The sequence below is a fragment of the Rhynchophorus ferrugineus genome, unplaced genomic scaffold (assembly GCF_030347505.1).
Source record: "Rhynchophorus ferrugineus isolate W39M unplaced genomic scaffold, kcgeb_rfMv2 rfM10, whole genome shotgun sequence".
NCBI lineage: Eukaryota > Metazoa > Arthropoda > Insecta > Coleoptera > Curculionidae > Rhynchophorus > Rhynchophorus ferrugineus.
Genome location: NW_027472589.1, coordinates 31,827,181 through 32,980,613, shown reverse-complemented (window position 1 = coordinate 32,980,613; position 1,153,433 = coordinate 31,827,181). Strand labels below are relative to the sequence as shown.

Here is a 1,153,433-nt window from a genome sequence, read left to right as displayed (position 1 = left end):
TTCACTATAAAACAAGACGATGAATTCACTGACTATACATAGCCGATCTATCGACCATAAAAGTTACTACTGTGGCAACATATGCAGATGATCCAGCCATCTTAGCATCTCGCCAAGATCTAATAAGAGGATCAAAGAACCTCCAAACACACCTTGATAAAATACAACTCTGGCTGAAGACAGCGTACTAAATCAAATGCTCAAATTCCTACTAGCAGTTCCGACATCAGCAGGATACATTCAATGAAATTATGCAAGTTATTATCAAAACAAGTCAATGACAACTGTTTGTTGCGGTTCAGCCATAAACCACAGAAGTTCCTCACTGATGTATTATGATTATGAGTATTATGATTTACCAAAAAATGGGGAAACACTGTCGGTAATAATAGAATTTATTTAATTTAAGTAAATTATGATTAATTCAACAGACCCTATAAAATTTTACTAAAAAATGCTAGGAACATTTTCCCAGAATCTGTATATATCAGTTTAAAAATAATTTCATATCATATATATAACGAGGAAGTATTTTCAAAACTCACTGGACTGTCAAAAGTCATTTACTAATTAAAAATCTACATCTTCAATCAAACCATAAAAATATATTTTGAACAACTTGATGATTCAGATTTAAGTAAACAAAAACTGTTCATTATACAACGTGTCTACACCGACAAACTGATATACCTACGTTTTGTTTAATTAATAATTAACTACCAGTATTAGTTAGCGTGTTTTTTTTAATTCGAAAACTCCTCTTATCGGTCAAGGATAAAATATTCATGGAATAGATAAAAGCCGAACGCGTAAACATAATTTGACACGTCTTTATATTTGTGTACAGTTAGAAGTATCACTACTGAATCATAAATTAAACAACCAATTTATCGCTCAAAAATATAATTTAAAAAGCAGTAACAAAAATCGTACTCTCCATTTCGCTGACCTCGTTGGCTGACTAACATCTGCATTAATACCGCGTCAAATGTTGAGTTGAGTGTGACTGTCTAGCATAAAATATAAAATTAAACTAGTTCTACATTTATATGTAAGTACGTATCCCTTCAGGATATGATTGGTAGGATTTAAGCCAACGGCAAATAATCAGCAAGCAATAAACAAAGTGCGGCAATTACAACATCGATTGCGTAAATGTTTGCCACTGATGACAAGCATAAATATTGCTATATATATGAGAAAAACCAACGGATGTAAATGTCAAGTTTAAATACAGAAATATCTGATTAACAGTAAGTAAAAACTCAATTCAAGTCGCTTGAATCGTACGCATTGTACATAAATAAAATATTAGGTGCGGTACTTGATAATAAGTAATCTAGTTTAGTAAAAGTTGTGACTAATTTAGTCAACATGGAGTTTAAGTGTCCATTATAGGTTGTACAAATGAGTCTAGAGAGATTTTTGCAACTTTGAAGCTTATTTTAAACAAATTAGTACATCATATACACAATATGTATTTATTAATATGGTGTTGAACCACTATTCACTTTAATAACAGCTGCAATTGTTCGGAGAATAGATTTATACAGTATATGAATAGTTTCCAATGGAATGTTGTATCTTTCTTGTACCAAAGAACACTACTCCTCATTCTCTGCTTGAAGACTCCCCATAATGGTTCTTTAGGGTAAATAATGTGGCTCGGTGAATGGAGGTAAAACGAAATGAAACTGTGGTGTTTACATTATGTGACCGTTATTTATTGGCTATATAAAAAAATGTGAAAAATACAAATGATAAAACGGATGGCAGCGGAGTTACCTGGAGACGAGGCTTGGGCAGTCGATGGTGGCACGTCTAAACCAAACGAGGGTTCAGCACTGAATGAATCGCAATACCCTTCAATAACATCCCAGATAAACGTCTCGGGGTTGCCGCCAGCTATTCGTTTTCGGGTTCTAGTTGGCGCTGCTGGCACCCCGTCCGTGTTCAACATCTGGGATTATATTTCTGGGTATTTTGTAGACCGTTATTCCACGATGTAAAATTCGACATGCCTCAAGGTCGCTACAGTTCAATTATGCTGAGGTCTGGTGGTTCTACGATCAGAGAAGAAGCTTGAGGATATTTTGATACTCCTCAAACCAAGACTGGCATGTTTGGTATCAATATGCTAGTCACAATAAGAACTTAATCACTAATTCGTAGTAATCCGTCCAGTGACGTGAATCAGAGGACCAGGTGAATACCACTACAATGCCGACCAAATCATAACGGAACCTCCCGCGTGCTTGATTATGGTAATTTAAAAAGAAATGGCTAAGTATGATTTTCCAGAAAGAAGTATCTGAAAACGCATAATAATTTGTAATATTGTTTGAAAGTCAAAAATGAATGACATCTTCCTAAAGGAGTGTCATAAATGGCAAAAAATCACTCTACGTTGGTAATTCTATATTGAAAAATTACTTGTTTTGTTTAATCGCAAGACATTCCACCTACACAGAACTTTCAATCTAACTCGAACGTAAAAAACTAGTGAGTAAAAACTGTATCAAGTATTTTAAACAACATTGTAAACCTTATTATCCACAAAAAAACACTTGCATCTACAAAAGATAAATTACAGATAACATTAGCAAAGCAAGAATATATTTTAAGACATGCCGCTGGTGCCATTACATCGGCGATATTATCAGACTGTATATTATATAAGCCAGAGTAGTTTATCTATTGTTCCTGCATTTGTCCGGTTCATTCCCCGAATTGGATCTCAAGCTGTGAAATGCTATCGTTTTAAATTAAAATGATTAAGAACTGACAAGTTAGAAACTACGTTAAATTCATGTAATTAAAAGTACGATGATACTCGCTTAATGACTGGATCAGTTCATCGGGTAAGCTAATAAAACCAGTAACATTTTAAAGCAATATATTAATTTTGCATCCATATAGTTTCCTTCAAGAAATGTACATCAGTTTAAACCTTGCCGTATTTATATACTTGTTATACGGCGTGTTTATCTTCAAAAATATAACTAACGTGTGTCATTACTTCTTCAAGAAACCACGTTTTTTAAATGATTTCTATTGAAATAAATTGTTAAAGCAAAGCATACTTTTTTGAGAAAATGATGACACAGCCAGAGAGTCAATGAAACCAAAGAAAAAAAAATTCTGTTAACAATGTCTAAATATGATCATATAGGATTCTGACATGAGAACATTTTTTATATAGAAATTAACAGATTCCCTGCATGTCTTTAGAGCATTATAGCTAGCCGTTGTTATTTTTAACTCCTTTATTTCAATCCATACTAATATTCGTCCAGATTATCTATTTGCCTAAAGTTAAATCATCATAACATAATCCAAGCCAATTAGCTGCACAAAAGATATTTATTATATAAAATTATGATTAATTAACATATATGTTGGGGATAGCACCAGAAGTGGTAATTTTACCTCATAGTTCAATGATCAAAATATTACCTCGAATCTTCGTATCGTAAATAAAATTTTAAAAATCACTGAAGATGTTAGAGTCAGTGGTTCATCAATAAAACAATATAATTTTTTGCAGCTAAAAGAAACGGTAAGTAAGAATAGAACAAGAAATATGTCCGAGTACTCAAGGTGAGCAACGACATTCGTTCACGACGGACTCAAAGATCCTGCTGAAGTAATTGCCTATGGCTCGGCGTGCACATTATCTAGGACAATAAATATCAGCGACGTATAAGTGTATAAATAGTCAGTCACGCTTCTGACTGTCAATATTTGCAGACAGATACCATCTGGTTGCCAATAACGTTTCAACACAATCGACTCAGTGTTTATATAATAGTATTACATCAGATTAACGTGTACATCTTGATCGCCACTATTGGATCAAAACAATCGCTGCATTGCTAGTCAATTAGATTGGGTTGGCAAGAAATTACCCTCTGTATTAGTTAGTACAATAATAGGTATTATAAAAGGTACTCCACCACCTTGATCAGATTAGAGAACATGGATATAGTACTGCATTAGTATTTATATATTTGTTAAAAAAAGAAGAATTAAAAGTATTAATCAAAATTAAAATGAAAATAGGACGAGTATATTGTACCCTAGTAAATAAAAACGTGGCTAAATCCTATTTGATTGAAGTAAACTTTAGTAGTAAATCTAAAAAACAAATCTTTTTAAATATTCGGAGTATCTTCTTTTCTTATCAACGTAACAGAAAAATCGCGGTCGTTCATTAGCCATTCTATGAATCACTTTTATCGGACATCCAAAAAAAGTTCGCAAACAAGTCCGAATCGGAATTATACGATAAATCCATTGTCCTCGTCCGCATTGTTCTTGTTATCATTACAATAACGATTTTACATTCCTTTCTAGGCAGAAATAGGGAAATGGCCCCCAATGAATGGTCCACCGACGAGGAAGAAGGAGGAAAAAAAACAGCTGGTTCATTTAACGCGGATTTCCAGTCACCCCACAGAGAAACCCCATTGTTTAGGGGCTTCGCAGACGCCGTCTGGACATATCGATCTCGAGATATATCCGGAGGGTGAAAGGACTGTTAGCGTGCGGGGTAACGGCGTTCTCTTTTGACAGAGGTCCTGGCGAAAATGCGCTGAAATTTTGCTTTCGAACACGCGGTTTTACCAGGTGCTAAAAGAGAATTCTATCTTCGTGATGCCGTCAGGTATAATTTTTACTATTGGGGGTACTGTGGGAACTAGTTTTAGACATGCACCATGATGAAAAAGTTATGTTCGCTTGATCACTCACCAGATATGGCAGATCTGGATTCTAGCAATTAGAACGTAGAACTTAAAAGTTGATTCTGAGGAATAATGAATCAATGTAGACAGTTTATTTAGATAAAAAATAACAATACAAGCACTATGAAATCTATTTACCTTAAAGAGTACCTTTAAAACAATATCTCAGGTAATGTATTCGTACATTCTATCAAAGAAGTACTTGGAATTGGCCATTGGTAGTAATATTAATGAAGTTCTATTTACATTGAGAAATTTACGATACATTCTTAAACTAAGCACATTTAATGTAAGATGTAATTAGTAAAAAATTAAATGTTAAAGCCTGGAATCAGTTGATACATTAATTGCTAATTTGCGTCAAAGTTTTAGCTGAGTTTAGTTTTTTTTGGCACTCTGTAAACAATCCTTCTTTTTGACCAATTTTCTCACCAATAGATAAATGCTTGCTAATCTAAAATATATGCAAGCACCATATATTGAAGAATTTGGATAATCCGTTTAAGTGAGCTCTTCCAATGACGAAATCCTGATACTTCTTAACAGGATGTACATGAAAAATTGCAATATGCTATAATATATATAGTACAACATGCCAGTAAGAAATTAAAAAGGAAGCATAACATAACTGTCCATACCTTTTACACATGTTAATTCCCATTAATTCAGACATCAAACAAGTTTTACATAACAACAAATGTCAATTACACATTAACTACGAACAAATGTGTGTTTATACAGATTTAATTCGCCAAACTCATCACTAAATTCTTATACAATAAGTAGTAATTAAATTTATTACAGTTCTAAATATATTACTACACTAAATATTGTAAGTAAATAATACAGTATATCGTGTATTCAGATAAATAATCTAATCTGATGTATTCCTCAAATATTACCACATATAGCTTGATAAAAATAATATAAATCATTCACTATCTGTTGTTATTTTATGTCACTTAATAAAATAAAAATATGTTCTAACCTTTTATAGTATCAGCTTCTATAGTAACTTTTATTTTATCACATTATTAATGTCACAAAGATTGTTGACGAGACAAGAAGAAGAGTTTGAAGTTGAAGTGGGTTATTGCATTTGAACTTCTCTAATTTTTCAATAATTAACATGTTATTAAAATTCAATTCGAATTTAAACTGATTTTATTATATCTTTTCTAAACGATCATATATATTATATAGTAACTAATATATTCTTAGAAAAATAAAACTGTTAGAGAAGTGATTGTACCTTCCTTAAAGGATATTTTCATAATTCTTTTTCCTAACGTAATATTAAACTAGGGACCAAAGATGATATTTATGACGTAATTGATCGAAGATAGCGACGAAATATCAAACCTTGATATCCCATCTGTTTAACTATCGTCGTCGAGTTTTACGATCTATTTATTAAAGCCATAAAAGACAGTGTGTTGGCAACGTTCATCTCGGTCTCATTGAAAATGTCAACGCAATTACATCAAAATCGATCGGTACGGCGAAACAATAGAACGCCATAACAGCACGGATTTATCTATTACTTTCCTAAATGTACACCGGCCTTGACATCACCACTATTAGTCAATATTCCAACGAGTAAAGGTCGTAAACAACATAGAAACGGGAGGAGCATAAGCTGTAACACTCCTTGAAACGACGATCAATATGCGGTAGTACCTTACTGTACAGAAAAAAAAAACAATGGTTTTAACTGGAATTGCAGTCAGTGCCTAGTGACGATGAATAACAGCGAAAAATTGAATTAGGTTTCAAAATTATAACAAAACTACCAGAAAACTTTTATAATGAAAGGTGGAACTACAGCTGGTTCTAATAAAACTTTCACTGGAATCGATATAAAAGGTATTGTCAGTATTTCTAAGAAGGGACCGAAAATATTCCGACTATATAAAGGGAAAACCTTTTTTTTCATGGCTACATTTCAATGAAATAATTTCCAACCATTATCTTAAATGTATGTTTTTAACAATTAAAACTATACAGTATACAAATTTATTAATTTTGTGTATGCAATAGAAGAATAAAACATACTTAATTGGACCTAGAATATGATAAATTTTAAACGACTAAAAGGTTCTTCATTTATGGATAATATTTTGAATAGAGCTTGAAAGTTACAAAAAAAACTAAAAAAAAATGTACAGCGTCGGGAAACTATATTATAACAAATCAAATGAATGTTTGTTAATGTGGAGGATTTATGATAAAAAAAAAGATGTCAATTGATTGCTTAACATTAACTTTAATTAAAAAAAGCCGGATAAAAAGTTGATTAAGTTGCGCATATTGAGCATCGCCACTTTCGAAAAAACTCATTCAACATCCACGAAATCTTGTCAAGCTAAGTACCAGTAATTTGTTAAAGATTTTTTCATTCTGAATGGATTATCTATATCAACTCGATAGCTTTGATGTTTATAAATATCATTAAATACATAATAAATTTAATCTATATGAAATACACTATTATTTTATCAGACATATTTGGTTTAAAATTGGCTTGTTTAGCTTAGTTGGTGGATTTTGATCAATAATTTTAGTATTGTCTGTTGTTGTGTTGCCACTCTATAATTTGCATTCGAACATTTACGATTAAACTTGTATTGATTTTCCCAGTGCAAGAAAATGTTCTACGAAATATATAACTGTTTTTATAACAGTTTTAATTTTTGTTCGTACCACGTTAAAGTAATTGTAATGGGCAGATTTTATATTATTGTCGAAAAACATACAACAAATACTGCTGAATAAACATTACACTTCAGGAATTAAAGAAAAAGCTATTTCTAATATTAAATTACAGAGAAAATGAAATTAAATCTTTAAATTACATGAATTAAGCATATATTCAGGAAAGACCAAGGTGGTACTACACCAAATGCATTGCCTACATTCAAATTTTAAAATTTCAGTGATAATTAACAAACATTAGATGACAATTAAAAAACAAACATAAAAACATTGATTCCGTTATGGGAAGCTAATTACGTACCGCGGAGAATTAGAACATACATGGGAGTATATGGAAATATTGATTTTGGTGAAGTAAAGATTAAGGAAGATCCGAAGAAGGAGATTTTATAAATTCCATTAGCAGTAAAAAAAATCCTTCTAGTATATATATATTTATATCCCCTTGGAGGGACAGATATATATATATATATATATATATATATATATATATATATATATATATATATATATATATATATATATATATATACAGTTTTTTGTGTGTCTTTCAGACTCTTTCAGGCTCTTCAGAGATAAATTTAAAGAAATAATGAATGAAAGATATAATTAACATCATACTAAATAATGGACATAACAGGAAGACACACAATTCACCCAACATCACGCACTATGTATAAAATAGTTGTAATCAAAATAAAAATGTGTTTATAATCGAACAATTACAAATTGAAAACACAAATTTAAACGAGTCAGATAGCAGTTATCAGCCGCCAACATCAACAAACGCCAAAACCACCGTAAACTTTTCTAAATTACACCGACCCAGTGTAAACGAAAATCAGAAATATCCCGACCAATTGGTTTAGGCGGTTACCAACTAAAACAAACAAAGCAAGGCTTCGGAAATCGAAACTTTCCTAAATCAAACCACTCGCCCTTGACACCTCCGGCTCGTTACGTTGGTCAATATCTCTCGCCGGACCCGATGCATAATCACAACCGCCGCGAAACGAAAAATCACCCAGATCGGTTTGAAATTGAAATTTCGCAAAACGAGTGACGTAGAGCGCGTAAAAAAAACAACAATCGGACCAAGGTTGCTACGATGTTTATCACATGTGCATGTCGGACGTTAGATGGACTCTTGGTTCGAGTGGGTTTACTTTAGCAGGTGTAGAGATGAAAAAATTAAACAATTAAAGTAACGTCTTCAACAATTGATCAAACTTAAGGTGTAAGTTTGGGACAACATCGAAAAAAATCATAATTTGTTACCTTTATGGTTTTTTAAAATCCAAGACAACAGGCACAAGTGTGTGTTTTGAATAGAACGCAGCGAAGATTGACGCGAAACGTAAACAATAGACTAACGGAGCGCCGCAGCCTACCGCACCCACGGACGAACCGACGTGAACTAGCGTTCGTCGGTCCGCTGAAAGAGCGAAGAGTTAGCAGACTGCGCCATAGTAAGCGCAATCAAGTCATACCATACCGGGTGCGCGGAATTGAACGCACCCCCAAAATACAACCCCCGACGTCCGGACTTATTTAAAAACCTCATCGAGACCAAAATAGTCCCCCGAGAATAGTTCTGAAGAGGAACTAAGACATTTTACTGCCTTTAATTACGGCGCATGGAGACGCGAAGACCGAGGAAATACGTTTCCCAATAAAACAACCCTCTCCGAGCTGTCAGCGAAACGAAAACACCGCCTGTCCTCTATTTTTATCAGATATTTTCGTGTATGTATTGAAAAAATAGACGATACTAAAATAGAATTTGAGCGATTTGAGTCTTGAGAGAAATTCTAAAAATTTTGTGACAGTTGCTCAAAATCTACCAAGAAAGGGAATTATAAAGCTCACCAACTTGATTAATACAGCATCTCGACTAAAACATCCAGATGTTTCGGAAATGATTGAAAATAACATTATCTCAATATTTCGGAAACCCTTTAGGCCACCACACATTCACCTACAGCAAGTTCAAAGGTTGGCAACGCCGGTGGATTGGTACCAAGCGGTTCCCGGCTATAAAAGACCACCACCACGACGTCTTGCGCTCTTTTCTTTTCTCTACCCCCCTTGTAACAGTACCACTTTCACAGCGCTAGTGTACTTCCTCTACCTAATCTAATATCCTGTCCATTCCCCGTCGACCACCTGTATCAATTTAAATCGAAATAAACAAGTATCTCTTCAACCAGTGTTTTTAGTTCTCGTGCAAATTCCTTCCACAAAATAGTAGTGAGTGTTCGGACACACAATCGCATCGACAGCCACACATTCCGATCGACCGACATAGATGTCAATGTAAAAGCCTATGAAGATAAACAAGTATGTTCGATTATATTATTAAATATACCACAAGCTTTCGATAAAGTTTGGCAGGATGGTCTTGTTTATACCACAGCCAGAATGTTTCGAGTCAAATAAGAGGAACACTAGCCTACAATAAAATAACCTAAAGCATGGATATCCCACGGAAGTGCACAAACACCAAACAAACAAACCACTTGATATTGTGTAATGTAGTGACGTGTATTTAATAGAAAAACACAACAATGTTAATGCATGCACCTATATTAATACTGAATATTCCTTCTTCATTGTATTCAAATATTTTGCCTCCAAGAGATTCTTTCAAGGACGGAAACAAAAAGTAATCCTTAATCGGCGATCACTTTCAATAATCTAGATCGGAATTATGTGCTAAGCTAACCAGTCAGGCAACGAGCAAATAACAATGTAATAATTAATGTAAAAAAGTATTGATTGAACCAATAGGTTTTATTATTATCCATTTTTCAGACTACCAAAGGCGTCAAACAGATAAAACAACGTTCAACGAGCGATTCTCCAGCCTGTATGTTATTCAGTTTCGCTATCGGCCGTAATCGGAAGTGCAGGCTAAACAAATGAACAACCGACTCGGTCGTACGTAAGATCGAGACGTGCAACGTACAGAAAACTCATAGCAATTACGCGCTTAATCATCGTCCGTTTCTTCTTCTTCTTCTCCTCCTCGTCCTCCTCCACCGTTCCTGGCCCACAGCGCGGTCGGCGAAATTCGAAATAACTCACGTCGGGTACGCGAAGCGCTACCTCAAGTCCAGCGCCGACGGACAATTTAGATTATATCTCGGCTGGAATCGATAAGAACCGCTGGTTCTTGATCGAAATACGTCAGTAATGATCCCATAAAAATGTTAAATTCCCAATGGTGACCACACAAGAAACGTCATTATATTATTCATGAATATTAAAATGAAATATGGCAAAATTGGTGCAAATAAATGGCAAGACGAGCCAAATCCACCCAGTGATTCGTACGCGAAGCACCTTGAGGCAAATTATCGGCTGTTTCTTCGGAACAATTAGGCATGTGGTAATCGTCTAGTTAGAGTAACGTAGAACGGTGAATTTTGAATGGCATACAACCATTTGTTTACCAGAAGTGCTGTATGAAATACGAAAACAGAAGTCCATTCACTTCGCCTGGCCATAAGACTAGCCATAAGGTCGAAATGATGGGTTATCCTCCGAACAGACTTGATTTGGAATCAAGTGACTTAATTGATTTATTCCCGCATATAAAGAATAAGTTGCCTGTTCAACACTTTTCTTAAAGAAGCTGTTGATGCGCTCAAAATTATGTTTCGAAGGTACCTCAATGAAAGTCGAACGAAAGTGTTAGGAATTTTAGTTAATAAGGTGCATTAGATTACCCATTTATTTTTTTAACAACCAGGCATTTTCTCGGCTTACTCATCATTCAGTTTACTTAGAAATCGATGGACGAAAACCATTCACAAGGAAATATGAAAAAAACTATCGAAAATAAGAGAGAAAAGAAAAATAGGGCTTGATTTTTATTTGATTATACTCAATACTAGTTCATAAGCATATCTATTATGTTATTTTGTCAAACACATCACTACAATTATCATATAAGTTAAAATCTTGGTTTGAGTAATCTATGGAAAATCCAAGGCACTAAAACAGGAAAAATGTATAACAATAAAAACAAAACATATCATTTATGATATGAGCAGTAATTTATCTAATCGACATGTATTGGTTATTTAAATTTTCATATGTTACAATCAGTAAATAATTAAATTTTAAATAAGACTTGCTTTGATAAGCATTGAATTTATGTATTATTAATATTGAAACTGCATATCGACAACCTACTCACTTAGTTTATATAAAATATTCAGTAAATACAGTTGCTGAAAAAATTTAACACAATATATGTAAATATTATAGTGCGCCACTGTTCATAGCCATTAACAAAAAGACTGGGAAGCCTCAACAATGAGCTTTATTAGCCATTGAAGTTCGATACCGAAACGCATTGTTTACAAAATGGTTCGATCACCTGCCCGATTATGAAACGACTTACCATGGATACCGTGGGTTGGTCTTTTCTTAGGCAAGAGCCAGATACGAAGGAATAACAAGTAAATGTAGGTTATCGCGTTCTATGTGAAGGAAGAACAATTCTTCGGTGTAACTAAATTATTATTTTAACAAATAACCCATAGCAAACATTATAAAATAATAAGAAAAAAAGAAAAACGTTTATATTTGCCGTTATATGAACTATATGATCGAAATATATCAATTATAGTTAAATACAGCCAGTATAGAAATTATACTAGCCATCTAGTATATGAGACAGAAAATTATTGTATAGCTTTAAAAAGGGACACTAAAAATCAATTAATCTAAAACTAATATATTAAAAAGTATTCATTTAGCCAATTAAAATTTGATGAAAATATAATTGAGCCAGAAAGTTGTATTTCGCATCATGGTGATGTGTATATCTATTAATTAATGAAAGACGAGAGCCTTCCCCTCTCTTATATACAGGGAATGGACAAAATAATATGGACACTTCACATAGACAAAATATTTATTCCTAATAAGGCATTTTTTAAATGATGTCCAAATATCATTTTCCTTTGGACTCATTGTTGCTTCTTTTTTTGGAAGCTGGAGTTGAATATCAACTTACAAATCTCAGGCCTAACAAATATCCTCCCTTCTTGCTTTAACAAACAGTATTGTTAAGCCCAAAAAGTTGCTCTTTTGCTTTACTGATATATAAAACATTAAAATTTTGTAAATCCCTTTTGTTGATCAAGAAAAACAACTATGAAATTGCCACAGAGCATTCAAGTATAATATTTTCCCAAATTTTCCTTATAACAATTGAATGAGCAACAGTCAACACAGCATCAGTCTATTATGTAATAATGCATTATTTAAACATGTCTCTAATATTTGAACTCAAAATGTGAGAAACTGATAAGAATTTTTTGTTATTATTTTAGGAATCATCACACCAAATAAGATATGAAATAATTAAAATATTTTTTCAGCATTGTCATGTGGTGTTGGATAGTTTTATATTATATTTTCGGTCAACAAAGCTCCAGTTACACTTAAATAATGGATATTTATATTGAACAGCACTCCTTAAATATTTGAGCTGTAAAAATTCACATACCCATCGAAGAATAAGGTTTTTTTTTGAGGCGTTTACTAAATGTTACGGTTGTTAACAACAAAACGGTCTTTTGTTACACTCCCATTACGAGATAATTGGATGGCCGCACTCACAAAGCGTCGTACCAAACGCGTTAAATGAATTTCGTCGCCGCCGAATCGCCTTTCGCGCGAATTAATCGAAAAACGATTCGAAAATGCAATAAGGTTACCGCGATCCTGCGTTTGGTTTGGTCGCGACCGCGAAATGCCAATTAGTTGGGACAGGGGCGGCGGTGGCACTCAGGTCATCACCCTACCGGAAAAGCCACTTAAAATCAGTTTAGATCGGATTTTCAAGCATGAAAAACAAACAGTGAAAATGTATTACTTGTCTACTTTACAGAGTCAGTCGTGATAAAACTTGAGTAGCATAAACAGGATGACAAAATAACTAGCAAGAAATATTTTTTCTTAAAATTTTTTTATAAAAGATGCCTGTGTTTATTACACAAGGTTTGCTTATTATGATATGAAGATATTTTGCATTGCTGTTAGTATACATTTTGAAAAGTATATAGAAAGTCAGGAAGTGTCATTAGGTACACGGAACATATATAGGTAGTCTAATAGGGAATTCTAGTCTAAAAACTTGAAAACATCGACTTTTTTCGTATCCAGAAAAATCTGAACCATTTAGGAATACGTTCATCAGAGGACTTTTCTAAATTTAAATTATTTTCGGAGATATAACTACCCATATAGCTTTAACTTTAATTATCTGAGAAGGGTAAAATTAACAACACTCATTAAATATAACGCCACATTACGAATGAATTATTGTCCTCGCATTTGGGGAAAAGCTAAGCAGAAGATGTCTCCTGCCGGCCTCTATCGATTAAAAGTTTTTAAGAAATTATACTCAAAAAGGCTTAACAATATAATAGAATAAAGAAATATTCTTTCAGAACTTGTTTTCAAACGTCTTTAGTTCAAATTGTCGAATATTTGTTTCTAAATCCAAACTCATGAGCAGGACGACTTGTTTTTCAATAATTGACTTGGTACGTTTCAAAAGCAGTTTCTTCAACAGTTCGCATATGATTGGTAACAGTGCATATTGAAACGTCTATATTAACAGTAAACACTTTGAATCAACTTTGAATTTATTGGTTTTTTTGTTTGGTAATATAATTGGTAATCTTTGAAATTATTGGGTGATAACTTTCTTCTCCCATATTGTAACTATAAACTAAACTTATTTTAAAGCTTATAGTTGTAAGGTAATCAGATTAGATAGCGATATACATTTTAATCCATCCGAGTTATTATCGACCCGTACATTTAACTAATTGACAAGCGAATTGATGTATTTTGTAGGTATATATTTGGTATAACAATTTTGGTATAACTTTGATACGTATTTAGTTTAATTTATTTGAAATAAAATGTTACTATCTGTTCGATTAGTTCGGGCTTCTTGCGATAGCCAAACCCATAGTTTGGAATGATATTTTTCCTTTTTTTTGTTATTAGCTTTAGTAAGATAGTTTAATAAAAGGGCATTATCGGTAATTAACTTATAAAAAACTGCAAAATATAATTCTCTTGAAATCACACATATTCATAAACGAATTCGTCTTTTATGTTATTGAATCTATATTATCCAACTTATTGTGAATAAACAGTGAAATGATGAATATATTTAACTGGACAGTTTATAACGAAATTCGAAAATAATCCGTAGATTAAAGTTGTTTTCATGTATTTATACGCTATAATTTATAATATTATAGTTTAGCCGAGTTCGAATTAAGATTAGAAATGTATGTCTCCAACTAACAAATAATTGTGGTTGTCTGTCGCTGATATCTGTTGTTTGTGGAATAATTTCTTCGCAATTAATTGGCCCGCCAGTACCACGAGTTGAACAAACTCACATATCTTCGACGCGACACATTATTACATCGTTTTGTTATTGTTTACTAACAGCTGGATGTACTTGAAACGTTTTTAACGACCGATTTAAGCGATTTATCTTTCTATTTGTTGAATCCTTTGACATGTTTATCATAGCAACACAAATGTCTAGATTGACAACATTCTACCAAGCAAAATTTACAAATCTGCATGCAATATGATTTTTGGTGCATGATTTTTTGTGGTTTATTGAAAAACCGTTGTGAGTGTCTAAATAATGTCTAACAACCAAGAACTATGACTATTTTTAGTTTAAACAAATCACTATAGTTATACAATTATTTAAAATTGCAAACGATCTTTGAGCTGTAATTGGAACGATGTATTTTCGAAGATAAAAAGTGCGCTAATTACGAACAGTCCTACAAGGTTAGAAGCTTGTTTAATGATCGATTACAGTAATTAATAAATTATTAAAAATGACTCATGTTTGGAAAATATTTTCTTGTCAACACATACATTCGATAAACTGAAATAGTTATTGTGGAATGTTCGACACAATATTGAAGATAGCTAAATATTATACAAATATAAACAATATATCAATATTCGTTGTTAAACCAATACAAATACATAATAGCAAAAAGCATAAACAATAATACCACATTCCTATGAGCCACTTATAATGCTTGTTGTAACTGTTATCAGATGATATCGATGTTTCAAAAAATTCTGTTCATTTCTTTGTTCTAGTCATAATTTATTTGTTATATTAATATGTTTTTAATAAATACTGTACTAATACTACTACAATAAATACTGTTGATGTTAACAGGAAAGATATTCGTGATAGTTTTTATTAGCTTTCACTGTTTATAATTTCGTTGGCAACAAACAGTGAGTTTATTGGATTAATTTATATTTTCTGAAACAACGGCAAAACTATATTTTTCTTTCAACAAATCGATTATTTGGGTGTCAGAATGGGGGTGGCTTCACTGCATGTAAATTAAAACTTTTAGAGATAGAAATGGCGTAAATTTTGGAAAAAATCATCAAGGAGTCACAGTGTTAAAGTCAACTATTAAGGAAGAAAGGTCTAGTCTAAAAATGTGAAAAAATCTATTTTATTATATTATAAATCATATTGTTAAAACTTAGTCCTTTAGGAATACGCTCTTAAGAGGATTTTGCAAATTTTAAATTATCTTAGGAGACATAGCTGTTTTAGTGACATGGCATTTGATTTTTCATAAGATTGAGTTTCTTACGCATTATTATGACGAACATCAATAAGATATTGCATGAATATTTAGTTCTGAAAAATATTTGTTCATATTGTATCCCTCATAAAGAACATAAAAAGATATGGCCAAGAAATACAACTGATATGTGGCAACCGTGCCTTTAGACCAACGTAGGACAGTAAATTCTGATTGGCACACAACCATTTGTTTACCAGAGAAGTGCTTCGTAAAATAAGAAAAAACAAGCGACAACGAAGGATCATCCTTCATCATGATAATGCTTTCACACATCGGCTGAAATAACCACCTATTTGAGTGACCAATAGTATGTAGAGTTATCCTTTGTATAGCCCATGCGTAGCCACCGGTTTCTGGCGCTTGAAGAAGTTATTGATGGATTCAAAATCTATGCGTTGGAGGTACGTCAGTCAGAGTGGAAAAAGTGTTAAGAAGATTAGTCAAGCGCATGTAGAAGTGTATGGATCATCATTCATTAAGTTTAATTTTATTTAATTTATTTAATCATCATTAAAATATAAATAATAACCCTCGTTTAGCTTGTTTAGATGGTAATTGGACAATAATATCGTAAGTTGTTCCTGTGTTTATCTAATAATTTGCCTATAGACGTATCCTAGTTTTCCCCATTGATACCACCACTTCTAAATCTTCTAAACCAGCATTCACCTGTTAAAACCGACATCGAGCTGGTTCGTCGCAAGTACACGCATCACACATCGAGCCTCGTGGATCGCGGGTAGGTCGCGTATTCAAAACGAATTCCCCTCGGAGATACGATCGAGGAATCACTCCGGAGGATAATTACGATAGAGAAAATAAATTCGCGCCACGGAAAACCGGCGTACTCGGTATGAACTTAATGGGAACAGTCTGCGGCCGAACCAGCTTTATATTTAGACGTTTTATTTCTAACAGGTCTTTGCCCACACCGTCCCAACGACGATAGATTATCGGAATAGGTGCATCTCGACTCGATTAGTTCATTCTGCGTGTTTTTATCCTTTCGGCTTTTTTTATTGAGGAACCATATACTTAAAATAAAACCCGGCCCCAATATGAATCTCATTAAAATCAGAAACTTTTCATTTTTGTTATTAATGTGCCTGTGGATACTTATTATGTAGTTCATCTGCCACATAAAAACTTCTTGCAACAGAAGGAAGAAAGAAGTTGCATAATTAATCCTCGTAAAAAATCCAATCACTATAATTATAGATATATTAATTTACAAATAAATCAGAAAAATATCAAGAGATCAAGAATCTGTAGAATGCATTTGTACTGTAAGAATATAAGTTATGATATACGAAAGGTTTAAAGCAATAAAAACGTTTGGGCTGTTTTTCAAGATATTTTCTATCTGAAATAGTTTATGGCTAAGGGTGTTGAGTACCTTCCACCTTTTCCAATTCAATATTTTGTGAAAAGAGAGCAGTCTTATCAACTCTTCGGAATCCTACCGATTCGCGCCAGTTATGATATGAGAATGGTTTAAAACAACAAAAACTTTTACTTTATTTCAAAAACTACTTTATTTCAGACAGAAGCGGCGATTTGATGACCGATCATACAAATCGACACTGAAGGTTTTAATCTATTCTGACGTAAATCAAATCCCTATAACTAGGAGACGTCTCCTCGCCTCCTTCCTTCGAATGTACGGTCTTTGTATCTAAGGCTGTAGAAGTCGCACGATATAACATATATGTTTTGGAACATTTGAAAAAAATAGTGTAACTGGTATTAAAGAGCACCGATTCATCTTGTAATCACATTCATGTTAAAGCCTCTTCATTTATTCCTAGAAATGAGCATGTTTCGCGGAAATGTAAACATACATCTTTGTGCTCCAAATATAACAAATGTTGTGTTAACAAAACATAGATTATGAGAACCGCTTTCCTATTTTAATTTGAAGAAAAGCGCCACTAATGGACACTTATTATCTATGTGCAGTATATGGAGAACACGCTTCGTCAACAAAAACATGTTAGTACTGGTTGCAGCCATTCAAAAGTGACAATTTTAACACTAATGACAAAGAACAGGAAGGGGGATAGTAAAGTTTCACTATTCTGAATTGAAAGTTTTATTAGGAGGCCAACATTTATCCTAAACTCAAGATAAGCTGTTAGGACCTTTGGGAGAGATTCAACCAACAATTTCATATGCTGAAAAAAAAAACAAGAAAATTGGGGTTATTGAAAAAATACAATAATGTTTATTCACATTCGACATAGCAATCCAAAGCCAAAATCGGCAGATTTTTTCTTTGTGTTGCATCCTAACGAGGAACGAAAATTTTATAATCAGACATCACAATAACAAATTTTGGAAGATCTTTCATGGGTTGCGATACATTGCTTATCGTATTTATTACACTACATTGTTCCTTACATCTACTACTTGTTTCTGTCGTTTACTCATGGCTTGACTTAGCACTACTTCCTTTTTTATGAAGAAACCAAAATTGAGCCGATTCTTGAATCGATACAGTATGGAATAAACTTAATTTATCATAAAATTGTTTCATAACTTAATAAATCAATTTTTCTCCTAACAAAAATGAACGCATCATCATAATATCTATAGAACATTATATTTCAATTCTATTCATGACTTATAGGTAGCCACATTGATAGTAACCAATTAATTGTATAATAAATAACATATATTGCTTAAATCTTATGTGATTGTAAACATTTTATTTATGGTTGGGAACATAATGTTAAGGAGTGATATTACCACAAAATACTAAAAAGAAACACGGCATCAAAAAGATACAATCAATAATTGGGTTCAATATATTTTATTTTAGTAAATTTATCAAATAATGTTAGTTATAGTACAAAACATGTAAACACTTACTTGAAATTCAAATTCAGTCGAGTATTCTCGTTCTTAAAGATGCTCCTGACCTCCCGACCACCGGAACTCTCGCCCTCCGACGTGGTGTCCTCCAACAGGCCGCTCTTAGCCTGCCGCTGACTCTTACTTTTCGCCTCCGAGACTTCGGAATCCGATCCGGAATCGTTGCACGAGATACCCTCGTCGTCTTTGTCCGCGCAGGTTTCGGTGCGACTCGGTTTCACCCGTTGGAAAGCCGATTCGGTGCGACCCGAGTCGAATGCTGTCGAGTCTAGACGAGTTGTGTCGGTGGGCGGGGAATCGCGCCTACGCAGCGCCGACCTAGGACCGGATTGGCCGGTTTTCGCGAGGGGCGTGGACGTTTCTCCGGTGTGGGAGGCCTTGAGTATACCACGGCGTTCGATGACGCTCTGATCTGAGGGAGATTCGATTATTAATAACCGGGAAAAAAAGGACAGATATCGAGTTACCTCTTTCCTGTCTTTTTAGTTTGGCTTCCTCCGCCAAGCTGCGCATTTGACTAGCCAGCGACATTTCGTTGGGTCCCTCCTCGGTCTCGTCTAGTGGTTCTTCCAATTCCAATCCGTCGCCTAGCGATTGAAAGGCTGAATCCGATGATGTCTTGTGGCAGGCGGGGCTTTCCGGCGACACGCCCACCTATCAATGAAAAATATTACTTCAGACAATTGTGTTACCGAAATAAATCGAGTCGGGTAACGTACCGCTTGGAATGAGGACGACAGGAACGAGCTCAGGCGGCTTTCATTCTCCAGAGGTGAGGTAAAGTCAAAGGAGGCGGCGTCCAAGGACCGCGACGAACCTGAAAATGTGTTGTGGGCGTGGTAAGAGAGCTGCGATGGGCGAGGTGAACGGTCGTCCGATTGGGGGGCGTGGCGTTGGTTAGAATGCGTTAAAAGGATGCGACTGAAAAAGAAATTATTGGTATAGCTTAATTAGCTAGACTGTATTAAAGAAATTTGAAAAAAAAACACTCAAGGACATCAAAATATACATTGTTACTATCTTGAGTAAGTAATAATATGAGGAACTTTAAATATTTTGAGAGAAAATCTAGTTTTAATTTTCAGAAAACGTAAGGAAATCAAGGTTCCAAAGGTAAATTTTTTTTTGTTTAGTTTACTTCACCTAAAATTACTCTTATTTAGCGATGACAAATATTTTAGTTTAATTAAAGATACGTTCTAAATTCTTAAATAACTTTCCGATGACCACAAATAAAATTACTCTTTTATGCTCAACCGTTTTTATGCTCAAAGGTTGTTGTGTTGAAAGGTTCTTGAATATTAAATATCGAGACTATAAGCAAATCGTAAATACAGATTAAAAAATAATGCAAGGACTTAAAAATCAATTCTAAACTTTTATCAGAAACATCTGATCTACGCAAAAGATTTCGGAGAATCTGACGAAAAAAAATATTTTACTTGGCGAAATAACATACTAATCTGTCACTTTATCAGTGAGGTTATCGTTGATTAAAAATAAAATATAAATGAAGCGAAATCATTGTGCCACGATAGTTATACTAACCAATATAAAGTATACGACTTGGCATGTAAACTGAGCAGTATATACGCGTCGCATTATTTACTCGCAAGCAGTATTACCACCATGCAACAAGATGTACTATATTACGAACATATTCTTTACGTAAATATTTCTGAAATAAATACGGCAATACTGTAATAAGATAAATTATTAAATTGGCCTTATATAATTTCAGGATTGTTCAATATGACAAGGATATCATAGTATTTACCATTCTTCATCTATTAGCAGTTTATCCCACTAGTTGAGACGTTTTAATGGTGCCTTTAAACATGTTTGTTTTTTTAGATTATTAATATAGAACAACAAAAGGTCAATCCATTATAAAAATAAAGTTGTAAAGGTAACTTTACTACTATGGCAATATAAGGCTTTATATATATGATTGGTAGAAACTTATAGACAAAAAAATAACAAAAAAAAAACGTTTAAAATGAAGTTATCGTCTGATTTCGAAAGACTGGCTTTGTTATCCATAGAAATAACAAACAAGTGTAAACACCAGATAAATCAGTGGCAGAAATGGAGGAAATTTATGACGGATTCCACGCGGTTTAACACAGAAAGTGGGATCACCTTACCAATCCTGAATAACATGTACATGTTTTACGATAATCTTATTATTAAAATGATCAAGGATATCGAAAATCCACCAATAGTTTGGCCTCAACGCAAACTAATGTCGGTATTAATAAAACAGAAATAGTCGAAGCGATACATCGGGAACGCGTAGCATTTTATTTATATAAGAAGCGTGGGTTTTACCGAAAAAGTAACGCCAACAAAGAGGAAAAAATCGTGTCGTCGTAACACGCGACCTTCTGAATTCGGGAACTCCGGAAATGGCGACGGTCACACCGGAGTAAGGCGAAACAAACCAGACAGGAAAACTTACCTGGAAAATATTCAATGTTTATGCCGCACAGGTGTTGGCGATCGCGCGAATTGATACGACTAAACCCGCGTTCACCGAAAATATCGACACGTCGACTGGAGACTTTCGCAAAAGTGCTCGAACGCATCTAATTTTAGAAGGAGAGAAGGCGAGACCAGGAAATGTGCCAAGAAACGAGCGATTTCTCAATGAACGGCAGAAAAAGATAAGATTCGACGTCGAATTTATCTCGATTCTCGTACCTGTAGCAAATTAAAACAATGATAACGACGAGATCACAAACCTTGCTTCCAGTTCGTTGGATGTCACCGGCTGCGTGCGGTACCGATCTCCGCTCCTCTTCTTCGGGATGGCGCCGCCGCCGGTGGCCGCGTCGGTGTTCACGTTCTTCTCGAAGGTCTTGATCAGTTCCAGGACGCTGAGGGGACGAGCCTTCTTCAGGTCGCGGTCGTCCTCCTTGCCGCGGCCGATGGCGTTCGAGGTCACGTTGAAGTCGGAGCAGATCGTGTACGATCGGCGGGAGGTGCGCGCCCGACTCTCGTCGACGGGGGAGGGCGTGGCGTCGCCGCAGAACGAGAGGCGTGGCCGGGGAGATTCCGCCCTCAGGCTGGTGGTTTTCAAGATGGGCTTCACATCTGTAAAACAATTTGTATCGATACAGTTTCATGTTACGTAAATAAGGTTCCTTAACAAGTTTATGGAGTACCAGTCATATAATATCAAGATACAGAATGGGCACTTAAATGGGAGCAACAGTAATCATGTTCGGACCGTGCGTGTCAGTCACTAGAGAGCCAGAGACGACTATGAATTGTTTTATTTTCTGGTTTTGTGTATAAATTTAAGGAACGTTGTTGTTACGCCTTTATTTTCTTTAGTATTTAAGGAAAAAATTATTTGTTTAAATGCAAAAATGTTGTTTTCCAAGCTGTGAACATTTAGATGAAATGAATTATTTCCCAAAGTATTCTGCGCTAGCCCAGAAACGGGCATCGCTTAACCAAGATGCAATTCTTAATTATTGTTTAAATAGTAAGTTTTTCAATAAAAATCTACATCGATTATTGAATTAAAATACATAACATGCGTATATTCACAAATATGGCTACAAGTTCAATATTACAATCAGCAGATGTTCAGCAAAAGTAAAATTTTCAAACAGAATTATAGTCCAATACAAATTTAGTGTAACAGTTATGGTAATATTGCAAGCAGGATGTATTACACATGTTTTTATGATTCTGCTAGTTTTATTCTCTAATGTCTAAATGTTATATTTAACAGTACCAGAAATTTATTTCAATTAATTAGTGAATTATGTTGTATCTTGATTTTGATGATTGATGGCAATGATTTTTTCATTAACAAAATTACATACAAGTAGAATTCTCTCTCTCTCTCTTTTATGTAGCAAATGCCAGTATGTTTAACGACTATATATTAAGAACTTCATCAGTTTTAATGCATTATTATCGTTTAAATGTAAAAAATCTATATTTTTTAGTTGAATAATATTTTCGCAAACAGTAAAAATTAAATTCCAAACTTGGTCAATGAATGTGACGCGGACATTTGCATCTAAACCACCGCGCAAAAGAATTTTGCCTATTTTCGTGGGCGATTTCCCACAAATATCATCCTACTTTCGGGGCGAATAAACACAGGTTTGTCTGGCAGATCGCCAATGCGTCCACACGCGGTTTTGTCGGTCGAATAACGAACAGAAACAGAAAAACTACGGTATCGTAACATATACAACACACAAAACAGATATTTATACGATCATCGTAGTATTACGAGAAATGCCAATATCAATGACGTTGCCGATTTTATCCAAAGCGCATCAATTCCAACATGAATCAAAATATAATAGTACACAAATAAAGAACGAGTGGTATGTTACTACGACAGGGGTTAGCCCCGTTCTGACTTATGAATGGTTGGCAACTTCTAACAAAAAAAACCCATTTGATATTTTGAGAGTATCGACCTTTAAAGAATATCTGGCAACATTTCACGGCATTTAGATAATTAGAACCTTGGGTCTCAGTGACTTTAGTCACGTCTCAGAAAATCAAAGTGATCAGAAATTACCGTTCAAAAGGCGCAACTTGTGTGTGATTCATTCATAACACAGTGTTCATGACTCTGAGTAGTATTTTGCCATGTTTAAACGTAACAAACCGGAATCTTTACACGGATATGTGACAGTGTGGATCGAATATGGATCCATGGATAGGTCTATTTTGAGGCAAAAGATAAATCATTCGACAAAAGTGATATTGAAATGTTAGAGCGACGTTAGAATGATGGCTCTTGATGGAGATTAGGTTGATGAATAAAGCCAATTTTAAACAAAAAATACACGTTTTCTTTGTTACGCCCGGAACTTTTCAGCCCATGTGTTAACATCCAAAATGTGGTTGCAAAGTGGTTTGAGCTTGGAAATGGACAAAATCTATGAAAAAATAGCTCTATATTTTACAATATTATTATTTTATTAAAATCTGTTGATAAGGAATAAAGAAGAACGAAGAGAGGAAGATTAATTCACACGTGGTCCTCTAATCTCCGAAATAATGGAAAAAATCAAGCTAAATAAAAATATCAGGCAGCAAAGTTGATGATATTGACATAGGTTTAGTCACTGACCACAAAATTCGGGAATTATTTATATAAAGCTATTTAGAAAAAAAGCCCAATGTGACGCCAAAAACCATGTATGTAATATATGTTCTACCCTGTAGATTATTAAATTTTAAATCAAAATGAAAGAGTCAGAGGTACCTTTCGGCACCATGCATATTTCTACCACAAAATTAAAAAGAATATGTCGTAAAAAACTATTTCAACGCTTACCATCAGTGGAGTCCAAACTGGAGAAGCGCGAATAGCGAACGTCCTGGCCGGTGTCGAGGACCTCGCGCTCGACGCTATTCCTGGGCAGCTTCAGGATGGGTTTCATCGGTTTTTCCTCGCCGTCGTCCGTGTCGGTGCTGGATTTCTTCTTCAGGATGGGCTTGGGAGCGTCCGCGGAGTTCTCGCTGAAGGAATGCTCCTCGGAACTCTTCTTCTTCAGTATGGGCTTGACCGGTTCCTGCGAGGCCTCCGGCTCCAGGATCATCTCGGCTCCACCGGCCGCGGCCAGGATCACCGCCGTCGTGATGGACACGTGCGGAGTGTTTGTGGTGCTTCCTGTTAGGGAGAAGAAATATGTTTAAAACCAGACAATATCGCTGGCTTGGAGGAAAGGGCCTCACCGGCACTGCTGGCTCCCGACCGTCGCTTCAGGATGCCCTGCGGCGAGTTCAGCGACTGGTCGTCATCGTCGGTTTTCGGTTTTCTCTTGAGGATACCCTGGATATGTACCTCCGGAGATTGGGTGCGTCTGAGCTCTTCCAACGACGATCTTCGTTGACTTTTTAAAATAGATCTGAAATAAATGAGTAAATAACAGTATTGTAGTAAATTTAACTTGCATATTAAATAAACACAATAAAAAGATAAGTTGAGCGGATAAAGTTATGGAAAAATGTATTTTTGTAAAGACGCATTCTTCACAGTTAAAAATGGACATATCGCTACAAGATGGGTCCAACAAGATGCATATTGAATAAAGATATGCATAAGAAAAATTGTTTTTCCAGCTTGATTATTAATAGTGGAACAATTTTTAAGCCTATTATAATATTATTCAAAAAGTACACTTAACACATTAATGTCACTCAGAGTGTCACCTAATAACACAATTATTAATTATACAAATAGAAAAGGCGAAGGCGAATGGATGGTAGAAATGTAGTAGCTCAAAAGACCTATGATATCAACTGTTATATGAATTAAAAATGAAAAAACGATAATTACTGTTAATATTTTTAATTAATCTTTGCTTCAATCAACATTAATTTTAGATTCAACATTAAACAATGGCTTCATCAATGTGCTAATATTGAGAGTCAAGAAAACCGCAATCTGGAAGGCCTTTTTGCTAATATCAAAACTATGAAACAATAACTAACAAAAAAATACAATTTAAATAACTGCAGAAGAAAAATAAAACAAGAAGAACAAACTTACTTTGAATCTGAACTTTTATTCGCAACATCCGGACTGCAGCTCCTGTGTCTCATCACGGTGGATTCGTCCAAGCTGCGCCGCTTCTTCAGGATGCCCTGCTTTCGATTTGTGGTGGTTGGCTCCACGACGTTGGGCGAGAACGTCACCGGCGTCGAGTGAGCCTCAGTCTTTTCATCTGAAACAAGAGGTCGGAAGATCCGTATATATTTCGAAATCGTGGATTTTTTCGTGCTCACCTTGAGCCACCTTCCGTTTCAGTATGGAGACGGGCCCCACGTGTGTTGGTACGGGTGCTTCGTTAACTACAACTATGACAGTCTCTTTCTCCTCTCTCGGTTTGCGTTTGAGTATGGAAGAAGGTGTCAGATCCATCTGCAAGCATAATCAGAATTTATTCAATCACATTATACAGACAATTAATCATTACATTGAAAAATGTTTGGTCTAAACATAATATCTTTTTCTCGCTAGTCAATACAATTTTGTTGTGAATCAAATATCTCTAGATCAAAATTGAAAAGGAACAGATGCACATGAAAAGGAATTAAAGTGTATTAAAACCAAAATATACAGGAAAAACTAAAAAATATTCTCTCGACATTACAACATAAGATAAAATAAGTGAAATAATAAGATAAAAAAATAATTTAACGAGCGATATAATGCTATGTAAACAAAAATCGAAACTAGATGTATTAGCACCAATAATATAAAAATAAATTAATTCAAAAAAATTAATTTAGATAAGAAGACAGTGTTGATGTTCTGATTTAAACTAAAAAAGAATGCACTTACACTGATGTACCCGTATTGTTGTATCACTTGTATTAACACAGGAAAAATTGGTAAAGAGAACACATCATAGGCGAAACCTTGAATGAAAGGACGAAGAAAATACGACCGCTTTTATATAGCTATACATTATTTGCCATTAATCGGTCAGGTCGTTTATAGTGAGTGGTCCCTAGCCAATAGTATCATTTCATTCAAAATTATCTTTAAATATCCGAAATATTGAGAGACCTTCACAATAAACATTCATAAAATTGGAGGCAGTCCTATAAATCCTTACAGAAAATACTCGCCAGAGAAATAACAATTAAGGGTACCAAAATCAAAGAGAGGCTATATCCAGTTGTGAAAGCAATTCAGTTTTGTCATCATTTCAAAGTTTATGGTTTCGGCGTCTTTGTAGTTGCTGTCGTTATAATACTCCCGTGTAATTGAATCAATATTTTATTCTTTACATATTAGATTACATAACAATAAAAAAGAAAGTTGTGAAATATAACTGCGTTGAGCTATAATTTTCTATTAAATTTTTACAAATTTAAAGATACGGTAATACAACAAAATTAAAATATATAGTATCTCCAATAAAATAGCCAATCGACGTTATCAAAATTATACTAATATAATAATTATTATTATATTCAACGGTTTGAAGAATTTTTCAGACATTTGACATCGAGGCTTACTAGTACAGAGCCAAATCGAATTTTATTCTCGAAAAAAAGCATTTTAAGTTATATACGTGCGTTGCGATAGATAAGTAAAAGAACAATGCCTAACAATTTAAAAGAAACAAATAAAATTACCTGTTTAACTGGACTAGGTCTTTTAACTTGTAGGTCCTTGGTCCTGTTGGTGAGCCTTTCAACTTTCGCTAGAGTTTCCCTGGTGAAGGCCTTCAATTCCTCCATTCGCTTGGCGATGTTCCTGTTGGTTTCATTGTCCGATGCCGACGTAGACGGTCTGACGGAGGCGGTCGTACCCCTAAGAGTGGCCGAACTCGAAATGGGCCTTTCCCTCGTTGTCGGCATTTGGGTCCTCGTGCGGGCAACAAAAGGTTTGTATTTGTGCGTATCTGGCGTCGACGGGGACGTCACCGAGCGACGTGCGTTCTCCATGTGCACCGATATACCTGAACGCCTAAAGAGAAAACAGAACCGTTGAAACGGCCATTGTCAATATTGAGTTTACTAATACCGCAAGACGGTCAAGTAATCTGTTTGTTCAGACTGTTTACAACATTAGGAACTTCACTGATTAGTCATTGGACGTCATTCGAGAGATAATTTTCAACTATACAACTATATAACAGTATGAAGTTGCAGCTGTCTTAGCCACGCATCTTTAAGATCGTCACTCCTAAACGGTAGAAATGCAGGTGTTTTTCTCAAAACTACATTTTTCGTCACGGTTGATATTATATCTCCAGTTTAAATTCTACTCTTTATTACCCCAATTATTATTAATTATGGCGCAATTCTCTACAACTTTGAAGAAATGTTTTCCCTTTTCTCAGGGTATAGATAGTACTTAGGTAGTATCTTGATAAGCGATATCTATTAGTGAAAATGGAAAAGTATCTATTAAGCCTAAACTAACTGTTAAGTTCGATGGTTTTAACACTTGTCTACTTAAAATAATAATTTTCCACTTAGTATATTTGAGTTTTTCAGTGTATACAAACGTTAATCATGGAACGCCCGAAATTGTATTTTCGATAGTCATTACTTTTGTTGTTTGATTGAAGAAAAATTGTTGTATTCCGTGACGATCCAGCTGTCGATTTTGGTTTTAACGATTTAAAAGTGGTGATTTCAATAACAATAACGGCTTGGAGGATCACAAAAGTTCGAAGACGACGAATTGCAAGGCTTATTGGGCGAAAACGTAGCTCAAACTTTCAAAGAACTTTCAGACAGCTTATTTGTTGATTAATCCATAGTTTCTATATGTTTACATGCAATGGAAAAGACTCAAGAGGAGAAACATGACATGACATGATATCTACTATGACAATCGCAAGCGCAGAAAATCATGGGTTAGTCTAGGAAAACCGTCCGCATTGACACCAAAATGGAATATTCCTGGCCATACAATTTTGCTGTACATATGGTGGAATCAGCAGAATGTTCTGTATTACGAGTTATTAAAGCCGAATGAAATTGTTACTGCAGATGCCTAACAACGACAATTGAACAAATTGAACGCCCTATTGTTGCAAAAACAAACAGCAATAACCAATTCCCTGATGCCAGCTGAAGTCAACCTATTGCATAAGGCGTTGTAAGAGTTGTCAAGAATACACTGTGGCATCCAGCGTATCTCCAGACATAGTGTCTTATTATTACTTGTTCAAAAGGTTGGTTTGGCTAGCACACGATTTCGAAGTGCTAGGAAAGTGCGAAAAGAAATCGCCGCAAAACCATCATCGTTATTTCGATACGATATTGCCATGTTATCAGAAAGATGAAAAAAAATTAGAAAGTGATGGTAAATATTTACTCTAATATATATTCTGCACATTTTTCACAATAAATGCCTTTTTAAAGTGAAAAAATTATCAGATTAAATGCAAGCACCTAATCCCATTAGATAGACCATTCAAAACAGCACTATTTATTAAACCAAGAAAAATCAAAGTTTTGGTGTTCCAAGAATAGGACGAACAGGAATAGGTATATACCAAAAAAAAGAAAAAGACCTAACATTATTTGCAAATAATAGTACCTGAGAGTTGAAGCTGATTAAAATATCTTCTTTTATCGAAATTATAATAACTACAGATCAGTCTTCTGTTATCATATGTTCACACTAAATAACGAAAAAGTACCTCCAAAGTCAGAGGACTCAGCGGTACATTTTAGTGGATAAACAATTCAACATATTCAACGATATTATAGTTCGTGTTTGTCTTTAATATGAAATTAAATTTACCAAAAAACATAAACGTAATGAGAAAAAACTTTAAGGTATTTTCGAATTATAGAGGATAAAATCGCTTGATCTTTTATGATCTGTAAATATTATATTTATAATATAAACTGCCTGATATAAACTGACGAACATCCCAAATATATTTTAAATAATAAATATTGATATTCTAGTGTGATAACTAAAACAAAAACTATTCTACCGTCAAAAATAATCAAAAAACCTTACTTGGAACTCTGCTTGGGTGGAGACTCGGACGTTGCGTGAGTAGTGGTGGAAGTGGCTAGTGATGTCGGGGCAGTGAAACGAGCTGTTGAAGGCGTATTGACGGAGGATGTCGCGGAGGCAGTTGATGTATCACGAGAAGACGGAGGTCGGGGTGTTTGGTCCAGTACGTCCTGAGGGAAGAAACGTCGTCGTCTACGGGCAGTTTTCGGATCTTCTGAACAACAAAAAAAAGTTACTACAAAATAAAATTAATATTTTAATTTAAATATTTAAATTCCGTTTATGACGTACTGATAGTTCTTCCAGTGAAGAAAACCTTTACATCTTAGAGATGATCGACTAACTGACTTTTTTAAATACCGAAATATTAACACAAGCTCTGAAAAAGACATGAATCAAGATCATTGAAATTGAACTAACATATCTAAGGCCCAGAACAGGGTCGATAGCCAATAGTAATGAAGAAGTAATAATGTTGTGTAGTATACTGCTAGTGGTATGCTACTAGTAAATTAGAAGCTTAGGGATTGTTAAATACACGTTAGGATTTACACAATTTTCAACTCCTTGAAGATTATTAAAAATAACAAAGAAAATTACTCGATAATTGCCACCCCACCAAAAGACGAACCGAAAATAATTATGGAAAAACAGTTTACTTTGTGTAAATGGAGCCACATTAAAAATAAATGGTACTCTTGGTGGATAGTCGAAATATTGTATGAATGAGAACTGAAGAACCGTTTAACATAACTAAAGTGAACGTTAACTAAACAATGAGCAAAAAACAACCTTACCATTAAGACTAAACGCTGGAACTTCTTCGGAGTTAAGGGATCGGTTCAAGTTCGACTTTCTCTTGCTGCTCTTGTCCCGTTCCTGCTTGTTTCTGTTTGTGTCCGACAACGGAGACACGCTCTTCTACAATAAACAGATGGCGTTAAAAAATACAGAGAAATAATCGATTCCACCGGAATTAAAATAAAAAGCGAACCGCAGTATAAAACTGCGGAAATACTAAATATGCCATGGTTTGGTTGATATGGATTATCTCTACTCGGGGACATTCGTCGAGAAACGATAAAAATTGGTCTATGGAAAGCTCGTACTAGGTACAGGATACAATTGTTCATGTACAAATAATGATCGGACAAAAGTTGTATGCAAAAGTGACATGATTCTGTATTAATAGTTTTAAAAAGTAACTTTACTTTACATTAGGAATTATTTATTCACGATTATACCATTCTTATTTGAGATTGTACTGTTAGATCATTTTTGAGAACTAATAAGATTAGAAAAATGATAATTCGATAACTGAAGCCACTAAAATATTCTACAATATTTGAGGTTTTCGACATAGGTCAAGCATTCCTTTATTCGAGAATGGCTTAAAAATCTTGTAGAAACCAGCATTAGAGAAAACAAATTCTGGAAGGCTAAAGAGAGTGGTAGAAATTGTGGAGAATATTAATCAACACGAACTGTTCATAACGCAAACCATCGAAGTTAAAAAAAATCATTATTACACAAAAACCTAAAGCTGCCTCACTACAAAATTCAATTGATGTCAGAACTAATGTCGCAGGATGCCAGTCAGAGTGTTTGATTTCGTAAATCGGATAGCTGAGCTCTTTTTAACATTTACTAACATCTTATTTTTGGATAAAGTTCATTTTCATGTTAATAGACATGTATATAGGCAAAACTCTACTTGAGTATATTAAATCCGAAATTCAAGCATCAGTTATACCTTAATTTGCCTAAAGTGATCATATGGGCTTCTCTGCTTGTGCACGGAATCATCAGTGGTAAATGAGTGGATTCCTAATTGGCCAGAAGCTTCATTTGAAGTATTGCTCACTGTGCTTAGAACTTTACTAGAGTTTTATACAATTATCCTAACACCGTATTCTATATTTTTAAGAGCATTACTAGAAGTTTTTGGAAGCCCTTCACATGGATTACCTTCTATTAACTTTATCAAAACTGTTAATATTAAGATTAGTTTAAGAGCTTACTATTAATTTTCAGATAGGCTCTGTAAGTAATGTAATAATAAAAAATGGACTTCATTATTCCTTCGATTGTTCATGAATAGGTGAAATGTTAAACATAGTATTTTGTGCCTTGCTTTATCCATTTATTTGAAAACAATGATTACGTAATACACCTCGTATTAAATAACAAAAATTATTTTGCATTATTTAAACCAAACAATGGTAAAACATCCGTCGGACTGTACACTCTTGGATACTTAACGAAAACTAACAATGACCTCCGAAACAACATTTGAAAATAACGAGAATCAAAATAAAAACACAGCCGATGCGGATGGCCTTCCGCTACACTCGCACGAATAAGATCAATTAGAAGTGAGTCAAGGCCCGGAGGAAATCCACGACTAGGAATGCCATTAAAATTCAACGCACCGAGACTTTCAAAGAGATATTAATAAACGCTTATTTTTTGGGTAAACCTTCGTGTTGTGATTTGGCCTTGTAGGTAAACTGGAAAGTCATCAAACTAATTATCTTCCATGATACTTTCGGGCTTCATTTGTTTCATTTGTGATGTTCTGACCTATAGACAGGTCATTTTCTATTCTTTCCGTTGGTTGTTTGAACGGCTGTGAAAACATCAATGTGTTGTGTGAATGGTTGTGAAGAAATAGCCTGATTTCAGTCCTTAATATAATATATCACTTCCCTACATCAATGCTATTATTCAATGATTCAGAAATAACTAATGCAGTTACTGGTATCAACCTGAACTGTTCTATAGATATCTGGTTGTTCAAGTTCTACCCTTTTGAATCAATCAACTTCACTCGCATTATTTGAATTAAATTGCTTGATGCTTGATGCTCAGAGTATAATTGTAATATATTAGAAAAGATGCTAGGTTTACAATGAAAAAAATAGAAATGTATTACTTTTAGAAGTATTCTGTAATTTATTTCATTTAATGTAGTACAATGAGTAATAGTATGAAGTTTCATTTTTCAATATTTTTTCATATAAACATATAAATTCCAAAGATAAACAAAGCCAGCTTATCATCAACTTTATATCATTTGCTTTTCATATTGTCTGCTGCTAGTTTTTTTAAATGAAATTACGTGTTATATATTATGTGTGAATGTATTGAATGATAATGTAAAGGCAGAGTTACCCTTAACCCTTCATACCTTCTAAAAATGCTAAAATATTAATTTAATAGTACAAGTAGTAATTTTAGACAAAAAACAAATAAAATGCCAGACATCACATCTCACTGAATGAAGACTACAAATGATTGGAAACGAAATTGGTGGAAATTAGAGTATCCGCATCATCCAAAAAAGATGATACAATAATGTGAATAATTTTTAATGCACACTAATATGTAGAGAGTTATTTTACAGGTTTTCTCGAAAACCACCATTGTAATTTCTGTTTCATTTTCACAAACATATTGAACAACCTGTATATACATTCATATACTGGTTAACCACCTGTTGTCTTCCATAATATGGAGAAATTAATAACAATAAGTTAATAAATCATTTTATGTAAAATAACAATAATGAAACGAAAGAACAAGTGGAACCTACCTCGGTTTTCGTGGAGCTTGCGCTCCCCCCTTTAGTGGTGGCGGCCTGGGCCCTCAAATGCGAGGCTCTGGTGGGTCTGGGTCCGTCCGAGCTGCTCGAGGAACCGCCCTTGAGGGTGCCGGGTTCGCCGACATTGCCGAACTGCTCGGCCAGCTGTTTTCGCCGTTCCTCCTTGTAACGGGCTATGCGAGTGGCGCGACTATCTCGGTGATTCTCCGACATGGCTTCATCAGGACATGAGATAGGTCGTTGGAGTCTATTCAGTCTCAAGCGGAAACGTCTCCTTGGAGGTCTATCTGAAATCAAACAGATAAAGGTCATTTAAACTCGTGTTCTTACCAAGAAAGTAAAGCTAAAATACTAAATGGTAAAAAACCCTTACAAATTGATATTTCAGTCAGGCATATGTATCTTTAAATTTTGAATATTAGTTCTACACTAATTCGTACGGAATTAAAATTCTGAACCAGATTGAGCAACTTATACTATAGATTAGAGGTTCCTGAACCTCTAAAGTAACAGAACACAATTCTTTGAACAATTTTGAATGGAGGGAACAACTTTTCACATCAATGAAGTCTTTCACGGATTCAACGAGAACTTTTTAAATTATAAGGGGCTTTTACTATAAGGACTCAACCATATCTGTGACTGTGATACATCGTTACATACGTCAATACATTTTTTCCCTAGTTGCAAAGGGTACACTGAACTGTAGTTGATTTTTCTTGATAGCTGAGACAAATACAAGTATTATATGAAAAAGACAGTTACATCTGTACTCTCAATCCATCAAATAGCATTGCACTCAATCGGTGTACGAATTCATCTTCAATGTGGGCAGATAATTTGTAAATTCTCAGATACATATGTGTTGTTTGGACACTGGTACAACTATCCTTCCCATTCGGTGATCAAAATACATGTATCAATAATAACAGTAAACCTGTGGAAAGTTGCGGAATATCAGTGAAATTATTGCAATATATATAGAATTTTAAAATAAATAATCCATCTTTGATTGATTCGTGACATTAGTAAGAATCATTTAAAAATAAGTGTACCACGATGTATTACTCTAAATAACACGTTTTTATAACAAGAGAATCAACTAGATTTTATATTTACATCATGACATTCATTCTCATTGATAAAACAGAATCGTATTATCAATTTTTTACAATATTGCAATATATCAACTAGTGATGTATATGTGACACGAGCAAAAGAATAAAGCTTTAAGTTAGCCTAATTTAAGTCATTTTGTAGATTTGATTAATTCTTTCAGGTGGTATCACCAGTTAACACTATATTATCTGGTAGTCTATATACTTAAATACACTATCAGCTTTTCATAAGTTATCAATCAGTTTGTCACACTTGAATCCATTTTTCAAAAACCATTTTTAATGACACTAGTTTTTCATTTTATATTAAATTTATATTAGACAATATATTTAAATATAAACTAAAACACGTTGTCCCAAATTGATTTACTTCGATTCGGACGTACATCTTTAGCTTTCCACTATGTTTTTTGCTTTCGACGTAACTTTCTTAAGCTTCTGAAACCATTTTTTGTGTGAAACCATAAAAAATAGTCGATGTCTCACCAACAGAAATCTCCGAATAAAAAAAATTATATATGACGCTACTAAATTCAAAACCCTATATACACTATACAACTCTATAAACACATCTAACATGTTACATTACATAGGAGTCATTTTTTGTTACTTTTCGATGGTTCGTCCGGGAGAATATGAGCCGATTTTAGATTAAAAAACTTTTAGTCAAACAAGGAATTACGTAACACAGTAAATTCATCTTGGTATATATCTAATGATGACTTGAAGACGTCAACAGTCAAAGTGCAAATCAAATTCTGCGGAAAACACTAATCCAAGTTATGTTTTCGTGAATAACCAGAGGTTATTGCAGTACAACAACACAGTCACAGTACTACAATATGGTCTGCTTCACAATTGTTGCAACATGAGTTGAGGTTTATTATGCAAGAGAATGATTTTGCCTCCACGTGTTTGTTGACTATCTGACAGGCAATGAAAACGCGATGTTGAAACGTTTTGAAATGGCATTTGCAGTCAAACCGTATTGTAGCCATTCTCCTTTTGGATCTCTCATTTTCATTCACAGACATAGATACCTTGAATTTTTACCAATAGATATGGCTGATCAAAATATATGCAAGTACTTGATATTGCATTTAGAAGTTAGCGTAAGTTGTAAGGGTACATCGTTTATAAAACTGTGAAGGTTTAGTAAAAGAACCAATCAAAACAAAGAACTCTGATTATTTAAACTACGTGTGACTGAAGTATTACGAAATATTTATATAGCAAGTACTAGGGGATGTTGTGGGGAATCGAACAGCGTAATTTACACAAAACTGTCATTTATTTATAACCGAATAAACTGTAACAGGAACACCGGATAAAGGAAAAGGGACGAAATGGCGAGACGTAATATATCAACTAAAAATACATCATGATCTTACCAACGTTTGTTTGAGCGTCTGACGAATCGTAAGCCGGCTTCGCGTTCCGATTACGAAACATTGTAAATATTTACCGACGGCCCGTGTTATTGCAACTATTATGATGATTTCTGGACGGTTTATCCCGATTTTTCCGTACAAACAAACAAGGTGGACGCGTCATGGGCCGATCTTCATTTGGCACTAAATCGCGCCCAGCGGCAATTGATCGGAGCGTCCGAACGAACGTGGGGCAGCGTCACGCTTTGGATATATTCTAGTTTTAATTTGTGTATAAAACACGTCGAGATCTCGGATGGAAAGAAATAATTGCGTGGTCGGACTCGGGCCACCAGAGCGTACTCGAGAGCCGCCGTTCATCAATTACTTCTATTAATAGGATAGAAAAATGGAGATGCGAAGATAGAACGGATAGGTGCGCCTCATTTACGATCGTTTTCAAGCGAGATTCCGTCTTTCGCGCTTAGATGTGAATTAATTACATCGCGAAATCGCTCTACAATTCTGCTATCTCGTTTGTGTTTTATAGATTCACAACAGATTCGGCAACTTCAAACAAACCAAAGCGGAACAATCACCGTAACTATATCCTATAGAGATACCAAAATATGCTAACGAACAACATCATCAATTCGCCTTGCTACTAATGATGCACCAGAAAGCTCCCTGTTGAAATTCAACATTCTCCTTCATTCTGAATACCATAACAAGTATACTTCAAAGTATTGGTTAAAAAAATGTTGATACTTCGAAATAGTGTCAGTGTACTCCAATGGACTAATAACTAAATGCCATGCAGTTATATGTACGGACATATATAGGCAATAGAGTAAGATTTGGATTAAGATATTTTATACATATGATCACTTACTGCTGTGATCTGTATGTCATGTATGTAATAATCATCATAAGAAATACTTATTGCCCACAAAGAACGGCAAGATCTATTATTAATATTGGTTTTGACATAATTCTGGAAGTTCAGGGAAGGTTTACAGGGTGACAGAATATAGAGTAATTGCGACAACAATTTCGTTTTCCCATACAAAGGACCACTGCCACTGCCGTCCAAATATTTATGGGTGTGAGCAGATATTTATTTTGCGACTAAAAATGTTGAATACTAATTAAAACTATCGGCCACTACTAGAATACATAATGTATTAAACATTGACGATAATTTCTCTGCACTGACCGTGTAATACTTTACCAGGATTCATATTTCATACAAATGTAGGTATTATTTGATAACTACATCGATTCAAGCTATCGAGCTTGAAAATCGAATGAAAAATAATGGCATATATGTCAAATATGATATAACTATGTGCAAACGGTAATTTACAATCTTATTCTAATTAAGGCTTAGTAACCATTTGCCAAGAATAGAGTTGAAATATGTAGTGACTGTTAATGGTAAAGAATACCTTGTAAATGTGTAGCGACCTTGGAGTAAGTCGAATTTTACATCATGGAATAACGGTCTACAAAATACCCAGAAATATAATCCCAGATGTTGAACACCGGCGGGGTGCCAGCAGCGCCAACTAGAACCCGAAAACGAATAGCTGGCAACCCCGAGACGTTTATCTGGGATGTGATTGAAGGGTATTTCCTAGTGGTGTTGGGAACAATCGACTGAAATCGACTATCGACTGTTCAGTAATTGACTACTTTTTACTATCGACTATTTCAGTCGCTATTTTTACATTAGGTATATGTTTACATTGTATTTAGTAGTTATCGAATTTGTTATTATTAACAATGCTAAAAAAGACTACTTGACTTAGGCCGTAGAAGTCAATCAAATGCGACGAGATATCCTAAGTGTTAAGCATACTAATGACTAGCAAGAAACATAAAATGAAGTACATAGGCTTAGAATGCAACGAGTTCGTGCATATTCGCAGTGCTCCTGTGATATCCAAAATATCAATTACAGTTAAGAAAATGATAATTGTGCGTCAGAATTGCTACAATTAGTTGCACCGCCAGATGCATTATGCTTAATAGTTTCTGGAATAGGAAATTATTCCCACCACTTCTTGGCCAACATTTACCAATATAATAGTTGCGAATGCGATTCAATAGGTTACATGAGTACTTGTGATATCACAAACCTATTTCTACTATCATCTCTCTCCTAGATTTCAATCCAGGCTAAAAAACCTTTTGAGAAACATAAACAAACAAAAAAACATTTTCGTGGTTAAACAGCGTCAACTAACCATACATAGATTACGTTAAAATAAAATTACCTGATTCAGTCATTCTCAACTGCCATGTAACTATTTTGAAGTGTATCGCCAAATGTAGGAATGGAATTAAAAGAGTATCGCAATAAAAAAAATGCAGATGATCGAAGAAATGCGACTTAAAGTTCATCATTTATTCAGTAAAGGAGAATACGTCCTTGCTCAAATCTGACGGTTGCGTGCTTTTATTTAATACCATTATAAATATCATATGATGCACTGTAAATTATTTTGAATTTTTGGGCACGTTTAGCTAACTGTCAAATACTCCTAACTTAGATATAACGGGTACACAAAAAATGAAACATCGGTTAATCAATCTAGATCAGGTCAATTGAAAAGTCCCCAGCCTGACACATAGGTGGTGCTACTAGAATGAAATCGACATGTTTTTTAGTTAGCCATAACCCTCAAAAGATGCGTGTATAAATTTGACAGCTGTCGGATTATTAGTTTGTGAATTATAGCATTTTGAGTAAAGCAACTTTAGTTATTATGAAAAAAAAATGGATACATAGGAATTTCGCGTGTTAATAAAATATATTATATTATATATATGGGAAAAAATTCAGTTGAAGCAAAAGCTTGGCTTGATGCCGAGTTTCCGGACACTGTCCCAGGAAAATCAACCATTAAGGATTGGTATGCTAAGTTTAGACGTGGTGAAATAAGCACCGAAGATGGTGAACGCAGTGGACGCCCAAAAGAGGTTGTTACCGAAGAAAACATTTAAAAAATCCACAAAATGATTTTGAATGACCGTAAATTGAAATTGAATGAAAGAGCAGACACTCTCAAGATATCAATTGAACGTGTGCATCATATCATTCACGAATATTTAGTTATGAGAAAGCTCTGTGCAAAGTGGGTGCCGCGCGAGCTCACTTTTGGCCAAAAACAACGGCGAGTTGATGATTCGGAGCAGTGTTTGAAGATGATCAAGCGTAATAAACCCGAGTTTTTGCATTGATATGTGACAATGGATAAATGAACCCGCTCCAAAGCGTGGGAAAACGCAACAGTCGGCTGGCAAGGTTTTGGCGTCTGTATTTTGGGATGCGCATGAATGCAGTCAATGAATAATTTTCATTGCCTACCTTGAAAAAGGAAGGGCCATCTGCACCTAACGTTATTGGGCCGTTTGAAGGACGAAATAGTCGAAAAACGGCCGCATTTGAAGAAAAAGAAAGTGCTGCTTCACCAAGACAATGCACCGTGTCACAAGTCAGTGAAAATGATGGCAACAATCCGTGAATTGGGCTTCGAATTGCTTCCTCATCCTCCGTATTCTACTGATCTGGCCTCCAGCGACTATTTCCTGTTCTCAGATCTCAAAAGAATGCTCGTTGGGAAGAAATTTTCGTCGAATGAAGAAGTGATCGCCGAAACTGAGGCCTATCTTGAAGCAAAGGACAAATCGAATTACAAAAATGGTATCGAAAAGTTGGAGGGTCGCTATAATCAGTGTATCACCCTTGAAGGGAATTATGTTGAATAAAGAAAACTAATTTTGCCAAAAAAAAAAAAAGTGTTTTAGTATGGTAGGCCGTGGACTTTTCAATTGACCTGTTATTTCTAAATATATTTTTTGAGTACAAGTATAAATTTTGAAGGTGATCTTCCTCTAATTGGCCATTATAAACAATATTTATTAATTAAAAGCTATTCAAATAATTCAAGATGTTTCTTTTTAAATTTTAAAGCTCTTTTCAGAGAAATGGGTACAGTCTATTTTATTTATGATGTATGTTGTAATTTTACAATATAATTACAACTTATGTCGTCTTCTTTTGTCGAAAGTGCATCTTGACCATTACAAACAGTACATTTCTACCTTATACAGATCCCTAGAAGGGCATATAACACATTTTTAACATCTTCATTATTTGTATTGTATATATACTATAAATATAGATATACTTAGATATACGAATGAGTAGGATAATGTTTTTTACGATTTCATACAGGATTTCTTATAGTTGGTTGAAATTCTTTAAGATGTATTAATATATAAATAAGGTAAAATATATTTCTGTTTAGCATAAACTAAATATGATACACTATAATTATATAGTTTTGAGTTTTCTATGACTTAATAATATACCAGATATTCTTTATATATTCAGAATAGATCAATTTAATAACATTACAATACATTGATCAGAAAAATAACATTACAGAATAACCAACATATTTATTTTAATAATATAATATATATTGATAAATATACCTTTCTAGATTAAGAATGATTATCTTCTATGAACTATGTAGCAAGACAAAGATTGAACAGCGACTGAATGGGGATATTTAAGAAGTGTATCCAATTAGTCATCGACAAATCTCACGACTATTTAATATGAAGAGAAATTAAACCTAAATTTAACTGTCGGCAGATGATAACACAATAAAAGAGACAATCAAGTCGTAAATTTCTTTTCGGCTGATGGGAATTCGAATATTCGCGATAGGTCTCGGACGTGACGTAACTAATTAGTCTAGATGGGTTTCGGCCATCACGCAATCGACGAATTTTTCCGGTAAAATTCTTTTTGCATAAGCAGCCCGTCCGACTGGTTCGGTCCTCTGTGCGGTAAACTTTCACCGCCGGGAAGGCAATATCATCTGGCGGTTGGCAGGATCGAGACGCGAAAGGAAAAAAGACGACTGAAATCGAAACTGCACCAGAGCACGACCAGAAGGTCATCGCCAGACCGGTACTGTTACCGTGTTTCTGTAACCAAAGTGGTCACCAAATGAATATTTTCGATAATTTTAAAACCAAAATATCCAAAAACTAATCGGAGGTCTGGTGGTTTAATTATATACAATAAAATGATTCATCCATTAAACATTTCCCAGATGACTTTATATAGAGTGAGTTTTTTTGTTGGCTTCTTATTTTTTCTTGGTACTATTTAGTGACGAAATAAAAAGTTGGCTTAAAACCACATGAAAGGGTATTATCGTTCCTATAGAAGCTTTCTAGGTGCTTAGGAGTGACCCCAGTTCATTCTACCTCCATTTTATTTCTGGATATACCTTTCGTCATGTTCTTCTCTCGTTATTTTTTTTTATTATATTGTAATTTTTTTTTTTTTAATATATATTTGCTTTTCAACAATCTATTGTTTGTGCAGAATGCATTGTTTATCTCTCATTACTTTTGTTGTTTTTTCCTTGTTTCCAGTTATTGTCCTTCTTATGTTAAAATGTATAGCATTTATTTAGCAGAGATCTTCTTGTAGCACTTAAAACTAGGTTTACTTCCTGGTCTCAGTGCATTTCTATTTTCTTCATAATTAGGTATCGTATTCTATGCAAATGTTGAAAAGCGTCTCCCAAAATCCATCTCAGTTCTTGAAAAGATGTTACGTTATGCGATTGGTAATCTACTAGTAATTATATCACGGTGATAGGGCAAAATTCCTTCTTCTAGCATTTGTTTTCAAGGAATTAAATATGTTTAACACTCGTCTAGATTAAAATACGAACAAGTAACCACCTTTAACTTTTTTAAATAAAGTTGTTTAAGTAATTTCTTTCTAAAGTGTAACAACTACATTTTTATCCTTGCGTAAATCACAATCTGAACCTCGTATCCCTTAAAACGTGCTCCAAAACCTGTAACTAGATAGTATGGTTGCGGAATAAGCACCAGAAAAGGCTAGAAACCAAAGGTAATGTCAAAATAATCTTGAAAGCAAGGAGCTTATTTGATGACTCAATAACCTAAATATGCTCATGGAATTTGGGATGAACACTCATCTGTTGAACACAGTATTTATTCGGTATAAAATTAATTATACCAATTTCTCAATACCTTACAGTTATATTTAGATGAAATATCAGTCGACTGTCCTTATCCAATAACAAAATAAAGGCAAAACAGAATAAAACATCGATTACGGTGCAGACGCATAAATTTAATTGGCAATTAACAAAAAACAACCGTGATACGAATTCCATATTATCACCTTAACGGATTCAGTTGACTTTGATAAAAATATCTTGCCGCAGAAATCGAGACGCAAACAAAACAGCAACAAGGCCATCAAACCGTGTTACCATGTCCGTAGTACTATTATAGCGTACACACTAAATAAATTAGCGGTTTGTATGTAAGCATTTGTATTGACAACGAGCGAAGGACATTCGACAGGTGCATGCATCTCAGACGATTAGAAAGAAGATTTTGTCGAGACTGGATTCGATTCCTGGAACCGCCGAAATATCACTAGAAGAAGAGCTTTACGACTAAAGATCTTCTTTATATCAAAACAACGATAACAATAAATAAAACATGAGCTGACAAGTCGTCGGTTTGACCTATAGATTATACATCTAAAAACATATTATTAAATCTCGATCTTCAGAGAATTATTATACATTAGCAGGTACATTTTCTTTAAATTTGCTGCAGTTATAAGATCAACACCAACATTTAATCAAGGTCTTCTCTTAATTAAACATTTCAGATAAAATCTATTTGCTTTGTTTTGTAATGTAGAAACTACTTCTTGTACCAGGTTATTCAATAAGTTCGCAGAGCACCATCTATGTGTTAACAGTAGAATTAAAAGTTGGATGCGATTTTGATATTTCATCTATAGGCAGAAAAGGATTTATTCTCATATTTTACATGTGAGTAGGACAAAACACAATAGTCTGTAAGAAAAAGTTTGACCAAAGCTTTAGTAGACTCCCAAAAAGATTCATCCAGCACTACATATAATGGTGAGACTAATGATGCACTTTCCAAAGTATAAGAAAATTATTAGAAAACTACGATTTTGATAAATTTTTATGTATCAAATTTTCCCTATTTCTTGAGATTTATAATCGATGTCATATTCTGAAAGAATTTTGGGTTATAAAAAACTGATATCAACGGTCTTAGAACCACCCAAAGATCCATGAAACTTCTAACAAACATTTTTTGTTGGCTTTTTAATTAGTTTGCTATTTTATTTCAGTTGACCAAAATGATTGTTTCATCCTTTCTTTATTACTCCTAAGTTTACCAGTCTACAACTTATATAATTTTTTATTATTTTTTTGTATATTTTTAAAATATTAATAAACACGATCTAAAAAATAAATAATAAAAATGTTTTATTAATTTTAATGAAACGCTTATATATACTTCAGTATAACGTAATAATTCAGTTCTTATGTGATTCTCTCGGGGTAAAATAAAAGCGAGTAGTTGTATAAAAATCATGGACAATTTATATCACATCCAAAGTAGTCGCTAAAAGCAAATTACTTGTTAACCTAATTACTAAAAATAAATGTCCTAATGCGAGTAGAGGCTTTAATAATAAAAATATATTCTCATATAATTTTATACGTATATACATTTTTATATTGCACACTACGAAAATCACAATACACCAACACATTAACTATTTATAATTCGTTGTAGCTTATCCATTATATAGTGGTTTCCAGATAATTTCCTATCATAAACATTTTATGGCGAGATGACTGAGATAATAGCATTTTCGTAAAAACGTTCTAATCTATATACAAATACAGATGTAATCAATTTCTTGATAGACCTTATTTAACACACTGGCTCCGGTGATCTAATTTATAAAATAAAATTTCATCAATTATTAGGCATAGAAGTGGGAATCTAAGATACTGCCTTTGTTCAAAACGGTTTTCCACTTATTTTTCGTCTTTCGTCTTACAATTGCTTCAAAGGCTTGCAAACTTATCTGACTTTATTGTTTTACCAGGATTTATTGGGATCTAAAAAATGAATGCTTCGAAGCAAAACTTAACGGATTTATGTGAGAGTCTAGTGACTTCTATTGAATGAACGCAGATAGAGATTAATTGAAATATTGTATTATTACAAAGACATAACATGCGATAAATGTACGTACAACATAAATAAATATTATGCGATATGGTGTTTAGTTTTAAAAGAATGTTTAATTAAAAAGAACCATTATTTACAAACGGAAAGTTATTTTTTTAATTGATGCAATCTAGATGTTCGGCGTGTATAGGTAATTCGTTCTGATCGACACAAGTGATAAGTACAAGAAACGATGACCGGTGAACTCGTTACCATCCATTCCTTTATCGAATTCGCATCAATTTCTGCTTTGTAACTGACTGCAATAGTTTTAGTAGCTCTCATAATACTACACTATATTCAATTTACAAATGAGTATCTCATTTCAGTGATGATTCCACAAATATTGCTTTGGTGTAAAATATGGTTGAATTTTACAAACGCTACTTCTTTGATATTCTTTGCGATGTTATACTACTCGAGAATACAAACACAATTTAATCTGAAATAATCGCAGCTACCCTTTTAAGGATACCTTGGATGGTAAATCATCCCTCGAAATAGGTAGAGTAGTTGAAAAGTTGTTGGCATTGGAAAACAGAGAAAAGTAATGAAAAATGTTGAGCTATATTTGCAATGCTATTGGGACAAAACTATTTTGAACCAATTATATAAAATTAGCTACCATGAAGTCGAGTCTTTTTTAAAACCTGTTATAACTTGATATGAATAATACAAAGTCTCCTAAAATATGATGGGGTGGATAGAGGATCCTGAACTATCACAAACATTTATGAAGCCAGGATTGATGCCTAACAAGGTGCTGATAAAAAGTTAAAAGATGCTGTGTCTTTGGTCACAGTTGTACTACGAAAAAAAGACGAATCAACAAAATGTCGGGTTAAATTGAAAATAACTATATTATAGTCTGAGTTAACGAATCACACCATGGATTTCTATAAAGTCTAAATGAGGTGTTATGTATGCCATTCATCAGTAATAAAACCTCAGTTACAATCTAATGACTTACTTTCGTCTGAATGCCCAGTAAATATTTAATAGAAAGAGTAACATGATAAGAGAACATACAGGAAGATATCGTTTGAAAATCAGTGGATTGTTCACTGATAAAGCCACATCACTGATATATTACAGCAATTAAATTTGTAAGGACCTGAATGGTGTTGTGAAACTTGGTGAAAAACATAGCTAGTTGGTTCTGTACTATTCTAATAAAGTTTATTTCTGTCAAATTTGATATGTTTTGCCTAAAACATGGGTTTAATTGACTACTATATTCGAAAAGCGCTATTGAAACCTTATAAAAGTTATCTCTGTATTCTAGTATAAAAGAAAAATCAGCTGCATCAACTACTCATAAAAACCTCAATTTCTAAGACTTTTTAACAGATCAATTGAAAAGTCCCCGGCCTGACACATAGATGGCGCTACTAAAATTAAATCCATATGTCCTTTAGTTAGACCTAACCCTCAAAAGATGCGTGTATAAATTTGACAGCTATCAGATTCTTAGTTTGTGAATTATAGCATTTTCAGTGAAGCAACTTTTGTTATTTTAAAAAAATGGAAGGTTGACGAGTGCCCGGACAATACCCCAGGAAAATCAACCATTAGGGATTGGTATGTTAAGTTTAGACGTGGTGAAATAAGCACCGAAGATGGTAAACGCAGTGGACGCCCAAAAGAGGTTGATACCGACGAAAACATTTAAAAATCCACAAAATGATTTCGAATAACCGTTAATTGAAATTGAATGAAAAAGCAGACACTCTAAAGATATCAACTGAACGTGTACATCATATCATTCACGAAGATTTGGGTGTGAGAAAGCTCTGTGCAAAGTGGGTGCCGCGCGAGCTCACTTTTGACAACAACGACGACGAGTTGATGATTCGGAGCAGTATTTAAAGAAGATCAAGCGTAATAAACCCGAGTTTTTGCGTCGATATGTGACAATGGATGAAACATGGCTCCATCATTTCACTCCAAAGTCCAATCGACAGTCATCCGAGTGTACTGCACACGATGAACCCGCTTCAAAGCGTGGGAAAACGCAACATTATATAGCATTATTGGACCGTTCGAAGAACGAAATCGCCAAAAAACGGCCGTATTTGAAGAAAAAGAAAGTGCTACTTCGCCAGGGCAATGCACCGTGTCACAAGTCAGTGAAAAGGATGGCAAAAATCTGTGAATTGGGCTTCGAATTGCTTCATCATCCACCGTATTCTCCAGATTTGTCCCCCAGCGACTATTTCCTGTTCTCAGATCTCAAAAGAATGCTCGCTGGGAAGAATTTCTCGTCAATTCAAGAGGTGATCGCCGAAACTGAAACCTATTTTGAAGCAAAGGACAAATCGTACTACAAAAATCATGGTATCGAAAAGTTGGAGGGTTACTATAATCAGTGTATCACCCTTGAAGGGAATTATATTGAATAAAAAAACCTAATTTTGCCAAAAAAATGTTTCTTACTTTTCAATTGACCTGTTAACTGTGATTCTAGTACGACAGAAAATAAAATGGAAAGCTGGACATTTGTTGACTAGTTTACCTGATATAATTATCCATAAAATTATTTCTTAGTAATACCAAAATATCGAGCTAACTTTCCTTTACAGGCTTAACCTTTACAACAGTTAACCGTTAGACTCCCACCGGCCGGTTGGAGGGATCCTTTTTTGTTCATGTCTTTTTTTTAACCTGGCCTACACACAAACACCACCACGAAAAAAAAACACCACGCTGTATAAGCATAATTATATAAATCGCGGCGATTGTAAGGTTTTCTGTTATATCTCCGATGCAAATAGTGAAGGTTGACGAGAAACGTGTTTTCTATTTAGAGATTCGTATTTTCTTGCACATGCTAACAGTTTCTGATTCTTTTTTGTTTCTTATTGCGCCTTTGCACGTTAATAAGAAACCATTAGAAGTAATATATTTGAAGTAACGTTAGAATTACTGTAATATGTATCATATTAATTATCTGTAATTGTTTATTATATTGGTTTAAAACAGTTATGTTAAATGTGTCGAGGGATATTGAATGTTTAAGTCTCACATCTCATAATACACATGAACAGAAGAATATATATATATATATATATATATATATATATATATATATATATATATATATATATCTTGTAAATTATAGTACTTCGCGGAACTGTCACAAATACATAAATTAATGATAAAAAATGATATATAGACACTTCAGAAACCGTCCATCAATGTCAGGAACCGTCGAAAAATACTGACAAATAAATCGAAAACTAAAAGCAGTTCAGATATTTTTTATCATAGGTACAAATCAAAATAATACAATTGAAAATTATTATAAGACATGGATTTTTCAATAAATCCGAACGTAAATACAGTATGCAACAGTTCAAGTTGATATCAATCTGTTGTATTATCAAACTTTATTATTTAATACAGGAAATGTATACTAATATAATTTTTTCTCGACATTTTCAAGAAATTATGTTTAATCAAAATTTTAAAATCATTAAAAAAATATTTTTTTAACCCTTTATAAATCAATATGTTCTTCTGATTGCTTTCTATGTCGATGTTAATATAAATTACAATGAGGTAGCCTTTTCTCTGTATAAAGTTCCAAACAAAAGTTATTCTTTATCGCCTGTCTCATTTAGATGTATTAGATATGTGAAAAAGTATTCCACTTATTTTAAATTGTACTAAGTTAAATTAAATTCAGTCTGTTCGGAGTCTATTTAATTCAGTTTTCTATTTATTTTATTTAAAGAACTACAATTAGTATATTTAAAAATATATGTTATTATTTTATAATAATTGTACACACAGTCGTGTTATTGATGGTATAGCTAGATTCCGCAATGTCATGAAGGCTTTATGACTTATTGTGAAGACAAACTATGAACATAATTTAATACGGGTACTGTAATTAGCACATTCTATTAACAAGAATCAAAATGCTACACTGATCGAATGTTTATATGCGATGAAAAGTATTAATTATAGAGAATGGGCAATATGTAGAGCGTGGCAAACTTGATAGATTAGAACGCAAATTTAATTCACGATCATATTTGTTTCAATTGATGCTGGTCACTAAAACATTGTTAAAAGAAGTGATTATTGGTAAACCGAATTTGTAAGTATATCGTACGTAATTTGTATAATATCTTTACCACACATCCAGACATTCTCCGGATAGCGCAATAATTTTGTTTTTGTTCATCTTTCAGAGAATAAATTGTTAAATTTTGAAAAAGAGATCTTCATCTCTTCTTCATTGTTCCATCCAGAGCTAATTACCCTGCTACACAAAATCGACTTAAACTGTAAAAAAGTGAAGTACTTTTTCGCATAGTTAATAAAGTACTTATTGATTTTTAATGTATAATGAACTTTCTTATCTTTCGTACTAAAACTGAAACTAGTATTTGGATGATTTTTTTTCACAGAATAATGAAATACCGCTTTGTAATTTTAGGTTTGTCTATTTAGATGATGTTTCCATATTCAGTAACCAGGTTATCGCAATACATATATCATTCAAATATTCCAAGTCAAAATATAAACAAAAGATAAGTGTCAAGGTTATCTTTCTTTTATATTATTTAAATTGCATTTTGTTGTATATTATGTATAGGGTTTGTGATAGTTCGAAGTTTTTATTACATAGAGTAAGTGAACAGATTAGTAGTAATATCAATCTTTTATATTGTAATTGTTGTAATAATTAGAAATTACATAACAATCGATAAAATTCAGCTGTCAAAAAACATGAGTCAAGATATCCTAAATGAAAATGAAATAAGAGATAAAAATGACAGAATTATCTTTATTTATCATTTATATATTTATAAATATAATTCTACATTTTTATTTCATTCAAAACATCATAAAATATAACCCTAGAAATTACAGTAATTCTACTATCCATATAATAAGTAATTTAAAAGTGATTTAAGACCTCATGACTTTTATTGTAAACAATCAATCTTCTATTATACATAGATCCGACTGAAATTCAAGACAAGCATATGACATGAATACATATGACCTACACCTTTCGATTTATATTTCGAATGAATGTAAATACTTTGCATAACAACTGAGTAAAAATGATGGGCAATATTGTGGCCGTTTGATTCGAGAACAACAGGACACAAACCGGAATATGTATGAAGCCATCAAATGTTAATCATCCATAACAAACAGTGATTCATTGACTCTCTGGTATTGCGAATATAACTGTTGTTGTCATTGTATATACGCATTGTTATTGTATAAATTTCATTAAAAAAACAATCCAAACTAGGAAATTTAATACTATTACTACCGAACATGTCTGGCATTCATATAATTTCATTGAGAATGTTCATTTGTCTGTAAATAATATGAATAATAAAATACTGTTGACACTAAAGATCAGACAGAAAACGATAATGTATCTAGAAGAAGATTTATCTGAAAATGTGGATGACACTTTTTGAGAAAAAATGTAAGTTGAGCGGCACGTAGTTTACTATATTTTAAACAAAAAATGTGGGAAAATATTATAGATACATTTGCAAAAACGTAAAAGGACGAATTGGTGTATTCCCTGGCCAGTACAACCGACATACCTCAACATAAGAAGCAATTGGCGCATGTTTTGGTACAAGAATGGGTGACACTCTACGAATCTCTTCCGCGAAGAATTGTAGCTGTTTTAAATTGTTAAAAGTAAATGGTGACTCAACAACTTATTAATAAATAAATATAATGTATATGTCAGGTGTTCATATTATTTTATCCATCCACGGTATAATACTATAATGTTACAATTAATTTTTTTTAGCAAAAATATATAATTATAGATTCTATTCAATAAAAATCATATTATCGATTTCTTAAAATAAATTGGAGAAAGTTTTTGTATGGATCGCCTTTCTTTTTTATTTTATATATGGCAAATAATTATAATATTGGCATTTATTTGAAATATTATATCTAAAATTATCTGGATTAATTTAATAAATAATTCAAAAATGTTGTGTTAAAAACTCTAATTTAGTGTATTTTAATAAATCTAACGAAACCGTAACATAAATTATAAAAGAGTTCATTGTAGTAATAAAACAATAACGCCAATGTTGAATGCCAAAAGAAATTCTTGATAATCTCTGAACAGAATCCCATCGAGAGAGACCCAGGCTCACTCCATAAAAAAACCAAAACCGCAAAATTGTTCACACTAAATTTAATATGCAGAAAGATAAAAGCTATTTATCACAGATAAACCGCAATAAAGAGTTTAAAATATAATCTTCAAACAGCAAAGGAGAATTAGTCAGCATTATTGTTTAGAAAAAAAATATCCTGGGTGATTATATTTACGACTGTTAGGTATAAAAACTACAGTTATAAATTAGAATTACTAAGTTTGACTATTTGGAAGTTTATTGGCCTGTCTGGTGTTAATCATCCTAAATTAACACTCCCATCCATAGAGAGTCCATCAGATAATTCTTCAGGAGACTTTTATTAAGAACATTCATCATCTCATTTCCAATTCATGAAAACATCCATTTTGTAGGAAATTCCTTATTCGTTTCAAATAAGAATATGCCATAATATTCTACTTGGGACAGTTCTACAATCATCAGTACAGCACTTGATCAATAACTTTATTGACGATGATGTATCAATCCTCCAAAAAGTAAGATAGAGTAAGAGTAAAGTATACATTTTGAAGTACCTGGGTTATACACTATTCTTATTTCTTGCTCTCAAAGAGAATAATGTTTAAAGATTTGCATACTGTTATAAAGTCTGTGTATAGTCTTTATAACAGTAACTAGATATAGCGTGTAATTACAAAAAATAAAATGTTTATTTTTAGGTTATTAAGGAGTAATCTGAGTATCTATCACAAAAAAGACAAAAAGAATATATATAGCATAGTACTAAGTCCAATAATAAGGTATCACACTGAGGTAATGACAATGACAAAATAAGGCAAACAAAACTAACAAAAGAATATATTATTAGGATTACGATGTTTTATGTAATCTGTTTCTATATTATGTGGCGTTGATAACATCGAACCTGGTTACTTCAGAACAATTTTATTATTTTAACTCTGTAATTACAGTTCTAATCTATTTCTTATTTTTCAGTAATAACACAATAATTGGTGGATAATTAAAAAGTCTAGACATTTTCTGTTTTATCATTGTCACTAATTCAAATCAAAGGAAAAAAATGTAAATTATATTAAATCCTTTATGATAGTTAAGAAAATACCGTTTGATACGACAACAATAATTTAGTGTGTTAGAGATGCAAATGACAAAAATCGATAATAAATCACAGTAATGTTTACAAACAAACTTTACAATACAAAATAAGGCTTTTAATAACAACAAACCAGTGTTTTAGTTTATGTTAGCAGTGCTGTTACTATCAATTCGAAATAATGACGGACTATTAATTATATTAAAACCTTACATTTATTGAAATTGTTGTGAATATGTTATTGATAAACAATTTGTGGAAACAATCTCGACTGGCCAACTGATTCTGAACAAAAACAAAAATGGACTTACATGTGCGTTAATCCTTGGGGAGCGCGTCGATTAAAGGAGGATCCGAAACAAAAACAACGTACTTTCAATTGAATGAAAGGACAAAAGGCGCACAGGGTTGACGACACGTGCTGACACAAAGGCAAACACCGCACGAATAAGTTGCGCGTCTACAGAGACCGGAGCGAGAGAGAAGGAAAAGCGAGAGCAGCAACAACTTGTAGCTTTCGACTGGTCTTATCTTTGCGAGAGACGGCATCGTCGACGTACTAACACGCGGATGGCGAATCCAGGTGATTTCGGTGACGTCACCAAAATGCTCAGATGAGGTTTTGTTTCTCGGAAACTGTTGGGACAAAAAGAACGGAACATGTTTTGGTCATTGATGGTCATACTTGTGAATTTTTAATATCAATAGCCAAATACTTCAGAGCTTTCTATTTTTCTTTTCATTCAATACTAGTTAATGAATGAATTAATTAATTCAGAACTGTTAAGAGATCATTAGTTTTTTTAGAGACTCTTTTTAATCTACCTGTACAAATAAACATAGCCTTATTCAAAACAGCAACATTTTACCACTAAATGACTGCTGCTGTTTTATTAGAAAAGTCCATATCTTTACTTTAAACCTCAAGGTCGATTGAGCAAACGCTTTTTAACATCAGTTCTTAAGATATTCCTATACATTGCATATGGAAAATCTGTTAAAACAATTATCTCTCGTTTAAAGATACAAATCTCAAAATATATGCGATCGGTCTATCAATGGCTCAGTGGCGTCAAATAGCAGTAATTCTCTGGCTAATGGGCCACACCAAAACGATTCAAAATACAGTTACTTAAAACTAAAACCATAAAATATTGATTGCTTCACGACTGGTGTGGTTCGTTACGCCATTTGAATGAAACCAAAGTTCGCAACTCGATAGCCTGGTGGCTGTATTTTTGCCCTTTACATATTAGAGAGTGCAAGGACAATTAACACAACCGTTTGAAACTTATTAAAGGAATCACATCTGATGAACCAGTGTCATCATAATTTAGCATGAGGTAGAGTCAGAACCTGAACCTTTGAGAATACATGTTTTAAACCTAAACTTGAAGTAAAATCAGAGACGACTCATAGATTCTATCTTCAATATAAACTGAATCCCGACTTTTGTAGTTTAAAATTTTTCATATACCAATAGATGGTGCCAAATATGATAGTGCGTATACAGTGACAATGCATTTTATGACCAGCAGAGCTAAACATTGTTTATTAATTCATTAAGATAATAATATCTGTTATGATTTATGTGACATGAGAAAAATGGAAACAAGAAATAACTTAGTAGTAGATTTAGTTTTAATACACTTCTTCCTTAAATTAAAGAGAGAAAAATAAACAAAAAAAAGCAATACCAAAGTTTCTTTTATACAATTTGAAAAATATCCTTTATGCAGAAAAGAATAACCAAGTAAAATACGATTTTTGTCCAATGAAAAGTCTTATTACAGTATCTGTCTATATGATAGAAAATCGACGGTTATGACTATTCGGGATGATTCACCATTGACAATTTCTGGCCGACCTGGAGGACAAAGAATCGATGCGCTGGCGAAGGATTTGAAATTTTTCCGTCGAAAGCGACAACAAATCGCCTGAAGACGCTCACGTAACCCGACTAGCTAAGTCGGTTTGTTATTGTTCCAGTGATCTGCGAGTGAGTGGCTCATCACGAATAAATTTACCTGATACACCAGCGACAACAACACTGCATTAAACAGGAAATGTCATAATAAATGGCTGCGATATCCATATTGGTCTGAAATATCGCCATGTGATGCATTTATTTATATTACTATATGTACGTTTTTTCCTCCCAAAAGACTGGCGAAAATCTGCTAAAAGTGTTTAAAAAGATGATTGAGGACTTAATTTCGACTGTACTCTAAAATCCTGCATGCATGAGAATGCGTCATGAATATGATATAGGAATAATGTTTAGAGATCATTAACTCCATGAAAGCAAAGTAATTCCAAAACGAGCTGCTTAAAGAAGTTACTGAAATGTTATGAATTTGGAAATACAAATCTCATTTTTTGAAAATATCTGTCACGGTATATCTTAAAAACTAAAGGCTGTATAAAATTATTATAGTACTATTTGATTCAAAGTAGAACTATTTATAATAAGATAATTTTCATTGGCTTATCATTATTTCAGAGGAAATGACAGTAAAAATAAGAAAATTGAGAAAATCGCAAGTTGTTATATAGATAAGAGATATAGAGATAAGTGTATATAACTTATCTCTTGAATAAAGATAAAAGAAATATATATTTTGAGATGCAAGAAGCAAAAAAAAATGTTGAATTATAATTTTAAATTTTTAAAAACAAAAGCCTTTATAAAAATGATTATTCTGGTACTCAGTAACATTCTCTACAGTTTCTGTAATTTTTATTAACCTGCGATTGTTTCAGAGGAAATTATAGTAAAAAAAACATTACATAAAATTATGTTAAATTGTATTATAATATGAGGGATGTATGTATTATAACACATGTGACTTTTCAAATAAATGATACTTTTTATTGTCTATCTTTTGAAAATAAAAGAAGTCACAGGGAGCCATGCCTAGCCAATATGGAAGCTGGGACATGATTACGGAGTTTATTTTTTTCCAAAAATATCCAATACAGTTGAAAAGCTATAGATACTTTATAGGCATTCTTTAAGAAGACAAAAACAAAAATAAATCGTCTCAATTTGATCAACATCGCCATCGAAAATTCAAGGCTAGCTAAAAACAACTAAAATATAATTCAAGATTTTCTTGGGAACAACTAAAATATATGCAGACATATTGACGCGTATTACATGAAAAGCGATGTTTATCTTACGAAAATATCTTAAAAACATGTTACGTAATTTATGGAGATCAGCTAAAACTAGTTTCTATTGGGAAAACTTGATTAATAATATGAATATGGAGAGAAACAGCTTTACTATCTCGGTAATCCGTCTAGAAATCTGAAATAATAACTTCCACAGCAGTTTATTTATCCAAAATGAAATATATTTTACGATCATATTTAAGAAACTTGGAAAACACAACCATTGGCGGCGGATTATTGATGATATCACTTTATTGTTAGTTTATTTCTAGATTTGAAATCAAAGTAAGAACTAAATATAAACAATAAACAACATTTATGGACTAAATCATTAGTATATGATCAAATCTTCCCAGTCCATAAATAAATGATGGGAAATTCCGATTACATATGCATTAATACTGTGATCATTGAATAAAAGGACTTAACTTAAACATAAACCATTTGTTTGACTTTACAGAAAGCTATTTACCAGCAGCATAGGGTTATATAATCACTGATATAATGGAAAAAAGCTAAAAAGAAATAAATAAATCTGCGTAGCCATCTTCCTTGTTTTGAAAATTTTTAGTACAATGACAAATCAGTATGTATTGTAAGTTATTGAACATTACTACATAGATATTCTAGTTAAAGTTATACAAGAGCTTTTGGTAAAAAAAAATCAATGAGAACTCACTCACCTGATACCCCTGTTTTTTTTTCTCACTTAAATAACTATGTTGGGAACATATTTTGTGTATGTCATATAATAATTATAGATACTCTTTCATTTTTTAGATTAGAGGAAACGTAGTCATTTTGAACTTAATATTTATATAATGGCTAAGAAATTTATTGAAGAAAGGAATGCTCTTTTCTTTCGTTTGGTCCATCTTTGCATATATAATAGAATATTTGACAGATTGCCTAGAAAGGATATATATATATATATATATATATATATATATATATAATGTCATTAACTAAATATAGAAAACGATCTGTAGAGATATATATTCGAGATGACGTCAATCGTCAGTCAGTTTCACCAGAACCAGCCCATAGCCTACTTTTTTGTACAACAGCATTCTTTTCAGGTCGAAACCCGCAGTAAAACATGTAAACATTGATATACCGATTAAAATAAAAATGTTTTTTTTTATTAAAGAACACTTTTTTCCTCATATTCCCGGCCTATTTTTATACAGCTCGGTCCTATGAAAAACATCGATTACAAAAAGCGAAAATAACAACACATAAGCGTATGGAAAATATTTTATTTATACACTTTATTGAAATAAATACAAAACGATTTACATTATACAAACGTTTAAATAGCAACATCGCCAGCGGAAACAGTTACAATACATCGCTAACCAGTCAGTCGGTGCCCCCGACCGTAGGCAACCGGTCACACGGCGTATCTCCGGTTGCCTACGGTCGAGGTCTAATATCCTTTAAAAGTGCTCGTAGCTAGCTAGGGAAATACAACATTTACAACGAGTTTTCCTTTACGCAACGCATATATATTTATCATAAAATGTATAGAGAAAGCCGTAACAAGGCTTCGAACAAGGTACGGTAATTTATAAGCTTAAGGTCACTTTTATTTTCATGAGGAAATAACAGCCAGGAATCTCGACGAAAATAAACTCGAACTACCTTGGAATCGGCTAAAAATACGTGGAACATTCTTATGTCATTCGCTTATTATATCGGTATAATTATAATTGAGCAGAAAAAGAATTAATTTAATTGGTTGCAGAACTGTCTTTAACTATAGGAGCTCGCGGTTTTGTTGAGTGGTTACCATGACGACCATAGTTATGCAACAGTACTGCGGGTTGGTAGAACGTCTTATGGGATAATATCGAACTTAAGGAGTTACATGGGTTTGAAATCGTCAAAAAAATATATTTTTTTTATCCAGTACGATAATGTGTACAGAATATTTTTCAATGTTGTCTCGGGAACCTCAGTTTTTTGAAGGAATATGAATAGTGGAGAAAATATACTTTTTAATTCAAAACTCACGTAACCCTTTAAGAGATAACCGTCTTTATATACACGAAATAATTATATATTGTACAGCTTCTATTGCCTAGACGTTCTAACATTTAAAAAATAATTGTCTCTATCAGGAAGCAAACTAAAATGTTAATTAGTTATGTCTTAGTCTTACTCTGCTTCAGTATTGATATAATGGTTATATTAAAAGAGATACAAGTTGTAATACTGTAGTCAAAGATTTGTGTTCGTAATAATCATTGAATTCTATCACACATATGTGCGAGATCAGGGCAGAAATGCAGTTAACAAAAGCCATCATTTCTGCTGTCCATTGATTTTTTTAATATAAACAAGCAATTCGGAGAATCCAAAATAATGAAATATAGCGCGAAAATACTGAAAGCAGATATGGCAACAACCCCCTATTAATCTAGAAACAAGAAACGGAAGTTTGAAAATAGACAATCAAGCTTATTTATCAAGGACTGTAATTAAACTGGCGAAGGAGCGGCTCCTTCACCATTTAAATGTTAACTTTGATAACCTATTCTTTCTCGTTTTGTTTCCTCTAATTATTAAAATAGTGTAAAATATTACTCGAAATTAATAAATCAACGAAGTAGAAAATAAATAATAACAAATTGAAAAGTACATTGTCCAAAAAAATCTAGGATTTTTTAAATAACCCTACATATAAACACTGAAAAATAATTCACACATAATACAAAACTTATTGTTCGTTCGTAACTTCAATATCCTGAAGTACAACAAAGACACTGGAAGAAGTTGCTATTGTCTGCAGGTTGCGGCATATAGTGTGGATATATACATTTAGATGCTTTTACGTGTGTTATATCTCTGACTGTTTTTTTGACGTATTAATTTCAGACATAACGTGGTTTTCTGAAATGTAATATGGCATTAGGGTTAAAGACGGGCTTAGAGCTTTCCAGTGTTAGGGAATTTTCATGACACTATTGTATACATATTGTAATTCAAGTCCAAGAAACCATCCTACGTCATATATTTAAGAAGCTTAAGATTTACTAACGCTCCGTGCCTTGTTGAGTATACAACTGCTATCTAAACATAACATTTGCATATGTAAGTATTTTCAACGCATTTAGAAAAATGAAATATACTGAAGTTAGAATATCAAATATACCTATAACTAGTATCCTCTAAATTGAAGAACACATATTTAAACGAAAAGAAAATATATAATCTAAGTGTTTTTTTGGTAAGAAATGCTGCAATTTTACGAATTCTTGACAATATCACTTAAAACCACTTTAAACCTTTAATAAACACAAAATACCGTTTAATGTCTAATGAATGAAAATGTCATCATTAAAAGGCACACATTTAATAACATTCAGGTAAAAAATAATCAAATAACTCGAAATAGTATAGATTATATTTGGTAATCCCATCACTAATCACTTTGAATATGATCATAATTTTTCAAACTTTTATTCTTATTATAAACTTATGATTCAACGATGTAAAAAAGGGACTGGTATATGTTTAAAATAAGTCTATAGTCTAATTGACTAAATATTAAATAGTTGAAAAATGAAACCAATCTTATTTAACTATAAAAATTTGTAATGAACACAGGTACATAGCAATAGATTTGTTATAAAAATGCATTAATTCTGTCTACTTGTACTTTATGTTATGTTGTATGAACTTTAGTGAATAATTCCAAAAAATACAATGTAGCGAAAATAAATTATATTTTATTCGAAAAAAAAACTGTAAGTCCAATTTTAATGAATGGAATGTAATGAATATGGTAACAATTTTACTAAAATTGAAAATAGGGAATGCTCTAGTTGAAATATCTGTACAATATTATTGTACAGCTTATTAAAATTTATTTTTAATGAAAATACTTCAGCAACAAGAAATATCTGTCAGTGACAATCAATCAACTATATTCCTTACACCACCTCAAAAACTGTCTCTTTCTGATGCCTAGATAGAAGTATGATATACCCAATGATATGTATTGCAATTTAAAAATGCTTATGTGTTTATATTGGAGATGGTTAGGGGTGGAAATAAACATAGCACTAATAAGCTTGCTTAAGAGTTGAGAAGATTATTACGGTATGAACTTGTGTGGTGCAAGCTAAGGTAAGTACCTGATACATAATAAAATAACGTGAACAAAATGGCTGTGATGTGAAGCATGTATATGTGATGTTTATGGTTTCTACCCAATAATAAATTTAAATGATTTAGAAAAACATGTTTCCACTATTTCTTATTCGGTTCTTTTTCGTGTTATTGTGGTTTATTAAAAATATATTTCATTTGTTTAAAATTTAGAAACAAAGACTAATAAAGTTTATTGCCCAAAATGCATGTTTATATACCTTTAATTCTAAATAATTCGAAACGAAATGGTACCTCTTGATTTGAACAAAACTTTGCACATATTTATGGAAATCGTCAAATGTTTAAAGCAGTATTCCAACTCGTACCTCTAACTATAAACTACGTAAAGAAAAAGTTTTATTAAAAATCAGTGTTCAGTTGAATGTGTAACAGAACCAGATGCGTCTGTAAATAATTTTTCTGTGAGTGGCGTAGATGCTGCGAACTGGGTCCTGGCGTCCGCTGCCTTAAACTAACCTACAATAAAACGGTAGCTATACATACACAAATACTTCCATTAGAGATGATGACGATTTACCTAATATGTCTTACGATGAATGCTACGTGGGGTGCAGTGTAAACATAATCGTGCTAAGGAATGTGCCAAAAGGTCGTTTTTCATTGTGCTATCGTTAGTTCCTGTCCTGGTTTCACTTTACACTTCATATACAAGACCGATGCAATACAAGGGACGTAAACTTGGACCATTTCTTTACGCATCTCCGACGTTTAAACGTGCAACGGGCGATGTCAAAGTTGGAAACAGTGTTACCGACGTTATTTCGCAGTAACTTGTACAGTATTGAGCCAAGGAAAATTTACCTTTTTTCAGATTTAATATTAAGTTGTTTCACCAAATTATCGAAGATCATTTTAAATGCATTCAAGATCCTAAGTCGAGTTTTAATTTAATGATTATAACCAGATACGGTTTCTAATATGAAGATACTTCCTCTGTATAGAAATACTATTTAAAAAATTATGCTATTGTCCATACTAATGCTTCAAGTTATTCTCGTAAAAGATAGCACATCGAGAACTATACAGTACTAAAAGAAGTTCAACATTTAGACATTCCTACAAAGGATTATACCTTATAATATTAACTAATTCGCTTAAAAATTAAAATTAGAGCCATGTCTATTCTAGTAGCATTAACACCAAAACTAAATAAGTTACGTCCCGCCAAAATAACAGCGTTATAGACTTCAAATTTTTTGAAAATGTCGAGTTTTGTACCTGAACGGTGCATTTGCATTAGCATTAGATTCTTTGTTTCATCAAAAGAAAAAAAGTTGAAAATATCTTTTGCTGCTAGAGGCTTATGGTGAATATAGTCCAATCATAAGAACGTGTCAAACGTGGCTTCGGCAATATAATTGTGGTGAATACGTTTGAAGATGCTGAATTGAAGGAGTAATGGGATGAAAACCCGACATTGAAACTAAAACCAGTTGGCAGAAAAGTTGAATGTGAGCCGAATAATAACTGGTGAACGATCACAAGCGATGCAAATCACATGAATTGAACTCTCACAAACCTTCTGTTATTCCGGAAATCACGAAAATCACAAAGACACATGAGGAGACTCTACATTCCAATATTAATACCAATGTGTTGCAATTTTTGGCAACACTTATGCAACACACAGACTGAAAAGGATCAAATCATTTGATGTAGTAGTGCAGTGAAAAAGAAAACAAGAGAAAACATTGAAGAGAAACGGCAGTGCGAATATGTGAACATTATTATCGTGAAGACTAAGTAAGGACCTATGGGTTCTCGCAGATAAATTTTAGAAGGGCAAGCTTTCGAAATGTTTGTAGTCATGTAGTAAAGGAAGCTGATGAGATTGGTAAATGCCCCTGAACGCCAACTATGTACTAAAAACATATATGATTTAAATTTTGATGACATAAAATACGTGGTCAATGATTAATGAAGATACAGCAGCGTGGAAACATTTAAACTGCCCATAAACTAACAAGCTAATTATTCCGTGTAATTATTATTCAAAGCGCAGAATAGCCCGCTAGTCTACCAAATGTGTGAACGTAACTACTTTAAAAACAGTTTATTGTGCATGTATAAAGGTCATGCTAGATGCTATATATGTAGAACAGATAAATGTATGCACATTAATATAACAATAACTGTCTAAATTATATATAATGGCAGTTGATTGAGATCTAGAATAATTATTGAAAATATCTGTAACATTATTTTATAAACAACAATATTGGTATCAAGTTTATAATATAGTTTTACAATTGAGGTTATTGAGAGAGGCAATTTACTAGAAAATATGTAAAATGCAGAGGAAACATTGGAACATCAGATTTATCGAAAATTAGTAAACAGATATCAGTGATTAACAATTGTTTTCATTAGAAATAGTTTCCAGTGATTAACTGTTCTCATTATGAGCGTCATATATATAATAAAACAAAATTCATAATTATGGAAAAATTAATTAAGAAATCAGTGTTGCAAGCACATATATTTTATATCTAAAATTGAACACCTTATTTAATACCACATTTTTTATTTAAAATAATGCAGAAATAAAAATAAACGGATGTTGAACATGATTAAAAATAATTAATCTAAAACAATGATCTTCCAAAATTATAATTGGTCGAAATACGGAACAATTCTGTCTAGTAAACAATTAATCACTAAGAACCGCAGATAAATGGCCAAATCACTCTGTAATTATAATCCTTACATAATAGATCGTAATTTATTATTTATGATTCCAGAAGTACATGTAAATCGAGATTTATTTTTAGTAGTATTCATTAAGCTTTGGCTGGCAATTAACCTAAATTGAATCAACAGAGCTTGTTTACACGATAACATGGACCAGTAAATTCTCTTTGGATCTATTCCTTTGATTTTCTATTAGGCAACACCAAGGAGTTCATCAGGCGTGGACAGAAAGCACTTCAAACCACTCTAAGAGGTATTGTTAAGTTTGTTGCCATAGAGAAACAAGTGGCAGAAAATGTTTAGGTTTGATTATGATATGGTCAGACCCTATACATACGGTGTGGTTTTATAATTTTTTATTTACTATAACACTGCATGTTTTATTACTTTTATAATAATATGCTTATTTACAAATGGAGCTCCAAATTATCAGCACTGTATAATTACTTTCTAAATAACTTAATGAAAACTCCAGTAAGTCTGCGGATAATACTGATTTTAAGTGAGTTTTTGATTAAAAATACGCTACGATTTGTGACAATATTATTTAATTATTACACCTTTATGTTAATTAAAATAATTCATTTGCTATATATAAACAAAAATAATCTGTTCTGAAAATCAAGTAACCCCGTAAGATTTATTTCGGCCGGTAGTGTTTCCAGCTTTGAGACGCTTCCAATCCCGATCCGAGAAAAACACATCGAATTTGGCACATTCCGAGGCGATTTGTTTTTAAATCAAATGGTTACTGCGATGCGATGAAAAATGGACCAAGCTCAAGACAAGTGCAAAAGCGAGGCGATTAAAGGTCGTCGATCTTAATATCTTCGTGGGATTTGTGGGACTACGTACAACTACGCGAATATATGTTGCTTAGGTAAATGTTGTTCATTTTTACACAAATAATATTGAAAAAAAAACAAACAAAATAAAATTGACGAACGTGACACGTTGCCACGTCGTCAGTTTATTCGTGAAAACGCGGGATAAATCCTAATAATAATAATAATAATAATAATGACAATGGTAAAATAAAATTCGTTATACACAAAAAAAAAGAAAAACAAAGTATACAAAAAGAAAATCCAAGAAGTATTCTAGATACAAACATGCGTTCGCTTATTAGTTACCGTGATAGGAGGTGGCTTAACAAGGTCAAACGTGAACCATTCCGCATCAGTCATGCTGATGGTTGTTATTTACCAGCTGATGCAAAAGGTTTCCACTCAAAGTTAAAATGTTAAAGAAGTCTGTAGGATCTTCAGAACTTATTCGATTATCTTCACGCCCAAACAGAAACACGGTTACAAAGGAACATATATTACTAATTAAATACTGACTGAAAATAAATAGAAATAGAAATAGAAACACTACAATAGGTTTTGATAATATAAGAGATGAATAAAATGTAAAATTCGAGATATTTAGTCAACAGAAATTTTAAAAATAGCACAGCAAAAACTTGTGTCAAAAAATGAGTTACGAGGTTGTTATATACAAAAACAATATAGTATGTTTTTCAATGGATTATATATATTTATATATAATTATTATTTATATATGTTTTGAGAAAGCTCTGTTAGTTTGAAACCCTCCTAATATTGCTAATTAAGCCTTTAAAGTGTGACTGCTTCAAGTAAAACACATTGTTTCTTAATAATTTATAGGTGTTTTTGAAACACTAAAATTATTTTAACTAGACATATTTGTCTTTTAATTTTTTAATCAGCATATAACAGAACATAACTAAACTAAATTATATTTTAAACTTAGTATTTGCTTTTTATATATCAATATCAAGAGTACTAAGAAGTCTGCAATCTATGTGTAGTACGTATGGAGAATTATTCGATACGGTTTGTATAAATTGGTTGATTATTTGACATATTATAAAATTTAGTAAAGGAATAACATGCTTTTTTAATTTTTGAAAGGTATCTTTTACTTGATCTTTAATTGATTTTGATATTTCATATTATCAAAAAGATTAAGTTAATATTTCAAATACTGGTCCGGAGATATTACTGAAGATGCTGATGAATGATGTTGAAAATTCTGACTAGAATAAGTGTTTTTATTTGTATTATGAATGAATGGATGTGCGTTATAAATAATAGTATATGATGTATGAATACAATTTTAAATACTTTAGATTCCTTTCGGTTTCTGTTCAGCGATATCGACTTAATATTTATGTACAAGATATCTGAAGAGTCCTACAAGAATAAAGCGACAAAAAATGATAAAATCGCAAAGATCAAGCTGACGATCGTACCGAGATCGAGACCAGCCAGCTGATGGGCGCATGCTACCCCATAAGTGCAGGCCACGGCCAGTTTGGCTGGGTCCCGGTACCAGCACGTCTCCTTCCCCTCAGAGCGGTCGGAGGGGTCGCAGGAGGGGCGCGGGATGGGACGTCCCGGTCCCGCGCACCTCCTGGTCGTCTCCAGGACCAGTCTGGGGCTCTTGAGAGCGTCCAATTTTAGTGGTGAGTGGCGGTTAGGTTGAGAATGAGTACGGGGCGAAGCGGCAACACCAGCCTCACCTTCGTCGTCATCGAAACTCTTCGTCAGGCCGACGTCCTCGTTCGGTTCTCGAAAAGCGTCGTCTTGAGCGTGGGCTTCGACCTCCTTCCGCGCGTCCCTCTCCATCTGTTCCACGTCGATGGCCTCGTCTGCCGAGTGGATGTTCTCGTAGTCGTGCTCGGACTCGAAGCAGGACTGCACCAACACCGCCGATTCGATCGACGGCTTGTCCAGGTTGATTTCCTGTACGGTCTCGACGGTGGGATGATTGTTGTCGACCACGGCCTTCAGGAGCTTCTGACAGGATTCCAACTCCGTCGCTTCCTGTTCGTTCCGTTTCTTCTCCAACTCCTCCAGTTCTTTGGTTATTCTCTCCGTGGTAACTTTCGCTTCCTCCGCGAGGGCGTTCAGCAAATCGTCCAGAGAAGAATTGGTCGATTTCTCGTCTTCAACTGGAGGTTTAACGACAGGCGCGGACTCTTTTGTCGGAGTTCTTTGCAGCTTCCTCTCCGGAGTGAGGCCCTTGGGCGGCCTGGAGCTCACCTGATTATCCGTGTCTTTCAGACCATCCAGGAACTTCCTCCTGCTTTCCCGGAAAGCGTCGCTGCTGGGTCTCACTTCCGTATCACTCATGAACGCCATTTTGGTATTGCTGATGTTCTTTCCTTTCTCCTGCAACACTTGTCTTGCGATCTCCATGGCGTCGGCGATGTCCGTCAAAGTTTTATTGCGAAACTCGTTCTCGACGTCACCATCCCCATTTCTCTGTGGTTTACCCAAGATATTACCAATGTTGGCCGAGAGAGACCTAACCGCTCGCCTCTTCTTCAGATAGTTCATGTCCAAGCTGCTCTGCGGCAAAACCGCGTCCTTATTCGAGTCTTTCCTGAGATTCCTGAAAGCCAGATCGTCCTTGACGATATCCGGGATCTTGGTTTGTTTGCGGAGAGGTAAGTAAACGTTCTGAGAGGTGGCGTGCAGGTAATCGCTGTTCGGGGAAGGTGCCACGGGTCCCAGGGGTATGCCGAAGGGTGGCTGACAATCGGTAACTTTATGTGAGGCTTGGGCGTGCCTGAGATTCCGGTACGCGACGTCATCGAAGGTCACGTCGGGTTCTTTGGTGGTTCTTAATTCTTTTTTGTATTCGCCATCACTATCGTAAGCGGCCTGGATGGGCGACGCCATCAGGTAACTCACGGCGGACACCGCCGCCTGTGGTTCCGCTATGTTACCCGGCTTTTCGCGAACTAACCTCCTATTATACATGTCGTCCTCTTTGGTATCGGGTATCTTGGCCCTTCTGTTCAACCTCCGCTTCTTGGGCGAGTCCACTTGGTCGAAGGGCTCGTAACTAAAGCTGGAGTCGCTCAGGGCGCCTCGAGAGGTGACCTTCTTGGCTTCCTCCGCTCTTTGTATCAGAGTCTCCTTCTCCCTCTGCTCGGCTCGCTCTAGGAGGTTCTCATCGCCCAATCTCAAACTGTTATAGATTGCCTCCAGCTCGTTTAACGCGTCCTCCAGATTGGCCGATTTTCTGTTCGAGTCTTCAGGTAACAGTTTAAGAACTTCCTTAACGGTGGGAGACACGGGCTTGAAGGGACTCGGGTTCCTGGAGGAGCCATTCTGTTGGGGCGTCGGGAGGAACACCTGAGACTGCACGTGAGCTTGTCCGGTGAATATCTGAGGACTGGAGGTAGTTGGTTTTGGAGCGGGTTTCGCGATGTTCTCCTCTCGTTGCTTCCAAAATTCCAAGGCTTTTTGCGTCGGCGAGTCTTTCCTGGGTTCCACCTTTGCGCTGCTTTGAATGACGATAGGTTTCCGACTGCGAGGATGTTTATCCGCGAGATAGTTGTACCCCTCGACCGTATGTCTCTGTTCTCGGGGCGTAATGTACCGACATTTTGGCTCGGGCGTGGTGGAAGCGGGCCGGACTGGAGTCTGAAGCTGAAAAGGGTCGGTCGGAATGTGTACCTCGGAATTCGAGCGCCAACTGGGTCCAAGGTTGAAAGAACTCGCCTTCGGCATCACGATCTTGCCGCCGGAGCCGTGGAACGGCTTGGTTTTCGACTGTCCGACGCTGCCGTCCAAGTAAAACGTGCTGGGGCGCCCGTTCTCGAAATAATGGGACACCACCGTTCGATTCGGGTCTCTGGGTGGAGGCTGGGGCGGTTGTCTCAAACAATTCACCTGACCCGGTTCGATAAAGCTCAGATTCCGATAATTCCGCGCGTTCGGCCTCATGATCGGCAGCTGCACGTGCAGAACGTTGTTATCTTCGAACGAAGGAGCTTTGTGTATGTTGGCGTCGCAGGAGATGCTTCTCTGACTGCTGTTGTAATCGTTCATCGATAACGGCGGTTTGTAACAGGGGTTGCTGGTGGAGTTGCTCACTATATATCTGGTTTGAACGTTGTGGGCGGGGGGGATGGTGCTTAAACCGGACATGTTCGACGAACTGATGCTCACATGTCCAGGTCGCGGCATGTTCGGACTTCTACTCAAAGATCTGGCGTCGTCCGCGTCCGATTTCGACAACCTCAAGTAGTTGTGGGGATTCTCGCCGTCTCGCGAGTGTCGTTTCAAATACCTCTCGGTCCTTGCCGCCCGGGACTTCCTACTATGCCCGGGATCCGACGGCTTGGACAAACTCTCCTCGCTGCGCATCTTCAACGAAGAGTTCGACCTTAACGAGGAATCATCATCCGAACTGCTCTCGTTTGCGAGGGCGGTCCGTCGAGCTGCCGCTCTAGCCTTCACCAGGCCCTTGGCCTTCTTCTTCGTCAAGCTGTCACCGGACCCGACGGACCCCACGCTCATAGTCGAGGAATTTAGGTTGGTGATCGAGTTATAAGCGCTTTGCGATTGAGGAGGATGGCTGGACGAAGACACCAAGGCGATATTCCGACCGGCATAGCTCGAGAATCCTCCCGAGGGATCCGATAAAATGCCCGTGTCTTCTCGCTGTTGGTACACCGGCGCCTTCGGGATCACCACGTGGTCAAACCCGCCTAGGGTTTTAGGTTTCCGTCGCTTGCCGTCGCTCTTCCGCCTCCTCCGATTCAGGAAACCCTTCTTGGTGTCCTCCGCGCTGCTGCTGTCGCTCTCCTCTTTCTTTTTGCGACGAAACAGGCTTCCGATCGACCATTTCTTCTCCTTCTTCGAGCTCTTCTCGGGGAAATCGTACCCGTAGGTTCGTCCATCGATCGATGGACGAACCCAGGGTAGACCTCTTGGTCGGGTAGAAATCTTGTGGATTTCTATATATCGATATTTCTTCGGCGGTGTTCATGATGCCGCTGGGAGGAGGCTCATCTTTATCCTTGACGCGGATATTGGTTTGGGAGGACCACAGTCGTGGTCTATTGCTCACTGCCTGTAACAAAGAGAAGAACATAAGTTTTCAACAAACACTCATAATACAGAAAAGATGATCAATATTATACTTTGATAATACTTTATTGGTGCATGCTTTTTTTATTATTTTATCAACAATTTTAGTACAAAGCTACATGTATATGCAAACAAAAGAGATGGAATAAAAGGTTATAAAATAAAATATAGATTAAATTACTCTCTGTTATGTTGTAGTTTTATAGCATGTTAATTTATATTGTTGTACAGTTTTCGATGTGGTTTGACAATGACAATGTTAAAAAATATTTTGATCGGATATTTTGGCAAGATTTGGGTAAAAAAGTTTGTGACTACCACAAAGTTAAATAAAGCAATAAAACAAGCATGGCTAAAGTATCACATAGAAATATGTCATAGTTTCTAGGTAAACAAAGAATCTACGCATGGGTCAAGAACTTTCTGCTTATTCAGTTCCGTCTCAATCCCTCAAATTTTCCCTTTTTTTTATTAAGTTCCCTTTTATCACAATTTAATATCCTTTTTAATTTTAAATTATCATTTCCCCGAAAATCATTCGAGTTTTACAAAGACATATTGATTATAGAAATTATAATTAGAGAAGTCTAGACTAAAGCTATATTTGGTATAAAAAAAAATTATGATGATGAATTAAAACATTATTCAAAATGACAATCTTAAGGTTAAATCATGAAAAGAGATGAAACGCCTCGATGTCAGAACAATGAAAATATCTGTGAAAATAGTCCCACGTCCGTACTTAATGAATCAGATGTCTCCATTCACGTTTTTTGTTTACAAGCTACCCAAACGTTTCGATCACAAGACGAACTTATTATAGAAGCGTGGGCATAGGGAAATTCGTAGAAACCAGCACTGAAATCTGGCCAAACCGTTCAAACATTGATGAAAACGTATCACTGTCTAAGTTTAAAACTAGAGAACATATAATGGTAGCCTGAGGATTACAGAATAGTTATCAGACTAGAGGGGAGTACACATCAAATAAGACGGCACATAAGGAAAATTTGTCCCAATTTTTTACAAAGTGAATGAATGCGTAAACAGTGAAATAGTGATTGATTGTATCAAGATAAAGAGGTCTTTGAAAGGCCAAACATATAGTCTAGACGCCTCTCCATGCAACTGTCATTTATTTATATATTCCTTTATTTGATTCAATTTTAACTAAAAGCATAAAACTGATATAAATAATATATTTTTGATTCTGAAGACCAAATTTGGTAATTTGATGTATTCTTTCAGTGGCAATTACTTTGTTAAATAGTTAATATAACAAATTCGATTCTCACAGAACGCAATGTATTCCTAAATATTTCAATACAATTCTCAAAACCATAATATATTCCTGTCACTATACGAGTAGATAACAGGCGAATTCTATAAACAAAACAAGACATTTGGTTGTAGAACAATAAAAATTATTTATCACTTTAACAAACATAACATCACAAGTTGTTGAAACATCTTTCTGATATACAAATGAACGTACAGAATTTGATTATTTCGCATTTTAAAGAGTATAACCTAATACGTCTCTGATAAGTATTTAGTTGTTGGTAATTGCTAGTTATGTAATGTTGAGTTTAACAAAATCTTTGTTGATTCTGATATTGCATTGACACTCTATAAAACAAAATTATAATTTACAGGAAGTCAAGTAGAAAGAGCCAGTTTTCCACAAGAACAAGACATCCTAGTTATTTAATAACAGGAAATGGTGACACGTTAGTGCTATATAGAGTTAAATCCAATTAGACTCGATCCAACAGCATCTAATAATAGGTCAAGTACTTTATTAAAATACTTTTAAAACTAAAGAATTGTTGTCTGTTGCGAATAAAATGTGAAAATGGAAAAACAGAAGATAAAGTGGAAAATGTCAAATTCTAAATACGCATATTAGACAAAAAGACAGTGGATAATTTAAAAATGAATCCAAAGATCTAACCAAAATGATAGTGATGATCTACGGCACAAGAACTCTTAACTAGCAAAACACATACTTCAACAAATCATTAACTGGAACTGGATCAAATCATTAATTCGACTTTCTGTTGTTAATGTGAATTATGCTTTATAATTAGCTAATACTAATGCGAATGAAGCAAGCTATTTAGGAACGAGTAAAATTGATCAACAGAAAAGACGTTATCCTTTATTATGATAATGCTATACCACACACAACCTTGGTTTATCTACTATTTGTTCCTGCTGGATTCAAAAGTGACTTCAAAAGAAAATCATTTGGTTCAATTTTTCGCCCAGAAATTATGCAGTGAAGGAATCATGAAAAAAAAACGACTCTAAAAAAACTAGTTTTCCCACCATTTATAATGGACAACAAAGGGAAAATAACTTTTAAATCATCATTTAACATTAAGACAGTTGTTAGAAAAAACATGTTTGTTATCCGCATAATAATTACGATGCTTTACTATCAGTAGACGAATAATAAACGAAATATTTCCCAACAAAACACTTTGCTATTGATATACATATGTACACGAGGTCAAAGGTTTCGCGCTTGGAAAGATTTATTTCCATTTTTCTCGCACTTATCCGCATCACCAACATCACCATTGACGCAACACACAATTAAACGCAATTTAACCAACTACTCTACTCACTTGAGACGATTTCGAGCTGTAACAACAGACCATCATCAAAAGACGATTCTGACTAGAAAAAATCGCTTTGTCTCCGCGGTCGAGTCCGAAGGATAGAAAAATGAAATCACCGGCCGCCTTTTACGGCTCCGCTATTAAATTAAAACAGCATCGGATCAGTCATTAGAATACAATTAAGGAGAAGAACAGCTGACGAACTGTTTCCTCTGCTACAGAAAAACGAAGAAAAAAATTCAGTAGGTTTTTAGACGCAGTTCGAGTCGTGCAGAGTGTTGACATCACACGACGTTAATATATCAATGACATCAGATCGGTGCTTTAAAAAAACTTCTAGGAAGTATTTATGTTTTTCTAATATATGTGATTAAAATTAGTCTAATTTTTATTTCTGCGAAAATGCCATGGAACGCTGGATATTCTATTAAAAATATTAAGTTCCAGTAGCTTTAGTCTTTCTAATCCTCGTTGAAGTCAGTTGTTATCAAAGAGCAGTACTACGTATATAAAGGTAGAAAAAAATTATAAAAAGTTTAAACAGTTCAGCGCGTTTCTCAAAATTCAAATTACTTTCTGAGTTACAGTGGGTTTTATGACGTAGTAATTAAACTAGTAGACGTTGCTCAAATACCTAAGGACTAGTACTCTCAGAAAACACTGCACTATAGAAAAATGTATCGCTTAAATGGAAAAAAATCTTAATTATTCGTGTGTTGTATATATTCCTGTTGCATAAGCATATTCTAAAACCGATATGGATCTATTCCAGTTATGGGGATGTTTTGCAAAAAGTAAAATAAAATAAGAATTTTCAAGAAAAAAGGCCTAAGAAGTATCGTAAAAGCACCAATACAATATAGGACAATATATAATATTTATACTGTAACAGTAGATCTAACAATATAAATCTCAAAGAGATATGAGGGGAGATACTTTCATATTAATACCGAAGTATTGGACATTTTCGATAATACTCGTACAGGACACAAACATAAAAAACAGCAGTGCTAATATGTGAACATATTTTTTGTAGAAAATAAACAGGGACCGATACAATCTCCCAAATATACATCTAGTTTTAAATTATTGTAAAAAACCAATTGTAGGTTACTCAGCAACGACTGAGCTTTTGGTGTTTCCTTAGTGCTGCTGTCACTCCCTTAATGTATAAGGAGTTATCTGCTGGTTTTTTTCCCATCTTGTTATCACAGTCAGGAATCACTACAGCAACCAAGAAATTCCAAGAAAAACTCGCGATTGAATATAATAGTGTTGATGAATGAGTTGATGAGTTAGAATAAATTAATTTCGCTTCAATTAAGTCGATGTCTCATGCTTGTGACTGATTAAATGTCTGTGACTAAAACAGTTGCGAGTAGGGAGCAACATCTATTCTATAGAATCTCATAGCACCAAACCTTTTGAGGTAAAAAATTTGGCTAAATTACGGATCCAAGGATATCGTATAAAAATGCTAATATAATTGGTTGATTATAAATCCGAATTGTTTTTCTTCAATGATAGAGTTAAAATTCTTGAAAAAGGACTTGTTCTAGTAGATATAATAATAAACAACTATAATATGAGACCAATTTGGACCATATAACTATATTTTTTAGACAGTACGGATTAAAGAAATAAATATTTTGCTATATGGACAAGGAAGATGAGCTTTTCCTTTATATTCTGAACTAGAACTGATATTTTTACAAAATATGCAATGAATATAAATTAATACTTGAACGACTAGCCTTTATTTAAACATAATAAGAATACAAAACAATAATACTATTTCGTTAAAAGTTATTTTTATTAGTCAGCCAGTATGTATCAGAATATATATATCAAAAATTAAATATCATTCTAATTGCACCGACTGCCCACACGCAGAATATTAATCTTCTACCAATCCTTAAACTTTCTAATTTAAATATTATTGGCAAAAACTTAACATCTATTATTTAATTATATCGCAGCGGTTTATCTGATTTTATAGCATAATGTTCGTTGAATGTATTAATAGTATAAAAGTTATAATAAAAAAATGAGTTTCAAATATCAAGACAGATGATTCCAACAATACACTAACCACAAATACACTTTTAACTCTTATAACAAAAAAGAAACAGAAGCATATATCGAAAGAACCGTATAAAAAGTTCTATCATTCTAAAAACATGCCTGTCATAAATAAATCAACTGATTGTAGAAAAAACACAATACTAATAATAAATGCTGAAAACTACGACTATCCAATAATGTATATACCTAAAAGGAAAACCGTTATACTAGCAACTACATATAGTATAAAAATGCTCAGTAACATTCTTGGAATGTCACTAATTCGATATCACATCACGTCTGCATCTATTAAAAACATATAAAATGAGTGAAAAACAGAATAATTACAACGCTAACAGGAAATGTAGTTTTAAATGAATAATGCGTTAAGTTGTATCCAATATCATAGAGAACTATCTGGTGACTCAGTGATGCAGTTTACAGCAGACGACGATGGCGCTGTTACTGTTATAGACGATAAATGCGAAAGAAAACAAGACCTAATTATGATGCCGTTAAAAACAAAACCGATACAATGCGACGGCCTTGAGTTCTACAAGAACTAGTCATAAAAACCCGATGATAAAACAAAACTGTGCCGAGATATGGGAGCAGGCTGACGGTTTTCGACTTTTTTAACGATAATTGACTGATATGTACTGACCGAGTTGCCGTAATCTATTTTATGCAATTGTTGACTTTAGAAAGTCTCTCGTAATTTAAGTAACAGAAAAACTGAACGAATATTTGCGCAATGCGCGAGTCTCCGAAGTGTAATTCGAAACTGACTTCAAATTAGATCGTTTGGTATGATATTTTATGGGGACGATTTAAAATTTTCAAAAACTAATTCCAAAATAATTCAGCATGAATTTTCGTTTCTTTTACATTATAATACATATATTTTGAGAGTTTCATTTAACTTTATTTAAATTCAACACATAAAAATGTTGGTACCTTTTGTAGTCATGAAAATATGTTATTTTTTACGTATTTTTATACTGGTTATATTTCTGTCGTTTTCGTTCAAAGTAATATAGAAGAAGAAAGTGACATCTACTGTTGCATCTAATCTGCCGAACTGACCAAGCTGTAAGAGCTTTGGATCCTCTAAGATGCTGTATGTGTAAGAGAGGAAATATTACAATTAAGACTAAAATCCGTCTCTTTCGAACGCTTATTTTATCAATTTTGTATGGTTCAGACTTGGGCACTGTTACAGTCTAACATCTGTAAGCTTGAGGTCATATACGATGTTTAACATGTTACATGTTTCTCTCTGAGATCGAGTTAGAAATTAAGTTATTATATATTATTATACATTAATATATTATATGTCTGTCACACTAAATACTTTACACATTTTTAATATCAATGTTTCTCCTTTTATTATAACTATATTTATTTTTATTTTAAAATCAGATATTGTTACAATAATTAACTATCCCAAAATATTACCAATAACTTTTGGATACGGTACCCGCTCTTGAATATTCGCAAACCTAATCTAAGAGTTATTTTTAGTACAATCGTTTCTTTTTCTTAATTATGTTCAATTAAATAAAACAAGATACGGTTGCTTTGCCATCCACATTATAGATAGTCTAGAAACAGAGAGAAAGAGAAATTTGAATCAAATGAAGAAGTAAGTACTGAAGCGAAGAAGTGTCGAAGTTATCAATTGAAATTATTAAGGATACTCAAAAATACTATTATATTAATAAAACTAAACAAGCATCAGTCAATTAAGTAAAGACGCTGGAAGACATTCACGCGTAACTAACAGGACATGTACCATACGTTTCCAAAGTATGGTTCATAATGCGTCAGTAAATCAGATTATTGCAAATAAGTGGGTCAGCGACTACATTACATCGGAAGTCTCACATCTGTTCCGTATCTTACTCCGCACTGGAGCCATCATGGTCTTCGTTCCGATACGGATCAAGAACGAGTTCACTTCGCCCCCCTTGCATCACCGCAATATGATCGTAATTAATATCAAGACAACAACGAAAAGAAAGCAGATATTTATGGGAACCGGTGCAGATAAAAATGTAATGGTGTCGACGGTTCCCATGCCGTGTGACGCCGATCTGAGGCCACTGCCGGTAAATACACCACCGTATCAATAATTCTCCGGTATGAGAACTTTATTTCAATGGGCCAGATTATGATCGCGATATCTGCCCGGCGATTTCTATTTTTTTAATCTGCAGCTTCCGGTGCTTGTAATGATTTAATAATTCGACCAGAGGAAGAAACAAACTGATCAAAGATCGCGATATCAGCGGAATGAACAACAGCTTCTGTTTGGTGCTCGGGATCGAAACATAACTGATGGTCTTGGTTGACTGTTTCGGGTTATTTGACTAGTTGAAAACAATATCAAGCCGTGAGAATATCCCAAACAACAATCTAGATAATAATTGTTGTATATAATAAAACATGACAAAGTGAATCAAACTTAATACAATACAACTAATTTTTATAATAATACCAATTTGCTTAATATTCAGAAGCATTCGAATTTATGAAGTGACAATGAGAATACTTAGTACAAAATTATGTAAATAAAACAACAATAGGCACCACCTAAATGACTTCTAAAAAATATTTATTTTTCAGACCGAGTTATTACTAAAAATTAAGTGAAATAAAAGCCTAAAAGATTAAGTCAAATTCCAATCAGAAGCGTTTCGAAACATTGATGTCACTCAACAATTCCTACTCATCACTTCAGCTTTCCCACGTGTGGACTTTTTGGTACCCTTAATTTTAATTAATAATTTTAAAAAGAATATTAGCACTTGTGTATAATTTAAGTAAGTGAGTATTACAGGCCCACCACATAAAATGTGACAAAATATTGAAAAAAAATCAAGTGAAAATACTATCAGTATAATACTTGGCAAGAAAATTAATAAATGCGGGTAATAAATCTAAGTATCGAATGATAAATGCACATAAATAAAAGGCACAAATTGTAATATCATAGCCTTACAAACTTCGAGCACTTTCAACTGCAATATTTCTTCAAGCACTTTATAAAATCTGCGTTTAGACATGCTTTAACATATTAAATTTTCCTATGAACTCTGCTTAGTTTCTTTTACTTTGGTTGATTTCAGTGATCATTTGATCATGATCATGAGATACAATTCTATATTCAATCTTATTTCAATGTTAAAATAAATTAAAAGAACCAAAAACATCTGAATCCTATTAGTTTTATTATCGATTTAAACAAATTTTCATCGCCAATTTTAAGGTCAAGAAAAAAATAACTACACAATATCACAACACAACAATCGCAATAGGATTTTTTGGCAAACAATGAGGAATTTAAACGGAAGTCCTTGAAAAATTGCGAACTATTCATGAAAAGGACACAGGAAGCGAAAAAAGATCAAAAATACTACATATAAAGTAACACAGAAATTAATTAACTCTGAATAGACAATTTATTTCGTATTTGGCTGGCAATAAAATAATATCAATTTATGTATTTTTTAATTAACATTGACCTGATTCTAATTAATTGAATAACTACAAAAACAAAATATATATGTACAAAAACCTAACAACATCTAACAACTTATTGACAAAGAACCAAATACTATATTAGTTTCTTAATCTAAGTGTTCAGATTAAAAAAAAAGAAGTGATTCAGATTCATAGTTATAGGAATTATTCAAAGGCAAGAATTGGTCCATAAAATAATTGAAGCCGAGAAACATTCGTATTTTTTCTTGCTTTAGAAGGTTTGCAGCTATAATAAATGAAAACAATGTATTAACGTCTTCATCTTTCATATATTGATATTCTAGCTCAACCACTCTCAATCTTTAAGTGTGTAAAGGCATTATCGTCCGTCAGGCCTTTTCTACTAATCAATTCTAATCTTTCTTTTTCATCATCTACTTCTAATTAATAGTTTGGTCAGGTTTGGGCAGTTCCTGCTCAGTAAATCCTTTCCAATCGCACCAAATACTTAATATCACCTTTCTTGGCACTTGTCAAGCCTCTATGGAATTCGACCACGACCTTTTCGCACATTATTGTTCCCTTCCCGTTCCCGTTCTTAATGGCTTTGAATAATTTGAACTATTTTATAGCCAATATTTAATTTCGTAGAGATGTCGAAAGATTAAATATTTCGATCTACCTAAATGTGTTTAAGAATTTAATCGATTCTTTCAATGATCAAGGGCTAGGTTGATCTTTAACATCGGCAAAATGACCTTTTTGGAATCTAAACATTCAAAACACTATAACTTTTGATTGGTAAACTTACGACGCTGCGTATTATTGTATATCTATAATGGTTTATTCACGTGTCACTAAAATAATCTTAAGGGTATATTCTTAAGGGTTAATCTTTGAAGAAATGATTGAATTTTTAAAATTCCTAGACTAGTATACCGCCTTGATCACAATGATAACAAAACAAATGCAAATAATTTAAGAATAGTAAACATTTTTTATAACATCTTTATTAGATACGCTTAGTACAATCTTAATTTACAATTAACTTATTACTACTTTTTCTATGTACTTGGATTAATTAACTAGCAAGACGAGTGCGAGAAAATACATCAGTATGTATTCCTCAATTATAAAATTATAATTATTTATTAATTATTAACTTATAGCTATAGTTTACACTAAATGTATACACTTTATATAAGTTCGTATGGTTTTGCGCTGTCCAGCAGTTGTATTGCTTCCACGTTAGTATGATTTAGTAAACTTCTTTCGTGTTTCAAGGCGAAATCTTGGATAACTTCACAAATCCATTTGATCTCCAGGTCATCGTGCAGTTCTTCATTGGTTACATAGCGATAGGCATTGGTAATATATCGAAGAACCTTGTTTTGACAGCATTGTATGACTAGTTGATTTACATTTTTAGTGCAACCCCATATTTGCACCCCATAGGTCCAAATTGGCTTTATAATTGTATTATAAATCAACCTCTTTGATTTTAGATAAAGTTGAGAGTATCTTCCGACTAACCAGTATAGTTGTTTTATTTTGCTTCTAATGTGTTTTGCTTTTTGTCTAACGTGATGCTTCCAATTTAATCCACCGTCAAGACGGATTCCAAGGTATTTAGCTGACTCTGCTTGAGGAATCGGGCATCCATTGAGTGATATAATTAAGTTTTTATTATTTCGCCTCGATGCAAAATAATAACGTGGACAGATTTGGAGATATTAAGTTGAATTTTCCAATATTTCGTCTATTTGTAGATTTTGTTGACTGCCACTTGCACTTTTTCTATTGCCCTAGGCACATATATACTTTTTGTCATAGTAATTGTGTCGTCAGTAAAGTTTACAGTTAAGAAGTGTTTCTTTTGTTGTTGGAATGTCAGCAGTGTAGAGCAGATACAGGAGAGGTCCCAAAACGCTACCTTGGGGAACAGTAAACATTGAAAACCCTAAATTAATTGCCAGCACATAAAACAGTGATGAAGAAAACCAAGCGGACAGACAGACCTCTCCCAAACACGAAATGATGTTGATTAAGAAAAACACTGACCAAACAGCGACGGAAAATAGAAGTCGTGTCAAAATCGCGAATAACATCAATCCAGCAACATCGACGCCGTAAATCCGATCGTGTTTATTTTCTTTGATGCGGTTATTAAAAAAAAAAGAGCCGACTTGCGCTCCTCGATATTTAAATTTATCCGATCGGATCGAAGCGGTCGAAGGCGACGGGAACGGGCCAATATCGCGCTTCACGCCATTTAAAAATAACCGGTGACTGGGCTCGATGGCGGAATCTGGCATTTATTTTCGAATGGTTCCTATTTTTAACGCGTCCACGTTCTTTGAACCGAATTTCAGCTCCTGATCGGTGTATATCGACGCCCCGCGGCTGCTGCTGCAACTGTAGATAAGGAAGGCTCCATCGGGCCCGACCGATGAAGCACTGATGCGAAAATATTCATTAGAACGTTTTTATATGTTAGAGGAAAAAAACGTCCAATCCCCATTTTTTTACTTGTTTTTATAAAAATGTCAAAGTTCAACTTGCCGACCTCATTCATTTGTATAGAAATTATTGAATACATCCAGTATTGTTTATTAAATACTAAATACAGTGTAGCGACCGTTACAACCCTTTAGGCACGTATTCACCTACATCAAAGTCAAAGGTTGGCTACGCTAGTGGATTGGTACCATGTGGTTACCAGCTATAAAAGACCACCACGACGACGTCTACCCCGAACCTGAAGCGAAATCAGCAGAAGACCATTTGGTTCTAGCTGGTCATCATGGAAAAAGAAAAAAAAACTTCTCGCTCTCTTTTCTCTTCTCTACCCCCTTGTAACAGTACCACTTCTACAGTGCTACCGTACTTTTGTACTAATTGTGTCTTGAAAACAGTTGAAACTCAGTTGCTTTTGTTATTTTCACTTGTAAGCAATGGAACCACTTAAACGCTCACAGAGTTCCAATACCTTACAACATCAGATATATAGGGTATTGTTTCTACCAGTCGATCTACTTGTCGATCAAACCATATCTCCTACTTAGAGTCATGAAGTATCTGCAGGTGCATAATATGTGAACAACTGTCACTGAAACATCGCAGAAAGAACAAGTTGATCGCTAGCAATCTCTCTTTAATGTTTAAATGGTTACATATATATAAAATATATTGTAATAACTATTTTACTCTTTTGAATAACAAGATTTATTTTCTCTCTCGAAATCCTCCAAAATTCCCTTCAAATTTTATCATGGTGGTACATAAACCCTAAATCTTGTCAAAAATATCTTTGTAAATATATTTGTAACTATGGAGTGATTTTCACTCCATCTTTTAAAGGTTGACGAAATAAGGGTTGTATAATAAAACCCATGTAATAACTACAGAACAGAATACTAAAATTTGTTTTATTTTATTTATATTATATTGAATTATTTATTAATAATCCAGAACTGTATAATGCCCCTAATTATTTAGTTGTATCTATCCTCAAAATAAAAAGGCACGTTTTTCTTACGTGAATGTTGTAATACATATACAAATGTTTAAAATACATATTTTATTTCATTAAAAATTACTGTTTTATATTAGAAAACACCAATTAACCAACACATACAGGAACATAATATTTAACTTTCAGTGTATGCATCCACTCAAACATATTCCAACTCCAGATAATAAACTGAGGGTGGTCCGCGTTCCCGAGCGGCGATATAATTGACCAGGTTGTTCTTCGCCGCTATATGGAGATGAATACCCCAAAATAGCAGCAATCCGGCTCGAGGCGGTGAAAATAATAATGGGTTTGGCCGCACCCAACACAACCCGCTGCCTAAAAACTGCATAATAATACGACACGTATACAACGCTTAATTGAATGATGACTAACTACAAAGGAAATGTTCAATTCTACACCAACCTGAACGCGTAGAAAGTACACCGATGATGCTACGAACTTTGAAACATTTTTTTCCCTGTTGATTTATACAGATGATGATCTATACTGAAGAAATAATTAGCATACAGAACAATAGGATGTAAATTAACTTAGTAACATGAAAGTAATACGACTAAAAAGCCAATGGAAGTTAAACACAAAATAGTAGGTATTAAACTGAACCAAATGTGTCGATATAATGGGTGCAGATTAGTCACAATTATACGTCGATTATAAATTAGTGCCATATAAAAGTATGACAATCTGTTCTGGGGAACTGTCGAGATTTTATAGGTCGATGCCCCCATGATACGTCCCTAATTCAGTTAGTTAATAATATGTTAGATATGATTCAATATTGTTTACAACAGGAGTTATAGCTTATAAATAATCCAGAGAAGATATAGTATTTAATTTAATAGATAGCAGATGCTAAAAATCGGAAACATAATTCAATTTTCCCGAACTTATGTATTAGATATCCTGCTGATGATTACGTAGTCTGAGAATAAACGAAGAAAAAATAAAAATACTGAAAAAACAAAGAAACTAAAGCCTTGTCAAATGGCAACGGCAACTAGATAGAAGTGGAGAAAAGAAGACAATAGCATCAGCAATCGAAGTCATTCATTGGTAATTCATAAAAAGCCTTTTCTTATTTATATGAATATTTAGAAAGTTCAAGAGTTCAATTCGAATCTAATTTTTTTACGAAAGTAAAAATGTAGATAAAATGAATTAATTGATTAATGATTAATATATAATGAGAGTTAGATAAGAAATCTTCCTAAATATAAAATCTTCAATATAGCTCAATTGATAATAATCAAAATTTAAATCATGCTTTAATTCCCAATATTTTCATATGGATCTTATTATTATATTATACTATACTTAATATATTATATTATACTACTTATTATACTGTTATTCTAATACATTCTTCACACATTCAACCAATAATACACGCATTCCTCAAAGTACTACCGAAGAAGCAAATTATAATGGTTGAATATATTTGTCAAACGAGGAAAAACAACTACCACAAACATTTATGTATACATTTCTTGGATGAAAGATACAAAGATCCTCCCCCAAGAAAATATTTAAATAATTAATGTAAAATAAAAGATGAATAAATCCCTTGATGCTTAGAACATCTAAGGCTAATCGCCAGTAATAGCAAAAAGTCCTCTAACTAGTAGTAGTTAATACTTATTCAATAACGATCAATTTCTGCTGCCATAAAGGTTCAATTTAAGGTGAAACTTAACTGATAATAATATTTAAAAAAAAATAGAACATTTTTTATTAATTTCTTAACATCTCAACTAAGGTGCAAAATAACTGAACCGATATCATCCACTCTACGATTTGTAGAGGTTGGTTTGGAGACATTTTAAAAGCCCCCACGATGCACTATTAAAATCAATTAACTAAATGAAACACATAGTAAAGCTGGAGCGCATAGTAAATTAACTGAAATTGATACATTAGGGCTATAACGGCGAACAAACGAGCGTTTTATTGTTCCCTTCCTCGGTTTCTGTCTAGCAGCGCTTCGTATAAACGATCAGTCGTCTAGACGCTGCAAAAAGCCCTCCTGGTAGCGTTATTTACTTAGGATACACTAAGTGCCGCACGATCGTTTCAACTCGGATGTAATCGGCCCCTATTCGAAAGATCGTAATGTTTTCGATGTATTTTATAGTACAAAAAAATTAATAATATGCTTTATATAATTACTTGAATAGGACAAAATAAAAATTGGTAAGCATTATGGCATCTTTAAAGGAAACTATTTCCATTAAAAGCGTGTGAACTAACATTTTGATAACGTCTTAGTTACTTTCAACAAAATTTCGTTGATTGTATCGCTTACTAGAATGATATATCAAAAATCTGACACCTCTTCAGTAGAAACAGGTCAACATTTTATCAATCATCAAACACAACCCATATATCCTTACGAATTATGGTTAATGTGTAATATACACACCAAGCTGTGTCAATTATGGTGAATAAAAGAATTGTTAACATCAAACGTAAACGTAAACATATAGCGATAATTACTCCGGCGATTTATATTCTGGCTAGTCATTTTGTGTTTACAGTGATTGGATAAACGTTATTGTTAAATAAACTATGATCTAAACGCCGATTTGTTAAAACGCTTTAAAAATTACGTAAAATCGCAAAAAACAGATTAACAGTGGGCAATGACGTCGTGTATTTAAGTTTTAAATCTATAATATATAGATAATAAGATATAGATATGTAAGGTTGGTAGGTATATAATATGATGTAAGTTTATAAAGAGCAGATTTATATTCAATTCAATTGAAAATTCAGGAAAACATTATCCTAATATATGGATTATGGACACAAGTAAACGAACCTATATAAAGAAAAATCTGAATACATATATGTAGAGATACCAGGAAATCCGTAAATATACGTAATGCAGACACCCATTGTAATCTGATTATACCTATGGTAGTCTATGGTGATAATTTTATGGGAAAGTTAAGAATTCATTTAATCCAATCAAAATAATGTAAAAACGATCGAATTTATATAGTGATAGTGAAAAGTTTTAATACGTAATAGAAACACTCACAGCCGACTTGGTGGCGCAATGGTAAAGCCTACAGTGGTCCTCCTACTGTTGCGATAGCCGCGGATTCGAATCCTGCTGGGGTATGGTCGTAAATTTATGTTTGTCACTGTTTTAGGCAAGGGTGCAAAATCCGACAAGTAAAATGATCCCAGTCACGCCAGTAACCAGGCTGGGTAAGACCGGATGTCCTCTGGGATGATTTCTAAAGTTGGTCACTCGCCAGTCGGTAGGCTTAATGCTGATGACCGTGGATCGGAGCCCACGTTAAACTTTAGGCCCAGTCCAGATAAACCCATAGTTGGTAAAAGGAGACTTAAAATATATATATATATATATATATATATATACATATATATATATATATATATATATACATATATATATATATCTATATATACATATATATATATATATATATATATATATATATATATATATATATATATATATATATATATATATATATATATACCTTGAGGCATGTCAAATTTTACATAGTGGAATAACGGTCTACAAAATACCCAGTACCAAATATAATCCCAGATGTTGACACGGGCGGGGTGCCATACCAACTAGAACCCGATAACAAATAGCTGGCAACCCCGAGACGTTTATCTGGGATGTTATTGAAGGTATTGCGATTCATTCAGTGCTCAACACTCACAATGTTAATCTATCAAACAGTAGCTTAAAATTGATTAAAAGAAACGATGGAAAACATGAGCTTTAATTTAGTTTCTATGCTAGTAATCTGTTTATTGTTATTAACAACGGAAATCTATAAAATGTTATGTTAGAAATCCTATAAACATTGGCATATATTATAAACAGACAACTTTTAAACAAAGAAGAAAACCACAATGTTGCTAATATAATACATTGTTAATAAAACTAATAAATTGACAAATTATTACCAAACACTGATGATGCAATCAACGGAGGTTACGTTAAAACAAAAAAGGAGTTACTTAATTTGATCTTTAAACTAGGCAGAATCAAATGATGAGCCAAAAGTTATTAACTATGAATCATTTCATTGTAATTAACTTTTTTTTTAATTACATTATTCAAACCGATGTCGCTCATTTTAATTGAATATGTATATAAATTAAACTCTTAGGCTATTTAAACATCTAATATTCCATAAATAAACGTATTGTATTTCAAAACATAAATAACATATAGCACTCGAGAAGATTAAGCAACAAGTTGTAAGGCTGTTATTTATGTAAATAAATAACAGGAATGTATCGACTTATATTTATCTATGGCATTTTGTTTGTTTACTTTTACTTTCCTTCTGTTTTAAGTTGCGGGATATAATCGGAATCGGATTTTCTTTCGTAAAACGTGAATATAACATCATTTTATAATATGTAACGACTCGATTCCATAGATAACAATACTTGAAAAGTAGAAATTAAATTAGATAATAATATTTTGACTATAAAATAATATTTTAATAATTCCTGAATTCGTTGTTAACTACATGTTAATAATGTCAAAGATAACGTTATATATATTTCACGTTCTTGTAGCTACCTAGGTTATTTGTTTAGTTATACTTTTCTATCACCCCAAGTTGACAAGATAAATAACCCCCAGTGTGTCTCCCTCTCCCCACAAGAAACGAACACAATATCACATGAGTAGCGTTAATTCACATTTTAGTCAAACGTTAAAATATATTCCATAAATAGACCCAAGTTTCATGAAACTAATAATAAAAGAGTCACAAAGTATTTCTATTTTAAGAGTGGCTATACTTAATTTGAACTAATCATTCACCGAACGGATAAAAATAGCTACTTAATGAAATGTGACGAGTAACTTTAATATATTTTTATAATACGTATTATAACATAAAAGGTATTTCTTTATAAAAGCACAGTTTAAGAAAATTAAAATGGGAGATAATTCATGACGTGGCAATATATAACGTGTTTCAAAAAAATTATTCAGATTTATTATTATTAAGTCATAGATACATCATCAGTCATAGTTACTAACGATTTTTCATTTGTCTTGTTCAATCCTAAGTCAAATAAGATAACAAAATGTATGCACTGAGCTATTTTTGCCATTAGCTACAGTAAATCAGATGAACATATAAAAGAATGAAAAAAAGTTTTAGAAAATAATTTTTTGTAATCTTTGTGATTCCACAATCTGGCCTATAGGCAATAAGTATTTCTTATGTCTGTATTATATTTAGGGTAAATGATGTGGCTCGGTGAATGGAGGTAAATCGAAATGAAACAGTGGTGTTTACATAATGTGACCGTTATTTATTGGCAAAATAAAAAATGTGAAAATACAAATAAATAAAACGGATGGCAGCGGAGTTACCTGAAGACGAGGCTTGGGCAGTCGATGGTGGCACGTCTTAACCAAACGAGGGTTGAGCACTGAATGACCGAAATACCCTTCAATAATATCCCAGATAAACGTCTCGGGGTTGCCGCCAGCTATTCGGTGTCGGGTTCCAATTGGCACCCCGCCCGTGTTCAACATCTGGGATTATATTTCTGGGTATTTTGTAGACCGTTATTCCACGATGTAAAATTCGACATGCCTCAATTCGCTACAATACTCCCCTGCCAGAATTTTACATAAAATTACTTCAACAAAAATACAAAAATGTTTGCAAAAAATATCAAATACAAAAAAAAAACATATACCAAACAAAATGTGCTGTGTAAACTGGGCTTTGAAAAAATATGATAGTTCGAAACGGTTGTGATCTGGTACGGCTGTTGATATCTTCCGGTCCTACAGATACCGTTGCATCATCGTCGCTTTGATACTTGAATGTGGTCCATCGACGACGTTGAAAACAAGCTATTCTTCAGACAGGGCTCCCGTAATCGACGCTGTGGGAGGATCGACTGTTCGACGACGTGGTAGCTTATTTTCTTCGACAACGAGACGTTAGCAATTCTGGTACCTCGGCGAAGACATGACGAGTCTACGGTGACTGCAATCGGTACCTAGCTTCTGGAGCTGCTCTGTGACTAATCCGTAGTCACATACGTTAGGTTAATTCATAAAAAACAAATAACGACGGTATCCGACCGAAGCTGCCCAAAGCCTTTTAAATCAAAATATCTGCCATTATGACGGAGACGGCGAGCGAAGGAAGACATTATGATTTAAACATAGCGCCGAAAGAAATGTTTAGCCGAGACGCTGATGATTAAGCAGTAACGTAAAAATATTCCAAAAGATTGTGAAATAAAAATTTTGACAAAAAAAAAATTTAAAAAAATGAATTGGACATAATGAAATTAATCGGAATAAAATGAAAATGAACCTTGAAGGTAAAATTGAAAACGAATCGAATTAAAAATATTTAAAATTTTGAAACAAAAAAAAATATAACGGTCACGTAAAATACACCATTTTCTACGTACCCTCCATTCACGAGTCCAAACCCAATTTTCCGAAAGATCACGTCGGGGTCACCACTTTAGGGTAAATGATGTGGCTCGGTGAATGGAGGTAAATCGAAATGAAACAGTGGTGTTTACATAATGTGACCGTTATTTATTGGCAAAATAAAAAATGTGAAAATACAAATAAATAAAACGGATGGCAGCGGAGTTACCTGAAGACGAGGCTTGGGCAGTCGATGGTGGCACGTCTTAACCAAACGAGGGTTGAGCACTGAATGACCGAGATACCCTTCAATAATATCCCAGATAAACGTCTCGGGGTTGCCGCCAGCTATTCGGTGTCGGGTTCCAATTGGCGCCCGACCCCGCCCGTGTTCAACATCTGGGATTATATTTCTGGGTATTTTGTAGACCGTTATTCCACGATGTAAAATTCGACATGCCTCAATTCGCTACATATATTTACAGGGCATACAGAAAATCACTTCATTAAGCGATCTTCTGTATAAAATACTATCTTAATTAATTAGTCTTATTCTAAAGTCTACATATGTCCAGTAATCAGATCAGGTGGTGTTAAACGTTTTAGTCTACGCACTTCACTATCACGTCGCATATTTAGCAGATTAGCGAGTACATTGGGATGCACTGACACTCTTTCGAAGTACTTCACACAAACACGTTGAAATACACTCGTTATAGGTTCTAGAGGAATATCGGGTTGTATAACTATATATTTGAAATATAGTACGGAGCATCAACAATGGCACGCAACACTTTATTTTGGAACCGTTCAATGATTGATAGCGCTACCCCATAGTTGGATTCCATATGACCAAATAGGCTTGAGTATAAACTCATACAGCAACACCTTGTTATCTAATGATAACTTGGATTTGCGTCCGATGAGCCAATACATTTGATATAATTTCAGTCGAAGTTGTTTTCGTTAATAAAGTATGTGCTTCTTCCAGGTTAGGCGTCGATCTAAATGCATACCAAGATATTTAACATGCTCTGCTTAGGGGAGTTGAGGATGATTGATATTCACTGGTGGACATGTTTTTCTGCACAGGGTAAACGTTACATGCGTGGATTTTGTTTCATTGACTTTAATGCGCCATGTCTTCAACCATAATTGTATTTGATCCAGGTGGGTTTGTAGGTTTATTGATGCTGTGACTGGATTTTCATGGGGTGCTAAGATTGCTGTGTCGTCTGCGTATATTGTCACAGTAGTTATTTTTATGGTGGGCAGATCGTCCGTATACAGAAGATACAGTACTGGACCCAGTACACTATCTTGCGGAACTCCTGAATATATAGGATTTAATTCGGTATGTTTATCGCCTTGATTTACAATAAAATGTCTATCAGTGAGATACAATTTTAGTAACTGATCGTCCGGATGAAGGAGAAGTTTCTTTAGTTTAACCTGCAAGCCCGTATGCCATACTTTGTCAAAAGCCTGAGATATGTCTAGGAAAGCAGCCGAACAATATCTTTTGGCATTTAGGTCAGCGTTTATTTGGTTTACAAGTCTATGCACTTGTTCTATAGTCCCATGCTTACTGCGAAACCCAAACTGATATTCTGGAATATTTTTTCTTTTTTCGTTATATAGTTTAGCTTCTTGATGTATAGCTTCTCGAAAACTTTCGAGATTAGAACGCAAAACTAATTAAAGAAAGAGAGAAAATAAAGAAATAAGAGAAAATAAAAATATGATAATTTACCTGTTTGTATTTACTGTTTTATGTCTAGTTTAACAAACGAAACCTATACTATTTTATAGTTATATTTATTATATACAAAACCTCTGTTTTATGACACACATTCTGGGAAAAAGACCTAAAATACACTTAGAAATGTAGCGAATTGAGGCATGTCGAATTTTACATCGTGGAATAACGGTCTACAAAATACCCAGAAATATAATCCCAGATGTTGAACACGGGCGGGGTGCCAATTGGAACCCGACACCGAATAGCTGGCGGCAATCCCGAGACGTTTATCTGGGATATTATTGAAGGGTATTTCGGTCATTCAGTGCTCAACCCTCGTTCGGTTAAGACGTGCCACCATCGACTGCCCAAGCCTCGTCAACAGGTAACTCCGCTGCCATCCGTTTTATTATTTGGTATTTTCACATTTTTTATATTGCCAATAAATAACGGTCACATAATGTAAACACCACTGTTTCATTTCGATTTACCTCCATTCACCGAGCCACATCATTTTACCCTAAAGTGGTGACCCCGACGTGATTTTTCGCAAAATTGGGTTTGGACTCGTGAATGGAGGGTACGTAGAAAATGGTGTATTTTACGTGGCCGTTATATTTTTTTTGTTTCAAAATTTTAAATATTTTTAATTCAATTCCTTTTCAATTTTACCTTCTAGATTCATTTTCATTTTATTCCGATTAATTTCATTATTTCCAATTCATTTTTTAAAATTTTTTTTTGTCAAAATTTTATTTCACAATCTTTTGGAATATTTTTACGTCACTATTTAATCATCAGCGTCTCGGCTAAACATTTCTTTCGGCGCTATGTTTAAATCATAATGTCTTCCTTCGCTCGCCGTCTCCGTCATAATGGCAGATATTTTGATTTAAAAGGCTTTGGGCAGCTTCGGTCGGATACCGTCGTTATTTGTTTTTTATGAATTAACCTAACGTATGTGACTACGGATTAGTCACAGAGCAGCTCCAGAAGCTAGGTACCGATTGCAGTCACCGTAGACTCGTCATGTCTTCGCCGAAGTACCAGAATTGCTAACGTCTCGTCGTCGAAGAAAATAAGCTACCACGTCGTCGAACAGTCGATCCTCCCACAGCGTCGATTACGGGAGCCCTGTCTGAAGAATAGCTTGTTTTCAACGTCGTCGATGGACCACATTCAAGTGCCAAAGCGACGATGATGCAACGGTATCTGTAGGACCGGAAGATATCAACAGCCGTACCAGATCACAACCGTTTCGAACTATCATATTTTTTCAAAGCCCAGTTTACACAGCACATTTTTTTTTGGTATATGTTTTTTTTTGTATTTGATATTTTTTGCAAACATTTTTGTATTTTTGTTGAAGTAATTTTATGTAAAATTCTGGCAGGGGAGTATTGTAGCGAATTGAGGCATGTCGAATTTTACATCGTGGAATAACGGTCTACAAAATACCCAGAAATATAATCCCAGATGTTGAACACGGGCGGGGTGCCAATTGGAACCCGACATCGAATAGCTGGCGGCAACCCCGAGACGTTTATCTGGGATATTATTGAAGGGTATTTCGGTCATTCAGTGCTCAACCCTCGTTCGGTTAAGACGTGCCACCATCGACTGCCCAAGCCTCGTCAACAGGTAACTCCGCTGCCATCCTTTTCTATCTTTGTATTTTTCTCATTTTTTATATTGTCAATAAATAACGGTCACATCATGTAAACACCACTGTTTCATTTCGATTTACCTCCATTCACCGAGCCACATCATTTACCCTAAAGAAATATAAATAGTATTTAAATCGAGACTTATAATTTATTATTTCCAATTGATTTTTATTAGAAACCATATCGTAAAAAAAATATGAACAATATTCGACATGTATTATTCTTATAACTTGTTGATAAATTAATTTATCTATTATTATTCTTGTCGAAAATCATTATTCAAGTTCAATTTTGCAGTATCCACCGTACAGTCTAGATATTTCTCTATATAATCATTATATATGTTTGCCTTCATCTATCGTTGTGACGATTAAAAACAACTAGCAGTGTCTTCTTTTAAATAAAATAATAAATAAGGAAGGTAAAACAATGTAGCAGTAATTTTTATTCACCGCACATATATTTTCAATGATATTCTTTATATTGCATTGTTTTCTACAAATTGATACACTTTAAAAGGAGCAAATTTCTATCTGTTAGTATTGTATTTGCTCATATTTATATATCTTACACATTATTACATATACATGGTGTGGTATATATACATGCCACACCAGTTTGGGTTTATTAACAAACATTCAACAATTGAACAGGTCCACAGAATAACAGATATTATTGGAAAAGCCTACGAAAGTCAAAAAGTATGCTGAGCTATATTTTTAGATGTATCACCAGCCTTCAATAAGGTTTGACATGAAGGCCTTGCTCATAAACTACAGAAAATGTTACTGCCAAACTACTAAAATCGTACATTACAGCCAGAATGTTTAGAATTAAACAAGAAGAAGCTTACTCTACAATAAAAGAAGCTAAAGTAGGTGTACCACAAGGAAGTGTACTGTGGCCAATGCTTTATCTACTCTACACTTGTGATATACCACAAATGGAGAATATTACGACGGCTACATTTGCTGATGATACTGCGATTATAGCTGTCGGAGACAATAGTGAAGAAGCCACACGAAAATTATAACAGGCAAGTGACAATATAAATAACTGAACACAAGCTTGGAAAATAAAACTGAACGAAAGTAAACATGTGCATGTGCAGCTCACCTACTCAATCAGCAACAACGCTAAATATCTCGGAATGAATCTTGATGCAAAACTTCGCTGGAAGGAATATATAAAGAAGAAAAGAAAGGAACTGGAATTGAAATATAATAAAATGTATTGGCTAACTGGAAGAAAATCACAATTATCAGTTCATAACAAATTGCTATTATATAAGCAAATACTGAAACCCATATGGACATACGGAGTTCAATTATGGGGATGTTCTGCAAAGAGTAAAATAAAAAAAAATAGAAATTTATCATAACAAAGTCCTGAGAACTATTGTGGGGGCACCCAAATACTACAGGACTAAACTACCTACATCGAGACCTTCAATCAGATACCATAGTCAGATACCCACAGTCAGTCAAAAAATCAAGAGAATTGCAAAGGGGCATGAGGAAAAACTCCCATGACTCTTGGAAACCATCAGAGCAGGAAACAAACTCAAAAGAATTAAACCATCCGATCTTGTGTAGTAAGGTGCATTAAATAAAAAAGACTGCAGTTACATGTATAAACATTATTTCACCAGACTGAGATAGGGCCGATGGGTCCTCCTAGTTATATACCTAGATTTAAGTTAGCATAAAGACAAATTGTAGGTTAGACGGAAAGGATTAGTAACAATGTAATAATTAAATAATAATAAAAAATTGATTTTGTCGACGGCCAACATATAATCATAAATGTTTTATACATGTTATAGTAATGTAATAGCCATACGTGTAAAAATTTTGGTAACAAATGTGATAATTATGTTGTAAAACAGGTATTACTGTACATACCTAAATAAAAGAGCTGACACCCACGCTATTCCACTACTTTTTCTGAATCCATTATTAACAGAAAAAGGTTAAATATTTGCAAAATTAAATGAAATATGCAGATAAAAAATAAAAAAGGACCCAAATAATAAGATAATCCGGAAGAGATAAATAACAATATATTATTGAAGAGTGTTCGTTATCGTTATTATTCATCCCAAAATAGATTCATTAATAGATAGATTCTGTAATGATCCATGTAAAATGTTGATCAATTTATTTATCCACATCAATGCCAATGTTGTCAACTGTATTAATATCGAACCTCAAACATCGCTTTCCGTGAAATAACTGTTTCGAATCGTTGGACTATTCATGGCGTCGTAATGTGCTCATTTGCGTCAACCTATTAACGACACCTTTCTCACTAATATGACACGGTCAGCGACAAGCCTGGAAAAACCCAAGGACGTCTGGAAATTAGCTGGAAACCTTTTAATTGGATTGTTTTTTTTTTCTAGATGAACCGCACAGTTTTCCATGTACGGAAATGTTCTGGATATTTGAATTACAACGAGAAAACACACGTTTGTTCAAACGAGGTTATTTTATTTAGATAAATGTGAGTTATAGCATGTATAAAGTTCAATTTAATATGTACATAGTATATTAACCAGGTATCTTGCTAGTATTGATGGTGAAAATATACATATTATTTGTTAAAAATCCAATAAAAATGACATTCAAGAGAAATTTTTTTCTTAATTTCTGATAATGAGTTAGGGTGAAAAAATTAATCTTAATGTGTTAGATTTTATAATCATCAAATCCCAAGCAAGTTGTATCAATTCCTTGCTATTTTTTTATTAACAAACAGTTACTGATCTACAGTAAGGAAGTTTTTATACCACCAAAAAATCTCAAGTAGTTTAAATATAAACTATAGCTAAACTACAACATATTTTACACAAACCAATATCAATAAAAAGCAGCAATGAACTAAAAACAACATAATTTTGACACTAATAGTTATTTTAAAAAGACTACCGACAATAGACGTAGTATCATCTTCATTAACAACACAAAAAGAACCTTATCCAATAATTTAATGAAATAACAACCGCTTTTTTATAATGGAATGAATGGATATTTTATACGTAGACTAAGTGGAACTAAAACGAAGCCAAGTGATATTCATTACGATTGTTTAGTCCACCAAAATCAGAGATGATTTCAGAGTCAGAGAAAAATGTTGTAATGAAATTTAAGAAGAGGAAGACTTGTTGGTTTTATTGCATTGTGAGCAAAGTGGGCAGGCTTCACATCCGTCCCAACATAGTGCTTCGCAAGTTATAAATTCAATTTTTACTTTTTTTGTTTATTAACCTTATTAATTTTCTATTTTAGTTCCTCAAAATTGCAATTTCTATCGTCTTCACAAAATGCTATTTAATCAATTTAGGAAAGTAGGTCATTTTTAGTAAAATGATTACACAATTAGATAGATACTAAATGGTAACCCACGTTGTTGTAACCAAAATGCGTTCTTATATCTAAATCGCCACAAAGTCAGTCACTTTTTCAGAACAATCAATGCGACAGTCAAACACGAAATCCGACGATCAAATAAATCATGTTTATTTACGCAAGCTTTAGGATAAAAATAAGCTTCGTCTGAAACATAGTGTTTAGTAATAATTTAGAACACAATTTTTCAATATTTCCCATTGCCATTCATAAGAACTATTCACAACAATCTATTTCTTACAGCTTTTAAAATGAAATTCATAGTAATATCTGCTAATAACACAAACAAAAATCAAGAAAATGTTTAACAGTACGAAAACAAAACATAAAATATTGTTTTTTCGATTCAATAACAAACCACATGACCAAAGATGGACCAGAACCAGCCGAACGATGTAATCCCGGTCCGAGTCGCTCCTTCTTGGAACCACTCGATCGAACACGCTGCTGGTTACATAACATTTTCACCCAACCTTGGACTAGAATCGACGGATTTTACTATCGACCTGTTGTAATCGTACCCAAGTTGCCGATTTGATGCTGTTTTTTTTTTCGACTGTCGACTTCGACTGGTTAGGATAATTGCTACAATTATTGCATTTTTGTTATATATAATAACCAACAAACGCTACTGGTATTAAATAATATTTCAATTAAACGTGACTCATTCCATAAAGAACTACTTAAAAGTCAATTGATATTTTCATTTTCATATGTAGTTATTTGCCATATATTAGCATCTTAAAAAAAACAGAGTTGTTAATAATAAAATAATAATAAAAAATAATTACAACATGAAAAGTAAATAGTGCGAGGGTTGAGCAGTATCCTGATTAAGTGTTCTTGCAAGGTAAATCCAGAACTCGATTGAAATAAAATACTAAGCCTTGATTTAATTGATTAACGTTGGTTATCTCTTTCCATTGGTACTTAAAGTGTTGCAAACATCCAATGTACATTTTCATTCAATGTATTCTGCTGACATATCTGAGGTGATAAAATAGAAATTATATTGTTAGAAATAGAATTATCAACGTTTCATGCTCCAATTCCTTCGACGTACTACGTATTCAACATAAAAGACATCCTTTTACGCCTATCGTGGCTGTTCTTACGCCAATGTTTTTCCGTACTTCAAACTGTAATATTTAAATAACTTAATTATTACTCTTAATTCTAGGTAGATCTATATAAACTTTTTTAAAGTAGAATAATTTAAGAACAATTTACTGGCATCCAGAGAAAATTCAGGTCAGATTTATACCTTTACATATTCCTGAGAATTATATAGGATAATCCAAAACGTTCTTCTAAAGGTCGATGATCTGCCAAAAAATCCTGGACGAATTAATATGACATTCTTACAGGCGACATGACTTTTGACACTAAGTTTTCGATAACAATGATGCTCCACTGATTCTTGATAACACACTGTACTTATTTTACTTGTTTATACCACATAAAAATAAACTTAATGATCTGATGTATAAATATTCGGCTAAAAGAGGGAATAAAGACGAAGAAATAATATAAAAAGTACATTCAACTATGACTATTTAGTTATAAATGCTGCTTTTAGAGTCTTAACTAAAAGATAAATGTTGTGGGAAAAATGCTTCATCAATCATTGCATAATCTGAATTAGACAGTTAAATGAAAACCAGATTATTCGTCATTCGATTAAAAACACAAACTCTGCAAGCTCATTACGAACGACGTAATATGACATATCGACATTCCTGTGTTCTTGTAAGGCATCTGTCCAAATACATGCCAAGGTAAACACAGAAATACAATTATACACGAGGCTTGCTTTTTGTTTTTCAGAATTGTGATATATCAATCTAACTATAAAATGGCATTTCTATATTAAAATTTGACATGATAACACAAATAAATTAATGAGTACAATAGTTTCAATAATGACTGGTTATTGATTTACTTAAAGGCACTTAGGTAGTAACTATAACTATGCGTAGATTAATACATCCTTGGACATTAAACACCCTAATGGGGTTTCAGAGCGTTTTCAAAATTCTATAAACATTTTGACAGTTACAAACGACCTATTTGATATTATAGACTATACTGTTATATCTGACTAAATATCTGACTAGTTCTGTCTAATTTGGACTTAATCACTTCTTTTCACATATCAGAATAAATTGCACATACATCGAAAAATTATTAAAAAAAAACAAATGTTAACTGTATTTAAAATTCCCTCAATAAACACTCAGAATTATTCGAATAGAACAAATATTTTACATCAACCTTGAATATAACATTAATAACATTATTTAACAAGCGATTAAGTGTTATTATTTACCAATTATTTAAAGATAATGTAATACTTAATATTCACCTGTAGTTTTTAATATTAGATATTCAAATATGTTTAATGTTAAACTTACCAATTAGAAGGTAGCGATAATAAGACTGTTAGATTGTTAGACGATTGATAGCAACTATTAATTATTATTTTTACATTAAAGTTTGTTATAGTTGAATTGGAATTCATTTTGATTCAATAACAAATATCAAAACTGTATGACATAAATTGAATAACAAGAACATGAAAAATATCGAAAAACAATGACATTTCTGATACTTGAACAATTAAACCCTTGAACATAACGATATATTAATTAATGTATATTAAATGAATGTATATTTAATGAATATTAAAAATCATTTAAAAATACTAGACATTTCAAATAGGATTAATAGAGCAGAATATGAAACTATGTAAACTATGCGATCTGTTGACCTTGGGATATAAATGTTAGAAATAGAAATCATAAATAACATAAATGTGTATATTGCTTTATGTTGAATTCACAAACTGAAAAACGGATGTTATAACATGTGATTTCTTTTACTATTAAATATTCAATAAAGACTTCCCCTTGAAAAATATCCCTTCACTGATGGCACAGTTACACTTCGGAAATATCATTAAAATAAATATAAAAATAATAAAATAAATTAAAAGCAAAACTGCTTTTTGGAGCGGCCCCAAAGAGGTTTATGAAAATCACTTTGTTCAGTTTTTTTAATACGGATAAATATGGTTTTACCAGAAAAGCGACAAAAGGCTATCGATAAAAATACCACATATATGATTGATTAGTGTTGAAAAACATGAAATAAATCGATATATTTTTTTTCTCAAAGCGTTTATCAAAGAACAACGTTAGTGCGTTTACCAGTGTTTATTCCAGTCACTGGATTAGACTTTTAAAATCTTTTTCAATTCATTGACTCGAAATGATGCCCTCAAAGATATTTCTTTGCACTTTATGACCAACATGAGAAAAATCGAAGGCGTATCAATGTTGCATGAAGTTGTGTTATTGTGATGAAAAAAAAAACAAAGTTTCGATCTATAATGCTGGCCTCTTGAGGCGAATATTTTCACACAAATCACGCGTAACGCTTCTAAAACTAATTCCTGATCTAAGGACCGTATATATCACATATAACATCATAGTCATAATATAGCTATACTGCATATTATATTGCTATCTTAGCGATAAGTAGAACCCATAAAGAACATTCAATTAAACTACACACATGGTTACAGTAAATGATGATACTCCAACGAATTTAGCAAACAAGCGATGTAATCCACTTGCACAGTAATAAAATAACTATGAATAAACATAAATATACCTAAAAATAACTCGAACAAAGGTGTATAACATATCTGATGTATATTAAACTGACTAATATTTTAATTCAACACAGAGGTTCCAGAGTAATCCACTGGGAAGCATTAGTAATACACACAAAGAAATCATTAGTTGCAAGGAACAAGAAGGAACCCAACTGCTGCATGATGGCAACCCGATAAACAAACTTAGGAAAAGGAGATTAAGCTTCTTGAGTTACTTAAATAACAGATTCAGTGACAAAATAAACCGAATGTACACAAATAATATCGAATAGAACTAAAACTTTTAATAATCGATCAGATACGTTACAATAAACTGGACTAACATGATATAAACTTTATTAATATAAATAATAAAGTATATATGGTTTAAACATTATAGCATATTAAAAATTTTATATGTAACAGAACAATAGGAAATTTATAATTTATATGTTAGAATAATAACGATCTATGGGACTCACATGCTTAAAAAAGGTGTGGTCGAGAGAAAAGGTGTTTAAAATGAAATGTAGCGATGAAACACAGATTATTAGTTAATTTGAATTATTCTCCTTATATAAATTCGTTTCTAACGCCTTGAACTTTCTAACTTGATTGAACTCTAATGACAACATTTTAATATATAGCATAAATAAATACGTAACCATTAGCAACAACTTTATTGTTAAAAGAATTAAGTTTACCACTCCAGTAATAATATATAAAGAAATATATTTCAATTGAAAGAATGACGAATCATTTCAAAAGACACAATCACACAATCTTATGTCGATAAACTGACTGTACATTCATAAACAACAAATATACATAAAAACAGCATTATTTGTTTGTTTAAGATTGTGAATCACAAAACCGACATATCTGATAGTGGAAAAATGTGCAGAGTCCTAGTGCGTCAAACCTATAGACTTGCAACAAAATCCCCACAAAGATTTGTTAACACGTAATAAAAGTGTTGTATAATAATTGCATTAATATAAAGCCATCAAAATGCAATAATATGAATGAATCTATGAATATCTCTGAATGGATTATTGATATTGCAACGTTAATTAACTTGTGATAATCCTTGTGATAATTAGTATTTTACTGCTAAAACAATTCAAAAGTATAGTGAAGATACTGGAGACTAAGAAGATAAAATCAGAAAAGGGCCTATACTATATACCTGATGTTTTAGATTAACTAGAGAACATTAACGTTAAAACAGTTAGAGACCAGTAAACACTAAAGTACTATATGGAAAATGTTATCTCTCAAATAAAGATAAAAGTCTCAAAGTATTTTAGGATGAACGAAAATTCTTAATAAATTCCACTCATGTAAACTACAATTTTCTTTGTATAACTTCAATTTGATTCAACACAAAATTCTGTATAATTTCTATAATTATCATTAATTTAAAATTATTTGAATGGAAATGAAAACTAAAATATGAAAATGACAAAAATCGAATTATCATCACGGCTATATATAAAAAAGGGCCAAAGTGTTTGATCCATTGGTTTACTTCGAAAACATCTTCTCTTGGATATAAGAACGGAAAATATATGTTGAACTTAGGCTTCTTAGAATTTATAATTTATATGACAGCCAGAAAACCACTCATTTTTGAAAATACACTTAATTATATAACTTAATATTTAATGATTGTATAATTGTTATTATATCCCCATAATTTGAATCTACAATTATTTAAGAGTAAAGAACAGACAAAATTCTACAAAATGATAAAAAATGAGACACAGACCCCATATTATATTTTCATGTCATCAAAATTGTTATATTATCAAAAGTATGATAAACCAAGTAAAAAGTTTACGTTCTCATACATCATAATTGTAATATAATCCAAAATAAATATGACAAAAATACACAAAACATTTATAACCCAGACCGAGAAACGAAATAATAAAACTTATATTTTTATTAATATAAAAAGACTCGTATACAACCTTCTTAAAATGTAAATATTAATTTCAGTTTCTACATAGAAAAACGCACCGTCTTTTCTGTTGGGATTATTCCAGGACGACGATATAAAACCCGCTATTAAAATCTAGGAAAGGGCGTCAAGTTATCAAAAGAATACTGAAGAGTCGCGAAGCGAACCAAAGCCGCAGGAATGGATTACGTGCGGACAAAAAACCGCGACCTTCGAGCCGAAATCCTTCTCTTAAAAACTGAACCGATCTGTTGCCGTACATAAAAACAACACCTCTTTCTTAAGCGGAATGAATTCGAGTTATTTCGTTCACTTTCTATTCGTAATTCGCCCAAACAAACAAACAAAAACAAAGCGACTTACGCTGACGCATACGGTACTTAGGGGCATCGTGATCTAAAATCCAAGGCTTCCCCGCAGATTCATTCGGGTAAAAATCCAATTAGCGGGCACAACAGACAGTACTGAGGAAAAGCTTCGATCGTGTTGCGCCATCTGACAATGGCGACGAACAGACGCTAAACCGCTCGTTTTGACGTCTCGCATGTGACTAATATGGTCGGATTGTTTGTTGCTGCTGCTCCACGGCCGGCTGGAATTCTCGTTCCAAGTCAGCGAGCGCTTCGCCGCCGTAAATCGTGGCCTTCGCGGATATCTGTGCGGACGCGGCAACGTCGCCAGGTACAACCCCGCCGTCAATCGATGGTCCTGGTGGAGCATCTCTCACCCATTTCCTGTTACGTCCATTAGAGCGACACACAAAGCGATTTATTTCTACCTGGGGTTGTAAAAAGACGACCTGACGACTCCGGTAATGTCTTGTTACTAATTTGTTAATGCCTTATCGCGACTAGCTGTCTCTGTGGGGCCCAGCCCATTTTTTTACGCGCCATTATACCTGGCTTGATTTATCGCAAAAGAAACAACAGTTACAGATTATTATAGTTTTGTATTCAGTTGGTATAAAATATTTGTTTAATGTATTTGTTTGCAATAATATACCAACACTTGAAATCAGTTTATACCATTTTTTCTAAACACAAACAAGTATACCACAAAATGCCACGACTATTTTATGATTTATTTTATTAAATGTGCCCAGTTAAATGAAAATACGCAATACACTTTGGAAATGGAGATTTCAGAAGGCTATCTTCGTATTTTCTCGCTTTATTTAATTCAGACACAGTACAGTTCAAGCTCTATTGAAGAAGCTTCACAAAGAGTCACAAAGGCTTCACTGTCAGTCGATGCCAAGTGCGAAATGAATTATTTGCCATACACTTTATTAATTATTTTTAACCAAACCATTCAACTTTCTACTGTCAACAACCAACGCGTGACAACCAATTGTAAAGTTGTTCCATTGCAACACAAGACTAAATACACAAAAGTAACTCCAATAGTCCAGACCTTACCCCGTCCAACTACTTTTCTCCTTTCTTTAATTTAACTTCTCAAAAACCGTTTAAAACCAAAACTAACTCGATTGAAAACATGACTAAAAAACGAATGCCGAAATCTTATTGAAACTTGCCACATTTCCACAAAATACTAAGTTTTGCGGATTTCATCGTTTGATAAGAAAACACAGTTTTATGGTTGAAGTAAACTTTTAATAATAACTTAATGAATCCTTTCTTCAGAAATTCTTGAATTTGTACATGCTGAAGATTGTTGAATAGCTTTTCATAGCTACTAATACGAATTCGTTCCATAACATTCACTTTTCCTAAAAGGATATTTTGAGATTTGGATATTAGGGGGGTCATTTCTTACGAAATAATTATTGGAGCCAGAAGTTAGAGGGAGATAAATTTAGTGAATAATATGCATGCTAAACCAATTCGTAATAATTTACGAGATTATCTCAGACTTGATTAATTTTCTTCTTCCGTAAATTAGTAATAATGTTATTTATACAATTTTTTTAACCTTCGAAACCCTTATAATTCCTTTAAATTAAATAAACTAAACCTTTCGTAAATTCTTGCAATGCGACTAGAACACGAAGTACTTTATCTCTTGAAGTGCATCGTAAAAGAATCGGGTTATTTACCAGTTCCCTGTAAGGTTCCGTCGAAATAAAAGCTCTGGTGTCCTAAAAAGATAAGGAGACTCTTTACAGCGATCTCGAGCACCGAAAACGAACATCCCTGTCTTTAGTAGCGTCTTTAATCAGTGGTGTGGCAACAATTTCAAAACGCCACACGTGAACCGTTCATTCATAGGCAGAAATCTGTATGAAGTTTACAGAAGACGGATATTTTTAGACCGTGGCCTATATCGATATGTACTTTTTTCCCATGTGAAATTTACTAGATAAATAAACAGAATAGAACGAGTACATCGAGAATTTTTATAGGTGTTTATAGCGACTTTTTATAACCAGTTTTTTAATGATAAAAAATCAAACATTTAAACGTGACTAAATAGTTTTAGTACATTTCCAACGTTAAGACCTTTGGTGTAGGTGTGTTATGTTAAGTGTTTATTCCCTCTTGCTCCATGCATTTCATTTTTTCTGTTGATGTATCTTCCTTTTATCTCCCTTTGACAATATCCACATCTCGCAACCGAATGTTACGGTTGGTCTGTAAATTGCTTTGTGCATTTTCATTTTCATTTTGTTTGATATTTTATTTTTATTAAAGAATTTACTATTTATAGTCACTCTTGTAGTCATCTTGATCTCCCCCTCCAGCTTTCCTTTCTATCAATTGTTTTTTGAATTCTATTTCCGTGTCTACTGTTTTGCACATATATAGGTAAGGTTGCAAAAAGCATTTTTATATTTAAAAGATAATCATAATTTCTCCATGGCTAGTAACATACTTAAAAATCTGTATTGTAATAACGTATAAAAAAAGTGAACTTGCAAGGCTTTTAACTTGCAACTTTTTTCCTCTTAGATGAACCGCTAACTGATTAAAAACTGTTAAATGACTTGGTTGATATAATCAATGTGATTTGTGACAGTTAAGTCAGATGTTGATAGTAACAATATGCCACCAATATGCTGTTCAGTCTGAAACAAGTTTTTCAAACATATGTTGATCCGAAATCACTGAATAATTTCATTAGGCAGTACCGTTGAACACCCTTGGTCGTCGAAACTTATGATTCAACATAACACCCCTTCCTTGGATTAGGGGTTGAACAAAGCGATTGGTGACATGTATTTTGTGGTTCAACCAAATATCGTATACCACTTCGTTAAATTTACGGCTAGAATACCTATTGTGAATTGTGGATGTAAAAGAACACAAGAAGATGACTGGTATAAACCATTCTAAAACTGCGTCTTAATTGAAAATTGCTTAATGACATCAGCGCAACTCGACGTATCCATGAATACCAACAAAAACACAGACTTAGAAGCAACCGTCCGTCTGGTTTTCACCTTCGTCGCATGTAAACACGGTAATTGCGGTAACGCGGGTCGTTGAACAATAAAAGGAAGAACGATGTCGTCATCGGCGATACCTTATCGTCCCCGAGCCGGTTGGTATTCAAGACGGCGTCGAGGCGTAGATCGCCGGCCGGCGAAGCCATCGATTAAGCCCAACGCTAATTCCGAATTCGACCCGTCGATCGCGCGTTAAGAATGTCCTGTGATCTCGGGGTCGCGTCACTCCGCTCCGGTGACAACAATGTCTCTATTTTCGCGGAGGGAACGGGGAATTTTGCGCGCTAAAAGGAAAATGGGCGGATTTGGCCCAGTTCTCGAGTTAATCGTGGGATATTGTTGTGTTACGTAAACTGTTGTATAATTTCTGTGTTATCACTTATTAGGCCGTCATTTATGATATATTAGATCCACAAATAAGTATCTTGTGTTCCGACAACGAAGACGTTACCATGGCCGTCGTATTGCAACAGACTACAGGGAAAAAACTGTATTACATGATTGGCTCGTTATATACATGCCCGTTCCAATAATCTGCATCTAGCTTTATTTATATTTGGCTAATTATATGATTATGTACTTATATACTTGTTAATATGTATATACGACTGAAAATTTGATGAAATCCAGAAAAGAATATAAAAAAATACTTTTTGTTTTTTAATATTACGATAATTTACGAAGAAATTAACAAGTTATAGTGCAACTGTATGACAGTAAGTATACTATATATCTGAGACATAAAATGAGTTCCAAAAGTAACTAAAATTAAAATATGAATAAAATTTATAATCCATTCTACATGTTATTAAATTCACATTATTCTACGTGTGAATATATCAACAAAATTACCAGAATGAGATAAAGCACACTTAATGGCATATAATGTAAAATGTAACTATTTATCTAACACTGCTTGGTAGGGAATGTTAAATTGGTATAAATCAATATTAGTGTCACTATCCCTAAAGGTTATTAAAAAATATAATATGCATTTGATAAGATTATATAAAGAATGGGTATTGACACTGAAAAATCTAGGCACACAAGGTCCATTTTTGTACCTTGTATGCATGTAAATAGGCTGGTAATTTTTCGGAAGAAAATATCAAAGCTATAAAATAATTTATATGCATTTATATAGCGCAACTATGTCAGAAACCAGACCCAATATCCATACATTCCTTGTAAGCATATTTGTAACCAAAAAGAGAGGCATCTAAAGTAGTTATACAATTCAACAAGGAATTGATAGAAAACATTTGTTGGATTTGTCATTAAAAAAAATGAAAATTCTTTCTCACTGGACACACCGTATTTGATAAAATGTCAACAGCTCTTGAAATGTCGTGCGATAAGGTCAAATGAAAGGAGAAACGACCACTCAAAAGGGTATATATTGAAATATTTACTTGTATTAAAAAAAACAATTATATTATTTGTAGCAGTTATTGTTCCGATAATTAAAAATACTCCTTAACTCTGTTGTGCACGAACGGATGTACGAACACATATAATAATCGTCTAAAATAACTCTCTCTAAGAGAATCGCAGAGCGGATTCCGAACGGGCAGACGTATACAAGACCATATATTTAGTATAAGACAAATGGTGAAAAAAGTTCAACCCAAAAACAAACAGATATAAATAACCTTTATTGAATTGGAAAAAGCATTTGACATAGTAAGAAAAGAAACACATGTGTTTTATTAGAAGAAACAGGTGTAAGTAATAAAATTGTAAGAATAATTCAAGAAATATATAGGATAAATAACAATACCATCATGCAGACAATATGAAAGGAAAAACCTCCAAAACACAAGCAGGAATCAGAAGTGTAAGCCAAAATCTATTTATAATATTAATAGATGAAATAGATTAAATAGAACTACCAGATAGGATATAAAAATATGTAATAATAATATAGCTAATAGCTCCTAGACCAGAAGACCTCCATAAAATCTTAAACAGATGGACATGTTACTAAGTAAATATATAACGATAAAGAATTAAATCAAAACGAGTCATGGTGAAAGCCACTACTGATAAATATTCAACATAAGAGTATAAAAGTAAAACGAGTACATGAATTTATTTAAGTATCTTCCTATAGAAATCGAAAGTAATCGAAGCCAGAAGATGGAAATGAGAAATAAAGGAATGAAAAAATCTCAATATTGAATTAGTGGAATATAGTGTCTTGCACAAATGAAGCCCAACTCCTTTTTTATTACCTCACATTACAGCAAATGAAAACTTAGCGTCTTATTGGTAAATAGTGTCTCTACTAATGAACTTACAGGATAGAGACCGAACAGTAAAATAAAATAGTCAACAGCTGACACAAAAAAAACAATATAAAGAAACTTTTTTTGAAGATAAGCACTGAATATTACAAAATAACCATTGGTCATAGGAAATTTAATGAAAACCAACGGCCGACCGGAGAAAAAGAACATGTTACATTATCGAAAACATGCTTACGTTGGCCGACAGCCAAGACCTTGGAGGTCAAACGGTTTCCCAACCGCAATTTTAGAACAAAAGATGTCGAGATGCCCGCCGCTCGCTTCCTGTCTAACTTCGACTGAGATTTCAATCGTTTCGAACGATAGAGATTTGCATTTTGAATGCAAACAGAGTTAGTAAATTTGATTCCGAAATGGGGAACAACTTGTAACGATATTAACACTGTGTGCCATTGAAACTTCATCAAAACACACAACAAAAGCCAAACCAACCTAATAAAAGCTGATATCATCGAGGAAATCGATGACACAAGGTGCGAATTATTACTGGCATACGTTTGACAGGTTTGGCATCGTCTCCGAAAACAATATGGTTTACGATTAGTGCGTTTTGACCGATTTAACTTTTGCGAGTTAAACTTGGACTCAGTCAATGTACCGAAGCTTTGGGTAGCATACAGAAAATATACTACAATTCGCTTGTTGAATTTAATCACTTAATTTTCGATAATTGAAACAAAACGCGGATAAGATCGCGGTTTGTCTACTGAAACACTAATATAAAACGCTTTACTTCAAAATTAATTCAGATATTCAGTTATCTACTTGTTGCATCCCAATGTACTCGCTAATCAGCTAAATATGCGACGTGATAGTGAAGTGCGTAGACTAAAACGTTTAACACCACCTGATCTGATTACTGGACATATGTAGACTTTAGAATAAGAGTAATTAATTAAGATAATATTTTACACAGAAGATTGCTTAATGCAGTGATTTTCTACATACCATGTATATATAATATAAACATAAGAAATACTTATTGCCAATAGGGCAGATTGGGAATCACGAAGAGTAATAAAAAAAGTTATCTACTTATAAGTAACAAACAAAACCCAAAAACGGTCCAAAGTCAACTCAATTTATTCAACAAGAAACATAAATAAAGACTATCAACAAAACAACAATTCTCCTGAAATATATCAGAAAAATTTGCGAGTTAAAGGTTTTTATTGTTGGAGACAACACTGCAGAAGCAACCAAGATATTATAACAGGTCAACAACAATATAAATAATTGGTAAATCAGTACAGTTCAATGTGAATAAAATAGTCATGTTATATAGTAAAAAGTATTTTGAAATTGATTTTCAGTTATGGGAGTGTTCTAGGAGTAGTTCAACGAAGTATCATCCGTGGATAGTCTGTAATGCGTAATAATGTGTGCAAAGGGATATTCTAATTTATAAATTAAAAAAAAATCGATTTTTTCATACATTCAAAGCCTAATATTTGGTAAATACAACAAATGTTACTGCATAGATTGAAATCTACTACATCAAGAGATCCATAACATAAAATTAGAACATTTAAAATCAGTAAAATCCCGAAACTATTAAAATGCCTTAAATTAAGATCAGAATATAGTCACAGGAGACAAAGCGATGCCCCAAGATGTACGATTAATCAAAACTTCAAATTAGTGTTATAGTATTAGTTATCAGTGATTTAACTAGTCACACCTAACAACTACAACACTTTATTATTATAATCATATTAACAAATCGCAGTAACTTAGATAGTGAATATGAAAAACTAAAAAAAAACAAAAGAGAAAATCAAATAGGATATTCTGGTTATCATAAACAAATCACTTGTTTAAAGGGTTATCAATACACCCAGATTAGTATTATGTTTACTATTAAATAGCACGAAGTATATTTGAATATACTTAAATTAACACATCTCTAAAAACATAAAAAAATATGATCAATAATCACGATTAATTTTAACTCAAATATTGAGACAACTTTGGACGATGTTTTTTTTTGAAATCCAGTAACCCTGGTCGAATTCCCCGATGCGAATAACAAAAATCGAGGTAACCTATTCCAAAAATATCAATAAGCCAAAAACATAAATTTATTCGAATATATATTCCCGTTATGTTGCTATATATCATCGCAACTGCCATACCGAACCGTGTACACACGCCACTCTTATAACGAATTGTCTAAAGTTGATAAACCGGCGACAATCCTTCCAAGAAACCGTCTGGGGTATTTGTATTCAATGAGCGCCACCCACGGTATTTTACTTATTAAGTTTTCAGCTGCACGACCAACTCAGTAAGTACTTATATATTTATTTAATAATTCTTAATAAATTCAATGCTTCTTCATTAAGATATGGAATGCAAAGGAATGCTCATTTTGTTATGTTTTTAATTAAATTTTTTATTTTATTCAAAGAGTTGCATGTACGATGGAAACATGTTCAAACGCTATACAAAGTTGAACAAATAGGTGTTACATCAAGTAATCGAAGAATATAAAATGTGATGTGATTGCGATAACTGTAAGAGATCTGAACAGTTCATCATCCAAAAATATTTTTAATATATCCGATGACGCGTTGATATGAAAGCGTTAATTGAAACGCTTTACCGCATTTACCATATTGTCCAGGAATATCATGCAATTATTATTTCATTTTGTTCATTTGGTGAATAAGTCGTGAATCAATTAATTTTATCAGCGATAATGACAAAACCTGTGCGGAAAGGGGTTAATCGTCAATAATTGTTAGAGCTGGTTTGGCACATAATATACTCTAACTTTAAATGCTTTAGTTTGTACTGAAATTATCAATACTTCAGTTAAATTATATGAATAACAGATCAATTGAAAAGTCCCCGATCTATCATAGTATAACACAAAATTAGCTTTTTTTATTCAACATAATTCCATTAAATAGTGTTACACTAATTGTAGCGACTCTCCAACTTTTCAATACCATTTTTGTTGTACAATTTGTCCTTTGCTTCAAAATAGGCCTCAGTTTCAGCGATCACCTCTTCATCCGACGAAAATTTCTTCCCAGCGATCATTCTTTTGAGATCTGAGAACAGAAAATAGTCGCTGGAGGTCAGATCCGGAGAATACGGTGGATGAGGAAGCAATTCGAAGCCCAATTCATGGATTTTTGCCATCGTTTTCACTGACTTGTGATACGGTGTAATGTTTGATAGTCCTTTCTTTTTCAAAGTAGTCAATGAAAATTATTCAATGCGCATCCCAAAATACAGATGCTATAACCTTGCCAGCAGTTGTTGCGTTTTCCACGCTTTGGAGCGGGTTTATCGTATGCAGTCCACTCTGATGACTGTCGATTGGACTTCGGAGTGAAATAATAGAGTTGTTTCATGTTTCATCCATTGTCACATATCGACGCAAAAACTCAGGTTTATTACGCTTGATCATTTTCAAACACTGCTCCGAATCATCAACTCGTCGTTGTTTTTGGTCAAAAGTGAGCTCACGCGACACCCACTTTGCACAGAGCTTTCTCATACCCAAATATTCGTGAATAGCACGTTGAGTGAATATGTTTAGAATGTCGGTTATTTCATTCAATTTCAATTTACGGTCATTCAAAATCATTTTGTGGATTTTTTAAATGTTTTCGCACCAACCTCTTTTGGACGTTCACTGCGGTCACTACGTCTAATCTTAGCATATCAAAACTGGAAACTTGGCATCAAGCCAAGTTTTTGCTTCAACTATATTTTTCCCTTCAAGAAGCAATATTTTATCAACACACGTATTCCTTTTTATCCATCTTTTTCACAATAACAAAAGTTGTTTCAGTCAAAATGCCATAATTCACAAACTAATGATCCGACAGCTGTCAAATTTATACACGCAGCTTTTGAGAATTAGGGCTAACTAAAAAACATATGGTGGCGAAGATAGAGGCTGAAGATAATAAAGCTACACTATATTGACTAATACTTCAGGCATTCTTCATGATTAGTTAGCCATATTGCTTGAGAATCAATGAATAAAAGACCAAAGCATTGTCTAAATGAACTAATTAAACGCTGCTATTGTAAATCTAAACGGCATTCATTTAGAACAAGTGCAGGAGATCAGGAAGAGAAGGGAGGGAGGAAATATTACAATCAAGACTAAAATCCACCTCTTTAGAACGCTTATCTTGCCAATCCTTCTATATGGCTCTCTTCTCTCTCTTCTGTATATGGAGACTTGGACACTGTTACAGTCTGGCATCTGTAAGCTTGAGATTTAGATCATATTAGATATGAAGTAACTTCTTTAAGATACAACAATTAGTGTACGGTTTAGGAATAAATTCAGAGATTCAGATTACATTAATTTGGACATGTCTGTCGAATGAAAGGCGAATCGACTATTGAAAACTCAGCAAACAACGTCGAAAAGGACCTGGATCAAGATGAGAATTGATTGACAGTATTGATGTGATTGATTGATGGTGATGGTAGCAGCTCAAATAATAAATAGCTCAGCATGTGAAAATGAAATGAAAAACAACCCAGAAAACTACGTCATAACGGTGTGTATATAAGTGTACATGTTATAGTATACTATTGCGATTGCTTATTTGACATCGTATTTATTTATTAATCATAATTTTATTGTTTATGTTAATTATATAAGTCATACCAATAAATAAACCGCCTGATTCAGTTTTTCAAGTAGAAACCGCAAAATTATTATATTTGGTTTAAATAACTTCTTTTCCGCACTATACGAAAAACAGTCTTCGGACTCAATATATAAAATAATCATGCAAATACTTCTGCAACAAAATAAAAATTAATAAACACCAAATAAGATCAAAACCGAGCCGTTTATTAACTCGCGAAGTTTGGAAATCATCGACTTTCTCTCACGCACCATTAAATACGGAGGTAATACCATTTTCGGTCACCCGTTCCAAGAACGGCACATTCCTCCGGGTTTTTTTTATCAAAAAATTCGCTAACAATAACTAAATTAATCTTTTATAATGGTACAGTGACGTTCTATTATGTAGCCATCAAAATGCGAACATTTTTATTATTCCTCCGCGGCTCCAACGTTTTTAAGTTCTATATTGCGAAATGAATTAATAAATTGGGATATTTTTTTCTAAACAGATTCGAATTCTGAGATTATAATCCCCCTCATAGTATTTAGGAAGTAATAAACTCCAGATCAATATTATGCCAGATATATCGTTGATCTTAACAACCTATTCAAAAATTAGTTTTAAAAAAGCATAAATTGATTTCGAATACCTGCAAATTGTACCTGGCATATTAAGTCTTACGCTACCAACAGAACATTGTATCTCGTACAAATATATCGAGTAGCGGTGCGAGTAGAATTGGCGATGCTCTCCATTGGTACTATGTGCCACCACATGCACACATAATGGCAATGATTGGAGTCAGGTTTGTTGTCTTACAATCATGCGACTATACTGGACATAATGAAAATATTTCGGACTCAAAAACAGACCTTCTTATCAAATAGACATCTGCTGATTAATAACCTCTTAGCTTATTATTGTTTGATTGCTAAGATGAGATAATAATGTATATATTTAAACGCCACAAAAATATGCAATCCCAATACATAAACTGTGATGAAATAGATTTTCCGTAATGTTTTTACAGAATTATTTTATTATAAAAGCGGTAAACCCGGATAAATCTTGGATTGTGCATACAGATTGCAATAAATGTGTAATGTTACGAGCGTGACTGAAGACGAAAAAAAGAGCTTTAACTTTCGACGTCCCTATCATTTCGGAAAATATAAAATATGGCATAGAGAAACTGGTCAATACCATAATGTTTCATCCGGAATTATGTCTCTTTCCGGTTAAAATCTATTACCAGGTGCTAAGTAAAAACTACACGGTAAGTTTTCTAGGTTCATTGAGATCTAGGGTTGTCGAAGAAGACTTTTGAGAACAAGTTTGCAACAGCACATAACTAACTCAAGTAAAACTAATTTAAAATGTTATTGTTTGTATTTGAAAAAATAACGTGATGTTGTCAAAGTTATGATTTAATACCCTAAGAAACCTGATGACGCTGGGAAACTGTATAATATTATGCAGAGGAACTGTTAAGAAAGTTAACTATTAATCTATTATAATATTATTATTATATTTATTGCCAAAATCGATTGACTGGACGATGCTGCTGAAGAACAGGTCTGTTTTGAAACAATATATGCCACACAAACTGGTGAAGCAAGATTTGGCAGAGGCGTGATTCTATGAACGATAACTTCTGCGATTTAAATATTACATATTCAGGGGAAACATTACAAATCGTATTCAAACAATTATTTTTAAAAACCAGCACCTAATAGTCAACTATTAAGCACCCAATAGAGGACTAAAAAGTTTAAACATATGGGAAAGTGATGAAAAAAAGCTTTTTACAAGTATATTACTGTCAATAGGTAGTAAGTAACATGTAAAATATCAAAACCCCTGTCATGACATTATAATAATTGATCGATAGAGAGTGGAAGTTTCAAGAAAGATGAGTAGATCAACTGACGTCTAGGTGAGTTGATAGTCAAAGGCCGAATTTTAACCGAATATTGGAGAGCATTTGTCTATCCAGAAAGAAAAAGAGTAAGAGCATTTATTCAGTTTCTATCAAACCACTGTATAAAGATTGCCTTACTTCACATCATTCTATATATTTTTATAATGTTTTATGTTTTTTATCAGTGTATTTCAACTAGTTATCCTAACATTTCGTATTTTGAATACGGATGGGACATATCCTATTTATCCAATTCCCTAGCACAAGAAGGATAATACGTGGCGCTATATTTTTCCCTTTGTTTATTTTTTAATTATATTTTCCTTTGTCTGTTGGTCCTAATTTATGAAGTCAATTGAATTAATATTATTATTTTGAACAAAACAGTTTGGTAATGTAAAGTTAGTACTACTCAGATTTTTCACTAAATTTACAATATGAAGCTTTACTAGAGATGCCTTGATTTTCCACAGTCTAAAAAATTAACAACGTATTTTTGATTCATGCTATTTGCTTTTGGCACTGTCTAAGTATAATAAATAGAATATTTTCAACGTGACAATAGATAGATGAAACATGCATCTACGTCTAGGTCTGCGTAGACAAAAAAGGTAAGCTAGACATTCTAGACCCAAGGGAAATAAACTCCTAATCCTATATAAAGATAAAGATATTATATTTCTATAAAAATGTTAGAGAAGAATATACTCTAAAATAACTATCCCAAAATCCTAATTAATCCTATTTTAATTTCACTAAAGTTCATTTTACGATAGAAATAAAATGAATAAGAAATCGCAACATTTGTTGTACATCATGAATTCCCTAGCAATTAGTGTATATTCCTACTCGTTCTTCCACAGCCTAATTTATACTTTAATTGGTATATAACAATTTTTGTGGGTAAAGAAATATGAAAAGTCATGAGAATCCCCATGCAATAGAAACCAGCGACTGATTCAGTGAAATTGCAGCAAGATATATTCACAGAAATAATAATAAACGTTCTTAAAATAGCCTCGTGTCTTTTGTTACATCGATATTTCTGTATTTATCAGAATTAGTTGCAACTTGAGCGACAGAATCATCACCACTAAGACATTTGAGATGAAAAATAATTTCACCCGATACGGTAACAGCGCAGAAAACCACAATAAAAACTATCTGAGGCGATCGTGATTCTGTCTTTGTCGTTTTCACGGTCAGACGATAACCCCAAGTCCGAAACCTGCACCAATTACATCAAAAACATTGCAATTATTGATAATGTTCGACATAAAACTACTTACGTGATATCGGGGAGCTAATGCGGCGGGGAATATCCAAACAAGAAAGCACTGATACAAAGTACTACACTAACAACGAAGGAAATCGGACCGGACCGGGATTTTTCCGATAATTTCCCGACTATATAGAGCGAAAATGCGGGGAAAATAATCGAGCGCGAGCTTCGCAAACGAAGTGCAGAACCAACGAGGCGAAGCGCGAGCCTTTTACCGATCGCTACCGGCTGAGGCGTCCGATCCAACTAAGTGAGAACGTCCGTCGCAGTTCTGGATCATCTGGCTTTGAGGCGGCGGAAACGCTCGAATTGAACAATTTGATGTTGGAAATTAAATGAGACAAAGCCACTATGCAATAAAATCGCAAGGAAAATGAAACTCTAATTTACATCATTATCATTTTCAATTAGAACTGTGAAAATTCAATAAAAGCTCGCTAGGTTATTAAAAATCCAATGAAAAACACATACGTTTTATTTCCTCAGTTCTTCAAAAAAAAAAAACACATTACAACCCTGTTTAACTATTATTCAATCCTTTAGCGAACAAAAAGAAACAGAATGTATATATAAGATACAGACAAATACTAAAAAAACGTATTCAAAGGCATTTCAATGATATTATTGAAATGGGAATTGGTGTCAAAAATAGTCTAAAGTTTAAAACATATCAATAAACAATAATATTTCACATAAAAACATATTATCAACCAAAACAAGGTGATAAAAACAAACAAAAATTTGGTGAATGCGCTAGTAATGATTTACTTATTTATTAAAGATTTTTATCATTGAGTGAGAATGTAATTGCATATAAAATTATATAAAAGACAATGATAACGTATGTAAATATAAATTTGAACAGTGAATAACCCATACTACTGTATACAATTAAAAGAACTTAATCAAACCTAATAAAAAAACATAAGTACTCACCGTTAAATAACATCCGGCTTGTTTTCCTCCCCATCGTGTGGTATTCCCATTTTCGCACAGTTAGTACTTTCAACAACAATCACAAAGCAATGTTTTAGTCACTGAATAGGTGCACACAAGTTACTTTCGGTCGAAAAATCGCGGAAATACGAAGCCAGTGCGAAATCCAGGGTATTTAATCAGGTTAGTTAGCAAAAAGATATCGATACAGTTACCGAAAATATAAAAACAACATTAACAACAGGTCGGAAACCGACTGCTGTTCCAAAAATTACTAGCAATTGAAAACGGTAAATGAAACTTACCCTAAAAAATGTACTCCAAAAATTTGTGTAAACACTAATTCACTATAAGTTTTGGAAAAATTACGAGCTTAACATTTAAAAAATCACAAATATTCACTTTAGCCTATAAAAATAAAAAAGTCTATACTGTCAGCGTATGACAATTGACAGTCGAATACAGACAACATGTCTTTGTCCTCCCATGTTGCCTAACTCTATATAAATTATAATAATTTTCATATATATTTTAGAACATAACATTAAACTAAGTACACCCAATATAAACACTTTATATTTTAAAATGTATTTATTACTTAACAGCATTATTACTGGTTGCCTACCATCATACACATTGGGAATTGGGTCCCCACAATTTAAAATGATGCCTATTTTGCCAACAAATATCTGTCACACAGAAATGTCAAAAGATGGAAGAGGACAAGTAATGTAAATATTACTTATGTTTAGACGTTTATTCAAAAATTATTTATGATAACTTTTTTACTACAATTATAGTAAAAACACTTGACACATCCATTGAACCCCTCTTTCGATTTCAAGTATACTTATTGGTTTTATTTGTTTTTCAATTAGATTCCTAATTACTAAATTGGATCTAAAATGTTTATTTGAACAGAAATCCTAGTGCAAAAAATGAAGTTCGTGTGCAAAAGCATTGAAGACGTTATGATAATGATAATACAGTATTTATAGAGTTTAAGATCATTAAAGGTGTATGTAAGGTTGTTGTGATACCACAGAAATATTTAAAAATTCATAGATTAAATGTATGTGTGGTGCTGTTTGAAAGGCTTGCTACTCTGATATCATAAGCAAATATATATATAACTTATTGCATAGGTTTTTTCCATAGCATCCCTGTAGAAATTTAGGGGCATTTTGGCTTGATATAATAAGCCTTTATAAAGTTTCAGATTTACCTTTGCTCAATTATCGAGGTATAGAAGAGTATAACATGAAGTCCAGTTGTGGGATAATAAAAATGAAGAATCTGAAAAAGGATATTAATAAAGCAATAAGTGCTTTTATACTATATTTATAATATTAAAAAGGAGGTCTGGTCAGCCTGGAGACTATCAATCTTATCAGTGCAATTTTAACAGTCAAAATATATTGTGATATATGAATATATGGTGTTGATAGTACTTAACATATGGTAGATTAAAGTGGCGTTAGTTATATAGTTTGATAAATGAATCACCGTTAACAGATATGTCTTTTGTTGTATACTAGAAAAAGTTAAATGCATAATAACCAGAAATATATTGTTTTTCTCAATATTTCATTCTGTTTTTTATTATTTTCTTTACTATTAGTTAATAATACCGTATATTTAGTTTATCAGTAATTTCTGTAAAGACAGACATTCATCGATATATATACAAGCTAAGAATTCTGTTTGTATTCTAACTAAAGGTTTTTTTGTTTTTTCCTAACATATCTTTAGGAACCTGATACAAAACAATAGAATAAAGATAGAACGCAACTTGAAATTTTCAATATTTTCAACTACCTTTGGGAATCTGCGTGCATCAAATCTTGAACAACTTTTTATAACGCCACTTTTCTTTCATAACGATATTTTCATCCATACGCGCTCACATTTTCGAAAGCTCTGGTGCAATTCCATTTTTTTAAACAGACGCGTTAATTCTCAAACACTATTCACTCAAATGTCACTAAGTGAATTATCATAGAGCTATAAAAGACTGCAATATTTAATAAACAATCATTTGTTTTGCGTGAGTAACTAGATTTTTCTATTCTCTAAAATATTAAATTGAACCCTACTACATGATTATTAAAATTACAATTACAACTAAACTACGTAAAATTCCAGAAATTCTTTAGGTTCCTGGTGTTTTTAAAATCAGTTGGAAAACAATATGCCCTTAAAGAGATTATTGAAAACCAGCCCTTTTTATCGCTCGCATTTCCAAGATGTTGCGATCGCATGCGCGCGATCTCGTGGACAGAGATGGCAGCAGCAAAATCTACGTGTAAAAGCAAGCACGAACTACAAATTCTCGATCGGTTATATATAGGAAAAGAGACAGCCGAGCAATGCTCAGAAGTGTGTGATTTGGTGTGCAAGTGCCTTTCTATTTAGTTTAGTCCGTTTAAATTATATTTTTCCGACTGGTTTAGTCGATGAAGAAACTTTACGGTATATAATGTTACAAAATTTCCTCGTCCTACTCGCATTGATTGGAGGCACGTGCGGACTGAAGGACCACCAGGATTGGGGTGAGTTGTTTTTTGAGGCACTTTTTGATTTTACCGCCTCGCCATATGAGCGGCAATCTTCGTCACGTAGGCACCGGAGGAATGAAAGGCCGCTTTTTCTTTAATTAATTTCGAATTAATACCGGCCACATTTCCCATCGTATCTTAACCTCAACAATATATAATTTTCATGTTATATAATTCCTTCACAAGCTGGCAATAAAAATCGCCCAGAAAAATCGTCACATGTTTCGTTCAAATTATGATTATTGCTATTTTTAATATTATTTTAACGAAATACAGAGTAACAATTATATATGGAGTAAAATTAATTTTAATTGTAATATTGCCTTTTATAAATTAATTTCGTTATTTTCAGTGCGTCCAATTTTTCGAAAATTCGAAATTTTAGTGTAGATATGGGTCAAAATTCATATAATTACTTAATTTCAGTTGCATAACGTCGTTTATTAATTTTCTGTAGGTTTTGCTCAACATTTTCTTTAGCATCCATTATTTCATTATATCCATTATTTTAAATATTAATTGAAAATTTGTATTCTATTTATTCTGTGCCGAGAATATTTTTCGCTATTAGCACAATTATAAATAATTCTCTATGCAAATAAGTCCAGTATCATTATCATCAGAATAACATTTAAATTTACTATAAACAATTATAAATTTAGATTGAGGGTGTCATTTTGTATGACACTTTGAAAGAAACAGTTGAAAATTGCGATCAGTTGCTGGTTTTTTTTAAATCGGTAAATTTGATTCTCAATCTCATATATCATACGCATGTATAATTAAGTATTCAGACAGATTTACTTTTCCTTTTACAACCCTTCTTCCTGTGTTGGTTCAATAAGCCTTCGTATGTGTAATCATGACCTTCCTTCCTGTAGAAAATTTCAGGTCAAGTTTAGAAGTGATTGTACTACTTTGTTTTCGTCACTTGTTTTAGCTGATAATTATGTAGTTTTAGTTGATCCTTATAGATTTTTTGATGGATATGACAGCAACTTTCTAAAAAAAAAAGAAAAAACAACACAAAATACAAATCAAATAAAATTTGTTTTAACATAACTGTATGCAATATAATCTTAAATTTATGGTGAAATAATGGTCGACCACAAGAACCACAAAACAACAATGTTAACCACAACCATACGTTTTGAAATTTAATTCAGTTGTAATATTATTATTTCACTAATTCATTAAAATTATTCAATCAAAATAAAAATCAATATGAATATTGAGCTTTCAGTTATAGTAAAACTTTCAGTCAGTTGTCTAGGCAAGTTCACAGATGGCGCGTTGTTAGCTCAATACGGCCGTCTCTAATAAAAAAAACGGAGGAACAAAAACTCATCGATTGTCAGGATGCAGTGAAGCATATTTTGTTACATGGAATATAGGTGAAAAAAAAAGGTAATAAATATTCTCAGTAAACAAGTGAGACCAAGGTAAAGGCTACTAAATGATATGAATCACCATCCAATTAGGAGGAAAAGGCAGAGATATAGTATTTATTTGTATCAGGAACAAAAATTTTAGAGGTAGTACATTAAATTGGGTGACCCCTACCACGTGAAGGTTGTTGACATGTGAGAGGAAAATACTTGATACATTTATTAAGGCTAAATCGCTTTGATTTGCGATTTATTGCAAACCACATATTTGTTACACGTGCGAAAGAAGTAATTCATGTTAATAAATGTTTGTTCACCAGCTTGTTTCTGTTATTTTTGATGGTTTAAAGCCCTATACATTTCATTCAATAACAATACCTTAGTATTTTCAATGACGATAGAAAAAAAGCAAAACAAAATAAAAAGCTTGTTTTTGAAGCATAACAATCAGTATCGTTTCCAAAAAAAAAAAGAAAATAGAAATTTACTTGAAGAAAATATACAAGAAATAAGAGCAACTTTCTCCTTAATATGCTCAGTAGTACAATGTACATTAAATGATAACTTTGACAAATGTCACTTAACTATACTAACACTAGTTCATAATTGAAATTACGAATAATGAAATGTCTTAGTTTTAATTTAAATTTTGTTGGTCACAAACGCAATGAATATTAAACTTAGCAGCTGATGATGAGTCACTAGCATATGTTTGTTTCTATGACAACTGATGAAATAGCTGCATCAATAAATTAGGAGTATGGAAATATGGACAGTCAGAATCAAAACTATCATTTGGGCCTAAAGCCAGATTTGGTCTAATTAGACACTGATTAACAAGCAACAGGCACAATGGGCATATTATTTGTTATCCCAGTTAAAAGTATTGTCGTATTTCTATTGAACACATAATTGATTGATTTTTTGCCTTTTCTTGAATACACGAATATCGTTCATGTCCCGGCTTACTTGGTTCATATATGTTTGGTCAAATATTGTAATCACCACTATCAACTTTTCTATATACATCTGAATTAAATAAATGAGTAACTCAGTGCTAAATTAAGTTGTGAAAATCGTTTTCATATCGTCAGTTTTTGTAAACATTGACGTAATTGCGTACGTGTTTTTTCTGGTTGTCATCTGTCAAAATTGATTCATATCAATGTCGAAATTAATCAAATTCATATTTATCATCAGTTTCATCAAGTTTTTACTGTGCCTTACTATAATGGTTATAATTATGGATGAATATTTAAGATAATTAAAGTTAATATTGGATGTTACAAGAGTTTAGGCGGTTTTCGCGATAGATGGCCTCAATTCGAAATAACTCAGGAAATGTGACATTTTGGGCGTTATTTTTAATTGTAACTCTAAAAATCTCAATAAGAAGTAATTTTATGTGAAATATAGAATTAAATATAACCTACCACTGATTCTGATTGAAATAAAGCAAAACAGATGAAAGAAGAGGGGTCACTAAACGAAATGCCGTTTTTACGAAACTAGAATGTATTTTAGTCATTACGGAGAGTTAACTGGGCCACTTCATTTATTTTCGATATGGAATAACAAAAATATTTCGTATTTGAATAAGTTAATATATCAAAGCGTTATATATAGAAATTATTTTATTTTTTTAAGAAAGTGTCCACAAAATGTTTTCCACAAATATTTCTGTAGCCGAAAGAAACTTCACAAACTGTTTCCAAAAATTAACGTGATTGGAAAGTGATAAATAAGAAAAGGGGAAAGGTCTGATGATATTTTGGTTTATATTAGTATCTGCAAAAACCTATTAATGGCGTGAAACTTGTTCACTATCACATACTGAACAGCCTGTATTACATATTTGTTCGGTCCTTGACTAAACAGCGTAATCAAGAAAAACCATACTGTTTTTTTATATTTTTTAACGATTCGGATAATTTGTGATGTTTGGAAATTATTTTTTCCCTACATCTAACCGACTTGCGTCAGTGTGAATTTACCTCGAACAGAACTATATTAATAATCGTTTAATGTATATATCTACATAAATTTGAATAATAATCAACGTAAACAACACTACCTTATCGGCTATAACTTTCATCAACATGTAGGTCGGGATAGTTAAGCTTTGTTGCTCGTAGAGTTCATGTTCTTCCTTATCGACATAAGCTCCAGTGATAATATAGTTCAATAAATAAATAGACCATTCATCGAGGCCAGACTGGATCTAAAAAAATGAAAGCAATAATTTTGATTTGCAATAATATAATTGGCTTGCAACATCTTATAGTATTTTTATTACAGTTTTCTGAAATAAAAAAAATGGTCTGTTACAGACGCTTAAAATAACAAAAAAATGTACATGTCGAAAATATTATAATAGCTGTTTTGAAGGTCGCTATATAAAAAAAAACAATATTTCGCAAAATATTGAACTTGAATTGATGTTATCAATGATAATTTTATTGCACTCGGTTACTGGAGCTGAACCCAGCACTTGTTGCACTCGGTTGCTGTTTTTTGTTATCGTATCAAACTGAGGGAAGAACATCTGATTGTGATTCATAGTCATAACCCTGTCGTAACGACCGTAGGACGTTGATTTTGCTTTCGTTATAAAATGGTAGGCCCACGCGTCAAATTGTTGGATTGCGTCCAGCGATTGTATGGGCTGAATTTGTGTTTTTGTGGCCTCTGTCCAAGTTGTGTGTCAGCTCTATCGTAACCAAGGAAATGGTCAATGTCTACTGAATAAACCAGAACACAATTCGACATATATTGCTCCTTTCAACTGCCATCTGTCAGATTTTACCTATTTTTACTCTTTGATCAAGGATACATGTTCTTCTGTAGTATCTTTGAATTTCTTTTAATATAAATGTTCAGGGGCTGGACAAAATAATATGAACACCAGGCATATACGCAATATTTATTTTTTAATAGGTTATTTACTCACCATTTGCTTTTAAAACAGTTGCAATTCTTACCGGAATAGATTCCTAGAGTGATATGAATGAAGTTAGAGATGTAAATCTACTCCTCACTATCTGCTTCCCATAACTTTTCAATTATGTTGAGATCTGGCGATTGTGCTCACCAAGAAAGATATTTGATGATATTCTGATGCTCCTCAAAGCAAGACTGAACTTTTTGACAGAGTATATGGGCGCATTATCATCTTGGAATATGGTAGTTTTTGGCAGAAATATGCTACTAAAAGCTTTATTTGGTCTCTGTCAATTAATTTTGGGTCTAGTCCATTATTCATCTTCGCCAATGACGTTTTTCCTAGTGTTGTTTATGTCTTACCTATTACCGTGCATACTGTCGCTCGTGAAAATTTAAACAATCATATCATTTATTCATGTCATATCATTTTATCTATCCCTGTTAGTTCACATATTTTGTTTAGTATAGCGATCATTTTGTTAGTAAACAGGGTGTGGCGTCAGAAGAAACAGCAAATGGCTGATCTTATAAGCATCCCATATGCTGTACAAGTTCTATGTATTTATACAGTACCATACAATCTGGCAAATTTATTAAATACATATTTCTCCAAGAAGTCTTGGTGGTAAATTTCATTATATAATGTTTAAAGTAATTTTTGGGCAAAAAACTAGGCTTGGGTTCTTTTTGGAGCTAGTTTTTCGCCAATTCTTCTGGTGTCAGACACCTTCCTCACCTCGCGGTTTTTGACCACAATTTTTTTGCACATTATTGTAGTACGAGATCATCGGCCGTAATCATTCATTTGAACAACCGATATCGAGCGTATTTTGATTTCCAGTCTAAGATGCAATACGTCGGTCTACTTGAATTAGGGCGAGGATTACTTTTACCATAATATCCGGAATGAAAACGGGAAAACCAATTCTGATATTGGTATTCATTAAGCATTAATTGCTATAACATACAATTTTCGATGAACCTATTTTTTTTTTCGGAAGTAAAATATGAATGAGAAAATGAATAATGATGAACTTCATTGAATTATTACTACTAGAGATACGCATCTTTAGACGCATCAACTATTTTTTCCTCAACTTATATTTCTAGAAATATTGCCCCAAGAAAGTTGCTGCCAAATTTCACTTAATATTTCAATTAAATTTCTGTATTAACCTAAATAATATAGGAAAAAACGTTGCCTGATATCCGTTTCCAAACACTGCATGTTGTCATGCAATTATAGAATAAATATTACGAATTTGACCCAATTTCTCGAACTGCCCAAATTGTAGGACTTGTAGGAGAATTCTCAGCGTTAACGCTTAAAAGATACCGATCAAACTTGCACAATATTTCTAAATATGTAAATTACATATTTTGTATGTATTACGTCTTCTAATCTTATCAATTATGTAAGTTGCGTATCATTCTTAATTCTGTTTTTCGTCTTTCATCTCATTGATAATGGCATATTGATTGTCATAATGTATTTAGTTGCAACCTTGGATTAGAACAAGTATGTTTGATATACATTCGATGCAAAATATTGTATTTTACTTATTATTAAGTTATTCCACTTTATTTACCATTTGGTGGATTCTCTGATCGGATTAGTTGATAACAACTAGTAACAATATATTACTAAATAAGTTTTAGAAAATCCTAGATGCATAGATTAAATCTAGTTTAACTTATGACGAAGTATAAGAAACAGGGTGGAGTCCACGATATTCGCGCCAATATCTGTTGGAATGAAATAGTGGCATGAACTACCTTAACTTTCAAGGTTGTGTTATTTTTATACGCAACATTTTAATCGTATAGGTATTTGATATCAATCCGTGGTTGTTTGGTTTACATGAACAAATAATTAGGCTGTAAAGTCCCCAGTAACAGTTTTTAAAACTAAGTAATCATCGTTAGAAAGAACACGTTTTAAATATATTGATATTTGAAAGTAACAACAATTCTAATTCAAAGAATAACCAACAACTTGTGCTTTCGATTCTTTCTCGGAATTATTCAGTTTATTCGCCGAAAGACAACTACGCAAATGAGTAATAATTGAATGGAGAACTGCGGTTATACATCTTATCTAAAAATTTACATTTTTTAGGAGCTTTCAAGACATACCTATGGATGTTAACGAATGAAGTTAATTTTTCAGAAATGTTTTCACTATGGACGATAAATAAATGTATAGCATAACATACTCATAGACATGTTAGAGTTTCTAAAACAATCTTGCCTATATACTTTGGTCATTAGTCTATCCTCCTTGCCTCCCTCCTATTCACTCCAACAAATCATGTCTTTTTTGTCCATTTTTGTTTTCTCGCGGTCAATCATCCTGTCATTGTATTTATACTCTATATTTTATATTTCTAATATCTATTTCTGTCTCTTTATTTCATAATTTATTTGCTATTCGTGTTATTGTATATCTTGTATGTTTTGTTATAAAGGTCCTTTTTGGAATACATTTGGTTTTTTATATAATTGTTTGTATCGTTTCTTACGCTCTTTATTTTTGTTTGCTCTTTGTCCATTTTCAGTTTAAATAATTTTCATAACTAAGGACGTATTCTTAAAGATTAAGCTCCGAATGAATGAAAAAATTCATTTTTTGAAATTTCGAGATTGGAATAGCCCTTTAAACAATCATTGCCGTAAACACATAAATTTCCATGGTTATATCATCTGCTACAAAATATATAAACTATTTCGAGTTTCTGTTACAACCTGACCTGTAACCTGTCCGACTATCTACCCTAAATAAGCAATAAAAAATATCGAAGAACAATAACAATAACAGTAGCTATTTCTTGGAACCGATAACCTTTCGATCTTTCCAATTGTCCGTTTTTTAATGCAGATATTAATTAATAAAATACCGCTCGATTTAATGTCGACGGTCATCTTATCTGCTCGTTTATTGTTTAAAACGTTTTGCTGCTTTTATGGTAAATTGATATTTTATGGAGGATTCAAGACATAACTGTAAATAATCTAGAAATAATGATAATATAATTACCAATTAACGCGTACGTATAATACATTGATTGAAATGTCCATGGTTGATCTAAAAATGAAATGTTCTTGAGCTAATGTTGGTTTATTTATTAATATAGTTACCTTCAAGAGAAATTCCATCCGTCGCATGCCTCTTCTACATGCTAATGTCTGAGATGAAGTCATTTTGTAAGCTCTGCGAATAATTATTATATGTAGTAGCCCAGGTTTTTACATAAATCCTAAAATGGAAAAAATATTTTAAAATTGTAATTTATTTTATTATACAGCAAGGTTTAGAACCTTCAGATTTGACGTTAGATATTTTTTATTATCTTTTAATCAGTTATTCAATTTATATATTTAGTAACATTATGAACCTTATAGTTTCAGTACAAAACTCAATTTCAATTAATATTAATTATTAAGTCGTTTTCATTAAAAGTATTATTTATTTACTGGCTATTATCGGTACAATACCTGGTCTGTTAAAAGTACAATCTGATCCAACTTAGGCACAGTAGAGTAACGTTCATCTTTAAACCAATGAAGATGCTATAGCTATGATCTATTTCCTTGCGATTGTTTTAATCGAAGAACATGATCGAATTCTAGTTGAATGTTTCTTAAAATATTTATTATTATTTATCATTATCACCTGCCTATCTGTGGTTTATTTTCAGACAGGTGTCACCGCCCATTTCCCGGGATGAAGCTCATAATGAATGTTTCTAAAAACTTACTCTGTTCTCGTTTAAAACAATTTCAATTCTTTTCTTCCATCTCGCTCATATTTTACTGTTAATTCTCCCCCACAACAACAACGAAAAATTGGAACCAAAACTAACCCCAGACAATAAAGGTACACCTTCGATTTATCTGTAATATTTACAATATGCACCGGCAAATCGGTATTCCTTACAAATGCATCGGATAAAGATGACTAACTATAGATAAAGATGGCTTATTATATCGTTGATACAATGCCTGGTATACTTAAACATAGCTTAGTACTATCACGAAAATAATATTTATCATAAGTAACAGGTCAATTGAAAAGTCCCCGGACTGACATATAGATGGCGCTACTAGAATTAAATCCATATCTTTTTAGATGCGTGTATAAATTTGTCAGCTGTCGGATCATTAATTTGTGAATTATAGCATTTTGAATGAAGCAACTTCTATTATTGTGAAAAACAATAGAGAAAAAGGAATTTTTAATTAGTTACCGACGAAAACATTAAAAAAATCCACAAAATGATTTTGAATGACCGTAAATTGAAATTGAATGAAATAGCAGACACTCTAAAGATACCAACTGAACGTGTACATCATATCATTCACGAATATTTGGGTATGAGAAAGCTCTGTGCAATGTGGGTACCGCGCGAGCTCACTTTTGGCCAAAAACAACGACGAGTTGATGATTCGGAGCAGTGTTTGAAGATAACCTAGCGTAATAAACCCGAGTTTTTGCGTCGATATGTCACAATGGATGAAACATGGCTCCATCATTTCACCCCGAAGTCCAATCGACAGTTATCCGAGTGGACTGCACACGATGAACCAGCTCTAAACAATGAGAAAACGCAATAGTCGGCTGGCAAGGTTATGGCGTCTGTGGTTTGGGATGCGCAGAGAATAATTTTCATTGACTACCTTGAAAAAGGAAGGACCATCAACAGCGACTATTACATAGCGTTATTGGACCGTTTGATGGACGAAATCATGTGTTTGTGACATCGTGTCAGTGAAAACGATGGGAAAAAGCCATGAATTGGGCTTCGAATTGCTTCCTCATTCACCATATTCTCCAGATCTGGCCCCCAGCGACTATTTCCTGTTCTCAGATCTCAAAAGAATGCTCGCTGGGAAGACGTTTTCGTTGAATGAAGAGGTGATCGCCGAAACTCAGGCCTATTTTGAAGCAAAGGACAAATCGTACTACAAAAATGGTATCGAAAAGTTGGGGGGTCGCTATAATTAGTGTATGACCCTTGAAGGGAATTATGTTTAAAAAAAATGTGTTTTACTATGGTAGGCCGGGGACTTTTCAATTGACCTGTTATTGTCAAACAATGTAAGGTTATCTTATTTTCTGTATTTTCCTGTTAGAAAAGTGATTTTCCCTAAATTAGAACTTCAATCTCATTTTAACACGTTACTCAGTAATCACCATCCTTTATCCATATGTTAAAATATCCTGTTATTCCAACGATTAGTTTTGAAAACTGAAATAGAAACAATTTTTATTTTTTCATGGTGGAAAATATATTGAAAGCAAATAGTCGTTTGATAAGAGTTATGAATATTCTGCCACAAAGAAAATAACTATTATTACTGGTATAACTGATCCAGAATGCCCTGGCCGAAATCAATTGTTTCAAATTGCAGTAAACATTAAAAATATCAGAAGGTAGTACTATCCACTTTCTGTAATTTTGATTTCTTTTTAAATTAGATTTTTTTACATGGGTATGTGACGATTACACGTGATGTACGAAGCATACATAACTGAATCAAAAAAGATTGAATATTGAAACAGCTATATTCCTTAAAGTAACTTTTAAAAATATGTATAAATTAAAACGTTCATTAGAATTTGACAGTGACAAGGCAGGCATTATTTTTGGATTGTTGCTTTTGAAATGTATGAGTGCTAGTATTGAATTTATAACTTCTCGTTTACTATAAAGTCGAATAAAACAAAGCCAACAATTAATTAACATCTTCATTAATCATACGTGATACGTATGAATGAGCTGCTAAGTTGTTATGGTTTTAAAATGTACAAGAGGTGCCAGTCCAGTGATATTGTTTTAACCCTCGTGTAATTAAGATAGCCCAATGCATTATTAATTATTGTTATTATTTTTTATTGTAAATAGTCGATAATATTCAGTTGTTGATCAACAGGCTATCTGGAAATTCTGGGTAATGAGGGGGATCACGATCAAGTAGGTTTTTCGATCATTGAACACTGCGCCATTATTCGATATCGGGTGTTGTTATAACCTTCTTGCCAATATGGGTCATGGATAAGCGTAAAAATATCTTTTAAAAAACAAGGAAACTGTAAATCCCGCGTAGACCTCGGCTCAGCAAACGCTATAAAGCAAAATTTGGTGAACGCTTATGAGAACAATAAATTATACCTAAAAATTGTGGGATACATAAAACTATCCAAAAAATTAAACTTTCTAAGAATAAATAGGATATTCCTAAGAGTTCACAAATAGAAACTTGGTCAATCAGATGATTTAGTTTTAAAGGACAGAAGTAATGCGCGGCGCAAACGCTCGTTTTCAGAGACAAAACGATTTTCCAAACGCATCCATAAATATTTCATAACCAACAAAAATGCCGATCCTCTGTGATAGTGACACACTGCAATTATATTATATTGTCTGTTGATATACTGAGATTACTCTTAACAAATAGCCTTATTTTTAATACACCTATCTAAACAGTTGAAGACTCTATATAAAACTAATGAATTAGTCTATATAGAATAACAAACAACAACAACGTGATTTCTCTCTTGACTGAAACTTTTATATATCTGACTACTACATAACTCCTAAAGTCCCTAGAAACTAGTAGCATTTCATTATTCTACTTAACACAGATTATATATATATATATATATATATATATATATATATATATATATATATATATATATATATATATATATACTAGCGACCCGCCCCGGCTTCGCACGGGTGCAATGCTGATACTAAATTAAATACACTACAGAAAAAATATGAACGTTGTATATAAAAACATAGCGGCCCGCTCCGACTTTGCACGGACATAAAATATATATGCCTATGTCACTCAATGAAAACATGATTAAAATCGATCCAGTATTTTTGGTTCATTCATTACTGCCCTTGGCTTGCACGCATTAAATTTGGAGTAAAACAATTCCTCTTCCCCTATACTTACTTGAAGATTTCCTGCTATCTTTGGAATATCTAAATTCATACAATTTTTATTACATTACACATTTTTAAAAGCAAATTTTAAATTTGTAATATCTCCGAAAATATTTGTTTAATTTACATGCTGTAAGGAACCATATTGATCTATATTAATTGCACACTGTATTTAAGGTACTTAATTCGATAAGGATTAATGCCGTATTGCTTAAAATAGCTTCGTAAATAAGCCATTTTCTCACGTAAAAAGTAAACAATAAAAATGGTTAATGTGGGTTATCCCTAAAAGATAAACATATACCATCGCGGACTTTTTTGTAGACCTTTTTATGGTATGCAATACTGTAGTACATTAATTTGATCTAACTTGTAGGGTTAGGCAGCGTTTTTGCTAATTGCTAAATAAGCCTTATATGTTGCCTTAGTATATTATGCATGTATTATACATATATACCTTCCTCTTGAATCACTCTATCTATTGAAAAAAATCGCATCAAAATCCGTTGCGTAGTTTTAAAGATTTAAGCGCACATTAGGGATATAGGGACAGAAAAAGCCGACTTTGTTTTATACTATGTAGTGATGCGAATGTTCGTAGAATAAAATGTCTATTTATCAAATAATATTGTTACTTTTACTAATAATGTTATTGTTACCGAGACACCTGGTATAGAGACTTACTAGTAATTTCTCTATTGAATATATTTGTTAATTATTGTCAATTCAAACAAAAACTAGTATAATTAGTATTGGTTAGTCAATTTTACAATCTAAAATACTGTATAATTGCCATTGTTAAATAAAAAAAATGGCTTATTTTTTTTTGTTATCAGTTGATACTAGTTCAACATAGAAGGAAGAAAATGTAAAACTAAAGTTAAAACTCAGGAGTAGATCGATTTGCGCGTGGTATTGACTGTGTTTGGTACAAAAAACATCCTCCGGAAGGTCCTTAATTATGCTCGCGTGAAGTGAGTCACGTAGCGCCGTTCGACCTTTTACCGACGGACACAAAAACAACTGATCATCCACTTCCGAAATGCAAATGCTGCGAAAAACTGCCAACGATTACCCCAGCTAATCAAGCGAAAACAATTTTATTGTTTTACCGTAATGTAACACCGGCCAGCATATTAGAATACAATATGAACTCATTTTTATTATTTTGTTAAGTATTAAAATTGTTTTGACAGCGGTGTGTTTGGCTAACGTTGCATTAACGAATATCATACTTCATTACAATACCACTATTAATTTCATTGGTTTTTGTGAAATTCAGTTGGTTTAGGACTGGAGATCAGCTTAATAGCAACCTTTAGGTCATCAGTATACCACAGATAGAGACCGAATAGTAAACCCTTTTTTTAATAAGTACCTAAATCATCGCTATTTTCATGTGAACGTGTTCTATCTTTTGTTGTATCGTTGGTGTATTGCTTGAACCAATGAATTTTGACCACCACACCATTTTCGAAAAAAATAAAATATGACGAAAATGAATTTCAAGAATCTCCCTTTTCAAAGCACAAAAACTTTTGAGTGGGCGAGTCAATGACACTACCATTATATCTAGAATCTTCTACAAACTGTTACCTTTCGGAACCACTATAATATGGCATGATTGATGAAGTATTACTACATATATGGGACGTTAATGCACCATCGTGAGGAGAAACGAAATTACTTTTTTCGCCTTTAAATAATGGCGCTCACACGAAAACAGTAAATAACAAACAAAATTAAGAGTAACTAAAGCTGTAAACATGTTTATATATCGTCACAATTTGATGAAAAAAACAAACATTTTAGTTTATTATTATTTCTGTTTGTCTGTGCTAATTTTGTAAACTGAATTCCACCAATTTTTTCGATATTAATAACTAATGAATTGAATAAACAAACAGCATTGCAACGAATTCACAACTAATGAGGAGGTGGGGGAACTTCACGTACTTCATTTTGGCACTTTATTGTAAATTTACTGTAATGGTAAAGTTTCAGTTCATATACCAACACACTTGATGTGCTTGTAAATAATGTACAACTACTGTAGTTGTCGGTAGAATGCGCAATTACTCATGTATTTGTTTCGCACATCTTTTAATTCATTTGTATGCATTTTTAAGATAAAAGAATTATGTATTTTCTTCAAAAACGTGAAAACTCATAAGATGTAATTATTAGAGGTAGCTGATGCGTTCTGGAAACTACGATTGTGTTCTAAAATCATTATGGTTTCAATCAATTCAATCTTATTTTCAGGTCTTCCTTTTCTTCAATACCACTATAACTATAAAGAAAATTTACTGTTAAATAAGGTTTGTTTTCGTATTTTCTCGAAAATCTATTTGACGCAGCACTGCTATTGTTTGATATAATTAAATCGCTAATTATTATGAGTATTAACATAGTACAAAGGCCGATGCCCCACGAACAGTATTCACTTTTAATTTGTTTTTCAATGTCTAGCCTAGGTAAAGAACAATGGTTAAAACACTAAACTAACATCAATGGTTTTTCAGTAATTTCACGGAGTATCAATGACACTAACAGACAGACCAAGCTATATGTATAAGGGGTGTCATTTTCGCTAACAATGAATTAAAATCCAAATTGTTTTGACATCAGATTTATTTCCATATGACTTCTGTCTATTCTAACACCAAAAAAATCTTTCTTGTCACGAACTTTTGAGTATCTGCATGCCCTAGTTACATATTTTTGACGTACGAATATCATTATTTATATAATATGAACACAGTTCCGCTTTCTTTTTACCAATAATAGTTTAGTTTATACTTAATTTTATTTAAAAGAATAGTGTGAGAAAATCCGATTAGCCATTCTCTGGTGAATAATATTTTAACAAATTCATGTGTATAGGGTGTAACTTGTAAATATTTTAATATAAAAATATTGACGAAAAGAATTCATTGAAAGTGCAGTAAAATATTTTCCGTCATTTTTTACCTTAACTGCAGTGATAATATGTCAATGAAGTTCTATTATACAATTTTTTACGCATTTTGAACTGGATTTATGTGCAATAATATTCGTATTTATTGTCTTTAGTGGCCCATACCAAATATTATTCGGTGGTGTGAAGAGAACTACGAGTAAAAACCAGCTAAATCAGCGTCTTTTTTCACGAATATTTATATTCAATTGATACAAAATGTTAATAATGATAATAAAAATGTGCTATTTTATTAATTGGGATGACATTAATAATAATAATTAATATTAATAATAATAATTAATGCATGACCAAAATTCCTTTTGAGCTATCAAAAACTGACGCTTTCACATAAGTTCTGAAAACTAGCTGGCTTTAGAGTTAAATCCTAAAATTTTGATTATGTCCTTATGAAAGATGAAGATGAGGTGATAATTAAAAAGGAAATCGAATATTTCGTTACACTGTTGACCAATAGTTGGTGCTCAATGAACGCTAGTATTTCCATTATAATTAGATAGAACCCTCCGACTTTTTTAGGATATTAGGGCGTTTAAAAACTGTTTGCCAAGTATTAACCTCTGGTTAACCTCATTGGCCGTACACAGCTAGCGTCAGGACGGCATATGCCTGTTCGAAGTCACGTACGACGTCGTCTATCAGCCGTTTTTAACCGTCTAAAAATGCAATTTCGCCGATTCGCCTAGGAGAGAAAGCCGAAACCGCATTTGTTCACATGATCCTCCGTATCAGTGGACTAGAACGGAGTCTATTGTGAGCCGGTCGCCCGTTCGGCGAGTAATCGAACTAAATCCCGGTGACGTTCTTCTAACATGTTCGTCATGAATTACGTAACCTGCTCGGTGTGTAGTAAAATATCGGATAAAACGACTGCGCCCGAAATAAATCAGAAATACGCACGCCGCCCGAAGGTAGCGTGGCTACGATCCGTTCGTAGTAGAAAGGTTATCGAAAGTGTCAAAAAAATATGTTTATTCATCCATTCTATTAGATGCGCCAAAAAGTAATCCATATTTTCAATATTCGTAATTCATAAAAGGACGACTTATCGAAAATGAACCATTTTAAAAGTTATAACATTCCAGAATAATACGGATAAACTACCCTAGATAAATTATAGAGGTCTTAACAACTAAATAAACTGCGCCAACAATTCAAACAGAAAATGTAATGTACAAATTAATACATAAAAGAAATTCGCGCACTGCCAAGAGTCTAAATATTCTATTCTGAGGTAGTTAAGAAAATTAAAACAACCAAAAGCATCTTAACTAATCCAAATATAAAGGAAGATAAAGTTGTAGACCCAATAACGATAGGTGCGATATGATACGCAGTGATATCCCTAAATGCGAAGGAGTGACAATGGCCACATTTGTTAATGATACTGCACTACTTCCTATCAGCAACAATACTGAGACAACTGTAAATATAGTACAAATAGTGGTCTAAGAAATGGCGAAAAAAATTATATGTTACGAAGTCTACACATAGGTATATTCACCTAACCTAACAGCTATTCTCGCAAGATCTCTAAAACTTTTCAAGATATTTTAAAAATATTTTTATTCAGTGTAGCGATACAATCAAGCAAATAATTTCAAGATATTGCTTTGAAGTGGTGCTATTACTTAACGTACATACTTGCGTAAGTGTTTTATGGCATTGAGTAACGACTAAGAATAAATAATCTCAGTTTATAAGATATTATTACATAAAATATTTATTCTTGTAATATTAAAACAGTAATTTTATAGCCATACTATAATTTCAGCAGTCAATACAAAAATATCGGCAAGAACATTATCGAAAAAAAATCATTAAAAAAAAATTGAGAAAGAAGACTGATTTCCAACCATCATCCATTATGTAGTATTTATAAAGAAATGTTTAGAAATACGTATCAAAAGTGACAATATCTTGGGGGCAACTAACTTATACTTCCAGCCAACACGTGATTATCCACTACTTAGATAACGAAACCTATTTTGACCGCGTGCCAACCAAGTTATTTCGAGAAAATATGTCTCCGATATTCCATCAATTGTCAATGGGAAAGTTAATCTATCACGCATAGGGAACGTCACCAAAATTAACTTCTTTAATAATAGATCAATTATCACTTTTAACCTATGATGTAAAACGATAACTATTAGCCTCATCTTAATCAACTATCAATGACAAGTTAATTGCTGGGTTTATTTCTAATATACCTATTTAATCGATCAATTTGGGTGAAAATGTACGTTGATATGCCAGTTTCGAAATAAGTAGAAGAAATCAATGTAACCTCAATATTTAGAATAATAGATTTTTAAGTTTTTGACGTAACGACCCCACTGGATATTTGCAATTTCCTTGAAAATGTTTTCGAAACATACTCTAGCCCCTTTACACTCTATTATTTTAGATATATATATGCTTCTTTCTTTATCAATATCATTATTCATTGTAATAAATATATCTAAAATATATAATAAATAAATATATAATTAATTATAATAAATTTTGTGTGTTCTAATTTTTTTTGTTGATACTGGTTTTCAGTCTTCTAAATTTTTCTTAAATTAAATTAAAAAGTAAGTCATTAAAGAGGCATATGGCATAGCCTTGACCAATTCTGAGATTATTGAATCGCCTATTTAAATAGTATTGGTTGTTGGCAAGCTATATTATGATTTTATCAAAATAAATATTATAGATGTATGCTATTTTAAAGCCATCCATTGGGAAAAACCGAAAATACTTTTTTCCTGGACTTCATACTAATACATTATTTATCGTATATACTATAACAAAACAATGAATAATAAACACTCGTACTATAATTTCGAGAAGCTAGCCAATTAATGCACCATACATCAAACGCCACCGAAATTAAATCGTTAATAGTAGACCCACTATCAATTTTAATTCATTTAAAATGATTGCTATAAGTATTTTATTATTAGAGTAAACAAGTTTAATAATAGAAGCAACAATCGCGTCTGGTTGCATGAACGTATCATTTGGTTTGGAATTTCAGACCTATCAACACTATATTAATCTATCTTGTACTCTATTCCAGTTCAAATGTACATTATGGTGTAATACTCTTTACAAAAAAAATTTTTTTGAAAGTTCGTAAAAATGGGAAAGAAAAGACAAACAAAACACCCTCTGGCTTATTTAGTTAGTGGGTGTTTTGTTAACGATCTTATTCTTCAACAGTGGAGTTAAAAATTCAACGCCATTTTAGTATTTCATATCATATAATCATTTTTATAACTATAAATCAGGAAATTACCGCTTCATTTTCAAAACCTTATTGAAAAGAAAATTAATATGCGAATGTTCGATGCTTTGTGAGACTAAATAAAACACTCGCTAAGGATTGTCTAATTTTGTTTAAAAATAGGAAGAAAATAGCAGGTCGATTGTAAAGTCCCCCGCCTACCATAGTAAAACAATTTTTTTGGCAAAATTAGTTTTTTTTAGTCAACATAATTCCCTTCAAGGGTGATACACTGATTATAGCGACCCTCCAACATTTCGATATCGTTTTTATAGTACGATTTGCCGTTTGCTTCAAAATAGGCCTCAGTTTCGGCGATCACCTCTTGATTCGACAAAAATTTCTTCTCAGTGAGCATTCTTTTGAGATCTGAGAACAGGAAATAGTCGCTGGGGACCAGATCTGGAGAATACGGTGGAGGAATACTGAGGCAGCAATTCGAAGCCCAATTCATGGATATTTGCCATCTTTTTCACTGACTTGTGACTCGGTGCATTATCCTGGTCAAGCAGCGCTTTCTTTTTCGGAGATTTCGTCCTTCAAACGGTCCAAAAACTCGGGTTTTTTTTATGTTTTCGTCGGTAACAACCTCTTTTGGGTGTCCACTGCGTTGACCGTCTTCGGTGCTCATTTCACCACGTCTAAACTTAGCATACCAATCCTTGATGGTTGATTTTCCTGGGGCAGTGTCCAGAATCTCGGCATCAAGCCAAGATTTTGCTTCAACTGTATTTTTCTCTTTAAAAAAGCAATATTTTTTCAACACGCGAAATTCCTTTTTATCCATTTATTTTAGAATAACAAAAGTTGCTTCACTCAAAATGCTATAATTCACAAACTAATGATCCGACAGCTGTCAAATTTATACACGCATCTTTTGAGGGTTAGGGCTAACTAAAAACATCTGTATTTAATTCTAGTAGCGCCATCTATGGTGTCATGCCGGGAACTTTTCAATTGACCTAGATTTTTTTGTGTACAATAAGTAGTCGAAATGAATTACGCTATACAGCAAATAAAAATGGAATCTGTTGTTTCAGACATTGCAGTGGTTATCAATGACCAGATAGAATTGCTCCAGTCCAATGGAACCTTGGTAGGAGCAACTTTGCAACAGTTCACCAAACTAAAAGCTTTAACGTTCGACAATATCAGGCATCAGTTCGTGGTGAGCGACATGAATCAAGAAAACGACACCATCTTCACCGTACAATTAACCAAAGAGACCGAAATAACGCCGATAGTGCCCGACTTGCCAGATGACGTTCAGGTATGTGCCCCCTTAATTCTGGACGAACGAAGCAGGTCTCTAAAAGCCCCCTTCTCTTCTTTTCAGGGTTTGGCCATTGATCCCATAGATGATGTTCTGTACTGGACAGACTCGGTAAATAAAACCATCAATTTTGTGAAATTGAATGACACTGATTTCGAGCCTCAATTATTGTTCGCTTTCAGTGACGTTGTTCCCCAGGATATTGCCATCGATGTGTGTCGCAGGTAAACACCCGATGGTTGTAACGACAAAAAAAACTGCCTGTTGATTTCAAAATTCGTATTAACATTTATTTTGTGTTGACCGACGCGTTGTATTCTATAACATCGAAAAAAAAAACAGGCAACAAAAATGGAAATAAGGGAAAATGTTTTTATTTAGAAGTTTGAAATCAAAAATCAGGATGTAAACCCATCAAAAATGAACGAAACACCAATATCCTAACTAAAAAGTCCGGGAAAAAGTTCGTGGAGTTTTTTCCCGATATATAGAGGAATAATATATTGATTAAAGCCAGCATGTAAACAATAAACAACAGATAAAGAAACATGGTGCAGGTGAAGATGCCTAACGGGTCGCCACAACTTCAAAAACTTGTCTCATCACTAGATACTTGTTGCAAAGGCCATATACAACTACATGTTTATACATTATTATGAGTGTGTGAAAATTGAAAAATGCAGAAAAAAATAAATGTGAATAAATCGCTATATACTATTATTACAAGAGAAGAGAGTCGCATAGAATTGCTTCAGTTTTCCAACCAGGAGCCAAGGAAGTTGTGCACCAATGTCTCTATCCGAGAAAATGTGGAAACTTTGTCTATAGTACACAGAACGTTCATTTATACTATAAAGAAGTTAGTTGAATATTATTTAAAAAAACGCTACGAACTTTTTCCTAGACAAATGTGGTGCTCTATCGATAAAATATCGTGCAAAATTAGCTATTCTACATAACTAGCAGTATTTTTTATTTGTATATATATTTTACAATAATAATCCTTAATACGATGGGGTTAATAATTTTTCAGGTATATATACTGGACGAATTCGGACGTGAATCATCCATCAATAGAACGTTCGTTTCTCAACGGGTCCAACAGAGAGACCATCGTTGACTCGGATCTCATAATTCCGGCTGGTATCGCCATCGATTACAAGAAGCAACGTATCTATTGGGCGGACATGCGAGAAGGCATCTATTACCGGATAGACAGTTGCGACATGAACGGCAACAGCAGAGAAATCGTCTACGAAGGCACCCACACGAAACCCTTCGGAGTTGCTGTCGATGAAACGTCCATTTATTGGACGGACCTCAACAATAATGCCCTGTGGAGGTAGGTCATATCATATATTTTTAACATCTAAATACAACATATTTTAAAAGCAATAGAAAGAATAATTTGTGCCAATATTTTAAAAATAATAACTTCGTAAATAATAAATAAATAAATAAATATAGCATAGAGAAATACTGTGATTGTATGGTGGATGCGATGCCATTTCTTACCCTTTGATTAATTACCCTTTTCTCTAGATATTTTAAAACGGATAAAGGCGCCGCCCCCGAAAAGATCCGCGAGTTCAAGGAAAGACCGTTCGGATTGGTGGCGAAGAACATCCAGATCAGAAACTATCCGGACTGCAAAGAACTGGAGGTGGCCATAGAGAAATACGGAGAGGTCGTCGAAGAAATCGAGATGTTCAAAGATGGTATCGTGGATTCCAGCGAGAACGCCGAGTGTCTGAACGGGGGTCAACGTGTCAGAGACACGTGCAAATGCCGCAGGGGATTCACAGGTCGCTTCTGCGAGATCGAGAACTGTCACAATTTCTGCGTCCACGGTACGTGTCACCTGTCGATGCAGGGCTACCCAACGTGCAACTGTCCGACGGGTTTCGGCGGTACCCGATGCGAGCTAGATATGTGTAGGAGTTTCTGTCTCAACGGCGGAGAATGTACTTACTCCAGGTTAGGAATCCCAATGGTTACAGCGATCCTCGTTAATAATCAACTGATATTTCAGAGGTGACATAATCCCAAGTTGTGTTTGTCCGAAATTGTTCATGGGTAGCAGGTGTGAAATTAGTGCAGAGTTTAACAATTTGTGTTTGATGTATTGTCGCGAGAACACCAGCCAGAATGATGTCCTACTCTCACGAAATAGGGATTTAATGTGCAGGTAATTATTCAATTTTTATTTATCGGTTTAGATTTATAGCTCAAAGCTTTGAAGAGCTTCATTCATTCATTGCGTCATGTAAATCTAATGATTTATTAGTAAAAATAGATCAACTCAGCAGATGTGAACACTTAAGGGAAAATTATATATAAGGTGTAGAAGTACTGAATTTACCTTGTATTTATCTTGTATCTGTATTATATAATATCATTAACAGAGTCACATCTCTTTGACATATTTGTAAACATCATGTTTTCTTTATGCCAATAAAATATAAGTGTGTGATATACAGCTTTCTTGAAACTAAATCACAGGGGAATATTACCATAGCAAAGTTGTTATCTTTCAGTACAACGTCATATCTTCCAGTACATTCACAAAACTTACTTGTACACCCTATATTATAAAATAAATAGCTATATGACCTAAAACATTTTTTACAAAATGTATCACCATATTTTCGATTTAAATACAAAAACAAACCATTTCAAAGAAAGTGTTACTATTACTTGTTTTGATTTTCAATTTTGATTATACTATACAGACTAGAAAGCTGTTCTTGCAGTAAAGGTTAATAACAAGACAAGATTTTATTCAAAGGCATATTGACAATTTTTTAAAATTTATATTAAACAATTAATTTTAATAAGTGTCTTAATGCTCAAGAATGTTGTAACTGAGTTCTTAACTAGAACATTATTTTTGCTAATGTGGCAACATTCTCCTTTCTTGTGGTTGGCTATCATAAAATTGTATCATCTGAAGGTCATTCATTCAACATTGGATTTAACTGAAAATAAGAATGTATCAGAATAATCATTAAATAAGCAATGGGTATAGCTGTAACATTTTTTACATTCTAAATTTAGTTCTTAAGCCAAAACATGCTTTATTTGCTGACCATAAATATTTCTATTTCGTATCTTTACTCTAAGCATGGGACTATAGAACAAGTGCGGTTGCCAATTATGGTTGAAAACATGGCGCATTAAAGCCAATGAAATAAAATCCATGCATGTAACGTTTACCCTGAGTAGAAGAACATGTCCACCAGTGAATATCAATCATCGTCAACTCCCCAAGCAGAGCATGTTAAATATCTTGATATGCACTTAGATCGACGCCTAACCTGGAAGAAGACTCTCTAAACGGAAACAACTTGGATTTTAATTATGTCAAATGTATTGGCTCATTGGGCACAAATCCAAGTTATCATTAGATAACAAGGTATTGCTGTATGAGTCTATACTAAGTCTATTTGGTCATATGTAATCCAACTATGGGGTACCGCTAGCAAACCTAATATATCCATCATTCAATGGTTCCAAAATAAGGTGTTGGTGTTGCGTGCCATTGTTGATGCTCCGTACTATATTTCAAATAAAGTGATACAACGCGATATTCCTCTAGAAGCTATAACGTGTGTAATTCAACGTGTTTGTGTGAAGTACTTCGAAAGAGTGTCAGTGCATCCCAATGTACTCGCTAATCAGCTAAATATGCGACGTGATAGTGAAGTGCGTAGACTAAACAGTTTAACACCACCTGCTGTGATTACTGGATATAGGTACACTTTAGAATAAGACTAATTAATTAAGATAATATCTTATACAGAAGATTGCTTAATGATGTGATTTTCTACATGCCATGTATATATAATATAGACATAAGAAATACTTATTGCCAATAGGGCAGATTGTGGAATCACGAAGAGTAATAAAAAAAATATCTTTACTCATTATATTCATTTATTGTGTTATTATTTTGACAATATTGATGAAGATATATGAAAAAACAGCACTTATTGTCAGCAAGTAATATAAATATGAGTTACAGGAGAGCAATGTCAAGTATCTTCAGATGACAGAAACACAATTTGGTGATAATACCAGCGATCAGGAATAATCTGTCCATCAAGACACATCTGTCTTTCTCATCTCACAATCCTCCTTTCGCACCTTTCTCCATAAAACTACCGAACTGCTTGGTTTTTCATTTTTGGCTTCTTCTAATTGGTGTCAACCACTGTATATCAGTGAAAATCACAGACATCCCTACAAATATTGAATTTTTTAATAATCTAAAGTCTTGTTTTGCTTACAGATGCACCAAAGACAGTTACGTCATTTCAAGGAACAATCTAACTTCAGTCGATTTGCACACTGAACATTTAACAAAGAGAGACGCCTTCCTGGACAAACTATATTCAGACAGCGACATTACCATTTTATTTGCTTTGTTGATGTTCACTCTATTGTTATCTGTGGTGTTGTTAGCGCTTCTAATCCGAAAACAACGGAGGCATCGAAAGAAAGATACCGTCCAGCGAAGATACATCGTTCGACAGAACGTCACACCTTTAACGTATCGCCCACAGACTTCGTCGGACCACTGCGAGATCACAATAGAAAACTGTTGTAACATGAATGTCTGCGAGACGGTAAGCTTACCCGGCTGTCGCGAAACAAGCTTTATACTGATGTGTTTCGATGTTTTTAGCCATGCTTTGAACCAACCAACTTGAAAGGCAAACCGGGAGACGACCAAAAAAACCTACTGTCGAACATGGAGAATCCCGAAGACTATTATTAGCTGGGTCCCGCCAGGGGACGTAGCACCGTGGCTGTGCCATTAGAACAGTACATGTTTCGATTCTGTTCTAATCGTTCGCCTGTACACGCTGGGAATGCGCGTATCTGGCGGATATTAGCGAAAACTACTTATTAAGCGTTGAATAGTCGTACAAGGAACAACAAATGACCCGCAAAATTAATTTCCCCGCCATAATCGGTATAAAAAGGCAAATTTAATTCCCCCTTCCCATTACTGTTTTTGGGAAACTTTCAGTCAAGTCTGTTCATCATCAACTGTTATATATATAGTTAGTTATAAGGGTAAAAAGGTCACCTAAACTGGAATTCCTAATTTGATATAAATTTGAAACAGTACATATGTGATATATATATTATGATATTTATACTTAATTTTTTGAAAAAGTTACTTAAAAGTATCATGCTACTTAAACACACTTAATAATAAAGGTTATAAATCCTATTTCTATATATATCATACATTAATTACAAAATGAACAATATATATATGCTCGTTATATATATATATATATATATATATATATATATATATATATATATATATATATATATATATATATATATATATATATATATATATATATATATATATATATATATATATATATATATATATACATACATATATATAATGTGTGATATAAATAGAGTTATTATATTATGTTAATATACTAGTAAGTTTTGCATCAAAATGATATTGAAAAAAGATAAAAACTTGAAGCTTCAGTTACTTAAAATCAAGTGAGATGCCTTGGTGCAATTTTGTGTTCTGGAACTGTTCAACGTTTTCTTTTTAGAACTGATTTGAATATTTTTCCTTTGTAGTTTGTTTTTATTAATTACTACCTAGGTTATATCTAGGATATTTATGTTTTGTGGCTTTTAATATCCACGTGAGAAATGTGATATTAGGAGGCAATTTATATATTGTGAATAAGTAAAAGTTTTTGTAAATTTATTAATAAAATAGATTTGAAAATTGTTTGGAATTGTTTCATTTTCGATTTGGTCTTGACCTTGTAAGAGTTATTGCAGTCTTTTGGAGATGCAAAAACAATAGTTAAAATATGACAACAATGGATTTGTATGGGATAGTTAAGTATCAAACATTTTTATCAGCTAAGGATTAATTAAAACACTGGTTTTTACCTTAGAAAACCCCAACATAAAAGTCGTTAGCGCTTCCTTCGGCTTTGCTGTTTGGTTTGTTAATACACTCTACTAAAACAAATCATTGTACTACCCTTCAATTCATTTTACCTCTACGAAACCGCAACATTTTATGACGAAAAATCGTATCTACATTTTGAAATAAACGTTACCGCGTAATTATATGTTTTTAAAATTATGATAATTCACTTTAAGCCTAATTAGTAGTTTTAACACGCGTTAATTGATCAATATTGATACAATCATCATAAAGTAACAATCGAATTAGGATATTTAGATTTTTCTGATCATTTATCTAGATGACTCTGTAAAATATTGTACTGCCCTCTATTAGTCCAGCGCTTAATTATTGATAAAATAGTAGAGATTTCTGTAACATGATGGTGGTGCCATCTGTGGAAGCGATATATATAACTCAGTAAAAAGAAACGTTTTCTCTAAACTGCCTTCAGTTACAGGAACCTGTAACAACTGACATAAGCCCAAGTTTTAGTATAGCGCCGAGAGATGGCAGATCGTACGATTTGACCATTAAATCCTCTAGATACGTAAACCATATCAGATGTAGTCTAATAAAATCCTTTACCATATATAATTTTTTTCTTATGCTTGGCACGCATACAAACCCATTAGGCATACAATAGATGTGTTGGTTGTGTTATATTATTAGCCGCCTCTGTTTTAATAGTTGTTCTAATATCAGAATTACATAATAGAATGGAATCTTTAGTGTAAAAATAAATGATTTATAGAATAACACTTTTGATTCTGCAAGAAAATATTAAAAAAAAAGAAATGTGAAGAAGTCTTTCATTATTAAGAGAACACGCTGTTACACTATTCGTTTTATTCCTTTCGCTCATGTTAAAAAAACTTTCGGGGTATAAAAAAATTTTCGAACTAGAAAAGAAACAATTTAATAAATTCCTTGAAAAAATAACGTATATAAGGAATATTTTCTATAACACAATATAAGATTTCTATAACGTAATTGTGTTGCCATCTGTGGAAGCGATATATATAACTCAGTAAAAAGAAACCTTTTCTCTAAACTGCCTATAGTTACAGGAACCTGTAACATCTGACATAAGCCCAAGTTTTAGTATAGCGCCAAGAGATGGCAGATCGTACGATTTGACCATTAAATCCTCTAGATACGTAAACCATATCAGATGTAGTCTAATATAATCCTTTACCATATATAATTTTTTACTTATACTTGGCACGCATACAAACCCATTCGGCGTACAATAGATGTGTTGGCTGTGTTATATTATTAGCCACCTATGTTCTAATAGTTGTTCTAATATCAGAATTACATAATAGAATGGCATCTTTAGTTTAAAAATAAATGATTTATAGAATAACACTTTTGATTCTGCAAGAAAATATTTAAAAAAAAAGAAATGTGAAGGAGTCTTTCATAATTAAGAGAACACGCTGTTACACTATCCGTTATATTCCTTTCGCTCATGTTAAAAATCTTTTGTTGTATAAAAATAGTTTCGAACTGAAAAAGAAACGTATATAAGGAATATTTTCTATAATATAATATAAGAAGATTTCTATAACGTAATGGTGTTGCCATCTGTGGAAGCGGTGTATATAACTTAGTAAAAAAGACCTTTTCTCTAAACTGCCCTTATTTACAGGAACCTGTATTATCGGGCCTATGCCGAAGTTTTGTGATAGCACCGAGAGATGGCAGATCGTACGATTTGACCATTAAATCCTCTAAATACATAAACCATATCAGATGTAGTCTAATATAATCCTTTACAATATATAATTTTTTACTTATACTTGGCACGCATAGAAACCCATTAGGTATACAATAGATGTGTTGGCTGTGTTATATTATTAGCTACCTATGTTGTAATAGTTGTTCAAATATCAGAATTACATAATAGAATGGCATCTTTAGTGTAAAAATAAATGATTTATAGAATAACACTTTTGATTCTGCAAGAAAATATTTATAAAATAAGAAATGTCAAGAAGTTTTCCATAATTAAGAGAACACACTGTTACACTATCGGTTATATTCCTTTCGTTCATGTTAAAAAAACTTTCGGGGTATAAAAAAATTTTCGAAGTAGAAAAGAAACAACTTAATAAATTCCTTGAAAAAATAACGTATATAAGGAATACATTTTGAATTTTGAAAAATTAATCAGTAATTTCTATATACACCAAAAGAAAACAACAATTTTTCTAACAAAAAATTATTTAATCGTTTTCGTTAGCGCAGTCGTCAAGGTGACAGGACGGTCCTCCTACAGTGGCGATAGTCCCGGGTTCGACTCCTGCTGGGGCCCATGCCCATAAAGTACATCCATATGTACTTTATGTTTGTGATTGTACTTATAAATGTCTTTATAGAGTTTAGAATGTCTTATAGGGTTTGTATTTATCTCAAAAAAAAAAAAATAAAATAATTATTTTTTGTAGCTCTATGGATTATTTATTTTTACATTAGAAGTGACAGTCTGTTCTGTAACTCTAATATTAGAAAAAGCCTCAATACAGAGATGACATCTTAACATCTAAGTCTAAGTTTATATGTGATCCAAACAATAAACTTTGATTCGCACAAGGCCTGCCATCTCTCGCCGCTGGCTTAACACGACAGTGTATCTTAGATATTACAGGTTTCTGTATGATCGCACCAATAAAATTAAGAGCGGACGCGTATGGTAGACGCAAACACAAAGTAGGCGTCTAGTCAGATCATTAGAAAACTGTAAGCGTCCGAATTTAATTGTTTATGAAAATTATATCAATACTGGTCAATTAATTGGTGTTAAAACTTGCGATTAAATTTAATGTTAAATAATATAATTGTAGAAAAAACTATTACGCGGTAAAAGTGTTTTCTTTATTTTGAAATATATATTCGGCTTTTCCTTAAAAATATTTCGGTTGCAAATTAATAAAAATAAAGACTGATAGTGCGGTATATCAGTGTTTATTGTGCCCGTGCAAGTGTGTGTAAACAAGAAAATCGAAAGGAAACACTAATATGCAGAATCTAGGGGGTTTTAAGGTAAAAATCCTAACTAATTATTGTTTTTCGTAATTTTAAGGTCAGTCCTGTGCGACGCGATTCTGACGCGTACGCCTTGCATTTTTGGTTTTTACAGATAGTGTTGCGATTTTTTCTCTTTCCATACTTATTTTTGTATAGTTTTATTTATTTCATCGGGTTTATATGTCATATAGGTCTATTCACCTTCCTCTTTCTGATCCTTGGATGAGTATTTTAATATAATCCAAATAAATTAATTATAATTTGGTTATTTAAAACAATTTGTTCGATTATTTGATATAATATAATATATATCATCTAATATACAACATGGTATTGATAATAAACATCTACAGAATACTTTGTTTGAGTTTTCATCGACAGAAAAGACTTCGTTATGCAAAAATATCCCGAGAATGATGAAGGAAAATCCTCGGAAGATAATTTCCCGGGTCACATAAGCCCTCTAAAACAACACTCTACCGAGTAATAATCTCTTTTCGGACGTTTTCATCAAGCAAACGGTCGGTGACTGGCCACTCATTATTTCCATATTTCGCTGACTGTCAGCTGTCTTTATTTCCTCGTTTCCTTCGGGCGACAGGGAACGCTGACGGCGGTTTTTAATTTGTCGGTGGTTTATCCGGGGAGACGCTATTCGACGTAACACATTTTAAATATGGAAGTTTTTTTTACAGCTCATAATAAACCTTTATTATTTACTCCCCATTCTGGACTAAAAACATAAAAAAAGTTAATTTTTTTATATAACATATAAAGTTACATACTTATTTCCTTCAATAAGTTATATTTAATAACTGCATTCTCGGCCATATCTGCAAAACAGTATTAATTATTTCCTCATCAGTTATAATCTAATGCTCACATATATTTAGAGCAATTACACAAATATCTATGCACACAAACCTTTGACACTCTAAAAAATGAATTTCAAAAGTTATCCTATATTAATTATATACTTATATTTAGTTTCTATTGTTCTTGTCACTTTGTGTTGGTAATTGGACAGCATTGGGCCATAAACTTACAACAAAAAAGTTTCATTTAGTCCCTTTCGCTATCAGAATTACTGTTCACATCAAACATCAAATTATCAGTTTCTAATCTATCGAACACTTGTTCACAATTGCACCATTTGTCAATTTTTCCTTCTGTTTGTGTGATGGCGTTTATCCAAACTGAAGGTATAACTGCAAAGAATTATTGAAAAATAATATGATTAACAAAACCTAATGAAATATTATTCTAACTGTTACCTTTGTTTGTTAATTTTTGCTGTGTGTACACTATTTACTAGCGTCTTGCCAAGAGTGGTCCAATGTTTTGTTCTGAAATATCCATATCTGGCACAGATACATAAACTGAAATAGTAAGTCTTCCTTAATGTTATCATATGTTTTTATAAATTTTATTCTTTTAAACTGTTTAAGTCCTATGTTTTCAAACAGTATATGAAGGGATGACTTACATCCCTCAAATAAATGCATATCCATAAATTTCCTATTGATACTTACAACAGTAACAGTTTTCTTTGAAATAATTACATTAAAATATCTTAGTATTGAAAAAAATACTCACTGCTATATATATTCCATAAATTTTTGTTTTTAGTGAATCTAACATTATATTGTTTCTATTTTTTGAGAAATTTTAGTCACAGTATCTATACTACTATCCAGCAGCAACACGCTAAAATATTTCCAATAAAATCTTACCAACTTAATATTCAATAGTATCAGTGCTTATGCGTCTAACGCATTTTACTGCCAAGGGCCCATTATCATTCCTGTTCGAAGTAACTGATTAGAGATATGTTTCTGACTATAACTATCAATGGACCTTAGAATTTTTTAACGTTTGAGAAGTGACGATTTTCATAAGCTGATTCACTTAAATTTCCGAACTGTCCAGACAGCGTTGTATCTCTTTTTAACTAGAGTAAAATGATAAGGAAACTATTGTCTGATTTTCACAGGAATTTATATATTGCTATAGGGAACACATTCGAGAACTTGATAACGTGAGTTGACTGTTATTTTGAATGGGTTCTAATCGCCCCCCTGCTCTTTTATATTATACAACACTAGAATCCACCATCATAGGGTGTATTTCTGGTGGCCTATGGAGTTGTAGCGGTTGCTGCAAATTTACCAGTTAGGTCATTTAATAGTTATTTGCATTGATATATCAAATATTCACCAATAGATATCGCTGTTATAATCACATATAAGCACCTAATATTTTACAATGGTTTCATTAAAATAACGCGCACTAATCCTGCTGGGGCATGGATGTAGTTTATGTTTGTGATTGTAATTGTAAATGTCTTTATAGACAACAACGGAAAATCCGACAAGAAATAATTTACCCAGTCACGCCAGTAACCGGGCTGGGTAAGACCGGATGTCTTCTGGATGGTCTCTAATTTTTTCACTGGCCAATCGGTAGGCTTACTGTCGGTTTGGTCCATATAAGCCCTCGTTAATAAAAAGGAGACTTTAAAATATAAAATATAGAAACTAAGGTTTGTATTTATCTCAAAAAAAAAATTATTATTATTTTTTGTAGCTCTATGGATTATTTATTTTTACATTAGACTGTTCTGTAACTCTAATATTAGAACAAGCCTCAATACACAGGTGACATCTTAACATCTAAGTCTAAGTATATATGCGTTCGAAACAATAAACTTTGATTCGCACAAGGCCTGCCATCTCTCGCCGCTGGTTTAACACGACATGTATCCTAGATATTACAGGTTTCTGTATGGTCGCACCAATAAAATTAAGAGCGGACGCGTATGGTAGAAGCAAACACAAAGTAGGCGTCTAGTCAGATCATTAGAAAACTGTAAGCGTCCGACATTAATTGTTTATGAAAATTATATCAATACTGGTCAATTAATTGGTGTTAAAACTTGCGATTAAATTTAAAGTGAGATAATATAATTGTAGAAAAAACTATTACGCGGTAAAAGTGTTTTCTTCATTTTGAAATATATATTCGGGTTTTCCTTAAAAATATTTCGGTTGCAAATTAATAAAAATAAAGACTGATAGTGCGGTATATCAGTGTTTATTGTGCCCGTGCAAGTGTGTGTAAACAAGAAAATCCAAAGGAAACACTAATATGCAGAATCTAGGGGATTTTAAGGTAAAAATCCTAACTAATTATTGTTTTTCGTAATTTTAAGGTCAATCCTGTGCGACGCGATTCTGACGCGTACGCCTTGCCTTTTTGGTTTTTACAGATAGTGTTGCGATTTTTTCTCTTTCCATACTTATTTTTGTATAGTTTTATTTACTTCATCGGGTTTATATGTCATATAGGTCTATTATTCAAATTCCTCTTTCTGATCCTTGGATGAGTATTTTAAATAATCCAAATAAATTAATTATAATTTGGTTATTTAAAACAATTTGTTCGATTAATTGATATAATATAATGTATATCATCTAATATACAACATGGCATTGATAATAAACATCTACAGAATACTTTGTTTGAGTTTTCATCGACAGAAAAGACTCCGTTATGCAAAAATATCCCGAGAATGATGAAGGAAAATCCTCGAAAGATAATTTCCCGGGTCACATAAGCCCTCTAAAACAACACTCCACCGAGTAATAATCTCTTTTCGGACGTTTTCATCAAGCAAACGGTCGTCACTGGCCACTCATTATTTCCATATTTCGCTGACCGTCAGCTGTCTTTATTTCCTCGTTTCCTTCGGGCGATAGGGAACGCTGACGGCGGTTTTTAATTTGTCGGTGGTTTATCCGGGGAGACACTATTCGACGTAACACATTTTAAATATGGAAGTTTCTCTTACAGTTCATAATAAACCTTTATTATTTACTCCCCATTCTGGACTAGAAACATAAAAAAAGTTTATTTTTTCATATAACATATAAAGTTACGTACTTATTTCCTTCAATAAGTTATATTTAATAACTGCATTTCTCGGCCATATCTGCAAAACAGTATTAATTATTTCCTCATCCGTTATAATCTAATGCTCACATATATTTAGAGCAATTACACAAATATCTATGCACACAAACCTTTGACACTCTAAAAAATGAATTTCAAAAGTTATCCTATATTAATTATATACTCACATTTAGCTTCTTTTGTTCTTGTCACTTTGTGTTGGTAATTGGACAGCATTGGGCCATAAACTAACAACAAAAAAGTTTCATTTAGTCCCTTTCGCTATCAAAATTACTGTTCACATCAAACATCAAATTATCAGTTTCTAATCTATCGAACACTTGTTCACAATTGCACCATTTGTTAATTTTTCCTTCTGTTTGTGTGATGGTGTTTATCCAAACTGAAGGTATAACTGCAATGAACTATTGAAAAATAATATGACTAACAAAACCTAATGAAATATTATTCTAACTTTTACCTTTGTGTGTTAACTTTTGCTGTCTGCACACTATTTATTAGCGTCTTGCCAAGAGTGGTCCAATGTTCCATTCTGAAATATACATATCTGGCCCAGATACATAAATTGAAATAGTATGTCTTCCTTAATGTTATCATATGTTTTTATAAATTTTATCCTTTTAAACTGTTTAATATGTTTCTAAACAGTATGTGATGGGATGACTTACATCCCTCAATTTTTTTTTTTTTTTTTTTTTTTTTTTTTTTTTTATATAATTATATACATTGTTACTAGTCGTTGCCGACTAACCTACAATTTGTCCTTATAATAGCTTAAATCTAGGTATATATCTAATAGGACTCATCAGTCCTACATAGTCTCTAACATAATAATAATTGTTTTAACACTTTGAGTTTTTTCTAATGCACCTCACTGCACTACACTACAACACACTACACAAGTTCAAATGGTTTGGTCCTTTTGAGTCTGCGTCCAGTTTTGGTGTTGTCCAAGAGTTGTAATACTTCGAAATTAACATGAGAGTGAAGTCTCTCCTCATGTCTCTTTGCAATTCTTTTAATTTCTTGATTGACAGTCGGTATCTGAAGATCTCGATGTAAATAAATGGTCCGGTAATATCTGGGTGCACCTACGATGCTTCTTAGGACTTTGTTCTGGAAAACTTGTATTAGATTTATGTTGCTTTTTGCGGAACATCCCCATAATTGCATTCCGTATGTCCATATAGGTTTTAATATTTGTTTATATAGAAGTAATTTATTATGTATAGTTAATTGAGATTTTCTTCCAATTAGCCAATACATTTTTCTATATTTTAACTCAAGTTCTTTTCTTTTCTTTTTGACATGTTCCTTCCACCGTAGTTTTGCATCAAGTGTCATTCCGAGATACTTAGCATTATTGCTGTATGGTATGACAGTGTGGTTTATGGTCAATGGTGTAAGCGCGGCCTGTTTATAGGTGAATTGAACATGCACAGATTTGTTTTGGTTAATTTGTATTTTCCAGATTTGGGTCCATTTATTTATAGCGTCAGTAGCCTGTTGTAGGTTTCTGGTTGCATCTTCGCTATTGTTTCCGACAGCAAGAATAGCAGTATCATCAGCAAATGTAGCCATTGTAATGTTTTCGATTTGTGGTATATCACATGTATAAAGTAGGTACAGAATTGGCCCCAGTACACTTCCTTGTGGTACACCTGCTTTAGCTTCTTTTATTGTAGAGTAAGCTTCCTCTTGTTTCACTCTAAACATTCTGGCTGTGATGTAGGATTTTAATAGTTCGGTGTGTTGCTTCGGTAATATTTTCTGTAGCTTATGGACGAGGCCTTTGTGCCATACCTTGTCGAAAGCTTGTGCTACATCTAAGAATACAGCTGAGCATACTTTATTATCTTCATAGGCTTTTTCAATAACATCTGTTATTCTATGCACTTGATCAATCGTTGAATGTTTGGTAATAAACCCAAACTGGTGTGTTGGTATTAGGTTTTTTCTCTCTATAATTGGTTTTAATCTTTTCAAGAGGAGCTTTTCAAATACCTTAGCTATCATCGGTAACAGTGAGATAGGTCGATAAGCTTTTATATCATTTGGTGATTTTCCAGGTTTTGGAACCATTATTATTTCAGCCATTTTCCAAACGTCTGGGACATATTTCAGTCGAAATGCTGCATTGATTAAGTTAGTGAGCTTTATAATACCCTTTCTTGGCAGATTGTGCAGCAATTGCCCTGTTATTAAATCATAGCCTGGTGATTTATTTGGCTTGATGTTTGTTTTAATAACGTTGGTGACTTCTTTCGGAGTTGTTAATTGAATTGTCGAATTTTCGCCGTCTATGTCCGGTAAAGTATGTTCAATTTCACTTTCGTTTGGTTTGAAAGTTTTCTCTAAATGGTCAGCGAATGCTTCTGCTTTCTCCAGGTTGCTGCGTGCCCAACTTCCATGCATGTTTCTTATCGGAGGACTATGTAGACAGGATCGTTTTAGGTATTTAGTGGCTTTCCAGAGCGAATAGTCTGTGTTCTTGTCGTCTGTTAAATTTCGTAGATAGTTATTTATGGAATTGTTTTTAATTTCCAAAATTTCCCTCTTCAACCTTTGTGTTATGTTGTTTAAGATATTCTTATTTTCAGGTGTTCTATTTTGCTGCCATTTTTTCCGTAGTTTTCGTTTTTCAGCTACCATTTCCTTGATTTCTTTCGGGTAATTTATTCCTTTGGTTGAAGTTTTAATTTCTGGAGTGTTATTCCAAGCAGCCTGTTGGATGTCTGCAACGAATTTTTCGGTTTCATAATTTAATTGGTCTTCTGTCTTAAGGGGAACATTTAGTTGAATTCGATTGTTTATTTCTTCAACAAATCCTTCCCAGTCTGTCCTCTTGTTGGTTAATGTTGGATTTTGTTGTTTTCTTATAATGTTTTCACTCAGCGTCAAAATCACAGGTGTGTGATCTGAACTTAAGTCAAAATTTTCTTCAACTTCCATGTAGTTAGTGGTTATGTTTCTAGCTATAAAGAAGTCTAACAGGTCTGGAGTTTTCTCTGGATCGGTAGGCCAATAAGTTGGTTTTCCTGTCGACATGTAACTGCACCCTAGCTCAGCAGCTGCTTTATGTAATTCATTACCTTTAGTTGTCGTCATTCTAGATCCCCATCTTGTATTTTTAGCATTGAAATCACCACCGATTATAAATTTTTCTCCTAGGTTGTTTAGAACATTCAAGTAATTTTCTTTTTTTTGGTTGTATCTTGGAGGGCTATATATGGAAGCTAATGTAACCCTGTATTTGCTAGATATAACAGTTACTGCCGTTACCTGATTTTCTGCTAAACTGAGTCCGGGTTCTTGATGATGGCATATATTATTTTTTATTATTATTGCACTTCCTCCTCTTGCTGTGTTAGCTGGATGAATGGTGTGGTAAAAGTGATATCCTCTAAATTTAATAAAGGATTCCTTTGTCAAATGGGTTTCAGATATTAAGCAAATATCTATTTTTTGCAATTCTAGGAATACTTGTAGGTCAGCGTGATGTTTCTGAATCCCATTAGCATTCCAAATTGCGATGCGGATGTCTTTACTTGCCATTTTTAGTTCTTGAGGCCACCGCCCTATTGTTTTCGAGTTTAAGTAATCTTTCAGAAAACGATTCAATAATCTTTTCCTGGTTGTCCAGCTTTGCTATAAGTTTCAATAGCAGTTCGTTGGTTGTAACGTCTTCTTTTTTTGTTTCTTTTTGAGCGGTTTGGTTTATGCTTTGAGCATAGGTCATTTCATCGTTGACTTCGTTGTACATTTTTGGTTGTTTATTTTGAGTCACTGTTTTTTGCTCTTTAGCCTGACTGATTTTATTTCTTCTCTCTTGGAATGTTTTCGCAACTACGCATCCTCTGTAGCTTGCTGGATGCGCTTCATTGCAATTCGCACATTTCGCTTTTGTTCCTTTGGGTTTTTTGCATTCTCCCGTGATGTGTTTTCCTGAGCATTTTACACACCTTGGTTCCCTTTTACAGAATTTTTGTGTGTGTCCATGTAATTGGCATCTCTTGCACTGTGGCACAAGATTTGCCTTTCTAAGAGGTTCTATTTTTACTTCGACTCCTAGAATTTGTTTAATTTCATAAATTGCTTTTATGTCCGTGTTGTGTTGGAATGATAACATAAACAGTGGTAAAGGCTTCTTCTGGACAACTATTTCTCCATTGTTATTTTTATTTCGTTCTTTTTTCAGGATATTTGTGACGTCAGTACATTTAAGTCCATTTTTTATTAACTCTTCCACTATTTTAGTAGTTTTAGCTGTCGGTGGAAGCCCTCTTGCCATTACTTTAATGTCTCTGGTTTGCTTATCTTCATACGAGTGCCATTGTAATTTTAGGAATTCCAAGCACTCAGCAATTTTCGTAAAAGTTTTACGACATTCGGCGTTTAATTTGATTTGTCCATTGTTTAATGTTGTTGCTCTAAATAGTATATTATTTGTTTTCATTGTTTCATATAGCAAGTCAAAGTCTGTGACATTACTTACTATAATTGGAGGTGGTCTCGGCACTTTTATTTCTTTATTCAATTCTTGTGCTTTAATGGTTTTTGGTTGTTGTGGTGAAGCTTCAGGTGTATAGTTTGCTTTTCGTTTCTTATTTCTTTTAACTGTTATCCAGCCTACTTCTTTTTGCAATTCTTCCTCGTCTGTTTCATAGTTTACAGGCAATTTGTTTTCAGTGCACTGGTTCACTACGGGAATGCTAGTTGGATTGTATGTGTTTTGGTTTTTTATTAGGAGTTGTAGTGCATCTAATTGTTTTTGCATATTTGTTAGTGCAATTTCCAGATTCCGTCGGGCTGTTTTTTCGTTAATATACGCATTATAGAGAGCTTGCTCATTTTGCGTTCTCTTATGGTTTTCTTGACAAAAGATTTGATTCTGTTGTGCCAGATGAGCTTCACCTGACGTTGAGGATTGTGTTTCCATCTCATTTAGTCTCTGGTTCTCTCTATCAATCATTTTTATTTAATGAATAGTTTAATTCACGTTTTTACAAAAATTTCAGTACCGGTATTTGTTTCAGAACCGTTATAACGCCGCATTTGTGGTACAGATGATGCACCTCCGACCCTTAACAGCCCCCAAAATTTTACCTTTGTTACTTTATTGCAGTGACCATCGTTTTAAACACATTTTCACTAAACATTTAACGCGCAGTTTTAACACTGTTATTGTCGTCACGGTTTTTACTTATTTTTTAAAATCGCATTTGTGGCACAGGTAGTACACTTTCAAATTTATTACACTGACCGTCGCTCCAAACACGTCTTTACTCTACGAAGGTCGAACGACAACTGACATCCCTCAAATAAATGCATATCCATAAATTTCGTATTGATACTTACAACAGTAACAGTTTTCTTTGAAATAATTGCATTAAAATATATTAGTACTGAAAAAAATACTCATTGCTATATACATTTCATAAATTTTTGTTTTTAGTAACGTTATATTGTTTCTATTTTTGAAAAATTTTAGTCACAGTATCTATACTACTATGATATGTTTACATAGAGATATGTTTCTGACTATATCTATCAATGGACCTTAGAATTTTTTAACGTTTGAGAAGGACGATTTTCATAAGCTGATTCACTTAAATTTCCGAACTGTCCAGACAGCGTTGTATCTCTTTTTAACTAGAGTAAAATGAGAAGGAAACTATTGTCTGATTTTCACAGGAATTTACATATTACTATAGGGAACACATTCCAGAACTTGATGACGTGAGTTGACTGTTATTTGGATGGGTTGTAATCGCCCCCTGCTCTTATATTCTACAACCGTAGGTTCCACCACCATACGGTGTATTTCTGGTGGCCTAAGGCGTTGTAGCGGTTGCTGCAAATATACCAGTTAGGTCATTTAATAGTTATTTGCATTGATATATCAAATATTCACCAATAGATATCGCTGGTATAATCACATATAAGCATCTAATATTTTACAATGGTTTCATTAAAATAACGCGCACGATAGCGAACCATCAAACAAATTCTACACCAATCAACCGACGGTACATCACCCCTGGCCCCTTCACCCCTCTCGTGCCACAACGAAAACTTTCCCACCGTAATCGGGACTATATTTCGCCGAAAAGTTCGGCCTCAAACTAAAATTTAATCAAAAACGAATACGGAGGCCGCTCTCTCCTAGCGGTTAATGAAATGTATTAATTAAGCGTTGCGAGCGCCACCTCTAGGCCTTTAAGTTCGAATAATGAGCCGTTCGGACGCTGTACGCGCTCACTTCTCGCCCCCGTTGTTCCTGAAGAGGCATGGAGGGGGCGAAAGGGTGGTTCGCGGATTCGTTTTAATGAAGTCTTCGGTAGTTTCGGAGGTTTATTTGCTAGTTATCGAGTTTTCTATTTTATTTTCCGCCTCGTCATAACACGTAGGACGGCGATTGTGAGAGCTCGGTGTTTTACCGCGTTCGCTTCTTCTTTTTGGGATATTTTGGGGTGGATTTATGGCGGCGTTCTGTTTTTATTTCTTGGTTTATTAGATAATTGGACGCGTACATTTCGCTTGTTCCGATATAAGTGTAAGTTTCTACACAAATCTACAGGGGATGAACAAAATAATATGAACACCAGACATATACACGATATTTAGTTATTAATAAGGTGTAAACTGACTTTGTGTGTTCTTTTATGAAGATCACTACAAACTAATGGGAAATTTTGATCTTCTTACTATTTACGAGACGTCTACTATCATTCACACAAATTCGAATTTTATCCCTCATACTTTTCATACACTATATATATATATATATATATATATATATATATATATATATATATATATATATATTAATATAAAATAATATAAAATAATATAAACAAAGGATGAACAAAATAATATCAACACCTGACATACACATAATATTTAATTATTAATAGCATGTTCAATTTGACGATTGTGTTGGCCAGGAAAGATGTTTTAAAATATCCTGAGAGTCCTCAAAACAAGACTGAACCTTTTTGGCTACTTGTTTGGGTACATTATTATCTTTTAATATGGCAGTATTTTGCAGCAATATGCTAGTCACAGTCATTGAGGATGTTGTAGTCACGTGAGTGAGAGTACCAGCTGAATGCCACGGTATTACCTTCCAAATCATAACAGAACCCTCTATGCTTGATTGTAGGAAGGAGGCAATCCCGATTGTAGACTTCTTTTGAGATTCTCTAAACAAAAACCCGACTGTTTATAGAAAACAATTTAAGCTATTATTCATAAGACAATACCACATTGCTCCATTCACCATTCCAATCATTACTTGTCCAGGTATTATAATCATGGTACCATTTTAGTGTTGGTTTCTGCTATAATGGGTTTCGTTATCGCAGCCTTTCCATGAATGTTCTCTTTGTGGAACTTCCACCGTATTTTTTTTGTCAAAACAGTGTTACTCAAGTGAGTGTTAAATTTTGCTGCCACTTTTGCTGCCATAATTTTATGTTGTCTGACAGTCCTTTTTTATGTTCGTTGGTCTCTATCAAGTTAATTTTGGGTTTCGCCTACTATTCTTCTCCGTCCATAATGCCATTACCGTAGATACTGTCACTCGTAAGACTTTATACAATTCAGCACAGATCAGATATTTCATCGATAGCTTGTTCATTCTGTCGCAAAACAAAGCGTATAATACATTGAAATAAGACCTGCAAAATTTTACATATAAACTGAGCAATACATACACGTCGCACTATTTATTCAGTATTTGTGTTGCCAACGTGCAACCATCTCCTGGTTTGATTCATTTAGGTTTTTGAGAATTGTCCGAAAATATAGGAGTAATAATTTGAGTTTACTTTTTTAGCAGTTTGGAGATAATCCACGAACAAAACTCTCTGATTTCCAAAAAAAACCACTTTCTTAATACGTAAATCCTTGATAACTCGATTTACAAGGTTTAAATATAAATAAAAATAAATTAAACAGATTAGATATCTACTAAATAATTTACTTCAATAACAGCGAAACTGGCAAAAGCTTGATAATCAGCTCTAAACCCATTACAAATCGAAGGTAATGCCCATGAATTAAATAAATTTAGATTAGACCTTTCGTGCCCATTACAAAGACGGAGGGCATGTTATTGTTATTACGCTGTTGACAAAGGACAAAGGTTCTTTGAAACCATCGAAAAAGAGATGATGTTTGTCTTGTCGGGCGACTCGAAGGGAAACGTCTACCTTTGATAATTCTATTTTTGGATATCGGGTAAAGGAATGACGACATCAACGGGACGTAATGGTCCCGATTAATCATGAACGGTTTCTTTTCGGGAAAAGTTTTATTTTCGAATGTTATTCGTCACTTTATTGTGTCACTCCAAAAGCTGTTTTTTTTTGTTAAGAACTACTGTTACGTTTATTTTCGTTTAATATCGTAAGAAGAGGTAACATTCTGTGGTTTTGATAGCATTTAAGTGTTGTCAAATACATGATATTGATATAGTTGAATATGATCTTCTCCTTCGTGACATATATGTTAGTGTTTTTGAAACAAATAACTTAAAAAGCCAATAGAATTTCACAACAGGTCAAGTATTAGAATGACAAAGTTTAGCTCGTGTAAACATTTGTTGATCAGTTAATAACTGTTTTTTCTACTTACTAATTATTAATAAACCTTTGAAATTGTTTTCATTAAGTGATCTCAAGGTCAATCAGCTTATGTACGCTAAAATGTCATTAAATAGCGCATTATTATTTAACATTAATTCTGCTATTTAATATAAACCCATTACAAATCTATGATTTGGCCAAAATAGTGGAAATATTTATTTTTTGTTATTTGTATCGATTCAATCTGTGGTTTTTAACTCTGTTTGCAAATATGCCGACTGATGAAACAATAAAATGGAAATACATTTGGGTTTAAGTAGGTTTTTTATCCTCTCCACATATTGTGATTCTTTTAAATATAACGTTTTTCTTATCCAAACACAGATAGCGTTGTAAATTTATCTTTATACCAAAAGTGTATGAAGAAGTAAGGAATGTTTTCATAAAAAAACTAAACGCAAATTTGTATCAATAATAGTAAATGTCCCATAGAGAGTAAGAGTCTTCCAGAAGTGCAGTGACGTTCATAAAAGAACACACAAATCAGTTTAAAATTCATGAAAGGTGAACCTTAAGTCCCTCTGATCCGATCATCAAGGATCTGGTATTCCATCACCCTCAAATACTCCTCATATTTTGCTCTAATAATCATCTGGATTCATTCAGGCATCTTATGGTGGCTCTATTAGCCACCATAAGAGAGACATTATTGTATAAACACTCTTTTAGACTCTTTATTTACCCAGAGAATTACACTCAGAGAACAATTATACAAAACAATAAAATGTAATACAACAAAGTAGACGATAATGCGTTCATACAGAGAGCCAAAAAGGTTCAGTCTTGGTTTTTAATTCGTACTTTTGTTTGTTTTCCATTAACATTATTGCTATAATATATATGAAATATATTTTAAAATAACAAGATATGTTTGCTTTTAGTGTTTATTTTACTATTTAGTAAAATAATTGAATAAATTGCTTTTATAGTATTAATTAAAAGGTTTTTATCATTTTCCTGTACAATGTATTTCCGTTTTCGATTAAAAATATACATATTAGTAAACGCTCGTATTTTACATTTTAATTGCTACTGTTGAAATAAAGCAGAGGCAATGAAATCCTTACTCAACGGTATGATATTTTCTGTAAAATTGTTGTCCCCAATATTTGCAAGTAATTTCCTGTATAGATGGAAGAATGTCCATCTATACAATGTTTTAATTATCTGATTAAACAACCGAAAGATTGAATGTTTTGTTTAGTTCATGACATCTAATGGATGAAAGCTTTCGTTATACACTGATTTATGTATGAAATGTTACTCTATAAAAATCCAAATTACCATATTATTTAGCAGTTATGCCAAAGGGCCTCCTTGTGTCTGTTATTCACTATAGATTAATAAGATATATATAGAGAGATATAAATTAGAAGAACAAAGTGACATAAAAATTTGTTTGATGCAGTTTTAAACAGTTGTAACAGTTCTAAAATTAATAATTGGGATATGTTGTATGTTAATAGCATATCGATAAGGATCTAAAAGTGTTTGATGTGATACTAAAGCAGATTTATTTTAATCAAATAACAAAATTCACTAAGTTACTTAATACTAAATACAAAAACCATTATTTTATGGAGAGAATTGTCAGAACCATTGAATGGTTACATTAGGTTACGTTAGATTGTTTAACAGTTGCGTTTTCACCAACAGACAGCCCTGAAAAAAATACATGCAACCACTTAATATATAAATACAAGATCCAAGGGTTTAAGAACCAAAAGTTATGTTTATTCATGTATTCATTAATTCATATATATTGTATTATCTTATTTTAGTACTATTTTAAACATTAAAATTCAATTATCCGTTAATCTGTTTGAAAATCTGTAACAATGGAACGTGTATTTTCGTATTATTTAGTATAAATGTACATTTGCCACAACTAATTTTTCAACAAGCAAACATTGATTTTCAGTAATAATTTTGTTTTAACTAAAGTGTAAAAATAGTTTCTCTCTAATTGTATTTTACTGAAAAACGAAATGGATATTTAAACTTAAGTTTCATAAAAATTTTTTCATTCATTGCACATTGAGAATTTTAAATTAAAATGCCGCAGACGCTCGATAACGTAAATATTCGAAAACGTTACCCTAATGTAAATGCAGATTACACAGGTCTGCAATAAAGAGCTGATTCAGTATTTTCAGCTGATTTCTATGTATTTTGGTATGCTGAAAATGAAAATAACATGGAAAAGATTCCAGGTCGTCAGGATATAGGATATCTTTAGGCCTTAAAGCAGTTTTGCTTCACAATGACTGTTTTTATGCTTCAATTCTTGTAGATTATTCCGTATATCGTACATTAAGCCTACAAGAACTTGGAATTGGCTCTTCACAAATTAAAATATGAAGACCAAGGCTGGTAGGTGCGCCGCGATATTTAAATTTTAAATGTTGCTTGGACAGCAACCTTTTTTTGTGGCTGTGGGATAGCAGAGATCGGGAAAATTACTATACTAAAAAGAGTTGGTCCCCGGGGGAGCTTAAAGTTAGTGAAAAGAAGTCCTCCAAGAAACACTGGTACCCCCACATAAAGGTATTTTTATCACCGTTGCACCTAAACTTAGTATTGATGAAGCAATTAATCACAAATCACTTCCTAAAGATGGAGAATATATAGTTACCTTCCAGATTGTTCAGGAGGAAAGTTGAAGCAAGATGTTTTGGTCGGGCCAGACATTAGACGGCTTTTAACATCCTTAAGATATAGTTAATTGCTTTTGAGAATTTCATAGAGGAATTTCTAAGCAATTATGTACTATAAACAAGCTTTATGTTGTCTAATCAGTCTAAAATTACATCATTACATTCCTCAGTCCTATCTCGACTACTTTCCGGAAAATTTGGGAGATATGAGTGAAGAATATTTTTGAAGTCTTCTTAAATTTTTGTTTAAAAGAAAGCCTTGAGAAAGTTTTTTATAAATATTTGTACAGGTATTAATAATTTCTTTTAATGAAACGTCTATTATTTGAAGTATTTAAATTATGTTCGATTATGTTAATCACAGTTGGTTGGAATTAGTTCATATTAACGGGGCGTCTGCTGTATCTATTTTTAAACAAATTATTTAATTCAATGTACGAGCTCCTGCGTAAACATTACGAAATAGCACAGTGTAAATATTAATATCCTGACCCGTTGGGGCGTTCATTCTCGACTTCCGCTGAAGTACATCTAGGTAAGACGACGGTAAACGGGACGACGTTAAAACCCGAAACCCGTCCGTGACGCCCCTCCCTCCCCACCACCCTCCGTCCCGTTTTTCCGTATGGAAAGCTGCTCCGTTTGGAGATCGCTTTTCTGATTTATCTACCGCCCCATCGACTCGAAACCTATATCTGTTTTCGGGGTGGGTTTTCAATCGCGGCGCCTCGCAATGGATGGCTGGTTCCTCGGTTCGCGCGACGCTTAAACTGCAATTCCACGGGAATACGCTCGTGGGGCTTATTCGACTGATACCTGCGGTGTGGAATGACGAGACCGATTAAAAATTCCTCCTTTTTGTATTGGGTCGGCGTGTCTTAGAGGACGGAACTAATATAAAATATATGTGTATGAAAAGAAAGGAAAATTTGGAAATGAAATTTGTAATGCTATTGAAGGTCATTTGATATTTTAGACCTTCTTTTATTTTTTGGAACATTTATGATTAGCGAGATAGTTTCAGCCTCTTTTTTCTTTTTGTGGGATTGTAGGAAAATTTAAAAACTTTTTTGAAAGATTATAATAAAGGTAAAATGAAGATGTAAATATGTAAATGTGAGATGTAGTTAATAGAAAGTGTGTGAAATAAATTAATAACATACGACTGGAAGATTTGAAAGATGTATATAACTACCAGTAAGAAATTCCAAGGTCTCAGTGTAAAGAATTGTTCCTGTTTGTCTTTAATACATCACAGTACTTTATTGTGAAGTATTTGTATCATGTTGATATTACTTTTCGGGGAATATCCCCATAATTGAATTCTATAGGTTCATATAGGTTTATGCTTGTACAGCAGCAACTATATTATTATGTACGGATAATTTAGGTTTTCTTCCAAATAACCATTACATTTTTTTATATTTTAATTCGAGTTCCTTTCTTTTTTTAATATGCTATCTCCAACGAAGTTTTGTGTTAAGACTTATCCCAAGGTACTTAAACTTGTTATTCTAAGTGACAATAGTATTATTCATATTCATATTTATTGGTATATCGACAGTTAGGTTATAAGTGAATTTAATATGCACTGATAATTTAGAATTTTTGGTGGAAAAAAAACTTTAATAGCAAAAAGGTAGGACTCTTCCGTCGAGGCTTACCCACTAAAAACACTATTTTATATTATAAACATTATTTATATTTTATATTATCATTTATATCAGTTCAATGTTATGTAATTGAAGCTTTTGTAACGTATATTTTTATATAATTTCTTACAGTCATTGTCAGCACTACCATATATATAAAGATCTGCTATGCTGTCTGTTTGAGCATTAATAGCTTCAGTTTCTCACATAAATAATAAATGATGAAATAGTCTATATAGTAGATGTATTAGTTTTTTATTCGCATTGAAGCTAATAATGGGGAACATAATGAGTGTATTTGGTTTTGTTGGTCGAGGGTATATTAATAATTTAAATGGCATGGTTATTTTTTTTCCGGTGTACCCGTTTGTCTTCTGAAAAAGGTAGACAGTATGAATGTATTCACGAATTCTACCTCTGATATTGTTTCCAGGGCACATCAAAATATATAAATTTAAACATGTTTTACTAATACATCAAAATACGTAATATTGCTCAGTATTTGCGTATAATTTAAATTCAATACCCCTTTATACTAATAAATACTCTACACATGTCTTTTCAAATTGTCCCTTACTAAATTTCTTTAATAGGCAACAAATTATTATATAAAAACTAATTGAAGAATATTGTACATTTAAAATTAACCAAAAAAATACTACTTAACTAATATTCTTGTAAACAAGGTGTCAGCGCTTGACACTGAAATGGAGCACCAAATATAAAAATATTTCAGCATTGCGGCAGAGTTGGAATTGGTGAAAATTGCTGTATACTAATGTCAAGAAGCATGGTCTGATTGATGGTGTTTGTTTTTAAATCTTTATGATAATCACTATTTCTAAAGTATTACAGGACATTAACTGATATTTTAAATATACCTATTTAATTTTCCATTATATCGAAAATAAAGAAAAAAAAACGCGAAGTAATTCTAGTAGCGAATAAATTACCACCACGTACGGTGAACAAAAAAAAACTCCCGGCGACTTTCGTTGCGGCCGGCCGTTTTATTTTATTTCCGCCAGAACGCATAAACAATTTCCTCGGTCTCTGGAACGTCACAGTCGTTTGTTTTAATTACCGCCACTTCCTGGACCTTCGCCGTCCGAAACGGTTATTTATCATTGTCCTGCGAAGTCGACTCGAGTCCTTTCTATTTTCCATCCTCGTCAATTTTGCCACGGTCAAATCAGAACTAACGACGGGTAAGCCAAATAGAATTATCCACTCAAAAGTACTTATTTTCTATGGTATAAAGTTGGCGAAAAAGTATTTCCGGTATTTCCTAGCAGATTTCTTTTTAATTAATAAGCACATGGTATAAACTTAATTAACATTTGATGGATGTACCCTCACAGTTTTCATAATAACTATATTAATTCAAACGATTGTCGTCTTTTCAACCTCTGGATAAGTTCGCTAACAGTTTGTATTCTTAGATCTTTGTCGATGCCTTCATTTCTACCATAGGGTATTAATAATCCTGTCGATAACTTCACTTCTCATCCTGCAATTCTTTAATTGTGTACCGTAAATCGACACTGGATCAAGACTTGCTTGTGTGATGATTCTCGTCTATCCAACCACATTTATTTGAGCCTCACCCAAAATCCTGCTTGTTTCTTTTAACAGGTCAGTTGAAAAGTTCCCGGCCTGGCACATAGATGGCGCTCCTACTATTAAATCCATATAATTTCGCGTGTTGATAAAATATTGTTTTTTGAAGGGAAAAAATACAGTTAAAGCAAAAACTTGGCTTGATGCCGAGTTTCCGGACACTGCCCCAGAAAAATCAACCATCAAGGATTGGTATGCTAAGTTTAGAGGTGGTGAAATGAGCACCGAAGACGGTGAATGCAGTGGACGCCAAAAAAAGGTTGTTACCGACGAAAACATTAAATAAATCCACAAAATGATGTTGAATGACCGTAAATTGAACGTAAATGAAATAGCGGACACTCTAAAGATATCAACTGAACGTGTACATCATATCATTGACGAATATTTGGGTATGACAAAGTTCTGTGCAAGGTGGGTGACTCGCGAGCTTACTTTTGACCAAAAACAACGACGAGTTGATGATTCGGAGCAGTGTTTGAAGATGATCAAGTGTAATAAACCCTAGTTATTGCGTTGATATGTGACAATGGATGAAACATAGCTCCATAATTTCACTCCGAAGTCCAATCGACAGTCATTCGACGACTGCACACGATGAACCCGCTCAAAAACATAGGAAAACACAACAGTCGGCTGGCAAGGTTATGGCCTCTGTATTTTGGGATGCACATGGAATAATTTTCATTGATCATCATCAACAGCGACTACATAGCGTTATTGGACCGTTTGAAAGACGAAATCACCGAAAACGGCCGCATTTAAAGAAAAAGAAAGTGCTGCTTCACCAAGACAATGAACCTTGTCAAAAATTTATGAATTTGGCTTTCCTTTGGAATTACTTCCTCATTCACCGTATTCTCCACATCTGGCCCCCCAGCGACAATTTTCTGTTCTCAGATCTTAAAAGAATTCTCGCTGGGAAGAAATTTTCGTTGAATGAAGAGGTGATTGACGAAACTGAGGTCTATTTTGAAGTAAACGACAAATCATACTACAAAAATTGTATCGAAAAGTTTGAGAGTCGCTATAATCAGTGTATTAAAAATATTTACAATTACATCCACAATAAGATGTACCTGATCAATTGTAGAGTATTTGTTTCTAAATCCAAACCGATGAGCCGCAATCAGTTGCTTTTCTTTAATAATTAGTTTGAGGCGTTTTAGGAATAGTTTATTGAATTATTTAGATATCATTGATAGCAGTCATATCGCTCAATATGATGTTTTATCAATGGGCGATTCCCCAGCTTTAGGGATCATAAAATTTTTCGCAATTTTCCAATTCACTGGCAGTGTACCATTAAGTAAATCACATTAATAGGCGCTAGTTTTATTTGTCTTTTCTTGACAGTCGTTTAAGTCGTTGACTTAGTCACTTATTAATCACTTTTATGTCCTGAGGCTTCAGCAGCAGTTTATTTATTGAGCGATAGATACTTTCCCTAAATGTCGACTATAGATTGATGATGATCCATCTGTGGTCTTAATCCAAATCCTTTCTGTAGAAAGAACAGCAATTTGTATCAATATTCTAATAATGAGGTTTTTCTGTGAATGCCGAATAAGGATTTAATTCCTATTTTAATCTATAAGAACTTAAAGAACCTCTCGGTATTTGACTCATAATCAAAGTAATATTTCATGCGATGCCATATCTGTAAAGCTTACATGTAAAGGAATCGAGAATGAGTGCAACTAGAAAATTATCGAGTCCAACAGACGTGCATTGCTTTCCCGATGAAAATATCAATTATAGAAACGAACCGATTCGACGAACGAAAAAAGAATCCCTTAATAGAAATGGGAAAAATATTATATATATAAACCGAAGCGAAAATATTTCAAGTCACTACGAGTCGAAACCACAATGGCCAACTTTTAATAAAAGTAATCGGGCTGTGGCTAGTTTCAAAAAATTCCTAATAGGAGAGCTGCTATTTGCAGGCCACAGCTATATAAATTTGAAGCTAATCTGTTACCAGGACGTGGTTATAGGGGAAGAATTGAAATTCTTGCAATAATACCAGATTGAAAATCAGAACGCTGCTCGCCGGTATCGGTAGTTTAAAGTTAATTTTGATTTTACCAGTTTTTAACACACAATTTTATAGTATATTATGAGTTTTATTAAAATTTGGCTTAAATTTAACGTATTGATAAAACCTATTTATATAAATATCATACATAGATAGATATCTCATATTATGAGAGAAAGAACTTATGGAATTATATTAAATTGCAATAATGAAGAACAAACTGAATAGATAACATAGTTGCAGGTATAAGGAAGTTAATCTTTACATACATAACATATATTTTTTCGAATATTTAAAATTGAATCCGGCCAAATAATAAAAACATTGAACACCGTCAAAATAACATACCAATATTGTAGCGAACAAATTCCGAAAATGCTACAATACTAGAGGTTTTATTTAAACAATAACATGCCATGTATAAACACGGCTGGTTGTCTATTTCAATCAATCCCAGTTATCAATTCGGTCAAATATAAAGTAGAAATATTTGTAAGTAAACTGATTTCAAATTTTCACATACTCACAGCAAAAAAAACAGTAAATAACAATAGAGGCTGGCGTTTAAAATAGCCAAATGCACCAATATTTGTTTTTATTATTATCCATTGTCTGGATATTTCATAGCTTTAATATAAAAAAATAACTGGCGTTTTTTGTTGGATATTTGAAATATAATACTTGAAATTTTGATTTTTTTAGAATTCCTGGACAGTATGTTTTTTATCAATAAATCATACATATATTGTAAACATTTATCTTCTTCTGAGTGGTAAAAAGATTTGGCAGTTTTGCTATATTATGGATTTTTGCTGTCATTTTCGATCAAAGATCGACAAAAATCAAGGGACTGTAATTGTTGATCGTAAGAAACTCTCAAGTTGAGCAAAGATCGAAGATATTGGTGTATCAGTCAATATAAAACCTTAGGGGGTGCATATATGGAGTTGCACTTGTAACTTTTTATTACAGTTATCTATTGTAAAAATAGCATGCAAATAATTACAATAATAAACATTGCTAAATATGTTTGTTAAAATATCATCAGATAATCGCCAACGACTTTATTTGTTGTTTAATCTTTGCGTTTTGGTAAACTGACAAAAACGTTATCCAAACAATTCGACAAACCCAAAGATAAATCGCACAAATCGCATGCATTCGGAGACATTAAAACTTCCTTCACAAAGGCCTTATTTATATATTCGCCACGCGCAGACTAATCTGTCATCGAGTTTGTCAGCGAATGTGCCGGTCTTGAAGGCAAGTGAGATTTCCCCGGGGGATAGTGCGGAACGCACGACGCTAGCACATATATCTCTATTTTACGTTATAACGAAAAAACACCTATTGTTTGACTCGAGAAAACAACACGGAGGCCATAACATGATTTGATAAGTGAGTGAGGGTGTCTTTATATGGTTTATAAAGGATTTTGCAACGAAAAATAGTTCGTAAATTACTTAAGTTTGTTTTTTAGTAATTGGTAACTATCGAATATTGACCAAAAATTAAAGCAAAATGTCCACCAAGGATCAGCACTGTTTTTCAAGATAGTAGTGCGAAACGTTTTTAAAACAAACATGATGATAATATATCCTTGACTCATGTTCGCTGATAGAGATGTTGAGGCTTCAAGCATTCTTCATGATATAGTTGGAACTGCCATGGCTTGAGAATTAATGAAGAAAATAGTATTGACAACTGATGGATCGCAAATGTCAACGGGATCCAGTAAGAGCAAGTTAGAGTTAGAAGTGCTCTATGACTCTTGGATACAGATAATTTAATATTTGTAAACTTGTGGTTTTTTAAATGAGATACCTAAGGCAAATTCTTCATGTTTCATTCCGAGAACAAAGTCATTGACCGTCAACTGTGACGTGAAAAGTAAACACTCTCTTTTAGCGTCGACTGTGGATTCTTGTCGATGATGTTTCTTTAGCTTATTTTAACACAAACATTGGAAAAGTATAAATAGTATTTATACAAATTAAAAATGGACACAAATTTGAGTCAACAAACGCAACCATGACAAAGTAGACACTCCATTTAGACCGCACACACTAGCACCCACACCGTAGTGGTAGTGGTGATTTGGTCAGCGACACTTATCTCAGCAAAGGCTCAACTCTATAAAATAATCGATTTCTCATAGAAATTCAAGGAGTCTTTCTGTATTTTCTCCTGTTAAGGAATCCCTAAAGTTGTCTAACGACAGTCAGTATGTCAGCCAGTTGATTCAAAGCAAAGATAATGATGACGAAGGGGGAAAATGAAGAGAGGAAAAAAAATCCGTTTTAATTCTAAAGAGCTTATTATGTTTGTCCTCCTGGGCCTAATGACGCTGTAACTCCATCTTGGTGAAATACGAACGAGTGGGATAAGGCCTGGTCTATATAGTGGTCTATATGTTATCCCAAAATGTAAAACTGAGAAAGGAATAATCGTATGAACTTGCTGGATGATTCATTTGACGAGCATATACACATGATACTTTGCTATTTGTCAGTGATACAGGTTTTTAACTATTTCTTGTTAGTAAACTAATTGATTATCATTGCAACCTTGGTTCAATTGAATATAAGAATTCGTAAAATTAGACATTATTTCTCATCAAACACAAACGCTTACTTACACAGCTCAATAACCCATTACTAAAATCATAGCAATTAAAGTATGAATTATTTTAACATTCAGCTTATTTAGCTCCATGTGTCTTCCCGCTGTTTTCACACCTGAAAAGGTTTTTTTTTTGTTGTTTTTCTCTTTATATTTCTTCTTGTTCTGATTATATTGTTCCATACACATTTTCCACCATCCACTCATTGTCTAGAGTTTCTTATATTATAGAGTTATCGTAATAAACACGTTTTATTATCTTAGATAACAATACAAATAATTAATTTATAAGTTTTATGATTAGTAATCAGAAAATTCATTTTAGTCAGCTCATTCTTTTCTTTTCTTCGGTTAATTGCCATAGCAAATATCTCTAGAACCTTATTGATTGTACTAACCTCATCTTGTAAAAATTCTCTATGATTAAGTACCATATCTAATAAAAAAAAAAACTGATGTGTGGCGAAAAAAATGTACAACCTTGACTGTAAACGGATGGGATTTCCCATGAGATCGAGGCGGGACGCAAAAAGCTAAAGCATTTTTCCATTTTAGCGTCATGACGAAAAAGTACGTCGGGCCCACGAGACAAGATAAACTTGCTACATACTTTAAAAAAATATATTCTATTAAATAAATTTGAAAAAAGATGAAACTGGCTGGTTAACTCAGACAAAAGGTGCGAATAATGCAGCTAAATTCAAAAAATTCGCATGGAACATCTTATATTTTCTATTAGGTACTTGCATGTATTTTTATCGGCAATATATAATGATTAAAATGCGAAGTAGCGATGTAAATAACTGTTAAACAACCTAACCTAATTCTAAATGCGATTGTTTTGAACTTTATCTATACACAATATCAGTTTTCATTTAGTACTATTGAGTTATTCAGTCTACACAGGCACTAATCACGACAAAGAAATCTGTTTCCGAGGCCCGTCAAATAGTTATAGTTTCAACAATTTAAAAGTGGCGATTTTCATGTCATTTACACAAAAAAAACACACATGGAATACCAAAAAGTTCGAAGATAGTGAATGCAAGACTTATTTGAGAAAAACGCCCAAAACTCTCAAAGAACTGCAGTCTACAAGCTACTGCAACAAGGCAGGCTAGGCAACAAGTTACTGCAGTCTAGAATTGTGAATTGAACAAATTGTTGTCCAAAAAAGACCAGCAATAGTGATTACGCAAAGTTTCTTCCATGACTTCGCTAAGTCATACGTTGTAGGAGTTGTGAAGAAAACACTTTGTAGCAATAAATATCTTTTCGAAGTAAAACTATTAAATTATTACTGGACTTTAACAGACATAAATGAGAGAAATAACATAGGCAAGAGGAAACTCATCTACACCTTTTCAGATCTAAGACGAATATTCTTAATGAAAAAGTGAATTCAGAACCGATCATTAATGCATAGGAGATGCAAGGAAAATAAAGTTTTCAAATATGCAAAAATTATCGCAACATCTATAACTTCTAATTTCTTTCTAAATTATTATGTTTGAAAACGGCGAATCTTCTTCAGTTTTCGCTGATTTTGACGAACGTTGTCATCACATTTATCCTTTTTCTTACTCTTTTGGTTTCCCCATTTCGTTGGTTTTTGTTACAGACGTCAAATTCGCCGTTCTTAAATCTTTTATCAATATCTGAAATGCCTCAGATTTGGTCAAATTATATTTCAATTACCCCGAATTTTGATCAATAAACGTCTCCGGGAAATCTACCAGTTTTTTTTTACGGTATCGCAATTCATATTTTTCGAGCTTATTTTTAGACGAAACCATTCCTCATTGACAACGCAAACAGAGATGGACGACCGGAGCGAGAGGTCTCCGGGTTTTTCTAGTTTAATTTGCCAGCCGTATTCTATATTGCGTCCGGATTTTATTAAATATTCGTTTATTTTGACGGCGTCGTTTAATAAAAATCCCGCATACTCCCTGGAGATCCCGTCGTTTTTTTCTCATTGCTTCGTTTCGCGCGTGGCTCATAACAAAGTATTAGTTAATAAGGTTTAAATATCAGAATGTTTAATATATATTTTTTTAACGGGTGATATTTGCTGATTTATTATCGTAAAATAAAGATACAAAGAATGCTATACATAAAACCCAAATTTGAGCGCTTTAACCACGACAATTGAATATTTTATTGACATATTAGTTAACACTTGAATGAAACATTTTTAAAATACAAAAAAAAACATTATCTAACTTGACAATTATTATGTTTAACAAGTATAAAAGATTTTTTATTTTTTCAACCTTTAATATAACATCAATACAAACAACACTTAATTTATATTTTTCTTATTTCAATATCCTATTGAAGGTGCTCCAGATAATTAATTGTAACATTAACTTTTAAAAGTACTTTTTAAGTACATTCACTAAAGAACTAAAATAGATTCCTAGCATCGTTAATTAACATTTAAATAACAATAGAACAATAATAAAATTATATGTATTAATTTTTGCTTCCAATGTTGTTAAATATACATTTAGTTCTTAGTCTTTTTTGTGTTGTACTGTTTGGTTCCTATCTACAGGAAGTTGAAGGCAAAGGTTCGTCTATTTCAAAAGAGTTTACGGAGAAATACATGTTACAATTTTTAATTTTGAAACTTGTCAGTTTATTTCCTTTTAAAAACCTTATATTTGTACTTAATTTTAATTAAAACCTTTTAATGACAAAATTACGAAATAAACCGAGTATTGTAAGAAAAATCTTCGGGTTTTAATAAATAAAAAGGAAATCAATAGATGATAAAATATACTCCTTCCATACTAATGTACTACAAGTTCTGGCATAGACTTTAAAGAACCAAGCCACCAGTTTCTGGACAGAGTAGTTTTCTGTCAAATGTAATTAAAAATAATCAAGTGTTAATCATAGACTAAGAAAGACCAGTGGGTCCTTCTAGTCAACGAAAGGTATTAAAATGTTTGAAAGTCAAAAAAAAAATTCAGTCTTCGGTAGCCGTTCGGAAACAAGTTTCCAAGACCGTACATACGGTCAACAAAGAGGAGGCACGTCAGCAAGTTGACGTCCCTATTATGTGCAGCTAACGAGAAACGTCAAACCGTTAAACAGCCCCGAAACTTTTAAAATGATAATTTCCAAATCTCATCATAAATAAGAAAACTTTTTACCTGAAGACGTATAACTTCCGTGATATATAACATTGGTAAGTCTGCGAGAAGCATCAACATATCAGCGGGAAACAAAATAGCTTTAAAATTCGATAAAAAACGCTATTTCCTTTCTCTTACGCGTACGCCAGGGCCGTATTTTTTAATATTGATGTCGGCCTGGCAGTAGACGGCAAGCGCAGGTGGGAGATCCGCCGTAAAAAACCGGCGGGGGAGTGGGGGAAGGGGGTCGGATGGAAATATTGTCGTGAACGTGACGTGTAGGAAGCATCAATCCTGAAAAAATGGTATTCTTGGAGCGACAGTCGCGCTTCCCGCCATATATTAATGGACATGGAAAAGGGCTTTATAATGTCTCATTTTTTTTTGTGAAACTATAGCGGATGCAGATCGAATAAGTAAGTTTTTTATCTCGGCATTTTCTTTATTTTAATGCTGCCACTCATGGTTAGAGAATTTATTTAACATCTTATTTAAATTTGTATAAATAGAACAACTTGCTTTTTATTTTCTACAGAATTCTATTCACTTTGTGGCGACATAATTTTATATCCATGGAAATCTTTAAAACAAAGTTTGTATATCAACAAATCTTTTTACTGTCGGGCATAATACTTCAAATGTTAGGTTAGGTTTTGATTTACCAAAGAATGTAAAGCTATCAAATAGAGATGATTTTTGATCTTATACTAAAAATGTATAATTTACGTAAAAATGAGATAAAGCCCGTTCAAAAAAAAAACAGCCAGAGCGCGTCACGAAAATTAATGACGTCAGCACGTTGCAATGTTGCCGTCTCAAATTCGACTTTTCTTTTATTTTGATTCTGACGTAAAAGTTTTTTAATGTAAATAAAATAATTAAACAAGAATAATGTTATCAAATATATTTTATTTTAACTTTATAGTGCATCTAATCCATCCGTATCTTATTGAGCGGCTTCAGTTAATTATACCTTCATAATAGTTTGTAGTTTTGGGTTGTTTTATTATATTTATATTGAACTTTTCTCCGTACTACATAAGATAGAGTTCTATCCCCTGGAGGCCTATTTTATCCAATTGATAACTATATAATCAAGTAATGTATTTTATTTTTATTGGGGAGCATTCCATTCTTGTTCATTGCTGTGTTTTCGTCTAATATTTCCTTGTCAAGTCGTTTTGATATGAGTATTTTTCTCCTTATTTTCTGCTGTTAGTACCTTTGTATATTTTTCTTCCAAAATTCTGCCAAGTTTCTGTATATTTTCTAATATAATCACGGCATTCCCCATAACGCATTTTTCATGTTATCTTTAAAAGATTTAGTGTCAATTTTGTCCTCATACATTTCAATCAAATTCTCATGTATATTTTCAAAAATTGTACACATATCCATGCACATCCATCTTAGACTTCCTACGATTTTCTACAATTATTCTATAATAGTTTGGTCCACAAGCATTGGTCCACATCAAGAAAGTTTCATTCAGCTATCAGAATTACTGAGTCAATCAGTCAATGACTAAATTGTTAATTTCTAATCTATCGAGCATCTGTTCATGATTCCACTACTTCTCAATTTATTCTTCTCTCTGGTCGACGTCGATTATAATAGTTCTTCTTATTCCTATTCTGTTCTTATTTCTGTTCTATTGTTATTCTTATTATATCATATTCGTCCTTATTGATTGCATTTTTTAATCCTCTATGCGCATTACCTTAGAGAAGCAAGAGTTATTTCAGCTTGGTCAATTTGGCTTTTACTTCACCAGTAAATGTTCCTTAGCACTGATCCCAATTATTTGACTCCTGCATTTGTTCTAACGGGATTCCGTTGAAATTTAAAATAGCAAGCGATAAGTGAAATGTCAATATTTTGGCCTTTTCTTAATTAATTCTCAAGCCATGTGGTTTTACATTGCGAAATGTGTCATGAAGAATGCTAGAAACCTCGGCATCTGTATCAGTGAGTACAGCGATATCATTAACAAATATCACATCCGTCAAGGACTTTGTAGCATCATTTCGAACGCCATACCTGTTTTTAAAATTTTGTAGCATTATTGCATCTACTGCTATGTTGAAAAGCAGTGAAGAGCGATGACAGATTAGGATTAATAATTTTTAGAGTCAGCTTCCAAAGCTACACAAAACAGAGGTCAATTGATACAGTAACATACAAAGTATGAATTTTAAAAGACGATTAAAAAATAATCCGTGAGATATATAGAGAAGAACCCAGCCCGGGACCATAAACATCACTAAACCTTGATATAGCCGCACAAAAGAATATCATTTCCTGTTACAACACCGTCCCAGACCGTCCAGTTTAAAAGCAAACGTCTGAGCCGGTTTCGATCCAACTTAACGTTTCAATATCTGGCGATATATTTATTCCGAATCCGCCTCGACTTCCGGAAGCGGATTTCTGCTGGTGGCGGGGCTAGGAGACGTGGGGAGGGAGGAGAGAGCGAAGTGCCGTCCGAGCCCGGCCTCCATTGACGTTTTCCTTTCACGGATATCATCCGAGGGATTTCGCGATGCCGCCGGTCAAATAGCCGCTCGCCTCTCTATTTATTTTTCTCTATACCGATGGGCAAACGAGGATTTTTGAAAATAATTTATTTCGCATTGTCGGCTGCGGAAGGGTAGGATGAAGGCGCTGGCTCGGATCCCCTCATAGAACAGACAACAAGACGCTATTTGATAAACTTAGTTATGACTGAGAGAGGGAATAATGGCGGCGGTTCATCATCCTCACTCCATCTTCCCGGACAAAAGAAAAAATTGTCCTCGAGATCAAAGGAAAAAGTTATTTGAAGGAACGCTGTTTCTTTTTCGGTGGTCTAATTCCTGTCTCTTTCAGAATTTCTGTATCAACAAAAAAGTGTCATTAAAATTATTAGGCTCTTGCATCTATGGTTTTCATATTTCAATTACTTTTAGAAACTTATGGTGAAGAGATTATTAAAAATATATTTGTTGCTAATTTAAAAGTGTGATTTAAAAATTTTACCAGTACTAAAAACACAATATTTCAAAATCCTATTAACACCTATCAGAAACGCTACGAAACATTGACGTCTCTTACCGTTTCCTGACCATCATTAGCGCAATCCGACATTTCATTTTTTAGCGCGCTTCGATTTTATTTGGATTACTTATCTTATATTTCACAGTAAAAAAAAATCATCGATAATGGCTGTACTCTGTGACTGTAACTGAATTAATAATTTTAAAAAGAACTAAGGTTTAAGGCGTATATTATAATATTTTTTTAATATATATTTTAAAGTCTCCTTTTACCAACTATGGGTTTATCTGGACTGTGCCTAAAGTTTAACGTGGGCTCCGAACCACGGTCCTCAACATTAAGCCTACCGACGGGCGAGTGACCAACTTTAGAAATCATCCCAGAAGGCATCTGGTCTTACCCAGTCTGGTTACTGGCGTGACTGGGATCATTTTCCTTGTCGGATTTTACACTCTTGCCTAGAACATTCACAAATTTTAAACATTCATAAACATAAATTTACGAGCATGCCCCAGCAGGATTCGAACCCGCTGCTATCGCAACAGGAGGACTGTACCATCGCCTTTACCACTGCGCCACCAATCCGGCTATTATAATAATTCTTTAAATAATAAGATTAAAAATATAAACGAGGATAATGAAATGTATTGAAATGAAGAGGACTAGGAAGAGAGATGTGAAGTGTATGAGATGGTACCGAGGAATGTATCCTCGACATTCCCAAAGCATCATTTTGTAACCCAAGCCAAGGACCATGGCGAGGGAGTAGGAGGTACCGATCCAGTAGATATGGTGTCCATACTCTCACGTCAAAAATCGTAAAAGGACCAACATTCCGGATCTGTACTCCCATCCTATTTTCCACCGTTCAAACTTTATAAAAGTATGCTAATGCTCATCAAATTTGTGCCCGCTATAAAACTCGACATGAAAACTTTCTCAGGCCCTTTTACATCGTTTCCGTTTCTCCCTCCCGTGTGCTCGCCATCAGGAATAATGGAGTGCGCGGAACAGAGACAGAGGAGGATCGGAAGGTCGAACGAAGGGGGGCGGCGGGGTAGTGTGTTCCGTACACACACAAAAAAACCCAACCGTAACCACGACCATCGAATTCCCACGAGATCCAATCACGATTCCGTTGTTGCGGTCGCTACTGTTGTTGTTGTTGTTGTTCGACGCTGACCGTTTCGATCTCGTTACGGTTACGGCCTCTCGGAGATTCGGGAAAGGTGATTTTTATGTATATTTTTATATTGGCATATTGATTCTCGGCCGTTTGTTTTCTTCTTCGGAGACGCCGTTTGATGTCCTCGATAGAATCCTCGAATAAAATCGGATTCCGTCTCGTTGACGTGCCAATAAAAGAGGCTGAGGTCGTTACTTATTTGTTTTAGAGATAAATTCCCTTTGAAATAACTTGTTCGGTATTGTTATGGAGAACAAAGGATATCCAGACACGCTGACGTCTGCGGGATGGATCAATTGTTGTTTTATTTTTGGATAATGCTATTAGATATACAGTTGGGAATGGTTATAAGGGTTTGTTGTTTTATTCATGACAGTACAACTGTTGATTGTATATGAAAAAAGTTTCAGTAGAGTGCTAGTCATGACGGGCTTTAAAATAGTTAAATTTTACATATTATTTTGCAAATAAATTTTGTTGTAGAGAATGTTTTGTGTTTATATGTTGAGAAATATATACGTTTATTTAATAGATTGCTTTAAGTATCACATCTCTAGTCATGCTTTGAAAATGGAGATTCTAGAAAGTCATTTTTGTCTTATTTTGTTTTTTCACTTCCAAAATAAGAACAAATTCAACACATGCTCAATGAACTCAGGAGCTTAAGTGAGTGCAGAAGTGGTGTTGTCCCAGAAATCTCGATGTCAAGGGTAACCTTTACCCCATCGTTGAAAAAATCGATGAATCTCTTAAACATATCATGGTGGAGCAATATAATTCATCTGCGGATGTAGGAAGCTACGAAAAAGTTGGCACAGAAAAAGAAAATTCAATAAAACAACAAAATAACTGAAAGAGTTGATCCAAAGAATACTTAGAAATAGAGAGATGTACATATCACTTAAAAATGCATTTAAGCCTGTTCTATTTGAGCTATGAAAAATAAAATTACGAGATTCCTCAATTCGCCACTTTAAGGGGACTTACCATTTGAAAAATGAAAAAATAATATTTGAAAGTAGCGAACATTATAAATGAATACTATAAATGAATTTCAAAAGGACTGTTGTAAAATAAGGCGAAATAATTTTAAAACACTAATAAAAATGGGATGCAGTCTTTTTGTCTGGTAAACACGTATTCACTACACTTTAGGTCCATTGAGAGACGGACAGCCGCATCTGTTATGCGTTTTTAACACTCAATTAAATAACCGTAATAAAATACTGGGTTTTTTTTTAAAGAAAGGTACGAAGGTTGGAACCGAACTAAGTATGGCATACATGGTTATGGTATTAAGTCATATAAAACAATATCTACACATGTACCATTCACTCTGCGTAGAAAAACATGTCCATCAGTGAATACCAGTAATTGTTAACTTGAGCAATTAATTAAGACATTTTATACAGGAGATTACTTAATTAGTTGCTTAATTTTCTTCATGAATATACTATATAATATCCATCATATATACCATATAATATTATGATTATATCTTAGAAAAGCTTATTGTGCATTGGGAAGATTGTTTGGATGGATTGGACTACTAAGAGTAATAATTAAAAAAAAAATCCTGATACTGATATTTCTCCTCCGGAATTATTTACGTAAGAATGTAAGCTGGATTCATAAGAAGTTTATGAAAACCACTTGGTTCAGTTTTTGGAGAAAGGTCTATTTAATGAAACCTATTATTAGGTAATATGCTTTAATAATCGTTAGGGGTGTTCAACATGTTTAGCTTCCAAAGCATCTAGTAGTAGCCTCCATAAACTGGGGGACTATGAAAGCGTATCTACACACTGCTCTTTTTTTTCTTTTCTACACGGTACGACTACACTGTAAATCAATGAGTTACAGACTGAGAAAAAAATAATATTTTTATTTGACTAGACAATATCTGTGTTAATAACATAATTTAATGTTATTAATATCATGGTTCTACAACACATCACCAGAGCAGGCATCATAAATTATGAAGGACGAATGTCGCTGTATAAGAAGTTATTTTTTAAATGGCCCAAAAAATCTAATAAAATCTCACTTTGTCATTGTCGGCCATTTGATTTATCACCCTTTCGCAGGCATACCGTTTAAGTTTGTATCATTGGAGTGCCTTTTTGCTTCCTGCTCTCCCTCTCTTTCTCTCTCTCCCCCTCTCTCTCCTTCTCTTCCTCTCGTTTTTTTAATCTGTGAAAATGGGCATTTTTTCAACGGGACCCCGGCAATCTTTTGTTTTTATTTCCTTTTAGTAAACGGGAGCTGTTATTGTCCGTCATAAAAAAATCGTTTAAAACAAAAAAGACGGGATAGCTCCCGATTACAACATATTCAGATTTTTAGGACTTTTTATTCCGGTTATTAACATGACGGGACCGCTTTTGTATATAATAAAAGTCCATTTGGGTTTTTTCAATGGCGGTCTTAAGCAGAAAATGTTGGCGTTGCTTTTTAACGTACCTGGAATGTTTTTATGCTATGGACGGGCTTGTAATAAGACGCCGGTTTTCGTTCTAAATTCGGGATATTTGCGGTGGGTTTTTTCAGTGGTATTCTCGGTTTTTAGAATAGAGTTTTTTACGTTTGTATAGATGACACCCACAAGGATCTGGAAAGAGGCGAGAGGGCAATTGTTAGACAATTACCAGGGCTGTGAATTAATAGTTAGATATTTAAAATACATCGCGTAACAGATGGCATCGGCTTTTGTTTAGTGGTCATCGATTGACAATATTTACTAAAAGTAAATACACACTAAAAGTTATTTTTTCCACATTGTCTCAATGAATCGTTTAAAACATATTATCAACAATAATATTTGAATAATAATTTTCGTTAAAGGTTTTGTATATACTTGTGCGAATAATTAAAACAGTCTAGAGATAGGTTCGTGCACGTTCGAATTATAATTGGTTACTATTAAATAACATTTAGATAATCTGCATAAATTTGGAGACATAGATTCGTCTGCTTCAAAAGCATCTGTGGAGAAACAGATTATAATTTTTAGTTTGCAAATCTCTGAATTTACTTTCTTCGGAAAAAATACATTTGCACTTAACTCTTTTTAAAGATTCTAATGTCTAATGTGTCAATATAAGTTAAATATTGCTATTGATAAATTATAACCATATTTTCCATTTCGATAATTTAAGGGAAATGATCTGTGAATATACACATATTATGTATTTGAATTCAATTATTGATATAGATTGTAATAAAAGACTTACTATTAATATTACAATTAGGAACTGCATCTTACTTAAGCAATGATCTGAAATGGAAAAAATAAAAGAATCCTGTCTGGAAGATGATTGTTTACTTTAAAAAATCTTTTCTTCGCTGGAGCAGAATCCTTTGAATATAATTAATTTTATTTGAAACTTTACCTCCAGGAAAACAACACTCTTATTATGTTTTCGCATTTAAACAAATAATATTTATCTTAATTTCTACAAAAATAACGCCACAACAAAAAATTTCCTTAAATTATACCCAAAAATAGTTAATAACAAGTATAATATAAGATGGTTTAGAATTATAGAATGTTGTATCACAATATATATGATATGTAATATATAGAATGTATTTTTTAAAAATATATTATAAAGTCTCCTTTTACCAACTAGGGATTTATCTGGACTGGACCTACAGTTTAACGTCGACTCCGAACAACAGTCCTCGGCATTAAGCCTACCGAGTAGCGAGTAACCAACTTTGGAAATCATTACAGAAGACATCCGGTCTTACCCAGCCTCGTTACTCGCGTGACTGGGATCGTTTTTTTTGTTGGATTTTACACTTTTACTACTAGGACAATTAAAAATATTAAACAATCACAAATATAAATTTACGACCATGCTCCAGCAAGATTCGAACCCGCGGCTATCGCAATAGTAGGAGGGCCGTCCTGTCGCCTTTATCACTGCGCCAGCAAGCCGGCTAATAGAATGTATTTATCAACATATTATAAGTATTGATTTGTTAAGGGAACAGACAGAATACGATTAACCTTTTTTCATTTATAATGAAGAACGTAGCACACCCAACTATTGTCCTATATAAAATATTTAATTGAGACTAACCAAAGCTTAATTAGTTTCCGTAACAAAAACATCACCGTTGGTTTTGCCTCGCTACCCGTCTATGATAATGTTCCAGTATTCCTGCGGCATTCAATCCGTCAGAAAAAATCTCAATCCGTTCTCCCGCGTCTCCCCACCCTCCGTCCCTCCATCGAGATAAATCAGCCGGCTTCCCGAAACGCGATTTTCATTGTAATTACATCTAAGACCGTGGTTCGAGGCCCCTCTCTCGGGGGAGATTTATCGGGGAAAGGCGACGTCGGCGATCGGTTTCGGCGGTTTCCCAGCCTCTGGGACGAAACAAATCGGCAATGGCACGTCGACCAGTGATGTAGGGCGCCCCCGGAGCGCCGCCGTTCCAGACGACCCCACCCCCTTAACCCCCGCGCCCATTTATTTTCTGCTTTGGTAATTGCCAATGGATTTTTGGCTCCGCACCCCCATCCCTCATTCCCTCCCGGCGACTGACTATTCCGATAGAAACCGTTCTCTATTTTGGGGCTTCGAAGATTATTCAGTTCTGCGTCTATAGGATCGAGACATACCTGATTCTCTTTTGATATTCTAGTAGGTTGGTATAAAATTTCAGTTACCTTTTGGTTCTAGTTCAAATTAATTCAGTTTAAGTGTCAATTCTAATTGTATATGTTTTTAGCACTTTTGGTGCTTGCATGAAGTTTTATAGATATCGCTGTCTGTTGGTGAAAATGTAAATTATCAATATTGTTAAAGAATAGGTAGCTGGACTAATTAACTAAACTAAGCTAGTTGTCTCTTCGTGTGCCACCTCTTCGATAGCTCTGTTAGTGGACTGCCGTTGTAGCCTTTTGTTTATTTATTCTTGCTAATTTTCACTAAATCACCTCCTGTTCCAGCAATTATAAAGGTTTTTCTTCCCAAATAAGCCAGAGGCCAAGTAGCGGTCTCAATATGCTGGAGAGACCACAGTAGCCGTAGCCGGAGTGTATAAAAAATGCTTTCAGTGCCTTGAATGTTTGAATTTGTACTAAGTAAACCGAATTTGTGGGAGGTTTTACATTTTTACTGCAATTTGAAGAAATAGACGGCTGAAGATAATCGATTTCTACATGTGAATATTGGGTTCGACGAACAATATTTTATACTACATATTTTATTTTAAAACGCCATCAGATCCTGATTTGGTTCCAATGGGATCACCACGAAAGTACACTTTTTCGTCTAAAAAATAATTTTAACAATCGGTCCACAATTGACGGAGAAATCGGTGAACATACATAAAAAAATTATAATCGAACATAGAGCCTCATCGTTTTTTGATGTCGATTAATGATTGAATATGTTTTTATTATCTTTCAGATAACGACTAATGCTGTTGCGAAAGAAGCTCCTAAATCTCTCTACTATTACGTGAACTTAGAAAAATATTCTATTGTGGTAAGTTTGTTGATATTCCAGGTTTTAACAGCATTTAATTTTTATTTTGAATGAATTTTTTTATAGGTATAGAATTATGTAGCTACACACTGTCTTTTTTTAAATTCATTTGAAGTACACATTTTGATGATTATTTGTTCATTAATTTTTATTACTAAATAGGGCTTTATTATACTTTAATATTAGCCTGTTTAGTATGTTTAGTATAGCAATGTGATGCAATTTTAATTCTTAGTTTTTACTATTTTGGTAAGTTTGTTGATATTCCATGGTTTAATAGCATTTAGTTTTTCTTTTGAATGAATCTTTTTATAGGTATAGAATTTTGTAGCTACTTACTGTGTTACTTTTTTAATTTATTTGAAGTATACATTTTAATGATTAGTTAAGCCTATTTGTTCATTCATTATTATTTAGCTTATGTTAATAAGGCTTTAATATACTTTAATATTAGCCTGTTTAATATAGCAATGTGATGCAATTTTAATTCTTTGTTCTTACTATCTTTTTATAGGTATATAATTTTGTAGCTACTCACTGTGTTACTTTTATAATTTATTTGAAGTACACATTTTAATGATTATTTGTTAATTTATTATTATTTAGCTTATATTAATAAGGCTTTAATATACTTTAATATTAGCCTGTTTAGTATAGCAATGTGATGAAATTTTAATTCTTTGTTCTTACTATCTTTTTATAGGTATATAATTTTGTAGCTACTCACTGTGTTACTTTTTTAATTCATTTGAAGTACACATTTTAATGATAATTTGTTAATTTATTATTATTTAGCTTATATTAATAAGGCTTTAATATACTTTAATATTAGCCTGTTTAATATAGCAATGTGATGAAATTTTAATTCTTGGCTCTTACTATCTTTTTATAGGTATATAATTTTGTAGCTACTCACTGTGTTACTTTTTTAATTCATTTGAACTATACATTTTAATGATAATTTGTTCATTCATTATTATTTAGCTTATATTAATAAGGCTTTAATATACTTTAATATTAGCCTGTTTAATATAGCACTGTGATGAAATTTTAATTCTTAGTTCTTACTATCTTTTTATAGGTACTTTGTAGCTACTCACTGTGTTACTTTTTTAATTCATTTGAAGTATACATTTTAATGATAATTTGTTCATTCATTATTATTTAGCTTATATTAATAAGGCTTTAATATACTTTAATATTAGCCTGTTTAGTATAGCAATGTGATGAAATTTTAATTCTTAGTTCTTACTATCTTTTTATAGGTACTTTGTAGCTACTCACTGTGTTACTTTTTTAATTCATTTGAGGTATACATTTTAATGATTATTTGTTCATTCATTATTATTTAGCTTATACTAAACATTGCTTTAATAGTAGCCTATTTAGTACAGCAATGTGATGAAATTTTAATTATTGGTTTATTGTTTAATCTTAGTCCGTCAAAATGAATAATGAATGTAATCAAAGCTATGCGGTGATTACAAATTTTTGACGTATGATATTCACAAAGTTTATAAATTTGGGGTTTTGGCATCGCTATTGTTTAATCATTTCCGCAATCATTATTGATAAACAATTAATATTTTATTTTTTCGCCTTGATTTATTTTTTTCTTTTTTCCCTTGCTATAGCCTATGTAACTCTTTTCATTGCTTCCATTACTTTCGATATACTAAACTTACGTAAGTGTAAGGGCTTTAGCCTACCAGTTATTATATCATTTGCAAAAGCTTATCATCATTTCTATATTTTCCATCTTATATCGTATCTTATATGTAATTCTGAAATAATATAGAAATGTCAAAGACAAATTTGAGATTTCTTAATAAACATTATTATTTTAGTTATTTTCATAATTTTGTCCGTTTATATTAGAAACGAGGTTGAGTTTAAATTGCCTTATCTTAGTCCCGCTTGGGTTTGGAAGCTTTTAATTTTGTGTTGGCTGAATGACGGTATTATTATTTACCCTTTATATTATATAGTATTGTTACCCATAGTGTTTCTCTTCTTACTCTGTTAATACAATTTCGTAATCAGTAAATCTAGAGGTTTTTCGCTGGTTTCCACTAATTATAGTAAATATATGGTCGTGTATACATTTTCCCTTTCGGCAACAACATTGCGATACTGGAAATTATTTTAATATTTGTTTTAATGTCAATCTGTATTGTGTAGTAAGGTGAGGAAATTTCAATTATTAATTTATTCTGAAAACGAATGGAGTCATAAATAGGTTGCTATAGTAATTATTAATTTCTCATTCATTAACTTCATAAATTTGCGGTCTCAGTCTCGCTATTGTTCTTTTATTTTCCTCTTTCATTGTTGATTAACAGCTAGTGTTTTTGATTTATTTTTTGTTATATTATTTGGTATAGTCTATTTTCATTGCTCTTATTGCTTTAGATTTATATTGATACCCAGATGCATTTACTTGTTTTATTTTTATACCTTCACTTTGGGTATTTAATACTTTTGGCTTTCCCATTGCAACAACTTTGTTTACTTTAATTCTTATATTAATTACTTTTGGACATTTATTGGTTTCTTGCTAAATATTCTCTTCATAAACTCTACACTACATCCATAAATTTGCGATCTCAGTTTCGGTGTTATTTTTTTTATTTCTTCTTTCATTTTCGAGAAACAACTTTATTTTTTCTTTCTTGTTTATTCTGATATGGCGTACATAACTCACGGAAACTTGTCGACTTAATATAATTTGTAACATGTTAAACAACCTGGTATATGGACCCGTATATCTTACGGCGATCTAAGAACGCAAAGTTTTCCCATTAGCGCCACCCAGACAATATTATAAATAAAAGTAACTCGGTAATTACGGGCGATATTCTTCAGAATAATGGTCCGCCGTGGCAGGGCCCGATAATTAGGCTCGGCAAGTTTTCCACGGACAAAACGCCACGTCGACAACTTCAAAGTAAGTTAAATCATTACCAAACAGTCGTCGCCGGCTTTGTATACGGCCAGTCAAGGCGCGAATTACTACCGTTTTACATAACCTCACTCTGGCGACCCGGGCCGTAGCGAAACGTGCAGCCGGGAGCGGGACCCGCGGCGGCAGGCAGGTCGGGGCGGGGGGGTTTGTGCCGGAGGAGAGCAAAGGTCGTCGTCGGGAGTGAAGTGGAAGTTGGCTGCTTCTCGACTTGAAAGAGCCATCGAGTTGGCGAGGCCACATTGTGTAACGTCAACGGCAGAAGTTATGCCGCTACGAAATGGCTACGAATCGCGTTAACTGCGTCGGTCCGCAGGTCGGGGGGGAAAAGTTTCGCGGAATTGTATCGCCTTTCGCGCTGGAAACTTGAACGGTCTGAATTGGGTTTTAAAGGGGTGCGTTGGCGGCGGCGACGGCTATAGGGAGGGGGTAGTCGATTTTCGGACGCAAAAAATATGATTGAGAAATCGCTGGTTTTGACAAGCGCCGGTGGTGCCGGAGCTCTTTGGGGTTTTTGATTGCGGATGAAAGACTTCGTTCTAGTCTTCGCTCTTAGTGTATAACGAGGCCGTTATTATTCAATTTACAACTGGTGCTAATAAAATGAAGTTGAATTTTCATTAACTTGACAATAAAACATCTTTGGCCGTAAGGACTTGGGTGTATTTTGATCACCGACATCTGTTGGTGCGATATATTAATGTAAACAGTTCTTAAACAATGTTTACATTAACATGGCATTGTATTTATGACATTGCCGTTTTCCATTTAATGTTATTGAGTTATTCAGACATTCATTACTTTTATTCTATTGAAGAAATCTGAGTCCGAAGATCATACAATACTTTAAAATTTTATGTTGATGCTGATCCCTTATATCCTAATTGTAGGCATCGTATACTGATAAACAACATCCTGGGAGAGTAGAAAGGTTCGAAGACAATGCGTCATAAGACTTATTGGGCGTGAATTCAGCTCAAGCCCTCAAAGAACGGCTTAGTAGTTGGTCTACCAATTGGCTGAAAATGCTATTACAAACACTTTCAATCTCGGTTTGGCTTCAGTTCGGTGGCAGCCATTGCTTTAGCCATTGGCTGTTTAGTAATCGATTCCTTTTTATTGTCGACTGTTTCTTCGACTTTCAGTTGCTATTTTGCGTCAGACTAGTTTCAGTCGTGATGATTGTGATACGATTTTATTTTAACATTCTAGATTTGCCATCTTAACTGCACACTTGACAATGATGTGCCGCTTTTATGTTTATATATATGTAAATATATGGTTTTATGTTTGTTTGTAATTTGATTGTACATAACAATATACATTAATATAGCAACCTTTCGGAACTATTTTTTTTTATATATTATTTATTAATTTAGTAGGGTTAAAAGAACAACCTTTTGATTTTTAAATAGTAATATAATTTTGACTGAAATTATGTTATCTTGAAAACTAGTAGGTCTGTTTTATTAACTTTTTTTGATATGATAAGTCTCTGAATGTTTCTTCAAGCCTTTTCATTGTTAAAACTTCTTCCAGTGACTGACATTGATTAACGACAAACAAAATTATTATTTTATTTTAAAGGTTATGGTAATTAAACAGTCGATAAAGATTAATATAGAATATATGGTACAAATATTTAGGGGTCGTTACATTGGACTCAAGAAAGAAACCAATAACTTTTTTATGTTATATCATTGTTATCAAATATTAAAATACTATCAACCATATTTGTGATTACTATTATATCCCTTTTTACACACTGCCACTTACCAATAAGAATTATTTAAAATGAACTGAGCACGATCAAACAATTATCTCCACGCTTTCCTTTCTGGAAAATAGTAACTGAAGGAATTCGTACATCTTACTATTTTCAGTCAACTACATTTTTAATTATTGATCAGTTTCTTCTGTCTTGCGACTATCGACTGTTTTGACCGCTTTCATTCGATAGTTCCCAACGCTATTGATTACCATTTGTTTGTATCTATACAACATGATATAAGTGAAGAAGTGCAAAACTAACTAATATTTTTTCGACACTGTATCATAATTTTTCCAGAAAGATATGAAAAACTTGGATCATTTTTTTTTAGTAAAAAAATATCAGTGAACATGCAAGCAGCTACGTTAGTATCAAACAATATCAGTAAGCTTCAAATATATTGTAGTAGTTAATGTAGATTGATAACCAAAAAGCAGACATTAAGACATTTCTTCATCAGCCCATTACCATTTTATTATGTCACATTTTATTATTATATTTTGTCAAATACAATTTTCAGTTCGAAAAAAGTTTCGAAAAACGGAACCAAAGAAAAACAATTCACGCACATAACATATTTACTTCTCATTCATGATACTCCCACGCTCGTATCAATATTAAAACGGATCAATCAATACTCGAATGTAAATCGAAACCAGTACACCCCACATTTTTATACTCGAATGCAAATAAACCCACAAGGAAACAAATCAAAGAAAATTATCTTGAAAAGAAAAACAGACGGGGAATTGTTCCGAGTTCAGCGGCGGGTGGTATGGGACAGGGCGAGGGACGAGGGGGGGGTTGAGGCAGTCAAGGCGGACGAATCGAGCGTAGAACGAGAGACAACCGTCACAATATTGGCCTGATTGCAGGGAGACCAGAAGGACGTGGGAAAAAAGAAGAGGAAAAAGATAAAAGTCTATCGTCAGGTCGTTAGATTTGCAATCATCTTTCCGGCCCATAAAGCGGGGTCAGAGCTTTTAGGGGGGTTCCGGCGCGGGAGGGGCCGGAGGGGAGTCGGCTCGTTCACCTCATCACTTTATTTGCTCCGGAGCTCGGATGCGATTTTCTTCGACTTCTCTTTTGTTTCTGTTGCTCAGGTAACGCGATATTTATATCGAGACCGGCGATGACATAGTGCGGGGACGTTTCTTTTCCTCTTTTTGCCTTATTTTTGTTTGGGCGATCGCTGACCGAAAATCTATGATGGATTTTTATTCAAATATGTTTTATTAACTGTATTGTTTTTCTTTTGGTCAATCTGTAGAATGTTAAATTCGCAATATATAGGGCTTTTTGTTACGCAACCATAAGCTCCAACAGATGAAACAGATGATTATCAAAATGTTTCCATTGACGAAAGTATTGTACGTGGGAATAAACGTTTTGCCAGGTGGAAAAGTGGTGCTTTTGATGTACAAGACAATGAACGTTCTGGTATACCGAAATAGTTTGAAGACAAGATGATAAATGAATGATAAATGAATGATGAGCAGTGAATTTATTTAGAAAGCCGGCCGACCTACTCCAAAGCCAATTGTTTATGGACTGTTGAAACCTGGTAGAACAGTTCAAAAGTAGTCAAAAGGAAAGTCATTACCAGTTTTTATATCTGAAAAAATTTAAACCGTTCAAAATCTTCACCACTTTTCGTAAATTTTCCGTCTTTATTTAACATTATCAATTTAGATTAATTTGAATAAGGAAATGTATATTAGGAAGTAGTACTTTCCTACACTTCAACAGGTTTATTAAAATGCTTCTACATCTAAATAGATCCTACTCTAAAAAAATTTTAAGACTAAAAATGATTTTGTTAATTTTTACGTTCTAATATCTTTATATATATATAATAAACTTTTTTGCTTCGAAACTCTTTATGTCCATATTACAGAGCAAACCAATTCGGGCACTAGCGTTAACATTCATGGTAATTCTGCAATCGTACCTTAGACACCATGCAAATCTTGATGAGTCTCTTTTTAGAAAGAATCTTTATTTTGAAGGAGCTATAACTTCTCCCTGTATATATGAATAATATCTTCATTATATCTATAATGTTATATGGACTGTAACTTTTCAAAGGCGCTATGGCATACCAATCCATAGCTTTATATATACATATATACTAGTACTTCTAATATTATTTTTAAAATCTGATAGTAGGCATCACTAAAAATCATTGTAACTAAAAACATAATAGTCTTGCTGAATAATTTTGATTACGCTCATTATAAAAAATATCGTATATTATACAACAATGATAAATTTTACAACCAATTCGGTCGAAATAAATAGTAGGACACTTGCCGTCATAATAAGGAGACAAGTTCGGATTGGAACAAAGTTGCTCTTGGCGTATATTTTAGGCGAACAATTACAACTAAGAAACTATTAAACTGCGCTCGAGTGGAATGCATTATAAATGGGATGTGATATACAAACTGGATAAAATGGATCTGTGCATCTGGTGCACGCGGGACTCCCTAAAAGCGGCCTCAGACAATTTACTAGAGACACACCGAGATTTTCGCACTTTTGCAAGTTTCTCGAGCCAGCGGCGTCTCTTTGGATCCACCGTATCTTACAATTAGATGTGTTATTTAATTCTAAATTTGTTTTAACCATTTATCATCTCTCCGTTTTATTTTTCATTAGCATAAGATTGATGGTATTGTGTACAAGAACCCTTTTATTGTTTCCATCTTTGTTACACCCTGACTCTTCTAAGGTTTCTCTTTTTGACAATACCTACATCTCGCGAGCCAATGTTAGGTTTGGTCTGTAAATTGCTTTGTACGCTGGTATTTAAAACGAAATACAAATTGATGGTGATTGATGGATCGATGGACACAAAATGAATTGGTTTTATAGTTCTGACATTCGTGTCCATCTCCTATTGAGATAGTAATGGAGTAATGGAAAACGATCAGTCGTTTTCTATTACTTTTGATTTTTATACTTAGATAGTTAAATCCGTTTACAGGTTCTATTTTTACATCCTTAGTTTGGATATTTATTAGTTCTGGCCCTCTCCATCTACGACATTCGTTAGGCTCTACGCTGTACGTTTTGTTAAGATTTTCTGTACGTGTTTTAGCCGTTTTTATTATTATTATAATTTTATTACTTGCACCTCTTTGTTCCAATATAAGACATAGTGTTTCTTTTCTTACTTTGTCAAGTTTTGTTTCCAAATTTAGTAATACTAGGTATATCTGTTTTCTTTTGGGGTTGAATTTTTCTACCATTTGTCTTTGTCTTTTAAATATATCATTAGTTTGTTCGTATCGTATCGTATAGTTTGTTCGAATTTGGGTAACCAAGAAATACAATAGAATGATCCTTCTATTATTATTATAGTTTCTTTTATTTCCCTTTTTAGGTATCGGTATAAGAAAATAGGTGTTATTTGCCAATCCCGTGGGATTTGTTCTTCTTTCCATACACGATTTCAAATTATCACAGATTAAGTAGCTTTCTCATCAATTTTTTCACCATTCTCTTATCATTCATCTTATCTTTCTCGTTTTTAGCTTTTCTCTGTACAGTTTTCCTTACTTATCCCACTTAGCTTATAGAGGAAACGTATAATAGTGTAGGAATGGCTTTTTTTCAACACTTTTTGAGGTTTAAAGCTGATGCGAGAACAAAGAGCAACACTTAATTTTTAGTTTAAAAGCACTAATATAATCAAAAATTATTTAAAACATCGTTCAGTATAGTTTTCTGTAATTTGTGTAAATATATCCCAGCTTAGGGTGAACTAAAGATGAATTGAATTTATTCACAGTGCTTCTAGTAGATTATTAGAAACATCGAATTTAAAAATTCTCAAGTTGAGGAAATATTGTTTAACTTGCTAGAATTTGAGCAAAAGCGTGTAGTTCAGAATCTACAGCTACCAAATATGGATTGAAGCTCATATGTTCAGCTGGAGGCTATTGGAAAACTTACGATTTTACATAGACTATACGATGGAAACTTGGCTAGAAATAGTGCTAATCAGAAGAGCATCAAATGCAAATTGGTGGACAAAAGTACATGCGATATTAACTTCGGTCTTAACACGGCACAAATCTTAATATATTTGTTTTCATGTTTAAAGGTTTATTTTTGCCCTTTCAGGAGAAACTATTGTTTTAATTTGTTTTAACTTGACGCAAAATTTCTTAATTGGAGAGCTGTTTCACTGTTGGCACTAATATTTATATTAATTCTTGTGGGTTTTTTAATCGTAAATAAGAAATATGGACATTATTGAAATATTGAATAATTATATTGATAGAAATACAGGTTTTATAAAAATGGTTGAGGGTTTAGGAAGGTTCACTCAAATTTATTTTAATGAAAAATTCCCTAAAATTAAATAGTATACCTAGAGCATTGAGTAATCAAAATCCTATGGTAATTCAATCAGCAACGCCACTGACGACCCCTAATTTTGCGATATCCGAAAAGAGACGAGGATACAAAGTGGCATACGCCACCTAGTTCATCTTCTGGTCGTTAAGAATCTCGTTTACAATACGGCTCCAAAGGAGACGCTTTTATTGGACACTGCCTGTGGCGAATATATTCAAATCGCTGCCGTAAACTGCTGTTCCACCACCTCCCAAGGGAGTATCTCGACATCGATACATACATACATACGGACCTCTCTACCGTATTCCACCTTTTTCCTCCCAAATACGTCATGTTTTATTGAACGGCAATTTTAAGCGATACATAAATGTGAACGCGACGATATATTGATTGTTTATTGGAGGTATTATTGGTCGATAAAATTTTGTTTTATTTATTTTAGATATCGGTATTTTAAGTTCCTACAGTTCTGATATTTGGAGGTGAAATTATAAAAAATGTTAATTGATGGTTGTTTTGTGTACATTGTATGCAATGTTTGTCTAGTCTTATTTATTTTATCTATTTTTTGACACCCTTTTCTCCACGCTCTTCAGTTATTGATTTTTCCCTTATTTGATTCTTTTTCAACTTCTATCTCCAATAATGTTCAATTTTGATGTTGTTTTTGCAGCTGTCTTACACTTTTATTTGAAATGCTTTTTACCAATAAAACGATCACTTCTCTTTTTTGGATCAACACAGGTCCTAGCTACTTGAGTTTTCTTTTTCAATATATAGTTCATTTTTATTCTCTGTTATTTTTATTGCTCTTGTGGTTCCCCTTTCTAGCATGGTTTTTGGTTACTTAATGTTCTAGGTATACTATTTAGTTTTAGGGAATTTTACATTAAACATAAATATGAGTGAACATTTCTAAACCCTCAACAATTTTTATAAAACCTATATTGCCATTGTCATAGTTTATAAACTATATTAGTGGCCTATTATATTTTTGTTTCTTTTTTTTTGATATATTTTTGAACTTTAGTTTACGCTTAATGCTTATTTGTTTTCATAATTTTATATTTTATTCCGTTATATCTCCATTTCCTAGGTAAAATTATTTAATAGTCGTATTTAGTAACTATTAAAATTTTTTTAAATGTTATAATAATAAAACATTATTGTTTTATTACAACTTGATCAGATATTAAATTATATAAAATATTTTTCCATTATTTTGACCTGAATTTGGCATATTTATTATTGTTTAAAATGACTTATGTAACAATTCTGCTATAATTATCCAAAATTATATTTAAACTCGCTTTATTAATTCATCTCGAAGTACCACCCACACCGATCTCGACCACCATATTTACCAAAGCTCCAAAAGGCTTTTCGGTGTGGTTTTTGGGTGTGCTGGGATCTGGAGTCGTGAGCCCCCAGTCCGTCGGGGTTAGAAGGAGGCGTTTGCGGCGGACGTCCAGATCGCCCACTTGACCCATCGAGCTCTTTATTTGTCCGTCGTTCGCCAGAACTGAATTAATTCGTTAGAAAATTGCCGAAAGCTCCGGCCGTTTTAGTTTAATCTAATGGTGTGGGGTTAGGCGCAAGCCCACCTCTATATCATGGGTAGTATCTGTATGTAGTGTAGCACAGAGTTGTATTTTACTTGGACACGATGTTGTGTATCTTACTTGAGAGAACGAGTTCATTGATTTTAAAAATTAGTTGGGGTTATTCATTTTAAGTATCTTTTCGGAAGTTAGAATTATATTATAACAATTTGTTTCTAATTATCTTAAATTATTATATATTTTAGTATATATATATATATATATATACTCTTTTAACTATTATTTAACTATTAAAACCACCAAAAGAGTTTTATCGAACATAGTGAATAGAGCGAATTCTGAGAACGAATAAATAAAAACCCTACGTGCTTTAAGAAACAAGAGAACGGCGTTGTTGTCCCCCTAGATAAAGGAAACGTAACCGTAGACATGGATAGGAAAGACTACGAAGAAAACATATCTAGATGACTCAGCATATCAGATTGTCTCAACAGTTTCAACCATCTGTCCGGAAAAAAAATGTAAAGGCCAAAATTAAAGCAAGTTTCACTGTTAAGGGACAACAATATCAACTTATTCCTAGAGAAAAATCGTCGAGAAAAAAAAGTGCTCAATATGCCTTGGTGTTCCAAAGAAATATAAAGAGAGTATTCCATTGTAACAATAGCTAGTAAAATAGCTATAACCCTTGTACCAAAAAGCGGATCCTCTTGTTAAAAACTCAAGCTATTTCATCCAGCGTATTCAAAATATCATTGTGGAATCAGGATATTTGCTAGTTAGATTTGGCGTCAATCACTCTTCACCGACGTACCTACAGCAGAGCCAATAAACAATATACAAAATGATTATATCGTATCGAAGGAGATAATAACTTAAGATTAGATAACTTAACAAAACATTGTCCCAATAATATCTACTTTCTGTTTAGAGATAAATAGATAAACGATGCAAAGAAATAGAACGAACACCGATGGGTTCACAGCTATCTCTTGTCATAGCAAATCTGTTTATGGGTGTTATAGAGGTGAGAACAATAAATGTTGCATTTGTTGTTCCACAAACCACAAACTTCTACTACAGCTCTTCGCGAGAAGTACCTTTTGTACAACTTAGTGATATATTTGTGTTCTATAGATTCCTTCCATTTTTTTGCATCACTCTGTTCAGTCCTCTTCTTTCGGTCGGAATTTTTCATCTCTTTTGAAATATTTTGAGTTGTTTCCTTTCAATATATTCTTCCAATGATTGAATATTGTGGATTTTTCTTATATCTTTACATCATATCATCACATCTCACTCACTTATTACATCACATCTGATCCTGTCCATCTTTGTTACACATCTGACTCACCTGTATTTCAGTTCTGCTGCTTGTTTATTACATTTATCTTTCTGAATTTATTTTAATATTTTGTGTATCTTTATTATCTAGAAAATGAACCTGATTTTGAAATCTTAAATAACCTGATTCATCCCATTAGAACGTTCACATCACTTTTGTTCTGTTTTTGCATTTAAACAAATTATTTTTACCTTAAATACTATAAAAATTAAGTCCTAACAACAAATGTTTAAAATTATATACATTATTTAAGAACCTTATAGTTTGTTTTTTTATATTGTTGGGAATACGTGCTCACGAATATTGCTAAAAAAACTCAGACCCACTGTGAACTCTCATTTGAAAATGTTTTATAAGCGTAAATTTTGCTGATTCTAGCCTGCCAGCCTAAGCTCTATCGAAAATACATAAAAAATATAAACTAAATAAAACCTATAACAACGTAGAACGGATGAGAAATAAAAAAAAGTTTGTCGGAATAAAAAGTGAAGTGCTCACTTCACTCAAACGAATATATCGACATAAAAAAACCCATCCAGATAAATTTCGTTTGTACGTCCGAAATTAAATAGGGAGAAAATCATACAGCAAATCACAGAAAACGTATTTAGTATACACGATTATTATATTTACTGAGAATAAAGAGAAATTGTGTTGTTTGGCAGTATATTTACGTAATTGTTTTTTAGGCTTCTAAAACTTTAAAAGTGTTTTTTAAAAATATTTTTTTTTAGAATTAATATGGTATTTCAAGTTTTTTTAATTCTACTTTATTCAGTCTACTTTCTATCTTCTGCGCCATAACAATCTGTTCTAGATTAATCAACTACTGTATTGTTCAACTCCTTATCTCTTTGGATTTATTTATTATTATGAAAGAGCTTCCAAAGGTGTAGCTTTCTATCTCTCTAGGTGATTGTGACACCGAGAGTGGGGATATCACATCTCTTTAGCATCGTGCACTGTTTTCTTTTCGCTCTAGGCTATGTTAACTTATTTCTTGCTTTATATATTGATGTCTACATACATATATTTGTTGCTTATGCTTTGAGGACTATTGAACATGCTCCTTAATGTCTTGATTTTAAACCTTTCTAAATTTACGCACATATCTATGTATGTAAATCTGACATATAATATACTGTATCTTGGTAATTGTCACTATTGGTTATAAGCCCACGTCAGAATAGTTTTATTTAGTCACTGCCACTTTCACTATCAGAATCATTGTTTAAGTCAATTGTTTATTTCTAATCTATCGAACACTTGCTCACGATTCCACCATATCTCAATTTATTCCTCTGTGTGTCTGATGGAGTTCATCCAAATCGAATGTGTCATTGTAGACAATGCTTGTTTCTATAAGTCCAAACAGCTCTTCATTGTATATCCCTCTCGGTCTGGAATTATTATATTCTTTGCCACCCCCATATCAATTCGATAGAATTGAATATGCAGTGATAGGGAGAAGGCCTGGCACTCTGTATCCATATTCTCTTACCACTTGATCTACAGTGTATCTTTTTTTAGGCCTTTTTCAAAAATTATGTGAAACACTAACATTTCATTTATATTTACCGAGTAACAATTTTTTATTTCTTCTTCAAGGAGTTGCATGTTCCTGTGTTTTTTTTTGAGAATACTTTTCAGATTAACAGTTTTCTCTGAGATAATTGTATTAAATTATGATTATATTGGGAACACAATGTCCAATATCCAATAAAAATCGTAACACCGCATTTTATTGGCATTAACTCGTTTTTGTTCGAAGTAACTAATTAGAGTTGCAAATGACTTTGCCATTTGGAATCAGATTAATCAGAAATATTAAGCAGATATTTGAAATGTATTAAAATAAGTAAAGCGCCAAAACGTTTGCTGGTCTATAATCTCTAATTTTTATCATTCGTTTCGAGGAATTTTGCAGATATTTGACAACCAGGCAAATTTTGTCAGTTATATATTCGGACGCATCAGACACCATTATATCCTCTTTTTAACTAGAGTAGAATGAGAAGGAAAATGAGGCTGAGATTCAACTTTCGAGATTGAAAATAATGTCGATAAAACAATTTTATGATTTTAAATAATGTTCTAACACGAAATAGAATGCTAGATGATTAAAAATTGTTGATATTACATTAAAACAGTTATGAATACGTACTCAGCAGCCATATAATTGAATAATTTTTTAATAAAGAACAGAAACAAATAATATTTTCCTTCTCGACAGTTCCTCGCCTTTTTTTCCCTCTTACTTACGCCTAACGCCCCGTCCGCCGTCCTCCTCCCACCCCACACCGAAAAAAGGCAATTAATACTTAAATTACTCATTATACTTTTTCTTTTTCTGTTTCCTTTTCCCATCCAGATTAATGCGAAAATCTAAACACAATCTCGCCAAAGGAGAGAGGACCGGCGGATATACGAGAATAAAAAAAAACAAATAATTAAAAATTCTCCTTCGTCGAGATTAACAAGAACGGGAGGAAAAAAAACTGAGACGGGCGGAGAGTCGGGAAAGAAAGCAAACTGAGATAAATCTTTACCGTACACAATTCATTACGAAATCAAATCGAAAAAGAACCCTTTTCAGGCACAGTCTCGAGGACCGATCGGGCGCCCCTCCAGCTTCCTCTCCTATTTCCACCTTCATTTTTTATTTAAATTCGCATCTGCATTTAAATTATTCATTCGATCCTGACGGAATGCCCGTCCGGTCTCGATTTAAAATTTATTTAGCGTTTAATTAATTCCTCTCGGAGAGAAAGTATTAGCGCGTTTTTATTCTTTTCTTTTGTTTGGCGATGGATATTGGTTCTAACGATAGTCATAATGAAGATCTGTATACACTTTATGTAATTATACATTCGAATTGCTGATTCGGTTTGGGATATTTACAGTAAATACCTAATATAACAGGTCAATTGTAAAGTCGCCGGCCTGACACATAGATGGCATTACTAGAATTAAATGCATATATTTCTTAGTTGGCCCTAATCCTCAAAAGATGCGTGTATAAACAGCTGTCAGATCATTAGTTTGTGAATTGTAGCATTTTGAGTGAAGCTATTTTTGTTATTGTGAAAAACAACGACGAGTTGATGATTCGGAGCAGTGTTTGAAGATGATCAAGCTTAATAAACCCGAGTTTTTGCATCGATATGTGACAATGGATGAAACATGGCTCCATCTTTTCACTCCGAAGTCCAATCGACAGTCATCCGAGTGGACGGCACACGATGAACCCGCTCACAAGCGTGGCAAATAATTTTTATTCACTACCTTGAAAAAGAAAGGGTCATCAACAGCAACTATTACATAGCGTTATTGGATCGTTTGAAGGACGAAATCGCCGAAAAACGGCCGCATTTGAAGAAAAATAAAGTGCTGCTTCACCATGACAATGCACCGTGTCACAAGTCAGTGAAAATGATGGCAAAAATCCATCCATCCACCGTATTCTCCAGATCGGGCCCCCAGTGATTATTTCCTGTTCTCAGATCTCAAAAGAATGCTCGCTGGGAAGAAATTTTCGTCGAAGAGGTGATCGCCGAAACTGAGGTCTATTTTGAAGCAAAGGATTTCGACGGATTTCGTTAATCATAAAAATGTATGTATAGTCTATCCAATGTAGAGTGAAGTCACAATGTTGGCGCATTTAACTTTGACATTTTACGCATTTTGGTTTATTTTACCTTTGATATATAACAACATTCTGATATAATTAAAATAATGAAACAAAAGTTTTATAATATGTCATTAATTTTAACATTACATCACATCTAATGCATATATTATGGAAGGACTTAAACTACACTCAATTAAACAGTTACATTACTTTGTAGGTTAGAGTTATTTTATTCTATTTACATTGAACTCTTTTGTAAACCACCTTTGGTATCCCCTGGAGGGTTAATCTACGTAATTTATAATTGTACATCCAAGAAATGTATTTCATTTTCGTTACAGAACATATTTACCTTTTTATGTTTAGTTCTTGTTTCCTTTGTTCTACAAAAATTATGCTAGTTGGTATATTGGCAACATTTGCGTTCAAGAGTAAATGGAAATAAAGTGAGTAGACTGACGTAATATAGAAGTAATATAAGAATTTCTTTGTTATTATAATTATAATTGCTCCATCATATCCCAATTGTCAATTTTGGTTTCAAGGATTGAAAAGTGGTGATTTTATTGTCAATGATAAAGAACGTTCTGGAAGACTTTAAAGGCAATCATTGGCACAATCTGCGCACTAATGATCACTTACAGACAAAAATGACGTTAGTTGGCATTTTGGCAACATTTTCATTCGAGAGTGACCTAAAATAAAGTGAACAGACGAATTTAAGTATGTTAATATAGGAATTTCTTGATCTTACTGGAAGTCTGAATATACCTAAGGCATCCTCCTATAGGGCGAAGCAAAAATACGTAAACTTTAATATTATTAATATTATTAGCCATATTTATTGGTGATAATGTGAAATATCACTGTAACTGTTAAATTCCATACTTTTTACATTCTCTGCATAAAATACTACTTCTCCATTTACTATTTCTCCATTACTCATCAACTGTAACTCTGATCATTATATGCTCAAAATTAGCTTCTCAACATTCATAATTTTTGTTGTTTGATTTAAATAAGTCTGCTGTCGAAGCCTATCAAACACTTCTAGATACTTTAGTCGCTCCGTTGCTTCTTCATATCCCTATTGATAAAGAACACCATGGAGGACCAAAAAAATTCGAAGGCAATAAAATCTATGATTTCAAAATTAGATGAGGACTCTGTTCAAATTATTAAAAAAGTTTTCTGCTAATGTAATAATCAACTCTGTCCAGATATTTACATGCGATGGGGAAGATCCAAAGGCGGAGAAAATGGCTACCATAAGAATTGGCCGAAAATGCTATTTTCTGTATGGTTGGGTTAAAGAAATTGGAAATAGGGAAACAGTTATATTAAAGCAATAGTTTCTACCATCTGTCGAGTAATAGTTAAATCTTTACTTCTTAAAAAAATCCATCGGATATCTACTTGCTATGTTATTTATGGTCTTGGTTTGTTTACGTACGAAGCCAGATAATATGTCCTGGATTTTTGTGCACTAATTCACGCGGCAGCCGGTTAATGCGCATACTTCCACTGCGTGGAGAATTCGATTTCCGATTAATGATGGGCCTCGACGCGAGCTACCGTAACCACTCTGTAAAATTACGCCCATCCGGCATGTGACGCTTGTTGGTCATAAATCGGCATTCCGAGTTAATTATCGAGATGGATACATTTCTAGCTGTGGACGTTTACTGTTGCCTATTAATTAAGGGACCCGATTGCACCAAATGGGACACACTATCCCCGGTACCGAGGCACTGCAAACCGCCGAAAAGCCAAGTTGGATACAACGTCCTTGTTACGCGCTGAAGCCTCATCTAACATATAATTAAATTCATTAAATCTCCATACGTCTAAAACCATCGTACTAACCAATAAGTTGCAAACATTTTTACTAATAACACTTTATAAAAAAAATCTCGTCCAATAATCCCAATAATTATATTATAATATTTTATTCATATTTGCTCTAAAATAAAGGAAAAATAGCAATGTTCCTCAGAAAGCTTGCTTTTATGATATCTATGATAATAATAATTTTTTGAGTTGTTGCTTATAAGAAATATTACTAAATGGTTCCGGTATTTTAAAAGATACAGCGAAAAATCTAAGAGGTCGTAACAGTCGTTTGGTGGCAAACTTACAAATGTTAACACCAAAAATATATGTAGAATGCGATTTCTACCAAGTTTGGAGTGAATTACATATTTGAATTTTGGTTTCTAAACCTCTTTTATAAAATTTCTCATATGTACATAATTCACATTATATGTAGCCATGCAAAATGTTTAATTTTTACTCACGGACATTACTTACGGATGTTACACACAATTATATTTATTTGAGAATTTTCATTGAAATTGGTTCTGTACATACCTTTGGCAATAAGTAAATATTTTATTAGAGGTTGATTTATACACAAACGAATTAAAAGATGTCCCTGGTACTGTTAAATAATATTTAGATAATATAATATAATAACAATAGCATATTAATAAAAATATAAGTAACAATTCTTTCGTGCAGTATTAATTACCCTATATACAATGACTATCTTTTAGGTCTTATATTGTCTTGTTTCTATATGTATGAAGCTGAATGCACAAATTCGTCTGCCTCAATACAATTTGTGGATGTATAAATTATAATTTTCAGTTTTCAAACCATTCAGTTGACTTCCTTTGAAAATATTATAATTCTGCTTTTAATTCTTTTTGGAGATTCTAATATGAGCTGAACAACTGTTCATTCCAATATTGAACTTGTCTCATTTTCGATACGTACAGTTTTGTTCGGTTCTGTTTACTTTAAACATATGATTTTTATATCCTCACATAGCCCACAACTTCCACTATTTGAATCCTCTAAAAATTTTATCAATCAAGGTTTTATCGGAGTTCAAATAAAAATATTGAAGATGAAGAATCTCTCTGCTGTAGGAACAACCAAAACACTATTTTCTTATCACAGAAGATTTGATAAGAGATTTGAATTTGCCAAAGTTCTCGTACGAAACAGTATAATTTGCTTATTGTAACATTTACGTCAGTATAAGACATTTGCTATGTTCTTAGCCAAAGAAGATTTCATAGAGATGGAGATCATTGTAACGACGTAAGAAGTTTATTTGACGTAATGAGGACGCTTTTTATTTCCAATAAGTAATGATAGCTAGGCGGAATGCTTGAAAGCAGTCTTATAACGGAAATAAATTTACAGTCACTCATTTTGAACATCTGAAAGAAAACTGTCAATCAAAGTCTCAAAATTTTCTTCGAAGCTCTGAAATATACAGATGGCAGTTCATTAGATATTTTAAGATTTTAGGATTTTTGATTGGACGATAGGGTTGCAGGAATATAGGAACTATTTGTTATCTTTGTGGGATAGTAAAGTGGATTATCAACCCTATGTTTTGGCCATTAATTCATGGCCATTAAGAACTGAATCTTGTGATGGGAAATGTTAAAAAAAAATATTTTTTACGATATTAACATGAATTAAGTGGCCAGAGCGCCACTCTCTGGTTTGAATATTATTGAAAAGTGTAGGAGAAAGCTAGAACGTGCTGTGTACTTAAAAAGTATGCAATCTAACTAAAAATTCGTGGAAAAAGTTATGCCAAGATTATGTTATAAACGTAATGAAACGCTGGTGGAGAGAATGATTGAAGTTGGAAAATGGAAGAGGCTGTACTCATTACTAAAATCATAGTTGAAAATATTAATCAGTTAGTTTATTCATTGTGTGTCTTTAATGGTAGAATGTAAAAGGTACAAATTGATTTTTTAAAGATATTTTAAGAGAAATGATGAAAATATGCTAAAACTTTGTCGAGGATTATATATAATTCTAACTTTTATATTTCAAATATAAAGTCGTATTTTAAAATAACATACAGAACTAAAAAATAATTCTTTAAGAGCACGCCAAATAAAAAAAAAGAACAAACCGAGAATTTTTATGCGTTTTCGGGTTTATTTTACTCTCTTTTACTACCTTTTCCCGTTCATTAAACCGAAAATAAAAAAGCTATTCGGCCGCGGCCGCAAAGTTATCGCATTCTGTTCGGAAGAACTGGATAAATAGTGATGCGCCATCCGTGTTCCAGCGTCGACTAATTGAAATGGCCCTTTAAACCGCAGAAAATAACTCCCGAACAGACCGGATCGATCGATATAAATAAAATCTGATGATTTATGCGGGGTACGATGGCGGTTACGATTGGATCGCCGCCTCGAACTCTGGGGGGTAAATTAAGTTGGATTCGGCGGATAATGGGAAAGTTGTTAGTTGGATGTTTGTGAAATGGTAACATAATAAAAATGTCTGGGCCGTGCTCTTTTACAATGTTGGTTTATTGTTGTATATACTAAGGCGTATATATGTTTTGGATGTTAGCTAATCTTTTAACACTTTTAAAACTAACTTGTAGTGAATGTAGTATTGTCATGTTTTAAAACGTACTACTCATTGTTGCTGAAGGAATTTGCATGAGAACAGAATCACCGATTAAATTTTACTTGTATTTATTTGATTAAAAGTGAGGGGGGATGGATATAAGTTATGTGGATAGGTTATTTACGGACTGAAGTGACGACTATAGAACGTCTATCCCTAGACGTGTCACTCATCACACCATTCAGATTTAATATGAACATACAGTCTCGTTTCTTTGATACACAAAAGCCTAAAGCAAAAAGGATGTGCGTGGTTGTTGTATCATCTGGACAACTTGTAGTTGGTTTTAAATTATCTTTGAGTATCACGTATGCCTTCGTAAGCAAATTTGACTTTGCTGATTTTCTAAAAGACACTGTTTTTACCCAAATTTTCATGATATTTCTGTCAAATTCTAATAGAGTATATTAGTTTACAGTGACTGCAGTCCGATGTTGGTGGCCTTACACCGTGAGTCTTGATGCTTTTCTCGCCAATACGCTGATTTGATATATATTTCAATATTTGAATGTTCATGAAATGTGAATTCTTCCAAGCAACAAAAACTTTTATTTTACTCAACTTTTATAGAACAATTCTTTTTACGTGAAGAAGTGACGATTTTTAACTGGCAAGCAGAAAACGATACTGAAGTTCTAAATCTGTTCTGACATAAACTAAACCCCTATATCTACACTGCTCACTCATTACACCGTTCACTCTCAGCATAAATACAATGCTTTGTTCCTTTGAATACACAGTCTTAAGTAACCAGGTCCGAATCAGTCGTGAGATATATAATATATAATGCATTAGTGAGAACGAAGGGAAGAATAGTAGCAAATATTTATTTTTCATAGTAATTATTTTCTAGAATATTTTACAAGAAAGCAAGCATTAAAAAAATCTAGAATACCTTTAAGAGAACTAACGCTAAGAAGATTAGTGTTGTAAGTACAGTATAAATTGTATAAATTAATAGCGATGCATAATAATTAATATCATTATTTTTTAATGTAAAAAGTGACTTTTGAGTTGGATGTGTGGCAATTAAATGCAAATTAAAATATATTTAAGTCAAATTATTCTATTTAATCTAAAATATCTTGTCCCAATTTTAATAACAATTATTACTAGATGTTCGTATTTGTTGTAGGTGATATGGTAGCTGTTATAGGCCAAGTTGTAATATTCTTAGATCATTTCTGTTAAATATATATATATATATATATATATATATATATATATATATATATATATATTATATAGCATATAGCATTTTGAGTGAAGCAACTTTTGTTATTGTGAAATAATGGATAAAAAGGAATTTCGCGTGTTGATAAAATATTGCTTTTTGAAGGGAAAAAATACAGTTGAAGTAAAAACTTGGCTTGATGCCGAGTTTCCGGATATTGCCCCAGGAAAATCAACCGTCTAGGATTGGTATACTAAGTTTAGACGTGGTGAAATAAGCACCGAAGACGGTAAACGCAGTGGACACCCAAAAGAGGTTGTTACCGACGAAAACTTTAAAAAAATCCACAAAATGATCTTGAATGACCGTATATTGAAATAACAAACACTCTAAAGATATCAACTGACCATTATTGACTCACATTTGATTCACGAATATTAACTAACGACTTTTCAAGTCATTCGTTACTCTAAATTTAAACTGAAATTATTTCTGTCCCAACCCATTATATATATACTTTATTTATTTTGTGGGTAAAGTAAACTAATGTATAAAAATAGCGTCGAGTATCGTTTGTTGTTCTGTCGACATACATCCATTACCATGCCGATACAATTTAATGGAAAGCCTCCCAGCGGAAAAGTGAAACTGGGCGTATATATGGAGCAGTATTCGCCTGCAGAGAACGATAATAGGCCTTTCGGGGGCGAGCGTTACGTATATTTTACTTGCCACGTGTTTTATCCTGTCACTAAACGCGGCTATACTTGGCTAATTGTTATAGCGACGAAAAAAAAGTTAATTGTTTAACGCTCGTTGGGAGGTCATTCGGTTTTAAATGAAGGTTCTTCTTCAAAGTGCTTCAACAAATTACCTTATTCTAGTTCATTAGAAATAATACATCTCACTGATTAATGCTAATTAGAGGAGAGAATAGATTCCTAAAGTGTGTAAATATTTTCCAACGAAATATCACATTCTTGTAACAAAACATCCGCCAAATGCTTCAATGACGTTGGAGAAAAAATCTGCCCCTCACTCTCAAACTCCCCATAACAATTCAGTTATATTGGGGCCTCGCGCTTTTGCTGGTCAGGGAAGATGTTTGATAATATCTGGTGTTTCTCAATCCAAGACTGAACTTTTTCAGCTGTGCTTTTGGACGCATTATCATCTTGGAATATCGCTGTATTTAGCAGCAATATACACTTCATATCACTGCTACGATATCTAAATTATACTAGAAATTGTTGTTAAAACGTCTTAAACTATTTATTCTTGAAAATCAACCCGAAGCTAATTTGGATTTAGAAATAAACATTTCATAATAGATCAAATACATCGTATTACAGACGGAATTGCAAAAACTTTTGAGAAAAAAGGAAATTTTTCCAGTTGGATTTCTAGATGTGATCTAAACCTTGAATAAAATATATCACGAAGCTTCGAGTACAACTTGGACAAAAATTACTTATTAGCAAATTATTTAGCCAGATTAATCAGATTTCAAATACTGGATATATAATCGTCATTTAAGAATAAGATACGATGATGTAAAGAAATGTTGAAACCGGCGTGGACCTACAAGATGCTACTATGGAGTTGTGCAAAGGAATCTAAAATAATCATGGTCCAAACATATCAAAACAAAATTACGTGCAGTATCATTAATTATTTACTGTAATTATCAATAAGCTAGCGAAGACCTTCAATGGTAGTTTTATTTTAATAAGAACATATAACTGACGTTTAATATGATCAATTTTAACGCAAAATAAACATAATCGCTTTTACTTTAATACAGTATAACTAATTATTCTAATTCATAACTGGGTACTTAGAGACCCCTTATAATTAAATACCACTGCTAATATAATTTTTAAACATTTCCACGTACCACTAATCTTGATTGTTGCAGTATTAACAAGCGACAACTGTCGATAAGATCCGTTCAAAGATTAATATTGTTCTTCGTATTTGTATGCCTGATAATTCCTAATGATATCCGACGCAGGCTGGAAGTCATTCAATATTTACGAACGGTCCCTCGGGTAACGGGGATGCTTTATATCAACAATAGGGGGAGAATTATGTCTTCGGATTAGAATGTCTGAGGTACCTCTTCGAATCCATTAATTTCATCGATTCCCCGATATTTTGTTGTTTTCCGAATTTGTCTTTGGCAATGATTATGTTGGAGATTTAATAACGAATATTAAAAAGTTGATTTGATCCTAGAAGTTTTCTCTTATGATAAGTCAAAGTCTCATTCGTTTTATTTCAAAATCGAGGCTGAAGTTTTGTTTTAGTTCTTCTCGGTCCATGCTATTTCCATTTACTACTTCCAACGGCTAGAATAACATATTTACCATAAGATGAACTCGAAAACTATTTTATTAAAATTAAAACTACTTATGGATGACTACTAAGTCATCTATATGATTTATGGGTTTTCAGTAGACCATAAGCAATGGGAAAGCCACTTATCCTGTCTGCTATTTTCATAAAGCCAATAAGATGTCTTCACAAGAACTGTCAAATTGCGTTTCTGTGAGGAAAGCATTGAATTATTATCATATCATAGCCCAGTCGTTACTGCGAATGAATATTCATTCTCTCTCATTAATGAAGTTCTTACTATGGCTATCATATTGCTGCCGCACACTTTCACATTCCAAGATGATAATGCGTCCATACACACAGCCAAAAAGATTCAGTCTTGGATTGAGAACCATCAGAATATCATCAAATATCTTCCCTGGCTAGCTGATCGCCAAATCTCAATATAATTGAACGAAATATTGAGTTTTAGAGCAGAGAGTGAGGAGTCGATTTTCATCCTCAACATCATTGAAACTATTACTGAATATTTTGGTACAATAATGGGACAATATTCCGTTAGAAACTATTCAAACATTCTACGAAGTTGTTCCAAGAAGAATTGCATTTTTTATGTATGTACTATATATGATATATGATATAGTAAATAATTGTAGCTGTTTTAGAAGCAACGGATGAGGCTCAATACCTTATTAATAAATAAATATTGTGAGTGTGCCAAGAGTTCATATTATTTTGCCTATTTCCTGTATTATATTAATACCAAATGATGTATAAAATACAAATAAAATACAGAGAATTCTTCAAGTATTTGGGAAAAGAACGTCAACATAACCGTTTAGAATTTCTAAACTAAAACACCGAATAATGGCACAATGTATGAAACGCGAAAAACAAAGAGAAATATAAACGGAAAAAATCGACGGTTTGTTTCGATTCGGGGAAAAAAGTCTGACCGCAATGATTAATCCTAATTTGAAACGATGGCTTTGGAAAGCGAGCGCAATTTAAGGTCACTCCATAACCTGGCCGTCAGCGGCAGCGACATCTGTTGGGCCACGCTGTGACGCTCAGACTGTTCCACGATTTATGAGGCGAAGATAAATCTAAACCTTAACCTGAATGACGCCGGTGGTGGGGAGCGCTTTCCGCGCGATAACTTTCCGGGGGGAAAGTCGGGACGAAACCGCCGAAACGTCGGCTGGGCGATAAGGATGCTCGATTGTTTCGGTTTTAACAGTTCGGCGCATATAGGTACTTATATTTTGGTTCCTATATAACATTCTCTATAATGTTTGCTAGTTAATATATAAGCTTTAACAATAACAAAGTAAATCTTTCAACTATTCTTTATTCTAATAACTTTATAAGATCATTTAGGTAACATACTATATAAGCCTTAGTAAAAGGGACTTAAGGAAAGGGGAAAAGGTAATTCATTGTATATATTAAGTGATATACAGAATACATCTATTCAGTAATGTTGATGATTGCTTCACTTCAATTAAATCAAAACAAATATATGCCGTAAAATGTGTCGTTACATTCTTCGTGTTATTGTAGTTCTGCAGGGACCACTGTTTCTTCAAAAACAAAAAGCTTTGGTATAGTTTCTAGTATAGTTTTGGACAAAAAGTCGTTATAGCGAATGCAGTTCAATTCCAATATTGAAAAAAGAAGAGATGATCAAGATTGTAGAAACTCTCATCAATCGTTGGAAAAATGTGTATTGAAATTATACAAATGACTGAAGCCTTAAAGTATGCGAAGGAACGCAAGAGCAGGCAGAATTCAGAAAACTTTAGTTCAAAATATGGGTCGCTTATTCGCTTATCCAAGTTAGTGCGTGTGGAAGAGAAGAAATCTAATATCTAATAATCGAGACTAAAATCCATCTCTTATCTTTCCAATAGTTCTGTAAGGCTCTGATACTTAGACACTGTGACATTCTGGTTTCAGATATCAATCAGCTTGAAACCTTTCAAATACATAAATTATTTGATTAATATGCGATAGTCAGCGTACACATGAGGAAGATACCCACAGACAAAGATTATAATATTGTTTGAACAGATCTGCCGGAAGAAACATTCTTAAAAAATTGACTTTCTGAATGGAGGACGCAAGTAGCTCTAAAAGAGAAGACAAATGTTATTCGTCAAAGTAAGTCTTGTGGCACCAACAGCAATGTATCGATTGAAAAGTAAACACAGAAAAATTCACAACAAATAATATTGTTTTAAAAAACTATATTATTTTTATACAAATTCAGTTGATAATACTTTGAAAAATTGTTTAAACATTATAGTTAATTAAATTTACTATATATTTTAATATATTTCGTATATTCAAATATTAATTAATAATATATACATGTTATTGAAATGAGTTGGTTGTCAAATGAATGGTAAAAATTTGCTGTAGCGGTTTTTGTGGCAGAACAGCGCCAAAAAACATATAGATCTGAGAAATAAGAAAGTAACGATTGCAGAGATTTAACAGTGGAAACGTTGGTGAATAATAGTAGTCCTGCAATATCACCAGCAGCATATTGGTTGAAAAACTGTCACCCTCTTTGAGCGTCGGCTCTCGATAAATTATAATGCTTGTCAATCATTTATTTCCTTTTTTGAGTAATACCGACTGACATATCTAATGATATTTTGTTAAAGAAAATCGTCTTCAGACATCTTACGATATTTCCATCAGCTGTGTGCGTGTGTGAAATGGGTCGTCTACAATGAGATGTCGTTTCTCCACTGTTTTTCAACATAGTAGTGAATGCAATTATGATAAATGTTTTTAAAAAGAGGAACTTGTTCAGTGCATTGCTGGTGTTTGTGATGTTGATGATGACGATATTCACTGAGGCTTCTGGAATTATTCATGATATAATTCGCACTAAACAAAGTATTGATCGCCCATTGTAAATTTAGTCTGCGTGACTTAGGACTTAGCCATTGTTACAGCCAGTGTAAGATTGAGACCTTTCAAATACGATGCACAAAGGTTAATTTTTATGTTTCTATCCCATAACGTATTAGAAATAAAGCAATTCGTTTAAAATGCAATAACCAGTTCACTGTTGGGCAACAAATTCAGGGAAAAAACTAAATTATTATTTTGCAAATAACTCTAATAACTCCAATGGAGACTAACGATTACAATGGTTTGAACATATTTATTTAATGAAAGGTGAACGAATTTTCCATGTGGCGACCGCCACGACCCTTTAGGCTACCACGAATTCACCACCAGCAAGCACAAAGGTTGGCAGCGCCGGTGGATTGGTACCATGCAGTTCCAGGCGATAATAGACCATCACGATGACGTCTCGTTCTATTTTCTTTTCTCCATCCCCTTGTAATAGTACCACTTCCACAGCGCTACCGTACTTCCTCTACCTAACCTTATGTCCTGTCAATTCTCCCGTCGACCACATGTATCATTTAACATTGAAATAAACAGTATTTCTTCAACCAGTCTTTTCAGTTCTCGTGCAAATTCCTTCCTAAAATAGTAGTGAGTGTTCTGACAAATAATCGCAGCGGCAGCCACACATTTCGAATGACTGACCGACCCGACGAACATTCCTACACCCATATAATACGGTTGGGAAATCGACGTTGTGGATGGTAGATACAGCGACAAGATATTCGTGCACGATATGAAGAATATGAGCGTAGAGTTGTTCCAGACCATAAAAACTGCGACTGATTACCACTGAGATTGTAGTGAGATTTACTGAAGAATGATTAGAGTCCTGCGTGACTAAGAGTAGTGTATTGATTGATCTAGTGAATGCCTTTATAAAGGATTGATTTTTTTAATGACTGGAATAACAAATTACGCCATTCCATTAGAACCAAAGCTAATTTAATTTTAAATCCTTTCAAAGTAATATTTACACTAGTGTGTATGTTTAAGGATAGAATGTAGATACTCTAAATACGACAGTTCTATTCTAAGATGAAAATTAAAATAAATATTACCTACAATGGAAGTTTGATGATGGAGCAACAAAGATAAAAGTCAAAAAACTGTTTTTATAAGATTACTTTATGGAATCCTTTTAGATGTCTATTAAAATATTTGCCCATAATACCTCCGCCAACTGTTCAAATTCCGGTTTTTGATTTTTTCCATCATAAGCGCCGACCGACGTACAGCATCGCTTGTACCGTTCGCCACAAAAAGAGGAGCGCATTCGATTCGCATTGTTATGTTGCTGCGAAATTAGCCGGCGAATGAACAAGCCGAATTGTTTTCAATCATCTGTGCAAATTAAAAACGGCGATGCGACCGGCCTGTAACAAAATATCGTAGCGAAATCAATTACATCGTCCATTTGCCCATGCCAGTTTCACCGAGTAGCTAAATATTGATAGGGCGAGGCGAATTAAACGCGCCGTAGTTTCTCATTTGTTTGCTCGTTACTTTTTTTGACGAGGGCGGATGTTACTGTTAGTTTTTCCGACAAGATAACTTGTTGATATATGTTGGATGTTACTATTTAAATATATCCGTGGTATTTGCGGTAATTTTTTAATGAGTATCGCCACATTTTCTCATGGAATCGACATTGATATTCTATACGAGAGTGTCGTTGGTTGTATGTTTATTTTCCAATTTACAGTTATTGAAAATGGAAACTTCATTTTAAAATAATTATTTATAGGCTCTTGTATCTATTTTGCTAATTAGTGGACATGTAAACAACTGTTACATTCTATGGTTTAAAATAATACATTTCCGTTGTTCAGTGTTCACAGACACTGACCACGGAAAGTTCAAGGTTGCATTTTCGACTTATGATTCTTCTATTGCTTGATCCGAAGAAACCTACTATCGAAGTCCATCAACTACTTTTAGAAACTTATGGTAATCTATCTGCTTTTTATTTGCTCTATCCAATGTCGCTTTTGGCTTAAACGATTTAAGAGTGATTTTGATGTCAGTGTTGAAAGCTGAGTTCAAATTCTCAAAGAACAGCTTAGTAGTTGATGAACCAACTGTTTCCCGACATGTACCATACGAATTTACTGAACATTTCCAAATAACGTTGCAGTTTCATTGCTTGTCAGGCAGAAAAACAGAATAATTTTCTGTGGCATATTACGAGAATCCTTGTGAGCTCAGGAGGATTCACCCTTGTGTAGTGTGACTAGTGAAATTACTGTGAAATATACGTGTTGAAAAGTGAATTTACTATGACAATCCAAGAGAAATGACGAACTGGTAAATTCGAATTACATTATTACTTCAGATTTCAGATCATCAATTGAATGACATATTTGGTCAACGGTTTACTGTAGGCAAGGCATGTGATAAGAATGGATTTTTTTTTTGTATATTGTTACGTTCAAAATATTTATGAGTTGGTTTATTACCAATTTCTTCAATACTGCAACATCAGAAGTATATGGTATAATGTTATGTTCAAAACATTTATAAATTGATTTTTAAGATATATTAGCTTCCGGTAGTGATATACCAAATTCTCAATTTTGTTATTATATTAAAATAAACATATTTGATAGCCTTATGTCCTTCACGTGTCTGTAATATATCGACATTAAAAATTAGTAATAAACACTTCACCAAACGTTTAATAATTATTGTTGGATGTTGTAGTCTTAAGAAATTATGGATGGAATAGCTAGGAAAATGAAAAAAAAATCTTAAATTAAGTAACAATTTAACAAAATTTGCTAATCATCGATGGTGATAATAAAACTGTTTTATTATTAGAAAATAGTTGATGTGCATATTAGCAGTAATCGGATGTTCGAGGAGCTCTGGTGCTCGTCATCCGTACAGGAAAATGCCGTCGCCTGCAGAATAAACGTTTTGTTCGACGTCGTTGTACAGATCACAATTAATCCACTAGCGAATTCGTCGCCGACGACGACGACGACGACTAGGGCGACATCTATTTTGTTACAACTTTAATTAATAAGCTCCCGGTTAAACCTGACTCTAAATGTCACCTATTAATTAATTTCACCGCCGGCGGGGCGAGAGGAAAGGAGAGGGGGGAGGTGAACGGGTCTGAGGCAGTTCTCGCGTCAACTAAATGCCACTTTACGACCCAATTTCTCGTTTAGCATTTCCGTTCGCTTTATTTCCGTTGTTGCTTTTTTTCCTCTTTCTCTCCCTCGCACCCCCTCCCCCATCCCACGTTTTAATTCGAACTTATCGCGGCGCTTAACGCCGCTCAATCTTTTTTATGCTCTTGTAGCTCCTCTTTAGAACTTCTTTTTAAAGTTCTTCGAAGCTTTTTTTTTCCTGAGCTATAATCGTAAACACGTAACTGCACTGGAAGTTTAAAGACGTTTTCAGTTGGCCGTAAAACCAATGTTGTTTTTAACGGTAGATGGTCAATGAATACGGAATTTTTATTATAATTTTCGTCGTTAAGGTTTAAAAATCTCCACTCAACGAACAAACATGACTCCGCCATATTTTGACACGAAGAAACTATCTAAATATAATTAAATACTACATCGTAACTTTATTTACAGAATACAGGAAATTTGTTGAATTTTCCTGGTTTTATATTTTTTATTTAAAAGTATATGGCACACATATTACATCTAGTTATCAACCAAAGCTAGCTAGTAATTTTTCCTTCATATTGTTCTTGTTCAAAGATGTATATCTCTTCAACTTCCAACAATTGTTATAATAGTTTTTTTTTATTTTCACGCAATATCTCTTTATTTTCACAAACATTTTAACTTCACTGGCCATTGGTACTCTTAGACCTTTGTGGATGTCTTTATTTCTAACAAAGGGCGTTAACAATGCTGCAAAGGCTTTTATTTTGACAACTTTGGATCATATTAATTTTAGATTATCTGCAACCCTATGACTGTCCACAGTTTAAAGATATGTTTGTATAATAACATTTTATTGTGGGGTGTTAATTAGAATTGCCACTCAAGTAAACACCACACTTTTTTGAATTCCCTACCAATGTTTTTAATACCCGGACAATGCGTAGGATGTTCATCGTCATCATAATACTTTTCACAAGAAAATATCCAAAATGTCCTTTGAAAATGTGTTCGTATTGACTAACAATAAAACAAAAGCAACAATTTTTTATCATTTTACATTTTATCAATATAGATGAAACCTAAATCTACTACTATGATTATGAATCAAATCAAGTACTGTGAATTGAGTAGTTCGTCTTCAGATCAAATTTACTCAAGATGATAGGAGACTAATTTTCTTCGTATATCTGGATTGGTAAATCAGTAAACTCATATTGTTGTTGCAACTTTTTTGATCATTTAGAGTATTTCAGTTTTATACATCCAGGGGTAATGATTTAATGATTTTGGGAACAACTTATTTCGATTTTTCATGTTCTTAAAGCGAATTTTTGTTACCTCTTGGCTACTTTTTAAAAACAATTATAATTCGGTTTTTAGAGAATATTATTTTATGCTTTGACTTGATTTTATCAGTAGTAGTAGATTTAAGAGATTGTTATGTTTTCTCAAATTCTCAATTTTCTTATTATAATAAAATAAACATATTTATAGCAATTTATTCTTCATATGGCTGTCAACATTAAGAACTTACCATTACTTTGCCAACCTTTTCTGTTGTTTGGCTAACTTTAATTTTTTTTCACCAAAAACATCAGATATCAATACAACGTAGTAATAGAGTAGCTTCAAACAGTTCAGTAGAGAAAAAGGTCTTTTTGCAATTAGAAATAAACAATTTCTAGTTAAAAAAAATCAACGATCTAATATTCTGATATAACAACGAGAACCTATAAATAATTGACGAAACAAACATCAGGATGTAAAAAGGGTAACAGAAAAATCCTCCCGCGCCGGATTTCACCTATACAATTCCTGAAAACGTTTCGTTTTTTCCATTTCCCAACACTTCCCGTTCCTCGGTCTTACCACCCCGAACGCCGCCATAAATTCGCTTTAATTAGTGAAAATCTCGGAAAATCCTGGAAATTTAATTAGCACCGATGTTTCAGGTTGATGTGTATCATTTACGTCCGATGGAATTCATGCGAAACGAGAACGGGATTGAAGGGAAGAAAGATAGCCGTTGCGGAAGAACCTTTTATTTCCTCTAACGAATTACCGATGGAAAATGCTCGTTCCTATGGATAATGTAGTTTCTATGAAAGTTTTCTCGTTTTATTACGGGTTTTATTTGATTCAGTAGGAATACAACTTTGTTTTGCTCGTTTTATAGAAATTTTTAACTAATATTTTTCTTATGATCGCACCTGAATTATATTAGACTAACAATAAGACTAAGACCAGTAAAAATAATTACTCATCCCCCTGTGATCGAAATTCAACCACAATTTATAAAGTTAATCATGGTCCTCTCATAATATCTAAAGAGAATGACTTAAAAATGATATGTTAATATTACGAAAACTATAAAAAATATATGTGATATATAACATTAATTAAAGTGAATTAAAATACATGCAAACTATCTCAAGAACTAACATTGACTAATCATTAAATCTAATTTTCATTAGGGTTTAATAATCAACAAAGTATTAATAAGTTTCAATTACTACATCATTGAACATTATAACAAAAGTATGATGAGTAATATTATTTTCAGAACTGCAACAACTTCAGAGCATTAAATATAAGTATGTATGATTGTTATTTACTTTCATGTTATAATCATAAGCAGGGAATAATAAATTGAGTAATACATATTTGTATATTAATTGAAACTATAATAGACACAATTAGGCACTTTATTTTAGACACTATAGATATTATATTAGAGTAATGTAACAATTTATAATCATTAAATGAATTATTGACTTCTCTATAAATTAAATAAGTAAAATAATTGATAAAAGGTTCAAAGAATACATTTCCATACAGTTACTTATTTTATTGAATTAATCGTTAAATATCTTAATATTTATCAGGGGTTAAAAATATTTACAAGTTTCTGTTAATAATTCTTAATATTAGTTTATTCTATGTGTTGCTTATCTATGCAAATTATGTAGTGTTTCACTTTATTTACATATTTTTCAGCTAAGATATATATTGAAAAACAATAAATTTAATAAAAAAACCGGGTATACTCTATAAAAGAATAATTTCTATACATACATTTTAAAATAAAATTGCATTGTTCTTTACTTATTTATACCACTAGTCAATCTTTAAAAGAGTAGCTAACATATTTTTACATTAGCATCATTAGCAGTATTCAGCATTACAGATCGATCATCTTTAATTTGTCTTCTATGGCTTTCTTTAATATATTGTTTCCTGCGTGGTCTTGTGTCCCAATTGATAACTAAAAACTCACCACCAAATAGAAAATTAAATTGATGTACTTAATTTGTACAACAAATGTATCCATTATATGCAATATTTGGGTACGGCTTTGTTATGAAATAAATTTATTAATGAAACCTTTAAAAGTTAATACCAATAATATTTACAAAAAAATCATAATAAATTTTACAATTACCTCTAATACAATGATATGCTATGTCTCCGAAACCTTATCAATAATTACTACCAATTCTTAAGCAAGAAAAATGTTGTCTTAGCTGTTCTGAGTTCACCGGATATCAGATTAATTGAAATTCTTAAAATTAAGAATGAATTTATTGATATTGCCATAACTTGTCATAATTCTTTAGTGTAAAATGTTACTTTTAACTTCAGCTTCAGTACTTAGTTTTAGTTCAATTTAGGAAATGCATACTGATATATTTTTACAACAACAGATCGATAGTAGTAAATTAACAAGCATACCTAAAATACGATATAATTAAACCATAATAACTGAGTGTCTAATAATGGAAACATCAACAATTTTGAGAGTTTACCCTCAGGGCATCGATGGCTTCACAAAAAAAGATCAGTGTATATTTTCATATTTCGCTATCGAAAGCGAAACCCTGTTACCGAGAGATATATAGGCATAAGATATTTATTTCTTTTAAATCCAGAGCAGTTTGTATGAAAAAAGATCCACCGTCCCGAAGCCCCCGCTTAATCCCATTTTATTGCGATAAAATACTACCGCCTTTGCGTAGAAAAAATTACCTCAATTTTCTTCCCCCCATTCTATCTTAATTCGCATTTAATTGCAGCACATATTACAGTATCAGTCCAGTTCATAAATTAAAGGGACTTAGAGGTTGTGGTATAAAAATTAAAAGAAAAAAAGGAAGATTTAATATAGTTTTATATAATGTCGATTGAATTACAGGCTGTCCTAATTATTTTAGATTATTATTTAGATTTAAAATTACACTTTATTATTATTAAATATTATAAAACAATACAGTTAATTTTACTTCTATAAGTACTAACACTAAAAAATAATATTTCCAAATTATACCTAAAAATTCAGGACTTACATATACTGAAGTCAATTAAATATTTGAATTTTGAACTCTAAGCCTTCTTTTTCTTCTTATAGATTTCTTATATGTCTTGGGGGTTATCCATATTATATGTAGCCATGCAAATTTTTTCGTTATTATCCTTTGATATCCTATTGATTTTTTCATCTACCATCCAGAATAATCAAGAAATGCTCGGTGCTAAACGTTTTTTGTGAAAGAAGATGGCCTGGGTTTTAGAAGGGCTGACTGGCAACCTGAAGAAATGTAACCACTGTCTCATTTAGTTGTTAAGAAACGTGTCGTCCTATGATAAAGAGGAAGTGCTTTTCGGATTCAGCACACCCACAAATATAAAGATAACCGTTTTGCAAGACTTGTGTTATTGAGCTTTTCTTCCAATTAATCTATACATTTTTCTATATTTCATTCTTTTAATTGACGTTATACATTGAAGTTACGGGATCTCTTACTACGTTAGAGTTTATTTTAACGTTGATTAAATTGTGTATAATATATCAAAGTTAGTTAGAGCATCTTAATTATTTTCCTGTCTCAGCAGGAGAGAGAACATAAAACATTCGAAGTAATTTAATTGAAACTAAAGTCGACCTTCGCCGTAAGTATAAAACTAACACTAGCTTCGAACGCACGGATATAAATCACTAGCGAAGAAACCGAGCAAATTATATCAGGAACCGCATAAATCAAAAGCGAACTTTTCACCCTTCGACCGCCCCTTCCCCCCGCCATCGCCGCCGCTTTTTGCCCCTTTTCAATCTCCCGCCACCTACGAAACTAAAGTTTAATTTTTGCTCGGCGGCGTGATATTAACACGCCCGCAACTTCGCCGGGGAAATATGAAGTTGCCGAGGAAGAAGAAGACGAAGAAGGTCCAGAACTAAACTCCTCCGGTCCGTTTATCTTATTTTCTCCTCGTACCTGTAAAATTAAACCGACCCCAGAGGCGGCCTAATAAAATTCCGCTCGATTTTAATCAACGACGGCGCGAACCTGCCGGAATATTTTCACGGTCTCGGTCCTGTTTCCCGTCGTCGCGACGTCCTAATTCGATTCGGCGGCTCGGCTTGCTTTAATTTTCGGTCTGGTCGTTGGCTCGCGGCTGACGAGGACCACGAGAGCGGGAGGGAGGGAGTGAGAGAGCGAGAGGGTGGGTGGAGAAAAAAAGTGAGCGCGGCGAGGAGGAGGTGTAGGAGGGCGGACGGCGAGATTTATGGTACGGTTCGTGTTCTGAAACCATCGTAAGAACTACATAATCTCCTTTTTATTTACTTCCGCTTCGTGGAACTTATAAATTTTTAAAATGGCAGTTTAGCGAGTTATTTTATTATGGGACGGTGGACGAAGACTGACCCATAAATGATATCGTGATGGATCTGTCTGTTTGATGGTATTTTCTTACAGATATTGTTGATGCATTATTTAATTGTATAATGTTTGTTTTAAATTGGTTTAATCATTTAGAAATTTAAAGGAGAGTTGTTAACGAATGTTCAAATTACAGAGACTTTCGCTTGCTCAAACATTTCCGAATATCCGATATTCTTAGGTGACAGTATCGCACCACGTGACTAACCCCTGACGTCACATTTTATTCATCAATAAAATTTATATAATAAAAGAAGATTTAATTTCTCGAAACACCTTCCTTCTAAAGAAAGGGCCATAGGGATCTACGTGGTCGTTATTCGATCTGGATACCATATGGTTGTTATAAAAAATTTTTTGAGTATCGTTCGGCAGTTCACCTTATTTCCATCCAAATTTCCATGTTGTCCCGCTACGGAATTATTTCCCGAGTTTAGGTGATTTCAGTTTCCAATAGTCTATGGCTAAGAAACTAAACTACTATTTTGGTGGCTGTTCTAAATCTAAATTCCAATAGACAATGTTAATTCACAGCAACTTCAGTTCGCTGTTCGTGTTTTTCAAAGCTTGAATATTTTGCTTGGAATTGTATATGGCTAGGGGTCGTTGAGCATCTTAAATCCACCCTACAGCTTCAGCTGCGATACTTTTGTCCAAACTCAACTTAACGACACCAAGAAACGCTTCGAGTAACTCTGGAACGATTGCGAATCCAATATCTTCTTTTCTTGATAATTAATTCCAACTAATTGAATTAAGAGTATGGAGAACAAAAATTATTAGTTTGCTTCAAAATACTATTACTGAAATTACTGAAAGAAGCACATCACATATCTTTTTTAGCGATCTATATTTTTGTGTTATCATCTTAATATAATACTTGTAACATTTTATCTTGAAAACCGTTATGTTATATAACGAAAGGTTTAAAAATTATATTTTTAATACAGATAATTGTTAAAATTATAGACATGGCAGAACCTGGGAATAAAATAAGGCAGAAAGCTTAAACACCTACTCTGTCTTGTCTCTATAAACTTATTAGGATTTTAAGCAGAATAAATATACATTCCAATAGATAAATAATCTAATATATCTTGATTAAGTAACCTTGAGCTACGGCACATTGATCTGGATACCAAGTGAAAGTATACTTCATTAAATAAATTAACCGCTCAAAGAAATTGATGAACTTTTTAAAGGGAAATGCAATTTGGCATTATTCAAATGTTAGTTTACTTTGCGATAGAAATCTACTTGTAGTGTAACCACATTCAGCTTCATAATTTTGACATCGTTCCATTTAAATACATTTTGGGTTTATACTTTGTCCAATATTATTAGAGCCACCATCAATTTGTTGGTAACAAGTTGAGAAATATAGTCTATTCAAAGTTTTAGTAATGCATCATGGATATATGTGACGTCGAAATATTGCAATGTTGCCGAATTAACTCTGAGTTTTAGTTCAGTTTGGCGGCAACATTGTAATGTTTTAACGTCACAAATATCTACGACGCATTACTAAAAAACTTTGAATATACTATAGATTAGTTTTCTGAAAAAAAAAACAGTAGACCCGGTTACATAACATACACACTTCATACATTTCGTACATTAAACCGAACTAATTTTGTTTATAATTTAGTTACAATAGCGCAGACAAAAGCTAAACATACTAATTATCTTTATGCCCACACAGAAATTGGCACCCAGAAAAAGTCTTACATTTTATTACCTTCGAACTTTTTTGGCTCTCTAGAATGTTTTTTGTGACTGACATCCAAATTTCCAGTTTTTAAACAGCTACACCCGAAAGTTGAAATACGATATGATATGATATGAGCAGCGACAGTGTAACTTTGAGATTTTGATGGGCTTAGGCAGCGGATTTATTCAAATCAAAGCTATTTTGAACGTTTCATGATTAACATCTGCATACGTTGAATAACTCAATAATACTAAACATAACGCATGTAACGCATGTATTGGCAACCTCCTAATTTATAGATTGAATTTGCCGAAAATGTTGTAAATTAATTTACACACCTAACTTCAACCTAGTAACTCATACGTGTTAGTTTTACGCCAATGCGAAACAACATATAGAATAAATAAACGAGTGATTTACATTTATACACAAATGTTCGGTTGCAAAACTGTAAACCCTGTCTGAAAATTGAAATTTTGTGACCGATTGGGAATTGAGGAGGGTCTTGGCGTATCCCCTTTTAATTAGTAAACAATATCCTGTCTCGACAAAGGATCGAGGATTTGATTGGTTAGTGAAATATTAGTCTTGGAGTTACGAGGGTACCAGTCAAGGAATATTAATAATTCCACGATAGGTGTCTCTGTTTGATTTCGTAAATTTTTAAACAGGCCTTTCTGCCTTTGTCTTTTACGATTATCAGTAATGGATCTTTTGGATCTTGAATTCATAGCACTGTATTAGACATAACAATTAGTGTTTATTGTTTTCAAGTTTGAGACGTTATTGTTTACTGTTTTAGATTAGTCTGCTTTTGCTTTGTTATATAACAAAATTCTAGTCTAATTAAAATAATGAAACAAAATTGTTATCAAATATATATAGTTTATTTTGACACTATAGTACAGCTAATGCATATATTATCGAATAATTTAAACTACAGTTAATTATAAAACCACAATAATTTATAGGTTAGAAATGTTTTATTATATTTACATTGAACTCCTTACTCTTTTCTTTGCACACTACTCATGAGGTAGAGTTTTAGGAAATGAATCGAACGTTTGTTCACGATTCCGTCATGTCTCAATTTCTTGTGCAACAACCGAAGGTGTTATTAACCTTTCTATATATCTGCAATGAATTATCAATAAATGTTTTGACTAAAAAAATAATCAATTGTTATTCTAACGTTTACCTTTTTCCATCAACTTTAGTTGTCTTAACTGTCTTTTATTTCATCTTGCCATGAGAGACCGTTGGGTATATAGGTCTTTTTCGAAAGTATCCATGTCTCATCTAAATACAAAAATTGAAATAAGAACTTTATTGATTTTATTATATGCTTTTAAAAATTGTATTTTTCTACAAGCAATGTCTGGAAATTCCATTAGACCTGTCGGATACTTTTCAGACTAACAGTTTCGTTTGAAATAATTGTATTAATTTATGTTTATATTGAGAAAATCTGTTTTTATACAGCAAATTAATATTTAACAGAAAAAATGCTTACTTCTCTTACGAATTTTATGGCAAGAGGTGGCCTCCATTATCTAGTTTCTTTTTTTAAAATATATTTTAAAGTACAACTGTTTAAACTACGGGTTTATCTGGGCTGGACCTAAAGTTGAACGTGGGCTCCGAACCACTGTCCTCAGCATTAAGCTTTAGGGTAAATGATGTGACTCGGTGAATGGAGGTAAAACGAAATGAAACACTGGTGTTTACATTATGTGACCGTTATTTATTGGCTATATAAAAAATGTAAAAATACAAATGATAAAACGGATGGCAGCGGTGTTACCTGGAGACGAGGCTTGGGAAGTCGATGGTGGCACGTCTAAACCACACGAGGGTTGAGCACTGAATGAATCGCAATACCCTTCAATAACATCCCAGATAAACATCTCGGGGTTGCCGCCAGCTATTCGTTATCGGGTTCTAGTTGGCGCTGCTGGCACCCCGCCCGTGTTCAACATCTGGGATTATATTTATGGGTATTTTGTAGACCCTTATTCCACGATGTAAAATTCGACATGCCTCAAGGTCGCTACAAATCCTTCGACCTGCGAGTGACACTCTTGCTTAGAACAATTAAATATTAAACAATCACAAACATAAATTTACGACCATGCCCCAGCAGGATTCGAACCCGCGGCTATCGCAACAGTAGGAGGATCGTCCTATCGCCTTTACCACTGCGCCACCTCTCGCAATCGGTTCTGCCTGGCATTGGCATTTTTAATCAGAGTAACAATAAACGGCGATTTGAAATTTATCAAAATAAGCAAAGCTTTAAGACGTTTACCGGTTTATAAGCTCATCACTATTTTTTTTAAAGAATTTTGCATACGTTTGACGATTGGACGACTTTAACATGCTGGTTTGTTTATGTATTCGAACGTATCAGACAGCATTGTATCTCTTTTTAACTTGAATAACATGAGAAGGAAAATATTGTCTGATTCTAAAATGAATTTACAAACTGCAACAGGCCATACAATAAACATATTGATGACTCATGTTCACAGCAACTTTCGAAAGACTATATACAATATTTATTTAATAATAAGGCGTTGAACCCCAATTTGCTTTTAAAATAGCTGCAGTTCTCCGTGGAATTGATTTTAACGGAATGCTGTCCCATTTTTGTCCCAAAACTTCCGCTAAATCGCTCAATGATTTTGTAGATGAAACTCTACTACTCACTATCTGCTTTAAAACTCCCCACAACGGTTCAATTATGTTCAGGCCTGGTGATGGTGCCGGCTGGGGAACATATTTGATGATATTCTGATGCTCTTCAGACCAGGACATTTGTTTGAGTTGATTTTGCCTTTTATTTATCCTTTTTTTAACAAAACACGAACTCATATATGTTCACGTGTTTTAATCATCGCGATTCTCTCTGTTCAAACAGTTCTTACATCGAATCAGAAAATAATTTAATCAATTCTGCGTATTTTTTCGTGAAACTAGGTTGATGGTTTACCCATCGAAAAGAGACTCCTTTTATATTAGGCGGATGGATATTTCTCGAAGTATTCCTACCAATTTTCGTTAATTACATCATTCCGACAATTTACATAAGTGAATTTTTCCGAGTCTTCCGCGCCTTTTCAACGTCAGTCGAGAACGTTTTTTATACGCTGTTGACGTTTACATAAAAGAGCAAATAACTCGAGTGAAAAGCGAATGCGTTTCTTTTGGTTTATTAATGTTCATTTCCCAGTCTTCTACTCTCGTTCAGTGGCGGATAGAAATGTTACTTCCCTCAATATATATGGCTCTGTTTATCTTTTTTATATTTACTAAGGAAATATACAGTTAATGCCGTAATTATTTATAGGTTTTATAATAAATCAGATAACTATTTATTTTCCAGCAACTATCTAGTCAAAGAGAACACAATCTTATAACTGAATAATTAACTAATTCAATTTATGTTGTTTGGCTGCTAAAACCTAAAAAATAATTTGTTACATTTTCGTTTTATTGACTAAAACTATTTTTTTCTTTATACACGATTATTTTTTTTCTATGATGCTGACAAAGTTATGTCATATTAGTATTTGTATTGACAGTTAATCTATTTTTAACTAGCCGATTAGCGCAAAATCCATTGCTATGAACATATACCGCAAATTAAATTGATAATGTAAACCGAGATGTTAAGATATATACTATCAGGTCCATCCATCAATAATTATATTTTGCTATATTAAGCTGTTCTATATATTTTTATATATTTATATATATATATATATATATATATATATATATATATATATATATATATATATTTTTTTTTTTTTTTTTCTTGTTCTGTCAAATAATCAGCAGTTAGTGAAACCCAGTACGATGTATGAGCAAGATACTTAGGCTTCAATAGTATATAAATTTGGGTGTAATATACACATGGTCAAAATTATATTTATTTTGCCCTGTATACTCTTTATGTTTTTAGTTTGGTTTCCGTCTTTGCTGGTTTTGGATATGATTATTAGTTTAGAGTCTCGCCAACACTTCCTAGGCACTATCAATAACACCAGTAGTATACAAACTCCATTTGTTACGCCAAAACAATAAGGCAAAATCCATTAACAGTTGTAACGTTTAGAATTTAAAAATAAATAAAATCAATAACAAAACTTACATAATAATTATCGATGCAAGACACTTATCTACAAACAATTGTGTAATATATATTATAAAATAAAGACCGATTTCTTTAAGGAAATCAAAATATTTGGTCAGATTTACATGCAAGAGTTACACCCCTTATGAATCAGGTAAGCCATGGCTTCTTCTAGTCGCTAATGAGTGTGCATTTCGTTGAAACGTGGGAGGCTGACATTGGTTCCACACTCATGGGACACAAAGGCCATTCAGTTCGATCGTTTACAAAAGAATTGGTAAATAGGGTCCAGTCAGCAGACTTATTAATATTATTTGTATAGCTCTCTTTACTAAAGGGGCAGCAGGGGAAATTAAGTCAGTTTTAATATGCCAAGGCATCTTTTTTCTTCCAGCATATCCTACTGAAGCTATACCAGCATAAATATATTACGATCTACAAATGGGGAAAGAGGTATGGAGGTTAAGGACATAGAGACATGTGTCTTTGTTTGTCAATTTTTGTTTTATCTAAAAAACATACACTGTTGTCAATCAAACACCTGTGGGCGCTTATAATAAGGCTGTCTATCATATTCTAAATGTTAAGATTTATTTCAACTGTGCAAATGTGGTGATTTTCATGTTAACAATGAAATGCTCTCTGTGGAACCGATAAAGTTTGAATCCAAAGAATTTCAGCTATTATTCGACGTAGATCTAGTTTAAAACTATTTTTAACTTCTAGAAAACTTAAATTTTGATGCATTCATAGTTGGGAAATAGTTGATTTTATGAATATGAAGAGATCAAAATAAAACGATTTCATCTCAGTTTTCTTGCTTGTTGGACAAAAGGAATGGTTTTCAGTGGCCTATTCAAGCTACCGTTGAAAATTATATTTTGCTATAATGATCATAACTCATCAAAATCCCAAGCAAAACTTGCTCACAAGTCATACTCATTCAATAATAACAATTGAAAAGTTTAAATGAAGCATTGCAGCGAGAAATCGTAGTAATAATATTGTCACAAATAATATTTTTATTTCACAAAATAATAACCCAATAAAACAACCGAATAAATACCCCGAACTGACGAGAAATAGACGTGATCTTAATCTATACGTATACTGGAAGAATTTATATTGGATTTTTTCATATTTAAATAGCACCAAGCCACGGGAAACATTGTTGCCACGAAGGATGCATTTTAGAAAAATTGAATTTAATATTGAGGGCAGCCAAAGGAAAATCTAATAAAACGCAAACGAAGTTCGCAAATCTGATTAAAGCACACAGATTGTTTCTTAAAATAATGAAGTTCTATTGGGGCGAGTTTAAGGAATATATGGAAATATGAATTTTGTTTCATTTTGTTTTGCTATTGTTCCGGTAGTAGTAATTTGATTTGATTTTGGTTAAAGACGATATGAAAGATGTAGGTTCGAAGTAATGTATTTTGTTAAAATAATTTTAAATGAGAGAATGATGAAAAACCTTTATTGCGAATATTTCAACAGTAACAATAGTGGAAATAGAGTTCAGTTTGAAGAGTTTAGACATGGTGAAATGGGCACCGAAGACGGTGAACGCAGTGGACGCCCAAAAGAGGTTGTTGCCGATGACCATAAATTGAAACTAAATGAAATAGAAGACATTCTAAAGATATCAACTGAACGTGTACATCATATCATTCACGAATTTTTAGGTATGAGAAAGCCCTGTGCAAAGTGGGTGAACGCGAGTTTTTTACCAAAAACACGATTTTTACGCACTTTTTACCAAAAACAACGACGAGTTGATGATTCGTAGCAGTGTTTGAAGATGATCATGCGTAATAATCCCGAGTTTTTGCGTCCATATCTGACAATGGATGCAACATGGCTCCATCATTTCACTCCGAAGTCCAATCGACAGTCATTCGAGTGAAATGCACAGGATGAACCCGCTCCAAAGCGTGGGAAAGCGCAACACTCGGCTGGTATGGCGTTTGTATTTTGGTATGCGCATGGAATAATTTTCATTGACAACCTTGAAAAAGAAAGGACCCTCAACAGCGACTATTACATAGCGTTATTGGACTGTTTGAACGACGAAATTGTCGAAAATGGTCGCATTTGAAGAAAAAAAAAGTGCTGCTTCACCAAGACAATGCACCGTGCCACATACCGTGTTAAATTGGTCGAATTGAGCTACAAACTGCTGTCTTATCCACCGTATTCTCCAGATCCGCCCGCCAGCGACTATTTCCTGTTCTCAGATCTCAAAAGAATGCTCACTGGGAAGAAATTTTCGTCGAATGAAGAGGCGATCGCCGAAACTGAGGCCTATTTTGAAGCAAACGACAAATCGTACTAAAAAAGTGGTATCGGAAAGTTGGAGGGCCGCTATAATCAGTGTACCACTCTTAAAGCGAATTATGTTGAATAAAAATAAACAAATTTTGCCACAAAAATGTGTTTTACTATGGTAGGCCGGGGATTTTTCAATTGACCTGCTATTTTGAGGATCTAAACAAAAAATTCAAATATAATCTGATCTGAACACAGGGTGAGCCATATTTACCACAAATTCTACAACGGTACCATAATTCTTTAATTTTATAAACCTCTTTATTATCTTCCAGTGTAAATTTAGAATCATAATTATGTAGGTTATTATCATCGATAGATGATTTCTTCCCAGTTTTCTGAGATATATATGAATGATATCCGTTAATTTTTTTCTTTGTAGATTTTGATAATATTTGAGAACTTAAAATATTTAAGATTTCTGTAAAATGTGTTGAAGGTTGTGAAGAAGCTCTTCTATAGACATCTTGGTGTAATAGGTAGTTGTTTTTATATTATCGAGAATAGTGAAGAAATAAGTAACTGATTGTAAACTAACTGTATCTATTGTTTCCAAAAGCCCAACATCTTTCTTTAGCGTGCTGTAGGGTATTTGATTTTGCTGTGCCATTTTATTTATAGATATACCTTTAGTTCACATTGTTTGTATTACTGACTCTAATGTAATCGACGTCCAATCAGTTTTTGGTATTGTTCGGTTCCTAGTTCGTGGCACCTAAAAAACTTAATCGACAAGTCCATTACATTAGAATTTTGCTTCTTAAAATGGGTAATAGAAGTCACATAACATCATTACTTACTATTACGTTGCGTTGGTATTATCCATATATATATATATATATATATATATATATATATATATATATATATATATATATAATGAAACTAACTCAGAATCCCATCGTGAATATGAATTATTTCGATAACAATAACAGTTTAGCTACTTGGCTTATGTGGTGATATTTGATCTAGGACAACGAATACATTTTACGATTCCATGGAAAACAATAGCTATTAGAGCACCTAGATGAACAACAAATTTGCTCATAGGATTGGTTTTAAATCTACTAGTGTTAATGTTAAAGTAAATTTATAAAAATATTTGAATATTATATTTGTTTAAAATACGATTAATAAATCGCGCAATAAATCTCTCTGGGCGAAACCCGAAAAACATACGAATAGAGAAAACAAATATTCAATCGAGAGCGACGGCATAAACAGATTGTCTGGATATTAATATCGAATTCATTGTTCGAGCATCAGAATTCGGCGGCCAAAACAAAAAAGAACACGTGACGAGCGAGAAGAAAACATCAAATTCCATTCGCGAAAACACCCCCAGCCTTTTTCCGTTCCCCAGTCGGGAGACGGCGGCAGCAAAAACGGCAGACATGGCTGCTGGCCAGATCCAGAAATATTCTTTTTTCCACGGATATCGCTCGCAACAACGCTAAAAATCTGTTAATAAAATTTCGGAGGGATCCGCTACACAAAGAGGGAGTCGAGGCTGCCGGGTCTGGCTACCCCCGAGACCTATTTTTATCAGTATTAACTGGCTAATATTTTATACTATACGGAGCTGTAGTAGAATTTTGCTTTAAAATTAAGTCTCGTATAAAAAATAATGGTGGTGTTTGTATCATACTATTTTAACAAATTTATTGATATAAATTTCGAATTCCAATCGATATAGGAAATAGGGAAAATAATATATTTCTTGTTAAAATTTATTTATTACATTGTTAGTTACTAGTCGTTGACGACTGGTAACTCTACTATACTACACTGCACAAGATCAAATGGTTCGATTCTTTTGAGTCTGTGTCCTGTTCTGGTGTTATCCAAGAGTGGTATTACTTCGATAATGACATGAGAATGGAGTTTGTCCTCATGGTTTGGCAATTTTCTTGATTTCCTAAGTCGGTATGGTAAGTAATCCGTTTTCTAGTATCTTGGTGCACTTACAATACTTCTCAGGACTTTGTTCTTGAAAACTTGTATTGCATTTATATTAGTTTTCACGGAACATCCCCATAATTCAACTTCATATGTCCATATAGGTTTCAATACTTGCCTTTATAATAGCAAATTATTATGTACTGATAATTATGATTTTCTTCCAATTAACTAATACATTGTCATATATTTTAACTTGAGTTTTTTTATTTTTTACATGTTGCTTCCAGCGAAGTTTTGCATCAAGATTCATTCTGGGATACTTAGGTTTGTTACTATATGGAATGATATTATTATTTATTGTTATTTATTGGTTGATATTTAGTCCCCAAGATGAAATATGTCGGTCTACCTCCATATATTTAAGAATTCCATCGATTTTTTCAATGACTGGTCGTTGATTGCTGCATTGTGGGCTTTTCCGATTTAAATGTTACAAAGAAGAGCGTCTACAATCTCCAATCACTACATAGTATAAAACAAAGTCGCCTTTTCTGTCCCTATATAGGGTTGTGCGCTTAAATCTTTAAAACTACGCAACGGATTTTGATGCGGTTTTTTTCAGTAGATAGAGTGATTCAAAAGGAAGGTTTATATGTATAATACATGCATAATATACTAAAGCAACATTGCTAATTTTAGAGGTTTCTAACGTGATGTCGTAAATTAACCTATTTTTTAGGCTTATTTAGCAATTAGCAAAAACGCTGCCTAACCCTACGAGTTAGATCAAATTAATGTACTACAGTATTGTACACCATAAAAAGGTCTACAAAAAAGTCCGCGATGGTATATGTTTATCTTTTAGGGATAACCCACATTAACCATTTTTATCGTTTACTTTTTACGTGAGAAAATGGCTTATTTACGAAGCTATTTTAAGCAATACGGCATTAATCCTTATCGAATTAAGTACCTTAAATACAGTGTGCAATTAATATAGATCAATATGGTTCCTTACAGCATGTAAATTAAACAAATATTTTCGGAGATATTACAAATTTAAAATTTGCGTTTAAAAATGTGTAATGTAATAAAAATTGTATGAATTTAGATATTCCAAAGATAGCAGGAAATCTTCATAGTAAGTATAGGGGAAGAGGAATTGTTTTACTCCAAATTTAATGCGTGCAGGCCAAGGGCAGTAATGAATGAACCAAAAATACTGGATCGATTTTAATCATGTTTTCACTGAGTGACATTGGCATATATATTTTATGCCTGTGCAAAGTCGGAGCGGGTCGCTATGTTTTTATATACAACGTTCATATTTTTTCTGTAGTGTATTTAATTTAGTATCAGCATTGCACCCGTGCGAAGCCGGGGCGGGTCGCTAGTCTATAATAATTTCTAAAATATTCCTTGGACTATTATCTTTCCAGCGCGCTATTGCGTGGCTTCATTGCATCAATTCATAGCTGGCGCTCATGGAGAACGTTTATATTCAATATGCAGCTGCTGATACCGCAGGATTTCAAATATTCTTCTCCATATCTCGCCGTAGTTTGCGATCAACAGCAGCTGTTCTGGTTTCGGACAATGTTACTCTCAACTTTTTTAGATCGTTTTCGATTATCTTGACCTATGACTTTTTCTGTAGCTGTTCGCTGTGTATTCTACTGAAAATATTGATTTCTTCATATAAATTTGTGAGGAATTGGTTCAATTAGCATTCGACAGGAATTTCCAAATCACTGTAACCTGCGTCTCTGAATTTGTTTCTCAACTTTGCACGTCATTGATTGTCACATCTTAAACAAATTACTTCATTTTTAATACGGTTTCGGAGAGAAATGTGTAAAATTTGCGTTAATTTGAAAGGCCGCAAGTGTACATATTCCAGACTGTAAGAGTATCCAAATGTTCGAGCCATATAGAGCCATAAGAGAAGTTTGGCAAGATAAGTATCCGAAACAGGTGAATTCTTGTAAGAAATCTGGATTGTAGTGCTTTCTCTTTTCCAAAGGTATCCTCTTAGAGAAGAACCTATTCGGATTATTACTAGCCCAGCAGTAGATGCCGCTTTCATTTCCAGTATTACTCATCTCAAGTACTTCAACTCCTGTACTCGTCCTAACTGCTTCCTGTTGAGAACATCTACATATATTGTGCAAAATAGCAAGCGATCCGTTCGTTGTCAATACTCTGGAATATTCTTCATTAATTTTCATGCCAGTCTCTGTGGTCAGAACTATATCATGAAGAATGTTGGAAATATCTGTACTAGCGAAGAGCAGAATGAGTTTACAGCATTATATTAAACATCAAATGTGTTTTTAATAACATTTTACATCATTGCATTCTCTGTTATGTTGAAAAGAAGTAGAGATACGACATCATCTTTGTTAACGCTCACTCAAATCTCAAATATTAAATGAAATGACTTTATTGAGTAAGAATTACTAGCAATATGAAATTTTAAGGCCATCCGTTAGGAAAAACTTTTCCTTCATGCTTATACATCTTTGGAAATAGATTATAGATTATTTTGAAAGAATTCAAAATATGCTCCGTCTTTTACTTGTTATTTATTTTTTTATTTCTTTCCCGAATAAATAAGTGGGACTTAATTAAACCTTAAAAAACAACAACACGGAATCTCCAAGCATCTCGCTTGACACGGAAACGCAAAAAACACTGCTCTATTCACCTTGATATATTTAAAGAAGAACAAAAAAGAACGTTCGCGGACGGAAAAAACGAACAATCCTCCGAAAGCAGTCGCACTTTGCCGGCTTCTTCCAAAACATCCCGCCGACTTTTTCCTGCCCCCCGGGCCCGATGTCCCGCCACCGACGCCGCCACCACCGCCACCGCCGGCATGAGCGCATGCCGATCGCCGCCAAGCTCTCTTCTCGCCGTCGTCGCTGGAGCCTTCCAACCTCCACGGTCGTCAGTTGATCCGAGACCTCGTGATTGGGGGGTGACCGTCACTTTGGGGAGATCTCGCGATCGCGACGCGCGTTCCCTCGTTGTCGTTTTTTACTGACCGTGGATTAGGTTTCTGGTTCTTGGAACTATTGGACTTGACCACAAAGGTAATATTCCTGCTGGTTAAGGTAGCCGGAAAGTGTTCTAATAACATCACTAGCGTAAGTTAGCACTCCCGGAATATCTTATTCTAAATACATGTTAATGTTCAGGCAAATCAGTACTAATCTAAACATAACTTATTTAAGTTACATAAATAAACAACCTCCAAGTCCCGAGAATTAAGAATTTCTTATTTCTTAGCAATTCTACAGAAAATAATGTGAATGTGATTAGCATTGGTTACATTTTCAAATATGGACCAATATTCATGAATGTTACAAACTCTATTTCAACGATTTACAACATATTTACTTTTTATTTTGGATTTATTCTGAGTTAAAAAAATATCAGGGTATATCTAATGAGCACTCATGGAATATTTTATTGTAAATACACGTTAGGGTTGAGGCAAATCAACACTAACCAGCTTTAAAAAACACTGACATAAAGATCAATAATAACAATGCACAGAACTTCACATTATTTAAGTTATGTAAATAAACAAGTCGCAAGCATTAAGAATTTCTTATTTCTTAGCAATTATACAGAAAATAATGTGAATATGAATGTTTTAAGTTTTGTTGCTATATATGCTATTTAAATTTTGTTGCTATACTAAATAATAAATAGAATGAGGGCTACGTTCGTAAAAATAAAATAAAACAGCTGATAACTGCAACTGGCTTTTCATTTTATTCTGGATTTATTCTCAGTTAAAAAAAATATCAGGGTATATCTAATGTGTAATTTTGATGCAAATCAACATTAACCAGCTTTCAAAAATAATGGCATAAATATCAATAATAACAACGTGCAGAACTTGACATTATTTAAGTCATGTAAATAAACAAGTCCCAATAATTAAAAAATTCCTATTTCTTAGCAATTATACAGAAAATTATGTTACATGTGAATAATATTTATTGCTTATGAATAATCTTAACTCTATTTTAACACTCTAAGACATATTTACAGGTTTAACTTTCTTAAATTTTACTTTTAACAGCCTAGTTTTGGTGCTATACTAAGTAATGGCGAGAATGAGGGCCACGTTCATAAAAATATAAAATATAATTTGAAATATGTAAATAAATAATAACATATGACAGCTGATAACTGGAACTGGCATTTCATTTTATACGGTATTTATTCTCAGTTAAAACATGTCTAGGAAGATCTAGTCTTCTTAGTGCTTCCTAATTATGGAGTATATTACTTTTTTTTAATAAGAGTACATTAACTATACTAGTTGAGGTATAACAAAACAAAGTGTCTAGTCTTACTAGTGCACTGAGTATCACATGATCATAAAAAAAATGTTTAAAAAAGAGTGTGGACATTTTGGAAAGAAACAAGTGGGAATTTGTGAATGAACAGGGAAAGTTTGATAACAATAAATTAAAAAATCATTGTTATAATCTTATGTATACAAGTATATACCTACAACATAAAAGTACTAACGGGCGAATACTAGACGAAATTTGTTTTGTATTTTCTTTCCCATTTCTATTTTCGTTTCGTTTCTTACACAGCCTTATCTCCTATGTGATGTATTTTGTTTTGTTCTGTGTGAGGGCTCCAATACCCCCGGGCTTCATCTCTTTTTTCGTCTTATCAAACCTTTGCCTTTGCTCTTTTCTCACGTCCCAAGTTTTCATGACGGTTGTGCAAGAAATGGACTTTAAAGTTCACCATATCATCAATTTTGTCGCTTAACGCTATTTATCACTCAATGTCATCACTAGCATGAGATTTATGAGAAGTCTCTCGAGAAGAATCTAATTGAAACGACGCCATTAAGTTATATTTATTAAGCTCTTCGAGTTTCAGGCCTAAAAATATATTAATAAAGTAAAAATAAACTTTATTTTTGCCCACGCTGTATAAAAACTATATGAAATGGTGTATTGGAACTAATTTGTGGAAGTTTTTAAATAGAAATAATTTCTTCCATTAATTTTAATACATTTGTCACCATGTATTGTCCCAATTTGTAATAATTAAAATAGTTAAAACAGATCTTTTTTTAATTATTATTACTTAACTATATATTAAACATTATATAAAAAGTAAATTCAATATTCAACACAATGAGTTTTGATAGTGGGTTATTTAACAATACAATCACCATCGAAGAGTGGCTACTATATAATACATCGACGTAATTATAAATACAACCCTACTAGCCAGACATGGACCCAATTAAACATACACATTATATATACATTGTCAGCATTATAATTAGTGTTGTTTTATTATAATGATTTTTAACAATGCTTGACGACTAAACGATGTTTTCTTTCTTTTTATATCGATCTTTAAGTTAAAAATGTATGGCATAATAAGGCAATTAATATTGAATGTTATATTCAGTAAAAAAAGTTTGTTTTGCTTAGATTAAATGGTTATTTTTGTTTTAAGAACATTACTTTTTACTGTAGACAATGTATCATTAGTTAAAAAACTTGTTATTTCTAAAAGTTATATGGAAAATTTGTACATATTACCGCTACAATATGTAAAGTAGACCTTTTGTCTTATTTAAAATGTTTAATTGTTTTATTTAAATATATAATTTTTGTTTTTTGTACAATTTTATTTTACGCGCTGGGTTTAAATCTCTCGCTACATATATTATGTTTCATTAATAGTGACAATTTCAGCACTTTAGACAAATAGCACATAAACATTTACTAGCCCGCTGTATCCAATTTATTTTCGGTTAGCCCTCATACCGTAAAAGGATTCGTTTCACTTAATGAATCCGTATTTTATTAGTACCGTTATGTGTCCATCGTAAACTCGGAATCAGTTATTTAAAAACATAACGACGCCCCTTAATGAAATTAGTTCCGAAATTTCACTGTACGCGCAGAGGATGGATATCCGCGAGAATTGCTGTTTTAATAGTCCCAGATCTAACGGCCTCAGACGGACGTTAAAACTTCTTTATCCGGCTTAATTAAAACCCACCGAAAAAAAGCGGATCGCGAAGAACTATCGGAATTTATAATGGCCAGTTTCTAACTCACGAACTAATTGAATATTTATCGAATATTAGAGCAAAGTATAAAGCTATCGGGAAATAAGTTTTAATTGGAAATAACTTGATATCGAGTGGACTGCGCGGTAAAGTTTTCTTTTGCATATTTACGTCCTTTCAGTGAGTATGCGAGCAGAGTTTTATAGAAATATTTAAGGGACGTTGAGTACATTAACTTACATTAAATATATTAACAATACCCTTCAATTCCACTGGTCAAACCTCACTGACACAGTTTGCAATTAAGCCAAATTCCTTTATCAACCTACGGACGCCGTTACTCAGAACTCAAGCCATTATAGTCAGTCGACTGGCCATCACTCACGCTCATACCACTTTCTTAGCGAAAGCCCGCTTATTCTCAATTAAATCCAGTTATGGATCGACAGACCATAGTAACGCTCTTACTGGAGACAATACAGACAGACTTTTGAACTTTCTCCAGGAAAGAAACTATATCAAATTTGGCTTAGTGTTCGCTGTGTTGATGCCAGCACCAAATCTCATATTTTTGAGATCGCTTTACCTATATATATGCAGGACATTAAGTCGATTATGGGAACCATGTTGTATACCATTGGTTACATTTTGTTCGTTTTTATATGTTTAAAGCTATAGTCTATTCAAAGTTTTTTTTTTGTAATGCGTCGTGGATATTTGTGGCGTCGAAACATTACAATGTTGCCACATCAACTCTGAGTTTTAATTCAGTTTGGCTTTGACATATAAGAAAATTCTAATCTAAATAAAATAATTGAACAAAAATTTTATCAAATATAATTTATTTTAACATTATAGTACAACTAATACATATATTATCGAAGGACTTAAAACTACAATTAAGAACACAGGTATAATAGTTTGTAGATTAGATTTGGTTTGTTTTCATTGAACTTTTTTCCACACCATCCATGAGGTAGTAGTCCACGTATTTTATTATCCAATAAACGTATTTTACATTCATTCGAGAGCATATTTACTTTTTACGATAGTTCTTGTTCCCTTCGATGATGTGTTTACTTGGCAAGTCATCTTGGTATCACTGTATTTTTATTTCTTCTGCTACTACCTGTATACATTATTCTTGATAAAATTAATCACTGAATTCTGTCTAATGCCTTTACCATATCTACAAAACAGTTAGTATTCATTCTCTCCTCATACGTTCTAACCTAATACTTATGTTTAATTTTGAACAATTACCATCATATCTGTGCACACAAATCTTTCACGCCGTACAATACCATTTTCTATAGTTATATTCAATTAATTATGTGCATACTTTTAGTTGTTTCCACTCTCATCACTTTGTGTCATTAATTTCCATGATTGCACAGCATTATCACATGTCCTGAAAGTTTACTTCAGTCACTTTCACTTTGCGACTAACTGTCCAATTCAATCACTAAACTGTTAATTTATAATCTGTCTAAAACCTGTTCACGATTCCACCATTTATCGATTACTTCCTTTGTATGTTCCAGTTCATCCAAACCGAAGGTGTTATAGTTGACAATGCTTCCTTCCACATATCCAAACAGTTTTTGATGGAATATCCTTCTCAACCAGCAATATATCTGCAATCAACTATTAATAGATATAATGACCAACAAAACCCAATCGAATGCTATTGTAACTTTTACTTTTTTCCATAAACTTTTTTTGTTACTGTCTTGCCAAGAGTACCACAACGAACCATTTTGAAATATTCAAGTTTCTTATATTATTTTATGCCTTTAATTGAATTATTTTTAAGATAATGTCTGGAAGTTCCATTAACCCTCTCCGAGGGTTATCTATACACCATTTAAACCATATGCCCTGTAATAGTGTATGAAAGGATGTCTTACATCCATCAAAACGCTGCATGTCTCTAATTCTTTAATTTCCAGACGTTCCAGAGAGACAATTTTGACAATGAGACAATGACAAGAGACAATGACTTGTAAACCTTATTACCTAATTGAAAAGTTCCTTCTTCCCTTACCAAAGAATTTCCGCAGCAACTAATATAATTCGTAAACTCGTCAACTAATTGAATATTTATCGAATGATAGTGTAAAGTATAAGCTTTCGGGAAATAACTTTTAATTGAAAATAACTTGATATCAAGTGACTGCGGTAAAGTTTGCTCTTGAATATTTAGACCGCCTCCACGAATATACGAAAATAAAGTAACTCTATTAATAAATCAAACGCCGAACACGACGATGTTTCGAAATATAAAACCTACAAGATTATACTGGCTGGCTTACATGGGAAACGCGGTCTGCAGAAACATCACTATATTTATTAATACTAGATTATTATTATTCTAACTTGAGTTTACCATCATGATATTAAATCAAAACAAAAGGTTAAGGTGTGTCCCAAATTTGGTTTTTTGGTTCCAAAATGTTAGTATCATTTTCATTGTTGAGAATCAAGAGGGATTTTGACCTTCAAACTATTAAAATAAATAGACTCAGATTTTTGTTTTAGCTATTTGGACTAATATTCTGTAAACATTCGTTGAAAAAAGTCCAACCCTTCTATGACATTTATATATATATATATATATTATATATATATATATATATATATATATATATATATATATATATATATATATACAGAAGTTAGATCCAGATTATATACAGTTAGTTATCAAGTCGTTTTTTTATGAATATTGGAAACGTCAACGAACCATACATGTTTTCGTTTTGTTATTTCGGTTAATTAAACGCGGATAGTGGTACAACTAAAAATTATTCTTAATTAGTTTTCGACAATTTTAATCAATTTGGTAGATATATTAATGACGAACGGATTGTTGGAGCTGCAGCCATTTATTAATTATGCAGATTTCGAGCGTATAATTTATCGACTGTTTTATATCAAACGACTAAATTTTAATTATACCGTTTTAATTATGTATCTTTAAACATACTGCTTTTTCTGTTTGATTTATATGTAGCAGTGCTTATTTTAGTTAAATATAAGTTTGGGAGAACAGTAATTTCCTATATTTTCAAAAAATTATTCTAAATATATGCATATATTTAGTTTTGCGATATAGTTACGGACATAAACATCGATTACAAAACAGTTTTGAACCATTTCTATAATAGTGGATGGTAACCAATGCAAATTTCCATTTGTGAATAGCTGCTGAAACAAAATGAAGACAAAAAAGTGGATCAGAGCTTATAGCAATCTTCACATGTTTATATTTACATCTTTTTTTTGAAAATCAAAAAATGTGGATATTTAATTTTTAAGAAATATAGGAGGTGTGAATATTAGCTGGTTCATTCAGTTTTTCACTTAGAAATCGCAGAAGTTCTACGGTGACGGAATTATATTTCACCACAAAAGTGGTAAAGCGCCAGCTAAAATGCTATTGATCATTGTTTAAAAAATATGAAAAAACCTAAAAATTATTTTTTTCAACACATTATTTTATGTTTTCGACTAAATAAAACTGTATACAAGAAAATTTAAGAACATTAGATTACAGTAAAGTTAAATTGACGGTAATAAAAACCGGCGAAGACTTAATACGAACTGGGAAGAATTTATAATCTGAAAACTTGCCAAGCTAATGCTTGTAAATATTATCTATGCCATATTTCAGTAGGTTGCATGAAATATATCTCTGCGGGTTTCTGACAGTTTAGAAAATAAATTGCTACGACATTTGTGAGTACAATTAAATTTCTTTCTACGGTATATAAATCAAATTGATTGATTATTATTACTAGTTATGAATTAATATTGAGAATTACTTAAAACATACTGTACATACTTACATATATTTTTTAAAATAATTATAATACTTGTTTTATTTTTAACTTTTTTTGCTACAGAAAGTGGTTAGAAAAAGAATTACTAGATTGACAATGGTATTATTGCTATTGATTCTACAGATGGTTTCTTCATTCATTGCAACGAAGAAATATTAGTCCTTGTCTAGGACAACAATGAATCCTCACCAATAGAACAACGCTTAATATTTTTATATCTAATTAAGTATGAAATTATTTAACGGGAATGTTACATCACGCATTGCTACAACAAATTTTTCGAAAATACAATGGCGTATTCAAAAAAAATCTGTTAATTAACGAAGGGGCAGCGGTGCAGATTAATTGAAAATCGACAAAATTGAAAATTCTTCGTTATTTATCGAAATGTAATCAATTTGAACAATGCATAATTGATTTGCGGAAGGTTATTTTTATTAACATCGGGAATGATTATTAATAACTGGGTACGGAATAGAGCGTTCAGAAATCGACAAACAATTTCATAGTTTAATTATGATTCTATTTTATTATTCACTCATCCCTCTTCTTCTGGTGTCCGATTTCGTTTTCAGATTTCATTCGAAAATAGACAAATAAATACACCCATCGGTTTTTTTTTTGTTAAAAAAAATCATAAAACTTCAATAGAATTTAAACTATATTTTGGAAATATAGTTTAAAGAAATATAGTTAGAAATAAGCAAAGTATTTGTTGAATTAAAAAATTGAAATCGGAATGATTCATCTGTTGAATTGTTTCTTTTTTTTTGTATTGCCATCACTTTGCATATACCCATAAACAGCTGACAAGCTTGAAAAAGTCGGTTAATGGACGATTCTATCTATTCAATAAAGCGTCCCTGATTATAAATTGGATTTTAATCACCCTAAACCACGCGCTATTGGTTCGTGTTATTTCACGGCAGGGATAATTAATAATTATGCAAAGTACAGTACACATAAATTAGCAAATTTTGGCCGAATATCATGAATTTTAATAAAATTAATACGATAGTGATATTATTTATAATTATATACTGTCATGTAGTCGATGACAAACTTTCATACACTTTGATACAAATTAATAATTACATACAGATAGTGTAACTTATGAACATTTATGCAATTATATTCATATAATGGGTCTCTTTTTACATAAAGAACATGTTATTTTCAATACAAGAAGAGTTAAGTAATTTTTTATTACATCTTTATTAGATACGCTTAGTACAATCTTAATTTACAATTAATTTATTACTACTTTTCCTATATACTTGTATTAATTAACAAGCAAGACGAGTGCGAGAAAATGCATCAATATATATTCCTCAATTATAAAATTATAATTATTTATTAATCATTAACTTATAGCTATAGTTTACACTAAATATATACACTTTATATATGTTCGTATGGTTTTGTTCGCTTCAATCTCCTAACATCCTGCTGTCCAGCAGTTGTATTACTTCCACGTTAGTATGATTTAGTAATCTTCTTTCGTGTTTCAAGACGAAATCTTGGATAACTTCGCAAATACATTTGATTTCCAGGTCATCGTGTAGTTCTTCGTTGGTTATATATCGATAGGCATTGGTAATCAATCGAAGAACCTTGTTTTGACAGCGCTGTATGACTAGTTGATTTGAATTTTTAGTGCACCCCATAGGTCCAAATTGTATTATAGATGAACTTCTTTGATTTTAGATAAAGTTGAGAGTATCTTCCGTCTAACCAGTATAGTTGTTTTATTTTGGTTCTAATGTGTTTTGCTTTTTGTCTAACGTGATGTTTCCAATTTAATCCACCGTCGAGATGGATTCCAAGGTATATTGCTGATTCTGCTTGAGGAATCGGGCATCCATTCAGTGATATAATTAAGTTTTTATTATTTCGCCGCAATGCAAAATTAACGTGGACTTTCCAATCTTTCGTCCATTTGTAGATTTTGTTGACTGTCACTTGCACTTTTTCTATTGCCCTAGGCAGAGATATATCTTTTGCCATAATAATTGTGTCGTCAGCAAAGGTTCCAAGTAGTGTTTCTTTTGTTGTTGGAATGTCAGCAGTGTAGAGCAGATACAGGAGAGGTTCTAAGACGCTACGTTTTGGAACTTCAGCCGAAATAGTTTTAAAAGGTTAAATAATGAAAACCCTACTGATTAAAAAAATTATGCTCTGGGATGGGTGAAAGAAGACGGAATGGACAAAGTGTTGTTACCAACTAACACCTACAATTTGTTTTTTTGCAATAACTTAAAATTGGGTATATGTCTAAGAAATAATGTTCACGTAGAAACACTGTTGTTGTTTCTACTAAATACACTTCACTGCACTACTAGATCAAATAATAGAGTAGCAAATTACTAGAGTAACAGTATGTATCTGATGATCTCTGATATAGCTAATCATTGCTATATTATCCTGGTACATCTACATTACTTTTTAGGACTTTGTTATGAAATCTTGGTATTTTATTACATTTCTGGCAACATCTTCATAACTAGATTCCATTTTAAAATTTGTTTATAGGACAGCAACTTATTATGTAGCTATAATTCTGATTTTCTTCCTATTAACCAATTCTTTTTTCTATATTTCCATTTCAGCTCTTTTCCTTTCCTTTTAATTAACATCTTCCAACAAATTTTTGCATATACTGTTTTATATGCAGTTGATTATAAGTAAATTCCTTATACACCTTTTATTCTATTTCTTCTTGGTCCAGTTATTTATATTGTTACTCGTCTATTGTAATGTTCTGGTTGCTTCTTCGCTGTTTGATCTCTTCTTGTATGGGCAGAGTAACGTGAAAAAGTTTTGAATGCGCTTTTAAGTGCCAATACACCACTGTGCAGAATCTAAGAAAACATTTTCTTATTTGGCATAGTAACCATATGTCTTGCTGGCAATTTTCAAAATTAATATCGTGTAATTATAATTTTTTGTATTTCTTTCAAATACACTAAACAAATTCTATTAACAAATAATTATATTATACTTCCATCGTATATATATTAGAAAATATAACCATACAAAAACATTAATTACTGTAATTCGTATTAAGGTCAAAGGTTAACATGAGCTTCACCTTTAATTTACTTATACCAAGTACCAAAAAATAATAATTCCTAAACGTATCTTCGCTGACATAACATAATATCAACTAAAACCTTTAATTAAAATTTTACTTTCGGTCTTACTCAGTGCCGGGCTTTATTAAGATTAAATCCCGTAATTTATAAAACATGATTAATTTGCGGAGTGAGTGTCGGCGGCAGGGGTTTTTCGATTCGTAATCGATTAAAATATGTTTTCGGCTAAAAGAAAACGCTTTCCCTTCGTTATTAAACCATTTATTAATATCCGGAGGATCATTAAACGAATGTAAGATTAATAGCGTGCCGAGAAGAAATCGTGGAAACCGTTCCGTAATAGTCTCTCTGTCCGGGATGCATGCATTCTCTTTGATACCGCGAACAGAGAGTAAAGTAATTAATGGACTTTATCAATTTGAAACGTAAATAAAGTAAAAAACTAATGGTAGGATATTTTTTTACTATAAAGAGTTCCTAAAAAAAAGTTCTATAAAAGTTCTAAAGATATGAACTGAACGTGTACATCATATCATTCACGAATATTTGGGTATGAGAAAGCTCTGTGCAAAGTAGGTGCCGGGCGAGCTCAGTTTTGACCAAAAAACAATGACGAGTTGATGATTCGTAGCAGTGTTTGAAGATGATCAAGCGTAACAAACCGAGTTTTTGCGTCGATATGTAACAATGGATGAAACATAGCTCAATAATTTCACTCCGAAGTCCAATCAACAGCTATCCGAGTGAACTGCACACGATGAACCCGCTTCAAAGCGTGGGAAAACACAACAGTCGGCTGGCAAGGTTATGGCGTCTGTATTTTGGGATGCGCATGGAATAATTTTCATTGACTACCTTCAAAAAGGAAGGACCATCAACAGCGACTATTACATATTGTTATTGGACCGTTTGAAGGACGAAATTGCCGGAAAACGGCCGCATTTGAAGAAAAAGAAATCATCACCAATAGAATGCACTGTGTCACAAGTCAGTGAGAACGATGGCAAAAATCCATGAATTGGGCTTCGAATTGCTTCCTCATCCACCGTATTTTCTAGATCTGCGCTGGCCCCCAGCGACTATATCCTGTTTTCAGATATTAAAAGAATGCTTGCTGGGAAGAAATTTTCGCCAAAACTGTGGCCTATTTTGAAGCAAAGGACAAATTGTACTACAAAAATTGTATCGTTGGAGGAAAAGTTGGAGGGTCGCTATAATCAGTGTATCACCTTTGAAGTGAATTATGTTGAATAAAAAAAACTAATTTTGCCAAAAAAAGGTATTTTACTTTGGTAGGCCGAGGACTTTTCTATTGACTTGTTAACTGAAATACTGAAAAGTCCCGGAGCTAACACATAGATGTCGTTAGTTTTATTGCATTCACCGCTTTTTCAGTGAATACTCATTCTCAAAAGAAGGCTCTTAAAATGTCATGATATTCTATTTATAAGTTTGTGACTTATTGTGCTAAGAGTGATACTACTTTTGTTATTTTCAGGACAATGAAAATAGATTGTGTTTTAATTTTACACTGCTTCTTTATGGGGAAAAATACTGTTCAAGCGAAGCAGTGGCTTGAAAAGTGTTAAAGTCCTCCGCTCCATCAGAAACAACAATAAAACAATAATAAAAGTTGGTTTGCTGACTTTAAACGTGGTCAGTGGAGATACCGATGATGCAGAACGCAGTGGAAGTTCAAATGAGGTAGTGACACCAGAAAATATCAAAAAATCCACAAAATTGTTTTGAATGATCGAAAAGTAAAGTATCGTGAGTTAGCTAACATCGTGAAGATATCAAAAGGACGTGTTGGTTTTATATTACATGAGCAATTGAATATCAAAAGTGGCATTAAATTTGAGACTCTTGATACGTTGATGAATAAAGCCAATTTTGAACCAAAAATTCGTATATTTATCTACATTTTCATACATATTTATTATTTTTATCCCTGCTGGTTTTATACTTTTTTAATTTTATATTTGGTTAAGAATCCATGGTTAATTAATAAAGTGTTTTATACAGCTAAAATATTAAATTACAGAACGTTCAATTAAACCAGATTACTAATTATAATATTGCTTTTAATGTGTTAATGATGAAAGTTATAAGACGGTGAGTTGGAAAGTAAATTATGTTTGGTACTAATATACTTAATTAACATATTACCAACCGGCATAAAGTTGTCCTAACAATTAAATCAAATATTTCACTGTTAATATTAAATTGAATTAAGTGTAATACTGAATGAAATAAGTGATGTTCTTGTTTAATGAAAACGTAACTGTTTCATTGTAGGAAATGTAAAAAACAAAAGTGTAAAAACTTCCTCCCAATGTTGATGTCCAATTGCTGATGATATCATGGAAAGTTTGAGACTGAGAATCATTAGCGGTGTGAGGGGACATCCTTCTAATAGTTGCAGTAGAACCTCCCATTTTGTAACATATGTCACAGTTTTATACTTTTTCATTTCATTTGTTCGAAAGTTCTTAAAAACAAGCATGTTTTTCATTCAATATGATGTTACAATCCAGTTTGCAGAAATAGCCACTACTATGGTGATGCTGAAAATGGTAGAGGATATTTGGTTTTACTGACGAATTTAATCCATTCCGATTTCGTTCAATTTAACGCAATAACAGCCGTTTTGCACCATCCAACCCCCCCGCCAAAAAAAAAATGATTCGGTAATATAAAATGTAAATACGACCCGACTGACACGTCCAATATCGTCAGGATTGTTCCCTTTTTCGGGATCTCGTTCGGCCAGTTGTCCGGAGGCGTCGGGAAACTTTATTTGATACAGTTGAATTAGCGTCACGTAGCGGCGGCCCGAACGCGACGCCTTTATTTCAAACGCCTCCCCTTCCCCCCTCTCGCCATCTCACTCCGCGACCTTTTGTTGTCAGAAAGTGACAGTAATAAAAGTCGCAGCAGGTCCCTTTGTCCGAACGGAGCGGCGCGAACGAAAAAATATGCCGGCCGACACGACGGGACCGGAAATGAAATATTAACTTTATTTGTAGAGCGGCGGGCAAAGTTTCCATTTCCAAATAACGCCACCGAAAAAAACTAAACAATGTGTTTCGTGCCTTTTTGTTTTTTTCCTACTTCTTTCCCGCCCGTCCCCCGACCACGCCGGGTCCGTTTCGGGATGTGTCGTCAGCGAAATTCGCATCTATTTCGTTGGTTCGCGCACGATTCTATACGGTGCGTGTTCGTCGAAGGTTTTGTCGACTTTTCCTTTCGACTAATTGATATAAATTCCTTCTGAACAGTTTCGTACATATTATATTAGTATTTCTCGATGAAATAATCATTAACCGTATGTGTTCGATTCAATAGAGATAAATTCGAACATCGAACATACAAACCAGCAAAAAATCGCATCGGGTACATTTCTATCATCAATTTCATGTTGAAGCCCTACTAACAGGCTTCACTCTTCGGTATATGTCTTTTCGTCGAAGTATGGATTTCAGAAATTCAATACGTTAAAAATGCCTGAATTTGTACCGAATAAATCGCATTTTCAGGGCACAGGAAGTTTTGCTTTTTTATTTCAATTTGAAGAAATATACGACTGAAGGACATCGAATGCTGTGCAAAATTCATGGCAGTCATATTCCATCGATTTCAGTATGTGTTTTAGTACTGGTTTCGACATTTTAAAATTGGTGATTTTGACACCGAAGACCAAGGCGGGGCCTGGACAGGAAAAACATTTTGAAGGCGAGGATTTGATAAAACTATCATTGGTGATCGCTATAGACTACAGTTGACGAGTCTGAGCCAAGTACTCCACGAAAAAACTACCGGAATACGAGCCAAGACACAACAATGTTATTCTTCACCATGATAAGGTCCGACTATATTAAAATTGTAAGTGCTAATCAACTTGCCGTGTTCTCTAGACCACCCTGCTTCTGATTACAACTTCTTCCGACATATAAGTCGTGACATGTCTTTTCAGCAGTGTTTCACTTCTTATGAAGATTCCGAAAAGTGGATAGATTCATAGATAGCCTCAAAAGATGTATCGTTCTTCCCTGAAGGAATCCGTAATATGTATGAAAAATAGAAAAAGTAGCGGACATCGCCCATAAAAAAGAAAAGAAAATAACTTGAATTAAAATGCAAAACATGCATTGGTTATTTGGAATAAACTAAGTTATCCATACATAATAAGTTATAGCTGTAGAAGCAAATATTAAAACCTATATGGACCTATGGAATTCTGTTTTGGAGAAGCTCTACTAGAATTATTATCAACATAATACAATTATTTCAGCATAAAGTACTGAGAAGTATTGTGACTGTACCCAGATACTATAGCAACATTTACTTATTCTAAGACCTTGAGTTCCGTAATCAGTCATAGAGGAAATTACGATATTCACAACAGTACATGAGGAAAAGCTCTATTCAGTGTAAGCACCGAAGTACTGTAACTCTTGGATAGTAACTGTAGGACTCAAAAGAAACAAACCGTGTGATCTAGTATCGTGATGTGTAACATACTAAATGATGAAAGCATTGAAAGCGTTGCTAACTTATGTTTTATTTTATTTTATTATATACTAAGTAACAATGGATTTTCCTAGATAATTATTAGCAATGACTTGCATATATATTAATAAATGTAAATGATATAAATGATTTGAATGCAATATATTAATAAATTTAAAAAAAAATCTATTATTCAGTGATATAGTCCGCAAGTCTAATAAAAAAACCGACCCTTAAAAGTCCGTGAGGCTGTTCGGTCGTTAATTAGTAATAAAAGAATAAAATAAAATCTGATAAAGAAAGTTCGAAAGTACAGTTTGCTCGTGAATACCTAGTATTCGTAGTTTCTGGATATGTCCCACCAATATATTCATTTTTCTTTCTTTGAGACAATTTGTGGATCACTAGTAATTTGATTTTTTTAATGAGTTTTAATTGTTCAGCCAAATTTCATTACCATTCTCCTGATAAGTCTCACTACATCTATCAGAATAAATAATTTTCTGGGGGTGTGAGTTAGATATCGAAAAATTGGTATTTTGATTATTAGCCAAATACTTATTCGAGTTTATTATTATACTAATTTGAATGTGGTCTAGAGAAAATCCCTTGTAACCCAGAAAACTAAAACTAACACTTTTTAGTTAATTTCCGAACAGTAACTGAGTTGAGGACTCTTACACTCCGCGACAAAACTTTAACAGTGACAATGAACAGTCTAGTGTGCTAAAGTTTTGCCGCAGAGGTATATTACTTGCTTGTGTCCTATTTTGATTCAGGATCACAATGTAATACAAGTGTCAGATGAAGTAGTTATCCACTGATATTGTGATGCTTTTTTTTTTCGATTTTCCTTAATAATATATCTAGCGATTTCTTTTAGAAACCAAACTTTTTCGTAATTACCTCCCCGAATGATACTTCAACATCACCACTAATGATTCCATAACCGAAAACTAAACTTCGACAGTCAAACGGAATGAAGTTATTTGTTTCTCGCCCCCTCTTAGTCCGAAAAAAGCTCGTGTGCTTTCCCTGTAAAACACTTTATCATTCGCAGGAAACCCGTAATAAAAATCTACCGGCCAAATGAAGGAAATAAATGATGCCGTACGGGTTATTAAACAGGTTGCTGATGTATTGTTCATTATTGTCCTGCTCTAACTCCTGTACGAACATTAAATGATCCTCCTGATTAATTATCTCTTGACTGATGAGCAAGCTTATTTAAGAAGGGTCAGAGAACGAGAGGAAAAAAAAACCAACAATATACATCGATTTGCTGATGGGCCATTAATTCTCTTTTGTCGTCCACTTCAAACTATGCTTTCAAGAAACCCATTAATTGTGGTTAAAAAGTTAGCTATATCTTGTGAGTTGATGTGTTACTCTTAATTTACGGTGGAGATAAAGCCATTATTGTATTGTTGTGTGCTGACGCTCGACTGGTTATTATTTCAAGTTCTGTTTGAAAATATTGAGTATAACAATTAATTTTTCATTATTTGTTTTCTTTTTACAATAAATAGAATTTGTACAGATTTTGTTAGGGCTTAAATGTGATAAGTTTGACGAAAAATTACTTAGATAATGATAATATAGATAATTTTTATATCTTAAGTAATACTTATTCAATGAAGTCATACTATAGTTGCGTTGGAAAGACCCATTTGAGGAGCATATAATCATTCTAGATACAAAGGTAGGGGCACTAGTTTATACAGTCCAAAGTTATGTTTATGCAGCGTGAGAATTGTGTTGCTAGTTCTCGAAATTTTTGATGTTAAATAAGAATCTCAGCTTGGCCGAAAAAGCTAATGAAGTTCTTAGACGTATCGCGGTAGATGGACTTGTAATTCATCTCATACCCTCAGCAGTTTTGATTAATTGGCATTAGAGTGGATAACAAAAGCTGCGCGACGCTTGGGTTCCAAATGAACTAGGAGTTTCCAATTATAAACGTGGTCGTAGAGACATCGCTGATGCAAAACATATTGGACGTCCAAATAAGGTGGTAAGTCCGGAAAAAATATAAAAATCACGTAATCGTTTTGAATGATCAAAAAGTAGAGATTGCGTGAGATACATCGTAAGAATATCAAAGGAATGTGTTGGATTTATATTGGACAAACATTTGATTACGAGAAAGCTCTGTTCAAAGTGGTTGTCGCGTTTGTTCACTGTTAACGAAAAACAAGAATGTGTTGATGATTCTGAGCAGTGTTTAAACGTAATAAACCGGAATTTTTACGTCGAAATGTGACAATGGATGAAACATGAATCCATCACTTCACTCCGGAATCAAAACTATCGTCATCTGATTGGAACGCAACCGGTGACAGGCTACTTTCGGCTACTACTATAGGCCGTAGTACGGCCCGTAACTTTTTTATTTTATTTTTCTATTAATCTCCTAGAACGTTAACAATCTGCCCGTGGGCAATAAATATTATTATATGATTTACGTTATATAACTATCCTGACATGTAGTAGATCACTTCAGTAAGTGATCTGCTGTACAACTTATAACCTAAATCTTATTCTATATACTATTCTAACTTATTTTAAAGCCTATTCAAACTTATTCTAAAAACTATTATTCTAACTTATTCTAGATATTATTAAATCTCACTCATGTGTGTTTTAATCAGTTCGTATGGTAGTTTGCGTTTGAGCCTACGCACTTTACTGTCATCGCGCACATTTAACTGTTTGGCGAGTGCATTGGAATGCACTAATAGTCTTTCAGAGTACTTCGCACTAACACTCCGAATCACACTCGTTATGGGTTTATCATGGGGATATCGCGCTGAATCAGTTTGTTGGACACGTAATATGGGCCATTGACGATGATTCGCAACACTTTATTCTGGAACCTCTGGAGGATATCTATGTTAAATTTGTTAGTAGTATTCCACAGTTCAATACCACAGGTCTAAATGGGCCTAAGTATTGACTTATATAGCAAAACCTGTTCTACAAAGGGTGAATGTCATGGATAGATTTTTTGTCCCATTTGCTTTGATACGCTACGTTTTCGACCACAATTCGACTTTGTTAAGATGACGTTGGAGGTTTTCTGTGGCTGAAGGCCTAACTTGGCCAAAAAGTGGTATTGAACTGTTAGAGCGGCGTTGGAATGATTGTCTGGCTCTTGATGGACTCGATCACGTTGATGAATAAATCCAATTTTGAACAAAAAGACGCGTTTTCTTTGTTATGCCCGTGATATTTCAGCCCATGTGTTATGTTTTGAAGATATATATGGATTGGTGATTAACACAATTTGTCTTATATTTGTTTTGTATAAAATTTGTACCCTGAAATAAAAACCTGATTCATTACTAAGCCCATTCCCCTCCCAACTTTTTTCGCAATAACGTTCAGAACTCACACAAATAAATTATGCTATATTACGCCCGACAACGACAAATACAAAATTAATTCTCACGGTTTTTTTCCTCTTCGTTCTTTAGCCAACACACAGCCCGAACGCCAAAATTACCAGCGTACCTTGGCCGATGTGATTTATACCTTTTAATATTTCTGGAAAGAAAATATCCCGACAGATTTATAGTTTATGAAGGTTGCGAGTTATGGCTTTAATAAATTTACGTATCGCTCTTGACCGAAAGCCTGACATATTTATATCGGCTGTAGGGCCGCGCATACATTTCCGTCCTGTTTTTTCCCTGCCGAAACCCAGGTTCATCTCGTCCGGGCGTACAAGAACCAAATGAAAATTTCAAAACCAATTCATAAATTGACCCGTACGAGGGTTATCTCGCATGTTTATTGGTCGGGTTGTCTTGAGTAATGTTTCTAGTGCAGAACTACTCTTGCTGTTGGTATAAAAATATAATACAAAATATAGCACGCCTTGGTCGGCATTTATTTTTAATAGAAGTGTACGAAGTGTAGATAATGCATTAAAGAATTGATATTATCATAATAATCAAGCATATCAGGCCAGTATTCTTTATATTTATAAAATTACTCTAAGCAGATCTTTATATGACGTACAGTACATTGCAATATAGCACTATCCCGAAATATCAAAGGAAACAACAACAGAAACATAAAATTTCAGAAAACATTGTGGTTATTAAGCTCATTTAAATGAAATATAGCGAAATTCCGATACATAATAGGGCATGCTGTTATATACACTGTTTCCTATAAGTATCGTAGTTAGGAAACTAAAAATAGTGTAAGAATTTGTGGTTATTAAGTAAATTTAAATACAGCAAAACAAAATACAGTAGAATCCCTAAATATAGATTACAACCCTAGTATAAAGACTGTTCCTATAAAGTTAGAAAACTAAAAATGATAGAAAACATTTTGGTTATTAAGTAAATTTAAACTCAGCACAATGAAATATAGCACAATCCCAAAATATAAAAGGCCCTGCTCTGTAAATACTTTTCTTACATAAATATCAGAGCTAGGAAGTTAAAAATATTAGAAAACAATTTACTTATTAAACACATTTAAAAATAGGAAGACATATAAAAGGCGGCGTAGTATTAGCACTATTTTAATATATATTTTTTCTAGAAAACTAAAAATATTATAATATATTATGGTTATTATGTAAATTTGAATATATAATAACAAAATAGAGCATAATCCTAAAATTTAAAAGGTAACTTTTATTTAAACACTCTAGTTCTATAAGTCATAGTTAGTAAACTAAAAATATAAGAAAATATTGTGGTTATTAACTACATTTAAATAGAGCACAATTAAGTATCGCACTATCCCGAAATTTATAAGGCAACGCTGTGTTGCATCAGTATAACAGACAGAAAACTGAAAATAATATTAATTGCTGTAGTAGTTACTAAGAAAGTTTAAAGACATTTGTATTTTTATAACAAAAAAAAAACCGAATAACTTAACAATCCATAACATATTCTATTAACTACATATATAATTTTTTATGGCAGTTCAAATTTTAAGAATATTGTAATGGTAAAATAAGAGAACTGTGGACTAATAGGGTAGTGTAATTAGGTTTAGGTTGGGTTAGTTTGGGAGAAACTAATTAACTTAATTTTCACCTTGTTGTTTCCTGCAACCGTTTTCATACCCTCGTGTTACTTTAAATAATTTTACGAGGTTTATTTCGTAGAAAGCACGGAATGAATTATCTCTATTTTGGTTTTGTGACAACTTTTTTCGAACCTTTGAATACTGATGTTATTTTTGATAATATCATACTTTTATAATTTTTTTCACTTTATTGGGAAAATTGATACATTTTATGTTAATCAAAATATTTTCAATCATACAGTACATTACAGAAAATTTATCATTTTGCACGGCAATATTGAAATGATTTGAAATGATCATTTTGGAACTTTCCCATCGTATTGTCGTCAAACACTGTCGTATTTCAAAATGTTAATGCACAGTGTGTGCCTATACACACAGTCAACGAGGTTCAATCTCTATTTGGGGATCTTTTCCTGATTAACACAATCGTCAGTCCTCAAAATAATTGAAGCATTGTGGGGAGTTTAAGAGCAGCGAGTGAGGAGTAGTTTTTCAAAATCATTGAAGCAATTGGCGCATGTTTCGATGCTAGAATAAGACTACGTTGTGTTGGAAACTATTCATACATTCTATGGATCTATTATAATCGTGAATTTATTGCTATCGTATAATACGTGAAAGGGTTTAGAAAACAAAAAACTACTAATTTATTTGAAAATTTAACGGAAAGAGGATGCGTCTGGTTGAACGGCAACCAACTCCTTCATAATCCAGGTAGTCAAAAAACACCCCCGTTCTAAAGAAATTACCACAGGGACGTACGTGGTCTTTATTACACCTGGATTGCTTATAGTGGTTGTACCTTTGCCCGCCAGTTTGTCTTTGAAGATTGTTTCAACCCAAATTTCCATGGCATCAGTCTATGGAATGGCCTTCCAACTTTGGTGACTCCAGATTCCAATAGTATGCGGCTAAGAAACAGAGCTACCGCAACCAGCATTTGGGGGCTGTTCACTCTGAACTAGAAGTGCTGTTCAAATTCTAGTAAACTATGTTAATTTACAACACCTTCAGGCCGTCTTTGGTGGCTTTACACCTTGACCTGCGATGTATGTGGTGAGAATCCACGGACTAGGGGTGTTTATCAAAGTTTTAATGTTTCTTACTTGGAATTGTTTAAGGCTAGGGTTCGTTGAACATCTTCAATTAACTTTTTGTGACCTCACAACTTCAGCTGCGATACTTTTACCTGAACTTCACTCAACTACACCAAGGAACGCTTCGAATATCTGCGGAACAACTGCTAATCCAACCTCAACCTGTCTTATTTTCTTGATAATCAATATGATAAGCTCTTAACTTACTATTCAACGAACTTACTAAAATACTTTTTGGTTGTTTTAAAAAAATCGAGAAATTAACCTCAAAGTATTAAGTGAATTGAACTGTATTTGTTGATATGATTGCACGAGGTGTAAAAATAATACAAGATAGTTCTCGCGCGTGAAAACTGGATCGTGTGCCTCAGACAGATATCGAAATAAATGCACCCACGCCTTCGGGACTGATCCCCAATAAAACCACCGCGTCGCGAACTGCAACGCCGACAAGGAGAAGTTCGTTTCGCGCCCGAAGATGAAGGGGGAAGGAAGGAGGGGTGGGCCCATAAAACACACCTATCGAATAAATTGAAAAATCTCGAATTCGACGGGTCTCCGAACGCGACGACATCCCCCATATAGGAGCCGACAATAGCGCGAAACTAAATAAACGCTCCACGGCGCCATGAAATGTTGTGCATAAAACATGAAGGCCCGACGCATTTTGGAAATCGGAATACGCCGAGCATATAAATACGTATATCGGCGAATGTTCCTGACGGCATATTATGCGCCATTATTTTGATAAACGCCCCACTGAGTGATGTTAAAGTCAGTTTCTTTTCGCACGCGATGGAATAACGACGGCTTAAATATATTCCCGTATACAGTTAAATGTTGTATTTGTTGAATTGTATGAGCGGGAAGTTTGATTTACGGCTACGCCTGCACGACGTACTGCTAGATATATCGCGCACTATTCCGTTTCTGTTTTAAATTACAAGCTCTATTTTAATCCATCATGTAAAAATTGTTTGATTGTTTTCAGTGTTGGGAACTATGGACTGTTTTCGGAAAAGTAGTCGACTGAAAATAGTAATTATACTTCAATCAAATGCACTATTCGACTGGTTTTTTATTCGTGATAACAGACGGAGATCATCTTAAATAGTTTTAAATTGGCAAGTGGTACAGAAGCCACCCAGTCTTACCCAGCCTATATACTGCCCTGTCTGGGATAATTGTCCTTGTCGGATTTTGCATTCTTGCCTAAGAACAATCACAAATGCTAAACAATCACAAACATAAATTTACGACCATGCCCCAGCAGGATTCGAACCCGCGCCTATCGCAACAGCAGGAGGATCATCCAGTCGTCTTTTCATTACGCCAACAAAGCTGACCCATCGTATTTTAATATTTAGAAGAGATAAATGCTGGATTATTTTATGTTCAAAAGGACAGTCTTATTTTGAACATTATATATTTGATTTCATTGTAAAGAGGACTATTAACTATTTAACTACCACAACCTTTTAAAATAAAATAATGATTTTATTTATCCTTGTCCTCACTAATGTTTTAACATTATTACATTATTATTCCTTGAAACTTCAATGAATAGTCGATAGTCATTTTCAATCGATAGCTTTCAATGCTCGTTATTATATATATATATATATATATATATATATATATATACATATATATATATATTATACATATACATATATATTTAATATACATATATATTTAATCTTCCAAATTCCTTTGGACTTAATTTCAAAGAAAGGAAACCCCATTTCCATGTAATGAATTATTAAAAAATATTGTATTAAAATATTTTGGCCAACAGAACCTAATCAAATTTTTCTGTTACCTGTTTCTATCGACTTTGGTTGTCTTTATGCTCTTTTTATTAGCGTATTGCCAAGAGTGGCCCAATATTCCATTTTGAAACATCCATGTCTCGCCTAGATACATAAATTGAAATAGCAAATCTTCCTTTAATTTATTATATGCTTTTAAATAATATATTTTTTCATTAGATTTTTTCGTGGGTTATCTTAGTGGTTAAATAGTGTACATTTTAAGCCTATGTTTCCTAACATTGTATGAAGGGCTGACTTACATCACTGAAAGAGGTGCCTATATTAAGTTTTCTGTGGATACTTCTCAATACTAACAATTTTCTCCGGAATAATTGTATTAAATTATGTTCATATCGAAAAAAACTATTAAGTTTTTGTGTGCATGTCATAAATTTGATAGGTCAGCTGTTGTTATACAATAAACCCGATTTCTAACCAATCCCTTTCAAACAAAAGCACGTTAATCTGTAATATGTATATTAAAGTGCAATAAAAAATTCTTAAAAACATATTAGGGCCGCTACACATACAGACCCGGGCGTTTATATAATTACGAGGAAATGGTTTTGTTAATGGTAACGGCGTTTAGCGTTTCGGTAATGTTTTTCACAGCACCGTCGTCAAAGTTTATTAGTTGCCGGAGTGGTCTATTTCAACTTAATGAAGTTTTGGGCCGGTCCGACCAAGGACCCCCTTCGATAAGTGAAAATTCGATTTTCTCTTAGATCGCGGATTATTAAAATTTGATATAATCATGCGACCATTACGATTGAAAGGGGCGTATTTATGTTCTATTTTTAGATTCATAAGGAATGTTCTCAAGAGGGTGTTTTTAATAATAATCCAATATCCTGTGATTAACAGACTATTATGAAAAGTCGCTAGTTAATTTGACAGATAAGGGATTGTGTGTGTATAAAATAGTCCAGTATTGCGTAAGTTGCCATTTTGAAGTACTTCAGTTTTGAAGATGTTATTTGAACAAATTATTAAAAACTCATAATTTTACATCACATAGTGGTGGTGGTGTGTTATGTTTTATTTTTATTCTATCTTGCTCCATGTATCCTGCATATATCTTTCATTTTTTTCTGTCTCTGCTTAGTCTTCTTGCTTCGGCCGGAATTTTTTCTTTCTTCTGGAGTATTTCGCTAATATATTTATCCTAGGTGAGCTTAGATCGCCCTCTGCTTTTTCTTCCCTCCATTCTTCCCTCATCCTCTTTTTCTTTTTGGCGGCCTTCATACGCTGTATGTCGCCACCAAGTCTTGTTGTTTTCACTGATCCAATATTGAGTTCTTTTCTTATTTCTTTACTTCTCATCTTGATAATATTTGCTACATCCCTGCCTCTTCTGATTATTTTGTTTCAGCTGGTTATATCTCACTTTGATCTCTCTTTAACAATACTTACGTCTCGCAACCGAAGGGCTGTTAATTTGTACACTTTCAATTTGGATTTGTTTAATGTTTTCTTTTAATTAATGAGTGTATTATATATAACCTGTGAATTTATTGTTATTCCAATTCTCGCATTCATTCACAACTCCTACTTTCATACCCAGATACTTAAATTTTCTTTCATATTTACTTTCATCGCCATGACTTTCGTTTTACTTTTATTTAGTATCGTTATTATTATTTTACTATCATATTCGATCTGGTTAAAATTTTCTTTAGGTGTTATAATTCAATTTATGTTTTATGTAATACCCACATATATTTATATTTTCCCCATATTTCTATGTTATACGCAGTCTTGTATGACTATATATTTCGTTATTAATTAATCCCTTGATATCATAAACAGGGCTTGGGCTTCGGTTTTGTAAGCTTTTTATTTCACGTTATCTTCAACAGCGGCACTGATATTTAACCCGTATATTCCTTGAATTATTTTTACACTTTGATTACTTAGACCTATTTGTTTTAACGTAACTCATAATGTTCTTCTTCTAACTATGTCAAATACAACAGCATTGAAACCTAGTGATCTCTTTGAGGTTTTTGGGTTGGTTATCACTCCATGTGAAGAAAGGAAGTACATAAAGAATATTTTTTGAATTATATCTGTTTTAAAAAGTACAATTTCAGTGTTTTTGACTGAAATGGAATGAAAATATGTTTGTGTTAAGATATATAAAATATTTTTAGGATCTACTCTAAAAAGAAAGTTACTTAAAAACTAAGACTTGTATAAAAATTACTACTATTCGATTTAACGTAAAATTCCCTATATTTTCTATAATTTCCATTAACTTGCGATTATTTGAAGGGAAATGATGACACGAGATTCACGTGAGATTTCAGGATTCTTTACGATGTATATGGAAAAAGCACCAACATTTTTTACCTCTTGGATAAAAATAAAATGTACAGAATATATGTATTTCCGGGTGAAGGAACCGAAAGTATTTGTTAAATTTCTTTACAATTTATAATTCTGAAGACATGTGACATTCGCAAAATTTCGCTTACTTTTTAAAAATACATTGTTCAATTTTTAATCTAAGAACTAAAGATCGAAAAAAAATATACTACCATTTGATTCAGCATAGAACTGTTGTGATCTTCATTAGCTTGTGATTATTTAAGAGAAAAGGGCAACAAAAACATGACAAATGGAGAAAAGTACTCTAGAAATTTCATTATTAAATCTAATAAACTATTTGTAACAAATGTTTTCGATTTCCTGTGCCTTTCTTTCCTGAATGCGATTGATGGGATGCTGATTTCCAATTAGTATAATTTATTGTAAGTTCTAATACTGATACAGTAGCAAATTCGACGCTAACTTCACTCAGATATTAGTTTATTAACTATTCACATTAAAATATATCCGTTTTTATTATCTTATAATTTTATAATTAAATAATTTAACGTAAAAAAGTTAGGAAATTTGAAACGAGAACAATGTTTTCGTTGATTTAGTGAAAAGTACTATCGTTTGTCTTCCTTGGTGTGTAATACTTGATAAAAGTTTCCCTTGCACTTCAACATGTTTGTCATTTTACAGATAATGGGCGTGTTATAAGTAACTATTGTGTAGTTATGATTTATTGATAATTTGGAGTTTGCATAATGCCACGAAAATAGTTCCTGCTGGCTCTCGGTGACAGGGTATCCGGTGTTGTCTCTCTTTGATCTTATTGCACATCTATATGTTGTGTTAGGGTAGAAATCAGTAAATCGCGTGTTACCTTCCATTCGTACCGTATGCATATGTCATATTTCATCCTAGAATGTTCATCATTGCTATTAATTATTGCTATTATGATATGATTGTCCGTCATTATTATTGAGTATTATGAACTAAGATTGTTGTTAACCGTCATGGTTATTCCGTCATTGACTATCATTATCATTATCATTATCATTGATATTGATCAATGAATTATCAATGCCACTACCTGTCGGTACTATTACTGGTTGGTACTATGATCCAACAGCATAATTAATTACCTATATTATTAGCTTCTAGTAACACTAACTGTCAGTATCATTATATTTCATTATTACCTGATAATAGAAGTATCTGTCGTGATAATCACCGATCCTTGTTATGTTTCATCTGTGTTTTTAATTTCACCCGTGTCATTGAAAATTAATTGCTCAGATATATTTTCATTTTGTTTTCAGAACTGCCGCGTGATCGAGATCCTTGCACGCTTAAAATTTGCTTTATTAATTTTGCCATTTATTGAGTAACTGTTATATCATTTAATTTGATCTCTGTTGTTTTATTTAAACATCATTTTTATTTTACGCCCTGGTAGTTAAATTCGTAAGGCTACAAATAATATATAAACTTGAATTAAGGCGGCTGTATTGACTTTGAGGAATGAATAATACCTTTCAAATGAAACAGTGGCAAGATTATGCAAAAGCTCTATTTTTTTGAATTCCCTCGTTCCCCATAGAGCAGGATTCTTACGCTATTACAAACCGGCTTAAAACTTAGTTAAGTTCAGGCGGACCTGTAATACACTCCCGCAACTAATAAACTTTGACGACGGTGCCGAAAAACGCTTCTCGCTACCATTAACAAAACCATTTCTCTGTAGTTAGATAAACGTTGCGCCTTACTGTAGCTTTTCTAATCTGTTTCCAAGGGTTTCTTATTAAAATTTAACGCACAAACAACAATTAAATCTGTTTTTATTCGGTAATATGGCTTTAAAATAGTTGGTGGTGAATGTGAAGGTGACTGTGGTTGAAATATAGATATATCCTATGAAATATTTATTATATTATACGGTTCGAGCTCAATGACGGAATTTTTAATCAAATATGAGTATGACATGACTAATAAGCTCATTTACAACAGATAGTTCATTTTTCAGCAAATGTGAATTACATTTTTATATTGGGTACATGTATTTATTTTTATCAGTGGTACCTATTGATGAGAATTCGAAGTACCAATGTAAACAATTGTTAAACAACCTAACTCAACTGTTAATATCAATGATTTTGAAATATTTCTACATAAAATAACAATAAAAGAAGCTAAAGCAGGTGTACCACAAAGAAGTGTACTGGGACCAATGCTTTATCTACTTTACACTTGTGATGTACCACAAATAGAAAATATCACGATGGCTACTTTTGATGATGATATTGCGATTGTAGCTCTCGGAGACAATAGTGAAGAAGCCTCACGTAAATTACAACAGGCAAGTGACAATATAAATAATTGGACACAAGCTTGGAAAATAAGAATTAATGAAAGTAAATCTGTACATGTGCAGTTCACCTATAAACAGACCGTACAAGCACCAATAACATTAAATAACACTATCATTCCATATAGCAACAACGCTAAATATCTCGGAATGAATCTCGATGCAAAACTTCGCTGGAAGGAACATATTAAGAAGAAAAGAAAAGAACTGGAATTGAAATATAGGAAAATGTACTGGCTAATTGGAAGAAAATCACAATTATCAGTACATAATAAATTGCTATTATATAAGCAAATATTGAAATCTATACGGACATACGGAGTTCAATTATGGGGATGTTCTGCAAAGAGTAACATAAGTAAAATACACATTTTTTCGAACACTCAGTTTCAGAGAAGTTCTGAGAGGTATTGTGGATGCACCCAAATACTATAGGACTGATTACCTACATCGAGACCTTCAGATAGCCACAAGAAAGTCAAGAAATCAAGAGAATTGCATGGGGGCATGAGGAAAGACTCCATTCTAATGCGAATATTGAAATATTACAACTTTTGGATACCACCAGAACAAGACACAGACTCAAAAGTATCAAACCATCTGACCTTGTGTAGTGTTGCCTAATGAGGTGCATATATTAAAAAATTCAGCAGTGTATAAACATTATTTCACCAGAGACTGAGATAAGGCCGATGGGTCCTCCTAGTTATATACCTAGATTGAAGTTATCATAAAGACAAATTGTGGGTTAGACGGAAATGACTAGTAACAACGTATTAATTAAATAATAATAAAAAAAATTTACTCAGTTAAATTTTATTTGTATAAAATAACATTAAGTTTATTTGATACATAATAATATTATTAACTAATCCACATATACATTTTGTAGATTGTGCATTAGATTATTTTTAAAAGCATGCATTAAAGTATAGGGTTGTATTGATTGAAAGTCATTGAGGATTTATAATAAAAAAAGGCAGCGGCTATCAAAGGATTGATTTTGATGCTGGAGCAGCACTTTAGGAACAAATTGCTGAGCGGCGCGGCACGGCTTTATTTAATTTTACTGGTTGCAGTAAAGCATGAAAAAATTTAAAATTTACTGATGTTGCTTGAATGGGTTCGGAATAATCAAGATTTTAAAAGCAAAATGGGAGAAAAATCGAACAAAAAAGTTATTGGCTTAAATATTCATTTAGATGGAATATTATTTGGTGGTTCATTATTATTTAATAACACAAGAAGACATTTGTTAATTTTATACGAATACGAAATATTCTTAATGAGTGGGAAAATATTTACGGCCCCTGTCAGTTTCTGAAGTTTGCTATAACGGAGTAGTTAAATTGAATAATATGAATAATGTCCCTATATCCCTATGTGCGCTTAAATCTTTAAAACTACACAACGGATTGTGATGCGGTTTTTTTCAATAGATAGAGTGATTCAAGAGGAAGGTTTATATGTATAATGCATGCATAATATACTAAGGCAACATTGCTAATTTTAGAGGTTTCTAACGTGATGTCGTAAATTAACTTATTTTTTTCGGCTTATTTAAAATTAGCAAAAACGCTCCCTAACCCTACGAGTTAGATCAAATTAATGTACTACAGTATTGTACACCATAAAAAGGTCTACAAAATAGTCCGCGATGGTATATGTTTATCTTTTAGGGTTAACTCACATTAACCATTTTTGTTGTTTACTTTTTACGTGAGAAAATGGCTTATTTACGAAGCTATTTTAAGCAATACGGCATTAATCCTTATCGAATTAAGTACCTTAAATACAGTGTGCAATTAATATAGATCAATATGGTTCCTTACAGCATGTAAATTAAACAAATATTTTCGGAGATATTACAAATTTAAAATTTGCGTTTAAAAATGTGTAATGTAATAAAAATTGTATGAATTTAGATATTCCAAAGATAGCAGGAAATCTTCATAGTAAGTATAGGGGAAGAGGAATTGTTTTACTCCAAATTTAATGCGTGCAGGCCAAGGGCAGTAATGAATGAACCAAAAATACTGGATCGATTTTAATCATGTTTTCATTGAGTGACATAGGCATATATGTTTTATGCCCGTGCAAAGTCGGAGCGGGCCGCTATGTTTTTATATACAACGTTCATATTTTTTCTGTAGTGTATTTAATTTAGTATCAGCATTGCACCCGTGCGAAGCCGGGGCGGGTCGCTAGTTACCAATAAATACCAATGGGAAGGGAACTAGACGAAATACGTATAGTAATGTATAAGAGCAGGGTTAGTTCTTAGACTACTGTGTAAGAAACAAGTAGCATAGGAAGAAAGGTCACAAGAACTTGCGTTGGATCCACTGGATCTGATTTTTAGTTCATTATGCAGTTCACGATAATCATTGGTATTTAATCACGAACTCTGTTTTGATATGGTTACTAGCCGTTTTCTTACTAACAAGTATATTTTGAGTCCAATCTACTCCGCTGATGGGACGTTTCCAATTTAATCCACCGTTGAGATAGATACCTAAGTATTTCACTGATTTTGCTTGAAGAATGGAGTATCTCTCAAGTTTTAGTAGGTTTAGGTTTTTTCGTTGAAACACAAATTTGTCATTGATAGATTCTGGTTACAGGTGACACGGTTCTAGGCAAATATATGTATTTTGCAGAACAAATACATATGGCCAAGAAAACGCAGAAATAGAAATATTAATAAATAGATAGAAACAGACACAGCAAAGGTATATCGTTGTTTTTTCTTCCATAAAATTGTATAACAGATAATACGTACACTAGAATTTTTATTATGTAATCACAAAAGCTAATATTATCTCTGGATTATAACCATAAAAACCATTTCAAAATATTAATTAACGAATTATTTTTAAAAATGCCTGTGTTTTTTTTTAGAGTAATAGTTAATAAAAAAATCGATATCATGTTAAAAAAGGTTTCTTTGTTTAGGACTAACGATATTTAATCCAACTGAGTCAGAGCTTTAAATATACTGTGGCTATAACAAAACTTGACTATGGTTAACTCTTCTGTCATTAATTATCATCTTTTACTAGTTTATTTTAAATTACTGGGCTATGCAGCACTCTTAACCGATCGATATACACGGAATAACAAAATTTGGTACGGTTACATTAATTTAACAAATTAAATTTTATCTAAAACGAAACATGAAAAACATATTCAACAGCCACAATACAATTAAAACAAATTGTGTAAGATGTGATGACAATTGGAAGCTGAGAAAAGAAAAAAACAGCCAAAGGGGAATAGAAAAAAGGTTTACGACTATAAAGGAATACCTAATGAATTACTTTAAAAGAATAGAAGAAGTTAAGAGAGTCGTTAATTGGCTTTGCCTCATGGAATGGACTGTATTCCATGAGACCCTTAAAATTATTGCTTGCCAAACAAAAAGACGAGTTTTCTATGAATGGCGAGACAAGTGTTAATATATAATTTCGTCTTTTTGTTTGTCAAGTAAACAAACTACGACATTTGCGATAAAGTTTCTAATTTATTGAATTATTTGAGAATATACAGATTTTATGTCTTCCAATTCAATACGATACGTCGATAGTATATTTTAATAAAATATTTGCTATTAAAATTACAATTAGGAATAACATCTTAGATATTTGGGTCCATAGTCATCTGGTCTGAAATGCAGAGAATAAACCTTTCTATCTAGAATGTAGGCCTTGCTTCCTTGTCTTTCACTACTCGTTATATGAAGCGAGCCCAGTTCATAGAAGGAGATACATACGTACATGTTACTTAATATACTGTATATTTAGTTCTTTCTGTCGGAAAAAATGATTAATATATTTTTTTAGTTTTCTCTCTTATTTCAATGTTGATGTTTTCTTAATCCTTTAATAAACGCTATTTAATTGTTATCTATCTGTTCCCTATATAATAGAGACGTAAGGTTCGAATTATGAACGTGTGTGGAGCCGGGCAAAGAGAGATCAGTCTGACAGACACATGGTCCAACATTTAGCTAATGGACTGTGTAATATCCTCTTTATTACTCTTTCGCAGTGCAGAGATTAATGGTTATGGGACGGAATTCGTTTTGTTCGTCGGTCCGAAGGCCCGATAGTCCGATGTAAAAATCTATTTCGTTCGTTACACACAATTACATCGCGCTGGTACGTTTCGACGTACGCCGACATGCATAAACGTTTGTAGATCGGCGCAAAATTGGTCCACAAAAAAGATATAGACGCCGGACGAGAGCTCATCTTCCATTATTTACGTCCGTTGTCATTTTGAAAAGTATAATTCGGTTTTAATCGAAGGGTCTGTCTATCTGTATTTTGATCAGAGATATCTGTTGGTGAAAATAATAGTTTTGGTATTATTGAGTTATTCAGTTTATACTTGCTCTAATCGTCAAACGGCCAAAGAACTCTAGTACAGAAGCTGATCTAACGCGTTCAGAAACTTATGGTGGCCCTGCTCCCTCACATTTGAATTATTTTTTATTAAAAGGCTTTAAAAATAATGATTTTGATGCTAGTGATAAACAATAGCCTTAAACAGCAAGAAAGTTCGAGTATAATTAATTGAACGGCTAATTGGACAGCTCAAACTCTGAAAAAACTTTGAGAGCGTAATAGTTAATGAATAAACTATTTCCGAACTACAAATTACTTTTCACAAGAATTGATTCAAAATATCATTGAGAAACTTTATCGCAAATGTCGCAGTTTGTTTGCTTGTCAAACAAAAAGACGAAATTATATATTAACACTTGTCTCGCCATTCATAGAAAACACGTATTTTTGTTTGGCAAGCAATAATTTTTAGGCTCTCATGGAATACAATCCTTCCCATGAGGCAAAGCCAATTAACGACTCTCTTCTTCTATTCTTTTAAAGTAATTTATTAGGTATTCCTTTATAGTCGTAAACCTTTTTTCTATTCCCCTTTGGTTGTTTTTTTTTCTGTTTTCAGCTTCCATTTGTCATTACATCTGACAATTTGTTCTAATTGCATTGTGGCTGTTGAATATGTTTTTCATGTTTCGTTTTAGATAAAATTTAATTTGCTAAATTAATGTAACCGTACCTAATTTTGTTATTCCTTTTATGTCGATCTGTTAAGAGTGCTGCATAGCCCAGTAATTTAAAATAAACTAGTAAAACTTTTAAATAAACATTTTTTAATTTTTTAAATGTTTAAATAAACTAGTAAAAAGGTCTGACTCAGCTGGATTAAATTTCGTTAGTCCTAAACGAAGAAGCCGTCTTTAACATGATACAGATTTTTTTATTAACTATTACTCTTAAGAAAAACACAGGCATTTTTAAAAATAATTCGTTAATTAATATTTTGAAATGGTTTTTATTATTTATGGTCATAATCCAGAGATAATGTTGGCTTTTGTGATTTTATAATAAAAGTTCTAGTTTACGTATTATCTGTTATACAATTTTATAGAAAAACAATGATATTCTTTTGGTGTCTCTGTTTCTATCTATTTATAAATATTTCTATTTCTATGTTTTCTTAAGTATTTCTTGGCCATATGTATTTGTTCTGCAAAATACATATATTTGCCTAGAAACGTGTCACCTTTAACCAGAATCTATCAATGACAATTTTGTGTTTCAATAACAAATTAAAATTTCTTGCCGAAAAGATATGATTCCAGCAGTTGTCAGTAATTCTGCGGTAGCAATTTGTTCATTTTGTATTTAGGCAGTACTTCCTTTCTTCGAATGCCTCTTCAACAGCCACTGATATACCTTGCACTTGGTCGATTGTCGAGTGCTGATTTCGAAAATTAAACTGGAAATCTTCTATTTGTATGAAGTATATAAATAGTTTAATACATTTACACTGCAGTTTCTCAAATAATTTTGATAATATTGGTTGTGGCGAATCAGGCCTGTAAGATCTAACATGTTCTGCCCGTAATGAAAAATATGTTTAAATTTATATAATTGCCAGTGCTCTGTGTAAAATAGTAGCAAAGGTATAGTGTGTAAACACATTAGTGATGTCTGTTTTTTTATAAGAGAAGCAGCCCTACCACAGATATAACAATAAAAATGTGAGTCATATAAATGTGAGTATGCTCTATTTATAAGGTCATCATTGAAAAATCAGCAAAATAACGATAAACATAACCAAGTAACAATTCCTAGTGAACGTCAGGCAAAAAATGAATATGTTTGCCCAATCCTTTCTTCCCCCGCACACCAATTGTTTTCCGAATATTGTCTGAAACTAAAAATGTTTCCCGTAAACGCTTTCACCGTTCCGCGATGCCATCGCCGGCATTAAAATCGAGTAAAGCCCCAGCGACCGCAAAATATAGCGTCGTTTTATTCCTAAAGTGCTGCTCCGACGTCAAAATCAATTCGCCTCCGTTCGCTCATTCTTTTTGCAAGTTCGCGAGGGCTTCCAATCAATACAACCCCGCATTTTAATGCACCCTTTCGAACGGAATCGCAGCGCGATTATGTAAAATTTTAATAATCAACCGATCACCCAAAAATCCTTTTACTCACTTCACACAGAGGGAGAGGCGAGAGGCTTTGCCGCGTTACACTCGCCCGCCCGTAGAAGTTCATTAAGTTCGAAACGGACTTTTATTGCACAGTCTTCGAACTAATAAAGTTTGGCGTTGAGGTGAGGAACGTTCACCGGCATCGTTAACGAGACCGTTTCTCCTCCCCAAAGCAGCCGGATAAACGTTACGCCCGGGACGTAGGTTTTCTAATACGCCTTTAACAGTTTCTTGTTAAAATTTAATACTCGCACTACAATTGAATCTGTTTTTATTCGGATGGGGTTGGGCGTAACGCAGTCATGTTAGGAGTTTTACCCCGGAATGACAGATAATAGACTGTATGGTAAACCTTTATTTCAACATTCTAAAAGATATCCCAAAAGTCTCACAAATAAAAAAAAAATTAAATAAAATGTTCGACAACTTTTGTTTCAGATATTTTTTATACATTCAACATTTTTTAAATCGAGGGCTGAGAGCACGTATCGCTCAGCATTTACAGCATATGGCAAGGTCAACCGTTATTTAAGATAAATAATACGTTAAAAATATATTATTATAAATAGTTTTAATTTTCTATTAATTGTATTAAATTAGAAACTGTTTATATCACTACAGAGTCAGCAAGAAATGATGCCGATGTTTTTATCATAAAATAAACTATAGAGGAGTCAGAACCTCAAAGAACTGCCGTCAAAATAAGAGAAAATATAGAAAAGATCAACAAATAGGACTTACTAAGCATACTCTATTCTTGCACGCATTTAGTGGTTGTGACACGACTTCTGTCTTGTTAAAAAAGGGAAGAAAACTTCGCAATTTAGATTAGATGGCTCAAATATTTCAACAAGAAAACATTTCTGTACAAACATTATATGAAAATGGAGTACGCATCTTGTTGCTCACATATGATTCTCCGAAATCCGAGAACAGTATTCATCATCTTCGTTACACCCAATATCGTCAAGTCAACAAAGCTCAATAAACCTGTACAGTTATCCTGCTTTTCACTAATGAGTGCAGCGGCTAAACAGCATATCATTCAATAACTTATTTTCTAATTGTACATTGTTGTTGCTTTAAATATCATAAATTAAAAAAGTATATTTTAAAATTTTATTTACCAAAATATTTTTAAAAATACAATATTTGTATTTACCAAGTATAGTAAATTGCATGTTACAATTTTGATTACTAAACTTCTTTTTGTTTTTGTATATTTTTTATAGGTACACAATTGGACACTCTCCATATTGTATGAAGTCATGTACATTTTTCCATGTTTGCTCTTTGCAATCCTATTTGTTTTTTTCATTCACCAAAACAAGCAACATCTGATTATTATGAATTATTATGCTCAGGATGTCTTACACAATTAATCGTTTTAAAATTGATCACCATTTTTGAATGAACATTTTTGTTAAAATTAGTTTTGTACATTCTTTTGCCAATACATAAAAAAATCTAGATGTAGATTTACAACTAAACGAATACCACTGTTAAATAACTTTTAGATAATATAACATACATAATAGTACCACATACACACTTAGTTCTTAGTCTGTTTGGTCTTAGACTATCTGGTTTTTATTAGTATAGAGTTGAAGTTTATTTTGAAGATGTATTATGTTTGTACTTACGTCAAATTATTTTTGAAAATTATAATGTAGGCTGAGCAACTGCTGATATCAATATTTAACTTGTACCTTTATTTTCCTTTTCATTAGGTTAAGGGGAATAATTTGAGAATATACAGATTTTATGTCTTCCAATTCAATTATCGACGTATATTTAAAAAAAAGATTTGCTATTAAAATTACAATTAGGAATAACATCTTAGTTATTTGGGTCCATAATCATCTGGTCTGAAATGCACAGAATAAACATTTCTATCTAGAATGTAAAGGTTTCCTGAAGTTTATCATAGTTCACTTTTAAAATCCGTTTCTGCGCTAGAGTAGATTCTTTTGGAACTTTTTTGTATTTAAGCAAATAATATTTATCTTAAGGGCTATAAAAATAACGTTCTAACATCAAATTCCGGTTCTTTAGTGATACGGATGCACAAAACATGGTTACGGTTGAGCCCATTTAAGTACCCATTCTTTATTACTGTTTTATAGCTACTTTCGCTTCCCAACACGTTGCGCCTGGGAGGTGGGTTTTCTAATTCGCTTTTAACAGTTTCTTGTTAAAATTTAATACTCGTGCTACAATTGAATCTGTTTTTATTCGGCTGGGGTTGGGACGCGGAGCCGTCAACTGGTAAACGTGCCACCGTAAGCTATGATTAATAAATGAGGGAATGTCCTACGAGAGTGTCGCGCGTTGTTGTTGGAGATTTTGTATTTATATGAATGAATTAATCCTTGCTTTGCGTCGTCCCTAATTGGGCGAGTTTAATATTTAATTTGCAGCTTTCTGGTGCTTCAAATATCTTTATTTATATCGATCAATGATTGACTTTTAACTCGCAATTTAATGATGAATATTCTGCACGTTTTCTAGGCAGAAGGTCGGTAAAATTTGGCCTTTTTATCAACTCTTACGTTATATAGGCTTAGTAAAATGTTAATTTACAAATTAATTTATTACTGTTATATTTGCATTAATACACAAACAAGATAATTAAAATTGAATTAGACTACTTAAGCTAATTAAAAGTAAAACTTATACAGTATAAAAATCCCTGTGGTGTTTTTCGCTTCAATCTTATGATTTGATTTTGTAAGTTGTCCAGTAGGTATTGCTTCCACGTAGCTATGATTTAGTAACATTCTTTGATGCTTTATGGCCAAATCTTGGATAGCTTCGTAAACAACTCTTGGGTATTTTTGCAGATCTTACCGCGAATTTGACAAATACCTACAGATGATTTCTTACAACGTTCGGTTGGTATAAGAAGGAAAGTCTTAGGATAGTAGTCAGTACCTTGACTTTGCATGCCATGCATTTGACCTAATTTCAATATCTGCAGACATTTTGGTTTTGGTTCAAGTTCATTTTCACCTCAATAGAAAGATAACCGAGCCGTCTTTATTTTGTCCATTGTCTTTACTTTCGATTGTTAATTTAAATGTTATTTTAAATAAATTTTCTGTAATACATGTTGCAAAATGATATTTGCGGGCGTATTATCCCTAAAAACAAGTAATTCATGGTATAAGTCGAAGATTAAGCAGTGTTTTTAAATATGTTCAATTTTCACTTCATATAATTTATTTTACTAATTTGTTAATTCCACTATTTACATATCTGGAGAATACGGTCGATGAGGAAGCAATTCAAAGCCTAATTCATTGAATTTTGCCATCGTTTTCACTGACTTGTGACACGGTGCATTTCTTTAATACCGAATAAAGTAGTATAAAGCCGACTTACAACGAAAGGTTTGATATTAAACCAGCATTACAAGAAACGTTTCCTGTTTCATATCAGGGAATGGAATCAATCGCATGTAAATACTCGAACCATTCACGAACTTTCCCTCTTTTTTTCCATGGGCGATTTTTTAGGATTTTATCGCTTTTTATTCCGGTTCGTCCATTCAAGTGACGCGCGACGCCCAGAAACCCCCAACTTCCCCTCGGGACGGTCTTTCGCTGTAATCGCAATTTCTCGATTTCATTGTCAACAAATTTCCAGCGTCGGGCGAAAAGAAAAGATTAAAAATCGGGAAGCGGGGGAGCATTTGGCCGCTCGCCTAATCGATTCCCGATCCTTTTCAGATGAATGGTCCGCCGCCGCGCACCTCCCCTCCTCGCCGTCGCCCCGCCGGCCGAAGCCACGATCCGGACCACAATTTAAACTTTTCGTTTAATCATGCCTCTGGTGTGATGTAAACAGAAAATTCTCTCTCTCGCTCTCCCGGGGGATAGGAGGAAACCTTTTCGGTATCCTGCAGGCAGTCCGGAGCCCCGTCCGTCCGTTCGTAATGACCGGTAATTGCCGTAATGGATTGAATATGATAATCGAATTTATAATATTATAAGGGCGCTGATCGATGGATATTGTAGAGATAGGGACGCCGGATATATTCCTCGGTATTAACCGGCAGGGCCTTGTATGATATGATGATATTACGACTGTCATTATGAATCCAATGCTATTTTAAACATTTTGACTAAACCGTTGTTCCTATGAAGAAATCTGTGCAATTTTTAAACAATAATACTTTTGGACTGTGAATATAAGGCCTAACAATTCCCGCATCCACAGATTTTTTATTTACCACTAGCCTTCAAAAGAAAGCTATTAACATTTCATGATATTATGCTCATAAGTGTGTCAGTTATTGTACTAAGACGACAGTACTTTTCTTATTTCCATAACGATCCATTGTTTTAAATACAATTTCGTGTTAAATTTTTCTTTGCTTCTTGATGGGAAGAAATACTGTTCAAGCGAACCAATGACTTGAAAAGTGATATAAGGACTTTGCTCTATCAGAAACAACAATAAAACGTTGAATTGCTGACTTCAAACCTGGTCGTAGAGACACTGATAATGCAGAACGCAGTGGACGTCCAAATTAGGTGGCAATACCATAAAACATAAAAAATTCCACATAATCGTTTTGAACAAAAGTTGCTCCAACTGAAAATGCTATAATTCACAAACTAATGATCCGACAGCTGTGAAATATATACACGTATCTTTTGAGGGTTAGGGCTAACTAAAAACCATATGGATCTAATTCTAGTAGCGTCATCTATGTATCAGTCCGGGGACTTTTCAATTGACCTGTTATATACACTATGTTTAGTAACCAGAGAGATAGAAGCAATAACCGAGCGACTAAAACATTATAATAGCTTTACATGAAATAAACAAAATGTTAACGCTCGAACGGGCCCCCCAAACATTTCACAATAACCCGCAGAATATACAACGACGAACCCGAACCTTAACGATCAAAAACCAACTCAAATAAAACCGAAATTCCTCGAACGTTAGGCAGGCCGGCATTCGGTCATAGTTCAGAGGTTAACCTGCCGCACTATATATATGAAATTCGATTTAAAGTTTCGCGAGAAAGGACGGGTGGATGGAGGGTTTCGGAAGGAGGGACGGTGTAGACCCGTGCGAGACGAGGGGGGTGGTTTATGTTTGGCGGCTCGCTTATGAAACCGTTTTATTTACGTGCAGCCACATCGAGACGTGTTCGCTCCTAATTTAAGTTAGACGTCGACCGAAGTTTCGTGCCCCCCCGGCGATTACCCGGGCCGGAATAGGGAGGAAGGGGAGGGGAGGTGTAGATGGAGTGCGATTTTCAAAATTAAACGTTATCCCCGGCTCGGACTGATGGGATATTCTTTGTCGCTCGTTAGCAGCTCCCGGGTATCGGGTTATTAGTAAACTTGCAAGTTGGAGGAAAGTTCGGCCGTTTTTCCGCGTATTTTCTTCTTAACCGCTGTACCTGCTTGGATTGCTAATTGGGTGTAGAACAGATTCGTACACTTCAAACTAATAGAAGCGTTTTTATCTTAATATTTTTGTCTACAAGATTATGTTCACTCCATGTTTAACAATCTAAACTTTGAGTACTAAATTTGCTAAAGTTACTATACAGGGGTTAAACACAATAAGAAGGCGGCACGCTATTTATTTATTAATAAGGTTACGATTATTAATAATGGTTGAATCACCTTTTGTGTTTAAAATAGCTGCAATTATTTGCGTAATAGATTCGTATATTACAGTTTCTGAATAGTTTCCAGCGGAATATTATCTCATCCTTGTACTAAAACATCCTCCAGTTGCTTAAACAATCCAAATATACTCTATCCTCACTCTATAATCTACAACTATTCATACGATTGAGGTCTGGCCAGGGAAGATTGGATGATATTCTGGTAGATTGAGCTTTCTTGGCTATGTCTGTGGGCGTATTATCATTTTGGAATGCGGCAGCGCTTGACAGCAATACGATAATCATAGTAAGAACTTTATCATTGATAATATAGAGATATTCAATAGTAGAAATCCGTCCAGTGATATATATGAGAGGTCCAACTGAATACTACGATATTGTCGACCAAGTTATAACGAAACCTTCCCCATAATTGATTGTAGAAAGCACAATCTTGAAGGCAGTAGGCTTGTTTTGGAGTTTTTCAAACATAAACTCGGCGGTTTGTAGGAAACAATGTAAGCCATGATTCATCGGACCATTTCACACTCTTTCAATTGTCAAGTGTCCAGGTTTTATGACCGTTGCACCACTTCATTGGCAGTTTAGTAATGCTATCATTTCCATGAATATTAGTTTTGTAAAGCTCCCGCCGTATTGCTTTTCTTGAAACAGTATTCCTCAAGGGAGTATTGATCTATTGTACGTTGTAGTTCTACGTAGTCTAGCCTCTCTTAATTCGTCGAAAACTTCTTCCCATCGATCATTCTTTTGAGATCTGAGAATAGGAAATAGTTGCTGGGGGCCAGATCTAGAGAATACAGTGAATGAGGAAGCAATTCGAAGCCCAATTCATGGATTTTGCCATCATTTTCATGACTTGTGACTCGGTGCATTGTCTTGTTGAAGCAGCACTTTCTTTTACTTCAAATGCGGCCGTTTTTCGGCGATTTCGTCCTTCAAACGATTCAATAATGCTATGTAATAGTCGCTGTTGATAATCGTTCCTTTTTCAAGGTAGTCAATGAAAATTATTCCATCCGCATACCAAAATATAGACTCCATAACCTTGCCAGCCGACAGTTGCGTTTTCCCACACTTTGGAGCGGTTTCATCGTGTGCAGTCCACTCGGATGACTGTCGATTGGACTTCGGAGTGAAATGATGGAACTATGTTTCGTCCATTGTCACATATCGACGCAAAAACTCGAATTTATTGCGCTTGATCACCTTCAAACACTGCTCCGAATCATCAACTCATCATTGTTTTTGGTCAAAAGTGAGCTCGCGTGACACCCACTTTGCACAGAGCTTCCTCATGCCCAAATATTCGTGAATTATATAATGTACACGTTCAATTGATATCTTTAGAGTGTCTACTATTTCATTCAATTTACGATCATTCAAAATGTTTTTGTGGATTTTTTAAATGTTTTCTTCTGTAACAACCTCTTTTGGACGTCCACTACGTTCACCGTCTTCGATGCTGATTTCACCACGTCTAAACTTAACATACCAATCTTTGATGGTGGATTTCCCTGGGACAGTTCCCGAAAACTCAATATCAAGCCAAGTTTTTGCTTCAACTGTATTTTTTCCCTTCAAAAAGCAATATTTGATCAACAAGCGAAATTCCTTTTTATCCATTTTTTTCACAATAACAAAAGTTGCTTCACTCAAAATGGTATAATTCACAAACTAATGATCCGAAAGCTGTCAAATTTATACACGCATCTCTTGGGTATTAGGGATAACTAAAAAACATATGGATTTAATTCTATTAGCGACATCTATGTGTCAGGCCGGGGACTTGACCTGTTATACATGTTATACTTGACCTGTTATTTCTTCTCAGCATATCATAATATGTACTCTATTGCATGGTCTATTAACCTCATATTCTTTAGATATTAGCGGCCACTATTTCGTAACTAATATAAGCCCAAACTTTGTTAAGTGTCTCTTTGAAGGGCTTTGTTTATATGCTATTTGTTGTTTGTATAGTTCTATTAAACATAAAGTAACTGATATACTATATTTTAAGGATATATACCATACTGTGCTGCAGTGCAAGAAAATTTAAGGAAATAGCGGAACGCTGATGACAAAATACGTAGCGTCAATTACAACGATATATGATATATGATATAATCATCTGATAAAAACTAATGAGCAAGTCCTTTTTACGTTCGAGGTGATATTGGAAATTACAACCGACCCCCATTTATCCACAAAGCATGAAATCCCCCTCATAACTCCCGTATCAATAATCCGCACAATACCGTTCCGAAAAATAGGCCAATTCATTCCTTGTCGATTTAAACTAAATGTAAACAGGCCCATTCACAATATCCCCCCTGTCGGCCGCGTCGGGGACTGATTTGAGCCGCGTATATTTATGAATATAAAAATGGCCATCGATTAAACCCAACGTTTATTTTGGGATTTCTACGGTCCTCCCTCTCGTCCCCGACGTGTTTTTTTTTCATATCAAAACGACCGTCACTAATCCCCCCCTCGTCCGTCGTCCTGTCCCGTTAACTTCCGCGTAAGCGATAGGGGGTGGTGAGAGGGGGAAGGGTGGGTGGTGGTATGGTCACGAAACATTATTGATGACGTTATTCGGCAATGTCAAGATTGATTGCGCAGCCAGAACGCGCTAAACGATGAAATAAAAATTTAATCTGATTGTGCTATAGGGTGGCCCATGGTTTACCAAGACAAAATTTATAATTGGTGACAACGGAGAGTTGTACGAAGAAGACAGCCACTATTGAAGAATTTTTCAAAAATAGTAAAAGTTTAGGAGCTATTCTAAACCAGAAGTTTGATTTTTTCATATTTTTCAAAGACGAACTCTATTAATATACAATTAACAGGATTTTTTATTATTTTCGGGTATAACAGGTTAATTGAAAACTCCCCGGCCTGACACATAGATGACGCCACTCCACATGTTTTTTACTTAGCCCTAGCCCTTAAAAGATGAATGTATAAATTTGAAAGCCATTATCATAACTTTGCGAATTGTAGCATTTTGCGTGAAGTAACTTTTGATATTGTGAAAAAAATTGATAAAAAGGAATTTTGCGTGTTGAGAAAATATTGCTTTTTGAAGGGAAAAATACAGTTGAAGCAAAAACTTAGCTTGATGCCAAGTTTCTGGACACTGTCCCAGGAAAATCAACCATCAAGTATTGATTGGTATGCTAAGTTTAAACGTGGTGAAATGAGCACCGAAGGTGGTGAACGCAGTGGACGCCCAAAAGAGGTTATTACCGACGAAAACATCAAAAAAATCCACAAAATGATTATGAATGACCGTAAATTGAATGAAACAGCAGACACTCTGAAGATATCAACTTAACGTGTACATCATATCATTCACGAATATTTGGGTATGAGAAAGCTCTATGCAAAGTGGGTGCCTCGCGAGCTCACTTTAAACCAAAAACAACGATGAGTTGATACTTCGGAGCAGTGTTTGAAGATTATCAAGCGTAATAAACCCGAGATTTTGCGTCGATATGTGACAATGGATGAAACATGGCCACATCATTTCACTCCGAAGTCCAATCGACGGTAATCCGAGTGGAGTGCACACGATGATCTCAATGAGTTCCAAAACGTGCGAAAACGCACCAGTCGGGTGGCAAGGCAGACGCCATAATCTGTATTTTGGGATGCGCATGGAATAATTTTCATTGATTACTTTGAATAATGAAGGATCATCAACGCCGACGTTATTGGACCGTTTGAAGGACGAAATCGCCGACAAACAGCCACATCTGAAGAAAAAGAAAGTGCTGCCTCACCAAGACAATGCACCGTGTCACAACTCAGTGAACACGATGGTAAAAATCCATGAATTGGGCTTCGAATTGCTTCGTTATCCACCGTATTTTCCAGACCTGCCCCCCAACGACTATTTCCTGCTATCAGATCTCAAAAGACTGTTCGTTGATAAGAAATATTCGTCGAATGAAGAGGTGATCGACGAAACTGAGGCCTATTGTGAAACAAAGAACAAATCGTACTACAAAAATGGTATCGAAAAGTTGGAGGGTCGCTATAATCAGTGTATCACCCTTGAAGCGAATTATGTTGAACTGTGACTGAGATATAGAAGTTTAAGTACAATATTTTGCTTCGGTAACATTTTATAGAGTTTATACTGAGTCCCTTATGACAGATTGTATCAATTGCTTACAAAAATATAGTTAAGCAAGTCTTTAATGTTTTTAACAGGAGTTTTTCCAGTACTTTATATATTACTGGTAGTAGCGATTATTATTTGTCAATAAGATTTTACTTCATTTGGTAGTTTTTCACATTTTGGAGTCATAATAACATGTTATAATCGGAATGTTACATTAATTAAGTTACTGAGTTTTATAATCGCTTTTATTGGTAGATTTTTTTGCACTGGTCCACCGCAATTAATGTTACTTTTTATAACTTTCTTTCGCACTCGCTGTAAATTCGTTTCGTATTCGCAATATACTGTGTTCAAACTCAGTTTTTTTTGGTTTAATGATTTGTTCTAAAAGATGCAAGCACGTAATATTAACTAAATAACTATTTTCTATTTAATTCGTTTACATAAAGTCTGGGACGCGCAGTATATGAAATAGAATACAAAATGACATGCGAATGGTGGAACGAAGGGATGTATTACAATCGACTACGCCATCCATCACTAGCGGGAAAATAATGGAGTTATTTCGGAGGCTTCTTCGATATAAATATACGTGTGTATAAATAAAAATTGGACTTGTTCCTGTTACCCATAACGCGCCGTTAAGATGACATCCGATATCGAAGGGAGAATCATTCGATATAAAAGTGATCAAAATCGAAGCGAACTGCCGCTGTAAATATTATTTGTTACCTTATAAAAGTGGCTTTAAAACCCCATATCAGTGGCTATTTTTTTCACGAATATGGGTATTATTGAGTTTATTTTGACGCTTCCTTTTCTCTACGCAGGGTGATGTGAAAAAATATAGAACTGTATAGACGCTGCAAAAATATTATGCAACATTCAGTAGTGTTGGCGTATATCAAAGATAACCACTTATATGTTTATTAACAATGCTATATATGAATTGAGTAAATATTTTTAGAATGGAATTTTTCTGATCTGTCTGTTCTGTTTCTATCTATTTCTGATCGATGTTCTTTAGACAAGTATGTGGAAAAATCATGATGTCTTGACTTTACAACTTGTGGAACTCTGGACGGAAAACTCAACCAAGTAATTTCCACGGACATTTCCACTTTACACTAAAGATGTGTATGGTGTACCCTTGCCTTGATAAAATACAGTTTTCCTCAACAATCACAGTCAAGCATCTTAGGAAATACTTACAACTTAGACAACAATATGGTACTGGGGACATTATAAAGGACATCTTTGGTGTCGGCAATCCGGATAACTTTCCTCAGAGACTGTGACTTATATATCTTCACTAAGATAAAATAAGTGTGCTAAATGTCACAATCAGCAATCAAATACTAGGATTCGGCTTACTATATTATAGTATACTATTGCTGTATGCTATTTACAACATCTATTTATTTTTGTTATACATTTCTAGTTATATATATTAGCTGAAATTATATAAACTATAATATTATTATATTATATATACTATGCAATAACGTAACATAACACATATAACAACGAGCATAAAATGTCCAAGAAGCTGATGGGTCTATAATTAATACAATTTAAAAAAATTCGTGAGTTGTTTCCTTTTTATCAAGAAAGAAACTTCTGCGAATATTATTTACTGGCGTCATGGCTAAACCCCGTGGTGGGTTATGATTATAAAGCTGCCTAAAAAACTCCCTCCATCGTTCTATACGTTTATCATATGATTTTACGAAGGTTCCATCTACTTTTCTTACTTACGTAACAAATGCTAGATTATGATTTAAAAATAGCGTTGGCAGCTATCGATTGAAAACGACTATCGACTGTTATGTAATTTTTTTTTTATTATCGACTATTTCATTCGCTATTTTCCGTGCTGCTAATTTTATTACTTTTTACTATCGACTCTTTCAGTTGACTATTTTTCTGGCTGTCTGGCTGATTTTACTACATTTTATTATCGACTGTTTCTCTCGTGTACTTTCAGTTACCATTTTCGATTCTACTAGTTTCATTTGACTGATTTTTGACGTTCTGGCTTTACAGTCCTAGCCGCAACGTTGAAAATAATGTGTCGAGTTTATGCTTACATAAATTTATGTAGTATATATGGTTTTATGCTTTGTATCTAGTGATTTTTGTATTGGTTGTAAATAACAACATATTGTACATTAATATAGAAGTATTTCGGAACTCTATTTTTCAAGATTATGTATTAATATAATAGGAATAAAATTATGAATAATAAATAGTAAAATACTTTTGACTGTGTTTATGACAATAATAGGTAATAGGCCTTTTTTGTTTGACTTCCTCGATCCCATCTATGTTTCTCTCTCGATGTTTGAACCTTTTGAGTGTTACAAACTCTTTTATAGAAGTTTCAACTAATAAATTTATCTATATCCCTTTCTTTTACCAAAGAAAATTCGTGAAGTAGTCCGTCTCATTTATGACACAGTTAAAAAAAACATTCGTAAGTACGCGTTGGAAACAAATAGAAATAAACCAGTTACCTTTAATATATTATGTTCTTGTTACTTTCCAAATACTAAAGTTGTTCCATTCCTTTTTTCACACTACCACTTGCCAATTTAAAATAATTTAATATGAACTAATCTATTCAGTACAGAGAATCAAAAAGAAAATTTGTCTCCGTCCTTTTCTCTCCCAGGATTAGAACGGGAAGGAATTCGCACATCTTCGTCTATTTTCATTTACTATTTGTTGTACTATCGACTGTTTTGCAACTATCGACTCTTTCGACTATATTTAGTCGATAGTTCCCAACTCTAGTTAAAAGAAATAGATTTACATTTGCAGTACTATTTATTCAAAACATTTCCTCAAGTAAAACTCGTCTCCACGTCCATCAAGGACGGATATAGAGTCAGTTTACATATTAATATCCGCGTGAGGGATACGATAAAATAACTGGAATAACATCTCGTCGCCTTCTCGACACGGAAACACTCTCCTCGCAGGTGCAGTAGCAACAGCAGCAGCGGCAACGGCATCTTCGTTACCGATCAAATATTCCATAAACGCGCCCGTTTTTAATGGATAGAAGTGCACCCACACCTCCGCCACCATCCGATACCGTCGTCCTTTAAAAGATAAACGTACCGTTGTTCAGGTAAAGAGCGACAGCGATGCCGGGGAGAGAGGATCGAGTTTCGCGAGGTTTTTCGAGATCCCCTCCGTCCTCCCTCTTCGGGGTGTCGTCGTACGAGTGGCGGCGTCACCACCGCCCTCCCCCATAAATCATTTTCGTGCTGTGTGTTTTCTACCTTGGCAAAAAGGAGTCCGAGAAGATAGAGCGACTCGGGAAGCAGATTAAAATAATGCGAGAAAAAAGCGAGACAATGGCGCTTTCTCGTCGGAAACTTAAGAGCTCGGGTCCCGGGGATATCCGCTGAAATAATAGTGGACGTGCCTTATGATAAAATGCCCGGATGTTTTCTAATACACTTCAAAGTGATTAAGTGACTTGCGGGGGTTGGGACGAGTTCTGCGGGGTGGTTTTGTATAGTCGTGGCGTAATAAAGACGACCGAGCCGTGGGAATTATAGAATTATGACTGGAAAGTTAATATGAAATAGATATTGAGGATTTTCAGTAAGTATTAACTAGCTGATCCAACGGACTACTAAATAATGGTAGTTGATTGATTTGATTCTATACATCTTACCAGTATTTCAGTCAATTTTTGGATAACATCCCTAACAAAAACTGTTTGTCTAATAAACCATGTGAGCAAAACCATTCATTGAGACATTATCCAACTTCTTTGAAAATGGCTTGGCTACTGCATTGATGCGAAAAGTTGATAATCGGAGGAGGCAATGTCTGGAGAGTGCGATATATGTCCCATTCAACTGTCCGTTTCAACGCTTTCTTGACCGATTTTACTTTATGATATAGGGCTGTAAAATCACTTTATAGTGTGTTAGAGCTCATTCTGTAATTTTTTCGATTAATTCATGATTGAAGTTGATCATTTGTTATCAGTACTGATCACTATTAACAGTTTCACTATGTTTCAACAGTTCGTAATCCATTACTCAGCTCTGGTCTCACCAAATACAGACCATTATTTTGCGAGTGAAGTGATTTGGCTTTGGAGTCGATCGGCCAGCTTCGGGCTTCGAAATCTTCCTCCGGAATTACTCACTTAGGTAACAAATTGGAAATATCTCCACATTGATGTTATTCCGAGAAAATGAGACAAATCAACACTACCATCCAATAAGTCTTCTGAACTCACTATCAAAAATTGTGGAGAAAGTAATTCACTACGGTCTCATTGAAGGCGCGATAACCAGATATAACAATTCTATCTTCCTTAACAGTTGGTACATTATATCTTCGTACCTGCTCAGTATATAATACTTTTCGTAGTTTAGTGTTAATAATAACGTTATTGTCGTTGTTTATTGGAAACGATATTGAACAAACGGACCAGTTGGTATATATATATATATATATATATATATATATATATATATATATATATATATATATATATATATATATATATATATATATATATTGTTTCGTAAATATTTAAACTAATGCTGATATTTTGTTTCAGATTGGATTAGTTTCAATGTCTCCATCAGCCATATGATCAATCAATGTGACCGTTTATACCGTGAATTGCACGAATCCGAAATATGTCTCGTAGTGATCATAAAATGAACTCGTAAGCTCACTTGATTTACTAAAACATAACTAGTGAACAGTGATGTGCTGTAAGCAAAAGACTGCCCTGTCTCGATGGGGATACTTTTTGGGCTTGGTCGCGATGACCATGCTCCTTACGGCATTCGTCAGTGGTTCCTGGATCTACACGAAGGAACCGTTGCCGTTGGAGAAGCTACCGATAAGAACCACGATTAGTTTTAAAATTGGTCTGTGGAGAGTGTGCCCGACCGTGAAAAGGATCAATTCAACAATACGTAAGTTGGAAATAGAATAGTTAGTTTATAGAATTATTTCAGAGATATTCCATTATTTGATTTAAACCATTGAAATACATATATTTTAGTATTCTGTTGACAACCACAATTAATTTTTAGGGTTGGTTTTTAGCATTATAATATATCAAATAAACTTTATTTTATTTTATGCTGAAATAATTAACTCCAACATCAATAACCAAAAATTTACATGTGTATCTTTTCTTTAGTTGATCTGATAAATTACATTTTATATCGCTAAGAATTAATGTATAACATTTTAGGTAATCGAATTTTGTAGAAACCAAGTGTCAGTTAAATTTTTTTTATAACATCTTTATTAGATACGCTTGGTACAATCTTAATTTAAAATTAACTTATTACTACTTTTCCTATGTATTTGGATTAATTAACAAGCAAGACGAGTGCGAACAAATACATCAGTATGTATTTCTCAATTATAAAATTATAAAATAGCTATAGTTTACACTAATAATACACACTAAATGTTCACACAAGTTCGTATGGTTTTGTTCGTTTCAATCTCCTGACATCCTGCGCCCTGTCCAGCAGTTGTATTCTTCCACGTTAGTATGATTTAGTAATCTTCTTTCGTGTTTCAAAGCGAAATCCTGTACAACTTCGCAAATCCATTTGATTTCCAGGTCATCGTGCAGTTCTTCATTGGTTACGTAGCTATAGGCATTGGTAATCAATCGAAGAACCTTGTTTTGACAGCGTTGTATGACTAGTTAATTTGAATTTTTAGTGCAACCCCATATTGGGAGCCCATAGGTCTCCAAATTGGCTTTATAATTGTATTATAGATCAACCTCTTTCATTTAGATAAAGTTGAGAGTATCTTCCGACTAACCAGTATAGTTGTTTTATTTTGGTTCTAATGTGTTTTGCTTTTTGTCTAACGTGATGCTTCCAATTTAATCTACCATCAAGATAGATTCTAAGGTATTTTGCTGATTCTGCTTGAGGAACCGGGCATCCATTGAGTGATATAATTAAGTTTTTATTATTTCGCCTTAATGCAAAATTAACGTGGACAGATTTAGAGCTATTAAGTTGAATTTTCCAATCTTTTGTCCATTTGTAGATTTTGTTGACTGCTACTTGCACTGTTTCTCTTGCCCTAGGCAGAGATATATCTTTTTCCATAATAACTGTGTCGTCAGCAAAGGTTCCAAGAAGTGTTTCTTTTGTTGTTGGAATGTCAGCAGTGTAGAGCAGATATAGGAGAGGTCTTAAGACGCAAGTATCAGTTAGATAAAGCATATATTTTGTAATTTGGTGCCTTATGCCTGTGTGGTATCACCCAATTTCCCTTGACTGAGTCAGTATAGCTTGTTATATTTTGTCTAAAAACTAACCAATCGGTAAGTTTATATTCGTATATAATTCTCTAGGCAACTAAAACCTGGTAAAATATTTTAATATGGAATGCACCAAGTAGCAGATGGTCAGACATTCAGGTTCTGAATAGTACCTCGTTTTTTCTTAATGCTATATTTCATATTTTCTACGCTCCAACCATATTTACTTATTTATTACTGTTGTTTACATCTTACATTAGATATACTTAATACAATCTTAGTATATTAAATTAATGTATGTTCTGTTGTACTTTCTTCAATATACAAGTAAGACGACTGTGGGTAAATAGTTATGTATTTTACAAACTGAAATTATATTAAATTAAGTTAAGCTAAAGTTAAGAGTAACACTTATGCAATATACAAGTTCGTTTGGTTTGGTTCACTTCAATCTTCTGATTTTCTACGTATTCCCCTGTAGCTTTATTTTTTCTACGTTGCTGTGACATAACAACCTTATTCGATGCTTTAAGGTGAAACCTTGAATGACTTCCTAAGTCCATTGGATTTCGAGGTCGTCGTGTTCGTTTCTTCGCCAGTAACCTAACGATAAGCATTGGTAATTAATCGACGAATTTTATTTTGCTATTGTTGGATTACTAATTTGATTTTGATCTGCTTTGCGTATTGTTTAACTTGATTTTTCCAATTTAAGTTGTCATCGAGATGGATATCGGTGGATGGATATAGGTAGTTCGCTCATTCTGATTGAGGAATCGGGCATCTGCCAGGTGATATAATTAGGTTTTTAGTCATTTACGCGAAACACAATATTGGCATGTGCAGAATTGGAATTATTAAGTTATATTTTCCAGTCTCTTGTTGACTGCTACTTGTTACTTTTTGGGCAGCCCTAAGCAAAGATGTGTCTTATGTTATAATAACTTATATAATTGTTTTAAACGCTGACAGTAATTGAATAACATCTTGCGGATTAGACCCTAGTGCCATACCCGATTAAAAGCTTGCGAGACGTCTAGGACTATTGCAGAGCAGCATTTCCTTTCCTCAAACGGCTTTTTAATAACTGCTGTTACTATATACATTTATTTTTATAAGCAATTTTGGTTCTATTATTTAATATTTTGGTTCGTCTGATTGCCGATTCTATTAAATATCGTTCTTTTGTTTGGATCATTTCTGTTTCTGCGACATAATCTTGTTTTTTTTATTTAGAGAATATTTTACTTTATATTTAAATTTCTTTCTTGTCTTTTCTAGTTTTTTTTGCAGGAGATTCAAGATCGTGCATGGTTTTGAGCTTTAAATTTAAACTAATTGTTTTTGGTCCATTATTGCCGCGTTCAGTATTTATTATTTATTTTTTTATTATTTGTTGCATATAGTAATGATACCAGCAGCTAACACATTAGTAAGGGGTCTGTGGTTTCCATCGAATCCATAAAAATGTGTCAAGAAGAATGTCATTTAAATATCGAATCATTGTCGGTTAGTTATAGTCAATAAACGCTGGAAGGCAACACTTTAGATATGAGCAACATCCTTTAAGTTTCAAGTGTAAAAAAATATTTTATACTGTTGTATTCTATTAAGTTCATACATGTATTTTGATCAGCCATATTTATAGATGAAAATGCGAAGTCTGTATATAAAAAACTAAACCGAACTGTTAAATTCGATGCTTTTTATCTCTACAAAAAATAACAGTTTTGCATTTAGTATTATTGAGTTATTCAATGATTATTTTTGTTGTTTGACCAATACACTCTGCGGAGTTCGATGTCAATTTGTTTATTCTACGTCCAGACGTGCTTCTAGCAAGTTAATTTTCGATCCAAATAAATATTCAAAAATATTGTTATGTGGGATACTCTTTTCTGAGTGTGTAAGTTACGTGAGTGGACTTGGATTGGTTTGCCTTTATTCTCCACTGTTTAAACCATTTCTCTGTATCATTTAGATGGTATTGAAGTTGAAATGAAGCAGTTTTTGGATTAGAATGCATTGATTTTAGGTCTAAGTTTTAGTTTAAAGGTCCGCAGTGTAATCCAAACACAAAACTGGTTCTAGAGTGTCGCCATGAGGGAGACCTATTCACCAAGACATTTAACATAAATCTTCTTCAGATGAGGTATGTAGGGATTCGAGATTGCCGAAGAGGAGCAAAAACATTCTTTCTTCCCACCTTTCTTTAGACATGACAACGCCTTGTCAAAAAGATGGGAAAAGTTGTAGAAAGTAACGAAAAATAAGTTAATTATATATTTCGTACCATTTTTTGTCAATTAATGTATTTCTAAAGCGAGAAATTGATACGAATATATGTAACGACCTAATATTTTACTATTAGATAACAATACTTAATCGAAATAATACAATTTCCAATTAAACTGTTTCCCGGAAATCTACGATTCGAGAATTATTCCCCGATATATTGGGGAACGTGGAAAGTGAGGGGAGCCCCCCCGTCCCATAAAACATCCCCAAGGTTCGATGTGTATCGACAAACAAAGCACGAAAACTAATTTCATCCCAACGACGGTTTAATGTGGAAGAGGGTGCGGGAGCTGTCGCACATTAAAATATCATATTTTCGAAACAGCCCCATCCGTGATGTACGGCAATGTTCGCGGATCATCGATTCCTAACGCGAATTGGGAAAAAATCCTTCACCTTCCCGGCCAGACCCTTCCCCACATCTCGACACCTACGTCATCGTTTTATCGGTACAACGTAATATGTAGCAGGAACCGCAGATTCCATCTTGCACGGTCGCTGGTTTGTTCACTGTCGCTCGTTGGTTTAAAGAATGGACGAGAATGTAATCGGAATTTTTAATAATGGGTCTCGTGTTTTTTAATTTCTATAAATTATTTTGTTTAGTTTTTGATTTTATGTTGTCTGCAATGGCGACATTGATATTTATTAGCATTGGGGGCTATCGACGGAAAACAGTGAAAAAGATGTTTGTACATCTTCCCTCTATAATCCTAGTATCCCTTCCTATATAAATTGAGAGACGGGAAGGGACGGAAATAATTGCTTAGGACATTTAATTTTATATGTGCTTATATTTTCCAACGGTCATTCATTTACGAACTAACTTTAAAAAATTAATTTCTTATAATAATAATAACACGTAATATGCAATTTATAATTTAATTTTAAACGAAGTAGAATTACTTTTATACTTGAATGTTCAGTGGACCTGCGAAAGGAAATGAAATTTTTCTCTAGAATGGAATAATACTCCACAACTCTTTTGTATTGTATTTTAATGTGTTAATTTCAATTTTTAAATAATATACTATAACAAACATAGACAATACAATAGAACTTAAACAAAACCTAAAAACTAAAGATGTACCGTAAATACTAAATAAATATTAAATATATACCTAATCATAGAAAAAAAAACTAATCCATGACATAATTAAAAATGATTTTAATGAAATGATATAAATGCATTATTTATTATTGAACGGAAATATTTTTAACAAAAAACGAGTAATGGAAGAGAGTAATGGAAATATAACCTATTATTACCATTATTGCCATAAAAACAGTCAAAATATTTTACTATTTATCATTACCAATTTTAAACTTTTTACCTTATTAACATAAGTTAATAATATTGAAAAATATCGTACCAATATTAATATACAATATATTGTCCTTTACAAGCAAACTATCAAAAAAATCATAAAACTACATCTATTACATATAAATCTATGTAAGCATAAATTGGATACATTTTTGTCAAGGTCGCGGCCAGGATGACAGAGCCAGAACTTTAAAAATCAATCAAAATCACGACTGAAACAGTCGATAGTAAAAAGTAGTCAATTACTAAACAGTCGATAGTCGATTTCAGTCGATAGTTCCCAACACTAGTATTTATCCTGTATATTTCTTAAATTATTCTTACAATTTTATTACGTACATCTATTTATTCTTGAATAATTACATCAATTATAATATAATATATATACCTACTTTCGCTATTCTTGCTCTATCAAGGGCTTTATCCAAATCAATAAAAGCTGGATAAATCTGTCTTTGTGGTTAAATTTTATCCACTATTCGTCTTGTACAGAATGTATGGTCTTATATACTTCTTCTCTAATATACTTTCTGTTAATTTTTGATTAGGCCTAATAGTATGGGAATCATTATAATGTCCTAATAAGTAAAACATATTGTTTCTTAGAATATCTATGAAAATATCACTCTGTATGTTACGGATTTCTATATCTAGGCAGAGAGGCAGCAGATATGTTACAAACTGACTGAAGCAAACATCATAGAGCCAGTGGAATGGGAAATATCCGAGATTATCACAAAACCTCTATGATACCGTTCCGCATATTAATTTTCTACTTGATACGAATAAGAATGAGGGAGTAGCAAAATATATTAGATAATATACAAACAATGGTTAAATTACCATAACAATGTTACTATAACTTGCGATTAAAACGTTTTTTTTTAATAATAAAATTATGGAAAAGTGTAATTATATTATGTTAATTAAACTAATAAGATTTGTTAAATACATATCTAGCTTATTAAATATGTGTAACAATATGTTTAAAAAACAATTAAAATGTGTTTTTTTTTTAAATTAGCGTTTGATGGATGAGGTCGTCCACTGGTGCATTCCACATTAGCTCTAGTTCAAAGGGTATATCTATCTTCAACCTTCAAATAGGTCCATTGTTGTCGAGCAGTTGTGGTACTTCGACTTTTTATGTTCACGCAATCTCTCTTGGGGTTTTTTCACAACCGTTGTTTAGAAAGCTTTGGTGAAGAAGGTGATGTTTGGATCCTAAGTCAATAATTGCACACCATATTTCCCCGCTGCTGTCAAAAATTAATTTATATATTGACAATTTGTTGTGAAATGGTAAGTGCTCTTAATTCTATCACACCTATTCGCAATTCATCCATTGTTGACTCGTCAAGAAAATCATGAAATAAGGCTTCTGGAATGTCAATTGCTGGCAGATTCTATCTGTTTTGTGAACGTTGTCGTTGATAGATTTATGCTGCTCAATCTCGTTAAGTCTTAGGTACAACGATCGATATCCACGCATCATTCAGTTCTGATCTTTGGGGCAATCTGACTACCTTTGCCAGAAAAAATTACAAGAAAATAAAATCTAGAATAATTTTTGACAAACCCTATATATTAATGTACAACATTTATATGATTCGCCGAACTATAACGAGTGTATTTATTATTAAAGTAACATAGAATTTATTATTATGCTTTTGATGTTGTTTAACTTGTGTATCTTTACCACGTTCATTGGCCTCCATATTTTCACCGGAACATATCCGAATCGCAATGTATGCAGAAAAGTTGGCGCCGTATTTTTTCATTAGCAGCGTCAGAGCGTCGTAATTTTGAAACACTGCACCCTGGAGATTTACCGGATAATAAAGCCGGCGATAAATTCATTTAAAGTTCGACCATTGAAGCCGAAAGAGATACACCATCGACATGATGCTCAGATTAATAGCGAAAATGATGTAATATTTTGTGATGTGAGGAGTCGTATTTTATTGTTGTCAATAACGGTGAAGTCTTTTATTAAATACATAATATCTTGATCTAATCTCAAGATAATGCACCAGTGAACAACTGAGAATAACTAGGAACAAAAAGCAGAAATAACCTTTTTTTTGTTAAATATTAAAGTCTCCTTCAGCAGATATAAACAATTATTCACTGAATATATATTGGTAGAAAGAGGAAACAGGCCGAAAATCCACAACATATTTTTATTCGTTTGAAAAATATGAATTTTTCCAACCGTGTGTTATTAACGACAGTCTACTCAAAGGTACGCACTAAACAAAAAAATACAATGAATACAATGATTTATTTATTATATTTATTTTCTTGACAAGTAAGTTTATACAAATATCAAAAAATGTATGGGACAAAAGTCTATTATATTTTTATCAACAGGATCGTAAACTTGTTTTTCATTAGAATATTTCCATACTTCATAGTTTTCAATCGAGTCAAATTTCAATTTGAAAAACTAAAATAAATAATCTATATATTATGCGACTTAATGAAAACTATTCCTCCGTTTTTGGGAAAATGTTTGCAGCACCGAGAGGCTTCCAGTTTCATACGATTAAAGTTTATACTGAGCAATACTTTTTAGGCCTTAGATTTTTACGTCATATATGCTACGAATATGTAAACTCCAATACTATGAAGTGCGCCCAAATCGAACAAGCGGGAAGAGAATCTATTTTCGTTCGACCTAGTCCACAGGCTTCAAGATCCTACTCTCATAGGGTACGTTGTTCTCCGTTTCATTTTAATTTTATGCCATATTGTTTTATATTTTCCATTTTACTTATTCGGTTACTGGCGGAAGCAATAAAGTCACGGTAAGCTGGTATTAAAAACTATTTAGAAGAATATAATAATATAAAGTTACATTTCACATATTTTATGGGGCTAACCAATTATGTGTATCCATTTTACCATATATTATATTGTGAAATAAAAACATGACATGCCAACAATTCATCTTAATATATAATAACAAAATTCGATAATAACAAGAAACCTTTAGCCTGTAGTTAGATTTTCTCAACCTACTTTTTCGTTCATAATTTTAAGAATGTATGATTATATGAATTTGATATTTAGAAAACACGGAATACATATACAATAAAAACATAGAAGTGTTTTTTGTGATTCCCAATTAATTTTATGTTTTATTATTAAATGTATTTCATAACAAAGCACTCCCTGAATATTGTGGGTAATAAACACATCAATTTGTACATCAAGAGCTAAAATAAATATTGCAAATAATATTAGTGATTGAACTTTATATTTTTTTAATTCCTCTTTTTACCTTTTGCGCGTGAATTTGGTCCCATGTGAGATACAAACGCTAAACAGTATTGTAGTAAAATAACAATGAAAATTAAAAATAAACTTGAAATGTATCTGTTATTGTCCGTCTAGAGGGAGCGATTCAAAAAAAAGCCTTGAAGATAAAGGATTGTTTATGAGACTGTTAATAACTAGCGTTGGGAACTATCAATTGAAAACAGTCGAAACAGTCGATAGTCAAAAAACTGCACTGTTCGACTGTTTTTCAATTCCTGTTGTCAGAACAAGATGTACGAATCCTTTCCTATATAAATTGTGAGAGAGGAAAGGACGGATATAATTGCTTTTGTTAGTTAATTTTATTTTTGGTTAGTTAGTTTTGGCAGTTAATTTTATATGTGGTTATATTTTCCAACGGTAGTATAAGCGAGACGGGAACTAACTTTAAAAAAGAAAAGGAAAAAATAATTACTCAATACTATTATAATAATACATAACATGCAATTTTTAATTTCATTTTAAACAGAGTAAAATTACTTTTGTATTTGAATGTTCTGTGGATCTGTAAAAAGGAATGGAATTTTTCTATGGAATGGAATAATACCCCAACAATGTTTTATTGTATTTTAATGTGTTAATTGTAGTACTATATAAAAATTAAACATATACCTAATCATAGAAAAAAACTAATCCGTGACCTATTATTGCCATAAAAACAATCAAAATATTTTTCTATTTATCAATCCCAATTTTAATCTTTTTACACTATTACATTAACAATCCGGAAATCCGTAATCCAAGAAATATCATACCAAAATGCTATAATATTAATATACAATATATTTTTATTTACAAGCAAACTATTAAAAAAATCATAAAACTACATATATTACATATAAATCTATGTAAGCATAAATTGGGTACATTTCTGCCAAGGTCGCGGCTAGGACGACAGAGCCAGAACTACCTAGCTAACAAAAATAGTATGACTGAAACAGTCACTGGTAAAAAGTAGTAAAATCAGTCGAAGCAAAAATGTCGACTGAAACAGCCGATAGTAAAAAGTAGTCAATTACTAAACAGTCGATAGTCAATTTCAGTCGATAGTCAATTTCAGTCGATAGTTCCCAGCACTATTAATAATCTTTTTAAAAAGCCATGATATAATAGTTTTGAATGTAAATTTTAGCTGTAAAATATTATGGAGTAATATATGAAAATTTTTAATAGGCCAGTCGAATGAATTACTGAAACTATAGTTTCTGTATACAGAAGAATTAAGGAATTAACGACGAGATGGTCCATGATTGATGTTACAATTAGAATAAATTATGAATTTTTTAAAGTAATTAAGTGTTTGAATTAATTAAGTAAATAGGTATTTTTGTAATATAGTATTTTGAACTCATTGATATTTTGTACGGATAGAGAAATTGCATTTTCATTAATTGAAGAAGTGATTTTATACAAATATTTACCTAGACTGTGTTTGGGATCGAAAACATGTCAATAGGATGAAGTTTCTTTTATGAATGGTCCATTAGTTATATTATATAACGGAAATCCCATAATAATATTTATCGCCCACGGGCAGATTGTTGAAGTTTTAAGAGATGTATTTTAAAAAAATATAGTATTTTGCTTATTTTTATCATATTTTCTTGTATAATATTATTTTATAGCCGCGTAAATAGAAACTAGTATCAATCTGCATCGGTCCATATCGTTCATCCTCCGTAAATAAAACCGTATATTTGATTGTATCTATTGCGCTCTAAAAGATGTTGATCTTTTTCCGGTTCAATCGCCGGTTACCGATAACAATATGGGATAAGCGGCGCCGACCAATCCATCGTAGGCTCGGAATTTGCGCCAGCCGAATTTCTATGGGGGGGATTTGGGAACGCGCAGAGATGTTTTGATAGCGCCCTCGGAAGCGGCCTTTGGGGAATGCCTTTGTCTACATAAGGAGGGCCGAGGGTGTGGATTCTTGTCTTGACGCGAGGACGACTAATTGCCTGTTGTTGGCGAAATGAGAGATATTGCTAGCTTGTCTAAGAACCATATATATACAGGAGATGCACAAGTAATATGAACAACTGACATATACAAAATATATATTTATTAATAAGGTATTGAGTGGTTAGCTTTATTGTTGCCGAGTCTCCAAAGGAATTTTGTTCCACTCTTGTATCAAAATATCTCTACCACTCATTCTCTTCTGCGGAACTCCCCAGAACGATTCAATTATGTTGATATTCTTCAACCAAGACTGTTTTGGGATTTTGGCTGTTTGTATGGGCTCATTATTATTTTGGCATATAGCAGTGTTTGCCATGATGATCGTTGCACTTCTTCAGTTAGAAGCTTAGCGTTGGCTCCCATTATAAAGGGTTTCGGAATATCAATTTCTTAAATATTTAACTTTGTTGAAGTGTGCCTTGAGTTCTGCTATCACTTTTGCCACTATAGTTTTATCTTAGCTGGCCACAATCATTTTAATGTTCGTCCATCTCTAACAGTTTGAGTTTATCCTTCTGTTCCTCTCGCTGTTGATGTTTTACGATTTATTGTGTCTGCTCTCATTACCGTGTCTACTTAAAACTCCTGAAAAATCTAAAAAGTCTGTGGTGTTACAGATCTCTCAACTGATGTCCATCAAACACTTTTGAAATGACGGCGATGCTGCTCGATTATATTCCATTTCTAGGTTTTAGTTGCATTGACTCAAAAGCGCAAATTATCAAAAGAAAAAGCGGAAAGGCCACCATACTTAAAATAAAATACTAAACACCGAAGAGGAATAAGATTGATTAATAAACGGGTTAAAATGAAAGGAGCTGCAATGTAATTGTTTAAGGATCGGCTGTAAAAACAAAACGATTCCGATTTTATATTCATAAAACATAAATTATGAAGGAATTATTAGTAAGAAATGACAGAACATTGGGTGATAAGACTCGTTTAATAGAGATAGGAAAACCTAGTAATATATAGTATATCATGAACAATAAAAATAAACATGGATACAGGGAGAGAAAGCATGTCTCGGGAAGAGACGGAACTTGTAAGGGAAAAGGAGAGAAAATATCACAAATTGGAAATTTGCAAACTCGGAAAGAGGAAAAAACTGTATAGATGTATAAAGGGTATGTAGTGGTGGGAGAATATCAAGAAATTAAGGAAAATATACTGATAACCGGAATGGAAAGAAGCGATCTGACATTCATAAAATGATTTTTTTATAACATCTTTATTAGATACGCTTAGTACAATCTTAATTATTATTATTATTACAATTAATTTATTACTACTTTTCCTATGTGTTTGGATTAATTAACAAACAAGACGAGTGCGAGAAAATACATCAGTATGTATTCCTCAATTATAAAATTATAATTATTTATTAATTATTAACTTATAGCTATAGTTTACACTAATAATACACACTAAATGTTCACACAAGTTCGTATGGTTTTGTTCGTTTCGATCTCCTGACATCCTGCGCACTGTCCAGCAGTTGTATTGCTTCCACGTTAGTATGATTTAGTAATCTTCTTTCGTGTTTCAAGGCGAAATCCTGCACAACTTCGCAAATCCATTTGATTTCCCGGTCATCGTGCAGTTCTTCATTGGTTACATAGCGATAGGCATTGGTAATCAATCCAAGAACCTTGTTTTGACAGCGCTGTATGACTAACTGATTTGACTTTTTAGTGCAACCTCATATTTACACCCCATAGGTCCAAATTGGCTTTATAATTGTATTATAGATCAACCTCTTTGATTTTGGATCAAGTTGAGAGTATCTTCCGACTAATAAGTATAGTTGTTTTATTTTGGTTCTAATGTGTTTTGCTTTTTGTCTAACGTGATGCTTCCAATTTAATGTACCGTCAAGATGGATTCCAAGGTATTTTGCTGATTCTGCTTGAGGAATCGGGCATCCATTGACTGATATAATTAAGTTTTTATTATTTCACCTTAATGCAAAATTAACGTGGATAGTTTTGGAGCTGTTAAGTTGAATTTTCCAATCTTTTGTCCATTTGTAGATTTTGTTGACTGCCACTTGCACTTTTTCTATTGCCCTAGGCAGAGATATATCTTTTGCCATAATAACTGTGTCATCAGCAAATGTTCCAAGAAGTGTTTCTTTTGTTGTTGGAATGTCAGCAGTGTAGAGCAGATACAGGAGAGGTCCTAAGACGCTACCTTGTGAAACTCCAGCCGAGATATTTTTAAATGTCGACAACGCCATTTCGTGCGATACTCTAAATTTTCTTCCGAATAAATATAACTCCAGCAACTGACAATAGTTGCGCGGTAATATTTTGCTCATCTTATAGATTAATCCCAAATGCCAAACCCGATCAAAAGCTTGTGAGACATCCAGGAATATTGCAGGGCAGTATAAAATGATTAATGGTCATACTGTTGTTTACAATGGAGTAAATTAAAGTAAGAAATCATGGAGTGGGCATATAATAAATAATGTGAATTTGTATAATAAAATTTAATACGAATATATTTACAATTATTAATACAATTATAATTTAATCAGCTAATTATACATAGTTGTAAATAGGTTTACATTAAAATATGTATGATTTACATAATGTTTTTAAGTCAATACAACAATATTATTAATTACTAACTGATGTTAAAATAGTTCATGAAACAACCTTGGAATAATAGCAATTTTATACGACTGCCTTATATATCAGCCCCTACTAAAAGTCTGCTTCTATTACCTTTGATTTATATTATACCATGATTTGTATTAATGTTAATTGTCTAGGAAACAAAAGACAAATTAGGAAATTTTATTATTTTGGGGTGAAGCCGTCATTCATATTCTTCTATTACATCAGTTATCGTTTCTAAAGCTTCTTCAAAGTCCACGTCAATAACATCTACTATACCTTTAATTACTTTATGAAATGCTTGAAATTTCTCTAGTATTTCGTCGAAAGATGAATGAGAGTTTGTTTGTTCTATATACTCATCTAATTCAGAGCATTTGCGTTTAACATATTCTTTTTCAATAATCGAAGGTATGTTTTCTAGACCGTACATTATGTGGTTTATGACTCTTTTAACGATAACATAAATATTTACGTAAGATTTAAATACGTCATCATCGTGTCTGTTTTTCTCTGCATCTTCTACTTTACATTTTATTTCATTTTCACATAGTCGATATTCCTGCAAAGTTACACTAAACTTGGTTTTTCTGCCTGTAGATAAAACTTTAACTTCTACTCTAAGTATTCCGTCGCTGTCAAGAATAAATGTCACTGCAACTTTAACGTCACCTGCTTTACCTTTTGGCAGATTACCGCAGGTGAATTGACCTAGATAGTTATTATAAATTGTTTGGCTTCGCTCGCCTTCATAAATTTTAATACCTATTGAACTTTGGTCATTAACTGCTGTTATGAATTCTTTGTCCCTACTGAGTGGCAATTTCGAACCTTTTTCAATTATTCTACTTATTAAGCCCCTCCATGTTTCTATTCCCAACGACAAGGGTGTTACTTCAGTTACTCTAATGTTTTCTTTTTTTGTACACTGTTTAATTAATAAAGCTGCTTGATATGCTGCACCAAGTGCGACAGTTTCATCAGGATTTACGTCGGTTTTGATTTTGCTTGCTCCAAAATATTGAGCTACCGTACTTCGTATCAATGGTGTTCTCGTTACACCACCAACAAGTATCACATTGGTTATATCTTCTGGAGTAATATTTAGGTCTCTTAGACATTTTTTAACACTATCCATAGACATTGCAACTAATTGGTGTATAATTTCTTCATACTGCTTACGTGTTATTGATAACTCAAAATCTTCTTCACTTCCATTGACGCATTCTAGCACAACGCAATACTCATGTTGAATAGAAAGCTTTTCTTTCAGCACCACGCATTTTTCTTTCAATCGTTTTATTAACTTTGGGGTTATAATTTGTTGTCCATATTTATTCTTCAATATTTTCTTGAAGTAATCAATAAGTAAATTGTCCATGTCACGCCCACCAAGAAAACTATTACCTTCCACGTTCAGCACATTGAAATCCTTGCCTTTTACCTCAATAACTGAGACGTCAAAAGTGCCGCCTCCAAAGTCATAAATCAAAATTTTTCCTTTTATTTCGGGATTTTCTCTAAAATAATGCAGTGCACCTGCAACGGGTTCCGTGATGAGTTTTAGTACCTTTAACCCAGCTAGTTCCGCTGCTTTCCTTGTAGCTTTTTTTTGAGCGTTGCAAAAATAAGCTGGCACAGAAACAACCGCTTCCTTAACTTCCGCTCCCAAATATTCACTGGCGGAATTCTTCAGATATTTGAGTACTTCCGAGCTGACTTCTTCTGGTGTTTTTGTCATAAGCTTTCCGTTATGTTTAAACTTGAAAACAACATCGTCACCATCATTTGTTAGATTAAAACGATAGTTTTCGTCGTTTTTTATTGACTGAACGTATACGTCGTTATAATCACGACCGATGAACCGTTTTACATCTGTAATTAAAAGAAAAATAATTAAAAATTCCCATTAAGTTTGAATTCTGCCAAATCAATATAAGTATATGGCGTTGATCTTGAATGATAATGATGTGATTTGAAAATTGTGCTCGATGTATACGATTTAAAAACGCTACTAAATTCGACATTTTAAAACATGTCTTCTAATCTTATGTGTTAGTTCAAATATATATATTCAAAATTATTCAAATTCAATATGCTCGATGGTCATATCTAAGAAAACTCAGGTTCATTTTCGTTTTTTATACATTTTCTCTTTCAGAAACTTTTTTTAAAAGTTAAGCCCACACGAAAACTAAATGACGCAGTATATTCGCATTTTATTCAGATATATACATTCACATATTTTAATCAGTTAATAAACAATGTCCTTATCTTTGATCTGAGTTATGTGCTTATCATGTACTCGTCATATTTTTTATTTAAAAACGTATGAGTAATTAATCTTGAAGTTGCCGAACAGAAAATATTCCAATATGATATTTTAAAAATTAATAATAGAGACTTGTCCATAATAACGATCTTTAACTATAACAAAATATTAAGCAGTACTAAGAACCCTTCATCTTAGAGACAAGTGTGTAATCAGAAAAGAAAAAAAAACACAAAGAAGGTTTTGTATCAGTTAAATTTTCAGAAGCAAAAGGAACAAAAAATTGGAAACTTTTAGATGTCGAAAGCTATGAAGAATGATGTAGTTCTTTTTATCATCTAGAGTCATAGCGTTTCCTCAATCAAGATGTATTACGAGTTAAAAATGGAGATTTCTGAAGCTCATTTCTGTCATATTTTCCTTTATGATTCCATAGAAGGACGAATGCTCATCGAATATGGCGTAACTTTTCTGGCGATGAGAGTTTTATTGGACCTGGAAAAGAATTCTAACGAATCATGATGAAGCCATTAAGTCGCTTTCTATTATCAATAGTTAATGCTAGTGAAGCTAGATTAAGTCTGGATCAGCAGAATAGGTGTTGCTTTCCATGACGATAATGCCAGAACAGACAGAAATTTAGTGAGTCAACAAAATCTGAGAGAGATTGGCTACTATTTGTTACTGTATCTCTTCAAAAGTCGCTTAATAATATAAATCTGGTTCCAAAAGAGGTTTGATTAAAACATATTCTACAGTGATGAAAGTACCTTGTAACAAAATGACAAGAGTTTATCGATAAAAACAACGTCCGATTACTAATCGATTAATAGATACATGTCTCTGAATATATTCTCTTTGGAATATGAATGTATAAAATAATTCAACATTTTTACTTACCGTAAAAAAAATTGGTTATACATCTGATACTTTGATCGTCAGCTGTAGTACCAACGCTGATATTTGAATTCTCCTCATTGTAAAATATGAAAGATGGAGTTGTGCGATATCCTTCGAGGTTTGCAATAGTTTCCAGTTTACCATTTGACAAAACTGCTGCAGCTGAGAATGATGTCCCCAAATCGATTCCAATAACTGGTGCTTTGTTCATCTTTTTTTTTTATAGACATGTAGTTACAATTCTTGTATTATCACTTGTGGATCTACTTATATATAGATTTTAAAAATATCTTATCAATAACTTATCTGGCTGGCGTCACATATTCTTAGAATAAAACACATAATTGTGCGTAATAGTTTATTGGCCATAAATATTTAAGAGTTTGCTTTTCAATGAATATAACAAGGGCTAGATATTTTTGGTTTTGTTCATGTTTTTCAGAGCGAATGTATTCATAAAAATTTCAACACCCGAGATTTTGAAGCTGTAGGATGAGTACATAAAGTTGATCAACCTGTATCTTTCAGTTATTACCGAATCATTAAATATTTGTGTGATTTAGTGGTGTAATAAAAATATTGATCGCCATTTATTTTCGTAAACTAAAAAAAATCTGAACGTGATATTTATTGTAAGCTTCGTCTGAAACACAAAGTTTGCTATTTCAAGTCTGATGACAATGTAGTAATGACATCAATGCAGAAGTGTCAGAAACAATTAAGGCATTTAGGTTATTTAGGCAACAAATAATTATTAAACAAGAAGGCCCTATAAACTTCGTATCACCTTCACAGTCTTCGTCGATTATCAGTGAATTAAATCTCCTGGCATGCTCACAAAGCCCGATGTGAACATTTTAACTAAATAATCGTTTTGATGAGGACACGTTTCTAGCTCGGGAACCATTACTCGCGACACTATTGGATTTAACGGAGTACAACGTCTATCACTTTCCATATCCGGATCCGCATAAAGAACCGAGAAAATGTTCTACGTGGTTTCACCAATACAGACACTGAGACCACTTTTTTGATTGGTTCGTTTGAATTGCCCTAGAAAGGATTTTATTCTATAATGCGGTAGTTTGTTTCAGTTTGTTTATAATGCAATTATTATGTGCCTGTTGACACCTGTGCAAGCACTTTGTAAAGTGTCATCAATTAAAACATTTTGAAGGGGATTATTTAGTTAAGCAAATGTATATTGTAGAAAACAGCCAGTTTAACTAATTAATTCTTCAACAAATATATTTTAAAAAGTACATTAATACAAAATGAAATAATGCAATTTGTAGACCAACAAGTTTAGGCTGATTTTGTACCGAAAATATTATCTCATGATTGTTTTATTATATTTAAGCGCTCTCTTTAACTCCTCGATTTCACTATATTTAAAGTACAATAGTAATTTTGATAAATATCATACATTTTAATTATTTATTGTTGTCCTTTAAGACAATTATAACTTCTTTCACTAAATTTTTGTGCCGAACAAGTAAATAAAATATTAATAGATATAGACTTAGCCTGCCTTCAGTATTACAGACAATTATTCAGACTTTAATACATCTTATTTAAATTGATAGTATAAAAAAAGTATAAAATAGGGCAAAGGCCTTTCTTGTTTTTTATATTTACATTTAATTATATTTATTTTGCGAAATTACATTTCATCAGTCACTTCTTCATGCATTCCTAATGAAATAGTTTCTTCACAAGTGTCTGTAATGGTAATTTAATAACTAACCAATGAAATGTTGCGAAATGACTATCTCAGCGCATTCCTGCTAAAAAAACAATTCTGAGTTTATACGTATTAAGTTAACACTGTATGTCTAAGTTCGGAAAACGTTAAAGAAATGCGCATGCTCGCTTCCGAATTTCGAATTTTCCGTCCGTTACTGACGGAACGACACTGTTTATTCCTCGTCGCCTTCTTCGCTGTATCGCCCAACGAAAGAGATAAAACAACATTACTTTAAATGGGTTTTTCTTGCTAATTTTCGCTCCTTCTCGGCTTATAAATTTCCCGTCGCCGGATTGTTTGGCTCGCGGAAGATTGTCGCAGGAAACACGCGATAGAAAAACGGAGCCCGCGAAGGACAAAGAGAGGAAGAGATACGACGACGGGCCGCGAGAGGAGAGGGCCGTGAACGAGAGTTTAAAAAGTAAATACTTAAAACAAAGTTTTAATAGGCCGTCGGGGAAGGAGGGTGACGGGGGCCGGGGGGGGGCGGACGCGCCAGGTTGATTACGCAAAGTTTCCAAGACAAATAAGGCATTGTTCCCCTGTCTACACCGGAAAACTGATCCGGGCCTTTTTCTTATTAAAAACTTTTTAAAAAACGGTCCGTCATTACCGACTGCTGCTTTAATACGTTCGAAAAACAAAGCCGGGGAGCAGAAAGTACCGGGAGGGTGGCTCTTATTGCGGAAGAAGGGAGGAGGCAGGAATTAAAAGGACATCATTCGAAGACTGCACTCAAGGAAATCGTTTTTCCTTATTCCATTATTATTTGCATTCTGTCCTATAAATTAATTTTAAAAGATTTACAACATATGATGTTGAGCATATTTTGAACCAACTTTATGTTAAAGCATCACGGACAAACATCAAACACCTCATTAAATACATTTGGCAAACTTATTAATGGGTGTTTTCTAGTAGTGACCGCTAAATATGTTAAGCTTTGTGGCGACATAACAGAGCGTACTTCCTGTTTTTAAATGTCAGCACTTGATAAACAAATTTTTATGTCTGAATTCATTTAGATAGTTTAAGAGGGTGATCTTTTAGCTTACATAAAAGTTATATTGACGGCGTATTTAGTAAATCACAGTAAAGGACTTATCACGCAAAACAATAACAAGGAACACTTTAAAAACGGTCGAATGTCGTCATAGTTAGAACCCTGTATCAGTAATACTCTTGAATAAGTGTTGATAAGCTATAGAAACATCAATGGGCTGCGTTTTAATATCGTGACATTTTTACATCTGTTAGTTAGTTAGTTATGACTGCACCTGAGTTATGTTACAGCTGAGGTTATTGTAGCCTGCAAAAAGGGGAGATTAGCGGTGACGCGGTGCCAAACTCCCAACATCGGCTCCCGAACAAGCGCATTTTCGGAAGAACTTGACTTCTGGAGTGTCAGTTATCTGTGGATTTGATTGTTTCTGACAAACCTTTCTGAGGAGCTTATTCTGGAAAACTTGAAGTCGTTTCACCTGCTTGGGTGTAACAAATTTGAAGTAGACATTAGATCTAGGGGAATACGAACCGGATTATCATCTTGTAAAATAAGCATTTGACGAAAACGAAAGCTCTGGTAAAAGAGCAGATCAGAAAGGATAGCGGCTTTGTTATCCCCCGACCTTTCTGAATTGCTTTATGGGTATTTCTAGGTACGTGGAGATCCAGCCATGAAATTGTTATGATGTCGATCTTGAGTACTATAGCCTGGCTATTTAGAGCGTTGATTGCATCCTTCAAAATATAAGCCACTTGACCGCATGATCGAGCTGCTTCTGTAAACGTCCTTCGAAATATGGAGATGATTTTGTTCCCTTTTTTGGGAATTACCGCTTTATGTGCGTGATTACAGGACGCCGAAAAATGTCGCAGCCTCATGATGTAGTTTATGTTAGCCAATTCCGCGAGCTGCTTCGATAGATATTCCACCGATACAATTAACAAGGGGTAATTCTTAACTCTGATTGTACTCCGATATGGCCAAATAAAGAAAGTCTCTTACGTCACGCATGCGAGGATCATGTATTTCCCATTTCGCGTCGATGGAAGACGACGGAAAGGGGACAACGAGGAAAAAAGCGACGAGTACGACGGGAAAAAGTCTACCGGATTGGGCGGGCTTCGAGTTCCCGTGACATTTTGATTTATAACGGGGCTAATTTCAATTTTAAATCGTGTCGTCGGTTCGTCTCTTGCCGGCTGAGTGCCTAATAAGGTTATTCTTGGTGTTGGCCTTTTTCTGGTGTCACTTTTTCCCCGTCCGACCGTTAACATCCGCTCGATTAAATTCCGCTATTCTTCTCGTAGAAAATGACATTTCTCTTTGAGCGTACACGTTATTTGGTTATTTGTTAATAATAAGTTGACCCCATCGGTGTTGTCCTGTAAAAGCTATAAATATTAAATTTGATTTGAACACTGTTAGTTCTGTTTTCTGGCGCGTATATAAAGAATGTTGAAGCTTGCCAACAAAGGATTAATACAATCAGGAATGATAACGGCCAATACACAAGACATTTACCAAAATATTGAGATGTGATATGAGTTTAAAGGAACGTTCCCCTTTTAAATAAAAAAAATGCCTTCTATACGCTCAGGAAGGTAGTGAATAAGGAAACTGGTGGATTTTCTTTTTAGATGCTCCTTGTGTAACTAAAAGAACGTTTTTAATATCAGTGATTTTCGCAACGGTTCAATTACAAAATGAATTGCAGCTGCGTCTTTGGATGATGGTCAAATGACCCATTCAGCACAAAAATGGCCAGTGAACATGCAAACTGATGAAATTCCAACAGGAAATCCTTCCGGGAATTATGCATTAGCTAAAGAGTTGCGGCTAAATAAGTCAGCAAAGCACATAAAGCCTGGAGACATAGACTTAGACGTTTAAATGCCACGGTTATAATAATATCAGGTGTTTAGAATACATTAAAGATGTTAACTTATTTGTTAAATTGTTACTTGTTGTTGCCGACTAATCCACAATTTGTCTTTACAATAAATTCAATCTAGGTATATATTTTTGTTAGAAGGACCCATCAACTCTATCTTAGTATCTGGTGTAATACTGTTTATGTATTAACAGTGCTGCTTTTCTATCAAATAAACCTTACTACACTACACTGTACAAGATCAAATTCTTTTTAGTGTATATATTCTGTTATCCAAAATTTGTAATACTTCGATATTGAGATCAGAATGGAGTCTGTCTATCCTCATATCTTTTTGCGATTCTCTTAATTTCCTGAGTGACAGTCTGTACCCGAAGGTCTCGATGTAAGTAATCAGTCCTGTAGTATCTGGGTGCCCCTACAATATTTCTGAGGACTTTGTTCTGCTAAAGTTTATTGTATTTAGTTTAACACCCCCATAATTGAGTTCCGTATGTCCATATAGGTTTCAATAGTTGCTTTTTTAATAGCAATTTATTATGTACTGATAATTGTGATTTTATACCAACTAATCAATATATTTTTCTATAATTTAACATGTTCCTTCTAGCAAAGTTTTGCATGAAGATTCGTTCCGAAGTACTGTTTGTCCGTTGTGTATTTTCATGCAGCTTCTTCTCTGTTGGATCCAGAATTAATAAATAATGAATTTTCTAGAAATCAATGAATCAAGCTGGATCTGGTGGCGGTACCAACGGCGCCAGTCTCACTTGGCCGCTGACGCAACACAATCCAGGGGCTTCATTTTTCTATTAATTTTCTATGAAATGTAACAATGATTAAGCTCAATACTTCTACGTAATTCATTTTGATTCCACCATTTCCATTCAACTTGGCGATATGTTGAAGAACGAGATTCAAACGAAAATAAAAATACCTCAACTTTTCTGTATACTTTTTGTATTTCTGTGTACCATTGTCTATCAAAATGTAATAAAAAACTCACTCATCAACATCCAGTGGTCGCATAACTGGTTAATCCTCTCTTAATAGATTTACAGTCAGGAGCTATTATTTTATTTGAGCTACAACTATTGATCCAAGAAGAAAAGTATATAGGCCTTTGCATACCTTCTTTCGGAAGGGAAGTTATTTTTAAAATTAAAAAAATTAATATTTGATACTTGATCTCTAAACGCACTATTCCATATGTCAGCCATACTGAAAATGGTGTTAAAAATAAATAAACAAAAAATGTACCATACAAACGAAATGAGCCAACAGATCCCGTCGGGGCCTATAGCGTAGCGACTAAAGCAAGTGATAAGTTTAAAGTAGCGACATCTAGATGTTGGACGTCACGAAACATTTCACTAAAATTTCCTATGTTAGTTAAATCTCTATTTCTCTATGTATATAACTCTATGGTTTATAGATTAGCCACAAAATAGACGGACTTTTACTACTATTATTATTACTATTTATATGGTTTGTGATATTAGTTAACTTTTCTTAAATTTGCTAATTTTCTGTCAAATTTTTAAAAATTTTTCTTTTCGTAAGAACTTTCTACTAAGTGTTTTACAAACTTTGTTGTTATGGTCTGACCGTAACAAATAGCGATTTATTATTAAATTTTATATTGTTTAATAGATATTAATTGTATATAGATTAATATATGAAAGCTAAACCTATTTTCTGGAAAGTTTTTATGAGTTCCGTTTCGCATTTTTTATTTAACAATAACATTTTGGTACACCTGAATTTCGTTTTATGTGCGTTGTGATATAGACGACGGTATAAAAGTCGTGAAAATACCGTTTAATATTTAATTCCCATATTACCGTTACTGAACTATAGGATCCGATACAACAGATGTCTGGGTTGTTCGGTAGTTTTATAAGAATATCAGTAGATTTTCTATGAGCGCTACTGATATTAAATACATAGATTTTTAATACAAACGTTCTTAAAATATACTAACCGATATTAAAGTGTAATCGATAAATTTACCAAAGTTTTGGGGTTACTTGATATGATTAGATTTTAAAATATCTCATTTGAAAGATCAACTATTGATAAAATTATTGCTTCTTTTAACTTTTGAAGCATGATATATCTACATTCAAAGCAAATTGCAATTTCTCTGGCAATAACAATAGTTTTTCGTTGATTGTCACATCTGATGGCGATATTATGGATCTCAGATGGCATTCGATCCAATAGTATTTCAAAAATGTTGACTAAGTCGTTGTTTTGATGAAGAAACTTTCGTATTTGTTGGACAATAGTTCACTTTATATATATATATATATATATATATATATATATATATATATATATGTTTAAAAATACATTTTATTTAAATATATGTGAAATTTACATTGCAAATATTATTTCAGAGGAGAATCCTTAGAATTTTCTATGTTTAATGACAATATATTATACTAACAATACATTAAAACATAATATAACAGATTTAACACAAAACTTAGACTTTTAAATATACAAAGTTTAATAAACTATCGAATATGGAACATTTAATATTATCTTAAATTTAACTCGGTCAAATACAGAGGAGAGTGCAATATGTATGTCGCATACTCGTTATTTTACAATGTCTTTTTAAGTTTTTTTTTATCAAGTATGTATTGTAAGTATATAATTGTACGTTATATAAGCTGAGTTATAATATGATATTGCAATAAAAAATGTTTGCCTTTGCTATTCTGTTCACCTAACTATTATACTTCTGATCACGTCTCGTTGATAATGCCCAATATAGTTGATTGTTTTGAAAAACACAGGCATTTAGTGATATAAAATGTTAGACAGACTGCTTGTGAAGTTAAGTTTTGTGCAAAATCTGTGAATTAAATAGAATAGTCGAGATATCATTTACCAACAAAGTAAAAAAAGTCTCTGGCTTCGTCGAATTACATCTGTCATACTGCCGGGCTTTAATAACTTCACTGTTCAACTCTATCTTAATATTTCCTGACATATTTTTTCAGCTAAAATAGAGACTTGTTATATTTTTCAAATCAGTTACATGTAATTAACATCAAAAAAGACTTACAGTTTAAATAACAACTGGGAACCGTATCTCTGTTAGACAACACTCTCCCACATTTCGGTTTGTAGTCAGTCTGTGTAAAATATACATTACAAACCCTTTTGCTCTTATTTAAGACTTCACAAGAGATTCCCATCAGTTTTTCATTATTTTTTGCTAAGAGCCATTTCTGACATAAAGCAGAATCCTAAGAAAAGCTGTGCGTACTATTTGAAACGGTACTACAGTCTGGGACGTAATACCTGAGATATCTTCAGATTTAAACACGTCGTTTTACCTGAAAAAGAACCATAAAAATACAATTAATAAAATAGGAATATCTAATATGTAAGTTTATAAGTTTGCTTTGTTAGCCATGTTAAGAAATGCTCCAATTCAAAAGAGACGCTTTCAACAAGAGCTTTGTCGAAAAAAATTATACCGAAATTCTTTGTATATAATTCAAATTGCAATCCAGTAACTTCTTGATTATTTCCATCAAACAGAAACACACACAAATCTCCGCTACCATAAGAAAACCGTCGCATTCGCCCGACTGATCCGACACAGATCCTACTCACGCTCGTACAATCGAAGATGGCCGTGTAACAAGTGCTCCCCCCGTCCGTCCGTTCTGTACCAACGACGTAATCAACTTACTTACACGGAGTAAGATCGAGAAAGAGGGGGAGCGCAGAGGGGGGGTGGGACGGTGCACCGGAACCGGTCTTTACGGTTATTACGTCGTGATTTAACCAAGAAGAAACGGCGATATTTCATAGTTCTTTCCGGGGACGCTGATCGAGCAAAAATCGTCTAATAACCATTATCGCGTCAGGGTAATAACCGTTTTCCGCAGCGATCGCAGGCGAAAAACGAAGAAGGAAAAGAGAAGAAGAGGAGGAAGACGACGTCGGCGACGGTAGACGAAAAAACGCGACCCCCACCCCCGCCGAGGAAACGGAGAAATATCGAGAGATCGCTGGGGATCGAAGGATGGGAGTTGGAGAAAGAGAGAGAGGAAGATGCGGTAAACCGCTAATTTTTTAATTGGTCTCCGTTCAAAAACAGCCTTCCTGGTGATGGATGACGATCGTAATTTGGCGCCAGTCGATATTTTCCTTCAGGGGATTCGCCTAATACGATAACGGATCCGTTTTTGATGGTTTCGAGTATGTAAACAATATTTTGCCGGGATCCGGAGTCCTTTTTTTCGAGAGGGAAAATCGGCGATTTAAGATTAAAGATACCCGTAAAATGTTGTTAAATATATTTTTGCAGGTTATCGGTTCTTGTCCATGTGCCTATTTAAAAGCTGTTTAATCAATATAGCAAGTGCTTCAAAGGTAATTATTTATCATATACTAAATGACCCGACAGACGTTATCCAACTGAAATAATTAATTATTATAAAGAAATAGGTCAAAAATATAGTGTATATTGTAATGTATTTTCATGAACAACATTGTTAGTTTTGTTCTCTGGCGCGTAAACAAATAAATTTGATGATTAGCTATGTGTCGAACGAAGAAATTCACAATGAAGATCAACAACTAGTGATCGCCCTGTGATCGAAATTCGAGCACAATTTATAAAGTTAATCTTTTTTTTTTCATAATAGATTGAAATATAAGATCAGAAATATATTTGGTATATAACATTAATTACAGTAACAAATATCTGTATATTAAAATACATGCAAACTATGTCAAGAACTAAGATTAACGTACTAACCTTTTTTGAATAGAGTTTAATTAAATATAATTTCCATTAAATTGTAATAATCAACAAAGTATTGATAAGTTTAAATTATTACATTATAACAAGACTATTATGTGTAAGATTATTTTCACAACTGCAACAATTTCAGAGCATCAAATAATATGTCAATTGGAAAATCCCCGATCTACCATAGTAAAACACATTTTTTTTTTGGTAAAATTAGTTTTCTTTTATTCAACATAATTCCCTTCAAGTGTGATACGCTGATTATACCGACCCTCCAATTCTTCAAACCATTTTTTTTTTGCTTCAAAATAGGCCTCAGTTTCGGCGATCACCTTTTCTCATTCGACGAAAATTTCTTCCCAGCGAGCAATCTTTTGAGATAGTCGCGGGGGGCAGATCTGGAGAATACGCTGGTTGAAGAAGCAATTCGAAGCCCAATTCATGGAATTTTGGTACGGTGTATTGTTTTGGTGAAGCAGCACTTTCTTTTTATTCAAATGCGGCAGTTTTTCGGCGATTTCGTCCTTCAAACGGTCCAATAACGCTATACAATAGTCGCTGTTGATGGTCCTTCCTTTTTCAAGGTAATCATTGAAAATTATTCCATGCGCATTCCATAACCTTGCCAGCGGACTGTTGCGTTTTCCCACGCTTTGGAGCGGTTTCATCGTGTGAAGTCATGTTTTATGCATTGTCAAATATCGATGCAAAAACTCGTGATTATTACTCTTGATCATCATCCACTTTGCAGAAAGCTTTCTCATACCCAAATATTCGTGAATGATATGATGTACACGTTCAGTTGATATCTTTAGAGTGTATGCTATTTCATTCGATTTAAATGTACGGTCATTCAAAATGATTTTGTGGATTTTTTAAATGTTTTCATCGGTAACAACTTCTTTTGGGCGTCCAATGCGTGAACCGTCTACGGTGCTCATTTCACCACGTCTAAACTTAGCATATCTATCTTTGATGGTTGATTTTCTTGGGACAGTATCTGGAGACTTGGCATCAAGCCAAGTTGTTGCTTCAACTGTAATTTTTCCTTCAAAAAGCAATATTTTATCAACACGCGAAATTCCTTTTATCCATTTTTTCACACTAACAAAAGTTGCTCCATTCAAAATGCTATAATTCACAAACTAATGATTCGACGGCTCTCAAATTTATACACGCATTTCTTGAGGGTTAGGGCTAACTAAAAAAATATATGGATTTAATTCTAGTAGCGCCATCTATGTATCATGATTTTAATTTATTTTTGTTATAATCATAAATATAAAATATTAGCTGAAGTAATAATTAACTGCAAATTAATTAAAACAATAACGAACACAATTATACTTAATTACACTAAATGAACTACTGATTTCTCAAAAACTAGATCTATCAAGTAAATAACTATAATAATTGGTACAAGGTTATATATACACCCTTTTCATTGCGCATTGTTACATAAAGTGTCATTTTGTGTGTGTGTCCATCAAATAGCTGGAAAGCCTTTGGGTATTTATAATGGTTTAACTTTGGTTCGTGTTTCTTTTAAATCGTATACCAATAATATATTTATTAAACATTTGTAATTATTTTATTTCGTCAGAAAACTGTCCGGATATCTTCCTATGGCCTTCCTACAATAAACAAATAAAATTAGATTTATATAGGAGAAAAAAATCGGAGCAATAAATACATATTGCGGAATGGATGGCAAAAAGCGTATATTGCGAATCGATCGACACTTTGCCACACCCAAAAATCTTCTCTCCTACCAGTAACACCAGCCAGCACCAGAAACAAACTGCGGAAACCTCCACAGCGCCCCCTCCCGCCCCTTTCGAAAAGATTAAGCACATATTTAATTAACAACTACCGCCCCCGGTCTACAAATTGTACTATTGCGTCCCCTTCCCCAAGCTGCAACAGCTGGAAGACATTTATTCCAGACCTTTATAGTGGAATAGCTAGTTTACTACCTCCTATTCAGCTGTCAGTTATTAATTATGTTCGTATCAAAAAGGGTTAATAAAACAAAAGGCCATTGTTAGGCGGACGGGTCGAGGGCGAGAATGCTGGCGAGAAAAAAAATTAGGGCGAAAAATAACATCTTAAAGCTTTTTTGGGTAGATTAAGATAATTACGTTTAAATAGACTCCTTTCGTCGACTTTATTAGATCATTTCGAATGAATTAATCATTGTTATTTACTCGCATTTCTGCGAGTAATATAAAATTTTGTCATGAATTTACAAAAAAATATCTATTAAAATGGAAAGGTATTCATTTAAAATGTTTTTAATCAAATCAGAGCAGCAATATATCTGGCATCAGTTCTATAGCTCGTCCATTAAACTAACCAATGCACGTCATCAAATTGTATGACGTCAGTACTTGATTATTGGTTAATTGTTACTCTGACATAAAAAAGTACAAATGTAAGTAAAACATATATTATCTTAAACTTTATACAGCTACAATAGTTTGTAGTGTAGGGTTTTATTGTATTTTCGTTGAAGGTTTTTTCACAGTTCTAGTCATAGTTCTATCGTTTTATATGTAGTAAAATCCGCTGGATTCATCTAATTAACAATGGTAATATCCAATTAATGTCTTTCACTTTCATTAGGGAGCTTATTTATATTTTCACGTCTGATTCTTGTTTCCTTCGTTTCGTGTTTTAATTCAATGTTTCCTCTCAAGTAATTTTGATATTGCTGTATTTATTTTTATTTTCTTCTTCTACTCTAGTTGGTTATATTTTTTTTGATAAAATTCTGACTTTCGTCTCTATATCGTCGAAATGATCAGACATATCATCTGCCAAATAGCTAGTATCAGTTCTTTTCATACATTCTAACTAAATACATGAGTATTTAGGTTCAAATATGAATGAGACAAACGCTGCAGGTGGCGCGCGTGTATGTTTTGTTTGTCACATGGATACACTATTACACTCTCGAAAGTAAGCTATCGTCTAAAGAGTGGTGGAAGAAGGAGGAAGGGTCTACAGTCAAAGCGAATATAAGCAGATCCGCGGATAAGGTTCTGCGTACAGTTTTCTGGGAACGGCGGGGCGTGCTGTACGTCGATTTCCTACGCACCCAACGTACAATCAATGCTGCATACTACTCTAACCTTCTTAAAACACACGTGAAACCCGCTTATCGCTCGAAACGGAGGAGCATTCCAGCACGAAGTGCTATTCTTCTCCAGGATCATACTCGTACCGCGCGTTTCACGCTTGATGCAATATCGAAATTAGGGTGGGAGGTACTGGAACCCCCCCCCCCCCTACAGTCCAGATTTATCGCTCTCTGACGACCACATGTTTGGATGGGAAAGAAGCTCTCGGAGGTCAATGATTCAACATCGACGACGACGTAGAGGAGTTTGCGCGCATATGGCTGTCCGAGTTGCCCAAGGAATTCAACAAAATGTGTAATAGTTCATTCTTCAACACGTCATCTCCAAATATTTTTCAACAAAATTTGTGTTTTGCCAGTCATTCCTTAATTAGATGAAGCATCATAGTCGAGACACTTGGTGATATCTTTTCTATTATTTATTCTTGTATTATCCATAACAATAATCGGATTGTTCTTCCAAATTTGTTAAAAATTGATTTTTGAACCAAAGCAAAGCTATTTTTTTGTTCATTTTTCCATAGTAGTCGTCATGGGATCTGGAGGAAAACTAATACTGTTCCAGGAATAATTTCATTCCTGTTTTTCCAGCATTAAAAATAATATATTTTCAAAACCTAATCAAATGTTATTCTAAATTGTACCCGTAGCGTCTTGTCGAGAGTGTCCCAATATTCTATTCTGAAATATCCATATCTCATGCTTAACTACCCAAATTGAAATAGGGGTTCTTTAATTTAAAAAGCTACTACTAACAAACTACTATTAAAATCAATAGCAAAATTGAACAAGTAGGAACAATCTCTATCTCATCTAGCAGAAATAAAAAATAAGGATACTAGAATAGCAATTTGGAATGCCAATGGGATCCAGCCGTACCAAGATGCCGAGTATAGCACATAATACAAAGTTTTATAGTAAACTATCTATCTAATTAAACCTTCAGCATTGTGCGTGACAATTTATCAAAAGCCTAGGATATATCCAAAAATACAACCGATACAAGAGCATTTTAACATTTAGGTCTTTACTTATTTGTTTTATATAACATAATAGTTAGTGTCTCTTGATCTATATTGTCAGAAAAATATTGTTGATTATAGATAGTAAACTTATAGGCCGGTAGAAGGTAACTTCTTCTTCAACTTTCTAAATGCTAAGAAATTAATTATTTTAGAAAACTATTTTTTTTTAGAATGCCTAAAAGACGTGTCTAGATTATAGATAATGATAGACAGTATGTTAAATAAAACGCATTTTATTAATTTCTCTTTATGAAGCTTCAAATTTCCAAAAACTTGGCAAAATGGGCATATAAAACTGTTTATTAAGAATAGGAATATATATCAATAGGAATATAACGATTTTGGTTATATTAACTGTGAAAGGGGCTAAATAGTACCCCTATATTTAAATTACAGCCATTCGCTTTTATAAGGGTTCATATTCATGTTACAGAAATAAAGCATATTTACCAATAACGAGTCGTACAATTGAGAGCTTAAAAATGTAGCGAGTTCGTAAGATCGAAAAGTCTATTTTAACGAAGCAAAGAGAACATTCAAGCCTATTAGACCGACAAAATAGAATTAATTTAAGGAAATGGAGTTTAATGAGCATGTGTCTGACCCTTTGACCATTCTTTTCTTCGTTTTGTCGATCTCTGGCGTTCCCGCAGCCATATATATATATATATATATATATATATATATATATATATATAGTTAATCGAAAGTAACATGTAACAATATAAAAAGAATCAATCGATGCTTTAATTTTTCATCAGAATGTATTTCCCATCCATAAACATATTATTTTTCTTTTTGTATATATGCAGATCCTGTTTATTTTTTACATTGAAATTGTCACTTCTAGTTCTTTTAAACTAGTTTTCAAGTGTCGAAATCGACGTTGTTTGTTCACGATGAGTTTTAGAATGCAAGCGATAACACTCGGCGCTGCTTTCCTTTTAATTAAAGTTCAAAAGTTTCGCGAATGTTGCTTTGTTGAAGTGGAATTCGGCATTTGAATCGAAACAAAAAGTTGTTTACTTTTATTGAAAACAACTAAACACAATTTCGGTGACTTAACGTAATGTAAAATTTTTTACGTAAGGAGATGACGAGATATTTATTCGCAATAATACTGTCCGTGATGTAAACGGGAGAAATAGTTGGATACCACGATATTTCCACCCAAAAATCACCACGGAATCGTCACCATACTGGTCTGTAGGAAGGGTTCTCAAGACCTAAACTCGGCCATTTCTAGGAAACAATGTAAGCGATGATTCATCGGACCATAACACACTCTTTTCAATCATCAAGTTCCCCACAACTCATAAACAGAACCAAAAGTTGTCGCTACTTTTGCAAAAACTATTATTTTATTAGACTTAAATGGTTCTAATGAAATAATATGATTAAATTAAATTAAATAATATGAATAAATTCTAATAAAATTTTACTGTTTATATATTATATATAGAACAAATTTCTCTGAAATTTCATTAAAGAAACAACCTACTTGTGTCACAAACATCGAAAATATAAAAAAGTGTGACATATTCTTTTAATCCTGGCTTGGTGGCGCAGTGGTAAAGGCGATAGGACGACCCTCCTACTGTTGCGAAAGCCACGATTTCTAATCCTGCTGGGGTATGGTCGTAAATTTATATTTGTGGTTGTTTAGAATTTGTGATTGTTCTAGGCAAGAGTGTAAAATCCGACAATGATCCCAGTCACGCCAGTAACCAGACTGGGTAAGACCGGATGTCTTCTGGGATGATTTCTAACGTTGGTCACTCGCCAGTTGGTAGGCTTAATGCTGAGGACAGTGGTTCGGAGCCCACGTTAAACAGTAGGTCCAGTCCAGATAAACCTCTAATTGGTAAAAGGAGACTTTAAAATATATTTAAAAAACATTCTTTTAATAAAACATAAAAAAATTATATATTTATTAGAATTATCGAGTATGGCTCGATAGTTTCCATATAATATATACTATAAATAGAAGCGTTGTGCAATTTTTATAATGAAATATTAATATATTACGGCAATAAGCTAATATTTTTCTTAAATAATTACCATAACAAATTTTTGCATGTTCAAACAATTTATTCACTTGATGTATATTTTCTTAATTGTCATATTAGATTATAATACAGTAAAATTAACTTATATACATCTTTATTTATTTTTGTTTGTTATATTTTATAGTATCTCTTTCACCAATGAGAGTATACCTGTTATTTGCCAACCTTACGGACTTTTCATATTGCCGTACTCTATTGTAAATATTCACTAAGAATTCAGTAGCATTCTGATCTATCTTTCAATGTTTCTGGCACTCTCCTATCTTGACGCGTTGACTTTTCCTTTAATTTTTTTTATTCTGTTTGAGAAATTGGGCATCCCTCAAGCGATATAATTTACTAAATTTTTAAAAAACACAAAATTAATATAAACAATTTTTGAGCTATTAATCTTGTTGACCATCATCTGTACTTTTTATAGCTTAACTTATTTTAATTTAAAATTAATTATTTTTAATAGAAATTTAATTGAAGGTGACTATAATATCATTAGGTTCAACAAGGTGCAAAATAATCAAGTGAAAACATCTACTTTAGATAACAGTTTGAAGAACCACATTTCAAATAATTTTTTCGATAACCTGGTACTTCACAACAACTGATAAATTTTATTTTCTAGAAATATAATTTATCTTTCGAGTATATAATCCGTTATAGAATGTGTGTAAATAATATTCATTGCTCATTAACCTTTGTATTATAATTGATAGTATCTAAGATAAGAAGTAGTTTTCTTAAAAGTTTTAGAGTATAAACCACGGCATATTGCGCAGCGGGTCAATATATTCAACAGATACTGATTAGCTATTTTTATTTGTATTTATTTACTACTATTATATTTTATATATTATGAAATGTGATTGGTTTAAATTTTTTATTATTATTTAATTATTACATAGTTACTAGTCGTTTCTGACTAACCTACAATTTCTCTTTATGACAGTTTAAATATACGTATAACTGGGAGGACCCATCGGCCTCACCTCAGTGTCTGGTGAAATAATGTTTATACATGTCACTGCTGTATTTTTTTATTATATGCACCTCACTACACAATACTACACAAGATCAGATGGTTTGATTCTTTTGAGTCTGTGTCCTGTTCTAGTGATATCCAAAAGCTTCAATACTTCAATATTCTCACGAGAATGGAGTCTTTCCTCATGTCCCCTTGCAATTCTCTTCATGGTTTAAAATAACAAAATCTTTTATTTTACTTAAAGATCTACTTTATTTTACGAAGAAATGCGCAGATATCTAAATTTAGCATGCACGTATTGTTGTAATATAAAATTTAATATAAATAAATATAATATTAATATTTAATAATAAACAAACAATTAGGTAATTTATTTTTAACAATATAGAAAAGTATATTAAGGGAATGTACAATTAGAAACATTAAGTTAACTGATGATTTTCCAAAACTTAGGTCTCTAAAGTAAATAATCAAAATAATTGATACAATATTCAAAGAATAAAATGTCATATAGTCATATATCTTATTGCTTTAATCATTAAACACCTTAATATATATTAATGCTTTAAAATGTTGAGAAATGTACTGTTTATAATTCATATTTTTTTTTATTTATCCTATGTGTCCATCTATGCAAGTTATGTAGTTATTTTAATTTGAACTTCTGTATATTTTACTTAATTTATGTATTCACATAGTACTTATCCTTTATCCATATTTCTCACTATTTTATTGCATTGTTTTTTGCTTATTTATTTCACTCTTCAATCTCGCCCTTGCAGATAGGTCACCTTTAGTTGGTCTTGTATGATTTTCATTTATCTATTGCTTTCTAATTTGCCTTATATCCCATGTGGCCCACTTAAAAATTCTATGAGACTATTTTATAACTGTTAATATTCTATGCAATATTAATTTTAGCTCTTGACATACAAACTACGTATTTATTAACTGCAATATTCGGTAAGTGCCTTGTTAAGAAATGTATTTACTAACGAAACCTGAGATTAATCGGAAGTCAATGTCATATTTACAAAAAAATCTTAACAGCCTTTAGAATTGCCTTTAGTACAATGACACATGTACAATTTTTCCTTCATCAAACATCAAAATACATCAATATTGTGAATTCGAAAATCTAAGTATCTTGTGGGCAAAATAAACACACGATTCTTATTATTCTATTTGGGATAAATTTTTCACATATGTCGGGTGTTTCTTGCATAGCTGCAAAAAGTATAAAATATAACTTTACGTGGTCACAGTGTTATTGTCGGTGGTTCAAACTCTTAGCCCGCACGGCTACGCGCTTAGTTTGTTCATACATTTTGTGTCACCAATCTGACGGCTCTACCACATTGCTTGATTTGGGCGTTTTCGATTTGTTGGAATATATTTATTTGTACATATTACACAAAATAATTAGGCCTAAAATTGCTTACTCGTTATAAGCTTTAACCGTGTCAAATTTCATATATATATATATATATATATATATATATATATATATATATATATATATATATACATATACATATATATGGAAAATATAATAATGTACGAATTTCAACCAATGGACGATCAATAAAATTATTCAGGAACGATTAATCGCAACAAAGAATCAAAGAAAGTTCACTCTTCATCGTCTCACCACCCTATAATAATAATACGGCATCGATTTCTTTTTCTTTTCGACAATGGCCAGTCGAACAGTCTCGAAACTCGATTAAACTCGAAGGCACCAGGAAGGGTTAATGATCTGAGACAAAACGACAACGACAGGGTTAACGGACCTGACCTGCATAATAAATTTCGGCGATGATACCTCACCGAGTCCCGATCCCCCCGTGCTCCATATTTCTGCCACCCCTCCGGCCCTCGCCCGTCGGATTCTTCATCATAGTAGGCACGCAATTTATGGTCTGGATCGTGGCCCGGTCGGTCGAACAGACAGACCTATTTGCATTTTGCGGCTCGATTTTAAAATCGGGGGACGTTCCGAACTATTTGCTTGACGATATTTTTATGGAAGACGATGAAAGTTTGGGGACATGTTATTGAGTGCGTAACAAAAGTGGTATGAGCGACGAAACGTGTGAGGTTTAACCTTCAAGGGGGCGCGTGGTCATTTGTTGATTATATTAGAGAAACAAAACATTTTATTCATTATTCATTTAGGAACGTTATTCATTTTCTAGCACATAAATCTGTCGAGAAAAAGAAACATGACTTTCTTTAGATTAAATATCCAGCTAAGAAACAAAAAAATCATCTAGGTGGCTGAAGCTATAGTCAATTCAAAACAGTAATGACACACGTGACTAATATGCGTCTGTCAAAAGTTGTAAATTCACAGTCGAATTACACACATTAATTCAGAGTAAATTTTACAGTCAGACAATATTTTCCTTCTCATTTTATTCTATTTAAAAAGAGATAGAATGCTGTTAGAGAAATTCGAACATGTAACCCAATGAGCCTGCAAAAGTTGACCGTTTGTCAAACGTATGCAAAATTCTTCCAAATATTATAATTACAGGTTATAAAACGGCATACGTTGTTTTAATACATTTGAAATCGCCGGTGTTCTTATTGAAAATATTTTTTTGCGCGTTACAGCAGCACTGAATATTAATACCGATACGGTCACTAAAATATCTGAAGAAAATAAACAAAATAACCTTAAATTTACCGAAAAAAAATCGTGTTTATGCCAAAGAGGTAACGAATCAAGATCAGTTTGATGTTTCAGAGATCAAATATACGAAATATATAAAAACAGTAAGTAGTTTTTTCAGCATTATACAACTATTTCCAAGAAAATTGTTAGTCTGGAATGTATCCATAAAAAACCAAGAGATATACAGCTATTTGAGGGGTGTAGAACATCCTTTCATTCATTGTTGTGGAATATGGGATTTAAGTGGTGTAAAGATTACCCACGAAGGGGTTTAATGGAACTTCCAGATGTTGTTGTTAAAAGAGTGCAATTTTTAACAACATATAACAAAATCAAGGAAGAATTATTATATCTATTTATATATTTAAATGAGACATGAATAGTTCAGAATGGTACATTGGTCGCTCATGGCAAGGTGATAATAAATATAGTGTAAATGCAACAAACTAGAACTGCCTGGATTTATGGAAAGAGGCATTGTCGAAAATAACACTTTCGGTTTGTGTGAGCATAAAACATATTGAGGAAGAAATTGATAAATGATAGAATATTGAGCAAGTTTTATAGATTAAAAATAAACAGCTTAGTTATTAACTTTATTAGTGTCCGAAAGCGACAGTGATAAATAAAGCTTTATGAATGTTGGTTTATGATTCAATGTTGACAATTAGACAGGACAGGGTGAGGAAACAACTAGAGGTCAGTATAAAATTAATATACTTTAATTGTAGGAAATTGTATTATAAAGTGTGAAAGCTTTATGAGCATGTGGGTTATTGTTCAGAATATATATAAACATTTGGTTAACATGTATGCGGAGAGAAATAATACTAACTGTTTTGCAGATATGGCAAATGCATTAAGGATAATGTAGTGATTTTAATATAGTTTTATTAAGAAATATGTATACAGATAGTAATAGGACAAACTAAGGAGAAATATAGTAATATCATAATGACTTTACAAGGAAACATTGCATCGAAGGAAATAAAGGAACTAAAAATAACTAGAAAGAAGGAAAAAGAAGGAATAAAAGAACTAAGCGTAAAACATAGCTATGCTCTCGAATGAAAGTACATTACTAAATACATTAATCAGATATATTCGAGGGATACCACTGCATAAAAAAGCGCCTAGAACTCTACCTATACTAGTTTAGAAAAAAGTTCAATGTTTATATTATAAAATAACTCTAACCTATAAATTATTATGGCTGTATAATCAATTGCAGTTGTAAGTTCTTCGATAATATATGCATTAGATGTACTATAATGTTAAAATAAATTATAATACATAAAATTTTTTTTGACTATTTCATTTAGAATTAGAATGTTGTTATATATCAGAGCCAATATGCACTGAAATTCAGAGTTGTTACGGCAACGTTGCGACGTTTTGACGGGTCAGGTGTGTCACTACTGTTTTGAATTGACTATAGATATACATTTATAATCGCTTACGACAAAAAATAGAAATATAAAATCAGTTGGCTTCATGAGATCAAATAATTAAAATAGTCATCATCTCAGGTCTAGTTTTTTTATAATCGGTATCTTCGCCATGATAAAATTTATTACACATAAAGGTAGTACGGCTTCTACAAATATTTCTAAGACATAATGTGCATTGAGTCTTCGACTGCCTTCTTTTCTGTTACAGGGCATATTCTGCAGCTTTCTCTGCATGTTCCATTGGAGCTAGTACTCGCTTCATTAGTAGTATCCTAAACATTCCCATTCAAATGTGTTATGTTTCTTTTTAGCTTTCTTGGAGGATTTACCATCAAAGAACCTCTTTGGAGATTCTCAAAATCCAGACGCCATAACCTTGCCAGCCGACTGTTGCGTTTTTCCATGCTTTGGAGCGGGTTCATCGTGTGCAGTCCACTCGGACTGTCCACTGTCTTGACTTCGGATTGGAATGATGGAGCCATGTTTCATTCGTTGTCATATATCGATGAAAAAATTCGGATTTATTACGCTTGATCATCTTCAAACACTGCCCCGAATCATCAACTCGTCGTTGTTTTTGGTCAAAAGTCAGCTCGTGCAGCATCCACTTTACATAGAGTTTTCTCATAACCAAATATTCATGAATGATATGATGTACACCTTCAGTTCGTATCTTTAGAGTGTCTGCTATTTCATTCAATTTCAATTTACGGTCATTTAAAATCATTTTGTAGATTTTTCAAAATGTTTTCGCCGGTAACAATCTCTTTTGGGCGTCCACTGCGTTCACCGTCTTCGATGCTCATTTCACCACGTTTAAACTTACCAATCAATACCAATTCTCGGAAAGTCGGCATCCAGTCAAGTTTTTGCTTCAACTGTATTTTTCCCTTCAAAAAGCAATATTTTATCAACCCGCTAAATTCCTTTTTATCAATTTTTTTCATAATAACAAAAGTTGCTTCATTCAAAATGCTATAATTCACAAACTTATGATTCGTCAGCTGTCAAATTTATATACGCATCTTCTGAGGGTTGATCTTAATAGCGCTGGGTATGTACCAGGCCGGGAATTTTTCAATTGACCTATTGGTTATTCTTAATATCACCCATTGTCAGTGAAAATTGATCTCTCTGAAAACGCCCCTTTTCATTTTGTTTTTAGAATTGCCCAAACGCCTTAACTTCAAGAAGTTGCGTGTTTTGAATTGGTTTTATTTTTACTGTATGTTTATTGTAATTGTTTCATCTATTCAAACTCATTCTAACTTCGTTTGATATTCGGATTATGATTCATCACAAGCAAATTTAAAAAATGGGGGTTCCTGCTAGTAGATAGAGCGGTGTGCGAAATAATTGATCACGCGATATGGCTGAATATGACGTAGAAAAATATTATATACTCCGCAGGAATAGTAAACATAAATAATTCATCCGCTTTTTGACATGAAACTAATTAGAGTCATCGATCAGCTCGGCGGATAGCATCAAAAAATCCACCGAAAACAATATTTCGAGATAACGTTTTGGCCTGTACCGGACAAAAAAACTAGACAAGGACACATCAATCGAATTTCGAATATGCAGATCAACGATTAGGGCAGTTCATAAATCTGCGCGTCCTCGAATCTAATGTTGAAATACGTGTTTTATTTTATATCAGTTTGTTTTTGTGGTTGTTTTTGTATATATTTTAAAATTAAATTTAAACTTAATTAAAACGTTTCTTCTTCTTCAAATTGTGAAATATGTTAGTGGTTACTGTAACCAGCTCGTAGTAGTAAATAATCATATAAAAGCGAGAATAATATAAGTTCTGGAGAAATAAGTTATTTCGGTCTATTGTTAAATTAAGATAAACTTTTAAAAAATTTTACGGTATTCATAATTTAGTTTAATATGATTCGCTTTTCCTTTTTTTTTGGTATATCGTTAAAGTTGAAGGTTAAAAACTGAAAAACTTCAAAAAAAATTATCTAGCATCTCGTTAGATGGTCCAGCATGCGTAATCCTTTTTCTAATCTTTTCGAATCTAAATAATTTAAATATAACATTATCGTTTTGAATAATAATCAAGATTATATATTTCTACGATCTATTACTTCCAAACTATTTTGAGGAGTTTTTGTTTTCTCTTTAATTTGGAGTAATATATTGTTTTGAAAGTAAGGAATGTTTCCAAAAACATCGTTACTTGGAGACTGAAAACTTATTGAGTATTTAGAGTCTTTAAAAGTTTCTAAACAATTTTTATGGCAATCATAATTTTTGAGTTTTTACTTTTCTTGTTTCTTGCTATATTGTTGAAGGTGAAGATTTAAGCCTACAGTAGACCACAAAACTTTTATTTAGTATCTCATTCGAGGCTCCATCTTACTTGATCCCTTTTGTTTTTGTGGGTCAATGTTTATAATCAATTATTACGTGTGTCGCATTTTGTATTTCGGTAATATTAATTACACTTAGCAACAGAGTTTGAAGGAATGTAACCCTCTTTCTCTTAAAGTACAGATTGTAAACGGTAGACTTACTTGGAATAGATTATGGCTAGGAGTCTTTGGGCACCTTTAATCCAGTATTTCTGAGCTTACAACTTCAACTACTATACTTTTGCTCGAACTCCACATAACTATATAAAGAAGCGATTTGAGTAAGTGCAAAATGATTACCGATCTATTGTCAACCTGTCCCCCTTTCATTATAATTAATTTAATTTAGGATATGATGAATTAAGTATAAGACAGCCTTATGATCTCTCCGGAATCATACAGACTGCGCCAATTCAAAAACATAAACTAGTATTTTGATTTAAAAAAGTGTTTTATTTTATGGAAAGAAGAAGTGACTAGTTGAACGGCAACACTGAGGGTTCATATACATTAGAAAATAGACCAACCCTTTACACGTTCACTATTGGGGCCGTGATTAAAGTGGTTTAAAAGGCGTAATAATAGTCAATATTTCATTCATTTCCTCCTACCTATTACAAAAAAGTGGTACCATCGGAGCAACAGTGGATTAATTATTGTTTTAGAAAACTTAACGGACCGTTAAAATTGTACGAAACGCAGAGCACATTTTAAAAGCATATATAATTTTTCTTCGGCAATGTTAGTGTGTCGCATCAAGATGGCGTTGATTTAACGCGGTATTACCCGGGCGGTGAAAAATGTACCCGCCGATTCGGCGATATTTCATTTTTATCGGCGGTTTTTGTCGTTGCCCGAGGAAAAAAAAGGTTCCCCGAATTAAAACGGTCGAATTTATAACTTCTCGCCGCCGCTCTTATTACGACGGTAAATTTTGTGGTCGTTACGCCGTTATTCTCGTAAAATAACGTACGATTCGCTTTTAAAACATCGGTATAAATCTGGAAAACAATATCACGAAATATATATATACTTTGCGTATTTTGAAACAAACGCTCAACACGAGCTTTCCATTTAAACGGCTTAATCAGATAATGCATTAGAAGCTTGCGCATATTCTGCTGATTTCTTCAGTATTAAAAGGAATTTATCGAGAAAAGTTAGTACAATATCGACGTGTAAATTAATACGAAATGATTTAAAACAGATGGATAAAACCAATCATTGAGGAAAATAAGCATATTTTGGATCATCAATTTGGTTTCAGGAAACAACATTCCACCTTATCAATAGATTCACAGAATCACCAATGTCTTAGAAAAATTACTAGAAGGAAATAAAATTTATTCTGCAATATTTTTAGATGCTGACTGAACTATGACTTGAAGATAATACAAGCAGGACAGTCAAGTGTATTCATACCAGTCCTTTATATCCTGTACACTCGGGACTTGCTTACATTCATTCAACATTTTGTTGCTGCATTTACAGATGATATCGTTATCCTAAAAGTTACAAACAGCTATTGCAAATACAATGCTGGGCGGGAAAATGGCACATCAAAATAAATCAGTGCATATTGATTTACACAAGCCAATATATATAAATTAGTTTGTGGCCGTACTTCATGTGGAAAACGGACATATTTTGGCATGAATCTTGATAACAAACTCAGATAGAATCCACGTATGAAAAAATGTGAAGAACTCAAGCAGAATAAAAAATTGCTGGTTATTGGATTTGTATTCAGCACTGTCAGTATATAATAAGCTTTTGTTTTACCAACAAGTCTTGAAACCAGTATGGACTTTTCGTCTGGAATTGTACCAGTCAAAGAAATAGAAACATTATACAAAGATTCCAAAAGAAGGTACTGCCAGGTATTGTTGATACTCCATGGTACATTATTAAAAGTATCTATCGTAAAATAAGTACTTTAAAACCACAGCAATTTATAATAAAAATAAATAGCTGATTTATTAGTGTTAATTTGCTAGATCGCTATAATAATATGCTAAAATGCTATATAACAGACCTCGCTAATTTTGATTACTACTTGTTCTGACAAATGATCTGTCTGAGCAGAGCCTCACTTATTATGAAAATACCAAAAAATTGGGTCAACTCATGGATAGTCCAAAATATATATCTTTCTTTCGAGATTGAACTCGTAAATTGCTTTAATAATGGGAAAAGGTATTATTGATGGACAATATCACCTTCATAAAATATAAGCTTTAAAAGAGTTCTTTTAAACAAATACATATGTGGTCTATGCGATTGAGTTATTTCTTAAAAATGTAATTGGTAATTGTTTTTTCAGTTACTTGACGCAATATATTTGAACATAAATACATTTAAAGATCTTATTAATGAGTGCTCTCTATATAATGTTTTAATATTGACAAGCTTTTTAAACTATTACCTGAACTAAATATAGCTATAAATATAGCTACCACTCTAAAACATAATAAGTTGGTTGCTAGAAAGCACATGACAGGTAATAACTTAGAAATCTAGCAGTTAACAGAGCCAGTAATTTGCGCCAGAAACATAAAATAATTATCTTATTTAGTTTACACTAAATTTATACACTTTATATAAGTTTGGTTTGGTTTGTTTTAATCTCCTAACATCTTGCGTGCTGTCCAGCAGTTGTATAGCCTCCACGATAGTATGATCTCTTTTCGTGTTTCAAGGCGAAATCTTGTATTACTTTGCAAATCCATTTGATTTCCAGGTCATCATACAGTTCTTCGTTGGTTACGTAGCGATAAGCATTGGCAATCAATCGAAGAACCTTGTTTTAACAGCGTTGTATGACTAGTTGATTTGAATGGTTAGTGCAACTCCATATTTGCACCCCATAGGTCCAAATTGGCTTTATGATTGTCTTATAGATCAACCTCTTTGATTTTAGATCAAGTGGAGATTATCTTCCGACTAACCAGTATAGTTATTTTATTTTGGTTATAATGTGTTTTGCTTTTTGTCTAACATGGTGGTAATAAAGAAAATGGTGATTATATAAACCACAGGCGTAAAAAATGAAGCTTATTGTAGCTTCCTCTACAATAAAAGCAAAAAGCTAAGTATCGTTGAACTCTATCCAAATGTGTTCATGCAACGTGATGCTCATCAAGATCTGCAGAAATAACCTTTTCTTTAGTAGATTTAATTTGTTTCCCAGCAAAAGGCGGAAAAGACTGATATAGCCCCTAACACATGACCGTATTTTGTATTTCAAAAATATGCCATAAAATATATTTCGAATTTCAAATACATGCAGAAGAACATCAACACTTATTTAGCATCTCATTCAACGGTCCAGCTTACCTAATCCTTTTTGTATTTCAATAATTTTAATTACGAACTACTTTTAAAGAAATATAACCATATTTCGCTTAAAATATAGCATTATAAACGGCATATTTAAATAACGAACAAACGAACGGCCCCAATCGAAAAATAAACTCATTCAATATTTCATATAAATACATAAACAGCGAGAGTTTCGTGCTGTTTACGCTATCAGACTCGCGAAGCAACAAAAGTCAAAATTGGTTTATTTGTTGTCGATTTAATTGGTGCGTATTGGCGTGTTAATATTTATAGGAAGTTTATAATATTTAATTGCGCAGCAGTCGTGCGTTTCCATTTCCTGGACGTTACGACCGCTGCGAGGGTAATGGTTTTAATAAGTTCAAATGCGGATCATTTGTCGCGGTTATTTTATTTGCCGGACAATTTGGCGCGAACCAAAATACATTCACGTTAACACGCGGAAATATGGAACTAATTTTTTTATGATGCGTTATTATCTTCGTATTATGTGGCCTGTTTATTTACATATTTTGTAACTATTTCGATTCAACATGGCCCACAATTGTTTTTTGATAAAATATGGTACTGGTTCTTTTATTTTTAATTACGTTTTAAATTATATATGCTTAGTACAGTTTTAAGTTATAAAATTAATTTATAACTATTATTCCGTTGTACTTAGATCAATATAAAAGGATGGTGAGTGTGAGATAAATACATCAATATGTATTTTCGAAATTAAACTTAAATTAGACTACTTAATATAATGCGTAAAGACTTATACACTATGCAAGTACATGTAGTTTGGTTCTCTTCAATCCTCTGAGTTCCTGATTGTTGTCCAGTAACTTTATTAACCAGTAACTGCGTTGTCCAGTAACTAGGAAAAGTGTTTCTGCGATCTTAATTCGTATTTTAAGGGAAAATCTTGGATCACTTGATTTCGAGAGCATCGTGCTGCTTTTCATTGGTTACATATATAATCATTGACAATTTGGTTTGATTTTTTTAATTTCATTTCATTGACAATTGACAACTGATTGGTTTGATTTTTTAGTACAACCCCATATTTGCAGCCCGTAGGTCCAAATTGGCTTTATGAATGACTGATAAACCAATCTTTCCGACTAACTAGTACTAACAAACTTGCTTGACTTTGAGTGTAATCTGCTCTGCTTGTTGTCTGACGTCATGGTTCGATTTTATTCTATCTTTGAGATGGATGGCTAGGTATTTCTAATTTGGAGCTATTAAGCTATATTTCCCAGTCTCTGTTTCATTTATGAATCTTGCTGACTACCCTCTGGACTTTTTCTATCACGCCTATCAAGGTTTTATTAAATAATTGTTGTTTTTCCAGATTGTATAATAAACTTCCCATTATTTTTGATATTATATGAAATCCATTTTGTAGATATCCAGCGTTGTTCCAAGCAGTTAAGACAATATATTTTATTTAAAAATATCAACGTTTTTTAGATCGATTCCAGAACCGATGAGACGGATCGATTATTCAAGCCAGGAGTAACGGGTACAAACTGATACAAACACTAGTGGGAAGGAATATATCTCATATATAAGGTCGCTGGTTGCCTGGTTTTTTCTTAAATTTCCTATTACCATTTCGATTTTCGCGAATTTTGCGAAATATAAACAAATATTCTCAAGTTGCATAATGTTTCCAATGAGCACTTATAAATATCACACTTTTGTCTACATTTTTTGAGTAATTTGGCAATATTTATTTTGATGTTGAACGAAAAACATAATAAGCTAATAATAATAATAAAACATAATAATAATAAAAGAATAGTAACATTATATTGAAAACTATACAATTTATTTTAAGGGTACATTAATGTTACTTAGCTAATATAATGAAATATAGTATTAATTCATGAGAAAACAGCAGCACAATATATTTTTTCCGTACCCGGTTGAAAACAACAACTTCATCTCTGCTCCTAGGCCCTTATTTCCTTTAACCCCATACAGCTGTTGTACGTACATATAATAAAGCTTTGAAGCAGGTCCCGAGATGCGAGCATTTTTGTTGGGCATAATTAGGTTTCGTTGCTCCTTAGAGGTACTTCTCCTCGCAAATGCTCCTGTTTAGCGGGATCGAGATCGAAGGAAAATAAAACGGAGGAAAGCACAAGCACGAGAGAATGGTCGTATTTAGCGTTTTTAAGTGTGGGTCTATTGTATCCTCGTCAAAACAAAACTTTTGTGTTTTCTTTTTCCTTTCTCTCGCTGATTTTCTGTTGAACCCTCTTATATATATGTTGGTATATTTTTAACTTGTATTTTAATTTATTTTATATATAGGGTGTATATATAAAATGTATGTTATATAAATTAGTATTAGATACTTTGGAAGGATTATTCACTGTATACTACATATATTATGCTGTATTTGGTTCTTCATTTTGTGGTTTTCCTTCTTCTGATCTATTTTTCAGATATATTCATCCCGAGTTCGCTATCTATCTTGTACTCTGAATCCGCTGTAAGTGTTATTAACTAAATCAACTTAGTGAATTGTTTCCTTTCTATTTATCCGGTTCATTGACTCAATATTGAGGTTTTTCCTTATTTCTTTACTTCTTATCTATCTTTCTTATATCCTTAACTTTTCTAAGGTATTTAATTTCTTCTTCTTGTGTCTTTTATATATAACAGGTCAATTAAAAATCCCCGGCCTGACACATAGATGGCGCTACTAGAATTAAATCCATTTATTTTTAAGTAAGCCCTATCCCTCAAAAGATGCATGTATAAATTTGACAGCTGTCGGATCATTAGTTTGTGAATTATAGCATTTTAAGTGAAGCAACTTTTGTTATTGTGAAAAAAAAATGGATAAAAACAGTTTCGCGTGCTGTTAAATATTGCTTTTTGAAGGGAAAAATACAGTTGAAGCAAAAATTTGGCTTTTTGCTGAGTTTCCGAACACTGCACCGAGAAAATCAACTATCAAGGTTCAACAACAATCAAATTTGGTATGCTAATTTTAGACGTGGTGAAACGAGTACCGAAGACGGTGAACGCAGTGGACGCCCAAAAGAGGTTGTTACTGTCGAAAACGATTAAAAAATCCACAAAATGATTTTGAGTTACCGTAAATTGAGATTGAATGAAATAGCAGATACTCTAAAGATATCAACTGAACTTGTACATCATATCATTTACAAATATTTGGGTATGAAAAAGCACTGTGCAATGTGGGTACCGCGCGAGCTCGTTTTTGACCAAAAACAGTGACGATTTGATTATTCTGAGCAGCGTTTGAAGATGATCAAGCGTAATCAATCCGAGTTTTTGTGTCTATATGTGACAATGGATGAAACATGGCTCCATCATTTCACTCCGAAGTCTAACCGACAGTTATCCGAGTGGACTCCACACGATGAACTCGCTCCAAAACGTGGGAAAACGCAACAGTCGGCTGGTAAGGTTATGGCGTCTGTATGTTCGGATGTGCATGGAATAATTTTCATTGACTACCTGGAAAAAGGAAGGACCATCAACAGCGACTATTACATAGCGTTATTGGACCGTTTGAAGGACGAATTCGCCGAAAAATACCCGCATTTGAAGAAAAAGAAAGTGCTGCTTCACCAAGACTATGCACCGTGTCACAAGTCAGTGAAAACGATGGCAAAATCTATGAATTGGTCTTCGAATTGCTTTCTCGTTCACCGTATTATCCAGATCTGGCACGCAGCGACTATTTCCTGTTCTCAGATCTCAAAAGAATGCTCGCTGGGAAGACATTTTCGTCGAATGAAGATATGATCGCCGAAATTGAGGCCTATTTTGAACCAAAGGACAAATCGTATTACAAATATGGTATCGAAACGTTGAAGGGTCGCTATAACCAGTGTATCACCCTTGAAGGGAATTATATTGATTAAAAAACAAAATTTTTGCCCAAAACATGTATTTTACTATGGTAGGTCGGCGACTATCCAATTGACCTGTTATTTGACAATTCTCAGGTCTCACCATCGAAAATTAGTTCTGGTCTGTGAATTGCGTTGTACACTTAATTTCTAGTTGATCTTTCTTTAGTATTTATGAATTTGCTATTTATCGCGAAGTACAAATTGATGCCTTTTGCCTTCTCTTTCAAACTCTTGGCTTCGGTGACTTCGATTTCTATATCCACATACTTAAATGTATTTTATTGTTTTATTTTCGCGACCTCAACTTTTTTACTTCTGACTTATGTTGAAAAATTCTTAAAAAAAGTGAAAGTGTAAAACGCCCCTTTGGGACTAAAACTTAAGATAATCTAGAGAATAGAGGCAAACTTTTCAAATATGTAACATAAATTCATAATAATTATACAGATACAAACCAAATTACTTTATGGTAACGTCTAATAACTTCTTTGCTAACCTAATACATTATTTCAGTAGATTAAACGAGATACCTTTGATAAGTAAAAGAAAACTTAATTATTCCAGTAAAAACTGTTTTATCTCCGGTTGTGCCGCTCAGTCTGAATATATATAGCCCATAGGGGTGGAACGAAGGGTTACGACAATAAGGGAGTGAAATCAGAAATTAAGCTATTATCTGAGCAAGGGGTAAGAGCTATGTATTTGGTAGACATTATATATTTTACCCAAAGATAAATAAACATAATTATGTTTTTTAAATGAAATTTCTTATTCTTGAAATGTTTTTTTGTTTGATTCTTAAAAATTTATTATACATTTTATTTATAAAATTTACTTAAAATTATATATCAAAATATTTAAAAGTTCTATATATATATATATATATATATATATATATATATATATATATATATATATATATATATATATTCCCCCAGGGGCAAGGGATAATGATCAGTTAAGTTAATATGTATTTTATAGTCATGCAGTGTTTTTAGATATTATTGGCCTTCTTAAATAATTTTTATGGTATTCATAATTTAGAGGGTCATGATTCACCTTTCTTTTTTTTCTATTTTGTCGAATAAAATATATTGTGACAATTTATTCGTATATAGCTTCGATGTTTTTATATTAGTTTAATTGAAAGTTTTTATTTATAATCTCATTCGATGATCCGGATGCCCTACTCCTTGTAATTATCTTTGTCGTTATAATCAATGATTAACATTCTTTTTATATTTAAATCACTGTAATGTTTAATGGTTTTAGTTTAATATTTTTTGTGTACAAGTGCAAGAAGGCAAGTTTTACAGTTTTGCTCCAACTTTATCTCGATATAATTCATTAGCTCTAACTGTAAATGTCAGGTCTCGCAGGAAGTGGCGTACGAAGTGGTATATCCTGCCACCTATTTTCCCTTCCGTCAGAATGTTCAAAATTCTGGATCTCTTGAAAGTGTCAATGGCCTTTTCTGAATCTAAAATTACTGCGGTGGTGTGTTGCCTTTTTTGAGGCCATCCGTAATATGATTTTCAAACCCATCAAGTTATCTATGGTAGAAAATCCCTTAATAAAACTTAGGTAGTGGTGATCAAGTAGTCCACATCTACTATTCGAGGAGGCATCTAAGAATTCTTTATATGTGATAACACAGTCCAGTATAGTATAGTAATCCTCGAGCTCTGGTATATTTTCGGGTATATTCAGGTGTTTAGAATACTTTCGGCAGAAATATTTGCCAAATGTTTTCGATGTTTGAATTGGATCATATACACAATTTGAATTATCATTAATCATTGTTACATTCGAAAGGGGAGCTATTACCCCTTAGCCTGTGAATGCTTCTCCAGATATTATATGATTTGGCGTGAGGATTGAGGTTGCTGGTAAACTCTATCTAGGCTTTGGTTTTAGATAGTCGAATTGTTTTCCTAGTTTTACTCTGAGGTTGTTATATGCTATAAAATTTTGAGATTTTGGATAACTTTTGAATTTGCTAAGGGCAAATTTTCTGTCCTTAATAATCTTTTTGTAGCCCACCATGGTGCAGGAAGCTTCTTATTGGTATTATTGGGTTTACGGGACGATAATTCTACTGCCTTTATGATAGCCTTTGTAAAATTAAAAATGTCGTACCCTTCAAGATTTTGCGTGTCATCTTTATGCGGGAAGATCACTTATTGAAGCGATATTTGACATGTCATTGTAGTTGTAACATAAATCTCATCAAATACTTATTGCCCATTGGGCGGATTGTGGAATGTTAAGAGAATAATAATTAAAAAAGGGGTTGTAAATGAAATATAAAGTAAAGTAAATCCCATTGTATAAAACATATGACAATTACAAGTAGTGTAAAGCTCCACAGCTTCGTAAACTCCAAATTCACTTTCCCAACTGCTACCACGAGCTGAAACCGGAGCGATATATACCGACAGGCATTGATGCGACATATTCACGACAAATTCCCTAACTCTTCGTGTATCCCGTGTCGCAATAAAATTCCTATTTGGTTATATTGTTAACCCTTTTCGGAATTGAAAGCATCGGTAGTCGGGCGGCGTTGACGGTCGCAGAATACGTCCGAACGGGACGGGAGCTGGAAAACGTTGCGAGGGATTCCGTCCGCGGAACGTCGGAAACCGAGGCTGGCCCCTGGGGCGTCTCTCTCTCTGGTAACCAGATCACGCCCCGGGGATGGTATCGACTTCCTCCTGCAGGGTTATTTATTAGAGACGGCCCGCTACCCCGTGAATTATATACATTATTATCTGGGGCACATGCGGTCGAATATGTAAGGAGTTGCGGTGGTGTCGGCGGCGGGGTGGGGCGCCGAGGGTATCGAGGCCAGGGCGGGCCGGGATGCTCGGAGAGAGAGCTGGCTTCCTGACAAATATTTCCGGGTAACGTGAGTAACACATCGAACAAGATGATGGGGTGAGGGAGGCAATGAAGGAGAGTTTTGCTGAAGAATTACGCGATGATAGAAAAGCATTTACTGAGAAATATTGGTATAATATATATATTGGTTAAAATATTTCCATTTTCAACACTTTTCTATATTTGTGACAACATCGCGATACCGCGTCGATAAACGATGTTGATTTTTTCTTGTTCCGCACCTACTCAGCGTTTAGTAACCATATTGCATCTCTCTGAACAAGTGAGAATCGGGAATCAGGCCAACCGTAGTCTTGCAACAGAATGCCTTTTCATCTACATCTTGCTATTGCTAGTTCTGTATTGTTACTATTCCATTCTGTTATCCTACCTTAAGCGATGAAGCTTTACAATAAACGCAATGATTAATGTTCTGTTTTTCACGAAATATGATCATATTCCCCTCAGGGCAACATACTGGCACTGGTTTTATACTTGATTAACCTTGCGGACCTTCCAAATAATGAAGACACAGTAACTGCGACTTACGCTTACTATATTGCTGTCCTGTCAGTACATTTTAACCCTGAAACTACTTTATCTCAACTTATCATACATCATACAATCTAAATGAAATAGGGATATTTTTCAAAACAGTATGCACATGAATCTATATGGACATATTTATAGCTATGAATATTCTAATTCATAGTAATGTAACATAGATGGTTGTATTGGATTTACCCATTACTTTTTTCACTAAAATTGTCTTAGTAGATGCACTTTTCAGATGTAGAGATGTATTTCTTTCTTTTGATAATGAAAATCAATAAAGGCTCGAAGAGTTCCTTTTGTTTTGATCATGAATGAAAAAAATTACATTTCTAAAATACTATTTATAATTCCAAACTGTTAACTAATTTCCTATTGTTACATATTCACTTGTTCTTTTCAGTTTCCCGTTTTATTTATGCAGACAGAATTACTTTTGTTGATGCCAATGATAAACTTGTTTCCATAATTTCAATTTCGATTGGTAATTCAAAATGATGTGTAAGTAAAGACATGTTTTGTATATAATATTAATTACATACAGTTACCATAACGAATGTCTCATCTACAATTTAAATTACAAGTATAAACTGCATCTTATTAAACAATAGTCTTCCAAATTTGGTTTTATATAAATCTTTAAGCTTCTTTCCACATAGGTATATAACTAAAATTCTAAGAACTGATCTTAAAAATATTTTAAATTCTAGGAAATATTACATAAAATATTTAAACATTTTAAGGAATAATATAGAACATATATAATTAGCAACATTTTCCGGATACCTTAAACAGATAAATGGAAATATATTTATCTCAGCATTTTCTACAAACTTACTTACATCAAATTTGTCAAATGTCTAGCCGCATAGCGACAGAACAAAAAAGGCAAACATTGTTTCACATACGTCTGTGGCGATCGCCACGACCCTTTAGACCACCACGAATACATCAACAAGTACAAAGGTTGGCAACGCCGGTGAATTGGTACCATGCGTTTCCAGGGTATAAAAGACCATCACGACGATGTCTCGCTCTCTTCTCTTTTCTCAATCCCCCTGTAATAGTACCACTTCCACAGTGCTACCGTACTTCCACTACCTAACCTAATATCCTGTCAATTCTCCCGTCGACCACATGTATCTCTCAATATCGAAATAAACAAGTGATAATTAAACCAGTGTTTTTCAGTTCTCGTGCAAATTCCTTCCAAAAATAGTAGTGAGTGTTATAACAAATAATCGCAGCGGCAGCCACACATTTCGACCGACTGACAGACCCGACGAACATTCCTACACGTCCATTTAAGAGAGTATTCCAATCTAAAATTTGAGAAAATCGTTTTTTTTTCATATTTTTAAAGTTGAATCTTTTAAGAATATGCTGTTAAGAGAGTTTATTAAAAGATAAATAATTTTCTGATAATTCGTAGCTGTTTTAGTGACGCGGTATTTGGAAGCGAAAGTTTTAGAATTCTGCTCGAAATGGTTTCTAGACGGTTCACGTGCTATCTCAAGTTCTCTTGAACCGATTCACATGAAATCTGATGCGAAGGAATATTTTAAGCTCTTAAAAGTTTAAGCTTTGGTAATATGAAAAAATCTATTTTTTACAGGCTATCCCCTTAAGGCCGCCACTTATATTTTCTATATTCTGTGAATATAACGGAACACTGGAACTTCAGCTCATTATCCCCCCGTGCCCGTCGCTCCATCAACGATCACTCCACCCATCCGGACGAAATCAGTCGTTCGTAGGAAAATTTCAAATTCACATTATGTTTATACTCTTCCCAGCGTATCCGGTTTTGAGAAAAAAAAACCACCTCGGATATCGGTTATATCAAGAACCGTCGATGTTCGTCGTATGCCCCCCTTCCGCCCGCCACCCCTTGCGTCGAACGGAACATATCGAGCATTTTCGGTGAGATTCAATAATGTCCCATGCGAATCCCATTCCGGTTATTTCGAAACGGATTTTTTTCTGTTCTTATTTTGTTCGGCGGCCAAAAGAAACCGCATTAGCAAACAGATGGATAGCGAGAGCGCTTTTCCGTCTGGGCCCGAGGGGGAGGACGGGAGAAGGCGGGGGGAGGTTGAGACGTCGCGGCGTGGGGGACGAGGCTGTTTCGGGGTTTGGATTGTGGGGAGAAGTAATTGCAACGACAAAATCTACTATCTCGTCTTGTCGCTTGTTTAATCGGATGGGGAGTTAAGACGGGTAAATTAAGTATAGGGTGGGCCATATGTTAGATGTTTTTGTTGAATGTTCCCAAGCTGATGCATGTATTATTTCAAAATAGTTACTGTATAATTTACAATGTATCGAGAAAACTGGAGAACGGAGAAACACCAGACCAAGATAAGATAGTATCCGAAATACTGTTTTTTTTTCTGCACCATAGCAATCTGCTTCAAGATAATGAACTGTCTTGTCCATATACTAGATTGTTATTGTATTTTTTGTTAGAGAACTTTTCTGTGGACGCTCTCATCTCTCTATATGAATCTGTTGCTGAGACTTGGTATGTCGGATCTCTTAACCTTGTGCTATTGTCCTGCTACACCACCAAGTGCCACTGTCAGTTCGTTTATATGTTGTTTGTGTTTATAAGTTTTCTCTAATACTTTCTGCTATAATTTATTATTTACTGCTTTACATATACTTGCGACTCATGTTCATGTTTTTAGGAATATTGTATACCATCACTTTGCTCTCGTTGCTTATAACCAATACAGACTACAGAGCCTACTGTCAAGTTGTTTCCGCTTAATCCAGGTGAACCTTTGCAAAGTAAACCTGCGATCCAAGTAAAGGCCCAAATATTTTGCATGTTCCTCCTGTGGGATATTTTGATTGTATAATTTTACTGACGGGTAGGTTTTTCTTCTCAGAATATAAGTGGCATGAGTGAACTTGGTTTCGTTTGCCTTTATTATCAATCTAGATGGCATTGGAGTTAGAACGAAGGAGTTTTTGGGTTAGAATGTACTGAAAGGACAGAAATGTCATCAGTGTAGGTTGAAGTCATTGTGTCCTGACTAGATGGCAGGGTCGCAGTGGAAATCAGGTACAACACCGGGCCTAGTACGCTACCCTGTGGGACAACCGATCTTATCTCGTACAAAATAGAATATTTGTCATTATACTTGAACATGAAGCTCCTTAGATAAGGTGAGATAAGTGTAAATGTTGATATGAATGCAGTCTTTGTCAAATGCTTTACCTATGTCCAAAAAGGCAGCAGAGAAGAATAGTTCACGTCTATAATGTGGTGTACTTGTTCGAACTCTACTGAAAACAGCCATGGAGATATTTACGAGCAACTTGATAAAAAATCTTCTAAAATCATCAGTAGATAAGACGTTAACAGAATCACATAATAGATTCCAAAAGACAATAAATATACCAGACCGTAACTGATGCATTCATTTGTTTTAAAAAAGTATTTGACAGAATATGTAGAGAAAAACGATGGGTTATAGTAGATTAAATAGGTAGATGTAAGAATTATTTAAGAAATATACAGGTTAAATACCATAGGCATCATTAAAGGCAACATGATATAGAAAATCTTCAAAACTGCCGTTGGGAACTACTCACTGAAAACGACTATCCACGATTTAGTAATTGACTACTTTTTACTATCGACTGTTTAAGTCGCTATTATCGACCCGATGACTTCTTACCATTTTCCCATATTTTCTGTAACAGGTCTTTTTATTGTTCTGGTTTCGCCATACTATCAGCGATCTTGAAAATGATGTGCCTGTTAATAGTAGCTTTTACAGATGAAGTAATAACAACTGATAGGCTAGAACACTTAGAGAAAATCCTAAACAGATAGAATGGGACACTAAGACAATACGAAATGACAAAAATAGATATCCATATTAATGATGTAAAAGAAAGCAAATAAATGAATTTAAGTATATGGACAATCGAAATAAATATATAACAAAAAATCATGTATACCACTTTTTCTATACTATATATATATATATATATATATATTAATATAAAAACAAAGAGAACGGTAAGGATACATAAATAAACATTGAAAATTCCCGACGCCTATTTAATTAAATATTTGCTCCGATGCGATAGCCGAGAATTTATTTAAGGATTAATTAAGAAAAATTAATTAGTGCGAAAGAAATTCCCACTGGTTCCCCCCACTCAACTCGCTTCCCCACCCCTCACGTCTTCCTCGTTCCTCGATAATTACCCCAAGAATTTAAACGGAAAAATGCTCCATTCTTTTTCCGGCGAGTACGCTAATGGGGAGAGAGAGGCTGAGGGGATGCAGATACATTCCTCCTCAGTTGAGTGTGTCTCCACGAAGCCGGTCTACGTGCTGAATGACCTGGGGCGGAGGGGTCAGGGTAGAAGCAGTAAAGGGGGTTTTATCTCCGTTTTATTGGCTAGAACAATAGTGGTGCCCTTATCCCGAAGAACTTTTATTTGTTAATGAGTAGTTCAATTACAGTGTTCTAATTACATAACTTTTTTAATTGTATAGGAACTGTGCTGATGACATTTTATTGAGGTGGACATAAAGTATTTGGTTCTTGCTTAGGTTTTAATCAGCAATAATTATTGGTGAAATAGTGTGAAAGTATCAATGAATATAACTCTAGTATAACCTAACATAAATGCTACAAGGTTTTGACATAGTTCTCTTTGTTCTTAAGTGTATACGAACGCTAACCATTACTAACCACGCTCAAAATTCTCTTCTACATATAGGCAAGACAATGGTGTTTCCAGAGTTCAGTTCTTAGTCCAGCATTATTTAACATTGCTATAAATTTCATCTTTAACCTTATATGTCAAAAAGTTAACATTCGCCTCTTTGATGACAGACGATGAATATAAGCCCAGCCTCCAGCATCATACAAAACTTATTCTTGATCTTGGCTGATGCTTAATAATGGTCTGCCCCCTTAGGCAATTATAATACATATTTTTGTAAGTTTAGCAATTTATTGTACGTTATTTATCAAGCTCTTAAAACTGCCATTAAAGCTTATAATTTGCCGATTAATTGGTCCCCTGAAACACTTCCACTAGTGGTTCAAATTCTGAATTCAAAAACTATGTCATTACAAAAGGACTATAAATTAATTTGTTATATATTTCAAAGATTCTTTCCCGTTTATAGATTATTGGATAGGCAGTCTGTGGCAGTATGAATAGGACCTAATTCGGGAGAATAACAAGCCATCTTTCTCTCTGTAAATGTACTCAATTCCTCCTAATGGTTCGAACTAACTGTTAACTGTCTGATGTCCCTATTATCCTTAAACTTATCAGTTTCTTGATTATATATATATATATATATATATATATATATATATATATATATATATATATATATATATATATATAATTGTCTATTAAATCTAATATATATGTCGGCTTCATTGTTGTTTTTATCACACACCATTTTTGAAATATGTAATTTACAGACAGGTTCCAGCTTTTAGTTTTTGTTTATATTTCTCAGTTTTACACATATACGCTTCAAAAATTTCGCACGTTGCAAGTTATTAATTTAATAAATCAAACCAAATCTACGTCATTGATAATTATTATTAAAACATTCTTATTAACGTTTATGTATTGCATGTAAAGTAAAATATATTTAGACTCGAAATTTGTCTGAATTCATTAAATATCTTTTTTAACTGTTAATAACAATTTTTTTATAATATATTTATTACATTGTTTCTAGCCGTATCCTAACTTAAACCTAGGTATATAACAGGTGAATTGAAATGTCTCCGTTACGAAAAGTTATCATAGTAAAACACTTTTTTTTTGGCAATTTTTTTTTTATTCAACATAAGTTCCTTCAAGGGTGATACACTGATTATAGTGACCCTCCAACTTTTCGATGCCATTTTGTAGTACGATTTGTCCTTTGCTTCAAAATAGGCCTCAGTTTCGGCGATCACCTCTTCATTCAACGAAAATTTCTTCCCAGCCCGAATTCTTTTGAGATTTGAGAACAGGAAATAGTCACTGGCGGCCAGATCTGAAGAATACGGTGGATGAGAAAGCAATTCGAAGCCCAATTCATGGATTTTTGCTATCGTTTTCACTGACTTGTGACACGGTGCATTGTCTTGGTGAAGCAGCATTTTCTTTTTCTTCAAATGGAGCCATTTTTCGGCTATTTCGTTCTTCAAACGGTCCAATAACGCTATGTGATAGTCGCTGTTGATGGTCCTTCTTTTTTCAAGGTAGACAATGAAAATTATTCCATGTGCATCCCAAAATACACACGCCATAATCTTGCCAGACGACTGTTTCCCACGCTTTGGGTTCATCCTGTGCAGTCCACTCGGATAACTATCGATTGGATTTCGGAGTTAAGTGATGGAGGCATGTTTCATCCATTGTCACATATCGACTTCATACTTGATCATCTTCAAACACTGCTTCGAATCATCAACTCGTCGTTGTTTATGGTTAAAAGTGAGCTCGCGTGGCACTCACTTTGCACAGAGCTCTCATACCCAAATATTCGTGAATGTTATGATGTACAAGTATTGTTATTTTTCTGTTGTTTTCCCTTCAAAAAGCAATATTTTATCAACACGCGAAATTCCTTTTTATCAATTTTTTCACAATAACAAAAGTTGTCTCACTCAAAATGCTATAATTCACAAACTAATGATCCGACAGCTGTCAAATTTATACACGCATCTTTTGAGTGTTAGGGCTAACTAAAAAAACATACGAATTTAATTCTAGTAACGCTATTTTGACCTGTTATCTCAGCCTCTGGCGTAATAATATTTATATGTTTTTACTGCACTGCTGTTTTTTATTAAATGTACCTCACTATACCACACTACACAGGTCTGAGTCTGTCCTCATGCCTCCTTACAATTATCTTGATTTCCTGAGTGCCAGTTGGTATCTGAAATTTTCATTGTAATCAATCAGTCCTGTAATCTCTTGTTGCACCTACAATACTTCTCAGGACTTTCTTCTGGAAAACTTTGTATTACATTTATATCAGTTTTAGCAGAACATATCCATAATTGAATTCCTTATGTCTATATAGATTTTACTACTAGCTTGTATAACAGCAATTTATTATGTACTGATAATTGTGATTTTCCTATATAATAAGATCTACAGAGAAAACAATTTTGTGTGAGAAGCGTTAAGGTTCAGCGAAATCGACTAAAGATATATCTGATAGGAATGCTACCAGGAATCTATCGCTTTCCTTCTTCGCCTGCCAGTGAAATATACGTTTTTTGCGCTGCGACATATACCAATTTTACGAACTCATACACTCGCGATGAAGCAGTATCGATAAACCGGGCTGCAGCTGCAACATAATCGACCATCGGGCGCTCGGTGGCCAGCTGCTCGATCGCAGCTTAGACGGTGAACGATGACCTCCCACGACGTCTTGTGGAGGACGCGATCGGTTACAGTCTCACGATCCTGACCCCCGTCCAGTCCAATCCATCAGCGTTGGGCGGAAGGTCGCCAAAAATTTCATCAATAACATTCCCGGCTATTAATCTTTCGAATATTACCAGGGATCGATGGGGATCGGGAATTTTTTGCGGGCGTCCGTTTTTTTTCTCTCGTCGTGCTTCTTCGTCTCCCGAGGGATAGCCTTGATATTATTTCTTGGGGGACAATGTGGTTCATAACAAAGAAAAAACTAATAAAAAATAATAATGCAGGTTATTTATAAATATAAAGTAGAAATGAACAATCCTGTAGATATAATCCATCCAAAAACATAGTGAACGCATGTCATCAAAATTTATGACGTCACTCGTCGCAATGTTGCCACATCATGAGTTTAATGTAAATAAGATAATGAAATAAAAATAATATTATCAAATATAACTTATTTTAATGTCATAGTACATCTATACACATATATTTCAAAAGGTTTCATTCAGTCACTATCTGAGTCATTGATCGCGTCAACTACTAAATTCACACATTTTCAAGAAGTCAACATCGTTTGTCAATATTTTCTTGCATGTACCTAGTAGGGTTTATCCAACCCAAAAGTGTTATTGTAAACAATGCTTTTTACTTGTCCAAATAATTTTTGATTGTATATCCTTCTCGGCCTACATGTAAGTAGTAATCCTTTGCCACAACTCATATCAATTAGTTTGGATTGAATATACAGTGATAGGGAAGAAGACGTAATACCCTGTGGCCAGGTTGTTCAGCAATCTAAAAATTCTTCCATATTTCTTTTTGCAGGTCTATTTCTAAAAAAAGCGAATTACATAACACGCTATTAAATATTTAATTTATATTTACCACTCTTACTTGGTTTCTTCGAACCTTAAGTTATGTATTGCAAGTCATTCCTTAACTGCAGCCTTTTTCGATGAACTTATTGGGATCTTTGCCACCAGTGTTCTATAGTATGGTGCATTACCCATAACAATAACTGATGGTTCCTCCAAGTTCTTTAAGAACTGATCTTAAACCAGGCCTACACAAAATTCTGATTAATTTCTCCATGGAAGCCGCCATTGGAAGAAAACACTAACATATAGTATGACTGACAAAAACTAATCAAATTTTATTCTAACATTTTTCTTTTTCCATCAACTTTTGTTGGCTTATTTTATCTTGCTAAGAACAATTTCTGCAATTTCTGCAAATTCCATTAGCTCTCTTTGTGGGTTATTTTTACTATTCAAACTTTGGGCTCGAAACAGTCTAAAGAGGGATGATCTACATTCTTCAAAGAGCTGCATATTCCTAAGTTCTTTAATAATACTTTCCAGATTAATAGTTTGCTCTGCTTATTATATTAAATTATGGTTATACAAAGAACATAATTTCAAAAATATCCTGGACCAACCCATGACTCCTTGCGCTGGAAATTGTCGTAGTAGATTCACTTTTCATCGCCAGTTACACAAAACGCCACATAAATGATAATTTCAGTTCATGTGGTAGTTTTTTTCCTTCTTTTTAGATCTTACACATCGCACGTAAATGTCTGGAAACAGTTTATTCGCCAATTATTGTATGTTCTATTCCATATAATAAATTAAGATAAAAAACAGAAGGAAAAAATTTAAATAAACCAATTGAGCACTCCCAACACTAAAACTAAAAAGCCTTTAAAGCTTTTAAGACCCGCATAACAACTTTAAAGGAGCCCTTACGAATTCGCCTTAAGATTTTCTTCGAATAATCGAAAACCTCGACGGAGTGGATGCCTCGTCAAAGACGAAGCCGAACAGCTTATGCATCAATGTCGTCTCTCGGCTTGTTGTGTAATTAGCATGATTGATTTAGCCGATCGATTAAGCTGCCGTCGTCTTACGACAGGCGACGATGCATCAATAGATTAGTTTTAATCAGAGTTTACGTCTCGACTAACGTGTTCCTGTCTGATCTATGATTTTAGTGACATACGAGAAATCTGATTCGAACTGGTGACAATATCGACGTTCCTTATTGAAATAATACTATAATAATAAATAAATAATAAATACTAGGTCCTTGAATATGTTTTGATCAGGAATCGTGAAAATGTAAACTATCGATGTAAGTAAATAATGTCATGGGCTTAGTTTTACAAATGTGCATGAAGTAAATTCCTAGAAGAGCAACTAGATGTCAACCAGATAGAAGAAAATAGAATTAGAAAAAACACAACCTTCAAGATGTCCATTAAATCATGTCAAATGTCTGATTTCTTGTATATTAAATATTTGATGAGCTATAGTTCACCAAGCTATAGACAACTCATTCACGTTTTATTGACAAAATCTTGATAAAGCCACATCAAGATTTTACAGCCAAATATCAAAAATTCCAACATTTTGAACAATACTTATAAACAATGTATGTTATGAACACAAATGTTGTCGAATTCAAGTAAAGTAAAATAAACTAACTTAACACACTAAGTAACACACTACAGCATGTCTAAACTCAGGTTTTGTGAAGTACTTGATGAAGTATTGTGATTGTGAAGTGTTCTTATAAGTTTGTAAGGCTATTATTTAGATAAACTTCTCTGTTCTTTCAAAACTTTTCTTTTCTTTTTCTTCTTTTTCTTTCACCAGAACTGATAAAAATTTAAAGAACTAAATATCAATCATCAGATATACATAATATAAAACTATGTGTGTTGTAGTCACTATCAAGTATGTAAAATTAACGTTTTGGTAGCCCTGTTTTATACATTTACATCTGATTCTTAAAATTTTCCTCATAATTTTTTTCGGTATATTTTCCTTCGATAAAATTTTGATATGTCATAGCAAATATGAGAAACTTGATATTAATAATATTGTTTTCAGAGCTCTCAACTGGTGATTATCTCATCATTGAATACTGTTCATACTGCTAGTATTTTATATTTATTTTGTGTGTCTGAAATACTCATTAATTCGATTTTTTTAAGAGTTTAGACAAATAGATTATGTGTCAGTTGCATTGATGAATCCCTGGTTAATTTTTTATTTTATCTTTTTTACCTATTGGTTCCGCAACTTCAAATAACGTCAATGTTTTGTAACGTTTCTGATTGATGTTTGACTTAATTTTGGGAATTTTTCAATCTTATGCTTTTAGTCTTAGTAAAAACACTTACGATTTACGAAGAAATCTTTTTTAGTATATGGCTCTCTCATATTATTATTATAAATTAATATTTAAATGAATAAATGAAGATTTTTTTAATGTATTGTATTGATGTCAAAATGGGCCACAATGAAATGTGACTGGGTTTAGCCAGCCCATAATTCATAAAAAATCTCTAGATATTTGAAGAGTACAACATTAAAATCGTAAAGGAAAAGAAATTAAATGAGCGTAGAAAACATGGAGGCCCTTTTTCCAGTTATGTGCGCAATGAATAAGAGTAAATATGTTTTCTAAAAATGACCATCACACGTTGACCCATAAACTGACATAATAGTCTTGACCCTTTCCATCTCTTATTTCATTTCAGGCACGAGCAGATTTGTGAAATTGTCCGAAATAATGGATAAAAGGGGATTTATGTGACGTTTGGGATCCTATCGTTTGCCTTTTTATTTCTGCCTTAATCCGTTCCGCTCTCTCTTTGATGGAGTATTATAAAACAGAAAACAATTTACTGGGGATATGCGATGTTTGCTTATTTTCGGAATGGTATATATTTTCGGATATAACCCACGTCGGTCTAGGGGGAAACATCATATTGAGATAATAGACCCTAAATCGCGAGACTTCAAAAAACACTGAACAAAGAAAGAACAATTTTTATTTAAAAGGGATGGTATTTAATTGCACTAGTTTACGTTTTTTGATGCCTTGAACTCAGATCTATAATCCGCGCATAAAGATTGGTTGTAGTTCTCGAGTTCGTGCATGGTGGCAGCATTGTGCTCTTATAACGGCTGTCAGCTGATTGTGCAAGTATCAAAACGAAAATACTTATTAGTAAGAACCTTTTGATTTTCTTTAATTAAATTTTCGAATTACTTTTGTATTCTTCGTTTAACCGTGTCACACTTTTTGTCTGAAATATATGTGAGAATTGAGGATTGGGCATATGGTGAAGTGATAGAAACTAAGGGTGTTAGTTGTGATTTATTCGAGTGATTGATAATTTACAATTGCTGACACAACTACTCGAAGAATCCGGGAGAAGGAAGAGATCGTCGAGTTTTTTTTCTTGTTCCAGAATGACCAGCTAGAACCAAATGGAAGAGAGCCTGGGTTACGGCTGGGACTATCGTAGTTGGTTATCTACCGAGGTTTGTGGATGGACAGGGACTTTATCAAGGTATTGTCGTGTTCTAAAGCGCATATGAAGAATTACACTGAGCATGTTCATGAAATTCTTCACGAACGGTATGCCTGATTCGAGGTTAGTGTTGGCGTTCCTCATAAATCATGGGGCATTGAGTAACGCTTAAAGTAGTGCAAGTTGTCTTTCGGAGACATACCTGTACCACACCTGTACTCCCAAGGGGCAGACTTTGCGGACTAACATTTTATACAGAGTCGCTTTCTGGGGTATTGGAAATAGACTTTTTCTGTAGAGAAGTGGGAAGAGTAGACTATACACGTTGTTGTCTTTGCAGATAGCGTGCTGGATTTGGGCTGACCATTCGAACCTGCGGTCGAACTGGAGACTATGATATGTTATCTTCTGTAGCCAGGGGATAAGAGGTTTTTCGATTTGGAGGCGATAGGTGCGAAACTCCTTTTTGTGGCTGAACAGAATAGCCTGACTTGTACTCGGGTAGCCCCCAGAATGTATACCCCGCAATCGCCTGGTTCAGTTCGACTTGAAGTTTGTCGCAAACAGCGTCGACACTGTAACTGGTTCTAAATAAATCTGCATAAAATGCGATGTGGGACTGGTTGTAGAGTGGGAAATCCGCCATGTAAGCCATGACTCCTGCATATATTTGTTTTCGAGAGGAGACTGCGTCACCGATCCTCACTGGAAGGGACCTGTCGTCCAAGTATGAATCTGTCAGGGATATCAAGTCATTCGTTAGACCAAGCTGTTTCGCTTTGAATATTAGACCGTTGTGCCAAACTTGATCGAAAGCTTTGGAAACCAGTGGATGCCCATGCGCCAGTGGATTGTGTGCCAGCTTGATGAAGGCTTGAGTGTTTAGCAGGGAAACCGAATTGTTCGTTCGGGATTATGTTGTGTGCGTCTGTGAAACTGTTTAAAGCGTGTGGTATAGCTTTTTTGGCAAGTTTGGGCGACCGTCGAGTATCTGCGTGGGGTTGTAGTGATAATATAATGCAAAAAACCTTTCAGAATTTATCGTTGACCAAACATTTGTCAATGTCCTTGGGCTTCAATCCATACGGCACAAAATATACAAGCTTCTGGATCATTTTTATATTCTTCAAGGGATCGGAAATTATTTCTTGTGTAATTTCCTGCAATTCTGCTTATATTGTTCATACGTTTTGCACTGGTCATCATCGGGTAATGCCCTCAAATCCTCGTCTGCAATCTTTTTGGCTGTCCAGTAAATTATACGCCTTCCGTATCAAAATCGGAGTTTTGAAACGTCCAAACCAGTATACACATATTGAAATCGATGGAGCATGATTTCCATAAGTTTCAGACTGCATTTGATGAACTTTCTTCTTGAAGGCGTGTTTTTCTTCAACGCACTGAAAATATGTTTTGTTCATGCACTGGCGAAATGACACATACTGAAAAATGAGGCTTATCGATGAGGCTTGAACTCAACGTTGGTTACAAATTTATCCGATACGACTATATACAGCGTTCAGTCAAAATTAATTTATAAGACAATATTAAATATAAATGATATCATATCAAGTTTAGGAAACAGTCATCCAAAAATAAAAATATACATCATCCAAAATATATTTTATATATTTCCCATTTAAGTATATTATTTTCGAGGTTTTAACATAGTACGTGTTACCGTCATATAAGCCAAGGAGATATATCGCCCTCGTTATTTATAGACTTCTATAAAAGTGAACGATTCATATTTTATGGCGCTTATTATTTTTTTACAAAGAACGCAAATATTATAAATCATCCAGATTTATTGTTGCTCTGGATACCACGATACCTGTTCGGTGTTCGGGTAGTTTATTATAATAATAATAATAACGATGTGTGCGACATTATTTAATGGGGTAAGGGAGAATTATCTCTCCAGCGAGCTAGCTCATAGACGAATCAATTTTAATGCGGTTTATCTGGAAATAAATAAAATGTGGTCCTTCCACTAGAATTACAAAGAAGTTGGAAGGTTTTTTTGTAACTTCTAGGCTTTATAATGTTTCTGAAGATACTCAGAGCGAATTTATTCATCAACGTTTCAAAAACTAGTCAGTTAAATCAGTATGTGTCGCTTTATTTTCTGGGAAAATCATAACTCTATTGTTGTAGAACTTCTAATATTTGTGTGTGAAACAATAGACCAAATACTTTTCACAAAGTCTAGGAGTAGAGAAAATAGTTGTCGTACGGAGCAAACTTTGGACTTTACGGTGGAAGCTTCAAAGCTTCTAAATTCCTACCCTGTCAATCTGCTTATTTTTTCTCGGATTAACAATAAAGAACTGATTTTTTTACTGTTATTTTATGTAAAACCCAATTACCAAGCTTCTTTTGGCATCCTATTTATGTTAGTCGTTGAAAACTATTTTATTGTCGATAATTAGTTCCGTAGCGAGCTCAAATATTTTGATCTACATCAATATGTCATCATCATTCGACCCATCGAAGTGGAAATTCACCTATAGATGACGTCGGATATATTAAATTTGTTTTAATCTCGGAGGGCATTTTTTCTTATCATTTTGCCTTAGTTAAAAAGATACAGAAACCTGTCTGTTATATAGGAACATGTAACCGGATCAGTCTATGAAATTCGACTTATGTTGGTACTGGCCGACTCAGTTATCAATTATCTACAAAACTTCCTAAAATATTAGGGATAATAATAAAACGTTACAAACCTAGCAAAGCTGTAAACCAATTTGATGATTTGTCTAATTTGATGACGCCATAAACTTTGATGACGTGCATTTTCTGTTTTATTGGATAGACTATACAGAATATTTACCAAAAGCTGAGCAGATTCGACAAGAATGTTGCCTGCATTCCAAGACAAAAGATTAGAAAGTTCATAATAAAGGATATAATAAATCACTTGCTTCAATTGATTGTTGGGACTTGCTTAAGAACTATAATAAATTGCCAACCGAGATATTTTGATTTCCTTGTTTCTTTAATATTGTGTTCCATTAATTTTAAGGCATAAATTATATTCAACAAATTTATGATTGGTTACTGTTGTTGCTCGTATACATATCTTATATTAGAAGATGCTCCACCAGTCACAACCTTGGTCCGGCATATTCTGCTCAATTGTGAGGCCTTAAGAAGCTTTGGAGTCAATATTTGAACATATTCAACATATTAGAAGCAATTATCACCCCCAAAGAAAGGCAAATAATCTTCTGTTTAACAATTTACATGAAACAAGCCTACAGTTGTCCATCTATCTTCTTATTCCAATTTTTTAATATTTTCGCCTAGTTTTCCTTTTAGTTTTTATTTTATGTCGTCATTTATTTATAATTTTAATTATTTCTTGCTCATTGTCTTTTAACTATTTTACGCTTTTGTTGATTGCACATTATAAATTCTTATTTATATATTCTAAATTATATCTGTAGATCCTTACTGTTTATCTGTTTTATTAGTTTATCTGTAGTAGTATCTGTGTAGTGTTTATCTATTCTTCACCTTCAGTTCAATGCCTGACTCTGGCGTACTAATTTCAGTTTAGTACTGATCTGCAGTGGTTGCAGCGGATACATAAATTTTCGCCCACCTGCTATGATTTTTGCCACAAATTTGTACTGATATAATATCGTAAATATTTGAAATTTGTTAGATTGTTAACATAGATTAGATTCTATGATATGACTTGTTAAACTTTGGCATATTATTTTGTTGAAATACACTTGGCTAGTTTGTACAGATAATAATATACATTACTTATAGTAAAAACATCGAAATTAATTTTCAATTATAATAAAAATGTTCGAACTGCGCCAGTATTATGGCAGAGATTTCAAATAAAAACAAACCCTATCATCATAGACAATAAAAAAAAACTAAGACGGCAATAAAAATGACGCAGATACTTTTATATCCGGATGCATTCCCTTTAAATACGCTTACGGCATAGCGAGTAACAGTAGAGTGCAACGGCACGAAAAATGGCATACGAACCAAAATAAACTACAACTTTTAGCTGAAATATAAGCGCGTTCTTGCACTTGTCGCGGTGGATTCTCCACTAGAATTGGAAGGCACTATGATTCGACTTATACTGGTAAAAAGAGAATATGAATGACTAAAGAAGATTATGATTTTATTGAAAAAAATTAGAAGCAATGCACAGAGACCTTTGGACAAGGTAGAAATCCTTCAATAAACTGTCGGTCTTATTTAATGGTGATCATGGAAATGGGATCAAGATCATGATCTTATTTAATGGAAAAATGGTCTCATGACCGGTACAGATGTTCAGGCTTTCAATATTTTTCATAATATAGTTTTCATTATAGAGCCTGGCTGTATATATACAGTATGGCTGGACCACTATTGAAGAAAAGGCCAAAGTATAGAAAACTGACGAATTGCCATCCATTGTTGATCTCAGTGCCATCTACTTTGAGCAAGTGTAGGACTTTAGGGTAAAGGAGTTCAGTCATATAGCAGATTACAGTGGCATTTATTATTGAATAAGCCCAATCAGCCAAGGTGTAGCAACTGTTTCTTTTCTTAGGAAATGTTACAATCAATACTAAGATGCAGACCTTTGTAACACTAGTTTTACCCATCCAGTGTAGCTTCAATATTTGAATACTATTTGTTTCAAATACCATACCTTCTCCATGCGCTGTAAGTGTCTCTACCAACTGAATTGTCTCCTTTTCGTGTACTCTTCCACTGATTTAATGTTGAGGTTTTTTCTTACTTGGTTACTTCTCATCTTGCCCATGTTAGTTATACCCGTGGCACTTTTGATGTCTGCTGCTTTTATCTTAGTTTTATCTCTCTTTGTAGGCATAATAATTTGCTAAGTATAACCGTATGATTTTTCCAATCTCCTACTTTGCATTACCTCCAATTTATTTATATACTCTCAATTTAGATATTTATTACCTCTGGCTCTCTTAATGCCGTGACTTTCGTTTTACTTTTATTCATTATCAATCCATATTCTCCTAGTACCGTATTCAATCCCTTTAAGATTTTCTGTAGATATTCAATTCTATTTTATTTTCATGTTCTTATACCCTATATATAGTGCTGTTTTGTTTGTTTGATATTTCTTTAAGCGATGATTACATCCCTTAATATTGTAAACAAAATAAGGTTTTAGGTATTCTTTTCTTTCTCCAAATTGTATCCATATTTTAATTTTTGCCTCTTCTATCGTTCGTTTTACTCTTGCTCTGTTTTTTATGTATTGGTTTTCAGTTGGCAGTTCATTCAGGAAATGTCTCCATGCTGTTTGTTTTTTGTCAGATATTTTTTTTAATATCTTTGGTCCCCTTTGCTGAAGCCAGTAATTAGATCTTAACATATCTCCAGAGTTATTGAGTTCTTTGTCCTCACTATTACTTCATCTCTTTGTCATAGTGCTGGGTTAGCAATTCTTTTTGCATATTTTCTGCGTATGATTTCATGTTGTTACGGATAATATTTTATGGTTCCTGGTCCTACATAGTGCACATTAAATCTATGAACAAGCTCTTGATTGGGCATTAACAACGTTTGAAATCTGCAACTATCTGAACCAACCTGCAAAGTTGACTATAGGACACAGAAAACGACCACATTTTTTCATGTGCCATCATTCTTCTTCGGTCTCATTCAAAATACAATTCCAGCGTAGCATAAAACGTTTACGCTTACGATATTACGATCGCTACAGCGACATTATCGCTATACAAATTAGGTTTTGCGCGGTGGTAACATTTTAAATCCGTATCCTGGTCGAATAACGAAATTCCCAACCTAAAACACATCAAATTGCCTCAGAATTGACTTTGCGCCCGGCGAAATGGCCAATTTGAATTTTTGCATCGGTCTCCGCTATCGAGAAAATTGTTTTAATTCCATCCGCAGTACGAAAACTACCGGAATAGACAAAGGATAGAGAACCTGGACGATTACAATATGAGAGAAAGGGAGACAGACATTCGGTGGATGATTTTATGAAAAAAGGAAACTAGAACGAGGCGGCGCGAAAGTCGGAAACGTGGAGGTAGAGGGGGAGGTGCGAGAAACTACCCGCGAACCCCCTTTAAAAAATCGGCGTTTCGTATTACGAAAATGTTTTAATTTGCATAGCCGACGGGTTTTGTCGTAATTTTTTCTGTTTGCTTCGGTTTGTCAGTCCGCGAAATTAATTCGCAAGCAGAATCAGTTACTTTGTCCTTCTAACTATACTTGTTTTCTTTTCGAGTAATGATATAACAAATGGAAATAGGCGTAATTATCACGGAAAGTACCTTTTCTTTTTTTCCAATTTTCTTTGTTCGAATAAAATGGAAATAAGACTGACCGCAATATGCTAGATTACTGTAATAATAACAAAAATATTGGTTTATAATAACAATATACAAGAGATAGATTAATATAAATACATATATTTTAAAATTAAAGGGGATTACTAAGATTTTACCAGAAATAAAAACACAAAATTCGCCATGTTCATTCAAACACCTATCAGAAGCGTTACAAAACATTGACGTCACTTACCATTTCCTATCCATCATTTCCGTAATCCAATATTTGAACTTTTTAGCGGACTTCGATTTTATTATAGTTAAAAATTTGGTATTTTCCAACCAATGGAAAGGAAAGATAAATAAAAAATTGGAGTTTATCAAGGCAAATAATCCGCTGAAGATCATTCTTAATCCGCAATCCAACCTTACTTATCTACCAACGGAGGCGCGGTTTGAAAATTCAAAAGTGGTGATTTCGATGTGCAAGGTGAAGAACTGGTAGACCGAAGAAGTGTAAGAATGCGAAACTGCAAAAGCTATCGGATCAAGACCCAACCCAAACTCAAAGACGATTGTCAGAAGCATTAAATATGCAATAGGTACAATCCAAAAAATGAGAAACTGGGTGCCACATCAATTGAATGACAAACAAATGGAAATCTGTGCGATGCTGCTTGAAAAGCTATAATCGGAAGTCATTTCTGCATCGGATTGTGACGGCTGATGAAAAGTGGATGTATTTTGAAAACCTTCAGCGTCAAAAATCCTGCTCATCACCTGACGAGGCCGGACAATCGAATCCAAGGCCAAATGGTTTTAGTTGTAAGACAATGCTCTATATTTGGTGGGGCCAGAGTGGCGTGGTGTATTACGAACTGTTAAGACCTAGTAAAGCAGTTAATAGTGACCGCTACCGACAACTCTATTTGAATTAATTATCAATTTGAACCATGCATAAAGCAAAACCAGTCAAAGAAGCGTTGAAAGCACTTCGATGATACATTTCATCGCACTCGCGAAATCTGTGCGATGCTGCTTCAAAAGGTATAATCGGAAGTTATTTCTGCATCGAATAGTGATGGCTGATGAAAAGTAGATTTATTTTGAAAATATTCAGCGTCAAAAATTCTGGTCAACACCTGACGAGGCGGGCCAATCGGGTTCAAGACCAAAAGGTTTCAATTGTAAGATAATGCTCTATATTTGGTGGAACCAGAGTGGCCTGGTGTATTACAAACTGTTGAGACCTAGTAAAACTATTAATAGTGACCGCCACCGACAACACTATTTGAATTAATTATCAATTTGAAGCATGCATTGATAGAAAAACGTCCAGAATGGGCCCAAAGATACGGTAAAGTGATTTTACTGCACTATAACGCTCCATGTCATAAAGCAAAACCAGTCAAGGAAGCGTTGGAAGCACTTCGTTGGTACATTTTATCGCACTCGCTGTACTCTCCAGACCTTGTCCCGTTCGACTATCAGTTTTTCTCCAATTTCGAAGAAGTCATAAAAATGGTTCAATGAATGGTTTTGGTCAAAGGACAAAAATTTTTTTTGGGATGGCATCCTTAAATTACCTGAAAGATTGACAAGATGTATAGAATCATATGGTCAATACTACGAAAAATCCGGTAGTGATATTCCGATACATCTGGTACTTATGAATCAAGGAGCAATGTTTGAAGTTTTATTTATTATTTTACCTCTAATTTTGGTTCCTATAATTCTTTTACAACAAAAGGAAGATGCTTGGCGACTGTATATGATATTGTCGGAGATTGTATTCCTTGGAATAGAAAGAATCTAACAGTGCCGAACCTATTCATACCCGTTTCCTATTCAAGACAACGAAGTCCCCTCTTTTGTTTAAATCTATTATTATTATATAATCCCTCTCGTCCGTTAGTCCTTTCGTCCCATTCATCTGAGAATCGTCAACAGCGAAAGCACCTGAAACTACATCAAATTAACGTAGCCACTAAAAAAGCACGGCACGGGTACGGCTTCATCGTCGTCTTGTTTTCCGGAATGTTAAACGGTCATTTCGGACACTCGAGCGACTCCATTCTGTGTACGGATTAATTAAAGACCAACGCAGATCTTTAGGCTGCCTCTGTGGGGCGCACATTCTAATTTTACGAATGAGAGATTGCGGAATCGGGAACGTTTCGCAACGTAGGAGAGCTATTTCGCAACAATGGCGGCCACGCAGATTTAACAATCGACAAAGGTGGTGGGGGTGGGGTATGATCGAAATTATTTAGTCGTGCCGACATGTTCAAAAAGCGATTACTTCGGGTGAATGTTTGTTGTGGCGTTGTGTGAATAGAATCTATTTCAAATTAATAATAAATGGAGTATCGATCGAACATAAACTCTATTTAACTAAAAGGGTAATATTTTTTGAATAAATATTCTTATAGTACAGAGGAAGGAGCAAATAATACACACCTGACACTTGGTGCTGAATCACCATTTGCTTTTAATACAGTTGCAATATTTACGGAATACATTACTAGAGCATCTTAATAGTTTTCAACGGAATGTTGAATGAATTCTTGTACAAAAATAACTGTCAGTTGCTTCAATGATGTAGGATAATGTTGATGATGTAATATTGTCTTAGCCATGTTTGATGATATACTGATGGTCTTCAACCCAATGCTGAACCTTTTTGGCTGTGCGTATATGCGCATTTTAAACTTGAAATAACAGGTCAATTGAAAAGTCCCCAGCCTGACACATAGATGGCGCTACGAGAATTAAATCCATTTGTTTTTTAGTTAGCGCTAACCCTAAAAAAGATGCGTGTATAAATTTGACAGCTGTCGGATCATTGGTATGTGAATTATAGCATTTTGAGCGAAGCAACTTTTGTTATTGTGAAAAAAATTGATAAAAAGGAATTTCGCGTGTTGATAAAATATTGCTTTTTGAAGGAAAAAGATGTAGTTGAAGCAAAATAGGCTTGATGTCGAGTTTCCGGACGCTGCACCAGGAAAATCAACCATCAAGGATTGGTATGCCAAGTTTAGACGTGCTCAAATGAGCACCGAAGACGGTGCACAGTGGACGCCCAGAAGAGCTACATCATATCATTCACGAATATTTGGGTATGAGAAAGCTCTGTGCAAAGTGGGTGCCGTCTGAGCTCACTTTTGATCAAAAACAACGACGAGTTTATGATTTGGAGCAGCGTAATTAAGCCGAGTTTTTACGTCGATATGTGACAATGGATGAAACATGGCTCCTTCCAGCGAAGTTTTGCATCGATAATCATTCCGAGATATTTAGCGTTGTTCCTATGTGGAATGATAGTGCTATTTAATATTATTGGTGCTTGTACGGTCTGTTTATAGGTGAACTGCACATGTACAGATTTATTTTTATTAATTCTTATTTTCCCAGCTTGTGTCCAATTAGTTATATTGTCACTTGCCTGATGTAATTTTCGGGAGGCTTCTTCACTATTGTCTCCGACAGCTATAATCGCAGTATCATCAGCAAATGTAGCCATCGTTTTTATTTATTTAATATGTTAAATTGTTATTGTATATTTTTTTATCAAATTTTATATAAAAAATACTTTTTATGCAGGTTCACCTGATTCATCTCCATAAGACAAAACCGTCTCGCATCATATGCCTATTGGGTGTTCTTGATATTCACAATTTAACGAACAATCAATCTTTAACAGAATTTTCCCTTACAGTAGCACATAGATAAACCGTGACACAACAAATCTCAGTCTCATTACATTTTTCTCGAAATATCAATTCGAACAAACTCTACATATAGAAACTATCGCTCCTTCTCCGGTTTTTCGTAAATCTTCAATCCGGAGGGTCAGCGGTGCAGGGTTAGAATTAACAGATATCTTAATATATTTCTTTAGAAACTCAGTCCGAATAGTTACAAATTAAACGAACAATAATATCACACGTCGTTCAGTTTCCTAATTTTCATTCTTCTTAATTCTTTCATTCTCAAACTCCAATAACCAACATCACCACGTCTCGGCGCAAATAACAAGCAGTCTCAGCTGTTTATTCTCCACTCCCCAATGTCTTATAGTTTTTCAAGAGCCATTATGGTCTCGGTCTCGATCATTGCCCTTCAAGTGTTCGTATGCAAAGCTTCAGTAACCAAAGTCAAGTGTCTCGGCTCAAACAAGCAGACAATATCGGTCTCGGTTGTTATTTTTCCTATCCTAAACGCCTTGCGACCCTTGCCAATTTCTCCATATTCATGACCACCTCAGGATATCACCATGGTATAACGACTTTAGCCTTTATGTTCCCTTTCAGACTTCTGCATCTATTTTTACTTGTCTCTGAATCTTCAATACTCGTCATCTGAATATACAAGAAATTTTACTTTCTGTTCTCATCGTAACGTCGCTTCTGTTTCATTAATATGTAAAGTCGTCTATCGTCTCAGTATAACATACTCACTATTTTCTCATTATATCGTCGATTTTGTCTATTATATCGTCGAACACAAACATAGTTCTGTAACTCTGGTTTCTCTGCTCGCCAAATTCACTGTATTCGCCATATCCTCGTAAGGTCTTTGCGGTAAAATCACTTCCATAATCGTCGATTATCAATTAACACTATCATAGTTATCTTCCATGTACAGCTTCTTCTTTCAGTACTCAATGAATAATCGCACAACCATCTTGAGCGTAATTTATTTGCAAGATATATTTTTGTTTCTTGGTAAATAAAATACAAATGTTCAACAAAACATTATAGTGGTCAATATCTTGATGGTTTCCAAGAGTCTCTCGAAGGGTATATTGTTGACGTAATTGATGGCCGAATGTTATTGTAATCACTGTTGTAATACCTTGTATATTATCAAGATAGCGACCATTATAATGTTTTGTTGACCGTTTGTATTTTATTTATCAAGAAATAAAAGTATTTCTTACATTTCTTTCTTTTATTTGACGCCCTGGCTTTAAAATTAGCCCGACATATGTAAAGATTAAGTATTTCCATTGTCATAATACATATTTTAAATATGTTTTTGATATGGTAATATTAAAATGTGATAAATTGATGGTAGGTACCAATTCTCCAATACTCTCTGAATCAGCATCGTAAATAAAGTTACTGAAAATGATTTTCTATCGTTGTGCAACGTAATACATGTAAAACCATGACTGAACTAAACTCTGACGTCATCATCCGCTATCGGCAGTTGATTGATTGTTTAATAACGACAGTCGAACCCAAAGGAAAAACCGCCATTACTGGATAATTTCGAACGGACGTCGCAACAAATCCTGTCCCCGTGGCTTTGTTGTCGCCCGTCTGTTTATCTTTGCCATAATGGTTGACGTACTGGCTGGGCCCTTCGATGCTGCTGTGATCCGCTTTGTGTGTCGCAGCCCGCGGTGTGCAGCTTGTCGTCGCCGCATAACAAAGTGAGATCAAAACATCGCGAGCTCTAGCCGGACGGCTATGCGGCGCAGCTGCCAACAAAAGACAAACGGCTTTTGTTCTGTCGAAATGATTATTCAACTGTTTTATTCAATGCGTAATGCGATATTTCCGAGGTGTATTTAATTAATGACAAAGCGCGATGTTGGCGAAATTTGCGGGAAAAGGTGGACGAACTAACTGCTGGTGCTTTGTCCGGAATATACTGCAACTAACGAAATATATAATAACGGCTATGTGATTTAATTTTAAGTATAAGAGAGATGCTTTTTCGTTCATATTTTATTGATATTTTTTCCTTAAAACTGCAGTCTTAATTTTAGGCCTAGAGCGTGAAATAAAAATTATTTTTAGCCAAAATAATATAAGCAATTTAACATCTTAAATACATAGAAAATAGAGATCAAAAGAAATTATGTAACAAGTATTTTCACGATAAATGAAAACATAAATAAAGCAAATCTAGGTGTAGAAGAGGTAGAGTGACAGTTCTGAAAACATACTAAACACATACACGAGCAGCCAAGAGATCGGTGATTATTACGATAAATACTTCTAATATTAGGTAAATTAATAATGGATGGTATTGTTAATAACAATAGCAGTGGCATGAGGATGAGGAAGCAATTCGAAGCCCAATTCATGGATTTCTGCCATCGTTTTCAAATGCGACTGTTTGTCGGCGATTTCGTCTTTCAAACGGTCCAATAATGCTATGTAATAGTCGCTGTTGATGGTCGTTTCTTTTTCGAGGCATTCAATGAAAATTATTCCATGCGCATCTCAAAATACAGACGCCATAACCTTGCCAGCCGACTGTTGCGTTTTCCCATGTTTTGGAGCGGGTTCATCGTGTGCAGTCCACTCGAATAATTGTCGATTGGACTTCGGAGTGAAATGATGGAGCCATGTTGCATCCATTATCATATATCGACGCAAAAACTCACTCAAAATAAACCCTTATTGTGCTTGATCATCTTCAAACACTGCTCCAAATCGTCAACTCGTCGTTATTTTTGATTAAAAGTGAACTCGCGCGGAACCCACTTTGCACAGAGCTTTCACTTGACCCAAATATTCGTGAATGATATGATGTACGCGTTCAGTTGGTATCTTTAGAGTGTCTGCTATTTAATTAAATTTCAATTTACGGTGGTTCAAAATCATTTTGTGGATTTTTAAAAATACTTTCGTCGTTAACAGTCTCTTTTGGGCGTCCACTGCATTCACGGTTTTCGGTGCTCATTACACCACATCTAAACTTAGCATACCAAACCTTGATGGTTGATTTTCTAGGGGCTGTGTCCGGAAACTGGTATTTTTATCAACACCCGAAATTCCTTTTTATCCATTTTCCGACAGCTCTCAAATTTATCCACACATCTTTTAAGGGTTAGAGCTAACTAATAAACATATGGATTTAATTCTAGTAACGCGTCTATGTGTCAAACCGGGGACTTTTCAATTGACTTTGCCAGCTTATAATCTAACACTAACGATAATGGACGTGGAATGAAATAAAGGGAAACTAACGCGCGAGATCCTGTCGCTAAGGTTAGCAGACCTCGATGATATTAAACTAAAATATCAAATAAATAAATACACAATATTCTTGCTATTGTGCACTGTCTTCTCCAGCTCCAGTTATGATGAACGTACAATGCGCACAGGGGAAAAATCAAAAGGCCAGTTTAATGATTCAAATTATCCGTATTAAATATCAGTAACTTTGGCCACTTTGGGGTTAGTTGTGTTGTTGAATAATGATTGGTGTAACCCCAATACGGAATATATTGTCATAAAATATAATCTAACGAAATCAATTAACTTAAATAACATCTAGATGGTAATAAACTTCATTAACTATAGCAAAAAAGGATCCAATTTTTACGGTGGAGACAAAAATGTATCTACCAGTACCAAACCAATCAATATCATCAATGTTCGAATAATATGTCTACGTAAAATTTGATACTGAACTCCAAACAGGTTATATTAATCTTTGCCTGCACGCTGCCATATTACGCAAAAAGAAGTAGAAATTTCCACAGAACGGTGTTTGAAATGAGAAGAACAAAAGAGGGAAACGACACCAGCAAAAAAAAACAAGGCCGGACCGTATTTTTAAAAACAGGCCTTCCCGGTAAAAGTTAAAGTGGGCATTTACAAGTTGATACGCAAAGAGTGGATGGAAAAAATCTCCTGTACCATCGTTTTGTTGACGCGGGAACAATGGCAATCGACAGCCCCACGTTCTCCTTCCCTCCACTTTTCCGGTCTCCCCCTTTTTTATCTTCGACAAAGGGTAATTAGGCCTTTCTAATTAAGCCTGCGTTATTTTCAGTCCGGTGTTGTTTTTTTTTCAATCTTTGATCATCGGGCTTCAACGAGACGACGCCTGAAGGGGCACCGTCATTATTTTTGAGTCTTTGGAAGACTGTTTTAGTACTCGGTCGGGAGATAGGCATTCGTAATTCAGATATAAGTTGGTTTTGGATGCATTTTTATTCATTCTTGAGTCAGATGTGGGACGTGGTTATAATTTTTTATTAGTGTTATTTTTAAAAATCTTTTTTTGATTTTAAAGAATGTTTTTCTTATTATAATAGTTCATCTATCTTTCTTCTTAAGAGATTACCCAAAAATATAAGCAACCTTTGTGGACATGCACGTATCGATAACATAATATCGTCTGTATATGTTTGGTATTTTTATTTATATGATAGTTTAAAGCCACTTTGTGCTCCATTATTTATCATTGCACCATATTTTAAAATCATAATTAAAGAAGATATATTGCCTATTTAATGATTCCATTAGGCATGAGTATATACAGGGTATGGACAAAATAATATTAACACCTTACTTATACTCAATATTTATTTACTAATAATGTATCACCATTTGTCTTTAGAGCAGCTACAATTTTTCGCGGAATAGATCCGAAGATTGTATAAATAGTTTCTAATAAAACAGCCAATGCACGTCACCAAAATTTATAATGCAACGTTACCGCACCAAATTTAATTTTTCATTTATTTGGACTCTGACAACAAAATATTAATGTAAATAAAATAATGAAAAAAAAAACAAAGTTAAGAAATATAATTTACATTAACATTATAATTCATGTAATGCATATTTATTTAAGGTCTTAAATTACAGTTAATTTAATAGATACAGTAGTTAACATATGACAACGGTGTGGATCAGTACCAACACAAATAAAATTTTATAGACCGATTTGGTTACATATTTGTACGCACCATTCCTCATTCTGTCTCTCTTTAACTAGATTAATGCTAATTAGTAAAATGAGAAAGAAATATGCTCGGAGTTTAAGAGGTATTTTACGTTTTTATAAACTTAATTCGGCTATACGTTAGATGGTGTTGATGCCATGCGTTAGCTGTTTTATTGGAAGGATTATAGCTGCTTAATAAAAACAAAATAATTATTTTTATGTGAATTTTAATTATATATTAATTAATAAATATAGGCAATATTTACATGGAAGTTTTAACAATTCAATATTCAGCTCTGATCTGTAGTAACTGTTTGAGGCAAGAAATCCTAACGTCAACTGGTCAATTCTTGGTAAATGTATGATATTTCCCTTGATGAGTAGAACAAAATCGATTTTATAAGTCTACAAAATATGAAATATACGATGGATATAAAATTGAAGCCCTCCAATAAGTTCGAACATTTTAGAAAAGGATTACGTCAACTATTTCTGATTGGTGTTTAAATTAATATCGCAGATTTTTATGATATGTGTTTTCGATTCTACTACAGTCATTATAGGTTTGTTGGCCTATAAATTAATTTAAAAGGATTTTTTTTTGAATTTGAAGCTTTATTATGAAAATTCGGTACTATTTATCACTACATAGTATAAAACAAAGTCGCCTTTTCTGTCCCTATATCCCTATGTGCGCGTAAATCTTTAAAACTACGCAACGGATTTTGATGCGGTTTTTTTCAAAACGGCATTAATCCTTATCGAATTAAGTACCTTGAATACAGTGTCCAATTAATATAGATCAATATGGTTCCTTACAGCATGTAAATTAAACAAATATTTTCGGAGATATTACAAATTTAAAATTTGCGTTTAAAAATGTGTAATGTAATAAAAATTGTATGAATTTAGATATTCCAAAGATAGCAGGAAATCTTCATAGTAAGTATAGGGGAAGAGGAATTGTTTTACTCCAAATTTAATGCGTGCAGGCCAAGGGCAGTAATGAATGAACCAAAAATACTGGATCGATTTTAATCATGTTTTCATTGAGTGACATAGGCATATATATTTTATGCCCGTGCAAAGTCGGAGCGGGCCGCTATGTTTTTATATACAACGTTCATATTTTTTCTGTAGTGTATTTAATTTAGTATCAGCATTGCACCCGTGCGAAGCCGGGGCGGGTCGCTAGTTTTATACAAAGTATTGTCCATCGATAGCCCCTACTTTTTCCTATCTTTTAGGAAATGTATGGATTATATCTTGAAAGAATGATGTATCTTCTTAGGTTATCCATGAATCGATTAATTTTTTGGTATCTTCGTAAGAACTGAAGCGCTGCTCAGACAGGTCTCAACTCATGTGTTGGAACATAAAAAGAATAGAAGGGAAAAAATCTGGACTACAGCGAATAGGTTAGTATTTCCTATTTTAAAGTTTCCAACTGTGTTTTCACCGGTTTTGCAACATGTGGTTGAGCGTTGGCTAATATTCCGGCTGGTTTTCACTTAGTGCTCGTGTCAAACGTATCAATTGTGATCGATAGTGATTCCCATGATCAGGTTTTAGTGGCTTAGCTTTAGATTTGATGATTTTCATTTTTATTGTCGTAATGGAATCACTTATCATCACCAATAACATTACGATGCAAAAAACCTTTCCGATTCTGCCATTGAAGCAGTATTTTACATATGCCATTTCCATTACTCTTAAATCGGATTCATATAGTACAAAATATCCAATATTTTGGGCCATTTCCACGTTCTTCACGTAGTTGGAAATAGGTTGTTGTATTACTCTCAACAATTCTGCATATTCGTCTTCTATTTTACGTGGATCATGATCGAATAATACCTTTAAATCCTCGTCCTCAAATTTGTTTTCTGCCTTCAGGAAGGCTCTTTGCCTTCGGTGTCAAATTCACCACATTTAAAGCGCCGGAATTTACATTAAGATGTTAGAATCGATTGGGCATGGTTGCGATCAGTTTCGCATATCATTTTATGACCACCAGCCGCCTTTTTCAGATTTAATAAAACTTTCCGCAAATACGATTTACGCAGTACAATTTCAGACATATTCAACGCACTGAAAAAATGCTTTGTTCACACTTCGATGAAATAGCACATACTGAAAAGTGAAGACTGTCAGCGAAGTTTCACCATGAAGTTCGTTACAAATGTACCCGATGCGATTTTGTAGGAATATTTTTCAATTGCGTGTGTGTATTGACTTCTTTGTTTGAACACTTATTACCGTTTTTGTGAAGGGAATTTGGACAGGAACAGAAAACAATGATTGATTTAAAATTCGTTTATTTCGAATATTGGTCGAATTCGAAGGTCGATATTGAAAGATGTGCGGGATATTAGGTTAACTAGTGCCAATCTCCTAACGTTGCCAACATTAGTAGCCAGCGTGGATATGTTTGTGGTGACCTAAAGGGTTGTAGCAGTCAAATGCAGCTACAAGTTAATACACATTTTTTGTTGGTGCCTTTTAACCAAAATATTACACCCACTGTATAGATCACATTTTTCCATTTCGGGATGATATCTGAATTACTCAGATTGAGAGATACTTCGTTAAAAATGAAATAAACTCATCCTTCTGCTTTTTATCAATGTAGAAATGAAAATGTTGGCTCGGAGAAGGAAAAAAAACGCGACGATTTCTCTTTCGTCGCTTAATATATTCGACTCGATAGCAATCTGTTCTAGAGGGGACCTAGATCCAGATTGGTTGTTAAGACGGCGGGGGCACGTTAAATTCGTATCCTGGAGAGGTTATCAAAATTCCTGCTGGGCCGTAAACGTCGTCGCCGCGCATTGCCGTATAATTTTTCGCTGGATGTTCGCAAATCGATTTAACCGAATGAAATATACACTGTGGGAATGATTTTTATTCGCTTGTGGGAATTTTCCGGGTACGGGTCTCCACCCCTTTCTCTTCTCCGAGGAGCCGTAATTTATTGTTCGGGAATTTAATAGCCTTGTCTAGCTGGCGGCGTAGTTTTTCACTGTTTTTCGTCCACGATGCAAATTATCAGTTTGGCGGGTCACGGTGTCGTTGTTTCCGTTTTATTAATTGTGTTTGTGCTTCTCGCGCTTTCCTTAAAGCAAATTTTTATCTGTCAGTAACAAAAGTTGTCAATAAAGTCCGAAAATTTGGATTAAAAATAGACCCTTGATTTTAGATAAACTAATGCGGCTTTCAACTTTATTTTGGAGGTAAAATAAATACGCCCTGCGGTTTTCACGAACTTTACAACGACATTTTGACAATTGACAACATATCGTTCTTAGACTGAACCCTGGTAATTTGTGCAATAGAGTGGGAACTAAGTTAATATTATTAGAAATAAAGTAAAAGTTAATTCAGTTAAGTTTTAATATTATACAGAATTAGAACAAGAGTATGTTAGGAACGAATATTGAGGCAAGCTGAGAACAAACAAGCATGGGTCAAAACAATTGATTAGAATATCGTAAAACATGCTAATAACAGGTCATTTAAAAAGTCCCCGGCCTGACACATAGATGGCGCTACTAGAATGAAATCGACATGTTTTTTAGTTAGCCTTAACCCTCGAAGAATGTGTGTATAAATTTGGCAGCTGTCGCTTCGCTCGTTGATAAAATATTGCTTTTTGAAGGGATAAAATACAGTTGAAGCAAGTTTTTGGCTTGATTCCGAGTTTCCGGGCACTGCCCCAGGAAAGTCAACCATCAAGGTTTGGTATGCTAAGATTAGACGTGGTGAAATGAGCACCGAAGACGGTGAACGCAGTGGACGCTCAAAAGAGGTTGTTACCGACGAAAACATTAAAAAATCGACAAAATGATCTTGAATTACCGTAAATTGAAATTGAATGAAATAGCACATACACTAAAGATATCAAATGAAGGTCTACATCATATCATTCACGAATATTTGGGTATGAGAAAGGTCTGTGCAAAGTGGGTGCCGCGCGAGCTCATTTTTGACCAAAAACAACGACGAGTTGATGATTCGGAGCAGTGTTTGAAGATGATCAAGCGTAATAAACCCGAGTTTTTGCGTCGATATGTAATAATAGATGAAACATGGCTCCATCATTTCACTCCGAAGTCCAATCGACAGTCATCCAAGTGGCTGCATACGATCAACCCCCTTCAAAGCGCGGCAAAACGCAACAGTCGCCTGGCAAGGTTATGGCATCTGTATTTTGATATTGACTACCTTGAAAAAGGAAGGACCGTCAATAGCGACTATTACATAGCATTATTGGATCGTTTAGAGGACAAAATCGCTGAAAAACGGACGCATTTAAAGAAAAAGAAAGTGCTGCTTCACCAAGACAATGCACCGAGTCAAAAATCCATGAATTGGGCTTCGAATTGCTTCCTCATCCACCGTATTCTCCAGATCTGACCCCGAACGACTATTTCCTGTTCTCAGATCTAAAAAGAATGCTCTGAAACCAGACTGCAATGCAACTGAGGCCTATTTTGAAGCAAAGGACAAATCATACTACAAAAATGGTATCGAAAAGTTGAAGGATTGCTATAATCAGTGTATCAGCCTTGGGAATTATGTTGAATAAAAAAAAACCTAATTTTGCCATAAAAATGTGTTTTACTATGGGTAGACTTACACAGAACCGTCCATATGTTTGGAAACAATATGGTAATTAAAAAAGCAACTATATGTTAAGATGGATAAGTTGTAACTTAAATTTCAAATCTCAGTCAAACCTTAGGCTAAATCGAAATTTTTTTTGGCCTCGTCAGAATGGACATCCTTATTATTTAATTGTTATTTCTTCAGGAATTTTTTGCGTTATTTTCATTAACTTATATACCTCTTTACTTATATAAATTGATGATTGTAGTCGCTGAACAGAATGTCTGAGATATAAATTAGTAAAATTGTGAATTATGTCTTATAAATTGATCGTCTTTATAATTTCTGCATTTTTGTATCTTTATGACGGTATCTTGGGTGTCCCAGGCATATTTTTAGATAGCTTTGTTTATTCAGTTTTTCAATCAGTTATAATCATATGGCTGGGCTTATTATTACTAGCGCATCTTCTGAACTTCTGAAGCCCGTCTACCTATTAATCGGCGCACAAAAACAATTGTCTTAGATCTGACGAAAATAATCCATCGACAGAATTTTTTTTTCTAGTTTCTTAAGAGTATGTTCTATGAGGCATACTTTTTGATCAGTAGACTGTAAAGCTCTCTTTCAAGTTGTTTCTGAAATAAGATTTTCACTAGTTTTAATTTGGAGTTTCGAGTTTGAAGGTGCAGTCAAACATCGATTATGCTTCGACAACCTCAACAAACTTACCGTCCTGCTTTCTCGTAGATTTCCGTTTCTGGCACATCAATATTTCTTTCGCTATTGATATCTCGAGTATCTCCAGCAACTTTTCAGGAAAAAGTATAAAGAGTATAATGTACAACTTTGCATGGTACTCCGACCTTTTCTGCAATTTGGTGACTCTGCTGTTCAAGAAAAATATGTTTTCATTTTGCCATTGTATACGTTTATAAACTGTTGTAACTATACATGAACGTCACAAAGTACACTGAAGTCTAAATGAATACTTCTTGTAATTGTAATCCTATTTTCTTAAAAATTAAACCTTACTCAATATGAGACAACAATAATAAAACAAGGAATTCTTGGTGGTATAGTAACATTTGTTGTCATAAACACGCTTGCCAATCTTTTTTCAAAATAAGGTACAGTTGATAAAAAACTAGAAATGTTCGTTTGTTCTCAGTTTGAGACCTGAGCAATTTGTCTGTCCCTTCATAAAACATATTTGTAATTTTACGCGTGTGTGAGGGACACGAAGCGTCAATATTTCCATAATATTTAGAATACGACAAGGAAACTCTTCCAATGACGTTTCATTTATGTCGAGGTATAGCAATCCTGCGGACCAGCGAAGATGTTGATGAATTATCATTTAGGAATATGACAGTGTTTGGTAGCAATATGCTAAATATAGTAAGAACTTCATCATTGAGGATGTGTCGTACTGACAAAAGCTGGATAAATAGTTAGTATAGCGGCCATATATTTAAACATATTATTTTCTTAGTTTAGCAGCCTTTACACTTGTTTTATGGTTTGAACACGTGCTTATTAGTAAATGCAAGCCTTTTAAATCATTTATTATTCCTCTTGACGTATAATTCCTCAAAATGTTTGGAGGTGTTGTTGGGTCATGTTAAAAACTTCAAACCATATTTTATTATTAAACCTTTATTAACGGCAAAGGTGGAATAACGAATAAACAAACCGTTATCTGCAGCGACTTTTTAGCCCAGTGCAAAGGTACAAGTATTTCTCCCTAATCTTGACCGTCCGTCGCCCCCATCGTAACCGACACCGAAAAAAGGGAAACACCGTTAATGGAAAGAAAACCTCAGACGTATTCCACATACATCCGGGGAAAATATATCAGGCTTTTCCGCCGGTCGATTTTTTGAGCTGCGCCCAACTGCAAGATAAGTAGGAAAAATCGCGCGGCAATTTTCCTAATCTAATCTGTAAGGGAAAGCGGTTTTCCCGGCGCCTTTTTTCCGCCGGGCGGCGTTCATCCTCCCCCTCGCCCACCAACGTCGTCCCGTTTCCTCTCGCATGCAGGGCGTTCGCTAATGAAATTGTTTTCGGCCATTTTTCTGGCGGAAAAAGGACAGCGCAGCTTGTCGCTGCGAAGCCACTATCGCCATAGTGAATTATAACGGGCGAACCGGGTACTTACAAAGAGATTTTTTAGGTTTATTTTTTTTGGACGAACTGAAAATTCTTTGATTAAAAGCCTCCATCAAACGGGGAAGATATACGACCGTAATCTTTTTTTTTCACGGAATAATACTACGAAATACTATTATATATTAGGTGCACAAATAAGTTTTTTTTTAAATTTTAAATCGTTAGCTATTACTTTTTGTTATCGTTATATTCTTAAAGAAGGAAGATACTCATCTTCTTTGTTCTATTTTGTATACCAGGTATATATTAGTGTTGGGAACTCTCGACTGAAATTGACTCTCGTCTGTTTAGTAATTGCCTACTTTTTACTATCGATTGTTTCAATCGCTATTTCTGGTTCAACTGATTTTACTACTTTTTATCAGTGACTGTTTCAGCCGACTGTTTTCTATAGCTCTTTTCTGTACGACTGATTAATGCTTACCCCAATTTATGCTTACATAGATTTGTATGTAATATATGTAGTTTTACGATTTTTTAGGTAGTTTGCTTGTAAATACAGTTCTATTGTATTGTCTATGGTTATTATAGTATATTAATTAAAAATAGCAACTAGGCTGTATAGTATAAGATTATGTTTCTGAGTTGATTACTCATTAGTCAGTTGGCTTATGGGGTTACTTTAGAATAAACATTTGACAAATTCCATTTGTTTTGCCATAGTTTAAAAACTTAATTCTTTAAGAATACGCTCTTAAGAGGTTCTTTTCAGTATTTAAATTATCTCCGGAGATATTTGTATTAGTGAAGCGGTATCTAAAACCGAAACTTTAAAGACCTTTTTCTCGAAGTTTTCCTGAACCAGTTTACTTGAAATTTGGTGTGAGCTTTTCCTATACATTCTTCTATCACATAAATATAAAAAGATCCAAAATATCCTAAAGGTCCATATAAATAATACTTGATAAAAAGCACAACCATACTTATTAATACAATAAATCGTAATTCTATATTCACCCACCGTATATTATCCAAAAAATGACGAAATATTATTAAAGATGTTCATAAAGAACACTTATGAATAAGTACCGCATTTAATATAAACAAAACAAACCAAAAGACCTCCCAAAATGGCAGATAATGGCATCGCATGTCAGAGATAATTTTTTCCTCTCGATACGCAGAGCTCTGTTTGTCTGGCCGCGCGTTTCTTATGCGTATTCCCATTCAGGCGATGTCCCGCAGGACAATAAAATGCCGTAATTACGCGGAAAAGAGGTCGTGTCTTTGCGGGCGTCAAGCGAAAAAATATTACGGCACATATTTCATCTTGGACGGTCCCTTTTTTCGGGAGTGATCCTTTGAACCACCTGGATATATTTTTTTAGATTTATTTTTTCGCCGCCGCCACGGTCCCCCCTCGTCCCGCTCGCCGACGGTGGTTTTTGTTGCCATTTTCGGTGGTATTTATTTTTTTAGCCCGCAGAAAACAAACATTAAAACAAAAGGGGATCATTTTTCTGCTGCTACTCGAGTAATTATATTCATTTATTTAGATACAATGGAAATGTTGCATATATATATATATATATATATATATATATATATATATATATATATATATAAACAAAATTTTGATATTGATAATATGATAAACTAATATATTAAATAGTTTTATACTGAGGTCAAAGTAAAAAATGCAACTCTTTTTCTTCAATAGTTTATGGTTTAACAATTTTGTAACTCTTGTTTTGTTTCAGATGTTTCATCACCTTCGTGTATATTAGTAAAGTACTCTCGATGGCAGGATATCCAGAACACTGATCTGGGCATATCATGGACCCCACTGGATTTCGCCCAAATGTTTATAAGCAGAATGCGGTAAGAGCTTATTAAATACCATATTACTGTTAATATATAGTAAATTAGTAAATAATTTGGCGTATAAGAAGAATCTTTTGAAACAAAGAAGTACAGGTTGTTGCTCAAGCACAATGATTGTTTTTCGTATACCGAGAATAGAAATAAGAATTATTCACACACCGTTTTTATTTCTTATCGAGTATTAATATAATGTACATTCGATGAATAATTATACTTTTGCATGTGTTGTGTACTTTGTTTAAAAATATATTCGTATTTTCAATATACATAAACACACATTTTGAACGAAACCTTTTTACCTTTTTAAAATATAACTTAACTGAATTCGTCTTAGATTTATTTAGGTTATATTGTAACCATTTTTTAACAACTTGTAATCTCTTCTTTTAATGTTCAGATGTTGAACATTGGACGAGGTTTATTTCATAAAAGCTAACACGTATAACCAATTATTCAACTTGGTTTTTATAACAAGTCAACTGAAAAGTCCCCGATCTGGCACATAGATGGCGCTACTAGAATTAAATCCATATGTCTTTTAGTTAACCCTAACCCTCAAAAGATGCGTGTATAAATTTAACAGCAGCACAGTGTTTGAGTGAAGCAACTTTTGTTATTTTTTAAAAAATGGATAAAAAGAAATTTTGCGATAAAATATTGCTTTTTGAAGGGAAAAACACAGTTGAAGTAAGAATTTGCCTTGACGCTGAGTTTCTGGACACTGTCCTAAGAAATTCAAGCATTAAGGATTGCTATGCTAAGATTAGACGTGGTGACATGAGCAGCGAAGACGGTGAACGCAGTGGACGAAAACGTTAAAAAAACCACAAAATGATTTTGAATGACCGTACATTGAAATTGAATAAAATAGCAGGCACTCTAAAGATATCAATTGAACCTGTACATCATATCATTCACGAATATATGAGTATGACAAAGCTCTGTGCAAGCTCGAGCTCACTTTTGACCAAAAACAACGACGAGTTGATGATTCTGAGCAGTGTTTGAACACAATCAAGCGTAATAAACCCGAGTTTTTGCGTCGATATGTGACAATGCATGAAACATGGCTCCGTAATTTCACTCTGAAGTCCAATCGACAGTCATCCGAATGGACTGCACACGATGGGATTCTAATTGCTTCCTCATCGACCGCGTTCTTCAAATCTGGCCTCCAGCGACTACTTCCTGTCGTCAGATCTCAAAGTAATGCTCGCTGGGATGAAATTTTCGTCGAATGAAGAGGTGATCGCCGAAACTGAGACCTATTTTAGAGCTAAAATGGTATCGAACATTTGGAGGGTCGCTATCGTATCGTCTATCATATAACACTTGAAAGGATTTATGTTGAATAAAAAAGCTAATTTTGCCAAAAAAGTTTGTTTTACTATAGTAGACCGGGGACTTTCTAATTGACCTGTTATGTTATTTTTTTTCTTCTTGTTTTCCACAAAATTTATGAAAAATTTTTCGACAGGAAACTTATTCCTCGATATTTTTTGCTATTGATATTGTTATTGATAATGTTCACTATTTGATTTTCTTCTTTTCTATGATGATGGTACTAATTATCGCCAGGTTTGGGTAAGCAGATTATGAAGCCATGTCGTTCTAGATGTAAAATGCGATTAGGTGCTAGAAGAGTATGAGGGAGTTGATAAAATGTTGCCAAATTCATTAATATCTACTTCAAAATGGTTAAAAGGAATGCTCTATCTCACCTGCTGTTTTCAGAACATATTGTTGCTTCAATTTTTTGTTTGTTCTGATTAATGATACACGGCCTAGCCGAGGAATACTTCACTTCGCATTGATAGTCAGGGAAATGCATTGTTTCAATACATTGCACGATTAGTACACCAACGGATAAACCAGAGTCATGTAACATTAAAATGACTATTTATACATGAAATTTATAGTGAAACCTGGAGCGTAAAGTAAAATAAACTGTGTAAAAATACATGAAATTTAAATTTTCTGTATATCTTTTCTAATTAAAAATAAAACATCAAGAATAAAATTAAAAAATCATTGGAGATTTTCAGCTTAAATATGAGAGAATATAACGCCATGTAATCATTCAAAGTTCCCTACAAACTTTCCGGTTTTATACTCACTTTAGCGGCGTTAATTAAAAAACCACCGGAATAATCATAATTTCTTCAAAATACGAGAGACTAAACTGCAATCTTGTTGTTGCTGACCGCGCAGAGAGTCGGTAATAGAGGAAACTTTCCACCAACTAACTAACTACCGTCGAGAAGTTTTACAACGAGAACCTGTGGAGTTCTTACAAATAGATCCCATTAATCTGTGAAGTAACGAAATTAACTGTTAAAAATAGTATTCCGACAGAACAAATTAGCGTTGTCATGGTACAGGGGATATATCTTAGTTAGTCTTACTGTAAAACTAATTCTTGGTTGATAACTGCAAAACTTATTAGCGAATTAAAAAATAGAAGTTTTAGGAAACTATTCACAATATTACAAACATTTATATCATAACTAGCGTTGGGAACTATCGACTGAAAACAATTGAAACAGTCAATAGTCAAAAAACTAGCGACTGAAAATAGTAATTACTTACTATTTTATATAATTAATTACTATTTTTAGTCGCTAGTTTTTTGACTATTGACTGTTTCGATTGTTTTCAGTCGATACAAATGCGATCAAATGTACGGTTCGACTGTTTTTTTCGTGATGTCGACGAAGATGTACTAATCCTTTCCTATATAAATTGTGAGAGAGAAAAGAACGGAGATAATTGCTTGGGGAAGTTAATTTTATATGTGGTTATATTTTCCAATGATAGTATAAGCGAGACGGAGATGTATACATTCCATCACGAACTAACTTTAAAAAAGACAAGGAAAAAATAATTTCTGAATAATATTATAATAATAATACATAACATGTAATTCATAATTTAATTTTGTAGAATTACTAGAATTACTATTATATTTGAATGTTCTATAGATCTGTAAAAAGGAATGGAATTTTTCTATGGAATGGAATAATCTACTAGTTCATTCAACTGATTTTTAACGTTCTGGTCTTCCGTCCTAGCCGCGACCTTGAAAGTAATGCGCCGAATTTACGCTTATATAGATTTATATGTAATATATGTAGTTTTATGCTTTTTTTTGTAGTTTGCTTGTGAATGACTATAATTTGTAAATTAATATAGCGGCATTTTGGAACGCTAGTTTTAAAAAATTAAATTGTAAATGATAAACAGTAAGGTATTTTTGACTGGCATAATAGATAATATTCTGGACTGGTATAATAGGTAATACTTTTTTGATAAACTTTCACGATTTTTGTCCAAGCCTCTTGTTTGTCGAAACTTTTTTCTTGAAATCTTGAAAACTAAAATTAGGTTCCAAGGGTTGCAGAAATTGCATAGATCCAAGAGATTTAAAGAATTTTTCTTTTCTTTTTTAAAGTTATCACGAGAATGAATATATATACATATATATATACTCTGTCTCGTTTATACTATCATTGAAGAATATAAAGACATTTAAAATTAACTGCTCCAAGCATTTATCTCCGTCCTTTCCTATCTCATATTTTATACAGACAAGAATTCGTACATCTTCGTCTGACATCACGAATGGAAAAAAAAATAGTCGAACCGTGCATTTGACTGAAAATAGTAATTACTATTTTCAGTCGTTATTTTTTTGACTATCGACTGTTTTGGGTCTATCGACTGTTTCGACTATTTTCAGTCGATAGTTCCCAACGCTAGTAAATATAAGAAAATCAGTCGGACCGAAAATAGCAACTGAAAGAGTCGATAGTAAAAAGTAGTCAATTACTAAACAGTTGATAGTCAATTTCAGTCGATAGTTCCCGACACTAATCGTAACTTATTTGGTCTGGTCTTGTTTTTTCTTACTGGCTTTGTCTGGTAGACAACGCCTTTCTCATTGATAAATTCAAGCGTCTTAAATCACCTATTTTATTCAAGAAGAAACACTAAGAAGAATGATGTTACCTTTGTAGCTAAAATGTTCCATGGTCTGCAAACTTTCAAATTAAGTGTTTATCACTGAAACAAACAATTATTTTGAGAAGCGCGATTAAACCTATTTTTTAGAAGGAATTTATAGATTACAAAAAATATATCTTTCATAAAAGAAAACTAATGATTTATCGAATGACGTTCTTATTAATTAATTAAGTTTTACACCTAATATAAAATATCTGTATCTATTATAGTACATTGTATAGTAAATAACGGTGTATGGGAAACTATGCGCCGTATCAGAACACATTATCCACATTCTGAATAAATGGAATGCTGCTGTTGTTTGTGTATGACGCTCTCGCATATTAATGCATTTATTAATTATGCATATATATATATAGTAATATTTGATTTATAGTAAATGAATATTGCTTAATAATTTTGCATATAATTAATATTATTACTGTTAAACAATGCCGACTATACATTTATGTCTATATTAATATTTCTAAGTAAGCGTTTATGGGGATATTAAATTTTTTTAAATCGTTTGCTGTTACTAGTTGTTGCCAACTAACCTACTCTTTATCCTAACTTAATCTCTAGTATAGTAACGTCACGTATTAATACTGATACACACTACACTACACAAGATCAAATGGTTTGATTTTTTTGAGTGTGTGTCCCGTTGTGGTATTATCATAGAGCTGCAATACTTACGATATTAACATGATAATGAACATGAATAATGTTTCTCCTCATGCCTCCTTGAGATTCTCTTGATTTCTTAAGTGGCAGTCGGTATCTGAAGGTCTTGGTGTAAGTAATCAGTGTAAGTATCTGTAGCATCTGGGTGCATCAACAATACTTATCAGGACTTTGTTCTTGAAAACTTATCTAGAATGATAATGTTATTTATTGTTAATAGAGTTTGTGCTGTCTAATTATCGGTGAACTGCACGTGCACATATTTACTACGATGAATATTTGGTGCTTGCATGTAATATAATCATTTTTTCACTTAAAAACTAATGAAAACATTTTCGCTCACAATGTCATTTCGGACATTATATTTACCGCTTGTCAGTATATCTTAAATCGCTCTGTCCTTATACTTATTTACATCTTCAACAACTCGTTTCTATGTCGGGTTAACCAAAATAAAGGAAGATGGACGTTAAAACGTAACCCAATTATTCAAAACTTCCCTGCGGCGTTCTTTTTGTAGTTTTGTCCCCAGACAGCCGTCAATTACAAAGTTTACGTCGTTAGCTAACTGTTTCGCGACGAAATTGCATTTCGGCTTCACTGGGTCTTCTTTGTACATTGACCAAATTGAAGACGGAATTGTTTTCTGTTTCTCTGGCGTTTTTGTTAGTCTAATACATATTTTTGCCTATTCGCGGGTAGGAAGTAGATGAGTAAAAATATTGAAAACTTTTATTTCATTTAAATATTAATATTTTACGCACAGGGCTCAACATATGACATATGCAATATTTATTTATTAATAAAGTGTTGAGTTACCATTTATTTTTAAGACAATTGCAATTCTTCACGGAATAGTGCTTGAATAGTTGCCAACAGAATGTTATCTCATTCTTACATCAAAATATTCGTCATTTGCTTCAGCGATGTTGGAAATGGAAGTGTACTCCTTACGCCATGCTTTAAAACTCCCCATCACTGTTCAGTTATGTCTGTTCTGGTGATTGTGCTGACCAGGGAAGATGTTTGATGATATTCTAATTCTCATCACACTGAGGTTGAACCGTTTTGGCAGTAAGATTAGCCGCATCATGATAATATGGCAATGTTATACTGATCAGAGCAAGAACTTCATTATTATGGAATATTGAGATATTAATCCGGTTAGTATTATAAAATATCTGAGCTCCATCGATCTGAAAAAATGGTATTCAGAAAGCAGTTGAGCTGGTGAGTACGCTGAGTGTGGCAAAACTTCTCATTCCCAAGAGGCCCTTTGGGAGAAAGGAAAGGCTTTAAAATTAAGGGTCTGATTTATATTAAAATTTTAGTGTTTAGAAAATTATTTAGCTTTTTTTTTATAGAATATAATATTATTCATATATTTACCGCATCTTATCATGGTTATACGAATTCGAGTACTCCAATTGCCAATAACTGTAGTATTATGTATTGTGTAAATATTTATGGGCTTTTTTTAGAGTATAATCAAGTAAGGAACAAATATCTCAACCTATATATCAGTGCCATTTAATTAACGCTAAGAAATTTTTTAATAAATTTACTTTTTTTTAAAGCTGTCAGTTTTGAAACTTACCAGCGACAGCTGCTAAAGTCCAAATCGAACTTTTTTAATATACAACGCTCCACCGCTGTTCCCAGCGAACAAATATCGACAAATCCTTCTCTGGTTTATCGAAAGCGAGATACCGAAATACCGAAAATGATTTCGCGTCCAATATGATACGAGCGAACACGAGGCCGACATGACAAAATTGAAATGCATTTTCGTTGTTGAACGGCAAACTGACCGTGTAATTGACGGGAAACTCAAGGGACAACTACACCCAGAAACTTTCCCTAATAATGTGATTATCCTCCAACGGTTATTTCGGTTAACTGTTGCCGAAATAAGGACGATGCCTAAGATGCTAATTATGTATTAAAATTGAGTTCAATGTTAGTTTTGAACAGTGTTAGCAACGTGAAGGATTCTCACTTTAAGAGAAAAAAGTTTCAAGATTGTTTCTTATTATTTTTCGATACAGTGTAGGCTTCCGCTGATACAGTATTTTAGAACGATTTTCTACAGTTTCGGACACGCTCAACGTTTAACAACATCGTTGTTGATTTGATAAAATTACAGTGTAATCACATCTATAATAATTAGATCTTAAATTATATATGTTTTTTTTTACTTAAAGTAACTTGACATATTAACTACAACATTTTTCCCTCTCTGTTTTGCGCCACGACGGTTTGTCTCAAAATAATAAGCCACCATCTTGTAAATTATTTGTTTATTGTTTTGTTTTTATAGAAGAGCTTCAATCTGTGAACATATGTTGACGAATATATTAAGCCTCACATGTTGCTGTCCTCTTATTGCGCAAATGTATGTATGCTGTATGTTGCGCAGGTCCCCTCTGATACATCATACTATACTGACTTATTTCTTGCCATACTTTTCGAATATTTATGTTGATCTAAATTCATGCATCTGTTGCTCATGCTTTGATAAATATTGTTTATGTTCCTTAAAGCCTTGTTTTGGTACTTTTCCAATATTTCAATATTGTTGTTGCTTTCTGTGTCCTAAAATTGAATGCTGTTGAATGCTCATATTGCTTGATGATGGATTTGTACACCATTATATCGCCCGGTGTCGATTTCTTTAAGCTTGTTCCAGAAGTGCTTTTTTCTAATAAGTTAAGTTACGATCGAAGTAAAGGCCCAAAGCTTTTATTTTGTGGGATATTTTTGTTATATAACTTTATAGATAGTTAAGTTTTTCTTCTCAGTGTGTCAGCAACTTGAGTGGACTTGCTTGCCTCATTTCTATTGTACTATGGAGCGTAAACTATGCTGCGAACAACTTTATTTTTGTTGTTTAGTTCATGTTAATATTTTATTTGTGCATCTCCATAATTGCATAACGACGCCCACTGCTTCATTATTTCGATATTCAATATTTGCTTGTATTGTTACAGTTTATTGTGAAGTGTTAATTTGGATTGTCGTTTAACTAACCACCACATTTTTTGAGTTTTGTACTCAATTTACATGCTTTTTACACATGCTTTTTTTAATACTCAGTAACGGTATTGCCACATATTTATACTCTATTTATATTTGTCTCAATATTTTTATGACGATTGGAAATATACAATTTGATGATCTGGCTCATCAGTTTAAGTAATAATAAGTAACATACCAAATCAAAAGATGTGCCATACTGAATTTTTCAATAATAGCACATATATATTCACATATATTCACTGTTCGAATAATGATTAGACTTGTGTAAATATTTGGATCGCAGAAAGAATGTTGCCTACAACGAGGGGCATTTGAGAATAAAATATCTGCCTTCTAACTTCGACAAGTAAATATCGGAAACGATTCCCATATCTTAGAAGAGAAACATTATTAGTTATATTAGAACAAATAGGTGTACGTAATATAATTGTAAGAATAATCCAAGAAATTCATAATATAAAAGCCACTTCTCTCATTGCACACGTCACATTAAATACCATCAAAACCCAAGGAGAACTAAGACAAAGTAAAAGTTCAAGCTCAACCGTGTTTATAATTTATACACATGTCCACGGTCCTACTTTTTTATCATACCTCATACCGTAATATTTTCGGATAAATAAGTATTCAATTTGGATGGATCTGATGGATATAAGTATTATTATCATGATTTAAGAAAAAATCAGATAAATTTTAGTCGCAGAATGAAACAGGGTCTATAGGTTTTGAAGTAAACGCAAGAATAAAATGTATTTTTGGGAAAATTAACAGTATAATTTATACTAAATTAAACCATGAACAGCTAACCAATTATAGAACACAAACTGCCTATCAGAATTATATGTTTCAGCAAGTCACTGGTGCTGTACATATTGCTCGTTAAACTCTAATCTTCAGAATACAATATCCAAATTTTAAAATAGTCAAAATATTCCCTTGATATGAATATTATTGACAATTTAAGATAACCTAGCACGTGCTATCTAAGTACATACATCTAAGTAGATGGTCAACAATTTAACAATGTTGAACAACTGAAAAATGCTATTCAAACTTGAAAAGAATTAGTGAAAAAATATAGATCAAGATTATGTTTAACATAATAACCTGACACTGATTAAAGCTCTCAAAATAGAGAATGGATGTTCCCATTATTTCTTTGTAATATTTACATAAATTTTAGACTAATTATCGTTAATCGCAGATTTTAAAAGCTGAAAATATATTTCTACTAAGAGTTGTAATGGAAAAAGTGTAGTGTGCTAAAGTTTTGTCGACGGTTAATAACTAAATCAATAGAGGCGAGAGTTCTATCGTTAGCCTCAAGATATCCCTACCGAAAAATGAAAGTAAACGTACCCGCGGGGTCCCTACTGCTCCTTTCGCACCCCCTCCTCCACCACCCCCCATCGCTCCCGTCGTTCCCAAACCCAATCCAGATTAACGAGTCGCAACAGAAACACAATTAGAGTCAACGGAAGGCAATGACGAAGATTATGGTAGCAAGCGTCGTACCAACAGCGAACTTTTAATCGAGTTATCTTGTTTGGATGACCGTAGGCGGAGATGTTGGCGGCGGTTGGCGGTGGTGGCGGCGGCAGCGGCAGCGACGCCGGGGGTATAGCCGGGAGGGGCAGGAAACTCGGAGATCGTTCCCGGTTCGATTCCGGGGACAAATAAAGTTTCGTCCGTTCATTAAACGGTATGTTTCGATTGTTTTCAATCAGTGAGTCGGATTCCGAAGCGTTCGATACCGATTTCCTGGTGTTGGGAATGTTTTTCGATATACATTCCGAACGCTCGGAGTGTTATTTTTACAATTTTCAGATATATTCAGCAATATAAGGTTTATTTATGATTATAACTTCAATAAAGGTTCAACATTAACATCTTCAAGAGAAATAACTTACAAATATTGAATGGCAATAGATGACAATAGAACTTTGTACACAGTCAATAAATGTTGTATTATCTTTCTGCTAAAGTTAATTTAGGATTCTATTAAAGTAATTAAATGTATGTAAGAACTATATCAAATTGAATTTGAAGAACTGGATAATATATAAAAAGAAAATAAATACCAATAAAACACAAAAATCATTTATTTGTGTGGCCTATCAACACGACTTTAGCTTTATTGCAATTACGTATTTTGCTGCATGGGTCGAACTTGAATTTATTCTCTTCACTGAAACATTATGTAATATTTATGGTTTTTTTCATTTTGTTGTCACTCATATGAACAAATAGAGCGAACCGTTTGGTTACAAGTGAACATATGATGTACAAGTGACCGTGAGGAAACGATGCATTTTCTGCATGCATTCGGGCCAGAAACACTCAAGGATTGACCTTTTGATTTGTTAATCATCATGGTGAATACAAGACGAATCAGAAATTGAATTCGTTTAAACTTAAATGGCAGATTGGTTGGGATCATCGAGATATATGAGAATTTCTCCAACTCTGTGTCTTTTTTGAAGTATCATTGCCTCTATACCCTTGATGATCACAACGCCAAACGATTTCCATAAACATAGTTTTTTGTTACTTCAGATTTCGAAGCATGATGATGACTGAGACAATCTTCAGTTGTAGCTATCCAAAGAGTTTAAATATTAATTTGGACAATTGGTGGCTTCGTCTTAGTTTGTTACAGAGACAATACCTTAGAACGAATGCAGAGTACCAATTGATTTTGAATTGCAACATTTAAGTCATTCATATCTATGTTCTTAGCCGTCAAAATTGTTCGTTCACCCAGCCACTTCTTATTTTTATGGTTAGCAATGATGTTCGGGAACACTTTGTTGACGATCTCGTCTTTCGACTGAACGAAATTGAAAAAGGAATTTAAATTAAACCCCTCGATTTGTCAACAAGAACATGGCTATTACCGATAGTCGCCTATTGCTTAGAGAAATCTTCAGCAGATTTATCACTCAATAATGTTTACTGCCAGTATAAAAAACCCAAAGAGTAATTATTAAGAAGTAACTTTTAAGATCACTACCTATGATCTTGGACCTTCTTCTTCAGAGTTGTATACTGTACACCAAAACTCGATTTCGCCACAGAATTCTTGAGGAATTGAGGAATACGTTCACATTTCATTCAATAGACAAGCCATTGTAATCTGATTTTCTTCCTCAACTTTTCTAACACTTTTTAAACGAATGACTTCATGTCTAATACGATCTCGTAGAGGAACATATAGAATTTGCGTTAAGCATGTCATTTGAATAACCTCAAGTTTAATACGTCAAATTACAACACCATCCATGTTTTGGATCCATGAAGACCGGCAAGATAAACTTTCCAATACGTGATTTTAAGGTTAACTCTAACTATCTCTCATCTACACGCACTATTTGCGAGATCATTCACCTTATTTATGTGATTTTCATGAATAATTTACAGAAAATTGTTGGGAGATCTATAGTTCGACTTATATTCGATAGATTTTACAACTTATTGTGCACTTTTTTTAATATTATATACTGATGGTACTCTTCGAACGAAAAATGTGTTATCAATTTTTCCCTCATTTGGTGGGTTCCAGTGGTCTTATCACATTTTAATTATTTTATTACAATTCGCAATTCGTGCATTGTGGGTGCGTCATCAGCAACCGATCTCGCCTGTTATACTGCAATTTCTATGTAAATTTTCTTTTAAGAAATATGAAGATAACTTATAGCAATAATAATCAGCTATAATATAAGCTAATATGCTAATTTGAGATATGTGGATAATCTGTGGTGGTTTGTTTTCTTTAATTAACTACCCCATCCCTAAACTTCTCTTACAAAAAAAAAACAACGAGTTCAAGAAATAATTCTCGGATTTCCCAAACGAGAGCGAAACAGACAGTTCCGCGAGCGAGCGAGCGAGGGGCGGGCAATTCGAACCGGTTCCAAGGGAAAATTATCGTTATTTCCCCACTCGTCCGTCAGCCGATCAACTTACAAAGACCAACTGCCGACCTGGTGCCGAACTTTTTCAATATCTCCTCCGCTTCGAAAAGCAATATCGTGGAAGTTTTGTAACGGCGCGCGAAAATCTCCATTAAACGTGAAGAATGGAAAAGCAGAAAGGAGGCAAATAAGGTCGGGTCGTGAACGTTCTGGACTCGATGAAATAAAACGACGACGCTGGACGGGGCCGCTTTTTTGCCTCTTTCAGACCTCCCGGTATGAAATGTGAGTAATTGCGGTTCGAAATTTCGTTATTGGACGACGAACTGACCGCGTGTAAAGTTTGTAATTGATGACAGTCCGGCGGGCGACTTTAGTTGTAAAGTTTCCGAACTTGTAAACTGCCCCGAAAACGACTTAATAAGTGTGCCGTAAATATCAGATAGTTTTGAATAATGTGCTAGTAGAAAAATGAAAAAGAAAAGATTTTTTTTATTATCTACATTTCACATTAGATATGCTTCATACAAAAATTAATATCTAAATATATAATCTTAAATTCTAAACTAATTTATTGCTACTGTTCTGTACTTGCATTAATACACAAGCAAAGCATGTACGGGATTAATACATTAGTATGTATTTCCCAAAGTAAAATAAAACTGCCTAAGTTCGCTTCAATCTTCTGATTTCCTGCATATTGTTCAGTAGCTATATTGCTTCCACGTTGCTATGATTTAAATCACTGGTCACATTGTATATCCATTTAATTTCGAGTTCAACATAGCGATAAGCATTGCTAATTAATCTAAGAATTTTGTTTTGGCAGCGTTGGATTACTAGCAGGTTAAATGTTTTAGTGCAACTCCATATGTCTCCATATACTTGCACCTCAGGTTTTATGATTGACTGAGATACCAATCTCTTTGAATTTAGGTCAAATTGAGAGTATCTTTCAACCAACCAGTACAGTTACTTGACTGAATCGAGCATCCACCTAGTAATGTAATTATGTTTTTGTCATTTCAAGGAAACGCAAAATTAACATGGATAGATTTTTTGAACTAGATTTTGATTGAATTGAATTAGATTTTAGCCTTTTTGGCATTAAGTTTGTAGGCAATTTTTGTGGCAACTTTTAGTGGAGAAATCAGATATTGACAGTTAGTTACATCGAGCTGATGAAAATATATGATACCACTTTTGGGCATGTCACTAAAATATTTTCACTAGCTCGTTATATTAAGGGCTTTTAGGTATTCTTATAATTTTCTCACTTCAAAATGGCATTTATTATGAATGGACTATGAATCTATGAATCCAATCTATGGGTCGTGGGCTTGAATCAAGGCGTAGTTTCCTTGAAGGGGATTTGTTTAAAGGATGCCACGTAGTTTTTGGATTTCTCGATATTCTAAACTAGGAAGAGGATGCTCTAAATAAGGGAACTAAAGAGAGGGCGTACAAGGAAAGGTGAGAGCTCAATGTAATGACTTATAGTAACTTCAAAACTACAATACTCACAATATGCTAAACTAATAACTAATATCCTACTCCTTAAGGTAACAACCAATCTTAACAGAAAAGCCACTAAACGCTCCCCAATGTACATCTGCGGAACTGATAGCACAAACGAAAACATGGACGCTACAATGTACAAAAAATAGATAAGATAATATGAACACTATGCACATATAGTACGTCTTGTTGCATATTGGAAAGATTGCTTCCGTATAAATAATGTGAATCGTATGTATGTTCCATTTACTCATTATATATTATGCACTATGTTCTGTGGTGTTTACAACAAGAGATTGGTGAAAAGTGTGATATACACAATACACAATAATCAAGACATGGTAAAATATCAACGGCGAAGACTATCAATGGCTGAAACTCGAAGTAAACTGACATAGATCGAGGAATTCTAAAATTGGAACAAAAACAGTATAATGGAAGCATTACAAAGCTAACATGCATGGAAGGGATCTGATTGTTAAACCATTTCTAACAAAGGCCAACCCTAAGTGCTGCGACGATGATCATGAAACCTGTACATGGATCATCGTTTACATGGATCCCTAGAAATATTCCAGTTTTGTTTGGTGAACTCCAAAAAAAGCATATGATCCGGACTGCCTGCTTTCTACTGTCATGCATGGGGGAGGTTCGCTATGGTGGTATTCGGCTGGCCCCCTAATTCAGACCACTGTTCGAATGACTCCGAATGAATATCTCGACATCCTCAATGGTATAGTCCTTCCTCTGACCAGCATATTGCTGTCAACCACTGCCATATTCTAAGATGATAATGCGTCAGATGTTAATGTTCTTGGTTTGTCCAGCACAATCGTTAGATCTGAATATAATTCAGCCATTATGGGGAGTTCTAGGGAGGATTGAGGAGTGCATTTACATCTCCAACTACAAGAATGGGACAACGTACCGTTGGAAATTATTATTGGAAATTATTATAATTAAAATTTCCACAATTTGTAAAAATTATAGCGTCATAAAATGTTCGAAATAACAATTGTAATTGTGAAGTACCATATATTCGTTGTAATATATACCTTTACTTAATAGAAAAACTTGTATAACAAGATTTAATTTAAACCCAACGGGGCTCCTGTTTCGCCGCGTAAACGTTGTAAACACACTCATTCGCAACTTCGCCCAACTCCGCAAACTAGTAAGTTAACGAAGCGGAAAGGGACGTTGGTCAAGGAACGCCGTTTGTGCGGTCTGTCAGGAATCACCGCGTCCGACGAGATTCAATTCCACATCGTCAAAAAGAAATTTTCCACTATGAATTAGGCGAATTACACGGTACGTCGGTCAAAGTAGTGCGGATAATCGTCGGAAACTTCGATAGCTAAGTCCTGGGGTATTTAATATTTCACCAGAGTTATAAAATAATTCTAAATAATTCAGTTTTAATAGAATTGCTTTCTGCTGACAAGACGCATGACCGCATAATTTTGTTGACGTGACCTTTTTGAAGTTCTCAGAAGGCAGAAGGAGTTAAGAGAGACAAATATCTTTTTGTATAATAATCAACAAAGTATTGATAAGTTTAAATTACTACATCACTAAACATTATAACAAAGTATCGTACAGTGGACGCCCAAAAGTGGTTGTTACCGACGAAAACATTCAAAAAATCCACAAAATGGTTCTGAATGACTGTAAATTGAAATCGAATGAAATAGCAGACATTCTAGAGATATCAACTGAATGTGTACATCATATCATTTACGAATATTTGGGTATGAGAAAGCTCTGTGCAGATTGGGTGCCGCGCGAGCTCACTTTGCCCAAAAACAACGACTAGTTGATGATTTGGAGCAGTGTTTGAAGATGATCAAGCGTAATAAACCCGAGTTTTTGCGTCGATATGTGACAATGGATGAAACATGGCACCATCATTTCACTCCATAGTCCAATTGATAGTCATTCGAGTGGACTGAATCCATTCTCCAGATCTGGCTCCCAACGACTATTTCCTGTTCTCAGATCTCAAAAGAATGCCCGCTGGGAAGAAATTTTCGTCTAATGAGGAGGTGATCTTCGAAACTGAGGCCTATTTTGAAGCAAAGGACAAGGGTCGCTATAATCAGTGTATCACCCTTGAAGGGAATTATGGTGAATAAAAAAAGGTAATTTTGCCAAAATAATGTATTTTACTATGGCAACTTTCAAGCCGAGACCGGGGACTTTTCAAGTTGACCTGTTAGTCTTTATCCCTAATGCTTATCTAAAATATATATGGCAAATATACCAGGCTGAATGAAAGAATAATTTCTTTACCTAAATTTTTACTAACTAAATTAAATTGCAATATTGATTCAGTCCTTTGATAAGAAATGCATTTACTAAAGTAATTTGAATTAAATCAGAAGTTAATAATACTAAAATTTCCAGAAAAATCTAAATAACCTTTTGAACTGCCTCTTTTACAATGATATAATATGTTTCCATATCAATTACTATCAGTCCTTAAGCAAGAACTATGTTTCTTAACTCTTCTCTAATGTCTCGTAAACAAAGAGGACTGATGGTTGATGTTATTCTCAAATTTTGTTGATCTATGTTGGGATGAAAATTTCGTATATTTCAGTTTTTTATTCCGCAGCTGTATATTCTTTCCGATAAAGCCTCAGACCAATAGTATCTATATTAAGCTTTATTTTGACCAATTATATAAGCTGTAGAAGGCTTTTAAACAATCTATTATTAATGTATCGAAAAAGTAAATATTAGCGGTATATATGAATTTATTTATAAATAATTCTAATTTAAAATTAATTTTACTGACAAATATTATTTCAGCATGTATTAATACATTAATAGTCGATAAGCATAAATTATAATAGATATTTTATTTGTGGAATAGTAATTAATTGAGATTAAACTATATGACTGTAATATTTCTGTAATTATTATGTATAAATACGCAATACAATGGCGAATAATTATCGGCTTATTTATTTTACTTAAAATTTTAAAGGTATTATGACAGTCTCAACACAATTAATTTTACTGAAGAATTGAACAAACGAATTCAACTAAATGTACCCCTCAAGACAACTGAACAATTAATTCTTGAAGCAGAAAAATTCGTAGTAGATATTCAATAAACTGCTTGGAATAATACTCCAGAAATTAAACTGTAGCTGAAAAGACTGAAAAGTGAAATACTGGAAATAAAAAACAAAACCATAAATGACTATCTCAGAAATTTAACAGATGGTAAAGAAACTAATTACTCACTCTGGAAAGCCACATAATATCTAAAGCGCTCATGTCTACACAGTCCACCTATAAGAGACCTATGTGCGAATTTGGTACGTGCCAATCACCAAAAAGCAGAAGCATTTACTGAATATCTAGAAAAAACTTTCAATCCAAACGAAACTAATATTGAACATAATTTGCCGGAAAAGGAAGCTGAAAATTCGGTGATTGAATTAGTCATGCCGAAAAAGTTAACCAAAGTTATTAAAACTGACATTAACTCCAGGAAATCACCAGGCTACGATTTAATAACAGCAGAACTACTGCAAAAACTACCAAGGAAGGGAATTATAAAACTCACCAACTTGATCAATACAGCATTTAGATTAAAACACGTGAGAAAGAGTTCAATGTAAATATAATAAAACAACTCTAACCTACAAACTAGCATACCTGTGTTCTTAATTGTAGTTTTAAGTCCCTCGATAATATATGCATTAGATATACTATAATGTTAAAATAAATTATATTTGATAATATTAAAACACGTCCCAGACATTTGGAAGATGGCAGAAATTATAATGATCCCAAAACCTGGGAAGTCAGCAAATGAAATAAAAGCCTATAGACCTATATCACTGCTGCCAGTAATATCTAAGGTTTTTGAAAAATTCCTGTTGAAAAGAATAAAACCGATCATAGAGAAAAAAAAATTAATATCAACACACCAGTTTGGGTTTATTAACAAGTACTCCACAATTGACCAGGTCCACAGAATAACAGATGTTATTGAAAAAGCCTACAATAGTAAAAAAGTATGCTCAGCTATATTTTTAGATGTAGCACAAGCCTTCGATAAGGTTTGGCATGAAGCCCTTGTTCATAAACTACAGAAGATGCTACCAAAACAACACACCGAACTATTAAAAGCATACGTTACAATCAGAGTGTTCAGATTCAACCAAGAAGAACTTACTTTACAATAAAAGAAGCTATAGCAGGTGTAGCACAAGGAAGTGTACTGGGACCAATGCTTTATCTACTCTACACTTGTGACATACCAGAAATGGAAAATACTACAATAGCTATATTTGCTGATGATACCGCGATTATAGCTGCCGGAGACAATAGTTGAAGAAGCCTTACGAAAATTACAACAGGCAGGTGACAATAAAAATAATTGGACACAAGCTTGGAAAATAAGAATTAATGAAAGTAAATCTGTGCAGTTCGCCTATAAACACATCGTACAAGCACCAATAACATTAAATAATACTATCATTCCATATAGCAACAACGCTAAATATCTCGGAATGAATCTCGATACAAAACTTCGCTAGAAAGAACATATAAAGAAGATAAGAAATGAACTGGAATTGAAATATAGGAAAATGTACTGGCTAATTGGAAGAAAATCACAATTATCACTACATAATAAATTGCTATTATATAAGCAAATGCTGATACCTATATGGACATACGGAGTTCAATTATGGGGATGTTTTACAAAGAGTAACGTAAATAAAATAAAAAATTTTCAGAACAAAGTCCTGAGAAGTATTGTGGGTGCACCCAAATACTATAGGACTGATTACCTACATCGAGACCTTCAGATACCCACGGTCAGTCAAGAAATCAAAAGAAATGCAAGGGAGCATGAGGAAAGACTCCATCCTCATACATATTGAAATATTACAACTATTGGATACCACCAGGACAGGACACAGGCTCAAAATAATCAAACCATCTGACCTTGTGCAGTGTTGTGTAGTGAGGTGCATATATTAAAAAATTCAGCAGTAACATGTATAAACATTATTTCACCAGAGACTGAGTTAGGACCGATGGGTCATACTAGTTATATACCTCGTTTTAAGTTATCATAAAGACAAATTGTAGGTTAGACAGAAACGTATTTATTAATAAACTATTTAAAAGCAACAAGCATAGTTAGAGACAACAAAAAGATAATCCCAAAATGTGCATTGTTTATACAGAAATAGTATTTGCCAACATGCAATAAGACGTACTGTATAGCAATGCGTTGATATTATTTTGTTTATCCTAATTTTTACTTTTTCCGAAAAATTCTATTAATTATATATTATATCAATTTTTCTTAATAAATGCCTTTGTCATTTTGAAAAATAATATTTTTGATGACCTTAGACTGGTTGTTTTCGAACACAGTGATAAGTACAATGTTATTTTTGTCTATAGAAAGAGATGTCAACATTTTCACTCGATATCCCCATATACGCGGAAATACCGCTGACCTAATAATTATTAATATAGGAAAGTTTCCGCGTAAATTTCATTAAATTTCCAAATGAATATGTAAATTTGAATTAGAGCAAGTGGCCCATACTGGAGAGTGTTCGGGGTTTATGCGCGGGGGTCCATACTGTTAGAACATAAGGTGTTAATAAAGATGAAGGTGTATGGGGATTTAGGACTCGCTTATTAACCTTTAAACGCCGAAGGGTGTATAGTGGTGCGCATGTTAAAGAGGTCGTTATCGAAAAGCTAGCTCGAATTAAGGAAATTGTTCAAATTTTATCGTATTTTGTGTAAAAAATATGTTTAGCTTTCATTTATATACATTTTCTTTATTTAAAAAGCACGTAGCGCTCATATTTCAACTAATTTTTAACTAGAATTATGTAGTAATTTTTCTTCCATATTTTTCTTAAAGCCCAGATCTAAAATTTCAGGCCCAAACTTAATTAGTATTTGACGGATGTTCTCCCACTAGTCAATAGGTCAAAGTTTCCACACATAATTTAGCTGTATTAATTTAGGCTTTCTTCGTGTTTCTTTGCAAGCTGTAATTCTATCATCGTCACCCTTAGACCCATTGTGGATATCCTTATTTCTAATATACTTTAGGGCGTTTAGGGCGACAAAAAGATTTTAATTAGTAGGTACGGATCATGTTGCTATTAAATTTCTTTATGCAACCCCTTTATTAGATTAATATATTATTTTTTAAAGTAACTTTAATACACTGTTCATTAAATATACTATCTTTACTTGCTAGGTTATTGTTTCATCTTTCAGGTTTACGTCTAAAGGCTAAAGTGTTGCCTTGTAAGATGTTGGCAAAGATTAATGTAGCAGCAGCATCCAGAACTCCTTTATTAACAATGAAATGCTTATATGCAAATAGACTCCTTCAGATTATGTATGTGAGATAATGATTTAATATAGTGCTAAGAACTTGTAGTCCTTTCGAAACAATTTTGTTATAATAAGTCAACTTTCAAGAAATTTCTGTCATAAAAACATGAAGTTGTTTACGTTTACAGTACTGTATTAAATAGTTTACTGTTCTTTATTAAATATTTGTAATTTGTCAACTAAATATTTTGAAAAATATTTTAAGAAGATATACTTAAACTTAGTGCTTGGTAATTATATCCTTTGAAAAGTTAATACTTAAATAATTAACAGTAAATCAAAATGAGTAATAAACACATATTCCATTAATAATATAATATATAATTAAATTAAAATTTTTAATATTCCTTACGATTATTGTTAAAATTAATCTAAAGGAAATTTAAGCTCATTTGACAATGAGGGTTTGAGTTTTTTGGAAGATTTATTAACGCTGTTCATAGCCAGTTCCTTTGGAAATCGTATTTTGACCACTTGCTGTTTAGCATATTCCGATTTAACATTATGTGATTTAATTCTGCGCTATCTCTGCACTGAACATTCTTCTTAAATGTGTAAATTTTTGTAAAGTCTCTGAAAGATCCTTCAAGTGTAAGTTTTCATTAAGGATATGATAGATCGAGAATATATAAATTTACGCAATTCTTTATTCATTAGATACTTACCGCTAATTAATTTCATAAATAATGAAAGAGCCTACGCACGGATCCAAGTCATCTCACGCATAGATTCCTGCTCAGTTATATTATAAATTAGTTCAGCTTAACCTTTTGCTATTTTAGACATTAAATTAAAGGTCAGTCTTCGTGTCGAAAGTTCCTTTTTCGAGAAAGTTAAAGCCAATACGCTTCTATTACAAAGTTAGTCCTTAGGCCGGGAAGGCTAACGAACTGAAAAAGGTTCCCCATCAAACAAGCTCTAAAACACAACTCTGGTTTCTCGCAGGCTCTTTGGGAAAATGCTTGTTATATTCTGGAAATATTAACAACGTTTTATTATATAATGTTAATATTTAGTTGATTTATTTTACCACTTGTAAACGTATAATCGTTATTATCTGACGTAACATAATGTGTTAAGAAAAAAGGTTTTTTAATGTTTTCCAAATTGAAGAAAAATATAATCATATATAGTTACGTTTTACATTATTTGTAGGGACATTTGTAGGGTTTAAATCTGTTTTATCGGAAGGTGTATTCAGCAGTGTAAGAAAAACATGTTAGATGTAAAATTTGATACCAACTTAAATTAACTTAATAATAAGAATCTATGCTCTGTTGACTCAGGACAGTAAGAAAAATAGTTCTTGCTTAAAAACCGGTAGTAATTAATAAGGTTGTGGAGACATAGCATATCATTTTATGAGAAGTAATTGTAAAATTTATTCAGATTTTTCTGTAAATTTTGTTGATATTAACTTTTAATCCATGTCAGGTTTCATTAGTAAATTCATTTTGTAAAAAGGCCATTACCAAAATATTGCAAATCAAATAAGCCTCGTTTTTTTTATTACATTTATTGCTTTTCGATATATATTTTAGGTGAAAAATATGTATAAAAGATAAAAATGATGCTAATACATAAATGAAGTAATGAAAATATGTAGATAAAGTGGGAACACATGGGATGAATAGAAGAAATTATGATGACTAACAGTAACTATAAGATATATTAACATATTCTTTGAATTGTATATCAATTATTTTAGTTTTTGCCTTTCAGATTTACTTACTCATGATACTTTTGTTATAAAATTCAGTGATGTAGCAATTTAAACTTAGTAACACTTTGTTGATTGTTGAAGCTTAATGGAAATGAAACTTAACTAAATGCCATGTAAACAAGATAGTTAGTGTTAGATTTTGAGATAGTTTGCATGTATTTTAATATGCAGACATTTTTTACCTTAATATTGTCAAAAGATGTTTTAGTAATATTAATCTACGATTATTAAGTAATTCTGTTTGCTCTATTATTGAAAAATATAAATCGTGATCGATCACCAGTATTTATTAAACTTTCGCATCTTGGAATGGGACATTTTTGTTTCATTTTACATAAATATTAAATTATTTCGTCCCCTAATGAGCAGGACTCATAAAAAGCCAATTTGTTTGATCTAGTTTTTTCTGAATCGTTGTTTTGAAGTATTTTTTTAATATAATTTTTAGTGTCCAGGCACTCCTCTCCAACCATTTACTTATTTAGGTGCAATTTTAACTAACCCTCGATTCAAATACACAGAGCACAACATCAAGCATAAATAACAGCTCCCCAAGAAGTCGGATTCTTCGTAAACGAGCTCCAGCTCGTTATTATCAAAGGTACGGTGACTCGTCGGTATCCGGTTTCCCCGGCCCGCGAACGCCGAAAACAAATCGATCCCGATGGTACCCCAAAGGATCCGACAGCCGACCCTCGTTCCGTCAACTTTCCCCGTCCTCCGGGCTCGCCGCCAGCTTGAAATTCCATAGCACACCTGGATAATTATCCGGGCAACGTTAACGAGCGTCTCGACGAGTCGGCGAGGTCCTGGACAAACGGCACGAGGCGTCGTTAAATCCGAACCGGGTCTCGTAAATCATTCGGCAAGTGTTTCTTTCCCGTTCTCGTGTCGCGTATGTAATGAGAGAAACGCCGTTGTTACGCGTCGGTGTTTGCGAAGAGGACTTGTTAGAAAAACCGAGTGTTTTCGTTGAATTAAACAGTTTTTTTTCTGTTGCTGTTGTCGACGTTGACGTGGAGGCCGAAAGTTGCGAGGTGTTTTGCCGACTTAAGGTCATAATTTTAGTTGAAGGTGTAAAGAAATATTACCTGGACTTTCTCTTATGTTGGTCAAATGTCATATATTATCAAACGAGATCTACCGGAAAACCATTACTAGTTTCAGATGGCGCTAGGCTTATGTATGTGTGGGTGTCGGTGCAATAAACCACAATTTAGTTGGTAGAAGTGGGAATAACGTTTTAACGTTTTAACAGGTCAATTGAAAAGTCCTCGTCCTACCATAGTAAAACATAATTTTTTGCCAAAATTAATTTTTTCTATTTTTTTCTATTTAACATAATCCCCTTCCAGGGTGATACACTGATTATACATTTCGATACGATTTTTGTGGTACGATTTGTCCTTTGCTTCAAAATAGGCCTCAATTTCGGCGATCACCTGTTCATCCGACGAAAATTTCTTCCCAGCGAGCATTCTCATGAGATGTGAGAACAGGAAATAATCGATGGGGGCCACATCTGGAGAAAACGTGCATGAGGAAGAAATTCGAAGCCCAATTCATGGATTTTTGCCATCGTTTTCACTGACACTGTGCATTTTCTTCTGTGCTGTTGATGGCCCTTCCTTTTTCAAGGTACTAAATGAAAATTATTCCACGCGCATCCCAAAATACAGACGCCATAACATTACCAGCCGACTGTTGCGTTTTCCCACGCTTTGGGTTCATCGTGTGAATGCGCGGATAACTGTCGATGGAACTTCGGAGTGAAATGATGGAATCATGTTTCATCCATTCATGTCACATATCGATGTAAAAACTCGGGTTTACTATGCTTGATCATCTTCAAACACTACTCCGAATCATCAACACGTCGTTATTTTTGTTGAAAGTAAGCACCCGCCTTTTCATACCCAAATATTCGTTCAGTTCATATTAGAGTGTCTGCTATTTCATTCAATTTCAATTTACGGTCATTCAAAATCATTTTGTGGATTTATTATTTCCTTTTTCTCTCAATTGGACCTTTTTCTCCCAATTAATGGTTCAAATTGATCATATGTTGTCGGTGGCGATCACTATTAACTGTTTCACCACGTTTCAACAGTTCGTACTACACCACGGCACTCTAGTCCCACCAAACTCAGAGCGATCAAAACGATTTGGCCTTGTAGTTGACCGGCTAGGTTTGACGGGTCATTTTTGACGTTTTCATCACACGTCACTATTGGATAGATAGAGCTGACTTTGGTTGAAATGCTTTCCATTTGTTTGTCATTCAATTAATATGGCACCCATTTTACCATCCTTTGAATTTTCCCCATTGCTCGTAATCGGTCGCTAATCGTTTCTTGGGCAATATTTAACGCTTCTGCTAATGGTTTTTTAGTTTGGGTTGAGTCTTCAACCAAAAACTCTTGCGGTTTCGCATGTTCAAACTTCTTCCATCTACCAGAACGCTATTTATCTTGCACATCGAAATCACCACTTTTGAATTTTTGTAACCACACCTGACATGTTTCCACTAGCAAACGATGACTTTCAGCGACTTTTTTCTGTGGATTAAAAAGAAAAATAATACATGTTTTCAGGAACGTAACTTGACATTTTCAAAGGAGTATAAATCTACTGCAACGTTACTTTCGCAAAATATAACGCGTAGCTTTGAAGATTGATATCATTAGGATAAAAGGACATATTTTGAAGTCATGATATTGCATACTTCATTAAAAAACTTAACAGCAAGTCTCATAAAAATCTTAAAGATCAGAGATCAGTAAAATATATTATATCTAATAAATACTGCTCGACTTCTTCGCCGCCCGACGGATTTTTTCACCGTCCCATGATTTTAAAGCCAACCGTTCGCTCCCGATAATAAAGAATTGTATGCGTCGAGGAAATAAGAACGAGGTTAAACGAGGTCGGAAGCGGCGCGGAATCGGGAGTAGAAAAACGCATAATTCTCGAGTAATATGGCGGCCCCATAAGCCCGGGAACCCATAAACACCATAAAGGCGTCAAATAAAGAAAACGTGGGTGTCGGACTGGAGAATACGGAATGAATCAGGACTCCTCGGGGATTAAAGCGAAGAAGTGTTCGGTTTCCATCCACTATCTCTTTATCCTTTTCCGTGCCGTAAGAGGCTTAGCACGCGTACGGCGTCCATTTCTGACTTGCGGAAGTCGACTGGGTGGAAGGGGAGGTGGAGATCTTTTCGCCGTGGGGTCCCTCCCAGAGGCCGTCAGGGGGATACGGCTTGTTCTATTCTTCGGAACATTCTATTATTTCATCCAAATAACAACCCTTGGATTTACAGGGCTACTGGCCCAAGGAAATAAAGGTGTGAAATTAAATTTTGACCACTAGGGATTAGTGATAATTAGATAATCATTCGTAGACCTCCAGAATAGATGTTTGGCGTTACAGTCTCCTTCACTTATAAAGTGATTTCTTAAATTCTTTCGGGGTAATAGATTAAAACAATTGTATATTCCTTAGATTTCGTAAAGATGTTTTTTTTTTGGTCTCGCATGTTTCTCATATACAGTCTTTGTAATGTAACATTGTTCTTTATCTTTATTTCAAATTCACCCCTACCCATATTTCTTCTTTTTTCCGTTGGTGTGTTTCCATATTACGTTTCTTTGTGAAGTCACTAATATACGTATATTTTTACTTATTTTATTTTCTTGCAGTATTCGACTGATTTCATCTATATCATGTTTATTATTTAATTTAATCAGCATTTGCAATCTGTAAATAAATTATTTTCCTTTTTCCACTCATACATTTTAACCAAATACTCATGTGTATTCTGAACAAATATATCCCATATTGATTGTATACTACTCTTTAGTTATTTCCACTCTTGGTGTTGATAATTATCAGCAGTAGATTATGAACAAAGTTTTAGTTAGTCAGTGAAAATCAAAATCACTGTTCAAGTAAATGACTAAATTGTTATTTTCTAATACTTCGAACACCTGTCTACGATTCCATGATTGACTTATCAATTCCTTCTCCTGTGTACCTGATGGCATTCAACTAACAGGATGCGTTGTAAAAAATGCATTCTTCCACAATCCAAATACTCTCGACTATTATAATAGTTCTTTGCCGCTCATATATCAATTCGATGGGATTAAATATGCAATGCTAAAAAGGAAGACGTACTACTCTGCTGTCATGTTTTCTGCCATCTAATCTAGAGTGCATCTTTTTTCAGGCCCCTTTCAAACAAAAATAAATCCCCTAAAACACAAACTTTTAATTTTTGTTTACTAATGAGTGATAATTTGAAGTGGTTCTCCCCCCAAGAGCTGCATCTTGATATAATTGATATATAGTCTATGATATAATTATATTATTTTATGCGTTGGATAGTATAAAAAACTAGTCCTGTTTTCATACTTTCATATATTTTGAATAGCTCCCTCAAGAACATTAAAGTGATCTTTGATTCGTCATTTGTTTTGCATACGTGTATGTCTTTTAGTGAATTTTATATTGGATTGTTCTTAATATTTGAAATATTTTAGTTACAGTGACTACTGACATTCGATAAAAATTTCAACAACTTAATATTCAATAATATCAATACTTACCTCTCTAGCTTTTTGGATAGCACAGCTTTCCCTAGTTAAATGTGTTTCAAAAATTAAACAAATTTCAATTTTTTATCTAGAATAAATATTACTAGTATATACTAATAATATTGTAATAGTCACTTTTAGGGAACTAGTCTGATAGTAGATATTTGCTTCTTGCCCTTGGCAGATGGTTAACTTCGTAACTGACATTTTAATTTTTTTAATCATTATTTTAATTATGTTTATTCATTTTTACTAAATTTGATTGAACTGGATTATTAATTAATTTTAAAGTATATACAACAGATGGTGTTACTGGGTATTAAACCGCGTTGGGTACATTTGTAGCCAACTCCATAATGAAGCTTGACTGACAGGCTTCACGTGTCAGTTTGGGTCATTTTATCGAAGTGTGAACCAAACATTTTTTCAGTAACTTTGGAAATGTCTAAATTTGTACTAAGTAAATAGCATTTGCGGAAAGTATTCCTTTTTTACTTACATTTGAGAAAAAGGCGGCTGAAGATCACTGAATGCTGCGTGAAGATTACGGCAACCATTCTCCATCGATTTCATAGGTTTCGATGCCTTAAAATTAGAGATATGACACCGAATACAAAGAGCGTTCTGAACAACCAAAAAAAATTCAAGTCGAGGATTTAAAGGCATTACTCGATGATACCATGAATGGAAAACACTATCAAGTAAAATTGTTGCTTTTGAACTAAGCAATACACGAAAAACGACCGAAATACTAGCAGAGTACATGAAACCATTCGACCACATGTTGCAAAATAAAAACATACTTCGAAACGTTAAAATGGAAAACGCTATCCTCTATCTATACTTTCCATATCTTGGTCCTTCTGAATATTATTATTTGGAGTAGCGCTTCATTTTTTATGAAAACACAAACAAAATGGGTCGATTCCTGTAGAGCATTAAAAGCATTGTTCTTCCGAATTGGAAGCCCTAAATTGCCTGAAACACAAGGAAGAAGAAGAAGATGGTCAGTAAACAATACTTTGAATAAAATATATTGTACCGATTTTTCATAATAAAGCTTCAATTTTAGAAGGAAATCCTTCAATACTAATTTATAGGCTTACAATATATTATTTATTCTACCAAATTTAATTTCATCCACTTTATTTTGATCACAACAGATTTGTAACAGTTTGTACATCTAATGTATCTTTCAACAATGGTTTCCATATATTCGAACTTCATTAAGAACCTCTTGTTTACCTCAAGAAAGCAGCCGGAAAATATAACGAAGCCCATCCTTTACGACAGTTATGACCAGAGGCTCAAAGAGTCCGAACCCAAAATAATAACAATAATAATAATAAAACCTTTTTACCGAAGCCCCACCTGACGGCGGAAGCTTTTATTAGCCGGACCTGCCCAGCTAATGGGCATCGGGCATTGCATCGGGTCGAATTTATCGGTTCAATTTGGCGCTGGATTTTCATCCACGCCCGATCCGAAGGAAAAAATGAGAAGCGTTAATGCGGCCTTTCGGGGGGGTCACCGACAATGCGGCGGTCACGAACGCACTTTTTTATGTTTCCCCCCTTTTTTCTCCCGCTTCGGGGAGAGAACGCGACACGGACCGGCGTAATTGCGTTATTAATGGAAAGGGAAAGGCCGTTATTTTTCGTCGAAATTTCCGATTGAAAGTGTCAATACGTTGCCCGGGGCCTAACGGAAGCCCGGACGATCTTCAGATTTCGATTAGGTGCGGTACCTAATCATCAAGGTTTCTTTAAAAATAAATTCCGTTACTAGTGCTTGGTAAAGTTTTCATTTATCATTTATTTACACAGAATAGGAACGGGAAAATGTATTTTATTATTTTAATTTTTTATTATCAATAGTAATCTGTAAATTGTTGTTACAATAATTTAAAAACATAGCTTCAGACTCCCTGACGATAAACGGGACAATAATTATTGTATCTCATTTAACATAACTAATGAACTATTAGACGAAAAAGGAATTGTTCCAAAATGAATGTGGAACAAAACATTAACAGAAACGTTCCTCTGAATATAACTGAATAATTGCATATTGTTTGTGTTCATTTGAAAAAGCAGCATGGAACAATATCCCAGTACCAAAAACAATCCATCATGATAAAGCAAGAAAGAATGGAAACAAAGTAGAACAACAGTTGATAAAACTATACTAAATAAGCTGGGTCAATGACTTGAACAGAAAATTAGTATTTGAAGCAGTACTCTTTGGAAGAAGATCAGAAGAAATTAATATGACCAAACCAATATACCAAAACACGCTGATCTATAAAGAAAGCGTCGGATCATTAGTTTGTGAATTATAACATTTAGAGTGAAACAACTTTTATTGTGAATAAATGGATAAAAAGGAATTTTGCGTGTTGATAAAATATTGATTTTTGAAGGGAAAAAATACAGTTGAAGCAAAAACTTGGCTTGATGCCGAGTTTTCAGACACTACCCGAGGAAAACCAACTATCAAGGATTGGTATGATAGGTTTAGATGTGGTGAAATGAGCACCGAAGATGGTGAACGCAGTGTACGCCCAAAAGAGGCTAAACCGACGAAAACATTTAAGAAATCCACAAAATTATTTTCAATAACCGTAAATTGAAATTGAATGAAATAGTAGGCACTCTAAAGATATCAACTGGACATATACATCATATCATTCACGAATATTTGGGTATGAGAAAGCTCTGGGCAAAGTGGGTGCAGCGCGAGAGTTCACTTTTGACCAAAAACAACGACGAGTTGATGATTCGGAGCAGTGTTTGAAGATGATCAAGCGTAATACACCCGAGTTTTTGAGTCATGGCTCCATCATTTCACTTCTAGTTTCAAAGCGTGGAAAAACGTAACAGTCGGCTGGCAAGGTTATGGCGTCTGTATTTTGGGATGTGCATGGAATAATTTTCACTGACTACCTTGAAAAAGAGAGGAAGCTTGTACTGCTTCAAGAATTCTTTTGGCAATTTCCTTATATGATAGAGTTTTTTTTAGGGAATCTTCCTGGTTGTAAGTCGTAAGCCGGCTAAAGTCTGGTCCAACATGCACAAAATTTTAAAATCGCCGCACAGCTGCCAACACTGATCTTCAGTTAGCAATTACAGGTTTCTGTAGGTTTCTCTGAGATGTGCGGAATAACCTACTGGAATGGAAGCATAAAAGCCACCGTTGAAAAACTGCTCTAAGGCCTCTTTTTGATGAAATCTACGACTACGAAGACGCAATTATGGTGTATCAATTGGATCTTGAAATGAATCCATCCGCAACCGATAGCGGTGCAATAAACCGGTTCGTTCTCTTGGGCAAGGTAAACTCTAAATTCTAAAAAATATATAAACCAGAAGAGAGACGCTCTTGGCAGAAGTAAGTTTCAACTTTTGAGCCTTGAACCAAGCAACTTAGCAGTATTTTTGGAAGGATCCAAATCAAATTTAATTCATTCCGGGTTAAACACCGAAGAATTTTAATTTTTAGAATACCAGCGAAGTTCGTTGAAAATATTCCTGTTACAGGATTGTGTAATAGCATTTTTTTAAATTTCCTTTGGCCCAATTTGAACAGCTCGTGATAAGCAATTCAAAAAATTCTTTGTCGCTTTTGTCCATGCTTTGTAACTGTATGTGGAATCTTCTGCTAAGTGCGATTCGATTTATCAAAAAGAATTGCTTATAAATTAGTCATAGAGGATTTGAAGCTGTTTTCTCCCATCTTTCAGACAATTTACGGAATCCATCTCGAAAGAAAGATACCTAAAAACCATTTTTTGGTATCTTTGTAATAAAACGGCACAAGTAATAATAAGAAGTAATAATCACCAGTTTTACAATATGTCGTCGAGCTTTGTCATGCTGAAGAATAAAATTCTTGTGTGTTTGCTCATATTTTGGTCTTTTTTGGTAGTGATACCTATTGATGGTTTCATTGAGTAATCCCTTCAAATTCTCGTCTTAATTTTTTTTGGCTTTCCATAACACTCGGTTGCTATAAGCCTGTTGTAATCGATAGAGCGTGGTTACCATAATCTTCACACAGCATTCGATGACCTTCAGTCGCATGTAGACATTTTGCTTGTCCGTAAAGTTTTAATTTAAAATTAGTTACTAATGTTAACTAATGTATTAAATACTATAATACATCTATTATAAGTCCTTTAAAATTAATTTATTATCCTGATAGGTAACCAGCAAGGGCTTATACAATATCTAACGTAATGTGATTTATTTTTCTATTCGAAATGGAATTTATAGGTCATATTTGGGAACTTGTCGATCGGCGTGTTCTTGAGGAGTGCGTCATTAGTCAGAAAAACGCCTGTATCTTTTCCCGCCGCCGTGGAGAGTCATTAAACGCAGGAAGTCGTTTCATTACGACGATATTTCTGTCCGCCGCTGATTATTATGTATGAAAAACAGGCGATGTTTTCAGCATGGCGCAAAAATGAATTATGCAGCGTCGCGACGGCATAATTCGGCGTCGGCACCGTCCGCCCGGGGCGGAAAAATGTGCGGTTCTCATTGTGCCGGCGCAGGAGATTTACCGTCCGCCCGCCATATTACTTTATCCGCGGGATAAGAAAAATCTGGAAATGACACGACCGAAGTGGAAAATGTCGTTTTCGAGTTATATATTTTACAAGGAGTGGGCCGCCGCTCCAAATGTTGATGGGCTTTCAGACTTTTGTCGTCTGCTACCCGCTCCGCATTCGAATGATATATATGTATTTTTAAAATTTGCTTTTGTCGTCCCATAAAAAGGCCATCTCCGCATTTTTCGCCATTACATGTTCCGACTTATCCGGTTTGATTTCAATTTACGTTCTATCGCATCCACGTAAACATATTCTTCGAAATATAAATTACGCTGCCGATAAATCGAAGATCCCGTCGCGCCTGATTCGCAGCTCATTTTTCGTACTAGATTTATTTCAATCCAGTAAAACTACAGTTTCAGCTTGTTACTGTAACACTTCGACTTCAAACTTGTCAAGCAGCGCGGAAAGCCGTGGTTTCCTCTCATACTGGAATTGAAGAAAAAAAGGAGCCCTTGTCGCAAAATGTTTATTCCTGGACCTCATATTTGAAATCCCTTGCTGCTCTGCTCTCAGAAAATTTGACTTTTGATGATTTGTCAGGCTGCGACCTGATGGAGATAAATGGGAGTGAAAAGTAGTAGTGGACGGAAACTGTCTATCTTTTCGTCATTCCAAGTTCACCCATAGATTTCTTCAGAAAAAGGATTTTGATGGCCTTACACCTTGAACTGTGATACATGTGCCAGGAATCCACGAACTAGAGGTGTTTTTCACAGCCTGAGTAATTGTTACTTGGAATAGTTTACAGCTAGGGTTCGTTGAGCATCTTGAATTCACGTTTTGTGACCTTACAGCATCAGTTGCGATACTTTTGCCTGAACTACTATACATATACTATACAAGATTAATATTATTAATCTTGTGTAGTATTAATAAATGACGTTACTCAATGAAAAACTTATATTTTATGTCGAGAATTTCAAAATAATCGAATTTAACAGTTAGATTATATTGTTTAACAATTATTGGTACTGATACTCTCTATTTTCACCATTAAGTACCGCTGGCCAAAATACAAAATACATGCTGGCACCTAATATATCGTAACTTTTTATAAAATAAATGGTCATTGTCGCTCTAAATATGTTAATAAACATATAAGATTTAATAAACATATTAGTTTTATTAAGGTTTACAACTAATAAAAAAATTAAATTAATAAGAAAATCCTACAACATTAAACCCATTCCTTGTGTTTCAAGACAGCGTGACCTAAAGCATTTTGGTTCCATCCAGATTGTTCCGACCCGAAAAAGAAAGATGCAGAGTCATTACAATTCTCCGAATAACATTTCTCGACCACTACGTATTTCTTTTTCGACTAATATTTTTGGACGAACTGGACCGTTAATATAATCCCGTTTTTTGCGTCCAGTTTTTATGACTCGGTCTCCACGTACATATAATTTAATAATGTTCATATCTAGCCAGAACATTCCCGTTCTAATATCAACCGGCGAGAGTTCCAACTTCTTTTCGTCGCCAGTGAGTGTGTGTGTCTTTTTTTTTCAATAATAATTTTAATACAAATTCGCTTCGTAATATGGACCAAGCCAGGCAGCTGCTGCCTATAAAAGTCCAGAATATCGCATGTTTTATTCATTTTCCAGCACTTTAAGTGCGGGAAACTATATGATTATGATAATTTCGGAATCGGAATTGGCTTTTACTTTACTTCCAGCAATAAAATGTTAATTTCGTTGTGGGAATGACGACGGTCAGGTTTTTATTATTGTGAATGTTTGCAATTAAGATTTATCTGTTTAATTATATCTATTTTTATAAAACAACGAGTTCTATTTGACAACTATCTATATTAACTTCAGTAGTATATTTTTATGCAATAATTACACAGTGCGTTGTCTGAAGAAACTCTTGTTGGAATAGTGTGGCTGCTAATTTGGAAGTTGCAGCATCGAGACATGAATCTTATACCGGACACACTGGGGTTTGAAGAGCGACGACAGCATTTAAAGAATAGATAGAAACTTCGTAATACTACAGGATAAACCTCTTGAACGATGGAATGCGCTTTTCATGCAGCTCTACAGGGTTTAATTTCCTCTAGAAATTGATGTTCCAAAAACTTAATTTTTCCGGATCACCTGCTATTGTAAATCTCACCAGGATCCAGTCAAGTGTCCGCATCAACAGAGTTGTCTTCTTTTGATTTATTCTTGTACTTATTGAATATTGAGGTCCTTTTTTATATATTTGTGCCTCATCCTCTCCATCTTTGCTACATTCTTTACTCTTCTAAGGTATTTCATTTATGCTGATTCTGTACTATTTTTATCTCTTTCTGATAATACTCACGTCTCGCCACTATAGACCATTTGCAAAACGACAACAGGACATTAATTAAACTCGCTCTAACCTAATCCGACTAGAAAACTCGGTCGGGTTTTAAGTATTTCCTTGTTCTATCGCGTTCGACGTCATAAATCAAACGAGCTAATAGTTAGCCAGGTCGCTGTGACATGGAGTCATATTTTTAGCTCGCGTATTGAATCCCAAAGACCGTGCTCTATCTGAGATAAAGATACAACTCAAATATTAATTAATTCCGCAGTCGGCCAGGGAAGTTTTCTCCTCTCCTTCTGAGCTCGTCTCATTTAACTTGTGTGTTTGACTTCGTACCGTCTATGAAAAGTTCTACATTGGGGAAATGTTTTAAGACCGATTTTTGTTAATTAAAAAAAGAATCGGCCATATAATAAGAGACTTACAAAGAATGGATTGATACATACACAATATTAACTTATTGATAAGATGTCGGGCCACTGTTTGCTTTTAAAACTGCTACAATTCTTCGTGGAATAAATTCGTAGAGAGTCTAAATAGTTTCCAACATAATGATGCCTCATTCATCTACAATCCTCCCACTGTTGTGGTAGTTGCGGGTTCGAATCCTGCTGGAGCAGTGGAGCAGTGGAAAATCCGACAAGGAATAACCATATCAGTCACGCCAGTAACACTCTGTCCAATCGTTAGGTTTAGAATCGAAGACCGTAGTTCGGAGCATGGGTTAAGCAGTAGGTGCAGCCTAGATAAACCACAGAAGACTAGAAACCTACAGAATACCATTCACCATGTTCGTCACTCGCCATTCCAATATTAGGGGAAAAATCGAAATAGGATTGCAAGAAATGTATTTTTGAAGACATTCTGCATCCCTGCAAGTTATTCACTAAAAACTCGGCAGCTTTAATATTGTCTAAAAATCCATGAATTACTTTCTCTAGATATAACCAAGCCGCCAAGTCTTTCGCGGTAAGATTTTCACTGAATTCATTGTTCTTTATGAGTTTTATTATTTGCAGGCCATTAGAAATGCATTCTTTTAATTTAGCCTCACTTAATTTAAGAAAAACAGTTTTCAAATACAAAAATCCTTTACCATTTGTATCAATGGCCTTGACAGAATTTTTTACACATTTTCTTGTGGAATAAAAGGTTCATATTTAACATTTCATTTACCACAAGCCAAGTCAGTTCTTAGTCTTGTTAGTCTTGCCAATCTTTAACTTTTTTAAGCTTTGTTTTTTAAACTTTGTATATTTTTTATTTGATTAAGTTTAAAATTAGTTTTATTTATTAGTATTAGTTATTAGTTTCATGGCTTTATACGAAGGATATCGAGTGCCATTGTGGAGTAATACATGTTTTAAGCGTAAATAGTATTCACACTGTTACTAAGGAACTTGACTTGTTATAAATAGGTGATAACCGTATCAATAGACCATGTTTTTAGCAATGCAATAAGGAATTTAAAACATGTAATATTATATTTGTTAGAAAATTTATGTCATACAGCGTTATGCGACAATAACAAAAGATTGATGAAATTTCTACGAAAGTTTGATTATTATCATAGCTCAAATGAGTTTTTCCATGAAGTAGTACCGAACTACTAATAATGATCCTTTGTCTTCGTGTCCCTCAAATGTTGTACACTTTCCCAACATCCTGAATTTCGTTCTTGATATTCCTTTTATATATACATAAATCTTTGCTTCTAATATATTTTATGCTTTCATACCTTTATGTTTGTTCACGTTCTTTGTATCAATGTTAGTGACAAAAATCGTGAACGACGATGAAAAATGGAGAAAAACCTTGTATAAGAAAAACTTTTATAAAAATCATACTACTAAATTGGATTGCTTTAATTTTTTAGCCCTACATTTTCTTAACTTCAACCGCCGTAACAACGTGTTTATATTATCAATTAAACACGCGATTCGGCAAAGTGTATGGAGGATTAAACAGATTTCCCCTAATTCGCTTAAAATTCAACGGAATAGTTGGCCCCGGCGATCTAGTCAGTCCATCTAGGCGGATCCGAGAGAATATTTATGAATACGAAAGCTTTCCGTGCCGGAGAGGATTTAAAACATTATAATAATTTAATTATTTAAAAGAAGGAGAACGGACCGACAAAGGCGGCCGTGGTTTCGCGGAAGTTCCCGACGTCGGACTCGGCGAGCGACTTCCGGCATAATTATGCTAATTCCGAAAAATATTACTCTTTTATTTAATATCGGGTCCATTGCGGAGCGTCTGGGTATGAGGGCGTGGCTTATTTTATGAGTTGAGCTTTGCTAGGACAAGGATTATTTAAACTAATAAGGAAATGGAACACGTTCATGACATGGACGGATTTAATCGCAAACTCACTCATAATTGCAAGATATATTGATGCTCTGGAGTTATATTATAATTATCTATTTGCGGCTTCAATCTTTTGCGTATAATTTTTCCCATAATTTGGAAGTTAACAGCAATGAAGAGTATAACGCGGTGCGTACACATTTTTTGGCAGAATGCGTTTTTTTATTAAACATAATTCCCTTCAAGAGCGATACACTGATTATAGCCACCCTCCAACTTTTCGATACCATTTTTGTAATACGATTTGTAGTTTGCTTCAAAATAGGCCTAAGTTTAGGCAATCACCTCTTTCTGCGACGAAAATTTCTTCTGAAAATCTGAAAACAGGAAATAGTCGCTGGGCCAGATCTGTGGAATTCGGTGGATGAGGAAGCAATTCGAAGCCCAATTCATGGATTTTTGCCATCGTTTTCACTGACTTGTCACACGGTGCATTGTATTGGTGAAGTAGCAGTTTGTTTTTCTTTATATGCGACCGTTTTTCGGCGATTTCGTCCTTCAAACGGCCCAATAACAATATGTAATAGTTGCTGTTGATAGTCCTTACTTTTTCAAGGTAGTCAATGAAAATTATTCGATGCGCATCCCAACATACAGACGCCATAAACTTGCTAGCCGACTGTTGCGTTTTCCCACGCTTTGGAGCGGGTTCATTGTCTGCGGTCCACTGTCGATTGGACTTCGGAGTGAAATGATGGGGCCATGTTTCATCCATTGTCACATATCGCCGCAAAAACTCGGGTCTATAACGTTTGATCATCTTCAAAAACTGCTCCGAATCATCAGCTCGTCATTGTTTTTGATCAAAAGTGAGCTTGCGCGGCACCCACTTTGCAGAATGCTTCCTCGTACCTAAATATTCGTGAATGATATGATGTACACATTCAGTTGGTATCTTTAGAGTGTCTGATATTTCATTCAGTTTCAATTTACGGTCATTAAAAATTATTTTATGGATTTTTTAAATGTTTTCGCTGGTAACAACCTCTTTTGGGCGTCCACTGCGTTCACCGTCTTCGGTGCTCATTTCACTACGTCTAAACTTAGCATACCAATCCTTGATGGTTGATTTTCCTGGGGAGTGTCCGTAAACTCGGCATCAAACCAAGTTGTTGCTTCAACTGTATTTTTACCCTTCAAAAAACAATATTTTATCAACACGCGAAATTCCTTTTTATCCATTTTTTTCACAACAAAAGTTGCTTCACTCAAAATGCTATAATTCACAAACTAATGATCTAGTAACGCCATCTATATGTCAGGCGAGCGTTCTTTTGAGATTGAGTCAGGTCAGGGATTTTCAATTGACCTGTTAAAATTGTATATTATTTCTCTCATACCCTTAGCAACGTTTTTATTTGAACAAAAAAAGTCTTCTTTGCTTCTTGTTATCGTTTCAAAATCTGCAGCTATATCGGGATGAAACTTTGGCTTACGCCGACTTCTAGTTGATGTCCTCGAAAGTATTTTGTTACAACTATAATATAATATTCCCACTATAAACAAATTTGAGGCTGTTTGGATCTTACATTGCGTATTTTGTTCTTCCATATTTTAAAATCAATGTACGTTACAACACTAAAAGTAACACAACAATTTAATAATTACTGTTATACTATTATTAATAGATCTAAATATTGTAGATTTTTTGTTGTTTTCCATCAATCGACAGCAAATTTTAAAATGTCCGAATGTGAGTAGGTAAAAATGTAGTGTAAGTAAAAAAAGAGCGCAAAAAACAATTTTGCAATGCTCTAAGTATACTTGAAAACATGTCATAATGAACCGATAATAATATGTTGACAAAACCCACCATATAGAATCACCATCTTTAGAAAACTGAAAAAAATCAACCGAGCGTTCAGACATCGAATCGCATCGAAGAATAACAAATCTGCCCATGTAAACATCAGGAATAAATCAGCGTAACGGTGGCATAAACACCAAGAGAACCTCGTTATAATACGCGAACATCGAGAGAAAATATTTTGATAATGAATAAATCACCGTCATCCATCTTTAATGTTTTCACTGGATTCTTTCGAAATCGTCCCCGAAACTCGCGAACGTTCTCGACCGAGGAGGATGCGAGACGAACCCTTTTGAAATATATTTCCTGTCAAATAAAATATAGCACTCTCAAACATTTATTAGGGAATATCAAGGTATAAAATAGGATTAACCGGAATATATTAAATTAGAAAACGTCTGTCGCTGAATTTATTACGGGGGGAGGGTGGTTTGCGAAAAAATATGTATTTTTGTGTTGATTTTATCGCGGTGGACTTTTCATTGGGGTTTAAATAGAAATTTATGGATATAAATACAAACATACATAGACAAAATGAGTCAAAAGACTGAAGATAATATTTTTGAGCTGTGTGTTTTCTTCTGTGAATCTTTAGGTCTTTTTCATGAATTTTTACAACTAATTAATCCACATTTATCATTACCATGAAAAATACATAACCGATGCTCAGAGGGAGTCGACTTTTTAACCATTAGGCAGATGTTATAGCTGTTATACTCTGAACAGTCTTTTCAAAATTTAGTCACTCTTGACGATGGACCACAATATTTCTAATAGAATTAGTTCCTTGCTTTTCATTTTGCTTCATACCTTTCTTGGAGTTTTTATTAAAATAATGGGTTGTACTAGAGAAATCTGAAAGGAATTCTTTCACATTTTATCCGTGAGACATCAGTCCAAAGCATTGCAGTCTCCTTTCCTAGATTTATTTCTCAACTATCTCAGAAACAAACCCATGAATTTCAATAAAATTATTTATTTATTTAATAACTAGCGACCCGCCCCGGCTTCGCACGGGTGCAATGCTGATACTAAATTAAATACACTACAGAAAAAATATGAACGTTGTATATAAAAACATAGCGGCCCGCTCCGACTTTGCAAGGGCATAAAATATATATGCCTATGTCACTCAATGAAAACATGATTAAAATCGATCCAGTATTTTTGGTTCATTCATTACTGCCCTTGGCCTGCACGCATTAAATTTGGAGTAAAACAATTCCTCTTCCCCTATACTTACTATGAAGATTTCCTGCTATCTTTGGAATATCTAAATTCATACAATTTTTATTACATTACACATTTTTAAACGCAAATTTTAAATTTGTAATATCTCCGAAAATATTTGTTTAATTTACATGCTGTAAGGAACCATATTGATCTATATTAATTGCACACTGTATTTAAGGTACTTAATTCGATAAGGATTAATGCCGTATTGCTTAAAATAGCTTCGTAAATAAGCCATTTTCTCACGTAAAAAGTAAACAATAAAAATGGTTAATGTGGGTTATCCCTAAAAGATAAACATATACCATCGCGGACTTTTTTGTAGACCTTTTTATGGTGTACAATAATATAGCACATTAATTTGATCTAACTCGTAGGGTTAGGCAGCGTTTTTGCTAATTGCTAAATAAGCCTAAAAAAAAATAGGTTAATTTACGACATCACGTTAGATACCTCTAAAATTAGCAATGTTGCCTTAGTATATTATGCATGTATTATACATATAAACCTTCCTCTTAATATAATCACTTTATCTATTGAAAAACCGCATCAAAATCCGTTGCGTAGTTTTAAAGATTTAAGCGCACATAGGGATATAGGGACAGAAAAGGCGACTTTGTTTTATACTATGTAGTGAAAATATTAGATTCTAATAAAATACGAGGGTGATTCAAATATGATCGAGACAAATACTCTGATACGTTTATTTACTATTGAAAAAAATTTACAAAAATGTACAGTTTTTCTAGGTATTTCCCCTCACTAGTTAGGCATTTTGTCCATCTTTCCGGAAGTTTTTTGATGCCGGTATCGAAGAATTCCTTGGGCAACTCGGACAGCCATGAGCACACGAACTCCTCTACATCGTCGTCAGTGTTGAATCTTTAACCTCTGAATAGTCCAAACATGCAAGGTGATAAATCCGGACGGTAGGGGTTTGTTTCAGTACCTCCCACCTTAATTCCGATATTGTATCGAGCGTGGAACGCGTGGTACGAGGGCGCGCATTACCCTGGAGAAGTACCCCACACTTCATGCTGGAATGCTCCTCCGTTTCGAACGATAAGCAGATTTCACGTGTGTTTTCAGAAGGTTAGTGTAGTATGCGGCATTAATGATACGTTGGATCCCCGAACACCATACACAGAACCTTACCCGCGGACCTGGTTGTATTCGCTTTGACTGGCGCCCCTTCCTCCTTCTTCCTCCACTATTTAGACATCATTTTCGGGAGTGTAATAGTGTCCAATATCTCGTCTGTAGTGGAGATTCGCGTTAAAAACCTCCGCCTCGTATCGCGTCAGCAAGCGGCGAGAAACTTTCAACCGCGTAAATTATTGCACGAAGTTCAACAGTTTATGAACCCATCCCGCCGTTATTTTACGATTTTGAAGGTATTTGTGGATGATAGATTCTACACTACCCATACTGATGCCGAGTTCAGTCGAAATGCTCGAACATTCATCCTACGGTCCTCCAAAATGTGTTGTTCTACGCTGCGAATGTTGTATGGTGTGATGCTGGTTCGCGGTCGACGATCATTCGACTCATTCTCGATGGTTTCGCGGCCATCCATGGATGCTTTGGCTCATTTAAATACGGCAGCCCTGCTCAGGTACTCACTACCGAAATGATTTCGCACTAAAAGGCGAATGACAACGAATGTTCACACACGGTCGTAGCACGCGCGTGAGACATACGCTCCCGACGAAAACTATGCCACACTGTTCATAAGGGACCCAGCTATCACATACTCAAGCCACGATCTTCAAAACATACATGCGCGTCATCTACAGCGTTTGTCTCCATCATATTTGAACCACCCTCGTACTTTTCAGGAAACGCAACTAGTAGCCATCTAGTTCACAAGAATCACGGTCAACTAAAGATATGTTCTGTATTATTGTTTAATTTATGTAATACATAAATATTAGATACCTTTTGAAAGCATTGTAGAAGAATATAAAATTGAAAATTAAATTATAAAATAAATCTATAATACCTATGTTATATACCTACAAGGTTTGACGTAGTATTTGACAATATTATTAAATCCATTTATATAAAATAAGTATTACTCTTTATTAACCAAATTTGAAAATGTCCCTGCTAACACAAATTTTAAATAAATATTCGAGTGTTTGATGCAAATAAATAAGTTCTAGTATGTAAATAGTATGTGTATATATGTTATTCTACAGTGTGTATATATATACATATAACTGTCATAATTAATCTGAAAGAAAGATCAGGAACAATTAACGGATGAAAGACCTGAGCACGACCTAAAAGAATGGAAAATATTTCTTTGTCGAGCCAAAAAAAATAATGACGTACTTCCGTATCAATAACAAATTGGTGTAGATATATCAAGGGTAGCTGAGAAAGAGATTTGGAGAAAAACGACGAAATTTTCGGGCGTTAATTGTTCGTTAAGGGATGATGAACGTCGCAACTTTGATTGATATGATGGAAATCGTCATTTTTCCGCGCCATTTTCTCCAAATGGAATTTTATTATTTCGTCCGATTCTTTGGTAGGTATTTGGCGGGCGTCATGAATGTATTAACGAGCGTAAATTATAGTCGCAGAGGTTTTAATTAAAGAATATGGTTGAGAGTTGAGAGAACGTTTCTTTTTTAGTAAGCAATGAGGAAAAAATACCTTATTTTGATTGACGTTCTCTGATTTCTATCATTTTTCTTTGCTTGTTAAAGCTTCGCCTACAAACTGTTTTTATATACACATTCTTTGCTATATATCCATTTTTTAACATTATGTCATCTCCTCCATCTATTATATCATCTGTGAACAAAAGAAGCTTCTGGATATTATCATCTGAACCTCAGTCACAGTACAACATCTCTAGCCGTCATTTTAGCTGGTGATTTTATTTTGGTCTTATAAATCTCAATCTGAATATTTTGATTGGTGTCCATTAGATGATCAGCCAAAGCTGACTAGGCGATCTATCCCTTTCTTATGTATGATGTATGAATGTATGAAATTTGATGTTTTTTCGTGCATCTTATGATTTACCAGTTTCAAGTCAGTTCAACTTCCAGATCAGTATTCTCAAGTCAAAGACCAGTGTATGTTTAACAAATGTTTCTTTGGAAGCACCGTAGATCTAATGTCTATCACAGCGAGTATCTATAGAGTATATACCGAGTGTGTGAGAAAACATGTTTGTATAAAAATACTGCGAAAATATGAATAATGTTATAAAATAATGTTTTCAGTACATCTTACGGTTATTGAAAAATGTATTTAGAATAGTATTTGTTAAAAGTTAGGTGATCAGGATAAGTTTTAGATTTCGTTTATAGGTTGCCAAACTTTTACGTTAAGGTAGTGAGAGTGATTGAAGAATAAAAACGAGCTATAACTGTTGCTGCTCCTATCAGTTGGTAGGATTTGTTTCTCCTATCAGTTGGTAGTTAAATTCATATGCCAACATGTAATGAAAGTCTTGATTAAATGAGATGATTTTGATTAATATATAGCGTACTAGTCATAATAAATGCTATCAATCAATCAATGATGATTAATCAATCAGTCAATGATGATCAATAGTCAAGCAATAAACATGCAAGCTCTAATGATTTATTTATATTTTAATTTTTAAAATAATGATCATATCCATGAGTGATTGTTTACATCAAAAACATATTCATATATATATATATATATATATATATATATATATATATATAGTGAATAAATTATATATATATATATATATATATATATATATATATCAATGATGAATATATATATGAATGAATTATATATATATATATATATATGGCATCGTATAGAGGATTTTATTTCAACTGTTGTCAATTCTTCCCAAACAGTCTTCAACTTCTTTATTAGGAGCTTAATCTTGGGGCCTGCTATAAAAAGTTATTTCACTAAAGTCGTTGTAATTTTTTAACTTAACACCAGATTGTCAAGATATTGTAACACCTGTTGCTTGATAGTTAGGACTACTATGTTGGGTTAAGGAATAATACGATATATTTGTTCTTTCAGATATATCTTACAACTAATAATAGTCCATTTTTTGGATACTAATACAACCATTTTTAGCAAAACCGAGCAAATATTATCTCTCATTAATACAGCTATATCTCCGATAATAACTTAGATTTTGAAAACTACTCTTAAGAGCATATATTCAAAGGACTAATTTTTGAAAATGCGAAGAAAAAAATCGATATTTGCAAATTTCTAGATTAGATTAAAACCAAAAATAACCTGCCTTAATAAATGGAAAACAAATAAAGATAATGATATGTCCCCTATTAAAGAAATAGAAGACGCGCATCCATATCAGTGTCGGGACGAAGATCGATCGGAAACGAGAAAAGGAAAAACTGGAAAAATAGGAGGGGATTGTGGAGAGCGGTCTAATTGTTCGCTAAGCGATGATGGACGACGAGCGCCTTGATTGGTGTTTAGTGTCAGCAAGCAGGATTCGAGTGGAATCTTTATTTTGCCATCGATATTTCATCGGAAAATTCATTAGAAACCGGCAAATATTATATTCGAGGGGATCTAGAACTTTTTAATAAACACATTTTTCATTGGAGACGGATTAAATGTAGACGTGATGGGTGGAATATAAGGAGTGGAATTTTAGTCTCAGGCAGGAGGGAATTAACATAAAAGAAAATAGAAGTAGAAAGGATGTTTTTACTCCAGAAGATATTTATATCGTGTAGTGAATGATTAATAGAAAGTGATTGGATTAGTAATTTCTATTTTTTTTATGAAATCATTATTTTATTGGTTCTGTCAGTTTGGTCGAACTACCCACCCTTTCCAGCCTTGACGTGGACTACAAAATGACGCTTTTGGAATGTTGAGAACAGGCTGATGGTGTTCCATTAGCCCCAGCACTATTTAACTTGTACATGACTGATTTACCACTTCACAAGCAATCAAACACAATATTTTATGCTGACGACATAGCTTTCTTCACCACCGATTACAGTTCCGACGCCATCCGTCACAGACTTCAAGCTCAACTCAACTAAATGACTGCGTGGTATAGATTCTGGCGATTGCAGATTAACTCGAGCCAAGCTCAGGCTATTCTGTTTCATCCTTGGAAGAAGTTGCGTGCATACCGCCTCCAAGTTGAAGAAGTGCCTATGCCCTGGCCCCAGAAGGTATCATATCTCAGTTTCTAATTAGACTGCAGGTTCCAATAGTCAGTCCAAATTCAATACGCTATTTGCAAAGGCAATTGCGCGTACAGCATCATATTCCTCTGCAGAAAAAAGCAAACTCCCAATCCGCTCGAAATCGACTCAGTATAAAATGCTGGTCCATCCAATCTGCCTTTACCGAGCAGACGTGTGGTTCCATGATTCCTCTTGGTTTACGAGGAACGCGAACACCCATATAGAATCAGCAAAAAGCTTCATGGCCATGCACAGTGTGAAGTTCTTCCTTGGCGCCTTACAGTATAAAAATCAGTTCTAGTCATATCTAGGGTCTCTGTCGCCCGCAAAGCCCAATTCCACTGTATAGTAGTCCTGAACCCGAAACGACATCAGTAATTGACCATTTGATCCTAGCTAGTCACCACGGATATAGGAAAAAATATCGAGAACACATCTTCAGTACTATATGTTTACTCTATCGGCCTTATATATATATATATATATATATATATATATATATATATATATATATATATATATATATATATATATATTAGAGATATAGAGATACATTGAGAACTATTGACTGAAACTGACTATCAACTGTTTTCGGCTATAACAAAATATTGTACATTAATATAACAGTATTTTGGAACGCTATTTTTCAAAATTGTTAATGTATTAGAATAAAAGGATTAAAATTGTGAATGATAAATAGTAAAATACTTTTGACTATTTCTATGCCTATAATATATAATACTTTTGTTGATTGATTTTTTCGTATCAGCCTTTTGATTCTCAAAGTTTCTTTCCTAAAATCTGGAAAACTACATTTAGATTCGAGAGGTTCCAGAAATTGCATCGATACGAAGCAATTTGAAGAAGTTTTTACAGCTAAATTTCATAAAAAAATATTAAAGCTAAAGAGGTGATAAACTAAGAATATACTGACATCTGGAAATATTTTGATAAAAAGTAGCTAGAATGAATGATATAATTACACCAGGTACTACAATAACTTTATAAATTAAGCAGTATTTAGAAATGCCACTTATTGAGTGCTTAGAAAACCCAAGCTCTAAACCAATATACTCAAGATATTAGCTGAATTATATTAGTTGCATTTCAAATATTCTGCTATACCCGGAATATCGGTCCCCTCGGAACTATTTTTTTCAAAATCAGACCAAATTATTAACGATCGAAGAAATCGCCTCATGACAGAAATACTGAACATGATTATAATTTTGAATACTATTTTAAAAATATTTCCGTTACATAATATATGAAACATAATTTATTTTATTTAAAAAGGATCTGCTATTTATTTTGCGATCATTTTTAGTTATGTCATCGACATAACTAAAAAGGTTTAGGTTTTTTTAAGTTCTATTGTATTATCTATATTCATTATAGTATGTTATTTAAAAATAGCAATTTAACGTATTATTAAAATACTACAAAATATTTGGGGGTCATTATACCATTCCTTTTACAGATCCACAGAACATTCAAATATAAAAAATTCCACTTAATTTAAAATGAAATTATTCTTTGCAACTTAATAGTATTCAGAAATTATTTCTTTCGTTTCCTTTTTTAAAATTAGTATGAGATGGAATATGCACATCTCGGTCTAACTTATAGTACGGTTAAAAAAATAACCACCAATTACATTTATTATATTATGTGTTCATTACTTTTCAAATATTAAAATTAAATACGATGGAACGTATTTGGAATAATTACTCCATTCCTTTTATTACTCCATTCCTTTTTCATGAATTCAAAGTAATACTAAAATATAAATTAATACTGTCAATTACACGTATAAATTGATTTAAAATGAACAAGTATGATCCAAACAAGTATCTCCGTACTTTCCTCTCTCACAATTTATATGGGATGGAATTCGTACAGATTTGTCACATCACTGAAAATAATAATTACTATTTATATATATATATATATATATATATATATATATATATATATATATAAATAATAATAGTTGATCAACCGATTTTTATACTGTAAGGCACCAAGGAAGAACTTCACACTGAGCATGGCCATGAAGCTTTTTGCTGATTCTAGATGGGTGTTCGCGTTCCTCGTAGACCATGGAGAACCATGGGACCTTGGAGTAGTACAAGTTGTCTCTCGGTAACGTACTTGCACCACACGTGTGTTCCGTAAAGGCAAATTGGATGGACTAGCATTTTATAAAGAGTCGCTTTCGGGGGGATTGGGAGTTTGCTTTTTTCTGCAGAGGAATATGATGCTGTATGCGCAATTACCTTTGCAAATAGCGTATTGAATTTGGACTTACTGTTGTAACCTGTAGTCGAATTAGAAACTGAGATATGATACCTTCTGGAGCCAGGGCATAGGGACTTCTTCAACATGGAGGCGTTATGCACGCAACTTCTTCCAAAGATGAGACAGAATACCCTGAACTTTGCTCGTGTTAATCTGCAATCGCCAGAATCTATATCACGCAGTCATTTAGTTGAGTTGGACTTGAAGTCTGTGACGGATGGCATCGGGACTGTAACCGGTGGTGAAGAAAGTTATATCGTCAGCATAAAATATTGTGTTTGATTGCTTGTGAAGTGGTAAATCAGTCATGTACAAGTTGAATAGTGCTGGGGCTAATGGAACACCTTCAGCCTGTTCTCAACATTCCAAAAGCGTCATTTTGTAATCCACGTCAAGGGTGGAAAGGGTAGGTAGTTCGACCAAACTGACAGGACCAATAAAATAATGATTTCATAAAAACAATAGAAATTACTAATCCAATCACTTTCTATTAATCATTCACTACACGATATAAACATCTTCTGTAGTAAAAACATCCTTTCTACTTACATTTTCTTTTATGTTAATTCCCTCCTGCCTGAGACTAATATTCCACTCCTTATATTCCACCCATTACGTCTACATTTAATCCGCCTCCAATGAAAAATGTGTTTATTAATAAGTTCTAGATCCCCTCGAATATAATATTTATATATATATATATATATATATATATATATATATTGCTTTTAGGTAAAAAAGAAAACTTTTAATGTTAGTCGTCGCGATAACTTCCCTCTTTATAACCCATTATTCTCTAATAAACGCGTCGGAAAATTGTTTCGGGTGCGGCCGCTTAATTTCCAAAAGGGGGGAGGGGACCGAACATCAAACGAGAGCCGAGACCGTTATTAAAATTTCACCGTCGAAAATTAGAAAACGCCCGTAAAAAACCGACGGCGTCACCCCGGGCGTATTCTAAATAGTATCGCACTCGGTTGACGAAAAAGAAAAATGTTTTCAATTATGAGATTGCTGTTCTTTTCATTATCATTTCCGCGATATTACGGCTCTCGTATTAATAATGATGGGCGGTGTCGTTAGCTAATTCCGTTTTTATTTTTCGAGAAATGGTTTGTTTTTATTATTTACGGTGGTACTCTAAAGGTAATTCGCGTTTTCTAAATTACATGGTTTTTAATGCATGTACTCCTGTTATTGATTAATTGATGACATAAACTATATTGTTCAACAGTTCTTCTTTCGAAGAACACAGTCAAAATGTCATAACAATCATTACGCTGACTCAATTCATTCCTTCTTTATAAGCCATTTAAAGTGGTGTTCATATATACAACAAACAGTATTGTATATCCTGAAGTATATTTATTGTGACCTTTCAGTACTTTATTCTCTTCTTTCGGAAAATATTGCTTTCATTTTCTTTGAATACCCTCTTTTCGTTCATCTGACCACTTGGTTCCAGGTTTTCTGAGTTTCTCTCTGTGATCCACCTCCCACTCGCAAACTTTCTCTCTAAAAGCCTTCCTATCCTGTATTTCTTGTGTTATTTTGGCTCCTTTCCGATCCTCTTTAATTGTAGCGATCAATTTCATTGTTTTAACCTTGACCTTACAGCGAGCTTCATAGAATTTCACCATCAGTCTTGGAAATCTGTTTGGTTCCTTTTCTTTTCATATGCCCATAAAACTTTAGCCTAGGCTTTTTAAATCCGAATATATTGCTAAACTTCTCCTTTGATTAGTTGCCCCGAGCCTGTACGTTCCTTCTTCAGTGTATTTTATGCCTAATATTTTTCTAATAATTTTTCTTTCTTTTGGATTTCAGCTCCGTTTCAGTTTTGTAAATTTGAGATACATTTTTGGATGTACATGCCCTTCGTAAGCCTAAAAGCTGTATCCATTTTTGACAGCGGATCATATTTGCGATCTCTTCCAGGCCACTTTCTTGAGTAATATCGCCCATGTATTTGAAATGAGAAGCTCTTTGGATTTACTTGCTAAAATATATTAATTTGCTGCCTATATACCGACATTTCCGGGTGCTTTTTTTTAGAATCTCATTTCTTTTGAGCTGTTTGAGTGTCCCAAGGACAGGTAATTTTGGTTATTTCTAATGGTTATTCAATTTTAATGTCCAATATTACTCTAGGTTTTGTTAGCATTTACATGGCTTAATGCTGCGTACAGACCGGGCCAACGAAGAACAACGAATGAGATTCGGCGTTGGATAAAGAACATTCGTTGGTCTTTGGTGAAACGTAACAGGCCAATTGAAAACTCCCCGGCCTGACACATAGATTGCGCTACTAGAATTAAGTCCATATGTTTTTTAGTTAGCCCTAAGCCTCAAAAGATGCGTGTATAAATTTGACAGCTGTCGGATTATTAGTTTGTGAATTATAGCATTTTGACTGAAGCACTTTTGTTATTGTGAAAACAATGGATAAAAAGGATAGCGTTATTGGACCGTTTGAAGAACGAATGAATGAACCGTTGAATCTTCGAAAAACGGCCGCATTTGAAGAAAAAAGAAGGTGGGAGCACTCTTCACCAAGTCAATGCACTGTGTTACAAGTCAGTGAAAACCATGGCAGAAATCCATGAACTGGGCTTCAAATTGCTTCCTCATCCAGCGTATTCTCCAGATCTGTCCACAAGCGACTATTTCCTGTTCTCAGATCTCAACAATGCCAACAAACCTTCGTTGGCCGTCATCAAACCGTCTAAACAGAACTAAAAATATCCCAACAGGTCCATGCGTGGGCTTTCGTTGGCGTGGTCTGTACGCAGCATTTTTCGCAATGACAAGGCACCTTGCACAAAGGTGATAGTTGTTTGATCAAATGTCTAAAACCTTTTTCTTCAACTACATGGAGCGGCCCGCTAGGAAATCTATTATCCGATCGTGTTTTAAACCATTCTCAGAATATTGGTACATATTTTTAATGGTATCTTTTATTTTCGTCATATTTGCGGACGTACTAGCAGTAGGGGTCGTTCTGTTGGAAGAGGTAATTATAGGGACTCTAGCAGACAAATCAGAGGCAGCAAAAGTTCAATCAATCAACAATTTAATCAGATGTTATCAAAAATATTTATCCAATATATCGATTATCCAGTCCCACTCAAGTGCAGCTTTGTTTCAATTGATGAAATTGAGCAGAAACTGATTATGTTGCTTCTGATTTCACTTCTGGGGTCTGCCGAATTTCTTCTTTTTAATACCGTTAACAGTTACACAGCCATGCCATTCTTTTGTGCATAGCAATCTCGTGAGAGGAAGCGACCGAGGTTGGGCGGCCGCCGAAATCCAATATCGTAATATCGGGCAGGATGCGGGCGAGCTTTTGATGGCGAGACGACGCGACGTACGGCCTCCGGAACCGATAAATTCGGATGAATGTTTAAAGGCAAATATCGAGGAGCGGATCCCGGCTTTTGAAGTTCAATAAACGATATCCATAAGGAATCCACGCCTGGGCCAGGCGGGACCGCTCTCCCCTACTCCTCTACCCCAGTCCCCCCTCCGGGCCTTTCCGCCGTTATGATTATGGAGGACCTGACGTCGTTCCCTCCGACGCTTTCAAAGAAATTAATTTTATTTTATTTATTTTCGTATCTTGGTGTTCTTATTTTTTTCCCGGGAAAGATCAGGTAACCAGTAAGTTAATGAGCGTGTGTACCTTTGGGAAATACGGTTTAATGAAAAACATTCAATTATCATAATTATTTATTAGATGATGATTAACAATTTTCGTTTAAATTTGTTTTTGTTTTTCTTAAACAGTTATTCGCTGAGTTATTTTAATATAGAATTTTTTGAGTATACACGGTGACGCTATATTATATGTCATTATAAAATTGTAAAAAGATACAAAGAGACAAGGGGATCACATGGCAGTGTTACCTAAGAGAAGCTTGGACAGTTGAAGCATGGAACTCAGCAGCTGAAATAATATTTAGGACACTTGGTAGACAGTTATTGTAAGATGTAAAATTCGTCATGACCCAAGGCCGCTACAGACTCGACCATTTGTTAATTTCTTTTAACATTAGGGTACAATTTATTCATAAACAGTTAAACAATTAACACCCTTAAAACCTATAAGGGATAGATAAAATAATATGAACACCATCCAATATAATACATGTTATTGCATGTTGCATAGTTTCAAGGAAATTAATTTAATTTTATTTATTTTAGTATCACTGTTTTTTCTTCGTGTTCTTTTTTTTTCTGAGAACAAAAGTGAACAAAATTAAATTTTCTAGTGAACATGGCCCAAACTGCTTTAACAATATTTAAATAACGTTCATTTAATATCGTAAGCGTATTTCTCTCTTTTTTTGTGATATAAAAACGATTTAATACTTTTTTAATTATATTCGAATATTTGCTCATCTAGAAACCATTTTATATTTCATTATTAAGTCCTCTTTCAGACTTATCTTACAGGACCTCGAACAATGCCCGTGGAAATCTTATTAAGGATAATTAGGAGAAGCGTTTCGACGCTTCAATTTTGATGGAATAATACAGTTCTTTTTGGATATTTCGTTCTCCCATTGACTAGACGAAACGGAATAAGCTTTTTTGAAGATTGTTCTTCTCTAATACTCAACTATTAATTGGTACGATAACATTTTTGTTTCCAAAACTTTTGAAAACGTTTCTAAAAAATATTTTAAAAAAATTTTAAATGGTCAGGCGACGTGTTCCTAAGGTATTAGTTTCCCGTTGAAGTAATGGACCGATAACACTTGATTTTTTCATTTAACATACAATAGTATGTTTTAAAATTATTCCATCAAAAATTGAACGAACGAACGAACCTGCAAAACAGTTAGTATTATCTCTCTTCTCATACATTTTAAGCAAATATTCATGTATTTTCTAAACAATAGCACACATGCTCATAAAGCTTTCATACACCATAATACAATTTACTACAATTAAAGTACATTAATTGTATACTGAACTTTAGTTGTTTCCTCTTTCATCACCCTGTCTTGGTAATTGTCAGCAGAGAACCATAAACTAACATTCATAAAGTTTTATTCAATCACTGTTACTATCAGAAACACTAATCAATCAAGTTAATAACCAAGCTGTCTATTTACAATCTATCAAAAATTTGCTCGAGATACTACCATTTGTCTAGTTCCTCTTCAACGTGTCTGGTCGAGCTCACACAAACTGAAGATATTATTTCGACAATGCCCCTTTCCATAAATACAGACAGTTCTGGTTTGAATATCCTCCTCGGCGTAAATATATATTGTAATAATTCCTTGTAGCCTGTCTAATAATACTCTGTAGCTATAACATTCAGTAATCTGATCTACCATGTATCTATTCTCGGGCTTATGCCTAGAAGAGTAAGTTACATAAAATGCAATTAAATAATTCATTCATATTCACCAAGTAACAATTTGAAATAGTATTCTTTAACATGGTTTCCGCAAAACTTATTTTATGTACTTTAAGCCATTTCTTAATTGCAGCCTTTGTTGATGCACTTGTTGGGATTTTCTCCACCAGTGTATATGGTAGATATTGTGCATTGATGGAATAATACAGTTTTTTTTAGATATTCGTTCTCCCATTGACTAGACGAAACGAAACAAGCTTTTTTAAAGATTGTTCTTCTCTAATACTCAACTATTAATTGGTACGATAACATTTTTGTTTCCCAAACTTTGGAAAAAGTTTCGAAAAAATATTTTTAAAAAATTTCAAATGGTCAGGCGGCGTGTTCCTAAGGTATTAGTTTCCTGTTGAAGTAATGGACCGATAACACTTGATTTTTTCATTAAACATACAATAGTATGTGTTAAAATTATTCCATCAAAAATTGAACTCACAATATTCCGCAATTGCCCAATTCGTCCGGTTTACCATCGTTGAACTTCTGGCTACTCTTTAAACTCAAAAAATGCCTCAAATATATATAAAAAGTAAAGAAAAACGCTGTTAATGTATGTCCCAGAAATAAATTTAAGCCAATTATTGTTTTAAATCAAAGGTCCTACTAGTTCCTAATTGTAGTAAGAAAATATTTATGGATTTACCTTTTTTTACTTGTGGAGATGATTTAACTTTCGGTGAATTCTAAATAATTGAAAAAAAAATGCATTTATTACAGGAAGGAAAGTGGTATAGCATCACGTAAAAGCTATTAAAAAGATTAACATTATCAAGAATACGTACAGGTGCTACCCGAAACACTAATTCAACATGTTGTTTGACTATATAAATCACTGTGTAGAGTCCCAGGGAGACTATTTTAAAGAAAATATATTCTGTTTACTTTTGCATGGCCTTAATTAAGTAAAAATTATACTACGAGTAAGATTTTAGAATAATTTTAACACCTCTCTCAAATTCCTTTACTGAAACTAGTACCAACACCAATACTGATGTATATAAATTGGACAAAGAAGCCTAACTTAATGTTGTCCTCTCCATTTAATATATATTTACCGAAAATAAATACATAAAAAGTATTTTTTTATATTAAGTCGTTTTAATAAATACTTGTTTTTGTCACAATCTAAACTACGAAAAGGGCACGATAGTTTTTGCTAGTATGAAAATTTGTTTTTTATTTTATTATAAACATGGTAACTGTTCGTTGAAAAATGTTTCTCTTTTCTTTTGATTTGATACCTAGATGTTTACAATAGAATTGTATATATCTTACGAATGAATATAAAAAAGTAGTTGAACGCATTTCCTATTTTTATGGTAAACCACTTTTCAATAAAATTCTGGAGTTATTGCTGTACAGAAGCATTAGGAATACCGGGATTAGAAATATGAGAATACAGTATTGATTAGTAAATACAAATGCTATAACTGATTAGCGCTAAAAAATTACAATGAAAACTTACAAGACGAAGGGCCCATACATTTTTGTATGTCATAATGATTATCGCCTAAGAAACTAACTGCTTAACTAACTAAAAACTGTTCTTGCTTAACAACTTATATTATTTATAGAGATAGCTGTATAATATATTATTTTTTTTTGTAAATTCTATTGGTATTAGCTTCTAATCAATTTCAAGTTTTGTTTTGTGCAAAAGCATTTTGCATTAACCAAATATTAGAGGTAATAAATACATTAAATTGCGCATCAAGAGCTAAAATAAATGTTTTCCTTATGTGAAAGATAAATTAAATATATGCTATCTGTAAATGGTGAGATTCCACAAAATATGGCAGCAACTCTTTTAAAGATTGAATAGTAGAATAAATAAGTAAAGAACAATTGGTCAACTAATTGTTCTGTTATCAAATAAGCCTAGTTTTTTATTCAATTTATTGCTTTTCACTATATATTTTAGGTGAAAAATATGTATAAAAAACAAAAATTATATTAATACATAAATAAAGTAATGAAAATATTTAGATAAAGTGAAAGTAACAATATAATTTGTCTATATGGAACACATGGAACAAATAGAAGAATTTATGAATTATTAATAGTAATTTGGTAAATATTTTGGCAGACATTTGTTACTGTAAACATTAATTGTTATATATCAAATATACTTCTAATCTTATATAGAAAATATTGTCAAAAACAACTTTTAATGAGATTAACATATAATTTTTAAGTTATTCTCTTTAATCTATTCTGAAAGAAACATAATTAACTAATAATATATAAATTATTAGGGGAAAAAATCAGAAATAGTTTTTTTGTTATATTTAAACCTCGGTCCAATTGATATGCTCCTGAGCTCCTATATCAATAAACAAAGACATTCAGCTCTGGCGGTCTTTGACGAGGATAATTCCCGATTCCCAGTTCCCATGTCATGGGACGGGGACAAAAAACTGAACGCGAAAGAAAAAGAACGACCGCCCCGAAGAAAAGCGTTAAAACATTTTTTTTACAACACGTCAGCGGCCCTCTCCTTCGCCCCGTTCCCCCCTATCCCCCGTCCCGAATCGGACTGGCCCACTCTCTTGCGTAAAATTCAACGACCTTTTCGATTTCAGGTCATGTACGGTGCTGTGCAGCCTGGCAGTAATCCTGCTGGTCCTGGCCGCCTTCTTCGGCCTTCTGGGCCATTGTAACAACGACAATAAAACCATTATCGCCTGCGGCCTATTCCTGCTCGGAGGTAAGTTTTATTGGGTCCTGTTTTATGCAGGAACGGTCGTATTTCCGCCCGCCCGCCCCTTTAGTGCTTTCACACTCGACGATCAAATTTTATTTCGCATCTCGGTTATTTTTTTTCTCTCGCGGTGGTCTCTTCGGTTTGGTTTTTATTGGGGAAGGGGATCGATTTTTTTGCGATGATCGGCTACAGATTCGATGGTGGACGGTGTTCAAGCACTAACGGGCAGGAATAATGATTTTGAAACTATTCTGTTATGTGATTAGTGCTATCAATTTAAATAAGATATATTAAAGTTCCTATCTTTTTTGTTCCCGTTTGAACGCAGACCTTAGGTCAGTGTCTGCCTATAATACAGACATAACATTTGTATAGTCTATTCAGAATAGTACTGACACACCTGACCTGTCAAAACGTCTCAATGTTGCCACAGAGAGGCTCTGATATGTAACAAAATTATAATCTAAATAAAATGTAAATTATGTATACATTGAACTTTTTTCCACATTAGTATAGATAGATTTCTAGACACTTTTTATGTAGTGATATCCTCCGAAAGCCTAATCCACCTAATTAACAATTATATATCTGAGTAATATATTTTACTTTCATTAGAGAGCATATTTATGTTTTAGGCTCAGTTCTCGTTTCTTTCGATCCAATGTTTCCTTGTGAAGTCATTATGATATTAATATATTTCTCCTTAGTTTGTCCTATTACTAACTGTATGCATCTTTCTTGATAAAACTACATTACAATAACATTTGTTCTCGTTAATGCATTTGCCATATCTGCAAAACATTTAGTATTATCTCTCCTCTCATATATTTTAACCAAATATTCATGTATATTCTGAACAATAGCACACATGCTTATAAAGCTTTCATACACCATAATACAATTTACTACAATTAAAGTACATTAATTGTATACTGAACTTTAGTTGTTTCCTCTTTCATCACCCTGTCTTGGTAATTGTCAGCAGATAATCATAAACTAACATTCATAAAATTTACTGACTGTTAGTATCAGAAACACTAATCAATCAAGTTAATAACCAAACTGTTTATTTACAATCTATCAAAAATTTGCTCGAGATACTACCATTTGTCTAGTTCCTCTTCAACGTGTCTGATCGAGCTCACGCAAATTGAAGGTATTATTTCGACAATGCCTCTTTCTATAAATCCAGACAGTTCTGGTTTGAATATCATCCTCGGCGTGAATATCTATTGTAATAATTCCTTGTAGTCTGTCTAATAATACTCTGTAGCTATAACATTCTATGTCTAGGATGCTTATGTCTAGGAGAGTAAATTGCATAAAATGCAATTAAATTGTTCATTTATATTTACCGAGTAACAATTTGATATAGTTCATTCTTTAACACGATTTCCTCGAAGCTTTTTTTATCTACTTTAAACCATTCCTTAATTGCAGCCTTTGTTGATGCACTTGTTTGTATTTTCTCTACCACTGTATATGGTAGATGTGGTGCATTGTACATAAAAATAACTGATGGTTTCTCCAAGTTATTTAAAAGCTTATTTTCAAACCGCTGCAAAGACAAGTTATAGTTCATTTCTCCATGGTAGTCAGAGACCTAGACCAGACTTAGAGAAACACTAATTCTGCACCAGGAATAAAACCAGCACGAAGAACTATATATCTGCTGTGAATTATTAATAAATGTTATGACTAACAAAACCTAATCGATAGTTATTCCAATGCTTATCTTTTTCCATCAACTTTTGTTGTCTTAAATCCTATATTACCCAACAATGTATGAACGGATGTTCGACATTCCTCGAATAGCTGTATATGTTTTGGCTCTTTATGGATACTTTCCAGACTAACAATTTTCTCTGAAATAATTGTGTTAAATTATGTTTCGATTGAAAAATCTAATTACTGTTTTTATACATTTCGTATATATGATCTCTGAAACATCAAGCTGATCTTGATTCGTCACCTGTTTGGCATAAACACCGTGTCCGTACTAATATAAAGTGCAGCTGTAACGAGCAAAATATTTTCAATAAAAACCGCGGCGATTTCAAATGTATAATACAAGGCGTTAAAACAACGTTTGTCAGTTTATAATCTGTAATTATAATATTTTGAAGAATTTTGCAGACGTTTGACAAACGGACAACTTTTCAGACTCTTTCGGTTACATGTTCGAACTTCTCTAACAGCATTCTATCTCCTTTTAAATAGAATAAAATGAGAAGGAAAGTATTGTCTGACTGTAAAATGAATTTACAACTTTTGACAGATACATATTAGTTACGTGTTTCATTACTGTTTTGAATTGATGATGTGCGTAATCTATTGGGATCATAAAAACTACAGAAAAACAGACAATTTTGCCACCTTTAGCTGCAATAAGACCTTTTAAGCATTGGGACATACTCTCAATATATGTTTTCACATCTTCCTGGAGTTTGGAGTTTGGTTGGAAATCTAACCAAATTCATGAGGTTTTTTGGTTTCGTGTGATATCCATACATCCAGTTTCTTTTTATATCTCACCTTTTCTAAATTTTCTTTTAGCTAACCCTTAGGCAACAGATCTGGTGCTTATAAGACAATAAGACTGGACCATTTCGATGTTTTTCTTCACATTTGCGAAAAATAGAGCGTATTATATCGAAATTATCGGAATTAAATCGAGAAAATCAATATATCACCTGGACGAAAAATTTTCAACCGCCTGAATTTCGTTTTCATCCTTACCGAAAAGATATTGTAAATTATAGCGTACCACCGTCTCTTCACTGTCCATCTTTAAAGTGAATTTAAACTAATCTGAGGAAAGTATTCAGTTAAAAGTTTTAGTATATCGAAATACTACTGAACAAACATAATTGTTTTTATCAGCAGTACCTTTATAAAGACAACCGTTAACCGTCTTTTTAGTACAATCAGAAAATGAAATTATGCTAAAATTATAACAAAAAGAGCAGATTTTTCGGAAATAACAGAGCATTTTTTTCAGCAATGCTTTCTTATTACAATAAAGACACACAATTATAAAAAGTTATATTGCAAGTTTTGTTCCTAAGTTAATATTTACCGTACACTCAGTCAACTAAAACTCCCAGCAAAGATGATAATAATTAAAAATAATTGGCTAGGTAAAAAAACTTGACACTAGTTTGAAGGCGTCCTTCTATCTCTGGCCTTACTTTTCAATTAGTACCCAGTATAATTGTATCTTGTCGCAGGCAAAATTCATAACAAAAACTAAACAATACCATTACTCTGCAAATAACATTTTTCCTCATTTTTACTACCCGAAGAAAGCTACATAGTAAAATTCTCCGTTTTTTCCCCCGGTTTTTATGTCCTTTGTGAAATAAAAATTCCTCCCGGTCTTTATGGGAGGCGATGTAATTGAAGAAGTCGCGATAAAGACAAGAATTTTGCAATTATGAAAATGCAAGCCGTCTCGGACAAAGGCGACATTACAATTTTTACATTTAAATATCTTGTGCCATCTGAGTTCGAGCGGTTAGCTCCAACAGGAGCAAATATTTGGTGTCATATTTGGGATTTTTATATAAATTTGTAGCACATTTATGTAATTATTTGATATAATATGATAATCTCCGAATTCTTAAATGTTACTCATTCATTTTATTCTACTGACATCAAGTCTAAAACCTATACATTCCTTCTAAACATAGTAGTGAGTGTTCGGACAAACAATCGCATCGACAGCCACACATTCCGACCGACTAAAAGAACATTCCCAGAAATCGAAAAAAAGCCGCTGAAAGTCACCGTTTGCTGGTAGAACGTGAGGCATGGTTTCGAAAATTCAAAGTGGTAATTTCGATGTGTAAAACAAAGAACGTTCTGGTAGTCCGGAAAGATTTGAAGATGCGAAACTGCAACAATTATTGGATGAATACTTAACCCAAACTCAAATTAATTACGAGCAATGGCAAAAATCCAAAAGATGGGAGGATGGATGCCATATCAATTGAATGACAGGCAAATGGGACATTTAAAAATCGTCTGTGAAGGTATGATCGGAAGTCATTTCTGCATCGAATAGTACCCTAAGTACAAAAATCAAGGTTACTCCTGGCGAAGCCAGCCGATCGAAGGCCAAGTCGCTCTGGTCGCAAGACAATGCTCTATGTTTGGTGGGACCAGAGTGACATGGTGTATTACCAATTCTTGAGACATGGTAAAACAATTTATAGTGATTGCTACCGACAAAAAATGATCGATTTGAACCACACATTGATCGAAAAACGTTGAGAATGGGCCCTAAACACGGTAAATGAATGCACTTGGACGGGACCTATTATCGCACTCGCCGTACTATCCAGATCTGGCCTCGTCCGACTATAATTTTTTCACATCAACGAGACATGTGCTTGCAGAGTAACACTTCGACAATTTCGAAGAAGTTAGAAAATGACTCGATGAATGGTTTTGCTCAAATGACAAACAGTTTTCTTAGGATGGCATCCAGAAATTGCTTGAAAGATGGGCAAGATGTATAGAATCAATTTGTCAATACTTTGAATCAATAAATTTTCCCTTTCAGTTCAGAATTATGTAGTTTTTCGCCGAGAAGAACCTGTAATGACTTTCTGTTACACTTGGTAGGAACAGTGAAGCAGGAAATAAGTTAGAATAGCACATAGTATCAGAAGAGACGTGCGTAACATATAAACGAGCTGCTATATAAATAGCGCTGAATGGAGTAGTGGTATAAAAGCACGCGAGGCTCAAGAGATGTGACATCCCTAGTCCCAGCAACATATTGATGTAAAGGGATGGAAGCTGCGTCCACGGACAATACAGTGTTGAGACAGATTACCATGAAGCAGAATAGAGAAGGAAAAAATGTGAACAACTACAGCTGGGATTTAACACAGATCAACTAATATAAAAACAAACCCAACAAATACTTCAGCGTCCACAACATGTACGGTTTTTCCAACTTTCTTCTAGGTTTATAGTTGTTCTTATATGTGCAAAGAATAATTAATGCTCCGGCTAAATTCCAGAAGGCAACAAGGACGAGGAAATCTTTTCGGGGGTGAGCCCGAATTCCGATATGAACATTGTTCCGGGGGCTTAACTTTCAAACGCTCGCGATATCTGGGAAACTTTCTAAGTCAAAGGGAAAACTGCAAAGTTTGAGGCGACCGTGCGGGGGCAGAGGGGAGGGAGAAAAGCCTACAGTTTTCGGAAAATGGGCGAACCGACTAACGGGCAAATATATACACTTGACAAAACGGCATTCAGAAACTGATAAATTGTACAAGTTGCGGTTAACAATTTGCGTCGGAGGGATAATGGGACCCCGGCGTTTAGAAATAGATAGATAAATATTCTATATAAGTTTTGTCAGTTTCGGGATTAATGAATTAACAATGACACGTTCAAAACGGGATGGGCGGTGGAGAAACAATGAACGATTGATATAACTTTATTTGATGCTTGTACAATAAATTATTTGTGGTCGTTAATTATGAACAACTGAAAATATGTCTGTATTTGTTAAATTAGTAAAATAATTTCAGTATTTTCAACTGATAAATAGTCAGACGTTAGAAATTAGTTTATTGCATCAACATTGAAGATTTTATGAATTCGTATTGGATAATTCGTATTCAAATACGACATAGTACAATGGCGAAGTAGGTTCATCAAAAAGAAGCCTTAAAACAATTGAAAACTAGTAGGAGAATGATTAAAATGGTTGCAAACTTGTTATACAGAAGTTGTGTTCAAATCATCCAGGTTTCGAATTAATGTTCAAATGAATTTGATTTACCAAGAATTCCACCGTAACCGTAACTAACATATATATTCTATATCACATTGCAACCCATGCTGATAACAGCTATGAAATAAATATAGCATAATTAACCCAAAAGCGATTTTACTTTTGGAATTCCAGAACTTAATGAATACTCTATTATACAATTATACTAGTAAACCCAGCAGACCTAGTCCTGCTCGAACATTGGGTTTTTGTTTGAATGGAATAATTTATTTCGATAATAAAAGAAATACTATAAGATTATCATAAAATATCTAATTAGTGTTTCTGTTGCGATATATTCTTTTTTTAAAGAAATATTTAAAAGATAAAATCTAGAACTGGTTTTCTTTGTTTAATATTTAAATGATACCAACAGTTGATACATTGTAGCTTCGTACGTGCTCTCCATTTGGTACATTTATTTGATGATAATAAAGTAGTTGTTATTTTGCAGTCTCCTTGAAAGAAGGTCGAATAAATGGGTGAATTGTTATGATGTTACAAAAAATTCCCCAAAAATTGCTACAATGTATCTCTCTCCTCCATCTCCTCGATATTAGCTCGAGGCAGCTTATGTTATATTGTTTGCCTTGAAAACAAAGAACCAATTTGAGGGTGCATTTGGTCCTGATTCCTAAATGTTGATTCAAAATCACGACAATCCTCATTCTGAACAATTTTTGTTACTCAAAATGTTACTAATTCTAAACAAAAACAATTTCGACTAAGATATCGTTCGTAATGCGCTTTAATAAATATACAATAAATATTAGGGCTATAAATTAATTTTAAAGGATTTGCAACAAAGAGTGTTACTGTGTATTAAACCACAACTTCTTGTTGAAGGCTCACTGAGAAGAATTTTTTAACAAAACTGTTTGTGCGTTGAAAATGTCTCAATTTGTACGGTATAAAGTGCAGCTGAAGTTTATTCAATGCTGTTCAAAGCTTATGGCATTCATACTTGATGGATTTCAAGATGTGAATACTAGGTTCGACGTTTTAAAAGTGGTCATTTTAACATCGAGTACAAAATGCGTTCTGAACAGACAAACAAATCTTAAGACGACGATTTGAAGGTATTACGCAATGTGTAAAACGCTAGAAAAATATGCAGAATTGTTCAGAGTAACACAAGAAACCATATCCAACCTCTTGAAGAACATGGCAATGATCTAAAAGCTTGGATATTTCGATCCATTTGAATTGAAACATCAACAACTTCGAAAACTAATTTATAGGCCTATGAAGATGAATAACTTTTTATGTTAAAAACACTAGGATGTAACTCGTATCACTGCAAAAGGAAACCAACCGATAAGCTCGAAAAGGACGAATATTAACGAAGGATGGATAACAACCACCCACTCCCCTCTTCACCAATCGAATTTAAATAACTCGATTTGTATTCGGCCACTTCTCAAAAATCGCCCGTCATTTATTCGTATTCTTGACCTGTCGGGCTTCACTTTTTATACAACGGGCTCGGCCGTCGAAGGTGAGGGTAGGTAGGTAGGTAGGTGGTCGGGATTGCCGGCGCACAGATAAAAGTATTATCCCGGACGGATTTGACGCTTATTACTGGACGTGAGCCGAAACTGAAACAACGCGAACGTCGTTACGCGAAATTATTCATCGAAAAGAGATTATCGCTTTCGCACCGAGACTTGTTATGGGGAAATCAAGTTTTTGTCGTCGATAAGTTACGTCTTATTACAATAATAGCGGAAGTATTAACTGAAAATGAAAAAAAAAACATTGCCATAATAATATATATACGAAGATATATTGTGAAAAAATGGATAAAAAGGGATTTCGCGTGTTGATAAAATATTGCTTTTTGAAAGGAAAACATACAGTTGAAGCAAAAACTTAGTTTGATGTCGAGTTTTCGGACACTGCCCCAGCAAAATCAACCATCAAGGATTGGTACGCTAAGTATAGACGTGGTGAAAAAGTACCGAAGACGGTGAACGCAGTGGACACCCCAAAGACGTTGTTACCGACGAAAACATTTAAAAAATGCACAAAATGATTTTGAATGAGCGTAAATTGAAACAGAATGAAATAGCAGACATTCTAAAGATATCAACTGAACGTTTACATCATATCATTCAAGAATATTTGGGTATGAGAAAGTTCTGAACAAAGTGGGTGCCACGCGAGCTCACTTTTGACCAACAACGACGAGTTGATGGTTCGGAGCGGTGTTTCAAGATGATCAAGCCTAATAAACCCGAGTGTTTGCCTCGATATATGACAATGGGTGAAACATGGCTCCATCATTTCACTCCGAAGTCCAATCGACAGTCATCCGAGAGGACTGCACACGATGAAACCGCTCCAGAGCGTGGGAAAACGCAACCTTCGGCTGGCGAGGTTATGGCGTCTGTATTTTGAGATGCGCATGGAGTAATTTTCATTGACTACCTTGAAAAAGGAAGGACCATCAACAGCAATTATTACATAGCGTTATTGGACCATTCGAAGGACGAAAATGGCCGCATTTGAAGAAAAAGGAAGTGCTGCTTCATCAAGAATTTGGCTTCGAATTGCTTCCTCATCCACCGTATTCTCCAGATATGGCCCCACCGACTATTTTCTGTTCTCAGATCTCAAAAGAATGCTCGCTGGGAAGAATTTCGTCGAATGAAACGGTTATCGCCGAAACAAACGCCTATTTTGAAGCAAAGGACAAATCGTACTACAAAAATGGTATCGAAAAGTTGGAGGGTCGCTATAATCATTGTAAAAAATGTGTTTTACTATGGTAGGCCGGGTACTCTTCAATTAACCTGGATGAAAACACATGTATCAAATTTCTAGAGGAATTCAGCTTTTTGTCTTTATTGTTATTGTATGATTAATTACATTTTTAAAATTTCGAAATGATCAAATATGTAACTGAATATCTTCGAAAATCCAAAAGCGCACGTTTCCCGGCATCATCACGTTTTTTGACGATCCAAGCTACTAAACCACCACCAGATCGATGACAGAAAAAAATTGATGTGATTATATAATGAACAGTACTTCTTCTTTTAAACAAATTAAAACATTCTCATCATCAGCTAATTTAATTACAAGGCAACAATCATGCAATCGGTACCTCTTTTAACCTTCGTATTATTGTTAGTTAGTCTTAATGAATGACGCTAGAATCAGTACTGGCCTGTTTTTATTCATTGAGAAGAAAAAAATATGCGGACAGCACCTTCATTCACTCATTCTTTCTATTATTCTTATTATTTCTTAGTTATATAGGCTCATGCACCCTGTAGTGACTTTACTGTTAGAGTTAGGAAGAGGTGGCAGACGTTTCTACAAATGATGCTTTAGCAAAATGTCATATAATAACGAGTAAAATCCAACAACGGAACTTCTATACAAGTATAATTGCCAAAGTGCCAGAGATGATACACGTTCTATATCATATTGCATTTATTTAAAATAATTTATAGCCTTATTATGTCATGAAGTTATATTATGAATATCAAATAAATACATTAATATAATTTCTATTTTGTAAAATATGTATTATTTTATTTAATATTCCATGTTTATGATTATAACATAAAAGTCAATAACAATCATTATATTATAAAATAAAAACAAAAGTTGTTGGAGTTTTGAAAATAATCTTACTCATGATACTTTTGTTATCATGTTCAATGATGTAGTAATTTAAACTTATTAATACTTTGTTGTTTATTAAACCTTAATGGAAATTATATTTAAATAAATGCCATTTAAGAAGGGTAGTATGTGTTAGTTTTTGAGGTAGTTTTCATGTACTTTAATATATAAACTTTTGTTAGTGTCATTAATGTTATATATCAAATATATTTCTGATATTGTATTGAAAATATTGTTAAAACAAGTTTTAGTAATATTAACATGTCATTTTAAGTTATTCTCTTTAGTTTTGTTATAAGAGAAACTGGATTAACTTTATAAATTGTACCAAATGGAATTATAAGTAGCATAATTATTCGAAAGGATTCATGAGATCCGTGAATGCTACGTGTTTTTGCTTTTAAAAGAAATTATCAAAAAAAACAGAAAAACTCGCCCTTAAACGTGCGATAAAACAAAAATTGTTTATTATTCGATTCTACCGCAATAAACCCACCAATCACGCGAACAATTACGAATATAAACTTCCAATAGTTTCAGCGGCGTTTTACGAGGCCCCACATCAACATAATTTAAGGGCAATTAGAAAAGACGAGTCGAAAATTCAATCCCAGCCAGTCATAAGCAAATTTTAATCCTCCAGCCTCGCCTAATTGTTAATTAATTACCGCGCTCCTTAACGAATTTTGATTTGCTCCCTTCCTATCTCGTCCGACCCCTCTCGCATATCCCCCCCTCCACCATCGCCGCCCTCGCCCCGTAAACTTATAACGAGCAACAATTTCTCACCGCGTCTCTCCCTCTCCTCCCTCACGTGATCTTCGCCTCCCCACCCTCCTGTCGTCGTCGTCGCCCCCGCCCCCCCTCTCGCCCCGCCGCTCATTTGTTGTTAATATTTCGCACAAGTAGAAAAGAGAAAACTTTCGACGGAGTTTTGGCGCACGCGAAATTAAACAGCCGAAATTTATTATGTCAAAAGTTTCTAAACAGTCAAACATTTTGAGCGGCGGGGTGGGAGGATTTTGAGTAGTGGGGGGTCGAGGGTGAGGGGCCGGTGGATGTGTATGAAAGAGGGCGGTAGGAGAGGATCGGTTCAATTGGCATAGGGAAAGTTCGAGGGGAAGCGAAAGGGTTATAACGATCACGGCTTCTTGGGCGAGAGTGTTTTTATTTGTCGGCTGTTGGTCCGGTGAAGGGAGCTGTTAATTGGTACCTTCTCTGGTGTTCTGCTCCTTTTGTAAGATGTACTTAATGTTTTGTTGCTACGTTAATCTTTCATAATACTGTAGCGACCTAAAGGCATGTCGAATTTTACATCTTATACTCGTAATAACGGTCTACAAAATACCCAAATATATTATCTCGGATATTGGTCACGGTACAGTAAATGATAACATAGATCCAGCAGTCCCGAGACTGTGACCTCGGATATCATTTAAGGGTGTTTAGAAAGGCCCTTATTTGGTCTCTAATAAAATTAAATCAAAGTTAGTAGCGTTAACATGATAGTGAGGCCTATTCTCATATCTTGTTGCAGCTCTCTGAATTTCATTTATGATAGGATTCCGAAGGTCTCGGTGTAAGTAATTCTTCGATAGTATCTGTTATCATCCACAATATTTCTTCTACTATTAAGTACGGATAACTTAAAATTTTCATCTAGGTAACCAGTACATTATTTTTGTATTTTAATGAGTTAATTTCTTTTTAATACACTCCTTAAACGAAGTTTTGCATCAAAATTAGTCTCTAGGTATTTAGTATTGTTACTGTATAAGATAATAGTATTATTCATATTAATATAGATTAATTAAATGTCTTTAGTTTGCCGGCTTCGATGGCCCTGTGGTCAAGGCGACAGGACAGTACTCCTACTTGTTGTGATAGTCGCGGGTACTAGTCCTACTGGATATGCCATGGATGTACTTTATGTGTGATTGTAATTGTAAATGTATTAACCACCAGTGGATAAAACTATAAGGAATAACCATCCCAGTCATGCCAGTAACCAGGCTGACTAAGACTGGATGTCTTCTGGGAAGGTCTCTAAGTTGGTCACTGGCCAGTGGTTAGGCTTAATGCCGAGGACCGTGGTTCCGAGCTCACGTTAGACAGTAGGTCCAGGCCAGATAAACCCTCGTTGGTAAAAATGAAACTTAAAAATATTTTTTTAAAAATTGTTTAGTTTTTTAATTCCTTTTGGATAATTCATTCTTTTAGTTTTCCTCTTAATTTCAGGGGTTTTATTCCAAACAGTTTGTCGGGTATCTACAATATTTTTTTCTGCTTCCAATTTTAGGATGTGTACGAGCTTATACGACCCGTTTAAATGAACCTGTATACTTACAAACGAATGCTTTTGAAGATACGGATTCTTCTAACGTATTTACCATTTCGATCTCAATATCCATACCCTTTTTATAAAGATTTTATTATTTAATTGTAAAATCTAAACTTACGCGTCAACTTAAAAATACTCACACACTAAAATTGGATAATTTATGTTATATTCTTATTGAAGGTGAAATATTAGACGATATCTGTACACACACTACTACTCTATAAAAACACCAAGCCTAACCTACCTTCCAACAAACAATTATCCCGAAATTTATTATTTATATATTTGGTAAATGGGGCGGAAAATCGAGCCTCACATATAATCGCGCGTATTACAACATAAGTTCCCGTAAAGATAAAGCACTTAAAGTGACAGGTATTCAACCTTTTGAACCCTTCTCAATTTACTGATTGTTGTCTGGCTCGTTGGAATAACAGAAGCCTTACTAGTAACATGAAATTATTTCAAACCCTACAAAAGCAGCTCCACTTAATTACAATATTTTGTACGTAATAAATCTGCGAATCTGTATAAAATAATTTTACTTATTTTGCCCCGTTGTAGCTAACAATGTAAGACTATAGAGCTTTATACTAAGTCTGAAAACTGTTATTTATATTTTTAATTAAAAAAATACATAAAAACTGATAGGTAAAAGTTTTCTATACCGGAAAAAAAACAGGTCTACTATTAATGGACCAAATTCATATTGCCTGAAAACATTATTAGTTATTAATTATTAAGCATATTTTACAGATTTATCAACAAATTTATTTAATATAAAATAGAAGCATGTATAAAAGAGATGGAAAATACCAAACTGAATAACTGATTACAAGGAATAGAAATAAATTGGTTAAATTGAAAAAAGAACATTATATTAATGAATGTTTTTCGGAAGAACAGAAACATATACGAAGGGAAAGATGCCCCTCTTCCTCAAATTGCAAAACTATAAGGATGCAAAATTGGAAATTGATAATAGATGGATGGATGTTGATATTTATTTATTTATTTATTATAGCAATCCAGTAAATTAAAAATTAAAAACTATTTGATTTTGTTGTAATTTGCTAAACTAGAAAGTGTTTATTCCACGATAGACCGTTTGGGCTTAAGATCTATGTCACTGTTTTTAATGTCCACTGAGTTTTACTTATAACTTCACTGAGGTAGGTCAAATGGTTTATTGTTTTTAACCTTCAGAGTAATCCATTATTTGGGAGCTGGAAAACCTCAAATTTGATGTGCTGATGGAGCCCCTGTTCATGTCTTTGGGCATAGTCTTGGACAGTGTTATATTCAGTTTCTACTTTCAAGCCGTTATGCAGATTGTCATTACAATGTTCCGTAGAGCATCAACAATACAATTCATCGCAGTATTGCTTTAGCAGGTACCACCCTAGAGTTGAGTACCAGGACTTCATATGGTTTCAAGACTTGTTGATGAAACAAAAGCTTATGATATACTGACAGGGATGAATATCTACCCTATAACCAGTACATTTTCTTTTACTTCAATTGAATTCTTCGCATTTTTTTTAACATGAGGTTTTCATCTGAGTTTAACATCAAAGGCTATTTAGAAATTTCTCTATACTTCCATACAAGACTACTTGCCGATTTATATATACTGGCTTGTGCTTGATTCTTTTGTTGGTGAAATCAATTGAAGTCATTTTGATAGGCTATTTTTCTATGCAGCTTTGTATTTCAGCAATAGTTCGGTTGATTCAGTGTTTTCACCAATGGCTAGAATTGTAGTGTCATTTACAAATGTAACAAAAAGAGAGTAGGAGGGAGATATTAAAAAAGCAGTCAATGGGTAAGAATTGGAGAGTGGGAAAGTATGTTGACAGATACAAAAAGTTGCAAGGAAATGGCGCATGAAAACGAAGATAGAAACGCGCATTCAATAAGATAAATGGAGAAGAAAAAGTATGAGAAAAGTGTGGAAGATGAGAGCGTAAAATATGGAAGGACTGATGAGCAAAAAAGCAAAATATAACGAAAATGATATCCTTGAATCTTTTGCCCGTTTTAAAACTACTAGAAATGAGACGACATGTCCGTATATCTCAGGTGTCAAATTGGGTAATCAGTTGAGCATTTATAACTTGTTCTCTTTTTGTTCAGCCTAAAAATGTTAATTGTGACGAGAAATATTTACCGTATTAAAGGTAAAATGGAGCAAGATATGTTTAAATGCGGAAATTATAATGCCGCCCTGGTCAGAACGACGTGCATTTGCATAATTGCAAAATTCCTGTCTATACCATAACCGCTTCTATTATATCAGTACTCGTGAATGCGAGCAAGAATTTTTATAAGCAAAACTAAATAAAAAGGGAAAACCCGGAGAATTTTACTGCGTAGTCAGTTTTCTTCCAGCGGTGAAAAAAAAAACCAGGGAAAATGTTATTTGCAGGATAATGGCATTGCTTAGTTTTCATTTCGAGGGTTATGTCGCATAATTAGGCATGATGCTGTCGGTAGAATGTTTGTAATTAACTGGGTGTTGTTGTTTTTTCAGATTAAAACATTGCTCATTTAAGTGGAAATACAGAGGTCATACTATAACTATTCGGAATAGAAAGGTTTATAGGGAATTTTCTGGCATAATACAGTGTTATAAAGGTAATCGTCTTCTCCTGATATAGATACTTTTCCTTGTGAGAGATTTTTGAGCTCGAAAAATGATTGGCACACATTTGAAACACTGATAATTATAAGGTATAACACATGGACTGAAAGGTCCCGGGCCTAACACATAGAAGGCGATAGTTTTCTTGCATTCAGCGCTCTTTTCAGTTAGTACTAACATTCAAAAGAAAGCTGTTAAAATTTCATGATATTGTTTAATGATACATTTATGAGTTATTGTGCTTAGAGTGACACTACTTTTGTTATTTTCAAAACAATGGATTAAAAATAATGCTTCTTGATGGGAACCGAACAACCGAAGCAATAGCTTGAAAAGTGTTATAACGACCGCTTTACATCAGAAACAATAATAATACGTTGGTTTGCTGACTTCAAACATGGTCGTAGAGACACCGATGATGCAGAACGCAGTGGACCACTACCTATCACTAGAAACCAACAAAAAAATCCACGAAATCGTTTTGAAAGGTCGAAAAGTGAAGTTGCGTGAGTTAGCAAACATCATAAAGATGTCAAAAAATGTGTTTATTTTATATTGCATAAGCATTTGACTATGAGAAAGCTCTGTTCAAAGTGGGTGCCGCGTTTGCTCGCTGTTGACCAAAAACAAGAACGTGTTGAAGATTCTGAGCAGTGTTTGGCCATGTTTAAACGTAGTCAACTGGAATTTTTGCGTCGATATGTGACAATGGATGAAACATTGATCCCTCCGGAATAAAAATGATCGTCATCGGAATCAGCAAGTGGTAACAGGTCTATTTTGAGGCAAAAGATAAACTATTCTACAAAAGTGGTATTGAAATGTTAGAGCGGCACATAATCGTTGGTAGAGATTACGTTGATGAATGAAACAAATTTTGAACAAAAATAATTCACGTTTGTGTTGTTACACCCGGGACTTTTTACCCCATGTGTTATTTTAATCATTTTTTAACTTTAAAAATACATTAATAAGCAAAATTGCTATAACATATAATAATCAAAATATTATCAATAATTTTCTACATCTATTTCCCACCTTTCTGGTAATATGACGATACCGTGTTTAAAGGGCAATATTATTTTGGCAATGATGCAATTAATCTATAACAAGTGTTAAGAAAACACAGTCGTCTGGTGAGTACGCTGGGTTCGACAGAACTTCTCATTTGAGCTACAACAATATATCACACCTCTTCATAAAAAATGTTCATTCTCTTTTAGCAGCTCATAATATTGTAGACCTTACTGTAGACTTGATGATCATAATTATTCCGCTTCGGCGTCGATGTGTATGGCCTTACTGAGCTAACCCATGACGTTTTGCACTTGGAATTGTCATACTAAATCCACATTTCATTGCTGGTCAAAACACGTTAAAGAAAACTCTCCTTTTATTACCTGACAAGTAATAAAACCCCCAAATTGGATCATTCCCATCACATGTAATTATCAGGAAACAGTTCATTCATCAACTGCTAACTGTATGAAAATTCCTCGGGAATTTGAACTATCTGAGTGCAATAATTCTTGCAATTCATAGTTATCAAACTTTTTTGGTTCTTTGAAAAATTATCTTTATCTTGCTTTTAAGTTTATTATTTTATTGTTTAATAATTATTTAATGTTTCGTAAAAATAAAATAATATGGACAACATATCAAAGGAATTTGTGAGTCGTTTCATCTCTAGTCAGTATTATTTCCCATCGCTAATCGAAATTCATGATCATAAATAAAAATAATTAACTGATGAGTATTTTACATTCAACAAATAATCTTAAACCAGCGAAAAATGTGTCGGTGTTTGTGCCTTGAAATGCAAAAAAGATTTGGTTGGTGTTTTACCTTCGAACTGGTAAATGACAAGAATTCGGAAAAAGGCCTCAATTTATAGAAGAAAGAAAATTATTTTTTATCAAAATAACATTCCTCATTACACAGCTCAGGAATCTAGCTATCATGAAAAAAAAAGAAAAATATATGAAATTATGGCACCTTTTCATTGACTTTTAATGACTGTTTTTTGCTATTGTTGATAATTTAATATTGTATTAAGCTGAGGATAATATATTGTTATCTTTCAGATATTTTTATAATTTTAGACGTGCTTAAGGGTTCTATATATTTCATATAATATAATAATTTCCCATAACATATATCGGAAATACACAATATTATCCATATATATGTCTAGAGATAATTTATGAGACTTATAAAGTATAAATAATATTTCCTCTTTTTACGCGCAAATATCTAGTTATTATTTAACTTGCATTTATAGTTGCGCTATACAATTTTCCCTACATATCATTCAGTAGTTTTCTAAATGCCCAAGTTTGATTAATAATTGATTTAACCACAAAAATCATTCACGTTGTCAACGGGATAACTTGTATTTCTAAAATATTCAAAGATTCTCCCATCCTCTACCCTCCAAATGTTAGAAAGACATTTGAATAATTCACTTAAGGTAATGGGCACTGAAGTGAAACAGGCGGCAGTATGTACGAGCTCTTGGGATTGTGGAACAGGGCGTAACTCCAGCAATGACTCACCGTAAAAGTTCCTCAAAAAACCCACTCCTTCGGTGATGAGGCGAGATATATGAGACGTAAGGCAGGTTTATTGTCAGTATCTAAAATTCTGTTATATATGAATAATTTTTGTTAAATTAAATAATCTTTTCTCTAAGAAATTGATCTCTGGACAAATTTCAGAAAGGAAATATTTTTTTATTCGAGGAAAGTCTCTTTTTATATGAATGGTTTGAGAAGGTTTTTTAGGTTATGTTACATTAAATTATGAGTAGGGTTATCATTGACCAAGAATCCATGAAAAATTGGCCTAATCAACCGACTTTATAAAAGGAGGAGCTTCTATGTTCGGCTGTATATATTTCTTTTAATGTATGTTCTCCGAGTTTTCGTTAATTATGGATCGATTTTCAAAATTCATTATTTATTCGAAAGAGTGTATTTCCGAGGTGGTTCTATTGAAACCAAGTTAGAATCTGGTGGGAGAAGGGGGGTAAATGGAGGGAAAACCTCAAATTACAAAGGCACTATACATTATATTAACTACTACCAACTGATGAGTTTGAAGTCGGTGCCGAGCCTAAACAATACAAAAATAATAATATAATTTTATGATACATACACAAAATTACACTACGAACATAACAATTCTAATTTGTTGCTCGACTGATTATTTGGTAGTAGTTAAAATAATATTGTAAATAGATAAATAGGTTTATGTAAATATTAAGTTAAAAAGTGTGTGTATATAGTAGAATATGAGATACGTGTAGTAGATAGGTTAAATAAGGTTTTTGTTTATTTTTATTTAGTCATTACAACAATTACAGTATTTATTACAGTACATATTTAATTTAAAAAAAAATTTTGTGTTAAAAATCTAAGTTTGATTATTTTTTACTTTTTAGTGAGTTCCTTATTTATTTATTGAAGTCGGTTCAATTTTTTTGTTAAAAATATTTTATTTAGGTCCCCATTCTATAACAATAGATATAGATATATCAATGTAGAGTATGGTTATATGAAGGGTAATGTGGTCATCACTCAAAATTGAAGAGCATCTACTACAACTTTTTCTCTACATCATCTACAACGTGACAACACCCATCTATATCGCTCTCATCAAGTCCTATCTCTCGGACAGATCTCTCCAGGTCAAGATTAGGGAATCACTTTCCAGTCGTAAGCAAATCGATGCTGGCCTACTTCAAGGAACCTCTTTATTTCAGATCTGCCGAGAAAAGAGCATTGACCTCGCGTTTTACGTTGACAACACTGCTTTCTTCACGGCCGCCACGTTCGAAGTTACAATTCATGAACGTTTACAGAAGCAGCTCGATCATGAGGTCAAGTGGTTCAAATTATGGACGTTGCAAATAAACCCCCTGAAAACCCAGGCCATCATTTTCCATAAGAAGCGTTACGCACTGCGCGTCTCGCAACTTAAGATCGTACGTACTTAGGTCTCCACTTCGACCGGCGGTTCGGTTGGCATTCCCAAATCCAGAAAGGTTCGGGGATAGCAAACCTGCTATCTTCTCTGATCTGCCCTTCTAGCAGACTTCTCATCTCCATCAAATGCTTATTTTACAAGATGTTAATTCGGTCCGTACTCCTCTACGGATCTAATGTCTACTTCAAGTCTGTTACACCCAACCAGGTCAAACGGCTTCAAGTTTTCCAAAATAAGCTCTCCAGGAGAATATTAAATGCACCATGGTTTGTCAGAAATAATCAAATTAATAGGGAAACTGACACTCCAGAAATCAAGCACTTCATATCTCAATCATTCCGCAAACAACAACTCAGCTCAAGTTCTTCTGAAAACGCGCTTGTTCGCGAGCTGGTCGACATGCTGGGAGCTTAGCACCACGTCACCGCTAAGCTCCCCCCTTTTCCAGGCTGAAACGACTTCATCCGTCGCTACAGTCGTAATTTTTGCCCCCATGCAATAGTATGCAGTTGTGTGTTAACTCAGGTTCGCGAATCAATAGAATCGCCGGGTCCTCGTGCCCGATAACGGCTGCCCGATCAGCGGGTGCCATATTCTCAAATTTAATGCAGTAGCAGTAGCGATCCACAGGGGTCAACTGTGAGGCGGTTTCAGTTTAGTGCTCTGGGCTTACCAATGCCCAGAGGCAGTCCCACATAACCCGGTCCAACTTGTCACTCCAGGGCAAGTCTCTGCGACCAGGTATGCGTCATGCATTCCACCTCCTGGTTTTCGGCCATAACAAAAAAAACATCTATATTCGTACTTCTTTCGCATTTCTAATTGTGAGCAAATTTTACAAATTTTACGAGTGGCCGAGTGTTGTCATGTAAGGAGATTAACATAAGACTTTGCATTTCTTCAATTTATCAATCAACTTGTTCAATTGGCAATACATCGGTGGTTTTGTTAGCCCCACAATAGGGTACATTTTGCTGATCCCACCGTATGGATTTGAATACTTCATGGCCATGTATGTTCTGCGGTGAGATTTATGTGAATGGCTCTCCTGGATCGACACATCACTTTTTACTCTTGAATTTGTCGTAGTAATTCCCACTTTTCCTCATGAGCAACAATGCGCCATAGAACGGTTTATATTTTCCTAGCAAGCAATAAACATGCTGATCTTCAAGCTATTCGAAATGACATCTCCAGATAATTCGAGTTAGAACCATTTTTCCTCCTTTTCGACTTTTACCATTGCATGTAAACTGTCTGAAAATTATTTGAGAGCTTGAACTGAATGTTCACTGCTAAGTCACTGAAATCAAAACCGAAAATTAGGTAAAGTATAGGAGCATAACCATAAATGTCTAAAAGTGTTTGATGGACTTCGGCAACAGATTTCTTCAAATATAACAAACAATTAATTCCATAATTAGTGTCCGTAATATACTGAACAGCTCACTAATATTAAATGGAAATCTGTTATTTTTATAGACAAACGTTAAAATCATCAATTTTAACAGTTGGTTGTGTCATTTAATAGTCATGTATGTTGATACTTCCATTTAGATCAACAAATATCACTGACCAAAATCACTTATGAACAATTATGGTTTTATCATCGTCAGATGAGATAAAACCACAGCATCGTACCTTAATGGGATCCTATCATATTACCAAGATTACCCAAACATTCCATTAAGAAGAATTTTTCCGATTTCACTACATTGACAAAAAAGGCGCTGCTCTAACAGCCTCCCCCCTCCTCTGACGCCACCCCTCCCCCCAGACGTCGCCGCGCCACCGCTAAACTTCCACTAAAACTAAGCTGCTCGGCTTTCTTGTCTGCGATGAGGAAATGGCTCCACTCCAGATATTTGTTTCACAATTAGTTCGTTGTTTGCACAGACACAGTCTCAGTTTTAACCTTGTAATTGAATACGGCGGATTTCGAGAGAACGGGAGCCACTCGGTGACGGGATCGGGCGCCCGCAGTTGGGGTCGAGAGGGGGGCAAAGGGGGGATCATCGGTTTACGGCGGGAATGGTGGCAGGGCTTACTGGTGACATTTCGCGAAATCTACGCCGGAATGAGACGGAAGTCAAAGATTTAAACTAGGATGCACGGATGGAATCAAATAATAACGGGAATTCTGTCGGAGAAGTTCGTTCTCCGGGTATATTAGCATTGTTGGAGATGGTGGCCAGACATGGAGGAAGTTTAGTTAGCGAACTACTTCGCGTTTTACTTCAATGTTTTGTATTTTAATAATTTGATGTACTGTATAAATAACAACTCGTTAATATTCTCTTAAACAATGATCAAGTAGCTACAAAATACACTAAATCGAGCTCAAAGGTAGAAAGGCCGCGTAGGAAGAAACACAAAGGGCTGCTTCACCAAGACAATGCACCGTGTCACAAGTCAGTGGAAACGATAGCAAAAATCCATGAATTGGCCTTCGAATTGCTTCCTCATCTGCCGTATTCTCCAGATTCGGCCCCCAACAACTATCTTCTGTTCTCAGATCTCAAAAGATTGCTCGCTGGGAAGAAATTCTCGTCGAATGAAGAGGTGATCGCCGAAACTGAGGCCTATTTTGAAGCAAAAGACAAATTGTACTACAAAAATGGTATCGTTGGAGGAAATGTTGGAGGGTCGCTATAATCAGTGTATCACCCTTGAAGGGAATTGAGTTGAATAAAAAAAACTAATTTTTCATCAAAAAAATATATATTACGATGGTAGGCCGGGGACTTTTCAGTTAACCTGTTACAACATAACAGCTCTATAATATCATGAAGAAGTTTTACTAATATTAATACTGGAACTTGATGTTAGTTTTTCCAATAGTTTAAAACAGGAAAGAAAGAACTGTTTATTCTATTAATCAATTTCCACATGAACAAGTGCCAGCCTATGGTTAATAGCTAATATAGCTAATTTTAGCAATTCTTCAGTCACGTTTTTAATTACACGATATAAATAATTATAATCCCTCGTAAAATCCAAAAATTAAAAGCCAATAATATTTAAGAGAACGTGGCACAGGAACAAAGAAAACGGTGCACTATTAAACCCTTGTTCTTGCAAACGGCGGCAAATAATTTATATATGACCGAAAAGTGCTCCTGCGAACTCATCTTTACCTAATTAAGGAACGAAACGAGGACTTAATAGACATCAAAGAAATATTTGGATTAATTAAAACCTCTCGGCGAGACAGGACGTTTATTATTATGTAGGTAGGGGAATCTATTGTTAATTTGCAGCTCTTAGTTTTTCGGACTTGTTCGAAACTTAAAAGCAGTCGTTCTAATCCGATTATATAATAATTAGATGATGATGGTATTGTTAAAATTTTATTATAAGTCATTGGCATTAAGTTGTCTTGTTATTTTCTTTTTATTTTTTTGAAAATCTTGCAGAACGGTATGATCTAAGAATAAATGAAGAAAATATCAGAATATTAAAAATAGATAGATTGGTAACAGTTCTTAATAATAGAAATAATAATCTGAATTAACTTATATGTTGAATACGGATGTTGATAATTCTAGTATCCTTCATGATTGCATGTTGACGTTGTATGTGGAGCAAAAGTCCCGCTACCATTTTGATTCCTTATAACTTTGTTCAAACAAAAGATAAGTAAGTTTGGTTTCCATAAAAAGCTTATCTGGCCTTTACATTTTTTTTTCGTTATGATTGAAAAAATATATCGGTTAAATGGTAACTGCGATTTGCTATGCAACTTTCGGCTTTTTTAAGGCATTTTTGATGACATCCTTCAACATCTGAGGCTGAATTTCTTCTATTTCGTAACGAATATTGTATTTCAGATGTTGAATCGTTTGGGGCTTATTCACATAAACTTTTGATTTTAAAAAACACTATAGGAAAAAGTTTGGTGCTGTTAAATCCGGAGATCTGGTCGGCCATGCTAAATCGCCACTTCTCGAAATTATTCTTAGTGAAAAAACGTCATTCAATAATTGAATTGTTGAACGAGCTCTGTGTGCTGTGGCCTCATCTTGCTGAAACCACATGTCCTCTAGTCCTTGTTATTCCACTTCAGGCACAAGAAAATTTCGAATAATGTCTTAATACCGTTCAGCAGTAACAGTAACTGCAACACCTTGGTCATTTTCAAAAAATAGGGACCAATGATGTGTCCAGCTTGAATACCACACCATACAGTTGTTTTTAGTGAAAATTTAGACGAAAATCTTCAATTTCACTAGACAGCTTTAGGTTGCATTATTGTACTCAACTCGTTGATCAGGCTCTCTCTATAGCTATTTCAGACTAATTGTATTTTATACGCGAACATTTTCAAATCAGTTTTAAAAATTCACCTTAAGCTGCGTGCAGAGATGTGTAACTGTGAACCACGTCTCCTAATTGATGTTTCTGGAGACTCTGCAACACACTTCCTGCACCAGAGCCATATTTTCAGCGTTACGAGACGTCCGTTGCCTTCCAGAAGGAGGCCTGTCTGCTGTCGTACCGTACAGTCGAAAATTCGCATGTAAACGATAAATTGTGGTTTGATGAGGCGCTGGACGATTAGGATATTTTTGATGCAATTTCTGCCGAGTGGCAGTAATGGAACGATTATTTTCAATAAATATTGTCACTATTTCTACTCTTTTTTGTGGCGTATATTTATCTTTAATAAAATTTAGATGTTTACACAACACAATGGCTAAAGAGAAATGGAAGCAGGACTTTTGCCCCAACTGTTAGTTCGCACTGCAGAGCTATACAGTTTGAGAATTTATGAGGTAGAGGATCGCCCGCTATTATAAATCTCGACGGGATTCAGCCAAGGAGTTCAAGTACTTGGAATCAGTAATAGAATAGTGGAAAGTGAAATGTATCACCGAAATAATAGTTTAAATCAATCAATTTACAGAAGCATCTGATTCTCTAAGATGATACGCGTAGAAGAAAGGCAATATGACAATCAAGACAAGCTTTCTCCATTATTAGAATTGACAAAAGTACCAAATGTTAGCATGAGTGCTCAAATTTTATACAGTTTGTTTTAATAATTCTATTCCGAATATTTTGCAAAGAAAATTTTAGTAAGTTTATGAAATCAAATGCATAGTTATAAAAAACCTAATAACTTATGTATTTAGTACACGTACAGTTAATTAGAACCGCTTTTTATATAAATCAATTAAAGTATTGTTAAGAACAAGCTATCTCCATTATTGAAATCGACCAAAATGAATATTTTGCAGGTAAAACTGTATTAATTGTATGAAATTAAACAAATAAGTACATAGTTATAAAAAAACCTGATGATTTATGAAATTAGTACATGTGAAATTAATTATAACCACTTTTTATATTAATTAGTTAAATAATTACCATCTGTGCATATCGGTTTTTGTTGTATTTAATTAACCAACATGTAGTTTTATTAATTAAAATAGACACGGACCGCGTATGGCAACACAGAAAAACGCAGCGGCACATAAATTACGAACAAACAAATGGATTGAATTGAAACAGCGGCTGGTAGAATATTTAATATAAATATATAAACAGGAGATATTGTCGTTTGCACTATCGCTGCCGCGAAGATCGAAATTGGTTTATTTGTAGCCGATTTAATTGGTACCTATTGACGTTTCAATTTTTATCGGAGGTTTATAATATTTATTTAACTGCGCTGGATTCATTCGTGTCCATCCACCGGCCGACAAAACAATACTTAATAAGTTCATTGTTCTAATATGCCACGAATCGACGATGGTAATTTTGTTTAACAATTATTGGTTTAAATAACAATTAATGAAGTCTCATTTAAAATAGGTTTGACCTGCCACCAATTTTTAGTAATATAATAACATTATAAGATGTCAAAATTCACATCTACAGGGAATGAACAGAATAATATGAACACCACTGATTTTACAATATCTGCAAATCTTCATGAAATAGACCCGAAAGCGTGTGTAATTAACAGGTCAATTGAAAACTCCCTGGCTTGACACATAGATGGCGGTACCGGAATTAAATCCATATGTTTTTTAGTTAGCCCTAACCCTCAAAAGGTGCCTGTATACATTTGACAACTGTCGGATCATTAGTTTGTGAATTATAGCATTTTTAGTGAAGCAAATTTTGTTATTGTGAAAAACAATGGATAAAAACGAATTTGGCGTCTTGATAAAATATTGCTTTTTTGAAGAGAAAAAATATAGTTGAAGCAAAAACTTGGCTTCATACCGAGTTTACGGACATTGCCCCAGGAAAATCAGCCACAAGGATTGGTATGCTAAGTTTAGACTTGATGAAATGAGCACCGAAGACGGTGAACGCAGTGGACGCCCAAAAGAGGTTGTTACAGACGAAAACATTAAAACAATCCACAAAATGATTTTGAATGACCGTTAATTGAAATCGAATGAAATAGCAGACAATACACTCTAAAGATATCAACTGAACGTGTACATTATATTATTCACAAGTATTTGTAAATGAAGATGCTCAGTGTTTGAAGATGATCAAGCATAATAAACTCGAGTTTTTGCGTCGATATGTGACAATGGATGAAACATGGCTCCATTATTTCACTCCAGTCCAATCGACAGTCATCTGAGTGGACTGCACACGATGAACCCACTCCAAAGTGTGGGAAAACGCAAGAGTCGGCTGGCAAGATTATGGCATCTGTATCTTGGGAAGCGTATGGAATAATTTTCATTGACTACCTTGAAAAAGGAAAGGCCATCAACAGCGACTATTACATAACGTTATTGGACCATTTGATGGACGAAATCGCCGGCCTTCATTTCAGACAAAGTGCTGCTTCACTAAGACATTGCACCGTTTCACAAGTCAGTGAAAACGATGGCAGAAATCTATGAATTGGGCTTCGAATTGCTTCCTTATCCACCGTATTCTCCAGAACTGGTCCCCAGCAACGAATTCAAGAATGAAGGTGTGATCGCCGAAAGTGAGGCCTATTTTGAAGCAAAGGACAAATCGTACTACGAAAATGGTATCGAAACGTTGGATGGTCGCTATAATCAGTGTATCACCCTTGAAGGGAATTATGTTGAATAAAAAAAAATGATTTTGCCAAAAAAGTGTGCTTTACTATGCTAGGCAGGGTACTTTTCAATTGACCTGTTACGTTCTGGAATGTTATTCCATTCTTATACCTAAACTTCATTATTGTGATGTTGTTTTCCCTTTATGGGGTACCACATGTGTAAAAGAAATAAACAATTACCCCCAAAATGGCGGTCCTTTATTGTTGACTAGATCCTCCCAATTGATTTCCAAATATTTTGGGTCAAATCCCAAATATTATGCAAATATTATATAAAGGCTTAAGACTTCAATATATTACTTTGGTAACATTTTTTAATAGATTTAGATTCCTTATTCCAAATTGTTGATGAATTATTTTTAATAAAACCAAGCGAATTTATTATCGTTATGAGTTCTTCTCTCTATGAATTCAACATGTGAATGATTTATGCAGATGCATCTCTAGAGCACTATATATGGATTGGGGGATCCGAACCACTGTCTTCGGCTTTAAGCCTACCGACTGGTCAGTGACCAACTTAGGGACCATCCCAGAAGACATAAAGTCCTACCCGGCCTGGTTACTGGCGTGATTGGGATGATTATTCCTTGTCAAATTTTCCACTGTTGCCTATAAAGACATTTACAATCACAAACATACAGTGCAGCAGAGTTCGAACTCGCAACCATCGCAACAGTAAGAGGAGCGTCCTGTCGTCTTGACCTCTGCGCCAACGAAACCGGAATTTATTCGATTAATCTGAAGCCAATCACAAGAAATACTTCCGAAAAAGTTATCTGTCAAATAATCAATTATCAAAACAATTATAAACTGATTAAACTATTCCTTGTTCTCTTTCCTTTGTTCAGCTAAGATGTAGCGATGATTAAGGGTAACAGATAATAAATAGCAAGATGTGGAACTACTTTTATTCTGGTGAATAATATTAATATCTTGGGCAATTCTTCAATTTCATGCTTTTAAAGCGAATTTATTTATATTAATATCAGCCACCAATGATATATTTACCGGTTCGATCACTGTAGAACTTCATACAATTCTAATCTAAAACATCGGTAGTTCTGTCACTATGGAATAAAGGGCGACTCTCCTCTATTTATGAAGAGTAATTCCAGTTGTTTCCGGTGCAGAGGGCAGTTTCCAGTCTAAATGTGTACTATGAAACATAATTAATACATGTTTCTTGTAAAAAAAAGGAAATTTGTTTGGTTTGCGCTTTTATTATTGGGTTTTTGTTAGTGTAATCTACATATTGTCCAGAATTTAAATATCTGATGTATGTGCTTAATACAAATTTCTTTTTCAGGATTATCACTGGGTTGTGGCTTGGTGAGCTTTGTCGCTGCCCTCACTCAAACACTTAGTGAGATTTATGAGTACCACAGCGATGGTCCATCTGGTCCCGACTACGACTACAGATACGGATGGTGTTTTTTTGTGGCCAGCATAGCTCTAGTCCTATCATACTGTAGTTCTGCGTTGTCCTTCATAGGCTACCTACATCGTTATACGTCCATAGATGAGATGGTAAGTATGTTTCGTTTAATTTTATAAAGTAGAATACATTTTTATTATGTATTTATTTATGTGTTATTATGCAAATTGTTTACTGTGTTTTTTTCGGTGTTCTATTAACACATAGAAGAACATTCTCAGATATTTTAACTAGGAACTGGACTGGATCAATATTTGCGGGCTGACTTTTAATGTTCTAATGGCCAAATCCATACTGCATGTCTGAAAACTTTAATCAAAGTTGCTATTAAAACAAGTTGGACAATACTCTTCAGAACCACTCTAAAATTTCCAGAAAATTTAAATATTTTCGGAAATATAGTTGTTTTGTAAATTTACAAACTTCAGAGATTTCTCCAAATTTAAATTATTTTCCCAGATATATTTTAGTGAAAGAGACCTTAAACGTATTTTCTTTGAAATTACTTTTTAAAATGGTTGAAATGATATATTAAATTTTACGGTGCCTATTTGCTTGAAATTTGGTGTAAGACTTCAAAATAAAAGCACCAAAGTGTACACATCAAAGTTTCAACTATCGAAGTTTCTAGAGATCTACCACGACTGACAACAGGACTTCGTTGTTCTTCCCAGCGCTACTTTACTCGATCATACTCTGTGCTTTATATCTTAAATTTTCACAGTAACATTTTAAAAATAATTATAACTTGTCTCAATGCGTTTTTATGTTGAACAAGTAAGTAAAATATTAACAGACACTCTCCTTTAAGCTATGCTGCTCTGCTGCTTTCAGTACGAGGGAACAAAAAGATAGAAACTTTAATACATCTTATTTGAATTGATAGCACTAAAGAAATATGAAAAAGGGAAAAAAAAGCTATGAAAATTTTGATTATATTTGCCATGAGATATGTTATGTTTTCAATAAGATTGCAGCCATTTTTATATCCACATTTAATATTTCATTACTTTATATATATATATATATATATATATATATATATATATATATATATATATAAACTTAATTATTAATAAATAAGGTGTTGAGCTACCAACTGCTTCTAAAATAGCTAAAATTCTTCGCACAATAGATTCCTACAGAATTTTGTATCATTATTGTACCAACACATCCACCAGCAACTTCAACGATGCTGAAGATGGTAATCTAGGACGGTCCTACGAAGGTCTAACGACTGTGCTGTCCAGCGAGGATGTTTGCTGATGACACTCTGATGCTCCTCAGACCAAGACTCAACCTCTTTGGCTATGTATAATGACGCATTCTCATCTTGGAACATGGGAGTGTTTAGCAGCAATATGCTAGTCATACTAAGAATTTCATCACTGAGGATGTCGAGATATTTATTCGCAGTGATGTATATGGGGGTACCAGCTGAATATCACAATATTGCCGCCCAAATCATAACAGAATCTCTTCCCTATAGGAAGATGACAGTCCGAGTGGTAGACTTCTTTAGCGGTTATTCAAACATAAACTCCATTAGAAGAATACAAAATATTTTCATTGTTGAACACTAGTTTTTGCTGAATATTTACACGTTAGTAAATACGAACAAAATTATAAAAGGCAAAGATTGACATGACCGATAAAAGCAACCTAAAGTTGATCATTCCCCGCTTATCCGACCGAATCAAAATGTAAATCTTTCATCGATAGCATCCACAGGAAAAAAAAGTTAAAAGGATTCCGCCGTACAATGAAGTAGGGAGAATAAAGGAGGTAATATCTGCGTCTGGACACCTTTTTTCTTGTCTAGCTGCTGGGTAACGTTAAAAATGGGCGACAAGATAAGGCAATATTCCTCCGCGCTCCTCCAGCGTCGAATGCCCGCACCACACCGCCCTCCTCCGCTCTGTCGGGATTTCGCCCTCTCGCAGGAGGAAGAATCGCAATCCCTCGAAGGATATATGTTCCCGACGATTAGATTAAAGATGAAGGGACCGTTCGGGAGGCCGTCTCGGCCGTCCCGTTCTAACTTCGGACAATGTGAAGGATTAACCTGTCATCTATATTACGTTGTCGTTAGGTCTTTGGTGATTCGTTGTGATTGATGGACCGAACGAGAGCGGGGGATGGTGAGGGGTGCCGGGCGGTGAAATATGATGGGGAACGATGAATAGCTTATATACGGGGGGATTTATTGAGGGGATTACTTATATTTTCGTATGATAATCTGCACATATATATATATATATATATATATATATATATATATATATATATATATATATATATATATAATATTATATACTACTAAACATCGACTATAAAGCAGCTTTAATCATTTATAACAGGTTGTTCCACATGAGTCAAAACTAAAAATAACCTAGTCCAAGCCTGAAGAAGCGTCACAAATACAGGAAATATCATGTCAAATGTATGGTAAAAGTTTTTTATTATTTAATTGTTACATTATTACTAGCCATTGCAGTCTAACCTACAATTTGTCTTTATGATAACTTATATCTAGGTATATAACTAGGAGGACACATCGGCCCTAACTCAGTCTCTGGTGAAATAATGTTTATGCTTATCACTGCTGTATTATTTATTATATGTGCCTCACTACACAACACTACACAAGATCAGATGGTTTGATCCTTTTGAGTCTGTGTTCTATTCTGGTGGTATACAAAAGCTGCAATACTTCCATATTCTCATGAGAATGGAATCTTTCCTCGTGTCCCCTTAAAATTCTCTTGATGTCTTGACTGACTGGATATCTGAAGGTCTCGATGTAGGTAATCAGTCTATAGTATTTGGGTGCGCTTACAATACCTCTCAGGAATTTGTTCTTTTTTCTGTGTCTGTTCTTTGCAGAACATTCCCATAATTGAACTCCGTATGTCCATATACGTTTCAGTATTTGCTTATATAATAGCAATTTATTATGTACTGATAATTGTGATTTTCTTCCAATTAGCCAGTACGTTTTCCTATATCTCACTTCCAGTTCTTTTCTTTTCTTCTTTATAAATTTCATCCCTTCTGAGATATTTAGCGTTGTTGCTATATATAATGATAGTATTATTTAATGTTATTGGTGCTTGTACGGTCTCTTTATAGGTGAACTGCACATGTACAGATTTACTTTCATTAATCTTATTTTCCAAGCTTGTATCCAATTATTTTTATTGCCACTTGCCTGTTGAAATTTTCGTAAGGCTTCTTCACTATTGTTTCCGACAGCTATAACACAAGTGTACATCAGATAAAGCATTGGTCCCAGTACACTACCTTGTGGTTTGTCTTTTTTTTTTGGAGTTACTCTACAATGAAAGAAGCCAAACAAAGCTTCTTCTTGTTTAACTCTAAACATTCTAGCTGTAATGTACGATTTTAGTAGTTCGGTGTGTTATTTTGGTAACATTTTCTGTAGTTTATGAACATATTGGCTGGGAAGTAATTTTTGTTTTGTCCATATAATGACAGTGCAGTGGCCTAATCTAAGGCAACTAAAAGTAGTCTGCTTTTGATGACCGATTATTAAATTTTTCTGGATGAATGGTCTTACATCAAATTATTGCTTACGAATCTAACCACCTTAAAGTTTTTTTTTAACATTTTAAGATATAAATGTTATTAAAAAAGGACAATTATAATATTTTCCATAATGTTTCTTAACTGAATATTAATAAAATTCGACCGATACAGTCAGTGAAATATTCATTTTGTTTATTGGCCAGTGAATTTATTATAACACAAGCTAGAAATGAATAACATACTATGGCCTGTGAAAACTATTTAACAGTCATGGATATATATGGCATCAAATTCTCGTCCTTCGCTTTATATAAATTACATAAACATATCTGACTGGCAATTTGCTTACATCATTGCTATCAGATCGAATGAATATGCAGGCTAATTTGCATCGGACATGTCCCCTGACGTTCCCATTGTTTATACAGATATTACCCAAAATAGCCCTGTTAAATTTCTATCTATTTCACCTCAATTTATCTATTCTGTTCGAGAGGTTTGCTGTAAATGAAATTATGACATTTTTTCATTGATTTTAATGACAATTTTTGTTATTGTTGATAATTATTGTGATATATTATATTAATCTGAGGATAATATATTGTTACCATTCAGGTATATTCTTAATTTTAGACCTGCTGAGTATTAGATGGGTGGTAAACGTATTTTTACTAATTTTTTTTAAATATATATATATATATATATATATATATATATATATATATATTCGATTCGATAAAATGTTTTACAATACATTAAACATCTTGATGACGTGAGTTCACTGTTATTTTGAAGACTATACATCTAATTAAAAATGAATTGATCGTATGATATAGAAAATGACCCTGACAAATCGGTAAAAGAATAACCAAGTAATAGCATCTTATCTGACAACGGACAGTAATAAAAGCAGTATCACTATTTCTTCGCCGTCAACTGTCCCGCCTCGAACTCGAATATCAAAACGAAAGCCAGTTAAAATTGCTTTTATTTCGGCGACGGCATAACGTTTTTAATTTTCTCCAAAGAGCGTTTGCTCCAGCTTTAACAGATTACCTCCTTTTCGTCTTCCTCCTCCTCCTCTTCCCCCTCCTTACTTATCCGCGTATATATCCATCGTTGCTGAAGAAAAATCCCACAAACGACAGCGAAGATTACCCCGGCTAATAAGCTTTAATTACTTTTAAATCGTTCCCTTTTTTTAAATGATATTACGGTTTTGCCTTTTACGTAACGCTGAGATGGGGAGCCTTTCGTGTGGGATTTACTAATTTCGTTTATAAATAATACTGATGTTCGAAGAGATTTTTTATTTTAATCTGATTATGCGATGATATACGTGAACAGAATTATGTATTACGTATTGAATATTAGATGTGATCCTTTGATAATTCAAACGGTGGACAGCTACATGCAGCTAATTTTTTATTATTACTCTTCGTGAGTCCACAATCTGCCCTATTGGCAATAAGTATTTCTTCTGTTTATATTATATATACATGGCATGTAGAAAATTACTTCATTAAGCAATCTTCTGTATAAAATATTATCTTAATTAATTAGTCTTATTCTAATGCTTATTCTAAACTCTACATATGTCCAGTAATCAGATCAGGTGGTGTTAAACGTTTTAGTCTACGCACTTCACTATCACGTCGCATATTTAGCTGATTAGCGAGTACATTGGGATGCACTGACACACTTTCGAAATACTTCACACAAACACGTTGGATTACACTCGTTATAGGTTCTAGAAGCTATCAAGCATACGAAGCATCAACAATGGCACGCAACACCTTATTTTGGAACCGTTGAATGATGGATACATTAGATTTGCTAGCGGTACCCCATAGTTGAATTCTATATATCCAAATGGGCTTGAGTATAGACTCATATAGCAATACCTTGTTATCTAATGATAACTTGGATTTGCGCCCAATGAGCCAATACATTTGATATAATTTTAGTCCTAGTTGTTTCCGTTTAGAGAGTATGTGCTTCTTCCAGGTTAGGCGTCGATCTAAATGCATACCAAGATATTTAACATGCTCTGCTTGGGGGAGTTGACGATGATTGATATTTACTGGTGGAAATGTTCTTCTACGCAGGATAAACGTTATATGCGTGGATTTTGAATCATTGGCTTTAATGCGCCATGTCTTCAACCATAATTGTATTTGCTTCAGGTGAGTTTGTAGGTTTATTGATGCTGTGACTGGATCTTCATGGGATGCTAAGATTGCTGTATCGTCCGCATATGTTGCCACAGTAGTTATTTTTGTGGTGGGCAGATCAGCCGTATACAGAAGATACAGTACTGGACCCAGTACACATGCAGCTAATAAAGGAGTTTTTATTTGTATTCACAGCAGCAACCAGTACTATAACCATTGATTAGACTTAGTAGAATAGACTGTAGAGAAATCAGCTTTTTGGATGGAAGACACGGAAAGTAGTTGCGAAAAAGACGTAGATCAAGTTCATAGAAAGCGACCTGAGAAATAGCCATGTAGTGAAGAATATTCGTGGCACCAATAGCCACATACTATTTGAGAAATAGACACTCTACCTGAGTGTCAACTATGAATTTATTGCTGATAATTTATTTATGATTTCGCATTTTATTGTTTGTCTTTTCTATATTCTATCCAATAAAAGATTGAACTCACGTCATCTAAATTTAAGACGTTAGAATTTAGATTTATAAGATAGATAATGAATCAAATATAATGTTATCATATATCTAATGCATATATTATCAAAAGTCTTAGACTATAGTTACTTATAGATCCTCAATGGTTGTAGTTTGTTGTTGTTTTATATAGTGGTATCCCCCTGGCGACCTAATCCACCTAATTAACCAAGTAACAGGTCAATTGAAAAGTCCCCGGCCTGACACATAGATGGCGCTACTAGAATTAAATCCATGTTTTTTTAGATAGCCCTAACTCTTAAAAGATGCGTATATAAATTTCACAGTTGTCGGATCATTAGTTTGTGAATTATAGCATTTTGAGTGAAGCAATTTTTGTTATTGTGAAAAAAATTGATAAAAAGGAATATCGCGTATTGATAAAATATTACTTTTTGAGGGGAAAAATACAGTTGAAGCAAAAACTTGGCTTGATGTCGAGCTTCCGGATACTGCTCCAGGAAAATCAATCATCAAGTATTGGTATGCTAAGTTTAGACGTGATGAAATGAGCACCGAAGACGATGAATGCAGTGGACGCCTAAAAAGAGGTTGTTACCGAGGAAAACATTAAAAAATCTACAAAATCATTTTGGATGACCGTAAATTGAAATTGAATGATATAGCAGATACTCTAAAAATATCAACTTAACTTATATATAATATCATTGACGTATATTTTGTTATGAGAAAGCTCTGTGCAAGTTGGGTGCCGCGCGAGCTTACTTTTAACCAAAAACAACGAAAAAATGATGATTCGGAGCAGTATTTGAAGATGATCATAATTTATGTTATCCAAGCCATTCCTTAATTATAGCCTTAGCCATCTTAATTGAACTTGCCTTGAACCAACTGGTTCTTTAACAGCTGGTTTTCCAAACAAATAAAAAATGTATTGATCTTATCTCCATGACAGTCGTACTCTCCACCCAGTGTAGTTCTTTCTGGGTACTAGTTGTTCAAATCAATGCAGCATGGCTTGCTAGTACACGATTTCGAAATATTGAGAAAGTGAAAAACTGACTAGATGATTGGATCGCTGCCAAATAAACAAGGTTGTTTCGTTATAGTATCGCCATATTATATATTTGTATGTATGTATTATATTTGTATACCACTTTTTCTCAGTGAATGACTTTTTATCGTGAAAAAATTATTGACAATAATTTTTTCACGATAAAAAAAACATTGAGAGATTGATCTATTAATTCTGTTTTATTTTGACACATCCTATATTACATAATTTATAGCGAGTGTATATTTTGTTCCAGGTTTGCAAGATGGTACCGGGTGGTGAACGGAAGATCCGCGAGCACCAAATATCAACCGAATACCTCATCAGACACACGAAGACCCGCCCCACTTACGAACCCGTAGGAGCCGAACAACAAATGACCCTGGAGCAATTCGAAGTGGACGAACGGGGACCCATCCTGAGCAAGACACCCCCGGACGTCTGCACCACCAACCGTTGCCAAGACTTCGCCACCAGCAGCGAACTATCCAGCGCGGGAACCCTGGAAATCAACTATTGTTCGTCGGGGGCCACCTGCACCACGCACAACCAACAAGCGGGCGGCCTGGCAGGTCAGACCATCCCCATCACCATCAAGAATCGGAATTTCGTCTCACCGCTGGCGTTCTCGGGCGTACCCGCGTCCAAATACGGTACCCTGCCCGGAACCACGCTGCACCAGGGTTTCTTGGGCGTGTCCGATCTGGGATCGTCCAGTTCGAACAGCTCCAGCGGCTATTGCGGCAAGAGCAAGACGTTGCAGCATCCGAAGACCAAAAAAGTGCACAAACCGGAGAGTTTCTTCGTTCCGGATGCTAACTTCGACGGTTTCGGTAAGCAGAGAACGAATAGCGCTCTGAATTACTCGGGCAGTGCTGTATGACAGATAGAGTTGCTCGGCGGTGACGTTGTGTTCTAGATGAGTCAGTATCACAGACCTTTGGAGTAGTTTTATCGGGACTTTAGAGAAAAAGAATGAGTTTCTTGAAATGTACCTACAAATCCGCAAGGTAATTTTGTATAAAACCATTGTTTTAATTGCAATCATTAATATAGATCATTGGAGCAAAAACTTTCGAAGTTGAAAAGAGAAACCACATTTGATCACGATGATATCATTGACTAACATTTTTTTTTCTTGAATTTGTTCATTACAACTAGTAATACACCTAACAATTAACTTTAATCTCACTTAACCTGCTAACAACAACTGCAATTAATATTTTTCCACTGAATCACTTAGTGTTCAAACATTTGCAAGATCAGAGGGTTATTCAGTTTGAGACGTCTAATGGACTGTACGCTTCCATATTGACTTGGTTCTGGAGTCTTCTTTGATGGAAATCTTCTTATAGTGTCCCTAACCATATCAACTTCTGGATCCCGATGGAGGTCACAAACGTGTATATTCCAAGGCGCATTCACAGTACATTTCTGGATCTTATTTTAGGAACTCTGAATTACTTGGACCTTGGAGTCACTGATGCAGCCCCACAGCTGAAATATGTAGCTCCACACTAGTCTTTTTAGCTGCTGATATAAAATTAGCTTGTTATAGATGGATAGCTGCAAGGGTCACGCCAAGAAATTTTACTGTGTTGGCATATAGAACTTGCATGCCGTTAATAAAGACGCGCTGCCGCGTTGTCCTCCAGATTGTCAATTTAGTGTATGTGGATCTTGTTTCATTTCTTTTTGTCTTAAGCTGTCTACAGTTTCTGCTACTGCTAATATTGCTGCAAAGGTAGCAGTTCTGTTATACAATATTGTGGGGAGATCACTGATGTCAAAGAGATTCCGACACTTCCTTGAGGAACATCAGCCCTTGCCCAATGTTTAACATGGAGGTATTGATCAATCAAATAAAGTTTTACTAACAGGCATAAATGCTTAGGGATAACTGACTTTATTTTATATAGGTCTTCATGCCACTCGATCAAAAACTTGTGCAACATTGAACAAGACATCAGAGCACACACCTTTATTTTCTAGAGTTTCTTATATCTGTAATTCGAGGTACTTGGTCAATTGTTTAGTGGCTATTCCTGAAACCTAACTGGTGAGATGATATCTAATTATATTTATTATGTAACTTTCATTTATATTGGATTATATTTTAATGTAAAATAGATTACCCGATGGACATCGTATAGCCTACACCTACATTTTGCAAATTTTCTTATTGGCTGTGGATATTATGGCTGTCAGATGGCATCCAGTCGAACGTAGTTTTAAACGTTTTCAATAATTCGTTGTTCTGATGAAGAAACCTTTGTAGTTCTTGGGCAATAGTTCGCTTCACTGTTGGATTGTGAGCACAATCCCTATCAATTGCCGCATCCTAGTAAGTAAAAAAATTGTTCTTTGTATATGGAATTGCTTGAATTTTGTTAACTTATTTCTGATACAAAGTTGAATCTTACTAAATAACTTCTATGGTAGAATACGTTGAAAGTGAACTAATGAGAAACCAACTGTGCCAATTTTACTTTTCCACTTGGACAATATAACCCTTTGGATTCACCGTTGTGTTTTAATGCCTTATATTATTGATCAAGCATCATAATCTATTTTTTTAACTAGTTTTTAATTATTTATACTTCTTATTCGAAGGAACCATTCATCTTACGCTAGTTCTACTATTTCTTACTACGTTATTTTAAGTAATGTGTAGTTACTAGTAATATCACGGAGTATCACTACTCTGCTTCTATGATTCTTCTGATTTAAGGTTTAATTGATATAAAAATAAAAATATATACTCGTGTATTTAAAATTGAATGAAGATATATTCAGATATATAATATAATCCATTTTTGTATGTTGCTGTGATTTATATGTTGTTGTTTGTACTGATGAGCTGGTGGTGTTTTCAGTATAAAACGTGCCACATAATGTATTTTTGAGGATGCTGGAAAATATCGTATGGAAGGTATTGTATAGAAAATTCTTGATTTTAGAAAATTGTATTTTTCTGGATTTTCTTCTGCTTGTGGTTCTAAAGAGAGCCATTGTTGTTTTAACGCTTTTTGTCTGTTTGTACTCTCGTCATAAACTTAATTCTACTCATACAGTCAATAAGCTTAAAATTTGGGGCTGACTCAATTATTACCTTGAAGCAGTGAATTATTATACCTCCAACCCCGACAAGCTATTATTTATTTAACGAATAATGCTAGTAACATGGAGGAAAACTAATGAAAATTAACGGTTTTAAACTATTCATAATTTGTTATAAGGTATAATTGCTTTTTGCGAGTGGTCACAAGCATTACGCAGCGATATGAAATTTATAAAAACAAGCAAAGCGTCAAAACAATCTTTGCCGATTTATAGTGCTCATTTGAACACCATGCGAATTTATAGGTTTATTCACAGGAGGTCATTTTAAAGGCCTTTGTTGTCTATACATTATTTTTATTAGCATCCAAGAGTGGCCCCAAATTCTATTTTAAAATATCCCTGTCTTCTTTAGATACATAAATTGTATAATGTAATAATACATCTTTTATCTTATGCCTTTAAAAATATGTTCTCTTAAAACCATACTTAAATCCTATGCTTGGTTATTTAAGCTTTGATTTAAAATATACCAAAATAAGGAAGGTGCCAAAATAAAGTTTGCCTATTTATCATCTCTAATTATCGAGGAAATTATTCATTTAACAACCAGGCGAATTTTAAGATTCGGTTATTGTTCGAACGTATCACACAGCATTTAACTAGAATGAAATGAGAAGGAAAATACGGTTTGATTTTAGAGCGATTTGACGAAGTGTAATTGGTAATAAATTCGACGTTGAGATGACGTGAGCTCACTGCTGTTTTGTACGGACTAGATATAGTCATACATTAAAGAAGGATGATTGCAAGTAAAACAAATTTCCCTTGTTTTAATGACGTTAATATATCACGAAAATTTCGTAGGTAATTTCTCGAGAAACTTTTGTATAAAAGCGTAACTTTTCTGTTCTTCCGTATACGGTCTAGGCAAACATCGTCTGTTAAATTGGAACAAGGTGAACAAACGAACTACCGGCTCGGTCCCGAGCTCCCTTCGTTTATAAACATGTACAAAGATATCAACTAACACACTATGTTATTTTTATATCGTTAAATAAACTTAATATTCGACAAATCAAATATTCATATCTTAAGTAAATCTAACTAAAGCAAACTCTGTATATCAATGTTAACTAATTAAAGAAAAAAAAACGAGAATCAATCAGTTTAGTGATTGAGTCGATAGAATGTGAATATTAAGATGAAATTAAACCAAAAAAAAACAACACGTAAAAATAATTGTAAATTGCTGTGATATACATTATGTATTATTATTATTATTATTATTCATGTATATTACCATATTATATACACAGTGTAAAAATGTGATTTGTTATATTATTTATTTGTTATTAAGGAAAAGTAAAGTTATATAAAATAGTCAGTGGTTTTTGTGTCTTACCCTTTATTTAATAGGTAGCAGCTCACAGGGAGATTCTATTGTGGTTTGTACTACTTGCAATTTAAAAATACACACATATTTGGTATTTGTATTTCCACTATTTCCTTAATTTTTTATTATTTATTATAGCAATCTAGTAAATTATTACCTATAGTAATAAGCTATTTGTTTTTATCCTAATTTGCTACAGTTTTAAAATATCAACGTACTTGTTCTACAATAGATACCTTGGGCTTAACATTTATGTGACTATTTTTAATGTGCACTGAATTTTACTTATATCTTCACTGAAATAAATCAAATGGTTTTACTCTATTTAATCTTCTGTCATTAGGTACAACCCTTGATAACGCTATCGACAGTTTCTTCGTTCAAGTTCTTGCAAATGTCGTTACAAAATTAACATTTTGTTTTCATTTGAGGTGAAAAGTCTCCTTTCATCAATTATGGGTTTATCTGGACTGGACCTAACAGTTTAACGTGGCCTCCGAGCCACGGTCCTCAGTATTAAGCCTATCGACTGGCGAGTGACCATCTTTAGAAATCATCCGAGACGGCATCCGGTCTTACTCGGCCTGGTTACTAGCGTGACTGGGATCATTTTCCTTCTCGGATTTTACAATTGCCTAGGACAATCACTAATTTTAAACAATAACAAACATAAATTTACGACCATGCCCCAGCAGGATTCGAACCCGCGGCTATCGCAACAGTAGGAGGACCGTACTCCAAGCCGGCTATACAAGGTTGTGTAAAAATTTCTATTAGTTTTCTTAGTAAGCTCCTTTAAAGTCGCATATACAACATTCTAAAACTTTTTGTAACGGCTCAATTACATTGTGGTCCGGCGATTGTATTGATGAGGTTCTGAACTCAATAGCTCAATAATAGTAAAGGGATTAGCGTTTTTCTATGTAGAGGAATATCGAAATCATGGAATTTAACAGTTATTTACATTGATACCTCGCACCAATAGATGTCTCTGATCACGAAATGCATATGTTACTTTTTAACTTTACTAGTTAGTAGTTTTAACTTTTTGGAGATCGTATTTTTTAAGATGAATTCGTCTCCTGCCGGGAAGGTGCAACAGCTTTAAAATTAATTTAATCTAATTTTCATCTAAGCAGAAGGTTTCATCGAAACACAATTTCCTAACCATAACAATCAGTAAACTTAGAAAATTTGTATTAACCGTCGTAAAATGATCGAAACTTAACTCCCGATCGGATTATTCCATTAAATAAAAACGAAATTAATTAATCGAAATCATTGAAAGCGCGCCATCAATGGTAGCCTCCTTTTTTCTACTCTGAGGTAGAGGGGGAGGAGACGGGAACCGAACCGAAGGGCGAGCGCGATCCTCTCTTATTTCCAGGATGGCCATTACCAGAAGAAGGCCCCTCACCTCCGGGGACTCATTATTCCGTCTAAGAAATTTTAATTAATTCGCTTTCATTCCCGGACTTATTCGCCACCATGAATCTTGAATTTACTTATTCCGAAAACACGGCCGAAAGACGCCTACCTCCTCCTCTTCCTCCGTCCGCGCTCCCCTGCCATATCGGCGCCCGTCACGGCGCGGGGGGTTGTTTTTACCCCTTTCCCTTCTATCAACCCTCGGAACGTTGCTAAATTGTTTTTTCGGTTTTCTAAACTGCCGCCGTTGTCTCGCGACTATAAATTTCGAATAATTTCGGCTTTTATGACGCTTTTGTTGGTGTTGACTGTGTCGTTTTTCGCCAGTTATTAGATAAAGAGTAGGCGGGTGGAATTCTTTTGTCTCCCCTTCCCTCTTGACGCGACCTACTTGTTTAATTGTGGTTTTCCGTCGTCAACTTTGGATGCGTATATTTCAGTTCGGAATAAGTTTTTTTTTTGGCGAACAAAAACAATTAATATATTTTCGTCAACACGACGGGAAATTAGTTCGATATAACAGTGAGTTATGGAAACGATAAAACCTTTTTTGTATATTTATTTTATGTTAAAGTTAAGATTCATTTAATGTGTTAGCAAGAATCATCAAAAATGAATTGAGTTAGCATTTTACTAGAGGCATAACCTGAGGTCTTTAGGATTCTACACAATTTTTTTAATGACGATACTAATTGCGATAATGTGAAATATTTAACATCAGGTGTAGTTCACGTTATGGAAATAATAAACAATACAATAATAAAACAAATCATTGAAGAATATCATCTTCAACCTCATCTCAGGAAACAACATTCCACGATTGATGGGGTTGAAGGAAATGAAGTTTTTTCTGCAATATTTTTAGATGTTGCTCAAACTTTCGATAAGGTTTGCCAAAAGGCTTTAATGTATAAGATTAAAATGCTGCTTTCCGTCCAATATACCAACATTTCAGAGTCATATATAACTGACCGATATTTCAGAGTTAAACAAGAAGATACCATGTTCTGGATTCAGGAAAATACAAGCACATGTGCATGGTATAACCAGTAGTTTATCTGCTGTACATTTGGAACTTGCCTACATTCAATGGAAATGTTGTTGCTACATTTGCTGATGACACTATAATCCTAGAGATTCGAGATAAAAACACAATCAATCATCAATCTAAAAGTTTTAAAAAAAGCTATTACCGAAGTACATTGTTGGACAGAAAAATGGGGCATTAAAATAAATCGGTGCATATTGATCTCACTAATAAACGAATCCTCCTATTGTTCCCATAGTCGTGGGTTCGAATGCTGCTGAGACGTGGATGTACTTGTTTGTATGTTTGTAATTCTAAATATCTTTATAGGCAACAGTGTAAAGTCCGACGAGGAATAGTCATACCAATCACGCCAGTAAGTAGGAAATAAATAACCAGGATGGTCAGTGGTCAGTCGGTAGGCTTAATGCCGAGGACCGTAGTTTGAAGCCCACGTTAAATAGTAGTAGGTCCAGTCCAGATATACCCTCGTTGGTAAAAAGGACACTCTAAAATTTAACAAGAAAACTGAACCCTTTTAGACACGATTAATTGCACCAATGAAACTATCCAGTTTTATAATATTAAGATTTTATTTCCATAATATGTTGGTGCAGAACTGTATGTCCAAAATTAAAGATTATCTCTTATTTCTTTAAGATTTATTTAAAAATACAATATTAAAGACAAAAAATATTTTAGAGATCTGTAAATCTATTTTATTTTATTTGATTTCTAATTATTTTATAAATGTATATATTCAAAAACTAATTTTTTAATATTTTCTTCAGTTTCTAATTACGTGCTTCCTGCCTTATTGAATGAAATTGAATCCTGCCTTATTATTGTAGCACACAACAGCAACATTTTTTTTTTTGGATTTTCCAGTTAATAAACATATATTTCTAGAATATATATCAGATACGGTTATTTTCTTTTCTCTTCATTCTGAATAACTATAGACCGATTTGCTTAGTTTAACTTTTATCTGTTAACTAAGTCTCGGTTTCATTAATTAATTTGTTACTTACCTGTTGTAATGTTGCTTTTTCTGGTGTTGCAAGTCTCGCAAATCATCAGCAAAGTGTTATCGTCGTGATATTTTCCCTTTGTGATCTATTACATGTGTAGAGTAGGTAAAACGTTGGTCCCAATACACTTCTTTGTGGAACACTTACCTTATCTTCTTTTATTATTTAGTAGAGTTCCTCTAGATTCACTGTAAATATTTCAGATATTATTCCTCACTACTTGTCACGACATATGAGTCGTAACCTAGCTAAGCAGTGCTTCACCTTGCATGACTATACTAACAAAAATGGGTCGATCGATCGATTCGTAGATAGAACCAAAAGATACATGGTTCTTTCGACATGGAATCTGTAAATTTCCTGAAATATGGGAAAAAACCACTACTGCCGATGGACAATATTTTGAATAAAATACATTGTACCAATTTTCAACAATAAAGCTTCATATAAACAAAAAAATTAAAGCAAACTGATAGGCCTAATTCATAGAAAATGTTAAGAAACATATTGATGAGTAGTAATACTATACTAGAACCACTTTTTATTTATTTATAACACTTTGAACTCTTCTAGTGGACACACTATATTAATAGTTCAGTAATGTTTGTTGAAATATGTTCAAATGGATAGCACAGTATAAATAGTACCTAACGAATTTTTTATATTTCCTCAAAATGACCATTAAAAATTACAACTTATAACAAGTATTCTAACGTTTTCCTAACCATTTTGCCATTATCCAATATTTCCATTCTAATTGCGTTCAAACAACTAACTTAACCAAACCGTGTGGATGCTTAGTTATCTATGCAAACTCATTCCCATGCGAAAAGTTCCCGTGAAAGTTGTTCGATCAACTAATAATATGGCTTTAAGCTCTCTTTCCTCCGAAAACCCTCTACCGCCTCCCCCTCTCCTCTCGCCCTCTCCGCCAATTTACTTTTAATAACACTGCTGATTCCCCGGTCGGCTTCCCATCTTGATCCAGCGCCGCCACGTCTTTAACGCTACCCAGTGGCGCGCATCTAACAAATATCCGCCATAAATAACTGGAAAATTCTCAATTAATAAAGGAGAAGGAATGTCGACGGCCAAATTACTAAACATTAATATGGAGGGCCGGACGACGGGCTGGGTGAGGGTGGAGGGGCGCCGGGGGGGGGGGGGCGGACGTCCCTTTTACCTGGCGCCGGAATTATTAATGCAAACCTTTCGGTTCCGGGCCAGGAGAAGAGGTGGAAGTCCGATATCAGAAGATTGTGTCTAGATTTTTGGTAGAGATGTTTTCTTTGCGAGGGAGTTCTACTAAAAGTAAGATATAAGTTAGTGTTGGGAAGTAACGACTGTTTAGTAACTGACTACTTTTTACTATCGACTATTTCAGTCGCTATTTTTGGGTTCAACTAATTTGAATACTTTTTACCAGTGACTGCTTCAGTCGTTATTTTCGGTCCGACCGATTTTGTTACTATTTACTATCGACTGTTTCAGTCGTACTTTTAGTTACTATTTTTGGTTCTACTTGTTTCATTCGACTGATATTGTACGTTTTAGTTCGTTTAAAATTAAATTATAAATTGCATGTTATGTATTATTATTATAAGAGTGTTCAATAATAATTTTTTTCTTTTTAAAAGTTAGTTCTTGAAGGAATTTACACATCTCCGACCCGCTTATACTACCGTTGGAAAATATAAGCACATATACAATTAACTGTCCCAAGCAATTACCTCCGTTCTGTCCTCTCTCACAATTTATATAGGGAAGGATGCGTACATCTTCGTCTGACATGACGAATTGAATAAAATGGTCGAACCGTGCATTTGACTGAAAAAGTAATTACTATTTTCAGTCGCTAGTTTTTTGACTATCGACTGTTTCGACTGTTTTCAGTCGATAGTTCCCAACGCTAATATAAATATACAGGGGATATACTGACATATACACAATATTTATTTATTAATTTGATATTGAGGCATCATTTGTTTTTAAAACAGCTGATGCTCTTTGCAGAATGGAACGTAGAAAGAGTTAGAACGTCTGAATAACTACTAATGAAATGCGTATATCCGCATATTGCTTCAATGATGTGGGACATAAAACTCTACTCCTCATTCCCTGTTCTAAAATTCTCCATAACGGTTCAGTTGTGTTGAGGTCTGGAGATTATACTGACCAGGGAAGATGTTTGGTGATATTATGCATGCTCCTTAAACCAAAATTTAACCTTCCTGGCTGTGTGAGTCAGAAACTCCTACAGAGCTGCCTTTATACCGTTCCAACTGGGGCAAAATCTAACGGACACAGGTTCTCCCTAGAGAAATCTAGCAGCATCCATTTTTGCATACTAAAGAACTTCGTATAACAACTCTGGATATGGAGGGCTGACACATCGTATTCAAATTTGAACTTCACATTAATTATTTAAGAAATAGATGCTTGGCGGATATCAGTCTGATTAAGACACTTACCAACTTTCATAGGGGCGCATATATATTAATAACTTAATAATAATAATAATTTAACTTATTAATCTAAGAGGGGGCCGCTGAAAGTCAATCCAGAACAGTTTAAGAATGGCATTAGGCGCCTTTCGCACCAGCTCTATCGATATTCTGTACCGTGAAGCAAGCAAGTCCCTTTGCCGGCGAGAGCCCTTATTATTAAGTTATACGAGCTCCTTAAGGTTCAAGCCGCAGCTGAAATAGTTTAGCTCCTTTTTTTCTGGTGGTGATTGCAACGCTCTCAGTAGAAAACGACATAAGGGATCTTCCCACAATTTTTCACAAAATCTGTGATCGTCTGTCATTTGCAATCTCTAAAACATATAAAGGGATACAAAGATACCACCATGGCGCTACGCTCATATATCTATCGACTTCTCTATGCGAGTCATACATGAAGATGCATTGATGGCCTTTCTGGACCGCATCATCTTTTCCGCCAGATATATGCTGAAAGCTACCCCAATCATCTGTCTGTCTATACAGATCTAAGCGAGGAAATTATGTTAGAGCAGCCTTTATATGTGAGCTCACGGAGTCCATTCAAAACATCAGTAGTAATTGTCGCGGGCTCATGAGCTCCCTGGAGAGTCTCAGATCGGCGCAGACATGCCACCATTTAGTAGAGAGCATCAGAGAACTCCATACTACTACAACAAGAAGCGGTACAAATATTTCTTTTCTGTGGGTTCCCTCTCACAGAGTAATCGCGGGTAATGAGAGAGCCGACTATCTGGCGGGAAGGGAAGAGGATTCATCCCGAATGAGTTATCTTTATAGCAGCGGTGATAGTGAAGTTCCATTGAACATTTTTTTTTAGAAATTTCGACCAACTACATTGGAACCTACTAACCAACAATAAATTACGGGGAATCAAAAAGACCTATTAAAATGCCAATATTCGAGATATAGGAAGACCTAAACTCAGCATCTTCTAAATAAATTAAAAATATATAGCCCAAGAGGCTGATGGACCATAAAATATAAATAAATAAATAAATTTGGCTATGTGTATGTGTGCATTATCATCTTGGACAATGATAGCTTTTGAGAGTAACATGCTAGTCATAGTAAAAACTTAATCATTGAGGATGTCGAGATATTCGTTCGCAGCAATTCTACCAGATCGATGATGAACGAGGGGACAATCTGAATACCATTATATTGCCGCATATCATAACGGGCTTTCATATTCTTGATTGCTCAGGACATTTTTATAATTGCTTCAGAGTAGAAAATCAGTGGAGAAGCTGTAAGTATTAATAAAATTCTCCAACGAATTTTCGTTTTTTATTTACATATATCTGATGATTCTGAACAAGAAAATTGAGTAAATACAAAAAGTGTATCAAGTATAGATTCCCAGACGAAATCATTCTTTGTTCTTCTTATAATAGCTAAAATTCTAACAAATAATACTAGTATTAAAGGATAATAGCAACTTTCTTTCTGATACATTTTTAAACATATAGTGAAGCAGATACATGTCGGATATTAGATCAACTAAGCGATAGTAAATTTGGTTTTTTCATTTTAAGAAGTAATTTAAAATTAAATTTATATATGGTATTAAAAACATTACCATCCTGTATATATTTAGTAATGTCATATGTATAGTAACATTCCATGAATTTACAATTTTAAGAACGCGCGACAACTTTTCAACATCACAACTTTTTAAAATACATGTAATATTTTCGTTATTTCACTCGACAGGCTATAGCACGGTCCAGTGAAAAGGGTCTCCATTTGTCACTTGGCTCACTTCTGTACCTGCAATGTATCTACATAAATACATTTTGGCATTTATGAAGAAAAATCTACTTTTAAAAGAGTGCTGACTATTTGCAACACTTACTCTATTTGTAGCATTTTAAAATAAATTTATATAAGGAGATAACTTGTCCAACGTTTGCTAATATAATTTTTATTTTATTATAAAACATATAAATGTCTTCACTTTTTGTTCTCCTTAATTTTTTTTCTATGCTATTTTGTCTATATGCCAATTTTAGACAAACTTTTTTAATCCATGATATATTAACAATTTTTAAGCATATCATCTATGTTTTACATTTAGGTAAATATTCTGTCAAAAACGCACCTGTAGCTATTTTGTTTCACTCAGATAGTCAAAGTAAGCTATGAAGCAAGAGAAATAAAAGTGCCTATAAAGATAAACAGAAGTCCGTTTTAGGAGTAATATGACTTCTATTACTGCAAATGAATATCTCGACATCCTCAATGATGAAGTCCATGCTATGACTAGCATATTTCTGCCAAACACTGCCATTTTCCAAGATGATAATGCGCCCAGAATATCATAAACCATCTTCACTGATTAGTACAATCGGCAAGCTTCAAAATAATTAAACCATTATGTCGAATTATTATAACAAGTATACGACAGAGTTCGCAGACATTTTGATACAAAAATAGGACAACACTCCGTTGGAAAATACTCAGACGGTTTACGAATCTATTGGGCGAAGCATTGGAGCTATTTTAAAAGCAAATGGTGACTAAACACCTTAACTGGTCAATTGAAGTCCCCGGCCTAACACATAGACGGCGCTATAAGAACTAAATCCATATGTTTTTAGTTAGCCCTAACCCTCAAAAGATGCGTGACATTATTTGACAGCTATCGGATTATTAGTTTGTGAATTATAGCCTTTTGAGTGAAGTAACTTTTGTTATTGTGAAAAATATGGATAAAAAGGAATTTCGCGTTTTCACAAAATATTGCTTGTTGAGGGGAAAAATACAGTTGAAGCAAAAACTTGGCTTGAAGCGGAGTTTCCGGACACTGCCCCAGGAAAATCAACCATCAAGGATTGGTATGCTAAGTTTGGACGTGGTGAAATGAGCACTGAAGACGGTAGTAGGTGCCCAAAAGGGGTTGTTACCGTCTAAAATATTTAAAAAAATCCGTAATGACTGTAAATTGAAACTGAGTGAAATATCAGACATTTCAAAGATACCAACTGAACGTGTACACCATATCATTCACGAATATTTAGGTATGAGAAAGCTTTGCGTAAAGTGGGTGCCGCACGAGCTTACTTTTGATCAAAAACAACGACGAGTTGATGAATCGGGGCAGTATCAAACCCGAATTTTTGCGTCGATATGTGACAATGGATGAAACATAGCTCCCTCATTTCACTCCGAAGTTCAATCGACAGTCATCTGAGCACACGATGAACCCGTTCCAAAAGCGTGGGAAGACGCAACATTGGCTGGCAAGGTTATAATAATTTTCATTGACTACCTCAAAAAAGCAAAAATCATCAACAGCGACTACCACATAGCGTTATTAGATCGTTTGAAGGGCGAAATCGCTGAAAAACTGCCGCTTTTGTAGAAAAAGAAAGTGCTGCTTCACCAAGACAATGCACCGTGTTACAATTCAGTGAAAACGATGGCAAAAATTCATGAATTGGGCTTGGAATTGTTTCCTGATCCACCGTATTTTCCAGATCTTGCCCTCAGCGACTACTTCCTGTTCTCAGATCTCAAAAGAATGCTCGCTGGGAAGAAATTCTCGTCGAATGAAGAGGTGATCGCCGAAACTGAGGACAAATAAAGGACACAAAGGACAAATCGTACTACAGAATGGTATTGAAAAGTTGGAGGGTCACTATAATCAGTGTATCACCCTTGAAGGGAATTATGTTGAAGAAAAAAAACTAATTTTGCCAAAAAAATTTATTTCACTATGGTAGGTCGGGAACTTAAATATTGTCTATATGTCAGGTGTTTATTAAATTTTGTTCACTCCATTTTCGTCACGTGATATAAAAATTATATTACATTAATATAAATTTTTCAGTTTTTCATCTAACACAGTCCAGTATAGTGAGGAGGAATTTCAATGACCTCTTATACTGATTGACTTAAACATTTGTAAAAATACTCTAGGATCAAACGTTTCATTTAATAATGCAGAATGTTTCTTCAACCATCCCGACACACATTTCATTCGAACCGTTGTAGCTACACAATTCAGTTAGATGTTTTTCCGTCCTGGTAAATATCCGCTAGAAAAAATCAAGCTGAATAAATGCTCAGAATCTCTCTGCAGCGAACAACGCAAACTGGGCAATTTCGCTTGTCTGGATTTGCGATTATCCCGACGCCCCGAAATGGAAAAGAAAATAGGGATGCAAGTGCGGGAAATGCAGATCGGTGGGTTGTGGCAGGGTGGAGGGGCGAGGCGCGATGCGAGAGCAGAGGCAACGGCGGCGGCAGCAGCAGCAGCAGCAGGAATGTCGGTCGACCGACGGCGGATTAGCCGAGAGCGTCGACATCTCGAGTACTTCGATTAGTCGGTTTTAATACGTCGGCTTCTGTTCTGGACAATGCAATAAGGCAAGATCGTGCCTGGAAATAGAGGAAAAATTACCGGCTAAATGGAAAACTCGGTTTGGTTGAATCTCGTCGGAATTCTATTAGTTTCGGCGACATCGGGGATAATTGTTAAGTCGTACGTAGAAAATGGCGCGTGTCGAAGTTAATTATGGCTTATTGGAGCGAATCCTCTCGATGCTCTTACCATACGGCTTTGCAAGAGTCCCATCATCATAAAGGCTCTAGCTACCACAGACACAATGACGAGTGTTGGGTACTTGATCATTTGCAATTAAAATACGTAATTGAAATACAAATACGCATTTGCCGTCTCTAATTAATTAACTTCTTAACCCTCACGGGATTCAGACTTTGTCTGGGTTCGGGGAGTGACGCCCCCGGGGTCCGAGTCTTCCCCATGGATTTTTGGATGTTGTAGTATGCGACCATACTACGTAACAAGTTAACTGAAAAGTCTCCGACCTACCATAGTAAAACAAATTTTTTTGGCAATTTTTTTTATTCAACATAATTCCCTTCAAGGGTGATTCACTGATTATTGCGACCCTCCAACTTTTCGATACCATTTTAGTAGTACGATTTGTCCTTTGCTTGAAAATAGGCCTCATTTTCGGCGATTACCTCTTCATTCGACGAAAATTTCTTCCCAGCGAGCATTTCTTTGAGGCCTGAGAACAGGAAATAGTCGCTGGGGGCAGATTTGGAGAATACAGTGGATAAGGAAGCAATTCGAAGCCCAATTCATGGATTTTCACTGACTTGTGGCACGGTGCATTTTCTTGGTGAAGCAGCACTTTCTTTTTCTTCAAATGCGGCCGTTTTCGGCGATTTCGCCCTTCAAACGGTTCAATAACGCTATGTAATAGTCGCTATTGATGGTCCTTTCTTTTTCAAGGTAGTCAATGAAAATTATTCCATACGCATCCTAAAATACAGACGCCATAAATTTGCCAGCCGACTGTTGCCTTTCCCCACGTTTTGAAGCGGGTTCATTATGTTCAGTCCACTCGGATGACTGTCCATTTTACATCGGAATGAAATGGCGAAGCCATGTTTCATCCATTGTCACATATTGACGTAGAAACCCGGATTTATTACGCTTGGTCATCTTCAAATACTGCTCCGATTCATCAACTCGTCGTATTTTTGGTCAAAAGTGAGCTCGCGCGGTACCCACTTTACACAGAGCTTTCTCATACTCAAATATTCGTGAATGATATGATGTACACGTTCAGTTGATATCTTTAGAGTGCCTGCTATTTCATTCAATTTCAATGTACTATCATTCAAAATAATTTTGTGGATTTTTTAAATATTTTCGTCGGAAACAGCCTCTTTTGGGCGTTCACTGTGTTCACCATCTTCGGTGCTCATTTCACCACGTTTAAACTTAGCATACCAATCCTTGATGGTTAATTTTCCTGGGGCAGTGTCCGGAAACTCGGCATTAAGCCAAAGCAATATTTTATCAACATGAGAAATTCCTTTTTATCCATATTTTTTTCACAATAACAAAAGTTGCTTAACTGAAAGTGCTATAATTCACAAACTAATGATCCGGTAGCTGTCAAATTTATACACGTATCTTTTGAGGGTTGATTTTTCAATTACCTGTTCGCTACCGCGCAACATTGTTTTGCAGTGTGCCGTGGTGCAGTTTTGGCTAACATGATCCTGCGGAGAGCAGTGTTCTTGTCGCGATTTTTCGACTAAAGTCGCGGTGAGTGTTTGAAAATGGAAGAAAAATTAATCGAATCTGTGTGGAATAAATTCATTAATTAAAATTCTTCACTAAATTCTTCAATTAAATTCCCCGAGAGTATTTCTTCTTCCTCAGCCTCTTATTCACCTTTTACTAGCCATCTGGGAGATAAATATTACCATTTCAGATTCGAATTCGTCTGTGACCCACACTACGTCACCTCACCAGACTGCATCCCATTTTGCTCCTGGCCTAATAAGTTTAGAGTAGAGACATATAGATATGGCACGTCGCGAAATATTTCTCCAAAAATGCCTGTAAATTCTCTAATTTCCCTGTGACTTTTATTGGTTATCAAATATAACAGGTTAATTGAAAAGTCCCCGGCCTGCCGATGTGGGTGATATGAGTACTCAATTTATTATCAGGTTTCTATCTATTTTGGGAATAACAGGTATTCCTTGAAGCTGAGTAAGTAGAGGGAAGTTAACAAATATTAGAAACGCATTGAATCGATAATTTAAATACCTACAACACGAAGCATCTCGCTATAACGAATATTCCCGTACCGAATCTCATTTAGAACCCATTCGCAGCGTCGGATACCGTCGGAGCGACGATATTTTTATCATTTTTTATTTGTTGTTAATAATGAAGGCATTCGAACATTGCGATCGTTTCGTTTTCTGTCGATCACGATTTAATAAAACGCCAACGGCAACGGTAAAAATAGTTCCGGGACGTGAGCCGCATCCAGGGCTGAATTATCGGGACCTTTTGTAAAACAATCCCCATTCCCCATTTATCCTGCAGTGGAAGTTTACGACCTGTTATTATGCCCGTCCGTCCGTCCGTTCGTCCCGTTTTTCGGCTCCTTTTCGCTTATTTTCGCTGTCACTGTGTGTCTCTTTTCAATTTTTCTATTGCCAGATCCGCCGTTAGTTTTTTGGTTTTATTCCTAGCGCGTCTCCAGGTTTTTTTCCCTCTCTCTCTCTCTCTCTATCCCGTTCCCCCGCTGGATCCAGTCGACTTTCACGCACTTACCGCCGGCTTTGGTCTTAATCCCGTCGATATCAATCATGGAATGGGGAGCTGTATAAACACATATCGGAGTAAATACATTTTTCCGGGTAAATTACAATAAAAAGCTAATCCGTTGGTTTATTTCGGAATATGTTCTTGAAACTACATTTTAAAATACTTTCGAGTGCTTTTATAGTATGAAAATAGACTAGATGACAATTTTCCGATTATTGCTCTACAATATTTTTATCATAGCAGCATCAGCACAGGTTTTCAAAGGTACATGATTGGTTTCAGCTGGAGACGTCAGTAGACATTTGCAACAACAGTTTAAATAGATTTTAGCAGCTCTTAATACTAGGGCTTATTGATCCCACTATGTACACAGCAAAGCTTTATGGTTATGAATATTCTGCTTCGTTGTAGCTATATATAGCTTTCTTAGACTAACCCATAAGTTTTTTGCACTTAAGATTGTCATAGTTGATTTATTTTCCATCAGTCACTATACCCTATAGTTCTGTTCTTTATTTGTCTGGTAAGACAAAGGTATAGACCAGTTTGTGTGGCAGCCACTCCTCGTTCTGTTGGATTACTCTCGTTACATAAAAACACCTGGTAACAGTCGTTTCATCAACTGCTGAGCTGTATAGTCACATAGTCATCAAAATTGCAATTTTTAAATCATGGAACCACAACTGAGAATTGGGACCAATATCAACATAACTTTCTAAAGGTGTTTTGAAGCGCTTAAGCAGCAGATTACGTCAAATCAACCAACAAATATAATGAATGTTGAAAATGCAATGTTTATAGTAGCGCTAATCACGTAGCGTCTTTAAAAACTGACTAACTCTATAATACTAAATGGAAAACTGTTATTTTAGATTTTTAACAGTTCTTTATATTCACTAGGGATCACCCTGTGGCCGAAAGTCGACCACAATTTATTAAATTAAACATATTTCTATCATAATAAAGTAAAAGGACCAATTTAAAATTGATATGTTTTGACAATTTTAGTTTATACAGTTTCGAAGTTGATATTTGTTTTATTACTAAAATAGATTTAAAAGGATTAAATGACATATAGTCACATGTTTTGTTACATTAATGATTAAGCACCAATTAATAATTTATCAATACTTTAAAATGTTTACAAATATACTGTTAATAACTCATAATTTCTTCTATTTGGCCTGTGTTCCATCTATGCAAATTATGAAGTTAGCTTCATATTAACTCTTGCCATATAGTCCTTATCTTTTATCCATATTTGTCACCTAAAATAAATATAACAAAAAAATAAATACTTCTTTACCTAAATTTTCAAATACAATTTCATTGTTTTCTACTTTTTTCTTTCAATCTTCAATCTCGCCCTTGCAGATAGCTCATTTTTAATTTGTCTTCTATGGTTTTCATTTATCTATTGCTTTCTACTTTGTCTTATGTCCCACGTGGGAACTAACAGCTCACTAACAAATGAATTCTATAAAACTATTTTATAACTGTTAATATTCTATGGAATATTCATTTTAACTCTTGATCGTATTGTACAAATTGACGTATTTATTACTTGCAATATCCAGTCAGTGGTTTGTTAAATGCATTTACCAATGAAACCTTAAATGAATAAGAAGTTAATACCGCTAAAATTTACAGAAAGTATCTTAACAATCTTGAGAATTACCTCTAGTACAATGATATACTATGTCTCCAGAACCATATCAATTAATAACCGTCTTTAAGCAAGAACAATTTGTTTTTCTATTCAGAATTCCTTGTCGGAATTTTATGGTACAAACGTTGCCAGATTTTGATTTTCAAAACTGCAAGTCCGTGATTGATTTACGTACAACAGAAACGACGAATAATCTATCGTAAAAGAGTTGGAGCTGACAGTGCGTTGGCCAGAGCCTAAAATGTTTGTTTAAATATATTTTTTAAATTAATTTATAGTTCCCGCGAGAATCGATCCTAGTAGCTTCTTTTCGGCTAGCTAAACTTTTAGCCTGCGCGGCTACCCGCAGAGTTTGTTATATACGAGGATCACTATTTATATTTCGGGAATAGGAAAAAAGCAAATAGTTAAGCTGCAAATATATTTTTCTTGTTTTTTAAAGTAGTCGCGACGATGATTGATACAATTTTGCATACGCTTAAACCAATTTTCAAAGCATTTATTCCATTCAGAATGAGGTATCTTCAAAACATGATTTTTGAATGCTTTAATATATTCTTCGGGCGATGAAAATCGTTGACCACTCAGTTTATTCTTCACGGATGGGAACAAAAAGAGGTCATTGCTCAAAATGTGCATGTCAAATAGTCTCTTGTTTATTTTTCTTATTTCACCGAAGACAAATATCCACTGTGCACTAATGAGAATTTACAGTTCTACGATCCTCTAAAGGCACTGTTATGACCATTTTCTTTGAAGTGCTTTGTGTGCGAAAAACTTTTGTTGGATTTGGTTCATCTTGGAACATCCATACAGTCGACTGATGCTTACTTTCGGGCTCATACGAATATATCCATTATTCGTCACCTATCACGATTTTATAAACGTCTTTCGAAGCACCGCGATTGAATTTCTTAAGCATCTCTTTGCACCAATCGACATGAGCCTTTTTATGAGCGATTGTCAAATTGTGTGAGGTCCAACACGAATATAATCTTCGCAAAGCTAGGTGTTCATCTAAAATCGCATGTATGCTGGTGGAACTAATGCTTAGGTATGCCTTAATCTCACAATAGGTGACATTGCGATCTTGCTTAATAAAATGGGACACAGCATCGATGTTTTCTGGCACAACAGTCAATTTTGGACGACCTTCATGAAATTCGCCGGAGAGCGAACTACGACCACGACTGAATTTACCAAACCAGCGATACACGTTGGTTTTTGATGGAGCTTCATCACCAAGAGTCAAATTATGTTGATTGATGCACTTTTGCTGTGAATCCACGTCGAAATTTGTAAAAAAATCAGCCCACAAAAATATTCACGATTCAGTTCTATTTTTTGGCGAGACGAAGTGTGACAAAATGTTATGAGTACGCATATCGTCAAAAATGTCAAACTTTACGAAAGAACCGTCAAACGGACTCACATGACAATAGTGTTGCCAATTCCCGAAATATAAATAGTAACCCTCGTAGTTTGTGTCACCGATCTGACGGCTATTTGATTGCTTGATTTGTGCTTTTTTCGTTTTATTGAAATAAATTACACTAATACACAGAAATATTAGGCCTAAAAATTCTTCCTCCGTATAAGCTTTAAAGGTGCCAAATGTCGCAAAGCCTCGCGGGAGTCCTTTTTAATTAATATCCAATTAATACTCCCAATTAATATACAGATACTTCGCATTTTTATCAAAAGATATCATTGATTAATATACATAAAAGCACCTAACCCATATTCACAGGTTTATTTAACAAATTTCATTATAAACATACCTAACATGCAGCTCATTTAATAAAACTATATAAAAAGACGAACAAGAGTAACCTTCTTTGAGTGCACCAGACTTCTTTGTCTGCGAGCTGCAAGCGCTCCGGGTTTTACTTTCGCCTTAGTTGACGCTGCTCATTTATCAAACTTGCAACGAAACTCACACAAATGGAGCTAATCCGCACAGTGTTCTAGCCGAAATACAGTAAACAGTGATGAATGGAAAGTTGGGACCTTTTCAAACCTCGTTCGCGTTTGCGGCTCGAACTTCGGTCCAGATAAAATTATTCAAGAAGACGCAAAGTCATTGACGACGACGAGCAGGTTGCAATTTCGGTTAACCTTCCATGTACTAGTTTTATTTCTACGTTATAATGCGGTTTTATATTAAAATCAAAATATTCAAAAAGAAGTAAACAAACGTTAAACATAAATTCAGACTAAATTGACAGACTAAGATATTTTTTACCCGAAATTATCTGCCTGAAGTTGTTAATCACTACATAGTATAAAACAAAGTCGCCTTTTCTGTCCCTATATCCCTTTTCTAACGTTTCTAACGTGATGTCGTAAATTAACCTATTTTTTAGGCTTATTTAGCAATTAGCAAAAACGCTGCCTAACCCTACGAGTTAGATCAAATTAATGTACTACAGTATTGTACACCATAAAAAGGTCTACAAAAAAGTCCGCGATGGTATATGTTTATCTTTTAGGGATAACCCACATTAACCATTTTTATTGTTTACTTTTTACGTGAGAAAATGGCTTATTTACGAAGCTATTTTAAGCAATACGGCATTAATCCTTATCGAATTAAGTACCTTAAATACAGTGTGCAATTAATATAGATCAATATGGTTCCTTACAGCATGTAAATTAAACAAATATTTTCGGAGATATTACAAATTTAAAATTTGCGTTTGCGGCGGGCGGTACCGGCCGGACGGGGCAGTGCGGGGTGGCATGCCTATAAATAGCGCGTCGGAGGCCGCGGTTTTCCCTATAGCACTTTGAATTTAGCAGCAATCGGACGCGTTTATTATCGGAGCTCTCTAGCGAGGAAAATAACAGTACTTGATAAAAACGTGCTTTTCAGCGCTACAACGTATCAGTTAATTAATAATTATAAGTTACGATAAATAATAATCAATTAAATTAATAATAAGGGAATTATTTTCAAAAATCTTAAGTAAGTTCAGAAAAAAAAACTTAATAGAATAGCTATCTTTTGTTCTTGGTGATTGTAGATTATCTTTTGTTTTTAGTCACACGCATGGCAAATTATTTTTAGGTGTTTTTAATTTAATTAAAATCGTATTTTAAGTTGATTTCATTAAAATCGTAGTTTAAGTTATTCCAGTAAAAAAAAAGAACTGAATAGAATAGATATCTTTTGTTTTTTATGATTGTTGATTATCATTTGTGTCTAAATGGTAAGTATTTAGATGTTTTTTACTGCGGCACATAGGTACCAATAATATGGCAATTTGTTCATAGGTAGGTAATCATACATAAGTCTAGAACTGAGTCAACTTTGTTCAGAAATTATAAAGTCATGTCTGGAAGACGTCGTCGTTCGAACATAGGTAGTAGTTCAGTGAATGCTAGAAGAGTACGTTCACAAAGAGATGAAGAATCGTCAACAGAACGTGAAGCTCGACTCAGTCAGCTTAGGGATAGATATAGAGCTGAGAGAGAGAGAGAATCTTCAATAGAGCGTGAGGTTCGCCGCAGCCGGGATCGAGATAGGCATTCGGTTCAGAGAGATAGAGAATCGTCAGTAGAGCGTGAGGCTCGACTCAGTCAGCTTAGGGATAGATATAGAGCTGATAGAGAGAGATAATCTTCAGTAGAGCGTGAGGTTCGCCGCAGTCGAGATAGGGATAGACATCGAATACAGAGAGCCAGAGAATCATCAGCACGAGTTACTAATTCATGGGTAAATAAAGAAAATTCTGCCATGAATTACGATCCATCGATTTCTTACAAGGACGATCGTATAGTATGAATAGGTACTATGTCAGTAGTATGTGAATATTGCTTGGCATTGAAATTCAAGGACGAATCAAAAGGCATGTGTTGCTTTAAGAGCAAGCAAGTCGTTGAGCGTGGGTTCATGTCTACATTTAAAATTCAAGGGCAAGTGTACCACTTAGCTGGGAGCTTGCTACCACTTCGACCCGATGATCACAAATTTCTGCAAATATATTTTATTGCAGATCCAGACACACAAGCATCTACGCGGTGTTCAAGTGTTGCACAACTAATTAATAGAGATTTAATTAGATCTCTGCAAGATATGTTACATTCTCATAATTACTATATACAGTCTTTCAAAACTGCGATTGAGCGTATTCCAGCAGATACTCCTGACTGTAATGTCGTAATCCATGCAAATAAAGTTCCTGTTGGAGAACACAGAGGACGATATAACACACCTTCTACGAGTGAGGTAGCAGTGGTGATAGCTGGACAGCAATTTGACAAAAGAGATATTGTATTGCATAGTCGTGACGATAATTTGCAAAAAATTTCAGAGTTACACAGATCTTATGACAGCTTACAATATCCTTTGATGCTATGTCGTGGAGAAAATGGTTATACCATTAATATTTCTCAAGTTGATCCAATCGGTGGAACACCTCTGCGTAAAACAGTGTCATGTATGAACTACTATTGCTACCGTATAAGACGTAACAATTTCAACACTTTGCTCAGATATGGAATGTTAACAAACCAATACTTGGTCGATCAATATGTGAAAATTGAATCTGAGAGATTGGCCTACATGCGTAATAATCAAACTAAATTGAGAGCCAAAAATTACGTTCATCTTCAGGATGCGTTACAGGCGAATGAACATGTCAACGGCATTGGTCAGTTAGTTATACTACCTTCATCATTCACAGGTGGACCTCGATATTTACACGAAAAATCGCAAGACGCCATGACTTACGTCAGAAATTACGGCAAACCTGATTTATTTATAACTGCAACATGTAACCCAAATTGGCCGGAAATTAAAGAAAATATTAACACTAATTTAAGTCCACAAGACAGATATGATATAGTTAACAGAGTCTTACATTTAAAAGTACAGAAACTCCTGCACCTCATTAACAAGTCTCATATATTCCGTCCCCCGTGCTGTCATATGTACACAATAGAATGGCAAAAACGTGGGTTGCCACATGTGCACCTGCTGGTGTGGTTAGTGAACAAAATTAGACAATTTGGTTTGGTCCGAGGTTTGGTGCGAGGTTTGGTTTGGTTTGGTCCGAGATTTGGTCCGAGGTTTGGTTTGGTTTGGTCCGAGATTTGGTCCGAGGTTTGGTTTGGTTTGGTCCGAGATTTGGTCCGAGGTTTGGTTTGGTTTGGTCCGAGATTTGGTCCGAGGTTTGGTCCGAGGTTTGGTTTGGTCCGAGATTTGGTTTGGTCCGAGGTTTGGTTTGGTCCGAGGTTTGGTTTGGTCCGAGGTTTGGTTTGGTCCGAAGTTTGGTTTGGTCCGAGGTTTGGTTTGGTCCGAGGTTTGGTTTGGTCCGAGGTTTGGTTTGGTCCGAGGTTTGGTTTGGTTTGGTCCGAGATTTGGTCCGAGGTTTGGTCCGAGGTTTGGTTTGGTTTGGTCCGACATTTGGTCCGAGGTTTGGTTTGGTTTGGTCCGAGATTTGGTCCGAGGTTTGGTTTGGTTTGGTCCGAGATTTGGTCCGAGGTTTGGTCCGAGATTTGGTTTGGTCCGAGATTTGGTTTGGTCCGAGGTTTGGTTTGGTCCGAGGTTTGGTTTGGTCCGAGGTTTGGTTTGGTCCGAAGTTTGGTTTGGTCCGAGGTTTGGTTTGGTTTGGTCCGAGATTTGGTCCGAGGTTTGGTCCGAGGTTTGGTTTGGTTTGGTCCTAGATTTGGTCCGAGGTTTGGTTTGGCTTGGTCCGAGATTTGGTCCGAGGTTTGGTCCGAGGTTTGGTTTGGTTTGGTCCGAGGTTTGGTCCGAGATTTGGTCCGAGGTTTGGTTTGGTTTGGTCCGGGATTTGGTCCGAGGTTTAGTTTGGTTTGGTCCGAGGTTTGGTCCGATATTTGGTCCGAGGTTTGGTTTGGTTTGGTCCGAGGATTGGTTTGGTTTGGTCCGAGATTTGGTCCGAGGTTTGGTCCGAGGTTTGGTTTGGTCCGAGGTTTGGTTTGGTACGAGGTTTGGTTTGGTTTGGTCCGAGGTTTGGTTTGGTTTGGTCCGAGGATTGGTTTGGTTTGGTCCGAGATTTGGTCCGAGGTTTGGTCCGAGGTTTGGTTTGGTCCGAGGTTTGGTTTGGTCCGAGGTTTGGTTTGGTTTGGTCCGAGGTTTGTTTTGGTTTGGTCCGAGGTTTGGTTTGGTCCGAGGATTGGTTTGGTCCGAAGTTTGGTTTGGTCCGAGGTTTGGTTTGGTCCGAGGTTTGGTTTGGTTCGAGGTTTGGTTTGGTCCGAGGTTTGGTTTGGTCCGAGGTTTGGTTTGGTCCGAAGTTTGGTTTGGTCCGAGGTTTGGTTTGGTTTGGTCCGAGATTTGGTCCGAGGTTTGGTTTGGTTTGGTCCGAGGTTTGGTTTGGTCCGAGGTTTGGTTTCGTTTGGTCCGAGATTTGGCCCGAGGTTTGGTTTTGTTTGGTCCGAGATTTGGTCCAAGGTTTGGTCCGAGATTTGGTCCGAGGTTTGGTTTGGTTTGGTCCGAGATATGGTCCGAGGTTTGGTCCGAGGTTTGGTTTGGTTTGGTCCGAGATTTGGTCCGAGGTTTGGTTTGGTCCGAGGTTTGGTTTGGTCCGAGGTTTGGTTTGGTCCGAGATTTGGTCCGAGGTTTGGTCCGAGGTTTGGTTTGGTTTGGTCCGAGATTTGGTCCGAGGTTTGGTTTGGTTTGGTCCGAGATTTGGTCCGAGGTTTGGTTTGGTTTGGTCCGAGATTTGGTCCGAGGTTTGGTCCGAGGTTTGGTTTGGCTTGGTCCGAGATTTGGTCCGAGGTTTGGTTTGGTTTGGTCCGAGATTTGGTCCGAGGTTTGGTCCGAGATTTGGTCCGAGGTTTGGTTTGGTTTGGTCCGAGATTTGGTCCGAGGTTTGGTCCGAGGTTTGGTTTGGTTTGGTCCGAGATTTGGTCCGAGGTTTGGTTTGGCTTGGTCCGAGATTTGGTTTGGTCCGAGGTTTGGTTTGGTCCGAGGTTTGGGTTGGTCCGAAGTTTGGGTTGGTCCGAAGTTTGGTTTGGTCCGAGGTTTGGTTTGGTCCGAGGTTTGGTTTGGTCCGAGATTTGGTCCGAGGTTTGGTTTGGTCCGAGATTTGGTCCGAGGTTTGGTTTGGTTTGGTCCGAGATTTGGTCCGAGGTTTGGTTTGGTTTGGTCCGAGATTTGGTCCGAGGTTTGGTTTGATTTGATCCGAGATTTGGTCCGAGGTTTGGTTTGGTTTGGTCCGAGGTTTGGTCCGAGGTTTGGTTTGGTCCGAGGTTTGGTTTGGTCCGAGGTTTGGTTTGGTCCGAGGTTTGGTTTGGTCCGAGGTTTGGTTTGGTCCGAGGTTTGGTTTGGTCCGAGGTTTGGTTTGGTCCGAAGTTTGGTTTGGTCCGAGGTTTGGTTTGGTCCGAGGTTTGGTTTGGTCCGAAGTTTGGTTTGGTCCGAGATTTGGTCCGAGGTTTGGTTTGGTTTGGTCCGAGATTTGGTCCGAGGTTTGGTTTGATTTGGTCCGAGGTTTGGTTTGGTTTGGTCCGAGGTTTGGTCCGAGGTTTGGTTTGGTCCGAGGTTTGGTTTGGTCCGAGGTTTGGTTTGGTCCGAGGTTTGGTTTGGTCCGAGGTTTGGTTTGGTCCGAGGTTTGGTTTGGTCCGAAGTTTGGTTTGGTCCGAGATTTGGTTTGGTCCGAGGTTTGGTTTGGTCCGAGATTTGGTCCGAGTTTTGGTCCGAGGTTTGGTTTGGTTTGGTCCGAGATTTGGTCCGAGGTTTGGTCCGAGGTTTGGTTTGGCTTGGTCCGAGATTTGGTCCGAGGTTTGGTTTGGTTTGGTCCGAGATTTGGTCCGAGGTTTGGTTTGGTTTGGTCCGAGATTTGGTCCGAGGTTTGGTCCGAGGTTTGGTTTGGCTTGGTCCGAGATTTGGTCCGAAGTTTGGTTTGGTTTGGTCCGAGATTTGGTCCGAGGTTTGGTTTGGTTTGTTCCGAGATTTGGTCCGAGGTTTGGTCCGAGATTTGGTCCGAGGTTTGGTTTGGTTTGGTCCGAGGTTTGGTCCGAGGTTTGGTTTGGTTTGGTCCGAGATTTGGTCCGAGGTTTGGTTTGGTTTGGTCCGAGATTTGGTCCGAGGTTTGGTTTGGTCCGAGGTTTGGTTTGGTCCGAGGTTTGGTTTGGTCCGAAGTTTGGTTTGGTCCGAGGTTTGGTTTGGTCCGAGGTTTGGTTTGGTTTGGTCCGAGATTTGGTCCGAGGTTTGGTTTGGTGCGAGGTTTGGTTTGGTCCGAGGTTTGGTTTGGTCCGAGGTTTGGTTTGGTCCGAAGTTTGGTTTGGTCCGAGGTTTGGTTTGGTCCGAGGTTTGGTTTGGTCCGAGATTTGGTCCGAGGTTTGGTTTGGTCCGAGATTTGGTCCGAGGTTTGGTTTGGTTTGGTCCGAGATTTGGTCCGAGGTTTGGTTTGGTTTGGTCCGAGATTTGGTCCGAGGTTTGGTTTGATTTGATCCGAGATTTGGTCCGAGGTTTGGTTTGGTTTGGTCCGAGGTTTGGTCCGAGGTTTGGTTTGGTCCGAGGTTTGGTTTGGTCCGAGGTTTGGTTTGGTCCGAGGTTTGGTTTGGTCCGAGGTTTGGTTTGGTCCGAGGTTTGGTTTGGTCCGAAGTTTGGTTTGGTCCGAGATTTGGTTTGGTCCGAGGTTTGGTTTGGTCCGAGGTTTGGTTTGGTTTGGTCCGAGATTTGGTCCGAGGTTTGGTTTGGTGCGAGGTTTGGTTTGGTCCGAGGTTTGGTTTGGTCCGAGGTTTGGTTTGGTCCGAGATTTGGTCCGAGGTTTGGTTTGGTCCGAGATTTGGTCCGAGGTTTGGTTTGGTTTGGTCCGAGATTTGGTCCGAGGTTTGGTTTGGTTTGGTCCGAGATTTGGTCCGAGGTTTGGTTTGATTTGATCCGAGATTTGGTCCGAGGTTTGGTTTGGTTTGGTCCGAGGTTTGGTCCGAGGTTTGGTTTGGTCCGAGGTTTGGTTTGGTCCGAGGTTTGGTTTGGTCCGAGGTTTGGTTTGGTCCGAGGTTTGGTTTGGTCCGAGGTTTGGTTTGGTCCGAAGTTTGGTTTGGTCCGAGATTTGGTTTGGTCCGAGGTTTGGTTTGGTCCGAGGTTTGGTTTGGTTTGGTCCGAGATTTGGTCCGAGGTTTGGTTTGGTGCGAGGTTTGGTTTGGTCCGAGGTTTGGTTTGGTCCGAGGTTTGGTTTGGTCCGAAGTTTGGTTTGGTCCGAGGTTTGGTTTGGTCCGAGGTTTGGTTTGGTCCGAGGTTTGGTTTGGTCCGAGATTTGGTCCGAGGTTTGGTTTGGTCCGAGATTTGGTCCGAGGTTTGGTTTGGTTTGGTCCGAGATTTGGTCCGAGGTTTGGTTTGGTTTGGTCCGAGATTTGGTCCGAGGTTTGGTTTGATTTGGTCCGAGGTTTGGTTTGGTTTGGTCCGAGGTTTGGTTTGGTCCGAGGTTTGGTTTGGTCCGAGGTTTGGTTTGGTCCGAGGTTTGGTTTGGTCCGAGGTTTGGTTTGGTCCGAGGTTTGGTTTGGTCCGAAGTTTGGTTTGGTCCGAGATTTGGTTTGGTCCGAGGTTTGGTTTGGTCCGAAGTTTGGTTTGGTCCGAGATTTGGTCCGAGTTTTGGTCCGAGGTTTGGTTTGGTTTGGTCCGAGATTTGGTCCGAGGTTTGGTCCGAGGTTTGGTTTGGCTTGGTCCGAGATTTGGTCCGAGGTTTGGTTTGGTTTGGTCCGAGATTTGGTCCGAGGTTTGGTTTGGTTTGGTCCGAGATTTGGTCCGAGGTTTGGTCCGAGGTTTGGTTTGGCTTGGTCCGAGATTTGGTCCGAAGTTTGGTTTGGTTTGGTCCGAGATTTGGTTCGAGGTTTGGTTTGGTTTGTTCCGAGATTTGGTCCGAGGTTTGGTCCGAGATTTGGTCCGAGGTTTGGTCCGAGATTTGGTCCGAGGTTTGGTTTGGTTTGGTCCGAGATTTGGTCCGAGGTTTGGTCCGAGGTTTGGTTTGGTTTGGTCCGAGATTTGGTCCGAGGTTTGGTTTGGTTTGGTCCGAGATTTGGTCCGAGGTTTGGTTTGGTGCGAGGTTTGGTTTGGTCCGAGGTTTGGTTTGGTCCGAAGTTTGGTTTGGTCGGAGGTTTGGTTTGGTCCGAGGTTTGGTTTGGTCCGAGGTTTGGTTTGGTCCGAGATTTGGTCCGAGGTTTGGTTTGGTCCGAGATTTGGTCCGAGGTTTGGTTTGGTTTGGTCCGAGATTTGGTCCGAGGTTTGGTTTGGTTTGGTCCGAGATTTGGTCCGAGGTTTGGTTTGATTTGATCCGAGATTTGGTCCGAGGTTTGGTTTGGTTTGGTCCGAGGCTTGGTCCGAGGTTTGGTTTGGTCCGAGGTTTGGTTTGGTCCGAGGTTTGGTTTGGTCCGAGGTTTGGTTTGGTCCGAAGTTTGGTTTGGTCCGAGATTTGGTTTGGTCCGAGGTTTGGTTTGGTCCGAAGTTTGGTTTGGTCCGAGATTTGGTCCGAGTTTTGGTCCGAGGTTTGGTTTGGTTTGGTCCGAGATTTGGTCCGAGGTTTGGTCCGAGGTTTGGTTTGGTTTGGTCCGAGGTTTGGTTTGGTCCGAGGTTTGGTTTGGTCCGAGGTTTGGTTTGGTCCGAGGTTTGGTTTGGTCCGAAGTTTGGTTTGGTTTGGTCCGAGATTTGGTCCGAGGTTTGGTTTCGTTTGGTCCGAGATTTGGCCCGAGGTTTGGTTTGGTTTGGTCCGAGATTTGGTCCAAGGTTTGGTCCGAGATTTGGTCCGAGGTTTGGTTTGGTTTGGTCCGAGATATGGTCCGAAGTTTGGTCCGAGGTTTGGTTTGGTTTGGTCCGAGATTTGGTCCGAGGTTTGGTTTGGTTTGGTCCGAGATTTGGTCCGAGGTTTGGTCCGAGGTTTGGTTTGGCTTGGTCCGAGATTTGGTCCGAGGTTTGGTTTGGTTTGGTCCGAGATTTGGTCCGAGGTTTGGTTTGGTTTGTTCCGAGATTTGGTCCGAGGTTTGGTCCGAGGTTTGGTTTGGTTTGGTCCGAGGTTTGGTTTGGTCCGAGGTTTGGTTTGGTCCGAGGTTTGGTTTGGTCCGAGGTTTGGTTTGGTCCGAGGTTTGGTTTGGTCCGAAGTTTGGTTTCGTTTGGTCCGAGATTTGGTCCGAGGTTTGGTTTCGTTTGGTCCGAGATTTGGTCCGAGATTTGGTTTGGTTTGGTCCGAAATTTGGTCCGAGGTTTGGTCCGAGATTTGGTCCGAGGTTTGGTTTGGTTTGGTCCGAGATTTGGTCCGAGGTTTGGTCCGAGGTTTGGTTTGGTTTGGTCCGAGATTTGGTCCGAGGTTTGGTTTGGTTTGGTCCGAGATTTGGTCCGAGGTTTGGTCCGAGGTTTGGTTTGGTTTGGTCCGAGATTTGGTCCGAGGTTTGGTTTGGTTTGGTCCGAGATTTGGTCCGAGGTTTGGTTTGGTTTGGTCCGAGATTTGGTCCGAGGTTTGGTTTGGTCCGAGGTTTGGTTTGGTTTGGTCCGAGATTTGGTCCGAGGTTTGGTCCGAGGTTTGGTTTGGTTTGGTCCGACATTTGGTCCGAGGTTTGGTTTGGTTTGGTTTGGTCCGAGATTTGGTCCGAGGTTTGGTTTGGTTTGGTCCGAGGTTTGGTTTGGTGCGAGGTTTGGTTTGGTCCGAGGTTTGGTTTGGTCCGAGGTTTGGTTTGGTCCGAAGTTTGGTTTGGTCCGAGGTTTGGTTTGGTCCGAGGTTTGGTTTGGTCCGAGGTTTGGTTTGGTCCGAGATTTGGTCCGAGGTTTGGTTTGGTCCGAGGTTTGGTTTGGTTTGGTCCGAGATTTGGTCCGAGGTTTGGTTTGGTTTGGTCCGAGATTTGGTCCGAGGTTTGGTTTGATTTGATCCGAGATTTGGTCCGAGGTTTGGTTTGGTTTGGTCCGAGGTTTGGTCCGAGGTTTGGTTTGGTCCGAGGTTTGGTTTGGTCCGAGGTTTGGTTTGGTCCGAGGTTTGGTTTGGTCCGAGGTTTGGTTTGGTCCGAAGTTTGGTTTGGTCCGAAGTTTGGTTTGGTCCGAGATTTGGTTTGGTCCGAGGTTTGGTTTGGTCCGAAGTTTGGTTTGGTCCGAGATTTGGTCCGAGTTTTGGTCCGAGGTTTGGTTTGGTTTGGTCCGAGGTTTGGTTTGGTCCGAGGTTTGGTTTGGTCCGAAGTTTGGTTTGGTTTGGTCCGAGATTTGGTCCGAGGTTTGGTTTCGTTTGGTCCGAGATTTGGCCCGAGGTTTGGTTTGGTTTGGTCCGAGATTTGGTCCAAGGTTTGGTCCGAGATTTGGTCCGAGGTTTGGTTTGGTTTGGTCCGAGATATGGTCCGAAGTTTGGTCCGAGGTTTGGTTTGGTTTGGTCCGAGATTTGGTTTGGTTTGGTCCGAAATTTGGTCCGAGGTTTGGTCCGAGGTTTGGTTTGGTTTGGTCCGAGGTTTGGTTTGGTTTGGTCCGAGGTTTGGTTTGGTTTGGTCCGAGGTTTGGTTTGGTCCGAGGTTTGGTTTGGTTTGGTCCGAGGTTTGGTTTCGTTTGGTCCGAGATTTGGCCCGAGGTTTGGTTTGGTTTGGTCCGAGATTTGGTCCGAGGTTTGGTTTGGTTTGGTCCGAGATTTGGTCCGAGGTTTGGTTTGGTTTGATCCGAGGTTTGGTCCGAGGTTTGGTTTGGTTTGGTCCGAGGTTTGGTTTGGTCCGAGGTTTGGTTTCGTTTGGTCCGAGATTTGGCCCGAGGTTTGGTTTGGTTTGGTCCGAGATTTGGTCCAAGGTTTGGTCCGAGATTTGGTCCGAGGTTTGGTCCGAGGTTTGGTTTGGTTTGGTCCGAGATTTGGTCCGAGGTTTGGTCCGAGGTTTGGTCCGAGATTTGGTCCGAGGTTTGGTTTGGTTTGGTCCGAGATTTGGTCCGAGGTTTGGTTTGGTCCGAGATTTGGTTTGGTCCGAGGTTTGGTTTGGTCCGAGGTTTGGTTTGGTCCGAGATTTGGTCCGAGGTTTGGTTTGGTTTGGTCCGAGATTTGGTCCGAGGTTTGGTCCGAGGTTTGGTTTGGTTTGGTCCGAGATTTGGTCCGAGGTTTGGTTTGGTCCGAAGTTTGGTTTGGTCCGAGGTTTGGTTTGGTCCGAGGTTTGGTTTGGTTTGGTCCGAGATTTGGTCCGAGGTTTGGTCCGAGATTTGGTCCGAGGTTTGGTCCGAGGTTTGGTTTGGTTTGGTCCGAGGTTTGGTTTGGTTTGGTCCGAGGTTTGGTCCGAGGTTTGGTTTGGTTTGGTCCGAGGTTTGGTTTGGTCCGAGGTTTGGTTTGGTTTGGTCCGAGGTTTGGTTTCGTTTGGTCCGAGATTTGGCCCGAGGTTTGGTTTGGTTTGGTCCGAGGTTTGGTTTGGTTTGGTCCGAGATTTGGTCCGAGGTTTGGTTTGGTTTGGTCCGAGATTTGGTCCGAGGTTTGGTTTGGTCCGAGGTTTGGTTTGGTCCGAGGTTTGGTTTGGTCCGAAGTTTGGTTTGGTCCGAGGTTTGGTTTGGTCCGAGGTTTGGTTTGGTCCGAGGTTTGGTTTGGTCCGAGATTTGGTCCGAGGTTTGGTTTGGTCCGAGATTTGGTCCGAGGTTTGGTTTGGTTTGGTCCGAGATTTGGTCCGAGGTTTGGTTTGGTTTGGTCCGAGATTTGGTCCGAGGTTTGGTTTGATTTGATCCGAGATTTGGTCCGAGGTTTGGTTTGGTTTGGTCCGAGGTTTGGTCCGAGGTTTGGTTTGGTCCGAGGTTTGGTTTGGTCCGAGGTTTGGTTTGGTCCGAGGTTTGGTTTGGTCCGAGGTTTGGTTTGGTCCGAGGTTTGGTTTGGTCCGAGGTTTGGTTTGGTCCGAGGTTTGGTTTGGTCCGAAGTTTGGTTTGGTCCGAGATTTGGTTTGGTCCGAGGTTTGGTTTGGTCCGAAGTTTGGTTTGGTCCGAGATTTGGTCCGAGTTTTGGTCCGAGGTTTGGTTTGGTTTGGTCCGAGATTTGGTCCGAGGTTTGGTCCGAGGTTTGGTTTGGTTTGGTCCGAGGTTTGGTTTGGTCCGAGGTTTGGTTTGGTCCGAGGTTTGGTTTGGTCCGAAGTTTGGTTTGGTTTGGTCCGAGATTTGGTCCGAGGTTTGGTTTCGTTTGGTCCGAGATTTGGCCCGAGGTTTGGTTTGGTTTGGTCCGAGATTTGGTTTGGTTTGGTCCGAAATTTGGTCCGAGGTTTGGTCCGAGATTTGGTCCGAGGTTTGGTTTGGTTTGGTCCGAGATTTGGTCCGAGGTTTGGTCCGAGGTTTGGTTTGGTTTGGTCCGAGATTTGGTCCGAGGTTTGGTTTGGTTTGGTCCGAGATTTGGTCCGAGGTTTGGTCCGAGGTTTGGTTTGGTTTGGTCCGAGGTTTGGTTTGGTTTGGTCCGAGATTTGGTCCGAGGTTTGGTTTGGTTTGTTCCGAGATTTGGTCCGAGGTTTGGTCCGAGATTTGGTCCGAGGTTTGGTTTGGTTTGGTCCGAGATTTTGTCCGAGGTTTGGTCCGAGGTTTGGTTTGGTTTGGTCCGAGATTTGGTCCGAGGTTTGGTTTGGTTTGGTTTGGTCCGAGATTTGGTCCGAGGTTTGGTTTGGTTTGGTCCGAGATTTGGTCCGAGGTTTGGTTTGGTTTGGTCCGAGATTTGGTTTGGTCCGAGGTTTGGTTTGGTCCGAGGTTTGGTTTGGTCCGAGGTTTGGTTTGGTCCGAAGTTTGGTTTGGTCCGAGGTTTGGTTTGGTCCGAGGTTTGGTTTGGTCCGAGGTTTGGTTTGGTCCGAGGTTTGGTTTGGTCCGAGGTTTGGTTTGGTTTGGTCCGAGATTTGGTCCGAGGTTTGGTTTGGTTTGGTCCGAGATTTGGTCCGAGGTTTGGTTTGGTTTGGTCCGAGATTTGGTCCGAGGTTTGGTTTGGTTTGGTCCGAGGTTTGGTCCGAGGTTTGGTTTGGTTTGGTCCGAGGTTTGGTTTGGTCCGAGGTTTGGTTTGGTCCGAAGTTTGGTTTGGTTTGGTCCGAGATTTGGTCCGAGGTTTGGTTTCGTTTGGTCCGAGATTTGGCCCGAGGTTTGGTTTGGTTTGGTCCGAGATTTGGTCCAAGGTTTGGTCCGAGATTTGGTCCGAGGTTTGGTTTGGTTTGGTCCGAGATATGGTCCGAAGTTTGGTCCGAGGTTTGGTTTGGTTTGGTCCGAGATTTGGTTTGGTTTGGTCCGAAATTTGGTCCGAGGTTTGGTCCGAGGTTTGGTTTGGTTTGGTCCGAGGTTTGGTTTGGTTTGGTCCGAGGTTTGGTTTGGTTTGGTCCGAGGTTTGGTTTGGTCCGAGGTTTGGTTTGGTTTGGTCCGAGGTTTGGTTTCGTTTGGTCCGAGATTTGGCCCGAGGTTTGGTTTGGTTTGGTCCGAGATTTGGTCCGAGGTTTGGTTTGGTTTGGTCCGAGATTTGGTCCGAGGTTTGGTTTGGTTTGGTCCGAGGTTTGGTCCGAGGTTTGGTTTGGTTTGGTCCGAGGTTTGGTTTGGTCCGAGGTTTGGTTTCGTTTGGTCCGAGATTTGGCCCGAGGTTTGGTTTGGTTTGGTCCGAGATTTGGTCCAAGGTTTGGTCCGAGATTTGGTCCGAGGTTTGGTCCGAGGTTTGGTTTGGTTTGGTCCGAGATTTGGTCCGAGGTTTGGTCCGAGGTTTGGTCCGAGATTTGGTCCGAGGTTTGGTTTGGTTTGGTCCGGGATTTGGTCCGAGGTTTGGTTTGGTCCGAAGTTTGGTTTGGTCCGAGGTTTGGTTTGGTCCGAGGTTTGGTTTGGTCCGAGATTTGGTCCGAGGTTTGGTTTGGTTTGGTCCGAGATTTGGTCCGAGGTTTGGTCCGAGGTTTGGTTTGGTTTGGTCCGAGATTTGGTCCGAGGTTTGGTTTGGTCCGAAGTTTGGTTTGGTCCGAGGTTTGGTTTGGTCCGAGGTTTGGTTTGGTTTGGTCCGAGGTTTTATTTGGTTTGGTCCGAGATTTGGTCCGAGGTTTGGTTTGGTTTGGTCCGAGATTTGGTCCGAGGTTTGGTCCGAGATTTGGTCCGAGGTTTGGTCCGAGGTTTGGTTTGGTTTGGTCCGAGGTTTGGTTTGGTTTGGTCCGAGGTTTGGTCCGAGGTTTGGTTTGGTTTGGTCCGAGGTTTGGTTTGGTCCGAGGTTTGGTTTGGTTTGGTCCGAGGTTTGGTTTCGTTTGGTCCGAGATTTGGCCCGAGGTTTGGTTTGGTTTGGTCCGAGGTTTGGTTTGGTTTGGTCCGAGATATGGTCCGAGGTTTGGTTTGGTTTGGTCCGAGATTTGGCCCGAGGTTTGGTTTGGTCCGAGGTTTGGTTTGGTCCGAGGTTTGGTTTGGTCCGAGGTTTGGTTTGGTCCGAGGTTTGGTTTGGTCCGAGGTTTGGTTTGGTCCGAGATTTGGTCCGAGGTTTGGTTTGGTCCGAGGTTTGGTTTGGTCCGAGATTTGGTCCGAGGTTTGGTTTGGTTTCGTCCGAGATTTGGTCCGAGGTTTGGTCCGAGGTTTGGTCCGAGGTTTGGTTTGGTTTGGTCCGAGATTTGGTCCGAGGTTTGGTTTGATTTGGTCCGAGATTTGGTCCGAGGTTTGGTCCGAGGTTTGGTTTGGTCCGATGTTTGGTTTGGTCCGAGGTTTGGTTTGGTCCGAGGTTTGGTTTGGTCCGAAGTTTGGTTTGGTCCGAGATTTGGTTTGGTCCGAGGTTTGGTTTGGTCCGAGGTTTGGTTTGGTCCGAAGTTTGGTTTGGTCCGAGGTTTGGTTTGGTCCGAGATTTGGTCCGAGTTTTGGTTTGGTCCGAGGTTTGGTTTGGTCCGAGGTTTGGTTTGGTCCGAGGTTTGGTTTGGTCCGAGATTTGGTCCGAGGTTTGGTTTGGTCCGAGGTTTGGTTTGGTCCGAGATTTGGTCCGAGGTTTGGTTTGGTTTGGTCCGATATTTGATCCGAGGTTTGGTCCGAGGTTTGGTTTAGTTTGGTCCGAGATTTGGTCCGAGGTTTGGTTTGGTCCGAGGTTTGGTTTGGTCCGAGGTTTGGTTTGGTCCGAGGTTTGGTTTGGTCCGAGGTTTGGTTTGGTCCGAGGTTTGGTTTGGTCCGAAGTTTGGTTTGGTCCGAGATTTGGTTTGGTCCGAGGTTTGGTTTGGTCCGAAGTTTGGTTTGGTCCGAGATTTGGTCCGAGTTTTGGTCCGAGGTTTGGTTTGGTTTGGTCCGAGGTTTGGTTTGGTCCGAGGTTTGGTTTGGTCCGAAGTTTGGTTTGGTTTGGTCCGAGATTTGGTCCGAGGTTTGGTTTCGTTTGGTCCGAGATTTGGCCCGAGGTTTGGTTTGGTTTGGTCCGAGATTTGGTCCAAGGTTTGGTCCGAGATTTGGTCCGAGGTTTGGTTTGGTTTGGTCCGAGATATGGTCCGAAGTTTGGTCCGAGGTTTGGTTTGGTTTGGTCCGAGATTTGGTTTGGTTTGGTCCGAGGTTTGGTCCGAGGTTTGGTTTGGTTTGGTCCGAGGTTTGGTTTGGTTTGGTCCGAGGTTTGGTTTGGTTTGGTCCGAGGTTTGGTTTGGTCCGAGGTTTGGTTTGGTTTGGTCCGAGGTTTGGTTTCGTTTGGTCCGAGATTTGGCCCGAGGTTTGGTTTGGTTTGGTCCGAGATTTGGTCCGAGGTTTGGTTTGGTTTGGTCCGAGATTTGGTCCGAGGTTTGGTTTGGTTTGGTCCGAGGTTTGGTTTGGTTTGGTCCGAGGTTTGGTTTGGTCCGAGGTTTGGTTTCGTTTGGTCCGAGATTTGGCCCGAGGTTTGGTTTGGTTTGGTCCGAGATTCGGTCCAAGGTTTGGTCCGAGATTTGGTCCGAGGTTTGGTCCGAGGTTTGGTTTGGTTTGGTCCGAGATTTGGTCCGAGGTTTGGTCCGAGATTTGGTCAGAGGTTTGGTCCGAGGTTTGGTCCGAGATTTGGTCCGAGGTTTGGTTTGGTTTGGTCCGAGATTTGGTCCGAGGTTTGGTTTGGTCCGAGGTTTGGTTTGGTCCGAGATTTGGTCCGAGGTTTGGTTTGGTTTGGTCCGAGATTTGGTCCGAGGTTTGGTCCGAGGTTTGGTTTGGTTTGGTCCGAGATTTGGTCCGAGGTTTGGTTTGGTCCGAAGTTTGGTTTGGTCCGAGGTTTGGTTTGGTCCGAGGTTTGGTTTGGTTTGGTCCGAGGTTTTATTTGGTTTGGTCCGAGATTTGGTCCGAGGTTTGGTTTGGTTTGGTCCGAGATTTGGTCCGAGGTTTGGTCCGAGATTTGGTCCGAGGTTTGGTCCGAGGTTTGGTTGGGTTTGGTCCGAGGTTTGGTTTGGTTTGGTCCGAGGTTTGGTCCGAGGTTTGGTTTGGTTTGGTCCGAGGTTTGGTTTGGTCCGAGGTTTGGTTTGGTTTGGTCCGAGGTTTGGTTTCGTTTGGTCCGAGATTTGGCCCGAGGTTTGGTTTGGTTTGGTCCGAGGTTTGGTTTGGTTTGGTCCGAGATATGGTCCGAGGTTTGGTTTGGTTTGGTCCGAGATTTGGCCCGAGGTTTGGTTTGGTCCGAGGTTTGGTTTGGTCCGAGGTTTGGTTTGGTCCGAGGTTTGGTTTGGTCCGAGGTTTGGTTTGGTCCGAGATTTGGTCCGAGGTTTGGTTTGGTCCGAGGTTTGGTTTGGTCCGAGATTTGGTCCGAGGTTTGGTTTGGTTTCGTCCGAGATTTGGTCCGAGGTTTGGTCCGAGGTTTGGTCCGAGGTTTGGTTTGGTTTGGTCCGAGATTTGGTCCGAGGTTTGGTTTGATTTGGTCCGAGATTTGGTCCGAGGTTTGGTCCGAGGTTTGGTTTGGTCCGATGTTTGGTTTGGTCCGAGGTTTGGTTTGGTCCGAGGTTTGGTTTGGTCCGAGGTTTGGTTTGGTCCGAGGTTTGGTTTGGTCCGAAGTTTGGTTTGGTCCGAGATTTGGTTTGGTCCGAGGTTTGGTTTGGTCCGAGGTTTGGTTTGGTCCGAGGTTTGGTTTGGTCCGAGGTTTGGTTTGGTCCGAGATTTGGTCCGAGTTTTGGTTTGGTCCGAGGTTTGGTTTGGTCCGAGGTTTGGTTTGGTCCGAGGTTTGGTTTGGTCCGAAGTTTGGTTTGGTCCGAGGTTTGGTTTGGTCCGAGGTTTGGTTTGGTCCGAGGTTTGGTTTGGTCCGAGATTTGGTCCGAGGTTTGGTTTGGTCCGAGGTTTGGTTTGGTCCGAGATTTGGTCCGAGGTTTGGTTTGGTTTGGTCCGAGATTTGATCCGAGGTTTGGTCCGAGGTTTGGTTTAGTTTGGTCCGAGATTTGGTCCGAGGTTTGGTTTGATTTGGTCCGAGATTTGGTCCGAGGTTTGGTCCGAGGTTTGGTTTGGTTTGGTCCGATGTTTGGTTTGGTCCGATGTTTGGTTTGGTCCGAGGTTTGGTTTGGTCCGAGGTTTGGTTTGGTCCGAGGTTTGGTTTGGTCCGAGGTTTGGTTTGGTCTGAAGTTTGGTTTGGTCCGAGATTTGGTTTGGTCCGAGGTTTGGTTTGGTCCGAAGTTTGGTTTGGTCCGAGATTTGGTCCGAGGTTTGGTCCGAGATTTGGTCCGAGGTTTGGTTTGGTTTGGTCCGAGATTTGGTTTGGTTTGGTCCGAGATTTGGTCCGAAGTTTGGTCCGAAGTTTGGTCCGAGATTTGGTCCGAGGTTTGGTTTGGTTTGGCCCGAGGTTTGGTTTGGTTTGGTCCGAGGTTTGGTTTGGTCCGAGGTTTGGTTTGGTCCGAGGTTTGGTTTGGTTTGGTCCGAGATTTGGTCCGAAGTTTGGTCCGAAGTTTGGTCCGAGATTTGGTCCGAGGTTTGGTTTGGTTTGGCCCGAGGTTTGGTTTGGTTTGGTCCGAGATTTGGTCCGAGGTTTGGTTCGAGATTTGGTCCGAGGTTTGGTTTGGTTTGGTCCGAGGTTTGGTTTGGTTTGGTCCGAGGTTTGGTTTGGTTTGGTCCGAGATTTGGTCCGAGGTTTGGTCCGAGGTTTGGTTTGGTTTGGTCCGAGGTTTGGTTTGGTCCGAGGTTTGGTTTGGTTTGGTCCGAGGTTTGGTTTCGTTTGGTCCGAGATTTGGCCCGAGGTTTGGTTTGGTTTGGTCCGAGATTTGGTCCAAGGTTTGGTCCGAGATTTGGTCCGAGGTTTGGTTTGGTTTGGTCCGAGATATGGTCCGAGGTTTGGTTTGGTTTGGTCCGAGATTTGGCCCAAGGTTTGGTTTGGTCCGAGGTTTGGTTTGGTCCGAGGTTTGGTTTGGTCCGAGATTTGGTCCGAGGTTTGGTCCGAGGTTTGGTTTGGTTTGGTCGGAGATTTGGTCCGAGGTTTGGTCCGAGATTTGGTCCGAGGTTTGGTTTGGTTTGGTCCGAGATTTGGTCCGAGGTTTGGTCCGAGGTTTGGTTTGGTTTGGTCCGAGATTTGGTCCGAGGTTTGGTTCGGTTTGGTCCGAGATTTGGTCCGAGGTTTGGTTTGGTTTGTTCCGAGATTTGGTCCGAGGTTTGGTCCGAGATTTGGTCCGAGGTTTGGTTTGGTTTGGTCCGAGATTTGGTCCGAGGTTTGGTCCGAGGTTTGGTTTGGTTTGGTCCGAGGTTTGGTTTGGTTTGGTCCGAGATTTGGTCCGAGGTTTGGTTTGGTCCGAGGTTTGGTTTGGCCCGAGGTTTGGTTTGGTCCGAAGTTTGGTTTGGTCCGAGGTTTGGTTTGGTCCGAGGTTTGGTTTGGTCCGAGGCTTGGTTTGGTCCGAAGTTTGGTTTGGTCCGAGGTTTTGTTTGGTCCGAGGTTTGGTTTGGTCCGAGGTTTGGTTTGGTTTGGTCCGAGATTTGGTCCGAAGTTTGGTCCGAGATTTGGTCCGAGGTTTGGTTTGGTTTGGTCCGAGGTTTGGTTTGGTTTGGTCCGAGATTTGGTCCGAGGTTTGGTCCGAGATTTGGTCCGAGGTTTGGTTTGGTTTGATCCGAGATTTGGCCCGAGGTTTGGTCCGAGGTTTGGTTTGGTTTGGTCCGAGATTTGGTCCGAGGTTTGGTTTGGTTTGGTCCGAGATTTGGTCCGAGGTTTGGTTTGGTCCGAGGTTTGGTTTGGTCCGAGGTTTGGTTTGGTCCGAAGTTTGGTTTGGTCCGAGGTTTGGTTTGGTCCGAGGTTTGGTTTGGTCCGAGGTTTGGTTTGGTCCGAGGTTTGGTTTGGTTTGGTCCGAAGTTTGGTCCGAGATTTGGTCCGAGGTTTGGTTTGGTTTGGTCCGAGGTTTTGTTTGGTTTGGTCCGAGATTTGGTCCGAGGTTTGGTCCGAGATTTGGTCCGAGGTTTGGTTTGGTTTGGTCCGAGATTTGGTCCGAGGTTTGGTTTGGTTTGGTCCGAGGTTTGGTTTGGTTTGGTCCGAGATTTGGTCCGAGGTTTGGTTTGGTTTGGTCCGAGATTTGGTCCGAGGTTTGGTTTGGTTTGGTCCGAGGTTTGGTTTGGTCCGAGGTTTGGTTTGGTTTGGTCCGAGATTTGGTCCGAGGGTTGGTTTCGTTTGGTCCGAGATTTGGCCCGAGGTTTGGTTTGGTTTGGTCCGAGATTTGGTCCAAGGTTTGGTCCGAGATTTGGTCCGAGGTTTGGTTTGGTTTGGTCCGAGGTTTGGTTTGGTTTGGTCCGAGGTTTGGTTTGGTTTGGTCCGACATTTGGACCGAGATTTGGTCCGAGGTTTGGTTTGGTTTGTTCCGAGATTTGGTCCGAGGTTTGGTCCGAGATTTGGTCCGAGGTTTGGTTTGGTTTGGTCCGAGATTTGGTCCGAGGTTTGGTTTGGTTTGGTCCGAGATTTGGTCCGAGGTTTGGTTTGGTTTGGTCCGAGATTTGGTCCGAGGTTTGGTTTGGTGCGAGGTTTGGTTTGGTCCGAGGTTTGGTTTGGTCCGAGGTTTGGTTTGGTCCGAAGTTTGGTTTGGTCCGAGGTTTGGTTTGGTCCGAGGTTTGGTTTGGTCCGAGGTTTGGTTTGGTCCGAGATTTGGTCCGAGGTTTGGTTTGGTCCGAGGTTTGGTTTGGTCCGAGATTTGGTCCGAGGTTTGGTTTGGTTTGGTCCGAGATTTGGTCCGAGGTTTGGTTTGGTTTGGTCCGAGATTTGGTCCGAGGTTTGGTTTGATTTGGTCCGAGGTTTGGTTTGGTTTGGTCCGAGGTTTGGTTTAGTCCGGGGTTTGGTTTGGTCCGAGATTTGGTCCGAGGTTTGGTTTGGTTTGGTCCGAGATTTGGTCCGAGGTTTGGTTTGGTTTGGTCCGAGATTTGGTCCGAGGTTTGGTTTGGTCCGAGGTTTGGTTTGGTCCGAAGTTTGGTTTGGTCCGAGGTTTGGTTTGGTCCGAGGTTTGGTTTGGTCCGAGGTTTGGTTTGGTCCGAGATTTGGTCCGAGGTTTGGTTTGGTTTGGTCCGAGATTTGGTCCGAGGTTTGGTTTGGTTTGATCCGAGATTTGGCCCGAGGTTTGGTCCGAGGTTTGGTTTGGTTTGGTCCGAGATTTGGTCCGAGGTTTGGTTTGGTTTGGTCCGAGATTTGGTCCGAGGTTTGGTTTGGTCCGAGGTTTGGTTTGGTCCAAGATTTGGTTTGGTCCGAAGTTTGGTTTGGTCCGAGGTTTGGTTTGGTCCGAGGTTTGGTTTGGTCCGAGGTTTGGTATGGTTTGGTCCGAGATTTGGTCCGAGGTTTGGTCCGAGTTTTGGTCCGAGGTTTGGTTTGGTTTGGTCCGAGATTTGGTCCGAAGTTTGGTTTGGTTTGGTCCGAGATTTGGTCCGAGGTTTGGTTTGGTTTGGTCCGAGGTTTGGTTTGGTCCGAGGATTGGTTTGGTCCGAAGTTTGGTTTGGTCCGAGGATTGGTTTGGTCCGAGGTTTGGTTTGGTCCGAGGTTTGGTTTGGTCCGAGGTTTGTTTTGGTCCGAGGTTTGGTTTGGTCCGAGGTTTGGTTTGGTTTGGTCCGAGGTTTGGTCCGAGGTTTGGTTTGGTTTGGTCCGAGATTTGGTCCGAGGTTTGGTTTGGTTTGGTTTGGTCCGAGATTTGGTCCGAGGTTTGGTCCGAGGTTTGGTTTGGTCCGAAGTTTGGTTTGGTCCGAGGTTTGGTTTGGTCCGAAGTTTGGTTTGGTCCGAAGTTTGGTTTGGTCCGAGGTTTGGTTTGGTCCGAGGTTTGGTTTGGTCCGAGGTTTGGTTTGGTCCGAGGTTTGGTTTGGTCCGAGATTTGGTCCGAGGTTTGGTCCGAGGTTTGGTTTGGTCCGAGATTTGGTCCGAGGTTTGGTCCGAGGTTTGGTTTGGTTTTTTCCGTGATTTGGTCCGAGGTTTGGTCCGAGGTTTGGTTTGGCTTGGTCCGAGATTTGGTCCGAGGTTTGGTTTGGTTTGGTCCGAGGTTTGGTTTGGTTTGGTCCGAGATTTGGTCCGAGGTTTGGTCCGAGATTTGGTCCGAGGTTTGGTTTGGTTTGATCCGAGATTTGGCCCGAGGTTTGGTCCGAGGTTTGGTTTGGTTTGGTCCGAGATTTGGTCCGAGGTTTGGTTTGGTTTGGTCCGAGATTTGGTCCGAGGTTTGGTTTGGTCCGAGGTTTGGTTTGGTCCGAGGTTTGGTTTGGTCCGAAGTTTGGTTTGGTCCGAGGTTTGGTTTGGTCCGAGGTTTGGTTTGGTCCGAGGTTTGGTTTGGTCCGAGGTTTGGTTTGGTTTGGTCCGAAGTTTGGTCCGAGATTTGGTCCGAGGTTTGGTTTGGTTTGGTCCGAGGTTTTGTTTGGTTTGGTCCGAGATTTGGTCCGAGGTTTGGTCCGAGATTTGGTCCGAGGTTTGGTTTGGTTTGGTCCGAGATTTGGTCCGAGGTTTGGTTTGGTTTGGTCCGAGGTTTGGTTTGGTTTGGTCCGAGATTTGGTCCGAGGTTTGGTTTGGTTTGGTCCGAGATTTGGTCCGAGGTTTGGTTTGGTTTGGTCCGAGGTTTGGTTTGGTCCGAGGTTTGGTTTGGTTTGGTCCGAGATTTGGTCCGAGGGTTGGTTTCGTTTGGTCCGAGATTTGGCCCGAGGTTTGGTTTGGTTTGGTCCGAGATTTGGTCCAAGGTTTGGTCCGAGATTTGGTCCGAGGTTTGGTTTGGTTTGGTCCGAGGTTTGGTTTGGTTTGGTCCGAGGTTTGGTTTGGTTTGGTCCGACATTTGGACCGAGATTTGGTCCGAGGTTTGGTTTGGTTTGTTCCGAGATTTGGTCCGAGGTTTGGTCCGAGATTTGGTCCGAGGTTTGGTTTGGTTTGGTCCGAGATTTGGTCCGAGGTTTGGTTTGGTTTGGTCCGAGATTTGGTCCGAGGTTTGGTTTGGTTTGGTCCGAGATTTGGTCCGAGGTTTGGTTTGGTGCGAGGTTTGGTTTGGTCCGAGGTTTGGTTTGGTCCGAGGTTTGGTTTGGTCCGAAGTTTGGTTTGGTCCGAGGTTTGGTTTGGTCCGAGGTTTGGTTTGGTCCGAGGTTTGGTTTGGTCCGAGATTTGGTCCGAGGTTTGGTTTGGTCCGAGGTTTGGTTTGGTCCGAGATTTGGTCCGAGGTTTGGTTTGGTTTGGTCCGAGATTTGGTCCGAGGTTTGGTTTGGTTTGGTCCGAGATTTGGTCCGAGGTTTGGTTTGATTTGGTCCGAGGTTTGGTTTGGTTTGGTCCGAGGTTTGGTTTAGTCCGGGGTTTGGTTTGGTCCGAGATTTGGTCCGAGGTTTGGTTTGGTTTGGTCCGAGATTTGGTCCGAGGTTTGGTTTGGTTTGGTCCGAGATTTGGTCCGAGGTTTGGTTTGGTCCGAGGTTTGGTTTGGTCCGAAGTTTGGTTTGGTCCGAGGTTTGGTTTGGTCCGAGGTTTGGTTTGGTCCGAGGTTTGGTTTGGTCCGAGATTTGGTCCGAGGTTTGGTTTGGTTTGGTCCGAGATTTGGTCCGAGGTTTGGTTTGGTTTGATCCGAGATTTGGCCCGAGGTTTGGTCCGAGGTTTGGTTTGGTTTGGTCCGAGATTTGGTCCGAGGTTTGGTTTGGTTTGGTCCGAGATTTGGTCCGAGGTTTGGTTTGGTCCGAGGTTTGGTTTGGTCCGAGGTTTGGTTTGGTCCAAGATTTGGTTTGGTCCGAAGTTTGGTTTGGTCCGAGGTTTGGTTTGGTCCGAGGTTTGGTTTGGTCCGAGGTTTGGTATGGTTTGGTCCGAGATTTGGTCCGAGGTTTGGTCCGAGTTTTGGTCCGAGGTTTGGTTTGGTTTGGTCCGAGATTTGGTCCGAAGTTTGGTTTGGTTTGGTCCGAGATTTGGTCCGAGGTTTGGTTTGGTTTGGTCCGAGGTTTGGTTTGGTCCGAGGATTGGTTTGGTCCGAAGTTTGGTTTGGTCCGAGGATTGGTTTGGTCCGAGGTTTGGTTTGGTCCGAGGTTTGGTTTGGTCCGAGGTTTGTTTTGGTCCGAGGTTTGGTTTGGTCCGAGGTTTGGTTTGGTTTGGTCCGAGGTTTGGTTTGGTTTGGTCCGAGGTTTGGTCCGAGGTTTGGTTTGGTTTGGTCCGAGATTTGGTCCGAGGTTTGGTTTGGTTTGGTTTGGTCCGAGATTTGGTCCGAGGTTTGGTCCGAGGTTTGGTTTGGTCCGAAGTTTGGTTTGGTCCGAGGTTTGGTTTGGTCCGAAGTTTGGTTTGGTCCGAAGTTTGGTTTGGTCCGAGGTTTGGTTTGGTCCGAGGTTTGGTTTGGTCCGAGGTTTGGTTTGGTCCGAGGTTTGGTTTGGTCCGAGATTTGGTCCGAGGTTTGGTCCGAGGTTTGGTTTGGTCCGAGATTTGGTCCGAGGTTTGGTCCGAGGTTTGGTTTGGTTTTTTCCGTGATTTGGTCCGAGGTTTGGTCCGAGGTTTGGTTTGGCTTGGTCCGAGATTTGGTCCGAGGTTTGGTCCGAGGTTTGGTTTGGTTTGGTCCGAGATTTGGTCCGAGGTTTGGTTTGGTCCGAGGTTTGGTCCGAGGTTTGGTTTGGTTTGGTCCGTGATTTGGTCCGAGGTTTGGTCCGAGGTTTGGTTTGGCTTGGTCCGAGATTTGGTCCGAGGTTTGGTTTGGTTTGGTCCGAGATTTGGTGCGAGGTTTGGTTTGGTCCGAGGTTTGGTTTGGTCCGAGGTTTGGTTTGGTCCGAGGTTGCTTTTGGTCCGAAGTTTGGTTTGGTCCGAGGTTTGGTTTGGTCCGAGGTTTGGTTTGGTCCGAGGTTTGGTTTGGTCCGAGGTTTGGTTTGGTCCGAGGTTTGGTTTGGTCCGAAGTTTGGTTTGGTCCGAGGTTTGGTTTGGTCCGAGGTTTGGTTTGGTCCGAGGTTTGGTTTGGTCCGATGTTTGGTTTGGTCCGAGGTTTGGTTTGGTTCGAGGTTTGGTTTGGTCCGAGGTTTGGTTTGGTTTGGTCCGAGGTTTGGTTTGGTTTGGTCCGAGGTTTGGTTTGGTTTGGTCCGAGGTTTCGTTTGGTTTGGTCCGAGGTTTGGTTTGGTTTGGTCCGAGGTTTGGGTTGGTCCGAGGTTTGGTTTGGTCCGAGACTTGGTTTGGTCCGAAGTTTGGTTTGGCCCGAGATTTGGTTTGGTCCGAGGTTTGGTTTGGTCCGAGGTTTGGTTTGGTCCGAGGTTTGGTTTGGTCCGAGGTTTGGTTTGGTCCGAGGTTTGGTATGGTTTGGTCCGAGATTTGGTCCGAGGTTTGGTTTGGTTTGGTCCGAGATTTGGTCCGAGGTTTGGTCCGAGGTTTGGTCCGAGGTTTGGTTTGGTTTGGTCCGAGATTTGGTCCGAGGTTTGGTTTGGTTTGGTCCGAGATTTGGTCCGAGGTTTGGTTTGGTTTGGTCCGAGATTTGGTCCGAGGTTTGGTTTGGTTTGGTCCGAGATTTGGTCCGAGGTTTGGTCCGAGATTTGGTCCGAGGTTTGGTCCGAGGTTTGGTTTGGTCCGAGGTTTGGTTTGGTCCGAGGTTTGGTTTGGTCCGAGACTTGGTCCGAGGTTTGGTCCGAGGTTTGGTTTGGTTTGGTGCGAGATTTGGTCCGAGGTTTGGTTTGGTTTGGTCTGAGATTTGGTCCGAGGTTTGGTCCGAGGTTTGGTTTGGTTTGGTCCGAGGTTTGGTTTGGTTTGGTCCGAGGTTTGGTCCGAGATTTGGTCCGAGGTTTGGTTTGGTTTGGTCCCAGATTTGGTCCGAGGTTTGGTTTGGTTTGGTCCGAGATTTGGTCCGAGGTTTGGTCCGAGATTTGGTCCGAGGTTTGGTTTGGTTTGGTCCGAGGTTTGGTCCGAGGTTTGGTTTGGTTTGGTCCGAGATTTGGTCCGAGGTTTGGTTTGGTCCGAGGTTTCGTTTGGTCCGAGGTTTGGTTTGGTCCGAGGTTTGGTTTGGTCCGAAGTTTGGTTTGGTCCGAGGTTTGGTTTGGTCCGAGGTTTGGTTTGGTCCGAGATTTGGTCCTAAGTTTGGTTTGGTCCGAGGTTTGGTTTGGTCCGAGGTTTGGTTTGGTCCGAGGTTTGGTTTGGTTTGGTCCGAGATTTGGTCCGAGGTTTGGTCCGAGATTTGGTCCGAGGTTTGGTTTGGTTTGGTCCGAGATTTGGCCCGAGATTTGGTCCGAGGTTTGGTTTGGTTTGGTCCGAGATTTGGTCCGAGGTTTGGTCCGAGGTTTGGTTTGGTTTGGTCCGAGATTTGGTCCGAGGTTTGGTTTGGTCCGAAGTTTGGTTTGGTCCGAGGTTTGGTTTGGTCCGAGGTTGGGTTTGGTCCGAAGTTTGGTTTGGTCCGAGGTTTGGTTTGTTCCGAGGTTTGGTTTGGTCCGAGGTTTGGTTTGGTCCGAGGTTTGGTTTGGTCCGAGGTTTGGTTTGGTCCGAGGTTTGGTTTGGTCCGAGGTTTGGTTTGGTTCGAGGTTTGGTTTGGTCCGAGGTTTGTTTTGGTTTGGTCCGAGGTTTGGTTTGGTTTGGTCCGAGGTTTGGTCCGAGGTTTGCTTTGGTTTGGTCCGAGATTTGGTCCGAGGTTTGCTTTGGTTTGGTCCGAGATTTGGTCCGAGGTTTGGTCCGAGGTTTGGTTTGGTTTGGTCCGAGAATTGGTATGAGGTTTGGTCCGAGGTTTGGTTTGATTTGGTCCGAGATTTGGTCCGAGGTTTGGTCCAAGGTTTGGTTTGGTTTGGTCCGAGATTTGGTCCGAGGTTTGGTCCGAGGTTTGGTTTGGTTTGGTCCGAGATTTGGTCCGAGGTTTGGTTTGGTTTGGTGCGAGATTTGGTCCGAGGTTTGGTTTGGTCCGAGGTTTGGTTTGGTCCGAAGTTTGGTTTGGTCCGAGGTTTGGTTTGGTCCGAGGTTTGGTTTGGTCCGAGGTTTGGTTTGGTCCGAGATTTGGTCCGAGGTTTGGTCCGAGGTTTGGTTTGGTTTGGTCCGAGATTTGGTCCGAGGTTTGGTCCGAGGTTTGGTTTGGTTTGGTCCGAGATTTGGTCCGAGGTTTGGTTTGGTCCGAGGTTTGGTTTGGTCCGAAGTTTGGTTTGGTCCGAGGTTTGGTTTGGTCCGAGGTTTGGTTTGGTCCGAGGTTTGGTTTGGTTTGGTCCGAGGTTTGGTTTGGTTTGGTCCGAGATTTGGTCCGAGGTTTGGTCCGAGGTTTGGTTTGGTTTGGTCCGAGATTTGGTCCGAGGTTTGGTCCGAGATTTGGTCCGAGGTTTGATTTGGTTTGGTCCGAGATTTGGTCCGAGGTTTGGTTTGGTTTGATCCGAGATTTGGCCCGAGGTTTGGTCCGAGGTTTGGTTTGGTTTGGTCCGAGATTTGGTCCGAGGTTTGGTTTGGTTTGGTCCGAGATTTGGTCCGAGGTTTGGTTTGGTCCGAGGTTTGGTTTGGTCCGAGGTTTGGTTTGGTCCGAAGTTTGGTTTGGTCCGAGGTTTGGTTTGGTCCGAGGTTTGGTTTGGTCCGAGGTTTGGTTTGGTCCGAGGTTTGGTTTGGTTTGGTCCGAAGTTTGGTCCGAGATTTGGTCCGAGGTTTGGTTTGGTTTGGTCCGAGGTTTTGTTTGGTTTGGTCCGAGATTTGGTCCGAGGTTTGGTCCGAGATTTGGTCCGAGGTTTGGTTTGGTTTGGTCCGAGATTTGGTCCGAGGTTTGGTTTGGTTTGGTCCGAGGTTTGGTTTGGTTTGGTCCGAGATTTGGTCCGAGGTTTGGTTTGGTTTGGTCCGAGATTTGGTCCGAGGTTTGGTTTGGTTTGGTCCGAGGTTTGGTTTGGTCCGAGGTTTGGTTTGGTTTGGTCCGAGATTTGGTCCGAGGGTTGGTTTCGTTTGGTCCGAGATTTGGCCCGAGGTTTGGTTTGGTTTGGTCCGAGATTTGGTCCAAGGTTTGGTCCGAGATTTGGTCCGAGGTTTGGTTTGGTTTGGTCCGAGGTTTGGTTTGGTTTGGTCCGAGGTTTGGTTTGGTTTGGTCCGACATTTGGACCGAGATTTGGTCCGAGGTTTTGTTTGGTTTGTTCCGAGATTTGGTCCGAGGTTTGGTCCGAGATTTGGTCCGAGGTTTGGTTTGGTTTGGTCCGAGATTTGGTCCGAGGTTTGGTCCGATGTTTGGTTTGGTTTGGTCCGAGATTTGGTCCGAGGTTTGGTTTGGTTTGGTCCGAGATTTGGTCCGAGGTTTGGTTTGGTGCGAGGTTTGGTTTGGTCCGAGGTTTGGTTTGGTCCGAGGTTTGGTTTGGTCCGAAGTTTGGTTTGGTCCGAGGTTTGGTTTGGTCCGAGGTTTGGTTTGGTCCGAGGTTTGGTTTGGTCCGAGATTTGGTCCGAGGTTTGGTTTGGTCCGAGGTTTGGTTTGGTCCGAGATTTGGTCCGAGGTTTGGTTTGGTTTGGTCCGAGATTTGGTCCGAGGTTTGGTTTGGTTTGGTCCGAGATTTGGTCCGAGGTTTGGTTTGATTTGGTCCGAGGTTTGGTTTGGTTTGGTCCGAGGTTTGGTTTAGTCCGGGGTTTGGTTTGGTCCGAGATTTGGTCCGAGGTTTGGTTTGGTTTGGTCCGAGATTTGGTCCGAGGTTTGGTTTGGTTTGGTCCGAGATTTGGTCCGAGGTTTGGTCCGAGATTTGGTCCGAGGTTTGGTCCGAGGTTTGGTCCGAGATTTGGTCCGAGGTTTGGTTTGGTTTGGTCCGAGATTTGGTCCGAGGTTTGGTTCGGTTTGGTCCGAGATTTGGTCCGAGATTTGGTCCGAGGTTTGGTTTGGTTTGTTCCGAGATTTGGTCCGAGGTTTGGTCCGAGATTTGGTCCGAGGTTTGGTTTGGTTTGGTCCGAGATTTGGTCCGAGGTTTGGTCCGAGGTTTGTTTTGGTTTGGTCCGAGGTTTGGTTTGGTTTGGTCCGAGATTTGGTCCGAGGTTTGGTTTGGCCCGAGGTTTGGTTTGGTCCGAAGTTTGGTTTGGTCCGAGGTTTGGTTTGGTCCGAGGTTTGGTTTGGTCCGAGGCTTGGTTTGGTCCGAAGTTTGGTTTGGTCCGAGGTTTTGTTTGGTCCGAGGTTTGGTTTGGTCCGAGGTTTGGTTTGGTTTGGTCCGAGATTTGGTCCGAAGTTTGGTCCGAGATTTGGTCCGAGGTTTGGTTTGGTTTGGTCCGAGGTTTGGTTTGGTTTGGTCCGAGATTTGGTCCGAGGTTTGGTCCGAGATTTGGTCCGAGGTTTGGTTTGGTTTGGTCCGAGATTTGGTCCGAGGTTTGGTTTGGTTTGGTCCGAGGTTTGGTTTGGTTTGGTCCGAGATTTGGTCCGAGGTTTGGTTTGGTTTGGTCCGAGGTTTGGTTTGGTCCGAGGTTTGGTTTGGTCCGAGATTTGGTCCGAGGTTTGGTCCGAGATTTGGTCCGAGGTTTGGTTTGGTTTGGTCCGTGATTTGGTCCAAGGTTTGGTCCGAGATTTGGTCCGAGGTTTGGTCCGAGGTTTGGTTTGGTTTGGTCCGAGATTTGGTTCGAGGTTTGGTCCGAGGTTTGGTCCGAGGTTTGGTTTGGTTTGGTCCGAGCTTTGGTTTGGTTTGGTCCGACATTTGGACCGAGATTTGGTCCGAGGTTTGGTTTGGTTTGTTCCGAGATTTGGTCCGAGGTTTGGTCCGAGATTTGGTCCGAGGTTTGGTTTGGTTTGGTCCGAGATTTGGTCCGAGGTTTGGTTTGGTTTGGTCCGAGATTTGGTCCGAGGTTTGGTTTGGTGCGAGGTTTGGTTTGGTCCGAGGTTTGGTTTGGTCCGAGGTTTGGTTTGGTCCGAGGTTTGGTTTGGTCCGAGGTTTGGTTTGGTCCGAGATTTGGTCCGAGGTTTGGTTTGGTCCGAGGTTTGGTTTGGTCCGAGATTTGGTCCGAGGTTTGGTTTGGTTTGGTCCGAGATTTGGTCCGAGGTTTGGTTTGGTTTGGTCCGAGATTTGGTCCGAGGTTTGGTTTGATTTGGTCCGAGGTTTGGTTTGGTTTGGTCCGAGATTTGGCCCGAGGTTTGGTTTGGTCCGAGGTTTGGTTTGGTCCGAGGTTTGGTTTGGTCCGAGGTTTGGTTTGGTCCGAGGTTTGGTTTGGTCCGAGATTTGGTCCGAGGTTTGGTTTGGTCCGAGGTTTGGTTTGGTCCGAGATTTGGTCCGAGGTTTGGTTTGGTTTCGTCCGAGATTTGGTCCGAGGTTTGGTCCGAGGTTTGGTCCGAGGTTTGGTTTGGTTTGGTCCGAGATTTGGTCCGAGGTTTGGTTTGATTTGGTCCGAGATTTGGTCCGAGGTTTGGTCCGAGGTTTGGTTTGGTCCGATGTTTGGTTTGGTCCGAGGTTTGGTTTGGTCCGAGGTTTGGTTTGGTCCGAGGTTTGGTTTGGTCCGAGGTTTGGTTTGGTCCGAAGTTTGGTTTGGTCCGAGATTTGGTTTGGTCCGAGGTTTGGTTTGGTCCGAGGTTTGGTTTGGTCCGAAGTTTGGTTTGGTCCGAGGTTTGGTTTGGTCCGAGATTTGGTCCGAGTTTTGGTTTGGTCCGAGGTTTGGTTTGGTCCGAGGTTTGGTTTGGTCCGAGGTTTGGTTTGGTCCGAAGTTTGGTTTGGTCCGAGGTTTGGTTTGGTCCGAGGTTTGGTTTGGTCCGAGGTTTGGTTTGGTCCGAGATTTGGTCCGAGGTTTGGTTTGGTCCGAGGTTTGGTTTGGTCCGAGATTTGGTCCGAGGTTTGGTTTGGTTTGGTCCGAGATTTGATCCGAGGTTTGGTCCGAGGTTTGGTTTAGTTTGGTCCGAGATTTGGTCCGAGGTTTGGTTTGATTTGGTCCGAGATTTGGTCCGAGGTTTGGTCCGAGGTTTGGTTTGGTTTGGTCCGATGTTTGGTTTGGTCCGATGTTTGGTTTGGTCCGAGGTTTGGTTTGGTCCGAGGTTTGGTTTGGTCCGAGGTTTGGTTTGGTCCGAGGTTTGGTTTGGTCTGAAGTTTGGTTTGGTCCGAGATTTGGTTTGGTCCGAGGTTTGGTTTGGTCCGAAGTTTGGTTTGGTCCGAGATTTGGTCCGAGGTTTGGTCCGAGATTTGGTCCGAGGTTTGGTTTGGTTTGGTCCGAGATTTGGTCCGAGGTTTGGTTTGGTCCGAGGTTTGGTTTGGTCCGAGGTTTGGTTTGGTCCGAGGTTTGGTTTGGTTTGGTCCGAGATTTGGTCCGAAGTTTGGTCCGAAGTTTGGTCCGAGATTTGGTCCGAGGTTTGGTTTGGTTTGGCCCGAGGTTTGGTTTGGTTTGGTCCGAGATTTGGTCCGAGGTTTGGTTCGAGATTTGGTCCGAGGTTTGGTTTGGTTTGGTCCGAGGTTTGGTTTGGTTTGGTCCGAGGTTTGGTTTGGTTTGGTCCGAGATTTGGTCCGAGGTTTGGTCCGAGGTTTGGTTTGGTTTGGTCCGAGGTTTGGTTTGGTCCGAGGTTTGGTTTGGTTTGGTCCGAGGTTTGGTTTCGTTTGGTCCGAGATTTGGCCCGAGGTTTGGTTTGGTTTGGTCCGAGATTTGGTCCAAGGTTTGGTCCGAGATTTGGTCCGAGGTTTGGTTTGGTTTGGTCCGAGATATGGTCCGAGGTTTGGTTTGGTTTGGTCCGAGATTTGGCCCGAGGTTTGGTTTGGTCCGAGGTTTGGTTTGGTCCGAGGTTTGGTTTGGTCCGAGATTTGGTCCGAGGTTTGGTCCGAGGTTTGGTTTGGTTTGGTCGGAGATTTGGTCCGAGGTTTGGTCCGAGATTTGGTCCGAGGTTTGGTTTGGTTTGGTCCGAGATTTGGTCCGAGGTTTGGTCCGAGGTTTGGTTTGGTTTGGTCCGAGATTTGGTCCGAGGTTTGGTTCGGTTTGGTCCGAGATTTGGTCCGAGATTTGCTCCGAGGTTTGGTTTGGTTTGTTCCGAGATTTGGTCCGAGGTTTGGTCCGAGATTTGGTCCGAGGTTTGGTTTGGTTTGGTCCGAGATTTGGTCCGAGGTTTGGTCCGAGGTTTGGTTTGGTTTGGTCCGAGGTTTGGTTTGGTTTGGTCCGAGATTTGGTCCGAGGTTTGGTTTGGCCCGAGGTTTGGTTTGGTCCGAAGTTTGGTTTGGTCCGAGGTTTGGTTTGGTCCGAGGTTTGGTTTGGTCCGAGGCTTGGTTTGGTCCGAAGTTTGGTTTGGTCCGAGGTTTTGTTTGGTCCGAGGTTTGGTTTGGTCCGAGGTTTGGTTTGGTTTGGTCCGAGATTTGGTCCGAAGTTTGGTCCGAGGTTTGGTCCGAGGTTTGGTTTGGTTTGGTCCGAGGTTTGGTTTGGTTTGGTCCGAGATTTGGTCCGAGGTTTGGTCCGAGATTTGGTCCGAGGTTTGGTTTGGTTTGGTCCGAGATTTGGTCCGAGGTTTGGTTTGGTTTGGTCCGAGGTTTGGTTTGGTTTGGTCCGAGATTTGGTCCGAGGTTTGGTTTGGTTTGGTCCGAGGTTTGGTTTGGTCCGAGGTTTGGTTTGGTCCGAGATTTGGTCCGAGGTTTGGTCCGAGATTTGGTCCGAGGTTTGGTTTGGTTTGGTCCGTGATTTGGTCCGAGATTTGGTCCGAGGTTTGGTCCGAGGTTTGGTTTGGTTTGGTCCGAGATTTGGTCCGAGGTTTGGACCGAGGTTTGGTCCGAGGTTTGGTTTGGTTTGGTCCGAGGTTTGGTTTGGTTTGGTCCGACATTTGGACCGAGATTTGGTCCGAGGTTTGGTTTGGTTTGTTCCGAGATTTGGTCCGAGGTTTGGTCCGAGATTTGGTCCGAGGTTTGGTTTGGTTTGGTCCGAGATTTGGTCCGAGGTTTGGTTTGGTGCGAGGTTTGGTTTGGTCCGAGGTTTGGTTTGGTCCGAGGTTTGGTTTGGTCCGAAGTTTGGTTTGGTCCGAGGTTTGGTTTGGTCCGAGGTTTGGTTTGGTCCGAGGTTTGGTTTGGTCCGAGGTTTGGTTTGGTCCGAGATTTGGTCCGAGGTTTGGTTTGGTCCGAGGTTTGGTTTGGTCCGAGATTTGGTCCGAGGTTTGGTTTGGTTTGGTCCGAGATTTGGTCCGAGGTTTGGTTTGGTTTGGTCCGAGATTTGGTCCGAGGTTTGGTTTGATTTGGTCCGAGGTTTGGTTTGGTTTGGTCCGAGGTTTGGTTTAGTCCGGGGTTTGGTTTGGTCCGAGATTTGGTCCGAGGTTTGGCTTGGTTTGGTCCGAGATTTGCTCCGAGGTTTGGTCCGAGGTTTGGTTTGGTTTGGTCCGAGATTTGGTCCGAGATTTGGTCCGAGGTTTGGTTTGGTTTGGTGCGAGATTTGGTCCGAGGTTTGGTTTGGTCCGAGGTTTGGTTTGGTCCGAAGTTTGGTTTGGTCCGAGGTTTGGTTTGGTCCGAGGTTTGGTTTGGTCCGAGGTTTGGTTTGGTCCGAGATTTGGTCCGAGGTTTGGTCCGAGGTTTGGTTTGGTTTGGTCCGAGATTTGGTCCGAGGTTTGGTCCGAGGTTTGGTTTGGTTTGGTCCGAGATTTGGTCCGAGGTTTGGTTTGGTCCGAGGTTTGGTTTGGTCCGAGGTTTGGTTTGGTTTGGTCCGAGATTTGGTCCGAGGTTTGGTTTGGTCCGAGGTTTGGTTTGGTCCGAGGTTTGGTTTGGTCCGAGGTTTGGTTTGGTTTGGTCCGAGGTTTGGTTTGGTTTGGTCCGAGATTTGGTCCGAGGTTTGGTCCGAGGTTTGGTTTGGTTTGGTCCGAGGTTTGGTTTGGTCCGAGGTTTGGTTTGGTTTGGTCCGAGGTTTGGTTTCGTTTGGTCCGAGATTTGGCCCGAGGTTTGGTTTGGTTTGGTCCGAGGTTTGTTTTGGTTTGGTCCGAGATATGGTCCGAGGTTTGGTTTGGTTTGGTCCGAGATTTGGTCCGAGGTTTGGTTTGGTCCGAGGTTTGGTTTGGTCCGAGGTTTGGTTTGGTCCGAGATTTGGTCCGAGGTTTGGTTTGGTCCGAGGTTTGGTTTGGTCCGAGATTTGGTCCGAGGTTTGGTTTGGTTTCGTCCGAGATTTGGTCCGAGGTTTGGTCCGAGGTTTGGTCCGAGGTTTGGTTTGGTTTGGTCCGAGATTTGGTCCGAGGTTTGGTTTGGTTTGGTCCGAGATTTGGTCCGAGGTTTGGTTTGGTTTGGTCCGAGGTTTGGTTTGGTCCGAGGTTTGGTTTGGTTTGGTCCGAGATTTGGTCCGAGGTTTGGTCCGAGGTTTGGTTTGGTTTGGTCCGAGATTTGGTCCGAGGTTTGGTTTGGTCCGAGGTTTGGTTTGGTCCGAAGTTTGGTTTGGTCCGAGGTTTGGTTTGGTCCGAGGTTTGGTTTGGTCCGAGGTTTGGTTTGGTTTGGTCCGAGGTTTGGTTTGGTTTGGTCCGAGATTTGGTCCGAGGTTTGGTCCGAGGTTTGGTTTGGTTTGGTCCGAGATTTGGTCCGAGGTTTGGTCCGAGATTTGGTCCGAGGTTTGATTTGGTTTGGTCCGAGATTTGGTCCGAGGTTTGGTTTGGTTTGATCCGAGATTTGGCCCGAGGTTTGGTCCGAGGTTTGGTTTGGTTTGGTCCGAGATTTGGTCCGAGGTTTGGTTTGGTTTGGTCCGAGATTTGGTCCGAGGTTTGGTTTGGTCCGAGGTTTGGTTTGGTCCGAGGTTTGGTTTGGTCCGAAGTTTGGTTTGGTCCGAGGTTTGGTTTGGTCCGAGGTTTGGTTTGGTCCGAGGTTTGGTTTGGTCCGAGGTTTGGTTTGGTTTGGTCCGAAGTTTGGTCCGAGATTTGGTCCGAGGTTTGGTTTGGTTTGGTCCGAGGTTTTGTTTGGTTTGGTCCGAGATTTGGTCCGAGGTTTGGTCCGAGATTTGGTCCGAGGTTTGGTTTGGTTTGGTCCGAGATTTGGTCCGAGGTTTGGTTTGGTTTGGTCCGAGGTTTGGTTTGGTTTGGTCCGAGATTTGGTCCGAGGTTTGGTTTGGTTTGGTCCGAGATTTGGTCCGAGGTTTGGTTTGGTTTGGTCCGAGGTTTGGTTTGGTCCGAGGTTTGGTTTGGTTTGGTCCGAGATTTGGTCCGAGGGTTGGTTTCGTTTGGTCCGAGATTTGGCCCGAGGTTTGGTTTGGTTTGGTCCGAGATTTGGTCCAAGGTTTGGTCCGAGATTTGGTCCGAGGTTTGGTTTGGTTTGGTCCGAGGTTTGGTTTGGTTTGGTCCGAGGTTTGGTTTGGTTTGGTCCGACATTTGGACCGAGATTTGGTCCGAGGTTTGGTTTGGTTTGTTCCGAGATTTGGTCCGAGGTTTGGTCCGAGATTTGGTCCGAGGTTTGGTTTGGTTTGGTCCGAGATTTGGTCCGAGGTTTGGTTTGGTTTGGTCCGAGATTTGGTCCGAGGTTTGGTTTGGTTTGGTCCGAGATTTGGTCCGAGGTTTGGTTTGGTGCGAGGTTTGGTTTGGTCCGAGGTTTGGTTTGGTCCGAGGTTTGGTTTGGTCCGAAGTTTGGTTTGGTCCGAGGTTTGGTTTGGTCCGAGGTTTGGTTTGGTCCGAGGTTTGGTTTGGTCCGAGATTTGGTCCGAGGTTTGTTTGGTCCGAGGTTTGGTTTGGTCCGAGATTTGGTCCGAGGTTTGGTTTGGTTTGGTCCGAGATTTGGTCCGAGGTTTGGTTTGGTTTGGTCCGAGATTTGGTCCGAGGTTTGGTTTGATTTGGTCCGAGGTTTGGTTTGGTTTGGTCCGAGGTTTGGTTTAGTCCGGGGTTTGGTTTGGTCCGAGATTTGGTCCGAGGTTTGGTTTGGTTTGGTCCGAGATTTGGTCCGAGGTTTGGTTTGGTTTGGTCCGAGATTTGGTCCGAGGTTTGGTTTGGTCCGAGGTTTGGTTTGGTCCGAAGTTTGGTTTGGTCCGAGGTTTGGTTTGGTCCGAGGTTTGGTTTGGTCCGAGGTTTGGTTTGGTCCGAGATTTGGTCCGAGGTTTGGTTTGGTTTGGTCCGAGATTTGGTCCGAGGTTTGGTTTGGTCCGAGATTTGGTTTGGTCCGAGGTTTGGTTTGGTCCAAGATTTGGTTTGGTCCGAAGTTTGGTTTGGTCCGAGGTTTGGTTTGGTCCGAGGTTTGGTTTGGTCCGAGGTTTGGTATGGTTTGGTCCGAGATTTGGTCCGAGGTTTGGTCCGAGTTTTGGTCCGAGGTTTGGTTTGGTTTGGTCCGAGATTTGGTCCGAAGTTTGGTTTGGTTTGGTCCGAGATTTGGTCCGAGGTTTGGTTTGGTTTGGTCCGAGGTTTGGTTTGGTCCGAGGATTGGTTTGGTCCGAAGTTTGGTTTGGTCCGAGGATTGGTTTGGTCCGAGGTTTGGTTTGGTCCGAGGTTTGGTTTGGTCCGAGGTTTGTTTTGGTCCGAGGTTTGGTTTGGTCCGAGGTTTGGTTTGGTTTGGTCCGAGGTTTGGTTTGGTTTGGTCCGAGGTTTGGTCCGAGGTTTGGTTTGGTTTGGTCCGAGATTTGGTCCGAGGTTTGGTTTGGTTTGGTTTGGTCCGAGATTTGGTCCGAGGTTTGGTCCGAGGTTTGGTTTGGTCCGAAGTTTGGTTTGGTCCGAGGTTTGGTTTGGTCCGAAGTTTGGTTTGGTCCGAAGTTTGGTTTGGTCCGAGGTTTGGTTTGGTCCGAGGTTTGGTTTGGTCCGAGGTTTGGTTTGGTCCGAGGTTTGGTTTGGTCCGAGATTTGGTCCGAGGTTTGGTCCGAGGTTTGGTTTGGTCCGAGATTTGGTCCGAGGTTTGGTCCGAGGTTTGGTTTGGTTTTTTCCGTGATTTGGTCCGAGGTTTGGTCCGAGGTTTGGTTTGGCTTGGTCCGAGATTTGGTCCGAGGTTTGGTCCGAGGTTTGGTTTGGTTTGGTCCGAGATTTGGTCCGAGGTTTGGTTTGGTCCGAGGTTTGGTCCGAGGTTTGGTTTGGTTTGGTCCGTGATTTGGTCCGAGGTTTGGTCCGAGGTTTGGTTTGGCTTGGTCCGAGATTTGGTCCGAGGTTTGGTTTGGTTTGGTCCGAGATTTGGTGCGAGGTTTGGTTTGGTCCGAGGTTTGGTTTGGTCCGAGGTTTGGTTTGGTCCGAGGTTGCTTTTGGTCCGAAGTTTGGTTTGGTCCGAGGTTTGGTTTGGTCCGAGGTTTGGTTTGGTCCGAGGTTTGGTTTGGTCCGAGGTTTGGTTTGGTCCGAGGTTTGGTTTGGTCCGAAGTTTGGTTTGGTCCGAGGTTTGGTTTGGTCCGAGGTTTGGTTTGGTCCGAGGTTTGGTTTGGTCCGATGTTTGGTTTGGTCCGAGGTTTGGTTTGGTTCGAGGTTTGGTTTGGTCCGAGGTTTGGTTTGGTTTGGTCCGAGGTTTGGTTTGGTTTGGTCCGAGGTTTCGTTTGGTTTGGTCCGAGGTTTGGTTTGGTTTGGTCCGAGGTTTGGGTTGGTCCGAGGTTTGGTTTGGTCCGAGACTTGGTTTGGTCCGAAGTTTGGTTTGGCCCGAGATTTGGTTTGGTCCGAGGTTTGGTTTGGTCCGAGGTTTGGTTTGGTCCGAGGTTTGGTTTGGTCCGAGGTTTGGTTTGGTCCGAGGTTTGGTATGGTTTGGTCCGAGATTTGGTCCGAGGTTTGGTTTGGTTTGGTCCGAGATTTGGTCCGAGGTTTGGTCCGAGGTTTGGTCCGAGGTTTGGTTTGGTTTGGTCCGAGATTTGGTCCGAGGTTTGGTTTGGTTTGGTCCGAGATTTGGTCCGAGGTTTGGTTTGGTTTGGTCCGAGATTTGGTCCGAGGTTTGGTTTGGTTTGGTCCGAGATTTGGTCCGAGGTTTGGTCCGAGATTTGGTCCGAGGTTTGGTCCGAGGTTTGGTTTGGTCCGAGGTTTGGTTTGGTCCGAGGTTTGGTTTGGTCCGAGACTTGGTCCGAGGTTTGGTCCGAGGTTTGGTTTGGTTTGGTCCGAGATTTGGTCCGAGGTTTGGTTTGGTTTGGTCTGAGATTTGGTCCGAGGTTTGGTCCGAGGTTTGGTCCGAGGTTTGGTTTGGTTTGGTCCGAGGTTTGGTTTGGTTTGGTCCGAGGTTTGGTCCGAGATTTGGTCCGAGGTTTGGTTTGGTTTGGTCCCAGATTTGGTCCGAGGTTTGGTTTGGTTTGGTCCGAGATTTGGTCCGAGGTTTGGTCCGAGATTTGGTCCGAGGTTTGGTTTGGTTTGGTCCGAGGTTTGGTCCGAGGTTTGGTTTGGTTTGGTCCGAGATTTGGTCCGAGGTTTGGTTTGGTCCGAGGTTTCGTTTGGTCCGAGGTTTGGTTTGGTCCGAGGTTTGGTTTGGTCCGAAGTTTGGTTTGGTCCGAGGTTTGGTTTGGTCCGAGGTTTGGTTTGGTCCGAGATTTGGTCCGAAGTTTGGTTTGGTCCGAGGTTTGGTTTGGTCCGAGGTTTGGTTTGGTCCGAGGTTTGGTTTGGTTTGGTCCGAGATTTGGTCCGAGGTTTGGTCCGAGATTTGGTCCGAGGTTTGGTTTGGTTTGGTCCGAGATTTGGCCCGAGATTTGGTCCGAGGTTTGGTTTGGTTTGGTCCGAGATTTGGTCCGAGGTTTGGTCCGAGGTTTGGTTTGGTTTGGTCCGAGATTTGGTCCGAGGTTTGGTTTGGTCCGAAGTTTGGTTTGGTCCGAGGTTTGGTTTGGTCCGAGGTTGGGTTTGGTCCGAAGTTTGGTTTGGTCCGAGGTTTGGTTTGTTCCGAGGTTTGGTTTGGTCCGAGGTTTGGTTTGGTCCGAGGTTTGGTTTGGTCCGAGGTTTGGTTTGGTCCGAGGTTTGGTTTGGTCCGAGGTTTGGTTTGGTTCGAGGTTTGGTTTGGTCCGAGGTTTGTTTTGGTTTGGTCCGAGGTTTGGTTTGGTTTGGTCCGAGGTTTGGTCCGAGGTTTGCTTTGGTTTGGTCCGAGATTTGGTCCGAGGTTTGCTTTGGTTTGGTCCGAGATTTGGTCCGAGGTTTGGTCCGAGGTTTGGTTTGGTTTGGTCCGAGAATTGGTATGAGGTTTGGTCCGAGGTTTGGTTTGATTTGGTCCGAGATTTGGTCCGAGGTTTGGTCCAAGGTTTGGTTTGGTTTGGTCCGAGATTTGGTCCGAGGTTTGGTCCGAGGTTTGGTTTGGTTTGGTCCGAGATTTGGTCCGAGGTTTGGTTTGGTTTGGTGCGAGATTTGGTCCGAGGTTTGGTTTGGTCCGAGGTTTGGTTTGGTCCGAAGTTTGGTTTGGTCCGAGGTTTGGTTTGGTCCGAGGTTTGGTTTGGTCCGAGGTTTGGTTTGGTCCGAGATTTGGTCCGAGGTTTGGTCCGAGGTTTGGTTTGGTTTGGTCCGAGATTTGGTCCGAGGTTTGGTCCGAGGTTTGGTTTGGTTTGGTCCGAGATTTGGTCCGAGGTTTGGTTTGGTCCGAGGTTTGGTTTGGTCCGAAGTTTGGTTTGGTCCGAGGTTTGGTTTGGTCCGAGGTTTGGTTTGGTCCGAGGTTTGGTTTGGTTTGGTCCGAGGTTTGGTTTGGTTTGGTCCGAGATTTGGTCCGAGGTTTGGTCCGAGGTTTGGTTTGGTTTGGTCCGAGATTTGGTCCGAGGTTTGGTCCGAGATTTGGTCCGAGGTTTGATTTGGTTTGGTCCGAGATTTGGTCCGAGGTTTGGTTTGGTTTGGTCCGAGATTTGGTCCGAGGTTTGGTTTGGTTTGGTCCGAGATTTGGTCCGAGGTTTGGTTTGGTCCGAGGTTTGGTTTGGTCCGAGGTTTGGTTTGGTCCGAAGTTTGGTTTGGTCCGAGGTTTGGTTTGGTCCGAGGTTTGGTTTGGTCCGAGGTTTGGTTTGGTCCGAGGTTTGGTTTGGTTTGGTCCGAAGTTTGGTCCGGGATTTGGTCCGAGGTTTGGTTTGGTTTGGTCCGAGGTTTTGTTTGGTTTGGTCCGAGATTTGGTCCGAGGTTTGGTCCGAGATTTGGTCCGAGGTTTGGTTTGGTTTGGTCCGAGATTTGGTCCGAGGTTTGGTTTGGTTTGGTCCGAGGTTTGGTTTGGTTTGGTCCGAGATTTGGTCCGAGGTTTGGTTTGGTTTGGTCCGAGATTTGGTCCGAGGTTTGGTTTGGTTTGGTCCGAGGTTTGGTTTGGTCCGAGGTTTGGTTTGGTTTGGTCCGAGATTTGGTCCGAGGGTTGGTTTCGTTTGGTCCGAGATTTGGCCCGAGGTTTGGTTTGGTTTGGTCCGAGATTTGGTCCAAGGTTTGGTCCGAGATTTGGTCCGAGGTTTGGTTTGGTTTGGTCCGAGGTTTGGTTTGGTTTGGTCCGAGGTTTGGTTTGGTTTGGTCCGACATTTGGACCGAGATTTGGTCCGAGGTTTGGTTTGGTTTGTTCCGAGATTTGGTCCGAGGTTTGGTCCGAGATTTGGTCCGAGGTTTGGTTTGGTTTGGTCCGAGATTTGGTCCGAGGTTTGGTCCGATGTTTGGTTTGGTTTGGTCCGAGATTTGGTCCGAGGTTTGGTTTGGTTTGGTCCGAGATTTGGTCCGAGGTTTGGTTTGGTGCGAGGTTTGGTTTGGTCCGAGGTTTGGTTTGGTCCGAGGTTTGGTTTGGTCCGAAGTTTGGTTTGGTCCGAGGTTTGGTTTGGTCCGAGGTTTGGTTTGGTCCGAGGTTTGGTTTGGTCCGAGATTTGGTCCGAGGTTTGGTTTGGTCCGAGGTTTGGTTTGGTCCGAGATTTGGTCCGAGGTTTGGTTTGGTTTGGTCCGAGATTTGGTCCGAGGTTTGGTTTGGTTTGGTCCGAGATTTGGTCCGAGGTTTGGTTTGATTTGGTCCGAGGTTTGGTTTGGTTTGGTCCGAGGTTTGGTTTAGTCCGGGGTTTGGTTTGGTCCGAGATTTGGTCCGAGGTTTGGTTTGGTTTGGTCCGAGATTTGGTCCGAGGTTTGGTTTGGTTTGGTCCGAGATTTGGTTTGGTTTGGTCCGAGGTTTGGTCCGAGGTTTGGTTTGGTTTGGTCCGAGGTTTGGTTTGGTTTGGTCCGAGGTTTGGTTTGGTTTGGTCCGAGGTTTGGTTTGGTCCGAGGTTTGGTTTGGTTTGGTCCGAGGTTTGGTTTCGTTTGGTCCGAGATTTGGCCCGAGGTTTGGTTTGGTTTGGTCCGAGATTTGGTCCGAGGTTTGGTTTGGTTTGGTCCGAGATTTGGTCCGAGGTTTGGTTTGGTTTGGTCCGAGGTTTGGTTTGGTTTGGTCCGAGGTTTGGTTTGGTCCGAGGTTTGGTTTCGTTTGGTCCGAGATTTGGCCCGAGGTTTGGTTTGGTTTGGTCCGAGATTCGGTCCAAGGTTTGGTCCGAGATTTGGTCCGAGGTTTGGTCCGAGGTTTGGTTTGGTTTGGTCCGAGATTTGGTTTGGTTTGGTCCGAGGTTTGGTCCGAGGTTTGGTTTGGTTTGGTCCGAGGTTTGGTTTGGTTTGGTCCGAGGTTTGGTTTGGTTTGGTCCGAGGTTTGGTTTGGTCCGAGGTTTGGTTTGGTTTGGTCCGAGGTTTGGTTTCGTTTGGTCCGAGATTTGGCCCGAGGTTTGGTTTGGTTTGGTCCGAGATTTGGTCCGAGGTTTGGTTTGGTTTGGTCCGAGATTTGGTCCGAGGTTTGGTTTGGTTTGGTCCGAGGTTTGGTTTGGTTTGGTCCGAGGTTTGGTTTGGTCCGAGGTTTGGTTTCGTTTGGTCCGAGATTTGGCCCGAGGTTTGGTTTGGTTTGGTCCGAGATTCGGTCCAAGGTTTGGTCCGAGATTTGGTCCGAGGTTTGGTCCGAGGTTTGGTTTGGTTTGGTCCGAGATTTGGTCCGAGGTTTGGTCCGAGATTTGGTCAGAGGTTTGGTCCGAGGTTTGGTCCGAGATTTGGTCCGAGGTTTGGTTTGGTTTGGTCCGAGATTTGGTCCGAGGTTTGGTTTGGTCCGAGGTTTGGTTTGGTCCGAGATTTGGTCCGAGGTTTGGTTTGGTTTGGTCCGAGATTTGGTCCGAGGTTTGGTCCGAGGTTTGGTTTGGTTTGGTCCGAGATTTGGTCCGAGGTTTGGTTTGGTCCGAAGTTTGGTTTGGTCCGAGGTTTGGTTTGGTCCGAGGTTTGGTTTGGTTTGGTCCGAGGTTTTATTTGGTTTGGTCCGAGATTTGGTCCGAGGTTTGGTTTGGTTTGGTCCGAGATTTGGTCCGAGGTTTGGTCCGAGATTTGGTCCGAGGTTTGGTCCGAGGTTTGGTTGGGTTTGGTCCGAGGTTTGGTTTGGTTTGGTCCGAGGTTTGGTCCGAGGTTTGGTTTGGTTTGGTCCGAGGTTTGGTTTGGTCCGAGGTTTGGTTTGGTTTGGTCCGAGGTTTGGTTTCGTTTGGTCCGAGATTTGGCCCGAGGTTTGGTTTGGTTTGGTCCGAGGTTTGGTTTGGTTTGGTCCGAGATATGGTCCGAGGTTTGGTTTGGTTTGGTCCGAGATTTGGCCCGAGGTTTGGTTTGGTCCGAGGTTTGGTTTGGTCCGAGGTTTGGTTTGGTCCGAGGTTTGGTTTGGTCCGAGGTTTGGTTTGGTCCGAGATTTGGTCCGAGGTTTGGTTTGGTCCGAGGTTTGGTTTGGTCCGAGATTTGGTCCGAGGTTTGGTTTGGTTTCGTCCGAGATTTGGTCCGAGGTTTGGTCCGAGGTTTGGTCCGAGGTTTGGTTTGGTTTGGTCCGAGATTTGGTCCGAGGTTTGGTTTGATTTGGTCCGAGATTTGGTCCGAGGTTTGGTCCGAGGTTTGGTTTGGTCCGATGTTTGGTTTGGTCCGAGGTTTGGTTTGGTCCGAGGTTTGGTTTGGTCCGAGGTTTGGTTTGGTCCGAGGTTTGGTTTGGTCCGAAGTTTGGTTTGGTCCGAGATTTGGTTTGGTCCGAGGTTTGGTTTGGTCCGAGGTTTGGTTTGGTCCGAAGTTTGGTTTGGTCCGAGGTTTGGTTTGGTCCGAGATTTGGTCCGAGTTTTGGTTTGGTCCGAGGTTTGGTTTGGTCCGAGGTTTGGTTTGGTCCGAGGTTTGGTTTGGTCCGAAGTTTGGTTTGGTCCGAGGTTTGGTTTGGTCCGAGGTTTGGTTTGGTCCGAGGTTTGGTTTGGTCCGAGATTTGGTCCGAGGTTTGGTTTGGTCCGAGGTTTGGTTTGGTCCGAGATTTGGTCCGAGGTTTGGTTTGGTTTGGTCCGAGATTTGATCCGAGGTTTGGTCCGAGGTTTGGTTTAGTTTGGTCCGAGATTTGGTCCGAGGTTTGGTTTGATTTGGTCCGAGATTTGGTCCGAGGTTTGGTCCGAGGTTTGGTTTGGTTTGGTCCGATGTTTGGTTTGGTCCGATGTTTGGTTTGGTCCGAGGTTTGGTTTGGTCCGAGGTTTGGTTTGGTCCGAGGTTTGGTTTGGTCCGAGGTTTGGTTTGGTCTGAAGTTTGGTTTGGTCCGAGATTTGGTTTGGTCCGAGGTTTGGTTTGGTCCGAAGTTTGGTTTGGTCCGAGATTTGGTCCGAGGTTTGGTCCGAGATTTGGTCCGAGGTTTGGTTTGGTTTGGTCCGAGATTTGGTTTGGTTTGGTCCGAGATTTGGTCCGAAGTTTGGTCCGAAGTTTGGTCCGAGATTTGGTCCGAGGTTTGGTTTGGTTTGGCCCGAGGTTTGGTTTGGTTTGGTCCGAGGTTTGGTTTGGTCCGAGGTTTGGTTTGGTCCGAGGTTTGGTTTGGTTTGGTCCGAGATTTGGTCCGAAGTTTGGTCCGAAGTTTGGTCCGAGATTTGGTCCGAGGTTTGGTTTGGTTTGGCCCGAGGTTTGGTTTGGTTTGGTCCGAGATTTGGTCCGAGGTTTGGTTCGAGATTTGGTCCGAGGTTTGGTTTGGTTTGGTCCGAGGTTTGGTTTGGTTTGGTCCGAGGTTTGGTTTGGTTTGGTCCGAGATTTGGTCCGAGGTTTGGTCCGAGGTTTGGTTTGGTTTGGTCCGAGGTTTGGTTTGGTCCGAGGTTTGGTTTGGTTTGGTCCGAGGTTTGGTTTCGTTTGGTCCGAGATTTGGCCCGAGGTTTGGTTTGGTTTGGTCCGAGATTTGGTCCAAGGTTTGGTCCGAGATTTGGTCCGAGGTTTGGTTTGGTTTGGTCCGAGATATGGTCCGAGGTTTGGTTTGGTTTGGTCCGAGATTTGGCCCAAGGTTTGGTTTGGTCCGAGGTTTGGTTTGGTCCGAGGTTTGGTTTGGTCCGAGATTTGGTCCGAGGTTTGGTCCGAGGTTTGGTTTGGTTTGGTCGGAGATTTGGTCCGAGGTTTGGTCCGAGATTTGGTCCGAGGTTTGGTTTGGTTTGGTCCGAGATTTGGTCCGAGGTTTGGTCCGAGGTTTGGTTTGGTTTGGTCCGAGATTTGGTCCGAGGTTTGGTTCGGTTTGGTCCGAGATTTGGTCCGAGGTTTGGTTTGGTTTGTTCCGAGATTTGGTCCGAGGTTTGGTCCGAGATTTGGTCCGAGGTTTGGTTTGGTTGGTCCGAGATTTGGTCCGATGTTTGGTCCGAGGTTTGGTTTGGTTTGGTCCGAGGTTTGGTTTGGTTTGGTCCGAGATTTGGTCCGAGGTTTGGTTTGGTCCGAGGTTTGGTTTGGCCCGAGGTTTGGTTTGGTCCGAAGTTTGGTTTGGTCCGAGGTTTGGTTTGGTCCGAGGTTTGGTTTGGTCCGAGGCTTGGTTTGGTCCGAAGTTTGGTTTGGTCCGAGGTTTTGTTTGGTCCGAGGTTTGGTTTGGTCCGAGGTTTGGTTTGGTTTGGTCCGAGATTTGGTCCGAAGTTTGGTCCGAGATTTGGTCCGAGGTTTGGTTTGGTTTGGTCCGAGGTTTGGTTTGGTTTGGTCCGAGATTTGGTCCGAGGTTTGGTCCGAGATTTGGTCCGAGGTTTGGTTTGGTTTGATCCGAGATTTGGCCCGAGGTTTGGTCCGAGGTTTGGTTTGGTTTGGTCCGAGATTTGGTCCGAGGTTTGGTTTGGTTTGGTCCGAGATTTGGTCCGAGGTTTGGTTTGGTCCGAGGTTTGGTTTGGTCCGAGGTTTGGTTTGGTCCGAAGTTTGGTTTGGTCCGAGGTTTGGTTTGGTCCGAGGTTTGGTTTGGTCCGAGGTTTGGTTTGGTCCGAGGTTTGGTTTGGTTTGGTCCGAAGTTTGGTCCGAGATTTGGTCCGAGGTTTGGTTTGGTTTGGTCCGAGGTTTTGTTTGGTTTGGTCCGAGATTTGGTCCGAGGTTTGGTCCGAGATTTGGTCCGAGGTTTGGTTTGGTTTGGTCCGAGATTTGGTCCGAGGTTTGGTTTGGTTTGGTCCGAGGTTTGGTTTGGTTTGGTCCGAGATTTGGTCCGAGGTTTGGTTTGGTTTGGTCCGAGATTTGGTCCGAGGTTTGGTTTGGTTTGGTCCGAGGTTTGGTTTGGTCCGAGGTTTGGTTTGGTTTGGTCCGAGATTTGGTCCGAGGGTTGGTTTCGTTTGGTCCGAGATTTGGCCCGAGGTTTGGTTTGGTTTGGTCCGAGATTTGGTCCAAGGTTTGGTCCGAGATTTGGTCCGAGGTTTGGTTTGGTTTGGTCCGAGGTTTGGTTTGGTTTGGTCCGAGGTTTGGTTTGGTTTGGTCCGACATTTGGACCGAGATTTGGTCCGAGGTTTGGTTTGGTTTGTTCCGAGATTTGGTCCGAGGTTTGGTCCGAGATTTGGTCCGAGGTTTGGTTTGGTTTGGTCCGAGATTTGGTCCGAGGTTTGGTTTGGTTTGGTCCGAGATTTGGTCCGAGGTTTGGTTTGGTTTGGTCCGAGATTTGGTCCGAGGTTTGGTTTGGTGCGAGGTTTGGTTTGGTCCGAGGTTTGGTTTGGTCCGAGGTTTGGTTTGGTCCGAAGTTTGGTTTGGTCCGAGGTTTGGTTTGGTCCGAGGTTTGGTTTGGTCCGAGGTTTGGTTTGGTCCGAGATTTGGTCCGAGGTTTGGTTTGGTCCGAGGTTTGGTTTGGTCCGAGATTTGGTCCGAGGTTTGGTTTGGTTTGGTCCGAGATTTGGTCCGAGGTTTGGTTTGGTTTGGTCCGAGATTTGGTCCGAGGTTTGGTTTGATTTGGTCCGAGGTTTGGTTTGGTTTGGTCCGAGGTTTGGTTTAGTCCGGGGTTTGGTTTGGTCCGAGATTTGGTCCGAGGTTTGGTTTGGTTTGGTCCGAGATTTGGTCCGAGGTTTGGTTTGGTTTGGTCCGAGATTTGGTCCGAGGTTTGGTTTGGTCCGAGGTTTGGTTTGGTCCGAAGTTTGGTTTGGTCCGAGGTTTGGTTTGGTCCGAGGTTTGGTTTGGTCCGAGGTTTGGTTTGGTCCGAGATTTGGTCCGAGGTTTGGTTTGGTTTGGTCCGAGATTTGGTCCGAGGTTTGGTTTGGTTTGATCCGAGATTTGGCCCGAGGTTTGGTCCGAGGTTTGGTTTGGTTTGGTCCGAGATTTGGTCCGAGGTTTGGTTTGGTTTGGTCCGAGATTTGGTCCGAGGTTTGGTTTGGTCCGAGGTTTGGTTTGGTCCGAGGTTTGGTTTGGTCCAAGATTTGGTTTGGTCCGAAGTTTGGTTTGGTCCGAGGTTTGGTTTGGTCCGAGGTTTGGTTTGGTCCGAGGTTTGGTATGGTTTGGTCCGAGATTTGGTCCGAGGTTTGGTCCGAGTTTTGGTCCGAGGTTTGGTTTGGTTTGGTCCGAGATTTGGTCCGAAGTTTGGTTTGGTTTGGTCCGAGATTTGGTCCGAGGTTTGGTTTGGTTTGGTCCGAGGTTTGGTTTGGTCCGAGGATTGGTTTGGTCCGAAGTTTGGTTTGGTCCGAGGATTGGTTTGGTCCGAGGTTTGGTTTGGTCCGAGGTTTGGTTTGGTCCGAGGTTTGTTTTGGTCCGAGGTTTGGTTTGGTCCGAGGTTTGGTTTGGTTTGGTCCGAGGTTTGGTTTGGTTTGGTCCGAGGTTTGGTCCGAGGTTTGGTTTGGTTTGGTCCGAGATTTGGTCCGAGGTTTGGTTTGGTTTGGTTTGGTCCGAGATTTGGTCCGAGGTTTGGTCCGAGGTTTGGTTTGGTCCGAAGTTTGGTTTGGTCCGAGGTTTGGTTTGGTCCGAAGTTTGGTTTGGTCCGAAGTTTGGTTTGGTCCGAGGTTTGGTTTGGTCCGAGGTTTGGTTTGGTCCGAGGTTTGGTTTGGTCCGAGGTTTGGTTTGGTCCGAGATTTGGTCCGAGGTTTGGTCCGAGGTTTGGTTTGGTCCGAGATTTGGTCCGAGGTTTGGTCCGAGGTTTGGTTTGGTTTTTTCCGTGATTTGGTCCGAGGTTTGGTCCGAGGTTTGGTTTGGCTTGGTCCGAGATTTGGTCCGAGGTTTGGTTTGGTTTGGTCCGAGGTTTGGTTTGGTTTGGTCCGAGATTTGGTCCGAGGTTTGGTCCGAGATTTGGTCCGAGGTTTGGTTTGGTTTGATCCGAGATTTGGCCCGAGGTTTGGTCCGAGGTTTGGTTTGGTTTGGTCCGAGATTTGGTCCGAGGTTTGGTTTGGTTTGGTCCGAGATTTGGTCCGAGGTTTGGTTTGGTCCGAGGTTTGGTTTGGTCCGAGGTTTGGTTTGGTCCGAAGTTTGGTTTGGTCCGAGGTTTGGTTTGGTCCGAGGTTTGGTTTGGTCCGAGGTTTGGTTTGGTCCGAGGTTTGGTTTGGTTTGGTCCGAAGTTTGGTCCGAGATTTGGTCCGAGGTTTGGTTTGGTTTGGTCCGAGGTTTTGTTTGGTTTGGTCCGAGATTTGGTCCGAGGTTTGGTCCGAGATTTGGTCCGAGGTTTGGTTTGGTTTGGTCCGAGATTTGGTCCGAGGTTTGGTTTGGTTTGGTCCGAGGTTTGGTTTGGTTTGGTCCGAGATTTGGTCCGAGGTTTGGTTTGGTTTGGTCCGAGATTTGGTCCGAGGTTTGGTTTGGTTTGGTCCGAGGTTTGGTTTGGTCCGAGGTTTGGTTTGGTTTGGTCCGAGATTTGGTCCGAGGGTTGGTTTCGTTTGGTCCGAGATTTGGCCCGAGGTTTGGTTTGGTTTGGTCCGAGATTTGGTCCAAGGTTTGGTCCGAGATTTGGTCCGAGGTTTGGTTTGGTTTGGTCCGAGGTTTGGTTTGGTTTGGTCCGAGGTTTGGTTTGGTTTGGTCCGACATTTGGACCGAGATTTGGTCCGAGGTTTGGTTTGGTTTGTTCCGAGATTTGGTCCGAGGTTTGGTCCGAGATTTGGTCCGAGGTTTGGTTTGGTTTGGTCCGAGATTTGGTCCGAGGTTTGGTTTGGTTTGGTCCGAGATTTGGTCCGAGGTTTGGTTTGGTTTGGTCCGAGATTTGGTCCGAGGTTTGGTTTGGTGCGAGGTTTGGTTTGGTCCGAGGTTTGGTTTGGTCCGAGGTTTGGTTTGGTCCGAAGTTTGGTTTGGTCCGAGGTTTGGTTTGGTCCGAGGTTTGGTTTGGTCCGAGGTTTGGTTTGGTCCGAGATTTGGTCCGAGGTTTGGTTTGGTCCGAGGTTTGGTTTGGTCCGAGATTTGGTCCGAGGTTTGGTTTGGTTTGGTCCGAGATTTGGTCCGAGGTTTGGTTTGGTTTGGTCCGAGATTTGGTCCGAGGTTTGGTTTGATTTGGTCCGAGGTTTGGTTTGGTTTGGTCCGAGGTTTGGTTTAGTCCGGGGTTTGGTTTGGTCCGAGATTTGGTCCGAGGTTTGGTTTGGTTTGGTCCGAGATTTGGTCCGAGGTTTGGTTTGGTTTGGTCCGAGATTTGGTCCGAGGTTTGGTTTGGTCCGAGGTTTGGTTTGGTCCGAAGTTTGGTTTGGTCCGAGGTTTGGTTTGGTCCGAGGTTTGGTTTGGTCCGAGGTTTGGTTTGGTCCGAGATTTGGTCCGAGGTTTGGTTTGGTTTGGTCCGAGATTTGGTCCGAGGTTTGGTTTGGTTTGATCCGAGATTTGGCCCGAGGTTTGGTCCGAGGTTTGGTTTGGTTTGGTCCGAGATTTGGTCCGAGGTTTGGTTTGGTTTGGTCCGAGATTTGGTCCGAGGTTTGGTTTGGTCCGAGGTTTGGTTTGGTCCGAGGTTTGGTTTGGTCCAAGATTTGGTTTGGTCCGAAGTTTGGTTTGGTCCGAGGTTTGGTTTGGTCCGAGGTTTGGTTTGGTCCGAGGTTTGGTATGGTTTGGTCCGAGATTTGGTCCGAGGTTTGGTCCGAGTTTTGGTCCGAGGTTTGGTTTGGTTTGGTCCGAGATTTGGTCCGAAGTTTGGTTTGGTTTGGTCCGAGATTTGGTCCGAGGTTTGGTTTGGTTTGGTCCGAGGTTTGGTTTGGTCCGAGGATTGGTTTGGTCCGAAGTTTGGTTTGGTCCGAGGATTGGTTTGGTCCGAGGTTTGGTTTGGTCCGAGGTTTGGTTTGGTCCGAGGTTTGTTTTGGTCCGAGGTTTGGTTTGGTCCGAGGTTTGGTTTGGTTTGGTCCGAGGTTTGGTTTGGTTTGGTCCGAGGTTTGGTCCGAGGTTTGGTTTGGTTTGGTCCGAGATTTGGTCCGAGGTTTGGTTTGGTTTGGTTTGGTCCGAGATTTGGTCCGAGGTTTGGTCCGAGGTTTGGTTTGGTCCGAAGTTTGGTTTGGTCCGAGGTTTGGTTTGGTCCGAAGTTTGGTTTGGTCCGAAGTTTGGTTTGGTCCGAGGTTTGGTTTGGTCCGAGGTTTGGTTTGGTCCGAGGTTTGGTTTGGTCCGAGGTTTGGTTTGGTCCGAGATTTGGTCCGAGGTTTGGTCCGAGGTTTGGTTTGGTCCGAGATTTGGTCCGAGGTTTGGTCCGAGGTTTGGTTTGGTTTTTTCCGTGATTTGGTCCGAGGTTTGGTCCGAGGTTTGGTTTGGCTTGGTCCGAGATTTGGTCCGAGGTTTGGTCCGAGGTTTGGTTTGGTTTGGTCCGAGATTTGGTCCGAGGTTTGGTTTGGTCCGAGGTTTGGTCCGAGGTTTGGTTTGGTTTGGTCCGTGATTTGGTCCGAGGTTTGGTCCGAGGTTTGGTTTGGCTTGGTCCGAGATTTGGTCCGAGGTTTGGTTTGGTTTGGTCCGAGATTTGGTGCGAGGTTTGGTTTGGTCCGAGGTTTGGTTTGGTCCGAGGTTTGGTTTGGTCCGAGGTTGCTTTTGGTCCGAAGTTTGGTTTGGTCCGAGGTTTGGTTTGGTCCGAGGTTTGGTTTGGTCCGAGGTTTGGTTTGGTCCGAGGTTTGGTTTGGTCCGAGGTTTGGTTTGGTCCGAAGTTTGGTTTGGTCCGAGGTTTGGTTTGGTCCGAGGTTTGGTTTGGTCCGAGGTTTGGTTTGGTCCGATGTTTGGTTTGGTCCGAGGTTTGGTTTGGTTCGAGGTTTGGTTTGGTCCGAGGTTTGGTTTGGTTTGGTCCGAGGTTTGGTTTGGTTTGGTCCGAGGTTTGGTTTGGTTTGGTCCGAGGTTTCGTTTGGTTTGGTCCGAGGTTTGGTTTGGTTTGGTCCGAGGTTTGGGTTGGTCCGAGGTTTGGTTTGGTCCGAGACTTGGTTTGGTCCGAAGTTTGGTTTGGCCCGAGATTTGGTTTGGTCCGAGGTTTGGTTTGGTCCGAGGTTTGGTTTGGTCCGAGGTTTGGTTTGGTCCGAGGTTTGGTTTGGTCCGAGGTTTGGTATGGTTTGGTCCGAGATTTGGTCCGAGGTTTGGTTTGGTTTGGTCCGAGATTTGGTCCGAGGTTTGGTCCGAGGTTTGGTCCGAGGTTTGGTTTGGTTTGGTCCGAGATTTGGTCCGAGGTTTGGTTTGGTTTGGTCCGAGATTTGGTCCGAGGTTTGGTTTGGTTTGGTCCGAGATTTGGTCCGAGGTTTGGTTTGGTTTGGTCCGAGATTTGGTCCGAGGTTTGGTCCGAGATTTGGTCCGAGGTTTGGTCCGAGGTTTGGTTTGGTCCGAGGTTTGGTTTGGTCCGAGGTTTGGTTTGGTCCGAGACTTGGTCCGAGGTTTGGTCCGAGGTTTGGTTTGGTTTGGTGCGAGATTTGGTCCGAGGTTTGGTTTGGTTTGGTCTGAGATTTGGTCCGAGGTTTGGTCCGAGGTTTGGTTTGGTTTGGTCCGAGGTTTGGTTTGGTTTGGTCCGAGGTTTGGTCCGAGATTTGGTCCGAGGTTTGGTTTGGTTTGGTCCCAGATTTGGTCCGAGGTTTGGTTTGGTTTGGTCCGAGATTTGGTCCGAGGTTTGGTCCGAGATTTGGTCCGAGGTTTGGTTTGGTTTGGTCCGAGGTTTGGTCCGAGGTTTGGTTTGGTTTGGTCCGAGATTTGGTCCGAGGTTTGGTTTGGTCCGAGGTTTCGTTTGGTCCGAGGTTTGGTTTGGTCCGAGGTTTGGTTTGGTCCGAAGTTTGGTTTGGTCCGAGGTTTGGTTTGGTCCGAGGTTTGGTTTGGTCCGAGATTTGGTCCTAAGTTTGGTTTGGTCCGAGGTTTGGTTTGGTCCGAGGTTTGGTTTGGTCCGAGGTTTGGTTTGGTTTGGTCCGAGATTTGGTCCGAGGTTTGGTCCGAGATTTGGTCCGAGGTTTGGTTTGGTTTGGTCCGAGATTTGGCCCGAGATTTGGTCCGAGGTTTGGTTTGGTTTGGTCCGAGATTTGGTCCGAGGTTTGGTCCGAGGTTTGGTTTGGTTTGGTCCGAGATTTGGTCCGAGGTTTGGTTTGGTCCGAAGTTTGGTTTGGTCCGAGGTTTGGTTTGGTCCGAGGTTGGGTTTGGTCCGAAGTTTGGTTTGGTCCGAGGTTTGGTTTGTTCCGAGGTTTGGTTTGGTCCGAGGTTTGGTTTGGTCCGAGGTTTGGTTTGGTCCGAGGTTTGGTTTGGTCCGAGGTTTGGTTTGGTCCGAGGTTTGGTTTGGTTCGAGGTTTGGTTTGGTCCGAGGTTTGTTTTGGTTTGGTCCGAGGTTTGGTTTGGTTTGGTCCGAGGTTTGGTCCGAGGTTTGCTTTGGTTTGGTCCGAGATTTGGTCCGAGGTTTGCTTTGGTTTGGTCCGAGATTTGGTCCGAGGTTTGGTCCGAGGTTTGGTTTGGTTTGGTCCGAGAATTGGTATGAGGTTTGGTCCGAGGTTTGGTTTGATTTGGTCCGAGATTTGGTCCGAGGTTTGGTCCAAGGTTTGGTTTGGTTTGGTCCGAGATTTGGTCCGAGGTTTGGTCCGAGGTTTGGTTTGGTTTGGTCCGAGATTTGGTCCGAGGTTTGGTTTGGTTTGGTGCGAGATTTGGTCCGAGGTTTGGTTTGGTCCGAGGTTTGGTTTGGTCCGAAGTTTGGTTTGGTCCGAGGTTTGGTTTGGTCCGAGGTTTGGTTTGGTCCGAGGTTTGGTTTGGTCCGAGATTTGGTCCGAGGTTTGGTCCGAGGTTTGGTTTGGTTTGGTCCGAGATTTGGTCCGAGGTTTGGTCCGAGGTTTGGTTTGGTTTGGTCCGAGATTTGGTCCGAGGTTTGGTTTGGTCCGAGGTTTGGTTTGGTCCGAAGTTTGGTTTGGTCCGAGGTTTGGTTTGGTCCGAAGTTTGGTTTGGTCCGAGGTTTGGTTTGGTTTGGTCCGAGGTTTGGTTTGGTTTGGTCCGAGATTTGGTCCGAGGTTTGGTCCGAGGTTTGGTTTGGTTTGGTCCGAGATTTGGTCCGAGGTTTGGTCCGAGATTTGGTCCGAGGTTTGATTTGGTTTGGTCCGAGATTTGGTCCGAGGTTTGGTTTGGTTTGATCCGAGATTTGGCCCGAGGTTTGGTCCGAGGTTTGGTTTGGTTTGGTCCGAGATTTGGTCCGAGGTTTGGTTTGGTTTGGTCCGAGATTTGGTCCGAGGTTTGGTTTGGTCCGAGGTTTGGTTTGGTCCGAGGTTTGGTTTGGTCCGAAGTTTGGTTTGGTCCGAGGTTTGGTTTGGTCCGAGGTTTGGTTTGGTCCGAGGTTTGGTTTGGTCCGAGGTTTGGTTTGGTTTGGTCCGAAGTTTGGTCCGAGATTTGGTCCGAGGTTTGGTTTGGTTTGGTCCGAGGTTTTGTTTGGTTTGGTCCGAGATTTGGTCCGAGGTTTGGTCCGAGATTTGGTCCGAGGTTTGGTTTTGTTTGGTCCGAGATTTGGTCCGAGCTGTGGTTTGGTTTGGTCCGAGGTTTGGTTTGGTTTGGTCCGAGATTTGGTCCGAGGTTTGGTTTGGTTTGGTCCGAGATTTGGTCCGAGGTTTGGTTTGGTTTGGTCCGAGGTTTGGTTTGGTTTGGTCCGAGATTTGGTCCGAGGGTTGGTTTCGTTTGGTCCGAGATTTGGCCCGAGGTTTGGTTTGGTTTGGTCCGAGATTTGGTCCAAGGTTTGGTCCGAGATTTGGTCCGAGGTTTGGTTTGGTTTGGTCCGAGGTTTGGTTTGGTTTGGTCCGAGGTTTGGTTTGGTTTGGTCCGACATTTGGACCGAGATTTGGTCCGAGGTTTTGTTTGGTTTGTTCCGAGATTTGGTCCGAGGTTTGGTCCGAGATTTGGTCCGAGGTTTGGTTTGGTTTGGTCCGAGATTTGGTCCGAGGTTTGGTCCGATGTTTGGTTTGGTTTGGTCCGAGATTTGGTCCGAGGTTTGGTTTGGTTTGGTCCGAGATTTGGTCCGAGGTTTGGTTTGGTGCGAGGTTTGGTTTGGTCCGAGGTTTGGTTTGGTCCGAGGTTTGGTTTGGTCCGAAGTTTGGTTTGGTCCGAGGTTTGGTTTGGTCCGAGGTTTGGTTTGGTCCGAGGTTTGGTTTGGTCCGAGATTTGGTCCGAGGTTTGGTTTGGTCCGAGGTTTGGTTTGGTCCGAGATTTGGTCCGAGGTTTGGTTTGGTTTGGTCCGAGATTTGGTCCGAGGTTTGGTTTGGTTTGGTCCGAGATTTGGTCCGAGGTTTGGTTTGATTTGGTCCGAGGTTTGGTTTGGTTTGGTCCGAGGTTTGGTTTAGTCCGGGGTTTGGTTTGGTCCGAGATTTGGTCCGAGGTTTGGTTTGGTTTGGTCCGAGATTTGGTCCGAGGTTTGGTTTGGTTTGGTCCGAGATTTGGTCCGAGGTTTGGTCCGAGATTTGGTCCGAGGTTTGGTCCGAGGTTTGGTCCGAGATTTGGTCCGAGGTTTGGTTTGGTTTGGTCCGAGATTTGGTCCGAGGTTTGGTTCGGTTTGGTCCGAGATTTGGTCCGAGATTTGGTCCGAGGTTTGGTTTGGTTTGTTCCGAGATTTGGTCCGAGGTTTGGTCCGAGATTTGGTCCGAGGTTTGGTTTGGTTTGGTCCGAGATTTGGTCCGAGGTTTGGTCCGAGGTTTGGTTTGGTTTGGTCCGAGGTTTGGTTTGGTTTGGTCCGAGATTTGGTCCGAGGTTTGGTTTGGCCCGAGGTTTGGTTTGGTCCGAAGTTTGGTTTGGTCCGAGGTTTGGTTTGGTCCGAGGTTTGGTTTGGTCCGAGGCTTGGTTTGGTCCGAAGTTTGGTTTGGTCCGAGGTTTTGTTTGGTCCGAGGTTTGGTTTGGTCCGAGGTTTGGTTTGGTTTGGTCCGAGATTTGGTCCGAAGTTTGGTCCGAGATTTGGTCCGAGGTTTGGTTTGGTTTGGTCCGAGGTTTGGTTTGGTTTGGTCCGAGATTTGGTCCGAGGTTTGGTCCGAGATTTGGTCCGAGGTTTGGTTTGGTTTGGTCCGAGATTTGGTCCGAGGTTTGGTTTGGTTTGGTCCGAGGTTTGGTTTGGTTTGGTCCGAGATTTGGTCCGAGGTTTGGTTTGGTTTGGTCCGAGGTTTGGTTTGGTCCGAGGTTTGGTTTGGTCCGAGATTTGGTCCGAGGTTTGGTCCGAGATTTGGTCCGAGGTTTGGTTTGGTTTGGTCCGTGATTTGGTCCAAGGTTTGGTCCGAGATTTGGTCCGAGGTTTGGTCCGAGGTTTGGTTTGGTTTGGTCCGAGATTTGGTTCGAGGTTTGGTCCGAGGTTTGGTCCGAGGTTTGGTTTGGTTTGGTCCGAGCTTTGGTTTGGTTTGGTCCGACATTTGGACCGAGATTTGGTCCGAGGTTTGGTTTGGTTTGTTCCGAGATTTGGTCCGAGGTTTGGTCCGAGATTTGGTCCGAGGTTTGGTTTGGTTTGGTCCGAGATTTGGTCCGAGGTTTGGTTTGGTTTGGTCCGAGATTTGGTCCGAGGTTTGGTTTGGTGCGAGGTTTGGTTTGGTCCGAGGTTTGGTTTGGTCCGAGGTTTGGTTTGGTCCGAAGTTTGGTTTGGTCCGAGGTTTGGTTTGGTCCGAGGTTTGGTTTGGTCCGAGGTTTGGTTTGGTCCGAGGTTTGGTTTGGTCCGAGATTTGGTCCGAGGTTTGGTTTGGTCCGAGGTTTGGTTTGGTCCGAGATTTGGTCCGAGGTTTGGTTTGGTTTGGTCCGAGATTTGGTCCGAGGTTTGGTTTGGTTTGGTCCGAGATTTGGTCCGAGGTTTGGTTTGATTTGGTCCGAGGTTTGGTTTGGTTTGGTCCGAGATTTGGCCCGAGGTTTGGTTTGGTCCGAGGTTTGGTTTGGTCCGAGGTTTGGTTTGGTCCGAGGTTTGGTTTGGTCCGAGGTTTGGTTTGGTCCGAGATTTGGTCCGAGGTTTGGTTTGGTCCGAGGTTTGGTTTGGTCCGAGATTTGGTCCGAGGTTTGGTTTGGTTTCGTCCGAGATTTGGTCCGAGGTTTGGTCCGAGGTTTGGTCCGAGGTTTGGTTTGGTTTGGTCCGAGATTTGGTCCGAGGTTTGGTTTGATTTGGTCCGAGATTTGGTCCGAGGTTTGGTCCGAGGTTTGGTTTGGTCCGATGTTTGGTTTGGTCCGAGGTTTGGTTTGGTCCGAGGTTTGGTTTGGTCCGAGGTTTGGTTTGGTCCGAGGTTTGGTTTGGTCCGAAGTTTGGTTTGGTCCGAGATTTGGTTTGGTCCGAGGTTTGGTTTGGTCCGAGGTTTGGTTTGGTCCGAAGTTTGGTTTGGTCCGAGGTTTGGTTTGGTCCGAGATTTGGTCCGAGTTTTGGTTTGGTCCGAGGTTTGGTTTGGTCCGAGGTTTGGTTTGGTCCGAGGTTTGGTTTGGTCCGAAGTTTGGTTTGGTCCGAGGTTTGGTTTGGTCCGAGGTTTGGTTTGGTCCGAGGTTTGGTTTGGTCCGAGATTTGGTCCGAGGTTTGGTTTGGTCCGAGGTTTGGTTTGGTCCGAGATTTGGTCCGAGGTTTGGTTTGGTTTGGTCCGAGATTTGATCCGAGGTTTGGTCCGAGGTTTGGTTTAGTTTGGTCCGAGATTTGGTCCGAGGTTTGGTTTGATTTGGTCCGAGATTTGGTCCGAGGTTTGGTCCGAGGTTTGGTTTGGTTTGGTCCGATGTTTGGTTTGGTCCGATGTTTGGTTTGGTCCGAGGTTTGGTTTGGTCCGAGGTTTGGTTTGGTCCGAGGTTTGGTTTGGTCCGAGGTTTGGTTTGGTCTGAAGTTTGGTTTGGTCCGAGATTTGGTTTGGTCCGAGGTTTGGTTTGGTCCGAAGTTTGGTTTGGTCCGAGATTTGGTCCGAGGTTTGGTCCGAGATTTGGTCCGAGGTTTGGTTTGGTTTGGTCCGAGATTTGGTCCGAGGTTTGGTTTGGTCCGAGGTTTGGTTTGGTCCGAGGTTTGGTTTGGTCCGAGGTTTGGTTTGGTTTGGTCCGAGATTTGGTCCGAAGTTTGGTCCGAAGTTTGGTCCGAGATTTGGTCCGAGGTTTGGTTTGGTTTGGCCCGAGGTTTGGTTTGGTTTGGTCCGAGATTTGGTCCGAGGTTTGGTTCGAGATTTGGTCCGAGGTTTGGTTTGGTTTGGTCCGAGGTTTGGTTTGGTTTGGTCCGAGGTTTGGTTTGGTTTGGTCCGAGATTTGGTCCGAGGTTTGGTCCGAGGTTTGGTTTGGTTTGGTCCGAGGTTTGGTTTGGTCCGAGGTTTGGTTTGGTTTGGTCCGAGGTTTGGTTTCGTTTGGTCCGAGATTTGGCCCGAGGTTTGGTTTGGTTTGGTCCGAGATTTGGTCCAAGGTTTGGTCCGAGATTTGGTCCGAGGTTTGGTTTGGTTTGGTCCGAGATATGGTCCGAGGTTTGGTTTGGTTTGGTCCGAGATTTGGCCCGAGGTTTGGTTTGGTCCGAGGTTTGGTTTGGTCCGAGGTTTGGTTTGGTCCGAGATTTGGTCCGAGGTTTGGTCCGAGGTTTGGTTTGGTTTGGTCGGAGATTTGGTCCGAGGTTTGGTCCGAGATTTGGTCCGAGGTTTGGTTTGGTTTGGTCCGAGATTTGGTCCGAGGTTTGGTCCGAGGTTTGGTTTGGTTTGGTCCGAGATTTGGTCCGAGGTTTGGTTCGGTTTGGTCCGAGATTTGGTCCGAGATTTGCTCCGAGGTTTGGTTTGGTTTGTTCCGAGATTTGGTCCGAGGTTTGGTCCGAGATTTGGTCCGAGGTTTGGTTTGGTTTGGTCCGAGATTTGGTCCGAGGTTTGGTCCGAGGTTTGGTTTGGTTTGGTCCGAGGTTTGGTTTGGTTTGGTCCGAGATTTGGTCCGAGGTTTGGTTTGGCCCGAGGTTTGGTTTGGTCCGAAGTTTGGTTTGGTCCGAGGTTTGGTTTGGTCCGAGGTTTGGTTTGGTCCGAGGCTTGGTTTGGTCCGAAGTTTGGTTTGGTCCGAGGTTTTGTTTGGTCCGAGGTTTGGTTTGGTCCGAGGTTTGGTTTGGTTTGGTCCGAGATTTGGTCCGAAGTTTGGTCCGAGATTTGGTCCGAGGTTTGGTTTGGTTTGGTCCGAGGTTTGGTTTGGTTTGGTCCGAGATTTGGTCCGAGGTTTGGTCCGAGATTTGGTCCGAGGTTTGGTTTGGTTTGGTCCGAGATTTGGTCCGAGGTTTGGTTTGGTTTGGTCCGAGGTTTGGTTTGGTTTGGTCCGAGATTTGGTCCGAGGTTTGGTTTGGTTTGGTCCGAGGTTTGGTTTGGTCCGAGGTTTGGTTTGGTCCGAGATTTGGTCCGAGGTTTGGTCCGAGATTTGGTCCGAGGTTTGGTTTGGTTTGGTCCGTGATTTGGTCCGAGATTTGGTCCGAGGTTTGGTCCGAGGTTTGGTTTGGTTTGGTCCGAGATTTGGTCCGAGGTTTGGACCGAGGTTTGGTCCGAGGTTTGGTTTGGTTTGGTCCGAGGTTTGGTTTGGTTTGGTCCGACATTTGGACCGAGATTTGGTCCGAGGTTTGGTTTGGTTTGTTCCGAGATTTGGTCCGAGGTTTGGTCCGAGATTTGGTCCGAGGTTTGGTTTGGTTTGGTCCGAGATTTGGTCCGAGGTTTGGTTTGGTGCGAGGTTTGGTTTGGTCCGAGGTTTGGTTTGGTCCGAGGTTTGGTTTGGTCCGAAGTTTGGTTTGGTCCGAGGTTTGGTTTGGTCCGAGGTTTGGTTTGGTCCGAGGTTTGGTTTGGTCCGAGGTTTGGTTTGGTCCGAGATTTGGTCCGAGGTTTGGTTTGGTCCGAGGTTTGGTTTGGTCCGAGATTTGGTCCGAGGTTTGGTTTGGTTTGGTCCGAGATTTGGTCCGAGGTTTGGTTTGGTTTGGTCCGAGATTTGGTCCGAGGTTTGGTTTGATTTGGTCCGAGGTTTGGTTTGGTTTGGTCCGAGGTTTGGTTTAGTCCGGGGTTTGGTTTGGTCCGAGATTTGGTCCGAGGTTTGGCTTGGTTTGGTCCGAGATTTGGTCCGAGGTTTGGTCCGAGGTTTGGTTTGGTTTGGTCCGAGATTTGGTCCGAGATTTGGTCCGAGGTTTGGTTTGGTTTGGTGCGAGATTTGGTCCGAGGTTTGGTTTGGTCCGAGGTTTGGTTTGGTCCGAAGTTTGGTTTGGTCCGAGGTTTGGTTTGGTCCGAGGTTTGGTTTGGTCCGAGGTTTGGTTTGGTCCGAGATTTGGTCCGAGGTTTGGTCCGAGGTTTGGTTTGGTTTGGTCCGAGATTTGGTCCGAGGTTTGGTCCGAGGTTTGGTTTGGTTTGGTCCGAGATTTGGTCCGAGGTTTGGTTTGGTCCGAGGTTTGGTTTGGTCCGAGGTTTGGTTTGGTTTGGTCCGAGATTTGGTCCGAGGTTTGGTTTGGTCCGAGGTTTGGTTTGGTCCGAGGTTTGGTTTGGTCCGAGGTTTGGTTTGGTTTGGTCCGAGGTTTGGTTTGGTTTGGTCCGAGATTTGGTCCGAGGTTTGGTCCGAGGTTTGGTTTGGTTTGGTCCGAGGTTTGGTTTGGTCCGAGGTTTGGTTTGGTTTGGTCCGAGGTTTGGTTTCGTTTGGTCCGAGATTTGGCCCGAGGTTTGGTTTGGTTTGGTCCGAGGTTTGTTTTGGTTTGGTCCGAGATATGGTCCGAGGTTTGGTTTGGTTTGGTCCGAGATTTGGTCCGAGGTTTGGTTTGGTCCGAGGTTTGGTTTGGTCCGAGGTTTGGTTTGGTCCGAGATTTGGTCCGAGGTTTGGTTTGGTCCGAGGTTTGGTTTGGTCCGAGATTTGGTCCGAGGTTTGGTTTGGTTTCGTCCGAGATTTGGTCCGAGGTTTGGTCCGAGGTTTGGTCCGAGGTTTGGTTTGGTTTGGTCCGAGATTTGGTCCGAGGTTTGGTTTGGTTTGGTCCGAGATTTGGTCCGAGGTTTGGTTTGGTTTGGTCCGAGGTTTGGTTTGGTCCGAGGTTTGGTTTGGTTTGGTCCGAGATTTGGTCCGAGGTTTGGTCCGAGGTTTGGTTTGGTTTGGTCCGAGATTTGGTCCGAGGTTTGGTTTGGTCCGAGGTTTGGTTTGGTCCGAAGTTTGGTTTGGTCCGAGGTTTGGTTTGGTCCGAGGTTTGGTTTGGTCCGAGGTTTGGTTTGGTTTGGTCCGAGGTTTGGTTTGGTTTGGTCCGAGATTTGGTCCGAGGTTTGGTCCGAGGTTTGGTTTGGTTTGGTCCGAGATTTGGTCCGAGGTTTGGTCCGAGATTTGGTCCGAGGTTTGATTTGGTTTGGTCCGAGATTTGGTCCGAGGTTTGGTTTGGTTTGATCCGAGATTTGGCCCGAGGTTTGGTCCGAGGTTTGGTTTGGTTTGGTCCGAGATTTGGTCCGAGGTTTGGTTTGGTTTGGTCCGAGATTTGGTCCGAGGTTTGGTTTGGTCCGAGGTTTGGTTTGGTCCGAGGTTTGGTTTGGTCCGAAGTTTGGTTTGGTCCGAGGTTTGGTTTGGTCCGAGGTTTGGTTTGGTCCGAGGTTTGGTTTGGTCCGAGGTTTGGTTTGGTTTGGTCCGAAGTTTGGTCCGAGATTTGGTCCGAGGTTTGGTTTGGTTTGGTCCGAGGTTTTGTTTGGTTTGGTCCGAGATTTGGTCCGAGGTTTGGTCCGAGATTTGGTCCGAGGTTTGGTTTGGTTTGGTCCGAGATTTGGTCCGAGGTTTGGTTTGGTTTGGTCCGAGGTTTGGTTTGGTTTGGTCCGAGATTTGGTCCGAGGTTTGGTTTGGTTTGGTCCGAGATTTGGTCCGAGGTTTGGTTTGGTTTGGTCCGAGGTTTGGTTTGGTCCGAGGTTTGGTTTGGTTTGGTCCGAGATTTGGTCCGAGGGTTGGTTTCGTTTGGTCCGAGATTTGGCCCGAGGTTTGGTTTGGTTTGGTCCGAGATTTGGTCCAAGGTTTGGTCCGAGATTTGGTCCGAGGTTTGGTTTGGTTTGGTCCGAGGTTTGGTTTGGTTTGGTCCGAGGTTTGGTTTGGTTTGGTCCGACATTTGGACCGAGATTTGGTCCGAGGTTTGGTTTGGTTTGTTCCGAGATTTGGTCCGAGGTTTGGTCCGAGATTTGGTCCGAGGTTTGGTTTGGTTTGGTCCGAGATTTGGTCCGAGGTTTGGTTTGGTTTGGTCCGAGATTTGGTCCGAGGTTTGGTTTGGTTTGGTCCGAGATTTGGTCCGAGGTTTGGTTTGGTGCGAGGTTTGGTTTGGTCCGAGGTTTGGTTTGGTCCGAGGTTTGGTTTGGTCCGAAGTTTGGTTTGGTCCGAGGTTTGGTTTGGTCCGAGGTTTGGTTTGGTCCGAGGTTTGGTTTGGTCCGAGATTTGGTCCGAGGTTTGGTTTGGTCCGAGGTTTGGTTTGGTCCGAGATTTGGTCCGAGGTTTGGTTTGGTTTGGTCCGAGATTTGGTCCGAGGTTTGGTTTGGTTTGGTCCGAGATTTGGTCCGAGGTTTGGTTTGATTTGGTCCGAGGTTTGGTTTGGTTTGGTCCGAGGTTTGGTTTAGTCCGGGGTTTGGTTTGGTCCGAGATTTGGTCCGAGGTTTGGTTTGGTTTGGTCCGAGATTTGGTCCGAGGTTTGGTTTGGTTTGGTCCGAGATTTGGTCCGAGGTTTGGTTTGGTCCGAGGTTTGGTTTGGTCCGAAGTTTGGTTTGGTCCGAGGTTTGGTTTGGTCCGAGGTTTGGTTTGGTCCGAGGTTTGGTTTGGTCCGAGATTTGGTCCGAGGTTTGGTTTGGTTTGGTCCGAGATTTGGTCCGAGGTTTGGTTTGGTCCGAGGTTTGGTTTGGTCCGAGGTTTGGTTTGGTCCAAGATTTGGTTTGGTCCGAAGTTTGGTTTGGTCCGAGGTTTGGTTTGGTCCGAGGTTTGGTTTGGTCCGAGGTTTGGTATGGTTTGGTCCGAGATTTGGTCCGAGGTTTGGTCCGAGTTTTGGTCCGAGGTTTGGTTTGGTTTGGTCCGAGATTTGGTCCGAAGTTTGGTTTGGTTTGGTCCGAGATTTGGTCCGAGGTTTGGTTTGGTTTGGTCCGAGGTTTGGTTTGGTCCGAGGATTGGTTTGGTCCGAAGTTTGGTTTGGTCCGAGGATTGGTTTGGTCCGAGGTTTGGTTTGGTCCGAGGTTTGGTTTGGTCCGAGGTTTGTTTTGGTCCGAGGTTTGGTTTGGTCCGAGGTTTGGTTTGGTTTGGTCCGAGGTTTGGTTTGGTTTGGTCCGAGGTTTGGTCCGAGGTTTGGTTTGGTTTGGTCCGAGATTTGGTCCGAGGTTTGGTTTGGTTTGGTTTGGTCCGAGATTTGGTCCGAGGTTTGGTCCGAGGTTTGGTTTGGTCCGAAGTTTGGTTTGGTCCGAGGTTTGGTTTGGTCCGAAGTTTGGTTTGGTCCGAAGTTTGGTTTGGTCCGAGGTTTGGTTTGGTCCGAGGTTTGGTTTGGTCCGAGGTTTGGTTTGGTCCGAGGTTTGGTTTGGTCCGAGATTTGGTCCGAGGTTTGGTCCGAGGTTTGGTTTGGTCCGAGATTTGGTCCGAGGTTTGGTCCGAGGTTTGGTTTGGTTTTTTCCGTGATTTGGTCCGAGGTTTGGTCCGAGGTTTGGTTTGGCTTGGTCCGAGATTTGGTCCGAGGTTTGGTCCGAGGTTTGGTTTGGTTTGGTCCGAGATTTGGTCCGAGGTTTGGTTTGGTCCGAGGTTTGGTCCGAGGTTTGGTTTGGTTTGGTCCGTGATTTGGTCCGAGGTTTGGTCCGAGGTTTGGTTTGGCTTGGTCCGAGATTTGGTCCGAGGTTTGGTTTGGTTTGGTCCGAGATTTGGTGCGAGGTTTGGTTTGGTCCGAGGTTTGGTTTGGTCCGAGGTTTGGTTTGGTCCGAGGTTGCTTTTGGTCCGAAGTTTGGTTTGGTCCGAGGTTTGGTTTGGTCCGAGGTTTGGTTTGGTCCGAGGTTTGGTTTGGTCCGAGGTTTGGTTTGGTCCGAGGTTTGGTTTGGTCCGAAGTTTGGTTTGGTCCGAGGTTTGGTTTGGTCCGAGGTTTGGTTTGGTCCGAGGTTTGGTTTGGTCCGATGTTTGGTTTGGTCCGAGGTTTGGTTTGGTTCGAGGTTTGGTTTGGTCCGAGGTTTGGTTTGGTTTGGTCCGAGGTTTGGTTTGGTTTGGTCCGAGGTTTCGTTTGGTTTGGTCCGAGGTTTGGTTTGGTTTGGTCCGAGGTTTGGGTTGGTCCGAGGTTTGGTTTGGTCCGAGACTTGGTTTGGTCCGAAGTTTGGTTTGGCCCGAGATTTGGTTTGGTCCGAGGTTTGGTTTGGTCCGAGGTTTGGTTTGGTCCGAGGTTTGGTTTGGTCCGAGGTTTGGTTTGGTCCGAGGTTTGGTATGGTTTGGTCCGAGATTTGGTCCGAGGTTTGGTTTGGTTTGGTCCGAGATTTGGTCCGAGGTTTGGTCCGAGGTTTGGTCCGAGGTTTGGTTTGGTTTGGTCCGAGATTTGGTCCGAGGTTTGGTTTGGTTTGGTCCGAGATTTGGTCCGAGGTTTGGTTTGGTTTGGTCCGAGATTTGGTCCGAGGTTTGGTTTGGTTTGGTCCGAGATTTGGTCCGAGGTTTGGTCCGAGATTTGGTCCGAGGTTTGGTCCGAGGTTTGGTTTGGTCCGAGGTTTGGTTTGGTCCGAGGTTTGGTTTGGTCCGAGACTTGGTCCGAGGTTTGGTCCGAGGTTTGGTTTGGTTTGGTCCGAGATTTGGTCCGAGGTTTGGTTTGGTTTGGTCTGAGATTTGGTCCGAGGTTTGGTCCGAGGTTTGGTCCGAGGTTTGGTTTGGTTTGGTCCGAGGTTTGGTTTGGTTTGGTCCGAGGTTTGGTCCGAGATTTGGTCCGAGGTTTGGTTTGGTTTGGTCCCAGATTTGGTCCGAGGTTTGGTTTGGTTTGGTCCGAGATTTGGTCCGAGGTTTGGTCCGAGATTTGGTCCGAGGTTTGGTTTGGTTTGGTCCGAGGTTTGGTCCGAGGTTTGGTTTGGTTTGGTCCGAGATTTGGTCCGAGGTTTGGTTTGGTCCGAGGTTTCGTTTGGTCCGAGGTTTGGTTTGGTCCGAGGTTTGGTTTGGTCCGAAGTTTGGTTTGGTCCGAGGTTTGGTTTGGTCCGAGGTTTGGTTTGGTCCGAGATTTGGTCCGAAGTTTGGTTTGGTCCGAGGTTTGGTTTGGTCCGAGGTTTGGTTTGGTCCGAGGTTTGGTTTGGTTTGGTCCGAGATTTGGTCCGAGGTTTGGTCCGAGATTTGGTCCGAGGTTTGGTTTGGTTTGGTCCGAGATTTGGCCCGAGATTTGGTCCGAGGTTTGGTTTGGTTTGGTCCGAGATTTGGTCCGAGGTTTGGTCCGAGGTTTGGTTTGGTTTGGTCCGAGATTTGGTCCGAGGTTTGGTTTGGTCCGAAGTTTGGTTTGGTCCGAGGTTTGGTTTGGTCCGAGGTTGGGTTTGGTCCGAAGTTTGGTTTGGTCCGAGGTTTGGTTTGTTCCGAGGTTTGGTTTGGTCCGAGGTTTGGTTTGGTCCGAGGTTTGGTTTGGTCCGAGGTTTGGTTTGGTCCGAGGTTTGGTTTGGTCCGAGGTTTGGTTTGGTTCGAGGTTTGGTTTGGTCCGAGGTTTGTTTTGGTTTGGTCCGAGGTTTGTTTTGGTTTGGTCCGAGGTTTGGTCCGAGGTTTGCTTTGGTTTGGTCCGAGATTTGGTCCGAGGTTTGCTTTGGTTTGGTCCGAGATTTGGTCCGAGGTTTGGTCCGAGGTTTGGTTTGGTTTGGTCCGAGAATTGGTATGAGGTTTGGTCCGAGGTTTGGTTTGATTTGGTCCGAGATTTGGTCCGAGGTTTGGTCCAAGGTTTGGTTTGGTTTGGTCCGAGATTTGGTCCGAGGTTTGGTCCGAGGTTTGGTTTGGTTTGGTCCGAGATTTGGTCCGAGGTTTGGTTTGGTTTGGTGCGAGATTTGGTCCGAGGTTTGGTTTGGTCCGAGGTTTGGTTTGGTCCGAAGTTTGGTTTGGTCCGAGGTTTGGTTTGGTCCGAGGTTTGGTTTGGTCCGAGGTTTGGTTTGGTCCGAGATTTGGTCCGAGGTTTGGTCCGAGGTTTGGTTTGGTTTGGTCCGAGATTTGGTCCGAGGTTTGGTCCGAGGTTTGGTTTGGTTTGGTCCGAGATTTGGTCCGAGGTTTGGTTTGGTCCGAGGTTTGGTTTGGTCCGAAGTTTGGTTTGGTCCGAGGTTTGGTTTGGTCCGAGGTTTTGTTTGGTCCGAGGTTTGGTTTGGTTTGGTCCGAGGTTTGGTTTGGTTTGGTCCGAGATTTGGTCCGAGGTTTGGTCCGAGGTTTGGTTTGGTTTGGTCCGAGATTTGGTCCGAGGTTTGGTCCGAGATTTGGTCCGAGGTTTGATTTGGTTTGGTCCGAGATTTGGTCCGAGGTTTGGTTTGGTTTGGTCCGAGATTTGGTCCGAGGTTTGGTTTGGTTTGGTCCGAGATTTGGTCCGAGGTTTGGTTTGGTCCGAGGTTTGGTTTGGTCCGAGGTTTGGTTTGGTCCGAAGTTTGGTTTGGTCCGAGGTTTGGTTTGGTCCGAGGTTTGGTTTGGTCCGAGGTTTGGTTTGGTCCGAGGTTTGGTTTGGTTTGGTCCGAAGTTTGGTCCGAGATTTGGTCCGAGGTTTGGTTTGGTTTGGTCCGAGGTTTTGTTTGGTTTGGTCCGAGATTTGGTCCGAGGTTTGGTCCGAGATTTGGTCCGAGGTTTGGTTTGGTTTGGTCCGAGATTTGGTCCGAGGTTTGGTTTGGTTTGGTCCGAGGTTTGGTTTGGTTTGGTCCGAGATTTGGTCCGAGGTTTGGTTTGGTTTGGTCCGAGATTTGGTCCGAGGTTTGGTTTGGTTTGGTCCGAGGTTTGGTTTGGTCCGAGGTTTGGTTTGGTTTGGTCCGAGATTTGGTCCGAGGGTTGGTTTCGTTTGGTCCGAGATTTGGCCCGAGGTTTGGTTTGGTTTGGTCCGAGATTTGGTCCAAGGTTTGGTCCGAGATTTGGTCCGAGGTTTGGTTTGGTTTGGTCCGAGGTTTGGTTTGGTTTGGTCCGAGGTTTGGTTTGGTTTGGTCCGACATTTGGACCGAGATTTGGTCCGAGGTTTGGTTTGGTTTGTTCCGAGATTTGGTCCGAGGTTTGGTCCGAGATTTGGTCCGAGGTTTGGTTTGGTTTGGTCCGAGATTTGGTCCGAGGTTTGGTCCGATGTTTGGTTTGGTTTGGTCCGAGATTTGGTCCGAGGTTTGGTTTGGTTTGGTCCGAGATTTGGTCCGAGGTTTGGTTTGGTGCGAGGTTTGGTTTGGTCCGAGGTTTGGTTTGGTCCGAGGTTTGGTTTGGTCCGAAGTTTGGTTTGGTCCGAGGTTTGGTTTGGTCCGAGGTTTGGTTTGGTCCGAGGTTTGGTTTGGTCCGAGATTTGGTCCGAGGTTTGGTTTGGTCCGAGGTTTGGTTTGGTCCGAGATTTGGTCCGAGGTTTGGTTTGGTTTGGTCCGAGATTTGGTCCGAGGTTTGGTTTGGTTTGGTCCGAGATTTGGTCCGAGGTTTGGTTTGATTTGGTCCGAGGTTTGGTTTGGTTTGGTCCGAGGTTTGGTTTAGTCCGGGGTTTGGTTTGGTCCGAGATTTGGTCCGAGGTTTGGTTTGGTTTGGTCCGAGATTTGGTCCGAGGTTTGGTTTGGTTTGGTCCGAGATTTGGTCCGAGGTTTGGTCCGAGATTTGGTCCGAGGTTTGGTCCGAGGTTTGGTCCGAGATTTGGTCCGAGGTTTGGTTTGGTTTGGTCCGAGATTTGGTCCGAGGTTTGGTTCGGTTTGGTCCGAGATTTGGCCGAGATTTGGTCCGAGGTTTGGTTTGGTTTGTTCCGAGATTTGGTCCGAGGTTTGGTCCGAGATTTGGTCCGAGGTTTGGTTTGGTTTGGTCCGAGATTTGGTCCGAGGTTTGGTCCGAGGTTTGGTTTGGTTTGGTCCGAGGTTTGGTTTGGTTTGGTCCGAGATTTGGTCCGAGGTTTGGTTTGGTCCGAGGTTTGGTTTGGCCCGAGGTTTGGTTTGGTCCGAAGTTTGGTTTGGTCCGAGGTTTGGTTTGGTCCGAGGTTTGGTTTGGTCCGAGGCTTGGTTTGGTCCGAAGTTTGGTTTGGTCCGAGGTTTTGTTTGGTCCGAGGTTTGGTTTGGTCCGAGGTTTGGTTTGGTTTGGTCCGAGATTTGGTCCGAAGTTTGGTCCGAGATTTGGTCCGAGGTTTGGTTTGGTTTGGTCCGAGGTTTGGTTTGGTTTGGTCCGAGATTTGGTCCGAGGTTTGGTCCGAGATTTGGTCCGAGGTTTGGTTTGGTTTGGTCCGAGATTTGGTCCGAGGTTTGGTTTGGTTTGGTCCGAGGTTTGGTTTGGTTTGGTCCGAGATTTGGTCCGAGGTTTGGTTTGGTTTGGTCCGAGGTTTGGTTTGGTCCGAGGTTTGGTTTGGTCCGAGATTTGGTCCGAGGTTTGGTCCGAGATTTGGTCCGAGGTTTGGTTTGGTTTGGTCCGTGATTTGGTCCAAGGTTTGGTCCGAGATTTGGTCCGAGGTTTGGTCCGAGGTTTGGTTTGGTTTGGTCCGAGATTTGGTCCGAGGTTTGGTCCGAGGTTTGGTCCGAGGTTTGGTTTGGTTTGGTCCGAGCTTTGGTTTGGTTTGGTCCGACATTTGGACCGAGATTTGGTCCGAGGTTTGGTTTGGTTTGTTCCGAGATTTGGTCCGAGGTTTGGTCCGAGATTTGGTCCGAGGTTTGGTTTGGTTTGGTCCGAGATTTGGTCCGAGGTTTGGTTTGGTTTGGTCCGAGATTTGGTCCGAGGTTTGGTTTGGTCCGAGATTTGGTTTGGTCCGAGGTTTGGTTTGGTCCGAGGTTTGGTTTGGTCCGAAGTTTGGTTTGGTCCGAGGTTTGGTTTGGTCCGAGGTTTGGTTTGGTCCGAGGTTTGGTTTGGTCCGAGGTTTGGTTTGGTCCGAGATTTGGTCCGAGGTTTGGTTTGGTCCGAGGTTTGGTTTGGTCCGAGATTTGGTCCGAGGTTTGGTTTGGTTTGGTCCGAGATTTGGTCCGAGGTTTGGTTTGGTTTGGTCCGAGATTTGGTCCGAGGTTTGGTTTGATTTGGTCCGAGGTTTGGTTTGGTTTGGTCCGAGGTTTGGTTTAGTCCGGGGTTTGGTTTGGTCCGAGATTTGGTCCGAGGTTTGGCTTGGTTTGGTCCGAGATTTGGTCCGAGGTTTGGTCCGAGGTTTGGTTTGGTTTGGTCCGAGATTTGGTCCGAGATTTGGTCCGAGGTTTGGTTTGGTTTGGTGCGAGATTTGGTCCGAGGTTTGGTTTGGTCCGAGGTTTGGTTTGGTCCGAAGTTTGGTTTGGTCCGAGGTTTGGTTTGGTCCGAGGTTTGGTTTGGTCCGAGGTTTGGTTTGGTCCGAGATTTGGTCCGAGGTTTGGTCCGAGGTTTGGTTTGGTTTGGTCCGAGATTTGGTCCGAGGTTTGGTCCGAGGTTTGGTTTGGTTTGGTCCGAGATTTGGTCCGAGGTTTGGTTTGGTCCGAGGTTTGGTTTGGTCCGAAGTTTGGTTTGGTCCGAGGTTTGGTTTGGTCCGAGGTTAGGTTTGGTCCGAGGTTTGGTTTGGTTTGGTCCGAGGTTTGGTTTGGTTTGGTCCGAGATTTGGTCCGAGGTTTGGTCCGAGGTTTGGTTTGGTTTGGTCCGAGATTTGGTCCGAGGTTTGGTCCGAGATTTGGTCCGAGGTTTGATTTGGTTTGGTCCGAGATTTGGTCCGAGGTTTGGTTTGGTTTGATCCGAGATTTGGCCCGAGGTTTGGTCCGAGGTTTGGTTTGGTTTGGTCCGAGATTTGGTCCGAGGTTTGGTTTGGTTTGGTCCGAGATTTGGTCCGAGGTTTGGTTTGGTCCGAGGTTTGGTTTGGTCCGAGGTTTGGTTTGGTCCGAAGTTTGGTTTGGTCCGAGGTTTGGTTTGGTCCGAGGTTTGGTTTGGTCCGAGGTTTGGTTTGGTCCGAGGTTTGGTTTGGTTTGGTCCGAAGTTTGGTCCGAGATTTGGTCCGAGGTTTGGTTTGGTTTGGTCCGAGGTTTTGTTTGGTTTGGTCCGAGATTTGGTCCGAGGTTTGGTCCGAGATTTGGTCCGAGGTTTGGTTTGGTTTGGTCCGAGATTTGGTCCGAGGTTTGGTTTGGTTTGTTCCGAGGTTTGGTTTGGTTTGGTCCGAGATTTGGTCCGAGGTTTGGTTTGGTTTGGTCCGAGATTTGGTCCGAGGTTTGGTTTGGTTTGGTCCGAGGTTTGGTTTGGTCCGAGGTTTGGTTTGGTTTGGTCCGAGATTTGGTCCGAGGGTTGGTTTCGTTTGGTCCGAGATTTGGCCCGAGGTTTGGTTTGGTTTGGTCCGAGATTTGGTCCAAGGTTTGGTCCGAGATTTGGTCCGAGGTTTGGTTTGGTTTGGTCCGAGGTTTGGTTTGGTTTGGTCCGAGGTTTGGTTTGGTTTGGTCCGACATTTGGACCGAGATTTGGTCCGAGGTTTGGTTTGGTTTGTTCCGAGATTTGGTCCGAGGTTTGGTCCGAGATTTGGTCCGAGGTTTGGTTTGGTTTGGTCCGAGATTTGGTCCGAGGTTTGGTCCGAGGTTTGGTTTGGTTTGGTCCGAGATTTGGTCCGAGGTTTGGTTTGGTTTGGTCCGAGATTTGGTCCGAGGTTTGGTTTGGTGCGAGGTTTGGTTTGGTCCGAGGTTTGGTTTGGTCCGAGGTTTGGTTTGGTCCGAAGTTTGGTTTGGTCCGAGGTTTGGTTTGGTCCGAGGTTTGGTTTGGTCCGAGGTTTGGTTTGGTCCGAGATTTGGTCCGAGGTTTGGTTTGGTCCGAGGTTTGGTTTGGTCCGAGATTTGGTCCGAGGTTTGGTTTGGTTTGGTCCGAGATTTGGTCCGAGGTTTGGTTTGGTTTGGTCCGAGATTTGGTCCGAGGTTTGGTTTGATTTGGTCCGAGGTTTGGTTTGGTTTGGTCCGAGGTTTGGTTTAGTCCGGGGTTTGGTTTGGTCCGAGATTTGGTCCGAGGTTTGGTTTGGTTTGGTCCGAGATTTGGTCCGAGGTTTGGTTTGGTTTGGTCCGAGATTTGGTCCGAGGTTTGGTCCGAGATTTGGTCCGAGGTTTGGTCCGAGATTTGGTCCGAGGTTTGGTTTGGTTTGGTCCGAGATTTGGTCCGAGGTTTGGTTCGGTTTGGTCCGAGATTTGGTCCGAGATTTGGTCCGAGGTTTGGTTTGGTTTGTTCCGAGATTTGGTCCGAGGTTTGGTCCGAGATTTGGTCCGAGGTTTGGTTTGGTTTGGTCCGAGATTTGGTCCGAGGTTTGGTCCGAGGTTTGGTTTGGTTTGGTCCGAGGTTTGGTTCGGTTTGGTCCGAGATTTGGTCCGAGGTTTGGTTTGGTCCGAGGTTTGGTTTGGCCCGAGGTTTGGTTTGGTCCGAAGTTTGGTTTGGTCCGAGGTTTGGTTTGGTCCGAGGTTTGGTTTGGTCCGAGGCTTGGTTTGGTCCGAAGTTTGGTTTGGTCCGAGGTTTTGTTTGGTCCGAGGTTTGGTTTGGTCCGAGGTTTGGTTTGGTTTGGTCCGAGATTTGGTCCGAAGTTTGGTCCGAGATTTGGTCCGAGGTTTGGTTTGGTTTGGTCCGAGGTTTGGTTTGGTTTGGTCCGAGATTTGGTCCAAGGTTTGGTCCGAGATTTGGTCCGAGGTTTGGTTTGGTTTGGTCCGAGATTTGGTCCGAGGTTTGGTTTGGTTTGGTCCGAGGTTTGGTTTGGTTTGGTCCGAGATTTGGTCCGAGGTTTGGTTTGGTTTGGTCCGAGGTTTGGTTTGGTCCGAGGTTTGGTTTGGTCCGAGATTTGGTCCGAGGTTTGGTCCGAGATTTGGTCCGAGGTTTGGTTTGGTTTGGTCCGTGATTTGGTCCAAGGTTTGGTCCGAGATTTGGTCCGAGGTTTGGTCCGAGGTTTGGTTTGGTTTGGTCCGAGATTTGGTCCGAGGTTTGGTCCGAGGTTTGGTCCGAGGTTTGGTTTGGTTTGGTCCGAGGTTTGGTTTGGTTTGGTCCGACATTTGGACCGAGATTTGGTCCGAGGTTTGGTTTGGTTTGTTCCGAGATTTGGTCCGAGGTTTGGTCCGAGATTTGGTCCGAGGTTTGGTTTGGTTTGGTCCGAGATTTGGTCCGAGGTTTGGTTTGGTTTGGTCCGAGATTTGGTCCGAGGTTTGGTTTGGTGCGAGGTTTGGTTTGGTCCGAGGTTTGGTTTGGTCCGAGGTTTGGTTTGGTCCGAAGTTTGGTTTGGTCCGAGGTTTGGTTTGGTCCGAGGTTTGGTTTGGTCCGAGGTTTGGTTTGGTCCGAGATTTGGTCCGAGGTTTGGTTTGGTCCGAGGTTTGGTTTGGTCCGAGATTTGGTCCGAGGTTTGGTTTGGTTTGGTCCGAGATTTGGTCCGAGGTTTGGTTTGGTTTGGTCCGAGATTTGGTCCGAGGTTTGGTTTGATTTGGTCCGAGGTTTGGTTTGGTTTGGTCCGAGGTTTGGTTTAGTCCGGGGTTTGGTTTGGTCCGAGATTTGGTCCGAGGTTTGGCTTGGTTTGGTCCGAGATTTGGTCCGAGGTTTGGTCCGAGGTTTGGTTTGGTTTGGTCCGAGATTTGGTCCGAGATTTGGTCCGAGGTTTGGTTTGGTTTGGTGCGAGATTTGGTCCGAGGTTTGGTTTGGTCCGAGGTTTGGTTTGGTCCGAAGTTTGGTTTGGTCCGAGGTTTGGTTTGGTCCGAGGTTTGGTTTGGTCCGAGGTTTGGTTTGGTCCGAGATTTGGTCCGAGGTTTGGTCCGAGGTTTGGTTTGGTTTGGTCCGAGATTTGGTCCGAGGTTTGGTCCGAGGTTTGGTTTGGTTTGGTCCGAGATTTGGTCCGAGGTTTGGTTTGGTCCGAGGTTTGGTTTGGTCCGAAGTTTGGTTTGGTCCGAGGTTTGGTTTGGTCCGAGGTTAGGTTTGGTCCGAGGTTTGGTTTGGTTTGGTCCGAGGTTTGGTTTGGTTTGGTCCGAGATTTGGTCCGAGGTTTGGTCCGAGGTTTGGTTTGGTTTGGTCCGAGATTTGGTCCGAGGTTTGGTCCGAGATTTGGTCCGAGGTTTGATTTGGTTTGGTCCGAGATTTGGTCCGAGGTTTGGTTTGGTTTGATCCGAGATTTGGCCCGAGGTTTGGTCCGAGGTTTGGTTTGGTTTGGTCCGAGATTTGGTCCGAGGTTTGGTTTGGTTTGGTCCGAGATTTGGTCCGAGGTTTGGTTTGGTCCGAGGTTTGGTTTGGTCCGAAGTTTGGTTTGGTCCGAGGTTTGGTTTGGTCCGAGGTTTGGTTTGGTCCGAGGTTTGGTTTGGTCCGAGGTTTGGTTTGGTTTGGTCCGAAGTTTGGTCCGAGATTTGGTCCGAGGTTTGGTTTGGTTTGGTCCGAGGTTTTGTTTGGTTTGGTCCGAGATTTGGTCCGAGGTTTGGTTTGGTTTGGTCCGAGATTTGGTCCGAGGTTTGGTTTGGTCCGAGGTTTGGTTTGGTCCGAAGTTTGGTTTGGTCCGAGGTTTGGTTTGGTCCGAGGTTTGGTTTGGTCCGAGGTTTGGTTTGGTCCGAGGTTTGGTTTGGTTTGGTCCGAGGTTTGGTCCGAGATTTGGTCCGAGGTTTGGTTTGGTTTGGTCCGAGATTTGGTCCGAGGTTTGGTTTGGTTTGGTCCGAGGTTTGGTTTGGTTTGGTCCGAGATTTGGTCCGAGGTTTGGTTTGGTTTGGTCCGAGATTTGGTCCGAGGTTTGGTTTGGTTTGGTCCGAGGTTTGGTTTGGTCCGAGGTTTGGTTTGGTTTGGTCCGAGATTTGGTCCGAGGGTTGGTTTCGTTTGGTCCGAGATTTGGCCCGAGGTTTGGTTTGGTTTGGTCCGAGATTTGGTCCAAGGTTTGGTCCGAGATTTGGTCCGAGGTTTGGTTTGGTTTGGTCCGAGGTTTGGTTTGGTTTGGTCCGAGGTTTGGTTTGGTTTGGTCCGACATTTGGACCGAGATTTGGTCCGAGGTTTGGTTTGGTTTGTTCCGAGATTTGGTCCGAGGTTTGGTCCGAGATTTGGTCCGAGGTTTGGTTTGGTTTGGTCCGAGATTTGGTCCGAGGTTTGGTCCGAGGTTTGGTTTGGTTTGGTCCGAGATTTGGTCCGAGGTTTGGTTTGGTTTGGTCCGAGATTTGGTCCGAGGTTTGGTTTGGTGCGAGGTTTGGTTTGGTCCGAGGTTTGGTTTGGTCCGAGGTTTGGTTTGGTCCGAAGTTTGGTTTGGTCCGAGGTTTGGTTTGGTCCGAGGTTTGGTTTGGTCCGAGGTTTGGTTTGGTCCGAGATTTGGTCCGAGGTTTGGTTTGGTCCGAGGTTTGGTTTGGTCCGAGATTTGGTCCGAGGTTTGGTTTGGTTTGGTCCGAGATTTGGTCCGAGGTTTGGTTTGGTTTGGTCCGAGATTTGGTCCGAGGTTTGGTTTGATTTGGTCCGAGGTTTGGTTTGGTTTGGTCCGAGGTTTGGTTTAGTCCGGGGTTTGGTTTGGTCCGAGATTTGGTCCGAGGTTTGGTTTGGTTTGGTCCGAGATTTGGTCCGAGGTTTGGTTTGGTTTGGTCCGAGATTTGGTCCGAGGTTTGGTTTGGTCCGAGATTTGGTTTGGTCCGAGGTTTGGTTTGGTCCGAGGTTTGGTTTGGTCCGAGGTTTGGTTTGGTCCGAGGTTTGGTTTGGTCCGAGATTTGGTCCGAGGTTTGGTTTGGTTTGGTCCGAGATTTGGTCCGAGGTTTGGTCCGAGGTTTGGTTTGGTTTGGTCCGAGATTTGGTCCGAGGTTTGGTTTGGTCCGAAGTTTGGTTTGGTCCGAGGTTTGGTTTGGTCCGAGGTTTGGTTTGGTCCGAGGTTTGGTTTGGTCCGAGGTTTGGTTTGGTTTGGTCCGAGATTTGGTCCGAGGTTTGGTCCGGGGTTTGGTTGGGTTTGGTCCGAGATTTGGTCCGAGGTTTGGTCCGAGATTTGGTCCGAGGTTTGGTTTGGTTTGGTGCGAGATTTGGTCCGAGGTTTGGTCCGAGGTTTGGTTTGGTTTGGTCCGAGATTTGGTCCGAGGTTTGGTCCGAGATTTGGTTTGATTTGGTTTGGTCCGAGATTTGGTCCGAGGTTTGGTTTGGTTTGATCCGAGATTTGGCCCGAGGTTTGGTCCGAGGTTTGGTTTGGTTTGGTCCGAGATTTGGTCCGAGGTTTGGTTTGGTTTGGTCCGAGATTTGGTCCGAGGTTTGGTTTGGTCCGAGGTTTGGTTTGGTCCGAGGTTTGGTTTGGTCCAAGATTTGGTTTGGTCCGAAGTTTGGTTTGGTCCGAGGTTTGGTTTGGTCCGAGGTTTGGTATGGTTTGGTCCGAGATTTGGTCCGAGGTTTGGTCCGAGTTTTGGTCCGAGGTTTGGTTTGGTTTGGTCCGAGATTTGGTCCGAAGTTTGGTTTGGTTTGGTCCGAGATTTGGTCCGAGGTTTGGTTTGGTTTGGTCCGAGGTTTGGTTTGGTCCGAGGATTGGTTTGGTCCGAAGTTTGGTTTGGTCCGAGGATTGGTTTGGTCCGAGGTTTGGTTTGGTCCGAGGTTTGTTTTGGTCCGAGGTTTGGTTTGGTCCGAGGTTTGGTTTGGTTTGGTCCGAGGTTTGGTTTGGTTTGGTCCGAGGTTTGGTCCGAGGTTTGGTTTGGTTTGGTCCGAGATTTGGTCCGAGGTTTGGTTTGGTTTGGTTTGGTCCGAGATTTGGTCCGAGGTTTGGTCCGAGGTTTGGTTTGGTCCGAAGTTTGGTTTGGTCCGAGGTTTGGTTTGGTCCGAAGTTTGGTTTGGTCCGAAGTTTGGTTTGGTCCGAGGTTTGGTTTGGTCCGAGGTTTGGTTTGGTCCGAGGTTTGGTTTGGTCCGAGGTTTGGTTTGGTCCGAGATTTGGTCCGAGGTTTGGTCCGAGGTTTGGTTTGGTCCGAGATTTGGTCCGAGGTTTGGTCCGAGGTTTGGTTTGGTTTTTTCCGTGATTTGGTCCGAGGTTTGGTCCGAGGTTTGGTTTGGCTTGGTCCGAGATTTGGTCCGAGGTTTGGTCCGAGGTTTGGTTTGGTTTGGTCCGAGATTTGGTCCGAGGTTTGGTTTGGTCCGAGGTTTGGTCCGAGGTTTGGTTTGGTTTGGTCCGTGATTTGGTCCGAGGTTTGGTCCGAGGTTTGGTTTGGCTTGGTCCGAGATTTGGTCCGAGGTTTGGTTTGGTTTGGTCCGAGATTTGGTGCGAGGTTTGGTTTGGTCCGAGGTTTGGTTTGGTCCGAGGTTGCTTTTGGTCCGAAGTTTGGTTTGGTCCGAGGTTTGGTTTGGTCCGAGGTTTGGTTTGGTCCGAGGTTTGGTTTGGTCCGAGGTTTGGTTTGGTCCGAGGTTTGGTTTGGTCCGAAGTTTGGTTTGGTCCGAGGTTTGGTTTGGTCCGAGGTTTGGTTTGGTCCGAGGTTTGGTTTGGTCCGATGTTTGGTTTGGTCCGAGGTTTGGTTTGGTTCCAGGTTTGGTTTGGTCCGAGGTTTGGTTTGGTTTGGTCCGAGGTTTGGTTTGGTTTGGTCCGAGGTTTCGTTTGGTTTGGTCCGAGGTTTGGTTTGGTTTGGTCCGAGGTTTGGGTTGGTCCGAGGTTTGGTTTGGTCCGAGACTTGGTTTGGTCCGAAGTTTGGTTTGGCCCGAGATTTGGTTTGGTCCGAGGTTTGGTTTGGTCCGAGGTTTGGTTTGGTCCGAGGTTTGGTTTGGTCCGAGGTTTGGTTTGGTCCGAGGTTTGGTTTGGTTTGGTCCGAGATTTGGTCCGAGGTTTGGTCCGAGGTTTGGTTTGGTTTGGTCCGAGATTTGGTCCGAGGTTTGGTCCGAGGTTTGGTCCGAGGTTTGGTTTGGGTTGGTCCGAGATTTGGTCCGAGGTTTGGTTTGGTTTGGTCCGAGATTTGGTCCGAGGATTGGTTTGGTTTGGTCCGAGATTTGGTCCGAGGTTTGGTTTGGTTTGGTCCGAGATTTGGTCCGAGGTTTGGTCCGAGGTTTGGTTTGGTCCGAGGTTTGGTTTGGTCCGAGATTTGGTCCGAGGTTTGGTCCGAGGTTTGGTTTGGTTTGGTCCGAGATTTGGTCCGAGGTTTGGTTTGGTTTGGTCTGAGATTTGGTCCGAGGTTTGGTCCGAGGTTTGGTCCGAGGTTTGGTTTGGTTTGGTCCGAGGTTTGGTTTGGTTTGGTCCGAGGTTTGGTCCGAGATTTGGTCCGAGGTTTGGTTTGGTTTGGTCCCAGATTTGGTCCGAGGTTTGGTTTGGTTTGGTCCGAGATTTGGTCCGAGGTTTGGTCCGAGATTTGGTCCGAGGTTTGGTTTGGTTTGGTCCGAGGTTTGGTCCGAGGTTTGGTTTGGTTTGGTCCGAGATTTGGTCCGAGGTTTGGTTTGGTCCGAGGTTTCGTTTGGTCCGAGGTTTGGTTTGGTCCGAGGTTTGGTTTGGTCCGAAGTTTGGTTTGGTCCGAGGTTTGGTTTGGTCCGAGGTTTGGTTTGGTCCGAGATTTGGTCCGAAGTTTGGTTTGGTCCGAGGTTTGGTTTGGTCCGAAGTTTGGTTTGGTCCGAGGTTTGGTTTGGTCCGAGGTTTGGTTTGGTTTGGTCCGAGATTTGGTCCGAGGTTTGGTTTGGTCCGAGATTTGGTCCGAGGTTTGGTCCGAGGTTTGGTTTGGTTTGGTCCGAGATTTGGTCCGAGGTTTGGTTTGGTCCGAAGTTTGGTTTGGTCCGAGGTTTGGTTTGGTCCGAGGTTGGGTTTGGTCCGAAGTTTGGTTTGGTCCGAGGTTTGGTTTGGTCCGAGGTTTGGTTTGGTCCGAGGTTTGGTTTGGTCCGAGGTTTGGTTTGGTCCGAGGTTTGGTTTGGTCCGAGGTTTGGTTTGGTCCGAGGTTTGGTTTGGTTCGAGGTTTGGTTTGGTTCGAGGTTTGTTTTGGTTTGGTCCGAGGTTTGGTTTGGTTTGGTCCGAGGTTTGGTCCGAGGTTTGCTTTGGTTTGGTCCGAGGTTTGCTTTGGTTTGGTCCGAGATTTGGTCCGAGGTTTGGTCCGAGGTTTGGTTTGGTTTGGTCCGAGAATTGGTATGAGGTTTGGTCCGAGGTTTGGTTTGATTTGGTCCGAGATTTGGTCCGAGGTTTGGTCCGAGGTTTGGTTTGGTTTGGTCCGAGATTTGGTCCGAGGTTTGGTCCGAGGTTTGGTTTGGTTTGGTCCGAGATTTGGTCCGAGGTTTGGTCCGAGGTTTGGTTTGGTTTGGTCCGAGGTTTGGTTTGGTTTGGTCCGAGATTTGGTCCGAGGTTTGGTCCGAGGTTTGGTTTGGTTTGGTCCGAGATTTGGTCCGAGGTTTGGTTTGGTTTGGTCCGAGATTTGGTCCGAGGTTTGGTTTGGTTTGGTCCGAGATTTGGTCCGAGGTTTGGTTTGGTTTGGTCTGAGGTTTGGCCCGAGGTTTGGTTTGGTTTGGTCCGAGGTTTGGTCCGAGGTTTGGTCCGAGGTTTGGTATGGTTTGGTCCGAGGTTTGGTTTGGTTTGGTCCGAGGTTTGGTTTGGTCCGAGGTTTGGTTTGGTCCGAGGTTTGGTTTGGTCCGAGGTTTGGTTTGGTCCGAGGTTTGGTTTGGTCCGAGGTTTGGTTTGGTCCGAAGTTTGGTTTGGTCCGAGGTTTGGTTTGGTCCGAGGTTTGGTTTGGTCCGAGGTTTGGTTTGGTTTGGTCCGAGATTTGGTCCGAGGTTTGGTCCGAGGTTTGGTTTGGTTTGTTCCGAGGTTTGGTTTGGTCCGAGGTTTGGTTTGGTCCGAGGTTTGGTTTGGTCCGAGGTTTGGTTTGGTCCGAGGTTTGGTTTGGTTTGGTCCGAGGTTTGGTTTGGTTTGGTTCGGTTCGGTTTGGTTTGGTTTGGTTTGGTTTGGTTTGGTTTGGTTTGGTTTGGTTTGGTTTGTTTTGGTCCGAGGTTTGGTTTGGTTTGGTCCGAGGTTTGGTTTGGTTTGGTCCGAGGTTTGGTTTGGTCCGAGGTTTGGTTTGGTCCGAGGTTTGGTTTGGTCCGAAGTTTGGTTTGGTCCGAGGTTTGGTTTGGTTTGGTCCGAGGTTTGGTTTGGTTTGGTCCGAGATTTGGTCCGAGGTTTGGTTTGGTTTGGTCCGAGGTTTGGTTTGGTTTGGTCCGAGGTTTGGTTTGGTTTGGTCCGAGATTTGGTCCGAGGTTTGGTCCGAGGTTTGGTTTGGTTTGGTCCGAGATTTGGTCCGAGGTTTGCTTTGGTTTGTTCCGAGATTTGGTCCGAGGTTTGGTCCGAGGTTTGGTTTGGTTTGGTCCGAGAATTGGTATGAGGTTTGGTCCGAGGTTTGGTTTGATTTGGTCCGAGATTTGGTCCGAGATTTGGTCCGAGGTTTGGTCCAAAGTTTGGTTTGGTTTGGTCCGAGATTTGGTCCGAGGTTTGGTCCGAGGTTTGGTTTTGTTTGGTCCGAGATTTGGTCCGAGGTTTGGTTTGGTTTGGTCCGAGATTTGGTCCGAGGTTTGGTTTGGTTTGGTCCGAGGTTTGGTCCGAGGTTTGCTTTGGTTTGGTCCGAGATTTGGTCCGAGGTTTGATCCGAGGTTTGGTTTGGTTTGGTCCGAGATTTGGTCCGAGGTTTGGTCCGAGGTTTGGTTTGGTTTGGTCCGAGGTTTGGTTTGGTCCGAGGTTTGGTTTGGTCCGAGGTTTGGTTTGTATGAATTTAGATATTCCAAAGATAGCAGGAAATCTTCATAGTAAGTATAGGGGAAGAGGAATTGTTTTACTCCAAATTTAATGCGTGCAGGCCAAGGGCAGTAATGAATGAACCAAAAATACTGGATCGATTTTAATCATGTTTTCATTGAGTGACATAGGCATATATATTTTATGCCCGTGCAAAGTCGGAGCGGGCCGCTATGTTTTTATATACAACGTTCATATTTTTTCTGTAGTGTATTTAATTTAGTATCAGCATTGCACCCGTGCGAAGCCGGGGCGGGTCGCTAGTATTTTATAAAGGTATAAATAGGAAAGAAGGTAGTTAATCACTGCAAAATGGAGAAAAATTGTTGTTGATTAAGAGGTGATGTTTATTTAACATTGTTTAGCAATCTAAGAGTTTGTGGTAGCCCTGGACAGTGGTGATATTTTTATAATTAATCTCTGAAAATATTTAATAAGTTCTCTTGGACATTTCTCTTATATAATTTCTTCATTTAATCAAGTAAGGCCTATACTCCATATATTTAGCATATAAAGCATTTATGTTTCATTACAAGAAGGAAAAAATGTCCCATACTGCTCAATACTATTAATTGCTTAGGTCTGTAACCGTAACCGATTTCTATGTATTTTGGTAAGCCGAAAACCAAAATGACATAGAAAAAATCCAGTGAGTTCGCTATGCATTCTAGCAAAAATTCATTTAAGATCCAATACGATTCCTGTGGGTCATTCCATACACCTCAAAGATCCTTATGAGAATTTGGAATTAGTTAAAAAAACTTTTTGATTGATCAACTTTTTAAGTTTTAAGTTTCCCACTGAAATTATTGAGTGCAACTTATTTACATTTCTCGCTAAGATTATCCGGACAAGGCGCATGTTCAAGGCGTAATCTCGTGCTAATTGCAAGCCAAATTTGATTCCAGTTCTATACATTGAATATATCTTCTATATACTCAACATTCTCTAGTTCGTTCAATAAAATGGTGAACTCAGGCCAACTAAATGAATGACGTCAAAACATCGCACTTTAACTTTGACATAACAAAATTCCAATCCAAATAAAATAATGAAACAAAAATGTTATCAAATATATTTTATTTTAACATTGTAGTGCATCTAATGCATATATTATCGAAGGACTTAAAACTACAATTAATTATACAGTCCTAATAGTTTGTAAGTAATATTCTTTCTCTTCTCATAAATTTTAATCAAATTATGATGTATATTCTGAACAATTACACATATATCTGTACACATAAATCTTTCGCACTCTAAAATACGATTTCCTAGAGCTCTTGTATATTAGTTATATACTTACCTTTGTCGTGTCCACTCTCATCACCATGTCTTCTTAATTGTAAACATTGAATTATAATCCCATATTTTATACCATTCAGAAAGTTTCATTCAATCACTATCACTTTTCAATCGCTATTTAAATGAATAAATAACTAAGTCGTTAATTTCCAATCTATTCTATATATTATGTCTTCGCAGCGAGCATTCCTTTGAGATCTGAGAACAGGATATAGTCGCTGGGGGTCAGACCTAGAGAATACGGTGGATGAGGAAGCAATTCGAAGATATTAACTGAACGTACCTGCTATTTCACTCAGTTTCAATTAACGTCATTCATCAAAATCATTCTGTGGATTTTTTAAATGTTTTCTACGGTAACAATCTCTTTTGAGCATCCACTGCGTTCACCGTCTTCGGTGCTCATTTCACCACGTCTGAACCTAGCATACCAATCCTTGATGGCTGGTTTTCCTGGGGCAGTCTCCGGAAATTCGGCATCTAAATCAAGTCTCTTTTTTTTATTCTTCTTGTCTCTGATTTTATTATATGCTTTTACAAATTGTATCATTTATTGTAGCAGGCTCCGAATTCTTTCCTCTATCACTATAACCATCATTTCTTCGTGGGTTATCGTTACACCAAAAAAGTTGATGAAGTTATGGAATGCATTTGTTACCAAGAAAATGATATGTATATATATATATATATATATATATATATATATATATATATATATATAACGTTCTTCGATTTCGACTTAAACCCCACATCTAATAGAGAAACATTAACATATTTCCGACTGACGAATTCTGTCAATAATCCAGATCGGCGCAAATTGGATCGACTGTCTACATTGGGACACGAAGGCTTCTTAATTAATTTTACGGACTTTCCGTATGATTAACCTTCCAGCCCAGTAGTCGAAATACGTTCACCTGTCTAGTCTATCATCCGGTCTCAAGATAATTAGCCGGTTATTCGGGGGTGTATAACGGTGAGCGAGTGTCTTCGCTCAGATAGGGGAATCGTAATTAGGCAACGCAATATACAATTAACTCGATATTCTATTATTAATTCGCCTTCTGGATATTAGGCGTTCGGGTAAACGCATCGATCAATCACGTCGAATAAAGGACGATCTTCGATATATCGAACACGGGAGACTGAAAAGTCTCCGGCCTAACATTATCCAATTAACACCAGATCGATTTTTATTATTAAAACTATATACCGTAATTATAACGTTTATTTTGTTGAAAACTTAACGCTAATACGTTGTTTTATATATCTAAAGAATATAAGGAGGTAAAACTTCATTGTATGCATAGTCAGAAGCAATTACATTAGCATCCAATGTTTTATTTTCAAATCTCTGATGACCCTCAAAAGTTGAATCCAATATGTCCAAACAGCGATCAGCCATTAGATTTTTCTAGTTTATATTCAATTAGTTTTGAGGTTTGAGTTTTGAAGTTGTGTATTTTTAGTTATAATTTTCTCCCTGTCTGAGACGTCATATGGATTCAACGTTGACAAAATGAGTCGAAACCCAGAGAGGTATTGATTGGTGCCTAAAATATATATGAATAGTATAAAAAAAGTTGAATTGGAATTCTTGGAAATTCTCCTAGACATGAACTATTTGAAATTGGAGGCATCAAAGTCTTGAAAAGCAATCCTTGTCTATACCCTTTATCAGTTTTATATGCCAATTAAAATGAACTGAAGATGCTCGAAATACTCCTAGCAATAGGAGAAGCAATTGAACATCAAAGCTTAAGATACCATTCTATAGCTTTACGGTGGAAACTTTGGCAGAAACATTGCAATTAAAAAAATATAAACGGACGTGCAAAGCTACAACTAATAAAAATAACACATAAAATAATCACATTTATTGTATAAATTCATGCCACTTATGTGTATCGACAAGACTAACTTATTATCGAATTGAACATAAAACGCAATTAAAAATAGAACAATAGTGTTAATATTTATGTTTTAATTAAAAAACTAGACGACTCGTCTAACTTCGTACCACCTACATGTATCTATCTAGATTTTTTTCGAAAATCACAATAGTCGTTAGCGTAGCCATCAGGTGTTTTGTCAGTGTTGGAGTTGATATATTTCAGATGTCAGATGGCATCCGAATGTTATTTTGAACGTTATCACTTGGTTGATTGTCGTTGTGATGAAGAAACCTTTGTAGTTTTCGGGTAACAGTTTGCTTCACTTGATTGTCAGCACAATTGCTATCAATTTCCGTAAGCCAGATTGCCCAAAAGACGTCGTGGGAATTGGTTATTTGTATCTGATAGTGTTTACAGAGGTCCCAGGAAGTGATACATTAGTTAAGATTTTATTAACCTATTTCTGATACAAGTTTGAATGTTACCAGAAACATTTATGGCATAGTACTTTGAAACTGGACATGAAATTACCCTGTACAACATGCGTGTCGACATATTAGGACAATAAGAAACAACTAGTTTATTTACGAATGTTGGCCAGAAAATGGTTAGAATGATTTACCATTCAAGGAAATAATTATTATAAAAGTAAAGAAAGTTCTCACGCAGTGAACTTATTACCAAATAATGATAAAGCTGAAATATATTTAAAAAATATACCTTAGCATAAACAGTCTCTACATATTTCAGCTCAAGTCTAGGTATTACAGTAGATCACTTGCTGAAGTGATCTACTACAAGTCAGAATAGTTATATTATATAACTGAAATCATATAATAATACTTATTGCCAACGGACAGATTGTTGACGTTCTAGGAGATTAATCAAAAAAGTCTAAGCAAATGTTTACACAAATGCAAATAATACGATATGAAATTATCGTTGCTACATAGCTACATCATATTTGACATATAGCATATATTTATGAATGTTGGCCAGGCAATGGTCAGAATTATTTACCATTTCAGAAAATAATTACTATAAAAGTAAAGAAAGTTCTCACGCAGTGAACTTATTACCAAATCATGATAAAGCTGAAATATATTAACAAAATATACCTTACCATAAACAGTCTCTACATATTTCAGTTCAAGTCTAGATATTACAGTAGATCACTTGCTGAAGTGATCTACTACAAGTCAGAATAGTTATATTATATAACTGAAATCATATAATAATACTTATTGCCCACGGACAGATTGTTGACGTTCTAGGAGATTAATCAAAAAAGTCTAAGCAAATGTTTACACAAATGCAAATAATACGATATGAAATTATCGTTGCTACATAGCTACATCATATTTGACATATAGCATATATTTATGAATGTTGGCCAGGCAATGGTCAGAATTATTTACCATTTCAGAAAATAATTACTATAAAAGTAAAGAAAGTTCTGACGCAGTGAACTTATTACCAAATCATGATAAAGCTGAAATATATTTACAAAATATACCTTACCATAAACAGTCTCTACATATTTCAGCTCAAGGCTAGGTATTACAGTAGATCACTTACTGAAGTGATCTACCACAAGTCAGAATAGTTATACTATATAACTGAAAACATATAATAATACTTATTGCCCACGGGCAGATTGTTGACGTTCTAGGAGATTAATCAAAAAAGTCTAAGCAAATGTTTACACAAATGCAAATAATACGATATGAAATTATCGTTGCTACATAGCTACATCATATTTGACATATAGCATATATTTATGAATGTTGGCCAGGCAATGGTCAGAATTATTTACCATTTCAGAAAATAATTACTATAAAAGTAAAGAAAGTTCTCACGCAGTGAACTTATTACCAAATCATGATAAAGCTGAAATATATTAACAAAATATACCTTACCATAAACAGTCTCTACATATTTCAGTTCAAGTCTAGATATTACAGTAGATCACTTGCTGAAGTGATCTACTACAAGTCAGAATAGTTATATTATATAACTGAAATCATATAATAATACTTATTGCCCACGGACAGATTGTTGACGTTCTAGGAGATTAATCAAAAAAGTCTAAGCAAATGTTTACACAAATGCAAATAATACGATATGAAATTATCGTTGCTACATAGTTACATCATATTTAACATATAGCACATATTTATTAGGGGTGTGCAACTGTAATGGTAAGTAGTGGGGCAAAGTTTCGCTTAGTCCAATCATTGGCGGCGCTGACAACGCGAATTTGATTGGTTAGTTTAAAATAGTTATGAAGAAACCTGTAAGGAAAATTCTTTGCTTTGATTGGTCTGGCATTTACCCTGATTATTTTGTGACATCACATTTATTGGCCAATAGTATTTAAATAAAAATCGAATTTAAATTTGAAAAATTAATTTATTAAAATAAAATCCTATACAAATATACATAAGTGTAAATAATATAAATATATATAAACAAAAAGCAAAAAAAACAATTATAAACTCTATTCTAGGCAATATTAAAATATCTATAATTATTCTATAACGCCTTCTCATATATGTTTAGTGCCATCAATTTTATGGGATATATTAGAGTTCTAACTTGATACATTGAAGGTAAACTTTAAATCCATCCCTGTTGATATAACTTCATTAAACCAAAAATACAATCACACCTCATAATAACTTAAAATTTGGTCTTGAAAATCATTATGGATTGGAAAGCTGAAACGCTAAAAATGTATGTGTTTTTTAAAAATATTTAGATTTTAGAGTATTTAATCTGTGGAACTACTTAATATAGAATGTAAACAAATATTGCATGTTGTCTCTTTTTCAGAAGTTTTGTTAAATAGCCTGAAATAAGACTAAAATACAATATTAGACTCATTTTCCTCAGAGCAAAATTCTCTGGAACTGAAAATATAGACTCAACTGGTGATTTAACAACCTCAAGTGGTATTAGATCTCCCGTTAAAAAATAATATAAGTTATCTAACATGTTCATCTTCTTCATAATTTTCTCCGGGAGAATGATGTGAAAAAATTGAAGTGATGAGCACTTTTAAAAATTTCTCGAACATACTAGGTGAAGGATGCTGTTTCTACCTCCATGACCTCTAATAGATCCAACAAAATTCTTTAAGCAATCTTAACACCATAACACCATAACAAATATTTTCTTAACAAGGCAATGAAATTTAAATATATAATTCCTCTACTATAAAATGATTGAACACTGATTGTTCTAAAACGTTAAATTATTGCAAATATTTTAGGGATATTTTACAATTAAAAGTAGTATTTATTACTACTAATTATCCAGTTATATTAATTGTTACATTCTTGTAAGACTTCTTTATGTAGAGACATCACAGTAACAGCATACGAACAACTTGGTATATTAATTGAATTTTATTACTACTAACATCTTCATAAGGTTTTGAATTTCTGTAAACAAACAATATATAAACAGACATGTAGTAGATAGATAATTTTATATGTACCTGATAAAACCAATGATGGATATGCATTTACCCTAATACCTGTTCGTGAGGGAAGGATAATTCTAAATTTTTCACTAAAATGTCCATAACAAACACCATGACGTTGATATACTTGCATTGTGGTTTATCCAGATAACTTACTACTATTTACTTGATCAACCCATTTGTGGTTTAATTTCCGTAGTAGAATTTTACCCTGGTACATTACATCTTTTACTACACTGACGCATTGTCATCAATTTTTATATTAGTACTCCATAATAATTAATGTAAAACAGAAAATATGCACAACGTAAAACGAACATTTCGTGATCTAAAGAAAAACCATAACCTACAAACAACAAACATAAAAAATGGACGCCCATAGAAAATGCTGATTTCACACAATTTGATCGACCAATCACATTTCATGTTAGTGGCGGCACCAGGAATTTAAACTAGCCAATCACAATTTGCGATCGCAGCGCTACAGTTGATTGAACTAAACAAAACATTTCCCCAAGGTCGCCTATACCATGAAATTTCTATTTTTTCTATGATATTTATTAATGTTGGCCAGGCAATTGTTAGAATTATTTACCATTGCAGGAACTAACTATGATAAAAGTAAAGAAATTTCTCACGCAGTGAATTTATTACTAAATAATAATAAACCTGAAATATATTTACAAAGTACACTTTACCATAAACAGTCCCTACATATTTTAGCTCAAGTTTAGGTAAATGTTTACGCAAATGCAAATAATACGATATGAAATTATCGTTGCTACATTATTATTACAATTGTAATTTGATAATAGTCACCGACAATTTTAATCAGTATTGAATATTTTTGATTTTTTTAAAATTAATTACATCTTACATTAGATATGCTTAGACAATCTTAATTTCAAATTAATTAATTACTATTGTTGTGTTGTACTTACACTAATACACAAGCAAAGTACAGCAAGTAATATTACACAAGCAAGGCGAGTACGGGATTAATACAACAGTATCTATTTCCCAGATTAAAATAAAAGTAATCTACTAAAACTATTTAAGCTAAAAATACACTTATACACTAAACAAGATCGTGTGGTTTGATTCGCTTCAAACTTCAGATTTCCTGAGTGTCGTCCAGCAGCTATATTGCTTCCACGTTGCTGTGATTTCGAGCGAAATGGATACACTTCGAGTATCCATTTAATTTCGAGGTCATCGTGCAGCCCTTCGTGGGCCGCGTCGAGATTTGGTTTGATGTCAGTGCAACTACATAGGTCCAAATTGGCTTTATTTACTGATAAACCAATCTCCTTGATTTTAGTACAAGTTGAAAGTATCTTCCGACTAACCAGTAGAGTTGCTTGACTTTGAGTCTAATCTTCTCTATTTTTTATCTAACGTGATGTTTCCAGTTTAACCTACCATCGAGATATATTCCGAGGTATTTCCATTTTTAAAATTCATCCGAAAATATTTGACAACATGCCAACCAACAATACCGATCCTTTGTGCGAAAACAAAATTATTATTTTCACTATTTTCCTCGCAATTATTCTATATCTGTTCACTATATAATACTTCTCTAGATTACTACAAATGTATCAACGCAACAATTAGATAAACCAAACCTGTTCAGCCACTTTCGAGTTTTAGCGAGAGTGTCGAACAGCAATTCATTTATATATATATTAAAAAAGAAAATTCTTAATATTTATTGTGAAATATTCCCGCTTTGTACAAGTTCTTTTAAATACTTTAGCTAAATCTTTTGTTTTCCTTTTGTGTTAATCATATCATATATATCATAAAGGGATAAAACCCAATAACAACACACTAGTTTGGGTTTATTAACAAGCATTCAACAATTGACCAGGTCCACGGAATAACAGAATAAAAGTAAAAAGGTATGCTCAGTTATATTCTTAGATGTAGCACAACCGTTCGATAAGGTGTGGCATGAAGGCCTTGCTCATAAACTACAGAAAATGTTACCAAAATAACAGACCGATCTACTAAAATCATACATTAGAGTCCGAATGTTTAGAGTTAAACAAGAAGAAGCTTACTCTACAATAAAAGAAGCTAAAGCAGGTGTACCACAAGGAAGTGTACTGGGGCCAATGCTTTATGTACTCTACTCTTGTGATATACAACAAATGGTGAATATTACGATGATACTGCGATTACAGCTGTGGGAGACAATAGTGAAAAAGCCACATGAAAATTACAACAGGAAGGTGACAATATAAATAATTGGACACAAGCTTGGAAAATAAAAATGAGCGAAAGTAAATCTGTACATGTGCAGTTTACCTACAATCAGACCGTACAAGCACCAAAAACATTAAACAATATCATTTTATATAGCAACAATGTTAGATATCTCGGAATTAATCTTGATGCAAAACTTCGCTAGAAGGATGGTATAAAGAAGAAAAGAAAAGAACTGGAATTGAAATATAGGAAAATGTATTGGCTAATTGGAAGAAAATCACAATTATTAGTACATACTATATTGCTATTATATATGCAAATACTGAAACCTATATGGACATACGAAGTGCAATTATGTGATGTTCTGTAAAGAGTGACATAAACAAAGTACAAATTTTTCAGAAGGAAGTCCTGAGAAGTATTGTGGGCACACCCAAATACTACAGGACTAACTACATCGAGACCTTTGGATACCCACAGTCAGTTGAGAATTCAAGAGAATTGCAAGGGGGCATGAGCAAAGACTTCATTCTTATGAGAATATTGAAGTATTGCAACTTTTGGATACCACCAGAGCAGGAGACTCAAAATAATCAAACCATCATGATCTTGTGTAATGTTGTGTAGTGAGGTGCATTTAATAAAAAATACATCAGTGACATGTATAAAAAGAATTTCATCAGAGACTGAGATAGGGCCGATGGGTCCTCCTAGTTATATACCTAGATTTAAGTTATCATCAAGACAAATTGTAGGTTACGACTAGTAACAATGTAATAATTAAATAATAATAAAAAAGTCTATGATAAAAATTATATGATACACGCCTTCAAAATTAAGTGACAGCCTTAGTACAAATCCTAGGAAAGCCGGTGAAGTAATTGTGTTTTCGCTGGGTCAATAAAATATATTTCGAGATCGTGAATTAAATTTTCGCCGCAAACTTCTGCTTTATAACCACTTTTACGACAATAAAATAAAAAAACCATCCCTTCCAGTAGGAAGGGAGGGGGTGGCGGGTGGACCTGGACCACCGAATAAAAAACCTCGACCGCCGAAGATGTTGGAGCAACGCCGGACGACATAATGGCCCCGGCCAAGATCATGCTTGCGGCCGAGTCACCGGTTTCCTTCCCATTTGCGGGAAAGGTCCCGTACGGAAAATCACTTTTTTCTCGTCGGCCTTTAAATCAGATTTATCGATCGAAGGCTCGGACGCGAGCGACGGCCGCCGCCGCCGCTTTCAAAAACGAACGCGTTTTTCTTGATTTCCCGGGGGTTTTTCGGACGGCACATTTCACGGGCCCAGTTTTTTCTCCTCCCTAATTTTCGCCCGGGTTCATCCCGCGTCGCCGTTCGTTCCGTGCTAAGCGTGCGAAATTACTTTATTTTCAATCTATCCCCTTACTGTTTCCTTTCCACATCAACATCTTCGAGCCGCCGGCTCCACCTGGCCAAACGGGGAAATATTAATGGAAGCTCTGTCCAGTGGGTTTGTTATCGTCCTGTAATTTATTTAGTTTAACTTATTACACCAATAAATATAATTTGCCGGCTTGGTGGCGCAGTGGTAAAGGCGATGGGACGGTCCTCCTACTGTTGCGATAGCCGAGGTTTCGAATCCTACTGGGGCATGGTCATAAATTTATGTTTGCGATTGTTTAAAATGTGGAGAATGTTCTAGGCAAGAGTGTAAAATCCGACAAGGAAAATGATCCCAGTCACGCCAGTAACCAGGCTGGGTAAGACCGGATGTCTTCTGGGATGATTTCTAAAGTTGGTCACTCGCCAGTCAGTGGGCTTAATGCTGAGGACCGTGGTTCGGAGCCCAGGTAAAACTTTAGGCCCAGTGCAGATAAACCCATAGTTGGTAAAAGGAGTCTTTAAAATATATTTTTAAAAAATATATATAATTTTGTCCATATCTTTTGACAAATTAAAAACGTTACGTTACATCGTGGGGCTGATACGGTGCTGACAAACACTTTATCCTGTAAACAAGCAATAATGAAAATATTGCGTTAATATAAACACAAAATTCATGCCGAGACCTGCTAAGCAGAACGAAGAAGAAAAGTAAAAAAAACTAGCAATATTATGATTGGCTATTTATTCCTCTTCAAGATAAAAACACTTATTGTTTTAAATAAACACTACCTTAAATGTTATAATTCCCGTGTTATTTGCAACAAAATATTGTTCAATAACCAAAATTGAACATCACCAGCTACTAGAGGTTGATACCGCAAGCACGTTTAAATTTTATCCCCAACACTATTTTAAACATCTTGTGCAATATCCGGGAGTTGCCAGTCGTGGCCATACTTGGTATCGAATAATCAATTAGTTTAATGGCGGCTAATTAGTTGTCAGAATGGTCAAATTTCTGCTATTGAGTGTCGAATGGTTATAATCATTGATTTCCGACTGTCGAGGTCGTGTCTTTAGGTAACATAAAGGGTTCCGAAAACCGAAACGGCTTTCCATGTCAAATGTTCTGTTCGTCAGGCGGTTAACAACTAGCGCATAGCTATTTGGAAAGTTATGTCCGTCTTATTTAATTTCATTTTAGTAGCAACTATACTATTTAAAACCAACTTCCAATTTTAGCTTTCTGATAACTTTTGCTAATATAGAAATAAATAAATAATTATACGAATGAAAAGGAAAAATCATATCACGAAAATTCCTAGTCGAACAATTACAAACAGCTATTGCCGAAATTTAATGTTGCATGTTGCATGTTTAATGTATCGAAATTAATCAAAGTAAATCACTTTAATTAAAGAATCAAGCAAATATCTGTAAATATAAATCAACAAGTAGTTTCGAGGAAAAAACGGCCCTTGATGTTAAATTCAGGTGGAAGTATATAATAGATTTTACTTTATTAACAAGTTTTGAAACCAGTGTGAATTTACCGTCTTTAGATCTAGGATTGTACCAGTCAAGCCAATAGAAATCACTACATAGTAAAAAACAAAGTCGCCTTTTCTGTCCCTATATCCCTATGTGCGCTTAAATCTTTAAAACTACGCAACGGATTTTGATGCGGTTTTTTTCAATAGATAGAGTGATTCAAGGGGAAGGTTTATATGTATAATACATGCATAATATACTAAGGCAACATTGCTAATTTTAGAGGTTTCTAACGTGATGTCGTAAATTAACCTATTTTTTTAGGCTTATTTAGCAATTAGCAAAAACGCTGCCTAACCGTTAGGTTAAGGTTGGTAACTCGTAGGAGTTAGATCAAATTAATGTACTACAGCATTGTACACCATAAAAAGGTCTACAAAAAAGTCCGCGATGGTATATGTTTATCTTTTAGGGATAACCCACATTAACCATTTTTATTGATTACTTTTTACGTGAGAAAATGGCTTATTTATACGGCATTAATCCTTATCGAATTAAGTACCTTAAATACAGTATGCAATTAATATAGATCAATATGGTTCCTTACAGCATGTAAATTAAACAAATATTTTCGGAGATATTACAAATTTAAAATTTGCGTTTAAAAATGTGTAATGTAATAAAAATTGTATGAATTTTGATATTCCAAAGATAGCAGGAAATCTTCATAGTAAGTATAGGGGAAGAGGAATTGTTTTACTCCAAATTTAATGCGTGCAGGCCAAGGGCAGTAATGAATGAACCAAAAATACTGGATCGATTTTAATCATGTTTTCATTGAGTGACATAGGCATATATATTTTATGCCCGTGCAAAGTCGGAGCGGGCCGCTATATTTTTATATACAACGTTCATATTTTTTCTGTAGTGTATTTAATTTAGTATCAGCATTGCACCCGTGCGAAGCAGGGGCGGGTCGCTAGTGTTATATAAAGTTTCCAAGGCAAGGTATTGTTAATGCTATATGGTACATTCGTAATGATAACCATAAGGACCTGAAAGTAGAAACTATAAATAAACTAACGGTATCAAGATACACTGTACTCAAAGACACGAACAGAGGCTCCATCAACACATCAGCATTGGGTTCTTCAGCTGCTAGATAATAATAGGTTAGTTAGAAAAATTATAGTGTATATTTTTTTCTTTTTCCCATCTTCGCTTTCTTATTTCTGTATGATTGCACATTTAAAACTTTTCAATAAAACAATGGACTCACTGTGGATGTGGATCCACATTGTCAAACGCCTAACTACCTATTCTTTAACACCATAGTCAATATTAAACCAATATATAGTGCTCTTAAATAGTTCTTTTTTTTTCTAGTTTCTTTCTGCGCCTCAAAAACGTAATGTGATTACCTTATAGGTCAGTAGAAGGTGATGTCTTTGGTTTGTCAGGTGTGTTGATTGAAGTGTTAGAATGTAGTGCCAGTATCGTTTGTACAGTCGACTTAATATAATAGGTTGTTACTTCTTTCCATTAGAGTAAATTTTAGTTGTTGGCGGAGATGGTAGCATAATTCTGTGCTGATCATCAGGTCGTTCTCTGTTGATTCGTTCAATTATCCGGATTCAATTTACCAGTCCAGAAAAGAAGATGGATTGACGTTGGATTGGCCATCGTTCAGCAATTACTGGAAGCTTTCCTTGATATAATTTATCAGAATTCAGGCAAAAGAATCACAGTGCAGGTTATAAAGTCACTAAACACAATAGGAATTAGGAAACATCCATGGTTTGAAGACACTCCACACTCTTTGACATTTCTGCAGACGCCGTTCATTGTGTAAGGACGCCAAAGGGGCACAGAAGTTGCTGTGAACTAATCTACTCTACCCAAATGTGGATAGCATCTTGTAATTTGCCATTTATTGTTACCAAACGTGGATTAGCTCATTTGCTCATCAATGGATTATTGGACATTTCAGGAAAATATTGGACTGCCTGTGAATTTAGATAGTTGCAATGAGCAACATTAGAACATCATATAATGGAATTATATCACATAACACGAAAAATAATAAGTCAGAGCTAGACTAAACTTTCAGCTTCGGGAATAAATTCTGTTAGTTCAAAGGAAGTTCATCCTATCTGAAAAACTGGTGTGATCACAAAATGGTCACACCGGTTTTGGTCAAAATGGTCAAAATTTTTAGTTAGCCCTAACCCTCAAAAGATGCGTCTATAAACTTGACAGTTGTCGGATCATTAGTTTGCGAATTATAGCATTTTGAGTGAAGTAAAATGATTTTGAATGATCGTAAATTGAAATTGAATAAAATAGCAGACACTTTAAAGATATCAACTGAACGTGTACATCATATCATTCACGAATATTTGGGTATGAGAAAGCTCTGTTCAAAGTGGGTGCCGCGCGAGCTTACTTCTGACCAAAAACAACAACGAATTGATGATTCAGAGCATGTTTGAAGATGATCAAACATAATAAACTCGAGTTTATGCGTTGATGTGTGACAATGGATGAAACATGGCTCCATCATTTCCACTCCGAAGTCCTATCGACTGTATTTTGTCAAGTCGTTTGTATTTTGGGATGCGCATGAAATAATTTTCAGTGACTACCTTGAAAAAGAAGGACCATCAACGGCGCTTATTACATAATTATTGGATCGTTTGAAAGGTGAAATCGCCGAAAAATGCCGCATTTGAAGAAAAAGAAAGTGCTGCTTCACCAAGACAATGCACCGTGTCGCAAGTCAGTGAAAACGATGGTAAAATCCATGAATTGGGCTTCGAATTGCTTCCTCAGTATTCCTCCACCGTATTCTCCAGCCCCCCCAGCGACTATTTCCTGTTCTCAGATCTCAAAAGAATGCTCGCTGGGAAGACATTTTCGTCGAATGAAGAGGTGATCGCCGAAACTGAGTCCTATTTTGAAGCCAAGGACAAGTTGGAGGGTCGGTATAATCAGTGTATCATCCTTGAAGGGAATTATGTTGAATAAAAAAATCTGAAAAAAATGTGTTTTACTGTGGTAGGCCGGGGAATTTAGAATTGACTTGTTAACCGTAGTGATACTTGGATGGTAATAAAGCTGCGCTTCAAATGAAAAACAATAGCTGTTCCTGACAAACAGTCATTAAAAATTAAGTATTAAAAACAAAACAATAATATATTTTATATTATGTGCTACTATACTGTATAAGAACATTTTATGTTTGATTATTCAAACAAAAATAAATTTTATTATACGAAACTCGTAAAAATATATAAAAAAAACTTTCCATTTTCACGCCAACGATACTTTTACGTCTGCATTTTTATAGTTTGAATGAAAATAGTCGTTCATCCGTCAATATCTGTTATTTTTTACGAGTCTCATCACGCTCTTCTCTTGGCGTATTTAACGTTTTTCCCTCCTCTCTTTTACAACTCCTCCATGGGAAAAAATAAGACCCATATTTGTCTTTCTGTAACGTTGTCTCCGTCCCGGTCGAGGTCCTCCTTTTCTGTTACGTCGCGGAGGTCGGATTTTTCCATTTTCCCGGTAAAATTCCCCGCTAAAAGCTAAAGAAGCGTCAGGTATCCAGACGGTGTAATTTTTTCGTCCTGTGTGCTTTACAGGAGGTACTTCTTCGGTGAAATAATAGCGGAATGTGTACGGTGTAATCTCAGTCAGTCGGGCTCAGAAAATATGAGAGGTGAGAGATTAAATGTAGCATATATGCACCAATATTTAGATCTCTATGTTTGGATATTTTTAATTTCGAAAATAGTGATAACTAAAAAGACTTTAAAGCCGTTTAGGGTAAATTGATATGGCCCGGTTATTGGAGGTAAAACTAAATGATACAGTGGTGTTTACATTATGTGACCATTATCTATTGACAATATAAAAATGTAAAAATACAAATGTTAAAACAGATGACAGCGGTGTTACCTGGTGACGAGGCTTGGGCAGTCGATTTGGCACGTCTAAACCAAACGATGGTCGAGCACTGAAATAAATGGAAATACCCTTCAATCCCAGATAAACGTCTCAGGGTTGCCAGCTATTCCTTATCGGGTTCTAGTTGGCGCTGCTGGCACCCCGCCCGTGTTCAACATCTGGGATTATATTTCTGGGTATTTTGTAGACCCTTATTCCACGATGTAAAATTCGACATGCCTCAAGGTCGCTACAACCGTACTAGAATAATAATAATGTCACATAGTCATTGATGAAATTTTAGAAATTAAAACATTATTTCTATTCTAAATTTTAATTAGATGGAATCTCAAACTACATAGAGTATATGAACAGTATATTTTTGGTCTTGAAAAGAAATCTTATTCAATTGAAATATTTTATATTAGTCTTTGATAGAATCACTAACAGGTCAATCAAAAAGTCCCCGGCCTACCATAGTAAAACACATTTTTTTGGCAAAATTACTTTCTGTTATTCAACATTATTCCCTTCAGCCAGCCGACTGTTGCGTTTTCCCACGCTTTAGAGCTGGTTCATCATATGCAGTCCACTGGGATGACTGTAGATTCGCCTTCGGAGTGGAAATGATGGAGCCATGTCTCATCCATTGTCACATATCTACGTAAAAACTCGAGTTTATTACGCTTGATCATCTTCAAACACTGCTCCCAATCATCAACTCGTCGTAGTCGTCATCAACTAGTCAAAAGTGAGCTCGCGCGGCACCCACTTTGCAGAGAGCTTTTCATACCCAAATATTCTTGAATGTACACGTTCAATTGATATCTTTAGAGTGTCTGCTATTTTATTTAACTTCAATTTACGGTCATTCAAAATCATTCTATAGATTGTTTAAATGTTTTCGTCGGTAACAACGATATTATTGGGCGTCCACTGAGTTCACCGTCTTCGGTGCTCATTTCACCTCATCTAAACTTAGCTTACCAATCCTTGATGGTTGATTTTCCTGGGGCAGTGTCCGGAAAGTCGGTATCAAGCCAAGTTTTTGCTTCAACTGTATCTTTTCCCTTCAAAAAGCAATATTTTATGAACACGCGAAATTCCTTTTTATCCATTTTTTTCACAACAAAAGTTGCTTCACTCAAAATGGTATAATTCACAAATTAATGATCCGATAGCTGTCAAATTTATACACGCATATTTTGAGGGTTAGGGCTAACTAAAAACCATATGGATCTAATTCTAGTAGCACCATCTATGTGTCAGCCTGGGGATTTTTCAATTAACCTGTTACATACCGATGTATTAATACCCGTACTCGCCTTGCTTGTATATCAATGCAAGTAGAACATAACAGTAGTAATAAATTAATGTGTAAATTAAGATTGTATTAAGCACATCTAATGTAAGATGTAATTAATTTAAAAAAATTAATAATGGCAAGAATAGTCACATTTCTATAATTATCTTTCTGGCTTGTAACCCTTGTCTAGTTGCGCAACTTAAGCATTTCAAAGTACATATCAGAAAGGCACATAAAAACTAAAAATATATGGTAAATATGACCGAACTCGACTAACCGAAACTCTGGAGAGGACGGACACAAAGCGCCAAAAAGCCCGGCAATAAAAACCGTTAAAATATCGTTGGTGCAAGCCATCCGTTCCTGGCGGGAGAAAAAACCGTATGTTACACGGCGATCCAGGACCAGTCCGGATGATTCATGACATCGGAGTGGGAGAGAACATTTTGCACTGACAGAAATATGACCCGAAAGCAATGCTGGTCTGGAAACCTCTGTGACTTTTATAATAATAATAATATATAAGTGTGCCGGACGCCGAATGGAAAACCGTCCGGAAAATCCGACGAAATCCCAGGTTCACCCGGTCCCCGGGCTTTTCCGGGACCTAATGAAAAAGTATTTCTGATTCACTGGATTTTCTTTCCATATACAATATGATTTATCAGGGAAAAATAAGTTTGAATGGGTATTAATATTATCAAGTTATTTATTTTTTATTATATATATCTAAGTTATAAAATACGAAAAGATTTTAGAGCAGAAAAACTCTTAACTTATCTCAAAAACTTCAGTTTTATTCAGAAAGATTTGTATACAACAAATCTTACAAGCGATACAAGGCGATATTGAGGGTTTATATTTATTAGAATCAGACCAAACCCATCTCATTGGTTCTCCACTCAGGTAGTGTTAAAACAGATAACGCTTGCACATGGCCGAGACGGTCAGGACTGTAATACTACCGAAAAAACGGTCATAGGGATGTACGTGGTTGTTATTCCGTCTAAGAAGCTTATAGTTTGCCTTTGAAGATCTTATGAATGGCACTTTTTTACCCAGATTTCCATGGTATCCTCCTATGGAATGGTTTTTACAAGTTTTGGCAACTCTAGGTTCTAACAGACCATGGGAAAGAGCTGCTATAGCTGTCGTTTTCCCTCAACTGCAAGCTTTTATTTAAATTCCAGTATACTGTATTAATTCTCCAGTTCGTCCTTGGTAACCTTAAACCTTGAACTGTATAGATATGTCGGAAATCCAGGAACTGGGAGTGTTTTCTAAAGCTTGAACGTTTAATATTCGGAAAAGTTTATGGCTATGAGTCTTTGAATGCTTTTAATTCACCTTTTGTAACTTTACAGCTTCAGCTGCCCGAACTTTTTTGCTTTTGCCCCAACTTCACTTAACTACACCAAGGAATGTTTCGAGTAACTGCGGAACGATTGTCTATCCTACTTCAGCCTGTCTTAATTTCTTGATAATTAATATCATTGTGGTTAATTGAATGAATTAAAAAAAACAGCCTTATAATTTCTCCGGAATCCTACCTACGCGCCAGTTATGAAATTTGAAGGGTTGAAGTGTTGAAATCAATTCCAAAGTATTCAAACGCAAACACACAAGTGCTGAATTTTGATATAAAGTAACCAAGGAAAGGAAAGAATTAATACATTGAATAATAACAGCTTCAGCCTGCGTAAACAATTATAATTCATAAAGATATCGATCTGTCAACAAAATTATCACATATATAGTAATTGAATGCAATGAAAAGTGGTTCAAAGATAAACTAGAACTAAATAATAATCGATCGAGAACATAAATCTGATATTCGTAGACAATAAGTTAAAAATTAATATTTCATTACTTGATATAACAGTTTTTATGGATTATGTAGCAATTATTTCTTTAAACTTATTTTAACTTTTTTCAAACGATAGCAACATTAGATCTTACTGAAAAATCCTGGACTATGTACTATGTATTCGGATATTTGTCCACTAAGAGCCTATCGCTGTTTGTATTTTTTTGTTATAATTTGAAGTCTCCTCTATGCCAACTAGGAATTATATGGACTGGACCTACTGCTTAACGTGGGTTTCGAACCACGGTTCTCGGCACTAAACCTACTAACTGGCTAGTGATTAGCTTGGAGATAATCCCAGAAGACATTCGGTCTCACCCAGCCTGTATACTGGCGTGACTAGGATAATTTTATTTGTTCGATTTTATACTCTTGCCTTTTAGATACTCACAAACATAAATTTGCGACCACACTGCAGCAGCATTCGAACCTACGACTATCGCATAAGTATGAGGACAGTCCAGTCGCCTTGACCACAGCGCCAACCAAGCCGGCATATTCGTAATTAAACTGGGATGTCATAAATATTATGAATTAATTACTTTTTGAAAATGCTCTTTTGAAAACATTATCAATATTTAAAGATTTAATAACCCTTAAGAAATTTATATTGGTTATAAATCAGTAGGCGATTTTACGAATAAAACATAATTATCTATACCAATAATTTATATTTTAAAATGAAAAAAAAATTAAATTAAACACTTTGTGTAATAATTACGAAAGGTGTTGCGTTAGTCTGTCGGCAATAAACATAAATAAAACATTCCGATATCATAATTGGAAGCGGTAATTTCGTTTGCCAAGAACAACTTCAACAAATGCAACATAAAACCCCACCCTGTCTGGAAAACGTAGCCGGGATCGAGGTATATATATATATATATATATTCGTAAGTTTATAAATAACAAGTAAATTTCAGTTGGTCCAGCGCCATCCAAATGATTTACGAGTGAAAAGGGCCAACGCATAAATGTAAATCTACTTTATTGGACTGCAAAAACAGGTCTGGCATTTAAATAAATTTAAATAATGAAAAATTGAGATTGTACCCGTAATAAACTCGTTTATTTTTTTCCAGTTTCTATTTTTCGTTCGCAAGCGTTGGGTTGTCGTTTTGTTAGTTTAACAATTAGGGCGTCGTTCGTCAATTTCTAATCACAAATGAAGATAATATTGCGTTAGGCACTCTAACACGTCGTGATACTTATTTCACTAGAGCAAAGTATCGAAATCTTATCAACACAAGGGTGGTTTTTGAAATGCTATATCTCTGAAAATCGCTATTTTCAAAACGCAATAACTTTTCACCCAGTAAACGAATAACGCTACTTTTATTTTTAGAACATTTTGTGGAATATGTTACTTTTCAACGGAATTGTTGTATTAACATTATATATTATTCTGTATACCTGAAGACATGTAAATTGACATGTCAATACTTCATGCCAACCTACTAAGTAATTTTCGAAAAAAAATCCAAAAAAATATCAGTGCTTTTTTGTTTCATATTCATATATTTTGAATGTTTTCTTGTAATTATGAAAAATTATTGAAAGAAACAGACATACTTAGCACTCAGTGATTTCGAAAAGTTATTTGACAAATTGAGAAGACAAAAACTATGTTAAACACAAGCTATATTAAAACAAAGAGGTGTAAGTTGAGGGCCAAGTAGATAAAATAAGAGTACATATATACATATATACATACATACTTGAGTAGACTCGAGCAGGTTATAAAAATTTGGAAAAATAGAAATATCGGTAGGAGCTTTGGCAGTTGTTGTAATAGACAGATGAGGTAAGTACTTAAAAAAGGACTATTTTCCGTAGAGATCATAGAGTTATTCTTTGAATTCATTCTAGTTAATCGGAATCAAAGAAATTATCAAGACAAAAAGATAAATTGACGTATTGCCAATTGTGCCGAATTAAGTAAATGTGAGATTTAAGACAATATAGTAATCTTCGCCTAGATTGTTGAAACTACTCCTAACCTGTAGTCATTCGAAACTCGTGAAGGATATCCAAATTTTGAAATATACTACACCAAGAGATCTATTTAGAGTAGATCTATACAAGAGTAGATTAAATTGCTGGAAATATCCTTAGCCGAGAACTTCTGAAACGTGGGACCTTGGATTTAACCTATCTAGATGTAAATAACTTAACGTTCCTCAAATATGGAAATTGAGAATAACAGAGCTTAGGAAACCACGCCACAGCTTGAATACCATGCAAATTTAGGTAGAAACATTGCAGTTCAAAAAATCGTCAAAAGCAAACAGCCATATATGTGAGTACTATCAATACTCACAAAGAATTTATAAACATTCAGGTCAATTGAAAAGTCCCCAGCCTACCATAGTAAAACATATTTTTTTGGCAAAATTAGTTTTTTTTTATTCAACATAATTCCCTTCAAAGGTAATGCACTAATTATAGCAACCCTCCAAATTTACGATACCATTTTTGTAGTACGATTTGTCCTTTGTTTTTTGTCCTTTATTTGTCCTCAGTTTCGACGATCACCTCTTCATTCGACGAAAATTTCTTCCCAGCGAGCATTCTTTTGAGATCTGAGAACAGGAAATAGTCGCTGGGCGCCAGATCTGGAGAATACGGTGGATGTGGAAGCAATTCGAAACCCAATTTTGCCATCGTTTTCACTGACCTGTGACACGGTGCATTATCTTGGTGAAACAGCACTTTCTTTTTCTTCAAATGCGGCCATTTGTCGGCGATTTCGCCCTTCAAAGTTCCAATAACGCTATGTAATAGTCGCTGTTGAGGGTCTTTCCTTTTTCAAGGTGGCCAATGAAAATTATTCCATGCGCATCCCAGCCGACTGTTGCGTTTTCTCACGCTTTGGAGCGCATTCTTCGTGAGCAGTCCACTCGGATGACGGTCGATTGGACCGTTGGTCGTTTGGTCGAGTGAAATGATGGAGCCATGTTTCATCCATTACTATTTTATTATTACGCTTGATCATCTTCAAATACTGCTCCGAATCATCAACTCGTCGTTGTTTTTGGTCAAAAGTGAGCTCGCGCGGCACCCACTTTACACATATATTTCTCATACACAAATATTCGTGAATGATATGATGTACACGTTCAGTTGGCATCTTTAGAGTGTTTGCTATTTCATTCAATTTCAATTTACGGTGATTCAAAATCATTTTGCGGATTATTTAAATATTTTCGTCGGTAACAATTTCATTTGGGCATCCAATGGGTTCACCGTTTTCGGTGCTCATTTCACCAAGTCTAAATTTAGCATACCAATACTTGATGGTTAATTTTCCTCGGGCAGTATCCGGAAACTCGGCATCAAGCCAAGTTTTTGCTTCAACGGTATTTTTTCCTACAAAAACATTTTTTTCACAATAATAAAAGTTGGTTCACTCAAAATGCTATAATTCACAAACTAATGATCCGACAGCTGTCAAATTTATACACGCATCTTTTAAAGGTTAGAGCTAACTAAAAAACATAATTCTAGTAACGCCATCTATGTGTCATGTTGGGGACTTTTCAATTGACTTGTTATAATTACACTGGATATATCGCACGTAATAACTAGCGCCATTAACTTGCCACACTGGTAATGAAAACGTTTTTTTTAATACTTCTTGATACCATCACACGCACGAAAAACAAGAACGTCGAGATATAGGGATCGCCTACACCCAGGAGGATTCTCGATTACCGTAAGAGCAAAGCAAAAAAAACCGAAAATATAAACATAATCAGGACGACGCGATCTGACCTCATAAAAAAACAATGTCGACGTTGCGGGGCCAAAGTGTCGGGGGATTGTTAACAAAGGAAGGGGTGATATCCGAGGCAAATCTGTTCCATTCTAATATGTATGTAAGTTGCCTCGCACTTTTATAGCTGTAGGTTAACTAACTACCTAACAAATAACTGGAACGTGAGTTTACTGATGATTAGGCGGTTTAAAGGACAATTCCACTTGGATAGAAACGGAATACCTAATACAACGGCGGCGGAGGCGGCGGCGCTGGCGGTTACTTTCGGAAACTTTTCAAATTTGAGATTTTCCAGCTTTGCATTTTATTTCGCCGCTTTTATGGTCATGAACCGAATGAACCGGGGAAAAGTTTTTAATAGTGTCGGGGTAATGCGACCCCGTCCTCTTTTCGTTGGAGCAGGGATGGAGATTGGCTTATATCAAATGAAAGGAATATCGTTATGATAAACACGAACTGTAAAGTGCGATGGATAAAAGATTGTTTGGAATTGTTTCATTTTTATTAATATGTTATTATTGGTTGTTCCCTACTTTTTTTTATTACAGTTAGTAGTTCCATAATCTGCCCAGAGCCTAATTTATATTCTACTAGCGACCCGCCCCGGCTTCGCACGGGTGCAATGCTGATACTAAATTAAATACACTACAGAAAAAATATGAACGTTGTATATAAAAACATAGCGGCCCGCTCCGACTTTGCACGGGCATAAAATATATATGCCTATGTCACTCAATGAAAACATGATTAAAATCGATCCAGTATTTTTGGTTCATTCATTACTGCCCTTGGCCTGCACGCATTAAATTTGGAGTAAAACAATTCCTCTTCCCCTATACTTACTATGAAGATTTCCTGCTATCTTTGGAATATCTAAATTCATACAATTATTATTACATTACACATTTTTAAACGCAAATTTTAAATTTGTAATATCTCCGAAAATATTTGTTTAATTTACATGCTGTAAGGAACCATATTGATCTATATTAATTGCACACTGTATTTAAGGTACTTAATTCGATAAGGATTAATGCCGTATTGCTTAAAATAGCTTCGTAAATAAGCCATTTTCTCACGTAAAAAGTAAACAATAAAAATGGTTAATGTGGGTTATCCCTAAAAGATAAACATATACCATCGCGGACTTTTTTGTAGACCTTTTTATGGTGTACAATACTGTAGTACATTAATTTGATCTAACTCGTAGGGTTAGGCAGCGTTTTTGCTAATTGCTAAATAAGCCTAAAAAAATAGGTTAATTTACGACATCACGTTAGAAACCTCTAAAATTAGCTATGTTGCCTTAGTATATTATGCATGTATTATACATATAAACCTTCCTCTTGAATCACTCTATCTAGTGAAAAAAACCGCATCAAAATCCGTTGCGTAGTTTTAAAGATTTAAGCGCACATAGGGATAAAGGGACAGAAAAGGCGACTTTGTTTTATACTATGTAGTGATATATGTCCAATAATTATATCGGATGGTGATAGACATTTTAATCTACGCTCTTCACTGTCACTTTGCATATTTAGCTGATTAACGAGTACATTGGGATGCACTGACACTCTTTCGAAGTACTTCACACAAACACGTTGAATTACACTCGTTATTGGTTCTAGAGGAATATCACGTTGTATCAACTGAAACATAGTACGGAGTATCGACAATGACACCCAACACTTAATTTTGAAACCGTTGTATTATGGATATATAGTATTATGGACTTGCTAGCGGTACCCCATAGTTGGATTCCATATGACCAAATAGGCTTGAGTATAGATTTATACAATAATAGTTTGTTATTTAAATATAAGTTGGATTTGCGCCCAATAAGCCAATACATTTGATAAAGTCTAAGTCCAAGTTGTTTCCGTTTGGCGAGTATGTGTTTCTTCCAAGTTAGGCGTCGATCCAGGTGCATACAAGATGTTTAGCATCTGCTTGCGGGAGTTGACAGTTATTGATATAGACCGGTGGACACGCTCTTCTACAGAGCGTAAAAGTTTTGACTGGGCGTTACTAACTAACTTACGATTTGTCTCTACAGTGACTTAAAGCTGAGTACCTACACAGGAAGACCCATTAATTCTTACTTAATCGCTAATATTCAGTGTGTTTACTATTTTGTGCATCTGAATATACAACTATACAAGATTACATGATTTGGTTCTCTTGAATTAAACATGCTGCCCGATGTATAGGAGTTTAATAGTTCAACCTCGGTTATCATTTTATGAAGTTTACTTACGACATGTATGGCAATAATACATCAAGGAGATATCGTTTCTGCATTGCTTTTGAACATAGTAGGTAATTATGTGAAAAGTTAAAAAAAGTCAGGATATTCAATATGATGCTACAAACTATGCTTGACCACAAGAGATTCACTGATATAAAATGTTGAGGCTTCTTCTTCTTTGCTTTCGAACATGAATTCAATATAATCTGCTTATTATCCTGAAATTCCATCGACAGGGCTTATCGAACAAGAAATCAAGAAAAGCCCTTAGAATAATTCCCAGATTCTTTCCACGGAGGAAAATGTGCAAAAAGTATGTTGGCCTCACTGCGAAAAAGAGAAGGTTTTAGGATGTACTAGTGAACGTATATTAGATTTTTAAAAAAACGTGTATAAATAGGAATCACTACATCCAAAAACATAAAGAATACGTCACAAAACGTAAACTTGAAATGTATTTCAAGATTTTTTTGTGTTATCAGTCCAGTCAGTGGATTTTCCTAAATATCCGGTTCAAAGCAAGTTGCAGCGGATTAATTTCTATAGCAACATTCATACAGTCGCCTTCGCCGAATGCATCACGGACGAGAACATACGACTCCAGAGGATTACAAATAATCGCGATCCGATGGTACGTACGGAATCGAAAATCGAACGAGCGCTCTCAGCTCCTTACGATGCCGACGCTCAGTTTTTCCTCTTCGAAGGATAAAAGTCATTACGATCCACAATGGAAGAAGTAGCGTATTAAAAGTTCTGCCCGTCGAAACTACAACGGCGAACGGCGGACTTAAAACCTTTAAAGTCTAAGCAGTTATAATTAGTGTGTCTCTTTCAGCAGCTGGGCAATTAGATGTAATTTCGCATTGAATCGAACATTATGAATACGGCATCCGTCTTTTATGGCCGGCTCAGTCTCTCGTCTCTCTACTTCGCGTCGATGGGAACGCAAAAATCTCCGAACGTTAATTTCCATTTAGACCTTTTCAAGATACGATTTTAATTAGAGCTATAAATACCCTCCTCCGGGTAAGGTAGAGGGCGCGATATTTAACGAAACAACATTTAATATTGTCCTTTCTGTTTTCTAATATTGACAGTGAACATTAGTCAAGAATCTAGGGCGTAAAAGGTTCGTAAATCTGAAGCTTTGTTCAGAGAAATAGGTACAACGTATTTTATTCAAAGTATTGCTCATTGTTAGTTGAGACTTTTTCTATCTCTCTATATTAGAAGATCATTTTAATACCAACCAAATAAACAAAGATGTAAATCTGCTGTATTTCTCGATATGTCAGCTTTTGATAAGGTGTGACATATTGGTCTTATGCAATAAGGTCATACCTCATAGATTTTTTTTTATTACTCTTCGTGAGTTCACAATCTGCCCTATTGGCAATAAGTATTTCTTCTGTTTATATTATATATACATGGCATGTAGAAAATCACTTCATTAAGCAATCTTCTGTATAAAATATTATCTTAATTAATTAGTCTTATTCTAATCCTTATTCTAAACTCTACATATGTCCAGTAATCAGATCAGGTGGTGTTAAACGTTTTAGTCTACGCACTTCACTATCACGTCGCATATTTAGCTGATTAGCGAGTACATTGGGATGCACTGACACTCTTTCGAAGTACTTCACACAAACACGTTGGATTACACTCGTTATAGGTTCTAGAGGAATATCGCGTTGTATCACTTTATTTGAAATATAGTACGGAGCATCAACAATGGCACGCAACACCTTATTTTGGAACCGTTGAATGATGGATATATTAGATTTGCTAGCGGTACCCCATAGTGGAATTCCATATGTCCAAATGGGCTTGAGTATAGACTCATACAGCAATACCTTGTTATCTAATGATAACTTGGATTTGCGCCCAATGAGCCAATACATTTGATATAATTTTAGTCCCAGTTGTTTCCGTTTAGAGAGTATGTGCTTTTTCCAGGTTAGGCGTCGATCTAAATGCATACCAAGATATTTAACATGCTCTGCTTGGGGGAGTTGACGATGATTGATATTCACTAGTGGACATGTTCTTCTACGCAGGGTAAACGTTATATGCGTGGATTTTGATTCATTGGCTTTAATGCGCCATGTCTTCAACCATAATTGTATTTGCACCAGGTGGGTTTGTAGGTTTATTGATGCTGTGGCTGGATCTTCATGGGATGCGCCCAATGAGCCAATACATTTGATATAATTTTAGTCACAGTTGTTTCCGTTTAGAGAGTATGTGCTTCTTCCAGGTTAGGCGTCGATCTAAATGCATACCAAGATATTTAACATTCTCTGCTTGGGGGAGTTGACGATGATTGATATTTACTAGTGGACATGTTCTTCTACGCAGGGTAAACGTTATATGCGTGGATTTTGATTCATTGGCTTTAATGCGCCATGTCTTCAACCATAATTGTATTTGCACCAGGTGGGTTTGTAGGTTTATTGATGCTGTGACTGGATCTTCATGGGATGCTAAGATTGCTGTATCGTCTGCATATGTTGCCACAGTAGTTATTTTTGTGGTGGGCAGATCAGCCGTATACAGAAGATACAGTACTGGACCCAGTACACTACCTTGCGGAACTCCTGAATATATGGGATTTAATTTGGTATGTTCATCGCCTTGATTTACAATAAAATGTCTGTCAGTGAGATACGATTTTAGTAGCTGATAGTCCGGATGAGGAAGAAGTTTCTTTAGTTTAACCTGCAAGCCCGTATGCCATACTTTGTCAAAAGCCTGAGATATGTCTAGGAAAGCAGCCGAACAATATCTTTTGGCATTTAGGTCAGCGTTTATTTGGTTTACAAGTCTATGTACTTGTTCTATAGTCCCATGCTTATTGCGAAAGCCAAACTGATGTTCTGGAATAATTTTTCTTTTTTCTATTATATAGTTTAGTTTTTTTATGTATAATTTCTCGAAAACTTTCGAGATTATTGGTAATAAACTTATAGGTCGGTAGGAGGTCACATCTTCAGGTATTTTTCCTGGTTTAAGTATCATTAATATTTTGGCTACTTTCCAGATACTAGGGAAGTAATTAATTCGTAGCATAGCATTAAATATATATGTTATTAGTTATATATCAATAAGGTCATACCTCATAGATAAACAGTTTATTGTGAAAGAGGGTGAGGAATATATTGAAATGCATTCAATATATTCAGGTGTTCCGCAGGATAGTCAAGAATCTAGGGCGTAAAAGGTTCGTAAATCTGAAGCTTTGTTCGGAGAAATAGGTACAACGTATTTTATCCAAAGTATTGCTCATTGTTAGTTGAGACTTTTTCTATCTCTCTATATTGGAAGATCATTTTAAATCCAACCAAATAAACAAAGATGTAAATCTGCTGTATTTTTCGATATGTCAGCTTTTGATAAGGTGTGGCATATTGGTCTTATGCAATAAGGTCATACCTCATAGATAAACAGTTTATTGTGAAAGAGGGTGAGGAATATATTGAAATGCATTCAATATACTTGTTATAGGTGTTCCGCAGAATAGTCCTTTGCCTATTAGATATAGCTGATCTACCAACATCAAGGACTTATTGTGAAAATATATGTCATAATACGGCAATTTTATCATCTCCGGAGAATCCATGAATTTCAGTTTAAGAAATTCCATTATTTTCAGTAAATTTAAGTAATAATAATATATCTTAGGATACATGTCGATCGATGCTAAACTTGAAATAAGCCTATACTAATAAAACGTAAACAAACTGAAGTTAAGCTCAACCAACCAGATGTGTTATTATTGTTTTGCGTAAATCTAAACTATCCTTAGATAACAAGGCTGTATAAGTCAATGTTTAGGCCTATTCGGACGCATGGCGTCGAATTGTGGGTTAGGTACTACTAGCAAATTCAACATCAATCCAGAGACACCAAAATAAAGTGCTGCAAAATATTATAAATAATGCACTGTCTAAGTAATTAATTGTCAGCGATACCAATGAAATGCGTTGTGTAAAAAGCATACTACCATACGATCCGATTAATAAACGCACACAACAGTTTTTAGAAAATTATAGGATCGTAATTAGATAATAATATAATCTCCTTATTTAAAAGATCTTGTCTGTCTTCTACGTGTCATTATATAATGTGTAAGGTATCACTACCACTCGAGAGATTGTTAAGTACTAGGGAAATGTTTTTCCGGATTGGATAAAATATTTGGTTTGTTAATAAGAAATAAAGTTATTTAACCAGTTCATGAGTTATTGAAATGAGTTATCAAAGAACAATTGGAGGTCTGAAATAGTTGTGTCTAGTGAAGATAACAGTAACAATAATATATCTTATCTTACCGCTTTTTAAAAAAGTTATGACAGTCAATATGATGCTACAAACTATGCTTGGCCGCAAGAGATTCACTTATATAATATGCTAAGTCTTCTAACACTATTCGTCATATAACTAGCCGAGCAGAGCCATATGGCTTGACTATTCATGGAGAGAAAACAAAAGTATTGACAACTGATGAATTGCCAGCTATTTTAAATCTCAACGGATCCAGTTAGAGCAAGAATAAGGGCTCGGGTACTTAGGATCAGTGGTACTATGGAATAAAGTGGTACCTACTGTTGAAAAAATCCGTATTGGTCAAGCTGGTGGAACTTTTGCGTCTTTGAGATGGTGATTGTGCAAGAGAAGAAATATTATAATAAAAACTAAAATCTCTCGATTTCGAACGCTTGTTTTACCAATTTTTTGCATTGGTCCGATACCTGGACGCTATTACAGTCTGATATTTGTAAACTTACGGTTTATTGTTATACTATTCTATATAATTCAATTAAATCTGCTTTTTATACTGCAATCCCATTGAGAGACCCTATGGAATATGAAATCAAGGATACTCCTTAGAATCAAGAGTTGAATTCCTTGGTAACACCTCGTAAAATCCTTACATCTTTCTTATAGTAATAATAGTTCCCTTCATACTTATGTATTTACTGTATTATTGGCTGTCTTATTTACTATATGTCTTTGTCCTGGTTTATATTTTATTATTTACGTGAAGTGAAAAGTCCCGAGTTTGTCAGCTGGTACTAAGCTTCAAAAGAAAGCTGTTAAAATTTCATGATGTTCGACTCATAAGTTTGTGATTAATTGTGCTAAGAGACACATTAATTTGTTATTTTCAAAACCATGGATTGAAAACAAATTCGTGTTTTAATTTTACACTTTATTTACACTTAATTTTACGTTTTTTTATGGGGAAAACGGCCGTTCAAGCGATGCAATGGCTTGAAAAGTGTTATAAGGACTCCGTTCCATCAGAAAAAATACTAAAACGTTGGTTTGCTGCCTTCAAACCTGGTCGTAGAGGCACCGATGATGCCGAATGCAGTGAACGTCCAAATGAGGTGGTAACACAAGGAAACATCAAAAAAACTCAAAAATCGTTTTGAGTGATCGAAAAGTGAAGCTTCGTGAGTTAGCTAACATTGTATCGTATCGATATCAAAAGAACGTGTTGGTTTTATAATGGTTTGCTCGCTGTTGATCAAAAACAAAAACGTGCTAGTAATTCTGAACTGTGTTTGGCCATGTTTAAACGTAAAATACCAGAATTTTGCATCGATATGTGGCAATGCATGAAACATGGATCACCACTACTTTACTCTGGAGTTAGAACGATTGTCATGTGAGCAACGTTTGCACAGCAACTGGTAAACCTCGTCCCAAAACGCCTTAAAACTCGACAATCAGCTGGAAAGTTTATGGCCTCGGCATTTTGGGATGTGCGTAGCGTAATATTAATTGGCTATCTTGAAAAGGGACATACCATCAACAGTGAATATTATATAGCGTTATTGGAGAGTTTGAAGGCGCAAATTGCAAATGTTGCGCAAAATGTTTCATCAAGACCACGCACCGTGTCACAAGTCGATCAAAACAATGGCATAACTACACGAATTAAACTTCGAATTGCTCCCACATACACCGTATTCAGCAGGTTTGGCTCTCAGCGACTACTGGCTGATCGATGGACGAACCTGCAAACATCAAATATATATATGTATATATAAATATATGTATAAATATATAAATATATATATATATATATATATATATATATATATATATATAGTGGTGTTTATATATAGGAGTGTTTATTTATTGAAAGGCTACTGAACTGGATCAATTCCGGATATAACGTTTTACGTGTGTGTGCGTGTATTTATGTCGCTGACAAACACATTCGAAATAGTAACGTTTCAAAAACAAATTTTATTCGAAATCCGTCGAAAAGCGACGCCTGTTTACATGTAAATAACAGTTCGACTGCAATATATTATCGCACACCGATGCAGTTTTCAATAAAAATATATCTTTGTTCTTCTGCGTCCGTATTATTTTTGTTAATAATTATGGTGTTATTTTCTATTCCTGACCGTAACGTAAACAATATCGGTTTAGTTAAATTTGATTTTTTGCTTGTTATTTTTAATTTTTGTATCCTCAAAAGCATCTTTATTTGTACAATTTATTTGAATTCGTAATCATTGTATATTCTGTGTTTATGTCTATCGCCATGACAACAACTATATTGATATAATGCTTTAATAAAATCAATTTAATGTGGTTCTTGACTTGTCTCTTAAGGGCAGTAAAATTGATGTAGTTTTTCATTAATCTGGGCAAGCTGGTTCACCAACGCCTCTTTATCTCAAATCTTTTTTTTTTCGTGGAAAGGACTTCTATGGAGTGGAGTTGTATACCGCCACATTACAATGGGTAATTAATAAATTAATAGAATAGCACGGTGAGTGCTTTATTGTTTAAATCCAAGTATAGCTGATATCGTCAGCTGTGAGCAATCAAGGCAAATTGAAGTTAGCGCCAGTCTATGAATCACTGGTGCTAAAGGTACAAATAAAAGGTCTCAAAAGCAGTTATACTAAGGGGCCATCGAAGAGGTTCTCCATCATCGACGGGACAACATAAGTTATTAACATTCTAGATCCCTGGAGACTAGAACAGAAAAGAAAATTATTTCACAAATATGCTCCGCTGTTGATCATCATTCAAGTGATTATTGTGTACATTTCTTCTTTCTAATAGACCATACACTCATGTGTATCGTTCCAATTGCATCCATCTTCAATCTATATTCTTACAACCAACACTCTAAATTGCATAGCGTCATTTGCCACTTCAATCTGGTTTTAAGCAATCTCTTGATGCGAAAATGTTATCGTCTGCGAACAGTCTTACTATGTACTTAAGAATTATTTACAAGTGGAAGCACAAATGAAAGGAACCCATCATAGGAAATCAGCAATAAAAGCGCTAAGGATGTAATTTTTTAACCATGATATAATTTTTTTAACATGATAATAATCGATTATATGCGGCAATATTCTTGAAAATCTTCACTTCAGCACTCTGTATAGAAATTTTGTCGAAACTCCTTGAATATATAAGAAAATCAGTTCGAATTATTTCTTCCTGTACTCTTAAGAGTTTTACTTCCTTATTATCTTAAAAATGGTTTGGTTATATATATATATATATATATATATATATATATATATATATATATATATAGATGTAATTCAAGTCTTAGACAAGGTTTGGTATGAGGCAAACAATTGCAAGTGTCATAAAATGTTATCGAAGAAATACGTCGCGCTCTGAAACTCTTACGAAATATATTCTGCAATAAAAACGTAAATCAGGAATACTATAAGAATATTGGGACCAAAAATGTACCTTCTTGACATGACTTTTGCTGATGATTCCGTGATACTTGCGATCAGAGGCCATAGCAAAGAATCAACTAGAAAACTGTAACACTAAAAAATCTTTAGAATAGAAACAACTTGACACCATATATCTAGTTAAACTACAATGAGTGATAACAAATGCATTAATGAATAAAGAAAATAACATTGATTAAACTGATTATACAATATTGTTAACTATACCCCATTCATTTATTTTTTTCTTACAACAAAATTGAGCGCAGGGCAAAAAATCTCTCACGACCGAAAATATACTATTCGAAATTCCACCTCGATAAGAATGATTCAGCGTCGAACAGACAGTACGCTCATTTTTACACATCATTACAGTTGGAAACTTTGGCAATTTCCGGCCGAAATTTACGACGTAGGTCCGCAGCGGCTCCACCTCGCGGCAAATGTACCGTGAACGCTTCTGCGAACTTTCCTCTTTCTTTCCTCTTTTTTTTTTTCCAGTTCCTTTGCACAAATCCGATCACAAGAATCGTGTAAAAATCGATGTCTTTTTGATAACTGCGTCTGGTTTCGTGGTAAATTTCATGTCGGTTAAAGATTGTTAACATCGGTTGTTAAAAAGGCATTAATTTTGACATTAAAAGAGGAAGTATAGGCACGGGTTCGAATCCTACTGGGGCATGGTCGTAAATTTATGTTTGTGATTGTTTAAAATTTGTGATTGTCCTAGGTAAAAGTGTTAAATCCGAAAAGGAAAATGATCCCTATCACGCCAGTAATCAGGCTGTATGTCTCCTGGGATGATTTCTAAACTTGGTCACTCGCCAGTCGGTAAGCTTAATGATGAGGACCGTGGCTCGGAGCCCACGTTGGGCTTTAGGTCCAGTCCAGATAAACCCATTGTTGGTAAAAGGAGACTTTAAAATATATTTTTGAAAAAAGTTACAGGGGATACACAACAGTCTGTTTTCTAATAGTTCCTCAGTGTCGCATCTTCTTTCCGTTAAATAAAATAGTTTTCTTTATTAAATTAATAGGTCTCGTTTGGTATTGAACCAATATTTATATTTAAAACAGCTGCAATTCTTCACGGAATTCGTAGAGTGCTTCAATAGTTTCGAACGGAATTTTGTCCCATTCTTGTGCCGAAATACTCCTTAATTGCTTCAATGATGTTTCTTATATAAATCTACTCCTCATACACAGCTTTAAAATTCCCTATAACAGTTCAGATATGTTGAGGTCTGCCTATTTTGCTAACCAGGAGATATGTTTGCTCGTACACTAAATATAGGTAATAATTCATTTTCGTATGTTTATTTATGTAATTGTGACATTTGGTCATAGTAAATTGCTTACTAGTTTTAATAAATTTGAGAAAACAACTGAGAAATGCGGTTGTTGTGATTTAATTATTATAAAACTACTTTGTATGATAATAAACAATATTTTTAAAGTTTTTGTGCAGCTTTTGATTGCTCCAGTGTTTTTGGAATTGTGGAAAATATCGAAAATAAGTTCAGATAAAAAATATATAATATATTGCAGTAAGTTAACGTGCCAAACTTATCGTGACGAATGCTCGGCTATGAAAAACATACACTATGTGCGAAATGTTCACCTAGAAATGCTTCCATATACTATTGTTGAGTTGTTCATTGTATAGAGTCGCTGACGATAGAAAGCTCAAAATTGCATCTTCAACATTCATTATACTTGTTTGATTTGAAGAAATCTGTTGCCAAAAACATTTACACTGATTAGAACACTTAGGAACTTACCCTGGAACTTGCTTTATTTTCACCGTTTTAAAAGTGATAATTCTGATGTCAATGACAAAGAACGACATGGACGGCCAAAAAGTTTAAAAGAATCTCGAACCGTTTAAACATCGCGACAACAGTTTTCTGTGGTGTTTAGTAAATGGCTATAAAAAGTAAATCTACTATGACAATTCCAAGTGCTGATAGTCATGGCTTGGCTCAGGAGACATATTTACATCAATATAGAAACAAAATATTCATGGGCATATGTCTTGATGTAAATATGCTGATATCAAGAAGGTGCAATATATTGCGAAGTGCTAAAACCAAATGAACCTGTTACTGCAGCTGTTTACCGACATCAAATGAATAGATCGAACGATGTAATGTTGAAAGGACGACCCAAAATCATCCTCCCTTCAGGAACACGTGTTCGAAAATATAAAGAAGTGCGAAAATGGATCGATGATTGGATAGCTGCCAAGTCCAACATCCTTCCTTCGACATGGTGTTGCCATCTTACCAGAGAGATGGCAAAAGTTGTACAAAATATTTGGATTAATATATATATATATATATATATATATATATATATATATATATATATAGATATAGATATAGATATTTGAAACTTAAGTGGATCCTATACTATCTCAGACCACACACAATGTCCATTTGAACATGTATCTTTTAGAAACAGAAATATATTTTGTATTTGTATATATTGTATATGTTTTGCAATAATTTTTAATATATTCACATACAAAATGTAACTAAAACTTACATAAGTGTTTGGTGAGCCCCAGAGATGCAAGTGTTATGAATTTCTATAAAGCTCTATAAAATAAATTATACAGTAATAATGATTATGTTAAATATTTTTCATGGGAGAAAAGTATCAAAACTATCGAATTTACAGTTTTAACAAACAACGAGCTTCATTAATGAATAAAATAAACACTAATAGACTTGTAAATTAATTTCATCTTATATTAGATATGGTTTGTACTTGTTGTATGTATTTGTTTTATTTGCATTCATAGATAAACTAGGTGAGTACGATATTAATACATTATTTTCATTATTTAGTACTTCCCAAATGAAAATAAATAAATTAAAAATTCTAAGCTAAAGTTAATACACCTATACATTTATAGGCTCGTCTGACTTGGTTCGCTTCAATATTCTGTTTTCCTGCAAATTGTCCAATAACTGCGCTGCTTTCAAGTTTCTATGACTTAACAATCTCATGTAGCAACAACTACAACCCTTTAGGCCACCACGTATTCAACTACACCAAGTTCAAGGGTTGGAAACGCTGGTGGATCAGTATTATGAGTTTCCAGCTATAAAAGACCACCACAACGACGTTTGATTTTTCTTTTCTCTACCCGTTGTAACATTACCACTTCCACGGCGCTACCGTACCTCCTTTACCTAACCTAATATCCTGTCCACTCCCCCGTCGACCACATGGATCACTCAATATATAAATAAACAAGTATTTATTCAATCAGTATTTTCAGTTCTCGTGTGAATTCCTTCCACAAAATAGTAGTGAGTGCTCGAACACACAATCGCATCAACAATCACACATTATTCCAACCTACCAAGACGAACATTCCTACAATTGGTGACCAGCTCAACAGAAGTCATTCGACAGGTGCTCCGCACGTGCATGGAAGGATTGCACGAGGAACGGAACCCATCAACATCACATGGTCGATGTTATTCCACGAGACTAACGCGATGGACGAAAACCACAAAAGCCCATCATACATAACATCAACGCTTGAACACCCTTGCAGTTATAGGTACCTTCAAACAAATCGGAACATCCCAAGACGAAGGACGTCTTGCTATATCTTCGATGTCAGCTGATCCCGTAAAACTCTTGAGTAATGTTGGGGTCCCTATCCCATAAACAGTCCCTGGGCAATTGATTGCGTGTGCATTCAGGAACCTGCACCACATGGAGGTACGTTCTGCTAGGAGGGGAGTGATATAGCGACCGCTACAACCCTTTAGGCCACTAGGTATCCACTTACACCAAGTTCAAAGGTTGGCAACGCTGGCGGATTGGTACTATGCGGTTCCCAGCTATAAAAGACCACCACGACGACGTCTCGCCCTCTTTTCTTTTCTCTACCAACTTCCACAGTACTACGGTACTTCCTCTACCTAACCTAATATCCTGTCCATTCTCTCGTCGACTACATGTATCATTTAAGATCGAAATAAACAAGTATTTCTTCAACCAGTGTTTTCGGTTCTCGTGTGAATTCCTTCTACAAAATAGTAGTGAGTCTTCGGACAAACAATCGCATGCACAACCACACATTCCGACTGACCAAGGTCATCGTGCAACTCTTGGTATTACCTTAGTATTACCGATAAGCATTGATAATTAATCGTTAAACATTCTTTTGACTGCGTTGTATTAATAATTGGTTTGATGCTTTAGTACAACCAATCTCTTTGATTTAGGTCAAAATGAGATTTTGCTTGATTTTGAGACTAATGCTTTGCTTTTTATCTGACATGATACCAATAGATGGCATTGATGGGAATACATGTTTCGTCCTAAGAATAGTGGTATTAACATTGACATAATTTTTGTTTTAAATACAACAAAAGAGACAGAACATCATAATATCCTGTAGATTATACACAGCAAGATCTCCCTCCGGCTTCCATCCAGCCCGTCCCGCTACCTTTATCTTTATCCCTTAATAGATTAGAATCGTCTTAGGCTGCTTAAGACAGAAAAAGGAAATACCCCTAAAACCTTCCACTTCTTTATCATAACAAGCCGCTCGTAAGAAAATCCCGACTGAAAGCCCGCGAATCTCCATCGCCGAATCAACTGCCAACTTATTATTCCCGCCTTTGTTCGACCCACCTGCGAATTTTAATCTCCGCTAGGTCCCCCGAAAGCGCTATCTGACTGAGCCGATGCCAGAAGAAAGTGGCCTGGAAAAAGCGCAAAGAGCATCGGCGACGATCTAACGACGGATGCGGGTAGCAAATGACGTGTGTGTGCGGAATAATAAGCGCGGAGATAACTTTCAAACATTTACCAGAGGCCTTAGACTAACGGTCGCTGTAAGACAAAGGAGGTCGTAATTTTAACTAAAAATACAAACAACAATTAGTTTAGAGGGTTCCTTCTGTTACAGGACTTAGAGGGCGATAGAGGGATCTTTACAGTCTCAGAGTCGGTATTGATATTTTTCTTTCTGAATGTAAGATATACCTGTAGGTTAGGGACTTTTCAATTGATCTGTTAAGTTTTCTTTTATCTGTCTATAGAAACACCTGACATATACATAATATTTATTTATTAATAAGGCGTTGAGCTGCCATTTTCTTTTAAAACAGCTGTAGTTCTTGTACGAGAACATCCGCTAATTGTTTTAATTAAGTTGAAGATAGAATTCTAGTCTTCACTCTTTTAATTCACTTCAATCCCCCTGGTCTGGCCAGTGCGTTGACCATGTAAGATGTTTGATGATATTCTGATGCTTCTCAAATCATAACTGAACCTTTTTGTCTGTGTTTGTGGCTCCATTATCATCTTGGAATATAACAATCTTTGATGTGAATGAAATGACACAGGCAACCTAAGAGGTGAATTGAAAAGTCCCCGGCCTGACACATAGATGGCGCTAGTAGAATTAAATCCATATGTTTTTTAGTTAGCCCTAACTCTCAAAAGATGCGTGTATAAATTTGACAGCTGTCGGATCATTAGTTTGTGAATTATAGCATTTTGAGTGAAGCAACTTAAAAAAGCCACAAAATGATTTTGAATTACCGTAAATTAAAATTGAATGAATAGCAGACACTCCAAAGATATCAACTGGACGAGTACATCATATCATTCACAAATATTTAGGTATGAGAAAGTTCTGTCCAAAGTGGGTACCGCGCGAGCTCACTTTTGACCAAAAACAACGACCAGTTGATGATTCGGAGCAGTTTTTGAAGATGATCAAAGGTAATAAACCCGAGTTCTTGCGTCGATATGTGACAACGGGTGAAACATGTCTCCATCATTTCACTCCGAAGTCCAATCGACAGTCATCCGAATGGATTGTACACGATAAACCTGCTCCAAAGCGTGGGAAAACGCAACAGTAGGCTGGCAAGGTCATGGCGTCTGTATCTTGGGATGCGCATCGAATAATTTTCATTGACTACCTTGAAAAAGGAAGGACCGTCAACAGCGACTATTACATAGCGTTATTGGGCCGTTTGAAGGACGAAATCGTCGAAAAGCATTGGCAGAAATCCATGAATTGGCCTTCGAATTGCTTCCTCGTCCACCGTATTCTCCAGATCTGGCCACCAGCGACTATTTCCTGTTCTCAGATCTCAAAATAATGCTCCCCGGGAAGAAATTTTCGTCGAATGAAGAGATGGTCGCCGAAACTGAGGCCTATTTTGAAGCAAAGGACAAATCGTATTACAAAAATGCTATCGAGTAAGTTGGTGGGTCGCTGTAATCAGTGTATCACCCTTGAATGAAGTTATGTTGAACAAAAAAACTAATTTTGCCAAAAAAAGTGTTTTACTATAGTAGGCCCAAGGCTTTTCAATTGACCTGTTATTATCGGACGTTTTGCACGACGATCGGTCATAGTTTATGCGTAGTATGAAACGTGTTCGAACTTGTTCGGTTTAGTTTCCGTTCTGTGCTTGTGGAGTGGGAGGCCCTGGCACGGAGTTCGTTACTGACCCGCGTTATTGTTAGTCATCGAGTAATATATAGAGTGTTAACTTAATATAAATAATTTCAGAATTGTTTTGTGTGGTCTCGGCAGAAAGGCGCTGCGAACGTCATTTCGCTGAATTTCATTGGTTAGTTTAAAATACCATTACAGGCACCTGTAATGAAAATATTTTATAAGGGGAGCATTTCATTGGTCGACGATTCACGACCTATCACGTGACTAACCTCCGACGTCACATTCTATTGACCAATTAAGTTTCAAATAAAACCAAACTAAAATGTAATTTTTCAAAACCATTTATTAATATAAAATTCTGTACAAATAGAAATATTATAAAAAGAAATATTTGAAAAATTACCTGCAATCTAATTGAAAACATAACATATCTCATGGCAAATATAATCAAAAGTGTCTATAGCTCTTCCCTTTATATTTTTAGTGCTATCAATTCAAATAAGATGTATTAAAATTTCTATCTTATTGTTCGCTCATAATGAAAGCAAAGCAGCACAGTTGAAAGCCAGTTAATATTTTACCTACTTGTTGAACACAAAAATGTATTGAGGCAAGTTATTATTATTTTTACAATGTTATTGCGAAAAATATGGAATGGATAATTAACAGTTAAATCGTATGATATACGTCAGAATTGAGAAAACATACCGAAAAGTAATACTTTAAAGAACAGCAACAAAACATTAAAACATGATATATTTCAAAATTACTACTGTGCTCTTATTATGGCAAAATCGAGGAGTTAAAAAGACAGCTTACGTATATATTACCAATATAATAAGACAGTCATGATAATCTCTTGTTTATAAAATCAAGCTTGCCTTGTTGAAAAAGTTATCTCGGTTAAGGAGCCTTAAGCCAAAATATTAATTTTAAGTATCTTAACCAATATACATTTGTTTTAAGTAAATGAACCTCTTCATAATAATAAAATAAAAGTTTTAAACTGATGGCATTTTACAAACAACTTTTTAAAGGGTAACAGAAACTTTTCATGTAGTATATTTGGACACATTTTGGATTTAGAGTGTGGGTAATATGTTCATAATTTTTTCTGTTATATTGCTGTAAATAATAATATATATGAACACAAATGCTTTATATAAATAACTAGCGACCCGCCCCGGCTTCGCACGGGTGCAATGCTGATACTAAATTAAATACACTACAGAAAAAATATGAACGTTGTATATAAAAACATAGCGGCCCGCTCCGACTTTGCACGGGCATAAAATATATATGCCTATGTCACTCAATGAAAACATGATTAAAATCGATCCAGTATTTTTGGTTCATTCATTACTGCCCTTGGCCTGCACGCATTAAATTTGGAGTAAAACAATTCCTCTTCCCCTATACTTACTATGAAGATTTCCTGCTATCTTTGGAATATCTAAATTCATACAATTTTTATTACATTACACATTTTTAAACGCAAATTTTAAATTTGTAATATCTCCGAAAATATTTGTTTAATTTACATGCTGTAAGGAACCATATTGATCTATATTAATTGCACACTGTATTTAAGGTACTTAATTCGATAAGGATTAATGCCGTATTGCTTAAAATAGCTTCGTAAATAAGCCATTTTCTCACGTAAAAAGTAAACAATAAAAATGGTTAATGTGGGTTATCCCTAAAAGATAAACATATACCATCGCGGACTTTTTTGTAGACCTTTTTATGGTGTACAATACTGTAGTACATTAATTTGATCTAACTCGTAGGGTTAGGCAGCGTTTTTCCTAATTGCTAAATAAGCCTAAAAAATAGGTTAATTTACGACATCACGTTAGAAACCTCTAAAATTAGCAATGTTGCCTTAGTATATTATGCATGTATTATACATATAAACCTTCCTCTTGAATCACTCTATCTATTGAAAAAAACCGCATCAAAATCCGTTGCGTAGTTTTAAAGATTTAAGCGCACATAGGGATATAGGGACAGAAAAGGCGACTTTGTTTTATACTATGTAGTGATTGTATACGTACCAGGTAAAAGCAATGCTAAGTCACACAAATCCTTAATCTTGCTAACTTGGGGTGTTTCTTCCAAGGAAAACTACGTCCGGTTTTTATTTCCGCACAAACACTGGATACACAACACTTTTGAGAATGAAAATACATTAAAATCGAATAATAATAATGATCATATTTAAGACACAAGAATGCTAATCGTATTTTATATTAGACACACAAAAATGTCGTCGTAAACAAACTGAAACAAACAATGGCGTTATAGAAATGAACCAATCAAGGGCCTTCGTTGGTCAATTCAAATGAACCAATCAAAAAAGTGGTCTCAGAGCCACCATTGAACCCTATATTTACAACCTCTATATTTACTCTATGTTATTAGTCTTCAGAGTTTGTTTGTTACACCGTGTTAGCCCGTGTTACCGTTATAACGTGTGTTGTCGTGTAATTTAGAACATTTTATTTAAATACATCATATGTCTTCATGGGTTTAAAAGTGTTTGGTGCCTTTTCTTTATAAAATACCATAATAAATTTTCACGTACAAATGAAAATTCATAATAAATAAATTTACCATAAAACGTACTAAGCGTATCTAATAAAAAAGAAATAATATAATCATCTGGATATCTGATATTTTATTTGAAAATAATTTTACAACGTATTAATTCTAAATGGAAAACCCAGCTGAGCGATTAAATCCGAAAAATGCAAATAAAAAAAACCAAGACGATAAGGAACCAGTTGATCGGTAAATGGATTTTAAATTCGATATAAATCAATATAAATATAGTAATTCCGTAGTATCGTCTACGATTGCTAGTGTTACGTCCAAATAAATCGTCAAAATGGACATCTACAAGCTCATGATGATCATTATTTTATATCCATCTTTCGCACAATGTGACGAATTCGAAGCCATGATGTTCCCCGAAGCGGATTTCTTCGTTTTTCCGGATCCAAAGATTTGTGCTACCAGAGACATTCATCTCAGATCACCAGCAGGTATTTTAATTTTTGTTGTGTAGTCGAGATAACTGACATAGAATTATCCTAGAAATATTTTTTAAAATTTATGACTTTATTAGGTTCTTCATAGTACACTTGGTGAGATAAAACGAATTAATTTTACCTTGCAACCTTTGAATAATCTTGAATGTCTTGAATATTTCTGGCAGAACGGTCATACCGTGTCGAATGAACAATGTTGGTGTGAAAGATATCTAAGTATCGCCATATTTTGATCAAATCAGATGACACTATGTCTGGTGAATACACTGGGTACGAGAGATTTTCCCATTCAAGGTAAAAATTCAAAAAAAAATTCAAGGTTTGGTCATGTCAATGCTTTTTGGATGGTTACTCTTTCATCTAAGTGCCTGGAAACAGTTCATTCATCAATTACCAAGCTATATGACAATTCTTTAAGAGTTCGAGCTGGGTTTTCATTCAACATGCCTTGCAATTTATTGCTTTTGGACTTTTTTGATCCTCTAAGTCGTTCTTTACCACTGACACCAAAATCAGCACTTTTAAGCCGTTGAAACCAAAACCAATCAAAACACATCAGAAATGCTGTTAAATTATGACATGAAATTATATATTTTCCAGAATTATGATTAATCTAAAGCATATTTAGTTTCACTATATATATATATATATATATATATATATATATATATATATATATATATATATATATATAGTATATAGTCTCCTTTTACCAACCATGGGTTTATCTGGATTGGGCCTAAAGTTTAACGTGGGCTCCGAACCACGGTCCTCAGTATTAAGCCTACCGAATGGCGAGTGACCAAATTTAGAAATCATCCCAGGAGACATCCTCTCCCAGCCAGGTTACTTTCGTGACTGGGATCATTTTCCTTGTCGGATTTTACACTCTTCCCTAGAACATTCACAAATTTTTAAACAATCATAAACATACATTTACGACCATGCACCAGCAGGATTCGAACCCGCGACTATCGCAACAGTAGAAGGACCGTCCCATCGCCTTTACCACTGCGCCACCAAGCCGGCAATAAAGACTTATTATCTTTGATAAACATACTTAATTAGCCATTTTCAAGATTTAATTTTTTTCATAAGATATAAATTTAAAAATATGATTGGAATACTTTGTATTTCTAAATAATTTTGTTCTAACTCAATCTATTTGTGATTAATTTTTATAAAAACCGAAAAAAACTGCATCGAAATAAAAGGCCCTACAGTCTTCTTGGTTATTAACTCAAACAACTTTATTAACGAAATTGTTCGTAGTTTCTCGGTCTGGTTTACATAGGCCCTCCCAATTATCATCCTTATATGTACTGACTTAATAACTTAATTTATGATATTAACAGGTCACTTGAAAAGTCCCCGGCCTACCATAGTAAAACACATTTTTTTGACAAAATTAAGTTTTTTTTATTCAACATAATTCCCTTCAAGGGTGAAATACTGATTATATCGACCTTCCAAGTTTTCGATACCATTTGTGTAGTACGATTTGTCCTTTGCTTCAAAATAGGCTTTAGTTTCGGCGATCACCTCTTCATTCGACGAAAATTTCTTCCCAGCGAGCATTCTTTTGAGATCCGAGAACAGGAAATAGTCGTTGGGGGACAAATCTGAAGAATACGGCGGATGAGGAAGCAATTCGAAGGCCAATTCATGGATTTTTACCATCGTTTCCACTGACTTGTGACACGGTGCATTGTCTTGGTGAAGCCCTTTGTGTTTCTTGATATGCGGCCGTTTCTCGGCGATTTCATCCTTCAAACGGTCCAATAACGCTATGTAATAGTCGCTATTGATGGTCCTTCCTTTTTCAAGGTAGTCAATGAAAATTATTGCATGCGCATCCCAAAATACAGACATCCTAACCTTGCCAGGCGACTGTTGCGTTTTCCCACGTTTTGGAGCGGGTTCATCGTGTGATTGTCGATTGGACTTCGGAGTGAAATGATGGAGCCATGTTTCATCCATTGTCACATATTGACAAAAACTCTGGTTTATTACGCTTGATCATCTTCAAGTACTGGCTCCGAATCATCAACTCGTCGTTGTTTTTGGTCAAAAGTGAGCTCGCGCAGCGCCCACTTTACACAGAGCTTTCTCATACCCAAATATTAGTGAATGTACGATATACACGTTCAGTTGATATCTTTAGAGTGTGCTATTTCATTCAATTTCAATTCACGATCATTCAAAATTATTTTGTGGATTTTTTTAATGTCTTCGTCGGCAACAACCTCTTTTGGGTGTCCACTGCGTTCGCCGTCTTCGGTGTTCCTTTCACCACGTCGAAACTTAGCATACCAATCCTTGATGGTTGATTTTCCTGGGGCAGTGACCGCAAACTTGGCATCAAGACAAGTTTTTGCTTGAACTGTATTTTTTCCCTTCAAAAAATAGTATTTTATCAACACACAAAATTCCTTTTTATCAATTTTTTTTCACAATAACAAAAGTTGCTTCACTCAAAATGCTATAATTCACAAACTAATGATCCGGCAGCTGTCAAATTTATACACGCATCTTTTGAGGGTTAGTGTTTACTAAAAAACATATGAATTTAATTCTAGTAGCGCCATCTATGTGTCAGGCTGGGAACTTTTCAATTGACTTGTTATATCTAGATTTGCATTTAGATCTTAATGACTCTTATTTTATTTCAACGTCGTTTATTCTTATGAAGCGTTTTCTTAACACAAAATTTCATTATATTGAAGGCGTGCACTATTACTTGAGTTGGATGGACAAAAAAAGCCCTGAAGATTGGAACGGAGCTAGAAACTTTTGTCGAAGAATGTGCATGGATCTAATATCATTGGAGACGATGACTGAAAACGAATGGATCAAGAATTGGATAGAGAAACTTAGAGTAAGTATTATTTTTGAAAATGGTAGGTGATTTTTAAAGGTAGTAGAACTATGAATTGCTGTAACTCATATCAAAATCATCATCGTCATCAAATCTGGCAAAATATCTAGTTCTCAATCGATACGTTGGTGTTGGTGCTGCAGAACTTCGAATATTCTTTACCACATGAATAGGCCACGTGTGTTTTGAACTCAAACAATGTTAGCCTTGTATTTTCAAGATCATTCCCAATGATCTTGATCTTGCGTCATGCTTCATCGTGCTTGAAAACTGCTGCAAAATAATAGTTCTTTTTTAGAACAAAGATGGTCTTAATCAAAATGAATTATTCTAGGTTATATAAATTTTTATTTAACACCTATCTAATAGAAAAAAAATTATAAATATCACGAAAAATATATAAATTTTATTTTTTTTATGTAAAAACATTATTTGTACATTAATTTTTCCATGATAATTTATTGATACTTTTTCTGCAGAAATATTTAAATAAATTCGTCTTCACAGTATAACAAAAAGTAACCCTATAATATTATATTATAAAAAATAAATCTCAACTTTTTACTAAAGCAGCGGTGTTAGTAAAATAATACTATAATAAATTTAAAATAGAGGCATTTATAATTTGGGTGCTCTATTCGACTGCCTGTCTATTTTATTTTAAATACAATAATTTCGTCGAATCCATATTTATATAAACATTCCTATTTTGATTTTGAAATTTTGCCCCAATAATCAGCTTATATTATTTGGGACATATTATTTCTATTTATTTTATCGAGATAATGCCGAATACATTGGGGGCTATTTAAAAATCATTCGATATATTTATCAATAATGTGCTTTAATTATTAGAATTCGAAATTGCAGATGTTAAATTTGTTCCTTATATTAGGAATAAATTGTTTTTAATCTTGATTACAATCTGGTAAAACTGAGGTTATCCGCTCAATTTTATGAAATAAATTACTAAGAAGCAATTATTTATAAATAAAGTTCAAACAAAAGGGTAAAATTAATTAGAGTTATGACTGCAAATCCAGAAATAAGTACTAAAAGATCAGAAAATGAATAAAAAACGATTATAACAAAAATCAGGTGTTGTTCTTATTGTTTTCCTAGATTAGTTAACAATTTCCTTTGGATATATTACGTTTATAACTCAAAGTTTCTTTATATATACTTTCAAAGTTCATTCATATTAAAACAATTCTAATTTTTTTAGGATTTTATTGTGCAGATAACTTTTATAGTAAAAAATCTTATAGTTTCAATATGAAATTCAATAGTTTCAATCCCGTTGTCCCTGTGTCATCACTAATCTTTTAATTTTTAAAAATACCAATATCGCAAAGTTCTACCAGTAAATATGTTTTAATTTATTATAGTTTTTGTGTTGACAAATCAGTTAATTAGTTGGTAATTATCATGGACCTGTTTTAGTATTGATTTTAATTAGCGGGCTTGATGTCAATAGAAAAATAAATAATCGCTAGTATAAAACTGAATATATAATTAACATTAATACGGGTAATTTGATCGTATTTGCATTGGAGAATTGGGCATAATGTTATTGAAAAGCTTTCGTCAAAATGTGCGTTATCTCTATATTGTTTGAAAATATGTATTTTTGGATTTATAATTAGTTCGTAATAATAGTAGTAAATTCGTAAATTCGTAGTAATTAGTTTATAATTAGTTAGTATAATAGTTATATATATAACTCGGGTTTATTCCGCTTGATCATCTTCAAACGCTTGTCCGAATCATCAACTCGTCGTTGTTTTAGGTCAAAAGTGAGCTCGCGCGGCACCAATATGATGTACACGTTCACTTGATATCTTTACAGTGCCTGCTATTTCATTTAATTTCAATTTAGGGTCCTTCAAAATCATTTTGCGGATTTTTTTAATGTTTTCGTCGGTAACAACCTCTTTTGGGCGTCTACTGCGTTCACCGTCTTCACTGCTCATTTCACCACGTCTAAATTTGGCATACCAATCTTTGATGGTTGATTTTCCTGAGGCAGTGTCCGGAAACTCGGCATCAAGCCAATTTTTTGCTTCAACTGTATTTTTTCCCTTCAAAAAGCTATATTTTATCAACACACGAAATTCCTTTTTATCCCTTTTTTTACAATAACAAAAGTTGCTTCACTCAAAATGCTATAATTCGCAAACTAATGATCTGACAGCTGTCATATTCATACGCGCATCTTTGGAGGGTTAGGGCTAACTAAAAAACATATGGATTTAATTCTCGTTCGCCATCTATCAAGCCGGGTATGTATATATATATATATATATATATATATATATATATATATATATATATATTTGTCATAAAACTATAGATTTTTCTAAAAATCCAATGCGAATGGAAGTTTCAATGGAAAACTGAATCAAATTATAGCACTAGTCATAATATATTGTTGCAGCACCCTTGAATATAATAGTTTGACATTGACATAAAATATCTTGTTTTTGATGCGTTTTGTCGCCTCTTGTGGAGACTGCATATGGGCGTTATTTTGTTATAAGATATTCCACAAAAATATGCCATTATCACCACATATATATTCAGTTATACTACCATAATGGATGGAAGAAAAAAATGTCGAAAAAAATGAAGAAAAAGATATCTTTGCTTTGTCTACGATTTGGATAAATCGAGTAAATTATATAGTAAGTGTTATTATTTTTGCTCAATTCCATCTATAAGGGCAACAAGATAACTAAGCTTTCCACGTATTATTCGACCAATTGTCCAATAAACCATTAAACTATCTAGAAGAAGAAGAGCTCAACAAACCCGAAACATTCTATAACTCTTATTAAAAGAAAAATATAATAAATTGCCTGAATTTATCCTATTGGAGTTATCTTATTCGTGATATTAATTGGTCACAGGATAAGGGAGAGTTTCTAAGGTTGAGACTGCAGCAGTGGAATATTTTATGTCTGGTCATATGAATAAAATTGATGGGAAACTGCATAAAGAAGACTATCTGAAAATACTTCTGGAAAATGGCTTCCAAGAGTGAATCTAAATGGCCCAAGTTTTGTTTTCCATAAGACAATGAGCCTAAATATTCGTTAAAATTATATAAGAGATTCCTAGAGCAAAAACTGTACGAAGAAATTTTGGAAATAATGAAATGGGCCTCACAATCGCCAGACATCTTTCCTATCAAGATCTAGTATGGCATGAACTTGATGGAAAAGTTAATATCGATGCCCATCTAGCTCAACACAGTTGTGGGAACATATATCAATAGAGATGCAACTCAATAGAGGACTCTGCTTTGCCCAACATCCAGAGGGCGCCATAATAGGCCATTCAAGTAATTTGATTGGTCAATTTAAATCTCTATTATAGGTACCTGTAGGAAAATTATTTTACTGTGAAGATATTTGATTGGCTCATTAGTAATGTTTGGCACGACAACCTTGACGTCATGTTTAATTGACCAATGAAATTTAAATAAAAAACATTTTTTTTCTGAAATAAATGTATTAATATATTAAATATAATATGTAAATATAAATAAATATAAGTATAACCGATAACAATAAATATAAATATATAACGTAAATGTATCTATTAAATATAAATATGATGTAAAAATAAATATATCCATAAAAAATAAATATCTTATACGTATGTGTAAAACTTTGCAAACATAAACAAGAAACTTTGGTGCATGGCAAATCATTATCCCTTCCGTCTCTTTCCTTTTACATATTTGTTTAGTGCGATCAATTTAATGGGATCTATCAGAGTTCTGTCTTTTTGTTTTCATATTCTGACTGCAAACTTTGAGTCTTTTCATTTTAATAGTCTGTTCATCTGTTTTACTCAAAAGTATATAGCACACCTCGTTAGTACTTTTAATATTTCATATGATAGATCCTTATGGAATGTACAATTGAAGGGTTTTAAAATCACTTTTTTTAAACACTTCACAAAAATTTGGTTATATTATCGACGTGGCAAAATCGCTGAATAAAATGAAAGACATGGCTCAAATGTTATTATACTGACAGTATAATAAAACAATTTTGTTGGAGTCTGGGGCACGAGATATTGTCTTGCCTCTATAAAATCAGTTTCATTTTGTGGGTCTACTGATTTATTCAAAATTGTATATAAACAAAAATCACATTTAATTTCTCTTTTCAAAAGTTTTACTAAATAACCTAAGATCTATGCTCTGGTACAATGTCAAACTTTGTTTGCTTTTATAGGAACATTTGGACTGAAGTTATAGAGTCAAGTAATTAACAGTAAGAATGAGCACAAAGGGTGTGCACAAAAGCATTACTCTCTAGAGTTTGTTCAAATGTCAATGACACTCGCTTCGAACACCTTGGTTGTGGACCTGGAACGATGGAAATAGGCACTGCTAATATAGTAAGACAGTTTAGAAATTAATGGTAACAATTATGAACAAAAATGTGACTGACTCCTTCAATTTGCCTTCTATATCATTTTGATTTTGATCCACATCCATTTGTAGATATTCTGGGCTCCTGGTATTATTTTCACCATCACTAAATTGTTCATAAGTACTTAAAGCAAAGTTTAAATGTATCACAAAAATGTCTATGGCACACGCGGTAACGATCATAAATCTGTTTCATGTTTAACCCAACCAGTTTAGGATTTTTAATGTGTTCTACTCATTTCTTAAAGATTGCCGGCTACTTTTTTTTAACGGAAAACGATGATGCATTTTCTCACTATCTGTGCATCCGGACACACAACGCTTCCTAGAATGAGAACGCATGTCAACTACCGATTTGTATATACTAATGAAATAAAATAATAATTTAATCTATAAACGTTATAAAAAGCTAACCACACTATAATTTGTAAAGAAGTAATTAAAAATCACTGTGGCAATTTTGTTAAAGACAATATTATTTCCAAATTAAAGGCTCTACAATGGTTAAAAATTGTTCAAATACCAGGTGCCAAATTGATCTATTAATTTCTATTTTCAGGTGGAAGACGTATGGACATCTGGCCGATTATGTACCTTCAGAGGATGCGAGAAGGAACAAAGTCCTCACCTATGGCCTCTGGAATTATACGGATGGTTTTGGGCAGCTACCGGAGAGTACCTCCATCCATCCGACAATCCCAAGTTCACTGACTGGTCATCAGGCGGTCCATTTGGCGTGACTCAACCCGACAATAGGTAATACAATCATTGGAACCCTCAGTTTTTAAATATTGTTTGATTAATCAATGCTTTGGTACTAAACATGAAGGAACATATTCTGATCTCTAACTTTTAAAGGCTGGTGTGCCACTGGGAAGTGTGTTGGAGTCGGTGCTCTATCGCCTTACTTCAATGATCTTCCCATAACATTATGTAGCACAAGTGATACACCATTTATATACCATATAACTCAAAATCTTCAATAAACTCTTATAATGTTCCTGCCTAAAAAATTCATAGATTTCACAAACAAGAGAATCAGCCAAGAAAGTGTCTTCCGTATGTCAACTTACGACAAGCTTATTTTATAATAGGTTAATTGAAAAGTCCCCGGCCTGACACATAGATGGCGCTTAAATCCATATGTTTTTTAGTTAGGCCTAACACTCAAATGATGCGTGTATAAATTTGGCAGCTGCCGGATCATTAGTTTATGAATTATAGTATTTTGAGTGAAGCAACTTTTGTTACTGTGAAAAATTGATAAAAAGGAAATTCGCGTGTTTATAAAATATTGCTTTTTAAAGGGAAAAAATATAGTTGAAGCAAAAACTTGGCTTAATGCCGAGTTTTCGGACACTGCCCCAGGAAAATCAACCATCAAGGATTGATATGCTAAGTTTAGACGTGGTGAAATGAGCAGCGAAGATGGTGAACGCAGTGGACGCGCAAAAGAGGTTGTTACAGACGAAAACATTTAAAAAATCCAGAAATGATTTTGAATGACCGTAAACTGATATTGAATGAAATAGCAGATAATCTGAAGATATCAGCTGAACATGTACATCATATCATTCACGAATATTTGGGTATGAGAAAGCTCTGTGCAAAGTGGGTGCCGCGCGAGCTCACGTTTGGTCAAAAACAACGACGAGTTGATGATTCGGAGCAGTGTTTAAACATGATCAAGCGTAATAAAGTCGAGTTTTTACGTCGATATGTGACAATGGATGAAACATCGCTCGACAGACATCCGAGTGGACTGTATACGATGAATCCGCTCCAAATCGTGAGAAAATGCAACAGTTGGCTGGCAAGGTTATGGCATCTGTATTTTGGGATGCGCGTGGAATAAATTTCATTGACTACCTTTAAAAAGGAAGGGCCATCAACAGCGACGAAATAGCCGAAAATCGGCCGATTTTGAAGAATAAGAAAGTGCTGCTTCAACAAAACAATGCAGCTTGTCAAAAATCCATGAATTGAGCTTCGAATTGCTTCCTCATCTACGTATTCTGCAGATCTGGCCCCCAATGGCTATTTCCTGTTATCAGATCTCAAAAGAATGTTCGCTAGGAAGAAATTTTCGTCGAATGAAGAAGTGACGGACGAAATTCAAGCCTATTTTGAAGAAGAGGGCAAATCGTACTACAAAAATGGTATCGAAAAGTTGGAGGGTCACTATAATCAATGTATCACCCTTGAAGGGAATTATGTTGAATAAAAAAAACTAATTTTGCCAAACAAACTATGTTTTACTATGGTAAGCCGGAAACTCTTCAATTGACCTGTTAATTTGTTAATTAATTTATTACTACTGTTATGTTGTACGTGCATTAGTAGACATATAAGCATATCAGTATAGTCAGCACAGAACCATCCAGATTCTAAATTTGGAAAACACCATCTGATATATCTGATGTCTGAACACCGAGTGATTCAGTGGAAAACATATTAATTGCATTTATTTGTTATGAGAATTTAATAATCCACATTATATTGAGACAAATAAACTTATTGTTTATAATTAAGATATGTCTCTCTTGTTTTATAGGGAGTTTAGATACACCGGCCGACCTGAGGCCTGCTTGGCAATCATGAACAACAAATACCGTGACGGTATCAGTTGGCATGACGAAGTGTGCGACTTCAAGAAGCCGTTTATCTGTGAAGAGAACCTGGACATGATGGAGATGGTGAAGGCGGCGGCTCCGAGTCTATTTGCGAAGGAACAACATGGACCACCTACCGGTACCACAACGAATTAACGACGGAATGTTATAATATATGTACTATACAATATATCTAATCATTGACGATTAGAATCAAATAAAAGTTATTTGATGATATAAGTGATTATAAATTATTTTCCTAATTCTAGTGCGATTTTCTATAATTTACAGTTCGTTAATCAGTTTTTCACTTGGTACGATATATATCAATCAAACTATTTTCTATAATTTTCTGCCTTCTCCTTGGCCTTAGTGTGCTGAAAGAACACGGTTGGTTTAACAGCGATAGAAGCATCCATCCATCCATTGGGCGCTTTTTCAGTATCTCTAAATCATCATCGAACTGAACAACTTGCAATCAGAATGATGGATGCACTGGGACCTTTGAAGATCGAGCCACAAAACATCGAAATATATACAATGGGAACTTAAATGAGCACCCCTGTAACCGTGCTATTTACGTCCGGATGACCAGGCTGGAGGTAAACACATTTAACAGATTTCTTTTCTTTATTTCGATTTGATTTATATTTTTTTCTCTATTTTTACAAATTTTGTATAAATGTACGGAAATTTGTTATTATGACGTTATTTTTTATCATTTAAGCTAAATATTATTTGTGGAAATCCTAGTATGAGTATTATTTTCCGGGATATGAAGGTTCAATAGAATTAATTATTTTCCAAAGGATTCTGCTCTGCCCTACCGCAGAAACGGTTTTTGGAAGTAAATAAGGATAAACTTCGTGAGACCTCATAATCTACAGATGAACACAAATTTGAAATATCATTGTTTAACCAAAATTCAACTGCTAATTTTAATTTTAATAGCTTAGGTATCAGTTTCCCTTTCATTAAAATCTACATCGTTAATTGAACTGAAATAATACATATGCGTATATTTATAGATCATTTCCTTTAACGTATCGTAAAGGAAAATAAGGGTGCAGTTAAGTATTGGAATCGGCAGTTGCTCAGAATCTCCAAGAAAGAATAGAAAGTAAGTACAAATTTAATTTTTACTCAAAGTAATTAAAGAGCTTTAAAAACTGAAAACTATGACACTTGTTTCTCCGCAGATGTTTTTGAAAGAGACGTATCACTTCGTGATAATAAAAATCAGACAGTTTAACTCAAAAATACAAAGTGTATACTTCCTAAATTGCAGGCAATAATTGTTATATATTTTTTTACAAGAATGTTATTATTTGTTACATATATAATTAGTTAACGTTATTTAAGGGTACCGCAAACCTATTTTACTTCATTTGAATGCGAATCTATCTTTAGAATTTTTTTATTTATTAGGAAAAGAATGTACAAAATCAAATTTAACAAAAATTATTATATAAATATTATTTCAGGAAATGTTGATCTATTAATTGTATACAACATCCTGACCAAAGGCAATGTAATAAGAAAAATAATGATTAAGTGTTTCTTAATAGGATTGCAAAGGGTAAATTGAAAAACTTTGCGATGTTGCATATAATATGGATAGTATCCATTTAAGTACCCTTAAAACAATATGTAAAATAGAATTAAGAAGTATATTTCAGTATATTTAGGACAAATTATTGTTTAATTTATTTTTTATAAGGCAGTAACAATGTATAATTAGAATGTAAGTTATAAGATGTCATACTAAATATTGTTTTTTGATGTATTTTGAAAATATTTCAGAGAAACATGCATTAATATTTAAACAACATATTTTATTAAAATTCAGTTTCCGAATATCTTAAACGAACAAAGCTTGATTACAAGTTTAAACATGGTAGATTGCATTCTATGTCTCTTTATTTTATGTCTGAGGATAGGCTGCGACCATCAACATGCCAAAACAACAGTGACAGTTTAAAATTACAACCTCCCCAATTAGAAAGTGGAACAGAACCTCACCAAACGGTCCTATCGCGGACGGGGAGAGGCAAATTGGCTGAAAACAAGAAACGAAACGTATTATCGATGATGGAAACCGACACAGTGGTAAAATACGCCCGCGTCCTCCATCGGTCTTGCGAAATTCCCACTCCCAGGGGGAATTTTTCATTTCCCAGGCTCTCGACTTAATATTTGTCCTCCGTTTTATTTCGGTTTACTTAAGTGCACTCCCATGAAATTGAAACGCAAATAATAAATCTACTTTATATATATCTGCTGTATACCCACTATATATATATATATATATATATATATATATATATATATATATATATATATATTTATATATATATTTATATCTGTTTGCGCCTTTATCGACGCGATAGGGATAGTATTTAATTTGAGCCATATTGAGTGAAATTTAGGTATGCGACGTTAATTAGCAGTCATCATAACTAAACATATAACATGAGAAACACTATTTAAGTACCAGAACATATTTCTTAAAAAAATTTTAATCATATAAACACAAATCATATTTAGTATTGTTTGTATATAACAAGGCACGGTTTTATCGACGTAGTATGACCCCTAAATAACTGTTCTTAAGGGTCATTTTCTAAATGATTTTTTGCTGCTCTTTGTTTTTAATAAGAAGGCTTTGAAAAAATCTGCCTAACATAGCGTCGGACATTTTTTTATCGGTCATTATCGGTGGCGTGGTATGAGTGATGTGAAGTTTTACAATATTTCGGTTGACTATTATTAACATTATTATTATTATAAAGTGTAAAAAAACTGTAATTATGGGTAAGTCTACTAATTATTATTAGTTTAGTTGAAGGACCCATATTTTATTCTACCTATATTGTAATTGTCTTATATAAATTATTTAATTCTTATTCATTATTTAGCGCTTATTATTTATAGAATTAATTATCAATTTAGTATGTATTTGAAATAATTTTTAGGTTTTATTTCTATTTTGGTGATATTTGGTAGTGATAAAAAGTATTGAGTACGTTCAATGACGTCACAATCTTTTTGTCCGATATTTATATTTCATTTTTTCAGGTTGTATTGTCTTGATATATATATTGTGTCACGTCAAATATAACTAACAAAATATTTATTAACTACTATTGCTCAGTGGTTGAAATTAGTTAAGTTAGTCATGTTTCTCTTATAATAATAATTTAAAATTCATTTTCTGCTACTAAAATTTGTTTGACGCTTTTTTAAATATAATACCAGAAATATATATATCATATTTAACATTAATTGAGGTAATATAGATACTATTCTATCAAAAGTATCGTACATTATATTTTCAAAACTGTAGCAACATTGAAAATATACGTATATATGATTATTCTTTACTTTTATGTTAAAAACATATATATGGATTGTTAAATAAACTAATACATGTTGGTATATCAAAACAGGATACACATGAATAAAACAATACTGAAATTATTTGACCTTAGTAACATATATTAAAACTATAACGAGCACAATTAGGCACTCCATTTTCTACAATTCACAAATATATTTTGCAAAAATGTATTTACAATGATCAAATGAACTGTTGACTTTTCAAAACTTATGTCTATAAAATAAATAATTAAGATAACTGGTAAATGAACTGATTGATAAAATGTTATATAGTTATGTCATTGCATTAACTGTTAGGCACCGTAAAATTTATCAATGGTTTAAAATAGTTACCAAATTACTGTGAATTATTAATAATTTCCATTTCTATTTGTCCTATGTAACTTATATAGTTAGTTTAAAAGTTTTTTGCCTATTTTCACTACTTCACTCATCTATTTATATACATTTTATCTTTTTGTCCATATTTCTCACCTACAATATACATTGAAAAAAATTTATATATGTATGTATATCTATACCTGCTATATTCTAATACTATTTTTTTTCTGTATTGAAATTTATTTATTTCAATCTATCATTCTATGTAATATTCTGGATTCTTGCCCTTGCAGCTAGCTCATTTTTAATTAGTCCTGTATGGCTTTCATTAACCTACACTTTTCTACTTCATCTTACATTCTGCGTGGGAATTCACTAACAAATGAGGAATTAAAAATCTATGAAGCTATTTCATAACTGTTAAAATTCTTTAAAACATTCCTTTCGGTTCTTGATACATAAAATAGTGTATTTATTACCTGCAACATACAATTAGTGCTATGTTAAGAAATTGCGTTACTAATTTTAATCGACTAGAAATTAATAAAACTTACTTATTTAATAAACTTACAGAAAAATCATAATAACTTTTACATTTACCTCTAAAATACTATGTCTCTAGAACTCTCAATTCGCATCAGTTCTAAAGAAGGGACAATATTATTCAGCTGTTCTGTTTACCAGACATCAAGTTAATTGAAATTCTTAAAATTTAAGATGGATTGGTTGACCTCATATTAACAAGGATTAACATCAAATTTTCGTATAGATCGTGTTTTTATTTCGCAGTTAAACATACCTTCCGATAAAGCAAACACATTAGTTTGTTGTACCTACAAAAATGTAAAATATAACAATATTATCTATACTCAAGCGTTTTTTATCTAAACTTACCATAGCTTATTTATAGTTGCATCAACACAGAAATAACCAAACACTGCTTAAAACTAAATGACATAATTTAATAATGTAAATAACTCATTGACTTTTCGTTTTAAAATTCGTTTTTACTTTGCCGGCATTTTGCGGTACAGCGCTTGCCAGATTTCATTTTTTTATTATTGAAAATTAAACGAACACCATTGATCTATTCCCTTACAGCTGAAAGGACAAACAATCTACTGTATAAAAGTGGAGCTGGCAGCGCGCCGATCAGCTCCAATAAAAACAGAGCTCAAAATATTTAAATTTTTGACAAATATCAAACAGATATTCCTGGTTGCCTGATTTTGGGGTTATTTTTATTGGGTTTTATTTATTTGTAGGTAATTATTATTTATACATAAACATTTTATCCTATAAATTATCTCTCCGTATAAGCTTTAACCGTTTAGAGTTTAACGTATTACCGTTTTCCTCACTTTTTGCCTAAGCCTATTAATATAGAGATAACTTTCTTAGCTGTACGTTATCTACAAGAAGGCTGTGAAAAAAAAACTGCATAGCAGAGCGCCGGACATCTTTTTTATCGGTCTATAAAAATTGCGCGGTATGAGTGATATGAAGTTTTAGAGCATCCTAGGTGATCAAACATATTATTACTCATTAATTCCAAAACAAATTTAATTTTGGGTGAGTTTACTATTAATTATTAACTCAATTGATTGATGTATATTTTAGTCTATTAACGTATTGTAATCGTGGTATTTTCTAATTCTTTATTTAGGTTGCATCTGCTATAACTTTTTGGTTTAATTGTGACATATTCTCTATTTAGGTGATATTTGTTAGTGATAAATATTGTTTTTATTGAGACACGTTCACTGACATCTCAATATTTTTGTCTAATGTTTATTTTATATTTCGCTTTTTCAGGTTGTATTATGTTGATGTCTGTTGTATGGTGTCAAATACAACTGACAAAATATTTATTAATTATTTACAGTGATCTTTATACAGGCTACTTACTTACTTTTTTGTTTCTATATCTTTTTTCCAGGTTTGGTTCTAATCTAACTTAAACATTAATTTGTTTAAATCTTAAAAATTTGCTTTATATCTATTTTATTTGCAGCATTCGCACAATAATATCTTGTTAATGTTTTCTTTGTTATATTACTTTTTATTATTTGCATTTATATCATTATATATATATATATATATATATATATATATATCAATCTAAAAGTTATTTGCTTTCCTCTTTTGTCGAAATGAAATCATTTGGACGAAGATAGTTAAAGAGAAATACACGAGGAATAAAGGGTAATTCCGAGTCCGTTTATCTCTTTAATAGAGACATTAAAGTGCCCTAGATGTTTACTAACACAATTCCTCGACGATATTCTTGGATTTGTTCGGAATATTTCGCCTTTATTAACTGGCTAAATTCAATTTTTTAAAGCTATTACCCGTCGGGACGGTTCGAATATAATTCTTGTGAAAGCCATATTGTCGAACCAATTGTCCCGGATTAAATTCCAGTCCTAGGGTCTTGTTGGGATATTGATGTATTAATTAAAGTAAAATTGTCGAGTTACATTTGTTTATAATAATATTTAGTAACTATATAATATGTTCAGGTAATATTTTATAATTTTAAAGATAATTCATTATTAGTAAAATTAGTAAGTTTTTGCTATAAACTTTGTATTTTTCTGTCAGAAAGTAAGAATAACAAATTAAACTTGTAAAAATGCGAATTATTACTCATTGATCAAATCATTGTATAATTATACTCTGTGTGGAGTGGAATGTTTGGAATCAAATCGTAGTTACCTAGACGTGAGCCTGTTGGGATTATTTATCGTTTTTATATGTTGGCTCTGATATCCTAATTATACGTATAACAAATTATAAATCACCACAATTTTGGTGATTATAGAGAATATAATGTTTACATTTTTAATTCAACTTTTAGGAAGTTAGTTTCTAGTTAATGTAGCAAATCTTTAGAATTATTAATACCAAAGCAGTTTAATATAGATTTTGATTTATTTCACCCCAAAATACCCATATGGTGGCAGTTGCAACTTGAAATTGTAGAATTTTTTCCATATGTATAGTCATGAAAATTTATGATTTTTGCCTTTTTCATATTGTTTATACTAATCTCAGTTTATATTACCCAAAGTTAGTTGTTCTCTAATTAACTAACTAACCGACTCGTTAATTACTTTGCAGGGGTTATAAGGAATTTTATGGCAGTATATTAATTTTCATAGAATCTTTAGTTCCATATGTATGTCTATATTTTGTTCTATAAGTAATGTTGGGTGAATTCTCGTTTCAGTCATCTCAGTTGGCCGAAAACAGAACAGCTTTATTAGGTTTATGTATGTTTACCAAACATTACAAATTTCTGCATTTTTCCCATATTTATAGTCATGAAAATTTGCAAAATTTTGTATTTTTAATATTTTTTACTGTAATTTCAGTTCTAATTCACTAAAGCTAATGAATTTTAAAGTAGTTTTACTGGAAATTTTATTTCTTTTAACTCAAAACGCATATATTTCCAGGTTTCTGTTCTTTATCTAAGATATTATAAGTTTTTTCACATATTTGGTACTGAAAGTAACTGTTTTTTGATATTATCATATATTTTACTGCAACTTAAGGAATTTTATGTTGAATTGAATAGCAGTATACCAATACTCTTTTGTTTTTCTAGAATTCTCAAAAAATTAGCGAATTTTTGTTTATGTTTTATATCTTAAATAGTATGAATTTTAAATCTGTTTTGCATGGATTTTTGTTTCATTTACCCAAAATACATATATCTTGACATTTCTATTCTTATCTAAGTTATTACACTTTTCCATATGTATCATCATGTCAAGAAAATTTGAGATTTTTCGCCATTTGAATAGGTTTTACTCTAATTTCAGTTTGAATTATTTAAAGTTAATAAACATTCCAGGGGTTTTAAGGAATTTTATGTTAAATGCAGTATACTTGTTTTTATAGAATCTTTGGTTTTTAAGAAAAATAACTTATATTTTAAAAAAATTTGTGAATTTTCGTTTTTATCACATATTTTAAAAAGCATAAATTTCAAAGGAATTTTTGCATATATATATTATATGTTTGTGTATATATGTTTCTGCCAGCCCAAAATATATTTACTTTGACAGTTTTATTTTTATATGAGAGACTATAAAATTGTGCTTTTTTCGCATGTATGATATATGGTAAGGAAAATTTGGGATTTTTTTAACATTTTCACAGTTTTTGCAGTCATTTCTATTTATATTATGACTAATTAGTGAAAATTGGTATGAATGAATTGTTACTGATGATTTTTGTATATTGATTACTTTTATATATTAATATTTTGTATATATTGATGTTGACTTTTTAGAAGCCCCTTTATTTTTTAACATATAATGAATACTAATGAATATTATTTAGACGAATATTATTTTATTTCAGCTCAACATACATGTGGTTCTTTCATACTCATGAAAATTTGAGATATTTTTACCATTTTGGCAGTTTCTGCTGTTATTTCTATTTAAGTTATGTCAAATTAATGAAAGTTGCCATGAATTAATTGTTATTGGTGTTTTTTATATATTGATATTGACTATTTAAAAGCCCCTTTATTTTTTAACATATAATGAATATTTAAAATTATTTAGATGGATATTATTTTATTTCAGCTCAATATACACACACTCATATATATATATATATATATATACATATACATATATACATACATACATACTTTATTATTTACATTTGGTTGGTTTTCTCATATTTATAGTGACGAAAATCTGCGTTTTTTACCATTTTGGCAGTTTTTACAATTATGTCAAATTAATAAACATTGCTATGAATGAATTGATATTAATATATTATATGTTGGTTATTTTTAAATATTAATATTGATTCTTTATAAAACCTTTATTTTTTAACATATAATGCATTTTTAAAATTATGAATTTTGAACCAATTTTAGGATATGAGTATATTTCAGCTCAGAATACATATATTTTGATATTTACGTTTGGTTTACTCATATTTATAGTCATGAAAATATACGATTTTTGCCATTTTGACAGTTTTTGCTGTCATTTCCGTTTAAATTATTTCAAATTAATGAATATTGCTATGAATGAATATATAATAGTATATTGATTTTTTTAATAAAATCTTTATTTTTTAACATATAATGAATCTTTGAAATTATGAATGTTAAGGGAATTGTAGATGGATATTTGTTTATTTTAGCTCAAAATACATATGTTTTGATATATACATTTAGTTTTCCCATATTTATAGTCATGAAAAATTGCGATTTTTTACCATTTTCACAATTTTTGCTTTCATTTCTGTTCAAATTAATGAAACTATTCAGTGCTAAAAATCACAGCTCAAGTTTCGCTCAAAATACATATATTTTGAGTATTTTATGTTTATTTAAGAGTTCTATAAATAATTTTACTTGTATTTCCTAATGCCGTTGTTATAATTAACCAAAATTAAATCATTATCAGGGGAATTAGTAAACACAGAATGAATAAATTAAAAACGTTTTATAGAAAATAGTATAAAAATTACAACATTAACATAAACCTATAATTTAAGATAGAATTACATTCTTAATACTTTGTAAAAGTCCTAGAATCTTTATTGGTATCTATAAGCAGCATTGCTATTGGTATTGTGCTGTTGGGGCCGTGCTGGAGCAATCTGAAAGTTAAAGTTTCCAAAATATTAACAGGAAAATACTTCTTCAGAGTTGTATGACTTCTCATGATTTTCCTCGATGTAAAAACATTTATTGCATCATTATAGTACTTTACCACACACCTTAAAATATATTTTTACTAGTGTTGGGAACTGTCGACTGAAATCGACTGTCGACTGTTTAGTAATTGACTACTTTTTACTATCTACTGATTCAGTTGCTATTTTTGGTTTGACTGATTTCGCTACCTTTTACCAGTGACTGTTTTCAGTCCCTATTTTCGGTCCGATTGATTTTGTTACTATTTACTATCGACTGTTTCAGTCGTATACTTTTATATACTATTTTTTATTCTACTAGTTTCATTCGACTGATTTTTAACGTTCTAGCTCTTTCGTTCTACCCGCGACTTTGACAAAACTGTACCCAATTTATGCTTACATAGATTTGTATGTAATATATGTAGTTTTATGATTTTTTTTGGTAGTTTACTTGTAAATAACAATATATTGTATATTAATATTATAGCATTTTGATACGATCTCTTTCAAGATTCTTCAAGTTTTACGATTTTAATAATTAATGTAATAAAAAAAAAGATTAAAATTGTGAATGATAAATAGTAAAATACTTGTTTTTAAAGCAATAATAAGTAATATTTTTATTACTCTCTCGATTTTTGTTAAAAAATATTAAAACTTATTATTTATTATTATTTAAAAAAGCTCTAGTATTTATTGTGCGATGATTTTTAATTATGTCATGAATTAGTTTTTTTTCTATGACGTGGTATGGTTTTTGCACATTTTTAGTTTTTTGTTTTTTTTTGTATTATTCTATTCCATAGAAATATTCCATTCCTTTTTACGGATCCACAGAACACTCAAATATGAAATTAATTCTACTGCGTTTAAAATGAAATTATTAATTGCATGTTAACAGTATTCAGTAATTATTTTTTTCCTTTTCTTTTTTAAAGTTAAAACGTGAAGGAATATGACATCTCTGTCTCGCTTATTCTACCATTGGAAAATATAAGCACATATAAAATTAAGTTTCAAGCAATTAGGTTCAAGCAATTATCTCCGTCCTTTCCTCTCTCGCAATTTATACAGGAAAGGGTTCGTACATCTTCGTCTAACATCACAAATTGATAAAAACAGTCGAACCGTGCATTTGAACTGAACATAGTAATTACTATTTTCAGTAGATAGTTTTTTGACTATCGACTGTTTCGATTATTTTCAGTCGATAGTTCCCAACGCTACTTTTTACGGTTGTCATTGCTACTTCAATGGTGCAGAGCGGGGTAACTTGATCAGGATTTTATTCAAATCAGTGTATAATCGATTGAAAGAAAAAATTAGAGAGGATTTATTGATAGATCATTTGTTTATTTATTTGGTCGCATATTAGGATTTGAAAACTTTGGCAAATCCGTAGTTTACTATACTAAATTTATTTTATAATGAAAAAAGGAAGGTGGCACATTAGACAGCAACACCGAATGGGGTCATTTGAGCTAATAGGTTATACAAACTTTTACCACATTAAAAAATACGAAATATATGAACAAAGACATGACAGAAACTGTGGGGCTCACAAAAAACAAAATCTTAAATAAACCCCTAATTCAAAATAGAACCTTAATTAATTTAGTCACTAATGACAGTTCATGTAAAGATGAACATCATTCACACTAGATGTGAATTTAATATGAGGCCGTGCTCTGTAACTAGCGGATTGTACTATTCTCTTGGGGATTGTCTGAATAGAACACCGCGCATACTAGATAGAAATAATCATGCTCTTCACTGCCTGAAGGAAGCTGAGTTTTGTTTACAGTCTTTTTATTTTTCTTGTTGAACTTTTATTAATTGTCTTAACAGACCGATTCTCGTCGTCAGACTTGAACTTTTTTTATCTTCCTACTAGGTTTAGTTTTTTTGTTCTAAAGCAGCGCATCTTTCTCTGAAGCTTCTGTCAAAACAGCTCAACTTCTCTTTTTCTCTCGTGTTTGTTGCTTTATGGGCAGTGCTTTGTAGAAACATATTAATATAGAAATACATAATTATTGAATTAAAATCATATAACAAAATAATGCAATCATACACCATAGTAAAAATTAGGGGTCACTAACATGGATCATTGGACCCCTTCCTGGAATTACATTTAATGTATTTAAAAAGCTAATTAACAATTGAAAATGATTTATTTTTCAAGCTTAGGCCATTAACAGTAATCATGTTAAAATTATAATACGTTTAATTATTGGTTGTATGATAACATCTCTAATTTTAAAACCAAAATTGAACGAAGCAATGTTTTTTTAACATTTGGAACCAAATTTGCAATATGTTATTAGATTTGGAGCTCTGTCCTACCATATATTTTACTTTTTAATTACCGATATTGATTTTTTATAAAACTTATTTTTCCATTAACATATAATGAATCTTGAATAAAATTATAACTTTAAATCAATTTTAGATGGATATCAGTTTATTTCAGACCGAAATACATACATTTTGATACTTACTTTTTTTTCATATTATGGTCATGAACATTTGCGATTTTTTACCTTCCTGGCAGTTTTTAGTGCCATTTCTGTTTATTATTGGGTTAATTAGGTTAAATGATTTAATATTTTTATGAATGAATTGATATTGATATTTTATATACTGATTATTTCTATAGTATATTCAAAGTTTTTTGTACATACGTCATCAAAGTATTTAATGTATTGCCTGCCGTAATTTGTAAATTCTTTTGAGAATCAGACAATATTTTCCTTCTCATTTTATTCCAGTTAAAAGGAGACACAATACTGTCTGATTAGTTCAAACACGTACTGTCAAAGTCGTTCGGTTGTCAGACGTGTACAAAATCCTTGAAAGCAATAAGAATTTATGACTCTAACATATTAACTATTGTGGCTGTATAATTAACATAGTTTTCAGATGTACTGTAATGTTAAAATAAATTATATCTGATAACATTTTTGTTCAACTATTTTATTAAGATTAAAAGTTTGTTGTATATCAAAGCTCAACTGAACTAAAATTCAGAGTTGATGTGGCAACATTGCAACATTTTGACGTCACAACTTTAGATGACGTATGTACAAAATAACTGTGAATACACTATATATATATATATATATATATATATATATATATATATATATATATATATATATATATATATATATATATATATATATAAATTATAATATTAAGAATTATTTTAAAACTATAAATTTTAAAGCAGTTTTAGATGGATATTAGTTTATTTCAGCTCAAAATCCATATATCTTGATATTTACATTTGGATTTGCCATATTTATAGTCATGAAAATTTGTGTTTTTGCCATTTTAACAGTATATGCTGTCACTTCTGTTTAAATTATTTGAAATTAATGAAAATCGCTATGAATGTTTAATGGTATATTAATTTTTTTATAAAAATTTTATTTGAACCATATAAGAATGTATACAGAAGGCTCACTTCAAATTAGTCAGTTCACTACAGAAGTCAGGTCAGTTCAGAATAGATTGTATTCGTATTCAGAGAGAAAATAGGTTCAGTAGAACTTAAGATATTTTATCAACCATTTTGAAAAAAAGTAGTTTCCAGAAAAACGGGTTTAAAGTTTAGTTTTTAAATGCCCTTTCACTAAAACAGCTATATCTCTGAAAATATATTCAATTTCAATAAACCCTCTTAAGGGACATATTCTTAAAGGGTCAAGTTTTGAAAATACGAAGATAAAAATAAACGATGTTTTCAAATTTCTGGACTAGAATAACCGCTTAGTACTTATTCATACCTTAATTAATTGGGGTTGTCTGTGTGTGGGTTGTTGGGGTTGATATGTTTGTTGAGCTTGATACTGCTGTTGTTGCGCCGGACGATATTGCTGCTGAGGCTGATACTGCTGCTGGTGTTGTTGTGGTTGGGGTTGTTCATTGGGTAACGCTTGGAATTGAGGCTCAGGCTTGGGTGTTCTGATTACGATATCAGTTGGTTCTCGAGATACCTAGAATAATGAAGGAAATTAAATAGAAAAAATATCCTCGATACGCTTATATTATTTTATTTACATTCCTATATTTAACAGGTCAATTGAAAAGTCCCCGGCCTGCTTAGAAAAACACATTTTTTTTGGCAAAATTGGTTTTTTTTATTAAACTTAATACCCTTCAAGGAAGATACACTGATTATAGCGACCCTCCAACTTTTCGATACCATTTTTATAGCACGATTTATCCTTTGCTTCAAAATAGGCCTCAATTTCGGTGATCAAATCTTCATTCGATAAAAATTTCTTCCCAGTGAGCATTCTTTTGAGATCTGGGAACCGGAAATAGTCGCTGGGGGCGAGATCTGGAGAATACGGTGGTTGAGGAAGCACTTCGAAGCCCAATTCATCGATTTTTGCCATCGTTTTCACTGACTTGTGACACGGTGCATTGTCTTGGTGAAGCAGCACTTTCTGTTTCTACAAATGCGCCCGTTTTTCGGCGATTTTCCCTCAAACGGTCCAATAATGCTATGTAATAGTCGCTGTTGATGGTCCTTCTTGTTTCAAGGTAGTGAATGAAAATTATTCCATGCGCATCCCAATATACAGACGCCATAACCTTGTCCAATGACTGTTGCGTTTTCCCACGCTTTGGAGCTGGTTCATCGTGTGCAGTCCACTCGGATGACTGTCGATTGGACTTCGGAGTGAAATAATGGAGCCATGTTTCATCCATTGTCACATATGGATGCAAAAACTCGGATTTATTACGCTTAATCATCTTCAAACACTGGTCAAAATCATCAACTCGTCGTTGTGTCTGGTCAAAAGTGAGCTCGCGCGGCACCCATTTTGCACAGAGCTTTCTCATACCCAAATATTCATGAATAACGTACAAGTTCAGTTGATATCTTTAGAGTGTCTACTATTCCATTCAATTTCAATTTACGGTCATTCAAAATCATTTTGTGGATTTTTTAAATGTTTTCTTCGGTAACAACCTCTTTTGGGCGCCCACTGCATTCACCGTCTTCGGTGCTCATTTCACCATGTCTAATCTTAGCATATCAATCCTTGATGGTTAATTTTCCCGAGGCAGTGTCCGGAAACTCGGCATCAAGCCTAGTTTTGCTTTAATTGTATTTTTCCCTTCAAAATTCAATATTTTAGGAACACGCGAAATTCCTTTCTATCCATTTTTTCTACAATAACAAAAGTTACTTCACTCAAAATGCTATAATTCAGAAACTAATGATCCGACAGCTGTGAAATTTATATACGCATCTTTTGAGGATTAGGGCTAGCTAAAAAACAAATGGATTTAATTCTAGTCGCGCCATCTATGTGTCAGGCCGGGGACTTTTCAAGTGACCTGTTAATTGAAATAGTTTCACAACTATATGTCTGAATAGCGTTTAACAATTATCTGCCTTTGGTTGTCATCAATTTCAATCCTCAGTGTGTATGTTTTGCTATATAGTCACCGCCTACAATAAATCAATTTCGCAGAATTAAAAAAAAACTTATATCTTTCGAATTTGATGCTGAGCTATATAAAGTGACTGCTTTGATGCTGCTGCTCAGGCCTGCTTCGAATTTAATTTCCTCAATATGATGAAGGTTTTGCTACGTTTCCTGTATGATTCGTACAGTACGTTTCATCACCTGTGTTTCTGGCATCAGACACACATCTGTCTTCATTATAATAACCCAGTACAATATAATAAAATAATCCATCGATAATTAAATTACTTTCGAAGGGCGCATTAACGGAATTGCATCCGGACGGATCGATATCAATCAAGAAATGACCCGGGCTCGCATCATTCATCCGAAATCGAATAAATCAACCGGTCTAATTATAGTGACGACGTTAACTAAACAGGCATGCACGCACACACGCGCAAACGGCAACAATAGACGTGTAACGGCAAAGATGGCTCCCGCATGGAGACCCGTCGTCCTCCCCCCGAACACCCTAACGCCCCCCGCGCGGCCCGACCGCTCCGCTGCCGCCCAATCCCGACAGCCTTAATTCAATCAGGATTGCGCCGATATTCGGCCGGTATCTCCGCACAGAGGGCGCTTCAATACGCCAATGTAGCTTAATTAATTGCCGAGATAGTTGTGTTTGTCTTTGTGTTGTTGGTACGCCTGTTTTGGGACGTTGTCCGATGGCGGGTGACGCGCAATGGTGGGGATCTGCTCGACAGAGAGGATAAGGAAAGGCGAAATAACGAAAAGAGGTTACTTACTTAAATATTTGCTTAATGACATCTATCTTCCGAGCAGTTTTTTTATTTTTGTTGGTTATTCAGTTTGTCAATTTCAAAACATCGCGTCTGTATAGTAAGATATGTACAAGTAGGAATGACACTGATTACATGATTTGTTGGTGCTAGTCTTGGTTGTTAGAATAAGTGTGAACACTCTCACATGCCATTCATCGATGAACAAAATTTTCACTAGATACATTACTTCCACAAAGACACAGACAAAGGAAATTCGTGGTTAAATTACTTCTCAAATACCTACTTAATAACATCTATCTTTTAAGTGGTTGTATCGTTTTTGTTGATTCTTGAGATAATCAGTTTCAAAACATCGCGTCTTTTACTGTACAAGTAGGAATGACACTGATTATATGATTTGTTAATGTTAGTCTTGGTTGTCAGATTGAGTATGAACATTCAACTGTGTTTTTCACATATCCATTCATCAATGAATAAAATTTTCACTAGATGCATTACTTCCACAAAGACACAGACAAAGGAAATTCGTGGTTAAATTACTTCTCAAATACCTGCTTAATAACATCTATCTTCTAATTAGTTCTTTTATGTTTATTAGTTACTAGTTGGCCTGGCAGACTTCGTACTGCCTCAACCGATAAATAACAAGACCTAATAATCCGTAATTAATTTTTCGACTTCACAGAGTTACAATATTCCACATTGATGTGAGTCTTAAAAGCTTTGGATAATATTGGCGAGTATGGCACGATCCAACGATTGTCTACATCTACATTTTGTACTCTTACATTCACAACTACCGATCGCCCATTGTCCGCAACTATCGCCAACGATGCAATGGGTATCCATCATTTCCCGTTATGGTTTCAGCAATCATGTCTCTTGGGTATCGCTTGGAACATTTGCCGTCATACATGGTGAATTGTAGTTGAAAACTCCGCAAGGTTCATGTAGCATGTGTTTGGTAATTACTGCATGCAATTTTGGGTCAACTGTGGGAAAGTGAGCATGAAATTCTTCTGTATAATATGTGTAGCGCCAAATGATGTCATTTGGAAACAGCTGTTATATTTCTGAATGTTGGCCAAGAAGTGCTTAGAATCATTTCCAATCCTAGAAACTAAAGAGCTTAAAGGACCTGGTGGTGGGACCAATTGTGGCAATTTTACTTTGCCTCCAGCACAACATAATCCACTAGATTCACCACTGTATTTTAACACCTTGCAATATTTACAAGTTATTGTCATTTCCCCAATTTTTACCGATTTGTCGGCACTATAATCTATTGCCGCATCATAGTGGAATGCAGTTCGTTCCAGGATCACAGGAGAACTGTATCTTTTTCATTACGTCGTGCTCGCTGTTGTTGTGCTTGATGTGCATGAACTCGTTGCATTCTAAGCCTATCTACTTCATTGTCACTCCCTAAAGAACGCACTTCTGACATAGCAATACGACTATTTTCTTGATCTGTCTCACTCTGGTTATTAGTGCGGTTAGCACGTGAGGTAGCTCTTCGCACACTTGATTGACTGCATCGACCTAAGTCAGGTCGTCGTCTTCTCCTCGGCATCGTAAATTGTAATTAATCAAAATGAGAAAAGTTCTCACGCACTAGCAGTAAAGTGTCGCTATCACAAAAAATCAACAAAAATAAGAGCACATAATTTGAAATGTCATTATCTTAAAGCATCACCGAAATTAAGAAAGTTCTCGCGCACGTAGATCAACAAATCAGACAAAATCTAATCAATCATTCTACGGAATTATCCTCCGCGAACTCTTTTACAGACCCGTTTTCTGCTCCACTTATAACATCGTTTCTTAAAAGGTATTTGCCAGCTTGTTGTTTAAATATAACCATAACTTATACCAGGAATTTTCAAAAAACGTTTTAAAATTTTCAAAAAATAGCTGTTTAAAGACAAGAAAAGATAAAAGTTACATAATAATTAGGATAGTAAACTAACATGAAATTTTTTTTGTCTCTTTGAGTCTTTGTCATTTCTCGACTATAAAACAGTACGGTGTTGATAGAGGGAGAGGGCGGCTTGGTTGGCGCAGTGGTAAACAGGACGGTCCACCTACTGTTCGAATCTGGCTGGGGCATGGTCGTAAATTTATGTTTGTGATTGTCCTGGGTAAGAATATAAAATCCGACAAGGAAAATTATCCCAGCCCCGCCAATAAACACGCTGGGTATGGCCGGATGTCTTCTGGAATGATTTCTAAGTTGGTAACTCGCCGGTTGGTAGGCTTAATGCCGAGGACCGTGGTTCGGAGCCCACGTTAGACAGTAGGTCTAGTCCAGATAAACCCTCGTTGGTAAAAAGAAGCTTTAAAATATTAAGAAAAAAAAAAGGATGGGACTGAAATAGGTATAAATAGTCGAGCAGAGGCGCCAATAAGCACATTAATGTTGAGGTACCTCCAGCTTCTAGATAAAAATGTCTTAGTCAGGGGATTAAAGAGAGTAAATCCATTTGATCTAGTTCTGCGTAGTTATAAATAATCCTCAGTGCATATTATAAACAATGCTAAGATTATTAAAAAACCCTTGAAAATTAGGATAAAAACAAATATCTTGTTAGTGTTAATTTACTTGAATGCTATAATAAATAATGAAAAAAGTAATTTAATTACAAATACCAAGTATGTATTTATATCTGAATTACGTATTTTAAATAGAAATAATTCAAATACTGCCCGACCCTAGTTGTTGACGATAATAGCATCTTCTTATTACCTGCTACCTGCTATATTAAATCACTACATAGTATAAAACAAAGTCGCCTTTTCTGTCCCTATATCCCTATGTGCGCTTAAATCTTTAAAACTACGCAACGGATTTTGATGCGGTTTTTTTCAATAGATAGAGTGATTCAAGAGGAAGGTTTATATGTATAATACATGCATAATATACTAAGGCAACATTGCTAATTTTAGAGGTTTCTAACGTGATGTCGTAAATTAACCTATTTTTTTAGGCTTATTTAGCAATTAGCAAAAACGCTGCCTAACCCTACGAGTTAGATCAAATTAATGTACTACAGTATTGTACACCATAAAAAGGTCTACAAAAAAGTCCGCGATGGTATATGTTTATCTTTTAGGGATAACCCACATTAACCATTTTTATTGTTTACTTTTTACGTGAGAAAATGGCTTATTTACGAAGCTATTTTAAGCAATACGGCATTAATCCTTATCGAATTAAGTACCTTAAATACAGTGTGCAATTAATATAGATCAATATGGTTTCTTACAGCATGTAAATTAAACAAATATTTTTGGAGATATTACAAATTTAAAATTTGCGTTTAAAAATGTGTAATGTAATAAAAATTGTATGAATTTAGATATTCCAAAGATAGCATAGTAAGTATAGGGGAAGAGGAATTGTTTTACTCCAAATTTAATGCGTGCAGGCCAAGGGCAGTAATGAATGAACCAAAAATACTGGATCGATTTTAATCATGTTTTCATTGAGTGACATAGGCATATATATTTTATGCCCGTGCAAAGTCGGAGCGGGCCGCTATGTTTTTATATACAACGTTCATATTTTTTCAGTAATGTATTTAATTTAGTATCAGCATTGCACTTGTGCGAAGCCGGGGCGGGTCGCTAGTAAAGAATAAGACATAAAATCCACAGGGTGCTTTATGTAACGTTACTTTTTAAATACCCTTTTTTACACTGTGTATCTAATATGGTAATATACATGAATAAGAATAATAATATGTAATGTAACAATCACAGCAATTTCCAATTATTTGTAGTTAAACCGATGGAGCATGCTTATCCTAAACTTCGCATTCACAAGCATTCGACGAGCTTCAACATTTTTTTAAATTAACGTCAGTTAAGGTAAAGAAGTAAGTCTTCTCGCTGGTGCCATATCTCGGTACGAATTGAGACGTTTTCTACTCATCGAAAGTAACATTTCAAATCTTCAACGTGAAGTTGGTTACAAATATACACATGGAAATGCTTCAAAATTAATTTATAGTCCCGATATTATAAATATGTATAAATACTTCTATGAGAAACTAAAAGAGAAATTGAATTAAGTCGACCGACGCTTCATTTCCGTACCTGTTCGGACCACAATCCGAACGTTGACCATTTATCAGTCGATCGTATTTTTCCGAATTGTGGCAAATTGAAAGGCATTGTTGCCCGATGGGTCGTAGATCCTTTTGTGGTCGCTTAACGGCCCACTTCTGTCCCGGACTTCCCCCGCCGCCCCCGAAACGCGGTGTTCACCCTCATTTTTGCATGACAATGGGCGTCGGGACGCTCGCCACGACGTTCTTTTCACGACCGATTCCGAGTCCAATAAATAGTCCGCGCGATGTGTACCCGCTCTCTCGGTCCTCTCGCCGAGATCTGTTTCGCTTTATTGAGCGCGCAGTTTTATTTATTCCTGCGGTGTTCGATGGAGAGCTTCCAGTTCGACTCGCATTATTAGAATATGCCTCCGGGAAATATTTATTGTCGGATGTATTTCGGACTGGATTGAAATTACAAACTGCTGGTCGTCGGTTTCGTGTTTTTCCGGGTTTTTATTCGCGGCAGTCTTCGTATTTTCTTCTCCATATTTATTTCCGGTTATTTCTTGAAACATCCGTCGTGTAACGTTGGCAATGTGTTGATTTTTTGGTTTGGTTTGGTTTTAAAATTATTTTAATTTTCACAAAAAGGGTCGAAAGATAAATGATCATAATAATAGCATGTCGATATGCATTAAAACGTTGATGCATCACTTAAAAATAATTAAAAATATAGTTTTCGCGTATCTCCATTCATTCGCGAAACATATAATGCATTCTAAAGCAAATAAAATACAACAAAAGTACATGTCAATGTAAAAGTAATAGTACTTAAAATAGGAATCCGGAAGAGAAGCGAACTCAGCGATTATCCGGTATACTCCCAAAGAAATCCTATTTGTCTACACAATTCAATCTCCATCTTGAAAACAAATACGTGGGTGTTGATTGTTTTAACTACATTATGAGATGCTATTGTAAGCCTTAACGGGATCTAGTTAGAACAGGAATTTAGGTACTTTTTGAAAAATATTTTATAGTCTCCTTTTTAACGGGTTTATCTGGGCTGGATCTACAGTTTAATGTGGGCGCCGAACCACGGTCCTCGGCATTAAGCCTACCGACTGGCCAGTCACCAAATTAGAGACCATCCCAGCAGACATCCGGTCTTATCCAGCTTGGTTACTGGCGTGTCTGGGGTGATTATTTCTTGTCGGGTTTTCCACTATCGGCTAGGGACATTTTCAATTCAAATAAGAAACATAAAGTACATCCATGCCCTGTTCAGGCATTCGAACCCGCGACTATCGCAACAGTAGGAGGACCTTCCTGTCGCCTGAAATTTGATACTGGGGATCAGTAATACAAGAACAAGTTGCATTTACTGCTGAAATAATAAACCGAATTGGCCAAACTGAGGGACCTTTTCTTTTCCTCTCTCAATATTACAACTGGGACTCAAAAATTCGCCTCTGTCGAACGCTCATCTCACCTATCTTGTGTGGCTCCGAGATTGGGCTCTGTTACAAGCTGAAATCTGTAAGCTTGAGGTCTTTCTAATGCAATGCTTAAGAATGGTCTATATATTTCTCTCTGATATCGCGTTCGAAATGAAGTCATTCGTTCTAAGTGTAAGAATCAGGAAAGATCAAGGATCAGGATCAAGGTATGAAATTAAATGTTAAATGGCACTGGTGAAACAGAAAATGACTGACAAGTAAAAATAATCGATAAAAAATGCCCTAGAGCCTAATGGATTTCGATATTTAATATTTAAAATGTTAAATAATAACCATAATCCGACAATTATTCATTCGTTTTTAAAGATATTACCACAAGGTACTTTGAAACAATATTTTATATATTGTATGCTAGTGATATCCCTAAATGTTAAGATGCTGATTATCTGATTATTAGAAGTTGCAAGTAACAATATTAAGACATCTGTAAATAGGTTACAAACAGCTGTCAATAATATTACTGAGTGGACTAAGAAATGGCGGTTACAATTGAAGTCAACACATGTGGATTTTACATACAAAACACAGGCTACATTCCAGTAATAATTGGACCTACAGTAAATACTTTAACATGACACTAGATGCCACGTTCAAGTAGAAAAAGCGTCTTAAAAATAAGGAGACAGAAGAATATACGAGTAGAACTTTGAACAAGGCTCAAAATATGTGGCAGTCGCTTGAACAACAATCCTAATTAACACTCCATAATAGACTGTTTTAGTATACAAGCAAATTTTGAAGCCAGTATGGACCTGCGGTGTGCAATTGTGGGGCTGCTCAGGGAATCCCAATATTATCATGATCCGAATTTACCGAAACAAAGTTCTTCGTAGCATTTTTAACGCCCCATGGTACATTAAACATGAGCAAATTCATAAAGATAAGAAGTTAAACGCTATGCAAAAACAAAAACATTAAGAGAGATTGAACATAAATACGTCAAATTTCGACAAGTACTCGACAACAGTGGATATATACAGAGGTTCAAGAAATAAAGCCCTTTGAACTAGTATTGTTAACCTCTGTGTGAAAACTATTAACTTTGGGTCGGAATGTCTTTTGGTCTGAACATGAAGGAACAGTTACTAGAGAGTTTTAGTTAATAAATGGTTGAAATAGGTAGGTGCGCCTTGTGCTTTTAAATAAAAAAATATATTATTTTTTCCCTCCTACACCAAAGCTATGGTTATTTACTTACTTCAGCCTTGAAACCTTCCTTGGGATCAGCGGTGTACTTCACGGTCCTGATGTACCCGTCGGCGTCCACCACCGAGTAGCTTCCGGTGATCTTCTTCCCGTCCCTCTCCTCTTTCCTCGTCTGGTAATTAGTGAATTGATCGTCCTTCACATCGAACCCGAACTGATAGGAGGGATTAGGCTGAAAACATACGACGAGCGTATATTATTAAGGATGCCACGCAACGAGGGGCTTCGGGATAAACGCGAAGAACGGCAAAAGTGTGCGTATATCCACCGAACACCCCCCGCACCCCCATCGCCCCACCCCGTCTCTCTCTCGGTTACGCGACAATAATTCCGTTACATAAATGCATGAGGCGCAAAGTTGTAATCCTAAGTTAATTCGTATTAAACATAGGCCTAAAATGCGACGGTCGGATTAAAGGTCCTCCGAAGGGTTTGAATTGCAAATTAACTTAATAAAAATGTCGATATGAATTAACTTTAGGAATGGGCCGCGTTTTTCTGTTTATAATTCTAATTAAAATGCTGATGAAACCGCCCCCTGCGCCCGGACTCGCGAAATTAAAGGGGCCTCAATAAAGAATTTAATATGGGACTAATGACGAATAAACCGGTATGTGCCACGCTGTCCGGAAAGTCTCCGGTATGGGGGTCTGTAATAAAAAGTCCACGTTGTATTTTATTGTTGTATACGGAATATAATAAATTGGGGCGTGGAGTTTGATTCTTTTTCTCAAAAACTCGCTAAACACCAACTAAAAGAATAACTTCATTTAAAAGACACTTTAATATGTTATAACAGGTGGGATAGACTAATGACTCTCAATCAAACGTTCTTGGCGAAGACGCCAGCTTGGTGAAGGTAGTCATAATGATCGGTAGCCAAATGTACATGCTTTTGGCCATGACCAAAAAAGATGTTTGATAATATTCTAACGCTCCTCAAGCTGAGACTGAATCTAACAGCTTTGCTTCAAAATAGGCCTCAGTTTCGGCGATCACCTCTTCATTGGACGAAAATTTCTTCCCAGCGAGCATTCTTTTCTGATCAGAGAACAAGAAGTATTCGTTGGGGGCCAGATCTGGCGAATACGGTGGATTGTCTTGGTCAAGCAGCACTTTCTTTTTCTTAAAATGCGACTGTTTTTCAGCGATTTCATCCTTCAAGCGGTCCAAAAACGCTATGTAATAATCGCTGTTGATGGTCCTTCCTTTTTCAAGGTTGTCAGCGCAAATTATTATTCCATGCACATCCCAAAATACAGACCCCATAATTTTGCCGATTGTTTCGTTTTCCTACGCTTTGGAGCGAGTTCAACGTGTGCAGTCCACTCGGATGACTGTCGATTGGACTTCGGAGTGAAATGATAGGGCCATGTTTCATCCATTGTCACAAATCGGTTTATTACGCTTGATCATCTTCAAACACTGCTCCGAATCATCAACTCGTCGTTGTTTTTGGTCAAAAATGAGCTCGAGCGGCACCCGCTTTGTACCGAGCTTTCTCGTACCCAAATATTCGTGAATTATATAATGTACAGGTTCAGTTGATATCTTTAGATTTTTTAGATTTTCTGTCTGCTATTTCATTCAATTTCAATTTACTGTCATTCAAAATCATTTTGTGGATTTTTTAAAATGTTTTCGTCGGTAACAACCTCTTTTGGGCGTCCACTGCGTTCACCGTCTTCGGTGCTCATTTCACCACGTATAAACTTAGAATACCAATCCTTGATGGTTGATTTTCCTGGGGCAGTTTTCGGGAACTCGGCATCATGCCAAGTTTTTGCTTCAACTGCATTTTTTCCCTTCAAAAAGCAATATTTTATCAACACGCGAAATTTCTTTTTATCCATTTTTATCACAATAACAAAAGTAGCTTCACTCAAAATGCTATAATTCACAAACTAATGATCCCACAGCTGTCAAATTTATACACGCATCTTTTGAGGGTTAGTGCTAACTAAAGAACATATGGATTTAATTCTAGTAGCGCCATCTATGTGTCAGGCGGGGGACTTTTCAATTGAAATATTATAGGACTTAGCATGTATTGTTATTTTCCTGGAAGTAGTATTGGCAACATGCAACAAAATGTTCTATATTGCATGGTGTTCACATTATTATGTCAATCCCTGGCATAGAGTTTAAGAATTCTACAGAATTAGAGTTAGCAAAATATTTAGCGTTATCGGTTCGTGTTCATTCATATAAACAATTACGGTTTCTTTCAAATGAGTTTCACTCTTTTCTTTAATTAATATGTGATTTCTGAAAGAAGAATGCATTATCCAATCGAGCAATTTCCTTAAAAATTTGAGAACCCTGGTAAAATAGGTGTTCCAAGGCGCCTCTAGTGAAAGGCAACCGTCGCTTATTATATATGCCGGCGTGTTTTTAAACTAAAACGGCCTATCGCGGCAGTACCATAACCGAACTAACTGGCTTTCGAGATTGCACAATCTTCTCGATCTAATAATCGGTATTTCAGCTAGCAGTGGCGGTAAAATCCGCGAAAAAATTACCACGGTGAACGTTTAGCATTGTCCGTGGTGCTATTAAATGGCAACAGGCAACTTATGAGGTCAGCATAAGTTGGTCGGTATGAAAATATTAAATAATAGTCTTAAATTTTACATAAATACTACACTGTTTTACAATTTGGTGTTACGGAATTGTTTTATTTCTGTTATTAACTTTTTTATGTTAGTACGAGTACATCATCCAAACATATACAAACAAAATTAAATCAAATAAAAAAAATCAGTAAAAAAAATCAAATAAAAAAAAAACAAATTAAATCTAGATATACATCTAGGAGGACCCATCCGTCCTTACTTGAATAATAATACAATATAAATTCCTCTAGAGTAACAGTTCACTCATTTATGATCGTTGCTGCTTTTTTTTAAATGAAATACACTTCACTCCTTTACAAGATCAAATCTTTTGAACTTTTTGAGTCTTTTTCTTGTTTGATTATTATCGAAGTGCAGCAATATTTCGATATTAACAAGAGTGTGGAGTCTCTTTTCGTGTCTCTTTGCGATACTCTTGATTTCTGAGTAACAATTGATATTGGTCATATTTTACATTCGTAATACATCACATATCTCGAGTTGATAGAGATTAGTACGCTTCCTTTCCTGTGGTTCGTGTGTTCACGAACTTGAGCTTCTTTTGCTGTAGAATATGCTTCTTTTTGTGTGAATTCGATCATTTTGGCTAATATGTATGAGCTTAATACTTCCGAGTGTTGGTTTGGTAACATTTTCTGAAGTTCATGGACAAGTATTGTAAACGGCTTAGCATACATCTAAGAATACAGCTGATCTGACTACTTATTTGACTGACTTTTACTAACTAATTACTTGTCGAATGTTTGTTCGTTGAACTGATGAGCTGAATTATTTTGTTTTTTTGCGATCTAAAATTGGTTTAAATCTTTACATAATAATACATAGTAGCATTATAACAATTTTAGTTATCTTCCAAATATCTCGTGCATCTCCTAGTCGACATTCTGCATTAATTACGTTAGTAATTTTTTAATTCCTTTAGCTCCGTTTGGTTACTTCCATTATCATGATAAGTAACTGACACTTGAATAAAAATACTTGTACCTTAGGGAATATTTAACAAGGACAAGGATTAGTTAATAAATGGCCTTTTCCTTCATTTTTAGATTCTATAAAATTCCCTTTGCGTAAAAGAAATCCTTTTTTTACAATTTTTGATATAATGTATAATAAATAAATACCATATATGCTTAGAATATATATTCTGATCATGCTACCATTCTTCTTGCTCTGAGTGATGTGGAAAATGTTCTAAAAAAGACTTATCCCACTAATCTTATTCTTATGGTAAAAAAATCTAATTGATTTGGCTTCAGGGAAGAACACTCAACTATAGGTAGAAATTGTGATATTATTTGAAAGGTTAAATGAAGAAAAGATAGTCTGTTCTGCCAATTTTCCATATGTGGTGCAGGTTTTTGATAAGCTATGGCATGAGGGACTTTTAAAATCAGCAAGATATTGTCTAGATAGTTTTCAGAATTGCAAAAATGTTATGTTATGTTAATTACAATGAATTGGAGATGACTATGGTCACGATGTGATGCTAGAAATAGGCTTAATACGAATGGTCACTTCAACTACCTGAATGTTATTATGTGTAACTCTTCCAACCATATTGCAATACATTCGAATATTCAACTATGTAATAATGGCAATTTTTTAAAGAATTATAATATGAGGAAAGTATGTTTGTGTGGCCTAAGAATATATGAAGAAATATCTCAAATATTGACGATAATCTCAATGGCATTCATTTCAATCTAACCATCCAATTATTTGGAATTATTAATATAAAAAATAATCATCATCTGCCATCTATCCGTTAAATATGTTCCAAATGCGATGCTTGAGGCTACTTTTGAGTTGTTTCTACTAATAATATTTCAGATATGAACTTATTTATCTAAGGTACGACAGTAAACAATCATGGGTCGTCGAATGAATAACTCAAGTGGACTAAACTCAATTCAAGTAAATTTTTTGGATAAAAAGATGATTAATCAACACCAAACATGAAAAATTGAATTTGAGGCTGGAGGAAAAAGTTACGTCTCATCATCAAGAGATGATGGGTAAAGAAGGATCGAAGTCCTGCCACTCTAACAACATAAGATACTCTTCACGAGCGTCAGTCAATGCGTAAACATTGACGATGATGATCTTAGTGACCAACGAACATTTCTAACCCAGACATCCATCAATCGGTAGTACCGCGCACGCCGAAATATTATTCGAACATAATTCCTCGTCGGACGCGAGGGTAATCAATTCACTTCGCTTCTAGATTATCGGAATCGACCGAATTATACGCGAATCATATTGGAAAATTACCAAAACATTTCCATTCGAGTCGAAAGATAAATAATTTTAATTGCGTCCCTCTTTTGACGTCGTCCCTGTTAAACAAGATAAACGACCAAAAATGACCAACCGACCGGCCGAACGGCCGGCCTTTAGCCTCCTCTCCCTCCCCCGCATCCCTCTCTACCCCCCCGCGTATCCCGCACCAATTAATTTCTCCCCGATCGCTAATAATCCCCCGAATCGTCGTAAAACAATTTTACAACTACAAATCTATTATTTCGGGGCGAGTTCGGTCGGTATGAGGGGCTCCGGGCGGTGGTCGATGGTGATGGCGATTCGCGTGCGAGATAGATAATAAAAGTGAGCTTCCGGTTGGGCGCCGCGGTATTGCATCCGGGATCCGACGCATTCCTACCTTTTGTGTTGTCGCGACGGCGTTCGTCCGCCACAAAGGTCGAGAATATGGTCGCGGTCGAAGGGTGCATGTGCGACGTTAATGGTTTCGGTGGCGTTGCTGATTTATATATCGTTCGATTGCGCGCGAACTTTTATTCGGCTTTAATTCGAGAGTCGGCGGGTTCGTTTCGTCTTCTTTTTTAATGATCATTGAACTGCGATATTGTCGTAAACATTACCGGGTCTGTCAGTAATCCATTTCGGTCATCATTTCACAGTAATGATCATTTGATTTTATATATTTTTTGCCCATTTCTCAATAAATGTTCTAGCCAGTCTTTAACTTTTTCGAAAATATGGTATTAGGATGGAGCCCGCTCTGGAGAGTACGACGAGTGCAATAAAACATTTTCCATCCAAGTTATTTCAACAATTTCTTGACTTGTACTAATGGGTGAGACATGTCATGCTGTAATATCACCTCATCATGTCTTTAAGCATATTGTGGAGGTGTTTAGCGATAAGTATTAACTGTTTCTCCAGGTTCATAAATTACGATACCAACGTGACCTCACTGGAAAGAGAACGTGGTCTTGCCACCAAAGCGATTTGGCGTTGGAGTCGGTCGGCCGGCTTCGTCAGGTCTTCGAAGCAGACGTTTTTCTGATTTTCTAATCGCCTGTCATTCAATTCATGTGACGTCCATCTACCCGTCTCTTGGATCATTCTCATCCGTTGTAATCATTCCCATATTGCGAGTGGGCTCATATTTATCTTTTCTGCATTTGTTTTGGTTTGTGTTACGTCTTCTGTGAATAATTTCTGCAATTCCACATCTTCAAACGTTTTTGCCAGTACGTTCGTTCAGTTGTATTGCACATCGAAATCACCACTTTTGAATTTTTGAAACTACATATTTTTAAGGTTAGAGCACGTCCACCGTAAATTTCTATCAGTTAACGAAGGCTTTCAGCGGCTTTTTTCTTTTAATTAAGTAAAAAAATTAATGCGTACCTTAAATACACTTTTTCAGACACGAAAATTGACATTTTTCATGAGGTATATATCTGTGACGGTGTTACTTTCGCAAAATATAACATGTACAGCTTTTATTACATAGATAAACCTATGGCAATAACTTTCCGGTACACCTGGTGTTGAAGTAGACATTGTGTGCAAACTGACTATGCTCTAAACACTATGCTGTCACTGATTTTTGGTGCTTGCATTTCACATTCCTTATATTCTAACAGAGATTCAGTTCTACCAACTTACGTGTTTGTTAGGTTGTTCATGATAATGAATATATTGGTAAACATTGAAAAGCGCTTAGTGACCACCATTTAAATTTCGAAGGAGATCTGTTGTAGGTTTTTATATAAGGTGCAGCGTGATGGTGATGCACACACTGCACACTTAAAGTAAGCTGATTAATACTCCCATTTTCTACCGTTTTTTATGATGGCCGTCCGAATATTAGTCTTTCTATTATAGTACTAGTTTCTTCAAGACAACGCACAACGAGCACACACGGGCTCGGCTTCCGAGAACTGGGCTACCGACTGACATAACCTCGCCCCGAGAGAATACTTATAAAAGCCCTTAATGCATACAATCACTCTAATAAAATTATTTAATTAAATTTTGTTATCGCCCCCCGTACTAAAACTTTCCGCGATCGATCTAATTTTACCTAAATTTTAAGGCCTTTTGTTTCATCTATTCTATCTCCCTGTCTGTCTTATATTGTCGCACGGTAACCCGAGCAATATAAACGTTGAGTTAAAAAAAAAGATCATACAACCCCTGACGACAATTACACTCGTCGCCTGTTCCCGAAAAGACAGTCAACGTTTAATGCCTAGACAGCGCCGTTTTATATCGCCGCCATGAAAACCGACAGTCGAAAATAAATCAGGAACGTTTTATCTCGTCCCCATCGCGATGCTACTACAGTGTTGCCGAATCAATGAAAGGCGCAAAAATTTGTGCTTACGTCGAAGTCTCCTTCGTCCTCTTTCTCCTCGTTTTCCGGGGCGGCAGCTTGTTGGGGTTGCACCTGCACTTGTTGGTATTTGGCGCTGAACTGAGTCTGCTGCGTCGGAGTTGCGTATTTTATGGGTTGGGGTTGGTAGACTGGCTGGGGAATGGGCTTCCTAGTTTCAAAGAAACAAATAAGTCTTGAAACTACTACAAAAGGTAAAGTAATTAAGGAATGCAATCACAAATTCAAACGGTTGAATAACACTATGTAATAGTCGCTGTTGATGGTCCTTCCTTTTTCAACTGTTGCGTTTTCCCACGCTTTGGATTGGTTTTCCACGCATCGTGTGCAGTCCACTCGGATGACTGTTGATTGGACTTCGGAGTGAAATGATTGAGCCATGTTTCATTCATTGTCACATATCGATGCAAAAACTCGGCTTTATTACGCTTGATCATCTTCAAACACTGCTACGAATCACCAACTCGTCGTTGCTTTTGATCAAAAGTGAGCTTGCGCGGGTTTCTACCACATTAGCACACAATGGAAACGAAGGCGAATTGCTTGTTTCAACCATTTGAGTTTACTTACTTCTCTTGATACTGTAGAAGCATGATTCTTCATAAAAAACTAACGGATGTTCTAAGGGCATATCCTTTTTTTGTGGGTTTCTAAATTTACGCTGCACACAAATTCGAATTGCTTGTTTCAACCAGTTGAATTAGTTTCTTCTGCTGATACTGTAGAAGCATGATTTTTCAAAAAAAAACTAGAAGTTTTAAGGACCTTTTTTGTGTATTTATACATTTACGCTACACACAAATAGGAATCTCTCAAATAGAAGTAGTAATTTTTTCGTTATTCGCTTGTTTAGTCACTCTGGTGCGCACTAATGTTGACGATGAGTAGTCATCTTGTCGTTAGTTTTATGGCACCACTAATGCATTTTGTATTTTAAAGAGCTATTCCTTATATATAGGATTCATTTTTTCTTAATAAAAATAAAAAATAAGAGCGGGTAATTATTGTGTTCGTTAGTAATAATAATTAAATATTATATTTTTACCCTATTATGCTTATGCTAAGCAGTTTCTTGGTACTTTAGTTTTTCGATTAAATATAGGAGAGTTTTTCAGAAAGCACCCAAGTTTTGAGTTAAACAAGAGCGAACTTGCGAGCCCTTCTCTAGATTGCATTCCCTAGTACCCCCAGTACTATCTATATGTTCGATCGGAAATTTATTGATTGATTGGTGGATTTATAGTTACCTTTGAAAGTTTTGTTGAGATTTAAGTAGTTGATCGTAGATTGAGGTGTCCACTTGTTTGATGCCCTGAAAAAAAAAAGAGAATATATTATTTATTGTTATTTGCCTTATTTTTTCAACAGTAATAAACATCTTGTGTGTGTTATAAATAAAATCAAATAATAGTCACACAGGGACTTTTCGTATATTTTTAACATATTTCTGGAATATCTAGACAAGCTCTAACATACAAAAATGTTGCCATGTTATGACCGCAAGAAGCTTTTGATTCCAGTATTAGTTTATTTCTATGTTCCAGACCGAATGGTATCAGTTGTACCATATAATACATTCTTTGGAAGACAAATATATACTTCTCCAATATTTGTCTGAATCTGAATTAAAAGTTATATACGAACAAAAGTGCTTCAAGTTAACGTCTTTGTATCTATACCCTGCCTGCTCTATGATAATAATATACCCAAATTGAATAGAATTTCAATAGCCACATTCGCAGGCAATACAATACATTTAACAATGAACAAGAGCCGAAACAAGACATACTATGAAGAGATTAATCATAAAAATACAAGCTTCATAAAATAATAAACGTGACCAAACAATGACAAATAAAGATAAATGAGCTCAAATATATCTCTGTTTACAAAATTATTTTAAATATCAAATTGAAATATTATTGAAAGTAAAATATAGCAAGCTATATTGACTTAGCGTATCGAAATCTAAAAAAACAGAATAAAAGTTAATCTATAATAAAGAGCTAAGAGCAATATTGGCTAAATGGTACACAACTATGGAATTGCAATATGCCTTGATAAATACATTACGACGATTTGTATCGAAGCCTCTCATCGTTTGAAATCAAAGAAAAAATCAAAAGGTTAACTAGGAAATGCGAAGCCAGACTATAACTGTGTGAGAATCCACATATTCCTCAGGAACAAAATGAAGCAGAAATCGCTCGCAGGTTAAAAAAGGAGAAACAACTGCAGCGTTGTAGGAACTAATTTAAAAATTGTAGAAGCCAATTTCAATAATGAACTATTTTTTTGTAGATGTGACACTTAATAAGTTTTTGTTGTTTTATACCAAACCAAATCACTAAAATTACTGTTGTTATTGCAAATGTATAGTAACATTTTTATTTTTAGCCATTTTGTTGCTGCTGTGATAACAACAAACTGATCAAAAATAAAAGGATTAATATATATTTGCACTAACATTTTTTAGTTCACAAAAAGTAGAACAAATCACTGCGGTTATAAGAAAAAGTTAATAAAATGTAATTATATTATGTTCCAGTAATAAATTAATTGTTAATAACATATTTCCGCCACTCTTGGCTTATTGAAATTACTTGGAACGTCAGTAGATGTTTAAAAAAAGTATATGTGAGACTTTTACTGTCTCTGTACAACATCTGCTTCCTATCCTTTCTATCAGAATTTTACTTGTTATTTATGGAAACAGTTTAGTGGACAATATTGTAATTTCTCGTAAGTTTCAAATGAAGTGAAAGTGCAATACAACCGACACAAATGGTACATGAACTAAATTCCGATATATCTCAAGTAGACCATAATTTACTTCGATTGCTCTGTAACAATCACTTTTACTTTTTCAGTTTTTTTGTTTAGTTTGATTTGCAATATTTTGGTAACAAATACTTAGATGCTGTTGATAATGACAGCAAAATAGGTTATTTATATATACAATATTGGGTAGAAAATTTTAATTAAAAATAGAATTGTCCATGGTTATTTGGTATTTAGTGATTGTACTCGTAAAATATTTTATATCACGTAGTGGGTGGTATGTAGATGTGTTATATGTTTAGTTCTTTCTATGTTCTCTTGGGATTTCACACCTTGCATTTAAGGGAGAACATTTAAGAACCACTAAGTACATTTTCAATTAGCAATAACTTTTTACAGGACCAAGGAAACTATTTTCCTTTATATCTATGTTAGAGTATTCTAGGACTCTTATCGTATGACTTTATTAAACGAATTAAATTTCTATTATTAAGATAGGCGATTTTATAGCCACCGATTAAGAAAAATCTGTATAATTGTTTCTCCAACCTTGTATATTCATAAAAATACTATCAAGGATTAGAATTGTCATCAGTTTTTAAAAATAAACGTTACCAGCTAATAAATAGCTGGTTATTCGAAATAATACTTCGTTGACTTACAATATCGGTTGTTTTCCTCCAATTTCGTCTACTAAATCATAGAATATCTAGAACATCCACTTCTATCAGAAACAATACAATAATGGAGCACGTAGGTTGTTGGCTAAACACCAGGAAAAAAATGGAAACTGTTCTTGAACAATATTGCTATTTGAGTGGCCACTCCGAACTCAACAAGTTGTAAAGGGGAGGGTATTCGACAGGTAATTCCGAAGCCCTCGATTTCGGTATTGTACTGAACGTGGAAATAGAACGTTTAATTGCCTTTTTAGGCGATATATTGGATAACTGAAGAAACCCGTTGCTGTTTGTTGCGAGATTGATGTGTCAATTACGAGGAAAAAATTGTATAGCATTTAATGTGATTTGTTTCAACGATCGACGGTTTTTCTTTTTTATTTACTCGTAAATATTATTTCATAGAAGGTTACACCTGTATATTATTGTATATATTAAAACACTTGTTATTTACTAAGTTTTTGAGCAATATATATATATATATATATATATATATATATATAATATTTCCATACTTTTTACATCTTTTTGGCAAGCTGGCGCTATCGTTCAATAGCACGATGTTGGTTTGACAGCGGTCACTTTCGATTTATCTTAAGGCTTCTTGAGCATTTCAAAATAATGATTTGCGTTTAGACTGTAGTAGCTGTAGTTCCCTAATATTAATCGGCAAAAAGTCACAAAGAGCCAGATTACTCTTTTTACTGTTTTACTTGACTAGTATTTTATCCATGGTATACTAACTTGTCAGAATTCTTTAAGAGTATGAACTGCGTTTTTATATTTAGCAATTCATATCTTCTATATTATCAATCATCGTCAACTCCCCCAAGCAGAGCATGTTAAATATCTTGGTATGCACTTAGATCGATTCCTAATCTGGAAGAAGCACATACTCTCTAAACGAAAACCACTTGGACTAAAATTATATCAAATGTGTTGGCTCATCGGGAGCAAATCCAAGTTATTATTAGATAACAAGGTATTGCTGTATGAGTCTATACTCAATCCCATTTGGACATATGGAATCCAACTATGGGGTACCGCTAGCAAATCTAATATATCCATCATTCAACGGTTCCAAAATAAGGTGTTGCGTGCCATTGTTGATGCTCCGTACTATATTTCAAATAAATTGATACAACGCGATATTCCTCTAGAACCTATAACCAGTGTAATTCAACGTTTTTGTGTGAAGTAGTTCGAAAGAGTGTCAGTGCATCCCAATGTACTCGCTAATCAGTTAAATATGCGACGTGATAGTGAAGTGCGTAGACTAAAACTTTTAACACCACCTGATCTGATTACTGGACATATGTAGACTTTAGAATAAGACTAATTAATTAAGATAATATTTTATACAGAAGATTGCTTAATGAAGTGATTTTCCACACGCCATGTATATATAATATAGTCTTAAGAAATACTTATTGCCAATAGGGCAGATTGTGGACTCACGAAGAGTAATAAAAAAAAATCTTCTATATAATTGACATCAAAATCGGCATTTAGGATATGATCGAGCAGCATCACTATACGTTTCTAGAATTGTTTGATGGTCTTCAGCAGCAAATTTCTTCAAAACCGACATCAAAAGTAATGAATGTCGAAAATGCAATTTTGAACATTCCATTATAAATATTTGTAGACACTCACTAAATATGAAACTCTTATTTTGAAGAGATAAATGTCACAACGATAACATTTAACAGTTACATTAGGCTGTTAAAAAGTTGCTTACATTGATACTTGGCTGGCATTTCCACTTCAATTCCGCTGTTCAAAATACACGCAACATTGGATTTCGAAAAAAGTAATGCCAAGTTCATTGTTGAGTTCACAGGTTACCATTTAAGAGCACTATTTACAAAAAGTTTTACCTGAAAGTTGAAAACTGTACATATGTAAATGGAAGGCATCTGCTTATTATTTTAAACAGTTCAAAATTGATGATTCGTCATAGTATTTGTTTATTTGAAATAAGCTTGTAAATCAATAGCTTGAAATTTTATATGATGATGTGTAAGTAATTTAGTGTAATTAAACATATTTAATAGTTAATATTATTGTAATTTAGTAGGCTTTTGTACTATACTCTGTCAAAAGGCGTTGCACAGCCTTCGACAAACACAAATTATATTAATACTATTTATTTCCTAATAAGTTTTAAATAAATTTAAAGCAAGCGTTAAATAAGTTGATTGAACCAAGTTATTTATCTGCAAACTTAATTTTAATTTATTTTCTACTAGCGAACCGCCCCGGCTTCGCACGGGTGCAATGCTGATACTAAATTAAATACACTACAGAAAAAATATGAACGTTGTATATAAAAACATAGCGGCCCGCTCCGACTTTGCACGGGCATAAAATATATATGCCTATGTCACTCAATGAAAACATGATTAAAATCGATCCAGTATTTTTGGTTCATTCATTACTGCCCTTGGCCTGCACGCATTAAATTTGGAGTAAAACAATTCCTCTTCCCCTATACCTACTATGAAAATTTCCTGCTATCTTTGGAATATCTAAATTCATACAATTTTTATTACATTACACATTTTTAAACGCAAATTTTAAATTTGTAATATCTCCGAAAATATTTGTTTAATTAACATGCAGTAAGGAACCATATTGATCTATATTAATTGCACACTGTATTTAAGGTACTTAATTCGATAAGGATTAATGCCGTATTGCTTAAAATAGCTTCGTAAATAAGCCATTTTCTCACGTAAAAAGTAAACAATAAAAATGGTTAATGTGGGTTATCCCTAAAAGATAAACATATACCATCGCGGACTTTTTTGTAGACCTTTTTCAAATTAATGTACTACAATACTGTAGTACATTAATTTGATCTAACTCGTAGGGTTAGGCAGCGTTTTTGCTAATTGCTAAATAAGCCTAAAAAAATAGGTTAATTTACGACATCACGTTAGAAACCTCTAAAATTAGCAATGTTGCCTTAGTATATTATGCATGTATTATACATATAAACCTTCCTCTTGAATCACTCTATCTATTGAAAAAAACCGCATCAAAATCCGTTGCGTAGTTTTAAAGATTTAAGCGCACATAGGGATATAGGGACAGAAAAGGCGACTTTGTTTTATACTATGTAGTGAAACAAGTGTTTTAAGTATCAATCCAGTCACAAAGCTTAGTGCCTGGTGCTCTTTTCAATTTAAATTGGTACTGAATTTCTCCGATACTTCCTTAGGAGTTACTATTTCATTCTTCTCAGAACTGACATTTGATATAATCGCTCTTGTTTGCCATTGTTTGCCCGAGAATGTTTGACAATATACGAAACACTAATCAGGCTCCAGCCTTCATATTCGCCATACATGACCCCATTCGACTTTTTACTATTTCCACACAATAAAAAACTTCAGGTTGATCATTTTGAAAACATAAATTAAATTAAAAGTAAATCACTGAACTAGGTCAAAGCTATGCCAAATAATACATGTCAGAGTTTTTTGAATAAAAAAATACTTGTATTTTGAATCTTACGTTTTAATAAGCAACATATCTTGTCAGGATTTGTAATATTTATTATTGAGACTAATTTAATTTCACCATTTGATATGTTATAAAATAATTATTACAATTATATAATAAATTATTGATTATTTCATATATATCCGATATGTGGAAAAATATATATGTAATAGCGTATTACCATCATAGCTAATTGTACGGTTATGCCGATGTTGCGTACGGTTTTGCACCGATCAGAACCCAGGAAGAAAACGTGGCGTCTTGCATAAGTTTTATAATTGTTTCAAATTTCTGTTCGTAATTTCGATAGTTTGTTATGTAAGAGGTTTGACTGCGTTATTCCTGTTTATATTATCCCACGCTGTTTAATTAGATAATTAGAAAGTATACATAATTTAATTACATGTCTATAATTTGCAACGATGTCTGTATATTGGATGAATTATGTTATTAAAAAGTATATTATTTACAGTTTCTTGACTAAGTCTACTGGTAAATCGACAATAATCAAAAGACCTTTTTTTTTACCTCATAATGGGTGGGTATATTTTCTTGTCTATTGTCTTCTGTCTTTTTACTTCCATCACCCGGGTTCTACCTTTGTTCTGAAGTATTTCTCTGATACATTCATCCAAGGTTCACTTAGGTCCTCTAATATTTATATTCTCTGTCCGTGATTCCCATATTCCTATAGGGTTGCATTCTTTTTAAATACTCTCCCACTGATTTGGTCTTTGCTTATTTCCTTACTTCCCATCCTGTCCAAGAGTCTTTGTTCAACCACTGAGTGTTCAAGGAGGTATTTCATTTCTGCTACTTGTATCTTATTTATATATCTTTTTGGCAATAGCCACTTCTTGCAACAGAAGATTAGGATTCCTCTAAAAATTGATCCGTAGGCTTCTATTTTAGTTCTTATACCGAAGTATAATTTCATTTTCCAATTCTAACATTCATTTCCATCTCTTGGTTTTCAACACTTTCGATTTTTATAGCCAGATACTTAAATGCATGTACTAAGTAGCAGTGTCCAGTGAGTTTGGTGAATAAAATAGGAGATTAAAAAAAGGTTTATGTAGCCAAGTTCATACAGATTCTATTCATTAAAACACCACTCATATATCATTGATAATACGTCTTTAATAGAATGAGAATAGGAACAAAATTAATAATGCTTTGTAAATATTTTAATCGATAGATTAAGTATTAAGAAAAAACGAAATATTTAATACAAATTCAGGACATCTTATGAAATATTGAGAGAAATAGTTTGAGTGTTTTATCTTTGAGAAAACGAAGTGTACAAAAGCGGCCGCGTTCATTAAAAAATTATATTTTTTAATGGATAAAACTTCAACACCGTCATGCATAAATCATAACTAAACATAGTAAGAAGAATTTTTAGCATAGATTACTTTGAAAAACTCATTAACTCGGGTTATTACTAACCGACATCTTAATATATTTTATATTTTGGACATTAAGGTATATTTAACACAGACATTTATTGGTGCAAATGCAAAGTATTAATGTAAACAACTGTTAAATTCGATGGTTTTGACTTTTCTGTACATGAAATAAGGGTTTTCTATTCCGTATTATTGTGATACTTCATCTATACAAAGGCAATAATCATGAAACGATAAAAATTATATTTTGGACTTTCATTACCTCTGTTATTTGATCTGAAAAATTTGATTTAAATGTGATGATTTTGATAGAGTACTTGGAGGACCAAAAAAGTTCGAATGCCATGCAATTGCAAAACTTATTAGATGAAAAATATTGACTAAGCTCAATCTCTAGAACTTTCAAGCAGCGTAGCTGTTGGGGGTTTAGCAATAACTATTTCCAGATGTCTGTATGTGATGGGAGATATTCAAAAGGAGAGAAAATATTTGCCATATGAATTGATCGAAAATGCCATCAATAACATCGCAGTTTTATTTGCTTGTTAAAATTACTAAGTATAAAAAGTGAATCTGCCGTGACCATCCTAAGCTCAAGTTTTCGCTTAGTTCAGGAAATCCATCCATATTGACAAAGAAGCGGAACACTCACAGCTATAGAACCTCTCTTTTCATGTCATATCGTAGAATAAGTAGTGTTTGCAAATGTTTACTGATGTCAACTGAAAAAATTGAATAACTTATTGTTCAAAAAAAGACCATCAATTACGAGTAATAGACCTTAACAGAGACATTTTCTTGCATGTTAACGTTCGCCTACACTATAGTAGTTAAGAATACATTATTGCAGCTCACCGAGATGTCAGAAGGATGAGAAAATATTGTAGAAATTGATGAAAGTATGAAGGCATGATCAGAGCCACAAAATGCTTTAAAATGTCGTGTTATAACCAACTAATTATTATGTGTAGGGTTAAATCAAAATAATAATTAGTTCAACGATTATTTAATATTCGTAAACACAAATAATCTTCCGAATTATCCGCAATAATAATCTCTAAATAACATTTGTATTCCGGCTGCATTATAACAGGATAGAAATATCGTTTCGAACCGTTCTCTGACGATACTTGAACCGTACGAGAACTACACTAACATTTAAGTATTAAGCGGTAGTTAAAATGTACTTTCGCAAACATCTGGCGCTGTTTATTTCCTTCACCTTATTCGAATAGAAAATTCCCCCTAATATCAATTAAAATAACTGTCGCCGTTGAGAAAGCGTTTGTCGCCCATTAAGATTTATGGCATTTATGAATCCTAGATAATTATTTTTGAAAAAAAAAAAGTTTATAAAATATAGGTTTTTTTCCTGATCATCAAGTTTCTTTTTCGAACTCACTTATTTTTATTTTTGTATAATAATGTTTGAAACAAATTAAGAGGTTTATAAATAAAAATAAAATATCTATTAGACATTTTTTAATTAAAATCTTCTTGGTATTGAAAAGTTGTTCAAAGAGTAATTTTATGCAGTGCTACATTATTAAAAAAATAAGGTCAGTCAAGGATTCATCAACTTCTTTACACTAATATTAGCACACCGGCACTATCACTAATTCTATCACAAAATCTAGGCCCTAAGTCCAAACTACACAGGCTCAAAACGCTTAATTAGGATTGCCTCAACATTGCCATGGTGAAGACGTCTTGCTCATAACTTGGGACAATTTTTTTTTAATATGATTGATGCTATTCATTTGAAAAAATCTCTTTGGGAATCACTACCATGGGGAATCGACAGCGCTCCTCGATATCTTGTTCTGAAACCACTTAATTGTGTCCAGATTGCTTTTCTTGGCACAGCCCGATATCTAGATGTTAATGCATGTTAACAGGGCAAAGTTCCTTCCAAATAGTCAAATATTCTTGTGTATTTAATATCCAATTATTCTTTCTCCTTCTTTACACCCAGTCAAGTGTCAATCCCAAATATATTACTTATTCTGATAAAGATGTGTTGATTTATATTTCTCTTGATTTCTCTTTCTCTATAAAATTCACGTAGATATATTTAGTTTGATTCAAACTGATTGTTTAGTCCAATTATTATTTTTATTTGCTGCTATTTGTAATTTCATTGCTACATCTTCCTGGTCTTTACCTACAGCCATCATGTAACTCACCGGTTTACACCTGGCAAAGGTCCAGTTCCTATACGCTACCCTGCGGCACTCTCCCTTTTATTTACTTCAATTCCGAATAGGCATTTTTATATTTAACCATGATGCTTACCAACAATATAAGATTATAACAATTTTGCAAATTCTCTAGGTAAAGTCCACGCTTTTCTAACAGTGTTGAATGTTTTTCTCTAAAGTACAATTGGTGTGCTGCAATCTCTATTATTGTTGTCCTCTATTAGTGGTCTTAGACTTTTAAGTTAATGCAGAATATGGCAATGTTTCAACAAAAACCAAAACTTATCCATTATTATGTACAGAAGCTGTGAAATATATAGTGAGAATAAAAGAACAGGACAGGAGATGTAATTGTTTAATATGCAATAAAAATTTGATATAAAGGTCAAACATAGTGATAAACGGAATGAAGGATAAACTTAGTGAGGTGCAAAATAGACTAGACAAAAAATAATGTGGAAACTAATAATTAAAAAAGGAGCATCTGAGAAATGTTGTGAACTAATTGTAGTTTTTTTTACTCAATGAATTAATTTATGTGACTGGTATATTCACTCGAAATATATTGCAGCACAAATTTAGCAATTACTAATTACGATGAACGATGGGATCCAGTAAAGATACGAATGAGTTATCAAAGACTGTTAATTGTTATATGGTTCGAGGTATCTTCCATATTCGTTGGGCATAAATTATATAAAAATAAGAAATTGTCATATTAGACAGACACTGAGGACATTTAGGTGCCAAGAACTAATAGTAATCTGTCAGGAAATAAACGCAACCCATCATATTTTATAGATGTTAAATTATCTTGTTAACAATATTGGTTCCCTGGGAACCATTTAAATATTAAAGTATTGACATCTATCTTAAATGTCTTAAAATGTGTTAAACGTCACAATTATTTAATCCTTTCTTCTATGTATATTATTTTTATTATTAAACCTTTGTTAATCTACTCATTATTATTATGTTTACAGAAATTATAGAATAGCATCTTTTATCGTAACAACAAGAATATCTGGATCAGAACTACAAAACCAGTATTCTGCAATACAATAAAACTACACGAAAAGTACTCGTCGATAAATATTGGTGGACTTGATTCATATAGAAAAGGGCAATTAGATAAATACAATTAAATCGTACATAATCTGTAAAATCAGAGAAAACAACCTAAGTATACCATATACATATAGGTCATAGAAAAGATAATTAAACTTTCTCCATGCAGCAAAAGTAATTATAGTTCCTACGTTAGCAAAAAGAAGAAACCAAAGAGAAATACTTAAAATTCGAGGAATAGTTTAGTAGTTATTAAATTAAAAGATGGTACTAAAGTCGCATCTCTAGTAATAAATGCATTTTCAATGAATCAATGTTATTGCGCGTTTGAAAGGTAGTGGGTCCATAGAACATTCGTTTCCATCTTTTAAATAATTCATGATGACTTTTCTAGATGAATTTTATATATTTGATATTAGCGCCACATACTTTTTTTCTAGATTTCAGGTTATTAATAATATGAATTTCAATTTTATTTCCGTGAGGCATGATGAAAAAGTAAACTGATGTTTTAAACACGTAATATATTGAAATATGTATATCATTCTCAAAATAAAAGCACATATTAATTATTTGCTGGATACTGTATGTGTCCTATAGTATCTTCATGAATACCAAAATACTAATTGTCTTTAATGGTAAAGTATGCAAGATCTAAATTTATTTTTATTAATAGACCTGTAGTGTGCTAAAGTTTTGTCGCGAATTTATTTAGTTGTATGGCAAAAATTTAAAGCGTTTGACGTTTCCACCTGATAGCCCCAACCAAATTTGGCTTTTAAAGAGGTTTTTTCAAATGGCGTGATTCAGTATTTACCTCAGAAATATGAGATAGTGTGTACGGTGGCTGAGTTGATCACTGTTTGAAATTAATACGAATGCATTAGCTTTGAGAAATATGAAGCTACTTTTCCTCAATCCCTCACATTATTTCAACCTCCTTAGAGCAAAATACATGCAGCATTTTAACTATTTATATTTAAAATACAAAAAACAAATTTTGACAGATTAAATGTACTATTTAATGGTCCAATATCGAAAATAAATAAATATCCTACCTGACTAGTAGATAAGAAACTCTGTTGTACAGGTTTGGTACCTGGGGTCTGGATCGATTGCACCGATTGTTTAGGCTGTGAAGAATAATATTGCAGACCTTCGGATTGTTGTTGTTCGTACACCGGTCTTGACGCGGCTCCTGATAAACCAAAAAAAAAGAACGACATTTCCACAGCTATTCGTTTCGCCATAAACAATTAGCAATAACAAGGTCGCTTCGCTCCTTCAAGCAGAACCGTTCGTACTTAAAAAACTCTACACATTTTGAGCGATTATCTAACAAATCCGTCAAGGACGCACACTTACCCGGCTTGAAATGAAGCTGCTGCGGTTTGTACTGCACCACCGGGAAACTTTGGGTTTGTGCGTTGTACTGGGTGTTGTCGTAGGCGGGTTGGGATATGGGAGTACATTGCACTGCGAGCAACAGTGTCAACAGTAGAGGTACTAGGCTATCACACGTTCTCATTTTTGTTCTGAAATTAAATAGACCAATTAAAACTCGATAATATACGTTATTATTAGATGCTTGCATGTTTTTTGATCAGAATGTGAACATAACTGAACAGTAACAACTAAATTGATGGTTTTGATATGTCTCTGCATAAAATAACATTTTGCCATTTAGTATAATTAAGTTATTTAGTGTAAATATACCATCCGTGATTAGGAATGGTTAGAAGTACATTTTTGACCTTAATTACATTTGTTTTGGATTTAAACAAACCTGCTACCCATGCCCATGAAGCACTTTTAGAAATTTGTGGAGATACTGCTTCTCATCCTATTTGTTGGTTTTGGTCTTATCGACTTTCATCAACTTTCTCAGACTATTGTTGTTTCTGACTTAGTTGTTTAAATCCGATCACAAAAACTCAAAAGTAAACAAAATGGTTATTGTATTCATAAGTTAACTGAACATATAATTTAGAATCATTGGAGCTTCATGCTTTCACTTCTTACCGCGCAATAAACTCTTCTATGGTGATTGTCGATGAAAAGTGCATTCACTACGTAAAAATTCAGCGGTATTAACAATGATGTATTGCTAAAATCGAATGTTACTACACATCTATACCGACGTTAATTGAAAGAACTGAAGGGCATACTATTGGTAAGGAAACACTATCAGTAACGAGCAAGAAAAGCAAATATATCCTTTCGCGATAAAACTGGGCCACCCTTTATTGCAAATAACAGACTGTTGAGGCTCGAATTTACGAACGATACAACATGGCTTCGAAAGGTTGAAGAAGTATATTTATTGTATATTTAAATTCGCCAAAGAGCATAAAATGATCCTGTCTGATCTGTAAATTTATTTAAACTAACGAAGTATAATTCGAAGTTATTTCTAAATCATTTGCAGGGCTTTCTTTCTTGTATTTTCATCTGCTGTGATTAAAAAATCAAAATAATCTATTAGTTTTAGATTTAGGGATAGAAATGATAATTAATATTTTCTATATCCTAAATTTTCAGATTATTACATATTCTTTTTTCGACAATGGCACTCATGTTTTAACCATCAAAATATTTTGAGTTTTTGATTTGTTTAAAGAATACATCCGGTCATGTCAATATATCACGGTAAAATACAAATTCAGCAAACGATTTTTGTTGAGTTTAAGATAAAATAAAGAAGACCTTCGCAGAAATGACTGGTTAATGTCCTGCAAGACCTACAAAAATAATCAATGATTTGCTGTATCTCTAATTTGTCTAATGAAAGCGAATCTCTCTTCTGCTGTTTAACGTATTGCTATTGGAACTAAAATATTAAAGACGTAGAATGGGGACAACTAGCTGCAATAACCCATTACTCTTATATTATTTACCATTACTATTTTACCATATTTTCATTTGGCCCTGTAGAAGATAAAGTCCGGATGTAGACAAAAATAGTCAAATTATAGAAATAGAACCCCCTACCGAACCAAGCCAGCGTCTTACAACAGCAAAAATGTAAAAAAATACAAACCTCATGAGCCACCAACTACCACTTTCTAGCATTAACCACTTGGAAGGTTTTTCTTAACCCAAGTTTAGTATGATGGATGATAGTGATGTAAAGATAATATTCATTATTGTCTTGGGCACTATTGAACCAGAAATGGGAAATCTTACGATGTAATGTTTATAAGCAGATAGTTTTAGATTATTATTAACTATTGACTTTTTCTAACATTTAAGGAATGTGCTTATTTGTGCATATAATAAGAAAAAATGTTAGAATTAGGACTTATTTTGTTCTGAATTAACTTATACTGTTCACAAAAGCTTTCTAACATTTGACTTTAAATTTAATTGATTATAATTTTATATTTTATACAGAAATAACCCGCATTTTTTCCATTTTATAAGTAAAAAGTGATAAGTCTTTCGATTGAGAAAATCGAGAGATTGAGAGAGATTTCTCTCGTGGATTGGCCCCAAGACCCATATAGCCATCGAGTCTAATATTGAATAGACCTATAGCAAACCAATTACATAGTCAAGGATATGAAAGCTACATCGTTACATTTAATTACATGAAATTAAATATTAATAACAGTCGAATTTTCGTACTATATATATTAAAACTATGAAAAACTTATTTAAACGAATTTATTTTAATATTTTAATTTTTTTAATATTATGCTTTCTGGTAAAACAAATATTACAATTCTCAAAACAACAACAAGCCATATTATAAGCATTAATTTAATGCGAACTAATCAAAAAATGCACATTACTTGGTTTAATTCCCCCTAATAACTAATGACGTTCGGACTTTTTTTCAAGAAAATCGATTATAATTTAATCAAATTCAATGATACTTTTAGAGATAGTATTTGAAAAGTATGCGCTTTAATTTTAATTATAAAAATGCAATAATTTTTACTACTTTCCAGTTATTTGAGTTTTAATGAGATATCAAGGTTATTGTTTATTAATATTCATAATAAAGTGCTGTTGTATTATTACTTTTTTTGACATCAGTCAAGATGTATGGGTTTTTACATTTCAAGAAAAGTTATATTGGAAAATTAAGGAAAATTATTACTACTAATTTTACTTATAATAGAGTACTATATAAGAACAGTTGTTTCCATTTATCGTTAAATATTGTTGCCGAAAACATTTTTATTATTTATTATGAAAATATGAATGGCACAAAACATCCAAGTACATTCGATAGACTATAGGACATAGCAAGTTTTTCATTATCCTCAGCATCTTCAATGTCAAGCACCTAAAAATGGTAGACGAAGACGCATTTCACAATTGTAACATGCTATTTTAACTCTTCTTACGATAAAGTAAAAAATAAATATCATAAAAAAATAACAAATATAAAAGTTGAGTTAGTCTTTTTATAGAATATATTATCAACGTAATTTTCTTCCAAGCCCATATACCGTTAAATTTTTATGTACATTTACACTACCTTCTATAATCTATATGGCCAAAATAGTCTTTTTAATATAGCACTTCATTATTTATTACCGTACCAAATTTGGATCAAGTTCGTAATCACTATTAAACCTCCAATCACTTCTTACATAAATTATATTGCTTTAAAATATACTATTTCATTGCCTCTTAAATCACGTTGTACGTTTTTAGTGTTATACTCTGATATAAGAAAAGTAATTTCAAAATTGGGTAACTAAACGAAACCAATCATCGTGGAATCTATATTATTTTATTTCAGATATTTTAACCATATTGAAACACATAGTTTATCAGGAACTAATAAATATTTTATATAAAATTAATAAAAAATCATTTATATGAAATTTCAAATCGAAAGTAATAGGTTATTTTTCATATATATAACGTAGACATATATTGTGAATATTATAATTAGTAATTTTGATGTAGTGATTATTTAAATTAGCTTAACACTTAACACAACCTTTTATCATTTGTCATATTAACCACAATTAGTCACATTTTAAAATATAATTATATTCTTATTAAACCATCCGAGAGAAAAACTTTACCAATCCCTCGTTATATAAGCTTTATTATTTTCCAATTAATTATTTGTTACTTTACTGCCAATTATTATTTTTACAACAAAATACTAATTGCCCGGATATTGGTAAAATATGACATAAAAGTATGAAATTGAAAATGAAAAAGCGATATCAATTAAAAATAATTAAAATATTTTATTATTTAGAAATAGACAATAACGTAAAATAATATTTTATTGTTTATTGAAAGATCTGGAAGCATATCATGGTTTCAACATCTTGAAGAAGAAATTTAGAAGGTATTATTTGATTAAACTTGATTAAAATACTTGAATAAATAAAGTGGGTTAAGGGATTTAAAAAATTAATTAATTCAAAGCACGAAATTACAGAAATAATTAGCAATATGTTTAGTAGATAATAAATAATAATGTATAACAATAAATTATTTTAATAATTGATACATTAATAATTAATTTTAATTTAGGTTATTAGCAATATTACAATTTACAATTTAGGGAAATTATTTTACTATATATCACTCACTATAAGCTCGTGTATTTTATGGGTTGTTATTGATATTGGATACCTAACTACAATGCTGCTGGATAACCTAACCTATAATTACGAACGGAGTTTTACGAAGTGGACGAGTATAGATTGATTTCCAAAACCTTACTGTTAAAGTGCTATCATAAAGTTATATTTTTAGAAACATAACCTCTAATTTTTAAATATTCCAATGTTCGTGCGTATAAAGGAGAATTAGGTCAACTATTGAAGGAAACCATGGATCATGAGTTGTTATCAATTGATAATGAAGAGGTCCTACCTCATCAGGAGTACTTCATTAAAGTATCATTCTATTTAACATTTTTTGCGATCGGACATTTCCATTTTGTATAGAAATATCTAAAAATGATTCCTTGATCAGTTAAAATACAAAAACCTCTAGGAAGGTGAGAAGCAATTAATACCTAGATATAAGCAATCTTTACACTAGTAGATCGTTCGTATATATTATTAGGTGCTTGTATGGATTTGTATCAACAACCTCTCTTGATGAAAATGGGAAGTATCAATATAAATCATTGTTAAATTCGATGAGTTTGATATTTCTTTACATACAATAAGAGTTTTTTTGTTGGATTTGAAGAGGTCTAGTACCAAATCCTATAAAACACTTGCCATTGAAATCAAAAATTGCAACAATTTTGACATTGTGGTTTCACTATTTGCCAGCCAACAATTCACTGACAATGAAATGTGGATATAATGTGACAATCCTAAGTGCATAAAATTATGGGTTGGTCCAGGAAAGTCATCCGCATCGACACTGAAGCGGAGTGTTCAAGTCTTGCTGTGCATATAGTGCGATGAACAAGGTGTAAAGTATTACGAACTGCTAAAACCGAATGAAAATGTTGCTGCAGAACTGGTGTCAATTGAACAATCTGACCGATATTTTATTGTAGAAGGAGCAGGACTAGCGAGTAACAGACGCAGTGTTGCGCTCTTACATGACAGTGTCTTAGGATTCGTGAAGGATACACTGTTGTAGCTCGAATAGCAAGTTCCGTTGTATCCAACATACTTGTTGAGGTCACTATAGCATGGCTTGGTGGGTATACGGTTTCTGTATGCTAAGAACTTCGAAAATGGATCGATGATTGGTTAGCTGCCAAATCATTATCATCAAAGATGACAAAATGTTGAAGACATCATGAAAATATATTAATATATGTGTTAATTATAACCGATTATTGAATTTCACTGATATTAGCAGGTATCTGGAATTCACTTCGAATGTAACACAAATAAAATGTTTAGGAACAAATAACTTTTATGAAATATTAATTCAAGTTTACGATATGATTTTATTTTTTATTATTATTACAACGAAAAAAGGCGGATGAGTTTACGATAATGTTTTTAAAAAAATTCATACAAAATATATCATTATAACAATAATTAATTATTAAATAATTATACATATAGATATATAAAACTAGATAGCAATGAAGAAAATAAAAACAAACCAGCACAGCGTTCAGCAAAAATTATCTATAACCAAATCACAAACACCACCAGACTAGAAAATAGAAAACAATCTAAAGGCTTTATATAGACTCACATCCTCCTACCTGGCGGGAGACAACACTTTCATTGCAGTCTCAAGACGGGCGGTGGGCTCGCAATCCCTGCTAATGGACAAAACGGGGAACCGAATAAAAAAACCGTACGCGCCGGCTAGAGAGAAAGGTAAGGGTCAGTGTATCAGCGATACGCTCAGCGTCATTGGTACAATGATACGGTGTTGCGGGTTGCGCAATCGATTCGGATTCAGATCGAAAAACGCAAAACTTCTGCAATGGGACTGAACGAATTCGTAAGACCGTAAAATGTATCAGCATATTTGCGGTAGAAGGCCACTAAGTTCATTTAGGAATACAAAAAACGATTGTGTCTTACGGTAATTATATAGAACACATTGTATCGTAGACAGATTTTTAAACTTATCGTTAGAATTACTCTCAAATCTTATTTTGTTCTTTTATAGTTTCATGAAACCTTCAGTTAATATGTATAATACATTATCAGAATAATCTTCTGATGTGGAACCTTGTCCAATTTGGTTATCAATATATTATAGCTGCAATTTGGTTTTTTAACTGAATGCTCAGTTTTCAATTTTAAGCTTACGATGGTTGTTATGTTTGTGTATCTGTTGGATTATTGTTGATAACTTCGCGACAGAACTTTAGCACCTGAAGTATTACAAGTGCAAAATGCAAAATGAATGGGAAAAGCGCTCCTTTTATAACGTTTACAGGAATACTTTGACTAGTCTCCTTTATTCACATAATTTAAAGGCTGCAAATTTTTGTTAAGAGTTGTAATGAAGAATGTGTAGTGTACTAAAGTTCTGTCGCGGAGTTATTTAGTTATATGATAAAAATTGAAAGCTTTTGATGTATTCACGTTATAGTACGAACGTTGTCTAATCTGACTAATGTTTATTCTAATCTCTGCAAAATTCCCTTAATGGCTAAAGTATATAATTAATATATAACCGATTACAGATTTTCACTAATATTAAATACATTATTACATTAATACATTATTAGAAAAACACAGTTGAAGCAAAAACTTGGCTTGATGTCGAGTTTCCGGACACTGTCAAAGTAAAATCAACCATTAAGGATTAGTATGCTAAGATTAGACGTGGTGAAATGAGCACCGAAGACGGTGAACGCAGTGGACGCTCAAAAGAGGTTACCGACGAAAACATTTAAAAAATCCATAAAATGATTTTGAGTGACCGTAAATTGAAATTGAATGAATTAGAAGACATTCTAAAGATATCAACTGAACGTGTACATCATATCATTCATAAATATTTGGGTATGAGGAAGCTCTGTGCAAAGTGGGTGCCGCACGAGCTCACTTTTAACCAAAAACAACGACAAGTTGATGATTCGGAGCAGTATTTGAAGATGATCAAGCGTAATAAACCCGAGATTTAGCGTCGATATGTGACAATGGATGAAACATGGCTCCATTATTTCACTCCGAAGTCCAATCGACAGTCATCCGAGTGGACTGCATACGATGAACCCGCTCCAAAGCGTTGGAAAAGGCAACAGTCATCTGGCAAGGTTATGGCGTCTGTATTTTGGGATGCTCATGGAACAGTTTTCATTGACTACCTTGAAAAAGGAAGGACCATCAACAGCGACTATTACATAGCGGTATTGGACCGTTTAAAGGACGAAATCGCCGAAAAACGACCGCATTTGAAGAATAAGAAAGTGCTGCTTCACCAAGACAATGCACCGTGTCACAAGTCACTGAAAACGATGGCAAAAATTCATGAATTGGGCTTGGAATTGCTTCCTCATCCATCGTATTCTCCAGATCTGGCCCCCAGCGACTATTTCCTATTCTCAGATCTCAATAGAATGCTCGCTGGGAAGACATTTTTGTCCAATGAATAGGTGATCGCCGAAAGTGAGATCTATTTTGAAGCAAAGGACACATCGTACTACAAAAATGGTATCGAAAAGTTGGAGGGTCGCTATAATCAGTGTATCACCATTGAAGGGAATTAGGTTACATAAAAAAAACTAATTTTGCCAAAAAATGTATTTTACTATGGTAGGCCGGGGACTTTTCAATTGACCTGTTAAATGGTTCAGTGGAACATATATTAGTTGTAGTTATTTATAAGTATGTTAAGACAGAGAAAAATTAATGGTTAGTTGCACAGAAGTTGTAATAAGTTAATTAATTCCAAGGAAAAAATCCATCTATATTTTGTATATACTTAACAATCCATATATTTCTTATAGTCATAAAATTCATCCAGCTGAATGCTGCTTCACTTATAAACGTATCAAGGTCGATATAAAATATAATAATATATCCAGTCGAGCTACTTTCTTTCATACACATTAACATAGATTTTAAGAAATATGTTTACCGCTTTGTTGTCTAGCGTAGCGAACATTTCGTGCGTTTAGAGCACGTATACAAATTATGTAATTATCAATATCGGTTCTTTTATTTCACGGAAAGTGATGATATTACATAATTCTTTTAAAATGAAAATGAGTTAAATAAACTCAAGCGAAATATGGAAGTGGCGCATTCATTTTACCTGTAACTGTCTATGAATATTTTTGTTCGTTTTAATACTATATAGATTTATTATTTCAGTTTCATATCAATGTAATTTGAATTTTACCAATATCTGTGTTTTTTATTCCAGATGTTTTTGCTAGACTGGGTAATACGTTGTAATACTGGGCAATAATACACTTTGCCTACTTTTTTGTACAGATGTTTCTCTTGTTGGAATCAGACACCCTGTGTCAAGCGATCAGTCATTGTCACAAAATAAGAACATCCATCTAATGATGGAAGAGGTCTAACTGTGGCGATGTCAACTGCAATAAATCCCTCATATAGCTATAAAAAAGTATTTGTTTTTGATTTAGTGTCGAATTACCTGTTTTTTTTTGTCAATTGATACAGCTTGGTGTTATTGGAAGTTATGTCGAACTCAACGTATTCACTAGACATAGTGTCTTCTGAATGCCTCTTGTTCAGATCCATGCAGCATGGCTTGTCTTGCACACGGTCTCGAAATACTGAAAATGTGAGAAAATGAACGGATTATTTGTTGTTTACTAAACCAATATCGTTATTTTGATATGGTGGTGGACTTTGTTAGAATTATTGGTATCATATATAATTGTAGAAGTACTTCAGACTTTTAAATGTTTAAGGAAATCCCAAAATAAAAAAAACTGGTTTATTAGTAAATCTGACTATAAATACATTGTGGTTGTTTAGCTGGACACTCAGTTTTCAGTTTTAAGTTATCATTAGTTATAACTATTTATAAATACTCAACAAAATTTTCATTATAATGCTTAATAAAAATATATTTTTAGTTTTTAGATTCTAGAATTAGATGGAAAATATATTTTTTAAATATTTTAATATTATAGAATATATATATAAAATATGTATATAGTAAAAGATTATCAAAATACATGGAAGCATCTAATAGATATATATGTTGGCTTTGTAAGTATCCTCTTGTTATATCAGATTATCAGATTTTTTGATATGTTATAAATTCAAAAAAATTGATTCGAGGATACATTTTTGAGTCATTTGTGGAGTTTAAATCAGAATTGAAGAAACCTCCCGATATTCAAAAGGAATTGAAGAAGAGGGGATGAAATAAACGTAGGAAAAATTAATAATTTTTTTATTATTGTTTAATTATTACATTGTTGACTAGTAAGTTTCCGACTAACCTACAATTTGTCTTTATGATAACTTAAATCTAGGTATATAACTAAGAGGACCCATCGGCCCTATCTCAGTCTCTGGTGAAATAATGTATACATGTCACTGCTGTATTTTTTTATTATACGCACCTCACTACTCAACACTACACAAGATCAGATGGTTTGAGTCTTTTGAGTCTGTGTTCTGTTCTGGTGGTATCCAATAGCTGCGACACTTCAGTATTCTCATTAGAATGAAGTTTTTCTTCATGCCCCCTTGCGATTCTCTTGATTTCTTGTCTGACTGTGGGTATTTGAAGGTCTCTATGTAGGTAATCAGACCTATAGTATTTGGGTGCACCCACAATACCTCTCAGGACTTTGTTCTGAAAAATTTGTATTTTATTTATGTTACTCTTTGTATAACATCCCCATAATTGAACTCCGTATATCCATATAAGTTTTAATACTTTGCTTATATAATAGTAGTTTATTATGTACTGATAGTTATGATTTTCTTCCAATTAGTCAGTACATTTTCTTATATTTCAGTTCCATTTCATTTCTTTTCTTCTTTTTATGTTCCTTCCAGCGACGTTTTGCATCAAGATTCATTCTGAGATATTTAGCACTATTGCTATATGGAATGATTAATATATGACAATAATATGGATAATATTATTTAATGTTATTGGTGCCTGTACGGTCTGATTGTAGGTGAACTGCACATGCACAGATTTATTTTCGTTAATTTTTATTTTCAAAGCTTGTGTCCAATTATTTATATTGTCACTTGCCTGTGGTAATTTTCGTGAGGCCTCTTCACTATTGTCTCCGACAGCTATAATCGCAGTATCATCAGTGTATAGTAGATAAAGCATTGATCCCAGTACACTTCCTTGTGGAACACCTGCTTTAGCTTCTTTTATTGTAGAGTAAGCTTCTTCTTGTTTGGCTCTAAATATTTTGGTTGTAATGTACAATTTTAATAGTTCGGTGTGTTGTTTTGGTAAAATTTTCTATAGTTTATGAACAACGCCTTCATGCCATACCTTATCGAAGGCTTGTGCTACTTCTAAGAATATAGCTGAGCATACTGTTTCTCTCTATCATCGGTTTTATTCTTTTCAACAGGAGTTTTTAACCTTAGATATTACTGGCAGCAGTGATATAGGTTTGGTGCCTTCGAGGTTCTGGGATAATTATAATTTCCGCCATCTTCCAAATGCCTGGGACATGTTTTAATCTAAATACTGTATTGATCATGTCGGTAAGTTTTATAATTCCCTTTCTTGGTAGTTTTTGCAGTAATTCTCCTGTTATTAAATCGTAACCTGGTGATTTTCTGGGATTAATGCCAGATTTAACAACTTTGGTTAACTCTTTCGGTGTGACTAATTCAATCATCGAATTTTCAGCTTCTATGTCCGGCAAATTATATTCAATATTAGTTTCGTTTGGTTTGAAAGCTTTTTCTAGATATTCAGCAAATGCTTCTGCTTTTTTGGTGATTGAAAATAAATAATAACGTTAATAATCCATTAAATTTAACTATATAAACTACATCAAGAAACTTAAGAAATGAAAGATGATATAACAATCTCCCTTTAAAATATCAAGTTACTCCAGACTCAACGACACTAATTGATAGGAACTGTGTTTTCCCTTGTTATCTGTTGTTAAAATTCAATGCTGCATCCTATGTGGCGAAAAAACGTAGAAAAAGACGATAGCCAGCCGAGAACCTGCATATAATGAAGTCCATTGTTTCCGATTTCTTCGCAAAAAAATTAATCGTTAGCTCAAAAGCCAATCTGGTTCTATCCGGCGTGTTTTTTTTTTGTTAGACTCTTTGAGCCTAATGATGCTTCCTGTTACGGCAAAACGCTGACGAAGTAATTCGAGACAAAGCTAATAAGGTGTCGATTTTCCTGGATGCTATAAGGACCGCTCCCCAAATGATTCATTTGATGTTTGTATTCGATTGTTTTTTTTTTGGTTATCGTTTTCTGACGACAAAGGCACATACTCTGATAGAGTAGAAATAATCAGTAATATTACGAAACAAAAATTAATTGAACTATTTACGTGTGATAAAAAATCAATAAAATCCAAAAAAATATTATGTAAAATTTGGGTCATCCTATATAATAAGTGTACTGCTCGCCACGTATATTATTGAACTAATATAATTTGAGAGTAAAATTACTATTATATAATGACAGGATTCAAAAATATCTCAATAGGATGTCAAAGTAAACCAAACCAACAAAAATTATTTATATACTTATATGTATATGTTGTATGCCATAGTGTTTTAATTTTTAATAGAGAGAAAAATAAGAAATAATAAATTGTAAATGATACCAACCTACAATATAGGAAAAATGGAAATAATAAGTAAGTACAGCGACTAAGTCGTTGTTTTTTTAAATTTAACAGGTCAATTGAAAAGTCCCCGGCCTACCATAGTAAAACACATTTTTTTGGCAAAACTGGTTTTTTTATTCAACATAATTCTTTTCAAGGACACTGATTATAGCGACCCTCCAACTTTTTATACCACTTTTGTAGTACGATTTGCCATTTGCTTCAAAATAGGCCTCAGTTTCGGCGATCACCTCTTCATTTGACAAATATTTCTTCACAGCGAGCATTTTTTTTTAAGATCTGAGAACAGGAAATAGTCGCTGGGGGCCAGATCTGGAGAATACGGTGGATGAGGAAGCAATTCGACGACCAATTAATGGATTTTTGATATCGTTTTCACTGACTTGTGACACGGTGCATTGTCTTGTTGAAGCAGAACTTTCTTTTTCTTCAAATGCGGCCGTTTTTCGGCTATTTCGTACACCAAATGGTCCAATAACTCTATGTAATAGTCGCTATTGATAGTCCTTGTTTTCCTACGCTTTGGAGCGAGTTCATCGTGTGCATTCCACTCGAATGACTGTCGATTGGACTTCGGAGTGAAAGGATGAAGCCATGTTTCATCCATTGACACATGTCGACGCAATAACTCGGGTTTATTACGCTTGATCATCTTCAAACACTGCTCCGAATCATCAACTCGTCGTTGTTTTTGCTCAAAAGTGAGCTCGCGCGGCACCCACAGAGCACAGAGCTTTCTTATAACTAAATATTCGTGAATAATGTACACGTTCAGTTTATATCTTTAGAGTGTCTGCTATTTCATTCAATTTAAATTTACGGTTACTCATAATCTTTTTGTGGATTTTTTAAATGTTTTTTTATTAACACTGCTGTTTTTGTATTAAATACACCTCACTACACACTACACTACACAAAATCAAATGGTGTTATTCTTTTGAGTCTGTGTCCTGTTCTAGTATTATCCAAGAGTTTTATTACTTGGATATTGACAAGAGTTTACCTTCATGTCTCTTCGCAATATTCTTGATTCAGTATCTGAAAGTCTCGGTGTAACCAATTCTGTAGCATATGTGTGAACCTACAATATTTCTCAGGATTTTGTTCTGGAAAACTTGTATTTAAAGTAAACTGCGATTGTGGATTCACAAATAGAAACCAGGAATCATAAAAGATGGAAATACAAACAATAAAAGAAAACAATACATTTAAAAAAAGAATAACAGAGCTGATATCCTCAGAAAAAGAGAATAAAGCAAGATCGTTGGCAGAAAATAAGATAAGAATATGAGGGCCAACGCTTCATGGCAAGTCATTCTTTCAAACGTTCTAATTTTTATCCTAAAAATTTAAGTATTTCCTAACCAATAATTTACTAAGACAGAAACTGTTACATCATAGTTAACCGGAAATCACAGTGGAAATCTTTATTCTTAAGACAACCGAATTTGCTGGGTCAATAATCTGGTTTCTTAGAAATATCCGAATGCAGAAAAAACTTTTGCGGTCCCACCAAACCAACGACACTTTTTTCACTGACGAAGGTAATGATTCTACTTAAAAGGATCTCACGTTCATTGATCTTGATTCGTTCAGTTCACGAGAAACTTATATATCGAGATTCTTAAAATAACACCATATTTTAAATAATTTTTAACTATTATGTACAGTATCGGTGACGCAAAACTAATTTAACTTAAAATAATAATTAATTTAAGTTTAATAGAATTATTTTAATGCAAATGTATACAATGACTTATACTAAGTGATACAATATATAATCAGGCAATACAATATACACGTAAAAATGGAGACTAACAATATTTTCATTTACTGCATATGGTAATTACATGTTAAAATTTAAGGGAAATGTTCTGATAATATGCACATATGTATTTTAACTTATTTATCAATGTAGATTTTAATGAAAGGCTTATTATTAAAATTACAATTAGGAATTGTATATTGTTTAAGCAATGATCTTCCAAATTTGGGTCCATAGCCGTTTGATCGGTCAGGAATGCAAATAATATAACTTTCTGTTCAGAAACTTGAGTTAGGAGATCATGAGAGGTTTCTTGAAGTTTATCATTGTTTATTTACAAAAATCGTTTCTACCCTAGGGCAGAATCCTTTGGAAAAAATTAACCTGGCTACTGGTGTGTCCATTTAAGTTGCCATGCCATATTTTCTATATATTGTGGTGTTCAATAATATTGAACGAAAAACTATTGTTTTATATTGAGAAATATCAAAACCGTTGAATTTAACATTTAAATTAATCGATACTTTGCTTTTTTACCAATCGATATCGCTGATCAAAATAAATGCAAACACCTATTTAATTTTTTTGTAAATTCAATGTTTTTTTTTCAGATTATATAATGGAAATGATATTTAACAAAACCATATAATCCATTCGTCAAAGGAAGAGATGGCTGAGTGGGGACAATGTCAAACGTATACAGATGAATAGGTAAGTCCATTTTTGAGGCTACATTAAAAATCATCGTGGTCCGGTAATTCCGTTAGATATTCTCAGTATTGCTTGAGACGTAGCTAGTAAGTCTGTGTCTTATTTATAACCAAACTTCTGATATCGGCATAGTGTTAGTCTTCAAGGCGTAAAATGTACTCTGTATTAGTTATTAAAATAAGGGGTAATGTTCATAAGTTTTATATTAACCTATATATACCATACATATGTATATATATAGTAAAAATGGCACTAAGAACATAACATCAATTTACGAAACATTTTAGAGGAGGTAAAAACTACCAAATTTTTTTTATATATTTTAAAATTCAATTTTAATTTTGAATTAAAAATTAAAGGATATAAAACAATGAATATTTGAATATGCAATAATACAAATGTATTATATATAAATAAAATTTTATAACTTCATTGTAGATACAGTCCTTTATAATTCTTACACTAATTACTATTTAATTACAATACAATAAACGTTGCACTAGAACATTTTTCCAAATAGAGGCAAGTTTAATATATTTCGTGGTAAAAGGGCTTACCCACTGAAAAACCACTACTTAATATTTTGTGTTTTTTTTTGTAAATATACTTTTCAAGTATTTATTTTATTTTATTTCTTCTTAGGCCTGCTTTTCTTTGATATTTTGGCAGATTACTCTTCCTTATTAACATATCATACAGCTGTAGCAATTCTTTCCTAAATAGCTACCTTTTCAGGATTAATGGTATTCAATATTTTCTTCCACTTCTGCAATGCCTATAAACTAGACAATTAATTAAATTATTACTTAAATATATAATTCCCTATTACCTTGTTAAAATCAATTATAGAATATTGTCCTGGGATTCATATTGGCTTTCGTATTTGCTTCAATATTGAGTCTTATAACGTTCTTTTAAAAACAACTTATATAGACAGACCTAAATTAATTATTTGCCCGTAAGTCTAATCGTAGTAAAAAGCGTATCTAATCTCTTTTTTTTTCAAGGCGAGATATAAAAGTTAATGTCAGAAAGTTTGTTAAATAAATGATTTTTCTAAAATAAATAACATCCAGGAGATAAATAACCCAACGGCAAATTTGGCAACATCGACTATTGGCATTTCGGCTTGCCGGAGGTATATTACGCCGACCGATATACGAATAGAGCCGAAAGTAGTCGAATCTCTGGACTACGATGATTTTTATTGTACTTTTACTCTATTTTTGTGTTTCCATTTTCATTATATGATTCAAATTTATTAGTGTAACACATTTAATTTACTAATATGCTTTTATTCATTGTGTGAAGTTCTTCAAGATATTTTAATTGATTCTTCGAAGATTTTTTTAAAACAACTTTATACAAATCTCTATAATTTTTTTTTAACATTTGCGGGAATCGCATATACGATCGATATATTTTAATAATCTTTATAATTTAGAAATTTTCATTCATTATTTTTATTCAGGTATATACGACCTGCTATTCGTAATGTATATAATATATTTTATATTATGTTATTATATATTTTGTGTTAATTTTACGTTAATACTACTTTTATTTAGCTAAATAATTAATATCAATATTAATTAATGTTATTATTCTGATATAAACAAAATCATATTTGTCTAGTAATTTGAATATATAATTTTGATAACACAAACGAAAATTTTTATTAGCAGTTTTAAATTAACCAAATCAATATATTTTTGTGTATTTTTCTATGTTATATTGTATTATGTTCTATTTATTGATTATTGATATCTTATTTATAGCTTCAGTCTTTTTCCATTGTGATAACACGGTTTAATAGGTGTAAGGTCATAATCCATGTGATATATTGTGCCATAATCTATATTAACATGCATCCTTAATGCCTTTTGGTGAAATTGTTCATTACCTGTTTAAAATATCGTTAATAAATCTATCTATATATATATATATATATATATATATATATTCATATATATATTCTTCATTATGTGAAGTTCTTCAAGATATTTTAATTAATTATTCGAAGATTTTTAAAAACAACTTTATACAAATTTTTATAATTTTTTTTTACTTTAGCAGCAATTGCACATATGATGGATATATTTTAATAATCGGTATAATTTAGAAATCAGTCTTCATTATATTCATTCAGGTATATACTATCTGTTATTCGTAATGTATAAAATATATTTTATATTATGTTGTATTATGTATTTTTCTATGTTATATTATATTACTAGCGACCCGCCCCGGCTTCGCACGGGTGCAATGCTGATACTAAATTAAATACACTACAGAAAAAATATGAACGTTGTATATAAAAGCATAGCGGCCCGCTCCGACTTTGCACGGGCATAAAATATATATGTCTATGTCACTCAATGAAAACATGATTAAAATCGATCCAGTATTTTTGGTTCATTCATTACTGACCTTGGCCTGCACGCATTAAATTTGGAGTAAAACAATTCCTCTTCCCCTATACTTACTATGAAGATTTCCTGCTATCTTTGGAATATATAAATTCATAGAATATCTAAATTCATACAATTTTTATTACATTACACATTTTTAAACACAAATTTTAAATTTGTAATATCTCCGAAAATATTTGTTTAATTTACATGCTGTAAGGAACCATATTGATCTATATTAATTGCACACTGTATTTAAGGTACTTAATTCGATAAGGATTAATGCCGTATTGCTTAAAATAGCTTCGTAAATAAGCCATTTTCTCACGTAAAAAGTAAACAATAAAAATGGTTAATGTGGGTTATCCCTAAAAGATAAACATATACCATCGCGGACTTTTTTGTAGACCTTTTTATGGTGTACAATACTGTAGTACATTAATTTGATCTAACTCGTAGGGTTAGGCAGCGTTTTTGCAAATTGCTAAATAAGCCTAAAAAAATAGGTTAATTTACGACATCACGTCAGAAACCTCTAAAATTAGCAATGTTGCCTTAGTAGATTATGCATGTATTATACATATAAACCTTCCTCTTGAATCACTCTATCTATGAAAAAAACCGCATCAAAATCCGTTGCGTAGTTTTAAAGATTTAAGCGCACATAGGGATATAGGGACAGAAAAGGCGACTTTGTTTTATACTATGTAGTGATGTTCTATTATTGATTATTGATATCTTATTTATAGCTTCAGTTCTGGTCCTTTATGATAACGCGGTTTAATAGGTGTAAGGTCATAATCGATGTGATATATTGTGCCATAATCTATAATAACATGCATTTTTAATATTTAAAATGCCGTTAATGGATCACAATATCACGTCTATACTGCATAACACAAAACCGAAATTACATTAATGATAATCCGACACAAGAGTGGTTTTTCAAATGTGACCTTGTAAATACTACAAGAAATTGAACAAAAACAACAATGATTTCAAGCTGTCTTAAAATAATTTACAAAAGAGAATAAGAAAACCCAACTATCATCGTGATTTAAAGGTCGATCATTATTTTACTTTTGTATTGTGTTGCTAAGTTTTTTCTGGTTTTAACAATAATTGCTTTTCCCGCCATAATTATATCGATTTAAGGTTTATGAAATACCGATTGTTCTCCACGAAAGAAAGAACAAGCGTACAACGGAACAAAAACCAAAAGAGATATTCTTGCAATCGGTAATTTTAAATGATTGTTTATTGATTATTTTTTGTCTAAAAGGTATGAACGCATCGCCTCGAAGAATTAGTTATTGCAATTATTCATTAAGTAATAGAAAAATGCTTGACAGATAAATATTTTAATTCCAACTTTTTGCTGTTGTTAACACAACAATATTATGACTATGAATTTTTTGAAAAAATGTCGGTGATCTAACCAAGAATGACTTAAAATATATTTTTAGTTGCTAAGTATTTTAAAATATATTTTAATAAACAGCTAGGAGAATATTACACGGTTCGAGGGTTGACTTTTATATTTCAGGATTATATTGAATTGTTTACATTTTATAATATGCATACACCATTTTAGTGACTTAATATTGCTTAATATGTTAATTAGTATGATTTTATAAGAGCACAAGGGTACATTTTATTGGCTATATTTTTGATTTTTTTATTTCAAAATAGGGTTGTTTTCTAAAATATTTATACAGTAATTTTTAAAATCATTACCTTTAGTCGCTCAACTATCTAAAAGGAAGCTAAATATAGTGAATAAACTGTACGTTAACTCAATTATATTATTATTAATCAAATCGTTTAAGTTATGCTTGATACATTATGTTCATGGATCTAAAAAGATTGAGAAGTAATTGTAAAAAGTTTTAGTGTCAGCTTTTCGAAAAATTCTAAAATTACCGCAACTCAAAAATTAAGGCTTAAAATCACTGACTTAAACTACCAAATGAGTTGACGTACAGCTTATTCACTATATTTAGCTTCCTTTTACTTAGGACTCTTCTCATATTAGTATATTTTGGAAAAATTTAGAAACATTACCTTACTTAAAACTTAGTATCTAATTTTAAGAGCTGGTTCGAAAAACACTCAGTATGATCAAGAGCATCAATCCTAATTGATCCAGCTGAATTAATTTAAACTAATTAACATTAACATTAGAAGTAACAATTCTTTATCAAATAATAAATTTTCCGTTCTTTAAAACCATAGGTTCCATATTTTTTGTTTGAATCTCTCTATTTAGTGACAGATACCTTTGCGTCCAGCATGACCCTGAACATCATTAAATAACAAATGTAATACAACGTTTTTTAATCGTTGTCCATAGAGTTTCCATTTTCATTTCGCTAATCACGTTCATTATTCAACGCATTCCAGTTCCACTGTAATTTGCCATTTTGTAACTAATATTACAGTCAATATTTCGGCTTAGTTTTCCAAAAAAAAAAAAACATTGGAACTAATCAAAGATACAATTTATATACGATGGTTAATAAAGGAGATGTTTTTACAAATTCTTTGGTGTGAGAATAAAAAAAACATTCATACGTATGCGAGTATGTGTAATATTTGAAAAATATTTAACGTTATTTATTGTTATTGTTCAAGTTGTTAAAATATCAACATCTTTATTATATTTTCGACAACTCTCATACCAAACACTAACGTATTGCCACGAATTCTCCAAACTTTAGGTACATAGCTTTTATATAGCTCACAAATCGATCAGTAGCTTTTTGATTCACACCAGGGAAAAGTTTTAAATGTACAGTTTTGGAGTAATAGCATTTCAGTACAATAAAGCATAGCAGAAAACTTTTAGTACTTATTTATTTTAAGATTAATTTGAATCAGCTGCAGATCTATCTGTGATTTAGTTCAACCTGCTGTTGTTTTCTCACGCATCATATGTTTTCAGCAAAGTTTTCGATAATTCTGATAAAGGAGTTGACGCTTTCATTAAATAGATTAAATGAATAATTAAATTAACTTAACCAAAAAATGCAATAATTCGCCATGACAACTTGAATACTAATCAGAGCGAATCACGTCAATATTCAGTACCGGATATTATCGGAATAACAGGATTGATAGAATGTATCGATATGTCATGCATGTTTATTTACAAATTTATTACTCTGACGCACAAAATGTCATTGTTTAGAAAAATATATTGGTGTGTAATATTTATCAATAAGTCTGTGATCACCACAGACATTTATATTATTTCCCACTTAACTTCATTGTTTACTGTCTGTATACTGGCTTCGTTCTTATTATTCAACTTCCGAGCGTATGGTTCCATTAGCTGTGTGCGAGTGCGAAATGGTTTGTCAAATTCATTTGAGATCGGAGAAGGTTTTCACCAAGGAGATCACCATTCCAACCCTCTCTTTCTAGAAACCTGATGGAGATCACTAATGTAAACGAGATAAAGCACTGACCCCAGCGCATTTCCTTGAGGTAGGCCAGCCTTTATCGGTTTGAATCAAATAGTTTACTAGCAGTTAGAAATGCTTAGGGATAAATTATTTTATTTTATATAGGCCTTCATGCTATATTCTATCAATATCCTGTGAAACATGGAGTACTTTTAGCAGAGTACTTTATTTTCTAGACTTTTTCAATTACATCTGTATTTCGATATGTAATCTTCAATTGTTCAGGTGGCGTTCCTGAAACCGAATGTATAAAATGGTATCAAGTTTTTTTGCTCGAAAGTAGGTTTGAGGTATTCCACAATCAACTTTTCAAAGAATTTAATCATAATTGACAATAAAAAAATAGAGTGGTAGGATTCATCTTCACTTAGATTTTTAGCAGGTTTTGGTATTGTTATGACATCATCGGTTTGGAATCTGGTAGATAACATAGGTTAACCGAATGCAAGCATTAAACAGGTTGGTTAAGTTATCCAAGCGCTTTCTTTGGAGTCTTTTAAGAATATCTCTCGCAACAAGGTCGTAGGTTGGTGTTTTTTTCAAGTTAAATTGGTGCTTAATTTCTTACAAAACTTTCCTAAGAGTAACGAATTGAATTTTTCTTCCAGATGTTATCCAAAATTCAAAATTTCAAAACTTCAGGCCCATCTCAGTGGCAAAAGTAACTACTTCCGTTTCCAGTTGGTTCGTTGTTTTAAGAGGTTTATTCAGATTAATATTCTGCTCTAATAGACAATTGAAATACTTTCAATCTGTGTGCTTATTAATGTGAATTAGATTTTTAGTTTTCGTGATTATTTTACCACCATGGTTAATTTTTCAAGTCAAAAGTAACAGGTCAATTAAAAACTCCCCGACCTGACACATAGCCGGCACTACTAAAATTAAATCCATATGTTCTTTAGTTAACCCTAACCCTCAAAAGATGCGTGTATAAATTTGGCAGCTGTTGGAGCAGTTAGTTTGCGAATTATAGCAATTTTAGTGAAACAACTTTTGTTATTGTGAAAAAAATGGATAAAAAAGAATTTCGCGTGTTGATAAAATATTGCTTTTTGAAGGGAAATAATACAGTTGAAGCAAAAACTTGGTTTGATGCCGGGTTTCCGGATACTGCTCCAGGAAAATCAACCATCAAGGATTGGTATGCTAAGTTTAGACGTGGTGAAATGAGCATCGAAGACGGTGAACTCAGTGGGCGCCCAAAAGAGGTTGTTACCGACGAAAACATTTAAAAAATCCACAAAATGATTTTGAAGGGCCGTAAATTGAAATTCAGTGAAATAGCGGACACTCTAAAGATATCAACTGAACATGTACATCATATTATTCACGAATATTTGGGCATGAGAAAGCTCTGTGCAAAGTAGGTACCGCATGAGCTCACTTTTGACCAAAAACAACGACGGGTTGGTGATTCCGAGCAGTGTTTGAAGATGGCTCCATCATTTCACTCTGAAGTCTGGAATGACCATCAACAGCGACTATAGCGTTATTAGACCGTTTGAAGGACGAAATCGCCGAAAAATGGCCGCATTTGAAGAAAAAGAAACTGCTGCTTCACCAAGATAATGCACCGTGTCACAAGTCAGTGAAAACGATGACAAAAATCCATGAATTGGGCTTCGAATTGCTTCCTCATCCACCGTGTTCTCCAGATCTCAAACGAATGCTAAAGGGAAGAAATTTTCATCGAATGAAGAGGTGATCGCCGAAACTCAGGCCAATTTTGACGCAAAGGACAAATGGTACTACAAAAATGGTATCGAAAAGTTGGAGGGTCGCTAGAATCAGTGTATCACTCTTGAAGGGAATTATGTTGAATATAAAAAAACTAATTTTGCCAAAAATTGTGTTTTACAATGGTGGGCCGGAGACTTTTCAATTGACCTGTTATGTCGGCTGATCAGTAGATATGAACTCACATCCATAACTGACAGGAGCCTTGTATAATAGATTGATGATGATGATGATTGTGAATGGTATCATATAACAGCGCCGTTTAGGCACGAATTTAAATATTAGAATTTTGAATATAAAAAATCCATGTTTTTCCTAAATTCTTAATGGCTCAATGTTGAACGTTTAACATGACATTGGGCGCCATTAACTAAAATGTGGGTTTTAAATTTTTTTACCGTTATACATATTATTTCCATTTCCAATCCGTAAAACACGTTCGTTATTCAGCAGATTCCATTTCCACTCGATAGTTTGCCGTTTTGTAACTCCCATTACGGCCGATATTTCGGCCTAGTTTTCCATTTAGTAAAAATAATATTAACGCCATCGGAACTAATTAAGGCGACAATTCGTTAACGATGCGAAATTAAACGCTCGCGGAGCGAAGCTCGGCAGCCCCTGTAGTTTAGAACGTTACGCAAAAGGTGTTCCATCGGTTATTTATTCGCTTCGAATGGCAACGGGTCCGATATTGCGAGATGTAAACGAAGAGTTTTCTTTGTGCACCAGATTAATACGTTCCACTGTTCGAGCCGAAAGTTAGATTAAACCGAATTAAATTAAATCGGATGTAATTTGAATTAAATTCCTTAATGTAATCGGGTTTAGTTTCGAGGCCTTTTCAGTTGCGTTTAAATTAACTGATCTAAATGGTGTTATATTATTCCTCGGTATTTTTAAATAATATAAATCAATGTTGTCAATAGTTTCGTAGTTTTCCAACATTTTTTTTTATAACATCTTTATTAGATACGCTTAGTACAATCTTAATTATTATTATTATTACAATTAATTTATTACTACTTTTCCTATGTGCTTGGATTAATTAACAAGCAAGACGAGTGCGAGAAAATACATCAGTATGTATTCCTCAATTATAAAATTATAATTATTTATTAATTATTAACTTATAGCTATAGTTTACACTGATAATACACACTAAATGTTCACACAAGTTCGTATGGTTTTGTTCGTTTCAATCTCCTGACATCCTGAGCGCTGTCCAGCAGTTGTATTGCTTCCACGTTAGAATGATTTAGTAATCTTCTTTCGTGTTTCAAGGCGAAATCCTGCACAACTTCGCAAATCCATTTGATTTCCAGGTCATCGTGCAGTTCTTCATTGGTTACATAGCGATAGGCATTGGTAATCAATCGAAGAATCTTGTTTTGACAGCACCGTATGACTAACTGATTTGCATTTTTAGTGCAACCCCATATTTGCACCCCATACATTTCCAACATGTCCGCAGAAATTATCAGAGACGGGCAATTGGGATTTTCGCCACAAGATTCTGAAACTTTATTCTGATTGATTGATTGATTGATGCTGATTTAATTTATTTATTATATCGTTGCCGAATAAACTACATTTTGTCTTTACATTAACCTAAATCTAGGTACATATCTAGGAGGACTCATCGGTCCTATCTTAGTCTCTGATGTAATAATGTTTCTTTATCAACACTGCTTTTTTCCTGTTAAATGCACCTCACTACAACAACACTACACTAGAACAAATAGTTTTATTCTTTTGAGTGTGTACCCTGTTCTGGTGTTATCCAAGACTTCGATATTGTCATGGGAATAGAGTCTGTCTCCTTCCAGTTCTCCTGATTTCTTGGGCAACGCAAGCTATCTGAAGGTCTCTTTCTAAGTAACCAGTCCTGTAGTATCTCGGTGCACGTGCAATACTTCTCAAGACTTTGTTCTGGAAAACTTGTTTTGTATTTATATTAATTTTCAATTCATATAAGTTTCAATACTTTGCTTAACAGGTCAGTTGAAGAGTCCCCGGCCTGCCATAGTAAAACACATTTTTTGGCAAAATTAGTTTTTTTAATCAACATAATTCCCTTCAAGTGTGATACACTGATTATAGCGACTCTCCAACTTTTCGATAGCATTTTTGTAGTACGATTTGCCCTTTGCTTCAAAATAGGCCTCATTTTCGGCGATCACCTCTTCATTCGACGAAAATGTGTTCCCAGCGAGCGTTTTTTGTCTTAGCAACCTTTTTATTTAGATCAGAGACCAGGAAATAGTCGCTGGGGCCAGATCTGGAGAATACGGTGGATGAGGAGGCAATTCAAAGCCCAGTTCATAGATTTTTGACATGTTGCATTGTGTTGGTAAAGCAGGACTTTCTTTTTCTTCAAATGCGGCCGTTTTTTGGCGAGTTCGTCCTTCAAACGGTCCAATAACGTTATGTAATAGTCGCTGTTGATGGTCCTTCCTTTTTCAAGGTAGTCAATGAAAATTATTCCATGCGCATTCCAAAATACAGACGCCATAACATTGCCAGCCGACTGTTGCGTATTCCCACGCTTTGGAGCGGGTTCATCGTGTGCAATCTACTTAGATTAGACCTCGGAGTAAAATAATGGAGCTATGTTTCACCCATTGCCACATATCGACGCAAAAACTCGGGTTTATTACGCTTGATCATCTTCAAACACTGCTCCTAATCATCAACTCGTCGTTGTTTTTGGTCAAAGTACAATACTTTTCAGGACTTGTTTTTTGAACTTGTGTTCTGGACAAGTTGTATTTATATTAATTTTCGCGGAACATCCCATATAAGTTTTAATACTTTGCTGATATAATAGTAGTTTATTGTGATTTTCTTCAAATTAACTAGTAAATTATATATACTTTAACAATTTTGTTAAATCGCCAAAGATTTTTGACATTTTTCAGGATTTTTACCAATAACCCATCTCAGTTTCAGCATTGTCTGTCAACTTTCGACTTTTTGAAAATTTTCTATAATCCTCACTTATTTGCTTTTGCGCAAAATTTTGAAAATATAGATTTCGCTCATTTTCCTCCTATATTTGGTACTCCAAAGTGTGCCGTGATTAAGAATCTGTCTCGCATTTCAAGCACCTCTTTATTTTGAAAGATACGATGGACTGATATTTTACATTTTTGTTAAAAAATCAATTTCGCGGATTTCTGCAATTTTTCAGCATATGCGCGGTGTTTTCACCACTTTCACTACACTTTTAATTCGCCGCAATTTTAGAATAGAGCCTATTCTCTATAGAATGGTCTATTCCTACTTAGCTCCTTCTGTGACTCCAAAGTATATACTGTTATAGGTTAATCAAGAAAAGTCTTCCAGGCAATAAAGTTTTGAGGTGCAAGGTGTGGTATGTTGTGATGGGCTAGAATTGAATTAGTATCTTACTGCATATATCTACCGATATAAATTTAACTACCTGAATGATGTCTTGATGCAATGAAAGCCCGCAATAGCGAGTAGCAGGCACAAAGCAATCCTTTTGAATGACAACGTTCGGCCAATGTCACTCCGCTGCTACTGATGCTCGAATGAACAGTTCTGTCGCACCCAGGTTGCTCACCAGATATAATGTCTTCTTACTATTACTTATCCAGTTCAATGCACCAAAGCTTGCCTGAGAAAATGGATTGATGATAAGTTTGCTTCTAGGTCAAAATCGCTCTTTCGATACGATATCGCCATGTTGCTAGAAAGAAGGAAAAAAGTTGTGGAAAATGAAGTAAAATATTTTAATTAAAACATAATGTACTTATTAATCATATCCATTCAAATTTCCCAATAAATGCATTTTAAAAGTTAAAACATGATCTGAATACATGCAAGCACCTAAAATATCTATAGAGAATATGAATTAGTTTTTAATAGCTACTACAGCACTTTAGTATAATATGTGTCCTTAGAAACAATATGACAGTTAGAGTTAAATATGTAAAGAGGACATCAAATTCTATAAATCTACTGAAATGAGGAATAATTCGGCAACGTTGCCGAAAAGTGGATACTTTTTAATTAAATGATCATTGTTACAGTCGTTAATTATTAAGGCATCTAATAATCTTTAAAAAATATACTTTGAATTGTAAATGTTATTTTTAGCGTCGAACTTTTTTATAGAGGAGACATTTACCAGGATCAATGTCCTTCTCTCTCCGGTGTTGTTTTTTATAATTTATTTCTTTTGTTAATTAATCAGACCCAGATCTATTTATTCATAATTTAATTCGAGCTGATTAAATTTAATTCTATCGTAAATAGAAAGTTTATTAGTGAAAGTCTTCATATTAACAAAGATGTAAGTGTTAATTAAATAAACATTAAATATAATTTTATTTTAGTATGGTTATGGAGACATAATAAATCATTATATAAGAGGTAATTGTAAAGATTTTTCTGTAAATTTTATTGGTATTAATTTCGCATTCAATTCAAGCTTTTTTAGTAAATGCATTTCTAAACAGAGCACTGACCAAATATTGCATGTAATAAATACGTTAATTTGTGCATCATTATTGATGGAGCATCGTGGAGCCTGTGGAAATATTAGTGTGTTTTTTTGTACATACGTCATCAAGATGTTTAATATATTGCCTGCCGCAATTTATAAGTTCATTTCAGAGTCAGACAATATTTTTCTTCTCATTTTATTCTAGTTAAAAAGAGACACAATCTTGTCTAATTAGTTCGAACGCGTAAAAGAATGAATGTCAAAATCGTCCGGTTGTTAGACGTACGAAAAATTCTTGAAAGCAATAGCGATGAAAGATTATAAGTAGTGTTGGGAATTGTCGTAATTGTAATTGACTACTTTTTACTATCTACTGTTTTAGTCGTGTACTTCTAATTACTATTTTTGGTGATGAAACTAGCAGATTTCATTCGAATGATTTGTAACGTTCTGGCCCGTCGTCCTAGCCTCGATCTTGACAAAAATTTACCATTACCTTTTATGCTTACATAGATTTATATATATGTATATTATTTATATATATAGATTTGATTATGAATTTTTGGTAGTTTGCTTGTAAATAACAATATATTGTATATTAATACAGCAGCATTTCAAGATTGTTAATATAAAAGCTTTGACTGTTTTTATGGCAATAATAGGTAATATTTCGATTATTCTCTTGATTTTTGTTAAAAAAGATTTCCATTCAATAATCCACAAATCCAATTTACAGATCCACAGAATATTCAAATATAAAATTAATTCTGCTTCGTTTAAAATGAAATTATTAATTGCATGTTAATATTATTCAGTAATAAGTTAGTACGTGAAGGAATATGTACATCGCCGTCTCGTTTATACTATCGTTGGAAAATATAAGCACATATAAAATAAAGTGCTCCAAGCAATTATCTCCGTCCTTTCGTCTCTCGCAAATTATACAGGAAAGGCTTCATACATCTTCGTCTGACATCATGAATTGAACAAAGCAGTCGAACCGTGCATTTCACTGAAAATAGTAATTACTATTTTCATTGTAATTTTGAATAGACTACATAAAATTTGTAGTTATGTTTCTGAATGAATTCTGCGCAAAAACGACAAATATTTCCGCAGTCAGAATACCAGTTACTATGGGTAGGCGTAATCATCTCTTTTGGAACTATCAGTGAATATAAAGTGAGAGTATCTATATTTTTTATCTCTTATCTGAGCCAACAAGATATGAATCTTCCTTGGTTAAGTTCAGTCTTGAGGAATATTTTCATAGATAGATTACTATCAATATTTAATCGAACCCTTGAAGTTTATTATTAGGGATAATTACAGAGCCTCAGGTCAGGTTTAGTCTTTTTTTGATATCCCAGAACCAATAATATACTTGTCAGTTTAATTATTATTTTTTAAATGTCTTGTCATTTATAGATTTTGCTTAAACCAGATTGAGTTAGCATACCTCACAAGGTTTTCTAAAGGGTATGTTTGCCTTGCAGTAAACGTTCTCTACTGGACTCGTAGCCTTATAGCTGTATTAAGTATGAGAAAGAGCCGGCGAAATGAAACTGAGAAATGTTCGTCCGGTCGGTCAGTCGGATTGTGTGTCTGTCGATGCGATTGTTTGTCTGAACAGTCACTACCATTTTGTGGAAGGAATTTGCAGGAGAACTAAAAACACTGGTTGAAGAAATACTTGTTTATTTCGATTTAAATTGGTACATGTGCTCGACGGAAGAATTGACAGGATATTAGGTTAGGTAACAAGCGGTGTCCTAGTGGAGCTGCCATGGAACGTACCTCAGTGGTACAGGTTCCAGCGTGCACCTGCAATTTCGCTTTGAATCGCCTGGGGACTACTTATGGACTACTTATGAAATGGAGATCCTGACCTGAGCGAGGGGTTTTACGGGATTAGCTACCCTCAAAGTTGTAGCAGGAAATAGTTCGTCTTCGGGCGTTCCGATTTGTTTGAGGGTACCTATAACACTGGTGCCGTACGGGTCGCGTTTCATGATGCAAGGGTATTCCTGTATTGATGTTATGCATGATGGGCTTCTGTAGTTTTCGTCAATCAGGCTAGTCTCGAGCTGGTTTACCCGTTAGACACCTCCATCACGTCGGGCTCACCAATTGTAGGAATGTTCGTCGGGTCGGTCGGAACGTGTATCTGTCGATGCGATTGTTTGTCCGAATACTGATTACTGTTTCGTGGAAGGAATTCACATGAAAACTGAAAACACTGGTTGAAGAAATACTTGTTTATTTCGGCTTATAATTGATACATGTGATCGACGGGAGAATTGACAGGATATTAGGTTAGGTAAAGAAAGGACGGTAGCGCTGTGAAAGTGGTTAGAGAAAAGAGAGCGAGACGTCGTCGTGATAGTTTTTTATAGGCGGGAACCGCATGGTACCAATCCACCAGCGTTACCAACCTTTAACCTTGCTGTAGGTGAATGCGTGGTGGCCTAAAGTAAATTTAGTATAGTAAACAGCGGATTTGTTAAATATTTTTCCAAATTTTTGCCTTTCAATCGAACCTCCTCTGTTTCGAACAAAATCCTGATCAAGTGACCCCAATAAAAACAGTGAGGATATCACATGGTGATCAGAAAAAACGTGGCCATAACAACGAAAGGACGGCGGTCCCCGATTTTAACGGTAGCAATAAAAGCGAGTATGGAATTCGTGCGTTCAACAACGCATTAGAAAAAAATCCGCTTTTATTATCAAACGCTGATGGTGGGCAAATAGGGGAAAAAGCGCCGTAATAAAATCCAGCGACATGGAAAGAACTGTCGACCATAATCAGAATCGATTGTGCAACAAAATCCTCGTACGTATCGTTTCCAAAATGCCCGGGCCTCTCTCTAAATCTAATAGCTCCGCCGTTCTCGGTATAAACGAGCGGAAAAAAGCGCCTCTACCGACGCAACAATAAACGAAATTTTCATTTGGATAATTATACGAAAGAATGGAAAAAAAATCGTAACATTAGCCCAAACAATTTTGCCATTCGGTTGTCCTACCGCTCTCCATGTTTTTCCTTTCGTTTGCTGCGCGATATTCGTATTGACAAAACCTCTCGTGCTATTTAGCAAAGCTTCAGTTAATTTCGTAATACGGAACTTAAACACTGCGAGCGGTTTTCGTTAATATTAAAATGTGACAAAGCAATACGTGTTTTTTGCTATTATATATATATTTTTTTCTTTATTTCAACTCAATACTTTATTCAAAATAATTCCCTTCAAGTGTGGTACACTGGTTATAGCCACCCTCCAACTTTTCTATTCCATTTTTATATACAATATATACAACTACATACAATATATATAAAACTAGCGACCCACCCCGACTTCGCACGGGTGCAATGCTGATACTAAATTAAATACACTACAGAAAAAATATGAACGTTGTATATAAAAACATAGCGGCCCGCTCCGACTTTGCACGGGCATAAAATATATATGCCTATGTCACTCAATGAAAATATGATTAAAATCGATCCAGTATTTTTGGTTCATTCATTACTGCCCTTGGCCTGCACGTATTAAATTTGGAGTAAAACAATTCCTCTTCCCCTATACTTACTATGAAGATTTCCTGCTATCTTTGGAATATCTAAATTCATACAATTTTTATTACATTACACATTTTTAAACGCAAATTTTAAATTTGTAATATCTCCGAAAATATTTGTTTAATTTACATGCTGTAAGGAACCATATTGATCTATATTAATTGCACACTGTATTTAAGGTACTTAATTCGATAAGGATTAATGCCGTATTGCTTAAAATAGCTTCGTAAATAAGCCATTTTCTCACGTAAAAAGTAAACAATAAAAATGGTTAGTGTGGGTTATCCCTAAAAGATAAACATATACCATCGCGGACTTTTTTGTAGACCTTTTTATGGTGTACAATACTGTAGTACATTAATTTGATCTAACTCGTAGGGTTAGGCAGCGTTTTTGCTAATTGCTAAATAAGCCTAAAAAAATAGGTTAATTTACGCCATCACGTTAGAAACCTCTAAAATTAGCAATGTTGCCTTAGTATATTATGCATGTATTATACATATAAACCTTCCTCTTGAATCACTCTATCTATTGAAAAAAACCGCATCAAAATCCGTTGCGTAGTTTTAAAGATTTAAGCGCACATAGGGATATAGGGACAGAAAAGGCGACTTTGTTTTATACTATGTAGTGAAGTATGTACTAAAACTACATACTTTTTAAGAAAATGGAAAAATGTATTTATTCAAAGTATTGGCCTTGGAATTACATCATGCCAACTTTCAGGCAATCTATTATCGATAACATTCCAAAATTGAACCACCCAAAGGGGTCATTTGAGTCAATGGGTTATATACATTAAAAAATACGAAATATGAGAATAAACGGATGACAAATTTCTTGGTACTAGGGGAGGGGGTCCTGAGACTGAGAGTCTAAAAATAAAAAACTAAACTTAATCTTCTAATGCTGCCTTCTAATAGATCTGAGAAGCACTTGGCTTCCTATGAAGATACCAAAAAATGGGTCGGTTCGTTTCGAGATAGAAGCCGTAAATTACCCAAAAGATGGGAAATTTTTTTTAACAAAAAATGTGAACCGACTTAAAAAAATAAGTAAGAAAATCACTAAAAATTAAAGAATTATAAAACTTATTAAAAAATTATTAAACTTTTTATTGAAAAGAACATTTTGAAATAAAATATGTGCATAATAATCGTTGTAATAACTAAATAAAAATAAACAAAAACCTTATTTAAGCTTACACTTATTACACTACACTAGACTATATACACACAATTTGGCTTAATACCTAATAATTGGTACCAAACTCAAAGAATTATATTAATTTAGATTTGTTTTATTGGTAATTAAATTTTTTATATATGTCCCAAGATTATATTATTATATTTGTAATTTTTGGACTCGGCATCGGCTTCAAACTGTTCAGTTGGTAGTAGTTAAAATATTGTAAATACATATATAGATTTAGGTAGGTATTGAGCTAAATTGTATCTATAAAGTTGAATATAAAATACGTGTAGTAGATAGGTTAAATAGGTTTTTGTTTATTTTTATTTAGTTGTTAGGTGTTTTGACTAATGTTCTAACTAAACTAGAACAACAAAATGTCATTGACCACGCCGGGAGTAATCTCCGTCTGAGAGCTAAACGCTTAATCGTTACACCATAGAAATAGTTATCTATAATATTTCTGCAAGGTCTTATATACTATAGTTAGTGTTTAAAAAACAATCTGAAATAAAAAACAATCAAATATGTAATTATTTTAGATAAAAAATGTGAAAACATTGTACGTGCCTTTGAATTTTGAGCGTTTCGCTCGATTTTTCCCCCTTCCCCTAGTCAGATGGGACCACCTCGGAAGTGCGCTCTTTCGAATAAAAAAAACTTGCAAATCGATCCACAATTCACTGCAAAAAAATACAGCCGAACATAGAACCTCCACCTTTTTCGAAGTCGGTTAAAAAGTAGCGTCTATCGGTGGACAATATTTTGAATACAATACAAGCTTCAAACGATCCTTTAATTTATATACCAAACCGAGTTAAAGCAATACAGGAAGATTTGTTTTAGCGATGACGTCTTGGACTGTGGGAGAATGTGCTTAATGAAAAACTCTTAACAATTCGGTTCACATCACTGCTTAACCTTTTACTCATTACATCTATTGTAATGTAAAGACAAACAATGTTTCTTTAATCCCTTTTAATATTTCTGGACACTACTAATTTAGTATAAAGTAATTAAAAAACCAATCATCGGTGGAAATTGTTTGGATCAAGTGTAAAATGCTATTGCCCGACCGATAGGTATCTGCTGATATCTGTTTCCGAAAATATCCGACCTCTGCGAGTTTAAAATTCAACAAAAACGATTGAATCATCTGTATCACGAAAAAAATCTGTTTAATATCATCGCCGGTCGCAGGCAAACGAAATTTTCATGTGGATAATTACGCCTAAAGTAAAACACCACATTAGCCGAAGTAATTTCCTCCATTCTCTTGTCGTCCTCCCTTCGGTTCTCCTTTTATTGTGCCAGACGTTTCTGGATACGATTCTCATCTGGTGACGTCCTTTGATGCATTTAATGAAAAACATAGAGTCAATTCTAAAGGCGACTGAGCGTGGAGTCTTACATTCTGGGTGACTGAAACATAATAAGTAGAAATATTAAATTAAAAAATTTTTTATCTAAAGTATGTAATTAAAGAACGATTTGTAACGCTTTCAGTGAAAAGCTGATTCATCAAAATTTATAACATTAGCACGGCTCAGTGTTAGTGAGTTTGTTTTAAAGTGGTTCTTGAGATTGGTAGATTAGCAACAAGGTTTATAATAATATACCAAATATACTTCCTTATGGCATTTCTCTATTTCACAATAAACTATCGCTTTGTGTACGATCTTACTACTTCAGTTCTCAGTTTTTGACTATAACTTACAGTACAATGTACATACCTTATTATATGCTTGTTTTATTTTATTTACTAACGGTCGCCCTGTTCGAAATTCAATCGATATTAAAACATTCTAAAATAACTATTTCAAGAACTCACCAACCGTTTTTAAAAGGCATTTTATTACATCTAATGTCCATTTAATTTCAACAATCAAGAAAGTATTGATAAGTTTAAATTACTATACCACTGAACATTATAACAAAGTATCGTAAGTAAGATTATTTTCAGAACTGTAACAACCTCAGATTATCAAAAATAAGTATACATGATTCTTACTTTTGCGTTTTAAACATAAATATGGAATAATAAATGAAATAATAAATATTTGTATATTAATTAATTAAAGCGTGGGATATATGAATAAAACAATTAGGTGTTTTATTTTATATAATTTGAAAATGTATATTAAAGCAATTTATTTACAATCATTAAATTAACTATTGATTTTTCAAAACCTTAGTCTGTAAAGTATATAAAATAATTGGTACACAGTTCAAACAATAAAATATCATATATATAACACAAACTTACAGAATTTTTCTCTATGTTTGGGAATCATAATGATTGGGGTCATTTTCTAAGTGGTAGGAAAGTAGTTTAATCGTAACACGGCATTATATATACATTTTATTAACTTGAAGCATTTTTCTGATAGTTCTGGTGAAATTCTTCCACTTTAGGAATTAAACCTAGAAGAATTTTTAGCAGTAATATCTCATTGTTTCTATCTTTCATTATTGTTTGTTTTAATTCCCTACAATTTTAGTTATACTTTCTTACTACCGTTATATTATACTTCAATCTAGACAAATGGGAGATACCTACATCATTATATATTTTCCTAATTCCAATTAATTTAAAATAACTTAAGTTAAAATTAATAGTGACATTTTTATACTTTATTCAAGTTCCGGTAGTTTGATTCAATTCAATTTTGTGATATCCTACGCGTTGTCCGTTAGTTGTGCTGTTTCTATGCTGCTGCGATTTACTAAAATTGTTTTATATTCTAAAGTGAAGTCTTGAATAACTTCGTGTATCCATTACATTTCGAGGTTATCGCGCAACATAAGCAGTGATTATTAATCGAAGAGCAACTTTTGGCAAAGTTGAATCACTAAAAAATTTGATGACTTGTTACAACTCCATATTTGCACCCTATAAGTTAAAAGAGGCTTTATTATTGGCCGGTAAATCAATATTTTTATCTATATCTTCCGACTAACCACAGACTAACCGGAGTTATTTAATTTTGAGTCTGTTTTGCTCAACTTTTCGTCTAATACGATATAACACGTCAATTTAAAAGTCCCCGGCCTTCCCTAGTAAAACACTTTTTTGGCAAAATTATTATTTTTTTATTCAACATAAATCCCTTTAAGTGTTATATAACACTGGTTATAGCGACTCTCCAACTTTTTGATACCATTTTTGTAGAACAATTTGTCCTTTGCTTCAAAATAGGCCTCAGTTTCGGCGATCACCTCTTCATTCGACGAAAATTTCTTCCCAGCGAGCATTCTTTTGAGATCTGAGAACAGGAAGTAATTCGAAGGCTTCATCATGATTTTTTGCCATCGTTTTCACTGACTTGTGCATTGTCTTGGTGCAACAGTACTTTCTTTTTCTTGAAATATGGCCGTCGTTTGGCTATTTCATCCTTCAAACGGTCCAATAACGCTATGTAATAGTCGCTGTTGGTGGTCCTTCCTTTTTCAAGGTAGTCAATGAAAATTATTCCATGCGCATCCCATAATACAGACGCCATAAGGTTGCCAGCCCACTGTTGCTTTGTCCCACTCTTTGGAGCGGGTTCATCATGTGCAGTCCACTCAAATGACGATTGGACCTCGGGATGAAATGATGGAGCCATTTTTCATCCATTGTCACATATCGATGCAAAAACTCAGGTTTATTACGCTTGATCATCTTCCAACACTGGTCCGAATCATCAACTCGTTGTTTTTGCTAAAAAGTGAGCTGGCGCGGCACCTACTTTGCACAGAGCTTCGGCATAACCAAATATTCGGGAATTATATGATGTACACGTATAGTTAATATCTTTAGAGTGTCTGCTACTTCATTCACTTTCAATTTACGGTCATTCGAAATCATTTTGTGGATTTTTTAAATGTTTTCATTGGTAACAACCTCTTTTGAACTTCCACTGCGTTCACCCTTGTCGGTGCTCATTTCACCACGTCTAAACTTAGCATACCAATCCTTGATGGTTGATTTTCTTGGGGCAGTGTCCGGAAACTCGGCATCAAGCCAAGTTTTTGCTTCAACCGTATTTTTTCCCTTCAAAAATCAATATTTTATCAACACGCGAAATTCCTTACTATCCATTTTTTTCACAATAACAAAAGTTGCTTCACTCAAAATGGTATAATTCACAAACTAATGATCCGACAGGTGTCAAATTTATACACACATCTTTTGAGGGACTTAAAAACTTATGGATTTAATTCTAGTAGCGCCATCTATATATCATCTATGTATGAGTATCCCTGTAGTGATATAATCAGGCTTCTGTCTTTTTGGTGCAATTCAGAATTGACATAGACAAATTTCGACTTAACAATCTATATATTCCAGTTCCAGTGTTGTTTGCAAGTGTTTCAAATGTTTTTTCTTTGTTGTTGAGATATCGTCAGTGAATACATTGGAGAGATCCCAAAAACTATCCTGCTATAATGTTGACAATAGACTATTCTCCTAAATTGATATGATATTTATTTTTAAACGTACATTATAGGTAGATGATAAACAATAACGTGTTGTTGACGGGATTATTCGAAGAATAAAAAAGGGACATTAACCGGAACAGTTTTCTCCCATTCCCTTATCGTTCTCCCCTGCTTTCCCACTCGTTGCTCCCGAATATCCCGGATATAATTTTCCCAAACACCCCTCTTTAAAACGTTTACTTAAACAAAGTTAATTTTAATATCAATAACATATATTATTATCAACGAGTTTGATATTGATGCCATATTAATGATGTTCCCTGGATATATATTTAAAGTGACAGTTTATCTTGAGGAGATTCTTAAAGAGGAACGAGCTATTGTAATTATACGGAGTATGGGTTGACAAGGAGTTTTTCATATACAGGATAACGCAGATATAGGTGTTGAGGCTTCTAAAATTCTTCATAATGTAGTATGCACTGAAAAGTTATTTGGCTTGAGAATGAACGGAGAAAATACCAAAGTATTACGAACTGACAGATCGCCTGCTACTGTAAATCTATACGTAATCCAGTTGAAGCATTGCAGTAGGAGAAGAGGCCCCTTAACTGTCCCTGATGTACTAAACCAAATCGGCCAAACCGCAGGAAGGCTACTTTTGCCGATCTCGAGATTGTTCAAGTCTAATTGGCTCAATCGATATGATTGTTCCTTTTTTTGCTCTTCAAAGACAAGGTCATATTTTGTTGATGTTGTTTTCAGTTGTCTGCATCGCGTTTGAACATATACGTTGAACTCATTACTTATCCTGATCTCCTACCTTTAAGCCCTTGCCACTAGGAGGCGTCAAATTACGTTTCTTTAAGAAAAATTCAATTTCACTACAAATGTAAGAAAAATGGTTGACATTTAATGTTGTTTCTTTTGAATTCGATCTTATTACACACAAAAATCAATTAACTGAACTACTCTTTTCCAGGTTTTTTTTGCAGATATAAGTATAACCATTTTGTTTCAAAATCGTGTAATTCTGTATCTTACGTTAATTTTGAAAATTCAGTTTATATATTAATGCTATATTCAAAATTTAATGTTATATTCAAAAATAGTTACTTGCTTATATATTAAATAAAATTGTTATAATATTTGTGCTGTCCTCTGTTTAGATCCGTGGTCTAACTAGAATTATATAGACTTACGGTTACGGTTAAACTTTTGAGGTATAGTTGTGCGTATCGATTAAAAAACATCGAGAAACACATATATCAACACTATAAAAACATACATATATCACGTATACCCCTATTTTGATTTCAACCGTCAGTTTTTCCATATAGGCGAATTTTTAATAGAAGATTTTTCCGTATTTGGTGCCTATTACTGTTCGCATATACAGCGAAAAAGCATATATTTCCTAATTCAGTTTGGGGACATGTTCGATAGAGTATCGCGTTATAAAGGGGAATAGAGCCATTGTTTCTCTTTGATCCTCGTAGTTTCAAATTTAAAACATGAGTTAAACAGAAAAGTTCCATTATGCAATTGAAACTTGTTCGATTGATATTTTGGAAAGAGTATAATTTAATAACTATCTAAGAACGTATTGGTTTGCGTTAGGTGTACAATAAGTTTTTGGTTTTCAACAATTGAGGATATAGTTCGTTGAGGAAGTATTGTAAGATTTCATGATCTAGAGTTTCCTAGCAAAAAAACCTTTCTTATTATGAATACAGCTTGAGGAATACAAAAAAGACACTATAAATGAGCAATAAAATACAATACTTGCCTGTTACAAGAAAAAATAAATAGATCATTTTATTCAAAGGGCCACAGGAAGCATCAGGAGAGCACTAAATAAACACGGTATCAAAGTTTATACTCAAACCTCACAAGAATCATGTCTCAGGCGCTCCCTAACTCCTGAGCTAAAAGGAAGTTTCTAAAGGTATCACCCACATTTTCACCAAATAATGCAAAACTATTTAATATAAACCTTTTTATAATTACTATTAATATTAAATGAGGAACATGTAACTATACTTATTTATGTAGTTTATAATAGATATTTAATATATCTTAAAATTATTTTTGATGTTAAAATAATAAAAGATGATAAATTTGTACGTCTTACTACCGCCTATCTTTTATTGTTATTTTTGGAATGCATCGTTGGTTTGTGTCATAAAATCTAGAAATGACAAGAATGGGTATAAAATGTCTTTAATTGTCTAGTTTTGTCTATCAACTATGTGTACAATAATCTTTTATTATTATAATTATATATATATATATATATATATATATATATATATATATAAATATATATATATATATATATATATATATATATATAAATATATATATATATATATATATATATATATATATATATATATATATAGATAGATATTTCAGTATTTTATACACTTTGTTCTGTGATGGTTAAAATGGATAGAACAAGCGATCGTTGAAATATGTGATATCTCACATGTTATTCATAAGCAACAATATTTACGGTAATGACGGCATACACAAACATGGTAAAATATAATGGATGAAGAGGAATAGTGACCATATAAAACTATTTTTTTTGTTCTGGCCTAAAACCAGGCGGTGTATTGCATGACGTATGCCTGATGGCGGAGACTTGCCCTGGAGCGACAAGTTGGACCGTGTTATGTGGGATTGCCTCTGGGCTTACCAATATACTAAACTGAAACCGCCTCACAGTTGACTCCTGTGAGTCGCACTTGTTACTGAATTAATTTTGGGGATATGGCACCCGCTAACTGGGCAGCCGTTATTGGGCACGAGGACCCAGCTAAAAAAGAGATAGTCAAACTAACTATAGATTCGAGAATTTGAGTTATCACACGACTGGATGCTGTCGTATGAGACCAAAACTTATGACTGCAGCGACGGATGAGGTCGTTTCAGCCTGGAGAAGGGAAGGGAGGTTGGCGGTGACGCGGCGCTAAGCTCCCAGTATATCGACCAGCTCGCGAACAAGCGCGTTTTCAGAAGAACTTGAGCTGTGTTGTTGTTTGTCGAAGGATTGAGATATGAAGTGCTTGATTTCTGAAGTGTTAGTTTCCTTGTGAATTTGATTATTTCTGACAAACCATGGGGCGTTTTAGATTCTCCTGATGAGCTTATTTTGGAGAACTTGAAGCCCTTTCATCCGGTTGGGTATAACAAACTTTAAGTAGACATTAGATCCGTAGAGGAATACGGACCGAATTAACATCTTGTTAAATAATTTGCTGGAGGTGGGAAGTCTGCTAGAAGGGCACATCAGAGAAGATAATAGATAGTCTGCTATCCCCAAACATTTCTGGATTGCTTTCTGGATTTGAGATTTGACCGCATGATCGAGCCGATTCTGAAAACGTTTTTGAATGGTAACCTCGAGATAGACCAACCTCGGCAAAAGCGACAGTAGAACTGAACTGGAGTAATACTGTTTCGACAAAAAACATTCATGGAAGGAATGCAATACGAAACTCTTCGTAACGTTAAGCTAACGGTTGTTGTTGAATGAACAATGAGTGGACGAATATTGTCCGCTGAATCATTATGTGGATTTTTCTATTATGCATAGGTTCAGTATGCTATATTTATCACATTCTCATTTGATCTTGTCATTCAAATCATTGCATCCAATCACTGCACTCAAATGGGCAAAATCTCACTCAAATGGGCATTTAAGAATCCTGCCATATTTCAAGATAATAATGCGTATATATTGGAGTAGTTGAATATCACTTTACAAATTCTTCTCGTTAATAAATTAATATTAAATATATGACTGATGTTCATATTATTTTATCCATCCGGCATAGATATCTTTAATACATTTCAATTGTAGAGGGTTTCCCCCCCTTAATTATAACGCTTGCTATATATTGAACTGCTGACTTTTCAGCCAACGGATTAAATTAATAGACAGAGACGAGACGAAAGGAAAGAGAGACGACCCGAATGAACTTCAAACACTATTACGCCCACCCGTCGATAATTCTGGCAAATAATTACTCAATTATCTGAACACAATATCGTTATTTTTTTGAATAATTAACATTTCCATAATGGAATACCCGGCTAATTGCGGAACAATGTTAGTTACGATCAATGCGCGTGTACACGAACATGTTTACGAAACCGTTGTTCGATATTCTCCTGCTGGCCGCAACCGTAACAGGAAAGCTGCACGGCGACCGTAACGTTGACGACTATTTGTTCAGAATGAAAAGCCGATATTTCGACTATATTAAGCCGACGAACGATTTCACCACTTGCAACGTTATCAGCAGTAATCACAAGACGATCTGTCACGACATTTTCGACGTGTACCTGAAGCACTTCAAGTGCGTGAAGCTGATAGCTACTCTGGACAAAACCAACTTAGTTTTTCAAGATACTTCCACATCGATAACCCTGATTCTGGTACTGGATTTGAACAAGTTCGAGAGCGACTTCACCATGGTGGTCAAGTCTCGATTTTATACCAACGCAGGAAAATATAAAATCATTTTATGCAGTCAGATTTGGTCCACCAGGACTCTAAAGAATATGGCTAGATTCATATGGTCCTATCAAATGATTCATTTCGTTTTCGTTTGCCACCACGGTGTTGATTTATACGAAATCCACTACAATCCCTTCGTAGACGAACTCCTGTTCTTTCCCCTGGACAAAATCGACGAGTCGTACAATCCTTTTCCGGATAAACTGAATGATATCCGAGGTGAAGCCATCGAAGTTCTCACATTTGCTTCGTACCTCGAATTCCCCGCAATCTATTCCGTGTACAACTACGACAAAAGCTTCACAGAATTCTTCAAGAAGGGTTTAAACGCGTCCATCCTCTATCACAAGCTGAGTGATAATGGATCCATCATAGAGCGAGCTGTGGAGGGCATTAAGTCAACCAAAGCGGAACTGTGCCTAGTGACGCTACCCATAGTGCAGAATAGAATGTTGAAAATGAACCGGGATTTCCTGGATCACTCGTACCCTCACATGATGAACAACGTGGTGGCTCTGGTACCCAAACCGAAACGGGCGCCCCAGTGGAAAATGATCTGGGTTATCCTGCGCCCGAAATACTTTTTTCTTGTCTTCGCTTGGAGTGTATTGATGGGGCTTCTGGAGAAATATCTGACTTTAGACAGGCAAAACTCCCGCTTCGAATATCTGTTGTACTACTGGGTGTTCTTGAAAATACCTTTACCCAAATATATCCGGAAAAAGTCCTATTTGAGAGCCAGCTGGTTGACAGCCGCGTTATTCCTAGGATTCTTCTACGATTTCGCCATATTGAAGTCACTATTGACCCATCAGTACGAACCCAACATCCAAACCGTCGCCGATCTACAGAAAACAACTTTACCAATATACTCCACCGAACACTCCATAAGGAGACTTCCCCTTAAACTGGTCAACCGATCGAAATGGAAAGACCTCGTCTTGGAGAACAAAGGCGACGCCGTCTTCATCACCTCCTACCTGGTAGCGGACACGATCACTAAATATTTTACCAACAACAACAAGATGTTTAACTACGAGATAATGAAGGAGGTGGTAGTACCGGCTCACGGAGCATATATCTGTCGAAAACGTTCGCCCTACATCAAGAAGATCCAGTCGATTTCACTGAAAGTACGGGAATTCGGAGTGTTGGATCGGAATCCCATTCAGTATCGACGAATATTGGTTAAGGAAAATACGATGAACTTTAGACATTTCCTGGGAGTTTTTGCGGTACTGCTTACCGGGTACTCGGTAAGTATGGTCGCGTTTCTCTGGGAAAAGTACATTAATTCCTGCAATTTAGGAAATTGGGGTTTTTAGTGGTTATTATAAGGTACTAAGATACATATTGTAATTAAACATTTATTAACATAAAGGGTGTACCACTTTTTTGCTTTTCTGTTTCCTTAACGATCTGTTTTTTAGTGATAAATAAAATAATATGTTAAAACTACTCATAATTCATATTCCTCAATTCTTTCATATTCTAAATTATGTTTATATGGACTTAATAGATTATTACATATGATTGTTTTATGATGATGCTGATGTCATCCATAGAAATATGGCGAAACCAAAGTTCTACAGTTTTTATTTACTCTATAATATATGTTATATATAAAACATTGATATTCTATGTTAAATAGCAACTTATATATTACCATATATAAATAAAGATTATTGTGTACCGCTCGTTTTCATTGTATTGTTTTGTAGTTAGGTGTTTACATTTATCATTATACTCACCGATATATACAGCGTGGGGCAAAAGTCCTGCTGCCATTGACGCAATTTATAACGTTATCTGGGGTTATGCTCAAAGACATGAACAGAAGCTCCATCATCACACTAAAGTTGAGGTTCTCCATCGCCTAGATGATGATGGTCTAGTCAGGAGATTAAAGAAAGTAAAACCATTTAATTTCGTTCAGTGAAGTTATTGTTAAATAGCTAAGCTTAAAGTGTGTATCGTAAAGTACTTTGTAATTTTCAAACTGTAGCAAATTAGAATAAAACCAGATAGTTTACTAATGTCAATTCAATAGATTCAATATTAAAAAAATAAATAAAAGTAATCATAATCTATTCATCAAATGCTGAAGCGTCTACTATTAATTTAGATCATTAATTAATTAAAACATTAATAATAAAATTTTGCAGAAGAAATTAATACATGTTTCCTTCAAAATCATATACCAGCTTCATCAACGAATTAGTGATAAATTCTTCCCGCTTATTCGCCGGATTTACCTCCGTCTGACACTGATTCGTCTTGTGCTTTTAAAGTTATTCATAGAACCATTGTGTTGACATCAAACGAAGAGCCTCATTATTGCTATTCGTGAATTACTGTAGAGATTCACTTCAATCACTGAGAGACCTCTAGCATTAATATTTAAGAACCACATGAAGCATCGTCATCCATTTTTCAAGTTTTAGAGCCTCTATTGGTAACGCAGATTACTATTATGACCTGGGTAAATTGGGTTGAAGTAACGATGATGATCGTGTCATGTTTGTAGAATAATATTTTCCTTCAAAATTATTTACCAGCTTCATCAATGAATTATAGTAATAATTCTTTCAACATCTCGCTTAATCGCTAGATTGACCTCCTCCTGACATCTGACTCACTTGGTATCGGAAAAATTATTCGTATAACCATTATTTTTCCATCAAACGAATAGGTAATAGCTGCTATAATTCGATATTTTCTATCCAGTCATAAAAGTTACCATTAAAATGGACTCGTTAGTCATTATCATAGTTACTATTATCATAGTCATAGTTACTATTATCATAGTCAACAAGTCAATTGAAAAGTCCCCGGCCTACCATAGTAAAACAAATTTTTTTGGCAATTTTTTTTTATTCAAGATAATTCCCTTCAAGGGTGATACACTGATTATATAGCGACCCTCCAACTTTTCGATAACAATTTTTGTAGTACGATTTTTCCTTTGCTTCAAAGTAGGCTTCAGAGTCAGCCATCACCTCTTCATTCGTTTTCATCGATTTCGTCCTTCAAACAGTCCAATAATGCTATGTAATAGTTGCTGTTGATAGTCCCTCCTTTTTCAAGGTAGTCAATAAAAATTATTCCATGCGTATCCCAAATACAGATGCCATGATCTTGCCAGACGACTGTTGCGTTTTCCCGCGCTTTGGAGCGGGTTCATCGTGTGCAGTCCACTCGGATGACTGTGGATTGGACTTCGGAGTGAAATGATGGAGCCATGTTTCATCCATTGTCACATATCGATGCAAAAACTCGGGTTTATTACTCTTGATCATCTTCAAACACTGCTCCGAATCATCAATTCGTCGTTGTTTTTGGTCAAAAGTGAGCTCGCGTGGCACCCACTTTGCACAGAGCTTTCTTATACCCAAATGTTCGTGAATGATATGATGTACACGTTCAGTTGATATCTTTAAGAGTGTCTGCTAGAGTGATTAGCATACCAATCCTTAATGGTTGATTTTCCTGGGGCAGTAGCCGGAAGCTCGGCATCAAGCCAAGTTTGCTTCAACTGAATTTTTCCCTTCAAAAATCAATATTTTATCAACACGCGAAATTCCTTTTTATCCATTTTTTCACAATAACAAAAGTTGCTTCACGCAAAATGGTATAATTCACAAACTAATGATCCACAGCTGTCAAATTTACACGCATGTTTTGAGGGTTAGGACTAACTAAAAACATATGGATTTAATTCTAGTAGCGCCATCTATGTGTCAAGTCGGGGACTTTTCAATTGACCTGTTAACAAATAATAAAAAATGATGCATTATCTATTCGTCAAATGCTGGAACCGTTACTGTTAACGTAAATTATTAATTAATTAAAGCATTAATGATGAACAATCGAATTAGCAGAAGAACAGATTTACCTCCCCCTGACTATTGAGTCCTCTTATATATTTAATATTATTTATAGAGCCATGGTTTTTCCTGGTTATTTTGAACCAGGTTTATTTAATCCCAGATATTTAAGAGCTTCATGATACATCATCATCTATGTGTCAAGCGCTATAGCCTTTACTGGTAAAACAGATTATTATTATGATCTTTTGAGCCCATTGAGTTAAAACAATAATGATAAAAGGTCAAAGTTTGCAGAATAATATGTTTACTTCAAAATCATATACCAGCTCCATCAATTAATTGTAGTAGTACTCCCCCTGACTTCTGTCTCCTCTTGCATCTTATAAATTATGTATAGAACCATTATCTATAGATCCAGCAAAGAGCTAATAGCTGCTGTAGATTGATGTTTTACAGGCTGTCAGAAAATTTGCCATTAAAATAGACACGTTAGTCGTTTTTACAATTAAAAATAATAATATAATATATTAAACAAAATAACACGAAACTAGCGATATATAATTGTTTAAAGTTTTTCATATTTTATTCTATGTGGAAAACTACAATTAATGTATATTAAATGTTGTATTCACATTAAGAAAATATTACTTGACATTCCTGTGACAAAACTCCCACACGAACACCACCGAACTCAGCACATATCCCCCTAAGAGCAGCACGAAAACACCCCGGAAATGGCCGAAGTACATTTTATTATCTTCCACGTTCCTCTTCCTGTACCTGTACGGTATGCGATCCGTAACACCGAAAACCCGGACCCTCAGCGAGATCTCCTGCAATTTTCTCACGTACGGCGACCGGTTCTTGCAGATATAGGCCCCGTAAGCCGGGATCAGAGGTTCCTGCATTATCTCGTATCTATATTCCTCGTTGGCATTTGCGAAGTATTTGATATATTTGTCAGCCAGATGGTACGGCGACAGGAACACCGCGTCCTCTTCGTTAGACAGCAGCAGGTTTTCCCAATTAGTCTTCGGGATTAGGGTGAAGCTGATATTGATTGGTAGAGGTTCGAAGTAGTAAATCGGTAAGTTGGTGGCGCGGATGTCCTGGACGGTTCGGATGTTCCGATCCAGCTTCGGACACAGAATGATTTGGAAGATGGTGGTGTCGTAGAACATACCCAGGAACAGGGATGCTAACAACCAGGCGGTTTTCAAGAGCGACCTCCTCTTGACGAATTTGTTGAATGGTATCTTGGCGAATACCATTAAGGCGTCGACGATGTGGAATCGATTTTGGGCGGCTGCGTTCTCCAGGTAACTGAACAGGACGCTGGCGATGATCAGGATCACCAAAAACCTAATTTTAATGATACGGGTTATCCATTTCCACTGTGCAATCGCTTGAGCTTTAGGTACCAGAGCTACAATATGATTCATCATGTGCGGGTATGTAAAAGTAAGAACACCATCAAACTCTGGGGGAATTCGATGATGCATAATAGGTAAAGTCTTGATGCAGCAAGTTATATCCGACTTGCTGATATTGGTAGCTATATATTCGAACGTAACGTCATCCTCGGAAAGATAAATCAAACGCAAATTGGCATGCAAAACCTTTTCTATGGCCTTGAGGACATTTCTATCATAGTTGTAGAAACAATGAACGTGTAGGTCGGGAAATTGGTGATCGGTGAGGATATCGAACACCTTGTTCTGCATATCGATGGCCGATTCGTCGATGTTTCGTTGAGATTCCCTCGAGTAAAACTTCAACTTATCCAGGAAAGGATCGTAACGAACCTCAAACATCTGAAATCGCACTGCGCAAAAGATGGAGAAATTTAAGATGCGTCTACTCCAAATAAATCGAGCCATTATAAGCACCTCGCCCTCAGTCTCCAAGTTATAACAAAGGATGAATCTGTAGTTACCCATGTTGGTGAAGAACCTTGAATCCACTATGCGATCGACTTCGGTTTCAAAACGACGATAGTCCTCAACCAGTAACAAAGTGGAGGAAGTGCTGGTGTCCTCCAGGATAAAGTGGGAATCGTCAAATGTTATCACTATCTGGGGACATTTGTACTGCTTCATGTGCAAGAAGAATAACACTGCAGATTCTGAGTTTTTCGCAGCTAAGATGATGTGACAAGTGGTGAACATATTTATGGGCACAAGACTGGGAAATATTTGTTTCTGTTTGTAAGCCATTTCCATTAATTTTTCGTTGGCAACCAACTTGGTTTCAAATAATTTTACGGACAAAGCAGCCAGTAATATATAGATCTTCATTTTGATCGAAGAACTATCACTAAATAGACGATGGTATTATTTGCAGCGTAAGTTATTAATTTAATTGCCGTGTGTTTTTCTGTAATGAGACAATTATTGTAATGGAAAATTCTGCGTATATACCGCTTTCTGTTCCTTTTCTAAATATTTGTTCAAGACTAGACTAAACCTAACCACCAAACAGGCATTTAAATAATGACTTCTTTTTTTTGTTGTTTAAGACTTACCCTTTTATATAATAAGTTGTGGTGTATTTTCGTGTTTTTTTTTATATTCTTCCAAGCCATTACAGTCCATTTCAGACTATCGTCATATATGTGTTAGTTTTTTAATAGGTGTAAAACTTTTGATAATTTGTTATACCATTTCAAGAGTTCTGCGGCATAAATAGTAACCAAATGAGACAAGATCTGGATTATGATGCATTATCATTTCGAAACAAATTTCTCTCAATTTTCATTAAATAAGCAAATTTATGATTCATAAAACACTGAATTAAATTTAAAATTCTCATCTTCTTGAGATTCTGAAGTACGTTTCTTTTTTAATTTAAAAGTCATTGTTTTGAGAATCTGGTGTGTCATAACAGTATGGTTGTGTATATATATATATATATATATATATATATATATATATATATATATATATATATATACTAGTGAACCGCCCCGGCTTCACACGGGTGCAATGCTGATACTAAATTAAATACACTACAGAAAAAATATGAACGTTGTATATAAAAACATAGCGGCCCGCTCCGACTTTGCACGGGCATAAAATATATATGCCTATGTCACTCAATGAAAACATGATTAAAATCGATCCAGTATTTTTGGTTCATTCATTACTGCCCTTGGCCTGCACGCATTAAATTTGGAGTAAAACAATTCATCTTCCCCTATACTTACTATGAAGATTTCCTGATATCTTTGGAATATCTAAATTCATACAATTTTTATTACATTACACATTTTTAAACGCAAATTTTATATTTGTAATATCTCCGAAAATATTTGTTTAATTTACATGCTGTAAGGAACCATATTGATCTATATTAATTGCACACTGTATTTAAGGTACTTAATTCGATAAGGATTAATGCCGTATTGCTTAAAATAGCTTCGTAAATAAGCCATTTTCTCACGTAAAAAGTAAACAATAAAAATGGTTAATGTGGGTTATCCCTAAAAGATAAACATATACCATCCCGGACTTTTTTGTAGACCTTTTTATGATGTACAATACTGTAGTACATTAATTTGATCTAACTCGTAGGGTTAGGCAGCGTTTTTGCTAATTGCTAAATAAGCCTAAAAAAATAGGTTAATTTACGACATCACGTTAGAAACCTCTAAAATTAGCAATGTTGCCTTAGTATATTATGCACGTATTATACATATAAACCTTCCTCTTGAATCACTCTATCTGTTGAAAAAAACCGCATCAAAATCCGTTGCGTAGTTTTAAAGATTTAAGCGCACATAGGGATATAGGGACAGAAAAGGCGACTTTGTTTTATACTATGTAGTGATATATAGTGATTTGGCTTTTTTAAGTTTATTTTAACTTTGACTTTTAACAAAATTCTAACGGAAATAAAATAATGAAACAAAAATTATATTATCAAGTACCAACTATTTTAACATTATAGTACATCTAATACAAGTATTATCGAATGACTTATAAGGAAAATATTGTTAAATATACAGCCGCAATAGTTTAGAGTGTAGGGTTGTTTTATTATATTTACATTGAACTATTTTCCACCTCCCATGAAGTAGCGTTCTAGATAAGCTTTTTAAGTTTTTTTATGTAGTGATATACTCTGGAGACCTAATCCAACTAATTAACAACTTTTGTATCTAAGCTATGTATTTTATTTTTATTAGAAATCGTACTTGTCATTTTACCCTTAGTTCTTTTTTGTTTTGTTGTTGTGTTCCCGTCGCCCCTTTCCTTATCACGTCATATTTATGGGGCCATATTTATTCTTATTTCCATTTATTACTACCTAACAGGTCAATTGAAAAGTCCCCGGTCTGGCATATAGATGGCGCTACTAGATTTAAATCCATATGTTTTTTAGTTAGTCCTAATACAAAATATGCATGTATAAATTTGACAGCTGTCGGATCATCATTAGATCATTAGTTTGTGGATTGACAATAACTATTCGCGTGTTGATAAAATATTGCTTTTTAAAGGGAAAAATACAGTTTAAGCAAAAACTTGGCCTGATGCCGAGATTCTGGATACTGCCCCAGGAAAATCAACCATCAAGGATTGGTATGCTAAGTTTAGACATGGTGAAATGAGCATCGAAGACGGTGAATGCAGTGGACGCACAAAAGAGGTTGTTACCGACGAAAACATTTAAAAAATCCACAAAATCTTTTTGAATGACCGTAAATTGAAATTGAATGAAATAGCAGACACTCTAAAGATATCAACTGTACGTGTACATCACATCATTCACAAATATTTGAGTATGAGAAAGCATTGTGCAAAGTGAGTGCCGCGCGAGCCCACTTCGGAGTAGTGTTTGAAGATGATCAAGCGTAATAAACCCGAATTGCATCGATATCTGACAATGGATGAAACATGGCTCCATCATTTCACACCGAAGTTCAATCGACAGTCAACCGCTACTCCAAGGCGTAGGAAAACGCAACAGTCACCTGACAAGGTTATGGCGTCTATATTTTGGGATGCGCAAGCAATAATTTTCATTGACTACCTTGAAAAAGGAAGGACCATCAACAGCGATTATTACATAGCGTTATTGGACCGTTTGAAGAACAAAATCGCCGAAAATCGACCGCATTTGAAGAAAAACAAAGTGCTGCTTCACCAAGACAATGCGCCGTGTCACAATTCAGTGTAAGCGGTGGCAAAAATTAATGAACTGAGCTTGGAATAGCTTCCTCATCCACTGTATTCTCCAGATCTGGACCCCAGCGACTATTTCCTGTTCTCAGATCTCAAAAGAATGCTCGCTGGGAAGAAATGTTCATCAAATTAAGAGGTGATGAAAAAAATGTGTTTTACTATGGTAGGTCGGAGATTGACTGTGTTACATATATTTTTCTTGTAAAATTCTACCGAATTCCCATATATCTTAATGCATTTCCATATCATATGTGAGTTTATGTCAATGTCAATCAGTGTCAATTACTTTAAGTCAATGACTAAATTGTTAATTTCTAATCGAACACTTGATCACAATTCCACCATTCTTTAATGGTACTGGTCGTGTCAGATCATGTGCGACTGGAGCGGAAGAGGATTCCAGATCAGGATATTCGATAGGTTTTGCATTTTTAGCTCTACGTCTTTAACTCAGATTCACAATGCAAAAGTTGCAGATCACGTTTAGTGATCTTTTGGTTCTCGCCAGACACTTGGTTTTGCAAATTTCATTGACCTTTTCTCACCTCGATACCAACTTAAAATATAGAAAATTTAATGTGTCTATTATATTTAATTCGTCATTTAATTAAAATTTGCTGAGTTCCTTCCAAACATCTTTTACAATTATTACAAGCAACATGTGGAGCCCATGTCTTATCTTGGTTCCGAACAGGACAGTGAGAATATCCTTCGTAGGCTTCACAGGGAACGTGAGATGTATTAAATTTATATTATTTTACGTCTCGAACCTTAATAAATAGCCCACATATATAACAAAATGCATCAGCATCATATTTACACTTTCACGACGACATTTTAAGGTATTCTAGATTTGTACAAAACACCTGATCATTGTTTATCACTCTAGTGCCATCTGCCGGCGCTGTGTGAACGTTTAAACCCCATTCTGATTTTTAAATTATTTTTAAATATATTAAAAATAATTAAAATTTATAAAAAAATCCTTTACCAAATTTAATATACTTATACCAAAAAAAAGGTATTTTCTTTTCGTTTTTCTTCATAACTAAGCGGAAAATCATAATATAAGCTTTAGGACAAAGAACGAACATTTCGTAGAGTCGTGTTATCAACCACAATAAGAAAAACTCTTTTTTTCCTGCTGGAAAGTAATGAAACCACTATGTTGAATCGATTTGATATTATACTCTCAGTAAATTCGTCTTGATTTATCAAATCCTAAGCTTTCGGAAAGTTTTTTGATAGTTTAAAATAGGTTTTCGTCAAACACATCTTGTAATTCATTCTCTTCGAACTTGTTTGATCATCTAGATAGTTCTTTGCATCAACGTTTCGACTTCTTAATCATTGGAACCAAAACAGTATAATTGAGATACGATCTCAAATTATCTGGCTTCGACTTCAAATTTATTCAAACATACAACAAAAATAATATATATAAACAATGCACTTTTGAGCGTTCCATTATTAGTGTCTGTTTGCACCGAGTAACTTATTAATATTGAATAGAAATATTTTGTTTAAAGAACCGTGAAAACTATGGAATTTAACAGTTGTCTACGTTAATATTTCGCATTTTTTGCCAATTGTTATCGTTGATCAAAGTACATTCAAGCACTAAGTCAATGTTTAAAACAGAACATTTAATTTAATTAAGTAAAAAATTAAAATAATTAAGATAAAAATTTAATTTAATTTAAATGTCCCTCAAAATTAATTTACAATTTTTAATTATATCAGTATTTAATTATTTAAAAAAGAACCTTCAAACTTGGACTAGTATGGAATATTATATGTATTTAAGATTTCTATCTGATTTCAATTAAGCATTGAACAGAGCTTTAGAAAGGTCAACAATGGTAACATTCAAATATAAGTTGTCCCATAATACAAACAATTAAAAATGGTAAATACGGCTTTCGTTCTTACGTACGGTTCATTTTAGTTTTGACTAGAGAGCATAATGGTGAAGCAGGTGCTATGTTTTTTGTCTCTGTTCAGCTTGCTGGTACATTTTGCGACTTGTACACTATATTGTGAAACTAAGAATCTTATCAGGGAGAATCCGAAAAAGAGTGGTATTTATGTGGGTGGCTACCACTACAATTTTTGCAATGTTTTAAAAGACAACAGAGATATTCATTGTACGAACGTGGTCTTTGATTTCCTGAAGAACTACCGCTGTGTTACCCTCGTGACGTCAGTACAATCAATTCACTTATTGGAAGAAAATCGACTGTCCATAACCATTATACCAGTTGGAGATTTCCAAAGATTTTCCGAACTATTTTTTAAAATTATGCAAATAAGAAAAAAGGTACACTCCGTTCAATATGTATTCGTTTTTTGTCATGATATCTCCAACTTTACGTCACAATATAAACCGGAGACTCTAGCTGAGTTTATTTGGAATCAAGGCGCAAGAGGTTTTTCCTTCCTGGGTCATCGAAATCATATTTGGTTTGAGTTCCATTACGATAATGGTTCTAAAGAAAGTTCCTGGGTCGCAATCGAAGAAATACAGATTAAACACGAAAGATACCGTGAAAAATCCATCAAATTCATGGAAGAAGGACTAGTGTTGATTACCTCGCATGCGCATTTTAAGGGGCTAGTGCGATATGAACACCTTGCCGATAAAAATTTGGTGGCTTTATTGAAAAAAAAATTGGGTTCCTCCGTCAAAATCATATTGGTTTATATGAATGAGTTTAATCTTCGTCATATCATCGGACACATCAATCATACCAAGAATGCTTGCTGTATTATCACTCAACCATTAACCAGTAACAAAATCCCATCGGAATATGGAAATCGAGTTACCTACACATATCCACACATAATGGATAATATAGTGGCGTTGGTACCAAAGCCGAAGCCTATTGCTAAATGGAAACACATATTTCACATCATTAGATTCAAATATATGGTGTATTTAATCATCAGTAGCTTGGTTTTTTATTACTTGGAACGTATACTACACAAAGTGGAACACCCAAATGTATTATACCAGTATTTATTTGCATTCCTCAAGGTACCTTTATCAATGTTTATCAGAAGGAGGTCGTTACTGAAGACTGGTTGGTTGATGGCGTCTCTGTTCATTGGTATTTTATACGAGAATGCCAGTCTAAACGCCATCCTCACCAAGACATTTGAAAATAAAATAACCAGCATCAAGGATTTAATACACACTGACTTGCCTATTTATTCTTGCGATAAACTAGACCTGGATATACCCGTTCAGATGACAACCATTAACCGTATGAGTAAACTAATATTGGCGAATAAAGGGGACTCGGTTTTCCTGGTATCCTCGGTCTTTGCAGAAATACTCGTTGACGCTTTTTCAAGCGGAGATCATTTCAACTATGAGATAATGCCAGACGTTATTATACCAACTTACGGCACCTATATTTGCACCAAACGCAGCCCATACCTGGATATAATTCACGAAACGGCCCTCACGGTCCGAGAAGCAGGTCTGCTACATCTGAAAACGATGAAAACGAAGGGAATAAATGTAAAAGAGACCGTGTTAACGTTTGAACATTTTATAGGGATGTTCATTATATTACTGTGTGGATATGTCATCAGTATTTTCGCTTTTCTCTATGAGATACGTCGCTAAATACAGAATTTCAATAGGGGCTCTAATTCACCAACCACAGGTCATTAAATACTTTCGATTTAAGAAACGAATTATTGTTGAGTGATTCTGATTTACGCTATTCAATGATCTTATGTCATTTCTAATTATGACAGCAATATTTCTGAGGTAGCAACATTTATTTTGCATAACAATCGGATCACAATTTCCTTCAAAAATTGTATTTCACCTAATGTCAACAATATTTCTTACCGCTCTAATTTCTGTTTTATTATAAACTTTTTTGTTACAAAAAGTAAACAGTTAACATTATAAGTAGGATTCATTTAGCACTGGTCTTAATTAAAAAGAAAAACCATATGCTTTAGTGTGTTATAAGTAAGATTCACTCACTAAATATCCTTATTCACTATTTTATGTAACACATTATATATGTTTAAACAAACTCTTCACATAAACTGTGTTCATTATTAGAATTAATATATTTAATTAGCTTTAATAGCTAATGTATTGGAATTTCTTGGTAATTAATACTCTTTGAGCAAAGAGTCTGATATTATCTCTCTAAGAATGTGCAAACCAGAAAAGACATTTTGGAACCACTAAATAGTTTATTTATATTTAATTTATATTAAAGATAAATTATATTCCAATAAACCTACCTATTAACAATATGATGAATTAGTTTGATTTTTTAAAATGAATATTGATCAAAACTTAATGTGTTGCTTGAAAATAATATATGAATTGTTGTAAAATAATAGAGCATGATAGCCAACTAATTATTTCAATTAATACTACTATTTATTTTAATTCTATTAATTTCTACTAATTATTTAAAATATAATATAATAACCCGCACATTCTGTGGATTGCCCTAATACATTAATACTTGGTGTTTGAGCCTGTAGTTTTTCATTGCAGCTTCATTAAATACTATTAAAAATGCGACTATTTAGTTTTAATTTACCCTACTGATGCTATAATGTCCTACTGATGCAATAGGCGCAGATACAAATATGACTCATAATTTGAGTGTTGTAATATATCTTTATTTTGAAATCTAACCACTGGTGAACTAAAAGTTCACCATTTTCCAAATTGGTAAAAAAACTTGCATGTTTTGGAGCAAAAGTCCAAATTGATGCATTTTCGAATTCGTTTGGTATAATATAATAATATATAGCAATAATAATATTATTCTACTGGTGAATTGGTTAAGAGGTCGATCCCATTTAAGCAATGATAGCAAGTTAATGGTATATCAATTCATCATCAAGCCAATCTGGACATACGACTTTCAGTTATGGGAAACAGCAATATAGAAATATTTGAAAGATTCCAGAGAAAGGCTTTAAGGAACATACTCAATATTCTTCGAAGGATGGGCATGAGGAGACTTAAAAAATATACAAATGAGCTGGCATTGACGCTGAGTAAAATACATAGTACAGCATATCAATAAGTTAACTTCCCATCGTACACAATTAAACAAAAAATCGCAGATAAGGGGACACTGCGGAAAACTTGACAATAAGCAACAACAGAGGAAAACAAGAAAACATTCAACAATTCAACAAAATATATGAAAGAGTTATTGTCAGAGAATGCTTCAAGTTAATGACATTTATTTTTCATGTCATGTTCCATGTAAACTACTACTCTCGCGCTTGGACAGGGACCTAAATCTTTATGATTCTCATACCAGAGAAAAAGTCAAAAGACATTATTTTCCCGTCTATTTTATCCCGTTACCTGTCATATCGAAAAGTGTCGAGAAACTATACATCAAGGGACTCAAGTAATCGAAAAAAGCAATATTATTCCAGAGTATCAATTTGGTATCCGTAATAAAGTTGGCTTATTGGTCAATCAAATAATTGAAAATTTAAATAAAAACAAATTGAAAAATCACAAATCTTTCCACTCAATCACACATCTCTTGTATACAGCTGACGTACCGACCTCAAACACCATTACTGTAGCTACATAACGAGTCAATTGAAAAGTCCTGTCCTACCTGAGTAAAACACATTTTTTTGCCAACATTAGTTTTTTTATTCAACATAATTCCCTTCAAGGGTGATAAACTGATTATAGCGACCCTCCAACCTTTCGAAGGCATTTTTGTAGTCCGATTTGTCCTTTGCTTCAAAATAGGCCTTAGTTTCGGCGATCACCTGTTCATTCGACAAACATTTCTTCTCAGCGAGCATTCTTTTGAGATCTGATAACAGGAAATAGTCGCTGGGGGTCAGATTAGGAGAATACGGTGGTTTAGGAAGCAATCCGAAGCCCAATTCATCGATTTTTGCCATCGTTTTCACTGACTTGTAACACGGTGCATTGTCTTGGTGAAGCAGCACTTTCTTTTTCTTCATATGCGCCCGTTTTTCGGCGATTTCGTCCTTCAAACGATCCAATAACGCTATGTAATAGTCGCTGTTGATGGTCTTTCCTTTTTCAAGGTAGTCAATGAAAATTATTCCATGCGCATCCGAAAATACAGGCACCATAACCTTGTCAGCCGACTGTTACTTTTTCTCACGCTTTGGAGCGGTTTCTTCGTGTGCAGTCCACTCGGATGACTATCGATTGGACTTTGACGTGAAAGGATGGAGCCATGTTTCATCCATTGTCACATATCGACGCGAAAACTCGGGTTTATTACGATTGATCATCTTCAAACACTACTCCGAATCATCAACTCGTCATTGTTTTTGGTTAAAAGTGAGCTCGCGCGGCACCCACTTTGCACAGAGCTTTCTCATACCCAAATATTCGTTAATGATATGATGTACACGTTCAGTTGATATCTTTAGAGTGTCTGCTATTTAATTCAATTTCAATTTACGGTCATTCAAAATCATTTTGTGGATTTTTTAAATGTTTCGTCGGTAACAACCTCTTTTGGGCGTCCACTGCGTTCACCGTCTTCGGTGCTCATTTCAGCACGTCGAAACTTAGAATACCAATCCTTGATGGTTGATTTTCCTGGGGCAGTGTCTGGAAACTCGGCATCAAGCCAAGTTTTTGCTTCAACTGTATTTTTTTCCTACAAAAAGCAATATTTTATCAACACGCGAAATTCCTTTTTATCCATTTTTTTTCACAATAACAAAAGTTGCTTCACTCAAAATGCTATAATTCGCAAAGTAATACTCCGACAACTGTCAAATTTATACACGCATCTTTTGATGGTTAGGACCAACTAAAAAAACATATGGATTTAATTATAGTAGCGCCATCTATGTGTCAGGCCGGGGAGTTTCCAATTGACCTATTAAAACCTTTTCGAAGTCGATTAAATAGCGTAACGGCAAGTGTGCAAGATTTACATGCCCTTTTTTGGCAGTTGTTTAACTACTGGGCCAATTATTAGATCATAACCTGGAGCCTTTTTGATGCCGAAATTTATCTGACTTTAATTTCGCTGAGGATAAGGGAAAGATACTATGGCGGAAATATTTTTAACGTTCAAACTTAAACGAAAATCTAAACATTGTTTTTTGGAAATTTCTACTATACGAAACTCCTTTGATACACAAGAAAATATCAGTAAACGATAAATCTCCAGGTTATATTAACTAGGTCGGAGTATGAGGCCCATTATTTAGTAAAGAAAACAGGGAATAAACTTTTTTCTAGTTCGTTACGGAGTAACTTACGCGAACATTTATAAAACACTTTCCTCGGGAGGAACAAAAAAAAACCGTGAGATGGTTAAATCACCACCTCGAGCATCGCGAATGAATATTCGAAAAGAACGCTAAACTGTCTTAAGAAACCTCTCGGGAAATTAACAGACCTCATAACTCGGTTTTGAGGGTCAAAGAGCCCCCGGAGGGCGCACGGGGATCCGGGGGGTGGCTGTGCGCAGAGATCGCCCGACGTCCGACCTGGCAAAGTGATTTTTCGTGTTCAAATATTTTGGAATATTTTTATTCCGGTGTTGTGACGGGTCTCCTGGGTCGCCTTCTTTCTCCTTCGGTTTGAACAGTTCGGCTACTTTATCGTTTGGAAGTTTTAAAATACGATTCTTCTGGTTTACGACCCTTGTTTGCGGCGGTGTAGCTTATGATCTCGTAAAATAGAGGTGATTTTCTGTTAGTTTTTTTTTTTTGCTCGCTCTCTTCTCTCTCTCTCTCGGTTTCTACTCTCGTCCGAACGAAAGGGTACCGAGGAAAAAAGCGTAAATAAAAATCCCTTTTTACTTACTTGTGGTCCATGAAGAAACCATGAACGTCTCTCGAAAGGTTATTAATCTGAAACGTCGCTTTCCGATTTTTATTTACTAGTTATTCGAGAAGTATTTGTCGTATAACTTTTTCTTAATCACTACATAGTATAAAACAAAGTCGCCTTTTCTGTCCCTATATCCCTATGTGCGCTTAAATCTTTAAAACTACGCAACGGATTTTGATGCGGTTTTTCTCAATAGATAGAGTGATTCAAGAGGAAGGTTTATATGTATAATAGATGCATAATATACTAAGGCAACATTGCTAATTTTAGAGGTTTCTAACGTGATGTCGTAAATTAACCTATTTTTTTAGGCTTATTTAGCAATTAGCAAAAACGCTGCCTAACCATACGAGTTAGATCAAATTAATGTACTACAGTATTGTACACCATAAAAAGGTCTACAAAAAAGTCCGCGATGGTATATGTTTATCTTTTAGGGATAACCCACATTAACCATTTTTATTGTTTACTTTTTACGTGAGAAAATGGCTTATTTACGAAGCTATTTTAAGCAATACGGCATTAATCCTTATCGAATTAAGTACCTTAAATACAGTGTGCAATTAATATAGATCAATATGGTTCCTTACAGCATGTAAATTAAACAAATATTTTCGGAGATATTACAAATTTAAAATTTGCGTTTAAAAATGTGTAATGTAATAAAAATTGTATGAATTTAGATATTCCAAAGATAGCAGGAAATCTTCGTAGTAAGTATAGGGGAAGAGGAATTGTTTTACTCCAAATTTAATGCGTGCAGACCAAGGGCAGTAATGAATGAACCAAAAATACTGGATCGATTTTAATCATGTTTTCATTGAGTGACATAGGCATATATATTTTATGCCCGTGCAAAGTCGGAGCGGGCCGCTATGTTTTTATATACAACGTTCATATTTTTTCTGTAGTGTATTTAATTTAGTATCAGCATTGCACCCGTGCGAAGCCGGGGCGGGTCGCTAGTTTAAAATAAAGAAAACCATGTAGACGTTATTAAATAAACTTAAGCTTATATGTAAATGTAATTATTTTTATTAATTACTTTATTATTAGGTCCTTGCATGTAGTTTTATGGAACATATTCTTTTTTATATTTTTTGGGAATTTCAGGTTTAGGTGTATATACAATTATATTTATTGGGTGATTTTTAAATTAAAATTATGCAATATTAGGAAGTACTCGGGCAGTAGCTCAAGCTATTTCTTATGAAGTCAGTTTTTTACGTTAAGTTTAGTATTGAAGAACTTCCTAAATTTCAGGAATATACTTGATTTTTGTTTTTAAATTTTCTTTGATTCTTCCTATATTTAATATGGTTAGTGACAAGATTTTCTTGAAGAAGATGCAAAGTATCAATATAAGCAACTGATGAAACAACCTGTTGATTTTCCTCTACTTGCTCTAATTTTCATTTAGTATTATTGGGTTACTTAGTGTATACAGACGCTGATCATTGAAAGATCAATGAAGGTCTCTCGAATAATTATTAATATGAAACGTAGCTTTCCGATTTTTATTTACTAGTTATTTGAGTATTAACTGCGATAAAACTTTTTCTTAATTTCAAATAAACAAAAACTTGTAGAAATTATTGAATAAGCTTATGTCTACATAAATATAATTCATTTTATTGTATGTTTTGTTTAGACTCTTTCATGTAGTTTCATCAAACATCTATTAGAAAACGCGAAGTATCAATATAAGCAACTGATGAAACAACCTGTTGACTTTTCTCTACATAAACTTTCATTAAGTATGTCTGAGTTATTAAGTGTATACAGACGGTGATCACTGAAGGCTCAAAATTACATTTTTGACATTCATTAGTTTGGTTGTTTTCTTTAATTAGCCCATCAAACATATTTTTTGAAACGTATGAATATACTACTCCGTCATATCCCAATTGTTGGCAGTGAAATAAACATGTTAAATGTGACTATTTTGATGACGATAGCAAAAATAACAGTCGGGAGTACTAAAACTATTTGTAGACAATGAATGGACAGACTTATTGAATGAAAATCAGCCCAAAATATCAACCAACTTTCAAACAACACTCGGTCTCACGTTGCAGGGGTTGTGAAGCACACCATGCACTGCTCGAATGGGTAAATCTACCATGTTCAGCGTATGCACCAGACATAATGCCCTCTGATTATAAATTATTCAGGTTGATGCGACATAGTTTGGCTGGTGTTCAGTTTCGAAAAAGTGGGAAAATTGATCATCCCAGAAGACCCCCGTCTTACCCCTCCTCCCAGGTTAAGGGCGTGACTGGTACTATTTTCCCTGTCGGATTTTACAATCTTACCTAAGGATAACCATAAATGTTACAAACACAACATTTAAGAACATAATTTGTGTTGGTTTTACTCAGTGTATACAGACAGTGATCGTTGAAAGAATAATTATGTATTTATAACGACCCTGCCCCAGCAGGATTTGAATTCACTACTATCGCAATAGCAGGACAGTCCTGTCGCCTTTAAAACTGCGCCAACCAAGTCGGCAGATGATAAAGATTGATTGAGAAAATAGGATATAAGTATTTAGGAATCAGAATTCTTCATTCCTCTTTACAATCGAAAACATATAAAATATAAAAACAGTTTTACATCGTTCAGAATTAATTTTTTTATCATAATCCACCAATTATCCATCATTATCCATTTATTTTAAAAGTAATACGAGGAGGAATTCGTACATCTCCATCTGTTATCATAAATGGAAATTTTTTCAGTTCACTGTTTTTTGTTCACTGTTTTTTTGTTACTATAGATTAGTTAGCTGTTCTGCGACTATCGACTGTTTTGACTGTTCATTCTATAGTTCCCAACGCTAGTTTCAACTTTTTAATATTACCTATTTTTATAGGAGTATTTCAAATACTTTGGATGTTACTAGTAGCAGTGTCAGGTTAATAAGTATTATAATGTAGTATTAAAAACAATGATCGAGCTGGTCACAAAATACAACTGAAATACAGCATCGTTCTATATAGGCGCCTTATAGATCAACCGAAACAAAATGCGACTACATCATAATATATTTTTAACAAAAAAGTTGAACCGACTAAAAATTAAAAAAATTATCAAACTTAGATTTTTAACACAAAAAAAACTTTTAAAATAATATATGTTCATAATAATCGTAAGAACTAAATAAAATAAACAAAAACGTTATTCAACCTATCTGCTATACGTATTTTATATTCTACTATATACAAATAATTTGGCTTAATACCTACCTAAACCTATTTATCTATTTACAGTATTTTTTTATATATATATTTTAAAGTCTCCTTTTACCAACTATGGGTTTATATGGACTGGACCTAAATTTTAACGTGGGCTCCGAACCACGGGCCTCAGCATTAAGCCTACCGACTGGCGAGCGACCAACTTTAGAAATCATCCTAGAAGACATCCGGTCTGAACCAGCCTGGTTACCGACGTGACTGGGATCATATTTATTGTCGGATTTTACACTCTTTTCTGGAACAATCACAAATTTTAAACAATCGCAAACATAAATTTACGACCATGCCCCAGCAGGATTCGAACACGCGGCTATCGCGACAGTAGGAGGGCCGTCCTATCGCCTTTACCACTGCGCCACCAAGCCGGCACAATATTATTTTAACTACTACCTACTGACCATTTTGAAGTCAGTGGCGCACCAAAACAACTATATTATTTTAGATTTGTTTTGTTGGTAATTTACTTTTTTATATATACGCCAAAATTATATTATTATTTTTGTATTGTTTGGGCTCGGCACCGGCATATAAACATATTTTATTTTTCTCTTTTTAGTATTGGATATTTATTCGATAAATTATGCAGTTATTTTATTTAACATTACAATGAGCCGAGTAAACGTGAAGCCCGTAGGAGGAAAAATAGAAATAAAGAAACAATGATTGAAAATAAGAAGCGCTTCAAGCTCAGTGGTCCGCTACCTAGCCTAGGTGTCTTGACAAATGTTTTAACTAAACAACAACAAAAAGTTATTGTCTCCGCCAGGAATCGAACCCCCGACCTCTGTTTGGAGGGTTTTACGATGTCTTAGATGCTACAGTTAGTGCTGAAAAAGCAAACTGAATGGCTTTTGCACAGAACTTCTTCCGATTTTCCATCACATCAGCTCAGCAGTAACATTATACCTAAATTACCCGATTATTTTAGTTAACGAACTGAAAACTTTGTACGTGCCTTTGAAATTTAAACGTTTCCCTGAATATCCCCCCATAGATCCTGATTAGGTTCCAATGGAACCATCTCGGAAGTACACTCTTTCGAATAAAAAAAAAGAATTTTGAAAGTCGGTCCATAACTGACGGAGAAATCAGCGAACGTACATCAAAGATATACAGTTCGAAGTCGATTGAAAGTGATTATGCTGTAAGTGGTATAATTTCCTCAAAAATTATTACGACAAGATGTTTTGTCGATATTAAACCTAAAGTTAATTAATAAACCACTAGCACCAAGCTCTCCGTATGGCATAAACAACACAACAAAGATTCAGTGTTTAGAAGAGTGGATGGAGAATATCCCAGTTAACCCGACATCGCGGCTAAAACACGAAAAAACACCATTATTTTTACAAAAGCAACTAACGCTACGACCGTGGCGCCGTCGTCCTCCTCCTCATCCCTTTTGTACCTGCAGCAATAAGCCGCGTCTCTAATCCAGAAAAATGGCGAAATAAATTCTTGCGGAGAGGGACCTGGGGGGTAGGGGTGCATGGCAGAGCGCGAACGCGCCTCCGTCCCGAAAACCATCGCCGAAAAATTAAGTTAAAACGTCGTTTGTTGTAGCGGCGGTGGATATGAGGATATATAAGCGTCGGCTTTATTCTCATTTACGGCGGCAAAGTGGATTTGAGCCGTGATCTTAGCGTCACGCCGAAATTTATTTCCGACGGGTTTTCTTTAATTCGACGTCGGTGGCGGTGGCGAGCGATGCCGAGGGAGAGGCGAAGAAGGAGGAGGAAAAAAGAGACGATTTCCATTTGCCTAATAAGGAGGAAAACCCCATTTCCAAATACGGGATCCGATCCTTATTGATTGGCCGGGATTTTATTCAATTACGGACCTGAGGGCCATAGCCGTCGCGGGAGCTTTGTTCCTAACGGTAATTGTCCGGTTATGTGTTTCGGTCCTTAGGTTATGTTTATAGACCTGTTGGCGTTTATTTTACGTTAAAAAAACATGTTGAATATGGTTAAATATGAACCGAAGTTGCATAGGTTTATAATTTTTTTAAATATATGAATATTTCTTTCTTGAAACTTATAACTATTAGGTGATGATATTTTGATCACCGATTTCTATTGGTGAAAATGCGTGAAAATCAGTGGAAACAATTATTAAATTCAGTGGTTTTATATAAATTATCGAGTTCTTCAATATATAAATATATAACAGGACAATTGAAAAGTCGCCCGTCTACCATAGTAAAAGACATTTTTGGGCAAAATTAGATTTTTTTTATTCAACATAATTCCCTTCAAGGGTGATACACTGATTATATCGACCTCCAACTTTTCAATACCATTTTTGTAGTACGATTTGTCCTTTGCTTCAAAATAGGCCTCAGTTTAGGCGATCACCTCTTCATTCGACGAAGATTTCTTCCCAGCGAGCATTCTTTTGAGATCTGAGAACAGGGAATAGTCGCCGGTGACCAGATCTGGAGAATACGGTGGATGAGGAAGCAATTCGAAACCCAAATTCATGGATTTTTGACACAGTGTATTGTCTTGGTGAAGCAGCTCTTTCTTTTTCTTCAGATGCGGCCGTTTTTCGACGATTTCGTGAAAGGATGGAGCCATGTTTCATCCATTGTCACATATCGACGCGAAAACTCCGGTTTATTACGATTGATCATCTTCAGACACTACTCCGAATCATCAACTCGTCATTGTTTTTGGTCAAAAGTGAGCTCGCGCGGCACCCACTTTGCACAGAGCTTTCTCATACCCAAATATTCGTTAATGATATGATGTACACGTTCAGTTGATATCTTCAAACAGTCCAATAACGCTATGTAAGAGTCGCTGTTGATGGCCCTTTCTTTTTCAAGGTAGCCAATGAAAATTATTCCATGCGCATCCCAAAATACAGATGCCATAACCTTGCCAGCTGACTGTTGCGTTTTCCCACGCTTTGGAGCGGGTTCATCGCGTGCAGTCCACTCGGATGACTGTCGATTGGGCTTGGAAATGAAATGTCATAGATCGACGCAACAACTCGGGTTTATTACGCTTGATCATCTTCAAACACTGCTCCGAAAAATCAACTCGTCATTGTTTTTGATAAAAAGTGAGCTCACGCGGCACCCGCTTTACACAGAGCTTTCTCATACCTATATATTCGTGAATGATATGATGTAGACGTTCAGTTAATATCTTTAGAGTGTCTGATATTTCATTCAATTTCAATTTATGGTTATTCATAATCATTTTGTGGATTTTTTTAATGTTCTCGTCGGTAACAACCTCTTTTGGGCGCCCACTGCGTTCACCGTCTTTGGTGCTCATTTCACCACGTGTAAACTTAGCATACCAATCCTTGATGGTTGATTTTCCTGGGGCAGTGTCCGAAAACTCGTCATCAAGCCAAGTTTTTGCTTCAAATGTATTTTTTCCCTTCAAAAGGCTATATTTTATCAACACGCGTAATTCCTTTTTATCCATTTTTTTCACAATAACAAAAGTTGCTTCACTCAAAATACTATAATTCACAAACTAATGATCGGACAGCTGTCAAATTTATACGCACATCGTTTGAGATTTAGGCCTAACTAAAAAATATATGGATTTAATTCTAGTAGCGCCATCTATGTGTCAGGCCGGAGACTTTTAAATTGACCTGTTATGACCCTTATATATAGGGACGATACGTGAAATATGTTCCGAAAGAAGGCGAAATCTGACTTTGCGCAGAATTTTCAACTTTTGTAGTATTCGGATTCCGGTTAATTAGTTAAAATCAATAGAGAACACTGACTGCGGCAGTTTTGCGATGGGTTTAATTAAAAATTGACTTCTTACTGTTTAATATTTTAATTATACAGAAAATCAAATAAGAGTCCAAACTATGTGCTGAGTGCGAGACGGTACAATCACGTCTGAACTATTTCTATTACAAATTTCATATGCAGCCAAAAGTGCGATGTCAACAGTACATGATATTCGGCCCAATGATCGATGCTAGCCGGTGCGTGGACTTAAGCTTATATAAATTATTTATTAAAATTGTTGATCATTGTTGATCAATTGTTGATCACATCTTACCCAGCTTCCGGCTCTGGAAGCACATATCTCATTGATGCGAAAAGTTGATAATCGAACGGGGTAAGGTCTGTCCATCCTCTCTGATGATGCAGTACGCAAGAAGAATATGCAGAATTGTTGGGAGTAACATAAGAAATCATTTACAACCCCTTGAAGCAGAGTGGTTCAATAACTTGAAGCCTAGAGACATAGAAAAGCGTTTAGTCATGTGTGAAATTCTACTTCAACGGTAAAATCGGAAAGATTTTGTGCATCGTATTGTTATTGATGATGAATAGTAGAATTAATTACGATAATCCAATGGGAGAAAAGTCATAGGGACGACCTGGTTATACATCAACGGCACAACCGAAGATCCATAGCCCGAGGCTAATGCTGTATATTTGGTAGTTCATCTTGGTGTGGTATACTATAAGCTGCTAAAACCTAAAGAAATCATCAATGGAGATCGCGCTATTGGCCACTATTCATGCGTTTATCGGAGCTTTGCGCGAAAACTGTCGTAATACGGGTAGAGACTCAACGCACGATCACATATTACAAAACCAGTGAAAATATTCTTGGAAACATTAAACTAGGAAGTACTACCCTACCTGCTGTATTGTCCAGACCTTGATACTTCTGATTACTACTTGTTCCGACATATGAGTCGCAACCTCTCTGAGCAGCAGTTCATTTTTTATGTAGATACCAATATATGAGTCGATTCATGAATATTATCCAAGAGCGTTTCTTCGAAATGGAATTCGTAAATAGCCCGAAAGATGGAAAAAAGTAGTGGCTGTCGATGGACAACACTTTGACGACTTTATGCAACATTGTACCGATTTCTGACAATAAAGCTTGAATTAATTTCCCTCCCATTAAAATAATTCTCATTATAATTCCACGAAAATCAATTTGTGATCACGGAAACATTTTCCTGTGTACCTGGAGTGGATGGCATGTTACCTTTCTCGAATATTCGAATAGACGATTAAACTAAATTGTGTTATTAATATGTAATTCTTATTCCCATTTATGATTTTAGAAGTATTTTTGCCGAATGTTTTCTTTCGTAAAGCAACGCCACTGGTCTCCCATTTGAGCTCTTATCGAAACAAGACAATACGGCGCTGATGCAACTGAAGAAAACGCTAACCTAACGCGATTTCCCTGAAATGCTTTTTAACAGAATACGTTTTGATGCTGGAAGATTGAAAATACAACGGAAACGACCTTGTCTAGAGTCACCGTTGTTTTCTTATTCCAAAAATTGCATTAATGATTAAAGAAGAGACACGACTTTTAGATTACTTTGTTAAATTTTCTTTAAAGTACTAATCCGAAAAAATAGGATTCATGACTATTATGTTTGCATGAAGCTCCAGAAGGACGGAAAAACTTAACATCATTAACTAAGTTTTCGTTTCATATAATTATATATCTTTTATTATTTATAAGAATACTAGCGGACGTTGTTCTCTCGAATCCAACAGACGTTGCCTTGTTCGAACAATTTTTTCGTCATTTCTTTGGATGGAATTATTTATTTCGACAATGAAACGAATACTATAAGATGATGACAATAGTATACAATCTGTGATATGTTCTTATAGTCGAAAAATGTTTAAAGGATAAAAATCTGAATCTCATCTGCATACAAACTATACGAATAAACGAATACAATATGATTAAAACATAAAATGCATTTCTTAACACTTCAGAGCCAAAAAACGAGCATATATCAGTCAGTTCCTAAACGATAAACTTAAACTTAAACGTTACGCAAATAAACAAAATGTGTTCATACAATATAGCACAAGTTTATGCTCATCAGGGTGTGTAGATAGATTATTTTCTTTAGCAGATCTCTACTCACTCCCAACAAGAGGCTGTTTGTCTCATAGAACATTTAAAAATGTAGTGTTCATGAAAGGAAATACTACTGATTAACAGGCTGGACTATATTAGTTCTATTCTATTGATGTAACCTAACACCTGACAGTATTTTGTAATTTGGCGCTGTTAATCTGTTGAAACATCTGAAAAAGTACAGATTGGGTTATTACATTTACTATTATGTCAAAGCAAGTTCTTTTTCATTGGAAGTTTTATGGAAATCTACAAGTTATTCTTTAAAAAACATAACATTTTACTATAATAATATATACTTTACACTTCCTTAAATTTAGAGAAAAACTAAAGATAGTCAGAAATAGTAATTACTATTTTTAGTCAAATGCACGGTTCGACTGTTTTTTCAATTCATGATGTCAGAAGAAGATGTACGAATCTTTTCCTGTATAAATTGTGAGAGAGGAAAGGATGGAGATAATTGCTTGGAGCAGTTCTTTTATATGTGGTTATATTTTCCATAGGTAGTATAAGTGAGACGGAGATGTATAAATTCCTTCAGGAACTGACTTTAAAAATAGATAAGAAAAAAATTACTGAATACTATTGTAATAACAATAAATAACATGCAATTTATAATTTAATTTTAAACGAAGTGGAATTATTTTTACATTTGAATGTTCTGTGGATCTGTAAAAAGGAATGAAATTTTTCTATGGAATGGAATAATTCCCCACAAATATTTTATTGTATTTTAATGTGTTAATTGCTATTTTTAAATATTATACTATATAAAATATGGACAATACAATAGAACTTATACAAAACCTAAAAATTTAAGATGTACAATAACCATAAATACTATATAATAATTAAACATATACCTAATCATTGAAAAAAAAACTAATCCATGACATAATTAGAAATGATCTGAATGAAATGGTATAAATGCTTCATTTATTATTGAACGGAAATATTTTTAACATAAATCGAGACAGTAATGGAAATATTACCTATTATTGCCATAAAAATAGTCAAAATATTTTACTATATATCATTCCCAATTTTAATCTTTTTACCCTATTACGTATTATAAGTATTATCTATTTTTATATTTATACATTAATCTTTAATTAAAACAAATTAAATGATTGAGTTATTTTAACAAACGGGATTACCGACTATATATTATTACAGACTATATTTAATAGACCAGTATATGTTATTAACTAGATATATTTAGTATGTTATTAATCTGTGCAAAATTGTGACAATTTGTAAATATCTCTATCTCTATCTTATAGATAAAACATTGACAAATAACCGCTTTCCAATGAATAAGGCTTACGATATCAGTATGCTAACAGCATCATTGTGGTATTTCACATATAGATGGCTTCATCATTCGCCTGGTATGGCTCGAGACGCAAAGGTGCCATCACCTTTATTTTCCATACGAGTGATTATATTCGAACGGAGACGTCTCGCGTCCGCCGTACTCTCCATACCTACACCCCGCGTCTCCTCACCTCACCTTCAGTTATACGTGTATCGGATATTTCCTATAAGTATGCAAGCAAGAGTAAATGGGAAACAACACTTCGATGTTTTATTCATATTTTTGGGGAATTTTTATAACGTCTCCGGTGGAGAAAAGTGGGTTCTTCTGCTCTTTTTTCCAGAGGGGCGTGGGCGCGGTGAAAGGTGCGTATGTGTGTGTGTCGGGGGCAGAACGCGCGAGAGAAGGAGGGGGGACGGAGAGGCACTCGAGGATGTCACACACGAGATATGATCGCATTTTTCTGTATTCGCGGTGAGAATTTCGATCTTTTTTCCGTAAATTAGAATTGTAGAATAGGATACCGTTTATACGGCAGGTATATCTCGTGTATATGTTTCGTGTATTTATCGATGTATCGTTTAGAACAAAGCTGTTGTTGAATTCAAATTAATTCTGCTGTTTTTATGTTTTTCCCATTTTTTTCTTTTACCTTAACAATTGCTTAATGCCAGAATATTACTCTTATGGCACGTAAAATATACTCAACTATTATTTCTATGGTTTCATCATATTTTAATTAATATTTGGTCGATATTTAGGCTTTTTTTATTTGATATATATATAGATGGCAATATCTAGACGCTATATTTTTATGTTGGAATGTAATTCAACATTATCGAATTGATCTTAATTTATATAAGGTTAAGGAAGGCATTAATTCGAGTTTTTTCTAAATAATAATTTTAGAGTCGTATATTAATACTTATTCAATGAAGCCGTACTCTATAATATACTAGTGTCTTTGAAAGGCACCAGTCTTCAGAATCATTTAAATATAAAAGCAGCGCCATTCGTATACTCAATAAAATTTACTGAAAAAATCGATGGTATCTTGAACATATTGAGGCAAATCGACGTTATTTAACTCACGACTAACGAACCAAATATTAATTCGTGAAACATTAACACGAAACATATACTGAAAGGAAGCTCAGAAAAGTTTTACAAATGTTTGCAAAGTGCTCCTTGATGCCAAGGAAAATGATGGGTGGGGCCGGGAAGGATTCATTCATCATGAGCTTCTTCATCATTCAGATTCAACCTAATCGAAGCACTAGTTTGATTATACATACTAACAAATTAACGCGAATGATTAATAGGGAAATGCTAGACAAGGCGCGGTATCGCCTTCTTTATTGATTGATCAAAAATTGAAAAAAAGTTAATGGGTAATGTTATACATCCACCTTATAGCACGATCTTTTACTCAGGTGCCATTTCTTCTGGTCTCATAGTGTATATAAGCATGTATGTAAGTCTACTTACGATCAAGTACTACCACTTGATTGTAATTTTATTATATGACAATTTGAAGAAATATAAAACGCATATTTTCTTCAAGTTCTAAGAAAACTTTTACTGTTCTTATTTAATTTGAAGACAAGATCTACTGAAAGTTATTGTTTCAATACAGTTGTCAAGGAATAACCTGGCCAATACAGAAAGTTATTACAAACTGGGTAGATGGTAACTGCTGAGCAATATAGCGAATAACTTAATGAAAAAAGCACATTTACTCCGCAAACAATCACGTAAATCTTATTATCGTATTACAATGTTCAACTTTACGGAAACTTAAGATAGACAGTTCTCACACAAACGACATATTCACTAGACTTGGTTCCACTTAACTACAATTTGCTCGGACCACTGTAATAGGTTTTAGTGAATAAACAGTTGAAAACGTTGAATTACTTCATTTTATCGAAGTCTGCTAAGTTTTTTTTTAAATTATATCTAGATATGGCAGTAGATCTTTAAAAACAATGGATAACAATTAAAAACGATATTTCTAAAATTGACTGTATTTTTATATAATAGTCTGACCTAATAAATTTATAATACAGAATATGGTTTAATAAGTTGAGAAGTACTTAAACAAACGACTATCAACTTCGAAGATAATTATTAATGATCTTGTTTAATTTGTGGAAAGTAGTCGAGTCCAACAGTTTAGATGTTATTATTTCAATATAGTTGTCAAGAGTTAATTGGCCCAACACAGAAGGGTAAAAGGGTATGTCAACTATATTTTTTGATGTAGCACAAGCCTTCGATAAGGTGTGGCATGATGGCCTTGTTCGTAAGCTACAGAAAATGTTACCGAAACAATATTCTTAACCATTAACAACTTATATTACCATCAGAATGTTTAGAGTCAAACAAGATGAGGCATACTCTACACTATAAAAGCTAAAGCAGATGTACCGCAAGAAAATGTATTGGGATCAATTCTTTACCTGCACTGCACATGCGATATACCACAAAAACAAAATATCACGATTATACTGCGATGTTTGCTATCGGAGACAGCAGAAAATTGCAACACGACAATATAAATAATTGGATCCTAACCTGAAAAATAAAAATTAAGGAAATTAAACATCTGTATGTGAAGTTCTCGCATAATCAGACCGCACAGGCATCAATAACAATAAATAATACTATCATTCCACATAGCAACAAAATACTTGATGACTATCAAACGATGCAAAACTTCGCTGAAAAGAGCATGTAAAAAAGAAAAGGAAAGAACGGGACTTGAAATTGGCTAATTGGAATAAAATCTTAACTATCAGTACAGAATAAATTGCTATTAGACAAATAAGTATTGAAACTTATGTGGATCTACGGAATTTAAATATTTTTTCTCGAACAAAGTCCTGAGAAGTATTATAGGTGCACTCAGATAATACAGGATTAATTACTTACACAACTGTCACTAAGGAAATCAAGATAATCGAAAGGAGACATGATGAAAATCTCATGTCAAGATCGAAGTAAAACAATTCGGGGTAACACTAGAACATTACTCAAACTCAAAATAATCAATGAGGTTTTTTTAATTTTTGTTGTTACTTTCCAGACAGAATATTCCGTTGCAGTTGGCGTTTTCTAAATATTTTTTAATTCCTTGATTTTTTCTCCCTTATTTATTAGCTCTTTCAGCTCTTTTGTGGCCTTGTTGAATTTTCTCTTGTTTTCTTCTGTTCTGATTTATTGCCAGGTTTTTCGCAGTTTTCTCTTTTCGGCAATTTTTTGTTTTGGGAGGTAAATTTAAATATATTAAACTGTCTAATTTCTCTCTAAATAATAGTCAGTTAGTTTTGGTGTTATGCAAAGTAGGTGGTTTTGTTTTGTTGAGAATATTTGAGTTCACTGTTATAATAAGTTTTTAGTGATCAGATGATAGATCGAAGCATGATTCAGCTTTGCACGTTTCGATGTCAATATTTTTTGTAACACAAAAGTCTGTGGTATCGGGAATTTTATTTCTATCTGACGGCCAATATGTGGGCTCACCAGTAGATGCTGTAAGTTATGTGCCTTCATTGCTTTGACCAATTCTCTGCCTTTTGCTGTTATTAACCTAGAACCTCACATTACATGTTTTGTATTGTAGTCTCCTTCGGCAATGAATCTAATAACCAGCGTGTTAAAGAAACCGTCGTATTGTTCTATTAACATGATTAAAACTAAGATAGAAATGGTAAATATATACCTAGATTTAAGTTATTGTAAAGACAAATTGTAAGTTATTCAGCAACGACTAATAACAAAGCAATATATTTTAGAAAATTGTTTTTTTACAAAAAATTTTCTGCCATGCTATATTACCATAAGAACTAAAAATATCTGCAAACTCAGTGAATAAATTAGTTATTAACGTTAATTTCCCAGAGCATATTGGTTCCTTACACCTTGATTTATTTATGCCGTCGAAATATCGCATTGTAGGTCCTTTGACGCCCAACCCAGGCCCCTAAACTAAAATCAATTTGGGTTTAAGCCTGTTAACGTTAACTAAAATTGGTTTTGAACTTCCATTAATGTTCTTGGCCGCACCGTAATGGACTGTCCCATTATATAGTGTCCTTTTTAATATCCTATTTCGTCTGCCACATTACCGTCCCATACATATTCCATGATGTTACGCATTACGATCCTCTCTCATCCGTATTAGCTGGAAATATTTTTTTTTTTTGGTCGCTTTAGCGGCCCAAATCCACTTACCCTGCGTTTGACGTTTTGAGTGATGCAGGCCCAATATTCTTCGCCGTTCTTTTTCGGGTTTAATTTTTAATTATTTCGTTTGTTAAATAGAGACAATTTTAGGGGATTTTTTAAATTTTAAAATTAACTATAGGTACTACGAGGGTCACTATTTATAATCGGGAATAGGAAAAAAAAACAAATAGTTAAGCTGCGAATATATTTTTATTGTTTTTCAAAGTACTCGCCACGATGATTGATATACTTTTGCATACGCTTAAACCAATTTTCAAAGCATTTATTCCATTCCGAATGAGGTATCTTCAAAACATAACTTTTTAACGCTTCAATAGCTTCTTTGGGCAATGAAAATCGTTGACCACGCAGTTTATTCTTTACGGATGGGAACAAAAAGAAGTAATTGGGTGCCAAGTCAGGGCTGTACGGCGGATGACCCATCAATTCGATGTTTTGAGTGCTCAAATAGTATCTTGTTTAAGCCCATGTGTGAGAGCTCGCACTGTCATGATGAAGAACAATTCGGTGTCTCTTGATTGTTTTCCTTATTTCACCGAAGACTTCTGGCAAAGAAATGGTTGTGTACCAAACAGAATTTACTGTTTTCCCGAAGAAACAGGCCACCATTTTCTTTGAAGTGCTTCGTGCGCGAACAACTTCTGTTCATCGATGTTTTCTGGTACAACAACCGATTTTGGATGACCTTCACGAAACTCGTCGGACAGCGAATTACGACCACGATTGAATTCACTAAACGAGCGATACACGGTGTTTTTTGATGAAGCTTCATCGCCAAAAGTCATATTAAGTTGATTGATACACTCTTGTGATAGATAATCCACGTCGGAAATCGTAAAAAATCATCGCACGAAAATGTTCACGATTCAGTTCCATTTTTTGCCGAGACGAAACTTTCAATTAAATATAAAATAAGCAAATAGCATCCGTGCGACAATATGTTCTGAGTATGTATATCGTCAAAAATGTCAAATTTTACTATAGAACCAGCAGATGGACTAACATGACAATAGTGTTGCCAATTCCCGAAATATAAATAGTATAGTGACGCTCGTATACGAAGTGTAACTGGCAGTTTATGCTTCGACCACAATGTGTTAAACAAGTTAAATCATATTCCTCCCATAACAGAGCAAATGCAATAAGTTTAAAATTATATGTTACTAAAAGTTATTTTCATAATATTTTCAATAAAAGATAAGACATTTATTTGATATATAACATTAATTAAAATAATAAATGTCTGCATAAAAACATATTACAATAACTAACTCAAGAACTAACACTCACTAACCTTCATTTAAGTTTGATAAGTTTGAATTTGTACACGACTGAGCATTCTAACAAAATAACATAAATAAAAGTAGCAAATATAAGTATACATGATCTTTCTTTAGTTTTATGTTATAAACATAAATATAGAATAAGAAATGAAGTAATAAATATTTGTATATTAAAACAATAACTAAGAACAATAATATAAGAACACATAGTCTTTATCGTTTGTCCATATTTCTCACCCAAATGTATAATGCAGAAACAATAAACACACCTGGCTGATTAAAAGAAGTATTTCTTTGTCTAAAATTTTTAAATAAAGTTGGATCGTTCTTTATTTATTCCACTTTTTTTCTCAACCTTGCACATAGCTCATGTTATATTATAATTGCCTTATTTAGTTTATCTACTGCTTTATGCTTTATCTTAAATCTCACTTAGGAACTAACAACTCACCAATAAATGAGGAATTAAAATTGTATCAAGCTATTTTATAATCGTTAATATTCTTTGCATAATTCATTTTAACTCTTGATACACAATTAACGTATTTGGTATCTGCAATATTGAGTTAGTGCTTTATATAAATGAATTACTAATGAAATCTGAAATGAATCAGAAGTTCATACCACTAAAGTTTCATTCAGATCAGAAAGATCGTATTAACCTTTACAATCACCTCTGGCATGACGAATACTATATCTCCAGCACCATATCAATTACTTAAGATTAATTATAAGTCCTTAAGCAAGTACAATTTTTCTTAGCTGTCCTCTGTTCACCAGACATGGAATTATATATTATATTATAAATAAAAAGGACAAACGATTCTTGTTATTTTCGACTTCTGTTAATTTATGTTGGGATGAAATTTTCGTATATGTAAGAACAAATTCGTGACATTGAAAGTAATTGAAGCCAGTAGATGGAAATGAATTTAAAAAATTAAAAAACTATGAATTTGTACTTCGCTATAAATAGCAAGCTCATTAATAAAAGCGAAATATCAGGCAAAACTAAAACTAAAACTATTTTTTCATTCCCCACTGCGCAGTACTCATGTGTGACAACACGAAAACGTGCAACTAATAAAAGCAATTTCTTTATCTGAAAACTAAACGTTGGAAATGGTAAAAGTTCGGGAAATTCGGACTTCACAGTGTTTGCTGTGTCCTCGAATCGTATCCGCGCTGTTAGACTTTTAAATGTGTTGCCTCGGTGACTCCTTGTCTTTTGCCAGTTGTCTGAGTCGACGTTTGGAACCAGAGGGTCCACTTGTACTTGTAAATATTGAATAGGTTTGAATTCCGGCCGTTTAATATTTAATAGAGATAAACGCATATATGTATTGATTATAATCACAATATTTTAGCATATAGTATCAGTTGTAATTTTCCGGTGTTCGGTTTCATAGATGCTTGAAGGCTCTTATCAATTCATTTGGATTCTGACATGTGCCTGAAGTTTAAAGTTTATTCTCTGATATATCGATATTTTCCGAGAAAAATATGGAATATTTTGTTGCTCCAGTTTTGGTATTTAATTTCGAAGGTTTGTCTAAAATTTTTTAGAAATTTAAAAATAATATATATATTTTTTAGGCTAATATTTCACTATTTTTATTTTTCGATATTTATAAAAATATATTTTTTTAAAATATCGTTATATATCTTAGTTGTTTTTTTGTTTGTGTTTTGTTATTTTATATTTAATGTATTAATATGATTATATTTTTTTTAATAAATAAAGAACTTGTAGGGTCTATCTATATTTTTGGGCTTTTAAATCTTCGAAGTTACTATCTAGATTATATATATTTTTTTAGGCCAATATTTCACTATTTTTATTTTTCTATATTTATAAAAATATATTTTTTAAAATATCGATATATATCTGAGTTGTTTTTTTGTGTGTACTCTTCCACTGGTTCTATATTGAGGTCTTCTCTTATTTATATATTTCTCATCCTTTTGACGATGGTGGCACGTCTGAACTGAATGGTGGTCAGTTTTTCGTGATTTCCGTTTTGTTAATTTTGAGAATTTGTTACTTTCGATTGCTATGTGTAGATTTTCTATGCATTTAGTTCTTGTGTTTTTACACAGTCAATTTGAACATGTATGTATTATTTCTAGTTCTGCCATCATCATGACTGTCGGTTTGCTTTTATTCATTATCATTGCATATTTTCTTAGTATCATATTTCATCCCTTAAAAATTTTCTCTGTAAAAGCTCCAAATTATTTTTAGTTCTTATTAATCTCTATTTTTTATTACTGCGTTATTTCTTTTATTAGTTTTATATTTAATGTATTAATATGTTTATAATTTTTTTAATAAATAAAGAATCTGTAGGGTCTATCTATATTTTTTGGGCTTTTAAAGCTTCGTTGTTATCTAAAGGAAAATATTGCTACAATATATTTTATTCGAGATATTTGCTATCGTTATCTTTGGTTTTCCCCATATTACAAGTAACAGAAATTCCACATTAAAATCTTCTAGTTTCTTCAAGCTTCTTTTATTTATACCCGTTCAACAATTCACTGAACAAATATATGAATGAAAGATCGAAGGAACACAATAACATACTGTACCGCCGGCTTGGTGGCGCAGTGGTAAAGGCGATAGGACAGTCCTCCTACTCTTGCGATATCCGCGACTTCGAAACCTGCTGGGGCATGGTCTTAAATTTATGTTTGTGATTGTTTAAAATTTGTGATTCCCCTAGTCAAGAGTGTAAAATCCGACAAGGAAAATGATCCCAGTCACGCCAGTTATCAGGCTGGCTAAGACCGGATTTCTCCTGTCAAAAGTTGTGTAAAGTGTGTGTGTGTAAAGTTGGTCACTCGCCAGTCGATAGACTTAATGCTGAGGGCCGTGGTTCGGAGCCCACGTTAAACTTTAGATCCAGTCCAGATAAACCCACAGCTGGTAAAAGGATACTTTAAAATATATCAAAAAAAATATACTGTACCTGTGGAAGCCTATAATATAATTTCGATTAGGGATCATATAATCAATTAAATAAAATATATTAAATAGAACTTCTAGATATCTCGTTAGAAATGTTTTACAATGAAACAAAAATATATTCGAAAATGATTTTTAATATACAAATAAATAACAGAAAAATTGTGACTGTATTTTCTTTTTTCCATCATTTTTATAAGTACAAAATGCCAAACATTGAGGTAGGCCAGGAAACAAGTTTGTTTGCAGAAAAAAAGTGAAGTGAAAAAAATTAGTTTTCATCAAACTACAACTACACATACCAATTTTAATGGAATTCCAATACATTTAAGATATAAAACTATAAGTGATAAGGAAAAGAAGAATGTGCTAAATGTATATAAGTGGACGTTGATTTATAGATACAAGCTGTGTTTGCTTAACTTTGTGTTTCGTCAAAGCTTATCGGTCATTAATAATTAATAATCTTGAACAACATATGTAAGAAAAAAGGAATCTTGCTTTCAATTATAAACTGTTCCTGGAATGCCTTCAAATGGGACAACGTCAAAATTATACTGAAGATAAATGTGACTGCATTTTTTTATATTTTAGTGTCCTTTTACCAACTAGGGATTTGTCGGGGATCATTTTCCTTGTCGGATTTTTGCACTCTCTTCTAGGACAATTACAAATGTTAAACAATCACCGACATAACATAAGTTTGAATAGTGTCAAAGTATGTTGCTTTTTAAAACATGCTTATTGAAGTATTATGTGCTGAATTCAGTATTAAAATTATTAAGGGGTTAATTTATTTAAACTAATATATGGACTGAGTATACAAAGCAATATGTTATATTAACTTTAGGCTTTACTCATATAACAACAAGATGGGACTAATTTTATACATACAAGGTATACAATACATTATATATATATATATATATATATATATATATATATATATATATATATATATATATATTCTTTCTTATAATTATATTAAATTAATTACTCTAAAATTATGCACGTACATCTTATCATTATTTGTAACATTTTATCCTGAAAACTGTTTTCTATTATACAACGAAATGGCTTAAAAGGATACTGCCATGTTGAATGTAGGAATGTTTGTCTGGTTGGCCGGTCGGAATGTGTGGCTGTCGATGCGATTGTTTATCCGAATACTCACTACTATTTGATGCATTGAATTTGCACGAGAACTAAAAACACTGTGTTGAAGAAATACTTGTTTATTTCGATTTAAATTGATACATGTATTCGACGCGAGAATGGACACGATATTAGGTAAGGTAGAGGAAGTACTGTACCGCTGTGGAAGTGGTACTGTTACAAGGGGGTAGAGAAAAGAAAAGAGTGCGAGACGTCATTGTGGAGGTCTTTTATAGCCGCGAATTCGCATGGTACTAATCCATCGTTGCCAACCTTTGAACTTGATGTAGATGAATGCGTGATGGCCTAAAGGATCGTGGCAGCGGTGTTACCTCATGACGAGACTTGGGCAGTCGATGGTACGGTGGTCAGATACCGAATCATTCAAAGTGCCCTTCAATAATCTACCAGATAAACGTCTCGGGGTTGCCAGCTATTCGCTATCGTGTTCCAGATGGCGCTGCTGGCACCCCGCCCGTGTTCAACATCTGGAATTATATTTCTGGGTATTTTTTAGACCGACATGCCTCAATGTCGCTCTATATTAATGTCGCTACACCTATTAAGTTATTTATATATTATTCTGTGATAATGATTCATTAAGAAACTGTTGAAAAATTAGTACTGATTGAGTTATTAGTTTTGAACCAGTTTGAGATTATCATATTTGCGATTCCCAAAACTCTTCCAATATTTACAACTAAAAAGCGTCCCAGTCATCCCCAAACATCAAATAAACCCATTGACAAGAGACGAGAGCGGCTTCGAGACAATAGATTTGAAAGTCTAACAACGCGGATAAGATTTCGAGGACATGGCAAACATTGTGCAGCCCGAATGTCCTAAACTTTTACAGTTTCCAGCGTTTATTTCCCAGATAAAGATACGGCGACCGTAAGTTTTTATTAGTTGTATATTTTTGTGCCGTAACGCACTATGGCTTTTACGCTCTGGAGGATACGGGAAAAACTGCAGACATTGTACCAGGTTTACACTTTTTTCTTTTTATAAAGTGTAAATTGAGAAAGAAAAATATAGGATGTGTGTAGAGTATACACATAATATTGCGAAAGATACAAGGGGATTTTTAACATGGATTATAGTTTTACGTCTATCTCCCCAGTGGGCAATAAGTATCTCTTGTAATTATACTATTTGCATGACATGTTGAAAATTATTTCATTAAATGGTCACCTGTGTTAAATATTATTTTAATTAGTTAATAGTATTCTAAATATAATTTTAAAGTATATATATGTCCTATTACCAGATCGGATGGTGTTAAACGTTTTAGGCTACGCACTTCACCAGCAGTACTTAAGTACAGTACTTAACACAAACATTTTGAGTTACACTAGAACCCGGAAGTTCTAGGGGGCTATCGCGTTGTATCACTTCATTGGAGACATAGTACGGAGTATCTCGACGATGGCACGCAACGCTTTGTTTTAGAACCGTTGTATAGTACTTGCTTGCAGTACCCCGTAGTTGGATTTCATATGACCAAAAAAGCTTAAGTATTGATTCGTATAGCAATACCTTGTTATGTACTGATAACTTGGATATGCCTTCAGTATGCTTCTAGTTAGACGTCGATCTAGATGCTTACCAAGATGAGTTAATCTCTGTCAGATTTAATGGTGAAATATCTATATGTCAGTTAAGATTTTGGAAAATGTGGATGAGAGAGAAGTTCAAAAAAGCCTGAGATGTGTCTAGGAATGCAATCGCACAATATCTTTTGGCATTTAAGTCCATATTTTTTTTGTAGGTCCATGGACTTATTCTATAGTCCTGTAGGAATGTTCGTCGGGTCGGTCAGTCGGTCGAAATGTGTGGCTGCCGCTGCGATTATTTGTCAGAACACTCACTACTATTTTTGGAAGGAATTTGCACGAGAACTGAAAAACACTGGTTTAATTATCACTTGTTTATTTCGATATTGAGTGATACATGTGGTCGACGGGATAATTGACAGGATATTAGGTTAGGTAGAGGAAGTACAGTTGCGCTGTGGAAGTGGTACTATTACAGGGGGATGGAGAAAAGAGAAGAGAGCGAGACGTCGTCGATGGTCTTTTATACCCTGGAACTGCATGGTACCAATCCACCGGCGTTGCCAACCTTTGTACTTGTTGATGAAAACGTGGTGGCCTAAAGGGTCGTGGCGATCGCCACAGTCCCATGTCTCCGAAATCCAAATTAATATTTTAAAATTATCTTACTGTTTTATATGTATCGAGCCTCTTTAACGACATCAAGATGAAGATGAAAATTTTACGAATATTGCTATTGCACAGTGCAGAATTCCCCATGAAGCAACATAATGATCATATATGGACAAATTCTCGCATAAAAGATACGATTGTCATAATATATGTATTTGTTTGCAGAAATAAATTGATCTCTAGTATATATTAAAATATGGAACATAAAAAGGACACCAGCCATTCAAAAAAAATTACATTGCAATTGTTTCTATTAAAAACTAATAAAATTTACTATACTACCATTCCATACAACATCAAATGTTTGTACTTCCTGAAATTTTCATTAAAATGTAATTATTTTAACGGTATATCCGGTATATAGCAAAAATTTAAATATGGCAAAAAATTGCTAATTTTCACGACCATATTTTTGTTAATTGTTAAACGTACTTAGGATTTATGATGTTTAAGATATATGCCATAAACAGAAATATTTTAATTTTTTAACAATGCGATTTTTATTATATAATTTTAATTCTAAAGGTGGTGTACGAATTGTTAATGCAGTATTCCATTTAACGTACATTTCTTTATAATTCTGACAATTTCAGATACCCTGCGATTATTTAAGAAGAAGTGACAGCAAAAATGTTGAACAGGAACCTCCTTTTATCACTTATTTTAATTAACAATTCATAGCGTAACGCTTCTATTCTTAATAAAAGTTTTTAAAAATAAGTCGACTCTTATATAGTCTTAATTTTTCGATATTCTGAGATTTCCAGTAGATATATGTATTTTGTTTGATGCAGAAATTTAGCCACTATTAAATAATAACCAGTATTTTTTCTATATTTACCGAATTTATTTATACCAATTCAACTATTGGTTTCAAAGTTTTATAAAAAAATATGAATTATCGAATAACAATATTTTTATCAAAGTTTTTCAAAAAAAATGTACATTTTATCTATTTATTTAAACGAACTAATTATCTTAACTTAAACTGCGTATGATTTTATGAAGCAGCCTCCACAGAAACAGTATCATCGTCTGCGACTCCAGATCCCGGACGATTTCCTAAAATGGGTGATTGTTGAACGGGAGCTGTCGGTTGTGTAACGTCGGGTAATCCTGGAACTGTTACAGGATCTGCTGCTTCGATGACTGGTTCAGCTGTTTCTTGTACAAAAAATAAAAATCAGAAAATGTATCAATTAGTGCAATTGCTATTGATCAATAGACATTGATATGTGATTATGATCGTGATACTCGACACTAGTAAGAAAATGCCACAGACAATCTTACAATTAATTTTCTGCCATTATAGCCATTGCCTGAAGACAATTTCGATGTATTTATTCATATCAATGGACAATAATTCCTTATGAATGTTATAAAACAATTTAAAATGGTGGGCAATTATTTATAACATAATCATTTAAGTCTTATAATAAATAAAATAAAAGGGCGCTAATTTCTAACAGATATTTATTTGTATGTATTTACTTATATTATCTAGATATTTTTTATTAATAATTAACGATAGAAATATATCGCTGTAGCGATAACTGCTTAAGCGAACCCCATAAAATATGTTCAGTTAAAGACTCAGCATTACAAAGACGCTTAAAATTATTTGTATATTATGTTTTAGAATGTTTTTTACTAAGTGGTGTTTATTTGATCTAGGTATGCATTATAGACCTAAACAAGCTACATTCGAAAGGCTGATACCTCGTAAATAGAAGAGGATATATACAATATCCCAACTAGGCGCTTTCAATACATTATTAATTGAATTCGCAACGTGTGGTCAAGGGGTGATTATCGTAAATAATTATCTTGTAGTGCCTTTTGACATATTCATGTCTGTTTTAATACGATTTATCATGGTATAACGTTGGCTGTAATAGTCCCATACAGGTTTCAACATCTAATAAACCAATACACTCTTATAATCTCACTAAATATTTAATATAAATTTACTAAAACATGTCTTTTTTCCAGCTCTCAGGATGTCAAATTACCATCCAACTTCCAACTCATACTAAAGGTAGGATACACATTTAGATTATAACTATGTTTATATTATTTTAAATATATTGATGTCATATTGCTCCAAATAATGAAGCTAACAGTTTGTCCTGAAACCTATTTTGATTTGAAAATATGATATTTTTTACACAAGATATGCTTAGTACAATCTTAATTTACAAATTAATTTATTAACAGGTCAATTGAAAAGTCCCCGACCTGACACATAGATGGCGCTACTAGAATGAAATCCATATGGTTTTTAGTTAGCCCTAACCCTCAAAAGATTCGTGTATAAATTTGACAGCTGTCGGATCATTAATTTGTGAATTATAGCATTGTAGTGAAGCAACTTTTGTTATTGTGAAAAAATTTATAAAAAGGAATTTCGCGCGTTTGAAGGACGAAACCGCCAAAAAACGGCCGCATTTAAAGAAAGAGAAGGTGCTGCTTCACCAAGATAATGCACCGTGTCACAAGTCAGTGAAAACGATGGCAAAAATACATGAATTGGGTTTCGAATTGCTTCTTCATACTCTCCGTATTCTCCAGATTTGACCTCCAGCGACTATTTCATGTTCTCAAATCTCAAAAGAATATTCGCTGGGAAGAAATTTTCGTCGAATAAAGAGGTGATCGGCGAAACCGAAGTTTATTTTGAAGCAAACGACAAATCGTGCTACAAAAATGGTAAAAAAGTTGAAGGGTCACTATAATCAGCGTATCACCCTTGAAGGGAATTATGTTGAATAAAAAAAACTAATTTTGCCGAAAAATGTGTTTTACTATGGTAGGCCGGGGACTTTTCAATTGACCTGTTACTACTGTTCTGTTATATATTTCAAAGGTGAAATTATATTTATGTGTATTAAACAACGCGGTTCTTTAAAGACTAGACAGGATTAAAAAGTTCAAAAAAAGTCTACTGAAAACGCTCAATAAGTATAATTAAGGTTTTGTTATCACGTCATATAATTCTGCAAGCAATAATAATAACCGATAGTTTCCTTATTTAATTGTGTTCCAATAAATTCCAATAAAATAAATAAAGTTGTCTGAAAGGAGTTTTGACATGATCATAACAATTACGTCGAGTTATAAAACATTTCTGGACAAGAAGATAATTTTAAGAATTGTATAGAATGGTAAATATTGTGGCTACTATACTGTCCTATTTATACACAGAAATTGTACATATTTACAAACACTTAGAATGACAACGCATTTAAATAAATTGCGGTCATACCCGTCATATATCTGGTATATATTATCTATCCTCACGAAAATTACAACAGGCAAGTGACAATATAGATAATTGGACACAAGCTTGGAAGATAAGAATTAATGAAAGTAAATCTGTACATGTGCAGTTCACCTATAAACAGACCCTACAAGCACCAATAACATTAAATAATACTATAGTTCCATATAGCAAGAACGCTAAATATCTTGGAATGAATCTTGATGGTAAAGAAGAAAAGAACTGGAATTGAAATATAGGAAAATGTACTGGCTAACTGGAAGAAAATAACAATTATGAGTAGATAATAAATTGCTATTAAATAAGCAAATACTGAAACCTATATGGACATACGGAGTTCAATTATGGGGATGTTCTGCAAAGAGTAACATAAATTAAATACAAATTTTCCAGAACTAAGTCCTGAGAGGTGTTGTGGGCGCACTCAAATACTATAGGGCTGATTACCTACATCGAGACCTTCACATACCCACAGTCAGTCAAGAAATCAAGAGAATTGCAAGGGGACATGAGGAAAGACTCCATTCTCATGAGCATATTGAAGTATTGCAGCTTTTGGATACCACCAGAACAGGACACAGACTCAAAAGAATCAAACCATCATGATCTTGTGTAGTGTTGCGTAGTGAGGTGCCTATAATAAAAAATACGGCAGTGACATGTATAAACATTATTTCACCAGTGACTGAGATAGGGCCGATGGGTCCTCCTAGTTATATACCTAGATTTAAGTTATCATAAAGACAAATTGTAGGTTAGACGGAAATGACTAGAAACAATGTAATAATGAAATAATTACGATCTCACCCGCATATCGACCAATAACTTGGCAGCTTTAGCAGAATAACTTGGAATATCACACTGGGAGTATCATCACTTTTGTGATTTGAATTGGATCTGTTATTGAAGCCCTTCAAAAGCACTTAGAAATATATGGTGATGCTGTTTCGACATATCCCAAATGTCGGTTTCATTTTGAACAATATAAAAGAGATGATTTTGATGTTAATGAAAGCGAGCAGCCTGGAGAGGCAAGAAAGTTGTGTTTTTTTCTCGTGACTGGCGATGACGATATTGGCACCATGATATTCATGGCTATGAAGTCTTGCTGTACGTATGATGGGATCAGAAAAAATGGTGGATTTAAAATGTCTTACTCTACCTTCAGGTTACACTTTAAAAAAAATGAACCTAAAGTTTCTACTTTTTAAAAATTTTATGGTGTTATATCATATAATAAATAAGCAAACAGAACAAACTGAGTTAAGCCAAATCATATTTGAAATCTTAACATACAAAATATATCCAAAGATTAACGTTTTGGTGAAACTACCATAAAGATTACCTACGATATAGATTGAGTGAAAATCAAAGGATATCATTTTAAAGCTTGACTTAACAAGAGAAGGAGAAGGACTAGGGTACACAGGGAAGAAGTACACAAAGGAATTTTTTAAATAATAGTTAGAACGTCACTTTTAATGCCACATATTATATTACTATGGGTAATAATCTACGGAAGTTGTGGTATTTGATTTGTGAGATGAAGGAAGCATTGAAATAATAATGTTTTGGTTTTGTACAGAGTAATTCCGCATTGACTTACCTTCAACTGATGCCTGTGACACAATAGGATTTTGACCCACAGGATAATGGAACAATGGATACTCAGCGAGTGGTGGCTGGCGAGCCTTATTCTCAATGAAGTGAACAAAGGACGAGTACATCGGTACATGGTAATTAGCATACAAAGAATAGTAGTTGATCGGGTGTGTTTTAATTAAAGCCGTTGGGACCGGGATGTACCCAGCCGACGCCAAACCTACCAAACCCAAGACTCCCAACAAAATCGCCGCCTAGAGCAACAAACTCCGCGTTAACAGAAACAAAAATGAATATAATACCGGCCTACCTTCATCTCGCCCGCTTGATTTTTAATTAAACGCACAATATACAATCGATCGACGGTAGTAAAAAATCAGTTTTTATACTCGGACGCCAAGTGACATTTAACTCCTTCCAAAACCAGAAAGAAAATGATCCACTTATTATTACGTTAATAAAAACATACGTGGTAGATCTAAAAAGATTAGGTTGCCCAATCCGGAGCGATTTGACGGCTATTGTTGGCTATTTGTGATGAAATCTACATTTTAAATGGGCCAAGAATATGAGACCACTTAGCGAGGCGTTGATATTAATTTAAAGGTCTCTGTTCTTCAAACAATCGCATCTTACTAGTGATCGTCCCGTGTCCGATATTCCACCACAATGTATTAATCCTGTTTCCCTCATAATAGGGTAAAAAATCTATTTTAAAAATGACATATTACTAAAACATTTTTTCCATGCAAACTATCTCCAGAACTAACACTCCCTCACATTTTTTAAATTGAATTTATTTAAATATAATTTCCATTCACTTACTATAATCAACAAAATATTAATATTATTAATATATGTCTGAATATTAAAACAGACAATATATGAATGAAACAATTTTACAATTTATACTTATCTATGTCTGTACATACAAAACTTTATAAATATCAAAAACCATATCACATATCTTATTGCATTAATTATTAAACACGTAATATTTATATTTATTCTTGTATTTGTTCTATGTGTTCCATCTATTCAAATTATGTAGTTAGATTCAATTGAAAATTCCCCTTCCTACCATATTAAAACCCATTTTTTTGGCAAGATTATTTTTTTTACTCAACATAATTCTCTTCAAGGATGACCCTGATTATAGCGACCCTCCTTTGATACCATTTTTGTAGTACGATTTGTCCTTTGCTTCAAAATAGGCCTCAGGAGATATAATAATGGGAATAAGAGATCTGATAACAGGAAGTAATCGCTGGGGGCCAGATATGGAGAATACTGTGAGGAAGCAATTCGAAGCTCAATTCATGGATTTTTGCCATCGTTTTCACTAACTTGTGACATGGTGCATTGTCTTGGTGAAGTAGCACTTTCTTTTTCTTCAAATGCGGCCGTTTTTCGACGATTTCGTCCGCTGTATAATAGTCGCTGTTGATGGTCCTTCCTTTTTCAAGGTAGTCAATGAAAATTATTCCTTGCGCATCCCAAAATACAGACACCATAACCTTACCAGCCGACTGTTGCGTTTTCCCACACTTTGGAGCGGGTTCATCGTGTGCAGTCCACTCGGATGACTATCTATTGGACATGGAATTTTTGTGACAATAGATGAAATGATGGAGCCACATTTCATCTATTGTCACATATCGACGCAAAAACTCGTGTTTATTTTGGCAAAAACTGCGCTCGCGGGCCATCCACTTTGCACAGAGCTTTCTCATACCCAAATATTCGTGAATGATATGTTATACGTTCAGTTGATATATTTAGAGTGTCTGTCATTTTGTTCGATTTCAATTTACGGTATTTCAAAATCATTTTGTGGATTTTTTAAATGTTTTCGTCGGTAGCAACCTCTTTTAGGTGCCCACTGCGTTCACCGTCTTCGATGCTTTTAATCGTTTAAACTTAGCATACCAACCCTTGGTTGTTGATTTTCCTGGAGCAGTGTCCGGAAACTTGGCACCAAGCCAAGTTTTTGCTCCATTTTTGCTGCATTTTTTCCCTTCTAAAGCAATATTTTATCAACACGCGAAATTCCTTTTTATCCATTTTTTTTTCACAATAACAAAAGTAGGTTCTCTCAAAATGCTATAATTCACAAACTAATGATTCGACAGCTGTCAAATTTACACACGCATCTTTTGAGGTTTGGGGCTAACTAAAAAACATATGGATTTAATTCTAGTAGCGCCATCTATGTGTCAGGCCGGGGACTTTTCAATTGACCTGTTAGGTATTTTAAAAGAACAATTGCTTTACCTACATTTTTAAATAAAATTGCATTGTTCGTTGCTTATTTATTTCACTCTTCAATCGCCCCTGTTGATAGCTCATATTTAGTTTGTTTTATATGACTCTCATTTATCTAATGTTTTCTACATTTTCTTGTGTCTCCCGTGGGAACTAATAACTCATGAACTAAATAAGGAATTAGAAATCTATGAAATTATTTTATAACTGTTAATACACAATGGGACATTCATTTTAACTTTTAATGCACAATGAAGGTGTTTATTAGCTGCAATATTCCGTCAGTGCTTTGTTGAGAAATATATTTGCCAATTAATCAATTACAAGGTTAATACCTACTAAAATTTGCAGGAAATTCTTGATAACCTCTAGTATGATGACCTCCAGTTTCCAGAACTATATCAATTAATAAGAGCTTAAGCAGAACATTTTTTCTTTTTTATCAGAAATAAAATTAAGTCAAAATCTGAATTCAGAAATTTAAATATCTTGTAAGCGAAGAAAACTGACTATTCTTGTTATTCTAGAATTTTGTCAATCTTTGTTTGGATCAAATTTTTACATATTTTTTTTATTAATCACATATTACATTAGATATGCTTTTAGTGCAATCTTAATTTATAAATTAATTTATTACTGATGTTCTGTTGTACTGGCATTAATACAAAAGCGATGCGAGTGCGATATTAACACATCAGTATGCATTTCCGAAATCAATTTTTACGTATGTCAAGTTTTTCTCTCACAGATACATTAATTTGTCTTCTCTGCAAAAATGTAAAATATAACTGTACGTGACCATACTGTTATTAATAGTTTTTTATCCAAACTTTCCATAACTCCTTAATGATTCTGTCCATTTTAACATCCTCTCAAATACAAAATTTAAGGATTTTTCGATTCAATGTTACCTACCGGCATTTTACGGTACAACGTTGCCAGATTTTTATTTTAGAAATTACGCGTCCGTGTTTAATTTACGTACAACAGAAACGAAGAATAATCTACCGTATAAGATTCGGAGCTGATAGTGCGTTGGCCTGAACCTAAAATATCGGTTTAAATATATATTTTTAATTTAGTTATTTATAGTTCAAACACTCACTTTTTTGACGAACACTATCCTTTAAAAAACCTTTAGCCGCAACGAGATTCGATCCTAGGACCTCATTGGCGGTGAGCTAAACCCTTAGCCCGTCCGTCTACCTGTTTGGCTTGTTTATATATTTTGTACCACCGCTCTGATGTTTATTTGTTTTTTAAGTTTTCGTTTATTGTTAATCTGACATCAAAACAGTAAAGAAGATAAAATAATTAAACAAAAATAACGCTATAATATATTATTTATTTTAACATTATTAAATGTAATGCATATTTATTGAACGTCTTTGACTACAGTTAAAACAGCTATAATAGTTTGTAGGATAGAGTTGTTTTATTTATATATTTACACTAGCGACCCGCCCCGGCTTCGCACGGGTGCAATGCTGATACTAAATTAAATACACTACAGAAAAAATATGAACGTTGTATATAAAAACATAGCGGCCCGCTCCGACTTTGCACGGGCATAAAATATATATGCCTATGTCACTCAATGAAAACATGATTAAAATCGATCCAGTATTTTTGGTTCATTCATTACTGCCCTTGGCCTGCACGCATTAAATTTGGAGTAAAACAATTCCTCTTCCCCTATACTTACTATGAAGATTTCCTGCTATCTTTGGAATATCTAAATTCATACAATTTTTATTACATTACACATTTTTAAACGCAAATTTTAGATTTGTAATATCTCCGAAAATATTTGTTTAATTTACATGCTGTAAGGAACCATATTGATCTATATTAATTGCACACTGTATTTAAGGTACTTAATTCGATAAGAATTAATGCCGTATTGCTTAAAATAGCTTCGTAAATAAGCCATTTTCTCACGTAAAAAGTAAACGATAAAAATGGTTAATGTGGGTTATCCCTAAAAGATAAACATATACCATCGCGGACTTTTTTGTAGACCTTTTTATGGTGTACAATACTGTAGTACATTAATTTGATCTAACTCGTAGGGTTAGGCAGCGTTTTTGCTAATTGCTAAATAAGACTAAAAAAATAGGTTAATTTACGACATCACGTTAGAAACCTCTAAAATTAGCAATGTTGCCTTAGTATATTATGCATGTATTATACATATAAACCTTCCTCTTGAATCACGCTATCTATTGAAAAAAACCGCATCAAAATCCGTTGCGTTTAAAGATTTAAGCCCACATAGGGATATAGGGACAGAAAAGGCGACTTTGTTTTATACTATGTAGTGATTTACATATGACTACGGTGTGGATCAGTACCAAAAAAAAATCGAATTTTATAGGTACATGTTCGGATGCATCAGACTTCATTCTGACTCTTTTTAACTGGAATAACGGTAATTAGTAAAATGAGGAGAAAAAGTGCTTCGAGTTTAAAACGATTTTACGCTAACGATTATACATCAGTTTAAGGATAATACATCAGTATATATTTTCCAAATATGTTATAAATCTATGTTGACTTATTTCATTGTAAAGGTCTTTTGTAATTTTCAATGGATTATTTCAGTTAAATATTGTATTGGCTATACAACGCTGCACTTTAAAGCTTCGACTTCTAAAGGAAAAAGAAAGTCCAATGAAAAGGCTCTAAAGGTATAGTTAAGAAGTATTTCGTATGATGTCGTATAATTCGGTGAGTAATAACTATCTGGTCAATCGGTAAACTAAGGTAAGAAGCCCCATAACAATGACATTCTACGATTTGTGAGTTCGTTTTCAAATTAATTTAAAATTATCAAAAACTTTTAAATTATTTCTATAAGAAATTCTATTAAATAACTACCATTTTCAATATAACTTTTATTTGTTATTTTGATATATAATTTTTTAAATTTAAATGAATGTTACAGGTCGTGTAGATATAATAGCTGAATTATACGATCGAAATTGAAATAAAATATTTCCGTAGATGAAAATAAATCAAACAAAAATTTAAAAAAATAATGTTTTAATCTGTACAATATATAATTTGTAAAATCTAGACAAACCATGAATATTTTAGCGAAACTGTATCACACTACTTGTATTTTAAGTATCCTCCAGGCTTATACTGGAGATCGAATCGATCATTGTTTCACTGCATATGCACCGCCTTTTCGTGGTTGTCATCTTTCTGATGATAGTCCAATGTCTTTTTCTCCCATCTTTAGCCCAGGCTCTTTTCAAGGCGTATAACCTTAAATTTTCTGGTTCCATAACTACCTCGTCACAGACAATATTTTTAAGTGGGCCAAAATTCCCATCGATTCTGACTCTTTTAAGTCGGTTTTGTAAGTCATCTAATGGTGCTCGGTCACAACTTCTTTTTACAGACATCTTGGTTTTGAATAGGGTATACAGATTACGAGACACTTCACTGTCTGTCGATTACAGATGTACTGGATAATTTCTATTAGAAACACGTTAATTTATACCTAAAACTGTAATATACCCTTTTGGTTTATTGTCTATTGTATATTTAGGATTAAAATATTAATTAAAAAAACCTTATCAAATAATAAAAATAGCCCCGTTATGTATCTTAAGGATCTTTCATAATAAAATTATTAGAAATGTGTCTTTATACCTCCAGACAATTTTTATTAGCAAATAATGATCTCAATAAACTCAATATGCTCTTTTATTCGATCACCCTTTTCCGTTTTTCTAGTACAACCATAAACCTGACACTGGTATTGACGTAAACAGTCATCATCAACACCTCACAATTAACGATGAACTCTCACTTTCCAGGAGAAAAACATGAAATATAAAGACGCACTATATTTTAACTACGTTAATGTATAAGGATACTTTCATCTATAAAATGTTCTATAAACTGTTATTTCTCAAACGTACTACAGTATGGCTTCTTTCAATAAATACAACGTAGAACAAAAGACCCGCTACCATTTCGCTTGCCTATAACTTTGCTCAAAGAAAAGTTAGTAAGGTTTTCATAAAAAGTTTATTTGGTCTTTAAATTTTTTTTTCGTTATGTTTAAAAAATTATATCGGCTAAATGATGACCGCATTTCGCTACGCAACTTTCGGCTCTTTTTAAGGCATTTTTCATGACATCCTGCAACATCTAAGGCTGAATTTCGTCAATTTCGTGACGAATATTGTCTTTAAGATTTCGAATCGTTCGGAGCTTATTCACGTAAACTTTTACAAAACCCCATAAGAAAATGTCTGGTGCTGTTAAATCCGGAGATCTGGCTGGCCATGCTAAATGGCCACTTCGCAAAATTAGTCTTCGTGGAAAAAGGTCATTCAATAATTGAACTGTTGAGCCGAGCTGTGTGTGCTGTGGTCCCACCTTGCTGAAACCAAATGTGCTCTAGTCCTTGCTCTTCCATTTCAAGCGCAAGAAAATTTCGAATCATGTCTTGGTACCGTTCAGCAGTAACAGTAACTTGGTAACGCCATGGTTATTTTCAAAAAAATAGGGACGAATTGTGTTTCCAGCATGAATGCCACACCACACAGTTGTTCTTAGTGGATGCAATTATGTTTCATGAATTCATTGAGGATTCTGTGCTGCCCAAAACCGATTAGGATATTTTTGACGCAATTTCCGCTGAGTCTACAGGTTTAGGTAAGAATAGCAAATAAAACATAAGTACAGATATTTATTATTATTATTATTTATTTACTACATTGTTACTAGTCATTTTTGTTACTACTATTCATTACTAACCTACAATTTGTCTTTACAATGATTTAAATCCAGGTATATATCTAGGAGCCTATTTTAATCTTTGTGTAATAATGCTATTTATTAGTGTTGGGAACTATCGACTGAAATTGATTATCGACTGTTTAGTAATTATCTACTTTTTACTATCGACTGTTTCAGTCGCTATTTTTGGTTCGACTGGTTTTACTGCTTTTTACCACAGTCGACTGTTTTCAGTCGCTATTTTCGATCCTACTTGATTGTCCGACTGATTTGGTTACTATCTGCTATCGGCTGTTTCAGTCGTACTCTTAGTTACTATTTTTGGTTCTACTTCATCGTGGTCGTAGTTCGCTGTCCGACGAGTTTCATGAAGGTCGTCCAAAATCGGTTGTTGTGCCAGAAAACACCGATGCTGTGTGCGAAATAATTAAGCAAGAATGACGGTCACCTATGGTGAGATTGAGGCATCCCTAAACAGTAGTTCCACCAACATATATGCGATTTTAAATGAACACTTAGCTGTGCGAAACTTATGTTCGCGTCGGATCCCACACAATTTTACAATCGCTCAAAAAAAGGCTCGTGTCGATTGGTGCAAAGAAATGCTTAAGAAATTCAATCGCAGTGCTTCGAAAGACGTTTATAAAATCGTGACAGGTGACGAATCATGGATATATTCGTATGAGGCTGAAAGTAAGCAGCAGTCGACTCTATGGATATTCCAAGATGAACCAAATCCAACAAAAGTTGTTCGCACACGAAGCACTTCAAAGAAAATGGTGGCCTGTTTCTTCGGGAAAACTGGTCATATTGCAACAGTGCTTCTAGAGGATCGTAGAACAGTAAATTCTGATTGGTACACAACCATTTGTTTGCCAGAAGTCTTCGGTGAAATAAGGAAAACAAACAAGAGACGCCGAATTGTTCTTCATCATGACAATGCGAGCTCTCATACATCGGCTCAAACAAGAGACTATTTGAGCACTCAAAACATAGAATTGATGGGTTATCCGCCGTACAGCCCTGATTTGGCACCCAATGACTTCTTTCTGTTGCCATCCATGAAGAATAAACTGCGTGGTCAACGATTTTCATCGCCCGAAGAAGCTATTGAAGCGTTCAAAAATAATGTTTTGAAGACACCTCATTCAGAATGGAATAAATGCTTTGAAAATTGGTTTAAGCGTATGCAAAATGTATCGATCGTCGTGGCGAGTACTTTGAAAAACAATAAAAATATATTCGCAGCTTAACTATTTGTTTTTTTTTCCTATTCCCGAAATATAAGTAGTGGCCCTCGTATAACAATCTTCGTTGATTGAATCTCATAAAACTATCAAACATTTAACGAGAACCACACCCAAACTAAAACATACGTCGTTCTTTTGTTCGCTCGCGTTCAGTCGCGGCCATCCTCCATTTCCGGTACAGGTTATCGTTTGTTTTTCGTACGTTTTCACGGCCTTCTAACCGCATCTCGTACGATGGCCATTTCGCTGGTCGCCAACCGGCCCCGTATCCTAAGATTAAACACGAGTTTATTTTAGGTTCACTTGTGGCCAATTTATGTTCAACGTCCGAGTTGTATAAATATAATGGCGGTCCTATGTAAACGACGAGATCGTTAGTTCTTAATCCTAGATGTGCCGGCCGCTGTTTGTGTGGGTAAACAGAATTTTTACGTTGTAAACGATAGCCCGGGGACTATGTGTATCAGGTAAAGGGGCCGCGGCCATCTCCGAATAATTAAATTACAACTGTATAATCTGGGTTTTATTGACTGGCCTTCGCGTGACGTTTTCCGGATAGTCGGAGCTTATCTTGCGTTGTAGTTTAGATAACGTATCAGAATTTTATCGAGTTTTTTATTGATATGTCCAGCAATAAAAGTAGTCGAAAGCAGCCGCTGGTGTTTATTTAACAGGTATACCGGAAATTCATTACCATTTTTTTCGGAACAAAAATACATAATTTTGAAGAAAATCCTAAAATCTATTTACTCAAAATATTGACAATTTGATTCTATACATCTTGTCCATATTTTCGGGCAATTCATGGATACTAGCCAAAAAAACGGTTTGTCCTTTGAGCGAAAGTATTTATCAAGCTATTTTCTAACTTCTTCAAAATTGGTGAAGTGCTGCTTTGCAAGCTCGCGTCCAATTGTTGCGAAAAGTTGATAGTTGGACGGGGCGAGGTTTGGAGAGTACGACGATTGTGATAATATGGCCCATCCAAAAGCGTTTCCATGGCCGGCATTGCTTTATTGACACCGCGTTATTGCGCTGTTAAATCACTCTACAGTGTCTTCGAGCCCGTTCTTTTTCGATCGATGCATGGTTCAAATTGATTATTTGTTGTCGGTAGGGATCACTATTAACTGTTTCACCAGGATTTAACAGTTCGTAATACACTTCGCCACTCTCGTTCCATCAAACACAGATCATTGTCTTGTGACCAACACTATTTGGCCTTGAAGTCGATCGGCCGGCTTCGCCAAGCGTTAACCATTTTCTACGCTTAAGGTTTTCAAAGTAAATTCACTCTTCATCACCTGTTACTATTCCATGCAAAAATAATTTCCAATCATACATTTGAAGCAGAATTTCACAGACGATTTTTCTACATTCCATTTGTCATTCAATTGATGTGGCAACCATCTTCCAATGTTTTGGATGTTTCCCATTGCTCGTAATCGAGTTCTATAAATATAATGGCGGTCCTATGTAAACGGCGAGATCGTTAGTTCTTTAGGGTAAATGATGTGGCTCGATGAATGGAGGTAAATCGAAATGAAACAGTGGTGTTTACATGATGTGACCGTTATTTATTGACAATATAAAAAAAATGTGAAAATACATTCGCTACAGTTCTAATCCTAGATGTGCCGGCCTCTGTTTGTATGAGTAAACCTAATTTTTACGTTGTAGACGATAACCCGGGGACGCTGTGTATCAGGTAAAGGGGCCGCGGGCATCTCCGAATATTTTTTTAAAAATTATTTAATTAATATATTGTTACTATGCTAACTTAAATCTAGGTATATAACTAGGAGGACCCATCGGCCCTAACTCAGTCTCTGGTGAAATAATGTTTATACATGTCACTGCTGAGTTTTTTAATAGATGCACCTCACTACACAACACTACATAAGATCAGATGGTTTGATTCTTTTGAGTTTATGTCCTGTTCTGGTGGTATCCAAAAGTTGCAATATTTCAATATTCATATGAGTATATAATGGAGTCTTTCCTCATGCCCCCTTGCAATTCTCTTGATTTCTTGACTGACTGTGGGTATCTGAAGGTTTCGATGTAGGTAATCAGTCCTATAGTATTTGGGTGCGCCCACAATACCTCTCAGGACTTTATTGTGAAAAATTTGTATTTTATTTACGTTACTCTTTGCAGAACATCCCCATAATTGAACTCCGTATTTCCATATAGGTTTCAATATTTGCTTTCCGAATAATTAAATTACAACTGTATAATCTGGGTTTTATTGACTGGGCTTCGCCTGATTTCTGGATAGTCGGAGCTTATCTTGCGTTGTTGTTTAGATAACCCACCGGAGTTTTATCCAGTTTTTTACTGATATGTCCAGCAATAAAAGTAGTCGAAAGCAGCCGCTGGTGTTTATTTAACAGGTATACCGGAAATTCATTACCATTTTTTTCGGAAAAAACTACATAATTTTGAAGAAAATCCTAAAATCTATTTACTCAAAATATTGACAATTTGATTCTATACATCTTGTCCATATTTTCGGGCAATTCATGGATACTATCCAAAAAAACGGTTTGTCCTTTGAGCGAAAGTATTTATCAAGCTATTTTCTAACTTCTTCGAAATTGGTGAAGTGCTGCTTTGCAAGCTCGCGTCCAATTGTTGCGAAAAGTTGATAGTTGGACGGGGCGAGGTTTGGAGAGTACGACGATTGCGATAATATAGCCCATCCAAAAGCGTTTCCATGGCCGGCTTTGCTTTATTGACACCGCGTTATTGCGCTGTTAAATCACTCTACAGTGTCTTCGAGCCCGTTCTTGACGTTTTTCGATCGATGCATGGTCCAAATTGATTATTTGTTGTCGGTAGGGATCAATATTAACTGTTTCACCAGGATTTAACAGTTCGTAATACACTTCGCCACTCTCGTTCCATCAAACACAGATCATTGTCTTGTGACCAAAACTATTTGGCCTTGAAGTCGATCGGCCAGCTTCGCCAAGCATTAACCATTTTCTACGCTTAGGGTTTTCAAATTAAATTCACTCTTCATCACCTGTTACTATTCCATGCAAAAATAATTTCCGATCATACATTTGAAGCAGAATTTCACAGACGATTTTTCTACTTTCCATTTGCCTGTCATTCAATTGATGTGGCAACCATCTTCCAATCTTTCGGATGTTTCCCATTGCTCGTAATCGAGTTCTATAAATATAATGGCGGTCCTATGTAAACGACGAGATCGTTAGTTCTTTAGGGTAAATGATGTGGCTCGATGAATGGAGGTAAATCGAAATGAAACAGTGGTGTTTACATGATGTGACCGTTATTTATTGACAATATAAAAAAAATGTGAAAATACATTCGCTACAGTTCTAATCCTAGATGTGCCGGCCGCTGTTTGTATGAGTAAACCTAGTTTTTACGTTGTAGACGGTAACCCGGGGACGCTGTGTTTCAGGTAAAGGGGCCGCGGGCATCTCCGAATATTTTTTAAAACTATTTAATTATTATATTGTTACTATGCTAACTTAAATGTAGGTATATAACTAGGAGGACCCATCGGCCCTAACTCAGTCTCTGGTGAAATAATGTTTATACATGTCAGTGCTGAGTTTTTTAATAGATGCACCTCACTACACAACACTACATAAGATCAGATGGTTTGATTCTTTTGAGTCTGTGTCCTGTTTTGGTGGTAGTTGCCAAAAGTAAGTTGGCAGTTGTAAGTCCAAAAGTTGCAATATTTCAATATTCATCACTACATAGTATAAAACAAAGTCGCCTTTTCTGTCCCTATATCCCTATGTGCGCTTAAATTTTTAAAACTACGGAACGGATTTTGATGCGGTTTTTTCAATAGATAGAGTGATTCAAGAGGAAGGTTTATATGTATAATACATGCATAATATACTAAGGCAACATTGCTAATTTTAGAGGTTTCTAACGTGATGTCGTAAATTAACCTATTTTTTTAGGCTTATTTAGCAATTAGCAAAAACGCTGCCTAACCCTACGAGTTAGATCAAATTAATGTACTACAGTATTGTACACCATAAAATGGTCTATAAAAAAGTCCGCGATGGTATATGTTTATCTTTTAGGGATAACCCACATTAACCATTTTTATCGTTTACTTTTTACGTGAGAAAATGGCTTATTTACGAAGCTATTTTAAGCAATACGGCATTAATCCTTATCGAATTAAGTACCTTAAATACAGTGTGCAATTAATATAGATCAATATGGTTCCTTACAGCATGTAAATTAAACAAATATTTTCGGAGATATTACAGATTTAAAATTTGCGTTTAAAAATGTGTAATGTAATAAAAATTGTATGAATTTAGATATTCCAAAGATAGCAGGAAATCTTCATAGTAAGTATAGGGGAAGAGGAATTGTTTTACTCCAAATTTAATGCGTGCAGGCCAAGGGCAGTAATGAATGAACCAAAAATACTGGATCGATTTTAATCATGTTTTCATTGAGTGACATAGGCATATATATTTTATGCCCGTGCAAAGTCGGAGCGGGCCGCTATGTTTTTATATACAACGTTCATATTTTTTCTGTAGTTTATTTAATTTAGTATCAGCATTGCACCCGTGCAAAGCCGGGGCGGGTCGCTAGTATGAGTATATAATGGAGTCTTTCCTCATATCCCCTTGCAATTCTCTTGATTTCTTGACTGACTGTGGGTATCTGAAGGTCTCGATGTAGGTAATCAGTCCTATAGTATTTGGATGCTCCCACAATATCTCTCAGGACGTTGTTCTGAAAAATTTGTATTTTATTTACGTTACTCTTTGCAGAACATCCCCATAATTGAACTCCGTATTTCCATATAGGTTTCAATATTTGCTTTCCGAATAATTAAATTACAACTGTATAATCTGGGTTTTGTTGTCTGGGTTTCGCGTGACGTTTTCTGGATAGTCGAAGCTTATCTTGCGTTGTAGTTTAGATAACGTACCAGAATTTTATCCACTTTGAAGAAAATCGTAAAATCTATATACTCATAATATTGACAATTTGATTCTATACATCTTGTCCATCTTTTCGGGCAATTTATGGATGCCATCCAAAAAAAAGGGTTTGTCCTTTGAGCAAAACCATTCATCAAGCCATTTTCTAACTTCTTCGAAATTGGCGAAGTGCTGATTTGCAAACGCTGGAGAGTACGGCGGTGGCGATAATATGACCCATCCAAGTGCGTTTCCGTTTTTGGGCTTTACTTTATGAGAAGGCTACTATATCGTGCTATTAAATCACTTTACAGTGTCTTCGAGCCCGTTCTTGACATTTTTCGAGCGATGCCTGGTTCAAATTGATCATTTGTTGTGGGTAGGGGTCACTATTAACCACCAAACGCAGATCATTGTCTTGTGATTAAAACTATTTGGCCTTGATGTCGATCGGCCGGCCTCGCCAAGTGATAACCATGATTTTTTGCGTTTAGGGTTTTCAAAATAAATTCACTTTTCATTACCTGTTACTATTCAACGCAGAGATAGCTTCCGATCATACATTTGAAGCAGAATTTCACAGACGATTTTTCTATTTTCCATTTGCCTGTCATTCAATTCATGTGAAATCTCAACTTTTGACTCTTCGAAACCACGCTGCAATCGATGTGCAATCATAACATTGCATACTTAAACCTAGCGACATCTGTTAGAAAATCCGGTAATGACTGCAGAATTTCACAGACGATTTTTCTATTTTCCATCATTCAATTGATGTGAAATCCATCTTCCTGTATTTTGGATTTTCCCAATTGCTCGTAATCGGCCACTAATCGTTTCTTGGGCCAATTTTAACGCGTCTGATAATTGTTTTTGAGCTTGGGTTGGGTGTTCATCCAATAATTGTTGCAGTTTCGCATCTTCAAATTTTTTCTATCTAGCATAACGTTCTTAATAGAGAAATTTATAGATTTTTTAGAATACACACCGTAAGTTTCTACTAGCAAACGATGACTTTCAGCGGATTTCTTCTTTCCATGAAATAATAAAATTAAAGAGTGCCGCTAATGCATGTTTTCATGCACAATACTTGACATTTTCAAAGAAGTATAAATCTATGACTGTGTTTACATTTGCAATATATGACATGTATAGCTTTGATGCTTGATGTCATTAGAATAAAATGACATATGTGTTAGATCATAATATTGCATACTTAAACTTAGCGACATCTGTTAGAAAATCCGATAATGACTTTCCGGTACATCTGGTAAAATATGAAGAAAGCCCTTCATTTCAAGACAATAGCGTAACATATAAAATATTACTCATAGCTTTGCATCTTAAAAAAAAACTGTAAATATAATAGGTTCTGAGAACAGATTCTGATGTATAAGGAGCTAATTCAAAGGATCAGGAACGGAAAGTTGCTTTCTTTTAATTCAAAATATTCATCCTCTTGTTTAAACCTCTTGAAAAGTATTGAATGCATAGGAAGACGTTAAGATTTGACATGTGCGGGTCTCCGAACAAAATATCTTTCGTTATTCATATAATTTTATTGTGAATATTGATTGGTATCTAAATCGTGTATCAAATAAATTAATAAATTGATAGATTCTTAAATTAGTTCAGTTCCAACCTTCGTAGAGTGAAGACGTATTTTCAATACGGTCCAAGCTATAAAAAGATACCTTTCTTTAAAAAAAAACCCAGTATTTTATTACGGTTATTTAATTGAGTGTTAAAAACGCATAACAGATGCGGCTATCCGTCTCTCAATGGACCTAAAGTGTAGTGAATACGTGTTTACGTGACCAGACAAAAGGACTGCATCTCATTTTTATTAGTGTTTAAAATTATTTCATCTTATTTTACAACAGTCCTTTTGAAATTCATTTATAGTATTTATAGTAAAAAACTAGTGCTAAAATAACGTAAGTGAAAAATTAAGTGCGTGAAATAAACAATGTATTTATTTTATTTTTTTATCCTATGGAAGTAAATTAAATAAAATATTAAAAATTAAAAAATGGCAAACCATAGCGATTCAACCAAATCACCTGCACACTTTGATATAAGATTAGAACAAACAGCAATAACGCAAACTCCACCATCAGAATGGACTACAGTCATTAACAAAAAACGATTGAGAAGTCCAGAAGAAGAAATCGCGAGGAAACAAACAAGAATCAGTGACTATTGGTTGCAGAAACCGATAGAGACAAAAAACAGTTTTAGCAACCTGTCGGAAGAAATTGAAGAGAACATACAACCAAGCCCTGAAAAAGTTGTTCCCAAACCACCACCAATAACAGTCTATAAGGTAGGAATAATAAAAAACATCCATGACTTATTGAAAACCATTACTACGAACTACACAATTAAAACAGTGAGCTATGAAACAATTAAAATCCAATTGTTCGAAGCGGATCACTTTAAAGTTCTTATAAAAGAATTAGATGAAAGAAACACCCAATACCATATATTCAGGCCAAAATCCGAGAGAACATTTAAATTCGTATTAAAAGGATTACATCACGGGACGGACTTTAACACCATCAAGGTAGCACTAGCTGAAAAAGGCCACGAGGTCGTAAATATTCACAATATACGACATCACACGACAAAAAAACCTCTGCCTATCTTTTATATAGACATAAAACCTAATGGAAATAATAAGGCGGTGTATGAAATCACCAAATTGGAAAATAATATTATTAAATGCGAACCACCACATATAAAAAGAATTATACCACAATGCACAAGGTGTCAAGCGCACGGGCACACAAAGACTTACTGTCGCAAATCATATAGATGCGTAAAATGTGCAGGAGAACATAAGACAGGAGATTGTACTCGTAAAGTTCGCGATGAAAAAGTGAAATGTGTTAACTGTAACGGAAATCATCCAGCGAACTACAAGGGTTGCGCAGTTCACAAGCAACTACAGCAGAAACTCTATCCTGCCTTAAGGGAAAAAAGGCATCAACAAAAACAATCCACTACTACCAATCTACCACTACCCACCAGAACAAGTCAACCAGACATAACTTATGCCCAAATAGTTGAAAATGGTTCAGCACAAAAACGAGAGACAATATCTCAACCTACTGAAACTAGCAACATCTCAAGATTAGAAAATATGATGGCCAAATTAATGGATCAAATGAGTACAATGCTTGGTCTACTCACAATCGTCGTAAGCAAACTTGCCTAATGCCTGAAACCAATAGCTACAAAATCGCCGTCTGGAATGCCAATGGGCTCCAACAACACGCCAGGGAACTAAAAATGTTCGTAAATGAACAAAATATTGACGTTATGATGGTTTCCGAAACACACTTTACGGACAAGAATTATCTGAAAGTTCCTAAATATAAGCTTTATCATACAAATCACCCTGATGATAAAGCACATGGAGGTACAGCCATAATAATTCGAGATGATATAAAGCATTTCGAAAAAGAAAAATTCCGCAAAGACTACCTGCAAGCCACCAGTATAACCATAGAGGAAGCCCATGGACCATTAACAATTTCTGCGATTTATTGCCCACCCAAACATAACAACAAGGCAGAACAATTTCAAGAATTCTTCAGTACGCTAGGTAATAGATTTATAGCAGGAGGAGATTATAATGCAAAACATTTAATGTGGGGTTCAAGAATAATAACCTCAAAAGGTAGAGAACTGCTCAAAGCCATAAGGATAGATAACTTACAACATATCTCTACTGGTGAACCAACATATTGGCCTTCAGACAGAAATAAAAAACCAGATACAATAGATTTCTGTATTACAAAAAATATTGATCCAAAAAAGTGTCAGGCAGAATCATGTTTCGGCCTGTCTTCTGATCATTCACCAATAATAGTAACAATTTCTTCAAAAATTACCATCAAAGATAAACTCCCTTCTCTGTGCAATAATAGAACTAACTGGCCCTCATTTAGAGAAAACTTAGACCAAAATATCTCTCTAAACTTACCGTTACAAACTGAAATGGATATAGAAATAGCAGCAATAAATCTTACAAAAAATATACAGGAGGCAGCATATTCCGCGACTCCCAACAGTGAAACATTTCCAAGAAAAAATACACATATATCATGTACAATACAGAAAAAGATAGCAGAAAAAAGAAAGTTACGACGAAATTGGCAACAGCAAAGGACTGAAGAGAATAAAAGAAAATTTAATAGGGCCATAAAAGAGCTGAGAGATCTAATCCAAATCGAACAGAACCAAGGCATTCAAGAATACCTAGAAAACTTGACATCAACTGGGGCTACAGACTATTCGTTGTGGAAAGCAACAAAAAAGCTTAGGAGATCCCAGCAGCATAACCCACCTATTAAAACAAGCGAAAATAATTGGGCGAGAAGCAATAAAGAGAAGGCCGACATTTTCTCAAAACACTTAAAAAATGTTTTTAAACCTTTCCAGTCTCAGCTACATAAAGATGACGAAAATAAAATTACTAGCTTTCTAGATTCGCCATTTCAAATGGATTTACCGCACGAGAAATTAACGGTCAAAAAAGTTAAACATACAATAATGAGAGAGATTAATATTAAAAAAGCTCCTGGTTATGACTTAATTACTGGCAAAATCTTAAAAGAACTATCAGAAAAGGCTATAAAACTATTAACATATATATTCAATGCTATGCTACGAATTAATTACTTCCCTAGTATCTGGAAAGTAGCTAAAATATTAATGATACTTAAACCAGGAAAAATACCAGAAGATGTGACCTCCTACCGACCTATAAGTTTATTACCAATAATCTCGAAAGTTTTCGAGAAATTATACATAACAAAACTAAACTATATAATAGAAAAAAGAAAAATTATTCCAGAACATCAGTTTGGCTTTCGCAATAAGCATGGGACTATAGAACAAGTGCATAGACTTGTAAACCAAATAAACGCTGACCTAAATGCCAAAAGATATTGTTCGGCTGCTTTCCTAGACATATCTCAGGCTTTTGACAAAGTATGGCATACGGGCTTGCAGGTTAAACTAAAGAAACTTCTCCCTCATCCGGACTATCAGCTACTAAAATCGTATCTTACTGACAGACATTTTATTGTAAATCAAGGCGATGAACATACCGAATTAAATCCCATATATTCAGGAGTTCCGCAAGGTAGTGTACTGGGTCCAGTACTGTATCTTCTGTATACGGCTGATCTGCCCACCACAAAAATAACTACTGTGGCATCATATGCAGACGATACAGCAATCTTAGCATCCCATGAAGATCCAGTCACAGCATCAATAAACCTACAAACCCACCTGAAGCAAATACAATTATGGTTGAAGACATGGCGCATTAAAGCCAATGAATCAAAATCCACGCATATAACGTTTACCCTGCGTAGAAGAACATGTCCACCGGTAAATATCAATCATCGTCAACTCCCCCAAGCAGAGCATGTTAAATATCTTGGTATGCATTTAGATCGACGCCTAACCTGGAAGAAGCACATACTCTCTAAACGGAAACAACTAGGACTAAAATTATATCAAATGTATTGGCTCATTGGGCGCAAATCCAAGTTATCATTAGATAACAAGGTATTGCTGTATGAGTCTATACTCAAGCCCATTTGGACATATGGAATTCAACTATGGGGTACCGCTAGCAAATCTAATATATCCATCATTCAACGGTTCCTAAATAAGGTGTTGCGTGCCATTGTTGATGCTCCGTACTATATTTCAAATAAAGTGATACAACGCGATATTCCTCTAGAACCTATAACGAATGTACTTCGAAAGAGTGTCAGTGCATCCCAATGTACTCGCTAATCAGCTAAATATGCGACGTGATAGTGAAGTGCGTAGACTAAAACGTTTAACACCACCTGATCTGATTACTGGACATATGTAGAGTTTAGAATAAGCATTAGAATAAGACTAATTAATTAAGATAATATTTTATACAGAAGATTGCTTAATGAAGTGATTTTCTACATGCCATGTATATATAATATAAACAGAAGAAATACTTATTGCCATTAGGGCAGATTGTGGACTCACGAAGAGTAATAAATAATAAAAAAAAAGATTCTTAAATTCGTGCGCATTTTTATAATGTTAACTATAACTTTTCCAACAAACTTATTAAAGTTCAATACTTCTCCGATATGATGCTATCAAAATATTATTTAATCGCCGAAAGTGGAGTAATAGTTGCCTCTCAAACTATCGAAACTTTGTGGAAGAAGCTTGAAAGTTACTTTAAGCAATTCAAGTTTTTTCTGCCCCTGAGGGTATTATAAAATTTTATATAGAATATATATTTGTTGAATAAATGTCTATATAAATATTGTATTCCAGTTCCAGACATATTTAAATCAAATTTAATTTACTTAATACAGCAGTGGCCATAAATATGTTTATTTGTTGTATACTGACTACTAGTTTGATTAAAAATAGCAAGACTAATATAAATCATTAACAAATATTAATGTTCAAGCGTTTTGATGAATAGTAATTCGATAAATCGTAATAATAAGAAAGCCAGTACCTTTGCTGACTACCTAAGTACTTTATTTCAACCATTCTCGGAGTCTGGCTGGAAACAGACAGCCGAGATACAAAAACCCCTTAAATCATCATTGAAAATCTGCCTATCATGCAAAATAATTCTAAAGAGATATTGAGAAATACAAGAACTGTTAATTAATCTGTAATTAATTATCTTGAAATACCTGCCACAAAAGGGAATCAAGAGCCTAGTCAAAATATGTAATGCCTCATAGCTAATGCAAATCTTCTTCCAGTAATTGGTAAAATAATGGAAAAAATCATTCTAAGCAGAACAAATGTGCATCTAAATAATATAAGTCAAGTCTTTGACAAAGTTTGGTATAATGAACTGTCATTCAAACAAAACAGACGCTTCCTTTATTCATATTACCAGACTGTATGGTAATATGAAGATGAAAAGCCATTACACAATCGAAGAACAAATCAAGGGGCGTAAATTACAGTAGTTTGAAATGAATGGCGAAGAAATTCACTTAGACTTCTCTAGCGAAATCGACTTTTTCGATGAAAGACGCAAAGAGATTATTCGAAAAAGGCATCTAAAAAATAGGATACTAACATCTGATCATCAACAGTGCAACAGATTTGATGAATAGTATTTGAAATCAGTGCATTCATAGTAACGTATTGATTGAAATGTAAATCCACGTATATCAAACCTAGTATTAATTTATAATCAGTTTTTTCAGTTGCAAAAGAAACTAGTTTCGTACGGATTATCGACGAATTAGATGAAGTTTATTCACGAATTTACATATATTTAATGTAAGGTGTTTTTACTAAACAAACTACAAGGAATATTTTATAAACAAGGTTAAGCTATACTAATGTCCTATAGAATATTTAGTATAGTTACAAGGCAACAGAACACTTCACCACTCCAACCATTTTTTTTTTCTTACATTCGTTCGTTTTTATCTATATAAAACTAATTTCATTTAGAATATCTGCACATATAGTAAATATGTGATTTTATATATCGAAAAAACTCATATATGAAAGTTAACTCATTAAATTTCACGGTCCATTCAGAAAGAAAAAAATCTAAAGCGTATTTTATTTCAAAAATTATTTATATTAGGTGTTTGCATATATTTTGATATTTTGGTTATTTATATAATATATATATATATATATATATATATATATATATATATATGTACTAAGAACTTCTTAATTGATTTTTAACTTATTTTCCGGACTGATAGTGATGAACATTTTGATTCAATATAATGTTGGCATTCCTTAAATGTTATAAGTGAATTCAATAGAATTTTATGCGATGTAATATAACATTTTTCCTGAATTACATATAAACTAATACAATAATATCAGATTATTATGTTAGACTAAATATAGGCATTCGAAAAAAACACAAATACAGAACTAAAATTTAACACTAATCAAAAAATATAGAGTAACAAAAGCTATTTTGTAATTGTAAATTAACTGAAGCATAAACCGCATCAGACACCATAAAAATAACTTCAAGTATTTTTTTAAAATCTCCAGCAAGTCAACATTAAATACATAATGAACATTTTCATAATGTATTATATGGAATATTATATTAAATTAATTTATTTTTAAGAGCAAAACATGCAAAATATTTACGAAACAAAAAAAAATCGATATAACCCGGGCCCCCTGATATTTATCCCTTTTGATTCATTCCAAAATTACGTAAATGTTTAGCGAATAAAATTCTATATTTTAATAAAAGCTATATTGGATTTTAGTATTAAATATATTCAAGAGATATTTTTAAAATGTTTATCGAGCCAAGTTCATTAAACATTGCGATTTTTATATTAAAATTAATATTTAAAATATATAAAACTGCTTATTATATTAAACCATTGATGACGTGCAGGACGATATATGAATTATTTTTTTATTACTCTTATTAGTTACACAATCTGTCCAGAGGGCAATAAGTATTTCTAATCTTTATATTATAGATATATACATGGCATGTAGAAAATCACTTCATTAAGTGATTTCCTGTATAAAATATTATTTTAATTAATTAGTCTAAATTCTAAAGTCTATACATGTCCAATAAACAGATCGGATGATACTACACATTTTAGTCTACGCACTACACTGTCAATTCGCATATTTAGCTGATTAGCAAGTTCATTAAGATGACTGACACTCTTTCGAAGTACTTCACAAGAAACGTTGAATTACAGTCGTTATTGGGTCTAGAGGAATATCGCGTTGTATCACTTTATTTGAAATATAGTACGGAGAATCAACAACGGCACGCAACACCTTATTTTGGAACCGTCGAATGATGGATATATTTGATTTGCTAGCGGTACCCCATTGTTTCCATATAACCAAATAGGCTTGAGTATAGATTTATACAATAATATCTTGTTATCTAATGATAACTTGGATTTGCACCCGACAAGCCTATACATTTGGTAGAGTTTAAGTCCAAGTTGTTTCCGTTTGGCGAGTATGTGCGTCTTCCTAGTTAGGCGTCGATCTAGGTGCATACCAAGATATTTAACAATATTTAACAAGAGAGTTAACAATTATTGATATAGACTGGTGGACATGTTCTTCTAAGTAGCGTAAAATTTATATATTTTTTTATTATTATTTAATTATTACATTGTTACTAGTCGTTTCCATCTAACCTACAACTTGTCTGTATGATTACATAAATCTAGGTATATAACTAGGAGGACCCATCGGCCCTATCTCAGTCTCTGGTGAAATAATGTTTATACATGTCACTGCTGTATTTTTTATTATATGCACCTCACTACACAACACTACCCAAGATCAGATGGTTTGATTCTTTTGAATTTCTGTCCTGTTCTGGTGGTATCCAAAATGGCTGCAATACCTCAATATGCTCATGAGAATGGAGTCTTTCCTCATGTCCTCTTGCAATTCTCTTGATTTCTTGACTGACTGTGGATATCTGAAGGTCTCTATGTAGGTAATCAGTCCTATAGTATTTGGGTGCACCCACAATACCTCTCAGGACTTTGTTCTGAAAAAATTGCATTTTATTTATGTTACTCTTTGCAGAATATCCCCATAATTGAACTCCGTATGTCCATATAGGTTTCAATATTTGCTTATATAATAGCAATATATTATGTAGTGATAATTAGGATTTCAATTCCAGTTCTTTTCTTTTCTTCTTCATACGTTCCATCCAGCAAAGTTTTGCATCAAGATTCATTCCGAGATATTTAGCGTTGTTGCTATATGGAATGATAGTATTATTTAATGTTATTGGTGCTTGTAGGGTCTGTTTGTAGCTGAACTGCACATGCACAGATTTACTTTCATTAGTTTTTATTTTCCAAGCTTGTGTCCAATTCTTTATACTATTACTTGACTGCTTCTTCACTATTGTCTCCGACAGCTATAATCGCAGGATTACTAGGTAAAATTTATATAACTGAATTTTATTTCGTTGGCTTTAATATACTATATTTTCAGCAACATTTGTTTTTGATTTAGGTGTGTTTGTAAGTTGATTGATGCAATGCCTGGCTATGTTATTTTTGTTATAGGTAGATAAGCTGTGTGCAGGCGATACGGTACTGGACCTAGTACTCTATCTTGCGGAAGTCCTGAATATATTGCATGTAATTCGGTATGTTAATCGCCTTGTTTTACAGTAAAAATATATGAACATATATCTCTATCCTCTATCTTTAAAATGTTATCTAATTATGAAAAAACTTTGAACTCCTCTCATAAATACCGTCTTAACTCTCAAACTCAACACCTTATACGTTTTTAATGGGATATCTGCCATAGTTCCCGGCATAATCGTCTAAGTGATCCTAGGAGACCGTGAAGAACAAAAAAAGTGCCGCCGAGCGAAAGTTCAGCAGCAACGGGAGGCCCTTATCGTCATTTTTACCCGTAAAGTTTTTCAATAAAATTTTAATGCGAACCTGGGCCCTTGTTTTAAAACGAAACGAATAAATAAGAATCGATTTTTTTTCTCCTCCAAGATACTGTCACGGTTCTGGCATTCTGGGTCGAGACAATTTCGTACGAACTATAATTTGCGATTAATGTGCAGGCAGTGTGAAGATTTTAAAGATCAAGAAGCGAATTAAGGGTTTAATAAATCCTTATTGACCAGTAATTATCCGTACTTATTTTTCTTAAAAAGTAGAGGTGGTTTAGTGTCGTGAGAAATTAAGAAAATCTTATTTATGTAGAAACGGGTGATTATTTTGACTCAAATAACCTTGTTCTTTACTTGTACATCATAAATATTCTTTCAATGACGACACACGTTAGTCACAGATGTTGTATTCCTCGAACATTGGCTTTTTCTTTGTATGGAATAACTTATTTTGTAATATGATCACAATAACATCCAATTTTATTTTTGATTTTTTTAAAGATATAACAAAATTGCAGCGCCACGCATATATATATATATATATATATATATATATATATATATATATATATATATATATATATATATGTATATGTATATATATTATATGTAAACATAAAATAAGCTGCAGCCTTATTGAGAATACAACATACATATCTCCTGACAAACATAATAAAAAATTTCATATTTACTTAGTACTATCAATTTATGTATTAATTATATTATTATTTAAGATGTATTAAAGTTCCTATCTTTTTGTTCCTTCATGCTGAAAACAGACTAAGTATATATCTGTTAATGTTTTATTTACTTGTTCAACATAAAGGTATATAGATGCAAGTGATAATTATGTTTACAATATAATTATGAACATTGTGGATTGGATAATTAATTCAGAATAACAAAGCTCAGAATTACACTCCTATTTTGGGAAAACAGAGGAGTTAAATAGACAGATAAAGATCTATTAACAATATAATAAAATAATCATGAGGTAGTGTAGTTGCCTATAAAATCAGTCTCTACTTATTGGTCTACAAATTGTATTATTTTATTTTGTATTAATGTATTTTTTAACATACTTGTTGAAGAGTGAATTTTTTGACTGCATTGAATGGCTTTGCACTAAAACTTTTCATATAGTAGAATCACATTTCATTCATCAACTGTGGGTAATATTTTCTTGATTTTTTCTTTTGTATTTCTGTAAACGACAGCATACATATATATGAACGCAAATACTCTATACAAATAATTCCATACTTACGAGATAAAAACAAAGGAATGGAAGTAAGGTAGATTAAAGATGTGCATGTACATCCTTAATCTAGCTAACTTGGGCTGGTTGACTTGATCAGTGCATTTTTGAAATAGAGCTGGTAATTTCTTCCAAGGACAACTCGTTTCGTTTTTATTTCCCCCCATACAATGGGTACACAGCACTTTTGAGACATTAAATAATAATGATTATAATTCAGTCATAAAAATTCTATCGTACTCTGTGTCAGTGTAAACTGAAACAGAGTACGATAGCATACGTTTAGGAAGAGTTCAGTGGCCTACACATGGATAGGAGACACATGGATAACACACTTTGGCATAAACAATTGATATTAAAGATAGTGTCGGTTATTCACGGTTTTGGTTGTTTACAGTACCGTATGAACCCTGGATTGGTGATGGTAGTAGTACCAATGCAAACAACTCAATATTTCCATTCGGAATTACCGCTGAAATAATTTTATCAATTTGTTAATGTTTATCAAATCGAATTACTTGCATATCGTAAAAATGAGGTTATTTTTGCCCATAGAGTTAGAATGCGATCTCCCCTGTATAGAATTGTAGCCAAATTGTATTCGTCTATACCACACGAGGGCGCACCTGCTGGTTTATTACTACAGGGGGTTAGAAAATTGATTTAAATTTATTTATATTACAAGGGGAAATTGAAAAATATAATTTTAATAAAATATTTTATTTAAATAGTAGTTTGACACTCAAATTAATTAAAGTACGTTCCTGGTACCATTTAATAACACTAAGAAAATATAACATAATATATATATATATATATATATATATATATATATATATATATATATATATATATATATATATATACTTGCAATATTACGCATATATACTTAGTTATTAGTCTTTTTCATTATTGTTCATTATTTCATTGTCAATTATACTGTTTGGTTATTATCAGGATGAAGCTGAGGGCTCAGATTCGTCTATTTCAAAAGCGAAGGAACATATGTTATAATTTTTAGTTTCCAAACCAGTGAAAGGTAGTATATTTGTACATACTTTTAATTTTGTGATATAGGCTCCAATATTTAACTCGTACCCATATTTTACTTTTCAATAGTTTAAGGGAAATGACCTATGAGTATACATCTATGATGTAGATTTTAAAGAATTTAGGAATTACGCCCTGGTTAGGCAATAATATTTCAATGAATATAATTAAATTCTCATTGTTATGTTCTTTCACCGTTCAACAAGTCGCATCTTCTTTCATTAAAATGAAATAGTATTTTGAAGTACCTTAATAGATTTTGAGTTCTGAACCGTGACAGGGTTTCATAAAAAATATATTGCTCAAATCGCAGATATATCCCAGACCTATATCAGGAAAGATCTTGTCGCATTATTTTCTATTGTTTAGTTTTATCTAATTCTGCTAAAATAATTAAATGGATAAAGGTTTAGACAATTAGAATGTTATGTTGTAATAACCCTATTAATAATTTCAATAATTCGGTATGTACAAACGCAAACGAAATTGCACTAGTATTTTAATTTAATAGAAAATCATTTCGAACGCTAACATTGTAATATTTAGATTTTTTATGCTTATATAAACATGATAAATATTTTAATTAAAATTAGTTGCGCTCGGACAAGCCAAAAAAACCTCACCGTTAAATACTAATTAGTTATATTAAATTTTAGCTTTCATAATTTTTACACTTGACTACCATTGATTTTGAATTTCGTTTTATGATTTAATGCGAATTTAATTTCCTACTAATTTCTGTTTAATAGTGTCTTAAACAGTCGCAAGATTTTGCTGATTTTGGGCGATCACAACTAACACATGGGTCGAAAAGTCCCAGGGCACACGCAGTTGGTGCACTTACATCCTTTTCACTTAGTACTAACCTTCTAAAGAAAGCTGCTAAAATGTCATGATATTCTACTCATAAGTTTCTGAGTTATTGTGGTAAGAGTGACACTACTTTACTACGTTATTTCCAAAACAATTTATCAGAAACAATTTCGTATTTTAAATTAGCACTGCTTCTTGATTGGAAAAAATACTGCGCAATGAAAGTGCTGAAAATCTTTTTCGTTCCTCTTGAACACTATTTTTTGTCATCAAATCCTATTTTTTTCATAAACTTGTTCTCGAATATTTTCTGAAAAACAGTTACCATAACCTCAATTATGTAAAACTGCAATTTATTTCATTCAGTCTCCATATTTCCGATAATTAAAAGTTCGCTTCGGCAACAACAGAACGCCAGAAAATTAATTTAAATACGCGTAGACGGAACGTTTTAATGAAAACTCCTTGTCGGCGTTTAATTGGTCGAAAATGAACCAATTTCCCATTGATCTATCTTTTGATTGATTTTGCATAACATTCTATCGCGAACTAGCGTTTAATACAGAACCGAAAAGAACGAACCAGATGGGAGCGTTTGATGTTTTAATTGTGCTTCCTGAGTGTTATTAGTTTAAAATTTGCGGCGTCGAATTCGGATCGAGACCGAGAAAGCAGAATGTTATTTGCCGAAATAACTAATTAAATTAATTGCAAATAAGCAATTAATTATTTCAACTACGTGAAATATTATCCATAATTATTTTGATGGATATAGAGTTGAATTTTGCTCTTTTAATGCTATTCTCATGTAGTCTATTCAAAGTTATTTTGTATATACGTCATCTAAATACGTGACTTCAAAACGTCGCAATGTTGTCGCATCAAATCTGTTTTAAAAATTGAAAAGTCTCCGTCCTGGCACATATGTTCCATATCAACAAAACATCCATATGTTTTTAGTTAGCCCTAACCCTCAAAACGTGCGTGTATAAATTTGACAGCTGTCGGATCATTAGGCTGTGAATTATAGCATTTTGAGTGAAGCAACTTTTGTTATTATGGTAAAAATGGATAAAAGGGAATTTCGCGTTTGCTTTTTGCTTTTTGAAGGAAAAAAATACAGTTGAAGCAAGAACTTTGCTTGACGCCGAGTTTCCGAACACTGCCCCAGGAAAATCAACAATCAGTGATTGGTATGCTAAGTTTAAACGTGGTCAAATGAACACCGAAGACTGTGAACGCAGTGGACACCCAAAAGAGGTTGTTACCGACGAAAACATTTAAAAAATCTACAAAATGAATTTTAGAATGACCGTATATTAAAATTGAATGAAATAGCAAACACTCTTAAGATATCTACTGAACGTGTACGTCATATCATTCACGAATATTTGGATATGAGAAAGTTCTCTGCAAAGTTGGTGCCGCGCGAGCTCATTTTTTACTAAAAACAACGAAGAGTTGATGATACGGAGTAGTGTTTGAAGATGATCAAGCATAATAAATCCGAGTTTTTGTGTCGATATGTGACAATGGATGTAACATGGCTCCATCATTTCACTCCCCAAGTCTAATCGATTATCATCCGAATGGACTGCACACGATGAACCCGCTCCAAAGCGTGGGAAAACGCAACAGTCGGCAGGCAAGTTTATGGTATCTGTATTTTGAGATACGCATAGAATAATTTTCATTGACTACCTTAAAAAAGGAAGGACCATCAACAGCGACTATCACATAGCGTTATTGGACCGCTTGAAGGACGAAATCGCCAAAAAACGACCGCATTTGAAGAAACAGAAAGTGTTGCTTCATCAAGACAATGCACCGTGTCACAAATCAGTAAAGACGATGGTAAAAATCCATGAATTGAGCTTCAAATTGCCTCCTCATCCACTGTGTTCTCCAGATCTGACCCCCAGCGACTATTTCCTGTTCTCAGATCTTAAAGAGAATGCTCACTGGGAAGAAATTTTCGTCGAATAAAGAGGTAATCGCCAAAACTGAGGGCTATTTTGAAGCAAAGGATAAATCGTACTACAAAAATAGTATCGAAAAGTTGGAGGGTGGCTATAATCAGTATATAACCCTTGAAGGGAATTATGTTGAATAAAAATAATTTTTCCAAAAAAATTTGTTTTACTATCGTAGGACGGAGACTTCTTAATTGATCTATTAATACCCACCAGATACGCAGCATCGCCTTATTTGTAATCAATCCACGTTCTACTTGTCTCGACCACGGCGTCATTCGAACAGCAATTTCCTATATATTACACATTTGTTATTTCCTGCTATTAATTTTTTCAGAAAAATGTTGATTTTTTTATACCGCTCATTTTATTACATTTTTCTTCTGATGCAGTTTAAAGTGGTAAATGAGATTTTATAAAAAGATTATTTATGAGGAAGTTATTATTGAACATAAGAAAACGTTAATTTAGTCTTTCCATAACCATTAATATCCTACGACCTTTATTTAATAAGAACTATTCAAAAAAGATACAGTTTCATAGACTCGTCACTTAACTCGAACATCACTTAACATATGAGATGCTTACAGCGTGGTTGAAAAAAATATTCGTAAGCACAGATTGGAATGAAATAAAAATAGAAATAAACCAATTACTTTTATGATGTTATGTTATTGTTATCTTTCAAATATGTTTAAGATCATTACTCCATTCTTTTTTTTTTGACACAGCCACTTACCAATTTAGAATTATTTAAAATGAAATGATCCGAATAACACAGATAATCAAACAATTATCTCCGCCCTTTCCTCTCTCAAAATTAACATGGGAATAAAGTAGTTCATATCCGCTTGTTATCACTGATAGAAAAACAGTCACATTTGCCTAAAATACCACATGTACCGGATTTTTTGTTCGAAACAAGTTATATCATTTTCAAGAAAATGGTAAAGATTATTTATTAAAAATATTGGGCATTTAATTCTATACATTTTGCCCATCTGGCAGGCACTTTATGGATGTCGTCCCAAAAAACTGTTTGTTCTTTGAGCAAAACCATTCATCGAGCCATTTTGTAACTTCTTGGAAATTAGTTGAAGCGCGCGTCCCATTTATGTGAATAGTTGATAGTCGTACGGGGCAAGGTTTAGAGAGTACCGCGGGTGCGATGATAAGTCCCATCCAAGCGCTTCCTTGACCGGTTTTGCTTTACGAAACGGCTCTTTCCTCTTGTCGTCCTGTAAGACTGTTACCTGTGATCTATAAATTATTCGAAAGACTATACATTAAGAGACTCAAAATAGTCGCTGAGGAAAGAGAAACACGGAAAAATAGAACAAATACATTTCTCGATAGTTGTCAGGCCTTCCACAAAGTGTAGCACACTGGGCTGCATGTTAAATTGAAAAAGCTTTTGCCCCATAGGCACTTTCAACTGCTGAAATCGTACCTCACAGACAGATATTTTATTGTCAAACAGGGTGGCGAATACGCTGACCTACACCTAATTTGGGTATTCTACGGAGAAGTGTTCTTGGCCCAATGTTATATCTATTGTATACAGCTGACCCACCGACCTCAAGAAATACTACTGTTGCAACATATGCTGACGACACAGATAACAAGGTTTTGCTGTATAAGTCAATACTTAGACCCATTTCGACTTATGGTATTGAATTGTGGGGTACTACTAGCGAATCTAACATAGATATCCACCAGAAGTTCCAGAATAGAGTGTTGCGAGTCATCGCCGATGCCCCATATTACGTTACGTACACTTACTGGAGTGATTTTCTACATGCCAGGATAGTTATGTTATATAATTGAAATCTTATAATAATACGTATTGCCCACAAGCAAATTGTTGACGTTCTAGGAGATTAATAAAAAAAAACGAAACGGCTGATTATCATATTAATGATTATTATAATTATATAATATGATTATTATAGTTTTTTGGTCATTGCATGGTTCAAATACATTAATTGTTATAGGCAGCGATCACTATTAACTATTCCACCAGATTTCATCTGATGCAAACATGGCTTCCGATCATACCTTTGAAGCAGCATCTCACAGACTATTTTTCGATTTTCCATTTGCCTGTCCATCCAACAAGTGATGTGACGCCTATCTTCCCATCTATTGTATTTAGCCTCATAAGTCGGTTGCTAATCGTTTCTTTCGTTGATATTTAGCGCCAGGGTTGTTTATTTTTATTTTAAATTGAGTTTGTGTTGGGTCTTAATCCAATAACTCTTAGAGTTTCGCATGCTCAGATTGTTTCGTTCTACCAGAACGTTCTTTGTCTAACACATCGAAATCATCATTTTGAATTTTCGAAACTAAAAACTTTGTGTTTTCAGGCACGAAATTTGACATTTGCAAAGAGGTATAAGTCTATGGCGGTGTTACTTTCTCAAAATATAAAATATAAAGCTTTGAAGCTTGATGTCTGTAGAATAAAATGACATATGTATCAAAGCATAATATTACATACTTAATCATGATTTATTAGAAAAACCGGTAATGATTTTACGGTACATCTGGTAGTCATTAAAATTTTAATTCGTTTGATTTTTGAGTATATATTAGTTCGACTATTTTGCGACTGTTTTCAGTCAACGGTCCCCAACGCTAACGCTAGGAATAGATATTTGTTAAAAATCCCATTAGCTTACGTGTTTAGTTAACATAATTACTTAAAGAATAAAAAATGAAACGAAGCAAAATATATTCAAATTCTAATAAATACAAATCTAAAACGAAATTGTTTCTAATTTCCTTGAATTTATTTCCAACGACCACAACAAGAACGAAATATTGTATCTCAGCTTGTTACATAAAACAAATTCACCCGGACCGCCAGAAAAAAAGCGATCCTCTAAACGGATATGGGGCTATTACGTATAGTCAACTAAAAACATCATATATAACAAAGAGTTTTACCGGAAAAAAATCGTATACAACCAACAAAAACCGATTCTAGCTACGCCGATATAACAAAGCTACCTCTCGCATTCCTTTCACTTTGTATATTTCGAATTCGTAAACCGATCAATTTAATAAAAAATATATCCCCTACGATACAATGTTCACATAATTGATCGAATTTTTTACACAAAAACCCGGTTATTCTAAATATCATTTCCTATTCCGTGCGTGAGATACCGCATACTCGCTCATATTTCGAAAATTAGTCTTAAAGGTCGCCCCGCATTACGAAGCGAAAAAAATCAGACTTGGGCAATCGCCGTGGGACTATTAACATATCGAATCACATACATATTTTAGATAAATTTGATTTATATTCCCATTATTGCCAAAGAGCGTCTTGCAGCGCCCTCCCACGAAGAACATCTTAACCAATACTCTCTGTTAAAGGAGAAATTTATAGTAAGAATAGCGCCCTCTGTTGGACGAAAAGCCTAACGAACAGATAATCAATATCTCAAGGCTAACACGCCATCTCGTTATTACGACTCTAATTAGTGGGTATAGGCAACCCCTAAAACAGGACAATTTTTCTTTGAGTTAATTTTGAGCGTTTTCTGTTCTAACTAAAACCTGCTATAGTGATCCAAAATGCATTATTACTCTTTGTAAGTATTAAGTAGGCGGCTTGGTTGGCGCAGTGGTAAAGGCGACAGGACGGTCCTCATACTGTTGCGATAGTCACGGTTTCAAATCCTGAGGGGCATGGTCGTACATTTATGTTTGTGATTATTTAACATTTCTGTTTGTTCTTAGTCAAGAGTACAAAATCCGACAAGGAACAAGAATCCCAATCACAGTCTGGTCACCAGTTGCTCACTCGCCAGTCGGTAGGCTTAATGCCGAGGACCGGGGCTCGGAGTCCACGTTGAACAATAGCTCTAGTCCAGTTAAACCCTAGTTAGCAAAAAAGAGATTCTCAGATATAATAAAAGAAAATATCCCATGTTCCCATCTGCTTGCGAGGAAAAATAAGACATTGTCGACCCCCTCTCCCCCCAAACCGTCTTGCCTAATAAACGAATAGCTCCGAATGAGAAATAAACACAATGCTGTAAGGATAGGAATAGAAGAATAGTATAGAAAATTGTTTATGCAGAGTGTGGTAATAAAGGCAAGAACATGGCGAGCGAAAATTATAATAAATTTAAAAAATAAATAAGCTCATCAAGGTAAGGAAGGTAGGGAAGAGCAATTCAGGACCAGTAAGTTTAGAAAATTGTGGAATATGAATCAATTGGAGGTCTGATAAGTAAGGAAGCGGAACTGGACGAAGAATCTGAACAAGCTTAACCGAATCTAAAAAGAGGAATCTAGCATTTATAAATTGAGTAATTGGCATAAGTTTATCTGTAGGGCAGTTGATGAAAGCAAGAGAGCGTCGACAGGAGTGAGCTGCATAATATAATAAAGGTCTAGAACAGAAAATAGACCAATTACTCAGATAGTATGTTAATATATACAAACTGTGTTCTTTGTAACGTCATTCTGACTCCTCATACTCTTCTAGTCACTATTTTGTGGTATTAAAATACGACACTGTAAAAGTAATGTTTTTCTTAAACGAATACCTGCAATAGTAGCTGTACTTTAGTTTGACGGTTGAATAAGACGTTGCGTTCTCCACAAATCTCGTTCAAAATATCTTAACGGATTAGTTATGTATTTAACTTAATTTTATTACTAATAGGAAAATTCCTCTCAAGAAATGTACATTTTTTAATTAATGAATACTAATTTCACTCCTTTTCTTGTTGACGCTACTTTTTTTATTGTATAACTAAGTAACCTGGTGAACTTCGTGTCGCTTACATCTAACAGGTCAATTGAAAAGTCCCCGGACTACCATAGTAAAACAAATTTTTTTTTGGCAAAATTGGTTTTTTTTATTCAACATAGTTCCCTTCAAGGGTGATACACTGATTATAGCGACCCTCCAATTTCTCGATACCATTTTTGTAATACTATTTGTCCTTTGCTTCAAAATAGTTTCGGCGATCACCTCAGACTTAGCATACCAATCCTTGATGGTTGATTTTCCTAGGGCAATTTCCGGAAACTCAGCATCAAGCCAAGTTTTCGCTTCAACTGTATTTTTTCCCTTCAAAAAGCAATATTTTATCAACACGCGAAATTTCTTTTTATCTATTTTTTTCACAATAACAAAAGTTGCTTCACGAAAAATGCTAAAATTCACAAACTAGTAATCTGAAAGCTGTCAAATTTAAAAGGTATAAGCGTCTACAAAAAGAAAACATATGGATTTAATTCTAGTAGCGCCATCTATGTGTCAGGCCGGGGACTTTTCAATTGCCCTGTTATGTTTCTGGCTATGAAAAAAATCTAATAGGTCTGGACTTTTATTTGGATCGGTCGGTCAATAAGTTGAATTTCCCGTTAATATGTGGTTAGATTTCAGTTCAACGGCTGCTTTATGTCATTCATTGACTTTAATTGTTGTTATTCTAGACCCCCAAAGCATAGATTTTTAACATTGAAGTTGCCAGCAATTATATATTTTTCTTCTTAGTTGTTTCGTACGTTCAGGTAATTTTCCTTTTATTGATTGTTTCTTGTTGGGCAGTAAATTGCAGCTAGTATAATCCGTTATCCCCTTAAATTAATTGCTACCACCATCACTCGAGTCCCGTTACTTCGTCGTGAAAAATATTATCTTTAGTTATTATTGCACCTCCTCTTTTTGCGATATCAGCCGGATGTGTTGTATGATAAAATGTATATCCACTAAATGCAATGAAGGTTTAGGGTAAATGATGTGGCTCGGTGAGTGGAGGTAAAACGAAATGAAACAGTGGTGTTTACATTATGTGACCGTTATTTATTGGCTATATAAAAAAATTAGAAAAACACAATTAGATAAAACGGATGGCAGTGTTACCTGGAGTCGAGGCTTGGGCAGTCGATGGTGGCACGTCTAAACCAAACGATGGCTGAGTATTGAATGAATCGAAATACCCTTCAATAACATCTCAGAAAACGTCTCGGGGTTGCCGCCAGCTATTCGTTATCGGGTTCTAGTTGGCGCTGCTGGCACCCCGCCCGTGTTCAACATCTGGGATTATATTTCTGGGTATTTTGTAGACCGTTATTCCACGATGTAAAATTCGACATGCCTCAAGGTCACTATAAAGGAATCGCTTGTTAGGTGGGTTTCAGATATTAGACAAAAATGTATTTTTTGTAATTCCGTGAATATCTGTAGATCAGTGTGTTGCTGTTGAATCCCATTAACATTCCTAATTGCAATTCTAATATCTTTATTTACCATTTCTACTAGTTGAGGTGACGGCCTCTTTCAGGGTATGATATTAGTATTTTTGATAATGGTGTTAATAACAATTCGTTGATTGTATCAAACGCAAACTGCCCTCAAGAGTTATTTCTGAACATAATAAAATTAGGAGCAGTAGATGGTCCCGACTATTCCCGGATCTAATAACTTCATTCGGTATTTTCCCGTTCGCAGATTGTTGTTGGGGGCCCGAACATAAAAAAAGGAGAATCCCCCCCGAAAGGCATATAGCAAGTTACGACTAATGAAAAGAAAAGATAATAAATCCGTGACGCGTCCGGGGTTGGAGCGCGTCAAATGGGGCGTGCGGCCCTGTATCCGAACCGGTTCTTTGTCTGTCGATGAGGGTGCGGGGGAAAAATGACGGCCCGGGGGCGAAAGAAAATCTTGTTTTATGGGCTCGCTGATCCGTCCGGAGACGGCGTCGGAGGGAACGGAGCTTTGTGTCAATAGGTTCGCCTTCGGCCCTACACTAAAAAGCAATTACAACGAGCAAACATGGTGTGTGTCGCTGGGTAAACACCTGTGGCTTGGGGTGATCTCCCGCGTTGATACCACAATAGTTTTTGAGGTTATAAATGGCAATAAGGGACCGTTTCGACGCGTATTAATGTTACGACGCATGCAAGTCGGATGGTACAAGAAATAGGGGTTTAAAAGGTGATTTGAAGCTGTATTCGAGCGCGAAATGTCGAGGGATGGCAAAAAGTTTCTTTTGTAGTGTTTTTGTTGCTCGATTTGGCCCTTTCCTGTCATTAAACAATTCAATAAAATTGGTTTAACATGCCATATATGTTTGTTTTCAAGTGTTGAAAGTTTGAATTATGTTGGATTACTTTTGGACCTAAATGTCACCGGTCAATAACAGGTCAATTCAAAAGTCCCCGACCTGACACATAGATGACGCTACTAGAATTAAATTCATATGTTTTTTTATGTAGCCATAACCCTCAAAACAGACAGTTATCGGACCATTAGTTTGTGAATTATAGCATTTTGAGTGAAGCAACTTTTGTTATGAAAAAATAGATAAAAAGGAATTTTGCGTGTTGATAAAATATTGCACTTTGAAGGGAAAAAATAAAATTGAAGCAAAGACTTGACTTGATGTCGAGTTTCCGGACACTGCCCCAGGAAAATCAACCATCAAGGATTGGTATGCTAAGTTTAGACGTGGTGAAATGAGCATCGAAGACGGTGAACGCAGTGGGCGCCTAAAAGAGGTTGTTACCGACGAAAACATTAAAAAATCCACAAAATGATTTTGAAGGGCCGTAAATTCAGTGAAATAGCGGACACTCTAAAGATATCAACTGAATGTGTACATCATATCATTCACGAATATTTGGACATAAGAAAGCTCTGTGCAAAGTGGGTGCCGCGCGAGCTCACTTTTGACCAAAAACAACGACGAGTTGATGATTCGAAGCAGTATTTGAAGATGCCCAAGCGTAATAAACCCGAGTTTTTGCGTCGATATGTGACAGTAGATGAAACATGGCTCCATCATTTCACTCTGAAATCCAATCGACAGTCATACGAGTACACTGCATACGATGAACCCGCTCCAAACCGTGGGAAAACGCAACAGTCGGCTGACAATCTTGTGGCGTCTGTATTTTGGGATGCTCATGGAATAATTTTTCTTAACTACCTTGAAAAAGGAAAAACCATCAATACCGACTATTACATAGCGTTATTGGACCGTTTGAAGGATGAAATCGCCAAAAAACAGCCGCATTTGAAGAAAAAGAAAGTGCTGCTTCATCAAGACAATGTACCGTGTCACAAGTCAGTGAAAACGATGGCAAGAAATCCATGAATTGGGCTTCGAATTATTTCCTCATCTACCGTATTTTCCAGATCTGGCCCCCAGCGAATATTTCCTGTTCTCAGATCTCAAAAGAATGTTCACATCTTTGTTGGGTAGCAGAATTGCTAGACCTCAATATAAAATTGACCCACTATGGGGAATTTTAGAGCATAGGGTGAGGAGTGGATTTACAGCACCAGCATCATCGCAACAATTAGGATTTCATCCGTTGGAACATTCCGCTAAACAGATTAGCGCTGAGAAACATGAAAAAATCATTATTTAATAATTTCTATTTTTCTAAATTGATTTTTGGTAACTTAATAAACTAAAACGCTTTTACTTCTACTCAATATCGAGGAAATCACCTGTACGTAATGTTTTAAGAGAGAATAGAATCGGATAAATCCGGCAGTCACGACGAGACCAATAGAAATTCCGACTAAATGTCTTCCGCCGTAGCGGGAGTGGGGACCGGCGACGGGCCATCCCCTCCCCACCCCGCCATAAATATCTTCTGCCGTGACAAAGTCGCCTTATAACGAAATTGGAGGAAATTGGAGGCCGGGAGATTGCTTGCGTAGCGATATCTGACAATTTGATTTATCCCGAAATCGTTCGATGTGAATTTTAAATTACCCATTTCGGTTTAAACACAATTATCGGGACCGACTTAATAAATTTCGATAAGGATCTGACTCTGCTGAAATCTGCCGCGGCGTTACATAAAAAACGGAAAGCTGTTATTTTCTATCGGTTCCTACTGGCTTGTAATACGCCAGATGATTGTAATAAATAATCACAAAAATATTGAATTATAATAATATACTATAGAGAGATTACTAAAAATACATTGTGACTTATAGTATATCCAAATTAGTAGTGAACTCACGTCATCACAATTAATCACATCGAAATGGTTCAATGTTGCCTCATTTAACGTTGACATTTCACGCATATTAATTCATTTTACCTTTGATATAACAACACTCCCATATAAATAAAATAATTTTCTTTTTCTTTAGTTTGTTTCCTTATTGTGTTTTCTGATATCACTGCATTTTTCCTTAGTGTGTTCTGTTAGTACCTCTGTACATGTTTCTTGATAAAATTGGCTTGAAACATTGCATTCTCTCTAATGCGTTTACCATATCTGCAAAACAGTTAGTATTCTCTGCTTATACATTTTAACCAAGTGCTCATGTATATTCTAAACAATCATACATATTCCTATAAACATAAATGTGTCACACTCTACAGTACAATTTCCTACAGTTATAGTATACTAGCGACCCGCCCCGGCTTCGCACGGGTGCAATGCTGATACTAAATTAAATACACTACAGAAAAAATATGAACGTTGTATATAAAAACATAGCGGCCCGCTCCGACTTTGCACGGGCATAAAATATATATGCCTATGTCACTCAATGAAAACATGATTAAAATCGATCCAGTATTTTTGGTTCATTCATTACTGCCCTTGGCCTGCACGCATTAAATTTGGAGTAAAACAATTCCTCTTCCCCTATACTTACTATGAAGATTTCCTGCTATCTTTGGAATATCTAAATTCATACAATTTTTATTACATTACACATTTTTAAACGCAAATTTTAAATTTGTAATATCTCCGAAAATATTTGTTCAATTTACATGCTGTAAGGAACCATATTGATCTATATTAATTGCACACTGTATTTAAGGTACTTAATTCGATAAGGATTAATGCCGTATTGCTTAAAATAGCTTCGTAAATAAGCCATTTTCTCACGTAAAAAGTAAATAATAAAAATGGTTAATGTGGGTTATCCCTAAAAGATAAACATATACCATCGCGGACTTTTTTGTAGACCTTTTTATGGTGTACAATACTGTAGTACATTAATTTGATCTAACTCGTAGGGTTAGGCAGCGTTTTTGCTAATTGCTAAATAAGCCTAAAAAAATAGGTTAATTTACGACATCACGTTAGAAACCTCTAAAATTAGCAATGTTGCCTTAGTATATTATGCATGTATTATACATATAAACCTTCCTCTTGAATCACTCTATCTATTGAAAAAAACCGCATCAAAATCCGTTGCGTAGTTTTAAAGATTTAAGCGCACATAGGGATATAGGGACAGAAAAGGCGACTTTGTTTTATACTATGTAGTGATTAATTATTAACTCACCTTTTTCGATTTTCCTTTAGTTGTTTCCACTGCCATCACCCTGTCTTGGCAATGTCAGAAATCATAATCTCAAACCCAGAAGATTTATTCACTCACTGTCATATTCTGAGCCAGCATTCAAGCCAATAACTATGTCAAGCTGTCAATATCCAATCAACACTAGTTCACAATGCAACCAATTGTCAATTTCTTCTTCTCTATTTCTGATAGAGTTCATCCAACCGAAGGGTGCTATTGTAGATAATCCTCTCCACATATCCAAACAGTTCTTGCCTGTATATCTTTCTGGACCTGAATATCTACTGTAATAATTCTTTGTCATATCCTATAACAATTCGATTTGATGGTATATGCAGTGATAGAAAGAAAGACTTTACATTCCATTCTATTTATATATTTATTTATTTATCCAATTATCTTTATCTATTTTATTTTCTTCTATTTTATTATTTAATCGTATATTTCCCATAATTCTTAAATTAGTATTAAGTTGCAACTATAAAATATAAAATAACACTTTTATCAGCCAGAGACTGATGCCAAAGTGGCCAAAGTTACTGATGTGTAATTATGATCTGCGGATGATTTCAAGCATAGATAAACTCCAGTGAAAGTGGTTTCTGCTGGCCCTTGGTGGCAGCGTATCCAGTGTGTAACCTTTAGCTTTTTCTTTTGTGTACATTGCACGTTCATTATAGTTGGAGCTGGAGAAGTAAGTGCACAGTTTCCACGAGTGTTGCTTATTTATTTATTTATGTCATCACACTCTATCTTAGCATAGTTCTCATAATAGTTAACAGGTCAATTAAAAAATCCCCGGTCTGACACAATGGCGCCACTAGAATTAAATCAATATGTTTTTTAGCTAGCCGTAAGCCTAAAAAATTACGTGTATAAATGACAGCTGTTGGATCATTAGTTTGTGAATTATAGCATTTTGAATGAACCAACTTTTGTTATTGTGAAAAAAATGGATAAAAAGGAATTTCTTGTGTTGATAAAATATTGCTTTTTGAAGGGTAAAGATACAGTTGAAGCAAAAACTTGGCTTGATGCCGAGTTTCCGGACATTGCCTCAGGAAAATGAGCATCGAAGACGATGAACGCAATCGACGCCAAAAAGAAGTTGTTACCGACGAAAACATTAAAAAAATCAACACAATGATTTTGAATGAGCGTAAATTGAAACTAATTGAAATAGCAGACTCTCTAAAGATATCAACTGAACGTGTACATCATATCATTCATGAATATTTGGGTATGAGAACTCCCAGTGTAAAGTGGGTGCCGCGCGAGCTCTCTTTTAACCAAAAACAACGATGAGTTGATGATTCGGAGCAGTGTTTGAAGATGACCAAGCGTAATAAATCTGAGTTTTTGCGTCGATATGTGACAGTGGATGAAACATGGCTCCATCGTTTCACTCCGAGGTCCAATCGACAGCCATCCGAGTGCACTGCACACGATGAACCCGCACTAAAGCGTGGGAAAACACAACAGTCGGCTGGCAAGGTTACGGCATCTCTATTTTGGGATGCGCATGGAATAATTTTTATTGACATAGCGTTATTGCACCGTTTGAAGGACGAAATCTCCGAAAAATGGCCACATTTGAAGAAAAAGAACGTGCTGCATCACCAAGACAATGCATCATGTCACAAGTCAGTGAAAACGATGGCAAAATCTATGAATTGGGCTTCGAATTGTTTTCTCATCCACCGTATTCTCCAGATCTGATCCTCAGCGACTATTTGCTGATCTCAGATCTCAAAAGAATGCTCACAGGGAAGACATTTTCGTCGAATGAAGAGGTGATCGCGAAAACTGATGCCTATTTTGAAGCGAAGGACAAATCGTACTACAAAAATGGTATCGAAAAGTTAGAGGGTCGCTATAATCACTGTATCACCCTTGAAGGGGATTATGTTGAATAAGAAAAACTAATTTTGCCAAAATAATGTGTTTCACTATGGTAGGCCGGGGATTTTTAAATTAACCTGTTATATTATCTCTTGTCTGCTATTACTGCGGTCTTATTATTCATTTTCCACTATTGTTGATCACTATGGACTAGAATTGTCCATAATCCTACCATGACGGTTATTCCGTCATTGCTATTGACTAACATTGTCATTGTCTGTTATTAATATTATCTATACCATTCAATAGACCATTTGTCCATTCATCAGTACCATTACTTTTCGGTACCTTTACTTATCAGTACTGTGATTCGTCGGCAGGTTTATGTACCTGTATTATTAGTTGCCAATAATATTAACTTCAATTAAATTATTATATTTCATTATTAATCATCAGTAAATCAATTATTTTGTGTATTTTAAGTTTCACCCTTGTCATTGAAAATTGGTTGTTCAAGTACGTTTTCATTTTATTTTCAGAACTGTCACCCGACCAACTCGTTAATAAGTCTCGCTCGCTTGGACTTGGCTTTATTTATTATGCCATATATTGGGTAAGTAGATGTTAAATCATTTATTTTTTATCTGTGTTTTTATTGATGTAAAATGTTAAATTGTTTTTTATTGACTTATTAATTGTAATACGTTCTGATTTAAAATTAGCTCTACAATTGTTTTTGCGTAAAATTCGTAAAATCAGTTCTCGTTTCCAAATTATATCATGTGGATCGACAAAAAAGTTGTTCAGATTGGGGATGGTCGCAATTTTGAATAAACAATCAATCAAGATTTTTCAATGCTTATCTGCAAGTTATCTGAGAGTTCTTTGAGAGTTTAAAATATTGTCTTCGAATTATTTTTATCCTCAGGCCTTTTTTGTCATTGACATCAAAATGAACATTTTTAAATCGTTAAAACCAATTGTCTGGTGGACTTGGATACCTCTGATCACGATACCTAATAGTATAACTAATATCTAATAATATCCAGCTTATTTTCCAGATTTAGCTCTCTGACTTTTTATGACTATAAAAATGTTTTTTATTTCAGTGTCCGAAAGTGTTCGGGTATTCCGCAAACTTATTGAACGGCCTACTATAGACCATGAAGTCTAAAATTAATAAGGTAATTATCAATGTTCTTGCAAGTTTATAATATAATCAGACTGAAAATTATGAAACCCTTTATATTTCCTGCGATATTATACTTTTATCCGCACAGACCCGTGGAAATCTCTTCCTCGAAACTTTTCCACCATTTACCATGCAAATACTCCAATCAAGAACTTTACCTCCGCTAGCCAGGTCTCCCGGTGTACTGACGCTTTCGACTTGTTTGTTAACAAAACACGCTTATTACCATCAAACACGACGCAAAACTGTTTGGACAGATGCATCAGTCTTCTGCTGGATAGATACGGAAAGTTTGACGGGCAAGGAAGTCGAATGCATCGAAAAAGTGGGTACAGGGATGGCTTGCACTACTGGAGTTATTTTCATGTCATCCGTTAGGGGCTTACGATGCCGTTGATGTCTTCTGCGGTGGATGTTAACGAAATGATTTTCAAAATCATTATAGCAATGATAACATAGGTTTGCAATAAAGACTGTTTGAGTATTTTTATCTAATTGTTATGATGAAAAAAACTTTGACGACAAAATTTTTTGCATAACTTCATCAAGAAGAACCGTCAAAATAGTTTTGCTTTACAACGGTGGTTCCGTACACCTCAAATAAGCCTATAAAAAAGTGGAATTGATTCTTCACAAATTAAAATGTGAAAAGCATTGTCGGCATGCGATTTTAATAGTGTGGATATGTTGCTGGAAGAACAAGCTAGCTTTACCGAATCCCCTTACTTTTTGTCGCTATCGGATAGCGGAGACCGCGAATCACTTTAGGAAATTTGATGAATAGATGAAGCAATTTGTAATATGACTTGCCAAAAGATGTAAACTGCTTCAAATGACTATTTTTGAAGTTTCGAGGTCTCTCAAAAGCAAATATGAAGGAAGATATTTTCGTTGAACCAGGCATGGCTTATGACTGATCTACAATTCATCACGATCATGACGGATCCTCAAAATGAAGGGTGGATTGCTTTTAAATAAGACCCTAACTATAGACAAATCGGCAAAATAATTCTAAATGCGTTTCAAGCTTTAGGTTGCTTAATGAATGCAAAACTATATTTTCTTCATTACCATCTCGACTACTTCCAGGAAAATGTAAGAAATGTGGATGACGAGGCAAGGTGGACATTTTCACCATGACATTGAGAAAAAATACCAAGGAAAATGAACCGTACCATACTACTGTTGTGCGCTTCAGAAAGATCTTGAAAATTCTCCCCACAAGCAAAAATAAACAAAAAGGATCCTCAATGTGAAAAAGAACATATTTTAGTGTGTTCTTGTGAACGTATATTAGATACAAAATTACTTATCGTTAATAGTTGCTAATAGTTCTTAGAATTTTGTTTTGCAGATCTGTGTAATTATTCTAATTAATGTGATTGATGTTAATTTTCAACTATTTACAATTTAAATTAATTATCTAGTTGCCTCTTTAGTTTTTAATAAAACATAGACAGATATGTAGCTATTAGTATAGAATAAAACCACAACAATCGATAATTGCATGTATCAGACATAGTAAACCCAAACTTTTTAATTACTTGTATGTAAAATGACAGTTATTATTCGGTGAAAGCATATACTTTTTGTTGAGTTTTATCTTTTTGTGGCAGTTAATACTTTTTAGATATATTACACAATGAAAATATTTTTGAATATATAGATCTGCGAAATGTGAGATCCGTGGATAACAAATTATCATACGTAAATTTATTTTCAGAACTGTATCAACTTCATAGCATCGTATATTACGTCAATTGAAAAGTCCCCAGCCTGATACATAGATAGCGCTACTAGAATTAAATCCATATGTTTTTAGTTGACCCTAACCCTCAAGAGATGCCTGTATAATTTTGATAGATGTCGGATCATTAGTTTGTGAATTATAGCATTTTGAGTGAAGCAACTTCTGCTATTGTTAAGAAAATGGATAAAAAGGAATTTCACATCTTGATAAAACATTGCTTTTTGAAGGGAAAATGTACAGTTGAATCAAAAACCTGGCTTGATGCCGAGTTTTCGGAAACTGCCCCAGGAAAATCAACCATTAAGGATTGGTATGCTAAATTTAGACGTGGTGAAATGAGCACCGAAGACGGTGAACGCAGTGGACGCCCAAAAGAGGTTGTTATCGACGAAAACATTTAAAAAATCCACAAAATGATTTTGAATGACCGTAAATCGAAATTGAATGAAACAGTAGACACTCTAAAGATATTAACTGAATGTGTACATCATATCATTCACGAATATTTTGGTATGAGAAAGCTCTGTGCAAAGAGGGTGCCGCGCGAGCTCACTTTAAAAAAAAACGAGTTGATGATTCGGAGCAGTGTTTGAAGATGATCAAGCTTAATAAACCTGAGTTTTTGCGTCGATATGTGACAATGGATGAAACACGGCTCCACTATTTCACTCCGAAGTCCAATCGACAGTCATCCGAGTGGACTCCATACGATGAAGCCGCCCCAAAGCGTGGAAAAACGCAACAGTGGGCTGGCAAGTTTATGGCGCCTGTATTGGAATGGAATAATTTTCATTGAGTACCTTGAAGAAGGGAAGACCATCAACAGCGACTATTATATAGCGTTATTGGACTCCAAGACAATGCATCGTGTCACAAGTCAGTGAAAACGATGGCAAAAATCCATGAATTGGGCTTCGAATTGCTACCTCACTCACCGTAGTCTACAGATCTGTTCCCCAGCGACTATTTCTTGTTCTCAGATCTCAAAAGAATGCTCGCTGTAACAAAATGGCATCAAAATGTTAGAGCGTCGCTATAATCAGTGAACTTGTGAACGTATTTAACATAATAATATTATGTCTCCAGTACCATAATAATGTTTCTTAGCTGTTCTCTGTTCAGCTCAGTTCATTCTAATTTCTTGCGAACAAAGAGGGCTGACGATTCTTTTTATTCTCGAATTTTATTAATCTACTTTGGGATGATATTTTCGCGTATATCATATTTTTCTTCCACTACTGCATATATGCCTTCACGGCTATATGTTCGCCCTTCTTCGGAATTCCATAACCGTGTGGCGGCCATGTGAACGTATGGAAACAGAAAATTGATCTCCTTCTAATGCAAGTCCGTTCTTGGTCATTCGGATCAATATTACCACGTTTAAATCGTTGAAACTAAGATCGGCAGTTGAAATACAAGAGAACACATAAGTAAGCACCTGATATATAAAAATAAACTGAGTTTGAAGTTACTTATTCTCGTGGATATACGAGACAAGCGCCAGTCTTAAAATGTGCAAATTGCGACGGCATCGCTTCGCTTTCTTCCGAGGGGTACCGAAACGAATTTCCGACAACTTTAGAAATCCCCGTAAAACTATTAAAACCTTCCTAATTAAACAGAAGAAGCCGGATCTCCTACAAAGACCCACCACTTGCCGACACTTTTACATCTCCTACACACCTCTCGCCTCCGTATCTCCCCCTTCCCCCCGGCTCGAGTCGATCTCAACAAGCAAACTTTCGCAAATTTACAATTCAAATGCACCACTCGAAAACCTCTACCCTATAACCGCTATACCCCCTCGTCCACCTCCTCGAGCGGACCCCTCCGGAGGAGTCTTGTTTATTACATAGGGGAGGTGCAGCTCCGAAATTGTTTTGACAGATGCATCGACCCCCATCCTGGATGACGGGGTGCAGAGACGCGTCGACCTCGGCCGAACACAACCGAATCTATTGTTTGATAATGATTGTTATGTAATTGTTAAAAGCAAAGTTTGCTTTTTTTATTTTTTTACCTACTAGCTGACCCCACAAACGTTATCCTGCCTGAGCTATTGAACATTCTAATAGAATACTTAAATTTAATTTAATTAATGTATTAATTTCTCTAGAATATTAACATTCGGACTGAAATTTCCCGAGCCTAACACTAGTTTTTTTGTACTCATCGATTTTTCAGTTAGTACTGGCCTTCAAAAGAAAGCTGTTAATATTTTATGATATTCTACTCATACGTTTGTGAGTTATTGCGCTAAGAGTGTCACTACTTTTATTATTTTCAAAATAATAAATCAAACCCAATTTCGTTTTTTAATTTTACACTCTTTCTTGATGGAAAAAAATTCCGTTTAAGCGAAGCAATGGCATAGAAAATGTTATAAGTACTCGGTTCCATTAGAAACAACAATAAATAGTTGGTTTGCTGACCGAGAATGAGGTCGCAAAATGAAGTTGTGTGAGTTAGCTGATATCGTAACGATGTCAAGAGAATATGTTGATTTTATATTGGATGAGCTTTTGTCTATTAGAAAGTCCTGTTCAAAGTGGGTGCCGCGTTTGATCACAGTTGACTAAAAACAAGAACGTGTTGATGATTCTGAGCAGTGTTTGGTCATGTTTAAACGTAATAAACCGTGATTTTTACTTCGGTATGTGATAATAAATAAAACATGGATCCATCACTTCACTCCGGAATCAAGACGATCGTCAGCTGAGTGGCCTATTTTGAGGCAAAAGATAAATCGTCCTACAAAAGTGGTATTGAAATGTTATAGCAGCGCTGGAATGATTTTGTGGTTCTTGATGAATATCTCATTGATGAATAAAGCAAATTTTAAACAAAACGAACGCGTTTTATTTGTTACGTCGGGACTTTCCGGCCCATGTGTTATATACTTTAAATTATCTGTCTATGAGAATATTCAATTCGAGCACTTTTACATCACAATTAAACGGCACATACAACATGCAATTAGTAGTACGAGAAGTTGTACAACAGGTTGAATAGACAGTCGATGAAGTCAGTTACTTTACATTTTGTCTACATAGTTAAACGGCCCATACACCATGCAATTTGTCGTACGACAAGTTGTTCCATAGATTGAATAGACAGTCCATGCGCTCAGTTGCTTTATATTTGCCCGCATAGTTAAACGGCTCATATACCATGCAATTTGTCGTACGACAAGTTGTACAACAGATTGGACAGACAGTCAATGCACTCAGTTGATTTATATATGCGCGCATGGTTAAACGGCCCATACACCATGCAACTTATCGTACGACAAGTTGTACAACAGATTGGATAGACAGTCCATGCACTCAGTTGCTTATATTTGCCCGCATAGTTAAACGGCGCATACACCACGCAGTTTGTCGTACAACAAGTTGTACAACAGATTGGACAGAGGGTCCATGTACTCAGTTGCTTTATATTTTGGCTATATAGTTAAACTGCCCATACATCATGCAATTTGTCGTACGATATGTTGTACAACAGATTGGACAGGTAGTCCATGAATTTTTGATAGTACTGTATGACAGCAGACAGTGGAAGAGTCCTCGTTGTGGAAGATAACGGACGTCTCGTAATGCTGAAAATGTAGCTCTGATCTGTGCTGGTGTTGAAGAGTCTCCAGAAACATCAATTCGGAGACTGTTCCATATTTCTGCACGCAGTTTCAGGCGAATTTTGAAAATGTTCCCGTACAAAATTTAATTAATCCAAAAATTGCCACCGAGAAATCCTGATCAACGAGTTGAGTACAGTAATGTAATCTTAAGGCTGTCTGGTGAAATTACAAATATTTCGTCTAAATTGATAATGAGCGATGAAGTCCAAATAAGACCGAATAAACTTTTTATGAAAACTATTTATTAAATTTACTTTTTTTTGAGCAAAGTTATAGGCAATCAAAATGGTAGCGGGACTTTTGCCTCACGTTGTACATTCTGATGTATTAATTCCATACTCGCCTTGCTTGTCTATTAATGCAAGTTTAGGGTAAAATGATGTGGCTCGGTGAATGGAGGTAAAACGAAATAAAACCGTGGTGTTTACATGATGTGACCGTTATTTATTGACAATATAAAAAATGAGAAAAATACAAAGATAAAAAGGATGGCAGCGGAGTTACCTGTTGACGAGGCTTGGGCAGTCGATGGTGGCACGTCTAAACCAAACGAGGGTTGAGCACTGAATGACCGAAATACCCTTCAATAATATCCCAGATAAACGTCTCGGGGTTGCCGCCAGCTATTCGTTGTCGGGTTCCAGTTGGCACCCCGCCCGTGTTCAACATCTGGGATTATATTTCTGGGTATTTTGTAGACCGTTATTCCACGATGTAAAATTCGACATGCTCAAGGTCGCTACACAAGTATAATAGGACAGCAGTAATAAATTAATTTGTAAATTAGAATTGGTTACGTATATCTATTGTAAGGTGCAATTAATTATAAAAAGTATTAGCTGAACTAATGGACAAGTCTAAAGAAAAATCTCCCGAGTTGGTTGTTAAATCATCACTACGTAGTCTGACGCCTACGACAAAATCGTTAAAGGTCCCTTAATTGAAATCACATTACACCGGGCGATAAAATCGTCCTTTTTCAGCGGCACCGCCCCGCTGTTGTTGGCAGTGGCGGTGGTGTCGGCATGAGCCTTCGCCGTTGTTTTGCGTCTGGTGTCGACGTCGTGTGTCTTCCCCACCTTCGAACTCGTTTAGGCGTCGACGACGAAATCGAGAGCGGCGGGAAAATTGGCCTGGGGGGCCGTTGGAGTTCAGGCGATGAATCCGTCGTTACGGAGATGGCATTATCCAACCGGTACGTGCGCTGGAATATGTATGACGGCGTTTAAGGCGTGAAGTCTGGTAATTTTGACGATGATATGTACGGAAATCGATGTAATACTATTATAGGAACAATAAACGTTGTAAATAGGATAGTGTGAGGGGGTTCGGGGCAAACTTGGGTCCCAGGGGTGTTGCAGGATGACGACAACTGTGGGGTATTGTAATATTTTTCTTTCTCTGAATTCTAAAAGTTTGGGTACACGATACTTTACGGTAGTATCGATCTATTAATAATAAAGAAGATTTTCTGGAAGTGCATGCGAACAACAGCCGCCAGAACTACTAGTCGACAATGAGATCCATCTTAGGTACAGATTTTCCACTGCAGAAAGCAAATAGAGCCTCAGGCTTTAATAATTTCCGGCAAAGACCACTTAAATCACCTTTGCAAGTGTACAAAATAATATATACATAAACAAAAATAATTATTTCCTCAAGTGTATTTTATTGTGACAAATAGTAATATGCTCAATTAAGATCAAATAAGGAAAAAGCCAGTATCTTGGCTTACTATTTAAATAGAGCACTTTTCAGAATCTGGTCAGGAACCACCAGTCTGTAAAATGGCATCTGGCAAGATTGACTGACATTCAAGGTAAGAAATAGACCGTAGTTGCATTGGCTAGGATCACAATATGAATATAAAATAGCATGAGTCGGTTAAGGATAACTTGGCAGGGTCTGGATTTGGATAATGCGATAAAGGAGAAGAAATCGTGTTTTATTGGCCATATCTTCTCTTAGGTCCAACTCAATTGAATTATGTTGTTTAGTTTAGATTAAATTTTGTTAATCAGTCAGTTAAAATGGCGTCATTGACCAATAGATCAACCATTTCGTTTTCCTTAATTCCCAAATGATGGTATTCGAAGCCATCATCAAGCCAATCTGGAAATCTGGACATTCAACTATGGGACACAGCAAGTAACAGCAATATTGAAATATTAGAAAGATTCCAGAGCAAGGCTTTAAGGAATATGCTCAATATTCGCCAAAGTAATATGTGAACAGTAATGAAGCTGAAAATATGTCATTATCAGAGAAGACTTGCATGACATACAAACGAGCTGACATTGGCTCTGACTGAAGTAGCGAGGCTATATACCAGCACGCGAGGCTCAAGAGATGCAACATCCCCACTCTCACTAACAGTTTCACGTAGAGGGAGCCACGCCTACTTGAAGCCCTCTCAGACAAAAATACAACCTACAAATTGTTTAGAATATGGATAACACAGTGACTTATTGTTCTGAGGCAAATTGTCATAGCTCTGAATAGGGAAGGAAAGATGTGTAGATCTACAAGAAAATATATAGAAAGTTTCATTACTGAACTAGATTCAGTCAACTACCCTTTAAAAGAATAAGGATCAATTACAAATCTAGTATAAACATGTTACAAAACGACAACGCTAGGCCACACGTTGAGCAGTGAAACTAACGTGCTTACCAAACATAGCCTCCTCTGATTACTACTTATTCAGTTTGATGCAGCATAGCTTGGCGAGTACACAGTTTTAAGTCTTCTGAACATATTTATAACGAATCATTTACCTGAAGCTTTCTTTGCCCAGGACTGCAGAACTCATGTGCAAGTTATAAAGCAATTTGAGTGTAAGCTTCCCATTCAATAAATTATTACTATCTTAATTACAAAATTTATTAAACAGACGTTATGACAGTACAAATACAGATATTAATAATATACAAATTGAAACAATTAATATTCCAATGATATATGGGGGCCGATTGCAAAGAGACATAATCCGCACTAATCCAAACATTCTGTATTACGTCTGAATATACTTACATTGACATTTTCAGTGACGACTAATCTGTTTTCGTAGCTAGGTAATTGTACTATAATGTAATAGCTTTATGTAGCATAAAACAGTAGTGTACGGTCACCATAGATGGGTTGTCATACCATGGTACAATGTATTGTAATACAACATGTAATAATTCTATTACAACTAATTATTTTTAATTGTTATTGCTATTATTAAGCCCTTATTGATATTGTGTATCGAAGAAACGAGGAGAAAACGAAACCTGTGTTTATGTTAAAACTGACTAGTGTGATGAGTGAAACCTCTAGGCATATGGGTTTGGTGTATTTTAGAGTATATTTTAATCCTCAATATATTTTTGTGCTTCCCTTTCAACAGTCTCGTCTTCTCTTAGTGAAATTAATAAAAAAAATAGAGTAAAATAAAAGTTTTCGTTATTTTAAACCCTTTATATTTCATAAACTTACACATATTTATACTTCATCTTATTTTCAGGACGAGTTCTTCATCTACTATGATTTCTTCACCCTTGCCATTTTGCCTACAACTACGTCTCGATGTCCATGAACAAATGGTAGCTGTAAACAGCAGATGTAGCGAGTATACCAGGTAAGCAAGGAATTCAAACTTCAATTATGTAATTCTATCATTGAAACTAACATTTTATCAGACTTTCTTACTTGAGCTCAATAATTACATGCACGAATCGTTTTAAACTATAACCACCGCTGTGTTAAACACCAGCATGCTTAAATTCTTACTATAATCATGATAACACTGATTTTCAAGTGAAATTCTCAATGTTTCTTATATCATTACACATATAAATAGCATTTCATGTAGCATAGTCATTCCTCGAACAAAATATTAATTCTATTTTTGTGTTTCAGAACCCTTCAACCTGTTACATTGTTACACTGTGTTGACAGATGAATGCTGAGAAGATATTGTCCTCATGCTGACTCTATCCCATATGTTTAATATATAATTGATTTATATCAGAAGATAACAATGTTTTCTAGTTTGTATTACATTAACAACTCTATTTACAGTATTTAAATATGTAAACAATGTATTATACTTTTAGAATGCTATTTTAGCAATTAGTTTTAATTTTAATACTAATTATTATGTTCATCAATAAAACAATAAATAAAAGTTATTTTAATTATACTGCCGTTTTTGATTTTATACCAATCAAATAACATTCAAATTCAGTCTTTTAAAAAATGTCATTAATTATGAATCCAAGCTTAGACAACTTAATATACACCCTGTTAACCTTTATGCATTTTATAAAATGTAGGCAACTCATTATACAACTAAAGATATATTTGGTTGCCTATCTCCACAACACACATATTTTTTTGATTAAAATTTTGCTCATGATAATTTGGCGAATTAAAAATTCTTATAATAGAAGTATATCGTTTCGCATTCATATGATCCTGGAGGACTCAATTATTGGGGACATAGAAGTAACGAGGAGGTATTCGATTTATTCTCCTGATGTTTTGATTTAGCTAATTTGAAAACACCTCTTCACGTTCGTATGCTCCTGGTAGCAAGTTTTTAAAAATCGTGAGTTTCTGATAATTTCGAGATTTTGATTAGGAACATAGAAGTATCGAGGAGGTATTCGAATTATTCTCCTGATGTTTTGATTTTGCTAATTTGAAAACACCTCTTCACGTTCGTATGCTCCTGGTAGCAAGTTTTTAAAAATCGTGAGTTTCTGATAATTTCGAGATTTTGATTAGGAACATAGAAGTATCGAGGAGGTATTCGGATCGTTCTCCTGATGTTTTGATTTTGCTAATTTAAAAACACCTCTTCACGTTCGTATGCTCCTGGTAGCAAGTTTTTAAAAATCGTGAGTTTCTGATAATTTCGAGATTTTGATTAGGAACATAGAAGTATCGAGGAGGTATTCGGATCGTTCTCCTGATGTTTTGATTTTGCTAATTTAAAAACACCTCTTCACGTTCGTATGCTCCTGGTAGCAAGTTTTTAAAAATCGTGAGTTTCTGATAATTTCGAGATTTTGATTAGGAACATAGAAGTATCGAGGAGGTATTCGGATCGTTCTCCTGATGTTTTGATTTTGCTAATTTAAAAACACCTCTTCACGTTCGTATGCTCCTGGTAGCAAGTTTTTAAAAATCGTGAGTTTCTGATAATTTCGAGATTTTGATTAGGAACATAGAAGTATCGAGGAGGTATTCGGATCGTTCTCCTGATGTTTTGATTTTGCTAATTTAAAAACACCTCTTCACGTTCGTATGCTCCTGGTAGCAAGTTTTTAAAAATCGTGAGTTTCTGATAATTTCGAGATTTTGATTAGGAACATAGAAGTATCGAGGAGGTATTCGGATCGTTCTCCTGATGTTTTGATTTTGCTAATTTAAAAACACCTCTTCACGTTCGTATGCTCCTGGTAGCAAGTTTTTAAAAATCGTGAGTTTCTGATAATTTCGAGATTTTGATTAGGAACATAGAAGTATCGAGGAGGTATTCGGATCGTTCTCCTGATGTTTTGATTTTGCTAATTTAAAAACACCTCTTCACGTTCGTATGCTCCTGGTAGCAAGTTTTTAAAAATCGTGAGTTTCTGATAATTTCGAGATTTTGATTAGGAACATAGAAGTATCGAGGAGGTATTCGGATCGTTCTCCTGATGTTTTGATTTTGCTAATTTAAAAACACCTCTTCACGTTCGTATGCTCCTGGTAGCAAGTTTTTAAAAATCGTGAGTTTCTGATAATTTCGAGATTTTGATTAGGAACATAGAAGTATCGAGGAGGTATTCGGATCGTTCTCCTGATGTTTTGATTTTGCTAATTTAAAAACACCTCTTCACGTTCGTATGCTCCTGGTAGCAAGTTTTTAAAAATCGTGAGTTTCTGATAATTTCGAGATTTTGATTAGGAACATAGAAGTATCGAGGAGGTATTCGGATCGTTCTCCTGATGTTTTGATTTTGCTAATTTAAAAACACCTCTTCACGTTCGTATGCTCCTGGTAGCAAGTTTTTAAAAATCGTGAGTTTCTGATAATTTCGAGATTTTGATTAGGAACATAGAAGTATCGAGGAGGTATTCGGATCGTTCTCCTGATGTTTTGATTTTGCTAATTTAAAAACACCTCTTCACGTTCGTATGCTCCTGGTAGCAAGTTTTTAAAAATCGTGAGTTTCTGATAATTTCGAGATTTTGATTAGGAACATAGAAGTATCGAGGAGGTATTCGGATCGTTCTCCTGATGTTTTGATTTTGCTAATTTAAAAACACCTCTTCACGTTCGTATGCTCCTGGTAGCAAGTTTTTAAAAATCGTGAGTTTCTGATAATTTCGAGATTTTGATTAGGAACATAGAAGTATCGAGGAGGTATTCGGATCGTTCTCCTGATGTTTTGATTTTGCTAATTTAAAAACACCTCTTCACGTTCGTATGCTCCTGGTAGCAAGTTTTTAAAAATCGTGAGTTTCTGATAATTTCGAGATTTTGATTAGGAACATAGAAGTATCGAGGAGGTATTCGGATCGTTCTCCTGATGTTTTGATTTTGCTAATTTAAAAACACCTCTTCACGTTCGTATGCTCCTGGTAGCAAGTTTTTAAAAATCGTGAGTTTCTGATAATTTCGAGATTTTGATTAGGAACATAGAAGTATCGAGGAGGTATTCGGATCGTTCTCCTGATGTTTTGATTTTGCTAATTTAAAAACACCTCTTCACGTTCGTATGCTCCTGGTAGCAAGTTTTTAAAAATCGTGAGTTTCTGATAATTTCGAGATTTTGATTAGGAACATAGAAGTATCGAGGAGGTATTCGGATCGTTCTCCTGATGTTTTGATTTTGCTAATTTAAAAACACCTCTTCACGTTCGTATGCTCCTGGTAGCAAGTTTTTAAAAATCGTGAGTTTCTGATAATTTCGAGATTTTGATTAGGAACATAGAAGTATCGAGGAGGTATTCGGATCGTTCTCCTGATGTTTTGATTTTGCTAATTTAAAAACACCTCTTCACGTTCGTATGCTCCTGGTAGCAAGTTTTTAAAAATCGTGAGTTTCTGATAATTTCGAGATTTTGATTAGGAACATAGAAGTATCGAGGAGGTATTCGGATCGTTCTCCTGATGTTTTGATTTTGCTAATTTAAAAACACCTCTTCACGTTCGTATGCTCCTGGTAGCAAGTTTTTAAAAATCGTGAGTTTCTGATAATTTCGAGATTTTGATTAGGAACATAGAAGTATCGAGGAGGTATTCGGATCGTTCTCCTGATGTTTTGATTTTGCTAATTTAAAAACACCTCTTCACGTTCGTATGCTCCTGGTAGCAAGTTTTTAAAAATCGTGAGTTTCTGATAATTTCGAGATTTTGATTAGGAACATAGAAGTATCGAGGAGGTATTCGGATCGTTCTCCTGATGTTTTGATTTTGCTAATTTAAAAACACCTCTTCACGTTCGTATGCTCCTGGTAGCAAGTTTTTAAAAATCGTGAGTTTCTGATAATTTCGAGATTTTGATTAGGAACATAGAAGTATCGAGGAGGTATTCGGATCGTTCTCCTGATGTTTTGATTTTGCTAATTTAAAAATACCTCTTCACGTTCGTATGCTCCTGGTAGCAAGTTTTTAAAAATCGTGAGTTTCTGATAATTTCGAGATTTTGATTAGGAACATAGAAGTATCGAGGAGGTATTCGGATCGTTCTCCTGATGTTTTGATTTTGCTAATTTAAAAACACCTCTTCACGTTCGTATGCTCCTGGTAGCAAGTTTTTAAAAATCGTGAGTTTCTGATAATTTCGAGATTTTGATTAGGAACATAGAAGTATCGAGGAGGTATTCGGATCGTTCTCCTGATGTTTTGATTTTGCTAATTTAAAAACACCTCTTCACGTTCGTATGCTCCTGGTAGCAAGTTTTTAAAAATCGTGAGTTTCTGATAATTTCGAGATTTTGATTAGGAACATAGAAGTATCGAGGAGGTATTCGGATCGTTCTCCTGATGTTTTGATTTTGCTAATTTAAAAATACCTCTTCACGTTCGTATGCTCCTGGTAGCAAATTTTTAAAAATCGTGAGTTTCTGATAATTTCGAGATTTTGATTAGGAACATAGAAGTATCGAGGATCGCTCTACTGATGTTTTGATAATTAAAATGCCCTGTTTTGCTATCGATATTTTTTTACGAATATAGTCGGGAATAATAAAGCTTTTTATGCAAGAATTAAAATTTTCACTAGCCCTATGGGTTTTTTTAAATTATTTTTGTTGACATTTTGGTGAAGGCAATTTTTTTAACGCTTCAATAGAAATTTAGTGACATACAGAATCTCAATTAAGAAAATCGTACTTCATCTCTGACAAAAGACCATTTTTAATATTGTGGGAAGTAAGAATAACACCAAATAAAAGACAGATTAATATTTCAATCATTTATTAATATATTTTTGTTAATCAGGAGTAACAATATTAATAATACAATCAATATACAATATTACAGTATACAATTAATATACAACAATAATCTATATTATCCTAACAATAGATAATTAATTGTCACACCCAGGCTAAACTATATAATAATTAATTTTAACAAAAAAGAAAATATGAAGAAATATATTAAAAGAAAATTATTTTGAAGATATCCTGTTGGTGATCTACGCCACTGTGTGTTGCATCCATCATTTTGCGTTCTCTGAAATAAGAAAAAAATAATATAATAGTATCATAAATTAAATTAGCCGGATCATCAGTTAAAGGTGATTAAAATATTTAATTTTAGTTTAATTTCATTTTAATAATTTTAAAATTGATATTTATAGCCCGCCCAATAAAACATTCGACTCATGTTATACAAGACTTCAAATATAGTTCCAGTTGCAGTTTGTAAAAATGCAAAATGTACTTAATACTATTTAAACAGAGATATATGTCCTGATGTCTTCAAAATTCTTCAAAACATTAGCGGAAGCTTTGTAGATCAGAAATAAAAATTTGATGAGACATTGCGACATAATGGCATCATTAATTTTTTGATTGCATCTTGTTGAATGGGCTATATTTGATTAGTTTATCATTAAAATAACTTACGGCATTAATGATGATGAATAGTAGATTCGGCAACTGTGGTCAGAGCAAAGTATAGGAGAGGACTGCTTCGTGTGGACTATGAGACCTAAGCAAAACTGAAACTAAATCAATTGTTAATTTGCATGAATTAAATACTAGCATAATTATTGAATGGATAATAAGCAGATCTGCTTTATCAATTAAGTCTTCAATCCTTAATATTAACAAATACAACGTGGGGCAAAAGTCCCGCGATCATTTTTATTCCCTATAACATTGCTCGAAGAAAAGGTAAATAAGTTTGGTTTTCATAAAAAGTTTAAAAGTGTAAAGTTATAATTGAAAAATTATATTGGCTAAATGATGATCGCGATTTGCTATGCAACTTTCGGCCTTTTTAATGCATTTTTCATGACATCTGGACACATCAAATGTGTAACCGGGAACCACGTGTCCGAATTGATGTTTCTGGAGATTCTACAATACTATCGTGCACCAGAGACACATTTTCAGCGTTACGAGACGCCCGTTGTCTTCCAGAATGAGGCCTCTCTATAAATTATAGTTTTGTGAGGCACTGGACGATTAGAATATTTTTGACGCAATTTCCGCTGAGTGGCAATAATGAAACGGTTATTTTCAATAAATATTGTCACTATTTCTGCTCGTTTTTGTGGCGTAGATTTATCTATAATAAAATTTGGACATCACATAACCAAGATGGCGCGAAATCAAAATTATAGCGGTGCTTTTGCCCCACCTGTTATTATCTTGGAAATTGGAAACTCTATATTGTTTGAATAGCTATTATTCCAGTTACAAAATTGCAACAACGATGGAGAGGAAATCCTCCGCAGATATCATTTGCTGGCTAACTGTACACGCCCAAATAATATTTTACCTCTAGTTTTTTCCCATTCTACTTACCTTGCCCATAATAAATGAATCAATATTAATTCACAGTCTTATCAATCAATTGAGAGTTGAGGGTATTTTCTGTGTACACTAATTTAAAAAACAGACGAGGTCATAATAAAACAAAACATTTAAACAATAAAAATGTTTATTTGGAATATAATAAAAAGATATACAGGATAATCGGCAACAACAATTTCACGATTCTATACAAAATAAAAGAAAATATATATAAAAAACGAACTTAACTCTTAAAAATCTTATCAACAGGTTTAATCGTTTTTTTTTTACACATTAGCTTACCATCTCTACCGTGCGGATATACAAAATATATTCGTCGAAACAACACAAGCCTATAACAAAATGGACGGTACCGACCACAAACCATATCATTCTCCTGTTTCCTCTACCTAACCTAGCCTAGTAATCTTACTTGATATGATTATGATAACAATATTAACAGTCTATGTTATAGTTACATTACTTAAGATGCGATCAAGCGGACGTAGGGACGTAAAGGAAAGGGGGTTAAAACGAGGACGAATTTTGAGCACAACATCGTTTCCTCGAGTGCCACGAAGACGCATGTACAGTGCACGGTATGCAACACGGAATAAATAATAGTAATTACCTTTTAAATAAGATGTATATTGCACTATTTCCCAACCACCGTTAGAATTATAAATGTATATGTACAAAACAGATAAAATACTTAATTAAAATTATTTATATACTGGTTAATGTAAGGGGGTTAATAGGCTGAAAATCACCGGAGATTTATTGGCAATATAGTCGTGTAACAATCACTACAAAGGTTGATCAAGACTGTTGAATGATCAGCAACATATTCTCAAGTCCTTACATGTCATGGAACCTATTGATCAAACCCCGTAAATCGATTTAATAAATATTACTTTACATAAATAAAGAAAATAATGTCGAAATTGGATGAGCTATCAACAAATTCTTGTTCGTAAAATACTGAGAATATTTTCTTAATAATATAAGTTTTTTTCGTCCAACTCCGTTGCTTAATAGGGTCCTTCTTTATCTTGTCCAAAATTACAACTATATACAAAAAATTATTTAATTTTCTTCATACTTAGTCTGTGTTATTTTCCCACTTTTTATACCTTTAATAAAACATATAATTTTGATGAATCGATAAAACTTATTATACAGACACAAAATATTACAAGAGCAAAACATTATTTGGCTAATATTGTTCCAATTTTTTCCACCTTTGTTCCAATTAGCTTATAATAACTAATAATGAAATATTAATTACTAAAATTCTTGCTTGTTATTTATACATAAGCGTACATAAGAACTAAACACGTTAACTTCTGACTGGTTTCATATTAGTAAAATCTAAACATTTTATACACTATTAATATTGTATAAAAGTTAGATTTAAATTATTTTTGATGGTAGTTACTAGTTGAAGGATGTAAGATGCTTCACATGCTTCACACTGCATCAAATTGGTAAGAATCATTGTGCAAGAGAAGAGAAATAAAGAAATAAGAAGTGAGACGTAACAAAAATAAAATGTATATATTTCATTTGGCAGAAAACTGAAAAGAAATAAGATTGAACTGAAAGAAAGAACGTTGTATAGAGCATGAGACAGGTAAAGACGTGATGTTTTGGAAGGTGCACAAAATTCATAGGTTAGTGGGATATTATTATAATATACTATGGAGCATCATAAAAGAGTCAGAAGACATAAGAGCCTAGGACCAAAATACCCACATTCAGGTTTAAAAATTATCGAAAGTTTAGCTTATATTGGGATTAAAGATCATAGGTGATACGTTTAGTGAACATATGAGCTTAATAATAAATTTACTTACAGACCGAGAAGACTGTCCGTCGGTAAAATTATATAACTTAACATCCCATAAGAACATGCAATTGGCAATTGGTTAATAGGTCGCCACTCCAGAGCAACGATAGCAAAATTATGGCATACAAATCCATCATCAAGCCAATCTGAGCATACGACATTCAACCATGGGGCATGTCAAGCAACGGAAATATAAAAATATTGGAAAAGTTGCAGAGAAACGTTTTAAGGAACATGTTCAATATTCTTCAAAACATGTAATTAAACATGTAATACATGAAGGGAAAACAATGAATATAATGCCGTAAGAAAACAGACGTAAATATGTACGTTTCTTTACTGTATACTTTCTTTATATATGTAGTATTTTGGTGGAATATAAGAGAGATAGAAAGAGCGAGGAAGAGAAAAACTCAAAGAAAGTATGTTAAATAAATAGTGAGACAAGTTAAAATTTGATACTATGGAAGGTGCATAGTATTCTTTCATGACATTCATGAGTCCATAGTTACCATAGTCCATAGTCCGTGGTACCAACAGAGGTGTCAACACGTGTCATGGAGAATATAGGAGTTGGAAAACGTGATAGCCCAATATATGGTACTGTGATTGTAACAAATGAAACAGATTGTTATTGAACAGGGTAACACAACAACCCTTACTGCAAAGTAAAACGAAAGCCCTTCTAATGTCTTAGTTAGAGATGGATGTTTCCATCCAATAAAAATTCCTTCCCTGAAATCCCAAAACAAAAGTTCGATATTTTTCTGAAAACAACATCGAAAAATTTGAGATGGTATTTATCCATATTCAGTTTCGATATATCGATATTTTTTCGCATCCCCACCACAGACCAGAGCATCTTAAGAGTTGAAAGATGTATAGTTCAGGATTGAGCCACTATGAAGGTCTACAAGAGAATTTGGCCAAAAAAATTCCATTACTCAAAACTGTAAAATAACGCAACGATCTTTCGAAAATCTAACTAAGAAGCAGGAGGTTTGGTATTTCCCAGAATAAGTATTATAACGTTGGGTTTTTCCATCAGAAAAAATAATAAAGCCAACAATAAAAAACAACGGCCATTCAAAATAACAGTGAACATACGCCATCAAGATTTTTAATGTATTGCCTGTCGCAATTTATAAATTCGATTTAGAACCAGACAATATTTTCATTCTCATTTTTTTCTAGTTAAAAAGAGATACAATGCTGTTTGCTACGTTTGAATATATAACCGACTCAGCCTACAACATTCGCCTGTTCGGTTATTTAAAATATTAATACCTGAAGATATTTTAGTTAGTTAAATAAAAATCGATAAGGATTTGGAATCACAAAAGAACCTATACCTGTTCAAGGCTTAAGCAGATGATTTTTGTATGAATAAAAATAAGAGTAATAAATATTGTAGGCGTAACTTTTTCTCCACAGCGTTGAGAAGGGATGTTGTTATATCAAATGTATTCAAAAAACACTAATTTGATTATATTTACGAAAGAGTTCAATAAATTCCAACGTATATTCTCAGTTTTTATTTCTTGGAGCCATTTTCGACATTACTTTTCCTTAAAAATGTTATTAAAATCAAACAGTGATGACCACTGGTAAAAACTACAACCCGTGATCACTATCTGTTGATCACCGATGGTAGCCCGGTCACTATGGCTTTGAAGTACGTTAACTTATTCTAAAATAAGCGTGGTAGACCTATCACTAGATTTACGTAACTTCATCGTACCGAAGTTGGAGCTACATGTCCTGTAAAAGAAAATATCTCGTTGTTTCATGCGGTTAGTGGTTAATTTTAAACTAAAAACAGAAAGCGCAGAGCATCTACTTTCGAGCGGAAGAATCTAAGCCCCAAAGGTCGTACCAGGGACCGTACATGTTGCCGTTATGTGGCGATTTCTCGTCGAACTTTGAGTTATACTCGGAGTTCTTCAGGCGCCTCTGGAGGGTCTCCCCGTACTCCATCAAACCGACGTCTTGGTCGTAACTGGAACCCTTACTGTTGGTCTTGGTCAGCTTGGTTCTGGGCAGAAACTGTCGGTTATCTCCCACCTCCGACAGTTCATCGTTTGTCGAGTCGTAATATTTGGATCTTTGTTCTTTTCGTTCACCGTTCATCTTGTTCCTCTCGTTCATTTCTTTGTCGACGCTTTCGTAGCTCTGTTTAGGCTTGCGGTCTTTTTTTGACGACTCCGCGTAATATTCTTCGTTGGGTTTGACGGAGCCTTCGTCATTACCCAGGCCAAATGTTTTGAACTCCATGACTTCTTTTTCCCTGGATCTGCTTCGTTCCTGAACCTCCCCGTTCTTTGTTGGTGAATATTTATTGGTTTTGGAGAATTTCTCCAGCTTTTTCCCGATCTCAGCTACGTTAGGGTAATTATTACCGTTCTTCCGCACCTTCTGGTCATCGACTACAATGCTGTAGGGGTCATCGCTGGTTATATCCGACGCAAATTCGGATTCAGCTTGTGATATGTCATCAGCGTACTGTTGGAGGATGTTTTTCCTGTTTACGGTTCTCATCATTAAGCCGTCGCCGTCGTCATCATAAAACTGGTCGGCGTACTTCGATGACGCCTTGGTCTCGCCGTATATATCCTCAGCCTCCGCCTCTTTGTTCGCCTTCAAAGCCAATTTCTGACGAGCTTTGGGCGTTTTCGGTTTCTTCAATTGTTTCTCTTGGACGGTGCCGTGATCCTTATTATTGATAGTCCTGTCCGAGTCATTAGAGTGATCCCTGCTGACCCGTCTCGTCCTTTGTAAACTGGTAACTTTGTGCCTGGCGGGTTTCTCATTCAGATCGACCAAATCCCGATGTTTCCACAACGCCATGCCCTCCAAGATATCGTCCGAGCTGTTTTTGCCGAATTTCCAGAATGATTTCGTTCGTTTCACCTTCACCTTACTGACATCTGGACTGTCAGATGCGTAGTATCGGTTCTCCATTAGATCCCCGTGACTGTTGGAGAGTTTGTGTTTGGGGCGTGGATGACGCGGTACTTTGGGAGCTAATAAGGTGTTATTATTGCTGTCTCCAGAGATGTCACGTCGTGAACGACTGGAAGGCAAAGCGAGAAAGCAACATAATTTGATAAATAAACATACAAACATGCGATAAGGTGCTAAAACTTGGTGAAGAGAATATATCGAAATACTAGATAAGTTCTACATATATCTGCAAAATCGAGTTTTATTTGTTTATATTTTCTCGACATTTTTTTTCCTTCAAATATAGATAAAGACGTATAGCATTCAAGGAAACCATAAATTGCTCGGAATATATATGAGACTTGACGCTGTGTATAGAAAATATTTTTTAGATTAATTTTGTGTTTACAGAAGTTTGTTGAGGTAATATATTATTTATTGCCGGCTTGGTTGGCGCTGTGGTAAAGGCGAGAGAACGGTCCTCTTATTGTTACGATCGTCGCGGGTTCGAGCCCTGCTGGGGCATGGTTTAATATTTGTGATTACCCTAGGTAAGAGTGCAAACTCCGACAAGAAAAATAATCATCCAAAATGATGATTTTTGTCAAAATTGATTGAATTGAACATACATTGACAACTGGCTGGAAGAATGAATATATTTTGAAAAAGCAATAAATTAGTTGGCAAATTAAGCACCTTTATTACTATTGGTTTTATCTGATACTTTGCTAGTCCTTTTCATTAATATATCCAAGTTATTTGGTTCTCCAGATTAATACAGTGTTAATTAATGCAAGTTATAAAGAATATATATAATATAATCATGAGGTCAATACATTGCTAAGCTATAATAGTAAATGCCCTATAAATTCGGTATAAATTTTTCAATTCCTGTCTTCGTGTAAAAGAAATAAAAGTAAGGAGAGAAAAAGGGAAGGGTCTCTGGAGACGCTTTACTTTTTTCTTTAAATTACATAGGCCCATCTTCATAAGATATTCGACATCGCCGTTATATTCTTTTTTTTTCTAACATCGAAATGGCTGACCCAAGTCGCCAATAGAGACTTTTTTCTTTGGCTAACATTAAATAGAGGGTAGCGATACGTGTATATTGTTAAGTAAAGCGATAGCTGTACTATAATATTATTTCAGGTTTGCAAAAATCAAAAGCCTAAGTATAATGGCAAGAGCACTTATATATTATAACAATCCCTTTTATCCTGCAAGTTCCGGATACTAATTTCATCATTGATATCTATTAATCCATATCGTTGCAAACTTTGAAGCAGAGACAATATATTGCTAAATGGCAAGAATATTTGATATCAGTACGGCCTAGAGGAACAAAAAATGTTCAAAGGCAATTCATCTCAAGCTTTATTAGATGCAAAATGAGCTCTAACTATAAAAAAAATATTCAGATAAAACAGAGAACATGACTTGCAAGAACTGACTGAAAATGTTACTTCGGACTGTTTCAACATCGCGGTTTCATTGCTTTCCAGGCGAAAAAGAACAGTTTTCTGTGGCACATTGTGACTGATGATCTCCGGGGACAATCTTAAGCGAAAAATGTCCAGAAGAGTCATCCATATTAAATGGCCGTTGGAATTGAGCGTAGAATTTTGCTGAGTATGTGGGGGGTTCAGTAGGTATTGTGTATTAAAAGTTGCTAAAACCAAACTAATTGAATGACATATTGTTGCAAGAAAGAGCAGTAACAGCGAGTACCAGACGCAAACTCATAATCTTGCATGATGTGCCCGTTGCAAGGGTAATGAAGGATACATTATTACAGTTCGAATAGGAAGTTTTGATGGAAAACCTTGTTATTGACTTAAAACCTAATAATATAACAGGTGGGGTAAAAGTAGCGTTACCATTTTGACTGCGCGCCATCTTTGTTATGTAACGTTTACTTCAGTTTCGCTTTAAAAATTGTATTGTGTACACGTTCAAATTTTATTATGGATAAAAATGCACCACAAGATCATCGTATCATCGTACATCCACAATTATTTGACAACCAACAAAATATCAATCCTTTGCAGTAGCAGGAGCTTTAGTATGGGAAAACAAAATTATTGTTTTTACTGTTTTCCTAGCAGTGATTCCGCATTTTCTCACCATATAAACCTTCCTTGGATTTCCACAAATATTGCAACGTCAAATTTAGCCAAATCAGTCCAGCTGTTCTTGAGTTTTAGTGAGACTAACAAACAGCAGCTCAATTATGTATTTATAGAAGATAATATGTTACGTTTTATTGCATTTTTAGTGTATATTTATATAATTAAGAATATTAATACAACCTTCGGTCTATATTTTCGCCCAGAAGAGTGGGTATAATCCGATTATTTCAATAAAGAAATGCCAAAGTTTTGTTCACGCAATATCAATTCAATTCCATCTCGGAAACTCCTGTCCCCCGCTTACTGCAGGACCGGGATCCGGAAAAATTCCGACATAAAAGAAACAAACACTTATCGCGTATGACAATTGCGAACCTGAATTGGATCGACCCCGTCGCTCCGCATGCAGACGGCCGTCCCCGCCCTTCCCCGCCGTCGTCGCCACCACCCCGCCCCCGTCGCGATCCAGCGAAATCACAGTCATTTGTTTCCCATCTTCCCGAGAGGCCGTTGCGATCGTTGCGATTTTCCAGGTGAAAACGCGATTTTGCTTGCGGAAATTCGGACGGTATAATTTTTCGTTCAATTTAGCGCCGACGTCCGGTCGTTCGGTGCCTTTAATGCCGAGCGAACGACCAAAAACAAAACGAATAGTGCAGGATCTGGATTAGTGACCGTTTCGGATTTATTGCTGCCTATTTAGAAGGAGTTACAGGGTTTTCTACAGAATATTTTGTTATCCGATGGATCTTATTTTCCTGATCGACGCGCCCACGTCAACCGCGTCTTCAAACGCAAAGGGCGAGTTCGCCACTGTGAGGAATTCGTTCACCTTTCATTCGTCCAAACTATTTTAATTTGCAACTTTGAAAATGTTCCTTAACTGTAACGACCCTAAAAGAATGACTTCAGTCTAATACGATTGTTGCGACGCAATTATAATTATTTATATTTAAGAAAATTGCTGAGTTTTAAGTTTAGGGAAAGTATGTCTTTTGTGTTTGTATAACTTAGAGGTCTGATTCATTAGAACATTTAACTGTATTTCATAATGTTTGTAATATTTGGGAAAAAAACTAGAACCTGAGGCAATAGAATGTTTGGTTAGGTCAGGCAATTGTATGTACTATTAGTAAAAGATGGGTGTGAGATACTGGTCTTGGCGGAAAAAACCTAAAATCCTTCTGGAAATAACTATGAAACTCCAGGGTTTCTTGAAACAACCTTCTCAGCCACTACCAAGAACCGAGAGATGATCATCCCTAATAAAAAAACGGATGCATCCACAGCGAAAAGCAAGATTATCCAAAGGAATATCCGGAAGATTTAACCAGAAAAGATAAGTAAGAGAAAAAGAACAGAATAATCAGTTGCGTCTATTCGATCCAATTCATCATTATTTTACCATTTCACAAAACATTTATTTAAAAAAGTATGGTTATAAACAAAAGAATGCATTCTGGGTTCCGAACCAAGCGATGAAAACCGTCAAATGATTTTTGTAGATCGAAACTTTCCGAGAAGAACCGAACGGCCCACGAATTGATTTCGATCACTGCGTATCAATTTAACAACTTTAAATTTATATATTTTTATATTATTCATTTAAATAAACAACTGGTCTTTGTCCATTAATTTTTGCAAGGAAGAGAGAAAATAAATTGCATTTTATTTACAGCATTCTGTTCTCTCCTTAACAACACAACTCAAGGATCTCCTAGAGAAGCATAAAGATTTTAGCTCAAACATTGCATTTGCAATAATTTAAGCGTATAGACGGAGAACTATAACAGTGTCCAAGTCTTGGAGCCATACATAAGGATTCGCAATGTTAGAGTTCGAAAGAGGCGGACTTTAGTATTGATTATAATACTTCCTCTCTTCCACACGCACCATTTTAGAAATGTAAAAGCTCCTATAGCTTGATCGGTTCGTCTTACTACATCAGCGGTAGGTCTTCAGCCACTTTCTTCTTCTGTATTACTGATACCAAGTACTTGAACTCTTGCATTTTGCTCTAACTGAATACCGTTTAGATGTTAAATAGCAGGTCAATACCGTCAATTATCAATACTTTGATCTTATCTTCAATAATTTTGGCTCATCGTACATCATCATTTAGCTCTCAGCTCAGCCATATGGCGCTGCAGTACAAACTAAATCATGAAGAACGATGAAGCCCCAAAATCTGTATCAGAGAACGTCATATCTTTCAACTATGTAATTGTCATTTCGCAAAACGCTGACCTACCGACCTCAAAAACACTACTGTTGCAACATATGCTGACGATACTCCACGAGCGATCTTATGGTCACGATCCAATATCGGTCACGGGAAACCTCCCACTCTATCTAAACAAAGTCCAATTGTGATTGAAAACATGGCATATCAAAGCAAATGAGGCAAAATCTACCCATGTGACATTCACCCTTTGTAGAAGGACTTGTCCACCAGTAAAAATGAATAATTATGAACTCTCGCAAGCAGACAACGTTAAATATCTGGGGATGGTTTTTGATCGACGTTTAACATGGGAAAAACATTAAAGTTTTGTTAATTAAGTACCAAAATACAGGATAGCTTCTTACAGATATTCTTCTACAGAAAACTGGTACATATTTTTACTAAAAATTATAATTTGTTTTGCAAAAATATCCGAAAAGAATCGGCCAAAAAAATATCGCCCAAAAATATCGATATTTTTTCTGCATCTCTACTACAGAGGTTCCAGAAGAGTGTTGCGAGTCATCGTCGATGCCCCATATTACATATAAACTGATTCAGCGTTATTTCCCCTTAGAACCCATAACGAGTGTGATTCGAATTGTTCATTTCTAGAATAAGTTAAAATAGTACTTAGAATAAGTTAGTATATATTTAGAATAAGTTGTAATAGATTTAGAATGTAATGTTGTACAGCAGATCACTTACTGAAGCGATCTTCTACATGTCAGGATAGTTATATTATATAACGAAAATCATAAAAAAGTATTTATTAAAGTATTTAAAAACAAACGATAATTATTAGGAATTAAGAGAACGATTCATATGAGTGAAATCTTACGATAATAATCAATCTCTCGTAGAAATTCAAAGTTTTGCTCGTTGTTAGTTGAGACTTGTTCTATCTCTCTATATTAGAAGATCATTTTAATATTAATCAAATAAACAAAGATGTAAATCTGCTGTATTTCTCGATATGTCAGCTTTTGACAAGGTGTGGCATATTGGATTGCTACATAAACTGAAAAGACTTTTGTCTTATGCAATAACACGTATGGCGACACCTCATAGATAAACAGTTTATTGTGAAAGAGGGTGAGGAATATATTGAACTGCATTCAATATATTCAGGTGTTCCGCGGGATAGTACTTCAGCACAAATCTTACTTTAACAAAAGAAAGACTACGATATACACTCAAAAGGTAAAAGACGAAGACAGGGGACTAGCGGAAAGTGGTGAAAAGAATGGAAAGTGGTGAGAATGACAAGGACAAGGAACAGCCTGGAGAACGGAAAAGGCCCAAAGATAATGAATTATAAGACTTATTGCGTGGAAACGAAGCTCTCTTTCTCAAAAACAGCTCCTGCTAAGATGAATCAGCTATCTCCAATACTACCATGTTACCAGAAATATCGAGTTATCAAAATATATGCAAACTCTTAATAATAATATAGTTACATTTTTCCAACTCTGTTAAAGTCTTTTTTTTTTCACAAATATCATTAAAGAGCTGCCGCATTATATTTTATGTTGCCACCGATGGTAATTTTGTTTTGTTTGTTATAAAAAATGAGAATGTGTTGTAACACCAAGTAGTTCTCTAGGCCACCCAAGCAATAATTTGATTTAAATAAACTGGATAACTTGCAATTGTAATATTTCTCTTCACCATGTTTTATCGTCAAAATTAATCAAGTAAAAGAAGCGAAACTACGCAAAAAAATCTTGTACACAACTAAGGACAATGAAATAAAGTTACTTACCGGATAGGTAACTTCGTTTGGCCGGCAGTCGACTCGTCATCGGAATAATCGATTTCTGGCTGAGGAGGTGGGTCATTTGAAAAACCAGAATCGTTACTGGAATGTAAGGATACGTTTCCAACAGGACCTCCTGTAACAAAATAACAAAACTCTGTATAGTATGTGTGAAAATGGCTCTAAAAAAATATTTTAGGCCATAATTATTATTTACGACACAATTTTCGTTTCCCCATGACAATTCTATTAAAACCACATTCCTAAAATGTGCATCTTTAAACCACGTGCATATAGATTAACTGACAATTTCTTCAATATAATAAATTGTTTAACATATCCCCAAAAATGTCATAGTTCCGAACTGCATTCCAAACAGTAACAAGAAGAATCTTCTCCAAAAGTTCGCGGTCTTTAGTGAATTTCGGCAACGTTTCTTCTAGTACAATATCCATTTTAGTGATATTATTAACTGTTATGTAAAATAACATTAACCCTAAGAGCTTCATCTAGTTTAAACATCGAAAACTAATAATGTTAACTTTTGATCGCGTCTAACTTAATTTTCCGAGAACAGATGTTAATTTTTGCATAGAAACATTTTTTGTTTCTAAAATAACTAGCGACCCGCCCCGGCTTCGCACGGGTGCAATGCTGATACTAAATTAAATACACTACAGAAAAAATATGAACGTTGTATATAAAAACATAGCGGCCCGCTCCGACTATGCACGGGCATAAAATATATATGCCTATGTCACTCAATGAAAACATGATTAAAATCGATCCAGTATTTTTGGTTCATTCATTACTGCCCTTGGCCTGCACGCATTAAATTTGGAGTAAAACAATTCCTCTTCCCCTATACTTACTATGAAGATTTCCTGCTATCTTTGGAATATCTAAATTCATACAATTTTTATTACATTACACATTTTTAAACGCAAATTTTAAATTTGTAATATCTCCGAAAATATTTGTTTAATTTACATGCTGTAAGGAACCATATTGATCTATATTAATTGCACACTGTATTTAAGGTACTTAATTCGATAAGGATTAATGCCGTATTGCTTAAAATAGCTTCGTAAATAAGCCATTTTCTCACGTAAAAAGTAAATAATAAAAATGGTTAATGTGGGTTATCCCTAAAAGATAAACATATACCATCGCGGACTTTTTTGTAGACCTTTTTATGGTGTACAATACTGTAGTACATTAATTTGATCTAACTCGTAGGGTTAGACAGCGTTTTTGCTAATTGCTAAATAAGCCTAAAAAAATAGGTTAATTTACGACATCACGTTAGAAACCTCTAAAATTAGCAATGTTGCCTTAGTATATTATGCATGTATTATACATATAAACCTTCCTCTTGAATCACTCTATCTATTGAAAAAAACCGCATCAAAATCCGTTGCGTAGTTTTAAAGATTTAAGCGCACATAGGGATATAGGGACAGAAAAGGCGACTTTGTTTTATACTATGTAGTGATTACAATATCAATTTCACGATAATCGAGGAAAAGTTATTTTAAAGGTCATCTATTACGCATCCATGCTTAATAAAATTTATAAAAGTTCCTTGTACGTATATTAAACTATCTAATAACATGCTATAGTTAAAGGCAGATTTTTATTTTTAAAATTAATAATTGATATGAAAATTAATTACTGTGAAAAATTGAAAAGTAAACAAATAACGGACATAGTAGACAAAAAGAGTTTTTCTCAGTTAAAAACGATTATACTTCGATACAAAAATAAAAATAAACGATATTAAAAGTTGATGTTGGGTTGGCAATCATTTCTCAGTTACTCGAATCAGCCCTTGATATAGTTCAGCTGAAGCTATAAGGTCAGCAAAGGTAAATTGAAGCTTTCCAAGGCCCCTAGCCACGAACTATTCCAAATTAGAAATAAGCTTTGAAAAACACTCCTAGTCTGTGGATTCCTGTCACAGGGATCGCAGTTCAGGATATAAGGCCACCAGGTGCAGTGAAGTTGCTGTGAAATAACATAATCTACTGAAATTTGTACAGCAGATTTAGGGTGTATGGTCGTCAAAGGCGAACTGTAGAAGTTCAGTTACTGAGCCATAGACTATTTGAATTTGAGAATACAAAAATAGTTCTATAAAGGACAATGTCGTGGTAATGTGTGCCTACTTTCAATGGTCACAAAATGGTCTTTTCATTAAAACAAAATCTATTTCAAGTATCTAGACAAGTATTTTAAAATATTAATTTTCTTTTAAACCTTGAATGTTTCATAATTTATATGCTGCTGTCATAGATGTATTATGTGTCTTCATCAGTATCTATTTTAATAAGCTATTAACGTGAATTTTGATTATACAATAAACCACTGCATTTTGTATAGATTTTAATCTTGACATATTTATTATCAATGCTAAAACAATACTATAACAACAGTAAACAACAAATGAAGATAATTATAGACGGTGACCAATAAGAATATATAATTAAATAATAAAACTGTTAAAATGAATGTTACAAAGAATATTAACAATAATAAAATAGCTTGGTAGAATGTTGTTGTTGGTTAGTTGCTAGTTTCCACATGGGACATAAGACAAAGTAAAAAGCAGTAGATAAACAAAAGCCATAGAAGATAAATTAAAGATAAGCTATTTTCAAGGGCGAGATCGAAGAGTGGAATAAATAAGCAAAGAACGATGCGATTTTATATAAAAATTTAGGTAAAGGAATTATTGTTTCAGCCAGCCTAGTGTATCAATTATTTTTTCAATATATATTTTAGGTGAGAAATATGGATGCCAGGTAAAGACTATATGCTAATAAATGAAGCAATGAAAATAAGTTTAGCAAAATAAATAGTCCATTTAATGATTGTAAATATGTTCCGTTAATATACATTTCTAAATTGTAAAAAATAAATTACTTAATTGTGTTCAATATTCATTTAACATACAACGTGGGGCAAAAGTTCAGCTACTAATTTGATTAATTTGATAAAAATTTACTTGGTATTTACTTTTTTTTTTCGTTATGATTGAAAAATTATATCGGCTAAATGTTCTTTTAGATATTGAATTGTTTTTTTTAGTGCTTATTCAACGACTAATTTTTGATTGTAAAAAACTCCATAAGAAAATATCTGGTGCTGTTAAATCCAGGGATATAGCTGGCCATGTTAAATCACCAGGTTGTAAAAGTCGTCGTCATTCAATTATTGAATTGTTGAACGAGCTGTGTGTGCTGTGGCCCCATCTTGCTGAAACCGCATGTCCTCTAGTCCTTGCTCTTCTATTTCAGGCACAAGAAAATTTCGAATCATGTCTTTGTACATTTCAGCAGTAACAGAAACTGCAACACCACAGTATGCTATCGTGCCATACTGTCGAAAGTTCGCATGTAAACGATAAATTGTGCTTTTGTGAGGCACTGGACGATTAAGAAATTTTTGTCATAATTTCCGCTGAGTGGCAATAATGGAACGATTATTTTCAATAAATATTGTCACTGTTTTTGCTCGTTCTTTTAGCGTATATTTACCCATAATAAAATTTGGAAGTCTACACAACACAATGGTTAAAGCAAAACTGAGCTAAACGTCAAATAACCAAGATCAAAAAAATTTTATCAAAATTTATAGCATAAAAGAAAAGAAAGATCATATATACTTTAAAATATTTGATGCTTTAATGTTGTTACAGTTCTGCTGACACTTTGCTATGCTTGAGATGATTATTGAAACATAATCGATATCAAACTTAATAAAATGCCATTTAAGACATTTTAGTTAGTGTCAATTATTGAGACAGTTTGCAAATATTTTAATGTTTTACTATATAGACATCTATTATTTTAATTAATGTAATATATATACATGTATATATATATATATATATATATATATATATATATATATATATATATATATATATATATATATATATATTGTGAATATGAATTTTATCAACATTAATTTTAAATTATTCCCTTTAGTCTATTGTGAGAGAAACATGATTATTTAAATAAATTATGGTGAAATTTCAACCACAGGACGACCACTAGTACTAAAAAGATTTGAAACATTTATCAGGTCAATTGAAGAGTCCCCGCCCTACCATAGTAAAACACATTTTTTGGCAAGATTATATTTTTTTCAACATAAATCCCTTCCAGGGTAATATACTGATTATAGCGACCCTCCAACTTTTCGATACCATTTCTGTAGTACGATTTGTCCTTTATTTCAAAATAGGCCTCAGTTTCGGCGACCACCTCTTTATTCGACGAAAATTTCCCAGCGAGCATTTTTTTGGGGTCTGAGAACAGGAAATAGTCAATGGTGGCCAGGTCTGGAGAATATGGTGGATAAGGAAGCAATTCCAAGCCCAAATCATGGATATTTGCCATCGCTTTCAATGACTTGTGACACGATGCATTGTCTTAGTGAAGCAACACTTTCTTTTTCTTCAAATGCAGCCGTTTTTCGGGGATATCGTCCTTCAAACGGTCGAATAACGCTATGTAATAGTCGCTGTTGGTGGTCCTTCTTTTTTCGAGGTGGTTAATGAAAATTATTCCATGACCATCCCAAAACAGACGTCATCAACTTGCCAGCTGACTGTTTCCGCGCGCTTTCCCATGCTTTGGAGCGGGTTCATTATATACAGTCGACTCGGGTGACTGTTGATTGGAATTCGGAGTGAAATGATGCAGCCATGTTTCATCCATTGTCACATATCGACGTGAAAACTCGAGTTTATTACGCTTTATCATCTCCAAACACTGCTCCGAATCATCAACTCGTCGTTGTTTTTGGTCAAAAGTGAGCTCGCGCGGCGCCCACTTTGCACAGAGCTTTCTCACACCCAAATATTCGTGAATGATATGATGGAGACGCTGAGTTTATATCTTTAGAGTGTCTGCTATTCCACTCAGTTTCAATTTATGGCAATTAAAAATCATTCGGTGGATTTTTTAAATGTTTTCGTCGGTAACAACCTCTTTTGGCCGTCCACTGCGTTCACCGTCTTCGGTGTTCATTTCATCGCGTCTAAACTTAGCATACCAATCCTTGATGGTTGATTTTCCTGGGGCGGTGTCCGGAGACTCGGCGTCAAGCCAAATTTTTACTTCAACTGTATTTTTTCCCTTCAATAGCAATATTTTATCAACACGCGAAATTCCTTTTTATCCATTATTTTCACAATAACAAAAGTAGCTTCACTCAAAATACTATAATTGACAAACTAATGATCCGACAGTTTTCAAATTTACACACGCATCTTTTGAGGGTTAGTGCTAACAAAAAGACATATAGATTTAATTCTGGTAGCGCCATCTATGTGTCAAGCCGGGGACTTTTCATTTGACCTTTTAAATAGTCTGTGTAAAGTTTGGTTTACTGGCTGTTAATAAAACAAATAAAATAATACATTCCAAGTCATGTATCTAAATGAACACGACAAAAAAATGCTTTAAAATGTGCTACGTCCCTGACTAATTTTTCTCTAATCCACCGACAAAACGACCCCCACTAAAACCGACCATTTCCGGACTAAATGGGACCGGTTTTATCATTCGGAAGAATTCCGCTCGCAAGATAAAAGTATTCATTACTATTACTGTTAATTATCATCCGTCTCGAGACCCCTACACCGCCCCCAGCTCTCCATTCGCGTTTCCGGAACAGCCGAACCGAATTGGGTCATATTTTTTCCGAAGTCACTGGCAAGGAGATACTTACCGATCTTGCCTCCTTTGCTCTGCAGGTGGAGTGGTAGGCCGGAACCGGCGGAGGGCCGTTCTCGGGAGGGCGCCGGGTGCGTGGAGTACGGACCTGGAGGACCGCCTGTGGAGAAGTTAAAGGTGGACGCTGATGATTTGATACCTGGAAATGATAACAATCGTTAGTTCGTTTTATCGGTCGTATTTATGGATGAAGATATTGAGCTTTGTGAATGTGAATTTAATACTATCGATTATATGATAAGTTTTGTCCTCGTAAATGATGGGAGGAGAGTTTATTATATTTTCTTTTCTTCTTTCTCTGCCCTGGAAGGCTTGCCATGCTGATTTTATGACAGACTTGTCCATATGCTGTATGTCCATAATACGTTATGAAATATGAAGGGTTCAATATATCAAATACTTTTATTTTACTTTAATAAACCAATCCTCTAACCTGTCTAGACGTTCAACATCCTTTTAGAGATAACTTTTAATATGGAATCTACATATAGAAAACTTGGGGATGTGCATCTCTTTCTTTTCACATCACCACTTCTGTGTAGACATAAGTATTTCAAAATCGAACATCACGCCACACTTGACAAGACGCTAACAAGAAGAGTGTAAATAAAATAAAAGTTGATGGAAACAAAAAAAAGTTGAAAGTTAGAATGACGTTTCATTAGGTTTTGTAAGTTGAAATATTTTAATGTTTAAGTGCCGCTGTCATTTTGAGTGCCCGCCATCTTAAAATAATCTAAAATAAGCGTTCCATTATTGCCACTCAATGGAAATTGCGTCAAAAATATCCTAATCGTCCAGTGCCTCACAAAACCATAACTTATCGTTTACATACGAATTTTCGACAGTACGGTACGACGTCAGACAGGCCTCGTTTTGGAAGACAACGGACGTCTCGTAACGCTGAAAATGTGGCCCTGGTGCGCGATAGTGCTGCAGAGCCTTCAGAAACACCAATTCGGAGACGTGGTTCCGTTACACATTTCTGCACGCAGTTTAAGGCGAATTTTGAAAACACTTGGAAATGTTCCCGTAAAAAATGTAATTAGTCCAAAAATTGCTACCGAGAGATCCTGATCAACCGCTACAATTTGTGAGATTTTTCGTTTAAATTGATAATGAATGATGAAGTCCATTTTCTTCTCAGTGGCCACGCCAATAAACAGAACAGTCGGTTTGGGGAATACAGAATCCTCAATTAATTCATGAAGCATCATTGCATCCACTAAAAACAACTGTATGGTGTGGTATTCATGCTGGAAACAGCATTGGTCTCTATTTTTTTGGAAAATCACCAAGGTGTTGCGGCTATTGTTACTACTGAACGGTACAAAGACATGATTCGAAATTTCCTTGAGCTTGAAATGGAAGAGCAAGGACTAAAGAACATGTGGTTTCAGCAAGGTGGGGCCACAGCACACACAGCTCGTTCAACAATTCAATAATTGAATGACGTTTTTCAACGAAGACTAATTTCGCGAAGTGCCGATTTAGCATGGCCAGCCAGATCTCCGGATTTAACAGCACCATACATTTTCTTATGGGGTTTTTTAAAATCAAAAGTTTATGTAAATACGCCCCAAACGATTCAACATCTTAAAGACAATATTCGTCACGAAATTGCGAAAAAATTCAGCCTCAGATGTTGTAGGATTTTATGAAAAATGCCTTAAAAAGGGTCGAAAGTTGCATAGCAAACCCACGTTGTATACTGTCCTTCATGCTAGAAACAGAATGATCCCAACAAGTGGTCGGAAAAGACTCTAATTAAGGATTGGCTTGCTGAATATAAATAAAGTTTTGAAGATACCCTATTAAAGAATGAAGATCTCAAATTGTCGCTTGGTAAATATAAATGCAATAAAATGCAATATTTAAATGTGTTTTATGCAATTTATTTTCTTACAAATAGGCCTAAAAAAACATAGTATATATGGCCACAGAGAGCAACCTCTTCTTCCCTATCGCTGCATATTTAATAAAATCAAGTTGTTATGAGATGTAGCAAATAATTACAAGGGTAAATACGCAGACCAAGAACTGTTTGGATATGTGGGAAGCGATACACTCTGTACCATAACACTCTTCGGTTTGGGTGAACCCTATAAGACAAACAGAAGGAGGCATTGATAAATGGTGGAATTGTCAACTAGTGCTAGACTGGAAATTAACAGCTTAGTTATTGTCTTGAATATTGGCTCAGAATGTGTTAGTCAGTGAAACTTTCCGGATGTGAGATTAAGATTCAATGCTGACGATACCAAGACGGAGTGATGAGAGTGGAAACAACTAAAGGTGAGTATATAATAAATTGAATATAACTGTCGAAAATAGTATTGTAGAGTGTGAAAGATTGTGTGTAATTCTTCAGAATTTCTGGTAAAACTTTGCGAGGACAAAATGAATACTAACTATTTTGCAGATATGGTAAAAGCATTATAGAGAATGCAGTGATTAAATCCAATTTTATTAAGAAAAATACACGTAGCTAATAACAGAATAATCCAAGGAGGAATATAGTGACATTAGAATGTTTTGTTAAGAAAACAGCAACGTAGGTAACAAGAACACAACATACGTTACTTGGAAGTACAATTTTTAATTAAGTGGATTAACGTATTTTAATGTAAATGGAATAAAATAACTCTAAGCTCTAAACTATTGTATCTCTTTAATTAATTGTTATAATAATAGAATATTGTTATATATCGAAGCTAAAATGAGTAATTTGTGCAAAAAAAATATAGGCCCTCAATTAAACATTATTATGACTTATTCAATCAATTAAATATATTTTAACATTACCTGGTGCAGAATATTGAGCGCCGCCATTCTCGCCTCTGGACGATCCAAAATTAGTGCTCTGCGATTGCGGCAGAGTACCACCTGACTTTTGGTAGGGCAGCGAGGGGGTCGGGACGGGAGCGGGGGCGGCCGGAGGCGGTATGTTGTTAGAACCGATCGCTCGACGGATCTGAAACCGTCCAGGAAACACCTGCATAACTTTATCCACGCGTTATTGGCGAAATTACTGGGAATAGTATCGTATCGCGTCGAAAAGTTAGATGAGAATTTTAATAAATCGATATAGGACGCTCTTAATAGTAATCCCATTAATTTCTCGTCGTATTTCCTCGCAGAGATCATCCAAACTACAATTATCTTAACGTCAACCATTTATATTGTTGTAATATTAGTGGAAAACTGACGTGATTGTTTCCACGAAAATGTCAATTTGCTATACTAAATGCAAAATGCAATTTACTTGTTCTAGATAAATGACCTGATAAACGCAGCTTAAGATGTCTTTTATATTTCGGGATTGTAATAAATACCGACCCGGAAAAAGAAATTATACTGGACGAATATTAATTTAAGAACGGTTCATCAGTAAACTCATATGAACGTTTACCGATAAATCAACCTAAGTTTTACAGTGTATCGATGATTTGTGAGCTTCTATCCAATTCGATCTGTAAATATTGATACTATATGTTGAACTGATACTGTGTAATGATAATTAATCCAATCAATTTGCTCTATATAAAGAATAAACTATCGAGGCAACGGTATTATCTGTACATTTTATCGATATTTAAAAAAGCAGTTGTGCTCAAAATGTTGATGTTGAAAATGCTTTAATCCGAAGGGGGAAATGCTTGTATTACTTACTTCCATGGATAATATTTTGAAAAACAATAAAAGAAACCTTTAAAAATGGTTATTATTGTTTTCGATCCAAAATACCGAAATATAAAAGTCACCCTGGCCTACAGATATATCAACTGAGTTCATACAAAAAATGTATGGAATAACTACCTAGATAGAATTTTTAATATCTTACAAACAACTTGGGAGCAACATCGAAAAGTTAGATGGGAATTTTAATAAACCGATATAGGACGCTATTAAAAGTAATCCCATTAATTTATCGCCGTATTTCCTCGCAGAGATCATCGAAACTACAATTATCTTAACATCAACAGTTTATATTGTTGTAATATTCGTGGAAAAGTGACATGATTGTTTCCACGAAAATGTTACATGCGAAATTACGATATAACTTTGGCAGAAACAACTACAACTGTAATGATACGTGTACTTCTTCTAGATATACTACTTGATATACGCAGCTTAGGATGTCTTTTATATTCTGGGATTATGGTAAACATCGATCCAGCGAAAGAAATTGTACTGGACGAATAACAATTCAAGAACAGGTCGTCAATAAATTGACCTGAACGTTTACCGATAAATAACGGTGAGATTTTACTATTTATGAATGATTTGTCGTCTTCAAGTGGGTTTGATGGATAAATATTGATGCTATATGTTGAACTGATACTGTGTAATCATAATTAGTCCAACCAAATTGCCCTATAAAGAACAAACAATAAACAACAGACTATCTGTATTTTTTTCGATTTAAATAAAAGCGAGTGTGTACAAAGATTGATGTTGAAGGAGCTTTAATCGAAAAGGAAAAACGTTTGAACTACTTTCACAGAGAATATTTTGAAAAACAATAAAACAAATTTTAAAAATTATTATCATTGTTTTTGATCTAAAATCCCGAAATATAAAAATCATCCCTGGATTTCTACTAAGGTCCATAAACAAGCCTACAGAAATATCAACTGGTTTTAAACAACAAATGTATTAAGTAACTACCTAAATAGAATTTTTGAAATCTTACAAAAAACTTCGGAGGAATATCAAAAATACAAATTATTTCCATTTTCTCTAAGAATAATTATATAATTGAACATACGAAATATTACCAAATAAAATAGAACTTTATATCAGAGAAAATGTGATTTTTGTCTCCTCTGTCTCGAACTAAAATATCGACAAAATAAAACAATGTTCGAAAATTCAATGGAAGGAAAAAATAGAAGATTGAAATCAATAAACGTAAAAAGTAATAACTACAACTAATACACCCCCAATTATCCAGTCAAAATATCAATCCTAAAAGACGCAAAGCATGATGGAGCTGTAACAGAATTTTGTAATAAATAATATAAGTTTGTAATATTTGAGTAATTTGAGGAGACCTATGTGGGAATTGGGTACACGACAATCGCCAAAAAGCAGAAACATTTGCTGAATATCTAGAAAATCAGGTAACAGCAGTAACTTTCAAACCAAACAAAACTGATATTGAACATAATTTGCCGGACATAGAAGCTGAAAATTCGATGATTGAATTAGTCACGCCGAAAGAGTTAACCAAAGTTATTAAAACTGACATTAACCCCAGGAAATCACCAGGCTACGATTTAATAACAGGAGAATTACTGCAAAAACTACCAAGAAAGGGAATTATAAAACTCACCAACTTATTGGCCGACTGATCAGTACAGCATTTAGATTAAAGCACGTCACAGATATTTGGAAGATGGCGGAAATTATAATGATCCCAAAACCTGGGAAGTCACCAAACGAAATAAAATCCTATAGACCTATATCACTGCTGCCAGTAATATCTAAGGTTTTTGAAAAACTCCTGTTGAAAAGAATAAAACCGATCATAGAGAGAAAAAAACCTAATACCAACACACCAGTTTGGGTTTATTAACAAGCACTCAACAATTGACTAGGTCCACAGAATAACAGATGTTATTGAAAAACCCTACGAAAGTCAAAAAGTATGCTCAGCTATATTCTTAGATCTAGCACAAACCTTCGATAAGTTTTAACATGAAGGCCTTGTTCATAAACTACAGAAAATGCTACCAAAACAGCACACCGAACTATTAAAATCATACATTACAACCATAATGTTTAGAGTCAAACAAGAAGAAGCTTACTCTACAGCAAATGAAGCTAAATCAGGTGTACCACAAGGAAGTGTACTGGGACCAATGCTTTATCTACTTTACACTTGTGATATACCACAAATGGAAAATATCACGATGGCTACATTTGCTGATGATACTGCGATTATAGCTGTCGGAGACAATAGTGAAGAAGCCTCACGAAAATTACAACAGGCAAGTGACAATAGAAATAATTGGAGACAAGCTTAGAAAATAAGAATTAATGAAAGTAAATCTGTACACGTGCAATTCACCTACAATCAGACCGTACAAGCACCAATAACATTAAATAACACTATCATTCCATATAGCAACAACGCCAAATATCTCGGAATGAATCTGGATGCAAAACTTCGCTGGAAGGAACAGATAAAGAAGAAAAGAAAAGAACTGGAACTGAAATATAGGAAAATGTACTGGCTAAGTGGAAGAAACAATTATCAGTACATAATAAATTGCTATATATAAGCAAATATTGAAACCTATTTGGACATACGAAGTTCAATTATGGGGATGTTCTGCAAAGAGTAACATTAATAAAATACAAATTCTTCAGAACAAAGTCCTGAGAGGTATTGTGGGCGCATCCAAATACTATAGGACTGATACCTACATCGAGACCTTCAGATACCCTGAGTTAGTCAAGAAATCAAGATAATTGCAAGGGGGCACGAGGAAAGATTCCATTATTATACTAACATTGAAATATTGTAATTTTTGGATACCACCAGAATAGGACACAGACTCAAAAGAATCAAACCATCTGATCTTGTGTAGTGTTGTGTAGTGAGGTGCATATATTAAAAAAATCAGCAGTGACATGTATAAACATTATTTCACCAGAGACTGAGTTAGGGCCGATGGGTCCTCCTAGTTATATACCTACATTTAAGTTAGCATAAAGACAAATTGTTGGTTAGAGGGAAACGACTAATAACAATGTATTAATCAAATAATAAAAAAATAAAATAAAAAAGTTTGAGTAAAGAAGGTGAACAATTTGACATAAAAACTTTGTATATACGATAAAATGTATTAGCATTTTCTTCTTTTCAAAGCTAATCCTGTTTGAAGCACGATATAAGAAATACTTAAAGGGATCTAGCAATAATCTACCTGTCTAGTAGCGTTGTTAGCACGATTCAAATGCAAAGTATCTCCAAACATTCTAGCTGGTTGTTCTAAAGTACTGCTACCGGAGGGTACTTGACCACCTGATCCGCCTGATGATACGTGATTCGTTGGGGTTGCCGTCCCGTTAGGATGCTGCTGATTTGACGTGCCGACATCACTATGGTGACTAGGAGACCTGAAATAATTAGGAAACAATGATTGCGTTGCTTGATGAGATATCGCTGTTTTGATTCCTCATCATCATCATTACGATTATCAATAACAACTGATGATCTTTTTTGTCAGTAGTTTTTGTTTTATACGAACTTAAACTGTAAATTAAGGGGTTATATTATATAGATTTTTATACTTTTTAAAGGATCTTTTTTTAATCTCAAGAAAAAGCTCATTTTTTCTGTACACCAGATAGTGACATATTTCTTAAGGAATGTTGTACTGCATGAGGTTTTTGTTGATGATAAAATAAATATAAAGTATAAAAACCAATAGCTCAAAAATCTTAAATGGATATGTAATAAAATGGGTTAAAAAGGTAAAGATAATAGATAAAAGATAAAAGAATGAATAATAGATGTAGAGGCATAGGATCACTATGTAAAACGTTAAATGCAGTTTTAAGATTAGTTGCAGCACATGATTGTGAAACGTAGGTACTAACAAATGCTCTGAGTTTATCAGAACTTCCCATTCGAGCTACAACTGTGAATCTTTCACAACTTTTGCAACGTATGGCCGATTATTACTCGTTCTGCAACAATATGTCTTTAAATTGGTTCAATGCTTGTTGCTAGACATCTGCAGTATAGAAACTTCGTTCGATTTCAGCAGATCGTAATACATCACACCTTGATGATCCCACTATATGCATAGCAAGACTTTATTGCCAAAATATCATCGGAAAGTACTGTTGTTGAAAACTGACCCGTTTGAAGTGAACATTGAAAGAAAACTATGTGACTATATCAGCAAAAATATGATCCTTGAAAAGCCAATCGATTTATAGAAAATAATTGTATATGCAATACTTTCCTGTGACTTAAAATATCAGAAATGTTTCAAAATTAATCCATAATTGTTATATCATCTTGGAATAGTTCAAAACACATACCCCAAAGTATCGTCCAGCAGGACTTCTGTGTACGCCAACGGGAACCATCCGCTGCACTGCGTCCTGAGATTCTCACCAAACTGCCATCCCTTGTTCCTCTCCCCGATCAAGGCTATTAGGTCTCCTTCATGGAAACTGAGCTGGTTCTCTCCACTGGACAAGTACGCGTACAAAGCCCGAGCCAGTTGAGTGTCCCAGGACGGCGGTGGTGGTACCGCCATAGACTTGGGACGCCTGGACGGCGTGTGACCGTTGTCCTGCATATTGCTGACGTTCAGGTTGAACTCTGACTTTGCCCGCGACAGAGTATTGACCGGCGAGCCTCCTTCGGTCATCGAGCGAACGTCCAGGCAAGAGGCGTCCATGCTTTTGGTTTTTCGTAGTTGAGAATTGAGGCTCATGCGATCTTCTTCGAAGTTCGGACTGCGCGGGTTAGAGTAGAGGTCGTCGTCCTGCCAAACGGAGATTTGCTGAAACAAAGTTATATTTTTATGCCAGATCTCAATCATTTATTACTTATTTCTGTAATAATTAATCAATATCATTCGACAAGGATTTTAATTATTGTGTTATTATTAAAAAATATTGGCCTATAAATTATTTTAAAAGAATTTTTGAAGCCTTATTGTAAAAAATCGCTACAATGTTTTATTCAAAGTATTCTCAAATATTATGCCAGACTATCGATTTGGCTTCCGTAATAAGCACGGAACAACAGAACAAATACTTAGATATATCTCAGGCCTTCGACAAGGTGCTGCACACTGGACTGCATGTTAAATTGAAAAAGCTTTTGCCCCATACGCACTTTCAACTGTTGAAATCGTACCTCAGAGACAGACGTTTTATTGTCAAACAGGTGACGAATACACTGACCTACACCCAATATATTTGGGTGTTCTGCAGGGCAGTGTTCTTGGCCCACTATTATATATATATATTATATACAGCTGACTTACCGATTTCAAGAAACACTACTGTTACAATATATGCTCACATTATTGCGGTTTTATCATCACACGATGATACAATATCAGCCACAAGAAACCTCCAACTTCATCTTAACAAAGTCGAATTGTGGTTGAAAATGTGGCGTATCAAAGCAAATAATACAAAATATATCCATGTGACATTAACCCTTTGTAGAGGAACTTGTCCCTCACTAAACTTGAATAATCATGAACTTCTGCAAGCAGACAACATTAAATATCTGGGAATGCATTTTGATCGACGATGACATGGAAAAAACACACAAACCCGACAGAACACAAACATCTTGGGCTTAAACTAAATCAAATGTACTGGCAGATAGGGCGTAAATCTAAATTATTTTTTTATTTATCATAATAAAGGGCACCTGATTACTCATTCGCTAATAGAGGCAGGCGTGGTATCGGGACCAAACGATGGGAATGCTGAGATTGGATACAAAGGCCTGTGCCTTTACTAGAAAGGATAGTTTCTAAGAGTCTCTCGAAGAGTATGTTGTTGACGTAATTGATAGCCGAATGTGATTGTAATCACCGTTGTAATACCTTGTATATTATCAAGATAGTGACCAATATAACCTTTTGTAGAACATTTGTATTTTATTTACCAAGAAATAAAAGTATTTCTTACAGTCGTTTATAACAAATTTTAATTTAGCAAAATACCAGACCGACCCCTGTATATTTATTAATATTTCATTTACATCCTAAACTATTTATAGACATTACTTTGAAATAAACAACACTATCTACTCTTATAAAATGATATACGAGACTGAAAAAAATAACTACTCACTCGTATTCTGCTGCTGAATATATTTTCTACGGATTCCGGTAAATATTCCCTTGTTTTGGCTACGTCCGACCATTTTTCGATGTGTTGCGAATATGTTTCGACGCCATGGTTGTGATAAGATAGATAATGTTTTGCCAGAGAGCACTGCCTTTCCAACACAAATCCATACCTTCGCCTTTCTTGGGTCATTGCCTGGAAAAAATAACAATGGTGTTACATGTATCGAATATATAAAGAATTAAAACAATTTTCCAATAATTTAAACTAATATCGGTTATTAATTTTTGTGATGCATAAATAATAATAATAAAAGTTTTATAAACAAGTTTAAAATGTGTATTACTACATAAATAATACATAATAACTACATAATTTTGATAGTATTATACAGCTGATGTAAGGTGCTGAGAGATATTCAAAGATTGTCTCCATGTTGTCTAACTAACAAGAAAGAAATACGAAGTTTCCATGATTTATATGTGAGTGTACCTCAAAATATTACCCCAAAAAACAATTGCTTCCAAGAATAATTTGACATCAAGCAAGAAGAATATTTTATACAAAGGCCCAAAATGAAATTCTTTTCCATCATTACATATAAAATTTGAAACTATTCGTAAAAGCTTTGCCTAAAGATGATGATTATGATTATTATTTAATTCGGTATAATTTATCGATTATCCGAAGTTAAACTGAAGAAATAGAGTTTTGTTAGGTTCCAAATCACAAATGCATATTAGATTTTAATTTTAAAGCACAATGAGTAGAGTACGAAGGAAAATGAGTCAAGGCTCTTTAACGAAGCTAGTTTTTTTAGTTATGTGTAAGCCCATCTCAATAAACTCATTGACACACAAGAAATTGTTAATTTATTTGATGGAGCATCCCAAATAATGACTGAGACTTAAAGGAGATGGAGAAAGGATACCAGGAACGATGACGAGCAAAATGGGTAATTACAGATGATTAGCTCGTAGATAACAAGGCATCCCATTAGAGAAAAAAGCGATGCAAGAAACTTTTATTATTTTAATTATTTTAATGTTAATAGTTCATTTAATGATTATAAATACATTGCTTTAATATAATGCCTATATTGTCAAAAATAAAGTGCCTAATTCTGTCCATTATTGTTTTAATTAATATGCAAATATGTAATACTTCCACTATTTTCATTATTTAATAGTTACATTTAATATTACATATTCATGATTATAACATAAAAGTAAATAAAAATCATTTGAAGTTGTTGATTTGTCTGAAAATAATCTCTCTCATGATACTTTTGTTATGATGTTGAGTGATATAGTAATTTAAACTTAGTAATACGTTGTTGATTGTTGAAACTTAATAGAAATAAAACTTAATTAAATTCCATTTAAAAAAGATTAGTGAGTCTTAGTTCTTGAGATAGTTGCATGTACATGTTATATAACATGTCAATTGAAAAGTCCCTTGCCTACCATAGTAAAACACATTTTTTTGGCAAAATTAGGTTTTTTATTCAACATAATTCCCTTCAAGGGTGATACACTGATTATAGCGACCTTCCAACTTCTCGATACCATTTTTCTAGTACGATTTGTCCTTTACTTCAAAATAGGATTCAGTTTCGGCCATCATCTCTTCATTCGACGAACATTTCTTCCCAGCTAGCATTCTTTTGAGATCTCAGAACAGGAAATAGTCGCTGGAGGTCAGATCCGGAGAATAGGGTGGATGAGGAGCCCAGTTCATTAATTTTTAGCATCGTTTTCACTGACATGTGACACGGTGCATTGTCTTGAAGAAGCAGCACTTTCTTTTTCTTCAAATGCGGCTGTTTTTTTCGGCGATTTCGTCCTTCAAACTGTCTAATAACGCTATGTAATAGTTGCTGTTAATGATCGTTCCTTTTTTAAGGTAGTCAATCGAAATTATTCCATGCGCGCATCCCAAATACAGACGCCATAACCTTGCCAGCCGACTGTTGCATTTTCCCACGCTTTGCATTATGTGCAGTTCACTTGGATGACTGTTCATTGGACTTCGGAGTGAAATGATGGAGCCATGTTTCGTCCACTGTCACATACAGATGCAAAAACCCGGGTTTATTACGCTTGATCATCTTCAAACACTGCTCCGAATCATCAACTCGTCGTTGTATTTTGTCAAAAGTGAGCTCGCGTGGCATCCACTTTGCACAGAGCTTTCTCATACCCAAATATTCGTGAATCATATGATGCACACGTTCAGTTGATATCTTTAGAGCGTCTGCTATTTCATTCAATTTCAACTTACGGTCAATCAAAATTGTTTTGTGGATTTTTGAAATATTTTCGTCGGTAACAACCTCTTTTGGGCGTCCATTGCGTTCACCGTCTTCGGTGCTCATTTCACCACCTTTAAATTTAGCATACCAGTCTTTGATGGTTGATTTTCCTGGGGCAGTGTCCGAAATCTCGGCATCAAGCCAAGTTTTTGCTTCAACTCTACTTTTCCCTTCAAAAAGCAATATTTTATCAACACGCGAAATTCCTTCTTATCCATTTTATTGACAAAAACAAACTTTGCTTCACTCAAAATGATATAATTCACAAACTAATGATCCGACATCTGTCAAATGTATACACGCATCTGTTTGGAGGAAGGGAGACTTTTTAATTGGCCTGTTATCAAATATATTTCTAATATTATTTTGAAAATATTGTCAGTTATAGTAAAATTAACATATATTTTGTTAAAGTTATTCTCTTTAATTTATTGTGAGGGAAACATGATTAAATTTATAAATTGTGGTCGAATTTCGACCACAGAGCGATATTAAATATAATTGATAATGTAAATATAGAACATGTGAATGTATTTAGATATTTGAATATAGAAATTAAAAGCAGTAAAAGTCAGGAGAATTGGATAAACCCGAAAACATGAATTTTAACCACCATCACTGTGAATATTCAACGAAAAAGGAAATCATACTTACGTTCTTCAAACTCTGCTCACAGAAAGCGTCCAATTTCGTTTTCTCCTCCTCCAGCACTTGCATGTTCTGTAACAGAAAAATAGAGAAAACAAAATAATGAAAAAGGTCACATCCAGTCGGCTTGTGTATGTGTGTGTGTGTGTATCCATGTATACGTCGAGGAGACAAAATAAGGCTGTAAATGTTTCGTTCGACGCTCCGAATCGATTTAATTCAATTGAAGTTTAAATTGTTGCGATAGCTTCCACCCTCCTCGCACCACCCCCAAGCCCCCGAAGCCGGGAAAGGGATAAAATGGGAAATAAAACTTCTGGTCTTATCGGGTAAAGTCACTTGATCTTTCTCACTTTGCGTTTTAGGGGCATGAACTTTTCGATTGAAAAGAAAACGGGAGAAGGTCTCTGTCGGAATCATTCATGACCTGACCGTTAGAGCCGAGAAATTTAACATTTAACTGCCGAGAGGTCGTTTCTGTGGTTTATGTTTTTTATCGCCTCTCATCTACTATCCTTCGCGTATATAAATCTGAGGTAAACCGGGTTTCCGTTAAGGTAATATTACGAAATGGAGAGAGGGAGTCTTGAATACAGGATGGGAATAACATTATTCGTGTTGCGATTTCTGTTTAATAAAGTTTGTTTGTTATGGTTGTATATATTTTTAAATAATTGCTGGCAAATATTAATTTTCTTAATTTAATTGTTATTACGCAACAGTATTTTATCGATTACATCATTAAACATCTACCACAAGAACTCATTTCTTCAGCTATCCTGATCACAATTTTATGTGTACAGAAATACGTTCGCTGTGCTTTTTTTACCACTAGAAATTATTCGACCAAACTACCTGACTAATCTTCGATTCTTTTTTATAGTGTTTCCTCAAATTTGATTACTCCGACTCCGACTAATCTACCGATCTCTAATTAACCTTCAGTCTCTCTCCTTCCGGGGCTCCAAAGCCCCCTAGCATGGATTCCATTTAACGTGGGGATATCCGGTAACGAACATGTCGATGCACTAGTTAAAGAGGGATCTTCCAGTCAGCCTCCCATGTATAGATGATCTCACTACAGAGAATTATTATATAGTTATTAGAAACTCCCTAGAATGCCACTGGTTAAATCTCACTGATCCTTTCACATTAAGCAAGATTTCTTTACCAACCTATCTACAGTATCACTTAGAACTCACGTCATTTAATGAACACAGATATCAACCCCATGGTGAATAGAAGAAGGAACATAAGTATATAATAAATTGCTGTTATACAATTATATAATTATGGGGATGTTCCGTGAAATTTAATATAAATACAATGAAGTTTGCCAGAACAAAATTCTGAGTGTAAGTGCACTGAGATACTACAGGTCTCACTACTTACACTGATACCTTCATGAGGACACAGCATGGGTCATGTCAATTGATCTTGTGTAGGGTAGTGTAATGAGGTGCATTTAATAGAAAACAGCAGTGTTAATACATAAAGATTATTACAATATAGACTAAGATAGAGTTGATGGGTCGTCCTAGATAGTTATTGTAAAGACAAATTGTAGATTATTCGGTAATGACAATGTAACAAATAAATTAATAAAAAACATTCAACATCTATATACCATCTCTTCAGCGAATGTTTTCATTTCATGTTGTTCATGAAATGTTCATGTTCATGTTTCATGAATGTTCACATTTTGTTGTAATCACAATTAAATCCAACTACGGTCTGATAGACTATAGAAACTCCCTCTCTTACAGATGGATATTCAATACAGATAGATTATCAGGAAATAATGTATATCCATTAAATTTCATATTTTTAGGGGTTACTTATTGATCTACAGCGTCTGGTAGTAATTTTGAATTAGTACTATGTTGGTACTATCACTGTATATCATACATTTCCTCTTGATGCCTGCTATTTACCTGTCCTCATCACGTCCTCAGTCACCAAGATATTAAGTCCGCTTAAAGATAGTCGGCTTAACCAAACAATGTATCCCATTTATTGTATATATGTTTGTTCTATATTCTTAGATCTAGTATTGTATTTTTCATTATATTTTACAATTTTATCTATATTTTATATATTTAGTATTTTATATACTATATATCTCCATATAATAATCTATAATATACATTTATGGTTTGTTTTTGTACTTTATTTTATTTATATTTTAAAGTTGTGTTTTATTTTTTGTTGTTTATACTTGTTACAGTTATGTGCATGTTGCACTCATTGTTGTTGTTTTTAGTTTTACTTGTACCCTCTATTCTTATAATAAAATGATCTAATGTATTGATAATACAAGTAAATAATTTACATTTATTTACTCAGTTAAGGGTATAAGTTTGGAATAAATACATTTCAGGTTATTTTCTAGATATTCCTAGTTCTAGGTTCTCTATTTTCTAAAAAAAGGGAAATTCAAGCTCATAGAAAATTGTATAATACTTATGGTGATGAACCATCTTTAATTGTAGAATCTATACAAAAAACCTATTTTTTATTAAGAGTTGTAACGAGTACACGTAACGAGAGTTGTAGTGCGCTACACATTTTTCATTACGTCATTATCGCGGATATATTTATGCTTTCAAAACCTTCCTGTAAAGCAGCCCACACACTATGCAAAAATCGATGCATTTGGTCATTCGTCTTTTGCTTTTACAAGACAAGTTGTACTACAGATTGCATAGTATTTGTGCTTTTTTAATGTGTGACCAAAATTCTAAGTAACTGATTGCATCGATTGTCTGTCCAACCTGTAGTACAACTTGTCGTACTACAGATTGCATAGTGGGTAGACCATTTAATAGTTAAGCACATTCTGAACATATAAAGATACCTCATTCATATTTGATACAATTTTTAATTTTCAACTGTCTATTGCACAGATCAACTTTATATACTGAATCGAAAATAACTTTTTTTTGTAATTATTGAAAGTTTGAAAAAAAAACTTAGTCGAAAAAAGCCTGCGAATGAAAAATTATAGAGAATGTTAAAAACTCGAAAAAAAAACTAATTAATTTTTAACTAGCGGGGGTTGTTGATATTGGCGCTACGATTAAAAATGAATTTTTTACCCGACAAAATTGCGAAAAACTTCCCCTCTCAAGGAATTAATTAAAAATTTAATCTTTTCGTCGAAAAATATCTTTTATTGAGGGGAATAGTTTGTTGATATAAAAGTTCGATAATTTGTTAAAAATTTGCCTATCTGTTTTATAAATTGCTTTAAAATACTTTAATGCTTATTAAGAAAGTTTAGAGTATCAAATATAATGACTGATATATACTACGTTCTTCAATAAATTTGTAGACATGAAAAGGGAATTTCATGTATTTCACGGACGAGACAGTCGTAAAAAGAAAACTTTATTTTATAGTGTACCTTACCTCAGCTTCAACACATTTATTCCAAAGATTCTCCAATTTATGATTCTTATTAATGTCAACAGGGGTGTCAATTCACCATTTTTTTTTGATTTTTCACTTTTCTGGTAACATATCGATACTGTGTCGACAAAATGATGCTCATTTGATAGAAATCCAATAATTGATTCATTTTCGCACTTTGAACGCATTTTGGAACCGTTGACCAACTGAATTTGTTCAGCTAGTGTCGATAAGTAAAGGTGTTAAACACACCACTAAAAGTTCCTCTTTTATTGCTTAGAATGCAATGAAACCGCTATGTTGAAACGGTTCCAAATAGCATTTTCTATAATAATTCATGAGGTAGTCATTTTCCCCTACATTTTACTATCGCATGTAAGCATCTGTGTTGATTGTGTTGCTTAATTAACTTCTAAGGTGTCTGAAAGTTATCTGAGAATTGAGCTGGATTTTCGTGAAATAAGTTTTGCAGACTCATTTAATTCAATTAATAAAAATTGTTCTTATTAAATTTTTTGGAGAGAGTTGCATCCATTTATATATTATTATATTATATTCCGTTTAGAGACTTTACCTGCTCTACAACTTTTTTTTTCATGAACAATCTACTTTTAGTTATGTCAAAGACATTTATTTAATTTTCACAAAAATTAACAGTGTCATAAATTGATTAATTGAGTTCTTCAGAACCATACTCAACCAACATAGTGTGGCGATAGCCACGACCCTTTAGGCCACCACCAATTCACCATCAACAACTACAAAGGTTGGCAACGCCGGTGGATTGGTACCATGCAGTTCCAGGGTATAAAAGACCATCACGACGACGTCTCGCTCTCTTTTCTTATCACCGTCCCCCTGTAACAGTACCAGTTCCACAGCGCTACCGTACTTCCTCTACTTAACCTAATATCCTGTCAATTCTCCCATCGACCACATGTATCAATCGTAAGTTAAAATAAACAACTTTGATTCAACCAGTGTTTTTAGTTCCCGTGCAAATTCCTTCCAAAAATAGTAGTGAGTGTTCTGATAAATAATCGCAGCGGCAGCCACACATTTCGACCGACTCGACGAACATTCCTACAATAGTTTTGCTCTTTATATTCCTTTTGGTGTGACTTTTAAGTTGATTTAATAAATTTGATCGCATTCTTTCCCTGGTTTGTGATTTCCTTCTTTATTGTCTACTTACGTTATTATATGCAGACAAATCACTTCAATAAAGAAGACGAGAAAAGCATAGACGGTTTAACGCGTATACTATAAACAATATCACCAATGTCTAAGGTATAATGTTAGTTCAGTAATTTATATATAATGTTGCAACAATTTCTTTTAAGAAATTCAGTAAATATATAAAATTGAGTCTAAATTAAGGCTCTACCAGAAAAGTGACAATAAGGCACGTGCCAAGTCATTGATTAGCTTTTATATAAAAACAAATTCGCTTTTCTGAAATACACAAAAAAAATTTTTCTAACTAATTATTTATCTTAGTTAGTTTCTGTTATAGACATATTTTAATAAACTTTAATTCTATATACTTTCACAATATCTCTTGTTATATTAATTTAATGATTAATTATTGGCCTGGATGAACACCTTATTATTTCGCCCACTTGTTATACTCGTATTTTACTAAGATACACTTTTTTCTTGAAGCACCTTGAAGACGAGATGATTAAGAAGAGAGAAAATTAAAAATTCACTCGGTTTTGTTTTTCATTGCCTCAACAGTTTTTACACGAAAGTTCATTTATTACTTTTTGTTGGGCGGTAAAAACAATGATGACGAAGTTAATTGAGTTCATAGGAAAAAAGGAAAATATACGCGCGTTAACAAAAACTTATACATTATAAGCGCGCGTCGCAACTTTCATTTTTCATCAGGACGTACAGCAGATTTTCAGCTATACGTCAGGTTTTTTGTTTATCTTCAGAAAAAACGGGATTTTAAAAATACAGTCTAGATTGAAACTAGGCAAACAAAATATTTCTTTTTTTATTTTATATACTAGCGTAACGTAATAAATCTATAGTGTGTTGTTATCATCATTTTGCCACTACCTTTTATCTTCAGAGAATAGCTCAGTTGACTAGTTATATAGATTTTCACTACAGATGATTTTTTGAAGGGTAACAAATATGTATAACAAACAATTGAAGGGTATAAAAATGAATCACCTAATAATTGTTTTTTTTTATAAACTGCTAAAATTACGAAGATAGCTTAAATTTATATAAGAGGTTACAATCTTTTTAGTGATGTATGTAATTTAAAAATAATAGGACTGTTGAAGTGAGAAATTAATTCAAGTTAAAAATTGAAATCTAACAAAAGAAATAGATGATATTGGGGTATTTTTATGAGTTCAAAAAGTGGCCAGAAATCTAGCGGAGCTAAATAATGTAAATAGGGTGATTTTGTATAAAAAAAAGTCCGTAAATCACTGCTGTATGTATATGCATTATTATGATAAAAAATCTATAGTTATATGTCCATAATTCTAGCCTCTGAAAGCGAAAAGCTTTTTGTAAATTACAGATTTTCTGAAGAGACACGTTTAAGGCTCGATGATTTCAGCGTGTACTCTTTCAACTTTCAACACACTTACAGAGGATAGACAAAATAATATTAACACTAATGCAACTCAGTACATCTTGTTTCATGTTGGCAATACTGCTTTCGTGTAAATAATGCGACTCGCATATATTGCTCAGGTTACATGCTAAGTTTTATGATTATTTTTAATGTTAAAACAAGCGATCGGTGAAATATCTGATCTCTCACACTTTAAAAAAGGACAAGTTGTTGATGCTTAGTTAGTGGGTCTGTTTGTAACAAAAATAGCTGAAGTTATTACAATAGTAGTATTCAGCGGATTACTGCGAAAGAATACCTCGCAATCCTTAAGGACGAACTTCTTACAATGAGTAGCATATTGCTGTTAAACACTACCATATTTCGAGCCCCCATACAAACAGTTAAAAATGTTCAAACTTTCTTGGTTTAAGGACTATCAGAAGACCATCAAACAGCTTCCCTGGCCAGCAATATCATCAGACCTCAACACAATTCATCTGTTATGGCAGGTTTAGACCAGAGAGTAAGATATACAACAGGTTCATTGAAAAGTCCCCGGCCTGACACATAGATGGCGCTTCTAGAATTAAATCCCCATGTTTTTTAGTTTGCCATAACCCTCAAAAGATGCGTGTATTAATTTGACAGCTGTCGGATCATTAGTTTGTGAATTATAGCATTTTGAGTGAACCAAGTTTTGTTATTGTGAAAAAAATGTATAAAAAAGAATTTCGCGAGTTGATAAAATACCGCTTTTTGAAGGGAAAAAATACAGTTGAAGCAGAAACTTGACTTGTTGCCGAGTTTCCGGACACTTCATTCGCGAATATTTGGGCGCGAGCTCAATTTTGACAAAAAACAACGACGAGTTGAAAATTCGGAGCAGTATTTGAAGATGATCAAGCGTAATAAACCCAAGTTTTTGCGTTGATATATGACAACAGATGAAACATTATTTCACTGCGAAGTCCAATCGACAGTCATCCGAGTGGACTGCATACGATGAACCCGCTCCAAAGCGTAAGAAAATGTAACAGTCGGCTGACAGGCAAGGTTATGGCGTCTGTATTTTGGAATGCGTATGGAATAATTTTCATTGACTACCTTGAAAAAGGAAGGAAGGACCTTCAACAGCGTCTATTACATAGCGTTGTTGAACCACTTGAAGAACGAAATCGCCGAAAAACGGCCGCATTTGAAGAATTTTTTTAAAAGAAAGTACTGCTTCACCAATACAGTTCACCGTGTCACAAGTCAGTGAAAACGATGGCAAGAATCCATGAATTGGACTTCGAATTTCTTCTTCATCTACCGTATTCTCACTGGGAGGACATTTTCGTCGAGTTAAAAGGTAATCGGCGAAACTGAGGCCTATTGTGAAACAAAGAACAAATCGTACTACAAAAATGGTATCGAAAAGTTGGAGGGTCGCTATAATCAGTGTATCATCCGTGAAGGGAATTATGTTGAATAAAAAAAACTAATTTTGCCAAAAAAATATGTATTACTATGGTAGGCCGGGGACTTTTCAATTGACCTGTTATTTCCACCTCCAATATCACTGGAGCAATTAATGGACGTTTTGGTTACAAGAGTGGGAGAACATCCCATTGGAAAGAACTATTCAGATATTTTGGGAATAAATTCCAAACAAATGGTGGCTCAATACCTTATTAAAAAAGAAATATTATTTTATATGTCAGGGGTTCATACTATCTTGTGCATCCCCTGTAGAAAGAATTCTACCTATCTGCATAATGGTCCATAAAAACTAAAAGTCTCAATATTTGTATGAAAACATGTAAATTGCTACTGAACAGAAGCACAAAAACATTCGGAACTCACCTTTAATTCCTTATCCATGGCCAATCCAGCTTTGGTCGACCCCCTGGACTTTTTCCGTTGCTTCTTCATCATGGCGGCGGCTTTACTGTACGTCTCCGATCGTTGTTTGTGCTGTTGCAGGAACCGTTTCTGCTCGGACTGGAAAACGTCATCTCTATTAATCCCGTCGTTACGTTTAAGACCTAAACTACGAGCTGTAATTGACGTAACGCTAATAACGAACGCCACGGCTACGAATATAAGCGACCGTCCGAACCATAGCGTACTGATGCCGACTAAACGCAGTAAAACTATAGTTCCCGGGATCCCGTCTGTTATCGAAAATCCGATGCGGTATGGGGTTAACGGCGCGCCGGTTTCAATCTAATTGAGAATTAATCCGCGGTTTTCGGGGAACTAGTCGGGGAAAGCGCGATATTAATACTCACTTGAACCACTTTGGTGTCCTTTTCCAGATTGGTTTCCAACGGTACGAGCAAGTCTACGTAGAAGGCCTTTAACTGAAATAAAAAGAGAACATTATACAATAATTAGGTATAAAATATTAGGTTGTGTTGTTAAGAAAGTAAGTCCTGGTTAGTAAGTTTTGTCCTAGTAAGAAAAATACTTTGAATACTCTACAAATGCTTCCTATTTTTCTGTATTATAAAACAGACATGGCGTTAATGTGATAATGTTTAATTTTACTGATACAGATGTTGAGGTCTTTTGCATTCTTCATGATATAATTGCCAACGCAGTGTCATAAACCTTGATTAATTAATGAAGAAAAGACCAAAGTTTTGATAACTGACGGATATCCTGCTTAGTTGGAATCAGTAATAATGAGTAGAAAGTGGTATCCACCGCCGAAATAATAAGCCGAATCGACCAATATTTAATTATGCTTTTTTAAGATAAATCGTATAGGCCAGGCAATATTGCAGCCAAGACTAAGATCTATCTCTAACAACTAAATAACTTTTATTACATCTAAAAATACTAAGAGTATCAAACATTTTCGCCAGGTCATATTGTAAATCTATAGGTAACTTTACGAATAATAATAATGCTACTGTTATATCTAAAGACGCAACAATATGTATTGGAGAAAACGCTAAGTATCAACATAACAACTTTTAAACACCCTAACTTAATTGCTAAATTGTATGGCTTTGATATAGCTATACGTAAAATAAAAATCTATCATTGAGTATTATAAAATATTGACGAAAATGAATTACAAGATTTATTAGACGAAAATCTAGCTCTAGCTCCTTCAGAGAACCTTCAGAAATCTTAGCAGTTGATGTAGAAACTGTTTCCAGGCGTATAAATGCGTCAGAAAGGATCTATTTTCATAGACACAGAAGAGAACTGTTCATGCCCATAAATATTGGTGTGTTTAAGGTGCGATCAGCAATAGGTGGCGCATAACGAGCTGCTAAAACCGAATGAAACTGTGGATGGAGACGTCTATCTACGTTAAGTGAACAAATTGAGCAACATATCGTTGCAGAAAAGATCAGCAGTAGCCAGTAACAGGCGCAAAATCATCGTTTTATATGACTACGCTCACGCTTGTACGAGTTATATAAGATAAACTGTTGCAACTTGGATGGGAAGTTCGGCTAGAAAAATTTCTCTAAAATAATGTTAAATATATTAATCAGTATACATCGCACCAATTTTTACCAGCAAATGGCTTTAAAAAAATAAAAAAGATGACAATACATACAAGCATATAATGAATCAGAAACAATTCAAAGAATGTTATTTGGTATATGAAGGTGGCGTTTTACTAAGAACCTCTTCGAAGATGGTGACTGAAAAACGATACAATCGATAGAAGCCTTTTATTTTATACAATACAGTATGATATTGCGTATGTATATAAGAAAATTTGTTGACAATTATATCATTTTGATGGTTTGGAGCGTACCAAAAAGAAAATAAAATAGAAGAACTTAAAGAAGATTAATTAAAATACAAAAAATGGAAGAAAATGTAAATTGTTCGTACCTAATAAGTTGCTGCTATGCAAGTAGAAGGTACTAAAATCTATACGGACCTATGCAATACAATTACTAAAATGTTCTGCGAAAAGTAATATCAATATAATACATTTTTTTTTCAGAGTAAAATCCTGAGACGTATTGTAGATGTACCCAGATATTATTACTTACACCGATACCGTCGAACTGTTACACAGGAAATTAAGAGATCCGCAACGAGACATGAGGAAATACCCCATATTCGTGTTGCAACAACAAAACACCGAAGTGTTGTAACTTTGGGATAACACTGAAGTACTACGCAGAATCAAAATAATCAAATCGCATCATATTCATATTGGGTAGTACTAAATGTAACTAGTATTAAATGATAAAAATATTAAAATAAGGTCTACTAACTGTTATTTTATTAGTGACTATGTAAAAGCCAATACATATTCCTAGATAAGTACCTAGTTTTAAGCTACTGTAGAGACATGTGTTAGTCGACAATGACTAGTAATAACATATTAATAAATGAGCATGCAGCAATCAAGAAAAAGCTAAAGCCTTTGCTGATCATCTAGAACTAACACTCAAACCAAATGAAACTGATATTGTGTATAAGTTATTAAAGTTGATATTAATCCACAGACATTACCGGGTTGCGACTTACTAATGGGGCAATTACCGGCAAAGAGAATTATAATACTCACTGACTTGATCAACTTGATCAATGCAACATTTCAGCTAAAATAAGTCCCAGACTTTTTGGACGATGACTGATATTATAATGATATATACCTATATACCTCTCATTGCGATCAGATATATCTAAAATATTTGAAAAACTCAAATATTTAAACAACCTAATAACTATACATGGATTTGGGTTTGTTAACAAACATTCGACCAAGTACATAGAATACCCGATGAAATTTAAAAATTCTGTGAAGGTAAAACACAAAGACTCAAAAGAATCAAACCATATGATCTTATGTAGTGCAATACAGTGAGGTGCATTTAACAGAAAAATAGCAGTGTTAACATATAGACATTATTATACTAGAGACTCAGATAGGTCGTCCTACATATATAGATAGAGTTGAGTCATTGTAAAGTTGAGTAATTGTAGGTTAGTCGGCAACGACTAATAACAATGTAATAAATAAAAAAATATACTAATAAATTTTAAAGAAATAGATGGTCCAAGGTCATTAATAACAAGAAGTAGAATTTACAGTATAATAGAGAAATAAATATCCTGAATATATTGTAAAAGAAATAATCACAAGTAATATTATCACTACATAGTATAAAACAAAGTCGCCTTTTCTGTCCCTATATCCCTATGTGCGCTTAAATCTTTAAAACTACGCAACGGATTTTGATGCGGTTTTTTTCAATAGATAGAGTGATTCAAGAGGATGGTTTATATATACATGCATAATATACTAAGGCAACATTGCTAATTTTAGAGGTTTCTAACGCGATGTCGTAAATTAACCTATTTTTTTAGGCTTATTTAGCAATTAGCAAAAACGCTGCCTAACCCTACGAGTTAGATCAAATTAATGTACTAGAGTATTGTACACCATAAAAAGGTCTACAAAAAAGTCCGCGATGGTATATGTTTATCTTTTAGGGATAACCCACATTAACCATTTTTATTGTTTACTTTTTACGTGAGAAAATGGCTTATTTACGAAGCTATTTTAAGCAATACGGCATTAATCCTTATCGAATTAAGTACCTTAAATACAGTGTGCAATTAATATAGATCAATATGGTTCCTTACAGCATGTAAATTAAACAAATATTTTCGGAGATATTACAAATTTAAAATTTGCGTTTAAAAATGTGTAATGTAATAAAAATTGTATGAATTTAGATATTCCAAAGATAGCAGGAAATCTTCATAGTAAGTATAGGGGAAGAGGAATTGTTTTACTCCAAATTTAATGCGTGCAGGCCAAGGGCAGTAATGAATGAACCAAAAATACTGGATCGATTTTAATCATGTTTTCATTGAGTGACATAGGCATATATATTTTATGCCCGTGCAAAGTCGGAGAGGGCCGCTATGTTTTTTTATACAACGTTCATATTTTTTCTGTAGTGTATTTAATTTAGTATCAGCATTGCACCCGTGCGAAGCCGGGGCGGGTCGCTAGTTACGAATAATGCAATAATAAATTATTATGTTTTACTTTCATATACACTTATATTTCAACGCATCTTTTCAAAATTAAAATATTTACATAACTTTACAATAATTCTCTAAACTTCCTGAAAAAGAAAAACGACAGTGTGATTTAATCACATCCCGGAAAGCTAATAGAAAACCGCCAACCGCATTGACGTGACACTACGGACCTTCTACCCGTCGTCATCTCTACGCCCGACATGCAAAAAACCAGGAATATCAAAATAAAAATCCAATCGAGAAAGAGACAAATTTATTCATGAAAATACCTGCTGAGGGAAAACGGTTACAGCGACGGAAAAAAATCGAAAACATCGTTGACCGGGAATTGAAGGTAATTGGGAGCCTGGACCCGGCCAGCGCCGTTCCCGCGTCCTTTTAACGACTGAAGTGGGAATACCGAAATAACTTGAACTTTTTCTTCCTGGTTTAATTCTAGTTGAGGAGGATAACGCTTTTATCGTTCGCCTCTCTTTCGCTCGTTCTCGCCGCCGTTTCCTTCTTTTTCGTGTTAATAAGTTTTCACCCTAACAATCTCGGTTGATATAAGTTTTTATTTAATTTAATGATTGGATAGCTTCTGAAGTGGCATTCGAAGAAAAATCAACTTGGAAGATATGATACAACCTGAGGAAGAACTGTATTTTGAGGTGGAGAAGATGATAAAGGAAATGAAGCACTTAGCGTGGCAAAATATTCCAGAAATCAGACGGAAACTAAACGGTAATATGTTAACTATCCTAAAATAACTCTAGAACTAATATCAACTTATAATAATAAATAATGTATATCTGTGCATGTGCAGTTCACCTACATGCACCAATAACATTAAATAATACTATTATTCCATATAGCAACAACGCTATATCTCGGAATGAATCTTGATGCAAAACTTCGCTGGAAGGAACATATAAAGAAGAAAAGAAAAGAACTGGAATTGAAATATAGGAAAATGTACTGGCTAACTGAAAGAAAATCACAATTATCAGTACATAATAAATTGCTATTGTATAAGCAAATACTGAAACCTATATGGACATACGGATTTCAATTATGGGGATGTTTTGCAAAGAATAACATAAACAAAATAAAAAAAATTCAGAACAAAGTCCTGAGAGGTATTGTGGGCGCACCCTAATACTCTAGGACTGATTACCTATATCGAGACCTTCAGATACCCACAGTATACCCTCTAGTTATATACCTAGATTTAAGTTATCATAAAGGCAAATTGTAGGTTAGTTATAAATAATACTTACAATATTCATTTGTTGGTCTTGAATCTCCTTATAGACTTCGACGACTTTCATCAAGGACACACCTGTAACAAGGAAAAAAACGTGAGGTTCGTCTCTAGTTCGCGGACCGGTCGAGAGAGGTCGTCGAGAAAAACGTGGGCGAGAATTTATTTCCGTTTTGTCACCGGAATATAAACAACAATACAAGAAAAGAGGCGCTATATCAAAGTAAATAATGTAACTGCTTAAGGGGTCCGGAAGAATTTATGGCCATAAAATCCGGGGCGAATTTTTAAAAACGACATTTTCAGGCTCTTCCGGAAAAACCGCTCTCGGGTCGTCGTAGTTTAAGGATGGTCTCTGTTCGCGTTGTTGTGTCACGGAAAGGAGTAGAATTAGTTATAAATTTGTCTCACAACACTCTCTCGTCGTAAGCTTTATAATGTATTTTACAGAGTCTTAAAATACATTTTGAGCCCAAATTAAATTCCGCTCATATAATAAAGTATCAAATAGTGTTGGGAACTATCGATTGCAATTGACTACGAACTGTTTAGTAATTGACTACTTTTTACTATCGACTGTTTCAGCCGCTATTTTTGGCTCGACTGATTTTGTTACTATTTACTGTTGACTGTTTCAGTCGTATACTTTTAGTTAATATTTTCGGTTCTACTTGTTTCATTCGACAAAAACGTTGTGGCTCTCTCATCCTAGCCGCGATTGTGGCAAAAATGTACATAGATTTATAACTAAAATATATAGTTTTATGTTTTTTTTGCAGTTTGTTTCTAAATAACAATATATTGTATATAAATATTAAGCAATTTGGTACAATATTTTTCAAGATTGTTAATGTAATAGGGTAAAAAGATTAAAATTATTACCGTTGGAAAATATAAACATATAAATAGTTGCACCAAGCAATTATCTCCGTCCTTTCCTCTCTCACAATTTATACAGGAAAGGATCTTCGTCTGACATCACGAACTGAAAAAAACAGTCGAACCGTATATTTGACTGAAAATAGTTATTACTATCAAATATATTAGCTGTTATTTAGTGTATATTTAGCAACATGCAGTTCATTGATATATGATTTATTTGTATTTCTAGAGGATTTGAATTTTTTTAAAATATTTTTAGTCTCCTTTTTATCACCTAGGGTTTATCTGGACAGGACCTACAGTTCAACGAGGGCCCCGAACCACGGTCCTCGGCATTAAGCCTACGGACTGGCCAGTGACCAACTTAGAGATCATCCCTGAAGACATCCGTTTTTACCGCCTGGTCACTGGCCTCTCTGGGATAGTTAGTCTTTGTCGCATTTTCCACTGTTGCATATAAAGACGTTTACAATTACAGTCACCGACAAAAGTACATCCATGTCCCAGCAGGATTCGAACCCGCGACTATCGCAACAGTAGGAGGACCGTCCTGTCGCCTTGACCACTGCACTAACAAAGCCGGCTAAGGTTGATTTGTCAAATACACAAAATAAAGACACTGTGCGACTACATCACTGGAGAGCCGGAGGTATGAAAGTAAGGACAAATAACAGATTTATTTATTTTCGATGGAATTATATAATACATACTGAGTTATTCTGTTTATTTTTAAATTTTTGGATATAATTTTAAGGAATTCTGTCGTTTTGATTCTAAATTTTATAAAATTCAAGTTAAAAATTATTGAAAGTGATGAAAAGTGATGTTTTCTATTTGAATGCTCTACCACAGTGCACTCTTTTGAAAAGGATTCTACTGTAGTGCAGATATAGTGTTTTGAAAGTAAATAATGATAAATTTCTTTCTAGGGAATATAGAAACTTAAGGGAATCATTTTAATGAAATTTGTTGTTATGACGTCAATTCTATAACATTAGAGGTAGAAATAATTTGTTTCAATGCAAAAAAAGTGAACAAAACCTCTCCAGGACGTGACGGTTCACATAGAATGAATTCTATTTGAAAATGTTTTTTGAAAGTAAACAATGCTAAATTCGAGGAAATCATTTATGAGCTCCTATATCAAGGTTCTGAACAGGAAGAGGGTTTCTTAAGAAAGATGCAATACTAGTTAGTATAAATATAATATTTTCTTTTAAAGGAGGTTATGTGGGAGTTCAGAACTAAACATTTCTCCGCAAATTCATTTAAAACTGATAGATTTGTGCCTTTAACTTCATACAGATAGGAACTAGACAGTGTAACACTAAAGAGACCTGTCCTGACCTAATGTCCTGTTGTAAATCGCTTAATTTAATATGGTCTCGGTATAAGCAAATTTTTTACAGTATCTGGGTGTATCCATAATACCTCCCTGGACTTGAAATAGTTGTTGTACTTCTCGTAGAACATTCTCACATCTGAATTCTATAGGCCCATATAGATTTTAATGTCAGCTTGTACAGCAGCAACTTATACGTAGAGATAATTTAGATTTTCCTCATTGACTAATACATTATTTTTTATTTTAGTTTTAGCTGTTAATTTTTCATTTTGATGTTCTTCTTCCAAAGAAGCTTTGCGTCAAGATTCATCTAATATTATGATGTTATTACTATATGGGATAATAGTATTATTCACATATGAACAATTTGGTTGTAGGTGAAATAAATATGCAGTGATTTATTCTCGTTGACTTTTATTCTTCAGATTTGGGTCCCCTTATTTATATTAATACTTGCGTGTTGCAGTTTTCTGGTTGCTTCTTCGCGCTACGTCCTTGAATTAGCAAGCTTTTTACTCTTTTTTTCAAGCAGACTTTCTATAATTTCTGTGGTTCTATGCACCGGTGGATTGTTTTTTTTTTCATGAGTCAAACTTATGTACAGGTATTATATTTTTTCAGTACATTGGATATTATTGGTAGCAGAGAAGTTGGTCGATAATATTCCACTTCATTTCGTAGTTTTCCAAGTTTCCGAATGGTAATATCTTCAGCCATTTTCGAAATATCTGGTGAGTTTTATAATTGCCCTCCTTGGTAGATTTTTCTTTGATAAATTTAACAAAATAACCGGTATTGTTTATTTTGGTGGATAAGAAAAAGAGTCGCTAGGATTTGAAATGATTTTATTTTCATATAAAAAAAAATTCACAGGAAAATTACAACAGGCAAGTGAATATAAATAATTGGACCCAGACATCCAAAATAAATAATAACGAGAGTAAATCTGTGCATGCACAATTCCTGTATAATCAGACGGCTCAACCATCAATAACAATAAATAATATCATTCCATATAGTGACAAGGGTACTAAGCCTTGTCTTCGGAATGAAACTTGATACAAAACATAGCTGGAAGGAACATGTAAAAAAAATGGAAGGAACTGGAGAATCACAATTATCAGTACATAATAAACTACTATTATAAAAGCAAGTATTGAAATCTATGTAGAATGGAATACAATTATGGGGATGTTCCGCGAAAACTAATACAAATACAATACAAGTTTTCCAGAACAAAGTCCTGAGAAGTATTGTAGGTACACCGAGATACTATAGGGCTGATTACTTACATCGAGACATCCAGTCACCCAGGAAATCAAGAGAATTCCAAGGCGACATGAGGACAGACTTATGTCAATATCGAAGTAATACAACTCTTGGATAACACCAGAACAGGACATAGACTCAAAAGAGTCAAACCATTTACGCGCTTAATAGAAAAATAATGGTGTTAATACATAAACATCATTACACCAGATACCGATAATATAAGATAAGGATCCTCCTAGATATATACCTAGATTTAAGTTAATGTGAAGATAAATTGTAGGTTAGTCGGCAGCGACTAGTAAAATGCAATAAATAAATTTAAAAATGAAAAATGCAATTGAAAAATTGTTCATATTTGTTAAACTTAGTTAATGACGATGTTCTTTTAAGTTTTAGATAAAATATTTCAATAAAATCATTGTTTATTTTTCGCTATAAACATTAGTATAACAAAATCCGGATATTTATTATTTTCGTGTCGAATATACGCAAAAAAGTCTCGTTTGTTGGATTTTTTATGTTGGCCCGATAGAAGAGGGTTCGTACCAAAATTCCAAGCAAACCGGTTTAGTAGAACCTGAGATATCATATCAACCGACAGGAAAAAAGTAGTTTCAAGAAAAACACGTTTAAAGTTTTTTTTTTGAATGCGATATCACTATTTAATTTTATCATTATTTAATTTAAATTTTGAAATAGTCTCTTGAAGGTATATTCATAAAAGTCCAAGTTTCGAAAATAAGAAAAAAACGCAGTTCTAGGCTAGAACACCACCATAAAAAAAGAACTCTTGTCTAGTCGAATACCTAACATTGTTAAACAACCCAGAACCACAAGTAGAACAAAAAATATATGTTTTATTCAAGAATTTCAAAAGAAAACCATCCGACCTGATGCCCGTCTCGAACACCGCCTATATAACGTCATAAAACAATCCGAAATACGTCTGGAACAGTATTAAGACTCGAACGACCGCCCTAAAACTAACACAGTGGCCCTTTTTTCCGCAGAGCAAAATATAATATGAGATAGAGAAAATTATAAATCTCCTCGGAACGTATTACGCGAACGAATAGCGTGAGAATCAGAACACGTGCAAACAAAGAGCCGTTCCCGTAGGGTTTTATCGCGGCGCCCCCGAGGAATATTTATCCCGAACGGTCCGGGCTTAAGCCCGCGGAGTACCTTGCAACGCAATAAAAATAAAATATTTTCACGGTCTCATTATTTAATTGGATGTTATGTTAATTTGGGCTTTATTTCTGTCTTTTCGCTTTTAATTACATCATCACTACATAGTATAAAACAAAGTCGCCTTTTCTGTCCCTATATCCCTATGTGCGCTTAAATCTTTAAAACTACGCAACGGATTTTGATGCGGTTTTTTTCAATAGATAGAGTGATTCAAGAGGAAGGTTTATATGTATAATACATGCATAATATACTAAGGCAACATTGCTAATTTTAGAGGTTTCTAACGTGATGTCGTAAATTAACCTATTTTTTTAGGCTTATTTAGCAAAAACGCTGCCTAACCCTACGAGTTAGATCAAATTAATGTACTACAGTATTGTACACCATAAAAAGGTCTACAAAAAAGTCCGCGATGGTATATGTTTATCTTTTAGGGATAACCTACATTAACCATTTTTATTGTTTACTTTTTACGTGAGAAAATGGCTTATTTACGAAGCTATTTTAAGCAATACGGCATTAATCCTTATCGAATTATGTACGTTAAATACAGTGTGCAATTAATATAGATCAATATGGTTCCTTACAGCATGTAAATTAAACAAATATTTTCGGAGATATTACAAATTAAAAATTTGCATTTAAAAATGTGTAATGTAATAAAAATTGTATGAATTTAGATATTCCAAAGATAGCAGGAAATCTTCATAGTAAGTATAGGGGAAGAGCAATTGTTTTACTCCAAATTTAATGCGTGCAGGCCAAGGGCAGTAATGAATGAACCAAAAATACTGGATCGATTTTAATCATGTTTTCATTGAGTGACATAGGCATATATATTTTATGCCCGTGCAAAGTCGGAGAGGGCCGCTATGTTTTTTTATACAACGTTCATATTTTTTCTGTAGTGTATTTAATTTAGTATCAGCATTGCACCCGTGCGAAGCCGGGGCGTGTCGCTAGTACACATATATATAATATATTACCGTTCGGACATTTCCTTTGTTCCCGTAATATCCTGTAAATTTTTTTTTAAACAATTGGAATGTTAATCTTCCGTCATCTTTTGTTAATGGAAATAATTGAATATACAGGGGACGGACAATATATAGTCGATTATAATAACAGTGAACTCACGTCATCAAGATGTTTATTGTACGGCCCGCCGCAATTTATAAATTCGTTTCAGAGTCAGACAATATTTTCCTTTTGATTTTATTTCAGTCAAAAAGCCTTAGCGCCCAAGTCCAAAAAGTCGTCTGCTTGTCAGACGTCTGCAAAATTCTTCAAATTATTAGTTATAATAACTACAGGTTATAAACCAGCAAACGTTGCTTTAGAAGCCAGGCACAACATGTTGTGTCTCTAATCAGATACTTCGAACAGGATCGATTATCCGGGCCTCCTTTTGCTAGTAAAAAGCGCAAGAGGGGTAAACATTTTTAGTGATAAATATTAAGTGGCTGCAGTTTTTATTGAAAACATTTTAGCATGTTGCAGCTGCACTGAATGCATTAGTATGGAGACAGTCACTAAAATATCAAAAAAAAAAGAAAAACAATATTGGATTCGCCGAAAAGAAACCGTTCCCATAAGAAGCAGGTGATAAATAGAAATCAGCTTGATGTTAGCTCTATCACAAATATATGAAATGTATAAAAACAGTGAGCATTTTCTTTCAGTATAAACATAATCTAAATAATACAATTATTTCATAGGATACTGTTAATCGGGAAAGAAAAATTGATGGAAAAAGGTAAATTTTGGAATAATAATTGATTAGGTTTTATTAGTCATAACATCCAGACATTGCAGATAGATTGTTCTTCATGCTGGAAAGAGAAATGGTTAATAACACCTTCGGTTTGGATGAGCTCGATTGGACACAAGAAGAAATTGACAAATGATGGAATCGTAAACAAGTGTCCAATAGCACAGTTATTCGCTTGAATGAAACTTTCTGAATGTGATTAAATATAGTTTTATCAAGAAATATATACAGTGGTAGTAATAGATCCAACTTAGGAGAAATACAGTGCTATCAAACTGTCTTTACAAGCACTACACAGAACGAAACAAGAACTAAATGTAAAAGGTAAATGTTCTCTAATGAAAGTAAAATTAATTACCTGGATATACAATTGTTAATTAGATGGATTATGTCTTTGGGGAATACCACTATAAAAAAAAACGCGCCTAGAACTCTACCTCATAGTTGGTGTGGAATGTAAATATAATAAAACTTAACCTAAAAACTATTCTGACTGTATAATTAATTGTAGTTTAAGTCTTTCGATAATGTATGCATTGGACGTACTATAATTTTAAAATAAATTATATTTGATAACATTTTTCTTTCATTATTTTATTTGGATTATAATTTGGTTATGTCAAAGCCAAAATGAACTAAACTCAGAATTCAGATGGCGTGACTTGAGTGTTTTATTAAACGGACTATGGTATATTCTGTTACATGTTTGCAACACTGCTTCCATGTAAATAGTGCGACGCGTATGTATGGCTCAGTTTACGTGCCAAGTATTGTAGGTTATATTACACACTTTGTTCTGTAACGGTTAAAACAAACGATCGGTGAAATGTATCATATTTTAGACTTGGAAAGTATGTAAGTCACTGGTGTTTGCTTAGTTGAAGCGTATGTGACGAATACAGCTGAATTCTTTAACGTTTCAAAGGAGACAGGGTTCAGTAATGTACTGGTTATAACAGCATACACAAAACATAATAAAACATCATCAATGAAGAAGAATAGTGGGCAAAAACCAAAGTTAACTGACAAGTGCCGACGGACATTAAAAAGGTTTGTAGCCAGACAATATACCAGGTCTACCGGAAAGTAAGTATCGCTTTTTCTAACACATGTTGCTAGGCTAAGGATGCAATGTTATGATTTCGCACATATGTCCGTATGAAAGAACCCATTAGCGACCGAATATGAGCAATGGGGAAAATCCAAAAGGCGGAAAGAAGGGAGCCATATCAATTGAATGATAGATAAATGAAAAGTGGATTTATTTTGAAAAGATCCTAAGCGCAAAATATCATGGCTGACACCTTGTAAAGCTGGCCGATCATTTTTAATAATACAAAGGTTTGTGTTTGGTGGGACCAGAGCGGCGTGGTGTATTGAGAACTGTGGAAACCTAGGGAAACAATGATAGAAATAGTGTTCAATAGCGATAACAATTGATGAATTTGAACCATGCATTGATCGAAAGACGTCCATTACGCAAAACCGGTCAAGGAACTATTGAAATCACTTGGATGGGACATACTATTATACCCGCCGTACTCTCTAGACCTTGCTTCATCCGACTATCAACTTTTTGCAGCAATGGAATACGCGTTTGCAGAACAGTACTTGAAAATGACTCGATGAATGGTTTTGCTCAAAGAACAAACAGTTTTTTGGGATTGCGTCCATAAATTGCCTGAAGGATGGGCAATTTACTTTGATTTTATTATTTTTATACTATGAGTAAATAATTTTTTCTGTTTTCTTGAAAATCATTCAAATTTTTCCGAAAAATAAAACGGTAATGACTCTTCGGTACACCTGGTAAAATCCAGTGCATACCAGGGTACCAGCACGTAATTCCTGCTTCTATATACAAATAATTTCACGAAAACAACGAATTATATATCGCATAACACTCAAGTAATATTCTCCGTTAAAAGCCTGATCTTGAACAATAATTGTACAGAACAAAATACCGAAAGCACAACATTTTGTTACTCTCGAATCTTTAAAGAAACTACGGAGCGAATTGTGTAAAAACCGTGTAATAAGCGTAACAATTCATTTTTATTCCCAGTTTAAAAATTCTCGTTAATTAAAAATTATTCCTCCGCCAGAAACCATTCTCAAGAAAAATAATCCCGACCATTATACGGAGTTTCTTGAGAGTTTAAACTGGAAAGAGCTTGTAATGGGAGCTGGCCGAGAAAATGAATAATTAATTGGAAAGTAACCACTAGAGCGTTCCGCGAGAATATTAAACGTTTAGGTCGACTATTTGCCGTTTCTCTTTGCCTACTTTGCTTTAATGGAGACCGGAGTTGGAGTAGTGGATCCTTTTTATTAACGAAATTTTGCCTTTAAATTTTATTATGTTAGACTAGTTATGAAGGTCGGTGTTCTGTACACCTTATGAGGATAATTATGATTATGATTTCATCTTTTTCTAAATAATGGGCCCTTTTATTAAGAAATTATTAAGAAAATTAAAACAATGTTTATTCGTCAAAATATTTTTGTATCGATATCTAAAATTTTCTCATCTGTCTGGCAACATGGAGATACAGTGCCGAAAGGAAGATATAGATTTGGCAACGGTCCAATCACCGATCTGTTCTGGTGATGCTGGAGAAGCAGATGAAAGCTCAATTATACTGCACCCATCTGAACAAATGTAATCAGTAATGAAAAGGAGCTATGTCGAGTAGTACACCTTTCACAAATTTTGCAACGTGTTAACTTGTCATGTAAGAGGATTATTTTGCGTCTGTAACTCGCTATTTCTTCGTCGGTATGTCATTCAATTTGTTCAATTGACGTTGGTAGATATCTGCAGTAGCAGTTTTCGTAACTCATAGTACCCTGCATCTTGCTGATCCCACCATAGGGCATAGCAAAACTTTATGGCCACAAATATTCCGCTTTGGTGACTCTGTTTCATTTACCCATGACATTTTGCGCATTATATATTAAGCGAACATTTCATTGACAGCTAGAGTATGTAATCGAATGCTCTTAATTTTTTACGTTCATTTCCTCAAAATGTCCCATACGCACTTTCAACTGCTGAAATCACACCTCACAGACAGATATTTTATTGTCAAACAGGGTGACCTACACCCAACATATTCGGGTGATCTGCAGAGCAGTGTTATGGGCCCATTGTTATATCTATTGTAAACAGCTGACCTACCGACCTCAAGATACACTACTGTTGCAAAATATGCTGACGATACAATGGTTTTATCATCACACGACGATCCAAATCTGCCACAAGAAACCTCCATCTTAACAAAGTTGAATTGTGGTTGAACACGTGGCGTATCAAAGCAAATGAGACAATATCTTTGTAGAAGAACTTTTTCATCAATAAAATTTAATAAACATGAACTTCCGCAAGCAGACAACGTTATATATCTGGGAATGCATTTTGATCGACGTTTGACGTGGAAAAAACATATAGTGACAAAACGCAAACAGCTTCGGCTTAAACTAAACCAAATGTATTGGCTGATAGGGCGTAAAGCTAAATTATCATTGGATAAAAAGGTTTTGTTGTACAAGTCAATACTTAGGTCTATTTAGACCTAGGGTATTGAACTGTTGAAATTAGTAGTTGGGTTAATTATTTAACAATTTTTTAACATCGATAGTTTGCGTTTTCACCAATAGATATCGCTAATCAAGTACATCCAAGCACCTAATATATTTCACAACCTCCATTATACATTAAGCCAATTAAAATGAATTATCAGCATGGAGAACTTCACATTTAGCAATAGCAATCACCAATAAATATCGTTTATCCAAATACGCTAATTAGAGATTCTGTAACAATAAAAATGATTTCTTTTCTTCTATTTTGTTTCCAAACTGCGTCATTTATGTAGCTATTTAATTCTATTTCTTTAATTTTAAGAAATATTTAAAAGAAATAGAAATATCGATTGTTTTTAAAAAGTACATGATAATGTTGACCTAGGTAAAACTGAAAAAGCAATTGATCGGAATCGGCTTCAGGATCCATTACAATGACAGGTAATGAAAGAATAATGCCTAAACCATAATGGGAAACGAAACTAAATAATCATAACAGATCGCTATAAAAAGATGTTATAGATATATATATATATTCGTTAGGAAAAACTGTCATTTGACAATATAAAAAAGTAAATAAAAATTCACAGACAACAGACCCTACCCACCCTCTATATTCAACAAACATTGTCCTTTCGCAGAGGGAGAAAAATATTTTCAACGCACTGTATCTGTATGCTTCCTGAAAGATGTTAGGTACAGAAGTCAGAGGTTATGCAAAATGTGCAAAAGAGAATAGACTTGAATGATATTATTTTATGTACAAATCATTAACGGTACTTAATTTTATCTAATATATATTACTTTGGTCTTCAGCATACCAAATACAGAAATTACAGTTAATATATACATGTATAGAGAGGCTAGATAGAGAGATATATCTAATAAGAAAACTACCGAGTACATGAAATGGGGCACAAGAAAAAATGGTTGCAAAGTGAGACGAGAAGCTAGAAGGAATAACGAAGAGGTGAGAAATTATTATTAGAAAATAAATGAAGAAATGTGCGTTCATCAGAAGACAACATTTTGAAATATAAATGTTCTTGGAGCTAGAACTCATGTTTCGGATTTTATTTAAAATAAAATCATAATTTCATAACAACATATCAACCCCCACATTGTCTGAACTAATTTACCCATTAAATTACGCATCACATCTAATATATCGTTTTACATAAACGAAATTATTCCCTGCCCAACCCAATATTTACTATCAAATTGTAAACAGACACAATGATTATCCTTAATAACATTTGTCGTCATTAACTAAAACGCCTGTCAATCGAAATGTTTAATTTAATTCGACTTGAAGGACCCTCTCCGCGTAGGGGGAGCGCGGGGGTCGGTCCGCAATGGCAACGGTGACACCGAGCGAAACGGTTGACCACAAAGGCCCAGACAGATTGGAAATTGTGCGGAAAAATTTCAATTAAAATACGGATCGGGAACGAATTGAAAGGTGTTTGTTTTTGGCCGGTGTTGTGTTTTTTTCCCTATAGATTGCAGCTTGTGTCCATAATATTAATTTGTTTGAGAACATATTTCGTGGATTTAATTATTTGCTGTTGTTGAATAAAAGTTTTTTGGCGATTTTTAATTAATATTAAAAAATTCGTATTAATATTAAGTATTCTCCATCGATTGCCGCTTCTTTTTGGAGTCTTGTAGGCCATTTACGGATTCCATCTCGTAAGAACGACGTATCTTTTGAGGTTATTAAGGAACAGGTCTGGAAAATACGGCGGGATAAGTAGCGCCTCCCATTTTAGTGTTTCCAAGTATATTTTCATCGGTTTTGCAACAAGTGGTCAAGCGTTGTCATGCTAAAGAGCAACATTGTGGTGTCTTTGCTCGTATTTCTATCGTTTCTCGCGCGGTACTCCGCTCAAATGCACCAATCTTAGCAGAGGATGATCCTCATTGATGACTTCATCAAGCAATACCTTCAAGTCCTCGTCTTCATCTTTCTTTTTTTTTCTTCCCGCAATGCTCTTTTTCTGCGGCGCCAAAATCGCCACTTTCGAAACATCGGAACCTCTATTCACAAGCTGAAATCGATAGAGCATGGTTACCATAAGCTTCACATAGCATTAGGTGACTTTCATTCGTCTCTTTCCTCAAATTTGAATTAAAAAGTAAAACTTCCCGCAAATAGGATTTACTCGGTTCAAATTCAAACAACTGAATATACTGAAAACATGTTTTACTCATACTCCACCGAACGCTTCAAGATGAAGTTGATTACAAATGTACCCGATGCGATTTAATATACAGTAACATTATTTGTTTAAAATCCTTCAAATTTATTTTATAGGCTCGATTTATTATCTATTTGTAGCTGTTGACTATCAACTAATAACAGGTCAATTGAAAAGTCCCCAACCTGACTTATAGATGGCGCTACTATATATGTCAGTCCTTACCCTCAAGAGATGCGTGTATAAATTTGGCAGCTATCGAATCATTAGTTTGTGAATTATAGCATTTTAAGTGAAGCAACTATTGTTATTGTGAATAAAATGGATAAAAAGGAATTTCGCATGTTGATAAAATATTGCTATTTGAAGGGAAAAATACAGTTGAGGCGAAGACTTGGCTTGACGCCGAGTTTTCGGACACTGTCCCAGGAAAATCAACCATCAAGGATTGGTATGATAGGTTTAGACGTAGTGAAATGAGTACCGAAGATGGTGAACGCAATGGACGCTGAAAATAGGTTGTTACCGACTACAACATTAAAAATCTCCACAAAATAAATTTGAATGACCGAAATTGAAATTGAATGAAATAACAAACACTCTAAAGATATCATCTGAACATGTACATCATATCATTCACGAATATTTGTGTATGAGAAAGCTCTACGTAAAGTGTGCAAAGAAGCGCGAACTAACTTTGGCCAAATACAACGACGAGTTGATGATTCAGAACAATGTTTGAAGATAATCAAGCGTAATAAACCCTAGTTTTTTCGTCGATATATGATTTATCATTTCATCATTTCACTCTGAAGTCCAATCGAACAGTCATCCGAGTGGACTGGACACTGGAATAGCAAAATTAAGCGAGTGAACCTTCCAATTCGAACCGTTTCAACATGTGTGACATGCGATAGAAAATAGATTCTGTTACGATATTCCTAAGTGCAATATTCATGGCCATAGTAATGCTGTATATGTATATGGCGTGATCAGCAAGTCGTAGTGTGTTATGAGCTTCTAAAACCGAAGAAAATTGTTACTGCAGGTACCTAACGACATCAATTTAGCGAATGAAGGACACACTGTTGTCGCTCGAATGGGATGTTCTGCTGTATCGATGAAGGAGTGCCAAAATAGAGCCAGGATTGAATTGATGTCAAACCAACATCGTTATTACGACACAGTATCATCATGTTGATCGAAAGGTGATAAAATATTAGATAATATTAAAAAATTAATATAGGAGTTATCTGAAATGTATAAAATTGATTGAAACAAATGATAATTAGAAGTAGTAAAGTCTTCATAATACTACAGGTGAAGGGATTATAATAATCTTCGTGCTACATCAACCAATAAGTCTGCGCTTTATTAAAAACTAAAAAAAAAATACTTATATGTACAAATAAACGACAATTAATGGTCGATCGCAAACAATACTAATCCGCGTTTGATTCTGACGCCCGTAAAAAACATCTCGATTATTTTCTAATGGCGGACATCGATTGCCCATCGGTCTCCGTCGCTTCGGAATCGAATTTGCGCCCCAATATGATTGTTGCCATGTTGATTTACGGCATTTAAGCGTCGCATTTGAGGTTTATTAATTAATAAAATAACGTCGAATGAGGCTCTAATTGCGACCGTTTCGTATACAAACGCTCGCCGATATGACAAAACGAAATTATGTATGCATGTACTTTTCAAAAATGGTTATAGTGTGGTTCTCTTTCTTTTTTCGCACATATTCACGTAATGGTACATGATATGAATGTAATGTAATTGAACATAACTAAAAACATGTTAACTTTTAACAGAACCTTCTGAACTGATTGCATTACATTGATTTTTTTATATAGGAGATATAGAGTATAGCGAATAGACGATATATTAGAAAATATAAGTGCATTTCAATATATACATATATATATATATTTCAATATATATATATATATATATATATATATATATATATATCATTAAGAGGCTGTAATTTCAAGTAGTGTCATTTGGTGGAGGTATGGACACAACATTTTCAGCGTTGAAGATTTTGCGGAAAGTTTTTCTTTTTTTACTTTACTTCCAAGAATGTGGCGGCTGAAAGTCATCGATAACTGGGTGATGCTTATGACAATCAGGCTTCGTGGGATTTCAATATGTAAATACGGGTTTTGATGTTTTGACACCGATTAAAGAGCACATGTTTAAAACCCGGTAAAAACTGCTCTGCTGCTACTTGAACACCGTAAGGTTCCTGAAAGATCGGTAAAAGTTGCGGCTACCGATAGACAATACTTTGAGTAAATAGAACCTTCTGAACTGATTGCATTACATTGATTTTTTTTGTATAGGAGCTATATAGTATAGAGAATAGACGATATATTAGAAAATATAAGTGCATTTCAAAACGTTGAAACCAGAATTTACATGTTGAAATCGATGGGGCATGATTGCCACAGCACTCGATGATCTTCAGTCACCTTTTTCTTCAAATTAATGTAACAAGTTAAACTTCCGCAGAGGCATTAATGAAACAAACAACGCAAAAAAAATAAAACAAAGCAAAGGCCGAAATGAAACCTACTTAAAAGTTATGCTTCAACATGAAGTTGATTATAAATGTACCAGATGTTCTTTAAAACACCACAATTGTATTTTTTTTTCGCAAATCACGAAAGTAATGCAAAATATAATTTTGGATTTACCGAAAAGGAACAGTCCTCATACGAAGCTGGTATCAAGATCTGCTTGATGTTAGCTCTATCAGAGATCAAATATATGAAACTTACAAAAACGGTGAATAGTTTTTTTCAATATAAAAATAATTTAATACAATTGTTTCAGAAGAAAGTGTAACTCTTTGATGAATGAGGAATGAATATTATAGAATGGGACCAATATACTCAATGGTCACTCGTGGCAAGACGATAGTAAAAATAATGCTAAAGAGACAACAAAAGTTGATGGAAGAATATAAATGTTGAAATAATAATTGATTAGATTTTATTAGTCATAACACTTATTAATCATTCGTTGCACATAAATGGATCTTCATGCTGGAAACAGGAATGGTTAATAACGCTATTGGTTTGGATGAACTTGGATCAGACACATTAAAGAAGAAATTAACAAATAATGGAGTCGTGAACAAGTGTTAGATATCTAGGAAAATAGATAGATTAATATCTTAGATTAGATTAATATTTATATTAGATATATAATAGATTAATTATTTACTTGAATGAAATAATTTCTGAATATAGGATTATGATTAAATGATGACAATTTCCGAGACAGGATGACGAGAGGGGAATGACTAAAGGTGAATTGACTATAGTCAAAATACGATAACAGCAGAAAATGTCATTGTAGAGTGTGAAAGATGTACGTGAAAGATGTAATTGTTCAACATGTACATGAGAATCTGCTTAAATTGCGAGGAGAGAAATAATACTAAGTATTTTGCAGATATGGCAAGTAAAATAAGAACAATGCGGTGATTAAAAGAAGTTTTATCAAGAATGATGTCTACAAATAGTAACGGAACAAACTAAGTAGAAATACAGTTATATCAAAATAATTTTACAAGAAAACAGTGTACCGAAGGAAAATAGAACTAAGCGTAAAGGTTAATTCGCTCTAAAATGAAATTAAAATATATTACTGGGATATATATTGTTAATTAGGTGGATTAGGTCTCCAAGGTATACTACTACATAAAAAAAATGCACCTAGAACTCTAACTCATAGGTGGTGTGGAAAAGAGTTGAATCTAAATATATTAAAACATAACCCTAACCTACAAACCATTATAACTGTATAGTTAAATGCAGTTTTAAGTCCTCCGATAATATATGTATTAGATGCAGTATAGTGTTAACAGTATATCTGTTTAATTATTTAATATAAATTAGAATTTTGTGAAGCTAAAATGATTTAAAACTCAGTGTTGACTCGGCGACATTGCGACGTTTCGACGACAAAATTAAGATTATCTGAGTTCACTGTTTTACCGAACGGACTATACAAACTAAATATTCAGTTGCAGTATTCACTTTTAGATTTTATTTTCCGTTATTCAGCGAGTCGCTACAGCAAAAAGGTTGATAAACGGCGCTCCAAGGCACATCCCCTTTATCAGCCTCCCGAGATAAGGCACTAAAACGCTAACACTATTCGCGTCTAAGAATTAAAAACGGTTACAAAGGACCTCTCCCCCGGCTCGGGAGCTCATTTATTTTTTACCGTTTAATTTCGGCGGTCTTGTTTACTCCCGCTCCTCCGCTATCTTTACGCGTAGCGGCAGGAGATAAAAGTTAACCCGACGCTTCTATAGACGCGCACAATCTCTATTTGCCCTCTGAAATGACATACTCGCTTTCTGCGAGCGATAACGTCTCGATTTCGGGGGGTTAAAACCCTCCGGCTCCGGGCTTCAGGGGATGACGCAAAGGCAAAGGCGCGTATTACCACTATCTGGAATTTAATCGACGGGACTCTTATTCCGGCGACGGTGTAGTCGTTGGGGCTGATGTGGCGAGAAGTGTGACCCGTTTTGATCTGTGACGTCTCAGTGTAGTGAAGAAATTTGCTTCCATTAATTTATTCGAAGGTACGAAATTAAACAACAAATAATATAGTTTAAATATATAGAAAACTACTTTGTTTTAAGGGAAATATGTAGCGACTTGTTCGAAAGACTGTACGAGCGATACTATCCATCTAATCCTATTATAATGAAACTACAGCTGAAGAAACATTATCGGGACATTATCGATTTATATACATGAAGTTGAAGAATTTGCGGAAAGTTTTTCTATTTTTACTTTACTTCCAAGAAAGTGGCGGCTGAAAGTCATCGATAACTGGATGATGCTTATGACAATCAGGCTTCAATGTTTTGACACCGATTGAAAAGCACATGTTGAAAACCCGGTGAAAACTGCTCTGCTGCTACTTGAAGGTTCCTGAAAGATCGGTAAAAGTTGCGGCTACCGATGGACAATACTTTGAGTGAAATATATTTTACCGATTTCTCACAATAATGTTATACATATGTATCAAAAGGAACGAGACGATGAGCTTAATAACAAAAGCATTGTTACTTCTAGAGAATGCATCTAGTCACCCTCCTGAAAAATAATTGGGAAACCAGAAGTGGTAAATTTTTGTATGTAATAAATTGTAATTTTGTCACGTATCTACCTTCAAACTCCATTAGTCCAACCAACTATCAGACTTTAAGACAAACAAACAACCAGAATATAAGACTTACTAAACTATACTACCGAAAGTTTCTATCTACCGAAGACACCTGAAGCTTTGAAACAGGTGACACTTGGAGAAGCTGTTTTCAGTATGCATACGGTCTGTTTTTCTTCTGGAGTGCATCCATGGATGTTGCGAACTTATCGAAACGGTGATAAAAACGGAACGAAAATAAACAAACCAATGATAATAAATTATATAATTAACAAAATTGCGGTAATTAATGTTCACATCTAAGAATTAGGCGTCTACTGTATTAAAATACCATAAAACATTTGGAGTCATTATTTCATTCCCTTTTTATAAATCCAAAGTAATACTAAAATATAAAATAACAATGAGAACAATTCTTTCCAACATATACATCCTTTTTTTCCCTCTTGGATACAGGACAGGACGAAACCAAAGACAGTGTGGAGTCACCAAACCACTTGTAAAACAATTCCATATAAGTTACACCAGGGAAATTTGAGTAAAAACAGAGCAGTTTAGAAGATTATCAAAGGTAAACTAGCTTTATATTATAATAATATTAGACCGCGAGTGATATCTGTACAGTCGCTCCAACAACTCTCCATTTCTTTTCTACCTTATTAGTGTATATATATATATATATATATATATATATATATATATATATATAATGCTTGCATATATTATTGCAAAACATATAAATTAAATAAAACTATAATAAATTATGTAAATACTTAATTGTTTAATTTGAAGACTTGTTAGTTTCAAATATTACTGACAATGTTCCGCTTATATGTACCTTAAAAAATTTAGCCCAATTTTGTTCATACTATTTGATATTGAAATACCCGGAATTTAAAGTGGTAAAAAATAATCCTAACATCGCATATTTATTGAATATCGGTCTTATTCTAACAAAAATGTAATAAATATTATACATAAAAAGTTCAATATCCAACACAATGTCAAATTTTATCAGCAGAAAAAAGCAATTTAAAGACCATTTTTTTCTAAAAGACACAGGTTTGTTATTTTAAAAGTGTATTTGAGACAGTAAACAATTAATTTAAGAACTGGCAAACATTCAGTAATGTAATAGAAAATATTTAAATGCCTTATTTGAAATATTAAGTTTAAATAAGGTATTTGTTTGTTATATTATTAATAATTTCCACAAACGAGAATTAACAATGTTGAAAAAACACTAATTACATACGGTTTTGGCGCTTTTTCAAGATCAACATGACCGGAATTACAATATCTAGCTGTTGGAATTTACCAGCTTAAACAAAGTTAATTTTGCACTTAAAGACATTTTAGCCACAGTTGCGTTCTTTCTATGTACCAGTTAAGTGGGTAAACTTAAAGATGTTGATGCTATTGCTGGATGAGACAGTTGCGACTTATTTGACGATATCTGATTTTTTGCTCTAACTACTGAAAATATATTTTTAAAAAATATGGTTTCGGTCTTAGAACTTCCAAAATTATAAATTTTAAGGTCAAAAAGCAGTGGCACTTTTAGAATCATCGAACGAACACTGTTATGCGTATCTGTGATCAGCCAAAAATTAGCGACCCAATAGCCTTTTGGGCTTTTTGAGGTTAGGGTTTCTATAGATTCTTTACATAAATCTACACATAGTACTAATAATTAACTTATAAGAATAAGCATAAGTGTGATAAATAGAATCAACTTATAATTATTAGAGCGCTTTAAGAGTAGAAATATGATTCCTGTGTAGAAGACAAGGACTCAGGAATGACGTTAAATTATCTAAATTTTTCAAACTCAGGCAAGCCTCCGTCTTTAATTTGTATATTTCCTGAATTCAATCAAAATATGTTTAACTCTTAGTGTTGTGTTATACTCGGTACAAACCGGAGGCGGTGGAAACTTCAGAAGAAACTCATGTCCTTTTACAATGTCCTACAATGTCTACTAATGGCTTCGCCTAAAGTGTAGTTGGAAAATTTATAGAATAAACTATTACATCGCTTTAAAAGGAATAACTCGAACGAACAAACAGAGCGAAGAAATCAACCAAGAACAATTAATCCAGATAAAAACCATCTCTCCCAAACCCGGCAGACCTTAAAATTCGGACAGATTAGCTCCAAACCGCCACCAAGAAAATTGTTCAGCACCCGACGCCCTTGCAACTAAACGAACCAAAAGGGGAAATGCACGAACTAAGTAAGGTATAATGAATTCACATTGTGTTGCCCGAACAGCACGACGAATCTATCCAGATTCGCGCTACGACTACCGCCCGTGGGGGAAGGGGGAACGTTGCCTTTTCAATCACGCTCTTTATGGCTGCGTGCCGCTGAAAGGATCTCAAAAAGCCGGATTGCGAATTTAAAGAACTGCCTGGGCTTATTTCGTACGAAATGATCGAAATAAAAACGTTTCGCGGGCTGAACCCTCACTCTGCGGAATCTCGTGCGTTGAGAAAATCTATCTTTATCGGGAAGGTCTAGCCGGGGGTTCATCGCGTAGGGAGAAAGAGTGATTAATTAATGACTCATTCGCGAACTTAATTAAGTTGTCTCTGTTTCTGGTGGGAATTTCTCTTCTAAATTTAAGTGTTATTCGTCGTTTATTGCTTTTAAATCCCGAAAAGAGATAAATACTAGTCGGGCTCATAGAAAATTGCGTGGTATTCATGATGATGAGTGCCTCATTCCAAAATAATTCGATGTTTAAGATCAGAGTCGTCACATTGAGGTAAACTGACATATTTCATCTCGCAAATCGTAACAACACACAGTTAACTACTTCCAACTTTACCTCAAAACTATAAGTAGGGAGCAGAACGCGCAGATAGTGATGGAGAAGAAGAACTTAACAAGCCTTCAACATCTAACTGATTCAATAAACTGAAATTGAATTACTATGCAGAGGAACAGTGTTTATTGAATGTCGATTTTTCATTAAAATCGTCAAAATTGATACATATGGTGACCAGAATACACTTCACCTGAACATTGAAGAAGAAAGGAATCTACAAGGTCTTGCTATTGAGCAATATATTGAACCTTTTTCTCTTGAAAAACGCCTACTACCCCGACATAATAGTATATAGCATACTTATTTATGTACTGGTTAGTATTCTAAGTATTGAATGTTAACTTCATTAAATCAACAAAGTATTTCAAATTATCATATATATTGCTGTACATAATTGTAATACATAAAAATTAAAAAATGAGACATGATAACTGAAGATGAAAATATAATGGAATTCAGGAAATGCTTTGTCCGCAAGAATCTGGAAAAAATATAATACCGAACAACAAAGAAAGAAAGTTAAGCAAGTTCAGAGCAAGAGAAAGCACCGTGCTAAAATAAGATATCAACAATGCTAACAAATACGAATCAAAAATATGCCGCATTATTAATGACAATTTACAATAAAGTATGGAAGAAGAAACAAATCCCACAAGATTGACATATTATACTTACTGTTTCGATATCCAAAAAAAAAGAGTCGTTACCGGAGAAATTCCTCTTCTGGAGTAGGTATTTGAAGGGTGAATTTGAACTATTGATCAGGTGAATACAATAACAGATATAATTGAAACATCCTAAGAAGGTAAAAATGTATATCCAGTGATATTCATAGATGTAGTACAAGGCTTCGATAAGGTATGGTAAGACGAGCTTGTTAGAGCCGAAGCTACAGCTATAGAAACAACACAAAGAACTAGTTAAATCTTGCCTTACAACCATAATGATTGGAGCCAAACAAGAGGAAGCTTTCTCTATAATAAAAGAAGTTAAAGCAGGTGTACCATCAAGAAGTGTATTGAGACCAATTCCTTACCTACTCTATACATGTGGTATAATATAAATGGAAAATACTACGTTGGATACTTTGCTGATGATACTGCGAGCTGTCCAAGACAATAACAAAGAAGCAACATGAAAACTGTAACAGGTAAGTGATAATATAAATAATTTAAAAGTGAATCTGTGCATGTGTAGTTGACATTATAATCAGACCGCTCAAACACCAATAGCAATATAAAATACTATTATTCCATATAGCAATAACGCCAAGTATGTCGGAATGAAATTTGAAAAAGGAAAGAACTGACATTAATATAAAGAAAAATGTATTGGTTAATTGGAAGAAAATCACAATTATCCGAACATAAACTGCTATTATACAATCAAATGTTGAAACCTATATACACATACGGAGTTCAATTATGGGGATCTTGTGCGAAGGCTAATATAAATATAACACAAGTTATCCAGAGCAAAGTCCTGAGAAAAATTGTTGGTGCGCCCGGATATTACAGGACTGATTACTAACACCGCAATCTTCAGATACCGACTGTCACTTAGGAATTCAAGAGAATTGCAAAGAGGCATGAATAATACAACTGTGGGATAACACTAGAACATTATACTGAACATGAGTATTATTAATAGAAAAACAATAATGTTAATACATAAACCTCATAAATAATAATACATAAAGTGCCTCAAAAGTTACAAAAATAATAAGCCCTAACTACCCTCTTTTCAAATCACGCTGAAGGTCAAAGTTCACGGAAAAAGTCTGTTTCAAAATTTCTTTGACAGTTTAAACGTCGCATTAACTCTAAACCCGTATAATCCTATTTCCGAATTAACAATTTAATCTTTCATTATTGGTAGTCATTTCGGGCGAGGATAACAGACACCTGCAAAGTAAAAAATCCCTCCTAATATTTCATTTGAGCTTAGGTGAATGTTAATTCGGGATCCCGACCGAGGAACTTTTTTCCTCCACGAAAATATTTAATATAATGAAAAATTACGCCGTCACTTCGTGGGGGTTTTTGATAAGGCCCGAGTTAAAATTCGAGTCCGAGATAAGAACGCGCCAAAATTTAAAGGGGTCGCATCATTTACATTCCTGCCATTGCCCCGTGCGGTAGACGTAGCCGCCGCGGCTGGCTGTGCTTTTGTGAAAAAGTCTCTCGGTATTTTCCGTCCGTTTCCAGAAGAATTGAGGCTTTTTATTAAAAAATAAAAACGGGTCCTTTTGTTTTTCCCGTCATTGTTGTGGTAAGCATGGCCCTGCATATTTTGTGTTAAAAGTATAAATTGTTACATTGACATTAAGAAAAACTATTCCGACGTTAAAAATACGTAGTATACATGCAAATAACTGTTGAAGAACATAAACTGTCTAGTAGATTTGATGTATAATTAAGCCCATCAAATACTTCTAGAACCTTATGGGGATGTTGCTCGGTCATATCCCAATAGAAATTTATTAGTTTCAACGATTTACAACTGGTTATTTTGATATCCGTTGCGACGTAATTATATTTAATTATGGTTAAGAAATATGTTTTATTTTAGGAGCCTAATTTATTGGACCACTCAGCTGTTTTTGTAATATTTGTGACAGGGAAAAGAACTATGACTTGAGAAAATATAAAATGTCTTATCGTATCGAATGTCTGGTGAAGCCAGGCCAAGATTGGAAGGGCACGGAGCAAAACAGAAAGCACATGGCTAGCACAAAGGATGTATAATCGGTTCGTTATTGAGTATTCTGTATAATAGGGGTGCTGGTGCCAGGACTAAACGAAGCGTATAAGAAGTTATCCCTGGTAGAAAACCCCTTAACCATAAACTTCAAGAACCGTGTAATATTCGAGTGTTTTAGAATCCGTAACACTAGCAGGCAGAGTCGTTCAATCCCTGAAATTCTGAACGAATCGGGATACATAAAAGGGCTTCTTGAGAGCCACTCTTCTCACCTACCACCAAGAACCAGAGGGAGGGGCTTAAACGATAAAACACGATGCATCCACAGTGTGAAGTTGGGTGAGAAAAAGAACAAGAATGGATGAAGATCCGATAGGACTAGACCCAAGAGCCTATCTCTGTACATCAACCAAATATTAAGCCAGCATAAATGAGCGATGTCATCACCACGGAATGGTTCCAGAACAGTCTCCCTTGGATATTGATTGACATTGACACATTGTCTGGTCTTGCCTGCCGGATGAATAAATCAGTATTTTGTCGATAAAGGCTCTAATTTTGTTTAAACGAATATGGCCTTTATTTATAATTCCTAACATTAGTTCAAAGTTAACAGGTCAATTGAAAAGTCCCCGGCCTACCATAGTGAAACACTTTTTTTTTGCAAAATTAGTTTTTTTAATCAAAATAATTCCCTTCAAGGGTGATACACTGATTATAGCGACCTTCCAACTGTTCGATCCCTTTTTTTTAGTACGAATTGACCTTTGGTGCATAATAGGCCTCAGTTTCCAGCGAGCATACTTTTAAGATCTCAGAACACGAAATAGTCGCTGGGGTCAGATCTGGACAATACGGTGAATGAGGAAGCAATTTGAAACCCAATTCATGGATTTTTGATACGGTCATACATTGTCTTGGTGAAGCAGCACTTTCTTTTTCTTTAAATGCGGCCGTTTTTCGGCAATTTCATCCTTCAAACGGTCCACTAACGCTATGTTATAATCACTGTTGATGTTTCTTCCTTTCTCAAGGTAGTTAGTGAAAATTATTCCATGCGCATCCCAAAATACAGACGCCATAACCTTGCCAGCCGACTGTTGCGTTTTCTCACGCTTTGTAGCGGGCTCATCGTGTGCAGTCCACTTGGATGACTTGATCATCTTCAAACACTGCTCCGAATCATCAACTCGTCGTTGTTTTTGGTTAAAAGTGAGCTCACGCGGCACCCACTTTGCACAGAGCTTTCTCATACCCAAATAATCGTGAATGACATGATGTACACGTTCAGTTGATATCTTTAGATTGTTTGCTATTTCATTCAATTTCAATTTACGATCATTTAAAATAATTTTGTGGATTTTTTAAATGTTTTCGTCGGTAACAACCTCTTTTGGGTGTCCACTGCATTCACCGTCTTCGGTGCTTATTTCATCACGTCTAAACTTAGCATACCAATCCTTGACGGTTGATTTTCCTGGGGCAGTGTCTGGAAACTCGACATCAAGCCAAGTTTTTGCTTCAATTGTTTTTTCCCTTCAAAAAGCAATATTTTATCAACACGTGAATTTCCTTTTTATCAATTTTTTTCACAATAACAAAACTTGCTTCACTCAAAATGCTATAATTCACAAAATAATGAACACGCATATACACTCATCTTTTGAGGGTTAGGGCCAACTAAAAGACATATGGATTTAATTCTAGTAGCGCCATCTATTTGTCAGACCGGAGACTTTTCAATTTACCCATTAGGAATTCTTAATTTAAAATATACATGGTTATACAGAGATATCAAATATGATAGACATCCACTACAGTCCGTTTTCCAGTTTCTGGAAATGACTTATTTTTAAATGTATTCTGTGTTAAAATTTATCTCTTAGCAGAACTCATCAATTGTTTTGCTGCAACACCTGACATTTTGAATATGCCCTTCGACAGCACTCCAACAACATACCTGATAAAAAACAAACAGCGATACCTGATGAAGCAAGTACAATTCCATTCTAGTATGGTGTCACTATGGAGCATCTAAGAAAAAATTCCCACCAGTTCCATGGTTCAGTAGCTTCATGAGCGCATTGTACGCAAATTTTTGTTGCTGATTTAGAAGGGGAAGGTCTTTTTAAATAGTTTCTGGCAATGTTTTGGAATCCTATGGAATTTTAAAACTATAAAAAAACTAATAACAAAAAGCAGTACGTTTGTGAAATATTTTTTTAATTATTTATTCCAATTCGAGTTGAATATTTATAGCTTAGACAGGACAACGTCTGTCCGATCAGCTAGTACTTTAGAACTTTTTGAAATTGTTGTTACTACAAAAATAACATTTTTTGTTGTAAAACTTAGATTGTAGTACCATACTGTTTTTAGTAATTGTTTGTACTTGATACTCTAGAAATAATGATTTTTTTAAATTAAATAAATATTTTGAAATGACAGGAAGAAAAATATCGCGAGGAACAAAATTAAGACCAGTGTTATTAGTGTTAGAATTTTATATGAACGAATTCGTTTAGAAACTCATTAAAGAAGCCTATATATAAAAAGTATCTTGTTCCCCAACCCATTATACTCTATAAACGGTTCTATCATGCAAACGTCAAAATAGATGGGCCGAACCGGATGCAAAGAAAAAGCGGGCAGTTTATTAAGAAAAACTACAGACAACACTTCTTCATAAAGAGAAGCTTAGCGAAGAACGTGGCCGCCATTTATTTTCCGTCTTGTTCCCTGTTCTGGCGAGATAACATTGTCCAGGACAGGCCTTGAACATTACGGGGAAAATTATGCCGTTTCTCTCTCGACGCCCCCTCACCCCGACTCCCGCGCGTCGTCTCTACGCCGTTACCCTACCCAATTAATTGAATTAAAAACAGCGAAAGAGTGAGCAGGAAACATAATTCGGGCGTTTAATTATCATGAATTATTCGGAATAAATTTTCGTTAATTATATTTTTAAGGAAACATCTGTTTTCTTTTTTATTCCCGTAAGGGTTGGAAATAAGCGACAAGAGGTCGTTATTTATATATTTATTCATACAATTTAGTATATCGCAAATATTAATCGCGTTGATTTAAAAAAAGTTGAAGTGTTTTTTGTACAAACAGGGAATAACAAGAAGTACTTGCTTTTACATATACGTTATTTAGTACAGCTGATATTCAACTGTGTCTGCTAGAGGATTCTCTATGTGTGTCAGGGAAACTCTCAATGAACTTTCCGACAGATTGAAGTTGATGAATCAATTGTTTCCTGACGTTTATCTTTTTTTTTAAAGCATGTGGCATACATATTACAACTAGTTTTACCGTGGTTTTAAAATATTTAACATTTTTTCCTCTAGATCTAAGATCTAAAATGGATTAAGATTTGATGGATGTAGTTCCACTTGAATTGTATTATTATTAGATTTCTTTGTGCAGCCACATAGTTCCGCGTGGCTTTCTATATTTACTTGTATAATAAAAGTTTGTGGAATTATAACTAGTAAGTAAAATTTCCAAGTGTAGACTTCGTAAACCATTATTACTCCTTCACATTTAGGGGTTTCATTAGTATATAGTAATATTGGCCTAAAGACACTATCTTATGGCAAAAATAGATTATGACCTGAATATTAATCGCCGTATCTTATTCTGAAATGACGATGGGAAACATAGAATTTGAGGATCTGGACCAACTGCTTAGCTAATTTATTTGCCAGTTTACCTATGATGGAAAAGATCCAAAAGGAGACAAAATGTTCACTACATGATTTGGCTAAATAGTCCATTTGAGCCGTTTCAATATCCCCGTTTCATTGATTTCCAGGCAAAAAAAAGTTTTTTTTGTAGTAAAGTGTGACTAGAAGTGAAAAATGAATGTACTACGACTATTGCAAAAGCAGAGAGTCTTGACTTAGCCTAGGAAAACCATCCACCTCGAAACCCATGCTAAATATGACCATAAAGTCTTGCTGTGCACATGGTGTTATCAGTAAGCCGTAGTGTATTACCAGCTGTTAAAACGGAGTGAAATCGTTACTACAAATGACTTCCAATAATAACGGAACGATTTAACTGACACATTGTTGAAAAATCTCTAATAAAACGGACTAACTGACACAATCATAGCATTTATTTTAATTGTCAATATGCTGTTAATGTATAATCATTGTATTCACTGTTATCTTTTGAAAGCACATAAATCACCTAAAAATTATAATTTTTTAATTATTTAATTAGGAAAATCTTGCACCAAAACAAATATTGACTAAATAAAACCCAAGGTCATATAGACAAGAAAACATAGCCTGGAAAATATGCATATATAGTGTCGTAGCTAACTCAAAATTAACTCATCAAAGATTTTTAACGCTGCAGAATGTATTAACACCTCGAAAAAGGAAAAAACGTTGGTTCTCGGTTAGCAGTATCTCCTGCGAGAGGACAGCTAAACATTTCTCGAGCTGTAATAACCTCAGCAATTACAGTATACAGACAAATACAAAAGAAAATTGCTCACTTGAGTAATATTGTATAGACTAAAACAGTACGGCAGAAGCTCCACAAAGTTAAAATTCATTGAAGGGCTATTACTTAGAATCCTTTAAAACGGTATAGAACACATGAAAATATGATATGGTAAGGCATGATCAGTCATCGTTTGTATTGTTTCCTACAAACAGCCAAGTTTATGTATGAAGAACCCCAATACGAACTGTGGACTGGACTGCTTGTTTCCTGCAGTTTCTTTCAGCTGTTCCTTCCTGTCGTGTTTCCTTCCTCTGATTCACATTACTGATCCGATTACTCCAAATGAATATCTCGACATCTCCAATGATGATGTTCTTATTATGACCAGCATACTTCTACCAAAAACTATTATATGCCACGATGATAATACGTCCATACACACAACCAAAAAGGTTCAGTCTTGGTCCAAGGAGTATCAGAATATCATTAAATATCTTCTCTGGTCAGCACAATCGCCAGACCTCAATATGGAATGATTTAGAGCACAGAGTGAGGAACATATTTCCATTCCCAACGCCATAACTGTTCCGACACTCTACGAATCTATTTCGCGAAGATTTTCAAATATTTTAAAAGCAAATGGTTGCTCAACAGCTTATTAATAAATAAATATTTCGTATATGTTGTTAAGATATATATTATTTTGTCTATATTTAAAGTAAATTCGTAATCCGTAAACAATTAGTAAAAGATTATAAAAACCAACAAATTATATATCCACGATGATTTAAAACTGTAAAAAAAAATTTGATCAGACAAATCGATAGCATTGAAGAGACCACCTCTCATATCATATAAAAACCGACATTATATACGTTCTTAAACCTTTTTAGACGCGAAATAAAATATTTTCATTTTATTAAAAGCACCCGAGAGCTTCTGGATTATATACGTTCTCTTTTTTTCTCATCGTCAGTCCGTCTTCCTGCTACGGATCTGTTTCTTTTATCAAAAGTCGATACAGAGCAGACAAGTGTGTGTCTTATGGCGTTTTGAGAGAGGGGGTTACGTCTCGAACTCGCCATTAAGTTTTATCGGCATCAGTGTTTAAGAAAAATTGGATATATTTCGGATTTATGGCTTGTTATTTGTCTTCGGTAAGGCCCCATTTTGAAACCGGAACCCTCTACCAGTCCTGCGTCTGAATAATAGATACCGCTCTTAGCGGATCTGCGAGTCTGCCATCTTTTCTTTTAGGACGGTGTCCTGATATTTTTAACCGAGGAAAAATGTCTTTGGAATTAATTTATGTTACGGTGAGCTAATTCGGATTTTTCCCAATCTTAAATTTAAACAGGAATTTTATGTCAAATTTAAACCTTTATTTAATGTCAAAACAAAAGACTTTTGTTCACAATTTACTCACCATTACATTTACAAATTAGACATAAGAAGGTATACGGCAAATTGGGGCAATAATATGATCAAATATGACCAAATATAAATAATATGACCACCTGACATATATCCAATATTTGTTTATTAATAAGGTTTTGAGCCATCATGCTGCAATTCTTCAAAGTATATATTCGTAGAATATCTGAATACTCTCCAACGGAATGTTATCCCATTTTTGTACCGAAACGTCCGCCAAGCTCATTATCTGCTCTAAACTTCCCTATAACATTTCAATTATGTCAAGGTCTAGCGATTGTCCTGGCCATGGAAGACGTTAGATGATATTCTGATGCTTCTCAAACCAAAAGTAAACCTTTTCGGCTATGTATATGGATAAATTATCATTTATCAATATTCCAGTGTTTATTTCTAATGGGGTTCTTTCTCCATATATAAACCCGATCAATAAACAATGTAAACGATGGTTCACTAACCGTACCACATTCTTCCAATCATCAGGTGTCTAGGTTTTGTGATTGTTGCACCTCTTCATTGATGGGATTCTTCATGGTAGCTTCGTGGAGCTCCCTCCGCACTGTTTTTGTCGAAACAGTATAACTCAACTATATATTGGGCTATGGCGTCCCTTTTACTGCACTACTTTTATATTATCTGGTCACAATCCTTTTTAATATCCTGTCTATTGTTATTTTGGGTTTCGCCCACAACTCCTTTTCGCTGATGATGCTTTGCGATACTTTGAGGTTGCTATCAACATTTAAAAATGTCAAATCTTCAATCCAAAAACATCATAAAATACAAACAACAATAATTTCAAACCATCATTTGAACTTTCAAAGCCTGTAAATTCAATTGAAAAAATTCCAATCAACATCTACATTTAGAAGTAAAAATATCAAAACTTCAATGTAGTTATCTTTGAAGAATTCCTCGTGGTTAACTAAGGTTGGAGGTTATGATCCTCAAGTATTGTTATATATAATATTCTTCTATCTATAACTATAATATACCTTATGCTTATGCAATGATTTCCTTATTTTTAGGTGAAAATCCATAGAAGCTAGAATCGGTCCGGAATATATGATCCGTTCAAAGTTATATGGAATAGTCATATGAAGTAAATGAAGAAATTAAATATCCACAACCAAGCTACAAACATTTTCTTTTATTTCATCTCACATTAGGTATGCTTACTACAATCTTAGTTTACAAATTTATTTATTTATTTCAAAAGTAAACCTTTTCGGCTATGTATATGGATAAATTATCATTTATCAATATTCCAGTGTTTATTTCTAATAATAGATCATTGATGTTTTTGGATGGAATTTTAATTCTAATAATTTCTTGCCAAACTCTTCTGTTGTACTTGCGTCAGTACACAAGCAAGACGAGTACGGAATAAATACATGAGTATGTATGGTAATTTCCAAAACCTACTGCAAACATCCTATACCATTTTGATTAGACTACTTTATTAGCATTGTGTTGTTTGTCATGTAAACATAAACTACACAGGCCAGGAAACACTTTTCTAAAGATCTTGTAAACGAATTTTCCTAAATTTTATATATATTTTTGGGTTCTGAGGCCATATCTGATATCTGATATCTGATATATGGCATCGATTATATATGTCAAAAAAAAACGGAAAATTTGACATTTGTAAATTTAAACATCGTAGCTTACAATATCTGTAATACTTAAATGTTTATTACAATATTATATTACCAAAATGAGAATTTATTGATCTAATTCTACATTTTAAGTACGTATGACAGCTTGTTCGCTTACATTAACTCAAACTTCCAGGGAAAAGTCGATACGGTTATGCAGTGGGCTTAAAAGTGTCAGTTTCGACCTTGTCGATCATACAACTACGGTAAGTTTATAGTTAAGGGCTTTCAAACTGAGGCCAGAAGCTTAGTCACAACTGCTTTAAAATATTTCCTTTGTTCCTTATCATTTCTTCGAAATTGGAACCAAACATATATATGTATCATAAATGGGGACATTTTTTAATTAAGAATTTCCATTCATACAATTTTTTATTGTTATTTTCGGAATCAGTGGATCAAATAACTCAGCAATCAGTCAAAACAGTTGAAAAGGTTAACTTGTTGTTTTGGTGCCTGTCTTAAACTTTTATAAACGTATTATTTCCTCGAAGTTTACCACCCCAGTTGTACATATTGAGATTCAAAAATTACATATAAAATAACTGCTTTTGATAATAATTGTTACAGTTTATTTACCAGACGTGATGCCATATGAAACAGTTTTATTTCTCTGAAATAACATATACTACTACGAATTATGTATTTATGTTACACTAGAAGGTGAGCTGAGTGATATTAAAATAGATTTAAACCATCAGTTTTCTGTGTGTGAGTTTTGTGTGTTTCACAAATACCAACTTATTAGATTTTACATCAAAATAGATATAGATACATCAATAAAGATATCTTGTATTTTAAATCCTTCATATATCATAACTAATGAAGATTATAAGGCAATTGTTTTGAATTCATCGAAAGAATCGAATTAATTATCAAGTAAAGAAGAAGAGTAAGAAGTAAAGAAGAGGTTAACTTTGGAATGGCAATCGTTCCGCAGTTACCCGAAGCATTTTTTGGTGTAGTTAAGTTGAGTTTGGGCAAAAGTATGGCTGTTGAAGCTATAAGGTAACAAAGGTTGGATTGAAGGTGCTTAAGACCCCCAGACATAAACTGTATCAATTAGGAAACATTCAAGTTTTGAAAAACATCTCTAGGCTGTGGATTTTTGTCACAAATATCACAGTTCAAGGTGTCTGACCAACAAAGGGTGACTGAGTATGCTGTGAACTAACATAATCTACTAGAATTTCAATAGAAGTTTGCCGTTTATAGTATATGGGCCAAAAAAGTCCGATGGAAGTAGCTTAGTTTCTCAGCCGTAGACTATTGCAGTTTGGAGTTACCAAAACTCGGTGTAATATTCTGCATAGAGAATACAACAAAAATTTGAGTATATAAATAGCGATATTCAGAAGATATATACGATAACTACAAATAATTTTATGATAACTATACGGTTTTTAGAAGTCTTTCGGCGGTTTAGGAGGCAGGTTTTATAACGCGTCACTGATATAGCTATGTGTATTCAAAGAAAGTAGAAGGTAAGCTTATGTTAAGAATGGTGTGACGAGAGAGACGTCTAGAATTTATAGTACAATAAGTTTGAACCGGCGATATTGCTCTGTACTGTCATTCGACTTGTCAAGCCTTTCCGTAAAATGAAATAGTCTTTTAATGCAACTCGACTTGTCAAGTCTTTTACATCCAGAGACCTTGAAAATAATTCAGAGATCGGCAAAAACTCGCGCGACAAGAGTTTGGGTCTCTTCTATTTTTTCCTTCTCCTCCTCTCGTCATCGTCGGTTACCGTTTTAAAATTTATGTCATCGTTCTGGAAATTTTCCGCCCAAGTCTGGATTATCGGGCGGAATTTTATGGTATTTGATTAAAGGGGGGCACGCTCCGATATCGCTCGTAAAGAACCGTCGCCGAATAGAAATCACTATTTCGATTTTTATTATAGAGCAGGAAAGGAGGTAGAGGGGGGCGGGGGCAGCGAAGCGGGGAGGAGAGAGGCGATAGGAGCATCACCGCTATATATATTTATAAGGGCGGGCGGGGGGCAGAGCGGTAGACATAATGGGACTATTTCGTTGGATCTCTGGGGGGATTTATTAAAATTTTTTCCAACAATGCGACTGTCATTGTTCCACGTCGATCTTGATGCGGTAGGAGAATGTTTGGAAAGGTTTTCTTGGAATAGCACAAGAAGTACAACCACTGATTCGAATCTACGGTAATATTTTAAAATTCTAAGATATATTGGGTTATTTAATATATTTGACTGTTTAGTAAGAAAATCATCAAAGTATCATAAAGAGCTCTCTATTTTTTAAAATTAAAAAGAAGTGTTGATATCTACGAGGATTATTATTTATATTATGGGCATTGGGTACTAAGTGTTGTGAAGTCTGACCTTTACAATAGGACTATTACTCCAACATGTAACAGCCCCCGAAACATCAAAAATAACATTAAACTACGAAGAGAAAATATAAACAAAAAGATGGAAAAACTAAAAACAAAAAAATATAAACTATTATATAATCTAACGTTCCTAAAGCTTTAGGCCGAGACGGAAATATCATACCCAAAAGCTTGAAACTGAAGCTTGAAAAACAATTAAACAAACGAAATACTCAGGAGACCAATCTCAGCGCTATGCACTACCCACAAGTACAAATTTAGGTAAAGTCAATTCCAAACTACAGTTAGGTTTAACAGGTCAATTGAAAAGTCTCTGGCCTACCATAGTAAAACACATTTTTATGGCAAAATTCGTTTTTTTTATTCAACGTTATTCCCTTCAAGGGTCATACACTGATTACATCGACCCTCCAACATTTCGATATCATTTTTGCAGTACGATTTGTCCTTTTGGCATGGGCATTGGGTACTAAGTGTTGTGAAGTCTGACCTTTACAATAATAGCATTCTTTAGAACATTTGGAAAACGCACCAATGGTGATTTCCGTGTTTCTATAAAATATATACGCCCGTTCATGGTTACACATGCTCCTCGATATCTGTCAGATTATTTACATCATTGGAGAATCCCCTTCAAGGAGTTCAGACTAGTTCATGCGCTCTCGTTACCTCGAGTGTCCTGTCCTGTCTCATATAGACCTAAGTTTTACACAATACAACTACAGACTCATAAATAAGATTAATATATGTTAATTAAATTTTTGCACCGCCTGGCTTCCTAGTCTAAGGTGTGATTTTCACCTCTTTGTTCTATTAACAAATAATAATAATAAGCTATTACAAGAAAATGCATAGTGTTTCGAATATATAGTCTGTTCAAAGTTATTTTGTACATACGTCATATAAATTTGAGATATCAAAACGGCAATGTTGCCGCATCAATTCTAATTCAATTTGGTTTTAAGATAGAACAAAATTCTAATCTAAACAAAATAACTGAACAAAACTGTTATCAAATATGATATATTTCACAAATAGTTTCTAACTTAAAGTTACAGTCTCTTATCACTATTGCTTTCAAGAATTTCGCATACGTCTGACAACCGCATTTGACAGGCCCATTAGTTTATGTTTTCGAACTAATCAAACAGCATTGTGTCTCTTTTTAACTAGGATAAATTGAAAAGAAAAATTTTGTTTGATTCTAAAACGAATTTACAAAATGCGACAGGCAGTACGTTAAACATCGTGATGACGTATGTACAAAAAAACTTTGAATAGACTATATTTGTTATCACAGATAATGTAAAATTACAATTTTCCCATTGTTAGTATTAGGCCTATAAATTAGATTTAGAGGATTTTTTTGAAATTTGAAACTGCTTGCGGTGGTCAGACAAATACAAGTATAAACAGATAGTAATCAAAGTCTGGAGGAAACTGCAGATGGGATAGCACTTCTCATTTTAATATTACGAAATGTGTATTATGTTTTGCAATATGATTTCGAACGTTGTCATGCTGAAGAATAGCATTATTGTTCTTTGTGCGTATTCCGTCCATGTTTACATAGTGTTCGGCTTAAACGCGCCAATTCCAGTCGATAGTGATTACCATTGACGATTTCATCGAGTAGTACCTACAAATCCTTGTCGTCAATGGTTTTTTTTGGCTGTCCGGAATGCTATTTGTATTCGGTGTCAAAATCCCCACAATGAATGGAGCAAGGATGCTATAAATATCGTACCTTGACCTTTAAAAAATGAGCTTGAGATGTGTTTTCGTTCAAGATGAAGTAAAAAAGTAATTAACTTTTTGACAAAATGACACACACAAAGGTAAGGTCTGTCAGTGAGGCTTCAACATGAAAATTATTACAAATGTGCCCCGTACGATTCACATCTCTCGTAAATCCTTTAAAAAACTTACAGGCTTGATATTTTATATAGAGAATTGTCAAAACCATCGAATATTAACAGTTAACTTAGTTTGTGCCTTTATAGTTCGCATTTTAATCAATAAATAACGACCAGTAAACCCTACAACATTAAATACAGACCTAGTCAACAAACGCAAACGAAAATATCTTCGGAATATATCTAGAGAGAGCTCACACAGAGGATCTTTTGCGAATTACGTTACTGTCAACCTTAGCAGCAAAGAATTCGCATAGGGGGATAGAAATGCCGCAAAGGAAAAAGGAAATTGAAAGGCGCATTAAATGTAGTTGGCGGGCGTTTGAATTCCTAAATATGGTCTTCGCGAACAATCTCCCATTGTGTTCGAGGAGGACGGTATGTAGCCGGTGTGTTCTTCCTCTTTTAACATGCGGTTGTTTAAGTTCGAACATTCGCGACACAAAGAGTAGGAAGATTGCGCAGAAATATAAAGAAATAATCGTTTGAGGGAAATTATTGCGGTATTATGCAATCGCCAAGTGAATGTGTAGTGCATTCAAGTTTATTTAGTTTACTATAGCCATGATACAGGCGACAATCGTGCGTTTCATTGGATTCTTAGTAGATTTTTCATCTTAAAACGGAAGGAAAATAGGGTATTACATGAACTAACTGAAAATGCTAAGGATAATCGCAATTTTTTGTTACCCAGTTAACAAAAAGAGTGTCCTGTAGCGGCTTGTAATTGGCGGATTCTAGACATACAAGAAAAGGAAACGAGGATCTGAAGGCATTACTCGATGACGATCCGTGCAAAACGCTAGAAAAATATGTAGATATATTGGGAGTAAGAGAAGAAACCATATCCAATCGTTTGAAGAACATGGGAATGATCCAGAATCGGCATATTGTCCCGTATGAATTGAAGGCAGGGGATATTGAAATGTGTTTAGTCACGTGTGAAATGCTGTTTCAACAAAAAGTGGATGTAGTGCGATAACTCAAGGCGAAAATATCCTGGAGACCACCTGATCATGCATCAACGTCCACGACAAAGCCGCATATAATGGTTTCAAACTGATGCTCTATATTTGGCGAGCTCAGTTTGGTTTGGTATACTAGAGGCCGCTAAACCTTGATGGGGTCATAAATGAGGGTCGGTATCGATACAGTTGATGCCTTTGAGCTAAGCACTGTGTGCAAAATGACCGGATTACAAACAAAGACGCAACAATATTATTCTTCAGCATAACAATGCTCGACTACATGGTGCAAGGAAGCCGGCGAAAGCATACTTGGGAACACTGAAATAGGAAGCGCTATCCCGCCCATCATATTCTCCAGACCTTACTCGTTCTGATTACTACTTGTTCCTACATATGAGTAATGACCTATCTCAGCAGCTGTTCACTACTTATGAAGATACCAAAAATGGGTCGATTCGTGGATAGTACCAAACGATATATCGTTCTTTCGAGATTGGATCTTCGATTCGCGGACAATACTTCGATTAAATACGCAGTAGCGATTCCTCACAATAAAGATTCTAATTTAAAAAAAATATTTAAGCTGATTTGCAGGCCTATAATAGGTTCTTCATTAAGTATCTATTATTGGCTGTAGACAGACACCCATGGAAATTACATTTTCGACATATATGCCAGTCAGTTAGTCCACAATACATTTAAGTACCTAATATTTATTTATCAAACAAGATGTTCACTCTATAATGATTGATTGAAGCCGTTGATTTATTTTAGATATATTATTGTTACCCTAAAAAAATCCTCGAGGCTGATGAACTATTTCTCTAATTAATTAAAATCAACAACGACCTCGACTGAAGTAGTATATTAAAAATAAAAAAAGGAGATGTAGCCTTTCCTCGCTTTAAGACTAGGCCAAAGATATATTAAGTGACTGAAAAAATGAAATAGACTGGCTACCAAGTTTTCATATAAACACCTATCGTCCTGAGCTTGCACCGTCTAACTTTCACTTACATCAGCCACAACAAAACATGCTTAATCGTACACTTAATAGTCCAGCTTCTATTACAAAAAGAATTTCCACAGTGACGTAATTACAATATTATTCGAAAAATGGTAAAACCTCATATAACAAACTGATGTATATATCATTAATATAAAGAAATTCGTTTTGAATATCTCTGAACTCAATTCAGCCCATGTAACGGGAAGCAGAGGAAAAGGAAACAAGACCTAGAGATAACACATTCTACTGAAACGTCGTTAAAATGTTAAAGATTCCTTTATGAAACCAAACCCAAAGAGGAATCAGGACTACTACTCCAACATGTAACAGCCCGAAACATCAAAAATAACATTAAACTACGAAGAGAAAATATAAACAAAAAGATGGAAAAACTAAAAACAAAAAGATATATACTATTATGTAATCTAACGTTCCTAAAGCTTTAGTCCGAGACGGAAATATCATACCCAAAAGCTTGAAACTGAAGCTTGAAAAACAATTAGACAAACGATATACTCAGGAGACCAATCTCAACGCTATGCACGACACACAAGTACAAATTTAGATCAAGTCAATTCCAAACTACAGTTAGGTTTAACAGGTCAATTGAAAAGTCTCTGGCCTACCATAGTAAAACACATTTTTATGGCAAAATTAGTTTTTTTTATTCAACATAATTCCCTTCAAGGGTGATACACTGATTACATCGACCCTCCAACATTTCGATATCATTTTTGCAGTACGATTTGTCCTTTGCTTCAAAATAGGTCTCAGTTTCGGCGATCACCTCTTCATTCGACGAAAATTTCTTCCCAGCGAGCATTCTTTTGAGATCTGAGAACAGGAAATAGTCGCTGGGGCCAGATCAGAAGAATAAGGTGGATGAGGAAGCAATTCGAAGCCCAATTCATGGATTTTTGCCATCATTTTAATTGGCTTGTAACCCGATGCATTATCTTGGTGAAGCAGTACTTTATTTTTCTTCAAATGCGGCCGTTTTCGGTGATTTCGTCCTTCAAACAGTCCAATAACGCTAGGTGATGCATGCACATCCCAAAATACAGACGCCATAACCTTGCCAGGCGGCTGTTGCATTTTCCCAGGCTTTGGGGCGGGTTCATCGTGTGCACTCCACTCGGATGACTGTCGATTGGACTTCCGAGTGAAATAATGGAGCCATGTTTCATCCGTTGTCACATATTGACACAAAACCTCGGGTTTATTACGCTTGATCATCTTCAAACACTGCTCCGAATCATCAACTCGTCGTTTTTTTGGTCAAAAGCGAGCTCGTGCGGCACCCACTTTACACAGAGCTTTCTAATACCCAAACATTTGTAAATGATATGATGTACACGTTCAGTTGATATCTTTAGAGTTCCTGTTATTTCATTTTCATTACAATTTACGCTCATTCAAAATTATTTTGTAGATTTTTTAAATGTTTTCATCGGTAACAACCTCTTTTGGGCGTCCGCTGCGTTCACTGTCTTCGGTGCTCATTTCACCACGTCTAAACTTAGCATACTAATCCTTGATGGTTGATTTTCCTGGGATAGTGTCCGGAAACTCGCCACAAGCCAAGTTTTTGCTGTATCTTTTCCCTTCAAAAAGCAATATTTTGTCAACACGCCAAATTCCTTTTTATCCATTTTCTTAATAATAATAAAAGTTGCTTCACTCAAAATACTATAATTCACAATCTAATGATCCGACAGCTGTCAAATTTATACACGCATCTTTTGAGGGTTAGGGCTAACTAAAAAACATATTGACTTAATTCTATTAGCGCCATCCATGTGGCAGGCCGGGGACTTTTCAATAGACCTGTTATGTTAAAGAAATTCCGAACAGAAACCGACATAACAATAACGAAAGAAAAACAAAAAAAATTAACGTCTACTAGAAGAACAAAAATCCAAAAAAAGTATATGTGGATTGCTGTGATATCAATTAAGTATTGATTATGAAGATGACGAACAGGTTCCAATCACAACTTCAAAAGAAACCATAAACTGCGCCTCTTCGAACGGACAATTTCTCTCGAGACACCCAGAAAAAGACCAATTTTTATTTACGGGAGAGCTCACGAAGTCGATTCGTTCGAGACGAACTCGCCCCATCCTTTGCCAACAGTTTACTAAAGCAAACGCAGCAGGAGCGCACTACGTGCTGTATTTCCACCTACGCGAAATGGAAAATATCCGGCAGCATTCCTGTTCCTATTCCCGATTTTCTTGAGGACCTCTTAAGGCATTGTAAACGGAAATAGCTTTCGTGTCACCTGCCGTACACTGAATTCCCTAAATTGTTGACTTACGTTGCCTGTCTAGAAAGTAAAATATGCAATTTATTTCTAGGTATGTCCCTTCCTCCTGGTAGAATATCTGCGACCAGGAAATCTCTTCGTAAAGGAATGTATTAATTTCTTGCCTGCACTTAGAACCTTTGACCTGAGACTTAAATGCATAAAAAGGATGCAATTTTTGATAAGAATAATTCAGAAGAACTAGTCAACAGAACTAATCGAAATGATGATGCCGAAAGAGACAAAGTAATGAAGAAATATTCTTTGGTATGAGCGTGAATGAAGAGAGTTTTATAAAGAAATAACCACTGCTGATAACATAATTACAGGCAACTAACCTGTTAGATATGTGTTTGTATGCTCGATTTTATAAAAGAATGTTTCTGATTGAGGAGGTAATGAACTGAACGACAGCAATTGACCAGTCTTTTTTTTTGGAATATTGAGACAATGACTTATTATGGATTCTATTGCTCCATAGAATATTTAAAAAAGAACAAGATTTTTTCTTAAGTACGACAGTATTACAACTAGTTAAAACTTACAACTATCTAGTAATTTTTTCTTCATATTGTTTTTAAAATCCAAATTTGAAACTTCATAACAAAAGGGAACTAGCATTTGATGGATGTTCTCCCATTGGTACCCTCTACATGGTTTTGAAACAAGGCTCAGTTTCCATACATCATTTCAATATATTATAATAGTTCATGGGGTATTTGAATCTTATATTTTATTTAGAAAGTTTTGAGAGGTTAACCTTTACACAAGAGCTTAATATTTTGGCGCTTGCATACAATTGTTCAGAATATTTTTTATCATTTTAATTTTTTGTTACTCTAACTAAAAAAAAATTAAAGCTAAATTAAAATAATCTCAGTTTAATAAAAACCACAGATATTATAACGAACCTTAGTCGAATGGAATGTTACAATACAATAATTTATATACAATCTTTACTTGTTAAATTATACATTTAAAAGTGTTTCAACCAAGAAATTGATAGATTTTTGTTTGTCACATACACAAATTATAAGTTCTAAAACAATTTTACATGAATTTTCTTTGAAATACTTATATTTTGAGTTTTATTTCCCGAGACGTGAAATATTGTAGTTGTAAGGAATGAGAAGATTAAACATTTTAACATTTTTTCCATATATATGCTCATGCACATTTAAGATTTTCAATTTACTTGATCATATTTCCGCTAAAATAAACATATATATATATATATATATATATATATATATATATATATATATATATAAACATATATATATATATATATATATATATATATATATATATATATATAAACATATATATATATATATATAAACATATATATATATATATATATATATATATATATATATATATAAACATATATATATATATATATATATATATATATATATATATATATATATAAACATATATATATATATATAAACATATATATATATATATATATATATATATATATATATATTGGATGACTTTCTATTCATGTCACAAATCATAAAAAATATAGATTCCAAAGCAATTTAATATAGTTTTTCGCTTCTTTCATCTCAAAATACATACACGTATTTTGGTGGTTTTAAGTTTAGCCAAAGCATTAAAAATGTTGGCACTCTTGAGACACCATAATCTGCCTACGATATTAAATAGTTAAGTGTATAAAATAAGGCAAACCCCTGACCTAAACTACAACCATTAAGCCAAATTTCACTCCCAAGACGCATTAAGCAATAACTTCCTGTTAACCGCATATATTTTAAGACAAGTTACAACTTAACTAGTTTTCCCAAGAGACTAAGCCGCCGAGAACTGTGTGACAGTGTGAGTAACGTCAACGGATCGAGTCCAAGGACATGTAGTCCTTTAAAACTGTCTTTCCCCAGTCGGGAGTCTAATTATTTATTTCTATACAATACATAATAATAGATTTTAGATTAAGTGTATATTGTATTTGATACAGATATTGTATTTCTTGTTTAAAATAAAGTATATTATTCATAAGATAAGATTCACATATGAGGATCTTCTTATACTGTAAGATCCTTTATAGTATGATATTCATGTTTATGATATTTGTGCAGCGGCGAATATATTTTTTTTTCGTTAAATCACTTCTAGAAACTTTATTTTCAACTTTCAATTGCATATACAAATGTATATATGTCTATATATCCAGAATATTCTATGAACCGCTGAAGTATAGCTGCATTAAATTAATATTACTAGAGCTATACATATCTATTAGAAAAAAATGAAATTACTTCCCCACCTATCAACCTCAAACGGGCTGCAATTAAGGAATGGCTTCAAATACATAAATTTAATTTTGAAGAAACCACGCTAAAGAGCTCTTAAAATTGTTACTGGATCAATATAACTGAACTGTTTAAATAAGTTTCATGTAATTTTATTTTTACAAATAGGCTTGAAAAAAAATACATGGTATATCAGATGACTGAATATGGATCACTCTATATTCAATCCAATCGAAATGTTATGGGGTTGTGGCAAAAAATTATTACAATACACATGCAGGTCCAGAAGGATCTACAAATAAGAACAGTGGAAACTGGATATATGGAAAGAAGAAATGTCTACAATAACAACTTTGGTTTTGGATGAACTCGAACATATACAATGAAGAAATTGACAAATGATGGAATAATGAACAATGATTATATGCTGACAATTACCAAGATAGGATGATGAGAGTGGAAAAAACTAATGATGAGTATATAATTAATATAGGACAACCGTAGAAGATGGTATCGTTTTAATATAAAAACATTCTGTTCAAAATGAAATATATATGAGCATTTGGTTAAAAAGTATAAGTATAAGGAGAGAGATTATAATACTAAATATTTTACAGATATGGAAAATACATTAGGCGAGAATAGAGTGAACAAATTATGTTTTATCAAGAAAGATGTATACAGGTAGTAATAGAATAAACTAAGGAGAAATACACTGATATCAGAATTACTTTACAAGGAAACACTATACTGAAGGAAATAAAAACAAGCGTAAAAGGTGCGTAAAATAGGCTCTTTAATGAGAGTAAAATATATTACTTGGATATAAAATTGTGAATTAGGTGGGTTAGGCCTCCAGGGGATCACACCATTTATTTAATTTTATTAATGCACCTGAAACTCTATCTCATAGGTGGTGTGGAAACCAGTTCAATGTAAATATAATAAAACACAACCCTAACCTACAAACTATTGTGGATATTTAATTAACTGAACTGTTTAAGTCCTTCGATAATATATGCATTAGATATACTACAATGTTAAAATAAATTATATGTTATAACATAATTTTTCTCTCATTGTTTTGTTTATATTAACCTTTTGTTATATATCAAAGCCAAAATAAACTAAAATTTAGAGTTGATGCGGCAAGAGCATTTTGTTGTTATCAATTTAGATAATGTGAGTTAACTGTTTTAGTGAACGGGCTATATGTGGAGAGCATCATTGGGAGTACGTACTGAGTTTAGGTCTGAAATTTTAGATTTGGACTTTTAGAAAAACATGAAGGAAAAATTACTAGATAGTTGTAGTTAATACCTACTTATAATATGTCTACAATGTGCTTTTTAAATTTAAAAAATTAAATAAAGTAAATAACGAAATAAGGAACTTTAATTACTGATTTACTGAACTTTAATATAAATTAAAAAAAAGTACTTATAAGAGAGAAAAGATTGATACTAAAACTAATCTCCAAAAACAAATTTCATTTTACGACCCTCTAGCCAGAGTCAGCAGTGAAATCTGATTGATTGCCCGAATCAGACCGATGATTCTCCCCGAGTCCCTGGCGGAAGAGGCCCTTCTTTATTACATAATCGTTGTTGTAAACAAATGGAGTAAATTTGTACGGTTTTAATTAATATTAAAATGAAATCGGCCAAGAAGAAGTTTACATTATCGATTTTTATGTCGACGAGCTTCATTTAAATAGTCTGGCGAGGCTTAAAAATGTTGTGGATAATGTAGTTTAGTTTAGTTTAGTTTGAATTTCAAAATAACAGGTTTTAAAAACAAATTCATCAATCTCGTATGTGTTTTGTTCGGTCTGTTTTCAAGAAATGTCATTGTACCCAATTACTTAAGGCTCACAAGAGAGGAATTCATAATATTACCGTTTCGAATCATTTGCATATCATGTAAAGAAAGAAAGACCAAAGTGTATTTGGATGTTACGAATTCATCTTGAAACTAACCATGCAGTGTATGCGAGTGATTTTCCCAGCGTTCATACAAACATGGAAAATGGAAAGAATTCGCATATACCTAGAGTTCCTAAAACTATATGGTACTTCAAGTAGTACATTAGAATTGTTAATTAATCACAAAAACGCTACATGAATTTACACTATTTAGTTGTTTCATTATAGAATTTTTCTAAACCGTAGTACTAAATGAAGGAGAAATGATATTATTTTTTGAGAATATGAGCAAGGTAGGCGTGCTATAAGACAACATGGGGCAAAAGTCCCACTGCCATTTCGATTGCTTATAACTTTGCTCAAAGAAAAGATAAGTAAGTTTGGTTTTCATAAAAAGTTTACTTGGTCTTTACATTTTTTTTTTTCGTTATGATTGGAAAATTATGCCGGCTAAATTGTTACCACGATTCGCTATAAAATTTTCGGCTATTATTAAGAAATTTTTCATGATATCCTGCAACATCTGAGACCGAATTACTTCAATTTCGTGACATATATTGTCTTTAAGATGTTGAATCGTTTGGGGCTTACTCAACAACTAACTTTTGATTGTAAACAACTCCATAAGAAAAAGCCTGGTGCTGTTAAATCCGGAGATCTCGCTGGCCATGTTAAATCGCCACTTCGCGAAATTAGTCATCGTGGAAAAACGTCATTCAATTATAATATAATTCAATAATTAATAATAATAATTCAATTGGTGAACGAGCTGTGTATGCTGTGGTCCCATCATTCTGAAACCACATGTCCTCTAGTCATCGCTCTTCCATTTCAGGCACAAGAAAATTTCGAATCATGTCTTGGTACTATCCAGCAGTAACAGTAACTGCAACACATTGGTCATTTTCAAAAAATAGGCGTCCAGAACGAGGCCTGTCTGCTGTCGTATCGTACTGTCGAAAATTTGCATATTAACGGTAAATTGTGAGGCACTGGACGATTCCTGACACAATTTTCGCTAAGTCGCAATAATGGAACGATTATTTTCAATAAATATTATGACTATTTTGTGTCTTTCTTGTGGCGTATATTTATCCATAATCAAAATTTGGACGTCTACACAACACAATGGTTAAAGCGAAACTGAGGTAAACGTCACATAACCAAGATGGCGCGCAATCAAAATAGTAGCGGGATTTTTGCCCCATCTGTTCTTATTCAGGATAAATAGATGGACAGTGATGAATTAGACCCACAGGTCGACCTCTAAGGAGAAAAATCCTCACCGTCCACGTTTTCCATATTCTCTTTACCTATCTCGCGTCCTCTATTGACTGAGTCCCCCACCAATTAAGTTGTATTCTTTCTATATACTCTTCCACTGATTCAATATTCTCTTATTTCTTAGGTCTTTTCTTATTTCTTTACTTCTCATTCTGTCCATTTTTATGACATCCCTGACTCTTCTAAAGGTATTTCACTTCGGCTACGTTGACAATACCCACGTCTCGCCAGAGAATGTTAGGGTTTGCCTGTAAATTACTTTGTACGCGTCCATTTTAGTTCTGCTCGATATGTCCTTTTTATTAATGAATTTACTATTTATAGCGAAGTACTAATTCAAGCTTTTCCATTTCTGGCATTTATTTCCATCTCCTGGCTTCATTTCCCTTTTTTTTGTACAAACGCCATTGATATTTTTTTTGTGGGGGGGTACATTATATATTGGGTCTTATGAATTCTTCTTCGTGTATACTTGTTGCTTTTCTAAATCTCCTTTTCAATTCTGTTAGTTATTTATCCTACTAATTTTAAACAATGTTTTATAAATTGGTCCTATACCTTCATGGCGATACAGAACAGAGTAATATCTCTATAATTATTACGGTCTCTTTAATCTCATTTTTTATATATCGGGACAATAAGTGCTATTCGCTAATATACAGGAGTTATCATATAAAAACCCGCTTGTGTTTCTTCAACAGTGCGAGGTAGGGTACAATATTTTAATATTAATATAGAAAAGTGTCCGACAATTTACGAAAAAAACAAAAACAGTTTGACGGATTGCAGTTTAAGGATAATAAGAATGTATAACAGTACCAGAGTTGCCTTGATATCACTATGAGTTTACCACGTTTTAGCTGGTAAACATCAAACATATCTATAAATATAAAATCAACCAAATGATATATATATATATATATATATATATATATATATATATATATATATAACTTTTTGAATAGGTAATGTTCGTTTCTCTTACTCTTCTATTATTCCTAAAGGTTCTGTAAAATTTTCGAAGGATCTCTATATGACATATTGGTTTAGATATATTTTTTATAATCTGTGTTCTTTGAGAAAAAAAACAATACATACAGTGGGTTTCAAAAGTGTGTGAACTTACAAAACGATAATTTTGAAATAAAATATTATACTTTATAGATTATTCCAGGATGCTAACCAATAATTTCAATTGAATTTTGTGTCCCCTATTGATTTCTGAAAAAATAATTAGTAAAAGTGGAGATATTTTATTATTTAAAGGTTTAAACCTTGGTTAAAGGTCTTTGGTTTCTGGTGATTTAAATTAATTGATATATTTGTAAATCAATTGTGATATCAAAAATATTAGAATTTCAACAATTGAAAAAACCGTTTTGGAAATATTGTGAAAAGTTGAATTAATTTAAAGATTGGAATAAATATTCGTATCGTAAGTACACCTTGTTGATCTCGCTACATGTACAGCAGGACATTATGAACATAAATATTCCGCTTCGATGTCGATGCGAATAGTTCTCCTAGACTAATCCATGAATTTTACTTTTGGGATTGCCGAAGAATTAATTGCGATTTACTGGAAATTAATAATGAAACCATTATTCAAGATGTCTGATTTTTTTCGTGAAGGTCTAAATTAGGTTTTGTCCATTGCAGTTCATTGTAATCCATAATTTCTTGGTGTTCCATGATTGACGCCTGTATATACTAAATAAGTCAACAACTTATATTAGCAGTTGGTTAGACCGATAATTCGTATATTAGCCAATGGATATCGCTGATGAAAATGCATTAAAATACCTAATATAACAGTATAATTTTTTTTTATAAAAGTAAGTTTATAAAGTAAAGTCAAATTCGGAGAATTGTAGGCGTTGCTTCCCTTATCTCTCCCTAACTTTTTAAACGAGCCAGGGTTTTTTTCTCTCAAAATTTAAAACCAACCGGACAAACTTAGCCCAATACAGCATTAGAGCCGTCTCCGTTCTTTTTCAAAGTCAGAGTTAATCAAATCTAATCCTACAACTTATATATTATTAAATATTCGATAAAACATTGATTCATTTTTGGTTTACATTCTTTCGGGGAATACAGCAATTTAAAAAACCATATTGTATCTATTCCTTTCTACCTATTACGTTTAGGGAATAACGAAATGCAAAACGAAAAAGAACAGATTGTTAGTTACAATTTTATTTTCGGTATAATTCCACTAGACATTAATATTATATTTATTTCAATAATTCTCCAAATACTTTCTGAAATACTTTTCTAACGTATCAGAATAGAACAGTCAGATGGAATTTAATCCGGCCCTAAAACTTAAATATTGACTGGTATTTGATAATACATTTACCTGTTATTGGTTTATACTCTTTACGGGGATACTTATGTCTCAAAAAGTTAAAACGCAACATTTTCTATGTTCTTTCGTGAATGAAAATGAAAATAAAATTAATGATACGCAAAATGGCAAATAATGGACTTTTAGTTATAAAATAGGCTTTATTTACACCAAAATAATCCCCAAGTTCAATACGAGTCTTCCAAAGATCTTTCGAGCACTTTTTGAAATACTTCTCCAAGGTATGAGAAGAGCACACAATCAGAGACAATTAAATCATATATATTCATCAATAAGGTTAAAAAAGAACATTTATCTATTAACATTGTATCTTTTTTCAATCCTTTCTTATCTACTAAGCAGTTCTATATATCACGGACAAGGTAAATAATTAATTTGAATGAATTACGGTCGAATTTCGACCACTGATGATTGAGATAAATAATGTAGAGTACTGACTAACAACTAAATATGGAAATTCGATGTGTTAGTGAAGGTTCGTCCCTCATATCATTGATACTAGATACAAAGTAAAGTAAAATCAAATTCGGAGAATTGTGGGCCTTGCTTCCCTTATCTCTCCGTAACTTTTTAAACGAGTCAGCGTTTTTTTCTCTCAAAATTTAAGACCAACCGAACAAACTTAGCCCGATACAAAATCAGAGCCGCCTCCGTTCTCTTTTTTTTTTCGCCCCAACACCATACATCGATGAAGCTAACAAGACGAAAGGAAAAAAACCTATTACATTGTGATCTACGAGTTTTAGAACAAATAAAAATTCGTTTTCCGCCTCAAATCGGAATAACCGTATTATCTCTCCACGCACGTTCCAATAAATCCACCCCCTTCCTTCGCCGACACCCCCTCCGAGCACACCCCCGGCTCCATCGTCGTCGGGCCTCTCCTATTTTTTTTTTGTTTCCTTCAGGACGTGCCTGGGCAGACTATAGGTTATGGAGAGGACGGGACCGGGGTGGTGAGAGGAGAGGGAGAAAGAGGAGTAGGTTCGGTGTGTGGGGTTAGATGGGTGAACGTGTCCCTGCTTACAAATGGCGGTCCCGAGATTGCCTAAGAGTCCCGGATATCGGCCGGGGGGAAAGGAAAAAAAACCGCTTTCTAAATTGTTGGCGTTTAGGGATGTTTTTTTGTCTTTTATGCCGGCGCGATTTCGGGTCCGTATAAGAAGATCTCGCTTACCTATGTCGGAGGAGCCGCCCCACGTCCCCTGCTGCGCTTGTTTGGCCAATTTACTGATGGCATCGACGTATAATCGGGATGCAGCGGCCGCACCTGAAACAACAAACATACAGTGGGATTAGATGCGTTGAAACTCGATCAACAATGCGCACATTGTTAGGTTGTTGGTAAAACATTGATTCGTTATTGGGTTACATTCTGTAAGGGGTTACGTCGGCTATAAATATTAAAATAAGCACTACGAATATATTCTTCGTATCAACTAAATAATTCGAGAAATAATGAAACGTATAATAAGTAACGAAAAATTCTAAAATTTATTTTATTTTCAGTACACTATCCCTCACCTTCAACACTCTTATCCCAATGACCTTCTAAAGACCTTCCGCAATACTTTTCAAAGATATGAGAAGATAAAAAAGTCCTGTCATCTAATTTGGACCAATAACTTGCATATTCTTACGTTTTTGGTAAAACAGTGATTCATTCTTGGACATAACAGGTCAATTGAAATGTCTCCGGCCGGTAAAACACATTTTTTTGGCAAAATTAGTTTTTTCATTCAACATAATTCCCTTCAAGCGTGATATACTGATTACAGCGACCTTAGAACTTTTCGATACCATTTTTGTAGTACGATTTGTCCTTTGCTTGAAAATAGGCGTCAGTTTCGGCGATCACCTCTTCATTCGACGAAAATTTCTTCCCTGCGAGCATTCTTTGAGATCTGAGAACAGAAAATAGTCTTGGTCAAGTAGAACTTTCTTTTTCTTCAAATACGACCGTTTTTCGGCGACTTCGTCTTTCAAACGGTCCAATAGCGCTATGTAATAGTCGGTGTTAAAGCTTCCTTTTTCAAGGTGGTCAATGAAAATGATTCCATCAGCATCCCAAAATACAGACGCCATAACCTTGCCAGCCGACTGTTGCTTTTTTCCACGCTTTGGAGCAAGTTCATCGTGTGCAGTCCACTCGGATGATTGTCGATTGGACTTCGGGAGTGAAATGATGGAGCCACGTTTCATCCATTGTCCCAAATCGACGCAAAAACTCGGGTTTATTACGCTTGATGTCTCTTTAAACACTGTTCCGAATCATCAACTAGTCGTTGTTTTTGGTCAAAAGTGAGCTCACGCGGCACCCACTTTGCACAAAGCTTTCTCATAGCCAAATATTCGCGAATGATATGATGTACACGTTCAGTTGATATCTTTAGAGTGTCTGCTGTTTCATTCAATTTCGTTTTTGCTTCAAAAGCAATATTTTATCAACACGCAAAATTCTTTTTATCGATTATTTCACAATAACAAAAGATGCTTCACTCAAAATACTATAATTCACAAACAAATTATTCGACAGCTGTCAAATTTATACACGCATCTTTTGAGGCTTAGGGCTAACTTAAAAAAGGGTTTAATTCCAGTAGCGCCATCTATGTATCAGGTCGGGGACATTACACTTAACCTGTTAGATCTATATCATCATCTTCAAAATTCAGCATTTCTTGGATTCTTTCATATATAACTCCAGTTAAGAGTCAAATTTCAACTTCAACAATATATTGAATAAATAATTTCCGGGTGCCTATACTAAAATTATAATGAAACTAGGCCAAACCATTGAAAGAAATGGTAATGAGAAGTTTATGATTCAATTCGTTTTCAAATAATTCTAATTAACCAAGCTATTTTCATAATTCGTATCGAATCTCAGCCGTATTTACCAATTACTACTGACGTTGTATTTCCGCAGCTAATTTCGAAAGATACTGAATTACATTTAGCGGAAATTTTCTTTTGATTGAACAGAATGAACAAAACTGTCTATTTGTATAAACGACCCATGTATACTTTCCAAAAACATCAGGTAAATATGTGGTCTGACTGGATACTCTGATTACGTTGGTGTGACACTCCACTAGGTCATATTTCTCCGTTCATGCTGTTTCGCCTTGAAGCCGAGCCTGCAGGGGCGGCCAGGAGCTCGAAGGGACGGCGTGGCGCTGTCAAATTAACGCTACCAGAGGCGGGCATGATGCTCGCTAATTGCGTTTGTTCGTGGTTACCGTCTCTCGCTGGCTTTGTCTAGTTTATGTGTCGCATCGAGGATGAAAGTCATCGTAAATGATCAGCGAAGAGCGTAAATTGGTTACCGATAATCACGTATTAAGAAAAAACTCTGTATGGTGCTATATTGCCAGAATTCTCTAACCATGTTTATGTCAAAGCTCTGTCCTGTCTCAATTTACTGAGACATAAACAACACATTTATCTCAAATCTAATTTTTTTTCTGTTATGGATCAAGTCGTGACTATAACATTGGGTAAAACTGAATAAAGTCGCATTTATCTAGTATTGTACATCCAACGAAGCCATACAATAGTGCGTTTCAAAGGCAACAGTTCAATAATACGATTACACGCAAAGAAATGACTATCATATACGCCGAAATTATGAAAAATTGTGTAAATCATTTGAGTCAGTTTTTCCTCCAGAAATCTTAACATATTTACAGTAACAAAATTACCAAAAACTTTTAAAAAATGCATCAATCACCGATATATTAATAAATTCGCAAAAATTGCAAAATATCGATGTATCGAAGATTCTCTTCTAGTTTCTTTTAAAAATTGACTTTCAAATTTATTGGCAACCCTATATACAGGGTATGTTACGTAGAGTAAAATCCAAAGACGAGTTATTTAATATATATATATATATATATATATATATATATATATATATATATATATATATATATTATATAATTAATTAATAAGTCATGGGAAAAGGATTATGATTTAGATAGCATGTATTTACTAATAACGATAAGTCTAGATTAGCTAATGTAGACAGGAATTCTATGCTTTCAATAATACGTCAACTAATACAGGAATTTTTTCAATGTTTTCTTCAATAAATTCAATTTCTTCTTCTTATTTTCATGCAAAATACTCTGAGACTGTGTTCTCATTGTGGATGCACAGTGCTTTATCGCTGAAGCACTTCCCTCGGGTTCTTGGTGGTGGTGGACAAGGCTGGTCCAAGAAACCCTCTTCTGTACCCAGATTCGCTGAAAATATCGAAGTGGTACACACTCTTCCAGCTAGGAACTTCTCACGCTGATAAAACATGTTCGTTTCAGACTCTTAAGGAATTCCCAAAAATTCCACGATTTCGGGTCTTCTTGATATTTATGGTTAGGCACCATAAAAAGTCCTCTACCAGGTCGAACATCCGACACGTTTCGTCTAGCCTCGGTACTTAAATCCTCGTTATCCTAAACACTTGACAACGAGCCGATGGGAATCATCCTTGTTGAACACGCCTGTTCTGTTTTTGCCTGTCGATATTTACTAGACGTTCAATATACTGCGAACGTTATGTTTTTTTTATCAGGTCATAATTATTTTCCATGTCATATATATTAAAAACTTCAGTTAAAAGGTCTAATATATTAGACCCTCTAACAATAGAACCAAAAGAACTATACAATTAGCGTAACTTACATTTTACATGGGTGTCCCAACCATTCATAATAAATCTGCTTTGTGACAAGGTATTTATTGAGGAGTATTTCATATAGATTACCTTTCTCTTAAGGTTTGACAGCAATCTTATATTCGAACCACTTTCGCAATTCTTTAGCATTTCGAAGTGGTCTGCCAAGCAAACCATACTGCCGTGATCCGAACAAGTAATAATAAGAAGGTGCTATGTTTTGTGAATACGCTAGATGCGGCAGGACTTTCAATTCAAACCGCAACAATCTATATTTAACAACTATTGCAACGTGTAATCGAGAGTTGTCATGCAAGAGAATTACTTTGCTTTTGATACTCCCAAGACTCATCAAGACTTGACTCATCAAGTGTTAAACTGATTGAACTTTCTATGAGACTTTCAGCTGCTTGTATATGTATATACATGTAAGCACCTAATAAATGAATTTTACTTCGGTTCAAAATTCTATCACCCTACAAACTTTAACAGCCTCGGTTTATATGCCCAAAGATACCTTCTTGAAGTTCGTTCTTAGTTAGAGACGTCTCATAAAAGACGCACTAAACAAACCTTAAACACATCTCCAGAAACGAATCTGTATTTTTCATGGGACATATCGAGAACGCCATTTTGACGAAATAATATTATCCGGCAGGGAAAAAACGGCGACATTTCCTCGGCGTAATTTTATTAAGGTTGCGCTACAAATATTCATATTAATAATAAACGAGTTCGTTGTACATCTGCTATCCGCGTTCCCGTCATCAATTCTTTACAAGTGTTATTATGACTATTATCAGGGAAGGGTGTCAGTATCATTACACGCGAGAAATTGCTAGTGTAATATACTTTAGCATACGCTCGGGGAACTGTGTATATGAGGTTCGGCAGAGGGGGAGGAGGGTGGAGGGACTGCATCTGCAGTGTCGCTTCCCGTTGGGTTTTTACTGTTATGGATGTAAATGTTTGTAGCTGGAATTTTGCGTCGATATGTAACAGTCGGCGTTAATGGTAACTTATCATTTAGGATAGACGATATTGGAAAATAGTACTTGTTCCAATATATAAAAGAGACTATGATAATTATAGAGGTATTACTCTGTTGTTACACATCCATGAAGATATGCGAGCAATTTATAGAAAATCGTTTGTAGTTTTAAACATATAAGACATTATATTTAGTACAAGACAAATAATAGAAAAACTTCAACCACAAAACAAAAACAGATATATTTAGATTTTATTGGAAAATCATATAAGATAGAGCTGCTAATTACTAGAAAGTGTATAAAACCATAACTGTAGAAAATCGTATTTTAGAGTGTGGCAGATTTATGTGTATAGATATGTGTGATTCTTCAGAATATACATGAATATTTGATTAGAATGTAAAATCAGAGAAAAAATATTCTATCTGTTGTGCAGATATGGCAATTGTATTAAGGAGAATGCAGTAACTAAACCTAGGTTTATCAAGAAAGTTGTATATAAGCAGTAACATAATGAACCCAGGAGAAATACAGTGTATATCCAAATAACTTTACAAGGAAAGACTGCATCGAAGGAAACAAGAACTAAAGAAAAATGGTAAATATGGTTTCTAATGAAAGTTTAGGCCTCCAGGGTGTAATGGTATCGCTACATAAAAAATGAGCCTAGAACTCTACTTCATAGTGGGGTAGAAAAGGGTTCAATGTAAATATAACAAAATAAAATCCTAACCAACGAACTATTATGAGTGTATAATAATTTTAGTTCAAGTCGTTCGATAATAGATGCATTTGATGTACTATAGTCTTAAAAAAATATATTTTGTTTCATTACTTTATTTACATTAGAATTTTGTTATCTCAGAGTCAAAATTAACTAAAAAAAAGAGCTAATGCGGCAACATTACGACGTTTTGACGCTATCAATTTAGATGACGTATGTTCACTATTCTATTGCACGGACTATATGTTATATTTAAACAGTTAAAATAACTTCTTGGTCGATATAGATTACCGGCAGCTACGCTGCGTGGCATGGCAAGTATCCGCAGTTTACTTTTACTTCCGAAAGCATTTGTTGGTCTAGATCAGATAGGGATCGTGACGCTAGCGAAAGATAAATCCGCGCCCGGAGAGCCGTACAAGTTAAAATTTAAGTTTTAACGGCGTCTGAAGACGTCGCGTCCCGTGTACTCGCGAGAAGTAATCAGATAATCTTTTTGCCAGTTGTTGTTAGCAGTAAATTAAGCGGCGGTCGGAAAGTGTTATCGTTCCCGTTGTAAATCACATTTCTGGGAAAGGGAGTCTTTAATTATGTACCGAAAATGTACGACGATGTATTTGATAAAATTAATTTTGGAAATATTCATCATCGCTCTTAAGTTTTAGAACTCAATCCGACACAATTTCAGTTACCAGAAAAAATACCAACAAATCAGGAGATAAATCAACTCTGCACTACACTTTTCTGAAAAGTAAAAGAGATTATTGTCAATACTTAACACGAAATCCTGACATTTAAAGACAAAATTAGGAAAGAATAATATTTACATATTTCATAATAAAGTTCTAGAACTCAATCAGCCACAATTTTTAAGTTATCAGAAGAAATACCAACAGATCAGGCAGAACTCTGCACTGCATTTTTCCGGAAAGTAAAATAAGTTTTTGTCAATATTTATCACGAAATCCTGACATTTGAAACAAAATTAGGAAAGAATAATGTTTAAAAATCAGTTGGAAATAACAAAAGCTTTACCATCATCATATCACCACCATATCCCACTTGTTAGTTTTTGTGTCAGTAATTTAACAATGAAAGAAAGCGAAAGTGACAAGAGAACGCCTAAAGGATCGAAAAAGTCGTAAAGGAATTGCAAGACTTACGCGACAAAAACCCAGTTCAAACTCCCAAAGGGCTCTCAGACACCTTAGCAGTTGATCAGTCAACTATTTTGAGACGTTTATATGTGATGGAAATGATCTAAAAGGAAGAAAATAGCTACCACACCAAGAGACTGAAGATTCCATTTCGATATTACATTTCCATTTCATTCCAGGCAACCAAAATAGAGAATTATCTGTGGCAGCTTGAATTGGAAGTTCAGAAGCATCTAGCTTACTCACCAGACACATTTGCCTCTGATTGGCCACTTGTTCATATCAATGCAGCAAAGATGAGAAACATTTTTATATAAATTTATATAAACATTTGTTACAATATATATTGTTTTGTCAATACTTATTGACTGGTTGACTTAGTGAGCGTTTTTAAAGTGAAAAAATGATCAGAATACGCGCAAGTACCTAATATATCGGCCGCTGAATCAGAGCAGTCCTAGTACGAGTGTAGCCTGAGGAAGAAGGAAGAGTCCTAAGGGCAATTGAATAAGCCTTCTGAGCTGGCTTCTCGAATAAACCATAGTAAAATCCAGTAGTTTTATTATAAAAACCACGTGCCCACCCTCCATTCTCACATATATTATACTTTTATTAATAGCAGCCAAGAAAACCTCGATCACACAAATTACAAGAATAAATAAGATATTTAAGAATACATAGTTGTAAAATAGGAATATGTACTAAGACCAGCTGCATTATTTAAAACTGTGAAAAATAACTTTAGATATTGTGAGGCAAAATAAAAATCACCAAAAATTCTAAAAAAATATAATCACTCATAGAATAAGAAATAGTTGGTATTATAACAAACAATAAACTGAATCAGTATCACTGATGATGCCGATAGCAAGATATTGTTACAATCTATTAAGGTTATTTAAGAAAACTACAATATAAATTAAAATATATAAAATATCATTCTCAGCAATATCTCCTTAATTAAAATCCCAAGCAAATCTAGTGAGTAAGAAGGATGTTATATAATCGTAATTTTGTTCTCAGTCGCTACTGTATTGCTGTCGTAGTGCTATCCATAAAACATAGTTAGTGCAAGATAAAAAACGACTTAAATTTGCCTCCTACTATATATTATACCTCACTATATATAATAATATTAGTTCTCTCGTAGTTATTATTCTATATGTTCATGACAATTCCATTTTATTTTGATAACCAGTAATTTCTAAAATACCATTAAAGAAAAAAAGAAATACTCACAAATTAGAGCATGATTGCAATAAGATTCACACATCATTCGATGGCTTCAGTCGCCTTTTTCCTTTAAACTAAAGTAAAACAAGTACATCCCTGCACATGTGATTTACTCGTTGTTCTCTTCGTTATTTTGTTCACACTTCGACAAAATTAATACTGAAAAGTGAAGCTTCAGTATAAAATTGGTTAATTGGTTGTAATAATAAAGCCTTAAAAATAAAAAATACAAAAAAACCATAAACCATTTTTCACAAAACCATCCAAATTATTTTACGCTCCTAACACTCTGCTAAATTAACAATATATATATACACCGTTAGAAGGTAGAAAATATTCATATCGGTAAACAATACAGTTATTTTACCTTCGAGCGGCACTCATCTGGCTACATTAGCCTAATTTTTCCGTATGGAAAACATTTTCCCTTTCCGAAAAAAAAAACTGCTTTCGGAACGGATTTAAATTGTAAATACGCGAGCGCCACGCAGTGCCGCTCGTTGTACGGAACTCAAAAATTAATTTCGCTTTGTGGGGATGAATTTAATTTTCGCCGCATTTTTTCCCTCGCCCGCCCCCTGTACTCTCTTCTATCTCTTAATGACGAGGAGAAGGGATCGGACTGGTTGGTGTTTCGATAAAGGGTAAGTCGATTTCACAGAAATGACATATTCATATTCCAAAAAAAATTATTTGTCGTTCTAAAAATGATTTTATTTTTTACTTAAAAATGTTGTCTCTTCAAAATGGAATTAGCTCATGAAGATTTTCGTGTGGTGATGATATTCAACGAGGGTAATCAAGACAGGAGCACATAGACCAACTTACTTCGACTTTTGGGGATGAAGATTCATCCGTGACTACTATGAAACGTTGGTATAATGTATTTAATCGTGATCGCAGTTCGCTCAAGTTCGCCAGAAAACATTGATGCTGTTCCTTCGGAATAACTGGACATTTGACAACCGAATAATAATAGAACAATTTAGACAAGTGAATGCTGAATGGTACACAACCATTTGATTAGTAGTACTTCGTGAAATAAGAAAATGGAAGCAGCAATGAATGATCATTTTTGATCATGACAATACAGCTCTCACACATTCGATGAAAACATTACCTCCGTATAGCCCTGATTCGGTACCAAACTACTCTTTTTGATACTGCAAGTAGCTGTTGATGCATTCAAAAATCATGTTTTGGAAGTATCTCAATCAGCAGATGCAGGTTATCATAGAGAATAGTTTGAAAAACAATTAACATTTTCGATAACAAATAATTGTATTTTCATTGTATACATATATAATGGTATACACAAACCAAACATTTTTCGATATAGCCACCCTCGTGCTCTACATACTTCTGCCAATGATTTGGAAGCTTGAATATTACTTCCTCATAAAAAGTTTGAGGGCGAGTTGTCAGCAAATTCCACACATACTTCTCAACTTCTTCGCTGCTCTCAAATCTCTTCCCTCCAAGCGATCGTTTCAAGGGCATAAATAAAAAATAATCATAACGTAATAAATCAGCGCTATAAGGAGGGTGGTCGAGGGTTTCCGAACTGACCTGTTTTGGATTTTCGATCAAAAACCTTGTAACCCAGCGAGGATTAACTTTTCTAAAACCAAGTTGAGCTTTGGAAACCCACAATGATTTCCCCCCTCCTCATAAACCAAAGAAAACTCGAGCATCCAATACCTCTAGATCGAAATGACGTTCTAGCTCTTCTGAGAAATAATTTCATTTCATGTTTTTATATATATGATTCCAATATTTTCTTGACACTAATATTAACTTGCACACTAGCATTGTGCCCTGTTTTTACATTAAAACCACACTAATCCAGCTCGCAGACTGGCTCAACATTGACATGGTAAAAAAAGTCTTTGTTCATTACTGTGACTAAGATTTTTAATGTTCTGGTTAATAGTGCCCCTTTCATAATCTCTCTTATGATTACTATTTCTGAAGTACCGCGACGAACTAACAGAACTAACTCTGTTCTGTCCAATAATGTTCAGATAACTCCTCTTGGAACAACCACATATCTGGATGAAATATCTCCGTCCAGATGGATTTAAAGATTTGCTTATATATGAGTGTGAATGTTGACTTGATTTGTATGACACGGTAGAATTTCTTACTTTTCAACTATATATACGATGTCAATATTTACGGTATATATATTTTGATTTGTAAAGGGATAAAAGGAGAGTTTTATCTTCACTTTCTTATTTTACTAAAACAATTTTATTTCGAGAATAAGAAGTGTTGACATGTTAGGCTCACCGAGGCGTTAATAACACTGGATACAACTGCCTATAAGTTTCTGCTTAAATGTCCATAGACTGGACTAATAGATATATCCGAATTACCAAAAGTTTCATATCACTTTCATCTGTCCTATTAAATAATATAATCTTTGAATGATAAGTGACAAACAAGGTGAATGCTATCACCAAGATAAAAAACAGATGGAAGGGCGATTATCAAGGAAAATGTATTGCTAAATATTAGCAGATTCCTGCTTGTTTGTAATGAAAGAAGATTCAACTGTTCACAAGAGGAAAAGTTAATATGTCGGTATTTTCTTTCAGAATATATGGCTTATTTTTTTCTGTTGGCTACTTAAACCTGAGTTATTTTGATTTATTGTCTATTTGTAAATATATATTACTATTTTTTTTAAAATAAAATTAATAATACAAATAAATATGACTTAAAATGTACATGCTCTGTTTATTTATTTATAGTACTTATCATAACTTTTTTGTATACGTGTTACAAAAAATCCGTTTAAATTCTTGTGTTCAGTAGGTACAATTTGACAAAAAAGCTGTTTTATTTAATTTTATAGAACAAAAAAGTCACACATTGTAATAATAACAAAACTGAGTCTTGTTTTCTTTATAAACAACTTTTAAATTGGGGTCAACTCTAACCCCATAATAGCAGTTACATTACAAAAAATATATACCAGCTAAGAACAAACTTGCAAAATTACTTATTCCACAGAACCAAGCGACGACCGTTAATTTTGCTTCGAACCAAATTAAACGGGCGACATGTTGTTTACTATGACTTCTCGGTTTTATTTTAATAAAGTAAGCGCGCGACAGAGAAATTAGCGCTTCGTTGTCAAGTATTTAATTAAGACGTCTATTAAACGAACGAACAAACATCGTTGTCGCTTTATTTCGCCTTTCTGACGCTTGCAATGAAGCTACAACGAGAACTCCTCTCTCCGATCGGGTCGCATAATTATTCTTCCAGTTCGGATGGCCTGAACGGATAATCATTTTACCTTTTGTCGTATTTTCATTCATCTTTCTTTAAGGTCGATTTTTCTTGTTGCCACGATGTCAGTGCTTTGTATAAGGATTTTTGAAAGTTAAATGATATATTTTATTTCGAATTCACATTTCACTAGCCATAAACGTGCAATGTTATGATTTGATACGTATGTTATTTTATTCTGTTGACATTAATAATGTCACGAAAATGTTGAGTTTTGTGTCTTAAAACGTGCATTTGCGGCAAGCATTACTTTTCTTGTTTCATCAAAAGAAAAAAGTCGCTGAAAGTCGCTGAAAGCACGTGAAAGGTGGTTTCAACAATTTAAATGTAGTGATTTCAATATATAAAACAAATAACCTTCCTGGTAGGTCGAAAACATTTGAAGATGCTAAATTACAGGAGACGGAAAATATCTTGAAGGTAGAAAGATGGGAAGATTGGTGCCACATAAATTGAATGAGAGGCAAATAGAAAATCGCATAATCGTCAGTGAAATGCTGTTTCAAAGGTACATAAGGAAGTCATTACTATATGAAATAGCAACGGATGATGAAAAACGAATTTATTTCGAAAATCCTAACCGAAAAGATTATAGTTATCTCCTGACGAAGCTGGGCCATCTGCCAATACTACAAGGCCAAATCATTTTGGTCACAATACCATTCACCGTGACAAGTTAATTTTGTATATTATGAATTATTAGTACAGATTACCACTGACCACAAATTATTAATATGAACCGAAAATTGATTAAAAAATATTCAGTCCCATATAGCAAAACCAGTCAAAGCAGTGTTGCTATCACCTGGGTGGGAAATTTTATAGCACCCATCGTACTCTCCAGATCTGGCTTCATCGGAATCGATGAGGCCTGCAAATATAATTTAAAAATATGTAACGTGTCTCATTAATAGTAATATGGAGGTAAATAACATTGTCGATAAAATTTGTAGTTAGGTTTAATTTGTTCTATATGAGCTTATTCTTGTATCAGTTGCCAAAAATATTAATTCTATTTAATATCATGTGATAGGTTTAGTTTTCCAAGCCTGCATGAAGTCAGCATGTATTCATAAAGGATTTTATTGCGAATCATGGACTTCCACTGAACCGAATGATCATATATTTGTAAAGTGTAAAGAAAATTATTAATTAAATACAAGTCTTCAAAACGTGCCTATCAATTACCTTTAGATACTAAAAAATTAATATCATCAAACAACTGGTTGATTGAAATAATTTACTTTTACTTCACCAGGCTAAAGTTAACTCATGTATGTTTGATTTCGTAAGTATGGATATTATGTGATAAAAGAAACTAGCAGAGACCCATTATTTGAGCTTTTAAGACAATTGGGTATGTAGTCTAAAGCATCTGTAAATATAGATTTTTATCATAAAGTTCTTTATAAATAATGTAATTGCAGTTGTTTTTGTGTAAGTGTGTAAGGGTAAGACTAAAATTAAGTTCAAAATAACAATTTCTACCTCTGTTTTACACAGGTATAACTTACAGGCTAAATATTACAGGAAATCAAACACCCATCAAGGAATGCGTATAATTTTAGCCATTACGTTAACTATCTCTATGTAAAATTAACATTTTGTTAGCCATGCCAAACATATTCACATCCGCGTTTTCGAAATATTACATTAAGTTTGAAATCGACTAGATTTTGGTATATCTTAGCAGTTATGGGACAATTGATCTCGATAATACTATTCTCATAGTTCTCAACCAGTTATCGCGCAATTGTTGGGCACTCTTTAGACAGTATGAACCTGAATTTTTTTACTAAATGTTATACTGCTAGTATTTTGTACTTCATATTCTGCAACATTCTATTACATTTCTTGTGGTGTTTCTGCAATACTACCTTTACTACCATTGTCATAAGAATAACATTATTTATACTTACACTGTTATATACATTAAATATAAATTGATAAATAATAAAATATTGCTTTTTGAAAGGAAAAAATACAGTTGAAGAAAAAACTTGGCTTGATGCCGAGTTTCCGGACACTGCCCCAGGACAATCAACTATCAAGGATTGCTATGCTAAGTTTAGACGTGGTGAAATGGTTACTGAAGACGGTGAACGCAGTAGACGCCCAAAAGAGATTGTTACCGACGAACACATTTAAAAAATCCACAAAATGATTTTTAATGACCGTAAATTGAAATTGAATGAAATAGCAGACACTCTAAAGACATCAACTGAACGTGTACATCATATCATTCACGAATAGTAAACCTGAATTTTTGCGTCGATGTGTGACAATGAATGAAACATGGCTCCATCATTTCACTCCGAAGTCCAATCGATAGTCATCTGAGTGGACTGAACACGATGAACCCGCTCCACAGCGTGGGAAAAAGCAACAGTCGGCTGGCAAGGTTATGACGTCTATATTTTGGGATGCGCATGAAATAATTTTGATTGACTACCTTGGAAAAGGAAGGACCATCAATAGCGACTATTACATAGCATTATTGGATCGTTTGAACATAGCATTATTGGATCGTTTGAAGGACGAAATCGCCGAAAAATGACTGCATTTGAAGAAAAAGATGCTGCTTCATCAAGGCAATGTACCGTGTCAAAAATACATGAATTGGGATTCGAATTGCTTCCTCATTCACTGTATTCTCCAGACATTCTCCAGCCCCCAGCGACTATTTCCTGTTCTCAGATTTCAAAAGAATGCTCGCTGGGAAGAAATTTTTGTCAAATGAAGAGGTGATTGCCAAAACTGAGGCCTATTTTGAAGCAAAGGACCAATCGTAGTACAAAAATGGTATCAAAAAGTTGGAGAGTAGCTATAATCAGTGTATCACCCTTGAAGGGAATTATGTTGAATAAAACAACTAATTTTGCAAAAAAATGTGTTTTTCTATGGTAGGCTGTTATAACTATACGATGATCGCAAAAACCTGAAATAAACACCATAAGTTTTTAGTTTGTTTTTCCTACTGTTGACGTATACAGAAGTTCTCCTGATTGGTAACTCTCCTGGGTGATCATTAATATGGCCAATTTTTTCATTTATTTCAACTAAAATCTTAGTGGTACACTTGCAATTTACCAATAAATATTTTTAGAATCTTTGTATACTAAATTTATTTTTATGTCCATATGTTTGAAATCACAACTTCGCCAAGCTTAAGCTTTCTTAACCACTCCGGATAACTCAAATGACTGCAATCAACTTTACCATATGCTTAAAATACAAATAATGCTTTCTATCTAGGGATTTCCCGACAGATAACAATTACTGGGCTTAAAAGTCGAAAGGATAAAGAAAAATGCACGTAATTCAGATACAGAATCGTTAATATTTGAAGGTTTTGTTAAGAACAAAGATCACATCTTGCGATATAGTGTTTAAATACAGCAAATTTAGCGGTTTTCAGATACTTACTCGTAGATTTAATAGAAAAAGAAGACAGTCATGCAAATTAACAGCCCGCTCAGATTAAAATTCGTCAGAGATCGCCGTTAAAGACACGCACGGGGACAAAACCAGCCGAGAAGTTTAACCCCACGTCCGTGGGATTCCGGTCGAGCGTCACCGCAGCGGTCCCAGTCAGTTTACGGCAGGCGACAATCATAAACTTTCGGTTTTCGGCTTTCGGCCGGGTCCCGCGAACAAAGTGACCGCTCCGGCGCGATCCCCTCCCTCTCTCCATCGTCCTGCGAAATCCTGCTCCTGACAGAATTAATTAGTTTGGCACCGGCCGAGCTTTTGTCCCTAAACTAAACGTTAAATAATTGGTTTAACGAGAGTCTATCGAAAAAAATCTGTTTAACATGGCGTACTTCGCATAACATTATCAAAAGTAGGTGTGTGTCTATCATCAAACGAAATTTTTGATTTACATTTTTTAAATTCTAAACTATACTTAAAAAAAACGGGTTTTCCGTATTCCCAAAACTCCCTTAAACCTTTGAAAATACGTCGTTAAGAGGATTCTTCAACATTTAGATTAATTTCGGAGTTACAGCTGTTTCAGTGACAAGGCATTTAAACATGTTTTTCTGGAAACAGTTTTTTCGAGACAGATGACATTATATCTTACGTTATACTAAATCGATTTATTCGAAATATGGTGTGAACCTTCTTTATATATTCTTCGTCTTCACATAAAATATAAAACATTACGACTGTTCGAAGAAACAACATTAACTCTATCGAAAAAACCAATTTCTAACTAACCGTTACTTAAATTATTTTCAAAGATATAGCTGTTTCAACGCAAAGGCCACTAAACAGCAACATCTCAGAACGAATCTTTAAACACGTTTTTCTCGGAACTACTTTTTTCGAGAGAGCTGATATGATATCTTAAGTTCTACTACAGCTAATTACTTGAAATATGGTGTGAATCTTCCTTATATGCTCTTCTTCTATATAACAATGTTAAAAAAAAGTCTAACATTTTTTTCGCAAAATTACAGCTGTTCAAAGAAACGAGAAATATGTTACTATATTTTTTTGTATTTCCGAGCTTTTTGAAAATAGCAGAAATTAAAGTTTTGCTTCAATACTATAGAGGAATGTATAGAGATGACTCAAACCAAGTTTCAAATAAATGGGTTCAGTAGAACTTGAGATATGTCAACCGTACGAAAAAGTAATTTCGGGTGAATTACGAACCGACTAAGATCATCAGTTCAGTCATCATCAGTTGTATCTCCGAAAACAATTGAAATATTGAAGAATAGTGAGTAAGGGCATATTCTTAAGCTGTCATAATATAAAAAATCGATTTTTTTAATTTCTAGACTAGAATACTCCTTAACAAAAATGTTTAAATATATTGCAAATAAGAGGTAATTGGCGGTAATTAGTAAGACAAGCCATTGCCCTACTATTTGAAAAAATTAAATCAACAAAAAAATTGAAACTCGCCGAATCGTAAATAAAATGGAGGATGGACAAAAAAAGATACCGAGAAGGCTGAATTATTTGCCGAGGACTTGGCAAATATTAAGTGCTTACACGTGTTACGATTTTTTCTCTCCTTGGTAATATATATATTGAGAAAAATTTGTAAAATATACGTTAATAAAAATATTTCTCACAATTTTTTGCAACATTTTCCTATCCTCTTGACAACATGTATTTCCGTGTCAAAAGAATGATATCGATTCGGCAGCGATCTAGTCATCGATATTGGTGAAGCCATGCTGCGTCGACCTAAACAAGTGGTAATCAAAAGGCTCTAAAGAGCATTGTTTTATGACCATGAATATTTCATTATAATATTTTCCATCACACGGAAACAATTGATTTATCAACTGCAGAGCTACATGAAAGACTTTCGTGAGTTTGGGCCGGATTTTCATCCAATAAACCTTTTAAATCATTGCCTGGAAACACACACTGTTACAATAGTCGTGGATTCGAATCTTGTTGGGGCATGATCATAGGTTTATGTTTTTGATTGTTTAATATTTGTGATTGTCCTAGACAAGAGTGCAAAATCCGACGAGGAAAATGATCCCAGTCACGCGATGTTTTCTGGTATGATATCGGAGTTGGTCACTGGCCAGTCAGTAGGTTTAATTCCGAGGATCGTGGTTCGGAGCACACATCAAACGATAGGTCCAGCCCAGATAAACCCTCGTTGGTAAGAAGGAGACTTTAAAAAATATGTTTCATTATTAAATTAAATTAAAAGTTTTTAATTGGCCTCTGTAATATATTTCTTAAAAAAAAAGCAAAAAAATGTAATGAAAAGTGTTATTTTATGTAAATAAATATTCAAACGTTCAAATTTATAGTTAACTCAATAGACAGTAAACATCAATGAATCTAAAAATCAAAATAAATTGCAAAAGAACTGAGAACTATTAGAGAACTGTCCAACTATTAACTGTAAAACGTTTGCACTATGTGCCAATAAACCAAAAGGAGAAATACCCGTATTTTGATATCGCAATTTTAATAAAAACTTCAGATCTAGCTCCTTTTTTTACTGCAATAACCTTTTGGATAAGATTAACGACAATTGAATAACTACTATCGATTATAATTGATCTCCTAGGAAAGAAAGAAACACTTTTACATGAAATAATGTAGAAAAAGTTATTCATGTATCAGTGATACACCAAAGCTAAATGTCATTGTGTAAAGCTATAAATATGTATTTAAATAACTGTTTGATAATTTTTTTCACCGAATCTGTCTCTGATATAACATCGGAGTAAAAACATAAAATATACCGGTGCCAAAAAGCAAGTTTTCCTCTTAAATACCAATTAATTCCGTTAATTATCGTTCTATTTAATGTTTGCTTAATTTTTCTCCGTCCTTTTTCCCCGGCATTCTGTTTATTTTTGTTTTTACCCCGATTTACCGAAGTCGGACCCCACTCTGTATTAGTAGGTCAAACATAAACAGCACAACAAGCCGGAGAATGTTTGATTTCATTAGGTAACTGGAAATGTTTGAAAGGGAATAACTGCTTATGAGGACTAATTAACCATTAGGATGAAAAAAAGAGAAATTCAATTTCGATTTGAGAGAAATTCGATTTTATATAAACTTTGTTATAAATGATTAAAAATGTTTGTTTTTTGATAAGATTTTTTTTGATATCCATGAAGGTTTCCTTGTAAAAATTATTACTTCATTGTCTAAAACTGTGTTAACAAACGTGTTTCCTTGGTGTTATAAATATAGTGAATATTCGGTTATTGCCTACAGATAAATTATTTTGATAAAATTTACACAAATTCATATATAACAAAGTGTTATTGATATTTGATGAAAATTCAATCTATTCTGGAGATCTTTAGCTTATATTTGTTATTTTTTTAGCATAGTACCAATAATTTTCGTATATACTGCTTTTCAAACAATAGTAACAATAATAATGAAAATTTCAGTGCTACTAACACGAGTTAATTCATTTCTATAAAATAAACAGTCAACCTATTTCATTCTAAACGGACAATATACCATCCCAAACAACGGGCCCATGCTAAAAAATCAATACGACCATCTTATTCAATTGTAAACTGGAGCAAAGATCTCCCCTCCCCATCATTTACAATTCCATTGGCCTCTCCCTGCAACGTACACAACTCCCAACAATAAAACAAGAGCTGACAAAGATGACCATTGTTCTGACCAGATCATTATCCTGCCAGACGATGATCCTTTATAGTTCGCAGGACCCCAAGGGGGTACCGTATTGTGAGAAGTTCATTTATACCGCTTGAAGGGCGAAGATTAGTTCGTCCTGAGTTTCAATTAATTTCGAAATAATTTGGCAATTCTTTATATCTATATATATGACATCCTCTTTTTAGTAAGATATAAAATATACTGCAATAAATCTTTAAAATAAACATGTTAATATTGCAGCCTATTATTTTTACGGCCTTGCTTATAATAATAATAAATAAAATTACTAGTCTTTTTAAATATATTTTAGTCTCTTTTTTACCAACTAGAGTTTATCTGGATTGGACCTACTGTTTAACGTGAGGTCAGCCTATCGACTGGCGAGTGACCAACTAAGAAATCATCCCAGAAGGCATCCGATCTTACCCAGCCCGTTTACTGGCGTGACTGGGATCATTTTCCCTGACCCCATAATGAAAATCCCAAGTGTTAAACAATCAAAACATAAAATTATTTCGAATGTTGACTTTGGCCGTTTATGAATTACTTTTATTTTGAAACTAGCTTAATTTTATGACGGTCATGTAATAGGTACAACAGTTCATAAGAGCATAGCAGAAAGGATATTCTATATGTCAAGTAGCAGTTTCATGTTAATGTGTACGGTTAACTAGTACCCTTAAGAGAAATAGACTAGAGTGGGTTAATATACAAAAAAGCTAGATGGAAAAATAGACGAGAATTATTCTCTCTATTATAGATAGCACTTGAATGCAGCTGTAATGAATATGAAGTCGATGTCGATGTCGATCAAACTGTACTCGTATATAAATTTAAATTTCTGTTAGATTAGAAAAATATTACTACATTACTCAAGACAAGACATTTTATAATTTTCCAGCGACAATGACCTGAAAACTTATTATCACTACATAGTATAAAACAATGTCGCCTTTTCTGTCCCTATATCCCTATGTGCGCTTAAATCTTTAAAACTACGCAACGGATTTTGATGCGGTTTTTTTCAATAGATAGAGTGATTCAAGAGGAAGGTTTATATGTATAATACGTGAATAATATGCTAAGGCAACATTGCTAATTTTAGAGGTTTCTAACGTGATGTCGTAAATTAACCTATTTTTTAGGCTTATTTAGCAATTAGCAAAAACGCTGCCTAACCCTACGAGTTAGATCAAATTAATGTACTACAGTATTGTACACCATAAAAAGGTCTACAAAAAAGTCCGCGATGGTATATGTTTATCTTTTAGGGATAACCCACATTAACCATTTTTATTGTTTACTTTTTACGTGAGAAAATGGCTTATTTACGAAGCTATTTTAAGCAATACGGCATTAATCCTTATCGAATTAAGTACCTTAAATACAGTGTGCAATTAATATAGATCAATATGGTTCCTTACAGCATGTAAATTAAACAAATATTTTCGGAGATATTACAAATTTAAAATTTGCGTTTAAAAATGTGTAATGTAATAAAAATTGTATGAATTTAGATATTCCAAAGATAGCAGGAAATCTTCATAGTAAGTATAGGGGAAGAGGAATTGTTTTACTCCAAATTTAATGCGTGCAGGCCACGGGCAGTAATGAATGAACCAAAAATACTGGATCGATTTTAATCATGTTTTCATTGAGTGACATAGGCATATATATTTTATGCCCGTGCAAAGTGGGAGCGGGCCGCTATGTTTTTATATACAATGTTCATATTTTTTCAGTAGTGTATTTAATTTAGTATCAGCATTGCACTCTAGTATATATAGCCGGGGCGGGTCGCTAGTATATAAATAAAAGAATCGCTGTTTCATAATATCGCTTAAACTCGAAAACAGCTGGACAGATTTGAAAGTTTAGGGAAGGTTCATTACGGTGAGAAACTATAAAATTATTGCGAGGAAAATAGTTTAAAAAAAATTCCCTTACAAATGATCGACACTGTTGTTGGTTGTCAAATACTTATGAGTGCTTTCAAAAATTATTTTGTGTCTAAAAATTTTGAATATTAAATAAAGCTACCGGCTACTGTTATCAAAACACGATTAGAATATATTGTAGGAATGTTTGTCTGGTCGGTCGGTACGTGTGGCTGTCGATGCGATTGTTTGTCCGAACACTCACTACTATTTTTGGAAGGAATTTGCACGAGAACTAAAAACACTAGTAGAAGAAATACTTGCTTATTTCGATTTAAATTGATACATGTGGTTGATGGGAGAATTGACAGGATATTAGGTTAGGTAAAGGAAGTACGGTAGCTCTGTCGAAATGGTACTGTTACAAGGGGGTAGAGAAAAGAAAAAAGAGCGAGGCGTCGTCGTGGTGGTATTTTATAGCCGGGAATCGCGTACTAATCCACCAATGTGTTGAATGCGTGGTGGCCTAAAGGGTCGTAGCAGTCGCTACAATATAATATATTAAACATTGAAGATAAATTCTCAGTACTGAGCTTTTAATGATTTACCACTATTTATATTTCATACAAATGTAAGAATTTTACGATAGAAACATCGGTTCGATAACGTGAAAATCAAGTGAAACCATACCATACATATCAAATATGATATAACTAGGTGCTAAAGGTAATTTCAAGTCATACTCTAATTGTAGAGAATAGGGTAGAGCATATTTTGTAAATATATTTGACATTTGTTATTATTTAGTCACGAACTTAACACGAATGCCAGTGATAAGACGACTAGGGATTAAGATCGCTCTGATAATCACCGAGAGACGGACAATGATAACAGTCGTTTTGGTGACTAACTGGAAAGGTAGTGGATAGGCTTAGATCGGTTATCTTTTTATGCAGGAACGAGCGGCATTCCACTACTATCCAGAAAAAGATTATGGTAGAAAAACATCAGGTATAATTGGAGAAATGACAATTGTTTGTCAATATTGTAGGGCTTTAATAAACAGTGCTGAATCTACTGAGTTAGATTGTGTTGAGTGAAAAAATTACCACAATTGGTCCCACCATCAGGTCTATTAAGCTGGTTAGTTTCTGGGACGGGAAATATATTGAACCATTGTTTGGACAATATTTAAAAATATAATAGTTAGTAGTCGGATAGTAGGATAATGCCATGGCCACTATCAAGGAATGATACCATAAAGGTTTTTTGGTGACATCAGAAACAGGTTAGCTTAGCTTACAGCGCTTTTATCATTACATGAATATACTATTTTACGGGATATCCGGTTGCGAAAATTGAAAGGCGTTGTGTTCACTATCCAACAGTGAAGCGAATTATTCAAGAATAATGATTTAGTCAAGATGTTCAAAATATCATAGGGGAGGATGTCATCTGACAGTCATAATATTGTTTGGACAATATTTAAAAATATAATAGTTAGTAGTCGGATAGTAGGATAATGCCATAGCCACTATCAAGGAATGATACCATAAAGGTGTTTTGGTCACATCAGAAAAAAGTTAGCTTAGCTTACAGCGCTTTTATTATTATCACATGGATATACTATTTTACGAGATATACGGTTGCGAAAATTGAAAGGCGTTGTGTTCACTATCCAACAGTGAAGGGAATTATTCAAGAATAATGATTTAGTCAAGATATTCAAAATACCATAGGAGTGGATGACATCTGACAGTCATAATATCGTCATCAGACCTGACAAAACACCTACACTAGGGAGGTTCAATTTAGGAGACAATTAGTAATATTACAAATTTGATCAAACGAAGTCCCTACGTCGTCTTATTTTTAATGAAAAACCAGCGATTCTAAAATACAGACGATCAATGTCAAGTCGTCCGAGTTGTTGTCCGATCGAAATAAAAAAAAGAGAGTAAAAAAGGCGGCGACGCCTCCTAAATCCAGATGTTCGAATTAAAACGCAATTTGTCTTGCCCCACGTCCACGACACGTCTCCGACGCGTTCCCCCCTCCGACCGCCGCCCGGCTCGGGATCGGTAGCTCACGAGCATCAGGATGTCAGAAAAGTCTATTTTCTATGCTTTTCGCCGGTGACACAAGATGAATGGGGTCCGTCTCCCTCACGATCTGATCTCTTTCGGACGAAACACGATTTATGACTCGAAGCGTTCCCGTTTCTGACCCGAATACTCCCTCTTTTCGGGCCGCGCGTCATCCTTGACGGGTCCAGGTTAGACGAGACAATTTGCGCGGTTTATATTTTAAATCGTGATGTGCTTTTCTATTAGTTATACGCTACATGCCGAGAAACCATGTACATAATATGTAACTGTACATGTACTATAAAAAAGATGTTTTTATTATGTATTATAAGTTAATGGAAAAGTCCCCGACCTACTATAGTAAAACAAATTTTTTTGGCAAAATTACATTTTCCATCCAACATAATTCCCTTCAAGGGTGAAATACTGATTATAGCGACCCTCCAACTTTTCGATACCACTTTTGTAGTACGATTTGTCCTTTGCTTCAAAATGGGTCTCAGTTTCGACGATCACCTCTTCATTCGACGAAAATTTCTTTCCAGCGAGCATTCTTTTGAGATCTGAGAACAGGAAATCATCGCTGGGGGGCATATCTGGAAAATACAGTGGATGAGGAAGCAATTCGAAGCCCAATTCATGGATTTTTGCCATCGTTTTCACTGATTTGTCACACGGTGCATTGTCATGGCGAAGCAGCACTTTCTTTTTCTTGAAATGCGGAAATAGTTTTTCGGCGGTTTTGTCCTTCAAACGACCCAATAACGCTATGTAATAGTCCTTCTTGATGGTCCTTCCTTTTTTCAGCTAGTCAATGAACATTATTCCATGCGCATCCCAAAATACAGCGTCATAACCTTGCCAGCCGACTCTTGCGTTTTCCACGCTTTGGAGCGGGTTCATCGTGTGCAGTCCACTCGGAGGACTCTCGATTGGACTTCGGAGTGAAATGATGGAGCCATCTTTCATCTATTATCACATATAGATGCAAAAACCTGGGTTTATTATGCCTGATCATCTTCAAACACTGCTCCGAATCATCAACTCGTGATTGTTTTTGGTTAAAAGTGAGCTCGAGCGGCACCCACTTTGCATAAAGCTTTCTCATACCCAAATATTCGTGAATGATATGATGTACACGTTCAGTTGATATCGTTAGAGTGTCGGCTATATCATTCAATTTCAATTTACGGTCATTCAAAATCATTTTGTGGATTTTTTAATGTTTTCGTCGGTAACAACCTTTTTTGGGTGTCCACTGTGTTCACCGTCTTCGGTGCTAATTTTACCACATCTAAACTTAGCATACCAATCTTTGTTAGTTGAATTTCCTGGGACAGTGTCCAGAAACTCGGCATCAAGCCAAAATTTTACTTCAACTGTATGTTTCCCTTCAAAAAGCAATATTTTATCAACACGCGAAATTCCTTTTTATCAATTCTTTTCACAATAACAAATGTTGCTTCATTCAAAATGCTATAATTCACCTAATAATCCGACAGCTGTCAAATTTATACACACATCTTCTTATATAATTCTAGTAACGCCATCTACGTGTCTGGCCCGGGACTTTTCAATTGATCTGTTAAAATAATTTTGCACCATTTATGAATGTCCAAAGGAGCTCGATACTTGGGTTTCACGTTAATTAACAATGAAAAATAGAATGGAACGTGTCGCCATTTGTGCATTGCTACAGAAACGAAACGAAACACCATTTTGAAGGCAAATTATTACGAAGGATGAACAGTGAATCGGGCACAATAAAATGTAGCAATTTAGAATGATCGGAGCCCAAAAGAAAATTAATAAAAGCTTCTAAAGCTTGGATTGGCTCCAGCATAGATTGCCCAACTGATAATATTAAAGCAAGGCAATTGAAATAACGATCAGTATTCATCAATAGATAAGGCGGTACTACAATAACGCTAGACTACATTTATATTCAGAGAAGATAGCGATAGATCTTAATGGTGTAAAGCTTGCTTTCAAAACATGTTTGTAGAAATCACTTGGTTCAGTTTTTCACACAGAAAGTTCTGCAGTGGCGGAATTGAGGTCTTATTAGAAAAATGAAAAAATAGCCATCACGGCACATATATCACTGATTAATGTAAAACATAAAAAAACGAATTTATAACAAGACTATTCAATTACTTGGTGTAATTCATTAAATAATAATCGGAACGCTGTTTCAATAGAGTTAGTAAATAAGTCAGAACCTGCCTAGAAGGACCAAGTTGAATAAAGCCATAAAGCTATACAAATGCAGATATTATAAAAACAGTATTTTGGAAAAAAAGTTAGAATTTTGTAAACATAATTAACAATTTCTCTGACATCAGCGAACATACCCGGAGGTTGAAGAGACAAAAACCATTTGAACTATATGTTCAATTATGTGTGAAGACTGTGTCGTGTTTTAAACTCTGAAGAGCACCTGTATAACTATATCCATCGAACGTTAATTAAGTTGAGGACTGAAATCTTAGATCAAGTCTTAGATCTTAACAGTATTTAGGAAAAATAACTAGATAACGAATAACTAGTAATAATAAACATAATAATGATATAATTATAACAAAAAACCATTTCGAATCAAAATATTGTGTAATTTTTATATTTTATCGATCGAACAACCACGAAACAACACCACACTTAACTTCGAAACTCAACGATTGAATAATGCATAACTTATCGCTGAAGGTCGTTGTCATGAGGTCAGTTCAAAAGTTCGGGAGGGCCCCCAATCAATCCAATTACCACGAGGGATGGATACTTTGCATTTCGACATTGTCCATTAATGGAAAGTCCGGTCCGCATTAAGACCACTGCGTTAGGCGAAGTGTGGAACGATCCGGATCGGAGACCGGGTCAAATACGAATGGATGTGCCTAGCAGCATTCACGACTCTCAAATACGATTTGATTGATGTAAAATAATACATAGTACAAGAAACAGGCAACGGAAGATTTATTAAATGCACTAGAAAGTAAAAAATTAATCACTGTTTTTAAAAATGTTCTTCCATGATATAAAGTGTTTGCATGTATTGTGATCATAACAGGTAAATTGAAAAGTCCCCGGTCTGACACATAGACGGCGCTACTAGAATTAAATCCATATCATAAATCATATTTTTTACTTAGCTTTAACCCTCAAAAGATGCGCGTATAAATTTGACAGCTGTCGGATCATTAGTTTCTGAACTATAGCATTTTGAGTAAAGCAACTTTTGTTATTGTGAAAAGAATTGATAAAAGGAATTTCGCGTGTTGATAAAATATTGCTTTTTGAAGGGAAAAAATACAGTTGTAGCAAAAACTAGAGCAAAACTAAAGAAAAAAAACTAAAAACTAAAGCATTGGTAAGCTAAGTTTGAATTACACACGTTATAGGTTCAAGAGGAATATCGAGTTGTATTACTTTATTTGAAATATAGTACGGAGCATTCACAATGGCACGCAACACTTTATTTTGGAACCGTTGAATGACGGATATATTAGATTTGTTAGCGGTACCTCATAGTTGAATTCCATATGACCAAATGCGTTTGAGTATAGACTCATACAGCAACATCTTGTTATCTGATGATAACTTGGATTTGCGCCCGATGAGCCAACACATTTGATATAATTTAAGTCCAAGTTGTTTCGTTTAGAGAGTATGTGCTTCTTCCAGGTTAGGCGTCGATCTAAGTGCATACCAAGATATTTAACATGCTCTGCTTGGGGGAGTTGACGATGATTGATATTCACTGGTGGACATGTTCTTTTACGCAGGGTAAACGTTACATGGGTGGATTTTGTTTCATTGGCTTTAAATTACAACATTTTGAATGAAGCAACTTTTGTTATTGTGAAAAGAATTGATAAAAAGGAATTTCGCGTGTTGATAAAATATTGCTTTTTGAAGGGAAAAATACAGTTGAAGTAAAAATTTGGCTTGTGAAAAAATAACTTGTGTTATTTTCTAGTAATTTTTCCGATATTTTGGCGATACAGTGGCGAATCAATCCATTTCGCACTCCTTCGGCATTTGTTAACCGTTTATCTTTGTCTAGCTCTATCTTTGTTTAGCTATTGATAAATATTTCAATAGGGTGTCCATTTGTGCGACTCTCCTGGATGAATCCGTGACAATTTGTACTTGAGATTAACGTGGAAGATCCATCTTTCATCGCCAATCTCAATACGCTACAGAAAACTTTTCTTTTTTTGCTTCTGTGAAACAGTTCGACATGACATTTTCAGTCAACTGTGTCGTAGCTATTTTATTTTCTTTTGAATCCTTCTACGCACCTACTCCCTACGTATACATCTAGAAATAGTTGATTCATCATCTGCTAAGCTATTTGAAAGTTTTCAGGGAATTTGACCTGAGTTTTTAAATTTAATTTATTCCAATAAATCTTGGAATTTACTATTTTCAAACTTTCTTGGTCCTCGTAACCATTACATGTCATTGACAGACCAAAGCTCTGAGTATGATGGAGCAGTATCGCTAAAAGAATCTGAAAGTGTTTGATGGGATTTGGCAGCAAATTACTTAAAATCAAACAAAAGAATAACGAATGTTGAAAATGCAATTTTGAGCATTTCTGATTAGCATATTTGTGCATTAATTATACGGTGAATAATTCAATAACACAATCCTAAATGTAAAAATGTTATTTTATGTAAATAAATGTCTAAACCATGGAATATAATAGTTATATACATTGATAATTGGCAGTATCGCCAATATTAAACAATTAATCGCGACAATTGCAGTTCCAAGATTAATAAAAATACATTGAAATTCAGTTTTGTAGGGGATTAGAATGGTTTCATAATTTATTTCACCACTATCCATGAAATATGTGTGTATTAATATGATCTGAATCCAAACAAAAGGCTATACATTCGCTTCAAATTCTGAAACTGAATTAAAAATCTTGGTTCTATGAATACAGATTTTTGGGAATTTCATATTTTAGAGAATTTGATTTCGTTTTCTTTAACTCAGATTATTACCACAATATTTTCAGTTAGCCAGATATAAAAAATCATGAAAAAATATCTGCTTGACAGCCCACAAAAATGTTACTATGTTAAATAACACACTATATAACCATTTTAAAGCTGTCTTCTAAAAATTATAGTGAAATTACCAACATTCAAGCTATTATACTAGGAATGATTGAAAAATATATTCCATTACTCGTATTTAGCTTTCCTTTTCTTTTTATACCTGAAGATATTGATTAAAAACTACTCGTGTAAATAGATGTAAGGAAATATTAAAATACATATTCATGATACTTCGAAAGCTGTATATAACATCCTCATAGACGACGAATCTGTATCCAGAATATCCAGATTAGGCATCTGCGACTATTTGCTGTTTCCAAACCTGAGGAATTGCCGGATGGTAAGACATTTGGGTCGAATAAATGAATGATGCTGAACAAAATGTATCGAGTAAAAAATGTTTAGAAAGAAAGCACTTTTTGCCGAAAAAAAATCATTCAAAAAATTTATGATTTTACTTGTTTGTTTTGATGCTAAATACTGCAGGAATAAATTAAAAATGGTAAATTGGTAAACTATAGAACCGTTTGCCTTGGTTAATTCCTTTTCTACTGCTAGCTGGCCTTTCTAGGACTCAACCATTAGACCAAAAGCAAAAATGAATAAACAATACAAAAGCTCGTGCTCTGATTGGTGTTCAACTTTATCGTGGCAGATTGCTGTATTTCCTAATTATATTTTATCAAATAAATTAACAATATCGACATTAACTTTAACAGTTATTTTAATGTTGCTAAGATTTGGGACAGTATCAAGTTAATTGGTCCCCTTAACATCTCCAAAGCTGGCAAAAAATACTTAATATAAAAACATTCGTTAAATAAGGCTCCTCGTAATGAGAGAATTACCGTGAAATTTATTATGGGACGAAAGGTTTCGCCGACGGCTAGGCACTAGATAAAGTGGTCGACGATATAAAGCGGCGGCAATTCGAGTGGCAGATGGTATCATCAGAAAGGTCGAAAGGCGTATTAAATATAGCTGAGGTAGTGTTAAGAAGACTTTAGGCTAATACCCCAGAGTAATGTGCCGTGCAAAAAGAGTTGGTTTGATCAAGAACTGTCGTCTGTTATGTTTCCGATGCCAGACGTGGGATTATAACTAATATTTCAGCGATTTTCTTCGATTAATTTCCGACGAGTACTTCGTATTTTCAACATATCCATTGAAATCCTTATTTCATTGATAAAAAAAGAAGACCTTAAGATGATATAATGACTGCACGTTAATTGTAGAGGTATTTCTTAATTAGTATAAAAATTGGGGTTAATACAAGGTGTTTCAAAGGAAAATATATATATATATATAGTACATCAGCATTTTTATTTTTTAAACACTATTGGATACTAACTTTCACAGGGATCTATTTTAATTAATTTAACATCATAATTATTATAATTTAACTAAATTATATTTATTTTATGTTAGCAACTGTGTATTTTTTGATATATTTAATTATCGTTAAGTACCAACAAGAGAATATTTTAATTAAAAAAATAATAAAGTATTCTCTTTGATGGGTGAGAAAAATCGATAGAATTTTAAAGGTAAATTTTACGATTTTTTGTTTTTGAGTGATTTTCCATAATGTTGAATAAAATACATATGATTTATTTATGTTATATTTATTGTGGATTGGAAAGTGAAATGCAATGAGTTAATGTTACTGAATGTAACAGGAATGATCTGAATAGTCTATGGGTTGGTAGAAATAGAACGATAGTTTTGTTGAAATTGACTACCGACTCTTTAGTAATTGACTACTTTTTACTACAGTTTTTAATGTTTCAGTCGATTGTTTTCAGTCGCTATTTTCGGTCTGGCTGATTTTGTTGTTACTATTTACTATCGACTATTTCAGTCGCATACTTTTAGTTACTATTTTTGGTTCTATTAGTTTCATTCGACTGATTTTTAACGTTCTGGCTCTGTCGTTCCAGCTGCGACCTTGACAGCATTTTAGAACCCTATTTTTCAAGATTATTAATGTAATAGGGTAAAAAGACTAAAATTGTGAATGATAAATAGTAAAAGACTTTTGACTGTTTTTATACCGATAAAAGGTAATCTTTTTTTTTGAATGCCCAAACTTCTTTCCTAAAATCTTGAAAACTAAATTTAGATTGGAAAGGTTCCAGAAATTGCATTAATCTGAAATTATTTGAAGAATTTTTTACACTAGAAGTTATACTAAATATTTCTAATAAAATTTTTCTGATAGGAATACTCTTCCTTGATATTCAACAATATTTTCTTGGGTATTAAAAAAAATCAAGAAAATAATGATGGTCAATTTTATCAGCAGGTAAGACAGGTAAATCTTTTTTAAAATCTGTTTTTATTATTTTATAACTTTTCAGTAGAATGATGCATTCAGAGAAACATTCTATGGTTTGAGAATATTTTGAAGGAGAATCCTCAACTTCTGCTCTCAAAAAATGCTGAGGCGATAAAAGAAATTGTCACAAAAGCGGTATCTTCCATTTTCCCTTCAACAAAATACAAATACAATAGTAGAAGTCGAAATTCAAAACTCAAATACTGAAGAAGAATGTATTACATCTAAAGACAATTGGAAAAAAACTAGCTAGAATGAAAAAAAAATTACACCAGGTACTACAATTATTTTACAAATTAAACAGTATTTGGAAATGCCACTTATTGGGTGTGTAGAAAACCTATTAGATTTTAGGCAAGCTCATAAAATGGTATGACTTGAATTATATCAGTTATATTTGAAATATTCTGCTGTTATATATTCCAGATATAATCTATCTTCTCGGAATAACATTTTTCAAAATCTGGCAAAATTATTAACAATCAAAGAAATCGCATCACGAGTGAAAAGCTAAACATGTATATTATATTTTTAATAGTGATTAAAAATATTTTAGTTCAATAATAAATGAAGCATTTATTTTATTTAAAAAGGCTCTAGTAGTTATTGTGTGATCATTTTTATTTATGTCATGGATTAGTTTTTTCTATAATTAGGTGTATGTTTAATTTTATTTAGTATTTATTCTTATCGTACATATTTAGTTTTGTTTAAATTCTATTGTATTATCTATATTTATTATAATATGTTATTTAATAATAACAATTAGCGTATTAAAATACGATAAAATATATGTGGGGTTATTATTCCGTTTCTTTTTACAGATCCACAGAACATTCAAATATAAAAGTAATTCTATTTCCTTTAAAATGAAATTATACGTTGCATGTTAATAGCATTCAGTAACTATTTTATTCCTTTTCTTTTTTTCTCAATTTAGTACGTGAAGGAATATATATATATACTCTCTTACAATTTATACAGGTAAGAGTTCGTATATCTTCGTCTGACATCACGAATGGAAAAGGACAGTCGAGCCGTGCATAGTAATTACTATGTTCACTCTATTTTCAGTTTGTTGACTATAGACTGTTTCGACTGTTTTGCGACTGTCGACTGTTTCGACTGTTTTGCGACTATCAACTATTTCGACTGTCGATAGTTTCCAACGCTAGTTAAAACTGAGGTTATGAGTTAAAGTAAAATGAAGTGGCTTAATATTAATAAACATCAATAACAGGAATGATCTGAATAGCACGACATTTTTGTTGTTGTGCTGACAATAAAAATCTATTGCCCAATACTGTTGACAATTTTTTTTAAATAATAGTCCAAAATTTACACAAGAATGATATTAATGTTAACAAAGTATCAGGAACGTTCAATATTACTTCCGATAAACTTGCAATAAGTTAAATATGCTCAAGAACAAAAAACTTGTTCAAATATAAACCTTATGTTCACTGTATTTTTCTATTTTGGTGTCCTGGTTCTCCACGAATTGTTATTCAATTTAAATTTTAAAAACATTGTCCATACACGTCGTGAATAACCAGTTCTTATGAAATATAACAAAACGGTAGACAAACAGACATGTTTTCATCAAAACAGCAACATCCGAAAACTAAAAGGCTGAATCAGGAATTATATTCCGCCACGTTGTACAAAAACAATAAGCAAGAACGATGATACTGCAGTAGGACTGCCCCAGCCTATTAATACTCGAATAAAGCCGGAATAGCAACCCCAAATATCGTCTAGAACCGATGCCAAAACCAATTTGGCCACCGATAGGCATGTCTGAGCTCGTCCATAACATATTCAGATACACAGTTAACGACATCTAAACTCCCCCCTCTAATACGCTCCCCTATTACGGCGGCCGACCCCTTCTTTCTCCCTCTCTCTCTCTCTCTTTCGTTCTTTGCGACAAGCCATTTGGTCGCAATCCACGCAAAATAAATAGCGACGAAATCTTTGTAAATTCTATTCGGATAACGGACGAGGACTTAAGAAGTCGCCCTCCGATTCTAAATCAAAACAAATAGTGAACGATATTGGCGCGCGCTTTATTGCCTTCTGCAAGTCGAAAAGATTAAGCAATTTATCGCCGAAATGGGACAGTTTTTCTTTAAGGGTTCTCGAGTTGCAAATAGAAAATTCCGACAGTATTGGAACATTCCTTAGCATAGTTTTAGAAGTATTTAAACTGTAAACAGTGAGAAATACAATACGTTTTTAATTACTGTTCGTTATTGAAACCACTAAAATGAATAAAATGTGACTGTATCCATGGAAGCAATACTTGTGTTTAACTAGGTCTCAAAATATTTATATAGATTATTGATCAGCTATATCTAGTTGTGAAAATACGAATCATCATTGTGAACAACTATAATTCATATACACTAATCATGGAATGCACAAAATAGTATTTTTGATATTCATTATATTTGCTTACAAGCCCATCAAACATTTTTCCAATTGTTTTTGGTATCAATGATTTAAAAGTAATGATTTTGAAGACTAGAGAAGACTAAAGAAACCAAAATACCTATTACATCGATGAATTTATAATTATTATGACATGTGCCGTAACATAAACAAAAATATACAATTTTTACACTATAAAAGCACTTTTCGTTGTATACTTCAAAAAGTAACTAAATAAAAATTCCTAAATTACAATCCAATACAACGTAAACTTGAGAGATCATAAAATAGTAAAGCCGGCTAAGTGGCTGTTGCGATAGTCGCGGGTTCGAATCCTCCTGGGGCATGGTCGTAAATTTATATTTGTGATTGTTTAATATTTGTTATTATCCTAGGGAAGAGTGCGAAATCCGACAAAGAAAATGGTCTCAGGCTGGGTAAGACCGGATGCCTTCAGGTATGATTTCTAAGTTGGTCGCTCGCCAGTCGGTAAGCTTAAGCCCGAGAACCGTGGTTCGGGGCTCACGTTAAAACTGTAGGTTTAATCCAGATAGACCCTGGTTAGTAAAAGGAGTATTTAAAATATAAAAAAATTAAATAAAAAAATAATAAAAAATTTCAAATTTTCAAGACATATTTTCAAAAAAGTGCCAACATTCTTCATCACTCTGATAAAGATAAAACCAACGGAATATATGAATTTTGATGTGAAAGAAATGACCAACAGTTCAACGAAATGCGAAATAAAGAGAAAATACACTTCATTTAATATCAATCTAATCAATTTAAAAACTAAAGGGGATATAAAAATTATTATAAATTTTTTGATAATATATTGATATAATATATTTTGACAATTATTTGATTACCATTCAATCCAAGGTAAATTTTTTTATAAACTCTATAATTTTCATTAATCTGTAATTATTTAATAGATAATTACAGCGAAAATAATGAATAATATATATATATATATATATATATATATATATATATATATATATATATATTTATATATATATATATATATATGAATATATATAAACTAAAATGGATCTCTCAAATTTAAAGTAAAATGACAAAAAAAGTTTACATTACTATATTCTAGACCAAAAAAATACATAAAAGTCCTGAAATGTTTTACCAATGAGGTAAAGATAATTGTCTTAACTGTATTTAGGTAGGAAACAAGCGTAATTCCTGCCTATACTAGAACTTTTTAATTTATAATTTTTTAAGAGATATGATACAAACAGAAATCTACTCATTATTTTTAAAGAAAATTATCAATCGGACATTATGTAAACGAACGACGATATTTTTTAAAATGATTAATTGTATATAACCTCCCATACAAGGAAATATAACAAGAAAAAATATAATGAGCTGTTGCTTGTTCTGGTAGATGATAAAAAAATTAATAAAATAGGAATAAAGATTTATATAATATAAGATTTATAAAAATTAATATAAAAAAATAATTAAAATTCAAATATATAATTCAGTTCAGTCTATTTAAGTCCCGTACTTCTACATATATTTCTGAAATATTGTTATTTATTGTTAGTACTTATGGAAGTAAAATTTATTGTATTATGTTATAATAATTAAGATCACAATATTGTACAAGTTAGTACAGAAAACAAGTTATCAGTTGTTAGATTGGATAGTGTTTTTTGATATACCTATTATTTCATACAAACGTTAACTAGTATTTAAATAAAATATTTTATTAAAATACTAATTACTCCCGATAATAAATGCACCCTCTGGTGACCCAGACGCGCAAACTTCTTATACATGGGAGATCGCATGTGTCTCTTTATTTTATGATCATAATTCAAGCCAAAAAAGACAATATAACGTAATATAATAAATATTTTATTAACTGCAAGTATTTTAAGGTGCTCAGGTCATAAAAATGTGTTGCAACCAAACCAAACCAAACTAATAAACAAACAAGTCGACTGGATTAAAGTCAGAATTCAAATACTCCAATAAATTCGACGTGAACTAACTAACCGTACACAGCCACTGTCTTTTCTAATAGAACATCGACCAAATATACTTTAAATACCGTAAAAGTAATGAACAAGATAACAAAATGCAATTTAATTGAACAAATTTACTTCACAGGCTAAAAAGAATATATAACGATGACATAATATTCATGATTTAATACAAGCGGATAGCAATAGTAATACGTAATAGGTTAAAATAACCCTTTAAAATAAATTTATTTCAACGAAATAAAGTACAAACTAAAGGGGAATATTAATATTTTACTCACCACTAATATTTCATCACACACGCCCCCAGGAAATTGTCTTTCGAAACATTTTTGAGTCCTAACTCGGCGAAATCCAAACACTCCCGTCATATTTAACAACCGAAGCCGACTGACTAACAAGGCGTTAGAACAAGTTAGAACCAATACGAGTTTTCAGAGCCTACTGTCGATTTTTTTTTGGCTCTTTCGTTGATATGAGCAAACGTATTTGGAATGGTCTATATGGGAAATGCATAAAAAATGTAGCAGGCATGGATATATTTAGATTATTTCTTTTAATAGTTTTAATAATCAAATATTTCAAAATATACGATGGAATAAATTGATAACCAATAATTTTTCCGGTATTATACTAATATAAATATATTTCAAATAACTTTTTGGTTGTTGTTTCTATATTTTTATAGTTATAGTATTGGTAAAAATAAAGACTCAAGTATTATTTGTCCTACCAAACTTATATCATCCCCATCAAATAATCACCATTAGATGTCAGTTTTCTTCGAGCTTTTAAAACAATTATTGAATTCGATTTCTTCTACTCTATTTTAATCTAGTTTTACGGTGCTAAATCAAATGAATAGGATTGTTTCGAGATAATATACGTGAGAAAACGTGGAATAATATAATTAAGAGTTGACTTTCCTTAACTATGGTGAAAAAATTACATTTTCATATGTAAAAAATATTCAATTAATGTAAATTTTGAATGAAACTCAACTTTTTAGAAGGTAATGTAAGTAAAAAAGATTGAAATTGAAATTGGATGAAATAGCAGACACTCTAAAGATATCAAATGAACATGTACATCATCTCATTCACGAATATTTGGGTATGAGAAAGCTCTGTGCAAAGTGGGTGCGGCGAGAGCTCACTTTTGACCAAAAACAAGGACGAGATGATGATTCGGAGCAGTGTTTGAAGATGATCAAGCATAATAAACCCGAATTTTTGCGTCGACATGTGACAATGGATGAAACGTGGCTCCATCATTATACTCCGAAGTCCAATCGACAGTTATCCGAATGGATTGCACACGATGAACCCGCTCCAAAGCGTGGGAAAACGCAACAGCCGGCTGGCAAGGTTATGGCGTCTGTATTTTGAAATGTTCATGGATTAATTTTCATTGACTACCTTGAAAAAGGACAGAACATCAACACCGATTATTACATAGCGTTATTCGACAGTTTGAAGGACAAAATCACCTAAAAACGGCCGTATTTGAAGAAAAAAAAGTGCTGCTGCACCAAGACAATGCAACGTCTCACAAGTCAGTGAAAACGATGGCAAACATCCATGAATTGGGCTTCGCCACCCACCGTATTTTCTAGATCTGACTATTTCCTGTTCTCAGATCTCAAAAGAATGTTCGCTGGGAAGAAATTTTCGTCGAATGGTGAGGTGATCGCCAAAACTGAGGTCTATTTTGAAGCAAAGGACAAATCGTACTAGAATAATTGTATCGAAAAGTTGGAGGATCGCTATAATCAGTGTATCACCCTTGAAAGGAATTATGTTGAATAAAAAAACTTATTTTGTCAAAAAATGGGTTTTACTATGGTAGGCCGGGGACTTTTCAATTGATCTGTTACTTATTTATGAAGTTGTATACTTATCTTATAGATATATGCATATCTATATACTTGATGTATTGTTGTAGTTCTAAAAAAACTTACTAATGTTAATTTTGTTATAGTAATTTAAACTTATTAAAATTTTGTTGATTATTAAAACTTTATGGAAATGAAATTTTATTAAACAGGATTTGAAAAAGGTTAGTGAGTGTTAGTTCTTGAGATATTTTGCGTGTATTTTAATGTACTGACATTTGTTGCTGTAATTAACGTTGACTTTATATTGAAATTATTGTCAAAACAAGTTTTAATAATATTGACATATCATTTTTAGTAAATTGTGGTCGAATTTCGTAATTACTATTTTTTTAAAAAATATTGAAGAAATATCCGAAACAGTGTAAAATCAAATCAAGAGAGAAAAGCCGAAAGAATATATATATATATATATATATATATATATATATATATATATATATATATATATATATATTGTTGATTATTAAAACTTTATGGAAATGAAATTTAATTAAACAGGATTTGAAAAAGGTTAGTGAGTGTTAGTTCTTGAGATATTTTGCGTGTATTTTAATGTACTGACATTTGTTGCTGTAATTAACGTTGACTTTAAATTGAAAGTATTGTTTTCAAAACAAGTTTTAATAATATTGACATATCATTTTTAGTAAATTGTGGTCGAATTTCGTAATTACTATTTTTTTTAAAATATTGAAGAAATATCCGAAACAGTGTAAAATCAAAACAAGAGAGAAAAGCCGAAAGAATATATATATATATATATATATATATATATATATATATATATTGTTGATTATTAAAACTTTATGGAAATGAAATTTAATTAAACAGGATTTGAAGAAGGTTAGTGAGTGTTAGTTCTTGAGATATTTTGCGTGTATTTTAATGTAATGGCATTTGTTGCTGTAATTAACGTTGACTTTAAATTGAAAGTATTGTTTTCAAAACAAATTTTACTAATATAGACATATCATTTTTAGTAAATTGTGGTCGAATTTCGTAATTACTATTTTTATTAAAATATTGAAGAAATATCCGAAACAATGCAAAATCAAAAGAAGAGAGAAAAGCCGAAAGAATATATATATATATATATATATATATATATATATAATTTTAAACATAAACACTCTAATTCTATTCATCCCATTACGTACAACTTAACGTTAATTGTTTGCACTACAAATCAAATATATATCGCGCGAATCACCACTTAATTTTTCGGTAAGGAACAAGACACACAACGGTTACATTCCGAAAACAAACTCGAAATTTACATGGGACGCCTTTTGACATAATTCCCGGATGATTCTGGACTGTATAGGGCTCTCCTCTATGCCGTAAACTTGGTTATATTATTGCCTCGCTTGAAGGGGAATATCTTAAAGCAGATTATCGGAGATAATCGTCAAGGTAAACAATATTATCGAGCTTTGGCATGGAAATGTCGGTGTGGAAGGGAAGCGGAAGGAACTCCAAGTGGAGAACAGCAACTAACGATGTTAGGAACTAATATTATCCTTCGTAATTTTTTAAATATTGAAGTTATTGTATTGTGCAACAAAAATATGAAGCTTCTATCGGTCAACATCGCATATTTTTTAATAACCCTTATTCAACAGGCTACAAAACATTTTATTTGTGCAATTGTAATAACAATCACAATAAGACACTACGAGCTATTACATCTTAAGGAAGAATATATACAATAATAGTAGTTGGAATAAAGTCAACTGAACAGAAAATAACAGTTGGAGTAAACTGTCAGCATAAATATAACATCAAAAAAGAAAAATATTCAAGAATACTTGACCAACTTAACATATGAGAAAGATTTATTGTTGAAGGACTTTAATTCATTCCAAACATATAGATTGGGGTTCAAGGCCTCAACAAAATACAGAGATCTAAGAGAGGCAATTCAAGAAAGGTGCTGTAATCATCACTCAGTTAACATTGATAAAATTCCTCATTTGTTAGATTTTCTCATAATAAGAAAAGTGTCTCCCAATTATATATAAATAGAAGAGAACTTTGAACTCTGATCATTCAGCCATTGAGCCATTCAGCATCTAACAAAACCACTGCTTGGGAAAGTTTTACAATATCAAAGTGATTACACACATAACAAAAAGTATAAACAACCCAACAGAAATTTAAGAAGTAGTTGTTAAAAAGAATAAAGCCAGAAGAAGGTACATAGTACAAGAAACATACTAGGGATCCTATAGATCAAAAGCGTAGCCGAGAAATGCAAAAACTATAGGAAGATTCAATAAACACATATATTCAAGAACTATCAACATATAAAGAAGCCAATTGAATAATTGGCCTCTTTATAAAATGAAGTGAATACTTTAGAGAGCAATAAAGAAGACCAAGAGGCATATAACATTCCTATAACTATATTAATAATAATTCCTATAATAACCACCTATAAGAAGCAAAGCTCTTTGCTGAACATCTAGCTGAAAAGTCTATGCTCCCCGTCACGACATAACTAGTAGTGATAACTTAAAAACACAAATTATCACTCCCGTAACCACAAGAGACCTAACCAATGAAAAATTTTAACGCAGTTTTCAGACTGAAATATATATCTGCTTATTGGAAGTGGTGGAAGTAATTATAATACCAAAGCCTGGTAAACAACCTAATTACATCACATGTTATGCAGTTTTCCTAGGCGCAACACAATATTTCGATAAAGTTTGGTGCCAGGGCTTGATATATAAATTAAACAAAATGCTGCCAAAGATATCAACATAATATATCTCCAAGAGAATCTTCAAAATTGAGCAAGAAGAAGAATAATCTGAATTAACAGAAATACAAGCAGGAGTATCTCGAGGCAGCTTCCTGGGACCTATAATCTATCTGGTTTGTATTAATTGTATACCAAAACTCCAGGGAAGTACTATACTATATTTACGGATAATACAGCACTGTTCGCAGTGGGAAAAAACGAAGAACCATCCATAAAGAAACTACAGGCAGCTAGTAATAAAATTAAATGATCTAAAATCTGATTCTATTACTTTTACCAACAAGAAACTAAACAACCCACCAGTATTGAAATTGAATGGTGCTATAGTACCATATGCAAAAAGTGCTATATATTTAGGCATGACACTAGATGTCAAATTAAAATGGAAACAAACAGCTCTATAGGATCCTCCAATATGGCTGTATAGTATAGAGCTGTACCCGGGATAGCAGTGTAAATAAAATTCAATGTAAATTACGATTTGCATCGTGACCTGGAATTTCCTAGAATCAAGGAAGAAATTAAAAAGTTCGCCGAGAAACACGAAACCTCCTTGAAAGCCCAGAGGCGCCTTAATAATTATATGAACGACAAGTGAACAGAGTAACAGCGATTCTTGCATTTAAAGAGCAAAATGGTGCCAAAGTAATCTATCTCCAATAGACTTTTCAGAATTAAACAACGAGAATAATACTCTGAATTAACAGAGATACAAGCAGGAGTGCCTCAAAACAGCGTCCTCGGACCTGTCCTCTATTTGCTTTGTACTAACAGCATACGAAAATCCGAAGGAGCTATTCTAGCTACATTTGCGGATGATACAGCACAGTTAGCGGCGGGCAAAAATCAAGACGCATCCATAAAGAGACTACAGGTAGCTTGAAATAAACTATTAGACTAGATCAAACGATGGAGAGTAAAATTAAATGACCTAAAATCTGTTCATATTCATTTTAGCAATAACAAACTAAACAACCTACTAATCTTGAACTTGAATGATGTATGTAATATAGAATGACGAGGATGGTAAAAAAATTAGCCAAAATAAAAATATAATATAAACAACTGTATTGGCTCCCTGGAAGAAAATACAAAATGTCAATTCACAATAAGATACAGATCTACAATCGGCTGTTGCCATATGGTACCGAGCTGTGGGTCTATGCCAGGGATAGGAAAGGAAAGAAAATGCAAATATTCCAGAACAAGGTATTGCGTAACACTGTGGACGCACCTTGGTATATATGCAATGAAAATTTCCATTGTGACCTGGAAATTCCTACAGGCAAGGCACAAATTTCGAAGGTTGGATTCGAAAATAAAGCCAGGCTACACCTTCACGAAAATCCAGAGGCGTCTCAGCTACCGCATAGATGACATTCAGTTCGTAGATTAAAGAGGGCTAAACCCTGGGAACTTGTATGACAATACGTGAGTGCAGGGGTCTAATGTGTAAGAACCGAACTATAGATTATCGCTGGATATACTATAGTGTGAAAATTGTAATAATAGTTGCAGTTTTGACAACATATTTGACAACCGAAGCCGACTAGTTAGAACAAGTTAGAACCAATACGAGTTTTCAGAGTCTACTGTAGATTTTTTTTGGCTCTTTCGCAGATATGCATAAAAAAATGTAATAGGCATGGATATATTTAGATTGTTTCTTTTAATACTTTTAATAGCCGGCTGGGTGGCGCAGTGGTTAAGGGAACAGGACGGTCCTCCTACTGTTGCGACAGCCACGGGTTCGAATCCTGCTGGGGCATGGTCGTAAATGTATGTTTATAATTGTTTAATATTTGTGATTGTCCTCGACAAGAGTGTAAAATCTGACGAGGAAAATGATCCCATTCACGCCAGTAACCAGGCTGGGTAAGACCGGCTATATTCTGGGATGATTTTTAAGTTGGTCAGTCGCCAATCGGTAGGCTTAATGGCGAGGACCGTGATTCGGAGCCTACGTTAAATAGTAGGTCCAGTCCAGATAAATCCATAGTAGGTAAAAGGAGACTTTAACATATGCAATAAAAACTTTTAATATCAAATATATAAATATATACGATGGAATAAATTTATAACCGAGGATTTTTCCGATACTGTACTAATATAATTAAATTTTAAATAATTTTTGGTTGTTTTTCTATATTTTTAGTGTCTATTGATCAAAACAAAGGATCAAATATTATTTATTTTCCCAAATTTATTTCATCTCCATCAAATAAAAAAAAAATGTAATTGAAAACTGTATTAATAATTTGTAGTAATAATTGTAGTAAATTAATGGTTGATCTAGGACACCAGTTTTAGTAATAAATAAACTTAAAAAATCACATCACAGACCTGCGTAACATATAAACCACCTGGCACTGGTTCTGAGTGGAATGAGTGAGGCCCAAGGGATGCGACATCCCCAGTCTCAGCAACAGCCCAAAAAAAAAAAACAGTTTAGAAGATGGACAACACAATAGCTTATGGTTCCGAGATAGATTGCCATGGCGCACAACACAGAAGGAAAACATATATAGTGGTTTCTCTATTATACTATTTATATTTTGTAATTTAATAATTTGATCATACTTTGATCTTTAGTAACACATTATTATCCATCAGTTTAAAGTTAACTAATATTAAAATTAAATATTTTATTAATTACAAGTATTTAAAGTGCGCACATCATAAAAATGTGTTCCTACAAAATCCCACCAAATCAATAAAAAAAAAAACAAGTGGACCGGTTTAAAGTCAGAATTCAAATAATCCAATAAATTCGACGTAAAACTAACTAACCGTACACAGCCACTGTCTTTTCTCATAGAACATCAATAAAATATATTTTGAATACCACAAAAGGAATAAACAAGACATCAAAATGCAGTTTAATTGAACAAATTTACTTCACAGGACATAAAAGAATAATAACGATGACATAATATTCATGATTTAATACAAGCGGATAGCAACAGTAATACGTAATAGGTTAAAATAACCCTTTAACCTATATTTATTTCAACGAAATGATGTACAAAACTAAAGGGGAATATTAATATTTTACTCACCACTAATATTTCATTACGCACACCCCCAGGAAATTGTCTTTTGAAACACTTTTGAGTCCTAACTCGACGAAATCCAAACACTCCCGTCATATTTAACAACCGAAGCCGACTAATAAGGCGTTAGAACGAACAAGTTAGAACCAATACAAGTTTCCGGAGCCTACTGTCGATTTTTTTGGCTCTTTTGCCGATATGAGCAAACGTATTTGGAATGGTCTATATGAATAAAGCATAGAAAAAATGTAGTAGGCATGGATATATTTAGACTATTTCTTTTAATACTTTTAATAATCAAATATTTAAAAATATACGATGGAATAAATTGATAACCAATGATTTTTCCGATATTGTACTAATATAAATACTTTTGAAAAAACTTTTTAGTTGTTTATCTATGTTTTCATTGTTTATTGTCAAAATTAAGGATGAAATATTATTTATTTTCCCAAATTTATATCATCCCCATTAAATAAATAAAATGTAATATTAATTTATAATAATAATTTTAATAAATTAATGGCTAATCTAGAACAGTTTTTACAGTAAAGAAATTTTAAAAAATCACATTACAGACCTACGCAACATATAAACCACCTGGCACTTGTGCTGAGTGTAATGAGTGAAGCTCAAGAGATTCGACATCCCCAGTCTCAGCAACAGATTTAAAAACAGTTTAGAAGATGAACAACACAATGGCTTATTGTTCTGAGATAGATTTCCACGGCGAACAACAGAGAAGGAAAAACATATATAGTGGTTTCTCATTTATATTATCTATATTTTGTAAGTTAATAATGTTTCCACAGTTTGCTATTTAGTAACGAAGTTTTAATCTGTATTAAATTATATGTTATCCATCAGATTATGCGAATAAAAATTCCTTTATATAAAAAACAAAACTATACTCAGTTACATATTTCAATAACAATGCATATAAATTGGCCAACAAATCGATATATATATATAAAACCATATCTGGACAGAATTGTTTTCAATGCCGTAATACCAGAGCTGTATATGGGATCCCGAAAAAATTTAATTTCCATACTGAAATATATACACAGTACACATCAGCGAAATAGTTTTTTTTATATAGCCGACGTTTTATTGTGAAAACTGATATAATAAATATTTCGAATTTTTTGTGCAATAGTCTTGTCGTGCGTGATGTATTACTATAAACTAGTGCATTGTTTACTCAAGTTTTCTATTTCAATAATTAACTTAGTTATCTCTTATCTCTCATTCATATTATAAATTTATAAACTTGTAAAAAAATAAATTGGATTTTTAAATAGATAAACCATCTATTCCATTATACCATATGATTAAGAAGACTCTTTTTTGGTTAATCGCTAAGCTGATTAATATATATATATATATATATATATATATATATATATATATATATATATATATATATATATATATATATATATATATATTATATACGCAACATATAAACCACCTGACACTGGTGCTGAGTGTAATGAGTGAAGCTGAAGAGATTCGACATCCCTAGTCTCAGCATCAGATTTAAAAACAGTTTAGAACATGGTCAACACAATGGCTTATTGTTCTGAAATAGATTTCCACGAACAGAGAAGGAAAACACATATATAGTGGTTTCTCATTTATATTATCTATATTTTGTAAGTTAATAATGTTTCCACAGTTTGCTATTTAGTAACGAAGTTTTAATCTGTATTAAATTATATGTTATCCATCAGTTTGTGCGAATAAAAATTCCTTTATATAAAAAACAAAACTATACTCAGTTACATATTTCAATAACAATGCATATAAATTGGCTAACAAATCGATATATATATATAAAACCATATCTGGACAGAATTGTTTTCAATGCCGTAATACCAGAGCTGTATATGGGATCCCGAAAAAATTTAATTTCCATACTGAAATATATACACAGTAAACATCAGCGAAATAGTTTTTTTTTATATAGCCGGCGTTTTATTGTGAAAACTGATATAATAAATATATCGAAATTTTTGTGCAATAGTCTTGTCGTGCGTGATGTATTACTATAAACTGGTGCATTGTTTACTCAAGTTTTCTATTTCAATAATTAACTTAGTTATCTCTCATTCATATTACAAATGTATAAACTTGTAAAAAATAAATTGGTTTTTTAAATAAATAAACCATCTATTCCCTCATACCATATGATTAAGAAGACTCTTTTAGTTAATCTCTAAGCCGATTAATATATACATACATATATATATATATATATATATATATATATATATATATATATATATAGTATATATATAGTATATCCAAAGCAGTGAACTTAAATCAAAATGTATTGCCAATTGCAAATATTGTAGTTCCAATCGCTGCTTAATATTTGTGATTACTCTGATTGAAAAAGCCGAGGCCAAATAAAAGGTCAGTCAGGAACATATTATATCTCTAATAAATAACTTTGAACAAAAACGACCTAATGGGGGTCCATATTTATCAGTAAAATGCGTTAGAGAAGTAAGTTTTTTTACATATACTTTATAGTCTCCAGCGAGGGTTATATGGACTGGACCCCACTGTTTAACGTGGGCTCCGAACCACGGTCCTCGACATTAAGCATACCGACTAGCGAGTAACCTACTTGGAAATCATCCCAGAGGACATCCGGTCTTATCCAGCCTGGTTACTGGCGTGACTGGGATTACTTTCCTTGTCGGATTTTACACTCTTGTCTAGGACAATCACAAAGACAAATTTACGACCATGCCCCAACAGGATTCGAACCCGGGGTTCGATCGTAACAGCAGGTGGACCATTCCTGTCGCCTTTACCACTACGCTAACCAAGCCGGCCACAGATAAGTATTGATACTATTAAATATTAAATTGCTGGGATTTTTATTGGAAATATTTTTATTGTGCTGCAGCTGCACTGAATATTAGTGTGTTTACTATATATAAAATATCACAGATTTAAAAGAAACCATATAATTTTGGATTCACTGAAAAGAAGGTATCTATGTCTATTCAAAATAGCACTGAACACAAATCATCTCAATTTTAGATCGCAATGTTGCCGATTTAACTTTTAATTTTAGTTTATTTTAGCTTTTATATATTACAACATTCTAATGCAAATAAGATAATGAAACAAAATTGTTATAAATTATAATTTATTTTAACATTATAATTCAATGTACTGCTATTTTGAATAGACTATACGATTTGCAGTTTTTTAAATATAAAAATAATGTCATACAATTATTCCAGAGGTATCTGTTAGTATGGAGAGTATCCATAGAAAAAGATGAATATGTAGCTCTTTGAGTGATATAAGTCATCACTGGTTTATAGACATAGGTATTTCAAAATGGAACACCCCTTGGCACGATAGTAATAAAAATAGTGTAAAGAAGACAAAAGTTAATGGAAAAAGGTAAAAGTTAGAATGGCATTTGATTAGGTTTTGTAAATAATAATTCAATCAAACAAGGGAAAAAGAATATGTTGAAGTACGATGGTCTGCAAGATGACGATTTTGCTTTGAGATAGATGAATGACATATACAAATATGGTTTCTGCACTTTCTGTAAAAGTATTTCAATACAATGTTTTTATGGAAATACACTACAAGGACTTGATCTATATATATTTCAATATGATCTCTATATAAATATGTTTCTTTTTCAGATATGCAATAAAATTTTCTAATAGAAGATGACGTTTTATTTCGAAATATTTCCCAATCGTTATTTACATAATGTGCATATAATTCCACAGTGAAATATTACATGTATTCATATAATAATTTTCATAAAAAAATAAGGATAGTTTTTCATATTACTCTCTGTTAGTTTTTAAATGAAAAAATGTGAAGAACTCAAGCTGTACTGGTTATCGGAGTAGTCTCGTCAGTATATAAAAAGCTTTTGCTTTACCAACAAATCTTGTGTATACTTATGGAGTTTAGCTCTGGGGTTATACCAGCCAAGGCCATAGAAATATTATACGAATATTCCAAAACAAGGTACTGCGAGGTAATTTTGATACTCCATACAGTCGTACATTTGTAACAACAAACTGCATAAGGACTTGAACAGAGCTGCTAGTTAACTCGGAATTATAATTCAGAACATTACACTTTTATTCCCTGTTAGGAAAAGATGAAAAATAAATATTATTTATGCCGTTGAGACTTGTTCCATTTCTTGAGTGAAACAGTCGATATTAAAAAGTAGTCAGTTACTAAATAAACAATAGAGGTTTTCAATCGATAATTCCCAGATAAGAATGTCCACTTTATAAATGCTCTTAATTTGTAAGTTTTTAAAAATTCAATCGTAGCCATTGCAGATAACAAGGCTGTATCTGCCGAAAAGTTATAAACAGCTATTAACTAAATAAAATGCTGGACAGAAAAATGGTGTATCAAAATAAATCAGTGGATATTTATTTCGCCAATAAAATAATGAAACGTAAGTTAGGATATATAAATCAGCAAGTAGTCCCGTATGGAAATACAGCCAAATATTAAAGGGGACATGGGCCTTAATGTTAAACTCCAATAGAAGCCACATGTTAAGAGAAAAAATGCAGAATTCAAGCCAAAGTATAAGAAAAGATACTGGTTATGGCGTAGATATTCAGCCCTGTCAATATATAATAAGCTTTTGCTTTACCAACAAGTCTTGAAACCAATGTGTACTTATGGTGTTTAACTCTGGGGTTGTACCAGCCAAGGCAATAGAAATATGCTACGAATATTCCAAAACAAGGTACTGCGAGATATTGTTGATGGCCCATGATACATTCGTAACATTATCTATAACGTTATCAAGGAGTATGCCCAAAGACATGAACCGAGGGTCCATCAGAACATCAATATTGAGGTTCTTCACTAGATAATGATGACGTTACAACTCAGAACATTACATTTTATTCTCTGTTATGAAAATATGAAAAATAAATTAATTATTTAAGCGGTTGAGACTTATTTCAATTTTTGTGTGAAACCGTCGATATTAAAAAGTAGTCAATTACTAAATAGACAATAGCGATCTTCAATCGATAGTTCCCAGCACTAATAACAAATAATAATGTTCACTTAATCAATGCTCTTAACTTGTATTTTTTAATACTACTTCACAGTCACATCTAAAAAAGGTATCGTGATGAAGTCGACGTTCAAAGACATATCAAACATTATCCAGCAATTTAAAGCATCTCCGCACAAACCGTCGTAAGTTATTCAGACTTTTACAGCTTCCTCTCGTACTCCGACAGCGCGTATAAATCTTTTGAAGGTGGTCATACATTTTTGTCATAGTTCCCGACGAATTCCCGCTATTCATACGGTCCCGTGTTCGACGGGATCGCGTTCCGACAGGGAATATAAACGTTCCGATAGCGGGCGAACGATGAGGGAAAAGTCAAAATGAAATTCGTCGGCCAATTTACAGTTTAATTTCTTCTCCCGGCCGTTACGCTCGCCCCCCGACATTCTTCTGGATATTAGTTTTGTTCCATGTCAGAACGCAGTGACAGGCAAAACCATTTTTCACTTTCCGTCTTAGCAACTTTCAAATTATATTGTTTTCCCCTCTTGTCAGTCGTGTAATTCTCCTGTCGATATTATTGCCAAGAAATACCGAAAATACTCGAAAAAATATCGTTGGATCTCGTACCGGATGGTGGTATCACTGCCAGAATAATATTACGAGACTGAACTGAACAATACAAATTTAATTATTGTATTTTTTACTCTTTCTGCTGTATAAAATATTAGCTTAATTAATTAGTCTTGTTCTAAAGTCTATATATGTCCAGTAATCAGATCAGGTGGTGTTAAACGATTTAGTTTACGCACTTCACTATCACGTCGCATATTTGGCTGGTTAGCGAGTATGTTGGCATGTATTGACACTCTTTCGAAGTCTTCACAGAAACACGTTGAATTACACTCGTTTTAGGTTCAAGAGGAATATCGCGTTCTATCACTTTATTTTAAATATAGTACGGAGCATTCACAATGGCACGCAACACTTTATTTTGAAACCGTTGAATGATGGTTATATTAGATTTGCTGGCGGTACCCCATAGTTGGATTCCATATGACCAAATGGGCTTGAGTATAGACTCATACAGCAATATCTTGTTATGTAATGATAACTTGGATTTGCGCCCGATGAGTCAATACATTTGACATAATTTAAATCCAAGTTGTTTCCGTTTAGAGAGTATGTGCTTCTTCCAGGTTAGGCGTCGATCTAAGTGCATACAAAGATATTTAACATGCTCTACTTGGCGGAGTTGAGGATGAATGATATTCACTGGTGGACATGTTCTTCTATGCAGGGTAAACGTTACGTGGGTGGATTTTGTTTCATTGGCTTTAATGCGCCATGTCTTCAACCTTAATTGTATTTGCTCCAGGTTGGTTTGTAGGTTTATTGATACTGTGACTGGATCTTCATGGGAAGCTAAGATTGCTGTGTCGTCTGCGTATGTTGCCACAGTAGTTATTTTTGTGGTGGGCAGATCGGCCATATACAGAAGATATAGTATTGAACCCAGTACACTACCTTGCGGAACTCCTGAATATATGGGATTTAATTCGATATGTTCATTGCCTCGATTTACAATAAAATGTCTATCAGTGGGATAGTAACTGATAGTCTGAGATATATCTAGAAAAGCAGCCGAACAATATCTTTTGCGTCAGTCAGTTTGATTTAGGTCAGTGTTTATGTTGTGTACAGGTCTATGCACTTGTTCTATAGTCCTATGCTTATTGCGAAAATTTCGAGATTATCGGTAATAAATGTATAGGCCGGTAGGGTCACATCAACTGGTATTTTCCTGGATTAAGAATCATTAATATTTTAGCTACTTTCCAGATGCTAGGAAGTAATTAATTCGTAGCATAGCATTAAATATAAATGTTAATAGTACTATATCCTTTTCTGATAGTTCTTTTAAAATTTTACCAGTAATTAAGTCATAACCAGGAGCTTTTTAAATATTAACCTCTCTCATTATTATTTGTTTAACTTTTTTGAGCGTTAAGTTCTGGTGCGGCAAGTCCATTTGAAATGGCGAATCTAGAAAGCTAGTAATTTTATTTTCGTCATCTTTATGTAGCTTAGACTGTGTGTCTTATTGTATTACAAATATTTATATTGTGTTAGGTACTTGTTTATGTTCTCATTTTAACTTAAAAACGCTTTAATTTATCACTTTATCGGACAGGAAAGGATGAACATTCCATCTGTCACTCTGATCGAAATTAAAAACAAACAAAAAATTATATTATCACAAAATAGACTCCAGATTTTCACTCTATTACCGAGAAAATATTAAAGGAACTCCTAAGAAAAGCTTCCCTATAAATACTTCATTCAGACTACAATACATATGTTACCATAACTGTGGAAAGTGGTCGAAGTAATTATGATTCCTAAATCAGGAAAGCCACCTTATGAAAGAGCATCATACCGGTCTATATACTATTTCCGACAATGTCTGAATTATTTGAAAAACTTCTAATGAAAAGGATAAAACTAGTGTTGGGATCTATCGACTGAAATTGACTACGAACTGTTTAGTAATTGACTATTTTTTACTATCGACTGTTTCAGTCGCTATTTTTGGTTCGACTGATTTTACTACTTTTTACCACTGACTGTTTCAGTCGCTATTTTCCGTCCGACTGAGTTTGTTACTATTTACTAACGATTTGTTACGATTTTTAACGTTCTGTCTTCGTCGTCTTAGCCGCGACCTTGAGTTTTATGATTTTTTTGGTAGTTTGCTTGCAAATAACAATATATTATATATTAATATTATAGCATTTTGGTACGATATTTTTCAAGATTGTTAATATAATAGGGTAGAAAGATTAAAATTGGGAATGATAAATAGTAAAATATTTTGATGGTTTTTATGGCAATAATAGGTCTTGTTAAAAAATATTTCCGTTCAATAATAAATAAAGAATTTATATCATTTCATTTAGATTCTTTTTAATTATACCATGGATTAGCTTTTTTTCTATGATTATGTGTATGTTTAATTTTTATATAGTGTTTAAGGTTATTACGCATCTTTAACTTTTTTTTAAGTTCTATTGTCTATGTTTATTATATGTTATTTATTATATATACTATAAACTAATTTAGAAATAGCAATTAGCACACTAAAATACAATAAAATATTTGTGGGGTATTATTCCCATCCTTTTTACAGATCCACAGAACATTGAAATATAAAAGTAATTCTACTTCGTTTAAAATTAAATTATACATTGCATATTATCTTATCTTTTTTAAAGTTAGTTGAAGGAATGTATACCTCTCCGTCTCGCTTATTATTTAACTGTCCCAAGCAATTATCTCCGTCCTTTCTTCTCTCACAATTTATACAGGAAAGGATTCGTACATCTTCGTCTGACATCACGAATTAAAAAAAAACAGTCGAAACGTGCATTTGACTGAAAATAGTAATTAGCATTTTCAGTAGCTAGTTTTTTTGACTATAGACTGCTTCGACTCTTTTGCGAATATCGACTATTTCGACTGTTTTCAGTATATAGTTCCCAATGCTAGATAAAACCAATCATTGATGAAAATCATTTTATTCCGAATAATCAATTTGTTTTAAGGAAACAAATTTCCACGATTCGTCAGTTCCACAGAGTCACCGATGTCATAGAAAATTCACTAGAAGAAAAAAAGGTTTATTCTGTAGTAGTTTAAATATTGCGCAGGCCTTCGATAAAAGACTTAAAATGTTTTCCCCTCACCAATATTAAAAAAGGTTAGAGTCATGTATAAATGACCGATGCTTCAGAGTCTAAAAAGTTGGCTATTCTGACTTGAGAAAATACAAGCTGGTGTACCACAGGGAAGTGTATTGAGACCAGTCATTTATCTGCTGTACAACCAGGACTTGCTTACATTCTATGGAAATATCTTTGCTACATTTGCAGAGGACGTTGCAATCATAGCCATTGAATATAACAACACTGAATCAACCGAAAATTACAAACAGCTATTACGGAAACGCAATATTGAATAGAAAAATGGCGCATAAAAATGAATAAAAATAAATCAGTGAATACTGCTTCCAGCAACAAAAGAATCAAGCACATGCCAGTATATATATAAATCATCAAGTAGTCACGTATGGAAATACTACTAAATATCTTGGAATGGCCCTTGATGTTATACTCAGATGGAAGCCATGTGTTAACAACTCAAGCTGAAATATAAAAAATATATTGGTTATTGGGTAGATATTCATCACTGCCGGTATATAATAAGATTTGACTTTATCAACAAATCTTGAAACCAGTGTGTCCTCTGGTGTTCAACTCTGTGGTTCTACTAGACAAAGTAATAGAAATATCATACGAAGATACCAGAACAAGGCACTGTGAGTTATTATTGATGCTCCATGGTACATCCGTAACAGCCCATTGCATAAGGACCTGAAGATAGAAATTACCTATAACGTTATCAAGAGCTAAGCCCAAAGATATGAACACAGGCCTAACCAGTAGATTAATATTGAGGTTCTCCAGCTTCTAGATAATTATGACGTTATAATTCAGAACATTACACTTTATTTCATGTTATGAAAAGACGAAAATTAAATATTACTTAAGCGGTTGAGAATTATTTCTTTTCGCAAAATAATTTTGATGGGAATCTGTGCGGAAATAGCAAAATTTTCTCCCCAATTTGGGAAGTTTGACTTGGAATATTGGGGAATTTGATAAATTGGTATTAGCAACCTTGCTTACAGAGTCATATTTCGACTGAGTTTGGTGCAGTGATAGCATTAACATTATAAAGAGCAATCTACTTCTATATAAAAAGAATTACAAATTAGTCCGAAACGATATTAAAAATTATGCGAATTATTAATATTCTAAATATTATTGAAAAATTCCTATTTTTAATAATTTAATTTAGTTTTACGTATTCCCTCTATATTTTCCAATATTTCAATGTTTATTAAACTCAGTTATTGATTTTTAACCGTATTGGAATACTTTGTTTGTATCAAATGTTATTACGTATTCTAGTATATTAGTGAAATCGAGAAAAGTAATATATCTCATGTTGCATATTGCATTATGTAGGTATAATATAATGCATTTTATATTTTAATATTTTATTTTTATATTACTATATTCCAAAATATATCAGTAATTTATTTAAACATCGGGAATATAAACAATTTCTGGCATTTTTAGATGAAAATTTATGATTAAATATTAAAAAACAACTTATATGCATTATATGCAAAGTACATTCGATATGAAATTTCTGAAACCCAATTAAAGTGGTCCAGTTTGTAGGTTATTTACTAATAATATTCCTTTTACAGACCCCAAAAAATGATAGAAGGACTATCTGTTATCTGTTAAACATCAACCTTCGCGTTTTCATAGAATGGTATCAGCATTTTTTTTGAAAAATAGAATGCCGAACTTAATAGTTACATATCTTTTAAAGTATCTTTTTTACCAACGAGGGTTTATCTGGACTGAACCTACTATTTAACGTGGGCTCCGAATCACGGTCCTCGGCATTAAGCCTACCGATCGGCGAGTGACCAACTTCAAAAATCAACCGTCCCGGAAGACATCCGGTCTTAGCCGGCCTGGTTACTGGCGTGACTGGTTTCCTTTTCCTAGTCGAATTTTGCACTCACAAATATTAAACAATCACAAACACACATTTACGACCATGCCCCAGCAGGATTCGAACCCGCTACTATCGCAACAGTAGGAGGACCATCCTGTCGCCTTTACCACTGCGCTAACCAAGCCGGCAGTTCCATATCTTATCGAACGACAGAGTTTATTAAACATATATATGTCTCAACTGTATTTGATTACGAATTTTAGAGAATCCGCATGTTCTTTGTGACAATATCTCTTAAAATATAATTTTAATGCATGAAACGCTAACATTTGTAAAAATTACCATATTTTTACTAAATTACAGTATTACAACAACCAATGAATGTACCTGATTAATTTTTATAATTAAATTACCTTCGTTGGACGCGCATATGGTAAAATCAAACACTAGTTTACAATTTATATAATGCAAGCGTCCATAATACGTTTTCATTTATGGAAATAAATCAGTCTTTTTATATAACCATTTGTTTTAAATTTCAGTTATGATATTTTTGCTAAAAAATATGACCGTGGGGCAGTGTTAAATGTTACTGTTAAATAAGAATAATATTTACTACAAACGTATTTTTATGCTCATTATACAAACCAAGTCTTATAGCTTATATTTAAGAGGCTAGATAACTATTTTTGAAAAACTACTTAATGACAATTCTACGTATTTAATAAATGTAAGTTCAGCAAAAAAATGGGAAGGAAGAAAGGTTTGATACATAAATAGTGTAATTTTAAATGCACGTGACGTAGTTGTTTTGGTCAGAGCGGGCAATTTTTATGGGACCAGGTTTTATTTATACATTATTTTAACAATTTGGGTTATAACGAGACATTATAATGTATATAGTTAGATGATGTGAGGGTCTGTGATGTAATTATACATCGGTAAAAACTCAAAAATATTCAGAGCGAGATATTCAGATACTCCATGAATTAGTTTAACGAATAATTGTAGCTGTTTTTGGACGAAACGAGCGCACACAACAGAACTCTACAGAAAACTGAACAAACTAAGATGGGAACTGCTAGAAGAAAATGAATTGTGGGAAATCAAAAGTATATATATATATATATATATATATATATATATATATATATATATATATATATATATATATCGACGTCAAAAAATAATGTAAAAAAATAAATATCAAGAATAATATTATCTATACTCTCCTGAAGATAAGACACTATAGTCTGAAATATTGTTTCCTGTTAAATAATGAACCTCTCCCAAAGTGCACTGTATGCAGCTCAACAATCCCAGTCATCTACTGACATCACCATGCATTGGAGACAATCTAAAGGACATCCTTGATATAGACAATCTGAATCAACTGAACTCGATCAACCTCCTCAAAGACTCTGCATTATACAGGGAGATATAAACTAATAAAATAAATTAATCTTCCCTAAGATAAAATAAGTTCCCTAAATGTTATCACTCGCATCAGTCGAATACAACTATTTATATTTATTATACATTTCTAGTAACATACGTTACATGTAATTATAAATACTACTGTAGTTTGACTTCTTTATATAGGTATACTTAATTTATAAATATTATTACTAAATTATGTAGACTACAAAGCATGTAACCACGACCCTAAAAAGTTATTTCATTTAAAACGATATTAGATTTTGTTAAAATTGACTCATGAAGACTCAGACATGAAGGTTTTAAGTTATTGTTAACAAATATCATCAGCTTCTTACTGCCTTAACCGGGTGGAACTATAAAACAAAAAAGAAGAAGTTTATCCTGAAGAACTCGACGAGACCACCGCAATAAAAAGTCTCCCGAAAATCAAGATCATTTATTCTTGGAAATTAAGAAAAGCGTCGACAAAGTGCCGTCCCGAAGTTAGCGTTTGTTCCGGACAGATCCCGCGACAATGCATTACTTTCGTCTCGAAAAGAAGCATAAAAAAAGAGTCCCGGATCACAATGGACTTAAAAGGGACGCGTCTCCGAGCTTCCTCCTCGACACACGAACCAACAACACCGAAAAAAATCAGAGCGCCCCTCCCGTCTTTTATGGGAATGAAAAATATCCATATTTAAATAGCGACCGAGGACGTTTAACTCAACTTTAAGGAATAAGCGCAGCCGATCATCAATCAATGGATGGAGGGGTGGCTTTTTCCCCCCTATCGCTCGGGCGATTCTGCGTTCATCTTCTCGCCCCTCTTCGTCTACAAAACAAACTCTTCGGATATTTAAATGGCTTTCGAAAGAAGTCGACGGCTAATGACGACGGGCGGGGGGTGGACAAATAGAATAATGCACGCGGAGGGTGAAAAATGCGAACAAATAAAGTCGATAACGAATCCAACAAAGAAACCGGAATGTCGTTTGTTGGATGTGCGAGGTGCGAAGCGACGTCCCGACGAGGGAAGCGACAGGACGCCTTTTGAACATTAGTTAAACTCGCGGGGACCGTTTCGAATTCGATAAGTCGAAATGTTGATTTTATGGTGAATGCCCTTAATTTGTTATTGTTGTTATAGCAATTTAGCAAATTAACGCGACAAAGCTATTTATTTTTATCCTAATTAAGCAACGCTAAAACCAGTACATTTTTTATACTTCAGCTTGAGCGGAGACATTTTTTAACATGGAGCCTCCAGCTGTGTTTAACATTAAAGGTCATGCCAAGATATCCGGATATATTTCCATACAGCTGTTATGGATTTGTTTTATTTTTATTCTAGTTGATTTTTTTTCCCAGCATTGTATTTCGGCAATAGCTATTTGTACCTTTTCGGTTGATCTAGTGTTGTTATCTCCAATGGCTAGGATTGCAGTGTCATTTACAAATGTAGCAACAATATTTTCCATTGAATGTAGGGAAGTATCGTCTTAGACTAGTTTAAGTTTCTTAAATAATTTTAATATCGCGGAAGTGAAAGTGGAACTTCATATTTTAAAATAAATTAATTCATATATACTACTGTTCAAATGTTTTGAAATAATAAGGTGTTACCAAAAAAACGACAATAAAATAGATCGTTTATAATTTATTACACTTAAATCTTCATCAAACGCTAGCCTGGTACTTAGTTTGCTTATACAATTCCAGTTCTTTTCTTCTCTTCTTTATATGTTTCTTCCAGCGAAGTTTTGCATCGAGATTCATTCCGAGATATTTAGCGTTGTTGCTATATGGAATGATAGTATTATTTAATGTTATGGGTGCTTGTACGGTCTGTTTATAGGTGAACTGCACATGTACATATTTACTTTTATTAATTCTTATTTTCCAAGCTTGTGTCCAATTATTTAAATTGTCACTTGCCTGTTGTAATTTTCGTGAGGCTTCTTCACTATTGTCTCCGATAGCTATAATCTTAGTATCATCAGCAAATGTAGCCATCGTAATATTTTCCATTTGTGGTATATCACAAGTGTAGACTAGATAAAGCATTGGTCGCAGTACACTTCCTTGTGGTATACCTGCTTTAGCTTATTTTATTGTAGAGTAAGCTTCTTCTTGTTTGACTCTAAACATTATGGTTGTAATATATGATTTTAATAGTTCGGTGTGTTGTTTTAGTAGCATTTTCTGTAGTTTATGATTAAGACCTTCATGCCAAACCTTATCGAAGGCTTGTGCTACGTCTAAGAATATAGCTGAGTATACTTTTATACTTTCGTAGGCTTTTTCAATAACATCTATTATTCTGTAGATCTGGTCAATTGTTGAGTGCTTGTTAATAAACCCAAACTGGTGTGTTGGTATTAGGTTTTTTTCTCTCTATGATCGGTTTTATTTTTTTCTACAGAAGTTTTCCAAAAACCTTAGATATTACTGGCAGCAGTGATATAGGTCTATAGGCTCATTAAAGTGATTTAATAATATTTAACATAAATAAACGAAAAATTAAATACATTTATTGCTAGTTTTTTGGATTTTTTAAAATTCACCCATATATTCAAATACTTGTTACAAAATGTGACTCATTCTTTTCATTAGCTTATATTTATATCTTCAAAGATAATTAATACATGTACACTACCGTTCAAAAGTTCGGAAATAATAAAGTAACTAAAAACGATAATAAAACTCAAATGAAAACGTACACTAGCATTCAGTTTTGTTCAAATAATAAACTCAAATATCAACATATTTATTTGAAGATTTATTGCATTCTTTTGTATCAAGTAAAAATAAAGTGTTTCCAAACTTTTGATAAGAATTGTACATTCTAAACAGTAATAAATAGTATATGTGCCATTTAGATCGATTGTCTTTTGAAAAAAAATATTTTTAAATAATAAAAAGGGTTATATTGAACGAGACGTCGGTGATGTCGTTGTTTCTTGACGCTTCTGATTGGTTTTTGACTTAATATAGCGAATTTTTATTTAGTCTTATTATTATATTAATATAGTCCATCCAAAATAGTAGTGAGCTCAAGTATCCACTGTTACAATACTTGGATTGCATAAAATGTGGCTAGATATAGCTTAATTGGTTTTCAGTAAGGGTAATAATAAATTGCCCAGAACATGTCTTCCAATACGCGTTTTCTCTATTCACTCTCATGTTCATCTGATAAAAACCACTCTATATTATGTTACATAATTTATGTTTTTACCCATAACAACTAATACAGGCAACGTAATATTTGTTTTCGTTATTTTTCGTGTAAATACCCTGAAACATACAACGCACAAATCAATTCATAAAAATAAATAAAAGCTACTAAATCCACCCTCGAATTTATTTATTTATTGTGCTATAAAACCGTATATATACATAAAAATCCTTTTAAATATTCCGATCATTTCCATAGTGTCGTAGCCTATAACATGTTATATGTGTATTTTTAATTAATTAGACTTTATAACGTAGGTTAATTAAATAAATATTTATTGATATTTATTATTGTGTTGTAGTAGGATAGTATCGGCATTAACCATAATATGTTTTTCTTTGTTTATTTTGCTCCTATTTTGTTATTTGTTGGATTTGTTAAATTCGTGTAGCAAAAGAGACGAAGAATCGTAGGAAACTCCTAATATATTGAGTAAATTTCTTATCATTCCTCTAAATAGAAGCCAGACCTAACAAGTAACATAAGAACTCGAACCTTGGAAGCAAAAATGTGTGCAAAACGTTGCAAAAATAAGAAAGGAGCAAAACATAATTGAAATATAAATAGCAGTTATTGTTCCAATATATAAAAATAGGGACAAAAGAATCGTGCAGGCTTTTAAAGCGTTTTAAACTTTTTATCATTGGGAACAATCGACTGAAAACAGTCGAAACAGTCGATAGTCAAAAACATTTAACTGTGTTTTATATAATTAGCTATTTAAGAAATAGACCTGAAAAAAGATACACAACAGATCAGATGACTGAACAAGATTATTACGTCTTCCTCTATAACACTGCTTATTCAATATTATAGATATAGAAGCAATAACTGTTTGGATATCTGAAAAGCAACATGGTCGACAAAAAGACAACAGACATACAGAAAGTGGCAAAGGCTGAATGAAACTTTTACTATGTGACTGTTACCAAGACAAGGTGATGAGAGTGGAAGGGACTAAAGGTCTTAAATAAATTTAACAGTTAACAAAAAAAACCATTGTTGCGTGGCAAAAATAAACCCTTATGTCAAGATATATAACAGGTAAATTGAAAATTCCCCGGCCTACCATAGTAAAACACATTTTTTTGGCAATATTAGTATTTTTTATTCAATATAATTCCCTTCAAGGGTGATACAATGATTATAACGACCCTAAAACTTTTCGATACCAACTGTGTTTTATATAATTAGCTATTTAAGAAATAGACCTGAAAAAAGATACACAATAGATCAGATGACTGAACAAGATTATTACGTCTTCCTCTATTACACTGCTTATTCAATACTACAGATATAGAAGCAATAACTGTTTGGGTATCTGAAAAGCAACATGGTCTACAAAAAGACAACAGACATACAGAAAGTGGCAAAGGCTGAATTAAACTTTTACAATCTGACTGTTGCCAAGACAAGGTGATGAGAGTGGAAGGGACTAAAGGTGTTAAATAAATTTAACAGTTAACAAAAAAAACCATTGTTGCGTGGCAAAAATAAACCCTTATGTCAAGATATATAACAGGTAAATTGAAAATTCCCCGGCCTACCATAGTAAAACACATTTTTTTGGCAATATTAGTATTTTTTATTCAATATAATTCCCTTCAAGGGTGATACAATGATTATAGCGACCCTAAAACTTTTCAATACCAACTGTGTTTTATATAATTAGCTATTTAAGAAATAGACTTGAAAAAAGATACACAATAGATCAGATGACTGAACAAGATTATTACGTCTTCCTTTATTACACTGCTTATTCAATACTACAGATATAGAAGCAATAACTGTTTGGATATCTGAAAAGCAACATGGTCTACAAAGAGACAACAGACATACAGAAAGTGGCAAAGGCTGAATGAAACTTTTACAATCTGACTGTTACCAAGACAAGGTGATGAGAGTGGAAGGAACTAAAGGTGAGTATATAATTAATATAGGGTAACTGTAGTATATTGTACTGTAGAGTGTGAAAAGATATATATGCATAGACATGTGTGCAATTGTTCAGAATATACAAGTGCATTTGGTTAAAATGATTGAGTACAGAAAAAATATTTTTGCAGATATCACAAATACATTAGGGAAAATGTAGTGATTAAATATAATTTTATCAAGAAATATGTACAGAAGCGGTTACAGAAGAAACACAAAATGACTTGAATCATATATATTCATAATATTATATCCAAACTATTGTCAAAACAAGTTTTAGTGACATGACATGGTTTTATATTATTCTCTTTACTCCATGGCGGGGGAACCATGACTAACTCAATAAATCGCGATCGAATTTTGACCACTGGGTGATCACTACCGATAAATAACCACTTCTCGAAGGTCAAATCCTCCCAACGGATCACCAGATCCCCTTCGAGTCGAACGCCGTTCCCGAAAACAAAACAGGAAACAAAAATCAGACAGCACTTGTCCGCCACTTTAATCAATCCATGAAATTTATATTCTTCCGCGCTCGTTTCCGACAAGGAATATAATATTTCTTTCCCGGAATCACAATTCATTCTGATAAATTGCCGCCGGGTTCGCCGCCTTTTTTTTTTCCTCGTCCCCTTCCTCCCACTAAGCCCCCGCCTCCACGCCGTAATCAACTGTTGCTCGACGGAGGGATTTACGACCCGTTTTTCGGAGGTAGAGGAGGAGGAGGCGCGTGACGCCTAACTAGCGCCATCTCGCGAATTTAATTGACACGATAATAGAGACGGCGACGTAATTCGGTCGGCGAGGAGAAAAAGATAATTCGATACTCACCGTGGAGGGCCTTGAGGTAAGCTTTGCCGGCGTTGATCATTTGTCTGGCTCCGGGGTTGAATTTGTCGAGAATGTTCTGGAAAAAAGAATGGGCACGTTTCAATTTTATTACAATAACTTTTTTTTATCAAATTATATTCTGGTAAAGGTGGAGAACTAACGCTGGGAAACATCGGATGAAGTCGACTATCGTTCAGTAATTTACTGTTTTCAGAATCTATTGAACATAACACTAAACTCACGTCATCAAGATGTTTAATGTATTGCCTGCCGCAATTTGTAAATTCGTTTTATAATCAGACAATATTTTCCTTCTCATTTTATTGTAAATTAGCGACCCGCCCCGGCTTCGCACGGGTGCAATGCTGATACTAAATTAAATACACTACAGAAAAAATATGAACGTTGTATATAAAAACATAGCGGCCCGCTCCGACTTTGCACGGGCATAAAATATATATGCCTATGTCACTCAATGAAAACATGATTAAAATCGATCCAGTATTTTTGGTTCATTCATTACTGCCCTTGGCCTGCACGCATTAAATTTGGAGTAAAACAATTCCTCTTCCCCTATACTTACTATGAAGATTTCCTGCTATCTTTGGAATATCTAAATTCATACAATTTTTATTACATTACACATTTTTAAACGCAAATTTTAAATTTGTAATATCTCCGAAAATATTTGTTTAACTTACATGCTGTAAGGAACCATATTGATCTATATTAATTGCACACTGTATTTAAGGTACTTAATTCGATAAGGATTAATGCCGTATTGCTTAAAATAGCTTCGTAAATAAGCCATTTTCTCACGTAAAAAGTAAACAATAAAAATGGTTAATGTGGGTTATCCCTAAAAGATAAACTTATACCATCGCGGACTTTTTTGTAGACCTTTTTATGGTGTACAATACTGTAGTACATTAATTTGATCTAACTCGTAGGGTTAGGCAGCGTTTTTGCTAATTGCTAGATAAGCCTAAAAAAATAGGTTAATTTACGACATCACGTTAGAAACCTCTAAAATTAGCAATGTTGCCTTAGTATATTATGCATGCATTATACATATAAACCTTCCTCTTGAATCACTCTATCTATTGACACAAAAAAACCGCATCAAAATCCGTTGCGTAGTTTTAAAGATTTAAGCGCACATAGGGATATAGGGACAGAAAAGGCGACTTTGTTTTATACTATGTAGTGATAGTGATAAAAAGTGATACAATGCTGTTCGATACGTTCTCAGCTTACGAAAGTCGTCCGGTTGTCAAACGTCTTCAAAATATTAGTTATAATAACTGTAGGTTATAAACCGCCCAAAATATAATGAATCGATAAATTTCAAATCGCTGCTTACTATAACTCCGAATGCCGTTATTACGGACCTCTTGCCTGCAAAATGTGTCCACGAGAAAAGTATTGAGACCGTTAAATATTAAGCTGCAGAGGTTTCTATTGAAAATATTTTTAGCGCTTTGCAGCCGCACTGAATATTAGTATGGCCACTACCTCAAAAAATTTAAAATAATATAATCTTGGATTCACCAAAAAGAAACCGTTCTCAAACGAAGCGGGTGTCACAGAAATCAGCTTGATATTAACTCTATCAAAGACCAAATATATGAACTGTATAAAAACAGTAGAATTTTTTTTAATATAAGCATAATTTAATACAATTATTTCAGAGGAAACTTTTGGTCTGAAAATAATCCGTAGAAAACTTAGAGATATGAAGCTCCTGGAGGGATGTAGAACATGTAGACATAGATGGAATAAAAATAACCCACGAATTTTTAAAAGCATATAATAAAATCAAGGGAGAGTTATTATTTCAATTTGCATAATCAGGTGAGATATGAATATTTCAGAAGGAAACCAATATATCAAATGGTCCCTCATGGCATGATGACAATATAAATAGTGTTAAGACAACAAAAGTTGATGGTAAAGGTAAATGGTGGAATAACAATTGATTAAGTTTTCTTAATCATAACATTTATAAATAATTAATTGCAGATATATTATTCTTTAGGCTAGAAACGGGAGTAGAATTATTCTTGGCGCAGTGTCAGGGTTTTCTTCTATTGAGAAATAAACCGTAACATATTTTCGCTATCATTTGGAAATCAGCTCTTAAAGAACTTGAAGGAAACAACAGTTATTGTTATGTACAATGGAAATGGCTTGCCGTAGATAAAATAGTATTCATAAAATAGATAAAGTGTTCATGAAAGAAAAGAATTTCATGCTAAAGAGTGTACTATTTCATATTGTTACTTGGTACATATAAATGAAATATTTAACTACATTTTGGGCAATTTACTTTTTTAGAAATAAGCCTAAAACAAGATATATGATAGATCATATTGCTGAACAATATCACCACAAAGTATTACGTCTTCCTCCCAAACGCTGCATATTTAATCCAATCCAATTGATATGGAGTATGGTAAAGAATTAATACAATAGATATTCTGGTCGGGAAGGGTATACAAGCAAGAACGGCCCAAATATGTTGAAAGAAGCTTGTCTATAATAACATCTTCCGTTTGGATGGACTCTATCACACACATTGAAGAAGAAATTGACAGAAACAACCTGTAATCTATGTAACCACATAGATTAGAAAGATTAGATATTTTGCATATATTGGAAATTAACAGCTCACTTATTCACTTGAATAGCGATTCCGAAAGTGAAGGTGATTGAATGCAACTTTCTGATTGTGGGATTATGATTCAATGGTAACAATTACCAAGACACGGTGATGAGAGTGGAGACAATTAAAGGTTGATTAATATATTTTAGCTATAGGAAAATGTATTGTAGAGTCTGAATTATGTTGTGATTTATGAATATTTGGTTAAAACATATGAGAACCGAAAGGATACTATTTTTCAGATATGGCAAATTCATTAGGGAGAATGCAGGTGATTAAATCTAGTTTTATCAAGAAAAGTAGTTACAGAACAAACTAAGAATAAATACAGTGATATAAAAATTCCTTTAAAAGAAAACACCGCATGAAAGAAAACAAGAAGAAAACGTAAATGGTAAATATGCTCTCTAATGAAAGTATAATTTTGCTTGGATATACAATTATTAACTAGATAGATTAGGCCTCCAGGCCTATATTGAGTATAAACATATATACAAGAATAACTGAAAAAGAACAACTGATACGCTGAAGAGTCTAAACTTAAAAATATATTAGTTCTAGTATGTATAGGAGTGTTTATATATAACGTATATTATACTATAAATATATATTATACCTTATCTATATGGCATAGATATGAGCAATTGGATACAGGATAATCCAGTAGCATGAACAAGAAGGAATCGAAAGACTTAACAATTTAAAGAGGAGTAGGAACCTGACAAAGATGTAGATAATTCTTATTATGTGCGTAGAAATGTAAATTTTTGGTTTAATTACTTAAAATTATTATTTTAAATGTGTGTTTTTAATTTAAATGGTACTTTTGTTACTACGTAGTAACTGTTAGCTATATTTATTAATATTTTTTCTTTATGACTGTGTTCTCACTTCAGTTTCAGTTTCCGTCCATCTTGTCGTCCACTATGTGTATCTTATAACAAATAAATAAGAATAAACTCAACCTGTACAACTATTTAACAAAGGTAAGTAGACGGAAAGCGCATTTATTAATAATATATTAAAATATCAATCAATGTTTGGACTTAGCTTTCAATGATATTTAAGGTTAACATTCAAACACGACTTTTTGAGGTAAAGTTATGGGAAAAATTAAAGAATTACGGTATACGAATGTTGCAATATCCGCAATTTTTTCAAGGGGGAATAACGCTGATCTACCCATGTTCAAGGGAGTTTTATCAAGCTTGGGGGCGTTACAATCGATATTTCATTACGATCTGGAGGGGTTGGTTTTCGGCTCCTTCTTTATTATTAAATTGTAGCTTGTAAATTTCGTCGAGCCAATTAAAATTTGATTTTCGGGGAGATAATTAATTTTTTGCCCCGTCTACTTTAAATTCCGGTTATTTCGGAACGAGACCCTTTACGTTTTTTTCTGGTCATCATCATCTTCGTCCTCTTGATTTCTGTAGATTTATTATTGGATACTTTAAATAGTTCGCCGAGTTGATACAAATATCTTTTGAAATATTGTGATAACCCTGTACATTATAATATAAAGTACATTGAAGTACATGTTGTTTGGACAGGCTTAATATTGAAACATATATTATTTCCAAACCTTGCTATAAGTAATAGATAGTTTCACATTTCAAGAATATCGTAAATTTGGATTAAGACCATTACAAACTCGCATGTAATGTTTGTTTGTTAAAGTTTCAACGTCTTATGGCCATGGTCACCTAGTTAATAAAGTTTTATTACCATTGGGTTCAAATTACGGATTGAATTAATTACCAAATGGGTCATTAAAGCAACTTTTAAATGAGCTAATAAATTAGACTCCTCGACTGTCTTAAACTAATTCCACATATATATTTAGAAATGTTTGTATTAAGCCACATTAATAATGTATATCACCAAGAATTAAACAATAAAGAAAGCAACGAAATCTAACAGTTAACAAAAAAAAACCTATTGTTGCGTGGCAAAAATAAACCCTTATGTCAAGATGTATAACGGGTAAATTGAAGATTCCCCGGCCTACCATAGTAAAACACATTTTAAACCAATATAACTATTTTTTATTCAATATAATTCCCTTCAAGGGTGATACAATGATTATAGCGACCCTAAAACTTTTCGATATCATTTTTGTGGTATGATTTGTCGTTATCACTGACTTGTGATACGGTGCATTGTCTTGATAAAGCAGCACTTTTTTTTTCTTCAAATGCCGCCGTTTTTTCGGCGGTTTCGTCCTTCAAACGCTCCAATAACGCTTTGTAATAGTCGCTGTTGATCTTCCTTGCTTTTTCAAGGTACTTAATTAAAATTATTCTATGCACATCCTAAAATACAGACGCCATAACGTAGTCAGCCGACTGTTACGTTTTCTCACACATTGGGGCAGGTTATTCGTGTACAGTACACCCGGATGACTGTCGATTGGATTTCAGACGCAAAAACTCGGGTTTATTATACTTGATCATCTTCAAACACTGCTTCGTCATCTCGTCTTTGTTTTTGGTCAAAAGTAAGCTCTCGCCGCATCCACTTTGCACAGAGCTTTCCCATACTCAAATATTCGTGAATGATATGATCTGCACGTTCAGTTCAAATCTTCAGAGTCTCTGCTGTTTCATTCAATTTGAATTTATGGTCATTCAAAATCATTTTGTGGATTTTTTAAATGTTTTCGTCGATAACAAACTCTTTTGGGCGTCCACTGCGTTCGTCTTCGGTGCTCCTTTAACCACGTCTAAACTTAGCATACGAATCCTTGATGGTTGATTTTCCTGGAGCAGTATTCGAAAACTGGGCATCAACTCAAGTTTTTGCTTCAACTGTATTTCTCCCTTCAAAAAACAAGATTTTATCAACACACGAAATTCCATTTTATCATTTTTTTTCACAATAAAAAAGTTGCTGCACTCAAAATACTATAATTCACTAACTAATGATCCGACAGCTGTCAAATTTATACACGTATCTTTTGAGCATTAGGGTTAACTAAAAAACATATGAATTTAATTCCAGTAGCGCCATCTATGTGTCAGGCCGACTTTTCAAGTGACCTGTTAAACACTATGTAAACAAAATACAATTACACGCCGAAACACCATAAGATAATACTAAATGGAGAAAATATCATAATAATATGGACTAGCGACTGGGAAATACAGTTTAATAACTCCAAATCTGTCCATGTTAGTTCTATGGTACGGCTCAGTATTCATCTTGATGATAAGTTAAATTAGAGACATCATGTTAGACAAAAAGCAGTGCAGACCAAACTTGAAATCAAGCAAGTGTACTGGTTAGTTGGAATATACCTTCAACTCTCTTATCAGTCCATTATAAAGCTATTTTGGACCTATGGGGCCGCACTAAAACATCAAGCCACCTAGTAGTCCGACGCTGCCAAAACAAAGTTCTATGATTAACTGTGATACCAGTATTTATTGCCACACAACGGGCAAAGATATGTACGATAAACTCGAAATCAAATAGAATAAGGTTGCTAAACTGCAGCAATGTTAAAGTAATACAGTTATTTCATTCAGTCACTGACTATCCTTCAGTTTAGATGTAAAATTCCGCACAAATCAGTATATTTTTATACTATTTCCGTTTCATTAACTGTTCATATCACTTTATAAATCGGTTTTTTCTCATAACTCTACTTTAAGGCTATTTCCATGCATATATGTAATTATTTTGATATCTCATTTTATTATTTTGAGTCTTTTGTATTTAATATTTTTATATAATCTTTTTGTATCTGGTTTTTTTATTGTTAATAATTTTGGGTGAAATATAGAAAAATGTACTGGCTAATTGGAAGAAAATCACAATTATCATTACATAATAAATTGCTATTACATAAGCAAATATTGGAACCTATATGGACATACGGAGTTCAATTATGGGGATGTTCTGCAAAGAGTAACATTAATCAAATACAAATTTTTCAGATCAAAGTCCTGAGAGGTATTGTGGGTGCACCCAAATACTATAGGACTGGTTACCTACATCGAGACCTTCAGATACCCACAGTCAGTCAAGAAATCAAGAGAATTGCAAGGGGGCACGAGGAAAGATTCCATTCTTATACTAACATTGAAATATTGCAACTTTTGGATACCACCAGAACAGGACACAGACTTAAAAGAAACCAACCATCTGATTTTGTGTAGTGTTGTATAGCGAAGTGCATATATTAAAAAATTCAGCAGTGACATGTATAAACATTATTTCACCAGAGACTGAGATAGGGCCGATGGGTCCTCCTAGTTATATACCTGGATTTAAGTTAGCATAAAGACAAATTGTAGGTTAGACGGAAACGACTAGTAACAATGTATTAATTAAATTTAAAAAAAAATATAATTTTGGGTAAAATTCTGGTAGGGGAATGCTGGAGCGACCTTAAGGCAATACTGCTATTAAAATTCTATTCTGTTGTTATTTGAAATGGAAAAATCGAAGCTTCGGATGCGCCGGAAAAAGAATGGGCCGCCGTTATCGACGCACCGTTAAATACTGCTATAAATTCGACATATTTCACGTCCTAATCCAATTTAGCGCGGAGCAATTGCACCAGTTCCCGCCCGTTCCTGGATAGGCGTTAATTTTTCCATGTGGATAAACTGGCAGCTATGGAACGCGCACAATTTCCATCCGAGACGATTGACATCGTTTTTTTCATTGTGCCGTTTACCGTCGGCATAGTATTGTTAAAATAGCTCGTAAGTTTTAAAGACAATTGAATTGTTTCAGTAGCTATTGGTTCGTTCCCAGGATCCGTGACGGATATAGAAGCAACAACAAAATGAAAATGAAAATAAAAAAAAACGAAAAAAATATTAAAACATATGATTTTTCTTCACAGCACTGCTGAGTACAATATCATTATACCACCGTTAGATAATCATTATATAATGGAATAAATACATAGTACCTTGAACGTCATCAGTACATGCCTAGAAAATAGACTCTACCACTGTGCAAACTTTTTTGACATAAATCCTTTGACATAGAGACTCTAACAAGGTCTGGCATGGTATACAAACTCAAAAAATCAGTTCCGCATTCATACTAACACATACTTTTACAAGTCACTCTCAACCGAAGAAGCTTTATAGTTAAATGATATGGCGAATATTATTCTCTACACGAAATACGCTCACTGGTCTCTCATAGTGGCATTCTACCGGTTTTATACATAATTTACACTGCGGACCGTCTAACTAATGAGGTCACAATAACTATGACCTAGGTTAACCACACTGCCGTCCTGTCAACACATTCTAATCTAAAAACTGCTTCATACCAACTTCAATACCATCTAAATGAAATAGAGAAATGGTTGAAACAGTAGAAAATGAAATCCAGCCAAAACAGGTCAACTCATGTCACTCAAAACACTCCACAAGGTATTCCGCGCAAAGATCATGCTCGATATTTGGATCAGAGGCTAACTTGCGATGTGCGTTGGTTAACATGTTTTCACACCCACTTATGTAAAGCAAATGATGATTGTACAAAGTTATCACTAGGACAATATGTAGATACGGCATATATCTATAGGGTAATGAAAGCAAAGGCAACATCGAAATTTGAAAAATGTTTCAGAAGAAACTACTAGGGAGTGTGTTCAATATTATCCAAATCACAAGCAACAATGCATGTATCTAAACCTCAATATACCAGCAAGAAAACCAGAAATAAGCCTACTAGCGCCGAATGGAGTGGATGGATAACAGCACACGAGGTTAAAGAGTTGTGATATCCCCAATCTTGGCGACAGATTCACATAAAGAGATGGAAGATAAGAAGAAACATATAGGAAGTTGGACAACACAGGGGCTTATTATTCCGATTGACATGAAAAAATTATACAGCCAAATATTACCCCTACAATAACCTTCTCAAATTCTTCTTCTGGCCTGACACATGTCCTCATTCGCGGTTTTCTGTCGCTTTTCATATATCGTTTTCCTAAAAGGATGTCGGCAGATTATTATTATTATTTAGGAATCGTTACTAACAAAAAATATGTAGAATTTTCCTAACACTCAAGTCCATTATTGCTATATTTATATAGTCCTTCCCTCATCTCTGCAAAAAGGATGTACTTGGTCGTTATTCCGTGTGGACAGCTTATAGATGTTTCAAAATTATATCGTATGCCAGTTTGTTTTTGAAGATCTCCGAAATGGCACAATCTCTACTCAAATTTCCATGATATCCTTATATGGAATGATTTTCGAGCTTTAGTGACTGCAGATTTCAATATCTACAATTAAGAAACTGACCTACTACAATTCACATTTGGTGGTCGTTCGCCCTGAACTGCGAGAGTCTATTCAAAACGCTGTAAATTATGTTAATTCACAGCAACTTCAGTCCATCTTGGCCTTACATCTTGAACTGTGGTGTATGTGTCGGGAAACTACGGACTAGGGTTATTTTTCCAGGCTTGAATGTTTCTCACTTGGAATAGTTTATAGTTAGGGGTGTCAATCCACCTTTTGTGACCTTACAACTTTAGTTGCCATACTTTTACCTGAACTTCATTCAACTACACCAAGGAACGCCTCGATTCAACTAGTTTCCTTTTCTTGATAATTAATTTTATTCCGGTTAACTGAATAAATTCAGTGCAGAACAGCTTTTTGATCTCCCCAGAACTGCGCCAGTTGTAAAATGGGAAAATGTTTTAATCACAAAACTATTAATTTAGTTAAAAAACTGATTTAGATTTATTCAAGGAAAGAAGGGGCGACTTGCTGAATGGCAAAACAAAGCAACACTGAGAGTCTATTAGAAAACAGACCAACCTCACTCGTTCACCATTAAGGTAATTTTAAATCAGATAGTCGGATAGTCAGGGCCGTATTACATAACATAACATACACATAACACTCAATTCAAGTTTTTATCAGCCATCATAAAAATAGCCTGGAAAGCATCTATAAGTATTTTATGCACAAAAAAAGAAACAATATCAGTTCAGTAATGTAATATTGTCTGATTTAGAACACCATATTCAGTATTAGCAATTCTATATCAGCATAACATATTATTATTTGTTATTATAACATATTAATTTATTAGACATTCGAAGACTGTTAAAATTAGCGATTGATTTGTGTTCAAAATCAAGAATAATCGTCCATTCCTTAAGTATCATTCATTCCAAACTCCACGTTGTTAACTTCAACTCTTATCTAATACGTTAGAACCGAAAATTGTTTAGTTTAAAAAGTTATGAGTGGAGAAAAATTGGCACAATATATGTTAATCGAAATACCGTCCATGATTTCCTACATATCATTCTCATATGTTTGGCAACATGGCGATACTGTGTCGAAAGAACGGTGTTGCTTCGACAGCGTTCCAATAACCACTCCTAGTAGTACTTACACCACTTCCAGTAGACACCTCCAGTAACGGTTTCATTCAATTTGAGTAACTCGTAAAGCACTATACTTTGTTGACACCACCATATGCACAATAAAGCCTTTCGGCCACGAATATTTCTCTTCAGGGCAGAATTGGATGACTCTCCTGGACTAACTCATAACATTTTGTGCTTGGCATAGTCATAATAGACCTACTTTTCATCGCCAGTCACAATAAGTGAGAGAAATCTCTTCTTTTTGCCTATGAAGTAATGAAACCGTGATATTTAAGCAGTTAAGAAATGTTTTTTGAGCGAATTCGTGTGGTAGCCATTTTATTTCTACTTAAAAACAGTCGATTCATTAAGTGTTAAGCTGTGTGAAAGTTTCCTGAAAGCTTGAGCTGGATTTTCGTCCAATGAGTCTTCATCTTCTTTAATCGAATGTACAAATTTTTTTCGAAAAAAATTGAGAACACTCTTGTGTCATTCAGTATATTGAATGATTGAACGAGAACGTAGGACATAGACTATATATGTATTATGTATGCCGGTGTCATCCAACCCTGAACAAACAAAAAAAAGAGCGAGTGAGAGAAACCTTTAAGTATACAGAATTGAATAAGCTTTCAGGACGAATAATCCCCTTAAACCAGATAAAGAAACGTAAACCGGCATTTGTTTTCCCATCGGGAAACGAGTTTAATTCCCATTGTAACCGGGATGAGGCGCTAGCTCCACTTCCACTGCCGGAAGGGTCGACGGATGGGAGAGAGAGATAGGGTGAAAGGGAGACTAGCGGAGCCAAAAAGGACGGGGCTAAAAAAATATAAAACAAAAGGGCTTCGAGTGCACTTCGTCGACGTAGCGCCCTCTGTACGGTGGCGAAACAAAAGACAAATTAAATGCGAGAAAAGGGGGCCCGATTAATAGGTGACTGGACGAGTTTATTTACGGGCAGGCCAGTTGCTAAAAACCGTTTTGTTGTCTAAAATAAAAATCAATTCAGTTAGTCGGATTTTAATTTTATAAGTAAATACGTTTTGGTAATTGCTTCGAATAGTTAGAAATAAATGGAAATGTCCAACAGCTATAATATATTTAGTAAGGACAAAAACATTACCATATACTTCCAAGAAAAAAAAAATTTATATATATATATATATATATATATATATATATATATATATATTGTATATATTCTGATCAACAATATATATAAGTGAAAATACGAAGTATTAATGTAAAGAAATGTTAAAAGAAACAGGATTTGGTCTGTTCCATTTTAAAATTTCCAATTATGTTTTCGCCGGATATGCAAAATGTGGTTGAGTAATGCTGGAGAATAACAATGTTGTGTCTTTGCTCGTATTTCACCCGTTTTTCGCGCAGCACTCGGCTAAACGTATCAATTCTAGTCGATAGCGATTGCCATTCATGGTTCCATCGAGTAATGCCTTAAAATTCTTGTCTTCAAAATTTTTTTGGCTATCTGCATTCTGGCTCTTTGTCTTCGATAATGGCCGAAAGCTTCACACAGCATTCGATGACCTTCAGCCGCCTTTTTCTTCAAATTGAATTATGAACCCTCCAACTTTTCGATACCATTTTTTGTAATAAGATTTGTCCTTTGCTTCAAAATAGGATCACCTCTTCATTCGACGAAAATTTCTTCCCAGCGAGCATTCTTTTGAGATCTGAGAACAGGAAATAGTCCCTGGGGGCCAGATCTGGAGAATACGGTGGATGAGGAAGCAATTCAAAGCCCAATTGATGGATTTTTGCCATCGTTTTCACTGACTTGTGACACGGTGCATTGTCTTGGTGAAGCAAAATTTTCTTTTTCTTTAAATGCGGCCGTTACTCGGCGGTTTCGTCCTTCAAACGGTCCAATAACGCTATGTAACAGTTGCTGTTGATGGTCCTTCCTTTTTCAAGGTAGTCAATGAAAATTATTCCTAGCGCATTCCAAAATACAGACGCCATCACCTTGCCAGCCGACTGTTGCGTTTTGGGTTCTGCCCATGCTTTGGAGTGGGTTCATCGTGTAAAGTCCACACGGATGACTGTCGATTGGGCTACGGAGTGAAATGATGCAGCCATGTTTCATCCATTGTCACATATCGACGCAAAAATTCGGCTTTATTTTGCTTGATCATCTTTAAACACTACTCCGAATCATCAACTCGTCGTTGGTTTTGGTCAAAAGTGAGCTCGCGCAGCACCGACTTTCCACAGAGCTTTCTCATGCCCAAATATTCGTGAATGATATGATGTACACATTCAGTTAATATCTTTAGAGTGTCTGATATTTCATTCAATTTCAATTTACAATCTCAAAATTATTTTATGGATTTTTTAAATGTTTTTGTCGGTAACAACCTCTTTTGGGCTTCCATTGCATTCACCGTCTTCGGTGCTCTTTTCGCCACGTCTAAACTTAGCATAGCAATCCTTGATGGTTGATTATCTTGGGGCAGTGACCGGAAACTCGGTATCAAGCCAAGTTTTTGCTTCAACTGTATTTTTTCTCTTCAAAAGGCAACATTTTATCAACACGCGAAATTCCTTTTTTTCCTTTTTTTCACAATAACAAAAGTTGCTTTACTTAAAATGTTATAATTCACAAACTAATGATCCGACAGCTGTCGAATTTATACACGCATCTTTTACGGGTTAGGGCTAACTAAAAACATATGGATTTAATTCTAGTAGCGCCATCTACGTGTCATATCGGCCTATGGCAAAAAGGAATCTATTCTTGGATTAAGAACACCCAAAAACATACAGATTATGTCAAAAAATCTAAATTAATCTTAGAATATTTTGTTTGCAGACCCATGCATTTATCCCTACCTTCCATTTCAAATATCTAGGATACTCACTATATGACAATCAATATTATCAAAAATATTGCTTTTTTGTGTTATTTATGTTACAGAGTACAATAAATTGAAGGAGAAAAACAATTAAAACTAAGCTGTGCCAGCACATGACCCGAATGACGTATCACTCTCCCGCGAAAAGCGACAGCCGAAAAAAAAACAGGAGCGACAACAACAGACTTCGCTACTCAAGTCGTATCGTTTAATCTTGTCGAAAGTTGGCCGACTCGTTCGGGTGGAAGTAAGAATGATGCCAGAACTAACTCCTGACTGACAAAAGACAGAAAGCCAACAAACTTAACTCGACAATATAGCGTCGGCAGAGCGACGAAAAATCGAAAAAGTTGCCGAATAAAAGTTTTACGATCTGGGCAGGGCGACCGTTTTTATTATTGGGACCGGGAACTTTTTCCGGCGCAGGCCGCCGGAATATTTCGAAATAAAATTTATGCAAAAAGTTCGGCGGTCGGTCTCTTATCGAAACAAAAATTCGCGCGTTTTTAGTAGCTATATTTTTTTGTTAAGTGTGTCGTCGCTTCGGGATGGGACTATTCGGCCATTTTGGATACATTTCGGTACGTTTATGCTGTGTAGCCTTACAACTTCTCCACATATATCTCGTGGAAATATTCTAGTTCTTGTGTTATGGTTCCCCGATGTGGTATTAGCCAGCAAAAGTGTTAAAGAGGTTTCGCGTTCTATTATACCTTTATACACAGCAGTAGAAAAAATTATGTATAATGTTGGGAACAATCGACTGAAATTGACTATCGACTGTTCAGTAATTGACTACTTTTTACTATCGACTATTTTAGTCGCTACTTTTGGTTCGACTGATTTTATTACTATTTACTATCGTGAAACAGTCGTTTACTTTTAGTTACTATTTTCGGTTCATTCGACTGATTCTGGCCTTCCGTCCTAGCCGCGACCTTGAAAGTAATGCGATGAATTTATGCTTATATAGATCTATATGTAATATATGTGGTTTTATGTTTTTTTGTGGTTTGCTTGTGAATAACTATATATTGTAAGTTATTGTAGCAACATTTTGGAACGCTAATTTTCGAGGGCAAAAAAATTAAATTGTAAATGATAAATATTAAGATACTTTTGACTGGCATAATAGGTAATACTTGTTTGATAAACTTTCACGATTTTTGTCCAAGCCTCCTGTTTGTCGAAAATTTTTTCCTAAAATCTTAAAAACTGAAATTAGATTCCAAAGGTTTCAGAGATTGCATAGATCTAAAAGAATCGAACAACTTTTTACAGCAGCAGTTCTTAAATTTCTTTTAAAAATATTAACCGTAAATAGGTGAATAAAGTATATTAAATATTTGTAATAAAGACATTTTCTGATAGGAAAACTCTACTTTAATATTCAGCAATTTATTTTGTTAGCTATTAAGAAGAGCACCACAGTTTTTATTTGTTAACGAATGGACTATCTTAACAGAATGTGTTCAAATATTAAAGCCCACTGAAATAATGACCACCGAGTTATTTGGTGAAAAATATCCCAACGATGTCTTTAATTATACGGTTAATAATAGGTCTGCAACATTCCATCAAATCCAGGATTTTAACAAGTGAATGGGGAAAAAATGACAAAATTGTCTATTAGATGTCTTCAATAAAAGACTGGCAATTTTAGAAATGAATACGATATGCGAGAAATCCACATTTTTAGATCCTAGATTTAAAAAAGCAGGATTTGGTATTGCAAATAATGCTGAGGCGATATAAAAAGTTATCTCAAAAGAGGTATCTTCCATTCTAACTTCAAAAAATACAAATATAGTTCCACAACTCGAAATTCAAGGCAAAACTACTGACCAAGAATGTATTGACATCTGGAGATATTTTGATAAAAAAAATGGCTAGAATGAAAGAAATAATTAGTCCAAGTACTTCAGCAACTTTACAGATTTAGCAGTATTTGGAAACTCCATTTATTGGGCATTTAGAAAACCCATTGGATTTTTGGCAAGCCAATAAAACGACACTACCTGAATTATATCAGGTAGTCGTAAAATATTCCTCTATACCCGCAACATCTGTCCCCTGGGAACGAGTTTTTTCAAAATCTGGGCAAAAAATTAACGATCGAGGAAATCGCTTCACGGGAGAAAAGTTGAAGATGATAATATTCACAGTAATTTAAAAATATTTCCGTTCAAAAATAAGTAAAACTTGTATTTAAAAAGGGTCTGGTAGTTATCGTACGATCATTTTTAGATTCATCATGGATTAGATTTTTCAATGATTAGGTATATGTTTACATTTTATTTAGTAGTTATGGTTATTGAAAATCAATAGTTTTTAGGTTTTATCCTCCGTAGACCCGATGAACGATTTCTGGATATTAAAGCAGAAAATGTATCCTAACTGGCTGAATCAGTCTAAAAACCTTTTTCAAAATCTTACAGCAGGTCATAAATCTTACCCAATGCTGAATAAGCGTGACTTTGTATATATTTCGACGTTATGATTTATTTTATCTGAGTTATATACACTGTAAAAAACAAGCAAGACCCCCCCCCCACCCCGAAACTGCAAGATATTCGAAAACGTTCAGTTTAAATATTTGCCAAACGGATTTCCATTAATTAAACCGACGAGCCAAAACGGCCGAAAAGCTCCTAGTTGGCGAGTCAACGTGTTTTTTTTCTCCGTGGCCCACTCGATGGAAAAAGGGACGTCGGAAGTCAAGGGTGCACGAAAATTACCACGACCTCGACATCGAATTTCCGCTTTTCGGTCAGTAAACTTTAAGAGGACCGAAAAAAATTCTCGGTTAATATTTTCCTTTTAAAATAATAGTGGTGTGGAAAAGAAATCCGTGTTTTACGTAATAAACGTAGGGATAGTAAAACATTCGAAGCGAGCTCTTTGAAGAAGTTTCATTTGCAGTGGCGTATCTTTGTGAAATATTCTATATATATATATATATATATATATATATATATATATATATATATATATATATATATATATATATATATATATATATACGTATATATATATATATATATATATATATATATATATATATATATATACGACCCTTTAGGCCACCACACATTCACCTACAGCAAGTTCAAAGATTGGCAACGCCAGTGGATTGGTACCATGCGGTTCCCGGCTATAAAAGACCACCACAACGACGTCTTTTCTTTTTCTTCTCTTCTCTTTTCTCTAACCCCCTTGTAACAGTACCACATGTATCAGTTTAATAGCGCAATAAAGAAGTATTTCTTCAATCAGTGTTTTTAGTTCTCGAGCAAATTCCTTCCAAAAATAGTAGTGAGTGTTCAGAGAAACAATCGCATCGACAGCTACACATTTCGACCGACCAACCTGTCCGGCGAACATAAAAATTTGAAGACGAGAACTTGAAGAATTTGAATCAATTTAAGATCAACCATGAGTACTTGAACGTTGACTAATCTGGCTGGCTTGTCTATTGAGAAAGAAGTAATACACTTAAAAAAGTAAAAAAAAATTATTTATAAAAAGTATATTATTTATCAGTAAAAATTTAAATAATAACAGTATTCTATTTTCTAATTAGAAGTCGATTATAAGTCGAACTTAATTATATCGATCGTCCAAGTAGAAGTATTGTATATCTGTTATATTAACGTAACGGTACACGTGTACAATGACATTTTTTGGAATAAATGTGATTATTACATTGTAATTATTTCTGCTGTGACTTCGTCTATTAATAGTTGTTTTTAGTTCACCCATTGTTCACCCAAAGTATCTCACGTAATAAATGCCTAGTCCTATAAAGTCTATAAAGTTATAGTTTTATAACACTGGAACTATTGGTCTAATTTTCTATTGATTTGTTTATCCGTTTCCAGTATAAGGTCAGTCGGTCTGCAATTAAAATAGATGCAAGCTGATTTGTTTAATCTAGGCCTCATTCTAATTATTCGATTACAGTGTATCGATAATTGTTATTTAGCCTTGTCTTCGACTGAATATCAATTATTTTTAATGTTATCGACGGTATCTACGATTCAAATTTAAGTTGATTTCACCGCGTTTGTTTTATTCATTATAGTTTCAGAATTAGGTTTTTAGCCATTTGCATTTTTCAAGGTCTATTTAACTTGCAATCTTCTTAGAAACATTGTTCGCTATTGCTAAATAATTTAATAATAAACCTACAAACTGCTCTTCTTCCTACCACTATATATAACTGATCTCTGACTTTTGCGAAAGCTGAATAATCACGCAAATAAAATATAAACACTAAATGATATACAAAGGTCTGTATACAGTTATTGGGAATAGAAAGATTGATACAAACTTTCCGATAAATTTTAACACATTTGAAGTAATTGTCGATATACCAGAGTTTCCTTTTAATTTTAAAGAAGATATATATTAACACTATTCTGATTACTGTATCAAAGTTTAATGTCAAATTTTAACACAATGTGTATTTTGTATGTCTCTGTAAAACTTTTGTGATCACTCTGGTAAAAAACGGTTCACACGCATTTTTTTAAACCAATCTTCCACTATTAAGAGATGTTTGCAGATTTCTTATTCAACCATTGATACCAAATTACCATAGAAGGTTATATGGTCAGACATCACACCCTAGGGTTCAGTAGATGACGATGCATCCACAAACATATAGAGTTTTAGGTGGATTTTGAAATAGCAAAGTCATTGTCTGTATGTTATCATCCCATCAACAGTCGGCGCCAAAATCAACAAAAACGTTTCGCAATTCATGATTAGCATATGTATACACTGACTCACTCAATAATACTATAGTATATCCAAAGAAGCAGTACCCATACGTCATCAATAATGTATTGCCTGTCACAATTTGTAAACTCGTTTTACAATCAGACAATATTTTCCTTACAGTTAAAAATAGATACAATGCTGTGTGATACGTTCGAACATGTAAACGAATGAGCCTGCAAAAGTCATTCGGTTGTCAAATATTTGCTTTTCATGACATCCTGCCACATCTGAGTCGAAATTCTTCAATTTCGTGACGAATATTGTCTTGAAGATGATCGCCAGCTAAACCGCTAATTCGCGAAATTAGTCTTCAATAACTGAATTATGAACGAGCTGTGTCTAGTGTGGCCCCATCTTAGTGAAACCACATGTCCTCCAGTCCTTGCTATTCCATTTCAAGCACAAGAAAATTTCGAATCATGTCTTGGTATCGTTCAGCAATAATAGTAACTGGAACACCTTCGTTATTTTTTTAAAAACAGGGACCAATGATGTTTCCAGCATGAATACCATACCATACAGTTGTTTTTAGTGGATGCAATGATGTTTCATGAATTAGGTGAGGATTCTGTGTTCCCCAAAACCGACTATTCTGTTTATTGACGTGGCCACTGAGAAGAAAATGGGCTTCATCGCTCATTATCAATCTAGACGAAAAATCTTCAATTTCACCAGGCAGCTTTAGGATTGCATTACAGTACTCAACTCGTTGATCAAGATCTCTCGATAGCAATTTTTGGACTAATTGATTTTGTACCGGAACATATTCAAATCAGTTTTCAAAATTCGCCTTAAACTGCGTACAGAAATGTGTAACTAGGAACCACGTCTCCGAATTGATGTTTCCGGAGACTCCGCAACACTATCGCGTACCAAAGCCACATTTTCAGCGTTACGAGACGTCCGTCGCCTTCCAGAACGGAATGATTAATTTCAATAAATATTGTCACTATTTCTGCTCGTTCTTGTGGCGTATATTTATCCATAATAAAATATGGACGTCTCCACAATACAATGGTTAAAGTGATAATGAGCTAAACGTCAACTTACGTAAGAAAGACCGTGCAATCAATATGGTAGCCGGACTTTTGACCCACCTGTTAGTTGTTTACATCAATACTTCGCTGCTTCACCAACAGATATTAAATATGATCAAAATATTATTTGTCCGAATTCACAAACTAAATGCCAGGGACAGACAAAAAAACTGCACTATTTATTTCCTACATTCCTTTTACAATATTAACTAGTTTTTTTCCTATTATCAGTTAACAATGGTTTGTTCCTGGTAATAATAGAACAATTAAAAAAGTTAATAGATACATTATTCATCATATATTTGTCTTACCTGCAGAAAATCATTTCATTTTTCCGCGTAATCAATAGTACTATTAAAAATAGTTTATTATCCACTTAAAATATATCAAATTTAACTAGAACATCTGGTTAAAACATGGAAATCCCTGAACCGAATCTCCGTGTTGCTTGCTGATCGTCGAAAGTGCATTTTTAACCCCGGTTACCCAACGAGATGACGTCGGTCCAAACAAAAAGGCTAAGAAGAGACCGCAATGAACGTAATTTGATCGAGGGTCAGAAACGACGCTTTAATCGTCGCGAGCGAGAGGTATTCCTACTCTCGCCAGGTTGTCTAATGGATAAAGTTCGATAATGAATGAGAGACGCCGGATAAAACAGGAAAAACGACTCGATAGATCGATGGTTAACGTTTCGCTAATTTAATTAGTGCTTGGGTGTTTTAAATCGCGTCGTTAGAGGATTTGAAGTAAAACCACTTCATCCGTCACGGTCTTGTTTGGTAGTATTTTTAATTTTGGAGTCAATCGAAATAGTATTGCAATTAAAACGAATTACACCAAGTAGTTTCCAAATACCTCTTGTATAGAATGCATTTTTCTACTCGTATAATAACAGGTCAATTGCATATCCCCGGCCTACCATAGTAAAACACAATTTCTGGCAAAATTAGTTTTTTTTTATTCAACGTAATTCCATTCAAGGGTGATACACTGATTGTACGACCCTCCAACTTTTGGATACCATTTTTGTAGTACGATTTGTCCTTGGCTTCAAAATAGGTCTCAGTTTCAGCGATCACCTTTTCATTCGATGAAAATTTCTTCCCAGCGAGCATTCTTTTGAGATCTGAGAACAGAAAATAGTCGCTGGGGGCCAGATCTGGAGAGTATGGTGGATGAGGAAGTAACTCGAAACCCAATTCATGGATTTTTGCCATCGTTTTCACTGATTTGTGACAGGGTGCATTGTCTTGGTGAGGCAGCACTTTCTTTTACTTTAAATGCGGCGTTTTTCGTCGATTTCGTCCCTCAAACAGTCCAATAACGCTATGTAATAGTCGCTGTTGATGGCCCTTCCTTTTCAAGGTAGTTAATGAAAATTGCTCCATGCACATCCCAAAATACAGACGCCATAATCTTGCCAGCCAACTGTTGCGCTTACCCACGCTTTGGAGCAGGTTCATCGTGTGCAGTCCACTCGGATAACTGTCGATTGGACTTCCGAGTAAAATGATGAAGCCATGTTTCATTCATTGTCACATATCGACGCAAAAACTCGGATTTATTATGATCATCTTCAAACACTGCTCCGAATCATCAAATCGTCGTTGATTTTAGTCAAAAGTGAGCTCGCGCGGCACCTACTTTGCACAGAGCTTTCTCATAGCCAAATATTCGTGAATGATATAATGTACCAGTTCAGTTAATATCTTTAGAGTGTCTGCAATTTCATTCAGTTTCAATTTACGGCCATTCAAAATCATTTTGTGGATTTTTTCAATGTTTTGGTCAATAACAACCTCTTTTGGCCGTCCACTGAGTTCACGCCCTCCGTGCTAATTTCACCACGTCTAAACTTAGAATACTAACCCCTGATGGTTGATTTTCCTGGGTCACTATCCGGAAACTCAACATCAAGCCAAGTTGTTGCTTCAACTGTATTTTTTTCCCTTCAAAAATTTTTTTATCCATTTTTTTCACAATAACAAAAATTCACTCAAATTGCTATAATTCACAAACTAATGACCCCAGATCTGTCAAATTTATACACGCATCTTTTGAAGATTTGGGCTAATTAAGAACCGTATGGATTTAATTTTAGTAGCGTCATCTATGTGTCAGTCCGGTGACATTTCAATTGACCTGTAATGTGACATTATTTATCGACCTACAGTGCCTAGCATCAAATTTGGCTTAGTGTTCACTGTGTTGATACCTACACGAAGTCTCATATACTTCCTCTTGTTACCTGCTATTTACGCCACCTTCCCCAGGACATTGTCGATTACAGGATATAGGATGCGAAAGTTTACCGAAACAATGGTATTGAGTATTGTATTGTATTTGGTCGGTTTATGTTTGGTTGTTATGTTTTATATTTTTAAAGCTAGTGTCATATTATTGATATATTTTACTTGTTATATAACTTATATCACATGTTATATAGCTCTAGATAATTTACCTTTATATAGCTTTTAAATATATACCTTAATCTTAATTATTTACATTTGTTTTTGTTTCATTTTAGTATTTTATTAGTTCAGACAGTCAGTTACATTCATGTGATGTACCTTATATACATGGTTTTCAGTCACTAAATAACGTAATAGTAGTGAAGTATCCTTTTAAAGACGATACACGTCCCCAAATAATGTTGAACTCTTTGCCCAAGACTGGGCACCAAAAAAAAATCTATATTTGGGTTCTATATGAATAAAAAGTGACGTAAGAATGGATGAAAAACACAACTTTCGAAGATTGCAAAGGCTACATTGATGTTAAGGAAAACAATTTTATGTCCATCACTGGTAAACCTAAAAGAGAGTTGCCAAATTAAAGGCCCTAAAATGTTTGTAAATATTACTATTTATTTTAATCATTATTTCATTTTTTGGCAACTGTGCTTCAATTTTGAACAGAAAATCGATCAAATTGAATATTTTTTACTAATAGAAATAATATATTTCATCTTTTTTAAAATTTGTGTACGTTATTTTCACATTATTAAAAAAACTTGTTTTGAAATAACTTATAATTTTAAAATCAACCTCTATCAATGCGTTGGTGAATTGAGAAACCAAATTGAAAATACCCAGTGTCTGTACTTATGATTTTAAAACATTTGTTTTTAGTTTAATCATATTTTCGTGTTAAATATTCTATTTCTTAAGCATAGTTTTGTAATAAAGAAATTAAAGATTTTTAAATTCTCATTAGAAACATTTATATCCTGTTGAATATCTTCACTAACGCCAAAAATGTGTTAGATCGCCAGAATCTTAGATATTTTGTACCATATAAATTGAAGCCAAGAGACCTTGAAAGAAGTTGGGTCGTATGTGAAATGCTACTTCAACGTCAAATATGAAAAAGCTTTTCCCATCATATTGTTATTGGTGATAAGTTGTGGATCCACTACGTAATCTAAAGCAAAAAAATCACGGGGACCACCTAATCATGCATCAACATCAAAGACAAAGCTGAATATCAATGACTCCAAGCTAATGCTCTGTAATTGGTGTGATCAGCTTGATGATATACTATGAACTGGCAAAAATCTAATGGAACTATCAATGGGGATTGCTATTGGCTAGAATAGAAATAAGAGTGTTATTATTCAGCATTATAATGGATGATGATTCACTTTTTATGAAGATGCCAATAATGGGTAGATTCGTAGATAACCTCAAAAGAAACATCGTTTTTCCGAAATGGAATTCGTAAATTGCCTGAAAGATGGAAAAAATTCGCGCCTATCGATGGATAACACTTTGAATAAAGTACATTGTACCGATATTGCACAATAATGCTCCAAATTTAAAAAAAGAACTTTAGAGGTGATTTATAGACTCATTAGTACTTTTTACAATTTAAACTATCGCACTGTTTCTCGTAGTAAATAAAAAGTACGTGCGCTTTTTCTTATTAAGCAAATTATCTCTCGGCACATTAATCATTTATCATCAGTTGCGCAACTTCCTCATGAAGGTTCGCGTGTATCCTCGCTATCTCTTGCAGACCGTATCATTACCAACTTAATTTTTGCTGGTCGTGCCAACTTAGAAGTTACCGACCGGCCAGACGGTTACAAAACCGCGCGTTAAAAATGTTAGATTCCCATTAAATCTGATTCCTGACCTGTTGGTTAATGGTAATGTTTTATTAGAAGCAGTAAACGTAATAGCATTATCAGTTAATACGGCTTTCTGTTAATGGTTCGCTCTCTAAATAATAATGGTATAACTTTCACTGCAATGATAAATATACTGACTTGGTATTTTTAATACAAATATATTTTTTGTAATTTATTAATATACTAGCTAAACCTGTACTGTCTCGATCGATAAATAAAAGACCCAATAATCCGTAATTAATAAAAAAAGGCTCGGTATGAATGGATTTTTATTATTTTCCGTTAATTACACATGATGTTCATACTTAAAAAATAGAGTTTTCCTGAAATAGTGGCTATTCATAAGGTTTCAATTAGTTATTTACAGACACACACAGTTATGATACAGTTTATTAATCAATTTAAAGCTTTCTAATGAACTGTTTTTTTGTTTTGTTTTGTGGTGCGTAAATAAACAAAGATGACGGTTTTCTGACGCGCGAACACACGACGTATAATTAATTGTCCATGCGCGAAACAGGGAAACTCCAAGTTGATTCCGCAAACTTCCAAGGACTGGACTTGAGATTTATTTATGTTCATCGCAAAAGCCATACGTACTGGACATTGTAGACGTTTAAAATCGAATGGTAAATCCGTTGGAATCATCGGTATACGCGGGTTCAAGACATCATCTCCTTTGTATTTTCCCTTTATGATCGTTGCCTCAATGACGTTATTCATCATCTTTTTCACGGCCAGTCTTGTTCCATCGCACAGTCGAGGTTGATTAATATTACGCAGCATGATGACGACTGATCCTACTTTTAACTGCAAATTGTGAGGTGGTAATCCAGGCAAATCCAGTGAATTTAAAAACTCCGTGGGATAGTTGACTACGTCGTCCTGGTTCATCACGGTGTCGACTGATTTGAAGGAAACCAACTGTCCCGGAAGAAAATTCGGAATGGTCACATTGAGATCCTCGACAATCTCGAATCATCGACTTTTCTCCTCCTGACCATTTTCTAAATGGACTGCCAAATGGACTACTGTAGGGTGTCTTTCATGGATCGCAAATAAAAAGATACGCCAAATTGCTTCGTTGCTACTTACATAGCGACCCATCTGGTACTGTGATATTTCGTCATTTGCATTGGGTACAGCAACATTAGAGGCAGCAATATCGCTAACTTTGTTAACATATTTACATATGTACTTTATCGACCTCACAGAGTTACAATATTCAACATTGATGTGAGTCTCAAAAACTTTGGATAATATTGGCGAGTATGGCACGATCCATCGATTGTCTGCATCAACATTTTGTCCTCTTACCTTCGCAACTACCGATCGCCCATTGTCCGCAACTGATCGACGACGATACAATTGGTATCCATCATTTCCCGTTATGGTTTCAGCAATCAGGTCTCTTGGGTATCGCTTAGAACACTTGCCGTCAACCATACAGGGTGAATTGTAGTTGAAAACTCCGCAAGGTTCATGTATCATGTGTTTGGTAATTACTGCAAGCAATTTTGGGTCAACTGTGGAAAAGTGGGCAAATTGTCCTGTATAATATGTGTAGCGCCAAATGGTGTCATCTGAAAACAGCTGTTATATTTCTGAATGTTGGCCAAGAAGTGCTTAGAATCATTTCCAATTCTAGAAACTAAAGAGCTTAAAGGACCTGGTGGTGGGACCAATTGTGGCAATTTTACTTTGCTTCCAGCACAACATAATCCACTAGATTCACCACTGTATTTTAAGGCCTCGCAATATTTACAAATTATTGTAATTTCCCCAATTGTTACCGATTAGTCAGCACAATAATCTATTGCCGCACCGTAGTGGAATGCAGCTTGTTCCAGGATCACAGGAGCACTGTATCTGCGGAATCGCTCAATTTCATTATGTCGTACTTGCTGTTGTGTTTGATGTGCACGAACTGGTTGCATTCTAAATCTATCTACATCATTGTCACTCTCTAAAGAACGCGTAACTCTTCGCACTCCGCAGTCAGGTCGTCTTTTCCTCAACATCGCAAATTTTAATTAATCAAAGTAAGAAAAGTTCTTGCGCACTTAGCAGTAAAGTGTCGTTTTTTGTAAACTATCACAAAAAATCACTGAAGTTAAGAAAGTTCTCGCGCACGTGCGCACGTAGATTGTTGCATTCGATCATCGATATGAAAGAAAAAACTAAATTGTTGTTTTTAATTAATTTCGAGTACTTTCATATTTATTCACCTTTTAAACCTTCCCTGGATTTCCACAAAAAATTCAAGACCAACATTAGCCAAATCGGTCCAGCCGGTCTCGACTTTTAGCGAGACTATCGAACAACGATTCATTAATATATATACATTTATATATATATATATATATATATATATATATATATATGTATATATATATATATATATGTGTGTATATATATATATATATATATATATATGTGTGTGTATATATATATATATATATGTGTATATATATATATATATATATATATATATATATATATATATATATATATATAGCTAAATGTTCTAAATGAATGAGTTCGACGCAACAATGAAGGAGTTGAACTATTCGCAGAACATTTAGTTAACGTATTCCAGCCGAATGATATAGAATCTACGATAGATATAAATCCTGTTTATCAGCCCGATATCAGCTATAAATCTAATTAACCAATGGACGTTGCCACGTAAATTTACAACAACCTGAATCCTAAAAGGGTTCTTAAAATTGATGATATTTCATCTGAGTTATTAAAAGAGCTGCCACGAAAAGCAAAAATGATATTATATATACATATATATTCAATGCATGTTTGAAACTGAAGCATGTTCCGAAATGTCTTAAGGTTGCTCGAATAATTATGCTTACCAAACCTGACAAACCCGCAGACCAAGTTAGATGTTACAGGCTTATTTCGCTGCAATCGCATATGTCAAAGTAGCGGTCAACAAGATCTACAAATGGACTAGAGACTAAAAATTGCAGCTTAATAGCTCCAAATTATTCAATTTAATTTTGTGTTGCGGCGTAATGACAAAAACTTAATTATATCACTTAACGGATGCCCGATTCCTTAAGCAGAATTATTTAACTACCTCGGAATATATCTCGATGGTAGGTTAGGCTGGAAACATCATCTTAGACAAAAACAGGGCAGATTAGAGTCAACGTCAAGCAACTGTACTGGTTAGTCGGAAGATACTCTCGATTATGGGGGTCGGGGTGCAAATATCGGGATGCACTAAAACATCAAACTCACTAGTAATCCAACGCACCCAAAACAACGTTCTACGACTAATTAACAATGCTTATCGCTACGCAACCAACGAAGCGCTGCACGATCACCTCGACATCAAATGGTATACGAAGTAATCCAAGATTTCGCCTTAAAAAAATGAAATAGGATTGTTACGTAACGTGGAAGGAATACAGCTAGACTGGACAACACGCAGGATACCAGAAAATTGAAACGAATCAAGCCGCAGGAACTTGTTTAGTGTAATAGTGTTTAGTGTTTAGTGTAGTAATCGCCTTGCTTGTGAATTAATGCAGGTACAACAGAACAGTAACAATAAATTAATTTGTAAATTAAGATTGTACTAAGCATATCTAATGTAAGGTGTAATTAACAAAACGTATCTCTATAAGTATCTAGGTATAAGTATTCTAATAAATAATTTTGAATGATTATATATAAATATAAATATTCACTATAGAAAAAAAAACGACTACAAAAACTAACTAAAATATCGATATAGTTAACACTGAAATAATTCCAATATTAAGTGATCAAATTATAGCAATAATTACGAAACTACGACGGTATTATATTATTTCATAATAGTCATACAAGAGGAAAAAAATTAATTGCATAACTGCCGCTGGGAATAATGAAAATTTCATTGAATGTTTTTTAACGGCAGCTCCGGGCAAAAATGGTAATTAATTATTAGTTTTAACAACTTATATACGCTAGAACGGAATAATTAAATTCTCAAGCGAACATTGTAAAGGTTACAAAATTAAAATAGATCGAATAACAGACGTATGATTCAATTATGCGATTTCTAGTAAAACGGCTCACGCATCGTTAATTTGTAGCAATTCGATAGAATTCTTCGACAAGATACAATTATTAAAATGTAAATAGTTACTGATAATGACACTTCACGTTAATGGAAATGTATCCAGTCCAAAAACGGTTTTTTTAATCAAACATGTATCAGTTGATGACAACAATTATCATGCCAATGGCTAATAAGTTCCTATATATAACAGTAGATTTCTTTCTTGAAAAATTCTCTTTGCAGAAAAGGAAGAACAAAAAAAAGATACTGAAAAAATGTCAACAAAGCCAAACGTAGATACGAGGGTGATTCAAATATGATCGAGACAAATACTCTGACACGTTTATTTAAAATGTATAGTTTTCTAGGTATTTTTCCTCACTAGTTACGCATTTTGCCCATCTCTCTGAAGCTTGTGATGCCGGTATCGAAGAATTCCTCGGGAAACTCGGACAGCCATGTGCGCACGAACTCTTCTACCTCGTCATCGGTGTTGAATCTTTGACCTCCGAGGGCTTCTTTCAGTGATCCAGACATGTGGTAGTTGCAGAGTGATATATCCGGACTGTAGGGGGTGGTGTTTCAGTACCTACTAGTAAGGGCGCGCGTTGTCCTGAAGGAGAGTGGCACTTCGTGCTGGAATCCTCCTCCGTTTCTAGCGATAAGCGGATTTCACGTGTGTTTTCAGAAAGTTAGAGTAGTATGCAGCATTGTGGTATGTTGGGTGCGCAGGAAATCGACGTACAGCACGCCCCGCCAGTCCCAGAACCCCATACATAGAACCTTACCCACGGACCTGGTTGTCTTCGCTCCCCTTCCTCCTCCCCCACCACACTTTAAACGACATCTTGCTTTGGGGAGTGTAATAGTGTACCAATGTCTCGTCTGTAGTGAAAATTCGTCGTGAAAATATCGATCATTGCGCCGTTATTTTGCGATATTGAAGATGTTTGTGGATGATTCTACACTACCAATATAGATACCGAGTTCAGCCGAAATGTCTTGAACATTCATCCTACGGTCCTCCAAAAAGAGTTGTTCTACGCAGCAAATGTTGTCTGGTGTGATGCTGGTTTGCGGTCGATGATCATGCGGCTCATTCTCGACTGTTTTGCGGCCATTTTTGAATGCTTTGATCCATTTAAACACGATAGCCCTAGCCAGGCACTCACCACCGAAATGATTTCGCAAACTCAGAAAAATGTCCGTCTTTTTAATGCCTTCCTACCCTAAAAAACGAATGACAATACGTCGCGCTACGGCGGTTGGCACTTGACGTTAACTCATGGTCGTAGCACGCGCATGCAACACGCGCTTGCGACGAAAACTATGCCACACTGTTGCTAAGGGACCCATCCATCACATACTCAAGCTACGAGCTTCAAGAAATACATGCACGCTATTTACAGCGTTTGTCTCCATCATATTTGAACCACCCTCGTAGATTATAAAATTAATATTATTAAATTAATATATTAATATTCTAATAATAACTAAATTTATAAAATTAATATAAAGCTTTTAAGGCATTATTTGCACATGCATCTGGACAAAATGTGCCATTTTTTTCATTTAGATTCGCCATTCATCAAGTACGCTTTAGAAAGCAGTATCAGTATCTAAGCCTTGTCAGTGTTTGATATAGCAAAACTAAGTATTAAAAATACGCACGTTTGAATGCATTCGTCATCATTTTTACATAATTACCGAGCATACAACATCCACAAGCACATGTAACAAAAATACTAACCCAATCGACTTTTCAGAACAATTTCTCGAATAATTTATTTAGTTATTTAGAAATCTAGATCTCTGATGTTTTCCTTATTACTATAGTGACGTGAAAAGCAATTAAAATAAAAGTGAAACAGGTACATTGATTGTGACGAAAATTATACCCAACCACTACTACAAGTTCTAATATTAATTATCAATAATAACCGCGCGATTATTGTACATCTTCAGTAAATGAAAACCTTGAAATAAGTAATAAAGACATATAGTGGAACAATCTAGGAAATTTTCTCGGTTTTATTTATCATCCATTGTAAAGCAATTTTGTCTTTAGCCCCTTAATCCGCCAACTAATTTCGTAAAAATGGAGAACGAGGAAGCGCGGAACGGCAATGGAAATATCCCAGACGGCTATCGTTCTGTCGATTCTATCACGAAGTGATTCTTTCCTTTTTAGATAATGAAAAATAATAAGGGACCATTTGGCGCGAGATAGAACGCCCGACTGTAGCCACGGGAAGGGGGAAAGGGGGAGCGATATTGCTCTTTCCCGGCATTCCTCTTTGTTCTTAATTAAATTTTGGACGATGCCGATATTTTAACTCTGCTCGGTCGGCAAATGGCCGTTCGGTTCTTCCGGACGGAGTCGATAGACGAGGAAGAAAACCGCTAATAATTTATTTAAATATGGATGTGCAGTTGGTCAATCCGAGCTTACGGGATACAGAGTGTTCTTTATTTTCGATGTTGTCTTCTTGACGTTATTTGTCTCTTTGGCGGTTTTGATTGGTCGAGTATCATCGTATAGTTCGTTTTGTCCTATCAAAGTAACAGGAGTTTTTGGTATAGGCTTTTACAAGATTATTTATTACAAAGTATTCTGCGGATACATAGCAGACGCGCATTAATATGAACAAATTAAAACCACGGGTAGTCCATCAATTCTTTTAAAAGACCTAACAGTTCAATTGAAAAGTCCCCGGCCCGACACATAGATGGCGCTACTAGAATTAAATCCATATGTTTTTTAGTTAGCCCTAACCCTCAAAAGATGCGTGTATATATCTGACAGCTGTCGGATCATTAGGTTGTGAACTATAAAACAAAATATAGTTGGAGCAAAAACTTGGCTTGATGTCGAGTTTCGGACACTGCCCCAGGAAAATCAACCATCAACGATTGGTATGCTAGGTTTAGACGTGGCGAAATGAGCATGAGTTGCCGAGGAAAACATTTAAAAAATAAACAAAATGATTTTAAATGACCGTAAATAGAAATTGAAGACACTCTAAGATGTCAACTGAACGTGTACATCAAATTATTCACGAATATTTGAGTATGAGAAAGCTCTGTGCAAAGTGGGTGCCGGGAGAGCTCACTTTGGACTAAAAACAACGAGGAGTTGATGATTCGGAGCAGTGTTTGAAGGTGATTAAGCGTAATAAACCCGAGTTTATGCGTCGAATGTGACAATGGATGAACATGGCTCCACCATTTCACTCTGAGGTCCAATTGACAGTCAACCAAGTGAACTGTAAACGATGAATCCGCTCCAAAGCGTGGAAAAACGCAACAATAGTCGGCTATCAAAGTTATGGCGTCTGTATTTTGGGATGCGCATAGAATAATTGTCATTGACTGCCTTGAAAAAGGAAGAACCATCAACAGCGACTATTGCATAGTGTTATTGGACCGTTTGAAGGACGAAATCCCGAAAAGCAGCCGCATTAAAAAAAAAAGAAAGTGCTGCTTCACGAATTGCTTCCTCCTCCACCGTATTCTCCAGATCCGTTCTCAGATCTCAAAAGAATACTCGCTGGGAAGAAATTTTCGTCCAATGAACAGGTGATCGCCGAAACTGAGGCCTATTTTGAAGCAAAGGACAAATCGTACTACAAAAATGGCATCGAAAAGTTGGAAGGTCGCTCTATAACCAGTGTATCATCCTTGAAGGGAATTATGTTGAATAAAAAAACTAATTTTGCCAAAAAAATGTCTTTACTTACAATTAGCCTGTTATTTTGGACAACATGAAAAAGTAACAACTTGCTACTGCAATTATATAATAACTGCTGTCTAAAGAATATAGATAAGTGGCTGTTTATTTTACTCGAAACCAAAAGCTCATAATCTCGCCAGTTTTTTCCACTCTCGCTCAAATTTGTTGGACCGATTTACGGCTCTTAGGTCAAAAGTTGGTTCATCGCCTAGCGGTGAAAGTGATACGGCGAACAGTGAAACTAAGCAAGGTGCAAAAATTTTCCAAATTCAGTTCTGCTCATGCATATTTTGAATTCTCTATGTAAATTCGCTCCGAATGCTCAGGTCTGTATATAAAGGACAAACAGCTCGTGAAACTTCTGGTATATATATGACTTCTCAACCAAGCGGTCTTGCCATTATAATCAACAAAACTATTACAATTTTCAAAAATGTTTTACACCGAAAACATACAAACAGTTGCTTATATTAATACGTCTTATTGTCATCAATAAATATCCTAATAACGTATAATATACCCTATAGAAGAAACAAACAAACCAATTTCCAACAAAATAGCGTACAAAGTCTAATCAACAAGTTGTCAAAAGCAATTAACCAATTACATTACAACATAACTCAAAATAATGTCGGTAGGTTTTTCGAACTAACGTCGCCTATAAAAAAGTAAAAGTATGCGGCACATCGAGCACTGTATCATCGAGCACTGTATTAAACTATTCGCCGCGGTTTCCAACGAGCTCCGACAAATAGAGATCGCGACCGACCGGGTAATATCGAGCGGGAAAAAGACGTTTTCACGAACGCTCTACGACCCCTATCCAACGGTAATAGCGCTGATAATAACAGTAATTAAAGGTATAACCGCGAGCCGTTCGGTTACATAACGAGATTAGCGTGAAGTAACCCGACAACGGTTTTGCAAGATCGTTCTAATTGCATTCCGCCGAGTGGCGCGTCGAGTGACTGCAGCTGCATAAACGAAGAAGAACGGTCAGTTAGGAGAGCGAAATAAACGATGAAATAGAATATCATGAGCGCATATTATTATTCATATTTATTAATGTGTGACGATGCTTCAAAGAATGTATTTAACATTGCAACAGATGTTAGATTTTGGTTCCACCCACTCATTATCCACCCTCCTGGTCTCATTTTATTTTCATACTCATGTAGAAAAAAGACAAACCACACCTTCTGAGCCTCTGGCTGATAGAAATAGATATCTATAACTTCCATCAGAGTTATATTTGAAGCTTTATCGTGAAGAATCATTATGTGTTTTACAATGTACTTTTTCTCACATTTCAAGCAATTTAAGAATTCCATTTCAAAAGACCAATGTATCTCTTGAGACTACCTACCATTTTTTTAGAATTTTCGTAAAAACTGAAGCGTTGCTCAGACAGGTTACAAGTTATATGTCGGAGCATATACGAGGGTCACTATTTATATTTCGGGAATTGGCAACACTGTTGCCATGTGAGTCCATCTGACGGTTCCATCGTTTGACTTTTTGACGATATCGACGTGGATTATCACAAGAGCGTATCAATCAACTTAATATGACTTTTGGCTATGAAGCTCCATCAAAAACTACCGTGTATCGCTGGTTTAGTGAATTCAAACGTGGTCGTAGTTCGCGCTCCGACGAGTTTCGTGAAGGTCGTCCAAAATCGGCTGTGTGCGAAATAATTAAACAATGTCGTCATGTCACCTATTGTGAGATTGAGCCATCCCTAAGCATTAGATCCACCAGCATATATGCGATTTTACATGAACACTTAGCTGTGCGAAAGTTATGTTCGTGGTGGATCCCACACAATTTGAGAATCGCACAAAAAAGGCTCGTGTCGATTGGTGCAAAGAAATGCTTAAGAAATTCAATCACGGTACTTCGAAACGTTTATAAATTCGTGGCAGGTGACGACTCATGGATATATTCGTATGAGCCCGAAAGTAAGCAGCAATCGACTGTATGGGTGTTCCAAGATGAACCAAATCCAACAAAAGTTGTTCGCGCACAAAGCACTTCAAAGAAAATGGTGGCATGTTTTCCTTGGATCATATTGCAACAGTGCCTCTAGAGGGTCGTAGAACAGTAAATTCTGATTGGTACACAACCATTCGTTTGCCAGAAGTATTCGGTGCAATAAGGAAAACAAACAAGAGACGCCGGATTGTTCTTCATCATGACAATGCGAACTCTCACACATCGGCTCAAACAAGAGACTTTTTGAGCACTCAAGACATCGAATTGATGGGTCATCCGTCGTAAGCCCTGATTTGGCTTCCAATGACTTCTTTGTGTTCCCATCCGTGAAGAATAAACTGCGTGGTTAACGATTTTCATCGCCCGAAGAAGCTATTGAAGCGTTCAAAAAATCATGTTTACGAAGAAGAATCATGAAGATACCTCATTCGGAATGGAACAAATGCTTTGAAAATTGGTTTAAGCGTGTGCAAAAGTGTATCGGTCATCGTGGCGAGTACTTTGAAAAACAATAAAAATAAATTTAATAATTTTAATTTAATATATTTAAAATAATTTAAAATTAAATTATAAATTGCATGTTATGTATTATTATTAATATAATAGTATTCAATAATTATTTCTTTCCTGTTCTTTTTTAAAGTTAGTTCGTGAAGGAATTTATACATCTCTGTCTTGCTTATACTACCGTTGGAAAATATAAAATTAACTGCCCCTGGCAATTATCTCCATCCTTTCCTCTCTCATAATTTGTACAGGAGAGGGTGCGTACATCTTCGTCTGACATCACGAATTGTAAAAAAACAGTCGAACCGTGCATTTGTAGAAATAGTGTTTAAAAATAGTAATTACTATTTTCAATAGCTAGTTTTTTGATTATCGACTGTTTCGTCTGTTTTCAGTCGATAGTTCCCAACCCTAATAATAATGTATCAATTGTAAGCATGCAAACTGCGCAGAGTTTTGAATAATTTAAGCAGATGACTGGATTTCAAACTTGATTGCTTTTATTGGCGCAACCCCATATGTGGATATCATATGTCCATAATATTTAAATTACTAATAAAAATTACACTTTTCCCAGAAATTCGCCTTTGACCATACCAATCCCTTTAATTAGATGGAAATGCTAGCTAGAAATGAAGTATTTCGGTAAAGGTATTAATCACAAGAACTTAAATTAACAACGATCATCATTGAAATCATTCGAACATTACCTGTGGCTCGACGTTCCTGAATCGCAACGAACCAATCTGCGAAGGTTTACGTTAAATCGGCCTCTTTCGCGTCGATTAATGCCATAAAATTAATTAATGGATACGTTCGACGTAGCATTTGCTTGTCTCTGATGGCTAGAAATAAAGTAAAAGGTGATTGGGTATTACTGCAAGTTGCCCAATCGATGCGAGTAGAATTAACGACAGAAAAAAAACATTTATCTCTATGGGATCTTCGTAATAGATACTTAAAGCAGATGATTTATCGTATCCATTCTTATCCAATATGTACTTAATTATATACTACAGAAAAATGTAGATTCAAACCATTACCTTTTAATATTAATTAATTCCTTATAGATTTTTTGGTTGCACAGGAATTTATTGTTTTCTATTTGCTATAGTTCTTGTGATACAACATAATATATTAATTCCCTTTGCTGATGGTACTCCTACAATGACTGTAGTTAGAAATCAGGAGAAAGCAGCCGTGAAACTGCAAACCACTGTAAACAAAATTAAATATTGGACGAAGCACTGAAGAATCATTTTGAAGAAGAGTAAACCAATATATCTCTGTCAGAATAAACAATGTTGGTAGTACAGCAAATTGTTTATAAATTACACTAATCTAAAAAAGAAGTAAGAAAGGCGAATATATTAAATATGTAAGAGTTGTAGCTACAATCCTTCAGGCCACCACGTATTCACTTACACCAAGTTCAAAGGTTGGCAATGCTGGCAGATTGGTACCATGCGGTTCCCAACTATAAAAGACCACCACGACAACGTCTCGCTCTCTTTTCTTTTCTCTACCCCTTTGTAACAGTACCACTTGCATAGCGCTTCCATACTTCCTTACGATTGTCCATTCTCCCATCGACCACATGTATCATTTAGGATCGAAATAAACACGTTTTTATTCAACCAGTGTTTTCAGTTCCCATGAGAATTCCTTCCACAAAATAGTAGTGAGTGTTCGAACAAATTAGTGGAAGTGTCCTAAAATTGGTAACCCCGACGTGATCGAAGTGGTTAACGGATAAGCCAGCTCAACAGAAGCTACTCGACAGGTGCTCGACACGTGCATGAAGGATAATACGAGGAACGGAACCTATCAACATTACATGGTCAACGATATCCCAAGAGACTAACGCGATGGCCAAAGACCACAGAAGCCCATCATGCATAACATCAACGCATGAACGCCCTTGCACCACAAAATGGAACACGTAAATATCTATCGTAAATAACCCAATATTCTCTCCATTCTCCCGTCGACCACAGATGTCATTTAACACCGAAATAAACAAGTTTTTTGTTCCAGCGCGAAATCCTTCCACAAAATAATAGTGTTCGGACAAACAATCGCATCGACAGACACATCCAGACCGACAAGACGAACATTTCTACAGAATGTATTGAGTATTTGGAAGAAATTCGGTCTTGTTAAGAGCCATATCGATATATGTCATCTGGATATAGTGTTGTGCCAAGAAAAGCAATTTAGTCAGGCCACTAAAAAGCTTTATGCCCAAAAAGGGTCATGAACAAAAACTTCTTCACCATTTCATTATCGAAACAGCTAGATTTCTCAGCAAGGTGAGACTGAAAAGACGATTCAAGAGATTGATTAAGATTGATTAGTGTCAACAAATCGATGGAACCTAAGAGAGTATTGTGCAAAGAAATTTTTAGATTTTTTATTTGTAACAATTTATATTTGCATAACTGCATTACTCATTATTCATTGGATTATTACAATGTTTGTACCGTCCATAAGAAAAGTTGTAACTTCTTCATCTTGTAAATTAAAATCTTTTGTTTTAAACCGCCTGATAACCTTTCTTGGTAACTTACGAGTAAATGAAATTTTGAAAGTTGAATCTGTTGGCATTTTGCCAAGACTTTGCCTCGTATCGTAAATATTTGTTTTTAAAATAAATTGTATATATCTGTTTGGTTTTGAATTACCTATAGGGTCTACTATATTCAGAAAATACAGCTGTCAACCTATTAGTATTTATTATTCTTCGAAATCTTCAAAATCCGAATCCAAAGAACCAATTTAATTGAGATGGAGAGATCATAATTATGATAATGATAAAATATTATTTTGAAAGGGACCACAAATGTTATAATTTATCAAAAAATGTTCAATATTCTCGCAAAAGTATAAAAAATTAAGAAAGTAGAAGTATTAAAAAACAAAAGTAGATTACTAACTTATTTTCGTCTTATAGTACTTTTTTGGAGGCCCTATTTGATAATTATCAACTTTAAAATATGTACTATTCAGTGTCCATTTATTTATTCTAATATGATGTGATAATAGATTAATGAAATAGTTTTATTTAAAAAAAAATGTATAAAGGATTAATAAGCAAGGAAAAACTAGAAAAATGTATTTAAATCAATATAGTAGTCCTTTTTATTAGGTGCTTGCTATTTATTAGGAGTACTAGCGACCCGCCCCGGCTTCGCACGGGTGCAATGCTGATACTAAATTAAATACACTACAGAAAAAATATGAACGTTGTATATAAAAACATAGCGGCCCGCTCCGACTTTGTACGGGCATAAAATATATATGCCTATGTCACTCAATGAAAACATGATTAAAATCGATCCAGTATTTTTGGTTCATTCGTTACTGCCCTTGGCCTGCACGCATTAAATTTGGAGTAAAACAATTTCTCTTCCCCTATACTTACTATGAAGATTTCCTGCTATCTTTGGAATATCTAAATTCATACAATTTTTATTACATTACACATTTTTAAACGCAAATTTTAAATTTGTAATATCTCCGAAAATATTTGTTTAATTTACATGCTGTAAGGAACCATATTGATCTATATTAATTGCACACTGTATTTAAGGTACTTAATTCGATAAGGATTAATGCCGTATTGCTTAAAATAGCTTCGTAAATAAGCCATTTTCTCACGTAAAAAGTAAACAATAAAAATGGTTAATGTGGGTTATCCCTAAAAGATAAACATATACCATCGCGGACTTTTTTGTAGACCTTTTTATGGTGTACAATACTGTAGTACATTAATTTGATCTAACTCGTAAGGGTTAGGCAGCGTTTTTGCTAATTGCTAAATAAGCCTAAAAAAATAGGTTAATTTACGACATCACGTTAGAAACCTCTAAAATTAGCAATGTTGCCTTAGTATATTATGCATGTATTATACATATAAACCTTCCTCTTGAATCACTCTATCTATTGAAAAAAACCGCATCAAAATCCGTTGCGTAGTTTTAAAGATTTAAGCGCACATAGGGATATAGGGACAGAAAAGGCGACTTTGTTTTATACTATGTAGTGATTAGTAAAATGAAAAGTGTCAATGTAACAACCGCTTGGATGCTTAGATATGAAATAAATATTAAGCATTATTAAATTATTCTGTATATAAATTCGCTAATTAATGAGTGCTCAAAATTCCACTCAAGAGAAAGATGTAAAAGAAAGAAAAGAATTTCTGTGACTTATTGTAATTAACGACGAAAGATAAATCTACTACTATAATCCCAAGTGTGAAAATCAAGGATCAGTCTAGGACATTTTAACACCTAAGATTGCTGTACCTGCGATGGGATCACCAAGGTGTATTGTATTACAAGCTACTAAAACCGAATTAAGTTGTTACTGCAGATGTCTAAGGATGTCAAAAAGATCAACAGACGTGAAAATCATCCTCTGGCAGGACAACGCTCGCTATTGCTAAATATTTGATATTCACTTATTCAGTTCTGACACATAATCTAAAAATGCCAGAGAAGCGCGAAAATAGATCGATTATTGGATACATGATAAACCAACATCGTTCTTTCGACAATGCATCTGCATATTACCAGGAAAATATATGTACACTGTACCAATTTCTATCAATAAATATCTTTTAAAATATAAAGTTTAATAAAAAACCAAATAAAGAAAAAGCTATTTAATAATCATAACTACAAGGATCAGAAACAATCTCCATCTAGAGTTTTGTTTTAATTTTTGCAGTTGGTGCTTCTTATTTCTACCAATTGCCAGCTGGCCATTACATCATTTCTCTTTAAATAGGAAACAAACATTCACCACGGTAATTAAACAAAAACCGACGAATGTCCCATTACATAAGGTTTAATTAAAATTCGGTATCTTTTGCGGAAATCTTCTGCGGCAGCGTTTCGTTCTCGGCCTAGCGTGCCCATCCGACGGACGGTGCCAACCTTCGGAGTCTCCCGTGGCGAAGGCCGACAATAACCCGGAGAATACGGAAGCCGACCATTCCATCGCGATTATTACGATTTTTTTTTCGTGTTGGTCTTTTTTTCGTTGTGCGATTCTTAATTGTAATATGAGTAATTACGCGCACACCTACATTTTTGTCTAGGTTTTAACCTTCCGAATTGCGAAACAGGGATTCGTAGGAATCTTGCGGGTATATGATCATCTGTTGATTAATTTGATAAAGGTTTATTCAAGGCATCTCATGGTCATACTATATATTATATTCAACAATCGACAATAACTTAATGTACTGTCACGTTTTTCATATCTTAATTTAAGATTTACGTAAAAAATTAATCCAAAATTCTTAGTTAATAGTATATATCAGAAGTTGGAAAAGAATTAGAATTAAAGAATTATAGAAGAAAGAACAGGACAAGAATTAGCACAAGTCAGCAAAAGTAGTCCGCAGCAACAGTTAAAATAGAATTACAGAATAAGTCAGAATAGTTAAGTGTAGATAGTGAGAACAAAAAAGTCCAATTAAGAAGAAAGGAAAATATATCAATAATAGAAAAACAAAAATATATGTCGTGTGTACAATCATCAATTGGGTTCAAAGACGGAATCAATATTATCCTAAAATAGACAGACGACTGAGTCATTTTCATCCAATTCATAATTATTTCTACCATTACGTACCGATTGAATATCTTCTATTTTATATATTTTTTCATCACATGTTTTGAGAAATATATTTTAATAAAAACATTTATATTTTATGATCTTTTTAGATATTTATATGATCAATTTATTAGCGCGAAAATACTGCGTTTACTATTATTAAGTATTATTTACTGATTTATCGTATAAATATTCTTTGTTCTGATACTATGAAAAGTAAGTAGTGTTGCAATAGGTAAAGAAAAGACCCTGCGATTTTGGAAATTGTAAAATTGAGTAATTTTATGAATGCCAAAAACAATTATGTAATTAAATAAGTGTTATTTGCTACGCAATGGAGAAACCCCCGTTTTATATTTAAAGTAAATATTTAAATATTCTGACATGACCTATTGTTTTTTGTTATATTTTAGTCTTCTTTTTACAAACGAGGGTTTATCTGGACTTGACCTACTGTTTAACGTGGGCCCCGAACTACGGTCCTCAGCATTAAGCCCACCCACTGGCGAGTGACCAACTTAGAAATCATCCCAGAGGACATCCGGTCTTACCCAGTCTGGTTACTGCCGTGACTGGGATCATTTTCCTTGCCGGATTTTGCACTCTTGCCTGCCTAAGACAATCACAAACATAAACTAGCCATTTACGATCATGCCTCAGCAAGATTTGAACTCGTGACTATCGCAACAGTCCTGTCGCCTTTACCACTGCGCCAACCAGGCCGGCTGGCATATTTATATATTAAAATATCATAATAAGTTCAGATATAACATAACAATTTTTTAATACAAAATCAGAACTGAACTTAATTTAGATGTTATTGTGATCATCTTATAGTATTTGTTGTACTATTGATATAAATAATTTCATCCAAACAAAGACCCAATATTCGGAGATGACTACGTATATTGGGTCCGCGAGTTATTCAAAAATTACCTAAATGTCATGCTCGTTGTTCCCGTTATTTAGAAAACGTGCTTCCATCCACCAAACTTGGATCCATCCGAGTACAATCGTTTCTCTCAATGTAGCACGACTTGGTAGATAAAAAGTTCAAAATAATCAACGATATACATAAATTAATCGATGATTTAATCGTTTCGAAACCTGCAGTCCCTTTACCTGAACGACGATGCCAGGTCATAGGAAGAAAGCAGACAATTTTTCCATAACTAAGTCGTTATCAGCAATTTTAAATGGAATTAAATTCAACTGTTAGATAGAAATACTGTATAAGGACAATCCCAAAATATAAAAAACATCCCTGATGAAAATGTACGCGTATGTATTTGTCAAATATATTTTTAAATGCCCCTGATATTGGATAAAAAAAATTATTATTATATATAAAATAAAAAATAAGATAGTCCAAAATATAAAAGGCTTCCCAGATAAGTTTAAGTATATATATATATATATATATATATATATATATATATATATATATATATATATATATATATATATGTTATAAATGAAGACCTAGAGACCACAAGAAAATTCTCCACTCCACAATTGGCGCTGCAATGGAAATATCTGGTACCAAAAACAAAACACAATAAATACAAAAAAAAATCCAATAATAAACGTCACGAACACTAACACAATTTAATTAGGAGAAAAAGGTGGAATATTGCAGGGCAGAAGCGCCATTATAAGTTTCCTAATATAAAAGTCAACGACAATAATATCAAAAGCCCTATTTCCACTGCAAAATAATCTTTCGAAAAAGTTCCATCGAAATAAAAAGCGTCTACGAAATCCTACCGAATCTATGCCGCCCCAACCGTATAATAAGATTTTAAATTTATAATAGGATTCGCCTCCTTTTCCTAAAGAGATAGTATTGTAGATAACGATCTCGTTTCCATTCAAAATGCGAAACAAGGATTTTATTATAATACATTTCAATGCGTGTTATATATTATTTTTATTTTAATTAGTGTTGGGAACGGTCAACTGAAATTAACTATCGACTGTTTCAGTCGATTGTTTTCAGTCGCTATTTTCGGTCCCACTGTTTTTCTTACTATTTACTATCGACTGTTTCAGTCGCTATCTTTGGTTCGACAGATTTTACTACTTTTTACCACTGACTGTTTCCACTGAAGAATTTAAAAAATGGATCGTTCATGGATCAAAAGAATATGGAAAAATATTGAGAAAAAAGATAAAATATAGAACAGAGTAATTGTTAGTGATGAATAATACATTGTATTATAAACGTATAACCATCTTTGTATTACATAATCTGCAGTTAGCTAAAAAACACACGTTCAACAATAAACCTAAAAACCTAAAATTTTTTACAAAGTTTTAAAAATTTAGAGTAATAAAAACACGTAATTATAGACATGTAAAAGGTAAGAAAAGGGGCATAATAACTGAAGATGAAAAAATAACAGAGTGATGGAAGAGAATACATTCAGGAGTTGATGTCATTGCATCTAGCATTCACTGATTTGGAAAAGGCATTTGACAAAGTAAGAAGAGAAAAACTATGGGTATTAATAGAACAAAGACGCGTAAGTAATAAAATTGTAAGAATAATTCAAGAATAGAACAGTATCAATACAAACATCGTCATTGCAGACAGCATCAAGTCAAAACCCTTCAAAAACTAAGACAAGGCTAATCTTGTTTGTAGAATTAATTGACGAAATAATAAAGAAAAGCCAAATAGTTCAAACACAATATGGAGAATACAAATATGGCAAAATTTATATGTCGGTAGGAGCTTTTGCAGATGATGTAGTAACTGAAACTTACAGAATATTACAAAGAGTTGGAATATGACACTAAGAGAATAGGGAAGGATAGTGTATAAAAACAGAACTAATGTTATGGTGATGGGAGAGCTAAAAGTAATAAATATCCAAATTGAGGGTGTACCAATAAACAAGTATAAAGTTTCAACATTTTCTAGTTTAGAACATAATGTAAGAACATTGGAAAACTGTTCTGAGATATTTGCTTTGTTGTACTTGTCTAATTTATAGATAACTGCAGATGAGATACATTGATTGTTTTCAGAAGGACATAGTAATAGGATTATTGGATCTTGTTGCTAGTATAAGTTTTAAAATCTTGTTTTAACTTTCAACTTAAATTTTGAGGATACCATTTTAAAGTGTGAACTATTTCAAATTGTTAGTCAATCCAATCGAATTGATATGAGGTGTGGCAAAGAATTACTACAATGGACATGCAGGTCTAGCAGGATATATAAGCATGAACGGTTGAGATGTTAACAAATAAGCATTGTCTACAATCACCATTAGTCTAGATGAATTCTATGAGATACATAGAAGAAGAAATAGACAAATTGTGGAATCGTCAACAAATTTTTAGAATTAGAGTTTAGAATTAAGATTAGATAAGATTGAATAGTTAAAAAGAAATCGGCAGTAGCTGAATGAAACTTTCTAGATATGGCATTAAGATCTAATGTTAGCTGTTGACAAGTGATGAGAGTAGAACAAATTACTATATAATTAATACAGCATAACTAGAAAATCGTATATCTAATGGTAGAATGTTAAAGATTTGTGTGTAATTCTTCAGCATGTACATGATTTTTGGTTAGAATGTATGAAGAGGTAATAAATAATCCCAAGTGTTTCGCAGATATCGCAAATGTAGTGAGGTAGGAGTAACACAAGATACTAAAGAGAATTACAGTGATATCAACATGACTTGATAAGGAAACAAGAAGTAAAAACGTAAAAGTAAAAAGATAAATTGCTCTCTTATGAAAGTAAAATATATTACTTCGATATACAATTGTTAATTAGGTGGACTAGGCCTGCAGGTATAATGCACTACATAAAACTCACATACCTCATAGGTAATGTGAAAAAGAGTTTAATGCAAATATAATGACACAACCCTACCCTACAAACTATTGTGCCTGTAGAATTGACTGTAGTTTAAGTTATTTAGATATTACTATAATATTAAAATAAATTATATGTGATATAATTATTTTTGGTTCATTATATTATTTACGTAAGAATTTTGTTATATATCAAAGCCAAAATAAACTAATAGTCAAAGTTAATGCGGAAATATTTTGACGTTTTGACGCCATATATTTTGATAATGGGATTTAATTGGTATATTGGATAGGCTATAGGAGTAAATATATCTGCAGCTTCGCCGATTTCAGCATAATATATCTGCAGTAGAGATCACCTTCTTTCTTCTACTATACTAATGTTTTCTCAGAGATGGGATTTCCCTTCATATATTATTCACATATTTTTAACAGTGTCTATGTTTAATTGAAATTTAACCAATACAAGAAAAGAACCACTATTTTTTACCCAAACCGCATCAGATATACCTTGTTTTTTCACTCTCCTATACCATCATCGTTAAACAAATGAATCACTTAATTGGTTTTGTTTCGCAGCGCGTTCAAGGCCTACTGTATCCACTAAACCATGTCGTTGTGGTTAAATGGCTCGTTCCCAATTATTAAATCCGGAAAAACGATATTACCCATACCCGCACAGCCCCGCTGGCCCCATTTCGCGATGAACGTCGCGACCTCAGCGGGGGTTTCCCCCTCCCGTCCCCCGCGAACAAATCGAATTATCTACTTTTCGTTTTCTAAGGTTTGTCCGTCTGTGTAATCGGCTTTGGGGGCTGGCGCGAGCATCCACCTTTTTCTCGCTCGATTATTAGTTCGCATAAAAATATTTGGGTCAATAGTTTGGAGTCGCGGACGATTCTTGCGGTAGTCGATCGACGAAAACCGCAATCTCGCAGGAACGGCGATACGGCGACGAGAGGAATGCGACACGGTTTGTCGCCCCGCGAAACGCGTGACTGATTTTCGGATCGAAAATCGACGTTGGAACGGTTGGATTCGAGCCGAAAAAAAGAGGAACGTTCTCCCCGTAATCCGGTAGTACCGAGTACTGTTATATAATAATTATATATCGGCGGCCTCACAAGTTGACGGTATTTTTTACATAACATGATTTTTCGTAATTTGTTACAACTGTAACAGAATAAATGAGAGTTCAGTTAGAATCAAATCGTATATGAATTGAACCAACAAAATATTAAGTCCATAGACTAATCTTAAAGAATTTGCAGCAGATGGTATTACTGTGTATCAAATCGCATTGGCTACATTTGTAACCATCTTTATGTTACAGCTCCACTGTTCAGTATATGTCATTTTGTTCAAATGTGAATAAACATATTTTTAATAAAAATGAGGTTATTGAATCAAAGACAGATCCAAAGATGTAGATTATTATAATTTAAACATATTTATCAAATAAAAAATACGCTGACAAAACAAGTTTCTTCGATTGATTACCAATGCCTATCGCTACGTAACCAACGAAGGACTGCACGATGACCTGGAAATCAAATGATTTGCGAAGTTATCCAAGATTTCGCCTTGAAACACGAAAGAAGATTAGTAAATCATACTAACGTGGAAGCAATACAACTGCTGGACAGCGCGCAGGATGTCACAAGATTGAAGCGAACCAAACCAACAACTTACATACAGTGTATACCTTTAGTGTAAACTATAGCTTCAGTTATTATAATTTAATAATTGAGGAATACATATTGATGTGTTTCCTCACAATCGTCTTGATTGTGAGTTAATCCAGGTACAAATGAAATGTAGTAATACATTAATTTATAATTAATTTATAATTAAGATTATACTAAGCGTATCTAATAAAGGGTTTACCAAAAAAAAATGGGCGATACCCTTATACTTTTCAAATGTATTTAGAAACCATAAGTATTTCAAAAAATACATCAGGATCAGGTATTTAAAATACTAATTACAAATTATATTTGTAAGAACTAATTGAATTACAAATAGCAAATATGTATTTGTATTTTAATAACATATTTTAGTAATCTAAATAATGTCCTAACCCTGAACGTACACAATAAATTGTTTGAAATGTGTATTCAGAATTCGTAAACACACAAAACTCTACCTGTAAGTATTACAAGGAATCATATCACTGCTAGTTAAGGTTGGTTCTAGTTAAGGTAACATCAAACTACCACCATGACAAATAAATAAAGTTTTGTTCGTAATTTAATTTTATGTATATGTCACAAAATTTTATTATTTTTTTTGTATTTCTTCTGCTCGGCACCGACTGTAAACTCATCAGTTGATAGTAGTTAAAATAATATTTTAAATACATAAATAGGTTTAGGTAGGTATTAAGCTAAATTGTATGTATCTAGTAGAATATAAAATACGTGTAGTAGATAGGTTAAATAAGTTAGTACAACGATTATTATGTAGATATTTTATTTTAAAACGTTTTTTTAGTGAAAAAATCTAAGTTTGATTCTATTTTAATTTTTAGTGAGATCCTTATATATTTTTTGAAGTCGGTTCAATTTCTTTGTTTAATATTTAGTTAGCAGTTAGTTTATTATAGCGCAATCAAGAGTGCAGCCTGTATAAGGAAAAATAGCAGTAAAGAAACGATGGATGATTAAAAATAAGGAACGCTTCAGGAGTCCGCTACCTATTCTAGGTGATCTGACAAAATTACCAACCAAACTAGAACAACGAAAAGCTGCTACCCCCGTTGAGAATCGATCCACGACTTCCGCATGTGAGCATAACGTTCTAATCGTTACACCATACAAACAATTGTTTACTTTGTTTCTACGACGTCTCATCACTACATAGTATAAAACAAAGTCGCCTTTTCTGTCCCTATATCCCTATGTGCGCTTAAATCTTTAAAACTACGCAACGGATTTTGATGCGGTTTTTTTCAATAGATAGAGTGATTCAAGAGGAAGGTTTATATGTATAATACATGCATAATATACTAAGGCAACATTGCTAATTTTAGAGGTTTCTAACGTGATGTCGTAAATTAACCTATTTTTTTAGGCTTATTTAGCAATTAGCAAAAACGCTGCCTAACCCTACGAGTTAGATCAAATTAATGTAATACAGTATTGTACACCATAAAAAGGTCTACAAAAAAGTCCGCGATGGTATATGTTTATCTTTTAGGGATAACCCACATTAACCATATTTATTGTTTACTTTTTACGTGAGAAAATGGCTTATTTACGAAGCTATTTTAAGCAATACGGCATTAATCCTTATCGAATTAAGTACCTTAAATACAGTGTGCAATTAATATAGATCAATATGGTTCCATGCATGTAAATTAAACAAATATTTTCGGAGATATTACAAATTTAAAATTTGCGTTTAAAAATGTGTAATATAATAAAAATTGTATGAATTTAGATATTCCAAAGATAGCAGGAAATCTTCATAGTAAGTATAGGGGAAGAGGAATTGTTTTACTCCAAATTTAATGCGTGCAGGCCAAGGGCAGTAATGAATGAACCAAAAATACTGGATCGATTTTAATCATGTTTTCATTGAGTGACATAGGCATATATATTTTATGCCCGTGCAAAGTCGGAGCGGGCCGCTATGTTTTTATATACAACGTTCGTATTTTTTCTGTAGTGTATTTAATTTGGTATCAGCATTGCACCCGTGCGAAGCCGGGGCGGGTCGCTAGTATCACAATATTAGTGCTTAAAATGCAATCTGAATGGTATTTATTCTAAATTACTTCCGATTTTTCGTCACATCAGCTCGGCCATAAGATTATAAACAAATATCTGGTCATTATAGATAAAAAATATGTGATCTTCCCCCCAACAGATCATGATTTGGTTTCAGTGGGACTACCTCAGAAATGCACTCTTTCGAATGAAAAAAAAAAAGAAAATAGGCCCATAATTGAAAGAGAAATCGGCGAACATACAGTAAATATAATATATATATACAGCCTCCTCCTTTATCAAAGTCTGTACGATAACGTTTTACGCTAAGTATTACCTGGAACCATGTCACGCCGACATTCAAACTACCATCGCGCAAACAAACCAAAAAATATCCACCCTAAAAGGCGGAAACTTTATATCCCCGATATTAAACAATACTCTGCATTAAACAATTTGGAACATTCATAAAACTTTCCTTCACCCGCAAAACTTTTCCACCGAAAACCGTTATTAGCCGAGCCAAAGTTTCCCACCTCCACGTTCCGTCTAGCTCGCCCGCCAGATAGGTAACAAAACAAATTGTATGCGGCTACCGGCTAAAGGCCAACCCCGAGAGCGCGCGCGTGTGTATGTGTACATCGCGTCCGAAACGGGTCAGTAAACCGCAGGAATAGTTACCGGACACCGGTCCCGCTTTGGTCCCAATTTAATCGAACGAAACCGTGGAATTTTGTTGCTGGAAACTCACCTTATAAATACCGTCCACCAGTTTAATCAGTTCGTCGGTCTCCATTTTGGTTTTTTATGCGGTGTCTCGTCGATGATGCGAACTACACGGATGCTGACATAACCCGGTGCGGAATGGTGGCGACGGATCCACCCATTCAGCGTCAATGAACAACCTGGAAAATAAAGAAAATTATTTTAAAGCTCATCATAATAACTACAGGGTTTAGATATATATTAACAGATTAATTAAGTTGATAAAAAGAACAGAAACAAATTATAATCAGCCCAATAGACAGCTTGCTCTACGAAGCAGAAATCCCTTCCCTAGAAAGCTTTCAATAATATATGCTAGTTCCTTAAAGTTTAAACCAAGGCTGCCTCATTACAGATACTTCTTCCCACCAAGCACCAAATTCAACTTATCGAGAGAACAACATAAAGGCAATTGACAAATGCTGGAATAATGTTCGATATATTAGATATATATTCGATATTCGATATTCGATATATTAGAAAATAACAATTAAAAAAATAACAATAATGAGAGTGACAGTCCTGGTAGGGGCTCAATGTCATATGCTGACAATTACCAAGACAGAGCGATAATAGGGTAAACAAGTTTTCTTTTTTTTTTGAGTTTAGAGAAGTCAATAGAGTACGTCTAATAATAAAATTTTATTTACAAGGGGTAAAATTTACAAGAGGACGGAAAAACTTTCACGCCCTTACCGATCAAAATTATTATAAAGTTTTATCAACAGAAAATATAGTATCTAACAGAAATCAGTTTCTATCGACAGAAACCAACCTTTTTGTAACCAATTCAAGCACACTAACAGATAATTAGCCAAGTAGGAATTACAATATGTAGCATCTAATAGAAATAGAGAATGAAATGAAATATCCTCCATAGTATCAAACCTCCTGTTTCCAATTCACGCAGAGTGGAACGCCTACCACTAAGATTGCGGAGTGGAGAAAAGGAATGTCATCATTCCAATAGTACGAAAAGTGGCTGACAAGGCCTCCCATCTGATAATGGCATTTACAAACTTTTAAAAAAGAACCTAACCTTTAGTATCCACAAATGCTTCTTAGTTTTCATGCAGTCTCCCCTATTTACCAAAACCCCCATTAATTATACTTTCATCCACATATTTTGTTTTATAGAAAGTTTATAAGCAATCATCTGATGCCGCTGGATGGAACCCATCCCCCATATCTCTTATCATAGCCAACATTTTCATAGGAAATTTTGGAATATTCCTGCAGTAGATAGATAAATTGGTAGAAAACTCAATAAAAAACTGCGCTTGTAGATTCGGTACATATTTATTGCAGACTTGTACATATTTCTAATAAATACTTAGCCCGTGTAATAAAATAACCAACACAGTTTGTGAAAATTAAAATGTAATATTCAATTGTTTTAAACACGGTGTGGATTTTTCCTTCTCATTTTATCCTAGATAAAAAGAGATAGAATTATGTCTGATGCGTCAGGACATGCATCCGAATCAGCCTATAAATATCGTTATGGGTTGGTACTGCTGGACCATGTTGCCAAATGTCCGCAAAATTCGTCAAAAAAAACATTAGTGGTAATAACTGGAGGTTATACACAGGCAAACTTTGTAAACCTAAAATAAAATTTGGTGAGGCAATATTGCGACGTGCTATATATTGGAGTTAATTAGCACAAAAAGAAATCAAACAAACAATCAACTAGAAACCGACATGTTAATGCTTAAAAAACTACTCCGGTGACCTCCGGCGCTACACGAACTTGTTACCGAAAACCCCCTTTCGATCCTGCCGCATATAAGTACGCAATAACGCTGGTTTATCATTTCCATATTGTTGAATCCGTCCCGTTATTGAAATCCGAAAGGCCCACCCCCGCCAATATTACCGATTTCATCCCCGAATATATTTCGCATACGAAATAACAGTATTTCTTGCTCGCAAACATATATGTTTCGGTATTTAGTTTGTAATTAATAGCTGGTAACTCCATTTGCTTTGACATAGTATTATTGTGTTACACACTCACGAATACAAACGCGCCATCGTATATACGATTGCATATTGGCGTTTTGCGTTGAGATTTGATTGTTTTACGTCGGCCATGTTTTCGGATGTTTTGTGCCAATAGCTACTAAAATTATTATAGATAATGATACGAGCTGTTTTGTGTTCGAGGTTCCGTTTATAATATTAAATAATTAGGGCCTTTAAACGTTTATGTACATCGATATTTTATTCTATATCTCACTCTGAATTATTCATATCGACATTATTTCTCTGATTATACAGAAACATAACAAGCTGGAAAAACGGGGGATGACAAAACAATGAGTAGGAGAAAACATAATTGCTCTTTTTTAGCGTTTTTTTAGGTAACATCTTCAATTAACACCTTTCCCATTGACCAATTATCCTACAGATTTTTTCATGGCAAGTTTCGAACAGTTCATGATTCCTCAGCTCGGGCGTAATTGAGGTTCATCTTTTACATCGAAATATTAATAAAACGAAGATGAACAAACCAATTCTGACACTAGTACTACCTAAGCACTTATTTCCACAAACAACACACAATATTAGATGATGAAAAATAGAAAAATATGATGAAAGTTCTGGATCTGAATATCTTCTGGAATCCCCATTTTCAAAGTCCAATGACTTTTCGCTGAATAAACACTACATCTATATTATACACCAGTTGAATCCGTTAAACAAGCATTACATAAACCTGAAATAACTTTTTATCCAACCTTATATATTAACAATACTTAACAACAAAATTAAGAAGTTCAATATAGGTTCAGTTAAGTAGTGCTACTATTATTAGCTTATTTTTGTTTAGGGCTAATTTTGATATAAACAACAGGTATTTGGTTGTAAAAACAATCATATGAAATAAATAAAAATACTTCTTCACCTTTTCGTTGTTAACAGAAGGAGGAGCGATAAATCGAAATGTATTTTTTTGAGTAAGAATGGATATTTTGCTCAATATGTTGTTATACCTCTTCTGATGATGTACCCTTCGCACATTTCGTCTACCTGCAGTGTATCTACAAGTCCTTTTGATGAACCTGTGGAAATAGACTGAGAAAAATAAATTGAAGAAATCCTCAACAGTGTCGACCAGTACAGCAGTAATTGAAAAGTCTCCGGCTTACCAAAGTAAAAAACATTTTTTTGGCAAAATTAGTCTTTTTTATTCAACATAATTCCCTTCAAGGGTGATACACTGATTATAGAGACCCTTTAGCTTTTCACTATCATTTTTGTAGTACGATTTGTCCTTTTCTTCAAAATAGGCCTCAGTTTCGGCGATCACCTCTTCATTCGACGAACATTTCTTCCCAGCGAGCATTCGTTTGAGATATGAAAATAGAAAAGTCACTGGGGGCCAGATCTGGAGAATACGGTGGATGAGGAAGCAATTCGAAGCCCAAGTTATGGATTTTTGCCATCGTTATCACTGACTTGTGACACGGTGCATTGTCATGGTGAAGCAGCACTTTCTTTTTCTTCAAATGCGGACGTTTTTCGACGATTTCGTCCTTCAAACGGTCCAATAACGCTATGTAATAGTCGCTGTTGATGGTCCTCTTTTTCAAAGTAGTCAATGAAAATTATTCCATGCGCATCCCAAAATACAGACCCCATAAACTTGCTAGACGACTGTTGCGTTTTCCCATGATTTGGAGCGGGTTCATCGTGTGTAGTCCACTCCGATGACTGACTATTGGACTTTGCAGTGAAATGATGGAGCCATTTTCTATCCATTGTCGCATATCGATGGAAAAACTCGAGTGTATTACGCTTTTTATCTATTTTTTTACAATAATAAAAGTTGCTTCACTCAAAATGCTACAATTCACAAACTAATGTTCCGATCGCTGTCAAATTTAAACACGCATCTTTTGACGATTAGGGCTAATTAAAAAACATATGGATTTAATTCCAGTAGCGCCATCTATGTGCCAGGCCGGTGACTTCTCAATTGGCCTATTACATGGTCAGACTAGCACTATCAAAAAACAAAAAATCGGTTCTTCTGTCAAAGTTGGTTTCAGGAAACAACATTTCACGATTGTTCAGGTTTACGGAATCTCCAATATCATAGAAAAATACAATTTGTTCTGCAATATTTCAAGATTTTGCTCAAGCTTTCGATAAAGTTTCGCATGAAGGTTTAAAGCATAAGATTAAAATGTTCCTCCCTGATCAATATTACAGACTTTTAGAGTCATACACGTACATAACTTACGGATAATTTAAAGTCAATCATGAAGATCCATATTCTGACTTGAAAAAAATACAAGCAGTACTGCCTCAGGGAAATGTATTGGGACCGATCCTTTACGTGCTGTAGACTCGGAACTTGCCTACATCCAGTGAAAATGTTGTTTCTACATTACATTACAGATAACTATACTGAATCAATAGAAGAGTTACAAACAGCTATTGTCCAAAGACAATGCTGGACAAAAAAATGACGTATCAAAATGAAACTCAGTCAAAGTCAGTGCATATTGATATCCTCAACAAAGGAATCAAGCACAAGGCAGTATATATAAATAAACAAGTAGTCCCGTATGGAAATACAGCTAAATATGTTTGTATGATCCTTGTATTAAACTCAGGTTAGCAAAAAACGTGAATTAGTCAAGCTGAAGTACAAAGAAATGTACTGGTTATTGAGTGGACATTCAGCCCTATCAGTATATCAAAAGCTCTTGTTTTACCAACAAGTCTTGAAACCAGTATGGACTTATGGTGTTCAGTACACCTGGGATTGTACTGCCAAAGCAATAAAAATTTCAAAAAATATTCCAAAACAAAGTACTGCGAGGTATTGTTAATGACCCATGGTGCATTCTTAATAACAATCTGTGTAAGAACCTAAAGATATAAACTGTAGATTACGTTACCAAGAACTATGCTCAAAGACATAAACAGAAGCTTCATCGGCACATCAATGTTGAGGTTCTACAGGTGGTTGATAATGATGGCCTAGTCAGAAGATTAAAGAAAGTAAAACCATTTGATCTAGTTCAACGAAGGTAAAATTGAAACTTATTAGATTGTATATTAAAATCAGTAACACAGATGCTAAGCCCAAAGTACATCGTAAAACACTAGAACTTTGTAATTTTAAAACCCTATCAAACTAAAATAGAAACAAACAGTTTATTAGTATTAATTTACTACATTCATATAGTATGTTGATACAGTCAGGTTCAAAGTCAAGCATCTGTATTAGCTAGTCGAAAGATACACTCAACTTGACCTAAAATCAAAGAGATCTATGGGGTTGCACTAAGACATCAAACCAACTAGTAATCCAACGGACCCAAACAAAGTTCTACGATGAATTACCAATATTTATGGCTACGTAATGTAACGAAGAGCTCCACGATGACCTTTAAATCATATAGATATACGAAGTGATCCAATATTTCGCCTTAAAACATGAAATAAGTTTGCTAGTCACAACAATGTGGAAACAATAGAGCTACTGGACTAGACGCAGGAAATCAGAAGATTGAAGCGAACCAAATCACACGAACTTGTTTTGTGTAGAAGTGTATTCTTAACTTTAGCTTAAGTAACTTAGTTTTATTTTAATTTGGGTATTAATGCAAGTGCAACAGAACAGTAGTAATAAATTAATTTGTAAATTAAGATTGTACTGAGCATATCTAATGTAAGATGTTAATTAAAAAAAAAATCTTGTTGGTTTTTGATATCAACGAAGTTTCCATAAAAGTGAGTATCTAGTGTACATGTAACCATTCAACAAAAAGCTTTGAGTTTGCAAAAACAAACTCTTAGAAAGTTCCAAAAAAATATAAATTCCCAAGCCTTTATATATCATAAATCTGATTAACGTCGACGCGTTTCCTCAATCTTTCCGATCTTCCTAATGAATTCGGCACACAATCGCGATAAATGAACACATTCGTATTCGTCGAAGCGCGCATACATCGCTAGACCCCATTTGGTATGCATCATCGGCGAATAATCGCTTTGGCATTCTTCTAAAGAAATTGCAAGCGATTTACGTTACTTTCGTTTAAAACTGCTTTCATGTCGAGAGGTCCGCGATTTTTTCAACGGTCTGCCACGATAACGGTGCATGATTTCACCAGATAACAGGCCGTCGAACAAAAACGTCTATTTGTCGATTAGGTGAAAGTACCCGGGCACATTATTGGAAGAAAAAAGGTTAAATGGACTTGTTTGTCGGTTACAATACGGCTAAATTCGATAAAATCGACTTGAACAGGTTCGTAAAAAGTCAATAGAAGCCACCAAATTAAATAAGTCGGTGAAAATGAAGCGGTTGGTACAACAATGAATGGATAAATGCATAATGATAAATGATGAATGGAGAATTGAGCCATATTCTAGCAAAAACTGGACAAAAAAATTAATTGAACCAAATAAGATTTTTTGGGAGACACTAAATGACCACTGTATCGAAATATTGGAGGTATATTTAAAATGAATTATAGAAAATTTCACTGATTAAACATTATGAAAAGTGTAAAGTTTTAAACGTAGCTTCTAATTTGCTTCAAAACTATTTTATTTGAGCAGAAATAAGTGGCAACTTGTTGGAATGTCCGTACAGACACTACTTTCGATTAGTAATTCTACACTTCACTGAACACATCTCACAGCCAGACATAAGCACACGATCAGTCGCGCTAAATAACAAAAAAATATATTCTTCTTCTCTATATTGAACACTAAAACTTGTCCCTTCATTAGACTCAGACTAATCATTACAATTAAGACAACACACCAAAGGAAGAAGGCTATACAGCTCTGACTGAACCTTTGAAGAGATACACATTCCGATTAAATAATTTTAATATATAAGATTTGCATAAAAAACTATTTTAAAAGTAATTTCAATAGCATTTTCAACAGATTTCTACGTATTTTGGTATGCTGAAAACGAAAATAATATGAAACAAATTCCATAGTATCAGCATTTTTAAAATTTTAGGTATACTACTTTTAAGCAGGTCTAAGGATACATTTTTGAACAATCATAAAAGTCCTAACTATAATCAAATCGTCAAAAGAATGCTAAAAACAATTCAAGCTTTACGTTGCCTACTGAGTCTAAAAATACCTGTTCTTTACCAGATTTCAGTATAAGTAAAGAGCAAGGTGAACGATTTCACCAGGGCATTAAAGAGACGACGAAAAGATATCAAGGAGTTACTACTTTTAGACGATTCAAAGAGACTTTCCTTACTTCCAACAAACGAAAATGTACACAGATGAGCCTCACAGAAAAAAGAAGAGGTTTTAGTATATGCTAATGAACGTATATTAGATACAAATATATGAAGTATTAATGGTCTGGAAACACAATCATATTTTAATTTAATTTATCAGATATATAATCAATGTCATATGAGAAATGCTATAGATAGAAAGTGATAGAAAAAAAGTGATATCTAATACAATTATTTCAGCAGCACAAAATGCAAAATATTCAATTAATTTTTTTAAATAATAGTCACTTCAACACTATTGTGTTATTTGGTGACTTAAACGTATGTTTATTTTATTAGGACTGTGATATATATTATTAAGTATGCCTAGTTGACAAAACCTAAACACAATAAATATGTATAAAATACATATACGCTGCAAACACAAATTGTATAAATAAAATAATACTTAATCGATATATAAAACGAGATAAAACATAAATAAATATTATACATTTAAAATGCATCTATATAATGAGTAGAATATGTAACATAGCGGATAAATGTAAAAATATAGATAAAATATAAAAATAAATTAATAAAATTAGCTTAAAAGCACATATAAAACAATAATAGTAGAAAAATATTATAATTCATAATACATAATATATATAAAGATAGATAAAATATAAAGTATAGGTTATAAATATAAAATAGTTTGATTTCTCTAAAATAAAATTAAATATGAAATAAGAAATTAAATAAAATATTGTAAATACATTTCGTAATAATAAAATATTTTGTCGATGTGGTTTGAAAGAAAAGAGTTTCCAGATTTCTAGGTATGTTATGTTTTCCTCGAATATACGTAGAGCCTCACATGATTGTAAAACATGTCGGATTGTATTTACTACTCCTCAATAATCACACAATAGTTGAACATCACCAGCCATAAGATAGAAATGTGAGAACTGACAATGCTCGATCATTAGCTTATATAACAGGAACTGCCTATACCTATTAGTAGATAATGTTATAAAAGCAAAGAAGTCTTACTTAATAAACCGCAATTTATTATCGCCCTCTAGCAAGTCCCACTCCAGTTGAACAAGACTATCCATTTTAGTCGTAATAATAGGATATAGATCCTTATAATATGGAAAGCTAGGAATATATCTACCACTTAGAGTAGCTTCTTTAGCTGATTTGTCTGCTATCACATTACCCTCCATGCCCACATGACTGGGGAACCAGATAATTGATATTCTTCTTTTCGGTTCAACAAGATTGTATTATAGATGCGAACGATAATAGGGTGTCTAAAAGTTGTATTTTCAATTGCCAATAAATCAATCGCCGCACTCAACTTCCAATACAATCTGTCGAGCCTTCCAGATAGCTGTTAATTCTGCCGATACTATGGATGATGATGTTTATGAAGCTTGTGAGTTTCATAAACTTTAGTAAGCTTGGATACGGCGATAGAAGATGCCCAAAGAGGCCCTTGAAGATTCTAGGACCAAAATCATCCTTGTTCAAACATCCATGGTGGGAAAGTTGTGAAGCTGGACACGTTAAGTTCATCTATATTAAGGTTGATCATGTCTATAACCTTAAAGAACTAGTCTTTGAAAGATCGTGCAGTACATGACGGTATAACGGGTCTCCTAATGGACAGATTGATTATTTTGTTGCTATTGGCATGGAGCTGTAGGCTGTTCTATGGATTAGCTTGAATCGTCTATATTTAAGCGGTTCAATACCAGCAAGACATTGTAGTCTAACAACTGGGCTACATTCTACTACTAGATGAACTACTTCAAGCATTCGTAGATAGGATGGGGTTCAATTACATTGATTTAAATAAAAACTACTATTTTCACCAAGTGTTTCTTCACACTATAAAACCGAGATAATTCCAATCAACCTGGTACAACGTTTCTTATATAACATTAGCCAGACATCATGTATCCCCCCATCCTGGTACCGATCAGATCATCCACAACTCAATCCAGGGCTAACCGCAGCGAGACATAAATCGAGGAAACGCGATTAGCATATTAAATTTCTGTCCGAAATATGAAATCGACCCGGGCCGCCGTTACAATTCCGGCGCCCCCCGGCCCCCTCCCTCTCGAGTCAACATAAAATTAAAGATACCGAGGATTATATCGTGTAATAATACTCCCCAACCCTTGTTAAATCAGGGATTAGAAGGGTTGTCTAACCCCTTATCCTTTGCGCGAGCGTAAAACACTCTTCGCAGAAGCTAATAAAATATTATTAAAACGATTTTCGAGCCCCCTTTTTAATACACCGCGTCGTGCAGTTGGTGGGGAAGGTGAGGGGGGGTTCTTGTCGAGAGTCAATTCGTACAAGGTTTTTTATAGTCTGTTTAAAATAACAGTAAACTCACGTCAAAGCGATGTCTAATGTACTGCCTATCGCAATTTATGATTTCATTTTAAAATAAAATATTTTTACAAAGAAACATGAACCGACTTAAATAAGCAACTCACTAAAATGTAAAAAATAATCAAACTTAGACTTTTAACACAAAAAAAAAACGTTTTAATATAATATGTACGTAATAATACTTATAATAACTAAATAAAAATCAGTGTGAAGTCGGTACCGTGCCAAAATAGTTATATTAAATTATATTTGTTTTTTTCCTTCTTAATTTTCTGTTTGATATGAATTTATATTATTATTTTTGTATTATTTGAGGGCAGCGACTTCAGACTGATTTTTATTTAATTATTACAAAGATTATTACATACATCATATCATCATATACATTTTATTTGTCTCTTTTTAGTGATAGATATTTAATCAATAAATTACGCAGCTATTTTATTAACTATTACAATGGATAGCTCTAGAAAATTACAGCCCGTATGAGGAAAAATAGCAATAAAGAAACAGTGATTGATAACAAGGAATGTTTCAGGGACTGGGGCCCGTTACCTAGTATAGGTGATTTGACAAATATTCCAACCAAACTAGAAAAAAGAAAGTTGCTGCTCTATTGAGCATCGAACTTGCGACCTCCGCATGCAAGCTTAACGTTCTAGCTATTACACCTTAGAAACAGTGGTCCAGCATGTTTCTACGACTTCTCATATGATATGGTTAGTGCTTAAAAAGCAAACTTAATAGCTTTTACAGTGAACTACTTCTAATTTTTCGTCATGTTATAAAAATATCTGATTATATATATATATATATATATATATATATATATATATATATATATATATATACAATGTCACATGTACAATGCTTTCACATATTTTTTATCTAAAATAATCAGATATTTATACAGCCGAACATAGAACCTCCTCTTTTCTTGAAGTCGTCTTATCAGACAGTATTTTGTTCTAGTTAAAAAGAAATACAATGTTGTCTGATGCGCCAGGTTGTCAAATGTCTGTAAAATTCTTCAAAACATTAGCGATAATAACTATAAGGTTATAAACCGGAATATAATGCAGCCCTTTGAGGGGTATAAATCATCCCTTCACACAATATTAGAAAACATATCATTAAATGGTGTCAAATAACCCAAGTAGTGTAATATAATTTTTAAAAGCACATAATAAAATTAAATATATATTATTTTGATTTAGGCACTCTTGGCAAAACGTTTATGAAAAGAATGTAAAGTCAACAAAAGTTGATGGAAAAAGCTAAAAGTTAAGAATAATATTTGATTAGGTTTGGTTAATAATACATTTTTAAAATAATTAATTGCAGATATAATGTTCTTCATGTTGGTTTCTATTCCTGGAGTAAAGTTAGTGTTTTCCTCCAACTGTAAAGGCCAACTACCATGAAGAAATGAACATATAGTTGTTCTGCTTTCAAAATCAGCTGTTAAAGAACTTGAATAAACCACCAGTTATTATTATGAATATGGTGTACCATAGTGAAAAATCTTTAAATGAATCTGTAATTAGGTTTGCATAACATAAAAGATACCATGTTAAAGAGTGAACTATTTGAAATTGTTACTCCTTAAATATAGATGAAATCTTCAATTACATTCTAAGTAATCTGCATTTTTAGAAATAGGCCTGAAAAAAGATACACTGTCGATGAGATAGTTGAACAATATTGCCACAGAGTATTTCGTCCTAATCAAAATTAACTTATTCAAACCAATCGAATTAACATGGGGTGTGGCAAAGAATTATTAGAATGAACATGCAGGTAGTGAAGAATATATAAGCAAGAACTGTTTGAATACGTGAAAAGAAATATTATCTACAATAGCACCTTTAGTCGAGTTGAACTTCATCAGATAAACTAAAGAAGAAATTCACAAATGGTGGAATTATAATCAACAAGTGTTATATTGAATCCTCAATATATAGTTTATATAGAATATGTGCTGTGCTGTGCAGAATATAGATGAGTATTTAGTTACAATGTATGAGGAGAGAATGAATACTAAATGTTTCGCAGATATGGCAAATACATTAAGGAGAAGGCAGTGATTAAATATAATTTTATCAAGAAAAATATACACAGGAAACTAAAGAGATATACAAGTATATCAAAATGATTTGACAAGGAAACACAGCAACGAAGCAAACAAGAATCAAACGTAAAAAGGTAAATATATTCTATAATAAAAGTAAAATACTTTACTGGGATATACAGTTGTTAATTAGGTCGATTAGGCCTTCAGAGGATACTTCTACATAAACCTCATAGCAGATGCCAAAGAGTTCAATGTATATATAATAAAACAACTCTAACCTACAAACTATTGTGTTAATATTAAGTCCATCAATAATATATGCATTAGGTCTACTATAATATTAAAATAAATCATAGTTGATAAAGTTATTTATGTTTAATTATTTTGTTTATATTAGAAAGTTGTTACATATCAAAGCCAAAGTAAACTAAAAGTCAAAGTTGAGGCGGCAAAATTGCGACGCTTGACGTCATAAATTTTGATGACGTGTGTTTAGTTTTTTATCGAACAGACTATAGGTTCGATCGCCGACAAGTCACCTTTGCACAGGTATCTGTGACATGGATTGTTTTAACGGTCAATTAGACCTTAATCGGTCAACATACTAGCGCGAGTTAGGCTATTATGGGGGTACTACCAGTTTTTGCACTTTCGGTTTAAATATCACCGGAGTAGATCGATTTTTTCGAGTCGGTCGTCCGTCCTGTGACACCAAAAAACACTCGAGCGTACTGTTACATTAGTTCGTCTTAGCACGTTCATTGAAAACATCGTATAATCGTAATTACGTTGTTATTATAAGGATTTTATGTGACTAAAGACAAATATTAGCCAAAAGTAGTTTTTATTAATATTCATTATAGCAATATAGTAAAATAAGACTAATAAGATATTTCTTTCTACCTTAATTTTGTAGCGACCTTGAGGCATGTCTAATTCTACATCGTGGAATAACGGTCTACAAAATACCCAGAAATATAATCCCAGATGTTGAACACGGGCGGGGTGCCAGCAGCGCCAACTAGAACCCGATAACAAATATCTGGCAACCAGACATCCCTTTATCTGGGATGTTATTGAAGGGTATTTCGATTGATTCAGTGCTCAATTATCGTTTGGTTTAGACGTGCCACCATCTACTGCCCAAGCCTCGTCAACAGGTAACACCGCTGCCATCCGTTTTATCTAATTGTATTTTTCACATTTTTTTATATAGCCAATAAATAACGGTCACATAATGTAAACATCACTGTTTCATTTCGTTTTACCTCCATTCACCAAGCCACATCATTTACCTTAAAATTTGAAACGAGTTTTAATTTTTAAAGTACCTTTTCAAATATTGGGCTTAATCTATGTGCACTGAGTTTTACTTACAGTTTCATTGAACAAGATCAGATGATTTTTTAATCTACATCATGATCTAGAAGCTGGAGAACCTCAACTTTAGTGTAATGATGGATATGAGCCTGTGTTCATATCTTTGGGCATAGTCCTTATTACAGTTTCTGCTTTCAGGTCTTTATGGGGGATGTCGTTACGAATATACCATGGAGGATCAAACATACCTCGCAGTACCTTATTTTGGAATATTTGTTATGTTATTTCTATTGCTTTGGCTGTTATAAACCCAAGGTTTAATACCACAAGTCCACAATGGTTTCAAGACTTGTCGGTAAAATAAATATTACGTACTCACAGTGCTGAATATCCACCCAATAGCCATTACATTCCTTGTCCTCCAGGCTGAGTTCTTCACATTTTTTCTTAACATATGGTTTCCACCTGAGTTTTACATCAAGGACCATGCCAAAGTATTTGGCTGTATTTTCATAAGGAATTACTGGCTATTACTTGAATCTTTTGTTGGTGAAACCAATATGCAATGATTAATTTGTAATTTTGGTTGATTCAGTGTCGTTATATCCTAGGATTGCAATGTCATCTGCAAATCTAGCAACATTTTCATTGAATATAGAAAAGTCCGGATCATAGAGCTTGCTTTCTTGGTGAAAATATTACTTACTTTTAGAAATTATCTATTGAATCAAAGTAAAAAAGTCATTTTTTTTTCGTCAAATTATGAGTGTTACATTTTTATAAAATTTTGATTAATCTTAATACTATTGAAAAATAGAAAAAACTCAAATTTTCTTATAGTTTCTTGGAGGTTTTTTATGGAAAAGAATGTACAACAAAGGCTCACGCTAAGGTAAATTGGTTTAGCAGAATTTGAAAAATTACGTCAAAAGTTTCTTTGTTAGAGATGCCGTCTCGCTAAAACACATAAATCTCCAAAAATAATTTGAATTTTAAAAAATCATCTGAAGGACATATTCTTAAAATGATAGGGTTTTAAAATATGAAAACAAACCTATATGATTTCTAGACTATAATAGACCCCCTTAATAATCTTCACTGTGTTCACTTTTACTCTATTTATTATCTAATCTTGTAGACAAGAATTAATTTCCTTCTAGTAATTTATCTGTGACATTGGTGATTCTTGGTGAGAATATTACTTACCAAGATGCAATTTCTAATTGTATTTTAAATAGTACGTATTTCACAGATACTTTGCCTTATCAAAAAGGAAAATATGGTTAAAACTTGAATATTGGAATCAACACTTGTTTAGCCTAAACCTTTTAAAAGATAAAAAAAATATATTAAAATATATATTTTATATATTACAGTTAATTTATTTAATGTTTCATTGTCATTTCATTCACATAAGCTACCAAGAAATCTTAATTTATCTATCAAAATGAACAGTAAAAAACAATCAATATTATTCAGTTCAATCAATACAATTAAGTATTGTAAGCCCCTCTTGTTATTACCAGTATTTTTATTGTTAAGGATAATTTCTAGCCTAGAAATTATCTATTGAATCAAACTAAAAAAGTCATTGTTTTTCGTCAAATTACGGGTGTTACATTTTGTTACCATCTTTTTTGAAAATTACTCTGCATATTTTTGAAAAATAGAAAAAAATCGAATTTTCTTATGTTTTTTTTTTTGATTTGATACGGAAAACAAAGTACTATAAAGGCTTATACTAAATTTCAAGTAAATAGGTAGTACAATGTGAAATATTTCATTTTTAGATGCCATGTCACTAAAACAGTTAAATCTCCAAAAATATTTTGAATTTTAAAAAATATCTTAAGGACATATTCTTAAAGAGATAACCTTTTAAAATATGAAAACAAATGTTTTTTTTTTATTTCTAGACTAGAATAGACCCCCTTAATAATCTTCGCTGTGTTCACTTTTACTCTTGGTATACAGAACCACATAAATATGTTACTACATCTGTTATCGTCTTATGATTTATGAAACAACATCGAGATCCGTTGATATAACGTAAACGAAACCAGCATTAATCAAGATATCGGACAAGGAAACGAAGAGGGAAAACTTTCCGCCATTTTAAACGACGTTTAATTTACTTTCTCTTTAATTTCTGCCTCTTATTATCGACGATTGCCGATAATAAATTAAATAATTCTAATCGAAGTACGGAAAGGAAACCACGTCCGTTCCGTTCGTACGAAGAACTGAAAAATCCGACAATAAACAAACGCCAACGGACACTGATTAGATGGTTCGTTTCTAGACGATAAAATCGACAATTCCATTATACAACTGCATTTCAGTAAAAGTACGCGCGAGTCGAGCGAGACTGTGGTTCTCTTTGACCCAGAGCCCGGGGCCATTTTCTCGATGGGACTTTATACCGAGTGGACGACGACGACGGCCTTTTCAACGCCGCGTACAACCACCGGGCTAGAGCGCGTTAAAAGGCGAGACAATAAAATGAACGAACAAATTGAATAAAGTTACACACGTTCGGTACCGTTAAGTAACAGAACTTTTCAAGTAGCCACTGGTCGATGTATTCTCGTATTCGGTGGGAAATCAATGAACGCTTGTCTCGTCTCATAGCAAATATCCGACAAAAAACGTTATTACTAAGATTGTGAATTAATTTTGAACGATTTGTGATAATGAAGAAAACACAATTTTTTAAACTTGGAACATCCCTTCATATAAGATTTAAGTGGTGTAAAGATAACCCCCGAACTACCAGACGTTGCTTTTTAAAAGAATACAATAATGCGATTTTGAAAAGACAACAAAATCAAGGAAGAATTATTATACCAATTTGTATATTTAGGTGAGACATGGATATTTCAGAATAGTATATTGGGTCACCCATGGCAAGATGATAATAAATATAGTGTAAAAACAACAAAAGTTGATGGAAAAAGGTAACTATCGATTAAGTTTTGTTAGTCGTAACATTTATTAATAATTCATTGCAAGAGTATTTTCCTCTAAGTCCAAGGGTGAATACCATGAATAAATGAAGCATAACTTGGAGGAACCTTCAGTTAATGTTACGGACAATGCACCATATCATAGTACACTGATGGAGAAGATGCCAACCAGTGCATCAACAAAGGCTGCAATTAAGGAATGGTTTAAAGTACACAAAATAAGTTTTGAGCAAACCGTGTTAAAGAATAAACTATTTCAAACTGTTACTCGGTAAATATGAATGAAATATTTAATTGCATTTTATGTAATTTGCTGTTTTGGAAATAAGCCCGAGAAAAAATACATGGTAGATCAAAATGCTGAACGTCATGGCCATAGATCAATATATCATTTGTATACCTTAACTATAGAAAATTGTATTATACAGTGTGAAATCTTTATAAGCATATATGTAATTGTTAAGAATATACATGAACATTTGGTTAAAACGTATGGGGAGAGAAATAATACTGACTGTTTTGCCGATACAGCAAATGCATTAAGGGGAATGCAGTGATTAAATGTAGTTTTATCAAGAAAGATATTTACAAGTAGGAACAGGACAAACTAAGGAGAAATATAATAGTATCATAATGACTTTAGAAGAGAACATTGCATCGAACGAAACAAGAACTAATCAATAACAGAAATACAATAATTAATTAGGTGAATTAGGCCTTTTATTAATTAATTTTTATTAAATATAAATATAATTTTTTATTAATTAGGTATATAAAATAAAACAACTCTAACCTATAAATTATTATTGCTGTATAATTAAATATGGTTTTAAGTTCTTCGTTCTAAATTTTGTTTCATGATTTCATTTAGATTAGAATTTTGTTATATGTCAAAATCAAAATGTACTAAAACTCAGAGTTGCTATGGAAACATTGCGACGTTTTGACAGATCACGTGGGTTCACTGCTGTTTTGAATTGACTATATAGCTCCACACCGGTTTCAAGAATTGCTTGTATAATAACACTTAATTATGGAGTGTGAATTCAGATTGTCGTCCAAGCAACCACCACATATTTTGAGCCCCATACGAAGTTCTGCTTGTTTCTCTTTAACTTGAGCTTTAACTTCCATTCTTTTTTTTGTTCTGGCCTAAAACCAGATTCTATTGATTCGCAAACTTGAATTAACACTCGACTGGGTACTGTCGTATGGGGGCAAAAGTTATGACTGCAGCAATGGATAAGGTCGTTTCAGACTGGAAAAGGGGGGGAGGTTAGCGGTGATGCGGTGCTAAGCTCCCAACATGTCGACCAGCTTGCCAACAGCGCGTTCTCAGAAGAACTTGAGATGAGTTGTTGTTTGTGGAATGATTGAGATATGAAGTGCCTGATTTCTGGATTGTCAGTTTCCATATAAATTTGATTATTTCTAACAAAGCATGGAGCGTTTAAGATTCTCCTGAGGAGGTTATTTTGGAAAACTTGAAGCCGTTTGACCTGGTTGGGTGTCACAAACCTGAAGGATTAGATCCGTAGAGGAGTACGGACCGAATTAACATCTATTAAAATAAACATTTGACGGAGATGGGAAGTCTGCTAGAATGGCAGATCAGAGAAGATAGCAGGTTTGCTATCCCCGAACCTTTCTGGATTTGGGAATGCCAACCGAACTGTCGGTCGAAGTGGAGACCTAGGTACGTGACGTTATCCAGCTATGGAATTATTGCGGTGTCGATCTTAAGTTCCTAGACGCGCAGTGCGTAAGGCTTCTTATGGAAAATGATGGCCTGGGTTTTCAGGAGGTTGATTTGCAACCTCTAGAATTTGAACCACTTGGCCGCATGATCGAGCTGCTTCTGTAAACGTTTATGAATTGTAACTTCGAACCTCGCAGTTGTGAAGAAAGCACAGTCGTCAGCGTAAAACGCGACGTCAATGTGCTCTTTTTTTGGCAGATTTTGAAATAAAAAGGTTAAATAATGCTCGGGCCAGCTAGGAACCTTGAGGTACGCCAGCATCGATTTGTTTTAGGTTAGGTCTTCTGGGAGGCCTATAGTTAGGTTGGTCAAGAGCGTGATGGATGTGTGCGGCCAGACGGGTAGCCTAAAGGACGGATGAGTACTTCCATTCTCATGCCCAAGTATTTAGCTGTGTTCGCATACAGAGTTATTCTAAACCCAATTATCACTGGCAGATTTGTGATCACTGGTTTTTTGTATGTGAAATCCCCATGTGTAGCCTTTGTAGCATTAAGTTTTACTAGTTATTTCTCAGTACTACTGTCTATTCAGTAATGTTACTGACTGAGCTTTATTAGCAAATGTATTCGATGTCACTAGTATAGAATAAATACAACATTGGCCCAAGGACATTACCTTGTGATACATAGGCGTAGAAGGATTTCAAATCTAAATATTCGTCACCGTATATTATTCTGAAAAGACTAGACTAGGTAACTTCGGAATGAAGAGACTGGAAAATACAAAATAAAGGGAGCGTAATCTGAAGATAGGGACAACTAGACCTGGTTTTCTTCATATCCGATGGACTCTACGTTCGTTTACCAAAACAAAAATCAATTAGTTGTTTTCCCCATACAATAGACACGCGGAAAAACGAAAACCGCGCTTGTTATCTTACCGTGGCAATAAATAAGGGAAGCGAACAACTCACGCCTAGATTAGAACACCCATACAGAGTCGATTTATTATGCCGATGAAAAGGAAAGCCGAAGGAATAAAAATAAACGGGGGCGGGGGAGAGGGCGCGGATCCATAAACAACGGAATAACTCTCGTGTCCCTCTGGCCCCCTCCGCCATCGCCAAACTAATAAATATTTAATGGGCGAGGAATTGGCTATTCTCCCATTCGACGGCATTAAAAAAATAATTTAAATATGCGGAAAGTTCTCTTATTGTTATGCAAAACCGGGTCCTCGGTGTGGGACACGTCGGTCCGCGAGACGCTCATAAAAAATACAATTTTTATCGCTTAAAAACTCTTTTAGGAGAACCGGAAGAGATTCCGTCCCCGATCCGAGCGCCCTCTCCCGCGAGGAAACGACATCGACGATTCCTCGGCAGTTCCACCGGCCCCCCGCCCTCTCCTTATCATTATCATCGTCATTTGCATGTTTTACATCAAAGTTTTCGAAAAGTGTTTAACATTAAAGCCGGTTTTTGAATAACAACAACGTCGATTTGGTAGGAAGTTTCGGGTGAATTAATTGGATTGGAATTCGACTCATTATTCATGCATATATGATGGGCGTTTTCTTTTTTTCATTGAATTAACAATCACCGAACTTTGAAATGAAGTTTGAGATGGAATAACTTGAATATGAAAAATTGTATGGTAACGGAAATGATAAAAGAAAGACGAATGACACAGGACGGGGAATGCTGCAGACAAAACAATGTCCAATATAATTAGTAAACCGACATATCAAATTATTAAAGAAGTATATGTGAGTATCGATGCCCTTGATGATCACAACAATACAGAAAACAACACAAATAGGTAAATTTTTAAATGAAAAAGGCTCTTTTAAATGAATCAGAAACCTGCACAAAAATTGCGCACTGAAAAAAAATGTTATTGTTCTGCTGCTGATTGCGATATCAAAATTATTTGAGCTACTCTTAAATCATTCATTAACATACCATTTTTCTAGTTTGTATTTCCAAATCACCACCCAATAATTGACCAAGTGCACCGAGTAATACCTGTTGTTGAAAAATCACTTAAAGTAATACTGCCCTGCAATATTCCTGGACATGAAGTGTCCAAGCTTTTGATAGCCTATAGCATTAGAAACTAAATACTTGCGTAACTATGATCTGGACGCATATTTTTTCAAAAGAAATTTTAAAATATCGCATGAAAGGGAGTTCCCAAGTCCTAAAACTTCGGCTGGTGTTCCCCTAGGTGCACACTGCTGATATCCCAACAATAAACGAAACAGTACTTGGAACATTTGGCGGCAACACAGTTATAGTAAAAAATAAGCCTCTGTCTAAGGCTGTAGCAAAAGTGCAAGTGATAGTCAGCAATACCTGCAAATAGACTAGAGACTGGAAAATACAGTATAATAGCTCTAAATCTGTCCATGTACATTTTACGTCGGCGAAATGACAAAAACCTAATTCCTCAAGCAAAATAAGTTAAATACCTTGGCATCCATCTCGATGGTATCTTAAATTGAAAACATCATGTTAGACGAAAAAAGACAGAACAGATCAAACTCAAAATCAAACAAATCTATGGGTTAGTTGGAAAATATTCTCAACTTTACCTAAAACCAAAGAGCTTAGTTTATCAGTCACTCATAAAGCCAATTTGGACTTACGGAGTGTAAATTTTGGGTTGCACTGAAGCAACAAACCAATACTTATTGCTACGTAACGGAAAATAAAATTGCATGGCGATCTCTAAAAAACATGAAATAAGGTTGTTAAATCACAGCGACGTGAAAGCTATACAGCTACTGAACAACACGCAAGAAATCATAAGATTGAAGCGAACGAAACTACATGAACTTGTATAGTTTAATTTTATTTTAATTTGGGAAGTAAATATTGATATATTAATCGCGTACTCGTCTTGCTTATGAGATATTTAGTCTAACAATAGCCAAACAAAAATCTATTAACTGAAAATTGGCAATATTGTGTCTAATAGAAATCCAGAATGTTGTAAGTGTTAACTGGAACAAGACAAATAATATTACGAGAATAAATCTCTTTAAAAGAATAAGAAATTATCATTAATTCGATTTAATTTATTTAATTGCTTGTCGTTTAAATGGTTATTATCTTTAGTAACAGGTTAATTGAAAAGTCCCCGGCCTGACACATAGATGGCACTACTAGAATTAAATCCATATGTTTTTTAGTTAGCCCCAACCCTCAAAAGATGCGTGTATAAATTCGGTAGCTACCGGATCATTAGTTTGTGAATTATAGCATTTTGAGCGAAGCAACTTTTGTTATTGTGAAAAAAATTGATAAAAAGGAATTTTGAAATTTTTGAAGGGAAAAAAATACAGTTGAAGAAAAAACTTAGCTCATGCCGAGTTTCCGGACAGTGCTCCAGGGAAATCAACCATCAAGGATTGGTATGATAAGTTTAGACGTGGTGGAATGAGCACCGGAAACGGTGAACGCAGTGGACGCCCAAAAGAGGTTGTTTCTGCGTCGATATGTGACAATGGATTGAAACATAGCTCCATCATTTCACGCCGAAGTCCAATCGACATCTCCGAGTCATCCGACTGCACACAATGGACCCGTTCCAAAGCGTGAGAAAACGCAACAGTGGATTGGCAAGGTTATGGCGTCTGTATTTTGGGATACGCATGGAATAATTTTCATTGAGTACCTTAAAAAGGAAGGACCATCAACAGCGACTATTTGGACCGTTCGAAGGACGAAATCGCCGAAAAGCGGCCACATTTGAAGAAAAAGAAACTGCTGCTTCAACAAGACAATGCACCGTGTCACAAGTCAGTGAAAACGATAGCAAAAATCCATGAATTGGGCTTCCAATTGCCTGATCATCCACCGTATTCTCCAAATCTGGCCCCCAGCGACTATTTCCTGTTCTCAGATATCAAAAGAATGCTCGTTTGGAAGAAATTTTCATGGAAATAAGAGGTGATCGCCGAAACTGAGGCCTGTTTTGAAGCATTTGAAGATGGTAGGCCGGGAACTTTTCAATTGACCTGTTAAAATTTCTGCTGTAATTGTGTATATAATATATATATATATATATATATATATATATATATATATATATATATATATTCATAAAGAATATTAAATTCTCAAAAATTTCTCAAAATGTCCGCTCTATATTATTTTCTAGATCTTGAATTTATATGTTTGTTGTTATTAATTATTGATATTTGTTGTTATTTGGACTAACCCTTACGCACCATCTTCATTCCTTCACTGGTAGATGCCACTTTATTCTCCTATATTATTGATCCCAAGTATTTAACTCTACCCTAACTGAATCTATTTGGGATTCTCAATAGCTATTCATCGGTTATCAACATTTTGGTCGTTTCTTCACTAATTTTCAGGATAAAAGGCTCTGTCAAGAAATTTGTAGCACCATTTTGGCTAATGTGACCGTTATATCGAAGATAAGGAAGCTTAACAATGTTTACGGGACATGTCCAGCCGTCAAACAATTACATTAATTTTGTCGAAAGAGAAAATATATGTAAAATACGGAGGGTATTGAACAATTTCATGTTTCTTTTTAATAAAAAATAGTTTATTCTACAAACCGGATTTTTTATCTGCTACAAAATATTAATAGATATACACAGAATTTTTTATTTCTATTTCTCTATTCAAATTTCATAGAAAGCGATTTGACGTGGCCTTGTCTTGTTGAACAAATATAGCCGACAGAACAACAGTGCTATCTTCACAGTTAATTTCACTCCGAGCGACTCCTACACCGTCGTTACATTTTTCCTATTTCTTTATTTTGCTTTGTCCCATTCGTAACTATTAATCACGTTACAGTTTATCTCAAGATTTTTCTTAAACACTGTTGATTAATAATAATCATTAGTTATAGTTTTTTATTGTTATTCTCGGATTATTAACATATGGCAAGAGACATTATTTATTATATATTTTGTATTATATAAGTTATATTGTTATTAATATCTCTTTTGTGGAAATATTGTAGAAAATGTATAAATTGTGTCTTCTTTTTCCTCAAATCAACGTTTGTTTGTGTATACATTAAAATATAAAATAATTTCAACAAATTTGATTTAAAGCTCCAAGTTTTGCTCATCGTTCTTTAGCTTCATGGTTTAGAATTGGTTTGCTTTGGTCACCCTAATCTTTATTCTTCATATCATCCTTGTCTGATATTGATATAATCTTCTTCGAGTAGACCTGACTCAAGTTAAAAATGGGAACCACAGTTTGAATCCTTGTGGTGATTATTCTTTTTAATTATTTACGATTGATTTTGTAGCTTTTACTAAGAAAGTATTGCTTGTTAGGAAATTATCATATTAAAATATATTAAATGTTCTTGTAGGAAGTAGATTTTTAGGAGCAACTTATTTTATCACGCCTTTTTGCATCCCTTGTAAGATCTTATGCGAGCAGGAAAGCGTTTATTCATTGAATTTCAGACTATAGACCCTGATATAGAACAACTCTTAACTGCTACATACAAAAAGTATTCAATTAAGGTATATGTGTATTTAATTGAAATACACAGTCTGTGTTTATTCACAGACTCTCAGTTTATTCACACTCACAGGCGCCAGGCTCCATATCGGAATCACCACAATTTCTTTCTATATTAAAATCTTCATATAGAATAGGATGTTAGTGCGAATGTACTATGTTTTAAAAGAAAATAAAGTGCGATATTTTAAAAGTAAAATGAAAAAGTTAACTAGTGTTTCTCTATATATTAGATTATATATGGTAACAGCATCTAATACAATACCAAATAGATCAAAAGATTAGTTAAATTGTTTTTTATGGAAACAAATTCTGAGATTTAGTTTGACATGAAATACTTCTTCAAACATATTCTTCAAATTTATTAAGTATGGAAATTGTAGTATAAAATTATATCAAAAAAAATTACTATACTAAGAATTAGGAAATAAGTTTACACAAACCAAATTACATGTACATTCATATGAAACGCTATGAAAATGAATATGTTTTAATCAATGGTTTACAAATAGAATACTTAAAAAATAAAAGTATTAAAATATTCCAGTATAACACAAAATTTTCAGTATATTCCCATTTTAAATTACTGGCCTAATAAAAAACTGTCAACTAGCAGTTTTAGCAGTTTTTCTGTAATTTTTTTATAATTTTATGTAGTATTCAAATGCTAGATAATAGTAATACTGTTATTGTTATGTATACATTTTTATAAATAAAAACTTTTTATTAAAATATATTTTTGCCACCCTCTCTGTGCCTCTGAAGCATGTAAATTAGACGCAAAATGTTATATATAAAGACATCTTTCATGTCTGACTAGTTCCATGATATTGACAAAACTGTTTGTTGTCAAGATACAAATAATCGAACTATTTAAAGGTTATCAACAATGGTATCAATAATGGTAAATTTTGTATTGTGTTGCAATTGGAACAATTGCCAACATATCAAAGTCAATCCTGTTACATAAGCATGCCACTGATATTGATATAGATAAGTTAATCAATAATTTTTGATACTTTTGTTGTGAAAAAATGTTTTTCCAGGGGTATAATGTCCAGGATAAATCATAAAGTCCACATATGACTTGGAACTCATATTAGGATATAATACGAGAACGTTAAAAGGTAAAAACTGTTCAATAGTTTTTTTCTGTTATTATTGCTTAGCCAAACACCACATAAGATCACTGCTATTTTTACAGTAGGAAAATAATGAAATTCTTCCATAATCAGTTAGATCATAAGTTCCTGATCCTCTCCATATTTATGAGCTGTCTATAATAGTGAAAACAGCGTGAAGAAGAACTAAACATGTTTTCGAATCCTTACGCTCTGGTTTTAAAGAAAATACACTTAATGATCCAAACAGAGTTGAAATCTTGATTCGTCACAAAAGAAGACGGAACTTCTAAGGTGAAGGTTATACCAATACTATCTTCTGCAGAATGATGTCAGATTCTTCATAGATCCAACTAACTAGTATCGGTTCTATTTATATTCATGCCAGTATATATGGGGGTAAATGGTTTTTAAAATACTTACATTTTATGCAACAAGTGTGGAAATAATGATTTTAATATCATATAATGATGCACATAATTACTTTTCTTTAGATTGTGCTTTGTTCCTGTTTTGCCTCGACAGTATCAAATAACCGACTGAAAACCTTGTGTAACAAACCATTTGCATCATAGGCTGGCAAGGCCTCAAGAATAAATCAGCGGCCTGTAATTCGAAACACCCTAAACTTTATTATTTGTTTTCGCTATTTCTTGAATTAATTCGTTCATTTGAATAGTGTTTTTCTTGACAGGTGGGCTTTAAATAAGAACAATAAAGGCGTGAACTATCATGAGACAATGGGCAGGCGTAGGTTTCCTCTTGCTAAATAACCGCTAGAGAAGAATGTGCTTTTATATTTTGATGAATATTAATGGTTCGTTTTTTAGAGGAGAATATCCGAGCTATAGACGGCTAATGAACGTCATTAACTATCAAACAGTTTATTTAGATTGAAATGAAGGCAAATTGTATGTTTTAGTATGTAACATTATTCACACAATTTTATTATAGTCTGTAAAGGTTTCAGAAGGTCATTTTAATCACATTTTGCTTTTTACATCCTTAAATGTAACTAAGATTCAACGAAAAATGTTCATGGTGAAGAGCACATAAGTGTGACGAGTGAATATTACTAGCGTTGGGAACTATCGACTATTTCAGTCGAGTACTTTCGGTCGCTATTTTTGGTCAGGCTAGTTTAATTCAGACGATTTTTAATGTCCTGACTTTGTTGTCTTTTCTGCGATCTTGAAAATAATGTACCTAATTTATGCTTACATAGATTTATATGTATCATATACGGTTTTATCGATGTCGAACCTGTTTCCTCCATCTTACAACCTAAAACGTAGGTTTCCCCACGGAAGTCCGTTAGAAATCAGTCCAAATTGCATTCAAAAATCTTCTGCTGTGACGAAATTCAACACCAGAAAGTAAATTAGTGTACGAAACGTATATAAACGAAAGAATGACGTGAAAGACTGAAATTGCCTGTTTCGCAATCAATTTAAAATAATAGTAACCCAATAATAACTAACACCACCATATAAAACAAAAATAAGCAACTAAAATGACAATCTCGCTTTCTATATCTAATCAAAACACTAATAATATTAAACGTAATCGCTAAAAGCAATTTTCTGAAAGGAATTGACACATTCTTTGCCAATAAAACTTAAAAAAACACAGAATGCGAATTAAATTTTCAATCAGCCAAAGACAATAAGCATCTGTTTCCATAAAAATGAAAAAGTGAATGTTATTTTCTGTCGAGTCCCCGCGTAATTGTGTATCGAAAGTGATATTTAAGACAGTTAAAAAGAGAAATATTGTTATAAAATCTATAAAATAGCCGATAAACAACAACACGACTTTCATTGTATACCATATGTTGCGAAATTAGCAAAATTATAAAAAATTAATAGCGAATGAAAAGAGGAAATATTTCTTTTACTATTCAACTTTACATATTATATTTCTCAGCCTCTCTATATTAACATTTATTGATTATTACTGTTTAATAGTACAATAACGAGATTTACTTTCGCTAATTTTTATTTTCTAGGTTTGGCTCCAATTATTTATATTGTCACTTGCCTGCTGTAATTTTCATGTGGCTTCTTCGCCATTCCCCAGTTAATAGCGGAGAAGCATATCAGAAGAAGTTAATAGCGGAGAAGCATATCAGAAGAAGTTAATAGCGATTCATTCAGTAACATCAGCAAATGTAGCCATCATCACTCATCATTATTTCACATATGTAGAGTAGGTAAAGAATTGGTCCCAACATACTTCCTTGTGGTACTTCTGCTTTAGAGTATTTTATTGTAGACTAGGCTACATCTTGTTTGACTTTAACTATTCTGGCTATAATGTACGATTTTAATAGTTCTTTGTAATGTTTCGGTAATATTTACTGTAGCTTATGAACAAGGCCGTTATGTCATACCTTATCAACTCGTGCTACATCTAAGAATATAGCTAAATATACCATTTTACCTTCGCAGACTTTTCTATGCATCTGGTTAATGTTGGAATGTTTATTAATAAACCCAAGATGATGTATAGGTATTAGATTTTTTTTATTTATTTTTGATGCTGTTTAGAAAAGTACCTCTTTCATTGAACGCAAATTTACTGATTGTCTGATAACCGAAAAACGTAAATTTAGAAGAAGATGGCATCAATCCAGAAGCCCGTCTAATTAAACTTTACTTAAGAGAGTCACACAGCAAGAATGAAAGGATAGTAAAAAAATCAAACAAGCATCACTCATTGGATTCCTTTCGAAACCCTCTGTACACTCTAGAAGGATACAAAACACCTTAAGCATCCCATATCCCAAATGCCTCCTGTTAGGAAGCCTGAGAAGAGGTGGGCCTGAACGTATTTTGAAAAAACAAGTATATTTGCAGAATATCTGGAAGAAATATTCGATCCAAACCAAGGGGATAATCTTCTATCATACCTCAATCGTAATAATAACTGTTCTGAGAGGATTGCAATGGTCACTCATGAAAGTTTCGCAAGCTATTAAGCACCACTCTAATCTGAAAAAAGCACCAAGATATGACCTCATTACGAGATATTAGGAGAGATTCTTAAAAGACTCCAAAGAACGCCTTTGGTTAAATTAACCAACTTATTTAGTGCTTCCATTCGGTTAAAATATGTACCAAACGCGTGGAAAACTGTTGAAGTCATAATGATACCAAAAGCTGATAAGCATATCACATTATGTCGCCCTAGTTCTTTATTGCCAGTTATGGTTAAACCATTTCAGTTGATACCATGAGGACACCACGTCACCAGTTTGGTTTCAGGAACGCTCAACATTTGACCATCTAATTACAGATGTAATTGAAAAATCTCTACAAAATAAAGATTGTGTGCTCTGTTGTCTTTCTGGATGTTGCACAGGCTTTTGGAAGAGTATGACATGAAGACCTTCTATGTAAAATAAGGTCACATATCCCTAAGCGTCTCTAGCTGTTATTAAAATCTTATTTGATTAATCGATACGTCAGACATGCAGGAACATACTCTGATATCAAACAGATAAGGGCTGACATTCTCCACAACATTATATGGCACAACTGTTACCTATGCTGAATTGATAACTGAATAACTTAACATAATAATACCAATTATAATAATTCACCAATAAACAACGCTAATTAAAATATGTAGAAACGTTAGAAGAACCTTAACTGTAGACTTTATTTTAACAATTACGTTACTTAATAACCCATGATTTATTATTACTAGAAAATACCCAAAACTGTTCTCAAATAAATCCTAATTTGTGGAATTGCCGAATATGGTTCAAAACATTGACCTTATCGATGCAGAAAAACGCAATCCCAAAGCAGGTTTATTGGAATAACAAATCCGCACAAAAAATTGATTAATAAATCATTTACAACTAATAGACTATCGAGAAATTTCGCGGTCCCCAACAAGAATGTAACGAATTCAGAATTGAATAATTAAGCAGTTTTTTAATTGATGGTTTTTTGTATCAGTAAAGGTTAACGACTTGCAAAGATGACAATAACATATTTTTGTTCTAACAGTTCGGTTTCGACAGTTATATTCCATTAGAATACTGCATTTATTAACATTTATTTGCGATATATCTCAAGACCATTAGTTTGAATGCGCTGACACGAAACAGATAATATAGCGCGAGCAGAGAGCTTCATTTGTAATTGGCAGAACAAAAAATATTTTTAATAAATTGAACCGAATTCAAAAAATAAATAAGGAACTCACTAAAAAGTAAAAAATAACTAATAAAAAATAATAAAAAAAATTTTAGAATAAAATATCATATCTACATAATAATAGTTGTAAAAACTAAATAAAAATAAACAAAAACCTTATTTAACCTATCCACTACACGTATTGAACCTTCCAGTATATACACACAAATTAGGTTAATACCCACTTACACCTATTTATCTATTTACAATATTATTTTAACTACTACTAACTGACTGACAATTTGAAATCGGTGTATTCAATTGTAAAGCACATTTATAAAAGATCAATTAAAAAGTCCTCGGCCTGACACATAGATGGCGCTACTAGAATTAAACTTATATATTTTTAGTTAACCCAAACCCTCAAAAGATGCGTGTATAAATCTGACAACTGTCGGATCATTAGTTCGTGAATTATAGTATTTTGGGTGAAGCAACTTTTGTTATTATGAAAAAAATGGATGAAAAGGAATTTCGCGTGTTGACAAAATATTGCTTTTTGAAGGGGAACAATACACTCGAAGTAAAAACTTGGCTTAATGCCGAATTTGTGGACACTGCCCCAGCAAAATCAACCATCAAGGTTGCTAAGATTCGTATGCTAAGTTTAGACGTGGTTAAATGAGCACCAAAGACGAACGCAGTGAACGCCTAAAAGAGGTTGTTACCGACGAAAACATTTAAAAAATCCACAAAATGATTTTGAATGAATCATTGCATTCACGTATATTTGGGTATGAGAAAGCTCTGTGCAAAGTGGGTGCCGCGCGAATAAAAACAACGACGAATTGATGATTCCGAGCAGTGTTTCAAGATGATCAGACGTAATAAACCCGAGATTTTGTGTCGGCATGTGACAATGAATGAAATATGGCTCCATTTCACTCCGTTCATTCAATCGACAGTCATCCGAGTGGACTGCACACGATGAACCCGCTCCAAAAGTTATGGCGTCTGTATTTTGGGATGCGCATGGAATTATTTTCATTGACTACTTTGAAAAAGGAAGGACCATCAACAGCGACTATTACATATCGCGTTATTGGACCGTCTGAAGGACGAAGTCGCCGAAAAACGACCGCATTTGAAGAAGAAGAAAGTGCTGCTTCACCAAGACAATGCACCGTGTCAAAAATCTTCCTCACCAACCGTATTCTCCAAATCTGGCCACCCAGCGACTATTTCTTGTTCTCAGATCTCAAAAGAATGCTCGCTGGGAAGAAATTTTCATCGAATAAAGAGATGATCGCCGAAACTCAGGCCTATTTTGAAGCAAAGGACAAATCGTACTACAAAAATGGTATCGAAAAGTTGGAGGGTCGCTATAATCAGTGTATCACCCTTGAAAAGAATTATATTGAATAAAAAAGTAGGCCGGGGATTTTTCAATTGACCTGTTATCTTAAAACACTCCATGAATATTCCTTTCAAACCCGCTATAATGCTAGACACAAACGAATTCAAAATATATTAGAAAAAAAAACGATATTACTTTTTCTCCAATCTTATATAAAGGAATTTATCACCACATCAAAATGATTCAACGATGACACCATTATTCAAAATAAATCAAACAAATCTATTGGCAAATCAAAGACGTTGATATGATTATCATATATTCATATATATTTCTAAATCCAAAAATATTTTCAAAATATATTGAGATATCTAACACTTAAATGTCAGTCCTTTTAAAACGATGGTCCTTTTAAATGTCATCATGTTTAACAAATAAATAAAGAGATAAAGAGATCTATTTTACCGTCTAAGGATTCTTATTAATTAAATTAAGATATAATATGTATTCTGTATAGCAAACATTATTTCTACATTTATACATAGGTGATTTAAAAACAATTTACAGATGTTTAGTGACTATAATAGTAAAATTCCTAATTTAAGTGTTGTAATTTTGAAATTTGAAGGAATTTTGTGATTTTTCCGTAACACGATTCTTCTAAATTCAAATAACTTTCCGAGATAGACCGAGACAACCGTCTCCAAGAAAAATAGTATTAATGTCATGCAAAATACAAACACTAACAGATGATGTACACAATTTATCAACAAAGCCTTATTTAAAAACTATTTTAGCATCAATCATCAGTTATTCAATTTCGTTATAATATTCGACGGTCCAGAAATGTTGTGAACCTTTCCCCAATGCTGTATCGACGAAGGAAAACACCTAAACCCCGAGGGTATATAAACAAGCGCCAGAAATCCTATAACAAGATAATAGCATTCATAAATTATCAACTCCGTTTACCTTCAAAAATTTACGTATAATAATTTGTAAGGATTGTTTACTGGCCTAGTTATCACCGGCATTCAATAACCATTAATTTATTTTCAATAATAATTAGCTATTATATTAGTTTCAATGATTTTATGCATTTTCAATTATTTTTGTAAGATATGTGAAGGAAACTCATTCTTTAATACTTAAAACAAGCGTTTTAATGAGATAATACAACATATTGCTTTTGTATAAAAATGCTAACAGTCCTCAACAGACATAAAAAAAATTAATTCAAATTTACGATCCCCAATTTACTATTCACAAGATTTTTAAATATGTCATTCATATTTTAATATTGTATGTATAATATATGTGTTCTTCTTCAATTTATTATTCATATATATAGTTAAAAGAGCCAGGTGTACATGAGAAAGCATCGTGCATTACCGTTCATAGAGAAAGTAAAAATGTTCCAAAAAAAAGTGAATAGTGCTAAATTTCTACTGGCCATTCATCACATCACACATGCTTTTAGTTCTTCGATAACTATATAAAAAATGTTAAAAAGGACTGACATTTGAACGGTCAATTGAAAAGTCCTGGCCTAACATAGTAAAAACATTTTTTGGCAAAATTAGTTTTTTTTATTCAACATAATTACCTTCAAGGGTGATATAGCAACCCTCGAACTTTTCGATGCCATTTTTGTAGTACGATTTGTCTTTTAATTCAAAACAGGCCTCAGTTTAGGCGATCACCTCTTCATTCCACGAAAATTTCTTTCCAGCGAGCATTCTTTTGATATCTGAGAACAGGAAATAGTAGCTGGGGGGCAGATCTGGAGAATAGAGTGAATGAGGAAGCCACTTGGTGGCACAAGTGGTGATTGCGAGTTATTACCTGCATTTATTAATTTTCTTGTGTAATAAGTGTTATAGTATTTTTACCTAATATTCTTCAATATTTTACAACATTTTATGTTTAGTGTGTCTGGAATAATACAAAAGCTCTAGTAATCTTTTTAAAATTATTATTTCGGTTAAGTCACAGAGTACAGCAATTATCAACGAACCTACTGTGGGCAAATTTACGTTATTTAGCTTGATAGATTATTATTATTCTTTCTATTGGTTGCACAAAACCATATTTTAACTGTGTAAATATAAGATAAACAATCCAAATAAAATAAAAGCCCGCCAAATAATTCAAATGTTGAATTGCAGAAATGATGGTTAGGAAACGGTAAGTGACGTCAATGTTTCCTAGTGTTTTTGATTGGTGTTCAAATAAAACCTGCGAATTTTTAAATTTTGTGTTTTTATTTCTGGTAAAATCTTAGTAAACCCAATTTTATTTTTAAAATAAATGTATTTTTAACAACCTGTCTATAGAATATTATAATTATAGATCAACATTCAATATTATTCATCTTAGCCTATTAATTTTACTACTATAACCTGTCCAGATGACACAAGGACCAACCACATTCCTTTGGTCATTTCTTTAGAAGAGAGGTGTTATAATATGCGAATATTAACTGACCTGACTATGAAAACTAGAATATTAAACTATTAAATTATTAAACTGAATATTCATAGTAACATTTTAAGACGGAGTAGTAGTGATAAGTAAGACGTCTAGGCATATAAAGTTTGGTTTATCTTCGAATATAAATCCTCAGTACCGTTTCGTATCACCGTTGAACAAGGAACCCCTAATTTCCTTATTTTCCTCTCCTTTTTCTATATTAATCTCTTGGAACTTCAACAATCTGCCCGTAGGCAATAAGTATTACTATATGCTGTGTGTAAGTGATCTGCTGTATAAACTTATAATCTAAATCTGATTCTAAAGACTTTTATGACTAATTCTAGAAACTATTATATCTGACTCTGTGTTTTTTTAGTGAGCTCGTAAGGTAGTATGCGTTTGAGCCTACGCACTGCGCTGTCATCGCGCACATTTAACTGTTTGGCGAGTGCATTGGGATGCACTAATAGTCTTTCAGAGTACTTTGCAACACTTTGACAAACACTTTGAATCACACTCGTTAAGGGTTCTAAGGGGATATCGCGCTGAATTAGTTTGTTGGAGACGTAATATGGGTGTCAACGATGACTCGCAACACTTTATTCTGGAACCTCTGAAGGATAGTTATGTTAGCTGGTAGTACCCCACAGTTCAATACCAGAGGTCCAAATGGGCCTAATTATTGACGTATACAGCAAAACTTTGTTATCTAATGGTAATTTAGATTTACGCCCTATCAGCCAATAGATTTGTTTTAGCTTAATCCCAGCTACTTGCGTTTTGTCACTATATATTATTTCCATGCTAAGCGTTGATCAAAATGCATTCTCATTTGCTTTGATACGCCATGATTTCGACCACAATTCGACTTTGGTTAGATGAATGTTTGTTTCTTTATGATCTTAAATGGAATCTAGTTATTAATAACATAATATTAACATAGGTGGTCGGGCTGAATCACTTGACTCCGCAATGCGTACGTACTCGACACAATATTGGCAAAAAATGCACACCCATTAGTTCGCCGTTCATACTAGGCATTACCTTCGCCCGTATTTTATAAATGTATTTATAGAAAGTGATTTTTTTCGTGATGCCGCACCTCGGTAACAGTAAACAACAAATTGCTTAACATTATCCAACCGATAGGCACTTGACTAGCTAGCTCATTGCACTTGTCACGTAAAAACCGAATAACTCGCTTGTTTCAAACATCCATTTATTTCGGTCATGGATAATACAATCGGTCGATTCTTGTGCTTTAAATAAACGCTAAATTTACCGTATCAGTAAATGTTGTTGATTCTGCAGCTTTAAATAAAGTAATGAATCAACATACCCAGTTATAGTGAAGAAAAAGTTCTACTGATACATTTCTATTAATATAAACTGTTACATATGTTTACAAATGGACAAATTTCGTTTGCATACAGCAGGGTAGGGATCCATACTAATTTATTTATTTATTAATGACGCATCAGCCCCTTGGGCTATTTTAAATCAATTTCCAATTTTTAACTGACTTCAAAAAAGGAGGACGCTCTATGTTCGGCTGTATATATTTTTTAATGTATGTTCGCCGATTTCTCCGTTCGAAATTATTTTTATTCGAAAGAGTGTCCTTCCGAGGTGGTACAATTAGAACCAAGTTAGGATCAGATGGGGGAGTGGGAGAAAACGAGGGAAAACCTTAAATTTCAAAGCCACGTACAAAGTTTTCATATAGTTTTTATCTCAAATAGTGAGATATTCGTGTACAGTGTTATTGCTGGGCCGATATGACGAAAAATCGGCAGTAGTGTAAAAGCCATTCAGTTTGCTTTTTAAGCACTACCCATATCATATGAGAAGTCGTAGAAACATTATAGCCAACTGTTTCTATTGCGTGTTAGAATGTTAAGTTCACACGCGGAGGTCGCGGGTTTGATTTCCAAGAAAGCAGCAACATTCCTTTTCCTAGTTTGATTGGAAGATTTGTCAAACCACGTTATTTTCAATCATTGTTTCTTTAGTTCTATTTTTCCTCATACGGACTATACTTTTACTTGGGCTATCCATTGTAAAACTTAATAAAATAACTGCGTAATTTATTGAGTAAATATCTAACACTAAAAAGAAAAAAATTAAATACTGTTACAATACAAAATTAAACCGACTTCAAAAAATAAATAAGGAACTCACTAAAATGTTTAAAATATTCAAATTTAGACATTTAACACACAAAAAAAGGTTTTAAAATAAAGTATGTACGTATTAATCGTTGTAATAACTAAATAAAAATCAGTTTGTTAAAATCAAATCAAATGTATAGAACAAAATTGTACCGTAATCCAATAAGTTAATTAAATTTCTTTTGTAAATGAAGTAAAGAGTCTAGAAGTGTCTACTGATACATATACAAAAGTTGATATTTATTTTTAATATCTTAATATAATTTTAGTATAAATATATCTATCAATACAAATAATGCAATGAAATAATAAAATGCTATTTTTTTCTTTAATATCAGTCAAATCATTTTTATTTTCGTTTTTTTTTTTTATAATGTAGACATTTTTCTAAATGTTTATTTTATAAGGTCACATTTTTTTTGTATATTTTAAAGTCTCCTTTTACCAACTATGGATTTATCTGGACTGGGCTTAAAGCTTAACGTGGGCTCCGAACCACGGTCCTCAGCATTAAGCCTACCGACTGACGAGTGACCAATTTTAGATATCATCCCAGGAGACATTCGGTCTTACCCAGTCTGGTTACGGGCATGACTGGGATCATTTTCCTTGTCGGATTTTACATTCTTGCCTAGAACATTCACTAATTTTAAACAATCACAAACATAAATTTACGACCATTCCCCAGCAGGATTCGAACGCGCGGCTATCGCAACAGTAGGAGGACCGTCCTATCACCTTTACCACTGCGCCACCAAGCCGGCTAGGTCACATTTTTAATATCTACTCTATTTTGTGACCAATACTTCGAACTTCCTATAGAAGGTTCCAACAATGTAAGGCTCTAAAAGACACAAACATTCACACAATGCAAAATGATTAAAACAAATTTTTAAGAAGCAATTTTAGGGCATTTTAACATTATTAATATTTAAAGTGACGTCAATAATATAGAAATATATGCTATCCAACAGCAACTAATATTCTCAAAATTTAATGACGTAATATCCAGACATTATCGAAAGAAAATCAAAAGTATATTTTATAAAATGGTGAAGAACAAGGTAATTAAATGAGAAAAGTAATATCAGATATATAAAATTAACTCAAATAATATAACATTACCATTTTACAGTTCTTTTATATAATATAATATAAATTTGTATAATAACAATAGTTGTAAAATGATAATTGTCGAAATGTCGTCCAAGCAACCACAATATTTTTGAGCGTGTTGCTCTTTTGCTTGTTTCTTGTTAACATAAACTTTCCATTTTCAAAGTGATGTCTAAATATTTTGCAGAATTTATATATAAAATTACTCTAGAACCAGTTATCACTGGCAGGTAGTTTTTTGTAAGGGAAGTCCAAATGTGTAAACTTTGTAGCATTTTGTTTCGCTTTTTCTTTCAGCAAGACGAGGCCACAGCACACACAGCTCGTTCAACAATTAAATAATTGAATACTAATTATTAAAAGACTAATTTCGCGAAAAGGCTATTTAGCATGGGCGGCCAGATCTCCGGATTTAACAGCAGCAGACTTTTTCTTATAGCGTTTTTTAAAATCAAAAGTTTATGTGAATAAGCCTCAAACGATTCCACATCTTAAAGACAATATTGGTCACGACCTTGACGAAATTCAGCCTCAGATGTTGCAGGATGTCGTGAAAAATGCCTTAAAAAGAGCCGAAAGTTACATAGCGAATTGCAGTCACCACTTAGCCGATATAATTTTTCAATCATAACGAAGAAGGAAATGTAAAGACCAAATAAACATTTTATGAAAAACAAACTTATTTATCTTTTCTTTGAGTAAAGTTATAGGTAATCAAAATGGTAGCGGGACTGTTGCCCCATCTGTTACATGATTGACAGCAATATTAGTAGTCGATATTATGCTTCATCGATGATCTAACTAATTCAAATTATAACCTAGAATCTCTTTAAGACTGAAATTGCATTACACGACTTATACGAAATACCGAATGTATGTTTGAAGTTAAAAACTACTGAAAGATTTCGAGGTAGACGAATATAACAGGTCAATCGAAAAGTCCCCGTCCTACCATAGTAATCTTTGGCCTTTATATAGTTAACCTTAAGGCCTCTGTACTATGCTGATACTCATAATAATTGGCGATTTAATTATATCAAACAATGCTGCGTCAATTAGATTTGCCAGGAAATACAAAAACACAACTTATTTGACCGTAAATTTTCTTTATAGTCATATTGGTATTCAAGAAAAAGAAGACCGGAAAATAATAATTACGTCCTATGAATTCCCATGTTTTTGAAGAAAATATATGATTATTTTATCTTAAAAATGCATACAAAGAATTAGAAGATGTAGCGAAACAAATACATCAGCAATTATCTATCCTACCGACAACTACACTTGTTGTCGATTATTTACAAGAACACAAGTGTGTTGGTATTTTAATTTATAGATGCTCATATGAATTGAAACTTTACAATTACATTAAATTTGCATTAAAATTATGTTATGTAAGGAAAAAATCCTCAATAATTATGAATAGTTATTAATATTGAAAAATTGGAGGATTCAGTCTACAAAATTAGACCAGATAGACAGAAATAATAATAATTAACTAAAATGTTTGTTTTTTAGTTAAACTGTGACGATATATAAACATGTTTACAGCTTTAGTTACTCTTAATTTTGTTCGTTATTTACTGTTTTCGAGTGAACGCCATTATTTAAAGGTTGCGAAAAAAGTAATGTCGTTTCTCCTACACTTCTTTAATTGTACGAATATTGTTTTTTATAATTACAGCAGATCCATCCCTAGTTGTATTATTTGTGGGGGTGATATGGTACAGCTTATAACGTTCCATTTTGTAATATGTTTCGGAAATTAAACTAGTTGTCTGGTTTGTAATGTAAATTGCTGTAGAAACAACATTTTTTTTATTGTACTCAATATTCATAATAGACGTTTTTACATAACTCAATAAAATCGCAAACAAGTTTGAGTGTACTCCTCAGGGTCTCGCATTATTTTTTCCTTACCACAACATTAATTCTAATTTAAACAAACAGTAAACGAAGCAGATTGTCAGCGTTCCCAGTTTAAACACTGGTAAATTCTCATTCTCCCAGTTGATGTGTACTCCAACAGCGGTCCCGCAAAAAAAACTTCCCCTGTGCCGCGTAACATCCCTTCTGGAAGATTTAACAATTAGGCCAACGTCTTCTTCCAGCCTGGAAATTAACTTAATAGAGATTTGCTCGACAATAATGGGATCCTGTTTGCTTTTGCTCATTTGTAATGTACAGCCGGGGATAAAAGCGTTAAGAGAGCTTACATTTACTTTTTCCGCCCCGAAAAAAGCGGCAATTTAACGGAAAACGAATCCATACATGAATAAATCCGTGATGCTGTACAGTCTAAACTGTTGCGAGCATGTATTGCGTGGAAATATGGCGAATATTTAATTGGGAAAAAGGGTAATGTAACCCAGGGGCTCGAAAAATTAACTGATGTTAAAGATATAATTAATTATTTATCAAAAAATGCCTGTAGTATAGTTAATAACTGAAAAAAAATTACTGAAAAACAATTTTCGTTCGACGATTTTTAACTAAAAAAAAGCAAAATATCAGTTAATAAGACTGAAAGTACGTATGTACCAGATGCATGAAAACATTATCTTTTATAAATCAGTTTAGTATTATATAGTATTAGTATTTAATATATATAGTATTGCGTGTAAATATGGCGAATATTTAATTGACTAATAAAGTAATGTAACCCAGGGGCTCGAAAAATTAACTGATGTTAAAGATATAATTAATTATTTATCAAAAATTGCCTGTAGTATAGTTAATAACCGAAAAAAAAATAGAAATTAGTGAAAAACAATTCTTGTTCGATGATTTTGAACTAAAAAAAGCAAAATATCAGTTAATAAGACTGAAAGTACGTATGTATCAGATGCATGAAAACATTATCTTTTATAAATCAGTTTAGTATTATATAGTATTAGTATTTAATATATATAGTATTGCGTGTAAATATGGCGAATATTTAATTGACTAATAAGGTAATGTAACCCAGGGGCTTGAAAAATTAACTATTGTTAAAGATATTATAATTATTTATCAAAAATTGCCTGTAGTATAGTTAATAACCGAAAAAAAATAGAAATTAGTGAAAAACAATATTTGTTCGATGATTTTTAACTAAAAAAAAAGCAAAATATCAGTTAATAAGACTGAAAGTACGTATGTACCAGATGCATGAAAACATTATCTTTTATAAATCAGTTTAGTGCTATATAGTATTAGTATTTAATATATATAGTATTGCGTGTAAATATGGCGAATATTTAATTGACTAATAAGGTAATGTAACCCAGGGGCTTGAAAAATTAACTATTGTTAAAGATATTATAATTATTTATCAAAAATTGCCTGTAGTATAGTTAATAACCGAAAAAAAAAATAGGAATTAGTGAAAAACAATTCTTGTTCGATGATTTTGAACTAAAAAAAGCAAAATATCAGTTAATAAGACTGAAAATACGTACATACGTTCATGCATCTGGTACATATGCATGAAAACATTATCTTTTATAAATCAGTTTATTATTATGTATAAATATGGCGAATATTTAATTGGGTAAAAAGGTAATGTAAGCCAGAGCTTGTAAATAGTTAATAGCCCAAAAAAATTCATAAATTATTAAAATCATAACCATTGAGAAGGATGTTCCATCAAAAATTGTTTGGATATGTGGAGGGAAGCATTGTCAACCATAGTAAATTAGGTTTGAATGAACTCGGTAAGACATACAGAGGAAATAATTGATAAATGGTGGAATCGTGAACATCTTTTAGACAGCTTAAAAATTAACAGTTCAGTGATTGAATTGGACAGTGAGTCGGAAAGTAAAAGTAACTGAAGGAAACTTTCATGATATGTAATAATGCCATGCAATGCTGTAAGTTCTTGAGACAGAGTGATGAGAGTGGAAACAACTAAAGGTTTACACATAATTAATTGAATATAACTGTAGAAAATGGTATTGTAGAGCGTGAAAGATTTGTGTGCACAGATATGATTGTAATTGTTCAAAATTAAACATGAGCATTAAACGTACGAGAGAACGAATACTAACTGTTTTGTAAATTTGGTAAATGCATTAGACAGAGTTCAGTGATTGAAGTAAACACACCATCGAAGGAAATAAGAACTAAACCTCCATGAGGGTACCACTACATAAAAAAAGCGCGCCTAGAAACTCTACCTCATGGGTGATGTGGAAAAGAGTTCAATGTAAACAAAACAAATCTAACCTACAAACTATTATACCTGTGTTCTTAATTGTAGTTTTAAGTCCTTCGATAATATATGTATTAGATGTACTATAATGTTAAAATAAATTATATTTGATAACATATTTGTTCAATTATTTTATTTAGATTAGAAATTTTTTGTATATCAAAGCCAAATTGAACTAAAGCTCAGAGTTGTACTAAGAAAACTTTGAATAGACTATATTTTAAATAAAGTATAGGGTTTTGTTTTCAAAATAGATCACAATATATTCGCAACTCTTTCAAGACAAAGACAAAAATGTCAGTTTATTCAAATAATTCTGTCAATTATCGAGATTCAGCAATAATTTAGCGCACACACAAGAACAAAAAACAACTTTCTACCGTAACCAATGCGAATGGCGTTCGAAAACAAGAAAAGGAGACGAAAAAAAACCTCAAATTTGTGGAATTCAAATATCGGGGACGCTAATCCGTGATCGGCAATCGCATCACGCCGTAGAATTATTGATTAAAGAACTGTAGATCGCGTACGGTCAAGAATTCTAAACGCCGACACAATGAGCGAGTGTTTTTTTTTCTGTCTCGTAGCTCCGAGTTAAAAATGCAAATCGCCAATTACACATTTACATATGTGGCTTTAACAATATCTCGATCGCTTTATGATTATTTACGTGGATGTAACGCGAATATTAAATGTATAAAAAAATTGTTTGAAAACAATGTATTTTTATGTCGTTAACTGATACGTGTTTCTTTGTATTTTAATAGTTGCTTCTGTACATCAGAGGAGTACAACTCAGTAAGTTCTAACGTTTATTGTAAACAGTTGATGATATATGTATTAGATGTTCGCATGTAATTTCATTAGCGATATCTGTTGGTAAAACTGCGAAGTCGCAATGTATATAACTGTTAAATAACCTAACCTATCTGCTAAATTCAACGGTTTTGACATTACTCTATATAAAATAACAGTCTTCCATTTAGTATTAATGAGATACTTAGAATATACAGATTCTAATCGTGAAATACTCCATATTGCATTTTAGACATTTCTTATCTTGATTAGAAAAATTGAAGAAATATGCTGAAACTCATGAAAAACTTTTACAAAAATGACAGGTCAATTGAAATGTCCCCGGCCTGTCACATAGATGGCGCTACTAGAATTAAACCCATATGTTTTTTAGTTAGCCCTAACCCTCAACAGATGCGTTTATAGATTGGATGGCTCTCGGATCATCAGTTTATGAATTATAACATTTTGAGTGAAGCAACTTTTAGATATGGCATAAAATATTGCATTTTGAAGGTAAAAATACAGTTGAAGCAAAAACTTGGCTTGGTGACGAGTTTCCGGACACTGCCCCAGGAAAATCAACATCAAGAATTGGTATGCTAAGTTTCGACGTGGTGAAATGAAAACCGAAGACGGTGAACACTGTGGACGCCCAAAAGGGGTTCTTACCGACGAAAACATTTGAAAAATCCACAAAATGATTTTGAATGACCGTAAATTGAAATTGAATGAAATAGCAGATACTCTACCGATCTCAACTGAACGTGTACATCATATTATTCACGAATAATTTGCGTTTGAGAAAGCGCTGTGCAAAATGGATGCCGCGCGAGCTCACTTTTGACCAAAATCAAAGACGAGTTGATTATTCGGAGCAGTGTTTGAAGATGATTAAGCGCAATAAACCCCAGTTTTGCGTCGATATGTTACAATGGATGAAACATAGCTCCATCACTCCACCTTTTTGTCTGTCCAAGTTTAATTTTATCACTGACCTCTTAATATTCAAATTACTTTTAGATCAAAGCAATATCCGTCCGACATCTGTTTGTTATTATCACATCGATCTACCCCTAAACATATCGATATTATCAAAAAAAAAACACAAGAAATATCCACCCGAATGTCCAAATCTATGCCCCGGCACTGTGAAATGAACGAGCGCGGAAAAAAATCATCCGCCATATTACATTATGTCAACACTGGCGCAAAAAAAAGCAAACAACATTGCGAGCCGATGGTTCCGCTCTTTCGGTCGAAACGTTTTCGTTATTTAGATTTCTGTTTGCTTCCCCCCGAAAACGCCCCGGTTTTGCTCGATTCATATTAATAAACAAGGGTGGCGCGACGCGGGGATGGTCGCGCTAACAGCCCTTAAAAGATAACCGAATATCGATACATTTTGGGAGGAAAATTATTGGGACTAGAAATTAATTGTTATCAGCGACACATAGTGGTAGAAATTTCAATGTTATAACTATGCAGGGTGGTCTATACTCTAAGCAGGGTTGAGAAGTATTTACAGTCCTCAGTGTCGCTTAAAACAATATAACAATATAACCAACAGTTAAGTAGCAAATAAATGCTAAATATGAGCACCATTTCGGACGTCGATTTAAACAGACTCTGTGGAACTACCTTCATATTTTAAGAGCTTTACCTATAGTTGATTTTGTAACAGTTCGCTTGGTAACAGCACAATTGAAAAGTTCCCGACCTGACACATAGATGGCGCTACTAGAATTAAATCCGTAAGTTTTTTTAGCCTTAACCCGCAAAAGATGCGTGTATGAATTTGACAGTTGTCGGATCATTAGTTTGTGAATTATAGCATTTTGAGTGAAGCAACTTTTGTTATTATGAAAAAAATGGATTAAAAGGAAATTCGCGTGTTGATAAAATATTCCTTCATGAAGGGAAAAAATGCAGTTGAAGCAAAAACTTGGCTTGATACCGAGTTTGCGGACACTGCCCCAGGAAAATCAACCATCAATGATTGGTATGCTAAGTTTAAACGTGGTGAAATGAGCACCGAAGACCGTGAACGCAGTGGACGCCCAAAAGAGGTTGTTACCGAGGAAAAAAATTCAAATGTTGGATGTTGGATTAAACAGAGTAAATTATTATTCAAAGGATTCTGCTCTAACCCACAAACTTTTTTGAAAATAAACAATGATAAATTTAAGGTATTCTCTTATGAGCACCTACATCAAGCTTCCAGAAAAAAGGTTTGTTCCTTGCATTTCGGACCAGATGATTATGGACCCAAATGTGGAAGAGCATTTCTTAAACAAGATGCAGTTCCTAATTGTAATTTAAATAGTAAATTTTTAAATAAAATCTACATCGATAAATGAATTGAAATATATACAATGTGTATACTCACAGATCCTTTGTTAGGGCTACCGAAAAGGAAAAGGGACCAGTTCAATATTGAAATCGGCGTTGTTCAGTTCACAGTAGAATCTATAACAAAAAATAGAGATAAGTTGCAAATATAAAGTATTTTAAAGGAAATAAATCTCACAGTTTCTCCGCAAATTCTTTTCAAACACATGAATCTGAGAATACCATTTTCATGCAGTTAGGAACCATTACAATACCAAAAAGACCCAGAACTATTCTTTTATATACATTTTTATTATTCAGCTATTGTTATTATGTTATGTGATTTAAACGTTCTTTAATGTACGGGCATATAATATATATATATATATATATATATATATATATATATATATATATATATATATATATATATATATATATATATATATATATATATATATATATAATGTTCTTTTCTATCCCGCAAACATCAGAAATTGTAAATATAATTAACCCTCTTAATAATGTTACATATATAATTAAGAAATTATGTCTGCAAACGCCACATTTGCAGGATATTAAATACCAAATGTGTTACGAAACAATTTGGTATACAATTATTTTCATTTATGAAGAAAGGGGAAAATGCCAGCTATTACCGGCGTTAAATATATTGACGTAATAATTCAAGGTTTACGTAAAGATGTTTTGACAATTGAGGGCAGATACAGGAACGAAATAAGGTACAGAATATTAATGGAGGAATAAAAATAATCTTCCACGTATTATAAGTTAAGAAATATAATTTAAGTTGTATCACCTACACAGGTCTAGATTAAACTGTTTGAGTATTTTCAACCGATTCTATATATTTTGGTATCGTGAAAACAAATATAAAATGGAAAAAAGCCAGGACATCAGGAAAATTACACCCTCTAAGAAATATTGATATATATAAATGGGCATTGCTTCAAATACATGGTTTCAAAGTTTCCAGTCCTCTCAGTAACAAAGGTGAAGGAATGTGTTTTAGACAGACATTAGAAGCCTTCATAAATTACCGACCATGAACGTTCCTTAAAAAGAGAGATGTACTGCTTTTAAAGTGTTCATAAAGATATTTTTAGGTAATCGTGACATGCGAATCTTTAAGCTGCCTAATGTGTCTGTCTCTCTGTGTAATGTAAATTTTCTTCATTCTCACTTCCACTACTTTCCGGAAAATTTGGGTGATGTGAGTAAAGAGCAAGGCAAACGATTTCAGCAAGACATAAAAGAGCAAGAGAAATGATACCTATGAAAAGAGAGTCTCAATAATATCAGACTACTGTAGGAAGCTTCATAGAGACCTTCTGGATTCTTCCTGCAAGCTAAAAAAGACAAAGAGGAACCACATTGGGAAAAATAAAAGGTTTTAATGAATACTAGTAAACATATATTAGATAAACGTGTAACATATTGTCAATAAACGTACAGTACTACGACAAAAAGGAAGCCATTTTCGAATTCAGAACAACCAAAAATATAAAGACTATGTCTCAGAACTCCAGAACAGCTCTTAGAATTTTCTACTATGCAGAACTATGTAATCAGAAAAATATAATACCATATTTAGAGATAAATCGTTGTAACTACATTAAACAAATTATAAATTGTTGACAAGAGTAAGTAAATTGCTACATTAAATGTATTAATATGAATTTGGGGATTCTTTCATTGACGACTTCAACACAATGTATCTCTTTAAGCCCATACGTTGTTGAAGGTATACCCATTTACCTATAAAACACCAGATAGTTCGATAGTGATTGTCTTTAAAGTCGAATAAACGTTCAAAAGGTCCGCACCATCGCGCATACCTTCGTCATTTCAACACCTGCACTGACAAGGTCCGCGTGTATGACTCTATCGGCCTTGACGCAAAGCTATCGCTCTCAGACTGACCAATAACGAAAACCGCACGATATGCGATACAGAAAACGAAAGAGATCGGCCGAAACGTGCGCCGACCAAACCAAAAGGACACCGTGATCATGCAATGACGTTTTTATGGTACCTGTGATATGATTTATAGACAATACCGTTTAAAATAAAACTGTTATATGAAAAAACAACGTATTAACATTATTTAGCTACTACTGATAGTTAATTATTAACATAATTAAAAAAACGCTTTGATCAAGTGAAAAAGAAGCCGGCTTGGTGGCGCAGTAGTAAAGGCGACAGGACGGTCCTCCTACTGATGTGATAGCCGCGGGTTTTTGATTATCCTAAACAAGAGTGTAAAATCTGACAAAGAAAATGATCCCAGTCGCACCAGTAACCAGGCTGAGTAAGACCGGATGTCTTCTGGGATGATTCGAAGTTGGTCACTCGGTAGTCGATAGGCTTAATGCCGAGGACCATGGTTCGGAGGACACATTAAACTGTAGATCCAGCCCAGATAAAAAAAAACACGAATAAAAAATATGGAAAGAACCAGTCGATTATATCATACAAAGTTCTGCTCTTTCTTTTCAACATTGTTATTAGAAAACCTTGAAAATTAATTCACAGTTCTTGAATTAATAACATACAAAATATACAAAACCTTGGCAAAATATAAGTAATACACCAATACATACCTAAAATAGTATAACTTTTTAACACATTAATTGCAAATATTTGCATGAATGATACAGCATTAACGAACAAAATTAAACACGATTTTGTAAATAAAAAATACGGAGAGAACCAGTCGATTTCCTTGATTATTGTTTCCACTTTAAATGGTCAGTCGTAATTAGCAAAACGTTCAGCGTTTTTACATATAACTTGCTGCAATTCAAATACGTCATGATAGCTGTGATGTCGATCCTCGAGGTTACATGTAATGAGCCAGTAATTAAAAGAAAACAATATCAAGGAGAAGTATTATTAACACGGTTTATTAATAGATCTTATGTCTGTTGTATGTGTACAAAGATATATCAAAAATGTGTAACATATAAGGGTTTTGTAAGTTCAATGTTTCATATTTCATAGTCAAAGTTTCATTTGTTATTGTTGTTTGTTGAAAATAATTATTTTTGTTGTACATGTCATACTTTTTGCCTGCCTTATGCTGCATAGAGACCGGGCCAACGAAAGACAACGAATGGGTTTGTTGGGACATTTTTAGTTCAGTTTGGACGGTTTGACAACGACCAACGAAGGTTTGTTGGCATTCGCTTGTCATCAAATCATATATCATATCACATCTTGTTATGGCGTAGATATATACACCATAATCGTCGCCGCCGTTGACGCCCAACGAACGCTACAACAAATGCAATATGTACGTTTCATCGAAGGCCAACGAATGTTGTTGTCGTTGGTTCAGTCTGTACGTAATATTAGGAAAGAGTCATTTTTGAAGCCAAGCAACACGTGAACAGCAATATTGTATTGGTTGCATGTTTCTGTTATTTAGAATATGTAGTAGTGGAAGGAAGATGTTTATAATAAAACATATAATTATTTATGTACTGGATATTTCTCTGAAATATCAAGGGGACGTTTGGGTTCATAAATCTGAAAAATATTAGTATCTTTACATATTTTGAAAGTTTAGACATTTAAGAAAATGGTCTCAAGAATATTTTTTATTATTCAAACTATTAAGTGCTTGCATCAGAGATATCATATAGGTCAAAATGTGAAGTACCAATTTAAACAAACGTTAAATAACATAACCTAACTGTAAAATTCGATGGTTTTTGACATTTTTCTACATAAAAAATTCTCTGCATAAAAAATCTTCTGCTGCTGATTTAAACTTGAGCTGTTGTTGATAATGATGCTCCGTCGCATCTTACTTGTGGGGTTTTGGTTTCAACGAATTAAAGTTATCAACAATGAATGATCGGGATAAACAAACTGGATAATTGCGAGACTTATTGGACGAAAACACAGCTTAAACTCAGCAGTTGATGAACGAGCTGTTTCCAAAACCATACGAACTTACTGGAAATGCAATTTTATCTAATTAATTTAAAAACTAACAAAGACAATACAAACAAGACCAATTTTTAAAAGTCATCGACATCGAGCATCCAAAATACTAAATTAAGTTGGTATAAAGTTACCCACAAGAACAAAATCATCTTGTTATAATATAGCGCTCCCAATATGGATGTATCTAAAGATAAAAACTGGTATTTATATTTGAATATTGAATACAACATGCACAAGAACAAAATAATGTTAAAAAGCACGGTGATACGAATCGAACGAATGAAGGGACAAATAAACAAGGAGACGCGAAATTAAAACGACCGTATATAGCTCTCTTTGCATATATAGCTGCGTTTTGCATCTGATAAAGTTGAAATTAATGGATCATCGATGGTTGGGATGCCTGAACGTATTGACCCGTTTTTCCGTATCGCCTCTATGGTTTAATTATCAAGTTTTTCCTGGCATATCATTGCAGGGACAACGTATTGGCGTGTCGTGGCCTTATATCTAGGATATTATTGTACAGCGCGTCTCTATATAGTAAGTCCACTATGTATTATTATTATTATTATTCGTTGATAGTGATACCATAAGAAGATTTAAAGTCTTAACACAAAATTTCTTTAGAAATTAACAGATGGCCTTCTTTTATTCAGAATTCACTGTTACCTCTTGTAAAACTCTAATAATAATACAGGAACATAGTGGAATTTAGAATATAGTAACATTTTGATGAAAGCATTTTCCATGTTTTCCGCTAACTATATCAACATACGTCTCTAGAAGTAACAAGTCAATTAAAATTAAATCAATTAAATCCATACGTTTTTTAGTTAGTCCTAACCCTCAAAAGATGCGTGTATAAATTTGACAGCTGTCGGATCATTAGTTTATGAATTATAGCATTTTGAGTGAAGCAACTTGAGTTGATTGATAAAACGGAAATTCACGTGTTGATAAAATATTGCTTTTTGAAGAGAAAAATACAGTTGAAGCAAAAACTTGACTTGATGCCGAGTTTCCGGGCACTGCCCCAGGAAAATCAACCATCAAGGATTGGTATGCTAAGTTTAGACGTGGTGCAATGAGCACCGAAGACGGTGAACGCAGTGGACGCCCAAAAGAGGTTGTCACCGATGAAAACATTTAAAAACTCCATAAAATGATTTTGAATGACCGTAAATTGAAATTGAATGAAATAGCAGACACTCTAAAGATATCAGCTGAACGTGTACATCATTCACGAATATTTGGGTATGAGAAAGCTCTGTGCAAAGTGGGTGCCGCGCCAGCACACTCTTGGCCAAAAAAAAACGACGAGTTGAGAATTCGGAGCAGTGTTTGAAGATGATCAAGCGTAACAAACACGAGGTTTTCCATCGATATGTAACAATGGATGAAACAAGGCTCCATCATTTCACTACACAGCCCAATCGACAATCATCCGAGTGGATTGCACACGATGAACCCGCTCCAAAGCCGGCTGGCAAGGTTATGGCGTCTGTATTTTGGGATGCGCGTGGAATAATTTTCATTGACTACCTTGAAAAAGGAAAGACCATCAACAACGACTATTACATACCATTATTGGGCCGTTTTAAGGACGAAATCGCCGAAAAACGGCCGCATTTGAAGAAAAAGAAAGTGCTGCTTCACCAAGACAATTCACCGTGTCACAAGTCAGTGAAAACGATGGCAAAAATCCATGAATTGAGCTTCGAATTGCTTCCTGGTCCACCGTATTCTCCAGATCTGGTCCCCAGCGACTATTTGTTCTCAGATCTCAAAAGAATGCTTGCTGGGAAGAAATTTTTGTCAAATGAAGAGGTGATCGCCGAAACTGAGGCCTATTTTGAAGCAAAGGACAAATCGTATTACAAAATTGATATCGAAAAGTTGTAGGGTCGCTATAATCAGTGTATCACCCTTGAAGGGAATTATGTTGTAGGAAAAATTGTATTTGAGGCCGGGGACTTGTTATTTTTTAGGCTTTAGCCGTATTTTTATTCAAATCAGACAACAGAATTAATGAATGCAGTTTAGAGCGTTCCTTGATTAGTGTGTGTACTGAATAATATTAAATGAAAAATTGTTATTTTACGTATCTAAAGATGATGGTTTTCATCTTTGTTTCATTGTTTAGGTTGTTTAACAACTGTTTTCATTGATACTGCTCCAATAGATCCCGCTAATCAAAATACATGTAAATAAATCAAATCTTATAACAAAGTTTTACAACAGATAACCACCCGAAAACTCCGAATGATCTCCAATTAAATTTACAGTTCTCTTTAAATTTTATTCAGTTAAACTGCGCAACTGAATAATAAATTTAATAGCTCCCTGTAATATTATCAAGTGAAATAGTTCAGGATAGTCGCTGTAAACAGTAAACGAAGCAATAGCCATGAGGAAAACTAATAAAAAACAAATATTTTTCCGCAAATCGTCAGTTTTTGCCGAATTTTCTGATAAATCTATTAGACCCTTTCGGTCCTAAACTAAATTATTCACGTCTTTTATAGATACGACTTTCTCGTAATGTTATCAACTAGTATAATAAAAGATAAGATTTTATTGGCTTGGAAAAAACCACCAAAAAGTTCAGTAAAAAGTTAATAAACCAAAAATACTGTTTTTATGATTTTGATGGGCTTGAATTGTGAAGACCTATGTTATCACATCTCTTTGTTTTATAATGATAAATATGAGTAGAGAACTAATAATAGTTGATGGTGCCCTGTTATAATATCTCTTCAGTAAATCTAAGGAAGAAATGTGAGCTGTGATTTTTGAGAATCTCTTATCTGTTCATATTAGTGTAATTTTGAATATCGTAGTATTCAATTATCGCCAAAGGGAAAAAAGGATGAAAGAAGAGAAGATTCTTACTACTTATATTCTGTGAAAATATCTAATAATAATATATTTGACAGTAATATAAAAACGTTGTGAAGTTAGCGAACATTGCTTGTAAAATCATATAAAACAATCAAGGAATATTTGTTATTTCCTTTTCTGTATGTAAACGATACTTAGATATTTTAGCAATGAAGACTGAACACACCACTCTTGGCAAGACCCTAATAGAGAGTGTGAAGCGAGTAAAAAAGATAGAGTAGATCAGATGGCTGAATAATATGGAAACAGAGTGTAACACCTTCCTCAAGATCACAATGGACATGCAGATGAGAAGGGACTCAGAAAGTAATGGTAGCTGAATTACAATTTCAAGATATGTAATTATGATCTAATACTGACAATTACCATACGACAAGAAAGAAAAATAACTAAAAATGTTCATAGAATGCAATATAGAATACCACTAAAGGTCAGTATACAGTTAATATATTTTAATTGTAGGAAAGTGTATTATAGAGTGTGAAAACTTTATAAGCATGTGTGTTATTATTCAGAATATACTTGAACGTTTGGTTAAAATGTATGAGGAGAGAAATAGTATTAACTGTTTTGTATATATAGATATTATATATTTAAGGAGAATGCAAAAGAATGAAAATGTTCAATGTATATATAATAAAACAACTCTAACCTATAAATTATTATGGCTGTATAATTATTTGTGGTTTTAAGTTATTCGATAATATACGCATTAGAGGTACTAAAATGTTAAAATAAATTATAATATATAAAATTTTTGTTTCATTATTTTATTTACGATTAGAATTTAGTTATATGCCAGAGCCAAAATGTACTAAAACTCAGAGTTGCTGCGGCAACAATACGACGTTTTCACAGGTCACTTGGGTACAGTGCTGTTTTGAATTGACTATATATTACTTGGATATATAATTGTCAAGTAGGTATCCAGGGGATACAATGCGTAAAAAATAGGCCTAGAACTCTACCTTATTGGTGGTGTAGAAAAGAGTTCATTATAAATATAATAAAAGAAGTCTAACCTACAAATTATTGTGGCTGCATAATTAACTGTAGGTTAAGTCCTTTGATAATATATGCATTAGATATCCTATCAGTTAAAATAAATTGTATTTGATAACATTATCTGTGTTTCATTATTTACATTAGAACGTTTTGTCGTCATGCCTTTAGATAACGTGAGTTTACTACTTTATTCGATACACTATATATTTCGGAAAATAATTTAAGCTATAAAGAACATTAGAGCTTATTCTTAAAGGGCTAAAGCCTGGAGGATATCAAGAAAAAAAAACGATCTTTTCAAATTTCTAGACTAGAACTACCGCCCCCTTAACTACTGTAAAATATATAAATAGTAAAAAATAGTACTACTTTTTATGGACACCTTTGTAGTCTCAAATAGATTTTTCAAGTTCAAGTTCACTTAAAGAAGAATAAAGATGTTGGTGAATTTTAAAAACTAATATTGAAGAGGATCCACACGAACAACATCTAGAAAGTCTCAGCACCAGAAATAGAGGCAAAAATACAGAATACGGATCTACACTAACCCACAAAGATACAAAGAAACCGTAGACATCAAAAATGACAGTTTAACCAGTATTTTCATTGAAGCTTTGTATTTCAGAAAGCTGTGTACATAATATTTCACCCCTTGGGTGAAATTTGAATCCTCCACCATAATTATGGATCAAAACAAAAAGCTAAGATATGCTATGACCAAGTACTTCAGTTCCAAAGCTAGTTATGATCCAGTCATTGAAACAAGGGGTCTAATAATTAATTTTAATTATTAATTCATGAAGATATTACGTTTGTTCACGAAGTAATTCTCACTATAGGAGAAAACCTTCCGGCATTTATTTCCATATACCTTTCTTGGATATTTTTCGTCCAATAGTTCAAACTTTCTGTCCTAATTTTGGGCAAATTTAACTACAACCCTTAATACTGTATATTTTTGCAAGGATAATCCAAAGATTTCAAAAAAAAATGATTACAGTCATGATAGAAATATATTAAAGCTTAAAATGATAACAAAACTTATTAAAAAACTTCAATTCTTTAAAGGAATTCTCATTTAGTCTTTTATGAAATATATCAAGATTAATAAAGCGTTAAAACCTTGATAATTTCAACTATAAAGAACTTTCGAGCTTATTCTTTAAGGGCTAAAGCCTGGAGGATATGAAGAAAAAAATCGATCTTTTCAAATTTCTAGACTAGAACTACCACCCCCTTAACTACTGATAACATTCTATTATTATACTGAAAGAAATTATCTGAACAATCAACGTTCTGTATAAAATCAATAATCGTGGCTTGACCGTCACAAAAAATGCCATAATCCCAATGAGAAAACCCATATAGCGGAAATTTCAAGATACCCGATAGATACCAAAAAAACAGAAAAAAAATCGAAGCGGAGCACTTATTCGACCGGACTAGCCGGCACACACCCAACCGTTCATTCGGTATTTATGTCGAATGGTTTTTTTTTCCTATCTACGGCCAAACGCGCAACGTTCGCAACGCTATTGCGAAACGCCACGAGAATTCTTGTGCCTGTTCCTTCGAGCCGTGGTTTCCTCATTATTGCATAGTTCGCTGCGGATTTTTACTCGTTCGCAACTGATAGGAAGTCAGAACGTAATCCATAAAGAGCGGCAACAATTTCATAGTTCTCGTTTTAAAACGGGTTGTCGTCGCCATCTTTAACAAGTGAGTATCGCACGCATATACTCCCAACGGTCTGATAAATATCAGATATATATATAGTATATCCGAAGAAGCAGACAATATTTTCTTTCCATTTTATTACAGTTAAGAAGAGACACAATGCTACATTCGAACGTGTAACCGAATCAACCTGCAAAAGTGGTTCGGTTGCCAAATGTCTGCAAAATTCTTCAAAACTCTTGGAAAGATGCTAATAAAATCAGTGTTAAGAAAACAAAAGTTGATGGAAAAAGGTAAAAGATAGAATAACACTTGGTTAGGTTTAGTAAATAATATTTTTTAATAATTCATTGCAGATATATTCTTCTTAATGCTAGAAACAATTGATCGGCAAAAGCAATAATTAAGGATTGGTTTGCAAAACGTAAATTAAGTTTCGAAGATACCATGTTAAAGAGCGAAATATTTCAAATTGTCACTTGGCAAATATTAATAAAATATTCAATTGTGTTTTATGTAATTTACTTTTTTTAGAAATAGGGTGAAAGAAGAGACACAGTAGATTAGATGACTGAATTATATAGCTACAGAGTGTAAAGTCTTCCTCCCTATCACTGCATATTTTATCAAATGAAGTTGTTATAGGATATGACAAAGAATTACTAGAGTAGATATGCAGGTCAATAAACGTATACAAGAACTGTTTGAATATGTGGAAAGGATTGTCTACAATAAGATCCTTTGGTTTGGATGAACCCCATCTGGCACACAGAAGAAGAAATTGACAAATGGAATAGTAAGCCAGTGTTAGATTCAAAACAGCTTAATTACTGACTTGAACAGTGAGTGAATGATACGTTCTAGATATGGTATTATGATTTAATGACGACAATACCAAGACCAGAAGACGAGAGTGGAAACAACTAAAGGTAAGTATATAATTAATAGCTGTAGAAAATCATATTGTAGTACTCTACGAATCTAAAGATTTATGCATATAGATATGTTTGTAATAAACAAGAACTAAACAGAAAAAACAAATATGTTTTCTAATAAAAATAAAATACTTATATCACTTAGATATACAATTATTAGGTTTAATTAGGTGGATTGAGCCTCCAAGGGATACCATAAGTGGTTTAGAAAAAAGTTAAATGTTAATATAATGAAACAGAAGCTAAAGAGGAATACAGTGATATGACGACTTGACAATTAAACACAGTAACGAAGAAAACAAGAGTTAAATATAAAAAAGTAGATATGCTCTGTAATGAAAGTAAAATTCATTACTTGGATATATAATTGTCAGGTGCCTACTAGGGGTTACCAATACATAAAAAATATCCCTAGAAATGTATCTTATTGGTGATGTGGAAAAGAGTTCATTACAGATATAATAAAAGAACCCTATCCTACAAACTATTGTGTATGTTTAATTAACTACAGTTTAAGTCCTTCGATAATATATGCAGTAAATGTACTATAATATTAGAATAAATGATATTTTATAACATTCTTGTTTCATTATTTCATTTATATTAGAGTGTTGTTATATATCGAGGCTAAAATAAATTAAAATGGGTAAAAATTTAACGTTAAATTCGGCAACATTGCAAAGTTTTGACGTACGTGTCGGTAAGAAAAAACGTTACTTACAATGTATAGTTAAAAAAATCTTTTCGTCGTATCTCAGGCAATTTATGGATGTCATTTCAAATGAACAGTTTCTCTTTTGACCTAAACCATTCATCAAGAATTTATTAAGTTCCTCAAAGGTGTTATCTCAAGGACGGCAGTTAGATGAAGCCATGTCTGGGGAATATGGCGAGTACGACAAAACTTCTCACCCAAGTGATTTCAAGCTCCTTTGACTGATTTTGCTGATGGGACGTGCGTTGTCATGCTGCATAATATTCAGTTCAAATTGACCATTTATTGTCGGCGGCGATCAGTATCAACTGTTCCTCCAAGTTTGATAACAGTTTATAATATACTACACCAACCTGATCCTACGTGACACTTGGGACCACCAAAGCGATTTGGTCATCGTCAAGTGATTACCATAGTTTTACCTTATCTTCTCAGCTCTTTGCTTGACCTGATGTAGATTGCAATGATGCACTTAACCGATCACTTTAAAGCACTGAACGATCTTTAAATAATTGAAACCCATTAAATAAAAGGATACGGACACAGCCGTTTAATTATATTAGTGTGCATATTAGTTGAAAATATCTCGATATAACGACATTCCGAACTTCCGAATATCGAAAGTGTATTAAAAACCTATATTTTTCCAGAGCAAGGACTTTTTTTGATCATTTCCGTAGTAAGTATTTAAAAATATCGATAAATCGGTATGTTAATTTAGGTTATGTGGCTTGAATCAATTGAAACCTTACAACAACATTCGTAACTAAATCATATATTGAACAGCAGCTGTAAAAATGTATCGAAGACTGAAAAAAAATATCTGGCAATAAATTAAATTTGATAAATGAGAGAAAATAAAGTACCTTATTTATGATTTCCAGTATTTTTACGAAATATACTATTCGTCGAAGTGGAGTTTGATCAAATTTTAACAATAGATATTACTAAAAATAGTACTACTTTTTATGGACACCTTTGTAGTTACAAATAGATTCTTCAAGTTCAAGTTCACTTAGAGAAGAATAAAGATGGGTTGTTCAATTTTAAAAGCTAGTATTGAAGAGGACCCACACGAAGAACATCTAGAGGCAGAAGTCTCAGCACCAGAAATAGAAGCAAAAATACAGAATATGGATCTACACTAACCCAGAGAGATACAAAGAAGCCGTAGACATCAAAAATGATAGTTTAACCAGTATTTTGATTGAAGATTTGTATTTCAGAAAGCTGTGTACGTAATAGTTCACCCCTTGGGTGAAATTTGAATCCTCCACCATAATGATGGATCAAAACAAAAAGCTAAGATATGCTATGACCAAGTACTTCAGTTCCAAAGTTAGTTATGATCCAGACATTGAAAAAGGAATCTAATAATTAATTTTAATTATTAATTCATGAAGATATTATGTTTGTTCACGAAGTAATTCTGACTATAGGACAAAACCTTCCGGCATTTATTTCCATATACCTTTCTTGGATATTTTTCGTCAAATAGTTCAAACTTTCTGTCCTAATTTTGGGCAAATTTAACTACAACCCTTAATACCGCATATTTTTGCAAGGATAATCCAAAGATTTCAAAAAAAAATTGATTACAGTCATGATAGAAATATATTAAAGCTTAAAATGATAACAAAACTTATTAAAAAACTTTAATTCTTTAAAGGAATTCTCATTTAGTCTTTTATGAAATATATCAAGATTAATAAAGCGTTAAAACCTTGATAATATTTAAGATCGCGAGTTCTCGTCATCAACTCTGTATCACTTAATTTTGTACAAAACGTCGCAAGTACCTCTTCATCCGTTCCATTTCGCGAAGAAACTTTCATTATTTAGAAGGGAGCCAGCTAGCGAACGATGGCGCGCTTCAAAAGACGAAACCAACCACCTGTAAAAGATCACGTTTCCTCTTTGTGACGCGTCACAAACAGGCGACGAGAAGACCAAAGGAGCAGGCGGCGAAAACCTCAATCTCCCGACCGACGGGATTTTTAATCGGGACAAGGCTTTGTTCTTAACGAGAAAAACTACCTTACGGCACGAGGAAACTTTTTAATTGCCGTTTATTTTCATTTGTCCGCGCGGGACGCTTACAACCTCTTACAGGAAGAAAAATTCTTATTTCAAACGTGGATTTCAGGCTCTCGTCAGTTACACAAAATGAAGACTTGACAAGGAATGCAGCTAAATATAAGGTTTAGGAAAAAGTAATTTCAGTTTTTCCGAACAGATGAGTTTCAGTCCGCATATCCTTGGTACTATTTATTCTACGAAGCCATATTATAGTGTTCTAAGAAATAACTATCAACCGAACATGTTATGTATATATTATTATTAACAATTCTATATAATTAAAATAATTGTACACAATTAATTGTACATAATTAAAATTGTATATATTATATTAGGAGTGTAACATCTTCCTCCCTATCACTGCATATTCTAAAGAACTGAGAACTAAGAACTGTTTGAATATGTGGAAAGGATTGTCTACAATACAGAAACTAGCACACAGAAAAAGAAATTGATAAATGAAATAGTAAGCCAGTGTTAGATTGGAAATTAACAGCCTAGATATTGACTTAAACAGCGGGTTAATGATACTTTCTGGAGGTGGGACTATGATTCTGACAATAGCAAGACCGGATGATGAGAGTGGAAACAACTAAAGGTAAATATACAATTAATATAGGATAGCTGTAGAAAATTATATTGTAATACTCTATGAATCTAAGGACTTATGTATATAGATATGTTCATAATTATTCAGAAAATATATGAGCATTTGGTTAAAATGTACTAGAGAGTGAATACTGCAGATATAACAAATGATATTGATTAAATCTAATGTTTTGATAAGAAGATTGTATATATTATATTAGGAGTGTATCAACTGGGAATAAAATAGAAAAAAAAATATATTGGTTATTTGGAAGAAAATCTAAATTATCCGTTCATAATAAGTTACTACTCTATAGTTAAATACAAAAAGCAATACTGATCTACAGAGGACCAAACCGGATGATCTTATGTAGTTGTATAATTCAATGTATTTGGTGGTAAGAAACACTAAAAAGTGTCACTAACTTTTATTTTATTAGAGATTAGGTAACGGACAAAGGATATTCCCTAGATAAATACCTAGTTTCAAGTCACTGTAGAGACAAATTCTAAGATACTCGTCAATGACTAGTAATAATATATTAATAAATAAAAAAATTGTAAAGTGTAACAAATCTGCTGAAACAGCTAAGCAAAAGCAAGAAATTCTCTTGTCAAACCGAATAGTGAATAGTAGTAAATAATGTTAAAATTGAAATTAATGCATATAAGATGGTCTCCTTTTAATGAATATCTCCTTTTTATTAAAGAGCCCTCAAAATTTGAAAGCGCTAAGGGGAAACTTTTACAATACACACTTTATAGTTGAAATATTTCACCACGTGATTATTGTTTATTTTTGGCGTTGTCTAACATTTTAACAAATGCACAGAAGAGTGAAATATATATATATATATATATATATATATATATATATATATATATATATTGAATTTCGGATTTGTCCTTCAAATACCAAGATTTTCAGATTGAGATGTTTCCTTTATTGAATAACGGTTATTTTAAAGAAACTTGCGATGTGAGAGCAGGAAATAGTAGCTGGGAATTATATCTGGAGAATACGGTGGGTGAGGAAGCAACTCGAAGCCCAATTCATGGATTTTCGCCATCGTTTTCACTGACTTGTGACACGGTGCATTGTCTTGGTGAAGCAGCACTTTCTTTTTCTTCAAATGCGGCCGTTTTTCGGCGATTTCGTCCTTCAAACGATCTAATAACGCTATGTAATAGTCGTTGATGGTCCTTCCATTTTCAAGTTAGTTAATGAAAATTATTCCCTGTGCATCCCAAAATACAGACGCTATAACCTTGCCAGTCGACTGTTGCGTTTTCCCATGCTTTAGAGCGGGTTCATCGTGTGCAGTCTACTCGGATGACTGTCGATTGGATTTCAGAGTGAAATAATGGAGCCATGTTTCATCCGTTGTCACATATCTACGCAAAAACTCGGGTTAATTACACTTGATCATCTTCAAATACTGCTCCGAATCATCAACTCGTCGTTGTTTTTGGTTAAAAGGGAGCTCGCGCGGCACCCACTTTGCACAGAGCTTTCTCATACCCAAATATTCCTGAATGATATGATGTCTATATTTGCAATATTTCTGAAATAGTATTTTATTCTTTAAGAGAAGTAAATTTATTGTACAAATCTGTAAAAATTAAGTTTTATAATGTTATATATTATAAATTTTATATGAAATTATTATAGAACTGTCCATAATTAGTCTCATTTGTTGTTACTGAAAACTGTGCAATTGGATTGAAAATAAGAACGAAAACGTAAAAATCCATTGCTAAAAACTAGAGCTAATGTGAAGAGGCACTCTTGGCGATAAAATTTTTAATTAGAGCCCGACGATCTTATTATTACCGAAAAGAAGTTGCTTTTGGCGATGGTAAACTTTTTTAATTGTGTTTTATATTCGTTTGTTAGTAGAGTATGCTTTTGGAGAAATTGTTCTGCTTTTATTGGAAATTTCCTGTTAGTTTTTGTTCTTGTTCAGGCCATAGTTAGTCGAAAGTCAAGTATTTTTATGTTTTTCCATTTTTAATGGAGTAATGTAGGATGTTCTTTAATTTATTTTTTTAAATTCTGTTTAAAATATTTAATTGTGTGAAGTCAATGTAAATGAGTAACAAATATTAATGTAAATATATCTGGCCTTAACTGTACTGCTAGACGACATCTTCATCAATATATTCTGTTTAAAGGGTAAATACATACGTTCGTTCATATAGTCCTCAAACTGTTTGATGCTTTGTAAAACCCTTTTTGTCCTTATTTTCAAAACAGCCTTCAGTCTCACCATCATTTCATGATATGAGCTTATTTTTTTTCTTTTTTTTTACTGGAACTTGGAATGGGAAGGATGTCTGGCTGACCTTTGACGGAATTCATCTTTTGTAGTATCACAAGTTTCTTTAAAATAACCATTATTCAATAAAGGAAACATCTCTATCTGAAAATCTTGGTATTTGAAGGACAAATCCGAAATTCAATATATATATATATATATATATATATATATATATATATATATATATATATATTCAGATTGAGATGTTTAACCTTTAACGAGAACCTTTTACATAATAAGTTACGTTCTAGTTTTTGTCAACGTTTCTTATCAGATAACGCTGAAGGCCTCTAAGGGCAAACCGATTACGGACAAGGAAGTTGTTAGGTCGTATCATGGCCGTTCGTGTAATTTGAATATAATGGATGCTTTCTATTTGTTGATAAACGTTTGGTCGCCATTCGATCAGCCTTGTAGGACATGTACGACAGCTTAATAAAATTGGGGTCAGTTTCTTGTCTATCTAAGTTAGAACTTAGTTTTTCCTATGTATATATATATTTATTGCTTAAAAACATTTACATCACTACATAGTATAAAACAAAGTCGCCTTTTCTGTCCCTATAACCCTATGTGCGCTTAAATCTTTAAAACTACGCAACGGATTTTGATGCGGTTTTTTTCAATAGATAGAGTGATTCAAGAGGAAGGTTTATATGTATAATACATGCATAATCTACTAAGGCAACATTGCTAATTTTAGAGGTTTCTAACGTGATGTCGTAAATTAACCTATTTTTTAGGCTTATTTAGCAATTATCAAAAACGCTGCCTAACCCTACGAGTTAGATCAAATTAATGTACTACAGTATTGTACACCATAAAAAGGTCTACAAAAAAGTCCGGGATGGTATATGTTTATCTTTTAGGGATAACCCACATTAACCATTTTTATTGTTTACTTTTTACGTGAGAAAATGGCTTATTTACGAAGCTATTTTAAGCAATACGGCATTAATCCTTATCGAATTAAGTACCTTAAATACAGTGTGCAATTAATATAGATCAATATGGTTCCTTACAGCATGTAAATTAAACAAATATTTTCGGAGATATTACAAATTTAAAATTTGCGTTTAAAAATGTGTAATGTAATAAAAATTGTATGAATTTAGATATTCCAAAGATAGCAGGAAATCTTCATAGTAAGTATAGGGGAAGAGGAATTGTTTTACTCCAAATTTAATGCGTGCAGGCCAAGGGCAGTAATGAATGAACCAAAAATACTGGATCGATTTTAATCATGTTTTCATTGAGTGACATAGGCATATATATTTTATGCCCGTGCAAAGTCGGAGCGGGCCGCTATGTTTTTATATACAACGTTCATATTTTTTCTGTAGTGTATTTAATTTAGTATCAGCATTGCACCCGTGCGAAGCCGGGGCGGGTCGCTAGTATCGTATAAATGCCAAATGTTTCTTCACATATGAGCAGTACAGTATGTGTGAACTACAACCAAGCAACTCGGGACACTCTCAGCTAAAAACCCGACGGCAAATGTCGATTTCGTTCGTCCCACTGAAACGATATGTGTTAGTGCCACAGGTAACGACATCGGCATCGTGACTCGGGCTGACATTTGAGAAACTTTCACTCGCGGCTCGCCGCGGCGAAAAATCAAATCGTCGGTTCCTCTCGCAGGAACGATCGTTACCATAATTCAACATTTCCGATCCGGTCGTGCCGACGGAAAAACTTTGAATGGGAAACGTCTGGCTGGAAGTTTTCAATGGAGATTTTTCTCGCGGACAAATGCGAAATGAATGATGCCGAAACTTTGCCTCTATTTAAATTCGATTTTTTTTTGCGGGGAGACCCTCGCCCGTTACGGCCGCAGGAAGTTTTATAGCAATTAGTGAAATTATTTCGGAGATTCGAACGATTTCAGTTTAGATACTGTCTGGGAAATGTATAATTGGATTTATTATTATTGGAACTTCCTATACATGGCCTGGCCTGGTTGACAAAATGGTTTCGCATTAGAAGTTATATTATCTCGGTGAAACATTACTTTTTCTTCTGTAAATTCTTTCTCTTTTCACGAACCCTTGTGCCCAATTAGCCCAAAAGCTTACTATATCATCTGGGTTTATTGTTTTACCCGTTGATACGTAATACACAAACAAAATCCCTTTTGGATCACAAAAAAACTAAGGACTAGGACTTTTATAATTTCGGACAGACCTAGTCCTCGGCCTCTTTGATATATAATTTATCGTATTGTGGCGACCGCCACGACCCTTTAGGCCACCACCAATTCACCATCAACAACTACAAAGGTTGGCAACGCCGGTGGATTGGTACCATGTAGTTCTGGAGTATAAAAGGCCATCACGCTGACGTCTCGCTCTCTTTTCTTTTCACCGTCCCCTTGTAACAGTACCACTTCCACAGCGCTACCGTACTTCCTCTACTTAACCTAATATCCTGTCAATTCTCCCATCGACCACATGTATCAATCGTAAGTTAGAATAAACAACTTTGATTCAACCAGTGTTTTTAGTTCCCGTGCAAATTCCTTCCAAAAATAGTAGTGAGTGTTGTGACAAATAATCGCAGCGGCAGCCACACATTTCGACCAACCGACCGACCCGACGAACATTCCTACAGTATATTTATCTACTTGAAACCATGGCAACTTCTGTCTCATGTGATCTCGTAAGACAATAGAATCGTTGCTATTTATCAGACCTCCCATTAGAAAATACAAATGTGATTCGTGTACATGATTTTGTTAGTGACGACGATATCTACGTTAACTGTCAGCCATTTTAAGTATCCATCGTCTATTTAGTTAATTTTTGCTTTAACTACATCTTATATGCTTAGTACATGCTTACGTGCTTGATATGTTTAGTAATCTTAATTTACAAATTAATTGATTACTACGGTTCTGTTTCAATCGCCTAGATTCCCACTGACATAGTAGGAGATTTGTGGGAGCAAAAAGACTGAAATTAAGACTATGGAATAGTATTGGAAAAAACAGTCACTCCGGAGGCCCATGACAAGAACTTTTTTGACTTCGAATACAACTATTTGAGACATTCTTCCGGCTAAAGAGCCCATATATAAAAAGTAAAACGCTCACCTAACTACCATCTCTGTCATTAATTGTTATTTATTCTGTTATTGCAGGTAGCAGCGCTCTCTACGTTAACATTCAGTCATTTTAGCTAAAATGTGAAGGAAGAACTAAATTTATATCCTAAAAAAATTTAATATGTACAACAAGCTTTAAGAGAAAATGGTTATATTTAGGAAAAAAATAAATTGAAAAAATTGAGAAGAGGAAAAAAGAATGCAATCTTCAATCACGAAATATTATCATTATGAATCAGAAACTCATAGGAGCGTTTCATAGGATATTCATGTTCAAAACATATAAATTAGCAGTCTTCTTAATGTAGATGTTAACACTCTAGAATAAACAGTAATACCGGAGGCCCGTGGCTAGGACTTTTATAATTTCAGATAGCCCTGGTTATTGGTCATTTTGATACATAATCTCGCTATATTTTATTAAACTACTTAAAACCATGACCTCATCTATCTAAAGAGGCCGTACAAGATAATAGAACCCTGCTTAGAACACTCATAGAAAAATGAAACATAACAAAGGATTCGTACATCTTCGTCTGACATCACGAATTGAAAAAAACAGTCGAACCGTGCAATTGACTGAAAATAGTAATTACTAGTTTCAGTTGCTAGTTTTTTGACTATCGACTGTTTCGACTGTTTTTAGTCGATAGTCCCCAATGCTAGTATTTTGTAAACATTTTCCAATAAAACTCGGATTTGAAACTCTATTTTTGTTTGAAGTTTGAATTGGTGCTAGAAAAAGACTACATCTTCCATATTATATAGGACTAGTAGTTAACTCCATCGAAGGGTTAAGAGTTAATGTTGATATCTCAAAGTAACAAATAAAATCTGCCAATTTTCCAATCTTTTTCGCAATAGAAAAATATGGTTCATTCAGTAAAGTTATTCCCAAATTGTGCTATAACCAAGGGATTCTTAAGAGTTTTGAAAGCGCAATAACTCTTGACTGAATAAACAAATGACGTCACCTCTATATCTAGAATGTTCTAAAAACTATTACCTTTCAAACGCGCTATAACAAGGTTCCATTGAACAAGTCTCACTAGAGATATGCGACTTGAAAGTCTTATATTTTCTAAAAACATAACAAGCTTAAAATTAATTAAGATAATCCTTTGTTTGTTGAAACAAAAACATTGTTAAAAAAACTTTTTCAGTTCTCCTCCATAAACCGAATAGAAAAATACAAAATTTCTTATTATCAACGGAGTAACAGCGAGAATAAGAGATGAGACGTATCAGCAGCAGCAATGAAAACATCGTTATTCAGAGAGTCGTCAGAAACCTGTTTTAAATTTTATTTTTGCAAACCCGTAAACAGATGTTTTTAGTACCATTTCGATATAATGGACGCCTAATTAATCGTGAGCAACGTTTTTTTTGTTGCTATTTCACGTTGGAGGTCATTGATTTTGTTCTGGATTTTTTCCCATACAAGTTTGAATACGTTGAGATGGTATCGATGTCGAGAGAGTAAATCTTTAAGATGAAAAAAAAAAATAACCAAGTTACACATCTCGGATTTCGATCATTCTAGAGCATTATATAATATCATATAATTGTGACCGTTGTTCCCAATGTTGTTTTGTTGTATAGCCTTGAACAGAATTAAGTATAAATTATTTTTTAAACGAATTGTTGGGATATATTATATATATATATATATATATATATATATATATATATATATATATATACGAGGGATGGTATTTATATTTTGAGCCCTGGCAATACTAAGTATTATTAGGCCATATAAGATGTTTTCAATTGAAAGTTTGACCATTATATAAGCCATAACCTTCTTCAGAACGCTTTGTTATTTGAGCACAACTTGTGTTGTTTGCAGTAACTTGAAAATTTTGTCTTCCCACATGGATTAGCAACACAGTAACAGTTTTTTTTATTTATAAAATCCTTTAAGGATGATACACTGATTATTGCGACCCTCCAACTTTTCGATACCATTTTTGTAGTACGATTTTTCTTTGGCTTCAAAATAGGCCTCACTTTCAGCGATCACCTTTCATTCGACAAAATTTTCTTCCCAGCGGGCATTCTTTTGAGATCTGAGAATAGGAAATAATCGCTGGGGTCAGATCTGGAGAATACGGTGGATGAGAAAGCAATTCGAAGCCCAATACATGGGTTTTTGCCATCGTTTTCACCGACTTGTGACACGGTGCATTGTCTTGGTGAAGCAGCACTTTCTTGTTCTTCTAATGCGGCTGTTTTTCAGCAATTTCGTCGTTGAAACGGTCCAATTAAATTTTTTGAATGTGCTATTATAACCCTATCTACATAATAGACGTAGCAAAACTATTCTCCAGAAACCCCTATTGAGTTTTCTCTCTAATACTCTATAACTGTAACTTACTTCGAAAAACAAGAGAGTCATTTCCCTTAATAAATCACTATTCCCTTTCTTGATAGATTTTGCAACACTTCCAATTTTGCCGACGTGGTAAATTCTTTACATAAAGTGAATATGACCAAATTCTTTAAGGAAAATCAATAAACATTGAAAACAGAAATGCAACAAATTGTTGCAAAATTAGTGAACCAATAAAGGAAAAATAAAACCTAAGTTTTCTTCATGAAATACAAAGTTCATAAAACTTCTTTGCCATTCCGAACTTGAGACAGAAAAAAAATTAAACCCATCAATTGAACTCTGTATTATTTTGTCATTTTTCTGCCCATTCTTCCGCAATAATTGCGCTTGTAGGAACCGTGTTGAGGAGAAGACAAAAGGTCCAATATTTATACGGCGCAACCCGCAAGAACAACATGATTAGTAAATAAAATACATCATCAATATTTTTCCAAGACCCTTCGTTTCCGCTTTGCGCTGTCCAACGATCTTACGGTTAATGTTTTTTTCGTTATAGCGCTCCAATAAAAATAAGAAAACCATTTGGTTTTTTTTTTGGTAGGCCTTAACAGGTAAAAAATTAATAAAAGAAGTTACATTATACGAGTAAATATTTGATAATTTTGGTTCTTAAAAACCAATATAAATAACAATATTTAAAGTTACCGAATATCATTCCAAACCTGATGCATTATATATATATATATATATATATATATATATATATATATATATATATTACAACACTCTAATGCAAATAAAATAATAAACCAAAAATATTATAAAATATTTATTTTAACATGATGGTTAAGTATTCACTGCTACTTTGGATAGGCTATATAAACACAAATATGTAGACTCTGGCCGGCACGGTGCCAGCTCCTACTCTTACGCGGTTAATTATTTTGCCCATTCTGTTGTATGTAAATCAACCATGGACGTACAATATACAGTATTGTTGGAACTATTAAAAAAGTAATGGTCAGTAAAGAAAAAGTAAGTCAAAATATAAATCTATTAAGAATAACGTGATAACATAATGTGATTTTGTAGGTATAACAAATTATAGGTATCTACTTTACTGGGAGGTATATTCAGCTGTGAAATAAAGACATTACATGCTAAAATTTCATCCTAAAATATTGTAACGAAATTCGAGAATAACAAGATCATTTGTCCTGTACAAGGTATTTAGACTTTCGCAAGCAGCTTTTTCAGATTCATAATATAAACATTAATTAATCATTTTGAATTTTAGTGAATGTCTATGAATTTAATACTTGGAAAAGACATAACAACTGCAGAAATATATAGTCACTTAACATCCGATGTAATCGATATGGTTCTGGAAACAGTAGTACACCAGACACTAGAGGTATTTGTAAAGGTTATTAAGAACTTTTTGTAACTTTATTAGTAATGGCACCTTATTAATATCAGGTTCTGTTAGTAAATGTATTTTGTAACAAAGCCGTAACCAAATATTTCACTTAATAAAGCTGCAAAGTTGCAAAGAAAGATTAGATACTTTGATGGTGTTTTACTTCACCTTCTGTAGGTGTTTCATGTTAAAATATGAAGATTTCTAATAGTTTACTCGAATGAGTTAATGAAGACATACCGAAAAATTAAGGAACTAACCACATAATTTAGAGTGATGATCCATGATTGATGTTTCTATTATTATAAATTATGCATTTTTCAAAGTAAATTATTAAGTGTTTTAAAATTTTTCTACATTTCAAGATTATACAATAAAATATGTTTTTTTATCAATTGTTATTTTAGTTATTTACTAGACAAACATAGTTGTTTAAGAGCTAATAGTCATTTAGTGTGTGTAATAAAGTTCCTTTAATATGCCTTTCTTTACAGAGACTATTGTTTCAATTATTATTCAATATAAATAATTTTTTAAAATGTAGATTTTATTGATATTTTATACTGTACCTTATATTTTCATTTATAAAAATTATTTTATAAAAATATTTAATGTTTGGTGTTTGGGATCGAAAATATATTACTATTTTACTGGGTTCTTTTATAACAGTAATTATCTATTATAATAACATAACTAACATACTAAAAGATGACTATACTTTAGCTGTATGCGTTTATTTTTGTCTTTTCTGATATTTAATTTTTTATTTATGTGCTTATTACTTATAAACTTATCTGTACTTTTACATATCAAATTGTCTGTTTCTTATGTAATATTATATAATTTGTTGATTTTAATAAAAGTTTTACAAAATTTAATGTATATTATTTCCAAGAACGATGAATGGATAATTAAAATAAATAATATTTTAATATATTTATGTAAACGTTGTGGTTGTTCGAGCTGTTATTCACAATACTGTCGAATATTTAAGACATGATGTGCACGTTCAGTAAATAAAGTAACATTTACAACAAAATGTCGACTATATTCTAGCTGCATGTATCCATAATTTTTATTTTTTGCTATTTATTTGTTTATATATACTACTTGTTTATTTATGTATTTATTACATGTAAACTTATTCGTACTTGTTTCTTATGTTTATTTTTATATTAATTTGTATGTAGGTAACTAAGTACATAATTTGTTGATTTTAAAAAAAAGTTTTATAACACTTACTGTAGATTCTTTGATACAAACTTATGAAGCCAATGAGGCGATAAGTAAAATAACAAATAAATAATATATGAATACATATTCGAATAATTCGACTTGTCATTAGAAATACTGTGCGAAACCGAAGCCGGCGTCAGTATGAACGAGAGTCATTTTTTCACGTCTCATTATCATCGTTAATAGACATCACTTACCGTCACAAAAAAAAACAAGCCTGACTCTCCAAACAACGTCCCAACCACCAGAATAATATTCGCAGTAAATAAACCGTCTCGGCACTGTGTCAAATATCACACGGATCACGCGAACTCGCGGGGACGCTACCGGTGCACCAAGACGCGAAGCTCTTCTCGCGAGGGACACGACGCAATTGCGATGCCAGCACCTCCGGTTTACTTTCTAATCGAGGCGGCTGTGCGCGCGAACCTACATCGGCGGCCGGCGAAGAGGTGACCGGTCGGGATGTGCGCTTCTCCGCGGTTATCGAAAACAAAAACAAACGACTGGATATCGCTATATTTTTTTCTGGTCGAATTCGTCGCGGCCGGCCGCGAAGAGCGAGAAAAAAATCGGCGAAACCAAAACAAACTGACCGGCGGTGGTCTATCGTCGTTGATTGTTGTGTTTCCGATGACATTGTCGAGATGATATTTTGGTTTTTTAGGCAGGCTGACGAGAACCTACTTGATTTTTAGTGATATTACTGGGATTTTATAAAAACATCGACCTGTTTTTTACGGGCTCTATATATTACAAGTATATTCTAAAAGTTTATTCTAAAAGTTTAAGGATTGGGCTTATTTTTTATGATTTTCTAAGAATATTTCAAAATATAGGGCGTAGAAATAATTGAAGTTTTTTGGTAACCGTGAAGTAGTCATAGTGTTGTCTTCGTTTCTGAGACGATATAAGAATCAACACAACCGTTTTATGCCGGCATGGTGGCGCAGTGGTAAAGGCGATGGGACGGTCCTCCTACTGTTGCGATAGCCGCGGGTTCAAATCCTGCTGGGACATGGTGGTTATCGTTTAAAATTTGTGAATGTTCTAGGCAAGAGTGTAAAATCATCCGACAAGCAAAATGACGCCAGTAACCAGGCTGGGTAAGACCGGATGTCTTCTGGGATGATTTCTAAAGTTGGTCACTCGCCTGTCGTTACGCTTAATGCTGAGGACCGTGGTTCGGAGTCCACGTTAAACTTTAGGCCCAGTCCAGATAAACCCATAGTTGGTAAAAGAAAACTTTAAAATATATTAAAAAAAAACAATGGTTTTATTTTTTTCTTGGTATTAGGAGCTTTTTTTTTGATCAGGTATATTTATTGCTGAAAAGGCCAATGAAAATGCAAAAAATTTAATGTTTCATAAATATGATATTTTTAATTAATCTAATAATATTAACTTAAATGGGAATACGAGTATAGTATATAATACTACGGATTCCACCTCGAATGGACGATGTATATTTTGGGGCTATCCATGAATCAATCCATTTTTAGTATCTTAATAAGAAGTGAGGTTCTGTTTAGACAGGGCGACTCATATGTCGGAATAAATAGTAATCACAAAGAGAAAAGTCTGGAGAATACGGTAGGTGTGGTACCACTTCCTATTTTAATGTTTCCCGGTACGTTTTTACCGGTTTTGCAATATGTGACCGAATGTTATCATACCGAAGAATAACATTGATGTGTCATGGCTGGTATTCCTGCCGTATTTCGTTCAACGTCTCAAACGCATCAGACGTAATCAATCAATATTCCCATTGATGATTTCATTAGATTTTAGTAGGTCATAGTATACCACACTAAGCTGACCAACCAAATACACAGTTTTAGCCATGGATATTCCACTTTGGTGTTGACGTTGATCAGGTGGTCCCCATGATTTTTTCGCTTTTGATTATTGTAATGGATCCACTTTTCATCACCAATAACAATACCATGAAAAAAGCCCTTTCAGTTTTGTCGTTGAAGAAGCTTTTCACACATAACCAACGACACAACATGTCCAAGCTTTTGGATCATTCCCATGTTCGTCAAGCGATTGGAAATGGTTTGTGGCGTTACTTTTAGCAAGTCTACATATCCTTCTTGAATTCTACACGAATTATCATGAAATGCCTTCAAATCTTCGTCCTCAAAAATGTTTGATTGTCCAGAACGCTGTTGTTTAAAACGTTGAAATCGATGGAGCATGGTTGCCAAGTAAAAAGTAAAACTTTCCACAAAAAGAATTATTCGGACTTCGATGAAGTGACAAATATTGAAAAGGCTTAAACATGAAGTTGGTTATAAATATACACGACGCGATTTAATAGAGAGTAACTTCATTTATTGCAAATCCTTAAAAATAATGTGTAGCCCTGATATTTATTCCAAATATATTTTAAATACTTATTCTGCATTCGAATGTATAGTCTATTCAAAGTGTTTTGTAAATCCGCCATCAAGATGTTTAATATATTGCCCACGTTCATTTCAGAATCAGATAATATTTTCCTTCTCATTTTATTCCAGTTAAAAAGAGACACAATGCTGTCTGATTGGTCAGACGTATTCAAAATTCTTGAAAGCAATAGTGATAAGAGATTGTAATTCTAATCTATAAACTATTGTGGCTGTATAATTAACTGTAGTTTTTAGATGTACCAAAATGTTAAAATAAATTAATGAATTTGTTAACATTTTTGTTCAATTATTTTATTTAGATTAGAATTTTGTTGTATGTCAAAGCCAAACTGAATTAAAACTCAAAGTTGACGCGGCAACATTGCGACGTTTTGACGTCACAAATTTAGGTGACGTAAGTACAAAACAACTTTGAATAGACAATATATTAAAATAAATTGTGTGGAATGTATTAAAAAATCACACTCACTCACACATAACTTGTTTTATGGTATCATTTTCATACTTTCTTAAAATAATCAGTTTCATTTGAATTCAACCCAAAAAAAATATTACGAACTGTTGTTAATCAAATGCTGTACCAAATAAAAGCAGTATTAAGGCAACCTTGTGAGAGCAAAAAAAACGTTAAAACGCAGAAGGATTATTATGAAATATAGGGATCAAGGTCATCATGACTGACAATATATTATAATTATGGTATATGTATCGTATACGTACTTTTTACGTTAACTTAGAAATGCGCCAAATCATAAAACAAACATTAGTCGGATAATGTAATATGTTAGTTTAGTAGAGAAACATTTTTAAAATCAGCTCGCCATTCATATATAGCTTGAAAACCATTAATACAATCAAAAGAAACATTGGAGAGAACCGAAAGAACAATAAATTTAATATTTTGAGCAGTGGTGAGTATGGATGTAAATAAATGGTTAAACATCCTAAATTAAATTAATTTGTTGATTTTGACATTTTTCTTCTTAAAATAATAGTTTCACTTCATGTTATTCATGATTATTTTATTATTATTTCAGTGATTATTTTAAATTGTTGAGAATGATTTATTGTAACTTATATTAAAATAGATCACGTAGTATATGCTTGAACTATATTTCATCCAAGTTTTGTCTTTTGACGTTGCATTTCAGTAAGCGGCCTTTTGTAGCAAGGTGATTTTGTTCAGGCCAATGTTAAAATGTTGTCAATTTTTTTTATAACATTGCTACGAGTCGTTGCTGACTAACCTATAATTTATTTTAATATAACTTAAATATAGGTATATATGTAGGATGGCCCATCGACCCTATCTTAGTATCTCGTGTAATGTGTTTATATATTAACTCTACTGTTTTCCTAAATATTCCAAAATAGGCCTCAGTTTCGGCGATCACCTCCACATTCGACGAATTTTAATTTTGCCAGCGAGCATTCTTTTGAGATCTGAGAACAGGAAATAGTCGCTGGGGGCCAGATATGGAGAATACGGTGGATGAGGAAGCAATTCGAAACCCAATTCATGGATTTGCCATCATTTTCACTGACTTGTGACACAGTGCATTGTCTTGGTGAAGCAGTATTTTCTTTTTCTTCAAATGCGGCCGTTCTTGGGCGATTTCGTCCTTCAAAAGGTCCAATAACACTATGTCATAGTCGCTGATGTTAGTCCTTCCTTTTTCAAGGTAGTCAATGAAAATTATTCCATGCGCATGCCAAAATACAGACGCCATAACCTTCCGGGATCCGAGCGGGTTCATCGTGTGCAGTCCACTCGGATGACTGTGGATTGGACTTCGGAGTGAAATGATGGAGCCATGTTTCATTCATTGTCACATATCGACGCAAAAACTCGGTTTTATTACGCTTGATCATCTTCAAACACTGCTCCGAATCATCAACTCGTCGTTGTTTTTGGTCAAAAGAGCACTCGCGCGGCATCCACTTTGCACAGAGCCTTCTCATACCCAAATATTCGTGAATGATATGATGTACACGTTCAGTTAATATCTTTAGAGTGTCTGCTATTTCATACAATTTTAATTTACGGTCATTCAAAATCATTTTGTGGATTTTTTAAATGTTTTCGTCGGTAACAACCTCTTTTAGGTGTTCGCTGCGTTCACCGTCTTCGGTGCTCATTTCACCACGTCTAAACTTAGTATACCAAGCCTTGATGGTAGATTTTCCTCGGGCAGTGTCCGGAAACTCGGTATCAAGCCAAGTTTTTGCTTCAACTGTATTTTTCCCTTCAAAAAGCTATATTTTGTGAATACTATTTTATGGAAATGATCCATCCTTTTTATCAATTTCTTTACAATAACAAAAGTTGCTTCACTCAAAATAATTCACTGTAATTTACAAGCTAATGATCCGACAGCTGTCAAATTTATACAGGCACCTTTTGTGCGTTAGGGCTAACTACTTAATTCTAGTAGCGCCATCTATGTGTCAGGCCGGGGACTTTTCGATTGAGCTGTTACCTTTTCACCCTCATAGCCATCTATTATTGTGCTATCAAATGCTACTTAGGAAGAATTGAAAAAGATTTGTAGATGAGAGGTCGGAGATATTTTCTAAATTATACTATCGTCGTTATTAACTCTTTTTGATGCATTTGAAGTAACTATTGGAAGAAAAATGGTCCGAACGCAAGTAGAAATGGGATAAAGTGATTTGCAACATTCCAATGCTTGACTACTTTTTGCAAAAATATATTTGCAGATGTATCCATCGAAGCCAATCCTGCACGATCATGACATTCTATTAATGAAAGAATGTCATGATATTGATATTCTAATGATAATCAAGAAAATAATTATAACAAAGCAAAGCGCCAGCGTATAAAACTGTACTAAACGAAAAATGAGAAGAAAAAGTGCGCAATAAAAAATAGCGAAAATGAATTATTTACAAATACTGATGGGATACCTCATCTAAATAGAAATAGATATAAAACAACATAGTTATAAAGTCATTAACTCCAGTAAGAGTACGACAGCTTCGATAAAACTATCACGCATGTGACTTTATCACCGCTTTGACTGGATTTGCTGTATGAAACGGCACAATATTATGCTGCAAAATCGACCAATGCACCATTCAGATTGATCATTTGTTGTCGGTAGCGATCACTATCGACTGTTCCTCCGAGTTTCAATAGTTCATAATATACGACATCAACCTAGCCCCAATAGACACAGAGTAGTCAGTCAGTGCCTGGTGTTGTAACTGGTCACAAAATGCAACGTGGGCTCATATTCAATTTTTCTACTAAATGTTTGTAAGTTTGCTATGGGGTTTTTATCAAATAACACTTGTAATTCCGGATCTTCAAACTTTTTCAGCCTAAGGGGAAGTACTTTATCATAAACACTAAGAACTATATTTGTGACATTAAATATTATTTTTTAAATGAAAATCCATAGGTGCTATTTTCCAGAATTTGAAAGTTCATATGAAGTTAATTATTTTCCAAAGGAAACAGGAAGGCTTTCCTGTGCATTGTCCACTTTTCAGGCTGACCAGAGGATTATGTACCCACGTTTGAAATATTATTGCTTGACCAAGATCCAATTCCCATCTGTAATTTTAATAGTAAAATCTTAAAATCTACATCGATAAGTTTGAACATTGCAATACATAATGTATGTATATTCACAGATCGTTTCCCTTAACCCATCAAAAAGGAAAATTTGTCTACGAGTTAATTATGAGTCTGCAGTTGCTCAGGCCAAATTAGAATCTTCAAAAAGAATTGGAAGTAAGTATAAATCCAATCTTCTTTTAAGGAAGTAAATGGAGAGGTTTGGAAACCGAAAATTATAACACATCTTTCTCTGCGGATGCTTTTGAAACAGACGACTCTGTACTTAACGGTTCCAGGAACCTATTTTAATGTGTGCGTTTGTGTGAAGCTATCTCTAGACATTTTATTTATTGGCAAAAGAATTTACAAAACCATACAAAATGCTCAGATATTAACGATTATTCTTTTGACATCTTGTGCAAAAGTAATATAATAAAAAAAACAGGTGTTAGACAGGTTAAAAATAAATTGAATGATAGTAAAAGGCAAAAATGACACAAATGTTGCATGGCTACATATAATATAGATAGTATGAAATTAAGAGAAGAAGGGGAGGTTTCGTAATTTCTTTTTCTTTTCGATAGTTTTTTTCTTTTATAATACTTAAGGTAATACATTGTATAATTAGAAAATAAGTTATTAGTTTTCAGATTAGATATTGTTTTTTTATGTGTCACAAGTTAACTAGTATTTAAATAAAACAGTATTTTAATAAAATAAATGTTTTTAAAAATTTTATTCAACCTGTATTCATTTGTACAACCTATTGTATTTTCATTTGTATATTCATTTCTATCAACCTATTTTCAACCTGTAGTATATAAACCCGCTGTGCATGGTTGCAAACTTGGTTACAACATTATTTATATAAGATCACGTTTTAATTCTGTCTATTCTGGTGTTAGAATCCATAGAATGAAATGACATTTATCCAAAATCACAACACTGCATATTAATGGCTAGTGAAATCTGTTACAGAAGACGGAAATTAATTACCGACACACCTGATAATAATATACACTTTTTCATAATATACAAGAGAATATTTTGAAACTAATTCATAATCCTTAGAAAACTTATTAACTATCCTTTAACAGCGTTATTTTACTCCACCCATTATTTTACCGTTAGATCGAAAACGTGAAATCGTACTTCCAAGTCTGCCGATCACGTGTATTACTCAATCCAATTAGTAATAACAATGTAACTGTGAACGCACATACCAAACATATTATCCGTACTACTGGTTATTATTACGGCCATCTGATCTGCATCTCGTTTTCCTTCCTTCGATTTCCCACATCGGTCTCGTTCGATGTTAAATAAGACAAAACGCAATTAATCCGCCGCCGAGTTATGCCGCGGGAGCGGCTCCGGGGTAATCGGTTTCACATTAAAATGTTAATCCTCCGTGGAAACTGTAGTAACGGAGTTATAAAATAGATGTTTTTGTTATTAAGTAATACTATCTTTAATATCAAGTACTTGAATATATTCCGGTGCTTTCTTCACTTTCGAAAGGTATTTCTTGCGAAAAATTGGTATAATAACAGTTTAATTGAAAAGTCCCCGACCTGGCACATAGATGACACTACTAGAATTAAATCCATATGTTTTTTACTTAGCGCTAATCCTCAAAAGATGCGTGTATAAATTTGACAGCTGTCGGATCATTAATTTGTGAATTATAGCATTTTGAGTTAAACAACTCTTGTTATTGTGAAAAAAATGGATAAAAAGGAATTTCGCGTGTTGATAAAATATTGCTTTTTGAAGGGAAAAATACAGTTGAAGCAAAAACTTGGCTTGATGCCGAGTTTCCAGACACTGCCCCAGGAAAATCAACCATCAAGGATTGGTATGCTAAGTTTAGACGTGGTGAAATGAGCACCGAAGACGGTGAACGCAGTGGACGCCCAAAAGAGGTTGTTACCGACGAGAATATTTAAAATATCCACAAAATGATTCGGAGCAGTGTTTGAAAATGGTCAAGCGTAATTAAACGGAGTTTTTGCGTCGATATGTGACAATGGATGAAACATGGCTCCATCATTTCACTCCAAAGTCCAATCGATAGTCATCCGAGTGGACTGCACACGATGAACCCGCTCCAAAGCGCGGGAAAACGCAACAGTCGACTGGCAAGGTTATGGAGTCTTATTTTGGGATTCGCATGGAATAATTTTCATTAACTACCTTGAAAAAGGATGGACCATCAACAGCGACTATTACATAGCATTATTGGACCGTTCGAAGGACGAAATCGTCGAAAAATGGCCGCATTTAAAGAAGAAGAGAGTGCTGCTTCACCAAGACAATGCACCGTGTCATAAGTCAGTGAAAACGATGGCAAAAATCCATGAATTGGCCTTCGAATTGCTTCCTCATCTACCGTATTCTCCAGATCTGGCTCCCAGCGACTATTTCCTGTACTCAGATATTAAAAAAATATTCGTCGAATGAAGAGGTGATATAGAAACTGAGGCCAATTTTGAAGAAAAGGACAAATCGTACTACAAAAATGATATCGAAAAGGTGGAAGGTCGCTATAATCAGTGTATCACCCTTGAAGGGAATTATGTTGAATAAAAAACAAATTGGCAAAAATATGTTTTAGTATGGTAGGCTGGGGACTTTTCAATTGACATGTTATATGTTAATCAAAATATTTAACAACATTTTATAACATTTTCAATAATCTTCTTTAAATTTTTCTCATATTTCTGGTAAAATGGTAATATTATATCGAAAGAACGGTCCAATCATCTATCCATCTGACTACCTTGTTCAATATATTCAATTAACATCGAAAAATATCTATTATAAGAATTTCATTCGGATTTAGATGGATCCCCTGGGGTAAACCATATGTTCTTGCGTTTGGAATTGTCATAGTATATATAATTTACATCATTTTACAATACGCTACAGGAAACTATTCCTTTTTTTACCTGACAGGCAATGAAATAGTGAAACGGTTCGATATAGCATTTTCTATCAATTTGTGCGATGGACATTTTACCTCTTTTTTTAATCAACTGCTAAGCTATTTGAAAATTCCTTAACAATTTCAGCTGGGTTATTGTCCAATGAGTCATGCAATCCTTTGTTATCGAACTTCTTTGATCCTCTAGGCCGTTCTTTGTCATTGACATCAACATTATCATTTGTAAATCGCTGAAAATACAACTGACAATTGGGATATAATGAAGCAATACTACTATAAGTTTCTACAAGTATTCGTTAAGTCCTTTTTACCAACGAGGGTTTATCTGGACTGAACCTACTGTTTAACGTGGGCTCCGAACCACGGTCATCGGCATTAAGTCTTTGGACTGGCGAGTGACCAACTTAGGAATAATCCCAGAAGACATCCAGTCTTACCCAGTCTAGTTACTGACGTGACTGAGGTCATTTTCCTTCTCGGATTTTACATTTGTCCCTAAGACAGTCACAAATATTAAACAATCACAAACATAAATTTACGACCATCTCCCAGCAGGATTAGAACCCGCGACTAACGCAACAGTAAGTGGACCGCCCTGTTGTCTTAACCACTGCGCCAACCAAGCCTAATAAATGGCTATATTAAAGCCATAAAAAGCACAAAATTAAATCCTAATCATTATAATTTATTATTTCCCTAATTTGATATCTATAATACGTATATTGTTATTATAAATTTAATATTAAAAAACACATAATTTTTTTTCAAATACATTTTTGGGACAAAACATTACATAATGTTGTGGTAATAACTGGAACCAATCAAATGATTTGCTTGAACTAACATACCTTATTTTTTAAACTACAATTTTTACTATTCACGTAAGTGTGTCTGTTTATATTATAAACTTAAAAAAACAATTTATAATTTTTTTGATTCAAATTTCATTTGAAATATAACTAAAAATATTATCAATTATTAAAAATATTGTGATTTGAAATGTATTTAAAATGTATCTTGTGATTCAATATAAAATCTCTTCTCATAAATGTTTATATTTGGTCCCTACTTGGAGACTGATTCACTTTGGAGCCAAGACACTAACTTCAAACTATTCCTTAGCCTCTTGTTTTACTCCAAACCTGTTTCTGCTATATCATAAGCTCATAGAGTGTCAAATATAGAAATAGAATTTAATATGTCTATTATTTTTAATTCATTTAAGTAAAATTTGCTGATTACCTTCCAAAGATCTTTTACAATTATTACAAGCAACATGTGGAGCCCATGTCTTGTCTTGATTCCGAATAGGACAGTTAAAATATGCTTCGTAGACTACACAGAGAACGTGAGATGTGTTTAATTCATATTTTACGTCTCGAACTTTAATAAATTGCCCACATATATAACAAAATGCATCAGCATCATATTTACACTTTTGCGACGACAACTTTTAATGTATTCTAGATTTGTACAAAACACCTAATCGTTGTTTATCATTCTAGTACCAATTACCAGCAAGGTACAAACGTTTAAACCACGTTAACGTTATTACAAAAGCAAACTTTATACCAAAAAAAGGTATTTTCTTTTCCTTTTTGTTCATAACTAAGCGGAAAATCATAAAATAAACTTTAGGACAAAGAACGAAAAAGTTTTCGTAGAGTCGTGTAATATATAGGCATTAACTACTATTGCGATTAATATCAGATGATAGTTATACCATTTCCTATGCATTGTCCATATAAATATTAATTCTCAATATCGTAGGTCGACTTCTAACTAAACTAATCTAATTTAATCGATATTTTAATTTATAGTTATTAATAAAATGTAACGGTTTTTAATAATCATCCTACACAGAAACTGCCTCCGTGTCCTGAAGAGACATTTGTATGTATATACAGTTGTTTATTAAGCGACTATTTATATTGATCGAATATACACTGATAATGTTGATTGTATGGTAATGACGAAGAGAGAGCGGCCCAGACCGAATGCGTGTGTGAGAGTGAATATTTCTGATGACATATGTTCTTTACCATGTTCTACAACGATTATTATAGGTTCATAAACCAGAATCAGGTATGTTAATATAACATTTGTGGACTGGCACGTAGTATTTTTGTTGACATAATTGTTATGGTACCCCAAAGTTTGAAAGAATTATAACAAACTCTTTTGGAGTTACCCTACTTGGATAAGCGAATTCTTAACATATAACGACACAATATCAGTAATTATAGCAGATAAATTGAATGCTAACCGCCAATAATAGTATGTTCGTTGATACAGATGCTGAACATGATTAGTTCGTATTGCAGAGACATGTAGCTGAGAATTAATGGCCAAATTCCAAAGTATTGATAACTGACGGATCCAGTTAGAGAAAGTGCAGAAATTAAGTGCTTGGGATCGGTATAGCCTTTTTGCAGATTGATTTATTTTTGGGTAACTTTCACGGGCTCCTGTGTATTGCCAATCATTGTTTTCTCTTAGTGCCAAGAAGTTGTTGTTTGTGATCCTTTTGATGCGTATTTTTAAATTTTCCTGTAAAAATAAAAACCTTCTGATATATTCAAAGTCTCATGGGTTTATCTGGACTGGACCTACTCTTTAACGTGGGCTCCGAACCACGGCCTGGGTATTAAGCCTACCGACTGGCGAGTTATCAACTTAGAAATCGTCCCAGAAGACATCCGGTCTTACCCAGCCTGGTTACTGGCGTGACTGGGATCATTTTCCTTATCGGATTCTACACTCTTGCCTAGGACAATTACAAATATTACATCGATATGCGACTATGGCAACAATAGATGGACCGTCCTGTCGGCTTTACCACTGCGCCAACCAAGCCTGACGCATTTTTACTTAGAGGTATCTTGAAAAATTTTTAGGAGCTTTTAACATTTAAATTCAATCAGTAATATCAGATTTCCCCTGCTACCGCTCTCTTAACCAATCACCATTTGGCTTCAAAACTTGTAAAAGTCATTTTTTTAGCATTGTTTACATTAATTCTTCCTTTAACTAAAACAGAAACAAAACCATATTCAGTTCAAGGAAACCCATAAACTGTAATTTAAGTATTTACTGTATTTGAAAGCCATCAGAATATTCGGAACTTTAATATTTTAATTATTTTCTATTATGGTGCATTTATGTTTCTTGGACACCCAGCAACAGAGGCAGTTTCCGGGAAGGCACTAGTCTTCAGCTATATGTGTATGCTACTGTCAGATGTAAGGCATGGTATGCCCAAATGTCAGCACAGTGTCATTGCAGCAAATTCCTGAAGTGACCACCATTTCAGTTCAGTACTTATAAGTTTATTGTATTTTGTGCTGCCCAAATTATTCATAAATATGGTGAGTTTGTAGCAAAACTAAAGCATACAGATTTGGCTGTTTACTATTTGCAAAAGATTCGGAAATTTGTTTGATTTTTTTTAACTTTAGGAAATGGGGAAGGTGTTTAATTGAAAATGGGAAAGAAAATTGTTTAATTTTAAGTTCTAAGTTTAACGAAAATTCTAATGTTTTTTCCTTTGTTATTATACTGATTTTGTAATATATGTGACATGGGAAGAGTTGACTGGAGGCAATATAAAATATCGCAATGTATCGAATGTCTAGTGAAGCTTCATCAAGATAAGAGAGGTACTGAGCCAACAGAGAACACGTGTCTAGCAAAAAGGATGTCTCATCGGCTCGTTGTCGAGTCTTCCGGATAATGGAGGTTCAGGTATCGAGGCTAAACGAAGTCTATCAGAAGTTAGACCTGGTAGAGGACTCCTTATTGGGATACAGAAAAAGGTTTTTTAGCCGTTCTTCTCAAATACCACCAAGAACCCAAGGAAGGAGTTTCGGCGATAAAATACGATGCATCAACAACGAAAATTGGAAAAACAATTAGATAGAATTGACCAAAGAGTTATCCGAATCAGAACTAAGAAGAACAACAACATTGTCAAAATTAAAATGAAAGAGTTACAGAACCAAGATCAGAAACAGTAAAATAATTAATAGTAATCTTATCAAGAGTGGAAGTCAAGAAGCGAGAACAGTAAATTTCTTGTATGTCGTGTGTATTATCAGTTGGATCCGATGACGGAATCAGTATTATCCTAAACCAGACAGACGATTTTGTGAGTCATTTCCATCCAATTATTAATTCTTTCACCATTACGTATTGATTTGATATCTTTAGTTGTATATAATTTTTACAGTATTCATTTGAATAAAGAAACTCGTCTTTGTGTATTAATTTACGCAAAGAAGAGAAAAAATATATTGTATTTCATTTGCAACATTAATTAATCTCCTTGGAAACTCAACAGAAGGCTCATACCAAACTCTAAGTAACATAAATCGGTTCTGTAGAACTTGATGTCATGTCAACCGTTTCGAAAGAAGTATTTTCGAGAAAAAGTCGTTTAATATTTGGTTTTCAGATGTAGCTTCACTAAAATAGCTTGTAGCGACCGCTACGACCCTTTAAACCACCACGCATTCACCTACAGCGAGTCCAACGGTTGGCAACGACGGTGGATTGGTACCATGCGGTTCCCGGCTATAAAAGACCACCAGAACGACGTCTCGCTCTCTTTTCTTTTCTCTACCTCCTTGTAACAGTACCCTTCCACAGCGCTACCGTACTTCCTTTACCTTAACCTAATATCCTGTCGACCATATGTATCATTCAATGTTAAAATAAACAAGATTTATCAACCAGTGTTTTCAGTTCTCGTGTGAATTCTTTCCACAAAATACTAGTGAGTATTCGGATAAGCAATCGCACCGACAGCCACACATTCTGATCGACCAAACGAACCTAACAGGTCAACCAGCTCAACATAAGCCACTTAGCAGATGCTCGAGACGTGCATGGTTGGATAGCACGAAGAATGAAACCCATCAACATCACGTGGTCGACGTTATCCCACGAGGCTAGCCTAATGGACGAAAACCACAGAAGCCCATCATGTAGTACATCAACACATGAACACCCTTGCATCACGAAACGGGACACGTAAGGCACAACAATAGGCACCCTCAAACAGATCGGAACACCCCAAGACGCCGTAAAACTCCTCGCGCAGGTTGGAATCATCATCTCATAAGCAGTATCTAGGCAATTCATTGCGCAACTGCGGATGCACTCCGAAACCTGCACCACATAGAGGTACATTCCAAGGCAGGTACACTAGGAGGAGAGCGATTTAGCGACCTAGGTCGATTTAGGTCACCATCCGTTCACTTACAGCAAGTTCAAAGATTGGTGGATTGGTACCATGCGGTTCCCAGCTATAAAAGGCCACCACGACGACGTCTCGCTCTCTTTTCTTTTCTCTATCCCCTTGTAACAGTACCACTACGACAGCGCTACAGTACTTCCTTTACCATAACCTAATATCCTGTCCATTCTGCCGTCGACCACATGTATCATTCAATATTTAAATAAACAAGTTTTATACAACCAGTGTTTTCAGTTCCCGTGTAAATTCCTTTCACAAAATAGTAGTTATTGTTGGGACAAACAATCGCATCGACAGCTACACATTCCGACCGACCCGACAAGCATTCCTACTATATTCCTAAGATATATTTCGGAAAGTACTTTAAATATAGAAATACCCTCTAAAGAACATACTTTTAAAGGGTTTAAAATATGAAAAATAATAGTAAATTATTTCAATTGACTAACAAGAACTCACATGGATCTGGCAGCAGTGATGTAACCCATATGTTAAACTTACTGAGTAACGTGTTATGTTTAGAATAATTATTAAAAACTAAAAGCCAAAGGTCAAACACAACTGTTGCCAAATGTAAACAAAGACAAACAGCAGTATTAGCGACGCCTGGTTTAAAAACGCAAAATCTCATTTGCATATTATGTAAACTAGTTGTGAATGTAGCATCAAAAAACGATCAGTATTATTCACTCTGATTACCGACATCCGCGGATTCCGTATTTCTTTCTACCAATTAATAAAAATCCACATACCGCGTTCTTAGTTACTGACCATTCGAGTCGACTTTTATTCGCAGAATGTATTACTAGCCGGCATCTAGATAGGATTTCGCAATGCTGCAATTGTTTTCCGTTTAATTAAATCCAGTTGCGTTTGATTTCTAATGATTCAGTGAATCGAAAGAATGGTCTTGTAGGTGATGAGGCGGCATAATTCCGACGAGAAACGCTGTTTTATGTAAGTTTTACGTGTTGGTCGCGAGAGGGTACCGCGGGCACGCTCTGGTAGTTTGATGCCACGTATTTGCTTGGAATTTAGTTTATTTCAATCGCATCAGCGGTATTTTTATGCTATAGTAAGACGTTAGATAATTATATGATGGCTGTTTGTAGAGTAACCTGAAACATCGGTCAGATTTCACGTAATCCTTATAAGATAATGTGCTAGGTGCATCCACTGTAGCAACCGCTACAACCCTTTAGGCCACAGCAAATACTAGGCAACGTTAGAGGATTAGTACCCTGCAGTTCCGCATATAAAGGATCGGTACGACGATATCTCTCTCTCGCTCTTTCCTCTTTAGTATTTTAACAGGTCAATTGAAAAGACCCCGGTCTGACACATAGATGACGCTACTAGAATTAAATCCATTTATTTCTTAGCTAGCCCTAACCCTCAAAAGATACGTGTATAAATTTGACAGCTGTCGGATCATTAGTTTGTAAATTACAGCATTTTGAGTGAAGCAACTTTTGTTATTGTGAGAAAATGGATAAAAAGGAATTTCGCCTGTTGATAAAATATTGCTTCTTGAAGGGAAAATATACGGTTGAAGCAAAAACTTAGCTTGATGCCGAGTTTCCGAATACTGCCCCAGGAAAATCAACCGTAAATAATTGGTATGCTACGTTTAGACGTGGTGAAATGAACACCGAGGACGGTGAACGCAGTGGACGCCCAAAAGAGATTGTTACCGATGAAAACATTTAAAAAAATCCACAAAATGATTTTGAATGACCGTAAATTAAAATTGAACGAAATAGTAGACACTCTAAAGATATCAACTGAACGTGTACATCATATCATTCACGAATATTTGGGTATGAGGAAGCTCTGTACAAAGTGGGTGCCGCGCGAGCTCACTTTTGGAGTTTGGAGCCGATGATTCGGAGCAGTGTTTGAAGATGATCAAGCGTATAAACCCGAGATTTTGCGTCGATATGTGACAATGGATGAAACATAACTTCATCATTTCACTCCGAAGTCCAATATCGACAGTCATACGAGTGGACTGTACACGATGAACCTCCAAGGCGTAGGAAAACGCAACAGACGGCTGGCAAGGTTATGGCGTCTGTATCTTGGTATGCGCATCGAATAATTTTCATTACTTCACTGCCTTGAAAAGGGAACGATCAACAGTTTAGGGTATAATGATGTGGCTCGGTGAATGGAGGTAAAAAGAAATAAAACAGTGGTGTTTACATGATGTGACCGTTATTTATTGACAATATAAAAAATGAGAAAAATACAAAGATAAAAAGGATGGCAGCGGAGTTACCTGTTGACGAGGCTTGGGCAGTCGATGGTGGCACGTCTTAACCGAACGAGGGTTGAGCACTGAATGACCGAAATACCCTTCAATAATATCCCAGATAAACGTCTCGGGGTTGCCGCCAGCTATTCGGTGTCGGGTTCCAATTGGCACCCCGCCCGTGTTCAACATCTGGGATTATATTTCTGGGTATTTTGTAGACCGTTATTCCACGATGTAAAATTCGACATGCCTCAATTCGCTACAATACTCCCCTGTCAGAATTTTACATAAAATTACTTCAACAAAAATACAAAAATGTTTGCAAAAAATATCAAATACAAAAAAAAACATATACCAAAAAAAAATGTGCTGTGTAAACTGGGCTTTGAAAAAATATGATAGTTCGAAACGGTTGTGATCTGGTACGGCTGTTGATATCTTCCGGTCCTACAGATACCGTTGCATCATCGTCGCTTTGGCACTTGAATGTGGTCCATCGACGACGTTGAAAACAAGCTATTCTTCAGACAGGGCTCCCGTAATCGACGCTGTGGGAGGATCGACTGTTCGACGACGTGGTAGCTTATTTTCTTCGACGACGAGACGTTAGCAATTCTGGTACTTCGGCGAAGACATGACGAGTCTACGGTGACTGCAATCGGTACCTAGCTTCTGGAGCTGCTCTGTGACTAATCCGTAGTCACATACGTTAGGTTAATTCATAAAAAACAAATAACGACGGTATCCGACCGAAGCTGCCCAAAGCCTTTTAAATCAAAATATCTGCCATTATGACGGAGACGGCGAGCGAAGGAAGACATTATGATTTAAACATAGCGCCGAAAGAAATGTTTAGCCGAGACGCTGATGATTAAATAGTGACGTAAAAATATTCCAAAAGATTGTGAAATAAAATTTTGACAAAAAAAAATTTAAAAAAATGAATTGGAAATAATGAAATTAATCGGAATAAAATGAAAATGAATCTAGAAGGTAAAATTGAAAAGGAATCGAATTAAAAATATTTAAAATTTTGAAACAAAAAAAAAATATAACGGCCACGTAAAATACATACCAAACACCATGTTCCACGTACCCTCCATTCACGAGTCCAAACCCAATTTTCCGAAAGATCACGTCGGGGTCACCACTTTAGGGTAAATGATGTGGCTCGGTGAATGGAGGTAAAAAGAAATAAAACAGTGGTGTTTACATGATGTGACCGTTATTTATTGACAATATAAAAAATGAGAAAAATACAAAGATAAAAAGGATGGCAGCGGAGTTACCTGTTGACGAGGCTTGGGCAGTCGATGGTGGCACGTCTTAACCGAACGAGGGTTGAGCACTGAATGACCGAAATACCCTTCAATAATATCCCAGATAAACGTCTCGGGGTTGCCGCCAGCTATTCGGTGTCGGGTTCCAATTGGCACCCCGCCCGTGTTCAACATCTGGGATTATATTTCTGGGTATTTTGTAGACCGTTATTCCACGATGTAAAATTCGACATGCCTCAATTCGCTACAACAGTGACTATTATATAGCGTTATTGTGCCATTTAAAAGGCGAAATCGCCGAAAAACATCCGCATTTGAAGAAAAAGAAAGTGCTGCTTCATCAAGACAATGCACCGTGTCTCAAGTCAGTGAAAACGATGGCAAAGATTCATTAATTGGGCTTCGAATTATTTCCTCATCCACAATATTCTCCAGATCTGGCCTCCAGCGACTATTTCCTGTTGTCAGATCTCAAAAGAATGCTCGCTGGGAAGAAATGAAGAGATGATCGCCAAAACTGAGGCCTATTTTGAAGCAAAGATCAAATCGTACTACAAAAATGGTATCGAAAAGTTGTAGGGTCGCTATAATCACTGTACCACCCTTGAATGGAATTATGTTGAATAAAAAAAAACTAATTTTGCCAAAAAAAAATTGTTTTACTATGGTATGCCGGAGACTTTTCAATTGACCTATTATTTCCTTAACACTTCCGTACACCCTTAACCTAACCTAATATCCTGTCCATCCTCCCGTCGACTAGATGTATTCTTTAACATCGAAATAAACAAGTTTTATATCAATCAGTATTTTCTGCCCCAGTGCAATTTCCTTCCCCAAAATAGTAGTGAATGTTGTAACAAATAAAATCAATACACGTAAAAATCAATTTAACAATTCTTAAAGCCTAATTTTAATATTTTTTTACATAAAATAATAGTTTTAAATTTAATATTATTGAGTTATTCGCATATATAGAGCTAAGTATCAACCCAGTATATAAAAAAATTATATTTGAATAAACAAATAAAAATAGAGATCCAAATAAATAATACAACAGCTACTTACACAATAAATGGTGAACTAAAACAATGTTGAGATATCATCCGGCCGACAGTTCTGAAAACGAAATGAAAACGCATCTGAGTAACCAATGTTCAATGACAAGGCTAAACTTATAAATAAACATGAAATAAAACAAGAATCGCTGATAATCACAACAAATACTACTAATGTCAGATTATAATGAAATATAATGATATAGTACGTGTAATTTGTTGTTATAATGCTATTGGATCGTGGTACTGAAAAGTAATGGTACTAATAATGGATGGTATAGATAATATCAATAACAAACAATGATAATGATAGTCAGTAGCATTAATGGAATAACCATTATGGTTAACAGCAATCTAAGTCCATACTAGTGGATAACAATGACAATCATAACAGACAACAGTAATAGACACCAAATAACATACAATGCCAGAATTATACCAATGATAAACAGCTAGGATGAAGATGTAAGATGTAAATATGTTCACATGGTACGAAGGTAGATTAACACGCGATGTACCAGCTCCTACATTAACACCAACAATAATGGGCGCCTAATGAGATCAAGGGAAGCATACGTACGAGATTCTGCCACTTTTACACAAGTTTTTGGCTTATAAAATAGTAGATACTCCATAGATTTCAACATGTGAAAACAGATTTCGACGTTTTAAAATTGGTAACTGGTGATTGGTGAATGGTGATTGATACCGAAGACAAATAACATTCTGAAAAGCCAAATATATTTGAAGACCGAAGATTTGACAGCATTATTCGGTGAAATCATCAATAAGAATCGCTATCGACTATAAATAATACGTTTGAACCACGCAGTGCGCCGAAAACGACCGGAATACGAGCAGAGATACACCAGTGTTATTCTTCAACATGAGAAATCTCGACCACATAATGCAAAACCGGTGGCTATCCCGGTAAACTACCCCACCCGCCATATGCTCCTTGTTTCGACATATGAATCGTGACCTATCCGATCAGCGCTTATGAAAAACGCCTTATGAAAATAGAAAAAAGAGGTAGATTCATGGAAAGTCTAAAAAATACATCGATGTTTCGAAATGGAATCCGCAAATTTGTCTGAAAGATGAGAAAAGGTAGCGATTATCGATGGACAATACTTTCAATAAAATAAATTGTACTGATTTTTCTCAATAAATCTTCAAATAAAAAATTCCTTTAAAACTAATTGATAGGCTTAATAAAAATCAACTGCTCGCATCGAGTGTCTATTCAATCTGTTGCATAACTTGTCGTTCTTCTAAATGCATAGTGTATAGGCCGTTTAACTGTGGGGCCAAAGTATAAAGCAACTAATTGCCTCTACTGTATATCCAATCTGTTGTACGACTTCTCGTACTGGCATAGTACTTAATGCCATAGTGTATGGGCCGTTTAACTGTAGAGCAAAAATGTAATACAACTAATTGCATCTATTGTCCATCCAATCTGTTGTACAACTTGTCGTACTACTAACTGTATTGCATACGCGTCGTTTATCAGTGCGGCCTAAATATAAAGCAACTGATTGCATCGACTGTATATCCAATCTGTTATATAACTTGTCGTACTACTAAATGAATAGTATATGGATCGTCTGACAGTGTGGCTAAAATATAAAGATACAGATTGCATCGATTGTCTATACAATATGTTGTACAACTTATCGTACTTTCCAAGAGCATATCGTATTGACCGTTTAACTATGTGGCCAAAATATAAAGCTACAGATTGCGACGATTCTCTATACAATCTGTTGCACAACTTGTCTTAATACCAATTGCATATTGTACGGACCGTTTAACTGTGTGGCCAAAGCATCTAGCAACTGATTGTATCGATTGTCCATCCAATCTGTTGTACAACTTGTCGTACTACTAACTGCATTGCATACGCGTCGTTTATCAGTGCGGCCTAAATATAAAGCAACTGATTGCATCGACTGTCTATCCAATCTGTTGTACAACTTGTCTTAATACCAATTGCATATTGTATGGACCGTTTAACTGTGGGACCAAAGTATCTAGCAACTGATTGTATCGATTGTCCGTCCAATCTGTGGTAAAACTTGTCGTACTACTAATTGCATTGCATACGCGTCGTTTATCAGTGCGGCCTAAATATAAAGCAACTGATTGCATCGACTGTCTATCCAATCTGTTGTATAACTTGTCGTACTACTAATTGAATAGTATATGGACCGTCTGACAGTGTGGCCAAAATATAAAGATACAGATTGCATCGATTGTCTATACAATCTGTTGTACAACTTGTCGTACTTCTAATTGCACTGCAAACGCTCCGTTTATCAGTACGACCCAAATATAAAGCAACTGATTGCATCGATTGTCTATACAATCTGTTGTACAACTTATCGTACTACCAATAGCATATCGTATTGACCGTTTAACTGTGTGACCAAAATATAAAGCTACAGATTGCGACGATTGTCTATACAATCTGTTGTACAACTTGTCTTAATACCATTTGCATATTGTACGGACCGTTTAACTGTGGGGCCAAAGCATCTAGCAACTGATCGTATCGATTGTCCGTCCAATCTGTGGTACAACTTTTCGTACTACTAATTGCATAGTGTGTCCAGTATTAGCAGCAACGTAAATTACTGTTTCCCCAATTTAATTATAAAAAGCCATAGCAGTTGAAACCCAACCGGAGCCAAATATTTCCTCGTCACTTCGTCAGTTCACATGGAACCACCTTAAAAGCCGAACCCGTACCGACCGACCACGTTTTGAAAATTCGCGTTTTTATTCGAAATTCGTGTCCATCGCCGACATCGACAGCGTATCTCGCCAACGACGACCTTGATCTTGATACGTTCTAAACATGTACCCATCTCGCATGGCGTCACAGTTCAAGAATTCCTCCCATCTAGCACCGCGATTTGAATGAGTTAATTTCTACAATAACTCCGTCCGTCCTTTTTGGCGGCGTTGCCGCTTGCCACGCGGCCTTGATGTGTCCGAATTACTAATTGTTCTTCGTTCCGTTTTCCTTGACGCTTTTATGACCGGCCTGGTGCTCGCCGTTCGTCGTTTTTTTTTCCTCTTGCTCTCCGCGCGTTCGCCATTGCCTAGCAAGACAATTTCTGATTCTTTTCGGCTTCCTATTTTTATTGTTTCGTTGACTCGAATGGAATGTCGTGCAGCTGACGGTCGCAGATTAGTGTGTGTCCTGGTCGTGATGTAGATCGAAATGCCCGACACGGTTTTATAATCTGGTTTTGTTCCTTTTTTCAGAAATAATAACGAGTACATGCGTACGTCAATCATGGCATTTAAATTATTACGAGTAATAATCGGTTTATATAACCATTGTGTTTAATCGGTTTCAGTCTAGTTGGTTAATTTTCTTGTATGCTTGGCCACGCTTCGTTGTGAATCAGCTTCAATCAGATATTAATTATGAGGACGGTAAAATCACTACATAGTATAAAACAAAGTCGCCTTTTCTGTCCTTATATCCCTATGTGCGCTTAAATCTTTAAAACTACGCAACGGATTTTGATGCGGGTTTTTTCAATAGATAGAGTGATTCAAGAGGAAGGTTTATATGTATAATACATGCATAATATACTAAGGCAACATTGCTAATTTTAGAGGTTTCTAACGTGATGTCGTAAATTAACCTATTTTTTTAGGCTTATTTAGCAATTAGCAAAAACGCTGCCTAACCCTACGACGAGTTAGATCAAATTAATGTACTACAGTATTGTACACCATAAAAAGGTCTACAAAAAAGTCCGCGATGGTATATGTTTATCTTTTAGGGATAACCCACATTAACCATTTTTATTGTTTACTTTTTACGTGAGAAAATGGCTTATTTACGAAGCTATTTTAAGCAATACGGCATTAATCCTTATCGAATTAAGTACCTTAAATACAGTGTGCAATTAATATAGATCAATAAGGTTCTTTACAGCATGTAAATTAAATAAATATTTTCGGAGATATTACAAATTTAAAATTTGCGTTTAAAAATATGTAATGTAATAAAAATTGTATGAATTTAGATATTCCAAAGATAGCAGGAAATCTTCATAGTAAGTATAGGGGAAGAGGAATTGTTTTACTCCAAATTTAATGCGTGCAGGCCAAGGGCAGTAATGAATGAACCAAAAATACTGGATCGATTTTAATCATGTTTTCATTGAGTGACATAGGCATATATATTTTATAACCGTGCAAAGTCGGAGCGGGCCGCTATGTTTTTATATACAACGTTCATATTTTTTCTGTAGTGTATTTAATTTAGTATCAGCATTGCACCCGTGCGAAGCCGGGGCGGGTCGCTAGTATGCCATAAAATAATGGCAAGTTAAATGTAATGGCCATATGTAAACGTATGCTCACTCTGCGTCTAAGTCGCTAGAAGACCGGCGATATCAAAAAGCAAAATCAACTAACAGACTTATTTTCTTTGTTCCTATTGTAGAACGAATTTCAATATATGGGCGTAAAATTCGTAAAAGATTATACGTGGATAATTTAGTCTCGTAAAACAACACAATATACAAAAGAACACAATATAAAGTACTAACAAATAATAATAAATTGATTAAACTTAAATTTGAGATAGTCGGGCGACAGTTGTGAACTAGACTAACCAAAAAACCACAAAACAATCAATTTTCGAAAATAAAGGTAGTATTAGAAGGAACCTTCAATTATCTGTATAATTATTAAGAGAATTATTGGCTAGATTGAATAATAACGATGATGATGCCGCTAAATAAGGCCATTCGATGGATAATTAAATTTGTACATCGGTCTGTCGAGTTTTTAGTGATATTTGCCAGAACAGATAGTGATAATAATGCCTTCACATGTAACTACAGAATATTGATGAACGGTAATAGCGATATTTGATAGCAATTATGAACTATGTTAAGATGAAATATGGCATGTACATACGGCACGACGTACCAGCTTATGAATATCCTCATACTAACAATAATGTTATGATGGACGTGCCAGATACACTGCCACCAAGGTTCATCAGAAACCGCAGCAGAAAGGTCTAAAATATCGAATTAACAGAACGATTCAGGATTTTCTTGAGAATGGTACATACATTTGTCTGTGTTTAAAGAAACAAAAAAATATCGAGAAAATATAAACAGATAAAACTGCTTTTATATAAACTTGGATGTGGATCAGCCTCAGTCAGATATTAATTTTGAAGGGAGAAGATAATAAAATATCCCAGAGATTTGGAAGTTCAATGAGCCAAAGGTAATCATATTCTCACTGTGTGTTTGAGTTGCTAGAAGACCAGAGGAAGATAAAAAAAGGAACAAAAATACAGATTTTTTTTCTTTGTTCCTATGTTTTGATCTAAAATATCATAGAAATCATTAAGTTATATTGGTTCAAATAGAGTGAATAATAAGTATTCTGCTATAGCCCTGTGCAATGCCTAATTGTAAATAAAAATTGTTCTTTAAAGTCTACATATTTTTTTATTTCTTTTAATTGCTCTTCGTGATTCCACAATCTGCCCTATTGGCAATAAGTATTTCTTGTCTATATTATATTAACATGGCATGCAGAAAATCACTTCATTAAGCGATCTTCTGTATAAAATATTATCTTAATTAATTAGTCTTATTCTACAGTCTACATATGTCCAGTAATCAGATCAGGTGGTGTTAAACGTTTTTGTCTACGCACTTCACTATCACGTCGCATATTTAGCTGATTAGCGAGTACATTGGGATGCACTGACACTCTCTCGAAGTACTTCACACAAACACGTTGAATTACACTCGTTATAGGTTCTAGAGGAATATCGCGTTTTATCAGTTTATTTGAAATATAGTACGGAGCATCAACAATGGCACACAACACCTTATTTTGGAACCGTTGAATGATGGATATATTAGATTTGCTAGCGGTACCCCATAGTTGGATTCCATATGCCCAAATGGATTTGAGTATAGACTCATACAGCAATACCTTGTTATCTAATGATAACTTGGATTTGCGCTCGATGAGCCAACACAATTGATACAATTTAAGTCCAAGTAGTTTCCATTTAGAGAGATTCATGGGTGCTTCTTCCAGGTTAATCGTCGATCTAAGTGCATACCAACATATTTAACGTGCTCTGCTTGTGGGAGTTGGCGATGATTGATATTCACTGGTGGACATGTTCTTCTACACAGGATAAACGTTACATGCATGGATTTTGTTTCATTGTCTTTAATGCGCCATATCTTCAACCATAATTGTATTTGCTCCAGGTGGGATTGTAGGTTTATTGATGCTGTGACTGGATCTTCATGGGATGCTAAGATTGCTCTGTCGTCTGCGTATGTTGCCACAGTAGTTATTTTTGTGGTTGGCAGATTATAGAAGTATACAGAAGATACAGTACTGGAAGATACAGTACCCACTACCTTGCGGAACTCCTGAATATATGGGATTTAATTCGATATGTTCATCGCCTTGATTTACAATAAAATGTCTGTCAGTGAGATACGATTTTAGTAGCTGATAGTCCGGATGAGGGAGAAGTTTCTTTAGTTTAACCTGCACGCCTGTATGCCGTACTTTGTCAAAAGCCTGAGATATGTCTAGAAAAGCAGCCGAATAATATCTTTTGGCATTTAGGTCAGTGTTTATTTGGTTTACAAGCCTATGCACTTGTTCTATATTCCCATACTTATTGCGAAAGCCAAACTGATGTTCTGGAATAATTTTTCCATTTTCTATTATATAGTTTAGCTTCTTTATGTATAATTTCTTGAAAACTTTCGAGATTATCAGTAATAAACTTATAGGTCGGTAGGAGGTCACATCTTCTGGTATTTTTCCTAGTTTAAGAATCATTAATATCAATAATCGTTAATATTACATATATATATATATATATATTGATTTTCTATTAGTTATTAAAATTATATATTTTATTATTTATTATATCTCATAATTCTTTAATCATATATTATATCAGCAGATGCCAGTACTTTTAAATGAACCTGCTGAATCCTCGAGATAACATTGCAATAAAATATAATAATAAGTAAATGCTGCTTGTTTTGGTGGATGATAATTTTTTAGTCATTTTTTATATTTCAGTAAGTATATAGTAAGTATATCAGTTGTTTTGCTGATGTAGTATCCATTCTTCCGCTACATATTTTCCACCATATACAGAAATGTACAAATAATACGGCTACAAAAATATCTTCCAACTCTTAATGAGATTTTTTACAGTATTAGCCTAACGATATTTGTAATTCCTGTCTCATTCAAGTTGACATCTCTGCTTGTGAATCTTCTAAACCTACGCATATGTGGGTATTTCATCATAGTATTGGCATCATAGATTTCCATAAACAACAAGAACAACAAAATCGTCTCAAATAGGTTTTGGGCCAAGTAAAAAAAATAGCAAAAAGGTGGTATTACTCAAAATACACAAATAATATAAGCACACGAAATATTGATAAAATTGTTCAATTTATAACCTAATTAAGGGTTTACTTAAAAAATGTAATCACTTTTATTGGAAAAAAAAACAATTTAGAACCGAAAGACCCATCGTCATTAACGTACCTAACACTACCACCAAGAAAGTTGTAGAGACCCTTCCAGATGGGGGAATCCAATGAATCCCATTACCCCGCCAGAAGAAAAAAACGAAATTTGATTTTAGACGAAAAGCATCTCACCCTTACCATCCAGTTACCCTCGCCTTTCCTGTTCCAAGTCAAACACTGGCTCCTAAAGTTTTTTTTTTTATTAAGGTGAACGACACAAGAGAAAGGACGACGGTATCTGGTCGATTTCCTCGATATATTTACCTGGTTTTTCCTTCCTGCGCCGATTTTGGTGACTTTAATTTTCACTTAATACGTCATATGATTATTTTAATGGAGCAAACATGAATTTACGGCAAGGCTTTTCCAAGGATTTCGATTGGGTTGGTCTACCTTTCTTTATTTTCCGTCATAGCTTTTATTTATCAGTAAGTAAAAAATAAGATCAACTTCAGAAGACTATTCTTTTTCGATTCCTATTGTCACTTTTATTTTAAACTTCAAAAGAGGACTGCTTATTTACAAGAACTGTACAATACAAAGGATATAAAAGGTACGATACAAGAAGTTATCAGAGGAAATAATAAGGTTACTACCATTGTTACCAAGACATCTTAAGTTATATTTGTTTTGTTCTATTTTCGATAAGAAAATTTTTTGTTATAATGTTAACTTTGTAGAATTTGAGATAAGTATTATTTGTCTAAATGCAAAAACATAATAAGAATGTTGTTTTCCAAGGGATTCGGCTCTGGCCCAGAAACGGTTTTATAAATAAACAACGAGAATAATCTTAAGATTTTTTCTACAACTTGTCATTATGATAACTTAAATCTAGGTATATAACTAGGAAGAACCATGGGCCCTATCTCAGTCTCTGGTGAAATAATGTTTATACATATCACTGCTGAATTATTTAATATATGCACCTCACTACACAACACTGCACGAGATCAGATGGTTTGATACTTTTGAGTCTGTGTCCTGTTCTGGTGGTATCCAATAGTTGCAATATTTCAATACACGTGTGAGAATGGAGTCTTTTATCATGCCCCCTTGCAATTCTCTTGATTTCATGACTGACTGGGGGTATCTGAAGGTCTCGATGTAGTAATGTTATGGCTGCTTGTACGGTCTGTTTATAGGTGAACTGCCCATGTACAGATTTACTTTCATTAATTCTCATTTTCCAAGCTTGTGTCCAATTATTCATATTGTCACTTGCCTGTTGGTAATTTTCGTGAGGCTTCTTCACTATTGTCTCCGACAGCTGTAATCGCAATAACATCAGCAAATGTAGCCATCGTAATACTTTTCGTTTGTGGTATATCACAAGTGTAAAGTAGATAAAGCATTGGTCCCAGTACACTTCCTTGTGGTACACCTGCTTTAACTTCTTTTATTGTAGAGTAAGTTTCTTTTTGTTTGACTCTAAACATTCTGGTTGTAATGTATGATTTTAATAGTTCCGTGTGTTGTTTTGGTAGCATTTTCTGTAGTTTATGAGAAGGCCTTCATGCCAAACCTTATCGAAAGCTTGTGCTACATCTAAAAATATGGCTGAGCATACTTTTTGACTTTCGTAGGCTCTTTCAATAACATCTGTTATTCTGTGGACCTGATCAATTGTTGAGTGCTTGTTAATAAACCCAAACTGGAGTGTTGGTATTAGGTTTTTTTCTCTCTAAGATTGGTTTTATTCTTTTCAGCAGGAGTTTTTCAAAAACCTTAGATATTACTGGCAGCAGTGATATAGGTCTATAGGCTTTTATTTCGTTTGCTGACTTATAATTTCCGCCATCTTCCAAATGTCTGGGGCATGTTTTAATGATGATAGTGATTCCTGTAGTTAATGTCAAAACTTAAGTTGATTATCGACCTAAATCATTGTTTAACTAATTTTAATAGTAAATCTCATTAAAATCTACATCGATAATTTCCCTTAACCTATCGAAACGGAAAATATGCTTACAAATTAAATATTGGAATTAGCAGTCGCTTAGGCCACATTAGAATCTTGCAAAAAGAATTATGGTATGAAGAGTTATGTTAAACATAAATATAATATTTTTTCACAGGAAAGTAAATTCAAGAATCACAAGAATTGTTACATATACTTTTATGATTCTGCTATTATGTTTCTTTATCTAAATGTTATTTAACGGTACCAGGTACGGTTCTTTTTATTTATTGGCAAAAGAATGTACAAAAACAAACTTAACAAAAATTCTCATTCAGATCATTTCATCATGAGGAAAAACAACGCAATAAGAAAAATAAGAATTAGTTTTTTCTTATTGTGGTGGATGAAAAAAAATAGGACTGCAAATGTTAAAATGAAGAAGTTGGTTACATAAAATATGGATTGTATCCAAATAAATACATACAAAAATAAATATAAAATGGAAAGGGGTTTTTTGTAATTAAAATTTAAATGTGTAATTCTTATATTTAGCAAATTTAAATTTTGTTACTTTTAATTTCGTACTTTTAAGTAAACTTGGGCAATTTACAGTGTTTTAGTTTATATTATTTAAGTCAATAGAAATATACAATTATAAAATAAGTTGTCAGATTGTATTTTTTATATATTTTGAAAATGTTTTATACAAAATGTTAAGTAGTATTTAAATATAATATTTTATTAAAATCGTATTTTTTCATTTCCATCAGTAACAAATACTCCCGCTTGGCGCGCCCTCGTGTTAAACTTAATTACAACTTATTCATGGGACATCGCACTCTCTGTCTCTTTATTTTATGTTGTGAACCACTGTAACTTTTAAACTCAATACCTGCTTGTCATGAAGCTTAGGAAAGTGCATTTGAAAGCTAGAACTACTAGGTTAGGTTCAAAAATGTTAGTAGGTGACGTTTTCTATGGGCCACGCCTGGGGCTAAGAGATTAAGCTAAGGGCTAAGAGTTACTTATTAACAATGCACTAAAAATTTAAAATCTATACGAATTAACATTATACTATATTTTTATGGTCGATGCCAATGGCGAATTACCGAACGGACAGTAAACCGGGTGAGGGGGGATTAGACGGGGGAGGGCGAGCCGGATTGGCAGTGGATGCGAAGGTGATAAAATCAACTTATTGGATCTAATCCAGCTGGAATAGAGATATCGACGGGAACGGATCGTTGTCGATTTTGGCGAAGTTTCTCGCTAAACTCCGTTCCAAATAAACGGATTTGTTTCCGTGGTGCTTTTTTAGCGAGATGGTCCAATAAGAAGAATATCGAACAAAGAAATTAACTTATACTAATGATAGTCCTGTTTATAAACACAATTTATAAAGTTAATCATGTATTTCTCTCATAATAGAATAAAGAGAATAACTTAAAAATGATATGTTAATATTACTAAAGCATGAGAACATGTATGTATACGATTTTTTTCATAGCCGGTCGAAAGTACGTTATTAATTTAACTTTAAATTTTGATGAGCATGTTTTTGATGCCTGCCCCCGACATCAATAGATTTCTTCGGCAACGTATCTGTATTTATTATCAATCGTGCATCTGCATCAAAATTTCGTATAACATCTTCTTTGTCCTTCGAATTCATTAGATGATCATTAAACTCATTGTTCATTTTTTCTGGATTATTGAATAGAGTGACGACAAAACAACATTGATGATTATTTTTAAGGATACAGGCAGCAACATTAATGACAGCGGTAAACAATTTATCGTAGCAACAGAATAAATAGTTCCTAGTTATGAGAATAAATACGCATAAGAAATTCTTTCCTCTCGCCGATATAGAGGGCGCGGGTGTACTTCTCACAGGGAGTTAATGTTTAACTTTCTTCCGTGTTATTAGGGACGAAAGTACAACGAATCTTCAACAGGAGAGAGATCGTAGACGCAAGAATGAGACGTGAGGCAAAATTGGGGAGTGGCCCCTACTTAATAGTAATTACAATAAGAAGAGACAATGAATCTACACAACAATGGCAGTCAACAAAGAAAAATACGCAATAGGAAACCGTAAAAACTTACAATTTACATATGGAGCTTCGTGAGCACCACTAAGGACAAACAAAAGAACAACTTCGTAAATTTTGAAGAACACATTATTGGACGCAACGAAATTGATCTATAACACTAACAAAACATGATCTGATGGAAAACAAACAGCATGGTAGTCCGGAGAAATAGAAATAGAAATAAAACTAATGAAGAAAACATCGAGAACTTGAATAAAAAGTTAAGTAAAAATAAAGCGAATGATACAGAGAGCAATAATTAATGAAGAAATTAAAGAAATACGTTCAGGAACTGCTTTCTTCGCAGTAATCCACAATATGATGTATAATGCTGATACAAATAGCTAATACTTGAAGATTAACATGTTGTCAAAAGATGAATTTTACTTCTGATGAAGACGAGAAAAGAAAAATCTTACAAAATTAATTGACAATCTTTATAAAATACATAAAAGGAAACTATCAGAGTAAAATTACATTACTGTCTCTATCTGATCACCTCAAAAGCTTTCTACTTCGAACGATTCAAATCATGATAAATAGAAAATTGTTTCGCCTTATCAGTGCCGGTATCTTTACCCAAATTGTTTCAAAACCAATTATTTCAGTGTTCTCTGAGTGCCTTATAAGTAACGTGGGTGCGTCTGTAAGTGGGTCATCGTGTAAAGCCGCGTATACGTCTTCAACGTGGTTCGTATTTAATTGAAGCTATTGATGGAAACGGGCCGCATTCGTAAGAAGAAAAAACACCACACACAATCATAAATTAAACATTACTTTGCATCATTAACTTTATTTACGCCGTAACAAGACTGCAGAATCTGCAATAGCCGTCACTCGCTTTGGAAATATTTAACTTTCACTGCAGAAGTACGATTTTTTCGTAAATACGGAAAGATTAAAATTCCTTAACATTATGTTGGTAACTAAATCATTCATCAACATCGCAGTGTTGATTGTTGGATATATTAAAACTTGTACAAATAAATCCCTGAGAAAAATACCATAGACGACTATGGCTTACACTAGTTGGAATTTGTAAAAAATTATTACAATTTTGTTAGTGATTGGTTCGGTTTTGTTTGAATTCACTTCAAATACGGATAGAAGTAAAGAGAAAATGGGCTGTATTTACAGTTTTTCTTTGATAAACATGAGTAAACAATATAGACGAATAATATTTCTGGTTCTGACAGTTTACGAGTTTGATCAAGTATAATTTTTGTTTCGTCGGTGACTTTTTCATGATAAAAATATGTAACCACAGTCTTAGAGGCCAATTTTTAAATATGTGGATAAATTATGGAATTATAAACACCAAAACTCAATATTCATGGCAATAAAGTTTTTCTATAGATACACTGGAACAACTATTAAAATTCTTTAACATTATGTTGGTAACTAAATCATTCATCAACATCGCAGTGTTGATTGTTGAATATATTAAAACTTGTACAAATAAATCCCTGAGAAAAATACCATAGACGACTATGGCTTACACTAGTTGGAATTTGTAAAAAATTATTACAATTTTGTTAGTGATTGGTTCGGTTTTGTTTGAATTCACTTCAAATACGGATAGAAGTAAAGAGAAAATGGGCTGTATTTACAGTTTTTCTTTGATAAACATGAGTAAACAATATAGACGAATAATATTTCTGGTTGTGACAGTTTACGAGTCTGATCAAGAATAATTTTTGTTTCATCGATGACTTTTTCATGATAAAAATATGTAACCACGATCTTAGAGGCCAATTTTTAAATATGTGGATAAATTATGGAATTATAAACACCAAAACTCAATATTCATGGCAATAAAGTTTTTCTATAGATACACTGGAACAACTATTAAAATTCTTTAACATTATATTGGTAACTAAATCATTCATCAACATCGCAGTGTTGATTGTTGAATATATTAAAACTTGTACAAATAAATCCCTGAGAAAAATACCATAGACGACTATGGCTTACACTAGTTGGAATTTGTAAAAAATTATTACAATTTTGTTAGTGATTGGTTCAGTTTTGTTTGAATTCACTTCAAATACGGATAGCAGTAAAGAGAAAATACGCTGTATTTACAGTTTTTCTTTGATAAACATGAATAAACAATATAGACGAATAATATTTCTGGTTGTGACAGTTTACGAGTCTGATCAAGAATAATTTTTGTTTCATCGATGACTTTTTCATGATAAAAATATGTAACCACGATCTTAGAGGCCAATTTTTAAATATGTGGATAAATTATGGAATTATAAACACCAAAACTCAATATTCATGGCAATAAAGTTTTTCTATAGATACACTGGAACAACTATTAAAATTCTTTAACATTATGTTGGTAACTAAATCATTCATCAACATCACAGTGTTGATTGTTGGATATATTAAAACGTGTACAAATAAATCTCTGAGAAAAATACCATAGACGACTATGGCTTACACTAGTTGGAATTTGTAAAAAATTATTACAATTTTGTTAGTGATTGGTTCAGTTTTGTTTGAATTCACTTCAAATACGGATAGCAGTAAAGAGAAAATACGCTGTATTTACAGTTTTTCTTTGATAGACATGAATAAACAATATAGACGAATAATATTTCTGGTTCTGACAGTTTACGAGTCTGATCAAGTATAGTTTTTGTTTCATCGATGACTTTTTCATGATAAAAATATGTAACCACGATCTTAGAGGCCAATTGTTAAATATGTGGATAAATTAGGGAATTATAAACACCAAAACTCAATATTCATGGCAATAAAGTTTTTCTATAGATACACTGGAACAACTATTAAAATTCTTTAACATTATATTGGTAACTAAATCATTCATCAACATCACAGTGTTGATTGTTGGATATATTAAAACTTGTACAAATAAATCCCTGAGAAAAATACCATAGACGACTATGGCTTACACTAGTTGGAATTTGTAAAAAATTATTACAATTTTGTTAGTGATTGGTTCAGTTTTGTTTGAATTCACTTCAAATACGGATAGCAGTAAAGAGAAAATACGCTGTATTTACAGTTTTTCTTTGATAAACATGAATAAACAATATAGACGAATAATATTTCTGGTTGTGACAGTTTACGAGTCTGATCAAGAATAATTTTTGTTTCATCGATGACTTTTTCATGATAAAAATATGTAACCACGATCTTAGAGGCCAATTTTTAAATATGTGGATAAATTATGGAATTATAAACACCAAAACTCAATATTCATGGCAATAAAGTTTTTCTATAGATACACTGGAACAACTATTAAAATTCTTTAACATTATATTGGTAACTAAATCATTCATCAACATCACAGTGTTGATTGTTGGATATATTAAAACTTGTACAAATAAATCTCTGAGAAAAATACCATAGACGACTATGGCTTACACTAGTTGGAATTTGTAAAAAATTATTACAATTTTGTTAGTGATTGGTTCAGTTTTGTTTGAATTCACTTCAAATACGGATAGCAGTAAAGAGAAAATACGCTGTATTTACAGTTTTTCTTTGATAAACATGAATAAACAATATAGACGAATAATATTTCTGGTTGTGACAGTTTACGAGTCTGATCAAGTATAGTTTTTGTTTCATCGATGACTTTTTCATGATAAAAATATGTAACCACGATCTTAGAGGCCAATTGTTAAATATGTGGATAAATTAGGGAATTATAAACACCAAAACTCAATATTCATGGCAATAAAGTTTTTCTATAGATACACTGGAACAACTATTAAAATTCTTTAACATTATATTGGTAACTAAATCATTCATCAACATCACAGTGTTGATTGTTGGATATATTAAAACTTGTACAAATAAATCCCTGAGAAAAATACCATAGCCGACTATGGCTTACACTAGTTGGAATTTGTAAAAAATTATTACAATTTTGTTAGTGATTGGTTCAGTTTTGTTTGAATTCACTTCAAATACGGATAGCAGTAAAGAGAAAATACGCTGTATTTACAGTTTTTCTTTGATAAACATGAATAAACAATATAGACGAATAATATTTCTGGTTGTGACAGTTTACGAGTCTGATCAAGAATAATTTTTGTTTCATCGATGACTTTTTCATGATAAAAATATGTAACCACGATCTTAGAGGCCAATTGTTAAATATGTGGATAAATTATGGAATTATAAACACCAAAACTCAATATTCATGGCAATAAAGTTTTTCTATAGATACACTGGAACAACTATTAAAATTCTTTAACATTATGTTGGTAACTAAATCATTCATCAACATCACAGTGTTGATTGTTGGATATATTAAAACTTGTACAAATAAATCCCTGAGAAAAATACCATAGCCGACTATGGCTTACACTAGTTGGAATTTGTAAAAAATTATTACAATTTTGTTAGTGATTGGTTCAGTTTTGTTTGAATTCACTTCAAATACGGATAGCAGTAAAGAGAAAATACGCTGTATTTACAGTTTTTCTTTGATAGACATGAATAAACAATATAGACGAATAATATTTCTGGTTCTGACAGTTTACGAGTCTGATCAAGTATAGTTTTTGTTTCATCGATGACTTTTTCATGATAAAAATATGTAACCACGATCTTAGAGGCCAATTTTTAAATATGTGGATAAATTATGGAATTATAAACACCAAAACTCAATATTCATGGCAATAAAGTTTTTCTATAGATACACTGGAACAACTATTAAAATTCTTTAACATTATATTGGTAACTAAATCATTCATCAACATCACAGTGTTGATTGTTGGATATATTAAAACTTGTACAAATAAATCCCTGAGAAAAATACCATAGACGACTATGGCTTACACTAGTTGGAATTTGTAAAAAATTATTACAATTTTGTTAGTGATTGGTTCAGTTTTGTTTGAATTCACTTCAAATACGGATAGCAGTAAAGAGAAAATGCGCTGTATTTACAGTTTTTCTTTGATAAACATGAGTAAACAATATAGACGAATAATATTTCTGGTTGTGACAGTTTACGAGTCTGATCAAGAATAATTTTTGTTTCATCGATGACTTTTTCATGATAAAAATATGTAACCACGATCTTAGAGGCCAATTTTTAAATATGTGGATAAATTATGGAATTATAAACACCAAAACTCAATATTCATGGCAATAAAGTTTTTCTATAGATACACTGGAACAACTATTAAAATTCTTTAACATTATGTTGGTAACTAAATCATTCATCAACATCACAGTGTTGATTGTTGGATATATTAAAACTTGTACAAATAAATCCCTGAGAAAAATACCATAGACGACTATGGCTTACACTAGTTGGAATTTGTAAAAAATTATTACAATTTTGTTAGTGATTGGTTCAGTTTTGTTTGAATTCACTTCAAATACGGATAGCAGTAAAGAGAAAATACGCTGTATTTACAGTTTTTCTTTGATAGACATGAATAAACAATATAGACGAATAATATTTCTGGTTCTGACAGTTTACGAGTCTGATCAAGTATAGTTTTTGTTTCATCGATGACTTTTTCATGATAAAAATATGTAACCACGATCTTAGAGGCCAATTTTTAAATATGTGGATAAATTATGGAATTATAAACACCAAAACTCAATATTCATGGCAATAAAGTTTTTCTATAGATACACTGGAACAACTATTAAAATTCTTTAACATTATATTGGTAACTAAATCATTCATCAACATCACAGTGTTGATTGTTGGATATATTAAAACTTGTACAAATAAATCCCTGAGAAAAATACCATAGACGACTATGGCTTACACTAGTTGGAATTTGTAAAAAATTATTACAATTTTGTTAGTGATTGGTTCAGTTTTGTTTGAATTCACTTCAAATACGGATAGCAGTAAAGAGAAAATACGCTGTATTTACAGTTTTTCTTTGATAAACATGAATAAACAATATAGACGAATAATATTTCTGGTTGTGACAGTTTACGAGTCTGATCAAGAATAATTTTTGTTTCATCGATGACTTTTTCATGATAAAAATATGTAACCACGATCTTAGAGGCCAATTGTTAAATATGTGGATAAATTATGGAATTATAAACACCAAAACTCAATATTCATGGCAATAAAGTTTTTCTATAGATACACTGGAACAACTATTAAAATTCTTTAACATTATGTTGGTAACTAAATCATTCATCAACATCACAGTGTTGATTGTTGGATATATTAAAACTTGTACAAATAAATCTCTGAGAAAAATACCATAGACGACTATGGCTTACACTAGTTGGAATTTGTAAAAAATTATTACAATTTTGTTAGTGATTGGTTCAGTTTTGTTTGAATTCACTTCAAATACGGATAGCAGTAAAGAGAAAATACGCTGTATTTACAGTTTTTCTTTGATAGACATGAATAAACAATATAGACGAATAATATTTCTGGTTCTGACAGTTTACGAGTCTGATCAAGTATAGTTTTTGTTTCATCGATGACTTTTTCATGATAAAAATATGTAACCACGATCTTAGAGGCCAATTTTTAAATATGTGGATAAATTATGGAATTATAAACACCAAAACTCAATATTCATGGCAATAAAGTTTTTCTATAGATACACTGGAACAACTATTAAAATTCTTTAACATTATATTGGTAACTAAATCATTCATCAACATCACAGTGTTGATTGTTGGATATATTAAAACTTGTACAAATAAATCCCTGAGAAAAATACCATAGACGACTATGGCTTACACTAGTTGGAATTTGTAAAAAATTATTACAATTTTGTTAGTGATTGGTTCAGTTTTGTTTGAATTCACTTCAAATACGGATAGCAGTAAAGAGAAAATACGCTGTATTTACAGTTTTTCTTTGATAGACATGAATAAACAATATAGACGAATAATATTTCTGGTTCTGACAGTTTACGAGTCTGATCAAGTATAGTTTTTGTTTCATCGATGACTTTTTCATGATAAAAATATGTAACCACGATCTTAGAGGCCAATTGTTAAATATGTGGATAAATTAGGGAATTATAAACACCAAAACTCAATATTCATGGCAATAAAGTTTTTCTATAGATACACTGGAACAACTATTAAAATTCTTTAACATTATATTGGTAACTAAATCATTCATCAACATCACAGTGTTGATTGTTGGATATATTAAAACTTGTACAAATAAATCCCTGAGAAAAATACCATAGCCGACTATGGCTTACACTAGTTGGAATTTGTAAAAAATTATTACAATTTTGTTAGTGATTGGTTCAGTTTTGTTTGAATTCACTTCAAATACGGATAGCAGTAAAGAGAAAATACGCTGTATTTACAGTTTTTCTTTGATAAACATGAATAAACAATATAGACGAATAATATTTCTGGTTGTGACAGTTTACGAGTCTGATCAAGAATAATTTTTGTTTCATCGATGACTTTTTCATGATAAAAATATGTAACCACGATCTTAGAGGCCAATTGTTAAATATGTGGATAAATTAGGGAATTATAAACACCAAAACTCAATATTCATGGCAATAAAGTTTTTCTATAGATACACTGGAACAACTATTAAAATTCTTTAACATTATGTTGGTAACTAAATCATTCATCAACATCACAGTGTTGATTGTTGGATATATTAAAACTTGTACAAATAAATCCCTGAGAAAAATACCATAGCCGACTATGGCTTACACTAGTTGGAATTTGTAAAAAATTATTACAATTTTGTTAGTGATTGGTTCAGTTTTGTTTGAATTCACTTCAAATACGGATAGCAGTAAAGAGAAAATACGCTGTATTTACAGTTTTTCTTTGATAAACATGAATAAACAATATAGACGAATAATATTTCTGGTTGTGACAGTTTACGAGTCTGATCAAGAATAATTTTTGTTTCATCGATGACTTTTTCATGATAAAAATATGTAACCACGATCTTAGAGGCCAATTTTTAAATATGTGGATAAATTATGGAATTATAAACACCAAAACTCAATATTCATGGCAATAAAGTTTTTCTATAGATACACTGGAACAACTATTAAAATTCTTTAACATTATGTTGGTAACTAAATCATTCATCAACATCACAGTGTTGATTGTTGGATATATTAAAACTTGTACAAATAAATCCCTGAGAAAAATACCATAGACGACTATGGCTTACACTAGTTGGAATTTGTAAAAAATTATTACAATTTTGTTAGTGATTGGTTCAGTTTTGTTTGAATTCACTTCAAATACGGATAGCAGTAAAGAGAAAATACGCTGTATTTACAGTTTTTCTTTGATAAACATGAATAAACAATATAGACGAATAATATTTCTGGTTGTGACAGTTTACGAGTCTGATCAAGTATAGTTTTTGTTTCATCGATGACTTTTTCATGATAAAAATATGTAACCACGATCTTAGAGGCCAATTGTTAAATATGTGGATAAATTATGGAATTATAAACACCAAAACTCAATATTCATGGCAATAAAGTTTTTCTATAGATACACTGGAACAACTATTAAAATTCTTTAACATTATATTGGTAACTAAATCATTCATCAACATCACAGTGTTGATTGTTGGATATATTAAAACTTGTACAAATAAATCCCTGAGAAAAATACCATAGACGACTATGGCTTACACTAGTTGGAATTTGTAAAAAATTATTACAATTTTGTTAGTGATTGGTTCAGTTTTGTTTGAATTCACTTCAAATACGGATAGCAGTAAAGAGAAAATACGCTGTATTTACAGTTTTTCTTTGATAGACATGAATAAACAATATAGACGAATAATATTTCTGGTTCTGACAGTTTACGAGTTTGATCAAGTATAATTTTTGTTTCGTCGGTGACTTTTTCATGATAAAAATATGTAACCACAGTCTTAGAGGCCAATTTTTAAATATGTGGATAAATTATGGAATTATAAACACCAAAACTCAATATTCATGGCAATAAAGTTTTTCTATAGATACACTGGAACAACTATTAAAATTCTTTAACATTATATTGGTAACTAAATCATTCATCAACATCACAGTGTTGATTGTTGGATATATTAAAACTTGTACAAATAAATCCCTGAGAAAAATACCATAGACGACTATGGCTTACACTAGTTGGAATTTGTAAAAAATTATTACAATTTTGTTAGTGATTGGTTCAGTTTTGTTTGAATTCACTTCAAATACGGATAGCAGTAAAGAGAAAATACGCTGTATTTACAGTTTTTCTTTGATAAACATGAGTAAACAATATAGACGAATAATATTTCTGGTTGTGACAGTTTACGAGTCTGATCAAGAATAATTTTTGTTTCATCGATGACTTTTTCATGATAAAAATATGTAACCACGATCTTAGAGGCCAATTGTTAAATATGTGGATAAATTAGGGAATTATAAACACCAAAACTCAATATTCATGGCAATAAAGTTTTTCTATAGATACACTGGAACAACTATTAAAATTCTTTAACATTATGTTGGTAACTAAATCATTCATCAACATCACAGTGTTGATTGTTGGATATATTAAAACGTGTACAAATAAATCTCTGAGAAAAATACCATAGACGACTATGGCTTACACTAGTTGGAATTTGTAAAAAATTATTACAATTTTGTTAGTGATTGGTTCAGTTTTGTTTGAATTCACTTCAAATACGGATAGCAGTAAAGAGAAAATACGCTGTATTTACAGTTTTTCTTTGACAAACATGAATAAACAATATAGACGAATAATATTTCTGGTTCTGACAGTTTACGAGTCTGATCAAGTATAATTTTTGTTTCGTCGATGACTTTTTCATGATAAAAATATGTAACCACGATCTTAGAGGCCAATTTTTAAATATGTGGATAAATTATGGAATTATAAACACCAAAACTCAATATTCATGGCAATAAAGTTTTTCTATAGATACACTGGAACAACTATTAAAATTCCTTAACATTATATTGGTAACTAAATCATTCATCAACATCACAGTGTTGATTGTTGGATATATTAAAACTTGTACAAATAAATCCCTGAGAAAAATACCATAGCCGACTATGGCTTACACTAGTTGGAATTTGTAAAAAATTATTACAATTTTGTTAGTGATTGGTTCGGTTTTGTTTGAATTCACTTCAAATACGGATAGCAGTAAAGAGAAAATACGCTGTATTTACAGTTTTTCTTTGACAAACATGAATAAACAATATAGACGAATAATATTTCTGGTTCTGACAGTTTACGAGTCTGATCAAGTATAATTTTTGTTTCGTCGATGACTTTTTCATGATAAAAATATGTAACCACGATCTTAGAGGCCAATTGTTAAATATGTGGGTAAATTATGGAATTATAAACACCGAAACTCAATATTCATGGCATTAAAATTTTCCTATAGATACACTGGAACAACCGAGATGTAGTGTTTTTTTTAATTGTTTATTTCTTACATTGTGACTTGTTCTTGCCAACTCACCTATAATTTGTCTTTCATTTTACTTGATACGCCATGTTTTCAACCAAAAATCGACTGTGTTGAGAAGAAGTTGTTGTTGATCTTGGAGGTTCCTTGTCGTTGAAATAAAAAAATTATATACCATTTTTCATATACCATATACCATGAATGAAAACTATCTAGTGGCATTTCTATTTATGAACTATCAAGGAGCCACAACAAATTGCACACAAACATTTTACTTGACTTCTTTTTTTACCTAATTATTAAGGCATGTATATTTTTAACTCCATACTGTCTTTAGATCCAAAACAAAAATCAAAACACTCCTATGAAATAGCCTTATGACACAACATACTGATTTGGATACTTAGTCAAAACATATTTCTAGAAAGACGCTAGTCCTTTACTTTTGCACTTAGAAAATGGCGCGCGAAATAAAAAAGAAACTGTCCATAAAAACAGAATGAACCAATCAAAGTCTTCGCGGCTCTTAACATAGCTAATAAAACAAGTAATAAGTTCAAACTAGTGCCATATAGATATTGGACGTCGCTATCAACTGCAGCGACAGTGCTTTACCTATGAAATGTGATGCAGTACGTAACTCACGAATCTTATAGTTCGGTATTCTAAAACCCTTCAACTAAAATATTAACAGAGTCATTAACATTAGTTACACACTAAATATATACTTGACGGATGCCCGATTCCTCAAGCAGAATCAACTAAATACCTCGGAATACATCTCGATGGTAAATCAAATTGAAAACATCATGTTAGACAAAAAACAGAACAGACTAAACTCCTCAAAGTCAAGCAACCACACTGGTTAGTCGCAAGATACTCTCAACTTGACCTAAAATCAAATAGATTGTTCATAAAGCCAATTTGGACCTATGGTGTACAAATATGGGGTTGCACTAAAACATCAAATCAACTAGTAATCTAACGCACCAAAATAAAGTTCTACGATCTTAAGACCAATGCTTATCGCTACGTAATCGACGAAGAGCTGCTCGATGACCTCAAAGTCAAATGGACAGGCGAAGTGATCCAAAATTTTGCCTTAAAACGTAATGTAAGGCTACTAAATCACAGCGACGTGGAAGCAATACAGCTACTGGACAACACGCAGGAAATCAGAAGATTGAAGCGAACCAAACCAGGTGGTATGGGCACGTGGTAAAATGATGGAGTTCCATCGTTGGGTCCTGTGTTGAGGGTGGAACTTGTGTGTTTTCCCTTTTAGTGTTGGGAATTCCATAATTCTGTAAAATCCTTTTGTCTCCTAGAGAATACCATACCATAGCTAATTGTTCTGATACAGGATGAATGCTCACATATATGTTAAGTGTATTTTTAACATTATCTCAAGCAGTTTAGTTTTATTTTAGTTTGGGGAACACGTAGTGATGAATTAATCCCTTGCTCCCCTTGCCTCTGTATTAATGCAAGTACAATAGGCAGTAATAATAAATTAATTTGTAAATTCAGATTGTACTGAGGATATCTAATGTAAGATGTAATTAATTTAAAAAAAATAAAAAACGTAATATATTGTGTTTTATGTTGTCCTTACGTTTTAACAAGTGAACTTATCCTATTAGTCTCGATCGATCTGGACGATATCATTAAGACATAACGTCGGCGACGACTTGTTTAGCCTCGCTCTTACATTTCCCGCGTCAGATATCGACGCTACCACCGTCGAACGTTACGATTTACGACCCCAACGGGCCGAAACACTATCCAGTCCCGCTTCGTCCACCGGCGCACCACCCCTCCAACGCATAAATCCTCATCAGCGTCAGTGCCGGACGGCCCGGGAGGAGGAGGAGGGTGCCGTCATACTTTCGAAGCGTGGAAAAGCACTAACGGGGTATAAAATCGGGTTATTTATTCGAAGCCGACGTGCCTCCAGGACCCGGGGCCCGGAGGTCTCCGAAGGTCCTGACATTGTCTCCGAAAGCGAGGTTATATTTGTTTTTACTTTTTTTCGTCCACCTCCTCCTCTCTCGAGTCGACGACGACGCGGCGTAATCCTTCTCGTTCGGGGACCTGGAGGAAATCGGAAAATCGGAGAGATTGATGAGGGTGCGATGGAACTTTTTAAATTAAAGAGAAAAAAAAACGAAAGAGGAGATATTGTTTGTAATTTGGCGAAAAGGTGTTGAAAAATATTGTTTTCTTTTTTTATTTTGCTGTGATATACAGTGAATAAGGGCAAACAAACACACCTGGTGTTTGATATTACTGTACAGCTTTAATACATCTTATTTAAATTGATAGCAGCAGACGAGGGTGATTCAAATATGATGGAAACAAACGCTTTAGATGCCGCGCATGTATATTTTAAGGGCGTGGCTTGACCTTACGAACAGTGTGGTATATTTTTCATCGGGAGCGCATATTTCGTACACGTACTACGACCATGAGTGAACGTCAACTGCCGACTGCTGTAGCGCAACGTATTGTCATTCGTTTTTAGTATGGGAAGGCATTAAAAAGAAAATTTTTCTGCTTTTGCGAAATCAGTTCGGTAGTGAGTGCCTGAGTAGGGCTGCCGTGTCTAAATGGGCCAAAGCATTCAACGATGGCCGCGCAACCATCGAAAATGAGCCGCATGATCGTCGACCGTGAACCAGCATCACACCAGACAACATTCGCCGCGTAGAACAACTCATTTTGGAGGACGTAGGATGAATATTCGAGACATTTTGGCTGCACTCGGCATCATTATTGGTAGTGTAGTGTCTATCATCCACGAACTTCAATATAGTAAAATAAAGCGCGATGGGTTCCTAAACTGCTGAACTTTGAGCAAAAATTTACGCGGTTGAAAGTTTGTCGCCGCTTTCTCATGCGATACGAGTCGGAGGGAGACGTTTTTATTTAACACGAATCTTCGCTACAGACGAGACATGGATACACTATTACACTCCCGAAAGCAAGATGTAGTCTAAAGAGTGGAAGACGGAGGAAGGGGCGTCAGTGAAAGCTAAGATAACCAGGTCCACGCGTAAGGTTCTGTGTACGGTATTCTGGGACCGGCGGGACGTGCTGTAGGTCGATTTCCTGCCCACCCAACGTACCCTTAATGCTACATACTACTCTAACCCTCTGAAAACACACGTGAAACCCGCTTATTACTCGAAACCAAGGAACATTCCAGCACGAAGTGCGATCCTTCTTCAGGATAACGCTGGGTGATAAGATTTATCACCCAGCGACTACCACATGTTGGGACCACTGAAAGAAGACCTCCGAGGTCAAAGATTCAACACGAAGATGTAGAGGAGTTCGTGCGCACACTGTCCGAGTTTACCGAGGAATACTTCGATACCGGCATCAAAACACTTCCGGAAAGATGAGCAAAATGCCTAACTAGTAAGGGGAAATACCTAGAAAAACTTTAAATTTTTGTACATTTTATCAATAGTGTTTCAATTAAATTCAATATTCAATCAAACGTGTCACGAGTATTTGTCTCGACCATATTTGAACCACCCTCGTATATATATTTAAATGGATATTCAAATTTAATTGGTCAGTAGAATTTAACGTCAGGGGTTAGTCACGTGATGCGTATGAAACCATTAACCAATCTTTGTCGTATGGTAATTAAACCTAACCAATAAAATACAGCGAAATGGCGTTGTTAGCGCCTTCGTGCTAAGACCACTCAAAACAATTCTGAAATTATATATATTAAGTATTAACACTTTACATACTACTCTATGACACAAGCATATAGTTGTGGCATAACATCTGCATTTAAAACTTAATAGTTTCATATGTAGGATTATTTAGTTATAAATATTTTTAATTTTCGGTGTATAATTTGATTGATTTTTGAAGTATTTCTTGCAAGTAATTTGCAAAAAATCCTTAATTTATTGATTGGAATTTAACGAAAAATATTTTTGGATTGAGAAAGAGTACTATCAATCAGCAAACTAGTTTCAATGCTTTCAATTAACAGTAATTGAACCTCTTAAATTATAGATAAAAAAAATCAGAATGTTATAGACAAACGGTCTTTCATTTATAACTATTGAATCGATTTCATTCAGCACAACCATTAGAAGTGCTATAATTGTTATTCCTAAGAATATCCTTTGATAATTAATTGTAAATAACATAACCTCAGGATAATATATTAGAGTTAAACATGACCAAGGCTGCTTTTTTCATATATTTTCAAATTATAGATGATAATGCAGTAAATAAGCTGAAGCGTACACAGAGTTATAAGTCTCTTGGAGGCCGAACAAGTCACGTTTATAAGAAAAAATGCTGTGCTCACAAAACAGCAAAAAATCCGACCTTCTGCTGCATTTTACCGACAATGTAAATTCTTTTAATCTTTATTGTTTTTTTTTAACAAGCATTCCTTCAGTCAACGTTGAAAACAGTGAATGATATAGTTTTTTTATGTTTGTGTCAGGTGGTTAATTTCTAATAAAAAAAATGAACTGTAAAAAATTGTATTACTCACTAATTAATCATCCATTATATTTTGTAATGAGTCGTTATTACTGGTAATTTATCAAGTGATGGAAAACCGTTTTTATATTGACTCAGAACTTATTATAACTTGACAAAAGTAGAACAAACTAGAAGCATTTCATTGAACATTGTCCAGTGTGCCCATGTCTATTCAGTCATTAGAGAAACAATTCCCTTGTTCCTAAATGTGTATCATAATCTTCTGTTTATTCTAATTCACATTTTTCGTTTTGTATTCTCATTACTTCATTTTCATCACCAACTACTTTATACCACAAAAAGCTAGTTTTTTGCGTGAGAAAAGAGGATTCTCGAATATGTATTAGTCACTTTGTGATCATTTTTTCCTTCCAATATTCCTAATATCTCTCCATATTCATCCGAAAGTTTTCTAGTTTTATATTACGTTTATCTCTCTTTGACAATACCCATAGAGTAATATATAATAATATGTTAACTTAATTTCAGAAATATTTTGCGTGGTCTTAACAGGAAGTGGCTGAGAACACAATTTAACTGAATCTCATTGTATAAAAATATATTATTAGGAAGGCATTTAGTTGGTTGAGGATTTCATACGCATCAAGTGACTAAACCCTGACGTCACATTCTACTGGCCAATTATCTTTGAAATAAGTAACCCATATATATTTAATCAAAGAAAATTACTAAAATAAAATTCCACATAAATACAGTACAAATATAATAAAATATTAAAATGTAAAAATATAAATGTGTACATATCTTCTGGCAAATAAAATCAAAATTGTCTTTATGGGGCTTTTTCCTTTTTCATATTTCTTTAGTGCTACTAATTTAAATAAGATGTATCAGATACATAGCAGAGCAAGTCTGTGTCAGTTAATATTTTATTTACTTGTTCAACACAAAAGTTATTGTGAAAATTATTTGTGAAAATTCAAAAAACAGCAACAAAAAAATAAAACGTATACATCAAAATTACTACTGGGCTCTCGTTATAGTAAAATAGTGGAATTAAAAAAAGGGTTAAAAATGTATTAACAATATAATAAAACAACATGAGATACTATCTTATCTGCCAGCAAAAAAAAATCTAGCTAACTTAGGTTGTGTCTTCGAAGGAAAACAACATTTTTTATTTCCACACATACACTGGACTGTTGAGACTGAAGATACATTATATGTAATCAAATAATAGTGATTATAATTAAGTCTCAAAAATGCTGCTCTATCAGGCACACAAAAATGACATCCTAAACATACTGAAACAGACAACCGAGTTATAGAAATGATGCAAAATTCCTTTGTAGTGCAACTCAAACGAACCTATAAAAAAGTGGACTCAGTTCCTAAATTAGTGGGACCAAGTGGGAAGCAAAAGCTTTCGTCAGTTTGGCCTCTTTAACTAAACCTCTATATGACAATAACCCACATCGAGACATTATGAGATGTAGTCAAGGAATCTGTAGAGGTGTTTCAACAGAATTCCTAACCCCACCCGCTTTATTCACCAAGCTTTATTCCTTCTGATTACTTCCTTTGTGTGGGTGAATCTGGGTAGGCCAATACAGACAAAAATTGGGTCGATTTTTGTATCACATTAAAAAATAATCTACCTGAAAATACATTCTGTATTATTCTATATAAAAAATAACATATAGAAAAATTTAGAAGCATACATTTTATCATAAAAAGAAACAGTCAAGTTTCCAAAGTTCAAAATAAGCTGTTATATATTACCATCATTATCTGGGCATTAAAACTCTTTAAATATAACTCAAGAACGTTCTCAAGATGGTATTTGAACGATAAATACACATTTAGAACAGGCACTAGACCCGCATCCATTCTGTGCAGTTTCTAAGCTGGTAAAAGCCTTTCCAAATAGGGTAAAATGTATATTTTGCTTCGCGACTTACAGCGATAACGTTCAGGCAGGAAGGCGATGTGCCTCCTGCATCCGAACGCAGCAGGCATCGAACTAAACGACATATTAATGTTTCGACTCCAAAAACCTCTTCTTTATATCGCGAAGCAACTAGGGGACGAGAGAAAACACTTTATGAAAAGCGGCAGCTAAAATGTATATTATGAGAGAATGATATAAGATTTTTAGCAATATTGTTATAATATATACTAGCATAATATAAAGTTGGAGAAAAATTCTGTCCTATAATTACATCTCATATTTCGGCAATTTGTCTTTCTGTAATTTAGCCAACAGCTGTATCTTTGTCCAGTATCTTTTCTCCATTTCTTTAATATCCTGGTGAAATCGTTCTTCTTGCTCTTCACGCAATTGTTCGGCTGTATATTTCTTTTAAATGTATGTTCGCTAAGTTCTCTTATTTTTTTGTTCGAAAGTGTGCAGAATTCTCAGAGAAGTCAGGATCTGATCAAACCGTCAAATCTCAAAGACATATATAAAATTTTCACATATTTTTTTATCTAACATAATCAAATATTTGTGTTTAATGTTATTGCTGAACTGGTATGACGGAAAATTGGAAGTCGTTCAGTGTAAGAGACATTCAGGTTGCCGTTTAAGCACTAACTTTGTATGCCATATGAGCAGTCGTAGAAATATTGCAGGAAATTGCTTTTATGCCTTCAGCTCTCAATTTGAAGTCAGTGCCGAGCCCAAAGAATACAAAAATAATAATATAATTTTGTGACATATAAAAAATTAAATGACGAACAAAACAAATCTAATTTTTTACTCGTACCGACTACAAAGTGATCAGTTGGTAGTAACTAAAGTAATATTGTAAATAAATAAATAGATCTAGGTAGGTATTAAGCTAAATTGTGTGTAGAATATAAAATATGTATAGTAGATAGGTTAAATATGGTTTCTGTTTATTTTTATTCAGTTATTACAACGATTATTATGTACATGTTTTATTTTAAAACGTTTTTTTGTGTTAAAGATCTAAGCTTGATTATTTTTTGAAGTCGGTTCATTTTTTTTATTAAGAATATTTTATCATATCACTACATAGTATAAAACAAAGTCGCCTTTTCTGTCCCTATATCCCTATGTGCGCTTAAATCTTTAAAACTACGCAACGGATTTTGATGCGGTTTTTTTCAATAGATAGAGTGATTCAAGAGGAAGGTTTATATGTATAATACATGCATAATATACTAAGGCAACATTGCTAATTTTAGAGGTTTCTAACGTGATGTCGTAAATTAACCTATTTTTTTAGGCTTATTTAGCAATTAGCAATAACGCTGCCTAACCCTACGAGTTAGATCAAATTGATGTACTACAGTATTGTACACCATAAAAAGGTCTACAAAAAATCCGTGATGGTATATGTTTATCTTTTAGGGATAAACCACATTAACCATTTTTATTGTTTACTTTTTACGCGAGAAAATGGCTTATTTACGAAGCTATTTTAAGCAATACGGCATTAATCCTTATCGAATTAAGTACCTTAAATACAGTGTGCAATTAATATAGATCAATATGGTTCCTTACAGCATGTAAATTAAACAAATATTTTCGGAGATATTACAAATTTAAAATTTGTGTTTAAAAATGTGTAATGTAATAAAAATTGTATGAATTTAGATATTCCAAAGATAGCAGGAAATCTTCATAGTAAGTATAGGGGAAGAGGAATTGTTTTACTCCAAATTTAATGCGTGCAGGCCAAGGGCAGTAATGAATGAACCAAAAATACTGGATCGATTTTAATCATGTTTTCATTGAGTGACATAGGCATATATATTTTATGCCCGTGCAAAGTCGGAGCGGGCCGCTATGTTTTTATATACAACGTTCATATTTTTTCTGTAGTGTATTTAATTTAGTATCAGCATTGCACCCGTGCGAAGCCGGGGCGGGTCGCTAGTCAAGAATATATGCCGATATTCATACGATGAAATTTATACGATATCCTAAATAAACGTCATCAGCCTGAAGAATCCTTTACCCTTTTGTTTGCCGCCGTTGCCGTTGATAGTTTCCATCCTTATCCCGTCGCAGCTCGTAAAATTTTCGGCACTTTTCCCGGATAAACGACACTCTCATCGTCGATTGCCTGATGACATTTAGCTGCCGATAATCGCGCCGGTACCCTCCCAGTTTCATAACTTCTGCCGTGCCGTGCGGGCAGCAGGTGCGCTTTATTGTGGGGGTTACTTTTAACATTCCCCCAGCCGGGAAGGCGAACGAATTAGGTGGCACGTACTTGGACCGTCGCATCAGTGACACAGGGAATGGATTATATTAAATGTGTGATGTAGTTTTTATGAATAATCGATAGTTTTGGTCTATACCAGCCGGAATGCTGATGATACAACTATTTGCAATCTATTATGGTATTTTTCAATCCAAGAACTTAGATTCTACAAAATCGGATTACGGCATGTTTGCTTTTTCAACTCAACTTTGCAACTCAAAAAAAAAATACATAGAATTGTAACTAAAATGATAACGAATTTCTAATTATGCCTTATTTGTCTTAATATAGAGTCCAAATGTTTAAAAATAAACAGTTTTACCTTTCCTGTCAATATGGATGTCAAACCCCCCCGGCCCCCCCATGCTTTCGTCGTACCGGATATTCGAACATCAGAATAAAATTAATTCAGACCTCTCGATTAAGATCCTGGTGAAATCGTTGGAGTGGACTAAAGATTGGAAAAGTCAACTCAACAGCTCCAAATCTGTTCATGTTAATTTTGCATTGCGGCTAAATAATAAAAACCTAATTATATCACTCAATGAATGCCCGACTTCTCAACCAGTATCAGCTAAATACCTCGGCATATTAGACTAGACAAAAAGCAAAAAACATTAGAACCAAAATAAAACAACCATACTGGTTAGTCGGAAGATACCCTCAACTTGATCTAAAATCAAAGAGGTTGATTTATCAGTCAATCATAAAGAAAAATTAATTAGAAATTAAAACCAACTAAACATCCAACGCTACAAAACAATATTCTTCGTTTAATTACCAATGCCTATCGCTACATAACCATCGAAGAACTGCACGATGACCTGGAAATCAAATGGATTTGCGTAGGTATCCAAGATTTCGTTTTGAAACAAGAAAGAAGATTAATAAATCATACTAACGTGGAAGCAATACAACTGCAGGACAGCGCGCAGGATATCAGGAGATTGAAGCGAACCAAACCCAACGAACTTATATAAAATGTATATCTTTAGTGTAAACTATAGCTATAGGTTAATATAGTTATTTTATAATTGAGGAATACATATTAATGTATTTTCTCGCACTCGTCTTGCTTGTGAATTCATCCAAGTACAAATGAAATATAGTAATAAATTAATTTATAATTAAGATTGTACTAAGCATATCTAATGAAGATGTTATCGAAAAAAAATAAAGTTCGAAGTATGAAATACGGAAATAATGGTTAGGGAACTTTAAGTGACGTCATTGTTTCGTAACGCTTCTGGTTGATATTCGACTTAATATGGCGAATTGTTAAATGTTCTGCTTTCATTTCTACTAAATTCTTACTAAACACACTTATAATTTAAAAACAAATTTCTTTTCAGAGTATTTTATCATATTTTATTATTATAAATCAATTATTTTTTATATATTTTAAAGACTGCGTTTCCCTTCCCTCCGAAGACACTTAAGAAGACTTAGAAGACATCCGGCCTTACCCAGCCTGGTTACTGTCGTGAATGAGACGGTTATACATTGTCGGATTTTCCACTGTTGCCTATAAAGGCATTTACAATTACAATCGCAAACATAAAGTACATCCATGCCCCAACAGGATCCGAACTCGCCACTATCACAACGGTAGAAGGACTTATCGCTTGTCACCAACCAAGCCGGCAATCATTTAATTTTCTGTCATCATTCATTTTCCTATTTATCTTCCTATAAGCCTGTTACCTGTGATCTCTAAACTATTCGAAAAATTATACATTAAGAGGCTCAAAATAATCGCGGAGCAGAGAATTTTTATTCCAGACCATTAATTTGGCTTCCGTAATAAACACGGAACAATAGAACAAATACGTAGATTAGTCAACCAAATTAACAAAAACTTAAACAATTTAAAAATATTGCTCCGTTGCATTTCTCGATATTTCTCAGGCCTTCGACAAGATGATGGACTGCATATTAAATTTAAAAAGCTTTTGTCCCATACGCACTTTCAATTGGTGAAATCATTCCTCACAGACAGGCATTTTATTGTCAAATAGGGTGACGAATACACTGACTTACACCCAATATATTCGGGTGTTCCGCAGGACAGTGTTCTTGCCCCAGTGTTATATCATGTATTGTATACAGCTAACCTACCGACCTCAAGTAACACTACTGTTGCAACATATGCTGACGATACAGCGGTTTTATCATCACAAGAGTATCCAATATCAGCCACAAGAAGCCTCCAACTTCATCTTCACAAAGTCGATTTTTGGTTGAAGACGTGACGTATCAAAGCAAATGATACAATATCTACCCATGTGACTTTCACCCTTTGTAGAAAAACATGTCCCTGAGTAAAATTGAATAATCATGAACTTCCGTAAGCAGACAACCTTAAATATCTGGGAATGCATTTTGATCGACGTTTCATATGGAAAAACATATAGTGACAAAACGCAAACAGCTTGGGCTTAAACTAAACCAAATGTATTGGCTGATAGGACGTAAATCTAAATTATTATTAGATAACAAGCTTTTGCTGTATAGGTTAATACTTCGGCCCATTTGGACCTATGGTATTGAACTGTGGGGTACAACTAGCAAATCTAACATAGATATCCTCCAGAGGTTCCAGAAGAAAGTGTTGCGAGCCATCATCGATTCCCCATATTATGTGTCCAACAAACTAATTCAGCGCGAGATCCCCATTGAACCCATAATGAGTGTGATTGGGAGTGTTAGTGCGTAGTATGAAAGACTATTAGTGCATCCTAATGCACTCGCCAAACAGTTAAATGTGCGCGATGACAGTAAAGTGCGTAGTGTTTAATAATCTCTAGAATAAGTTAGAATGGTTTTTAGAATAAGTTAGGATAGACTTTAAAATAAGTTAGAATAGTATCTAGAATAAGATTTAGATTATAAGTTATACAGTAGGACATGTGTTCTACATGTCAGGATAGTTATACTATATAACTGAAATCATACAATAAAACTTATTGCCCACGGGCAGATTGTTAACGTTCGAGGAGATTAAAAAAATAAAATTTGGCTATTTACACTATTTACAAGAAACACCAATGTGTAAATATGTATGTAAATAGTAAAATAGTAAATCGCTGATGAGTCTGAGCAAGTGTCGACTAGTGTTTTTGAAATACTTGAAAATAAAGAAATAATGTAAAAGTAAACTGAAAGCCAACAAATATGGATATATGCAAATTAAATTAAAGCTGAAGCTGAACTGAAGAATGGCTAGTATGGAGTAAAATAACCACATTACAAGAAAATTTGATTTAAAGGGCTCTTCTTGTAATATTATTTCGAAATATGAAAAATAATTACATATTCCCAAAGATCTAACCTTTGAAAATACGTCATAAAATTAAACCATATAACTAATATTGAATTAGAGCTAGTAGTTCACTAATAAAATATCAAAACTCGTCTGAAAAGTGTCCGATCTGACCTTGACACAATCCATCAACTCTAATAAGAGTTAATATCAGAGTTACTAATGAAGATTAATCCGTTTCGAATTAGTTTACAAGAAAAACAAACTAAAAACCGCGTTGGTATGCCGACATTATTGCAATTTCTAAAGAGCGTCCGTTCAGGCGGCGTCAGAAACATTCCTCTCATAAATAACGAACTAATTTAATCCTTTTCATTCCTTCCCACGGTAAATAGACCCTTTTAAATTGTGTTTTTATTGGTATATGGTTATGGGGCAGCGGTAAATAATTCGAACTCATTTTTCCCGAAGAAATAAAAGTCAGCGGCCGCCTCGGGTTCTAACCTTCAGGCAAATTAGTACGGGCCTTCGGGATAACTAATCTCTGTGGTCGTCGCAGAAAAGGGCCCCGAATGGCAATGTCTTCGGGAAAACGGATGGATAATGAAATCGTAAAATGGCGCACAATTTATTGAAGTTACAAGAATAATATAGTCCATTCAACAAAACAGATAATTAAAATAATGAAACAAAAATAATGTTATCAAATATCTATTCAAAATAACAATGAACTTGCATCATCAAGATGTTTAATGTATTGCCTACCGCAATTTGTAAATTCGTTTTAATACCAGACGATATTTTCCCTCTAATTTTATTTTAGTTAATAAGAGATACAATGCTGTCTGATACGTTCAAACATGTAAATAAATCAGCCAACTGTCCGCTTGTCAACGTCTGCCAGACCGTTTAAAATATTAGTTACAATAACTGCAGGTTATAAACCGGCAAACGTTGTTTTAGCGCTTTGCTTGTTTTGGTAAATTTCAAATCTCTGCTTGTTATTACTCTGATAGAAAATGCCGAAGCCACATAGAACAGATTGTGTCTCTAATCAGTCACTTCTAACAGGAACGAGATTATGGTGGCCCCCTCTTGCCAGTAAAATTCGTTAGAGTGGTAAAAAAATTAAAAACAATATAATCTTGGATTAACCGAAAAGATACTGTCCTCCGAAACGCTTGACGAATCAAGATCGGCTAACAAGCAAGAGATTAAATGTATGAAATGTACAAAAAAGTGAGTAGTCCCTTCAATCACTACATAGTATAATACAAAGTCGCCTTTTCTGTCCCTATATCCCTATGTGCGCTTAAATCTTTAAAACTACGCAACGGATTTTGATGCGGTTTTTTTCAGTAGATAGAGTGATTCAAGAGGAAGGTTTATATGTATAATACATGCATAATATACTAAGGCAACATTGCTAATTTTAGAGGTTTCTAACGTGATGTCGTAAATTACCCTATTTTTTTAGGCTTATTTAGCAATTAGCAAAAACGCTGCCTAACCCTACGAGTTAGATCAAATTAATGCACTACAGTATTGTACACCATAAAGAGGTCTACAAAAAAGTCCGCGATGGTATATGTTTATCTTTTAGGGATAACCCACATTAACCATTTTTATTGTTTACTTTTTACGTGAGAAAATGGCTTATTTACGAAGCTATTTTAAGCAATACGGCATTAATCCTTATCGAATTAAGTACCTTAAATACAGTGTGCAATTAATATAGATCAATATGGTTCCTTACAGCATGTAAATTAAACAAATATTTTCGGAGATATTACAAATTTAAAATTTGCGTTTAAAAATGTGTAATGTAATAAAAATTGTATGAATTTAGATATTCCAAAGATAGCAGGAAATCTTCATAGTAAGTATAGGGGAAGAGGAATTGTTTTACTCCAAATTTAATGCGTGCAGGCCAAGGGCAGTAATGAATGAACCAAAAATACTGGATCGATTTTAATCATGTTTTCATTGAGTGACATAGGCATATATATTTTATGCCCGTGCAAAGTCGGAGCGGGCCGCTATGTTTTTATATACAACGTTCATATTTTTTCTGTAGTGTATTTAATTTAGTATCAGCATTGCACTCGTACGAAGCCGGGGCGGGTCGCTAGTATAAATATAAACTAATACAATTATTTCAAAGGAAACTGTTAGCCTGGTGTAGAATATAGAATTTAAATTGTGTAAGGATAACCTACAAAGAGGTTTAATCGAATTTCTTTATAGAATGTCTTATTTAATACATTACTTTTTAAAAAAATCAAGGAAGAATTATTATTTCATTGTGTATACTTAGACGAGACATGGATAAGGATATGGATATTTCAGAATGAGATATGGCAAAATGATGATAAAAATAGAGAATAAAAGTTGATAAAGAGATAATAAAATTTGATGGAAAAAGGTAAACGTTGAAATTACAATTAACTAGGTTTTGTTAGTAGTAATATTTACTAATAATGCATTGCAAATATGTCGTTTTTATGTTGAAAACAGGAATGGTTTTTGTCCTGGTGAAGAGTTAGTATTTCCCTCTAAGTCCCAAGGTAACTACCACGGAGAAATGACCATAACATTTGCTGTGGTTTGAAAATGAGTTGTTCAAGAACTTGGGGTAACCATCAGTTGCTGTTATGGCCATTGCACCATACCATAGTACATTGGCGGAGAATATCCCAACAAACGCAAAGGTTGCAATTGAGGAATGGCTTATATTATGTTACACAAAATAGGTTAGAGTATTTCTAAACTATTTCGAATTGTTAGTCAATAAATATAAATGAAATGTTTAATTGCGTTTAATGTAATTTACTTTTAAGAAATAACCCTGAAAAAGATATATGGTAGATCACATTGCTGAACAATATATCACTGCATTATATCACAATTCAATCCAATCTTATTAATATAGGGTGTGGCAAAGAATTATTACAATGGACTTTCAGGTAGAGAAGGATATACAAGCAAGAACCATCCGGATATGTGGAAAGAAGTGTAAGTGTGAACAAGTGTTAGATTGGAAATTGACAGCTTAGTTATTCACTTGAACGAAACTTTCTGAATATGTGATTATGATCCAATACTGACAATTATTAATAGAGGATGATGAGAGGGGAAATAACTGAAAGTGTGACTATCATTCTCAGAGACTTTCATTCAGTAACTGTTACCTTCTTAGTCACCATTCAAGTATATAACTAAACTGTTAATTTAAAATGTATCTAACACTAGTTCAAGATTCCACCGTTTGTCGATTTCTTCGTATTTTTGTCTGATGGATCTCCGTCAGGCCAAGGGTTTCATTGTACACAATTCTTCTATCCACATATACAAACAATTCTTGTTTGTAGATCCCCCACGACCTGCGTGTTCACTAGTAATCCATGGCTTATCAATTTAAATAATCTGAATATGCAGTGATAGGGAGGAAAACATAATACTCTGTGTCCATATTGTCCTAACTTATCTCTTAAGATGTAAATTACTTAAAACGCAACTAAACATTTCATTTATATTTACTGTAGGAAATGTACTGGGACCAATGCTTTATCTACTCTATACTTGTGATATACCACAAATGGAGAATATCACGATGGCTACATTTGCTAATGATACTGCGATTACAGCTGTCGACAACAGCGCTAAATATCTCGGAATGAATCTCGATGCAAAACTTCGCTGGAAGAAACATATAAAGAAGACAGAAAAATAACTGGAATTGAAAAATAGGAAAATGTACTGGCTAATTGGAAGAAAATCACAATTATCAGTACATAATAAATTGCTATTATATAAGCAAATATTGAAACCTATATGGACATACGGAGTTCAATTATGGGGATGTTCTGCAAAGAGTAACATTAATAAAATACAAATTTTTCAGAACAAAGTCCTAAAAGCTATTGTGGGTGCACTCAAATACTATAGGACTGATTACCTACATCGAGACCTTCAGATGCCCACAGTCAGTCAAGAAATCAAGAGAATTGCAAGGGGGCACGAGGAAAGACTCCATTCTCATGAGAATATTGAAATATTGCAACTTTTGGATAACACCAGAACAGGATACAGACTCAAAAGAATCAAACCATCTGATCGTGTGTAGTGTTGTGTAGTGAGGTGCATGTATTAAAAAATTCAGCAGTGACATGTATAAACATTACTTCACCAGAGACTGAGTTAGGGCCGATGGGTCCTCCTCAGACGGAAACGACTAGTAACAATATAATAATTAAATAATAAAAATAAATTTACTGTGACAGTTCATAAGAGATTCTCTTTAGTCTAAGTCTAAGTCTAAGATGAGATAAATTTGTTTACCATCGCGTTAAATGCTATCAAAATTAAAGGGCAATAGCCAATTTCCTTAAAATTATTCCCATTATATACAAATATAATCTAAAATAGCCTACATAATTTCATATAGAAAGAAAAGAAATTTGTGAGGTGTTGTTACTTTTATACCAAGTATTTTAATAACTAAAAAGTTAAAAATTCCCAAAAAAAATCATTTAAAACCATTTTACATCACAGTATCAGAATTGTCTTACACTTGTGTTAATATCTAAGGTTATTTATATCGTGTTTAGCAAAAGAATGCGCTTTAGCTGATCATAACGTTGTTATTTTATTTTCTGCCATTGAAATGACATTGCTGCATACCGTATCTGAATGAATTAACTATTTTTAAAATTGTTGAGCTGGTGCTTGAGTCAATGATGGCCGTGGACAAGAACGGTGCGCGCTGCACAGACATTTCGCAATAGAACAATTACAGATCCGAATCTAAAAAAATAAACTGCTAACCGGTAGGAAGACTAAAAGAAGTAGGATAAACGTATTAAAGTTAAACATTCTTTATTTCGAGAAAAACATGTGACTATTTATTAGTTTGACCATAATGCGAATGATATTGCTGATGCTTTACTATTCTAGCATTTCTCTCCTAAAGAAGAACACTAAAGAGTTCTCTTATCCAAATTTTCGCACCTTAAACTATGATTTACGCCCAAGGGATGCTTTTTTCCACCGCAACTTCTAAATCTTCGGAACAAACATAATGGTAACTAATAGTAATACTAACATAATAAAAAAGATGGTAGACCAGTGTTATTTATAAACCCAGGGCGTAAAATAAAAATTATATTTAATAAAACAATATAGTAATCTAACATCTTAAATAAATAAAAACAGAGATCAAAATAAATGATATAACAACTACTTACACAATAAATACAGCAAATAAGCGTGCGAGATTTTTATGTCGAGGTGGTGGAGCGATAGTTCTGAAAATGAAATGAAAACGTACCTGAGCAACCAATTTTCAATGACAAGGGTTAAATTAAAAATATACTGGAAATATAAAAGAGATTGCTAATTACTACGATAGAAACTTCTAATGCCAGGTAATATTGAAATGTAAGGGCATTGATAGTTAAAATACTGGCGGCTAAATGTACGGGTAATTAATTATGCTGGCAGATCATAATACTGATAAATAATACTATCGATAAATAAATGTATCGACAAACTGTTAATGGATGGTGTTGATAATTTCAATAAAAGACGATGACAGTGATAGACAATAACACTGATGAAATAACCAGTATAATAACCAACAATAGCCAATAATCTTAGTCCATAGTAGTCAATAACATTGACGGACAATCATTATAAAACAAACAATAACTATAGCTGATAGCAATGACAAACTACGTTAGGATGAAGTATGCTTATAACCTAACAGTAACAACAATGGACGTGCAATGAGATCAAAGGAGGCAACACACAAGATCCACTAAAAGATGCCACTAAGTTTAGTAGGCGTCTCTAGGATTAATCTAAAAATTAAAATAAATAAATATAGACAATAATATGTTGGTCACTTGTCCAGCTCCAACTATGATGAACATGCAATACGTACAAGGGAAAAAGCCAAAGACCACAAGCTACGCGCAAACATGAAGTATGCTTATACCCTAACCCTAACAACAATGGACGTGCATTGAAATCAAGGGAGGCAATGCACAAGATCCAGTAAGAGATGCCACTAAGGTTAGTAGAAGTCTCTAGGATTAATCTAAAAATTAAAATTAATAAATAAAAAATAATATGCTGATCACTTGTCCACCTCCAAGTGATGGTTTCATATTTCATCCTTTCATTTGTATGTCAAAAATTTCGATTTGTTACGTTTAAACATGGCCTAATGCTGCTCAGAACTATCAGCACTTTCTTGATCTTTTAGTCAACATTGAGCAAACAAAGCACCCACTTTGAACAGAGTAAAACCAACACGTTCTGATATATTTACGATGTTAGATAACTCACGAAACTTCACTTTTCAATCAATCAAAACGATTTTGTGGATTTTTTTGATATTCTCTGGTGTTGGGTATTTGGTTCACTGCGTTTTGCATCATCAGTGTTTCTACGATTACGTTTGAAGTAAGCAAACCAACGTTTTATTGTTGTTTCTAATGGAAGGAAGTCCTTACAATACTTTTCAAGCCATTGCTTTGTTTGAACGATATTTGAAGCAGTATAGAATTAAAACACGAAATTGCTTTTTATCCATTGTTTTGAAAATAACAAAAGTCGTATCACTCAACAACTCAACACAACAACTCACAAACTTATGAGTAAAATATCATGAAATGTTAACAGTTTTCTTTTGACGGTCAGTATTGAACTGAATTAAACTAACTGAAATAGCGGTGAATGCAATAAAACTAGCGCCATCTATGTGTTAAGCCCAGGACTTTTCAGTCAATGATCGGATATTCTCTTTCAAAAATCTTAAATTTTGAATATCGATATTTTAATTTGAAATAAGTGCTCGACACTGTCTACTACAACCATCGAGTATTTTTTGGCATCTCTTGTGCTTAGCATCGATACGCCAAACCGGAGACAAAACACCTGAAGGTCATTCCACTTGCTTTCACTTCCAGACACGCCGCCATAACATTAAACTCGAACCTATAGCCATCGTCGCTAATGCCTGCGGATCATTCATAAAACACACTGAAGACGTTCCGTGTTAAATGTGACAGAAATCGTTGAACTAACGCTCAGCCCTCAGAAATTGGAAACTATAACGTAACTTGTGGGAATTAGACGGCGTCCCGACAATTAAAACAAAGAACAAGGGTCGGAATAACGACAATTCCCCCCGGGTTATAAAAGGAAAACTTGCACTGAGGCAGGGACGGAAGCGGGAGACGGTGACGGCAGGCGGGAGACGACTGGCTGGTTGGAAATGTCGGTTTAATGGTGGAAAATAAGAACCGAACGGGCACTGGTTGGCCTGGCGCTCGACTCTGCGGCATCATTAACCATATTTTGTTAATGAAATGCGAGAAAAGTCGGAAGGAGTTAACGCGTAATGATTTGTTTCTCTTTTTCACTGCTTCTATTAGTCTTCGAGTCTATACTAACGGAATAAAGTATAGATTTAAACCTAGATCACTCTATTTATATGCAATTTCTTCCACGTTCTTCCTTTTTCTGATATTAATTTTAAAATTTCTTTAGGATAGTTATCACCGTTCAGTTTCCTTTTAAATTCTGGAGTATTTTGCCAACATAAATTGCTGTGAGCCTTCTCTAAATATTTCATGAACATATTTGAAGCATATTTTATCGTAAAACTATAACAGAATTTATGGACTGAAGAACGATTTTTTCAAATTTATAAACTAGAAATCCCTCTTAGGTCTTGGAAAACATATAGTAGGATCAGCAAAGTAGAGTGTATTCGGAAGTGCTAAAAGCGAATGAAGCTATTACTGCGGATGTCCACTGACTTCAACTGAACAAGTTGAAGGATGTATTATTGCAAAAAAAGACCAATAATAACGACTAACATTGCATTACAACATTCAGCCACAGATTGCAAGAGTTGTGAAAAATACGGTGTCGATACAGCATGGCCTAGCTGGCACATGGTTATGGAATGTTATATACCTGTAATATATTGTACCAATTGTTCTAAATAAATGCGTTTTTATAATGAAAAAACTATCGTAATACATTTAAAAATGTATTTACTTCAGTCAAAAGAGAGTAGGCACTCAGATATTGTGTTAGTACATTGTAGAATAATCGACCAAACCACATTCAATATCATCAAAAGCCCGACAACGAAAAAACATAAAAGTTTAATCGAAAATGGCGAAGGCGCAATTTTAATATTGCAACCCCAATGTATCAGTACTTAACGTGTAGTATAGTACTTGTAGAAAATTCAACCAAGCTAAATTCAATATCATCAAAACGTTGCCGTCGCTTTTGCGGCACTACAACTAGCCCGACAACAAAAAAAAGATAAAAGTTTAATCGAAAATGGCGAAGGCGCAACTTTAATATTGCAACCCCAATGTATCAGTACTTAACGTGTAGTATAGTACTTGTAGAAAATTCAACCAAGCTAAATTCAATATCATCAAAACGTTGCCGTCGCTTTTGCAGCACTACAACTAGCCCGACAACAAAAAAAAGATAAAAGTTTAATCGAAAATGGCGAAGGCGCAACTTTAATATTGCAACCCCAATGTATCAGTACTTAACGTGTAGTATAGTACTTGTAGAAAATTCGACCAAGCTAAATTCAATATCATCAAAACGTTGCCGTCGCTTTTGCGGCACTACAACTAGCCCGACAACAAAAAAAAGATAAAAGTTTAATCGAAAATGGCGAAGGCGCAACTTTAATATTGCAACCCCAATGTATCAGTACTTAACGTGTAGTATAGTACTTGTAGAAAATTCGACCAAGCTAAATTCAATATCATCAAAACGTTGCCGTCGCTTTTGCAGCACTACAACTAGCCCGACAACAAAAAATAGATAAAAGCTTAATCGAAAATGGCGAAGGCGCAATTTTCCCGATGGCCAACGACGAAAAATCGACCGAAATTGTTTTATTACGTCCGATCGTACGTCGGCCGTTTCCACCGACCCCCCATCCCCCCTGCTCTCGGTCGGATGGCAGTTTGTCAACATCACGAAAAATCGCATTTCCGGTACGCTCTGTCGGCCAGTTTCCGGTTAGGTGGCGCCTCGATCAACTCCCGCATCGAAAATCAGATTTGGCCGATCGAATTATGTCGAAGTGGCCGCAGCAGCGGGACCGTTTCATCTAGTGGCGCGACGGGTAGTTTTCGCCGTGTGTGACCGGATTTTAGCTCTTTGATGGAAATATAAGTCTCGCAAACTTAATTTATATCAGACGACTCTAATATTAAGTCAGAGATAACGAGAAGAAACACTTAGCAATCTAGTAAATGAACAATAAACACTTTAAACTAATAAATACTGTAAAGTTTATAAATATATTTAATGTGTTGCCTGTCTAGTTTCGCAGATTCGTTTTAAAATAAGACAATATTTTCCTTCTCATTTATTCTAGTTAAAAAGAGACACAGTGCTGTCTGATACGTTCAAACATGCAACCGAATCAGTCAAATGTGTGTCAAATTCTTCAAAACATTGGATGTAATAGTAATTTAAAATAGCTACTTATTTTTACTCGTCTGACTCGTACTATTAGTCGAAAATGCTGAAGTCCGAGTAAGATCAGTGAATATTAGTATGGGCATTGCGACTAAATTATCTCAAAAAATAAAAAATAATCTAATCTTAAGATTCGAAGCGGATGACGAATAGATCACCTCAAGAAATGTATAAAAACAGCCAGTAGTTTTTTCAAAATAAACATAATTTAATGCAATTATTTCAGAAAAAATTGTCAGTCTGGAAAGTATCCGAAGAAAACTTAGAAATATGCATCTCTTTGAGTAATGTAGGACATCTCTTCGTAGACGTACAATATTGGATTTAAATGGTATAAATATATACCCAACTAATGGAACTTTCAGACGTTGCCCTTAAAAGAATATTATTTTTAAAATTATATAATAAAATAAAGAAAACTTATTATTACAATTTGTTTATTTAGATGACACGTGGATAATTGAGAATGGGACATTAGGTCACTCATGATAAGGAGATAATAAAAATATTTTGATATTGATATAGTTTTCCGTGCTGGAAACAGAAATGGTTTTATTCCTGACGCTTTAGTGTCCTCCTGCAGGTCCAAGGATGACTACCATGAAGAAATTAACCATACCATGTTTTTCTTAATATGTTTATAATATCTGGTTTGAGAATCAGCTCTTAAAGAACTAGGAGGAACTATCAGTTTATGTCATAAGCAATACACCTTACTATAGTACATTGGTGGAAAATATCCCAACAAGTGAATAGACAAAGGCTGTAATTAAGGAATGGCTTGCAATGCATAAATTAAATTTTTAAGAAGCCATGCTAAAGAGCTATTTCAAATTGTTACTCGATATATGTAATTTATTTTTTACAAATAGGACTGAAAAAACATGCATAGCAGATCAGATGGCTGTACAATATGACTACAGAGTATTATATTTTCTACCCTATTACTGCATATTTAATCCAAATGAATTGATATAGAGGGTGGCAAAGAATTATTACAATAAACATGCAGATCAATAATATACATTCAAGAACTGTCTGGATATGTTGGGAAAAGCTTTGGCTACAATAACACCTTTGGTTTGGATAAGCTCTATCAAACTTATTCCATCAACTCCATCAACTTAATTAGATATATCGGTAACTTGGTGAACTATCGAGAAATGTTTACTGAAACCAAATTGGTTATCTGTAACAGCTTAGATGTTGACTTTAATAGAGACTTAGGAAGTGATAGTGACTGAATGAAACTTTCCAAATATGAGATCTTGACTTAATGCGTTGAGTAGAGAAGGAATATTTACTGTTTTGCAGATACGCTAATATATTAAGGCATTTTCCCTGTGATTAAATATAGCTTTATCAAGAAATGTATAAACAGCTAGTAACAGAAGAAAGTAACGAGAAATATAGTGATATCAAAATGACCTGAAACTTGACAAAAACAAGAACTAAACGTAAAAGGTAAGTATGCTCTCTAATGAAAGTAAAATAAAGTTAATTAGGTGGATTAGGCCTACAGGGTTTGCCACTCTATTAAAAACGATCCTAGAACTCTACCTCATCGGTGGTGTGGTAGAGTTCAATGTAAATATAATAAGACACATTCGTAACCTACAAACTATTGTACTGTATAATCAATTATAGTTTAAGTAGTGTAATATATGCATAAGATGTACTATAATGTTAAAACAAACTTTTGTTTATTTATTTTATTTAGATTAGAATTTTGTGGTCTGTCAAGGCCAAACTGAAATAAAAGTCAGAGTTGATACGGACAACATTGCGACGTTTTGACGCTATAAATTTAGATGACGTGAGTTCACGGTATTGAAAGAGCTAGTAACAGCCAATAATAGACTAGTCCCTGTGGCTCTGTCTCTCTGGCTCTGTCCCTGAAGGATTCTTTTCACATACCTGCTTGTATTTTCCTAAGTTTTGAATATTGGGGGATTTATCAGGGAAAATAATTTTAATCTAAAACCCTCGTGTCAAACTCTGTCGAAAGTTTCAGCAATATCTATGGTAATTTTGTAAAATTAATCTATCGAGAAATGTTTCCTGAAACCAAATTGGTAATCTGGAACAGCTTAGATGTTGACTTGAATAAAGTCTTAGGAAGTGATAGTGACTGAATGAAACTTTCGAAATGTGAGATCTTCACTTAATGCGTTGAGTAGAGTAGGAATATTTACTGTTTTGCAGATACGCTAATATATTAAAGCATTTTCCCTGTCATTAAACATAGCTTTATCAAGAAATTTATAAACAGGTAGTAACAGAAGAAAGTAACGAGGAATATAGTGATATCAAAATTACTTGAAACTTGAAAAAAACAAGAACAAAACGTAAAAGGTAAGTATGCTCTCTAATGAAAGTAAAATAAAGTTAGTTAGGTGGTTTAGGCCTACAGGGGTTGCCACTCCATTAAAAACGATCCTAGAACTCTACCTCATCGGTGGTGTGGCAGAGTTCAATGTAAATATAATAAGACACATTCGTAACCTACAAACTATTGTACTGTATAATCAATTATAGTTTAAGTAGTGTAATATATGCATAAGATGTACTATAATGTTAAAACAAACTTTTGTTTATTTATTTTATTTAGATTAGAATTTTGTGGTCTGTCAAGGCCAAACTGAAATAAAAGTCAGAGTTGATACGGACAACATTGCGACGTTTTGACGCTATAAATTTAGATGACGTGAGTTCACGGTATTGAAAGAGCTAGTAACAGCCAATAATAGACTAGTCCCTGTGGCTCTGTCTCTCTGGCTCTGTCCCTGAAGGATTCTTTTCACATACCTGCTTGTATTTTCCTAAGTTTTGAATATTGGGGGATTTATCAGGGAAAATAATTTTAATCTAAAACCCTCGTGTCAAACTCTGTCGAAAGTTTCAGCAATATCTATGGTAATTTTGTAAAATTAATCTATCGAGAAATGTTTCCTGAAACCAAATTGGTAATCTGGAACAGCTTAGATGTTGACTTGAATAAAGTCTTAGGAAGTGATAGTGACTGAATGAAACTTTCGAAATGTGAGATCTTCACTTAATGCGTTGAGTAGAGTAGGAATATTTACTGTTTTGCAGATACGCTAATATATTAAAGCATTTTCCCTGTCATTAAACATAGCTTTATCAAGAAATTTATAAACAGGTAGTAACAGAAGAAAGTAACGAGGAATATAGTGATATCAAAATTACTTGAAACTTGAAAAAAACAAGAACAAAACGTAAAAGGTAAGTATGCTCTCTAATGAAAGTAAAATAAAGTTAGTTAGGTGGTTTAGGCCTACAGGGGTTGCCACTCCATTAAAAACGATCGTAGAACTCTACCTCATCGGTGGTGTGGCAGAGTTCAATGTAAATATAATAAGACACATTCGTAACCTACAAACTATTGTACTGTATAATCAATTATAGTTTAAGTAGTGTAATATATGCATAAGATGTACTATAATGTTAAAACAAACTTTTGTTTATTTATTTTATTTAGATTAGAATTTTGTGGTCTGTCAAGGCCAAACTGAAATAAAAGTCAGAGTTGATACGGACAACAATGCGACGTTTTGACGCTATAAATTTAGATGACGTGAGTTCACGGTATTGAAAGAGCTAGTAACAGCCAATAATAGACTAGTCCCTGTGGCTCTGTCTCTCTGGCTCTGTCCCTGAAGGATTCTTTTCACATACCTGCTTGTATTTTCCTAAGTTTTGAATATTGGGGGATTTATCAGGGAAAATAATTTTAATCTAAAACCCTCGTGTCAAACTCTGTCGAAAGTTTCAGCAATATCTATGGTAATTTTGTAAAATTAATCTATCGAGAAATGTTTCCTGAAACCAAATTGGTTATCTGTAACAGCTTAGATGTTGACTTTAATAGAGACTTAGGAAGTGATAGTGACTGAATGAAACTTTCCAAATATGAGATCTTGACTTAATGCGTTGAGTAGAGAAGGAATATTTACTGTTTTGCAGATACGCTAATATATTAAAGCATTTTCCCTGTCATTAAACATAGCTTTATCAAGAAATGTATAAACAGCTAGTAACAGAAGAAAGTAACGAGAAATATAGTGATATCAAAATGACCTGAAACTTGACAAAAACAAGAACTAAACGTAAAAGGTAAGTATGCTCTCTAATGAAAGTAAAATAAAGTTAATTAGGTGGTTTAGGCCTACAGGGGTTGCCACTCCATTAAAAACGATCGTAGAACTCTACCTCATCGGTGGTGTGGCAGAGTTCAATGTAAATATAATAAAACACAATCGTAACCTACAAACTATTTTACTGTATAATTAATGGTAGTTTAAATAGTATAATATATGCATAAGATGTACTATAATGTTAAAATAAACTTTTATTTATTTATATTATTTAGATTAGAATTTTGTGGTATGTCGCCAAACTGAAATAAAAGTCAGAGTTGATACGGACAACATTGCGACGTTTTGACGCTATAAATTTAGATGACGTGAGTTCACGGTATTGAAAGAGCTAGTAACAGCCAATAATAGACTAGTCCCTGTGGCTCTGTCTCTCTGGCTCTGTCCCTGAAGGACTCTTTTCACATACCTGCTTGTATTTTGTTTTGAATATTTGGGGATTTATCAGGGAGAATAATTTTAATCTAAAACCCTCGTGTCAAACTCTGTCGAAAGTTTCAGCAATATCTATGGTAATTTTGTGAAATTAATCTATCGAGAAATGTTTCCTAAAACCAAATTGGTGATCTGGAATATGGTGATTTCTTCGATATTTTGCAACGCCGAGTACTGAATATCCTTGATCAACTTCTCCACCCTAAATTCCGATTCTTATCTGGTCTCCCAAGTTGACTTTTACCTCTAATGTTATTTTAAACCTATCCAATTGGATTTTCTATTAACTAGGCAGACATTACTTGGCTTTAAAAAATTATCTTATTTTTATTATTATTGTTTTGTGACATATACATATACATAAAATAAATTAGCAAGAAAACAAATCTAAATTAATATAACTGTTTGGGTTCGGCACCAACTTCAAAGTAGTCATTTGGTGGTAGTTAAAATAATATTGTAAATAGACAAATATGTTGTATAGTCACTACATAGTATAAAACAAAGTCGCCTTTTCTGTCCCTATATCCCTATGTGCGCTTAAATCTTTAAAACTACGCAACGGATTTTGATGCGGTTTTTTTCAATAGATAGAGTGATTCAAGAGGAAGGTTTATATGTATAATACATGCATAATATACTAAGGCAACATTGCTAATTTTAGAGGTTTCTAACGTGATGTCGTAAATTAACCTATTTTTAGGCTTATTTAGCAATTAGCAATAACGCTGCCTAACCCTACGAGTTAGATCAAATTAATGTACTACAGTATTGTACACCATAAAAAGGTCTACAAAAAAGTCCGCGATGGTATATGTTTATCTTTTAGGGATAACCCACATTAACCATTTTTATTGTTTACTTTTTACGTGAGAAAATGGCTTATTTACGAAGCTATTTTAAGCAATACGGCATTAATCCTTATCGAATTAAGTACCTTAAATACAGTGTGCAATTAATATAGATCAATATGGTTCCTTACAGCATGTAAATTAAACAAATATTTTCGGAGATATTACAAATTTAAAATTTGCGTTTAAAAATGTGTAATGTAATAAAAATTGTATGAATTTAGATATTCCAAAGATAGCAGGAAATCTTCATAGTAAGTATAGGGGAAGAGGAATTGTTTTACTCCAAATTTAATGCGTGCAGGCCAAGGGCAGTAATGAATGAACCAAAAATACTGGATCGACTTTAATCATGTTTTCATTGAGTGACATAGGCATATATATTTTATGCCCGTGCAAAGTCGGAGCGGGCCGCTATGTTTTTATATACAACGTTCATATTTTTTCTGTAGTGTATTTAATTTAGTATCAGCATTGCACCCGTGCGAAGCCGGGGCGGGTCGCTAGTTGAATATAAAATACGTGTGGTAGATAAGGTGTTTGTTTATTTGTATTTAGTTATTACAACGATTATTAAGTACATTTTTATTTTAAAATGTTTTTTCGTATTAAAAATCTATGATTGATTCTTTTTTAATTTTTAGTGAGGTCCTTATTTATTTTTTGAAGTCGGTTCAATTTTTTTATTAAAAATTATGTCACCGCACGGAATCGTTAACGCGACCTCCGTTTGGCAGCTAAAGGTTTTAACCTTTATACCATAGAAGCAATTATTTACAATATTTCTACGAGGTCTTATATGCTATAGATAGCACTTGAAAAGCAAACTGAATGGCTTTTGTACTGAACGGCTTCAGATTTTCCATAACATCTACTCAGCAATAACATTATACACAAATATCTGATTATTTTAGATAAAAAAATATGTGAAAACTTTTTAGGTGCCTCTGAAATTTGACCATTCTCCTCGATTGTTTCTTCCCTTCCCTTCCCCTAACAGATCCTGATTTGGTTCCACTGGAACAACCTCGGAAGTGCACTTTTTCGAATAAATTAAGAATATTGAAAATCAGTCCATAAGTCTTAAAAAAAATTACGGTTAGCAAATAACAACATAAATTTAATTTCCAAAATAAAAATAGTTATGGTTCCGCCCGGGATCGAACCGGGGACCTTCTGCGTGTAAAGCAGACGTGATAACCGCTACACTACGGAACCGACAATCAAAGTTATTCTCTTCCTCTTACTAAAAAACAAGCTACAAAATCTATTTAAAATACAGTGCTCTTGATTGAATTTAAATAATGTCAGTTATTTCACGTACAGATGTTTCTCCGGCGCGTAAAGGTCAAAGGAGACGATTAAAATGGCGAGAACGGCGAGTTAGTAAAACACATCGGCATTTTGAAACATAAAGAGAGACATTAATCATGGGAAAAGGGCCAACAACCGACAACCAATAGCTTAAGTGCTGGTATTAAAAAGGGTCAGATGGGATTGGGGTGTTTCGAAACAAACGAATGCTGTATCGTGAGCATTGACACTATATATTAATCAAGGCCCGTTCGACCGTTATCTGTTATAAAATACGGTTGCGTCGATAGTTTTAGAGTTAATTAGACTAGTTCCCGTTATATTTTTTATGAATATTGTATATATTAGTAATATATATGTATATCTCATCGTTATATTTAATAACCTTTATGAATAATTATTCTATTGCTTATTCTAGCTTCTTATATATTAGCTCCTGCTCCTGCGGATGCTATTTTGCTTTTATCCACGCAAAGAATGTGAAAGTAAATATATTTCTTCTTTAGTTAAAAGAAGGAATCTGGGATAAGTATAATAATGAAATGTTACTAGTTTCTAGGGTTTTTCGAGTTATGTAGCTGTCAGATATATATAAGTGTTAGTCAAGAAAGAAACCACGTTGTTGTTTGTTATTGTATATAGATTAATTCATTATTTCTTTTAAATAGAGTCATCAACTGTTTATATAGGTGTATTAAATAAATATATTTCTTATATAATGTCTACTATATTCACATCCATTCATCAAATCAATCATCATTCAAATCTATTGGCTCATCGGGCGCAGATCCAAGTTATCATTAGATAACAAGGTGTTGCTGTATGAGTCTATACTCAAGCCTATTTAGTCATATGGAATCCAATTATGGGGTACCGCTAGCAAATCTGATATATCCATCATTCAACGGTTCCAAAATAAGGTGTTGCGTGCCATTGTTGATGCTCCGGACTATATTTCAAATAAAGTAATACAATGCGATATTCCTCTAGAACCTATAACGAGTGTAATTCAACGTGTTTGTGTGAAGTTCTTCGAAAGAGTGTCATTGCATCCCAATGTACTCGCTAATCAGCTAAATATGCGACGTGATAGTGAAGTGCGTAGACTAAAACGTTTAACGCCACCTGATCTGATTACTGGACATATATAAACTTTAGAATAAGCTTTAGAATAAGACTAATTAATTAAGATAAGATTTTATACAGAAGAACGCTTAATGAAGTGATTTTCTGCATGCCATGTAAATATAATATAGACATAAGAAATACTAATTGCCTATAGGGCAGATTGTGGAATCTCAAATAGTAAAAAAAAAATTTACCTGTGTTCTCTCATTAATATATAGTCCGTCCAAAAAAATGTTGGCCTTTACAAATAACAATATTCATATGTAAATGAAATTATGTTAACAAATATAATATATTTTAACATTATAGTATATCTAATGCATATATTATAGAAGGCCTTAAACTACAGTTAATTATACAGCCATAGTAGTTTGTAGGTTAGAGTTGTTTTATTATATTTACATTTAACTCTTTTTCGTACCACATATGTCTTAGAGTTTTAGGCGTTTTTTATGAACTGGTCCCCTAGAGAGTTAGCAACATAATTAACAATTGTATATTTTTTGCATTTTTTTAACATTATAGTACATCAAACTATAATTAACTATAAAGCCACAATAATTTATAGGTTAGAGTTATAACCTCTTCTCACTGTTGCTTTCAAGAATTTTGCATACGTCTGACAACCAGACGACTCTGACACGCTCATTCGTTTTCGTATTCGAACTAATCAACCAGCATTGTGACTCTTTTAACTAAAATAAAATGAGAAGGAAAATATTGCCTGATTCTAAAACGAATTTACAATTTACAAGACTATATTTTACTTTCATTCAGGGGGATATTTACATTGTTAGTACTTGTTATTTACATTGTTACTCAAGTTCTCCTTAATTTCTTCTGTTACTTGCTCATCCCCTATATAATTTATTAAAGGATTATGACTGATATTCAAAGGACTAATTAAAATACCGATAATTAGATTTTCCTCGTATAGTTTACTTAGTCTATTATTACTTTTGAATGAGCATTTTACCAGCTAAAAACGCCTTTAAAATATCGATACGAAACCAGTCAGAGTGCGCCATTGTTAATAATTTGACAATGGAGAACAATTTTTCCATATTTCATATGCGAGCTCTCGCCCAGATTCTTGAAAACATAATGATGACATTCCTTTGATGCAGAAGCATTGTCGTGACCGAAATGTTAAAATGCAATTGATGATTTACGAGGACTATTCGGAAAGGAGTCTATAGTATGAATGAAGAATGTGTGTAATATGCTTCCTTTGTCGCGTCGGATGATATATGGAAATAAAGAAAAGGCAAGGCTTTTAAAGCACACTCTAATTAAAAGTATGACAAATTTGTGGTGGAGGACTACTTTAAAGACAATTATCTGTGTCCGACCGACAATTTAGCAGCAAATTATCTATTATATATAACAGATCAATTGAAAAGTCACCGGCCTGGCACATAGATGGCACATAAATATTGCTTTTTGAAGGAAAAAAATACAGTTGAAGCAAAAACTTGGCTTGATGCCGAGTTTCCGGACACTGAACCAGGAAAATCAACCATCAAGGATTGATATGCTAAGTTTAGACGTGGTGAAATGAGTACCGAAGACGGTGAACGCAGTGGACGCAGTGGACTCTCAAAAGAGGTTGTTACGGAAGAAAACATTTAAAAAATCCATAAAATGATTTTAAATGAGCGTAAAATGAAATTGGATGAAATAGCAGACACTCTAAAGATATCAACTGAACGTGTACATCATAAAGCTTGAGTTTTTGCATCGATATGTGACAATGGATGAAACGTGGCTCTATCATTTCACTCCGAAGCTCAATCGACAGTCATCCGAGTGGACTGCATACGATGCACCGGCTCCAAAGCGTGAGAAAACGCAACAGTGGGCTGGCAAGGTTATGGCGTCTGTATTTTGGGATGCGCATGGAATAATTTTCGTTGACTACCTTGAAAAAGGAAGGACCATCACCAGCGACTATTACATAGCGTTATTGGACCGTTTGAGGGACGAAATCGCCGAAAAACGGCCGTATTTGAAGAAAAAGAAAGTGCTGCTTCACCAAGACAATGTTCCGTGTCACAAGTCAGTGAAAACGATGGCAAAAATCCATGAATTGGGCTTCTAATTGCTTCCTCATCCACCGTATTCTCCAGATCTGGCCCCCAGCGACTATTTCCTGTTCTCAGATCTCAAACGAATGCTCGCTGGGAAGAAATTTTTGTCGAACGAAGAGGTGATCGCCGAAACTGAGGCCTATCTTGAAGCAAAGGACAAATCGTACTACAAAAATGGTATCGAAAAATTGGAGGGCCCCTATAATCAGTGTATCACCCTTGAAGGGAATTATGTTGAATAAAAAAAACTAATTTTGCCAAAAAAATGTGTTTTACTATGGTAGGTCGGGGACTTTTCAATTGAACTGTTATGTGTCAAATCATAACATTTCTTACTTAATCCTAGCGACATCTGTTAGAAAAACCGGAAATGACTTTCCTGTACACCTGGTAATTTATTTTTATTTTTATTTTAAATCCCGTCCTAGATGAAAATTTGATTGGACGGTAAAAATCGACGACGCGAACAGGGAGCCCGTAATCGATGGCAAATGGCCATCACAACAATCCGAAATAATTACCAGTTAATTCGATATCCCGAAAATTTATAATCGTCCTCGATAACGGTCTATCGCGTCCCAAATCCAATTTCCGTGCCGGTCGCCCCATTCCATATTGTTCCGACGGGAATGGCGTGAAAGCCCCACCCGATATCGGGTTATAATCGCTGCCTTTACCATACACATTTCATTAAGAATACCTTTACCATTAAAATACTGTTTTAACTCGCACACCTCTCTCTGTCTCTATCACTCTCTCTCTCTCGGTCTCTCTCCATGTAATGGTTCGGAGAAAAGCCATTTCTGCTTTTTTTTTGATGATTTTCATAGCGATTTTTTATCCATTATAACATTCCAACAGCATGCACTCCGAACATTTGTTCACTTCAAAAAATTTTTCATTTTTTCATCAGTCAACCGAAACAGTATGCTGCCCAAGCCATGATACATCGATCTGAACAAGTAGTAATCAGTTTTTTTTATAACATCTTTATTAGATACGCTTAGTACAATCTTAATTATTATTATTACAATTAATTTATTACTACTTTTCCTATGTGCTTGGATTAATTAACAAGCAAGACGAGTGCGAGAAAATACATCAGTATGAATTCCTCAATTATAAAATTATAATTATTTATTAATTATTAACTTATAGCTATAGTTTACACTAATAATACACACTAAATGTTCACACAAGTTCGTATGGTTTTGTTCGTTTGAATCTCCTGACATACTGTGCGCTGTCCAGCAGTTGCATTGCTTCCATGTGAGAATGATTTAGTAATCTTCTTTCGTGTTTCAAGGCGAAATCCTGCACAACTTCCCAAATCCATTTGATTTCCAGGTCATCGTGCAGTTCTTCATTGGTTACATAGCGATAGGCATTGGTAATCAATCGAAGAACCTTGTTTTGACAGCGCTGTATAACTAACTGATTTGAATTTTCAGTGCAACCCCATATTTGCAACCCATAGGCCCAAATTGGCTTTATAATTGTATTATAGATCAACCTCTTTGATTTTAGATCAAGTTGAGAGTATCATAATCAGTTATGAGTACGCTGAAACCATCAAAACTACCCACTCAAACTGTAACATTTCTTCCTTTACAACTCTCGCTAAGTATAGCCAATCGTTGACATGCAAGAGTATAATTTTGCGTATGTTACTTGTTATTGGTGGTCTTTTTTGCAACAATATGTCGCTGAATGTTTTAAACTGATGTCAATCTGCAGTAGCACACTATACCTTGCTGATGCCACCATATCAACAGCAAGACTTCAGTGTTTCTAAAGTTACTTACATCGATAGTTCACATTTTCACCAGAAAATATCGTTGATCAAGATACAAGCAAACACATAACATATGACGATTTTGCTACTTTTTCAGTAAAACCATAATTCCTTCAATGTAGAACTTCTGAGATTTCTGGGCGAAACGCTGAACCAAATGATGTCCCCAAGCCTCATATGAAGCCAAATTTACATCATTAATATAAAGATACTGGCTATGTAGTGAACGTTAGATGTTTGTATCATCTAATATTGTCGTGATAAAAGAAAATGGCATCCCTACTAATCCGTTGACTATTCAACCGACTTCAAGAAAGGAGGATGTTCAATTTTCGACTGAATATATGTATGTTCGCCGATTTTTTCGTCAATTATGGATCGATTTTCAAAATTATTTTTTTATTCGAAAAAGTGCACTGGGAAATCGAGGGAAATTCTCAAATTTCAAAGGCACATACATATTCTTTTTGAAATTTGAAATTTGAATTGAAAAATACAGTTGAAGCAAAAATTTGGCTTCATGCCGAGTTTCTGGACACTACCCCAGGAAAATCAATCATCAAGGATTGGTATGCTAAGTTTAGACGTGGTGAAATGAGTACCGAAGACGGTGAACGCAGTGAACGCCCAAAAGAGGTTGTTACCGACAAAAATATTTTAAAAAATAAACAATATTTGGGTATAATGCTATTGCTGAGCTGGTGTGACGAAAAATCGCAAGTCGTCCATTGCAATAGCCCTAACCGGTGCCGAGCCCAAACAATACAAAAATAATAATATAATTTTGTGACATATACACAAAATTAAATTACGAACAAAACAAATTTAATTTGTTGCTCGTACCGACCGTAACAGTTAAAATAATATTGTAAATAGATGAATAGGTTTAAGTAGGTATTAAACTATTATTAAGTTATTATAACGATTATTATATACATATTTTATTTTAAAACGTTTTTTTTTGTGTTAAGAATCTTAGTTTAATTATTTTTTTATTTACTATTAATTTATTTACTTTTTAGTGATCCAGTCACAGCATCAATAAACCTACAAACCCACCTGAAGCAAATACAATTATGGTTGAAGACATGGCGCATTAAAGCCAATGAATTAAAATCCACGCATATAACGTTTACCCTGCGTAGAACATGTCCACCAGTGAATATCAATCATCGTCAACTCCCCCAAGCAGAGCATGTTAAATATCTTGGTATGCACTTAGATCGACGCCTAACCTGGAAGAAGCACATACTCTCTAAACGGAAACAACTTGGACTAAAATTATATCAAATGTATTGGCTCATCGGGCGCAAATCCAAGTTATCATTAGATAACAAGGTATTGCTGTATGAGTCTATACTCAAGCCCATTTGGGCATATGGAATCCAACTATGGGGTACAGCTAGCAAATCTAATATATCCTTCATTCAACGGTTCCAAAATAAGGTGTTGCGTGCCATTGTTGATGCTCCGTACTATATTTCAAATAAAGTGATACTACGCGATATTCCTCTAGAACCTATAACGAGTGTAATTCAACGTGTTTGTGTGAAGTACTTCGAAAGAATGTCAGTGCATCCCATTGTACTCGCTAATCAGCTAAATATGCGACGTGATAGTGACGTGCGTAGACTAAAACGTTTAACACCTCCTGATCTGATTACTGGACATATGTAGACTTTAGAATAGGCTTTAGATTAAGACTAATTAATTAAGATAATATTTTATACAGAAGATTGCTTAATGAAGTCATCAAGGATTGGTATGCTAACTTTAAACGTGGTGAAATAAGTACCAAAGACGGTGAACGCAGTGGACGCCCAAAAGAGTTTGTTACCGATAAAAATATTTTAAAAAATAAATAATATTTGAGTATAATGTTATCGCTGAGCTGGTGTGACGAAAAATCGAAGTCGTTCATTGCAAAAGCCCTAACCAGTGCCGAGCCCAAACAATACAAAAATAATAATATAATTTTGTGATATATACATAAAATTAAATTACGAACAAAACAAATTTAATTTGTTGCTCGTACCGACCGTAACAGTTAAAATAATATTGCAAATAGATGAATAGGTTTAGGTAGGTATTAAGCTAAATTGTGTGTATATAGTAGAATATAAAATACGTGTAGTAGATAGGTTAAATAAGGTTCCTGTTTATTTTTATTTAGTTGTTATGACGATTATTAAGTACATATTTTATTTTAAAACGTTTTCTTTGTGTTTGACAATCATAGTTTGATTATACTTTTTAGTATTATACTACTTTTAGTGAGTTTCTTTTTTAGGTTGGTTCAATTTATTTGTTAAAAATATTTTTTTCATCAAGTACCTGCTAAAATTGCATTAGTTCCTCACAAAAGAGAGACAAAACAATGGATTAACCAAATTAGAGCTGCTAATAATGAACAAACCCTATTAAAACCCACCAAACACTTATTATTACCTTCTTGTTATGAATAAAGGTTTTGCTTCGAGTTTTTTTACACATTATGTATCATATAAACTTTCACTATCAACCCTCATAATAATTCGATTTCATTTAGATTCATCAAACTATAATAACACTTGACTGAGTAAACGAATGACACTATTTTTTATATCTAGAACGAGCATAATACGAGGGTCACTATTTATATTTCGGGAATAGGAAAAAAAGAAATAGTTAAGCTGCGAATATATTTTTATTGTTTTTCAATGTACTCGCCACGCTGTAGACGCTTAAACCAATGTTCAAAGCGTTTATTCCATTTCGAATGAGGTATCTTCAAAACACGATTTTTGACGCTTCAATAGCTTCTTCGGGAGATGAAAATGGTTGACCACGCAGTTTATTCTTCACGGATGGAAACAAAAAAGTCATTGGGTGCCAAATCAGGGCTATACGGCGGATGACCAATAAATTCTATATTTTGAGTGCCCAAATAGTCTCTTGTTTGAGCCTATGTGTGAGAGCTCGCATTGTCATGATGAAGAGCAATCCTCTTGATGAATCTCTTGTTTGTTTTCTTTATTTCACCGAAGACTTCTGTAAACAAATGGTTGTGTACCAATCAGAATTTACCTCCTATATTATCCTCTAGAGGCACTGTTGGAATATGACCAGTTTTCCCGAAGAAACAGGTCACCATTTTCTTTAAAGTGCTTCGTGCGCGAACAACTTTTGTTGGATTTGGTTCATCTTGGATCACCCATACAGGCGATTGCTGCTTACTATCGGGCTCATACGAATATATCCATGATTCGTCACTATTTTATAAACGTCTTTCGAAGCACCGCGATTGAATTTCTTAAGCATTTCTTTGCACCAATCGACACGAGCTTTTTTTTTGAGCGATTGTCAAATTGTGTGGGATCCAACGCGAACATAACTTTCGCACAACTAAGTGTTTATGTAAAATCGCATATATGCTGGTGGAACTAATGCTTTGGGATGCCTCAATCTCACAATAGGTAACATGACGATCTTACTTAATCATTTCGCACTCAGCATCGATGTTTTCTGGCACAACAGCCGATTTTGGACGACCTTCGCGAAACCCGTCGGAAAGCGAACTAAGACCACGATTGAATTCACTAAACCAGCGATACACCGTGATTTTTGATAGAGCTTCATCGCCAAAAGTCAAATCAAGTTGATTGATGTTGTGATTATCCACGTCGAAAATCGTAAAAAATCATCGCACAAAAATGTTCACGATTCAGTTCCATTTTATGCCGAGACGAGACTTTCAATTAAACATAAAATAAACAAATAGCGTCCGTGCGACAAAATGTTCTGAGTACGTATATCATCAAAAATGACAACATATATATATATATATATATATATATATATATATATATATATATATGTATGTATATGTATATGTATGTATATGTATATGTATGTATATGTATATGTATGTATATGTATGTATATGTATATGTATGTATAACAATAAAAAGAGAGTTTAATCAAAATTTACGTAACTAAATTTATGGTAGATAATTTGTCATCAGCCCGGCTCCATTAGAAATTATTTTCGAATTTTGCCTGGCCTGTGTCAGGTTTTCAATATAACGCAGGAAGATGCAGGAAATTGAGGGCTGATTTTCCTGCCGTCGCCTCAGAAACTTTATTAAGGTTAAAATGATAAAAATTTGTATTTAAGTTTTTTTTTCATGCCCAAGAAAGATTCCATCTAAAAAGCTATTAAGATGTCTATCGTTCTAAAAAAAGATTTTCCGAGAACTTAATATTTTAATAATAATAAGAATAACCGATATTAAAAATAGATATTTAATAAAAAAGTTGATTCATATGTTATTCTAGATATATTTTTCATAATTTAGAGACAGATCTACAGATCTTGTGAGCCTGTTTCCTAGACTTAGCTAGCTTAGTTAGCTCTTGCTTGTCACTACACTACAGACTACAGATTGTGTGACAGCCAGATATATATATATAGTATATATATATATATATATATATATATATATATATATATATATATATATATATCCAAATGGTAGTGCGGCAGAACTTCCCATTAGAGCAATATTAAAAATATTCGAAATAAAATGTTCGCTCAATTCGTGTGGTAAACATTTTCCCTTCTTTTGAACGTCCTTTTTTTAAAGAACTTGAACTGGTTTTTTATCCAATTAAATCCAATCCAAACCAATTAAAATTAAAATCCAATCAATCCAATCCAAACGTAGACTCCGAACCACGGTTCTCAGCATTAAGCCTACCGACTGGCGAGTGACCAAGTTAGAAACCATCCCAGAAGGCATCCGGTTTTACCCAGCCTGGTTACTGGCGTGATTGGGGTCATTTTCCTTATCGGATTTTACACTCTTGACAATCACAAATTTTAAACAATTACAAACATAAATTTACGACCTGTGCCCCAGCAGGAATGGAACCCGCGGCTATCGTAACAGTAGGAGGACGAACACCATGAGCATATTTCATAAATAACAAACTTGTATTATTATTGATTTTGATCGGTAAAGTTCTACTCGTATATATCCAATTCTCTCGCAGCTTTTCACCGGCGCTTAAGTAAAGTTTTCCTGTCTAGCGCCAGCAGGAAAATCTCTACATTATTTTTACCGTAGTAATTTGTCGTCATCAGTCTTGGGCCCGTCAGAAATTATTTTCGAATTTTCCTCGGGTTTCCAGCCGCCCCGTGTTTTCTTTTTTTCAATATAACGCAGGAAGATGCAGGAAATTGGGGTCTGATTACCTACCGCGCGATTCCGTCATGTCTGCCAGACTTTATTAACGTTAAAATTCTCGGTTCTCTTCTTTTTTTTTGTAAATGATGAAGCTCACGATCGTAACGGCTAAACGGCTCGTGTTGTTCGATTTTCATGTTCGGCATTGATGTTGTTCAGATAATATTTCTTGCTCTTGGATTCTCCCAGAGAGCTTTTTGTTGATGTACTTTTACCGGACGTTGACGATTAACTACAATTTTGTTTTATAATAACTTAAATAATGTACTTACTATCAATTGATCAGTTTGTCCGTACCAGCAAGAAATTAGATTTGTTTGGTTCGTAATTTAATTTTGTTTGTATGCCACAAATTATTATTTTTGTATTGTTTAGGTTCGGCACCGACTTTTAAGTGATCAGTTAGTAGGAATTAAAATAATATTGTAAATAGATTAATAGGTTTAGGTAGGTATTAAGTAAAATTGTGTGTATATAGTAGAATATAAAATACGTGTAGTAGATTTTTTTTATAACATCTTTATTAGATACGCTTAGTACAATCTTAATTATTATTATTATTACAATTAATGTATTATTACTTTTCCTATGTGCTTGGATTAATTAACAAGCAAGACGAGTGCGAGAAAATACATCAGTATGTATGCCTCAATTATAAAATTATAATTATTTATTAACTATTTACTTATAGCTATAGTTTACACTGATAATACACACTAAATATTCACACAAGTTCGTATGGTTTTGTTCGTTTCAATCTCCTGACATCCTGTGCGCTCTCCAGCAGTTGTATTGCTTCCACGTTAGTATGATTTAGTAATCTTCTTTCGTGTTTCAAGGCGAAATCCTGCACAACTTCGCAAATTCATTTGATTTAAAGGTCATTGTGCAGTTCTTCATTGGTTACATAGCGATAGGCATTGGTAATCAATCGAGGAACCTTGTTTTGACAGCGCTGTATGACTAACTGATTTGAATTTTTAGTGCAACCCCATGTTTGCACACCATAGGTCCAAATTGGCTTTATAAATGTATTATAGATCAACCTCTTTGATTTTAGATCAAGTTGAGAGTATCTTCCGACTAACCAGTATAGTTGTTTTATTTTGGTTTTAATGTGTTTTGCTTTTCGTCTAACGTGATGCTTCCAATTTAATGTACCGTCAAGATGGATTCCAAGGTACTTTGCTGATTCTGCTTGAGGAACCGGATATCCATTGAGTGATATAATTAAGTTTTTATTATTTCGCCTTAATGCAAAATTAACGTGGACAGATTTGGAGCTATTAAGTTGAATTTTCCAAACTTTTGTCCATTTGTAGATTTTGTTGACTGCCACTTGCACTTTTTCTATTGCCCTAGGCACAGATATATCTTTTGCCATAATAACTGTGTCATCACCAAAGGTTCCAAGAAGTGTTTCTTTTGTTGTTGGAATGTTAGCAGTGTAGAGCAGATACAGGAGAGGTCCTAAAACGCTACCTTGTGGAACTCCAGCCGAGATATTTTCAAATGTCGAGAATGCCATTTCGTGCGAAACTCTGAATTTTCTTCCGAATAAATATGACTCCAGCAATTGACAAGTGTATTAGATAGGTTAAATAAGGTTTTCGCTCATTTTTATTTAGTTATTACAACTATTATTATGCACATATTTTATTTTAAAACGTTTTTTTTTGTGTTAAAAATTTCTTTTTTAATCTTTTACAGTTCCTTATTTATTTTTTGAAGTGTTTTCCTTTTTCCTTTTTAGTGTTAAAAAAAGTATTAAAATGAGTAGTTCGAGTAAAGGTGTAGCCCGTATGAGGAAAAATAGCAATAAAGAAACTATAATTGAAAATAAGTAACGCTTAAGGCCCTGGGGTCTGCTATCTAGCCTAAGAGATTTGAGAAATGTTCTAACCGAATTAGAACAACAACAAACTGTTGCTGGCGGGAACAACCGCCCAGAACAACAGTTTATAAACCGGCAAACGTTGTTTAAACCTGTTTTGCTTGTATTATTACTTTTTCATGCTATTTATTATTACTCAAAAAGTAAAACAATACAATCTTCACCGAGAAGAAACCGTCCCCATACAGCGAGGATAACGAATCAAGATCAGCTTGATGTTAGCTCTATCAAAAATTAAATATATGAAATGTGTAAAAACAATGAGTAGTTTTTTTTTAATATAAACATAATTTAATACAATTATTCCAGAGCAAACTGTTAGTTTGGAAAGTATCTATAGAAAACTTATAAAGAGAAAAGAGATATGCTCTTATATATGCTCTTTCAGGAATGCAGAACATCCCTTTATACACTATTGAGTAATATAGTGTATAAAATAATGTAATATGGTGTAAAGATAATCCACGAAGAGGTCTAATGGAACTTCCAGACATATAATAAAATAAGGAAGACTTATTAATTGAATTTGAGTATGTAGTTGAGACATGGATATTTCAGAACAGAATATTGGGTCATTCATGTCAAGATGATCATAAAAATAATGTAAAGACAACAAAAGTTGATGGGAAAGGATTGAGGTAAACATTGGAATTCGGATTTCCTGCGTGTTGTCAACTAGCTGTATTACCCCTAGCTCTATCCTATAACGTGATGAAAAAATAATGATGTACATATTTTTTACATTAAATTTTTAATATTTAAAAGTTCTTATACTTTATTTTAAATTAGTATTTGAGTTTCTTGCCTTTAATTAATTTAACCAGCTCAATTTTCATGTAGCCGATGGTTTCCTAACGCACTTAGCTTCTGTCGCGTTTTCTCGGGCTTTTAAAGTTTCTTATTCCTCAAAAAACCGAGTTAATTAACACAAGTAAATTACCGGATCTGCCAAACCAATAAAAACAATTTAACTTAATGGCATAAAGTCTCCCCCCAGCCGATAAATGGTCACTTAAGGACGTTCCTGAGCCCTCGGGAAAAGCCGGAATCGACACAAGCGACGGCTCGTCTGGCGACACCTTACCCTAACACCGCCACCACGGCCCCGGTCCTCCGGGGGGACGGGGGGGAAACGCCGGGGTTCCGTTTTGGGAGGCGAGTGATGCCTGCGGTGCCTCTGGAACTAATTATCCTTCTTGGGTCGTTTCGTCTCCCTCTTCCTCGCCCCCCTCTACCGCCCGACCCGACGCGTAATTTACAAAATGTATTAAATAAATTATCGATAAGGTTCCGGGATTCGATCTGATATTTTTCGCTCTAATTTAAAATATATCGATTTTAATTTTCCGCAGATGGTGTCTAAAAGGGTATTTAATGGCTAACTTCAATGCGTTTAATAAATTGTTACATGTATTTTGATATATCAGCGACATCTATAGGTGAAAATGTGAAGCACTGTTAAATTCAATGGGTTTAACTTCAAAACTTTCTGTTTATATTGCTTTTTGATTAGATTGTAAAATTATTTATTAGTTAGTAGAGAAAAGTAGCACCAGGAAAGACGATTATACGTATGTAAAGTATGAATTATCAGTAAAATGTTATAATTAGTAGCAATAATTTTGTTTCTGTCAAATAATATGAACATAGCATTTGTTTAAAGATTGTGGGAAATTGTGAGAATGAAAAATGGTCCTGTTTGCACACGTTTATACTTAAGTTTAGGATATTGCAGATATTTGAAGAGATTGGCTGTAGATGTCTAAAGGAAATGTCTTGAATATTTTTAGATTGTGTAAAGGTAAGATGTAGTAAATAGAAAGTGTGTGAAACAAACCGATAACAGATAAATAATGCAAACATATAGAAATATATCGTATAATAATTGTCATTATGTCAAGTGGAATATCATAAACAATGAAAAATTAATCTAAGTAAAATATTCTATCTATTTATTTAGAATATTTTTACAAAATCCAAGCATACAAGATAATTTACAATAAGTGATAATTTGGCTTTTTCTACATAACATTTTTCCACATAAAACATATTTAGCTTAAACAAGAAGTGGAAGTATCCTATTGAAGTCTATTCAAAAAAAGAAACCCTTGAAAGCAATTGAATATTATGAAAAATTGAATAATTAATTATCAAATAATATAGTGCTTTCTGACTGCTTCTTATTCAGAAAGTTTTTTTTTCTTATATTTCTGTATATAATACAAGTATAAAGATATATCTCACTATCTGTTTACTCCATTAAGAATTTCACTTTCCTGGATTAATTATAAATTATGAATAGTTTTTGTATGACGAACAGGTTAATTGAAAAGTCGCCGGCCTACCATATTAAAACACATTTTTTAGCAAAATTAGTTTTTCCTTTTTCAACATAATTCCCTTTAAGGGTGATACACTGATTATAGCGACCCTCCAACTTTTCGATACCATTTCTTGAGATCCGAGAACAGGAAATATTCGCTGGTGGCCATATCTGGAGAATACGGTGGATGAGGAAGCAATTCGAAGCCCAATTCATGGGTTTTTCCATCGTTTTCACAGACTTTTGACACGGTGCATTGTCTTGGTGAAGCAGCACTTTCTTTTTCTTCAAATGCGGTTGTTTTTCGGCGATTTCGTCCTTCAAACGGTCCAATAACGCTATGTAATAGTCGCTGTTGATGGTCATTCCTTTTTCAAGATAGCCAATGCAAATTATTCCATGCGCATCCCAAAATACCGACGTCATAACCTTGCCAGCCGACTCTTGCGTTTTCCCACGCTTTGAAGCAGGTTCATCGTGAGCACTCCACTCAGATGACTGTCAATTGGACTTCGGAGTAAAATGATGGAGCCATGTTTCATCCATTGTCACATATCGACGCAAAAACTCACATCACTCGATCATCTTCAAACACTGCTCCGAATCATCAACTCGTCATTGCTTTTGGTCAAAAGCCACACCCACTTTACACAGAGCTTTCTCATACCCACATATTCGTAAATGATATGATGCACACGTTCAGTTAATATCTTTAGAGTGTCTGCTATTTAATTCAATTTCAATATATGGTATTTACGGTCATTCAGAATCATTTTGTGGATTTTTTTATGTTTTCGTCGGTAACAACATCTTTTGGGCGTCCACTGCGATCACCGTCTTCGGTGCTCATTTCACCACGTCTAAACTTAGCATACCAATCCTTGATGGTTGATTTTCCTGGGGCAGTGTCCGGAAACTCGGAATCAAGCCAAGTTTTTGTTTTAAATGTATTTTTCCCTTCAAAAAGCTATATTTTACCAACACGCAAAATTCCTTTTTATCTTTTTCTTCACAATAACAAAAGTTGCTTCACTCAAAATACTATAATTCACAAACTAATGATCCGACAGCTATCACATTTATACACGCATCTTTTGAGGGTTGGGGCTATGTGTCAGGCCGGGTACTTTTCAACTGACCTGTTAGGTTTTGACTATTTCATCTCATTTTGTACATCAAAGTTTATAGGCTTATAATTTTTGTTGAATCACTGACTAGTTAGTCAACAAAATGTGCAATATCATGGTATTCATCATGTATTTGGCTTTGCTGATTGATGGTTATTAATAATTGAAACTTTTTAATTTATTTACTACATTGTTAATGCCAACTAATCTACAAGTTGTCTTTACAATAATTTAAATCTAGGTATATATCTAGGAAGACACATCGGCCCTATCTCAGTCTCTGGTGTAATAATTTTTATGTATTAACAATGCTGTTCTTTATTAAATAAACCTTACTACACTAGAAAAGATTAGATGATTTGATTATTTTGAGTCAGTGCCATGTTCTGGTATTACCCAATAGTTGTATTACTTGGATATTGACACGACAATGGGGTCTCTCCTCCGGTCTCCTTAAAATTCTCTTGGTATCCTGAGTGACAGTGGGTATCTGAAGGTCTCGGTGTAAGTAACCATTCCTATGATATTTGGGTGCACCTACAATACTTCTTAGAACTTTGTTCTCGAATATATTTACTTTTCGTGCAACATTACTTGCTTGTACAATATTATTAGGAATTTACTTACTAATAATTATGATTTTGTTCCAATCAATCAATACATTATCGTATATTTTAACTCCAGTTCCTTTTCTTTTTACATGTTCCTTGTTATGTTGTGAGGTCTGATCAAAATGAACTGCATATGCACAGCATATGTAGTTATGCATTTACTTTCGTTAATTTTAATTTAAAAGTGTGGATCCAATTATATATATTGTCACACCAAGAATCGCAGTGTTGTAAGCAAATGTAGCCATAATTATATTTTGCATTTGTGGTAAATCACATGCGTATAGTAGGCTGCTTTAGCTTCTTTTATTGTAGAGTAAGCTTTCTCATATTTGACTCTAAACATTCTGACTGTAATGTAAGATTTTAATAGTTCAGGGTGTTGTTATATCAAGTTATATGTTATATGTTCAGGTATATCATACATTTTTACCATCATAGTCTTTTTCAATGCTAATTTCTATGAGAATAAATACTGTTTGTTAAATTAATGGGAACCTCATTTTTCGATAAAACCTCGTACATGACAAACGGTACTACTACAACTACTACAACTACTCCAACAACTACAATCCTAAATAATCAAAAATAAAACAAATTAGATTATTAATACCGTCTGAAACAGATCTGATGAAGTCCTAAAGACAAAAGAAAACACCGCTCTCCTCTCTTCTACGCTAGGAATCTTTCGCGTAAAAAGGTTCCCGTTCGAAAAACAATCCAACTGTTACCGATATCGTTTACTTATTCAGCGGCCAATCTCCGCCGGATCCCGAAAGGAACGACGAAAAGAAAATGGGGAAACAAACTGGATACGGCATCGGAGCCCCGCCGGTCTGCGTTATTTTTTATCGCCAGATCCACTGTGACGGATATTTTATCTTAATTAATATTTTCTCCCCCTTATCTGACTTGCTTCAGGTAACTTGGGGTATTGTTGTTTGTTTCTTGATTGTCCGTCAGGTATATTTAATATAAACTTAAAATTATGTTCATTAAATAAATCATCAGTTTAATTTTTGACATTCGAGACATACGGGTTATATTCACTCATCATCAAAAACACCACGTAGTTCATGATATCTTTGTGTAGCACTTTTCTTCCTTCAATTAAAAGATTCGCAACAAGATATAAGGAAATACTGCACACCAATATGAACATCGAAGTGCAAATCTTGAACAACACTTACCTAAGGCGCATAGTCAAGAGAACCTAATCTTGTGTAGTAGAACCGATTGCGTGTAGTTGTATAGTGAAGTGCAAAAACACCGAAAAGTGCTGCTAATATACATTTTATTTTATTGGGGACTAAATAAGGATTAGTGGGACTCTAGAAATTAGTTTAGGCGTCTAATATAATTATGTTCTTGGTGTTTATTTATGTCAGGTTTATTTCTGACAACAAAAATACACGAAAAACAGATGCATTAATTCTGAACATTTAGATAAGTTAATTTCTAAGATATCGATCCTGTAAGACTGTGACGTAGCTAGAACCGAAAAAGACACTTGAGATTGGACCTAACCAAAGCTTTCAACATGGTCTGGCACGACGGTTTGATCTCAAAATGCATAGGGTTAGACCTCCCAGAAGACCTAACCGCTCTCATTAAGTCCTATCTATCGGAGAGACAGATAACTCCTCCCAATTCGCTTAGGTCGCCCTCTGACTTTTCTCTTCTTCGTCTTTGCTTCCTCTATTCTCATCAACTGAGTTATCTCATTTCTATGTATTCTTTCACTGATTTAGTATTAGTATTTTGTCTCATTTCTTTATTTCTGATCCTGTCCATCTTCGTTACTCCCCTGATGCTTACTTATCTCTCCTTCACTTTACCCACGTCTCGTGGTTTTATTCATTATCAGTCCATAGTATCTTAGTATAATATTCTACCTGTTTAGAATGTTTTGTAGGTATTCTAGTAGATATCAGTTGTTTTTATTATAACATATAACATTATATGTTATAATCTCCTACCGACGTTTCTATTTTTTCATATTCTTATACCCTATATGTAGTCCTCTTTTGTTTATTTGACGGGGTTGGGCTTAAACTTCCGGAATATCTTAGTCCTGGTTAGCTTCTACAGATTTTTGATTTTTTGTTGTTTGCAATGACGGCATTGGTATTTGTCCTGTATTTTTCTTGAATTACTGTTACAATTTGATTACTTACACCTCTATATTCTAATATAACACATCGAGTATAGCCCCTTACACGGCTAAATGCCTTTACCAAATCTATAATAACTAGATATACCTGTTTTTAGAGGAAATATTTTTATTAAAAGTATATAATCCTACATACTTTTTCCCTTTTGGAATCTGCTTTGTTATTCTGCTAGCTACTACTGATCTTAGGCGATTTTTTATAATTTTCTCATGTCACGTTCATGGCTGTGTACCATAGAGTAATCCCTCTTCATAATTTGTCACAGTCTGTGTTACCTCCTTCTTCATGTATCGGAACAATAAGTGCTATTTGTCAATCTTGTGGGATTTGATCCTCTTTCCACACTCCACTGTAAATTTCCACTAATAATACAGTAGCTTCTGACACATTTTTCAGCCTTTCTGGTGCTATTTTACCTTTTCCGTTACTCAGTTTTCTCAGTATACTCTTTATTCTTTCAATGTTTAACTCTTCTTGTTGGTCGGTATATTTTTCGTATAGTATTTCCTATGGATAAAGCAATTTCTCAAAATATTCCTAGAGCTACTATAACATTGCAAGATTGGCGCCCCAAGTATGACCGAAGAAGACTCCTAAAACGACGACCCAAAAACGGTCTAACGCTTTATTTACATAATGGCGGATTTTATTTGGCTCGTCGCCAATCTCGACATACGCTATTACAACGGTACTGCAACTGTATCGGTACTTTATGGGAGATTTCCAAGATTCGCGTATTCGAATTCCGTACGATCGGTTATATTTGGACCATTGCGAGGAGTGGTACTGCACATGACGTACCGATTAATAAACATCTCGACAGCCTTGACGAAAACAAACCCGTTAAACCCGGCTCCATGAAGGTTTAAAATATTCTTATCAGAGTTGGTTCGTTTACATCGGGAATAAGTAATGATATATTGTTTGTAATTTTCAATATTTGACTTGTTAATATTAACACCCCATAAATGTGTTTACCGATATATATATATATATATATATATATATATATATATATATATATATATATATATATATATATATCTATTGTCACTACATAGTATAAAACAAAGTCGCCTTTTCTGTCCCTATATCCCTATGTGCGCTTAAATCTTTAAAACTACGCAACGGATTTTGATGCGGTTTTTTTCAATAGATAGAGTCATTCAAGAGGAAGGTTGATATGTATAATACATGCATAATATACTAAGGCAACATTGCTAATTTTAGAGGTTTCTAACGTGATGTCGTAAATTAACCTATTTTTTAGGCTTATTTAGCAATTAGCAAAAACGCTGCCTAACCCTACGAGTTAGATCAAATTAATGTACTACAGTATTGTACACCATAAAAAGGTCTACAAAACAGTCCGCGATGGTATATGTTTATCTTTTAGGGATAACCCACATTAACCATTTTTATTGTTTACTTTTTACGTGAGAAAATGGCTTATTTACGAAGCTATTTTAAGCAATACGGCATTAATCCTTATCGAATTAAGTACCTTAAATACAGTTTGCAATTAATATAGATCAATATGGTTCCTTACAGCATGTAAATTAAACAAATATTTACGGAGATATTACAAATTTAAAATTTGCGTTTAAAAATGTGTAATGTAATAAAAATTGTATGAATTTAGATATTCCAAAGATAGCAGGAAATCTTCATAGTAAGTATAGGGGAAGAGGAATTGTTTTACTCCAAATTTAATGCGTGCAGGCCAAGGGCAGTAATGAATGAACCAAAAATACTGGATCGATTTTAATCATGTTTTCATTGAGTGACATAGGCATATATATTTTATGCCCGTGCAAAGTCGGAGCGGGCCGCTATGTTTTTATATACAACGTTCATATTTTTTGTGTAGTGTATTTAATTTAGTATCAGCATTGCACCCGTGCGAAGCCGGGGCGGGTCGCTAGTATAGTATATAGTAGAATATAAGATACGTGTAATAGACATTTTAAATAAGCTTTCGTTTATTTTATTTTTTTAGTTATTACAACGATTATAATGTACATATTTTATTTTAAAACTTGTTTTTTGTATGTTAAAAAACTAAGCTTGATTATTTTTTAACTTTTAGTGAGTTCCTTATTTGTATTTTGAAGTCGGTTAAATTTTTTGTTAATTTTTTTTATTTTTCTCTTATTAGTGTTAGATATTTACTACTTTAATAAATTACGCAGTTATATTATTAAATATTACAATGAGTAGGCCAAATAAAGGTGCAACCCATAATAAAGAAACAATAATTGAAAATAAGTAACGCTTCAAGCCCCGGTGTCCACTACCTAATCTATGAGATTTGAACCTTTCTTTAACCAAACTGGAACAACAAAAAGTTGTTGTCCCTACCAGGAATCAAACCCTCGACCTCCGCGTTACACCGTAAAAGCAATTGCCTACGAATTTTCTAAGATTTCTCATATGTTATGTTATATGCTTATAAAGCAAACAATGTTGGTTTTTGCACTGAAAGACTTCCAATTATCCGTCACATCAGTTCAGCAATAACATTATACATCTATCATACAAATATCTGATTATTTTAGATAAAAAAATATGTGAAAACTTGGTACTTGCCTTTGAAATTTTTAGGTTTACCTGGACTCCCCCCTTACCCCCAACAGATCCTCACTTGTTTCCAATGGGACCACCTCGGAAGTGGACTCTTTCGAATAAAACAAGAATTTTGATCGAAAATCGGTTCATAATTGACGGAGAAATCGGCGAACATACATTAAAAATATATACAATCAAACATAGAACCCATTCTTTATGATCATCATCCAATATGTGTGACGTGACGCTTTTATAAATACTTGGCAGTTTGTTTGTTTACAAGTTTGTAGTAACCATTATTTTTAAGATGTTTAATTATAATTATGCATTGCAATGTATATAGTGACATGAGATTCCTCAATGTAATACTATATATGGGAAAACACCAAACAAGTTATTTATTTTAGTTCTAATGACGAAAATTAGAGATATATTTTTCCTATTTTTGAAAAACAAGACTCAAGCAGCTATATCTTTAAAATCAGTAATATTTCTCTGACAAGATCTATTTATTTTTCATATATATGTAATAACTATTACGTTTATTCTTGTTTCAGTTGTCCAATAATACGGAAAATTATACTTGACATCATGTAATAGGTTTTTTTTACAAGTGCACAAGAAGCCAGGATATGTTCCTGTAAGATTTGACTACCAACCAGATAGAAGCATACAAGCTTCTAATATTGCAAAAAAATCCATACGTTAGAAATATAAAATAACAATAAAAAATAATTGGAATACAAACACCCTCAAAGTGGCAACAATCTTGGTGATAAATCCATCAATAATTCAAGTACGATATCATGGCTTCAACGTCAACTGGACTTAATATGTCTTAATAATATTACTTAGATAATCTATTACAACTAAATGTTCTATAAAACATGCCAAAACCAATTAATGAAATTAAAAGCATTTAACCGAGATATTCTCTGTTACCTAGCGCATTCACCTAGACAACGCTCTTTCTGGCGATCATTTATTTCAATTATTATAGTTTAATATGCCGACACAGTACAGTTATTACGAATATATCAAAAATGAGTAAAAGATCAAATTAATTCATTTGATATTCGTCCCAATAAAAACCAAAAAACGTTTTGTCCTTTGAGAAAAACCATTCATCGAGTCATTTTCTAACTTCTTCGAAATTGGCGAAGTCCTGCTCTGCAAGCGGATATCCCATTGATGCGAAAAGTTGAGGGTCGGATGGGGCTAGATCTGGAGAGTACGGAGGGTCGATAATATGTCCCATTTAAGTGCTTTCAACGCCTCCTTGACTGGTTTTGCTTTATGAGAGAACGCCCATGGCCCATTCTGGACGTTTTTCGATCAATACCTGGTTCAAATTGATCATTTGTTATCGGTAGCGATCGCTTTTAAGTGTTTCACCAGGTTTAAACAGCTCGACCGACCGGCTTCACATCACCCGTCACTATTCGATGCAGGAATAACTTCCGATCATACATTTGAAGCAGCATTTCACGAACGATTTTTCGATTTTCCATTTGCTTGTCATTCAATTGATTTGACCCAACTTTCCATCTTTCGAATTTCCCCCATTGCTTGTAATCAGTTATTAATCGTTTCTTAGGCTACATTTAACGCTTCTGCCAATTGTTTTCGGGTATGGTTTAGGTCTTCATCCAATAACTCTTGCGGGTTCGCATCTTCAAACATTTTCGGTCTATCAGAACGTCATTTGTCTTGAAACCACACCTGACATGTTTTCAATATTAGAGCATTCTCATTGTAAGTTTCCACTAGCAAACGATGACTTTCAGCGGCTTTTTTCTTTTGATTAAATAACAGAAGTAATGCATGCGACAAATGCATCTATTCAGTCACGAAACTTGACATTTTCATAGAGATATAAATTTATGATGGTGTCACTTTCGCAAAATATAACATATATAGCTTTGAAGCTTGATGTCAGTAGAATAAAATGACCTACGCGTCTAATTATAATATCGCATACTTATATGAGAAGTCTAGCGACATACGTTAGGAAAAAACCGTAATGACTACCCAATACACCTGGTAACATAAATCTCATCAAATACTTATGATCCATTGAGCAGGTTGTGGAATGCTAAGAGAATATTAAAAAATATCGACGTTGTCATAATAATCCTTTGAACGATCCGCCGCGAACGCGCATCAGGACCTCGTTAGTCATTCTTTTGATGCGATACTGACGAGACCGACTCGAATTCCTCCCGAAATCGACGCCAACAAAAAGAGAGAAAAAACCGCAACACATTATCCGGTGAATAATTAAATTGGCGCCCGGCAATTAGAAACTGTCCGTTCGAATCAGTCCCGGAACCCCATCCGGTCCGGTCGGCCATGACGAAACTTTTCGTCGTTATGTTGTTTTTCGCAGCGGCGACCTGTCAGCCGTCGCTCCGACGTCAGCTTATCCTGAGCTGCTTGAAGACTTACCGGCCTAGCTCGGCGGTTTTCTTCGCCTGTTGGAAAAATCAAGGTAAAATTGTTGTGACAGTAGTCGGGGAAATGCCGCGTCCGAGAGAGGCTCGCGAGCTTAGCCCTGGGCCCGTCAGACGAACTATTAGCAGCGCGCGAAGGCCGTATTTCATCTCTGCTGTCGCTTCGAACGAGATGAGGTAAAAGAAAAACGACCGGCTTCAAAAACAATAATCTTGCGCTGAAAATTACGCAGCTAACTAGTTAGAAGAGGGACACAAGAAACTAAATTGTTATTTCTTCAAATTTAGTAATATAACCGTCTAGTTTGGTTCTGGAAAATGATTCACAGAATCTTGTGACACTTCTCCAAAACAGTTCACTTGAAAAGTCCGCGGCCTACCATAGCAAAACATTTTTTTTTCCAAAATTTGTTTTTTTATTCAACATAATTCCCTTCAAGGGTAATACACTAAGTATAACGACTCTCCGACTTTTCGATATCACATTTGTAGTACGATTTGTCCTTTGCCTCAAAATAGGCCTCAGTTTCGGCGATCACTCTTCATTCGACGAACATTTCTTCCCAGCGAGCATTCTTTTGAGATCTGAGAAACAGGAAATAGTCGCTGGGGGGGCAGATCTGGAGAATACGGTGGATTAGGAAGCAATCCGAAGGCCAATTCATGAATTTTTGCGCCATCGTTTTCATTGACTTGTGACACGGTGCATTATTTTGGTGAAGCAGCACTTTCTTTTTCTTCAAATGCGGCCGTTTTTTGACCTGTTATGTTTGCTGCTTGTATATATTTTCACTGGTGAAAACGCGAACAATGTAATATATCAATGTAGGCAACTGTTAAATTCGAAGGTTTTGATAGTTCTCTACATAAAATAACAGTTTTCAGTTTATTCGGGTGGTATTCCCATATCAGGATTCGTATGTACATGGTGAAAGCAGCAATGTTTAGTATTACATGCTACTAAAACCGAATGAAACTCTTATTGCTGTTAATAAATAACACGGGACCTGAAAAGTTCCGGGCCCACATAACACATAGCTAGTTTTAGCCGCTTTTTCAGTTAGTACCAGCCTTCCAAAGAAAGCTGTTAAAATTTCATGATATTCTACTCATAAGTTGGATCAAAAACGAATTTGTATTTTAGTTTTGCACTACTTTTTGATTTTATTATTATTTAAAATAAAGAACTCGTCTTTTGGTATTAACTTACACAAAGAGGAGAGAAAATAAAGTGTATTTAATTTACAATCTTGTTTCCTCTCCAACATCTCAACAGGTATTAAATCTTCATTAAAACCATAAAATATTTTCATCCTGTTAATATTTATTTGTCGTAGAAATCGTAAACTTGCAGAGAACCGTTTTAAACGATTTTCCTGAAGTTCGATTCGTGTCCCCGAAAGTCGACATAGAGTGGATGGAGAAAGCAAACACAACAGCTCAGGAACGGTCGAGCTTCTTCTTGGATATGGAATGTGACGGCGCGGGCTCGCTCATCAGGAAGGTAAATAGTCTACGATTTACAGTTTTCCTTTACTATTACATCGGCTTAATTTTTAAATTATAGCTAAAAGTTAAATAACATTAAGATTCAGAAAATGTCCTCTTTTCAATTACTTTGATATTTATGTCTACAGAAGCTTTAATAGTAAACTTGATTAAATACATTTCCTATCTTCTGTCATTATGAATTATTATTATTTCTTTCTGCCAAAAAAATGATATTTTTAAAGAAAGTAGTCTCTGACTATTACTCTTAGTGGTTCAACATTCACCGGTAGCCATGTTCTTCTACGTAGAGTGAATGTCACATATGATGATTTTATTCAATTTGCCTTAATACGCCATATTTTTAACCATAGTTATAACAGGTCAATTGAAAGGTCCCCGGCCTACCATAGTAAAACACATTTTTTGTCAAAATTAGTTTTTTTATTCAACATAATTCCTTTCAAGGGTGATACGCTGCAGTTATTGTAGCAACCCTCCAACTTTTCGATACCATTTTTTTCATTCGACGAAAATTTCTTCCCAGTGGGCATTCTTTTGAGACCTGAGAACAGTAAATAGTCGCTGGGGGTCAGATCTGGAGAATACGGTGGATTACGAAGCAATTCAAAGCCCAATTCATGGATTTCTGCCATCGTTTTCACTGACTTGCACGGTGCATTGTCCTGGTGAAGCAGCACTTTCTATTCCTTTAAATACGTCTGTTTTTCGCTGATTTCGTCCTTCAAACGATCCAATAACGCTATGTAATTGTCGCTGTTGACGGTCGTTCCTTTCTCAAGGTAGTCAATGAAAATTATTACATGCGCATCCAAAAATACAGACGTCATAGCCTTGCCAGCCGACTGTTGCATTTTTCCACGCTTTGGAGCATGTTCGACGTGTGCAGTCCACTCGGATGACTGTCGATTGGACTTCGGAATGAAATGATGGAGCCATGTTTAATCCATTGTCATATATCGACGCAAAAACTTGGGTTTATTACGTTTAATCATCTTCAAACAGTGCTCCGAATTATCAGCTCGTCGTTGTTTTTAGCAAAAGTGAGGTCGCACGGCACCCACTTTGCACAGAGCTTTCTCACACCAAAATATTCGTGAATGATATGATGTACATGTTCAGTTGATATATTTAGAGTGTCTACTATTCCATTCAATTTCAATTTACGATTATTCAAAATTATTTTATGGATTTTTTAAACATTTTCGTCGGTAACAACCTCTTTTGGTCGTCCATTGCGTTCACCGTCTTCGGTGCTCATTTGACCATTTGTCTTTACCATTTATCTATTTGTTTTCACAATAACAAAAGTGGCTTCACTCAAAATGCTATAATTCACAAACTAATAATCCGACAGCTGTCAAATTTATACACGCATCTTTTGAGGGTTAGGGCTAACTAAAAAATATGTGGATTTAATTCTAGTAGCGTCATCTATATGTTAGACCGGGGACTTTTCAATTGACCTATTATTTTTTTAAGGTGTATTTGTACTTACTACCATAGCCTTGTACATGCACAACCTTGCGGAACCACTAAATATATTGGAAGTAATTCAATATGTTCATAATCTTAAGAGAATCAACATATCGTTATTTACTTTGCAAAACAGTTTCTGTGCTATAACAGAATACTTTGGAAAAAAGTTACTTTTACTTGGGTCTTCGCATCATGTCATTGACCTCTAGTTATTAAAACGCACAGTAGGGACATTACGAGAATATATCTTTATATTTTGTGATTACTAGCTCTATTTCACTATTAAAACTCCTTGAATATAGCTCCAGAACATTCTCACGGTGGCCTTTCAACAATACACATTTTCACACACACAATTTCACAAATACACATTTGGAACAGACACTAGAACCCTATATATTCCAGTGCAGTTTCTAAGCTGGTAAAAGCCTTTCGAAATATGTATATGTAATACGTATATTTTGCTTGACCACTTACAGCTATAACGTTTAATTATGAGGTGATCCTGCTTAAAAATGCAGCAGGCATGGAACTATATCTCTTTATATAACTTTATATTGCGAACTGTTTGATAAAATTATATACTAGTGTAATATAAGCTTATAAGGGGAAAAGCAAGTTATCCTTTTAAATTGCTAATTTTATACCGATTTCGTCTTTATTAATTCCTGTCTGTCAAGAAAGCTTCAAATATCTCTCGAAAGCTCTCTATTTTATTTATTTCCTAAGTTACAACAAAGTTGAAGTTTGAAATAAAGCAAAAATGTAAAATTATACTGGGGCACTTTTACAGACAGAAATAACAAATCTCGCCCGGCTATAAACTCTACTGTGACAGATAAACAGGGCGCCTTTACGATATAGTAAAAGTTTCTTCCAGTTATATAACCCGACTAATGATCAGCTACATTTGTGGAATGGTCGCTATTTCATTTTGGATAGATTTTATCGTATCCTAGTAATCAAACGTTGTTAAGTAATTTAAAATCCAACCGCATCAGCTCAGATCGTAGTTTATTAATTAAAATATAGTTTAATACAACATTTTCGAATATGTTTTCTTTCAAAGATAAAATATAATGGAATATTTTTATTTTTAACCGTTTTCTCAGATTGAAAAGTATCTATTGAGAAAAATTGGTACAAGATATATTAATCACAATATTTTCCATCATCTTTCTGGCGATACGAAGATATTATGTTGAAAAATTGTTAATCAACTTTCCCACCAACATTTCGAAACAAATGCATTTCGAATGACGTGTGCAGCTTGTGGCAACTATGTTCCATTTCAATTTTTACATGTAAATACTGCTTTCGATATTTTAAAAGTGGTAAATTGGACACCGGAAATAGTGAGCCTTCTGGACATCGTTGCTGAACTGGAAAAATGAGGATTTGAAGGCACTGATGACAATCCGTGTAAAACTCAAAAATAATATGTTAAATTGTTTTGAATAATGCAAGAAACCATTTTCAATTGCTTGGAGAGCACGAGAATGATCCAAAAGCTTGGATATCTTGTGCTGTATGAATTGGACAAGACAACAAGACTCAAAGGCGTTTGGTTATGTGTGAAATGCTGCATCCACGACAAAATCGTAAAGGTTCTTTGCATCGTATTTATTCTTGCTGATGAAAAGTGGATGCACTAAGATAATTTAAAACGAAAAAAACATGGCCACCATCTGGTCATGCACCAACATCACCGGCGATTATCAATAGGTCTAAGCTAATGCCGATATCGGCTGGGATCCGCTTGGTGTGGTATTCTATGAACTGCTAAAATGTAATGAAACCATCAATGGGAATCACTATCGACTACAATTGGGCGTTGCAGTCGACCACTGTTTGAAAAACGTCCGGAGCACGAGCAAAGACACAACAATCTTATTCTTCAGCTTGACAACGCTCGACCACATATTACAAAACCGGTAAAAACATTCTTGAAAACAATACATTGAAACGTGCTACCCTACCCTCCGTATCGTCCATATCGGGACCTATCTGAAAAGCGCTTCCCTTATCAAGATACCAAAATATCAGTCGATTCGTGGATATCCTCAAAAGGTAATATTTACAAACAGTTACAAAAGTATTTCTTAAAAGATGGGAAAAATAGCAACTATCGATGGACAATAGTTTGAATAAAATATATTGTAAGGATGTTTCACAATAGAGCTTCTATTTTTTAAAAATCCTTTAAAACATATTTATAGGCCTAATAATTGTTGCCACATCCAGCTAATTCGTCAGATTTAGCACCTTCTGACCTCTGACTATTCTTGCACTTCAATAAACAGGCTCCAGATTTGCTTGAACAAAACCAACATACTCTCCTGGATTATTAAACACAATAAACCGAGTTATTTTTGCATTTACAGGCATCCAGAGTAAAAACTTTCGGCAAATTCCGCTTCCTACACAGCTGGTACATAACCACCAGAAACCTGACGGCCACGGTGCGGGTATTCGAGAGAGCCAAGACTCGCATGGACATGGACGTAAAAATCTTCCACGTCCATGGCGACGTGGTCGATGGAATTTACGAAATATTTAACCCGGGTATAAACGTGGGTGTGCAGATTAGGTTTGTACGAAAGAATCTTTAATTACGGCGCTTTTTTTCTTTTCCTCTCTTCCTGTTACCCGAGGCTCCGAGATAAAAAGGTTCCTCGCTATAAAATTCACCGAGTTTGTTTTGTAGGTGGATTGGGAACTATACGAGGGATGAGATCAGAGTCAACAGCAGTCTGTCGTACTATGAGTCCAGGAAAAATATGAGTGGTGTCTGTATCAGAGCAGCTAATGTCGTAAGTAAAGCTACTACGAGGGTCACTATTTATATTTCGGGAATAGGAAAAAAACAAATAGTTAAGCTGCGAATATATTTTTATTGTTTTTCAAAGTACTCGCCACGATATACCGATACACTTTTGTATACGCTTAAACCAAGTTTTAAAGCATTTATTCCATTCCGAATGAGATATCTTCAAAACATGATTTTTGAACGCTTCAATAGTTTCTTCGAGCGATGAAAATTGTTGACCACGCGGTTTATTCTTCACGAATGGGAACAAAAATAAGTTTTTGGGTACCAAATTAAGGCTGTACCATCAATTCGATGTTTTGAGTGCTCAAATAGTCTCTTGTTTGAGCCGATGTGTGAGAGCTCGCATTGTCATGATGAAGAACAATCCGGCGTCTCTTGTTCGTCCTTATTTCAGCGAAGACTTCTGGCAAACAAATGGTTGTGTACCAATCAGAATTTATTGTTCTACGATCCTCTAGAGGCACTGTTGCAATATGACCAGTTTTCCCGAAGAAACAAGCCACCATTTTTTTGAAGTGTTTTGTGCGCGAACCACTTTTGTTGGATTTGGATCATCTTGGAACACCCATACAGTCGACTGCTGCTTACTTTCGGGCTCATCCGAATATACCTATGATTCGTCACCTGTCACGATTTTATAAACAAATTGACATGAGCCTTTTTTTGAGCGATTGTGAAATTGTATGGGATCCAGCGCGAACATAACTTTCGCACAGCTAAGTGTTCATGTAAAACCGCACATATGCTGGTGGAACTAATGCTTGGGGATGCCTCAATCTCACAATAGGTGGCATGACGATCTTGCTTAATCATTCCACGTACAGCATCGATATTTTCTGGCACAACAACCGATTTTGGACGACCGTCGGACAGCGAACTACGACCACGATTGAATTCACTAAACTAACGATACACGGTGGTCTTTGATGGAGCTTCATCGCCAAAAGTCAAATTAGTTGATTGATGCACTCTTGTTGCGACAATCCACGGCGAAGATCGTAAAAAATCATCGCACGAGACTTCCAACTAAATATGAAATAAACAAATAGCGTCCGTGCGACAAAATGTTCTGAGTTCGTATACCATCAAAAATGTCAACTTTACGATGGAACCGTCAGATGGACGCACATGACAACAGTGTTGCCAATTCTCGAAATATGAACAGTGACCCTCGTACCAAACTTCAATAACCTCTTACAAACTTGGTACCCAAATTGGTCTGACTAATACAGGGACCAAGCTACAATCACTGGAAGTAAACAATCTAGTTATCCAATTACTTATCATTAAGATACGTTATTGAAATACAAATACTCTGTCTAAGTATAAAATGTCTCTGTATAAAATGCCTTAAAAACGTAATTTGTAATTAGTTTATGTTCTACAAAAAATAATGCTCGATAGCTCTCGTAAGGAAAAAGCAATTGAAAGGCTAAAGGCAACTTGCAATTTGGATTAAAATTCAAAAGACTTCATTGAAATTGGGTGCATTTGAAAGTAAGTTATGAAGCGAGTCATGTTTGGATTTGTAGGTTATGAAATGATGACTCTAATACTCACAATTCGTGCCTTAGAAGCAAATAACAAAAAAAAACACGAAATAACGTCTGGGAATAATAGGAGTAACAGTACTAGTAAAGAAAATGATTTTGTTGCTTTTGCGAATAGGCTCAGTGAGCAACCACAGACATGAACAATAGTGTTAGAGTTAGTCAGCTTCCTAAATGATAAAAGTAAAAATAACGTCATACGAATATAAAAAGATGTGGTGATACATTATAAGACAAGTTTATGCCCACCAGAGCTTATAAAAAGATTGTTTCTAGTATGTTTTATTCATACCCCAACGGTACTGTTAGTTTTAACAATATCAATAATCACAGGTGGTTGAAAGTAGTTAAACTGGGATAGTAAACTATTACTTTCAACATTAGTAATCATTCTATTCTCAATAATTATAAGTAGACCGTTCTGCAATAAAACTCTTGTATAAAATCCTTAAAATAATTGACTGATTTGATTGATATCGAAATTCAAATCTATTTTTTTACTTTTTAGATCAGATATCCCTTCAAGACCACCTTCGACGAGTACATGGTGGACTGGAAGTTGCGGTTTCACGACATTTACAGCAAATACCATTATCAATTGTTTCTCATACTGAGAGACATTCATGGCTTTAGGTAAACTGGCACAACTCTATAATCAGGTTGTTGCATTTATGTTGGTTGACGATATATAGGAGAAAATGCGAAATATCGATGTAAATAACCGTTAAACCGTCTAGCCTACCTGTTAAATTCGATAGTTTTTACGTTTTTTTTACGTTTTTATATTAGAATTGTTCAATGTTGAGCCTATTGACGGCTGAACTGTTTGCAATGTATAAAACCCTGATCTCAATACAAAATGTGTAAGACAAACGATTAAGTGTGCCTCTAAATTGAAAACACAACAGTCGGCTGGCAAGATTATGGCGTCTATATTTTAGGATGTGCATGAAATAATTTTCATTGACTATCTTGAAAAGGAAGGACAATCAACAGTGACTATTACATAGCATTATTGGACCGTTGGAAAGACGAAATCGCTGAAAAACAGCCGCATTTAAAAAAAAAAGAAAGTGCTGCTTCACCAAGACAAGACACTCTGTCACAAGTCAGTGAAAACGATGGCAAAAATTAAAGAATTGAGCTTCGAAATGCTTCCTCATCCACCGTATTCTCCAGATTTGGCACCCAATAACTATTTCCTGTTCTCAGATCTCAAAAGAATGTTCGTGCAGAAGACATTCGTCGAATGAAGAGGCGATCGACGAAACTGAGGCCTATTTTGAAGCAAAGAACAAATAGTACTACAAAAATGGTATCGAAAAGTTGGACGATCGCTACAATCAGTGTATCACCCTTGAAGGGAATTATGTTGAATAAGAAAACTAATTTTGCCAAAAAGTGTGTTTTACTATGGTAGGCCGGAGACTTCTCAATTGACCAGTTATACTAGCCTGTTCGATAGATTCGTCAGTAGTAGAACTAAAAATTCAGGGGCACTGAAAAGTCCATTCAAATATATTAGCTCATTTTTCAGTTATAACACCTCCCTACCCACCTCTTGGTTTGGCAACACATCCAGTGGTGAAGGCGGCGGTATGGGCAAAATGTTCCTGGAGGACACCGTCGATATAAGCAGCGCCGGTTGCATAATGCGACTTGTCAAGCCGGACAGGGTCGATTTCTACGACTTCATCATGCCCTTCTACAAATTCAAGTAAGACCGCTCCGAAATTAGCGAACATTTAGTATCAATTTCCACTGAACAATCAAGGTCGTGCTTCTACTTCAAGAACCCGGGAATGGTCAAGCCGAATTTCCGGGAGGTGCTGAAACCGTTCAGTAAGACCGTCTGGTTCTCCATACTGATCACGGCCTGCGTTGTTTGCGTCTGTATTGAGTGTTCTTACGTCATAGAGGAGCGTCGAAGGAGACGAGGACGTAGCTCTTGGTGTAGGTCTGTTTTCATGGTTGTGGCAGCGTTCTGTCAACAAGGTTAGTTATTTTTCTTTTCGCAGTATTCGATATTACATATTACTGACGTATAGAGTCTAGAATAAGAGATTCATAAAATGTTACCTAATGTTAAACTCTTAAACTCCTCAACCAGGGTGTTTAGAGTAAAATAAGGAGTACCTTGCTCAATAATGAAAGGAACAGAAGCAGGTGTACCGCAATGCAGAGTTTTGGGTCTTGTTTTTTACCCATTCTATACATGTAACATATCACAAATCAAAAATGTTACTGTGGCTCCATTTGCGGATAACACTGCGATACTTACTTTTGGAGACAATAGAGAACAAGCAACCAGAAACTCAGACATGGAGAATGAAAGTCAACGAGAGTAAATCAGAGAATATTACAAATTTAGCTAGAACCAAACTATTTATATACCAATTAATATGAAAAATACTACTATCTCAGACAGTAACAATTCCAAGTACCTTAGGATTAATCTAAAAGCAAAGCTTCGTTGCAATGAGCATATCAAAAAGAAAAGAAGGGTACTCGAATTAAAATGCAGGAAAATGTATTGGTAAGTACACCAAATGGTAAAAATACTGAAAAGTACACCTAACTTTATTAGAAACTAAGTAAGGATCTATGGGTCTTCTAGATAACAGGTCAATTGAAAAGTCCCCGGCCTGACACATAGATGGCGCTACTAGAATTCAATCCATATGTTTTTAGTTAGCCCTAACCCTCAAAAGATGCGTGTATAAATTTGACAGCTGTCGGATCATTAGTTTGTGAATTATGGCATGTTGAGTGAAGCAACTTTTGTTATTGTGAAAAAAAATGGATAAAAAGGAATTTCGCGTGTTGATAAAATATTGCTATTTGAATATTGTTTCCGGACACTGCCCCAGGAAAATCAACCATCAAGAATTGGTATGCTAAGTTTAGACGTGGTGAAATAAGCATTGAAGACGGTGAACGCAGTGGACGCCCAAAAGAGGTTGTTACGGACGAAAACATCTAAAAAATCCACAAAATGATTTTGAATGACCGTAAATCGAAATTGAATGAAATAGCAGACACTCAAGATATCAACTGAACGTGTCCATCATATCATTCACGAATATTTGGGTATGAGAAAGCTCTGTGCAAAGTGGATACCTCGCGAGCGCATGGTAATGGATGAAACATGGCTCCATCATTTCACTCCGAAGACCAATGGACAGTCATCCGAGTGGACTGCACACGGTGAACCCGTTCCAAAGCGTGGGAAAAGGCAACAGTCAGCTGGCAAGGTTATGGCGTCTGTATTTTGGGATGCGCATGGAATAATTTTCATTGACTACCTTGAAAAAGGTAGCGTTATTACAAAGACTATTACATAGCATTATTGGACCGTTTGAAGTACGAACTCGCCGAAAACATCCGCATTTGAAAAAAAGAAAGTGCTGCTTCACCAAGACAATGCACCGTGTCACAAGTCAGTAAAAACGATGACAAAAATCCGTGAATTGGGCTTCGAATTGTTTCCCCATCCAACGTATTCTCCAGATCTGGTCCCCAGCGACTATTTCAAGTTTTTAGATCTCAAAAGAATGCTCGCTGATAAGAAATTTTCGTCGAATAAAGAGGTGATCGCCGAAACTGAGGCCTATTTTCAAGCAAAGGACAAATCGTACTACAAAAATGGTACCGAAAAGTTGGAGGGTCGCTATAATCAGTGTATCACCCTTGAACGGAATTATGCTGAATAAAAAAACTAATTTTGCAAAAAAAATGTGTTTTACTATGGTAGACCGAGGACCTTTCAATTGACCCGTTAGTAATAAATGAATTTGTAAATTAAGATTGTGCTAATGTTATCTAATGCAAGATGTAATTAGTAAAAATATATATAGTAAAATAGTAACATTTATGATTCGCTTAAGGACTGGATAGCGTTCCGAGCCACCTGACCGGCCGCATCGTCCTGCTACATCTATTGATTATGTCCGTTCTGCTTTACAACTACTACACGTCCAGTCTAGTATCGTCGCTGATCAGCACGGAACCGGAGGTTCTGAAAACAATACGCGACCTATACGAGAGCAAACTCCAAGTGGGCATCGAGTTGCAGGCTTACACCATTACGCACATATTGAATCGGAGTGAGTAGCGTCTCGAACATAATCGAATATTAATTTAGGTTTGAAGGCGGTTTTGTCTTGAGACGTGCCGTGCCGTCTTCGTACAAGGGACGCTCGATATCAGACAATCCCGCGTTCATTTCGTCAATCAAGGCACTTCAACGTTCAGGTTTTTATATATTCAGACAAATTATTGGCGAGTTTTAGAATAAGATAAAAATTATAAAGAGATTTGATCTACTCTCAATCAGTCGGTTAGAAACAAAGAAACAAAGAACAAAGCTTTTTGCTGTATTAGTGATAACTTAAAATTACCAATTACCACACCAGTAATCCCAAGAAAACTAAACTAAGAGATCAGAATAAACCTCAACCCAAAGAAATCACTGGGAATCAAGTATCTTCCAATATCCACTTCTGCGATAATACACACTGTAAAAACATGATAAATTCACTAGCACAGTATTATTCATAAAACTATTGGATGTACAAGAAACCAGATATCTGATAATATTAGCCTTTTGTAATCCATCCTTCATGGGATTTGATTGACACTTATTGAAGACTTGTAACAGGTGAAGCAAAAATCCCGCTACCATTTTGATTGCGCGCCATATAGACGTCTAAATTTTATTACGGATAAATATAAGACAGAAGAACGAGCAAAAATAGCGACAATATTTATTGAAAATAATCGTTGCATTATTGCCACACAGCGGAAATTGCGTCAAAATATCCACAATTTACCGTATATATGTGAATTTTCGACAGTACGGTAAGACAGCAGACAAGCCTCGTTCTGGAAGGCAACGGACGTCTCATAACGCCGTAAAATATGGCTCTGGTGCGCGATAGTGTTGCAAAGTCTGTACGCAGTTTAAGGTAAATTTTGAAAACATTTGAAAATGTTTCCGTACAAAATTTAATTAGTCCAAAAATTGCTACCAAGAGATCCTGATCAACGAGTTGAGTGCAATAATGCAATCCTAAGGCTGTCTAGTGAAATTGAACATTTTTCATCTAAATTGATAACGAGCGATGAAGCCCATTTTCTTCTCAGTGGCCACGCCAATAAACAGAACAGTCGGTTTTGGCAAACACAGAATCTTTAATTAATGTGG

General features: G+C 34.9%; 12 protein-coding genes, 4 long non-coding RNA genes and 1 other non-coding gene across 23 annotated transcripts in view; 6 read left to right on the top strand and 11 right to left on the bottom strand.

Annotated features, from left to right (window-relative positions):
- The window catches only part of Svil (Supervillin), an 82,264-nt gene extending 15,748 nt beyond the window's left edge, over window positions 1-66,516 (bottom strand). The window contains exons 1-13 of one of the 2 annotated variants that reach the window (XM_076415654.1): window positions 63,582-66,516; window positions 33,106-33,401; window positions 30,308-30,431; window positions 29,511-29,724; window positions 27,158-27,491; window positions 25,796-25,931; window positions 25,560-25,734; window positions 24,743-24,915; window positions 24,342-24,677; window positions 21,766-22,117; window positions 19,741-19,942; window positions 19,489-19,675; window positions 19,019-19,433 (exon numbers count right to left, since the gene is read on the bottom strand). In XM_076415654.1, the coding sequence (XP_076271769.1) occupies window positions 19,019-19,433; window positions 19,489-19,675; window positions 19,741-19,942; window positions 21,766-22,117; window positions 24,342-24,677; window positions 24,743-24,915; window positions 25,560-25,734; window positions 25,796-25,931; window positions 27,158-27,491; window positions 29,511-29,724; window positions 30,308-30,431; window positions 33,106-33,401; window positions 63,582-66,375 (5,738 nt within the window). In that variant the 5' untranslated portion in view covers window positions 66,376-66,516. The remainder of the gene's footprint in view (window positions 1-19,018; window positions 19,434-19,488; window positions 19,676-19,740; window positions 19,943-21,765; window positions 22,118-24,341; window positions 24,678-24,742; window positions 24,916-25,559; window positions 25,735-25,795; window positions 25,932-27,157; window positions 27,492-29,510; window positions 29,725-30,307; window positions 30,432-33,105; window positions 33,402-63,581) is intronic. The other variant, XM_076415655.1, reaches the window with a different exon arrangement.
- LOC143203415 (uncharacterized) lies at window positions 66,387-98,076 on the bottom strand. Its single transcript, XM_076415534.1, has 3 exons — window positions 97,887-98,076; window positions 66,594-66,931; window positions 66,387-66,537 (listed from the first exon to the last, which is right to left on the bottom strand). Exons 1-3 carry the CDS (start codon window positions 97,911-97,913, stop codon window positions 66,387-66,389), a joined length of 516 nt encoding a protein of 171 aa, XP_076271649.1. The 5' UTR covers window positions 97,914-98,076.
- A 16,260-nt stretch (window positions 98,077-114,336) lies between these two features.
- On the top strand, window positions 114,337-139,150 carry cue (Low-density lipoprotein receptor repeat domain-containing protein cueball). Its single transcript, XM_076415656.1, has 8 exons — window positions 114,337-114,545; window positions 133,136-133,365; window positions 133,432-133,592; window positions 134,402-134,710; window positions 134,911-135,345; window positions 135,401-135,556; window positions 137,660-137,996; window positions 138,056-139,150. The coding sequence occupies exons 1-8, from the start codon at window positions 114,473-114,475 to the stop codon at window positions 138,146-138,148; spliced, it is 1,794 nt and encodes a 597-aa protein (XP_076271771.1). The 5' UTR covers window positions 114,337-114,472; the 3' UTR covers window positions 138,149-139,150.
- On the bottom strand, window positions 115,364-139,600 carry LOC143203485 (uncharacterized). Of its 2 annotated transcripts, none has more exons than XR_013007345.1 (4): window positions 139,528-139,600; window positions 139,318-139,386; window positions 118,014-118,160; window positions 115,364-115,553 (listed from the first exon to the last, which is right to left on the bottom strand). It is a non-coding gene; the product is annotated as an uncharacterized LOC143203485 (long non-coding RNA). The 2 variants fall into 2 exon arrangements; XR_013007344.1 differs by lacking the exons at window positions 139,318-139,386; window positions 139,528-139,600 and adding exons at window positions 122,021-122,139; window positions 122,641-122,770.
- A 2,475-nt stretch (window positions 139,601-142,075) lies between these two features.
- LOC143203478 (uncharacterized) lies at window positions 142,076-453,062 on the top strand. 2 transcript variants are annotated; one of them, XM_076415653.1, is made up of 7 exons: window positions 142,076-142,384; window positions 178,379-178,456; window positions 275,024-275,390; window positions 360,484-360,604; window positions 414,336-414,460; window positions 441,235-441,455; window positions 448,876-453,062. In XM_076415653.1, the coding sequence occupies exons 3-7, from the start codon at window positions 275,177-275,179 to the stop codon at window positions 449,500-449,502; spliced, it is 1,308 nt and encodes a 435-aa protein (XP_076271768.1). In that variant the 5' UTR covers window positions 142,076-142,384; window positions 178,379-178,456; window positions 275,024-275,176; the 3' UTR covers window positions 449,503-453,062. The 2 variants fall into 2 exon arrangements, with proteins under 2 accessions (XP_076271768.1, XP_076271767.1); XM_076415652.1 differs by lacking the exon at window positions 142,076-142,384 and adding an exon at window positions 145,206-145,540.
- LOC143203481 (uncharacterized) lies at window positions 142,883-143,400 on the bottom strand. The gene is made up of 4 exons (XR_013007343.1): window positions 143,294-143,400; window positions 143,155-143,202; window positions 143,077-143,102; window positions 142,883-143,020 (listed from the first exon to the last, which is right to left on the bottom strand). It is a non-coding gene; the product is annotated as an uncharacterized LOC143203481 (long non-coding RNA).
- LOC143203479 (uncharacterized) lies at window positions 143,438-144,242 on the bottom strand. Its single transcript, XR_013007341.1, has 3 exons — window positions 144,103-144,242; window positions 143,644-143,748; window positions 143,438-143,577 (listed from the first exon to the last, which is right to left on the bottom strand). It is a non-coding gene; the product is annotated as an uncharacterized LOC143203479 (long non-coding RNA).
- LOC143203480 (uncharacterized) lies at window positions 146,044-146,463 on the bottom strand. The gene is made up of 4 exons (XR_013007342.1): window positions 146,452-146,463; window positions 146,312-146,360; window positions 146,234-146,259; window positions 146,044-146,177 (listed from the first exon to the last, which is right to left on the bottom strand). It is a non-coding gene; the product is annotated as an uncharacterized LOC143203480 (long non-coding RNA).
- On the bottom strand, window positions 288,305-291,678 carry LOC143204326 (heat shock-related 70 kDa protein 2). The gene is made up of 2 exons (XM_076416916.1): window positions 291,426-291,678; window positions 288,305-290,128 (listed from the first exon to the last, which is right to left on the bottom strand). Exons 1-2 carry the CDS (start codon window positions 291,634-291,636, stop codon window positions 288,456-288,458), a joined length of 1,884 nt encoding a protein of 627 aa, XP_076273031.1. The 5' UTR covers window positions 291,637-291,678; the 3' UTR covers window positions 288,305-288,455.
- An 18,018-nt stretch (window positions 453,063-471,080) lies between the features above and the next one.
- LOC143204204 (uncharacterized) lies at window positions 471,081-471,565 on the top strand. The gene has a single exon (XM_076416689.1). It carries the CDS (start codon window positions 471,183-471,185, stop codon window positions 471,468-471,470), a length of 288 nt encoding a protein of 95 aa, XP_076272804.1. The 5' UTR covers window positions 471,081-471,182; the 3' UTR covers window positions 471,471-471,565.
- A 90,696-nt stretch (window positions 471,566-562,261) lies between these two features.
- On the top strand, window positions 562,262-599,220 carry LOC143203473 (L-selectin). 2 transcript variants are annotated; one of them, XM_076415645.1, is made up of 4 exons: window positions 562,262-562,371; window positions 591,770-591,921; window positions 596,928-597,124; window positions 598,923-599,220. In XM_076415645.1, the coding sequence occupies exons 1-4, from the start codon at window positions 562,365-562,367 to the stop codon at window positions 599,134-599,136; spliced, it is 570 nt and encodes a 189-aa protein (XP_076271760.1). In that variant the 5' UTR covers window positions 562,262-562,364; the 3' UTR covers window positions 599,137-599,220. The 2 variants fall into 2 exon arrangements, with proteins under 2 accessions (XP_076271760.1, XP_076271759.1); XM_076415644.1 differs by lacking the exon at window positions 562,262-562,371 and adding an exon at window positions 588,797-589,037.
- A 2,462-nt stretch (window positions 599,221-601,682) lies between these two features.
- On the top strand, window positions 601,683-777,529 carry LOC143203476 (uncharacterized). 2 transcript variants are annotated; one of them, XM_076415649.1, is made up of 7 exons: window positions 601,683-601,794; window positions 655,924-656,023; window positions 723,078-723,123; window positions 767,439-767,512; window positions 768,009-768,083; window positions 776,990-777,103; window positions 777,385-777,404. In XM_076415649.1, the coding sequence occupies exons 2-5, from the start codon at window positions 656,016-656,018 to the stop codon at window positions 768,043-768,045; spliced, it is 165 nt and encodes a 54-aa protein (XP_076271764.1). In that variant the 5' UTR covers window positions 601,683-601,794; window positions 655,924-656,015; the 3' UTR covers window positions 768,046-768,083; window positions 776,990-777,103; window positions 777,385-777,404. The 2 variants fall into 2 exon arrangements, with proteins under 2 accessions (XP_076271764.1, XP_076271763.1); XM_076415648.1 differs by lacking the exons at window positions 601,683-601,794; window positions 655,924-656,023; window positions 723,078-723,123; window positions 767,439-767,512; window positions 768,009-768,083 and adding an exon at window positions 774,466-774,676 and having other exon boundaries at window positions 777,385-777,529.
- Cpr66D (Cuticular protein 66D) lies at window positions 608,169-647,497 on the bottom strand. The gene is made up of 8 exons (XM_076415643.1): window positions 647,392-647,497; window positions 641,694-641,863; window positions 641,387-641,526; window positions 629,927-629,991; window positions 628,671-628,830; window positions 621,388-621,567; window positions 612,168-612,377; window positions 608,169-608,340 (listed from the first exon to the last, which is right to left on the bottom strand). Exons 2-8 carry the CDS (start codon window positions 641,854-641,856, stop codon window positions 608,278-608,280), a joined length of 981 nt encoding a protein of 326 aa, XP_076271758.1. The 5' UTR covers window positions 641,857-641,863; window positions 647,392-647,497; the 3' UTR covers window positions 608,169-608,277.
- On the bottom strand, window positions 721,940-726,385 carry LOC143203474 (uncharacterized). Of its 2 annotated transcripts, none has more exons than XM_076415646.1 (3): window positions 726,278-726,385; window positions 725,972-726,221; window positions 721,940-722,249 (listed from the first exon to the last, which is right to left on the bottom strand). In XM_076415646.1, exons 1-3 carry the CDS (start codon window positions 726,281-726,283, stop codon window positions 722,086-722,088), a joined length of 420 nt encoding a protein of 139 aa, XP_076271761.1. In that variant the 5' UTR covers window positions 726,284-726,385; the 3' UTR covers window positions 721,940-722,085. The 2 variants fall into 2 exon arrangements, with proteins under 2 accessions (XP_076271761.1, XP_076271762.1); XM_076415647.1 differs by having other exon boundaries at window positions 721,940-722,243.
- A 6,090-nt stretch (window positions 777,530-783,619) lies between the features above and the next one.
- IRSp53 (Insulin receptor substrate 53 kDa) lies at window positions 783,620-1,048,780 on the bottom strand. Its single transcript, XM_076415642.1, has 16 exons — window positions 1,048,574-1,048,780; window positions 1,024,137-1,024,216; window positions 981,132-981,285; window positions 934,031-934,106; window positions 874,374-874,466; window positions 826,233-826,294; window positions 821,223-821,294; window positions 820,795-820,932; window positions 812,958-813,023; window positions 809,993-810,184; window positions 808,208-808,677; window positions 807,082-807,274; window positions 802,949-803,117; window positions 800,139-800,282; window positions 794,403-794,532; window positions 783,620-788,411 (listed from the first exon to the last, which is right to left on the bottom strand). Exons 3-16 carry the CDS (start codon window positions 981,174-981,176, stop codon window positions 787,175-787,177), a joined length of 3,087 nt encoding a protein of 1,028 aa, XP_076271757.1. The 5' UTR covers window positions 981,177-981,285; window positions 1,024,137-1,024,216; window positions 1,048,574-1,048,780; the 3' UTR covers window positions 783,620-787,174.
- A 68,516-nt stretch (window positions 1,048,781-1,117,296) lies between these two features.
- Window positions 1,117,297-1,117,369, bottom strand: TRNAV-UAC (transfer RNA valine (anticodon UAC)). The gene has a single exon. It is a non-coding gene; the product is annotated as a tRNA-Val (tRNA).
- Window positions 1,117,370-1,142,264: 24,895 nt separating this feature from the next.
- Window positions 1,142,265-1,153,433, top strand: part of LOC143203469 (ionotropic receptor 75a-like) — a 17,309-nt gene continuing 6,140 nt past the window's right edge. The window contains exons 1-7 of the mRNA XM_076415641.1: window positions 1,142,265-1,142,360; window positions 1,146,229-1,146,434; window positions 1,146,552-1,146,657; window positions 1,148,736-1,148,860; window positions 1,149,765-1,149,944; window positions 1,150,002-1,150,222; window positions 1,152,115-1,152,333. Coding sequence (XP_076271756.1) covers window positions 1,142,274-1,142,360; window positions 1,146,229-1,146,434; window positions 1,146,552-1,146,657; window positions 1,148,736-1,148,860; window positions 1,149,765-1,149,944; window positions 1,150,002-1,150,222; window positions 1,152,115-1,152,333 — 1,144 coding nt within the window. The 5' untranslated portion in view covers window positions 1,142,265-1,142,273. The remainder of the gene's footprint in view (window positions 1,142,361-1,146,228; window positions 1,146,435-1,146,551; window positions 1,146,658-1,148,735; window positions 1,148,861-1,149,764; window positions 1,149,945-1,150,001; window positions 1,150,223-1,152,114; window positions 1,152,334-1,153,433) is intronic.

Bases quoted from the DNA above. Each gene is read 5' to 3' on its own strand.
- LOC143204204 (XM_076416689.1), top strand. From the start codon at position 471,183: ATGTCTGGAAGACGTCGTCGTTCGAACATAGGTAGTAGTTCAGTGAAT.
- LOC143204326 (XM_076416916.1), bottom strand. From the start codon at position 291,636: ATGAACAAAGCACCAGTTATTGGAATCGATTTGGGGACATCATTCTCA. The intron at 290,129-291,425 runs GTAAGTAAAAAT...TTTTAATTACAG, and splicing joins TATAACCAATTTTTTTTACG to ATGTAAAACGGTTCATCGGT.
- cue (XM_076415656.1), top strand. From the start codon at position 114,473: ATGTTACAAAATTTCCTCGTCCTACTCGCATTGATTGGAGGCACGTGC. The intron at 134,711-134,910 runs GTAGGTCATATC...CCTTTTCTCTAG, and splicing joins AACAATAATGCCCTGTGGAG to ATATTTTAAAACGGATAAAG. The intron at 135,346-135,400 runs GTTAGGAATCCC...CTGATATTTCAG, and splicing joins GGAGAATGTACTTACTCCAG to AGGTGACATAATCCCAAGTT.
- LOC143203478 (XM_076415653.1), top strand. From the start codon at position 275,177: ATGTGCTGTAAGCAAAAGACTGCCCTGTCTCGATGGGGATACTTTTTG. The intron at 275,391-360,483 runs GTAAGTTGGAAA...GTTTTGTTTCAG, and splicing joins AAGGATCAATTCAACAATAC to ATGTTTCATCACCTTCGTGT. The intron at 414,461-441,234 runs GTAAGTTTTATT...TTTCTTTTTCAG, and splicing joins CGGCCTATTCCTGCTCGGAG to GATTATCACTGGGTTGTGGC.
- LOC143203415 (XM_076415534.1), bottom strand. From the start codon at position 97,913: ATGCCCCTAAGTACCGTATGCGTCAGC. The intron at 66,932-97,886 runs GTAAGTCGCTTT...TCTTTGTTACAG, and splicing joins TAAGTACCGTATGCGTCAGC to GCAGTGAGCAATAGACCACG. The intron at 66,538-66,593 runs GCAAGCGACGGA...GTGATCCCGAAG, and splicing joins GAGGAGGCGGAAGAGCGACG to GCGCCGGTGTACCAACAGCG.
- LOC143203473 (XM_076415644.1), top strand. From the start codon at position 588,881: ATGGACATCTACAAGCTCATGATGATCATTATTTTATATCCATCTTTC. The intron at 589,038-591,769 runs GTATTTTAATTT...ATTATATTGAAG, and splicing joins TCATCTCAGATCACCAGCAG to GCGTGCACTATTACTTGAGT. The intron at 591,922-596,927 runs GTAAGTATTATT...TTCTATTTTCAG, and splicing joins ATTGGATAGAGAAACTTAGA to GTGGAAGACGTATGGACATC.
- IRSp53 (XM_076415642.1), bottom strand. From the start codon at position 981,176: ATGGAGACCGACGAACTGATTAAACTGGTGGACGGTATTTATAAG. The intron at 826,295-874,373 runs GTAAGCGAGATC...TCCTTGTTACAG, and splicing joins GGGCGGCTCCTCCGACATAG to GTGTGTCCTTGATGAAAGTC. The intron at 800,283-802,948 runs GTAATGTTAAAA...TATCATTTCCAG, and splicing joins CGCTCAATATTCTGCACCAG to GTATCAAATCATCAGCGTCC.
- Cpr66D (XM_076415643.1), bottom strand. From the start codon at position 641,856: ATGAGAACGTGTGATAGCCTAGTACCTCTACTGTTGACACTGTTGCTC. The intron at 621,568-628,670 runs GTAAGCACAAAT...GTATGTTTTCAG, and splicing joins AGGACGAAGGAGACTTCGAC to CCTAATCCCTCCTATCAGTT. The intron at 608,341-612,167 runs GTATGAATAAGT...TTTAACTTTCAG, and splicing joins GACAACCCCAATTAATTAAG to ATTGCTCCAGCACGGCCCCA.
- LOC143203474 (XM_076415646.1), bottom strand. The intron at 722,250-725,971 runs GTAAGTCAATGC...TTTTTGTACAAG, and splicing joins GTCACAGGCATCAGTTGAAG to AAACAGCTGAACCAGTCATC.
- LOC143203476 (XM_076415648.1), top strand. From the start codon at position 774,507: ATGAGCCTTCGCCGTTGTTTTGCGTCTGGTGTCGACGTCGTGTGTCTT. The intron at 774,677-776,989 runs GTACGTGCGCTG...TCTTATTTTCAG, and splicing joins GAGATGGCATTATCCAACCG to GACGAGTTCTTCATCTACTA. The intron at 777,104-777,384 runs GTAAGCAAGGAA...TTTGTGTTTCAG, and splicing joins AGATGTAGCGAGTATACCAG to AACCCTTCAACCTGTTACAT.